This window comes from Triturus cristatus, chromosome 10 (assembly GCF_964204655.1).
Source record: "Triturus cristatus chromosome 10, aTriCri1.1, whole genome shotgun sequence".
NCBI classification, from domain to species: domain Eukaryota; kingdom Metazoa; phylum Chordata; class Amphibia; order Caudata; family Salamandridae; genus Triturus; species Triturus cristatus.
Genome location: NC_140593.1, coordinates 82,546,682 through 83,548,553, shown reverse-complemented (window position 1 = coordinate 83,548,553; position 1,001,872 = coordinate 82,546,682). Strand labels below are relative to the sequence as shown.

General features: G+C 45.8%; 2 protein-coding genes across 4 annotated transcripts; one reads left to right on the top strand and one right to left on the bottom strand.

Annotated features, from left to right (window-relative positions):
• Positions 1–49,146: 49,146 nt before the first annotated feature.
• Positions 49,147–534,213, top strand: ZNF385D (zinc finger protein 385D). 3 transcript variants are annotated; one of them, XM_085630469.1, is made up of 9 exons: positions 49,147–49,838; positions 195,246–195,397; positions 245,393–245,452; positions 298,051–298,161; positions 387,560–387,725; positions 513,923–514,177; positions 518,444–518,622; positions 525,589–525,690; positions 532,972–534,213. In XM_085630469.1, the coding sequence occupies exons 1-9, from the start codon at positions 49,796–49,798 to the stop codon at positions 533,209–533,211; spliced, it is 1,308 nt and encodes a 435-aa protein (XP_085486595.1). In that variant the 5' UTR covers positions 49,147–49,795; the 3' UTR covers positions 533,212–534,213. The 3 variants fall into 3 exon arrangements, with proteins under 3 accessions (XP_085486595.1, XP_085486596.1, XP_085486597.1); XM_085630470.1 differs by lacking the exon at positions 49,147–49,838 and adding an exon at positions 151,068–151,234; XM_085630471.1 differs by lacking the exons at positions 49,147–49,838; positions 195,246–195,397 and adding an exon at positions 232,942–233,194.
• Positions 534,214–977,638: 443,425 nt separating this feature from the next.
• LOC146788874 (uncharacterized) lies at positions 977,639–982,321 on the bottom strand. Its single transcript, XM_085630022.1, is given in 2 exon segments — positions 977,639–977,673; positions 979,918–982,321. Coding segments are annotated over 2 exon segments (2,439 nt in total).
• Positions 982,322–1,001,872: the final 19,551 nt, after the last annotated feature.

The window sequence follows — 1,001,872 nt, the reverse complement described above, 5'->3', positions numbered from 1 at the left end:
GTAGACACCATACCGAGCATGCCTGCAGGTTGGCAGTAACCACCATTCCTAGTGGGCCTGCAGAGTGGCAGTAGACATCATACCTAGTGTGCCTGCAGGTTGGCAATAGACACCAAAGCCACTGTGCCTGCAGGTTGGCAGTAAACACCATACCTAGCGTGCCTGCAAGTTGGCAGTAGACACCATACCTAGTGTGCTTGCAGGTTGGCAGTAGACACCATATCTAGCGTGTCTGCAGGTTGTCAGTAGACACCAAAGCCAATGTGCCTGCAGGTTGGCAGTAGACACCATACCTAGGGTGCCTGCAGGTTGGCAGTAAACACCATAACTAGTGTGCCTGCAGGTTGGCAGTAAACACCATACCTAGTGTGCCTGCAGGTTGGCAGTAGACACCATCCTAGCGTGCCTGCAGGTTGTCAGTAGACACCATACCGAGCATGCCTGCAGGTTGGCAGTAACCACCATTCCTAGTGGGCCTGCAGAGTGGCAGTAGACACCATACCTAGTGTGCCTGCAGGTTGGCAATAGACACCAAAGCCACTGTGCCTGCAGGTTGGCAGTAAACACCATACCTAGCGTGCCTGCAAGTTGGCAGTAGACTCCATACCTAGTGTGCCAGCAGGTTGGCAGTAGACACCATACCTAGTGTGCCTGCAGGTTGGCAGTAGATACCATAACTAGCATGCCAGCAGGTTGGCAGTAGACACCAAACCCAGTGTGCCTGCAGGTTGGCAGTAGACACCATACCTAGCGTGCCTGCAGGTTGGCAATAAACACCATACCTAGCATGCCTGCAGGTTGGCAGTAAACACCATACCAAGTGTGCATGCAGGTTGGCAGTAAACTCTATACCAAGTGTGGCTGCAGGTTGGCAGTAAACACCATACCTAGTGTGCCTGCAGCTTGTCATTAAACGCCATACCCAGTGTGCCTGCAGGTTGGCAGTAGACACCATACCTAGCATGCCTGGAGGTTGGCAGTAGACACCAAAGCTAGTGTGCCTGCAGGTTGGCAGTAGACACCATACCTAGCATGCCTGCAGGTTGGCAGTGGACACCATATCTCGTGTGAAAGCAGGCTGGCAGTAGACACCATACCCAGTGTGCCTGCAGGTTGGCAGTAGACACCAAAGCCAGTGTGCCTGCAGGTTGGCAGTAAACACCATACCTAGTGTGCCTGCCGGTTGGCAGTTAACACCATTCCTAGTGTGCCTGCAGGTTGGCAGTAAACACCATACCTAGTGTGCCTGCAGATTGGCAGTAAACACCAAACCCAGCGTGCCTGCAGGTTGGCAGTAGACACCATACTCAGCATGCCTGCAGGTTGGCAGTAGACACCATACCAGGTGTGCCTGCAGGTTGTCAGTAGACACCGTATCTAGTGTGCCTGCCGATTGGCAGTAGACACCATACCAGGTGTGCCTGCACGTTGGCAGTAAACACCATACCTAGCGTGCCTGCAGGTTGGCAGTAAACACCATACCTAGCGTGCCTGCAGGTTGGCAGTAGACACCAAAGCTAGTGTGCTTACAGGTTGGCAGTAACCACAAAACCCAGCATGCCTGTACGTTGGCAGTAAACACCAAAGCCAGTGTGCCTGCAGGTTGGCAGTAGACACCATACCTAGCATGCCTGCAGGTTGGCAGTAGACACCATACCTAGCGTGCCTGCAGGTTGGCAGTAGACACTATACCTAGCATGCCTGCAGGTTGGCAGTAGACACCATACCTAGCGTGCCTGCAGGTTGGCAATCGACAGTAGACACCATACCTAGCGTGCCTGCAGGTTGGCAGAAGGCACCATACCTAGTGTGCTTACAGGTTGGCAGTAGACACCATACCTAGCGTACCTGCAGGTTGGCAGTAGACACCATACATAGTTTGCCTGCATTTTGAATTGGTGCCAATATCGATCTAATATTTCTTCTTTGCTTGTGTAATTGGGAATAAGAAATATTAGACTCTTCTATCCAGATGAACTAGAAAAAGTGATGTAATTCTCATTCGTACAGAAAATCCCTCGTGTGTGGATACACACGTGTCACTATAGTTCAAACCACAGTCAGGGAGATGTTAGTTGCCAGAATTTATTTTGAGTGGCTGGCAGCAGGCAACCAGAATGGCCCAGCTACAGGAATCACTTTGGATTGGGTGAGCACCCTTTCAAGCAATCAGATAAAAACAAGAAAAAGGACCAGTTTGATTGACTGCTCAGAACCGCCCCTTTACAGATTTTCGGACATCTGTTGTATCACATGCAGGCTGTGATTACTGCCTGCTATCAACTTCCTTTTTAGGTCTCGCCTGGCTATCGCGTAAGCGATCGCACAGCGAGACTTATGTAGGGGCTTCAGAAAATGCTCCCAAAGGCTTCCCAGGCGGATCGGGTGGCGGTTACGCGCACAACCAAGTGCATTCCATTTGCCACCAGCTACTTCCTGCACGTGCGCCGCCTCACGCATTCAGAGAGATTTAGTAAGGGGCACAAGACCTTAGGAATGCGGTTTATGGCCAGTGCATGTGAGGCATTCAAGCGCGAAGCTGGCATCTGGCCTGAAAGCAGCAGACTGCTTTCGCCAGCGCACGCTCGGCCTCACTTCTTGCATCCCCTCTTACAAAAGTTAACTTTCGTTATCACTCACACCCAATATGCTCGTTCCCTCCCACCCTTTTCTTGTTGGTTACAAACCACGCCACACACTGCTGCACGCCACACACTGCTGCACGCCACACACTGCTGCACGCCGCACACTGCTGCACGCCACACACTACCGCACGCCACACACTGCTGCGCACACTGCTGTATTGCACACTGCTGCATTACACACTGCTGCACGCCGCACACTGCTGCACGCCGCACACTGCTGCATGCCGCACACTGCTGCACACCTCACACTGCTACATGAAACACTACTGCACGCCTCACACTGCTGCACGCCTCACACTGCTGCACGCCACACACTGTTGCACGCCACACACTGTTGCACGCCACACACTGCTGCACGCCTCACACTGCTGCACGCCTCACACTGCTGCATGCCGCACACTGCTGCACGCCTCACACTGCTACACGCCACACACTGCTGCATGCCGCACACTGCTACATGCTACACACTGCTGCATGCCACACACTGCTGCACGCCACACACTGCTGCATGCCGCTGCATGCCACACACTGCTGCATGCCACACACTGCTGCACGCCACACACTGCTGCATGCAGCACACTGCTGCACGCCACACACTGCTGCACGCCGCACACTGCTGCACGCCGAACACTGCTACACGAAACACTGCTGCACGCCACACACTGCTGGACACCACACACTGCTGCATGCCACACAATGCTGCACACTGCACAATGCTACACGAAACACTGCTGCACACCACACACTGCTGCACGGCACACACTGCTGTACGCCGCACACTGCTGCCCGCCGCACACTGCTGCACGGCACACACTGCTGCACGCCTCACACTGCTGCACGCCTCACACTGCTGCACGCCGCACACTGCTGCACGCCGCACACTGCTGCACACTGCTGCATTACTCACTGTTGCATGCTGTACGACACTGCTGCACGCAGCACACTGCTGCACGCCGCACACTGCTGCACGCCTCACACTGCTGCACGCCTCACACTGCTGCACGCCTCACACTGCTGCATGCCGCACACTGCTGCATGCCTCACACTGCTGCACGCCGCACACTGCTGCACGCCGCACACTGCTGCACGCCACACACTGCTGCACGCCACACACTGCTGCATGCCACTGCACGCCACACACTGCTGCACGCCACACACTGCTGCACGCAGCACACTGCTGCACACCGCACACTGCTGCATGCCGCACATTGCTGCACGCCGCACACTGCTACACGAAACACTGCTGCACGCCACACTCTGCTGCACGCCACACACTGCTGCACGTCACACACTGCTGCATGCCGCACAATGCTACACAAAACACTACTGCACGCCACACACTGCTGCACAGCACACACTGCTGCACGGCGCACACTGCTGCACGCCACACACTACTGCACACTGCTGCATTACTCACTGCTGCATGCTGCACGACACTGCTGCACGCAGCACACTGCTGCACGCCGCACACTGCTGCACGCCGCACACTACTGCATGCCGCACACTGCTGCACGCTGCTGCATGCCACACAGTGCTGCATGCCTCACACTGCTACACGAAACACTGCTGCACACCACACACTGCTGCACGCCGCACACTGCTGCTTGCCACACACTGCTGCACGCCACACACTGCTGCACGCCACACACTGCTGCACGCCGCACACTGCTGCATGCCTCACACTGCTGCACACCTCACACTGTTGCACACCACACACTGATGCACGCCACACACTGCTGCACGCCGCACACTGCTTCACGCCGCACACTGCTGCACTTCACACACTGCTTTTATGCAAGTTATGCTACTGACATTGTAAATGACAATGCCTTTTATTTGTTTTAAAACCAAAACATAAATAAAAGGCATTGTAATTTTACAATGCCAATAGCTCAAACTCTTATAAATGCGAGACCTATTGCATTGCAAATGCTTGTTTAACTCCGTGAAGGTTGCAGAGGAACACACATTGGTGCATTCCTGCCTGAGTTCATACATACGTTACAACAAACAAATGATGTACGGAATGCTGACAATGCAGACATTCTCCCCCAGTCAAGAGATCTGGGTTAAATCCATCGTTCTTTTGCCCACTACGCCACCCCAGTTTAGACATTGCCATATGCAAATCAGTCTTGACCCTGTGCCTCATGGGAACAGTCCAGCCCGAACTGCTAAGCCATGTCTTCCCTGGACCGGAATCAAGCATCCTAGGACCGGTTTCTGGCTATCAGCCGTCATCAGCCAGGATAGCTAGACTCCAGTGGCGTAGTGAGCACGGGTCCCACGTCTGGGAATACCCATCCCACTTAGGGCGAAAAGCGTTACAACAAACCAATGATGGACGGAATGCTGACAATGCAGACATTCTCCCCCAGTCAAGAGATCTGGGTTAAATCCATCGTTCTTTTGCCCACTACGCCACCCCAGTTTAGACATGGCCATATGCAAATCAGTCTTGACCCTGTGCCTCATGGGAACAGTCCAGCCCAAACTGCTAAGCCATGTCTTCCCTGGACCGGAATCAAGCATCCTAGGACCGGTTTCTGGCTATCAGCCGTCATCAGCCAGGATAGCTAGACTCCAGTGGCGTAGTGAGCACGGGTCCCACGTCTGGGAATACCCATCCCACTTAGGGCGAAAAGCGTTACAACAAACAAATGATGGACGGAATGCTGACAATGCAGACATTCTCCCCCAGTCAAGAGATCTGGGTTAAATCCATCGTTCTTTTGCCCACTACGCCACCCCAGTTTAGACATGGCCATATGCAAATCAGTCTTGACCCTGTGCCTCATGGGAACAGTCCAGCCCGAACTGCTAAGCCATGTCTTCCCTGGACCGGAATCAAGCATCCTAGGACCGGTTTCTGGCTATCAGCCGTCATCAGCCAGGATAGCTAGACTCCAGTGGCGTAGTGAGCACGGGTCCCACGTCTGGGAATACCCATCCCACTTAGGGCGAAAAGCGTTACAACAAACAAATGATGGACGGAATGCTGACAATGCAGACATTCTCCCCCAGTCAAGAGATCTGGGTTAAATCCATTGTTCTTTTGCCCACTACGCCACCCCAGTTTAGACTTGGCCATATGCAAATCAGTCTTGACCCTGTGCCTCATGGGAACAGTCCAGCCCGAACTGCTAAGCCATGTCTTCCCTGGACCGGAATCAAGCATCCTAGGACCGGTTTCTGGCTATCAGCCGTCATCAGCCAGGATAGCTAGACTCCAGTGGCGTAGTGAGCACGGGTCCCACGTCTGGGAATACCCATTCCACTTAGGGCGAAAAGCGTTACAACAAACAAATGATGGACGGAATGCTGACAATGCAGACATTCTCCCCCCAGTCAAGAGATCTGGGTTAAATCCATTGTTCTTTTGCCCACTACGCCACCCCAGTTTAGACATGGCCATATGCAAATCAGTCTTGACCCTGTGCCTCATGGGAACAGTCCAGCCCGAACTGCTAAGCCATGTCTTCCCTGGACCGGAATCAAGCATCCTAGGACCGGTTTCTGGCTATCAGCCGTCATCAGCCAGGATAGCTAGACTCCAGTGGCGTAGTGAGCACGGGTCCCACGTCTGGGAATACCCATCCCACTTAGGGCGAAAAGCGTTACAACAAACAAATGATGGACGGAATGCTGACAATGCAGACATTCTCCCCCAGTCAAGAGATCTGGGTTAAATCCATCGTTCTTTTGCCCACTACGCCACCCCAGTTTAGACATGGCCATATACGTGGCAAAGTGAGCAAGGGACCCACGTCTGGGCATACCCTGCCAACTTAGGGCGAACAAAGCGATACCAAAGGGGATGTTGGACGGAGCGTTTGAGCAAATCAAACACTCACCCCCAGTCAACTGATCTGGGTTTAATCCATCATCATTCTTTAGCTCACTCCACCACCCCAGTTCAGACATGGCCATATGCAAATCAGTCTTGACCCTGTGCCTCATGGGAACAGTCCAGCCCGAACTGCTAAGCCATGTCTTCCCTGGACCGGAATCAAGCATCCTAGGACCGGCTTCCGTCCAACATCCCCTTTGGTATCGCTTTGTTCGCCCTAAGTTGGCAGGGTATGCCCAGACGTGGGTCCCTTGCTCACTTTGCCACTGGATTCAAGATAGCCTGGCTGAGGAGGGTTATGAACCCGAAACCGGTCCCAGGATGCTTGTTTCCGGTCCAGGGAAGACATGGCTTGGCAGTTCGGGCTGGACTGTTCCCATGAGGCACAGGGTCAGACTGATTTGCATATGGCCATGTCTGAACTGGGGTGGTGGAGTGAGCTAAAGAATGATGATGGATTAAACCCAGATCAATTGACTGGGGGTGAGTGTTTGATTTGCTCAAACGCTCCGTCCAACATCCCCTTTGGTATCGCTGAGTTCATACATACAGCGGCTAAAAAATGCAAAAATATGCCCACTCCTGAGAGTGTTGGAGGGAATGGTGAAGGCTTAGCCAGGTACACTCGACATTCCATCACAGCTGGAATCAGCTGTTGACAGACAGACATGCGCCAAGGCGCCCAAATCATCCCTGTGGCAGCTCGGATGAGCGCAAGGTTTCGCGGTTCTAGAGGAGTGCGGTGAGTGCTACACAACTCAAGACAACCCTTTTGGAGAAGGAATATCTGCCCCTGTACATCAACAGATTCCGCCACGGAATGAGTAAAGCCTTTAGATGCCTCTGGCCCATCCAGTGTTGGATTGGGTTACAAATCAGCCCGGGCACGCTAAAAAAATGGCCCACATTTGCATATTGCCTTTCCGCAAAACACTGCTTCTGCAAAGTTTTATAAAAAATAAGTGTGTGGGGGGGAGGGGGAGTCTCTGACAGAGGCATGTTTTCTTAACTTTACTTAGATTAAAAAAATGCACAAATGTATTCACACTGGCCTGGTGAACCACAGATGAAAACAAGTGAGGCCACTGCTGCTCAGGCCCCCTGCCCCCAGTCAGTATGCACACATTAATTGGCCGGCCTAGGGAGAGAAAGGGAGTGACACGTCTGACCTCTGCTAAAAGGGAGGCAATGGGGGTCCATCTGCCTCCAGAAAAGCCACTCAGGCACCCACTGGGCCCCTGGGGACATCCTAACACAGACACCGTCCAAATCGCCCCCCGCCAGTCTGCCAAAAAAAGCAGCCCACAGCTGGAACTCAGGTACCGGCCCCTGGGCCATTGCCCGAGTGGCCGCCTTACCAATCCGACCTGGGCCCATCACATTCATAGGAATCGCTAAGTCTGATGTGCCATAGCAGAGGTTAACAAGGAACCAATGTAAACCCGGTCGAGTACAACATCTAGGCTGGACTACGGCAGCTCACTGTACATAGGCCGACCACAAGATGTCATCAAAAGGCTGCAAGGGATACATGATCCCTTGAGACAGCAATATGCCTGGCGGTGCCAATTTGGCACAGCCAAGAGTATTACAAGTTTCCTCACTGCGACCCTAACCACGGCGTTGAGACCGCATTTGATAGGGTGGCGGTGAAGAAACAAAGGGAGCGCTATAGACCCCCTGGTGCCTCATGGCCCATGGGATGCATGAAGGGGATCACATGGTGTGCCCTTCCTGTGTGCATGCACCCCTTTTCCTGCACAGCATGGACTTCACCGTCCATGACATGCAGGAGCGGGCTTTGTCATTCCCATTGCCGTGCCTTTTTGAAAGTCACCGCTATGGGATCGTCAAAGGACCACCCACCAGACCAGGAGAAAACTCCTAATCTGGCGGGCGGGTGGCAGTCGAGTTTGACGGTGCGGGGAGGTGGCATGCCACCCTCTCCTGCACCGCCAAACTCATAATCAGGCAGGTAATAGATTTTCTCGTGCTGTGAAACAAAAGGCCAAATTGTCCAGTAAATATTTCACCAAAGTGAAATTTCTGTGCTAATTTCTTTCTTAATGTGTGCAATGTTTTCGGAGCACTTTCCTGCCTCTCGACTTTGGAGTTGAGCATAAGGACCCAGTCCATACCTGGTCACTGGAGGTCAGACTTATGCTGCCCAACAGCAATGTCTATAACTGAGTGATCCCTGAACAACCAATAGTGGGCACATAGGTGAGATCTTGCTTCGCCTGTTTGACACTATATGCAGCCGCGCCGCCTCCATTTGGGAGGAGGAGCCTTACCCTACCAAAACGGTGCAAAGACGCTGAAAAATAAGATGGTGATAAAATTAATTTATTACCATTGTATTTTTCACTGCTCCCAGCCCAAGCCAAGCTTCAGGTCGGGGTGGGTCTATTGCAGCTGATTGGCAGTAGGAAAGGAGCTGTGTCCACTCCAGTTTAATGTGCCCATGTCACTTTGGCCGAAGGTCTTGCGGTGGCTAGTCTGAAATATGCACTTTAAACCTCTCCAACCAGAGCTGTCTTAGACAGGTGGATGAAGAGCAGGCAAAGGCCCCACGGCCTCAGGAAGTGTCAAGCTAGCCTGTTCTGACCAATCATGACACTTCTCACATACTGCTTAACATTATCAGCAGCATGAAAGAAGTGTCTGCAGTGGTTAACAGTGTTAGCTCTGAAACCACATGCTCTTGGGCTGAAGAACACCAAGGAGGGTCGGAGGAGGTGAGCCAGTGGATAAGTACATATTTTAATTTTATAACACAGTGACAGACACTCTGAGAAACTCTCAATATCTTTAGCCTCAACTCCAGGTGGAGAGCTTTGGCGTTGACCCTGAAGGCAATCTCAGTCTCACTGTGCCTGTCAGAGGGCCAAAATGATATATTTGCTTACCCCACCACTTATGGTTGTCACAAGTCGCCAATGAATTTATGCCACTATATCTAGAAAACAATATGGACAAATATCACCAAAAAACATCAAAAACATAAATATCACCACCCCATACTTAAAGAGTAAACACACACATCAATTTAAAAAATATTGCTGAAAAATATATAAAATATAACAATATTGCAAACAAAAGTAGATAAATAACAAATATCGAATCACTCTCAGACAAGGGAGCAGAGGAAGAACTCCTACTTCGACCTCCACTGAAAATATCCAACTACACACAAAAAGAAGTAGGAGTAAACTATAACTTGCTCCTAGAGACTTATGGCAAAGTTAATATGTTTGAAAATCTGCCCTTAGCCACAAAATTGTGGCATGCTTTGTGATTGGGCTGCTGAACAACACCAATGCATGGGGTGGAGCAATAAGGAGGGGGAACCAATACAAATATAAAGAAGAGTAGGGATCAAGCTGACATGTTTCTGTCGGTTATTGTTTCTTTTCTGGCCTTCGTCTGGACCGCAAGAACCTTTTATAATACCCTCCTTTCCTACCTTTATTTCAGTAAATCGAGGACTGACCCTGTTGTTTTTTCATACAGGATGTGTATTCACACTTCAAACAAGATCGAGTTTCACTGTTGTTTAAGCTCGAAAAGGCGTGGAAGCGAGGGCGGTGCCATGTACTCACACATTCGTCAGGGTGAGGCCGCCGCTTAGACTCTGTCTCTCCGTACGCCGCGAAGGACGGAGAGACAGACTTACATGCAGAGAGGAAGGTTGAAGGGTTTATAACTAAGCCTATCACCACCATCATCTATTTGAAGATTTAATCCGGGCCAGGGAACCGGGAATAAAATAGGAAAGTGGATAACCCGATCTATTTTTATGGTCTATTCTCTGTACATATTATTTGCTTGATCCCTGCTCTTCTTTATATTTGTATTGTTTCCCCCTCCTTATTGAAAATAACAAATATTGCTGACACATTAAAACTAAGGAACTATAATACCAGTCACTAAAAACAAATGATGAAACAATGAAAAATCAACATATTCCAAAATAAAAATAAACCATATTTTATTAGGTATATATATATAAGTATCAACATATACAATGAGGCAGCCGGGGTGTCGACAACTGCACTACCTTGGCTAGTCACGTAGTATACCTGGCACTTGCATTGCCCACCTCAAATGGCCAGCAGCCACATGACTAAAAAATTGAAACATGAAGAAGGTAGATGAGAGGCAATAGACACGAACAGCAAATTACAGAGTATACAAAGCGATATTCATTCAAAAGTTGTTTGTAGATTTCGTTGTATGTCTTTATTTCACACACGCTCTGTGTAGAGCTTAAGAACCAGCCAACGCATTTCACCCTAGCAAGGGCTTCTTCAGGGCAAAAATGGTAATGAAGCGTGTGAGCCAAATGGATTCGATCTGGTAATGTATAATGAATATACTACGTCCTTCGTATGGACGTGATCTCCAAAGAAGAGGCCTTAGGCCGGTTAGAAATGCCTATGTATCCCTAATCAAGATGTGATGTACGTTGCCTCCAAGGCGGAGGTAAAGAACCAAATGGCGAATGTACGCCTCCAATTTCTTTAGTAAGAGTATTTGGTTGTATCGGTGTGTATCCGATCTGGATTTGTGTCCAGCAGGCGCAGCAGTGTGCATAAAATAAAGACATACAACATATAAGTACTTTACTATTATGATGCAAGTTGGGTAAAAAATGTCTCCATAAAATTCTGCCTAAATGCAAGAAATCTATTCAAGCAATATGTGAGAGAGAAAAAATGTACAAGATGAATTGTATTGTTTTATAGAGAACAAAAAAAGAAACATTAAAAAAGAGTCTGGTTTAGTCTGATGTAATGGTTGACACTGAAAAAGGACTGTGGTCCTGAAATTTTTTCATGGACTAGCCAAACATGTGGATTCTATGGTCCTGTGTAAGTCATACTCCGGAACATGTAGACTGTCCTTTGTGTGCCACTTTTGCTTTATGCTTAACTTCGCCGGAGTGCCTTTTGCTGCGGCTGCCAGCACCGAGGCTGTTGGGACACCCCGTCGACCGATGAGGAAGCGACTTATGCAAACTCGAGGAAGCCGTGTCATTGGACCGACATCTACAGCTGTTTTTCATGACTACATCCAGCTGCTGGTGAGGGGTCGCTTGAATATGCTGCACGCCCCCCTCCATACAGAGGTTTCATGACTATTTTAGTTAAATGTTGAGAGGAACTGTAACAATTTCAAATGACATTTGCCCACGATCCTGTTTCGGAGGACAATATCACGCATTTCTGGGTTGGCCCATTAGGGTGGATAACAGTAAGGTAATTGGAGCCTACACGTCGATTAATTTCAACTGTGAATGGCGTGGCCATGTTGTCATGAGGGAGGATTAAGGAGCAGCTAACATTCAGTGATAAGGTCCTCTCATTGGCCGACATACGACCAATCACGATGGTCGATATGATATTTGAACCTCTCACTTGCAGTTTACCAAGTTGCATGCAGTGGAAGGCTTCTGAGGAAGGTAGATCACCGAAACGCGTTATGCCAAAGTAACTGCAATTAAATAAATTTCATCTGTCACTGCGAGTGCTCCACATTTTGTTTCTTTGCTGTGTAGCACGCGAGTTCCTGTCTTGCGAGTGGGTGCACCCGCCATGAAAAAGTGCGGCAGCTATGTGGGAAAACTGTGCAAGAGAATATATATATATAGATATATGTACACACATTTCAAGTAAGTCAAAATACAATGAATGTGCATTAAATACACAACAAAACCCTAATTAGCGTTTACCTTAATGGTGCAAAACAAAATGAGACTAGTCACCAACCAACCTCTGAAATGAAACTTAAATCGGTTAACAAATAGAAACACTTTTTCCCAATAAAAAACAGTATAATAAGACCACAAAAAGGCAAAAAATACTTCTTAAAGAAAGAATTACAGCAGGACAGCATCACTGCTGGATTTGAAAACTACAAAAGAAGACCTGAACTCTACAATGAACCAATAAATTCTAAAAACAAAGTAAGCATGGCAATACATGAAAGCTAACAAAAGAAACAAAAGACTAAAACCATGATACAATAACAAATAATTAAAACTATGCTACATGTTTATTTTGACAAATTACAGGTGCTCCTCTACAAGAAAGAAAAATGTCAAAAGGGAAAGAAAATAAAGCATATAAAGAAAACGGTGCCAAAACAACATTAAACAGAACTGCAAATCATAAATCTACAACTAAAACAAAGTTAAGAAAATATCTAGAACAGTTTTAAAATGTACACATGCCACGTGGAAAAGTTAAAATAAATACATCACAATTTTTAATTCAAACATAAATATTCATTTTCTATAATCTAAAACCCACAGATACAATAATGGTGCATGAAATTGGGTTATTAGTTGAAAGAGGTGGGAGCCCCCCTCAAGTAATGAACATAATTCTTGTCAAGATGAACCACAAAAGTCACTCACTAAACCTGTGCTTAACCCCTGGCACCTTGGCACATGCAGTCAGGATTAGCTGAGCGGCAATGTGTAAAGTATTTGCAGCACTCAAACAGTAATAAAGTGAAAACACTACACAAGAAAAAATCCACATCAATTTGAAAAAAACGTAACATTTTATAAATAAAATGACACCAAACAATGAAAATACAATCAGTAGAACAATAGATTTGGGGGCAGATTTACAAGTCCCTTGCGTCACTTTTGCGCCGCCGTTGCGTCAATTTTGTGACGCAGCAGAGGCCTAAAAGTTGCGGCCCATTTACAACGTTACACGTCTAGGGAGATGTGTCACGTTGTAAAGCCCTGTGTCACATTATACCTGCGTCAGGTATAATATATGCAGGGTGGGCGTTCCAACACAAAAAAGCCTCGCAGAAGTGATGCAGTGAAATCTACAAGATTTCACTGCACCACTTCTAGGACGCCACTGCGTCAAATTCTTACGCCTGCTTGAAGCAGGCATAAGAAGTGACGCAGCACAATGAGGATAGGCCTGCCCCTGCATTGCTGGAGTTGCGTCGTGCTTGCGACATGGCTCCAGCAATGCGTGACTTTTGCGTCAATAGATGCGTCAGAATTTCTGACGCATCTGTCAATCCTTGCGCCATGGTGCGCCATATTGTAAATACTGCATATCCATAGTGGCGCAAGGGTTTCTAAGGGTGGTGCAGGGAAAGTGACGCATCTTTGCAGATGCGTCACTTTCTAGTAAATCTGGCCCATGATTTTTTAAATTTCTAGGTGAACATAGTGCCAAAAAGCACCAAGTTCCTTTGGTAGGAATCTGGTTGTGCTGGACCAAGTTATAGTTCAGGCTGACCATGATGAAACGCAGTGTGGATACAGGGACCAAGTTTGTCCTGGTGAAGAATTTACCTTCTCAAAGTCCAAGTCCACGTGGGGAGTCTCAGTTTGAGCTTATTGTTGGCAGGGGATGTGAGTAGTCCATTGTCGGAACAAGGAGAAGGTCGCCAATGGAGCGTCGCATTGGTGGTTAAAGCAATCGGTCCCTGTTTGTTGCAAACAGCAGGTCATTGCCAGAGCTTCACGTTGGCAAGAGACGTGGTGGTGATTGCTGACAGATGGTTATAGCTGATGCAGAGAGCAGGTGGTTACTAGAGCTTCGTGTTTTCAGGGATTATGGCCAGTCGTTTCTTGGTGTGTGGAGTCCGCTCATGGTCGTGAGGAGCCCAAAAATATATGTTCCCAAACTGAATTCATTACTTATCAAGTGTAATAAAGTAACCCAGTGTTAGTTTATGTGAGAGACAGCCTTGCTACAGAGAATAACTTAGTGCCTTCCTTCGAGAGACCCAAGCCCTGGATCCTACCCAATATGGCTTTAGGGAGGGCCATAGTACGGAGTCAGCTCTCATCAAGGCTACTCATGAGATTAGGAGAGCTGTGGATCGAGGTGGTAAGGCCGCCGAGATCCTACTGGATCTTTCCACGGCTTTTGATACGGTCCATCATGATCTTCTGATGGACCGTTTAAGGGCATGTGGGGTCCAGGAGAAAGCATGGAAACTCCAACAATCATTCCCAACAGATAGGGTTCAAATTGTATAACTGGATGAGTACCATTCAAAACCGTTTGGGTTGCCCTGTGGTGTCCCGCAGGGGTCATCGTTGAGCCCTACATTGTTGAATGTATATGCTTCATCATTGGCTCCGATCATCAGTGCATTTGGCTTCCGCCTTACCCCCTACGCAGATGACACCCAAATTGTGGTGTCTCTGCTTCCAGGTCAGGAAAGGGGCCTAGATAAACGTTTCCAGGAATGTATGTTATCTGTTGGCAGCTGGATGGTGGAAAATTGCCTAAAGCTTAATTCAAGCAAGACGGAGGTTATACTATTTGGAAATGATGCCAATTTCTCCAACCCACACTGGTGGCTGTCTTCCATAGGCTCTCTCCCTACACCAATGAAAAAAGTGAAAAACCTGGGAGTAATTGTAGATGATAGACTTACCTTTGGCGATCAAGTCACTGCAGTCTCATCTTCAACAGCTTATGTTCTTAAACCAGTGAAAAAAATATTACCGTTTTTACCACCTGACAGTCGGCAAACAGTGGTTACCGCGCTAGTCTTATCAAGGCTGGATTATTGTAATGGTTTATATTTGAATCTTCAGGAACGTTTTATGAACAAACTCCAAAGGCTGCAAAACGCGACTGCCAGGTTACTTATGGCATGCCCAAGTTTGATTCAATTTCCAAAGGAATCAAAACATTACACTGGCTCCCAGTGAGGAATCGGGTGCGCTTTAAATCTTTGTGTACCGTATTTAAGGCACTCCAAGGAACGGGGCCCGACTACCTACGAAAATCATTTAAATGGTACATACCAAAAATAAATCTTCGCTCTCTAGGAGGCAAGCTGGTTCCAGTTATAAAAAAGCAACGTAGGGAGGCCGAAGCTTTGTCTTCGGGGCAGTCAAAGCCTGGAATGACGTCTCGTTTCATCTGAGAAATGCCACAGATCTCGCCTTTTGGAGGGGTTTAAAGACTTGCCTTTTTGATAAGTAACTCTGCATCTGCTGCTTTTGCTGAAAGGATGGGTAACTAGTGCCAGGACACCTCTGGGTAACCGCTGCGCTTAAACAATTCTGTATCATAACATAACAATAACAACTTCATGAGGTTTTTTTCTGTTAGGTCACATAAAACTTAAATACACATGAACAATGCACCCTTCCCTAGCCCTATGAGCCCTTAAGGTCTAAATTAGGGCTGACTAAGTATTTAAAAGGAAGGGTTTTTTGCCAGGTCAGAATAGTAGGGTAAGATTGCTCAGCAGGCTGCCGTGCCAGGCCCGAGAAGACATGTTTTACGGTGCTCCTTTTATGGGTGTCACAAAGAGTGCTGCAGTCCACTTGTAGAATTTAATTTACAGGCCCTGGGTACATACAGTACCATTAAAGAGGGACTCGTAAATTAAAGATGCCACTTAGGTGCATAGCAATTTTACCATGTTTAAGGGAGAGAGCAAGAACTCTTTACCACTGTTTAGCAGGGCTAAAGTGCACAGTCTAATGCCAACAAAAAAAAATGAGTTGATCAAAAATAGGGGGTGAAGGGAAAAGCTCTATGGGAATACCATCCAAGGATGTCAGGTCATACAGTGAGAATTTGCAAGATAGGTCAAATCCTAAAAAAGGAAGCTGTAATTAAATTATAAAGGATATCATTATAGTAAGCAGAAGACTATCAGTGAGAAAACACACTAGAAATGCACCAAATATTATTCAACCACATACTGCGGCAGGGCTACCACTGAAAATGAAATAGTGGAAAGACTTAGGCAACGTAACTAATACACCTAATGGGACTAAATTAGAAGTCAGTATTTTACAGTACAGAGAAGAGGCCTGTATGAGCTGAAAAATAACAACAGGAACAACACTTAAAAATAATATACAAAACTTTCCCCAACAAGCAACATGCCAAGTCCCTGGCATTTCACCCCTTAAGGGATTAATTGTCAGAACATATAGAGTAGCCGGGGAAACACCAGCAGCACCTTAAAAATCTGAAGATATCGACATACCCCAACACTTATTAATCACATATAAAACAACACATTTTTACTATGACAGCGTCAGTAACGATAAAAGAATTACAGGTATGCTAAACTTAACACAATGTAACACAAGGACGATGAATGCCACTTTTATGTCGTGCCATCCACCAGTCAGTCAAGTATACGCAATACACGGTCAATATCAAAACACAAACATCCCATTAGTGAATAAACTGTTGCCTACCAAACAAATTGCAATTTACAATGAAATGCTATTGCATATTAAGCAAAAATAACAAACAACAATAACCCCGAATAATAATAATAGATTTTGAACGGGCAATGATTTCCACCATACTTTAAATCCAGCCACACATTGCACTTAAGGAGTGCTCCTATACCTTCACCCAGAGAATATGGAGGTAACCTCAAAACTCCAACCATAGTATAGAATATTCAACTCACCTAGCATTTGCTCACAAAAGTCAATTGCTTTAGAAGTCACTAAACATTATGATATGCTAATTGAATCTCTCTATTACCAATAAAATGAAACGAAAGTAGCCCCACTATTGGATTATTTTGAGGATGTTTGGGTTAGTCGCCTGCACCAACCAGGCCACAGAAGCCACACAAAGTGTCACATTCTTTGGTGGAATGTCTGTGACCGCACCATGCCCAATGATGAGAACAATAATGCAGTGGAAAGGTGCCAAAATTCCTTCCAAGGAACACTTGAAAGGAGCCATCTGACCAATTCCTAGAAATACTTAAAAAGGAACAAAACTACCAGAAGATTAGGGCCCGATTACGACAGTAGGTCGGAGCCCTCTTGCGTGCATCGAAATCACCGATTCGGATTCCCTTCCGACTGAGCCATCTCAATGGGCTCGGTCGAAGGGAATCTGAATCAGTCTTCCAAATGGCTCACGACGGGCTCGGAGAGACCGTCCGCCATTCGAAAGCCCCACAGTAATCCCCCATCTGGCTCTTTCCGGCTGAGGAATTACAATGGCAGTTTCCCACTGGCTTTTTGTGCCGGCCTTTACGGCACAAAAAGGCATTGGGAAACAGCTTTGGGGGGCCCCCAGTAGGGCCTGCGATGGGGACGCAATTAGATCCTGTCTCACGAAGGTTTTTAACTGGCTGAAGGCAAAACAGCTTAAATGCAGCCCTGAAAAATCAGAGATTGTTTTCTTTGGCCTGCCTTCTGTGAGCAATTGGAGTCATTGGCTGCCGGAGGAATTGTCCCCCCTGCAACGTTAGCCCCAACCTTGGTTAAGAACATGGGCATCTACATTGATATTGCCCACTCTATATGATCCCGAATACAGGCACTGGTGGGTATCTGCTTTGGTATACTCTGCATGCTTAAAAAATTCCTTTTGTTCCTTCCACCTGATTCCAGGAAGACAGTGGTTTAGGCTCTGGTGACGTCTTGACTGGACTATGCCAATGTCCTGCCAGGTTTCCTCCTCCAGCACCTCCAGGTGGTGCAAAACCCAACGGCCAGGCAATCCTTAGGCTGAAGCCCAGGTCTCACATGGCCCCTCATCTCAAGGCTTTACACTGGCTTCCAGTGAAGGAAAGGATAAAGTTTAAGACCAAGGTAACTTTCTTCAAAGCCCTCCATGGGAAGGGGGCGGGATACCTCAGAAGGCGTGCTAGCCACTATGCACCCATCAGATCATCAAGATCATTCTCCTCTGACCTCCCTTGCCATCCCCAAAGTACGCTTGGCAGGCATGGGTGGCAAATCTTTCGGTTTCCTGGGTATTCAAGCATGGAACCAACTACCAGCCTCATTGAGAGCAACAACTGATTTGACATCCTTTAAGAAACATCTGAAAACCTGGCTCTTTAAGAGCTATTTGTGTCTCTCAGTGCAGTCATGTGTGAACCTCTGGCGCTGGGACACTCTTGTTGAGTAGCTGTGCGCTTTATAGCTCTGTTCATTCAAGGCCGCCATATGGTGGCCTAGGGGGCAACTATGGTGCCAACCCCCCCCCCCCCCCCATTGATCCCTGCACCTTGTGGTAGGCACCTTGAGATGCATGTTCTAGAACGATGTTGAACGGACTCTGGTCCGTCCGGCATCGTAATCGGCCCCTAAGATTGGAACAATTCCTAACCAAACTCAAACCAAAAGTCTCCAAACAAATGCAGCAATTGCATGAACTCCAAGCATTTGAAGTAAGACTCTTTACTAAAAACCCATGCCTTACATATTTAGACACAATAGAAAGAACCCTACATAAAATTACTAAACAACACAAACCTTCATATTATAATAATATTTATTTCTAAATTGTAATAAAGCAAATTAAAATGCCAATTTGAATCACAAACATGAATCAAAAGACAAAACTTCAGATTGATAAGTAAATATTACTAAAATTAATAGTTAAAAATAGATAACTATACAATTTAAAATAACCAACTTTTTCATCACCTTATGAAATCATATATAAACAATAAGTAAACAAACATAACATCAAAATGTTAACATTGCCCACCCACTGAATAAAATAAGATAACTTATGATTTTCTAGCTGACATCCTGGCTAGAGAAAAAAGTATCCAAAAATAAAATACCAAAATTAATCAATCCAAAAGGGTCCAAAAAATGCAAAAAATAAACAGAAAAATAGGTCATCCAATCCAGGGAGCTTCCCCAAAACCCAACATATTAGAAACAAAAAAATAACTGAACAATTAAAGAAAACGTAAAAATTATTTTGGTTTCAGAATAACCAAATCTTTTTCTTTGAAAAAAAAAGAATTCATCCAGATTAAAAATAAATTAAAATCTGACATCCAAAAATTAAAACCTATAAAGGAATGAACCATTTAAACCCGCCCAAAAAAACGTACAACCCAGTATTAAACAAAGTACAATAAAACACATTAAACACATAAACCACACTTCTAATTTTTTTATACATTTTATATTTGATAATGATGCTTATCACAATACCATAAACTAACCAAAACATACTACACAAAAAACATTAAACAACATCTGATTACAAATACCGGACTAGCTAACTCTAAACATCTCTCTTACCACAATAGCCATAGAAAATAAGTTAAAACCGGAACTGGAGACTAGCAGCAGAAAACTGTGATTGCAAACTCCACAAACAGCCCAACATGACAGAGAAATAAAACAAAATCAAAGAAACTGAGATAAAAAATGGCACAAAAATTTCAGTAACATAATATTTCCATTCTATAGAAATTAGTGTACACATATGTGTTCTACTTATTCAGCTTATAAAATATAAACACAATATGTTAAATCTTTTTCAAAATCAGTTTAAAAATGCACAAAATATTTTCTGTATAAATATTATTTTTTTAAAGATTGATAAATATATAGCTATTTTTTAGTGAAAGTCTGAATATATTATACTTTAAAAAATGTAAGCAATGTAAAAAATTACACATTTATTAGAGATTACTATATAACAGGTTTATAAAAAAGTGTATAACTACAAATAAAATGTATGTACTCTACAGCTATACCACAGGACATTTGAAATGCTGCTGAAGTTAAAATAAAATTATTGGAAATAAAAAAAAATACAGAAAATGGTACATATTAAAAGAGATGTTAAAATATAAATACGTTTACATAAATTATATTAATCAAATAACAAACAACGAATGCTATAAATTATGATAGCTTTTTAATGTACAGCATTTAAAAAATACAAACAAACGCTAATAGTTTATAGATGTCCCAAATACTACTATTCTCAATACAAACCTAGATACAATGGAGAAAGTTTTAAACTTTAGTGAAAGTCAAAGATCTCTTCGACTGACAGATCGGCACATGACATTTTGGGCCGGTTTGCACTGTGGTAAGCAGGAACTACTGAAAGAGTGGGTAGGGTTGACAAAGTCCCATTTTGCTTTGGGACTTAGAAGACATTTCCACATTTTCCTTCAAAAAGGTGACATATTCCTTTTCTAAAGTGGGACTTAAAATCGTTTTCAACTTTTGACTTTTCAGACTTTAACCTGGACCAATCTACTTGGTATATCTGGCATTGGCTCCATCGCAGCTGGCCAAAATTGTACCTTGGTCCTGGTCTACTGCGACCAGTGACTTACACTGGGCTCTTTGTTTTTCTTGGTGCTTTGTCCACATAAACTTTAAAAGATGCATATCTCTGGTTCCCCTTATTGGACTGTTGTTGTTTTGGTATAATCTTGCTAATTATACATTTTTCTTTATATATAAAATTAATTTGGACTTTTAATGTGTTGTGTCTTTGACATTTTAACTGTTTTGGTACTTTAAAATGCCTTACATGTTATCTTTCAGGTAAGCCTGTCTGCCTTGAAAAACTCAGCTGCTGCGAACAACCGCCACTCAAGTTTCAGTTCTTCGCATTGTCCCCATGCCGCTCTGTATATTTTTACCTCTAACTGTGGCATAATGTTGCAACTGGTGTAATTTCAGGAATTTTGTGTAAGAAGTGCAAAGTGAAATTCTCAAAAGTACATGAATTATGCCAGCCTAATTTAAATTTCACATGGGCCTACTCATGAGGTGCATTTGTACAGTAGTACGCAACATCCCTGCCTTATAGATAACAAGCTTGGCTACTTCTCATGTCACCAACTCCCATTCCTGCCCATTTGGCATTATTTTTCTCCCTGCCTTGCTCATGTGACCATATGAAGCTCTGAGCCTTATCTGATTGTCCCTTGGCCCTTATACACCCATACAGCACCCGTTGCTCCTCTGCCGACATCGGCTGCCTATATGGTAACTGTAATTACACTTTGCGTGCCTATCTCTCACACCTCTTCTTCATCATGCTGCTAGTCAGCACCTCTCTGGTGCACACAGCAAAACACTTCCCACATAGGTTCACAACAAATACAGCGCTCTGCCGACCATGCGCACCCCCACTGTGTAGCCGGCTATCCAGGAGAAAACAGGCTCCAGCACCGAACCTTGTGAAATGAAACCATATGTGAATGTTACAGTACAAGGTTTCCTTGGACTGAAATAGGCCAGTCAACCCACTCTCAGGCTCAGACCTTTGATAAAGTCAGCAACCTTGTGGTGGAGCCTGGTAATGCCACCAAAATACAATAAAAGGCGCCTGAAAGAAATGCCTTTCAGGCTGGGCAGCCCTCAGGATGGCAAAGGGCAGTTTAAAGGCTCTGGCCATCTTTGCATCATTCCTACCCAAACTTTACACCTGCTGTTATACTGCTGCATCTACTTACTTGTAAGAGGACTGTTGAGAATGCCCAGCTCACTGAGAGCATTGGGCTCCTGCAGTGGGAGAAGTCAGAACATTTAAAGTGACTCCAAGAGATCAATCTATCTTAGCGCAAAGGTTATTAAATAAAAAATAGCTATCCAAACACCACCTACCTACTGGTCTTTGGAACCTCCAAACTGGCATCCTTCTGTGAAAAGATCTTGTTGAATTTTAGGAAGACTAGGAACCCATTTGTAAAAATTTAAAAAAAAGAAAGGATTAAATAGGGCTAAGTATAACAAATTTAAAAATGCATCCTGGGTGGAGGACCACCGGAGGCACCCAGTGCACCAAAAGGCCTTACCACTCATACACATTGTAAGTAGCGCATTAAACTTCAATGCATGTCTGCAGGCCTTCTCTGTTTCTGCACATTCTACAAATATTCTTAGCATTTCAGGCATCGAAAAACTGAAAAGTATGATGGTTCTCCAACTGTACAACTGACTCGGAAACAATACACTTCATGGCCGTAAAGTACCTCTCACCACATGTATATCTCTCTCTTTGTCCTTCACTTTCGATTTCCAAGGGCCAGCAATTAAAATGCAATTTTCATCTCGCTGCTTGATACTAAAACATTGGAAAAGCTTATTTTGTCCAGAAGAAGACCACAGTACACATCCCTGCCAAGTGGTTGAAACATATGTCGATTCCGTTTTACGGCTCTGGACACAATGTGCACAGGGTAGCATAGATTGGGTCATTGTATGTGCATTTTGCCCCCTATCCTTACACATTATCCTTAGTAAAGCCAATTGCCAATTTATTTTGACTGCAAGGTAGTGAATTTGAATTTCTAATTGCTATTTTGATTTCAACTTTTTTGGTACTTTCTAAGAAAAAACAACAATTCATTTCCAAACAAAATGTAGGCCTACCCCTTTTTGTTTTATTGAGATTACCTCTGTAAAATCTTTAGAAAACATCAGTTTCTAAAGGCTGGCTGCTAAATATCTAGAACCCTTGCATTGCTTTCCCATTGAAAAAAATACATTACTTTATAGTAGAGTGGATTTCTTTTTAGCCTTTTTCACTTTCTAGCAAACTTTAACATGTCCTTTCTGTTAAGGGGCCTCAGAATGTCTGCCTCCTCTTACCTGGCCTGGCAGGTGACCTTTTAGGTCCCAAACAACATGGCCGTCTCAACAGGGTACTCTATGTAGGTGCACGCCCACTTGGCGGCGGTTCAACACTGCCACTGACCAGAGGACCCTCCTCGCGAGTCCCACCCACGTACAAGGTCACCACAGGTGTGTTAAACGAAGACAGTACTATCTTTCTGAGCTCACTGGCATTGCAAGTCCCTCATCTCACGCTCCCAACCCCAGCCTGCAAGCATCTCCTGGACAGGGTCAACAGACATCAGTAAACTGAGGGGCTGGATCATAAACCTGCTGACATCTTCATAAATAAAACACAGCCAAAAGGTATCATTAATTGCATCGAAAGGAGAGTTGGATCTATATAAAAATCCATGCATAACTTGTGAAATAGAAAAGTCATCAGCAAGGGCTGAGGAAAACTGAAATAAAATCACCAGTACTCAAAACAAATCCCAAATGAGCACATTAGAAAGAACAATGACACTGAACCCCATCTGCCTATGGTTAAGAGGGGGAACAAAACAGACCACAAACAGGTTCTTATCTGACTGAGAAGCAGCAAACACAAGAGTGAAATAATTCGTGTCTGTATACTCTTGCATAGGTTTGCTGTTCTTTGTCTCCTGCTGAAGAGATGTGATTTAAAGGGGTATTAAGCTTGTGTTTCTGGGTTTTTAAAGGAATCGTTTTGCTAGAGGCGTTAGTGAGGGCTGCTCTGGGGATTGTTTGGACTTTGGCCCTGTCAGAACTGTTCCTATCCTTGTTCAGAGCAATGTTGGCATGGAATCTGCGTGCTTTCTGTTCCCCTCCCACTGATCACTGCTAGGAAGAAGTCCAGGCCCCGGCAATTAGAGGAAAGTTCAGAGTGATGGACACTGAATCTGCCTGTGTCCACACCGACTCAGCAGTTGTGAAAGGCGAGCAGAGGGTTCACAGCTGGGAGAGCTCTCATTTAAACCCTCCTAGTACAGGCTGAAGAGGTGGGATTACCTCCCTGTGGAAGAAATGAAAAGGATTCCAGTAACACTGGGCCACAGCTTCGGGTGAGGGCTGACAACTGGCTGTGTGGTCTGTGAAATACAGCAGTGAAGGTCTTGTTTGTGAGACAGTTCAGTGGGTCAATGCACCTTCAGCAGAGAGCAGCTCGTTATAAATCTTAATTCCAGCAAGGTATCTTCTGGGTTAGTGTGACTTCCTTAAAGATCTGCAGGTCCAAGCTAGGTAGGAGATTGGGTTGATAGGCCGCTGCATAAATCTACCAATCACATGTTTGAATCCCAGCAAGATGTTTTGTGGGTAATTGCATCCACTTCAGAAACCTGCAGGACAAATGTTGAAATCCTGCAAGATTATAATTGGGTAAAGAGGCCTGGTCACATGATTGAATGTTGCCACCACCGTGCTCCTGCTACCTAACCCTGTATATGGGCAGTCGACCTTTACCATTACCTGGGTAATGCTTGGTGCACCTCTCCTGGTCTAACACGACCGCAATCCCTGAGGCAGGCCTAAGTCATGGAGCACACGCATGGCCCATGTTCACCTATGATGAAAAAATCGGTGCCAAGGATCCAGATATCGCCGCAGCTAGGGCACTCAGGGCAGGGGTGTGTCCATTCACATGCAGGATGACATGCAGCAGGGGAATTTTCCGTCCCAGCTTTCAGCCATACATTTTATAGCACTTAGGCACTTAGCACTCAGGAACAAACGTGGTTAAGACTTATGTCCATTAAATGTTACGTATAAGGGGATGGCCTGGGCAGGTGTCCGGGCAGTCAACCTTTTAAACCCACTGTGGATATAGGAATTCTGCATTTTCTGAATGGTTACCACAGATTTTTTGCTGGGCCCTGTCTTTTACTTGCTTTAGAACTCTGTACAATTTACCCCTGCTAACCAGTAGTAAAATGCCTGTGCTCCCCCTTTAAACATTATGGAAATGGCACATTCCGTTTTGGCATATTTAACTTGAGAATAAGTCCTTAGTATATGGTACAAGGAGTACCCAAAGTCTAGAATTTAAATCCCACTAATGGACTGAAGCATCTAGTGTGCCATTCCTTACAGTGGCATTGCAAAGATGTCCTGCAACTCTAGCCTCACTATAATAGTGCAAAACATATGCTGTGGCCTGTCAAACTAAATGATTTTTGACAGCAAAAAACTCACTTTTAAATAGTAATATAGTAATAAGTCACCCCATGTAGACTTTGTTACCCAAAAGGCAAAGTGCAAGGTATTTAAAAGTAAAACATGTAGACATGTAATATTAACATGTGCATACTGAGACTAGCACCCACTGTGGCAGGCATAAGCTGAACTATGTAGAAAACCATAGTACAGATTAAAATACTAATACTAAATCTCAGGAATAGGGTGAGCTAGAAAAATAACTGAGCAGCTAATTTTAATAGTTATAAATAAAAATTCAATTTAATGGTGAAATAAAATTCTTAATAAATATTGAGAAAAGGTAACTTTTTGAAAGTTGCCTTTTTCTTGTCTGAAGTTTTCAGAGGTTATATGTGAACCGAGCAGTCTAATAGGCCTTTGGAGTTCACATATAACCCCCCATTGGAGAACACTTGAAAGGGGAGACAACAGGATGCCAAGACAAATCTTTTGGAAGCACTGTGAATGACTCTGATATTGTCCTACCAGACTCACGCTGCTCAGTTTACTGTGGGTACCTTTAGTGGTTTCCTCAAACTAGATTTTAGTGTTAGAAAATAAGAAATGACCTTTAGTTTAAAGACAGGAGAAAGCCATAATACCCAAGCTTCAGGCCATAACAGAGGTAAACATCCCAACACTGAAGGGTACCCAGCCCACAGCCCCAACAGGCCATTACGCCAAGCGGGAGCAATAAGAATCACCTAGACTCTTACCAGGCAGACCCGGTGAAGGACCCTCACTTGGAGAAGAAATGGAGAAAAGGCTGTTAATTGGAGGGAAAGTTGCACCTGGATAGAAATGGGATAAGTTTCTCGTAGTCTCTGGATTGAGGATCTCAAATGCTCAGAATAAGTTTGACCATTGACTGCTGAAATAGTCATGATCAATGCATCACAAATACCCTTTAATGCCCTCTTTCATTAACAGCTCAACCACAGATGTGCTAGTGTCTGAATCCAGCTCATTAAATCTTCCAGACTGGTCTCACGCCTCACAGCCATGAGGGAAGAAATGCACTCCAGACCTTGGCCTTGAAAGAGCTGCATGACACTCCATAGGCTAACACTGAAACCAATGGGATTTCCTTTCATTGAAAATCTAGCTAAAATTCCAAAGCAAACAACAAACAAGAGTTGTGTGTGACTGAGCCAAGTAGAGTGAGAAAGCATAGATTAGCCAGTCAATCAGATAAGGATGAAACATCACAAACATTGAATGTGGAAGGCCAACATATGGAGGCAGCATTTTGGTAAATAACCCAGCGACTTTAATCCAAAGGGCAGGTCTTGAAATTAATACTGGCATGAAGGGACTGCAAAGTGGAGGAAGCAGTGAAGGTGAAAGAGTTCAAAAATCTGAAAGTAGGTATCCTCCAGGTCTACTGAGATGATAAATTGCCCCAGAGAGACCATCAGGAGAATTTCTTGCAAGGATACCACTTCAGAAGATAACTCTGTACTGAAGGACTTCACCCCTTTAATTTGGGTGATTTGCTGAAAAACCCTTCCAGGCTTTGGGACATGGAAAAGGGAGGAGAACACTGGTGATCCAAATTACCCCTTGAGAACAGGATTAGGAGCCCTCTTGAGCTGCAGTCAAAGCTTCTGAGATCAGTAGCTCTGTTACTAATGCTGCAGAAGCTGCCACAGCTAATACCACTACTGCGGCTGCTGTGATCTCTGATGACTGGAGAGCACTCTTCTTGATGGGACAAATGGGCCACGTCATAACTCTTATTCTGAAACGCAGGAGAATTCTTGGTGTATACCTCTTTCAAACCATTGCCACCACCCAAATATCAGTAAGAGTACACTCCCAAAGGATAGATAGACTAATAAACAATCTCCTAAGGGAAAGGAAAGGAGGCACTGGGATTAGTGGACTCCACGCAGGACAATCATCACAGCTTCTTCTCAAGTTTGAGGAGGAATGTGCTTGAAAGACTGTTAGGAACGTCTACGACAACCCCATAATCCAAACAGAAGGGGAACCTACTGCCATACTGACAATACTGCCGTGCTCTAGTGCCGAAGTGCTGCTGCTCCTAGCATGGGCTTGTGGTTTGGAACAAAAGCAGCTAAGCATCTTCTTTTGCTTGATTAACAATTTCCGAGAATGTTTGGCCAATCAACTTGTGGCCAAGAAATTGGATCTTCAATAACAATGGTCCCTGAGAACTGTCCCTCTTCCATTGTTGCATCCAGGGTCGGACTAGGTCAGAAAATAAGCCTGAGCAGCAAAATAAAAGAGTCCCACATTAGCAAATCAGATCGCTAAAAAAGGGGCCCTCATTTGCAAATCAGGACACTTTTGAGCTTGTAAAGATAAACTGTATATCCGTTTTGTAAGGTATGTGAGACTGCACGCATTTATGTTGCTCTCACGCTGACCTGCCAGACCAGCTCTAAGGCCAGACTGACCCTGACGGCATCCAACATTGACTCCTAGCAGACACTGTCAGAGCCACTGCCCTGAGCCTATCTAAGTCACATCTAAGGCCAGTTGAAGCTGCCTCTCCATCACCTCAAGCTGAGCTGGGGGACCACCTCCTTCTAAGTCACTGCGATATCCTAATGTATAATGGGTGTTGTTGTCTTGTTTGGCTTCCATTGAACTAATTAGACTAGCACAGCTGAAATCAATGATTTGTAGGTGAATAGGTCAGGACTGGTGACAATGTCTCTAATGACCCAGTGTAAGGTGGTCACCTAAAGCAGAGGGTCATAATCTTCTCCTCCTTCCATGGCCACCAGCAATGCCTGGAAGTCACAGACCAATGACAGAGCCATGGGAATTAGAGAAATCTTAGGATGAAATTAATGAATAAATCTCTCTTTTATATACGAGCTTCAGGGACACCGCAGCTTTGGATCAGCTGCACCTTCAGAACCCATGTTAGTGCATCTAGAAGGAAAGGAGTCAATCTTGAGAGTCAGGAAATGTTTCTGAGAACGCAAACAGTGGTTGTAACTCCTGCCAATCCATAGGCATCAGAGGTTTCTCAAGTTCTGACCATTTCTGAAAAATCCAAGTTATGATCCTGGCCAGCAGAAGCAGGTTCCAGGATCAGGTGCAGGTTCCAGGATCAGGTGCAGGTTCCAGGATCAGGTGCAGGTTCCAGGGTCAGGTGCAGGTTCCAAGATCAGTCGCAGGTTCTAGGATCAGTCGCAAGTTCCAGGATCAGGTGCAAGTTCCAGGATCAGGCACAGGTTTCAGGATCGGGTGTAGGTTCCAGGATCATGTGCAGGTTCCAGGATCAAGTACTGGTTCCAGGATGAGGTACAGGTTCCAGGATCAGGTGCAGGCTACAGGATCTGGTGCAGGCTACAGGATCAGGTGCGGTTGCAGGTTCAGGTGCAGGTTTCAGGTTCAGGTGCAGGCTTCAGGATCAGGTGGAGGTGCAGGTTCCAGGATCAGGTGCAAGTACCGGTTCCAGGTTAAGGTGCAGGTTCTAGGAGACCCCTGGGTCAAAGGGGGCCTGGGCATTATTTGCTCAGTCGCAATATGTGAACTCGAATGTGATAAGTTGTTCATTCACTGCCAGTCAATTTAAGGGCCGTACAAGTGGATCTGGCCTGTAGCTTGGGCAGCCTCGACTTTTGTGAAATTCAGATTTTCGTAAATATTCAAAGTTGTTTTTCACAACAATTTTAAATTCCCTTTTCAGGATAATAGTACAATGAGAATAACGTGATGTTGGCTGAAGTTTTTTATTGGGTTGTATGTAATCTTTTGGGGGGTGCAGAGCCCATGGATCACTACAGTGGGAGCTCACTCAGTCTGTTACACTGCAACTGCAGCTGCAGCTGCAAACACCAGTGCTACCTGTCCTGCGACCACTGCGGCCACTGCTGCATCTACCACCACTGCTTCCACCACCACTACCACTGCAGAATCTACCACCACTGCTTCCACCACTGCTGCCACTGCAGCATCTACCACCACTGCTTCCACCACTGCTGCCACTGCAGCTTCTACCACCACTGCTTCCACCACTGCTTTCGCTGCAGCATCTACCACCACTGCTTCCACCACTGCAACATCTACCACCACTGCTTCCACCACTGCTGCCACTGCAGCATCTACCACCACTGCTTCCACCACTGCTGCCACTGCAACATCTACCAAAACTGCTTTCACCACAGCTGCCACTGCAGAATCTACCACCACTGCTTCCACCACTGCAGCATCTACCACCACTGCTTCCACCACAGGTGCCACTGCAGCATCTACCACCACTGCTTCCACCACTGCTCCCACTGCAGCGTCTACCACTGCTGCTTCCACCACCGTTTCCACTGCAGCATCTACCTCCACTGCTTCCACCACTGCTACCACTGCAACATCTACCACCACTGCTTCCACCACTGCTGCCACTGCAGTGTCTACCACCACTGCTTCCACCACTGCTGCCACTGCAGCATCTACCACCACTGCTTCCACCAACGCAGCATCTACCACCACTGCTTCCACCACAAGTGCCACTGCAGCATCTACCACCACTGCTTCCACCACTGCTCCCACTGCAGCGTCTACCACTGCTGCTTCCACCACCGTTTCTGCTGCAGCATCTACCACCACTGCTTCCACCACTGCTACCACTGAAACATCTACCACCACTGCTTCCACCACTGCTGTCACTGCAGCATCTACCACCACTGCTTCCACCACTGCTGCCACTGCAGCATCTTCCACCACTGCTTCCACCACCGCTGCCTATGCAGCATCTACCACCACTGCTTCCACCACCGCTGCAGCATCTACCATCACTGCTTCCACCACTGCTGCCACTGCAGCATCTATCACCACTGCTTCCACCACTGCTGCCACTGCAGCATCTACCACCACTGCTTCCACTGCAGCATCTACCTCCACGGCTTCCACCACTGCTACCACTGCAACATCTACCACCACTGCTTCCACCACTGCTGCCACTGCAGTGTCTACCACCACTGCTTCCACCACTGCTTCCACTGCAGCATCTACCACCACTGCTTCCACCAACGCTGCCACTGCAGCATCTACCACCACTACTTCCACCACTGCTACCACTGCAGCATCTACCACCACTGCTGACACTGCAACATCTACCACCACTGCTTCCACCACTGCTACCATTACAGCATCTTCCACCACTGCTTCCAACACTGCTGCCACTGCAGCATCTTCCACTACTGCTTCCACCACCACTGCCACTGCAGCGTCTACCACCACTGCTTCCACCACTGCTGCAGCATTTACCACCACTGATGAAATGAATATTTTTAGCTACCTTATTTGTGATTTGTTCTTCTGCTAAGTTAGCATTCGCTGTCCCATTTTATGTTTAGCTGCCATTTTGAATCATGTCGTCAGCTGCATATTCCCTTCTCGAGAAGCAGGCTGCGTAAAGTTCCATTTACCCGAGGTTAGGCCTTGCTTTGCTAATGAATACACTGTTCTCATTAACGCATTCCGTTCCCATAAATAGAGGCTTTCTCCCACTAGCCTAGCTATAGACATGAACAGAACGACCTTGGCATAAAGACAATGTGTGCCCGGCCTCAGATTCGAAACTCATCTTTCTGTACTTCTTTGTTTTAGCTGCACCTGCTAGTAGATTTCCATTATGGGTGAGACTTTCTTGGTTCAGAAATGTACATAATGTATCTCTATGTTTGCTGAAGTCAGTCCCTCTGTAGCAATCCTAGGAGGCTGGTCAGACTGGACTCGAGTGTACCTGAATAAAATATACTTAGTTTGTATTCTATACTGTATGACCAACTCTTCATTTGTATGGAAGGCCGAGAGGTGGTCACGAGTGACACGGGTGGCCCTAATCGGGTCACTTCCTTCAGTTGGCACCCTAAGAGGGACTCCATCGGGTGACACATCTTCACCCGCGGACGGGTGTGGAGGTCGGGTCCATTGTCGGGTCAGATGGGCAGATCAGGGATCCCTGCACGAGAGAGTCCTGAACTCGCAGCTGCCCCATCTGTCTGACCGGTCGGTGCCTCGCCCAGTGGTCATCCCGACTGGTGTCCTGAACGGCGATACTTTGGATCTGACCGTTTGGTCCGAAGACTCAGCAGTGGAGAATAAATTAATTTGACCTGTGTGCGCCAGGTGAGTTTGTTTTGGTTCTTTGTGGATATGGTACCGTTTTGGTTTGTCTTTGGTACGGTCTGAGGACCGATTTTGGTTTGCATTTGGTACGGTCTGAGGACCAATTTGGATACAAAGTATTTGTGAACACTTTGCCAGGCAACCTAACAAATTTGACTTACTTTTGAAAATGCCTGGGTTTAGTCGCTTTTTGGTTTCTTGTTGTCGTTGTTGTTCTGATGATGCTCGTCTGGGAGAAAGTCAGCCAGCTCCTCCAGAGGGCACTCCGAATTTTGATATGTACGTAAAACATGGACTTGGCCCTATTATGTTTAGTATATTACGGCACAAATATACGAGGAACAATGCCAAATTGCAGTGGCCATTGACGGGCACTTTTGATGAACAAGAAATCGGGTTTTTGCAGCAGAAGTTGTTTGCGAGAAGAGGCATACAGTTTATGTTTGATCCCCTGAGAACATGGCAAAAAGAGGCTAAACAGAGGCGAATTAAAGCAGAGGAAGAGACCCGGAAGGGGAGCATGCAAACATTGACTCAGAATGCTGTAGCGCATGTTAGAGAGAAGCAAGAGATAGGAATTGAACGTGAAGATAGAAGGTTTTGACTGAATATTGATAAATCTTATGCAGCCCGAGAAGAGAATGATGCTTTTGTGGAAGAATTGCTAGATTCTCGACCCCCACCTCCATATGCACCACAGAGGGTATATCCTGCTCTTCCTCCACAGGCCCAACTACCCGGTTCTTCTGTCTCTGCTGTTTCTGCTTCTGTTACTGTTGATCAGACTGCCTTGGCCATGGCACCTCCTGTCCTTTCTTTGTCTTCGTCGTCTGTGGCAACTGTGACTGTTAGCACTCCTGAAACACCTATTGCTTCGGCATCCCTTTCACCAGCTCTTACACCCACGACCCAGCCAGCAGCAATGTTAATGCCCACTACCTCTGTTATCACTGCCACTGTGTTCCTCCATTCCCCGACATTACAGAGTGGTGTGACACCAGTAGGTGGCCCTGAGGATAGAGGCTGGATGAAATTTAAGGAATGCCTGGGGCGAACGTTGGTACGATCTGATATGGGAGAGGCAGAGAAACAGGTAGTGGCTTATCAGGCTGCACAGTGGGCCCAAAACCCCATTTATGGTATGGAGGATGTGTGGAGTGTGATGAAAGATTATGAGCCTTTTGTACAACAGCATGCCCTTAAGCACATGTCGGCTAATTTGATTGCACTTTGGGAGCAGTGTTTCAATGATGCAGCACCGCAGATTATCTATGATATTAAGGATCATGTATGCATTGCTGATATGGCGCCTGGTCAAGTTTTTGATAATGTCATGACGTTGGTTGCTTATCGGGTTAGGCTGCTTGAGAAGAGCCTGACAACAGTATCTCAATTTCCAATGAGGGAGGTCCACCCCATATATCACCCTCGAAATATCCGAGGTGCTGTGTCAGCATACTGTTTTTACTAGACACGGGGTAGCGGCCCATTTCCAAGAACAGTAGGTTTATACTCCATGGAAAAGGCGTGAGGTCTTGTCCAATAAAACTCAGTTACCTGACCCTAGGAAAAATCCTACTGCATATTATAAAGAATTGACTGAGGCAGCTTCTTTGACAGTAATGATGCTCGCGGATATCGAAATGTTCTTGGGTTTGTTGGTTCCTGTTGATATTTGGACACAGATATTATCACTTATGGGCATTCCCTTATTCCACCCCAAAGGTTGATTGGGACAAGCTATCGGCTTGTCGTCGGGAGAAAGATGAGAGTGTGTCTGATTTTTTCACTCGGTTTGAAGGTGTATTTCTAGATTATAGTGGACAAGATTTGTCAATTGAAGGTGGCTTTCAATTTTTTGGCAATAGATTTGTTTCAAACTTGCTCCCCAAGATTGCGACTCGATTACAGGCTTCTGAGAGCACCTGGTCCACATCTTATCCTTCTGTTATCTTGAATATGGCACAGTATTATTAGCATAGGGAAAAGGAGGAAAAGGAGGAGGTGGAAAAGGAGAACAAGGATTTGAAGTCAAAGGTGTTGTTGCAACAGGCTTCTTGAGGTAATGGTACAGGACGTGGTGGTTTAGCCCGACAGATTCCCTGTACTTGCAGGAATACTATGCCCCTAGGGCCAAATCAGTGTGCGTATTGTAAGGAGAAGGGACACTGGTGCAGCGAGTGTCCTGTACTTCTGCAGAAAGTGGTGGTCCCATGAGGATGAGGTTCTTGTGGACGGGATTGTGAAGATGGTGGCCAGGCAGGGCTCAGAACACTGTGGCATCTCAGGGTCGTACTGATCAGAACTACTTTGATGACCCTTTGGGCAAACAGTATTATCATGATGAATACGATATGGATGAGGTGACCTGGATGTCTTGCAGCTAGGACAGCCGGGGACAGGGTTAGAGACCAGTTTTGATACCTGTAGACCAACGAGGTCCATACGCTAGTGCGGATGTAAATGGTTCGACTAAGGAGTTTTTAGGGGATACAGGTGCAACAGACAGCTCTATTTCTCATTCCTTGGTTCCTGGGGCGGCTCTGTCTGGCCATAAAAATGTTTTGGTAGGATTTTCTGGTGTACCGGTTGTAAGCCCCATTTCAAAACCTCTTGTGTTGACTATTGGTCCTTTCACTGTGGATTCACAATTATTGTTGACGTCCAATTGTGGAGAGAATATGATGGGTTTGGACTTGTTGAAGAAATTGCATGCTACAATTTACTGCTCCCTAGGCGGCGTCTATATGACGATGGGTCCTGATGTGGTGTGCGCTAAGCAGTGTCTATCCAAAGATGCGTCCCTCCCTGATGAGTTTAAAGATGTGCCACCCACATTGTGGGCAACGGGCGACACAGACGTGGGTTTGTTGCAGATATCGCCTGTTTCGATACGTGTCAAGGACGGTGCTATTTTACCTCGCATTCCTCAGTATAAGATACCACACGCAGGTGAGCGAGCTTTGATAAAAATTGTGCAGGATTTGATTGAGAAAGGAGTGGTTGAGGAGACGCTGCTAATGTTTGTAATAGCCCTATTCTTCCCATTCTTAAATGGACACCTTCGGGTCCCTCTGAGGATCACGAAGATCTTTATCGCTTTGTGATTGACTTGTGTGAAGTTAACGAAATAATGATCCCCCAGTTTCCGGTGGTCCCTTTCATTATGACACTCTTGACGATGATTCCTTCTTCTGCTAAATTATTTTCTGTCATTGACTTGAAAAATGCACTCTTCAGTATTCCTATTCATGCTGATAGCAGCTATCTGTTTGGGTTCACCCTAACCGGTAGAAGTTTTAGATTCTCTGGTGCACCTCAATGCTATACAAAGTGTCCGAGTATCTATAGTCAGGCATTGAAAGGTCATCTGGATTCCTAGTCACGCCCTACAGGTAATGTATTCCTTCAATATGTCAATTACTTGCTCATCGCCTTGGAAACAGAACGCAATTGCAGAGACAGTACAGTTAAATTGCTGTTAGATTTAGCTCAACATGGTCATTAAGTATCCCTTTACAAATGTTAGTATTGTTGACAGGAGGTCACCTACTTAGGTCACCTACTGTCAAAGGAGGGTAGGAGACTGACCTCTGAGCGCATCAGTACCATTGTTAAAATGTCTGTCCCTCAAACTCAGAAAGATGTGCGTGCTTTCATAGGTGTCACTTCCTTTTACAGGCAGTAGATTCCTGGATATTTGCGTCGTATTAAGCCCCTGCTTGTGCTAACACTACAAGATGTGAATGAACCCTTGCCTTGGACGCCAGAGTTTTAGCAGTCTTTTGAGCAATTAAAAACTGCGCTTTGCTCGGCTCCAGTGCTTGGTACCCCTAACTATGCTAAATGCTTCATATTGTACGTCCAAGAGATGGGTAGTTGTGCGCTTTCTGTTTTAACACAAAAATTTGGAGATAAGCAACAACCTTGTGCTTATTTCTCTGCTGTGCATGACCCTGTCACCCGAGCCCTCCCAAGCTGTCTGAGATCGGTCTCAGCTGTGGCCGTCTCAATAAGACAATCGGTGGGACTCGTACTCGATACTGACCTCACAGTTATGTTACTCCATGCTTTGGATACACTTTTGAATAAGACAAGGACACAGCACCGCACCAGTGCACGTCTGACAGGTTACGAGCTAACGCACTTTTAAAAGCACATTACGATCAAACTCTGTGCCACTCTGAATCCAGCCACGCCATCACCCCTCCCTTCTGAGAATGAGGACATTGACATACATTATTGTATATTCCGGACGGAAAAAGAAACTAAAGGACGGGTAGACCTGACTGATGTTCCCTTATCCGACCCCCAAGGAAAACTATATGTCAATGGCTTTTGTTTTAAATTCATCCTAGATCACTGGGTGGTTTCTTCTCTTATCACATTGTTGCCTTTTATCTTTTCACATGTGAATGTTTTACAATTGACAGTGAGCATTTAGTCTACCAAAACACTATGATGTATATTTCTTTCAGTTCTAAAGTCTACGGTATGTTAAATACAACGTTAGAGCTCATTCCAAGATAGCGGCCATTCACGCATATTACGCAACCTTTGTCCATTTCTATTTCTCTAACATCGGGTCACACGTTTTTATCATTGATTACCACCTTCGCCTTTGCAATAGTACCGGTCAACTGTGCACCTTAGTCGATTTATGGGCATAACTAAGATGCGCCTAACAACGCAAATGCCTTTTTCATATGACGTTTGATTCAGACAACATCTGTTACCGGCTTAACCGTTTTGTAGCAGCACGTGGTCATCAATGCACTTTTGCCACTTCCACATCATCTTTTAACCCCTCAACGCACCCGCTATTCAGAACATCACAAGGTCTGAATACCCAACATAACCGACACTCTGAGTTGATACAGGCACCATGTACGGGTCGTTGACAGTTGGGCACAGTTACATGCAACTTGTGTCAATCCTTCATCATAACGGTTAGAGCATGCCGTTAGCACTGGTTATTTTCTTTTGTGACGATTCCTCCTGCTGAACACACTCACAAGATGAGACTCCACTAAAGTTAATGAGAGTGCATTACCACAACTAACACACAAAGATTGGACACCTGGTGGAGTGGGTTCCCCACATCCTTACCAGTCGTTTCACTTTCGCCTTGATTTATTGTTTTTCAGGAACATACCCCCTGATGAAGGGCAGCGATATACCCAAAATGCATTGGGGATATTTGTAACCTCTGTCTGATGTTCACCTATTGATTCATATACGATTTGTGTTCATACATGGACTACGTGGATTATTACAATATGAAAAATATTTCATTTTAAAGACGATTAAAGAATTTCAAATGAAACTACTACCTGACTTGGGATTAAATTGAATAACATTTTCCATTTGTGACCCCAACAGTGCACCAAAGGGACGCTTCCCAGTGAAAAAGCACAACTGTTGTTACATTGATATACGTCCAGGATCAGAGGACGTTACTCTGCTGCACACCAACCAACCTTTAAATATTTATTACCACAATTTAAATTAACAGAGGATTATCACGGAGTGCATGATCCATGCCTATTTAATATTTTCTTGTTTTAAATTACCAGATGGCACCACAATAGCTGCATATGCGATTACTACGCTGCACACGGTAGTTGAGACATCACGAGTTCCCTATCAGTCGGCCCAAGCTGCAGAGCTAGTTGCCCTAATACGAGCCTGTGAATTGAGTGAGGGACTGGTTGTTAATATTTATACTGACAGCCCATACGACTTCGCAGTCGCCCATAATTTTGGGCGGCTCTGGGCAGGGAGAGTGTTCCTTACTTCACATGTGACGAGAATACAGCTCGACCCTCTCATATATAGGCTTTTGTCTGCTTTAGCACTCCCTAAGAAATTGGCAATAGTAAAGTGCAGCACCCATAAGAAAGTTACTGACGATGTGGGTAAGGGAAACGGTTTGGCAGATCAGACAGCTAAGGAAACAGCCCGAACTAAGATGAAAAGAATGTTTGTAGCAGGTCCCGCTAGGTGGGTGCCTGAGGTCTCCATGTTTGAGGATATACTTGACAACATGAAGGAAATACAGAGTGAGGCCACAGTGGAGGAATTAGCAATTTGGCAAGAAAGTACAGCAAACTTTAATGATGAGGGATGCTGGATTGATAAGTCATGGAAGCAAAGATGGATGTTGCCAGACGCATATGTTCTTCCTGTAGTGACAATGGCCCATGGCCCGGCTCATATCAGTGCTAAGGGTATTTGCAAGTTGTTTGACCCCGTATGGCAAAATAACATCTCGAAGACAGCTACACATTTAGTGAAATGCTGCATGGTGCGCATGATGCACAATCCTGGCGAGGAAACCCCTACACCTCCCACTTTCCCTTTTGAGGTCCTGCAAATGGACTTCATAGAGATGGACAGGGTCAATAATTTGGAGTATGTGTTGGTGATTGTCTGTGCATTCAGTAAATGGGTTGAGGCAGGGCTTTAAGTGGGGGGTGGTCTGTGGGGGTCTGAGCACCCCCAGTTATTTTGGGGGGCCCCGAAACGGGTCTCTAGGGGGCTCTATTTTCGGGCCTCAAAGGTCAAAGGTAGGGTGACCAGACATCCTGGTTTTTGTTGGTGTTTCGGGTGAGCATGCGCGCGCACTGCTTAAGGCGTGACGTCATTGTAGCAGGATGAGAAATCCTTTGAAGAGCGACACTTTCTCTCGGGATTTCCCTTCTCCTTGAACACGTAGCGCCACCTATGTCATCGTGCCAGCCATCGGCACAACAACAGCTGGTTCGAACCGGCACGACCCTGCTTTTACGGCCTGCAGCAAGATTTCTCCAGCAACCAGTGTGACCCTGCTCTGCCTTAAAGCAAGCGAGGGATGAGGGTCTACAACAGAATCCAGCAACAGTGAAAAGGAAACTTACCTTCGTGACACCTCCCCAGCCCTACCAGCACTGTTGGGACCCTGCCTCCGCATCAGAGGTGCCTCAGCCAAGATCCTTCTGAAGCCACACAAGACTTGCCCTCCCAGCCTGCAAGCCCGCAACGTGAGTACTTTAATGACCGTTTTTTTAATCCCCTTCCCCGCAGCTTTCTCATTCCGCCGCAAAGCGCCATTCATCTTTTTCACAACACTATCACTGCCAATGCTGACTTGTCTGTTTATTGATTTATATATGCGGTGGTAAAGCACCCTCATAGAAAGCACTGCGTATGCGTAGAAAAGATTGAATAACGAAGCACAACTTGTTTGGGAAAACCCCACCTCCTACCTACATAACTAAGTATGCCTCCTCCTTACTGCAGACAAGCAGACAGTGCAGTCCAGCACGCCTCTTACTGCGGTATATAGCATTTCACTGCATGAACAGAGCATTCTTGATGCCAACTGCACCAAAATTAACATGTTGCAGAAAACATGTACATATGCAATATTGTTCTTAAATGCCTTCTTTGGGGGGCTGCTACTGTCATTCTGATCTTCAACAGGAAAAGGCACAAAATGCGTCGTTCTTTACTCCACCTGAGCAGATGCCCAGAAACAAAACGTAGGCTGTATTCTCAATATCCACTTTATTATTGGTTAATATAGCACTCCTGTCTGCTGGCTCGGTTTAGATGGTGAGGTTATGGGAAGAGCCCCTGTAATTATGTGATTGTGGGGCCGCAGAGATTTATGGATGATTATAGATTTGACGCATTTGCCACATAATCCATCATCTGCTGCATAAACTGCAGATTTTCGCAAAAACGAAAATTGTGTCTAGCCCAAACAGTTCAAAAGTTATTACAAAGGCAGTGACACTGGTTGCCGGGCAGTGGAAGGTCATTTGCAAAGCTGGACTTGTCACCTCTCTGTTGCTTATTCCTATATTTAAGTATTAAACTGGCACTAATGAAGTGCAATAAATGCCCAGACAGTGTTTTTTAATGTGTTTGGTATTTTATGACTTATACTTAATAAATATACCTTTTTGCCTAATTTATTATCCTTTGCTGGATGCGACTTCATGATTTTCTTAAGCACACAATGCTAGTTATCTTGATTTAGACCACGCCCCTACTCGGATAGGCCACACCCCTTTAAGAAATTTGTCACGCCCCTTTTAGAGCACCCACAGTTTTTTTTCCCTTCTTAAAACCCTGGGTTGAGGCCTACCCCGCTAAAGAAAATACAGCCATTGCAACTGCAAAGATACTCCTGACGGAGTTCTTTCCTCGCTTCGGCTTGCCCCGTTTGATCTGGAGTGATAACGGAAGTAATTTCAATGCCAAAGTTATTCAGTTAGTTTGTGAGGGACTACACATCAGACAGAAGTTTCATGCTGCAAATCACCCCCAGTCAGCAGGTTTGGTTGAGAAGTACAATGGTACTCTCAAACTGAAATTGGCAAAGATTCAGGAGACCACAGGGTTGCAGTGGCCAGATGCTTTACCACTAGTTATTTTGTCCACAAAAACTACAGCACATTCTAGGACAGGATTGTCACCCTACAAGGTCGTGTTTGGACGCCCGGCGAATGTCTGGGGCGTCCCGCGCCCACATAGGTTTTCAGAGATTGAGTACCCTTTGTTTACTGATTTCCTGTGTCAGTTAACTGAAAATTTGCATTCTATTCACCAACAGATTCGAGAATTGCTTCCGTCCATCCCAGAGGGGCCCGGTCATAACATCCAGCCGGGGGACTGTGTGTTGCTCCGACATTTTCAGCGGAAGAAGAGCTTGGAGCCCCGTTGGAAGGGGCCTGAGCAAGTCCTCCTCGCTGCTAGGACCGCTGTGAATTCCGCTGGCCGAAAGAATTGGATTAATTTCAATTTCAGTCATTGCCGCAGAGTACCCTTGCCCTTACCCTATGACCAGTGGGTGAGGGATGGTATTGGGGATGCTGAGGGAGAAAAGATACCTCAGTTCATCCCCTTTAGTGACGTGCAGCTTATATGGACCCAAACGGATGCTGGGAACGACAATGTACTAAATGCAGCAGTCCCTCCGGAAATCCGAGCAATAAAAGAGCCCCTTTTCATTGACCCCTCTGTACCTGGAGTCACCAGGTACAATTTGCATCCTTGGTTGAAGAACAGTGCACCAAAGGAGAAGTCAGATTAGTTAGGGATGGACTGTGCAAGTCAGTGTGTACTTTGTCATAGTACCAACAGTGTTAGTTTAGGGGGAGGCGAGTTTGGTGCATTGTTTTGACATTGGACAGGATAGTTCAAACGTGCTCCCTTGGAGGGGGTACATTATCCTGTGCGACATGAGATTCCTCGAGAGCTAGGACTGAGCAGCTTCACCGCCAGTGCTCTAGAGCGCCAACGTTGATGAACAATAGGAGCCTGTACCACTGAGGCTCAGACAGCCACTGGGAAAAATTGCCTTTGTTATTACTTTTTACAGCATTCCCTTTTTGCTTCATAATGCATCCATTTGGTCGGCCTATTAATGAGAAGGAACAGCCATTTGCACCACCGCGTCCAGCATGGGCTTGGTCTACCAAGAGTAAAATAGTTTTTGTATTAATAGTTGTGATTGCCCTAGTAGCAATACTTGGAATATCTTGGTTTCTAGAGTAGAAGTATCCTGTACATTCCTTGGTTGGTACAACGCCCATTCTCCCAGAACACATTTTGTTACTTTGGCCTCTCACAAAGGAGAGTACCGAAAGACGTACACAGATAATGTCCTTATACAAATGTTGCATCAAGCTCATGATGTGTCAAATACAACAAATTGTTGGGTTTGTGGATTGCTCCCCTCAGTTACTCATAAAAGTGATAATTTGTTGTCCATGCCTTTGTCATATCTAGGAAGCTGCGAGGGTTGGTTTGGATTGTTTGTCATGGTGCGCTACCAATTCCACCACTATGCTCAGGTTATGACACCTGCTGATTCTCGCACTGTGGTTGATTATATACATTTTCATCATGGGTTTACTCCTATAGGTAAGGCAGGACAAAACATCTCTGGTACTTTGTCCCCAAACTCCTGTATGAGCAAATATGACAAGGTAAAGAACAACACATGGCTTCGAATGGAAATGGCTGATTTCCAGAAGTTTAACACTTCTTAGTATTTCCAATCTTTCCAAGATAGTAATGTCACTAAGGACAAACCAATATCGGTGTCTGTGGTCAGCTCAGCAGCTGCCTTCTGTGTCCAGGGGAGGGGGGAAAATAGAGGTGGGAGAAAGTAAATGCAATATCACCTACCCACACAGCACGATTAATAGTCCTTCTTTGATCTTACCCCTAACGTCTATTTCATCTGTGGATCCCAAGCTTGTGTCTGGCTTCCTAGGGGATGGTCATCAGGCAGATGTTACCTCTCTTTTCTTCTTCCCCCGGTGTATGCTGCTCCGCCCAACTACCATAAAGATCATCAGCTGCAGTGTAGGAGTGTATACTTGCCCCGAGTCAGAAGGGTCACTGACACAAAGGATATAGATCAGACGGATACCACCTTACAACAGTTTGAGGATGTCATAAAGGGTATTGTACCCTTTTGGGGGCCCCATGTCTAACAGCCTTAATATTCGTCGGTTAACAAGGGTTGTTGAAGGGGTGATTAATACAACAGCTAGTATACTGACCAACATCCCTGCTAAGCTTCAGGCTTCGAGGTTAGTTACCTTGCAGAACCGGATGGTGTTAGACGTCATACTTGCCAATAGAGGTGGGCCCTGTCGCTTCATTGGCAGTAGCTGTTGTGTGTACATATCTGACCACGCCCCCAATGTTGATGCTGCCATACAGAAATTGCATAGACTCTCATCTGACATACACAAAGAAAATGGTCCTTGGTCTCTATCTGGGTGGTTCTGGAGTATGCTCACGTCCTAGGGTTGGAAGATCCTTATCTTTCTAGCTGTGATTGCTTGTATTTTCTTCACATGTTGCCTTTGCATACACTGTCTCCTGACCTGCTGCACTTATTGTATAAGTGTTCTCACCCCTAAACCGAAGAAGTCAGTTCATGACACTACTGCTGCCATCATGTTGCAAAAGGACATTAACAAAATGATGCAGATTGATAAGGGCATCTTTGGTTCTATGCAAGTTCTATTCCTGATACTGAGTATATGGATCTTTCTAGGTGTTGATGTCCTGTTGCTTCTCGGAATATTGTATCTTTCCACCCACAATCTAAAATAAGTTAGCGAATGCTAAAAGGAGGGTCTGATGAAATGAATATATTTAGCTATCTTACTTGTGCTTTGTTCTCATGTTAAGGTAGCATTTGCAGCACCATTTTATGTTTAGCCGCCATTTTGAATCATGTCGCCAGCTGCATATTCCCTTCTCGAGAAGCTGGCAGTGGAAAGTTCCATTTACCCAAAGTTAGGCCTTCCTTTGCTAATGAATACACTGTTCTTATTAACGCATTCCTTTCCCATAGATAGAGTCATTCTCCCACTAGCCTAGCGATAGACACAAACTGAACGACCTTGGCATAAAGATAATGTGTGCCCGGCCTCAGAGTCAAAACTCATCTTTCTGTACTTCTTTGTTTTAGTTGCACCTGCTAGTAGATTTCCATTATGGGCAGGACTTTCTTGGTTCAGAAATGTACATAATGTATCTCTATGTTTGCTGAAGTCAGTTCCTCTTTAGCAATCCTAGGAGGCTGGTCAGACTGGACTCCGCTCGAGTGTACCTGAAAAAAATATACTTGGTTTGTATTCTCTACTGTCTGACCGACTTCATTTGTATGGAAGGCTGAGAGGTGGTCACAAGTGACCCGGGTGGCCCTAATCGGGTCACTTCCTTCACCACTGCTTCCACCACTGCTGCCACGAAGGCTAATGTGGCCACTGCTGAGTGACCACTACTGACCTAATCACTTTCGAAACCACAGCTACAAGCACTTCTGCTACAACCATTGCTGCTGTTTACTGCAGCGAGTACTGCAGCTGCCACCACTGGTGCCTCTATCACTCCTGCTACCATCACTGCTGCCACAAAAGGTGATGCATTCACTGCTGAGAGACCATTGCTGATGCAATCACTTCTGAAACCACTGCTACAAGCACTTCTGCTGCAACCGAAGTTGCTATGTTTACTGCAGCAATTACTGCAGCTGTCGCCACTGTTGCATCTGTCACTGCTGCTAGCAACACTGCTGCCACAAAGACTGATGCAGTCACTGCTAAATCACTACTGACACAATCACTTCTGAAACTACTGCTACATGCACATCCAATGAAACCACAGCTGCTCTGTTTACTGCAGCTGCCCCCACTGCTGCCTCTATCACTCCTGCTACCACCACTGCTGTCACAAAGGCTGTTGCATTCACTGCTGTGAGACCACGTCTGATGCAAACACTTCTAAAACCACTGCTACAAGCATTTTTGCTATAACCACAGCTGCTATGTTTAATGCAGCGTTTTCTGCAGCTGCCATCACTGCTGCATCTATCACTGCTGCTACCACCACTGCTGCCACAAAGGCTGATGCATTCACTGCTGAGAGATCAATGCGGATGCAAACACTTCTAAAACCACTGCTACAAGCACTTCTGCTAAAAAGAAATAGCTGCTTTGTTTACTGTAGCAAGTACTGCAGCTGCCGCCACTACTGCGTCTATCACTGCTGCTACCACCACTGCTGCCACAAAGGCTGATGCAGCCACTGCTGAATAACCACTACTGAGAAATCACTTCCAAAACCACTGCTACAAGCACTTCTTCTCCAACCATAGCTGCTAAGTGGAATGCAGCGTTTTCTGTGGCAGTTATTGCTGCTGCATCTATCACTCCTGCTAATACCTCTATTGCCACAAAGGCTGATTCTTTCACTGCTCAGAGATCACTGTTGATGCAAACACTTCTGAAACCACTGCTACAAGCACTTCGGCTGCAACCATAGCTGCTATGTTAACTGCAGTGATTACTGCTGCCACAAAGGTTGATGCAACCACTGCTGATATACCATTTTTGATGCAATCACTACTGAAAACATTGCTACTTCCATTTCTGCTGCAACGGTAGCTGTTATGTTTATTGCAATGATTACTACAACTGCCACCACCGCTGCTGCTACTACCACTGCTGGCACAAAAGATGATGCAGACACTGATGAGAGGCTGTTGCTGATCCAATCACTTCCAATATCACTGCTACAAGCACTTCTGCTACAACCATAGCTGCTTTGTTCAATGCGGCATTTTCTGCAACTGCCACCGTTGTTCCATCTACCACTGCTGCTACCACCACTGCTGCCACGAAGGCTGGTGCAACCACTGCTGGGATATCACTGCTGATGCAAACACTTCTGAAACCACTGCTACAAGCAGTTCCACTCAACCATACCTGCTATATCTACTGCAGCAATTACTGCAGCTGTCCCCACTGTTGCTAAGATCACTGCTACTACCTTCACTGCTGCCACAAAAGTTGAAGCAGCCACTGCTGAGAGACCAGTGCCAATGCAATCACTTCTGAAAGCACTGCTACAAACACTACTACAACCGCAGATGTTAGGTTTACCACAGCCACTACTGCTGCTGCCGTCACTGCTGCAGCTACCGCTGCTTACGTGGCTACTGCCTCTGATCCTGTTATGGTTATTGCTGCTACGAATGCTTTTGAGGTCACTTTTTCTGTGATACTTGATGCTGCAACTCCTGCCACTGCCCCACGGCACTGCAGCTGCTTCCTCTGCTGCCTCCTATGCTGCTGCTCACAGTCCTGGCTTGGTTCTGCTGCAATCACTGCTCCTGCAGCAATGACTGCTAGTGCAAGCACTGCTTCTGTAATCAGTTGTATGACGTTATAACGCGTGCTTTTACCCCACGTGCCATTACAATGCAAATGTTTACACCGACTTGCTGTCGGGGTGCGCGGGATGTTGGAATAGTATAATTTACTATTCCATCTCCAGGGTCTGCAACAGTAGAGAAGGTGTTGGAGTTAAATCCAACCCCTTAAACCTCCTGCAACAAGCCATTTGCGTTGTAACGGCATGCGTTGTAACGCATGCGTTGTTGCTGCTGTTTCCCTTCTGTAATCACTCCTTCCCAAACAGTTGATACTGCCACTGCGTTCTGTTATTATTGCTGCTAGGGGTGGGTGGAACTTGCAGATTTTAACTCTGCAGAATTCTGCGGAGTTACATAAACATAAACACTCTGCGAGATTCCGGCGGAGTTTCACTGGGAAAAATGCCGCCATGCGACGAATGGCAGAATTTCCCAGAACTCCATGTTACAAGAAATGGTGCCAATTGCGCAGGCGGAATGAAACATTCCACCCACCCCTACTGCTGCACTCACTGCTATTGCATCCAAGGCTGCTGCTTCTTTTACTACTGCTGCTAGTACTTGCTGATGCTCATCTTATCCTGAGCTTTTTGGATACTGCTTCTGACAGCACTGTTTATTCTACTTCTGCTGCTTCCAACTCTGTTGCTGCTAGCGATGCCTCAACCTATGCTACCAATGCTATTGCCACTATAGCTGCTGCCACCGCTGCTCCTGAGACGGCTGCTGCCATTGCAGATCATACAGTGGTTGAAACCACTGCTGCTGCCACCTTCGCTGCTGTTACTGCTGCTGCCATTGCTGCTGCCACTCCAGCTGCTACTACTACTGCTGCTGCCACTGCTGCTTACACCACTGCTTCTGCTGAGACTGCTGCTGCCACCAGAGATCATACTGTGGCTGAAAAGCACTGCTGCTGTCACCACTGCTGTGACACCTGCTGCTACTACTGATACTTCTATCAGTGCTGCTGCCTGGTGCTGCCACCACAGCTCATGTGGTGATTGTAACCACTGCTGCTAATGGCACTGCCGCTGCCACCACAGCTACTACTACCACTGGTGCTGCCACCACAGCTGCTACTACCACTGCTGCTGCCACCACGGCTTCTGCTACCACTGCTGCTGCCACCACGGCTACTACTACCCCTGCTGCTATCACTGCTGCTACTGCCACCCCAGCTGCTACTACTGCTGCTGCCACCCCAGCTACCACTACCACTGCTGCTGCCACCACAGCTGCTACTACTGATGCTGCCACCCCAGCTACCACTACCACTGCTGCTGCCACCACAGCTGCTACTACCCCTGCTGCTGAGACCACAGCTGCTATTACCACTGCTGCTACTACTGATACTTCTACCATTGCTGCTGCCACCAAAGCTGCTGCGACCACTGCTGCTGCCACCACAGCTGCTAGTACCACTGCTGCTGCCGCCACGGCTACTACTACCACTGCTCCTGCCACCATGGCTGCTACTACCACTGCAGCTGCCACCACTGCTGCTACTACCACTGCTGCTGCCACCACAGCTACTACTACCACTGCTGCTGCCAAAAGTGCTGCTACTACCACTGCTGCTGCCAACACGGCTGCTACTATCACGGCTGCTACTACCACTGCTGCTGCCACCACGGCTGCTATTACCACTGCTGCTGCCACCACAGCTGCCACTACCACTGCTGCTGCCACCACGGCTGCCACTACCACTGCTGCTGCCACCACTGCTACCACTACCATTGCTGCTGCCACCACGGCTGCTACTACCCCTGCTGCTGTCACCACGGGTGCTACTACCACTGCTGCTGCCACCACGGCTGCTACTACCACTGCTGCTGCCACCACGGCTACTATTACCACTGCTGCTGCCACCACAGCTAATACTACCACTGCTGCTGCCACCACGGCAACTACTTCCCCTGCTGCTGATACCAGAGCTGCTGCCTCCACAGCTGCTGCTACCACTGCTGCTGCCACCACGGCTACTACTACCCCTGCTGCTGACACCACAGATACTACTACCACTACTGCTGCTGCCACTGTGGCCACTGCTTCTACTACCGCTGCTGCTACCACTGCTGCTTCCACTGATACTTCTAGCAGCGCTTGCGCCGTCTGCTGCCACCACAGCTCAAGATGAGGGTTTTAACCACTGCTGCTCCCACCACTGCTGCTGCCACTGCTGCTACTGCTGCTGCTGCTACCACTGCTGCTTCCACTGATACTTCTAGCAGCGCTTGCGCCGTCTGCTGCCACCACAGCTCAAGATGAGGGTTTTAACCACTGCTGCTCCCACCACTGCTGCTGCCACTGCTGCTACTGCTGCTGCTGCTACCACTGCTGCCTCTACTACTGATACTTCATCCCCTGCTGCCACCTGCTGCTGTCACCACAGCTCACACTGTGGTTGTAACCACTGCTAATGCGACCAGCGCTGCTGCAGTGCTTGCTTCTTTCACTGCTTCTCCGTTTGCCACCACGGCTGCTACTACCACTGTAGCTGGCACCACAGCTACTACCACTGCTGCTGCCACCACGGCTACTACTACCTTTGCAGCTGCCACCACTGCTGCTCCTACCACTGCTGCTGCCACTGCTGCCACTACTACTGATACTTCATTCCGTGCTGCCACCTGCTGCTGCCACCACGGCTCACACTGTGGTTGTAACAACTGCTAATGCGACCAGCGCTGCTGCAGTGCTTGCTTCTTTCACCGCTTCTCCATCTGCCACTGCTGGTCTTACAAAGGCTGCTTCGACTGCTACTGTTTCTACTACTATTGCTGTTACTGTCGTCGTGTGTGCTACTTCTACCACTGCTCTGAGACGACTACATTTGAAACTACTGCTTAAACTACCCCCACTAATTCTGCAACTATAGACGCTTCCACCAGTGAGCACAACTGCTACGCCTGCTGATACCCCCACTGCTGCTGACTCAACACTGCTGATACCCCCACTACTGCTGACTCAACACTGCTGATACCCCCAATGCTGCTGACTCAACACTGCTGACAACCCCACTGCTGCTGACTCAACACTGCTGATACCCCCACTGCTGCTGACTCAACACTGCTGATACCCCCACTGCTGCTGACTCAGCACTGATGATACCCCCACTGCTGCTGACTCAACACTGCTGATACCCCCACTGCTGCTGACTCAACACTACTGATACCCCCACTACTGCTGACTTAATACTGCAGATACCGCCACTGCTGCTGACTCAACACTGCTGATACACCCACTGCTGCTGACTTAATACTGCAAATACCCCCACTGCTGCTGACTCAACACTGCTGACACCCCCACTGCTGCTGACTTAATACTGCAGATATCCCCACTGCTGCTGACTCAACACTGCTGACAACCCCACTGCTGCTGACTCAACGCTACTCATACCTCTACTGCTGCTGACTCAATACTGCTCATACCCCCACTGCTGCTGACTCAACACTGCTGATACCCCCACTGCTGCTGACTCAACACTGCTGACAACCCCACTGCAGCTGACTCAACACTGCTGATACCCCCACTGCTGCTGACTCAACACTGCTGATAGCCCACTGCTGCTGACTCAACACTGCTGATACCCCCACTGCTGCTGACTCAACACTGCTGATACCCCTTCTGCTGCTGATTCAACACTGCTGATACCCCCACTGCTGCTGACTCAACACTGCTGATACCCCCGCTGCTGCTGACTTAACACCATTCACAACTCCACTGCTGCTGACTCAACACTGCTGATGCCCCCACTGCTGCTGACTCAACACTACTTCCCCCCCCCCCCCCCAACGCTGCTGACCCAACATTTCTACATCTACAGCTCTACCTCTGATGCCTCGGCTGAACCGCGACAGCTGCTGACCCCAACCACACCACCGCTGCTCACACTGCCTCAGCAGGAGCCACAGCTTCTGAGACCACTGTCCCTGCTGCTAGTGCTGCAGTAACTGCTGATACCCCACTGCTCCTGACTCAACACTGCTGCATCCACAGCTCTACCTCGCATAAACCAGAAGTGCGGGCCCCAGCTGCACCACAGCTGCTCACACTGCCACAGCAGGAGCCCGGCTCCTGAGACCACTGCCTCTGCTCCTGCCGCTGCAGTGGCTGCCACTGCGAGGAGCAGCGCTGGTTCAGCCCCGCCGTAACCGCTGCCGCCGGAGGGAGGCTCCTCGCTGCGAGTACTCTCTCCCGGGCCCCCACTGATGTCACAGGCCCAGGCAAGGACATGACAAGGCGGAGTCAGATTACTGTGAGAATGGGCTGTGCGAGCAGGCGGGGGAGAGAGCGCTAACCACGGAGGACCGCGGGAGGCGCAGGCACTGCGCGCTGGAAGAGGCAGGAGGCAGACACTGCGCGCTGGAGCAGGGCGGGAGGCGCAGACACTGCCTGCGCTGGAGTAGGACAGGAGGCAGACACTGCCTGCGCGTGCGGAGTGTAGGAGGGTGCAGACACTGCCTGTGCTGGAGGAGGGCGGGAGGCAGTCACTGCGCGCTGGAGCAGAGCAGGAGGCGCAGACACTGCCTGTGCTGGAGGACGGCGCAAAGGCTGCTGGCATGGGAGTAGAGCGCAGACACTGACAGCACCGGAGGAGGCAGAATACACTGGCTGCACTGGAGTAGTGTAGGTGAGACTTGGACACTACCTACTCAGAAAGAGGGCAGGAGATATTCTGACACTGCCTGCGCTGGAGGAGCGAGCAGACGCTGCCTGCACTGGAGTAGTGTAGGGGGGACCCAGACACTGCCTACGCAGGAGGAGGGCAGGAGGGGCTCAGATACTGCCTGCGCCGGAGGAGGGCAGGGGGCGCAAACACTGGGACCACCACTTCACCCTAGGGATGGGGCCAGTCACTACGGAATGAGACCCCCGCACTCAGCCCTGCGCCGGGGGGGCTGATGCTGGACCGCAGCCCGAGGATGAAAAACATCATGTATTTCGGTAAGTCTCACCCGGCTCCGGCGAGGGGCGGGGGGGGGGGGGGGAGAGGCAGATCCCTGATTCTGAATGAGTACCAAGGATCTCTCCAGGACGGGGACCCTGTGGTGAGGGAGTGTTGGGGGTGCGGTGGAATTCAGTAAACTGATATTTGTGGGGTATGCCAGAACGTGCACCAGTTTCTGGAGCAATATTTCTACTCATTTGCGTTCATTTGGCGCCCTCTACCATAGGTGTGCAGTTTCCAAGCACTATAAATATTAATAGAAAACTTACGATAACTCATGCTATCGACCTCGGAAGAATGAAAGGCTGACTGGGCTCACTGCTTGGAACCTGCAGGCGCTGTACCGATCTCGCAGCCGTGTGAACTCACTGAGCCACCTTGCATGTTTAAATGCCCACATATGTGCCATCTCCCAGTGGTACCTTGTTTCCAAATGTCCGCGTTGCTGCTGCGTTTCCCCTCTCATTCACAACCCAAGATTTCCACCTCAGTGGGGCACATATTTCCACCTCTGTGAGGCACAGCGCCCTCGATGTGCATGGGGCTGCCGTGGTTCTATCTGCTGCATTGGAGGCGATGGTGCTGGTGTGCCCCGGCTAACCCGCAGCTTCTGAGCCCTTTCGGTGCAAAACCCGTCGTGCTAAACTGACCCAGAGCCCTGTCAGAGTGAGAACTGCCCCGGGGCCCTCTCTGTGTGAGCACCGCTCGTGCTGAGCTGCCCCGGAGCCGTGTCGGTGTGAGCACCGCTCGTGCTGAGCTGCCCGGAGCCCTGTCGGTGTGAGCACCGGAGCCCTGTTGGTGTGAGCACCGCTCGTGCTGAGCTGCCCCGGAGCCCTGTGGGTGTGAGTCCCCCCCTCCTCCCCCGCCCGCGCAACTGAACTGCCCCGGAGCCCTGTGAGTGTGAGCCACCGCGCTGCTAAACTGCCCCGGAGCCCTGTGGGTGTGAGCCCCCGCGCTGCTAAACTGCACCGGAGCCCTGTGGGTGTGAGCCCCCGCGCTGCTGAACTGCCCCGGAGCCCTGTGAGTGTGAGCCACCGCGCTGCTAAACTGCCCCGGAGCCCTGTGGGTGTGAGCCCCCGCGCTGCTGTACTGCCCTGGAGCCCTGTGGGTGTGAGCCCCCGCGCTGCTGAACTGCACCGGAGCCCTGTGGATATGAGCCCCCGCGCTGCTGTACTGCACCGGAGCCCTGTGGGTGTGAGCCCCCGCGCTGCTGAACTGCACCGGAGCCCTGTGGATATGAGCCCCCGCGCTGCTGTACTGCCCTGGAGCCCTGTGGGTGTGAGCCCCCGCGCTGCTGAACTGCACCGGAGCCCTGTGGGTGTGAGCCCCCGCGCTGCTAAACTGCACCGGAGCCCTGTGGGTGCGGAAATCCTTCGTGCTCAATTGCCTGGGAGCCCTGTGGGTGTGAGCACACATTGTGCTAAGTGCCCCCTCCCCCAGTACATGCATACCATTATGCTCTTGCACCATGAAGTTCGATGCCTGGATGCTCCTGGTCCGTGTACGTGTCACCACCGTATGGTGCAGTTAGAATTTAACGTCATAACGTGCTACACAGCACCAATAAACACGTGTCCCCCCTGGCACCGGTATGCGCATGTTCTAGGCGTGCAGCACCCGCATGCCACTGCACCCTACTGCATAGCGCCCGCACATGCCTGTACGGGGCAGTTTAGTACGAGATGGAACATTGCCCAGCAGCACCTGCATGCGCCTGAACCCACTGAGCAGTATCAGAATGGCATGGTACCAACATGCGCAGCAGCGCTGTCAGGGACATCTTAAGGATTCTGGGGGCACTGGTCCAAACGTATTTTGGGGGTCCCCGTTCGGAACAGCTTTGAGTTTATGATCCAGACTCATCTTTTTCGTGGCCTCGTTCGCGGGGTCACCGACACCGCGCAGGCACCCCGGTCTAAATTGTAAATGTGGGCACATCGAACAGGAACAGCGAGGTGTGTTGCCAGTAGTGTAACACAGCAGCAGCTCACCAACATTACTGCAAATAACCCGTGCCACCCACCAGCATTTCTCATACGTGAGGTCCTGTTTAGAACTAAATGGAACTCTTCTATGGTTGCTGCATGGTGTTGAAAAACAAACATTTGTCTGCTAAATGTCTGCAACAGACTCTCACACATCATTCGTGTTCAAATAAAAAATGAATGGAAAATGGTATTCAGCACAAGTTATGTTTAAGAATCATTCAAGGTCATCGCGGTACAGGCCTGTGTGTGAAACAGAGCTGGTCTTTCTGGTGACCCTTGAGAGGCTGGGGCCCTGAGCTAGAGTCCTCACTCACTGCCCATGCCTTGAAAGGCCTCTTAGCGGTATATGTCTGTATCCTTCTTAAGCTGCACCGGCGTGTACGTGCACCGTTGTGTCCAGCACCAGCTGAGCTCGTGCTGTGCGGGAAAGCATCCTCCTGGACGCGCGGCATGGCGTGTGCCTCAAAGCTCATGGTGTACAGCACTACAGTGAACGTTTAGTGTCGTGTGTGACGTCACACGAGGATATACTGTGTTATAGCGTCAGCGGGCCCCTGTACTCTGCTGCGCAGCATCGGTGGACGCTTCTACCCTACCGCTCAGCACCAGCATGAGCTTCTCTCATGCTAAGCAGCGCAGTATGTGCCTGCGCTGAGCTTACACCAGGCTACATAGTGCCATTAATTACAACACACTTGGCGTCATCACCATGTACTCACAGCTACTTACACAGCGCCTATTTGCACTTTCACTATGTAGTGTGACGCTAATATGAGCCTGTTTGCCATACAGCACCAGTATGCACATGTACTACACTTCATAGTAAGAGCGTGAGTGTATACGATCCCAGGCAGCATCCGTCCACACTATGCCATGCCGGCAGCACCATTCTGCACTGTACCAGGCCCTGGAGCACCAGTTTTATATAGCGCAAACTAGACACGAGACATCGGGTATCAGAGCGCTTTACAGGAGCACCAGTTTCGTTACAGAAGGAAACATTCATGTTTGGTGGGCACGAGGAGATTAAGTGATTTGCCCAGAATCGTTGCCGAGACTCGAACCCGGTTCCCCAGCTTCGACGTGGACCACTCTAGCTCCCAGCTTCGAGGTCGACCGCTCTAGCTCTAGCCCTAAGGCTACATCCTCGCCCCCCCCCCCCCCCAAACAAAAAACTATACCATGCCCTGTAGCACCAGTCTGCACTATACCATGATGGGCAGCACCAGTCCGCACTATACGATGCCCTGCAGCACCAGTCTGCACTATACCATGATGGAGAGCACCAGTCCGCACTATACGATGCCCTGCAGCACCAGTCTGCACTATACCATCCCAGGCAGCACGAGTCCACACTATGCCATGCCCGCAGCACCAGTCTGCACTATACCATGATGGGCAGCACCAGTCCGCACTATACGATGCCCTGCAGAACCAGTCTGCACTATACCATGATGGGCAGCACCAGTCCGCACTATACCATGGCCTGCAGCACCAGTCCACACTATACCATAATGGGCAGTACCAGCTTGCACTATACCATGCCAGGCAGCACCAGTCTGCCCTACACCATGCCCTGCAGCACCAGTCTACACTATACCATGCCCTGCAGCACCAGTCTACACTATACCATGCCCTGCAGCACCAGTCCACACTACACCATGATGGGCAGCACCAGTCCACACTATACCATGATGGGCAGCACCAGGCCACACTATACCATGATGGGCAGCACCAGGCCGCACTATACCATGCCATGCAGCACCAGGCCACACTATACCATGCCCTGTAGCACCAGGCCGCACTATACCATGCCATGCAGCACCAGGCCACACTATACCATGCCCTGCAGCACCAGGCCGCACTATACCATGCCCTGCAGCACCAGTCCGCACTATACCATGATGGATAGCACCAGTCCGAACTATACCATGGCCTGCAGCACCAGTGCGCACTATACCATAATGGGCAGCTAGTGACACAGAATATATATATATATTCTGTGTCGCTAGCGCTCAACCCACCGAGCTGTCTTTCTTTCTTGGCCTCGGTCTCCTGGCGCGAAATGCAGTGGAAAGGGTGTAATATGAAAATGGCAGCGCAGTCTCCGAATGCCTTCTGCCTTAGCCCAGCTGTGCCCCTCCCCTCAGATGCATAGTAGAACATGGCTTATATAGCGCTTAAGCGTGATGGCGCCCAGGTACTTTTTTGACGATCTGTATTGCTTCTAGAGGCTGTAATGGGGGTTCCATACGGTTCACTGCCTTACACTTACCCATGTATCCTCTCATCAGGTCAGGATATGGTGTGACCTTAGTGTCACCATTCGCTGGAGCGCACAGCTTTCTGTGAGCGCGTCAATGTTCTTACGGGGAAGAGGGTACAGACTTACCACTGGAAAGTTAATGACCCCACATTTCCAACCCAGAGGGTGTTACCCCAGTCTTAGAGAGATCGGTCTAGGCAGGCGGTGGGCAGAGCCATGCGACAGGGCGATGTGCCTAGGAGCACACATGTTGCAAAAGGAGTCCGGCGCGTGCGTGCAGATATGGCTGGGACTCGGAAAGCTTTCCGTGCGCGACGCTCGAAAGGGCATAGACCTGTTGGTCAGACTATTATAATGTGAGAGGGAAATTCTGCACAGGGCAACAAGAGCAAAACATTTGCTCCATTAAATAATCACCTGATAATTATATTTTGCACTAATGGTCGAGTGCAATCGAGGGTGCAAAAGAGTCTGTTCTGAGGTGCAGCGCAATGCACGTAATCGAGTGAAAGCACATTACTCGATACATCTGGGTCGCAGGGACGCCATGTGGCCACGAGTCCCCTTACCTGCACCTCGTTACGAACGAGGCAGCTTGGAGGACAGGCAAGCGTCAGTAACCCTTATTTAAAAAAACCTATGTGGTCGTTGTGGGGTTTGCTCGTATGTGTGGCGCAAGACACTTGGGTATCTTTGCGCACAGCCATTTTCAACAAAAAGAGCCCTGATTGGGTGCTTCCCTGTGACCCATTCATTAACCCCCCCCACACACACACACACACACAGATACCACCACCTTGTCATGCTCACACAAACTTTGTACTGCAAGTTGCGTACGAGGTGGTTTCTGACGCTGAGCACAATAAACGCTTTTGCGCATGAGCCCGTTGCGCTTCTCGTGAGCGCATCTCTGGTTGTGGACACCAGAATCGTTTGCCATTGGGCCGCAGCGCCTCGAGGGAGGGAAAGGATTAGAGGGTAGATTACCCTGGCGTCGGCCATGGACAAGTTCACCGCCAGGTGGCACTAGGGTACAAGTGTCACACAGCCAACTTTGGCTGTTTCTACCCGACACCTCTTTGCCGTCGGTGGCATGCGGTTGTGTTTTAGCACAAAGCAAATGGGTCTCAAAAATTCCCAACCTAAATAATGTGGTTGGCAGGGCCAGATTGGCCTATAGGGCAACCCGGGGGTGCCAGAAGGGCTGGTCTGACAGCGCAGTATGTGTGCCGTTTTTTGCTGTTTGTGGTCCCGTTTTAGGGTCAGATGGGCGGGTTTTGCTGTTACCACACACATTGCCTGCCGCAAGCACACATGCAGACATTCTCTCTTACTTTGCAAAGCACCTAAGTTACCTGTCTTTATAGGTTTAAAACTGCCCCAATTCGAGCACCTGGGCAACTATTGGTCACTTTTTTTAGTTAAGCTATGTGATTCACTAACAGGGAGGCATGTGTATTTTGGTGCCCCTGTCTTTTGTCCCAATCCGACCTTGTTCATGGGTGCGAATCTGGGGCCGGGCAAGGGCGTCGCCCATGACACGAGGCCCCTTTGCCATCTGTGCCGTCTCCGGGTCCAACCAGCGTTGGGTCCTGCTGCCAAGACCGTGGTACCATCTCCCGAGCAGGGCAGCCTTTGCCTCTGGGGATGCGGGGGGGGGGGGGGGGGGAGCTGGTCGAGAATATGCCAATGTCCTTTATGTCGCCTGTACGGAAGTCTTGCAGATTCATAAACCACACGCAGTCTTAAAAGGTCTCACTGTATCGACTTCAGAAGGATGACAGACAAATCTAGTCAAGGGTTATACAAAGCTAATTCCACTGTGCACAGATCTCCTCAGCAGGAGCGCGAACCTGCAGAGCTGTCTAGTCAGCTAGAAGACGTTGCAGCCCCCGTTCCCTTCCATTTCGAATGAGGAAGAGAAGGGGTGTCTGTAAGGATAAGCAACGGTGCCAGGCTAGAGGAGGGTGGTGGGGGAGGGGGGTGGGGGAGAGGGGCAGGCACTGGATGGCATCACAGCGCTCTCCTTGATACTGACTGTGACCTCAGAAGATAACCCTCCCTCTTCCCACCTCCTGCACTAACAGCTCTGCATCAAAGGCTCCGGTGGGGGTCTGTAGGAGGGGGGGGGGGGGGGTGATTGAGAGATGCCTGCCAGCGCCTGTCTTTAAACAAATATAAATGGCATTTTTCAACAGTAATAATATCCCGGGTATCTCAGCGCCCGCGAATCGGAAGTAACAATTACCAACCTCACCTGTTCTCATTTCATTGACCTGAGAAGGATGAAAGGCAGAGTCTGCTTTGCACCATTCAGGTTCTAATAACGCCTGAGGGGCCTGGGAGCTCATAGCGCCTACCAACACTTTGTTTTGTATTTTCAGTGTGCTTTGTTCCACGGGCTTACCTAGAGCATATAAGGATAAGTCTTTCGGTCCAGAATACGGCTAGTTGTGAGCCCCCCTCCGCACACCCACCCACACACGCAAATATACATACATATACAATACCTCCGTAAACATGCAAGTCGGTTCCGATGCCAGGAACATTTTCATTTTTAACAGACAGGCTCAGTTTCAGAGTTAGTTCTGTGAAGCCATTAGTATAGACGCGCGGCCTAGTGCTTTCAAGTTCATGGCGCTATAAATTCTAGTTGTTCTCGATTACTATTTCTCCAAACCAATCACAAATACTATCTCAGAATCGGAAGGCTGCGACTCGGGGTGTGCTGAGAGCCAAACCGATAACTTGCAGGTTGTACAAGATCACAGCAGCAGGGGCGTAGCCCACCACGCTAACTTGAAGGTTGTACAAGATCACAGCAGCAGGAGATTAGCCCACCACGCTATTTTACACAAGCGGAGGTTTATTTACAGTCCACTGCCCCCACTCCCACACTGTTTTTTTTCAGCTGCACTTTTCTCAGGTCCAAGTTCTAAACTACAACCGTGATGATAATTGGGGAGGCGATGTGGTCCGTCGGCTGCGCTGCCGACTTGGGTGCTGGAAACCAGAGTTCGAGCCCGGGGGTCGCGTCCACATCCTGTGATTCTGGGCAAATCACTTAATCTCCCCGTGCCTGAATGTAAATACGGTGTTCATGTAAAGCGCTCCAATACGTTCGGGTCGAGTTTGTGCTATATAAATATGCAAAAAAAAACCCACATCTGTTTCCGATGCAATCCTCTAAGGCCCTCCCCTCTTGCGGGAGGAAACAGGGCGAAATGCCATTTTTCACACCCTGTATTAGACGAAATATAGCCCTAATGATGCGCAATTCTCACTCTCTAGAAGCAATAATCGTAGTCTGTGTATTCCGTCTCAAATGTTGCACATTGTAATGCACAGGTGGGCTTTATAGCAAATTAATGGGTTCACCATCTGCACCCGATTCTTTCTGCATAGTAGTGAGGACCTGGCCCCGAGGCCAGCATTTGCCAACGCGCTACTTGCCCCAGCCTGTGCCCACCTACGGTCAGTTTACATTTTGTTGGCACACAGCACACGGAACTGTACACCCCTGGGGATGCATGGTATCCTGGTGTACCCACGACGAAAGGCAATTTGCACACGTGGGCATAACAGGTGCCATTGCACGTGGACACATGCAGCCGACACGGGAGTTTAGGCCTGGCACACGATGAAAAGCTGAGCGTCCCAAGAGGTATAGTTTGTGCCCTGTTTTGAATGTTAATAGAATACACATATTTTCAGCACAGCCCCTGAAGGATTCTATGCTAAAAACAGCTTTTAAATCAATCAGTGGTCTTCAAACTGGCAGCATTAGGTAGTCTAGAGTGGGCCTGGGCGAAAATTTCGTTCCGTTCGCAGAAATTGCGATAATTTGACATTTTCGCGTTCCGAGGAGAGCGCGAAAATGTCAAAAATTCCGGTTTCCGCAGCTTGGCGATAATTTGTTTCTTGCTCGCGCTGTAAAATAATACATTCTCGCGTGCGCGCGATCGCCTTACCTGAATCCCTGCGTTCGCCGACAAGTTTTCTTGATCCGGTCGCGTTCTCCATAAGATGTTGTATTGTATTTAGCCATTTGCGCTGTCTCGCGACAGTTCGCGCCCTCAGTGACGTCATGCGTCGCGCGATCACGTCTTTCTTCTTGCGATCATGCACCGCGAAACAACTCAAAACAAGATGGCCGCGCCCGCAAGCAACCACTTGGGTAAGTTGGCGACCCGCAACCATGCAGAAAATCTCGCGAACATGCTTGAAAAAAACTTCCGCATCTTCGCGATATTTCCGCTTGTTTGCGATAATTTTAAACATTTTCGCGATAATTTGCAAAAGTTAATTTCGCAAATTCCGCCCACCCCTAGTCTAGAGTCCACGCCGTCCTCTCGTAAACCATCTCGAACCTTCCTCTCCTGTCGGGCATAGCGCTTAGACCTCATCCTTGCAATGTGCAGCGCTCTGTTGCCGCACAAGTTGGGCGCTAGAGATATGAGAACATATTTTTACAAGAGCGTGGGGACGGACAGTCCCGCCAAAGAACACTGAGAGTCAATCAGGGTGAACTTTGACCCCAAATAAAAAGAGGTTTCTGGCACAACTCAGAACATCTGTGTAATATTTTCGTCTCTCAGTGGGGGTCAGGGTGACATATGTCATTCCTTCTTCACGTGTCCACACTACACAGCCTGAACTCAGGGGTGGGAGTGACCGAGAAGCGTTTGTTCTTCGTAACATTGCTCTAATATCTAAGCCAAGGAGACATATCAGTGAGCTGACCAACAAAAGGAAGTGTATGTATGTGTATGCATGTGTGTGTATGTGTGCGTGTGTGTGTATGTATGTGTGCGTGGGTGTGCATGCATGTGTACGTGTGTGAATGTGCGTGTGCATCTTTCTCTGTAGATCAAAGGTTTCAATCTCTGCAGGGCCCCTCTGCCTTTAATCCTTCGTTTGGTGTCATCCTGCCTCTGACACGTCATTGCAGTACCCGCTGCTTGTGTGTGGCTCACGTCCCTACCACCGACCCTAGAGACTGAGGACCCACAGCAGCAGTCAATGTTGTGATGCCAGGAAGTCTGTCTGCCCGCACAGTCCCAGCATGGCACCCTGGGGGCCAGTGACACTCCTTCAGCGACACTGGCTGCAAGTATAGGCAAGAGTCTAATTTAAAGAAGTGACAATTCCACTCTCAGCCTTTTATAAGACCGGCCCAAGTTACCTTCTTAACTGGACGACCCCCCACCTCTCCAAAAGAGCCCTCAGCTCCCAGTCCGCCCATTTACTACCCATTCCATTCACGAATAGAAAGAATAGAGCGGGTCTGCTGCTCGGCGATGGCAGCTAACTCTGGAAGGAGCTTCCCTTCCCCCACAGATGCATTCCGGATCAAACATGATTCCACAAACATTTGAAAAGCGCCTGTTTCAGGGATTAGATGCCTCCTACCCTCTCTTCTGGCTCTGCCTAGTGCCGGGACACACTCGTAGTATCCAGGCACTCTACAAATCCTTCCATTTATTCATTCATTCAATCATTGGGGCGCTACAGAAACGGTTATTACTGAGGTATGTACTCCAGGGTGGGAGGCACTAGCTGCTTTCAGCTCACTGAGGGTGTGGACTGGCCTTATGTTACAGGCCACTGCCCAGCTTCAGATGTCTTAAGGCCCCCTGTCTCCCTGGGTGGGGGGGGGGGGGGGCTGCTAGAGCCCGCTCCCTTCTGCAGAGTCGTGCCCCGATCACCTTGAATGATTCATATAGTTTTAAGTACGAATTTCCTTTAATTTATTTTTCATGTGGATGGTGTATGGGGGTCTATTACAGTCATTTTGCAGAGAAATATTTTTCTTTTCAACGCCATGGCACATCGATTCTTTTCTTTTAGATGAAAACAGGACCTCACATATGAGAAAGGCTGGGGGGGGGGCACAGAAGTTTTGCAATATTAGTGCGCTGATTATATATTATAAAATTGGAAACACATCACTATCCCTGAATATTAGATGTAAACACATTTAAAGAGTTTGGACCAGAGTTCCTTTGCACGGTCAGTGACCTGGTCGAGGGGGGCATAGAAGAGATGAAATTGGATCATAAATTCAAAGCTGTTCCTATCAGGGGCCCCCAAAATAATTTGACCCAGGGTCCCCGAAATCCTCAGGATGTCCCTGTTTGCAAGAAAATAATAACTTTTGCAGAACTTTTACATGTGAGTGGAATTTGATGTACCGCTGCCTCATAAAAGTGGAGTCACTCGTGTAAAAGCTGTGCAAAGGACTTGTGAACAAAATACCCACCAATGACCGGTGGAAAGTGCGTTACAAATTCTTGCAAAGTTTTCGTAACAGTGTAACCTGCCGCTCCTTTCCGTCGTGTTAAGAAGTCACTGGCGAGGAAAAGCGATGCAAGGTGTGAGTTCACATGCCATGCAAAGTGCTTGTGAGCTGTCAGCACAACACACGGTCACAGTATTTGCGAGAAAAAGATATTCAGTTTCACTAGCATTAACCTGAGTGGAAAGTTATTGTCGAGCATAAAAGGACAGGGGACCCAGAAACTCCGCAAACCAGAAACAGGCGAAGAATCCAGAACTGCACAAGCCTTTGCTCGCGCAGTAAAATCTTTGCACACCCCTAGATTGAACATCCCAGTGTTCGCTGCTTTGGGGTCTGTATTGTAACCTTTGCACAAGTAAAGAAGTGACTGGGAGGGGTAGAGAGAGAGAGAGATTGGTGCTGGGGTTGGAATGTGTAAGTCTCAGCTGATCTTTGAAAGCCCAGACCCTAGCTTGCATTATGGCTTAATTAAAACGATTTCAACTTCGTTTTTTCAACTTCCAAAGCTTTCTAAAAACTACACAAAATTCACCAAGTTAAAAATAGTGACTGGGAAAATGAAGGGAAAATCAGGGTTCGGTGAGAAATATACAGACCGAGCTTAGGCAAAGCCACCAGGTTTGACGCTCACATTCGAAGACAGACACAAACAATAGTCTGAAGTGCAAAACAGTTAAAAAAAGATTATTATTTGTGCACAGTGCGTGGATTGCATAAACAATGAATATGTGATGATATAGTTTACTTTTAGGAGGTTAAACAGTCCTTTATTAATTCCACTGTAAACAAAAGGTAGAGGCGTAACAAAAGCCCCCGTAGGCCCTGTGGTGCCCCCCCCCTGCACTATGCACAGGCCCTGACCTGAGAGCTCCTGACTGGGTCTGGAGCATGGGGGTCTCCCTCCATATACGTTTCAGGGCTCTCCTCAAGTTTCGTTATGCCAGTGGCAAAAGAATACAGCCAAACAGCCAATAGATGAAAAGTAGCATAAAAATACTTTTGTGGGTTAACCCAAAAGTGAATGACAGTGTCTCAAGCCAATGACTGAAGGGTCCTAAGCCAAAGAAGCCAATGGCACTGCTTAATTTGAGCTGAGTGGTTTCCGGTGCTCGGCACCCCCACTTTATTGTGAACACCTGCAGTTATGACAGCCTGCCACATGGCGGCGCTGTTTGTGTAACTTTGTCATGAGCACAACCATATTTGTTTCATAATTCAATATACATTCAAACTGACTAATACCTGCCATCAAAAGCTATAAGAATAGCTCGACATCAGGTATCAGTAAAAATGCCCCCTGCACTTTTGTGGCTTTTAGTTTTAAAATGTTAACATTTTTTATCTGGTTTTAATCATTCTTGTTTTTACCTGGTGCAAAGATATTGAACAAAATCAAATGCTCCTTTGGCTATATTTTGTAATTTGCCATCAATGAATTTTCAAGAATTGTCATAACAATGCTATATTTGTATAGGAATTTTTACTTTTTATGGCCTTTTATGACCGAAATAAAGCTTGTTGAAATGGAAAACGGAAATGGTAATTTTTTATGTATATTAAAAGTCTGAATTGTGATGGTTAGTAGTTATGTTGGTACTGTCATTGGCTGTGCGGGCGGAAGCGATGGGTGTCGAAAGCTGCAGGTTCTTCTGACTGAGGTCCCCGGCACTGATTTTATTTTTTACAAATTAAGCACTGGAATGGTGAAGCTGGCACAATCAAAGCCACTTGGTCTAAAATACAATATTTCTGCCATTGCAGGAGCCAGTGCTTTACACCTCAAACCTAAAAACAACTTTGATGTGCAGGAATTTCTTAATATATTTTCAGAAAAAAATGTCCTTGTCGGCTAGAAAACTGCAAGCCTCAAACATAGTTGGTTCATATACATTAAGGGGCTTATTTACAAGCCTCTGGCTCCACTTCTGCGTAACTTTTCCCATGTTAAAAGTGACGCAAAAGTGGCGCAAGGGGCTTGTAAATCTGCCCCTAAATGTGCATCGTCAAAAACTGCACCTGTACTCCCCGCCCTAGAGCAGTGGGATTTGCACCAAGCAGGCCAACTAAGGTAACCCCTCTTCACAGCTTGATGGGTGGAGGAAGGCAGGCTACATACAACCACCTCACCTCCACTCCTGGCCCTGGCTGCAAACACAGGGCTACATACTGAGCCATGTGCAGACACCTGGTTACACAGAGATCACAATTACGATTTGTGTCACTGTCGCTCATTTCTCCTAATAGATTTCACAGGACCAAAGCTGACGAAATTCATATGGGAAGAAAGGCCGAGAGAAAAGTCAAACCTCCTGGAATTTGGTGTGTTAAATGCTGATTCCTTACCTCATGCCTCTTATAAATAAGAAACAGGCAGAATAAGAGGTCAATGCAGCATTGTGATTGGTCTGGCCCAACGTTACGGCACTCAGCCGCTGACTGGGAGCCTGGGCATGTTCTCCATGCAGGCTATAATGCCTGCATGGAGAACATGCAAAGTGTGCAAGACTGGCCGGCCCGAGAGGGAACGTAGAAGGGTGCTACCACTCCTCCTCTTCTCCCTCCCCCTCATGAAAAGCTGCCAGAAGTAGGACAAAATAAAATGATAATAAAGTTAGTTATTACCATTTTATTTCCCTTTATTTCACTGCAAAAAAGCAGCGGGGCGACGCTACTCCGCCTTAGCGGAGCAACCGGCACTGACAGCAGGGTGTCCTTGGCTGGGGCTCGTTTCTGGGAAGAGACGGGGCTCTGCAGAACGCTGCATCAGGCACCACCGTACACCTCTTTACTCCCACCAGGCTGCTTCGCAAGTCAGAATTGGCCTGGACTGTCTAAACATAGGCTACCTCTGACGTCACAGAGAAAGCCACTAGCAGCCCCGTTTATCCACAGCGCTGCTGAGTCAATGCTGAGTCACCCAAGGGAAATGAAGCATCAAACTGATTCTTTAACCAGAGCCACTGGAATTAGGTGGGTTCAGAGACCTAAATTATGCGGTAGTTATTGACTATTGACTAAAGTGGCACTTTACAAATCTGGAATTACTATATTCCATATCCAGGAAAAACAAAGTATATGGCATTCTGCAGGAGCCCATTACGCAGAAGTACTTTCTCAGGATCTTGTTATTTTTATCAGCATTGATAACAAGCATTTGCAATGCAACAGGTCTCGCATTTGCGAGAGTTTGAGCTATTAGCAATGTAAATGGCAATGCCTTTTATTTATGTGTTTTGAAAACCTGCAAGCCGTGGATAAACATGCACTTTGTTCCTATAGATGTTGCTTATGAGAAGCAAGGCTGGCAGTACGGCTTCTGATAAGCAAGGCTAGCCTTGCTTCTCATAAGCAAGGACTATAAGTGAAAAGTGCGTGTTTCTGTAGAGCCAAAAATAAAGACAGGAGTGGAAGATACCGTAGCAGCGACAGGCACAAAACAATGTATTAATGCATTCATTCTATCAAGTTAACCTTCCCTGCATTTCCAGTCGCGGTCAGAACTGCAAGAAACACCATGAAGAGACTTTCCGCTTTTAGAACTTCACAATAGATCGTAAGGTAGCAGTGCATCTAACGGCTGTTTGAAGCATTCCAGCGAGGGTTGCTTAGAGGATAGAGTGGAGTCGGAGCGCACATTCCCTACAATAAGTGCAGTCTCCCAGTGGATTTGGGGTGGCTTCTGGTAAATCAAGCTAGTATCCTGGGAGAGGAGTAACCCCACTCTTGGAAATTCTAGGAAGCTCTTTATGTATAGAGAGCAGGTTAAAGGCAGCGTTAGTCGCATTAAAGTGGTACGGTTTGGGGACAAATATAGATCAAAAATAGTATATATATGCATTGCAGTTTGCTTTTTTCTCAAAACTTACTGTATTAGCTTTTTTTCCCCACAAAGTGTTGCCACACACCCAGACAGCCGGACAATGCAGCACAAACTCACATTTTTCACTCAAGCCACAAAAACAGCGCAGAGCCTCAGTTTGCTTTTTGGGTAGCTAGAGAGATGAGCATCAAATGAGCTGACAGAAACATTGAAACCAGCGGGCGAGCCGCGCATAACAAATGAAATGTGGGCCGCCATTTTTGAACATCGAGGGTTGTGACCTGGGAGACCGCGCTGCTGCCATGGTTCACGGTGTGTTGCCAGTGGGCGCACCGCACATACCAAAAGAAATGCGCGGGTGACATTTTTTAACATAAAACGTGCCGCGCTGTTGAAAAAAGTTCAAAGCGCGGATAAAAAAAATAAATAAAATAAAGCGCAAACTGACAGAAAAATTAAAACCAGTGGGCGAGCTACGCATACCAAAAGAAATGCACGGCTGCCATTTTTGAACATCAATCATGCCGTGCTATTGCACTGTTGAAAAGGGGCTGTGGTCTGGGAGACCGTGTGACTATCATGGTTCACTCTGTATTGCCAATGGGCGAGCCGCGCATCCCAAAAGAATTTCGGGACCGACATTTTGGAGCATAAAGCGTGCCACGATATTGAAAAAACTTGAAAGCGTGGTTAACAAAAAACATAAAATAAAGCGCGGCGTGCAGGGCTGTTTTCCCAAAAGTATATTATAGCCTGTGCATTGTTTATGGAACAGCCACCATTGTTAAGGCAAAAGTGATAGGATAAAATATGGGTGTCCTGGTGCTTAAAAAGCAAAGTTTGCAGGACAGCATGTCGCGCCTGCTATAGGAGAAAGTCATTAAAGAAAGTAGTTTTCACAAACTGTAAATAAAACGTTTCAAGTAACAACACATGTAACAGGGGGTGTCCTCATGGGAGGTTACAAGAAGAGAAAAGGCGGAACTAAGGAGGGACTACTAAGCAAGCCTATTGGCCAATGAAAAGCCACCATTTACAAAGGACAGTGACAGGAGCCAATTAAAAAGATGGGTGGAAAGTAAACGGAGCTTCATGCCCATATCCTAAATACAGCAAACACGAGGGGATGATGGACGGAGTGCTGAAACGTTTCAGATGCTCACCCCCAGTCACAGATTTGGGTTGAGTCGATAACCATTCTTTAGCTCACTTTGCCACCCCAGTTTGGACCGAGCCATATGCAAATCAGCCTTGACCCTGTGCCTCATGGGAACAGTCCAACCCAAACTGCCAGGCCAGGTCCTCCCTGGACCAGAAACAAGCATCCTGGGACCGGTTTCGGGGTAACACCCTTCATCAACCAGGCTAGCTTGAATCCAGTGGCAAAGTGAGCAAGGGACCCACGTCTGGGGATATCCTGCCAACTTAGGACAAACAAAGCAAAAAAAAAGGGGATGATGGACGGAGTGCTGAAGCTTTTCAGACAATCACCCCCAGTCACAGATCTGGATTGAGTCCATCACCATTCTTTAGCTCACTTTGCCACCCCAGTGTGGACCCAGCCACATGCAAATCAGTCTTAGCCCTGTGCCTCATGGGAACAGTCCAGCCCGAATTGCCAGGTCAGGTCCTCCCTGGACCGGAAACAAGCATCCTGGGACTGGTTTCTGGGTAACACCCCTCATCAGCCAGGCTAGCTTGAATCTAGTGGCAAAGTGAGCAAGGGACCTATGTGTGGGCATACCCTGCCAACTTAGGGTGAACAAAGCAAAGACATGGGGATGATAGATAGAGTGCTTAAACTTTTCAGACACTCTCCTCCAGTCACAGATCTGGGTTGAATTAATTATCATTCTTTAGCTCACTTTGCCACCCCATCCATCAATTGTGTGTCTTTTGTATATCCTGAATACAGCATGTCACGAAGAGACAGCGCAAGCACTGGCTAGTCGAGGCCTAAAAGGGATCCCAACGCTTTACAATATACAACAATATTTTAAGAAACAAAGAGTACGCACTCCCCAGATCCCATTAAAACAAATGTCATTCACCAACAATGATTTTGTCTGGTAAAGATGTGCAATATCACCATTTTAGTAAGAACAAACCTTCTGAGTAAAATAGCCGGTGTGAAATATTTAAGGGTGCACTAATCTGGAAACAAACCTATTTGTATACACTTCTGGTAATACAAAGTGCACTTCTTTCATTCCGGGAATCAGAGTTATGTTTTACAACTGGTCTTCAGTGTTGGGTTTTGTCTGTGTCCACACTTTACTCCTACAGTAGCACTTCTTTCAGTAAGTATATAGGGGTGTGCGAAAATCGCTTAAATTGCTTTTGCATAGTCACATGAATTTTCGAAAAATACCACAAGATCACTAGTAATTACATGAAATGCAAATCCAGCATTTACCAATATATTTTAGGGTGAAATGTGTCCTCACATTCATTTTGGATACAAGAACACATTTTGCTCTAAAAACCTAGACCAAAACTGTGCTGTGAACGACTGCCCGTTTGCATTGTTCCTGCACTCCCACACTATAATTTTACAGTCAATGCAGCATACTTATGCAACCTGGCATAATAGTATAATTTTGGGCAATTTTGCATAACAAGCGTAACACGTAATTCCTGACCTTTTGCTGTTATAACACTAATTTCACCTGGGCCTATAAATAAACAGCTCTGTGGAGCTGTTTTGTACAGAACATAAGTATGATGTAAGTGTTATGAGGCACTGAAAGATTCAAGAAACCAGAAATTAAAAGAGAAGTTAAATGTTTTTAAATTTTTCTGTACTTTGCCCTCTTCAAGAAGCTACATTTTTTTAGAACAGCTTCATAAGAAAGAGAACATTGTCATGACAAATGAGGGCATCATAACTAAGGCTCCCTGTTTTCCATTTTTACTGATTTTTACAGATGAATATAGACGCAAAACCATTTATTTTCTTGTCTTGTCTCTATTTATTTTCAAATGTGGGTAAAAACAGAAATTGAGTGCTTTCTGGGTGATTTTAAATACACTTTGCCATGACTGCCAGACCAATACCTGTGTGTATCGATAGGTAAATGGGTTCAAAAAGAAAGGAACTTTAGTAAAGAGGCTTGAACAGCAGTAGATATCCACAAGGCTGATACTGAAATGTGCATATTTTCATAGAAGTGTATTGACTTATCTTCTGCGGGTGTTCATATAATTGAAACCTGGCAGGCATTCAAGCATAACTGCATATTTATTGGTTAAATAAATGTGGAAATATACCAGATTCAGCTTTTTTTTTTCTTTTTTCAGAACCTTTATTCAAAAGAGAAGCAGCACATCACAATACAGTTGTCATTGCGGCAAGTAGGCAATCACAGTTACCTTATCACTTTACACATATAATAGAAATACGAAGGATGTTCGACCTGGAAGGCACAGCGCATGGCTATGGACACCAGGGCGTGGTTTAGGGTAGACTGTTATGGGAGTATGAGGATGGATGTGGCAAAGGGGGCCTGTCGGCAGCGCTGTCGGTGATATCCAATACAGCCCCGACCTGGGAGCTAGGGGCAGGGCTATCTGTGGCAGCTAGGCGCTGCAGGTAAGAGACAAGAGGGCCCCAGATGTCGGGGGTCTGCTGGCAGCCGGCATCAGGTTCCAAAATTCACCCAACAGAGTCTGAAAGTGAGCAGAGTCATCCAGCCAATGTTTGACCTTGGTCGCCGGTCTGTGACCCCAGTGGATAGACACCCTGTGTTTTGCAAGAACCAAGAGCATGAAAGTTAGTTCACAGTTCGGGTCTGACGTGTGTTGACATAGCCTAGAAGGCATATAAGCAGCCGCGGTCGGTAGTAGGAGTAACTGCAGGGCGGTGATGTGGGGAGGGGGATGGGCAGGGTGGGGGTTAGTAAACTATGGATTACGGAGGTTTACAGGTAAGTTAACATATAAATTAATAAAACGAATTTCGTTGCGTGCACTGCAACCCCAAATGCGATGCAGTGCACGCAACAAAATTCGTTTTATTAATGTATATGTTAATTTACCTGTAAACCTCTGTAATCCATAGTTTACTAGTTTCCATGTGTGCTGCAAAATATATAGAAACAGCAAAAACAAGGAGAAATTAATAATTTCTCCTCATTGCGCCTGTTTAAGATCATGTTTTCCTTGGTATTATTTTTGGTGCCGCCCCATATTTACACCCCTTTTGTAAACAGGGGGCAGGGTCAGAAAGCAGTAGGTGTTGCAGTGGAACGCCCTCAGCAACACCCATTGCCCGCCCCTTTGCCGCAGCGGACTGCTGCGGTAAGGAGCATATTTACAAGGTGGTGTTAAGCCACATTAAGTGGCTTACCACCACCTTGTAAACATAGAGCAGGGCATTGCGCCATAGGAACGTCAATAAAAGTGGCGTTTGTGTGCTGCAAAGTCCTTGTAAACATACCCCACTGTTTTTATGGAGGAACGTGGCATTTTTGAGGGTTTAGCTGTGTTCTGGATAAACTACGATAACTCACAGAATGAGGATGGCTTAGGGATGGTGAAGTGGGGTGCCCTGGGATGGAGGTAGACTGGTGAGTCTTGGAAGAAGCTGGGCGAGGGCTTATACTTCCAGTGGATGGACCCACCGAGGCAGGGTGGACTCACACTCAGCTAAAAGACTGCCTACAGAACACACACTGGTTCATAGGCCTTAGGGAACAAAAGGTTGTCCGGTCCTGGCCTCAGTGATTTTGATTTATTAATAGATTGCAAAGGGTGCTATAATGGTGTTTACATTCATGGGGCACAGGATGTAGTGAGGTCATGGCGCGTTCCTGGCCGGATATGACTCGGGATGTACAGATGGGCACAGACTGGTAGTGGGTCATTTCCTGCCTGGAAAGGGGGCTGGCACTGGCAAGGACGGACAAGGGAACAAAGATGAAAGCGCACCATGAAGTGATTGCCCGTCTCCTTTCAAAGGAGTCAATCAGGCCCTCCCTCCTCACAAGCTGCGTTTTAAAGGTCTAGGACTTGCCCATTAGCACTGTTGCTTGCAAGAAACCTGCCCCCACCAACCACACCTAAAAATAGTCATAGGGTGCATGGAAAGCAGTGCTTTAAATGGGCCGGTACTGTCCGGTACTGAGTACCTGGACTTCTTTCATTTAAAAGGAAGAGTACCTGCACTTCTCAGCACTATTGCAGTCTTTGATCGGAGAGTACCGCACTTCTCCAAAGCAAGCAGGTACTGTGGTATTCAATCAATCAATCAGGGAATTGTAAGCACGCTACTCACCCGTGAGGGTCTCAAGGTGCTGAGCGGGAATGGGGGGGGGGGGTCTGCAGATCTGTTTAGCCGAAGACCCAGGTCTTGAGGGTCTTCCTGAAGGTGTTCAGGGAGGGGGCGCGTCTGATGTCTGCCGGTAGCTCGTTCCAGGTCTTGGCTGCAATGTGAGAGTAGGATCTTTCGCCTGCTCTGAGGATGCGTGGGGTTTTGGCCAGTGCGAGGTTGGAAGATCGGAGGTTTCTTTTGGGTACGTGCAAGTTGATTCTGTCATTGAGGTATTTGGGTCCGTTGTTGTGTAGGCATTTGTAGGCGTGAGTGAGGATTTTGAAAGTGACTCTTTTCTCCACTGGGAGCCAGTGGAGACTTCGTAGGTGTTGGCTGATGAGTTCATGTCAGGGGATGCCGAGGACGAGTCTGGCGGCGGTGTTCTGTATTGTCTGGAGTTTGCAGAGTAGGGACTTGTTGATGCCGGCGTGGAGTGCGTTTCCATAGTCCAGTCTGCTGGTGAGGAGTGCTTGGGTGACTGTCTTCCTTCAATCAGGGGGGATCCACTTGAAGGACTTGCGGAGGGTGATGAAGCAGCTGGAGGTGACGGCGTTGACCTGTCGGTTCATGGTGAGTGATGAGTCGAGTACGATGCCGAGGTTCTTGGCGTGGTCTGAGGGGGTAGGTGGCCTTCCGAGGGAGGTCAGCCACCAGGTGCTGTCCCATGCAGAAGGGGTGATACCGAGGACGAGGACTTCTGTCTTCTCAGCGTTGAGCTTCAGGCAGCTGTTGGTCATCCAGACTGTGACGTCTTGCATTCCTTTCTGGAAGTTGATTTTGGCAGTGGTGGGGTCTTTGGTGAGGGAGAGTATGAGCTGGGTGTCGTCGGCATAGGATACGATGTTGCGGCCGTGTTGTCAGACGATGGCTGCAAGGGGGCATGTAAATGTTGAAGAGGGTGGGGCTCCGGGATGAACCCTGTGGGACTCTGCAGGTGATTTTTGTGGGGTCGGAGTGGAAGGGTGGGAGTCTGATCCTTTGGCTTCTTCGGGTGAGGAATGATCGGATCCAGCCCAGGGCTGTTACTTGTATGCCTGCATCGTGTAGTCTGGTGACTAGTGTGCGGTGGGAGACGGTGTTGTAGGCCGCTGATAGGTCGAGTAGGATGAGGGCTGCGGAGTGGCCTTGGTCAAGGAGGGTTCGGATGTCGTCTTTGGCAGCGAGTAGGGCGGTCTCTGTGCTCTGGTTGCTTCGGAATCCGGATTGCGACGGGTCGGGGACAGCATTCTCTTCAATTAATTGTGTCAGTTTCCTGTTGACTGTTTCTCTGCAACTTTGGCTGCAAAGGGAAGGAGCGAGAAAGGCCGATAGTTCTTGAGGTCGGTGGGGTCAGCTGTGGGCTTCTTGAGCAGAGGTTTGACTTCTGCGCACTTCCAGTTGTCTGGGAAGGTGCCTGTTTTGAAGGTGGTTTTGATGGTGCGTTGTAGGTTGGGTGCGATGGCGGCCGCGGCTCTGTGGTAGTTGTGAGGGGGGCAGGGGTCGGTGGGGGCCCCCGAGTGGATGCTTTTCATGGTCGAGGCGGTGTCTTCGGCCGTGATCGGTGTCCAGTTGGAAATGGTGGGCTGGCTGGTGTTTCTGGGAGGCAGGGGCCGTCTGTGGCGCCTGATGAATGATCGAAGAATTTGTTGTAGAGGTTTTTGATCTTGAGGTGGAAATAGGTTCCAAGCTTGTCACAGAGATCTTGGGATGGGTTGATGTCTGTGGCTTTGCTGCATGGGTTGGTGAAATCTTGAATGACACTGAAAAGTTCCTTGGAGTTGGTGGAGTTGGCCAGGATTTTGTTGTGGATGAAGTTCATCTTGGTGGCTCTGATCTGATTGTGATAGTCTGTCATGGCGTCCTTGTAGGTGCTGTGGTGTTCGGATGTCTTGGTGTTTTTCAAGTTCTTTTCCAGGCATCTGCAGGGGCGTCTGGCTTCTTGGAGAGTGGTGGTGAACCAGGCAGCTTTCCTGGGGCGTTGTCTGTCGGGGTTGCCTAGCGGGGTGAGCTCATCTGTGCAGTTGGAGATTCAGGTGTGGCGTTCTCTGGCTGGGTACATCCAGTAATATTGTTTAGGTCTGGGTGGAGAATTTCATTCTGTTTGCAGAATTTTCTGAATTTGGCGACTCCACGTTACTCATGTAACACATAGTTCTGGCAAAATTCCATCAGTTGCCACATGGCAGAATGCTTTCTCGGACAAGGCTCCAGAAATGCGAGCTGGAGAGCGCAAGCGACATTTGGGGTCCCCTAGCAGATTTCTAGTCACTAGGAGAACTTCCGGCAAGATTTTCTAACGCGGGCTGTCACGAGTGGTCATGGTCAGGGGCTGCTTCTTGAGTAGATATTTTACTCGAGTGGCAGCAAAATCAACTCGAATGGCTACATAGTCTTGCACGTGATGACATTTGTGCTGATGTTTCAGCGTGGAATGCCCTACCGGCGCTAAATCACAGCCCGAGCAGTGTGACACGCATATTTCCACCCGTTCGCCGGAATCTCATGGAGTTTTTATACAACTCCTTGGAATTTCACATAGTGAAATTCTGCGAGTCCGCACACCCCTAATTTTTTCCACTTCAAGCATTGCGGTAAAGACAGGTAAAAGTCACATCTGACACAGGATCAAACTCCTCCTGGACTTACAGGAACGGTAATAGAACAGTCAGACTCCCTTAAAGTCCAGTCAGAAGGTAGGCCACAGAGAGGGAGGTTTTCACCTCACTGACCACCTGAATGCCAAAGGGCAGGGCCACAAAAAAGGATAGGAGGGTTTCACCCCAAGGTACACAGTTTACTCGCAGCCCAAAAGACTCAATTAACGAGTTAACCTCTAGTCTGTTGAAGGGCTAAGGTGCCAGATGTATCTTACTTTAAATTTACACTTCATACTGATGGGTTTATACATGTTTAATATATAATGTTTACATTGGTTACTTTGTAATTGTTCAACTTTGCTACTAGATTCAAGCTATCCTGGCTGATATGGGGTGAAACCCCAAAACCGGTCCTAGGATGCTTGTTTCCGGTCCAGAGAGGACCTGGCTTGGCAGTTCTGGCTGGACTGTTCCCATGAGGCACAAGGTCAAGACTGATTTGCATATGGCCAGGTCTAAACTGGGGTGGCATGATGAGCAAATGAATGATGGATTTAACCCGGATCTCTTGACTGGAGGTGAATGTTTTGATTTGTTCTGCATTCCGTCCATCAATTGTGTGTCTTTGGCTTCCTCGTCCTAAGTGCGCCGGATATGCCCAGACGTGGGTACTGGGTTCACTTTACCACTGGATTCAAGCTATCCTGGCAGATGAGGGGTGAAACCCTGAAACCGGTCCTAGGATGCTTGATTCCGGTCCAGGGAAGACATGGCTTGGCAGTTCGGGCAGGACTGTTCCTATGAGGCACAGGGTCAAGACTGATTTTCATATGGCCAGGTCTAAACTGGGGAGGCATGGTGAGCAAAAGAATTATGGATTTAACTGAGATCTCTTGACTGGTAGTTAATGTTTTGATTTGTTCTGCATTCTGTCCATCAATTTGTGTCTTTTGATTCCTCGCCCTAAGTGCACTGGGTGTGCTCAGACATGGATTCCAGGCTCATTTTGCCACTGGATTCAAGCTATCCTGGCTGATGAGGGGCTAAACCCCTAAACTGGTCCTAGGATGCTTGTTTGCGGTCCAGGGAGCACCTGGCTTGGCAGTTCGGGCTGGACTGTTCCCATGAGGCACAGGGTCAAGACTGATTCGCATATGGCCAGGTCTAAAACGGGGTGGCATGGTGAGCAAAAGAATGATGGATTTAACCCAGATCTCTTGACTGCTTTGATTTGTTGTGCATTCCGTCCATCAATTGTGTGTCTTTTGTTTTTGTTACATACATTTATATTTTGATGTGTCGATTGTATGTGGCACTTGGAATACTTTTTTCTTTGTTTTTCTCAGTTAATTTTTACTTATATTTTTTTATGTACAGTTGACACTTTATGTTTCTATGAAGGCATTCAATTCATGATCATTATTTGTTTAATTTTGAAAAAAAATAATGAAAAATTAAGATAAAAAAAGAAGGATTTACCAGAGATGATGAACTGGCACCAAGATGTTCAACCAACTCATCACTGGATGAATAATTTTTACAGAAATAATTGACTTTATGCATGCATTAAATAATTTAATTTGTTGAATAAATTAATGATCGCGACAGAATTAATGAATGCATCTGCGTGCGAACGGATTACTTGGTTCGAATTGGTTAATACAACTGCGTGCTTTTAAATCCCCGCCAGTGGCTTGGTTCAAATTGAGGGATTTGGAGGGGGCGGGGGGGGGGGGGTGAGGGGAGAGGGGGAGGGAGGGAAACCGAGTGCAGCGGTTACGGGGTCGTCCCTTGAGGGCTTTCATTACCTCTTTCAGACACTATAACATTGACATTATTGGCGAGTGTTTTGTATCCCTTTTGTTTATGTCACCTGACAAGCTGTGACATATGGCCGGGGTAGAGGAGAGTGCCGGAAATAGGCTGTCTGTGTCCGCTCCGCGAACATCTATACCGTTTAAAAGCTCTTCGAGGGTTTCGAATTTACCCAGAGACGGTCTAATGGCTTATGAGGTTACCATGCTGCAAGATTTCCTTCTAGGTACTTTTTTAAACAAAGGTTTTTTTTATTTCTCTAGACAAATTAAATTGCTTACATTAAGTGAAGGGATCAGTTTCGACTCTTGAATAACTTCCAAAGACAAAAAAAAATAACACTGCCTGACAGAGGATTAACATGACAGATAGTACGGCGGGTTCACGCGCCTGCTGCAGCGATCTGTGTTTAGCCTGCTTGTGATACGTGTGAATTAAGACAGTGATGTCCTTCTGTCATCCTTCTAGTGATTGTTTCTTAAAATTGGTAACAGTACCATATTTTACTTGCAAGCCTTCTGGCTGGCTATGGTTGGAAGTCATCCGTCCTACCTACCTCCCCCCCCCCCCCCCCTCCGAAAAAAAACCAAGTTATTAATATCATCGTGAAAGGGAAAAAAAAACACAATGTTAATGTTTTAGGGAAAATCGTAGGTGCGATCACTTCAACAGCACACATTCCCACTTCATGCGCAAAAAAGTCTGTTAATCACCATTTTTCGGTAAAATATTATTGTTGCTTAAAGGGGCCTCACTAAGTCCAGCGTCCGCACCAGCTGTAACACATTAAAGGAAGCTCCTAAAAGAAACATGACTTTTAGTCAATGTTTACAATCTGCAACCAACCTTGTCGCAGGAGGGCAGCCAAACCCCTGCCATCTTTTTATTACAGCGACTGATTATCTGAACGGGTTCTTCTCAGATCATCAGTACGTCTGTTTATCTTAAAAGGATCTCTTGAACATCTGTCGCGGATCTATCCCGCGTGGACCCTGGCTGCGCCGAGCAACACATCTTCTCATTGCTGCCACCTGCTTCCCTGCCACGAGCGGGACTGCCAGCCAGCCCCAGCTTTCCAACCAAGAACACCGAGAACACGCTTACAGAGGGAAACGTGATACTGGAAGACTCAGCATGCTATTGGCTGAACAAGCAGTGGCAAAACCACTTGTTCTAGCTGTGCAACATGGCTTCTAAAAAGAGCAAAAATGAACCCTGTGACGCTACCGGATGCATAATTGTGGAATGCGCACACCTGCAAAATCACGTAATCTTTTTTGACCTTTTCTAATTCGAATTGGAACGGTTAACAAAAGCAAGAAAAAAAGTAGTGTGGGGGAAGCAACACACAAGCAAGGGGTCTGGGCCAGTGCTTAATTTGCGCTGGTGGTTCCTGGTGCTCAGAACCTGCTACTTCCTCAATAGCAGCATATTTATGACAGTCTACCACATGGTGGCGCCCTCCATCTACTTTTAAACGAGCTCAGTGTTTAACTCTGGTAGTTTTAGGTCACCTGGTACAGCTCAAATGGTATTCCTCGGAGTTGAGCTGCACTGACCTCATACGAATTATATTGGGCCCCGGCACATGTTTTTTTTAAAAATTAAGCACTGGTTCAGGCACAAGCTAAAAGGTGGGCGTGGGTAGGGCACAGAGGATGCAAATGTCACAGGTGGGGGAAGCAATCAGATGAAAGAGCGTGCAACGTCGAACTTGGATAAATCACCACAGGGGGATACGCGCATGAGGGCATTACGGAGGGGGGCACGTACGACACACATAGGTTGCAAAAGAGCAACAAGAGCGAGTGCACTGGAGGATGACAAGTACATGAGCAGTACACCAGGCAGTGGTCGAAGTGGGCGGGATCGGCAGGGCACGGCGTGCCCCTACTTCTTTAACTTCTTAGAGTCCGTTCCCCTACTTTCCTATTTTAAACATGCCTCCCCAAGGGCAGAAATCGCCACGGCCGATGGTTAAGGCTCAGCCTTTGGGGATGGGCGAAACGGGCAGAGAAGGAAAAGTGTCTTTTCCTTCCTGCCCAAAGAAGACAAGGACAGTGTTCAGTTCTCCTGCCGCTGGCAGCTGCCCCCCTCTTTGTCCTCCTCTTCCCTCTCTGTCTGGCTCCTCCTCATATAGTAAAAACTGAGACTTCAAGAAACAGGTATTACCTTTTCTTCCCACCTTTTGTTTATTTGCTCCCCTGTGAAATGGATCCAAAAAAGAAGAACCCTTGCTGGAAATGTCGACTTTTACTGACATATTTCAATTTCTAAGTGCAGCCTCAGGGTGGAGACAAACAAAACCTTCAAAATATGAAAAATAACTAACTAACTAAAGCAAGACAAAGTGGTTGCAAGGTGGCCAGATTGATTTATTCACACCTAAACACATTAGCGCCACTTTACAGTGTTTGCTAGTGAAGCGCTACTTTTGTTGTCTCCTCCCTCTTTGAACAACGATATTTTCCCTGGGTCGGAAAGTGTGATATTCCTGGAGGTACTGAAATACCTGCTTGTTGGGTGAATTGGAAAACAAAATGCATACTGCGGCTCTGTATTCACAAACGTGGTATTTTTAAACCACACTGCTTTCCTTTTGTAAGGATATAAGCAATGTGCATTGAAGCGGGTTCCTTCTGGGCCCTGCAGTCATGGCCTTAACATTTTAGACAAAAGCACTCACTAAGTTGTGAATAATTAGTGTAAAAAGAAAAAGGTAACCATGTTGTTCCTGCTTACATTTCACATACTTTACTTAAGCTTGCATTCCCTATGAGTGTTTGCTTTTTTCTAAGATGTTGTTAATGTTTTTTAGGCAGCATATTGCTCTTGTCTAGTCCGTAATTTGAATTGTCTCACATCTGGGTGTTTATAGCGGGTCAATGCAGTGCAAGTTTCTCTCAGTGGGGCAGAATGGTGTTCAGTGGGGACAGTATGTGGCACTTTGGTTAGAGCTGCTGAATTTGGAACTGGGGAACCAGGTTCAGCCTTCATGACCAGTCCACCAGACCCCTCTTCCCGAGGGAGCACATTCCCATACTACACCTTAGAAGGCCCCGCAAGATCTTAAAAGCCCTGGTGTCTTAGCACCAGCAGGTGGACCCTAGCAGTGGCAAGTGTGGGTTAATCTTGAAGTCCTGTCTGCTACAATTCATTCTGAAGTTCACCTCCAGTCTTGCAGGCAGGCCTAAGAAGCAGCACACCATAGAGTGACAGTGACTCTGTCACTGAGGCCACAGGGTCCTTGAGCAGGGCGGCTCTAGGGCAGTGCAACTGCACCAGGTGCTGACCAGCCGCAGTCTGGGCAGGTAACAGCGGTGGGCCAGAGGTGCGCAGTAAAGGGGGATTTCGAGGGACGATGCAGAGGGAAAATTACATAAACAATTAATTTTCCTTCTGCATCGTCCCTCGAAATCCCCCCTTACCCGGCCCCATCACCCAGCCACTGTTACCTGCATGGACCGCGGTTGGCGCTGACTTCAGGTGGGGGTGTCGTGTTTGCAAGAATAAAATGGTTTTAAGAGCACTTGCTGCCTCCTCCCTGGCCTCCAACATTTTTCGGCAACAATAAAAATGTCATGATAACTCCAGTGATTAATGTTCTGAGTAGACAGATGGTGTTTTATCTTGGACGTTTTGACTCATGGAAAGAAAGCGCAGAGGGTTAATGTGCCTGCTACTAAGAACATGTACCATGCAGATCACAACGTGCATATGATGTAAATAAGCTAGTGAGTTACTGCTTTTGTCAGAGAAACCCTATTGTTACTTGCATTTAATACGTTAAAATCCTAACATAGAACAGTGAGCTATTAACTGTCATGTAAGAGCTGCATGCAAACTGCAAGGTATAAATTAGAGCGTTATGGTTTTTTCCCCAGTCTTTGATTATCCTAATTTAGTAGAAAAAGGGTTCATTTGGGTAGAAGTCAATTCTGATTATTAAAGGGAACCCCCAACCATGGTATTACGTTTTCAATTCCGAGTTTGTGTTTCTCCAGACCAATCACTATTAAACTATGCTGCCTTCGAGTATGGTTGTCATGTGACTCCTACACCTTGTAGTCCTTTGTCTTATGTAACATTTCCTATACAGTGATATGCACACGTATGATCGATTGTCTCTGTGTAATATGTGTGATGTAAAATGCTCTTACACCCTACACTGGTATTAGCGGTGCTGTAAATTTTCTGATACTTTATTATTTTGTCATTTTTAAACATGCTAACAGTCTCTGCAAAGATTTTTCCTTATTAATACCAGTGGAACATACAACTGCAGCAGTGAGAAAGGTGACCAGTCAACCTTTGCAAAGGGCTCTCCACTTCACAGCAGCACAAGTCAAATTTTTTAGGAACTTTTGATCCGTTTGAGCTATAAACAATTTACTAGTTAAAATTGTCAGATTATGCAGCAGATGATGTATTATGTGGCAAATATGGCAGAGCCATAAATATGTGGAAAACATTTCTAAACCAGGAAATTTTGCCATTCATGTTTGAACTGCTCTTGTGGAAAAAGGGAGAAGTGCTGATGACAACCTTCATGGCTGGGAGACAAATGGCTTGCGATTCCACCTTTAAGGATATTTGGGCCCTTCTGTGATTGGAAACGTATCCCACATTGTGAATGTTTTTTAATGTCAATAACTCATATTAAGCCTTAAATAAACATGTGTATCCATTGGTTAAATTAAATAAGGTAATAAGCTGTAACAGGTTAGTGAAATAGGAAACAAATACTAAAAATTGGGATATTTTGCTCACTCTGCCACACCTCTGACTCCACCCACTGACCCAATACACGGGTTATTCCCGCCCTCTGATTCTCCGCCCACAGTTCCACTACTTTTTTTTCCCCCACTTCGACCACTGACACCAGGAGACTGCTGGTAAACACATGCCTTCTCATCGAGTTCTTAAACCAAAAGAAAAAAGTAGCGCCTGAAAAGATAGCAGTGGAAAGAGATTAGTAATGCGTCCATGCTCCAAAGAAGGGACACGCACCAAAAGTGTAAGGAACATGCACACCTGCTGACAAATACGAAGGAAGGAAATGAGAGTGACAATGAAGACAACCAATGGTAGGCAATGGGCAGGCTCTAAGCCCACTGTACACAAACAGTATGTCTTGCAAACGACAGCGCATGCACTGACTTGGACAAGGTCTAATAATGTAGCTCTGGCTGAAAGGCAGATTCATGTCATTGGATCCTGAGACACCTCTGTTTCGCCATCTCAGGAGCGGGTTTTGTGGCTGGTCTCGGAACAATAACTGACGTATATACACACCCTCCAGATCTCAATGGGGAACGGGGAGGGGACAGTATACCCTACCTGGTGAAATGCAAGAATTGTTGTTCCCTAAAACATGAGCTCAGCCTGGCCTCTAATGAGACTGAACCTATCCCAGCCCTTCCAGCCTTGTAGAGCCAATATCCTGCCATGAAATGTCCCAGTACTTCAGGCCGGCCTGCTCATGAGTTTCATTAGATAGCAGGAATTTTTTAATTTTACAAAGGTCACAGTTATTTTCCCACTCCCTTCATTGGTCTTTCAAAGTCCTGTTTTGTACCAGCAGGCTTCAATGCCGGACACCTGTCTCGGCCAGGACTGGGGAGTCAAAAGTAACCCTGCCAAACATGCTCAAACCAGCCCTGCTACTTGCATCTTATCTCTTACCACCCATTCTCTCTCTCTCGTCCCTCTCTGATCCCTGGCTCTCTACCTCCCCCCTCCCTCCCCTTCTCTAAAGTCTCCACGCTCCTGCTGAAATTAACCTCAGGGCGCTGGGGAAAGTGACAGAGGCTTTCAAACCCGGCCTCCAAGGGCCCCAGCCCTCTGGGGAAATGTGTGGTAGAGTGAAAGGCCAATCCGGTCCTGTCTCTGCCCACATCCAGAGGCGCCCACCCGACGTCACTGCCTCTACTCCCGACCTACAAGCTTGTCCACTCTGCCCCGGGCCTTCCAGCCTCCCGGGCAGAGACGTTTTAATGCAGGGGCAAAGTGGGCTCTGGCCCAGGGCCCCAGCCTTTCAAGGGGCCCCCTGACAAGTCAGCTCCGTTCTCCAGAGTTTTGCCCTAATGACCTTGAATATTTCTTAAACAGATTTTAAATACTGTTTTCCTTTAATTTATTTTTTATGTACCTGATGTGAGTCTAGTGCAGCCATTTTGCAGAGAAATGTTGTGTTTGTTTCATGAAACATAAAAAAAAGTTTATTTTAGATCAAAACAAGGCCTAACATATACGAAATGGGAGGGCGTCACAGAGATTATTTGCAGTAATATTGGTGAGCTGCTGCTGTGTTACAATATTGAAAACACACATAACTATCCCTGAATATTAGATTTAAACTCATTTAGGGCCTTATTTATGAGAAGTGATGCATCGCTGTGTGAAAACAGGGATGCGTCACTTCTTAGTGCGCCCTCCTTGCGACATGATGGATGCGTCATATTTACTGTATGATGCATCATGTCGCAAGGAGTTACAGATACGTCAGTATTTCCGACATATCTGTAGGCGCAAAAGTGATGCATTGCTGTGGTGTGTCTGAAAATAGATGCAACTCCAGCAATGTGTCCTTTCACATGTGGCAAGCCCCATGTGAAAGGGCCTGTTTCAGTCTTACGCCTGCTGTGAGGCAGGTATAAGATATTGACGCAATGGCGTCCTAGAAGTGGTGCACTGAGTTCTCAAAGATTTCAATGTGCCACTTCTATGAGGCTTTTTGCGGGGGAAAACCCACCCTGCATACATTGTACCTGGCGCAGGTATAATGTGGTGCAGGCAGATCTTTTGGCCACCAAGAGCTCCAGTCAGGCGTTTCTGGATTATTTTATGTTATGTTAGTGGGTTTATAAAGCGGGACAGCTGCCCCAGCAAAGAGGCGTCCCGGCACTGACAGCAATGAGGTGACCAAGATCAGGGAGGGCCCAAGGAGGCCTACAAAGTGGGAAAGAGAAAGGTTTTGATGGCTTTCCTAAATTTGAGGTAATTATGGAGCCCCCACATGTGGGCCGGCAGCGTGTTCCAAAGGATGGCCGCTCTGTTCCGAAAAGAACTACCTCCGGTAAGAACCCTACTAACCAGGGGGGGCCACCACCAGGTGTTGTCCCATGGAGCGGAGCTGGCAGGAGGGAACATAAGGTAGAAGCAAGTCAGTCAAAATATTAGGAGAGGCAAATTTCAGAACTTTAAAGGCTATACAGAGAGCCTTGAACTCAATCCGCCTAGCCACAGGCAGCCAGTGGAGACGGCGAATAGCATTTGTCACTGAGCAGGCTCTGTGCAGACCGAGGAGAGATCTTGCGGCCGCATTCTGAACTCTCTGTAGCCTATGTATTTCTGTCTTGTTTGCTCCCAGATACAGTGAGCTAGCGTAATCAAGTCTTGACATAATCAAGGCCTGGATTATAATTTGCCTGGTGGGAGCATCAAAGAAGCCCAGAATGGGTTTGAGCCCTCGCAACAACCCAAAGCAGGTTCCCGCCACCTTTTTCGTTTGAGTCTGGAAGTTAAGGGAAGCATCCATCCAAACCCCTAAGTTCTTCACTGCCTGCTTGGGGGAAGGGCAGTGCCTAGGCTCTTGGGCCACCAGAGTTCATTCCATAGACCATGGTCCTTTCCTATCAACAACACCTCCGACTTGTTGGCATTAAGTTGGAGACAGTTGGCGGTCATCCACTCGGCGACTACCCCAAGATCGCCTTGAAATTTAAAAGCATCCTGCTTAGTCGCTTGAGAGAGCCACCACCAAATATGTGTCGTCGGCATAGGAGACCATGGTCAGCCCTCTGCTCTTGTCTACTGTGGCCAGAGGTTGTACATATAGATTGAAAAGCAGAGGGCTCAGGGAAGAGCCCTGTGGCACCCCTTGCTTGATGGGAAAGATGCCAGAGGTATACGGGGAAGCTATCACCTGAAACATCCTATCAGTAAGGAATGAGGCCAGCCACTTCAGGGCTGAACCAACAATTCCAGCCTTCTCCAGGCATCGCAACAGAATGGCATGGAACACTGAATCTAACACGGCACTGAGATCCAGAAGGATCAGTGCCGATGTCTGTCCAGCATCCAAAGCTGTCCAAAGATGTTCTGTCACCGCCAAGAGCGCCAACTCTGTGCTGTGGCCAGAGCGAAAGCCATTTTGTGAAGGGTCAAGCCTGTTGTTGGAATTCAGGTGGTCCGTGAGGAGGGAGTTAATGTAATATTACCAAAGAAAACAACTTCAGTTTTGTCAGGATTGCACTTCAGCTGATTGATCTTAAGCCAGTTAAAAACCTTTGTGAGGCAAGACCTAATCATTGCCCTATCAATGTCAGTTCCTTTTTCACATGTAAAAATCAGCATAGGAAACAATTTTGGCACCCTCTTCCTCTACCAGAAATGCAAGGGGGATGGATTTATATTAAAAAGGGTAGGACTGAGAACAGAGACACCTACATTCATGGCCGGAACCGGGGCTGGGAAAGGGGGGAGCCAGATGTCCTGAGATCGGTTTGCCAAAAAGGATGACATCCATGTTAAGGCGGTCCTCCCCAGGCCAATGTTAGCAAGTCTCTCTCGGAGCTTCTCACGTGGGACCGTATCGAAGGCTGCCGACAGATCGAGCAGTATCAGAACAGCCTTGCCTCCCTGGTCCAGCTTACCTTTGACAAACTCAGTCACATCCATCAGAGCGGACTCCGTACTGTAGTTTGCCCTAAAACCGGATTGGGACTCAGGAAGGAGCTTCCCATCTTCAATGTGTTTTTGGAGGGCCTTGTTTACATTCTTCTCTAATACTTTGGAGAGGTCCGGAAGAAGGGAGATTGGCCTGTAGTTGGCAGGGTCCGTCGGTTTGGCTGTAGCTTTTTTTATCAGTGGGAGAATCTTAGCATTCTTCCATAAATTTGGCACGTTGTCTGAGGAGAGGGAAGCATTAAAGAGCTGGTTTACCATGGGGTTTATGGTGGGAGCTAATAGGTTCAGGATATTCACTTGACATAGGTCGGTAGGAGAGTCGGAGTTAATGCTTTGGAGAAGGGTTAGTGACTCTTCAAGCTGAAACTCAGGGAAAGCTAGTAAGATGGAGGATCCAAGAGGTAGAAGGTCAGTTCTTCCTCTAAGATGTTAGTGAAGGCTTGTTGGATCATGGAGATCTTTTTGTGGAAGAATTGAGCTATTTGCTTAGACCATACTTCCATGCATGGCCCTTGGTTTGTGCCGGCTTTTGGTGCGGTAAAGGATTTAACTATGCTAAAGATTTCCTTACTCTTATTTTGGGCATTTTCTATCTTGGTTTTAAAGAAGTTTTTCTTGGCTGCCTTCACAAGAATGTAATGAGCTTTTAAGGTGTCTTTATACACCTTCCTGGCTTCAGGTAGATAGGATTTACGCCATTTCTGTTCCATATCTCTACAATTTCTTTTGCTAGATCTTAGGAAATCGTTAAACCATGGAGCTGGTGGGACCAACCTCTTTGAGGAGCAGGAAAATACCGGTACCGCTGCACCAATGTTGGTTCGGAGACATGAATCTATTGAGAGGGCGTCCGAGTCGGGGCGGCTAGACAGCTCTGGTGAGGAACGACCGAGGGAGTCTGCTAACCTCGGGATGGATATTTTATGGAACGTCCTGTAATTAGGGACCCCCTGCCCTGCGTTAGCCCGAGGAGCTGTGGAAGAGTTGGGAATGACACATTTTAATAAGAGGTGGTCAGACCAGGTAATGGGAAGAGGTAGGCTTACTGATATGTCAAAGTTGTGAAAGATTTGGTCTAGGGTATGGCCCTTTCTCATGGGTGGGTGAAGAAATAGATGGAAACATGTTGCACGCCTGCAGCATCTCCAATAAGGAAATTGTTTGAGGGTCATTTCATTTCATTAAACTTTATTCGGTGTGTAGAAACAAACATAAAAGGTATACAGAAAATACAGTACATCGCGAGTAGTTCATAACATAAAATCTCATAAAATGTCTTTAAAAAGATAGTACAATTACATCAAATCATCAAGAATTCAGCGCTCCATGGGAATAATTATGCTTTTACGTATATTAAGTGCATTTATAATAAAAAGCGCCATGTTAAAACAGACCCTAGCATCGCTGAGCTCGGACAAAAATTTTGCTGCAGCAAGATGTGATCCACCACCAAATGCGAGCAAAAGTGGTTTAAGGTAGTAAATTCTGAAACCAGTATAAAATTAGCAAAACAACACAAAGAGCACTGTGCTCGGTTTACTTTGTCCATCGCATGGGCACGGAAACGTGTTTGAGGGACAGGATTTTTATGGGAAAAGCAACCAAATGATGGACAATACCAAATCTTAGTCCAACTAGGACAAAGCGATGCATGGGATTGTGTATATAGGTCAGCTAATCCTGGCAGCCCTGTACTTGGTAAAGCGTTAGATAAAACATAACTGATGGTTTCTTATTCTCACTAACTAGCCGGGTTTCCCTCCTAATATTCATATATAAGTTTCTCTGATGGACAATTTACTAAGTGATAAAACTTGAAGGGGTTATTCTGGATTGACATATTAAACATTTTGCTATACACAGAATTGATATAGCTTAGCCAAGGGATCATAATGGCGTTGTCCAATTTAAGACTGTCTTGGATAATTGCTTTGGTAAAGCTGGTTTTGTCTTTGGACCATAGAGAATGCCAAAGCAATAGGGGGCGTGATGCAACTACATCTGTGAGGTACTGTAGTCCGACTTCTCTGTGAATAATCTCAGATGAAGCCGAGGTAGGCAGACAAAGTAAGCGTTTTAGGAAACCATTTTCCTTAGTCTGCAAAACTTTACTATTAAAATAACCCCATAAACCAGCCCCATATGTTGCAATGGATAAAACCCTTGCCTTATGAATTTCAGTCATCTCCTTAACTGGTCTGGATCCCAACTTGGCAGAAAATCTAAAAATGCCAAGTGTACTTCTGTCCATTTTACTCTTAACATTAATGAGTTCACGAGTCCAGGAGCCATTACCAGAGAAGGTAATGCCCAAGTAACAAAATGAATCAACAGAAGCCACTGGTAATTTATCCAAAAGGAATGATCTACATTTTTTAACCTTGGACCGACATGCCATTGTGTAAGTTTTACTTTTGTTAATGGCGAGTTTCCGTGCACCAATAAAATCCCCAAAAGCATCCCTTAGACGTTGAAACCCCAGAGGAGTCGTGGCCGGCAGGACCGCATCATCTGCGTACTGTAGTACCGGAATGGGGCACCCATCCACTTGTGGGACATCAGCATGGACAGTTTGCAAAGTCTGATCCACCCCATTAATAAATAAAGAAAATGAAATGGGGGCTAAAACACAACCTTGTCGAATGCCACGTTTAACTGCAAAATTATTCGTGCATTCTCCCAGAGAACCGTTGCACTATAGGGGAGCCCCACTAAAGGCTAGGGAGAAGAGGGGAAAGAACCAGAGACCACTAAATATGCTCCCTCATAGCCTATCTATTCCTTACATCAAGGACTTGCTCTCTCTTGCATATAATCACAACAGTGACACTTGACATTTAAATTGTCATTACTTTTATTATTTCATTGCTTTATATATTTTATAACATTTCACTTTTCTTTTTATGTATATCTTTCTTTCATTCAAATAGAAAAAACTGATTATGAAAATTTGTACAAAAAACAAAATCATCAAAATAATTACATAAAATTTCACATGCACAAATCCATTTAATAGAAAAACAACCCCTGGACTAACTTCAATAAATACATCCATATCACAGCCATTCGAACACATGCATACTCTCACAAACTTCATACAACCAGCATCTGAACAAGGTAGAGGTTATGTGTGACGCAGAAAACCTCCACAACCAAATAGATTTTTAAGTTCAGAGAACAAGGCTCAACATAAGGTCGACGCGCGTTTCGGCAGTATATGAAGAGTAGTTAGACCACCTTCATCAGGACCTTTCCAGATACCCACATCAATATCACAGCAACCAGGGGACAGGGTCAAAGGATTTATGGAAAATTGACAAATGGCAGCTATTCATATAGTCTCATTATAAGCGAAAGAATCCTCCCTATATTTCCAAGGCAAGTTCCTTAGCAAATGCGTAGTTTCAATATGTATTAGTCCTGGGGCCCAATGCGCGAGGAAGCCAAGCTTTTTCCAAAAGTTGTTGATGGGCAAGACCATAGAAGACCTTCTACGTTTTCTTTCATCAATTTGTATTCCTCAATCGATTCTTTTCTTCCCCCACTTATATCTGTTAGAGTTTCAGAGTGGTTACACGACTCGTGCGTTCTGCTTCTCAAAGTACGGATGTCTGCACACGATGGCCCACAGTTCTCCAATTGAGAACCATAATTGCTTACCAAATTCTCATACAGTCTGGCCAGGAAGCTCACAATTGGTCTAGAGCAGTGGTCTTCAAACTTTTTTGCTCGGAGCCCCCCAAAGCAAAATGTTTTGGAGTCGGGCCCCCCTGCAAAACTTTATGACAAGGATCGGAAAACAGGAGATGCAGGGCTGAGCGCAGAGGCAGAGCTTTTGAGATCATATCATGGATACGTTTTTTTTGTGGCTCATAATCCACAATAAATGTGAAACATATAATAGGGAAAATCATCAAACAATAACAGAAATTGACTAAAAACTGTTCTCTCCATAATTTGGTTATTGTGAGCCCCTCACACTCCTGGGCTCCAATGCTACTGCACTTACTGCACTAATGATAGCTGAGGCCCTAAGTAGAAGTCTACCCTTCTCTGCCTCTTTCACAACTTACCGACCATGGCCATCACTCCAATCTTGAATCAGGTTATCCATCCCTTTTTTGTTTTTTGGAGGGAGGACCTGGCCCGAGGGCATTGGAAAACTTTACAAAAGCACCATATACATTACACAAACACTATTTCATATTCATTCATCATATTTTTATTTTTATTTTAGGCATTGGACGATTAAGCGATTTGAGTTGTGCTGACATGAGGACCTGAACTAGGTTCCAAAGTAGGCAGCTCTCGCCATTAGGCTACAACTCCTCCCTTTCAGAAAAAAAGAGCTCCTGCGTGTTGCCCCCACCTTTTTGCAGCAAAGGTGCTCTCATCTCTATATGAAAGGTCCTTTTCAAAGCTTGACTAGTATGCTTTTTGCTATATTTGGGTATTAAACCGGTATTAATGAGGTGAAACCTATGCCCAGATAGTTTTTACCAAATGTAAAAATGACAAAACAACAAAATAAATGTATGACAAAATGTGCTGTATAACATCACATAATTTTCCTTTTCTTGCCACATAATTTAGTCAACCCTGCCACATAATTTGGTCCTCCCCTGCCGCATAATTCCGGTGAGCCAGGCTTTAATTGGCCTCATGACGCTGGACCCTATGCAACTGGTTAAGCAACACACACAAAAGCTGCTGAGGAGCTAATATATGCTCTAACTGTTGGAGTCAGAGTGCTTTTTACCACAGGCATGGAAGTTGTAGCTCTATAAATACACTAGTTACTTTTTCCCACTGTAAAAACCAGGATTCAAATCGGCGACTCTCTGGTAAGACAGAAATCTGCAGTTATTGCTTTAGCTAACTGAGGTTTATAACGTAAGACAGTATATTTTCAAAACATTTGTTTCATTTGCTTTGTTTTTTCATTTATTGTGTGTGTCTGAAGACATGTGGTCTAGGGGCACCCATACCAAGCAAGGTAGTCCAAAGAGTGAGGTGATCTACTAGATCAAAAGCGCTGCTCAAGTCAGTGAAACAAAGATATAATCTTCCACCTTTGGCACGAGTATACTTGCCTATAAGCAGGTCAAGATTCACGCATTGCTCGATAGACCCTAGGGCTTTCCGGAAACCAAACTGCGCAGGTGAGAGAATTGAACAGTCCCTGCCCATTCTTCTAATCTTTTCAGTAATATCTTGCTCATCACTTTAACAGACGAGTCTAACAATGAAATTGGTCTGTAATTTTTGGGGTCTGATTTATTGCCCTACTTATGAATATGAGCTATGATAGATGCACCCCAAGTAAGAGCAGGAGTTGATTCTGCAGCCATATTAAAAACTCTAGTTATAATTGGTGCCCATAAACTAACATTTTGCTGAAAAACATCCACTGGTACCCCATCCAGGCCCGGTGCTTCCCCCTTTTGCTTTCATTCAGTGCCCAAACCACTTCCTGTAAGGTATTTATTTATTTGAAAGATTTTATATAGCGCTGGCTAGACCCGGAAGTATCAGAGCGCTTTACATGAGTATCAGACCATAGTTGCAGGTTACATCGTTACAAAGGTTACACAGTTATTCGAGCATAGCTACATAGTTACATGTTCAGTCGAGACAAACAATAAGGGCATATGCGTAAGGGAAAAAGCAGGCAAGGGGAGCGATTCAGTGGGGAGGGGGTAGGAGATGGGGAAGTAGACAGCGAATGAAGGAGGGAAAGAGGAGGGGGAGGGTGAGAGACACAGCATGAAAGAAGAGGGGGGAGGGTGACGGGGGCACAAACCAGTAGACAAGTAAAAGCTGCGTCCAAAGTCCAGTAAGCTGTGATCCCAGGGGAAGTGATATCATTCCCCCAACTCAGATGCAAGAGGCTCCCTTTACACAGTGGACTCTCTCAGAGGGGTCTCTGAGACTCCAAGGCCTACCTACTGGATCCTTCCCCAACAAGGGGAGAGGGAGTGCTTTGGTAAGGGGCGCCACACCATGCCTCAACTGTGAGTGGTTCCCTTGACGCTGTGGACTCTCTCAGAGGGATCACTGAGACTCCAAAGTAAGAATATTAGATCTTTCTCCAACAGGGGAGAAGGAGTGCTTAGTCAAAGGGCAACAAGGGACAGGGGGCTAGGAGGCGGGTCGGAACTGGCAGGTCAACAGAGGGGGAACAAACGGCAAAAGAAAATCGCATTAATTACAGAAAGATAACACCTACAATACCCGGATAAATTAGCGATCCAGAAAAAGACAGGATCCACTAAAGGCAAGGGTTAGGGAGAACAAAGGGAGGGAGTCAGTGAGTTGAAGAGTCTCACTAGGAAGATCCATGTTAAGCTTGGTAGATTTCGCTAGGTCGTGGACCATTTCCAGGTTCCTGAGTATCATGTCCATTATGCTGGTACCTTCACCTTAAATATCCAGAGGTAACGATGGATTTATCAACTGGCCCCTTTTTGCTACAGGGGGAATAAAGATACTAGTGAAGTGCGCCACCCATGCCTCGCAGGTGACATGCCAGGAAGTCAGGAAGGGAATCATCCTTTAAAAAAGACGAGTTAACAGTGTCCCAAAAATAACTTACTATCCCTTATCTCCGCCGCTTGAGTCAGTTTTGACCAGGCTATTTCCTGCAATTATTTTTTCCTTGCTAGAAGTACCTCTCTTTGTTTAAATCTAAGAGATTTAACCAGTAGGCTATCTCTAGGTTGTTTGAGGGTCTTTTCCATTGTCCATATGTATATTGAAATCTCCCAGAATAAGGCAGTTGTTGTATTTTAAGTCCAGGGAGGTGGTGGCTGTATTAAGTGTAGTAATAAAATTTCCAATTGCACCGAGAGGTCTGTAAATCAGAAAACCAGCTATGCTATGAATGGGGGGATAAGGTACAGCGGAAGCCTAAGGACTCTGCACCCTCGATGTTTTCCATTGGGATGGGAGAGCAGTCTAGTTTTTTATTGTAAATTATGGTGACACCGCCCCCCTTCCCACTCAGTCTGTCCCTCCAAAGGATTTTATAACCCGTAGGAATGGCCGAGGTGATAGTAGGGTTGGAGGCTTCAGACAGGCAAGTCTCAGTGAGAAATAAAAGATCAGGCTGTTCGTCTCAAAGTAGGCCATAAATGTGTGGTTCATGCTTTTGCATAGAGCAACAATTTAAAAGGGTAGCCTATAAGTCCTCTGTTTTCTTATTGTTTTTACACTTATTGTTGCGTGGGAGGATCTTGGGTGCGAGTTTCCTGGGCTGGAGGAGAGACCAGTTGCACTTATTGCATCGAAAGTCTACCTCCAAGCTCATATCAGCCGCTGTACACTGACATAATGGTAGCTGCCTAAGGCTAAGCAGTTTTCCCTGTTGTAATATAGTGGAAGAAACTCACCAGAGGGGAACTGGGCAGCATGGCTGGCGCCGGACACCGCCGCGAAGCTGACGGGCGCAGACGGGCTTGTCTATTTGCATCGGGAATATATAGGCTAATGCCTGTGATGCAAACTGGATCACTAACGCAGCTGAGGAAGCAGAAACTGCGTGGGCGGAAGTGAGGAGCCCGGTAGTAGCCCCAGCCCTCCGCACAATCTGTGTATAATCCGTGGCGGACCAGGACTGGAGGAAAAGCGAGATGCGAATTGGAGCAGCTAAGGAGGTGTAGGCAAGCAGAATCAAGTAAAGTGCAAGTGCGCATAGGTAGGAGAAATTGTTAAAAAGCACAGAGTAATTCAGCCCCACATATACAATTTAAAAAGTATTAAAAACCTAGTAGCAGGGCAGGAAACACTAAATCCTGCCACTGTCAGTTGTGTGCGTCCGTTTGCAGCGGGACTATATAGGCTAATGCCTATGATGCAAACTGGATCGCTACCGCAGCTGAGCAAGTGAAAACTGTGTGGGAAACAGGGACTCAAATTGGATCATAAATTCAAAGCTGTTCTGAAAAGGGGCCCCCAAAATATGTTTGGCCCAGGGCCCCCAAAATCCTTAAGATGTCCCTGCTCCCGGGGGCTCCGTCTGCCAGAGACGGCTCTAAGTGCCCTGTGGCCTGGCTGCCTCTGCTGGCCGCCGCCTTCTGGCATCCTGCCCCCCCCCCCCCCCCACCACCACCACATTCACAGTTCCTCAAGGAGGCTCGGATATTTAAAGCTCCCCCATCCCCAGCAGGAGCTGCAGCCGTCCTTGTCACGCGGCTCTGAAGATCCCATGTGACATCAGTAGCAGCTTTGGACGCTGCCATTGCTGCAGGGGGGCTTTGACATTTGCATTGCTTTCTGAACACGCACGAACACGCAGAGACGCTTGGATTCACTGATATCAGGATTTCTGAGAATACTTAGAATAAGCACAAGCTGCTGAAAAGTTCTCTGGGGGTGGGGCTTGTTTCTCCACACATGTGATGACACCGCCTAGTTTTACCATTGCATTGAATATAAGGTGAACCAGAGGCGCAACTAGAGCCAAATTTCGGGGGGGGGGGCTGAGCAAAAATTTCGGGGGGGCTGAACTTTAAGCAATAGGCAGAGTGGAGCTGCAGGGGCTCTTAGAAGGGGTGAAACAACAGCAAGGCCTCATTAACATGCAAATGGTCTAAGACCTGTGAAGTGCTCGGGTGCGGCTGCTTTTTTGCCCGGGAAGGTGTCTCATCCCGGGCTGCCACACACGACGGGGGGGGGGCTGAAGCCCTGTGAGTCCAATGGGTGTTGCGCGCCTGAGGTGAACAATATTTCACAACAGACACCCAGGATGTGGGAGGGGTCAGCGTGGAATGTATGCTGTGCTTGTACGTCATCATATAAGAATGAACAATGTTGCTTAAGCTCCAAAGGTTGCTTAGTGGGTCCATGAATCTGCAGCAGAAATATATATGTAAACGCGCCCGACCGACTCACTCGCTAACCCTTCCGATGTCAATGAAACCCAAATCAGGGTCATTGAGCGTGCAAACATCACCCCGATTGTGCAAAGCGCGAGGGAGCGATGCACACAGCTACCGAAGACTGTTGTAATGTACACGTACATAGGCTACAACTTGATGTGTCGGTTCAATTGAGACTCGCGCTTATTGCATCGGGATGCGTGCACTTTCTGTGCATAAGATGATGGCGCTCACTCCCACGTGAGGCTCTCCCACACACCTAACTCATGCCTTATGCAATATTGGAGTTGCAAAAAGGTAAGTCAACAAAAGGAGGGGGGGACCAAGTGCTCGTTTCGGTCCAGTGCCCGTGCTCCACAAATGACTGCTAAATCACAAGGGACACTGTTCCATGTAGAGAGTGCCAGGTGTCACCCAGTCTAAAGAGAGGAAAGATATAGCGTAGGAAAGATCTAGAAGAAGAGGGTGAAAAAGAGAGAGGCAGCGGTTCATCCCCAGTATCAAGGATCCAATCCCGAAGGGGAGGGCCAAGTCTTGCCTCTTAGTTGCCCTCCCGCACCCTCAAGGATGTCATGTTTCATCATCGGGCTTTTGCTCCTCGTCGGGCCGGCGCTGCAACGCCCGACGGGCCCCCGAAGGGTCACTTTAACGGAGATCTTTAAAGAGAAAAGCCGTTTGGTGAGTGCAGGTGTGTGGGGTGGATCCAGTCAGAAAAGTGGTGAGGTGCGTGCAGGGGTAGATAAAATTACCTAGGGGTTTCCACTGGTGGACTCTTTAATAGTGTGGTTCCCCTGGTAGGTTAAAAAACCAAAAGGTTGGTGAGTTACAATGAGGCCTAATGTGCCCGTGTAACTTAACAAAGGGTCGACATGTTTCACGCCTAAATAGTCAGAATGATCAATGGCGTTTCTTCAGGACCTAACTGATGCGGTGACTGTGCACGACAGAAAAGGAAGGGGTTCCAGGATGGTAACCCACATGGGTGTGAGGTGGCTTGGGGTAGACCGCCGGTTAAGTGTCCCTATAATGTGGTCTGCAATCTCGACTTGTAGATATGCCCAAGCACGAAAGATACCTATATGGGATGAAAAAAAGGGAAAGAGGAATTAAAAAAGGTTCCTGCGTCAGGCGCCTTATGGCAAACGTGTGTATTAAACCTTTGCACATACTGTAAGGATGCGTCAATGACAGCGTGACCGGACCAAAAACAGATGAACACTAAAAAGAATAATGATAATAGGACATAGTTACAGTCAACATCAAGTGGTGTCGGCAGGGAGACCAGGTAGCGCCGTGTCACGTAAAGGAGTCATAGACCGTGAACACGGCACCCCTGGTACATCGCCAGCCCCCCGGCGGTTGTTGCTGTGGGAGCTATCCCTACTGGCAGTAATGGGTCTGGCAAGATAAGTGAGGCATGCCGCCTGGTGCGCACCACGCCCAGAGGGGTTGCAGGAGTTGAACCCCCTCAATAGGCATGCCACTCTGGCCGTGCGGCAACGTCACTGAATCATGCAGTCATCCCAATTTACCAGAAAAGGTGCTGGCGAGACATGGTAAAGAATACATACAGAACATCACTGCAGGATTAAAGGTGAGGGCTGTGCCCTGCTTACCCTCACAAGGCAGGGGAGTAGTGTCCCACGGCTAGTCACCGCTGGATGCCCGCACACTATTTGCTAAATATGGGGAAGAGAATGGAAATGCGGGCAGAGTTGTAATGAAAACCAGCTCCGGCAATGCGGGACAGCTGTCATAAGCCTAGTGCACACTGCATGGTTATCGCATATCCCCCACTCACGGTTGCGTCGGGTGCCGGCTCGTATGCACCTACCATTTCCCAGTGGCTGCCTGTAGTAAGGATTTTAGGAGCCTCCGCCTTGTATTCATAGCTAACGGGGTTGTAGAGAAGGGTGTCTCCTCCTTCCTGTTCGGTGTACGTGTTGTGCCTAGTCACCCATCTGAGCTTACTGCGCATGTGTAAGAGAAAGTGTCTGAAGGCGGAGGTACGCATGCTCTGGGAAGGGGCCACAGCCGTGCATGTGTTAACAGAGCAATGGCCCTGGGTAAGGTGGTCAGATCCTGATCAATGTGGCCAATGAAATATCACGTAATGATAACGTTGACATCGCATGGATGTCCTGTGAGTTAGGCATGTCTAATAAAGTTGCATTGGCTCCCTGGGGGTGGTATGCGTTTTTGTAAAGCACAGAAGTCCAGGGTGACCTAGTCATAGAAAGCCCGATGTGGGGAGTGCACGTACCATGTGAGCGTCATAATATCCCGGGGCCTTTGAAAAGTGCACTTGTGTCTCGGTGATGTCTGAATCTCGTGAGAAATGAAGGCATCGGTAGTCTGCTCACTATGGGGCATATTAACAAGCCAGGCGATAAAATTATCGCCGCTTTAGCGGCAGAAAACTGCCGCTAAAACGGCGATAAAGGGCTTGATAATATGCTCTATGGAATTCCAATCGAAGCTCAGGGTAGATGTCCTTCACATCTAACATGGGCTTCAATTGGAATTCCATAGAGCATATTATCAAGCCCATTATCGCCGTTTTAGCGGCAGTTTTCTGTCGCTAAAGCGGCGATAATTTTATCGCCTGGCTTGTTAATATGCCCCCTAGATCTTTATGTGGAACTGTTAGAGATGTACGTGTGCCATGATGTATCACCCATCCCCCGGTGGGTCAACGCCTAGTTTCAGAAAACAAGTGCAATAGATAAAAGCCAGGGCACGTGCGGTTGGAGGGGGGGGTTTGTTGGGGGGGATTTGGGAGGCTCAGGGTTGACTGAGCTGCAGCTGGCCGTACTGCCAGGGCAGTGGCAGATGTAATATTGTCTGTGCAGGTGTCCAGAGAATGGGGTCCAAGTTTATAGTGCCACCCAGGGTATTTCATCATTCAGTCCATGGATTTGTGTCTGTAAGCGAAAGACCCAACGTTGCTCCTGACGTAGGAGGGCCTGAGTATTCACTGGGGCTGAACCTCTGCCTCTCTCCTTTTCACCCTCTTCCTCTAGGTCTTTCCTGCTCTCTATCTTTCCTCTCTTTAGACTGGGTGACACCTTGCACCCGCTACATGGAACAGTGTCCCTTGTGATTTAGCAGTTGCAAAAAGGTTCCAATTGACAACTCAATTTCACGTTACAATAAATGACTTCTCCCTTACAATCTGTAGCTTCTGACACATTTTTAAACACCACACACCTTACAGTACTTTCACCACAGAGCACCATGGTTGTGGGACCGGTTCACACCAGTTTTGAGTGCAGTCAGCGCGCTCCTCATCCTTCGTGAACACCATTGTGAACGCGCATTGCACGCCCCCGGCCCCTCCGCTGAGGACTGAGCCCATCCAGAAATAAAAGAACGTTAGCACGTGCTGCATTCATTGTGCCCGGTAGAATGCTCCATTGCACTGTCCCGTGCTGTTGATAGTCGTGCAGGGCGCGCGGTGCATGACTGCATTACTGTTGCAGTACACCTTGGGTTTACGTTTGTGGAAATGTTTGTGACACCCCCTGGGAATCTGCCTGGCGGAGGGCTGTAGCCGCAAGTGTTATATTGCACAAAATGCACCCAGAGCCGCCCATTTATTGACAGAATATGTTTTTGCAGTATTTTCAGAGCTGCACAAATGGAGCATGCCATCCCAAGCCACGCCCTAGTGTCTACTAGCCCCACCCCCACCCCAAGCCACGAAGGTTTGCAGGGTTTCCACGCCAGCCTGACAAATATTGTGCAGGATTGGCGATCACATTTAAGCAGTGCTTAATTTGTAATAAAAACAAAAAAAAAAGAATAAATTCCTAGGCCCTCGTCACGGGGCCTCGCAGCGTGCACCACCCATTGCCGGTGCCAGCGCCGCCAATGACAGTACCTGTGTGTAAGTGTGCAAGTTCAGACTATTTCAAGCCCCAAACTATAAGAATTGCTTGGGCTGCAGGTATTCATTGTTTTTATTGTATACTGAATTCATAAATAACTGTTGTTCTGCTCATCTTTAACTAACGCACACAGCGCCACCACATTGCAGCTGTCATCAGTGTTATTATTGACAAATAAGTGCAGGTTCAGTGCACCGAAAACCACCTGCTCAAATTAAGCACTGCCACTTACAGAGGCATGGTCTTTATTTTTGTCTGGATGTGGTTCTTATAATGCCCCATACTTTGGCTGTTTTAAGAATTTTTCCCCAAAAAACAAATTTGTAAAATCCATTAAGCAAAAGCCTGCTTTGTATATTGCTACAATGGGGCTTGAATTCTTTAGTACATTCTATTTTCCTTTGCACGGCATGCTATTTTAAGATACACAGGGGGATATGTGGGATATGTACAAGGAAGTGGAGGAGAGAGGCGTTAGCATTCCTAGCTTAACGCCTCTCTCCTCCACTTCTGAAACGCAAGGCTGCACCATATTTACAAGAATGCGGTGCATCCTTGCGTTTCCCCCTGCGATGGCGCTAAGTTTAGCAACTTAACGCCAATGTAGGTACCCTTGCACCAGAGTGCAAGGGTGTCTGCGAGCAGGGGAGGATTGTTTATGTGTAGGAAGGTGTCCCTTCATGCACATAAACAATCCTAGAAATGGTTTGGACCACAATTTTGGTTGCAAACCACAGTTACAGACTCTTCAAAGAAGATGGTAACCTACTCACAAAAGAGAAGGGGTCCCCTTTGTGAACGTTTGAAAATAAGTATTGGTGGCAGCCAGTGCTTAATTTGAGCCGGTGGTTTCCGGTGCTCGGCACAGGCACTTATTTCTAAATACTGCCTCTAATGACAGTCCACCACATGGTGGCGCTGTCACTCTAATTTTGAGATGAGCTGAAAAACAGTGCCTAATAGTTCAATAGACATTTAAAATTACTAATACTTGCTACCACACTATTCTTATAGCCTTGGGTGGCCTGGAATAGTTTGAATTGTAGGAGAGTGGAGGAGTCGTAGTCGTGTGGTACTCTTATTGGCAGTGCTGGCAGGGGCAACGGGTGGTGAAGGCTACAGTGACTTCCTTAGAAGGGCTCTGACACTTACTTTTTAGTGAATTTGGCACTGGTGGCAGCCCAGGCAGCATAAAAGGCCAGCTTTAGAAGGACATGCTAAGTATGCGGTGTCCAGTAGGAGGGGCAACGTGCACAGCCTGTCCAGCGGACAAATAATTGAGGAAGTTACCAGCCATTCTCATTTTTAAATACTGAATCCTAGTCATAGACTTCAGTCTCTTCCTCCCCTCTGTGTTGCAGAGGCGAAAGAGGTTTTTTTGTAAGCCCAGGCAGTAAACTCTGCTCTGTTCACGGAGTTTGCAGAGTTTTCCTCACTCCACGCTCCGCGGAACACACGGCGTTCCCAAAAACTTGCGGAGCAGAGTTTTTTCCATCGAGCACTACCCAACATCAAGTTGGCAAGCGCAAGCAAGAAAAATCCACCTCCCGGCGAGACTTCTCAACGCGAGCGGTCGCGGGTGGTTGGGACCTCTCGCGTTGAAAAACCTTCTGTTCACATTGAGAAAGTTGCTTCTTGGGTAGAAAATCTACTCAAGTGGCAGAAAAGAGGCAGCACCCTCTTGCGCAGCACATGGTGCCATTCACGTTGATTTCCAAGAGCAAGACATTCACCCGGCGCTGAAAGTCAACGCAAACCGGCATGACCAAGTGCACTCCGCCGCTTGCGCATCTCCGCGTAGCCAGTGCAGTTTTTTGGTCACTCTGCGGTGTTCCGCTACGGAACTCAACGCAATCCACCCAGGCTTCGTTTTTTGCTGAAGTGTGTGCTAAGGCCTGTGGACCTCGTTGGGCCCTGGACTATCACTTTGCTGAGTCGGTTGCACCCCAAGAGGAAGAGGCAACACACTAAACGTGAACTTGACTCCAGAGTGAGGATGCACTTTGTTGGATGGGCCCGGACTAAAGGTGAGATACAACTGCTCCGGATGCAGTGGCCACCAGGAGCTATCCTGCAGTGCGCGGCGAGTGACTCAAGCATGGGGGCTACCAGATAGTTCTTTTTCCTGGATCATTGGGCAGTTACTAGCAGTAGAAGAGCGTGCAGGCGTTACACTGTCACATATGATTCGTCTGACTGAAAGACCCCAGGCCATTGATCAAGGTGGTGTGAGAAAAGCAGGACAGCAAGAATAATGCGATGAAATGAATAATCAAGCAAAAGTACCAAGACTAGGAAGAGACTTGACAAGGAAGTCAGAGGGAAGCCCCTTGGAGGTGAGAAACCTAGGGGGTCGCTATAGCTCACTGTATCATGGATGTGCTTAGCATGTTTAGCTGAAATGGAAAAGCTCTGAATAGATCAATGAAATCCGGTGGAAGTCTTACTCTGCACCTTCAGGGAAGGCTTTCAGGTGACCTATTGTACATAGTAAATATTTCCTGTGAAGTATTGAGGGAGAATGACTTCAGTTTCATGTTCCCACTTTCCTCCCCCTTGCCATGAGAATCATAGCTGAAGTTTCACCCTCCTTCCCCTCCCCAAGCCCCCCTCCTCCCGTTTGTCAGCACAAGGAGGGCCATCAGAATTAGGTGGCGAGGAAGACCTAATTTCATAATAGGGTTGGACTAAATTATGTGGCAAGAAAGACAAGTTATGTGATAGATTTTGTGATAGTATTGCTATATTATTTTGTTATTTGTACTCATTAGTACTAGTTTAACAATCAAATATAGCAAACAATTGAACGATAACCAGTCAACTGTTGTAAAGGGCCAGTAACACGTGTTGCCACATTTTTAGTGACTTTTGATCCATTTGAGCTGGAAAAAACTGTTGGGTTAAAATCTGCAGATTATGCAGGAAGTCATGGATTAAGTGGCAAAAGAGGCAAATACATAATTATGTGGAAAACGCTACAGCTGCAGAATCACATAATTCCAGAGGTCTTGCCCACACAGCTGGATGAGTAAAGAACAAAGTCTAAAGGACTGATACCCCACACACTTACGTCCTGGCACCGCACTGAGTCCGCTGGTGCTGGGAACTTGTAAATATACAAAGCTGTTTACTTTTCCTGGGCATCAATATTTTACACCAAGGCGCGTGGGTCGAAGACGAGGGCTGTGTTAATAATTCAGAGATGGATAAGAGACGGCGTGCAGGGACCACTCATTGCCGATTAGGAAGCGCCGCCATGACGCATCGGAACCTGCAGTGCGAGGGGCGCCATGTCTGCCTCATCCTGCAGGAAGGTTTTAAGACAAAGGGCAGCAGCTCCCATCCATCAAACAGTACAATATTCACGGTTTGCATTGGACATGATAGATGCATGCTGGCTTGCAGCATTGCTCGTAATGAATTACACAGTGAACAGTCCCACCTGGCGTAGAACAAGATGTCATACATTAGTTGGGGTGCAGGTCAGGCTAGCAGCACACTTTGTAGGTCCAATAAGATGTAGGACAAAATGCATCCTCTTGTGCACAAAAAAGTTAGTGCCACCTGGCGCAGTTTAATGATGTCACAGACATCACGCATAGTTTCCGGCACAGCACACACCGCATAGTGAAAGATATTTGACCGGTGCCAAGCGGGACGTTGAACGTGCGCCAACACCAGTGCTTTAAATGGAAATATAGAAGTACTGGTACTCACTACCTTAAATATGTGTTTGCTCCCGAAAAGAGCCAGCCCTCTCCCCTTACATGTAAGGCACAAGGGCTGAGAAGCGCAGCCATCTCAAATGAATGAAGTGCAGGTACTCAGTACCGGACAGCACCTGCTCATGTAAAGCATTGGTCAACCACAGAGATCGACATGGGGTGCGGACGCTCCAAATAGGAGAACATTAAAAGCGATGAGTGGGGGAGATACCTCACCTTCCATCACTTCCACTAGTGTTTTATCCTGGTCCACACCACAAGGCGAACTCTTCGGCTGCCATGACCAGGGCAAAATAACATCTTTTCATTTCACTGTTTTACCAGTTGTGAGAAAAGATGTTCTTTGTAACAAGAATCTTCAGGTTTGACAATTAAAAGTTGTATTGATTTTTTCCAAAAGGAACAACATCCTAGATTTTAAATGAGACAGAAATATCTCCCTTGAACATGTTACGCCATAGATTTCAGGTGGTCCCATGCCAGATGGGACGCGTTCATTCAGCTGCAGATTTTAGCCTGGTAATTCTGAATGTGTTTCCCACATTACAAATTCATGAATGAACGGTGTGAAGTGCATATAACTGGACTAGCGTGTCGCACCTGACGTGTGCCAGTGTGACATGTCTGCGCACACGGTATTGCCACTTAGCTCCATAGTGTCACTACATGGCTTTCATCTGATATCCTCAGGTGTTCTGGGACTTGTAGTCTTACTTTACTTCCATTGAATCAATGCTGCAGACCTACCGTAAAGCAATGGCTGGAAACAAGGTATCCTGATGGCAAGAAGCGAGGGAGCCAGTCTGGTGCCTTGATGGCCGGGAATGTTTTACTGAATGAGCATATTTAAAGCGACTTCTCTCTTATCCCATGTCAGGCAGGAGCAGCTCTGAAAGTCTGTTTTCTCTTTTCATTCTCCCACTCCGAGTCCTCTATTTATTTCTAGTGTGTTTACTGTATCACTGCATGTTATCTCTCAGATACTTCGGAGCACTAGAAGACCTGAGAATCTGTAGTCATGTGAAGAAGAAGAGGCAAGGGAAGGTGGAGTCCACCTGAATGTTGAGATCACGCATCTGATGCTCTTCGATTGAGTCTCTTGATTTGAGGTGCTCCAGTAAGTGCGTAGCGTGGGGTGAATATTTGCAGGTAGTCGGGACCTTTGTCCCATAGGCCTTTTGATGGTGCAAAGAACCTTGAAATGAATCCCATAGTCTACCGGAAGACAACAGAGAGTGATCAAGTGGCCCTGATAGTTCACATTAGCAGAGATGCAGGCCCCGTCAGGATGATGGATACGATGTAGATGATACTGCAGTGGTCCAGGTGGATTACGACAGCGGCTTGGCAGCTCCGGCCTGAGATCAGAACTCTATGGCGTACAGAGAGCGCTGGAGATTGATGCCTTCATCTTTGCATTGACTTGGGGGTCTTCATAAAGTAACCCCAGGTTCATGGCTTTGGGGCAATTGATGGAGGAGCTTCTAGACTTGTTGAAAAGCAGAGGGATGGTCTCAGATCCACCCATTGCAGGCATCTCACCTGCTTCCCCGTTTGTTCACAAGACACTCGTCGCCATACAGTAGAGTACATGGTCCAAGCATGAGGTGATGTTGGTGGGGTTAGCTAAGTGGATGTCTCCTGGATCATAAGTGGTTGTCTATCTGGAAGAGAATTTGCATGTCATTTGCATATATTTGAAATGTGACTTGGTAGTGATAGGCTAGCTGAGCCAGGGGACTAATGTATGTATTTAACAACAGGTAAGAGTGAAGTTCTGCGGCACGGACCCGCCCTTTCTGCTTCACTGTACAGCAGATATCTACTCAAATGTTAGTGAATTTACAGAATGGAAGTCGTCCTCACGATCATATTCAAAGAGGAGGATGCTCGTGTCGGTGGGTGCATCATTCAAAGGCGCTAGAGATGTCACCTGTAGAAAGACAGTGGGTGAGATGAAGCCACCAGGACAAAGGGCGATACCTCATCCCAGGCACGGGAGGAGCTGAGGTGACTCCATCATGCCAAAAGTGAACACGTGGCTCCTGCCTCTGATGCTTTACTCTACTGATCGTACTTCGAAGGAGCTAGAGACGTCACCTGTAGAAGGACAGGGAGTGAGATGAAGCCACCAGGACAAAGGGTGAATCCCTCATCCCAGGCACGGGAGGAGCTGAGGTGACTCCATCATGCCAAAAGTGAACCTGTGACTCCTGCCTCTGACGCTTTACTGTACTGATCGTACTTCGAAGGATCTAGAGACGCCAGCTGTAGACGGATAGTGGGTGATATGAAGTCACCAGGACAAAGTGTCAGACCCTCGTCCCAGGCACGGGAGGAGCTGAGGTGACTCCATCATGCCAAAAGTGAACACGTGGCTCCTGGCGCTGACGCTTTACTGTACTGATCGTACTTCGAAGGATCTAGAGACGCCACCTGTAGAAGGATAGGGGGTGAGATGAAGTCACCAGGACAAAGTGTCAGACCCTCGTCCCAGGCACGGGAGGAGCTGAGGTGACTCCATCATGCCAAAAGTGAACACGTGGCTCCTGGCGCTGACGCTTTACTGTACTGGTCATACTTCGAAGGAGCCAGAGACGTCACCTGTATAAGGACAGTGGGTGAGATGAAGTCTGAGACCCTCGTCCCAGGCACGGGGGGAGCTGAGGTGACTCCATCATGCCAAAAGTGAACACGTGGCTCCTGGCGCTGACGCTTTACTGTACTGGTCATACTTCGAAGGAGCCAGAGACGTCACCTGTATAAGGACAGTGGGTGAGATGAAGTCTGAGACCCTCGTCCCAGGCACGGGGGGAGCTGAGGTGACTCCATCATGCCAAAAGTGAACCCGTGATTCCTACCTCTGACGCTTTACTGTACTGGTCATACTTTAAATGCGCTTGAGACGTCACCTGTATAAGGACAGTGGGTGAGATGAAGTCTGAGACCCTCGTCCCAGGCACGGGGGGAGCTGAGGTGACTCCATCATGCCAAAAGTGAACCCGTGATTCCTACCTCTGACGCTTTACTGTACTGGTCATACTTTAAATGCGCTTGAGACGTCACCTGTATAAGGACAGTGGGTGAGATGAAGTCTGAGACCCTCGTCCCAGGCACGGGGGGAGCTGAGGTGACTCCATCATGCCAAAAGTCAGCCCGCGGCTCCTGCCTCTGACGCCTTACTGTACTGATGACACAGGCAGTGTTGCAGTGTTGACCTGTCCATGGTGATTTGTAGTGCAGTAGTGCCTGGAGGGCAGGGCTGGGGCCTTCATTACTACCGTTGCCTGATGGGCTGAGTAATGTTGGTAGGAGTAATACCTGACCAGCACTGTCTGCTTTGTGCCACTTACCCATCTGGGTTAAATATGCCTCAACCTCCAGGCGGAAGTAACTAGTCCCTGTTGAGGCCAGGCCGGCATGACGCTGCCTGATGGGAAATTTATAGCACAGCGCAGCGCTGATTGTATTTGATTTCGGAATGTTTTATTTCTTTTAATAAAAGAAAGATGAACATAATTAAATAACTAATTAAAATGCGCGGTCCCAGCTTAAATGAAACGCTAATGGGAATAAAAGGAAAGTGTGTATTAAAAAGAGCTCGAATATGAGAGTGCCGCGAAGTCAGCACTCGACGTTCATGGCTTTGTGCTGTTTGATGGCAGAGAGTGCAGAGTGACAGGAACCGTATTGTAAAGAGACAGGCAGGGGTTTACTAACACGGTTCATTGTGGGGTGACTTATGTCTGTTGAGATGTATGGGGGAGCAGAGGCTGACTGGAGTAACCTGTACTACCTGCTGAGGTCGATGTGACACACGCCCCTTCATGGCCGTCGCTAAGGCTCGCGGGTAATCTCTGCATAATGTCAAAGAATGGATTTACCACAGTTTTGTCGGAAATGTTTCACAGTAGAGTTTGTTGAGGGCGTTAAAGGGTTGATCGATGTGATTATTGGTTTAAACGAGCGAAATAGGACTTGGTGATGTGATTTTCGATCGCACTGCCAGAGAGCCGTGTCTCATGACGTGATGCATCGCATGTGCAGGTGTTTCTTGAAGCACGCTGCCCAACGGGTGTGACCAATCACATGGTGCGGAGATTTGCAATTTCTAATTGAAAATTGTGACTTTGCACCAAGTTCTCGCACATATCTTCCTTTCACAATAATACAATGGTTCTACGTGAGATATTTTGCACAGAAATCTTTGTTTCTTGCCAGAACAGTGCCATGGCGCACACAGTAAATCTGGAAACAGTGGTGAACTTGCAGAGAAATGTTTGGGAAACATTTGCTATTTAGCAAAGAAAAGTTATGCGAAAGGTGGCATCGGTGTAAAAATGGCCTGCAGACATGTTTCTGGTCGCGCGGGTGCATTTAGAGTGAACATGATGTGACTATGTCGTGAAAAGTGTCTCGCGATGTGGAATCTGGAGTGAGGGCAAAGGTAAACCGGGAGGATGTACAACATGGGTGAAGAGTGACACTTTGCGCATCCCGATCCCGACTGCGTCTCCCTGCCAAATCTGAGTGAGATTCCTGCATTCTGGAACATTCTGTGTTTAAGTCACAGGCGGGGAATGCTGCATCGTGGACATGTTTCTGCAACATTTATGGCTCTGCTGAGTTGAAATGTTTATTATGGATGCCCGGAGGGGTTCGATGGGCCAAGGTAATCCCACAAGAGACACTCACAGTAAATCATTCTCACTGCTTTGGAGCTCACCTCCTTCAAAGAAGGTGCAAACTTCCTCAACTAGACTTTTTCCACTTTTATTCTTTCACAGAAAGAGAATGTCACACAAGCTACTGCTGTATAGGAGCTCCTGTATAGTGAGACTGAGCTCCTGTGCAGTGAGCGGGAGTTCCTGCATAGTGAGAGTGAGTGCTTGCACTGTGAGAGTGATATACTGCATAGTGAGTGTGAACCCTGTATGGTGAGAATGAGCCTGTGAGAGTGTGCTCCTGCATGGGGAAAGGGAGATCATTCATAGTGTGAGTGAACTCCTGTATCATGAGAGTGAGCCCTGTGCAGTGGGAATGAGGTCCTGTATCATGATAGTCAGCTCCCAGATAGTGAGACTGAGCTCCCATATAGTAAGTGGACTTCTCTTTAGAGAGTGCAGGTTTCTGTATAGTGAGCTTTTGCATAGTGAGAGTGAGCTATTTCAGAGTGAATTTGAGGTCCAGTATAGTTAAGGTGTACAGTGAGTGTGAGCTCCTGCATAGAAAATGCAAGCTCCTGTATTGTAAGAGGGAGCTCCTTCACAATGAGAGCGAGCTAGTGCATAGTGATAGGGATCTCCGATACAGTGAGTGAGCTCATGCATAGTGAGCACCAGCCTCTGCATTGTGAAAGGAAGTTTCTGTATAGTGAGAGTGAGCTCTTATATACTGAGGGTAAGCACATCCACAATGAGTGAGCTCCTGCATAATGAGAGTGAGCTTATTCATATTGACAGTGAGCTCCTGTACTTTCAAAGTGAGCTCCTGCAGAGTGACAGTGAGCTCCCGTATAGCAAAAGGGAGCACCCTCCTTTCAAGCACAAGCTCCTGTATTATAATAGTGAGCTCTTGCATAGTGAGAGTGAGCTACTGTATAGCAGAAGGGAGCACCCTCCCTGCAAGCATGAGCTCCTGTATTATAATAGTGAGCTCTCGCATGGGGAGAGTGTTCTACTGTATTCCAACAGTGAGCACCCTTCTTACAAGCACGAGCTCCTGTATTAAAATAGTGAGCTCCTACATAGTGAGAGTGTGCTCCTGCATAGCATAAGGAAGTGCCCTGCTTGCAAGCACGAGCGCCCGTATTATAATAGTGAGCTCCTGCATGGTGAGAGTGTTCCACTGTATACCAACATGGAGCTCCCTTCTTGCAAGCACGAGCTCCTGCATTATAATAGTGAGCTCTTGCGTAGTGAGAGTGAGCTTCTGTATAGCATAAGGAAGCACCCTCCTTGCAAGCATGAGCTCCTGTATTATAATAGTGAGCTCTTGCATAATGAGAGTGAGCTCCTGTATAGCATATGGGAGCACCCTCCTTGCAAGCACAAACTCCTGTATTATAATAGTGAGCTCCTACATAGCGAGAGTGTGCTCCTGCATAGCATAAGGGTGCATCCCTCCTTGCAAGCACGAGCTCCTGTATTATAATAGTGAGCTCTTGCATAGTGAGAGTGAGCTACTGAATACCAACAGGGAGCACCCTCCCTGCAAGCACGAACTCCTGTATTATAATAGTGAGCTCTTGCATAGTGAGAGTGAGCTCCTGCATAGCATAAGGGAGCATCCCCCCTTGCAAGCACGAGCTCCTGTATTATAATAGTGAGCTCTTGCATAGTGAGAGTGAGCTCCTGCATAGCATAAGGGAGCACCCTCCCTGCAAGCACGAGCTCCAGTATTATAATAGTGCGCTCTTGCATAGTGAGAGTGAGCTGATGTTTTCCTGAGCTGCTATATCGTGAATGAGCTCCTGTACAGTAAGAGTGACAGCCTATATCATGTAAAGAAAAACACACACCTCGAGCGTGAGCTCCTGCTGAGTGAGTGCACACTTGTATAGTGAGAGTGAGATTTTAATAGTGGGAGTGAGCTCCTGCGAAACCGAGCTTCGGAATGGCGAGGGTGAGCCTGTCTATCGCGAGTGAGCTCCTGTATAACGTGAGCTCCTGCTGTAAATCTCATGTCGGACCTTAGCATGACTGCATGGTTTTAAATGTGTACTGTGCACGATCTCCTTCATGCACTCTTTTTCCTCTTCATTCAATACTTGAATTGTGCTTTGCTCAGAGGAAATGTTTATTGTAGCTGTAACATTTTACGAGCTCACTCCCCGATGCTGGAAGAACACACATACAATGTTTAAATAATTTTCATGGTCATGTCTTCACTAGTAGAACTGACTCCTATTCATCTGTTGAAGCAGCTATTGCATTTACATGCAATTTAATTCCCCCTTGTATGCAGAGCAAAGGGACTCAGAGACTATTAATTTTGGGAGTATTTCTAGTGGTGAGTTTGCATTGTTTCTATTTTAGGTGTAAGACCATGGTGCGGGCTTAGATCTCTGCTGCTAATATATTATTAACGCAGTTGTGTTTAGGATATGTGCCAATAGCTCATTCCCTTTAATAGAGACAGATTCCATGTCAGTCTGTCATTTGATTCTGAACTTAGAATATGTTTCAGGACTCTCGCTGCCTTTGAACTGAGCAATTCCTATCTGCTCTTAGATTTATTAGTTACTTTATGTTAGACCAGGTTTGGTTCTGCCTATTGTCTAGATTTGGGCTCAGCTTCCACTGTCGATGTTGATTTATTTTCATTTTGATTATTATGAATGGAATTGACTAAACATTCACTTTTTGTCTTCTTAAATGATTTCTAAATGTAAATAAACCTTCATGGTCCACTCTGTCCTGTGTGTATTTTTCAATGTGGTTCTCTGAGGTAACTGTGATTTATGCTCAGTGCTCCCGCCCTTAGAGACTCACTCATAGCCCCGATCCATCTCATTGGACCATTTAATGATAAAAAGCGAGACGTGTTCTCATGCATCTTTAGAGTGAGCTCCTGTACACTGAGAGTGAGAGTCTGCATAGAGTGAGCTTTTGTATCACGCGTGTGAGCTCCTGCATACTGAGAGTCCTCTTCTGTAGAGTGATAAGAAGCTCCTGTTCCGTGAGCGTGACCTCCTGCATCTCTGTAGAGTGATAAGAAGCTCCTGTTCCGTGAGAGTGAGCTCCTGCATACTGAGAGTCCTCTTCTGTAGAATGATGAGAAGCTCCTGTTCCATGAGAGTGCGCTCCTGCATACTGAGAGTCCTCTTCTGTAGAGTGATAAGAAGCTCCTGTTCTGTGAGAGTGAGCTCCTGCATACTGAGAGTCCTCTTCGGTAGAGTGATAGATAAGAATCTCTTGTTCCGTGAGAGTGAGCTCCTGCATACCGAGAGTCCTCTTCGGTAGAGTGATAAGAAGCTCCTGTTCCGTGAGAGTGAGCTCCTGCATCTCTGTAGAGTGATAAGAAGCTCCTGTTCCGTGAGAGTGAGCTCCTGCATACTGAGAGTCCTCTTCTGTAGAGTGATAAGAAGCTCCTGTTCCGTGAGAGTGAGCTCCTGCATACTGAGAGTCCTCTTCGGTAGAGTGATAGATAAGAAGCTCTTGTTCCGTGAGAGTGAGCTCCTGCATACCGAGAGTCCTCTTCGGTAGAGTGATAAGAAGCTCCTGCTCCGTGAGAGTGAGCTCCTGCATACTGAAAGTCCTCTTCTGTAGAGTGATAAGAAGCTCCTGTTCCGTGAGAGTGAGCTCCTGCATACCGAGAGTCCTCTTCGGTAGAGTGATAAGAAGCTCCTGTTCCGTGAGAGTGAGCTCCTGCATACTGAAAGTCCTCTTCTGTAGAGTGATAAGAAGCTCCTGTTCCGTGAGAGTGAGCTCCTGCATACTGAGAGTCCTCTTCTGTAGAGTGATAAGCAGCTCCTGTTCCGTGAGAGTGAGCTCCTGCATACTGAGAGTCCTCTTCTGTAGAGTGATAAGCAGCTCCTGCTCCATGAGAGTGAGCTCCTGCATACTGAGAGTCCTCTTCTGTAGAGTGATAAGAAGCTCCTGTTCCGTGAGAGTGAACTTCTGCATACTGAGAGTCCTCTTCTGTAGAGTGATAAGCAGCTCCTGTTCCGTGAGAGTGAGCTCCTGCATACTGAGAGTCCTCTTCGGTAGAGTGATAGATAAGAAGCTCTTGTTCCGTGAGAGTGCGCTCATGCATACTGAGAGTCCTCTTCTGTAGAGTGATAAGAAGCTCCTGTTCCGTGAGAGTGAGCTCCTGCATACTGAGAGTCCTCTTCGGTAGAGTGATAGATAAGAAGCTCTTGTTCCGTGAGAGTGCGCTCCTGCATACCGAGAGTCCTCTTCGGTAGAGTGATAAGAAGCTCCTGTTCCGTGAGAGTGAGCTCCTGTTCCGTGAGAGTGAGCTCCTGCATACCGAGAGTCCTCTTAGGTAGAGTGATAAGAAGCTCCTGTTCCGTGAGAGTGAGCTCCTGTTCCGTGAGAGTGAGCTCCTTCATACTGAGAGTCCTCTTCTGTAGAGTGATAAGAAGCTCCTGTTCCGTGAGAGTGAGCTCCTGTTCCGTGAGAGTGAGCTCCTGTTTTCTGAGAGTCCTCTTCTGTAGAGTGATAAGAAGCTCCTGTTCCGTGAGAGTGAGGTCCAGCATAGTGTGTGAGATCCTGCATAATGACGTTGAGCTCCAAAATATGATTTCTTGCATGTTAAGAGTGAACTCCTGTACCCTGAGAGTTAGAGTCAGCATAGTGAGAGTGAGCTTTCGTATCACAAGAGTGAGCATCTGTATTGTGATATTGATTGCTTGCATAGTGTGAGTGAGCTCCTGCATAGCGAGAGTGAGCTCGTATACGTCGAGAGTGAGCTCCTATGCTGTGGGAGTGAGCCATAACTACTTTGTTCAATAAGTGTGATTACTGGATATAAAATATTCAGAGTTCCCTTTCCCGCAAATACTTGTGTTAAGTTTCTGTGTCTGGCACTGAGTGGAAAATGTCTGAGTCACATTATATGGAATGAGCTGTGTCCTCAGTTGTCTCACAATGACAAGCGAGGAAGAAGAGAGAGGGATGACGGATGAGGCCTCCAGTCTCTAGCCTCTTCCGACACCATCACATGAAGGGACTCAATGGAAAGAACATGTGTCAAATCTCACCACTTGCTCACGTCACCTCCAGTGCACTGCTTCAGCCACGCGGCACGCGCGGGCACAGCGTAGAGCCTTCGTGAGCCTGTAGTATCTCTGCAGTGGTGCTAGTATATTATACACCCTTCAGTGGTGTTAGTACACTGGGCCCCCTGCAGTGCTGTTAGTATACTAGACCCCGCCCCCCACAGTGGTGTTAGTACACTGGGCCCCCTGCAGTGCTGTTAGTATACTAGACCCTGCCCCCCACAGTGGTGTTAGTACACTGGGCCCCCTGCAGTGTTGTTAGTATATTGTACACCATGCAGGGGTGTTAGTATATTATACACCCTTCAGTGGTGTTATTTCACTGGACCCCCTGCAGTGCCGTTAGTATACGAGACCACACCCCCCCACAGTGGTGTTTGTGTACTGGGCAACCTGCGGTGGTGCTAGTATATTGACCATCTTAATGTTATGTAGGTATATTGTACACCCTGCAGTGGTGTAAGCATTTTATACACCCTGCAGCACTGTTAGTTTATTTTGTACTCCAAATAGTGGTGTTAGTATATTGTACACCTTGATGGTATGTTGGTATATTGTACATCCTACAGTGGTGAGAGTATATTATACACCCTGCAGCACTGTTAGTTTATTTTGTACTCCCTACAATGGTGTTAGTATATTGTACACCTTGATGTTATGTTGGTATATTGTGCACTCTGCAGTGGTTTACTTTAACTGGACACCTTGCAGTTAGTATATTGTACACCCTGTGAAGGAAGCTGGCTCTGTATATACTATACCACAATGAGGTATAGTGTGCACAAAGTCCAGTGGAACCCCATAGATAGGCAGAGGTAAAAGTAGATAGCACCTTACTCTCTATTTGTGGTAGTGTGGGCGAGCAGTAAGGCTTTATCAGAGGGTAGTGTTAAGCATTTGTTGTACACACTCAGGCAGCAAATGATGTCACACACTCAAAGACTGAACTCATACCAAATTGTTTGTATAAAAATATTATTGAGTTATATTTATTTTCTTAGAACCAAGCAATCCTGGTACAAGTAAGTGTAAATGGTACTTTTCAAGGCAGGTTGAACAATACAAGCAAGCTGAATAAAAAATCTCTTTGTTACAGGTTTGTAAATGTTTTCAATACAGTGGAAATTATGGCTAGGTTACTTTTGATTGCTTCTCAGATTACTTTATGGAATATTCTTTCTACTCAGTGTGATATGCCTAGATATCACACTTGGACATTTCCTAGAGAAAATGTAACTAGCAGTTGTTAGTTATTTTTCAGTTTTTCAAGTTCCCATACAAAACCAACTCCACACTAGGAACAATTTTCAAGGAAAAACAGTCAATGTATTCCTATGGAGAAAATGTGGTTATCGGTTAACAGGTATGTACTTGGTTGTGGGAGTTGGTATTCTGGGGTAAGAACCAGGGTTCCCCCAGGGTCAAGGATGTACTCTCAAAGCATCCTCAGATCCAAGAGGCCGGCCGGGTGCAGGGTGCTGAGGCCCAATGTTATCAAATGGGGCATAAGGGGCCTCCTGTTGGTGGCTGCTCACAAGCAGGCCACAAGATTGGGGAGCAAAGCTCCTGGTGTTAGGTTCAGGGCAAAAGGGGATCCGAGTTAGCACCCAAAGTACACCCGCAGCAACGCAGGGGCAGCTGGATGCAGGGTGCTGTTTTGGCGTCGGGTGCCCAGTTGATTTCAATGGGGATTCTCCGTTTGCAACAAAGTCTGCAAGCTCGGGGACGAAGATCATCTGGAGGTGACCACCAGTTGGGGAGGTAAGTTGGAATGGCTGGGGATGCTAGGACACTTGTCGGTTGGGCCACCCAAGGCCGTTGGACATCGGGTGCAGGGGTGTCTTTAGACGTCAGGCTTTCTTACCAGCTACGGTTGAGTTCGGGGGGGATCCTCCAGAAAGAGGCTGCAGGCTTCGCTTGGAGATTTGAGGCAAGTCAGAGATCACCAGATCTCATGTCAAGATCGACGGGGAGATCTCCTCATGTTGTTGGGCCACTCGAACTCGGGCCGTAGGCGTTGGGTGCAGAGTGGTGCAGACTCACGGTTTTGGATGGGGCCGGAGTCTGTGGGTGATCAAATCTGGTGCTCACTGGAAACAAAGTCTTTGATTCTTGCGGTTGCTGGCTGCAGGACATACTGGTATTTCGCTGGAGCAGGTTCGAAGTGGGGACAGACCGGTAGGGCTGGGGCCAAGTCAGTGAGCGTCTTCCTCTTCTTGGTTCAGCACGGGTTCTTCGGTCCTTCTGCTCTTCTTGTTGATTCTTGTCTGAGAAGGCAAGGTTCAGGGTTGCCCCTAAATACTAGATTTAGGGGTGTTACAGGTAGGGACCAATGGTTCCCTTCCTCGGGGTGGGTACACCCCCTATTATGCCACCCTCCAATGGGAGGAGGGCATGTGCTTCACTATGGTTGGCTGGGTCCCCCCATCAGCAAGATGGCGGGTACTGAGAGTTGTGCTTCACCTTGCCTCCCCCACCTGAGGGGTGGGGTTGGCAAAGGTGGGCACACCTCCCTTCCTCACTTGATGTTCCCACCGATTCTCCTGCTCAAAGTGGGGGTCAAAATCAGTGGGGGGCAGTTACTGGAAGCAGCAAAGGCCTGGGGAATCTAACCAAGGCTGCAAGCCTTTGAAGCTTCCCCTTCGTAAACCCTACCCATCCTGGGGGTGGAAGCTTGGCACCTTGTCCCAGAATGTGCATTGTTTCAGACCCCGAGAGCAGCAGGCTCTCGACCCAGGGGTCCAGGAACATGTCTAGTAGTGGCAGCTGACAAGCAGCCACTCAGCCTGGACACTAGTGTTAGGTCGCTTTTCAGAAAGCATCTCTAAGATGCCCTATAGGTGCATTTTTTATGAAACCCCACACTGGCATCAGTGAGGGTTTAACTCATTAACCGCGGCACAAATTCCGCAGCGGTGCAGGAGTTTTATTGAGGGGGCGGGGCCGCGTCAGCCAATGGACGTGCGCAGCACTACCGAGGTAGTGCTCGCGACGGCCCTTGGCCGACACGCGCACGCAACGGGTTAATGTGCTGAGAAGTTTGGTACCAAACTATCCAGTTTTCAGTAAAGCCATTATGATGCTGTGGAGTTCGTAATGACAAACTCCCAGCACCATATACTCTTAACGGCATTACTGCACTTACAATGTCTAAGAATTGGATAATACACTGTAGGGGTACAGGGCTCATGCACCTGTACCCTCACCACTGGTACAAAGCACCTAGCTAGAGGGGTGGCTGACCTATGCCAAGGCAGTGGGTTGTAGGCATGGCACACAACCCAAAGGCAGTGTGTGTGTGTAAAGGTACAGGGCCTCTAAGAGTGGCACAGTAAGTGCTGCAGCCCTTTGAGGCCTTCCCTGGCCACAGTGCCCTTGGTACCTGTTGTATTATTTACAAAGGACTGACCTGTGGCCAAAGAGTGCCTATTGGGTTTTATTTTTAATGCAGTTTAGGGAAAGAACATCAGCAGTTTAGCAAAAAGTGGGGGCAACCATGCAAAAACGAGGGCACTTTCATACACCCTGCAGTGGTGCTAGAATATTGCACACCTTGATGTTACGTTGGTATATTGTACACCCTGCTGTGGTGTCAGTATACTGGACACCCTGCAGCACTGTTATATTGTACACCTTGCAGTGGTATTGGTCTTTTGTACACCTTGATGTTACATTGGTATACTGTACACCCTGCAGTGGTGTTTGTATATTATACACCCAGCAGCGTTGTTATATTGTACACCTTGATGTTATGTTGGTATATTGTACACCCTGCAGTCGTGTGAGGATATTGTACACCGTACAGTGTACAGCATTTCTGTGAAGAATTTAGTATTTTGTACCCCTGTTATGGTGTTAGTACACTGTAACCTTGCAGCAGTGTTAGTATATTGTAAATACTGCAGCAGTGTTCGTACATTACAGTGATGTTCGTTCATTGGACACCCTGCAATGCTATAAGTGCACTCTGTAGTGGTTTTAGTATATTGTACACCGAGCTGTGGTGTTAGTATATGGTATCCTTCTAGCGCTGCTAGAATATTGTAAATACTGCAGCAGTGTTTGTATGTTATACACCCTGCAGTGGTGTTAGTATATTGTACACTCTGCTGCAGCGTTAGTATTTTGTACACTCTGCTGCGGCGTAAGTATATTGTACACCCTGCAGTGGTGTCAGTATATTGTACAACCTGCAGTGGTGTCAGTATATAGTACACCTTGCAGTGGTGTCAGTATATTGAACACTCTGCTGCGGCGTTAGTATTTTGTACACTCTGCTGTGGCGTTAGTATATTGTACACCCTGCAGTGGTGTCAGTATATTGTACACCCTACAGTGGTGTTAGTATATTGTACACCCTGCAATGCTGTCAGTAAATTGTACACCCTGCAGTGGTGTCAGTATATTGTACACCCTGCAGTGGTGTCAGTATATTGTACACCCTGCAGTGGTGTCAGTATATTGTACATCCTGCAATGGTGTCAGTATATAGTACACCCTGCAGTGGTGTCAGTATATTGTACACCCTGCAGTGGTGTCAGTATATTGTACACCTTGCAGTAGTGTCAGTATATTGTACACTCTGCTGCGGCGTTAGTTTTTTGTAGACTCTGCTGTGGCGTTAGTATATTGTTCACCCTGCAGTGGTGTCAGTATATTGTACACCCTGCAGTGGTGTCAGTATATTGTACACCCTGCAGTGGTGTCAGTATATTGTACACACTGCAGTGGTGTCAGTATATAGTACACCCTGTAGTGGTGTTAGCATAATGTACACCCTGCAGTGGTGTCAGTATATTGTACACCTTGCAGTGGTGTCAGTATAGTGTACACTCTGCTGCAGCGTTAGTATTTTGTACACTCTGCAGTGGCGTTAGTATATTGTACACCTTGCAGTGGTGTCAGTATATTGTACACCCTGCAGTGGTGTCAGTATATTGTACACCCTGCAGTGGTGTCAGTATACTGTGCACCCTACAGTGGTGTCAGTATATTGTACACCCTGCAGTGGTGTTTGTATATTGTGCACCCTGCAGTGACTTTAGTAGATTGTACACTCTGCTGTGGCATTGGTATATTGTACACTCAGCTGTTGTGTTAGTATATTGTACACCCTGCTGTGGCGTTAGTATATTGTACAGTCTGCTATGGCGTTAGTATATTGTACACCCAGCGATGGTGTTAGTATATTGTGCACCCTGCAGTGACTTTAGTATATTGTACACTCTGCTGTGGCATTAGTATATTGTGCACCCTGCAGTGGTGTCAGTATATTGTACACTCTGCTGCGGCGTTAGTATTTTGTACACTCTGCTGTGGCGTTAGTATATTGTACACCCTGCAGTGGTGTCAGTATATTGTACACTCAGCTGTTGTGTTAGTATATTGTACACCCTGCTGTGGCGTTAGTATATTGTACAGTCTGCTGTGGCGTTAGTATATTGTACACCCGGCGATGGTGTTAGTATATTGTGCACCCTGCAGTGACTTTAGTATATTGTACACTCTGCTGTGGCATTAGTATATTGTGCACCCTGCAGTGGTGTCAGCATATTGTACACTTTGCTGCGGCGTTAGTATTTTGTACACCCTGCTGTGGCATTAGTATATTTTACACCCTGCAGTGGTGTCAGCGTATTGTACACCCTGCAGTGGTGTTAGTATATTGTACACTCTGCTGTGGCATTAGTATATTGTACACCCTGCAGTGGTGTCAGTATATTGTGCACCCTGCATTGGTGTCAATATATTGTACACCCTGCAGTGGTGTTAGTATATTGTACACCCTGCAGTGGTGTCAGTATACTGTGCACCCTACAGTGGTGTCAGTATATTGTACACGCTGCAGTGGTGTTAGTATATTGTGCACCCTGCAGTGACTTTAGTAGATTGTACACTCTGCTGTGGCATTAGTATATTGTACACTCAGCTGCTGTGTTAGTATATTGTACACTCTGCTGTGGCGTTAATATTTTGTACAGTCTGCTGTGGCGTTAGTATATTGTACACCCGGCGATGGTGTTAGTATATTGTGCACCCTGCCGTGACTTTAGTATATTGTACACTCTGCTGTGGCATTAGTATATTGTGCACCCTGCAGTGGTGTCAGTATATTGTACACTCTGCTGCGGCGTTAGTATTTTGTACACTCTGCTGTGGCGTTAGTATATTGTACACCCTGCAGTGGTGTCAGTATATTGTACACTCTGCTGCGGCATTAGTATTTTGTACACTCTGCTGTGGCGTTAGTATATTGTACACCCGGCGATGGTGTTAGTATATTGTGCACCCTGCAGTGACTTTAGTATATTGTACACTCTGCTGTGGCATTAGTATATTGTGCACCCTGCAGTGGTGTCAGTATATTGTACATTCTGCTGCGGCGTTAGTATTTTGTACACTCTGCTGTGGCGTTAGTATATTGTACACCCTGCAGTGGTGTCAGTATATTGTACCCCCTGCAGTGGTGTTAGTATATTGTACACCCTGCAGTGGTGTCAGTATATTGTACACTCAGCTGTTGTGTTAGTATATTGTACACCCTGCTGTGGCGTTAGTATATTGTACAGTCTGCTGTGGCGTTAGTATATTGTACACCTGGCGATGGTGTTACTATATTGTGCACCCTGCAGTGACTTTAGTATATTGTACACTCTGCTGTGGCATTAGTATATTGTGCACCCTGCAGTGGTGTCAGTATATTGTACATTCTGCTGCGGCGTTAGTATTTTGTACACTCTGCTGTGGCGTTAGTATATTGTACACCCTGCAGTGGTGTCAGTATATTGTACCCCCTGCAGTGGTGTTAGTATATTGTGCACTCTGCAGTGACTTTAGTAGATTGTACACTCTGCTGTGGCATTAGTACTTTGTACACTCAGCTGTTGTGTTAGTATATTGTACACCCTGCTGTGGCGTTAGTCTATTGTACACCCGGCAATGGTGTTAGTATATTGTGCACCCTGGAGTCACTTTAGTATATTGTACACTCTGCTGTGGCGTTAGTATATTGAACACCCTTCAGTGGTGTTAGTATATTGTACACCCTGCAGTGGTGTTAGTATATTGTACACCCTGCAGTGGTGTCAGTATATTGTACACCCTGCAGTGGTGTCAGTATATTGTACACTCAGCTGTTGTGTTAGTATATTGTACACCCTGCTGTGGCGTTAGTATATTGTACAGTCTGCTGTGGCGTCAGTATATTGTACACCTGGCAAGGGTGTTAGTATATTGTGCACCCTGCAGTGACTTTAGTATATTGTACACTCTGCTGTGGCATTAGTATATTGTGCACCCTGCAGTGGTGTCAGTATATTGTACATTCTGCTGCGGCGTTAGTATATTGTACAGTCTGCTGTGGCGTCAGTATATTGTACACCTGGCGAGGGTGTTAGTATATTGTGCACCCTGCAGTGACTTTAGTATATTGTACACTCTGCTGTGGCATTAGTATATTGTGCACCCTGCAGTGGTGTCAGTATATTGTACATTCTGCTGCGGCGTTAGTATTTTGTACACTCTGCTGTGGCGTTAGTATATTGTACCCCCTGCAGTGGTGTTAGTATATTGTACACCCTGCAGTGGTGTCAGTATATTGTACACTCAGCTGTTGTGTTGGTATATTGTACACCCTGCTGTGGCGTTAGTATATTGTACAGTCTGCTGTGGCATCAGTATATTGTACACCTGGCGAGGGTGTTAGTATATTGTGCACCCTGCAGTGACTTTAGTATATTGTACACTCTGCTGTGGCATTAGTATATTGTACACCCTGCAGTGGTGTCAGTATATTGTGCACCCTGCAGTGGTGTCAGTATATTGTACACCCTGCAGTGGTGTTAGTATATTGTGCACTCTGCAGTGACTTTAGTAGATTGTACACTCTGCTGTGGCATTAGTACTTTGTACACTCAGCTGTTGTGTTAGGATATTGTACACCCTGCTGTGGCGTTAGTATATTGTACACCCGGCGATGGTGTTAGTATATTGTGCACCCTGCAGTGACTTTAGTATATTGTACACTCTGCTGTGGCGTTAGTATATTGTTCACCCTTCAGTGGTGTTAGTATATTGTTCACCCTGCAGCGACTTTAGTATATTGTATACTCTGCTGCAGCGTTAGTATATTGTACACCCTTCAGTGGTGTTAGTATATTGTACACCCTTCAGTGGTGTTAGTATATTGTATACTCTGCTGCGGCGTTAGTATATTGTTCACCCTTTAGTGGTGTTAGTATATTGTACACCCTTCAGTGGTGTTAGTATATTTTACACCCTTCAGTGGTGTTAGTATATTGTATACTCTGCTGCGGCGTTAGTATATTGTACACCCTGCAGTGACGTTCGTCTATTGCACACATATATGCAAACCCTTCTGTCGAGTTCGAATACTGTGAGTTCTGCATCGCACCGGTACATTTTAATGCCTATTGTGGTGTTGGTAAATTGCAAACCCTGCTGTGTGGTTAATCCACCATAAAAGCTGCTGTGGTGTTAGTTTTTAATAAACCTTGTGTTCTTGTTAGTCTCTTGCACACCTTGCTGCACATTCGTCCACTGCATGTCATGCTGTATTGTTCCCAGCTGCGGTGTTTCTTTAATCGCCACGTCCTTCTGTGACGTTATTATTTTAGTGAACTGTGATGCTTTTTATGGGGTCAGCCCATTGTAAACCGGATTTGTCGGTAGCCCTTTGTAACTCTTACTCTTCGGCCAGTCCATGGTGCACCTTGAAGTTGTGTAGGTCTAGTGTCCTTTCTCCTGTTGTGTTATAATACCACAAACCCTACATTGGTGTTGGCCCCTTGTACATCCTTTTATCGCATTAGTCTAAAGCACGTGCTACTGCACTGTCCGTATATTGTTCACACTGATGTGGTGTCATTAAACTGCAAACCCTATTTTTGTGTTTTTTTACAATGCAAACCCTGTTGCTGTGTTACACCATCATATTCTCTGTTGTGGTCTTAGTTCATTGGAAGCCTTGCTTTAATGTTAGTACAAGGTAAACTCTGCTTAGGGTTGGTGTATTGTATATTCTGATATGGTGTTGGGTGAAATGTATATCCTTTGTGCATCACAATATACACTTCATGCTAATAAACTCCCCCAGCCAAACATGGCCGCAAACGATGATTCGCATTACTGCCATGTTTGCATCGTCATTCCGTACTGCAAAAGTTGTTCTCTGCAAGAGCTTTACAATAACAGCTGCTTTGTGCTGAAGAACATTATCTGTTTTCTGCAAAATATGTTTTCTGCAAACCCATTTATTTAGCGTTAAATATGGATATTTAGAATAAAAATTGTTTCAAAAGCACTGTTTAACGTGGATGTCCTGAAAAGAAGAAGGTTGCAAATGAGAAGTTGCATAGTTTTAAACAGACCTTTGTGAAAATGCAATTTAGCACACCCCTACTTCAAAGTGCAAAGTCATAAAGAAACACTTGATGAGACACCAGGCACCAATTGCAAAGCTTGATCAGACGCCGGGCACCAATTGCAAAGCTTGATCAGACGCCGGGCATCAATCTCAAAGCTTGATCAGATGCCAAGCATCAATTGCAAAGCTTGATCAGACGCCGGGCATCAATTGCAAAGCTTGATCAGACGCCGGGCACCAATTGCAAAGCTTGATCAGACGCCGGGCATCAATTGCAAAGCTTGATCAGACGCCGGGCATCAATTGCAAAGCTTGATCAGACGCAGGACATCAATTGCAAAGCTTGATCAGACGCCGGGCATCAATTGCAAAGCTTGATTAGACATCAGGCACAAATTGCAAAGCTTGATCAGACGCCGGGCATCAATTGCAAAGCTTGATCAGACGCCGGGCATCAATTGCAAAGCTTGATCAGATGCCGGGCACCAATTGCAAAGCTTGATCAGACACCGGGCATCAATTGCAAAGCTTCATCAGACGCCGGGCATCAATTGCAAAGCTTGATCAGACGCCGGACATCAATTGCAAAGCTTGATCAGACGCCTGGCATCAATTGCAAAGCTTGATCAGACGCCGGGCATCAATTGCAAAGCTTGATCAGACACCGGGCATCAATTGCAAAGCTTGATCAGACGCCGGGCATCAATTGCAAAGCTTGATCAGACGCCAGGCATCAATTGCAAAGCTTGATCAGACTTCAGGCACAAATTGCAAAGCTTGATCAGACGCCGGGCATCAATTGCAAAGCTTGATCAGACGCCGGGCATCAATCTCAAAGCTTGATCAGATGCCAGGCATCAATTGCAAAGCTTGATCAGACACCAGACACCAATTGCAAAATTGATCAGAAGCCAGGCACCATTTGCAAAATTGATCAGAAGCCAGGCATCAATTGCAATCTCGATCAGCCATTATGGACCAATTGCAAAGCTTGATCAGACATCAGGCGTCAATTGCAAAGTTGAGCAGAAGCCAGGCACCAATTGCAAAGTTAATCAGACAACAGGTACCAATTGCAAAGCTTGATGAGACATCAGGCATCAATTGCAAAGCTCGATAGACATCAGGCATCAATTGCAAAGCTTGATGAGACATCAGGCATCAATTGCAAAGCTCGATAGACATCCGGCATCAATCGCAAAACTTGATCAGCTGCCAGACACCAATCGCTCAGACTATGAGGGACAAGCAATGATTCTGAGCCTAGAATCTAACCGTGTGGTTACCACAGTCAGGAAAATAACCAGAGGACTATCCTACCGGTTGTATACCCATAGCTACTACGTTTCTGATGCATTATGTGTTCAGCTGCTCCAGCCCAGTTGTTATTTCTTTGCATTCTGGGACTTGTAGTTCTGGTTTCACAATGGAATACATGAGACTGTAAAACAGAGAATGTAAAGAGAATCATTTGACTAGAGCAGCTAGTCACACATGGACCAGGGAAACCTGACAGGACTGTATATCTGAAAACCAAATGAACCTGCCTGCAAGATGGCTTAGTAGGTTAAGGCACCTGCTGCAGATATCTGTCTGTATCCAGCAGCTCTCATGATACACTGCTCAGCTGAATAAATCATTCAAAATATTTTATTAGGTTTCAAATATTAAAACCATAAAGTCAGATACAATTAAAAAGACAATACATCACATACAAGATAACTAAAAACAATGCATCATCACTCAGCAATCATAGTATCCTTTAATTTAACTGCACAGTTTAAAAATCCAAGCAACAGACCAGCAAATCCGGGCATCACTGAGTAACATTAAAACAGTAACGCCTGTCTGGGTAAAGTTCATCCCAACCAGGAGTGGCCTTACACAACGAGATCTCAGTCGTTTAAAGAGAATAAAGTGCATAGCCTCTTGTTTTTATATCGAATTACAAAGACAAGGAGAACGAGCCACATTCCGAGGCCATCTCTAAGGGACCGTCAATAAACAATCGACCATATTTAGCCTAAAACGAGTTGCCAGAAACCGTGGGAGACATGTCATATGGCTCTATTGACAGGGTAGTGCCTACAAGTATATATGATCCGACACAATTCACCAACCAGGCAGGGGGCTCCCTCTCGTCAGTTTGCAGTGTAATAAATGTGTTCTTCACCCAGGTAAGACCAGGTTTAACAAGACCCTCAGGGTTACTGAAGAGAGAGCGGCGGCCTAGTGTGGCTCATACAATCCTTTATGAACTTCTTATTCTGATCCAGCTCAGGTTTGAGATAGACAGACAGACAGACATAATGTTAGGGGTCTCAACAGGACAGTGTCATAAAAAAACCATGACCTAAGTCTTCGGGAGTGGGGGGGCCGTGTAGAGGGGTGGGTGTGTGGGTGTCACTTAAATTGCAGTTACAGATATACATTAAAATTGAAAAACACTGAAATTGACAAGTTATAGGTAGGACAACAATCCATAACTTGCCCAGCAGTCATGCAAACTATGGGGCAGATTTATGTTCCCTGGCGCATCCCTGCAAATCAGCATGGATGCGCCAGGGAAGATGCGTCACGCAAGTTTGCCCTTGCGCCGCATTTACAATGCGGTGCATCGTGGTGCAAGGACAAGCACATACGTGACGCATCTGCCGGCGTAAGGTTGGCGCAGTGCTGAACTCCAGCACTGTTCCAACCTACCCTATCCCTAACATGGTGCGTCAAGCCTTACGCCTGCTTCAAGCAGGCGCAGGGTTTTGACGCATCAGCGTTGGGAAAGTGACTCAGTGAAATCTTATAGATTTCACTGAGTCACTTTTCAGGGGCGTTCCTGCGACGGAACGCCCCCCCTGAGTAGAAACGCCCACATGATGCCTGACGCAGGTTTCATGTGGCGCAGGGCTGTACACCGTGACGCATCTCCATAGATGCGTCACAATGTAAATGGGGCGCAACATGGCGCTGGGTTTACGCCGCCGCTGCGTCACAAAAGTGAAGCAACGGCGGCGTAAAAGTGGCGCAAGTCTGATATAAATCTGTCCCTATATAACTGGCCCACCAAATGCAATGCTCATCACCTCCTCCTTGATGTGACAGATGTACTGACAAATGTAAATAATCTTACAGATTAGATTACGTATCACACTACCCTCACCACCTTGAAAGGGATTACTATGAATATAGTATTATTTATTTGCCCGAGTATGTGTTGTTATTTTCTTACATTTTACTTTTGGCTGCTTTTATTTTTATTTATTTGTGTATTGCGAGGACATGGCCTTGCCTTTGGTGTGCATGTTAAGCTTTGCAGGGCTGCTGTGCTTCTGCACACTCCCCTCACCCTTGTAATCCTCTCGCCTCTAATCCTCTTCTCCCCTCTTCTACTTTGTTACATATTGTATTTTTATACTTGCGGGTTATTTTTATGTTTCTTCTGCTTGGAGTTATATTTCAATATTTTTTTTTTATATGTGTAGTTTTGTTTTTATGCTTCAGGTGAAGTGATGGTGTAAATTAGTAAATGCAAACACAGTATGAATCGAGAAAAGACGTTGCAAAGAAGTAAATGTCAGGCAAGGGAAGGGTTCAAAATAAAGATTTGACACCAAGTGAATGGCACACATCAGCAACATTTCAACGCTCTGTTACTGAGAAAAACACTTTTAAAACCCCTTCTTACAACATGTAAAACTGTCAGACATCCTTTGGGGTCTGGTCTGTACTCGAAAATACTATAAAAACCTAAAAATAATAATAATAATAACAATACAATATGTACAATAGTCTTGTTATACTGATTTCATTTGTCAGAAAAAGGTGTCTCAGAACCCTCTTCTGCAGTCACTCTGACAACAGTGCTTAATGTGTAAAAGAGTGACTGAAGGTGCCTGAAGCTCTGCGCAGAAGCCTGCGACCGGTCGTCAGAGCACTGAATACCAAGGCTTGTTATCTTAAATCCACCTCATGCTTTTTTAATCCACTGCCAGGCACTCTCTACCCCTTTATCTGACTCTTGCAGGTCCCTACTTTCTTCCCTTGTGACAGTTTTGCCGACTTTCTCTTCCACCCTCTTTCCCTATCTTGGCCTTGGTAAATATCTGTTGCAGAAAAACAAGTGCCGTCCCTCAAACATAAATGCTGGGGGCCCCACTGTCTCTAATTAAGCACTGATTAACAAATGAACCTATAGTCAGGGCCCCTGGAAATGTGTGGTTGTGCGGCCACGGTTATGTTTGTATAAATATAGATTAGCAGCATTTGCCACGTAATCCATCTTCTGCTGCATAATCTGCAGATTTTAACAAAAAAAAATAGTCACTGGCTTAAGTGGTTCAAAAGTTACTAAAAAGACAGCAACACTTGTTGCTGCCCTTTGAAAAGGTTCCCTGGCTGTAAGAAAGGCCAAGACTGTTAATAAGTGTAAAAAGATGACAAAATTATAAAGTAATACTATCACAAAATGTGCCGCGTTCTGCCACATAATTAACCTTTTCTTGCTGCATAATATACTCAACACTGCCGCATAATTTGAGCCTCCACTGCTGCATAATTCCAGTTGTCCTGCCTGTAGCCCTAATTATAAACTTGCAGGAAATAGTGTGAAATGGACTACCTTCCAGGCGCCAATATCCCCTCTGTTTAAACTCATAATAATTAATTCCTCAAGCCTTTGCACATTTTTTGTGTGCATTGCCATTATTTTTTAACAGATAAAGGACTATTTTTCGATAGATGCTCCATGGTCGTACATTCTACCGGCCCCACACATGCGAGTCCTTCCTGCTCGCCCACGGTAAGTCTAAAAGCGTGTGCACAAAGGGTTCCCTGCGCAGGCAGACCGTAGCCCCGCGCGCAGGCTGCATCACGCATCACGCGTATAAGTGTTCCATTATCGGAGGGACCAGTTAGCGCTTAATAATGTCACCGGTTCCCATTCAGCGCCCAGCGCCGGAGGCGAAGACGACGTTTATTTCTTTACTTCGCCCTTGAGGACACATAATGGCGTTAGTAGTAGCTGTGCGCAGGAAAGGTTATCGGTTTTGTTAGACTCGGCCGGCACTTGTCATCCGGCTCCTTCATGAGGCGCGCAGGCGAGGCCTTGCCGCCCCCGGGGGCTGTGAGGCGGAAGGTGACCTTGGAGAGTCCGATGGGGAGAGTAAGAATGCGCGCGCCGGCACCGCCCTCACACGGCCAGGACCGCCCATTGGAGGGCGCTGTGCGTTACCTCCCCGGAGGCCATCGGAGCGGGCGGCCAGCCTGGGCCCGGCGGCTCCATTCCGAGAGAGCCGCATACTGTCTCACATGAGTTATTGCACATGCCACGTCTCAACTCTCTTAGGGTTTCGCGGGTAATGTACCTTATTTTTTTTATGCATTTTCCATTATTGGGGGCATTTACATAGTGGGAAAGTGAACCCAATCTTTGAGGGCATGAATGCGCGTTCCACTGCCCCAGGGGCGCGTGTCGTTATTCGCAGCTTGGCAGGAACATCACCCCAGGCCCCTTTGTTGTTGTCAGGAGGCCGCTTTATTCAGGAGAAAGCGGCAGACAAATAACAAACCTTCTTCGGTCTGTTTGCCGCAGAAGCTAATATTTCCTAACAACTTTCTAATATGTATGAAATAAAACATCCTGACACCCCAAAACAGCTCTCCCCCTTCTCATAAACTTCTTAAACTTTAAGGGCCATATATATAAACATATGTTCCCATAGACACAGAATGGGTAAAACCCTTTAATACATGTGGCCCTAACTTTCCACTTCCATTTCTGTTATGCTCAGGCCTGCCGGCCATTCCCCCCAGCCCTCCTTGCTTCTCTTCCTCTCCCGCTTACCCACGTCTGGGCCAATCAGTGGGCGGCGCCTCCGTTAAGGCAGAGGAGCATTGACCCACTGCACATGCCGCAGGTCGCGGCGGAGCACTGGTTGGCGGACCCTGTTCCTTTGGAGGGAATGCTATATGCGCAATACCGCCCTCGGGACCCCGAGTCCTCTACACTGGGGGGTACGGTGGGGCCATGGCACTATATCATGAAGACTCTGGGGGCCTCAACCCTATATTCCCCTGCCCTACCTCTGGTGTACCATCCACAGCTTTCCCTGTTGCAGGAAGAAGGGTTTCGGAAATTATGCGTACGAGTACACAGACGAACATGGGGAGACCTGTTTTTTAATGGACATTTCTGTACAGCAGCTCAATTTTTCGGAGACACCCAACATACACCACTAGATTTGTTTTTATACGTGAGACTGAGACAAGGGATACGGGCGATATTTCCGAGCTTCCCAAAGGAGCCGCAGACCCTTAAACCGTTGCACCAGATGCTACAGAGCACGAGCCCGGGGCACATGGTATCCAATCTGTACCGAACGGTGCGAGCAGAGGGAGGGCAAACGCCTGGCGCTGCGCGAGCGCACTGGGCGGCTGAGCTAGACAAAGATATCACAGACGAACAATGGCAATATTGCTGTATGCAGACTGCGGAGGTCTCGGGCAGTGCCAGACTGCGCGTCACCGATTATAAATACCTGCAGCGTATGTATTTTACCCCAGTTCGGCTATGCCGCTTTGGGCTGCGACACGCCGACAGTTGTGATAGATGTGGCAGAGCACAGGCGGGATTCCTGCACTTGGCATGGGAATGCCCGCAGGTGTTGGAATATTGGGAACAGATATTTACAGCCCTCTCTGAAATGACTGCTCTTTCAATCGGGTGCGACCCCTTAGTCGCGCTTTTAGGCTACACTAAGCAAATCCCCAAAGCACAGCGTCGCCTGGTGACACTCTCATTAGTACTCGCAAAGCGGAGGGTTGCCTGCAGATGGGGCAGAGGAAGAGCCCCTACATTTAAGGAGTGGCTGGGGGATATGGTGTATTGCCAGGATCAAATGCTAATATACACGGAGATGCTCCCCTGTTCGTCGAAATCGAAAGACATATGGGACCCCCTTAAACGATACCTGTTAGCTTGTGCAGCACGATCTCCTCAGAGCGGCACTGCGGATGCGAGGGAGGTCTCCCCCCCGGCTGTAGAGATTGCTGGGACAGAGATGGCAAACTGACGGTATGTGCCCCTCGTGGAATTGTACAGAGTGAACTGCATTTCCCCCTCAGATGAAATTGTTCTATACCTAAACATGTGGAAATTGAAGTTTATAAACGCATAATGTGTGAGATACATATCTATTCATTTTACTGTGTACGAACTGCTTTGACTAAATACTGTATGTAAGAATTTGATATCTCTGAAAATACAAATAAAGTTTTTAAAAAACAACAAAAAAAAGCATTGACCCACTGCTGAAACCAGCAGATGTATGCAGAATAAAAGGACAACAAAGCAGTTATAAAACTGCCTTATTGTCAGTTTATTTTACTCCCGCAGCAGCGTCGTGAGGGCGGGGCCCTCAGGAGGAGTGGTGCGCTCAGGGCACACACTGCCAGTCGGTTTGGACGGCCGACTACAGCTGGCGAAACCAGCATGCGCACTTGGATATCTCCAGACTTTTGCTCGGACATATCAGCAGGCTCAGGCGCACAGGCTACCAGTCCCTGCTTATTAGAAATGTGAGCCGCTGGGCGGGGCCATACATTGGAGAATTAACCTCAATGTACAAGCCATGTGCAATGAGAAACTCTCATTTACTAAAAATGTTCTATCTCTGGGATAAGTTGTTCAACAAGGCGTGCTGACAGTCTACGCCATGACTGGACGGGTAGTTTTACAAGTTTCAAGAGTAAATGGGTGCAAACAGCCCAAGAATTGTTTCCAATAACAACTGCTGCTTCCACAGACACCATTTTGGGTCCCCTAACAACAAATTCATGTAATACAGCAGCAGCCAAATAAACAAGCAAGAACCCGGAGAGCACCTGCACGCTTCATGGGCCTACTTCAAACAGAATGGGCGTGATTCACAAAGAAAAGGTGTAACTCCACTCTATGCACATAGACCTACCCGAGGTCGTAGATTCAAGAATTTGGGGAATCCACATAGACTGCAAGAGGTATTTCTGGAAAGCTTCGCTGTTGCAGGTTCCAATGTGTACTACTGGGAATGTCTGATTCGCCATTTACCAAACGCAGAATTGAACAAACAATACAACCCCATATTGGGAAAAAGCGCACCAAACCCGTCTGCCAATGCCAGTGCACATTGTTAGCTACACTCCCAAAAAATGGGGTGTTACACCCCTCTTCTCACCCTGAAAGGGGATTTACTCCACCCCTTTGCTAGGGCAAATCTCTGACAATTTCCACAGTGGGAAAGGGTTGAAGGGAAGTTTTTGAGCCCCCAATTTCTGGGCCTTCATAATCTTTCACGATAAACAGTTCTTGATCTGCTGACTTCATTCCACTTCCTGTATCACTGGAACCAGATGTGACGTAAAATCTTTAACTCCTACTAGGTTTGCATTTGTGAGCGTCTTTGTAAGTTTTGGCTAGTTTCTGCAGCTGTAGTATTTTTGGAATGTTTTATTGCTCGAGCTCAGTGGTCGAAGTGGGCAGGATCTGAGGGGCACGCGTGCCAGCACTTTTCTAATTTACCAAAAACTGCTCCCCTACTTTTGGTGAAAACAATACCCATCCCAGGGCTGTTAATTATGACAGTTGAAACACTACAGCTGAAATGTAAGGCAGAGATTCTCCTGGGTTGTGAAAACGAGGGAGGGGCAGACAGCTAAACAAGCCTTCCTGCCAGGGTGCCTGCTTGCCTCATAGAAATGTAAATGTGCACAACTGGTCAAACTGCAAATCTAACGGGTGCCTGGAAGCCAGTATCGGCTTTAACTGCTGAAATCTTTTAAGCTTCCTGATGACGCAGAGATAGGGCCTGATTAACATCTCGGAGGACGGGTTATTCTGTCACAATGGGGGAGGATATCCCATCCGCCGAAATATAAATTCCGCTGTATTCTATGGGATTTATATTTCGGTGGACAGGATATCCATCGCCGTTGTGACGAGTAACCCGTCCGCAAGATCTGAATCAGGCCCTAATTCTTTGCGATTAGTATTGCAAAGGCGTTATTTGTTGAGCTAATAAGTGTGTGCTTTTAATGGTCAGTTATAAAACAATTGCACTATGTGCAGGCTGGGTAGTACTAAAATGTATATTTTGGAAGCACTTTATCTTAAATCGCTTTGCACATTTTGTAGCAGCCTGTCTTACACTGTGTGTAATGCTAGTTTGAAATAATGACTTACATATTCACAGTGCTTTCTGTCACAGACTGGGACCTCGTAGCACTAAGCGTACACAAGTCCCTATTCTCCACTGCACCAACCAGGATTCAATTCTGTGAGTCTCTGGTTACAGACACAGACTCCTGCAGTGCATTAACTAATAGAGGCTCATAATGTACGATAGTGCATTTTCTGCGGATAAACTTTCTCAATCACCCTGCCCCTTTCTGCACAGCACCACAATTCCCATACTTTTCTAATGCACTTCGCTCACTGCTCTAGCTTTAAGTTTGCCGAGTGTATATGATTTCAGACAAGTGCAGCCGTTCTTCGAGCACTGCCTAACAGCCGCTGTTGGTAGTGGGAGTAGCTGCCGGGCTGTGACGTGGGGAGGGGCAGGGTGGGGGGTAGTAAACTATGGATTACGGAGGTTTTCAGGTAAGTACACATATAAATAAATAAAACAAATTTCGTTGCGCGCACTGCATCCCCAAATGAAACGCTGCCTAGCTGAACAGCAAGATTGGGAGGTCAATCCATTTGCCTACAGGAAGTAAAGGCAAATAACGCCCCCTAGGTTTCTGGTCTGGGGGCGGGTGCAGAATCCTTTATGATTTGTTAAAAACAAAAATATGAAACCTTTTCCCTAGAGATCAATCCTCAATTAAATATCTATCATGTTGATGTCCAGTTCCGGGCATCAGGTGTGCAGACTCTGATGAAGGCCACTGTCCTAGGGCCATGGTGACTTTGCACTGAGCCTCCCCCCCATCCTCCCGCCGAGCTTTCCATGAAAGGACATCTATCATCTCCAACTCTGGAGACAGGGTGGACACCTGGTTACAGAAAGTAGTAAAACTTCTCTCACTTCTCCAAATAAACAGTGTCACACTTAAAATACGAAGAACATGTCAGGGCTGAAACATGTAACTGAGACTTCTCCACGGTAAGGATAATGACTTGTTTCTCTGCAGTGTTTTATCCTGCTCTTCTACAGTTTCAGAGAGCCGTAAACAAAATAAGTCTCTATTTCCCAGTTTATGGTACTCAGTTTATTGACCTCCGAAGGATTGAAGTTTGAGTTATGTTTGTTGAGTTTCAAACTCCAGCACACACAATGACTCTGGTTAAGTCTAAACCCCACAAGATGCATTTTACTTGCTGCAGATGTGTTTAGGGACTGCAAAGCTGCCTTGAAATGGACACGACCCCTTTAAAGGGCGTCATTTGGCCTGCACTTGCATGGCAGCATTAATAAGCGCCAGGCCTCCGTCCTCTCGGGTGATGTGACCCAAAGCACCTCGAGTCTTGTCTTCCCTTCTCACATAAAAAAGATTCTGTTACACAGTGCAGTTTGCTCACTCCTCGGGTGTTCTCAAAAGTGAGACCCATACCAGTGGTCTTCAAGTGGCCTGCCCAGCCCTGGAGGTCTGTAACACCTACTCAAATGGCCTGCAATTGTTTAGAAAAATAAATATTATTAACAGATTAATAAAGCCTGTATACATAAAAAGGCAAAATGTAAAATTGAAAATGCTAAAATGCTCTGTAAACATGAAGTAATCTTACAATTGGGGCCAAAAGTGAAGTTGGCATCCTTGCCTTGATTGGTTGGAGCAGCGCATGTACTGCAAACTGATCACCCTGCAGCCAATTGGTGGCCTCAACTGAAGCAGTGGTTTGCACTGCCAAAATAGAACAAGCATTAAGAGTAAAAGAAGACAATGTAAAATGTTACATTTAGTACATGACTCTGACGTTTCTTAATTATAAAAAGCTCCTACCTTTCAATTAAAATTAAAATTTTGTTTTTTTTGCGTTTGTGATTGTGAATTATATAACATTTTATAATTTGTCTATTCTTTTCATGTACACTTGATTCTTATTTTTGTCTTATTGTTTTGAGGTTTAAATCGTAGAAATTTGTTAGACCAGGGACTTTCAGTATTGATTCACCGGGGATCGATAAAAGTCAAAAGGTTAAGAGCCACTGATTGATTCTATCTCCACTAAATCCCCAGAGACCTGTCCTATCATGTTTTATAAACAACTTAAATTGTAAGCAAAGCCCTAATGTGCTGTTTCTCACTGCCACCTAAAACCCCCCAGACACAAACCACGCCACTTACAATTCAAACTTATCAGGCTCGATACAAATTTGCTCAGTCTATGAGCAAATTTAATGTTAGCGTCTAATTTTTTCGTCTAAATTTATGCTGATATACACTCTGGGGTAATTTCATTCCGGAATAAGTTGCCTACTGGACTGGAGGAATTAATGTGTAAAGTCATAAGACTCATTTTTGGTTGCCTCAATTCTGGTCTTACAGGTTACAGCCCAACTAGGACTAAAGATAGGATCACTGAATATGGGGCACATGATGGACCTGCAGTAGATAAATCAACATTCCCGCCTGCAGGACTCTTCAGAAGGTTCCCTAAAGTTTCTAACTTGGGAAGAACTGAATAAAAAAGTTTCATCTCAGTCGCATTTCTTAGTAAATTAAATAGAATTTTACTTGACCTGGAAATTACCGTAGTCTGGGTGAACCCCCCAACCCTTCCCTCTCCCATCCCCCACGGTTATAATGCGTTTAAAATGCTTCTAAGAGAAAGATGTACATTTCTGACCGATGGAGAAAACAATGACCTATGATTGAAAAGGTGACATGTCTTGGTGTTCTCTTTCTCCAGGCTGGACCCGCAGCCCTACCTGCAAAATCACCCTAAACCCAGCATAGCAGCAACGTCTGTAAGGCTCTCTTTTTAGGCGGAGCCCACAAGATCTGTTGCTCTTTCCCCCTTGTGCTGTTTCTCCCCTTCCCACCATGTTGCTTCTCACCCATCCTCTCCCCGACCTTTTTATACAATTGTAAGTGCTTTCTCTCTGCTCTCGAAAGCAGAGCTTTTGCGCTACTTTTTTCAGTAAAAAGAAAAAAAAAACACAAAACATCCCATGCCATTTTGTAGGTGTATGTGTTAAACACAGGTGCATGTCTGCAAAATGACGTGGCATCCACGTGTAATCACACTTTTTAAAATCCTTGTTGCACAGCGGCCGCAGTGCTGTGCAACATGGCTAAAAATCCAATATGTTAAATAGGCGAGACCTACTGGCTTTGCCAATGCTTGTTCACTTCTCTTAATCACTGATGTTAGGGATAGATGTAAAAAAGAGAACTGTTCTTATAAATGTCGTAGTCTCTGTGGGGCCAAAGTATAAACAACATTAAGGGAACAGTGGTTCTGCCACCTATTCGCTTTCGAAGCGTAGGAACTTATTTATAAATAAATTAGTCCATCTGTCCAGATGGGACTAGTCAAATGAAACAGGAAAGTCCAAACAAAAAAGGAAATCATATACTTCTCAATCAGTATAAGATTTTTAGTGTATTGAAAGTATAAACAACAGCACAACTAATCTGCATTTGTCCTCAATTAACGAACAAACACACATCTCTGCTTGGCCCATGCTCCACTCGCATGGGAGCCAGGACAACCCGCCAAGCACCTTCACAGCCCTCTGGGAGGTTCCTCACCCTTGCAAGAAAAGAGTGAGAAACAAAAGACAGCACCCTGCAGGGTGAAGACGGTGAAATAATGAAATGACCCGTTCCACAGGTCAATGTGCCCACCCACATACAAAAGTAATGCATCTATTGAGGTAGTTTTCATTAACTTTTAATACAATCCGATTGGATTAGCTAAGAGAAACTGATAGTTTTCTAGCAAGTACTTTATGCAATTTGAAACTTGATCTAAATATGTGAAATGTAATGTATAGCAGTGTAAGAAAAATGGCAACACTCCAGTGTTCCATTGATTACGTAGTAATGCTATGTAAGTCATCATAGGAGGGCAGCTGAGATCTCTGAGGTGTGGCGCAGCGGCCAGAGCGGCTGACTCCAGAGCGCGCAGCTCAGCTCAGCATTATGTGACTCTGGACAATAGGTCACCAAGTCGCACCAACGGCCTGAAAGAGACTGGGCCTAGGGGGGAATTTAAATTTTTATGCGCAATTTGGGGAATTAATCCTATTTTTCTTAAGCAAAAATCCCAAAATTACACCCACCATGACACTTTGTCTAATTGTGCTCAATTTTCAGTAAAAATATACCATAACCATGCCAATTGCACTACAAATTTACCACAAATGCGCGGGAACCACAGAATGTGAGGGGCTGTTGTTTCTTTTGTTTGAGATGCGTCCTCGCGTCAAAAATGGATGCGAGGACACATTTTACACTCCAGCCTAGTGATAAATGATGTTTTAATTTTGGGTAATCGTATAATTATGCATAATTTTTCTAAATTTTTACGTAATTACACACAAGCAAATTAAACGATTTCCACACACTATTTGAGGAGACTCTGGAGTAGGCGCGCAAAAACTAGAGGCACTGAGGCGGGGGGGGGGCAAGGAAAGAGTTCTGGAGGGGCTAGTGAGCTGCTCAGATGCCAAGACTCTGGGTAAGAGCGGTCAAGAAATTCTGTGGGCACAATGATCATGCTGTGCCCTTGAAGCATGCCAACACTCCCTAATTTTATATTGCCAAAAATAATTCTCAGAAGCTTTCTTATTCCAATGCATGGTGATGGATAAACAACAGTCCCCCAATGTATTTATGGAAATATCCCTCCTAGCTTTAACCCAGATAGTACCATGAATTTTGTGCCCAAGTTGGCTGAACCCCTCATGAGTATGCCCCAGCCACCTACGGTGAGGGTGCCTGACTCTCGATAGTATGCCCTGACCACCTATGGTGAGGGCACCTGACCCTCTGGAGTATGCCTCGGCCACCTATAGTGAGGACAACTGACCTGTAGGACCTGTAGGAGTATGCTCTGGCGACCTATGGTGAGGGCGACTGACCGGCAGGATTATGCCCCAGACACTTTTGGTGAGGGTGCCTGGCCCTCAGAAGTATTCCCTGGCAACCTCTCATGACAGCGGTGTCTGCTTCTGAGAAGTATGCATCAGCCACCTATGGTGAGGGCACCTATCCATCAGGTTATGCCCCAGCCACCTATGGTGAGGGCATGGTGAGGGCTTCTGCCACAGCGGAATATGTCCTAGACACCTATGGTGAGTGTGCTGACCCCCAGGAGTATGCCTCGGCCACCAATGGTAAGGGCCACCTGGCCACCTGTGGTGAGGGTTTCTGTCTCAGTGGAGTATGTCATGGCCACCTCAAGTGAGGGCACCTGACCCTCAGGAGTATGCCACGGCCACCTATGGTGAGTGTGCCTGACCCTCGGGAGTATGACTCTGCCACCAATGGTTAGGGCACCTGACCCTCAGGATTATGCCTCGGCCACCTACGCGGAGGGTACCTGACCCTCAAAATTATGCCTCGTCCACCAATGGTGAGGGCACCTGACCCTCAGGATTTTGTCTCAGCCACCTATGCTGAGGACACCTGACCCACAGGATTATGCCTCGGCCACCTATGCGGAGGGCACCTGAGCCTCAGGAGTATGCCTCGGCTACCAACGGTGAGGGCACCTGACCCTCAGGAGTATGCCTTGGCCACCAACGGTGAAGGCATCTGGCCCTTGGGAGTGTGCCTTGGCCACCTATGGTGAGGCCACCTGACCCTCAGGATTATGCCTCGGCCACCTACGCTGAGGTCACCTGACCCTCAGGAGTATGCCATGGCCACCTACGGTGAGGGCAGCTGACCATCGGGAGTATGCCTCGACCACCAACAGTGAGGGCACCTGACCCTCAGAGTATGCCTCGGCCGGATACAGTGAGGGCACCTGACCCTCAGGAGTATGCCTCGGCCACCTACCGTGAGGGCAGCTGACCATCGGGAGTATGCCTCGACCACCAACAGTGAGGGCACCTGACCCTCGGAGCATGCCTCGGCCAGCTACGGTGTGGGCACCTGACCCTCAGGAGTATGCCACGGCCACCTATGGTGAGGGCACCTGACCCTCGGAGCATGCCTCGGCCAGCTACGGTGAGGGCACCTGACCCTCAGGAGTATGCCTCGACCACCAACAGTGAGGGCACCTGACCCTCGGAGCATGCCTCGGCCAGCTACGGTGAGGGCACCTGACCCTCGGAGCATGCCTCGGCCAGCTACGGTGAGGGCACCTGACCCTCAGGAGTATGCCTCGGCCACCTACGGTGAGGGCCCCTGGCCTTCGGGAGTATGCCTCGGCCACCTATGGTGTGGGCCCCTGACCCTCAGGAGTATGCCATGACCACCTATGGTGTGGGCCCCTGACCCTCAGGAGTATGCCTCGGCCACCTATGGTGAGGACACCTGAACCTCAGGAGTATGCCGCGGGCACCTATGGTGAGGGCACCTGACCCTCAGGAGTATTCCTCGGCCACCTACGGTGAGGGCACCTGACCCTCAGGAGTATGCCTCGGCCATCTACGGTGAGGGCACCTTAACCTCAGGAGTATGCCGCGGGCACCTATGGTGAGGGCACCTGACCCTCAGGAGTATGCCACGGCCACCTACGGTGAGGGCACCTGACCCTCAGGAGTATGCCATGGCTACCTACGGTGAGGGCCCCTGGCCTTCGGGAGTATGCCTCGGCCACCTATGGTGTGGGCCCCTGACCCTCAGGAGTATGCCTCGGCCACCTATGGTGAGGACACCTGACCCTCAGGAGTATGCCGCAGGCACCTACGGTGAGGGCACATGCGAGGTCGCGAAGAACAAAGATGGAGACAGGTGGGGGCAGTGCAAAGGATGCTGCGGACATTTGTCGCTCGTGGTCAGGGTCACTGCGGGGATGCTCAGGCAGGGGACATTTATCTCTCTTACTGGGGATAATACTCGCTCTTATACTTGATAATCCTCTCTCACACCAGCCACAGTCCCTCTGACTGTTCATTCATTCAGAGAACTTTCCTCTCTCACACTATGTTCTCACTGTGCGTGCTGGAGCCATCGCAGTGCACGTTTTCCATCCACAGTATACATTTCTCTCTCACAGTGTGTACATTTCCTAATAGGTTTTAAACTTCCATACAGTACATGTTGTTCGCCCACAGGGGGAAGAGCCCACCTTATGGTGTGCACCCCCATTCTGGAGCGCGCATGGCTGCTCACAGAGCCTACACCTTCTCGCACAGTTTACAGCTGTACAGTGCCCTTACAGTGTGCACTTCTTTCTTATTGCACCTACATTCCCATATACAATGCACACTTCCCCCTCGCTGTGTGTGCAACCATTCACACTGTGTCCATGACCCCTTACAGAATGCTCATTCCCTTGCAGTGTACACCTCACAGCACGTGCATTCCCTTTGTAGGTTCCCTCTTGTAGTGTACGAATCCACTCCTCGAGCACTGTTCTCCCAGTGTATGAACCTGCCCTCTTACAGTGCACATGGTTCCTTCACGGTATATATACTTCCCCTTACAGTGCACTATCCTCTCTGTGTGTACTTTTCTCTGAGAGTGGGTTTCTGCCCTCTTACAGTGCACATGGTTCCTTCACGGTATATATACTTCCCCTTACAGTGCACTAGCCTCTCTGTGTGTACTTTTCTCTGAGAGTGGGTTTCTGCCCTCTTACAGTGCACATGGTTCCTTCACAGTATATATACTTCCCCTTACAGTGCACTAGCCTCTCTGTGTGTACTTTTCTCTGAGAGTGGGTTTCTGCCCTCTTACAGTGCACATGGTTCCTTCACAGTATATATACTTCCCCTTACAGTGCACTAGCCTCTCTGTGTGTACTTTTCTCTGAGAGTGGGTTTCTGTCCTCTTACAGTGCACATGGTTCCTTCACAGTATATATACTTCCCCTTACAGTGCACTAGCCTCTCTGTGTGTACTTTTCTCTGAGAGTGGGTTTCTGCCCTCTTACAGTGCACATGGTTCCTTCACAGTATATATACTTCCCCTTACAGTGCACTAGCCTCTCTGTGTGTACTTTTCTCTGAGAGTGGGTTTCTGCCCTCTTACAGTGCACATGGTTCCTTCACAGTATATATACTTCCCCTTACAGTGCACTAGCCTCTCTGTGTGCACTTTTCTCTGAGAGTGGGTTTCTGCCCTCTTACAGTGCACATGGTTCCTTCACAGTATATATACTTCCCCTTACAGTGCACTATCCTCTCTGTGTGTACTTTTCTCTGAGAGTGGGTTTCTGTCCTCTTACAGTGCACATGGTTCCTTCACAGTATATATACTTCCCCTTACAGTGCACTAGCCTCTCTGTGTGTACTTTTCTCTGAGAGTGGGTTTCTGCCCTCTTACAGTGCACATGGTTCCTTCACAGTATATATACTTCCCCTTACAGTGCATTAGCCTCTCTGTGTGTACTTTTCTCTGAGAGTGGGTTTCTGCCCTCTTACAGTGCACATGGTTACTTCACAGTGTATATACTTCCCCTTACAGTGCACTAGCCTCTCTGTGTGCACTTTTCTCTGAGAGTGGGTTTCTGCCCTCTTACAGTGCACATGGTTTCTTCACAGTATATATACTTCCCCTTACAGTGCACTATCCTCTCTGTGTGTACTTTTCTCTGAGAGTGGGTTTCTGTCCTCTTACAGTGCACATGGTTCCTTCACAGTATATATACTTCCCCTTACAGTGCACTAGCCTCTCTGTGTGTACTTTTCTCTGAGAGTGGGTGTCTGCCCTCTTACAGTGCACATGGTTCCTTCACAGTATATATACTTCCCCTTACAGTGCACTAGCCTCTCTGTTTTTACTTTTCTCTGAGAGTGGGTTTCTGCCCTCTTACAGTGCACATGGTTCCTTCACAGTATATATACTTCCCCTTACAGTGCACTAGCCTCTCTGTGTGCACTTTTCTCTGAGAGTGGGTTTCTGCCCTCTTACAGTGCACGTGGTTCCTTCACAGTATATATACTTCCCCTTACAGTGCACTATCCTCTCTGTGTGTACTTTTCTCTGAGAGTGGGTGTCTGCCCTCTTACAGTGCACATGGTTCCTTCACAGTATATATACTTCCCCTTACAGTGCACTAGCCTCTCTGTGTGTACTTTTCTCTGAGGGTGGGTTTCTGCCCTCTTACAGTGCACATGGTTCCTTCACAGTATATATACTTCCCCTTACAGTGCACTATCCTCTCTGTGTGTACTTTTCTCTGAGAGTGGGTTTCTGCCCTCTTACAGTGCACATGGTTCCTTCACAGTATATATACTTCCCCTTACAGTGCACTAGCCTCTCTGTGTGTACTTTTCTCTGAGAGTGGGTTTCTGCCCTCTTACAGTGCACATGGTTCCTTCACAGTATATATACTTCCCCTTACAGTGCACTATCCTCTCTGTGTGTACTTTTCTCTGAGAGTGGGTTTCTGCCCTCTTACAGTGCACATGGTTTCTTCACAGTATATATACTTCCCCTTACAGTGCACTATCCTCTCTGTGTGTACTTTTCTCTGAGAGTGGGTTTCTGCCCTCTTACAGTGCACATGGTTCCTTCATGGTATATATACTTCCCCTTACAGTGCACTATCCTCTCTGTGTGTACTTTTCTCTGAGAGTGGGTTTCTGCCCTCTTACAGTGCACATGGTTCCTTCACGGTATATATACTTCCCCTTACAGTGCACTAGCCTCTCTGTGTGTACTTTTCTCTGAGAGTGGGTTTCTGCCCTCTTACAGTGCACATGGTTCCTTCACAGTATATATACTTCCCCTTACAGTGCACTAGCCTCTCTGTGTGTACTTTTCTCTGAGAGTGGGTTTCTGCCCTCTTACAGTGCACATGGTTCCTTCACAGTATATATACTTCCCCTTACAGTGCACTAGCCTCTCTGTGTGTACTTTTCTCTGAGAGTGGGTTTCTGTCCTCTTACAGTGCACATGGTTCCTTCACAGTATATATACTTCCCCTTACAGTGCACTAGCCTCTCTGTGTGTACTTTTCTCTGAGAGTGGGTTTCTGCCCTCTTACAGTGCACATGGTTCCTTCACAGTATATATACTTCCCCTTACAGTGCACTAGCCTCTCTGTGTGTACTTTTCTCTGAGAGTGGGTTTCTGCCCTCTTACAGTGCACATGGTTCCTTCACAGTATATATACTTCCCCTTACAGTGCACTAGCCTCTCTGTGTGCACTTTTCTCTGAGAGTGGGTTTCTGCCCTCTTACAGTGCACATGGTTCCTTCACAGTATATATACTTCCCCTTACAGTGCACTATCCTCTCTGTGTGTACTTTTCTCTGAGAGTGGGTTTCTGTCCTCTTACAGTGCACATGGTTCCTTCACAGTATATATACTTCCCCTTACAGTGCACTAGCCTCTCTGTGTGTACTTTTCTCTGAGAGTGGGTTTCTGCCCTCTTACAGTGCACATGGTTCCTTCACAGTATATATACTTCCCCTTACAGTGCATTAGCCTCTCTGTGTGTACTTTTCTCTGAGAGTGGGTTTCTGCCCTCTTACAGTGCACATGGTTACTTCACAGTGTATATACTTCCCCTTACAGTGCACTAGCCTCTCTGTGTGCACTTTTCTCTGAGAGTGGGTTTCTGCCCTCTTACAGTGCACATGGTTCCTTCACAGTATATATACTTCCCCTTACAGTGCACTATCCTCTCTGTGTGTACTTTTCTCTGAGAGTGGGTTTCTGTCCTCTTACAGTGCACATGGTTCCTTCACAGTATATATACTTCCCCTTACAGTGCACTAGCCTCTCTGTGTGTACTTTTCTCTGAGAGTGGGTTTCTGCCCTCTTACAGTGCACATGGTTCCTTCAGAGTATATATACTTCCCCTTACAGTGCACTAGCCTCTCTGTTTTTACTTTTCTCTGAGAGTGGGTTTCTGCCCTCTTACAGTGCACATGGTTCCTTCACAGTATATATACTTCCCCTTACAGTGCACTAGCCTCTCTGTGTGCACTTTTCTCTGAGAGTGGGTTTCTGCCCTCTTACAGTGCACATGGTTCCTTCACAGTATATATACTTCCCCTTACAGTGCACTATCCTCTCTGTGTGTACTTTTCTCTGAGAGTGGGTGTCTGCCCTCTTACAGTGCACATGGTTCCTTCACAGTATATATACTTCCCCTTACAGTGCACTAGCCTCTCTGTGTGTACTTTTCTCTGAGGGTGGGTTTCTGCCCTCTTACAGTGCACATGGTTCCTTCACAGTATATATACTTCCCCTTACAGTGCACCATCCTCTCTGTGTGTACTTTTCTCTGAGAGTGGGTTTCTGCCCTCTTACAGTGCACATGGTTCCTTCACAGTATATATACTTCCCCTTACAGTGCACTAGCCTCTCTGTGTGTACTTTTCTCTGAGAGTGGGTTTCTGCCCTCTTACAGTGCACATGGTTCCTTCACAGTATATATACTTCCCCTTACAGTGCACTATCCTCTCTGTGTGTACTTTTCTCTGAGAGTGGGTTTCTGCCCTCTTACAGTGCACATGGTTTCTTCACAGTATATATACTTCCCCTTACAGTGCACTAGCCTCTCTGTGTGTACTTTTCTCTGAGAGTGGGTATCTGTCCTCTTACAGTGTACATGTTACTCTCTCAGTGTGTACATGTTCTCTTACAGCTTATGTTCCATTTTGCAGTGTACACCTCCCTCTGTGTGTACTTTTTACTCATAGTGTGCACCAGTCCTCTAGAAGTGTATATTTTTCTCTCACAATGTGTACATTTCCTCTTACAGTTTAAATACACGCCTCCGTTGTGCTTTTCTCTCTCTCTGTGCTTTTCTCACACAGAGCTTGCACATTTCTCCTTTACACTCTTTCATAGTGTGTATGGTCACAGGACAAAAGGGACACCCCAGGAAAGCTAGGAAATGCGGCTGCCCATGGCGCATGCAGTGGGCCCTGTAAGAGGGTGGCCCCCTTAGTGCTGCATCAGGCACATCCCTGCGTCCTGTCACTGGGACCCCCTCCCAGGGGAGTTCCTTCCTGTCTGGCGCCTCCAAGGCGTCATATATGGTGCGCAGTGGGCGGGGGACAAGTACTTATACCTGCCCCCACCCACTGGACATCCTCTTTGTTCCCCGCTGGACTGCTCCGCCCATAAAAAGGCATGAGTATGGACTGGTGGCCCATGGTATGTAAGGGGGATAATCCCCACAGAAACGGTAGCACGGATTGGGTTGGCCAAAGTGCAGTTTGGCTCTTCAGGCGGGCAGGTCAGCTTAGGTGAGTCACCGCTGCCTGCCCTTGGATCGCCCGTAAGTTAACCCACCACATAGGTACACTCCTTGTATGAAATAAACCTGCAGCAAATTGTTTTCCAACAAGGTTTGTGTGGACTGGTTATTTTGCACTACACAACCAATTACTGCTAAGAGGCGTATTGCCAGTATCGGCACTATTACACCCTCCCCCACCCCCCTTCCCACCGACCTCCACAAGGGCAGTTAAAGGTAGCACAAATAAGGGCGCATCTGGCTCCTTTCATCTCCAGGCCCTGATGCCACTGCACCTGCTCCACTAATGGCATCTACGCCCCTGTAATTGTATCCCCTCACCGTGTATACAAGGCCCTGATGCAGTGCTCCACCCGTCACAGAGCTCATAACCGCCCCGCGCATTGCACTCCCCATCTCTCCTCCAGTGACAGCGGTCGCCTCGCGAGAGCGCGTCATTACCATGCGCTGCGCGTGCTGCCCTCTTCAGCCCATAAACCGGAGACTTTGTAGTCCCAGAGCATTCTCATTTGTATGATCACATGAAATAAAACGCTATCAGAAGGAGCAGGCTTTACAATGCAATAAACTCCTCTAAAGTAGGTATTTACTACCTGGAGTAATTATATTAGGCCTTTCTATGAGTCAGTCTCAGACTTCTGGAGGATGGAGTCTCCCAGGCTTTTTATTACCTCACCAGGTGATTTTTTTTTCAGTCAGTTCAGGGAACGAGCTGATATCCTCCAGTGGCTGAAAATATGAGGTTCACATTATGTGAATCTAATACACTGATAATGTGTCTTTCCCCCTCCAAGCAGCCATTGTTTTGTTGAGGATCATTGTCTTGCCCCTGGTAGCCATCCCTTCCAGCGGTACCCACCCAAGAGCCTAGTGCTCACGCGATGTTTGCGGATGGATGGGGAGAGAGGGCCTTATTACAGAGTGACAGACAGCCGACAGCCCGTCGCGTTAGATAAATGGCTTCGATAATACCCCCATTCCAAACTCTTCAAAATCCCATCATTCGCATCGTCAAGGCAACCGGCCTATAACTCCTGCATCTGCCGTCCTCAGCGTGAGTTATCGCTTCTTGCACTGGACGTGCCATGCCTCGCGTTTGTTTCCCGCCATTCTTCCTCCATTGTGATGGCTTCAGTCCCTAACACAGATTTTAAAAGTTTGCTTTCTCAAGCCCGCCCCTTCCCGGGCCTGCCTTCCTTCCTTCCTTCCTTCCTTCCTTCCTTCCTTCCTTCCTTCCTTCCTTCCTTCCTTCCTTCCTTCCTTCCTTCCTTCCTTCCTTCCTTCCTTCCTTCCTTCCTTCCTTCCTTCCTTCCTTCCTTCCTTCCTTCCTTCCTTCCTTCCTTCCTTCCTTCCTTCCTTCCTTCCTTCCTTCCTTCCTTCCTTCCTTCCTTCCTTCCTTCCTTCCTTCCTTCCTTCCTTCCTTCCTTCCTTCCTTCCTTCCTCTGTGCCTGACAACTCTGTCTGCCTGGTTTTACCGCACTGAGGTATTTGTGTTTTAGAATATTTAGGAGAATTATAACGAGGAACCGTCCTCTTGCCGTGCACCCCGTGAACTCATCTGCAATTGATATTTACCCACTTTTTTTGGTAATAATCGATAAAAGAGTTCTACATGTTTGAGCATGTGTATTATTGACAATAGGGGCGTCGCTCGATGGGGGGTGTTTGGAGTGTGACACCCCCACCCCCAAATAAATGCATTCTTAACTTGGTAGTTGGGTTTGGAGGCCCCGAGTCAGGTCTGTGTCGGTTTTTCTTGTCATTCTCATTTCACTGAGAGGTTTTAATTTGTTTATTTTTGGATCGGGATTTTAAATATACATAGTGACTGGTTGGCCAAAAGAGTAGCAAATCCGCACCTATACAAGCGCTCCTTGAATGGGTGCAGATTTACTGCTTTCTGGAATTCACAAACATTGGCAGCAGGATCCTTCAAAAGTTGCACCAATCTCAACATTCAGGCATACAACTGGCAATCAAACACCCAAAAGGTGAGGGAGTGAACACTTGCAAATAGTCCAACCAGTAAAAATCACTCGAGGCAGCATTCCACCCCCTTGTTTTTCGACCACTGTGCCACTCTAGACAGAGGATGACCTAATACAAATCAGTACTGACCCTGTCCCTTGTGCAAACAGTCCAGCTGCACCTCTGTCATCTCACCCCTCCACCCCTCCACCCCTCCACCCCTCCAACCCTCCACCCTCCACCCCTCCACCCCTCCACCCTCCCACCCCTCCACCCCTCCACCCCTCCACCCTCCACCCCTCCACCCCTCCACCCTCCACCCCTCCACCCCTCCACCCTGCAGCCCACTGATTTTTAAGTTTGGAAATTTGAGATTCACACCCCCTGTTTTCTTTTTAATTATGCTCTTTGCACCTTCTGCTTTAACTATATTTATACACCTCAAGATACTGAAGTGTGGAATATTTACAAAACCTCCACCTCCCACCGCTATTTCACCAGTACCACCCGTCTTGCACTGTCCACAATCACCCCACCCCGTGCTCGGAGTGTTTGGACTGGATGCCTCACCCAGGTCTGCCTGGGGGTCCTGGGGCCTCGGGAGACCATGGAGAACCCAGGGTACTGGGCCCTGGGCCCCTGTGCACTGTCAGCTTTGTCTGTGTGACAGGGACAGCCTGGTTCCCAGTGCCCAAGCTGCACCTGTGGAAGCTATGTGTCCACATTAACATGGACATCTTTTAGGGGTCGCAGCTGCTAACCCTGGCTTGCCCCTTGTGACCCCTGCCCTGGCACTGCTTTTGCGACCCCTGCCCTCAGAGATGGCAAGATCAGTGCCAGGAACGCAGTGGAAACTCGTACTTATGGACGTCGGGTGGTGTTCTTCTCTTTTTGTTTTCTCTCATTTTCTTCAGTTCACTAATATTTCATTATTCACTATTAGTGTAATAAAAATGGAGCACAATTAGCTGGAATATGACCTTTCCCTGGCAGCTAAGAAAAGCAAAACATGCTTCTAAATGTATGTTGTGTGCATGCTTGCAGATGAGTGCGTGTTTACGTGAGAGAGTGTGTGTGTAAGTGTGAATGTGTGTGTATGTGTAAGCGTGTGTGTGTTAGTGAAATTGAGGGTCACAGGGAACGTGATGTCACTTCCCCTACCTCTGGCATTTTGGTGAATTGACGTTCATGGTCATTACATCTCCCCAGCCCCAGCTGTGACTAGGTGGCAAGACAACTAGAGCACAAGTTATTGGAAGGGACGGGGCGGGGAGGGGGGCGTTTAGATTGTTTCCATGGTAAACTGAGCCTGCAATATTTTGACCAGTAGCCCCCTCTCATTTTTAGGTCTGTCCTGAAGAGCATCTTGTAATCAAATTCATAAAACCTCCATACAGATGTTCATATAGAAGGGCTTTGACTCCAGCCTTGTCCGTTTGTCTCTTCAGCTGCCATTAAAAGTTTGCTTTTAAGCATCACACCCTCCACAGTGGGGCCTGGGCCAGCCGTGTATCTGAGCTAATGCTTCACCTTCCCAGGGTTTCTTCTCCATTCATCAGCCTCTTTCATTTTGCAGCCATCTTGTGTAAACAAACTATTTTCAAACTATGTCATCATACAATTTTCTTGTATCCAAAAAGGTCATGTTTTCCTGTGATGTGCGTTAAAACTAATTTTCTATACCTGTTCTGAGTTCCCCTGCCTCTTAGTAAGCACCGTCTATTATTATATATGACCCTTAAGTTTTTTTTAAATGCAATTTTGTGTGCAATCAGATAGCTGCCATATTTGGGTTGCTGTATGTTTTCTTTCTTTTTTTGTTTTTGTGGCAGCTGCATGTTGACAAAGTACGAGTTTATGGAATTTGGAAGGATAACCCAAGTTGTGACTAGTGAAAGGAGTTTCTTTTAGAGTGTGGCATATCATGGTTGTCAAATCACAAAAGTCTGCTTTAAAGTATAAATTCTGCGGGTGTCCGCACCCTTCCTCTCTACAGAGAGATAGCTCACACCTACTGTTTGCGCAGTAAAGATGTTCTTAAACATGGGATTTGCCGGGGATCACACAATGTGATCAAATGGAGAAGCAGTAAATGACCAACTGGGCGTCTCCCTCGATTTGATAGATTTTACTGTCTCCACCAGAGCTCTTCGTCTTCATCCCTTCTAGTTGAAGGGGTGTGACTGTCTCATGCCATAGCCTGTATGCCTGCCCTTCGAGTTTGTACTGGGCTGATAGCTTTGTGCAGGGCTTTAAGTTGACCGGGTCTGTCCAAGTCTGAGCACCGGCAGTTATTTTCAGGGGGCCTCAAAACGGGTCTCTATCGGGCTCTATTTTCGGGCGTCGCACAGGTAGTCCGTTTTCTCTTTTTTTTCTTGCCCCAGACGTATTTTTCTCTAGCTGGAATTGCCAGGCTAGATCCTGAGGCCGCTGACCTTTGTGCACGCTGTAGATCCTTTCGTGCAGATTTTTAGGTCTCGGCTGCGAAAGGCTGCGCTTGCGCAGTCTCGCTCCGAGATTTAATGAGTTGGAGTGACTTTGAGAATAGGGGCTTGCACCCGCCCCTCTTCTCTCCTGTTCTCCATTGGCTGGCCTCTTAAATGCTGGCCAGCCACTGGAGAAGAGGTCCAGTCACTCCGTTGAAGCCCCGTCCTTTTCGGATCGGGGGGCGTGTTTTTTGCGAGAAGTCTCAGGGAGGAGACAACAGCAAAACACGCCCCCCCAATCCGAAAAGGACACTCCCTTTCTCCGAGGCATTTTCTGCTGTGCCTCGGAGAAAGGCGGTGGTGTCCCGGCGCATTTGTTAATTTCCAATACTTTGCCTATGGGTTTTGTGGACAGCCTGCTGTGAATAGACTCGCTTGTCTTTATTTTATTCCTACGTAATGTGCCGTGCTGCTTATGGCGGCGCTGGTGATAGTGCTGTAAGCTGTTGGGGTGAGTGAGACTCGTAATTACTGTTTTTGGGCTTCTTTTAATGTTAAAATCGTTACGAAACATCTCCGAAACTCACCTCAGGGAGAGGGCGGGTTTAAAGGCTGGCAGTGGGAGGAATGTGGGTCTTTGTAAATACTTTAGGTGGAGCCGTTCCTCCGATTTTTTCATTGCGGAGATTAGTCCTGCAAGAATCTTCTTCTAGATTTTAAGTGTACATGATCATATTGAGAAAAGTCTAATGGCGCACTATACGCTGAGACTTAGGTTACTAGTTGTACCTAGATGTTCGAGTGTTTAACATTCCACTTTTGTCCCCGTCCTCTACAGATCGCTGGTGCCTTACAGCTTGGCTCGCGGCACCCGCTTAAACTGCGCAGCCAGGCTGTTAGCCACCACCCTATCCCCTTTTTTTGCCATGCCAACCTAACTCTAATGGCCGCTGTTTATTGATGGTGGAGCGAGCTGATTTGATTGACAGACGCGCGGGCTAGATGAGCGGCGAATGCAGTATGCTTCAACCAATGACTGCTTGGCAGGGGTGGGTTCGTTTGCTAGCTTTAAGGGCGAAGACACCTTCACCCGCAGAGCAGAGGACGCTGGGATTAGTAGTCGTTTTTTGGTAACACTTGCCTTTGTTCACCTGTCTGGCTCAGCTGTCACTTGGATTATCGCCTTCAAGTTAAAGATGTACGTCTCATTGTACAACTGTTTTATGTTAAAAGTGTGGGAGGGATGCTAACAAAGAAAGTATGTGACCGTGCAGCTAGTCCTTTGTCTTGACCGGTATTTTTCTTAATGTCACATAAATAATCAGAGATGTGCCGAGAGTGATAGATAACAGGACTGCTCGGATATAGCCAGTTGCTAATACGTAATTTAGCAAAGGCAGTGGAATTCTTTCACTTTATATGCAATTGACGCGAATTATTCACAACAACCTTCATGAACGCTCAACAACTAACGTCTCGAGCATGGTCAATAACTCCTAGATAGCTGCTGGCTATTTCTGTTCGCGCACAGTTGCAGCCCTGCAATTTTTATTAAAGATAATCGTCATAACACTTTTAAAAATAAAAACAGTAGCTAACATGGTTCAGCTTTTAAGGCGAGTAATAATTTTTTTAATGTTTATTTGTTGGTAAAATGTAGTATACTTTGTTTTTTACATAATTTTTTTCTACCCATTACTAAGTGGTTTACTGTCGTTAGTTTACATTCGCACTGCGATCCATTTCGGGGAGAGGGAAATGTTCTACGAACGTTTTTTTTCTTTTCAACCACCTATTCTATCTTCATCCTCGTCCAAGTCAGTAGAAATGAACAGGCAACGATGTAAAACAAATGAACGTGCTTGGTTTACTCACATTCTTGTTTCTACTTCAGCACAGAAACTGGGACTAAGGGAGTGATCTGCAAAATGGTTCCCATGGTCATTACTTGCTGTGTGGATAGAGAGATATTGGTAAAGAGCTTCTGCCTGGGTTACTGAGAAGTAAACATGGGGTTCCATATAGTGGAATTAGCAAGCAACGTCTGCAGAATCAGTCTTAAGTGTAATTAAAGGGTCCTTTCCATGGTGCTGAAGTTATGTTGAGAGAAAGTAAGGGGCCTTATAAAATCTCCTCATCGAGATTGGTCTAACTTGTACCAAAGAAGATATTGAAAAGCAATAGTGTTATCAGGTGTTGGTGTGAAGTAAAATGATTCATTTTAATCTAATCAGAAGAATACTCATACTCAAAGTTTTGCCCATAAGGTATTTCTGGGGACCAAACCAAATGGTACCTTAGTCGGCAGATCTTCCCTTTGGAAAAAATGTATAAGACTGTCAGATGCAGTGGTCATGGATTCACTTGTAGCCAGTCCGGTAGGCTGTACTTATACGGCTGAAGACAGTATTCTGAAAAACTAAACTAATAAAAAGAGAAAAATCTGCTCTTTAAAAAAAGGATCTCCTCTGACTGTGATCATGGGGCATACATGGTACAATCACTTATATCGGTCTTAAGGATTGGTATAACACCATTCCTGATGGTGATGTTTGTTCTCTTTTCTAGAAGCTATAGAAAAACAAATTGAATCCTTGGAAATTTCTTTTGACATGATAGCTGCTATATTGGCTGCAGGAGCAACTATAGTGGCAAGGAGGAACCTATTGTGAGAGTGGCACTTGGTCTCTCAAAAAAAAAAAAAAGCCTGATTTAAGAAAACCGTTTATAGTTATTAAACTATTTGGTGCAGAATTGGAAGAGAGGCTTCATTAGTCATTCAAAGAAATAAACGCTTCATTTTGTAAGTCTGCAGGTGCCTTAACAGCCAATTCCTCTTCTGAATCTTTGTTTCAACATTCACCAAGAAGGTCTGCTCAACAACCACAATCAAACAAGCATATTGATACAGCAAGTAACATGCTACCTACAACAAGTTAGGACTATTGGCTTTGTCAATCGTTGTTAGTTGCATAAGATAAATTAGCAGTAACTGTGGCTTGTATATAATATTGAGAAAGCATCCACTTGAAGCCCTAGTGACACCACGACAATGTTACTGCTCCTGAGTTTCAAAAAGAGACAACAATATAATCATGCAGTGGCTGAACTCGACAGATTAAGAAATATATCCCAAATTATATATAACAGTCGGTAGACGCATGCCTCTACAGTGTTCTATTGTATTTTGAAACCAGAATTGCTCAAGTTCGTATCCTTTCAAAGTTCCCTTTTCAAACAATCATTATCAACGCCAAGTCTGGCCCTGGCACGGTAGTGCGATTTTTGTTTAGTATTAATAAAATTTGACACTTCAGAGAGCAGTTTCAGCAGAGAGGACAAAGAAGGAATGGGCATGGGATCCAAATACTCATCATGCATATTAGTCTGGGCCAAGGGCATTTTGCGATGCTGCAGCGTTTTCCTCATAATTATGGGTTTGCCAAACTTCCCAAATAATGCTCGCATAATAAATCTCGCTTTTGAGAGTGATTAAGCTATTGACATTGTAAATAACAATGCCGTTTCTTTAAATGCAACGGTCTCGGCATTGTTAAAGTTAGAGCTATTGGCTCATTGCTCATGACAATGCCGTTTCTTGAAATGTTTGAAAAACAAACACATAAACAAAAATAATGTCATGAGCAATGCCAATAGCTCTAACTTTACCAAGGCCGAGACCATTGCATTGTAAATGCTTGTTATCATATGATGCTGAACTGTGGGGAAGTATCACAGTTTAGAACAGAAAGTTCGCTCTTTAATTAATGACTTTTCATGGACCTATCTCCGAGTCATTCTGAGTAAAGCTTTGTTTGTTGAGTAAGTTACCTAGAACTAAGGATTAAAAAAAACTTGTAATTTCATACATTTGGCGCCTTATTTTAAGTAAGCGTAAGATTGCGATCCTGCAACCAGCCTCCAAACACACACAGCCGCACCCGAGTATTTCACAAGTCTTTAAAAGACCATTTGCTTGTTTATGAGGATTTGTTGTTTCTCACCCCTTTGTGGAGCCCTTGCAGCTTCACTCTGCCTATTGCTTGAAGAATTATCCCCCCCCGAAATGTTTTCTTAGCCCCCCCTCGAAATTTGGCTCTACTTGCGCCTCTGGGGAGGGTGAATGGCGTTATCCATACATATCTTTATTTAGACCTTGCCCCTACTTGGATAGGCCCCACCGCTTTAAGAGGTTTGCCCCGCCACTTTTTAGAGCACCCCCAGTTTTGTTTTCCCACTTAAAGCCCTGGCTTTGTGCCAAAGAATGTCCCGAGGTTCAAGCGTTCTTGTAGTGGTATGCATGCCTAAATCACATGATGCGTCCGGCACGCCATGCCAGTGCGAGAGCCTTACTTTACGCGGGATACTATGCATGGCAACAGTACTGTACCTCTGCAATCCAGCAGGTGACAGTCGCTTCAAGTAAATCGTTGGTAGCAGAGCTACCGCTCAGATTGCAAAAATACATGTGGTAGACATAAATATCACAAACAGAATCACAGGGATACGGGCTTAACAGGTGCCATCCATGGATCATTGTTTGACCTCATGGCCACAGGTTTGAATCCTGTGGGTCCACTCAGTCTTTCATCCTTCCGAGGTCGATAAAACGAGTGCCATCGAGTTGGGCAACAATAATCATCTGTTATTTCAAGGCCAATATAACCTTCAGGGAGAAAGGGCGCTTACAAACACGCATGTTATGTTATACTGTTTTTAACTTTCTCAGAATTCTCCACAATCATTTGTTTTACACACAATCTGCAGCTACCTGTACCATTAGAAATGCAGGGAAATAAATAACATTTAATATGAATATGAAAAATTCCCCGAGGTACCACGTGTTTGCTCAGGTTCAGGGACGGATTTAGTGGCCTGAAGATTTACCCGGACAGCATTTCATCCAGCCTGGCCCGTCATCTCATGATACACCCGGCTGAAATCTCCCTGGAGGTCCCTCAGCTATTAAAGGCTCATCCGGGCTTCGGAGAGCTCTGATGAGCCAGAGAAGCTTTGCACAGACTTACCAGGCTCGGCCCTTCAAAAGCAGTGTGCACTTTGAGAGACACCTGGTATTACACATCTCTCTGTGTGATGTAAACTCAGCCGTGAGGGCGTCAGTCAAAATAACGAACTGAGCACTCTAATCCGGCAGGCTGAGGCTTGACTGTCACACCACAGCAGATGTCAGAAGCGAGCGTTCAATGCATTCAGCTGCCTTAAAGCCAGTCCTGCATTTAAAGAAATGCTCACTGTTTGAAACAGACTGACGAACGGGCGCTTCGCATTCGTAAGGACATTTGTATAGCGCCTTAGTACAATAGCTTTCTTTAGGCAGCGTCCTCCCCTTGAATATGGGCAGTAGATGATTTAGGTTAGTCGATCAGTGGCTCCAGCAGCACATAGAAACGTGCTCATAATTGGCAGGACTGCAAATAACCCTCAAAGGACCGAAAGGTGTGCCGGTGATGGGAAACCTGTTGATTCAGAGAGCTTTGAGGTGCCTCAGCGAGTGTGGGAAAGGGCAGGCCGGTTGCCCCTGGTGGTCTTGGTGCGTCATCGCTTTGCCTAAGTCTTAGGAGTGTCTCTAAGCATGCCTCTTGCGCGCACACTTTGCCCAAGACGCCCCCTCTTCGTAGTTTTTTTGAGAATCCAGACCTTGCTCCCTGTTTTATGTTACCGTTAAAACTAATCCTGGGCGTAGTTTGCGAAGTGCAAAAAAACTCAGCCGCGCTACCCGAAGCTCCACGAGCAGCTGAGTGCGTTCGATAAATGCCGTTCACTGTGATTTTCAGTGCCAGGTGCTTGTACGCACTGTGCAATCATCATGAATGGCACCATGCACAGCGCAAGAAGGCGCTGCTTCCTTTCAGCCACTTGAGTAGGTTTTTACTCGAGCTGCAGCTTTCTCAACGTGAAGGGACGGTTTCTCAACGTGAGCGGTCCCGAGCATACGCGACACTCGCAATGAGAAATCTGACCGCCTGCATTGAGAAATCTCGCCGGGAGGCTGATTTTCCATGCTTGCGCTTTCCAACTTGATGTTGACAATCGCGAACGATGAAAAATCTCGCAGGGAGATGGGTTTTCCTCGCTCGCGCTCGCCAACTTGACGGTGACGAACGCGAGCGAGGAAAAAAACTCTGCTCCGCACAGCGAAGCAGAGTTTTTCGGAACTCAGCGAGCTCCTCGTAAGGCAGAGTGCGGAAAACTCAGCAAACTCCGAGAGCGGAGTGGAGTTCACCTCCCAGAGTTAGTTAAAACGCTGACAAGATAACTCAGCGGGTCAATTTCACACTTTCCAATCATAAGGCTTTCAGACAAATGAGCCAAGCCCGCAGTCTGCTGAATAAATTCTCCTTTCGCGCAGAGACTCTAAGGCCATGTCCCTTAGCGCCACGAAGCCTCAGAGTACCTGCTCCCATGCTTTCCCATTGAATCACAAAACATTGTGTGCAGCCCACAACATTCAAACTAGGCAGGCCTTTCCTCGTCAAACGGTTGGTAAAATAAGATGGGTACAATTTACACCAAATATTAAATGTAGTGGTGTCTGCTGTAAAAAATGGTCAAATTAATATTATTAAAATGCCTCAGGGGCTGCTGTAACTAGGTGTGATCCAACTAATATGAACGAAGCCATCACATTAAGCTGAAATAATTTGTCCTGGGCCCTTTAAGGGCTGAACGTGGCCCAGGGACAGCGCCATCCATCTTCCTGCCCGGGGTGTCAGTGCGGTGCAGGGAACTGACTGTCCTGGCAGATAGCTCAGTTTAATTTCCTGCACCAGTGATGCTTGTGCTGCCCCAGGCGGTGGTGCTGTGCTGCTGCGCCCCAGGGGACGGGAGCTGAACCCCCATTCTCCGCCCCCCCCCCCCTCATACTGGAAGAGAAGACAGCCAGGGATCTCTTCGGAGCCGCCTCCCCCCGCTCCTGCCTCTGTTTGTTTTCCGCTTCTGCTACAAAACGGCAGCCGGGCCCGCTGGGGCCTTCTCTTTGTAACATTTAATTAACTGCGGCCCGCACTGACCTTTACCGAATAGGACGCTGTTGCTTTAAGGACTCGCAGTAGCTGAAGTGCCTGCAATGGCTGGACTGGCTATTCCGGCATTTTTAGTGTTGCAGTTTCACACACAGGCCGAGATTTTGAACCTGGTTAGAGGAAGAGCTTTTTTAAAAAAAATCAGAGGAATTGATTTTCTATTGATTTACAATGAGGGGGAGAAGATTTTACTTGGGAAACGCCTAAAATAAAGTCGTGTGTGGCTTTAATAACCGGGCGTCTCCCGCCGGATTCGGGGTGGTTGGTAAGTATGGTTTTATATAGCTTGACCTTGGGCCATGGGCATTGGAGTGTTTTAGATAAGCGCCACTCACATTACACCAGGTATTCTGGCATTCACCTGGGCTGCAAGCCAAGGGGCTACTTAGGGACATAGCTGTAGTTTCCCAGGTTCATGCATGATGTGCTTCTCCCGTCCAGGTTTTCTCCTTTGAATTCTGGGATTTGTAGTCCAGGTTTATAATGGAGTAAACAAGCCTACTAGTCCCAGAACTCAAAGAAAAAACCTGGACTGGAGCAGCGCGCGATGCATGGACCTGGGAAACCGGGCAGGGCTGTAGGGGTTCGTCGGCTGTCATGATTCACTGGCCAATGGTATCACGTTAACATTTTTGTCACAAGCTAGTTTGGGTTTCTAGTTTGGCCCTCGACGGAGGCTTTCTTTTCATAACGGAAGGGCCCATCTAGCGACTTCTCTCTCATAAAAGCGGGCAGGATTCCAAGCTTCTTTCAGGAGGCTGCCGCTGCCAATTCATGGTGTTGCCCAGTACCGAATCTGCCTGTGATACCACCTCCCTACACCTCCAGTTTCTTTGTCTCAGTCTTGCTGGTTCTTTTTAAACCCCACTTACTCACACTGAAAATCTTTTCTTACCCTTTTCTTCTTCTTTCTTTCTCCTTTTTCTGCCTTTCTTTCTGGGTCAATGTTTGATGAGCACTACCCCCCCTCCCAAAAAAAAAAGAAATATGTTCCAAGACACACCGCCTGCAAACACTGGCACAAATTAAGCACTTGCCTTATCTTTCAAAGGAAAGGAACAGGAAGGGGGAGACAGTCAGAGAGGAGGTCTGCATAGGTATAGAGATTAAGAGAATGGCAAGAGAGATGGCGGGCTGGAGAAATGCTGCAGGCAGAGGTAGGAAGGCAGGGTAGAGAAAGTTGAGACAGGAGAAGAAAGGGACAGCGAGAAGGTTAACAGACGGAGAGGGAGAGAGATAAAACAAGCATTGGCAACACAATAGGTTTCTCCTCTTCGAGAGCTATTGACTTTGACGACGTGTTTTAGCCATGTTGTGGACCATTGTGGCTGCCGTTCAGCATGGCTGAAAGGTAGTGGCATGGGGTGGGGTAGATTGTCGTAGAGTGGGATGGGGTAGAGTAGAGTGGAGTGAGGTAGATTGGAGTGAGGTAGATTGGAGTGAGGTAGATTGGAGTGAGGTGGATTGGAGTGAGGTGGATTTGAGTGAGGTGGATTTGAGTGAGGTAGATTGGAGGGAGGTAGATTGGAGTGAGGTGGATTGGAGTGAGGTGGATTGGAGTGAGGTGGATTTGAGTGAGGTAGATTGGAGGGAGGTAGATTGGAGTGAGGTGGATTGGAGTGAGGTGATTTGGAGTGAGGTGGATTTGATTGAGGTAGATTGGAGTGAGGTAGATTGGAGTGAGGTGGATTGGAGTGAGGTGGACTGGAGTGAGATGGACTGGAGTGAGGTGGACTGGAGTGAGGTGGATTGGAGTGAGGTGGATTGGAGTGAGGTGGATTGGATTGAGCTGGACTGGAGTGGGGCAGTTTGGAGATGGGTAGATTGGAGTGAGGTGGATTGGAGTGAGGTGGATTGGAGTGAGGTGGATTGGAGTGAGGTGGATTGGAGTGGGGCAGTTTGGAGTTGGGTAGATTGGAGTGGGAGAGTTGGAGAGTAGTGTGGTAGGTAGCTTCAGGACCGGATATGTAACAGGTGTAAACCTACCCTGACCAGGTGAGACTACTGGGCCCAATAGAAGAAGTGACGCTCACATCACAGTCTGCGTACAAGGTCACGCCATCGCACCCATCCTGTGGGCATATTATCAAGCACTGCGTTAAAATTATCGCCGCTTTAGCGGCAGAAACCTGCCGCTAAAGCGGCGATAATGGGCTTGATAATATGCCGCAGAGAATTCCAATAGAAGCCCATGTTGACACCAGAACATGGGCTTCTATGGGAATTCTCTGCATTATCAAGCCCATTATCGCCGCTTTAGCGGCAGGGTTCTGCCGCTAAAGCGGCAATAATTTTAACGTCGGTTGTTGATAATATGCCCCTCGGTTCTTTGTAGGTCCTACGATCAAGACTTCATGCATTTTGGAGATATCACCGGAGCTTGTCTACAACCTGCAGACAAGGGAAGTCACAGAGGCTGACGAGGAGCATGGACTGGGCAACGTAGCATGACTTACTTACTTGTGCTCACCAAGCCTTTGTACTTTTTCCATTAGAATAAGCTCCCCCACATTTGTAGGGTAAGATTGAACTCTAGCACAGCGCACTGGAACATGGGGTCCGAGGCAGAAGGAAAAGGCTAACTGACCAATAGATGTGTGAGCACCTTGCCTGCTGGGCATTTTTGTGGTTCTGTAGGCTGCAGAGTAGCGCACGCTTAGATGTGTGTGAGACGTACATAAGTAGGTGAGGGAATTTATGAGTGATCGAGTGTGAGCAAGCGTGCAAGACATCTTTGCAGGGCCTGGATCAGCAAACTCAAGCAGGGCTCCCATAAAAAACGCATCTCCTGTAGGGAAAGGCAAAACATGGCAGACCCACCATCTTGCACCATGTATAGCTCATACTCATGCTAGATCCCTCGCCATTAATAAATAGGACATGCTGGCTTTAAAACCTATGCATACATGTTATAGCTGGTTCAGAGGACCCAGGAAATAATGACCCTTTCCCCCCCACCCTTCCAACGTGTCTGGGCCGCTGGTGCACAGGAACCGGCGAATAAAGGCCCCCCTCCCTCCACCTTTCCAACATGTCTGGGCCGCTGGTGCACAGGACCCGGTGAATAAAGGCCCCTCTCCCCCACCCTTCCAAAGTGTCTGGGCCGCTGGTGCACAGGAACTGGTGAATAATGGCCCCCCACCCTTCCAACGTGTCTGGGCCGCTGGTGCACAGGAACCGGTGAATAATGGCCCCTCCCCCCCACCCTTCTAACGTGTCTGGGCCGCTGGTGCACAGGAGCCGGTGAATAATGGCCCTCCCCCCCACCCTTCTAACGTGTCCGGGTCACTGGTGCACAGGAACCGGTGAATAATGGCCCCCCACCCTTCCAACGTGTCTGGGCCGCTGGTGCACAGGAACCGGTGAATAATGGCCCCTCCCCCCCCACCCTTCTAACGTGTCTGGGCCGCTGGTGCACAGGAGCCGGTGAATAATGGCCCTCCCCCCCACCCTTCTAATGTGTCCGGGTCACTGGTGCACAGGAACCGGTGAATAATGGCCCCCACCCTTCCAATGTGTCTGGGTCGCTGGTGCACAGGAACCAGTGAATAATGGCCCCTCTTGCCCCCCCCCCCCACCCTTCTAACGTGTCCGGGTCGCTGGTGCACAGGACCCGTTGAATAAAGGCCCCTCTCCCCCACCCTTCTAGTGCGCCTGGGTATAGGTGGAAGTATTGGTATAAAGGGGATGAGATGGGTGGACACGTGGCTATCACTGTCGGTGACGTTGCCATGTCGAGCCTGCCCGCATGCGTATGTGCTTGCACACTCACTGAATCAGCAGGTAAGTAGGACCATGTGTCCAGATCCTTCAGGGGAGGGACAGTCCATCACTTCTCCTTTTATGTGCTCTGTATAATCCATACAGCTAATCGATGACAAGTCACACCAGGAAGATCCAGACCCTACAGCTTTGCCAAAAATGAGATTAAAGTGGATCTGGCCCAAGGCCTCCCTTTAACAGCTTTTGCACTAATGAATCGCTGAGATGAACACACTCTGTGGGGCCTCTTTCTATTTCCACTGCTTCAATTATGGAGTGTGAGTCAAACAGCCAGGTCCCTGAACAGGGGCTGACGCCTCCTACATTTCCAGAATTTCAAGCAGCGTGCCACAGAACGTGTTCCTTGCAGCAGGCGTACAGTAGTTGCCTCTCCGCCTGCTGCACTGCAGCCTGAGGCAGGACTGTGTTGTACTGCACCAGCATGTGCTTAGCTCCTCATATCCCTGATGAGGCCTTGAAGCTCTTTTTAATGGAGGAGTAACACGCTACTCCACTTGGATACTGTATGCAGGCCTGTAGTGTACCTGGTGAGGGATAAGGTACACTCCATGAAATGTCAGGTCAACGCCATCTCCTCAGCATGAGTCCACATGCTCCACAAAATCTTCAAGTGGCTCCCCATCACCACCAGGAAGATGGTGACACAGGCCCCCATCACCAGATGAGTAGAATACGGCAACACACTCTATGCAGGCACCACCACCAAACTCAGGCAAAGACTCCAGATGATCCATCAACCGCTGACTGCCCAAGAGAACCCACATCACCCAGCACTGACGAACCTCCACTAGCTCCCTGTCCAGAAGAGATGCCATTTCAAGCTCCTGACTCACGCCTACAAATTCCTCCACACCCCAGGACCCGCCTACTTGAACCTCCGCCTGCACTCCCCCCAACCCCCCCTGGAAACTCTGCTCCGCACACCTCGCCCTCGCGCAGATCCCTCGTATACACCGCTGCCACACTGGAGGATGCTGCTTCTCCTTTCTCGTCTCCAAAGCCTGGCAAAACCTTTCCCCTCCACACCTCACGGTCTGACTTCAGGAAGGGGCTCAAGACCTGGCGCTTCAAATATGAGACCTTAAGCAAGCGCCTGGACAAGCCGTGCTTTTCAAATAGTGAATGATTGCAAATCATGCAAATGGCATGGTGTGAAATGAGGTGTCCTCAAAATTCAAAAGTGTATTCCTTTGGAAGCATTTCACAGTACACCACATTATTTAAAAATAATTTATTAAAAGTGAGTGTTTTCAACATGAAACGAGAAACATTCCTGCTCCTCCCCTGATGGCAATTGTATCAGAGAACTAAGGGGCAAGTCAGTGTTCTTAAATATTGCCTAGATACTTATAGAAGGAACAACAACATAGGCTACTAGATAGGACACATGAGAGGTTATTATACCGCGCACATCCTGAACTCACAGATTCGAAGGTACTCTCGTATGTCATAGTGAGGAAAAAGAAAGCTCGAATAAATAAACGTTTTGACTAAAATCCCTAAATTTGGTCAATCATGAAAGCTGGGAACAAATTATCCAGCTTCACGTTGTGCAATTGAGCCACTAGGCTGGCATCTCTTTCTGACATCAAAGGTTAATCCTTTGTCCTTAAGTCTTTTATGATGAGAACAGAGCACGGGTAACAGGCAGAACCAACATTTTATTTTGGTGGTCCAGTTTTACAATGACAATTGCATAAAACAATTTTGTAATGCAATAGTTCAAAGGTCATTCAATACCACTTGCTTTGATTTAAATGGGGTAAAGGTTTGGGTGACAATAATTCCACCGCTCAATTGGTGTTAGTGTAAAGAAGCCACTGGTGTGGACCATTCTCCCCTGCACAGGTGTGTCCTTTCATAGCAGCATGGCTGACTTCTGGGTGAACCCTAGAAGGGTTAGATGGAGAGAAGGGTTCTCTGACTACTCAATAATCAATGGAATAGCGGGTCCACTACACCTGTGCCACTTTGTACTTTGGTAGAGAAGTGTCAAAAAATTGTAAGCCATTTGGACCTCTTTTGTTCCTGGCAAGCAGACGAAGGATGTGGCTGGCTGGAGTAGTGTTTAATTTGAGCCAGTGGTTTCCGGTGCTTGGTACCGACAATTAATTGTCAACACTGGTGCTTATGTCAGTCTGCCACATGGTGGCGCTGTCTGCTTAATTTATAGATGATCACAATAACAGTTGCATTTTAATTCAATATTAATTAGAAATGACTAACGCCTGCCACCCAAGCCATTCTTATAGATTTGGGGGCCTGGAATTGTCTGAAATGTCACACTTGTAGGAGTGTGATGACTTGTAGTTGTGTTGGTACTGTAATTGGCAGCGCTGGCAGGGTATTGCAAGTTGCAGTGGGCTCCTGATGAGGGCCCAGGCACTTATCTCTTTTACAAATTAGTCACTGACGTGGTATAGGTCATGTGCTCTGCTCTCAATGCCCCACTCTGAGTTGGCATGTAATGGCAGAGGAGGCAGACAACAGTGAGTTATCTTGGGTAAATTGGCCCAGGAGCAGAGGAGAGTCAAGGTTCAGCTGGGAGTGAGAGCGGAGTGAAAGGAGGAGCCATGAGGGCAGTGGAGTTGAGTGGTTGAGATAGAGGACAGGTGGAAGGGGACAGTTGTGGCAGGGATAAGAAGGGGGGATGGATTTAGAATGGTCAGAAAAGTGGCTTGCCCAAACAAGTCACAGCGAGGGGGAATGAAGCTCAAAGTGCATTCTGGGTACGGGTGGAAGAAGGGGACAGAGAGGAGTAGAAGAGTTTCCCTGAGGTAAAAGTAAAAACAGCCAAACAGATGAACCAAAAAAAGTTTACAGAGCTTCAATATTATACCCAGGAGAACAATAATATTACTCAAGCAGTCTTGAAAAATGTCTGCATTTCGCGTAATGTGATGTTTGCAAATTTTGCAAATATTTCTGTATTTACGCAGATACCTATTTTGTGTAACTTTTGATCGCAGGAGACTGGTTTGGACAGATATAGCTCCTCACACCGTAAAACTGAGACTGAGGGCCCGATTACGATGCGGTTAGGACATCTTCCCGATCTAATCGGTTTGTAAATGGTTTCCGACCAACTCGGATCAGGAGATTCCAACTGACCGAGTATGATGCATCTGGATGCTTCCAGATACAATTTGGTTGGACTCCCATTGACTTCTGTGGGAGCATATGTTCCTAACCACATCGTAATCCGGCCCTCGGTCAGGAAGACACTTCGCCGATCTGATTCGGAAGGAGCAAATGCCATTAGGAGGCCTTCGTAACTGCATCGTAATCGGGCCCTAGGTGGGAATGCTTTCCTAACCACATCGTAATCGGGCGCTGAGAGTTGAACAGTCTCCTGTTATCGTCTTGCCTGCCTTTTACGTGAGAAGTACGCCCATCTATTCAATTTGTCATGCTAGATATCGGGCGAACGTATTACATATCATTTTTCATAACTTTCGTGAAATTGTAGACATAGCAATACGATGGGAATGAGATCGATGTGTAATGCTCACTCTTGATGGGAAGGAGCTTGGAAGACAAAGAAAGGTATTACTCATTGAGAATAAACAAAGAAAAAAGTGAAATACTTGAGCAACTTGCGCCCCACTTATATACGCATAAATTTGTACTGGTAGGAAAACAGTTGAAGTACTTCAGGAAAACAACAAAAACGTGTTTTTATATAGCGCTAAATACCACACTTCTTCTGTTTCTAAGCACTATACTTAACTGATGTTATTATTACCTAATTTATGGTTCTCGATTTAGTGATGTAAGAAGGATGAATGACTGAGTCTGTCTTGCTAAGATATAAAGTCACAGTACCCGAACTGCCTCATTTGTGGGCCACACGTTTAGCTCACTGAGTCGTCCTTCTGGGCTCAGCCATGTATTTGCTGGGATACTCCTGAGCTCCGTGGTGAATATCTACCTGTGCCCACGTGCTCCAATAGTAGGCCTACTCCCAGAGTACCAGCTTTCTCACTTTCTTTCAAATTGTTTTGTGAGCATTGTTATGTTCCCAACCCCACACTCCACTGGGTCCAGTCCGCGCCCTATAAAACTGCAAATAAATAAATACAATGAGCAAATTGAAACAATAGAGACAAAAAGTCACAGTGTGACTCTGTCCTAAGAAACATTTCTAATCTCCTTTAACGATGCATCTGGCAGCGATTTTCACTTTTATAGCTGGACATAAGTTTTGTCATTTCAAATTGCAACAATACCTTTGAAATGGAATTTTAAATACCTTTCCCAAACTTCATTTGCCAGAGCCAGACAACAGAATTCAAAAATGGAAGTGGTAAGGTTGGAATGCAGGCGCACTTGCCTCATGGTGGAAGGGTGTTTCTGTTGCATGTAGGATTGTTTTTGTGCAGGAAGCAGCCCCTTCCTGCACCAAAAGACATCTACGAGGCGTTTTCCTCTTTCTATTTGAAAGAGGAAATTTTTTTGCGTCTCACCTAGGAAGGAGTACGGATTTGACGCTTCCCAGGGTTTTATTGTAATTCTGGGTCAGTATCAAATTCCGTGGGTGGTGCATGGGAAAACCCACCACAACGCCCATGGAATGCCTCCCGGGTGCAGAGTAAGGCGATGCCACGCCTCACTCATGATATATGAGGCCACTTAAAGCCACACGGCTGCCTTTGCATGCCTTCATAAATCTTTATGAGAGCCTTGTAACATGCATGTACCCCATTACATGGTGCACAAGTGAGGCAGGCTCCCCTCTGTCCTTTGTGGGGTACAGTACGGACACACAACTCTGAAAAATAAATGTAAAAGAATTTGCCTACTTGTCAGTGGCGTCTCTAGAAAGTATATTTTGGAGGCACACAGAAGACCACATGTAAAACTGGCAGGGCCACCTATAATGTGCAAGCTAAGGTATTCGTTGTTGCTTGAACAATAGGTATTAATCATAAGAAATTTGCAGTAGTGGTTTTATTGACTCTTGAGGGATGACAGCCTTGGTTGACTCTAAAGTGATTCAGACTGGAGGCTGCACACAGTTCTCTGTAGTGGCTTCTCAATTCATGGAATTACTTTACAAGCTATATTTAGTACCAGCAGCCAATAAGGATCTTTCTTCTAAGATGAAAACAGAATGGCTGCTGTAGGGACTAGGATAACCTCCTTTGGTGTCTGCCATGTCTGTCTTCATGGGGGCCAATAAAACCCTTCTCTTGAGTTAAAGCAGTAATGTTCATAGAAGTAGGCACATAGGACTCAATCGCATGATGGGATGTGTGCAATGCTTCAAATTCCTTATATGTGCCCGGGAGAGGCAATGAGGTTGGGATAATTAAACAAAAAAGGCTTGTGTTTCTTAGGATCAAGAAGTAATCTGGCTAGCCTGTCCTGGTCAATACGAAGGTGGGGAATAAGAAATGTAGAAAGCTCTAGATACTGCATAAGCGTCTGTGCCCCCTTCTGTAATAACATATTTCCCTGGTAGCGCAAACAATTGTCCCACGCACCCCTTGCGGCCCTGCAGCGCTTTCTGCAGTGCGGACCTGGAATTATCCAGAGAAGCTGACTGGCTGGACTTCCTCAAGGATCTTGACTTGGATAGGGAGAAGAGAGACTGGGTGGCAGTTCTTAACTCTAACTTGGCAACCAAGAGGGGTTTAAGGAACAGATTTACGATGGCTTGTTCTGAACACGTCGGAACGCAAGGTGAGTCAAGAGATCTCTTAAGATTGTGACCCAAGAATGGGATCTAGAGTAACAGAGACATTTCTAGCTAATTTGGAAGCAGGTAGTGATTGGAGAACTTGATTTAATGGAGGATAGTGATTTGAAAAGATCAATTTCTATAAGAGAAGAGATCCGATCGAATATCGGCTAGCTCTAGCCGTCAAAGGAGAGTCTGTAAGTTTAACTAGAAGGCAAACAAGTATGAATAGGCTTCATTTTGGGAATTAAAAAATCTGGAAAGCTCCACTTAGAGGCCTTAGAGGATTGGATAACACTCAACCATTTGTCTGTAATAAAGGCTTCAGGCCACAGAGATGGCCTTTTTTGCAAATGGCCCCTTTGCATGGGCACAAGGATTCGGCTTCTGGATGGAGGTTTTTACACCAGAGGCATTCTTTCATTTCCCACGCCATCTTCGTGACACCGGATTCCAAGGTGTAGCATGGTGCAGGCAGACTCATTCTCGTCACAGCAGTGGGTTTCCTTGGAGGAACTTTATTGAGGACTTTGAGGAAGCAAGTGTTTGACTGACGTATGCCTTTATCGGGGCCTTCAGTCACAGTAGGAACCAGAGTGGACAGTTTAGTAATTAGTGAATGATAGGAGGAGAGCTATGAGCATGGGTGAAATGTGAAGCACATACGGTCGAAAGATTACCTATATTAAGAAGAGGAATGAGAAACTGAGAAAAAATGCAAAATATTCCCCCAACAGGGGTGCCTTGCACAGTTGCACTCAAAGCTCCCAATTTTGCACCGCTTGTAATGCTGCTCCACAAGTGACCTCACGCACCACAGCCCCGCCTGAGGAGGGACGGGTCTCGAGTGCCACACGAGCATGTGTTGCCTTAAAATACTAATTATTAATTCTACTCATCGGACTAATGTGACTGATCTTTTGGAATGAATTCTCTGTGACTCCAGTTTGTGTCTTACTTTGTACTATTCAGATTTTATGAACCATATTCGATAAAACCAAAGATGCTCTAAATAAGAATAACTGAGCCTTGACAAAGCAGGAATTTACTTGCGAAACACGTGTCGGCTGTGGTTATGCTCAATGGTCAATGAAATCCTAGCCTGAAAGGGTCCTCTGTCACTTTCATCACACAGAATACATTTTGGATGTATAAATGGACAAGGTAATGTGAAATATATTTTAACTGAGTGGAACACAGGTATTTTTAATGCAAAAAATGTTTTTCCTGTAAAGATATTTAACTTTTCGAGTGTAATACGCTGTTATAATTATTGTTATTATTCAGATGTGTCAATGTGGACGCGTCTGAAAATTTTGAGAATTTGTTAAATTATGACACAACTTGGTACCTGGTGCCCTGAGTTGTGCACCCTTACTCTGGGCGGATCTACCTTCCTATCATGTTTGTGACCTCAAACTGAATATGTGTGCTTGTGTTTCAAGCCTCGTTTTGAAAAGCTGCCACGTCTTACATGAACGGGTTTATGTTTGTGCACACAACAATATCTGTAGGCTTGAGGGACCTGGTTGACCATCATGATTCACAGCATGGGAAGGAACTGAATAGAAGAACTTATTATTTGATTTGTCCATTGAAAAAAAAAATAATAATAATACAGGCAAGGATAAAGGCTGTTTTCAGGCTGTATTGTTGTGTAAAAATCAGTAAAAATGGAAAGCTCTGTGCTTAGCTTATAATGCACTTACATAAGGGGGGTGTTTTCCAACCATCTGTGTATCTATACTACACTCAAGGCTCATACTATAAGCCTAGCTGTGCCAGCCTGTCTCCTTCCTCACTTTAAAAAAAATCTGCTCAGTGACCTTTGGTTCTAGGCTGGCAAATCGCGAGGTCAGGCCATGCACTTGCTGTCCTCTTCAAGATGGCGCCCAAACCCAGGAGCCTCCCTCCTATTCCACTCGAGCTGCATTCAGATCAAAGTTAAATGTTTTATAAAGCGTCCGCTCTTTTAGGAGAGGCGGGGATATGAGGTGTCAGAAAGAGATTCAAAAGCTTTTTGTTGTCGCCTTTAAGTGTTCTGAAATTAAATGATAGCTGTTTCATGTTCTTAAGGGTTTGAAATTCTAACACCACGCTTACTCATTTGATATCACAGTGGCGCGTTGGGGTCGTTTTTAGTTTTTTCCTTCAATGTGTTGCAGACGCTACTCCATTTTTTATATTTTGTTTTTGTGTGTAAGGGTTCAGTAAGACCTCTAGAAATTTTATTTCGGGTTCACCCGAAGATCAATGGGTAAAACTTGTGGGGCCACTTGTAAAGGAGATTGCAGAGAGTGTGGGTGGAGTTACAAGTACATGTATAGATCTATGTATGTGTGCCTGATAAACACACGCGTACTATAGAATCAGCTTTTATTGTACATCACCTAAAGAAAAAATGTATATTATAAAAGAAGGAATCAGTGTCTGCTTCTTCTAAATGTGTAATGCTTTGGTTCACAGCTATTATATTTGTTCTTAAGACACAGGGCTAAAAACGTCCATCATATTAATTTCATGAACAGACATCTGAAAAAGGGCACAATTCCCTGGTGTTTGTGGCTGCCTATAGATTCTCATCTCATTAGTGTATGAGTGTCACAGCATTTGAATCTTTCGATGAACAAGTGTTGCAGGCTGCTAGTGTAATTGTCTTACTCTTTTGGAAGGGTAATAACTGGTGTTTATTTATTTCGGCTCTTGACTTAGACCCTGGGCATATGGTGGCACAGTGGTTTGCTGACAACGGTATAGAAATGACAGAGATGCTTGTAAAAGACTAAGGGCCTTATTTAGAGTTCGCTGGAGCAATATTTCTTCCAAAAGTGGTGGATGTTTCATCGGTTGTAGCTAGTCTTACTACGGTGAACAGGACATGCTCCACTTTTTGCACGTGTCCGACATCGACCGAGCTGTACATCAGGCCGCAGGCTGAGGTCACTGGGTGTGGAGGTGTGGTGTGCTAGCTGTGTTGATGGCAGTGTTGTCGGATGTGAAACCAGAAGATCTGACTTTCCTTTATGGCTGGGCGATCCTCCTGGACTGAGTATAGAATCTCCTTCTTCGTTTTACACGCTACCAATAAAGAGAGAGGTTCAATTGAGGGACGTAAAATGTAGAACGAGGAAGAGTGATCCATGCCACACTTTCAGGATAGCCACTGACAGTGACTATGCAAATTAAGTCCATTTAGAATCACAGTAATTAAGAATCTTGAGCACAAATTCTGAAAATATGGGATGGATCCGCCATCTTGCACCTATTGTGGACACCTCTGGTTTTTTACCACCTGTAATCGTTATCACTGCAGCAGCCTGAGCAGCGTTCCCTCCTTATTGGGTCCCAAGGAAGAGCTGGCTCTTGCCTCCCAGGGCATTGTAGGGCACAGGACCCATAGCTGTCCACATGTCTTTCACTTAGACAGACTCACTGGGACAAAAAACATGATGAGGGCAAATACTTGATCCTAGGGTAAAATATGGCCCTGACTGTCTGTGTTACCCTGCAGAGAAAAGAGAAGCTAGCAGTCTGACCTGCTCTGTTTTTTGTTTTCTTTTGGGGGGGGGGAGGGGGGTGGCACACAGCCGAGTTTCATTTATAAGGTTCATCTTCTTGTGTAATAGTACAAGAAGGCTAAAACCATGGAATGGAATGTTACCCAGAGAAATTCATAGCATTAAAAAGCGTTTTCTCAAGCATTTCAACCATCACTTTTTGGATGGAAGTCTGCCTAAGTGGGAAGGGTCTGCCGAGGTGTGCTCCAGACTGCGCTCAGTGGTATAACCTACAGATATTCATTGGCCTTGGATGGAATAGGGGGCCACCATAAGTAAGGGGGCTTCAGTACGCCCCTAACTGTTCCTGGCAAGTCAAAGCGAGCAGCAGAAATCCGACCTAAGAACACTAAAAGGCGCCGGAGGTGTGAATCTGTGTAACATAGAGCCTGTGCTTGAAAGGCAGTGATCCTTCAAGATACATTCTACACACATTAGTAAGTAGGAGAAAGACATAAGTTCATTAGGGTTGAAGGCCCCATTCATTTTTCTGCTCCAAAAAAACAGTGTCAACCGCCTGCTAATCTTTTCCCCAAGAATGTTGCATAAAAAAGTTCCAAAACAACACTTCATGGAAGATTCTTAGCCCTATATTAACTAGACCGCTAACCCAGATACCACAGTGCCCACTCAACACACCCTTGAAAATGACATTTGAGTGAGTACAAATACAGCCTACACTTCTGCAGCCACCTAGTCCAATGTTTTATAGAACATTTTGCAGGTGCAGTGGGATACAGACACTGCAGTGACGTAGTAACACGGGTGTTCAAAAGAATAACGTAAATGTCAAGTAATAATGTTATGTCAATGCTATGAAAACTACTGTCCATTCATTCAACATTCATCTAAGACAGTATATTCATTAATTCAACCATTCACTATGAGTCATGGACGGAGGCATGGATTAATATTTTCACCGCAACAAACACATGAAGTCTTTGTCTCAAACAGACCCATTCAGCTTTCACCCACTGTAGAGCAGAATCTGCCATAAAATGTGTTAGCGATACAGTCTTTCTTCCATGTCCATCATCTTTCCACCATGTCCATGGTTCGCAGGCAGATTGGCATATTGTAATATTCAGAAGGCCATCAATGGAACACTGGGGGGGGGGGGGGACAAGGGGCTGAGAAGGAAAGTCCAAGGGCCTTGAAATGTCAAAAGCACCATAGATCCATAGATGGCCTCATTGTTGGTCCTGTCTGTGAATGCTCAAGGGGTCACGCTCTTCTTCGCTCTGTGAGTGGATTCAAAAAGTAGGGCCTTTTATTGCTTGTTGTAGACGAATGTGCTGCCCAGAATAGATGTGAGGCTGGTCAGAGGCTGTCACTGAGAGAATTCATTATGCAGCATCAAGCGAAGCCATCCGCTCTCTGACAGGGGCCATTGTTTTGGGTTGGCTCTCTTCCTGGGGTGTTCTGATCTGTCTGGCTACTCTCTCTTTTTTTTATTCTGCTTTGAGTCTTTCTCAGTGTACTTTAACATAACCACCATACACCATGTTATATTCACATGATATTGCAACACATAGAATCATATCCGCGGATGAGGCTGACCATCCACTATTATTGCGTGTGACATTTGAGCATAGGTAAATTCGAAATTAAAATGTCTAGGTTTTTAGATAGGATTCAAACTTGGGGGTCGCAGGTCTAAGGTCCACCCTTGGTAGGCAGTGCTTAATTGATGCAGGTGTTAGCAGGTGGTGGGACCCAGCATTCATTTCCAGGCACCGAGACTTTCATTGACATACTGACCCAGATCTACAGAGAGAAATGCAGAAAAGGGAAAAAGAAGAAAGACAAGAAAGATAAAAGAACAGAGAGTAAGGGAGAAAGTGGGGATTTAAAGAACCTTCAAGAGAGATAGAAAATGTATTCTGATGGAAGAAAGAATTTGTGGCAAATCAAAGCTAGGCGGCCTTTTTATTAGGGAACCCTGGGATTTAGAAACACCAGCAGTGGAAGTGCCTATGTGAACAAGTATTAGCAAAGCCAGTAGGTCTGACGTTGACTGTCAGCCTTTTGGCTTTGTCAGTGTTTGTTTTATTTAGCTTTAGGTTTAGCAAAACTTTATTGTAGCGGAAGCTTCTGGGCCCCATCAGTCTAAAAGCAAAAGACAGTGGCTAAAAGCAACAAAGAATGCATTTCTCTAGAAGCCCCCTTTATCCTATTGGTTCCTGGTACTGAAGTTAAATAAACTACTTTGTGTGTGGTTGTGCGCCTTGGGGAAGGGCAGAAGGCTATCACTCAAAGTTAAGGTAGCCTAGGGCTGAAGAGGGGCCGACCCAAGAAGTTAGCCAATGACTGAAGTAGGCCGACCCATTGTCACATGCTGTGCGCTGTAGTGAGTGGAAGAAAAATGTGGGCAACACAACAACAGACCATTAAGTGAGGAGGGCTGACTGAAAACCCCTGTAAGTATCCCTTTCTTGTAATTTTAGTAAAAACAAATGCCGTGGCTAATGCCAGACTTGAAAATATAATGAGAAACTACAGCCTGATGATCAAAAGGATGGATGAACTGTGGAACGAGGAAACCCGTGAGATACTTTTTATTTCACGACTCACTTGACCAAAGTGAGTGCGCATGCGCAAACGTCTGTCTCCCCTGCATCGTTCTCTTTCCCTAAAACCTGTAGCACTTCCTCCCGGAAGAAGGAGTGGAATGACTGTCCCAGTACCAAGATGGAGAGCCTGGACAGAAAGTCCAAAAACGGGGACAAAGATCCCAATCCTAACACCATGAGAAGACAAATGTCCCAGAATCAGAACTGAGAGAGCCTGGACCGAAAGTCCAAAAAACGGGGACAAAGGTCCCAGTGCTAACACCAAGGATGGACAAATGTCCCAGAACTAGAACTAAGTGGGGGCCCACAACCATGGCAATGGTCCCAGAACTAGACAAAGTCAAAGCTAGTTACAACTAAGACTATGTGTCCATCTTTTGAAGAGAGAAAACTTCAAGCTAAAATTAAATCTCATAACATCACATGCGATACTGCATTCAGAAATCTTGAAGAGTACCTAAGTCTGGATTTCTCGAAGAGTATCTAAGACTGTAGTATCTGTAAAGCACGGAGGCGTATGTTGAGCTGTTCATCTTCAACTTAGAGCGGAAAGTGTTGGTGGACGGAAACAGATTTGAGAGAGTGGACTGTCTTTTCCTGTTTTTGTCAGTCTAAGGGGAGTAGGTAGTGGTGATGCCTATTAGTTGTTTTGAGTGTTGTGTCTCACCTCACTCTTCACTTTTACACTCTTTGCCCCAAGATACTCTTTTGCCTTCAAACTAAAAATAGTTCAAGACGTCGTAGACCTCCTATCTGTCTTAATGATTATTGTTGTTGTCTCCCATACTTTAAGCTTCATTTTTTATGATTTGTTCATTTATTTATTTTTCTGTAAAGGCGGAAGATATGTTGTATATTGATTCTTCATATAATATGGCTGACACTGGTCATTAGCCCTTCCTTAGTGTTCTTACCTCCTTAGCCTCCCAGAATACCTGTGAGTGTTCTAACTTGTACCAGAATGTTCTACTTTTGGTCAGTTGATGGTCTGGTCAGCTGGCGAGGTGTGCGCTCAGCTGTGTCTTGAATAAACCTACATGTAACTTAACTAGAAGTATCCTGTCATTTACTTACAACAGGCTGCATAGCTGTATTTCAAGCACAGACGCCATTGATGCTGTGGGCAGGTGCCTGGCTCTCCATGCCCAGACTGGACTCTGTTTGCTGAGCAGGGATGGGATGACATCCATCTTCCGGAGCCTCTTTGAAGTCTGTAAAGTACATTAAGACACTTTTGCTGATTATCCGAGCCTGAGAGCTTGCCAGTAATCCGGCTTTACCATCACTGAGGCGCGCGCCACCTTTGCTTCCTCAGCACTTCCTTAAGAGAAGGTTTAAGATCATTCTGTGTTTAAATGCACAGATATTTTTTGCACACGTGGTATCTGAGGGCTAAGGTACAAGGTGGTCTGACGTCACAGCCATGAGTTTCAGTGAGGGCTTAATGGAACTAATAGTTTAATGAGAAAAAAAAGAGAGAGTCCTTTGGACAAAGCTACGTAGTCTACGTGCTTGACAGACTGCTACACTTAAGACCGATCCGAAACCTCACTCTAGTCACTCACTCATACTAGAGACGTTTGGACCATATATAATCAACAGATGAGTAAAAAAACAATGAAATAATCTAAAAAACCAAAATATACAAAAATAGATTTATTCACAAAATCTCAACTAAAAAGGACCAGTACAATCATAAACATTATATCTGACAATAATCACATAAACAATTCATAATTACAGAGGATTGGCAAAAGACATAAACAATAAATACTGAAAAAAAGAGAGTATAAAACAGACAAACAATATATGTGTTTTGAAATTTTACATATCCGTGGTATAACAATACATATGGCGTGGAACTTGGTGCTTTTATGATTTTCTACTCATTCCACCGCCCATGTTCACGGATTATGTGGTTAAAAAGGTGTCGACGCGTTTCGATTAGTATAAAATATTTCCATCTTTATCAAGACAAATTGATAAACTCTCTTGAATTGAAAGAAAGACTTTTCAACAAAACCAATAAAAATCTCTGTTTAGTTTCCAGGTCGGGAAAAAATTCCACACATTTCCAATAGGGGGCCTCTGTGTCAATTGTTGATGGCCACGCTTTATTTCTTATGTAATTATTATAAGTAGTAGCCTCTTGTATGATTCATAGGGCCCATATATATATTATGATGGTTCCGTTACAAATTACAACTATTTGTTCTTAAAAGAAGAGAGCCATGACTCAAGTGCAATTTTAAAATTATTACGAAGGCCTTGAAATGATTGCTCAAATAGGGCTATTCCAGTATTCCTAGCCTTAGGGTGCTCCCTTGTGGGTTGAGATCAATTTTGGTAGATGCACGCACCCGCGTGTGTATAATCTGTTGATTATATATGGTTCAATCGTCTCTAGTATGAGTGAGTGAGTGACTAGAGTAAGGTTTCGGATAGGTCTTAAGTGTAGCAGTCTGTCAAGCAAGTAGACTACGTAGCTTTGTCCAAAGGATTCTCTCTTTTTTTTCTCACTGAATAGTGCCCTACTCCTTTGGTCTCGAAGGGGCCCCTCTCCTTTCTTGATAACTAATAGTTTAATGACACATCTGCCTTGGCATGGAGTTTATTCTCCCTTGCACTGTCCTTGCACCTTCAGCTGAAACCACAATCTACACAAGTAGCAATCGATTGATGGGCATTGAAGCTCCGTTTCAAAACATTCCTTTCAGAAAGCATTCAGTGCGCATTTTTTAGTTCTTAAAACGTTTAGGTTGAAAATATACTTTGAAATGCAGTTTATCCTTACAAGGACTTGTTTTGAAGCCGACAAGGGCAGGTGTTACAGTAATACATTTGTTCATTTGTACTGACGGTCAATGTGAAAGTAAAAAAAAATAACCTTGGTTTCCTTTAAAACAGTTTCATTCAAAACTTTTGCTAAATAAGTGCAAAATGTATAGATGCTTAACCATGTCAAACAAAAAGCATCCCAATGTTTTCCCTTTAACTTGATCGAGGGCTCACTTCCTGATACTCCACCCTCTCCCTCTCATTCATACCTGCCAGGTCATCGATCAATTGATCAATCAGTAAATTTGTAGAGCGCTACTTGTCACCTGTGAGGGCATCCAGGCGCTGGCAGGGTCCTCGAGGTCAGTTCCCGGGATCAGTCTGGGAAGACTGGTCCCAGGACAGAGTTACCTGAGAGGAACAGGATTCTGGAGAGGAAATCCAGGGAGCTGTGGTTCTGGTCCAGAGCTGGAGTTCTTGGGATGCTGAGATGTTTACAATTGCTATATGGCTGTGTGTGAACCTAAGAGATTACACAAACAACGGGCTGCACCCATCAGGAGGTCTGCTACTGGGAGAAATGGAAAACGGACTACAGTCTATTGTAGGCCAACGGTGCTGCTGGGTCTGTCAACCCCCCTGATGCTAAAGTTCTGTCCTTTTGTCAGGATGTCCGTAGACAACATTGAGCTGTGTTAAGTTTCATTGGTGATATGCGTGTTCATTGGTCATTCTAAAAACCTCACGCATCTGCTCGTCACCCAGTGGCGGAAGTGCTTTTTTTTTCGGGGGTGCCTCCCCGATTATCAGGGTGACCCCTCTGGCTCTGTCTGGCTATGACTCCGGTGAGATCTGCTCTGATCTCCAAGTGGACTCTTGACCATTGAACATTGCTCACTCCTTCCTCCAACCCCTCGCTTTCCTTCCCTGGACCCCATCAGTGCTGCGAAGCGGCCTTTGGTGTCCTGAACACTATAGGAAAAAAACAACAGAGATCTGGTCAGTTGACACGCCAGGCCCTACTGCATTAGGTAGGGGGCATTAACATTATGCCTTATTGTCTGGTTCACAAGTGTAACAAATCAAAGTTAAATACTTCCATCGTTGGTGCTTGGTTTAAGTCAGTTGTGTAGCCTTCGTGTACCGCTGCCTAGGATGCGCGGGCAAAATTCAGTACTTTTGAGTTCATTCTTTTACATGAAATTCTCGAAATGACAGTACTACAGCATTACGCCACATCACATTATTACCTGCTGTTTGCACTAAAATTAAAAGCAAAACGTGCAGGTCTCTGTAAATATTTACAGCAAACGCATGGGCACAACGCAGATGACCACTTTGTTTGTGAAATGCATCCTTGTGTCCAAAGATGATGGAAGGATTCATGTCGTACTACAATACTGCACCAAATTCCAGTTTTGCATTTCACGTAATTGCACATCATTTCGAGTCATTTTGCCAAATTTCGCAGTAGCACGCATAAGTAAATTATGCAAGTTTGCGCACTGTTATTGCCTAGCCGATCCGCATGAAGAGTGAAACAGCTACAAGCTCAGGTCCCCATCAGCTGTCAAGCCTGGTAGGTTACTGACTCTGCCCCAGCCCAGGCTTCCAGAGGCTGCGTTCAAGCCTTACCACCCTTTAGAATACATTGATGCCTCCATTGCTTGAAAAAAGGTTTCTTTAGGTAGACTTCCATAAAACACAAAAAGCATACAATCTGGGAAACGCACATACTATTCGAATTACGCTTGTGAAATTGCATGCGTGAAAAAAAACATGGTGTGCTCGCGTAAAAACGTAACGCGAGGCACCCGCTCGGTCCATTTTGTGTATAGTTTGTAAAATCACGCTGTGAAATGTTTCTTGAGGAACACACTGGGCCGCAGCACCCCCCATCTTTCACATTTCCTGTGAGACATTTTCTGTTCAAACCAGTTTGCAACGAGTGAAAACTGAAAATGACAGAAAAGGCGTAAAGAGAAGAAAGGATAAAAAGCGATAGAGTGCAAGAAATCCGATGATCGAAATGTACCTGACATTAAGTTTGTGTGGGAAAAAAAGCTTTGCCCTGCCCGTGCCTGGCACTTGCAGTCTAGGCCCGGATCCTGCCTTTCAAACTGTCTTCATTTTTCAGTCAGCGTGTGTTCTGGAATGCAACAAGACAACATCTGGAAACCGAAGTTGTGAGAATCCCTGTGTGTTGGATGTGCGCCCCGAAGCCCCCGAGGGGCCATGGTACTTCGCATCTCGCTCCCAGAGCGGATAAAACAGCCACAGGCCTTGGTTTTAAGACCCGTGAGAAGGGGCTACGTGAGGATCCAGCAAAACTCAAAATATGTATTTGTTAAACTTGTGCTTTCCTTGACAAGTTTGCGAGCAACTGAAGGGTCTTATACTGCTCAGTTTAAAAATTGGAGCTTTACATGGTGCTTTCAGAGTCCAGGTCAGGTGGGACTGGCTCTGCCTTTCATTCATCCTAGGTTAACGGTGCCGCTGGACGGGTCGGATATGCACAATGTAAAGGCGCACTGGAAACGGCCGGGTAGCTCAGTGAGTAACTAGCTCATCGCTAACATCTACCGTGGGCTGCAGGTCACACATTTAAATCCGTGGAACACCACCTCAGCCTTTTACCCATCCTTCCACGGCTCTTACATTGGGTAACAGCCAGACAGGTTTACAGCGCCTCGAAGCGGCAACACAGAAGTCTGGAACACTATTAATAAAACAAAGTAATTAATTTTGTTGAACAAACCATTATCCCGTCCGTTTCTTTTCTTTCTTTTACCTGTGTGGAGGCCTCGTTTTCTCTTGAGCCTCGTTGCTCTGCACCTAGTCGCTTTGTCAGGACACTTGTTTCTGTGCCATCCTGGGGCGAATGTAAATGTAAATGTAAATGTGTATGTGCTTATATAGCGCTGAATCACCCCTGGGGGTATCTCCGCGCTGTACTCATACCGCTGTAGGAACCCTTCCTGGCTATCCGTGTGAAGTGTCCACTCCTGGGCACCCCCATGGTGAAGCCAGGCATCCCAGCGCTGTTGGGGCCATTGTGGAGACTAAGCAAGCTATTGCCCAGAGTTGCAGCGTGGGACCCATGATTAGAATAGGCACTGATGCGAGAATATCAGGTCCGCGGAATTTATAGCCCAAGACCCTGCCGCGTCGGGAATCGAACCCTGGTCCCGGACCAGTGCTCTGCATCGAGGTCTGCCACTCTAACCATTGAGCCACACTTCTCCAGAGGGGGGCACGATGCCCAGAGAGGCACGGTGCCATCAGCGTGCGGACCGTGCCCTGGGGATGGCTCAGAAACAAACGGTTGAGCATTCCCGACTGCTGCGTGTACCTTGGAGAAACAAAGACAAGGCCTCGGATGTCTCTCCCTCTCCTGGGGGTCTCTTTCTCTTCTCTGCTCCCCAGAAGCTGACAAGGGGTCCCCATGTGGACACTCCGGGGGCTGTGGTGGTGTCTGCTGTTGGTGCCTGGCTGGAGCACCGGCACGTATGCACCGGGTATTGCTCCGGCACAGTGTTTAAAAAGCGCCTAAGTACCCTTCTGTGGTATCAAGCCACGAGGCACACTCCACACTTCGCCTTATCCATCTCAGGAAGGGGAACAGATTTGTGTGGATCAGTATCAGGGCAGGAGATTCTACACATTTTAAAAATAATATGTTCGAAGAAAAATACTTTAATATTTTGCATGCATTTCCTAAACCTATGCATTTAAAACTGCAGGGATTTCCATCCCCAGATGAGCTAACGCCTGTAACATTTACATGCAATAAAAAGGCGTAGGAGGAGCTGGCTCATTTTATGAGGACACCCAATGGTGGAGAGTGGGCGTGCCCTGAATAGGATTCATTTATGCAGTGCACTTAGAGTCTGCCCATGCCTTTCTATTGGCTGGCTTCAATTTCACTGATTTCCTTGCTTCTTATTTAATGGCTTACTTTGTCTATCTTGTCCCTACTTGTTTTTGTCTCTCCTTGGTGCATACCCTCTCTATCATCCTCTTAATTTGGCTGACATGTTCTTCCTCTGCTCATTTCAGGAGAAACACTTTTTTTGTTTTGAGTGCTCCATGACAGTGCATGTGTTACTGTTTTCCAGCTCTTTTCATCTACCTCATGTACTTCCCGCCAATGCCCCTGCGTTCAGCGTTTCTGTCTTGTGTACTTGGTCTCTTCGTCTGATGCTCCATGTTGTTTTATGCAGCCGCAGATCCCCTTCAGGATACTGCGGGAGTGGAGATAAAGATAACCTTCAGGATACCGCAGGCGTGGGGACATAGATCAGCTTCAGGATACTGCGGGCGTGGGGACATAGATCAGCTCCACGGTATTGCGGGTGTGGGGACATAGATCGCTTTCTGGATACTGCGGGCCTTGGGACATAGATCACCGTCAGGATACTGCAGGTGTGGGGACATAGATCACCTTCAAGATACTGCGGGTGGGGACATAGATCACCTTCAAGATACTGCGGGTGGGGACATAGATCAGCTTCAGGATACTGCAGGCCTGGGGACATAGATCAGATTCAGGGTACTGTGGGGGTGGGGACATAGATCGCCTTCAGGATACTGCAGGCCTGGGGACATAGATCACCTTCAAGATACTGCGGGTGGGGACATAGATCAGCTTCAGGATACTGCAGGTGTGGGGACATAGATCACCTTCAAGATACTGCGGGTGGGGACATAGATCAACTTCAGGGTACTGCGGGGGTGGGGACATAGATCGCCCTCATGATACTGCTGGCCTGGGGACATAGATCACCTTCAGGATACTGCAGGGCTGGAGACATATATCACGTTCAAGATACTGCAGGCGTGGGGACATAGATCACCTTCAAGATACTATGGGGTGGGGAAATAAATCACCTTCAGGATACTGCGGGCATGGGTACATAGATCAGCTTCAGGATACTGCGGGCCTGGGGACATTTATTTATTTTATTTATTTATTTAGAGTTTTATAGAGCGCAAACGTGACCCGTTAGGGTATCAGAGCGCTTTACAGGGATAACAAGTTGTATACAAAGTTTGGAATAGGCGATATAATAAGCAATTACGTAGGTAGTGATAGATGAGCATGCATACACTTGGGGGAATAACAGGTCATTTACAATATTCGGAAACAGGCGATCATAAAAACACTTAGATCACCTTCAAGATACTGTGGGCTTGGGGACATAGATCACCTTCAGGATACTGCAGGCGTGGGGACATAGATCACCTTCAAGATACTGTGGGCCTGGGGACATAGATCACCTTCAGGATACTGCAGGCGTGGGGACATAGATCACCTTCAGGATACTGCAGGCCTGGGGACATAGATCACCTTCAGGATTCTGCGGGCCTGGGGACATAGATCACCTTCAGGATACTACAGGCGTGGGGACATAGATCACCTTCAAGATACTGCGGGCGTGGGGACATAGATCATCTTCAAGATACTGCAGGGGTGGGGAAATAAATCACCTTCAGGATACTGCGGGCATGGGGATATAGATCACCTTCAGGATACTGCGGGGGTGGGGACATAGATCACCTTCAGGATACTGCGGGTGTGGAGACAAAGATAACCTTCAAGATACTGCAGGTGTGGGGGACATAGATCACCTTCAAGATACAGCGGGGGTGGGTACATAGATCACCCTCAGGATACTGCGGGCGTGGGGACATAGATCACCTTCACTATACTGTGGGCGTGGAGATAAAGATAACCTTCAGGATACTGCGGGTGTGGGGACATAGATCACCTTCAGGATACTGCGGGCGTGGAGACAAAGATAACCTTCAAGATACTGCAGGCGTGGGGACATAGATCAGCTTCAAGATACTACGGGGGTGGGGACATAGATCACCTGCAGGATACTGCGGGTGTGGAGATAAAGATAACCTTCAGGATACTGCGGGTGTGGGGACATAGATCACCTTCAGGATACTGCAGGCGTGTACACAAAGATAACCTTCAAGATACTGCGGGCGTGGGGACATAGATCACCTTCAAGATACTGTGGGGGTGCGGACATAGATCCTCTTCAGGATACTGTGGGCGTGGAGATAAAAATCACCTTCTGGTTCCTGCAGGCGTGGGGACATAGATCACCTTCAGGATACTGCAGGCGTATACACAAAGATAACCTTCAAGATACTGCGGGCGTGGGGACATAGATCACCTTCAAGATACTGTGGGGGTGGGGACATAGATCCTCTTCAGGATACTGTGGGCGTGGAGATAAAGATCACCTTCAGGATACTGCGGGCGTGGGGACATAGATCACCTTCAGGATACTGCGGACCTGGGGCATAGATCACCTTCAGGATACTGCGGGGATGGGAACATAAATTGCCTTCAGGATACTGCTGGGGTGGGGAAATAGATCACCTTCAGGATTCTGCGGGCATGGGGACATAGATCACCTTCACGATACTGCGGGGGTGGGGACATAGATCACCTTCAGGATACTGCGGGTGTGGAGACAAAGATAACCTTCAAGATCCTGCAGGTGTGGGGGACATAGATCACCTTCAAGATACAGCGGGGGTGGGTACATAGATCACCCTCAGGATACTGCGGGCGTGGAGATAAAAATAACCTTCAGGATACTGCTGGAGTGTGGACATAGATCACCTTCACTATACTGTGGGCGTGGAGATAAAGATAACCTTCAGGATACCGCGGGTGTGGGGACATAGATCACCTTCAGGATACTGCGGGCATGGAGACAAAGATAACCTTCAAGATATTGCAGGTGTGGGGACATAGATCAGCTTCAAGATACTGCGGGGTGGGGACATAGATCACCTTCACTATACTGTGGGCGTGGAGATAAAGATAACCTTCAGGATACTGCGGGTGTGGGGACATAGATCACCTTCAGGATACTGCGGGCATGGGGACAAAGATAACCTTCAAGATATTGCAGGTGTGGGGACATAGATCAGCTTCAAGATACTGCGGGGTGGGGACATAGATCACCTGCAGGATACTGCGGGTGTGGAGATAAAGATAACCTTCAGGATACTGCGGGCCTGGGGACATAGATCACCTTCAGGATACTGCAGGCGTGTACACAAAGATAACCTTCAAGATACTGCGGGCGTAGGGACATAGATCACCTTCAAGATACTGCGGGGGTGGGGACATAGATCCCCTTCAGGATACTGTGGGCGTGGAGATAAAGATAACCTTCAGGTTACTGCCGGCGTGGGGACATAGATCACCTTCAGGATACTGCGGGCCTGGGGACATAGATCACCTTCAGGATACTGCGGGGGTGGGAACATAAATTGCCTTCAGGATACTGCTGGGGTGGGGACATAGATCACCTTCAGGATACTGCAGTGGTGGGGACATGGATCAGCTTCAGAATACTGCAGGGGTGGGAACATAAATTGCCTTCAGGATACTGCGGGGGTGGGGACATAGATCACCTTCGGGATACTGCTGGGGTGGGAACATAAATTGTCTTCAGGATACTGCTGGCGGTGGGGACATAAATCACCTTCAGGATACTGCAGGGGTGGGGACATAGGTCACCTTCAGGATACTGCGGGGATGGGGACCTACCCCTTCAGGATACTATGGGCTTGGGGACATAGATCACCTTCAGAATACTGCAGGGTGTCGGGAAGTAGATCAGCTTTAGGATACTCTGGGCGTGGGGACATAGATGACCTTCAAGATACTGTGGGGACATAGATCACCTTCAGGATGTGCCAATAGATGTCATCTTCAGGGTGTTGTTGGGCGAGAAACAGTTTGATTATAATAGTCATCATCAGGCTTAAGTCATCAATTTGATGATATTAATCATTATCAGCACATTGCAGGCTTCAGGTTTGTGGTTTTAAACATATATATTCTCTTTAGTGCATTGCCCGGCTTGTGTAAGTTGTGCCGTGATCATATAGATCGCTTTCAGGTATGATTGGGGAAGCCGTGCATTGAAGACATTGATTCTCTTCAGGGCCTTGTACCCTCCTTCCATGACCTCCTGCTGCTTGGGTCCATCTGCCTGCCTCTCTACCTTGTGGCCTACTGCCCAGACCTCCTGCTGCTTGGGTCCATCTGCCTGCCTCTCTACCTTGTGGCCTACTGCCCAGACCTCCTGCTGCTTGGGTCCATCTGCCTGCCTCTCTACCTTGTGGCCTACTGCCCAGACATCCTGCTTCTTGGGTCCATCTGCCTGCCTCTCTACCTTGTGGCCTACTGCCCAGACCTCCTGCTGCTTGGGTCCATCTGCCTGCCTCTCTACGTTGTGGCCTACTGCCCAGACTAGGTTCATCTGCTGCCTCTCTACCTTGTGGCCTACTGCCCAGACTTCCTGCTGCTTGGGTCCATCTGCCTAGCTCTCTACCTTGTGGCCTACCACCCAGACTAGGTCCATCTGCTGCGTCTCTTCCTTGTGGTCTACTGCCCAGACATCCTGCTGCTTGGGTCCATCTGCTGCATCTCTTCTTTGTGGCCTACTGCCCAGACATCCTGCTGTTTGGGTCCATCTGTCAGCCTCTCTGCCTTTTGGCCAACTGCCCAGACATCCTGCCACATAGGTCCATCTGCCTACCTCTCTACCTTGTGGCCTACTGCTCAGACATCCTGCCACATAGGTCCATCTGCCTACCTCTCTACCTTGTGGCCTACTGCTCAGACATCCTGCCACATAGGTCCATCTACCTACCTCTCTACCTTGTGGCCTACTGCCCAGACATCCTGCTGCTTAGCCTGCCTCTCTACCTTGTGGCCTATTGCCCAGACCTCCTGCTGGTTAGGTCCACCTGCCTGCCTCTCTACCTTGTGGCCTACTGCCCAGACACCCTTATGCTTAGGTCCGTCTGCCTGGCTCTCTCCTACTGGGTGTAAGTGACACAGGGAGAAGGATTGACTGAGGAAGCTGTTGCCTGAGTGGCTCCACTCCGAAGAGGCGGCTTGACCACAGGGTGACCGCAGCATTTCTGTGGCTTGTGCTCTGCTGTTTGACCATAAAGCAGGGTCATCGGACTGTCTAGCTCTCCGAATATCCATCCTAAACCCGGGGACCACAAACTCTTTAAGTGGTAGCTCTGGGGTAAATTCCTGTCTGCTTTATCTCACTCTAGTATTACTTTTATTCTTTGGGGCATTACTGGCCCATGTCAAGTCACGCAAAATATTGTACATACTTAGAAAAAGCTGCAGTTTTCCATACCCTTGCAAAAGTTGAGAAAAACATTTTTTAGACACCACTGGTGCAAATATATTCTATTTTATTTGTTTTTACCCCTGCTTCATTTTTTAAATTTTGCCAACTTCCTGAACTAGGAACACTACTCTGCCCTCTAACTTTAACTTGTCAAAATTGATACCCAGCCGTTTGTCTTAGAATCTTAAAAAGAGTCCAGAGAAGTAGTAATGCCCAGAAGCCATCTAGGGACTCAGGCAATGGCCCTGTTTTAATCCACATTACCAGCCCAATTCAAACACAAGGTCCAGAAATTTACCAAAGACCCGCTCTTTTCCTTACAGAGATTCCACCTGCTCCAAGAAGGCAAAACCTTCAAGAGAAAACTGGGGCAAAAGAGACTTTACATTTCTTAGTGGCTGCTTGGGGTTCAACCCGTAATAGGCCTCTCCCCCTACTTACTGGTACCACCGTTATCAGGACCCCTAGGGAGAGAACTGCCTGCCTGTTTCCCAGATTATTCATAACAATGGCCGTTTACATCTCTGGAGGAGAAAATTCATCCAGTTCCTGTAGTGAGCACACAATCTGGAGGAAAATCCACCAGTGGAATTTCTTCCACCTTAGCTTCGATGTGTTGGAGGAAATTCCACCAGTGAAGCCTCCTCTGAATATTTCACCTCTTCCAGAAATGAGTCAACCAACTCCATCCATGAGATATGTCTTAGACTAATCGCTTGATATGTCTTTGACTAATCACGTGATATCTCTCTGACTAAATGTGTGATGTCTTTGAGTATTCGCTAGATATGTCTTTGACTAATCGCATTATATGTCTTTTACTAATCAAGTGATATGTTTTTGGCTAATCACGTGATACGTCTTTGACTAAATGTGTGATATGTGTTTGACTAATCGCATGATATGTCTTTGACTGATTGCATGATATGTCTTTGACTAAATGTGTTATATGTCTTTGACTTATCGCGTGATATGTTTTTGACTAATCACGTAATATGCCTCTGACTAAATGTGTGATATATCATTGACTAATCACGTGATAGTCTTTGACTAATCACATGATATGTCTTTGACTAATCACGTGATATGTCTTTGACTAATCGCTTTATATGTCTTTGACTAATCACGTGATATGTCTTTGACTAATCGCTTTATATGTCTTTGACTAATCGCGTGATATGTCTTTGTCTGATCACGTGATATGTCTTTGACTAATCACGTAATATGCCTCTGACTAAATGTGTGATATATCTTTGACTGATCACGTGATAGTCTTTGACTAATCGCTTTATATGTCTTTGACTAATCGCGTGATATGTCTTTGACTAATCACGTGATATGTCTTTGACTAATCGCTTGATATGTCACTGATCACGTGATAATCTTTAACTAGTCACGTGATATGTCTTTGACTAATCACGTGATATGTCTTTGACTAATCACGTGATATGTCTTTGACTAATCGCATGATATGTCTTTGACTAATCACGTGATATGTTTTTGGCTAATCTAGCTATGTCTTCAACTAATCATGTGATATCTCTTTGACTAATAGTGTGATATGTCTGACTAATCACGCAATATATCTTTGACTAACGCTCGATGTGTCTTGACTGATTGCCGATATGTCTGACTGAGTGTGCGATATGTCTTTGACTAATCGCGTGATATGTATTTGACTAAATGTGTGATATGCCTTTGACTAGTTACGTGATATGTCTTAGACTAACCGCTTGATATGTTTTTGACTAATTACGTGATATGTCTCTGACTAAATGTGTGATATGTCTTTGACTAATCATGTGATATGTCTTTGACTAAATGTGTGATTTGTCTTTGACTAATCGCATGATATGCAGTAGCGGCTTCTCGAGGGAGTGCAGCGGGCCGGCGGGGCGGGGTAGGGGGAGGCGGGGGGTTAGAAAACTCTGGCATATGGCCTCACGGAGGTAAGTAAAGAAATAAAGAAATAAAACGAATTACATTGCGCATGCTCAGTGCTTTAAATGGGCCGGTACTCACCGGTACTGAGTACCGGCACTTCTTAAATTTATCACTCTGAGTACCGGCACTTCTCTTCTGCTGACGAGAGTACCGGTACTCATGACAGGGTAGGCTCACTGGCTGAGAGTGCTAATGAGCAGGAGTGAAACGTGTCTGGCCGCCAAGGCGCCGCTTCTGTAGCCTCGACCTGAGCCCCAGCTGAGCTATTCAGCAGGGCTCATCTGAATAATGTTCGGTGCTCACCATCACGCTGTGCTTGAGAGAGCAGGGTCGAGATTCATTTTACCTGCTGGTGTGCGCATGTGATTGTCAAAGCGCAGCACTTCAGGTAGTGAAAAGCCTGTGCAGGGCAATAGTTAAACATAGACATTTTATCAGGGGCAAGGGTGGCGGATTCTCACACTTCCCGTACCTTCTCTCGATCGAAGGGTTAATGCCCAGAGTACAATGCGATCGAAGAGGCCACTGGAGCGCTCCTCTAACTTATCTGCACTGAGGCACCTACGTTCATAATGCCAAAAGCCTCAATTACCCGGTCTGTGCACAGAAGGCTTTCTTATCTGCCAAAGAAGCTCAAAACTAGCACCGCCAACCCTGCTTGCTGTTACTGTTCCCCGGGTCATGTAAGGTCCCACGTGGACACACCGTTGCGGAGGAGCCATGTCCCATTCGCCCATGCTGTGGCACGATGTTGCATTTCCTGCCTGCCAGCCGGGCCCCAGGGCACCCAGGAATTCCCCTGCTGCATGGAGTTAAAAGAGGAAGCCATCACCTGCTGACCTCCTCCTGGCCTCCACATGATGTACTGTGGTGTCCTGTGACACGGGGAAACTCTGCCTGACCCGGTGATGCCTCGTGGGCAAAGAAGTACGAGGAGTCAGGGAAATGTATTGTAACTCGGTCCGCCGCCGGCGCCTAACTGGCGTACGTGCGTGCGTCCCATTGCTTTATTATCATTTCTTAATCACGTGATCGGACGCGTACGCCCAAGCGTATCGCGTCACGATTCACGATACAACATCCCTCCCCAACAACACAAAAAACCAAAACATTTTTTATTTCCATCCTACTTTAGCCCCACCGATCTCTGCACTCCCCATTTCCTATTCAGGCTCAGGATACACAATTAAATTAGAACAGTCTTACGTGAAATAGTCTTTCAGGCGGCAGGATGGCTCGGGATTACTTCGGAGATGGTACCTTGGCGCCTCTACATGTGGGGCGCTCTCTGGATTTCTTCTCAGGTCACCACTAGGCTCGCCGTTACTTGGACTGCAGATTTCCGAATGTCCGCCCAGGCTGGGCCTTTCTGATGGCCGGTGAACTTGGGGAACTTCTGTAGCCTCCGGTTGTAGCGGGGCCAGCCCCTGCGCTGCACCGGTGGGGGTATCTCCACCCATGAATGTCTCCACCCCTTCCGGATTGCTACTGGGAGCAGCCCGCTCCCGACAGTCGACAGGGGATGGTGAAATGTACTTTTTGAAATGGGAAACATTCCTGGTGATCCTTTCCCCTCTTCGGGCGGCAGTGATGCAAGTTCCCCGGACGGTCTCCACTGTCCACGGCTCATTTTCGAACCTCAGTCGAAACTTGCTTCCGAGGGTCCGGTTCTTTATGAGCACTCTGTCTCCCGGACGGATGTTCGGGGTTGCAGCTCTTCGCCGGGTGTCAGTACGTGCGAGTGCACTGCGTCTCCGGGCGTCAATGGCGCTGTCTTCTGGGGTGTCAGGGTGCCACTCCGGGTGGTGAGGTATGGTATCCGTAACTACCCTTCCCATTAGCAGATGCGCTGGAGCGACCCCCGTGGTGGTGTGGGGTGTCTGGCGATAGCTCCGAAGGAACGTGAAGATGGCCAGTTCCACGGACTGAGACTTGTCGTGCGCTATGCGTATCACCTTGTTGAGGGTTCTCATGAACCTTTCGGCTTCCCCGTTGGCTTGCGGCCATCGGGGCGTTACTCGCCTGTGACGGATCCCCAGGCCCTGTAGATATGCGGCAAAGTCCTGACTCTGGAACGGTGACCCATTGTCTGTCCGAACCTCCTTCACTAGCCCGTGAGTGGCCATGATTTTCTCAAACTTGGGGATGACCTCGCTGGCACTCAGGGCCGACAGGATTTCCACTTCTGGGTACTTCGAGTGGTCGTCGATTGCCACGAGGGTGTGACGCCCATCAGGCAGGCTGCCAAAATCCACACTAATCTGGGACCACGGAACTCTCGGCCGCGGCTCCATGACGATGGGTGCGGGGCGCGGCGCTTCTCCCGTGACCTGACACGAGTGGCACGCTCGAACCGTGGTCTCCACGAGATCATCCATCAGGGGAAACCAGACTTTTGAGCGAAGTCTGGACTTTGTTTTGACAATGCCTTGATGTCCCACATGGGCTAGATCTACCATTTGCTGGGTGAGTGATGTCGGGATCACTAGCCTATGCCCCCTCAGGAGACATCCGGTGGCATCCTCGGTAAGTTCATCCCGGACATGGTAGAGGCTGTCCATGATTTGCTGCGCCGTCGCTGTCAAGCCTTTCCACTCCTCCCGGGCTCGGTGCCAGTTGTTCTGTTGAACGGCCCTCTTGGCCCGCTGCAGGCACTCATCTTGGCTGGTAGCTTGCTGAATGCTGACCATGGAAAGGGGTATGGGACACGAGCGCGCAGTGACACACCGTACATACTCCTCGGTGTCGGCGGCCTCTTCCATCTCTTGGGGAGTGGCTTTCCGGGGGTGGCGCGATAGATAATCGGCAGGATTCCGGGATCCTGGTTGGTACTCTATCTTGCAGTTGTAGTTTTGCAACTGCAGCATCCACTTTTCAATTCGTGGTGGAGGTTTCGTTGAAGTCCCGGAGAACAGTGATACTAGCGGCTTGTGGTCGGTGGCAACCACGAACGGCTTCCCGTACACGTACAGGTGGAAGTGCCGACAGCCCCAATGAATGGCGATGGCTTCCTTCTCTATTTGTGAGTACCTTTGCTCGGTCTCTGTTAACGATCTACTTGCGAAGGCTACGGGGCTCCACTCATCTTGGGGTGTTTTTCTTTGCAAAAGAACGGCGCCCAGTCCAACTGGGCCAGCATCCACAGCAATGAGGGTTAATTTTGCGGGGTCAAAGAACGCGAGCGTCGTGGCTTCTGACAATGACTTCTTGATCGTTTCGAAAGCTTGAGCCTGCTCGCTTCCCCATGTCCACGGTGTGGAGTCCTTGGTCAGTTCTCTCAAGGGGGCTGTCAGGTTGGCCAAGTCCTGGATGAATCTCCCGCAGTAGTTGACCATCCCTAGAAAGCTTCGAACCTCCGTGACATTGGTGGGAGCGATGGCGTCTTTGATGTCCCTCACCTTCTCGGGATCTGGGTTCACCCCTTCTGCGGAAAACGTGTACCCGAAGAACTGCAGCCTCTCACACAGGAACTCGCACTTCTCTCGATGTAGTGTCAGGCCAGCTTTCTGGATCCGGCGCAATACTTGGAGCAAACGCTCATTGTGTTCTTGGACTGTCTTAGCATGAACCATAATGTCGTCACTGACGTTGATCGCCCCTGGAATCCCGGCTATAAGCTCTTGTATCACGTTCTGGAACACCTCGGCGGCGCTTGATACTCCGAAACTCAGTCGAGTGTACCGCCTGAGCCCCACGTGGGTGGAGAACGTCGTGATGTTTCGGGATGCTTCGTCTAGGACCAGTTGATGGTATCCTGACCGGAGGTCCAGTTTCGAAAACCACCGAGCACCAGCCATCTCCCCGATCAGGTCGTCAATCGTGGGTGTGATGTGTCGCTCCCTCTTGATTGCGACGTTGGGGAGTCGCATGTCGACGCATATCCGGACTGCGCCGGGCTGCTTGGGTTTCCTGGCAACCACGATGGGGGACACCCACGGCGTGGGCCCTGACACCTTCTCGATTATTCCAGCCGCTTCGAGTTTCTTGAGCTCTTCCTCCACCAGCGGCCGTAGGTGGAATGCTATTCGCCGGTGTCGGAGGGCAACCGGTTGGACTGTCGGGTCTATGTGGAGGTGGATTTCCTTCCCTCGAAACTTGCCAATCCCCTGGAACACTTCTTCGAACTCACTCAGCAGAGTTCGCATAGACTCGTAGTGCACCCCAAACGCAAAGGTCACTACTCCCAACTCCTCTGCCGCTCGGCATCCCAGAAGCATGCCCTGGCCGTCCTCAGTCACGTAGATATTGGTGGTGACAGACTGAGTTCCATGTGATATGACTGTCCTGAACCGTCCCCGCACGTTCAGCGGCGTTTCTTGGCCATATGCAAACACTGTTATGGTGGACGGGCGCAGGGCCGGCTTCGGGCTCATCGTGCTGTACAACGCCGCGGCCATGATGTTGATGCTGGCGCCCGTATCCACCACTGCCGTCATGTCTTGCGCTCCTACTCGGACGTTGCACTTTGGCAGCCGCCTTGCCTTGCGCGTGGTGGTGCCTATCATGTGAATTCGGTGCACCACCCTCTCCTCTTCTTCGTCATCATCCATGTCGCTAGCTGCCGACTCTCCCTCTTTGACCGCGTTCACCGCCGGGCGGGGCTTGCGGTACCACTTCTTCGACCGGCACACCTTTTCGAAGTGATTGAAACGCCCACACCCGGAGCATTTCTTCCCTCTCGCCGGACACTCTGTTGCGGCAGTATGTGGCGGTCCCCCGCAGTAGCTGCACGACTTTGGCTGTTCTGTGGCGGTGGATCTTGCCCCTTTCTTGTCCCATTTCTGCTTGGGCCTGGCCGTTACCGCATTAACTGGCTCCACTTTCACTGGTGCTTGAAGCGCCGCCTCCATGTGCGCCGCTCGCGCCTTCGACAGCTCTTTGGTGCGACCCATTGTCAATATTTCAGCCAGCGGCTTGCCTGATTCCTCCAGTATCCGCTCTCTCAGTTTGGCTGACGCGCAGCCCTGGATGATTTGGCCTCTGATTTCTTCGGTTTCGTCTCTGAAACCACACGTGGCTGCTAGATTCTTGAGGCGGGCATGGAACCTATCCAGCGACTCTTCCGGCAGCTGGCGCGCTTGTCGAAATATGAATCGCTCGTAGTCGCGGTTAGCCATGGGTTCGAAGTGTTCATTCAGGGCAGCTATTAGGGTCACGTGCGTTTTAGGCGTGGCTTCCGCTAGCGTCTTGACGATATTGTGAATGTCTTTCCCTCCTAGGTGAATGATCATGGCACATTTCTGGTCTCGGTGGACTTTAGTGGCCTCAAAGAATATTCGTAGCCTGTCTTCCCAGTCTTTCCATCTGGCCGCCACTGCGGACGGTGACCCCTCCACTGTGAATGGTTCAATTGGGGGTATATTTGTCATGGCTAGCGCGTGTTTGCTCCTGCCAGGCGAGACCTGTGAAGAACCAGGGCGTCCTGCCCTTCTGCGCGCGTATTGCTCTTGCCGGGCGAGACCTGCCACTCACTGGGGTCCTTCTTTGTCCACCCCCTTTGTCCACCAGTGTGCTCCACCTGGCACGGCTTCAGGGTGTGTATCCCTCACGTGAGCAGGTGAATTCCCACCTCCTTGGGGCCTCTAGCACCTCCTCCCAGGTACTCACAGTTGGCTGGGCCAGGCTGCTGCTGTATGAATGGCTCCCCACGTGCTCTCTCCGGTGCTCTGCAGGGCCTGCACGAGGCACAGGTGTCCGGTTTCCCCCTGGGGCATCAGAGCTCAATGTTCCATCACCTCCAGTGACCTGGGCTACACGCTTGACTCCACAGCCCCCCAGCAGCGCCTCCCTCCAAGGCTCAAAACTGCTACCAGACACCGATAGAGGTCACGAGCGCTGCAGAGGACAAGCCTCACACAGCCGCCACACCCACGCTGAAGACACGACCTAGGGCAATCCCACCCTCGTCGCCAGCTTTGTGGTGTCCTGTGACACGGGGAAACTCTGCCTGACCCGGTGATGCCTCGTGGGCAAAGAAGTACGAGGAGTCAGGGAAATGTATTGTAACTCGGTCCGCCGCCGGCGCCTAACTGGCGTACGTGCGTGCGTCCCATTGCTTTATTATCATTTCTTAATCACGTGATCGGACGCGTACGCCCAAGCGTATCGCGTCACGATTCACGATACAACAATGTACCATTGCTGTGCCCAGCCGAGCCCAACTTCTGCCCCAGTCTCACCACGCCATCGTGAGTCTCATAGTGGGAGCAGATGGCACAGGCTGAGACACTGCAGCAGGGCTCGCTGTCTGACGCTCTAAAGAAGAGACAAGCTAGAGATCCGCGCGTTGCCAGGCCAGCAACTCCTCTCGGTGGATCGTTCTGACAGCTGTAAAGAGATGGAGGTACATCAGATATTAATTTAATAATCTCCTGCTGCTGACATTTAAAATGTTTGCTACGAAAATTATTGGGGTCCCAGCACGGCATAGGGCCTTGCAAATGGGCACACTAGAGTTGTCTGTCTGTGCTGAAAACACGCTACGTTTTGGCTAAACTAGCAGTTTTGCTGATTTATTAGTAGTGCAAAGTGTTTAACATCCCCGATTGACAGTGACACTACGAAGCAGCACCCTTTACTTTCTCAGCACAGTTAGACTTGCTAAGTCACAGATAAGTCATGTGATGATTGTTCCCGCTGGAGAGAGCTCAGAGTTTTCTCTACTGGCAGTTTTCACTCTCACCATTAAGAAAATGGTTGGCACTTTGTGTATACATGTCTGCTCGGCGACAAAGGTTCATAAATAACGTAGTAGGAAGGGTTGGTGGGTGAGTGAGTGAGTGAGTGAGTGAGTGGATAGATGAGTAAGCAAGGGCGGATGTATAGATGGATGAATGGATGGATGAGTGCATGGGTGGATGAGTGAAAGAGGGTGGATGATTGGATAAAAGAGTGGATGATTTGTGGATAAGTGACAGATTGGATGGATGAATAAAAGGGGGATGGATGAAAAGGTGGATGATGGATGGGTGAAAGAGGGATTGAGTGAAAGGGTGGATGGAATGAAAGGGTGGGTGGTATAAAGGAGTGAAAGGGTTGATGGATGGATGAGAGAAAGGATTGATGGATGAGTGAAAGGGTGGATAAAGAGATGGATGAGTGAAAGGTTGAATGGATAGGTTTAAAGATGGATGGATAGGTTTGGATATGAAGGGTGGACAGACGGAATGGTGAAAAACTGAATGATGGATGAAAAACCGAATAGACAACAGAATGTAAAGCGTAAATGGTGGACATCAGCAGGTAAATGGTAGGATGAAAGGATAGATCGATGGAAGAGACAAGAGATATCTTCTGGGGAGGGTCATGATGATTTGCTTCATTTGCTTGGTGCCATAAGAGCTTTGGTTCGAAGTGGGGGTATTTTCAGTTTCTCTCTACTCACGTGCTCAAAAATATATAGTATTGTGCCAAACAACAGCAATTAACAGTATGGCATTAAGAAGGTGCAACTATTGCAAAAAAAGGAAATGTTAACATACTATCGCATTTCTCTTTCATTTTGTGTAATGAGTTGTTTATATACACACATTTATCGTGTTTTGGTGTGTGCTGCAACTATTATAGAAGTCGTTAAGTATCATCATGTCTTGCCCTTAGCCCCGTCCCTGGCCCCGCCCACTCACTACACCTCTGGCTCATTTTAATGAGTACCTGCACTTATTTTTTCCCATTTAAAGCACTGCGCATGCTGAAATGCCAAATGGCGATGCAGCGTGCGCAATGTCATTTGTTTTATTCATTTATTTCTTTACTCATCTCCGTTCGGCCGTATGCCGGAGTTTACTACCCCCCACTCTGCCCCTACCCTGCCCCGCCCCGCAGCACTCCCTCGAGGAGCCGCTACTAATGATATGTCTTTGTCTAATCTAGCTATATGTCTTTGACTAATCGCGTGATATGTCTTTGACTAGTCGCATGATATATCCTTGACTAAATGTTTGATATGTCTTTGACTATCGCGTGATATGTCTTTGACCAAGGTGGCTTAAATTCTCGTGGCTGCCTTGGGCTGTTATTATGAAGACCATGTATATTGCTGGAATTATGTTTCTTTTTTATTTGTCAAATATTTGCGGAAGTCAGACTGAGCATTTCCGGTGCTTCCAAGGCAGGGCCTCCCTGTCAGAGCGAGAAGTTCTAGGCTCTGTTGCCCAGATAGAGATGGCAGGAAATGCCCCTTCTGACTGCTCAGACTTGAAGCTTTGAATGCAGTGTCCATCACCATCACAGTGTTTGGGGTAAAAGCCAAAAAAAGTCTGAACCTTAAACCCCGGCTCGTTTGTTACGGATACCTCGATTATCTAAGCAGGTTCCTGGCTTCAGGGAACGCCGTGCCCGGAATGGTGACTAATTGTGGGGCTTTCTGAAGTGCCAGACGGGCTCCCACGGAACAGCAAACTTGCTGATAAGGGGGAGAACGGCTCATTCATTTTCAGCCTTGAAATGTGAACTCTATGCGACCTGTACCGTTATCGGCGCTGCTGGCAGGGTTTAGGACGTTCCCCGTATGCAGTTTTTATATTCAACCCATGCATTAAATCAAAGGAGGTGAAAATAATTATTAATGTCCATGCTTGGGAAACTCGAAAATCAAAAGCAATTTAAAGGGACAGTTTGCTTAATTCACTCTTTACGCTGGAATGATCAGTGTTTGTGAACATTCTAGGCTCCACCCTGTCCAGTCGTTGAACTGCCCACAAACTCGCTCTGTCCTTTTTAGGCCAAAACGAGATTATGGCCCTATGAGCCGGAAGCAAATCTGCCAGCCACAGGTCAGCTGAGAGTCCACCCAGAGCTCCATTATGTAAATTGATTTATTTAAAGCCCGTGCAATTTTGCGCCAACATTTTTGGATGACAGATTTCACCGGTGCAAATGGGACTTTACGCTGGCACTTCTCCCTCTTGGCAACGAAGCACTAAGGGGCATATTATCAAGACAGGCGATAAAATTATTGGCGCTTTAGCGGCAGAAAACTGCAGCTAAAACAGCGATAATGGGCTTGATAATATGCTCTATGGAATTCCAATTGAAGCCCATGTTAGATGTGAAGGACATCTTACATGGGCTTCAATTGGAATTCCATAGAGCATATTATCAAGCCCATTATCGCCATTTTAGCGGCAGTTTTCTGCCACTAAAGCGCCAATAATTTTATCGCCTGGCTTGATAATATGCCCCTAAATCCTTCGGGAATTCCCTTTATGCTGGAATAATGTTGCATCATTTATAGCATTTCTCGGCACAATTGTTACGCACAATGTCAGAGAATACGTCATTACACCATGTCACATAAAAACGATCTAATTCAAGTAAATATCCTATCAGAAGCGCGGCAGCAACATTAACAAACTGAACAAACCAGCTCGTCGGGAGCCTTTTCGCACTATTGCTTTGCGGATTTTTACCCGGGCTTAGTTACACCAACTAACCAGTCGAAATGCTGGTAGGATACAGCATCCGCCGAGCACAGCCCATCTTATCCGTCACTACCACCCCGCGAGACTAGGCTCATAGAAAATGTACATCTACTCTCCCTTCCCAAGTCTTTGCCACTGGCCTGGTTAGTTCTGGCTCTTGGGATAGGTTAATGTTGGTCTAAACAAAAGGAAAAAATAATAATGTCTGTAGGGTTTCACCTTGCGCAATGTGGGTCGTCACCCGGAAATAATGTACTGTCCAGGTCGAAAATGTGCCCACGAAATGTTTTTGGTTATATTCAGTCTTGAAGGTACCGGTTTGCTTTTCTACTGACCGCCAACATGCCCAGTGTGTCTGGCCTGGCATTTTGAAGAACAAGTGATCTGTGTGGGGGGCTAGTGAGAGGTTTGTCTGGCACAAAAGGTGAAGTTGCTTAGCATTAGAATCACAAGGCTGTCCCTTCTAGACCTTTCAAGCTCTCCTGTCTCCTGCCAAGCACTTTGAAGATGGCTCACGGCTGCCTTTAGCACTTTACCAGCCACCAACATAACATACCACAAGAGACAAGAGAGACGCTGCGTAACCACTGGATACACCTTTTGTACGCTTTCATCTGAATTAAAATAACAGCACGCAGCCCTTCATTCATATTTTCTGTAAAACTCATATGGACCAATGGAGTGGCACTGATGTTGAAATGATGGGATGTTTGCAGAGTAGTGACCCAACTCAATGGTACTTATTGTATCACCCTCAGAAGGCTATCGGACTAAGCAGACATGCAGTTAATACATTACTTCACAATCTACCTTTTTGTTAGGTTAATATTTTGAGTTAGAAAGGTTACATCATCGGAACAATAAAAATAAAGGGATCACAAAGCAGATAGTGGACTTTTTATTGTGCATAGACCAAAGTCTGCCTCATCCAACAAGGCAAACCATAGAAGTATATTTACAAACCTAAATTTATACCTAAGTAAATCTATATGTGTAAATTTACTCTAAAACTTTGTAGTAAATGTAGTACTTTTGGCTACTCACCATTCTTGGGTGTAAATATTTACCTCAATGTGTAAACTTACATGTCTCTACCCCCCTGAAAAGGAGATTGAGCCACATTTATAAATGTAAAAGTTACTACTAGTGACTTTTCACACATGGGCAGAGGTCTCCAGCACCAGGCCAGAAATCTCACCATGGTAAAACATAAGACATTTAAAAAAAAAAAGTTTTCTTAACTTTACATTTTTTAGTAAAATAGTTTTTTTTAACGGAGAATATTAATGTAATTTAATATTATATATATTTTAAAAATGAAATAAAGTAGAAAAACACGCTAGAGCGCTATTAATTTATTTTGAACTGAGAATTTAATATTTAATTAATCTAAATATATTAATTTAAATTAATTTTTTTTGAAGATTTAAAACAATATCGCCATCAGAAATAAAATATTTATAATTTATTCATAATTACTACAAGTTATGTGCAGAATAATTTATATTAACGTAATTGTTTTTAAATTCATTTAAGTTACATTTATTTTTAAATTAGTGTTATTAAAATATATTATAATAAAACATTGTTTTTATTTCTATATACCTTGTTAACATTAATGTACATTTATATATACTTTTAAAGATGAAACAAATTAATTCATTTTAACATTATTTCCTACGGGATTCTATTTTAGTCTACATTATTTTCTACGGGAGTGTGTTGCAGTACCATTGGTAGCCTGTGTGTGGTACTAGACTTACTCCAGATGTTAGCTCGAGTACATTTATGACTCCATTCTGTTCTTTTTGGTTGTAGTAACTACAGATGTGCAGCTTGTGATTAGCAATGGGCTTACACTTTTGCGGGTGGATGTTTGGCCCTCTCTTATCTCCTTTTTACTCCTCCATAAACCCTACTTTGTAGTAAGCATTCTGTTAAAAGGTGAATGCTTCAAATAGATGACAGACAGTAGGGAAGATTTCTTCTGATAATTTATTTGAGGTTACAGGTACAACAGCTCATCCACCCAACTGCCTCAAGTGTATTTCTCCAATCTCCTCTCTGAATATCAACATTCAGTCAGAGCAGGAGTCATATTCTAGAACCCATGGGTGTCATCAAAGAATCATGTAAACAGGGAAAGGAGCATAAGATAAGTAACATTACAACACATTCCTCATTCTCCAGTCCCCTCTGCCTGTCCAACATTTACTACAAAAATGTAGGCATATATCTGCAGTGACCTCCACAGTTGGGGCGGAGATCCCCGCACAGAAAAGATAACAGAGGGGAAGACTACCGTACATAGGTTTGTGAATAGCATTTCGTATTGCAGACTAGTACTACTGAAAGACTCCTAAATGTACTACAAAATGTGAGTAGGACGCTAAGGGCCTGATGTAGATTTCGGCGGACTGTTTTCTCCATCACAGTGGTGATGGATATCCTGTCCACTGAAATATAAATCTCATAATTTCCTATGGGATTTATATTTCAACTGACAGGACATCCATCTCCATTGTGATGGAGTAACAGATCCGCCGAAATCTAAATCAGGCCTCAACTCTTTTTATTGTATTTATGGAGATGAGGTCCAGTTAGAGCCAATTTAAGTAAAAACAAAAGCAGAACTTTCCTGTGGATGCCTGACCTGAACAATAGGCCACTGCAATAGAAATACCTGCGCTGGTAGGGTCTGCCCTCCCCTGCAGTGCTTCCCTTGGAGCCCCTCCTCTCCACCATTCTCCATGAACTCCAAATGAACTGGGATGATTTGTGGAGAGTGCCCCAAAGTTCTAATCACTCAATCCTGCTGAATTAGTTTGACTGATTTAGCTGGCTAGTAGTATTAATAAAACTGATAAGTATACTTAGCTGCTAGCGATAAAGTAGTACTCGAGAATCTTAAAGAAAGAGGAGAATGTTGGAACGTTAAAATAAATGGGAAAAGGTAAATTCATGTTTTAAATGTTGTTCATATTCTGTAGAACAATTAAACTTCAAATCTTTTTTAAAGCACTGTGTGAAAATCTTGGCCTGGACCTCCGTACGCTTGATTTTCCTTCTTTCTTTTTCCAGAGTGACCCTCTTCTCACTTTCCATCCTTCGCAATCCTTCTATTTATGACTATAGGCTCCTCTCAGTCTCATGCCCGTCTGCCTTAGGCCTTCTTATTGTAATTCTGCAATTGGCCGACACCTCATTCCATAGATCAGAACTTCTCCTTTTTAAATTCCTTTCCCTATAATTTAACATTCCCTAATCTCCACCAGCCTATCCATCTCACCGACCGTTCACCCGAACCACTTAGCACCCACTAATGATCAAACCTAACTTTAATATAATCTCGCACTAAGTAACTGGAGTAAATCCATGCATTTTTTTCTGGAGAGCAAACGACTAATCGCAATTACTACTAGATGAACCGTTAATTTTGGGTTCCAGACTAGCGTGCTACTGGCTGTAAAGTGCTTCAACCCCTCATCAGGGATAGAAAGTGCAATATAAATACAATTATAATGATTGTTAGTGATTTCCTGTTGGAATTTTTTTTTATGTGTAATTTTATAAGATGTATTTCATGCCTATAAATATCTTGAGTAGTCGAGACGTTTAGTGAACTGCTCCCCCCGCGAAGCAGACCTAAGAACTTCTGGGGATTGTATGCTGATTACCTCAGGAGCGGGGGGGGGGGGTAGGTGCGAGGCCCAGTACGGGTGAGGATGATGTGGTGGCCCCGGAGCCGATCGGCGCCGGTGCACGCTGAAGAGTGGTATATGACAGACAGTGGAGCTGTGAGTAAGGTCGCGCAGAGGGGTGCTTGCATTCTAGGGTGTCCAAGGAGGGCGGGAGGGCACAAAGGGTCATTTGCTGTTGTTTGCCTGTCTGGTACAGAAGTCAGGTATGGTAGATTATTGAGAGGAAATGCCATGGTTGGGTACTGAGCACGACGATGCACCTTTGTGGGCAGCTGACAGGACGCCTCAACAGTAATGGGTAGGGGGTGGGGAGGGCGTTGATTTTAAGGTGGGTAAAGTTTCCAGAAGAAAACTCTGTTCCCCCCCGTTATGGGGGAAAGACTATAAGAAATGACATGCAGAGCTGCAACCCTTGATAGTTATGTCAAGTCGCCTCTTTTGATTACAGCGATGCCCGGCCTCCGGGATGTGGGATAAGCTGAGATGCGTAGTGATTATCAGTGCCAAAGCAGCCGGCCTCAGGGTTGTAGGCGTGCAGCTGTGTATGCCACCCTGATTGTACAGTCCAAAAAAAATAAAAAAATAAAATAAAAAAAATATCTTGAGTAGTCCGAATAAAGCAGGGCATCAGCTGCAAAGCATTGCAATAGGTGTAATAATAAAACATCGCAATGCCATTTATTAGAAAAATACAATGATTTTAATCTCAGATATAAAACAATAGCGCCTAGCGGTACCAAAGTCTGAAAAGTTCATGGAAACTGGACCTTTTCAGTTCAAGGCGTCCTCGCCCTGGAACTTCCTTCTCATCACCATTCACAATAAAGAGAAGCACCTCAAAGGCTGGAAGATTTCTTGAACTTGGCTCTAGTCCTTACACGAAAAGTGAACATCCGCCATTTTGTTGCCAGTGGGCCGTCTTTTCAATGTAGCAACAAATCGCCCATCCTGGGAAGCGCCATGAAAACACACGTAACATTACATAACAAGTCCCTTTGGTGTTCATTTAGCGCACGCAGTCTGCAATGGCGGGTTCACTATTACTATTCGATATGTGTGGCTCATTCAGACGATTCATTTACATCTCCCGAATACTGTAAGAAACCCGGTCACCCAATCTATAGCTCTCTATTTTGGAATGGTCGCCTCCGCCGCATAGGGCAGCATAAACATATGCGGCAGTCAGGCTCCCGCATACATTACATGGATGTTAGTTTTACAATCTCTGACAGTTATGGTTAACTGACACAGATAGCATGTAGGGTGTCATGGACCCTTCTCAGGTGTGTGTTTCCAGCATCAAAAACCTGTATAACTTCGTTTGACATATGACTTGCGTGTCATCTATAACATATATGGCATACCTGGTATTTAGAAGCAACCTGAGCTATGTCAGTGCTTCAACATATGACCGCAATGGCCGGTGCCATGCCTGATGAGAGGGATTTTTCTAATGAGCTCTATTTCAGTTAGTTGTATGCAATATTATCCTTTGTGGACATCCTGAAATCAAGCTTGGCTCCAGTCTAATGGAGCCCGATATGATATGCTTGACCTATGCAATATGCATAGCACCTTAAGTCAGTATTTTGCTAATGTATGAAATTACTAAACCCTCCTCCTTCTCTTACGTTGCAGGTGGTACATGTCAGAGCCCGGCTCTTCCTGCCTTGGTACGATCTCCAATCCCTACGTTGCAACCATCATTGGATTTCAAGTCCTTCTTCCCCTTTGCCCTGGATTCAGCGGCAGCGGCTGCGGCAATCAACCTCTTCCCAAACTTCAACGTGGTGAGTCTGGAGGGATGGTCGGGTGATCCGCCATCAGCACTTTCCTATTGTGTTACGATGCCATCATGTTCAAAGTTTTTGAAGCCTTCATTTAAAGTGCTCAGAATCCCTTAAAGATGTCCTGGGCATCATTTGATGCTCTGTCAAGCATCCCTGGTGAGGGCTAACATGTCTCGATTCTACGGTCCAACCATCGCAACATGAAAATTGGATTGTCCGTTTGCAAAACGGTAGCACATCATCTGGGGCGTGTTTTTACCTCAAAATGAGGAATACCTGCACACACCCAGAGTTAGGTATTCTGCACAGTATTCTCTTTTCCAAGGTTTTAATTCTCCCAATTACCACCTGCTGTGAGCATGTGGCTAATGGGGGCAGTGGCTTCCTTGCTGAGAAGGCATGAGGGCTGTTAGGATAGGGGAGGGAAAGGCAAGAAAAGTCCTCTTAGTGGGGCTTACTGCATCCCCTCCCCCTCGTTAGAGGAAAATGAGGGCAGGGACCTAGGGGCGGGGCTTAGCCACTATTGCACCAGAGTCATCATGTGATTTTACCAGGAGCTACAATCAGGTTCACAGGTCCCACATTCAGAACATCCGGGTCCTTTGTGATCAGTGGGTGCAGAATTCCACACGGGAATTCCACTCCACGAACTCATAATTAAGCACCTCCAGAGGGTGACTACTCAGAAAATAGCTTCTTACACATTCATTTTCAACAAAATAATTAAAATATCTTTATTCATTTTTTAACTTATTTTCTAGAGGAAGAATCTTGTAAATTGAATTTTTGTAAGAATTGTCTTGCTGAAATGGGAGAATTTCTCTACAAACAACTGGAAATAATGAGATTTAATGAATTTGCAAAAGGAAGCATTTTATTAAGTTACATGGGCGGATCTATAATTCTCCACACTCATACCCAAAAGTTTACCATCCTGCTCGCGCAATCTGTCAATTTTCAGCAAAATTTACTTGCCAGTTCTGCTTCTCTGCAGCCTTCAGAGAAGAGGTGGTCCTTGTGGCTTCATGTTTAGACGGCGCACCTCGATGACTACTGAAAGCGCAGCTATTAATGACCTGTACATCTAGGGCCTCATGTAGGTAGCATACCAGTTACCACTTCTAAAATACCGAACGATACCGAATCGGTATTTTAGAAGTGGTAACTGGTATGTAGGTAATGAGTCGGTATTTTTTACCGAATCGTTACTAGTCGGTAATTACCGAATCGGTATTTACCGATTCGGTAATGAGGCATACCTTCCCATTGAGGGGAAGGTATGCCTCATTACCGAATCGGTAAATACCGATTCGGTAATGGGGGGAACACATACAAGGGTGGCAGGGTGTCACATTGACACCCTGTTGCACCCCTGATTCGGCCATGTGTGCACATGTGGCACACATACATGCCCTAAGGGCATGTATGTATGTCACATTGCACACTGCTACGCGCGTAAAAATGCATTTACACATACATTCATTATTTACCACCAACTATAAGTTGGTGGTAAATACCGACTCTTAAACACACACACACACTCCCCCTACATCTCGATTTTGCTTGCGGAATTTACCGAATCGGTAAAATTACCGATTCGGTAAAGTTACCGATTCGGTAACATTACCGATTCGGTATTTTTACCGAATCGGTAATTTTACCGATTCGGTAAATTCCGAAAGCAAAATTTGTACCCCTACATACCAATGGCCAAAATACCGGTCGGTAACGGTATAATTACCGAAAATCGGCCGTTACCGACCGGTATTTGGCTACCTACATGAGGCCCCTAGAGAGAGGACGCACACATGGCGCCAAGTAAACATTGAGAAACAAATATAGTCCGAGTAAAAAAAAAAAGAAAATTTCAAATTATTCCTTTCAGGTTTCTAAGGGAAAACATCGAGTAAAAACTGAAAACCTTTTGTACAAGCGGCACAAATGAATAAAAGACGATGCCTTTTTTTGGACACCTGTGTTTCTATTTGACGAACTTCTCTTCTCTTGTTATTTGTGAGGGTCGTCTGCTTTGTCCTCGTCAATAAATAGAGGTTCCACAGAACGAGGGGATCTAACAAGGGATGCTGTGATCGCCTCGTCAGCACCCCTTAGCCTGCAGGGGCCCGGTCTGTAGGGGGCGCTGGTACCTGCATATACTGTGATATGATGGGGGAGGAGTTTGGTACAAGATGGAAACTTGAGATGGCGCTTTGAAAACTATGTGATGAGCAAACGGGGAGACCCGAAATGGAGCTCCTAGACAGACAGACAGGTATCTAGACGTTTGTGTAGATGGATAGGTGGGTGGACAGATGGGTTGACAAATAGATGGATTAGATTAAGCATTGAAACGAGCTCCTGGGTGATATTAACCTTATCTCCATCTGGGGTTTGCTCTGCACTGTAATCAGCTCATCTACTGATGGTGCTGCTCGCAGGAGACTAAAGTCCAGGCTCAGCAGCTCTGGATTGAGCCTGGGACACACCCTGTGAACAAGTGGCCCCTGCATCATCCTTAGCGCCATCTTGTTCATGGGATGGGTGTGCTAGGCAGAGCACATGCCTCTTCAGGGCTTTCTTGAACTTAAGGCCAGAACGGTGATGGAGTGTTAGTAGCCCACAACATGAAGGTATCTACACCAAGACCTGTGTGACCTGTTGGTAATGGCCAACAGGTATTGGGGCCAACTTTATATGTCTTGTTTGCTGTTGAGGATGTTGAGCTCACAACAAAAAAATGCTTTATGGGCCAGGTGACCTCTATATAGCCAATACACGGACTCATTGTCAGAAAGTACGAGGATTTCAGGGACAGAATTATATGTTTTGACCCTTTAGACGAAATTTGAGGCAAGCTGCATTGTTCTGTGTATGCTGCCCAATGCTGTGGGCAGTGGCGGCCAGCACAGATTGGGGGTTGTGAGGCAGGGTGATGAGGGAGAGAGTGTAAAAAAAGAAAAGAACAAACTTACCTCCTCGCTGCTTCTCTCCTCTGTCGTTCCTCCGTCGTCTCTCCCAGCCAGAACGGAACAGGAAGCACCCAGGCTCCCCTAAGCCAATCACAACACTGCAATGCAGCATTGTGATTTGTCTGAGCACCGTGGTTCGGCAATCAGACAGGCTCTGGGAGCCTGGGCATGTTCTCCACCCAGGCTATAATGCAGCCTCAGTGGAGTACATGCAAAGTGCGCATGACAGTTTGGCCGGCCCCAGACGGCTGGCCAAACAGTCATGCGCACTTACAGTGTGCCACCACTCCTCCCCTGCTCCTCTGTCATCAGAGCAGCCCCGCCACACTCGCAAAGCTGACGGAGCTGGAAAAAAGAAAATGACAATAACCTACTTTATTTTTCCTTTATTTCACTGCTGCAAAGCAGTGGGGCGACGTTCCTCCCCCTTAGCAGAAGAGCCGCTACTGGCTGTGGGATCCATTTCTATAGAAGCCATTAGGCTGTGTCGCTGGAAAAATGAATATTGGTGCATTTAGCTTCTTGGTTTAAATCAATGGTTTGTAGATGTCATAAAAATGATTTGTGGGGTTTGTAAATGTATTGCTTGATGATTGTTCCTATGCGGATTGGTCGATGTCAGTTACCTGGTTTGTATGTGTCAGGTAGTTTGTTGACGTCCCCTTTGTCAATGGTGGTGCATATCAATAATGCTGTCCTTTCCTATGGTATGCTAAGGGGCTGAATGCCCAGATAAATGGACAGATGTTTTATAGCATTAGTTTTATTGGTTTTCTTCAATAGATTGTTTGGTGTTGATCAATATGTTCACTAATACACCTACTGCTGATCAATGAGATGTTTGATATTCAGCAATAATCTGATCGGAAGAACTGTTGGCGGGTGCATTCCATCTTTCAATACTGACATATGGGCGGGGCGAGTACTAATGCAAAGGAGAGAACACAAGGACTTCATTCACATTCATCATCACAGCTTGTCACCAGAAGAAGATGCTGACCAGTGCACCAGATCACACATGGATCAAAAGCAAATAACGCGCTGCGCTGATTGAAGTTATCCTTTGGAAAATGCGTTGCGTCTAGGTGCCTGGCTTTTCTCATCTCCAAACTGTGCTCCCCATACAATGTCAGCATAGACAGGATCTGCATTCATTCTGAGGCTGTGTCCTAGTTTGGGAATTAGGGGTCAGAAGTAGGAAGGGATGTTATGGTCGCAATGGCTCCGACTTGCGACTTTCAAACTATCTTTTAGAATGTAAAAAAACAAAATTGTAATTTGGCACCATGTTACTGAATCGCAATTTGTGTTTGCACAAACAGATTTCCCATAGAAGCCCATGTTGACACCAGAACATGGGCTTCTATGGGAATTCTCAAGGGCATATTATCAAGCCCATTATCGCCGCTTTAGCGGCAGTTTCCTGCCGCTAAAGTGGCGATAATTTTAACGCCGTTCTTGGTAATATGCCCCAAAGTCATTTTCTTCTTATTGACTCAGTGTTGCTGCGCTGGCCCCTGGCACAATTTCTACCTTTCCCCTGACGGCATTCATGTGTGAATCTTGAGAAGGCAAAGCCCACATCCAGGAACCTCTAAACAAACACAACAAGGAGGAAATGACTGCAGGAGACCACAAATCTTTTGATATATTAATGTCCCAGTCTCCTTTGGCAGTCTTTTGGTCCCCACGCCTCTGACACATACATTTTGCTAACCTCCACCCCTCACCTGACCAATGAAGCCAATCCTTTGTGTAATTTCCCTCCCCTGACTGCCCCCTCCCCCATTGTTTTTTTTCTATCCCCTCTAATTGCAACTAGATGTGGATGAAATATTCCGTTCTGCCCGCCGAATTTTGTCGGCTCCACGTTACTCTTGTAACACAGAGTTCTGAACAAATTCTGCCAGTCACCGCGTGGTGTAATTTTTTTGTGCGCAAGAGTTCAAAATGGTTAGTTGGCCAGCGCGAGCCAGATTTGGTGTCCTATAGCGCAATTTCCAATCACTACGAGGACATCTGGTGAGATTTTTCTAACTCGGGTGTTCGCGGGTGGTCACGCCCGTTTCAGTCAGAGGGCTGCCACTCGCATAGGTTAGTCTACTCGAGCTGCAGCAAAATCAACTCGAGCAGCTGTGCCATCTCGTGCACCGCGTGGAGCCATTTGCACTGATTTTTCACAACGCGCACAGCCCAACGTGCCTGTTTCAGCCTGCTGGCGGAACTCCACAGAATCTCCCAGAGTTTTAGTGTAACTCCGCGGAATTTCACTGAGTCAAATTCCACGAGTTCCAACCACTCCTGGTTGCAACAGGGTATCTATACCACCAAGATATAAATCAGCCCCTTAGGCTGCTGTAGGCTTCTGGTGTTTGAAGGGATTTATTTCTTGCAAATATGCTTAACTTAACTGTCAGAGGATATAGCACCTGGTAGGAGAGTGTGTGTCAATGCAGGATAATAATATGGAATTGGTACAATCCAATATGGAAGCTTCTGCTTAGACTTGGCACATTTTGCATCGATGTCAATTGCAGCTTTCACCAATTACATTTTCTTTGAGCACTTCTTGTTGGTTGCAGATCGTGGTTCTTCGGTTGTGGGTGGGCTCATGGAGAGACTTCTTTGTGGGCCGGTGACTGACAACTAGTTCCAATGGAAAATGTGTTGCCTGTTTTTTCCATTCCCAAAATGTAATTCCCATAAAGGTTTTGGATAGACAGTTTCTGCATTAATTCTGCAGTTGTGTCCTACTTTAGAATTAGGGTCCAGATGGACGAAGGGATTTTATGGTGGTAAAGGCTCCAATTTGCAAAATCAGAACATTTGCGAATGTGAAATTACTTTTATGGTATGTACAAAACCCAAATTGAGGTTTGGTAACGTGTGCTTAATGTGGTTAGGAGGTGATAGCGTTCCATACAACTGCCCTCCCTTCTCATTGGTGAGTTGTTTTCTGTGGTTGTGTGGAGGCAGAGATTTAAGACCTGCTGGCTAGCCCCATGTGGGAGTGATGTAAGTTATGGAATGTCTCTATGGAGTGCTAATAAAATATATCAATTCAGATAAGTGACGATAAAGATAGGAGCAAGCACATCATTTTGGTGTGGTCTGGCTCAGTCAGCCAAAAAGGCCTGCTTGTTGGAGGAGATTTGCTGCAGAAATAAAAGTGGGCATGGGTTCAGCTGCTGTTTCAAGGACTGTAGACATGAAATAACATGATTGTTTTATGGGGAGGAGTCCATTAATTATTGGCCTAGAGGGTTCTAGTGATTTCGAGCAATCTCTCTGAGTGCAATTCCGCAGTGGTCCATCAGCCGGCTGTCTGTTAAGGGTGTTCTCCAAGATGTGTATTAGATTACACATCCTCACTCTTAAAACATTAGCACTTGACACTGTAGTAGATAGATTTAAGAGCTGGCAAATGTTCCAGTTCTTCTTTGCTGATGCAGCAGTAACTATACTAAGCAGTGCCAACAAAAAAGAAAATCAGTCTGCGTTAACTCTCGCCAAGCCAGAAACGCAGACACCTAGGACCACAGTGCAGGGGGTTTGAAGACCCCAGGACTGTTCCCCAGCACTGTGCATCTCTATGTGTCTTAGGGCCAGTGGTTAATTTGTGCCAGTGGTGTCCGGTGCTCGGCACTAGCACTTAATTGTCAACACCAGCACCTATAACAGCTGCCACATGGTGGCGCTGTTTGTGTAATTTAGAGATGAGTAAAACAACAGCTCTTTATTAACTCAATGTGTATTAAATCCAACTGACTGCTGCCACCCAAGCCATTCTTGTTGCTTTGTGGGCCTCAAATAGTCTGAATTGTCACACCTGTGGAAGTGTGATGGTTCGAAGTTGTGCAGGTACTGTCGGTGGCAGCGCTGACACAGCCAATGGGTAGGGCAAGCTGCAGTGGTCTCCCGACGAGGGCCCCGGGATGTACTTTATTTTACAAACTAGGCACTGCTGCAGGCCCAGCACTTGTATAGAGTGAGGTTAGACAGCAGCCTTAGGCAACCCCCAGCGGTGGTGCGAAATTACAAAAAAAGATGCAAAATGGTCTTTTATCCAAGTATGTTGAACTTTTCCTAGGGATACGGCTATTTAGTCTGGAATACAGAAAATCCACAAACAGGTTCTGTTAGCCTATGCTTGTTTGGAAAACGTGTGTGTAGGACGCAGGGAGAAAATATGCCCTTGCATCTCCAGCTGTTTTTTCCATTCTTTGTCAGGATTTAGGCGTGGCGACAGGCACACGGGGCTGAAGACGCTGGAGAATGGTCCCATGGAACCTTAGGCAAGCGGGAACACTGGACCGCTAGCCTTCAGCGAACTCACATTCACTCACTTATTGGGTTAGGGTTATTTCAGGGTTTAGTAGTGCAGAGCCCTATTTAGACTCCTGAGGGACTTAGTTCTGTACCTTGCATGGTTGCAGTGGCTTTTCTGATGCTAGTTATAGTTCACATCTGTTTTGCGTTCCTCACTGTTTATCTTTTCCCTCCCAGTTCCCATAGTTCTACGTTGTCCCTTCCTTACTTTGTCCTGTTGGTTGTTCTGTCTCTTGTCCCTTTTGTTTTGTAGACTCTTAGCAGTGTGCGTTCAGCAGCTTCCAGGGGTCTTTGCCAGGTTTCTTGGCAGCCCCTTGCTCGTCATAGCACCTTCCACCCGTAAGCCTTGGTTTAGGTGTTTATTGTTCTTCAAGACTCATCTAGTATTTCATACCGGCCGTCTACCTTCTATCTGGTCAGATCTACCGATTTCTAGGGGTGGGCGTAATTTGCAGTGGTGTAATTACACTTATATATTGCATGCTTACATGGAATTATGCGAGGAACGTAACCCAGCGTTTAGCACCTATTTCTTAGCACAAAATGCACTCTTGCATCAAAATGGACCTAAGGATTTATTAGGTGCTAAGAAATGGCACTTAATGCCACTGAACATGGGCAGCAGTGGGCAGCAGTCACTTGTGTTTGCTAAGTACATTGTTACTGTGCTCCCACAGTAGGATTTGTGTGGCAAATTACTCACAATTGCACAAACTTGAGTAATTGCATAATTTATTGTAACTTTCTGTCAAAAGAGTAACACAAAATTACCCAAATTAGTACGATTACATTAGCATGATTAAAATGTCACTCAGGCATACCTAGTTCCATAGCATCAAGACAGAGTGATGGACGGGCGAGGCGACACGCCACTCCTCCCCTTTTAATAAATATATACGACCCTGGGGATAAGGTATCCGGGGCCATTATAGGCTCGGAGTGGTGGGGCCACGTGCCCCCCTCCAATTTAACAATTTGAAAAAGGCCCTGGGGTATTGGTTCCCCAGGGCCTTTTTAAGGTTTGGGGAAGGGGGCAGCGCAGCCCCCTTTCTCTTAATTAACAGATTTGGGTCATGGTATGAGGTTCCAGGGGCAGAAAATGGCTTGGTGAAGGGGGCCAAAAGCTCTCTTCCCCATAAATAATACACCTAGCCCCGCGAAATAGCACCCGCAGACATATTAGAGTTAGGGGGGTAGCCATGTGCCCCTCTCCTATTTAAATTAGATACGGCTCTGGAGGATGGGTTTCCCACGGCCCAATGAGGCTTGAGGAGCGGGAGACATGGTCCTCTCCCCTTTAAAAACAAAATAAAGCCCTGGAAAAATTCAGCCCTGGGGGATGGGGCCCCTGGGCCTAATGAGGATTGTGGAGAGGGGCCACCCGGCCTCCTCCCCTTTTAAAAAAACATAGTCCCAAGAAATGGGATTCTGGGGCACAGGCTAGGCACCCTTGCCAACCCTCTGCTGGGCACAGTGTGGGGTTGGCTGCTTGTGGGGAGTTTACCGCAGGGCCTGCCATGTGCAAAGGGGGTGTTGGCTAAATGTATAGTAATAAAATATTACTTTAAATTAAAAAATCCGTAGTTAGTCACAGAAAAAAAGTTTAAAGTAACATTATAGTTAGGTGAATATGACAGTGACAACATTAATGTTTAGAACTAAAAAAAACACAGAAATCTACCAGTTAGAGATAGCAGAACTAATTATAAATTGCGCCCACCATGCACTGCTTATGACCTCACATATTACGTCACTCATGAAATGTTCTATGATGACATTACGGATGACATCATCCAAGCTTCTTTTGAACACATTATTGTATAAATTAGTATGGCATTGGATGTCTGAACTTAAGTACAAAATAGCTCAGAATAATATGAACCATCATTAATGCCATCAAAGATACAACTCCCTTATGAGTAGCAAGCATGTGTTATGTGCAACATTGACCCTATACACTACACTTCACTGGTAGCCTAGTTTGCATTAACAATCAATCATAGACGTATGGGACACCCTCATTGCGCACTGTGTTCAATATGTATACAACTGTTCAGAAAAAGCCAAGTTACTCAAGATACTCAACTTCTGTTCTAAAATTAATTTCCTCCTATAGATAAATGTTATCTGTATCAAATCCCTCACAGTCACCAAACCTACAGTGAAAAATGAAGTTGCTGTGTGTAGAAAAGTGGGTACTGTAAAGAGTGTTTAGTCTACGGAGGGATTTTACTTTGTACCACACTGTTTGCAGACAGTGAAACTCTCATGAGAAATACACAACAGAGTATTAGAAAGTATCTACCAAGAACAGTGTACACTCAATGCAACACTTATAAAAAAATACTCTATTTGCTTAAAATACCTAAGGTCTGAAGGTGCTAAAGATTATATTGCCTGCAGCCTTCAGAATGTGGTGAAAGCTATACAGATCGCCCATCGACTAAAGCAAAAGAAGCACATGTAGAAATCATCATACTGAGATGATTCTGTCTAATAACTCAAGACTACGTACAACAATTAGCATCTACTATGTAGAATCTAGGATGCACACCCCGCCCCTTAAATATACCTGGCCCCTGGAGATGGGGTCCCCGTGGCCCTAAATGGGCTGGGGAAGGGGGCGGCTACTGATGCCTCGCTCTCTCTCTCTCTCTCGCTCTCTCTCTCGCTCTCTCTCTCTCTCGCTCTCTCTCTCGCTCTCTCGCAAGTCAGATTGAGAAAGGCTGCCTGGACAGCCGAAACGTTTCTCTTCGGTCACGAGAAGCTCGCAAGCTTGCAGCAGCCTCAGTTTAAAAATACAGCATTCTGATTGGCCCAGGGAGATTTTTCTCTAGTAGGTCATATCTCTCCCATGGCACTCAGGCTTCCACAAGAGTGTGTGCATGATTAGCTGGCTATGAGAAACATTTCGCTGGCAGCACTACAGGACTCCTGGACTGGTCCCCTGTCCTGAAGTTTAAAAAGAACAAATGATAAAAGGAAGCAGAGTAGAGATACGCTGCCCAATGGGGGGACCCAGAGAGTTTCCCCCACTGGCCAAAATGTAAATAAATTGGCAAATTGCGCCACTATATATATATCTGTAGTGAACAAGGCAGGTGTGCCGAAACGCGTCAAACGAAAGGACAAAATAAACCTTGAAGCTGGATGGCATAGCTTACTCCTGTGTCGGTGTCCGATTTGTAAATAAGTCGGGAATGGTTGGAATATATATATATACACATATGTATATATATGTGTATACACAAGACAAAAAATTCCCAGATTAAAGCAATTATGCTAAGAAAAAAAGGCTTGTTGGGTCCTTGGAGTAATGAATCTCATTGGGTAAATCTCTTTCACCTGTGGGACCCACTGTCTATGAACATCTATCAATAACACTTATTAGTAATGACACAGTACAATCTAGGATTTTAAGAACATACTATAAGTACAATCACGGTTAAAACATCAGTTTATTATGTGGAACAAATGTATACAGAATTATGTATTCGATAAAATGCTATATGTGGCCTTCCTCCCACTAAAGGTTACAATCTAATAGTAAAAATACAATTTGCCAATTTATTTACATTTTGGCCAGTGGGGGAAACTCTCTGGGTCCCCCCATGGGGCCTAGTTGGGCAGTGTATCTCTATTCTGCTTCCTTTTATCATTTGTTCTTTTTAAACTTCAGGACAGGGGACCAGTCCAGGAGTCCTGTAGTGCTGCCAGCGAAATGTTTCTCATTGCCAGCTAATCATGCACACACTCTTGTGGAAGCCTGAGTGCCATGGGAGAGTTATGACCTACTAGAGAAAAATCTCCCTGGGCCAATCAGAATGCAACTGAGGCAGCTGCAAGCTTGCGAGCTTCTCATGAACCCACTGTCAAGATATACAAATATACAAAGGTTAAAAGTCTTATAGTTAGGTGAATATGCCAGTTAAAACATCAACAGCAAAAACTAGAAATTCACCAGTTATAGTTAGCACCCCACCATGCATTGCTTATAACCTCATATATTACATCACTCTTGACACAACCCCAATGTAAACAGGGCATTAATTTAAATACAATGAGAGAAAAATTGTGAAATCAACTTGAAAACGGTGGTTATATTTACAAAATTGCTGAAATAGCTTTTAGAACCATTATTTTGGAATGAGAGCACCTCTAAAAATATCTACCAAACATTTTTTCACAAAATTCTCTTTAAAAAAATTGCCTGTTTGTAAACATCGATAACATTTTTTTATTTCCTATGTCCATAATCTGCATAAATCTTTTTTCTGCTGAAGGGATTAAAATTGCTGGGAATTAGAAATTTGTACTGTGCACTGAATAACCAAAATAGGAGAATAAGCATATTCCTCTATTTTATAGTCTGATAACCAATTATTGTCAGTTATTCCCCCTTTTAATTGCCAATGCAACCGGGGAGTGGAGAACTAATTCATAGACAAAAAATCCGTCCTGTAATGGACTCCATTTAGGATACAGTAGTTAAGTAATAAAAATCGAGAGAGGTTGGTGACTTGCCCTCAAAAGGCTTTTTTCTAAGTTACTTGGCACAATTGGGTACAAAAGTACACCCGGGGAAGTGCCAGTGCTGCGTTGTATTATTTGTTGTTTATCCCTATTTCTGAGATGCGCCTGGTGAATTGAGGGATACCCCTGCTGAAACGGCCTTAGCAGGGTCGGACTGGCATATAGGGGAATCAGGCAGTGCCCGATGAGCTGGTCTGACGGGTGAGTGTTTGGGCAGGATTTTGTATCAGGTTGTGGATCGCTTTTATGGCCGGGCGGGGTGCTTTTTTTACTTTTGATTTCCCTGTTATTACCACAGACATTGCCTGCAGCATGCACAAATGCATGCAGTCTTCCATTCTTTGATAAAGACCCATACAGAGTTTCTTTAGAAGTTCAAAACTGGTCTGCTTTGCAAATATGGGCCACTTTTTTAGTTCTCTGGTTCGCTAATGGGGGGGCCACTTTTTTTTTGGGTGCTGGAGCCAGTGTCGGTCCAACTCTGGGTCTTAGCTACAAGCTGTATTGCTTGATATTCCTCTCTGTGCACTATTTTGGCCGCACACATTTGTCCGTTTGTCCGTGGTGTGGCCCAAACTCTAGTTATGGTGACCATCTCTCCATCAATTATACAAACTGGCGTAAATCGAGTCCAGCGTCCATTGTCTACTTCTGACCTGACAAAGGACAGCAGGTGCCTGTGCCTTCGGCCAGGGGTTTAAGTGGGCCAGGTCCCTCCGGATCTCAGACCCGGGAGTAATTGAGGACAGTCATTGAAACTGGCCCCTTTATTGCCCTCCATTTGTTCCCTTAAGTCCTCATGCAAAAGCACTGATCGATATCTGAACAATGAGTGTCAAAAACGTTAAGGTAATCCATGACATTCCTGTTTATATTTCACATGCTTTCCTTAATCTTGCATTCTCTGAGTGTTATCAGGGCTTTAAGTGGGCCGGGTCTCACCGGGTCTGAGCACCAGCAGTTTTTTAAAGGGGGCCTCGAAACGTGTCTCTATTGCGCTCCGTTTCTTTCCGGACTGCAGTAACAGCAGGCACATCGATGTGCGCGTGCTCACACTGCTCACTTTCACTAGTGGAGAAGTTACGGGATGACGTCATGCCAGGTGAGCGTTGTAGGGGAAGGGAAATCCTCTAAAGAGAGTCATTTTCTCTCTGAATTTCCCTTCTCTTTTTGAAACTCAGGAGCAGCAACATTGTTGTGGCGTCTTCAGGGCTTTAAGTGCAAGCTTTTTCAACATTATATACAAGCCATAGTTGCTGCTTATTTATATTATGCAACTAACAATCATTGACAAAGCCAATAGTCCTGGCTTGCTGTAGGTATAATGTTACCTGTTGTATCACGTATCTGGATGCAATGACAGAAACAGCAGAATACAAGTCGGGCGGCACACTATGGTTGGCACAGATTTTTAGCGTATGTTTTTAAGCCACGCCCTTGATTACATTGGCCACGCCCCTTGGTGAGACCCCCCCCAGGTTTTTCATCCCACTTAAACCCTGAGTGTTACTTTTTTCCAGGATGTTCTGTTGTTTCTTTTTTTCCGGCAGCATATTACTCTTGTCTAGTGCATAATTTGGATTGAGTCGCATCAGGTGTTTATAACGGGGCACAATTGAGTTGTGTCTGAAGGCAGTGCGATTTTCTCTCGATGCCTGTCAGGGGCAAAAAAGGTGCCCAGAATACAAGGCCACCCAATCTATGGCCTCTCTGCAAAGCACACAGAGCAATGGTCGTGTTTGCCAGTTGCAGTTGTGATTCTACGCAAATGTGCAAGTACGGTGACACTCAATGGGAATTTTAGTGTAATGTTTAGGCCATACCCTTAATTATGTAGGTGCCATCCTTTTCAGTGACTCCTCCTTTTCTGCGTCCATCTTAAACCCTTGCCCTCAGCACTGTTCCATGGTCTACAGTGAGCCAGTCTGAGTCACGTGATGTTGGTGGCCTCATAATTGGGAGGAGTGGAGGGTGGGGGGCGCACATAGTTCTCCACGACAATGCAAGGCCTTCTGCCGGTGTGTTGACAGGTTCTCACTTGTGTAAACCCCCCCAGCCCTATGCAGCAGTCCCGTCTGACTGTGCTTGAAGCGTCTGAGGGACTGTCACTTAGCACTGAAGGTCGCCCTCACCTGGATGGTGAGACAGACTGTGACGGCCTGTGTGTGACTAGAGACCACGCAAAGGGAGACAGTCAGAGTGCACAGAATATGTGTCTCTCTGAAGCCACGGGCTTCTGGCTTCAGCTGAGTGACATCGGGGTCTGGACATTGTTGTAAATTGGGGTTTCCTTTCTAACAGCACAGGAAGGATTTGCTAATAAGCTTATACTTTGCCCTTTCGCAACAGCGCTTCTATGAAGCCAAACAAAGCCATTCGCCTCGGTGTTCTGCTGCCCTCTCTCAGCTGTGGCAGGGCATTTACAAGCACTGCCCCGCCTTCCATACTTTTCAAATGTGCGATCCAGCTCCTGGTAAAATTGAGTAATAATCCCTGTCCTTTGGGTTTAAACAGGATAGAGAGGAGGATATTTCACTGGCACAGGAACCTTGGTGCAAATCCTGGCTACCCTTCTTGACTGAACCGTGTGATGTTCATCAAATCACTTTATTGCCTCATTTAACTGGATAAGCACATCTTTAGGGCACATCAAGTGACTGGTTTCGGGATGTACCCTATAAAAATGTTCTTGCATTCGGATTAATACCCTGAACACTGCTCCATCTGCACCATTATTGGCCATATGTAAGGGGCACGTGACAACTGAATGGCTCGGTTCAGTGACGTCACTCTCATCTGGGCAGTGGGATTTTCTAAGTTCATGAGAAGAATCTTTGACTTTTAATAAATGTCAATGCAGTGATGTGATGTAATGTACTGAACACCTCCAAATGTCAAACAGACACACTGTTTGGAATAGTAAAGTCTTTGCAACATTTTTACGCACCATTTATTGTGTAATTTACTTTCCTTTTGTTTCGATGGCTCGGATTGTTCAAGTGCACTTAGGGCCCAGCCAGACCCCTGCCTTGACTCTGGCTCAACTATCTCTATTCATTTACTGCCTTCCCCACCTTTGTGTCTGCCGAAGGGAAGGCCTCTAGTTAATGTTTACAGCAAAGCCAATCAAGGCTGCTTATTACAACGCATCGGAATTAAATTAAGCCATCAATATAAATGTGTGTCTGTGATGTGGCTCATTGGGCTTCATTCAGAGGAAAAGTTCATCCACTGAATATCAGGCAGGCTCTGCTTATAGCAGATTCAGGCTTCACCCACCAAAAACGCAGCACACGGTGCCAACGACGTCCCCATTCCAGTACTCCACACAATATGTGAGGCCTGGCGTGGGCAAACCCGAGGTTTAATGAGGTCTGGTTGGAGATGTAATCCCCAAGTTTGTAGCTGGCAGTACCCCCTCTTATCATTGTCCAGTCCCATCCCTTAAATTTATATCAGGGAAAGATTTCCATGGCTTTGTTTAGAGGTGCCTGCAAGGTCATGAAGCGGGTGGGGGTGATCTGACTATAAATCAGTCAATTGGCCTTTGGTACAGTCATGGAAAGTGACCTGGGACACCGTCCACCACAACCAAAATTGAGTATTTTGTTTTTTCTCATGTGGAGTAAACGAACGTGAGTGTTATTTCACTCTACAAGGCACTGCATTGCTGTTTCCCAGTTTATCTAACTTTAAAAAAAAGTTGGGACACCTAATGTCCATACATTTCCCAGCACCATTAAATTCAATAAGCCTGACCAGCTAGATCTAATTCCTAAAAGAATAGGTTTCATGAGAACAATAAACATTGTGCAGAGAAGCTAATATTTCCCATTTTAAAGTGGAACTCAATGTATATATCTCTAGGCTCAGGATAAAAAAGATCTTTCAAACAGCCGAACCCTCAGTTCAGCAGACACAGGTTAACAGAGACTCCAGTCTAGAGTGAGTGACTCTGTCCGTCTATCACTCCCCTGATTAAGAGCGCTGCTCCACACTATACATCCACCGCCACTACCACTCTACTGTGACGTAGAATCGAGATCTCTGAGGGAACATGTGTTCTACCAAGCCAAGCACACAAGCACATCAGTGAGACTTCAGTGGGACAGAGGGGGGGGGGGGAGGGTGAGACAAACTCAGCATTCCTTCCTCATCCTCAAACATTGTCAATATCCATTACTTGACTGCAATGGCATTACCTGGCTGGCTTAGGCTTCCTAGGTGACTCAAGTGTGAGAGCTTTGCTACAACAAGGTCATCAAACACTGCGGCTGGACTTCTTCCTCCTTGGAACTCACAGCTTGAGAGATATGTTTCAAGGGAGTTGCAAAAAAGTACCTTCTGGGAGACTCTATTGGTTGAGTTTATACTATTTTCAGTCAGCCCAGTAGTTTTTTTTAAACTTTCAATTGTAGTGAAGCCTTTATAACCTCAATGCTAGTCTCTGAAATTTGGCAGAAAGTCTTTCAAGGTCTTCCATCTCAAAGTCAACACCTTCCCTCTTTGCCGGTAATGCCTGCTGTCGACTTTTTCTTAATTCATGCTTTCAAATTTGTAATCTGCACATAGCGACCATTATTTATAAAGTTTCCTATATATGTTTCCTCAATATTTAAATCTTTTATTATAAAAAGAGAATGTAAGCATCTTTTGACTTCTACCCATGTCTGATATATATAAATATGTATATATGTATATATATATATATATATATTGTCTGGACCTTTTGGCTGCAAATCTAACCCTTTGCCCAGACTTTTACAGTCATTGGCCAGACTTTTACTCCATGCCAAGTGGTCACCCCAAGTACGTAAGTAAATGGTCTAGGATTCTGGATAGATGATAAGATCACGATGAAAACACAGGCCAAAAAGCTTGTGGGATGGTGTTTTGGCATTCTTAGAGCCCTCAGAAAGTTATTACACATATTACCGCAGGAGCATAGTGATGCAGGGTCTCATAAATTCACTTCTAGATTATAGGAACTCCCTTTACTTAGGGGGTCCAAACTATGTGATAAGAAGACTCCAAGTTGCTCAGAACACAGCAGGCTGAGTCCTTCACAAAATACCTAAACATCAATCAGCCAGACCAGCCTTAGCAGCCCTTCACTGGCTTCCAGTTCAAAAGAGAAATATTTTTAAGGCTCTCTGCGTCGCACATCAGGCCTTCCATGGAAAAGGCCTGCTTATCATCTGGAATATACTTACTTCCTACCTTCCAGGAAGCAGTGAAGGACTCATGTTGGTGCCCAAGGTCAAACGAGCAAGAATTGGTGGCCGCTCCTTTGCGTATCTTGTTCCCAAGCTCTGGAACTCCCTCCCTGTGTCCCTCAGAAGTCATCAGTCAGAAGCCTGCTTCAGAAAACTTCTTAAAACCCACCTTTTATGAAGCAGGGGCTCCGACTAGGTGGGTCATGTAGGTGTTCCAGAGAGGTTGCTGATATAAGTGCCGGGAGTCCCAGTCGGGTACCTATGCGCTATATAAAAACGACATGAATTAAAGTACGGCACAGAGTGCAATTAGCACAAAACCCATAATTCAACGTCTGGATGCTGGTGCCGTCTTTAAAAAATGTTTCTCTTTCCTAGCAAAACTGACATTTCCTAGACACATTCCAAACACCAGTAGTAAGTGCCAGGTCATAAAAATCATGGCACAATTCAAGATGGTCTGTTGGTTCTAGAGTTGCTGGTAGAATCTCTGACCCGCTAAGTCTCCCCAACAAGAACAGGCAGATTTTTGTTGGCCAATAGGAACACCAGGACCCAACCGATAGTGTCCCTATCTCCGGGCACAGGTGAAATAGTCCTTCCTGCAACCTCCACTGCCTGTTCTCGGTGAAAGGTATCAGGGAAAATGAAAAATTGCCAGGCTGGGTCAGAGCGGGGTCTGTCAGCATTTTTTTGATGGGAAAATAATTTCCTGTTAACAGAGCTGTCGGTTGGGGGTGGGGATAATCCACAGGATGTCGGCTCAACACGGCGGCGCATTCACGAACGGTGGCGGCGAGGGGTGCCGAAGAGGGAAGAAAATCACATCTGCAAACCTGGCCTCAAGTTGCAATTTATTTTCAATCATGGTAGCCATTTCCTTTGCACAGTTGGAGCATGTTCCAGCCATATAGGGCTCTGCTAATTTTGTCTGTGGTGCGCTTGCCCACAGCGAGTGCCGAAACCCATCTCACGGGAAGCCTGTAATTTTACAAAGAAGCTGATCTGGGTGGATTTATCTTCTAGAAAGCTCTGTCGGAACCACTGTGAGGAGTGGTTTACTATCAACACACTTCTAAATTGCCTGTCACTCACCCTTGCCTATGAACTGCTCCCAGACTTTCAATTACACCTATTATATGTCTTTCCCCCTCGCTTCTTAGAGAGAAATGGCTGATCTCTCCCACACTGATGAGAACCACAACTGCACGTATTCCTATGGTAAAGGCGATAGGTAGTTTGATGAGAAGCTCCAATGAGAAGACATCTCAATCATTAATGTGATGAAATTTATTCAAACTATGGGTAGAACCAATCAAGAATAATCAAGCCTCTTCGAGTCCCGCTGCATCGGTACTGGGCAATGGGTGTTAAAGCCGGATGTCGCTGCCTCTGGACCGCCCTGAGTAGAATCTTTTTTTAACGAATTACTTGTTTAGATAAAATTGCCCTATTTGTCAATGCTGTTCATACGGATTTTGATATTTGTGTTTTAGGTCGTTATTAGAGTAACACTTCCTGTTGTGCGGTTGCTTCAGGGTGCAGTAATCCAGGTTGCAGGTGTTAATCAAGCAGGCTTTGTCCAAGCCAATGGGCCAATTACCATCTCTTACATGGTAGTCTGGAGCATTACAATTCAATGGCATGGCAATGGATATGTATTTGTGTGGAAGCAGAGAACTGTAGAATAATATGGGTGTAGGTTAAAAGGTCAGGTGATAGTTGCATTGTCAAGCCAGACCTAAAACTCCACGTAGGTTAATCACTGCCCTCCTCCCATCTGTGCTGCTGCCAGAGAAAAACAACATAAATTATCTTTTTATCAAAGACAGTTTTGCAGTGTGTGTAATCCTGAAAGTTAAATCTCAGGCAGAAGGATACATACAATGATCACAGGTGTGTGGAAGGCAAGCACTTCTTTGTGAAAGAACACCATTTCTTTCCAATAAAAACATGTACTGCGGGCTCCAAAAATGTGGGTGGAGCCAAAGCCCCTTTCTAGTGATGATCACATCATTGTCTGGTGACAGCTGTCTGTCAAACCAGACCACAAAGATGAATTGTGCTGTGCAGATGTGCTTCATAGAGAGTGTGGAGTTTCTTCATTGTTACAATAGAGTTGGTGATGCAAAGGTTTTGTTGAAGATAATTATTCTGACTTCCTTTCAAAAAGGCCTTTGAATTTGTGGATCCTGCACCCCCTCCCCATACACAGAAACATCCTTGCTTATATATTGCACCTTTTATTTATGCTTTTTACATTTTGTTTTTCTCACCATAGCAGATCAGTTTGGAATTAAAGGTGTGCACCTTTTACCTTCGACATGCTCTTGCTGATTTTAGTTACCTATTTCCCTCCACCCCCACTATAATAATAATAATAATAAAACTAAAGAAGCTTATAAAGCGCATAGATACTCCTATAGGAGTGTCCCAGGGCTAAAGGTCAAAGCTCCTAACCGAAATCCAAGCAGCACAAGAACAACAAATGCATAATTAGAAAAAACCCAGTTTTTTAAACTTTTCCTGAAACAGGAGTTCTGGCTTGGAATACCTTAAATGCAGAGGAAGAGAGTTCCAAAGCTTAGGCGCAAGGAAGGTAAAGGAGCTCCCATCCATACGAACCCTCTTCACCCGCAGGACCAGAGCTAACGCGGCCTCAGAAGGCCTACGATGCCTCAAAGATGTACTGAGAGGGTGCAAATAAGTCGCACTGGTCTTCCTAAAGATCCTGTAGCAGTGACAGAGAGCTTTAAAAGTAACACACCTCTTCACTGGAAGCCATTGAACCTATAGAAGAGCAGGGCCCATAGGAGCCCGTTTGGGAAGATTTAGTAGCAGCAGAGCTGCTGAGTTCTGAACCCGCTGGAGTCTCAGCAGCTGTGACTGGGAGACACACCCAAATACAGGAGATTGCAGTAATCCAGCATCGAGATGACTAATGCTTGGATCACTGACTTTTGAGCAGATAATGATAGGAGACCAATAAAACCTTTCAGAGGCTGGAGAACCCCAAAAGACCTGCCTGCTAAGGCAGTCATTTGGTCATTGAAAGTAAGACTTTGGTCAAACCAAATGCCCAGGTTCTTGACCTTAGGCTTCGGTGATGGAAAAGAACCAAGTGGTGCTGGCCACCAGTCTGGAGTCCATTTGGCAGGCTGATAAGGAACCATGTCTTACCTACGTTTAAATTCAGCCAGTTAAGGTCCATCCACTGGGCAACCTCTGACAGGCCCTCAGGGAGGCAGCCCCACTGGCAGAGTTCTGAGATTAGGTGAGGATCAACTGAGTTTCATCGGCATATGATAAAATATCAAAGCTGTGACGCTCAATGACATCATCCAGGGGGCGCATATAAAGGTCGAGTAAGGTAGGGCTCAAGGAGGTGCCCTGAGGCCCCCCGTGCCAGTGGGACCAACTTTGATTAAAAAGGCTTTTGAAAAACCAGATAGGATTGGCCCTTCAAAAAGGAAGCCAGTCATTTTAGGGCCCTATGGCTGACACCGTAGCTCCACAGCCGCCCCAATAAGCGGCTGTGAGATGCGGTGTCGAAGGCCGCACTCAAATCCAGCAGCAATAATTGTGCATTGTCTCCTCACTCCACAACCTGGTGCATGGACTCTGATGCAAGAAGCAGGGCAGACTCAGTACTGTACCGTGGGCGAAACCCAGAATGAGGTTTGTGCAAAAGATCCCTTTCCTCATTGAACCCTGCAATCTGCTGATTAATATGCCTTTCTGCCACTTTCGACAGAAAAGGAGCAATTACATTGGCCTATAATTCTCCGGTTTGGAGGGATCTAACAAAGGATTTCCAAGCAATAGAACCGCTGAGGCATGCTTCAAACTCGGAGGCACCTGGACCACCATGAAATAATTATTCAAAAGATCTCTGAGAACAGGCGGAAGCTCATCCAATCCATGCTCCATGATACCAGGAGAAGCCGGATCAAGAGGAGAGCCAGACTTGACTGGTACCGTACAGGCCCGTATACTGCATACTTTGTGTGTGGAATCATAATAGTGCCAATATATGAAGCCGTCATAAGCAGCGTTCTCCAAGATGAAGTGGAAAAGTGCTACAGGGCCACGACAGAACCATGCAAATTTAATGTTATTAGTTAATATTTCCGTAATATGGTTATTTGCAACAGATCATAGGTAGTAGCATGTTTGAAACATTGGTGATAGTTATTAGATTAACCTACCCCCCCCCTGAGTGTATGTTTTAAGGGCCAAAGCTGTAGTATGCAGGATATTGAGTGATTTTCACATCCCCTTTTCTAGGGCGGAGCGGCACTCTATGGGGCCAGTGCCGCTGTAGAGGAGGAAGGCACTACAGCAGATACTGATGGTCCTTGCAGAGACCTCTAAGAAGTGACTCACTTTTAACTCTTTGTTGAGTGCTGTTAGATTGAGTTGATTCCTCAGGACGGGCTCAAAGTGTGCTAGAGCTGGACCCCCCCGCATGGAGAACGTGTCCCCTTGGTGAACCTTGCAGTGGGATCTGGCCTCACCGATCAGGTGTACATTGCTGGGCCTTAGGTTATGGGTGGGCGTATAGTTCATAAACACAGACTGGAGATATGTTGAGTCGTGGCCCATCAGGGCTTTGGATGTGAGGCAGAGATGTCTGGAGTAAATTATCCCGGCCACTAGTAGCTAGTGAGAAGATGTACTTAAGCTGAAGCAGGGCCTGGCTGTTTGGTTCTGTAATCTGAGAAGTTTCCAAAAGCATTCTTTTGGCATCGGCTACAGACAGTGATGCAGTAATCCAGATGGGACAACATCAAGACTAAACAAGCTGTCCTGACATGCAACTTATGCACATCACTCTGAGCCACATCCTGGGCCATGCAGTGTTTTCACTGTCTGGGACTCAAGTGTCAATCATGGGTTCTTTGAGAATAAACAGCTAACACAGCCATGAGAATCACAATACGCCTACCCTCTGATGCAACAAGCCATGCAAACTGGAAGCAACAATGCTTTGCTCCTGAATGAGACTGTGCCAATAAATCAAGCCAGTACAACCATATGAGCTCAAACCCCGATGAAGTGATCAATTGGCTAAGCACGCTTTGGTTCAGAGCACTGAGAACTATGGAATGAAAGCCTAATAAATCCTTCATAGAAAAGGTGGTGCCTCCAGAACTCTTCACTTGCAACTAGCAAGCTTCATCTAGGGTGGTGGGAACATGAGCAGCCGGGGATCCTTCTCAGCTGCATCGGATCCTTCTCAGCTGCATGCGGATCCTTCTCAGCTGCATCGGATCCTTCTCAGCTGCATCGGATCCTCCTCAGCTGCATGCGGATCCTTCTCAGCTGCATCGGATCCTCCTCAGCTGCATGCGGATCCTTCTCAGCTGCATCGGATCCTTCTCAGCTGCATGCGGAAGATGTTAGTGTTTTTCACCACATTTGAGATCTGATGGCTAAATGACGAGGCACTGTGAAACTACACCCAGAGGTTTTTTTTTACATTTAGAGAAGATTTTAGGCTGGCTCGCTGTTCTTTCAGTGATGTGAAGGGTAGTCTGTCTGCTGATGTGTCTCAGACTCTGGGTAGTTGAGTCTTTGATCTGTTGAGGCAGAGGTGGTAGTCTTTCACTCAACTCGAATTGTGTTTCTGGCAGGTGGTGTGGAGACAGACAGCCTCCTCTAGCTCCTCGTGTGAATATGCGGGTGGATCTTTCAAAACTCCAGGTAGCACTGGGGTGATGGCGTGAGCCAGTGGTCTCCTGTAGATATTGAATAGCAGGACCGATAGAGGAGGTCACTGAGATCCAGCTGAGGTATGTTTGATAGTCATGGATGACGATCCAAGTATGGCTGGCTGGCTCCAGCTTGATAAGAAAGACTGGCACCACGTCGACAGCTGCTCTAGAGAGCCCAGGCTGCTTTCCTAATCGCTCTGATAATGGTCTCTGATCCACTGCGTCTCGGGCAGCAGGCAGACTGAGGAGGATCGGGGATGAAGGATGTCCTGAATTGAATGAGGCAGTAAGGTCCTCCCTGACGTCGTCTACGGTGGTTGAGATCTTGTGATCAGACGTAGAGTAACCTCTGCCTTCAGACTGGCTGGTTTCACTAGTGGACACCTTCACCACACAGAGCATCTTACCGCCACATTTTCCTGTGGAGGCAAACACACCTGTGGACCGTTAAGTAATCAGTTTGTAGACACACAAGATTGGAACCTCAGAAGCTTCTTCATGGAGATGAATCTCACCGTCAAGGCTGAACATGTGCCTGCACTCTCAAATGGGGCCAAAGTCTGCACGGAGGGATCACAGGGAATACTGTGACCGACGGCTAGACCCTCAGATATTTCATAAAGTCAGATCTCCTCTGGGACATGGACCTCCCTCCTTGCAGCCGAACAGGAAGCTAGTCAAGCCAGGCAGCTGGGCACCAGACTCAGATGGATGCATAGAAGATGCCTTTCTTCATGAATTGTCTCTTTTCCTGGTTTACACCACAATGTCCTTCATGTTGTACCAAAGGCAGCGGTTCTTATTTGCTGCTACAGAGCGCCAATGGGCCTAGTGTTTCCAGTTTGCACTACCCGAGATTGGAATGTGCACTGGATTTTCCTTGTGATTCTTCAATGGGATCCACCTCGGACCTGTGGGACAGAGAGCGCTAATAAATCTACATCCTTATTCCTATATGGGTTTCAAGCAGCCAACCTGCTTTGGACCCCCAAAACTCAGATTTACCAATGCCAGATATGATCCAGTGGCCAAATGGCTCACTGTGGAATCTGGGGATCTAGGGTTCTGAGCCCAGCTTTGGCAGGTGATTGAAAAGATTGTCTGATGCTGCCCAGGTTTGTTTATCTCCATGTGTCTCCTACTGTAGACAGAGGTACTGTGTCTGCACGGTCCAGACTCACATCTGTTCTCAACTGCGACTCTCTAACTGTTCGCTTCTACGTGTAGCTCCTCATCTTTCACGTGCTTTCTCTGCAATCAAAATGTTCTGCGTAAAGCGCTGTATCAGCTACCTGAAATAATATAAATGCTGTTAGGAATCTGCACTAACCTTAAAGACAGAGTTAGTAAAAAATAACACGTGCATTCATCAAACAACAGGTAACAGAATCCATCCTTGATAGACAATGAACATTGACAGGACATAGGGTGGCCAACCCTGAATAAGTTCTAAATCTCACATGGTGAAGTGTATATCCCGGAGGAGATCTCCTTTAAATCACATCTTGTATTACTGAGGCATACATTTCCAGGGACCCGAAAGATACTGCAGAGGGTGGAATAAAGGCCCATTCCCCAGCAGGCCACAAACAGTGGCAGAACCCAAAGGGCACCTCTGACTGACCTCATTGGGGTGTCGTCCAAAAGTCTTCAAATGAAACATTTCAAAAAGGAAACTAGTTGTCACCTCTTGTCTTGTGATCATAAACTAAGGTGGTCTCCTACAGGTGTTCCCATACAGTCTGTGATTGGTTGCTTAGCAACAGTCCAGTGCTCCTCTCTGACTATTAGTTGACCTGATCTGCATACCCGGTCCCTACAACTCCACTTTCTGTTCTAGGTCACTACTACTGTTGACTGCTTGTCAGCCCCCGGCTGCCCACCCCTCCTTGTGCCTGGGGACCATGGACATTGATTTACCAACCAGGTGCATTCTGGGAGTAGTGCTCTGGATTTGGTAGCTTTGAACCAATTTGTCAGACACTCCTAATAACAGTGATGTGTACAAATGTGGCCAGGACTGGCATATGATGGTGGCCTGACGGGACAAAACTGACCCGTGGCCACCCTCTGGAGAGATGGTATTTCTAGCTGGGGTAACTACATGGAAACATTCTATGTATCAACAGATCCATGGGTTCCCTCCATTGGTTTAGGACCAGTAAAGGGACACATTGTTGCAGAAGGACCAGGAGGGGAAAGGAGGTGAGAGCTGAGCTACCACGGGTACTGCGGCGCTCCTTAGCCTGAAGACACGTTTTGTGAGTAAGAATGGAGAGATACGCGGCCCTTCGGCGGAAGGTCGTAGACTGGAGCAGGGCAGGGCAGCCGTCCTGCCCACTCTGGGTGGTCCCTCTATTGGGTGGTGCCAACCCCTGGCAGTCTGATCCTTACCCATCGTACTCAGACAAACCTCTCCTACTCTGCCCAACTTTATTTGTTCTTTTTATCCCTGTTCTACCCCCTCGCCCTCATCTACACTCATGTGGCCTGCTTTACCGAACCATAATCTGCCCTGTTCTACCCACTCGCCCTCACCCACACTTGTGTCCCGCTTTACGGAACCATAATCTGCCCTGTTCTACCCACTCGCCCTCACCCACACTTGTGTCCCGCTTTACGGAACCATAATCTTCCCTGTTCTACCCACTCGCCCTCACCCACACTTGTGTCCCGCTTTACGGAACCATAATCTGCCCTGTTCTACCCACTCGCCCTCATCGACACTCATGTGACCCGCTATACGGAACCATAATCTGCCCTGTTCTACCCACTCGCCCTCACCCACACTTGTGTCCCGCTTTACGGAACCATAATCTGCCCTGTTCTACCCACTCGCCCTCATCTACACTCATGTGGCCCGCTATACCGAACCATAATCTGCCCTGTTCTACCCTCTCGCCCTCGTGTCCCACTTTACGGAACCATAATCTGCCCTGTTCTACCCACTCGCCCTCACCCACACTCGTGTCCCGCTTTACCGAACCATAATCTGCCCCGTCTGATGACTCCTTCTGCTCTGTCCTCTTCTGTCCCTCTCTGCCTCACTATCATTTACCTGTTCTACCCCCGCTCACTTGCTGGTTTGGGCCTTTTCGGCACTCGGAGCTCCAAATCCACTTTCAATTATTGGTGCATTACAGCACAGCAGGAAGAATATATTTGTATCACTCATCTGTCGTCACATGCTTGAGAGAGAGAACACCGGCGATATGCAGCCCCTGTCTCTTCACAGGCTTGAGAGAGAGCACACAGGAGACATGCAGCCCCCTCTCTTCCCATGCTGAGAGAGCACACAGGAGACATGCAGCCCCCTCTCTTCCTATGCTGAGAGAGCGCACAGGAGACATGCAGCCCCCTCTCTTCCCATGCTGAGAGAGCGCACAGGAGACATGCAGCCCCCTCTCTTCCCATGCTGAGAGAGCACACAGGAGACATGCAGCCCCCTCTCTTCCTATGCTGAGAGAGCGCACAGGAGACATGCAGCCCCCTCTCTTCCCATGCTGAGAGAGCGCACAGGAGACATGCAGCCCCCTCTCTTCCCATGCTGAGAGAGCACACAGGAGACATGCAGCCCCCTCTCTTCCTATGCTGAGAGAGCGCACAGGAGACATGCAGCCCCCTCTCTTCCCATGCTGAGAGAGCGCACAGGAGACATGCAGCCCCCTCTCTTCCCATGCTGAGAGAGCGCACAGGAGACATGCAGATCCTCTTCCTTCCTATGCTTGCGAGAGAGCACACAGGAGACATGCAGCCCCCTCTCTTCCCATGCTGAGAGAGCACACAGGAGACATGCAGCCCCCTCTCTTCCCATGCTGAGAGAGCACACAGGAGACATGCAGCCCCCTCTCTTCCCATGCTAAGAGAGCACACAGGAGACATGCAGCCCCCTCTCTTCCCATGCTGAGAGAGCGCACAGGAGACATGCAGCTCCTCTTCCTTTCTATGCTTGCGAGAGAGCACACAGGAGACATGCGGCCCCTCTCCATTCCCATGCGTGCGAGAGAGCACACAGCCGACATGTAGCCCCCGCTCCTCTACCCATGGCTTGTTGCACAGCTGGGCACCCCACCTCTGCCCCGTCAGTAGCACTGCACGTCGTGCTGACGCAGCGCGCGCCCGCCGTGCACGGCTGGATGTTTCCACAACAGGCCGTGTCAGCACCTCAAGGACACGGCCACAGCTGACAGTTTACACGACTGGGCGCAGTCGGAGTCCTATCAGCCTCCAGCTGTGCCTGGGGGAAGTGTCTCTGAGATTACAGATGTGCTCCAACTCCTCGTTAAAGCCAGGGGCTGCATGTGTGTACCCGCGTGAAGAGCAGTTTGGTGCAAATTTGCACTGACCACTCTTGCATTCCCATGTTAGAGAAGGGTGGGCTGCACCTGAGCCGTGAGAGCCCCTTGGCCCTTTCTAGTCACGGCCTCCTGCAGCTTGGGGGGTGGGTGGTGGGGGGGGGGGGGGATAGACATTTTTCACAGGGCTGAGTCTGGTTTCCAATGTTGCCCTGATTTGAGGATGAAAAAAGTAACATTTCTCTTGAGTGACCTTGACTGACTCATGGTGGGGTATTAATTTATTCATATTTGGACTGCTTAAATTGTACAGAGAACACCCCTCCACGCCATGCATTACAGTGGGAGATGGTCTTACGCAGTGCCTAATTTGTAAAAACATAAAATAAGTGCCAGGGCTCTCGTCAGCAGGACAATGCAGCTTTCACCAGCTATGCTGCTAATGGCAGTACCAACACAACTACTAACCGTCACACTCCTACAAGTGTGACAATTTGGACGGATCCATTCTCTCAAAGCTATAAGAATGGCTTGGGCGGCAGTTAATAGTAATTTTTAATGTATATTAAAATTAACCCCTTCGACGCGCATGACGGAACGGTTCCGTCATGCACGTCGGTTGCGCTGTGCGCATGACGGAACCGTTCCGTCATGGCCCCGCCCGCGCACGGAACCTTCAGCGTGGCGCGGAAATCCGCGCCGCGCTGAAGGGGTTAACAATTAACAACTGTTGTGGTCATCTCTAAATTAGCCAGACAGCGCCACCTTGTGGAAGACTGGAACAATTGTTGACAATTAAGTGCCATTGCTGAGCACCGGTAGCCACCGGCTCAAATTAAGCACTGGCTATTACTTATTATTATTATTATTATTTATACGGCTCGATGAATCATCCCCAAAGGGATCTCTCGGCGCCTGGGTAGCAGACAACAAAATTAGGAAGTGCTCATTAAAACAGCATTTCTTAAATTGTGCCAAATTGGAACATGCTTGCAGATCCTCTGGCAAACTGTTCCAGTGGGCGGGGGCTAGACGAGAAAAAACGCACCCGCCCATCTTGGCTTTCCTAATTCTCCGAGTGCAGAGCAGCTTTTGACTGCTCGATCTCAAGTGGCGCACCGGAATGTACCATTCTAGTTTTTTTGTTAGATATGCCGGGCCCAACCCCTGGAGTGATTTAAACACCAGACATAGGAGTTTAAAGACTGATCTTTTCCTGATAGGGAGCCAATGCAGTTGTCGCAACAAGGGTAGTGATGGAGTTCGTGCGGGCTTGTTATGAGCAAGGCTCGCTGCTGTATTTTGGACGACTTGCAGCCTTGATAACAAATCTTCCCTGATCCCCACCAGTAGAGAATTTCCATAATCTAGTCTACTGACTAGAAGCGCCTGTATAAGGACTTTTCTGGTAGAGAGAGGAATCCACGGGACAATTTTTCTCAGCATGCGCATCATACCAAAGCACTTGCCCGAGATGGTTTTTACATGCTCCTCCATAGAAAGTCTGTCATCGATTACGATGCCCAGATTCTTTACCCATTGTTTTGGTATGGGGGCTTCCCCCAGTTCCTCAGGCCACCACTCCGCGGTCCATAACTCCTCAGCGTTCCCAAACAGCAGAATCTCTGTTTTATTGGAGTTCAACTGTAGGAAGTTCTTGCTCATCCATGTGGCTATTTTTAACATGCAGCTCTTACATTTTTCTCTGATTGAAACGGGGTCCTTCTCTATGGGGATTATCACCTGGGTGTCGTCCGCATAAGAGATCGTTTGGAACCCGTAGGATCTAATAATAATAGGAGCCAGGGAAGACACATAGATATTGAACAACATTGAAAACATTCTTCAGTTGCTGACATTTTGGTGTTATACCAATTCTGATAATAAATTCACTTTAGCCTTTGTTTTTTCAGTCAAAAAAATATTTATTCACACATGTGCACACACACACACACACATACATACATACAGATGTGCACAGTATAATATACTATATAAGAGGTGAATCCTCAAGTAAGTCATGATACTTCTCCCGCCCCTCAACAATAGTAATAAATATATATATTTATGTCATGCCAGTGAAAATAAATGTGGCCCAATAACACATGATATCTGGAGTTGAACAACCAGTGTGACATCTTTAAAACAGTTTTACTGCCTCACAGATGGGGGCGGGCGGAGCTCACAGAGTCTCACTCCGCAGAATTGCACAGAGTTGCATGATTCCGCTGAGTTCTACTAATGGGCAGAAATCGACATGCCGCGCTGATTTTTAGCGCCAGAAGCGTGTTCAGCGCTGAAGAATCAGTGTGAAGGGCACTGTGCAGCATTCTAGAGGGCGCTGCCCCTCAAGTTGGATTTGCTGCCACTTGAGTAGATTTTCTACTCGAACAACAGCTTTCTCATCCTGAACATTTGCAACCACCGCATTGGGAACATTTCACAAGGTACCCACCTAACGCCCAAAAATTGAGCTAGAGGGTTGACAATTCTCACTTGTCAACTTAAGGTTGACGAGCCGTGTGTGAGAAAAAACTCTGCCACGCGGTGGTTGGTGGAATTCGACCGGAACTCCGCGTTACATGCATAACGTGGAGGGGCCAATATGTAGCCAACTCCACCGGCAGAGCGGACGTTACCGCCCGCCCCTACTCACAGATTGCATGTATTTACTTTACACAGGAAATCAGTTCTCCTAATAGGTGCAAGGTCTCTTCAAGGCAATTTTACAACACTGCAGAAATGTGACGCCCTGCATCCGAAGTTGGAGTAAATATCTAGTGTTGAAGAAAAACTCACGGGAAATGTCATGGTAAAAACCACATAATCAGATGTGCAGAGTTTAACATACTTCAGAGCAATATAGAATAACCTCTCGTTCTCTCTCTCTCTCTTTCTCTCTCTCTCTCCCTCTCTCTCGCTATATATATATATATATGTAGAAAGGCAGTGCATGATAGACAAATCTGTAAACAATGTCTTGATACATCATGTATGCATACTTTGTCTTTTACATTTTTTTTTCATATAGTGTCTTTATAAACAATAATGAGCACCACAACATGTCCTTATGATGCTTATAAGCTATCTCTTTGGAATGGATGTGACATCATGTGCACTTTGACCTCTGGTGACTTGGATCCCTTGACCCACTCTTGACTCCTCAGCTGCTACATCCTTTTTGTGGCACCACAGCCTTATTGTCAATTACAAATTCACTTTCCTGTTCTTCAGTTCATAGCCCCGCAGCCAGACGGCCAACAGCACTGGAAACCCCCAGAGCCGCAGGAGCCTCTAATCTTCTGGTTTGGTGCATTCCACCGCGTCTTCCAATAAAGGCCAAAACCACCTGCGCTTGAGGCATCCAAAGAGATTTCCATCTTTCAGACACTAAGATTGTCAGACATCCAAATCTACATTCGTTTGAAATTTTCCAAAAATCTTAGCCACATCAATAAGTTCTGTTTTATCCTCTCAGTTATCCTGATCCTGTGGTGGGGCTTTCATGCCCTATGCATGTCAAATGCTAGTTACCGACAAAACACATTAAAACAAGCATTTACAATGCAATGGTCTCGGCATTGTTAAAGTTAGAGCTATTGGCATTGCTCTTGACATTGTTTTTGTTTATGTTTTTGTTTTTAAAACATCTACAGAAACGGCATTGTTATTTACAATGTCAATAGCTTAATCACTCTCAAATGCGAGATCGAGCTGCAGTCACCTGGGGGGTGGGGGTTGTTAGAGTAGACTGCAGCTAAACTAACTAGTAAACTAAAAGCGCAAAAAAAAGAAGAGGCACCAACGAGTGTATTGATAAAATAAGAGTAGAAACTACAGAAAGAACCGAATTGCACCAATTGTGTGCGAAAGGATGAGTGGAATTTTATAAGAAACCATGGATAAAGTAAAAATGACATGGAATAAGGCAGACAGAAAGACATCAACGAAGAGAGCAAGGCATTTACAAAAATATAGGACAGGTTAAACTGCTACTTAGTGAAGGGCGGGGGGGGGTGAGGGAGGAAAATGTGAAATAGAACAGGAGGAAACTTGAAATAAACCCCTTAAAAAAACAATTAAAATAAAAGTAATAAGCATGACGATAACCACATGGTAATGAAAAAGTGTGGCAGCGACAGACAATGGGTATGAAAAGGAAGTGTTCAATATGGAAACAAACTCGCAAAAGTATGATTAAAAGGCACAAAAAAGCGTTCTGTGCATGGAACGAGTCAATAAGCAAGTGGCAAGGGATCTGGGTGGAGAAGAGTAGAATGACAAAGACGGCCGTTAAATGCGGGGGCGGGCACCGAGCAACAAAATACTAAGAGGGATGCAGCTAACCGGGGGAAGAAAACAAGAGGAGCAGAAATGGCTAAGAAAAGAAGCAGCATGGGAAATGGCTACGGTGAATCAAACCTTTGTAAATAAGTGAAGCAAGGAAGAAAACGGGCAAGACCACACGTTATGTAAGTGAGTAGAAAGAAAATTGCCTGCCTGTGAGGTGGGATTTGTGTTTGTGAGAAGATGGACGCTTGCACTGCTGCTGAGGCAGGGTGCGCCCGTGTGTATTGTGGTGTGTTTTTTTGAAACGCACGCTTGCACTGCTGGTGCACCTGTGGTATTCGTACTTCATAGAAGCTCGAGGTAGGCTTTGATGATTGTTTCAGACTAGGAAGGAGGCATAGGATCTGGTTTCAGGACAGTAAGTGTAAGGCGCACCTCGTCTGTCACACTGTACAACACCACTCGGGAAGCCTGTCTCCTCCACACTGCCAAGAGGCCTGCAAATGGATGTGCGTCCGCGTGAACTGGCCTCCTGCAGGCAGACAGTAAGGGCGCCAATGACTCCTATATGGATACTTTTGTCATGTAACGTCGTGCACCAAGAAGACATTCTGTTTCAGAGCGTAGTGCACTCTGGGCGGAAAGATAGCCCAGTAGCGAGAGTGCCTGCTGCAGAGAGCTGTGCGGACCCTTATAGTGTCGCGGTAAAATAACCAGCACGGCAGACCCACCACTTCAAATTCCAGAAGAACAGTTTTGCAACCAGGATTAGTCCCTCCCATAGTCATGAGAATAGAGCCATTTTAGTTTATGGGACAGTGGGACCAAATGATTAAAAATTACAGAAAGCCTCCATGATCCCCAGGTGTTGACTCAGCAATGTGCGAGGTAGAGCAATGTCCACCAGACCCCTGGGTATTTAAACTTCTTGTAGCAGTGGAAGCCGGAAGAAACGCGTGTTTTACAGATAAATAAAAAAAAAAGAGAAATTACAAGATTTTTATTTTAGATTCACGGCACATGAGAACAGTGTTTCCCTTTCTTTGTTGAAAGGTGAGAGGGTGCAGGAACTTCAGTATATAAATAGAGTATTACAGCGTCTTACTTCCGTAACCGACAGCTCACCTGTAGCCCGGGAGGGGAAATAACGTCAAAAGACCTTTGTTGAGAGGTGCCGTAATTAAGGATGCAGTTTAAAACAAGTCATAACAGCAGCTGCAGTGGCAATGGGGATGGAGGCTCGGTCCTGCGGGGCTCCCACGTTCTCACACCGAAGCACGGGCGTGCACAGAGGCACGTGCGCACGTACACGGAGACTAACAAAGTCAAGCTTGTACAGTCAGATACACTCAGAGACAGACACCAGCACAACAACACGGCGCCGAACGGATAGATCGTCACGGGCAGACGACAGTAAAAAAATGGTGGATCGAAGCTTCGAAACTTTTTCGGATTCGGGGGCGTGTTCCTGCTGTTCTAAAAGGGCGTGGCTAAAAAGTGGAAAGAACAGCAAGGAACACGCCCCCGAATCTGGAGGGACGGCTCTCTCCTCCAATGGCTGGCCTCCGTTTAGGAAGCCAGCCAATGGAGGAGAAGCAAAAAGAGAGGCGGGCTAAATAGCCACTCTAGAAAACATTAAATCTTCCGACTTCCGGTTCTGCCTTCGGCAGACCGGTAGTCCTCGACCTAAAAACATGATAACTCTCTCAAGCAGCACACAAGACTTGGAAAAGCCCATGGGCATTGCTTTGTCCACCGAGTTGGCGCGGACGGAGATTAGGATCCAGGCATTCGGAATCGCGGACTGCCCACACTACACTTCTCAGTGTTTTCCTAACGCCTTCTCGCTGACACCGGAGGCCCGGCATACCAGGGCGTAATACTTTTATATTTCAAAGTAACCACTTATTTGGGTGCTGTAACGGTGGTAAGTATTAGTTGCTACCACCACCAATAAGTGTGTGTACTCCTTTGGTCCTAAAGAATTGCGGTCAATTTGACCTAAGCAAGAAACATGTTGACCACTATTCACTAGAGCGTAATTCAGACACCCTCACTGGAAGATTACGCATGTTATTGTTTTTAATTAAGAGTGGGACCTCTCTTATTAAAATTTGCCACTGAGGATCTCGACTACTTATTTTTAACACACTTAGTCTCACACGCACATCACAATAGGGCCCTCACTTGCACTCACCAATCGGCAATGAATGGAATAAAGGTCTCCATTAAAAGGCGCCTCTAAGGTCGCCGATCGGGGATTGCAGCGCCGCCCCGATTCGGAGCAGACCTGATGATGATACCTGACATCTGGGCCACCTGCTGACGATACATGATAGCTAGTTTGCCGGATGTGTGAGGGTCTATTTCCTTAAGGAGGAACCTCCTCCTGACTTATACTTTTCTACAATCTTTCACAGCCTCTATAGGAACAGCATACCTTCGTATCTTTAGATTTTCGCCTGGGCTAAGTATGCTGGACCTGTCTTAAACAGCCCCCTGTTCCTCCTTGTTTCATATATTTGTCCCAAAATAGCCATCCCTAAAATTGATCCCCACAGCTGAAAATCCTCTGGTTGCACCGGCAGCCGACGGAAAGGCCATTTTATGTTAGTCTTCCCCATTTCTGCTCCCTTCTTGCATTTCCTCACCTTCTCAACCGCCCAGCCAATGGGTGAGTAGGACAAATGGACAATTGTATTGGCTGATAAAGCCGCTCACGAAACCACCTTCTGGCCATGAAAGGTGGGAGTTAATCTGAACTCCCCTTTCACTTTCTTGGACACTATTCCCAGTGGAAATATTATCAGATCCAGGTTCGGGAAGTTTGCAAAAGGTCCTGTTAGACTGCGTTCCTATACGTCTTTCATACATTTTTGTTGGACTACATATGACTTGGCGTTAACTGAAAGTAAATTCTCCCCTGTATTTTAGTTGCAACCTTAGGTCCACTTTAGGCATTGAAAAGCCCTTGTCAAAGCTGATCTTAAGCATCCTTGCAGCACATCTTTTAGGGGCACCTCTTCAGCCACTGCACCATTGCCTGTGAATTCATTGGAGCGCTGACTTTTTCATGGACACCCTCTCCCAAGGCCCTTCCTCTGACACCTTGCTTCCAAAACATGTCCGCAAAGGGGTGTCCATCAAAACATTTGAAAACTCATGTCGCAGCTGCAAGGGAACCTATAGCAGGCTCCTATCTTGAGGTTTTAGAAAGTTCCTAGATCCATCTTGGGTGGCACACCCTCCCCGCAAGGGAAAGGACTCGAACAGCAATGGCAAACCGTTACCTGTGTGCCCAACATGTACTGGTCTCATCTGGGTAACAGCTGGATTGGATATCATTGAGGCTTCACTTAGCCCTAAACTGTTCATTGTAACAAAGCCATGCTACCCCTCCAGCACTTATGCTAGGCTTTCGAATCACGTTGAGGTACATACATAAGGCTGTGCCCCTCAAGAAATGTCTCACGGTATATGGTGGCCTATACGGAGAAGGCTGCCGTCCATGGGTCAGTGCTAGTAGACACTTTTAGTCTTTGAGTCAGCTCACCCCCTCTGCCTTCAAGACCCCTGTGCACCTACTCTCATTGTGTAACAATTTAAATATCCACATATTGGTTGTTCCATATCTTCTTTTTTTCAATAAGAGGCCTCCTAAAAGCTCAGCAATGCCCATACAAGTCTATCTTTTCACCTCCTGTGTCCCCATTTCTCCCCTATTTGGTGGTTTGCTCTCCATGATTTTCTCTTCAATTTGCTTCCATTACTCGAAAGCTGCCTCTTCAGTTTCTGCCTCTACTAGTCCTAGCTCTTGCCTTTGTCTGAGTATCCATCGAAGCAGACATGCTATCTTCGGGATCCTTCTTGTTCTATTTTGCCCCCCTTTCACTTGATCCCCCCAATTACAGGAATTTGTCTCATGATTCTCACCAGGCCTTCTGAAAACTTCAGAATCCAGCCCCCTGTATTCTACCCCCTTCTTTCTACATCACAATGTTGCCCTTTGTGCTTCAACCTTGTCCTCTCCATCCTGCCCCATACCTCTCACCAATTACCCTCATACCCTCTTGGCCCGCATTGGGAAGGTCCACCCTCTGCTCGTCTCTCTGAACGGTAGGGACAGCCGGGATCTCACTCCACATCTGTAGGCGACACTCCTACTGTCACCCTACAGATTGTCTCCATTTGATCCTAGGAGTCCCTTTAACTGCCCATGGACCCTTCTAAACTCCATCTTTGGGCAGGCAACCCACAGGCAAGTACTGCCACGTGCAGTGACCCACCCGAGCTTAACATGAGCGCTTGACCCCACACAATCCGATGGCTGAGTGCGGCCTGAGGAAGTTAATAAAAGGAGTGACTGCAAAAACACAACTGCAAAGCACTGAGACCAGTGACATCACCATAACCTCCTACACCCTATCCGGAAGTCCCGAGTCTGGTGTGCTATAACTGGGGTGTGCAGCAAAGCGCCCTGTCCACAGAGGGACAAGAAGCACAGTGGGGCGATCGGCTAACTCTGAAGCCGATGGCTGCAGGATGATAACTGAGGGTGCTCTGGTGCCTGCTGTGATGGCACGTGGTGGTGGGCATGAGGTCTGCAAAGCAGCAATCAGCATCCCTGCGTACAGCAAAACACGATGAACACTGATGGCACCACGCTGCCCCTGCCCAAATGCAGTTCCTGTGCCGAAGGGGCCTGCTCCACACTAAAGGAAGCAGCGTACCCTGCGGCACTGGCCCCCAACACTTCAGGCCGATCAAGCATTATGGTGGACGATGCCAACAACACACCCGTCAGCCCAGACACCCTTGCGCCTGCGGTGCAGCCCGTTGGACGGTTTAGGGAGCTCATCGACCCCGCCACTCCTCCTCCAAGGTGGAAGACCTGTGTTGGACGTCCCAGTAACTACTTTAGGGCCACGAAAGAAATGGATGGCAACATCAAAAGATCAATACTTCTTCACTTTGCAGACGAAGAAAGTTACGAATTCCTTGAACACCTCCTGGGAACGGGTGCTGAAAATGACTATGACGCCTTGACTGTGTGCAGCCTAAGAGAATTCATAAAAGCAGCGTGAACCAATCATGTTCCATTCCAGCTACCAGTAGCATCTGTCTGGAAATGGGGGTGGCGGTCGGGGACAAAATATTAAAAATAAAACCACTTGCCTCCTCACAGCTGCCGGCCGCCATCTCTCCTCTGTCGTTGCTTTGACCTGGAAGGAGGAGGCACACAGACTCCCCTAAGCCAATCACAATGCTGCCATGCAGCCTTGTGATTGGTCTGAGCGCCGTGGGTTGGCGTTCAGATGGGGACTAGGGGCCTGTGCATGTTCTCCACCAGCATGTGCATTACAGCCTGGTATGGAAGATGCAAAGTGCGCATGAATATTTGACCGACTCAAGACAGCTGGCCAAACAGTCATGCACACTTATTGTGCACAAACCACTCCTCTTCCCTGTGACACCAGCCCTGTAGCTACAAAAAAATAAAATGAAAATAGCGATGTTATTATAATTTTATTTTTCCTTTTTCCTGCTCTGAGAGCAGTGGGCCGTCGCTCCTCCATCTTAGCAGACAGCCGACCTTGCCAGCTAGTTTCACCAGTACGCGACGTGCATCATGTTATGCGCAGTGACCACATGCATGCTGCAGGGTCTACATCTCTGCTCCTGTTACACCATTGGTGATTCCATGAGCGCCACAATTCTGGGTCTGAGAGGGGCTACTGGTACATTGGAGGCCCTCCCCTTACTCTTCATGCTTAGGGCGCTGGGAACTGCCCCGACACCCACTAACCACGCACGCAATCTGGGGTTCATCCTGGACTCAACGCTCGCCATGACCCAGCAAGTCAACGCCTTCTCCTCCTCCTGGTTTAACACCCTCCGAATGCTCCGAAAAATCTACAGATGGATCCCCACCGAAACCAGGAGAACGGTCACCCAGGCGCTCTTCAGCAGCAGGCTGGACTATGGCAACGCACTCTACGCAGGAACCTCGGCTACACTCCAGAAGAGACTCCCGCGCATACAGAACGCCTCCGCATGCCTCATCCTCGGACTCCCCTGCCACTGCCAAATCACCACCCACCCACGAGACCTGCATTGGCTCCCGGTCAACAAAAGGATTACTTTCAAACTCCTAACCCACGCACACAAAGCACTCCACAACGCCAGACTAGCATACCTCAACGAACGACTGTCCTTCTACACCCTGAACCACCAACTGCGCTCCGCCGACCTCACTACCGTCCCACGCATCCGCCGAACGACCACCAGCGGCAAATCCTTCTCCCACCTCGCCGCAAAGACATGGAACACCCTCCCCGCCCATCTGCATCAGACCCAGGACCTGCTGACCTTCAGGAGAAGCCTCAAGACATGGCTGTTCGACCAGTAGCTGCCTAGTCCCCCCCTTAGCGCATTGAGACCCTCACGGGTGAGTAGCGTGCTCTACAAATGTTTTTGATTGATTAGGCCCATCATTGCTGGGCCAGGGCACCCTGCAGCTGTACTTTTCCCTTCATGGTCAAAGGAAAATATGTTTTTTCCTCTGCACATGAATGCTGTGTCACCCCCCCACCCCAGCACAGTTGCAAGCCGCGTTGCACACAGACATGTTGATGCCTCATGCAAGCCAACCTCCATAGGCAAAAAAGGAGAGGATGTGCCCTAATGGCTAGGGAGGGTGCCCCTTGGAGCTGGGAAACCAGGTTCAAGTCTCGGCAGGGACGCTCAACATCCTGTGATTCTGGGCAAATCACTTAATCTCCATGTGCCTAACAAGACAAACACATGAATGTGTCCGTCTGCAACTCAACTGGTGCTCATGTAACGTGCTCTGATACCTTTGTGTCTACTCCAGGCTATATAACTCCCCCCCAAAAAGTGGCTGGTCCCTTTCACTCCGTCCAGAACCTGCTTCACCAGCAACCTGTGAGGACACTGGAAGTGGGGTTGGCAAAAAGCAGAAGTGGCACAAGCCCCTCTGCTGTGAGTGGCCCCCTTTTCCAGGGGTGTTCATTGATACACTGTTCCCACTGCCAGCCAGCCATTTATTGCAATAAAGCAATTCCACCCCATGGACCCCATTGTTCTTGCTCAATTTCATGCCCTCCAGTGTGCATGGACAACACACCTCTGTGTTTCTGTGTACTTCACCTTCTATGTGTATTTGTGTGCATCATGCTGTGTGTGCACATTTTCATTTGCACAAATAGGTGTGGGCATTTTATGCACTCCACTGGACATGGTCTCTGTGCATGGCCCTACACTGTGCAATGTTTGCACCCTTTCATGCGTATGTTCTCATGACGCGCCTTGTGTGTGTCTTCATGCTCTCTGTCACACGTGCATTTCTCTGCACACCCCACTCACGACTGTGATCATCCATACCGCCATGCCTGAATGTGCTTATGCAATTCACATCTGCTTCTTCCAGAGTGTACATAATCCTTTGACTCCTGCGCATGCGTTCGCCGCAGTAGGAGTCAAAGGACCGGCTTATCACAGCCGAACATTCGTTTCCCATCATCCTTACAAGGAGCGTTCCTTAGCTGGGTACGCGCACACTAGCTGTAATTTACATGGCAATTATAGCTCATTCTCCGATAAGGAGGCGCGTTCCATGGAGTTTGCATATTGAACACACAGATGAGGTCAGTGGTGTTGACTCCTCGCGGCAGCTGCTGTTCCACTTGGCCGCTGCCTTTATTTTTGCAGAATGCTTGTGGTCTGGACAAGCTGCACGGCCTGGAGCAGGCACCTGAGACCAGTCCTTGGAGGAACGGGTGATTGACAGCGTGTCCAAAGAGAGGAGGGCGGGGTTAACCGTGTGGTACTGCCATGGGATGGATTTCATCTCCCTCCGCAACCAATCAGATGTGGCTCTGGCTGGAGATGTGTAGGGGGCAGGATTTTCCCCAGGACACTGGGTGTCTGACCAACCATTTGCTCATTTATTTACTCTTTGTGATGGATACATACATGGTTGGGGCGTGCACGCAATATTTTCTCAATGTAGATTTTTCCAGACCAGGTTTATTTATTTTTCAAATGTACTATTTACATTTTCAAGTATTCTTCTTGCTTGAATATTTGCTTTTCATTTTCATTGTTAGTTTTGGGTGTTATTCAGTCCATTACATCAGTTGAGGTCCAGAGTTTGTGGATGTTCCCTTCTCGTGTGACTTGAAAAAACATCTGTAATTCCCCCCTCCTAATGATTCTTTGGAAAGCGTTCATAGCTGTCTGAACTATCTGCTTGTCAGTCTTTCCTTCTATATTGACTGTTGCAGTCGGATTAACTATCCCGTGTTTCACCCAATTGAGGACACACTTTTTATCCACTTAGGAGATATCCCAGATGTGAACCATAGCTGACTCGTGTTTCGCCTATAGGAGCTGGAATCTGAAATCGGCTTTCACAAAGATGTTGCACATAATTATTCAGATTAGCAAATAAATATGAAATAAGAATAACTACTTGGAGAGAGGAAGGGAAAATCAGACTGTTTTAGGACATGAACGTTATTGTCTTTTAAACTATTTTGTGAATATTAAGGCCCAGATTTTAAAAACTAGCACGGAACGCAGCGCAGCAGCCAAAAATGCTGCTGTGTTGCATGACCGGGAGGGAGGGGGAGAGCCCCATATCTACAAAGATATGGCCCCATCCACTCTCCCGAACGCCAGCGCAGGCGTGTGCAAGGTACACACCTTTGTGCCATAGTGCAGGGGTGTGTGTATCTAGCATAGGTTTTGTGTGGTCGAAGGGTTCCCTTCCAGTACAAAATACTATACTTAGACAAACTTTAAAACTTTCCCCACACTGCATGCACACTGCATAGTGCAGCAAACATGCAAAATCAGAAAAGAAAGTAGAAATTAAAACATTTCTCCTTTTCTACGCCTCCTTTGAAATGCCGTGGCACGAATCCCTGTCTACTATTGTTTGTAGATAGGGGTTTGCATCAAAAAGCATGTGCGGTTGCATGAGAACACCCATGAAAAACCCCGGTAATGCCCCCTCAGCGCTAAGTAACGCAAACCAGTGCTTCGAGCTGCTTTGCATTACTTCCAAGGTACTTTCCAGTTTTGCACTGGAAAGTAAATTAGGAAAAAAAGCTTTTTGTGCTGGTTAGCGTCACTTTTGTGGCACAAACCCAGTGTAAAATGTTTGCAAATCTACCCCCAAATGTTTTAACTTTGTTTATTCATAGCTGCCAAGGTTTCAGATTCCAAAGTGTGGCATTTTCATAATTTCAGTGTAATTACGAGTGGCATTTCAACGACTATGAGTGACACTTTCAATCGAGCAAAATCAAGCCATGAAATGGAGGGAAACATATAAATAGCAGAAATTACACCCATTTGAGCTACATGACCGTGGCAGCGAAAGAGAATCCTCAAAGCATAGCAAGTCAGTGCAACAGTCGGAGATCGTGACTTACAGGGAGTCCATCCTGGCCACAGAACCATCTGCTTTTAGTGCCACTGGGCCAGAGGCAGCCTTTGTGTAGGGCTCACGTCTCTAGCATGCAGGCCCTCATGTCGTCTGTCTGCTGACTGCCTCCCATCAGTCCAGGGGAATCCAGCCAATGTCTCGGGCTGACGCGGGAGGGGGCGGGGCCTCTCTGCCAACGTGCTCCTTATGAAAATATTTTTCATGGACAGAAAAAGGCAGAGTAGAGAGAACAAGCAGGAAGTGGGGGTCCGCTGCATCAGCTGTGAGTGGGGCCGAAGATATTCCGCAAATTAAGCTGCAATGTTCTCTGTCAGGGAGTCTTTGTATTTTTTATGAAAATGTATTGCTACCCTAAAACTGTGACGAACGAATGATCTGCTCTCCAGCCTTTTGTTCCACTCAGAAGCAGGTGTTGTGAGGAGATCTAAGACACCAGGATGTTCAGACTTCGGCGAATTATTCGTTATAATCGACACAGAGCTATTTAAATAAATGTACAATCTAGCATGGTGTGTTTTAAGATTGTAATGGTGCGTTTCTTTATAAACTCGGTACAGGCGCTATTAAAATTAACCTAAAATAAAATAGTAATAAAAGGATGATACACTCAGCTGCTATTTTTCCTCTAGCTATATATAGTGCCAAATAACATTTTCTGGTGCATAGACAGACACTGACTCAGAAGTAATTAAAGAGACATGCTCAGGATCACACACACTGCCTACACGAGAAGCCGGGAAAATAACCAAATTGTTGCCCAGAATGTACTCATGCTTTTCCTTTGGAAGCATCAAAGAACCTCAGATATATAATTTAAAAAGTTTGAGGTGTATATTTTTATGTAAGTCAGCATCAGACCTGACTTCAAGAACGTAATTTACTGTTTTTTTTAAATGCACCTCTCCGAAAAAAAAGCAGTAATGATTGAAAAGACGTACATTGGAAGTTTCCGGACAGCAGGCTCAGGGCGCGAAGGGTCCTGCCGCCCCTCTGGGCAGCCGCGGCCCATGGAGGGAGTTCCGTGGGGCGGAAAGGCGGGGCGGGGGAGGGGCAGAATTTCGTAGAGCGCGCTGCATCGATGCAGCGCGCTGTATGAAATTCGTTTTATTTATTTAATTGTTTACTTACCTCCAATTATCCATATTCCGGTTTTTAGTACCCCCCCCCACCCTGCCCCTCCCCCGCCCCGCCTTTCCGCCTCACGGAACTCCCTCCGCGGGCCGCGGCTGGCTCTGGGTGCTACCCGAGCCCTCCGTGCTATAAATGTGTGACAATGCATTTCAATGCGGAAATGCGGACCACCACACTGAAGTGCGTTGGTCTAACTTCTGATGTGTGGTACTTGGCAGGGCCGTATAATTATCCTAGTGCCCTGCCTTTGATGTACTGCCACTGTGCTTCACATTAGGTATGCAAAAAACAGTGTGTGTGTGTATGTGTGCGTGCGTGTGTGTGTGTGTGTGCATCTTTGCTTGCTTGCCTGCATGCGTACTCGTGAGCATATATGTGCATGTAAATCATACCATCTACATTCCTTGTCGCCCAGCATGAAAACCCTATTGGCTTTTAGAGTTTCATATTGTTCCGGGGAGTTTACACATATCATTTATTCCCAACTGTTGTACAATTTTTATTACAGGCAAACGCTCGGCTGATCATCAGGGGAGCTTGATCAGATAGCGCTCTCTTTCAATATCTGACCTTGAGGCAGTGGTGTAACAAAGGCCCCTGAAGCCCCTGTGGCACAGGGGAGCTCTCCACACTTCAGATCCAAAACCTTCCGGGGCCTTTTATGCTCAAATCCAATGAATATCTGTGAGATATGGGAGACTCAGGGGCCCCTCATCACATTCTGCAGGGGGCCCCATCATTTGATGTTACAACACTGCATTGTTGCACCATTGATTTTTCAAGATATTTTCTTCCAACCATTGCCACATATAGGCAATAATAGGGATTTTCCTCACATCTTCATGTTATGCTGTAAAACTCTCAGCAGCGGTCTTTGCTGTTTTGCTGACATGTTGAAAGTAGTGCCCGTTCGACTGAATTAATTCCAGTTAGTCCTGTCTATAAAACTCTGTATAACAATGAGCATATTAAGAAAAATGCAACATGCCAGGGCTTAGGGAGGTGTTTTAAAAATGGCGGGTGGTCTGACAGGCCCGCCGGGTCAGTGCAGCCTCCGGCTTCTATTTGCCTCGCGGAGAACCGCCTGCCTGATCTAGACATCCCCACATGGCCGTCACAAGGCTCCAAACCTTCAGGGCAGCAGCCGGTGCAACGGTTGCACTGACAGCAGAGACATTTGCTTCATGTTTGCTTCTCCCGCGTGACCAGGGGGTCATTTCTCAGTAACTAATTCCAAAACCATGAGTTTATTGTTAAAAAACAAAAAATCTCAATGTCCTGTTGTGCAGGGAATTCTCTCCCTGCATGTTGGGGCAATGAATAGACTTTCTTCCCAGAGCCATTGGTCCTGGGCATGGGAATCCAGCAACGGTCAGCCCACACCTAAGGAGGGCGGATCAACCATCAGTGTGACCAGGCGGCCCCGGGGCAGACACGCTTTCAGACCACAGAACGCCACTGTCGGTTCCATCTTATAATTCGCCTTCAGAACCCTACGATTCCCGAACTCTAAGTGTAGGGGGGAGTTTAGCAGACTGGACATAAGCCAGACCCAAAATGATTTCCTAAATATTTAAACTCCTTTTATTCATTTATCTTAATGATTTTACAATTCTTGATGCATGCCATTGCAAATTACATATTCGAGTTGATTATGTCTACCAAGGGATTGTTGATAATGTTTTTGACATAAGCAGCATGTTTTAATATGTCAATTACTCCTGTAATGCTCGTGAGATGTTCTATACCTGATCACAAGCACTTTCCTTCTTTATTCCTTTATCTAATTTAGACAAATACTCTATTTTTCTTTGCTGTGAGCATTGTTTCTTGGCTGGGCACCAACTCCCTAATTACATTTTCCTTTTATCTGAATGAGATTTACAACTTCCCCTGGCGTATTTGTTGCGTGGTTAAATATCTATACCTTCTTCATTATTCAAAATATGAATGTAGGTTTTTTCCTTGCAAATATCAAACAAGATCCCTGCTCCTACAGTCTATAATATTAGACACATTTCTTTTGCATTCTGGGACCTCCTTCATTTTTGTCTATGTTGAGTGCTTCTTCCATGGCTCGCTGCTTTGAGATCCTTTATTCATAGGACAAGTTCCCTATCTCCTCTATTTTATCATCGTCTGATGTGGTCAATCCACAGTAATCAAATTTGCCTAATCAGCGACTAATCTTTCATATAACGTTGGTGCAGACTCTATCAGGTTTCCTTATGTTCTATCGCTCGATAGCGCATTTGCACCTTCATGAAACATAGTGACTCTCATACTTAGCCAGATACACATTGCATGAAATAAAGTACATTAGTAATTCTGCAGATAATAGATTTATTTGCTTGACTGGTCGAAACTGATGTGTAAAGCATTTGCTTTTCAAATATTACATATAGACTTATTGCAGTTAAGGCTTAAGCCAGTATTATGGGGCGGGGGCCAAGCTACTAGTTGGTCTTAGAGCTAAATGGCATCATGTATTCTAAAATTGCTTTTTCTCTTGTGATTATTCACAACGGTGTTACTCCCATGTGTGTGTAACCAATTTATGGTGTATGACAAAAGAAATTGTTAAATACAAAACCAGTGGTTGGAGTGGAAATCGTGCCACTTAACATCGTGACCAAGGACTGGATGCCAACTTGAGTGTTTGCGCAAAGGTTAAGTTGGGGTAGGTTGCCTGACTTTTGCAGGTAATTCAGAACAGTGGATCACTGACCGAATGCCGTTTCCACTCCAATCACTGGTTTTGTATTGAACAATTTATTTTGCCACACACCACAATTTGGATACACACACACATGGTCATAACACCCACAAGGTCCTGAAGAAGACCACCACACCTCTTTCAAGGGTATTAGGCTGAAACATGTCGACCTATGACCAATTTCACGCTGTATGACAGGTTTCATCCCATCCTGTTATGGCTTGTTTTTAATCCTGGTCTGGGGACGCTTGAATAAAACTTATTGCGTACCTCTGAACTAGTTTTAATTCACATTTATGATTTTGTGCTTTGCGGTCCTCACCACACCTACTTCAATTAAGGTAATTAGTGTACCTCTGTCAGACAAACGAAAACCTCTCTGAGCTCCTCCCTCTCAGAGAGGGGTTTGTAGCCCGCACCATGACTAGGTTGATAGTGCGAGGAGGTTACCCTATGAGGAGGAATGCCACCTCCGGGTGGGTGAGGGAATCCGTCCTATAAAGGGGATGCCTCATTAGCATTTACTTGCTCTTTAGGCATAGGTTTTCCTTAGTGTTGTGGTCAATAAACATTGATAACCAAGCAACAGACAATTAACTCTACTAATCATTCACACACACACACACACACACACATGCTTTTTGTGCTTATTTTAGCTCTATACCCCAATGCACCTTTTTGTATTAATTCGGGTTCTCTGAATATATGTGATTATTCATATTTTTGGTTTTACTATGACTCCTTTTTCCTTATCTATGGCTTCCTACATCCCTGTGTGTATTCATATGTATATGCAACTTCCTTTATCCTTCTATCCTATTTTGCTCAATTACTTTACTTAACTGTCATTTTCCAATGTTTTTGCCTCGTTATTTTTCATTTCCAATTTTCTTTCTTCTGATTAATTACTCTGAAATGTTTGGACCGACAAAAGCATGTCACCCAAATGCGGTCTTTCAGCGTGAATCTTTTCTCCACCATGAGCTAACGTAGATCGATAATGCAGACATGATTAGTCTCAGTGTATTATCTTTTGAGCTTTGTTTCATTAGCTTGGGTTTGTTATCTTTACAACGTGTTCAGGTTTTTTACCAGAGGGTCCGAAGAAAGAACCATGCAAGAGTCCTAGAATTGGTTGGGTTCCTTCCACCTATGTTCAGTGCCCCTAGCATTTTGTGGCAGGGGAGCACCAAATTGTGCAGTAGAATAGACTAAATTATGCGGCAATAAAAAGTCAAAATATGAAGCATAATGTGGCACATTTTTTGATGGTATTAGTTCATTATTTTGTCATTTTTACACAAGTTAATACTGTCTAGGCAAAAATTTCACTTCATAATCACTAGTTAAACAACCAAATCCAGAAATAAGAAACTGAACGATTACCAGGGAACCTTTGCGAAGGGCCTTCCACTGAGCATGAACATGCCACCATGTTTTCAGTAACATTTGGTCAGTTTCGGGTAGAACACACATTTTTTTTGTTAAAATCTGCAGATTGTGCAGTAGAGGATGGATTATGTGGCAAATGAGGCAAATCCATAATTATGCAAAAAAAAATCTGCGGCTGCAGAATCCCATAATTCCAGTGGCCCTGCCTATGGTTGTTCAAAATGTTAATATACAAAGGGTATACAAAATGTTAGCATTCAATAGGAGAATGTTATGGCCGCTGAGTAGGTGGGAAAACAGAGAGACAATTCACAAACTAAGTATCACTGTTTTTTATGGCTGCCCTTTACATGTGTTGATTTTTTCCAACACATGCACTATTTTTGAGAATTTCTTTATCCATCAATTACATTTTTGGGCCCACAAATTTCATAAATCATTGCCAGATTTTTAGACAATTTCGTGATGTGTGTTTGTGCCAAGTGCTGCAGTTCCATCTGTCCCTGGTCACTCAACAAGGCTGACACACAGCCCGCTGTGGCATGAGGAGTGTTAAGCGCTCACTGCTGTTGTCTTCTTTAGGTCCTGGGTACCTTCACCCCGCACCCACATTGCTCCAGGATGGCTCCGTTGCCAGCATCAGGAAGGGTCCTGAGTTCTAGGCTGGTGTTCTGGTGGTTTAGGCAGAATCGTCAGGTCTTAAGTGGTCTAAAGTGTCAGAGTTCCTCATTCTGGGAGGAGAGGCGGTTATTTGGGTGGAGTGCCTTTTGAAATCATTATTTTTCCTGCAGTCACTCACCTCACTTCTTGTTTTCTTTGATCCTACCCAGGGGTAGATTTATGACGCCTGGCGCATCCCTGCAAATCAGCAGGAATGCGCCAGGTAAGATGCGTCACGCAAGTTTACCCTTGCGCCACCACAGATGCGCCACATTTACTATGCAGCGCATCGTGGTGCAAGGATAAACAGATGCGTGACGTATCTCCCGTCGGAAGGGTGGCGCATTGCTGGAGTCGTGTCGCAAGCGCGACGCAACTCCAGCAATGCTCGTGGCGTGCCCATACATAACGTGGTGCGTCACGCCTTACGCCTGCTACAAGCAGGCGCAAGGTTTTGACGCAGCGGTGTCGGAAAAGTGACTGAGTGGAATCTTGTAGATTTCACTCAGGCACTTTTCCGAGGCTTTACTGCGCCGGAACACCCCCCCCCCCCCGTGCTGGAACACCCACATAAAAACCTGACGCAGGTTTCATGTGGCGCAGGGCTTTACAACGTGACGCATCTCCCTATATGTGTCACATTGTAAATAGGACGCAACATGGCGCATGGTTTACGCCACTGCTGCGTCACAGAAGTGATGCAACGGCAGCGCAAAAGTGGTGCAAGGGGCTCATAAATCTGCCCCCGAGGGTTTTTGCACCTCACACTTAGCAGTTAGCCCAAATAAGACCCAGGTGAACCGCGTCTTCGGGTTTCAGGGTCTGCGGATCATGGTTTTGAGTAAAGCTGCGCTCCTCCACGCGGGTCCAGGGGCCCCCAGCATGTTTCCTAGAAGCTCCAGCTATCAGTGTGGGTTTCCCTGGTGACTTCTTGCTTCGCTTTGTGTTTGAGTCTCACTCTGCTAAGTGAATGGTCCTTGGTTAGGTTTGCTGATGCTCGCTTTTGGTTGGGCATGTGTCTGTTTTCTCGAGAGAATGCACATTCGTTTTTTGGGCTCTTTGTGCGAGGCACAGTTTTGTGAGTTATTATGATGTGTTATTGCTACTGTTAGTAAGTATTGCTAAAGGCACATAAGCTGCTGCCAACGAAGGGGTCGAACAGCACAAGTATCTCATGATCCCTAAATCTGCAACTAATTTCACGATTTGCACATTCACTTTCACCTTTTCACCACTAGATTTGCACTCTGTTTTGGTGTGATAACACATGATGTGGTGACGTATGTCCAAAAGCACCACAAGGACTCATCATCAGAAGGCCGCCCTATCATCTCAGACTTTTTTTTATTGCTGTTTATGTCAATTATCCTTTTTTATACTCTTAGTGGCTTCAGATGCCTCTACTTTTACTCTTTTTAACATTATTGAAACTTTGAAAATTCAAATGATCATGCTGTCGTATCATATATACGCGATTTTAATTAATTGAAATAAACGCACCTTCATTTGTTACTGTGAGTAGGTGTGATGGGCAGTCGTCCATTCTTACAGCATGTTCAGATGTCTAAGGATGACTTAATATGGTACAGTCAGTCCGGTACTTACCATGGTAGAAGTTTCTTTATAAGGCGAGAACAAATATAGGGGCAAATTTACTAGAAAATGCTGCAGCACTGCGCCGCCAGCCTTTTTGCTGCGCCGAGCTGGGATGCTTCGTATTTAAAGCAATACGACAAATCCCTGTGCTTTCCTCTGAGCTGGCGCACAATTGGCTGCCTAGCACCAACGCAGGCACCCTTGCACCACGGTGGAAGTGTGCCTGAGTTTCAGGGATGAGTTTTTTGCGCAGGAAGGGACACCTTCCTTCACAAAAAAAATTATTAATTGCATTTTCCTTCATCTATGTGTGCTGCAGAATGCAGAACACATAGAAAGAGGAAAAAACAAGGGGGCAGATCTACAAGCAGTGAAAAGCAGGAAAAGCCACCATGTGTGGCTTTTCCTTTCCTTGTAAATATGGCCCCTTTACATGCAGCACTTTGCGTGAAAGGGGCATTCCATGGGTGTTGCTGTCGGTGTTCCCACGCAACACTTATGGAACCAGACACATTTTCAGATTTACGAGGTGGCGTAGCGAGGCGCAACGAAGAGAAATGTTTTCATTTCTCCTCTTTTTTTTCCTCTTTCAAAGCGTGCTGCATTCTACAGCATGCATTGAAAGAGGAAAATGCCTGTAGTGATTGTTTTTGTGCAGGAAGGTGCCCCTTCCTGCACAAAAATAATCTCCCCATGACACAGGCATCCTAGCACCATGGTGCAAGGGTGGCCACACCGGCGCATGGCAGCTGTTTGTGTGCCAGCGCAGGGGAGAGCACAGGAATGCGACATATGTGACATATTATAATAAATATGTTGCATTCCTGTGCTCTGAAAGTGCCGCAGCGTGGCGCAGCCAAAGGGCTTGCGGTGCAACGCTGCAGGACCTTCTTGTAAATCCGCCCCAAGGTATTGCTAGTTCTTTTCCATTGCATAAAGTCACCTTTGATAGAACACATCAGTATCATATTATAGGTTAAAAGCATCCAATCAGTTGCCTATTTTTGATATCAAACACCACCATCGAAGTTGGATTTAGCGTATCCCTGTTCAAATTCTTATCTGAGAGGAAAAAGATAAAATCATCATTGAGTTAGCCCACCTCTTCCACCCTTTCAAGGGCATGACCCTGGGGCATGGCGCCCTCTCATTTGCAAGTGGAGAAGTGTGGCTCAATGGTTAGTGCGGCAGACCCTGATGCAGAGGTCTGGCCCGGGACCAGGGTTCAATTCCTGCCTCGGGGGCTCTTGGATTCAATTTCCCCGGACCTGATAATTCTTGCCTCGGTGCCTATTCTAATCATGGGTCCCTCTGGGCAATAGCTTGCTTAATCTCCACAACGGCCCCCACAGTGCTAGGATGCCTGGCTTCACCTTGGGGGGTGCCCAGGAGTGGACATCTCACAGGAAAACCAGGAAGGGTTCCACAGCGGTATGAATACAGCGCTACAAGACCTCTGGGTAGAAGTGCGCTATAGAAGTAGAAATACATTTACATTGGCTGTGAGGGCTGTCACTCTCGCCTCTTGGAGGGCTGCGTATGACATTCACTCAGATGTTCCAGAGCTGCATTCAATCTGTGTTTCTATCTCAATCATTCAAATCCATGTATTTTCCAACTGGAATAATGTTTTCTTCTAGAAAAAGTCTGACATGTTTCGCTCTCCTTTGTTCTAGAACGGAGCTGACCTAATTTCGTGTTTACGTCATATGAAGCCGATTGAAAATATGAGACAGGTAGGACGCTTGCACTGCACTGTCTAGCACGGAAAATGTTTGTTTCAATTTTAAAATCTGCTAGATGCGTTGATTTTACTAACAATCTCAATAAAATGTTCCTCTGATCTGGGCGAAGTAGGAGACTCTGCAAATGAAAGATTGTGTGTTTTGATTAAAAAGGAAAGTAGTGCCCAGCCATCCTCAGTGGTTAACTTGAAGATGTGGTTCTGTTGTTTAAAACTCATAAATGCTCCAATAATTTTTTTTCAATGTCAATTGACATCCCCTGTTTTTTCTCTTATTCTCTTTGGCCGGCTATAGTGTGTTGGTAAGTTTAGCATAAAATAATCTATATTGGAGAACAACAAAAATATTGAGCCACAGTCAGGGCTCAGACAAAGGGCCTGATTAGATATTGGTGTACGGGTTACTCCATCACAACGGTGACGCATATCCCATCTGCCGAAATATAAATCCCATTATATCGTATGAGATTGTCAACAAGTAATCCTGAATGTCTGGAGTGTGTGTCACTTGTACTATGGATGCGCTCTTTGTCTGCTGGTCGAGGGTCTGGGGGTACACACGATCCAATCCCCTTGCGGTGCTCCGAGCAGACATGAGCACTGGAAGTGTCTCTGATGTTATGGACCTTCATTCTTGACACTTGTGTGATGGTATCCGCCCCTATGAGTTGCTTGGCACGCAATGGTAATCCCTGACCTCCAACAGCTGGACTCTTCCCTGGATACTGAACCTCATATCAGAGTGGCAATAGCCTTGCGACACACCACGATGGTGTTGCCACCTGGTGGGAGAAAGGGCTTCTGTTTTTAGTGAGTACTTGTCTGCCGGGCCCAGCTGCTGTAGAAACAGTTGAGAGATGGTTGAGATGTGAAAGGCCATCAGGTCCAGTCAGGTCGACAGGCTTTTTCCTGTGGTTTTCCAAAGATTGATTTCTGCTTTCAAGGCTGGAGTAAATTATTTACAAGTGAGAAAGAGTGGGAAAGTGAGAAAGGGGTGGGGGGTGATAGATCCGGAGGGTAGTGTTAGAGGAAGTGAGGTGGAGGCGGCGTGACAGTTCGGTTCATGAGCTCTGCTAACATCTGTAGGTTCCTGCGGGCTGGTGAGCCGCACTTGATAAATGGCCAAAGAGTGTCTATCCCCACTTAGCCAGGCAGAGCTGAGCTTGGAGAAGAGGGCGTAGGTAACTTCGGAGAGGGGCACTTACCAGGCACTCAACATAAGATCCTTTCTTGCAAACTATTGTTCTTTTTGGAGTGCTAACTGCATTACAATGAGGAAAAGGAAGCAAATGGCTTAACAAGTATTGTCCCACATTATATTGCTGGTTCCTCAAGACGAGAAAGCTTTTTAATTCTCAGCAGCTTTCTTTCTCTTTCCTGACAAAAGATTATTTCAATTCTCTTAAATGCCCAGGCTCAGAAGGGATGTAGCTAATTAATTGAGGCATGTTTGAATTATGGTTTCTGTTTTCATGCTCTCCTGTCTTCTTGTTTCTGTTCCACCAACAGAGTTAAATCAAGAGGTCCTGCCAGAGAGGTCGGAGGGCGGCGTACCAGGGTTCGGGCTTACTGAGGTCCGGCCTCCAAAATTCAACTCCCCTTGTACTATCACTACAACCCCATATATTATTTACATCAGACCTTCTCCTCAACCCCCTGGCAAGACATTAGGCAATGAACATTACCTAAACATTATCGACAACGAAAAACACCCCATCCTAAGGATGTAACTGAGCCACCTGTGTGTGAACAACAGTCACTTTGGACATTGTCACCAGATTATCCTCTGGGTGGCAGCTGCCTCCATTTACAGTCCCCTGAGGGACGTAGTGAAGTTATTGAAGACGGCCTCAATGTCACCCGGGGAGACTATAATGTATTTGCAACCTGTTGCTCTGAGATCATTCAGACTCTTGGGGAACCCCATGGTCTCCAGTGAGAACAAGTGATGTCAGCAAGATAGAGGTATACAAAGAGAAAGATCATATTGACCTACAAGAGTTAAATGTCAATTACTAAGTGGACACACCCCTCACTGATGAACAAACTAGGATATCATTGGTACAGGAAGTAGACATCGGTGGTGTCTGAAGTAAAACATCACTGATGCATGTTATATTGGTTATTAAAAGACAAAAGCATTTTATCTGCCGCAATAGGATTTTGGTTTTATTATGTAGTAATCATATGCTCATTGTACTTTTTTTATTTGTCATCAGTGACGTCATTTCGTTTGAGGTATCAATGCAATATTAATGTGGTATTAAATATTTTGAGGTCTTTGGGGTTAAAGTTTATGTGAGCCTATGTGCCGTGATTGCTATCGGTACATGTCTAAAAGTGGAACAATAGACTTCACAGGGGAGTTATTCAAATTTTTATGCAGAAGAATGCTCACAAGATGCTTCAAAATATTACTTGCCAAAACTCATTGGGCAGGATATGCATGTAGATAACTAACCAGAACTGGTGGCATACAGTGATCCCCTTCCAAAGCACAACAACAGACTGAGAAATGTCTCAGTAACATGTTATTAAATGGTTAGAGATGTTAACAGCTGTGTTTTGATTAAATTACTTTCCCTCATGGCCTTACCTAGACCTCTGTTATCCAACAGAAAGCAAAACTGCCTTTCCTTGTGCAAAGGCACATTAATATAAGCCTCGTCTTCTCCCCACGGATCACTTCATGCTGTGGTTATATTTATCCATCCCTCCGCCCTCCAATTCTCCTGATGCCTTCTCTTCTAATTGTTTAAGAGCTGAAACACATTGATACCCCATCAGGTACAGCCCAGAAACTTCTAGTCCTCATGTGCTACAAAAATACTTCTCTAAATGGCTAGAATACTATAGAAACTGATGTCCTTATAGGATAGAAGACCCTACATAAATGGATGTAGAAATGGGTTGACACCTAACGGCTACCAGTGTCATTTGACAAAGAATTATATTTTCTGACACACCTAGACAATTAGTTGACAATTTGGTCACAACGGGACAAGAAGGGGGGGGGAATAGCAGTTGTCCACTCAACACGGTTGAACATTCGCGTGGAGAAGCATTTAGACCTCCCTGCAGAAGCAATGTCTTTTACAATTTATGTAGGCAATATATATCAGTTCCAAGGAATTTTAGTTTATCGTCCACCTGGCTCTAAATCTACGTTCCCGGCAATGCTCATGCACCTTTTAGAATCATGGATGGAACACCATCCTTACATGATTCTAGGGGATTTTAATTATCACCTAGAATGCGTGGAGCAGTCAGAGGTGGCGGCACTAATTGAGAACCTAGCTGCACTCGATTTTAATCAAGTAGTTTTGAGCCCCACTCATAGCCTGGGACACACCCTAGACGGTATTTTTATTAATAATATGGACCTGGAGGTGGCCGCTATTATGCCACTTCCATGGTCAGACCACATGGCAGTGAATTTCACTGTCAGGACTGGCATATTGTCCTTCCCCTCAGGGTATAGGGCAGAAAAACATATGATTAGACCATGGTCTCAGGTGACCGCTGATAAGCTCCTCCCTATCCTGAGAGGATCTCGCCCCTCCTACACTGAAGACATCTCGGAGGCGGCAATTCTCTTCAAGGACTGGCTAGCGGCCGCGGTACAGATAGTAGCCCCTCTGAAGCCGTTGGTTTCCAGGAGAACCAAACTGTCTGCGCTGTGGTATAACAATGAACTCCAGATCCTGAAGGGGACATGTCAGAGAGCTGAGCGGCTGTGGAGAAAAGATTATAGCGCGGAGGGCAAACTAGCAATTGTGGCAGTTAAAAGTGTCTATTTTGCCACTAAAATTAGTGAGGCAGGCAACTCTGCTAAGGAGCTTTTCAAGACCATTACAGCTCTGGCTAAAACCCCTCAGGATAATATCTTTCGACCGGACCTGGAAACCTGCCAAAGGTTAGCGGTACATTTCCAGGAGAAGGTCCAAGATATTTACAATCAGTTTAGTTGCGTGTCTCCCTGTTTAGAGTTGAACGGCCAGAGTCAGGAACTTGGCTCCAGGGGCTTTACCGGTCTTAGCGAGTTTGCCCCATCACGGTGGAGGAAACACGCAGGTTGATCATTTCAGTCACCTCAGGATCACCCTTAGATCCCTGCCCGCCATCAGTTTTTCATCTTGCTGCCGAGGTCATTGCGGAGGAGTTATCTCAGCTAATTAATACAGCCATACAATCTGGCTGCTATCCCTTAAGTTGGAAGAGAGCAATAATAAAGCCTCTGCTAAAGAAACCCACACTAGACCCCCTTGCTTTAAAAAACTACCGGCCTATTGCCGCACTACCCATGGTGGCCAAGATTCTGGAGAGGGAGCTAAACCACTCTCTGACAGCATATCTCACGGCTCATGAGTTGCTAGACGTGTCTCAGCACGGATTCCGTGCCCAGCGTTCCACAGAGTCAGCACTCCTACTGGCTGCAGAAAATGTTCGCACCATTGTGGACGAGGGTGGCCGGGCGGTCCTGGTGATGTTGGACCTCTCGGCCGCCTTCGATACCGTGAATCATATGATACTGCTCCAGAGGCTCCAGGAGTTTGGGGTCCAAGGAACTGCATTGGCCTTACTGGCCTCTTTTCTGGAGGGTAGGGAGCAGAGCCTGTCTTGGGGGGGTCTACAGTCTGACCCCTTCCACTTACCACGTGGAGTGCCGCAGGGCTCTGCCTTATCTCCCACGCTTTTCCACATCTATGTAGCCCCCCTGGCCAAGCTGATTAGGGCTCACGGTTTTACGATTATCTCTTACGCCGATGATTCCCAGCTCATTGTGTCTGCTGGGGAACAACTTAATGATACGGCTATTGAGTTTCACAGTTGCCTGTCAGAAATCATGAGCTGGATGCGACAAAATTATCTCAAAATCAACACGGAGAAAACGGAGATAATCGAGTTTGGCCAGGCAACTTCCGTGTGCAGCGGTTCTTGGTGGCCAGAGGAGGCCGGTCAATGCCCCTGTCCTGTGCAGAAGGTCAGAAACCTGGGAGTGGTTTTTGATAACCAGCTTAGTTTCTCTGCACATGTCAGTAATCTAGCCTCATCCTGCTCCTATCTAATAAGGATACTGCAGAAGATTTTCCCTTTTATTAAATATGAGCTCCGCAGGAATGTAGTGGTGGCCTTGGTGCTGTCTAGAGTGGACTACTGCAACGCCCTACTATTAGGAATAAACAAGACGTTGATGAGGAGACTGCAGGTCCTGCAGAATGCGGCAGCCAGACTTTTGCTGGACGTCCCTAGAGATCACTCTGTGGCGGAGGGAATCAGGGCACTTCACTGGCTCCCAATCCAACAACGCATAGAGTTTAAGGCTTTATGCCTTGTTCACAAGGCAGTGTTTGGCGGGGGAGCCAAGGGGGTTCAAAAGCTCTTTATCCCCTACTCTCCGGGCCGGGTCCTTAGGTCTTCCTCCCAATGCCTCCTTAAGCTAAATCGTGTTAGGAAAGCCAGATGGGGCGGCAGAGCCTTTTCTTTCCATGCTGTCACTCTTTGGAATAAGCTTCCTGGTCCGCTAAGACTCATAGATAGTCATCAAGTATTCAGAAAACTTTTAAAAACACAGCTGTTTAAGGTGACCCGGGGTTAATTTGGGGCGGTTTTATCTCTACCTACTAGCGCCAAGACGCCTCGGCATTCATTCGCGCTTTACAAGTGGCTATCCTATCCTATCCTAACATATAAAGTATGCTGAAAAGACACTTTATTGAATGTAATTTGTTGTCAATTTAACATCTGAATTATTCACCGGCTCTTCCACTTAATTTTACTAAAATAACCAATCTCCTCTCATTGTTATCAGTCTAAAGAAGCACATCCGAACACACAGGGATGTATTCTGTGACTATAATTGTATAGGAACAACATAGGAAGTGATTTTAAACAGTAATTATTTTGGTCCAACCCCTTAGTGACATTTAAAGACAATTTACAACCATTTAAATTTAATATAGGCCTCAGTTGAAAACCCAGCAAGCTCCTCCTGGCCTTGCTGACATGATTTCCGATCACTGACGAATGCCTGATGGACCTTGGTGCTTTCAGCCATTTGTAGTGCCATCCCATGATTTCTAGCCAACTTTCAATTCATTGGCATCATCTAACCTGAAACTGTCATTGGAGCCAGTGAGGATGCTATTTAATTCTAAGGAACCATCCTGATTATTTTGTAAATTGAGGTTTAGGAATCCTGATATTTTTTAGGACCTGAGGCCCAGAGAGAGAGTGATTCATCAAAATTAACCCCGCGTCTTACCCTGTGCGCTAGGTAGTGCTGGGACCAGAGCACGTGGGAGCTGTAATAGGCTGGACTACTTTGGATAGACAAGTTTCCCATTTTCAAGCTCTGAGTTGTAGCCAGTTCTGGTTCATCCAAAGTTTATGGCATGTTTGTGAGAGATGTTGGAGTCTGTGGGACTCTTCAGGGCTTCCTTCTATGTAAACATCTAAAAGTTCAGACTCGGTTAAATGCCTTGACCAGACACCTGATTGGAGAACATCATGGAGCCATACATTGTATCCAGACGGCTTTGTGGATGGCCAGTAGCTGTTTCTCAAATAGTAGGTCATGTTTTCCTGATCACAGTAAACTCTGCAATGGGCCGATCGCTTCTGGTGGAGCCTGGGTTCAAGGAAAGGTCCTTAAGAGGGTGGTTCACCGCCATCTTTTCCATGGGCACTGGAACAAAGTCCTTGTCCAGGCAAGTGTTAATATTTGTAATGCACCTGACAACAAGGTAGCGGAGTAGGGGTAAAATATTGCCAGAGCTTTGGTTGTAGTTGTGATTTGTAATTTTAGCCTGAGAAAGGAGAGCCCCAGCTTCCCCTCTGGTAGTGATTGAAAATGCATGAAAAATACAGTTAATACACATACAAAATCAAAAGATATCCTAACCACTGCCTCTTACCAGTATTTAATACTTGTTGGCAACCATGTCTGGGCCAGTGACTACTGGCATGAAGTGTTTCTAGCTTGTTTAGGAATTTTCTTTCGGGAAGTAGAAATAAATCAGCTCTTCAAGCTGCTGATTGTCTCTCTCTGGGTCACCGAATTAAACTGATGTGATACCAAGATCTTCCTTCCTTAAACAAACACAACTTCAGCAGCGCCATTGGTGGGATCAAATGGTACATGAAGCCACTTCCACGAGAAAAGAATTTGATGAAATGATGCTGGTGAACATGTGTTACATTTGCCACAAAGTAAATAGGATGAAAAGCACATAGCATGCACAGTGGGCCTTTTACTGACGAGAGTGTTTGAAATTGAGAGAAAATTAAACCTGGAGAGAGATCAGGAGCAAAGCCTACAAGATGGCTCAGTGAGTTAATGCTCTGACACCCACAATGATTGGAAGACCACATGTTCCAATCATAGCAGGGCAGAACCAGCCTTCCATCATTCCGAGCTCAGTAAATGTGGTACTTTACAGTGACTTCTATTATTTCTAAGGGTGGGCGGAATTTGCGAAATTGACTTTCGCAAATTATCCGAAATTGCGCAAAATCTCCGCAAGCATTCGAAACCTTCGCGAAGATGCGGAAATTGCTTTTCCCGCCCGTTCGTGATGTGTTTTTGCATGCTCGCGGGGAAGTATATCTCCAACTTGCCCATGCGGTCGCTAATGGGCGTGGCCATCTTGCTTATTTCCTGTTCGCGATCGCAATGACGTGATCGCGATCGCAAACTCTTGCGGGATAGCACGACCGGCTACCAACAATCCAACATCTTGTGGCGCGCGCGAACGATAGGAAAACTCGTCGGCGAACGCAGGGACCCGGTAAGTCGCGATCACGCGCGCGAGAATGCATTTTTTAAGCGCGAACAAGAAAAATACTTCTGTTTCGTGGCAGGTTGCAAAAGTTTTGACATTTTCACGCTCTCCGCGGAACGCGAAAATGTCAAAATATCGCAAATTCCGCGAGCGGAATGAAATTTACCGCCCAGGCTCAATTATTTCACAGCGCTTATGAATTGCAGTTGTGGAGTATAAAGCGCTTTACAAAAACAAGTCATTATATTGAACACAAGTTATTAGAGTGTTGTGGAACCCTATGGGGTGAGAAGAACCCTGGTACGGTGGGGTGTTGAAGGATTACATTTCTGGGACAGGGGTACCGGGGTTGTGTAGTATGTTGGCGCTATACACAGTAACTGTAATAACTCTCTACTAGGACACCGCCCTCCCCCGCCCATATAACATAAGCCAAGGTCATTTCTTGTCCAGCTGACAGATGATGCATTGGAACAGGGACTGGTACCCACCCCCCTGACAGTGGCAGTGATGCCTTGATCCGCTATCTTTTACTGCTGGATAAACTCGGAAATGTCAGATTTTTTTCAGAGGGCCGGAGGCTTCTGTCTGCCTATCCTCCTTCGTGCCACGTGCTCCCTGTTCCCTTAAAATATTGTCCATCACTTTTGATGAACTCTTCCCTTGTCATGCTGTATATATTTCTTGCTTCCTTATCTTATTTAGGTCCTCACAGCCCAATTCTTTGCCCCTTCCCCGCCTCTATCAGTATCTTCTCAGCCCCTCTCTTCGGGACCTGTTCTTGAAGGAATTTGTAAACCTGCTGCATCTATAGGTTTACTCCCTTAGGGTGTGGTTTTATGCAGGGCTTTAAGTGGGATGAAAAAACTGGGGGGTCTCTCAAAGGGGCGTGGTCAATATAATTAAGGGCGTGGCTTAAAAACACATAAGCTAAAAATCTCTGTTTAGCACAGTGTGCCGCCCGACTTGTATTTTGCTGTTCCTGTCATGGCATCCAGATATATGATACAAGTAGTCACATCATACCTACAAGTCAGGACTATTGGCTTTGTCAGTGGTTGCTAGTTGCATAAGATAAATAAGCAGCAACTATGGCTTGTATATAATATTGAAAAAACGTCCACTTAAAGCCCTGGTGACACCACGACAATGTTGCTGACCCTGAGTTTCAAAAAGAGAAGAGAAATCCAGAGAGAAAGTGATCTCTTTAAAAGATTTTCCTTCCTCTACAACGCCCATCACGCGCCCATCAATGTGTCTGTCACTGCAGTCTGGGAAAAACAAGCATTAAAAATGCAATAGGTCTCGCCTTTTGTTACGTTTAAGCCATTTGCTTTGCTACACAAAACCATTAGCAAAGCAAATGGCTTTAACTTAATTAAAGGCGAGACCTATTGCCTTTTCAATGGTTGTTTTTCCAAGCATTGGCCGCGCGCGCACACAACTCCTGCTTCTCCCCCTCCCCCACCACATATCGCGTCTCGCGGCCGCATCAATAAGATGTGGCCTAAGGGCTAGAGCGTACGACCTCGAAGCTTGGCAACCAGGTTCGAGTCTCTGCAGCTCAACCTCTTGTGATTCTGGGCAAATCACTTCATCTCCCCACGCCTAACAAAACATGGATGTGCCCGTCTGGAACAGCTGGTGATCGTGTAAAGCGCCTTGATACCTCCGGGTTGAGTTTGAGCTATATAAACCTACAAGACAAAAAACACGGCTCTGCGGAGCTCACACGCCCTCACACGTGCACTCACTGTCACAGGCCTCAGAGATGCTCTTGTGCTCGTGGGGGATGCACTCTCCCCCTCCATATGTAGCCCTCGCTCCCAGATGATTCACGCACTTCCTGCTGGTTGGCAAAGAGTGAGACACAAGCTCTCACGTGACAAAGTCGGGGTATAGCGCCCACCAAGCACATCTCGGGTTTAAACAAGCATCGTCATACAAATAGAACACGGTGACCAGTACAGGGTTGCTTTCTCTCCCCCACGCCCCAGTGACACACTCAGGAGTGACACCCTCAGTAATGACACACCCAGTAATGACACACCCGGTAGTGATACATCCATGAGTGATAACCTCAGGAGAGACACACAGGGATGACAAACTTAAGAGTGACACTCTGGAGTGTAAGTACATGGGCCCCTGTCCCTGCAGGCTGGACTCATTAAGATGTGGCCTAACGGTTAGAGCATACAACCTCGAAGCTGGGTAACCAGGTTCGAGTCTCTGCGGCTCAACCTCTTGTGATTCTGGGCAAATCACTTCATCTCCCCACGCCTAACAAAACATGGATGTGCCCATCTGGAACAGCTGGTGCTCGTCTAAAGCGCCATGATACTTCCGGGTCGAGTTCGAGCTATATAAAACTGCAAGACAAAAAACACGGCTCTGTGGATTTTACACGCCCTCACACATGCACTCACTGTCACATGCCTCAGAGGTACTCTCGTGCGGGATGCACTCTCTCCCCTCCATAAGTGCCTATCTCTCCCAGAAGATTCACGCACTTCCTGCTGGTTGGCGAAGAGTGAGACACAAGCTCTCACGTGACAAGGTTGGGGTATAGCGCCCACCAAGCGCCTCTCGGGTTTAAACAAGCATCGTCATACAAACAGAACACAGTGACCAGTACAGGGTTGTTTGCTCTCCCCCACGCCCCAGTGACACACTCAGGAGTGACACCCTCAGTAATGACACACCCAGTAGTGATACATCCAGGAGTGATAACCTCAGGAGAGACACACAGGACTGACAAACATAAGAGAGACACGCCCAGGAGTGACACACTCTGGAGGGAAAGTACATGGGCCCCTGTCCCTGCAGGCTGGACTCATTAAGATGTGGCCTAACGGTTAGAGCATATGACCTCGAAGCTGGGTTACCAGGTTCGAGTCTCTGCGGCTCAACCTCTTGTGATTCTGGGCAAATCACTTCATCTCCTCGCGCCTAACAAAACATGGATGTGCCCGTCTGCAACAGCTGGTGCTCGTGTATAGCGCCATGATACCTCCGGGTTGAGTTCGAGCTATATAAAATTGCAAGACAAAAAACACGGCTCTGCGGATCTCACACGCCCTCACACGTGCACTCACTGTCACGTGCCTCAGAGGTACTCTCGTGCTCGTGGGGGATACACTCTCTCCCCTCCATAAGTGCCCCTCGCTCCCAGAAGATTCACGCACATCCTGCTGGTTGGCGGAGAGTGAGACACAAGCACTCACGTGACAATGTCGGGGTATAGCGCCCACGGTTGTTAAAGTCACCAGAGAAGCCAGAGACACTTTTCTCTTTTAGAGCCGTCCCAGTTGGACTGGCTCGCCTGACTTCCTTTTGTGCTAAAAGGTTTCTTATCTTTATGGGGCCATGTGTTTGGCCCCATAAAGATAACAAACCTTTTACGCCAGCAGTAAGTCGGGGCAGCCAGTCCAACTGGGACGGCTCTAAAAGAGAAAAGTGTACGTCACTGGTGGCTCTTTTCCAATGGCTGGCCACCGTTTACCATAAACGGTGACGCCAGCCAATAGAAAAGAGGGACGGGGCTTAAACCCCGCTAGTGAAAGCTACCCTAAATCATTAAATCTCGCCAGTGAGACTGCGCATGTCTGCGCAGCCTACGCCAGGCGAGACCTAAAAAACGGACCATTTGTGCAAGGGCACAAAACAGAGCCCGATAGAGGCCCGTTTCGAGGCCCCCTTAAAAAAACTGCCGGAGCTCAGACCCCGTGAGACCCGGCCCACTTAAAGCCCTGGTTTTATGGATTTTTGGGATTCCACAAGTCACAGCTTCAATGCACATCCTTCCTTTAACCTCCCACGGCCCGCCCCCTCCCCGCTATACCGGAAGCACCAGTCCGCCTCTGCCTGGAGTTTACTCTGCTCAGAAGCTGTTAATTGGTACCCAATCGGCGTATTGATTGCTGCGGACAGTCCATTACTCGCGTTTACCTTAATAGCACTTAGATTTTCGCTTGCGGGACAGCTGTATTCCGACCAGATTATAAATGTAATTTTTAGCCTCATTAACTCCCCTGATTAGTCAAAGACAGCGAAAGTGCAATTATCGAAAAACTGGAGCCGGAGGCGGGGAAGCTGGGTTATTTTTAGTCACACATGTATTAGACTAGTGGCGCAGCGGCACGCTTACTGGAAATCCAATTATTCGAGCGCCTTGAAGCGCGAGAATTGTTCCACTTGGACTGTAATGGAAGATTACTTAGCGGAATACTTTTTACTTACCCTTAGATGCTGCCGTGGGCAGCCTAACGTAGCACGTAAAAACACAGGTCGTTTATCTTAGAACTACATGTGCATGTAGGACAGACTTACACATGCAAATGCTCATATGTATTTTGAAAGAAAACTGTTTTTCCACTCATAAATGGATTTACTCTCCCTGAAATTTCCACTTTAGTACACCTACTCCTCGGTCGGTGATTTGCTTATGTCGATGGGAAAGTGGGAAAGAATTTCCCTTTTCATAGTGGGGGAGAGCATGCAGCGTTACGGAGCAAGCTGACATTTTTTATGTATATATGTATATGTATATATATATATATATATATATAAATATATATATATATATATATATATATATTCTCACGCGAAAATACATACAAATGTTTTTTCAGAGTAATGGTTTGAAAGCTATGCTTGGTTCCCCATTGTAAGTGGAAATTATAGTATTTTTGTGAATTCTGGAAATGGGTAAATCTACACCCATATGATCTTCAGAATGCTAATTTCTTTGAGCATGTGGCTCAGAAACTGCCAAGTGTAGACTGCAAAAACATAAACTTAAAACATCCCTGTTCAAAGTATCTGCCATACATTAATGTCTGCATGCAAAGTGCCCACCAAGCAGCTAAACCCACTATCAATCACCAGCTGGGCCCGTTGTTCGAACAATCCTAAAAAAGATGGGATGTGAGTTTGTCTGGACTTAGAACTATGGAAGTAGATTGACATTTTTGCAGACAGATGTTCATGATTTATTGATATTTTAGAAGGATTTGTTTTTTGAGTCTCTGTTTTGCAGGTCTGTCTATTCAGTTTATGGTTCCACATGAGTAGAGATGAACCCTCCTGACCTCTCAGTAGGACACCCTGGCTGAGCCTGTCAACAGAGTGACAGAGCAGGAGGGCTCTGGGGCATATAAAAGAATGAAGTAAAGATGACGCTTCTGTTTCCTAGATTTTGTGCAGGCAGGGGTGGCCGTAACTCGCGTAATAATCACGCAAAATGGCCTTAATTGTGTAAAACGCATCACACTCAAAAGTATTACCCAAACATTCCGAGTAAAACTTTAACCTGTAAATGTCATTTGAAGTTGATTTAGTACAAAACACTGCCAATCGTATGCAGATTTGTAGTTTTGCACTCGATAAGTACCCGAATGATCCACACGGGTAAAAAATCTACCTGGAATGTTTATTGACCACCCACATTAAAGAAGCTGCATCTCGGGTTCAACCAGTCCCATACACGTTCAGATTTGAGGTTTTGCACTCAAAAATTACCTGAGCGGTCTGCTGGGGTAAAAGAGCTACCTGAAATTCCACTTACATAAAGAAATTACCTGAACGGTGCAACTCACGTTAAAATTTCAACCCCAAAATTATGCAATGTGGCATAATGGTGCAATATCGGTAATTGTGCATAAATTCTGTTATGCCAAATTACCAAAATTTCACTAATTACTCCGGCAAATAAAAATGTCCCCAGGCCCATATTTGAATTGGTGAGGGGTATTGGTTGCAGCACTTAAAGATACTTTTCTTGGTGGTAACTTTGTTATCAATAACAGCTGTCAGTGTCATTTAAATGTGTTAGTAGTAACTCGTGCAGGGTTGAGGCTAACATCAAATCATGTATTTTCATTATTTGCCAGTGGCATTTCAATTATTTAAATTAACAGCATTTTGCACAACAAATTAAAATACTGCTCCTGGTTTTAATTCAAATATTCCTGATGCAAATTGGTTTACACAGTTCTGGCACACTGACAACAAATTAATAGATTCCCACAGGGCTTACTGCAAACAAATTCAAACATGGCTGTCACTATAGCACACATATGACAATGCTGCATAGCCCAAACATGCACAGCATCATGTGACAATACTGCGTAGCCTTGACATATACACCATCATATGACAATACTGCACGGCACAAACACGTACACTGTCAAATGACAATACTGTAAGGCTCAAACAGGCACACTGTCATATGACAATACTTCACGGCTCAAACATGCACACTGTCATATGACAATACTGCGTAGCCTTGACATACACACCATCATTTGACAATACAGCACGGCTCAAACAGGCACACTGGTATATGACAATACAGCATGCCTCAAACAAGTACACTGTCAAATGACAATACTGTAAGGCTCAAACAGGCACACTGGTGTATGACAATACTGCACTGCTCAAACACGCACACTGTCATATGACAATACTGCATAGCCTTGACATACACACCATCATACGACAATACAGCACGGCTCAAACAGGCACACTGGTATATGACAATACTTCACGGCTCAAATACGCACACTGTCATATGACAATACTGCATGCCTCAAACAGGTACACTGTCATATGACAATACTGTAAGGCTCAAACAGGCACACTGGTTTATGACAATACTTCACGGCTCAAACACACATACAGTCATATGACAATACTGCATGCCTCAAACACGTACACTGTCATATGACAATACTTCACGGCTCAAACATGCACACTGTCATGTGACAATACTGAGTAGCTAAGACATGCAAACTATCATGTGACAATACTGCATAGCCTTGACATACACACCATCATATGACAATACTGCATGGCTCAAACATGCACACCTTCATGTGCCAAACTGCGTAGCTCAGACACGCACACCATCATGTGACAATGCTGCATAGCTCAAACATGCACACTGTCATATGACAATAATGTGTATCTCAAACACTCACACACATTGTGGTTCATGCTTGCATGTACCCAAGGGATTGCTTCTTTTATTTATTGTTTTGTTTAATATATAGCGCTACTTAACTATGAAGCTTGGAGGCGCTTTACATAGAAGCAAGACATACCATCAGGTGTACACTGGGTCAGAGTCATACGAAGGAATGTCAGCGACGGATCAGAAGATTCATGTGTTTGGGGCTGGGGAGATCTCTGAGGCTCGGTGAGGGTCAGCCTGGCAGCGCTGAGACGGATGCGGAAGAGGTTAGTTTTAATATCAGGAATTGGGGTGCACTCCGGATCCCCGTCAGCGGCGTAGCTATCATTGGTGCAGCAGGTGCAGTGGCACCAGGGCCCAGAGCCTTGAGCGGCCCATTGAACTCTGAAAGTGGCTGTATTTTACCACCTCAGCAGCATATTCCCCTCTTGCACCAGAGCCCATGGCATCTTTGCTACGCTACTAATCTTCACTGGAGATGAGAGAACTGCAGAGAAAGTGTGGACGAGAGAGGGTGAGAAAAATGCCAAGATAAAGTCGAGATTCAGCTGTAGGGTTTTGGACGCGATCCATCTGATTTAACATTTTATCCCACCTCGGCGGGAAGGATCATTTCCCATTCTGGCTATTAATGCTTTATACGGATTCGATATGTAGACTTGGTGCGAGATTCTTGGACAAGTATTACACATTTGCACCATAGAGTTCTGCATGGTTCATATGTCTGCTCCTTGTACACAGTGCACGGGTCATCTACCGAAAAAAGGTGGACTGTGCATGGGTAGGAGGCCGACTGGGTCAGAGCCACCGTGCTCCGCAAGCCCCCGCTCAGGGATTGGTGGGGGCATGCTAGTCACTAACCTTTGCATTTACTTCCTCTATCCCTGTAAATACAGAGAAGGAGGCCTGTTCCTAGCAATGCGCATCTATCCATAGGAAGCAAGTCTGAAACCCAACATGGACCATAAAGGGCCTGTGCTCTGGACCACCCTATAATACAGGTGTATGGCAGCCCTCATGCAGGGTGAGGTCATTGTGTGTCCTTGGGTTATCTGGCAATAACAAAGAGGCCTGATTACAAGAGGGCTGTGAAATTGTGTTTTTCATGTACAAACCCTTGTTTCTTTTATTGGTGAGGGAAATCTATCTAGCAAAAAACTATTTGCAGGAGTTTTTTTGTATGAAAAGTATATGAAAGGATTTAAACGGATGGCTTACGTGTTTTGCAGAAAGGAGACTGATTAAAAAAATTAACTTCTACTGAATGCTTCGCCTACAGTCGTTTTAAAAAAGTTTTTCAAAAAAGTTTCTCCACATTTTATTAAATTTACAGAACTGAAGTCACACAATGTTACCTCCCACCATCTTGTAACTTCTTTAATTTTCAGAGGTCTAAGTATGGCTCCCTTGACTGAATGTGAAAACATGTATTAAACTCCTGTACACAGAAATTGATCATACCTATAAGGAAGTTTATATGAGAAAGAAGGTGGCACCTGGAAGCGGTGTTAAAAAAACCTAACCAAAGTGGTTTATTTATATAAAAAAAGAAAGTATGTTAAATGTTAACTTACCACAGAGAATCGCCAAAAGATGGCTCTATAGTTGGGGGAAGAGGCGGGACCTTGCATAAACATCTCATCCCTTATACCCAAAGTGCTCTTCTGCAAAGACCAGTGGCACCGATAAGATAGTGAAGAGTCACTGTGCACAGTGAAAAGCATTCATTAGCTCCTGTGCTACTAATAGATCTCAGAAACAATTTTTTACTTTTTCGTTTCCCAAACAAAATCACTTCATTTCCTACTGTGATACAATATAATCAGGGAATTCTCCAAGTGCCATATTGTCACTATAGAATGACGTGCAATGTATTCCTTATGAAAACTTCAGAACGATTGTTCAAAACTTTGCAAGTTTAGCAAACTGTAGAGGTTTTGAAGCTTAAACTGCGAGAAAAAAGTCCAGAAAACTCGATTTCGTGGGAAAATGTTTCAGCAAAATCCCAGTTGTGGGAGAATTCTCTTGAAATGTTTTTGTAGGCAGCTGCTTTCCCAAAAACATTTTTGCATCTTTCCCAAAGTCATTGTTAAGTGCCCGCAAGCAACATTTGTCTGGGCTTGAAAATGATACATTTCACTTCAATATACCCTTGACACTGTCATAGAGACTTCGAAATAAGCCAAAATGTCAGGCATCCATCTAATCCTTCCATTTTGGTAACATCATATGTAGATGCTGCTCAAAGAAAATGTGTTTGGGGGTATGCAAAATTCTACTGAAGAATACAGTTTCTTTTTTTTTAGGTTAAATTGTGGGAAACAATGTAGAAAAAATGTAACACTTCGAACACTGTATTGCTTTAAACACGACTTTTGCTGATAAAAACAGATATCTTTCAAAGGTGTCTCTCAATAACAGACCTAGTTTGTGTGCATAGGGATTCCAAGTGTGAAATACTCTACAAACTAAAGGCTTGGTTTTGTGTAGGACAGTCATATGGATGCCACCATCACACAGATGGCTTTACCAGCCGCACCTTTAGAGGTTGGGTCGCTGCCGTTCACCCACCAATCAGTAGAGACAACTTCCCTGCGATGGTTGCATCAACTGCCTATAATGTAGAGCGGCTGCTTGACCACAAACTCTTCAGAGTTGATAAGACTCAGAATGTAATCCAGGGCCATTTGGTGGCACTGTTACATTTCCCACAATTATTGGTGGGTATCCTAACATCAAAGATGAATGTTTGGGGATTTGTTTTCCAAAGTGCTTCCCTCTCAAAGGCCTCTTTTGATAACCAATTTAGCTGTAGAGATGCTGAAACCGCCTCTCTAATACACATGTCTAAATATGGCATGTTTTTCTCCCCCACTGTATCTGCAGATATAATACACTGCAATGGAGAACAGAAAATTGCTGTACAGATACCAGATCAGACCAGAAGAGGATGATAATTGTTAAGGGCAGGGGTGCGCATATCTCACGAAATTTTGCGTAACCGAATTATGTAAAATTATAGCAAATTGATGCAAAATGCACATAATTGCTCAATCTGCACTTTGCACTAAAAAAATTGACCAAGTGGTCCATTCGGATGAAAATGCAATTTGAAAATGTAATTTTGAGTTGATTTGTGGTTGCTTGCTTTCAAAACACTGCCGCTCACATTTGGATTCGTAGTTTTGCCCTCAAAAATTACTTGAATGGTCCGCTTGGTTACAAAATCTGCCTGAAATGTTTTGTTGATCGTCTATGCACCTTGCATTAAAATTTCTTTCTGAAATTACACGATGTAACATAGAGGTATAATCTCAGTAATTTTACGCGCATTTTGTCACTCAAAATTACCTGAATGATGCCAATTAATGCAGTGTAATTACAATTTTACCACGGACTGGTCAAGGGGTGATACATGCAAAACAGTTTTAGCCAGGCAATATTTACAGCATTTTATAAATGATTTCCATCCCAGTCTGAGGTCTCACTTTTGAAGCACATTTCCAACGATGACTTCAAACCTATTATCTTCAATCCCTCCAAGAAACAGCTCAAAATGATATTGTCATCAATTAACAATGTCCCTGATTGTTTCCAACTATAAATTAAAATCATTCCACATGGAAAGCAAATAGTAATACTTCATTAATTAGATCTAGAGAGTAGGAGCTCTTAGAGAAGCATGAACCTTTGCCGCTACATGAGTTCCGCCGATGGATGTTCACTTCAGACTGAAATGAAATGTACTAACAGAAGGAACTAAGCTGTACACGAGGGCGCATCATATTTGGGAATAGGGGGATGTGTATGTTGCTGCCTTCACGCAGTTAGGAACTGCCTCTGAATACTAACTTTGTGATCGAAGATCAACTTGCATGAGAAGCCAGCGGAGGAGGGATTAGATGAAAGCTAGTAATAGCTGCAAATCTGACCATGGAATTAGTGCTAGCTCAACACACAGTATAATCTGCATCATCCAGAAATGTGTGTATAGGAAAACCCAAAGATGGTGCAATTGGTGCAGATCGAAAAATAGGATTTTGAAAAATGATAATTGAAGAATTTATTGCAATTAAGGATTATTTTAGAAGATTGGTGCAAATAGAAGAATAAGAACATATGCTAATAATTAATTATAAGCTTTAATAAACTTAGTGTTCTGCATACTTTACCATAGGAAGAGCTTCACCCCGACTGCAAAGTCTCCAGTTGGAAACGTATAGAGAAAAGTAAATAAGTTAATTGTATTAAAAAAATCTAGTAGAAATATTTTTCAGTTGAATATTAATGTAAATTATTTAAAATAATTTGCAATATTTATTTTAAATGTGGAACACAATTAAAAATGCCAGGGAGCTATTAATGTAGTTTTGAATTGAATCTTTAATTCATTTAAAACTATTACATTAAATGAAAAATATTTTTCTCAGGTTTACATTAAAAAAAATCCTTCTATAGTAAAACCATTGATTTTTATTATGTAGCAATAATTATTGTTTGAATTGTAGAATTAATTAAAAGTCATTTAATTATATGATAATAAAAATGAATGTTCTATTAATACATTCAAATACATTTTTAAAAATAGTTTATAACTAAATAATTCTTTTTTATTTTGTTAGATATTTTAAACATCAAATTATATTTATTTACATTTTTCACTATTTTAAGATAAGGTACATTAATTTAACAATATTTCCTATGAGGTTTTATTTTAAGTGCCTACCTCCACTGTTTTCTGTAGGAGGGTGTTGCAGGCACAGTGCTTGGCCAAAGGGACTTATTGATCTCTCAGTTGGAGTATTGGGCTACCTTTGTGGGTTCCTTTTTAACTGTAATAACATTAGAAGTGAAGGTAGTTCGTGACTGGCAATGAATGGGCTTACTCTTCTGTGGGTGGGTGGGTCCCTCCCTACACCCTTGCTAAACCCCTCCTTACTCTTCCCTAAACCCCTCCCATTTATTAGTAAGGGTTCAATTTTTTCCAGCCACTCCCCCGTCCCTTTGTCCCTCCACATTTACCACGAAGTACAAAACTACATGTGTGATGATCTCCCAATAGAACGACTGGAGAGGTGGAGGTGCAGAGTTATACTCATAGGTTTGTGAATAGCATTTTGTAGTACTTTAGTCATACTAGTTTGTGAACAGGCCCTGTTGTCGTCAAACAGGTTTGCTGTTCTGACAGAAGTAACAGTGACATCTGTTTGGACATAGAGAACAGTGATGGGAGAAACTGTAGGTTACTTTAGCAAACATCACAAGCGTAGGCCAGCTCAGGAAACTGATCACTAGATTGTGCTTTTCACCATCTCACACACGGCTACCACAGGGCTAGTTCTGCTTCTGCGGGAACCAAGTTCTGATCAGTTTATATCACTGGTGTGTATCTAACACGGTGCAAAGAGACTCCCATGACCTTCCCAAGTCACCTCCCTTTGTTAATATTAGGCTCATCAAAATCATCTAGAACCTTCTGAGGAGATGAGGAACCTACTCTGAGCGCATTATGTGCGGACGTGGCTGCCAGAGTCGAGAGTGTTATTCACAGTGGACAGCTCATAGTATGTATTTAAGTTAGGTCAGATTGGAGCCGGATGAATGTTAGTTATTTGTTTCAGAGAATTGCAAATAGCGAGTTGAGTTTAATATCTTTAAAGGCTCTACTGATTCACAACAATGCAGAGGGGGGAGTTTTTTCTTGACTTAGAAATTAAAATTGACAATTGCATTTTGTGACATTTTGATTGCTTATTTAAAAGACAGGTTAATGTTTTTCAGCAATTAATGACTTTCCTTTAATAAACAATTGACTGGTTTTAAAGACTTGAATGGTATATAATGAATCAATTCATTCATGAATCAAATTGATACATGTTCTTAACAAATGTGTTTCTTTTGTTATTCATAATTCATTTTTGCTATTGTCAAGGAGGGATTATTTGGACAAAATTAGAGTTATTTACGGTGTACATTTGGGTTTGGTTTTGTATACTGGCGTCTTTCATTCTAGCATTGGCTAGATTGCTAATGCAGCAGTGATGTCTCTTTAAGTGTCTTTTGTGAGATGTAGCTCTGGGAATGGGGCAGTGCTATTACCATCACATGCACAGGAGCTTGTGAGATTGAAGCTGTCATCTTATGGTTGTCAAGGGTAACTGTGAGATTTACACAGTAATGTGGTTGATGTGGTTCCTGGAACATCAGAGTGAGTTTACGTTTGAACTGATGACATTTAAAAGAAGAGTGAAGCTGTCTGCACCGATGTGTCATTCATTTAGTTTGCAATATCTTTCCTAGGCAATTAAAAACATACTTCACTGAGAATGTTATAGTGAGCTGAATTTCTTTTTCTAGAATTATGACAGAGACTGCTTAGAAAACAGTAGAGAGCTCCCCCAGGGATGGCGGACTGTATCTACATATTATGTCGTTCTCTGTTTTGTTGTAGTTTCCATTACGATGCACCCTCTGGATATTGACTCCGTTTATTCAAATCCCCTGAAGAAGGGTTGCACAACCCGAAATGCATTGGGACTTTGTTTTACAATGAGCATTGACTATGTGTAATTTATATTACTTGTGCATCAACAAGACACCTAAAATTACATGTTGTGTTAAATTTTGATTTCATTTACATCTGTTTTATCAGTGACAGATTGGCATTCACCTTTGTTAATTGGCATTGTTTATCTGTTATCATTTTGTGTTTCGATCATTCAGTCGATCATTAAAACAGATTTGAAACTTTTATAGTTCTTCAGCAGTGCGCTATGTAGGTCTGGGTCACCCCATTCCTCTTCTATTGGACTGTGGAAGATGGCATGGGTTTTCAGGAAGTCCTTGTAAGGGTTGAGGAATGCTATGTGGGTTTTAAGTTTATTTGAGTGCCAGTCAATGGACTCTTCGGATTTCTAGAATTCTAGTTAAGTTTTTGGCAGAAATGTAGTTAAATTTTAACTTTTGACAGTTCATATCTGTCAATCATGCACGAAGAACTTGTCATCTTCTCTCTACTTTAGCAAAGAGTTCCCCCAGTCCATTGAGTGGGCAACAAGGACATTTGTAAAGCCTCAGTTCATTAAACCAATAGTAAGATATTTTCTTCCGACTCAGTCTGCTGCATGGCTAATAGGACATTTTACACATAACCACCACATTAGTGTGGCAATACAGAGTGCTTCATACAGAATCAATGCATTGAATGTAGAATTGTGTGTGCTCCTCGTCAACTGGATGGATGGTGAGGAATTTTTCATACGGCCAGTTGAATTGAATGGGTGGAGGCTAAGGCTTTTTTCCATTTCCATTGAATATAAAATGAAGAATTTCACATAGACATAGTGATTTTTTTGCAGTTTAAGGAATTTTGCTTAAAATATTATGGATCAGCGATCAGGAATTTGGTATACAATCAATGCATTGGATAAGTAAGGGAGATTTTTTAATATAAATTGTCTATTAGATAGACAATAAGTTGTTTTTCATCGCTTTGGGACATTAGTTGAACGAATTTCAGTTTTATTTAGACACAAATAATTGGATGCACCATAATTAATTTTTTACATAGATTTGGCCTATTGTTCGGACAGTAAGGAACTTTGCCCAGAATGATCCTATGATTTAAAGTTAAAAAACTGTGCATTGATAGAGTACGTTGAAGAGAGGTTGAGGATTTATGAATGTACTTATTCACTGGGTACCTTCGGTAATGAGCGCTTCAGGTAATAAGCATTCGGTGTGTGTTCCGCGGTTAATGTGCATGCGCACTCCTTCGACATTCCACTTGTTTGACCACTGCTCTGGAGGATAAATGTCTTTAAGTTCATGTGATTAATGGCAGCATTAAATTAGCATTTGCCAAGCTTTATTGGCATGCATGCGGCATTAAATTAGCATTTTCCAAGCTTTATTGGGATGCATGCCCTTCAGGCCTTTATGCTTTGTCTCTTAAGGGTGCTTGCCATCCATCAATCCACATGCGTGTGTAGAATTGGAAACAAAACAAGATTTAAGTATGCTGCCCAGCTTATTTTCTACTGGACTCGTGCTAGAAGGGAAATGTGTGCCTGGTATGTGCAGAGTACTGGTGGAATGAACAATATGATTACTGGACATGGAAATTATTCCTTAACACTCAATCTCAATCCCTGATTACGACCTTGGCGGACAGACCACCAGGCCGCTAGGCCACAGCATCGGCGATCCGGAGAACGCTGGCGGCAGCAAGCTTCGGGTCACAGGGAGAGCCTGAAGGCAATGCCGCCACACTGCACCATCTGCATGGTTGTGCGTGAACTGTTGCCATGCACCTTGTTGTGCATAGCACACAATGCATGCACGATAATGCAGGCATAGGGGGGCACATGTGCCTCCAGCCACAATGCTCAGTGTTTGGGGCCCCTCTTTTGCCTTTTTTTTGTAAACAGTTTTATATAGCGCGAACTTGACCCGAAGGTATCGGGTATCAGAGCGCATTACACGAGCACCAGTTGCGTTACATGAGGACACATTCATTTTTGTTAGGCACAGGGAGATTAAGTGATTTGCCCAGAATAACAGGATGTTGCGCATCCCTGCCGAGACTCGAACCCAGTTCCCCAGATTGGAGGTCGACCGCCCTAGCCATTAGGCCAACTCCTCTCCCCTTGACTCCTCACTCCTCAACTCCTCTCCTCTCGCCTTTCAACCATCGATTTCATGACGGTGTCCCGTCATGTAACGGTCAGTGGAAATGCAGGTCATAATCAGCACAGCAGTGTCAGCATCGGCACCGCTGCCTTGGAGCACTGCTTGCCCCACCGCCATGGTATCAAAGATCCTGGCGGTTCCTGCAGTGTTGTGGCAGTCCAACCGCCCTCCTCCTAATCGGGCACTCTGACCGACAAGGAGGGAGTGGCGGTCAGACCTACACTGATTGTACTGCGGTCTCAAGTCTGCCATACTCATAATCAGTGCCTCAGTCTTTAGTGTCATCCATAGAAGGCAATCTCTGGATGAGCGCCAGAGTGGGGCTGGTGAGAGGTGGCCACATGGGCACATTAAAGATGAGGTATGTAACTAAATACCCACCCCTAAGTCTCTGATGTCATTCATGAAAGGTTAATTGTGAATGAGCGCTAAGGATGGTGTGCAAAGTAACTGCAAAATTATTCTGACATGGGCAGGCTGACTAACGAGCATGAAAATGAATACTCACCTCTGAGTGCTCATTTGTAGAGAAGTGAGGAAGTTATGACTAATGGAATATAGGATCGGTCAGAGAAGAAAGTAGACAGGGTACCTATAGGAAGCAAGCATAGTTCTTGCAGGGGGTGAGCAGGAAATGACGTATACTCTCCATTGTTGAGACCAGACAGGATGTGGACAAGTGTCGATCCCTGGTCAGAGTGCCTTCATCACTTATGCACATTGTTGGAACTGGCCCTTTTTGCAGGGTTATCCTCAAACGTTTTATCTTCCTCCTGTATTTTTGTCTGACCTGTTTATGTTGGTTTTATGACTCTGGGCACTTTACCACTGCTGATCAGTGCTCAAGTGCATGTGCTCTCTCCTGTAAACTTGATAAGATTGGTCTACACCTGTTTGGCATATTTAATGTACCTGTAGGTCCCTTGTACAGTGGTATCTCATATACCCATGGCCTGTAAATTAAATGCTACTAGTGAGCCTGCAGCGCTGCTTGTGCCACCAACAGAAGTAGCCTTTCAAACCTGTCTCGGGCCTCTGCCGCTGCAGAGCTTGTCTACACAGTTTACTGCTGCAGTGATGTGGCATTTAAAGTGGTTGCCATGTCTGAAACTGCCCTTTTACTACATATAAGTCACCGCTAAGGTAGGCCCTAGCTAGCCAATGGGCAGGTACTGTGTAGGTAAAAGGTAGGACATGTGCCTTAACTGTGTGGCATGTCCTGGTAGTGACAAACAGCCTATTTGGTTAATCACGGCTGCGAGGTTGCCCTCTTATAGGTTTGCAGTGGGAATTCCCTGATATGTGCTTCAGTGGTAATTTCTAATATGAAAGGGTTAGTGTAGACATGTTTGGTATGTTTGGAATAGTAGTAATAAATCCTGCTTATTGGTGAAAGCGGATTTGTTATCACTATTTGAGAAATGCCACATTTAGAAGTAGGCATTTCTGCGTGCTTATGAATCTTTGTGCCCTGCCTGGTTGTTTAGTCAACATTTGGGTCAGACTGACAGGAGAAGGGGATGTGCATTCACTCTAGACAGTCACAATGGGGGTTGAGGTGTGTCCTGCCTTTCCTGGGTGACTCAGCGCTGGGCTGAATAGACTGTGGTTGCATTTAGATTGGTGGTAGGAGTTTCCCTTGCACCTGAATAGGCCCGGTCTACATTTGGATTAGTGGGAGGAGTTGCACCTGAATAGGGCTGTGCCTGCTTTTTACAAAGCTGTCTCCGCCCCCTGTAGTGTGTCTAGAGCCAGGGCTTGGGATTGAATATGGGTGACCTTCTAAGGTTGTTTGAAGTTCCCCCAGAACAAAGACATTAGGGGTATAAGTACAGGGGCTGTGACTCCATGTTTTGTGACACAGCATGAAACTTGTAGCCAGATGCAGCTGGCTCTACAGACTGCACCTGGCCAGAAGGAACTGTTGTGCTGCCAGGGGGAACCGCCATTGGACCCCTTGTTTGTTGCACTGCCCTGTGGCCTGCTGGGCTGCTGGAGGGACTGCTTGTCACTCTGCAAGGACCCTGTGTGCTGGTCTACCTGCTACATTCCTGTATTGGTGCCCCCAGTGTTCTCCAGGCGCTTGTAGGTTTTTCTTCCCATCTCCACTGTTGTGTGGGGGTTTCTGTCTGGAGGAAGCCCTAATATTGCCGCACCAGCTGTGGGACTCATGAGTCCAGCCATTCTAGCGTTGCTCAAGCAGCGCTGATGCTCGATACCCACTCGTTACTGACAGCGTGAGTGGAAGTGCTTTTTGACGAGCCTGAGGGAATCACCAGCTAGTTCCCGTTTTGACTCGTGCAGGTGTGCTGAGCTGCGTTCTGGTTGCCGACATAGGACTGCACCCCTTAGGAGGTGGACACATTGCTTCAGGGAGGCCAGGCTGAGTAATGGAAAGGGCCGCAACTGCTTTGGTTGCCCCTGTGCCCCTTGCAAGGCCGTACCAGAGTCGAGGGACTGGGAAGAGCGAGGTGGGACCCATGTGGTCCAGGATGCTGGCCACTGTTGCCTTGAATCTGGTTTACTTCATGGTTCGCCTGTCATTGCAAGGGCGGGCATCCAGAGGAGACTGGCAACCCATCCCGCTTCCTTTGCTAGTGGTCCTGGGTTGCAGAGGTGGCCGCCCCGGTTAGGTAACATATGCCTGATTCAAGCATCTCCGAGGGGTCATGGAGAACGCCTCCAGCCTTCTGTCACCGCAGAGGGTGGTGTTGGGGGAGGAGGCAGCCTCCAGGAAGGAGCCACAACACGCCTCTTTGTTTTGTCCAGGAGACTGGTTGCCTAGCAGATCCTAGCTAGCCTCAAGGACGGAGGGAGTCTCTCCCTCACGTGACCCAACCTGGGTGTTGCAGACTGACCCTTTGCCAGTGCAGCCCCCGAGGATAGCGAGGTCCTGTGCAGCAGTGCTGGGCTGTCCTTGTTTTTGGCCAGTAATCTCTGGGCTGTGGTCTGAGAGACCCGGGAGGGCATCACACACACCGCGGCATCCGCCGTTGTTGGAAAGCTGCAATTAACAACAGTGGCTCTGCATGTTTGTGGGCAGCCGCACTCCATTGTTTTGCATGCAGGGGACACAATGGGGTCTCCCCACAGGGATAGGTGGTGTATGCTCCCCCCTCAAACCTGACTCATACCTTGGGGCATTTGCTTGGGTGTTGAGACGCTGGTGAAACCTCGATAGAAGCCCCCACTGTGCTGAACACAGGAGACCTTCAGGAACTACCGTAGAACATGTCAAAGAAGTGCATGTGCACTATGGTTTTCGTTTTCAGGGTGGGAATTGGTCATTCCTGTGCCATATTCATTATTGTTTCTGTAACAGCCTCAATATATTGATGTAGGTGTTTCTTCCCTGTGTTTTTAGTCATTACCCAACTGCTTCATATTTATGCCCTGAGGTTGTGATGTATGCTGTGTTTCCTCGCATTTCCAGGACTGGCATAGTACACCCAGCAACCAAGATTTATGTATGACCTAACCAGCATTGTAGCCCCTGAAGTGTTCTAATGTATGTCGTTTTTGCCTGGCATTGTTAGGATAACAAGCATTATATCATGATTCGCCTTATGTGCGCAGGGGTGGTCTTGTTATGACGTGTGCAACCTATAAGTATTAACTTTATGCACTAACTGTGATGTCATGACAATCGCCTAGTTGGCAAAGTGATTTATGTGATTGTGGCCTATTGTGTTTTATGGATAATACAAAGGATATTTTTATATAACCTTGTGTGGAGTCTCTTTTTGTGGTGTGCCTAGTGTGTCACTGGTGTGTGAGTGTGTTGTGCAAATGTGTGTGTGTGTACTTGTAAAGCGCACTATCACTCCTGTCGGAGTATCCTGGCGCTGAAGATGCTTTACGCATTGCCTCTGGGATAAGCCTGACTGCTCTGCCAAGGTACCAAGGGGGTGAGCAGGAGTTATGTTGGGTGTGTAACTCCCTTACCCTGACTAGATTGGTGGGTTCTGTCTGGCTTAGGTGTATAGCCTAGCCAACCAGAAAGCCCACTTCTAACACACACTGCCCCCTAAGTCGTAGGATTATGCTGCCAAATTCAAAAGTAACCAGAATACTTTACTGAAGTACGTCAATCAAGTAGTTCACATTTCGACTACATCAATCAATCAAAATGTATGTATTCCGGTTTAACAAACCATAAAAGCACATGTGAAAAAAACAGAAAAACACATTATCAATTCATTACAAAATCTACATGGAGTTAAGATCATATCTTCTTAAAATTCTTAAAATCCATAAAATGGTTAAGGGTCTAATAGTGACCTCACTTTGATGGCCCCACTTAAAAAAGAAGCAACAGCATAACAGAGCTGGAGAGAGGTTAACATTTGCAAATACAATAGGACTGGTCTTGCTTGCTTAAAATTCCTATCTTTCAGCACTGGGCTTAGATCCTACCACAGCATAATATTTACAGAACAAAGTAAAGTAAAAGGTGCCTTGAACGGAATATGAGTCACACCCACGTGGGTCCCAATTTGTTACTAAATTCCATCTTCCGGGACTTCATTACTTAATCACCTATTTAATCTTTCACATGCTTTTTGCTTGCTGCTCTGCTGTGAGACCTCACTCTGTTCTAGAGGGACAAGACCGGGACACGTCTTTCTCCATAAACACTTGCATGTTTTTTTATGCACGTTTAGCAAGTTGGATTTTTGTAAGATAATTATTTTCTGCTGCACAATGGGCTTGTGGTTTTGTGTGTGATGCACAGGAACTACACGGGTTGTACGCAAGTCATCTGTTGTTGAATAACAATCCGCGTCTTACCACAGTACCATACCCAGGAGGACGATCTGCTTGGCATTACCCCAGCAAATAGCTCTGCTCTCAGATGTCCCAGTGGCTTCCAGCCTCCAGATGTTGAAGTGTTTCATTAAGTACCGCCAGATGCTGCAGTTCCCCTGCGCTCTGGCGGAGAGATGTGCTGCCCTTCGCGGCCATCAGCAGGTTCAAGAATCTTTGGCGGTGCTCCACACCTTCCTTCGCGGACATATTACCTGTTACCTTGTGAGGCCACAGGGGCGTTGCAGTCCAGGGCTGGGTACAATGGACATTTTCCCATGGGCTCACATACTCTTCTAAAATAACTTGGAGACAGACAAGCAGTGACTTTCAAACACAGTGTCTTGGGTCAGGACCACTGAACTGAAACCTTTGCTGTGTTTTCACTGATACTAGAAGAACAGTGGACCCTAGGCATGGAAGAGAGTAACTACGTCATGGTTCATCCCACACTTCCTGTTAAAAAGAGCTCCATGGGTGTAAGGATGGTGCATGGACACAGCTTTTCGCTTCACCATCTTTCCTCTGATCTTTGCAACAATAAAGGCCCAGTGAGGACCATTCCTATCACCTGGTCGTCCCTGGTAACCTCCTACTGTAGGCACCTGTGAGCAGGCCAGACATAGGGGCGTCGTCAGACCAGGCGGCTTGAGAGAGGTGCACGTGTGGAGTGGTGTGGTGATGACCACCCCATGATTGGTTTCTGGGGTTCCAGTGTTAGGCCACCAGTACAAAGCCATCTGGTCTTGGGGTGACACCATTACCTCTGGTGTGGCAGGTCAGGAGCTCCTATCCGCCCCTCCATGACCCCTTGGGCCCACTTATGACCATGCCAGTCTCATCCTGCATGCTGCCTGGATGTGCAAGATAGATTTGCAACAGTGGGCTCTCTCGCAGAGTGCACCAGGTCTGAAAGGTGTGCTGCCGGATGGGCTGGGTCAGGGTCCCATACCCTACTATGCTGTTGTTGCAGAAGGGTAGTAGGGCTCACAGAGTCCACGGTTCCATACTGGACAAATAATCAGCTCCGAGTGCATGTTCCTTTTTTCCCTATTCATGCTGCCTTTGCTGCATGTGCTAAGTGCCCTGTTGAGCCACTCAAGGAACTTGTCTTTCCAAAGAACCTTTTATTCGGCTAACGATAATGCAGTTATCTATAAGGCACAGACGGGCATATTTACAAGGGCATTGTGCCACCGAAGCGACACTTTTCCTGGCGTTTTGGTGGCGCGCTCCTCTGCTCCATATTTACAATGCAGCACTAGGCCACTCTGCGTGTCTTAACTGTAAATATCGTACCCTTTGACCCAGTTATCTGTGTAAAAGGGGCGTGCAATGGGTGTTTCTGTAGGCGTACCCACACAACACCCATTCCTTTTTGACACTGCCCCAAATTTACAAGGATCTGTAAATATGAGGCAGCACCGAAAAACTAACGCTATTCAAAAGAAGGCATTTGAGCGGCGCAATGAGGACAAATACTTTTATTTCTCTTTGTTTTTTTGTTCTTTAGAGGGAGCAAATTGCCATTAATGATGGTTTATGTGCAGGAAGGGGCCCCTTCCTGCACATAAACAATCGTCCCTGCAACGCAGGCACTCTTGCAGTATGGCGCAAGGGTGCCTGCGCTGGCACTTGGCAGCATTTCCAGTGCCGGCGCAGGGGTGAGCATGGGGATGCACCGTATTCTTGTTAATACGGCAAATCCCTGAGTTGTTTTGCATGATGTAGATCGGCGCATCTGATTTGCATGCGGCGCTGCATCATTTCACTGTAAATATGCCCCAAAGAGTCGCATTTCTTTAAAAACAATACATATTCAAATAGAAATGTTAACCCTTCCAGTGCTCTCACTGTGCAGTGCCAAGGAAGTGCCTTGGGTCGGAGGGTGGAAAGGTCGCTGTATTTGTGAAACACATGCACTGATGCTGTGTTTAGGTCTGTTGCTAGAAAAGAACCCAGCTCTCTTCATCCATTGGTTGGTTGGTAAGTCATACACATTGTTCTCAAACCCATCAAGGCATGCAGCACAGCGCAATTCACCCGCCCTCTTTAGCCATTGGCTAATTTCACTCTGAGTGACGGTATTCTGCCCTTTCACAAGGACAACATCTGCACACAAAACAGTTCACTTTAGTGCAAAGGACTTCTATAGCAATGTGTGCTTTTTGACTAAACGAGGGCCTGCCTACTTCCCCAAGCAATAACTTTTTGCAGAAACCTTGAAATAACAAACAAGCAATGGCAAAGTCAACATGCTGACAGCCAAAACCAGACCTATTGACTTTGCTAATGAATATTTTCACTTCTGCCTGCCTCTGCTGTTGTTGTTCATGTTTGCTTGTGTGTGTCTGCTGTCTTTGTGGTGTGTGTGTGGGTATGCACACACATAAGCTCCGTCTGTGTGTGTGAGAGGATGAAGTGTGCCCTGCTGATGCTGTTCTGTATTTGTGCTGCATCTAGAGGTACTTTTGCTTGTGCTGCGCCTGCAGTGTGCAAGAGAAACACTGGAGCTGTTTGAGTTGTGCAAATTCCATGCATAAGCGAAGTTTACTCTGCTGCTGTCTGTGCTGGGCGTATTATCTGTGTGTAAGTGGAATTTTCGCACTTGGTGCTCGTACATAAGCAGAATTTGCACACTTTCTCTCTGTGCACATGGAGAGTTTGTACTGTTGTTCTCTGTGCATAAGTGATGTTTTCTTTCTTGATGTCTGTGCTGTAGATGTTCTGTGCACGAGGGAAGCTTGCACCACTGCTGTTTGTGTGAGACCCCATCCAGATGTCTTACTGAAGCATTAGAAAGATTTGCATCTTTGTGGTTGCGTCAAAGTATCTGTGGACTTGATTTGCACAGCACTCGGGTCTCTTGAATGTTTCTTTAATCACTCAATTTAACCCTTACAGGGGGGACATTGAGTATCTGCATGACTGCCACTGACCCCACATTGATGAAATTTCCATGAGTTAACTTGAGCATCTCATAAAGTGTAAGGCGCTAGAATCTTCAAATTACACCGAGGGCCTTATTTTGAGTCATATACCGCCAACATCACGGTGGCAGTCTCCTGACTGCCCTAGTACGACTAGGGCAATTGGGCCACCCTAGGACCACCGCATCCACTGCAACCGCTGTTCCCTGGCAGTTGCGCATCGGCACTGAGGCCGCAATATCCTTGGTGAGCCCGCTGTGGCCCCGCCAAGCATATATTAAGAGTTCCCTCACTGCCACACTTTTCGTGGCGGTAAGACCCCTGGAGCCTCACGCCATGTGGACGCACACAGGGGACCACAAAATGTGCCCCTCTGTGTGCATGCACACCAGTACCTGCAGGGCATGGACTGGAGAGTCCATGCTGTGCAGGTACTGCCTTTGATGTTCCCTTTGCGGTGCCTGTTTGATAGGCATCGCCCTGAGAACACCAAATAACTGCCGGCCAGACAGGAGAAACCTCCTAAGCTGGCGGGTGATTCCTACACGGTCCCACTCCCGCACCACCAAACTCTTAATAAGGCCCTTAATGTTCATATCATCCTGATTTCTATGGCGTTACGCAAAATGATGGTGCCCTTCTGCAAAATGTGAGGAGGGGCCCCTGATTCTCCCATATTTCATAGGTATTCATTGTCCTTGGGCCGAAACGGGGCCCACACTGAAGGAATCGTGGTCCACTGAAGGGTTGGGACCCACCCCATCATGGCAGGAGGCAGACCCGTGCTACGTCCCTGTTTCTCACCTCTCTGTTTTACCAGTTCAGAAATCTGAGGCACTGCAATTAAGAGATTAGCCCAAGATCACAACATTTGGACAAAAAGGGATGCTGGGATTAGGGATCAAAATAGTTTTCACCCTTTATAGTGCACAAATGGCGCAAGCCATTAGATCACTTTACTGCAGGATCAGACTACATTACACTTTCCTGTACAGGGAAATTAAGTTATTTACACAGAATCACAGGACATTGAGCCAAAGCTGGAATTCAAACCTGTGGACTCATTTACAAAGAATTGGTTTATGGCAGCTCCACAAGTCATTTTGCTGCGCTGCCCTACGTCAATTTGAAAGGGCAGGAATGCACCGTATTTACAAGATACAGTGCATTCCTGCCCTTTCAGCTGGCACATATTCTGCAGCCAAGCGCCTACGGCGTCTGCATTGAAATCAGGTTGTTTTTGTGGAGCAAGTGACACCTTCCTTCACAAAAACAACCCTTACGCCACCCCTGAGGAGGCACATGGTTTTGACGCATTCCCAGATTTACACTTTGTTGTATATCTGTGAAAGTGTCAAAATGCATGGGTGCTGAGTGGGAACACCCACAGCGGTGCCCATGGAACACTGCTGCGGATTGCTCTCCGTTGCTTTACACCATATTTACTAGGCCATGAAAAGTCATGAAGGGTGGCTTTCCGTGGCCTTGTAGATATGGGTAAGCCCAGTGCGCTGAAGGAATGTGATGTTCCAGCAGCACAATGGCTTGTGAATATGCCCTGTGGTTATCAGTGTTCCAAAGTCAGTAGCTATAGCCACTGGGTCACATCTCCTCCCCATCATCGGCTGCAGAAAGGTTGAGTGAACCTCCACAGTTTCTGTGATGACAAGCATAATCTAGAGCAAGCAAAGGGCGGGCGAATGCAATGATATTGTTCCTGCGTCACTGAGCCTTAGAGTTCTATCTAAGGCACACACTTTATTTCTGAGCCCTAATTGTACACCTCCTAGCCACAAACCATATGTCCACCCAACTGGTCCAAGTTTCCCACTCGATCCTAAAAGATGAGTCTGCACTCCTCCCTACTACTGTAGAACTCCGCCCACTTCCATAGATATCTCTCACTAGACTACATCGCCCATGGTGTACCACAGTCCTCTACCACAGACATCACTCTTACCCAGCCTTACTGCCCCATCTGCCCTGCTCCTCCACCCCTGAGGCTGCACTTCCTTGTGCTGGATTGGCCTAGTTCCTTTTTGCTTCTTTTCCTTGTTCTCATAAAAGTGAAAATTGCAATACTTATTTTGCTTACTGTATGACACCAGAATTTTGTGGTCTAAATACCATCTGACAATTATCATGGTTTTGCAGGGCCCCTAGGTCTCTGTGCCCTGGTGGCATTGCACCTGCTGCACCAATGAACACCACATGCCTCGACCAGTCCTCCTTCTCATAGAGGTAAATGTGAAGAATGTACAGTAGATCCAGTTTGAAAAGAGTAGCTTCCTCTGTGACCAAACTATTTCCCTACCAGCTACATAATGGTATTTACTAAACCTGGATTTACTTGCAACATGTTTTTAGACTTAATCATGTCTCCTTCCTGTTGGCAGTCCATGGTTCCCAATAATCCCACATACTTTTCTCCAAGACCAGACATTTTTCACATTCCTGTCACGTGACTGTATGTTTTACGAACTACAAATATTTCCAATTTAGGGCCTAATTTATATTTTGGCAGACTGCCTGTCATTCCACAAAGATTACTGAATAAATTACTCCATCCCCATGGCAGAGGGACCAACCCACCAAATTTATAAATGCCCGCCAAATAGGCGGTCATTTATAATGCATTGGCAGGAAGCGCCGTCACAACGTTTCCTGTCAGTGTATTTCGCTGTTTCGCGCAGCATGAGGTTTGGATATGGCGGTGACGGAGCAGTCACTGCAGTAGCGAAACCTATGATCCACCTGCATCTAAATTGGACAGGTGGACCTTTATGCTGGCGGTATGTATACTCCATCACTGCTGCGTCAGAGTATACATACCGCCAGAGTTGGATTGGGATTAAATATCGGCCCGGGAAAACTAAAAAAAGTGGCCCACATTTGCATATTGCCTTTCTGCAAAACACTGCTTCGGCGAAATTCTTTTTTTTTAAAAAGGGGGAGAGGTTTAAAAAAAATGCACGGATTGGTTTACACTGGTGAAACTTACCTGAAAACAAGTGAGGCCACTTCTGCTCAGGCCCCCTGCCCTCGCTCAATATTTATATATTAATGGGCCGGGCCAGCGAGAGAAAGGGAGGGACACCTCTGCCGTTGATAAAAAGGAGGTAATGGACGCCCATCTGCCTCCCGAAAGGCCACTCAGGCACCCACTGGGCCTCTGGCGGCATCCGAACAACGCAGAAACCACCCAAATCGGCCGCCCCTCCAGGTTGCTCAAAAAAGCAGCCCACAGCTGGAATTCGGGTACCGGCCCCTCGGGCATTGCCCAAGTGCCCGCGTTACCAATCCGACACTGCATACCGCCAACATATAAATGAGGCCCTTACTTCACTGTACGCCTCTTTAAAGGCTTACCCATCTTACAGTCCGGCATTCTCCCAATAAAGTGTTACCCAAACGCTGCACAGGCATTCTGTGCACTCAGGCACTGCTACATCACAAAGAACAGCTTACAAAGGCCTCCAACCCCCCACAAAATATGCTTCTAAAACACTCATTTAAAAACGAACATAATCTCCTTTAAAACACAATCTGCCTATTAGAGCCATTCAAACCCTGCAGAAACATTGATCAGACCTGCTATTTGTGTATGTTGACTCTTCCAGGTAGTCTGTTATTTCAACCTGTTAGGTTATTTATTTTCATTTTTGTTGCTGATTGAATTCTTGCCAGAAAGAGCTTGATTTTGAAACCCTAATGGGTGACCGAAAAAAAGTCTCTTTCTTTAAAAAAAAAAAAAAGCTTGCTTAAACAATAGCTGCTGATTGCATTCAGATTTTCAAGCATACAGAAACTGCAGCTCAGAGAGCTAAAAAAACCCTCCCCACTTCTCAAAGCCAGGATGTCTCGCTATTTTTTAATTTTCAGCCCACCGCCAGGCTCAGAATGAAAATAAAAGGCGTATTTAAAGACAATGTGTCTTGTGGATTATTATGCTTCGGAAGACAATCTGCGAGTTAACATGATAATTGCAGGCGGTGCTCGCAGCTCTGCGCGTGCATCCGGTTACAATGCAAGGTTCTTGTCTCTTCTCAGTGCATGCCGGGAAAAGAGACAGGACCATGTCAGGGCTGAATACATTTCTGAGATGCCTGCAACAATGCCTACCCGGCTCGAGCGAGCTGCAATATGGGAAGGATGCCGATTGGATATAAAAGGTGTATTGTCCATAGGGGATGGCAGCCCTGAAACTGACTCACCGGAAGAGCTGCTTCAAGCAGTGAGAAGAAATGATGGGGTCAGGAGTTCCTTTCTACATTGGAAACTACTGCAAACAAACCCCCCAAAGCGCAGATTACCTCAATGCGGACAATGTGCAAACGTATTGGGCTGTTTCCTTGCAGGGTATTGAATGATGCAGGCATGCCTCCTTGGCATTCAGTAATGTAAGGCCCTGTAGAGAGAGTGCTGGGTTGGCGGGCATACAAGCAGGGATGGAAGCAAAGACAAGGACAAGAGAGCATTGAGGAACCAGTGGAAGTTGAAGAGAGTGAACCCGCCAACCTAATGTTTCGGCACAAAGGTCTGGTGCGGCAGAGTCTTCAACAGCAGCTCCACATGTCTTACAGATTACATTATTATTTATTTGTGTGTTTGATAAAAGTTTTTATATGGCACTGACCTAGCGTTAAGGGCAGGAGAGCGCTTTCCATGCAACAACGGCTTGGCCGTAGCACAAAATATAATGAAGAGATGTTGGATAAACTGAAGACCCTTAACCAGGGAGATCTGGTCGGAAAAGATGTCTTTTAAAATCATTTTGAAAGGTGAAGTTATTAGGATCAAGTTTGGTATATTAAGCTGTGGAGGTCCATATCTCCAGAGCTAGACACGCCACAGCTTGATTAGATGTTTTGGCTTTTCTGGTTACAGGGATTTCTGGATTAATCGGATTTTAGGTTTTGGCTATAGACAGCTTTCCAATACAACACATGTACTTGGAGCGGGCTTTGGGTCAACCCCTTTCTTATGAATGGGTGACTTTCTCCTGCATCTCAGTTGTTTGCGCCTTGTTTCATGGCTTCCCTCTTTATTCCTGTATTTGTCCCACCCAAGAGCATTTCAGTCTCACAGTGATCTGATTGGATGACTTGTATCCTTCCATTTTGTTTTTGAGAGACTCTTTATTTAACACATTTGTGGCATTAGATATGTTAAAAAATTACCAACAACATCCCACATTCTCTTCCCCATACTGATGTTCCTGCCACCTTTGACCGCTTCTGCACACTGCCACTACTGGAAGGTAGCCTGAAAAGGCACCATTAAAGATTTTGATGTTGCCTTTAAATACAAAATTGGTGATACAGAGCCACCCGCTATGCCCCATCGCTGTGCTTTACCCACCTGTCACCTGACATCTCCAGAGAACCAACAACCACCAGTGTGGCACGTAGTAAAGGTTGCTGCTCTCACCTCAATCTGTGTGCCAGAGGAAAGAAGGACTTGGCAGCCATTCCAACACTGCCACCAGACATGTGTCTGGTGTTACAGCACCTGGATGTTGTGCAGGTCTATTTCCTCTAGGCAATTCAACGTGCATGTCTTCCGCTTCGCATAATTACGCACAGTTTGCAGTAAATTCACACATGAACAATAGATTGCTGTTTTTCGCAGTGCTTTGTTCAAAGGTATCCACAAGCAAAAAAATTGATGTGGGGACACATTTCACACTAAAATATAGAGCAAAATGATGAATTTGCTTTTCATGTAATTATGCATAATTGTAAGTCATTTTGCTGAAATTTCAAATAATTGTACACACTCTGCCCTCCCCTATTCATGACAATCTGTACTGTGTGTTTGTATGAATGTGTCTGGTGCTGTACACAAACCCCTTCTGTGTAATGGTCGCAATGATATTCCGTGATAACACACATAGCTTGGTCTGTAGCGATTTCCTACTTAGGGCCTTATTACGATAAGGCTCGCAAAGCCTACGATCGCGGTCGGTGGCTTTCTGCGCCTCATCGCAGTTTCATTTCCGACCACGGCATAACAATGCAGGCAGCCAGAAATTAAACCGGCCGGTCATTCCTGAATGTCAGAGACGTCTGCAGCAGCTCTAAGCAGTTTGGTACCGCACAGGTATAGGGGATGACTCTTAAGTATAGCGCTTACATATTGCCTGAAATAGTTTACCTGAAACTCACTAGTGTACTGTTAACTTTTAGTGCATACTGTGAAGCCATATCTCCACTGCTTGGTCATGAATTCCATTTACGAGCCCCATCACCCACCCTCTTTACGTTGTCTACTATGGAAAATGTTGGGCAGGGAGATTAGGTTAATTGCTCAGGTTCATACAATTTGATGGAGTGTGATAATTAGGTCTAGAATATAGAAACCAAATGTATCATTAGCCCATTTTGCATTTCCCCATACACTTTGCGCCCAGGGGCATCACTACACAGGACAGTACAACTAACAGGCACAGTTAAGCTGAAGCGTCTATTGGCAAGCAACCTTGGACTAAAGAAACAGTTTGAAAATCACTATTTAGGTAGTCAAGTAATTCGTGCATTTTAGTCTTTCTTTCCTCTTTCGTACCTTCTTTTATTTCTTATCTCAATCTTTTCTTCTTGTTTCCTTTTGTAATTTATTCCACTGATTCTTCTTTTCCTACCTTCTTTCTATTTTCTCTTTCTATAACATTTACAGCAGCCTTCTTATAGGTGAACACTTACCATTGCTAGTTAACTGGATTAGTGCTGACCATGAAGACTAGTTTAAGGGTATGACCCACTGTGACTGAGGGAATATTGTTAGCTTTACTGGTTCAGTTTTGAGCATGAAAACTAGTTTAAGCTCATGGCTCAGTGTAACTGGGGAAATATTGTTAGCTCCACTTATTAACTGTTGAGCTTCAAGACTAGTTTTAGGGTATGGCCTGGTTTAACTGGGGAAATAGTGTTAGTTTACTGATTCAATGTGATGTTGAGTGTCAAGACTAGATTAAGGCCCTCATTAAGAGTCTGGTGGTCCATGAACCCCGAGACTCACGGTGGCGGTCTCCCGACTGCCTTATTACGACAAGGGTGGTCAGGCCGCCCTTGGACCACCGAAACCAACGCAAACGCCAGGGAGCTGCCATTCCCTGGTGGTTGTATGACGGTCCTGAGACTGCAATATGCTTGGTGGGACCACTGCTGTCCCGCCAAGCATATTACAAGTTTCCTCACCGCCAAACTTTTCATGACGATGCAACAGCCATGAAAAGTGTGGTGGTGAGGAAACAAAGGGGGGTGCAACACGTGCCCCCTGTGTGCATTCACCCCAGCACCTGCACAGCATGGACTACAGCATTTTGATGTTCCCATTGTAAACATTTATATGAATACAAATTCTTTGCGAAGCGCATCGCCACACGCACGTAACACAACACAATGCAACACAGTGCAAGTCAATGCAACACTACACAAATGACTTAAGTAACATTACATATCAATGCAATGCAACACAAAATATTGCAACCCTTCATAAATGTTTCCAAAAATAAATATAAAAAGCAGCACATCACAAATGTGTTGTAGAATAGAAAAATACTATTTAAACTTAAATATTCTGACCAAGATGGCGGAAAAAGTCAGTGAAGAAGTTTAAATACACGTTTCATTTCACAATAGAAATAATGATAAACTTCAGTTACATTTTACTCCAGAGAAAACATCAGTGGTACACTGCCATTTAACGTGAGTACATGCACCGGGGTATAGGAGAGTGAGACATACTGAGAAAGACTGCTATTTGTCTTTGAAAGTAAGTATAATATCCATAATTTATATATAAATAAATAACCAGGGATATTATATGAGTACAATTTAATAGTTTTATTTACATTTTAAGACATTTCTTCTCTGGATATTGAAAAGAAGAATCCACCTGAGAAGGTTTTCTTATTAGACTACAATGTAAGTTAATAAACAAAAATATTCTGTTTCTTTATGTAAATTATTAAATTTTCACAACATTGAGACTGTTGAAATATATATATTCAGTGTACACTGGAAAGGTACTGGACAGTCACTTGGGGAGCATGATTTACTATTTTTAACTCTGGCAAGAGTTACCTCAGGGAAGGTCCTGCATAGTGACTGGGGGGCAGATTCACTATTCCAACTCCGCTAAGTGTTATTTCAGAGAATGTGCTGGACAGTGACTAGGGGGCAGGTTTACTATTATAACTCTACCAAGTGCCTAGTCAGAGAAGGTGCTGGATAGCGACTGGGAAGCAAATGAAATAACTTATTTCTCTCATTTGTAGACTAAAATAAAGCCAAACAAATTATAGTAACAAGAAAGAACCTTCCAACAACAAAAGGGAGAACTGAAAGCACCACTTGAACCCAAAGCAAAGACACCATAATTACGGTAAAAATATTAAACACTACAATTTAAACTCATGAATTATACACACATAAAATCAGTGATGCAAGACAAAGTCAATAATGGCATATAAATGTATATCTGACCTTATTACATCTCCAAAAGCCCAAAGCCAAAACCACAAAGACCAATAAAACAGGTAAACTAACTCATAATATACAGAAATTCAATTCAATAATCACGATCTTCTTTCAAAGCAGTATAGTAACACAGAATTGTTTCCATAGTTAAACAGCATTAAATTAAAAATAAATTCTCAACAGATTCCAAGAAATAACTTTGAATTGTTTTCTTTCATTAGAAAACAACCCAAAAATGTTTTAAATAAATTTCATTACATCACACTCGTTTTTTTCCTGTTTTTTCTAGATTTTTCAAGAATGAAAAATGCACATGAAGCAAAATATATTCCATCAAAAGGAGGAAACAGACCTTTAAAATATGGCAGCTATATTTATTTTACAGAGAGATTAACTAAGCTAAGGAGTCATTGGAGGTGTTGAATATTTTACATCCCATTGCAAAGGCTAAGTGGTTACTCTTACCAACACAGTTGAAAAAAAACACAGAGCATAACCACTCTGTCTCTGCAATAGAGAGTGAAGTGAGGAAAGATATTCATCAAATAAAGTGCCCTGTAGCCACCTCCAAAGAACCCTGTAGCTCAGTTTTAAGGGAGGCAGCCCAAACAATCCTCAACTTACACTGAATTGTTATCCTAAGAAAATTATGATTGGTTTTGAATTACAAACAATTAATCAATTTACTAAGATGTATCTTAACACAAATTCAATTATGTTTTTTTCACTTTTCCCAGAAATATTGGCGAAAAATTCCAAAAACATCCTTAGCTGAGGATGTTATGTCAAATAGTGCAGTATGAACTAAAAACCTAACTGCATTGTCTTTTGCATCTACCAAATGTGCAGCTGACATACGCTTCAAATATATACTCAGAACATTTTTCACACAACATTGAAAAATTGGCTCCACTTCTAAAATATTTAGTAGACACATGGATTGCCCCTCTAAGCCGACCAGGTCACAGAAGGAAACCAAGACTTCCTATTGAATAGTGGAACTGCTACACAACCTGCTCAAAGGGAGGTGCAAAAACCAATAATGCCATGGGGGCAGCCATAGTTCTTTCAACAACTCAATAGGAAAAAGTCACCTGTATCATTTCCTAAAACTTTTCAAAAAAGAACAATGTTCACAGGAGATAAGAATGGGGCAATCATTGTCAGGTAGTCTAGTAGTCTGAACCCTCTGATATCCCAAAAACGTAAAGGGATATTGGAAAGACTATTGGCAAAGAATCATCAATTTCCATTGATGGGAGCTTCCAACTACCTTGACAATATTGCATACATTCTACACTACTTACGACAATGAATAGATGAATAAATTAATCTCGTATTTTGACTCTAAACGAATTAAACTGACATTTTTTTAACTATTTTTTATATTTTAAACAATTCTTTGACCACCTGTAGTTGTCTTCGTTCGTCAACCCTTTGTGATATTTTAACAAACCTCTCACCAACAGTCTCAGATAGTCCAACAATCCCAAGAGTTCAGCACAAATCGAAACAATCGATCCAAAAATCAACTTTCCACATTGCACTCTTCGACCATCGTCAAAGAAAACAATCCAAAAATCAAGGTAGCCCAAAAAAAAAAATATTTTTTAAAATGTATAAACGTATCATTTCCCAAAACAAAATTATTAGAGAAACAATAAAGGAATCCAATAATCCAGAATTTTTTCTTCAAAAGCATTGTGTTCTTGTTTGAAAATTGAAGAATGTAAAAAAAAAAACACTGCAAAAATTAACATGTTGCATTCATTTTAAATAGTTTTTTAAAGTTGTTAACATGATTTTTTCCTACATTTTTAAATGTTAACAACCATCCTGGCATGCGCATGCAAAAAGAACCTGTATGGGGATGTAAAAATTGTTAAAGCTAAAACAGCATACAGTTTTTTTAAATTAATATAATCTATTTACCTCCCTCCAGCTCTCCTTACAATACATTTTGTCACCAAAATGTCTAAAAAAGTCAATTAAATTGTTCCTACCTGACCGCACTTCCTCCTTGCTTCTGATCTTGACCACAATGTTCTACCGACTGTAGAAACAGACACTGAACCATTTACGTAAGCTGCAAATGTAAAAACTAAAAAAAGGACAATTTCTTCCATTAAAGTGAATGGAAAAGCATGGGAAAATGTTTTAACAATCTAAATAAATATGTTTATTCTTATTTAATATATTTTACATTTGCATAAAATAAATGATATTTTATTATATTTTATAAATATTTTTTTTATCAAAAATGAATAATTATGATAAAACATTGATTACAAATAAACTTGTGTTTTAAAAAAATCATCATTGAAATATGAATTTAATTTGCTTTTTTGTTTTTAGGAAAATAGCTTTCTGGTTACACAATTTTTTAAAATGACTTATCATCTTATATATGTATCTTTAAAAACCTAATTAAAACATATTTGTAAATATTTTATAATATTTATTAAAATTATTACTCTGGTATCACAGTCGAGACCTGAGTATTAATACACTTCCCCATCCATTACCCCTATATCCCTTACATCTCACTCCTAAAACTTTGTTTTGATATTTTAAAATGTATTTGCAATAATTATTTAGACAAATATTTACATTATTTTTAATGGATTTTATTTTTAATACACTTACCCACCCATTACACCGATTTAAAAAAAATATATATAAACATTGAATGTATTTAATACTCTGGCTACCACATTTGGTACCTGAATATTAATAGACGTGCCCACCAATTATCCCGATACTCCTTACATCCCACTCATAAAACTTTATTTTGATAGTTTTAAATTAATTTGCATATTTTGTTTGTGTGTGTTTGACAGTGTTTGGCATTCCAATCATCATATTTTTGTGGTGCTATAGTCACCCCAAGTGGGAAGAGTATGCCCAGACATGGGTCCTCTGCTTAATGTACGACAGGATTCAAGCTAGCCTGGCTGATGAGGGGTGATACCCCAAAGCCAGTCCCAGGATGCTTGTTTCCGGTCAAGAGTGGACCTGGCCTGCCAGTTCGGCCTGGATTGTTCCCTTTGGGAACAGGGTCGAGACTGATTTGCATATGGCTGGATCCAAACTGGGGTCGCGTGGTGAGCAACAGAACGATGGATTTAACCCAGAGCTGTGAATCGGGGTGAATGCTTGATTTGTTCCGCATTCAATCCATCATCTGTTCTTTTTGCATTTGTCGCCCTAGAGCTATGGTGGCACCGTGCGACCAGTCCTAGCAATCCTGATCAAAGTTCGTGCTGACGTTCAGTGCCTGGGCTGGTGGTCCTCTGCTGCTGGGACACTTCTTCATAATTGTATATTTTTTTTATATTTTTGCATTATGCAACTGTTTGCACAAACAATTAATTAATTAATTTAAACCACTGCATGCGTCTCAAGTGTAAACCTTTTAGCTTTGCTAATCCTGGTTCTTTTCCAGGTATGAACTATTTGTGACTCGCCTTAGGTATAGGTTTGCGTCAGTCAGACCTTTCCGCCCATCATTATACAGGTCTGAAACAAGCCACACGTGCCTTGAAACGGTCATACTGCGATTTGGAGCGCTACGCAAAAAGTACAAGAGCATTTTCCTTCCACGTGGCTGAACAACATGATGAGCAGTTTACGCCACATTTCGCAAGCTTTGCCGTGGCGTAAAAAAGAATAAATTCCGCGCTGTACCTTTTCTCTTGTTTTCTGCAGGCCGTAGATTATAGGCACAGATTATGCACCAGTGCAAACGTGGCGGGGACGGACTGCGTAACAATCGCTAAAAATCGATTACTAGCAAATTAAACGGATTTTAAAAGAATGTTTGTGCCTCCGCCTTTAGTTTGCGCCAAAAGGTGGCAACTTCATTCCTCATTAGGCAAGCAGCAAAATGAATGTGGTCTTTTTGCCCTTATATTTATTGTCCAGACTAATGCCTGACGCTGCGAAAGACGCCTGCAGAGTTACATAATTGTGTGCTCCGGAGAAGTAAACGTGGGGGTTTATTGGAGTTTTAAAATATGGCTTACCCGGGATGGCATTGTACTCTATGATTGGTTTGTGCTGAAAGGTCAGACAACTCGACCTTGCCTTGGGCAGCCTGTTTGTCATCTTGCACTGAATATTCCCAGCTCCGAGGCCTGTCAGCAGGGGCGAGCCCGGCTTCATTCTAGTCTAGAAGCATTTATATTCTAAATATTAACCACTCTCGCATGTGGTGCTGCAGTAAATTAGTTCCTTTTTATGGGCATTTGCACCTCTTTAATGCTTGGGTAATTGAGAGCCCTTTGAAAGGCACATGGAGAGAACCCATCACAATAGCCTCGTTTCCCGGCTTAAGAAGTTATTGTGTCACGTGCAATAGGACTGTCAGTATTAAATATTAGCCAATAGGCGGCCATCTGCCTGCTGCCCCGAGCTGGCTCCTCGGAGTCAGAGAGAGTCTCACACACTCAGAAGCTATTTAGAGCCATCTACTAGGACAAGTAAAAATATACATTTAAAAAACCGATGCTTTCAGTGAATAAATCAACAGTGTGATTGTGAAAAGCGGATCTATATATTTCCTGTGCTTCATCATCTGTACAAGTGTCTGCCTTCTGTATTTACACTTTTTTTTATTTCAAACAATAGGAACTCTATGGGAGTAAAAGGTGCATCCTTTTTTTATTTTCTGCACAGGAATGGCATTTGAACACACGTGCTCTGATTTAGAGGAGGGAGGTGACAACAAAGTTGCCAAACAACAGCAAGGTTCAAAGTTTGCACCTCCCTTGTATCAAAAAAGCTATTTCGGGCCTGATTCAGAACAGGCGCCGAGCATGCAATACCGGGGAGTTTTATCGGATGGGATAATTATTGCATATTCTGAGTTTTTGGGGAATATTGTAGTTCTTAAAGCGCCAAAATACACGTCTTGGTAAATGCTGGTCAACCACTAAATTTCAGCAACTTTGAAATAGTAAAATTTAACAAAGGGTTAGTTCAATCGAACAATATTTGTATAGCACAGCACTGCCACCCCCTAAGGGTATCTGGGCGCAGTGGATGCGATGTAAGAATAAAGGTCAGAAACAAGCAGAATGAAGCCAAAAAAAGGTCAGAAACAAGCAGAAAGAGACAAATAAAAGGTCAGAAACGAGCAGTAAGAGGCAGAATAAAGGCTAGAAACGAGCAGAAAGAGGCATAATAAAGGTCAGCAATGAGCAGCAAGAGGCAAAATGAAGGTCAGAAATAAGCAGAAAGATGCAAAATGAAGGTCAGAAACTAGCAGAAAGAGGCAAAATGAAGGTCAGAAATGAGCAGAAAGACCTTAAACAGCAGGCAGAATCAAGCAGAAAGAGGCAAATTAGAGGGCATGAGTGAGCAGAGAAATGGCAGAAAAATTAGAAGAAAACGAGCAGAAGAGGCACAAAACTCAAGCCACCAGAACGTAGCAGACTGGGAAAAGATGGACTGGAGGACCGTCGCAGGGGGAGCTGGCACAGGGACCTGCTCAAGGGGGTCATGCTGTGGCCTCCATTGAGTAGGTCCTGAGGGGAGAGCGGGGCGCTGGGTGGCAGGAAGAGGGAAATGGCTGGAAGAGGGAAATGGCAGGAAGAGGGAAAAACAGGTAGAAAAAGGCTAAAAGAAGAGCAGATACAAGCTGAAAGAGGCAGAATAAAGGTGCAAAATTAAAAGGAAGATGCAAAATAAAGGTCAGAAATTAGCTGATACGGGCAAAATAATGGTCAGAACGAGCAGCGGGTAACACAATAGAGGGCAGGAGCGAGCAGAGAAGAGGCAGAAAAACGAGCAGAGGAGGCACAAAACCACAGGCTGCAGAGGGTAGCAGATTGCGGGCAAGCTGGACAGGAGGACCATCGCAGGGGCAGCTGGCACGAGGACCTGCACACATGCTAATTACCGGGTGTGAGGAACTGCGCACCACTTGTAATTGAGATTCATGTGCAAAAAAGATGTTTGAAGAGGGATGTCCATTTAATGGACCTCTTCTAATCAGGCACTTATAGCTCGTTCGTTGAGTGGGACTCCCTCCAGCGGAGACTCCGCTTGCGCCGCGTAGCTGCCAAGATAACTCCAAAGGTGGTCGCAGATCAGATACCCAATCTGAACTGATCCACCCCCATGTCTGGCAGAGTCACCTCTATGTACGCATAGGTTAGAGTTTTTTCACAAAATGGTCCTTATAATTATCTCATATATAATATTTTTATCCAAAGTGCTTTCCAACAACATTTTTAATGTAAATTGATATTACCCAATAAAAGATTGGCGCTCATTTTACTGAAGGATGAAAGGTAGAGTCGGCCTTGTCTGGATTCAAACCTACAGCTTACGCACAGATCTCAACTGAGATTGATCAACTCGCTGAGCTATATTACTCTGTATAACGCCACCGGCATGCTTGCCGACATCCCCGGAAGAGAGAGTGGATGTCTGCTTGACTTGCTATTGGTCAGGCTGCATAAACAGCTTGTGTTGTCAGCTGGTGGTCTCAGACTTCATTAATTCAGAGGCTGAAATGTCACATTGAATAGAGGCTCTGAACTTACAAATGCCACTTAAAAGTCTTCAGAACATCAGAAATTTGAAAATGTTTTGACAGTTTAATAACTCTCTCCCTTGAGTATTATGTCCCCATTTTGTAATAAGGATCTTTATTTTAACCCTCGGCATCTTCCTTTTTATTTTATAGGCTTCTAATAAAAATGCATTTTGTAGTTTTATATTTTTTATTAGTGCCTGGAGGACCTGATGAACTGAACTTGCCCCTTGATAGCAATAAACTGACTGGATAGACACCATACTTTTGGATGTATTGCAAAGGCACACCACAGACTTTGCCATTGAACAGTCAGCTTGTTATCACAAAAAGAGCGGTCAATAGATATCTTGCAATTTAGTTAAGGGTTTTCCACGAGTCTGCCAATTAAAATGAGGCAACTACCTTGAGTTGTGTTGGGTGTGTTTTTATGTATTGCGTAACCCTAAAAAGCGGTGTCTGATACATGTGCCCCAGTACAATTTTAATTTTCTTTTTATGTGGTACTTCATGCCTGACTTCTGCCATTTCTAAGCACCAACACTATTCAATTTTCCAACCTGAAAAGAATGGGAGTCTGAATCAGCCTTCCCAGGGACGTGTGACCTGTAGTTCATGTGTCAGAGCTAAGCCCTCAAGTCAAGGAACGCTGTTGGGGGGTGGTGGCAGTGATGGTGTTGGGTTTGCTGTTGGAGGTGGTGTTATACCAGCCTGCCACTACATACTTCCCCACCTCCCACAAATACACAGTTCTCTGCACCTTAGCTCTGAATGTAGATGATGTGCTGCTCCCAGATCACTGAGGAAACCTAGGAAACCCAATGGAAAACCAATCAACAGTAGCCTAATTCAGCTCCCAAACCAATGAAAGTGCCTTGCATCGGCATAAGCTCCCAGTTCTATCTAGACTCAAAAACAGCGTAGACTAAATCCGCAGCAGCATCGGCGCAATCAGTTTGTGCCGAAACACATACACCTGCAAGAACCCTCATTTTCCAGTTCCTTCAATGTGTCAGTCAATGCGCCAGCCTGGTCCTGATTACCTGCAACAAACAGCTTTCCAACAAAATACAACACCACACGGTATCCCCCAAATTCAACAGAGATTTTCTTAGTTATGGTGTCTGGTAACAGTCCTAATTCTCTTGTTGTTTTCTTTCCATGTGTAAAATCAGGAACCTTGAAAGGCCACCACCCTAGGGGAAAGCCCCAACAGGTAGTGATTACATGGCATAGTTGTCTTATGGAGCTGGTGCAGCATAGCCCGCAATCTAACTCAGGTAGTGTATGATGTACATTATACAGGAGTGAGTTAGGTCTTCAACAAACTTCTGTGCACACAGGTAGACAGCAAGGAAGTAGCTGGTTCCTGTTTATCTCACATTGGCTTCCGGTGAAGGTTCTGGGTTGTCCATTGACTGCTATGACCTCTACCCTTAAGATTCACATAATGATCAGTCTCAATCGTCCTTCTTCACTCACTCACAGGTTTTTGTGAACATTAATTTGTTTTTTTCTCATCCCACTGGGCTCTTCCAAAGATTGTGTACGTTCCTCATCCTTCACAAGGGTCCCTGTTTCCAGGGACAATTTTCAATTTAAATTTCTTACATCTTCTTGGAAAATAACATCAAATTTAAATCAAAGATGCATGGGGTTCTGACTTGTATATTGGTGCATGTGCGAGCAACGCCATCCTTCACTAAGTTTGTTGAAACCCATTTTAGTATTAATAGGCAGAATGTCTTTAGCAATATCACAGAAAATATGCCCCGAGTGGTAAAATTAGGGACTTCCAGGACTGGGGATTGCAGCAATTCTTTACCCAGTTGTTATATACTAGAAGACCATTGATTGCCTCCATGGGAACTTCTTTAAACTAAAGAAATTAAATGACAATAAAGGGTCTTATTTGGAGCCAAAAAGAATGAATATTTGTAAATCAAATAACTAGATATACTTTGCACCCTTACCTTTTCTAAGAAAAAATCCTATACCATCCATTCGGATGGAACTCCCCACTGACTCCCCTTGCAGGCCCACACCATCCACAAATACCTCCTTCATCATCTACAAAGCAATCAGAACCGGCACCTCCACTTACTTTGCTGAGAAGCTCAACATCTTTGGGGACACCTCCAAATTGCAGGCAAACAAAGCAATAGACTTTTTCTGTCTATGCACCCAGGATCTTTTTTTATTAATCCTCACCTAAGACAAGACCTTCAGGAGACAACTCAAGACCTGGCTTTTCGACCAGTAGCAGCACGATTCCCCCCCCCCGCCCCCAGCGCCTTGAAACCCTTGCGGGTAAGAAGCGCGCTTTATAAATTAACTGATTTATTGATTGATTGATTGATTGACAACAGGTGTTGGGAGTTTTGTGACCTTCTGGTGTGGCCCTTCTAGCTTAGGGCCGCTAACTCCTGAACGTGCCTTCACTCAACATATCTGCGAGTTCCCGGAACTGCCTCAGTCCTCCTCCCTTGTTGGTTTCTGTCTTTAGTCATAGGACTTCTAGATTAGTGCTTACATTTTGCCAGGGATGGCTCCCATATGTTAATCTATTTATCTTTTACAGTCCAATTTTGAAAATCGCTGGGTAGATTAAACCCATTCAAAAATTGTCGGGGAAAGATTGGACACCCATTTCAGACATATTTCTCTATGCCACCAATATTAAAATAAAAAGCAATTGTTACTATGGTTTCCTAAGTTTTACTTTAGTGCCTTCACCTTGTAAGATTCCGAAAATTATCAGTACAAGGCTTACTTTGATCTCTTTTTTCATTAACTCGGCGCGACCTTATTCACTTCCTGACAGAAATATTGGATGGCTGGACACTGCCAAAATAGATGCACATTGTCTGCTTTTTCCAGTTCACACGTAGGACAGCACCTCGCCTTCTGCCCTCCCAGTTTCAACAGCTTCTTCGGAGACCAGTACACTCTATACAATGTAAATACATGGTTTCTCCTCAGAGGTGCAGGTTTTATGATAGTCCAAAGTATAGACATTGATACTTTCATGAGCCTGGAAGCTCCAGCGATGGTAGGTCAGCTCCCCAAATGTCCTGTGGTAGAGTAAGGGGGCAATCCTAGCTTTGGGCTAGCATCCAATACCATTTGGATACTTCCTTCTTCTGGGCGAGGGTATTTTACAGTTTGCCTTCCCGCTGTATACTTTCAGACCTTCCTTGACATTGTTCTTGTGCCCAGCTTGTTTGTTGGTAAAACTTTAAATTAGAGAGCTTATAACTCCTGAGGAAGGAAAGTGTTTCTCATGATCTCAGAGAGCACACATCCATCAATTGACCCCATCTCGTTATCCCGGATTCCCTTAGTGGCCGTTCCAAAGTATCCAGTAGGCGAACCAAGGTTCCTAGTGAGTCCCATATCGGAGCCAGGACACTATCATATGGTATCCCTAAAATCCACCTAACCTGAAACCATACATTACATGCTTCTTGCAAAGTCATCAACCTAATCTTCTTCAAGTATTTTGGGTGACCAAATTTAAACAGAAAGAAATCACCCCCTCCTGGCTGGTTTTTCAATAGTGCTTGGTAGAAGAGGGAAGACGAATTAAATCCTCTTGTCAATAGAATTCTTGTATTCTTCAGTTGAAATGCCCAGCGGTCTAGCTGGAAATCTGGGGAGGCTATTCCATCCTAGAGTTTCCACTTTTGCAGCTTCTTCCAAACAAGTCTCACTCCTCTATGGCTCCAAATAAAGCTAGGTAGCTCTCCCTGTAATTTTTTGAACCATTATGCTATGAGGCTTAAATGAATTGCATTGAAAACAAATGTAAATTTAGTGAGAATCGTCATCTTTACAACATTAGTTCTTCCTAGTATTGAGCTCTGGCGATATGCCCAGTCATGCAATAGTTTTTTTAGTTTCTAGGCAGAACTTGTTAAAATTTACTTGGGTTATTTTATCTAAGTCTTTCACCACCTGGATCCCTAACTTGACATCATTCTTTTCCAGGGCGTTCTCTAATGAATCGTTCAATGCCACCAAATCAGTTTTCTGCTGATTGACTAGGTAACCTTGAAATTCTGTCCATGATATGCTTGTATCTCTATATTCTATGGATTGATATTCCATATGTACAACTGATCATATGATAGTGTGTCTGAATAGCACTTTATATGCAATTGACATCAGCACTTCCCCTCTATAAGAAGAACTTCATTACATACACTAGCACGTGATTACAGAAAGTATAAATCTCTCGGTAGTGGATAAGAAGGTCATGGATTGCTTTAAGCAAGCTTGAGTCACGCCCCTCTCAATAAAGCATGTCTGAGTCCACTGGATACGGTTAGTTACTGTCCTCAGGGATTGACCCTTTTTCTATCCAAGATCTTGGAGTTGGTGTCTCATCAGTAGAAAATAAGATTCAGCTGGAAAATCTGCAATCATCTTTAGAACCAAATGCAATACTTGGAGGGCAGGGGGCTTTTGGTGGTGCTTGGCCGCTGATCCACTTGGGATACTGTGGATCCTGGTTTCTTAAATGACTGCCTTCATAATAGATCTGCTGTGTTTCCCTCTTCACTGATTTAAAGCATTTCTGCCTGCCTGTAAGTTGTTACTGACAGAGTGATGTCAACTGTTGTGGCATCAACATGATCGGTCCCTCAAGGCTCTTGTCTGTTCTCCATGTGATGTGTCCGGGAAGACCTACTTGTCTTGTTAGAAGGTCCGTGGAAGGTTTTCATATCCATGTTGATGATACGCAACTGCTACTCCGGTTGACTAGGGACTTTAAATCTGATTCAGAGGCCCAACCTGGTGGAAAGTATTCATGGATATTACCATGGGTGGTTTATCTGCCCTGTAGAGTGCTTTGACTCTTTTCTGGGCCTTGTTCTACAGAGCAACACAAACAGTAAATAATTACCAAGAGCTTCAAGTGTGTCCTGACTTTGAGTGTGGAGGGCATATTCTTTGCTTAGAGAGTGGGGAGTGTATTTTTCACTTTGAGGGTGGAGGGTGGATTCTTCACGCAGAGTGTGGAGGCCGTATCCTTCGCTTTGAGTGTGGAGGGTGTATCCTTCACTTTGAGTGTGGAGGGTGTATCCTTCACTTTGAGTGTGGAGGGTGTATCCTTCACTTTGAGTGTGGAGGATGTATTTTTCACGCTGAGTGTGGAGGCCGTATCCTTCGCTTTGAGTGTGGAGAGTGTATTCTTCACTTTGAGTGTGGAGAGTGTATTTTTCACTTTGAGGATGGAGGGTGTATTTTTCATGCTGAGTGTGGAGGTCATATCCTTCGCTTTGAGTGTGGAGGGTGTATCCTTCACTTTGAGTGTGGAGAGTGTATCCTTCACTTTGAGTGTGGAGGGTGTATCCTTCACTTTGAGTGTGGAGGGTGTATCCTCTGCTTCAAGTGTGGAGGGTGTATGCTTGGCTTCGATTGTGGAGGGTGTATCCTTCACTTTGAGTGTGGAGGGTCTATCCTTCACTTTGAGTGCATAGTGTGCATCCTTCGCTTTGAGTGTGGAGGGTGTATTTTTCACGCTGAGTGAGGAGTGTGTATCCTTCACTTTGAGTGTGGAGGGTGTATCCTTCACTTTGAGTGTGGAGAGTGTATCTTTTGCTTCGAGTGTGGAGGGTGTATGCTTGGCTTCGATTGTGGAGGGTGTATCCTTTGCTTTGAGTGTGGAGGGTCTATCCTTCACTTTGAGTGCATAGTGTGCATCCTTCGCTTTGAGTGTGGAGGGCATATTCGTCACTTAGATAGTGGAGAGTGTATTCTTCACTTTGAGTGTGGAGGGTGTATCCTTCGCTTTGAGTGTGGAGGGTGTATCCTTCGCTTTGAGTGTGGAGGGTGTATCCTTCGCTTTGAGTGTGGAGGGTGTATTCTTCGCTTTGAGTGTGGAGGGTGTATCCTTTGCTTTGAGTGTGGAGGGTGTATCCTTTGCTTTGAGTGTGGAGGGTGTATCCTTCGCTTTGAGTGTGGATGGTGTACTCCTCGCTGTGAGTGTTTGGGGCTTATGGACTGTGCTGTATACATGACTCTACCTAATGTCGTCCAGGATTGAGGTTCCTAGGGAGGAGGTCAGAGCATCCCCAGGTTATGGCCCGAAAACATGTAAAAAGGGCCAACCATCGCTTTTTCAGTGCTTGGGCATTTCTCAAGTTCGCAAAAATATTTTCTTTTTGTCCTACTCTGTTTTCTGTCCCCAGAGGCCAGCTAGTTTCAAGTATTATATTTGGTTACCAGTGCTACACGTTATCACCTGATAAGGAAAGGTCGAATTCAAAATAAGAAGATGTGCGTTTATGAAACTTTTGATGAGACAATCCGTACTTAAAATCTATTCTCTCTTCAGGACAGAGAAGCTTCATCCCCATCTTTGTATTTTATATTACAGATGGACCCCATTCAGAAGGCTGTGATAAACCATACTTTTGGGGTGCCCCTTGCCCACCGGAGGAAGCAGATAGCCTCGTGCAGCGTGTGCCAGCTGCGGTTCAATTCCGACGTAAGTGTGCACCTATCATTTATAAAATGGAAGGAGTGTGTGAGTGAGTACACGGGTGAGCAAGTGAAGTGGTGCACGAGTGAGCAAGTATTTGAGTGAGAATGTATGTTTGAGGGAATGTGCATGCTTGTAAAATAATGTGTGTGATTCGGCAGGCGTGTCTCTGAAAGAATGAGCGAGTGAGCAAGGATTGAGTGAATGAGCAAAACGAGAAGGAATGAATATTTACGTGAAGAGTGTGAGTGAGAACATTTGAGAGTAAATGAGAGAACCTGTGTACACGGTTCTGCTCTCCACAAGCACCTTGAGGTGTCCTTTCGCCCAATCTTTCAAGTGAAAGCAGGCATGGGGGTGTTCATTAAAGCGGTGGTGTGAATTTAAAATATGTCGGGTGACTTATTAATAGTTTCCTGTCTTTTTCTACACCGGACTAGTCCATCCATTTAGGACAGTTGGCGTGAGGTGTAACAGTAATGCCACAGCCGTCCCAGGAATTACCAGAATTGTCTCTGAGAGCTCTTGCTGCCCCAGAGAATATAGCTGGTTACATCACATGCGTTTACAATGCATGTGATTACAACGCGATCGTTACAACGACTTGCTCTAGGGTGCGTGCTGGACTTAGGAATAGTATAATTTACTATCCAACTCCAGTGTGTGCAACAGTAGGGAAGGTGTTGGAAAAGTAAATTATACTATTCCTTAGTTTAGAGCGTCCCCTAGAGCAAGTTGTTGTAACGACTTGCATTGTAATGGCACTGCGATGTAACAACACAGTCGTTGTAACGACTGCGTTGTAGTCGCATGCGTTGTAACGCAGGCGATGTGAAGGCTGTTTCCCGCCCCAGGAGGCTTTTCACAATACCTCTCACAAAGTCTTCTGCCGAGTGGGCCCCAAAGTCTTTGCACACCTCTTAAACATGTTGGAAAAGTTTCTGGATAGTTATAACCACCCAGAAAATCCCACCATTATTACCGGGATGTTCTAATTGGACACACACACTATTTGAGTTGGTGACATGGTTAGATTTACTAAAGTACATTTATATCACCAGGGACACCATGCCCCTTGTCCTGGGCTTTATGTGTTCTTACTAATACAGGGGCATATTATCAAGGACGGCGTTAAAATTATCGCCGCTTTATCGTTATGAAACTGCCGCTAAAACGGTGATAAAGGGCTTGATAATATGCCGCAGAGAATTCCAATAGAAGCCCATGTTCACAACAGAACATGGGCTTCTATTGTAATTCTCTGCGGCATATTATCAAGCCCATTATTAACGCCGTCCTTGATAATATGCCCCACAGTGAGGGAGTTAGACTGTTAGGTCCTCATTTACGGGGATTTGGCACAGGGCAGCGCAGTCACCTGGCTGCGCTGCCCTATACCAAAGTGAAGGGAAAGGAATGCATAGTACTTATTCAATACAGTGCATTCCTGTCCTTTCTCGCTGCGCTGACACAGTTTCGGCAGCTTAGTGCCAACATAGGTGCCCATGCACCATGTTGCAAGGGTGCCTCCTTTGCATGCAGATTGGTTTTGTGCATGAAGGGAAAAGTTTATTCACAGAAACAATCGCAAGACGTATTTATTTTTCTATATGTGCTGCAAAATGCAGCACATATAGAAAGAGGAAAAAACTAGAAAAAATAAAGATATTTCTCTTCGTTACGCCTCCCCTCGGCAGACATAAGGATTTGGTACCTCCTCAGGTTTACATGACCTTGTGAATTTGGAGCAGCATTAAAATCCATGGGTGTTGCATGGAAACACCCACCACAATGCCAATCTAACACCTCCCTGGCACAGAGTAAGGCAACGCAGCGACTCGCGCTGCGTCGCCTTACTCATGATTCATGAGGCCACTGAAATCCAGGCAGGATGGCTTCATAAATCTGATTCAGAGCCCTGCATCACGCATGTACCACTTTACGTGGTGCAAAAGTGACAAAAGGCTATCATAAATAACCCCTTAGTCCCCGGATTCTTTTGATCCAGTTGGCATGACTACCAGATTACAATGATTTATTACAGTAAAGCTAAGTTCCCAGCATGGACTCATCCGATAACCCTGCAACAAACACCACTCTGCGTGGTCTCTAGTTCTATTCTGGTGTGGGCACCATGGTGTGCTAAACCTCAAATTAGAATTCACTAATTGAACCTACAAGGCAATTCCATGAACAAAGCTGAATTAAGATGTAACAAGCTTCAGTTTTCTGGCAGAAACAGAACTTCAAGAGGCCAAGTCCTTCTCTAGCTGGACTCTCCCAGATTCAGACAAGCTTTCACCCTGAATAGTCAAACTCTTGGAACAAGCCATGGACCCTGAAGCTGCACTGACACATATCTGAAGACCAAGTCAATATTAAAAAAGGGGCAGAAATAACACTTCCTAAAACACCTTTCATAATCTACCCACATATTGCATCGGGTTTCTGCAGACCTGTCCTGCAAAGATTCTCCTATCTTTCCTAATACTGCTTTTAGGTCTTGCTTGGCAGTGCAACTGCTGTCTGAACATATGTGATACACATAAAAGGAGGTTTCAGAAGCTCTTCAGCGAAAGAGGCTTGGCTCCACCTAAATGTTGACATCCTTAATTACAGGTTCTTGATGGGTGGGCAGAAATTGTGCACTTTCACTGAAAAGGATGCTTGTCTGCAATTGTTGGTTATGGTGACACACCACAGATCAATGCTCTTGGTCTCATCTGTTAATTATGAAAAGTTACAACATGGGCACTAGGCCTGATGTATCTTTTGCAAAAAGCAAATGTTAAAACCAATTGTCTATCAAAGGGGGCTTGTCCTCGCACTGTGTTGAAGGTTCTAGACAGGCATTTTGTGACAGGGAACCTCAAAGATTACCATAAGAGGCAAGGGTTTGGTGCCGGATGGTGCCTGGAAAGCCTTCAGAGTAGAGTATTTGCACTTTCAGAATCCTTGTTATGCCATTTTTCCAGTTGTAATTGTAATTTTTTACAGATGTGTAATTTTATGAGTTTATAGTGATGTTGGCTCTTTTTCGGTGAAAACCCAATAATAACAACGGGCCTGATGGCTCCATTGGGAAAGGTTATGTCAGATGCCATCGCTCTCACCTGTTTATTATGGAAATGTTTTCACACGGGCAGTAGCCTTTACATATTTAATGTGAAAAACAAACGCTAAAGCCAAAAGGTCTTTGATGGTGCATTGTTATTCACCTGTACTTAGGTATTTTGTTACATGGAATCTCACAGATTACCATAGTAGGCAACAGCTTGGAGCTGGTTCCCCCCTTTGATAAGCCCTGGAGTAGAAGATCTGCACCTGATAGTTCTTGTTGTGCCCTCTTAAGAGGGGCTGCTTATTTTTATCAACTGCAATGTTATAACAAACTTGTAATTTCATGACTCTATGCCTGATGGCTGCCATGTGCAAAGAAAATGCTGGAGACAGCAGGCCTCAGTGGGTTAGGGTCGCGAGCCAATGATAAAGCGATAGGCCTCAATGATTATTTGGAAAAGATATGGCAGATGTCACAGGCCCAATTTGTTTTTTATAAAACTTTATTAAATAACAGAAGCAGTAGGACTTCCATACCTATTGTGAAATGTGCACGTTGAAGCAGATTGGCATTTAATGGTAGATTGTCATCATAGTGTGTTAAAGCGAGCGTATATGTATTACATTACATGAATTCTCGTAGATTACTATAGGAGGCAAAGGGTCCGGGTGCTGGTTATCTCGCTGCCAAAATCTAGGGGCAGAAGATTTGCACTGTTAGAATCTTTGTTAGACCCTCCTAGGAATGAGTACTTATTGTTCTACCAGCTCTGATGGGCTTATGTTTCTAATTGTATGACTGCATACTGGGTGGCCATCTTGTAGGAAAGCGCATTCTCACGATAGTAGGGCAGAGTTGGCTATGGTGGCAAGTCAATGATAAAGGTTAGAGCTCTGATTGGATCATAAGGAAGCATTACGTCATTTGTTTGAGACCCAATGTGTTTATTAACAAAATATATAACAAAGGCAGTAGGATTGGCTTATTAGTTGTGAAATCATATATGAAAGCTAGAAAAGCTTTCAGAAATGGTTGATATAAACAGAGTCTGAATGCCTGGAGACACATTGCTGTGCGAAGCAAGGATGTTGGTGTTGGCTGTTTCATTTGACAAACCCTGGGAGCAGATTGGTACTGTGATAAACCTGGCTAGACCCTTTAGGGATGCTGCGAAAACTTTTCCATTAAAAAATATTTGAAAAACTCGACATACATATAAATACATTCAGGATATTGGGGTCCACGTTCTAGTTACATAGCATCATACTGCATGGGACAATGGGCAGTCCATTTCTGCCACTGGTCCCATTGACCTTTCAGTAAAGGCCTTTTCCTGATCACATGTGCACATGCGCCTGAAAATGGGCATACACCTGTGTCGGGGGGGGGGGGGGGGGAGGGGAGGGTGGACAGCCCTTTAGTGTCCTTTTACTGACTTTCCTTGCATATCTTTCTTCCGTTTTTTACTGAAGCGTCATTCATCTCCAAGTCCCAAGCAGTCCTACTAGGCCACTCTCTTATTTCATCTGCAGCACGCTGTATCCAGTTAGCCGCCTATTTCTAAAACTGAGTAACCATCTTGGATTGGTATTGTCCATAGAGTATCATTGTTTCACCATTGCAGGATAACTCTCGTGTTTAGTAGCATTATCGTGGCCACCTTGGATCAGTACTACATTGAAGATGGTGATATTTACTGAGCGGCCATCTTGTAATGACATTTGCATAACGCATCACTGTTTTTACTGCCTTAAGATGGCAACAAGTTGCTTCTATACATGGCAGATATGCTCAAATTGTAAAACGTTTTATGAACTTCAAAACAATGACTCACTATGTACAAAATAATTGCAAAATGGATGGTCACTGCTATGTTTCATTTTATTTTGGTTTTATAAGTGTAGGCCGCCAAGTTTAGGTGGAGGCATGTTTTATTTATACTATTATTATTTTAATTTATATTCCAAATGCTTAATGAATTTGTGTTTGTTTTATTGTTGATGGAGGAGGAGGGAATGCAAGAAACAGTCAGTGGTTCTATGGATGAATGAATGAATGAGTTCATGGATGAGTGAGAACTCATCGAGTGCCTAAACTCAAAAAGAGGCATTTCAGCTATAAGCCACACCTACTGTCTTTGTATGTGTTTTTTTATGTCCTCATTTTTGGCTTGCTTCACTGTCGTTTCTGTGCCACTCTGTATAAAGCACCCTGGCACCCTGTCCCACCCTGTGCCCAAGGTCTTGACGCGCTATATCAACTGCACAACAAAATGGACAGCGTATTCTCCTAATTGAGCCATCGCATATATTTACCCTTTACCCACATATAGGTTGAATTACTTCTCTCACTTGGCCGAGGCATGTAGCGCTCTATTAGCATTCATCGTCTAGACTGTTTCTTCTACGCCGTGAGGTCTCTCAAGACAGCTCACTTTCCCGGGCAGCCAATTTTCTCCGCACCGGCAAGCTTGTCATGATAATCAACTTTTTTGTCCCAGCCATCAATCATTCCTGATTGCAGTGGGGTAGAAGTTCTGTTCTGTTGATCAGCTAATCAGAGCTCATCATGCTACACCTGGAGACCAGCAGTGATTACCCCCGGGAAGGGCGGGGGGAGGGCTGGCTAGGCTCTTCTGCTGACAGTGATCGGGTAGTCCTCCCGCTCATTAATGGCAGCCATCGAGAGAGTCGTCAGTAGCCATGTTCAGATGAGGGCGTTAAAACGAAGTGTACGACAGCAGTCATCAGAGCTCAGTGGTGTTCTCTGAGTGGAGGGTACAGATTTACCTCTTGATCAGGAGTATGTAGGTGAGGATCATGGCCCACGTAAAGCAGAAGGGCAGGGCAATGGTTGGAGGAGATAAGTGGACAAGCTGCGTTTTAAGCTGGACTGGCCAAGTTCAAGGGTAAAATAAAACTTGATTTGGTCATCAGTGGACCTGTCTATCTGGCATGGGACTGAATCAATCATGGCACACGCTTCACACTGGAGTTCTAGAAGTTTCTGTAGGATATTTTTCTTTGCTCATCTTCCTAAGGTGTAAAGCCATATCTGTAGGCTATTGATCTCCTGAAAAGAAGATGTCCAGTAGTAACTTTGTATGCCACTACGCTGCTGGTGGATCACTCATAACCACATTGCAAAGGGCATCACGTGAATGATTCACTTCTAGAGGCACCAAATTAGTATTTTCTGTACAACACTATTTCATGAAGGCCTCATTGGCTGGTAGGGGTTACCAGTCCTAAAAGTATGTGCAGTAGCTTGGCGCCGAAGACTGAATCGCTTTTAGCAGCTGATTCCCTGTTCCGGTTCACCAACATTTTGAAAACAAGGGTTGTCTGCTCTCTATAAGTGAGGAAGTATGCTTAATGTAAAGTATTGGTTTATATGGCTGCCGTAAGTGTGTGATAGCATGCATTGAATATATGGTTGTTTGGTGAGAGTAGGGTACTTTAGCCACACATTTTGAGTACTTGAGTACTTTAAAGTACATGAGGAAGGCGGTTTAGTGACATTCTTCAACAAGGGATTGAACAGCATCGTCCCTGAATCCCTACTGTATGTGTAAGGCAGCGTTAATTGACTGACTGGAACCTGCCATGTTCTGTATCCACAAAACAGCATGCGCCGTCTCGTGGTCCTGGCCTCTCTGCATCTCTGTGACATCATATATTAAAAGATTGGTTCAGATGCTGCCTGGTTATAATTTTTCTGTTTAGTAGCATGTCTGGAAGGAAGACAAGATTTGGCGAGTATGACACTGTAGAGAAGATGTTGATGGGTTTAGCGGAGTTACCTGCCTTGCCTCCTGGTATATTAAAGGGATTGGTGGCTACTAGGGTAGTTGGGATTCTCCGTAATCGTGTAATAGCCACCCTAAAGTTGAAGTTCCAAAGACAGTGTACCTCTGTAACTGCAGTAGTAAAGACGGTCAGATTCCTTTGTGAATTGGAGAATGGTAAACCAACACAAAAGTGTAACTTGATCTTGTGAATCAGGCCCAAAGTCTTCTCAATTTGTATGAATTCTATGTGAATATCCACCGAAGGCTCCCATTTCAATCCCACTTTAGATGTTTTGGTTCCAATTCACAAAATCAAGTAAGAGTATTTAAAGGTTGAGTGCAGGAGTATCAATTGGGTACCCCAAGCTACCTTTGTGAATGAGCCCAATAATGTCTACATTTGAGAAACTCTGGAGAGTTTTTCTTGAATTGTCTTCCTGATAGGATTTACGGTTTTAGGTGTTCAGGTATGCACTTTATTGCACGCATGTGGACATTTCACGTAGCAACCTGCATCTAACACTGTTGTGACATCATTATTTAATTGTTTTCACTTTTTGGTAACATGTATTTGGTCATATACACACACACAGACACACAAAAAGCCCCATGCTTTTCAACATCTACATCCGCCCTTTGGCAGGCCTAGTAGAAAGCGGCAGACTCACCCTGTTTCCATACACGGACGACACCCAGATCATCTTTTCTTTGTTGTCCGACAGGAAGTTAACTCAGAAGATCTTAACTCCTGCCTTGGTCTTCTCCCCACTTGGAAGAACACTAACTCCTTGAAATTAAATGGTGACAAGACTGAGGTCATGGTACCGGGTAAGAATCCCCAGTTCTGGGGGCCTCAAGACTGGCCTGCTACGCTGAGAGTGCCTCCCGAACCTACCAGTAAAGTGAAGAACTTTGGGTTCTGGCTGAACTCCACCCTGGCCACGAAGCAAGGCGCCTGTAGGAGCTTCCACACTCTTCGTCACCATGAAATGGCATAAAAAGATCAGGTGGATACTTCCTTTCTCTCCTCCCAGAACAGCTATCCAAGCCATTACACTATCAAGGCTAGATTATGGCATCATCCTGTACTTGGGGGCAGACAAGGCAGTGATAAGAAGCCTCCAGGCGGCTCAGAACTCTGCCGCCAGGCTCCTGTTGCCAATCGCCAGCACCCCCTCACCTACCCCCCCCCCCCTCCCTCTTCAGTGCGGCTGTTGCGAGGCAGCAAAAGTCGGAGGGATCCGCCAGCGCCCACCCCAACCCCCACCCCTTCAATGCAGCTGCCGCGGGGCAATAAACGCAGGGACCGCCCCGGGCGTTTTAAGGTCTAGCTATGCCACTGAGATGCTGTGCCTCCTTCTGAAGACCTAGTTGTTTCAGCTCTCTACTCTAAGCTATCCTTCTTGTCCTCTAAGCACTGGGACACCATGAGCGTAGCTACGGCTACATAAGAACTCAATAATAAGAGACATATTTTTTTATATGTCACTTTATTATGTATCTAGCTAATATTCTTGTTCAAGCATATACCTCCACTTTTAATGAAAGTCCTGGTACTGATTGGCAGATTGTGCTATTATTTTCATGTTCATCTGTACTTTTCATTTCTTCAATAACATTTTATACAAACAAAGATAAAGGTTGACAGTAAACTAAATATTATCTGTGCAACAGCATGTGGGCAAAGTGCAAACAGAAATAAGAAAAACAGTTTAAGATAGGTGGTACTAGCTCTAGCTTTCTGCCTATTCCTCCCTTGCTCTTGCCTGTAGTCCACCCACAGCTCTGCCCTATGCTCCCTTGCTCTTGCCTGTAGTCCACCCACAGCTCTGTCCTATGCTCCCTTGCTCTTTGCTGTAGTCCACCCACAGCTCTGCCCTATGCTCCCTTGCTCTTGCCTGTAGTCCACCCACAGCTCTGTCCTATGCTCCCTTGCTCTTTGCTGTAGTCCACCCACAGCTCTGTCCTATGCTCCCTTGCTCTTTGCTGTAGTCCACCCACAGCTCTGCCCTATGCTCCCTTGCTCTTGCCTGTAGTCCACCCACAGCTCTGCCCTATGCTCCCTTGCTCTTGCCTGTAGTCCACCCACAGCTCTGTCCTATGCTCCCTTGCTCTTTGCTGTAGTCCACCCACAGCTCTGCCCTATGCTCCCTTGCTCTTTCCTGTAGTCCACCCACAGCTCTGTCCTATGCTCCCTTGCTCTTGCCTGTAGTCCACCCACAGCTCTGCCCTATGCTCCCTTGCTCTTGCCTGTAGTCCACCCACAGCTCTGCCCTATGCTCCCTTGCTCTTTCCTGTAGTCCACCCACAGCTCTGCCCTATGCTCCCTTGCTCTTGCCTGTAGTCCACCCACAGCTCTGCCCTATGCTCCCTTGCTCTTGCCTGTAGTCCACCCACAGCTCTGCCCTATGCTCCCTTGCTCTTGCCTGTAGTCCACCCACAGCTCTGCCCTATGCTCCCTTGCTCTTTGCTGTAGTCCACCCACAGCTCTGCCCTATGCTCCCTTGCTCTTTGCTGTAGTCCACCCACAGCTCTGTCCTATGATTACACTTCTGTGTTTGTTGGAGGCTTCTGTGACTATTTGTCTGATGTTCTGCACCATCTCTGATGGGTTGTTATTTCATTTATTGCATTGAAATGATCTGACACTAGCTGAGAGATAAGGTGGCCTTCAAAATGTTCGACTCTTATCTTTGTGCGATAATCGTTCACAATAAGTCATTCACGGGTGACATTCAAGACATCCACGCAAAAAAAACAAAATTAAAAAACGGAATAAACATAACTGTAGAATGTATTAGCTTTGGACAGTTGGGGTTAGTATGCTTCACGCATCTGTGTGAAGTCCTCCAGCCTGGGACCACTCTTGGTTGCCATTGACAACTCTGTTTATCATATAATTTAGGGCAATTTTGCATAATTTTATGTGGAAATAACAGACGCGTGGGGCACGCTGGGGCACAGAATGGCCTCAGTGCCATTTGCAATAATTGCTACCAAAGAATACAAAGCGGGCAGGATCATGAGGACAGGACACAAGGACATGAAAGAACTTTGAGAGACGGTGTTGGAGTAGGAGTATTAGATGCTCGCAATGTAGAAAAGCAAATAGTATGAAGATAAAAAAGAACTAAGGGCCGCCATAGTCATGGCGGCAGTCTGTGGACCATTAGACTGGCGGTCCACCTGCCATATTTTGACTTTGGCAGTCGGACCGCCACACAACCACTGCTACTGGCAGGGATCTCTGATCCCTTGCAGTCTTCCAGTGATATGAGCCTGGTAATATGCTGGCGGTGCCACTGTGGCACCACCAAGCATATTACTAGGTTCCTCATCGCTATAGTTTTCATGGCGGTGCGACCGACATGAACAGTGTGGTGGTCAGGAAACAAAGGGTGGCCCTGTTGCCTCTGCACCAGAGAATGCATGCAGGGGGCACATGGTGTGCCCCCTGTTTGCATGCACCCCCAGTTCCTGCAGAGCATGAACTTGAGAGTCCATGCCCTGCAGGAATGTGCAATGGTGTTCCCATTGCGGTGCCATGCGAAGGCTCAAGCATGAGCTTTAAGCACGGCAGCGTCGTGGGCCAGCCGCCACAGGATCATCTGACCTGGATTCCTGTCAGAATCTGGTGGACGAACGCATAATGGCTTTGGCGGTGTGGCAGCGGGGTGCTGGCATGGTGGCCGGCTTCCACACTGCCGAAGTCATCATGAGGCCGTAGGAAACTGGCAGACACACAAGGTGTATGAAAGAGAAGGTCTTAGGCAGTTTTCCAAGGGGAGCATCCTGGGTACAAGCCCAGCAGCATTGCTCCCGGGATGTTTCCAAAGGGTTGGACCCGACGCCGAGAGCCGTATGGCGCCAGCGCTGCGCAGCCAATGTCGGTTTCCTCTTGAAAAGATCATGGACCGTTGTCTGACTTGGAGTTCGTGATAACTACAAAAGCCAGCCATTTCGAAATCAATTCTAAAGATGGAGCAAAATCCAGTGACTGATTTTCACTCACAATAGTAAATCTGTGGTGGAGGAAACGCAGCTGCTGAATACTGCTCCATATTTAGAGTTTGCTCCAGAAACTGGAGAATTTTCAAGTGTAAATGAACTGTAAAAGTCCGGTGTCTCTTGTTTCCACGTTCAGTCAAATAGACAGGCCTTCAGGGACTTTGGGAACTCTGGAAGAGATGAGGAGGTCTGTAGATGAAAGGGTCATGGAGTCAGTGTTTGTTTGCCTTTATGAGGTCTGTGGGCTTTGTTGTTCAGCAGTGGGGACGCCTTAGTGCTCTGCCATATACTTCAAATCTAAGTATCAGAGAATCTGTAAATCTGCCGGGTTTCCCACAGCACCTTAAACAGCGCAGGTGTTTTTTTCAACTGTATGGTGAGGTGGGGCAAGCGATGACAATGTATAGACCCATGCCTGGAGCATGGCCTTGGTAGGATCCTATTTGCATAGTGCTAAGCAATTCATAAGTTTTTCTGTTGGTGTGTATAGTGGTTTACATATAGGTGTTTTGATTCATATAGAGTTTAGAACATTGTTGAACCTAGCTAGCAGCAGAGTCCAGCTTCGTACAACAATCATTGGCAGTAATCACTGCACCTTCGATCTATTTTCGATTTTAATACATCTGTTTAAGAAAACATTGATTGAAGAGTGTCCGGAAGGCTCTAGAGCAAAGTTTGCTTAAGGCTGTAAATAAACAGATTACTATTAGAATCATAGATACATTTACAAAGTGGTTAATCTGCATTATTTCAATTTTATATACAACACAAACTGTGAATTGTTTCATGTGCGCAGGGTTGTAGTACCTAAAGGTGTGTTCATGCTGGTGAATTTATTTATCTGTTGCAGTTTTTATAGCAAGAACGTGCAATGCATGAGCACCAGATTACACACAGAGTTGCATTATTTTTTAAGGTGCGGGGATAGTAAGCGCTTTTCCAAGAAATCATTGGATGTTGAGCCAATGCCGAGACCCGAACCTAGTTCCCTAATTCCAAAGTCGGAGGTTCCGGCCTTTAGGCCACACCCCCTCCCTATTGACATCATGTGCGAGTCGTACATGCAGCGGTTCTGAAAATAGTGATTTCTTGAATTTAATTGACTAAACTCAAATGCACAGATGCGCCATTTTTTTCTTTCTGTTGTTATTTGGGGAAGCTAAACACTTTGATACAAGCATTGTGAGACACACTGGGCCTGACTCACAAAGGGCCTCCGCACTCGTTGCAGAGATCCCGCAGTCATGGGGGAGTCTCCGCACTCGTGGCAGAGGCCCCGCAGTCGTGGGGGAGTCTCCATACTCTTGGCAGAGACCCCACAGGCATGGGGGAGTCTCCGTACTCGTGTCAGAGACCCCGCAAGCGTGGGGGAGTCACCATACTCTTGGCAGAGACCCCGCAGTCATGGGGGAGTTGCCATACTCTTGGCAGAGACCCTGCAGTCATGGGGGAGTCCCCGCACTCGTGGCAGAGACCCCGCAGTCGTGGGGGAGTCTCCACACTCAGGGCGGAATCGCCGCAATGAGATTTCTCATTGCGGAAATTCCAGAGACTTCCCCATGACTGCGGAGACTCCCCCAGGGGTGCGGAGGCCCTGTGTGAATCAGCCCCACTGTGAATTAACAAGGTCTGCTAGGTATGCAGTACAACACATTATACTGTCAGGGACTCAGGGAAAACCAAAATTAGCCCTGGTAAATATATAAATACCTGACCCACACTGCAAATTGTCATGACTTGAATTGCACAATGGTGACATGGTAACTCTCCCGGCTCAGCAGAACAGCCAGCCTGGCACTGCATACTTCACCCGTGCTTAATTTGTAAATAAGTGCAAGGGTTGAAAGCTTTTCGTAGAAACTCGTCGCTGGGTCCAGAGGTTTCCCACTATCAAGCCTGCCTAGTTCTCATTTGGCAATGCCTCTTTTTTCTACTCCTCTATACTTCCTTTCTATTCATTCTCTTACTCACTCCAGTTTGTCACTGTTTTCTCCATTTGTCGGTGTTTCCCTGTCTTTGCTATCTTTCTGTTCCTCCTTCTTTCTCCCTTTTCTGCCTTTCTCATTCTTGCTTTGGGTCAAAGTCTGATGATGAAAACTAGGTGCCGGCCCCCAAGACAGAGCGCCAATTCAGAGCCACCCCCTGCACAAATTAAGAACAAGGGCGGCATCCCATAAACTGAGCAGTAAAAGTACTACATTAAGACACAGGGGTGTATCAGAGAGGGCTCCATCACATAAAGCGAACGTTGAAAGTGTCACATTTAGACACATGGCCGTATCTCAGAAAGTGAGCAGTGAAGGTGCTACATTAAGTCTTAGGGCCATGTCACATGAAGCGAGCACTGTGAGCACTCAGTTTAGACTCATTCTCTGCCATTTTTTGAGATGTCTGTGGTCTGAGTAGTTGACGAGCAGGAGCAGCGCTATTTACCTCTTTACACAGAGGTAAAGTATTGCCTGCCATAGAAACTTTTAAGTAAAGTGCTTCATTTGGCTGAAAATGGGTAAACAACGTTTACAACGCATCGTTTACAACGCATGCCATTACACGTTGCGTTGTTACATCGCATGCCATTACAACTCAAGCTGTTACAACGACTTGCTGTTGAGGGCAGAAGGTGTTGTTTCAACCCAACACCTTCCCTACTGTTGCACACACTGGAGTTGGAATAGTAAATCATACTATTCCAAACTCCAGCGCCCCCTACAGCAAGTCATTGTAACGACTTGTATTGTAATGGCATGCAATGTAACAATGCGTCGTTGTAACGACTTTTGTTGTATTGGCAAGCGTTGTAAACACATGCGTTGTAACAAGTGCTATTCTTGAAAATCCATTTGTTAACATATCTAAAGTAAAACAGAAAACATAATACATTAACATACACAATGCAATATAACAAAACATTTCAAACATAAAAAGTCACATCACAACAAAACAGAACGCAACACAGCTTACCGCAGTACAATACAACAAAATCACATTGCAATATTACAGCACAAAAACACAGCAGTATAAAAACAGAAAACATTACCACCACAATAAATATTCAAAATTTTTCTTGTCAAACAATACCATCTCCAGAATCCTGTTTTTAGAATCTGGTGGTAAAAAGTTAAAAGGTGTTTGGAGCCGGTACCCCCTTAATTCACCACCAAGGAAATGAAATAGGACAGGTTGTATGGCAGGAGCACGCATGGCTAAACTTGGCGTGCCTCAACCATGTGGACCCAACTCCAAATGCTTCTTAATCACGCATCCTTTACCATGTATGCCTTTACCACACAATATTGTTCTAAAGGTATGATTGGTAAAGAACGCGTGGTTAAGATTCATTCACCCTAAGACTGCCCCAGCCCTGACAACTGTCCACTCCCCTGCCATGAGCCATAAAACTCACCCCCATATCTTAAAAAATACTTCAACCCCAGCCCCCTTGCCCTAATCCCTAAAAGTGCCCCAGCCCTGAAAACTGTCCCTCCCCAGATCCCTAAATCTCAGACCCCACCATGAGCCCTAAAAACTACGCCAACCCCTGCCCCCCACCATGAGCCCTAAAAACGTACCCCACTGCTGAAAACGACTCCATCCCCCTGCCCTAAGCCCTAAAACCTGGCCCCCACCCTAAAAACTACCCAATCCCCTTGAGCCTTAAAACAAACCCCCAGCCTTAAACATTTCCCCCGGACCCCCCAAAACATGGCCCTAGCGTCCCAGAACTTCCTCTGCCGATCCTCCCTCTTCCTGTGCCCACCTATCCGCATATCTAGACCGCTCACTGCCTTAACCACGCATATGCATGTTTACGGCACATGCGTGGTTAAGGCAAGCGTGGTTCCGCTTGCATGGAAGTGGCACGGGTGGCTCAGCTTGCGCTGTAAAGGCCGGTTCCCAATAGAACCAGTCAAGTATGTTTTGTGATCTGGTCCTGGACTTCTGCACCCTTTTATGTACACAACACGCCTCTGATTTGTTGACATCGACACTGTTGTCTTTCCCTATCAAGTTGTGCAACTGTGGTCTCTACGGACTGACTGTTGTATCTGAGAATAATTGCTGTCCCTTTAACACAGAGTCCTAATACCATTCCAGCTTAAAATTGTCAATGACAATTTCTTTAGTTTGTGTGTAATGTGCCAGAAACCTTGACTGCATCAATGGTTATGTGTTTACTATGGAAAGTTGTGGTAAACGTTGGCAGCCTTGGGATTTCCTTCATCTTCAGTAGAAATCAAAAAACATTTTCAGGAAATCTTTCCTCTACTGTATTTTGTAGCGGTCACGCGCCCCTTCTGGTTTATATACTTTTTTACCCCATCCTGCTTGCAGTGCCTTAAGGCGGTGGTTCTTTCAGCAGGCGCGTGTTGTTCCTCTGAGCCAATGGGAATTGAGCAATGTCCCTTTTAGCTCACAAGGATCCTGTTGATTTATTGCAGCCCCTGCTGGAGGGATGCCTCCAAGGTAGGGATGCTGCTAGTAAGGAGGCAGTGGGCCCCCCAAAAGAAACCTTGCAGGAGTTCAGAAGAAGAGCGAGCAGTAAAGAGACCTCCACATTTTGCTTTTATCTTATCACATTTCCTGTGTGTTCAAAAATAGATCACATTTTAGGCAATGTTCTTCTGACAAATTGTTGCTTCTTCTTTTAACATGGGACTTGGTTTTTACTTTTCCTTTCTCTGATTGTAAGCTGAAGAGATTTTGCAAACTGAACAAAGTGACAATCATGCTGGTGTACAGGGACTGTGGAATTGAAAGCTGTAGGATGTCTTGAATTCTTAAATATTTTTATCAGCAGCAAGGAGAGACCAATGGGGGAGCATTGTGTTTTTTTATAACTGTGTGAGGGAGACAAAGATTTCAATAGGGTCAAATAAACCAGGACACGTTGCGCCCATGATAAGTAGAAACCAGCCGCGGTCGGTAGTAGGAGTAACTGCAGGGCGGTGGGGAGGGAGAGGGGCAGGGTGAGGGGTAGTAAACTATGGATTACAGAGGTTTACAGGTAAGTTAACATATACATTAATAAAACGAATTTCGTTGCGTGCACTGCATCGCATTTGGGGATGCAGTGAACGCAACGAAATTCGTTTTATTAATTTATATGTTAACTTACCTGTAAACCTCCGTAATCCATAGTTTACTACCCCCCACCCTGCCCATCCCCCTCCCCACATCACCGCCCTGCAGTTACTCCTACTACCGACCGCGGCTGGTAGAAACCTATTTCTAGACTTCATCGGTTTGGTGTCGTACAGATTTAGTAGTAAAACTGCACGTCTGTTGCAACTTTAGCAGCCATTTCAAGTAGTCATTACAATGGGAAATGTACTCTCTGGAAAGGGCAGAAATCTTAGATACCATGATTCAGTCATAGATTTGGAACAATATGCCCCACAATGCACCGCTGGACTCTCAACATTCCCAGGCCGCGCTCTGCTGAATGTGCATGGCTCGTTTGCTACACTTGTATTTTGTGTAGGTTTTTCACATGGCTGGATATGGCTTCAGTGACGTAACACTGATGACAGAACTCCCACCTTACAAACTGTTACCTATTGACAGTTGTTGCCAAAGTTCACCTTGCTGACCTCCTGCAAACAACCGTAGCACAATCTGAGAAGTGCATTGTGTAAAGAGAAGTGACTACTGGCCAAGTGTCTTTTCAAAAACTAGCTGAAAACACCTTGCACATGGAGAAACCTCACTCCAATACCATAACAACTGACTATAGCCACCATTACAGGCTGCACAGTGCTGGTGAGGTGCAAATTCTGCACACTGAATGAATGTTACCATGCGACAACACCCCATCAGTACCTTGCAATTACAAGTATAGCCCCTTGATAGAGAGTAGCTGTGAACTGTGCAGACCTGGTTTTACCAGGTAGAATTCCATGTGGGTTTCCCTGTTCTGGAAGAGATTAATGCTCAAATTTACCACCTACTGTGAGCAGGTGCTAAATGTGACGGGGTGACAAATTCTGGAAAACTGTCGACGGACGGGGTGGTAGACTAGGGGAAAGGGTAGAAAAGGCGGCAGGAGGCCAGAAGCATGAAATGCTCTGGCTTCGCCTAAAATAAGAGATTGGATAGAGATGGGAACTATTGTAGCCAAAGTCTCATACGATTTTTCCAGCCGGAATTACTGTCTTGTAAAATTGGGACCAATATCCACGCACACGGAAAACCGGGTGCAGGACCGCCGGACCAATCATGATTAGAAAGAGCAGTATCCCGCTTCATTCATATTGGGGAGACATATATATGTTATGTTAAAACAGGCAGTTTTAATGCTGCATTCCATAATAGTAGTTATTAGTGGTGGGCGTAACTGGCATAATTCTCTCTAGCATAATTATTCATAATTACCATATGATTACTCTTAATTATGCACAAATGCGTGAGAAGCGTAATCCAGCATTTAGCTCTATTTTCTTGGTGCAAAATGTCTTCCTGCGTCCAAAACGTGCTCAAGGGTGCATTTACCAATAATTTTGCACCTATTTCCCAGCTATTAGCCTCCTGCTATCCTGAGAGATTCTACCTACTTGGCAAATTGTTACACATAACCCTGCCCACCATCTATCCCTGATATATACTCAGGTTCCTTAGAGTAGATTTTCCATTTCAGGAAAACGTCTCTCTAATTTTTCTAACCATGTTAACCACGATTATGTCAACAAATTATTCCGCACATACCTACATGTGCCTGAGTGCTCTGAAGAAGGACCAGGATAACATATCAGCACTACCGAAACACTGGGAATGAATCAAACGAATAAGAAACATACTCAAATGTCCTTGTCGATTTCAAAAATGAAACCTTGAACCCACCAGGAGTTTACACACACACGCACACACGTGCGCCCACACACGCATACGCGCACTTGTATACTTGCACACACACACAAAATCAGTTTTCCTTCTATATTAAAACAACTTTAGCATTTTTTATAGGCATAAACCAACAGAACTAATGTCTCAGCCCGTATATCTTCAAAAGCTATGATTCATCGCTGTGAGTCCAGATAACTATAATCTACCTCAGAATCGTTTCAAATTGAGTTAATCTGGATTACAATAAATTGCTTCTTTTCCATAATAATGCGCTAATACTACTGAATACCTTTCATTTATCCTTCAAGGATCCCAGTTGTATCTCCCTCCTTGTGGTACACAGTCTAGTACAAGTGTAAGCAGGTCAATAGGCCCTTCACAGTTTGCAAAGAGCTTTCAAACAGGCCAAGCATTGTGTTACCATCACTCCACGGGATTATGGACCCCATATAGACCATAGACCATATAAAACATGCTAGAGGAGCGTCAATTTGCTGCCAGAGCAAAAACATTACTTCGCAGTTAGAGGACATGTGGACATTGTTAGTATTTGGCTCAAAAAGCCACTTGCAGTTATTTTGAGACTCTTAGTTCATATTTGAAAATTTTGCAGATGTGCAATAAATTCTGCCATTGTTTTTAAGTAAAGCATCAGCCAAGACATTTTGATTTTGCTCAAATTGTATGAATACTGTTGTTATTTGTTCTAGTATTAGACAAGACCTTTTGATTTTACAAAAATTATATGTACAGTATACATACATAGAGGGGGATTTAAGCCAGACCTTTTCATCCATTTGTTTATTATATCGCCGCTCAGACCTTTCTTCCTCCCACTGCAACACATAGCAAGGGACAGTGGGTCCGCTGACTTCAGCCCTTGGATAACCTCACAGTGAGTAAGGTGTTCCTCTTCATCACAAGGAGTACATCCACTCACAAAGTAGTTATATTAAGAGTCACAGACTACTGCACTTTTTGAGATCCAAAAAGTAGTTTTTGCTTTCAGCCAATGTTTTTTTTAAGATGGGCGAGGGCCCAGTAACTTCCCCAGTAATAACGTTTTCCAGTGAATTTCAAAGCCAAAAGACTGGCAACCAAGAGCACACATACTGACTTTGCCAATGCATGTTGTATGTTTGTAGTTACCATCCAGATGCAGTGAATGCATGATCATCACTTCTTGAGATTCATCAGAAAGCTCTTGCTTGAGTGCAGTGATCCATTTAATAGCAAATTTTGGCAAATTCTCCACTGATCCATTTTTTAAATTTTCATACACATTTCCTGTTATGTACTAGGGACAGGGAAGCTATACAATTCTAGTGTCTCATTTTCCATACTTACAGATTATTTAAGAGAAGAATCAATGAAAAATTGTACATCTGTATATATTTACAATATGTAGCGCAAAATGTGTCATATGTAGATTTATTCCCCTGCATGATGAGAGGTCACCCTGCTTATCTTAGCTAATCCATAAGGTGAGAGCAAAATTGGACAATTTGAACGTTGACCTAAGATTCCCACATTGTGGGGTATATAATGAGATGGCAAGGATGGTCATACACATTTGAGTGCCATAAAGCACCTAAAGAAAGTGACTTTAATCAAATCGTCCAATAGATACCTTAATTGAGATTGACCTTATGGTCATTTGTGAGAAGCTGCACATTTCATTTGGCGCTCAGCCGTATATGCCAGGAAAAGCACCTGAGGTCAAACACGTCCCAGCCGCCTCTTTTGAATGGCGGTCTCTGGTACCTCTGTGCTTTGGGTGGATGCTTGCATTTTTATATAAGAGATGATTGATGGGAGTAATTTTATGAAGAATGCTGTCAAGACATAAACTGAGATACCTATTAACCAACGGCTCATACTCATATTAATAACATATTTTAATGTGCTTAAACCCCCTTCAGCCCCCCAATACACACACATACATACACATATATTCACAGAAACAAACTATGATTAAAGTAATATTGTAGTTAGGAATTGGAATAAAACATGAGCAAAAAGCCCAAACACCACTGAACTCCACAAGTTATAGTTTATTGCACTAACTATAACTCAAGTTAAAAAACCCACACACCACTGAAATACGCCAGTTACGGTACAGTCAACTAATGATAACTTGTGCCCACTTCATGCACTGCTTATAACCTCGCATGTTACATCACTCATGAAATGTTGAGCCAAATTGGCTATTACTGTTTCAGCAATCCGAATAAGAAAGTTTAAGGGTTTGTGATTCCTTCCATCGAAAGCGAGTAAGGCAGAGGTGAAAGTGTGATTGAGAAAGCAATAATTTTAGCTCCTTTTTTCAGGACACATAAGAGGGATTTGGTCTAATTGTGGTGGGATCAGGTTCCATATCCTTGGAGTACTCTCTGAAAAATGTTGTTAAAGTATTGTTATTTTCCCGAAAGTTGGGGGTATCTAGAAGGTGGTTTCCAGTGCTGGGAAGGGGCTGGGAGCCAATAGACATAACACTTTGCAGGACAGGTAGTTAGGTGTTTTCTAATGTATTTTATGGACTCCTCAGCCCAAATTATAGGATATTTTGAATATACTTGTTTATTCAGCACTCACCATTTTACATTGACACAAGACCACAGTGATATGCTAAAACCTTTAAGTTCCGGTGACCAGTCGTGCATGTAGGGCTGTAAGTTGACGACCCAACTGAATTTTGGGGTTGCAGTTAATACCAAGTTGGATAACAGTTTCCCTCCCTCAAAGAAGTCTTGTTCGACACTGAGTGCCACTAACTAAAGAGTTTATGTGAGGGAAGGTTTAGAAATGCTGTTCCCCTCATTTTCATCCTTCTGGTCTCGCACTTGGCACGTCAGTCCCATTGCACTGTGGAGGGGACACAAGCACATTTTAGAAGTGTATGTGGGCCTCACGTTTCAGACCACAGCAGAGGCCAAATATCTAGATGCCCCAAAGCAAAAGATAAAAAGGGGATTCCATCAGTGAGATGGCATATCTATTAAATGTTATGAGAGATGGGTGGTTTCTGGACTGAAGTCACGAAAAGTGTTCTTTCCTTGCAGGAAGGGTTAGTCAGTGCTTTAGAGTATTCTGACAATTGACACTTACTGCCTCTTGACCCCTGTTTGACCTTGATCATTTATTGGTGAGGAATGCATGTTCAAGGTCCTTTAATGCTCCCTCACTCCACTGTGCTGGAGTCACCTTGCTTCTCCTGGCCATGGCCCATCGATGACACTTGACCCTTCTCTGGCCGTGTAACCCCTGACCGTTGTCGCTCAGTGGCCTTTGTAGGTCTGCTCACCCTGTGTTATTATCTGCTCCCTCAGCTGTCAAGTCTATACACGGTTCCTTCCAAGTGAGTCAAAGTACCCCCTGCCATACATGATAAGGGTATTGCAAGTCACTAAGGAAATCCAAAACCTTATAGGCCAAGGTCCCCTATAAGGTTATGGAACTCAAAGGTGACTTGCAATACCCTTATCATGTATAGCAGGGGGTACTTTATACACTTTAATACATGGTTACACCATCACTTAAACCCTCAGTACATAGCTCCCTAATGTAAAAGAGGAAACATGTTTGCAAACATGAAAAATAAGAATAGAGTCTCTCCTGCAAAATTAAATACATCAAACAAACTGTGAGATATTTGTTGCACAAAGACATTAGAACAAGTTTGAAAAAAAATAGTGAGTAGCTCTTAATGTGTAGAAACATGAAGAAAGATTCTAACTTTTGTATAATTACCAAAAGAGTGAAAGAATAAACATGTAACCGTAAATATCTGCTTGCCTGTTGACACTGTACAGCTACAGAACAGAAAGAAAGAAAAGCATATTGCCTTTGGTTCCATAAACAACTGCTTCAGTTATGCTCTGGGACCGGACCTGCCTTCTCCCTTGGCAGCAGGCATCGGGTCGTCAGATCTTAACTGTAATACATTGTTACATTTGAGTTAGGACATCTTTTCTTTATGACTAGGTGCCTCACAAGTCACCGATTATAAAGAAATTAGAGACAGGTTTTTAAGCAAGGATTGCAGAATGACATGTATTATGGAACAATTAATGCTTGCCCAGCCCCAGGTTGCACCTTCCACTCCTTTCCGTGCTTGGACTATTCACAAGTTTCCTACCTGAAGGTCCTACACTGGCCAGTTGGAGCTGAGGCAGTGATAAGATACGACACTGATGATGCAAAGCACTCACTGGTGCTGTCCTTTCATCATACATCCCAAGGCACTTACCTCAACTGAGTACGAGAGTTTTATTTCTAAAGAAAAAGACGAAGGTCCTGATTCAGATCTTGGCGGACGGGTTACTCTGTCACAAAGGTGATGGATAAATCCCATTTATATTTTGGAGGTGGGATATCCAGGACCGGACTGGGAACCAAAACCGGCTCTGGCCAACTACTCGGCTGGCCCCCCTGGAGGTGAGGAGGGGGGTGCGGCCGAGCTGTTTGCTACGGCCGATTTTGCGCAATTTTTTTTACAGGGGGCTGAACTTGCTGGCCCCCGGTAACAAAAATGGCCCCTTAGGGCCTAAAACCGGACCTACCCTAGCGGCCTACTGGGGAAACGCCCGGTGCCCAGTGCCCGCTCTGGCCAGTCTGGCCATGGGGATATCTCACAGTTGGGACGGAGTAACCTACCCTCCGAAATCTAAATCAGGGCCATAGTTACACCATGAACGTTTGGTGCCCTAGAGTCCTCTGGCTGTGTCCTCGCAGGACCCGCTGTGGACCGCGACAGACAGCGAGCCGAGGCTAGCAAACGTTATCAACGCGTTGCAGTTCTGAATTCAGAGCTAGTGGTCCATTAATCACCCGTTCAATATTGCATTTATGCATATAACAAATACATGATTGCATGAGATACAGGCCTTCACAATTCACAGTGACACCACAGGCAGCTCGTTAGATGCCTGGGTCAAATTGCTGTATTAATCATACAAATTGGATTGTCGTCTCTTTGATTTACATGCCCCGGCTAGGATTTGAAGGAAGGCGCAGTGTAGGACCGCGGTTAATAAGTGAATTATTTCATTCCATCACAGCTACACTTCAAGCCTTCTCTGTGCATGGAATATTTGTTGCAAACAGCAGCTGCCTGCAAATGCCTCTATTGTTAATTGTGAAATTAAATTTGTAAGAGGGCGGGGGAGGGGGAGGTGGGTCAGAAGAAACACGATTAAAACTGTGTGTATGGTCATTGACCTCCCATGTCTGCCAGGACAGGCCTCGAAACCAAAACCAGCCCTGACAAAAATGTTCACAGCAGCCCCTCTGCCCTCCTCCTCTCTCACTCCCGCCTCTCCCTTTCTCCGTCTCCTCTAAAGCACCCAGTGTAGTATCTGCTGTGATTACCTGGGAGGGTGGGGGTTTGAGAAGTCTGCAGAGGCGCCAGCAGTGGTCCTGCCCTCATACACCGGCCTTCAGTGACGTCAGCCCACCAGTAGCCCAGGGCGGATGGCAGCTTTGAGCAGCCATGTGTCTGATTGGACATTTGACTGGCCTGACCCCGGCGAAGGTCTTAAACCCCCTAAGAGAAGAGAGCTGTTCACAAGGGTGATAGTAGAGGGCGGGAAGGGGGGGCGGGGGGGGGATAGGGTTTGGGGCCACAAAGGGGGGTAGGTCAGAAGTTTAAGAGTAAAGTAGTACAGGTGGAAAGAGTATCCGGGCACCAGTGCAACAGTGCAGGACACTGCAGAGTATCCGCATCTTCATTATTGTAGTTTCTGTGATACATAGCGCTAAACCAAGGCGGGTACAGGCATCCAAGCGCTAAAACGTGCAACTACAGAATGTGATAGCGTTAAACTAACAGCTGACTGAACTTTCAGCAGCACACAGGGGACAGTAAGGATGATACTTGTGTCATTTACTGTGAGTATTTAGCAGCACGCGGAGCCCAGTGAGGGTGTTACTTGAGTCATTTACTGTGAGTATTCAACAGCACGCGGAGCCCAGTGAGGGTGTTACTTGTGTCATTTACTGTGAGTATTCAACAGCACGCGGAGCCCAGTGAGGGTGTTACTTGAGTCATTTACTGTGAGTATTCAACAGCACGCGGAGCCCAGTGAGGGTGTTACTTGAGTCATTTACTGTGAGTATTCAACAGCACGCGGAGCCCAGTGAGGGTGTTACTTGAGTCATTTACTGTGAGTATTCAACAGCACGCGGAGCCCAGTGAGGGTGTTACTTGAGTCATTTACTGTGAGTATTCAACAGCACAGGGAGCCCAGTGAGGGTGTTCCTTGAGTCATTTACTGTGAGTATTTAGCAACACGCGGAGCCCAGTGAGGGTGTCGCTTGTGTCATTTACTGTGAGTATTCAACAGCACAGGGAGCCCACTGAGGGTGTTCCTTGAGTCATTTACTGTGAGTATTTAGCAACACGCGGAGCCCAGTGAGGGTGTTACTTGAGTCATTTACTGTGAGTATTCAACAGCACAGGGAGCCCAGTGAGGGTGTTACTTGTGTCATTTACTGTGAGTATTTAGCAGCACGCGGAGCCCAGTGAGGGTGTCACTTGTGTCATTTACTGTGAGTATTCAACAGCACAGGGAGCCCAGTGAGGGTATTACTTGAGTCATTTACTGTGAGTATTCAACAGCACAGGGAGCCCAGTGAGGGTGTTACTTGAGTCATTTACTGTGAGTATTCAACAGCACAGGGAGCCCAGTGAGGGTGTTCCTTGAGTCATTTACTGTGAGTATTTAGCAACACGCGGAGCCCAGTGAGGGTGTCGCTTGTGTCATTTACTGTGAGTATTCAACAGCACAGGGAGCCCACTGAGGGTGTTCCTTGAGTCATTTACTGTGAGTATTTAGCAACACGCGGAGCCCAGTGAGGGTGTTACTTGAGTCATTTACTGTGAGTATTCAACAGCACAGGGAGCCCAGTGAGGGTGTTACTTGTGTCATTTACTGTGAGTATTTAGCAGCACGCGGAGCCCAGTGAGGGTGTCACTTGTGTCATTTACTGTGAGTATTCAACAGCACAGGGAGCCCAGTGAGGGTATTACTTGAGTCATTTACTGTGAGTATTCAACAGCACAGGGAGCCCAGTGAGGGTGTTACTTGAGTCATTTACTGTGAGTATTCAACAGCACAGGGAGCCCAGTGAGGGTGTTCCTTGAGTCATTTACTGTGAGTATTTAGCAACACGCGGAGCCCAGTGAGGGTGTCGCTTGTGTCATTTACTGTGAGTATTCAACAGCACAGGGAGCCCACTGAGGGTGTTCCTTGAGTCATTTACTGTGAGTATTTAGCAACACGCGGAGCCCAGTGAGGGTGTTACTTGAGTCATTTACTGTGAGTATTCAACAGCACAGGGAGCCCAGTGAGGGTGTTACTTGAGTCATTTACTGTGAGTATTCAACAGCACAGGGAGCCCAGTGAGGGTGTTCCTTGAGTCATTTACTGTGAGTATTTAGCAACACGTGGAGCCCAGTGAGGGTGTCACTTGTGTCATTTACTGTGAGTATTCAACAGCACAGGGAGCCCAGTGAGGGTGTTACTTGTGTCATTTACTGTGAGTATTCAACAACACAGGGAGCCCAGTGAGGGTGTTACTTGTGTCATTTACTGTGAGTATGTAGCAGCACGCGGAGCCCAGTGAGGGTGTTACTTGTGTCATTTACTGTGAGTATGTAGAAGCACACGGAGCCCAGTGAGGGTGTCACTTGTGTCATTTACTGTGAGTATTCAACAGCACAGGGAGCCCAGTGAGGGTGTTACTTGTGTCATTTACTGTGAGTATTCAACAGCACAGGAAGCCCAGTGAGGGTGTTACTTGCGTCATTTACTGTGAGTATTTAGCAACACGCGGAGCCCAGTGAGGGTGTCACTTGCTGTCCTTTACTGTGAGTATTCAACAGCACAGGGAGCCCAGTGAGGGTGTTACTTGCGTCATTTACTGTGAGTATTTAGCAACACGCGGAGCCCAGTGAGGGTGTCACTTGCTGTCCTTTACTGTGAGTATTCAACAGCACAGGGAGCCCAGTGAGGGTGTTACTTGCTTCATTTACTGTGAGTATTTAGCAACACGCGGAGCCCAGTGAGGGTGTCACTTGCTGTCCTTTACTGTGAGTATTCAACAGCACAAGGAGCCCAGTGAGGGTGTTACTTGTGTCATTTACTGTGAGTATTCAACAGCACAGGGAGCCCAGTGAGGGTGTTACTTGTGTCATTTACTGTGAGTATTTTGCAGCACTCGGAGCCCAATGGGGGTGTTACTTGTGCCTTTTACTGTGAGTATTTAGCAACACGCGGAGCCCAGTGAGAGTGTTACTTGTGTCATTTACTGTGAGTATTTAGCAGCACGCAGAGCCCAGTGGGGGTGTTACTTGTCTCATTTACTGTGAGTATTTAGAAACATGCGGAGCCCAGTGAGGGTGTCACTTGCTGTCTTTTACTGTGAGTATTCAACAGCACAGGGAGCCCAGTGAGGGTGTTACTTGTATCATTTACTGTGAGTATTTAGCAACACGCGGAGCCCAGTGAGGGTGTCACTTGCTGTCCTTTACTGTGAGTGTTCAACAGTACAGGGAGCCCAGTGAGGGTGTTACTTGTGTCATTTACTGTGAGTATGTAGCAGCACGCGGAGCCCAGTGAGGGTGTTACTTGTGTCATTTACTGTGAGTATTTAGCAGCATGCGGAGCCTAGTGAGGCTGTTACTTGTGTCATTTACTGTGAGTATTCAACAGCACAGGGAGCCCAGTGAGGGTGTTACTTGAGTCATTTACTGTGAGTATTTAGCAGGACTCGAAGCCCAATGGGGTTGTTACTTGTGTCTTTTACTGTGAGTGTTCAACAGCACAGGGAGCCCAGTGAGGGTGTTACTTGTGTCATCTACTGTGAGTATTTAGCAGCGCTCGGAGCCCAGTGAGGGTGTTACTTGTGTCATTTACTGTGAGTATTTAGCAGCACGCGGAGCCCAGTGAGGGTGTCACTTGCTGTCCTTTACTGTGAGTGTTCAACCGCACAGGGAGCCCAGTGAGGTTGTTTTGTGGCATTTACTGTGAGTATGTAGCAGCACGCGGAGCCCAGTGAGGGTGTTACTTGTGTCATTTACTGTGAGTATTTAGCAGCACGCGGAGCATAGTGAGGGTGTTACTTGTGTCATTTACTGTGAGTATTCAACAGCACAGGGAGCCCAGTGAGGGTCTTACTTGTGCCATTTATTGTGAGTATTTAGCAGCACTCGGAGCCCAATGGGGGTGTTACTTGTGTCTTTTACTGTGAGTATTTAGCAGCACGCGGAGCCCAGTGAGGGTGTTACTTGTGTCATTTACTGTGAGTATTAAGCAGCACGCGGAGCCCAGTGAAGGTGTTACTTGCTGTCCTTTACTGTGAGTATTCAACAGCACAGGGAGCCCAGTGAGGGTGTTACTTGTGTCATTTACTGTGAGTATTTAGCAGCACTCGGAGCCCAGCTTGGGTGTTACTTGCTGTCATTTACTGTGAGTATTTAGCAGCACACAGAGCCCAGCAAGGGTGTTACTTGCTGTTATTTAATGTGAGTATAAGCACACGGAGCCCAGTGGGGGTGTTACTTGTGTCATTTACTGTGAGTGTTTAGCAGCACACAGAGCCCAGCGAGGGTGTTACTTGCTGTCATTTAATGTGAGTAATAGCACACGGAGTCCAGTGGGGGTGTTACTTGTGTCATTTACTGTGAGTATTTAGCAGCACTCAGAACCCAGCGGGGGTGTTACTTGCTGTCATTTACTGTGAGTATTTAGCAGCACACGGAGACCAGCGGGGGTGTTACTTGAGTCATTTACTGTGAGTATTTAGCAGCACGCGGAGCCCAGTGAGGGTGTCACTTGCTCTCATTTACTGTGAGTATTTAGCAGCACGTGGAGCCCAGTGAGGGTGTTACTTGCTGTCATTTACTGTGAGTATTTAGCAGCACACGGAGACCAGCGGGGGTGTTACTTGAGTCATTTACTGTGAGTATTTAGCAGCACACGGAGCCCAGTGAGGGTGTCACTTGCTCTCATTTACTGTGAGTATTTAGCAGCACGTGGAGCCCAGTGAGGGTGTCACTTGCTGTCCTTTACTGTGAGTATTTAGCAGCACGCGGAGCCCAGTGAGGGTCTTACTTGAGTCATTTACTGTGAGTATTTAGCAGCTCGCGGAGCCCAGCGATGATGTTACTTGCTGTCATTTACTGGGAGTATTTAACAGCATATGGAGCACAGTGAGGGCTGGGCAAACTGTGAAGAATAAAATCAGAACACATTTTACTTTGCACCTGTGATTGTGTCATTAAATATATACCCGTACTGTATTGCTGGATTGTGATAGATAGAGAACTGTCTCTGCTTTACTCATATGACTTGTGCACAGGCTTGTTTTCAAGAGGCCAGGGAGGGTGTTTCTTGCTGTCATTTACTGTGACTATTTAACAGCACACAGAGCTCGAAGAGGATGTTACTTGACGTCATTTAATGTGAGTATATAGCATCACAAAGAGCCCATCAAGGATGTTACTTGCTGTTATTAATTCTGACTATTTAATAGCACACAGAGCCCAGCGACGATGTTACTTGCTGACATTTACTTTGAATATTTAACAGAACAGAGAGCCCAGTGAGTATCTTCTTTGCTGTCATTTACTGTGGGTATTTAGAAGCACACAGAGCTTGAGGAGGGTGATTGTTACTGTCATTTACTGTGAGTAGCAGTACACAGAGCTCAAGGAGGGTGTTACCTGCTGTCATTTACCTTGAGTAGCAGCACACAGAGCTCAAGGAGGGTGTTACTTGCTGTCATTTACAGTAAGTACTTAGCAGCACACAGACCTGGAGGAGGGTGTTACTTTCTGTCATTTACTGTGAGTAGCAGCACACAGACCTGGAGGAGGGTGCTACTTGCTATCATTTACTGTGAGTAGCAGTACACAGAGCTCAAGGAGGGTGTTACCTGCTGTCATTTACCTTGAGTAGCAGCACACAGAGCTCAAGGAGGGTGTTACTTGCTGTCATTTACAGTAAGTACTTAGCAGCACACAGACCTGGAGGAGGGTGTTACTTTCTGTCATTTACTGTGAGTAGCAGCACACAGAGCTCAGGGAGGGTGCTACTTGCTGTCATTTACTGTGAGTAGCAGCACACAGAGCTCAAGGAGGGTGTTATGTGCCATCATTTAATATGAGTATTTAGCAACACACGGAGTCCAGAGAGGATGTTAGTTGCTGTCGTTTACTGTGAGTATTTAGCAGCACACAGACCTGGAGGAGGGTGTTACTTGCTGTCATTTAATGTGAGCATTTATCAGCACACGGAGACCAGTGAGGATGGTACTTGCTGTCATTTACTGTGAGGATTTAGCAGCTCTCGGAGCCCAGTGGGGGTGTTTCTTGCTGTCATTTATCTTGAGTATTTATCAGCATATGGAGCCCAGCGAGAGTGTTACTTGTATTTAGCAACTAAAAGAGCTCAAGGAGGGTGTTACTTGCTGTCATTTACAGTAAGTATTTAGCAGCACACAGACCTGGAGGAGGGTGTTACTTGCTGTCATTTACAGTAAGTATTTAGCAGCACACAGACCTAGAGGAGGGTGTTACTTGCTGTCATTTACTGTGAGTAGCAGCACACAGAGCTCAAGGAGGGTGTTACTTGCTTTCATTTACAGTAAGTATATAGCAGCACACAGACCTGGAGGAGGGTGTTACTTGCTGTCATTTAATATGAGTATTTAGCAGCACACGGAGTCCAGAGAGGATGGCAGTTGCTGTCATTTACGGTGAGTATTTAGCAGCACACAGAGTCCAGAGAGGATGTTGGTTGCTATCATTTACTATGAGTATTTAGCAGCACACAGAGTTTGAGGAGGGTACTACTAGCTATCATTTATTATGAATATTTAGCAGCAAACAGAGCTCAAGAAGGGTGTTACTTGCTGTCATTTACAGTAAGTATTTAGCAGCACACAGACCTGGAGGAGGGTGTTACTTGGTGTCATGTACTGTGAGTAGCAGCACACAGAGATCAAGGAGGGTGTTACTTGCTTTCATTCACAGTAGGTATTTAGCAGCACACAGACCTGGAGGAGGGTGTTACTTGCTGTCATTTAATATGAGTATTTAGCAGCACACGGAGTCCAGAGAGGATGTTAGTTGCTGTCATTTACTGTGAGTATTTAGCAGCACATGGAACTCAATTATGGTGCTACTTGCTGTCATTTACTGTGAGTAGCAGCACACAGAGCATGAGGAGGGTACTACTAGCTATCATTTATTATGAGTATTTAGCAGCACACTGAACTCAAGGAGGGTGTTACTTGCTGTCATTTACTATGAGTATTTAGCAGAACACAATGCTTGAGGAGGGTACTGCTAGCTTTCATTTACTATGAGTATTTAGCAGCACATGGAACTCAAGGAGGGTGTTACTTGCTGTCATTTACTATGAGTATTTAGCAGCACACTGAACTCAAGGAGGGTGTTACTTGCTGTCATTTGCTTTGAGTATTTAGCAGCACACGGAACTCAAGGAGGGTGTTACTTGCTGTCATTTACTATGAGTATTTAGCAGCACACTGAACTCAGGGAGGGTGTTACTTGCTGTCATTTGCTTTGAGTATTTAGCAGCACACGGAACTCAAGGAGGGTGTTACTTGCTGTCATTTACTATGTGTATTTAGCAGCACACTGAACTTAAGGAGGGTGTTACTTGCTGTCATTCACTGTAAGAGTTTTAGCAGCACACGGAGCTCAACGAGGATGTTACTTGCTGTCATTCACAGTAAATGTTTTAGCCGCACAAAGAGTTCAATGAGGGTGTTACTTGCTGTCATTCACAGTAAGAATTTCAGCAGCACGCAGAGCTCAATGAAGATGTTACTTGCTGTCATTCACTGTAAGAGTTTTAGCAGCACACGGAGCTCAACGAGGATGGTACTTGCTGTCATTCCCAGTAAAGTGTTTAGCCGCATGTTTTAGCCGCACAAAGAGCTCAACGAGGATGTTACTTACTGTCATTCACAGTAAGAGTTTTAGCTGCACAAAGAGCTCAACGAGGATGTTACTTGCTGTCATTTACAGTAAGAGTTTCAGTCGCACAAAGAGCTCAACGAGGATGGTACTTGCTGTCATTCACAGTAAGAGTTTTAGCCGCACGTTTTAGCTGCACAAAGAGCTCAACAAGGATGTTACTTACTGTCATTCACTGTAAGAGTTTTAGCCAAACAAAGAGCTCAATGAGGATGTTACTTGCTGTCATTCCCAGTAAGAGTTTTAGCCGCACAAAGAGCTCAACGAGGATGTTACTTGCTGTCATTCACAGTGAGAGTTTTAGCCGCACAAAGAGCTCAACGAGGATGTTACTTGCTGTCATTCACAGTAAGAGTTTTAGCCGCACTTAGAGCTCAATGAGGATGTTACTTGCTGTCATTCACAGTAAGAGTTTTAGCCACACAAAGAGCTCAACGAGAATGTTACTTGCTGTCATTCACAGTGAAAGTTTTAGTCGCACAAAGAGCTCAACGAGGATGTTACTTGCTTTCATTCACAGTAAGAGTTTCAGCCGCACAAAGAGCTCAGCGAGGATGTTACTTGCTGTCATTCACAGTAAGAGTTTCAGCCGCACAAAGAGCTCAACAAGTATGTTATTTGCTGTTTTTCACAGTAAGAGTTTTAGCCGCACAAAGAGCTCAACGAGGATGATACTTGCTGTTATTCACAGTAGGAGTTTCGGCCGCACAAAGAGCTCAGCGAGGATGTTACTTGCTGTTATTCACATTAAGAATTTCAGCAGCACACAGAGCTCAACGAGGATGTTACTTGCTGTTATTCACATTAAGAGTTTCAGCAACACACAGAGCTCAACGAGGATGATACTTGCTGTTATTCACAGTAGGAGTTTCAGCAGCACACAGAGCTCAACGAGGATGATACTTGCTGTTATTCACAGTAGGAGTTTCAGCAGCACACAGAGCTCAACGAGGATGATACTTGCTGTTATTCACAGTAGGAGTTTCAGCAGCACACAGAGCTCAACGAGGATGTTACTTGCTGTTATTTACAGTAAGAGTTTCAGCAGCCTACAGGGCGGAAGTGCTATGGTATTTGTTAACAATTACTGTAAGAGCTTTAGTAGCACACTCAGCTCAAATAAAATGATACTTTCTGTAATATTACTGTAAGAGCTTTAGTGCCACACATAGCTTGGGTAGGATGTTGCTTGATGTTGTTTACTGTAAGAGCTAGAGTGCCACACATAGCTTGATTAAGGTACTTGCTGTTGTTTATTGTAAGACCTTTAGTGGCACACATAACTCAGATAATAGATTGCTTGCTGTCTGTTATTTCCTATAAGAGCTTTAGTAGCGCATAAAGGTCTAAAAGGATGTCACTTATTGTAATAGATTTAGTGACACGCACAGCTTAGGTATGATGTTACTTGCTATTATTTACTGTGACTGTTTTAGCAGCATAGAGCTGGGTAAGCTGTTAATTGTTTTACTTACTATAAGCTCTTTAGAATCATAAGATGCTAGGGAACTTAGTTACTTGCTGTCATATACAGTAAGAGCTTTAGTGACAGAGTATTAGGGTAGAATGTTTCTTGTTGTTATTTACTCTAAGACTTTAGCGGCATGAATAGCTTGGGTAGGATGTTACATGCTGTTGTTTACTGTAAGAGCTTTAGTAAAAGAGTGTTCTGGTAGAATGTTTCTTGTTTTTGTATACTGTAAGTTCTTTAGTGTCACGCATAGCTTGGGTAGGATGTGACTTGCTGTTGTTTACTGTAAGTTCTTTAGTGTCACGCATAGCTTGGGTAGGATGTTACTTGCTGTCATTTACTGTAAGAGCATTAGTAACAGACTGTTCTTGTAGAATGTTTCTTGTTGTTGTATACTGTAAGTTCTTTAGTGGCACGCATAGCTTGGGTAGGAAGTTACTTGCTGTTGTTTACTGTAAGAGCTTTAGTAACAGCGTTTAGGTAGAATGTTTCTTATTGTGTTCTGTAAGATGTTTAGTGTCACGCATAGCTTGGGTAGGATGTTACTTGCTGTCGTTTACTGTAAGAGCTTTAGTAACAGACTGTTCTGGTAGAATGTTTCTTGTTGTTGTATACTGTAAGTTTTTTAGTGGCACGCATAGCTTGGGCAGGATGTTACTTGCTGTTGTTTACTGTAAGAGCTTTAGTAACAGTGTTTAGGTAGAATGTTTCTTGTTGTTTTCTGTAAGATGTTTAGTGTCACGCATAGCTTGGGTAGGATGTTACTTGCTGTCAGTTACTGTAAGAGCTTTAGTAACAGACTGTTCTTGTAGAATGTTTCTTGTTGTTGTCTACTGTAAGTTTTTAGTGGCACGCATAGCGTGGGTAGGAAGTTACTTGCTGTCGTTTACTGTAAGAGCTTTAGTAACAGTGTTTAGGTAGAATGTTTCTTGTTGTTTTCTGTAAAATGTTTTGTGTCACGCATAGCTTGTGTAGGATGTTACTTGCTGTTGTTTACTGTAAGAGCTTTAGTAACAGACTGTTCTGGTAGAATATTTCTTGTTGTTGTATACTGTAAGTTCTTTAGTGGCACACATAGCTTGGGCAGGATGTTACTTGCTGTTGTTTACTGTAAGAGCGTTAGTGGCAGAGTGTTCATGTAAAATATTACTTGCTGGTGTTTACTGTAAGATCTTTAGTGGCACACTTAGCTTGGGTAGAATGTTTCTTACTGTTGTTTACTGTAAGAGCTTTGGTGGTACGCATAGCTTGGATAGAATGTACTTGCTGTTGTTTACTGTAAGATCTATAGTGGCACGCATAGCTTGAGTAGAATGTTTCTTGCTGTTGTGAGCTAAAAAACGATGGATTTAGGCCCAGATCTCTGTCCTCGGGTGAATGTATGACATTGTTCTGCATTCTATCCATCAACTGTTGTTTTTGCAGTTGTTTACTGTGAGAGCTTCCGTGGCACGCGTAGGTTGGATAGCATGTTTCATCCTGTCATTTACAGTAAGAGCTTTAGTAACACAGTTTTCAGGTAAAATATTTTTTGCTGTTGTTTTCTGTGAGATATTTAGTGGCGCGTATAGCTTGGGTAGGATGTTACCTCCTGTCATTTACGGAATGCAGCTTAAGTAACAGAGTGTTCAAGTACAATGTTTCTTGCTGTTTTTTAGTGTAATAGCTTTAGTGGCACGCATAGCTTGGGTAGGATGTCACTTGCTGTTGTTTACTGTAAGAGCTTTAGTAACAGTGTCTTCAGGTAGAAGGTTTTTTGCTGTTGTTAACGGTAAAACTGGTACGTCTTTGATAGTGGGCTCAGGGGTTCGAAGATGTACTTGTGACATGTTTAGTGACCACTGATGGCAGCACTGATAACATCTCAAATGAGATCATTGATGACAACAGAACATGGTGGGGCGCAAGTTTTAATTATCTAAGTAAACTATAACTGGTGAATGTCAGTGTTTGTTTTAGGTTAAAATGTTATATTTTCACATAACTTTATATATGTTAAGCATTTTACAACATCCCACTGAGTTTTCCCCCAGACTGTGTTTCCTGCCTCTGTGAAATAATCGCTTAATCATACACCTCTGTCATGTTTCATACAGGTGGGTAATGTCTACTCTATATGATCATTCCAGTTAAGCCTGTACATTAGGACATTGGAATGTTGGAAGCTCCATTAAAGACAATGGAGTGCTCTGGGTTTCTAATGGCCGGTAGAAACCGATTTCCAATCCCCTCTGTTCTGTGAGGCCTTAGTTTGACAAATGAGAACATTCTGCACTCTAGGGTTCTAATAGCCTTAGAGCCCTCTGTAGCAGGTTCTATCAGCCATTAAAGGCCTGCTCTCTTGTTAAAGGTCCTCGCCTTTGGCTTGGGCCTTTAACGCTGGAGCTGTCCTTTAATGATCAGTAGAGCCCGCTATGGCGGGCTCTAAAACTATAATATGCACATTCACAAAAACTTAAAAGGCCCCAGAGGTGTTCATTCTGGAGAAAGTAGTTCTTGCAAAGAACCTTTTCTACTTAAAAGAAGTGATTCTTTCAAGTGGTTTCCACTACGTGTATGAATTCAATAGATTTTCACTTCACTGGTGACACATGCCTTGAAAGGGTTCCCAGATTTTAACAAGCCTGTAAAACTTGCTTTACCTAGTAACAGCAACAGTTTTTTCAAGACTTGTTAATTTTATGAAATATTCAAAGTTTATGCCAGGGTGACCTGTACCTACTTCTGAGCTGAGACTCTTTTTGGAGTGAAATCTGTCTCAGGAAAATAAGCAAAAGCGTAGTTAAGTTTCTCTGTTTTGGATATTAGCAGTGAGGTGGTTACAGAAACTCAGAGTCGGTAGAAAAAAGTGTGTGAAGTTTCTGTACAATGAATTTCTGTAACACTGCCTAAGAAGCATTTTGCTATGAGACGCGCGAGCTGATTCTTGAACGGTTTTGAGCGCATTAAATTTTGATGTGCAAAAAAGGGCTTTTTCGAGTTCCTAATCCCAATCCAAATCATAGAATCTCGCTCTTACAAAATGGATTTATTCAATAAGGGATTTCAGCACTATGGGGACATTTCCGTTTTCACAAATCCAGTAGGTGTAAGACTTTGTGTCCCTGGGTGTGTGCAAGTGCAGGAGCAGCGGGGCGTTTAAAACTCACAAGTTTGTGATATTTACCAACATTTCTTCCAAAATACTTATGATGAGGGCAGGATAAGTTGTCTTTCTAGCGTGGGAACGAGCAGTGAGTATTCACGAAACTGGGGGGGGGAGTATAGGAGAAGGAGTTTCTCTAGGAGTCAAATATTTCTTTGTAGATAAAAATATGCATGCACAAACAATGGATAATATATAACTGTGAAAATCTGCCTTTTATGTGTGGTCATCCCAGATTTTTCATCTTTTGCTGGACCTTATTTTTACCGGTTTTAGGACCCTGTGCACTTAACTCCTGCTAACCAGTGGTGAAGTGCCCGAGCTCCCCCTTAAACACTGTTGAACTAGCTTATTCCTAATTGGTATATTTAACTATATGGTGTAGACAATTGCACCCAGGGCTTGGAATGTAAAATGCCTTGCCGCACTTTTTGTGCCACCCACTTCAGTGGTAGGGCAAACATGACTTCACGCCAACTCTGTGTAGTCTGACTACTGTAGTGTAAAACCTGAAATGCAACTTAACAAAATAACACGTTTTACAGAAGAAAAAAACCTTTCCTTTTCCCACAGGGTATGGTGCATGATACTTAAAAGTGGGACATGTAGAAAATGTATATTACCATGTCTCTACAGTGACAGGTCCCATAAAGCTATTTTCACTGTGACAGGCCTAGATTTCTATGTAGAAAATCAGAGTGCAGATTAAAATACTAATTTTGTTTCTCAGGAAAGGGACCATCATAAAAATAGGTAAACACTGTTTTAATAGTAATTAAAACTCCAACCCAAAGGGGAAGTTACATTTTTCATATTTATTAAGGAAAATTAACTCTTAGAAAGTTGCCCTTTATCTGCCTGGACTGTCACAATACATAATAGCATAAGTCTCTGCCTGCTCTCAGCCTTTGCTCAAGCCTTGAATAGAGGTGTGAAATGCTTCCCAAGAGCACATACTAGGCCAGCCTGAATGGGCAGAGATAGGCTCATAGGAGCTCAACAGAATGTGCAGGGTGGGGGCTGTGGGCCTCCTTGTGACAAGCAGTGTCAAACCCTGCTTGGAAAATCTATTGAACCACATCTAATACTTGGGGCGCACTTGAAGGGGAGAGAACAGGATGCCAAGAAAATTCTTGTGACTCCTCTGTCTGGTTGCTAAAGGACCCTACTTTTGTCCTGTCAGACTTCTGTCTCTGAGTTTGTTGTGAGTACAGTGTCTGCTTCAAGCTAATTTTAGTGTTAGATTTGGGAGAATATTAGAATTAGAATAGTACACTCCCCACACACACACCTCTGGCACTCAGAGCCCAAGTTTAGTGTGGCCGAAGTTTTTCACCATCCTGAAAATGCCCAGACACATGGCATTTTGGGCCTGTTTTCAGGAAACCAAACAGGAACTACAGAAAAAGTAGGTAGGTCAGGGTATGGGAACTTTTACCCCATTGGTTAGAGAGGGGCAAGAAGTCACCCTCACCCACTAGATTGTGCTAAGCATAAATGTGGCACCTCCAGGCACCAATTTTAGAACATATTCTGGACTTGTGGAAGATCAGAAATTGACTGCACCTGCTGTCTGTGACCTGAGAGTAACCCTAAAGGACTGGGCGTGCTCCATCTAGTATGCAGGACAAACGTTTGGACTCCAAAGGTCGGTTGGCTGACCTCCTGTGTGGTCACAGGGACACAAAAAGCAACAAGAGGCCTTTTCCTGGACTTACCTAGGGACTGGACCTTGCTGTTGGCGTGTGCCTGACATCCTGTGAGTTCCAAAGTGCAACCCCTGAGGTCATGAGAGGGCTTTAGAAATGTACTCCTGTGGTTGGTTGGAACTTAAAAGAATGTAAAATATTTGACCAGGACAAATCTGGCTAGTGCATCCGACCTGTGCTCTATTATTAGGGGTGGTCAGAATTTGCATAGTCGCGCTACGCAAAGCTCCGCGAAACGGTAAAAAATCTCTGCACACACGCAGAAATTCCGCGAACACGCGGAATTGCTTGTTTGTGATGCTTTTTTCCTGTTCGCGAACGCTGTTTGCGTGCTCGGGCGAAATATCTCGCGAACACGCATTTTGAGAACGTGAACAAGCAAAAAATTCTGCCAAGCCGCGGAACGCAGAATTTTGGGCAATTCCGCGTTCTCCATGGAACACGAAATTACCCAAATTCCGCGAGCGGAACGGAATTTACCGCCCAGGCCTATCTATTATGGTTAGCATCAAATTGTGCTTAGGTCCCGGTTTACCACGACCATTGATTATCATTGATACCTTCTGCTTTATGGCACCATTTCTACTTCAAACGTTAAAAATTCATATCACTGGTTTCCTGATTTGAATTTTTGTCATTTTATTTATTACATTTTACTCCACTACTCTAATTGGGTTTGGGTTCTCTATGGCTTTGTATTTTGGCTTTAGTACTATTCTGGTACAGCATCTGTACCTGACGGCTCTGTGCCATAGCGATCAGGGGGGTTGAGCTCATGTTCATTTAGGGGTTTTTAGTGTCCACCCTGACAAGGGTTGTGATTACTCCTTGAGGTCGTAAGTCGCCAACCACAATAACAGTCCAGTTTCTTGCAAGCACACTCCGCCCATCTGCACATATGGTGATGCCAATGTATATTTCCCTGAGGGCTTATTTACCAGGATGCACAGGGTTCCATTTTTGCAGAATGGTAAAATAAGATTGGAGAGACCATTTGACAATCAGTAGAGCAGTGTCCCTGGGTAACATAAATGTCACATACAATCTTGGAGCCAGTGAAGAGTGTCTTCTGTCTACTTTGTTGTGCTGTGGCGATAAACTCGAGTTTCGCCTTTACCCTATACTAAAAAATGCCTTAAAGCCTGTTTATCAGTACATTTGCTCTGAATTATGAGTATTTTGACACACATTGGTTATGCCATGGCATAAGAAAGTGATCAACCGAAAACGTCACCAAAGATTATTGCAAACATCACTCAATTATGAACATTACTTTCTTCAGGACATTTATTAAAATCTACGAGAGGCCAAAGAAGTGACTGGGAAGGAATCTCGGGAATCTTCTTCCCAATGGGAGCCCTTGCAAAGAAGGGTTGGTGTACATTGGCTAGGGAGAGACCTTGCATGTTCCTGCTTCACCGGGCATGTTGCCTGGGCGAGCACGAAGCTTTCGCTGCTTCTGCAGGCGAGGTACTCTATAGGTGAAGAACAGGACCATATATTATACCTGCCCCCTGCTGTGCCTGAAGATGACACCTCTGAATGTGTCTGGGAGGTTACTGAGGCTTTGTGGACAGAGCTCACTCCCAGTACCTCTAATATACCTTAATCGTTCTGTAGGAGGAGACCTCGGCAGCAGAGCTGTTTGGACTATCCACTCTGAGCTGTACCTCCTATTGTAAAGTGAGGACTGCTGCACAGCCACTCTGAGCTGTACCTCCTATTGTAACGTGAGGACTGCTGCTTATCCACTCTGAGCTGTACCTCCTATTGTAACGTGAGGGACCGTCGCACATCCACTCTGAGCTGTACCTCCTATTGTAACGTGAGGGACCGTCGCACATCCACTCTGAGCTGTACCTCCTATTGTAACGTGAGGGACCGTCGCACATCCCCTCTGAGCTGCACCTCCTATTGTAACGTGAGGACTGCTGCACATCCCCTCTGAGCTGCGCCTCCTATTATAACGTGAGGACTGCTGCACAGCCACGCTGAGCTGTACCTCCTATTGTAACGTGAGGGCTGCTGCTTATCCACTCTGAGCTGTACCTCCTATTGTAACGTGAGGACTGCTGCACATCCACTCTGAGCTGTACCTCCTATTGTAACTGAGGACTGCTGCACATCCCCTCTGAGCTGCACCTCCTATTGTAACGTGAGGACTGCTGCTTATCCACTCTGAGCTGTGCCTCCTATTGTAACGTGAGGACTGCTGCTTATCCACTCTGAGCTGTGCCTCCTATTGTAACGTGAGGACTGCTGCACAGCCACTCTGAGCTGCACCATTTCTGTGCATATGAGGGAACGGTGACCACCCACTCTGCACGCGTCTCCTCCTGTACATCTGAGGGGACTAGAGCCCCAAGCGCCCTCTTTACCACACGCTGTCCCTGTGTAAGTGTGGTGATGAGACAGCACCGCACCCCACTCTCCGGTACCGTACGGTACCACCTCCGTGGTCCGAAGAGAGCACCGCAGGAGATCGGAGGGCCCTGGCGGCCGTGTTCAGCCCTCACGTCGGATACTCCCGGTACCTCCAGACCACCAGCCTCCCGCGAGACCGGCGTCTCCCATTTAAAATGTTTAATAAAAGGGCCAAGAGACGCGCGTGCTTTAACCCGGCGCCCTCACATTAAGCGCTCCTCTCGGTATAGATGTTCAAGCTATTCGGCCCTCTGGGGCCCCGCGCCTTCTTGCAAGGCTGTTTGATCGCTCCTAATGGGATGAATTAATTATTAGTGCAGATTCCGCGGCAGGCCAAGCCGTCTGTTTACAGAGCGCGCCTGAAAAAATACTAACCAGTGAAAAGGGAGAGCGGAACCATTTGTCGCGGCTAAAGATATCTCTTTCGCCTGGGGGCAAAATTGGACGGGAGGCGGGGTGGGGGGGGGGGGGGGGTGATCATGCTTACGAGCTGGCAGCGTAGTGGTAACATTAATATAAATGCCCCAGGCACGACCATCTAAGAATGTGTAACAAGACTGGGTGAAGTGTTCTGGCGGCGGATGAAAGGCGGAGCCGCGAGTCTGGAGAATATTATGGGAGAGCAGACAGCTTCAGTGGCCAGACCGATTGACCCAGGACCCGCGGGGAGTGTTGACGACACCCCGTGGTTTCAGTACATCTTATCTGCAGAGGCAGGGCACCCCTTCAGAGAGATCTGTGAACATCTCAGCATCTGGGCAGGAGCCAAGGTGGAATCTGTGGAAGAAGCGCAGAGCATGTGGTATTTCTGAGTGGAGCGCCAAAATACTTTTAAAACAATTCCTGTGACTGATCTACCTGTATTTATGATAAGGCCGCAGGAATTATAAGGCAGGGGAGGACAACATTATGTGGCAGTGTTTGCTAAATTATGCTTCAAGAAAAGACCAATGTTGCGCCTTAATGCAGCACATTTGGTCACGGTATTACCGCGTCATTTTTCCACATCTTAACTCCGTCTGGCACCACAATAAATCAATAAGCAACAGAGCGACGGCCAGTCAACCTTGAAAAGGGCTTACTGCAGCGCAGATACACGCTTTGCTGCATTACAAACTTTTATTCGTTTGAGCTAAAATCATGTTTGTTATAATCCGCAGATTATGCAGCAGATGCTGGATTATGTGACAAATTTATAATTCTGTGGACAAATCCGAGGCTCCAAAATCGCGTAATTTCAGCGGCCCTCATTTATGTTCAAAATTCCATAATGATTAGAAAGTGTTGCTATTGTAATGTGGAAGAGCCTGTGTGCTCACCGCTTCCACACAAGCCCCCTTTGTAATAGTAACGCTTCCACACAAACAAGTGCAGTCACATGGGCTCATGCACACTCACCCGCATGCCACAATCGTGCACTGGAGGTGGGCGAGCGGTAGCGGGGAGGTGACTGGGTGACTCTCGGTGAGCTGCTGTCATGAGAAGGCTGGATACACTGGTGCCCACTGCCCAGCCGGTAGCTCAGCTGAGAGGCCCTCCCGATGAATGGTTACCACCCACGTGCCAGCAGCGTTGCTGGCCTGTGACCCGCCCTGGCATCCCTCTATCCTTTCTGCTCCCCCAGCCTCTGGGCCTCCATTATCAGGGCCGGACTGGCTGTAGCGGTCACCGGCATTTTCCCGGTGGGCCAGAAGGGCGGGGGCCGGTTTTGGAGCGGTGGGGGTCGTTTTTTTGTTACTGGGGGCTGGTTTTGCATCAGGGCTGCAATATCTGCCCCATGCAACAGAATAACAAAAGCAGCAGCAGCGTTATCCACCAGCGCCCCCCCCCCCCTCCTTTCATGTGATGGTCCGACTTAATTTCCAGGGCTGGTTTGCGATCTCAGTCCGCGATCTCAGTCCGCCCGTGTCCATTATGCCCCTCCTTCTCTGCCTGGAATTCAGGCAAAGCTGCACATTCCTGGCTAATTCCCAATCTTGATGGACAATTGAAAATTCTCTGTAGGATTAGAATATTTAGGGTTTTCAGACAGAAATAACTGTGCTGCAAGTTTGGATTGTGGATTGTCATACTGGACGGAACCAAAAGCAAACCTGGCAAAAAATGTTCAAACCAGCCCCACGTCCAGCCTCTTCTCTCTCTCTCTCTCTTTTTCTCTGTTTCTCTCTCTCCCTCTCTTTTTCTCTCTCTCTCTTTCTCTCCTCTCTCTCTCTTTCGCTCTTTCTCTCTCTCTTCTCTCTCTACACTCTTTCTCTCATTCTCTTTCTCTCTCTCTCTCTTTATTTTCAGAAACCGGCATTAAATTATTGTTTTTTTCCAGACAGAGAGTTTAGGTGAAGCCCACCCAGCTTCTCTTTCTCTAGCCACAGGGAGAAGCGCCCCTAGAGAACCTCTGAATTTTTAGTACATTTGTGTGAAAATTGAGCCATTAAATTCACAATTTGAAACTATTTTCTTTAAAAAAAAAGTCTTTGATGGAGCTGTAGGAAGCTGTCTTTTTATGCAGTGACCCAAACCGTGGTACACTATGTAGTAAATCCATTTGACCCTTATTGGCTAACAGGGCTTAAATGAATAATCCCAAATACTTTCTTTGTGGTAGTGTGGCGAGCAGCTTAGGCTTATCAGAGGGTAGTGTTAAGCATATGTTAAACACACTATCAATAAATGAGACACACTCAAGAACAAACTCGAGACCAATTTAGGAAAACATGTAATTTTATATATTTTTTAACAACAAGAAGTTCGTACTTTGGTAAGATCTTTACGAGTTATTAATTTCTACAGGTAAGTAAAAGTGTCACACAAATACATTTTTACGTGGTAATGCTTCCCTATGGAGAAAGAGACATGTATTGCATATAGATACTTGCAATTGAATTTCGGGGATCCCCTTGAGGACTTAAGGTGGTAAGGGGTCATGGCCACACGATCCACCAGCAGTTCGGGTTTACCTGCCCTGGGGTGTCTGGTTGCAGAGGTACTGGATGGGTTGGTAGGCTTGCGCACCACACCGTAGGCAAAAAGGAGAGCCACCTAGAAACAGGCCACAGAGGGGGATTTAGGGACAAGTCCGGGAGCTCCCAAATGGGGGCTCAGTTCGTGAGGGTTTTGGGAGCAGAGAGGAGCAGTCAGTGTTCTTGGTCCCAGGCCGGGGAGCTTGGGTGCAGAGGGCTTTTGTCGGCTGGCCAGTGCATTAAAGGCACCCACAAATCTCAGTAAGGCCTGCAAAGGGGGTCACAACAGAGCAGCAGGGCCACTCTTGTGCTGGCCTCTGTGATGCTGATGTTCCTCTTCAGCTGGTCAGTCTTAGCGGTGCTGGAGTCCAGATTGGACTTCAAACAAGCTTTGGTTGCTCCAATGGGTCCGGTATTCCGGGTGTGGGTGCAGGGTGACTCCTGGGGGACCTCTCATCACTGGCATAGCTAGCCCTACTGCCACCCGGGGTGGCCCCTAGGTTTGCCGCCTGGTGCACGTAAGAGCGGGGGGATGGCGGCCGAAGGACGACTTGTTCTTGGGGGGCGGGGGGGGGGGGGTGGTTGCTGTCTGACAGATGACTTGTTTGCCGGTGATGGTGGTAGTCGACAGACCCGATATGCTCACCTCCGCCGCCCACAAAAACAGTGCCCCCACCTCCTACTAGCTACGCCACTGCCTGGCATCTCTAAACTTGGTGGGGCGATACATCAGACTTCCAGGAGCAAGGTGACCTCCTCCTGGGTGGCTGCTGCATCGGTGGACCCGGTGGTCAGCAGAACGGTGAACCGTGCATTGCGGTTCTGGTGCCTGCAGGCTGCAGAGAATTAGCTCCTGCACTGCAAGGGAGATGCTGACGGCTTGGTGAAGTGCCGGTGGCCCTCCGAGGCTTTTGGAGGATGCACAGCTGCAGGACTAGTCAGGTTGCCGTGATTGTCGGGACACAAGCTGTAGGGGTGTTTTACATATATTGCATGCAATGTCTGTGATCCTGGCACACAGGGTGTGCGTCGTGTCATGTTTTCACTTTTGTTTGCACCATTTCATGCAGCTTACCATAGCAGTCTGCATGCGTTTGGCGATGGGTTCCTTGGGGTGACACATTTAACGCTGCAGCCCTTAGGGACCCTCTTTAGTAGCCAGGCCCTTTACTAGGGACATACAGAGGTGCTAAAGGTCTTGCCGACTGGAGAACTATTGAACAGTTAACTTTTTTAGGGAAAGACAACTGGCACTGAGGGCCTGGTTAGCGGGAACCCAATGCACTTCAATCAAAACTGCATCAAATACCAGTCAAAAAGTGGGGGTGAGCATGTCAAAAAGGGGCACTTTCCTACAGGAGCACCACAAAAGCTAGCCTCACTTGCTTCACTCGCTTGCATTGTCCTATGAGAGTCAGGCATTTGTGTCACACCACTTTGAATGTCCAGCTTACACAGCTAATTTACTAGCTCTGGAAATAGTAGGCAACAGTAGTGATAGACGTGGGTGGTGCTTGCAGGGGCACGAGAAGCGCTGTCCTAAGAAACATAGTTTTCTTTTACAAATTCAGCACCAGGGAGCATAGTGGCCTCTGCTGCTGCCTCGTGATTGAAGGAGAGTAGGATGGGGCAGGAGAGAGGCTAGGATGGTTACTCCGACTCTCTCCTCGGTGATGGAGAGTAGGATCATTTCAACTGGAGAGAGAGTATGGTTCCTCCTACTCTTCCTTTGGCGAAAGAGAGTAGGATGACAAATACTGCCCTATCCTGGACACAGTGAGTAGGAGGTTGTCTGCCGAAGAGTAGGGTGGAGTCCTCTACTCTGTAATTGGTGATGGAGGGTAGGGTTTCTGCTACTCTCTCTTTGGTGATGGAGAGTGGGATGACGCATACTGCCCTCTCCTGGACACAGGGAGTAGGAGGTTGTCTGCCGAAGAGTAGGGTGGAGTCCTCTACTCTGTAATTGGTGATGGAGGGTAGGGTTTCTGCTACTCTCTCTTTGGTGATGGAGAGTGGGATGACGTATACTGCCCTCTCCTGGATACAGGGAGTAGGAGGTTGTGTGCCGAAGAGTAGGGTGGAGTCCTCTACTCTGTAATTGGTGATGGATAGTAGGGTTTCTGCTACTCTCTCCTTGGTGATGGAGAGTAGGATTACGTAAACTGCCCTCTCCTGGACACAGGGAGTAGGAGGTTGTCTGCCAAAGAGTAGGGTGGTATCCTCTACTCTGTAATTGTTGATGGAGAGTAGGGTTTCTGCTACTCTCTCTTTGGTGATGGAGAGTGGGATGACATATACTGCCCTCTCCTGGACCCAGTGAGTAGGAGGTGTGTCTGCCGAAGAGTAGGGTGGTGTCCTCCACTCTGTAATTGGTGAAGGAGAGTAGGGTTTCTGCTACTCTCTCTTTGGTGATGGAGAGTAGGATTACGTAAACTGCCCTCTCCTGGACACGGTGAGTAGGAGGGTGTCTGCTGAAGAGTAGGGTGGTATCCTCCACTCTGTAATTGGTGAAGGAGAGTAGGGTTTCTGCTACCTCTCCTTGGTGATGGAGAGTAGAATGATGTAAACTGCCCTCTTCTGGACACGGTGAGTAGGAGGGTGTCTGCTGAAGAGTAGGGTGGTGTCCTCTACTCTGTAATTGGTGATGGAGGGTAGGGTTTCTGCTACTCTCTCTTTGGTGATGGAGAGTGGGATGACGCATACTGCCCTCTCCTGGACACAGGGAGTAGGAGGTTGTCTGCCGAAGAGTAGGGTGGAGTCCTCTACTCTGTAATTGGTGATGGAGGGTAGGGTTTCTGCTACTCTCTCTTTGGTGATGGAGAGTGGGATGACGTATACTGCCCTCTCCTGGATACAGGGAGTAGGAGGTTGTGTGCCGAAGAGTAGGGTGGAGTCCTCTACTCTGTAATTGGTGATGGATAGTAGGGTTTCTGCTACTCTCTCCTTGGTGATGGAGAGTAGGATTACGTAAACTGCCCTCTCCTGGACACAGGGAGTAGGAGGTTGTCTGCCAAAGAGTAGGGTGGTATCCTCTACTCTGTAATTGTTGATGGAGAGTAGGGTTTCTGCTACTCTCTCTTTGGTGATGGAGAGTGGGATGACATATACTGCCCTCTCCTGGACCCAGTGAGTAGGAGGTGTGTCTGCCGAAGAGTAGGGTGGTGTCCTCCACTCTGTAATTGGTGAAGGAGAGTAGGGTTTCTGCTACTCTCTCTTTGGTGATGGAGAGTAGGATTACGTAAACTGCCCTCTCCTGGACACGGTGAGTAGGAGGGTGTCTGCTGAAGAGTAGGGTGGTATCCTCCACTCTGTAATTGGTGAAGGAGAGTAGGGTTTCTGCTACCTCTCCTTGGTGATGGAGAGTAGAATGATGTAAACTGCCCTCTTCTGGACACGGTGAGTAGGAGGGTGTCTGCTGAAGAGTAGGGTGGTGTCCTCTACTCTGTAATTGGTGAAGGAGAGTAGGGTTTTTGCTACTCTCTCTTTGGTGATGGAGAGTAGGATGACGTAAACTGCCCTCTCCTGGACAAGCTGAGTAGGAGGTTGTCTGCCGAAGAGTAGGGTGGAGTCCTCTACTCTGTAATTGGTGATGGAGAGTAGGGTTTCTGCTACTCTCTCCTTGGTGATGGAGAGTAGGATTACGTAAACTGCCCTCTCCTGGACACAGGGAGTAGGAGGGTGTCTGCCGAAGAGTAGGGTGGAGTCCTCTACTCTGTAATTGGTGATGGAGAGTAGGGTTTCTGCTACTCTCTCCTTGGTGATGGAGAGTAGGATTACGTAAACTGCCCTCTCCTGGACACAGGGAGTAGGAGGGTGTCTGCCGAAGAGTAGGGTGGAGTCCTCTACTCTGTAATTGGTGATGGAGAGTAGGGTTTCTGCTACTCTCTCCTTGGTGATGGAGAGTAAGATGATGTATACTGCCCTCTCCTGGACACGGTGAGTAGGAGTGTGTCTGCTACAGATTATGTTGGTTTCCTCTACTCTGTAATTGGTGACGGAGAGTAGGGTGGCTTCTCTACTCTCTCTCTTTGGCGACGGAGAGTAGGGTGACTTATGCTGCCCTCTGCTGAACATGGGGAGTAAGAGGGTGTCTGCTACAGAGTATGATGGTTTGCTCTACTTTCCTTGAGTAAGTGAGAGCAGAATGTTTTTCATCACTCTGCAGTGTCTGCACTACAGGAGGGTAGATTGGTTTGCACTACTGTTTGTAGTGCTCTCCCACGAGTAGGGGAGGGCTGTGACTCTTCCGCTGCTCTCTCCTGGGAGGGTGAGATTCATATGACCCTCTCTTTGCAACAGAGGCTTGGGGCAAGACTCAGAGGCAAGTATGAGAAGCTCCCAGTACCCTAGACGACGTTGGCACCTGTGCCCTCAAAACACTGAACACACTCAGCAGCAGGCGATGTAGGGCAGGGAGAGATCTGTGTTTCATTGGTGATCAGGGATATGGTGCCCCAAAAGTATCAAGTGGGACATTGGTACGGACATAAAGCATGCACAGTTAACTAGTCGCCACTAGGCGCTATGAGTTTGTGTAAAAACTGGAACCCAAAATAATGTCATGCTCACACTGCTGGGGTGTGTCTTTCTCACTGTAATCTGCATGCCATGCTGCCATGGGCTCACTGCCCGGTCCCCCGAGAACCCCTTTAATACTTAAACAGTGCTAATCATAGTATCTAGGTGTGTGTCATAGAGAGCAAGATGTTGCACTGCTGTCATTTCCAAGCACCTCAATTAGCAGGTGTTTCTATTACCCGGTTTACGACACTCAATTTACCAATCAGAAAGATGGCTGAATCGTCTGCCTTGCCGGAAGTCATGAAACAATCGTCCTGTTGGATTTGAAATGCAGTAAATAAAAGAAACATTCATATTATTTCAGTCAATTCTTTAAGGGCATAAAAATGCAAATAACGGTGGTCTGAACACAGCAAATATTTTTTTTAAAAATGGTGTATTATAATAGCAAAATGACAAATTATTTATTTTCTGCAAAGTGCTCCATGTGGGAAAAGGGCAAGACGTGGTAATGCAGTGGGTCACACCATGTGACCACAATAATCAGCGATAATCCTGAATTTAAAAACACAGTCTTTGAAGTACATGTCCGCCTAATAAAATGGTACATTATTGTACATGTTCTCCCTTCTGGGGGCTTGGTCTTCTAATGTCCTTCATTTCCCCCAGGAGAAAATACAGTTCAGGCAAAAGTATTGATCCTCAACGTTTTGACCCCTTTCAAACTGCATTGGATTCTCTTTCATCTAAAGGGGTCTTCATCAGGACACAGTGAGGAACACCTACGCACAAAAGTATATAATGATAACCAGGCCTCCTGCAGAAGCAGTGTTACATTCAGAAGTGAACCAATTAGCAGCAATGCGACTGACCTCTGGTCAATCACTCAACACTCAAAAAACTTCTCCAATATGCCACCTGAAACGAGTAACAGGAGGGGGCCGCCACATGTCAATCTCTCCTACACAAAGTTCTACCTGAAGGAAAAACAGAAATCCTCCTGTCCTGGATCACCAAGAGTAAGTACAATTAAGAGCAATGTCTTAATATGCGCGTCAGATCACTTGATCATCCTAATTATATGGAAAAACTGTAAAGATCTTGTTTTAAAATCAGTCCATGGACATAAGACTCACGTAAGAAATACTCAACACACCGCCTACCTTTCAGACATGCAGCCAGCTCCTGCTCACTACAGAGACCAGATGCGGTTGCGGAGTGGTTTTTCAGCTGACCGGTAATAAAGAGGATGCACGCCAACACATGGGTGCACGTCGGCCACGTCCGGGGCAGTAGATCACAAAATGGCCTCTACCAGGTTAGTCCTCTAGGTGGCCCACAAACTAATAACATCAAATACACTGTATCAAGATTTGTGAACTACAGTGGGGTACAGGCTGATTTGGAAACATTGTAGCCCACGGTCTGAAAACAGGGTCATCGACCGCCGCCATCAATGGCTACAATACATCAGTGTAAAGACCTGCATTTTGTTTGTACACAAGGTAGCGCTATAGGTGACCCAAAAACTAATAGCATCAATTACACTGTTTCAAGATTTGCAACCACTGTAGTATGCAGTCTGAAAAAACCATGGTCTGCCGCCATCAATGGCTACAATACATCAGTGTATAGAGCTGAAGAAGGGAGCGCTCTCTCAGGGAAGCTACTGATTAGTTGCAATGTAACCAGATGGACAGACATGTATCTTGCATATGCATGCTAGTTCAGCCGACAATGTTTCCAAATCTTGATCGAGTGTAATTGATGCAATCAGTATTTGGGCCACCTAGATCGTTACCTTGTGCGCATTCATTATGCAGATCTTTACTCTGATGCATTGTAGCCATTGACGGCAGCGGGCCATGATTTTTTAGACCGTGTTCCATATATTATGTAGGACCCAGTTTCTGAGGAATACAGGGTACCCCATTGGTAGTATACATTTGTCGGACGTCCTCACCTCTTGAACACCGTATTTTGACAGCGAGAATCGTTCAGGTCACTGAGCCTTCCAACTGGTTTCTTTCCAGAGTTCTCTATTACTCACCCTTGCATTTCAACCCTGATGAGTATGTCCGTGTGTTTTTTTAGAGTTGAATAATAAACTCCGTCTTACTCACCCACTTTAGTGTGATAATGGTCCCCCTTTCACCCAGTTTGTGGTTTGATTGAAGACTCCTCAGAGCCTGGTTGCTTGGTGGAATTGATTTGTGTTCAGCGGCTCATCCAGGAATGCATTTGGGACAGAGAAGGTTTTTTGTTTTGCCGCACAGTGCTGAAAGTTTGTGTCTTGTTGCTCAGTGACTAAAGTTGTGTTTTGCTACTCAGTGTCAAAAGATTTTTTTGCTGCTCAGAACCAAAAGATTGTGTTTATATGCTCAGTGCCGAAAGTGTGTGATTTGGTGTTCAGTGCAAAAAGTTTGTGGTTTGCGGCTGAGTGCCGAAGGTTTGTGTTTTGCTGCTCACTGCCGAAAGTTTGTGGTTTGGTACTCAGTACCTAAAAATTGTGATTTACTTCTAAATGCTGAAACGTTGTGTTTTGCTAATCAGTGCCAAAAGGTTGTGTTTTGGTTTTCACTGCCGAAAGTTTTCATTTTAATTCCTCAGTGCAAAATGTGTGTGTTTTGTTGCTCAGTGCTGAAAAGTTTGTGTTTTGCTGCCCACTACCGAAAGTTTATGTTTTTTTGCTGAGTGCCGAATGTTTGCATTTTGGTGCTCAGAGCCGAAAGGTTGTGTTTTTGTTGCTCACTGCTGAAAGTTTTTCTTTAGCTGCTCAGTGCGAATAGATTGTGTTTTGCTGTTGTGGGGCATATTTACAAGCCCATATCACCACAGGAACGTCACTTTTAATGAGGTTCCTGTGGCGATAGGGGCTTCGCCTTATTTACAAGGCGGCTTTAAATTAAGACCAGGGAATACCTGGTCTGAACATGGCGAAACGAGGAAACATGTTTAATTCCTCCTCATTTTTACTGTTGCTAACAACGCAGCATACATAGAAACAGAAAACGCCACGTCTCTTCCTGCACATAAACAATCATTAAAAAAATGATGATTTGCAACTCATATGTTTGCTGCACAATGCAGCAAAAATAGAACTTGCAAATTGCAATTTGTGATTGTTTATGTGCAGGACACCTTCCTGCATATAAACAATCATTCCCTCAACACAGGCGCCCTTGCACTACAGTGCAAGGGTGCCTGCATTGGCACTAGACAGCTTAATTTAGCGCCAGCTCTAGGGAAATCGCAGGGGTGTGCCGTATCTTTGTAAATACGGTGCACCCCTGCGTTTTCGGAATGGCGGAGCGTGTCATAAGCATTTTGTGCTTAACGCCACACTCTGCATTCCCTTGTAAACATGCCACTGTGTGTTTTGGTGTTCAGTGCAAAAAGTTTGTGGTTTGCAGCTGAGTGTCAAAAGTTTATGTTTTTCTGCTCAGTGCCCACAGATTGTGTTTTGCTGCTAAGGGCCAGAAGTTTGTGTTTTGCTGCTAAGGGCCAGAAGTTTGTGTTTTGCTGCTAAGGGCCAGAAGTTTGTGTTTTGCTGCTCAGGGCTGAACAGTTTTGGGAAGTTTCATTTAAAAAAGGCTGCTAAGATTTTGCATGTACACGAGTGAAACAAGTCTCCTTCCTGAGTCAGCATATATCGAGGTAGCAGACAGCTGTAATAAATAGCAGACATCAGTTTCTTCTAATCCTAAAAACTGCCAGAGGGGGCTGACTAAGGAGGCCGGTAACAGCCTGCAGGAGCAGAGAGTATCGCCCAGCAGCATGGCTGCTCCCAGGCCTGTGGTTCTGACCTCCTGTGCTGCAGGTTAGTTGCTCACTGACAGAGTTCACGCCTTCACTCGTGAGATTCTATCCTCGGCCTCAGGGCTGACTTTAGTGCTGGTGGCGCCCAGTGCGATAATGATAGGTGGTGTCCCTCAGTGACCACCTCCGCCACGGATTCCCTCACTACCAACAGTGCCCCTCAAGTCCCCATAAATCACTCTCTCTCTCTCAGATGCATTTAGTTGGTTTTATAGCGCCACCCATACCAGTGTAGGGTGTCAGAGCACTTTACATCACACACACATTACACAGAGACAATCAATCATACGTGTGTAAATCAGTGTATAGGAAATATTACATAAGACGGGACTACAAGGTGTAGGAGTCACATCATCTATATTGGAAGACAGTATAGTTTAATAGTGCTTGGTTTAGAGAAGCACAAACTCAAGCGCTTATTTACAAGCTCATTGCGCTACCGGTGCGTCACTTTTTCCATATTAAAAGTGACGCACAGACGTACGGCAGTGTCGTATTGGGATCACAATGCAGTTCAGGCACTACTTAAAAAAGTGGCCCACATTTCCGGATTTCACCCATTTATAAAACAGCATCTGGCTAGTCTCATTGGGCTCATTTTTAGAGAAGTGTTTGATAAATTACATATTTTAAAGCACATTGGCGAATGCTAGAAGCACTACATTTTGGCTGTGCGAGTGATGTGTAATAAAGTAGCCCAAAGGCAACAACTACTGCTGTGGCTATGTTTGTCACCAGGCCATATTTTAACCAGCATTGCTGGTATTTTAATTTCCTAGTTCTAGGAAAATTAAGAAAATCACCTAATCCTCTGATCAATATGGAATTTAAACAATAAACATATGGTGAACAGAGGTTAAAATGATGTCTATAGCTTCTTTAGTGATCCATGACAGATAGTTAAAAACTAAACAAAGGCAGAAAAGCCATGTCAGGAAGGAATAGGGACAATTTTATTATTGTATAACGCATCCTCTTTTATTATTATTCCAGCCTTCGCAGACTCTTAAAACATGAGCAAACAGAAGATTCTTTTTTATTGTAGTTTTAGCGTGAACTCGGCCCAATGGCAGCGAATATATGAGCACCAGTCACATTACAGAAGATGAAATTAATTTTTCTTTTAGGCCTTGGGCAATTAAGTCATTTGCTCAGAATCACAGGATGTTGAGCTGAGGCTGGGACTCAAACCTATTTCCAAATTCAGCAGCTCTGACCCTAACATTACATCTCAGGTTTTCTCTCTGAGAAAGATGCCTCACAGCGAGGACTATGCAAACATACTCCCCCCTCTACCAAGGCCTGAAAGACTCTGGCATTGAGGTGCCAACAAGAGGCCCCCAGCGGGCCCCTTCACTTACTCTTCCCTCTCCTCAGCCAAGTATAGCCTAGGGTGATGGCCGGACCGGGGGGGGGGGGGGGGTGAAGTAAAGCACAGGCTGCTTCTGCTCCGGGGGAGCTGAGGTGATAATGGCCCAACGGCCGCCGCATAACCTGCTCCCAGCCAGGCGCCTGAGTTTAACAGCACAGCAGGGAAGTGAGACGCTGCTTCTGAGCGTCTGCCCCGGCCCCGCAGGGGCCAAGCTAAAGTCTGCAGTGGCCAGAATACAGACTGAGCGACGTTGCTGCGAGCTACCCCCTCTGAGCCTGCCTGCCCAAGACGCTGGCTCAGCATTACAGTGGCCGGGAGGGGAAGAGACAGGAAGGCTCTCTGGGCCGGTTGATAGAGCTAACAAAAACCGGCTCACAGGTGACCCTTAGGCACCGGCCCATCGGCCAATGCCCGACTGCCCGCCTTCCCAATCCGATGCTGGCGCAAGGGGCTTGAAAACAAGCCTCTCAGAATCTGTGGGTTCTCTTTAATAATCAGAATAGATTTCTATCCAAATTAACCCTTTTAAAACCTTAAGATAATGAAGAACAAGGGAAAAAAATCATACTGCTTTAATTTGTACCTTGCAGTTTGCATGAAGCTCTTTGATGACTGAAGTTTGAATGAAGCTCTTGGATGACAGTTGATAGCTCACTGTTCTATTTTAGGATTTTAACTTATAAAGTGCAAGTAACAAAAGAATCTCTGTGACAAAAGCAGTAACCCACTGACCTATTTACATTATATGCACTCTGTGTTCTGCATGATACACATTATTTGCAGCAGTCATATTAACCCTCTGCACTATCTTTCCAAGAGTCGGAACTTCCTCTAGGCTACTATCTCTCTCTAGGAAGAACATTAATTACAGAGTTATCTTGACATTTTTTACTGTTGCCTGAAAAATTGTTGCCTGAAAACTGATGGAGGTCTGGAACACAGTAGCAGGTGCATTTAAAACCATAATATACTTACAAACAGGATGCCCCCACCTGAAGCCAGCGCCCGGAGCTGCCACACCGGTTGCGCCGTCCTAGAGTATATCTCTCAAAAAGTCAGTTTGAAGATGTAATGAGGGTTGGGAGGAGTTCTGAGATCATACCTAACACAGTTGTTGAAAAAAATGTGCAAAATTCATCAACTTCATAAAAGAGGATGAAAATCATTTACTTACATAGGTTTTGTTGAAGAAAATCACATTAAATGAACATTTAGTTGATAAACTTTTTCAATAAAATAATTTGTGTGAGAGATATTTGTGATTTTTTTTCTTTTATTTTGCTTTGATAAAACGTACAAAATGTTTTTGCAAGAAGCCTTGTCTGAGACGTTACTTGAGCAAAATTCATAACTATGCAAAGTTCATGAAAAATAAAATTATGAATTCCCCTCAATTCAGCTCGTGGATTTAAATTTCCTATAGTCTAAGGTATAGCTCAAGTGCTTTGAAGTTTGAAATCAGAATTGATCATACTATCTATGGATATAAGTCCTCTAAGATAAAGGATTATCAGAAAATGACACCTCGTGATTCTAAGCATATTCCTGACCTGGTGTCCTTCGAGTCCTGCATCTAAATTGGAAATTGATTTTGAATCTAATCCTAAATCACACTATTTAAAACCAGGTCATTCTAAGGCAGGCCAAAAACGATTTCTTTAGACGTCTTGTAAGCCTTAAAATCTTACTTCCTATCAACTTTCCACAAACTTTGAACACTTCTAGCTCTGCAGCTCTAGTGACAATGGATTTTATTTTCTTCGGCTGCTGTTGTGGGATCATCAATGTGGTTATCAATTAATTGAGATTACCACAGGAATATCGTCAATTTATGATGATGCTGCGTAGTTAGAAGGACATGACATCACTCCTTAATCTGAGGATGGTGATTGGCATCTTCTCATAGAGTCATGGGGTGGTGAATCTTGTCACAGTTGAGGATTGATGGCCATGTATTCAATGAGCCTCCCTGTTCTTGAAGGTTTTCCACCACAGTAAGAGTTTCTCACCTCCGATCTTGTTTCACGTCCTGTAGCGTGCTTTGGTGTTCCATGCGCTACCTGCTCTGCTGGCAGGCCTGGTATGTTTGTAGTTTCTCACCGTTCTACATACTTATCGTCAGGCGAAGGTATTGAATGCAATCTCTTTATTTAAGGTTTTCACCTGGAGCAATCACAAATTATAAGCGATAGTACTTTCAGCACACTTAACATATCGAAAAATGAAAAGGAAGGAGTACATGAAAGGACATTTGTGGCCTAGATAAAATCTGGCAAACAAATTGCAAGATAACAGCGTTTTTCCTTCACCACGGCCAAAGATTATTTTTTATTGTATTTTAGATTTAATGTAAAATTGCGATTCTGTATATTAATAAATCTATGTATGCACTTGTTTGTCATAATGGTCACAGCAAATGTAAGCTGATGTATATCTGTAAAGTTTCACAGATAACGAAAAATTATTTTGTTGAGAACTCCTTGCTATAAATGAGTGTTTCTCGTTCATTTGTTTCCTTGTCTTCCTGTTCCAATCCCTCCTAGATGTGTCCTTACATGTACTCACACCATTCCTTCTTCAGGTGACACGTGTTCTTGGAGTATCTCGTGTATAGAGAACAACTCTGCCATCTGATTATCTGCATTCTTTTCTAGGCACATTTACAGTCCTGTTTCTAAAGTCCTCAACCTAATCAGTATCTAGGCGCTGCACATATACCATAAGATTCAGAATGTTTTGCACAACCATGTCTTCATGATCTCTTTAAGCAGGTTAGAGTCCTTATAGGCTAAAAGGACACACTCATGTAAGCACTCCTTTGCGATGATGATCGCTTTAAGAATTCAAAAATCCGATTATCATATATCACATTGGTTTATTCCATTTCATAATCCAATATTATGCTTTTTGTTCATTTGGTGAAAGAATCTTAATTCAAGACAATTCAAAGTGTATATGAACACTTGTTTTTCAGATTCACAGGGTTGACAAAGAATAATCGCTGATGCATTTCGGGTCCAGCCCTTCTTCAGGGGGTTCTCCCTGTAAAAATTAAAAGGAACTACTTGATCCTTGGTCAGAATGCGAACACTATAATTAAAATTTTCATAATTGTGAATTATCACCCTTAAGTAGTGATTTCGTGGTTTTCAATTCAAAACATAAAAATAGGAATGTCTTTGTGTTAACAGGAAATGTTTATTGAAAGTGAAAAAAGGAGTAAACTCTGAAGGTTTACCTCACCCCAGTTAGTTGTTTATTTTGTGGAAACGAAATCATGCCATTTAAATCGCAAACGGACGGTGATTTGCGTGCTCCAAGAGTCTAGCAAGGCTCATGTTGAGTGATCGTAAACATACGTAAAAGAAACAGAAACAGTGCCTATAGACGCGTGTTAAAAACAGATGATCATACTACCAACGGAAATTAATGCCGGTACGATCTTGTACAAAGTGTGAATTAATAGCTCATGTTGTAAAAGATAAATGTGGATCAAGCGTGACATGTCAGATCATAATGACGTTAGTTACTGAGAAGGGTATACCCAATTAATGTCCCTGGGACCTGGGTGTGTAGCGGTACATTGAGAAAGGGGTCTCAGTACACGTTCATTAAAAGCAAGAAAACAATAGGTAACAATATTGAGAAAGCATAGACAAAGTCAAACGATCAATTAGGTACACTGTTATTTAATCACAATGAACCTGTAAATTGTGTCTTGCATAAACATTACATCACTTATTCGAGAAGACGTAAGTGCCCCAACAAGTGAGGGGGAAGGGATGGGGGAGAGGGTCGGTGAATTAGCGTGCAAGGATTTACGGATATTTGGGAAGGGAGTACAGTGCAAAAGAAATTACAATTAGCTGTCTTCTACATAGAGCCACAATCAAAACAACAAATGTCAAAAAATTTTACATCGCCATGCTTCAAGAGCCTTCGTGAACGTATTCTGACTGAGGCGTGAGCTGGCAGATTTAGAAGGTTGTCGACGTTTCGACCCCAAAGCGTTCTAGTTTTCAGTGAAAACCTTAATGGGGGTCTTCCTCAGGACAAGGGGGACGAGGGGGGGTGGGTACCTAAGGTATGGACAAAGACAAATTAATTACTGAGGACACATGGAATTGAATTAAAAATGACTGCGCATAAAACAAAGGTTTACCGTGGAGGAGTTATCACGCGAGTTACTCATGGTCAAGTGGGCGCGTGGGCTCCACATTAGAGAGAACGGATGCGGCAAAAGTATTCCCTAAAACAGACAAGGGAAAAGGGAAAGCGGGCTCAGAAACCTCGGAGAAACATAACTTCAAGGGCAATGAAACAAAAGTGGCTGTATCACATACACTTACTGGGGATGGAGTGAATCAACCGTCCCTGCGAAGGAGGTAATCACTAAAGGGCCGCCATGGTCGGTCAGCCCAGCTGCATAGATTCTAGGGATACATAAAACGAGACCCAGCGTTTGAGGATACTAGTACCCTAATGATTTACGAAAAGAAGCATTAGCGAAATCAACCACCGCTCGGTTGGCGTGCTAAAATACCTGAGGGCGGAGAATGCTATTTAGCTGGGTCTCGTTTTATGTATCCCTGGAATCTATGCAGTTGGGCTGACCAACCATGGTGGTCCTTTAGTGATTACTTCTTTCGCAGGGACGGTTGATTCACTCCATCCCCAGTAAGTGTATGTGATACAGCCACTTTTGTTTCATTGCCTTTGAAGTTCTGTTTCTCAATTAAGTCAGCAAAAAGGTTAGTACACAAAATGCAATAAACAGTAGCTTCTAGCGACCTCACATCAGTACATGGAGAAAGAATAATTCAGTATTTTAAATGCATTCAACTACAATGTTATTTGAAGGTCACAGCTGAAATGCATTCTTTACGACTCTATTCGCCTTACATCAATGCATTACTGAGAAGATATTGCAAAATGTAATATTTAAAGATGGCAACTAAATTCCAAACGTTCATTGAGACCCTTAGGACTCAGGGAATTGAGTTTATGAATCTAATACAATTCACATTGTAACAAGAAAGTTTTATTGTCTCTTCCTTCTTTTATGTCTACTTGCTCTAGTATCAGGTATCTCAGTTGACTGATATTGTGGTTATTTTCTGAATAGTGTACGGCAACTGTGCACTTCAGGTTTTTTAATCTTATGTTACTTTTGTGTTCAACCAGCCGTGTTTTCATTTTGCGTTCAGTTTTCCCTACATAGGGTAATCCGCATGGGCATTTTAGTAAATACACTACGTTACTAGTGTCGCAGGTGGCCGACACTTTAAGTTTGATTGGAGTTCCATGCGTAGGATGCAGTAATGTTGTACCCTTTATTATGTTATTGCAGCTGCCACAGTTATGACATGGAGTAGTACCCGTGTAATTAGGATTCATAGGGTTTTTCTTTTGTTGCAGTAGTTGTTGTAAATTCTTAGTGCGCTGATGGGCGAATATTGAAAAGTCCTGAAATATGCTCTTAAAATCCGTTTTTGCCTGTAGTAGCGGCCAGTATTTGCGAATAGTTTGTTTGATCTTATGGCTTTTCGTGGACAATTTTGATACAAATACAGATCTCTCCTTTTTTTTCTGTGTATTACTTTTGGGTTTCAGCAATTCAATCCTATCCTTTTGTTCCACTCTAATCTCTTCTTGTTTTAAGATTGCTTCCGGATATGCTCTCTGTTTGAATTTCATCATTATCATTTCTTTGTTCTCTTGATATAACTGTTCAGTTGATGATATGCGTCTTACTCTAAGTAGTTGAGCGTATGGAAGGTGTTGTTTTAAGCTCATCTGATGAAAACTTTGGAAATGTAGAAGATTATTCCGGTCCGTAGCTTTAGTAAATACTGTTGTTACCAGTTTCTGACTCTGTATCGTGATATCTACATCGAGTAAAATAAATTATTTTCTTGTCCAAGGTATGTGTGAACTGGATACGTTCAACAATGGAGTTAATCCATCTAATGGCTTCAAGTAACTTTGCTTCGGATGCTTTCCAAATTAGAAAGATATCATCTATGTATCTGTAATACGTCACTAGGTTCTCAATCCAGATGATTTTTGATAGAATATGGTCAAGTTCGAACCTGTGCATAAACAAATTTGCGTAGGCAGGAGCTGCACAAATGCCCATAGATGTTCCGGATAGTTGAGTGTAGTACTGGTCCTGCCAGACAAAGTAGCTGTGGTATAGAGTACAGTGCATGAGTTCTAGTAAAAATAAATTCAGATCACCTTTTTTATCACTTTCAAGGAGGAAAGATTCCATAGCTTGTAATCCTAAATCGTGTGGGATCGAAGTGTAAAAGATTGTACATCAATGGTACACAGAATAAATTCTGTATCTTCACTTAGTGAAATGTTTTGAATTTTCACCAAAAAGTCTGTGGTATCTTGCAAGTATGTTGCCATTTTCCGCACGCTAGGCTGGAGGTGTTGATCTATATACTTTCTTATGGCCTTGTGTATTGAATTTCTTGTACTCACAATAGGTCTGAATGGAGGATTGTTCAAACGTTTATGTATTTCCAGGATCATGTATAGATATGGTGTACTTGGATTGCTTTTGATTAAAAATCTTTTATCCCAGTCATTGATGGTACCATGTCTAAAGTTTTATTAACGATGGTAGTCAACACTCTAGTGAATTCGCGGGTTGGGTTGGAATTCAGCTGCATGTAGGTGGTATTGTCAGAAATGTGTGTTTGTACGCTTTCCAGATAGAATTGCATGTCAAGGATTACGAGAGCTCCACCGTTATCTGCTTTACAGCACTTGATGTTCTCATTGTTAGCCAAACTAGCTATGGCTTGCCGTTCTTTGGGGGTTAAGTTTGGTCTTCGAGTTTTTTTGTTCTTGAATATGTTGTGTAACTCCTTCTGTACAACAGTCTCAAATGAGTCAAGTACTTTGTGGCTCATGGGTGCTTGAAAAGTGCTCATTGGTTTCAAATCTAATAGTGTCCCTTGTGTCTCATCAGGTTTTGATGTTATTATGTTTGTGAAAAAATGTTTTAGCCGGAGATTCCTCATGAATTTAAAGAAACAAATCTGAGTTTCTAATTCGTTAGATTCATATGTGGTAACGTAGGATAGACCTTTTTGTAGTGTTTAGGTTTTGAAAGGTGGATAATTCGGTTTTGGAAATGTTGATTACTAGACTCTCTGGCTTCTGGTAGACTTGGCTATTGGTTGGTCTGGTTCTGTTGAATCTTGCCCTCCTGGTTCGGCGAGTACCTCTCGGCCTCTCCCTAAAAAATGGGCCTTGGTTGTCTTTGAGCTTGAAGTGGAAGGTCTATTATCTTGATCCTGTTCAGTATTTCTGGGTGGTGGTCCTCTATGATATGTTCTAGGTTGAGAGTCATCAGATGAAGATGTCTCTTCCGTTGATCGGTTGCCGAATGGTCTTTGTTGTCTTCGAGATGCGTATGCTTCCACCCAACTGTAGACCTCTCCTAATTTATAATCAACGGTGTCCCGTTTACATTTTCGTAATTTTCTTTCATTTATTTCAGCCGTGTATTTGTCTAATTGAGAATTAATGTCTTCGAGAGTTTTTTTCCAGTCTTCAGGTGACTGTTTATCACAAATTTCCTGTTAACTTCTTTTTCAGTTCTTCAAGTGCTCTAGACAGTGCTTCCACAATTAATAAAATTAAATCTAGTGAACATTTGTTCAAAATGCCATACCATCTTTCAGTGAAGCGTGCGTTGTTTTTGCACAAAGTAGACTTAAGGGGTATCCGTAATCCTCTTGGAATTCTTTGCACTTTATGATAGCGTATCAATGTGCTGGCGTGAAGTCGCTGGTTGATTTCTCTTTTCGCTGCGAATAGTAGTTGCCTAATGTTTGACTGTATAGATCCAGTGCTTGACGCAACGCATTCTGGTTCTTGGATCAATGAATACATTCGATTTGTGTCTTCTGATGAGAAACCATCATCTCTTTAAAATACACAAAACCCCTTGTCTTTTGAGCTCATCTGAAGGTACCGCCTGCCTAGTTTTGTGAGCTGGAACGCTGGTCTAAGTAGTTTGATGAAAGATTTTTTTAGTATGCTCTTTAAAGTTTGAGAAATTTGCAGCCACTAAAGTTTGCACAATTTTGTCCCCTGGGAGACAAGGTTGTGGCTCTCAACAGTGCCTGGCCCATTACAAGATACCGCAAAGACATTTTGCTAAATTTCTATGGTGGCAGGAAACCACCGAAAGGCCTTTTCCTGTCAATATTCATAATCTACTAAGGACAGACGCAGCAAATCGGAGTCTCCAATGTCTCAGACTTTTCTTCTGCAGTAATTTGAAAACTGTGTCCAGTGCCAAATATTGTACCCTCTCCGCGGTGCGGCTCCAATGCAGATACTTTAGCGTGGTGATTGTATGTTCACAGTGACCCACATTTGTCATCACTCAAGCCTCAAGACTTTGGATCTGTTGTAACATGACCTATATTTTTTGAAATATATGAAAAGTGATGGGTGGAATGCTTGAATTAATCTCAGCCTCTGGTAATTACTCAGGGCTGCATCTTAGTCCATCATTATTTTGCATTCAATGTCTCCTCAGTTTGCACCCAGCTATATGCAAATCAGACTTGACTTTGTTCCAATTTGAACAGTCCAGCCCAAACTGCCAGGCAAGATCCTTCTTGAACCGGAACACAAGCAACCCAGGACCAAACGGAGGGGGCATGATGGGCAAAATATGATGGACTATGACTCGGCCCAAGAAAAAAACGCCAGTGGCTGAGATTAATTCAAGCATTCCATCCATATTTGTGCTTTTTGATGTTGTAAGTGTGACAGGTATGCCCAGCTGTGGGTCCCATGCTCATTGTGTGATTGGAAGCAAGCCATATATGGCAGATGGGCATAAGAAGGGCAAAACCGGTCATTGGTTTCTTATATTCTGGTACAGGGAGGACCTGGCCTGTTATTTCGGACCGGACTGTGCCCATGGGGAGCAGGATCAAGGCTGATTTGCAAATCGCTAGTTACAAAATGAGGTGGCGTGGAGTGCCAAAAACGATGGATTTGGGTGCGACCCGTCAATTCGTCAGTGGCTGAGTTTAATTCAAGCGTTCCATCCATCACTTTATTTTTTGATACGCTACATTTTTGGAAGACACCTATAGAAATAATATTACAATTTTCCAGGTGACAGGCAATCCAGATGTGCCAATGGACTCACTGCCGCTGTGTGTCACTCAGCATTGTCTCTCTTCACACAAACACCCAGTGAAGAGCCAGTATCACATGGTGAAGCAAGGTGAGCCGGAAACACATGCAGAGAGTGGATTTCTTCTTCATGTGTAGGGCTCTGATCTGCTGATGTCCATTGTAGGGTTTGCAACTATCCCTGTGGGGCTTTTTTTCTCAGAAATTGTGGGATCGACAGGGGGCAGAGCAGTGGTAGCGCAAATATATTTTTACTTCTGGTGGAGATGGAATTTTCCTCTCCCCCTTTGGTGTAGTTTGTGGGTAGGCAGGGTCAGACCCAGCAGCTGTCACCTGCCCCTGGAGCTTTGTACAAGGCTTGGGGTCCAGTGTCCCTGGGCCTGGAAATGTCGTGCCCGGAGTTAGCAGAAGCAAGAACCCCAGGCTTGGAGACACCAGTAAGTTTGTAGGTGCACCCTTTGGGATACCACTCAAGGCAACTCATAATGAGGGCCTAAGCGAGGGAAGCTTGCAACAGACATTGTACCTGAGTTACAGAAGTCTGTGAAAGTCCAATGCCCCTGTACCACGACAAATAATTTCTTGGTTTTTTTATTTCGTTATTTGTAATTTGCAAATAATACGATAAGGATAAAAAAATAGAATAGAACCATCTTGATAATGCCCAGAGTTCGAACATATAAACATTCAAACAGATCTGCAGCATTTTAGTGTCTCATCTCTCAGGGGTCCTCCAATATGGGCCCTCCACTTCCACCCGAGTGGAAGGGGGGGGGTCCATGAGGGCCACATACGCAATTACTGCCATACCCGGGTCAGACCGTCCGATGGGGCACAGGGCGAAGATTGGAGGGGGGTGGAGGGCGCCCAGCTGCACTATGTCATCCAATCATCACTTCTTAAGCCCATCACTCACCCAACTGGACTCTAGAGTCATCTACCACAAATAATTTCTAAAGCTTATATCAATAAAACGCAATTATTTTACAAACTAAACTCTATGGGCGAATCAATAACTTTATTCGATCTAGTTTAAAAGCATAGATCATAACAGTATGCATGTTAAAATAGATCTTCTAACTAAATTCTAGTTGCATCTCCACCTACCCCAGGCATGTGCACAGGATTGTGTGTTAATCCTTAGAAACAATGGGATAAAGCAGCGGCGGTCCGTGCAGGCAACCGCGGTGGGCGGGGGCGGTGGTTGACAGACGACAGAATAGGGAAAAATAAATAAATACTATTCCATCGTCTGTCAACATCCTCCCCTCCCCCGACCACCCCACTGCCCCACCACGCTTACCTGCACGGACCGCTGCTGGGATAAAGTAGGAAAAAAAAAATCACACTCATAAATTTATATGTAGCTGTTCGCCTATGTACAGGCACAAATATCACCATTTACATCTGCCAGGAACTCACAAAAGGAATAAATGACGGGTACATTGATTTACTGATGCAGGTTTCACTACAATGAGCATAGAGGAAACTGCAGTAATATACACAATGCAAGGGCTAGGGAGTGTTGCAGGGGGTGGCCAGTCTGGTACGTTGGCGAATGGCTTCACACTCAGAAGGTTGTGCTCATTCACAAACCGATATCCAACCAATGGCCATCGTGGACATAGTCATGGTCATAGACCTCCGGGCAACTCCCCTACCAGGGCGGTGAGGGGCGCATATTGCCCCACCATCCACCCAGTTTAAAGTCTGTCACATGCAGTTTACACACAGACCGCTTCAGGAGTTGAATTCCCCCCCAGCAGTGCTTAATTTGTAAAATACGAAGTGCAGGTGCTCAAATGTTTGTCGGAGGCCACACCTACTTTTCTCTGGCTCCACCCACTTTGTCCACTGGCTCCACCCACTTCCTCCACTGGCTCCACCCACATCCTCAACTGGCACTGCGAAAAGTCAGATGAATTTCAGCAAGGGAGCCTTCCTCATAGTAAATTTTTGATAGGAGGTTCCCCTGCCCTATGAACATTTTGAAAAAGATTACATCAAAAGTGCATTTAAAGCACAATTTTGGAATAAATTAGCTAAAATCACTAATGCACTGAAAAGGGACAATTCCAGTGCTCTATGTGCCGATTAAATTAGATTAAACGCCACCACGCTCAAACAAAACATGGAATGACCTGCTTAGTATTACTTACAGTTATTTATACTCGTGGTGGGTCGGGCATCTGGGGCACTACCTTATTTATTGCACTATATAGCTAGGTAGGCCTGCAGGTTTGGCCCAGGGCAAAGCAAAGCAACCTACATTTAGAGAAGGCAAACGTGCCTTGGAATGAAAATGAAACCATGGGCTCTGCACCAGGGTGAAACAGAACCATAAGGTTTTACAACTCAGCTGTAATCCATATTTTTCATAAAATTCCCTGCCATGCGACCAGGTAGCATTGAAACAAGCCAGCTATAAGAGGGAGGTAGACACCCCTCTGGTGACTTGTAGCGAGGTTGGAAAGTTCCAATACCTATCTTTTCAGGGTAAACAAGCAGGACATTTCAGCAGCTATACATCCAGACTGACGCTATGCCCAAGATTATACTAGGGGTACTGTAAGGGGGTATGAAGATTAAAAGTGAAATAGTGTCTCGCTGTTCTAGAGGTACAGCGCTGTCAATCGTAATCTTCAAAAAATTACATTTTACTGTTCGGCTAATTTTTCATGTTGCTCACTTGTCAGTCTGTGTGTACCAGAAAATACTGTCAAGAACAGTACGTTTTTTTAAAAACAGTGACTATTTGGAAGATGTGCTCCATATGTGGCAATATATTGAGTGCAAATTGTAATTCAAATACTACACATAATTTTAAAACCATAAGATTTTAAGAGGATAAAGTACCCACTGTGAGTGACTCTTTTTGACACCTCGAATAACTGTTACAGGACAGGTCCTTATGTTCCCTGTCTTTAACTAAGTTCAACACTCTCGGAGGTCGGGTCACATCATCCACAATCTCCTCATATGTTCTCTTTGAGAAAGTACATTTGGCTTTTTCGTGCCATAATTGAAGATCCCTTCACTGGGTACAACATAAAAATCCTTCAAAAAAGTATCCTCATCAACCCATATGTGTACAGTGTACAATCTAGAATTTTCATTCTGACAGCTTTTTCTTGGTCCAACACTCACAGCACATTAGCAACCAACGTGTAATACCCCACAAGAAGCAGCAACATTTACTCCACCCTGTGCCTAGCAGGAATGAAAGACTATACTGTAATCCAATCGGTATCCAGAAACATAATCAAATGTGACATTTCTCTAGTAAGAGTCAGACATTCCTTCGTGTTTGAAGGGAGGTAGAAATGGCTCTTGAAACTTGCATTAAGTGACGTGCAGTTTCGCATCTCTGTTCTCTCAGGATGTTCCCTTGAGTATGACATTGCCGCCATGCTTCAGAGATTAACTGTGAAAAGTAGACTTTCTGGATCTGAATTTTGGGAATTATTTATGGGAAACGAAACCCCAGTACCTGACCTTTTGAAAGAACAAAATCACGTTTGTGTTCCCTGACAGCAGTGTTTAGGATTTTATGGCCTTGATCATGATTACGATCCTTTTTTTGCACTCAGGTGGTGATGGCTGCTCGACTAGTTTATAAGAGCCTGCCTGGTGCTGCTGCTGCCTGCCTGGCCTGTCGTTAGACTGATGATGGCTCGTCACTGGGTGCGGGTGTGCCAGGGCGTGCCAATCGGAAACATCCTGCTTTACATGGCATTATTTAGCCACTATTAAGCCAGTAAAAGCAGAGCCGCTGTTAAGCACAGAGGCAGGGAGGAGGCTACTAAGTTCAAGCAAGGCAGGAGCCGGGCAGGGCCTTTAACTTTAAACCCGGTCGACCGCCGGCCCTATATCGTGATACGTTAAGGGGCCTTCTTTAACAACTTTACCTCGGCCGGACCTGTTTGGATATAAATAAATGTATTAAGTTTAATAGTACGTGCGTACTACCGTGGGCAGGCCGGGGTAGGCCAGGCACAGTGCGTCATCGAATCTCTTGGTGCCCAACACGCCACCATGCGTTGGTTTGGGAATGGGCATGCAATGCATGGCCTGATGTTTGCTTAGAGGCGTGCGTACTTACGGTTACGCTCGTGGTCGGCCAGGGCTGCGGGGCACTACCTTTCCGTCTGGTGCTACTGCTGCGCTGCCTGCCATCAACGTGGTCGGGCTGATGACTCGCGGGTGTGCCGGGGGCGTGGCAATTGGAATAAAATCTCCGCGCAGCGCGCACAACCAAATCTAGTTTAGGCCCAGCCCAATAGTGTATGACTCCCGCCCACCACAGACAACACTGAACACTGACTGAAATTATGCATTAACTTTGCTCAATGCAGTCTCCAGCTGGCTCACCAGTCACAACGAAGCACTCACTGGGACTCGGGGAGAACGAGAAGTTAGAACAGCACTCTGTGCCCAGTCAGTAAGCTAAGATCATGTAAAATGTGACGTGCAGTCGTGCAGAGTTGCAGACGTATATAGATCCGGCCCTGAAAATTAAGTGCTGGTGCTAAGCACCGGCAAGCACCGGCACAAATTAAGCACTGCCCCCCAGGATCCTTTCACCATTACACAGCTGCTGGAAGAGGTCAGCCATATTGACTATTGTTAGTGCATGCCACAAACATCTCTGCATCAAGGTGCTTTTTATAACCTATTACTGACCAGTTCAATGTAGCTCATTTTATCGACTTTAGAAGGTTGAGTGAGTTGTTGACCCTGCCTGGGTTCTAATATGTGAAGGTTTATACTCGACCCTACAGCAAGCTTTTATGGTTACGCGCGTGAGCTGTATTGTTCTGCTACTTGGTGTCCATGTCATCAATAACCTGTAAGATGTCATAGGTGATCTGTTCCCAGTGTTTAATTTGAGCAGGTGGTTTCCGGTGCTCAGCACCGCCACTTAATTGTCAACACCAGCACTTGTAGCAGTCTGCCACAAGGTGGCTCTATCTCACAAATTTACAGATGACCACAACAACAGTTAATTATTTAATTTAATATACCTTAAAAATGGTTATTACCTGCCGCCCAAGCCATTCTTATAGATTTGGGGGCCTGAAATAGTCTGAATTGCACCACTGGTAGGAGTGCGATGGTTAGTAGTTGTGTTGTTACTATCATTGGCAGTGGACGCAGCGGGAATGTGTGGTGCAAGCTGCAGTGGCCTCCTGATGGCACTTTTTCTTTTTTTACAAATTAAGCATTGTCTGTACCCAGGCTCTAAGTGGGCCAGTTGAACTCACAGCTGCTGGACGTAGAGGTGGCATTTTTTTGTACTCCCGCTTCTTCGCGCCCTTAAGCCATCTTGGCTCAGTCGTGTCTCAACTGGTGTTTCTTCAGGTGGAGCTTTAACACAAGCTCATTAACCGGATGATCTTTTTGAGCCACAGGGTTTGCTTGGTAACTGTCACTCTCCTTTCCTCTTGCTAAATCCTCTCTTGAGCCTCTTCACTTAAGGCCCTTTGGTCGACCACATATCTCAGTTCCTTCAGCGTTTGCGCCTTTGAAGATCAGGTTTGACGTTTCTTGTTTACTAGGAACGCCTGCCACAATCCTGAGTTCTCAGGGATGAGGAGCCTTTCGACAGGTTCAGGCAGTCTGTTGGCTTTGTGAAGACACCTTTCACCCAAGCTTCTAGGGATGATTGACTACTCTCCCACAAATCGCTTAGTATGCGGATACACATAGGCAAGGTCTAAGACCGATGGCCATAAGAGAGGTCATGTTGAAAGAAAGTGCTGCTACTCTGGAGCCTGGTTGTGGTCGCATAGCTATTGGCTTTGCGAGCAGTTGTTTTGTTTGCTACAGATTGTTATTAGTTTACTACAAGACAGCAAAACATTGGGCATTGAGAAATTGTAAGTTAATGCTAAAGTATAAAAAAAACATTCTAACATGACCACCTGTGCTTTTGTAAGTGTGCAGTCATGCAGGCAACCATATTGCAATGGATTGTGTTATATTAAAAAAAAAAACATTTTAAGATGTCTGCCCATACACGCACACAAACATGCAGCCATCTTGGAATGGTTTTCATTTGTTATAAGCTATAGCAAAAACCAATGATTGCCACACAAATAACCACATGCATGCACATGCGCACTCACCCTTTTTTTTACTAAACTACAAGAATGATTGAAAGATGGCCACCTGTGCATGTGCATGAATGTACATGCACAGGCAGACATTTTGCAAAGGGTTTTTTTCAATTTATTAAAAACCAATTCAAGATGATCCCTTGTGCGTCCTCAAGCAGATGCAGAGGCAGCCATCTTGGAATGCTTTTAAAGCCCATTTAAAGATGAGCTGCACGAGTAGTGCCCATGCAGGAGGCCTCGGACTGTGGAAGGCATCAATGACCTGTGCCTGTGTGTGAGAGCTACCTTACCCTCACAAAGTAAATGTAAGAAAAATAACTTAAATATGTTTATACAAGTCAAAAAGAGTGTTTTTGTTTAAGAACAAGTTGGCCCAGTGGCCCCTAGCAGTGAAGGGGGACTACTTTTTTGTGCATCAGTAAACTGCTGCCTCTCAAAGTGCAGGGAGCCAATGGCTGAAGTGGGCTGACCCATTTCCCTATGCTGTATGGTATGACGTAAGAAGGAAGCAAAATGGGAACGACACTAGTACAAGCTTATGACCAGCCCACCGGAATTATGTAGCTGGAGAGGGAAGAATTATGTGGTAGGGCTGAGTAAATTATACTGCAAGAAGAGGTCAATTATGCGGCATAAAGCGGCACATTTTGTAATAGTATTACTTCAGTATTTCATCATTTTCTAACTTGGTAACACGTCTGGGTATTAGTTGCACCTCATTAATACCCGTTTAACACCCAGACGTAGCAATAAACAGCAGAAAGGTGACCAGTGCAGCTTTGCTAAAGGGCCTTTCACTACGCTGCAACACGTGTTGCTGCATTTTTAGTAACTTTTGACCCGTTTGAGGTAGAAACAAAAAACATTTTTTGATAAATTTTGCAGATTATGCTGCAGATGATGAATTTTATGGCAAATACGGAAACTATATAATTATGCAAAAAGCGCTGCAGCCGCAAAATCGCATAATTCCAATGGCCCTGTTTATTACTGTAGAAGACTGTCTGTCTTCTATGCATTTTGTTCTTTTAAGATTTGTGGCTGAGCCAATGAGAATGTTATGTTGCGGATGCTTCCAAGTTCTATATAGTCTGAGGCCAGGGTCTGATCCGGTGGTTAAACTCTGCGTACATTGCGTACAAGTCCTGTTTTTCTAATGACACTCGGTGTGATCGTAAGCAGCTCCTTCTTCTCCTCCCCTCTGGTAAAGAGGGAATATTTGCAAGCGTGGTCTCTCAGCTATTGTATCAGTCAGACAAACTGCAAACATCACCACCAGGAGGGATTTCTTCACATTAGAGCATTAAGTCTGGCTGGAGCCTCTCTTGCGACGAGGCGTGAAGAAACTGTAAATACTCTATTATTCCAGTGGAAGTGCTGAGCGTCTATTGTACTCGCCTGGGCTCGGCTATCCACCATTATGTTCTAAGTACGCTACTGCTTAGCAGCAGTCTGATGCATGCGTAGTGTGAACAAGGTGGGAAAGAAGCAACAATATGCGGTAGCCTAGCAAGGATCCCAGGGGCCCTGGTGCAAGCAAGGAAAATGTCATCTTTGACTGCTGTTGGGGTAGTAAACTATAGCGATGAATGAATCAATCAATCAGGGAATTGTAAGCGCTACGCACCCGTGAGGGTCTCAAGGTGCTGGGGGGGACCACTGATTTGTTCAGTCGAAGAGCCAGGTTTTGAGAGCCTTCCTGAAGGAGTTCAGGGAGGGGGCGTGTCTGATGTCGATCTGGAGCTCGTTCCAGGTGTTGGCCGTGATGTAGGATGCGTGGTATTTTGTCAAGGACGAGGTTGCCGGATCGGTGGTTTCTCTTGGGTACGTGGAAGGTGATTCTCTGGTTGAGGTGTTGGGGTCCGGTGTTGTGGAGGCATTTGTAGGCGTGGGTGAGTATCTTGAAAGTGACTCATCATCAGAGCTCTGGGAACTAGTGCCACTGCACCTTCTGCACTAATGCTAGCCACTCTCTGCCAATAAGCAGGCTTGTATGTTCCAGCATTGGGGAAATCCTTCGCCAGTTCATTAATGGTGACATTTCGAGATTCCAGTTCATAACAGTGAGATCATAGATGCTGGTGCTGTGCAGTGAGGAAGTTGATATTGGGAGAGAGAGAAGGAGAGAGGGGCAGTGCTTAATTTGAGCAGGTGGTTTCCGGTGCTCAGCACCTGCACTTACTCATTAAGGACACATTCATTTTTGATAGTCACAGGAAGATTAAGTGATTCGCCAAGAATCACAGGATGTTGAGCTGATGTCAAAACTTGAACCTGGTTTTCCAGCTCTGAAGTCTGCAGCTCTGGCCATTACACCACATCCTGGTTCTTGTTTATGCAGTGCTAACAGGAGAAAAGGGCTGGTGGAAGTTTCCTCCTGATGAGAGACCCGGCACTATTTACGAATGAACCACTGGGGAGGGGTGGATGGAGAGTAGACTGGCAGATACAGTGAAGAAGGGAAGAGGTGGAGGATGCAACAAAGATAAATCTAGAGAGCGAGCGGTGAGCAGAACATGGGAAACACTAAAAAAGATGTAACAGCGAGTCTGGAAGAAAGACACAGACTGAGAGGGGAAAAAGAAAGGGGAAAGTGGTGAAGGACACATGAAAGGAGGGGGAAACATAGAGAGCGAGAGAAAGAAATGGAAAATCGAGCCGAGGGTGAAGGAGAAAGAGGAACTTTTATTTGCGTACAACTGTGCCTTTATCAAAGTAGACAACAAGCACAACTGAGCGAGTGAAGGGAAAGATCAGGAACATGGGAGGAGTAAAGGAAAAGACGAGTAGATAGTTAAAAGACGAGAGAAAGTTACAAAGATAGAAATAGAAACAGAGGAATTAAGAGATAGACAGATAATTGAAGAAAATGGTGGAGACTGTTGAGCAAACTGGGAAATGTGTTTCATGGCTAAGAGTTTTCTCTTTTCCTCGGTTTCCTTAATTTCTTAGGCCCCCATTAACAGTTAGGAGGAATAGGTGAGGTATTTATCACACATGGTACTGATTACTAAGGGGAGACCTACTTATGACGTGCAGTGATGGTTGGCATGGATTGGAGGTGGTGGGGCAGTGGGGGAGGGCGAGGGTGTGAAGAAAAAAACTACAGTTACCTCTTCAAGGCAGCGTCACTCCTCTGTCGTCTCTCCTCCGCTTATCTTCCTGACGAATTCCGGAATGGAAGAAGGAATCACACAGGCTCCCCAAGCCAATCATGACGCTGCTGTCACCAATACAGCCGGTGGAGAACATGCTAAGTGCGCATGACTGTTTGGCCGGCACAAGACAGCATGCCAACCTGTCATGGGCACTTAGAAAGTGGCCCAACCACTCCTCCCCCTTCTCTGTGAGCAGCCCGCAAAACTGCTTCAGCAGGAAAAAAACCAAAATGACAATAAAATTGTGGTATTATCATTTAATTTTACTTTTTTTACACTGCTGAAAAGCAGTGAGGCGACGCTCCTCCGCCTTAAGAGAGGAGCTGCCGCTGGACATGTGGGAAACAACTTGTGTTCTTGTAATGCAGGCCTTAGTCTTTAACCTGTGCCGCAGGCCATGTGTTCAAGGAAGTCTTGGAGGCCGACTCCTACAAATGTTGTTAGAGTTGTGAGGAAGATCAGCATCAAGTGCGCTCTTATGGCATGTGCGTCTACATTTCAGCTAGAACAATCGAGAAGCGGTTGCATTGGTACCTCATCCTTTTCAGGTGCGAGCCTCCACAATAGTTTTGGAATATCTTCATTAGAAAGCAGAAGTTCATTCAACTCTTTTTAAGGCTGCCTTCTCTTTTTAATCTGGTCTCTCCAGTCAGACCCGCAGGGCCAAAAACTAGCTTACCTCTGTGTGTATGGTACGGAAAGTGACCATCAGGTGCATTTCAAAGGTGGTCTCGAGAGGTCCAGGCTTGGATGATGGACAGCCATTTAGCCATACCCTGGATTCTTCCCTAAGGCAGCCACGTCTGGACCTCTGGGCATGAATCCAAGGTCTGCTAGACTTCTGGGCACAAGTCTAGAGTCTGCCAAAACACTGCCAAATAAACCAGGAACCCATGGTTCTTCATAGCCTACATCTACCTTTCTACATCAGGAGCCATAGGAAGAAGGCTGCACCCCACCGATGAGGCCCAACAAGACCAAAATCGATCGGTAATCAATTCCCATCTAAGGAGGATCTGGCCTAGCAGTTCAGACTGGAATGTTCCTAAAGGAGCAGGTTCAAGGCTCATTTGCATGTGTTTTGGTCCGTCTAGCGTGACATATGGCAATAAAAGGCTAGCACGGCATGCGCCTCAGAGTAACCAACAGTGGCTGAGATTCATTGAAGCATTCCGACATAACTTGTTGTTTATTGCAGTTAAAAGCACAGCAGACCCTAGGTGGATGCACTTGAGTCTGTGATACATAGCAGTTCTACCCCCACAAATGTCCAGTTTCAAACTGAACACCAGAGAGCAGGAGCACACGGGGACTAAAATAAAACATGGGGGGAAGGCGATTCCTTGGAGTCCACAATGTAAGAGAAATTGAGGTACAAGTAGGGGTTCCCCATGAATTCTTCTGTCGCAACACTTAGGATCTCCACTCATATGGCGATGCTTTCTGCTCCTGCTGAGGGTCCTCATTCCTGTTATCCCCCTGTAAAGTAAGCGAGGCCTTGTTCGGCACCCCTGCTGTTAAGTTTATCAATAGGATAATCAGGCCTCACATTTGTCTTCTCTTCTGAGAGGATCGCGGATGTTTCAAGATTTGCAGTAGAATTTAGTGCTGATATGACTGACGTCTGAAAAGGGTCTCCGTGCCGGGATACAAACAATAAACCTTTGACGTCTACTGCATTTGGAGACCTGCTCTAGGTTCAAGGTGTGTGAGTCTGGAGGTCAGGGAGTGGCTCCCTCACCTACTTCTCCCATAAAAGATCCTTTCAAGCTTTTGTGAGCATGCTTTCCTTCCCAGTACCACAATGTCTGGCATGTACCTCACCACTTTACCCAGGCTTCCTTCTAACCCATGACATCTTTGGCCTGCATAATCCAGTTTCCTCTGAAATATTCAATTCACCAGCTGGAACTATCTCTGCCATGTAAATACTTATACTTGTTGTCTCCCATTACCTATACACAATATAAGGTAGCCATGGAAGCAGCCTGGTCTATGCCACATAAGTATCCTGATGCATTTTCAGTCAGGGACTAACTGCTGGTTCTGACTGGCTGAGTAGACCTTTTGTTTTCACTAGCGTCATCAATTGCCAGCCGTATCTGGACAGGCGTCGTTCCGATGGGCTGTGTAGCCTCTGAATCCAGTTGCAACTATAGTGAGTAACATTGTCTCCACTTCCCATTCATGAAAAAGTTGGACCTCTCTATTGGAGGTGGCTGTTAATTCCTGAAGACTTAAAGGAGCTTTAAAAAAAGACCCTTAGGTCTTTTGATAGTTGGACACTTTCTTTCTGAGTCTTTATTGATGTTTACTCTCCCAGAGCAGGCTCTAGGGATTCCGGTTGTGCTACGCGTAGAGTCTACATAGCCTGTGGCATTGGAAAAGACCAACAAGGATTATTTTCGTCCACATCTTTGGAGTCAACAAGAAGACAGATGTTCTCTGTATTACCCTGGACCTGCTTAATCTCTTTGTTGTGAAAGAATGTCACAGGCACACAACCCAAATTCTGGCCATATCTGCTCCACCCATAAAAGATTGACTCTGAGCCTTCAACCTGGCAGGTGCCCATTTGTCTATCCCCATCTGGTGACATCAAAAACTCTAGTTGTTGTCAGCCGAGTCAGTTCTCACTACTTCGCGTGCACCTTTGGCCTCAGCTTCACCAGTGGTGACAACGGCCACCAATACGAGATGACAAGAAAGGAGTATTGAGGTGAAAGTGAATGATCTGCTGGTCTAGGCCTCTTCTCCTCCCAGCACACTTTAGGAACTGCACTTTGTTCTGCATCCTATATGATCTTAAACAATTAATACATGCGGAGAAGCACTACCAACCTCTAGGCCAAACACCAGTCTTCATAACAGCTATTCCAGATGGAGGAAAGGTCCAGCTGTTGCAAAACGTTTCCTTGTTTTTTTAAAGAGAGCTCTCGATGCCAGAGCTCTCTGGGATAAATGGTCTCCTACATCCATATTTGTCTGACTAGCAGTCTCAAAAAGCAAGTCACACATTTTAGGTTTGAGACAGACCCTCCCTGCATCCTTTCTCAGAAGGAAAACCACAAATCCAGTGTTTTGGCACCACCAAAAACCTTATGGATATAGTGATGTAATGGATGAATAGAATATAGAATGGTATGTGGCCATAAATGACATATTTACATATAGTATGTTGATATTTAAAATGTGAGTTCAGTTATTGTAAAGGAGCTGAGCTGAGGACACGCAGATTAGACAAGCTCCCAGCCCATCAATATACACCTTTGACAACACTAAGGTTGCCTACGAGTTGTCAGAGATTGGCGACAAAATTGCTTCCTAATTCTGTGTTCTTGAGTCTCCGTCCCCTCTGACTCGCCCGGGTCAGAGGCTATTGGTGGGCACCCTGGACTGCCTCCCTGTTTGGGAACCCCAGTCTCAGGCAGGCAGGATCCACATATAAACATGCCAGAACCAAGAGATAGCAGCACAGAGACATATCTCCCGATATACATGGACCGCACCACTGCATTTACTTTATATCCACATGTGGATAGGGATTCATTTCCACACCTCTGTACACTGCAGAGGACTTTACAATTGGTTCCTCTCTCAAACATCTGGTGTTTGGAGGTTGCAGGACACAGCCTTCCTTATCAGCTGAGCTCTTTAGCTATTTTACGCGTTCCCCATCACCCTCACCTAATCCAAGGTGCAGTGTGTAGTGACTGTAGTTGTAGACCCATGGTGCCCAGACCACCCCATGGCCACAACCACATGTATGCACCCCAGTCCTAACAAATGGCACCCCCTCAGTGTAACCGGGCTCATCCACAAGCCCGCCGCACCGCTCACCGTATCACGTCTGAGCACATCGGCGCCACCTCTGCCTCTTCTGAGGTTGGAGGGTCTGCCTATCACTGCAAGGTGGGACAGCCATTTGCATTAGCAAGCCAAATCCATTGGAAAGGATCGATGCTTCTCTATTCATTCTTTGCATTGAGAGCCCCCTCCTTTTTTTAGGAATGGGGGCTATAAGTGAAATGTGTGGAATGTCTATGATGAACCCACCAGCTGCTTTATATGAGGCTCAGTGTAAAGCTAGTTTGGCGAGTTGCCTTGTGTAAATCCACTTTATAAGAGACTTAGAAGGAAATCTGAGAAAAGAGACTGAGAACAAAGCAACACTTGGAGGCCCCACTTATTACAGACAACCCACGGAAAGGAGCCGAGGGCTCAGACATTTATTCACATACAGGTGATGCAGCGAGCCTCCCCATCAATGGGTTGGCGCACTACTATTCCTGTAGCAGCCACAGTGACTAAACACAGTGAGTGAACACAGTGAGTGAACGCAGTGAGTCACAGTGATTGAATGCAGCGAGTGAACGTAGTGAGTGAACAAAAGGAGTTAACACAGTTAGTGAGCACAGTGCTCAGCCGTGCATTCACACCCATGTGATACAAAGAATGTCTCCACCAGTGAGTAAAATCAGGTGGGAGGTTCGGACACTACGGGATATATTTATGAGGAGGTTTGCATCGCATTTGCACCTCACAAAGTGGTACACGTGCAACGCAAACCTTAAGTAAGATTTATGAAGCCACGCCAAGCCACTGTGAATGGCCCTGAGGGCTCAATACATCTGGAGCATTGCAACACAGTGCAAATTGCTGTGTTGCGTTACCCTGCCCTGGAAAGGTATTTCATGGGCAGTGCATAGGTGTTCCCACGCAACTCCCGTAGTTTTTATGCATTCCCAGATCTACAAGAAGTGGTGAACCTGGGAATGTGTCAAAAAGTTACGCTTTTCCAAGGGCGGTGTAACGAGGAGAAACAGCTCTATTTCTCCTCATTTCTTCCTCTTTCTATGTGTGCTGCATTCTGCATCACACAAAGAGGAATATGCCTCCCAGGATTTGTTTAGTGCAGGAAGGTGCACCATCCTGTTCAAAAACAATGCTGCATGCAACACGGGCACCCCGCACCATAGTGCAAGGGGTCTGCGTTGGCGGTATGCTGCCCAAAAGGCGCCAGCGCAGGGGAAAGGACAGGAATGCGCTGTATTGCCTTAAATACAGTGCATTCCTTCACTGTCCCGCAGTGCAGTCAGCAAAGTGACTTTTTCACATATGAGCCCCTACAATTCTTCACATTATTAGTCACAGATACACTGACAGCCCCCATTATTAGCACACGTTTTCATCAGCCATAAAATTCAGATTTCGAGTAATGGATTCTACAGGACATGGGCTGCTCTGGGTAGAAATTAGGGGTGGGCGGAATTTGCGTAGTCGCGCTATGCAAATCTTCGCGAAATGGTTAAAAATCTCCACGAACACGCAAAAATTCCGCGAACACGCGGAATTGCTTGTTCGCGATGCTTTTTTCCTGTTCGCGACCGCTGTTTGCATGCTCGGGGAAAAATATATCTCGAAAACACGCATTTTGAGATCGCGAAAAAGCAAAAAATTCCGCGAAGCTGTGGAAAGCAGAATTTTGGGAAATTCCGCGCTCTCCGTGGAACGCGAAATTACCCAAATTCCAAAAATTCCGCGAGCAGAACGGAATTTACCGCCCAGGCCTAGTAGAAGTCCTATTTCTTGGCATCCTTCAGTGGATCCACCTCTGGGTCTGAATTCTTATGATACGATAGCATTCACAATAGATTCCCCAAGGTCTTATTTACAGTGAGGACATCAGGGTTTACCAGAACTGACTGTAAGAGAGTAGGATCTGCACTTATGTTGCCCCCACTTTTTTTCTGATGTATACACTGGTTTCTGACTATAGTCTGGCTGGGTCCCTGCTAATCAGGGCCCCAGTCTCACTGATCCCTCTAAAACAACTTGGTGTGCATATTAGATGCACTAGTGATTGGATACTGTGGTACCTTATGAGCCCCTAGTATATGGTACCTTAGGTACCTAGGGCCTTGGTACTTCACAGGTCTACCAGGGGCTGCAGCATGTATTATGCCACCCCTGGGAAGCATTCACAATCTGACACCACAGGCCTGCTACTGCAGCCTGTGTGAGGTAGTGTTAGCACTCCTCACTGAGGTATAGGTTCCTATATCTCACCATACACACATATATGAACCTATCAGCCACCCCTATTGCAGGCCCTATCAATCCTGAGGGCAGGGTGCTTGGTTAACTATGTGAGGGGGTGCTTCTGCATGAGCAGGACCCCTCTGCAGCTGGCAGAGTCTATTCTCTGCTGCTGTTTGTGGATGCGGTTAAACCATATACTCTTAAGTGCATTATAACCTCGCGGTAAATGCTAACTTTGGAATGACTGCATCAAAACATGTTGTGTTTGGTGTCAAACAACTTGGAATCATAACCCCACACCAGTAACTGGTGTGGGAGTATGATCCCACCCTTCTAGAAGGGACGACATGTACCCACTGTACTAAACGGTAGAAATCTCATAGACCCTGGCATCACAAAATGGATGCCACCAGCACAGACACTGGGCTGCCCTCCTGCTGTTGAGCGAAACTCGCAGTGGAGGAAGCCCAACAAAAGGCATCCTGTCACAGGGAGGTGTCACCACCTCCCAGACAGGATTTAGTGTATTGGAGCTGGGTGGGTGCACTCTTAGAGTGCTTTGAAGTCCTGCACTGGGGGAGCAGTAGGCTCCTCTGTGCATATGCCAGCTCAAACCGGTTCAGGGGCTACCTGTCCCTGCTCTGGCGCGAAACTGGACAAAGGGAAGTGGGTGTAACCACCCACTACCCTGACCCTCCTAGAGGAGTGGTCATAGAGCTAGTCCCTCCCATCTTTTCACTATAAGATACCAAACATTGCCAATGCAATTTAGATTACACCTGGACGACGCTCTACAAAGAAGAATCCTGGCCCTTCGACGTTCCACTATCTCTGGAAGACTGAAGAATCTCTCTTGGAGTCAAGGAGTGACTCCCCTGCTTGGCAGGCACCAGTAACTTTGATCAACGGTTACAAACTTCACCGCTCCCGCCAGAGTCCGAAGTCCCTGCATCCCCTGAAGCAGATTTCCTGACCTCTCGATGGCCATTTTGAGTCCCCAGTGAAGCTGTGGCATCTGGACCCCACGAGTGACGAGGAACAGCAATACCAGAGAACCGTGCACTGATTTCGAGTGCCACCCCTAAACAACGTTCTACGAACTTGTGCTGTGAACCATCTGTAGTCCAAGCCCCTAGCAGGTCTGGTACCGAAAATCAGCAGCCTACCCCGTCCCGAGTGACCGTGGGTTCCTGTGGAACGTTTCCTGCAAAGGCGTCTTTGCGGTTACTTGCCCTTTGGCTAGTGACTCACCCTTGCTGGGTAAATCCATCAGACCTTGCTGGTCTGCATCATCTTCAATCTTCAGTCTACACGAGACTTGCAGTTGCCAAGGCTTGTTGGCTCCAATCCAGTTGCCGACACCGTCATCAGCTGCAGACGTTATGGGACACTCCGAATCCAGCTGCTGGTTATCGTCGATCCCTCCTGGACCTCGTGAGTGAAGAGACAAACCACCATCGACAACCTGAAACGACGCAACATCAGTGGTCATCCATCCTGCTGGCCACCGGTCACTGGCAAGTGACTTTGAACTCTGTCCCCTCAATTTTCAGGTCCTCTTCAACTTCAATCCATCTTCGGATTACAGCGGACAGCTCTCCAGTCGTCACAAGCAGCAAGTCTTCAGTGATCTCCATTGAAAACAGCGTCTCGACCCGACACCAAAAGACACCTATGCACCCGGATTCCCTGGGTGAGATAACTCGTGCACTCCGGTGCCCAAGTGTGTGTTGGCCCTCGAAATACTTACCCTGTAAGTGGCTTGCTTGTTGACTTCTCCAAAGTGCCCTAAAACTTTAAAATACAAAACCGCGACTTACGCCATTGAAACCAATAGGAAACCCGCGGCTGTGTTTAGACACTGCACGCGTCTCCCGTGGGCTGATTACTTACCTGCTAACACTGCAGAAGTGAAGCTCCAGCGATTCCCAAGGCCCTAGGCCTTTTCATTTTGCAAGTCGAGTTTGTTAACGCATTTTTTTAGTATATGGTCTGGTACGCCCCTAGGGCTACAGCCATATTTGTGCTTAATTTATTGAGAAGTGTTGACATTTGAATGTGTATCTGGGTTCTAATCTCATAAAGAGATTAGTAGAGTGTATCTAGAAATAAATACATATATATTGGATATATACCTGTGTGGTGTCCTTTTCATTTGGTAATTCAAGAGATTATAAGGTAAAACAAGCTGCTTTACATTCCTCAGAGACTTAGCCTGAAGGCTGCTCTCCACAGCTACCACTAGGATAGCTTTCTTTAAAAGGTTGTCTTAAACCTATCTACCATAAGAGTCGAATTGGACTTGTGCAAGGTGGCCACTATAACTAGTGACCAGCATATGCCAGGCCAACTTCTCACACTGACCGGCAGACAATTACAGGGGGCTATGTTCGTCACACCAGCAGTGCTTAAAAAAAGAAAAGTGCCGGGGCCCTTGTCAGGAGGCTACTGCCGCTTGCACTGCCCATTGCCCCTGCCAGCGCTGCCAGTGACAGTAGCAACCCAACTACTAAGAGATTTATCTACCTCAGTCTTATTATTACCCCAGAGAGGGTATGACAGAGAGGTGTATCTACCCCAGTGTTATAATTACCTCAGAGAGAAGAGAGGGTATGGCAGAGAAATGTATCCACCTCAATGTTATAATTACATCCAAGATAGGAGAAGGGGAGATGTGGTGGGGAGATTTCCTTCCTTTCTGTTGACTTCTTGCCTTAGAATGAGTTTCAGGAAATGACCCGAAAGTCTGAAATGCCCTCTCTTCTCTCAAGCACATCACCTGATACTGACTAAGTCCCCGTATGTCAGTTGACCCCCCCATTCACACTGCTGTTACCCCTCCCAGCTCACACTCACCTCCACCTGAAGCACTCCGAGGCGCCCTTTGAGCCATGCCTGCATTTTACAGATAAGAAACGCAATAACATTAAATAAAATACATGAATATACTGCTGTGGTAAGGAGACAACAACTAAGGGAGAGTCTAGAGAGACATTTAAATTCCTTAGGGTAGAAACAGATCTTTGCCCACAAAAAATGAGAACATTTGGGACGCGCCCCGCCCGGCGGAAGACCCAGAAGATGTCCCTCCCATTTCTTCACAGGACAGCTGGGCACTAGTCCTAATTGCTGACGTCATGCCCGCTTAGACTACAAGAACGCCCTCCATTCAGGTGTATCGGAAGAACACCACACCAAAAATATGTCTGTTTGGCTTGACTTGGGGCTCCATCGGGCTCGCCGATCTCTCCATCCCTGCTTCTGAAACAGATGGCTCACTACAACATTCCCCATTGGATGCTCCGGGAGTCAATCACATGTCCTCACTGGTCCCTCACCATGTGTGAGCCAGAGCCCTAAGGTCTGGCTCCCTCATGCTGCTGAGTGTGCCTCGAAACCCGCGAGAGCGCTTGGGAGGCAGGACCCTCAGAGCTCTGGGACCGTCACTTTGAAAGCACCCACCATTGAGACTTTGCTAAGTTGATTCGAATCTTGAGTTTTACAAACACCTGAAGCTATTTCTTTGCTTAGTCGCCTGCTTTCTCATTTTAATATGTTCCTCTGTCTCCTGGCGCCATGCTGCCCATGGATGTAACATGTGAGAAATACATGTTTTTTAAAAATTCGGCAAGAGAGGGAGAGGGGTGAGATGCGAGGACAGACACAGGCAGCGAGAAGTAATCATATCGCAATAGCATCTTCGGAGACGAGTGCTACATGTGTTTTCTGTGCCAGTCCCGCATCACCCAAGAACAGGGACATTTGTGAGGCCTTTTGCTGCTCTCTGGTGCTGGTAAAGGGGGTGTACCAAAGAGTCTGCCTACACCCACCTTAATGCAGCACCACAGATACTACAGACAGTTGTAGGGCCTGAGGACAGTATGTGTGTGGTATTACAGCAGGCAGTGGAACAGGCGGACCACGCCAAAGGGACCACGTCTGTTTCACTGCCTGTAGATAATTTCCCAACTTGCTGTTGGCCTCGGACGACAGAGCCCTTTATATTTTAAATCCAAAAGGTTTTCCACTAAAGGACAAGTCAAAAGCAAACAGGTGCCACAAAGGGATCAGGAAGGCTGCCCACACAGGGGCATGATAAAGTAAAAAACAAAACATGTGAGCGCTAGGGGGTAATACATGAGGGACAGGGGGTGAGCAGAGGACTTTGAAGGACAGGGAGGGGCTCTGATACCAACTGGAATCTAAAACCAGCCAAGCAAAGTTGTACAAAGCGGCCCAGAGCTGGAGGTGATGGGGCCCAGAGGTGCACGGTTGGGTCATGGCACGCCTTTCATCTCAGAAAGCAGCCCTCCAGCCTGCCGGGGTAGGCCCAGTCTAGCAGAATCCAGCTGGGGCAGTAGAGCCGGGGAGGGGGTGGTAGGAGAGATGCAGGCTTATTAGATTTAAAGTGTTTTCGGAGCAGGTGGGCCTGAATGGAGATGTGAAATCTGGCGCCGTTTGTAGGTGATGTCATTTTATATTTTAGATTAAATCTGTTTACAAAGAGATCCCTGTTTGATCTTAACACAAGCCTTTCTTTGCTTTCCGAATCGATTTGCCCCCAAATGTAAAGCATTTCTGAGGAATAACAGGTGTGCCGGAAGTACTTCCTTTCAAAGGTTGCTCTCCAGATGTCCGAGTGTTTGCATGAACTTTCAAACCTCCCCCAGTTCTCAGAATTATGGGCCAGTTCTACCACGAACACTTCTTTTTTCTACGCTAATCTCATGGCGACCCCCACCTACATCTCGATGAGCCACTCACGCACAAAGAAATTCGTTCTCTGCATTATCAGAATAATACAATGTATTTCTTTTCGCAAATTGAGTCCAGCTGCGATATCCTCTCACTCAAACCGCAATGCGTAGTCTATTATAGTTCTAAATATGTTCTATATTACCTTAGTATCCAAGGATGTGTGCATTTTAGATTTAGCTCACAAACCTTTGCAGTGTTGGCAAACTTCACACTCGCTGACAATTACAGCACTTAAGAACTTCGCAAAATATTAACTGTGACCACACATTTTTGCTAAACAACTTGAGTGATTAGCATTGTATAATTCATGGGATTCTGCAACCCCTGTATAATCTGCTGTCTTTAATTTCTTATAATCGGTGACATGTGACGCAACCAGCCACCGATTATTAAGAAAATATCTCAGAATTGAACTTCAATAAGTTATTACAGTCGACTTCTGACGTTGCAATACTACTTCCAAGGGCAGAAGCCGAGGTGAAAGGCAGGTGACGTCATGGAGCAGCTATTTAAAGCAACAAAAATAGACCTGGGCGGAGTAGCGGATACGCATAACTCGGCGAAACGACATAAAAAGTCAGCGAAGTTCCGCAAGCGGCGGAGTGCGGCGCGAACTGCCACTCGCGCTGATCTTCGTGCCGCTCAGGTAGAAATTTTTACAGAATGGCAGCTCACGATCGTCAACTTACCATTGGTGAGCGCGAGTGGGGGAAAAACTCCACTGCACTACGCGGCGTGGAGTTTTGTGCATTCCACTGGCTACGCGTAGTGCAGAAAACTCCGCAAACTTCGCGAACGGAATGGAGTTTGCCGCCCATGCCCAAACAAAAATGGAATGTTGCTTTTCTTTCTTAACTCTATTTTTCTATCTGACAGTGACCAGCAGAAAAATCATGTTTATTTTGTGCATTCCTTAGATAATTATAGAAAAGTTAGAATCTTCCTGAATGTTTCTACACGTTCCGAACTACTGCAGCTTTTGAAACATTTTTTTAAATTAAAACTGACTTGTATTGAGTTGCTTCTACTATCTTTGTTCAACAAATATCTACCAGGTTTTTGATGTGTTTAGTTTGCATTAAGAGTGCTATTCTTCATTTTTGCAAACATGCCCTCTCTTTCATATGAAAGAGCTATGCACCAAGGTTTTAAGCGGTTTGTGGGAAAGATGTTAATGGATTACCATGTATTATATGGGATAAAGTACCCCCTGCTGTACATGATACGGATACTGTAAGTCACATTGGAGTTCCATAATCTTATAAAGCTCCTCAGTGACTTGTAATATCCTTATAATGTACGCCGGGCATATTTTATCCCTCATATCTTACATTATTGCCAATGTATTAATAGTTTTGCTTTTTGACATCTCATAACTTGGTTTAGGTTTTTCCCACCTGATGTCTGTTAGCTTGATCTGATTGACATGCCTGCTATTGCTGTTTTATTTTAAGTGGTTCTCATGGTGTCCTTGTCTGGTGCTTTTTCAATAAGGGTTCTTCTGGCATCATTCCTGCGTTATTGGATTTGAAAATTGAAAACTATTTTAGGCCAAACTGGATGATGAAGCTTAGTATTTTGAAGCTCTCAACTCCTCGCTAATTTGAGTTCTCATTTTTGTCTTACCGCATGAAGTCTGCAAGAAGCCTTTTGCCAAGAGCTTTCATTGGCTCTGAAATGCCAATTTTCTGCTGAGAAGTTTGCCTGAATCCCAGCCCGGAATGTCTCTAGTGCAGCCCTGTTTTAGCTCCACATGTCCTGAGGCACTAATGAGGTTCTGGGAAAGCTCTTTTTGGCAGAGAAGATGCTAATGTTGGGGAGCCAGAGTGGGGATTTGGTAATCACGTTGTCAAACGTCATCCTTACTGAAAGAATTTGCCCTGTGTATTTCGTATCCCAAGATTCTCAGAAAGAGTTTGTCTTTTACATTGTTTTCAAATGGAGCTTTATGTTCTTTCTTCTAAACATGGCCCTTCCCCAATATTAGTCATGCTTTTTCTTGTTCAGAAGGTTTCTTTGTCTTTTAATATATTGGTATTTCTGTTCTTAAATATCCTTCCTTCTTATCACAAAATAATTAATTCCAGTACTTTGATCTTCTCTCTTCAATTGTTCCCTGCACATCAAGAACTGTACGACTTTTATCCAAAAATATTGCCCTTCTACTATAGGGATGTCCAGTGTTCGTCCGGAAAGATACAGATCCATAAAAGAGTCTCTCTCCCTCTCCCCCCCTCTCTCTCTCTCTCTCTCACTCTCTCTCTCTCTCTATATATATTTATATATATATATATATATACACACACACACACACACACACACGCACACACACGCACACACACAAAAAATCTTAAAAGGGCTGTATATACATATATATATATCAGCATTCTGGGTGAAATCATGACTGTGGCTTTATTTACAATGCCAGAACCGCCGCTGTCAGAGCCCGTCGACTATGCAGAGTTGGGGATAATGGAAATCCAGGATGCCGTTCCTTATGACGGACACCCATGTGATTTCTGCTAGAAACAGCCTGCGGCAGGCGAAGGACAGCATTATGGGGCTTTGATCTCTAAATGGGACTCGCGAACCTGTTCCTTTTCTCATTGCAGGATGATGATTTATGGGGCATTGAGGCCCTTATTAGGGAGCTATCTTTAGAGGAGACATGAACGCTTGGGAAACGCTTAGGGGCCACAGTGAACTGAGTCAAAACTGTCCTGTCTTCCTATTGGTTGGAGTTCCACCAATGGGAGCAACAGCTTGGTAATTTAAACGTATTATGCGCTGTGTTATATGATGGTTTAATCGCACTGATAGATGCACTACGCCGAAACGTATCTGCTCAATTAAAATCATTCAACTGCCCCGCGAGTTATCCTACCTTTCTTTGAAGTTGTTGTGCAACAAACAGGTTTCACCCCCGATCTTAGAGGCACCCGCCGTATGTTTGTCATTCTGGGTGAAATCATGACTGTGTGTGTGTGTGTGTGTGTGTGTGTGTGTGTAGAAATATATATGTGACAAAGGCGGCTTGCCGTCGAAACGCGTCGTGGCCTTCTTTTTGTCAATAAATGTATCTTCTTTTTTTACTTTCACCGAGTTTGCGCCTGTTTGTTTGAAGACTGGCAGGATTGGTTATATATATATATATATATATATATATATATATATATATATATATTATCTACTGGCGGTCGCCAGTAGATAGTTATAGTTAGGACCGTGTTTCCATAGGAAATCTGTAAATTCTATTTTGAATAACTTTGGCGCCGGTTGATGAATCCTCGCGAAATTTTCAAAACTAATGGGGCGCTCCGCTCAGCTCCTACCCTGAAAATCTCGGGGTGATTCGTCAAGCAGGGGCCGAGAAAAAAGGGGGGTCCGAAAACGCGTTTTCCCCATGTTATTTTCCATAGGACCTTTAGTCGAAGGTACAGCCCGAACGGCTGAACAGAATTACTTGAAATTTGGCAGAGAGGTAGTCCTCAGGTCCGGCATGAGCCGTTTGCATATATGGAGTCAATCTGTACAGTAGTTCCTGACAAAATTGCAGTTAAAAGTACATAAATATCTATATGCGCGCACCGTGCCGTGCGCGAGCGTAATTCTGATTGGTGGTTACATGTCAGTCAACATTCGAATCGGTCGAAATCAGGAAGTGTTGTCCGCCATTTTGTTTGTTTTGGGTGCGACACTGAAAAAGAGAGGTGGCGAACGTGAAAAGGGGGCAGGGTAGAGAGTTCCTGACCCCCTAGCCTTTGTCAGGGGGTCCCTGAAGGACCCCGAAGGGTGAAAAAAACATTTATTTATTTTTAATCGCGGGGTGCGCGCACGGTGCGCGCACGGTGAAAAACCTTAAAAAAAATATATATAATAATACATACATAACTTAGCATTTAAAAAACCGTACAAATTCACTTAGAAAACCATAGGTTTCACACACGTTATAGTTAGGAATTAGAATTTAAAAAACCTTGCAAATTCACTTAAAAAACCATAGGTTTCACATATGTTATAGTTAGGTGGACATTTCACTCGTAAAAAACCAATGAAATTCCCCCGTTATAGTTAGTTCAGATAACTATAACTCGCGCGACCGCCACTTTATCACAAGGATGATGTCATCAGTGATGTCATGAGTGATGCCACTGACCATGTCATGAGTGATGTAATATGTGACGTCATGAGCAGTGGATTGGGGCGCACGAGTTATAGTTATCTGAACTAACTATAACGGGGGAATTTCATTGGTTTTTTACGAGTGAAATGTCCACCTAACTATAACATGTGTGAAACCTATGGTTTTTAAAGTGAAAAAAAATATATATATATAAATGTGTGTGTGTATATATATATATGTGTGTGTGTATATATATATATATATATATGTTTTAAAATAAACTTACGTGCAATTAACCTAAAAGAAGCTCATTAAGATAGTCAGTGGTGCATCTGAAGATCTGACTCGGATCCAACCTTATTGTCCTACGGTGTATACCCGTACTCCACTATAAATACTTATATTAATTTTCATAATTAAACTCTTTTGTCCCCGAATGTTATTCTTCTGTTTCAAAGTATTACAAATACTTTCAAAATGATTTACTTCTGCTCCAACATTTTCTTCCATCTGTTTTTGAAAATGCCACCTTCAGTTCCTAATTTTTTTTTCTTCTGTTCCATAAAGTCTTCCTTTAATTTCAAACCTCCCCTCCCCCACCCCCTTCTGCTCTTCAACATTCATGCACAACACCAAACCATCTCCAAGTTAGGTGACTTTGTATTTCAAAGAACTTCCAATGAAGAACTTCCCCATGGTGGGGTATTGAACCCGCCCACTAATGTGCGTCTGTACCTCGTCATAAATATGAAACATTATAAAAATTCGATTACAATTACTACTAAATGCTCTTCCATCTGCTCCAAAATCCCTTCCTTCTGTTGAAAGATGTCTTTCTTTCATTATAAAAATGGCCTATAGTCTGTGCCCAAATGCTGTGCCTTCTGTTTCAAAATAACTTTCCTGTCTGCTCCAGAATCCCTTCCACCTGCGTTAACCAGCTCTTTCTTCTGCCTTCACCCACCATTTATTCGACTCTAAAACATATTTTCTGAACCCCAAAACACTCTTTGTTTTTTTTGTTTTTTTATAAAATATTGCTTTTTCCTCCAACATTCCCTTGTTGTTTCTTTTATCAACCTTCTGCAAAACTCAAAATCTCTAGCAAGCCTGTGTTCTGTAATGCTTGTACTTCTCCTTCAAAAGGCACATTGTTCTTAACTGCAGTCTGTCTTTCGCTCGAAAGTATAATTTTTACTTCTCAATGAATGTGCCTTCTTTCACCAAAGTTCCTTCCTTTCTCTTGAAAGTATATAAGCAACAATTTCACTTCTTTTGGCGCAATAGTATTTCCTCTTCTTCAAAAATTCCATACTCACCTTGCAAAAATGCCCTCCCACCTCCGTTTTCCTGTAAACATCACCTTAAGGCTGTTTTTATTAGCATTAGTTCAGGACAGCAGCTATACCAACAGCATTTCTCCATGGATTAGTGAATGGCTAAGCTGAGCCTTAAGACACTTTGTGCCATGAATTTGCATTCACCGGTCACAACACACAGAGAGTATTGTGTGTATTGACATCATCAATTTTGTTGGTGCAGTTGTATAAGTATGTGGCATTTGTATAGCAGAAATCTAGCCAAAAAGGCAGCAGAACCCTGAACAGGGTCAGAGGCAAGCATACAGTCAGGGAGTGATAGGAAAGATGTATCTATGTGTGTATGTATGTATGTATGTATGTATGTATGTATGTATGTATGTATGTATGTATGTATGTATGTGAGTAAGTATATTGTATCTGGATAGCACAAACCGACTTCTGGTTGTTAGACGAGATCTGAAAGATTTGGCGTTATTACAAGCTTGTTATGTGTTAAATTTGAATAAAGTTTAGGGATTACACTGGTGGAACTGTATGTTTAAAACCCAAAGGGAATGAATGTAGTAGACAAACGCTGCCTCTTGTTCTGCATGGCTTCATTTCAGATGTAGGGAAAAATTAGATTGCTACACAACATTCCATATAGATTCATTTTCCCAAGGTATTGGATTTGACTGTCTCTCTTTTGGGAACAGAATGAATTCTGCTTTACAGTTTTTTGCCTGGCCATTTTGATTACATACTTTTTTTTATTTTTTATTTTTAGTAAAGGTAAGCTTCTTTTATTTTGGTCTTGCTTTCTGTGTTTGAAAATCTTACTAGTTGAACTTTCTTTTCCAAACTCCTTTTGTGTTCTCAACTGAAAATGGAAATGCAGCCATGCTTTTGTTAACACAAAATATTAGTTTTGATCATTTAGTCTGACAGTAAAAAGGGACGTATTAGTCTGGATTGTTCTTTAGTTTGCTGCAGCTTATTTTCACAGAGGACGATTTTATTCCCTCTCAGTGTCCTTTCCCCAGTCCTCAGTAGTGCCCTCTTCTCAAATTGACTCTTGCCCTGTATCATGAGTGTAGGATCATGAAATGCGCATGTAGACTGGGGACGTGTGGATGGAGAGATGAGCTGGTGGAAGTCTCCTGGAACGTCATTGCGGTCCGTGGGTAACCGCGTGGCTGCAGGGTGTTTTAGGCAGAATGAGACATGGACCTCATGATGAATCACACTTTAAAGACTATTTTGATCTTGCAGTTTGCAAGAAGCCTGCTTGTCGGATGACGCAGCACAGGGTGCATCACTGACAGACTATCGGACACACAAATATTGTGTGGACAGAATATTGTGTCAAAAATATCAAAGACCAAATTATCAAGAAGGTGAGTGCAAATAAGTAATTATAGATTTACTATTCTTAACTTCACATCTATATACATTGATGTGCAGTTATATATATATTAAAACTTTACTTACCTCTAGAAACTTACCTTTTCGATATTTTTGTCCTCGATGTTTTTGACATGATATGTTGTCCCACAATATTTTTGTTTCTGATATTCTGTCCAAATACCCCACTCTGTGGTTTGCAAACCTAAAATCTAAGACTAAGGGCTTAATTTAGAGTAAGGCTCCCTGTTTTCCGTTTTTACAGATTTTTACAGATAAATACAGACAGAAAAACATTTATTTTCCTGTCTGTATATATTTTTAAATGTGGATAAAAGCGGAAATTGGCTTGTTTTTGAATGGTTCTAAATGCTGTCAGTCATGACTGCCAGGCAAATAGCGAGCAGATTGATAGGTAAGGGAATTAAAAATATATAGGGATTTTAGTGAAGAGCCTTAAACAGCAGTAGGTTTGCACAACCTTGATACTAAAATGTACATATTTTCTATACAAGTGCATGTTTTACCACCTGAGTGTGTAGTATCATTGAAACCTGTGAGGCGTTCAGGCACGAGTGCACATTAAGTGGTTAAATAAATGCAGAAATATACACATTTCAGCTTCATTTTTTAACAAAAACTAAAGTAAATATAGATAAATACAGGTAAAATCTGCAAAAAATAAATATGGATAAATACAGACGGAAATGACAAAAATATAAATACCATAAAACCGGGAGCCCTAATTTAGAGTTTGCCGGATTGGTTATTCCGTCACAAACAAGACAGATATCCCATTGGCCTTAATGCAAGTGCGTTATATCCTATGGGACGTGTAATAAGACGAACAGCATACCCGCAATCCAGCAAACTCTAGACCAGGCTCTAAATCTAGGTGAAATGTTTTCGCAAATGTGATATGGGTGTCGCTCTCCCACTAATGCAGCTGATATCGGTGTGAGCTGGGGTTCAAGGGTCAGGTGGAGTCCATTCTTTGACCCATTTTCCAATGTATGATGGAAAGATGCTTCCTTCCCATCAAGTGGATTCACGCTGCGGTATACGAGGGGGGACAAACTGCTCCCTGATATTGAATAGGGTATGGACGGGGGGTCCTGCATTATTTGCTTCACTAAAAAGAGTTGTGAAATGAGCCTGATTTACGTGGTTCATTTTGTTCTCCTTTGTAGAGCCAGGCCGCGGCCCACTACAAAGGGACGAAGCATGCCAAGAAGCTCAAAGCGCAGGAAGCTGTGAAGAGCAAGCAGCGGATGTCCACCGCCAACAAGGACACCGCCAAGACCACCCTCTCCTGCATCACCGCCAGCGCCATCAACACCAGCTCAGGCAAAACAGGTCAAGACGCCATCTTTCTTCTTGCTGTGTCTCTTGTTTTCCTTGTGGTTTGTCTCTACCTTTTCTCTCCCCGTCCAGTGCTTGAACTGCAAGTTGGTGAACATCTCCCAGGACACTGAAGTGCATCAAAGTGAAGTGAGATTGTTTTCAAAATTTAAGCAATGAAAACCCTAAGCCCCACTGCAAGAGTGTTGCGTGGTGTTTCAGGGGGCGAGGCCACATTTCAGATCTGTGACCCCAGTTCTCAGCACTTCATTGATGCTCCTTGTTCTGCTGGAGAAAGGTTTGAAGCCCCCCAGGATGATTCTGCCTCTTCTGACATGGGAGCACCTGGTATTGGGGGGCCACATCCAGCAGAGACCAAGGGTGTTCTGTTAAAAAATATGATAAAAAAGACAAATCATGAAAGAATTACACCCTTCAGCCAGTTTACTTGTTAATAGTCAGAGCTCACCTCTCGACCTAGTCTGAGGTTTCCTTTTTACTCATAGATTTGCAGTTTAGAAAAATAAAAACTAAACTATCTAGAGATTTAGGTAAAAAAAAATATATAGTACAAGCTGTAAATCAGGAATACTTCTGTGGTGAAGGGAGAAAGAGGCCAGGAGAACAGAAGGAAAACTCGGGTGGAGAGAAAATAAAAAATGTAGTGATGCTTCGGTAACCCTGCGAAGGACCCTTTTGTAGAAAGGCGTAATGATAAGGCAAATCGTCTGGCTGAACCCCAGCAGAAAACTAGAACTTTCCTGGTAGTACACTGCCTCTCAATGTCTTGCAAGGATGGGCAGCGCCAACTTTGTCAGGCCCTCTAAGTACCCATGTGGACAAGACTGCCTCTGCAGAGGAACGCCAACTTTAGAATTGTGGTTTCTTGGTTGTGCATTTGGCACTTTGCTCTTAGACCCCATCTGCTTGCTTTTAGGGTGACTGCAAACAGTTGATGGTCATCAGTAATTAACTGCATGTCACTGGGGCCTTAAGAGACATCAGGCGAATGATGTCACAATGGATCTCAAAACGAGTGATGTCACAATAGATCTTAAAGTGAGTGATGCCACAATAGATCTCAAAGCGACTGATATCACAATAGATCTCAAAGTGAGTGATGCCACAATAGATCTCAAAGGGAACGATGTCACAATAGATCTCAAAGCAAGTGATGTCACAATAGATCTTAAAGCGAATGATGTAACAATAGATCTCAAAACGAGTTATGTCACAATGGATCTCCAAGCGAGTGATGCCACAATAGATGTCAAAGCGAATGGTGTCACAATAGATGTCAAAGCGAGTGATGCCACAAGAGAGCTCAAAGCGAGTGATGTCACAATAGATGTAAAGGCGAGTGATGTCACAATAGATCTCAAAGCGAGTGATGTCACAATAGATTTCAAAGTGAGTGATGCCACAATAGATCTCAATGAGAATGATGTCACAATCGATCTCAAAGCGATTGATGTCACAATACATCTCAAAGCAAATGATGTCATAATAGATGTCAAAGCGAGTAATGTCACAATAGATTTCAAAGTGAGTGATGCCACAATAGATCTCAATGAGAATGATGTCACAATAGATCTCAAAGCGATTGATGTCACAATACATCTCAAAGCAAATGATGTCATAATAGATCTCAAAGCGAGTGATGTCACAATAGAGCTCAAATCGAATGATGTCACAATAGGTTCTAAAACCCAGGCAGACATCACCAGACAAAGGAACATTCTGGAATGCCTATTGTTGGTGATTGTTACTCCTCAATTTATTGCTGATGGAGCAAGCGAAGGGCAAAGAGTTGAAACTACAGAGAGTAGACAGGGTCTTGCAGCCATTCTTGCTCCTCTCCTGCCTCTGGCTTCATGACCCCTGATGCCAAGGGCAGCATGGGCAGTGCCAGGGAGGCAAGGAGAGAGGAGCTGCTGCCCCTAGTTGGCGATAGTTTCCAGTGGCAAGCAGTATCTCCTGGGCCCCCAGCGCTCACTCCGTCACCAGGAGATAAGGCTGCCCCCAGTTGTGTTTGCCTTGGGATCTCAGAGATGGAGGCATTGGGGTCTGTAACGATTCCTGATACGCTGATTTGGCGAGACGTGGTATCTCCGTGGTACAGGTGCAGCGAGGCGTGAGAGCAGCTGATATGACACAGGGAGACCCGCCAGGCAGAGCAGCTGAACAACACATGAACTCCCCCCCCCCCACGCTTTCAGCGTGAGCTGCCTACTTAATCAGCTGCGCTCTGGGGATGGAGATAAGAGGCCTTAATTCAAATCAACACTCAGCAACAGAGCACGCAGACCAACAAGCAGGCAACTGCACAGTGTGTGCTATTTTCAGCTGTGTCGAATCTGCGTGAGCCTCAAAGCAGGTCAGCTTCCCCTTACCCGAGACAGCACGTGCCGGGAGGGCTGACCAGGGCCCCCAGAGGCAAAGAGCTGGCACTTATGAGAAGTAGTCAGAATTGGGCTGCTATGAGCTCAGCAGTTACCTGCACCCTTTGATCTCTACACAGTACATCAGCAGACAGCAGGATGTGAAAGGGACAAACACAGGCGCCTGCTCCTCGTCTCTAATGGAGGCCTCCCTTTCATCCCAGCATCCTTAGCTGGCTTTATCACCCTGTACAGCCATCCTGTGACTGGACTGCCACTTAAGCTGATCATAGCATGCCCTACAGTACCCTATAATAAAGTACGTTAGGGAGGCGGTCTGTAGTCATATAGAGGAGCAGAGACGAAGGGCAAGTACTGCCTCAAGGGTAAAGAAAACCAGAGCAGCTCATGTGCAAAGACTTTCAAAATTATATTTGCTGTTTGGGTGCTCCCTTGCCCCTAAGAACAAGCCCCTTTTTAGGTCCCGCCTGAGCCAGCGCTTTAGCGCTGCTCTCGCGAGAGCTTTTGTAAAAGGGGGATCTGGAAGTGTAAACTAGTGCTTTTCAGGCCTCCAAATACAGCGCATGTGCGCCGGGCGCGCACACCATTTATAAGCCTGAAAAGCACTGCCTGATCACTTTCACGGCGGCTTTGATGTCCTCAGTGAGCCGCGCGGCCACTGAGGACATCAAAGCCGCCGCAAACGTGCACACGATTTGCCACCCCCTTCCTGGTTGTTGTAACAGCTGCTCATATTTCACAAGGTCCTGTGTAGGGCTGCCTCGTTAAACAACTGACCACTGGAAAGAGCAGACTTCCCCCCCCCCCCCCCCCCACATGTCTCCTTCTCTCTTCCAGTGCTCCCCCTCCCCCAGCCCAAACATGACTTTCTAGAACACTGCGCTAAACGCAAAGTGAGTGTCAGCCTGTGAAATACGAAACAGGCTCGGCATACACACCTCGAGTTGTCATCCATGTTAAATGGAACAATGTTGCCAAATATTGAGAAAAGGCTGAAAGCAACCCCTACCAAGAGCAGCCTCTGTGGATGAAAAGCTGCGTGCACACTTCACTTCAGGGCTGATTATATCTAATTTCTAAGCTAAGATAAGAAATGTGTATGAGCATCTGTCCATTCCTTACTTCCACGTGAGCAATGAAACACACAAAATGCTGTTGTATACTCCACAATTTCCTCTCCTTTAATATATATTTTTGCATTATATCTCGCACCTTCTAACCGGCTGATCACAAAACGCATAAACATTCACCCTTGCATGCAAAGAAGAAGGGCACAATTTTAAGAGCTCAGACATTTTTCTACATACATTATTTTCTCTTTCATTATTACTGCATGAAGATCGCGCCCTGCCTGTTTCTGATGATCATACTGGCCAGCACGGTGGTGTCTTTAAATCACTGGAAAAGTCTTAGCTCGGACTACACAAATGCCCTGCGATGCCATACGAGTGACTGTGCGCTAGATCAGTGCCAAATAATAACTAAGTATTCAGAGAAATGTCTGAGATCTACACATTATATGCAAAGACAAAGGGCACCGTTTTAAGATCTCAGACATTTATCTGAATACTTAGCGCACAAACAGTCACTCCTATGACATCACAGCACCTTTGGGTAGTCTGTGCTATGACCTTTCAAGTGATTCCGTGGCTGCCTGAGCAATGCACCTTTTCTGCCAGCCGGTATCTGTGAAGTGCTTAGGTGCCAACAGCACCAGCAGCCAGCCCGCGCCTTTACATGTGGCATCAGGCTGTTTATTTTTTAAAAGCGCAAACTCGACCAGAAAGTATTGGAGCGCTTTACACGATAACCAGTTCCATTACAGAACACATTTATTGATTTTTAGCCACGGGAGATGAAATGAGTACTTACTGTAACAATTTAAAGTTACTCATTTCAGCCTCTCTTGTTTTACATATGCACACTATGTTAAACAAGCATTTGCAATGCAATAGGTCTCGCAGTTATACGAGTTTGAGCTATTGGCATCATAAATGACAGTGCCTTTTATTTATGTTTAAAAAAAAAAAAACTTAAATAAAGAGCATTGTCATTTACAATGCCAATAGCTCAAACTCCTATAAATGCGAGACCTATCGCATTGCAAATGCTTGTTAGGTGGTGTGTTTCGATCTGTGGCTCCCTCAAAATTCTCCTGTGGTCTCCCCTCGGAGGCGCTTGTGAGATAGCTGCTGACAGCACTGTCTGTGCTCTGCAGTGAGCTCCAATGTCCCCAAGTCCCTTACATGCGTGGGTCATGCCACTGTCTGTGCTCTGCAGTGAGCTCTAATGTCCCCAAGTCCCTTACATGCGTGGGTCATGCCACTGTCTGTGCTCCACAGTGAGCTCCAATGTCCCCAAGTCCCTTATGTGTGGGTCATGCCACTGTCTGTGCTCCACAGTGAGCTCCAATGTCCCCAAGTCCCTTACATGCGTGGGTCATGCCACTGTCTGTGCTCCACAGTGAGCTCCAATGTCCCCAAGTCCCTTATGTGTGGGTCATGCCACTGTCTGTGCTCCACAGTGAGCTCCAATGTCCCCAAGTCCCTTACATGCGTGAGTCATGCCACTGTCTGTGCTCCACAAAGAACTCCACTCACCTCTCTCCTTAATGGAAATGAATAGCATAATATACTCAGCGGATCTGCATGTATGCTTTACGCCATGCTGTTTGTTCCTGTGCAGTTGCTAAAAAAAGGATATTTAACCATATCCTGGATTTAAGTCCATGCAGTGGCCAGGATCACAACAACTCAGCTTTGTGTGTGTGCCCCCAGTGTTTTCTTCTGTCGGCTGATTCCAGAATGGAACCTAAGGGGCAATATGCGATTTATCACCCTTGTGTAGTATGGGAGGGGCCAGGACTCACAAGAGGCGGGATCTCCGGGGGATGCTCACACCCCTCCTTTCTCACCGGAACAGTGATGCATCGCATGTTACATTCCCCATATCTACATGTAGGGATCATTGCCTGCATATTTGTTACATGTAGTGACTGAAACAAAGACACTTCACCAGCTCAAAGACACAATGTATGAAGTGTATTCACTGAGCTTAAATGAAACTCAGTAACTCTTTGTCAGGTTCCTGCAGCGTTTCCCCGGGGCCAGTTATGCTGCGCTGTGCTGGATATATGCTGATAATGTTCTGAGTAACCGTGCCAATAAACGCACATTCACACATGTATCACTACAGCAAAATCAACATGAGAAAAAACACCGTTCACTGCCTCAGACACTGCAGGTTTCAACCACTTTACACAAGCAAACAACTCTCCGAATAGGCAACAGGTCTCTTTCGTATGATTTTGATTTGCTGCACAAATTTAACCCCTTACATCCTATTGTTTTAATAAATATATTTTGTTATAAGGAACGCACATGAAAAAAGACTTGATATAAATCCTACTTGCAGACGCACCGAATGTACCATGCCAATCACTGACATTGAAAGGAATGAACAGTGATAGTAAGTGGCATATGACGCTGTACACATGCTAGATTTATGTAGGAAGGTAGCATGCCCTCTTTCTAGGAGGAGGCCTGGACAGAGTTAAGATGTTGGGGAGTTCAGTGTGAGAGGAGGTTTAAGACAGGCTACTTGTGGGTGGAGCGATGGTCGGTAGGTGGCATGTGGTTGTGTGATTTGTGCTGTTGGTGTGGGATCTGAGTTTGTTGATCTGCTTGCTGCCGCCGTGATTGGTGGCTCTGCTTCTACTGACTGATCGAGGCACAGAAGTCCTGGGATGGACTGAGGAGTGTGGCAGCCTAAAGGAGCGCATTGCAAAGATTGGGCACTGTAATGTTTATCTGATAATCGTTTTGCTGAGTGTAGAGGAAGGTCTCAAACCCCACTTTTGAAGGAGGGTGGCATTATAAAGGCATGGCTGCACAATAGCTGTTTTGAAGATTGCACATCATTGGGTGTTGTCCGTTTACACCAAAGTGTTTTGATAGTTCATTTATCTTTAATGATGAAGAAAATAGATGTTTAGAGGTATATATAATTTAGTTAGGAATGTGTCGCATAAATTATTTGGAATCTAATATTTTGATTTATTGAAGTTTAGCTAGATTGATTGTTTTGAATGTTCTTTCTAAAAAAGAAAGCAGAAACATAGTTTTAGACTTTTGACTCATAATGATATCATGGGATCCATTCCTAATATGAAGTTTCCAACATGCCAGTCTATTTAGATGTACAATTGATAAAAGGGTTGACATTTCACATAGAAGTGCACAGTTATTTTAGTTTTCAAAACATTAATCTTTTATTTTAGAATTGCTCCTGAGCGTGTGCCCTGATACAGCTAATTGAATGCTACCATCCCCTTAAACTGTGTTTTATTGTAAAATAAAAACGAAACAGAATCTAACAGAAAGAAAAGTGGGATGGAATTGAAGATTACGACAATAATTGCTGCAGAAAGGAAATCGTGATCAACAAGACAAATTGTGTGTGACCTCTAAAACATTGTTGAGTTGCAAACTGCTGTGTCCATATTAGTTCATTTCTAAGAGAAAAATAGATTGAATTAAACACAAGTATGTCGAAGTACCATCAAGGTTACCCACCCTTTTAAAAAACAATTTATAACATATAAAAATCATTTATTGGAATGAAATTTAAAGTGACCTATTAGATAAATTGACTGGCAATATTACACATGGCATCAATTTGGCAGAATTGATAACACCATGTATAGCGTCACAAGAGCCTTTGAGGGTCATCACCAAAGGCATCCATTTTGCCATCGTCCCTTCCACCAAGTTCGATGTACATGTCACTTATCTTTATGTCTGTGACATTACAACGCTGCAATGCATATTTGGAATCAAAGGAGCAGAACATTCTAGAGCGGACTTGGCTGCAGACCTGCCAATGTTGATTTAGAGGAGGGCCAGGCAGGCATCATGTTTGCAAGAACGTCTGGAAAACGCTGATCCTTTGTTTTCTGTAAAATTATAGCCTGTCAGAGTGGAGGCTGAAAATGACTGTTTGTCTTTCCCCTCAGTACAAATATGTGTTGCTGTTCAGTAAGTAGGCCACTGTCCTGTCTCATCAGCACAATATTTCCCAAAGTGACAGGAGAGGACGCACAAATGCTGTATGTGGTGTTTTGCGCCCATCTCCACCCAAGCATGTAGGGTAAAAGTCATCCCTTAGCTCTCTATTTTCGGCGTGGAACTTGCCACTGCAAACGTCACTACGCACATTCTGTGATTTGATCCTTTTAATATGGACAAATGTATACCATGGGGATGACGCACAGTGGTGCAAACTCAGTATGGGAGGAAGGGGGTCTTCTTGTCTTGTATGATATTGTAACATTTCTATAGCGCTGCACACTCCGGTCAATGCTCTGAGGCGCTCCAGAGTGGTCAGATGAGAGATTACTGTTGTTGTGCATAGTGGATGGAGTTTTGCCTGTGAGGGAAGCGCCTAGAGTCACGCCTGAGGTTTGGAGGGGTGTTTCAACCCCTTTACCACTGTAATGACGTCTTCCTAAAGATCAGCAAAAGGCCTGTGCCCGGTGAAGCCAACATCTCCCTGCGTAGCCCTAAAGTGAAGGCAGCGGAGCATCCTATGGTAACTAAGCAACATCTGGGATTCAGCCAATCAGGAGAAGAACAGCCTGCAGCTAGGGAGATTGCCAAAGCTTGCGTTTCTTATTTTGTCAAAATTCGCCAATCTTCCCTGTCATCTGGTTGGAGGGGGGCACGTGAGGGCAGTCCCTCTTTGGAGGAGATGTGAGTGACGTGAAACTATTTTCATTGGTGCTTGCTGTTACCCTGTGGTTCGTTCCCTGCTCTCAAATATTATCTTTAAAAAAAGACAATATGCGGGGATATTGCCAAAGCTCTTCCGCCAGCCTTCAATTACTTTAGCTAGCTTTTCCTGCATCTCTTGTCAGAGCGTGATGTGATATGGTGTGATATGACGTGATGTGATAGGAAGTGATTTCATGTCATGTGACACCTAATTCACATCAGTCCTTCTGTTCTGAAAGGTTTTCTCTTCAGGTCTTAAGCATCTAAGGTCCAGATGTAGGAAGCGTTTCTGAGGTCGCAAACGGCCCGATTTGCATGTGCAAAGCCCAAATTGCAATCCAGTAACTTGTTACCAAATCACAATTTGGGTTTTGCGATTGGGTATATGGAAGGGGCGTGTTGAGGGCGTTCCTTCCTAATACCGAATTGAAATGGTATGTATGAATGTTTTGCAACCGTTATGCGGTCGCAAAATGTTCGCAATATGCCACAATTTGAATGATTGGCAAAATATTTTTTAAGAGCAGACAGTGGTCTTAAGGCCCACTGCCTACTCCTAAAAAATGAAACTTCAAAGTTGTATTTATTTTACAAACACATCCCATTTTCCTTTAAGAAAAACGGATTGCATTAAAAAAAATAGATTTATTTATTTAAAAGCAATACAGACATGTTGGTCTGCTGCCCCAGCTGACCACCATCCCCGTGATTGCAGCGAATCGTAATGGGTCACAAATTGTGACCTACCTCAATAATATTCATGAGGTAGGGCTATTTGAGACCCACTATGAAGTGCTAATGAAACTAAAAAGAGATTCATACATTAGGAGTAGCTTTTACCTAATTGCGATTCGCAAAAAACTGCAATTGGGAAATTGCTATCCTGATCTTTGTACGTGCCGCTCTTACGGTCAAAGTGAGACAACAAGAGGTTAAACAGAGCAACCTTCCGATGGACCTCTCACCTGTGGTCGGGATAGTCATGCTCCAGCCAGTGAGGCTTCTTGTCACCTGAAGACCGTAGGTGATAGACTGGGCTTGACTCTTCTCCTGGTGGCCGAAGTGAAGTAGGTCTTATGGAATCCCACTATATTGTGGATGTTCACTCGAACTATGGCCTCGTAAGGGATGGAGTTGGGCCTTGCAGATCTCGGAGGCACTCTGATATGAGAAAGACTTTGGGCCACTGTCCGTCTTTTTACTTCTGGAATCATAGGCTGCTTTTTTTTTATACCTGTGGGGGACCATTTGCTGCTGGAATTGACAGAAATTGTTTCTGGGAGATGGGTCCAGCCAAGCAATGCCTTCAGTTCATTCTCTCCAAGAGAAACCAGCCGAGCTGGCTTGCCTCGACCCTTTCTGAACCTCAGCCAATCATATGCCAGGTCCTGCAGGGTTAAGCCTTGCCCCTCCCACTCTTCAACATCTAAATGCAACCTCTGGCAGAGGTGCTTTTGCGTCATGGGCCAGCTTCCACTTTTGAAGTGATCTTATGGTATGTGTATTTGTAAAGCCCGCTATCACCCGCAAGGGTATCCTGGCGCTGAGCATGTGTACGCGCCTCGTCTTGAGGGTGGGAAGGGTGAGGTTACTCAAAGGCCAAGTCGTCAGCTTCATGCAGAGCTCAAATAGAGAGGAGGAGGGGTGCTGTCTAGCCAGCAAGGAAGACCAGGTCCAGTTTGCTTATTTGCCACTGATAACTGGACGCAGCACAGCTGGGTGCTAATAAATTGTGATAAAACACAGACATTGTTAGTTTCACACTCGATCTCAAAGCGAGTGATGTCACAATAGATCTCAAAGCGAGTGATGTCACACTAGATCTCAAAGCGAGTGATGTCACACTAGATCTCAAAAGCGAGTGATGTCACACTAGATCTCAAAGCGAGTGTTGTCACAATAGATCTCAAAGCGAGTGATGTCACACTACATCTCAAAGCGAGTGATGTCACAATAGATCTCAAAGCGAGTGATGTCACACTAGATCTCAAAGCGAGTGATGTCACAATAGATTTCAAAGCGAGTGATGTCACAATAGATCTCAAAGCGAGTGATGTCACACTAGATCTCAAAGCGAGTGATGCCACAACAGATCTCAAAGCGAGTGATGTCACAATAGATCTCAAAGCGAGTGATGTCACAATAGATCTCAAAGCGAGTGATGCCACAATAGATCTCAATGAGAATTTACAGAAATTGTTAGTTAGTGTGAAACTGTCGGGGACTTGCCTTTTAATTGGTCTGTGTCATTCCCACTCCTCACACCCATTACAGTAGAAACCTTTAGGGCAGCAAAATCTCTGTAGCGGGAATTAGATCAAATTTTGGCATTGGAGAAGCATATTTTAGAGGTAGTCAAAGTCTGAAAATTTGATAACTAGTTCCCTGCGAACATCCTGCCACTTCAGACGTCACTTACAGAACTATCATTCCTTTCAGAGATTTGTGCTATAGGATGGGGATCTGGATTTAGCCCTTGACATTTTGGAAAATTCGAGAAGGAGTTTCCAACTTTATGGGGTTACGGGAGAAATGTTATCTTTCTTTTGGAATAGTTGAAGACTTGAATAGATTAGGGAACGGGCCAAACATGCAACTGTTTGTGAAAAGTTATAAGTTGTGCTGTTGCAGCAACCACCCACTCATGGATTTATCATCAGTGTTTGAGTCCTCAGCATTATGAGGCATCCTTATGCATGTGTGTTTTGCAATGTCCCGCGCATGGTTACTGTAACATAACATTAGACAACACAAAATAGCATAAAAAAACCATAACATAGATAAAGTTATAAAATGGCGATCTTTGCATCAAACGTACTCCCTTCTTTTTGCTGTCCGTTTGGTTGACCAGCGCTCCAACAAGCCGCCTCTGTAGCACATTTCAGAAACGGTACAATTTGATCATGTTTCAATATTATTCCAAAATTGCTTTAAGAAGGAAATAATTCAGTGTGACTCCTAAACCTGATGTGAAGGCACAATGTTCAATTCCCCGCAAAAAAATGTATTTGGACATGGATAGTTCCTGTAGGTAGACGCCTACAACAAGTCTCCGTAGTCTAACAAAACTATTGGAGAAACCAGCGTCGGATTGATAACGTGGGCACTTGGGCAATGCCCGAGGGGACGGTGTCCTAGTTCCAGCTGTGGGCTGCTTTTTTGAGCAGCCTGGGGGCCTATTTGAGCGGGTTCTGCATTGTTCGGATGCCGCCAGCGGCCCAGTGGGTGCCCGAGTGGCCTTTCTGGAGGCAGATGGGCGTCCATTACCTCCCTTTTATCAAGGGGCAGAGGTGTCACTCCCTATCTCTCGCTGGGCCGGCCCATTAATGTATGCATATTAAGCGGGGCAGGGGGCTAGAGCAGAAGTGGCCTCACTTGTTTTCAGGTGTGTTTCACCAGTGTAAACGAATCCTTGCATTTTTTATTACCCCCCTTTTGAAATAAAGTTTTGCTGAAACAGTGTTTTGAGGAAAGGCAATATGGAAATGCGGGCAACTTTTTTTTAGCATGCCCGGGCCGATTTTTAATCCCAATCCAACCCTGGGAGAAACCAATAGTTTCACAACTTTGGTACCACCTACAATCTCCTTGACCCTTTTAGTTCCAGATTTCTATCTCAACATTTGATTGAAACATGTCTACTCTAATCTGGCAAAACGCAGAAGAGGAATTCCCTAGCACCTCTTGGTTTTTGGAATGCCTCAGTAAAACATTAAACAATGTTCACCACTGGACTCGGACCACCTTTCTAATGTGGCACCGGTGTCACAGAGTTGCTTTCACTTTCGCTTTCACTTCTCTACTTCCTTTAAGGTCTTCCTGTAGCAAACCTACACTATATGGCACAATGGGATCTCCACTCTCCCTCATAATCTTCAGTATTCTCTGTCCTTTGATTTTCCTCATTCTCACTTTTGGAATCACTGCTCAGTCGAACGCTGATTGCCCTCAGCTGTTGGGCTGCAGCCTGTTGGCTACTGGGGACGATTAGAGGGCGAGTTGGCAGAAAACTGATGGCATTTGTTTAATGGTTCCCTTTACTTTGTACAGATACTTCAGCTTCTTCACTCCTCCAACCACTTCTTTTTCCTATACCATGAAAACCACTGGTGACAAGGACCTAGTGTTCTTCATCGAGGGCAAATATTTATTGGTGCTGAAGTGAAAAGAGCTTTCAGTGAAGGCGTTTCCAGATTCTCAGGGTAAGAAACATCTTGCAGTTTATACATAAGAACCTCAATGGCATAGGCCTTGGATCAGGTTGAGGCTCCAGTGCCAAGCATAATATATTGGCATAACTTCAACAACTAGACCAGTTGCAAAGAGCACAAAAATCAGAGGTGTGCCCGCTCCCAGGCCTTACGAGAGTGGATCTTATCTCTCAGAGCCTGAAATCCATAGATTGGCTTCAAGTCTTTCAGATTATTTGTTTTAAATCATCCCAAATTGTTCCCAAAGCATTTAATAATCAGCATTATATATATGTTGGGATCACTATCAATGCATGACTCCCCCAAGGCTCAAGGTATTGCTGTGAGCCAGGACTCGGCAGTAAATCCCAGCTGTAGCCATGTGACCATAGTAGAGGGTACGCGTGGGGTATGCGCGGCACACATTGCGGAACAAACTGTGTGTAGCCAACAGATTAGAAGCAACCATGGAAAATGGGGCAAACACTTCAAAACTATTCGATTAGATTTAACAGAGTCTGTTTCCTCATAAAGCTCATGTCATCTGCACATCCTTCTAGGGTCATGATTTTAAGCTCAGCCATTGGTTGCTCGTACATGTCATTCATCACATTCAAAGCCCAGTGGTGTTGGGAGAAAGGTGACCTTTGTTTGACCTTGGATGGCTGCTAGCAGTACTGCAGCTTCAGTAGAGGTGGGGTCGCTGCGCCCTGAGACAGCTGTAGGGCTGAACGAAATGGCAAAACTTCATCAGATGAAAATCATGAAAACTAAGTGAAATGATCTAAAATTTCACAAGATACATTTGCTGGTATCTTACATGAAAAATGAAGTCAGAGGCATACCTCGGCTTAAAAATAAACATGAGATAGTCTCTCATCTAGACAAACATTGTGCAGACTATAACACCAAAGACATTTCACGGCCTTCATGTGACACGAAATTCGAAATGTTGTGTGTATTTGCTGCTGCAAAGAAAATAAATTGCCCGTGCAATGATGTTATCGACTCATCACTTAAACTAGTTGAAGAGGTGTTTCATGAGCCATTAAGGCCTTCTTTCTTGATAGGGCTTCTCATGCTCATGCCACTTGTGGCCCTCTGCAGGTTGCCGCTGCTCTGTTCTGCTAGGGGCTGCTGTGTGACGTGCGGCTGCGTCAATGAGTATTAAATCAATGCTCTTCCACTGTTTCCGGCCAGACAATAAAAGGTCACAACATGCACTTAATTGAAGAAGACAAAACAAAACATTGAATTCAAGGCCCGCTGGTAATTTATCCAGGAGCTTGAGGGCATCCGGAGCTGTAACTCTGGGGCAAAAGTGCAAATAAATTCCCTTCTGCTAAAACATTTGCAGATTATGCAGGAAGCTGACTCTAAGTAAAGTCTTGTCCGTGATGTCATCTAGGACGTCACTTTAGGTGTTACGCATGATGTAATATGTAAGGTTATAAGCAGTGCATGATGGGGGAGCTGTTATAGTTAGTTTACTAAACTATAACTAGCAAATGTCTGTGTTTTCCTTCTTAAATGTAAGCTCTTATCTCACTTTAACACCGAAACGGCACTGTTTTTTCCCCCAGTGAATTTCAAGGTTTTTTCCGTAACATATGTAAGATCTTATTATCAGGCCTACCAATAACCTCACTTTAATCTTTGATTTTTTAGTGAATTTCTGTGGATTTTTTCTGTGGTAAGTAGAGCAAACTCTACTCCTCTGCGTGCAACTAACCCGCACTGTGCGCAGCCTTCAGTTGTGTGCGGCTGCGGTCAGCTCCAGGGTCTGACTTCCCACCAGATGGCACACGCCATCATCTGTGCTTGTATTGCCCTCCATGCTCATGGGCTGCGGTCAGCTCGAGTGGCTGACCTCACGCCAAATGGAACTCGCCATCATCTATGTGTGCATTGCCCTCCATACTCATGCGCTGCGGTCAGCTCAAGGGTCTGACTTCCCGCCAGATGGCACACGCCATCATCAGTGTGTGAATCGCCCTCCATGCTCATGGGCTGCGGTCAGCTCGAGTGGCTGACCTCACGCCAGATGGCACACCCCTTCATCTGTGTGTGCATTGCCCTCCATACTCATGGGCTGCGGTCAGCTCAAGGGTCTGACTTCCCGCCAGATGGCACACGCCATCATCAGTGTGTGAATCGCCCTCCATACTCATCGGCTGCGGTCATGTGCAACAGGAGTTGTTCGCATGGCCAGAGCTCTTGGCCGGCTCTGTGTCCAAACCCTCTACTGGCTCTTAAAAACCATCTGCTCGTCTCCTCAGCCCTGGGCAGCAGGACCTGCCAGATGCTCTTTTCTGACCAGGCCAAGCACCTGAGTGAAACCTAGAAGCCATATGTCCTCTCTGTGCCTGATCCGTGGTCCTAGAAAATACAAGTATAGAACCCTTTAATGCGCTTCCAAATAGAATTGCTTCTTCTTTGGTGATGCGCATGGGGGTACCTCCCTCGTTTCTGCACTTTCTGCATGTGGATTTCTTTGCCTTATGTTTTTAAATTTCTTTAGTGGGTTATGCATTCTTTTGGGTTCCCACAGCATGGGTTTTGGGGACAGGGTATGCTCACTTTGGCCACTTGTATGCCCTTTTTCTTTTTTCTCTTTTAATGTTTATGAACTCTTTTCCTGTCAATAAACATTTTTATTTATTTTTTCCAGTTTCTATCACAATTTATTGGGTTTTTTCGTCAAACTTTTTTTGTAAATGACATTGTTTGTTGGATTTTTTTGCTTAGAGACTTAAACATATTCTGGTGATGATCCTCAAGGCAAGCATCCATTGCCTGTGATACGACACTTTATTTCATTATTCAAAACAAACCACTGCAATACCTTTCCACAGCTTAGCTAGCAGTACCGTATGCGGGCCCTTCACCCACCCCTCCACAGCCCGGCTACCAGTGCCCTAGTCAGGCCCTTCACCTACCTCTCCACAGCCCGGCTACCAGTGCCCTAGTCAGGCCCTTCACCTACCTCTCCACAGCCCGGCTACCAGTACCCTAGTCAGGCCCTTCACCTACCTCTCCACAGCCCGGCTACCAGTACCCTAGTCAGGCCCTTCACCAACCTCTCCACAGCCCGGCTACCAGTACCCTATGCAGGACCTTCAACTACCCCTCCACAGCCCGGCTACCAGTGCCGTAGTCAGGCCCTTCACCTACCTATCCACAGCCTGGCTAACAGTGCCCTATGCGGGACCTTCACCTACCCCTCCAGAGCCCGACTACCAATGCCCTATGCAGGCCCTTCACCTACCCTTCCAGAGCCCGGCTACCAGTGCCCTATGCAGGACGTTCAACTACCTCTCCAGAGCCCGGCTATCAATGCCCTATGCAGGACCTTCACCTACGCCTCCACAGCCTGGCTACCAGTGCCCTTCTGCGGGGCCCTTCACCCACCCCTCCACAGCCCGGCTACCAGTGCCCTAGTCAGGCCCTTCACATACCCCTCCATAGCCCAGCTACCAGTGCCCTTCTGCGGGGCCCTTCACCCACCCCTCCACAGCCTGGCTACCAGTGCCCTATGTGGGCCCTTCACCTACGCTTCCACAGCCCTGCTGCCAGTGCCCTACTGTAGACCCTTCACCTACCCCTCCAAAGCCTGGCTAACAGTGCCCTATGCGGGCCCTTCGCCTACCCCTCCATAGCCTGGCTACCAGTGCCCTTCTGCGGTGCCCTTCACCCACCCCTCCACAGCCTGGCTACCAGTGCCCTATGCGGGTCCTTCGCCTACCCCTCCATAGCCCGGCTACCAGTGCCCTTCTGCGGTGCCCTTCACCCACCCCTCCACAGCCTGGCTACCAGTGCCCTATGCGGGTCCTTCGCCTACGCCTCCACAGCCCGGCTACCAGTGCCCTATGCGGACCTTTCACCTACCACTCCATAGCCTGGCTACCAGTGCCCTTCTGCGAGGCCCTTCACCCACCCCTCCACAGCCTGGCTACCAGTGCCCTATGCGGGCCCTTCACCTACGCCTCCACAGCCCGGCTACCAGTGCCCTATGCGGGCCCTTCACCTGCCCCTCCATAGCCCGGCTACCAGTGCCCTATGCAGGACCTTCACCTACCCCTCCATAGCCCAGCTACCAGTGCCCTATGCAGGCCCTTCACCTACCCCTCCATAGCCCGGCTACCAGTGCCCTTCTGCGGTGCCCTTCACCTACGCCTCCACAGCCCGGCGACCAGTATCATTATGCATGCCCTTCACCCACCCCTCCACAGCCCGGCTACCAGTAGACTTATGCTGGCCCTTCACTTGCCCCTCCACAGCCAGACTACCAGTACCCTATGTGGGACCTTCACCCACCTGCCCCTCCACAGCCAGACTACCAGTACCCCAGTTATGCCCTTCACCAATGCCTCCACAGCCCGGCTGCCAATGCTTTATGCAAGCCCTTCACCTACCCCTTCACAGCCCGGCTACCAGTGCCCTTCTGCCGTGCCCTTCACCTACGCCTCCACAGCCCGGATACCAGTATCATTATGCATGCCCTTCACCCACCCCTCCACAGCCCGGCTACCAGTAGACTTATGCCGGCCCTTCACTTGCCCCTCCACAGCCAGACTACCAGTACCCTATGTGGGACCTTCACCCACCTGCCCCTCCACAGCCAGACTAACAGTACCCCAGTTATGCCCTTCACCTACCCCTCCACAGCCCGGCTACCAGTACCCTAGTCAGGCCCTTCACCCACCCCTGCACAGCCAAGCAGAATTTTTTTGTGGAATGTTTCATGTAGATTCATCAAACGGTGCAATAGTTATTAAGAAAAGAAAAAGTGCCTTTCCATTTCAAAGTCTGACCTAGCTATAACTACACGATTGCAGTCTGTGTAATATATAATTGTCTCCATCCATTTTCGATTAGTGTGTCAGCCACATTTTTTGTTCTGCGCACTACAGCATTGGGAATGGGCACAGAGCATTACCCTTTATCGGGCTTACCCGTTTCTGAGTGGCGGAAATCCTCCCTTGCACAATGTGCATGTACAAAAGGTAGTCTGCTTGTGTAGTTCAAAAACATCATGAACATTGGTGAATCACAAAGTTAGCTGCCTATGCCAAACCCATTGGCTTTGCCAATGCTTGTTTTGTTTTTCTACTAGATACCCCACGGGCCTGATTCACAAAGGTAAACTTACACTTTACTGTAACTTTACGATTGTTTGCTAGTCACAAAGGTGTTTTACTAGTAGCAACCTTGAGACTGCCGGGGCTCCACACACAAAAATATAGACACTTCCATGTTTTGCTGTGCGGAGACGCCGCAGTCGTAAACATGCAACTCGTAAAATACCTTTGTGAATAGCAAATAATTGTAAATGTACACATAAGTGTAAGTTCACCTTTGTGAATCAGGCCCCATAGGTGCACCAGATATAACCCGTCCGGGGTCCTGCTCATCGCTGTGCCGTGGGACTCAAGGTGCCTCTCACTGATGAATCTTACACTTAAATGTGTAAGTGGCTTTGTGACTCAGATCTCCATCTGGCCGGTCTGTCATTCCTCAGTTTGCCAGTGTTATGAGTGCTTGGAAAGAGGAAGCGAAGATCTGTCATGAATGTTCATGCTTGCGTTTTCCGCACTTAGCCAGTTGTCTGATCACTCTAAAAACATTTCTTCAGTCACCATGAACAGAAAAAAAGTACTTGGTTATGGATAACAAGTATTGTGCCACCAGTTTAGTCCTGATTCTGTTTATCAAAACAAAATAAAATGTGTTTTAACACTTCCTTAATCGCACAGGTCTCCACCAGTTTCAAATCACCCATGGGTTTCCCAGGAGAAAACTAAACCTGTATTGAAAATCCATATGGTATTTCTGTACTATTTTCCCTCAAGGGACTGTTCTAAAAGATAGATCACATGTGGACGTCTTTATAGGGACGACCGGTTAAATGACGCCACAATAGGTTTCAAAACCCAACCAGACATGATCAAAGGGACGCTCCAGGATCAGTTTTGGTGGTGGTGGTTGAAGACATAATATTGGATATGGGGCGGCCCCTTTAAAGGTCTGGCATTTCACACTCTGGCGCTGCTTTTCGACCCCTGGGTTTAGGATCTGAAATGTAGTGTCTGAGGTTTCCATCTTTTGCCCTATCCTATGCTGTGAGAAAAACTAGAAGGCTGTTTCGGGGATTAGGATGGTGAGCAAAGGGTCAATTACTTCACATCATCTGAGATCAGATGGTGGTTATTAGGGCTGGGAGAAATTGTAATTACGCCAAAGTAATCGGAGTAATTTCAGCAAAATTACGGAAATTAAGTGATTACGCCAGTCCAAGTAATTCAGAGTAATTTGGGATAAAAATCCTACAGCAGGACCATAGGAACAACGACCTCAGAGAGCGGGCGGCTGCTGGCTACTGCTGTTCGTGTCCTGTGGCGTTTAGTGCTATTAGCACAAAATGCATCGTCTGGCCCATTTTGGGTGCGAGGGTGGTTTTTGCGGTAAATGGTAGATTGCTCTTCTCAAAAATGAAGCATAGTAATGAGTAATTATCGGGTAATTTTGAGTAATTAGGCTAGAGAGAATTACTCCAGTTATGTCCACCCCTATTGGTGATATCACTTCCACTGGCCCTGGTATTTTTGTGAAGCCGCATCCTCAGGGTTTCCTGCTGCTGGTATCATGTCCCAGGTTCCCATTATAGTTCAATCAGTTTATCCTTCTTTCCTATAGGAGCACTTGTAAGAACCCTACAAGACTGTAATGACAAATTCGAAGCAAGGACAATACCTGTTCCTTGCTACCAGGAATTTGAACTCTGAGAAACAGTGTAGTGTTCCCACCTCTCCTCCCCCCTCTAAGCACTTCGTTTCTCAATCAGCATCATATGTAGGGTGTCACTCTCCGACCAGATCATTATACACATTGCTTCAATCTCTAGACTGTTGTGTGATAGCCTAATGCATTTTGGGTGTTGTAGTCATGTCTCATGGATCCTACAAATGCGAAATTATAGGAATTGTGGGTTCTTAACTATGAGTAGAAAATTGTAGGAGAGTTAAAAAAAGAAAACCAATGATAATCCTAGATTTCCGTAGGAATGTCTTATTCTGATTATGGATTGTCTGTAGGACGGTCTGACCTCAGGAGTAAGTATTGTGGAAACGTTCATTTGAAACTTTTGTTTTTTTCTGTACCTTGTCACCTCTGTATGATTGATCTCTTCTCATTCCTGCCTGACCATCGACATAGAAGTAGCAGTATATTACTGTGAGTATTGCAGGCCCGGTGCTGACCTCACCGCAGCCATGCTGGCCATATGTTAAGCATGTACTGAGGCCTGCTTCATACGTCATCCCCTGGCATCAAGCTGCCGTCGGATGCAATAGACATTTCTGGACACCTATAGCCAGTGTAAGATGTTACCCTTACAACTCCTGGTAATAGATGTTAATCTTACAACTCCTGGTAATAGATGTTACTCTCACTACTCCTAGTAATAGATGTTAACATATCAACTCCTGGTAATAGACGTTAACCTTACAACTCCTTGTAATAGATGTTAACCTTACAACTCCTGGTAATAGATGTTACTCTCACTACTCCTAGGAATAGATGTTAACATATCAACTCCTGGTAATAGATGTTTACCTTATAACTCCTTGTAATAGATGTTAACTACACAACTCCTTGTAATAGATGTTAACCACACAACTCCTTGTAATAGATGTTAACGACACAACTCCTTGTAATAGATGTTAACCACACAACTCCTTGTAATAGATGTTAACGACACAACTCCTGGTAACAGATGATAGCCTCAAAACTCCAGGTAATAGATGTTACCCTCACTACTCCTGGTAATAGGTGTTAACAACACAACTCCTTGTAATAGATGTTAACATATCAACTCCTGGTAATAGATGTTAACATATCAACTACTGGTAATAGATGTTTACCTTACAACTCCTGGTATTAGATGTTAACATATCAACTACTGTTAATAGATGTTAACATATCAACTACTGGTAATAGATGTGTACCTTACAACTCCTGGTAATAGATGTTAACATATCAACTCCTGGTAATAGATGTTAACATATCAACTACTGGTAATAGATGTTAACCTCACTACTCCTAGTAATAGATGTTACCCTTACAACTCCTGGTAATAGATGTTACCCTTACAACTCTTGGTAATAGATGTTAACCACAAAACTCCTGGTAATAGATGTTAACCTTACAACTCCTGGTAATAGATGTTAACCTCAGAACCACTGGGAATAGACGTTACCTTCACAACTCCCTGTAATAGATGTTAACCACACAACTCCTTGTAATAGATGTTAGCCACACAACTCCTTGTAATAGATGTTAACCTCAAAACTCCTGGTAATAGATGTTAACCTCAAAACTCCTGGTAATAGATGTTACCCTCACTACTCCTGGTAATAGATGTTAACCACACAACTCCTTGTAATAGATGTTAACGACACAAAGCCTGGTAATAGATGTTAACCTCAAAACTCCTGGTAATAGATGTTATTAATTTGCATGAAAGTCTGAAATGCTTTTGAGAGAATAAAATTGCCCCTAGCCAGAGTATCGGATAATTTTTTACCTCTCAGAGGAGTACCCGAAGTTGCACAATTCCCACTTTAGTTGGTGGTGGTAGCTTATGTTACACAGCATTTGCAAATAACAGCATCTGTCATATGCACAGCAAATTGTTACTCTGCAAAAGGCTCTTTGCACTTTCTGGGTTTAGTCCTGACAATATTACACACAACTGTTGAAGTAGGTCTTTTGAATATACTGTACTAATATATGCAAGTACTCGCTGAAGCCGCAAAAATACCTCAAAAGTATTAAGTCTGCCTCCAATACACCCACAAAGTATTAACCCCACCTGGAAAACCATACGTTTGGGGAAACTCAGGGGTGTCTATGCAAAGACTGGGATGGTGCTAAATGAAGGCCATTGTAAGCAGCCGCCTTACATCTCTAGCATAGCTGGCTAAAGGAGGATGCCGGATCACAAACAATTGTCTCAAAAACATATCTTATTAGGCTAGGGAGAGCGCTCAACCTGGAAAATGAAATTTGGCTCTGAACATTCTTTTTAACAGAGAAATGGCAAGAACCTGGCTAATTCTGTGCGCGTGGACAATCTCCCGCCGCTGCCTGACTGTGAACGTGGATCACTTTCCAGTGCGTAATTTGCGCTGGTGGTATCCGGTGCTTGGCACCGGCACTTAATTGCCAACACCGGCAACAATGAGAGCTGCCACATGATGGCGCTGTTTGTGTAGTTTAGAAGTGAGCAGAACAACAGTTGTTTATTAATTCAATATACATTGAAAACAACTAATATCTCCAGCTTAAGCCAATCTTATAGCTTCGGGGCCAGGAATAGTTTGACTTGTCACCCTTGTAGGAGTGTGATGGTTAGACCTTGTGCTGGTACTCTCATTGGCAGCGCCGGTAGGGGCATTTGGGTAGTGCAAGTTGTGGTGGCCTCCTGGCGAGGGCCCTTATGTGTTTAACAAATTAACACGGTCACTTTCTGTGTTAAATCATTGAAAGTAGCTATTAGAATAGGTCTCTTTAATGCGCTGCAGTATAATATGTAAACACTTTGTGAAGCAAATGAGTGCACTTAATAAACAGCATTCTAATGTGAGGGTTACACATGGCCTGTGGTGGTCAGCCTAGTCAGCAGGTGTGCTAAGTGCTTGCGGAAGGAAATAATTTAGAGCAAATTGCTCAGACATGCATTAGAACTACTGGATGCATTGTGTCATCAAACTAATAATTAAGGCTCTCTGTTTTCCGTTTTTACTGATTTTTGCAGATGAATGCAGACAGAAAACATTGTGTTTTCTGTCTGTATTTATGTTTAAAAGCTGAAAAATGCCGATAACTCGGTTTCTTTTGAGTGACTCTCCATGCTGAGATTGATTGATTTCAGGGCCAGTAGCTGTGCACATTGGCTGCATGGGAGTTACACAGCTGAATGAGATTTGCATAAATTACTGCATAGCTCAACATGTATTTGTGCTACTCTGCTAATTTTTTCATGTGTGTTTATTATTTTTGGCTGTGGAATGTGCTAAAACTGGACAAGCCTCACAGTATGAATGCATGTTTATCAATTAAATAAACGTGGAAATATACGCGTCGCGTTATAACCTCATCTGTTCACTAAACACAAAATAAATATGGATTAATACCAATAAAATGGGCAAACAATAAATATTCATCAATACAAATGGAAATTTTGAAAAAATAAACACCATAAAACCAGGAGCCGCACTTATAATGAATTAATATGCTCATTTGGGCCTCTGGAAGAGCGCAGGTAAGGGAGGAGGGGGTATTAGAGCGCCATAAACAGGTAAGTTACACAAAGGTGCATCTCCCTGTGCACAAAATGTGCCCCACTTGGAAGTTACCTCTGAAACGCAAGTGCCTTCAGCTCTTTGTCAAAAGTCATTATCCTGCCATAGGCATAGGTCTAATCCCTAATGCACATCACAGCTGACCAGACCCATACGTCTAATCAATAATGCACATCACAGTGGACCAGGCGCATGGGTCGAATCCCTAATGCACATCACAACTGACCAGACACATAGGTCTAATCCCTAATGCACATCACAGTGGACCAGACACATAGGTCTAATCCCTAATGAATGAATAAATGAATGAATATAAACTTTGTAAAGTGCAAACTTAGCCCAGGGGTGTCAAGGCTCTGCGGAAAAGGGTCAGGGTACAAAGATGCCCATAGGTAAAAGGTTTACAGATTTGAGATGGTGAAGAGCCAGGTCTTCAAGTCCTTACGGAACAGAAAATGGGTTTCCAGGGCCGTGACTGAAAGAGGAAGGGAGTTCCAAAGTTTAGCCACAGCCAGCGACAAGGCCCTACCCCCCATCTGGCTTTCCTAAACCGGGGGACTAATGCACATCACAACTGACCAGACGCATAGGTCTGATCCTTAATGTGCATCATAGTGGACCAGACACATAGGTCTAATCCCTAATGCACATCATAGTGGACCAGACTCATAGGTCTAATCCCTAATGCACATCACAACTGACCAGACGCATAGGTCTGATCCTTAATGCACATCATAGTGGACCAGACGCATAGGTCTAATGCCTAATGCATATCACAGTGGACCAGAATCATAGGTCTAATCCCTAATGCACATCACAACTGACCAGAGGCATAGATCTGATCCTTAATGCGCATCACAGTGGACCAGACGCATAGGTCTAATCCCTAATGCACATCACAATTGACAGGCGCATAGGTCTAATCCCTAAGGCACATCACAACTGACCAGATGCTTTGGTCTAATCTCAAATGCACATTACAGTGGACCACACATAGTTTTAATCCCTAATGCACATCACAGTGAACCAGAAATCTAGGTTTAATCCCTAATGCATATTACAGTGGATCAGACACATAGGTCTAATCCCTAATGCACATCAAAGTGAACCAGACATATAGGTCTAATCCCTAATGCACATCAAAGTGAACCAGACATATAGGTCTAATCCCTAATGCACATTACAGTGGACCAGACACATAGGTCTAATCCCTAATCACAATTGACCAGACACATAGGTCTAATCCCTAATACACATCACAACTGACCAGACACATAGGTCTAATCCCTAATACACATCACAACTGACCAGACGCATAGGCCTAATCCATAATACACATCACAACTGACCAGACACATAGGTCTAATCCCTAATACACATCACAACTGACCAGACACATAGGTCTAATCCCTAATACACATCACAATTGACCAAACGCATAGGTCTAATCCATAATACATATCACAATTGACCAGACACATAGGTCTAATCCCTAATACACATCACAACTGACCAGACACATAGGTCTAATCCATAATGCACATCACAACTGACCAGAGGCAAGCTGTTTCTAATGACTCCTGATGTGATATGTTCAAGACATTGGACTGTACGGGCCCATTTCACCAACCAGGGTTTACACAACTGGGCATCTACTCTCAAAGATTTAGTCCGAAATTTAGGCCCCAATTATGACTGAGATGCACGGTGTACCCCTTTGTCCTGGATCTAAAAGTGCCCATTCAGTGACACAATTGCATAGTATTTAGCACACTCCAGTATAACCTCCCAGGTGAGGTTTGCACTATACAAATACACATAACATAGCATAATATAACATAACACGGGCATGATAAACATTTCATGCAATAAAAATTGCTTGTGAAATGTATTAATTGCAATTTTTTTAGCATGCATAAAATATAGGTATCAGTAGTCTCCGCGTGCAATTTTTTGGATGTATAAAATATCAACATTATTTTATGCGTTGCCATATTTATCGGATGCGTCAAATACTGCATGCGGATCTCACAAGAGTGAATGTTCTGTGTCTTTTGAGGGTGAGTCGGCTGCCTTTAAGCGATATGTCCATATTCACGTACCCACGGGCTGATTGGCTCACCGGCTTCTACAGGGCGGCCAATCTGGACACACAACCAGCCCACAACCCTAAATGTTCATGCCCTATAAGGGCTCCTTATGGTTGTAAAACTGCGTCACACCTGATTGTGAATTATAATGTAAAATGTACGATTAGATCATGCAGTTTATTGCACCTGAGCACCAGCTGTAAATCGCTAATTGCTAAACCAATGGACAGTTAGCTAGTTAAAGACGCGTGGCCTGCAGGCAGTAATGGCCATTAATAGCCTCCAGGACCAAGATGCAACCAGCAGCACTTGTACTTTATTTTAAGTTGCTCAGCAAAGGTCACAAGACCTTTATGTCTCTCATTCGATCTTTACAAATGCTCTCAGAATGATGAAAGCCTGAGTCAGCCCTGTGGCTAAGCACACTAGATCCCTGCAGAGTGAACACTTTCCTCCTCCGTGGGCAAGAACAGAACTGCCAGCAGGCTTGTTCTCCCGTAATTACATTGGGAATATTAACTCCATTCGATGGGTTTAACTAGTCTTTGAAGCCAGAACTGTGCTACTCCAACCTGCTTTAGGGCTTAATTAAAAATCTTGCCAGTGTGCCAGTTCACACAGCAACAAAAAATGCCCTACATGTACTAAGTTAGCAAGTAAACACGTCTGTTGCTGGTAGTGCAGCATGGAACCACAGAGTATAACACCCAGCAATCACTTCTACTGCCCCAGACACCCCAAACCTTCAGGAGGGCCTGGGGGATCCACAGGTCAAAGATCACCCCTCCTGGGGGCGTTCACGCGCCCCCTCTTTGGAACTGGGGTGCACACCTCCTCTCACCTTCTCAATTCTTCTACATGGGCTCTGCAGGGGCACCCAAGAGCCCCCATGGAAGTGCAGTTGGTTGCTCCATCTCTGTGCTGGGGGTGAAAGGGGCTGGGGCCCTCTGTGCCCCCTCCCATAAGGTACCCTGGGCGGTGCACGGTCTGACACAGAGCCAGATAGCCCGGTGAGTATTACAGCAGCGGGTGTACCAGGGGCCTCGCTGCAGTCAGGGCACCTGGAATTATGCGATTGTGCGGCTGCGGCGATTTTAGATTAATTATAGATTTGCCACATAATCCATCATCTGCTGCATAATCTGTAGGTCTCAGCACAAAAAAATTGTTGCTAGCTCAAACAGTGAAAAAGTTACCAAAGAAACAGTGGCATGCGCTGCCAGGTAGCGGCAGGCCCTTGCAAACGGTGACTTTTCTGTTGCTCATTGCTGTGCTCAGGTGCCACACTGGTGCGAAGGAGATGCACCCAATGCCCAGGCAGTGTTAGTCAGTGTAAAAAGTAGAGCATGATAAAGTAATACTATAAAAAGATGTTCCACATTATGCCGCATAATTCGCCTTTTCTTACCGCATTATTTACTCAAACCTGCTGCATAATTTGCCCCACTTTCGCCGCATAATTTCAGTGGCACTGGCTATAGTGTAGAAGCGCCTGGTCCAGAGGTATGAGCGACATACTCCATGCAAATGATGGCCATGTTTTATCACCTAACCGAGGAGTAAGGGAGCATTGTGCTTGTAACCTCCCTCCCCATGCCGCACAAACATCTGTGGCCCCTTTTGCTAACTCCGAAGCGTTCCCGGAGTGCTAAAAAAAAATGCAAACACCGCCTCTGCTGAGGAGAATCTGGCTAACACGGACCTGTCCGAAACGTCTAATGGTGCCGGATTCGCCTTCATTTTCATATTCAGAACAAAGTCCCAACCGGATCCTTTAGAGACCCTCCATAACGGGTCCGCCACAGTTGCAAACAGGGGCTAAACCTGTGTGTAGATCCAGATCAAGTGTGCTTGATAAAGTCATTACAATCTCATATGTGTCCCTCGTGTTTTTGCTAAGTGCAGGACACGTTTTGTATTGGTGTTTGGTTTTATGTGCAGCGAGATGCCAACCTTCGTAAAACGTGTTTAAGTTCAGGTGTAAGCACCTCCACAGGACCTGATGAATGAATGAATGAAAGTAGCTGCTGACCCTCGCTCTTCCCAGCCTCTCAATGATAGACTGCAGTAATTCCCTTTTAGCAGGCGCTTGACACAATATCTGAGCCTGCCACTTACTAACCTCACACTGTAATGCTTTTTATTAGGTGCATTCATTTGTTTAGTTGATTTACAAACATAGAAACACAGATTGTGGTAGCACTCAAACGAAGAAGCACTTAATGGTTCACGGGTGGGTGTCTTCAGAAAGCTGCCTTCTCCAACGCCCCAAAGCAGTATGGTCGATGTAGTCCTTGCATCTTTCATTTCTTTTTCAACCTAGTTTAAGAGTAGAATGCTGACCAATTTTCAATGAGGGAACCTCATTTCATTTAGATAGTTTAAGTTTCAATGGGAAACGTTCCTGTCATCATGAGGGTGAGCGAGTTATGGTTTGCATAGTCGTTTTGCGTGTTAAGGACTTCGATCATAACCATAACTTGCGAATTTCAGGGATATTTTTTTAGTTTTTTACTTCATAATCAGGACTGCACTTTAATCTACTGTGTTTTTAAAGTGAGTATGTATATAATAATTCCTGTATAAATGCTCATCTTCAATTTCCTTATGAGGGCGACTTGTTACATCTCTAGTCACCTGTTATTATGAAATGGCTTTGCTTCTCAGCTGTAATATATTAATTACAGTCGAGTTGTGATGTCATAATGTCTGCTGCCAGAGCCAAGATCCAAGGTGGAGGCAGTGCATGGAGCACCACTCACCTGAAGGTTAAACAAAAAAAACACCAAAACTGTCTCTTCCTTCTTCGGGTTTCCTTTTTAAACAAGCATTTCCAATGCAATAGGTCTCGCAACTGCGAATTTTGGAGCTATTGGCATTGTAAATGGCAATGCCTTTTAAAAAATTAAAAGCCATTGTTATTTACAATAACAAAAGCAACACTTATTGCATTGCATAGGGCGGTGTCCGTGAAGAAGGCGCAGCACTCATTAAAGTAAAAAAAAAAGAACGAAAAAAAAGAGTGAGGTGCATACATGCAGCTGTGAGCAGAAAAAACACTGGCTAAAAGCAAAACTAGTTTTTGGTCACAACAAGCACACATTGCCATCGTAGTCCCTGGCACTGATTGGGAGCCGCTTTGTCTGTGGATGTGTCAACGTGAAAGAACCGACTGCTTCACCCAGAGTGATGATAGTCAAACTTGGGCTGACCCCTTGCCCCAGAACCTACAGGGCCGGACTGGCCGTAGCGGGCACCGGGCAATCCCCCGGTGCGTCGCACGGGTGGGGGCCGGTTTTGGGCCCCTGGGGGCCGTTTTTGTTACAGGACCGTTTTTGCAGCATAGCTGCAAAATCGGCCCTGTGACAAAATCGGCCGAAAACCAGCCCTGGCAAACAGCTCGGCGGCCCCCCCCCTCCGGGGGGGTAGGGGGCCGGCCGAGCACTTTGCCAGGGCCGGTTGTGGTTCCCAGTCCGGCCCTGAGTACCTACACTTCTCAAAGTGAAACGTCTGCCTCACGTTTATCAGTTTTTAATTGTTACATCAGTGTATGTAAAACTGCTGCCACGGCCAACTCAATTTACTTTCAATGCAGGCCAAGCATTGATCAAGTCTTGACCTATTGGCTTTGCCATTGCTTTTTGTCGATGTTGAGCAATTCCAAAATAGAAGGGAGAATCTGCGATCATTAGGGACCTGGGGTAGGATTAAAGTAAGATGAAAAATTGGTCTCTAATAGACAAAATAATGTCATAGAATTCACAGAATCCTATTTTTAAATTTAATAACCATATGTATTTACATGTCTAAATTGACAATAGAGAATTAATGTTCAGTGAGGTGAATGTTTATGTGCTCAAAAAAGTGACATGCTTGTGTGATATGCAAAAATAATTATTTATCACAAACTTTATAAATGGGCGGCCCGGAAACCACAGCTAAATACAACTAAACGAGTCCACCGAACTAGTCGATGACATTTCGATCCCTGGAAATACCGGGACCACCATCGGGGTCCGTATATACATTAGTTGGGGTCATGAAGGAAGAGAATGAGCACCTTTGCGCAGGAGACGCCAGGATGGACCTTTGATAGTCTGGAATCGTGGAGGAGTGCGGCTCGGTCCTGTCTCTGGTCCCACATGGCAAAAGTCAATGGCCCCGGTATACTGCTGCAAGTGAGCTGCAATCAGGGAACGCGGGAGCCTGTCCTGCAGTCTGGAGGACAGTAGATTGCTGGGGAAAACAAGATTCCTCTATTATGCGATGCAGGAGACACTTCCCCAGATTGCCCCTCATGTGCAGGTGTATAAAGGTCATTGGCTTTAATCACCCAGTGCCTCGTTGCACCTCTGAACAAATAAATGACTTGGAGGGATTTGTACAGCACGCGGCTACTATCTGAGTGTCAGGAGGTCCTGTTCAGTCATTGAACAGATGGGTTTTCAAATGTTTACGGAAGGTTTTAGTGTCTAGGATGCTTCTCAGGGCAACTAGAAGGGCATTCCAGAACTTAGATGCGAGGACTCAGGAAGCAGAGCAGGAGGAGGATGGCCAGCGCGCGCAGGAGCAGTCTTCGGCCATTTCCCTGGACCGGAGAGGAGGGAGCAAGGAGTGCAACAGCGGAGCAGTGATGGGAGGGCAAGAGTACGGGAAGGACGCTATAACCTAGAGCAGGGAGAGGGCACGAACATGGTGGGGGGTGGAGTGAACTGCCGGCAAAAGCAGCGGAAAGTACCTGTTCAGGAGAGAGGGGTTGGCAGCTCCCTGGCAGGGCAGCATGGGTTTGCCTATAGAGAGCCAAAAAGCTGCTGGAGCCTCAACGAGAGTGGAGGCATGGAGGAGGGAGGGATTAAAAATGGCAAGGACAAGGCGCAAGATCGGGGTTGTGAGAACGTGATGTTTTGCCTCCGTGGGAGGGGAAAGCCAGAGCAGGGCAGAGGGGCCATTCAAGGCACACAGGGACGCATATGACATTAGGCAGGGGCAGTGAGAGGCAAGCTCTCGATCATTGTGAGCACCGAGGGCTATTTTGATTTGGTCAAGGAGGGGGCAGATTTGCTGCAAATGGGGGGGGGGGAATCTGTGTGTTCCCGCACCCTGGCACCCGATGGGACATGGACATGGCAGCTAGAGAAAGTGACAGCTACAAGGGGAGACAAGCGCTCGCCATTGCTGGAAGGCAGCCGCTTGTTTATATTTGCATTGCACTTTAAGTGAAAGTACGATGCAAATATAAACAAGTGGCTGAGTGAAACAGATGTGTGTGTGTACACGCCCCCTATAGATAAGAAATTGCTTCACGACAGCCATGAAGCAGACGACCCAGTCCGGATGGGCCGTCCAAAGAGGAGACAGGGCGTAAACAAAAAAGCCTAATTTCAAATAGGTAGCGAGCGTTTAACATAAATGTTGACTCACGTCAATAAGAAAGAGAGGCGGCACTTAAAGTGCCCTTCAGAAATCTCCTTGATCACAAGAGGTCTTGCAGAGTGTTGCAGCGCACATGCGCTGAAACGCTAGGCAAGACCTAAAAACAAACAGTAATGTGCAGAACGGAGATACTAATGGCAATATGTTTAATTTTCCACACTAAACGTCATTATAAGAAATGTAGATTCTCTCAGCATTTTTCTACAAAAGCTTAGCCTCAGCCTTTTGTAATCTTACTTACATTGAACTGTTTCTAATATTTTTGCAACAACTGACTAACTACTGTTTGATGTGTTTATTTCAGACTAGATTCTGCTTTGATTCTACATGTTTACAATCACACTATCTCACCTAGAAAACTCAACATCAAGGATTTAAGCAGTTTACTGAAAGAATGATGGCGTGACCATGTATTATAAGGAATAAAATACCCCTGCCTTCTGTACATCATATGTCACCTTGGAGTTTCATGTCCTTGGTCACTGAACTCACTCCGAGGTGACTTGTAACATCCTGGCAATGTACAGTAGGGGATAATTTATCCCAGATATTATCATCACAATAACATTTTGTAAAATATGTATATGAAAGATGCTTAAAAATTTCATGTTGAGGCAAGGGTAGAGGGAAGGAGAATCAGAATTCTAATACACATATTTACACACGGCGGTGCCCAATTCACATCTATGTGCTTTTAGGAACTCTAGATTATCCCTTGCCCTTCTTTTATTTCATTGAGGTGGAAAAGAGCAGGATGATACAGTTGGACCCAAGTTATGTTCCTAGAAACAAAACCTGGGAATCATCCTTGGTTCCTGAAAACTGCCCCCACCAAACCTGATATGTCCCCTCTTGTGTGCAGGAGGTTCACCCCTCCTTCTAGGTTTTGTTTGCCAAGGAGCCATGCCCTGTTTTAGCTGACTTTTATGATCATGATATTCCCTGCCATGCTGACATTTCATCCCCGCCCCACAGTTGGGTAATTGACCTGCCATGTTGCATGTGTCAATTTCCTTTTATAGCTTTCAGTTCTCTCTTCTGCAAATACTGCTCCTTCCTCATGAGGCACATGCTTGACAAGAGGACAAACTTGCGTTTGAATAAACAAAGTTTTATTTTGAGCTTCAGGCGTGCTCTTGAAGCACAATTACTGCTGAGGTTTTTGATGCATTGATGATGTTTTCTTGGCATAATAGTTTTCTGTACAAATGTGCCTGTCTCAAGCTTTGTGTCTAAGATATGTTCTCATGACATCATGGTTTGTTATATACATTTTAACTAAAGTGTAACCGTTTGTTTTTCAGGCTTTGAATGGCACATTTGTCTATGCTCAAATAATTTACATTATATTTCAATATTGTGGGAACTTTTTCAAGTGCCCCAGAACAGTCAGGAGGCTGATCAACTGAATATCATAAACTAATATATCCCCTGACATAAATGTTCGTTCCTAATCATCAGCACCATTTGGTGTAAATATTTTATTATTAATCTCAATTGGTTGATTTTTAGGACATCATTTTTGTGAAATGATACTTCGATTAAAATATTCTGGTACATCCAATCATGGGCTCACCGAGTTACAATCAGAGGGGCCGATTCACAGAACTAATCTGAGACAAAATCTTAAATTTACTACTTCTGGCATTCACAGAAGGCACTTCCGATTTTTGGTAGTCACAGAAATCACTTACTACTCCTAACATTACGTCCGCAGTCGGGCCGGAATCGCTGTACCAGGACCGTACTCTCCGCACCCAGACCGTACTCTCCGGCTTGAGCCGTAATCTCCGGCTCGAGCTGGATAAAGTGTAATCAATGGGCTGGAATGCAATTTTTTATAAAAAGGAACATTAGGAATGTGTGATAAATGGTAGAGGAGGTCATGATAAATCGTCTTAGCAGGGAAAAGGGTATGGCCGGACACTACATCATAACCCAGAAAAGTTTGCTCCTTTGTATCATGGTACAATTTGCTCTCCCCTCAGTGTGGGCTGTAGTGTCAACACCACAGTCAACACTAAGGGTGCTCCCCTTAGTGTTGACGCCTCAGTCAACACTGAGAGGAGCGCAAATTGTGCACTACATGTACCATGATGGAAAGGAGCAAACTTTTCTTGGTTATGATGTAGTGTCTGGCCATACCCTTTTCCCTGCCAGAACTATTTTTCATGACCTCCTCTTAACATTTATCACACATTCCTAATGTTCCTTTTTGTAAAATTTGCATTCCAGCCCATTGATTACACTTTATTCGGCCCGAGCTGGAGATCACGGCTCGAGCCGGAGATTACGGCTTGAGCTGAAGAGTACGGCCCTAGCCGGAGTGGTCGGTCTGGGTGCGGAGAGTATGGTTCGGGTGCGGAGATTCCAGCGTGACTGCAGACGTAAAGCTAGGAGTTGTAAGTGATTTTTGTGAATACCAAAATCGTAAGTGCCATCTGTGAATGCCAGAAGTAGTAAGTTTAGGATTTTGTCACAAATTAGTTCTGTGAATCGGCCCCAGAGCCATTAACTACTGGTGTTCCAGAACCTAAACTTATTAATGACCCCACAAACTGAGCACCAAGTACACTCCGTTAGTATTTGGCCATCACACAGTAGCCAAATCAAGCAGTCCAAGGCTTACAGAGGAAGGTGGTGTGGGGTTAAAGACTCAAAAAGTAAAAAACAATCCAAAAGAAAAGCATAATTCATTGTCCAATGAGTGACTTTTCTTATATAGCCTTACAGCACACTGTAGTGGGCTATACCGGCCATTAAAGGCCTGCTCCAACGTTAAAGGCCAGAGGTGAAGGTAAGGGCCTTTAACAACGGAGCGGGCCTTTAATGGCCGGTATAGCCCAATATAGAGGGCTATAAGGCGATTAGAACATTCCACCCCTAGGTGGCTGAATGCTGTAATTAGTAATGAGTGGTCCAGCCACAATCCCTGTTTTAAGGTGTCAGCTGGAAGGTGCAGTGGAGTTTGGAATCTACTGTCCATTGAACCCCAAAATAAGGTGCACAAAAGAGGAGAACCTGTCCTGCCTAACTACCTGTTAACCCGTGGGGGTAGCTCTTCCAGTAAAAAAGGGGACAGGACAGTGGGAAGGGGTTCCCTGAGCTTCAAAGGGGCCCTCTGTTTCCATTCTTTCTTTAAAACCTGATGCACTTCACAGGATCTCTGGAATATTTTTAAGGCCCCAGAAACTCACAGTTCTGTCTGGCGATCTCCCGAACCTCCATCTTAGGTGTGGCTTAGTTGATGAAAAACAAAATGGATTCATGAGTGGCCACAGCCATTTGTGTCATACACACACCACTTACAACATTTACACGCATAAATCGCACATATATGTGTCATCCATTTCCTACATAATGGAGTGAAGGACCGGGTTGCAAGGGACTGTCAGACCAATTAAATAATTTTAGGAGAGGCCAGAAAGCGACTCTTCCTGGCACACACAAGAAAAACGCCAGTCTTGCCTCTACAGCCTCATTGCTGCCCCCTGTCAGTCCCCCAATACCTGGTGAGGCGATGGTAGTCATGTTCTGTGAAATATAGATGCGGAAATCCCTTTTAGGAGAGCTCTTAAGACTTGGCTTTTTGGTCTGCCCTAGATACAGTGATCCTCCCTGGTCTCTTCTTCTCTTAGATAGGATGCTAGCGCCGGGAGACTTCCGTTGGAGGTAGCCGTGCGCTCTACAAGCGTTAATAATAATAATAAGGAGGGTGCCCCCGCAAACCACAGAGCCCGGCTCTGGTGCCCAATTTATGTCACAGAAAGCCAGTTTAGTGCACATGCATGATCATTATGCAAGCAGAAGTGGAACATTTGAAAACCTACTGAACTTGCAATGGCTCAAATGAGAGGGAGAGTCATCCAAGGGCCCTACTTTTCCATCCCAATAAATATGTATTTTGTTGTAACAGATTTTGATGTATTTCCACATATTAATCTAGAAATCCAATACCATTACGTTTTTGTGGTTCTAAATTATTAGGAAGTCTGTCAGAGGAAGCCTCCTTTTTAAGGCGTGAGTTAATTCCTCCCTGACTTTCTTAGGTCTGTTTATTTGTAATAGTTTACATTGATAATTCTAGCTGAAAACTTTTACCCTTGGCCATAATGTTCATTTAGAGCAAGGTCTACAAACTTTTTACTAATACTTCTAGAAGTCAAATGAAGGTTGTTTTGTTGTCTGGATTAAGTTGCTTTATAATCAGATTTCTATTTTGATGTTCGGATTTAGAATTTATGAATCTTATTCTATTTTTTTAAAATGTAGATTGAGGTTTGCAGAGACTTGATTTCGGTTTTACATGTTCTTTTTTGAATGTTTTAAGTGAAGAACTATGATCTCGAGATGGGAATAGCAAATAATTCTTGCTGGTTTGTGTGCTGATCGTTGTACCCCAAAATCTTCTAAATTCTTAAGCCAGAATGGTGGGTGGCATTCAGTCTACCAAGAGTCCCATACACAGTTTCATGTTCTGTAGTCTCTTTGCACAATTATATGTTGGATAAATATATAATGTAGCGTGTGTGTGTGAGTGTTTGTGCATGGGTGTGTGTTTGTGTCTTCGCATTAGCATTAGGCCTGGGCTGAATCTCAATTACACCAGTATAATTGGAGTAATTTCGGTACATCCCCATTACGTTTTGACACAGAATTACCGATAATTACGCAAGTACTCCTTCTCACACCATTAAGAGCAATTGTGGCCAAAAATTCCTAACGCAAGAGCACTGTTAGTGAGCACGAGCAGCCGCTCACCGTTCCTGGTCTTTTCCATTTATCAGTGTTTCTTCCAGCATAATTTGCTAAGAAAATAGCGCCAAATGTCAGTAGTAAGTTGGAGGAAAATCCTACCCAGGAGCACATTTAGCAAACGTGAGCGGCCGCTCGTGTACACGCTATTCATGTTCTATTGCATTTAGCATTATTTCTTAGCGCAAAATGTATCCCTGCGTCCATTTTGGACACAGGAGGGCATTTTTGGGCTAAGAAGTAGAGCTAAACACAGAATTACTCTTCTTGTGCAATTCAAGCATAATCCTGTGTCATTTTTAGGTAACTGAGTGTGATTACACCACCCTGAATTACGCGGGTTACGCCCACCCCTAATCTGCAGGCAGCCCTGCTACGCTAACAGCTTCAAGTCGTAGAAGTGCGAGTGCAAAGCTTTTCCAGCTGCTCCTCTGACTTATGTGTGCTCAGCTTAGTGCTGATTCACAGTGTGAGCTCTAAGGGCCTGATTTAGAGTTTGGCAGACAGGGCACCTGACACAAATATGTCGGATCGCCCCTCCGCATTGATGGGAATGCATTATATCCTATGTAACTTGTGAAAAGGCAGGCAGGCTATCTGGCAGGTTTGTGATGGAGCACTCGTCCGCCAAGCCCTAAATCAAGCCCTTAGTTTCAAGGCTGTCTCAGGCAAGTGCCAGAAAACCCCCCTGGAAATGAGCTGGTCACCCACAAGGTCTTCACGAAGTTGTATCAGAAATAGTTGCCGCGCATTAGCCACAATTATCTACACGCCTAAAGGGGTCCAGGTGTGATTACTTGCCTAACTGTGGAAAGCTTCTCAATGCACAAAGTACTAGATGGGCATAGAAAGGTTGTGCAGTTAAAAGAAACCATCTGAAAATAAAAGGAGAGGTCAATTAAAAGAGAATACTAGATTGCTCTGATTTCTAATGATTGTACTTGTGCACAGTATGACATGTTATGTAAGCTTTGGTAGAGATGGGAAAAATGACAAAAAGCAACACTCTTCGTGAATCCTGTGAAAAACTATGAATGAGGCAAACCTACTTTGGAAATGATTTTCAGGTAACCAGACACCCATATAATAACAAATGATAATATCTAATAATAATAACAAATTATTAATGTGAGGAGCACATGACTCTGAATCTGTGCATTTTACGGTCTAGCCTAAACCTGCTTCCACTTCCTGGTTTCCATCTTAACCCTTTAATTCCCAATCTAACGCATCAGGACAACCACAACACATAGTCCAGTGAAGGGAGCTGCAGTGTATGACTACTTTCGAGGGCATGCATGTAAGTAGGAGTATGCCAGGGAAAAGTAAGTTTATGCAGCTGAGCACGAGCTAAGGAGCATGGTCTTTGGAGCCCTGCCAGAGCGGAGGGATCAGGAGATGCCCTCCTGCCCGTAAGCGATGCCCATGGTAGGCAAAGAGTGGGTATAAAGGGGTGCCACTGGCTTTAAATCTTCGAGCACTTTACACTGAAGCGAAAGATGTTCCACCAGTGGCCCGCTTGTTACTATGGCCTATGCTATGTAAACAGGGAAGGACTCGATGAGATAGCTCAGTGGGTTAGGCTCTTGCTATAGTGATTTATTGGTAGCCTCCAAGTCACAGTGTTGGTTCCTCCTGTTTAGGCGGGCAGACAATGGAGCGGCGCTGGTTCCCATCGGAGCACTGGCCAGCTATGTCTCCACTGCCTGTGGTGTCCATGCATATAAAAGGGGTTCATGTGTCCCGCTCCTCTGTAGTGTGTGCACCAGCCTCAAGTTTCCTTGTGTCAAGGAGACATGCTGTTTCTTGCTGCATTCATCAGCCCAGACAAGATTATCAAATGTTTGTGCTTATCCTGGACTGTGCATGTCCCACCGCTGCCTAAACTGTTAAGCACAATTGGCGGCTGAGAAGTGGGAAGGACTTTACCTACATGTGGACACGTGTGTCCAGACCATGTCCCGCCCACCAGCTGGCAGTGATTGGTGGTGGCTCTTGCATGTTGGACATCCCATACTCTTGCAATCCTCACCTGTCACCAAGGGACTTTGTGTGATGGGGCGGGCCTGTGGGGCACAAAGTTCCATCCATACTATAATATGGGTTGGTATAGTGTGTAATATAAATTGGTGCAAACTCCTGTCGGAATCCATCTGTGGTTTTGATCATGTATGTCAACAGATTATGCAAGTATATGAATCACCTGAAAAACAAAAGCCGGCTGTTCTGCTGTTTTCCTAAACTCTGTAAACCGCGCTGTAAAATATTGCAGCAAATTGCACTTCAGAAAATGTTCTCTGGTGCCAGCGCAATCTTTTGGAATATTCTCACCAAATCCTGCAATTTTCTTCTCAGGTTACAGATTTTGCTTAAGTGTGTGACACATTTTTGTTGCTTAGACAAACAAGAACTTGAAGTGCAGCATGCTTGAATTAATCTCTGTCACCAGTAATCACCCAGGCTGCATCTCTGTCCATCCTCTGCCCGGAGGCGGGTCCTGTGCTCGCTGTGTCTTGGGACTCAAGGTGCACCTCACTGATGAGACCCAACAAGGCTGAAACTCTTCCGGAGTCACTTCTGACCCAGAAAACAAGAACATGCCTGGTTAAGGAGCACAACCAAGTCTGATTGGCCCAAGATTGGTGTCTATCTGGAGTGGCACATTCTGCAAACAATTAACTGCCGAGTAATTACAAAGGGCTGATGATTAAGCATTTCATCCATCAATTTATTCCCATAATTTGTGTCTTATGCAACAGGCAGATTTTCACAAAAAACTCCTAAAGGCTCATCATGCATTGGAAAAATAAAGGTTTTAGTTGCCTTTTCTGAAGACTAAAGTATCCAGTGTCAATCAATCAGAATTTATAAAGTGCAACAACTCACCCGTGAGGGTCTCAAGGTGCTGGGAATGTGTCTGTGCGCAAGTTTCATGTATGAATAAATAACAGAATAGAACACATGTGCTGAAGGGGCTGTGGCTCTGAAAGCGTTTTACCCGCATGGCGGGCAGCTTACGTTACCATTGTTCGAGCCCCCGCTCCAGTATTTATCATGGCTAATGCACCGCTGTCCAGCCGATGCCCGCCGCTAATGAATATTAATGCCGGTGAAGCCGTGAGTGAAGTCAATTACACAGGCACGTGGTCACGCCATTGACCCTGCAGGAAAATGGGTGTTGACTGAAAAATAATTTCTTTCTACAATGTTAATTAAAAAAAATGAATCTGGTTGGTAGTTGAGTGCAGGCTGCGGAACAGAGTCATGCACTCCGAGCAGCAACTGGCGCAAGTGCCTCGTTTGAAATTAAAAGCTTCCACAAAATGGCTTCCGCATGGGTGCCTCGAGGTCACGAGATGTGCATATTTTTGCATTGTTAGTGCCTGCGACTTCTGACTCCCCAGTCTTGAAGAGGGTCTGTAGAACATTCTAGCTCCTTGAATGCGCTCAAAAAGGTCAAGAAGATGTCAAAGGGAGATGGAGAACAAGAGTTCATTATGTTATGTGCTGTACGTTTATGCATACATAAATATGGACGATGCAAATTAGCTGTATTTTCCACATATTCCCTTTTTCCTTTATCAGAGGATCTGAATGGAATTTGTGCGGATGTGTACAGGAGAAAATGGATCCAGTAGACATCTAATGCACAACTTTGCAAGTACAAAATCAGAATTGGATTTATAACATATATATATATATATATATATATATATATATATATATATATATATATATATATATATATATATATATATATATATATATATATATATATATATATATATATACATATATATAGACAGACAGACAGACAGACAGACAGACAGACAGACAGACAGACAGACAGATAGATAGATAGATAGATAGATAGATAGACACACAGATAGATAGATAGATAGATAGATAGATAGATAGATAGATAGATAGATAGATAGATAGATAGATAGATAGATAGATAGATAGATAGATAGATAGATAGATAGATAGACACACATGTATATCCTCTTCAACAAAATGATGACAACGCCTTGTGAGGACTCGAAATTTATTTGACGTGCTACATCGAACACGTTTCGGCTGAAACCAGCCTTGTTCGACAATATTGAGGCGCCATATTTTTATTCTTATTTACAATGTAAACCTGTGATGTGTGCAGTAAAAAGTGAAATCAGACTTTGCTTTGCCGCTGAACATAACCAGCAGTTTACATATTCCAACTCTCAATATTATCAATATAACCATATTCGGTCAAATGTAATTGAAGCGTCTTTGTTATGATTGGGGATAAAATCAATTAAGAATATTAAACTGTTCATGTGAAGTCAATAAATATTTGCATAATATGGCAAAAACGTATTCTTGTACATTGTCAAATGTAAAGTGCGTAAAGTGCACACAGTGCCAGAAAGCGGTCTGAAATTAAATACATATTGTTATAAAAACGTATATTATTTAATTTCTAAGGACCGTTCTAGAACATTCAGCACATAAATAAACCAACGTACATTAATGTATATAATTTTGCATGTTGTCTGTTTGTGTTTGCAATAAACATTATCTATATTACAGGATCATCGTTGACCAGCTCCAAAGCATTTTTTCAATGTACTTCATCTTGATTTCAATAAATTCAAAATAGAGCCGGGTAATGCAATCATGCCCAAGTGGGTTTTGTATCTACATCACTAACTGCTAAAGTGCATTGATACCTTCTTTCTGGCGGGATCTATACTGCTAATACCCAACTAAAGTGCTCACTGTAAAGTGCTTATGTTATATTTTAAAATCAATACAAAAGTTTCAGAGTTAGGGGAGTGCTAACTTGTTCCTAATTCTTACTACAGGTGTGTATATAGAACTTCCTCAATGTTAAGACCCCACAGATTTTTTGTGTTTAACTATACGATATATCTAGATTCCATGCGTCTGAGCTGTCTTTCTCTATTTCCACCTTGTATGTTGGGAGAGCCAGCGTCTAAGACAAAATACTGTGCGCCTGTTGTTTCACCAGCATGCTCTAATTCCTAATGACGGGCCACTGGGTAACTCCTGTCTTTGATTTTTTATGGCCCGTAGATGTTGCAAAATTCATTGGTGGACTCATAAGATAGTACTACCTATATAAGAATAGCCACATAAACATTGTAATATATACATTTCAAATTCTGTCTCGCAAGTGTAACATCCTCTGATGCTTTTTATTTGGTCAGTTAATGGCAGGTGGTGTTCACTCATATTTTTGCCATGTTGCCATACTTTACATCTTCTACATTTGCTAACCCCTGATTTCCTAGTGAGCCATTTGGTTTTAGGTTTCTTACGACTTTCTGCAATGTTCCTAACCAATTCCTGTTTCACTCTTTTGAATACTATGCCTGGTCTAGATGGCACCACTTTGCCCACTACAGGACCATCCTTGACTAAATGCCAATACTTATGAAGGATAGAACAAATTGCCCCTTCCTGTGTATTGAATATGTTAATCAATTTAAAATGTTGATATCCACTAGTTTGCTTCTTGGTTTCATTCTTGTTATACAGGATTTGTTCCCTAGATCTATGCTTGGCTTTATTGATTGCTTGATTGACACATTTGGAAGATTAGCCCCTGTTTAAAAATCTTGATTTGAGTTTGTCAATAGCATTTTTCTCTTCTTTTGGTTCACTACAATTGCGTCTCACTCTTAAGGTCTCTTCATAAGGGATACTGTTTATCTGAATTTAAGGATGGAAACTCTTTGCATGCAAAACTGTATTACCCCCTATAGGTTTTCAATACAGCTTAGTTTCAAGTTTGTTATCTTTGAGATATATTATCAAGTCTAAAAAATGTACCTCTGTCTTGCTGATTGTACCTGTAAAATGTAAATTGAGGGCCTTTAGTTCAATTTGATTGAGAAACGTTATAGCGCTCCCTTCGGTACGCCTCCAAACTATAAAGAGGTTGTCTATGAAGCAACACCTGTGAATTACATTTCATTCCCATATATCGTGGTAACGGGTCCGGATCACCTGCTCCTACCACATGCCCATATGCAAATACGCATAGCTGGGGCGAAGGAGGTGTCCATTGCCGTACCATGAATCTGGTGGTAAAATTCATCAATGAAAATAAAGAACTTACTTTTTAGACAACGCTCGACCATAGTTAGCAACATTTGAGTATGTTGCCACATATTCAATGGTCTAGCTCCCGGGAAGTGATTGACTGCCCTTAGGCCATCTTTGTGTCTAATGCTGGTATACAATGTGGTGACATCAATTGTAATTAATATATAATCATCTTCCCATGTGAGGTTATATATCTTATGTAAAAAAAATCACCCGTCTTGTATATAAGATGGAAGACTTCGCACAGAAACTCCCAGAAAATGCTCAATATATTTAGATTAATTTTCAAATACACTGCCAAAAGCAAAGATAATATGGCGGCCTAGTGGGTTTTGTTGATCTTTATGCACTTTAGGAATCAAATACATCACCGGTGTTATTGGATGGTCTGTTTTGAGGTACAAATATTCTTTATGACTAAGACTTTCTCTCTCCAGGCATATAATTCTGATATCAACTTTGTCTGCACTGATATCATCAGATCTTTTGATATTTTACGATAACAAAATGAGGTAATTAGTTGTTTATACGCTTCAGCCAGATATTTTTCTTTGCCCCACATAACAATATTACTGCCTTTGTCAGAATTTCTGACTATACATTCTGTTTGCAATTTATTGACCAATTTCTGATATTGATCATGACACTGATTACACAAGTTCTTCTGAGAGCTCTTGATATGCAAATCCTTTCCTTCATAAATTACTAGATCACTGAATATGTCAATTGCCTTGTTTGTCATCATTGGAATACATTTAAATTTAAGTCTCAAATTAGTAGGAGCTTCGCCAAATATGTCTGATCATTCTTTGGTGGACATTCTTTCTTTGTTTACAGATTCTTGGATTTTTGGATTTTCATTTTCCATTTCACAAAGTTCAAGCATTAAATTCCTTTCATGGGCTGTTAAACCACTCTGTTGGCCATATTGCCATATTATGTGAATATTTATTGACTTCACATGAATAATTTAATATTCTTAATTGATTTTATATCCGATCATTACAATGACGCTTCAATTGCATTTTGCCGAATATGGTTATATTGATAATATTGAGCGTTGGAATATGTAAACTGCTGGTTATGTTCAGCAGGAAAGCAAAGTCCGTTTTCACTTTTTTCTGCATACGTCACAGGTTTATGTTGTAATTAACAAAAAAAATGGCGTCTCCATATCGGTGAACAAGAATGGTTGCAGCTAAAAAGCGTTCGATGTAGCATCTCAAATACATTTTAAGTCCTCACAAGGCGTCGTCATTCTTATGTTGAAGAGGATATCTTTGTATGTTTTACAGACAGTGCTGAGTCCGTTTTGACGACACACCCAGCGATCTGGTGCACGGTGGCATATTAATATATATATATACATATATGTATAGTATATAACCCGATGGTGGTCTCCAGTACGTAGTTATAGCTAAGACCTTGTTTCCATAGAGAAAGCCTTTTTTGTTTTGCTAATAACTTTGGTGCCGGTTGATGAATGTTCACAAAATCTTCAAAACTAGTATGCCAATCACGTCAGCTACTGTCTGGAAAGATTTGGGGAGATTCATCAAGCAGGGGTGGAGAAAAAGAGTGGTCTCAAGACGCATTTTTCCCATACAATTTACCATAGGGATTTTGAACACGACTACAACCCAAACCGCGCAACGGAATTACACCAAATTTGTCAGAAAGCTAGATCTTGGTCCAGAAAGACTGCTTTTTGTGATTAAGTGCAAATCTGTTATGTAGTTTTAGAGTCATTAAAGGAAAATGAAATAAATCTATCTAGGGACGCAAATCCAACCTATCCCATGGTGAGATCTGATTGCCTGCCAACACTTCAACCAGGAAGTGTTGGCTGCCATCTTGGGACTCAGACTCAGCTGAGCCCCAAGAAAAAAGTAAAAAAGAAAACAGAAGGGGGCAGGGGGCAGGTTAGGAATACCCTGACCCACTAGGCCTGGTGGTAGGTCCCAAAATGACCCAGGCGGGGCCAAAAACTGATTTTCTTTTTTAATTGTTTGAATGCAAATTTGCCAAGGTCTCCCATGCTTGTTTTTTAATTCATCTGTCAGGTTGGCCAGGCTGGGAGGGGTGTATTTATTAATCTAATTAGAGTGGGAGGGTGTGTGGCCCTCCTCCTCTGGCCAATGTCGGCCCGTAGACCCAATCCCCTGGGACTCGGCTAAGTTTCAAAAGTAAGTGGGGGGGCCCCTCTCTGGACGATTTAGGCACCAGAGACCCCATCCTCCTGGGCCTGGCAGATATCAAAAATGGGGCGGGAGCCCACGCACCACCCCTCCTGGGCTGATTTTGGCCCCGGTAGCCCCATCCCCGATGGCCTGATGATTATAAAAAATGGGAAGGGAGCTGTGCGCCCCCCCCCCTCCTGTGGCCTCAGGGGACCCCGTTCCCCAGGGCCCAGCTTTGTAATGCAAAGGGCTGGGGCAATACGGCATCCCTCCCGAGCCATTAGTGACCCTCGGGACCCCATCCCCCAGGGCTGAGCTCCTGCTATGTCCTGGAATTCCTACCCCTGAGAAATAGCGAAAACCTCTCTTTGCTCTCGCCAAGTGAGAGCAAACAGTAAATCCACTCCCAGTAGGCGGGAACAGGAAAAATGCTCCTAACTGCTGGAATGGGACTTATCATCTGTTTCCCTGACCACTGTGAAGCAGGCAGAAAAACATATTTCTCCTGCAAGCAGGGAGCAGCATTTTTTGCCTCACCCGGCATGCAGAAGCAAGGTGGCTCGCCCAGGACTGTAGGGGCATTGGGACTCCCTCTATAGCCCCCAACAAAAAGACACTGGCTGCCCTGGTCCATGACACCCACCATTGACTGGCTGGATTCCAAGAGAGGGGGTCCCCTGGGTGAAAATAGGTCCAGGGAGGGTGGCCCCGTCACCCCACTACCCACATTTTTGATTGACAAGGCCCCTGGGAATGGGAGCCAAAATTGGCCAAGAGAGGGGCGCTGCTTGACCCCTCTCCCAAATGAAAAATGTACAGAGCCACAGGGTATTGGGGTCCCCGGGGCCATATTGGACTGGGGGGGGGGGGGCACATGCCCCCATCCCTCTCATTTGTGATGGGCCTGAGGAATTGTGGTCCCTGGGGATGAAATCAGCCCAGGAGGGGGTCAGCGTACCCCTCTCCCCATTTACTATATTGCTGGACCCCAATGGATGGGGTCCCAAGGGCCATAATTGGCCTGGGGAGGGGGGCTGCATGCCCCCCTCTTGGGTCGGCTGCTTTTGGGGGGTTGGCTACAAGGCCTGGCCACAGGCCAGCTATTCGGCTGCCTCCTTGCCGCGCACAGTTGAAGGCCATGAGCGGCAGCAGTTGAATTAACATATGATAATTACTTTACGTTAAAAAACTAGAAATTCACTGAAAAGAAACAAAGGTTGCAGGGACATTATAGTTAGGAAATAGCATTGTAAAACTGTAGAAATTCATTGAAAACAACAAAAACAATTACAGGGACGTTATGGATAGCTTCAGGTTTTACACACACAAAACCATAGAAATTCAGTAATTATAGCTAGAGCTCTCTCAAGTACCTATAACTCGTGCCCTAAGGTAACTATAACCTGCACCCTCACCATGCACTGCTAATTACAACACATATTACATCACTCATGACATCTTCTATGACTTCATTGAAAATATGACTGCGACTTTTGCTGTAAAATTATTGATTAAAAAACTATGCGTTCCGGGGGTGCGAGTTATTAGGGCACCTTAGTTAGTGCCTTCATAATTTGTCCTGAGGGATGGGATACCCAGGGCCTCACAGAGGCTCGAAAGGGGTGGCTGCATGCACACCCCCTTTGTTATACAAGGTGGTCCCTGGCCACCATATTATTTTCTTTATATGCCACGACCCCACGAGATCGCATAATTAAAGCTTTTTTTGATATATTTTGGCCCTGTGGTGGGGTTCTTCTCAGGAACCACCCCAGCACAAGGGCTAATGGGGCCAGGATATCCCTACCCTGCCTCCTTCTATATTTTTTCTGAAATACTCTCAGGACTCAGGACAGAGGACTGCCTACAACATTTTTTCTCATGTTGCAGGCAGCCAATCAGAGCGCCTTCTCCAGCAGGAGCCTAACTCCCACTTGAGTGAGTTGGCCAACGCAAATGAAAGTCACCTTGTCCTATTAAAATGCTCTGCTGTTTCAAATTTTGGTTTGAGGGATTTTGCAAGAGTCTCTCACACTCAACTGTCCAGTTATACAAATATTTTTGATCCCTAATTTATTAAAAACTACTGAACAGATGTACACTTAATCACAAAAAGCACAATTTCTTGACCAAGATCTTGCATCCTGCGACATTTGGTGTAATTCCATTTAGCGTTTGTTGCGGTATTGGTTTCCAAGCAATTATATGGAAAGAGAATGTGGAAATTTGTTTTGGGGCGCCCCCTTTTTTTCTCAGGCCACGCTTGATGGATCTCTTTGAAGGTTTCCAGAAAGGAGCTGAGGTGGATGAATGTTGTTTTTGGAAAGTTAAGTGAAGATTCATCAAGCGCCAGCAAAGTTATTAGCAAACCAAAAGATGCTCTTTCTATGGAAACGGAGACTGGTGCCTAGTTGGTTTTAGCAGGTTTGACCATGAGATGTGAGATTGGTACAAGTGGTGTATGGTGAGTTTGGGATTAGTAAGAGAGCTATTATAGAAGTGGGAGTGGTATCAATTTTGTTTGATGGGTTTCAGATTAGTGTAAGAGATTGATGAGATGTGAGATTAGTACAAGTGGTGTATGGTGAGTTTGGGATGAGTAAGAGAGTTATTATAGAAGTGGGAGTGGTATCAATTTTGTTTGATGGGTTTCAGATTAGTGTAAGAGATTGATGAGATGTGAGATTAGTACAAGTGGTGTATGGTGAGTTTGGGATGAGTAAGAGAGTTATTATAGAAGTGGGAGTGGTATCAATTTTGTTTGATGGGTTTCAGATTAGTGTAAGAGATTGATGAGATGTGAGATTGGTACAAGTGGTGTATGGTGAGTTTGGGATTAGTAAGAGAGCTATTATAGAAGTGGGAGTGGTATCAATTTTGTTTGATGGGTTTCAGATTAGTGTAAGAGATTGATGAGATGTGAGATTAGTACAAGTGTTGTATGGTGAGTTTGGGATTAGTAAGAGAGTTATTATAGAAGTGGGAGGGGTATCAATTTTGTTTGATGGGTTTCAGATTAGTGTAAGAGATTGATGAGATGTGAGATTAGTACAAGTGATGTATGGTGAGTTTGGGATGAGTAAGAGAGTTATTATAGAAGTGGGAGTGGTATCAATTTTGTTTGATGGGTTTCAGATTAGTGTAAGAGATTTGTGACAGACATGCAATTACCATGGGTATCAAACTTGAAAAAACATCTGCAGAAGATTGGTCTGGAAGAAGCCTGGGCGAGCCAGGTTCCCCCTCCCAAATTTACGATAAAAAAAAATCTATTGGGATTGGGTTACGGCCGATACCCTAAGAAATCAGGAGGGTGTGCTTACTGCAAACTTCCTGGATACAAAACCAGCTCCCAGCCTGGAGTCCTTTATGGACCTCATTGAATCACCTAAAGACAGATCCCTATATCTCAAATTGAGATATGGTACGCTCCCACTCTATGATTTTCAAACCCGCTGGAGTAAGGTCATCATGCACTCAAAAGGCTGCCCAGGGTGTGCTTCGCCCACAGAGTCTATTGGCCACTTCATGTTTGCCTGCCAGGCGTACAGGCAACCAAGACTAAGGTGGCTTAAACCTGTTTGCAATAATTTGGGTGTAAGGTCCGCTAGGGTGGCACTGCGCATCTTGACCTACGACACTACTGTCCCTAGTGTAATCTGTGGGACTGCCAAATACCTGGGATGGGCCTGGCGATTAAGACGCAGGTTGCTCAAGGCGCACCACCGACAAGCTAACCACCCACTCCCCTGACCCTGTGACCATTACTGTTCACTTTATCTACTACAGGGTATTTGTGAAATTGATACGTGTATATACATGCTGTTTTTTAGTCTTTTTAACCATGCATGGATTGAAGCCACTTGTTGTAGTATATTTTTAAACTGTTTTTATCACACATTGCACTGCACTTTTATGATATTTTTATATGTCGAATAAAGTACTACAACAAATTACTATAAGTGATTTATGGTGTGTATAAGATTAGTGTAGCTCTGGCATTAGTATAAAATATTCCTTATGGTTGTGTGTTCTGTGTAGAAGACTCATGACGATTTTAGATTTTAAAAAGCTTGAACATTGTATTTGTATTTGTAGTTGAATTTGTAGGGCGCACAGCTACCCACAAGGGGTCTCCCGACATTGTAAGATATAGATGATGGGCATGAGATCAGAGAAAGTAACTGGTGTGAGAATAGTGTAAGAGATTATGGATGCGAGAATAATATAAGAGATGTTTGCTGGAAGTGGAATTAGTGTAAGAGAGTTGTAATGAGTGTAATTTTGGTGCAAACTTTTTATGGCGGGTGTGAGATCAAATTGAGAGACTGGTGGTGAATTTTTGTTTACTGTAAGAGATTCATTTTATGTTAACAATACTTTCTCAGATGCATTATAATTGAGAGCCCTGTTTTAATTAATTTGATGGTTTTGAGATCATTGTCATAGATTCTGGGTGGGTGTCACAACATTAAAGATGGCTGCAAACATTATTCTTTAAGGGGTCATTAGTATGAGGATTTAATGATGATGGTGGAATTAGACTCATTTATTGTGCTCATTCGTGTGAGGCGGCCGTGTTAAGCGTGAGATTAGTGCAGGAGATTTACAATATGTGTGAAAAACAAATGATTAGGACAGTTTATTCAATATTCTATCGATTGGCATTTTTATTGATCACAATTTCTATTCCTTTATTATCTTAGCCAGAGACAAAACAACATCTCCTCTGGTGTATTTCCCACATATTTTGTTAAAAGTCAGCCAGACAGATAGAACAGAAAACAGTGAAATTCACAGAAAGACAAGTAATCAGAAATACAGGTAGAGAATGCACCCCCTCCCCCTTTCTGGCAAGAAAAGTTAACTCTGCAAGGGTCGGTTGTCAGATAAAGAGAAGTACAGACCAGTTAATAAAATAAAAACATGGTGGGTAGATGAGAATTGTGGCTGGTAGGTGGATGTAAAAGTGTGGGAATTATGGTTCTGGGTTCGGATAAATGGGTATTGAAAGGTTCTTGACTTACGAATTATGGTCAAATGGCCACATTGAGATGTAGGGAAACAATGGGAAGGATTCATGGATGAATGTATGAGTGCACAGAACTATGAATGACCAGAGAGACTTACAATAGGGCCGGCTTTAGTGCTGATGGCGCCCAGGTGACAATCCCTGTTGACACTGCCCCCCCCACCTCCTTTATTATTATTATAAACTTATAAGGCGCACAGCTACCCGGAGGTTTCCTGGCGCCGCCTGACAGGAACAAAAGAAAGGGGGGAAAAGAAAGAGCTATTGATTAAACAGCCAAGTTCTTACACCCTTTCGGAAGTTCTCATAAACTGTTTCAATTCGGAGTGACAACGGAAGTGAATTCCACAAAGAGCGGCCGAGGCAAGAAAAGGACCGACCGCCCATTCGCGACAGTCTGATCCTAGGGACCATGCATTTACTCCTGCTTCATGGATTCCCTTCCTGCCACCGCCCAATACTGCCTCCGTCTCCCCTAAGCCTCTGTCTCACATTTTTTACTTTATAGGGCTATTCAAGTGTAATAATCAATGTATAGGAAATGTTACTTCAGACAATGAGGCCTACAAGGTGTGGTAGTCACATGTCATCCATGCTGGTAGGCATTATATATTGAGTGCTTGGTCTGGAGAAAAGAAGGGGCAGATTTACTACACTTTCACGCCTCACACTCTTCAGTGCATCGCGTGAAACGCAGGGAGCACAACGGCTTATCTACCATGAGGTGACGGCGTCGCTGTCTCCGCTAGGGCTGCCTTGTGCCAATGCACACATCATCGCACCACAGTGCAAGGGTGTATGTGTGATATCAAGCCTAGGTTTAATGTTGCATGGGTACCCTTCCATCATAAATTCTATGCCTTGACAACGTTTAACGCTTTACCACTTTTCAGGCGTGCTGCGCTGCGCAGCACACATACAAAGTTGGAAAGGTTTGGAGAAAGTAAATCTTTTCTCCAAGTTTATGCCTGTCTCAAGGAGTCACTTTTTATGCTAATCTCTTTCTACAAAGGTCGGTAGATTGGGATTTGTGACATAATCCGCTGGTGGGCGCGTGGCAGTGTCCATGAACAACCAATAGCATGCCTCCTTGATTCAGAGGAGCACATAGTACTACTTTGTGTTACTTTAGGTGGATTTTCCAACATAATTCAGGATTTGTGCTTTAAAGTAAGCCCCAGGTTTGTGTCACATTTGCGATGCAGAACAGGCACAAAGTGTTAGTAAATCCATCCCCAAAACTCAGGATTGTAAATAGAACACAATCATTGAGTGTGTCACACTAATGCAATTGTATTACTAAGCAAAGGAACCCTTTTTTAAGCAATTTTACAATAATGAAAGATTTAGGAGAAAAGCAATAAACTTCCAAAGCTAAGCCTTGAAATGTGCATACAGTGCTTTCAGGTCAGTGTGCTGCAGTATAAGGCGTGTAACTTATGAACTCCCAATAACAAAAGGATCTCTGTGACAAAGGCAGTAGCTCACTGAGCTATCTCCACAATGTATGTATGTATGGGCTGTGCGTTACATGTTGTGCTTTGGAGCTGGAACATTAACCCTCTCTGCTACCTTATCATGAGTCAAAACTGTGGCTAGACAACTCACAGCCACTCACAGCCCTCTCCATAAAGGGCGTTAACCAGTAGGGCTAGCATCCCTCTTTTATTATCCCATGATCAATGCCGGGCTCCCAGGCTTCTCTTATTCTGCCTAAAACCAGCACTTGTCGTGTGCCTTTCCCAGAGATGAGTACCGGACATTTCTTCATGTTTTAGGATTCTGCAAAGGCCCTGACATGATACTTTAATGGAACGTTATATATACTTGTGTGTAATAATGTTTAACACACTTTTCTCCCCTTGCTTACTTTCATTATCAGTCAGAGATCATTACGGCGCTAGAAGACACTTCAACGCGCTTTTCTTATATTTACTGTTTAAAGTGTGTACAAATATAAGAGCAAAATACTAGTTTTAGATGATTTTCATATGTTTTGCGTCCGTGGAAGCATTAAAATACTGGTCCCCAGCTGCCAAACCTAACCGAACCAAGGCTTGTTGAAATACATTGATGAATTACTGCTAACATGAGCCAGTCTGACCTTTAACGCTATGCCGAGAGCAGGGCTTGGCTCTGGTGCCTCGGCCAATAATGGAGCGAATCACAGGCGAGAGGAGCTTTTCTGTGCCTCCCAGTCGGCTCCAGTAGGCAGGGCGCAGGGCCATCAACAAGACGCTATGATCTGCGAGGGCGTGATCATGTGAACATCATGGAAATAAAAGAGGGACAACGATGCTCACAGTGCAGCTTTTGGGCGATGCAACCAGTGGCAATTTTGGACCGCAGATTACACCCCCGAAATTGGCACCTGGTGCGGGTGCACTGTGGTCGCACCACCGTAAAGCCAGGGCCGCTTACAGGCACCAATTATATTTAAATCTGAGCATTGCTACCTCTGAGAAAAACGGTGCCTCTACTCTGCCCACCCTCGCTACTCCCTACCACAACTACCTCAGATCCAGATTGTTGTTGTATCCTACTGTCTACTGTATACTTCGTTTGTATAATGTTCCTATGTATTTTTATCAACTCTTTATATATCTCATGTAATTGCTGCTATGTTATTCACATATACTACTGTCTATCGTATACTGCTTTTTATACCGCTACTATGTATTTTTGTTTACTCTTTATGTAACTCGTGTAATGGCTGCTGTGCTAACTCTATAAAGTGCTCCGATATCTTTGGGGCAACATTTGCGCTATACAAAACTCGATAAATAAATAAAAATATCTCCTCATGCCCTATAGCCACAGTTTCATCATTCACTTACTCTAAGGTGGCCTTTGGACAGATGTCGCCCCTGGCAAAACCAAATTTGGCTCTCCCTCCATCGTGGGTATGGGGAAAAAACAGGAGGGGTGGGGCATAAGAGAAAGGTGGGTCATGAGAAGAAAAATAGGCAAAACGTGGGGAAGGGTGCCGGCGTTTAATACACGTTTCTTTACAGCCAGGTCAGAGGAAGACTGATGTAGGCAGCGCCTGTGTCCCCCTGAAGGTGGGCACCAGGGCCGGACTGGCTGTAGCGGGCACCGGGCATTTTCCTGGTGGGCCGCCAGGGTGGGAGCCCGTATTGGGCCCCTGGGGGGCCATTTTTTGTTACCTGGGATCGGCTATATCAGGCTCCTGTAACAAAACCGGCTGAAACCGGCCCTAACAAACCGCACCCCCGTCCCCTCCTTCTGGGGGCCGGCCGAGCAGTTTGCCAGGGCCAGTTTTGCTTCCCAGTACGGCCCTGGTTGGCGCCCCGTGTGTGGGCCCAGCTGCCCTCATTAAAGGCCGGCCCTGAATTTACTACCACTTCCTGACACAGTGGCTTAAGATCACTTGTATGAACTTGTGGCCAAGAACACAGGTCATGTAACGTGTTTGCATGGATGCCCATAGACAAGTCCATTCTGTAGGTAGAGGTAAACTACTACTACTGAAAGGAGTAAACAGAGGTTGCCCTGAGTAGGAGGTTGTAGCTTGTGCGTCAGCTGCCACCTTAATTTTAAAATGAGCATACTGTTGTACGTTGTAGGGTACATTCTGGGTGGATTTGGTACGGGATGGCTCCCTGGAGTCTGCGGATGATAGATTCTGTCTCTGAGCCCATACGTCGGTTTGATTGTAATGCTGTTACACTAACATCCATCCATGAAACCTTCACGGACCCTCCTACACTGAACGCACCCCCACACCAGTGTCAGTGACCGCTTATGACCGTCAGAGTCCTCGCCTTTAATGGATCTAATAACTTAACGACAGCAGAATCGAGAGCTGACCAGACAATTAGCAGTGCTTTAGATGGGTTTGCATCCAACAATTCTCTGCAATCTTGAGTCACAATCTGGCACCCAGAGGTACCAAAGCTGACTGTGAAAAATGGGGCGTGGAATAATCTCACCTTCCTGCCCCTTTTGCTGCATACTGCCATGCCCCGTTGTCTAGTGGAGAACTGAGGACACCGCAATCCAGACCAATGTTCATTATAAAAGTCCTGGCACGACCAGAGTGAGAGAAGAACAAGGGCTTTATTTTCAGTCTGAATGACGTCAGTGGTAGTGACTGCTCCTCCCAGCATGCCCTGCTCCCCCTCCTCATGATTGTCTCGTTACATTCTACTGACGTAGAGTGCCAGGAAGAGGATTGGATTGAAGCCCGTCCATTGTTACCCGGGAGGGGGAAATCCCTCATTCAACCAGAAGGAGGTCATGAACCCCTAACGGGTGCCTTCTGATCCTCGGCGGGTGTCATTGAGGGGTGAACGAGCTCTTTCATTAGGTCTTTAACTACATCCCCTTTCCTGTGGCTGCTAATGATCAAACGTGCTATTTGATCAGCCCCATTGGTCAATCTTATATGAAAGATCATTGCATCGGATAACTGCCATGACGCAAGGCAATGCAGAAATCGCTCAATTTTGCAAAATTACATGATTGCAATTCTATGGGCTATTTCCTGAAAGCAAACGCTGAAGGTCAAAGGGGCTGTGGGCCAAGTGTTATTGCCCCCTCTGCTCTTTCTCCACTCCTGAAAGATCCTAAACCCTTCTGTGCCCGACTCTCCTAAAGCTCGACCAAAAACGTGAATTCTCAACCCATGGATTAGGGAAAGAAAAAGGCACAAAACAAACCAGGACGTCACTGCGACCCTGGCTGGCCATTCTCAAAGTTCACTTTTGGCTGTAAAATGTTGCTCCATTTCTGGTACATCATCTTAAAGGAAATGATTAACCATCCATCTTGATGACAAGATCTGGATAAACTGTGCTTACAAACTTTGCTCCATAGACGACATCTAATCAGCACTTTGGTGGAAGCCAACCGAAGGCTTCGACATTGGCCTCCACTGCTATTTGAAGCCACAGAGCATAGGCAATGTGAGCAAATTTGCTGCAAATTCTCTGCCTCTCTTGGTGGCCATTTTGAGTCAGTTTGGGGTGTGCAATGATTATCTGTGATGTGCAGTGCCCAGCAGTGCTGTGTGGGGAGCACACAGTGTCCACTCCCTTCCGCTGAGCACCCCCTCTCAATGGCCTGCTGAACCTCTCCCTTTAAAGGGCCCATGCAGTGGAGGGAAAACATAAGTCTCTTTGCACAGTCGGGAATCTCTAACAATAGGCAACAGTAGGCATTCTAGAATGTTCCTTTGTTTGATGATGTCAGCATGCAATTTGAGATCTATTATGACATCATTCACCGAATGGCATTGTCACAAGGCTAGAGTATAGTGAAAGTGAACTCAATGACAAAGAACTGTTCCACGAAGGCCTTGTTCTTTTTTTCACAGACGGTTGCAGGGCTCGGCAGACCTGAAACCCCCCATGCATACTGTGTGTTCAGCCTGCGCACTAATCGCTGTGAACGCTGTACACGTCACTTCTCAGCAGACGAATCACAGAGTAGTGCACTGCAATCACTGCACTGCAATCTGACTTATTCCTACACATGTCCAATGACCTTCATGAGCCAAGGTTTTTTTTGTGTTTTTTTTAATGCAGATTTATATAGCTCGAACTTGACCCAAAGGTATCGGAGCGCTTTACATGAGCACCGGTTACGTTACACAAGGACACATTCAGGCACGGGGAGATTAAGTGATTTGCCCAGAATCACAGGATGTGGATGCGAGACCGAGGCTCAAACCTTGGTTTCCAGCACCAAAGTCGTCAATCTAGCCGATGGAAGGTTTTGTACACAGATATACCAATATGTACACCAAAACAGCAGTGGCGGCTGTCGCATAGCTAAAGTGGAGAGGCAAGGGGGCGGGGGATTAGGGGAAAAATAAATAATAAAAAAACTTACCTGTCAACGGCAGCTGCCTGGGTCCTCTTCTCCGGCTCTCCTCCTGGCAGTCACTTGGGCAGAGGCTTCCCAACCAATCACGGCGCTGCTCTCTTGCCATACCTAGCATGAGAGCACTGCTAGTATTGACCTGAGTGGCCTGGTTTTCTGCTCAGACCGTGCCTGGGAGCCTGTGCTGTGTCTCCAACCTGGCTGTGCAACACAGATAGGTTGGAGAATTCTAAATGTGCATGTCTGTTTGGCCCACCTAAGATGGACGGCCAAAGAGACATGCGCTCTTTACAGTGCCCATCTCTCCTCCCCCTGCCATAGTCCAGCCCCGCCCCACCCTACACTGACATCGGGTCAGTAAGCCGGTGAAAATGAAATGATAATACTGTTTTATTATAATTTTATTTTTCACTAATTGACTTTAACAAGTGGGGCAATGCTCCTCCGCCATTGCAGAGGAGCCGCCCCTGTAAAGCTGTTCACAACACAAGGCTTGGTGGAGGGGTAATGGGGTTTTCTTGACAGATTGCTCTTACCAGTTATTACCAACCCTGGCCTTAGACGTGCACAGTTAACCTGCATCACTGTAAACTAAACCTCCAAATGGGACTAGAAAGACTAGAGCGCAAACTTGAATTTCTTGTTGTCCTGGACAACTAAGAATATTTCTGAAAAACACTGTCCCGGGACAAAGTCGTACTTTGGACAGCTTCCATTGCACAACACTGAAATGTATATGGCCTTTCTGGATATGGTATGTTACAAACAAGCCCAAAAGTATCTATCCTTTCCTTTCTACTGTTAAGGCCAGGCATCCTTCCGTTGAAGGCCATGTAGGCGAATGGGTGGATCTCAACAAAGATTCGACTGCGTGTCATCTCTGTTGAGGAGGAAAGCAAGATTTGAGACATGTACTCTCCGTTTGCCTGGTAACTGCAGAATCACGGAAACATTTTTTTTTATCTGTTATTTATAAACTTTAATATAACTAATCTAGGTGAATTCATCAATATTACAGTGATTCCACCAAATAAATAGGCATATTTTAACCATTTGTATATGTTGTAAGTGTTTTCTAAAGATGTTTTGGGATTTATGTATAAGTAACTGGATCCGGGGTGATATTGCTGTAATCTTCTAAGATGTTTTAAATTGCTGATCTCAATCGAGGTCTCAACCAATAAACTTGAATCTTGAAACCTCACATAAGAGCAGGACAAATGGGCTTCTCCCACAGGAGATCTTTGAAGACACCGCTGTTCAGGTTGGATAGAGGGTGAAAGGCTGCCTGGACCTGGAAACTCAGACCCGTGGCCATGGAGAAACCCAGTTCCCTGAAGTAGGTGCATTAACCCTCTGAGGCACCGTTCTCAGTCACAGCGGAAGAGGCAAAAGATGGGCCGGCTCATGCTTTGCATCTGTTTGGATTCCATCTCCCCAAAAATCAGCACTCTGCGTTTGGCAGAAATATAAATGTCTGAAATGTATAGTTACTTTTGTTGGAACAGTCTCTGTTGAGTAAGCGAGGCTCCCCTTTGAAACATGGTACATTTCTCGTCCATGGACCTCTGGTGTCAAAGCCGCCGTCGAACGTCTCTCCCTGAGGCGCCTTTAATCCGGGCGGCATTGCTGCATCACAGCTTCTGCACGTCCTTCCCTTGTTGCATGGCCTGGGATATTCAAGTACTGCTCATGGTTGCCTCTTTTTACCTGTCAGTCTTATGCGCCCTCTCTGTCTGTCGCTCTGTTTCTTTATGTCCCCTCTCTCATTCTCACTTATTCATTTTCTGTCTCTGTCTCTCTCTCTCTGTTTCTCCCTCTCACTGTCTCTCTCTCTCTCTCGTGCCCTGTTTCTCTGTCTCTCTCTCTCTAATCACTGAAACATCTCCAATTATTGGGGTGTTATAGTTGAGTTATAATGTTTTGTTTTTTTAACTGAAATTAGCCATCTTGGATAGTGGCGCCCCTCTAGAGCACCCCAAAAAGTAAACTTCTTTGAGCTGAAGCGTGGCAAAACTGTGTTAGCTCCCAGTGATGGATGGATGGATGGATGGATGATGGATGGATGGATGGGTGGGTGGGTGGATGGATGGATGGATGGATGGATGGATGGATGGATGGATGGATGGATGGATGGATGGATGGATGGATGGATGGATGGATGGATGGATGGATGGATGGATGGATGGATGGATGGATGGATGGATGGATGGATGGATGGATGGCTGGCTGGCTGGCTGGCTGGCTGGCTGGCTTGGCTTGGCTGGCTTGGCTTGGCTGGCTGGCTGGCTGTTCCAGACTTTGTTCAGAGTCATCTATGGTGACGGTTCCAGGGCCAGTACATCAGCTGAGACAGTTTCCTGTTGGGCAGCTGTCCTGGGGGAGGGTTGTCTTGCCGCAGGCTATTTTCCTTCCTGCACCCTTCCTGCCCCTCCTGATGTGAAGTGCTGTGTCTGCGGGCAGGGGAAGCCAGGGAACAGTATGGAGGGCACGGTGCTTTCCAGGCTGTTTCTTTATTTGATGATGTCTGCTTGGGTTTTGAGATCTATTGTGACTCGGTTCTATTGGGGGTGTGGCAGTATTCTTCAAAGACGATGGGCTCCAGCAGTCAAGGGAATGTACATGTGTGAGACGAAGGTGACTTGGGAGCCGGGATGTGGCCTAGGGGCGGAGGATGCAGGAGCAGAGAACATTGGACAGCTGTCAAAAGGTGCCAGTCCATCTGCACGCCCTGGGCGGTGCGATCGGTGCCACCGCACCGGGTGCTGACTTGGGCTGGGGGGTGCCATGTTCATCCTTTTAAAAGCACCTGATGCCGCGTACATTGTCACAGCAATTTCCAGCATCAATAAAAATGACAACTCGGGTGATTAATGTCTAGTGAAAGTTTTGACTCATCCTAGCACAGAGGGTTAATATTCCTGCTGCAAAGAACGTGTCCCATTCCCATCACAAAGTGCATATAATATAAATAGGTCACTGGGTTACTGCTTTTGTCAGAGATCCTTTTGTTATTTGCAGTTTATAAGCTAAAATCCTAATAGTGAGCTATTAACTGCCATCAAAGAGCTGCATTCAAACTGCAAGGAAAATATTAGAGCTCTATATTTTTTATATTGCAAAAGGGCTTCATTTGGGCAGAAATTAATTCTTAATATTAAAGAAAACCCCTAATAATGGTGTTACATTTTAAATTTAGAATTTGTGCTTTTCCAGTCAAAGGACTCTTAAACTATAGTGCCCACCAGTATGGATGAAATGTGACTCTTACTCCTTGTAGGCCTCTGTCTTATGTAACATTTCCTATACACTGATTTGCACACCGATAATTGTCTCTGTGCAATGCGTGTGTGATGTAAAGTGTTCTGACATCTTAAACTGGTATGCGTGGCGCTATAAAACTATATGAAACTAAGAGACAGTGGTTATGGAGACTTGAGGGACACTGTCAAATGGTGGTAGTGAGAGAATCCGTGGCGGAGGTGGTCATTGGGGGGGGGGCGCCATCAAACATTGTCACACAGGGCGCCCCTAGTACTAAAGCCGGCCCTGTGCACACCTCACCTTGGCAGCAGCGGGAGCATTATCTGCCTGCCTTGAAGTGCTGCACCGTTATCCTGCTTATCTTTGAATAGTCGTGAATTGGAAGAACGGTAAGGCTGGTGCAGAACTCTATCCAGCCTTCTTCTCCTTCCAGAGGACACATTGGGTCTGAATGTCTCAAGTCAACTCTGGCGGCCATTCATGCTTGGCGTCGAGCAGTAATCTTTCTGTGCAGCCCAGGCTCAAACCAAGTGCTAGGTTCGACTGTCTCCAACCAAACCGTGACTTCTGGGTAGGCATGAATCTGTAGACTTCAGCAGACCAGCAGAAAAGCCCAACCTTGACTTGTGGGTAGGCGTGCATCTGTTGACCTGAGCAGACCAGCAAAGAAGCCCAACCGTGACTTCGGGGCAGGCATGCATCTATTGACCTGAGCATGCCAGCAGAGAAGCCCAACCATGACTTCTGGGAAGGAAGAGGTGTGGCGCCGCGGCCAGGGTGACTGCCTCCGGAATCTGGGGATCATGGTTCGATCCCCGGCGCCGGTGGCAGAGTAGCCCAGCACCATGTGACTCTGGGCAATGGCTTCCTTAATCTTCCCGACGGCCCCCAGCGCCTAGCTACCCTTACGGGTAATTGTTTGCGCTTTACAAAATGTGGATTATTATTTGACCTGAGCAGACCAGTAGAGAAGCCCAACCGTGACTTCTGGGCAGGTGTGCATCTGTTGACCTGAGCAGGCCTGCAGAGAAGCCCAACCGTGACTTCTGGGAAGGCATGCATCTTTTGACCTGAGCAGACCAGCAGAGAAGCCCAACCGTGACTTCGGGGCAGGCATGCATCTTTTGACCTGAGCATGTCAACAGAGAAGCTCAGCCGTGACTTCTGGGCAGGTGTGCATCTTTTGACCTGAGCAGGCCAACAGAGAAGCCCAACCGTGACTTCTGGGCAGGTGTGCATCTGTTGACCTGAGCAGGCCAGCAGAGAAGCCCAACTGTGACTTCTGAGCAGGCATGCATCTTTTGACCTGAGCAGACCTGCAGAGAAGCCCAACCGTGACTTCTGGGAAGGCATGCATCTTTTGACCTGAGCAGACCAGCAGAGAAGCCCAACCGTGACTTCTGGGCAGGTGTGCATCTTTTGACCTGAGCAGGCCAACAGAGAAGCCCAACCGTGACTTCTGGGCAGGTGTGCATCTGTTGACCTGAGCAGGCCAGCAGAGAAGCCCAACTGTGACTTCTGAGCAGGCATGCATCTTTTGACCTGAGCAGACCTGCAGAGAAGCCCAACCGTGACTTCTGGGAAGGCATGCATCTTTTGACCTGAGCAGACCAGCAGAGAAGCCCAACCGTGACTTCTGGGCAGGTGTGCATCTTTTGACCTGAGCAGGCCAACAGAGAAGCCCAACCGTGACTTCTGGGCAGGTGTGCATCTGTTGACCTGAGCAGGCCAGCAGAGAAGCCCAACTGTGACTTCTGAGCAGGCATGCATCTTTTGACCTGAGCAGACCTGCAGAGAAGCCCAACCGTGACTTCTGGGAAGGCATGCATCTTTTGACCTGAGCAGACCAGCAGAGAAGCCCAACCGTGACTTCTGGGCAGGTGTGCATCTTTTGACCTGAGCAGGCCAACAGAGAAGCCCAACCGTGACTTCTGGGCAGGTATGCATCTGTTGACCTGAGCAGACCAGCAGAGAAGCCCAACCGTGACTTCGGGGCAGGCATGCATCTTTTGACCTGAGCATGTCAACAGAGAAGCTCAGCCGTGACTTCTGGGCAGGTGTGCATCTGTTGACCTGAGCAGGCCAGCAGAGAAGCCCAACAGTGACTTCTGGGCAGGCATGCATCTTTTGACCTGAGCAGACCAGCAGAGAAGCCCAACCGTGACTTCTGGGCAGGTGTGCATCTGTTGACCTGACCGGACCAGCAGAGAAGCCCAACCGTGACTTCGGGGCAGGCATGCATCTTTTGACCTGAGCAGGCCAACAGAGAAGCCCAACCGTGACTTCTGGGCAGGTATGCATCTGTTGACCTGAGCAGACCAGCAGAGAAGCCCAACAATTAAACTCTTAGAGCTGCTGCCCAGTTGGGCTCCTTCAGTGAGTTCCTTTCAGGCTCCTAGGAGGGATGTTGCTTAACAGAATTCAGAAAATTAGCTAAACGGAATCCTTCCAGGGCTGCACATGTGCAGCGCTCATGTCTTTCCGCATCTCAATTAATGCAGTAATCAGACTGAAAGCCGCAGATCGATTGCAAGCAGTGATTTCTATGTTAATATCTCGCGATGTGACTTAATAAAATCACTCAAAGGCTTTTATCCTGCTCCTCCGTTAAGTAAATTTGGGGAAAAAAGGAAACAGTGATTCCTCGTTTGAACTCTATAGCTCCAGGGGTAAGAGCATCCCTAACGCGCATAAATTGATTGGTCCCCCGCCTCTGCGCGCGTTTTAATGCTGATCGCCCGCCTGACAGGCCTTGTAAATATTACCAGAAAGGAGTAATTCTGCTAATTGTATCAGGACTGAAGAGTCCGCAGGGACACATAACCGTTCAGCCTTTAGGGTCTTTAAAAAACCCACAAATTTTAATTAAAGTGCTTGATATTTTCAATCTGGAGAAGAAAGGAAAGAAGGAAAAAAAGACCTCTGTGGTCTCGAGGTTTGGGAAGAATGAATCGCGAAATTAAGGATTCCTGGCGAATTGAGTGATTGCAAATAAATCTGTCTCTAATGCAGACATTTACAAATTGAAATTGATTATCCTCTTAAATCTGCCACCTAAATTCTTAGAATAAGGCACTGCGTCTTGCATGGGTTCGAGGACTTTTATTCGAAAAACCCACCAATGGGCTGCTTCTAAAAAAAAATGTCTTTATATTTGTATCTTTTATGTTTGCAAAGAGCAATGACTTTCCCTTTTTTCTGGTTTTATATAGCATAAACTCGACCTGAATCTCTTGCAGCACCGTATACGAGCACCAGTTACATTACACAAGGTCACATTCGTTTCTAGGCGCTGGGATATTGAGTGATTTGTCCAGAATCACAGGATGTTGACGCCGAGACCCGGAACTGGTTCCCCAGTTCTCTATCCAGCAGTTCTGGCCCAAACACCAGATCCTTGGCAATGACATAACCAGTGTGCAGAGAAGAGCAATGTGTCCTCTGCATGTCGAGTGGTGAAAGAGACGTAACACCGTACATGTATGTATGTATTTTAAATGTTTATTTTGGTATTTATATAGTGCAAACCTAGCTAAGAAGCAGTGGCGTGCTGTACATTACATGGGGGTTGGGGGACGGAAGAAAGGATCGTGAACGCCAAGCGGGGATCACGCAAATACATTTTACGCATTTGTAATCATGAAATCGCGCGATGATACTCCTTTTATTGGATGTCAGATCTGATTTACGTCTGGCCCTGGGATAAACCACAGGGAGCTTGAGACTTGTAAACATTATGACTGATAACACAACAATAGCAACATCATCTAGAGCAGGATTATTTGATGCAGTGCGACAAAAATGAATGCCAGAGGGAGGTGGGATTGTGTCCGCTCAATTAGCCTCCGCGCTGTGAGGACCTCGCGTAGAGACAACCTGCGGCTTATGAGCAGGAGTAGAAACTCAGCGGTGGCCTGAGCGAGCCGGCTCGCATGCCTCCCTCCCAGCCCTTGGCTAGCATCTTTTATCGCAAGATGTAGCCTTTTCAGCTCTCTTAATGGCCATTGGCTGCAGTGAGTAATGCAAAATGATGGGGCCCCCCCCTGCAGAATATGAAGAGGAGCCCCGGAGTCTTGGACCGAATGAGGAAGGAGGGGTGAAGGGTAGGCACGAGGCTTCAGGGGGGTGTTTTGGGGGAGCCGGATCGGGAACCCAAAGCAGCCCTGGCAATACTTTCTGACCAGCCCCTGAAGATGAACTGCCTGGCCCCCGGAGACCGGAAATGCTTGCCTGCTGCTTTTGTTACTGGGGGCCGATAATACAGCACCACTGCAAAACCAGCCCTAAATAACAAAACCGGCCCCCACCGCTATAAAACCAGCCCCCACCCTTCCAGCCTCCCGGGGACATGTCCGATGCAGGCTACGGCCAGTCTGGCCCTTTTTTCGGGTGTTACACCCCCTCTAAAAAATGTATTTTGGATTAAATAGTTGGATACAAGGGCTTTCAGTCAGGTATGATGAAGCGTCGGTTGGATTTCACTTGGGATTTTTACATACCCATATTGAGAATAAGATACACACACACACACACACGCATGCACGGGCGCACACACACATACACATCTCTGTTTTAAGGCCTTAAAAAATGTTGATTCCTTTGAGAAATGACCTGTATGAAGTGCCCCTAACATCCCGCCCTGCTCTCTCTTTCCACTGCCCCTTAAGCCCCTCTCATGTCCTGCTTCTCATATAATGTGTTTACATCTCTTTCCACTGCCCCTTAGGCCACTCTCATGTCCTGCTTCTCTTATAATGTGTTTTTACATCTCTTTCCACTGCCCCTTAGGCCACTCTCATGTCCTGCTTCTCATATAATGTGTTTTTACAAAATATCCAAGCTTGATGACTGTTGGGAAATCTGGAGCCCACACCCCCCCAAACTTATTGACCAAGCTGCGTCCCTGGTGAAGGGTTTTAACCCCCCTGCCCTGCGCCGAAGGGGCATCTGGGACCTGAGTTATTTACCTGCCCTTGAAATCCCGAAAATCATTTAGATGCCACTGCATGGAGTACAGTGCTGTACAGCAGACCCTCCCACAGAGACAAGACGTTCTAAGGCGCGGGCAAAGTGGGCTCTGGCCCAGGGCCCCAGCATTTCAGGGGGCCCCATGACAGAGCCAGCTCTGTTTTACAGAGTCTTTCCCAGATGACCTTGAATAGTTCTTAAACAGATTGTTTTAAACTCATTGTCAGGGCTGGACTGGGAACCGAAACAGGCCCTGGCAAACTGCTCAGCCGGCCCCCCTCAGGCAGCCGAGGGGGAGCGCCTAGCTGTTTGCAAGGGCCAGTTTCTGCCGATTTTGTTACTGGGGTTTGATACTGCCGGCCCCCAGTAACAAAACCGGCCCCCAGGGGCCCAAAACAAGCCCCCACGCTAGCAGCCCCCCCGGGGAAACGCCCGGTGTCTGCAACCGCCAGTCTGACCCTGCTCATTGTCCTTATATTTATTTTTAATATCAGTGATGTGTATATTACATACATTTTGCAGAGAAATGTTGTGTTTATGTTTCATGCAACATCCATAAAAGTTTCTTTCAGATCAAAACAGGACCTCACCGATGAGAAACGGGAGGGGGTCACAATAATATTAGTGAGATGCTGCTGCAGTTACACAATATTAGAAACACACCTCACCAGACCTGAATATTAGATGCAAACACATTTAGAATTTGGGCCAGTGCACCCGGCCTGGCCAAGAGGGCATGAAAGCGAAGAAACTGGATCATGAATTCAAAGCTGCTCCGAACTGGGGCCCCCAAAATACAAGAGCCCCTGAATCCTTAAGATGTCCCTGCCCTCCGAGTAAAATTGAGTCAGTGGTAAAGCTCATTCCACTCCTCTGTGCTGCAGGAAATACCAAATGTTGCCAAATCCAAAACAGCAGTGCAGGTTCCCGCCCGGAAGTCCACGAAATGAGTGATGCATTACCCTGGAAACCAGGATCCCGCCCCCCCTTGTTATCATCTGTAAGATGCTAAGACTCACTTGTTCAAGGGGACAGTACTCTGCTCGGTAATACTCAAATCATTTCACCGAGAATAGAGGGCGACTGGGCATTTAGGGAGTGGCAACATTCAAAGACGGTGCAGTGCACCTGCAAGGCCTTCCGGGCTGGGGCCGAGTCTGCGTGTCAGGTAAGTGCTTCATTTGAGAGATCCTGCCAAGGTCACAATGACCTACCATGTGCAGGATCCTGACAAGCAAGCCTGGTATGTAATCGACCCTGCCCCGCTGACCTCTCCAGAACATTAATCTGTCAGGCAACCCTGCTATGTGTACCCCACTGACAGGCTGGCCCCATGTGTAATGAGTCTGCCCCCGTCATTTCCTAAGAGGCATTAGTGCGCTAGTCAGTTTCATGGGTGACTTGCTCTGACCCGGCCCCAATGGCCTCGCAAATGCTTGAGGATGTCTGTAACCCCCCCCCCCCCTTTTCCATTATATGCCAACGCAGCTGATCCGAGCCTCTTGCCCGGTTTGTGGCAGTCATTCGGTCTTATTCCCTGCTGAGAATTCATTCTTGGACGTTATTGCAGATCCTGGAGCCCAAAACAGCGCAGTCAGGGCTTAGACCAAACATGGGAATCTCCGACTATAAATATATTCTGGGAACTTGGAATCACTGCAAAGAAACATCACGTTGATCAGAACAAGAGCCTATTTTTCCGCTTGAGTGTGGGTGGCATAGCTCAGCAGGTTAGCAGCCTGCTGTAGAGATGTGTGTTTAACTCCAGATCACGGGCTGGAATATTGGCAGGGTCAGCGTAGACTTTCATCCTTCTGAGATCTGTACCTTGAGTATTATTGTCCTGGGCAACAATGCCACCTTTTGTTTAGTGCCAAGAGATAGTGCAGATTTGTACCAGGAATGAAGGAAAAATACATGTGTGCATGAGCTCACCCACACCTGAACAGGTGTCAGCACTTTAAGATCTCGGGTCCCGGTGTGAAGATGTTTCTTTTGGACCGCTGAAGTGCAGCCTTCACAGCTTTCCAGGTATACTGACATTTTGCTCTTTGTGTTTACCGTTCCACGACCAAGGAGTTTAGTTTTTGAGGGTATCTTATGCTCTCTGGAGGCCTCTAGTGACCGTTAGTGGGAGTGCTGCACGGCTGCCTCCTGCAGCGGCCTTATTGCAGTACCAGCTCTGCAACCAGGAGATGGCAGTCTTTTATTAGATTTACACCAATCTCACTCTGACTTGCATTGGCGCAAATATAGCAGTGTCAGCACAGGATCTTCGAGATGAATGACTTGTGAAGACCATTTGGGCGCCTCAAAGATGCCCCAGTCGTATCCAGACTTCTTGTGTCAGCGTGGGAGTTACTCTCACAACTGGCTCTGGAGAACCTCCCGCAGCTGGGTGTGCACCCTGATTATTAATCCCAAAATATCGATATCGAGCACAAAATATCGAAAAAAAGATATCGACAGGTGAGTAACTCCAGATTGTCTATACCTAACTGTACATATATGTACCCGTGTGGTACATATATCTTCAAGGCATGTAGATGTGGAGTTAGGAAGAGTAAATCTATACTTCCCTACATGCTCTTACCTCTTGATAATCTTTCTTTCGTATTCTTGTACCATGATATTCGGGGGGTCGATGTTCAGTATTTACAATTGCCCAGGTGGGGTGAGGAAGAGTGTGACTGGAAATGAATTGTAGCCTGATGGTTAGTATGTTCTAGGTTGGACAAATGAGACCACGGGCCTGACTCTGCCCTGGATATGCTGTCTAGTGCTTAATTTGTAAAGAAAGACTGCCGGTGCCCTAAGCTCTGCTCAAAAGCCTGTGGTTGTCGGTGCACCGAATACCAAGGCCGTGTGGTCTTAAATCCACCTCAGGCCTCCTAAATCCACTACCAGACACTCCCTGCCCCTTTATCTCACTCTTGGATGTTTCCGCTTCCTCCCTCCGTGACGGTTTGTCCGTCATTCTCTTCCTTCTTTCCCGTTTGTGTGTTTTCCCTGGGTCAGTGTGTGAAGAAGAAGAGAAATATGCGCCGGCCCCGGGAGGTCAGACTCCTTTGGCGGAGGGATCCCATAATCTGCCAACATGATGATTGATTGATTTTAGTTCATCAGAGCCTTGTGTATGGAGTGATCGACACGAAGTCAGTGGAAGGTTCAAAGTAGGTTCTGCTATTCAGTGGGTCAGTGTAATTCTTTTTGGTGTGTATGCCATATGCTTATTTATTTTACTTGTAATTAACACAGTGCAAATGTAAACTGCTTTTAGGCACATGGGCTTAATAGTTCACGGTTATGTTACAAAGTTCAGATTGCATTGTTATTAAAGTTCTGTGACAGAAGTTGCAGATGTATACATATTAAATAGTACTAGACACCTGCAGCCATGGCTAACTGTTGGTGCTTGCCAAGTCTTCATGAGTAGGCATTTGCAGACCTAAAATACATCAGACAAGTTTGATTAGATAAGTAGATGATATACAATATGTATAGATAATGCATATATGACACAAAGGCGTGTGAGAAGCGAGGCTTCAAGCCATGGGAGAGAAGAGGTGCATCTTCCGCTTCCATCTGACCAGCATCAGCACCTGACAAGGGCAGGGTTGCCTGGGCAGGTTGCTCCAGAGGGGGGCGCTGCTGTCGGTTGCCCATGCTCATGTGTGCATCCTGGACATCATGTTCTGCTGCAGATGGCTCGCATGCGGCAGAGGATGTTTTGATTCTTTCGTGCACCCATTGTGGTGCTTTGTTGTCGATGCGCTTGCGCATGAAGCAGAGAATCTTGAATGTGATTCTGTCTTTTTCTGGGAGCCCGGGTAGGATTTTGGGGGAGCAGCTCCTAGTTCTTGTTTTCCTCCAGCCAATATGGATCCTCCAGCCGCATTTTGCACCTGTTGGAGGTTGTTAGTGTAGTAGGCTTGAGGGACATAGAGTTTCCGTGGTCTAACCTTAAGATGACCAGTGGTCCCATTGCCATAGCTGGCTTGGGGGGATTGGAGAGGTTCAAGGGAGGGTTTTTCTTAGGAGTCCTATTCTGAATTTGACCAGCTACCTTCCCCAGTGATGTATGATCTGTTTATGCAATGTATCCTCGGTCAATGAGGATTCTTTGATCCACGCTCCGACAGGGTCGAACTGCATTAGGTGGAGATAGAGACACACTCAACCACACCGTGGCAGCGGAGTCCAGAGTGGTCCAGGTACAGCCGGAGGTCAGAGATAAATTGTGACACCCTTGAGGGAGGAACTGCGCCCATGGCATGGGAGAGACCTGGACATGAAAGCCATGCTAGCCCTTCAAGGTCTGCCTGGACTGCATGAGGTGGATCACCAGACTGGAGTTTCTTGTTGACACAGGGGACCTCCTTCATAGATCAGCGTCCCTGCTTGGATCCTTCTATCCCAACTATTGGTAATTCCTCAGAGTTACGTAGAAACCTACTATTTAAGCTCCTCTTCCTCCATTGCATTTGTTTCTGGTCTAAGCGAGTCTCACAAAGTAGGAGGATCCGCCCAGAGATAGGCCTCGTGCTTGTAGCTCCAGAGGGGCTGGATCTGTGCCTCCCTAATGCGGCAGAACAAGGCCGAGCACATCTGGAGCGTTGTGATGGACCTTGCATTCTTTCTCTCATGAACCTTCTGTATTTCTGGAGATTATTACCATTACTGTACATAGATAAGAAGCTTTCCTGCGTGTGTGGTTTCACAGTAAAATCTGGACTTATCAATCTCTTGATTGGAGGAAAAAGAAAGATTGCCAGTATCCATCCAGTCTTAGAGTTGCAAAAAAAATGATGTTAGAGAAAATGGCACATTCGTTCTCAGCGCCAACTTGCACTGGCGAGGAAGTATTGTCGGTGTGAGGCATAAACAAAGGAACCTCCACCAACATCGGGTTGGCCAATAATCAGGAACGTTTCCCATCCCTACACTGCAGTTGGCTTTGTTCCTCTTCAGCGCACTGGTGGTCCAGCAGGAGAGGCTGCACTTCTCATGGTGGGGCAGAGGTAAGACTCGAAGGCATCCCGCTGGCCAAACACTGATAACAAGAAATGCTGCTCCTAAGAATTCCCAGTAGCTGAAGTGTGATTTATGTATTTTAATCTATCGCTTTGTAGGTCTTTGTAAACTTCCATGAATTGGACGGGAATGCCAACTGACTGTTAGTCTCACCGTCCAATAGGCATTCAGCGCGGACCGCCACTCTCACCTCAGGCTGGTTGCGCTTCCAGTTGGGGGGAGGTGGGCGTTCCTTCGGGCTGTGGTGCTTCTTTTCAGGTGTGGCCAAGACTGGTTCGCATAATGGAGATGTTGACAAAAACACCTGCATAGTAAAATACTACTTGGATGACTTCAAAGCGTTAGACACTGTTTTTTGCATTGCCATGTCTGTGCTGGTCCTTACTTAAGGTAGGAGGTAAACCTTGGAGTTGCCTCAGCATCCTTTGTTATGTTTGTATCTTTTACCTGGGTGTGGCATGCGAAAAGGAGAACTAGCTCCTTTCTTCAAATGGGGTGTGTGTATGTGTACCTTTGAAGTGTGTATGTGTGTAACTTTACAGTAAAGTGGGTGTACCTTTACAGTGTGTGTACCTTTAAAGTGTGTGTGTGTACCTTTAAAGTGTGTGTGTGTACCTTTAAAGTGTGTACCCAGCTATAGAGCAACAGTGGCCCCATGGTACAGTCCACACTGTATTGTATGCATAGACGCCATCTTGTCGTAGAACAGCAGAGCTCTGTAACAGATTTATCTGGCTACTCAGGACAATGTTTCTGCTTCCTAGACATCTGGTGCTTACACCAAAACCAGATTCCGTCTGCCATAGATTGCACCGTTGTGTGACCACCGGTAGCTCCTTCTTTATATGCCCGCTGACACTTGGAAACTAGGTAGGAGCAAGATGGCCTATACTGGAATTCAGAGAAATCATAAGCGTCTGGGCTTCAGTATATATTGACGTCCGTCCACCATGTGAAAAAAGGACACACCATGACATCACTAGTAACAAGCAACTCAGAGGCAAAGTCTGCCGAAGCAGATGATAACTGCTCGCTACAAATAGGTAGGATTGTCTTTAGTAGGTTATTACTGAAGACCGTTGTTTACAGTTGTTTCACAGCACCACCCGGGTCCGGCGGCAGGGGTAGGTCAATGGGCGCAGTGACGCTGATCCTAAGGATACTATACCTTGAGGTGTCATAGCCCCGCCGGACACTGGTGAGGCGTGTCTTTTAAAATCTTAGGGTACTTCACCTACTAAACGTGGTAGGTAGGTTACTCCAGCAACTACCACGGTGTGTAGATAGTTTGCACATTGCTCCTGATGAATTGCCGTCTGATCACATAGATGTTTAGGCAAGAAACATTTTGACCGTCAAAGAGTAGAGCGCTAAGTTCTTGAACCAAGAGTTTTAGATATAAGTCGCCACTCTAGTTTTATTTTAATCAGGTGGGAGCCTTCTCATTAAAATAGTTTATTGAACTACCCAACCTGTTTTAAACTCTCACTTTCCTTTCACCACATCTACACTAGCCTAGGCCCCTCACCCACACCTCACCTAACGGCAAGGAACAAAAGATCTCCGCCAAAGAGCCCCTCATTGGGTGCCCATCGTGTATTGCAGCACCGACCCGACGAGGAGCAGACCCAATGGTGAAGCATGACACCGAGCTGGCTGGGTGTGTGAGGGTCCTAGTTCCGAAAGGAGACCTTCCCCTCCTTCAGGGACTACGTTGTCCTTGAAGGAGATTAGCACTGCACACTTCTCTGCACTCACCTTCTTGGTGACCCCTGAGGAACTGCATACCCCATTCGCATTTGGTCACAGCATCATCACCAAAAAGGAATTAGACTGAAACCCATGGACTCAAATATGGCCTGTTTGCTAGGAGAAAGACGGAGCACCCAAATGGCAAATTGTCATTTTGCTTGTGGCATTGAAAACCCTTGCATTGGAGCTTGTCTTCAGTATAACTTCCCATGGTTTCTCATCAAGTAATCCGTAGCTCACTGTGGCTTTTTCTGAATTTGTTGCTGCATATGCCACGTTGGCCATTAAATGATAGCCACGACAGGAAAAGGATTCATGACATTGCCATAGTGAAATTACGACATCAGAAAATCTAGCAGTATGTTGATTTTCCACATTCCCAAATTTAAGGTAAGAGGCAGGGAAGAATATATTACCAGAGCGATGGCCTTGCAAAATGAGTTGAAAACCCAGTAACTCGTTGGTTCATGTGTATTCAAAATTAATTTGCATCTAGTTTCCAACTCTAGTAATATGCATTACTTTTTTTTAAGGTTGGACTAAGTGCCTCATTTACAGTTAGTCAGACAGGGTACGGTAGAGTAAAGAGGACTGTTATGTTTCTGCTGGCCGTGCCCCCACCGGCTCCTTATGCCATTGCGCCTGTGGCCCGATGGACTTGTGGCCATAGGGATAAGTCTACGAGATGGGCCACCTTAGTTAGAGCAGACAAGCTGTTGCATGTTCTGTTTTTTTGTTCAAAAGGAAAATGAGCCCTACGCCTTCGGAGAAAACTCTCAGTGTGTCAGGGCCATTAGTATTTTGTTTTACAGAAACAAACATTTGGGAGTAAAACGAAATCGTCTGCTGATTGGCCATCTGAAACATGGCGGCTGCTCAACAAACGTTTAGTGCCTTCAGATGAGCCGGTCCTACAGTAGCGAGTTCTTTGAAGGCACAGAGATCTCAGCCAGGCGGCAGATGGCCGCCCACCATACTGTTAATGAGGCCCACAGTGTTTTTAAGTCTCGCCTAGGCAGCGCTTGTGCTGTCTCTTCAAGACATGCTGTATTCAGGTATGGACTTTAAGCTCCGCCCATTTTCTGCCAATCTTTTCAATTGACTCCTCATACTGTCCTTTGTAAAGGATTGCTTTTGATTCATGAATAGGCTTAGTAGTCCCTCCTTAGTGCCTCCCTGTCTTCTGTTGTTACCTCAATGAGGACAGACCCTCTTACATGTGCCCCTACTCTCTAGGTTTCATTAACAGTCAGTGATCAATAGTTAGTTAATTAATGTCTTGCTGAAGCAGGCACAACATGGTGCATGGGCAGCCGCAACATTTCTTTTCCATTTATTTACTTTTGTAGCAATCGCGACACGCGGCAATTTAGCTTTAACAATCTGAAGTTAAAGTAGCGTGCTACCATCGCTACAAAAGTCAATGAATAGAAAAAAATTATGGGGGGAGCCGCATCTGTTTTCCATGTATTTACTTTTGTAGCAATGCCGGCACTTCGCGCTTTAGTTTTAAACATCCTTAGCTGAAGCACAATATGAAATGATTGGTAAAAAATGAAATAAATAGAAAAAAGTTGCAGTGGCCGCGCGCCTTTTGTTTTCTATTTATTTACTTTAGACCAACTGCAACACGCCACGCTTTAGCTTTAAACATCTGAAGCTAAAGCGCAGCATGCCGCAATTGCTACAAAAGTAAATAAATACAAAAACAACTGCGGGCGGCCACTGCATTTCTTTTCCATTTATTTACTTTTGTAGCAATGGCGGCACGCCTGCACTTTAGCTTGAAACGTCTGATGCTAAAGCGAGGCATGTCTCCATTGCTTCAAAAGACATTAAATAGAAAAATAAGGTGAGCAGGTGCCACATTTGTATTCCATTTATTTACTTTTGTTGCAATGGTGGCACACCACACTTTAGTTTTAAACATCTTAAGCTAAAATGTGGCGTGCTGCGATTGCTACAAAAGTAAATAAATAGAAAAAAATACGGCGGCAGCACTACATTTTTTTCAATTTATTTCTTTAAGTATCAATTGCGGCAAGCCACGCTTTAGTTTTAAACATCTTAAGCTAAAGCTCGGCATTAGGCGAATGGCATTCTGCAGTCTTTTCTTGTGTCTGTGCAGTGTTACATCTTCCTCTGTCCTGTGCACTGGAATTTTAGTGTGGGCATCATGGATTTGAGCACGTTTGAGCAAGACAACAGCCGCCGCAGCAGGCTAAGCTCTACCGTGCTTCCTGTGTGTGCCAGCGAGCCCAGTTGCTTGGGAATACATAAGGCGAGTCTGGACCCGGTCCTGGGGATAAGTGGTATTCTTCGTTATTGCAGGATGAAGTACCATATATGGCTAATAGAGGTCCACAGGGACATCTAGTAACAGGCGAAGGTACTGCACCCTCTTCTTGCTTCATGAGTTTCTTTTATTAGTTATGCAACTGCTCAGATATTTTTTGAGAAAACAAAATTCTAACATTCTCATTTGCAACACCAATAGCTCTAAATTTAACTAATGCGAGACCTATTGCTTTGCAAATTCTTTTTTCTGTGTGGAAGAGGAAAGTGAAGACTGCACAGTGCTGTAGAGAAAGGGAAATCTCCAGAAATAAAAGTAAAAGGTAAATGTACAAATGAACATATGTGTATGATTTAATGATTCAGATTTTGCATCTGGTGCAAACTTAGCAAATATATCTCCTGAAAATGCAGGACTGTTGTAGATTCTTTGTGAATTCCACAGTCATGAATGTTCTCTAAATGTCGGATGAAAGTGACAGAGCTACGCTTCTGACATACCAGAGCAGCTGCATGACTCGCGTCTTCCATGACATTTGCATGTCCTAAAGATAAGGGCAGGGATGATGCCACATCAGTGAGCTATACACCTCTGGTGCCCGGTGAAGTCTGCCCTCACCCCTTCACCTCACCGTGCCTTCATTACAGTGGCACTCTTTGTGGCGCTGGTGCCCTGGCTCTCAGAGCTGTGTGCGTGGCCCACAATCACTGCTGTTGGCATCTTGGAAACGCCTCTTAGCGCTATATAGACAGCAGGTCGTGAATTATCTGCCCTCCTAGTCTGCCCACGTCCTTGGTCGATACAGCCCTTCAGGTCCTGTCTTTTCTCTCCACCTAAAGCTGCCATACGTATATCCGCATGCAAGTTTCGTACTATGGGTAGATATACATCTGCTTGTAAAATTCAGATATAAAGCTTAAAATCTGACACATTTCTTGAAATTTGCAGAATTAAAACTTAGCAACATAGGTGGTTGTGCCATTGTTGGGTATAAAATTGGGTAATTGTTATTGTGAAGAATAAATACCGGTGTGAAATATTTAGCTCCTAAAACAGCAGTGAAAAACCAGTCAAGCACAATCCATTTGGCAAAAATGGTGGCGGTTTGACAAGTGCACAGCAAAATAGTTGGGGATACGCTTTAAGAGAAAGTTGCCAAACTTCAAAACTTCGAGGAATGGGGCATTGGAGACTTCGCTCATACCAGCAGGGTGAATAAAACCCTGCCCGCTTTGGATACCAGTTGAGGTGTCCGAAAGCAGCTATGGTACGTAGAACTAGGAGTTAACACCCCCTGGCTGTGTTCCCAATGTCCCATCACTCCCTGCGGTGGTGGGGCTGTGACCAGAGAGTGTTTACATTAGGCTTCTGTTGGCCCTCATTCCCCAGGCAGCCAGTTTCATGGGAATGTCTAGGTTGAACACTCATGAGTCATATGTTTGGGTTTGAGAGTTTCTCAGGAGCACAGGCCCTTAGAAGATCGACCCTGGGCACTTCACAGATCATTGAAATGTGCAACGCTGACCCAGGACATCAAGGCCTCATCAAGAATCAAGTCAAAGAGGGCGAAGGCCACGTCAACGCGGCCATTGCTGGGAAAGTAACATTGACTCAGTGTTACAAGAAGGTGTGGGCAGAATTGGGGCCACTTTTTTAAACTTCGTCAGCTTCACAAAGGTTGAAAGATGCAAAATTAAGGAAAAAGAAGGGGAAAGAAGGGGAACAAGCATTGGCATAGCCAATAGGTCTCGCCTTTGGGACCTTATAAGTGTTTAGCCATGCAACAGTTGCATAACTAAATACTTATAAGGTCCCAAAAGCGAGACCTATTGGCTATGCCAAGCGGCCATGGGGCCGTGAAAGTGATCGCGATCAAACATCAAAGCGGCCGCGAAAGTGAGAGTACTCGCGTCAAGCACGACGCGCGCGGCCGCGCACATGCACTGTAGGTCTAGGCTGGCCTGGTAGCACTTTTTGGAGCCCTCTCAAAAAGTCTCGCCAGACCAGCGCATGCGCTGGGTCAGGCGAGACCTAAAAAGGTTTCTGAGTGTCAGCTAAAAAATGATGTCACTCAAAGCTGATAAAGGACCTCGCCCAATGTCCAGTCCCGAAAGCCTGACGGCCCGTTCTATGGATGGTTGTCTATTTATGGCTATTGCAGTGTTTAGCTAAAGCCACTCAGAGGAGTAGTGGAGAAAACACTGCTGGTCTGTCAGTTCCTTGCTGTAGAAAGTACCAGAATTAAAGCCCCGCTGATGCTAAACATTGCCTCAGGCTAGGTCTAGAGATATCTGCCTTCGTGAGAGAGCGAATTCTCCTGACCATGGAAGAAGTTTCCACATCAACCATCCTTACGTGGGACATGTCTGTCCTGGCCTACTGAAGTTAACTATTTTCCTTCGTGTATTTTCCCCCAAAGAACAAAAAACACCGGGACCTCTGTGTTAGGCTGTGGATAGGTCTGCACACACAGTCAGGGGCATGCATGGAGCCCAGGCAGGGCACCACAGTCGGCATTATTGTATCGTAGAGTAGCCCTGAGTGGAGCCATAACCTAAGTCATAGCGAACCTAAGCCAAAGCAATCGGGTATCAGAACCAGGTGCGATTCAGAGCGCTTTATATAGCACCAGTTTCCTTACATGAGGACACATTCATTTTTGTTAGGCATAGGGAGATTAAGTGATTTGCCCAGAATCACAGGATGTTCAGCGTTATTGCCGAGACTCGAACCCGGCTCCCCAGATTCGAGGTCGACCGCCCTAGCCGTTAGGGCGACTCCTTTCCCCTAGAGACAGCTTTATCTGTATTCCCACAAGAGAAGGAGCAGACAAAACAAATTATGCAATATATATTGCATAAAAAATTAAAATGAGGCTTAGTCTGTTTATGCAACTTCTACTTGTATTCTTGCATACCCTGTGTGTCATTCATTCAGATTTCAGCTGGACCAGTTCAGCTTTTCATTCTTCTGAGGTTGATTCAGGGCTCGAGTCGGGGTACCACGCGGGTGGACGACGTCCCCCCACTTATTTTACCGGAAGCCTGATAACTGGAGTAAATGGAGCCACACATTCACTCTTTGGCCTCTATGGGGCGAGATCAGAGCTCATTCAGAACGCTGCTCACGCGCTTGCTTCTCTGATGCAATCGCATCTAAGGGGTGAGCGAGGGGAGGCAATGAATCTGATGTAGCAAACAAGCCACCTTTCTTGACATCACTTCCTGTCATGACGTCAGCGTACCCCCACTTCTTTTTTTTGGACTTGTGCCCTTGGTTGATGTTATCTTGGCGTTGCTATTACAGTGCATAGAAGTCTAGGCGTGTGCAGTAAATGATAAGAGACATGAATCCTTAATAAACAGAGTTTGCACTGAGTCAATTGGAAGCAGCAGGTAAGGGTGGCGTCGCTTGTGAAATGACAGTTGGGGCAGTCTCTGACTGACAGCTCAGAGGAGGCAAGTGTGAATGGTGGCTACTGAGTCACTTCAAGTTGACAGATGAGGGCGGTGTCTCAGTTCTGTTTGGTGTGTCAGTAGTTCTACGCAGGGCTTTAAGTGGGATGAAAAAACTGGGGGGGTCTCTCAAAGGGTCGTGGCCAATGCAATTTAGGGCGTGGCTTAAAAACACGTAAACTAAAAATCTGTGTTTAGCATAGTGTGCCACCTGACTTGTATTTTGCTGTTTCTGTCATTGCATCCAGATATATGATACAACAAGTAACATCTTACCTACAAGAAGTCAGAACTATTGCCTTTGTCAATGGTTGTTAGTTGCATAAGATAAATCAGCAGCAACTACGGCTTGCATATAATATTGAAAATGCTTCCACTTAAAGCCCTGGTGACACCACGACAGTATTGCTGTTCCTGAGTTTCAAAAAGAGAAGGGAAATCCAGAGAGAAAATGACTCCCTATAAAGGATTTCCCTTCCCCTACAACACTCATCCGGCATGACATCATACCGTAATTTCTCCACTAGTGAGAAGTAATCAGTGTTAGCACACGCATATGATGTGCCTCGGCATGTAACAGTTTAGGGTGGTGAGTCAGTTCTGTGTTGTGTGTCAGTGCTTCGGCATGAGACAGTGTAGGGTGGTGAGTCAGTTCTGTGTTGTGTCAGTGCTTCGGCATGTAACAGTTTAGGGTGGTGAGTCAGTTCTGTGTTGTGTGTCAGTGCTTCGGCATGTGACAGTGTAGGGTGGTGAGTCAGTTCTGTGTTGTGTGTCAGTGCTTCGGCATGTAACAGTTTAGGGTGGTGAGTCAGTTCTGTGTTGTGTGTCAGTGCTTTAGCATGTGACAGTGTAGGGTGGTGAGTCAGTTCTGAGTTGTGTCAGTGCTTCGGCATGTAACAGTTTAGGGTGGTGAGTCAGTTCTGTGTTGTGTGTCAGTGCTTTGGCATATGACAGTGTTGGGTGGTGAGTCAGTTCTGTGTTGTGTCAGTGCTTCGGCATGTAACAGTTTAGGGTGGTGAGTCAGTTCTGTGTTGTGTGTCAGTGCTTCGGCATGTGACAGTGTAGGGTGGTGAGTCAGTTCTGTGTTGTGTGTCAGTGCTTCGGCATGTAACAGTTTAGGGTGGTGAGTCAGTTCTGTGTTGTGTGTCAGTGCTTTAGCATGTGACAGTGTAGGGTGGTGAGTCAGTTTTGAGTTGTGTCAGTGATTCGGCATGTAACAGTTTAGGGTGGTGAGTCAGTTCTGTGTTGTGTGTCAGTGCTTTGGCATGTGACAGTGTAGGGTGGTGAGTCAGTTCTGTGTTGTGTGTCAGTGCTTTGGCATGTGACAGTGTAGGGTGGTGAGTCAGTTCTGTGTTGTGTCAGTGCTTCGGCATGTAACAGTTTAGGGTGGTGAGTCAGTTCTGTGTTGTGTGTCAGTGCTTTAGCATGTGACAGTGTAGGGTGGTGAGTCAGTTCTGTGTTGTGTCAGTGCTTCGGCATGTAACAGTTTAGGGTGGTGGGTCAGTTCTGTGTTGTGTGTCAGTGCATTGGTATGTGACAGTTTACGGTAGTGAGTCAGTTTTGTTTTGTGTGTCAGTGCATTCATGGCATGTGACAGTTTAGGGTGGTGAGTCAGTTCTGTTTTGTGTGTCAGTGCATTCATTGGTATGTGACAGTTTAGGGTGGTGAGTCAGTTCTGTTTTGTGTGTCAGTGCATTCATGGCATGTGACAGTGTAGGGTGGTGAGTCAGTTCTGTGTTGTGTCAGTGCTTCGGCATGTAACAGTTTAGGGTGGTGGGTCAGTTCTGTGTTGTGTGTCAGTGCATTGGTATGTGACAGTTTAGGGTGGTGAGTCAGTTTTGTTTTGTGTGTCAGTGCATTCATGGCATGTGACAGTTTAGGGTGGTGAGTCAGTTCTGTTTTGTGTGTCAGTGCATTCATTGGTATGTGACAGTTTAGGGTGGTGAGTCAGTTCAGTTTTGTGTGTCAGTGCATTCATGGCATGTGACAGTGTAGGGTGGTGAGTCAGTTCTGTGTTGTGTCAGTGCTTCGGCATGTAACAGTTTAGGGTGGTGGGTCAGTTCTGTGTTGTGTGTCAGTGCATTCATGGCATGTAACAGTTTAGGGTGGTGAGTCAGTTTTGTTTTGTGTGTCAGTGCATTCATGGCATGTGACAGTTTAGGGTGGTGAGTCAGTTCTGTTTTGTGTGTCAGTGCATTCATTGGTATGTGACAGTTTAGGACGGTGAGTCAGTTCTGTGTTGTGTGTCAGTGCTTCGGCATGTGACACTGTAGGGTGGTGACTCAGTTCTGTGTGTCAGTGCTTCGGCATGTGACAGTTTAGGGTGGTGAGTCAGTTCTGTTGTCAGTGGGATGTGGTAGATCATTGCAGCGCTTCAGCGCCACAGGGCATCTCTCTGTGGTGCCTAAGTCTGAAATGGTGGCGAGGTGATCCCTACGTCGGAGCTCTGGGTGGGAGTTGAGAAGGTGCGGCAGTTTGGGTGGTGAAGTAGAGTAGGATTTTATTTTATGGCTTTGCTGAGAACGTTAGCACCAAGACGCCGTGTGGCATTCATGCGCTTTATAAGCTTTTTACTCACTGCCTTACTTAGGATGTGGTGATTGTAGGTGGGGCGCCAGTAGAATGTGGCAGCTGGTGTGGTCTTTAAATGATAGGTGTCTCCTCGAGATCTAGTAGATTCTAGGAGGCGCCCAGGAGTTTCCAGTTTAATCTGACATGTTCTCATGATGATCCCAGGGTTGTGGACAAAAGGAAAGAAGTGTTTAGACAGGGCCTGGTACCCTCCTTGACTCAGTGATCCAAATATTTTGTTCCCCATGGGAGTTCCCACTTGTGGTAAACATTAGGACGTTTGGGATGTTACCTCTTCTGTTTGGCTGACACTGTTAAGCATCTTTGCAGTTCGGACATGCTAGTGGGAAGTAACTCAGAGTGATACAATTTCACCCCCTCACTTTCTCATTTGTGTGTGTTTTTAGGTCTGGTTTAGAGACAGCTTTATCTGTATCATATGACTCATATTTTCCCAAAAACGAGATAAAAAAACATAGGTCTTTTCATCAGCCCTCGGCACCCTTTAGTGTGTTCAAGCATCGTTTCTCTTGTGTTTCTGCCCATACAGCATGGGGCAATGGGTCAGCCCACAGCAGCCATTGGCCGTCCTTACTGTGAGTGGCGATATTTTGGTTTTACATATGTGCACATCCATCTGAAGAGTGGTATTCCAGGGCTGATAATGCAAAAGGACGAAAAAGGATGGAAGAAGATTTACGTGTCAGCCTGTACACACATTTATATGTGTTTTTACCAGTCACAAACATTTCTAACTCCTTCTGACAGCTTCTTAGCCTCTGTGCCTACATCTATAAAATGCCGTGGGCACAGAGCCAAAGGGATTTCCTCATTTGCATGGGGCCACATCCCATGCAAATGAGGGAAGACCCTCTGGTCATAGCGCTGGTGCTGTATGTGTGCCAGCACTATCTGTATTACAGAAAGGGTGCACAAGCGCCTGCGGTCCTTTCTGTAATACCAAAGTGCCCCAGGAGCGTGAAGAGCGAGCGCACATCCCCATTGCGCTCCCATGGCACTTTCCATAATATGGACCCAGGTGTGTTTTGGGAATGTCACTTGACTGCAGGGTTCCACATAGCATAGAATTCCTCACAGTTGGAAGGGAGCCACAGGTGTGAATGCACATATGGGAATGCTGATACATGTATATGGTTCTGAGCATTCCCAAGCGCCCAAGGCAGACCGCACCTTGTAACCCCCACTTCAGGCCACTCGAGTAGGATTTACGGCACATGTATTTGCCCTCAAGGCAATAGTGAACACATTGATATCCACCAGGAATGCCTTTCTCAAGTCCTGGGAGGAGCAGGAAGAGAGTTTTCAGTCATAAACCTATGTTTACAACCACGCTGACCTCTGTTAAGAGATCCCTCAGTATGTACCAGAGTCCGCTGAACCTATGTGCATTACCTACAAGACATTCACAAAGGCCACTATAATGAGTATTATTATCAGAGTACAGCATCAGCATATTCGATCAGCCCCCCCCCCAAAAACAAGCCCACATTTTTAGATCAGTAATAGAGAATATGCCATTGTATATGTTGAAGCTGCACCTTGTCTCTCTAAACATTATAGCTGACAGTGGAAGGAAGGCAGTGCTGAATCTACTCGACCGGTCGGACGCATTTGATACTATTTCACATAGTATCCTCCTGGCAAGACTCAAAGCCATCGGTATTTCTAATACCGCACTGGATTGGCTAAAATCCTTTCTTTCTAACCGCAGACAAGCTGTGTCCCTTGGAACATTCCTCTCGGTCGAACGCACCATTACAAAAGGAGGGCCACAGGGTTCATCGTTAAGCCCGCTGTTGTTTAACATTTACATGACCCCACATATCTCCCTGAATGCATCATTTGGGATCGAAGTTGCATCCTATGCAGATGACACTCAAATGATCCTAGCGTTAGACAACGATTCCACGTACGCTGAGGTTAACTTCAAAAAATGCCTAACCAAGGTCATCCAGTGGATGAAGGACAACCACCTCAGGTGCAAACACCGATAAAACTGAGATCCTACCGACAGGGAAAGAGGTCTCGTTTGTGCTCGGGGAGTGATGGCCTGAAGGTACTACACCTCCGCCTAATACGGTAAAGGTAGCCTGAAACGTAGGTGTACAGTTGGATTCTGAGCTCACCTTCCAGCCACACGCAATGACTGTAGCAGGGACCTGCTTCAGCACCATAAAATCCTTGAAAAAATGATTTGGTCTTATTCCACTCCCTGCAAGGAAAACAGTAGCAGTCGCCTTGATCCTTTCGCGCCTGGACTACTGCAACAGCCTCTTGGCAGGAGCCAATAAACAAACATTAAATAGACTCCAAGTGGTCCAACACGTGGCGGCCCGACTGGTCCTAAAACTACCTCGAAGGGCTTCAGCATCTGCAGCTTTAAAGACCCTTCATTGGCTCCCTCCGCATAAAAGAATACTCTTTAAAATCCTGTTAAACACCTTTAGAGCTTCACTTAAACAAGGACCTAAGTACCTCTCTAAAAGGTTCACCCCCTACATTACAACCAGAACCCACAGGTCCTCATCACCCAGCCTCCTTAAACCCCCCAGATTCAGGTAAAAAGCAAAGGGAGGGAAAACATTGGCTGTCCTGGGTACCAAAGCTTGGAACCTATTGCCAATGCATCTGAGAGAGACAAAAACTGAAACTCAATTTAGGAAAGCCTTGAAAACTTGGATTTTCGGAGCCGCAGATTAATTCTGTCTCTCTCTCATCTAAGTTCACCAGAGCCCCTTCTCCCCTCCAATCCAGCGCCAGGACGCTCCTTTCGGAGTGTCAGTTAGTGCTTTATAAATACCTCATTTCATTGTCTATGAGCACCGTCGTTTTTTCCCATCATTCTCTCCCACTTTCATCAAACGGGGATATTCAAGGGGTCTCTTCTTTTGACAATCCTCTTGTGTCATGGACCGGAGTCGGCAATGATGGATACCCCAGGACCTCTATACAGGGGTTGCATTTCTGCAGCATGGCACCACAAGGGCTTTTTTCACCTCCTAGTTTTATATAGCACTAATTTGACCCGAAGGCACTTTACATGAGCACCGGTTACTTTCACAAGGACACATTCATTTTTGTTAGGCACGGGGAGATTAAGTGATTAACCCAGAATCTCAGGATGTTGAGGGTCCCTGCTGAGACTCAAACCCGGTTCCCCAGATTTGAGATCGACCGCCCTGGCCGTTAGGCTACATCCTCTCCCCATCTGACTCAAGAGGGACATCTTGTGATATGGCAGCTTTGATGTTTCAACCACTTTCATCCGGCCCGCAAGGGTCATCTAGTAGTGTCTTATTGTGCTACTGCAGCTTTCGGAAAGACTTTTCAAGCACTTCGGCTGAGTAGATGGGAGCATCTGACTTCGAGGGTCATTTAGGAACAACTTGTGCTACCGCAGCTTAGCGAAAGACATTTCAAGCACGTGTATCTGACTCGAGAAGAATATCTAGTGACACACGTGTATCTGGCTGGAGAAGGACGTCTAGTAACAACTTGTGCTTCTGCAGCTTGGTGAAAGACTTTTCAAGTATGTGTAACCAACCTGAGACAGATATCTAGTAACACCTCGTGGGACTGCAGTTGTATGAAGGCCAAGACCTGTTGACTATTCCAATTCTTGTCTTTCGTTGCGGGTATTGTGAAACTTCTTTATGCACCTCTCTCCCTGTTATGTCTTTTTCTTTTCTTTATGTCCATCCACCAATCTGTCTATTTCTTTTCCCTTTTCCCTCCTCTGTTTGTCTTGTTTTTTTTTTCTCTCTTGGCTTCTTTTTGTCTTTTTATTTTCCTCTCCCTCAACTCCTCTCTTTCTTTCACTGCTCCCCTTCTCTCTTTCTCTCTAGCATTCTCTATTTCTTTCTGTATCACCCATTTATTCTTTCTCTTTCCCTTTTGCAGTCTCTCTCCCTCTCTTCCTCTCTATATATACATGTCTCTTTCTCCAATCTCTATTGTTACCTCCTTCTCTACCCTATGTGTGTTTCTTTCATTTGTGCCCTTCACCTTGATTACTTTCTCTTTCTTCCTTTCTTGTTCTTTTCAATCTTTCTTTCTCTCTCTATTTCTATATTTCACTAAATCTATCTCTTTACCTCCCCCTCGCATCTTCTACTTCTTTCTTTCACTCTAGATCCTTCTTTCTTTCTTTCACACTCCTTCTTTTTTTCTATCTTTTTCCCTGTATCTCTGTCTCTCTCTGTCCCTTCTCTCTCCGGCTCTCTTTCGCTCGCTTGCACTCACTTTATCTCAGTATCTTCCGTCCTATTTCCCACTATCCATCTCTCTTGTCGTTAGTATTCACTATACGCCCTGGGCTCCATTCCTCCTGTAGTATCACACACTGTGTTAATGGCATTATAATGTTCTACTCTGGAAATGATTTTTATGCCACCAGTCCTGGTTCACACCACCCTTCTATAAATCTGAGGGGCTTAGCAGGCGGAATACAAAGGAGGAGGCCGCCGAGATCTGAGCGGCCTGTGAGCCAGTAAGAAACTCGACCAGCGCTGTGCCCTGCCTGCACCAGACCACCACAAGACCACCACCCGCTCTGCACCATGTTCAATCACCACCCCCCTCAACAGAGGAGGAAAGGACCCAGGGTGTGATTCCACTTGACCTCTGTTACCGTTTTAAAAATGCACTCAAATACATGATTGCTAAACATACTATTCTGGTCGGGCAGGCCTTCCTAACTGTAAAAGTATCTTCAGTGGGATTATTAATAATGGGGTTGGGGGTTTTGAAGAATATTTGGAGATCCTTTCCCTTTTGACACCTTCTCCCAGCCAGGATATAAATGAGAAAAGATGCTAAAGATGGCCCATCACAGAGGGGCTTACTGCCCATAATTTTCTCTGCTGAAAACAAAGCACTGTTATCAGCATAATGCTTTTTTTTGCCAGAGCATGGTACCCTCCCCCATGGGGTCACTTGAGGCCCCCGTAGGGGGGCCCGCCCCCCAGTTTGAAGACCCCTGCTCTAGGGGCCTGTTCTACATCCCACCTGCTCCAGGAAGCAACATCTCACCTCTAATACAAATAGAAGTTATAAGAACATCATGTTGCAACTCACAAGCAGAGGATTGTACTGCTGAATATCGATGCTATGAGTATCATGGTTCAAGAACATTAGGGACAAAAGATCAAATCCCAAAATATCGAAAGGTAAGCGCCTATAGAGGAAGTATAGATTTACTATTCCTAACTCCACATTTACGTAACAGGAAGATATACACATTTTCAAGGTACAGATATGTGGAGGTAGGTATACATAATCTATACTCACCATAATTGAACTTATTTTGTATTCGATAATGAGTCCTCGATATTCGCCTTCCTCGATATTTGCCTTCCTCAATATTTGCCTTCGATGTTCAGGGGTCCCACCCAAGCAGACACCACTTCCACTTGCTAAGTTTCATGTGCCTCAAAGATCTGCATCTCAAATCTGTGGTCCATTTCCAGATCTTCTGCATGAAACTACAGGGGGACTCGTGCCATCCTTACATAGCCCATGTGGTTGCAGAAGGGTTCCAGAGGTCGAGCCTGGTGCATGATATCGTGGGCCGCTGTGAAACATGGTAAAGGGCAGACGGCGTGCACCGCTGGGCTGATCTTCACCTTCCATGCTCGGCTAGTCTCCCTCTAACAATGTTTACGCGCCTGTCGTTCGTGAATCTGGTTGAAAAGATTGTCCTAAGCAGTCATCAATGCATGCATCTCAAACTAAGTTTAGTGGTCCCAGAAGAATCCTCATCTTCACAGCATCAGCAGGAACAGCCATGATAGGCCCCTGGGGACCAGGCTTGCTCCTGGACACGATTGACTTAGAACTTTACAAATTTGACAGATGATTTAATAGAAGTTGCTGCTGCCACAACAAGTACAAGAGTGGTAATTGGCGTGCAGCGGAACTGCTAGACAAAACACCTGGGACGGCAAGTTGAAACGCAGACCAGCCACAAATGCGCCCCACAATCCCACTGGGAGACAACAGACTCCCAATTAAAGAATGGAAGCCGGAGAAGCCAACTTGGGGGAGCAGAGGCGGAGGAGCTACTGGTGTGAAGGAAGGAACAGATAATGAGCATCTTGGAACTTGCGGTACGGGTATCACGGGAGGCGAGTCAAGGCTGCGGCCTCTGCAAAAGCCGCCGCCATGACTGTTTGGTCTCTGAGGACCACTGCGTGAAAATGTATAAAGTCTCTATTAGTAAGGAAGAAGGCTACAAGATGCTGCTAGGTGCCAATGCAGTTAAAGCAACAAGCTGGGCTAATACAAGTTGCCGTAATAGAACTGTGGACATGGAAACGCTCTAAGGAGGCTCCATGTTGGGCTCTTGGAAAGCCCATGCAGTGCAGAGCATCTTGGGTGGGTTTATGTACATTTACACTGCAGAGGTCAGCGAGGGACCTGAGGGTCACAGGGGCCCACAAGAAATCCATTCAAGCTCACATCACTAAGGAGTCAATAAAGTGAGTCCATTGAACTTGGGTTTTGATACGCCTATTAGTGCTATGTAGAGGAGAGTGCATTATATGTGTAGCAATTGTTTTAGTATGTTTTGTTATTTTGAAAAATGAAAGGATAGAAAATCATAAGGTACAAGGCGTATTTGGGTAACAAACAATAATAGTGTAGAGTCTTTTCCTCGACGTGATTTTCTGTTTTTTTAAATCTTCCTTGTGTGTTGAGATTCCCATTGTCTTTGAATTACAAATGTTAATCTTGTCTTAATACACACTTGCCACTGCATAGACAATAGCAAAGGGAATAAACGATTACTAGAATTTTAAAGTATGATTTGTGTTAAAATTCCTAAACACGAAATGTCTACCGATTAATTACTCACACAGTATTGTAAGTTTTCCCATGCTGATGTAACAAAATGTGTTAATTTCACATTCCCACCTCAATGCCAAACACGATTCGAAGAAACTATTATCTAATTTGTGAGAGCCGTTACACAACATCCATTTATGGTTATTTCCTGTGGCTGCCCCAACAGGTTGATATAAAGACATTCTTTGAAGCCTCCATGTCAGGGCTGACCAACGTAAGATCCGGAGTGTCTGCTACATGCTACACTTTCAAGATACTCGCTGACTGCGCAAATGATTTACATGTGGATTCATTGTATGTACGATTATTTTATGTGGTTATCCTGAAAATCTGGCATGGATTCTGGGCAGCGCTGGACTTGCGCTGGGCAGCTGTGCAATATATTAACAGACATAGGCCTATATATATGATTGTTCTGTGCAGCACAATGCAGCAAGCCACCATGCTGTGCTGCGGAAAGGGCAGGAGTGTACCGTACTTAACACTAGGCAGTGCATTCCTGTCCCCTCCTTGCACTGACACACTGTTGGCTGCCATGCACCAATGCAGGCCCCCCTTGCGTCATGGTGCAAGGGGGCCTGCGTTGTTGGTAGGATTGTTTTTGAGCAGGAAGGAATTCCTTCCTGCAGAAAAACAATCCTCAGATGCATTTTACTCTTTCCACATGTTCTGCAGAATGCCTCACACGTAGAAAGAGGAAAAAATGAGGAGAAATAAAGATAGTTTCTCCTCGTACGGCCTTGCCTGGGGAGGCATAGCATTTTGATGCATTCTGAGGTCTACCACTAATGGTAAATCTGGGAATGCACCAAAAGCATGGGTGGATGCGGGGGGGGACACCTACGCTCCTGCCATGGAACACCTCCCTGCCACAGAGTAACACAAGGCAGAGATTTGACCTGCCTTGTGTTACTCTAGAATTATCAAGCCACCCAGGGCCATGCAAGGTGGCCTTGCGTGACTTGATGAATCTGACTCAGTAGTTGCATCGCCCTTGCACCCCCTTGCGTGGTGCAACGGCGGCACCAAACCTTGGTAAATGTGGCTTTGTATTGATGATGAAGGAGTGAGGGAGGCCTGAAAGGGACCATAGAGAGGAGGACGATCCTTATGGGAAGAGTGGGGCTGAGGAGGTTACTGAGAAACATTTAAACCAAGGGTGCTTTTGAATTTGCCTTTGACTCTTAGTTCGTTTTTCTTTTTTTTTTCCCAATGATAATAATAATTTATTACAAATAATTTAATACATTTTAATATGATGTTTATTAATTCTGTTAATGGTATGATACAGTTTTTAAAAATATTTTATTTATATTTTCAAATAAGAAAACAACAACTGACAATTACAACACAGACAAAGAGTTCTGTAAGTGCACCAAATACCTCTGGATTTGTGTAAAATTACTTATTAAAACTTACTTTAAAAATATAAACATACATTTGTATATATTGTTAATCGGAATGCACCAGCATCTAAGCACATCAGATTTTTTCAAGTTTGCAATTTAGGGGACTAGTACCCGGAGGGATAAAGTGGTTACCTTCGGTGGCAACACTTCCAGCGATTCAGTGGGATTCAGAGAGCTGCCTGTAACATCACAGGTTATAGTCCTGGAGGGGCGGGGGGGGGGGGGTGGGGGGGGGCGAAAAAGCCACTCACAATTCTCAGTTTTTTATTAATAGCACCTGCTGGTAAAACATTTCAATAAACACAGTTTTGAAGACAAAATAAAAAATAACAATAAAACATTATTTCACAGTTGTGCAAGTGGTGTAGCCAGGACTACAATTCATGTCTGTGGGTTTCAGCAGTGACAATATGGACCCTTGATTATCCAGTGTTGCCCAGAGAAATCGAACTTGAAGTTCTTTGAAAAGAGAAAGAAAAAAGGGCGGAGTAGAGTCCAAAGTCAAAAGTCAAAATCCCTCATGAAGGTTGGAGAATTCGGAGCAGGCAACATTTCAAGGAGGTTTCTTCTTAAAAAGAATTATGGGAACAAATCCTGCAAAAGAAAGTTTTATGGAAAGAATTCCCTCCGAGGGCCTCATTTACAAGAAACGGACACATTGCTGCATTAAAGCTGCGATGCGTCAGATTTCTTGCGCCTGCGGGAGAAACTCTTCGGGCTTATTTATGAGCCCCTTGCGCTGCCAGTGCATCACTTTTTGTGACGCACCGGCGGCATAAAATATGTACCACCTAAGCATTTGCGTCACTTTGTAAACCCCTGCGCCACATTATACCTGTGTCTGGTATAATGTATGCAGGGTTGGCGTTCCCCGCAAAAAAGGCTCGTACAAGTGACGCAGTAAAATCTATGAGATTTCACCGATATGATACTTTTAGTCGGAGAAATTAATTTCAAAAGAAGCAGGCCTTTTGCTCGATGGCAGGCCATTGTACGTTTTGATCGAAGAATCTTAATTGAAACCTCGAGACTCAAACTATTAATAATGAGGAAGAAACAACTTGTTGTTGAAACGAGCAAAATGCACATCCATTCATATTGTAGAGATCGGTAGAGAAATTGATAAACTTCAGAGGTTGTTGAGTTCCTTTGGAAGTTAAAGATGATCTGTGTGGCCTGCGGTATCAGCCCCCCCCCCCTCTGTGTACCCTGGGTTACTGGGCCCAGAAGTGCCGAAGTACACAGGGATTTGGAATCATGGACTCCCTTTACCAGATTCATCAGCAATAACTAGGGTTAAACAAGTGTTTTTTTTAATGAATTGTCAAATGTTTTGAAAGCTTGTTGGTTCCCATAATAGGGATCTGGAATTGCTCACCAGATTTATTGTCAAGGATAGATTTTTTTCACAAATCGATTTTCTGTAAGTGAGAGAGATTTCAGTGAATCAGTTAATTTGAGTGGAGAAATGATTTTTTGCTTTTCCAATATTCTGTTTTTATACACTCTATCTATAATTAACACATATGGGTGGTGTTTTAGGAGAAACAAGGGGTTATAAAAGTACATTTGGGAACAGAATCTACTTAATTGACTTTTGGATAAATTAAATGTGGCAGGCTCGACTAACAGCAAAAGAGTGGAAAATGGAGAGCTGGAATGGGCATGGCTTGTTTTGGCTCAGCCTAGCAGCAGGAATGGACCTAAGGTCTCTGCTTACTGTGGGCTCTGTACATAGACACAAAGAACACATGTAACCCCAGAAGTGAATACATCAACAGCTAACAGAGAATGTTGACAGGAGGCACGGTGTCGCTGGGATCACACTCCATTTCACAGCCACTAAAATTATGATAGATGTCCAAGCTCAAAGCAGTGCACCCTGATTTGGCTCAGACAGGGTGACCTTCAGGGCAAATATTTGTGTGGGTGGCATGTGATACTGCTGGGTTGGTTCTTGGAAAGGCTCCTAAAGAAGATCTTGTTGCATGAAGGGTACTCGTGCCACAACCCTGTGGAGTCTCTTTTATAAACTGCAGTGCGAGAATGGCAGTGTGATCTGATATGGCACCACCAGGTGATGCTTCTTCAGGCAGTGTGATCTGATTTAATATCGATTTTCTAATGTAAGTAATATCGATGTAAAAAATATCTATCTTGTTAATATCATTTTAAAAAATATAGTTGTAACAAATATTGTTTTTGTAATTATCTTTATGTATTTTAGTATGTATTAATTGTATATGTCATAAATTGTTTGAACGTCTGTTGTTAATGTTTTTAAATATAGTGTGTGCATTTTTTGTTGTTATCAAATATAATTTAATTGTCATTTTTAGTGTCGTAGCGGCTTGTGGGGGTTTGTAGGGGTATAGGGTGGGAAGTAAATTAATTCCAAATAATCAATAATTCTTTTTAATTAAAATTAATTATTTGATTGCTAATTAATTATGTAAATTGTGTAATTAATTTATTTTTTAAGTTTTATTTTAGGTGCAGGTTGTGACACAGCCAGTTCTGTGGGACAGTCTGCTTGCCACAGTGCTGTGCTCTTCACTTGTGTCTCAGTGACACTTGTAACTTTCTCAGACCCACAACACATTTTTGTTTTGCGGCAAAAGGCTTAGCTACGCCACTGCGCTCCTGAAATTATATTGTTTGTTAAATCAGGGGAATCTGATTATATCAACTATGTTATATCCTGCTAATGCTAATGCATTGCCAGTCTACCACCAGTGGAATGTTAATGTGATGATGCTGTCAGAATGTTGGGAATCTGCAGTGAGTAATGACAGTTGACTGGGCTGAGCTGCCTGCTGGCTGCTCCTGGTGGGGTCTTTATCTGGTCTACTTCTAATCTTCCTGTGATCCTGTACCATCACCAATAAAACCTCCTTAAACCATCTCAACTGAGTGGACTTGATCACTACAAACATAAAAACAGGGTCCCCTCTTGACATGACTTAACTTTGTACTTTTTTTTCTGGATAGACTTCTTGTGTCGAGTTTAATACATTCATTCCTTTACCACAGTGTATTGATTTAAATCATCAGAAAAATCCTTTGCAAAGTATTGACCTCCGGTGTAAAACAGGAGAGAGAAAGAGATACCCACCCAGTGGATGAATCGCAGAATCCATAACCAAGAACCCCCGGTCAATCCTAGCTTTCATCTTGCACAAATTGAAAGCTCCTAGACAATTTCTTTACATCACGGAGCCTCTTATTCCTTGACCATCACATTTGCGCGCACCTTTCCATCAGTTCAGGATATGTGCTGTAAAAAATCATATATGATTTAATGGCCTATAATGCTGATCTGTGATAACAATATAGAGCATGTTCAGGGGTCACATGGCAATTGAGTAGCCTGTTGGTTCACTACGTCATCAAGGCAGGGTGGGGGTGCATAGATGATTCTAAGTTTGTGCCTAGAAACTACCCCTTTTATTAAATGCCTCTCACTGCAGTGATATCATCTAACATACTAAAGTGAAACACTTTCATACGTTCCGAAGAGACCTTATCATGTTTTCACATGACCTTTGTTGCACGATAACATGCCACGACAAATATTTTGATAGCCCAGCACTTGCTCTGGCTCTCATGGCTAAGCCAGTCCTTTCACTCGGCTCAGGCCTGGTTCTGCCTATTAGTTTGTCGGCTTGCCTACCTCTATGCAAATACACTTTGATAAGCATTTACACACGAGTAATTTGTAAGTTGTAGCTGTTTATGCTTTTGTGCAACTGTAACATCGCCCCCAGAGTCTCTTTGAATTTTTTAATAATTCCAACATGTGTAAATCTACAACTAAACCTACTACTAAACCCACTGCTGTTAACTTACAAATGTCTTTGTGAGTCCAGTCTATTAAATTAAATATGTCACAGAGTCACATTTAAGCTATGTGGCACCGAGGTGACTCCTGCAGAGATCCAAGGATGCTCTCACAGGTTTGACTCCCGAGTCCCCACCCATCAAACTCAGCCTCCGCTCTTCTGGAGTAGATGAACGTGTGCCATTGAGTTGGATAACAATAGTGGCCTTTTACAAGTGCTTACAGGCAAACCAGTCTACAGTGACACTACATGGTGGCCCTTCACTGATAGGGTCATTTAAACCCTGTCAACAACCCTGTGTAAATTACATCTGCGCCTAGTACTTCCTGAGTTCTTGTACCTTATTTACCAGTGGGGTCCTATTGAGGACTACTGCACGCTAACTGCATATTTGCTGGTTTTGCTATCTGTTTTCATCATTTGTGGGGGCCAATTCTCCCAGGTAGTACTCATTTACATAATCTCCAATGCCTTTGTGAATCAACCTCATTATTTAAAATGACAATAAATTGTGAATTTTCAGGTCCTATTCACGTTCAGTTAATACAAACAGAAAGGTCGAAGCCCTCTGTGCAGTTTTTAGGTCTCGCCTGACCCAGCGCATGCGCTGGTCTGGCGAGACTTATTGAGAGGGCTCCAAAAAGTGCTACCAGGCCAGCCTAGAGCTACAGTGCATGTGCGCGGGCGCGCGCGCCACTTTTACCGCGATTACTTTCACTTTCGTGGCCACACGGCCGCTTTGATGTTTGATCGCGATCACTTTCACTTTTGCGGCCGCATAGCCAATAGGTCTCGCTTTTGGCACCTTATAAGTGTTTAGTTATGCAACTGTTGCATGGCTAAACACTTATAAGGTCCCAAAGGCGAGACCTATTGGCTATGCCAATGCTTGTTCTTGTAGGGAGTTGGAGGCTTGGGGGCCAATTCACAAAGGAATGTCAGAGTATGTAAATGAGTATGTAAAAGAGTACTGCTTTAGTCATATAGTACTCATAAATGCTTTTATGCACTGGCCCCTTTCTGTAGGGACTTACCATCTGCTTCTAGCCGCTGCATTGTGTTGAGTGAGGTGTTTATTAACTTTCTGGGCAAACTGTTGACAGACACATTTCAAGCTGAGTGCAGTCACACATGGGACATGCATTGCAAATGTCAGTGAGTACCAGCAAATGCTAATGCCTCACATGACGTCACCCAATTGAAATGTTGTTCAGGTAACAATCTTATCATTGCATCATGGGCAGGGCAGGACTGGGAGCCAAAACCGGCCCTGGCAAAGTGCTCGTCCGGCCCCCCGGGGCTTGGGGGTGCGGCCGAGCTCTTTGCCAGGGCCGGTTTTCGGCCGATTTTGTTACAGGGCCGATTTTGCAGCTATGCTGCAAAAACGGTCCTGTAACAAAAACGGCCCACAGGGGCCCAAAACCGGCCCCCACCCCTGCGGCGCATTGGGGGATTGCCCGGTGCCCGCTACGGCCAGTCCGGCCCTGATCATGGGAACAAGATGACTGAATAAAATGTGAGTGCCTGTTTGTATTATGCCCAATATTTCTGCTTTTCTTCTAGCACAAACTGCACCCTCGCTGCCAAAATGTATGCAAGGACGCATTTTGCAAACAAAAATTAAGCAAAATGCTGGACCAGCATTTCATGTAAATTTTGGGGCATTTTACGTAATTTCCCCAAAGGAAATTATGCAAATTTTGCCAAGACCTAGTTACAAGTCTTGTAGATGGTGTTTATAAATGCAGAAAAATGCACAAGCGTAGCATATATTCCACATGCGTAAAGGACACGCCTTCATGTGCTTGAAATTCGCATGCCTGCTACGTATGCCGTTTGATATTTTTTTTCATGCATAAATCTGAGTTTCGAACAGAAACACGATGGAGAAAATGCCCTCAGTACATTTACATAAACCTGTAAATTGAAGGCAGACAATTTACTGAATATTATCTCCCAGGACTAAGTACTGCACATTTTATTGTGTTTATGCTAACCGCGGACCATGGCATTCAGACTGCAGATAAGATTTGCTATTTGAGGATTTTAATCCTGACATTTAAATTGTGACATTAATCTGAACTTTTGCCTGAAATCGTTGAAGCTAAAAAAGCTGGCGTTCTTTGGAGAATTATCACAGCTGCTGCCTTCAAGGATGCCTCGATTCTGGGGCGACAAATGCAAAAAGAACAGTTGATGGACGGAATGCTGAACAATGCTAAACATTCACCCCAGTACAGAGATCTGGGGCTAAATCCATCGTTTTTTTGCTCACCAAGCCATTCCAGTTTGAACCCAGCCATATGTAAATCAGTCTTGACCCTGTGCCTGATGGGAACAGTCCAGCCCGAACTGCCAAGCCAGGTCCTCCCTGGACAGGAAACAAGCATCCTAGGACCGGTTTCGGGGTTTCACCCCTCTTCAGCCAGGATAGCTGGATTCCAGTGGCATGGGGGTGACAAATACAAAAAGAACAATTGATGGACAGAATGCAGAACAATGTCATACATTCACCCCAGTACAGAGATCTGGGCCTAAATCCATTGTTTTTTTGCTCACCATGCCATTCCAGTTTGAACCCAGCCATATGCAAATCCGTCTTGACCCTGTGCCTCATGGGAACAGTCCAGCCCGAACGCCCAAGCCAGGTCCTCCCTGGACTGGAACCAAGCATCCTAGGACCGGTTTCGGGGTTTCACCCCTCTTCAGCCAGGATAGCTTGGTTCCAGTGGCATGGAGAGCACGGGACTCACGTCTTGCATACCCGTCCCACTCGGGGTGACAAATGTAAAAACAACAGTTGATGGACAGAATGCAGAACAATGTCATATATTCACCCCAGTACAGAGATCTGGGCCTAAATCCATCGTGTTTTTGCTCACCATGCCATTCCAGTTTGGACCCAGCCATATGCAAATCATCTTTGACCCTGTGTCCAATGGGAACAGTCCAGCCCAAACTGCCAGGCCAGGTCCTCCCTGGACCAGAAACAAGCATCCTGGGACTAATTCTGGGGTGGACACCACTGAAATTAAACGATGCACGTTAATGCTAACAATACTTCAACTTTTTCTCATTGAAATTGGCTTTGCTGAATGTTAAACCTGGTACTCAACCGTCCATATTAGAATGACTTTTAAAAAACTGGACTTTTATAGTTTGGAGTCTTGTTTTTTTTGCTTCAGTTGTAATTGGCTGAAATGACAATTAGCACCGTACAAGCAACATCCGTTCTCATAAAAAAAAAAATCCAAAAGCTCTAGGAATGTGAACAACGTGCATTTTTCTTTCGACTCTCACTGGTCCACAGCTTCCTCGTTTCCTAATTGGTGGTACTGGCTGTTAGAGCGTTTGCACATCCACCACACAGAAAAAAGTCTGGTGCGCAATGCTATAGAAAGTGTAGCTTGCAGTGTCGCGCATCTTGTGCTCAGGAGAATGACATATAACACATCGCATTACTCCCTATCAGCAGTACTTGTTTGCGCATAAGAAGTGTTGGCCCTGTTCCATTAAATGTATTACAACAGTGCTTTTATATAAAAGAAGTGCAGGCACTCAGTACCGGACAGTACCTGCCCATTTAAACCCCCCAGGGGGCATATTTATCAGCCCCTTAAATCACCACAGCGTCACTTTTTGTGACACAATGGCGGCGCAAACAACAAAATCATATCTATGAGGTCATGCAAAGCCACTTTACATGGCTGTGAATGGCCTCATAGCTATGGAGTACGACAAGGCAGTGCAAATGTTTGCATTGCCTTACTCTGCACCAGGGAGGCATTCCATGGGTGTTGCGATGGTTGTTCCCATGAAACACCCCTTGATTTTGATGCGGTCCCAGATTTAGAAGATCTTGTACACCTGGGGAAGTCCGAAACCTTACGCCTCCTCATTAATTTCTCTTTCCATGTCTGCTGCATTCGGCAGCACACATGGGAAGAGGAAAACGCCTCTCAGGATTGGTTTTGTGTAGGAAGGTGCACCTTTCGGCACAGTACAATACTGCTGACAACACAGGCACCCTGGCACCATGGTGCAAAGGTGCCTACATCGGCCGTAGGCTGCCGAAATGGCACCATCAGATAAGGCACGTATCAGATAAACATGGTGCATTGCTGCCCTACATCAAATCTCCATAAATGAGAGCCTGGGTGCCTGATTCGCAAATGTAAACGTACACTTTTGTGTACTTTTCCTATTTTTCTGTATTCACAAACTATGATTTAATAGTAACTTTACACCTGCGGAGACTCCACCGTCAGGGTGATCTTCACACATGAACAGATAGGACAGACCCTGAATGTAGTTAAACACTACTCTGCTTCCTCAACATGTTGTTGATTGTCAACAATCAACAAAAGGTGTGCACATTTTGTTCTGGCAATTCCCTTACACACCAGGCTCGAATTCATCTAGAATCATGGCTGCGTCATTAAGTCAAAACTGTGTGGTTGTGTTCGAATATACGTCATAGTTTATTTGAATCAATGGTGCGCTCTTATATCTGTCTTGTGTACTTGTGCATCATGTTGCCCTCTGTCAAACCCCCACTTCGTTCTTACAGGTTTCCCGATTATTGGAATAAAGGGTGTGTGCCTTTTATTTAAGCATCTCCTTCCCAAAAACACATTCTCCTGCATGAAAATGTGTCCTGCAAGTCAGTGGAGCCCCCTCATCTTTGTTGTAATTATATGGTGATGTTTTTTGTGCAAGAAAGGATGCGCTTCTGATTCCTCAGGGAGAGTTGTCTGTGTTTAACTCTTTAGCTGCTGAGACTTTTCCACCCCCAGTTCTAAGCACATTTTAAAGTCTTGGCCATTTCACTCTTAGGGCTTCAGAACATTTTTCCACATGAGGTATCCAGGCCAAATGTGCGTCCGCTTCTCCCACATCTTGGGAATTATAAAGGTACCCAGAGCTTGTGGAGTCCCCTTGATGGAACAGAGAAAACAGCCAAAATATAGAAAAACTTTAGTGTTTGAAAAATTGGGAAGGAAGTGCTGTGCTGTGCAAAAAGCGGATGTCTTTTTCCCTAAAAATGGCATAAGCAAAAGTTTTACTGTGATGAGATCACAATCTTACCAGCTGTACAAACAAAGTTGCAAAGGAAATCCATTTTTTACCAACATATTTGTATTTTTCCAGGCGGTAGTCCATTTTTCCTATTCTGTGCCGTCGGTTTCAACCTACTTGCAAGTTGTGGTGGAAACAGGTGCGAAACTCATGGGTGAACCCAAAATGTTATACATTTCTGAAAACTAGCTAAAGTTCTGAGTTCAGAAAGGGTTCATTTATAAAGATTGCTCATAGATTTCTAAAAGAAACTAGTCCTTGAAATAAAAAAAATCATGAAAATAAGTTAAAAAAAATAGTAATTGATAGCAATGTTTTTATTTGTAATTGTTTGCCCTGTTGGCCAATTTACAAAAGGAATATACAATTATGCCCACCAGATCCCTGTGGCCAGTGGGATATATATAGTCTTGTTGACTGCCCAAAAACATGCAATACCAGAGCAAATAACTGAGCTGCAGATTACAATGATTCTTCATTCATTCTCGAACCTTGCGTGGCTCTGCGTGGCATAGTGAACCTGGAGTAGTGCAAGTCTCTGCCTAGCGTTACTCTGCGCTGGGAAGGCATTTCATGAGTGTAGCATGGGTGTTTCTATGCATCCACCTATGGTTGTGGGCGCATTCCGAGATTTACTTACACTAGTAAGCCTTGAATTGCATCAAAGTGGTAATCCTTCCCAGTTGAGTCGTAACAAGGAGAAATATAGTTATTTCTCCTTGTTTTTCTTCTTTCTACATATGCTGCAGTTCAAAGTAGAAACTCAGGAGTCTTATGTATCTCTTTGAATCCAACTTTATTCAAACAATGCTTTTTGACAGAAGCAGTCCGTTCAGCCCAGCCAACGCGTTTCGTCCCATAGGGACTTCATCAGGGTTGTTCAATCTTTTGTATCAGGTATAGTATCAGGTATTTGATCCTCTTCTTATTATATTATTCTTTATAAAAAGCAATTAGTGTCACAGGGTGGCGTCCAGTTTCCAATATCATCTTACTCTTTATGCCTGCCGGTCAGTGTCCATCAAGTCAACGCCTACTTAGGGAGTCATTTACAGTTTAGCTGGCTGTCCTCCATACTGCCAGAGCAGCAAAGACAGTACTTTGCCACTATGGCAGACTACAGCGCCCCTTTTTATAGCTCCTCTATCTCCCTAGCAGAGATCTCTGTACCGTCACAGATCTGCCATCACAGCAGGTCCTCTAAATGTTTACTTCATGGTCAGCATGTTTCATTCAGGCGCTGAGCAAACATTTTTGTTTTTCCAGAGTGGGAGTTAGTTTTGGGGAAAAAAATAAGGGCTTTGCCACCCTAAGAGTTTCGGTTAATGGTGTGGTGGTCGCCAGGATTTTCTTGGCAGTCTTAAACAGGAAAACTGCATGTCAGAAGTTCATCGCTCTGAGTAACCTAGATCGATGGCCCAAATTCTGTTTGGTTGTCATCTTAAGGTTTTCTCTTGCAGAGCCATTGGGGACATGGCCAGCAGAAATGTGATGGTCCACCCACCCCAACCAAAATGGACAGACTATTGGTTTGGTAGACATGGTCCTGCTGCCACATTTGTGGCAGGGTACCCTCTTCATCAGACTCTAGATACTCCCCTTGTTCTGAGGCAGAAACATGGGCCGTCCTCAGATGCTGTAATTATATATCTTAACTTTCCCCTCTTTGCATAACAAGGAAGTGTGTCTGAAGTCTGTACATATTGCTCCATCTTTGTATTTTCATGTTATTCCATCCATGCTTCTCTATTTTTGTCATTAACATTTCTATTTCTTTATGCCTCTTTTGTCTCTCTGGCTTTGTCTCTTTGGTCTACTCTTGTCCAATCTCCTTTCATTTCTCCTTCTCTGATCCTTCCATATCTCTGTCTCTCTGCCTTACCCCAAGATAATTAATTATGTCTGTTATGTGCTTAAAAGCAAATTATGTAGCACACTCAGCAGTATTTGAAAGTTGCATCTCGGGAGGACATAGCTGATCTAGAAAAAACCCTTAGGGTCATAAAAGCTTGGATGACACTATTTCAAACTGAACTCCCATAAAATGCCATTCCTACTGCCCTCTACACCGCATGATGGCATTCCAATCCAACTTGGCTAGATGTTGCTGATCTGGTGAACACAAGCCCATCATTGTTGAGAGTCCTAGATACAAATCTAACTCTGCCATCTCTCTTAAACTCTCTAACCAAAGGAGCACACTTTCAACTCAGACTCCCCAGAAGAATCTAGTTTCTGATCCCCAGGGATGACTTTGAGAGGGTGGTTCAGTCATTACTTCTGTTGAGGCTCCATTATGGAACCTTTTACTGTCCACCCTACCTCTAATCCACTTGGCTCCTATAAAAGTAGCCCTTAATGCCGTAATTTGACTGTTATCAGGTGTGCAAAGATTGGATCTCATCTCCCCTACACAGATCCCGCTAAATTGTCTTCCTATAGAAGCCAGAAGCATTTTCAAGCTGGCTTGCATTGTCCACTCTATGTGGGAAGAACTCAAACTACACAAACAAGTGACCTCAGGGGTCTACACTGCCTCTGGAGCACAGACCCCCTCTTACCTGAGAGCCTGTGCTTAAAAAAAAACAAGAACATTTACTTGGGGAGGGCTTCCAAAGTCTGGAACTCGGGCTAATTTCTCATAGTCCATCGCCTATGCCAATCTGGGTCAAATTCAAAGCCAACAATGACTTCACCTATATGTCCGGCTTCCCCAGTCGAATTGTCACTTATTCCTGCAACTTATGGTATGTTTCAATCCATGTGTCTTAACTTAGTCCCTTATATGTTACAACTTCATTCTATGTCTTGACCTGTGCAATCATGTAAAGCATTCTGACATCCTTTGGCACTGTTGATGTCTGCAGATAAATACATAAAAATACATAATCTTGCATGGAAGCATGCAGCAGAAAACAAGCCTACCTTTACCTACTACTTGTAATAAAAGGTGTGCCTCTTTTATTTTGTTTTTTTATTCTGCACCTGCCATGTTGGTTTTAAAACATAGCTTACCGTGTGTTCAGAGGCACTTTGGGAACTCTGTTCATTGAGAGACACCCACCAGAATAGGGCAGCACATTTATAACTATGACCTACATATCTATCAAGCACTTTAGGAATCTCCATTATCTGGAACCCTAGAAAGAGGTGCAGCATGTTTAGAATTCCCCTAACCTGTGAGTGCCCTCCTGAAATAACTCATGCGTTGAGAACGGATCCTGGAACAGCCTCAATTCTGAGAACAGTGTCTGTGACCTAAAGGTGAATTTGCGTGAATAAAGTAACAAAAGAAAATAATGTCACAAAAAATCTATCCGCCCAGTTTCAAATACTTTTCAATATTTAGGTATTTTCTTTCCTCCTGGACACAAACACCCTTTCCGCAGTCATCAATTCAAGGTGTTAACACCATCTGGGAAATGAGTCCTCCCTGCCTGAAAGAGCATCACTTAACTTGTAAAAAGTCTCAGGCGGTGCGTTCTACTCCATGCACCAGTGTTTTAATAACTTTTGATGTGTTTGAGCTACAAATATTTTTTTGTTCAAATTTGTAAATTATGCAGCAGATAGAGGATTACATAGGAAATGCACCAATCTTTTATTTACTCTGTAATAAAAACCATTGCCACTTAATTGCATTATTTTAATGGCCCGGGCTACATGCACATGGGCAAACCCATGTCACTGCCAGTGGCCTCACCGGTTTCATCCGAGGGCCATCGCGTGTGCCCTTAAAAACCAGAGAGATGCTTCTATATTACACCTAAATTGAGCTTCAATGTACAAAAAAGCTTTGTGAACCCGGCCCAGTGTTTGTCCATAGAGCTGAGAATCTTGTCACACCCTGACGTAGTGGAGGGAGGAGAGGCTGGGAAAGCAGGAAGCACCAATAGGTCGATACTGGTGACATGTGGCGCGCTACAAAAGCCTGAAAAACAGAAGAAAGACTTCTTCGTTTTTAGGTCGAGCCTGGGCAGAGCATGTGCTGGTCTGCGAGTCATGCTCTCTTGAGGTAAGGTATATATGCTCCACCCATTTCCCACCCATCTTTTCAGATGCCTTGTCTGCATTTGTAACCTCCCAAAACGTCTGGACTTTTTACTTGTGTTGTTACACTGTCTGTGTTATGTAGTAGGTGAGCACTATTTTCTTTAATAATTTTTATTGCACAGCACGCCACAGTGGCGGCCGCACAAATGGTTTGTTTACTGTGCGGAATGCGCCCGCATTTATTTTGTTTTTTACTATTTATTCACTTTTTGGTTGTTTTTAAGTGCCCCATGCTGCCCTTTCTTTAGACGAGCCGTGTCAAAAGAAAGGTCTACGGCCTCTATTAAAGTGAAACCGTAGCATGGAGTTTTTTTTTACCAAAAATAGCATTTGTTTGCCAACTTGAAAAACAAATGTTTTTTTGGGGGAAAAGCGCCCCATACCGTGCCTTCATTTTAATAGCTGCCACGGACCTTTCTTTAGGCATGGCTAGTCTAGGGAAAGGAAAGCGGCTTCTATTAACATGAAGGGGCGGCATGGGGCGCTTGTAAACAAAAATTATTTGCAATGCAATAGGTCTCGCATTTGTGAGAATTTAAGCTATTGTCATTTACAGTAGCTCAAACTTTTTTAAATGCTAGACCTATTTCATTGCAAATGTTTGTTAAAATCGCAGACAAAGTATTACAGCATCCAGACATACAGTTGCACTGCAGTAGTCTGGCTGAGAAAGGATGTGATTTTATCTCAGAGGTAGAAAGGTGACCCTCTGTGTGCAGTTCTCCGCCACGCCTGATGAGTTGCCGCTTTGACATTACACTCCAACGCAGACGACTCAATTATAATGCCACATGAGCTGCCCCAGCGGGTGTCCTGAGGGATCTGAGCCAGAAATGAAAGCTCTTTCCTTTCCTTTAAGCCACAGTCTGCGCATGGCTGGAGAACAGGCCGCGTACCAACGCACCATAACCGGTTTTCAGTACTAATCCTGTTTTCTGGTTTCATCTGATGGTAAAAAATTGAATGAATTGAATAAAAACACAAACTCCTGCAAAAGAAAATAGTCAATAAAAAAAAATTGATGCCAAAGATTGCTTTTCTCTTGCTTCCGAGTCGCGGCCCCATGGAGTGGGCCCGCTGCGAGGAACGTGTATTTTACGCCACAATGATGTTGTGCTCTCAGGGGGCCTCCCTGTAAGAGCAATTAACTCTGGCTTCCTCTGAGAGAGAACAGATGTTCAGCTTTCCAGTGTCAGCAGCAGAAACACTCTTCCCACAGCACAGGCCTATCAGATGTTCTATTTATGGACTGTTTATTTATAGGTCTCGAAACAGCATACAATGCACAGTATCCCTGTGGGTTTCTGGGCGCTTTAGGAAAAGTGAACCTTACTTAGGGGGAGGTCGAGCCCTCGTCTTCAGCTTTACTTAGGGGGAGGCAGAGCCCTCGTCCCCTGCCTTTCATAGGGGGAGGCAGAAACCCTTTCCACACTACTCAGCCTTACATAGGGGGAGGCAGAGCCCTCGTATTTAGCTTTACTTAGGGGAAGGCAGAGCCCTCGTCCTCTGCCTTTCATAGGGGGAGGCAGAAACCCTTTCCACACTACTCAGCCTCACATAGGGGGGGGCGTTGCCCTAGTCTTCAGCTTTACTTAGGGGGAGGCAGAGCCGTAGTCCTCTGCCTTACATTTGGGGGGGCGTTGCCCTAGTCTTCAGCTTTACTTAGGGGGAGGCAGAGCCCTAGTCCTCTGCCTTACATTTGGGGAGGTGTTGCCGTAGACTTCAGCTTTACTTAGGGGAAGACAGATCCCTAGTACTCTGCCTTACATTAGGGGACGCGTCGCCCTAGTCTTCAGCTTTACTTAGTGGGAGGCAGAGCCCTAGTCCTCTGCCTTACATTTGGGGAGGCGTTACCCTAGTCTTCAGCTTTACTTGGGGGGAGGCAGAGCCCTAGTCCTCTGCCTTAAATTTGGGGAGGCGTTGCCCTAGTCTTCAAAACTACTTAGGGGGAGGCAGAGCACTAGTCCTCTGCCATACATAGGGGAGACGAAGCCCTAGTCCTCTGCCGTACATAGAGGAGGTGGAGCCCTCGTCTTCACCTTATTTAGAGGAAGGTGGAGCCCTAGCCCTCAGCCTTACATAGGGGTAGGTGGAGTCCTAGTCCTCAGCTTTAATTATGGGGAGGTGGAGCCCTTGTTCTCAACCTTACTTATTGCGAGGCAGATCCCTCGTCTTCAGTCTTACATAGGGGGAGGCGGAGCTCTCGTCCTCAGCCTTACTCCGGGGGACATGGAGCACTTGTCCTCAGCCTTACTTAGGGGGAGGTCGAGCCCTGGTCCTCAGTCTTACATAGGGGGAGGCAAAAGCCTCATCCTCCGCCTTACTTAGGGGAGCCCACATCCTCTCCCTTTAACAGGGGGAGGCAAAAGCCTCATCCTCAGCCTTACTTAGGGGGAGGGCGAGCCCTGGTCCTCTGCCTTACATAGGGGGAGGCGAAAGCCTCATCCTCAGCCTTACTTAGGGATAAGCAAAGCCTCCGTCTTCAGCTTTACGTAGAGGGAGATGAAGCCCTGGTCCCCAGCCATGCTTATGTGCAGGGGAGCACTTGCTCTCTGCCTTACTTATGAGAAAAGTAAGGCGGGTTGTCGAAGAATGGACGTAAAGTGGTCATATGTTTTAGAGGTCAGATGTTTATTTTTTTTAAATACGCACTTTTATTCATCGAATTTGAGTTGAATATATTGCATTCGTTGCATTCGTTGTCTCTCTTTTTTTTTTTTTAAATAACTGTTAACTGTTAACTGTTTTAATGTTATTAACATTAAAATCCGCAGCAGTTACAGCAGTCGTGACCATTAGGCAGTACGTAATTATACAGGGTACATATAAGGGCACCATAAGCGATCATCATCACAATAAGGGTAAATTCGCTCAGAGACAAACCCAACCTAAAGCATCGCACAGGCCCCCCACCGACCAGCCCGAGACCCGAGGGCTCCAACCCACACAATGTATGATTAGGGGTTTCCCAGAGCTCCGGACATTCCCCCCGTGCCCAAGTTGTCCATTAAGGCCTGTCTCTCTCGCCGGAGTTCTACCGTGGGAGATATACAGATGTCCCCCCGATACTTGTTCCATCGTCCCCATTTGTGGTCCCATTTTTGGGGGCACCCCCGACCTTTATAGACCGTCTTCTCCGCCACCATCGATAGATCCATATCTTTGGCCCCGGCGCTCAAGGACGGCAAAGCGGCCACCCCCCATTTCTGGGCAATATTTCTTTTAGCTAGGGCCCGGTCAGATGTTTATTAATAACTTCTGCAAAGCACTATGATAAACCTTGCAGCTTTGTGAAAATTGCTAAGATTTTAGATTTGACACATGTATGCGGAAGGCATGATTCTAGCATCAATTCATGCTTCACAAAATCTTATTTAACAATAACACTAAGTGGTTTGTGATAAACCATAATTCAACCAAGCCAGATAGCCAACATTGTGAGTATTGGAGTGAAAACGGTGACAAAACTGCCCAAAGGAAATACTATTACCTCTCAGTATTTGGGTACTTTTTGTGACCAATTTAAAATGTTCCCCATTGGGAATAGTAAATTTGTGTGGTAACACAGTTAGCAACAAGTATAGCTGCACTGCATTACAGATACTGGAATGTTTTGGCCGTGGAGCAGTAGCCAGCCTTTGCCGGGTGGTCAAAATGAGGAGCGTGCCACCAACAGCGTGACCTGAAGGAAGAGCCAGTGAAAGGCGCACCCACTGATGGGAGCTGGGCAAAAGGAACTGTGATCTGTGCAACAGTTTGTCGAATGTGCATGTGAACAGCTGTGTGAACTGGAGCTCTACTGCTGGCATCTTATGCATGAGAGGAGATCTCAGTGATCAACATATTAGGAGTTTTCTGGTTTCGAACAGGTCCTATTGGGCACTGGCAGTCCAGGAAATGGAATTCCAGAATCTTGTGCCATTGTCGCCTTACACTGCAAGTGTCCAACGCCCATCCAACCTCCTGAGATAACAAGATCAGACCAGTTTGTCGATCTTATTATGTATGAAGGCTTGTTTTTGGGTATCATATTACTAGGCCAGATCCTGCTTCTGTTGGGCCAACGCATTACTTTTAGTCTACATCCTTCCACAGATTTATTAGGGACGTGTGGTGTTCTTGCACGATGCACGCCATCGCAAGGTAACACAAGTACCTAAGAGGGATTTACAAAGCCACATGTGGGGTTATTCATGCCACCTTGTGTAACTTTGTAAAGAAATGTAACGCAATGCAGCAGCTTTCTGTGTGTTGCATTACACTCTGGTAGGCGGTCTATGAGTGGAGCATGGGTCCACCCATGGAATCCACCCACGGACTTTGATGCAATCCTAGATTTATGAAAGTACTAAACCTGGGACTGTGCCAAAAAGTGCACCTACCACAGAGAGGAATATGTTTATTTCTCCTCATTACTCCCTCTTTCTATGTGTTATACATTCTACATCACTGGTTGATAGAAAGAGGAGATTGCTTCCTAGGATTGATTTTGTGCAGGAGGCTGTCCACCATTGCTCAAGGTTGTCCGCATTGGTCCTACGCAGCCTCAGTTGTACCAGCATCGGTAGAAGGCAGTAGGTTAGCAGATAGGGCGCTCTTCAACGTTCTCCCATTCATGTAATGCGGTGAAGCAACTTTGCTTGCTGTCCTGCGTTGTGTGCACTTTCAGTACCACCATACTGTGCTCAACATTCAAACAACCCAAAAGAAACTTTTAGTTAAAGAAACATCAATCAAGACAACTTTTAGTTAAAAAAGAGATTGCAATTCAAACTGTGATCCCTACCACAGTTTATTATTGCCAGTGAGCTCCAGCATCCAGCATGACCAGGACAGGTCTTAGAATGGCAAATGTGTCCTTTTGTGGCAAGACCAAGGCAAAATGATGACCAGGACCAAATTTAGGGTCAAATTAAGTTAGTAAATGAAACAGTATTAATATTGTTTTATTTTTAAACGAATTGTTTTCTACTGGTATGCAAAATGCTTAGTTAACAACTATATTTGGAAGTGTGGCACTTTCAAGCTTTCATTTGCATTTCAGGTGAATACAAATCGAACGTTGAACCAAGATTCAGTCTATGCCCCAATGGTCAGGAAACTCAAGAGCAAACACGTGGGAATGTCAAAGGCAGTGGTGCAGCACAAAATGATGCCCCCCACTTTTCCCTGCAGAATGTTGTGAGGGGCCCCTAAGGCTCTCATATCTTGCAGATATTCATAGACCTAGGACTAAATTAGGCCCCCTGAGTGGTGCTGACCCCTGCATCACAGGAGTCTGTGCTACAACCCTGACTTGGATGCAACAAGCCATGAGTCATGAGGTCAACTCAACGTTTGCACAATGGCCATTTTGTGGTCTTTAGAACACTACATCATCTAGATACACCTCAAGATTAAGGGAATTCCCGGCCAAATTTTCTTCCTGACATGTAGTCCAGGGTCCCAACAGGATGTTATTCAGCAGGAGATACTCCATGTGTGAACCATTTGAATAACAGGGAAACAAGAATAAGGGCGCAGAACTCTGACACAAGCACAGGACACTTTGCTCATGTGACGCATGCTCCTCATGCGCCTTAGCAGCGTCTTCGGTGGATTGTAGAGTTCCTCCCCTAATCGCTCAGTGTAATGCCCTCTGTGCCACCCAATAGTGGGCTGACCTCAACAAAGCCCTGCATAGGAGTACAAAAACCCCCGCGTGCTTGTGTAAGCTCTTGCAGCGCCCACTCAAGACCACTGTTCGCATCTGCTACCCCAGTCACGCCAAACGATGACATCTGCAGCAACGTCTCTTGGCTGCCGGCCATTGGTCTGAAAATAGCACAGAGCTGTGACAGTCCGCCAAAAACGGCCCTGCACAACCTGCGCTCTGGCAGCGCGTCAGGCTTCAAGTAGTGTAGATTATTGCAATCTCTCGCATGCGGAGGGCCAAGATATGGCTAATAAATGCTGATTCAGCTTTCCAGCGCTTGTCAGCGACACTGAGTTACAGCCTGTGTTTGAAGCTGTTATTCCTCTGATGCATCAACCTGCCGCTGCGCATGCCCCATTTGCATATAGAAAGGAAAATGTAATCTGTGTTAAAGCTGCAGTACTTGCAAAAAAACAACATATCTCAATTTGCTGCAGTAATTTTCTTGTGGTATTTAATCTGAGTCCCCTTCACAGCTTTGATCAATTCTTATGTTTCTGGCTGGGTTAATATATCCATTTTTAATCAGGTTTTTGCATACACAGGAGGTGGGAATGAGGCAAGTGTGCACAAGCCAGTAATGGTGCCAGGATATATTATGCAGCCCTCCCCCTGCTATGTGGTGTCCTAAAGCTGTTGGCCCACCTCGCCTTATGCATGCACCAGCAACGTTCTCAGGGACGGCCATTGTTTTCTTGTAGGATGAAACTCAACCTCTCTGGCCCCCGGTGCATCATTTGTGTTCACCCTGAAACATTTTGAACTTGGATGCCACAGTCAGCACATGGTCAGAAGGCCACACCAGTGTGAAGTAGTTTGAGCACACAGTAAGAGCCACTAAGTCAGAGATGTTGAAAATGTGATGACATTAATATAGGGTAGCCTGTTATGTTATGTTATGTTAGTTCTGTTATGCTATGCTATGTAATGTTGTGTTGATTTTGTTTTCTACGCTGCTATTTCTTAGGGTCTGCTTCAGGGCATTCTCCAATAGCCAGTTGATACACGATAATTGTTTGAAGATTATCTTCGCAGTTATTCAAATGGAGGGGAGGAGTTAACTTTGATTGATTGGTCAGTTTCCAGAGTCAATTTAAATGGTCTTCCTTCGCTTGCGGTGCCACCCTCACAGCCTACTTCACACACCAGCGTGTATCCTCCTGAGTCAATTCCTTTTAGGTTTGGAAGCTCATCTTGGTGGTTCTTGACATAAGACGTTGAGGTGACCTCTATGCAGGCAATGAACTGTCTGCAAAGGTTGGTTTTATTCCCCGGTTGCCTCCCCGACCCAAACAACACCGTAGATTCAACCCTGCTTTGTATGGATGCTGGAGCAAACTGGCCACTTCCAGAGTATGTTCTTGTCATTTCTTTAGTCCAAAAATGTCTTTGACAGCTGGACTCTGTACATGCTGGCGTCTTAAGATGGCATTAGAGCACTTTAGCCAATTGTGTCTAGAGAGTTTTACGACTCATACCGATGCCAGTCTCTGATTGGAAGCCAGGAACCAAGAGGCCTTCTTCTCAAGGGGCACAGTTCAACCACGTTGTGATTTTGGTGATCCGCCTCCAGATGGATAGCTCCTACTCACCTGTCTCCCAAAATGTTTAACTCCAGTTAACTCCCTGCCGCGCAGTGCTTATGACCCCACATAATACGTCACTCATGGCATGCTAAATGGCATCATTGATCACGTCACAAATGACATCATTGATGTCATCACTGGTTACATCATCCATCGCCAATGCTCCTCAAATGACTCCATAAAAATACAAGATCATTTTGAAAAAACAAAGGAGGTAGTAAAGGGCCAACAATCATATGCAGCATGAATTGTCTGCACATACATGTATGCGTGAATAAAATAAAATACAGTGTAATACAGGAGACAACTGTGAGTCACTATTGTGAAAGTGATAAGGCACACATTGTGTTGAGAAGTAAAGTTGAAAATGGTGTTACTACCTCCTTTGGAGAAGGAAGATATTGAGTGCAACCTGTGTGAGCTGCAGACATATGGTTTACGACATAATGGGGCATGTGTATTAAATACCGTCATTGCGATTCTCAAATAGCGATTTTTAGGGCATCGCTATTTGAGATTCGCAAAACGGGATGTAATAAAAAATTTGCAAATGTCTTGCGATTCCTTGCCATTCCTTAATTGCGATGAGCAAATTGCTCATCGCAATTAAGGAATACCTTCCCATTCATTTCTATGGGCTAGGAGGCCCATAGGAATGAATGGGAAGACATGGGAAGAATCGCAAAATGAGAATGCAATTTCAAGGGTGCCAGGGTGTCAAAAGGACACCCTGTTGCACCCCTGAAATAGGTATGTGTTCACATGTGGTGCACATACATGCCCTAAGGGCATGTATGTGCATCACATGGCACTTTGATAAAAGCAAAAAAGTGCATTTTTCAAAGAGATCGCAAATTACCACAAACTTGAAGTTGGTGGTAATTTGCGATTCCTTATGGCCAAATTGCTCTTTTTCTGTGCTTTATACATTGCATTTAAGGAATCACAATCTGCGATTCCTTAAATGCAATCGCAAAATAGAGAATCGCAAATTTTGCGATTCTCTAATTTGCGATGCCCTTTTGGGATGATACATCCCAAAAGGTCTTTTCCCGTTCGCAAACGGGCCAATTCTGAGAATCGGCCCGTTTGCGAACGGGAAAAGGGCTTGATACATATGCCCCAATGTGACTTACTTCAAATACAGGTCACCCAAATACATGTGAAAAACGAAAGCGTCTCCTTGCAGTGCATTATTCACTTGTGGGTTTGTGTCTGCGTGCTGACTTTAAAGAGCTGTCATGTAGTGCTAAAGACATTTTCTATAGAAACCGCAGATTTATAAAGTGCAGATATGTATTACTAAAAGTTCTGTGAAAATTCTGAGACATTATAAATAGTTGTAGAAGGTGTAATCTATGGGTGACTCCCCTATAGACGGTTCTAGCCGCCAGTATGATTGTAAGTGGTTTAAAAATGGAGCTCAGCATCCGGTTCATGTCAACAATATGTATATGGTACTTTTACATACTACGGAGACTTCTCCATAGCACATGGTAGTGCATGCCTTACATTTATCACGTCATTTTAAAATATATATCAGTAAACATGCCATCAGTATGATGGTTCTAGAATGCCATCCGTTACATATGGCATTAAAATGCATGTAAAACTGCATGTGTAGATTGGAGTTATGCTAACTGCGGAATAAGGTTTTCAAAGAATGTCAGTTTAAAAATGATATTCACTATGTGCCCAAAGCGTTATAGCGCTTTAGAAAAAAACCTCTGCTTACATAAATAAAAAGACATAAATACAGTAGTAGGTTGCAGGTTACGTAATACGTCCATTATGGTTCTATTATGCACGGTTTGGGGGATACATGGTATATTTCAGCAACATAATCCTTGGACATCCCATAAGGCGCAACAATGAGCGATGACACGTCAGGTTACCTCCAGTGTTCCGATACACACACTTATCTTTCCGCAACTCCTTAGTTCTTTAAAGCTGCTCTCGCTCCCATCACACGACACTCGCACTGCGTGATCTGAGGCAACAAACACCCCGGGGTCGCGTCGTCCGTGCTTGGATTAGAGGGCGGTGTGTTTGAAGGACTGTGTGTTTTTCTATCTCTGGCTGCTCGCACGGCTCGCGGGCTCAGGGCAAGTTCAGACTGTTTTGCGCGGATCAGAAGTTCAGGCGGGTGAAGAATGTGAAGATGTTAGTGTTTTGCAGCCTTTCACTGTTGTATTACTCATCCGGGGAATTTTAATTAGGGCCGTTTGGAAGGCGTGTTGAGAGCGGAGATGCCAGGCCGGCCTCGGACTCTTGAAGGCTGAAGATTAGGACGGTGAGAAATGCCTGCTGCCCCGACAGGTGCCGCCCACATCTGTCAGCACTTATGAGCGTGAGGTGCTGTGCAGACGGCTGTGGCTGATTACAGGGACCCAGGCTGGAGCATGGCCAGCGACCAATGGGCTCCTGAACTGCAGTCTTACCAAGAGTACGTGGGCCAGGGCCGGACTGGCCGTAGCGGCACCGGGCAATCCCCGGTGCGCCGCACGGGTGGGGGCCGGTTTTGGGTCCCTGTGGGCCGTTTTTGTTACAGGGTCGTTATGCTGCAAAATCGGCCCTGTAACAAAATCGGCTGAAAACCGGCCTTGGCAAAGAGCTAGGCGGCACCCCCAAGCCCCGGGGGGCCGGCCGAGCACTTTGCCAGGGCCGGTTTTGGGTCCCAGTCCGGCCCTGACGTGGGCACGTCACTTCCTGCCGAAACATTCTGGGGCCCAATCACTAAGGAAAGGAGCGTGGCTTTAAATGCGCCGGGTCCTTCCGGTTCTGTGCACCGGCAGTTCTTAAAAACAGGTGCTGATACGGGTCCCTTTCAGGCTCTCCATTATTACCCTCAGTATGGGGAGAGAAAAAAACTTAGCTTTGCAATAGTACCCCCGTCACTGCTTTTGATGTAACTTCAAAGAAACACGTTTTTCAGTTTTATGCAGCGCAAACTTGGAGCACCAGTTATATTACACAAGCATATATTCGTTTGTGGAATCACAGGATGTTTAGCCAACGTAGAGCTCCAACCTGCTTTCTCATCTCGAAATCCGGCAGCTCTAGCCTCGCGCCACAACCTCATCCACAAGAAGGGAAAGATTTTTAAAAATTAAATACAGTAAAGTTATAGTCGCTGCTTATTTATTTTATGTAATTCACAACCATTGACGAAGCCAATAGTCCTGGCTTGTTGTAAGTGCAATGTTACTTGTTTTTTTTAATATATCTGGATGAATAGACAGAAGCAGCAAAATACCTGTGAGGCAGCACACCATGCTAAGTGCAGATTTTTAGTTTGTGTTTTGAGCCACACCCTTAATTACATCGGCCGCGCCCCCATGAGAGACCCCCCTCCCCCCCCCACAGTTTTTTCATCCCACTTAAAGCCCTGGAATGGAGCAAGTGTGGACTACGACGTGACCATAAATATTTGCATAAGATCACACAGTTTGATTAAGCGGGATTAATCCCGTTTTTTCTGGATTCACTTAATACAAATCAGCAACTAAATGGGTATTTATTTGTCTCTCCATTTTACCTCATATTTTAATGCTTGCTTTCAACTATGCGTATGAGAGCAGAGAAAGAGAATCAGGCAGACGCCACAAGAAAGCTTGGCTCGTTTTGTGCTCACAGTTCAGGGAGGACCGCGAGCAGAGCCTGAGCCAGGTTAGAGCTTCCAGTGACTCGCCCTCCCCTGCTGGAGTAGTAAAATACAGCAATTACCAGGGTTTAATGGCCCTTCGGTGCTCTGGGCTGTGCTGCCACTGCACCTGCCGTACCTATGCAAGCTACACCCCTGGTGTTGAACTTTCATGTGATTGCTTTCCAGTGCAAACATAAGCAGTATAAGGTGCGAGAAGTTTGTGAAGTCATGCACCTCGGATCTTTGAAGTTTGAAAATGGAACTCTGTCAGGGTGAACAGATTTTGAGAAGGGGAAACTGGGACAGGCCAGACATAAAAGTAGGACTAAAGCCTTTAGCCTTTCTTTTATGTCTGGCCTGTCCTGGTTTTATGTAGGCTTGTAAACCTGTGCTCACACACATACATATATAGTTAAACTATATATGTATGTATATGTATATATGTATGTGTATATATACATGTGTATATATATTATATATGTATATATACACCCACACACACACACATCATTAGCTGTGCCACAACCTGTACCCTCCATCCCTACTCTGTCTCCCCATCTGCTGCAGCCGACCTGCTGCGCTGCCTGAAAGAAACAAACAATTTACTTAAGAAGAGCGCAGCTTTCAGTTCTCCTTTCAGGATGACTTGACCTTTGTTCTAAAAACCGTGACATTCGCTTAAAATGAAGGAAAGCGTTGGGCCACCGGGACAGTCCTTTGAAAACTAAGACTGTCCGGGGAAATCCAGGACGTCTGGTCACCCTAAACTCTGTGTGACATATTCAAGGCAGAACAAATCTGCTGATGCGCCCTTGCCATGTATTGGTAATTTCCTACCCTAGAAAGGAGAGGGGCTTTCAGCCGTATGGAAAGAGCAGTGTACGACTGCTGCGAAGCAACTGGTAAAGCTCTACAGCTTTGGACTAACATCAACCCTGATTGGTAATGAATACAGTACCCCAACTGGCAGCCAGTGTCATGTGTGGGACACACAGCTGGCGGGACGCAGCGGCTGAGTCAAATCATACTTGGCACAGAATGAAGTCTGGAAACTTCTTCTGCCTTGTTGAACATTGGAGCTTCTCTACATTGCCCTACGTCACTGTAAAAGCTTATAACTTAGCCATGGCCAGACTGAAAACAAAACCAGCCTTGGCAAACTGGTTTAAATCCATCCTATACTCCAGGAGTCAACAAATACAATGGGGTCTGAGTTGGGCGATTGCAGCTCATTCTGCTCTGAAGGCAGCCCCCTATCCTGCAGCCCACCGTGGAAATACCAGAGTGCTAGAAGGGCGACTGCGGCCCTGCCCTAGCCTAAAATTATAGACGTAATGCACAATTAAAGACCTATCTTACTCAGCTACATTGTTCATTTATGACTGTTTTCGCACACTTTCGTCATTACATACAACACATATTCATAAAGTTATGAAAATTGAGTAGTTGCTCACTTGTTGAACTGGGGCTTTACTGCATCATCACAGTCGTTTTCACTGTGCATGTTCCACTCGTCAACCCCCACTCTGTGAGAACGGAACATGTTGGTTCACTTTCTGCACCATTCTTCAAAAATCATTTTGGTGTGAGATAAGTGTGAGAAATGCCAATAAGGCAATCACAAATGTGAGAGTTTTCACATTATCAGTTTTGGTATCATCAGGATAATTTCTCTAACTCATGCCTCTTGCAACACCCGCTATACATTTTTAATATATTTATATTGAATATAAAATATGTTCCCAAAAAATAAAGTTCAGTCTATCAGTAAGGCATACCATCAAAATTCCCATTGAAAGAGACGGAAAAAGATACACAGACACTTTCACACACATACTCGCAGATACACAAACGTATCCAAACAATGTCCCAGAAGAAAGAAAAGCATGACACTTCTGTTACATAACTTTATATTGCAAATTCATGCCTGTTAGAAACATGGCCATTGAGATGTATTTTGGCAAAAAATCGATATTTTTTCAGAGAAGTAATTTGATCACATGAGCGCCAAACAATATATTCAAGTGACTAAGCTCAGCCCCTTAATAATCAATTTGGACAAGTTACATCGATCAAAATGAGAAAACAGACCTCACAAATCTTGAAAAAGTATGTTGCCTATATTGTGAACATTAAGAGACAGATATCATAAGCTGTATTGTGATGCAGGGGTGACCTCATTATCAATTACACACTAAATCATTTATTGATTTTAATCATCTTCTTCACATTTTAGATCGCCTACATTTCTGGAGCTCATTTACCTTCAACAGTTCAGGTTCTTCTGTGTGTTTTAGATGAAAACCATAACAATATTTGTATTAAAATATGAAAAAAACATTATGGCCAAGTGAACTAATAGTGGACTCACAGCAGGGCAATAAAAATTGTGATGGACTGATTATGTAATATACTTAAGGCAAAGAACATTAACCTCTGTTCCCACACAAGTGGGCTGAGGATAAAATGTTCATAGTTGTCTGTTGCCAGTTTATAAAATCGGAAAAGATTATTGAACTGTAACTCAAGACATTTTGGTTTGTATAAGTCCATGTATGCATGTGGATACATGCTCGTGCACTAGAATGTCCCGTCAAATGATATTGACATAGCTGGGAGCGAAGCAAGTGCCCATTGCAGTTCTTTGCATTGCCTACACAAGGTGCCTTGGAATAAAAAGATATTTTGAGTCAAATAGAATTAATTAATGGGTAATATCATCTGTTCATGAACAAACTGAGTAGTAAGCCGACTCTTAAAAATGGTCACAAGCTTTTATACATTGTACACACATCCAAAGTTAGCATCATATACTTAGGTCCCTGATTAATCCATCACTGTCTGGTCTCAAAATATTTTCTGTTTTTACATAAGATGGGAAAGTCTATGCAAATGGTAATAGATAATGGTCAATATAAATTGATGTAATTTCCTGGAGTCGATCATCAGATGTATGTGTATGCATTCAGATGTATGAAGACAAATTGATACGTAGCAAACACAAAGAGATGATGGAAGAAGCGCTTAAACTTTTCAGACACTCACCCCCAGTGAGCAAGGGACCCACATCTGGGGTCCCTTGCTCAGTTTGCCATAAGATTCAAGCTACAGACTAGGTTGATGAGGGGTGTCACTTCGAAACCATTCCCAGGATGCTTGTTACCGGTCCAGGTAAGCCCTGGCTTGGCAGTTCGGGCTGGACTCTTCCCATGAGGAACAGGGTCAAGACTGATTTGCATATAGCTGGGTCTGAACTGGGGTGCCGAAGTGAGCAAAAGAACGATGATAGATTCAACCCAGATCTGTGACTGGGGGTGAGTGTCTGAAACGTTTCAGCGCTCCGTCCATTATTTCCTGGAGTTTGCTTTATACATTGATACATTCAGAGTACACATCTATGCATAGCCATACTACAACCAGCCCAATTAAAATGCAGAAAAAGACCCCAGATCACCTCAAAACGTTATGTCCTTTGTTCAATATGAAGTTTCTTACAGATCAGAAAAATGTCATACCTCTTGTATCCACAAGTGTGCACTCAGCCCCAATTTATTTTTCCAAATATTCAACACCTGTACGCTATTTAAGACCCATCTAATTAGGAAGTAAGACTTCTCTTAAACTCCCCGACTTACAGAAGTCATCAGTCTATTCAAAATTAAAATGCTCTAATACACCATTTAAGTAACTGTCAAGATCATGCCCCATCCGTGAAAAATATCCTCGTTAAAGTATTTTACCATGTAATTCATCAAAATATTAAAAATACCTGCATACCCTCTACACACCTCCAGCAACCACCATCTTTTCCATTAAATGAACACCTGCGTATTTGCTTGGAGACGAATACAATTTCAACAACAGTGTCTGTTTTACTATAAGGATTCTCAAATACGGTTGGGTATTTCTTTTTCTTTTTGTCAGGACAGTTTTTCGAAGTTCACAGTTTTGCACCCTTGCAAATAGTGTTTAGTTTTCCACTTTACATTAGCCTTTTATTTTGAAAGATAATTTTCCGCTTATAGCAATACAATTTTGGCGCTGAAACCCCTGCCAAGCTGCCAGTTACATGCAGAGTATTTCTCTGCAAGCTTTCAATGTGAAGGAGAACTACAGTGTGCAGAAGGTTAGTACACATGCATATCAGGGTCTGTGGAAAGATTGCCCCTGACGAGCCCTGTCTGTTGTCTATCTGATGCCACCGTCAACACTTCATCCTCCACAGAAATCCATTATGCATTGGACAGTCCTCAACTGGCGCCGACACAGAGCAGCCTTCAAACGTGGTAATGGGCAAAACACACAAATGCCTGCCAACTAACGACATCTGTTTGGCTTCTACACGATAGAAGTTGCCTATTTTTAAAACACCCAGCTGTGTACTCAGGATACAAAGATCCACCGGGATCTATTGATTAACAAACAGAGGGCCTGAATTAGATGTAGGCATTAAAATAAAATCCTGCGGATTTCTTTTGCAACACGTTGGTGGCATGAATAAGGCAATTGCACTGAAAAATGTTCGTTTAGTTTGATCGTTCTCTTCCCAAATCCAAACATTTTGCAGTGGATGTGCAAAGTTTTATTTTGCCAGCAAATTTTGCGTCTCTCTAGTTTCCAAAGTCTTCTGGTCTAACTGCGCCTAAGTGGAAAAATGTTTGTGCATTGTAAGAAAATGGGAGAGTGGTAACCTTAGAAGTGTCGTTTCGGCTAGCAATGAGCTTACCCGTGTCCAAAGCAACTAACCTCTAAAGCGGTTACATTCATTTACCATTTTGCCAAGTGGCAAAATGCCCACTGTACCCTCCACCACAGAACTCTTTCAGCACAGTTGGAAACTGGGGTTTGCAAAATCTGCACATCCTTTATTTGCACCGACCAGAGAGCCCTGGAATAACTCAGTGTTTGCTTTATGTCTTTCCACAGGGCCAGTGCCCAGGGCAGAACAAGGACTCTAAGATTGTAGCTAGCAGGGTCTTGACCAGCTCCTGTTCTGTGATTTCAGTCCCACCCATGACTCTGGAATCTCACAGAAACCCCCTTTTTTGAACAAACCCATCTCAACTCGACATATGCAATCCAGATGTTGACATTCTAGCCCCCCACCCATATCCCAAACCACCAGACTCGTATACCCCTTGTTATAAATGAGAGAAGCCCTTCAAATGCAGAATACGTGAGCGTACCTCCCACTCCTGGCTTTTCTCATCTAGTTCTCTGTACATCTCAGGCCAATCTTGAGTTCCCAAGCACCGTTGATTTGCCAAGTCCCTGTTGAGAACGTAACTTGGGGCTGAACTCATGGTCTTGAATATCATGGAAGAGGGAGCACCTGCCGGAGACGAGTGCGAAGCTGCGGTGTTGCCACAACTGCATCTCTTGGAAGAGTGATCACAAGATGCTCCTCGACTACCTACTCACGTCTCTTAGAACAACAGGAGGAAGTGGAATAACCTTGATTACACCCCTCCTTATCAGTGATTCCTACCAAATGAAGCTAGGAACCATCTCATCTTTATCCTGTATCATTCCATACGGAGGGCTTCATGTACAGGCTCTTTGGCCAATCTTCTTCGATGCTTGTGTGCCATGGCTTGCCTGCATCGTCGAAGGTTGTAACGTTAGTTACTATATGCATGTGACTGATACTCAGACGCACCTCAAATGAGAGGAAGGATGTGAGGTGCACTGCCAAGTGCAAAACTGCCTGTAAAAAGCTTTTCTGTGGATGCAGTCTAACTGAGAGTGTCTCAATAGATCGAAGGTGGAACTTCTGCCTTCGCCTCAGCAGATCCAAAGCCTTTCCTGTTTGCCTGGCCCGGTTCATTTCACATCAAGTCACCCCCAGTGCCGGTACAAAAGATGTGCAGCTTGTGTATCCCATTCCATGACAAATACTCTTTCACAAATATCAACAGGAGAGAGAGGGAAAATAAGGAGCACTCTTGGTCCCCCAGCTCATATAGTCAAAGCAACAAAACAGTGTGCCTTCTCAGGAGAAGAGCAAGAATGAAGAATCAGACTGGATTCCTTAAAAAAGCCCTCACTCACCAACCTAGTTGGTGACATGCTTCATCATCGGGCCCACCCAGGAAAGGCCGAATGCCCCCCTGGTGTGCTTCAACGCCAGCATTACTGCAGAGCGGGTTTGCGTTGTTTGAATGACAAGTGAAAGTGATTGTGTGGTGGTTTAAAAATGCCTAGATTGTGTCCAAAAATAATTTTATCAGTTGGCCAATCAGACCCGAATAAAAACAAAGTAAGGGATGTATGAGCTGGATAGATTAATCAGCTATATCCCACTGTGCGTGGTCAACATGTTTCTGCCTATATAATGCTAATAGCCAGGCATTCTTCAGGACCAAAGTGTTAACCTCGGCCGTATGGGCGCGCTAAGGCCCACCCTAACCTGAGGTCAAGAATGTGAAAAATGTAAATTATGGTACACACTGTTACTTAGGTGTTCCTCATATATGCGGCGTAATGATTAATCACACCATGGGTCTCGGAAGGGGGGTGGTGGCAAGTAGGCACACCGCCGTCAAAGCCAAGCACCTGCTCGGTATCTGTTGCAACCCTTATTAAGTGGACCCTGCACAGTAGGATATAGCTGATTAATATATCCAGCTCATACACTCCTTACTTTGTTTTTATTCGTATCTGATTCGCCAACTACTAAAATTACTTTTGGACACAATCTAGGCATTTTTAAACCACCACACAATCACTTTCACTTGTCACTCAAACAACACAAACCGGCTCCGCAGTAATTCTGGCGTTGAAGCACACCAGGGGGGCATTCGGCCTTTCCTGGTGGGGCCCGATGATGAAGCATGTCACCAACTAGGTTGGTGAGTGAGGGCTTTCTAAAGAATCAAGTTTGATTCTTCATGCTTTCGCCCCACAAGTTAATCTAATGAGTAAAAGCACAATACATCTGTTACCTGGGAGCCTCCTGCTTGTTCACTTCCCTCATAGGGTTTCCTCTGTTCCCTTAAGTGGCAGCAACCTGTTGGGACTATTGCAGTGACATCAGACGCCCAAAATAGTCACTACCCAGGTTCCAAACCCCGCTAGGTGCACATTAATCTGGAATTCCACTGTAAAATATGGCGCCCTGAAATCTCATCAAAAGTCATGAATTAAAAAAAGACCTCAATTTAAGAGCGCCTAGTGCATCAGTGTTGGAAATGAATGGGGCTACTGATTGGGGGGAGAGGGGGGTGAAACACTACTCAAGCAACAACCATAATCTTTGTCAGGGTGAAACACAGCAAACCCCAAGTTAACCTGTGCTTAACGCTCTGGTAGCTTGGCACAAAGCATTCAGGCTTAATTTAGAGACAATGTGTAAAGTATTTATGCAGCACACAAACAGTAATAAAATGAAAAGACAACACAACCAAAATTCCACACCAATTGAGAAATATAGAGTAACATTTAATACATTATTTTACTCCAAAATGGCAAAAATCCAATTAGTAGAACCGGAGATATACAATTTTAAAGATTTAAGTAACCAGCACCTAAAAGATTAGAGCGCCGCCTGTGGTTATCAGGTCATGCATGACCGGAACTAAGTCACAAGCTCAGGCCAATTGCAATTGAGCGAGGGCCAGATACAGTAACCAGGTCAGGCCTGCTGAACAATGTATCTTAAATACTGGCTGGGGAGCATTGCAAGATCCCGCGTCAAAGATGTGTCGTGCAGCGGCAGTACCAAGTAGCTGAGAGTTTGTGATACAGAGTCTTGCATCGCAATCAAGGATGCCATGGATGAGGGGCTTGCAATGAGAAGTCCTGCATTGAGGAAGAGTCACACACTGGTGTTACGTAGAAGCTGTGGGGCTTTGATGTGCTGCGTAGTTGTTGAGGATGCCATTGTCCGTGGGCTTTGCGATGTAAAGGCTTGCGTTGGAGATGCATCACACAGAGGCGGTTCCAATGAGACTGGGAGCTACAATGCGGAGTCTGGCATCAGAGATGAGTCGGGCTGCTGTGGTTCTGATGCGGCTGCAAGGAGATGCATGTTGCTGCATCAGTTCTGCTCACAGGATTTCAGCTGGGCTGACAGACCACCTTCAGGGTCCAGGACTGTGGTGGCAGCACTTAGAGCAGGGGTCTTCAATCTGTGGGGCGCGAGCCCCAGGGGGGGCGTGGACTCACATAAAGGGGGTCGCGCATTCCCGATCGCACTCCTGCCTGGATTCGGAATCCAAAACGTGTGCTCTTTGTTTTGAATTCCGAATAGTGCATTTCAATGTGCTCTCTGATTGGAGGACATCGGAAAACAATACAACGTCATCCACAACTGTCCTCCAATCAGAGAGACTGCAGGATGCACACCCGGAAATGCCGAGAACTGGGGCCTTAAATATGCACCTGTGGAATGAACAAGAGTGCACCAATGGTTTTTTTGTTACTGCCTTGCACCCCTTTGCCTTTCCTGGTCGTTACTGCCGCGTGGCTCAGACATACACACACACACCCCTCACCTTTATTTCAAACCATGCTGTTTCTGAAACCTGGCTACATTACAAAAGTAACGTTTATTTATGTTCACTTCCTCTTTCACACTGACTGCATAAGGCCTTTTACTCTCTTCATCTGCGTGGTCCCTTGATTTCTTTGAAATCGATTTTTAACATCATTCCGCCGCTACCAGGTGACATCAAACAGGAAAGTACTGAAATTATGTATGTGCTATGAATGTGTACGTGGGCTATTTTCCAAAATCATGCATTAGGAATGGGTTATGAGTTCGCAGGTCGCAGTGATCTGGGTCTGGTGGCTCAGTAAACTTTTGTACATGTTCCAGGAGTTTCTCTTTGACCACTTGTTCACAGGTTCGAATTTCGGTGAGTGCACTCTGCCTTCCATCCTTACGAGGTCGATAAAGTAATTATTGTTGAGCTGGGTAAAAATAAACATCAGTTATCTGTCAGTGACACGAAGGGGCCTTCTTGGGGTGAGCTGGACACTCTGCAAATGTGCCTATTGTTCAGATATCAAGTGAATGAGTATCCAGGCAAGGCATCAGAGGTACAACTGAAGAAAGCGGCAGTGTGCCATTGTTTCTACCTTGCAATGACATGTCTTGGCCTGAATAGTATTTATTAGCTTGAATGTATATTGTGGGAAGGTATTTTAAGTTTTTAAATAAAAATCAATGTTTTGTTCAAGTACTGTTAGCCAAAAGGTGGATGGAAGACACACTAATAAAGTTACCATGTTAATGGAGCCTCCTGTGCCTCAGAACATAACTCCACTGAACTCATATTTGGATCTTCATTATTATCATCATAGATTCTGACAGCATTATGAACAGTCTCGTACCAGTTATATACTTTATTAGAGCACACCGCATCTTGCATCAGTGGTTCTTTAGAGGCTTTCCAGAGACAAAAAAATGATTTTCATACTGTGATGTGAAAGGCTCTTAGACTGCGTGATCTCTCTTCCTATGGCACAGAAGCAACGCTCTTCCTTTGAAAGTGGATAGACCGGAGCAAGCAATATAATTTGCTTCATGCAAACATAATCCCACACTCAAATTGGCCCATTATGGGAGATGGAAAAAAAAAATGTGTCCTCTGGTAGTCAAATTATATAAACATGTGCAGTAACAATCCACACATCTTACCAGGCCGTTATTAGTTGGTAAATACCCAGAAAACAGTTTGAAGATTACTGCTTGCTTTATTCCTAGACTTATTCATTTGTCAAGTGAGCAAGGCGCCATAGCTGATGAACACCAATTCTGAATATCAACTAAAGAGTGAAATACAACATGCCAACAGTGAACGTTAGAGTTGCAGTGCAAGAAACGCAACAAGGTATAGACTGCGACAAGCATATTTGTGAAACAGGAGACAATAGCTGCAAATATTTGCAATACTTTTGGAGGAAAAAAAGTGAAAAGAACAGAACACCTGTCCACAAAGGAGGGAGTTCATGGTCAGGCTCCAGAGCCTAACCGACTTTACTATCACAGCTTCATGTGGGCTTATTTGAATTGCAACCCTTTAAGGATCAGTTTGTGGAGTGGTTTCTTTTTTGGGTGGAGTTTTACATAGCGCAAACTAGACCCGAAGGTATCTTTACATGAGCACCAGTTATGATACAGAGGGACACATTAATTTTTGGGCAATTCTTTTTGGAGACTTTGTGTTAGAACCGAGTAGTAAGCCTGTGACTCCAATCCACAGTCACCCACAAACCTTTGATTTGCTAAACACTGTTTAATAATATTTCCCCACCATAAAAATGATTTGCTGTGGGTACTGTTGGGTGTTTATTCTCGTCAATGATGAGGAGTACCAAGTTCTAGAAATGTTTGTCAGGAGGGGGGGTCCTCAAGCCAGAAAATTTTGACAGGGGGGTCTCGACATCAAAAAGTTTGAGGACCTCTGCATTAGAGGGTAAGACTCACAGTAAGTATCCAGGTGCTGGTTGCAGATTGGTTGGAGTCTTTTCTATCCCTGAAGCTCTGACCAGGAGACCAGCTTCTAGCCCTTTGAGTCACTCTGGTGGTCCTGGGTTCAGGTTGCAGGTCGAGTCCTTTCACTCGGGCAGCAGGGCAACAGAGTGGCAGAGTAGCAGTCCTTCTCGCAGAACAGTACAGCAGTCCTTCTGAGTCTTCCACAGGTCCAGACCTATAATGAAGACATCGGTCTGGGGCTTCATTATTTATACCTGGTACCAGCTTTGAAGTAGGAAAATCTTCTGGAGGATTGCACCCCCAGAGGTGTTTGGAATTACCTGCCTCCATGCCCTGGCCCCAGCTTGTCTGGGGTCACAAAAGACTAGTGTTAAACCCTTTGTGAATGTTGCCAGGCAGGGCCTATGTGATGTGCAAATGTTGCAGGTAACAGCTCCCCTCCTCCCCCCCTCACCAACCCAGAGATGGCCCATCCTGCCAAAACCTATTTTCCCTTTGTCTCACTGTCTGGGAGCAATACACAAAGACCAACTGCCAGCTACACCTAGCCATGACCCAGGATGCAGGCTGCAAACACCAAATGGTGGGAACAAAAAAATGCCAACTTTCCAAAAGTGTCCTTTTCTGACTTGTGACTTAAAATCTGACTTTACCATTAAAGTGGGCTTTAGATTACAATTTATTAGCCATCAAACTTGACATTCCTACTTGCTCCCAATTGAAAGTTATCACTAATTAAAACTAATAAGTTAACCCCATGTTATCTTATGAGAGAGGCAGGCTTTGTAGTGGTGAAAAAACAAGTTTAAGAGTTTTTCACCACCAGGACATGCAAAAGTTAAAAGTGCATGTCCAACTTTTTAAATGCACCGCACCCTGACCTGGGAGCTTCTTAGGGCCTACCCTAGGGTATACTTATATGTATTAAAATTGAAGGTTTAAAAGGTTTCTTTTTCAAGGTCAAAATTATTGCATTTTAAACTGCACAAAGAGATGGCAATGGCAGGCATGAGACATGTTTAAGAGGCTACTCAAGTGGGTGGCACAATCTGTGCAGCCAGCCCACTAGTAGCATTTAATTGACATGCCCTGGGTACATGTAGTATCTCTTTACTAGGGACCTACAAGTAAATTAAATGTGCCAATTGAGTGCAAGCCAGTTTCACCATGTTTAAAGGAGAGAGTACAATCACATTAGCACGGTTTGCAGTGGCAACGTGCACAGAGTTCTAAGGCCAACAAAAACAAGATCAGCAAAAACTAAGGAGTAAGGCAAATAGTTTAGGAGAAGACCCACCTCAAGCTGACAGGTCTAACAATAAGGCACTGTAAAGGTCAACCCCGGACCTCATGCGAAAGCCCTTAAGCTCCTCCAGCTAGCTGGATGCCAGAAGTTGGTCCCAGGTACTGCAACAATGTAAATCAGTCCCAATATGTGCTGGGTTCAGTCTCTTCATATTCTCAACGTACCCAATATTCAAGTAGAACATTTTGGCATTTCAGTGACACCGAAGAATCCCTATAGCTTTTCCTTTTATTATTTATTTATTTATTTTTAGTATTTTCAATAGCGCGAACCAGACCCAAGGTAGGGTATCAGACTGCTTTACATAGTGAGCAAGGTATGAATAGCACATTTAGTAAAAACATAGCATACAAAAACATAGTATATAAAGTAACAACGTAGCATGACAATTGAACAGTAAACAGAGGACTATGTTTCCCTGTGACTCGCATGGCCTGTTCTGGCACTGCCGACAATTAACACACCTGCGAGTTAGAAAACTAAGACCAACCCCAACAACTACCCATCACATTATGCATGGCAGGATCCAGTGGACACCCAACATAAAAAAATACCACTGAATAACTACAGCACGAGGTACCCAAGTAAGCACAACATAAACCCTGAATTCTATATTGATGTGAGGGAAATCATTTCTATAAACCCGGCTTCCCCAGGTCCGTTCGTGGGTTATATCACAGGGACGGGTGAGTATGGTCAAGGCCTCCGGGAGACCATAGCAGTGTAATTCTCTTCAGGTAGGGCCACCAGACGTCAGAAAAGTCTAACAATACAGCAATGAAGTAGTTACAAATAGTATATTCTAATATAGAGAATACAAAGTGAAGAGCAATTATAGTGATAATAATAAGCCCCTTAGCACAAGCAAATATTAGAAAACTGAAAGCAGAGCTTACATCTGCCATTTCCTAATGACTGTGCTCTCTGGCAAACTACAGAAATATACTCAAACGCCATCTTAGCTTTCCTCTAGCTGTCTGGGATAAGCAAATCCCTCCTGTCAGACATCCAGGCCCAGGGGCACATCACTCATTTAGAATAATCCACTGTAGCATGCAGCTCAAACTCCTCTTGTATACAGTGATTCCCTGAACAAAAACATGTGAGCAGCCTTTTCTTGTTCCCCAAGGGTGTTATGAGAAATGTATACATGTAAGGAAAAGAGAACATGAGCAGGGAAAAAAGCAGACCTGTCCATATTGCTAGGGCCTCCGGAATTATGGGCCCGATTCACAGAACTAACTTAAGACAAAAGCCTAAACTTACTACCATTTTGGTATTCACAGAAGGCACTTACTCATTTTGGTATTCACAGAAGTTAGGAGTCCTAACTTTAGGACTCCTAAATGCCTTCTGTGAATACTGAAAGTCTTAAAATTAGGATTTTTATCAATTTAGTAGTAGTAAATTTAGGACTCCTAACTTTAGGACTCCTAAACTGAGAAAAATCCTAATTTTCAGACTTTCGGTATTCACAGAAGGCATTTAGAGTCCTAAAGTTGGGACTCCTAACTTCTGTGAATACCGAAGTGAGTAAGTGTCTTCTGTGAATACCAAAATGAGTAAGTGCCTTCTGTGAATACCAAAATGGTAGTAAGTTTAGGATTTTGTCTTAAGTTAGTTCTGTGAATCGGGCCCAAAGTGTCAAAGAAGGGCCAAATGTGCGACATGGTTGAATAAGTTATGCAGCAAGAAAAGACTAATTATGGGGTGTATTGAGACAAATTTTGTGGCAGTACGACTTTTTATCAGGTGCGACCAGTGTAGGTAAGAGCGGTGGGGCGGGGTTGAGGGGACTCAACAGACGACGATGACAAGGGAAAATGTATTATTTTGTTGAGTCCCCCCGTTTGACCAATTTTCATGAAACTTTCCAGAAAAACTTTCATACGCCTCAGCTCCTTCCTGGAAAGAATCAGGGTGATTCTTTAAGTAGGAGCCTAAAACAGGGGGAGTCTCTAAACATGTTTTTCCCATGCAATTTCCCATAGAATGTTTGGGAACCGATACAACAAAAACGGCATAAGAGAGTTACATCAAATTTGGCAGGAAGTTAGATCTTTAATTATAAAGCATGTTTTTTTGTGATTTGATTTACATTTATTTAGCTGTTTTGAGAAATTATTCTTTAAAAAATAGTCATATTTATAAAATAGAGCATTCTGAGTACAGAAAGGGTTTTGTTCCCTTCTGTAACGCCGGACTAGAACCGGTCCCACAGTACAGAGCGACCTGAATGGCTGGCTGCAATATCAAGAGAAATGTTGCGGTCACTATTTTAGGACTCAGGGAACTCAGCCCCCTTGCGCTGACTCTTGTGGGGACCCTAAATGGGGTAAAAAAACAAACAATTGTGCTGTGGGTTCTGCAGTACTACTGCGGGACCTAGCGAGGTCTCCGGTGAGAACTTGAGGGGGACCACAGGACTCAGCGTTATTCCCCATGAGGCCCCGCAGCAGTAGGGCAGGGTACAACAGCACCGTGCAAGCATTAAAAAGTGAAACTTGCAATATCCCATAGTACCTTGGTGTGCTGCTGGTGAGATAGTACCACAAGAGTACCAGGTTATAGTAAATAAAAATTAAAAGAAAGGGGAAAATGTGGGATGGGAGTTTATGGGTGGTTGTGCGACCATGGGGGTTGGCAAGCAACAGGGGAGTGTGGATGCCAATAGGAGGTGGGGTGCTGGGTCTATCATGTAACATGTCTTGAATGATGTAATATGTGAAGTCATAAGAGGTGCATGCGGGGTGTATGGTATATATAGCTCAATAAATTATAATTGGCGCATTTCAGAATTTATTTGTTTTAAAACTATAGTTTTTTTATAATTACAAGGTCGATTTAGAACATCACTTTAACCTTTGTTTTTTCAGAAAAATATATATATTTGTGTGTGTATATCTATATATTCACAAAACAAAGCACAGTCAAAAAATTAGCTATGTTTAAGCATCAAACGTGAAAACCACTAAAAATTACCAATTATGTTTAGGGACTCACACAATACACAACATAACTGTTTCTCTGTTGTTGCTAAATATGTGTTTTTTCCATGACTGTTGTCCATAAGTTATGTCGGTTGTTGTGTATGTTCCAAACATTACTTTTCAATTCCAGAGCATACAGCCTTTGACAGCTAGGCCCTGCACCACAACCCCACAATAGCTGCCCAACCCACGCTGTGCTTGGCTTTTGGCCTTTCACCCAACTATTCATGGCTACGCAATACACCCTGCAACCCTGCAAATGATTGTTGTGTTTGGCTTTGCTAGTGCTTTTTTTTTTTTTTTTACAGTGCTTGAGAATTTCAAGTTTGAAGCCACTTGCTAGTCAGGCACAAGTGTGTCTGTCAAATCCAGCACCTAAGATGCGAGCTCGAGAGTCGGCTCCACCTCGCGGGTTGCGTGGCAAGAACGGCACTTTATTCAGTTGTGCTGTGAGCGTTCCACACATATGGGTACCCATGATCACAGCCCTGGGCTCAGCCACCTTTTTAATTGCACCCCCTCCCCCCACACCAGTCATAATCCAGCCACATTGTCCTAAAATATGAAAGTGAGTTGAAATCAGGAGTTTTAATGGAAACGGTATAGAAAAGTGTTATGGCTCCCTTTAAAAAAATTAATATCTGGAAAACCATTGAATGGATTTACAACAAGGAAAATCCCATGCCACATTATCCAACCAGGGGTCAAGGTCAAAGTTCATAGGCCATAAACTCCAGGTAAAAATAGGAAACCTGTAAGAAATATCTAGCCTGCAGAGATATACACATTGGATCTGATTCTCAAAAAATTGGTATTTCTTTCAATGTAAGTACACGTGTTGTTAGGATTAAATTTCCGACTTTTCAGGTAGGCAGATAGCAACACGACGACCGGTGCAGTTTCCAAGGAGTAGTTCTGCAATTAGTTTGTAAATTCCATGTATGAGTAAGTTTGCTGCTCAAGTGTGATTTGCTATATTTTTCTTCTGGAGACATCCCTTTCCCTGCAACTCAACCAATTTGAGATGTTTCTCCTTACATCTCACCCTAGGTACTGACACTGTCCTTCACAGGAGTAACTCTCTTGTAGGAATGTGAATACCCACAAACAGGGACATGTGTGGGTGTTTCTCAATTTATGGATGCATCCCTTGAATTCCAAGAGCCAGCCCTAAGACAAAATGTCCTCACACCTAACGTGTGAAAAAACTGTTTGTAGGTGTGAATTCACATTTTATGAATGCAAGTGTGGAACTCTGTGCTTATAAGACTGGTTGCAATGCAACTGATTGATCAAGTAATTTCGAAATAAAATATTGCAAATAAGCCAGACGCTTGTTGTCATGTTTTAGGGTTTCCTAAAATCCAGAGCAACAATTATCTTTGTCAAAGACAGAAATTAACATTAATTATAAAAGAGTACACCAAGTTTAATACTATTCTTATTAGGTTCTCACAGCAGATATATAAAATAATTACAATTCTCTTTAACAAGTATTTGCGATTTCTATCTTGTATACAAAATTTGCTGCGTCATCAATTTTTCTAATAGACCTCTATAAACGGGTGTGGCAAAAACAAGATTTAAATTCTGTATGGGAAAAATTGCATAATACACGCTTCCGAGCCTCAAATTAAACATGCTCTGCTACAAACCACCATGTGGCATATTCCTTGCGTTATGCACATTCCAAGCCCTAACTGAACTTGACATAATGCTGAAGGCATCTAGACTTCAGCTAAAATGTTATCATTAAATCTGTCATTCTTGTACTTTGCAGAGAGCCCACCAGGACCACCAGCCATATCCACCACACCAACACCAGCGCCAGCATTGCAGAACAACGGTGGTGTGACCACGGACACGCCCCCCAAGAGAGCCTCTCCCATCACCACCAATACCACCACCACCACCACGGGCGACACCGCGTGCCCTTCCGCGGAGACTGAGGAAGAGAAGGCCAAGAGATTGCTCTACTGTTCGCTGTGCAAAGTGGCCGTCAACTCCGCCTCCCAGCTGGAAGCGCACAACAGCGGTGAGGCACGGCAATTTTTCTTCACTTGCCGCGGCCCTGCAATTATCCTGGGCACAATGCATTAGCTCTCTTTGCAGCAGGAGATGAGGAGGTGGCAGAAAACCAGCAATTACAGTGCCTGGAATTTATTCGCTATCTTGGTATAAAAGAAACGACAAGGAAACAGTATTTTTTATGTAGAGGGAGGGGTAAAAAAAAAAAATCTAAATGTAGTAGAAAAAAGTAGTCATTTTTTTTGCAATTTCAGCCTTTCATGTTTCTTGGAATCATGCAGTTAAGTGACATCGTCTATTCTTCCGCCTTTTGTATTTTGCTGTGTTGCAGGATTACCCACATTCACATTTCACAGCGGCTAATGGCATGTGATAAGTGGAAGAGATTGTGTGAAATAATGGGCATTTCTTCCAGCAAGCTGGAAGAGCAATTCTAGAGAAGTCGCATTAGAAAAAATCCTCTATGATTGCTAATCCCTTAGTTCCTCGAGTCGTCTGATGTTTGGTCTTCAGTTCAGCAAATTGCCGAACACAGGGGCTTATTTACAAGCCCCTTGCGCCGCCAATGCGACACTTTTAGCAGTTTTAAAACTCGTATTTGTATATCATTCTTGGTCACTTTAATGACCTATTTTGTATATGTGTGGTATGTATGTCCTGCTTTTATGATTATATTTTAATCAAAAAAAGTTATCATTTTTTGGGATACTTTTAACCCCTACCCTGCGGGGGTAATTCCCTGCGGTGCGGGGGGTGCGGGGGGTGCGGGGGCTGCTTGTGACGAGCTCAGCTCGTCATGACTCACAGTGGAGCTGTGCTCATGACGAGCTCAGCTCGTCATGACCCCGCCCACTGATTAATTCTCCCGCACAGGCGGGGAATTAATCCCGCGTGGGCGGGCCGCGGCCGTTATGACGAGCTCAGCTCATCATGAGCACAGCTCCACTGTGAGTCATGACAAGCTGAGCTCGTCATGAGCACTCAACGAGTTAATATGGGAAAAAGTGATGTACCAGCTGCGCAATGGGCTTGTAAATAAGCCCTGTAGTCTCTCTGGTACAGACAGGGAAATGTACTGGAACACACTATCACTAGAAAGCCGCAAGTGAAAGGTAGAGCAGTACTGTAGGAAAGGATGAAAAGCGCCGCGCAAATGGTGAAAATGGCCTGGTTTTGGCTTCAGAGTTATCTGGAATCTGCCAGAGATCTCCATTTCCATGCCTCCACATCATGCACTGTGAGAAGCAATGCAATAGGATAAAGGTACAAATCTGAGAATCACAGTCGATGATGGAGAGGGAAAACATACAGATGAGGTTCAGGGCCTTATTTATATGTTGGCAGAGAGGGAACTCGGTTGCTACGTTGACGGAGTTCCCTCCCCACCAACACAGCGGTCTGCCCGCACAATCTAGATGCAGTCAGACCGTAAGTTTGGCTACAACAGTGACTACTCCTTAGTTGCTATACCCAAATTTCTCCGACGTAGTAAGGGCAGTCGGAGAATTGGCTATATGTCCGGCCACCCAATTAGGATGGGCGGATATATAGCCATTTTTATACTGTCTGTCACTGTCAGGCAAACCCTGGCAGTGAGGTCAGGCAAACCCTGGCAGTGAGGAATGTAAAAATGAAATTAATTTTCAAAAAGAAAACCTAATTTTCCCAATTTGTGATTTTTCATTTGAAAATAAAAACTGTAAACAGTTTGCTGCACGGCTCCTTTGTGTTGATGGAGTCTTGCACCAAACTATTAAATGCATTGAAAGGAACCGTTGTGAAGCATTTCCTGGCATTGCTTTATAAATGACCGCAAGCTGGAGGTCATTTATAAATCTAGCAGGCGGTCCCACCACCAGGGCGACGCAGTAATTGACTCTGTCTCCCTGGCAGAATAACAGCCCACCCAAGGCTTCCATAGAGTCATCACTACTGAATTAATTTTTGTTGTGTTATGTTAATAAATATATTGAATATTACAGTGCATTCCGTAACCAATATGTTTTCCTTTTAATGACGCAACAGTTCCACACTCACAGTCCACCTTTTGGGCACTCAATTAGCCCTTTTATGAAGGATTTCTTGCTGTTCGTTAAAAAATGCATGAGTTGACAAAGCCAATAAGTATGGCTTTAATGAGCTAAACGCATGCACATACGGGCATGCACAGATCTGCTGAGACTATTTGTGCCTTTTCACTGTGCACCCTGCTGCATGGCACTGCACTTTTGTGGAATAAGAAACATAGCATTGACACAGGAGGTACAGAAATGCAGAATGCGTGCACCTTAAATCACTGGGTGCCCCTGTTGTATTCAGTGCTTAATTTGAGCCAGTGGTTTCCGGTGCTCAGCACCCGCACATAATTGTCAACACCGGCGCTTGTGAGAGTCTGCCACAAGGTGGCACTGTCTGGGGAATATAGAGAGGACCAGAGCAACAGTTAATAATTAATTCGATACACAGTAAAAACAACTATTACGTGCCGTCCAAGCCATACTTATAGCTGTGGGGGCCAGAAATAGTTCGAATTGGCGCTCTTGGAGGAGTACCATGGTTAGTACTTGTGCTGGTACTGTCAGTGGCAGCATGGCAGGGGCAATGTGTGGTGCCATTTGCAGTGACTACTGACGAGAGCCCTGGCACTTATTTTTTTACAAATTCAGCACTGGTTGTACTATAATTTCTTACTATGATGGACACTCGCAGCTTCTTCTGGTGGGAGGAACCTCAGATCCATGCATCCGATACATCCAAGTACTCACCAGATGCAAAAGCAGCGATGCCGACTCCCAAAGTAAGTCACGTTGTTAGAGGCAAATCCATGTATCTCATTAGAAACAATAAAATATTTATTAGAAGACACTCCCTAGAACTGTCAAGTCTCAAAATGAAGCTTAACATATATTGTAATGATGGAATTGTTTTTACCAGGAATATAATGAAATGCAGCGGGCGTTGTTGTGTAGCGCCTGCTGAAGACATGTTTGGATACCCTTATACTGAATATAATACCTGCCAACCTGAAGAACAGTCTCACAGTGTGAGGAGGGGGCGGGCCTTGAAGGGGCGGGGCCTCATTCTGAGAATTACCTAGGAGGCCCGTTTGAACTCCACCTTGCCCCAAAGCCCCCTCCCACCCCCCCCCCCCCCCAAAAATGTCTGCTGAGGCTGGAGCCGATGTCCTGGGGTGTTTCCGCAGCCCTTAATGGACGTCGGCAGTTCAAAGCCTCTAGAAAACAAGCTGGTAAACCAGCTCCAGTGGTTTTCCGCTCGTTTTCCTGCCACCGTGTGATATCGGCTCCTCATCGGGAGACCGTGTGATGGGACCCGATATCGTGTGTCACACGGTGGCAGCGTGTGAGTTGGCAGGTATGAAGTATGCAATCTATAAGTGATGTGTGGCATTAACCCCTTCCCCGCTCATGACGGTACCACTCCGTCATGAGCCACGGTTGCGCTGTGCTCATGACGGAGTGGTTCCGTCATGCTACGGCCGTTGGCGGCCGCTCCGCCCACGCGGCGCTAATTCCCCGCCTGTGCGGGCGATTAGCGCAGTGGGCGGAGACGTGACGGAACCACTCCGTCATGAGCACAGCTCAACCGTGGCTCGTGACGGAGCGGTTCCGTCACGAGCACCGCGCCACCGCGCTGCCCCCAAACCCCCCCCAGCGCCGCGGCGGAATTCCTGCCGCGGCGAAGGGGTTAAACTACCAGGACAAAAAGTGCAGTCAGGAGGCCTAAGGATGCTGAATAGATCAGTTGATTTCAGTGGCTGGTTCAGTTTTAGCAGGCAGTCTTCACTGAGATGGTAGAAGAACCATCTGAAATCAGCATCTGTAGAAAATCTTTACAAAGTAGAAAAAAAAACGTAAGTAGCTTTTTGTTTTTAAAAATTCATTACGCAAATTTAGTTTCTGCAACGTTCTAACCTTGTCCACAAATTTCGGTTTGAAATCTGAAATTGTGCAGCTGAGATCCTGTATTTCTTGTGGAAATGGTAAATTTTCGAAATGAATGTACAGAAACTTTTCGTCTTGTCAGATTTCTATAAGAATTTGTGAAGTTGGTGAAATTGCTTAAAAGGTGAAAAGAGTGGTGTCTGTTGATGTCCTGTCCCGATGCAATATCCCTTCTAGATGACGCTTCTGTCTTAAACCCAGCAGACGGACAAGTTGAAGTTCACATGCTTGCACCACCGGCAGCGATGCTAGTAAACTGAGGGCTTTGGCATGTCATTGTGTCTAACTGTTCTTGCCTTTCATCCTCCTAGGAACGAAGCACAAGACGATGGTGGACGCGCGGAGCGGCAGCGGGAACATCAAAGCTTTCCCCAGGGCGGGGGTGAAAGGCAAGACCCCGGTGGTGAAGGGGAGCACAGGCCTGCAGAACAAAACCTTCCACTGTGAAATCTGCGACGTGCACGTGAACTCCGAGACGCAGCTCAAGCAGGTGGGCGGGGCCCGGGGATGCGCGTGTGACACAGGGAGTAATAGGTTTCCGCAAGCGAGTAGGCGGTCCTTAACTGGTCACCGCTCTCCCTGACCTTGATAGTGGGTGTTACAGAGCTCCAATCAGGGCCTCGCAAAAAGGGTCACTTGACCCAGAAATCCAGTGAGATAATGATCACCTATTTTTGGAGAACAGGAGTATTTTTATACTTATTGCACCAAAATCTGAAGGCTGTGGTAGTAGTAGTATTAACTTTATTTCGGCTAAAAGCCATAAAAGTATCACAATCACTCCATAAAATCACATTAAAACAGATAAATATAATAATCAGATAAAGATGCGTAGTTTGTGCTACTTCATGCTACGCAAATTGCACATAGCACAGTGCAAAAACGCGTAGTGTAGCGTAGTTGGCATTTTTTGCTGGTGACCGCGAGCGAGCAAAAAGACATCCTGGCGAGACTTTTTCCTCGTTCGCGATCAGTAACATCAAGTTGGTGATCGCGAGCGTGGAAAATTAACCTCCCGGCGAGATTCTCAATGCGGGGAGGTCAGGTTTCTCATTGCGAGTCGTCGCGTATGCTCACGACCGCTCGCGATGAGAAACTACCAGCACGCGTTGAGAAAGATGCCGCTCGAGTAAAAATCTACTTGAGCGGCAAAAAACAACAGCTCGCACTGTGCGAGATGCCGTTTTCAATGATTGCACAGTGCGGACAAGCCTCCGGCACTGTGCAATCATCCCGAACAGCGCACTACGCAGTTCGCGTAGCGCTACGCATTTCTCACGTAGTGCGAAGTGCACTTCAAGTAGCTACGCGTAGCGCTACTATGCCCAGGGTTAGCTTTTAAATTTAGTCAGATTTAATCTACTGAAATTTAACACGATGCACATTTTCTTGCACCCAGTCATTTCCTAATGCAATAACCATCACACAACTTATAATTCTGATCCCTGTGGGAATACTTTTACTCAGGCCCCAAGTAGGGAAGAGCCTATGGAAGGAAAGAGCTGTAAAAAAAGGGGAGTGATCCCAGAGGGAAGGCGTAAGAGGGTACCCGCAGAGATGCAAAGGATCACACACAAAGGGGAGCCCACAGTGAATATGGGGGAAAACTTACAGAAAAGGAACTCAAGATCACAGTGAAAGAGGGAGACGCAGTGAAACAGAGAACCCCCAGGGAAGGCGGGAGACCACAGGGAAAGAGGGAGCTGCATTGAAAAGGGAGAACCTACAGAGAATGGGGACATTGAGACCACAGTGAAAGAGGGAGCCGCAGCGAAGCAGGGAAGAACCTACAGAGAAGGGGGAAATTGAGACCACTGTGAAAGAGGGAGCCGCAGAGAAGAACCAACACAGAAGGAGGACATTGAGACCACAGAGAAAGAGGGAGCCGCAGCGAAGCAGGGAAGAACCTACAGAGAAGGGGGACATTGATACTACAGTGAAAGAGGGAGCCGCAGCGAAGCAGGGAAGAACCTACAGAGAAGGAGGACATTGAGACCACAGTGAAAGAGGGAGCCGCAGCGAAGCAGGGAAGAACCTACAGAGAAGGGGGAAATTGAGACCACAGTGAAAGAGGGAGCCGCAGCGAAGCAGGGAAGAACCTACGGAGAAGGGGGAAATTGAGACCACAGTGTAAGAGGGAGCTGCAACGAAGCAGGGAAGAACATACAGAGAAGGGGGACATTGAGACTACAGTGAAAGAGGGAGCCGCAGCGAAGAAGTGAAGAACCTACAGAGAAGGAGGACATTGAGACCACAGTGAAAGAGGGAGCCGCAGCGAAGCAGGGAAGAACCTACAGAGAAGGGGGACATTGATACTACAGTGAAAGAGGGAGCCGCAGAGAAGAACCAACACAGACGGAGGACATTGAGACCACAGAGAAAGAGGGAGCCGCAGCGAAGCAGGGAAGAACCTACAGAGAAGGGGGACATTGATACTACAGTGAAAGAGGGAGCCGCAGCGAAGCAGGGAAGAACCTACAGAGAAGGAGGACATTGAGACCACAGTGTAAGAGGGAGCTGCAACGAAGCAGGGAAGAACCTACAGAGAAGGGGGACATTGAGACCACAGTGAAAGAGGGAGCCGCAGCGAAGCAGGGAAGAACCTACAGAGAAGGGGGAAATTGAGACCACTGTGAAAGAGGGAGCCGCAGAGAAGCAGGGAAGAACCTACAGAGAAGGGGGACATTGATACTACAGTGAAAGAGGGAGCCGCAGCGAAGCAGGGAAGAACCTACAGAAAAGGAGGACATTGAGACCACAGTGAAAGAGGGAGCCGCAGCGAAGCAGGGAAGAACCTACAGAGAAGGGGGAAATTGAGACCACAGTGAAAGAGGGAGCCGCAGCGAAGCAGGGAAGAACCTACAGAGAAGGAGGACATTGAGACTACAGTGAAAGAGGGAGCCGCAGCGAAGCAGGGAAGAACCTACAGAGAAGGAGGACATTGAGACCACAGTGAAAGAGGGAGCCGCAGCGAAGCAGGGAAGAACCTATAGAGAAGGAGGACATTGAGACCACAGTGAAAGAGGGAGCCTCAGGGAAGAACCTACAGAGAAGGAGGACATTGAGACCACAGTGAAAGAGGGAGCCACAGCGAAGCAGGGAAGAACCTACAGAGAAGGAGGACATTGAGACCACAGTGAAAGAGGGAGCTGCAGCGAAGCAGGGAAGAACCTACAGAGAAGGAGGACATTGAGACCACAGTGAAAGAGGGAGCCGCAGCGAAGCAGGGTAGCGCTCAAGCAGCAGCGGCTCCTCTGCTGTGACGGAGGAGCGTCCCACTTCCCAGCCCCAACAGCAAGCAAAAGAATTAAAAATACCACAAGGATAACAAGCCCTTGTTTATTAGCATTTTATATTTACTGTGGGAGCCGGCGCTTGGTGGCGAGGCCAAGGAGATGACCGGCACTAGGGGGAGTGTTTTGCAGTATTATCAGTGGAGTAGGGGTGAACCAACAGAGAACGAGGGAACCAAGACCACAGTAAAAGAGGGAGCGACAGTGAAACTTGGGCGAGCCCACAGGGAGAGTGGGAGACCACAATGAAAAAGGGAGTCACAGCAAAGCAGGGGGAAACCTACAGAGGAGGGAATCGAAACCACAGTGAAAGAAGGAAGGAAACCACAGTGAAAGAGAAAGTCTGCAGTGAAGGAGGGGAGAGAGTGGACTGTAAAAAAGAGAGACCCCAGAGGAGCTCATATAAAAGATCAATTCCAAGAGGCGAACTCCCTCACTAGACACAGGTGGGAGGTTTCTCCTCACCCCACAGTCAGGGAAAGAGACCACCGTAAAGTACCAAGAGCACAGTGAAGCAGGTGGAGCCAATAGTGAAGGAGGGAGACCACAGCGAAGCATGAGGGAGTGTCTGTAGTGAATGAGGGAGAGCGAACAGTGAAAGGGCAAGACCACAGAAAGGGAGTGAGCTCAAAGTGAGCAAAGGGGAGAGCCCACAGTGAGCGAGTGTGCCAACAGTGAAGAAGATAGAACAGTTTAGAGCAGTGACTAATTTGTAAAAAAAAAAGTCCTAGGGTCCTCTTTGGGAGGCCAATGCAGCTTGCACTACCCATGGCCCTGCCAGCGCTGCCAAAGACAGTACCTGCACAACTTCGAACCATCACACTGTTACATGTGTGACAATTTAGACTGTTTGAGGCCCGCAAAGTGATAAGAATGGCTTGGGTCGCAGAAATTAGTTAGTTTTGATGTATATTGAATCAATAAACAACTGTTGTTCTGCTAATCCCTAAATTACACAAACAGCGCCACCATGTGGTAGCTGTCATAAGTGCCTTTGTTGACAAATAAATGCTGATGCCAAGCACAGGAAACCACTGGCTCAAATTAAGCACTGGTTTACATTGAAGCTAGGGAAGGGCCTACAGGAAATAAGGAAGAGCTCAGTAAAATGGGGAAGAGGCCTCAATGGAGGAGGGAGAAAACAGTGAAGAGAGAACCACAATGAAGGAGGGATTATTTGTGATGCAGGAGGAGCGCCCAGACTACAGCAGGAGAAAACAGTAAAGCACAAGGAGAACCCATGAGGTAGGAGAGTATAGAGTGAAAGAAGGGGAGAGCCAGCACTGAAGTAGAAATGACTGTGAAGACAGACTCCAACAGTGAGGACAAGAGTAACAAGCCTACTATCATGGATTTGTTAAATTCAACAATAAATGTTAGGATAAGGTTTACTCCCTCGACATCCATTTTAACTCAGCAGCTTAGTTTTGCCCTTTAAATATTGCTCATCTCACCGACAAACTTTCAGATACCACAATCTACTGCTCTGGCATTTCCACTGAGACACCTGTCTGCACTACCAAAGTGCACTCAGTGTAGGCGTATGCCATAGGCAGATGGTGTAAGCAGAGTGCCATTGCCATAAGCCCTAGTTCAAGTAAAACAAGAAATGGCAGCTCCAATAGGAATAGTACTGGCATGCTGCTGCAAAGGTTACTTTTTTTTAAACATTTTTATTGCTAACTAAAGCCTTAAAAATGTAAAAAAAAAAAAAAAAGAAATTGCCCACCACCGAAGATTTGGCCACCAATATGCTTGCAATAAAAATTTTACATTTAACAAAACATTCACAGGTGTTGCTGGTTTTTTAAAGCGAGCCTTTCAGTTGTGCTGGGCATTTTACCATTATTTTTGGGGTGAAAGTGACAAGAAATCACCTCCCAACCAAACACAATGTCAGCGGAACCAAAATAACATTAAAAATCACACTTTAAAAATCTTTATCGCTAAAGAGAAGTGAACTATTTTTAAGTGGTGTGAACAATGTGCAGAAGCTTTGTGCAGTCCCTCAAAGGGCCGGAGCCAAAGGGTAAAGGAGGTGGTCCCATAGCTGTATGCTATATGCTGTGATAGGTGGAAGCAACATGGGAATGACCAATTAGCAGACCCATGGAGGAGGCCTGAGGACCAAAAGGGAGATAGAGGCATGGATGGGCAGGAGAGCCTGAAAAGAGGATGGGCACAAGAGAAGGATAGCGATAGGGAGAAGCAGTGCTTAATTTGTGCCAGTGGTTGCAGGTGGGGCCCACCAGCATTCATTTTTGGGACTGGCTCTTATTTTCCCTCAACAAACTTTGGACCAGAGTTAGAGAGTCGAAAACTCACAAGAGAGGCAGAAGGAAAAGAGAGATGGAAACCTATGAGAAAGAGAGAAAGCTGACATTTGCAAGAGTAGGATTGAGGGGCAGAAAGGGCCTAGTGGTGCATGAAAGGGGCATGAAATGGAATCAAGCCTACGCAGCCTTGGTATTTGCCATGTCAACATTTAATAGTGCCGGCCATGTGCCACTGAGCAAAACATTTGGTCCAGACAATTACCGTTTTTCAAATTAAGCACCTGGGAGGACAGAGGAAAATATAGGTGCAATAAGAAACATGCAGGTATATTTATGAAAGGTTTTGCATCACAATTGCCCCACGCACGGGGATGGAGGATGAGGCAAAACCTAGAATAAGATTTACCAAGCCACGCAGTGGCCTTGCGTGGCCCTGCAGTGCTTGGTCAAATCTGTAGTAACGCACGGCAGCGCAAGTTGCTGCCTTGTGTTACTCTGCCCCAGGGAGTTCTTCACTGGGCAGAGCGTGGGTGTTCCCATGGATCCACTCATGGATTCTGGCACATTCCCAGATTTACAGTGAGTGGTAGACCTGGGAATATGTCAAGATGCTAAGCCTTCCCAGGCAAGGCGTAATGAGGAGGAATATGTTTAGGAGGTCTGTTTTTGTGATGGAATATGTCTCTTTTTGCCAGTTTTGGCGCCGGCAGCCCATAGTGTTCCAGTGTGGCTCAGGAAGATCATCTGGATGCTCCCAGATGACACCCAGAAAACAGTGGTCCGTGCCCTCATCACCTCTCGGCTGGACTATGGAAACATCCTATACCTTGGCTCAAACAAAGCAGTGACTCGAAGACTGCAGTTAGCACAGAACACTGCAGCAAGATTACTTTGCAAGGTTCCCAAAGCCACCCCGATATCTGGCTACCTCCGTAACCGACACTGGCTCAGGGTGGAGACCCACATTAAGTTTAACACCCTGAGCTATATGTTCAAGATCAAAATGAGAACGGCACCACAGTATCTTAACTCTCTTGTCCGTCCCTATGCCCCCACTCGCCATCTACGATCTACCACTCTCGGATATTTCACAGTACCTAGGTTCAAACTATCCAGGATGAGGGGAAGATCTTTCACTTACCTAGATCCATCACTGTGGAACACCCTTCCTCTCACCATACGCAAAGAGACTGTTTACACACGCTTCCGCAGATCACTCAAGACCTGGTTATTTAACCAGTAACTCCTTCTATTTCTGCCTTCTATTAGCTACACCTAGTCCGCTTGGCGCCGGGAAACCCTTTTTGGGTAGCTGTTGCGCCCTATAACTTAAAATAATAAATAAATATAAATAGTGTAAAGAGAGGACAGGAATGTGACATATAAAGTTAAATATGGCACATTCCCACTCTCTCCCTGTCACGCAAGGGACCCCATCAAGGCATGGGGAGAGGAGTTGGCCTAACGGCTAGGGCGGTCGACCTCGAATCTGGGGAACTGGGTTCTGGCATCTTGCTGTGCTGCGTAACATTTCGAAAACTCTGCGCCACGGTGACCTTTAGCTACCCATAGTGCTGCAGGTGCAGTGACCCTCAGGTCCACGAGTGTGAGGGGCACATAGCCCCATCAATATTGCTTTTATTACCAACCCGGGTTGCAGGGGTCCAATATTTCCTTACATTAGGCCGCAGGCAACCATTGCCAAGCCACTGGTAGGCCAGACCGAAAAATAGGCTCCAACAGCTAGTTGCATTGTAAAATAAAGCAATAATCCGGGATTGAACGTAATGCTGATGTTCACCTGACCAAAAAGTTTATCTAACATAACAATGTGGATGGCCCACACAAGTGTAACATATTGTTGTGATGTCTTTGTTGTTGTTGCAGCACATCAGCAGTCGAAGGCACAAGGACAGAGCTGCTGGGAAGCCCCCCAAGCCGAAGTACAGCCCTTACAACAAACTCCAGAGAGGAACGACTCCCCTAGGGGTAAGCGGAAGCATACTGTCTTCAGGGGTGCCACACCAGTGCTTACCTTTCACCTGCCCAGGTGGATGTGCGAGTATCTGGCCAGCTGTTTTCTCTTGCATTCTGGGAGATGTGGTTCTATTGCTCCCACAATAAATTGAGGACTACTAGTTCCAGAATGCAAAGCAAAAGCTATAAGCTACTCATGCATAGACCAAGAAACTGAAGAGTTGTACCGATTAAATCTTGCCTGATTTATGCTGAGATATTAGTATTTTTTTTCATTCATGGAGATTTTTCTTACTAGAACTACTTGTATGAGGTCGTTAAACTTGTGGTCTTCATTGAGCAATGTTTTGTGCGTCTTCTGACTTGAAAGTTATTGAATGTTGTTTGGAGTCTGACTTTGAAAAAAAATACATGGTGACCTACTGTAAAGCAGAAGGGGTCCAATGAAGATACAGCGATGTACAGAGGTGATATTGTCTGAATTAAATACCCGACCCTTGTGTGCACTGCATCACCGCCTTCACTGGAGGAGCAGCAGTGTGGAGTGACTTCTCTGCTGCTTCTGCTCTTCCAACGTAATTGGTGGCCAAAATGCTAGAATGGAATGCTGCCAGGAGGACCTTCGAGTGGTTTATGCTGATCCAACCCAACCATCACATTTTTGTAGACTGAAGGATTGGAGGAGTGATGTGTTATGTGTCATCTAAATAAGACACCACCCTCAGCGGTTTAATGTCAGCCTGTTGTTTATGCACTTTCTAAAATATGTAGTGCCATGAGTCTGTCTGTGATCCTACAGAGCAAGGCAAACAGGCCTCCCAAAAGTGTGTGGCACAGGATTAAGTTGAAATCAAAGCAACATTTCTATAGTGCCAAGAACCCTTGTGGAACATTTAGGTGCCAAACCCATGCAAATCGACCAAAATGGGGTGGGGGCATTTAGTTTAAGGTTTTCCCTTGGCTTTCTTCCTCAACCTTCTTGATGGAGTCAAAAGCTGCTTCCAAGCTGACTGCAAAGATCAGTAACTTTTCTATGAGAAATGCGATCCAGGGCCCACGGTGATAGAGGCATGCACACCAGGGCCCACAGAGATAGAGGCATGCACTCCAGGGCTCAAGAGATAGAGGCATGCACTCCCCGGCCCACAGAGATCGAGGCATGCACTCCATGGCCCACAAAGATAGAGGCATGCACTCCCTGGCTTACAGAGATAGAGGCATGCACTCCCTGGCCCACAGAGATAGAGGCATGCACTCCAGGGCCCACGGAGATAGAGGCATGCACTCCAGGGCCCACGGAGATAGAGGCATGCCCTCCAGGGCCCACAGAGATAAGAGTCATGCACTCCCTGGCTTACAGAGATAGAGGCATACACTCCAGGGCCCACGGATATAGAGGCATGCACTCCAGGGCCCACAGAGATAGAGTCATGCACTAAGGCCCACAGAGTTAGAGGCATGCACTCCCTGGCTTACAGAGATAGAGGCATGCACTCCAGGGCCCACAGAGATAGAGGCATGCATTCCCTGGCCCACAGAGATAGAGGCATGCACTCCAGGGCCCACAGAGATAGAGTCATGCACTAAGGCCCACAGAGATAGAGTCATGCACTAAGGCCCACAGAGATAGAGGCATGCACTCCCTGGCTTACAGAGATGGAGGCATGCACTCCCTGGCCCACAGAGATAGAGGCATGCACTCCAGGGCCCACAGAGATAGAGTCATGCACTAAGGCCCACAGAGTTAGAGGCATGCACTCCCTGGCTTACAGAGATAGAGTCATGCACTCCCTGGCCCACAGAGATAGAGGCATGCACTCCAGGGCCCACGGAAATAGAGGCATGCACTCCAGGGCCCACAGAGATTTAGTCATGCACTAAGGCCCACAGAGATTTAGTCATGCACTAAGGCCCACAGAGATAGAGTCATGCACTAAGGCCCACAGAGATAGAGGCATGCACTCCCTGGCTTACAGAGATGGAGGCATGCACTCCCTGGCCCACAGATATAGAGACTTGCACTCCAGGGCCCACGGAGATAGAGGCATGCACTCCCTGGCTTACAGAGATACAGGCATGCACTCCGTGGCCCACAGAGATAGAGGCATGCACTCCAGGGCCCACAGAGATAGAGGCATGCACTGAGGCCCACAGAGATAGGGGCATGCACTCCAGGGCCCACAGAGATAGAGGCATGCACTCCCTGGCTTACAGAGATAGAGGCATGCACTCCAGGGCCCACGGATATAGAGGCATGCACTCCAGGGCCCACAGAGATAGAGGCATGCACTGAGGCCCACAGAGATAGGGGCATGCACTCCAGGGCCCACAGAGATAGAGGCATGCACTCCAGGGCCCACGGAGATAGAGGCATACACTCCAGGGCCCAAAGAGATAGAGGCTTGCACTCCAGGGCCCACAGAGATAGTCATGCACTAAGGCCCACAGAGATAGAGGCCTGCACTGAGGCCCACAGAGATAGAGGCATGCATGCCTGGGCCCACGGAGATAGAGGCATGCACTCCAGGGCCCACGGGGATAGAGGCATGCACTCCAGGGCCTGCACAGATGGAGGCAGGCACTCCAGGGCCTGCACAGATAGAGGCATGCACTCCAGGGCCTGCACAGATGGAGGCATGCACTCCAGGGCCTGCACAGATAGAGGCATGCACTCCAGGGCCTGCACAGATGGAGGCATGCACTTCCGGGCTTGCACCGATAGAGGCATGCACTCCAGGGCCTGCAGAGATGGATACATGTAGTCCAGGGCCTGCACAGATAAAGGCATGCACTTCAGGGCAGGCACAGTTGGAGGCATGCACTTCAGGGCCTGCACAGATAGAAGCATGCACTCCAGGGCCTGCATAGATAGAGTTATGGGCTCCAGGGCTCACACAGATTACTTACTCTGACCACTGAGTCCACTAAAGGGAAAAGTGCTATAACTCAATGAATATAGAAAATCATGACTCATGTTAGGTGAGAATGATAAAGGAGGCAAGTAGGTCTTCAGTACTACTTGTGTAACAATAGTATTGTCTGGACTGAGGTTAGCTTGCACGGAATAATATTGTCTGAACTGAGGTTAGCTTGCACGGTGCCTGGTATAATATTTTCTGGACTGAAGATAGCTTGCACAGTGCCTGGTATAATATTGTCTGAACTTAGGTTAGCTTGCACGGGGCCTGGTAAAATATTGTCTGAACTGAGGTTAGCTTGCACGAAATAATATTGTCTGAACTGAGGTTAGCTTGCACGGTGCCTGGTATAATATTTTCTGGACTGAAGATAGCTTGCACAGTGCCTGGTATAATATTGTCTAAACTGAGGTTAGCTTGCACGGTGCCTGGTATAATATTGTCTAAACTGAGGTTAGCTTGCACGGTGCCTGGTATAATATTGTCTGGACTGAGGTTAGATTCCACGGTGCCTGGTATCATATTGTCTGGACTGAGGTTAGCTTGCATGGTGCCTGGTATAATATTTTCTGGACTGAATAGAGCTTGCACTGTGCCTGGTATAATATTGTCTGGACTGGGGTTAGCTTGCACGTTGCCTGGTATAATATTTTCTGGACTGAATAGAGCTTGCACTGTACCTGGTATAATATTGTCTGGAATGAGGTTAGCTTTCACGTTGCCTGGTATGATATTGTCTGAACTGAGGTTAACTTGCAAGGTGCCTGGTATAATATTGTCTGGACTGAGGCTAGCTTGCACGGTGCCTGGTATAATATTGTCTGGACTGAGGTTAGCTTGCACAGTGCCTGGTATAAAATTGTCTGGACTGAGGTTAGCTTGCATGGTGCCTGGTATAATATTTTCTGGACTGAATAGAGCTTGCACTGTACCTGGTATAATATTGTCTGGACTGGGGCTAGCTTTCACGTTGCCTGGTATAATATTGTCAGAACTGAGGTTAGCTTGCACGGTGCCTGGTATAATATTTTCTGGACTGAAGATAGCTTGCACAGTGCCTGGTATATTATTGTCTGAACTGAGGTTAGCTTGCACGGTGCTTGGTATAATATTGTCTGGACTGAGGTTAGCTTGCAGGGTGCCTGGTATAATAATTTCTGGACAGAAGATAGCTTGCACAGTGCCTGGTGTTAGAAATTGGATTTCTGGTTGGCTAAGGCTTGCGCCAAAGCCAGGCAGAAACCACCACTCTACGTCAGGGCTGGGGAGTTACACGCCAAAGATAACGCCTGCTCACCCCCTTGGTAGCTTGGCACGAGCAGTCAGGCTTATCCCGGAGGCAATGTGTAAAGCGTTTGCGCGCGCACCCAGCAGCAACACCCAAGGCCCACCACAAAAGAAACTCCACACAAGGTTATATATAAAAATAGCCTTTGTATTATACCAAAAACACATTAGATAATATTCACACAATTTACACTGTGCCAACTGGCACTGGGCAGAGTTTACAGGGGTACTATTTACACAGGACAGGGCCACATGGACCACTGTCAGAATTAGCACAAATCACCAATTCCAGATGTAAAACATATACCAACTGTAACACAAATTATAACTGTAGAGCACAACCAGTAACAGGTAAGTACGCCCTACGCAATCCTAAACACCTCAGGCATATATCACGCATAGAACCATGAACTCACTAGCGCAACCTATTCTAGGAAAACCACCTCCTAAGCATAGACACAGTTAGAAATAGAAATAAGCATCAAGGCAATGCACGTTACGCAAAAGTACACATGTAGAAAGGACCATGTACCCTAGGTGAGGGCACAACGCAGAAAAACTGCCCCCAGGCCAACTTGGCCTCTCAGGGGCTCAAACGCCCTTTGTCCAAAATGTCAGGGCTGGGCTGCCCAAGCGGCGTAAGCAACAGTGCACAGGGGCACAACCTAAACGTTGCAGTTGCCCACTAAGTGCTGGGCAGCTGTGAATCAGATAAGGCCTGGCACCACTGCGCCTTTAGAACAAAGATGCAGCGTGGTGGAGCCACACGTGGCTCTGTAAATAATCATGCCCCCACGGAGCGCACTGGCTCCTGAAATACTCATGCGCCAATTAGGAGGGAAAACAAAAGAAAGAACTTGTCCCAAACGTTGGAGCCTCACGGGCTCTGGAAGCAACAATGCCCAACGTGGGAGCCACACGGTGCCTGGTATAATATTGTCTGGACTGAGGTTAGCTTGCACGGTGCCTGGTATAATATTGTCTGGACTGAGGTTAGCTTGCATGGTGCCTGGTATAATATTTTCTGGACTGAATAGAGCTTGCACTGTGCCTGGTATAATATTGTCTGGACTGGGGTTAGCTTGCACGTGCCTGGTATAATATTGTCAGAACTGAGGTTAGCTTGCACGTTGCCTGGTATATTGTCAGAACTGAGGTTAGCTTGCACAGTGCCTGGTATAATATTGTCTGGACTAAGGTTAGCTTGCACGTTGCCTGGTATAATATTGTCTGGACTGAGGTTACCTTGCACGTTGCCTGGTATAATATTGTCTGGACTGAGGTTAGCTTGCACGGTGCCTGGTATAATATTGTCTAGACTGAGGTTAGCTTGCACGGTGCCTGGTATAATATTGTCTGGACTGAGGTTAGCTTGCATGGTGCCTGGTATAATATTTTCTGGACTGAATAGAGCTTGCACTGTGCCTGGTATAATATTGTCTGGACTGGGGTTAGCTTGCACGTTGCCTGGTATAATATTGTCAGAACTGAGGTTAGCTTGCACGTTGCCTGGTATATTGTCAGAACTGAGGTTAGCTTGCACAGTGCCTGGTATAATATTGTCTGGACTAAGGTTAGCTTGCACGGTGCCTGGTATAATATTGTCTGGACTGAGGTTAGCTTGCATGGTGCCTGGTATAATATTTTCTGGACTGAATAGAGCTTGCACTGTGCCTGGTATAATATTGTCTGGACTGAGGTTAGTTTGCAAGGTGCCTGGTATAATATTGTCAGAACTGAGGTTAGCTTGCACGTTGCCTGGTATAATATTGTCAGAACTGAGGTTAGCTTGCACGTTGCCTGGTATATTATTGTCAGAACTGAGGTTAGCTTGCACGTTGCCTGGTATAATATTGTCAGAACTGAGGTTAGCTTGCACGTTGCCTGGTATAATATTGTCAGAACTGAGGTTAGCTTGCACGTTGCCTGGTATAATATTGTCTGGACTGAGGTTACCTTGCACGTTGCCTAGTATAATATTGTCTGGACTGAGGTTAGCTTGCACTGTGCCTGGTATAATATTGTCTGGACTGAGGTTAGCTTGCACGGTGCCTTGTATAATATTGTCTAGACTGAGGTTAGCTTGCACGGTGCCTGGTATAATATTGTCTAGACTGAGGTTAGCTTGCACGGTGCCTGGTATAATATTCTCTGGACTGAGGTTAGCTTGCATGGTGCCTGGTATAATATTTTCTGGACTGAATAGAGCTTGCACTGTGCCTGGTATAATATTGTCTGGACTGGGGTTAGCTTGCACGTTGCCTGGTATAATACTGTCAGAACTGAGGTTAGCTTGCACGTTGCCTGGTATATTGTCAGAACTGAGGTTAGCTTGCACAGTGCCTGGTATAATATTGTCTGGACTAAGGTTAGCTTGCACGGTGCCTGGTATAATATTGTCTGGACTGAGGTTAGCTTGCATGGTGCCTGGTATAATTTTTTCTGGACTGAATAGAGCTTGCACTGTGCCTGGTATAATATTGTCGAGACTGAGGTTAGCTTGCTTGGTTCCCGGTATAAAAGGGAAATTCCAGGGATTCCATGTGAACACCTCGAGGATGCTCAGTACTGGGAGTGTTCCCCCTTTTCACTACTTACGCTTGTGTTGTCGGCCAACACCTCCTGGATCTCCTGGATTTTCTCCCTATCACTCTAAGGAAGATAATTATTGGGACTAGCAATGTGCCTTGGTATTCTTGGCCTCAATGGAATCCCCAGTATTCCTGTGCAGATACCACATATATGAGCAGTTCTGCAAACTAAACCTTGTGGACTCCCCTTGATCTGCGTGCCGCAACGAGGCAATATTCTTATCGGCAATGCTGCCGGCCCACTGGTACTTGCAACATACTGATGTTTACCATGCCCATCATCCTTCAACCATTGCCTGGTCACCCCACAAAGAAGGGTAGATCCATTATTGTTTTTAAATTACAATACTCATTTGTGGCTCAGTTAATAATGGTGAGTAAACATTTTTATGTCAGCCGAACGTCTACCTGGTCGTGAGTATCTTAAATGCAGTGGCATGCTGTCTGAATCATGGGTCATTACATTTGCTTAATTGCCTCTCTTTTCTTTTCCACAGGTAAAATTAGCCTTTTCAAAAGAACACTTAAAGCCATTGGCACCGCGGATTGTAAGCAGCCCCCTAGCTGCTGCGGCCGCCGCAGCCGCGGCCTCGATGGCCGCCAACTCTCCATTCAGCTTCAGAACAGGTCCAGCCCCCACCCTGTTTCAGAGTACCACCCTCCAGCCGGCACTCTTGCGACCCGCCCCTGGGCCTATGAGGACCACCCACACACCGGTTCTTTTCGCCCCCTATTGATGTCCACGTGGGATCCATCATACTGCAATAATTTTTCAGAACATTGAACTATGCAGTGTTTATTTATAGTTTATGAGATGTACAAGAACCGGGACTTTTTTATTGCAAATTTAGCACATTTTAAAAATTGTGTTGCGGGTGGGGGTTGGGAAGGAGTCCACATTTCTGAGAAGTTGGCCAGTTCAAGCATTCCTTGAGATGAATGGTTTTAAAATTGACTTCTAAGTTTTGCCTCCTGGCTTTTGCCTCTCATATGTGATACCTGGGAATATCATGTACCAACCCTGTGTGACTGTGCTGCTGTGCACAAACATTATCTTTCCTGCAAATATCTTCCCTGCTTTATGAAAAAAGTATGCATTTGTCAAGGGCATTACATAGTTCTATTGTACATACAATCCTTTATTCTGTAGATTAAACACAAGGAAAGAAATACTGTGAATAGTACCCTTCTCTGTTCTTTAGTCAGCAATCCTTGAGCAAAGCTGGCACAGTAGTCGTCTTGTAAAGCACTAATGCTGTCTCTTCTATCTGTCTCAGACTCCTTCACTTTTTCATTCTGAATCTATTCTTTTGGTCCTTTGCTTCTCCTTCACCTTTTCAATGTATCATTCACTCTTCTATTCTATGCTCCACCTGTTTCATTCCTTGCCTCTGTCTTCACTTTTCTTTGTTCTTTCTCTTTTCCATACATCTGCCTCTCTCTTGCCTTATATTAATGTCTGTAAATGACTGCTGTTTATCTCTTGTACTTGTCCTTCTTTCTTTACGATTGTCTGTCCTTGTGTCCTTGATCTCTCTGTCCTCTTGACCTTCTTTTTCTATAGCTGTCTTTTTCACTTTAACCCTCTTTCTCGCTTTGTGTGGGTCTTTTTCTTTGTCACCCTGCTGTCTTACTTCCTAGGTCTTGAAAGGTAAAGTGAAATGAACAGCCTGTCTTACATGGGTAAGATGCTAAAAGAATAAAATACATTTTATTGTGGACTCGGTCTTCCTATTCAACGAGTGGTTGTCTTGTGTTTAATGAGTAAAATGTGTGGAGGTACCAGGAATATTTATTTGAAAAAACCTTTCAACTCTGCAGCTCAGCAACCAACCAGGGCAATTTTACAAAGAGGTTTGCACGGTTAAGTGCCACATCTTGATACTGGCAGACCTTTTCTAAGATTTATTTATTGAGATCAAGATAGTAGAAAACCCTACAGAGCTGTAGAGTTTCCTGGCGTGGTTGATTTAAGGTTAATGTTGTGATGCCCATTCCTTAGAGGAGCATACGGCCACTGGACATGTGATTTACACTGACTCAGTTTTAACTTTGAGGATATTCACAAATATTTACAAATAATTTCCACTCTATTCATCCACCTACAACGTTTGTGAAAAAGGCAGGATTTAGTGGGTAAGTGGTGTGAAAAAGTGCCCAAACCCTTCTGCTCTAGAATGGTATAGGAGAAAGGTTTAATAATTTTAGTTAACATACACATCAGGACTAGATACATTCAAGTGGATTTCACAAAACTGTAGAATTCCTTCGTGTAGGTCTAGGCATCTGCACACAAATCACCAATTTTATAGGATTTAAGCTTGTACACTTTGGAGTTTTTGTAAATCCAACAAAAGTTGTAAACAACTTCAGATGGTAGAAACAAGCCTTTCATGAGTAGATTTGCACCTTTTATAGTTATATTTATAAACCCTAATGACTGACAGGTTTTCTGTGGCACAGGCAAGCTTATGCTGCAGAAAACAACCACTGAGTTACCATACCCTTTTATATTTATATTTTCTATGTATGCATATTTATGTCTTAGCATAAGGCTTTTGAAGACTCTGCCTCCAAACACAACCACAATAGCAGCAAACTCGCATCAGGTATTTCTTCAAAACTCAGGCTTGGAAAGTCTGGAAATGCGTCAAACTCCATGGGTGGATGCGTGGGAAAACCCAGACTCCACCCATGAAACGCCTTCCTGGCATGGAGTAACACAAGGAAATGACTAGCACGGCCTTGGTTACTCCAGATTTACCAAGGTGGCCTTGCACTGCATGGTAAATCTGACTTTAGTATCGCGTTGCCGTTGCAACACCATTACTGACACAAGGGCAGCACAATTCTATGATACATCTGGCCTTCAGTCTTTGATAGTCCAGCAGCCGGTGCAGCGGTGCGTCTGGGCTCATAGGAACTTGCAGGATCTGGCTTCAGGGATTTACTTGAGTGTGTGATGGGCTGATTTGTTAACTGCTTCAACATCCATTTCAAAGGAAACTTAAATCTCAAAAATGATCCCTTGGTTTCCACCGTTGTTTAGCTGGAGAAGTGACATGCCCAGTTTGTTGGGCTAGTTGAAGGAATAAGTCACAGAGTTTGCCTGATCATCACAGTCCAGGAGCAGAATCCTGGTTTGTTCACCCTTGAGCATGAACCAGCTGTCCTGCATCAAAGTAGGGACACTCATCGGAGCCTTCTCATTATCTCCATCAAGATCAAAAAGTGTCATGCCGTCATCCGGGTATGTTTAGCACCAGAGACCTCAATTACGGATAACAAGACCTAGTGGGTGTATGTAGGCATTACAATGGGCTGGAAGAAGAGCCGACCAAGTGATACTCCATGCATTAGAGAAGATCAGGTGGAGAAAACTAGTCTAAATTCTTTTTTAATGTATTTCTTTTTCAACAAGTATCACACAATTTATAGTGCACCCACACTTTTTTCCGAATTATTACACATATATTCAGGTAGCCAAATGTACATGTGCTTACTAACAACTTTAAAAACGTAGGAGTCTGGCAAAATACATAGTCTAATCTTCCTATTTTATCAATTTTACTAATATAATATTGGTGTAAGTGATAATGTATAGTATCTCAAAAGTGGGCTGGATGTACTTACCCAACCACAATTCCATTTGAGCCATGTAATAACACTTTCTTTCACTTGTTGCCTGAGTTAGTGTTGTAAGAACAGGGACTTCGTCACAAATGTGATGGATATCCTATTCACCTTAATATATGTGCCATAGCATATAATGTACTTCTTATAAGTCAGATGGGATTTATAACCCCTCATCAGACACTTGGAGAGTGCGCACTATCGTCCAAAGGAGGAGTCACCTATCTCGTGACTTCCAAAGACTTTTCCAAGACAAAAACAAGTGCAAACATCCGGGCCCAACACCAGATGGCGATCTATGCATAGTGTGTGAATCTGCAGCTCTACATGCTAAGAACAGATGCATACTGGTAAGTAGCATTTTCCTTAGCGAGGATCACCATCGTGTTGATAGTTTCTTTGCCCATAGTTGGTGTCACGCCTGCCGATCTCAGCCCCCGGATGACTCCGTTCCCTGTCCAAGATGGCCGCTCCTGAGCGCGCAGGCGCAACATGGTCAGGCGAGTTGAAAAGCCTGACTTCCGGTTTACTCGGAGCTTCGCGTTCCAGTGTGGCTCCTCAGGCTGTTGCGATACTAGTTCTCCAGCGTCCTGAGTTTTCCTGGACTACCTCGGTAGTCGCTTTTGTTCCTGTGTCCTTCGCCCATCCTCTTCTGAGGATTCCTCAGTTGCTCTATTTTTTTAGCAACCCTCGTTGTCAGAGCTCTGACACCCGAGCCCAATTCCTCCGGCTCGGGGGCTCCTTTTTGTCCCGCGCCGTTTGGCGCCTTGTTCCTTGGCTCTGTCGAGCATACTTCAGCAGGCAGTAGTGTACTCCGCCCACCTTACCGGATCTTGTCCCGTGGGCCGGCCGGGTTTAACTGCTCCTGCACCCCTGTCCTTCCTCGCTTCCACTCCCGTTTCGCTCCTTATCTGCCCCATACTCCGGAGACCCGCTTTCCTGCGTTTCCTTACTTGGAGAGCTGGCCATATTCACTACAGTTGGCGTTTGGGACTACATACAAGGCTCCTTTCTTCATAACTCAAGGTACTGTGCTGGGGGAGCATTGCGGGTGGGGGTGTTAGTTCCCCTATTACAAGCATTTCATCCTTATCCTGTTCCTTTTTATGATTTCATAGATCCTACTCAAGGAAGTGTCTCATATAACGTCAGGGGCAGTTCCAGTAAGCTTCTTAGGAATCCCTTTACAGCCTTCACAACCAGTCCACTAGGTAGGCGAGCCTCCTATGGGTAGCCAAGACAGATAGAGGGGGCTTTTAGGGAATTTCACCTCACTTATCTTATATTCTTTATGCCTTTTCAGACGTCCGCTCTCTCTACACCACAGTGACAACCAAGAAGGCAGTTCTCTGGATGCTACCCTCCTTTCCTTGTTTTGTCTCCCCTCTTTCCCTCCTTACCCGTGTGTTCTAGGGTTTGATAGCCACACGGTGTGAGAAGGGACGGTTGGGAATTAGCTTCTACACCTCGCAACAGCAGCGTGGGAACTCGGTGGCGCTCCTGCAGAATCCTATCCGGTAAGAACCTGACAGAACGCGAAGCCCAAGTGGTTTGTTCTGCCCGGGCGCCATGGACTTACCTCAGGTTACAATGACGGACTTAGCTAACATGATAGGGAATTTGCAGTTAGAAACACAGGCCTTGACTGCTCGAGTAAATACCCTACAGAGAGAGAGACCTGGGGAGGGCGGTGCTAGGGGCTCAGCACAGGTTATACAAGTAACTACTCCTCCGTCCATTCCTCTTGCACCACCCGAAAGATTTTCAGGAGACTCTACAAAATGTGCCACTTTTATTAGCCAGTGTCAACTGCAATTCACATGTAAAGCACAATGTTTTCCTACAGACCAGGCAAAGGTGGCTTTTATGATTTCTTATCTAGGTGGTTCAGCAGCAAGATGGGCGATTCCGTTGATAGAACGGGACGACCCTTTATTACAGGACTACAGGGCATTCCAAAGAGAATTCAAAAAACTTTTTGACAAACACACTTATACCCAGTCCGCAGATACAGAGTTACTAGCTCTCAAACAAGGGACGACAGATTTGATTAGCTACATCACCTCATTTCAGAGGTTGGTGGTTGAGGCTGAGTGGCCTGAAGAAAAACGCAGTACTTTATTTTATCGGGGCCTTAGAGACGACATCAAAGATTCTTTATCACAGATTGTAGATCTCCCCAGGGATTGTAAAGAACTTATCGACCTAGCGGTCAAAATAGACCATCGTCTTCAAGAAAGAAGGCGGGAAAAAGGAAAGAGCGAGAGTAGAACAGTGATCCTTCGGGAGAAAAGAACAGAAGCCGCTTCTGCCGCTGACGAAGTGGAACCTATGCAGATAGGGACGTTACGTGGGCCTTTAACCTCTGAAGAAAGACGCAGAAGGCGAGACAATCAGCTGTGTCTTTATTGTGGGAAGGCGGGTCATTTTCTCAGAAATTGTCCTACCAAACCAGTAATAACCAAGAAGTCGGAAAACTAGAAAACCCGGGGCCTAGTGAGACCAGGACTCCGGGTTATTCTGGTTTAAGTGTCTCTTCAGCTAACCCTAGTATTGCTCACCCCAGTCATTTTTTTGTCGCTGCCAAATTAATCTGGAACCAAGGAAAGACAGAGATTCAAATCATGATAGATTCGGGCGCTTCAGGGAATTTTGTAGACAAGAACTGGGCTGAGGATCATGGTGTACAAGCTTATAACAAGGGTTACATAGAAAATGTCACCACGATTGATGGAAGCATCTTAAAATCCGGTCCCATCACACATCAGACGGAGGCCATACAAGTCCTCTTAGAGCCTAATCATACCGAAGTGATGGTATTTGACTTGATCCAATCCCCTCAGTTCCCGGTCTTGTTGGGCCTCCCTTGGTTGAGGTTGCATAACCCGTTGATAGATTGGAAAAAGGCAACAATCCAGTTCAATTCCGAATACTGTTTGGCTCATACGGTAATGTCTAGTCAGATCAGTAAGATACCAAGGGTAGAGGAGGAGAACTCTTTACCACAGGAATATCAAGACTTGAAAGCCATTTTTAATGAGGAAGAGGCCACTAGTCTTCCCCCTCACCGACCGTATGATTGTCGGATTGAGCTACAGAACGGAGCCAAAATACCCTGTAGCAGGGTTTACTCCCTCACGGAGAAAGAAAACCTGTATTTAAGGGAATACCTGGATTCCATGCTAGCCATGGGATTTATACGTCCTTCCCGCTCCCCAGCCTCATCTTCGCTGTTTTTCATACCGAAGCGGGAAGGGGGCTTACGATGTTGCATTGACTATAGGTCTCTGAACAAGATCACGATCAAAAATAGGTATCCTCTTCCGCTCATCTCCTCTCTCCTTGATCAGGTGAGAAGTGCCCAAATATTTACTAAACTAGATTTACGGGGTGCTTATCACTTGGTCAGGGTAGCTGAGGGAGATGAGTGGAAGACGGCCTTTTGTACGAAATATGGCCTCTATGAGTATCTTGTGATGCCCTTTGGGCTGTGTAATGCCCCCTCAGCATTCCAATTCTTTATAAATGAGGTTCTTAAGGAAATGCTGGAGGTCTACGTCATTGCCTATATTGATGACCTGCTTATCTACTCCTCTTCTCCACAAGAACATGTACACCACGTCAGAAATGTGTTGCAGCGACTTAGGGACAACCATCTCTACTGCAAACTTGAGAAATGTATGTTTCATGTCCAGGAGGTCCCCTTTTTGGGTTTCATTATAACTCCAACAGGGTTACGTATGGATCCCCACAAGGTTGAAGCTATCCATCGATGGTCCACTCCTCAAAAGGTGAAAGATATACAACGTTTCCTCGGCTTCGCCAATTTTTATAGGCGCTTTATCTCGGGTTTTTCCAAGACGATAGCGCCTATTACCAAACTACTGAAAAAAGGGGTTCCCTTTGTTTGGACAACAGAAGCCGAGACAGCATTTCAAACGTTAAAGACAGCTTTCACCCAAGCACCGGTACTCCAACATCCGGATCCCAGGTATCCGTTCATAGTGGAGGTGGATGCATCGCAGGCCGCGGTAGGGGGGGTGCTATCCCAGGCAGACCACATTACAGGCGAATTACATCCAGTGGCATTTTTTTCTCATAAATTCACACCCGCGGAACTAAACTATGCAGTGGGAGACAAGGAACTGTTAGCCATTAAGAAGGCCTTTGAGGAGTGGCGTCAGTACCTGTTAGGAGCCAGACATACCGTTATGGTATTCACAGACCACCGCAACTTGCAATTTCTAAAATCAGCCAAGGCCCTATCCATGAGGCAATTAAGGTGGGCCCAATTCTTTAGTGAATATGATTTTACTATTCAATACAGAGCAGGCAGACAGAATGGTAAGGCTGATGCGTTGTCTCGGTTGGGATTTGAGATGCCTGAAGAACCGGTAAATCCACCCCACATCATACCACAACATAGAATAGTGGGAGGACTGTCAGAGGAGGATTTCTGCACCAAAGTAAGGACAGAACAACAGACAGGGAGCGGACAAGAGATGGTAGAATCAGTGGAACACGTTACCAAGAAGGGGTTCCTGTATGTACAGGAAGGCCTGGTTCTTCCTACTTTGGATTTGCAAAGACAGGCTCTAGAATGGTGTCATGCTCATCCTCTGGCCGGACACCCTGGAATAAAGAAAACTCTTGCCTCAGTCAGAAGATGGTTTTGGTGGCCAAATTTGGGAAAGGATGTAGAACTATTTGTGAAAACATGTCACGTGTGTGCCCAAAGTAAAACATCCAGACAGAGGCCCATGGGGTTACTCCAACCTCTCCCTACCCCCCCGATGCCGTGGCATACAGTGTCCATGGACTTCGTAGTAGAGTTACCCCTTACGACCAGTGGCCACACTACCTTATTGGTAGTCGTAGATCTATTCACCAAAATGGCCCATTTTGTTCCATTACCAGGCCTCCCTACGGCGGCTGAACTAGCTACGATATTCCTCCATCAGGTAGTCAAGTTACACGGGTTTCCCTCAGTGGTCATTTCCGACAGAGGCGCTCAGTTTGTTTCTCGGTTCTGGCGGAAAATGTGCTCCCTGCTACAAATAGAGGTCAGATTGTCCTCAAGTCATCATCCCCAAACCGATGGCCAGACTGAGAGAGTAAACCAGTGCTTCGAACAATACATAAGAAGCCAGTCACTACACTCCAGAACAGAATGGGACAAGATGGTATGGACGGCAGAGTATGCATACAACAACAGTCAACATGCATCCACAAAAAACACACCCTTCTACTGTTCTTACGGCTTCCACCCAAAGACCCTTCCTTCAGTGACCATCGCGGACTGTGTTGTCCCAGCGGTCAGTGACTTCATTCATCACATTCAAGATATACACAAAGTCACACGGGACAATTTAGACCAGGCTAAGGCACAGTATAAAAGAGGGGCGGATGCTCACAGACAGACAGAACCTTTGTATCAAACCGGGGACGAGGTATGGCTATCATCAAAATATATACCTCTAAGGGGTCCTTGTAAATTCAAACCTAAGTACCTTGGGCCTTATAAAATCAAAAGAGTAATCAACCCCGTAGCTATGGAACTGCAGTTGCCAGTGTCATTCAAGGTACACCCTGTCTTCCATGTTTCGTTGCTAAAGTCCATGGAACCTGAGACCCGGCTTCCCCCAAAACCTGCTCCAGTGTCCATAGAGGGAGAGGACGAATATGAAGTGGAAGCCATTATCGATTCACGAAGAAACAGAAGGCGATTGCAGTATCTGATACACTGGAAAGGCTATGGTATAGAGGAACGTACATGGGAACCCGCTAGTCAGGTGCACGCCCCTCGATTACTCCGTCTTTTCCATAGACGTCATCCTCACAAGCCTAAACCTGTGGGAGGGGTTCTAGGGGGAGTATACTGTCACGCCTGCCGATCTCAGCCCCCGGATGACTCCGTTCCCTGTCCAAGATGGCCGCTCCTGAGCGCGCAGGCGCAACATGGTCAGGCGAGTTGAAAAGCCTGACTTCCGGTTTACTCGGAGCTTCGCGTTCCAGTGTGGCTCCTCAGGCTGTTGCGATACTAGTTCTCCAGCGTCCTGAGTTTTCCTGGACTACCTCGGTAGTCGCTTTTGTTCCTGTGTCCTTCGCCCATCCTCTTCTGAGGATTCCTCAGTTGCTCTATTTTTTTAGCAACCCTCGTTGTCAGAGCTCTGACACCCGAGCCCAATTCCTCCGGCTCGGGGGCTCCTTTTTGTCCCGCGCCGTTTGGCGCCTTGTTCCTTGGCTCTGTCGAGCATACTTCAGCAGGCAGTAGTGTACTCCGCCCACCTTACCGGATCTTGTCCCGTGGGCCGGCCGGGTTTAACTGCTCCTGCACCCCTGTCCTTCCTCGCTTCCACTCCCGTTTCGCTCCTTATCTGCCCCATACTCCGGAGACCCGCTTTCCTGCGTTTCCTTACTTGGAGAGCTGGCCATATTCACTACAGTTGGCGTTTGGGACTACATACAAGGCTCCTTTCTTCATAACTCAAGGTACTGTGCTGGGGGAGCATTGCGGGTGGGGGTGTTAGTTCCCCTATTACAAGCATTTCATCCTTATCCTGTTCCTTTTTATGATTTCATAGATCCTACTCAAGGAAGTGTCTCATATAACGTCAGGGGCAGTTCCAGTAAGCTTCTTAGGAATCCCTTTACAGCCTTCACAACCAGTCCACTAGGTAGGCGAGCCTCCTATGGGTAGCCAAGACAGATAGAGGGGGCTTTTAGGGAATTTCACCTCACTTATCTTATATTCTTTATGCCTTTTCAGACGTCCGCTCTCTCTACACCACAGTGACAACCAAGAAGGCAGTTCTCTGGATGCTACCCTCCTTTCCTTGTTTTGTCTCCCCTCTTTCCCTCCTTACCCGTGTGTTCTAGGGTTTGATAGCCACACGGTGTGAGAAGGGACGGTTGGGAATTAGCTTCTACACCTCGCAACAGCAGCGTGGGAACTCGGTGGCGCTCCTGCAGAATCCTATCCGGTAAGAACCTGACAGATGGGATGGAGGAGTTTTCCAAAAGGTGGCTGAAAATCTTGCCCTGCGTAATGTGTGTGCCACGTTCCCTTCAATCAGTTTGTAATCTTCTCTGTAAACCTGAATACCCAGACACTTAAAAGTGTCTGAGTTCCAAACAAGCTGTGGGCTAAATGTGTCTTGCCGGTTTCCATGTTATAATATTCTAAGAGGGAAGATGAAAGAGTTACCCCTATTTACTGGCAGTCCAGATGCTCTACCAAACTCCTCCAATAAGTTGAGTGTTTGAATAATGCTTGTTCCCACATTCTTTGAATAAAGAAAATCATCATTTGCATATAAAAATATTCTATGCCATATCCCTCTTTCTATATTCACTCACCTGAGTGTCACAGTAAAAGGTTCCAACTATAACGCAAAGAGCAATGGTGACATCGGGTAACCCTGCGGCATGTCCCGCTGAATGGAAAAGGCATTACTGATAACTTTGCCAGTTTGGATTCTCATGGTACGGGACTTATTTTACAAATTAATTAATGGTATTATCGTAAGCATAGGCTAAGCATTCACAGCATATAACTCCAGTCATGCGCATTAAATGCCTTTTCCGTATCTATCAATACGACTACCACAAACTTAGCTTTTCTAGGGCACACCCCTATTAAATGGAGAAGTTTTGTCAAATTAAATGTGTTTCGCTGCCGGACAATTCTTGCCTGGCTTTGATGCACCAGGCCAGGAACTACTCTAGCGAGTCTCTCTGCTAACAGTTTACTTGGGATCTTGCAGTCAACATTCAGTAGGGACCAGGGTCTATACGATGATGTTTCTTTGGGTTTTAAGCCATGCTTTAGGGCACTTTGAAGGATTAAGTCTTGGGGGCATATTATCAAGAACGGCGTTAAAATTATCACCGCTTTAGCGGCAGGAAACTGAAGAAACATGGGCTTCTATTGGAATTCTCTAGGGCATATTATCAAGCCCATTATTGCTGCTTTAGCAGCAGTTTCCTGCCGCTAAAGCGGCGATAATTCTAACGCCGTTCTTGATAATATGCCCCTTGGTCTCTCTTTCATGGAGCATTTCGACCATCACTGATCTTAGTCAGGTCCCCGGGAGCGGCAGGAGAACAGGAGCCCTAAGTGCCATTTAAATAGCAAAAGCTTTGACAGCCACTGCAGACCCACATCCATGCATATCCAGATACCAGGGAACTTTGTCATATCCATCTCTTCTTTGCGTTCTGGCAACCCACTGATTCAGATATTTCTCTTCCTCTCTCTTGCTTTTGTATCCTCAAGGCAGAACTCCAGAATTCATACCCTTTTTATCATATCCAACATCTCTTTCCTCAGGTCCATCATTTCAGGCGTACGTATTGTCATGTCCTGTTCCATTGAGTCCTATCTGCTCACTTTTCCTTGTCCGCTTAAAGCAGCCCGACTTCCAGAGCTACTGAGTCAATCTTGCCTTTCAGTACTGTCCTGTTTTGCTGTTGGGATACTGTTGACTTAATCAATTGCGTTCGCTGCTAGCAGTTTCCTGCTCACCTGCTCTCCTCTCATTTTGTTGAACGTTTTCATTGAAGTGGGTGGCACTGCAGCCATCGACCTCAGGATCTTTGGATTAACCATGTTTGTGGCATCAGCCTACACCCCTGCCCCTAGAATCTCACTCCACTTCGGTGGGGAGGGAGGACACTGCTCGTCTGCGACATGCTCTTTCCTGCATGTACTGGACATGATGTTTAATGATCAGTGCAGTACTCACAATTGTGTCCTGGTACCCTAAATGCATTCTAATTCCTGCTTGAGTCAGGCAACTCTCGCCTGTCACCTGGTTGGCACTTCACTGTCTCATCTGATATGAGTGGGGAAGGGGGATTTGCAAACCCCACACCATATCCCAAGTCACACTATTTCCCAAGTATTTTGTTGCCCCTGTCAGGCCTACCCACCCCGGCCTGTGCCTCATCCACCTCCAGGTTACCCAGATGCTGGCAGCGATGCAACTTCTTCCAAATTAGGGTCATGAGCTCCTGGCATCAATCAGCATCACAGGCTGGCAGTGCTGCCCAATTCAGCCCTCAGATTGTGCAGGATTTAAGAACAGTTTGTATCTAAATACAAATGTGCCCCAATGGCCATCATGCCAGGACACTCCCCCAACTCCATATTTAACTTTGTAGACTTCCCCCCTCCAAATATAATGAAATGCAATTCAGAACAAGTCCCCAAACACTCATATGCTGTCATGTGGTCTACTGCATCAACAGATTGTTAGTGAATTGAAAGTGTGAGACCTTGCACTCTACCTCTGTTGCCAATTCCTACCTCATGGCTAATTCAACTGGTTCCATCATTCTTAGACCACAGATCACTGACTGACCATCTCCCAGTAATCCATCTCTCTCTCAGAACAGCGAGTGCGAGAGGTGACCTTAATCTCTAAGATTTTACCTATAAAAGTAAGATGCAATATCACCTTGTGTCTTGAAGGATCTGAATCCCGAACTTTGGTCTTCGTTAAGCTACTTGCTGTTTTGGAATTGGGTAAAACTGTGAGAATGAGTTAACTGGTCTTAATACACTGCGAGCTGGAGTGGTGCCGTTAACATGAAACAAATGTACTTGGCATGGGATTAAGCAACATTCATTTTTTTTACTTTGTTATTATTCACATCTGTCAATAGTGAGAAATTCTGGACCGTTTTTGGTGCACTAGATGCCTTGATAACACCCTATGCCACTGGAACAAGCTATAACAAACTGCTGAGCCCTATTGAGGCCTTGCTTGTTTTCCGCTTCAGGGAGGACCTGGCCTGGCAGTGCGGATCAAGACTGGTTTGCATATGGCTGGGGTGGCATGTCGTGCAAATTAACAATGGACTGGGATCCGGTCTGAGTAATAACTAGTGGTTGAGATTAATTCAAGCATTCCATCTCTTCCTGGATTACTTTCCTGTTTTTGCAAGTTTGGATTTGTAGAAGGCAGCTCCTCGCTGTAATGGGAAGGCCTCAGCGGTAGAGTGAGGATTCTCAGAAAGTTCTCATAAATCCTAAGTAATTTTCTGCCTTCATTACAGGAGTTAGAGAAACAAAGGCAGCATTAGTTACTTTTTTATGCATAGCAAGCAGGTGATCAACCTCAAACTGAGATTTTACCCAGTGCGTGTGCCGCCACGTGCATTCATGTTTTGATGACACGAAATCCTGAGGGGATCAATGTGTGGTTTTTGTGTTACTGTTCACGAAAGTTTTTGCGATGAATTGGTGCTGTGTTCACCGGTATGGACCTAATTTTTATGGTGAGGGTCACCTCAGGACATGCTTTGTTATCATTACAAGTTCCTGATATAAATCCCAAAGCAGCTCCTTCGCAATCCTTCTCAGATTTTAGATCACAACTTCGATGCTACCTCTGGGAAACTCAGTAAAGGTTTATCTTCCTTCAGCATCCCTAGCTGAAACATAACATAACATAACATAACATAACACGTGTATTTGTAAAGCGCACGTTCACCACTACGGGTATCTTGGCGCTGAATAACAGATGTTTATTGTTACCCAACTCAATGGTACTCATTTTATCGACCTCAGATGGATGAAAGGCTGAGTGGACCCGCCGGGATTTGAACCTGTGACCATGAGGTCGAACACAGGCCCCTGCAGCAGACGCTTTAGTCCACTGAGCCACCAGACCCGGCTGAGTTGGTCCAGGAGGATACTACACAACTGAAGATGCATATAGACCTGATCTTGTAACCAAGGACCAAATCAGGAAGGCGTCCATAATGAGAGCCATAATTGAGAACAATTGGACCTTCGCCTGGAACTGTTCAAATTCTGCAATAAATCCAATGCTCAGATCTGCCAACTCACACGGTGCCACTGTGTATCGCATGATAGCGGCTCCCTTGATACAGTCACACGGTAGGAGCCGATATCACACAGTGCCAAGCTGGGCCAGGTGGAACCCTCCTCACAAAGTGATTTTCCAGGATGTCTCCAGAGTCATTAGCTGTTGTCCATTAATGAGTGGGAAAGCACCACTCGACATTGACAGCCGCCTCGGTAAGCTTTTTTCTGCGGTGGGATTGGGGGGTTGGTGGGGCAGGAGGCATAAGTAGTTCTCAAGCAGTTCTATTATGAAGGCCTGCCACCTCCAAGGCTCCGCCCCTTCCACTCTCTATGATTTAAAAAAATGCGCATGTCTGTACACTCAGGAGGGCAGCTGATATCAATGAATATAGAAACAGAGTCACAAGGCAGGTTCTATGACTAGCTATAGAGCAAAAGGGTTCAACCAGAGACTGAGTACAACAGATGGCATTGGAGAGAACTCTTCAGCATCCTAAATCACCGTTTATAAATCCCACCGACAGCCCCTTGGTCCTTTGTGGTCCCTCAAGACATCTTCAGCCTACATGTGGCAATGTGGTTGACAAAGGCATGTAGCCCACACAGGAGTGTGCAATGTGTTACATGTAGGTCAATGGGGGTTCCTCCAGGCAGTGTCAAACCACAGCCTTACAACAATCAATTCATAGATCAGTCACTTCTTCCTATTCTCTAGGTCCAGGCATGCTCCTCGCAGAATAAAGAATCACTGCTAGGCCCTAACTGCAAAGTTGCAGGTTTTTATTGTGGGGATACTGGGGGGCCAGAATCCCCAATTCTGCCCAGTATCACTGCACCAAAAAACAGCAACTATCATGTTTTCAATTAGGAATGGAGAATAGCATGAACACAGGGATAGCAGGTCATTTTCTGCTTGGTTTCCTCTGATTCCAGAGAGAAACCCAGTGACATTTGTGTCCTGTTCTGAGCAGCAGAAAGTGTCAGATGTTGTTAGGATTTTGTTGTTGAGTGATGGGACATTGGGTCTATGCAGGCTTAAAACTGTTCTGATGGGGGACTGCTCTGCCTATTCTTCTACCTCCAGCCCCTGTCCTTGAAACTTGCAACTGTTGTATTTTGAGTAGGAAGTCGCATTGTAATTTTCTACCAGCAGGTGTTCCACATTTATGTATGTGGATTCCAGATGTGCCTGTCAGGGGTTACTCGGATACTGCATTTTTCTCTTCAATAAACCACCTTTATTTCATTGAGTGTACATTTTAATACTGGCGACGAGGACATGGTTTGCAATGTGAAAGTCCTGATAGGAAAGATGGAAGTTTATCACCCCCCAAAATGTATGGTGAAAGTAAATGTAAAGGAAACTCGTGGGCTGATTAATTTCTCCATACAGATAGATAGACAAGTCTGCATGGCAAAGTCTAATGAATTATGATTTATTACCTACTGATATCGAGCCAGAAGGGGCTGGTGGTGCCAAGCTGCCGTGTGTTGGGTATTTCAATGCTGTATTGTGCTATGAGAGTAGGAGTGCAACAGGTAAGGTGTATGTGGTGGAGAAAGAAAAGACCCTGTGGGGATAAAGGGATCAGCAACCTTAGGCATAGTATTACATCACAACCATCCTGGCCAACTGTTGCTCACAAGACAAGATTAAGTGCAGTAGTAAACATCCAAGGGTATTTGAGAAAAAACTAGGATTCCTAAAGAAGTTTGAGCGTAGGAATATTCTAAGGGATGGTGTCTCACCAAAAGTACCTACAACTGGAGACTTTCCTCTGGCTTTATGTGGTCAGTTTAAGGAAGAATTTAACCGATTGTCTGAATGTGTTATAAAACCTATTGAGTAATTCAAATGACTGAGTCTCATTGCCTTGGCTAAGAAGGCCAAAGGATAGTTACGCATGTGCATTGATTCTAGGCATCTTAAAGACTGCATATGGATAGATCGCCATCCCCTTTCACACATTAATTAAATGCTGATGAGTGTGAGTGGTGTCAGTTGTTAAACTAGAAGCGCTTATCATGAGGTGGGGCTCCACCCGGAGTTGAGGCATTTACCATCTTTTGTAACACCTGAAAGAGCTTTTCAATTTGTGATAATGCCGTTTGGATGGGCTTCAGCATCAGCCATTTTTCATAGAGTTATGCAAAGTGTATTGATGTATTGGACTAAGGATTTGTTTTTCCAAGACAACAGTCTGATCTGGGATTCTGATAGAAAGCATCATGATTCAGTTCTGGAAAAGGTTTTGAGTAGATTGGAACATTCCAGGCTTACAGTGGGTGTGAAGAAATGTAAATTTGGTGTTGACGAAGTTGAATATTTGAGATACATGTTGTCAAGTGAAGGTGTGAAGCCAAAGTTTAAAATGGTAGATGCCATTGATGAAGCACCCTCTCCTAGAGATGAGGAACAACTGCATTTTTCCCGGGTTTAGCAGAGTATTACTCCAAATTCTTTGAATACCGCTCAAAGTTCATGTTTTATAGTCTTTGATGAAGAAGCGCTGCCACACAATTGGCTGCCATGCGCCAATATAAGCATCCTTATACACCATGGTGCAAGGGTGTCTTTATTGTGGGATTCATTTTTTATGTGCAGGAAGGGACAACTTCCTGCACAAAAATAATCAATTGAGGCAATTTTCTCCTTCTATGCATGCTGCTGAATGCAGCACACATAGAGGAAAAAACGAGGAGAAATAAAGTAATTTCTCCTTGTTGCGCTTTCCCTACACCTCCTCTGCGGAGGCATAGGCTTATAACGCATCCCCTGGTTTACAGAATGTTGTAAATCTGGGAATGTGTCAAATGCCATGGGTGTTACGAGGGAACACCCACTGTAACGCCCATGGCACACCTCCCTATCGCAGTGTGAGGCAACGCAGCAACTTGCGCTGCGTTGCCTCAGACCATATCTACAAGGCTGTGAAAAGCCACGCAGGGTGGCTTTACATGGCCTTTTAGATATGGAACTGCACTGTACACTGCCGGAAAGTCCATAAAAGCGATGTTCCGGCAGCGCACAGGGGCTTGAAAATAAGCCCCTGGATGTTTGGGTGGTTAGAGTCTGTGCCTGCCAAGGGTTACTCAGATATTGCATTTTTCTCTTCATTAAACCACTTTCATTTAATTAAGAAGAGTGCACATTTTAATCATAACACAGTCTGGTGTCTCCGGGTGAAGGGATCATCTGGTCAGGAGATTCTGAATCCCAGTTATTCCGGAAACACCCATAAATGCGGCTGGCAGAATTCCACCGGAGGTATCGATCAGGGTGAAATTAGGCCACTGGTGATCGGGGCCGAAGAAGGATTGCACCACACTCCATGCTTGTTGTTACAAACATTGAGACCCATCACAGGCAACTTTCCTGTCTGAGTTAATTGATCCAAATCCATTTAGGTATAACAACAAAACCCACTGACATCAGAATGGGACATCATTACTGTACTAGTGTCAGTCATTCCCCCAGGATGACCCTCTAGATTATATCTTCTTCCTGTAAAGCCACAGTTCATCAGCTTCATGCAAGCATGAGACCAAGGGCCAGAATTACTACAACTCGTTCATTGCTGAGCTATGAGAAATTATGTGGCACTGTGTGGTATAAATAGCAAATTAGCTGCACAGTGGTGTCTTTACAAAGGGTACATGGGAAAAAAAACTGTTTTTTACACAATGCCAACCATTGCATCACTCTGCAAAGGCAAGCGAGAGGTGCCTGACATTAGATTTGTAATTTAGGGGCACCCTCCAGTACAAACGTCTAGAAGGTAGGCCGCCTCCCATGTGTAAAGCACATAATATGTGTAATGTAGTGTAAATTATATATATTAAGTGCAATAAATTCACACCATTTTCCTTTTAACTATTTTTCACAGCTGCTTTCATTGTGCACAGTGATTTTACACAGAGCCAGGTCATGATGCATTTGTGTCATTGTAGGAAGGTGGATATCTGACTATGGTTACCCCCAAATTTTTGCCTAGTGTCTAGCTGGTTTTTCGACTTAGTAGGCCTGAGATCCTGCCATTCAGGATCTCAGCCTGGCTGTTCTCTCTTTAAAATGGACTCCATGTACCCTAGGTACATACCCAATTGGTTGGATCACCCTGTGAGCCCCTGTACCAGTGTACACTAGGTACCCAGGGCATTGGTGTATCTAAGGCCTGCCAGGGGCTGAAGCATGTATTATGCCACCCCAGGCTTGGCCTAACAAATTTGACACAACTGGCTGATCACTCAGCTGGGGTAAGTTGGTGTAACCACCTCTTACTTAGGTGTAGTATACCTATACCTAACCTTAAATGGGACACCTGGTAACCTATAAGTCACTCCTATGGCAGGCCTTAACAATCCTGAAGGCAGAGTGCTTGGTTCCATGTGAGATGGTGCTCTGGCATGAGCTGAGCCTGTCTGCAGTGATCGGAACAACTTCCTTCTACTGTTTCCAGATATCGTCATACCATATACTCTTAAGTGCATTCTGAACCTCGCGGTTAAATGCTATCTTTGGTTTGGCTTTATCAAAACATGTCGAGTAAGGTGTCATACGAATTGGAATACTAACCCCTCGCCAATTCTGGCGACGGGGTTAGCATTCCACCCTTCTAGAGGGACACGACATGTACGGAACCTGAAACCCGGGTAAAATCAGACATAGCCTCAGCTCCACAAAATGGATGCTGCCACCACAGACACAAGTCTGCCCTCCTGCTGCTGGGAGTCCTTCCAGCTTGGGAGGTGTGGACAAAGGGTTTCCTGCCAGGGGAGGTGCGAGCACCACCCCAGACAGGATTTTGTGTATTGGTCAGGTAGGGCTTGAAAGAAACCAGACATGCCTGAGGCTCACAAGGAGCCTTGGTGCATATGCCAGTTCAATCCGGTCCTGGGGCACACCAGTCCCGGGCCTGGGGCGAGCTGGACAAAGGATTGGGGGTGTAACCACCCCCCCTTCCTGGTCCCACCCTTAGGGAGGGACCTAGCAGGTAGTCCGGCCCCTAGAATCCGCTTAAAGGTAGGAGCTGTGTCCTAAGACTTCAGACATCCTGGAATCAACTTGAAACTAAGAAGAAGACGGGAACTTCGACGCTCTGCCGCACAGAGGACTGAAGCCAATCTCCCCTGTGGTTAGTGAGTGACCACCTTGCTAACGCAAGCACCATCCAGCGAATCAACGTCTGCTTTGCCGCCGCCTCCCGCCGGAGCCCGAGCCCAGAGACTGACAAGACCTGGACCTCCGGACCTCTCACCGCCCGATCCACAGTCCCTGAGAAGAGGAGACCCGTGGAGGCACCGAGACACGTGGAGCCAGCCATCTTGAAAAGACCACGACAAGCTGCAAGCGAAACAACCGAGGCTCCCTCCAAGTTGTGCTTTGGGATCTGAGAAGCCCAACACCCGAGCAGCATCTGCACCAAAGGTGAGCCTTCCAGCATCTCCACGATCTGCGTGGGGCCCTTCTGCATTTTGCCACTCGACGCGCCTAACCGGTTGCTGGCCCGCTGGCTAGTGGCCATCTTGGCAACGAACTTCAAAAACTACACTGCTGGTCTGGTTGCTCCAGACTGGCCCTTGCTCCCCTCCAAAGGAGCAATCCCTCTGACCTTGCTGGTCAGAACCATCAGCTTATTTCGTTTTCCACAACAATTGCTTTTGCCAAGGCCTGTTTGCTTTGATCAAGTCGCCGACACTGCCGACAGCGAGAGCCTGCGTGGGACAGCTCGTGAGCCGACTCCTGGACGTCGTCGACCTTCAGGGACCACGTGGCTGCAGAGACAAGCTACACCTTCCTTCCTGTTTGCACCCGACATCGCCTGGTACCCACCTGGTGCCACGCTGGTCACTGGCTAGTGACTGTGAACACTGTCCCCTCTGCTTACAGGTCTTCAACATCTCCGATCCACTCTTGGATCCACCGCATCTCTTCCGGACCGGCCGCCTGCAGCATCTTTGTCCACAGGCTCCATTGAACAGATAGAAGAAACCCGACGCACTTCGACACCTACGCACTCGCTTCCTGTGGGTGAGGTAAAGCTGGCACTCCGGTGCCTAAGTGTAGAGAATCATCTCTAGTGTCTGTGTTTCTAATCTTAAGTTCCTAGTCCATCCGGAAGATCCTCTTTGCAGTAACTTTGTACTTTTTACGCACCCCTTGAAAACCTATGGGAGCTCGCGTGTGACTATTTGCTCTGCACACGCAACCCGTGGACCTCCTGGTCACTAACTGAAGTTAGCTCCTTGTAGGCCCAGCGATTCTAGAGGCCCTAGGCCTTTTCCCTTTTCTGTTCGTGGTACTTATACCACTATTTTAGTATATGGTTTGAGCGGCCACCAGGGCCTATCCATATAAAGTGCAACTTCTGTGTATTCTACTGTAATCTTGTTTGACGATTTGTGCTCCTGTGCTCATAAAGAGACTAGGGGTTACTTTGAGAAATAAATACATATATATTTTGAATATATATCTGTGTGGTGTCCTTTCATTGGTATAAAAGGGGGTTGCATTTTGTAAAACAGCTTGCTTAACACGCTTCACGAGTTTAGCCTCAAAGACTGCTTAGCCTACGCTACCACTAGGGCAGCTAGTCCGAAAAGGTTGACTTACAACCACACCATAAGGGTTGCTTGGCATGGTACAAGGTGGTCACTTTAACTAGTGAACATCATATACCAGGCCAACTTCTCACATTGGTGAGCAGCGGTTGGATTTGAGCTTGCTGTGTTTTACCATTGTAATCTCTTGGTTACCAATTGAAAGATCACATAGGTACCTGTAGGTACATATAAAACAAGATTAGATATACTTAAGTTCTACTGAACTTAGTTGTTGTAGAGCAAAGGGAGTAGCACACCCTGACTACAACTACTAGATAGGTTTAGTAGGTAAACCCAAGTGTAGGTAGATTGCAACACATCCACCCACACTTAAGAGCAATGGCTGGGGCAGAGGGGTCCAAGGTACCCGTCTCTGTTGAGAGTGACCCCCAGAGGGCACCATCCATCTTTGCTACCCTAAATCAGAATGAGCTCAGGCATTTGGCAACTCTTAGAGGCCTTAAACAGCCCAAGAACCCTACCTCTGCTGAGCTCAGAGAACTCTTACAGAATGATGAAAATCAGAAAGAGCTCGAGAAAGCTTCCCAGTTAGCCCCCTTAGGGACAGGAACAGGAGGCCCCCCTTCTGAAGATGCCACTGAAGTACCCATTTCCAATAGCCATCCCTTAGATGAGCACCATACTACAGAGGAGGAAAGTGGTGGGGATACAGATGTGAGTGAGGATGAAGGGAGAACTAGCCCAGTGCCAAGTGTTATACTTGGCCCAGCTAAACTAAGGCTATTGGGGACTGACAGTGGGATCATCCCATTGGATCTCCCCAGTGGACTTAACCAGAGGTCTGGGAGGCAAAGGAATCACTCAGGTGAATCTAATGCTTCTCATACCTCTAGAGGCTCTCAAGGTCACTCCAGGAGAAGGATGACCACCCCTCAGAGGAGGGAGCATGAGGCCAGAATGCAGGAAGCCCAGCTGAGGATCAGGAAGCAGGAGCTAGAAGTAGCCCTGATGGAAGAGAAACTGAACAAAGCTAGGCAACCTAGAGAGAGTGAGTCTATACCCACTGGTGGCAGCATTGTCCCTAGGGACAAAGATAGGGTCTTTGATAATAGGAACCTGTCTAAGGTTGTGCCCCCCTACAAAAGTGGGGATGACATCCACAAATGGATAACTGCTCTTGAGAGAGCCTGCAAAGTGCAGCAGGTTCCTGAAGACCAGTGGGCAGCAATCCTCTGGCTCTCCTTTGAAGGAAGGGGCAGAGATAGACTCCTCACTGTTAGAGAAGAGGATGTCAGAAATTACAGAGTCTTGAAGAGTGTCCTAGTTGATGGGTTAGGCTTAACCACTGAACAGTACAGGTTAATGTTCAGAGACACCCAGAAGACACAGACTCAGGACTGGTCTGAATATGTGGAATGTGCCACTAAGGCTTTGGAGGGTTGGTTGCTGGGAAATAAGGTGTCTGATTATACAGGATTGTACAATTTGATGATGAGAGAGCAGATTTTAAGTAATTGTCAAAACCAGCTTCTCCATCAACACCTGGTAGACTCAGATTTGACCTCTCCCCAAGAATTGGGAAAGAGGGCAGATAAATGGGTCAGGACCAGGATCAGGCCTAAAAACCAGGGTGGTGACCAAAAGAAAGATACCACCAAGCCTCAAGAGAAGGGTGGGGATAAAGCAAAAGAGAAATCTTCCTCAGGGCCCCAAAACTCCACACAGGGTGGTGGGTCCCAAGCTCCCTCCTCTACCACAGCTAAAAAGCCTTACTGCCATGAATGTAAAATTCCTGGGCATTGGAAAACTGACAGCAGTTGCCCAAAGGCTAAAAACAAAACTGTTCCTCCAATTACTCCTGTCACACCACCTATTACTGTCAGCAGTAATCCCCCAGGTGGTGGGAGTGCCCCCAGAAATTTGGGTGGGTTTACTTGGGGAACACAGGGGGACCCTGGCTTAGCCAACTCCCCTACAGCAACTACTCTTGTCTGTGATGGTGGCATGGGGTTTGCCAACTTCACTGCCTGTCCCAACACTTTGGGTAGGTACAGACAGGAGCCCTACATCAATGGTACAAAAGCTGAGGCCTACAGAGACACTGGAGCTAGCATCACGATGGTGGCCCATTGGCTAGTTCCCTCTGAGCAGCTTTTGCCTGGTTTCTCCTACCAGGTAACTAACATTGATGGCAAACAGAACAGTCATCCCATGGCAGAGGTATGTCTCAGCTGGGGAGGGGTCACTGGCCCTAAAAGGGTGGCAGTGTCCCCAACCTTGCCTGTAGACTGCTTACTGGGGAATGACTTAGAACTCTCAGCTTGGGCTGGAGTTGAACAAGACACCCATTCTAAAATGGTAGGCCTTTCACAAAAGGGTAGTGGGGTTGTGCCATTCACAACCCCTGTCCAAATAGATTTCCTCCCTGGAAAGGTTGGAAGGGCAGTGGTAACCACAGCCCAGGCACAGACAGACTTCCCTGTAGAGACTGGCAGAGCTGTGACAGTCACAGCTCAAACACGAACTGAGTGCCCCCCTGAAAGGGTTGGCAAGGCTGTAATGGTCTCAGCCCATACTCAGACTGACATAGGTGTAGTGAAGCCTGAAACTATGGATCACTCCACACAAACAGAGAGTAGTGGGGAGGAAGAAAAGTCTCCCTCTCCCCAGACATTAGGAAAAGGTCAGCCTCCTCAGGGATCTGACCTCACCCCTTGTGAAGGAACTGCCCCAGAGGTAGCCAGGCCTGGCCTGGCAGAGCCTCTGATGTCAGTGGCCCCTTCCAAGGTGGGACCCAGTCTGGTGCAGGTAGCCTGCCTCTCTCTACCCTGCCTCAGTCAGCCCAGGGCTGCAGAGGTCAGGGAGGCCAGTGGACCCCCAGAGGGCCCCTGTCCACAAGAACCCCCCATCAAAAGAATGAGGATTGCCTGGTTAGTAGCCCTAGCCAGGTGATGGTTAAAAACATTCCTGAGGGATCTCCTTTACAGGTAGTTAGGGACCTCCCCCAGAGGGATTCTGTTGGGCACAGGCAAACATGGAACCTTAGGGCCCCAAACCTGACCCGTCCCTCCAGTAAGCCCACAAAAGGGACCCAGCCTCCAGCTTTAGGTAGCCAGAGGCTGACCCTGAGAGCACAGTGCAACTCAGTTAAGGAAAGAAAGGCATCCATGGTGGAGGATGATTGGAGGAAGCTGAGGCCTCACTTTGAGGACACTCACTTCAGTACTCCCTCTCAACACCAGCCTTTTACTTTGCCAAGACACACCAAAGGTAGAGATTCCCTATGGTGGAGACCCTCGGATACCCTTAGGGTGAGGGATTGCTTAGTGGACCATGAGACAGGGGGTAACCATGCCAGTGCTGGTTCCTCCTTATATGGCCACTTGGGCAATATAGGCTTACCTGGTCAAGGTCAGCCTTATCTCCCTTCGTTTGGGGGGGGGTTGTGTAGGAAGGTGGATATCTGACTATGGTTACCCCCAAATTTTTGCCTAGTGTCTAGCTGGTTTTTCGACTTAGTTGGCCTGAGATCCTGCCATTCAGGATCTCAGCCTGGCTGTTCTCTCTTTAAAATGGACTCCATGTACCCTAGGTACATACCCAATTGGTTGGATCACCCTGTGAGCCCCTGTACCAGTGTACACTAGGTACCCAGGGCATTGGTGTATCTAAGGCCTGCCAGGGGCTGAAGCATGTATTATGCCACCCCAGGCTTGGCCTAACAAATTTGACACAACTGGCTGATCACTCAGCTGGGGTAAGTTGGTGTAACCACCTCTTACTTAGGTGTAGTATACCTATACCTAACCTTAAATGGGACACCTGGTAACCTATAAGTCACTCCTATGGCAGGCCTTAACAATCCTGAAGGCAGAGTGCTTGGTTCCATGTGAGATGGTGCTCTGGCATGAGCTGAGCCTGTCTGCAGTGGTCGGAACAACTTCCTTCTACTGTTTCCAGATATCGTCATACCATATACTCTTTAGTGCATTCTGAACCTCGCGGTTAAATGCTATCTTTGGTTTGGCTTTATCAAAACATGTCGAGTAAGGTGTCATACGAATTGGAATACTAACCCCTCGCCAATTCTGGCGACGGGGTTAGCATTCCACCCTTCTAGAGGGACACGACATGTACAGTACCTGAAACCCGGGTAAAATCAGACATAGCCTCAGCTCCACAAAATGGATGCTGCCACCACAGACACAAGTCTGCCCTCCTGCTGCTGGGAGTCCTTCCAGCTTGGGAGGTGTGGACAAAGGGTTTCCTGCCAGGGGAGGTGCGAGCACCACCCCAGACAGGATTTTGTGTATTGGTCAGGTAGGGCTTGAAAGAAACCAGACATGCCTGAGGCTCACAAGGAGCCTTGGTGCATATGCCAGTTCAATCCGGTCCTGGGGCACACCAGTCCCGGGCCTGGGGCGAGCTGGACAAAGGATTGGGGGTGTAACCACCCCCCTTCCTGGTCCCACCCTTTGGGAGGGACCTAGCAGGTTGTCCGGCCCCTAGAATCCGCTTAAAGGTAGGAGCTGTGTCCTAAGACTTCAGACATCCTGGAATCAACTTGAAACTAAGAAGAAGACGGGAACTTCGATGCTCTGCCGCACAGAGGACTGAAGCCAATCTCCCCTGTGGTCAGTGAGTGACCACCTTGCTAACGCAAGCACCATCCAGCGAATCAACATCTGCTTTGCCGCCGCCTCCCGCCGGAGCCCGAGCCCAGAGACTGACAAGATTTGGACCTCCAGACCTCTCACCGCCCGATCCACAGTCCCTGAGAAGAGGAGACCCGTGGAGGCACCGAGACACGTGGAGCCAGCCATCTTGAAAAGACCACGACAAGCTGCAAGCGCAACAACCGAGGCTACCTCCAAGTTGTGCTTTGGGATCTGAGAAGCCCAACACCCGAGCAGCATCTGCACCAAAGGTGAGCCTTCCAGCATCTCCACGATCTGCGTGGGGCCCTTCTGCATTTTGCCACTCGACGCGCCTAACCGGTTGCTGGCCCGCTGGCTAGTGGCCATCTTGGCGACGAACTTCAAAAACTACACTGCTGGTCTGGTTGCTCCAGACTGGCCCTTGCTCCCCTCCAAAGGAGCAATCCCTCTGACCTTGCTGGTCAGAACCATCAGCTTATTTCGTTTTCCACAACAATTGCTTTTGCCAAGGCCTGTTTGCTTCGATCAAGTCGCCGACACTGCCGACAGCGAGAGCCTGCGTGGGACAGCTCGTGAGCCGACTCCTGGACGTCGTCGACCTTCAGGGACCACGTGGCTGCAGAGACAAGCTACACCTTCCTTCCTGTTTGCACCCGACATCGCCTGGTACCCACCTGGTGCCACGCTGGTCACTGGCTAGTGACTGTGAACACTGTCCCCTCTGCTTACAGGTCTTCAACATCTCCGATCCACTCTTGGATCCACCGCATCTCTTCCGGACCGGCCGCCTGCAGCATCTTTGTCCACAGGCTCCATTGAACAGATAGAAGAAACCCGACGCACTTCGACACCTACGCACCCGCTTCCTGTGGGTGAGGTAAAGCTGGCACTCCGGTGCCCAAGTGTAGAGAATCATCTCTAGTGTCTGTGTTTCCAATCTTAAGTTCCTAGTCCATCCGGAAGATCCTCTTTGCAGTAACTTTGTACTTTTTACGCACCCATTGAAAACCTATGGGAGCTCGCGTGTGACTATTTGCTCTGCACACGCAACCCGTGGACCTCCTGGTCACTAACTGAAGTTAGCTCCTTGTAGGCCCAGCGATTCTAGAGGCCCTAGGCCTTTTCCCTTTTCTGTTCGTGGTACTTATACCACTATTTTAGTATATGGTTTGAGTGGCCACCAGGGCCTATCCATATAAAGTGCAACTTCTGTGTATTCTACTGTAATCTTGTTTGACGATTTGTGCTCCTGTGCTCATAAAGAGACTAGGGGTTACTTTGAGAAATAAATACATATATATTTTGAATATATATCTGTGTGGTGTCCTTTCATTGGTATAAAAGGGGGTTGCATTGGGTAAAACAGCTTGCTTAACACGCTTCACGAGTTTAGCCTCAAAGACTGCTTAGCCTACGCTACCACTAGGGCAGCTAGTCCGAAAAGGTTGACTTACAACCACACCATAAGGGTTGCTTGGCATGGTACAAGGTGGTCACTTTAACTAGTGAACATCATATACCAGGCCAACTTCTCACAGTCATATATATGTGCTTTGCGTGGGATCCTTTGGGTGTTTGCGCTGTTCTTATGCGCCCTGTACATACATTGAAAGGTGTTGGGCGCCAGGGAACACATAGGCGTTTGCAGTGAACTTGCGTTCATTTTTCAGCGCTGAAAAACTTTTGAACAATTAACAATTTATGTGGTCATTTTGCCTCTTTGCACTGTGGCCCCATTGCAAATGTGTTTGTGCAAAGTGCAAACGAATGGTCTTGCATTCACCTTTTTCTCTTCCTAGGGTGTGAATAAAAAATATCCGCACAGGGGCTCTCTGGGTGGATGCTTACTTTCTGTTGACGTTCTTGTTATTTCAACCACATCTTCATCTTTGACCTCTGTTGGTGGAGGCTGTGAACTGGAGCCTCCTGTGTCTTGCCTCTGCTGGGTCTGTTGTGTAGGGCATTGATCTGCAGTGCTGTGAATGGTGTTTGCACAAGGGTTGGGTCCTTGTTTCTTAAGGATTGTTCTTTTAAGTCTTTTTAATGTGTAACTGATCAGACTTCTCTTTTCTTTTTTTTATGGTATCTAATGATTGGCAGATCCTCCATGGATCCACCGATACACATAGTACTCCCGGGCCGTAATACTTTTTAGGGCGAGCCAAGCAGCGCATGCGCTTCTCTGCAAGGCGTGCTCTATCTCCTCTGGGGACATTATTTACACCCCTCACCCCCCATTAGCTCCTTTGTGTGTCTGTCTAAGGGGCATATTAACAACGGCCAGCGATAATTATCACTGGCCGTGCTTAGCGATAATTACATTATTGCAGGCTATCTCTGGTATTTATCGACCTGGTAGCGCGTTATTAACAATGCGTTACTCCAGGGCGATAAAAATTCCAGAGATATCGAAGTTATCGCCCTTTTGCAGGGAACATCGCTGGTTTTCCAGCGATGTTCCCTGCAAAAGGGCGATAACCTTGCTATCAGCATAATCCACCCCCTATGATAGGGATGGCTAAATCAGGAATTTAGCAGACGTTAGGTTGTGGCGAAAACGGCCTTTTTCGCCAAAATCTAATGTGTGCTAAAATCATGTGGGCTGCCTTGTAAATATGGCGATGTAAACATCTTGGGTACGCCCAGTAACGCCCACTTTGCATCTCATTGGAGATGCAAAGTGAGGCGTTGCGAAAAAGGATGCTAACATGCGATTATGCATGTTAGCACCCTCTTGTAAATAGGGCACTGGTTTCATCTCCGCTTTTTTGGCTTTGTAAGCCAAAAAAAGCGGAGATAAAGCCCTTGTAAATATGCCCCTCAATTCCTTACCTTTCAGCGGCAAATTTTTGCATTTGTCCCTCGTTTTGGTGGGTGGTTTTGTCCCTGGCAACTGGCCCTGTTACAAGTGTTATTCCCCCTCTGTCTATTTTGGTAAGTTTTTGCACTTCTTTTTTGTTTCTGACTGCTTTCAGAACAAAAGCCTTGCTCATTATCTCTTAGCCGCACATTTAATTTAACCCACGTTTAATGTTTAATTAAAAAAAATATGCTTTTCCATCATAAGCACGGCACCCACGTAGCGCTTGCATTTTCAAACAAATGGCGCGTGTAACCAAACTTTCTTTTGAGGCACGGCGCCCGCTTCACGGACCCGTACCGCGTTTAATGTTTCTTTTATTTTTATGATTTACCATCATGAGCACGGCGCTTGCTTAGCGCACTTGCATTTTTAAACAAATGGCGTGTGTAATCAATTTGTTTGCGTCCCATGCAACATTTTGTTAGCTTTTCCCATAGCAGCAGAGTATGAGACTCTGAGGAGAGTGTGCAGTGCGGGTGCAGAGGTCGGTCAGGCCAAAGCAATCTATCCTTTTCTGCTCTGTGCTCTCCATTCAGCCACCAGTGCTGTTAAGAATTTAAAAAAAAATCATATTGAAAATTAAATGAAACAGAGGGGCCTCTCTGTGTTCAGCAGGACGTTCTTGTCAGGCATGCTATTTATTCGTTTTCTCTTAGCACGGTCCGATGCTGATCACTGGTATGGCCACCCCCATAACCCTCAAAGTAACATCATGCATTAGGGAGACTGGGCAACATCCAGTGGTTAATTTGTAAAATAAAAAGTTCCGGGGCTCGCCTCAGGAGGCAGCGCTAGCAGGACAAATGTGCTGGGGCAAACTGTCTCCTGACGAGAGCCCCGGCACTCATTTTTCTGGAGAGGACTTGGCCTAATGGCTACAGCTGCTGATTTCCGAGCTGGGGAACCGGGTTCGAGTCTCAGCGTGGATCAACATCCTGTGATTCTGTGGAAGATCACCTGCCTTCCAAAAGAGTGTGTCCTTAACTGGTGCTATAAGCACCGGTGCTGAGGATTAGGTGCCGGTGCTGAGCACCGGGAAGCACCTGCTCAAATTAAGCACTGGCAACATCACCCCACTTTCTCTCCAGAAAGAGCACTTCAGTACCTTACTTTGCTAGCTGGAACTACTTTTGCATGCCCGTAATTTCGAAGGTTACTTGGCTAATTTACCAGACTTTGCAGCCAGTGCTGTCCTACATATCATCAATATGTTGGACTGCTTGAAAAGGTAACAACAACACAAAGCATCCTGGTCTACGAAGGACATGGGACAGAAGCAGAGAATCTAGATGACTATGAATTCAATATAGGAAACCTCTCGAGACAGAATCGTGATTTTATCAAGGTATGACTATTTTTGCAGAATGGGTCAGCCGTTTATAAACAAGCGGCGCACAAACCCTTCTGTAAATTCGTTTTGTGCCAGACAAGGGGCCTTATTTACGAGGCCTTGTGACACTTTTGCCCCGCTGTTGCGTCACTTTTTGCCTACGTCAGGTATAATGTATGCAGGGTGGGCGTTCCCCCGTAAGAAGGGTTGTACAAGTGGCGCAGTGAAATCTATCAGATTTCACTGCGCCACTTCTAGGACGCCACTGCGTCAAAATCTTACGCCTGCCTCACAGCAGGCGTATAACTGATGTAGGCCCTTTCACATGGCTTGCCTCACGTGAAAGGCCACATTGCTGGAGTTACGTCAGTTTTGTGACACACCCCAGCAATGCATCACTACTGTGCCTACAGATACGTCAGAAATACTGACGTATCTGTAACTCCTTGTGACATGATGCGTCACACAGTAAATATGACGCTTCCATCATGTCGCAAGGAGGGCGCAGTGAAAACGGTTGCATCTCTGTTTTCACGCAGCGGTGCAACAGTTTTCATAAATAAGGCCCTAGGAATCCAGATAGATTGCTACCACTGCCCTTCCCACGCTTTGTTTGAAAACCCCTCTACGCCACCATTGCTCACCAGCACTTTCACAAACGTACAGCCCTGTGAGCTTGTTTCTTATTACATAGAGACCAGAAGCTCTGTGCGTTTTGTCATTTAAAGCAATCCTCTGTGTTACAGTTGAACCAGACTCGAACAGTCACAATAAACTGTACATCAATGCAGCGTCCTGCTTTGCAGCCAAATGTCTAGGATCACACCGTTTGTCACGCGTGCCTGAGTTTGAATCGCAAACCCTCAGCCCTCTGCTTTTTGCTTTTCTATTAGCAACTTCAAGCTGCAGAGATTTTTAGCGGTAGCATTAAAGTTTCTCTGTGAGTTATGGGATGCTATTTTGGCACACAGAAAAATGTTGCACTCACTCACTGCAAAATGCATTCTTAAGCTGCCCTATGCAGCGAGTAATGGAACCCACTGTGGGGAATGGGATGGGATTCCACTAACACTCAGAGATGCTCATCATGCAAAGATTGGCAATAAAGAGTAAGGCGCATATCTACAAGGCGGCGCTAAAAAATTATCGCCGCTTTTGCGGCCGTTTTCGGCCGAAAAGCGGCGATAATTTTATCGCTATATCAGCAAGGTCACACTATCACGGGAAACCTTGCCTTAGCACCTGAATTTCGAACGCCCATCTTTGCATCTCTAATGAGATGCAAAGTGGGCGTTCCTCCCCAGGATAACGGGAGAAATGTCTCTAAGCGACATTTCTCCTATTATCAAGCCTCACGCAAAGCAGCATAGCAACAAGAAAAGTAGCGATAACCTCTGTTATCGATACTTTCCTTACACCTGCTTTCAAACTGACTTAGCCATGATATCCTATGGAAGGTGGATATCATGGTTAAGTATGTGAGGCCCTATCAGCAAGCTATCGCCAAACTTCGTGGGATTATCGCTGGGTTTCCTGCCATAATCTCACGTTTGGCAGTTAGCGCAAGGATTTTTATCGCTTTTGAGATAAGCGTTGCTAATAGCACGCTATCTCAGCAATAAAAATCCACGCTAGCCAGCGATAATTATCCTAGCGCTAAGTGCGCTTAGCGATAATTATCTCCGGTTGTTGTTGATATGCCCCTAAATTCCTAGTTAGCAGCACTAAAACATTGTGCTTCCTCTTCCAGCACCCCAAAGTGCCTTGAGAGACTGCCTTGCAGCTCTATACTTGATACCAATAGCCCTGTGGCCTTGTTTGTAGAGACCCGAAGTTCTATGAGTTTTCTCATGGAAAGCAACCCTCGGTGGCACCCTTTGTCAGAATGGAGCAGTCTGGGTACATTGTACTTTTTCATAACAAACAGCCCTGCAACACCGAGCTTCATCATTGCAAAACCTGGTATTTGCAGTGCTTAGAAAGGGCAATAAACTGTTGCATTAGGCGCAGTATAGACACAAGTTATCGTTTCTCTAAACTGCCACAGAGCATCAAGTCTGCACCAACTTTCTGACAGTGAAATTTCAAACCACCAGACTTCATTGTTTCATAGGGGCATATTATCAAGCAGGGCGTTAAAATTATCGCCGCTATAGCGGCAGAAAACTGCCGCTGACGCGGCGATAATGGGCTTGATAATATGCCGCAGAGAAGTCCAATAGAAGCCCATGTTGACACCAGAACATGGGCTTCTATGGGAATTCTCAAGGGCATATTATCAAGCCCATTATCGCCGCTTTAGCGGCAGTTTTCTGCCGCTAAAGCGGCGATAATTTTAACGCCGTTTCTTGATAATATGCCCCATAGTTCTGAAGATTAAACTAGTTTTACAAATAAATAATAGAGGAAAAAAGACCCGTTATAAAGGCTCTATCTTGCCAAGTTTCAACATGACTCCAGAAATGGACATGAGCAGATAACGTCATGATGACTCAATAGCGTGCAGCGACGTCCCTCCTGATTTGAGAAATAGTGTGGTATTCCGAGCAGTGAATTTAATGCACATTTTGTTTCCTTCTTTTAACATGTTCCTCTTCCATCCGTACACTTTTTTCCTCTTTGGTATAAGCCACAGTTTCCTTGACTATCTGTGCCTTTTACATAGTCGACTTTTCTGTCTCATTGCACCTGAACACTGCACCAGGACCACCTGCAGCAGGTTGGTGACTGCATGGCTCATCCCACATGACTTCTCCATGCACACATCCTTTCAGCTGAGTGCATCACATCCACACCACAATATACCACTCACATGCACCCAAGCAACAGGCACTACCCACATGCATCCCACCAACAAACACCATATAACAACACACTACTACATTCAAAACCGTGCCACTGCCCCCACATCACTGCACTAAGCACATCTTAGACACCAAGTTTGCAGTACGGAGTACATCAGCCACACTGCTCTACAACATAGCTTAAAAACAATGCCAATTGCTCCGGCTAAACACTTAAAAGGTCCAAAAGGCGAGAACTATTGGCAATGCCAATGCTTGTTCCTGTTTTGGACTCTCCAGCAGTCGCAGAGGTGGGACTTTTGTTCTCAGTACCGCAAATCAAAAAAACAAGTACCACAAACCCCATGTACTTTTTAATAAGTTTTATTTGGTATACAAATGTATTGAAATATGTTGTTTGAAAGTAGCCGTCTAAATACAACTAAAAAGTCACAGCTCCAGTGTTACCTTTTTCCATTTTTCCACACTTTAAGCTTTGTGGGATTAACAGTACCAGGAACTGGTGTCATGAACCCACGCAGTGCCGTTTCGGCCCATGTATTTTTTAGGGGTTGTGGAGGGTCTGCGAATCCTTACAGACCATTGCAAAGGTCTGATTGAGCCTTGAGAATGCTTTGCTCAACATTCACATTTAAATGATTCTTGATTTTCTGAAATAGTTCAATTCTCTCCATGCCTTGGGACAGCTCTGCTGCAAAGTACAGTTTTTTGCTGTAGTTTCCTTGTTTGTGGAGTTAAAACAGTTTTGTCTTTTCTAATTGCTTCTGATCAAGAAGAGAAGGAGTGTAGAAAGCCAGATAAAAGAGTACAATAAGAGGGGAGAGGATTTAGCCTTATGGCTAGATCGGTCAACATCGAAGCTGGGGAACCGGGTTCGAGTCTCATCAACGATTTCACCTCCTCTGCCCCTTTTCGAATCAGGTCCTCCCTACGCTCCTGGAGAATGAACAGGGATCGGGACCACCTCTAAGGAGAGAAGGTGGGCTTCATCTTGCTGTCCTACGAGACACATTATAAGGTCCGTGACAATAAGGAGGATGAGATATCCGTCAAGTTTGTGATGGAGTAACATGTCCACCAAACTCTAAATCCATTGTAATACTTCCATGCACGTCTTTCCCTGTCTAGTTGGTTCAGCAGACCTTCAGGACTAGAAGAAGTTATACCATAGTGGTCTGCATATCACAGCTATACCTACTAAGTTGCAGTCGATCTAGGCTGTACTTTACAAACGTTGCTTATATATAACAAAGCCACAATAGTGGCCTGAGAACAACCATGGCATACTTTCCTGTCGCTGATCAAATAGGTCATCAGCTTTATCAATTCAATTGGGCATATGAGGCCTTTGTCCATAAAGATGTGCAAGCTTTGCCCACAGCAGAGGATCATTGCTAGGGGTAAAATGTCTAGAGGTGAAAGGCCTGGGGAAAGCCAAATGAAGGCTGACGATAGGTGGCCCTCTCAGACCTATACATCCTTCTCATGCAGAGTTTTGAGCACCAAACAAAGCTCTGAGGTTGGCTGATTTTGACGAATCCCTCTCTGATAATACAGGCCAATGTTTTCTGCTGATATCCGCTCCTAGTCCAAGCACAGTATCTACTTTGTGTATATCTTCCCCATGATATGGGCCCAAAAGACACAAGATTCTTTTTATTCACAGTTTTTACCCAGTCAGTATGGTGCCATTTCCTCAAGAGGAAGGGCCATGGTTTCCTTGAATGATGCCCTTTGTGCGAGTTGGTCATTACTGCCGCCCATCTATATAATGGTTACACAAATTCTTGCTGTAAAGCATCTGCGCTCCCAGATCTTTGAAGTCCAGGTGGTTATGCATTTATTATGCCCTTCATGTGATGGACCAATGTCTACTTCCATTTCAGTTTCAGGCAGCGAATCCCAATGCTCTATTACCGAAGAGTCAGAGAATAACTAACTAAAAAGGTGCAGCCTGGCTTCAGTGACTAATTCCTGGTCATTATAACAATCGCTGTCGAAAGCAACCATTTTCCTATAATTGTTATGGTCATCTGTATCAATGATTTCTTCCCTAAAAAAGCCACGCCATTCGATCGCATAATGCCACAATTTGCTTTTTGCAGCTTTCTTTGTAATTCCCCTTAAGGGTATTTATATACATCCATTCTAAACCGTTTTTTTGGGGTTGCTGTGGGACATACTTTGCCTTTCTTTACTCTGCTTCAACCAATTTGCATACCAGTGGTGCTCCTCTTATCCACCACAACCCAGGGCTTTAGGTGGGCTGAAAAAAGTTGGGGCTCTCTGAAAAGGGTGTGGCCTATGTAACTAAGAGCATGGCTTAGACATGTAAACTACATTTCGGGGTTTCCTATAGTATGTCACCCAACCAACATTTTAATTCCTCTCTGAGGCTTCTGTTATTGCATCCAGATATATAACACAACTGACATACACCTGAAACCAGCCAGAACTATTGGCGTTGTCAATATCTGTATCTGTTTAACATAAATAAATCACAAATATGATTTTGGTATAAGTAAAGAATATTGAAAATGTTTCACTTCTGAAATTGTGAATTAAACATCACCCTCAAACACACAAAGCACCTACTCGCCTGTAAGCCCTCCATTATCTTTTACTTTCACCTTGTCAAAATTTTGACACCTGCGTATGTCCTTCACACACATTTCCACAGAATCACAACCAGCAACTCACCCAACACCTTGAATACCACAACCTCCTGGAGTCCTCCCATTCCGGATTTCGAGCAAACCACAGCAATGGAGCAACCCTCTTCGCAGCCACTGACATAAGGGCCATCCTGGACCATGGAAAAACTGCAGCCCTCATCCTCCTGGACCTGTCAGTCACATTTGACACCATTTCTCATCACACCCTGATCAACAGACTCCACCACATCAGGATCCAGGGAGACGCCCTCAAATGGATCACCACATACCTCACCGGTAGAACCCAGAGGATCCGGCTTCCACCGTTCACCTCAGAGCCCAAGAAGATAATCGGAGTCCCACAAGGATCTACCCTCAGCCTCACCCTCTTCAACGCCTACATGGCCCCCCTGGCTGACACCGTTAGAATGCACGGACTCAAAATCATTTTCTATGCCAATGACACCCAGCTCATCCTCTCACTGTCCGAAGACCCCCTGACCACCAGAGCCAACTTCCACAGATGCATGATGAACGTCTCTGACTGGATAAAGAACAACTGCCTCAAATTCAACACAGACAAAACGGAAGTTCTCATCTTTGGGAATAACACCTCACCATGGAATGACGCATGTTGACCCGCAAAACTCGGCCTACCCTCTGCCCCATTAGACCACGCCCGCAATCCCGGCATCATCCTTCAAGCTATCTATGAAGAAACAGATCAACACAGTGTCATCTGCCTGCTTCCACACTGTATTCATGCTCTGCAAGATCTTCAGGTGACTCCCAACCAACACCAGAACGACCGTCACACAGGTTCTCATCACGAGCAGACTGGACTATGGAAGCACACTCTAAGTAGGAATCACTGCACGACTCCTAATAAGACTCCAGACAATACAAAACTCAGCACAAGACTCATTCGCAACTCCCCAGAAGGACCCACACCAAACCCCACCTCAGGAAATAGCACTGGCTCCCGATCCAGAAATGATGCCAGTTCAAGTAACTGACCCACGCGTACAAGCCCTTGCACAACCAAGGACCAGCATACATCAACAAACTCCTGACCTTCCACCATCCAACCAGACCCCTTGACTCTGCTTTCCTCTCCCTTGCTGATACACCATGGATCTGCCGAACTAACAGCGGAGGACGCTCCTACTTGTATCTGGCAGCCAAAGCATCGAACAACCTTTCCCTGCACCTCAGGACCGCACCGTCGCTTCAGCAGTTCAGCAGATAACTCAAGACCTGGATGTTTTAATGAGAAAACCACTGCACAGACCCTCATGGGTGATGTGCTGTATAAAAGTATGATTGATTGATTGATTGAATTGCAAATGGAAAACATCACCATGCTCCGTGCACTCTGCAAAGAGGCCAGGGATTGAACAACCATGTATTCTGAACACGTTTTTGGCCTTTAGACAGTCACTGCCTGCAGCCTCAACTTTCAATCGTGGCCCACTATAAACACCTTTATACAATCGTAATATGCTACAATGAAAAAAAAAATACAGAAACACAACATCGTGGAAATAGCTAACCCTCTGTGAAAATATAATATTAAGTAAAACATGTGAAATAGAAATGGGAAGCAAATCTCTGACATGGATTACCTCAACCCATCTTTTACATTCATTTTTCAGAAATCGATCAGTGTTTTGTGATTAAAGTTAAGGACATGAAAATATGGCCTGATAGGGACGTGATTCAATGCCAATTTTTAATCACTACCTGGTCTGGGACCCAAAAAGAAGCGGCCCACTTAAAGCCATGTCACCACCACCACTCTCCCCTGCAACCACCTCCCTGTTCACCGGAGATACAGCACCTCATTTACAAAAAATTGCGCACCACGTCGCTGTAAGCCATACTGCTAACCGAGCGGTGTCATTTTAAAAGCACAGGGATGCGTCGTATTAACAACAATATGACGCATCTGTGTACGTTCCACTGTGCTGGTGCACAATTGGCTGCAGTGCACCAGCGCAGGCACTCTTGCGTCATGTTGCTAGGGTGCCTGCGTTGCAGTGATGATTATTTTTACGCACAATAACAATCCTTGATGGGATTTTCCACTTTCTGTACGTGTTGCAGAATGCAGCACGTACAGAAAGAGGAAAATTCGAGGGGAAATAAAAGTATTTCTGCTTGTTGCGCTACTCCTACGCCGGAGGCGTAGGGGTCTGGTGTATTCCCACCTTTATGACACTTTGTAAATCTGTGAATGTGTCAGGTTCCATGGATGCTGTGTGGGAACACCCACAGCCACACCCATGGAACACCCCTTTCACGCAGAGTAATGCATGAAAAGGGTCCATATTTAGAAGGCCATGAAAAGCCACGCAGAGTGACTTCACGTGGCCTTGTAAATATGGCAGGCGCACGGCGCCGCTAGTGCGTCATAAAAAGTGACGCACCTGTGGCGCAATGGGCTTTTAGATGAGGCCCACAGTTTCTACTGGTTTAAGAGTAACTGCTCCAGAATAAATGGATTTCACAGTTTCCTGGAACCAGTTTATAATGTCGCTTGGGTTTGAGGACTTGTGTCTAATATTTTTATGTAATGAAATAACTCTTATCCAAAGCTGTTGAAAGGCCTTTCTGTAAATTGAACTTGACACTTCATGCCGGCTTTTCGCTCTTGAGGTAATTTCACAGGGAGGTCGAACAAAATGGAATCTATTCTAGACTGACAGGGCCCCATAATCAGGTTCAATGGTGTGTGCTGTCCTAAAAGCATCCATTAAACTCCCTCAACTCTTGCCTGGCCCTAAAACGTGCTTGTTTACCATTTATGCCATTCTCGTGTTCCTCTTACCGGGGCCCAGGCCCCCCAAAGCCTCGTCTATCGTTTATTCATTCGCCTCCAACAAATCCATTTACTTGGACGCAAAGACCATCATTTAGAATATGCCGAACCTTTGTGACTACACAGCATCTCCGGTACTTGTGTTACTGTAACAGTAACGGAGCCAATAACAAATATTTGTATTTGAATGGGGATAACATGTGGAAACAGTGTTCCGCAATCTGTTTCTGTGTTTTAAGGTATGAAATTATGTTACAGTTGAATGAAAGATACGTGGTCCAGAATGTAACTCAGGATCACAGCTTTATTCTTAAAATCAGATCCATATTAGGTCTCATGTTAGGCCCCACCGGGAGCAGCCTCCTTGCTGCTCAGCCCATCCATTCCAACTGAACCGCTCTCCAACTCAAGCACTCCAAACATTCCGTCGCAGAATTTCAGCATTAGCGATCGCTATTAACCCATGTGAGATGTAGAGGCAGAAACACCGAATCGCTCAATAAGGAATCACTAAAAACAACGGAAAACAACTAGCGATTCCTCATTTCGCGAAAATGGCACGCCGACTCACTATGTAGAGATTAGCAAAATAAGGAATCGCTAAAATATATCGCAAAGCAATGTACATAAACTCGCTATTACCGAATCCTTAAAAAATCGCTAATTAAGAGTCACAAATTACCACAAACTCAAAGCAGGTGGTAAGCAGGTGCACAGCATAAAAACAGCCCCAGAATGCATCAGCCTGAACACAATGGCGGCCCTCTACGTCATAGCAAGGCGGTTAAGGATACGAACTGCAGCGCAAAGGATCTGGAGATGACAGGAACACATATACAGGTTGCGCATCACCTTATTCCAACTCACAGAGGCTGAAATCCATGAGAGATACAGGTTTCACCCAGACATCATCCTTGACCTGATACAGCACCTGCACCCAATCCTGGAGCACCAGACACCAAGGGTGCACGCAATACCTCCACATGTACAGGTACTCTGTTGCCTGCACCTATTGGCATCCGACAGTTACCAGAGGGTAATAGCTGCGGCAGGTGGAGTCTCACAGAGATGCCTGTCACGTTTCTTCAATACATTCATGGACGCCATGTTGCAAAGGATGCCACACTACATCCAATTCCCCAGCACACAGGCAGAACTGCATAAGACCAAGATGGACTATTATCAGAAGGCCCAGTTCCCACACGTCATAGGTTGCATTGACGGAACACATATACCAATCTGCCCCCCGCTGCGACTGAGTACATCTACCGCAACCGCAAATCCACACATTCTATAAATGTACAGGTTATATGTGATGCTTCTCACATCATCACCGACATAGCTGCAAAATTCCCAGGGAGCACGCATGATTCCTACATATTCAGAAACAGTGGGATCTATACCCATCTTGCTGCGGGTGAATTTGGAGAAGGCTACCTGCTAGGTAAATCCATGTGGCACACCCTGAAGTATACATTTGATGCAACGATTGCTGACTGTGAATAATTTTCCTTTCTTTTACACTTAGGTGACAGCGCATATGCGGTGCGTGCTTTCATCCTGACACCGTACCTCAACCCATCTACCCCAAGTGAAAGGAGATATAATGTGGCACATAAATCTACACGCAATGTGGTGGAGCGTACTTTTGGACTCCTCAAAAGCAGGTTCCGCTGCCTCCACAAAAGTGGAGGTGCACGGCAGTTCCGGCCCCTGATCTGCTGCAAAATGATAGCTGCATGTGCCATGCTGCACAACCTTGCCACATTGATGTGTCTATTGTTTGCCACCATCTGGTGTTGTATTGCCCTCATTGTTTTTCTTTGCAGGTGCTGCAATTTAAGCATCTGCCCCTCCAGACCGGAGAAGACACTGGACTCCTCTGCCTCAGGACTGTGTGCCCTTTGTCGGCGTCTACGTGCACCTGTGTTGCCAACATCCATGGGGGACTGTGTTACAGATGCCTGTCTATCATCCTGTGGGGTCTGTTGGGCTCTCTGGCTCTCATCCTCTGTGCTCTCTATCACCTGGAGGCTACCCACTGTATACCTCCTGGCACGTGGTGGTGGTGATGGTGGTGGTGGTGGTGGTGGTGGTGATGGTGGTGTAGCGTCAGCAGGTGATAGGACATCCTCCTCCAGTGTGATTTGCTCCCTGGAAGCCTCTCCTGTCTCCCCTTCTGCAGCCTTGTGCGATGTTTCACCTGTGGATATAGAATGTACTATTATTCACTTGTCTGGCAGCATTTGCCTTCAAATAAATTTCATGACTGCCAATCTAGCTGCCTGTCCCCCGCTTGCTAATGTATTGATTTGTGTGACATGCCTATGCTTTTTGTGGACTGACTGATGTGCTATTAGTTTATAGGGACTACATCTCCCATGATGCATTGCTGATTTTAGGCAAAACATGGTCTGGAGTGGGATTCTTGTATGGAGATTGGGGTTAGGGAGGGGGCACAGCATGCTGTGCATGCATCTTACCTTGTCTGTTGGACCCTGTGGCTGAGCTGTCCACGTCTCCGATGCCACTGACGCTCTCTGGCTGGAGGGTAGACTCCACCATTTGTTCTAATGCAGTCTGTGCAGGCACTGTTGAGGTCCCCCCACCTGTCTTCCTGTCTTGTTTCATCCGGTTGGCCACCCTCTCCTTGGCACGTTTCCCAAGATCATACCATCGCTTCTTGAGGTCCTTTGTTGAGCGATGGGTGACACCAATTGCATTGATTTTCTGCTGGATAACCAGCCAAATCCTCCTTCTCTGTGCCTCAGAGATGTGCAGTGATTTCTTGCCAAAGAGCTGGTCGTGATCCTTCACCACCTCCTATATAAGTACCTCCAACTCCCTCTCACTGAACTTGTGCTTGCGCTTTCTTTCTCCAGCACCCTTCCCCTTCTCCTGTGAGTCCATGGTTCTGTTGTTGTGTATCAGCTGGGTGGTAGCTGTGCAGCTCCTGTGCTTTTGCTCCTGCTCCCTGCCTCTCCAGCAGCTTCAGGACCAGTGCAGCTGCATGGGTGTGGCCACTTCCTGGTTGTGAGGTCATCAGGAAGCACAGGATTGGCTGGAGCACAAATTTGCGATTTTTTTGAATTACCGGATTCGCTAATTACCGAATCGGTATTATGGAATCGGTAATACCGATTCGGTAATGAGAATTAGGTATTTTTATTAGCGATTTTTTCCGATTCGCTAACTTTTAGCGATTTTTTTATCTACATCGGAAATACCAAGTTCTTAATAGCGATTTGGTCAAAATCGCTATTAAGGACTCGGTATTTCGGTTTTACCTACATCGGACCCATAGTATGCAAGATGAAATAAACACAACAAGATGTCCAACAGTTTTATAAAAATCACATGCTCAACCCCACCTAAAAAAGATAGGGAAAACACAAGAAGAGCATTCCATTTTAGAAATCAGTGATTACACACTCATGTTAACTCACACTAGGGTGATAGACAACCCACAACCACAAAATAGTGGTAAACCAGAGAAGCTTAACAAAAAGGAGTCTTCTCACATGCGGACCTACAACGCACAGTCCAACACCTCACACGAGGTAACAACCATTCAGAGGGTATCACCAAAACAGGTAAATTAGAGAAGCTTCATAAGAAGGAGTCTTCTCACGTACGCACCCACAACACACAGACTAAACACCTCGCACAAGGCAAAACTTACTCAGAATAATGGATGAAACAGAGAAACTTGGATGAAATGGAATAAACATGATGAAATTGGATTAATGTTTGGCATTATAGTTATGCTTAAAGTAATGCTGTGCGTCCGGCATTGGGGTGAAACATCGCCTCATCTTGACTAGTGATTATACGCACGTGGTTCAGGGCAGAGCTACGATTCCGGGCTTGCACGCAATCAGAGTCTAAAGAGGAGTAAATGACTAAAAAAAGAAAAAACAGGTGTGCACTCTGTCAATTCCCCTTCTTTATAAAACTTACTCAGAGGCATACACTAACATGACCAGGGACACTACGCTCTCTCCACCTCTGTTGAAACAGATGCAAGACAAGGACACTACACTCTCTCACCCCCTCTCACCCTCAATTACATACAAATACAGGATCAAAACATAGTATGAAAATAGAGCAATGGAGCAAACGTGTGATACAACCATAAGAGCATGCACAAATATTTTTGATCAACTAACAATTGACGCTGATTAGATTCCTTGAAACGTCGATGTTTGTAGAACCATGGGTAAAGATAAAGTTAATGATGGTATCAGTGTCTTGATGACTGGACACTCACCGCCGTCTGAATGAGTTAATAATTCCAAGTGTCTAAAAGAATGCAGGCACAGGAAACCCAGGTAGAAAACTTCCTCAGTTTTATGTGGGATGATTTGCATGCACACGCTACGTGAAAAAGAAACTAAATCGAGAAGAAGGACAAACTCTTTATAAAGCGGAGCAACAGATGCCCACGACTGACATCAAAACAAGACCTCAATAAGCTCTCCACGTTTCACACTACTTGCGGGGAGTCTGCAGGAGACGGTCCAAGAAACTGCGGGGCAGATTTATGAGGCCAGTTGCGCCATCGGAACGTCACTTTTTGTGACGTTCCGTGGCGCAGAAGCCTGCGTGATATTTATCAGGCAGCACTGAGCCACTTTTTTGGCTTAATGCTGCCTCATAAATATCAGTCCCTTTAACGCAGTGTTCTGCGTTAAAGGGGCGTGCAATGGGTGTTGCTGGGGGCGTTCCCAGCAACACCCATGGCCTTTTGTCACTGCCCCAGATTTACGAGAAATCGTAAATCTGAGGCAGCGCCAAAAGCTTCCGCCTCCCCAGGGGAGGCGTAAGGGAGGCGCAACGGGGAGAAATATCTTTATTTCTCCTCGTTTTTCCTTTTTCTATGTGTGCTGCATTCTGCAGCACCCATACAAAGAGGAAAAACCTCTTGTGATTATTTTTGTACAGAGAGGTTTCCCTTCCTGTACAAAAATATTCATCTCCGCAACGCAGGCACCCTTGCACCATGGTGCAGAGTTTCCTGCGTTAGCCCATTGTGCGCCGGTGCAGGGGAAAAGGACAGGAATGCGCCGCATTTTATAGATACGGCGCATCCCTGCCCTTTTCTTTTGCCGTAGGGAAGCGCAGCAGGAAGGCCTGCTGCGCTTCCCTACGGCAAAACCTCATAAATCTGCCCCTGCATCTGGATATTGGCACGTGGCTGGTAAATATCCGCAAACGTGGTTGGCAGCTGCATGAAAAACATGTAAACTCAAAATGGTGGCACGCAGCACAACGGAGAACCGGGTGACTCTCGGCACGTTCATGCTGAAAAACGTCACTGAGCAGCTACAAAGAACTCCATCGACGTCAGAAAGGCCACGGAACTCTTCCTCGCAGCAATCACAGCAGGTGAGTTTCATGCGCATTGCCAAGCTCGCGCACTGATTTAAAAATTGGATGCAACAGTGAAACTGCCCACAGCAGCGAGGAAATGCAAAAGAAATACCAAAACCAATACAAATTAATCTAAAGTGTCTCACCATATGTGTGCGACGCCGATACAGGGGCAGGAATACATGGGGACTGCACCAAGGTTGTGCAAAAGTAAAAACAGGCGGAGTACACAAGACATGTCCTTAGCACTGCACCACATCAAACAGAGCCACAAATTGCTGCCTCATGACCAGGTACAGAATTCTTTACTGTTCACAGGGGTACATCACATTACACTGCTGCCAATCTGGGCACACATCACTCCTGTCACTCTCTTTGGGGTGTTTGGGATTCACCGCAACTGTAACTGCTTGCTCAAGACAAAACACATGGGTAGTGCACACTTTGGGGCAGATGCGGTCGGCTGGCACGAAATTCACAGAAGTAGCCAGATATCAACATACTTGCAGAACAGTCACAGCTGGCAGCAGGACTAGCACATGTTCAACAAAAACAGGCAGGCTGTAAGACAACGAAGGAAACTGGCACTTACAGGTTGGGGCGACCGATGAAATGGTTACTGGTGGGGCCTTAGGGGTGCCAGGTTTCTCCAAATCCACAGGTTGTAGTTTCATTTACTTGAGATTCCTTTAGTTTTAAAAGTCCATTCTCCATAGAAGTAGCACGCAGGTTCTTTAAAATCGTCGCCAGTGTTACAGTTGAATGAAAGATACGTAGTCCAGAATGTAACTCAGGATCACAGCTTTATTCTTAAGATCAGATCCATATTAGGTCTCATGTTAGGCCCCACCGGGAGCAGCCTCCTTGCTGCTCAGCCCATCCATTCCAACTGAACCGCTCTCCAACTCAAACACTCCAAACATTCCGATGACATCGCCATTGGCTGAGCAGCAAGGCAGAGGACATCAATAAGGAGGATGCATTAAACAAGTAACACATTACAACAAATTAGCTCTACCTTTTACTGGTGTTACCAATACGGAATTATCACGCAGAGAAGAGATAATGCTCTTTTTTTATGCAGTAATAGAACTTTTATCGAAATACAAATATTATATTTTTAGCATGGAAAACAACCTTTTGTGCCATTAGCACCATGTTTTCCACTCCCCAGAATCTTAAAATGACAGTCAGAGACTGGTCAATTGGAGCCTTAACTTTTCACTCTGGACATTGTGGGCCAAACGTACTAAATTTTGATGCAACGTAACAAGGAAAGCTGCTGCGCCTCGATGTGTTAAAGAGAGAGAGCAGAAATTAGCCATTTCTACTAAGACATGGTGTGCCCTTCCAGCTGCAGGCCGAAGATGCAAGGGTGTCTGCCTTGTGGTCAGAATAGTTATTGTGCAGGAAAGCATTCCTTCCCACACCCAAACTATTCTTAGAGTTTCCTACTTTTGGGGCTTGCTTTGATACCACTAAGCCTGCCTCAGCCATGGCTCATACATCTCTTGGGGGCTTGGCCCCTTGATCCAAAGCATTTGCTACACCACTGCAGTGGAGTCGCTGGCCAAACTGAAGACCTGGTGAGGGACACATCCCACTGCAAGATCCTCTGTATTCCTGCGAATACTTCACCTCTACTGCCTGTAAGCACTTGAATCATTACCCCCTTCAGTGACTGCCTATGAGGAATGGTTCTTCCTTTGTTATGAGGGGTCGCATGCATGAGTTGTTTTACTGCTCTACTCAGCACTAGAGTTTGCTTGCTGCATGAGCTATGAGAGTGAGTTGCTGTGGATGGGTCACGCCTTCCCAGTTGGGATCCTCATCGAGTGGATATTCCGATTCACCGAACTTTGCTTCTGCATATCAGCGATCTGGCATTCACCCTAGGTGGTCTAGACCCTGGTGCTGGCGATGCCAGGATACTCTTGGCCTGGTGAGGTAGGGAGCATGTATGGGCTGTTAGGGATGCTCAGAGGGTGCATCAAGCACAAGACATCCGCTTTCTTGGCACCTGAAGGAAGACTGCTTTTGAGAGCCTGGACCTTACGACCATCAATTGTTTGCGTAATAGCGGAAGAGAATACCTTTGCACAGCAACACAATTCTGTGAACATTAGTGGAATGGATTGGAATATTTGATGAGTATTGCTGATGTGGATGGATTGGCTACATAAACTAATGCATACATTATGACTTTATGTATTGTCTATCCAGGGAATTTCCTGTGAAATAACTTTCCATGTGACCCTCCCTGAAAAACACGCGTCACTCATGGTCCCTCACCATAGCTCCTCTCCTCTCCCTCAACATGCATTCCCAGAGAGACATTGTCCTTCCCATAGAGCGCTCTGACCCTGTGCGCCCCCACCAGCTCTTCTTGCACATCTAATCGTCCATGGTTTGTCACTAGCCTCCTATAGTTATAAAAGGTGGTCTGGTCAATTAACGGTAAAAAGCTAGAGGTAGCTTCACACTGCTGCCCACTTCACTGATATCTCAATTTCCTGTCCAAAAGAAAGAAAGAAAGTCCTGAGTCTGCCCTGGTTGATGCTGTGAGTCAAACACTCTTCCTGCATTGATTTACCAGGCGCCACCTTGATCCCCTGCATATAAAGGAACACCGACCACCTGGAGGGTCCATATATCTGAAAACCAGTGGGGACTGTGCTATTACGAAATACAATCTCTGGCACATGTTTGGTAATTTAATATTCTAGGGGGATACTTTGACATCCTCTATTAGTGCTAGATTATCTTTCAAAATAATTATATTTTTGAAGACTTTAAAGTTATGTACTAATCTTGCTGCTTGATTGCCTATCTCTATGTCATGTTTTATTATTTTGTAAACTATGAATAAACATTAAAAAAAACAAATAGTTTAAACAAAAACACAGCTGTGCAGACGGAAACTCCAGGTGGTGGCCACAAAGGGCACAGGAAAGCAGCTTTCTAAACCCTCCTCTTCTGCCCAACAGCGCCAGAGACTCGTTTTCAAGAAAGAACCACAGTCACCCCTATGTGTGGTCTCCCACATTGTCTCTCCCACTTTATAGTTCTGAAGAACCGGGCATTTAATCCCAGCGGCGCAGGGGACACGCCCTCAGTCTTCGGGTTCACCTGTCTTAGAGTACAGAGACACGGGATTCTTCTGGTGACATCAGAGATCATATTTATTAGCTGCAGCCAGTAACAGAGATCCTAGAAGTACAACACGGTGTATGTTCTCAGGAGACTGCTCAACCAAAAGGAGTGGAGCATCGTCTTTTATGCCAAAAACCACGTTCCTGGCTAGCATCAATTACTTACAGGTTTGACCAATCAGAGGATGACATTTACAGAGGCATCAGATAACGACAAACCCACTTTCAGTTAATCAGCCCATCATCAATGACAGGGTAAAAAATCCAGCATTCTTGATCGAACAGGCTGGACGAACCCGTTATAAAAGACCTTAACCCAAATCAATAATTAGCCCATAAGGCCATAAAAGGGAAAGAGCAGAAACAGATGAGAGGCAAGATAGAGGGGTGTGTGCGTGTACCATAGGGTCAATAATGTCCTGTTCTTTGATCACTATCTGACCAGCTGCTTAACAAGGGCCTGGCTTAACAAGTTTTGGCCTCGGGCAACAGGGTCAGTTGACTCAGGTCAAATAGAAGTCAACACGCACTCAAGCTAAGGGGTATGCGTCCCTGGAGGCTTGCTTGGCCAGTCATTTCTTAATCATTTGCCTAGGTGAGGGCAACCACAAAATAGTGGATGTGCACAAAATGAATCCCAAGGGTACCGACTAGATCGTCCAATACACAGTCAAAATCTTGGTGTAGAATGATGAAAATGCTCATGCATACCGCACTTGTCATTCGCGGTTCGCTGATACAAGATCATCAGGATATGACGACCTTAATTGAACGGGTTCAGAATTCACGGAACCACAGACCCTCCTTTTGCCCTTACATAGGCAATACCCTAAACTCACGTCAATCTGAATCCAGGTCTATGTTCATCAGATCATTGAGATGTTGCTGTAACATCATCCTGGTACTTAGTAACTCTCTCTGGACAGGTCTCCTCGAACACGAGGTAGCAAAAAGGCCACATATTACGGGAGCACACTGTACACAAAGACAGAACAGGAAGAGGGTAGCTAATACCATCCCAATGACCATCAGGATCTTCCATCCCCAAGTGGATAACAATCGCCAGAACCATTCCATAAACGACCAATCTCCTTCGTCCACATGTATGGACTCGGAGATCTTATGTAACTTGGAGATGGCTTGGAAAACTGTCGGAGCGTTATCTGGGATGAAAACACAACAGCTCGATTGGGATCAATTTACAGACCCCCCCTCTATCTGCAAGTATGACATCCAACGCAACTCTGTTCTGAAGAGTCATAAGGCGATCCGACTGGAGCTCAGCAGTCAAGTTACTAAGGGCGCCGGCAGTTTCGACTATGGTGGACTCAACCACTCTCGTCAATTGCCGTATGTTCCTGCTGTTAACCATAGGTCCCCAAAACGGCAGAAAACCCTTCACGGAATCTCCCAATTCTTGTCCTGCGGTATCTTCCTTACTGAAGACACCGCTAACGACCCTCGTTTTGTGGTAATCTGCCGCAGCTGTAAATGTAAGAGGCAACAAGAACGAGACAAAACATGTGCCCGAGAAATCAGGGGGCAACCATGTATATGCTCTGTCATGGCAAATGAAGTAGGTACCCTTAGCTGCTAAAAACGATGGGGAAGTCTGGGACGCAAAAACATATGCCTCAGTGCAAACACTCTTCCCTAGCTGAGCTCTAGGATTCTTGCCATTTCCTTGCAGACAGTAATGACCCCGATTGGGTACTATCCAGATCGGGGAGGATCTCTTCGCTCGCTGGTTCCCACTCAGACTAACTCCATATCCAGTGACGTTCCATCCAATATACGCTAGTGTCTCATCTCTCAGGATAGCCTCATAAGAGCTCATTCCTCTAATCATGTCGACTATTCCCTTGACCAGAGCACTATTCTTCGGGCTATCTTTCAGAGAATGTAGGGGGTTAACTTCACGGGCATAAATGAACATTGTTCTGTATGCCCACACAGAACCATTGTAGCTAAATGGCAGGACCAGGTAAGGAATACCTTTCTCGGCAGTATGGGGCATGAGGCCACACACCCAACAATTAGTTGTGTTCACTACTAGCTGGTGTTGGTGCAGAAGCTGAACAAAGGAATTATTAGTGAATTCCATTCTCCTAATGGACTCATGTTCAGGCAGAGGGTGAAAAGAATGAGAAGAAACAGTAGGAGGAGGCATAGGTTGTGTAGTGGGCATGAATGTCGCTTGAAAATAGAATGTCACATATCCAATTAAAAACATTATTAAACTTAACAGTATAAACAGACATAATATTAAAAAACGTTTTCTACTCATTATTATACACATTTTGCTCTTGAAGCTCATTCTTTCAGTAGGTCTCTCCATCTCGAAAAACTCCATCCTCTAATCATGCTGCTCGCGGCGGATGGGTGTTCTGTGCTAAGGAATGCGCCTGTCGGTCCAGGGAACGCCCTGAGACCAACCAGAACCGTCGACCTAATGTCTTCGGCTTGCACTCCAAGGACTTGGCACCGCGACCCTACAGCTGAACCCGGATGGTGGTTCGAAAAACAAAAATCAAAAAAAGTTTCTCGCAGGGGAGCCAACCATAAAAGAATAGCAAAGAAGGGACTCAGTTTGTTATTCGTCCCACGACTCTCGGTCGCAAGTTATAGCGCTCTTTACCAGGCAATGTCTGTTCTCGGAAGAGTAACTCAGGTTCAAAAGTATTCAAATGATTTGATGGAGGTACAACTTCTTGGAGAAGTTCGTCGCTCTCTGGCTCAATGTTTGTTCCAATCAAACGGGCATCGCTAAAAGGCAGAAAACGAGGCACGGTCTCAGTCTCAGAATCAGGAAGTCCTCTTTGGACCCACCGGTCATACGGCAGAGGCAAAGGGACCCTCTTACAATGTACGCCGTGAATCCAGTTCTTTTTACCGTGCACTCGTACCGCAGAACGGGTGGACAATAACACCAGATACGGTCCTATCCAGCGGGGCTGCTCGTTCTGGGTTCGCTGAAAGTTCTTCACGAGCACCCACGCGCCAGGTTCAATGGTGCCCTGGATCTTCAGAAACCTGTGGCAAAGTATCATGAACCTGTTGATGCAGAACACGCAATTTAGCCGTCAATTCGTACAGGTAGTCAAGCAATACAGGGTGTTCTATCTAGGGGTGGGCGGAATTTGCGTAATCGCGTTACGCAAATCTCCGCGAAACGGTAAAAAATCTCCGCGAACACGCAGAAATTCCGCGAACACGCGGAATTGCTTGTTCGCGATACTTTTTTCCTGTTCGCGATCGCTGTTTGCGTGCTCGGGGTGAAATATCTCGCGAACACGCATATTGAGAACGTGAACAAGCAAAAAATTTCGCGAAGTCGCGGAACGCAGATTTTTGGGCAATTTCGCGTTCTCCGCGGAACGCGAAATTACCCAAATTCCGAAAATTCCGCGAGCGGAACGGAATTTACCGCCCAGGCCTAGTTCTATCTCACTAAATTTTGTCGGCCGCGGCACTCCCCAAATATTTGCCGGGCGACCGAACACAACCTCATAAGGACTCAGACCCATTCACGAATGCACAGTCATTCTTGTGGACAGAATGGCTAACGGCAAAGCATCAGGCCATTGTAGACCAGAGCTCGCTTGAATTTTGGCCAATTTCAATTTTAACGTGCCATTGTAGCACTCAACTAGACCAGCTGACTGGGGATGATTGGCAGCGTGGAACTTCTGCCGGATGCCCAACCCATCACACACTCTCTTCATCACTTGACCCACAAATTCACTCCCATTGTCACTCCAGACCACTCTCGGCAAACCGAACCTAGGGAAAAATTCCTTAATAAGGGCTTTAGCTGTGGACAAGGAAGTGTTGTCCTTCAGAGGGTAGGCTTCCACCCATCTAGAAAAAGAGCAAACAACCACTAAGACATACTTCAGGTTGTTGCACCTCTCCATGTGGATGAAATCTAGCTGCAAAGCCTCAAACGGATACGTGGGGTTTAGCAAAATGACCAGCTGGAGTTGGAGTTCCTTTACCAGTATTGTACATCAAACAAACCATACAGTTCTTGACCAGATTCTCTGCACACTTAGGAATGCCAGCATTTTGCCATACTGGGGCCAATGACTTACAAATCCCTTTCACACTAATATGAGCCATCCCATGTGCCATGGTAACCACTGGGAGTACATACGCGTCAGGCAACAACCATCGCTGATGCTCTGACAACTCAACCCATCAACCATTCGAATCCAATTTACCCTTGCTGTCTCTCCATTCATTCAACTCTTTCTCTGTGGCTTCAGCTTGGATGGATTTCACACTCTCAATTGTATCTTCACACATACTCCTGTCTGGAATCCATCTCGCTGGACCCGCAACATACATTCGACTCATCACATCTCTCGCAGTCTCTTTCGCGACTTCATCTGCAAACGCATTACCACGACCAACATCGTCCGTGACTTTCTTATGCGCACTGCATTTCACGATCGCAACTTGCAACGGCAAAGTAAGAGATTCAAGAAGTTCATTCACCAATCGACCATGTTGGATCTTGGTCCCATGCGAAGTCAGAAACCCACGTTCTCTCCACAATCGTCCAAAGCTAAAAGCAACACTGAACGCATACTGGCTGTCAGTGTACACAGTCACTCTTTTCGCTTTCGACAACACACACGCTCTTGTCAATGCAATCAATTCTGCCGCTTGTGTGGGATACGAGCAGCTTCAACAATCGTATGCAAAGTCGTAACCGCATATGCCGCAGTCGTATCACCGTTCGGAAGTTTAAAACACGAACCATCAACCCATAGAGTACCATCACATTCTGCAAGGGGAGTGTCCCTAAGGTCTATCCTCCCTTTCGTTTCTTCCTCAGTCCTGAGGAAACAATCATGCTGTTCTGTATCATTTGTCTCAGTTGAAATCGGCAACAACGTGGCTGGATTCAACATGTTGCATCTTTTTATATGTACATGACTTGCTAACAAGGTCAATTCGTAACCTGACAACCGAGCACTAGTTAAGTGCTGTGTCTTGGAACGGTTCAACAAGGTATCCACTGCATGTGGAACCATCACAGTCAGTGTATTGTTCATCACCAAACCAGCAGACTGTCGGATTGAAACAGCCGCTGCCGCTGTGGCTCTCAAGCAACTCGGCAACGCTCTAGCTACCGGATCTAAAGTCGATGAAAAATAAGCACATGGACGTTGCCTATCGCCAAACTGTTGAGTCAAAACTGACAATGCACATCCCTCTCTCTCGTGGACATACAATGTGAAATGTTTACTGTAATTGGGGGTACCCAACACAGGAGCTGAACACAGGGCGTCACGCAATTCTGAAAAACTCTTCTGACATTCGTCAGTCCAGGGATAGGATTCGGGGTATCCTTAACAGTAAGAGCTATCAAAGGTTTTGCAAGCAATGAAAAATTAGCAATCCACTGTCTACAGTATGATGTAATACCTAGAAATGCACGCACTTCTCTCTGTGTCGTAGGCACACTCATTTTCGCAATCGCTTGGATTCTCTCTGGGGTCAATCTTCTTCCCTCCTTCGATAAGAGGTGACCTAAGTAGGTAACTTCTTGTCGGCAATACTGCAACTTCGACAGAGAAACTTTATGATGGAATTCAGACAAGTGACGTAACAACGACACAGTAGCCTCTCTACAAGTCTCTTCATTTTCAGCGGCGACTAAAAGATCGTCAACATACTGAATAAGGTCAGCGCCATTGGGTAAAACCAACAAATCAAGTTGCGTCTTTAAAGCTTGACTATAGATCGATGGACTCTCACAATAGCCTTGAGGAGCGCGTTTAAACCTGAAGCTTCGGCCTCCTAAAGAGAAGCCAAATATATCTCTACTCTCTGCGGCAATCGGGATGCTGAAGAAAGCATTCTTCAAATCAATCACCGAAAACCACGTGGCTGTAGCCGGAATCAAAGTCAGTAGAGTGGTGATATCAGGCACAACAGGGAATTGTGAAACAACGATCTTATTCACCTCGCGAAGATCGATCACAAACCTATATACAGGAGGCTGAGAAAAATCAGTTCGTTTCAGAACCGGCAAAACCGGGCTATTGCACACATTACCTCTCGTTTCCTCAATCACACCTTTCTCAATCAGATCAGAGATGATCGCCAAAAGTGCTTTTTCACCAAACTTGAGATACGATACTGTGGAATGCGTGGTAATCTAGCATTCGCCTTCAATGTCACAACATATGGTGGAATCTCCAAAAGACCCACATCATTAGGACCAGTAGCCCAAAGAGAATCAGGAAGAGAAGACAATTCAGCTGGAAGTCGGTCTTTAGACCAATACATCGGAGAGATCACTCTCTTTCCCAATGTAAGCTGTACTCCTGAAGGAGAACAATAAAGCGTTGCATACAATCTCTTTAACCCCTTCGATGCTGCGCAGATTCCGCCGCTGTGCTGACGGAATCTTGCGCGGGTGTGCTCATGACGGAATGGTTCCGTCATGAGCACAGCTCAACCGTGGGTCATGACGGAACCATTCCGTCATGAGCACCGAAGGGGTTAACAAGTCCAAGCCCAACAAGTTCTCACCACAACCTGTCGTCAGAATGAGGGGTGCTTCGAAATCACAAGGTCCGACAGAAAAAAACAAAGGACTAGAAATCGGATTGCTAACCGGGGCACCAGAAAAACCTACTGAAACATTCGTTAAGCCAGACAAAGGTGCGCCAGGGAGTTTGGTGTGCATGATAGAACTTTTCGCAGCACCAGTATCCAACAGAAAAGGTTCAGACACCCCTGATGCAATCACTTCAACATAAGGTCCACTCTGATCTACTGGAACTGAAACAATTCCCTTTCTTTGTCTGTGGCTGTCCTAGCAATCATTACCTTCCATACTCTCTCCTTCAACGTAATAATCGTCCGCATAATACTGAGCCGTCTTACCAGACGCACCATTCTGTTGATCAAGACAATTCATCGAATTCTGCGGAGGCAAGGAACGCACAATCTGAGACACACCACGTCCTCGACCTCGCGGAGCTTGTTGAACACCTCGACCTCTCATAACAGAAACACCATTCGTGCGCTGTAATAATCTCGGGCAATTATTCTTGAAGTGACCTTCTTCTTTGCAATACGCACACTGATTGGGGCCTACAGGGAAACGTGGTTGAGAAGACTCGAGCATTTGCGAGCTTCTCTGATAGTGTTGTGGTTGCTGATAATCACACTGGGTATTGCGGGGCGGGTATGCTTGCTGCAGAAGAACCTTAGTCTTCAATTCCTTAGTCTTTCTGTCCGCTTTCTCTATCTCATCTTTATGTCTATTCTCATAGTACTGGGCAGTAGCCAATATCTGCGCTGATGAAGAAACAGCCCAAGCACTTTCAGAATCCTTCAACCTATTGCACAACTCGGGAAGCAAATTATGCACAAACTTGTCAACGAACAACCTTTGACCACCTTCTGTACTCATGTCTTGACCACTGTGGTCTACAAATGTCTCTTCAAATCTAGTGAAAAAGTCGGACACAGTTTCGTCTTTCTTCTGCTTGCACGCAGACAATTTGTCCCAATTCACACGTGTAGCAGGCATCAAAGTCTTCATATAATCAATAATTCTAACAGGGAGATCAGCAATCACATTTTCGGGTTTAGCACCACCTATTTGTCTTTCATCTGTAGTTCTAAGATTATTCCATGTATCACCTAATTCCTGCACATGATCCGTATGACGGATCTTACTCCATATAGGCTGTGGAACAACATTCCCAAATAACATATCTCTATCAGCCAAATTCATAATACAGGAACTCGCAGTTTGAGATAGCTCCTTATAAAACCCCGCAGGATTTTTACGTGGATCAGGCAGAGTCTGCTTTAGAGCTAGTACTTCGGCACGCTTCCATGGAACATGTACCCAAACGTGCTGGAAATGTGCCAGAACAGGTGGATTAGCATTCGCATCACCAGGTCTCCAAACGGGAGGAACCTCACGCATCGGATATTGACGTGCCTTTCTCCTCACTGAAGAATCAGGCTCAAATAATGACTTAGAAGGAAAATCGCTCCTAAATGACAACAATGTCGCGACTGCTCTTTTTACATCGAGACCCACTATAGTTCCTTTCGCGAACTCGGACTGCACACAGAACAACTCAGGCGGAGCCCGCCCTACCTCACTATCTTCCCACTGTTCACGGAGGAAAGAACACATCACATCAAATACATATCTTTGGGTCGGTGCTTCCCATTGATGGAAAACATTCGTAACACTCTCCAGATCATAGTGTGAAGGATAGTTAACCCAGTTACGTGCCAAGTGATCCAGCACTGTCCGTTCATCAGGACCAGGCAATTGACTACGCAATTGCTTACGCTCTACAACAGGAGACATACCTAATGAACCCATTAGAGGAGAGAAAAAAACTAGCAACCGCATCAGTCATTCTCCGTCGGGCAGAAGGAGAAGGTGACAAAAGAACAGAGGACAAAGCTGAATGAGAAGGAACCGACGTCGGAATAGTGACAGAAGGGACAGACAACACAGGTATAGAGGTAGTAGACGAAGGAGGTAGCAAAGACGGCGGCCCTTGAGAAGGCTGCGCCGAAGCAATAGTAGTAGCCAGCAAAGGGAGAGCTGGCTGTTGAGGAACCGCTGGAAGTAAAACAACGGGAGGTTGCACAACTACAAGTTGCGGAGGTGCGGTAGCACTCTGAGCATAAGGGGGTGGCGAACTTAATAGATGCGACATTAAAGGATCTTTCACTAGATCTTCCTTTTCTTCTTGCTGTTGAGGTGGCAAAACTGGATAACATTTGTCTACCGCTAATTTACGTTGCCTAAGCATCTGTTCGCTTTCCTGCTCTTCCTCATTATCCCTAAACTGTATCGCAGCCTGCACCATCGACATACCTTGTGCACGTTTATTTCGTTTCGCTAACTTAATTTCCTTTTGTTTAGATTCCTTTCGCCAAAGGCGGAAGGAGTCGAACATTGCCGGCCGGGCTTTCTTTTTGAAGAGTCTGACTTCTAAATTATCTAAAATTTCCGTGTCGTAGCTACCATATTGGGGCCACTTTAGGACACCATCTTTCCTAGTATACCTAATCCATACCTCATTATACGTGATGGGGCCCACGCCGTGTTTCAAATAGAGCTCATAGTAACCCTGGGCGTAGTTCTCAAAGTAGCACTTCGCGAAGCTACGCAAAGTGCAGTTCGCACTACGCGAGCTACGCGTAGCACTTCGCGAGCTACGCGTAGCACTTCGCGAACTGCGTAGTACCTTGTTCGCACTGTGCCAGATGTCGTTTTCAATGATTGCACAGTGCGGACAAGCAACCGGCACTGTGCAATCATTGGAAATGGCATCTTGCACAGTGCGAGCTGTAGTTTTCTGCTGCTTGAGTAGATTTTTACTCGAGCGGCAGCTTTCTCAACGCGAACTGGTAGTTTCTCATCGCGAGCGGTCGCGAGCATACGCGACCACTCGCAATGAGAAACCTGACCTCCTCGCCGGGAGGTTTATTTTCCATGTTCGCGATCGCCAACTTGATGTTGCTGATCGCGAACAAGGAAAAAGTCTCGCCAGGATGTCATTTTGCTTGCTCGCGGTCGCCAACTTGACGTTGAGGACCGCGAGCAAGCAAAAAATGACCGCAGCACTACGCAACACTACGCTACGCGTGTTCGCACTGTGCTACGTGCAGTTCGCGTAGTGCGAAGTAGCGCGAACTTCGCAAACTACGCGAGCGTAGCGTAGTGCTTTGCCCAGGCTTAGCTCATAGGTCGGAGTTCCGATTGGAGGCACCGGACATGAGTCCTCCAATCAGGAATCCTTTTTACAACCATAACAAAATATCTTTCCAAGTCTGCTAAGACCAGGCATCTTCCCTCACTAGTCTAGCTTCAAACTTCATGGGAGTATCAGAGACGATAGCCTCATGAATACACGAGTCCCTCGGCTTTGGGGCCTGCAGGTACCAAATCAAAGCGATCCCGAAGGATACCAAATCAAAGCGATCCCGAAGGATACCAAATCAAAGCGATCCCGAAGGATACCAAAACAAACTGGAAGACGCTCCACTCATACTTAACTGAAATATCGATGACGTCGCCAGAAGACCCGTCTATCGTCTTGCTTTACAAATCATCAAAGGGCTCCAAGACAGGGCGACAGTCAGGGCAGCAGTCCCTCGTAGCCGTCGGAATGCGGGGAACTTCGCAGCAAAGACTTTCGGACCACAACGACATACAGGGGTCGATGAAGTGGTAGGCCTCCCTCCAGAATTTTCACACGAAGCTCCTCACGATCTTCAGGCTTGGACCAGTACCGCTGAAGTCGTCCCACGTTGGGCGCCAACTGAAGAACCGGGTTTTTAATCCCAGCGGCGCAGGGGACACGCCCTCAGTCTTCCGGTTCACCTGTCTTAGAGTACAGAGACACGGGATTCTTCTGGTGACATCAGAAATCATATTTATTAGCTGCAGCCAGTAACAGAGATCCTAGAAGTACAACACGGTGTATGTTCTCAGGAGACTGCTCAACCAAAAGGAGTGGAGCATCGTCTTTTATGTCAAAAACCACGTTCCTGGCTAGCATCAATTACTTACAGGTTTGACCAATCAGAGGATGACATTTACAGAGGCATCAGATAACGACAAACCCACTTTCAGTTAACCAGCCCATCATCAATGACAGGGTAAAAAATCCAGCATTCTTGATCGAACAGGCTGGACGAACCCGTCATAAAAGACCTTAACCCAAATCAATAATTAGCCCATAAGGTCATAAAAGGGAAAGAGCAGAAACAGATGAGAGGCAAGATAGAGGGGTGTGTGCGTGTACCATAGGGTCAATAATGTCCTGTTCTTTGATCACTATCTGACCAGCTGCTTAACAAAGGCCTGGCTTAACAAGTTTTGGCCTCGGGCAACAGGGTCAGTTGACTCAGGTCAAATAGAAGTCAACACGCACTCAAGCTAAGGGGTATGCGTCCCTGGAGGCTTGCTTGGCCATTCATTTCTTAATCATTTGCCTAGGTGAGGGCAACCACAAAATGGCGGATGTACACAAAATGAATCCCAAGGGTACCGACTAGATCGTCCAATACACAGTCAAAATCTTGGTGTAGAATGATGAAAATGCTCATGCATACCACACTTGTCATTCGCGGTTCGCTGATACCAAGATCATCAGTATATGACGACCTTAATTGAACGGGTTCAGAATTCACGGAACCACAGTTCCAATCTCGGATTGTGCCCCGGGGTACACCAGATATTATTTCAGTATTGGCTTGTATGAAGTCCACATCACAGCTTTGTTGTGATCCAGTAATGGAGCCACCCGCTGTGCATAAGACGTCAGGAGATGGATCCGAGAGGTCAAGAACATGAGGTGGAGTGTTTGGGTTACACAACAATGGAGTGCAAATTTCATCTTGAGTGGGAAGGACATATCTATGTGTGTCTCCAAGGCATGCAGAGCATAGGTTATCCCTTTTTTAACCCCCACCCCTTTTGCTGCTCCTGATGGGGCACTGCGGCATCTGCATATTTCCAAGACTTGTCCAATCTTGTAATCTCAGTAATGATGCGTTACTTTTGTGATGCAAAATTACGGTAATTATGAAAGGTTTAGTAAATAGGAGTAATTTAGGGCAAAAATCCTACCACAGCAGCATAGGAACAATGAACTAAGAGACGTTGAGCGACTGCTGGCTACTGCTGTTCATATCCTGTAGCATTTAGTGCAATTTTCTTAGCTCAAAATGCATTCTAAGGCTCACTATGAACAAGAGGATGCATTTTGCACTACAAATATATGCTGGATTAAGTTCCTCACACAACTGCACAAATTTATGAGTAATTTTTAGGCCTGGGCAGAGTTTGAGGAGTTCTGCTGCGCGGAACTCTGCGAAGTGCCAAAAAAACTTCATCGAGCTATGTGGAGTTCCGCAAGTGGCGGAGTGTGGTAAGTCATGCTGCTCGCACACATTTTTTGCACCGGGAGTTTGCCCAGCGCGAATGGCACTACGCCTCGCGACAGAGGGCACTGCTTCTTTCTGTCACTCAAGTAGACATTCTACTAGACCTCCCGCTTCGTCAATGAGAGCAGGAGATTTCTCAACACGAGTGGTTGCATCCTGCCATGACCGCCCGGCTTGAGAAATCCCACCCGGAAGAGGTCTAACATGCTATTTTTCTCACTCACATTTTGCAACTTAAAGCATGAGAGAAAAACTCTGCTTCACGCCACTTCGCAGAGTTTAGCAGAACTCCGCGCTCCACACGGAGTGAGCAAAACTCCGCAAACTTGGCTGGCAAAGCGGAATTCTTCACCCACCCCTAGTAATTTTGTGGTAATTTCAAGTTATTACTCTAAAGAGAATTACTCCAGTTGCGCCCAACTGGTAAGTGTAGCTGGACCATCATGCACTGCCATCTGCTGCTCTTCTATACATCTCTTATAACATAAGGAACATTAGTTATTCTTACTGTGTGCGGTGTCCGCTTCTAATCAGCCATTCTACAGTTAAACACACAACCTCTCTTTTACAATAAACCTACTACCAAATTTACTCTATGAACTGCCTCCCTCACTCCTCCTCGCAAAGAGACCATGGCCTCTTCTAGCCCTGGACCTACGGAGACAATAACTAGTAAAATTGTCAAGATTTGTACTAGCCCGGCCCCTGTGTTTTTCATTTGCAATTATTGGACTAGTACCTCTGCAACTCACTGAGGACTACTAAACAGACCTCACACCTTTGTTCTGTGATAACAATATGCCTTTGGCTTCCCATCACAGCCCTATCATTGTACACCTGGTCTGGCCCCATGGCATTACAAGGAGAGTTGTCACAATATTAGCAGGCCACTCCTTGTAAAAGAACAGGGCAGCCTGACCTGGTTCCTAGGGATCAGTTGTGGAAACTTGAGCAGGGAAATTCAACCTCCCAGTTTATAAGGACATGGAAGCCAGCAGAGACGCTGCACAGTCCTCTGACAGCTGTGAGGAAGAAACCGTGCCTTATTCAGATGGTGTGGGTGTGGAGTTTAGTAAATGTGATCAGCACTAAAATTACAACATACTCGTGACAGGGCCCTAATTTATTGGATATTGGTTTAGGGCAGCTCATGAAGTCAGCTTGCTGCACTGCCCTCTGCCAAAATGAAATGGGAAGAATTCACTGTACATTCCTGTCCTTTCTCCCTGTGCTGATTGCCATTTCAGCAGCCTAGCAGCAAAGTAGGAGGGTGCCTCCTTGCATGTTTTTGTGCAGGAAGGGGCGCCTTTCTGCACAGAAACAATCCTAGGAGGCGTTTCCTCTTTCTATGGGTGCCGCAGAATGCAGCACACATAGAAAGAGGAAAAACGATCAGAAATGAAGATATTTCTCCTCATTACGCCTCATCTCGGGAGGCGTAAGGATTTGGCTCTTCCCCAGGTTTATATTACTTTGTAAATCTGGAGCATGGTGTTACGTGGAAACACGCACAGCAACGCCCATGGAACGCCTCCCAAGCACGGAGTAAGGTGACGCAGCGAATTGCGCTGCGTTACCTTACTCAAGATTTATGAGGTCACTCAAAGCCACACAGCCAATCTGATTCAGAGCCCTGCACAATGCATGTATCACTTTACATGGTGCAAATGGACGCAAGGCTCTCATTAATAACCCCCCCAAATATGAAGTTACATTTCAGTTACCTAGCTGCCTTCCATCTGATATGAGAAAATGTGGGCCCGAGCCAATGAAACTGAATTAGTATGATATCCACATTATAGAAAAGTGCAAACTCAGTTCACCAGCTCGCAAACATTTCAACAACCCATCTGCTGAATCAGCACTAAAAAATATGACGTACACATTAACCAGGAGATTACATTGTGTCTTGACCTTAGTGGCGTTGCTGGGAGGGAGGAGGGGGCAGGTCAGTCTGGCCCCCCCCTTTCTAACTGTCCTGACCCTCTCCTTGTGCCTCACCACCAGCACAAACAAAGCTGCTTGCTCATCCTGGCTACAGCCATGATGCCCCTGCTCACATATCACGTTGTACTTACTCTAGCATTTCCTACTACTATTTGCCTTGTCCAGCAGGGTGTGCTTCTGTCGTTGTTTTCATGCAACATGTTACTCGTCTATAGCACATACCGTGAAGAGTAGGTTTCTGTGTGAGTTCAGGTTGTGCTGGGTGTTAACAAAGGGCCATGATTGACAGCTGTGAAGTTTAGGCTGAAGGCAGTGCAAATTTCTAACAGTGCCTTTCAGTGGGTCATAATGGGTTTCAGAATAAATGCTCATCCAGTCCCACCTCGCTGCAGAGCGCACAGCAAAGTGGTCAGATGTGCCAATTGCAAATGTGATCCCATGCAAAAGTGTGTCAAGGAGGTACACAGTTGTCAGAATATTGACACAGCAAATATTAAAGAAAATGTAGTGCCGAGAGGTGAGTGGGTTTGTTACCTGTATGTAGCAAGGTGGTGAAGTGAAGTGAAGCAGATGAAGGAAGTATTTGCAGGAGAGTGTGAAAGAGGGTGTTGGGGAGGAAAGAGATGAGGTGTGAGATATGCATACACACACACGCACACACAAAAATATATACATATACTCCGCACATGCACACAATCTTCCTGATTGCCAGATGCAGGCGACCCCACCAGTTTTATCTGTGGCCACTTGTCTGCCGCTCTAAAAACATCTTTTAGGGCCACTGTTTGACTTGCTGTGCCTACAGCAGCTTCCGCACCTCCCCACCACATGCCTCCATGCACTGCTTAGTTTGAAAAAGAATGAGAGGTGATGCCCAAAATTCTGCCCATAGTCCTACACCTGGTGCAATTAAATGTCGGGGTGCCCAATACCAAGGCTTCATAATCTTGAATCCAACTCAAGCCTCTTAATGCTCTACCAGACAGGCTCTGGCCCCTTATCACTCTCTTGCAGATTCCTGCGTTCTCCTTTTGGGACTGTTTTTCTGTCTTTCGCTTCCTTCGTCTTTCCACTTTATTTGTTTATCCATCTCTTGCTCTTCGTAAATGTCTGATGCAGAAAAATAAGTGCTGGTCCCCAAAAATGAATGCTGGTGGCCCAACCAGCAACCACCAGCTCAAATCAATGACTTCCGCCTTAAATGTTCTAATGTGTTTCAGCCAGGAGAACTGGCCAAGTGCTGATCTGACCCACATGAGAAGATAGCATATCAAAGCTTGGCCTTGATGGCATATCAAAGCTTGGCCTTGATGGCATATCAAAGCTTGGCCTTGATGGCATATCAAAGCTTGGCCTTGATGGCATATCAAAGCTTGGCCTTGATGGCATATCAAAGCTTGGCCATGATGGCATATCAAAGCTTAGCCTTGATGGCATATCAAAGCTTGGCCTTGATGGCATATCAAAGCTTGGCCATGATGGCATATCAAAGCTTGGCCATGATGGCATATCAAAGCTTGGCCTTGATGGCATATCAAAGCTTGGCCTTGATGGCATATCAAAGCTTGGCCTTGATGGCATATCAAAGCTTGGCCTTGATGGCATATCAAAGCTTGGCCATGATGGCATATCAAAGCTTAGCCTTGATGGCATATCAAAGCTTAGCCTTGATGGCATATCAAAGCTTGGCCTTGATGGCATATCAAAGCTTGGCCTTGATGGCATATCAAAGCTTAGCCTTGATGGCATATCAAAGCTTGGCCATGATGGCATATCAAAGCTTGGCCTTGATGGCATATCAAAGCTTGGCTTTGATGGTATATCAAAGCTTGGCCTTGATGGCATATCAAAGCTTGGCCTTGATGGCATATCAAAGCTTGGCTTTGATGGTATATCAAAGCTTGGCTTTGATGGTATATCAAAGCTTGGCCATGATGGCATATCAAAGCTTGGCCTTGATGGCATATCAAAGCTTGGCTTTGATGGTATATCAAAGCTTGGCTTTGATGGCATATCAAAGCTTGGCCTTGATGGCATATCAAAGCTTGGCCTTGATGGCATATCAAAACTTGGCCTTGATGGCATATCAAAGCTTGGCCTTGATGGCATATCAAAGCTTGGCCTTGATGGCATATCAAAGCTTTGCCTTGATGGCATATCAAAGCTTAGCCTTGATGGCATATCAAAGCTTGGCCTTGAAGGCATATCAAAGCTTGGCCTTGATGGCACATCAAAGGAGGCTGAATATCCTGCTTGATGATGGATATGGTTTAACACCTGTTTCAGTCACACACTTCCTGATTCCACATCAGCTCAGACAACCAGAAGCTTATCGTGCACTGATTTGAACTCAAAATGCACTCAGACTGGGCTGTAAATCTTGCACTGACCCTAAACACAAAGCCAGGCTAAATGGATCCTCATAAGGTGACTAAACCCTATATGACTTACGGATATAAATTTTTGTATCTTTGTATCTTGGCAATTTTCATACCTTCCCCAATTCCTAACTTTTTAACCTATGGTTCCATTTTGTTTATGATTTACATTGTTTTACTTAAAGCTGACATGGTCTTTTATTTCTTCTACAGTGGCTGTTGTTTTTCTGTGCTATAAATGCACCACATCATATACATTTTCTCTGGGGCCTCTCTCGCATGTCAGGAGCAGCTACCAAAGATGAGCCCAGGTTCCCACAGTGAAACCCAGGGCCGTATGTACAAAGCATTTGTGCAGTTGGAAAGGCCCATTTGATATTGGTAAGGGGCATGTTTAGGGCGTCCCTTTCAAATACAGAATTGCAGTGGTATGTATGAATATTTTCGACCAAATTATGGCCGCAAAACTTTGTAATATTTTACTACACCTGAGAGGAGGTGGTAAACATTTGCAAAAAAGAAGGGTCTTTAAGGGAACCCTTCCTCTTTATTAACGTCGTTGGACCACTGCCTACTCCCAAAAAAATATAACTTAAACGTCTCATTTATTTATTGAACTGCATCCTGTTAGAAATGGGATTTCTGGTTGGATAGGGCAAGTGCCTAAGCCAGGCAGAAACCACCACTCTTGTCAGGGCAAGGGAGTTACATCTGTAGATAAACCCTGCTCACCCCCTTGGTAGCTTGACAGAGCAGTCAGGCTTATCCCAGAGGCAATGTGTAAAGTGTTTGTACAACACACACACACAGCAGTGACACACTAGACACACCACAAAAGAAACTCCACACAGGTTATATCAAAAATATCCTTTGTATTACTCATAAACACAATAGAACGTAATCACATATATGCACTGTACCACCTGGCACTTAGTATGACTTTGCAGGGGATTTATATACACTACAGGGCCAATCGGGCCACTGTCATAACCATCAGAACTCACAATTAGTGAAAACCACCAGTGACTACTGGTGACATTGCACTTAGCATAAACGCCTTTGGCATGAGCATCCTAACATCACCTAGTACAGCATATTAGGTCAAACATAATCAGCAGTAGTGCAGTGCAACACTATCACTGCACACATGGGTACTCGGCATAGCACATTATGCATACACAGCTCCTCAGTGGTGCAACCCAGTAAACGCTAATAACGGGCACACCCTATGAATGCATCAGGCCTTAGGCATAACATCATTTTATACCATCACTGTACACATCCTGCAGGTCCTGTAAAAGGACTCATTACCCTGTCATCACAAGACATAGGCGACCTGTACGATCACATCAGGGCAGAAACTACAGCAGAGCCATATGTCATCGCTCCTGCGCTCTTTTTACAAGTTATACGGTAATGATGGCTCCAATACAGCACTCAGAGGCACATGTGTGCCTATTACAGATAATGCTGTACCTGATGCAGGAACCGGCCTCCATCGAGGATTCCTACCCATCCTGAGAGCCGAAGTTCCAAATGCCCACAAAGGTATGCCACACGTAGGGGGGCTGGTACACTCACCAATCCTACGGGGCGATCGCGCTGGGCCCCCACTGCTTATGGCCAGACTCTCAGCTTATGCCCCCAACGCAAGTCCCCATGACGGACATGCACTCTTCTAAAAAGGGGTGGGGAGACCTCACTGGTTCTCCTGATCGTCAAATGGCTCTGTAGGGGCTGCCCGTGAAAGGGGGGGAAGGGTGATCACACGCTGCCTCCTCCGGCCGGGACACCAAGAACGGCAGGGTCACTCACCCCACCAACCTCAGGCTGTACTGGTGACACGGCATGACACGGCAGTGGCGGGACATGGAGAGAAGTCTCTGTCGGCTTTGTCCCCTCCGCCCAGCCTTCTCCAACTGAGGGCACCATCTCCTTCCTGGAATGCGGTCACGCCTACGGCCACGTTTGGTAATCACGCTGGGCTCTCCTCTTCTCACGGGAGCCCCGCCCACAACCAGACGTCCTTCGCCTGACTTCCTGGACTGCTCTGTGTCTCGCTCGTGGGCCCTGCCCACAATCAGGCCCCAAATGCTGCCTGACTTCCTTCCTGGCCACGGTGCTCGTTGTGAGCCCAATTGGAGCCCCTGTCTCAGGCTTGGGAAATATCAATAAAAAGCGCCGATCACGATCTTCTGGTTTGCGGCAGAGTGCTGAGGGACACAGTAGTGGTAAAGTGCTCCTCACGCTCCAGGGCGGTGCGTCCAGCACAGCCCTCACCGCGCTTCTGGATTTTAGGTCGCACAGGGCAGAGCTGGGCTCAGGTAGGCCAGCTCACAGGGCCCTGTGGCAGAGGGGGAGTCCTTTGTGGCGGGTCCTCCTGGCACTTAACAAGTGCCCAACACTCCCCATTGTCAGTGTAGGCTCTGGCCCCTGACATACTACAGGAGGGTGGAGCCAGCATTGTGAAAGTCAGGCACAGTCCTATTCAGGGTCAGGTGCTACTCCTCCCACTACTCTAAATACAGATCGGCCTATTCAGCCTAGCGCTGACTCACCCAGCCCCTCTGGAGCCACTGCACCTCCCCCAGCCCCTGTCATCCAGAGCCAGACATGCAATACACAACAGGCAGGCACAAAGACACATAGCACACAGAAAGTGGCATTTCTAAAATAGTGATAATAAATCTGCAGACACCATTATGCAGCATTTATTGCCACTATTCCAAACATACCAAACTTAATCATGCTATCCTCTCATATCAGGAATTACCCTTGAAACACATATCAGGGAATCCACAATGCATTCCCATGAGAGGGCAGCCTCACAGTAATGAGAAACCAAATAGGCTGTTCGTCACTACCAGGACATTTCACACAGTTAAGGCACATGTCCTTCCTTTTACCTACACTGCACCCAGCTGATAGGGCTAGATAGGGCCTACCTTAGGGGTGACTGATATTTAGTAAAAGGGGAGTCACATACATGGCACCCACTTTATGTGCCATGTCACAGCGGCAGTAAACTGCGCGTACAGGCCCTGCAATGGCAGAGGCCTGAGACAGGTTTGAAAGGCTACTTTGGTGGGTGGCGCAAGCAGCGCTGCAAGCCCACCAGTAGCATTTAATTTACTGGCCCCGGTACTTAAGATACCACTTTACAAGGGACTGATAGGTAAATTAAATACACCAAACAGGTGTAGACCAATCTTACCAAGTTTACTATTGAGGGCACATGCACTTTAACACTGAACAGCACTGATAAAGTTCTAAAACCACCAACACCAGGTAAGACAAGCATTGGCATAGCCAATAGGTCTTGCCTTTGGGACCTTATAAGTGTTTAGCCATGCAACAGTTGCATAACTAAATACGTATAAGGTCCCAAAAGAGAGACCTATTGGCTATGCCAAGCATCAAAGCGGCCGTGCGGCCGCAAAAGTGAAAGTAATCACGGTAAAAGCGGCGCGTGCGCCCGCGCACATGCACTGTAGCTCTAGGCTGGCCTGGTAGCACTTTTTGGAGCCCTCTCAATAAGTCTCGCCAGACCAGCGCACGCGCTGGATCAGACGAGACCTAAAAAAGTACTAGGAGGAAGGCAAAAAGTTCTGGGATGATCCTGCAAAAAAGGCCAAGTCCTACACATCGCATGCTCCTTTAAGAAAGCATGCCACAGTTAAATAATAAAAATATTGCTTTGTTAAAAGGCAATCGCAGACAAGGTGGTCTGCTGACCCCAGCAGGCCACCTTCCCTGTGATGGCCACATATCCTACTGGGTCTCAAATTGTGACCTACCTCATTAATATTCATGAGGTAGTTCAATTTACGAACCCATTAGGAATCGCCAATTTAGAATAATTATTTTGTACATTAGGAACTGTGATTTCCTAATTGCGATTCGTTAAGAATTGCAATTAGAAAATTGCAATCCCTAAATTCTGCACATATGGCCCATATTTCCTTTTAGGAACTGGTATTTTGGGCAGTTAGAGAGATAAGTGAAAGCTCACCTCAGGATTGTAACCTCTCCATGTCGTTGCCAAGACATTCTCCTACAATAATCCAGGCCTATTTTCAGCTAGACCACAATGAATATGTATGATTAGAATTTTGAATTTAATTAATTACAACAATGGCTCTAATTACGATGTCGGGCGGATCGTCACCGACAGGCTGTTGGTGGCAATCTATCTGACATCGGAAGCAGCAGTCCGACCTCCGCATTACGATGCGGTCGGTCGGACCGCTGCAGGCTGGGGCAAAGACCGATGCCTACGACAGGATCGGAGAGCCCATCGGTTGGACAGATATTTCCTAAATGGTGGCAGTGCCTGCTTGGGCACCGCCGTCGGGATTATGATCTCCGTTTCCGACAGCCTTTGCATGTTGACCTCTCTGACATGTAAAGGCTGTCAGAAAGTGACTTTGGGGGCCCGTAGTTTGGCCCCATCTCCCCGTAGCCTCCTCTATGTAGCCTGGGGGGCACCACATGTGCCTCCCCCAAACATCTATGTCCTGGGTGGCAGTCACTGCACGGTGCCTGCCGCACAGTGCATAGATGTTCTAAAAGTGTATGTTTTCTATTGAGGCTTGTGCTGCAGCCCACAGCACAATACTCAATAGCAAATATACACTTTCCGACATTATAATGATGGAAGCTGGACAGCCGACTCCCTGTCAGGTGGTCCCTTTTCCACTATGATGTCGATCGCATACTCGTCCGACTGACATCGTAATTAGGCCCCAACTTATTTGTCTATTTGTTGGTCATTTTCAGAAATCATCTCTGTTTTGATATCTGATGTTTGTTGAGCCGAGACATTCGATTTTGCATTCTCCTTTCGGAATGAAAGAGGTGAAAGTAATGAAACCAAAGTACCAGTGAGTATCCGGGAGGAAGGAGAATTCTGCTCCAATAGAGGGAAGGAAGAGGGCCCTTCCCACAGCATTCCACTTTTGCAAAATCAGACAACTGGCATAGTTTCTCAAAAGAGTCCTTCTATTGGTCTGCAGGTAAATGGTCACAGGAGTGGTGGTTATTTGTGAAGAATATTGACAAGGCAGAAGACTTCTGAATGTAATATCTAGGGACTGGATTTAACATACTTTCACGCAATGCAACACAGCAGGACAACTTGCTGTGCAGCCCTGTGTAAAATGGAGAGGGCATGAATGCGCCATGTTTAACATTATTTGGCAAATATCTGTCTTCTCCTTTCACTGGCACACTATGTGCTGCCTGGCGCCAATGCAGACACCCTTGCGTTGTGGTGCAAGGTTGCTTGCATTGTAGGCAGGATTGTTTGTGCAAGAAGGGGCACCTTCCTGCACAAAAACAATCTTTAGCGGTAATTTGTTCTTTCTAAGTTTTCTGCAGAATATCACACACTTAGAAAGAGGAGACAATGAGGAGAAATAAAGATAATTCTCCTAGTTGTGCTTCCCGTGGAAAGGCACAGCATTTTAACGTATTTTCAGGTTTATCTGTATTGGTAAATCTGGGAATGTGCCAAAATCGATAGGTAGATGCGAGGGAACACCCACGTTCCATCCATGGAATGACTTCCTTGGGCAGAGTAACGGAAGGCAGCGACCTGTGCTACCTTGTGGAACTCCAGATTTATCCAGCCATGGAGGGCCACATTAGGTGGCCTTGCGTGGCATGGTATACCTTATTCTAGGTTTTATGTTCCCGTGTTTAGGGGCACAATCGCGACATAAAACCTTGATAAATGTATCTCTTGGGGTAAACAAAGCTTTTTTGCAAATGTTGCAAAGTTGTGTGCATTTTCACTTACATCTGCAAACCATGACTCTCGTGGCAACACCTCTTTCTTTTTTGTACAAAAATAAGAGACTTTTCTGTTACCAACCAAATGTAAATCTGGCACTTCATTCAAGAACACCCAGGTAGGATTCAAAGAAGTGTGTACTTGTGCACCATGTGCACTGATTACAAGCCCTCCACATTCGTCCAGCCCCTGTGGACATCACTGTTTGCACAGGGGTTGGAATGTTCATCATGTCGAGGTTCCTGCACCCAAATTACCGGGGAAATTCCTGGAAAATTCCAGAACATGAAGATTTTGGTGCAGGAACCATCAACATCTGCATGTTTGGCCCCATTTTAGGGCAAAACTTGAAATAGCCGCCATGTATCATACCTGATAGATTAGGAACCCCGTGTTATTCTATTGTATCAGGTGCAATAACTATCACAACCCTCTTGTTGTCAAGACGGTGGTGTTTCAGAGACAGAGCTGATGCATGGAACCCGAGCAGACGCGTCGTTAGCGGGCAGCCACGTGTGTGTACCTTGTCTCGGTACACACTGAAGGCTGCCTTGTGTCAGCGCCCGGTGGAGGCCTCTCGAAGACGCCAGACTTCTGTTGAAGATGAAGCATTGACGGCGGCGTCTGATAAACAACAGACAGGGCTCATCAGGGGCAATCTTTCAGCAGACGTTGATGTACGTGTTTACTAACGTTCCCCAGATTGTGTTTCTCTTTGCTGGCGGGCAGAGCGAGCAATCCGTGCCAGTCAGCGCGAGCGCCACGTTCCTCGAATCATTCCTCATCACTCGCCGCTCGGTGCTGGATTCACTCGTATTGCTCCATTTATTAAACACCGTGATGTCCATAATGAGGATGAGAGGGACTCGGTGAGAGAGCATCTCTATTACGTCATGGTTCACGCTGCGTAAAAATGGAGCGTTGCGTTCGACGTTGGAGCGCAGCCTGGCACGGGCACGGGGAGCCCTCTGCCCTGCGGTGTCAAGCTCGGTCCACTTAGCAAAAGACTCCCGCCCCATTGAAGGCACGTGGGCAGACGCAGCAAAGGGGTGGGGCGTATTACAGTTGGCAGAGGACTGACTACAGGCCCGGCTCCAGGAATATTTATTTGGGTGGGCCAAGGGTGCATTTGGGCGTGCCACTGCGGGTTCGATTTGTCGCATATATGTCTAGGCAGGCCTGCTTCAGGGCACTCCTTTATCTCTTCTTTTCCAAATCGCTTTCTAAATATTATCACTCTCAAAAAGTGTTTTTTCCGTGTAATGTTCCTTTGATGGGAAGAGGAGGTTTCTGAGGTGGGAGTATCAGGCAAGTGACACTTCTCGGGCTCCCTCTGTGCGAGCCTTCAGGGAGAATCCCTCTTCATACCTACCTCCACCTGACCCCGGACTCTGCAGCGCACTCCCTTACAGGCTCCCTCTGTGCAAGCCTTCAGGGAGAATCCCTCTTCATTACTACCTCCACCTGACCCCGGACTCTGCAGCGCACTCCCTTACAGGCTCCCTCTGTGCAAGCCTTCAGGGAGAATCCCTCTTCATTACTACCTCCACCTGACCCCGGACTCTGCAGCGCACTCCCTTACAGGCCTGATTATCCACTGCTCCTCTCCAGTGCACCTTATCTCACAGCTGACCTTGGGCCCCAGCCCCATATCAGGCACCACCGGGCTCCACTTTCATTTTTCCCTGTAAAAACATTAGTAAAATCACCTTCAAACTTAAAACATTGAATATAGCAGTAAATATAATTAGCACACACTTTAAAGTATGTTCCACAGTAGCCCTTATGACCTGACTGCTAATTAAATAAACGAAAACAGAAAGACCATGACAGGTCCGGCTTTAGCACTGATGCGAAAGTCTTTTTTGGCACCGCACCAATAACCTCTTTCTACCACTTCCAACAGTGCCCCTCATCCCTCCATGGCCTCCCCTGTTGACCTCTTCCTTGAATTCCATCACTGCCACAAGCCACAAGTGCCCCTCATCTCCCCATAGCCCCTCCCCCTCGTGACCTCCTCATCGGATTCCCTCACTGCCACCCTCCACCAGTGCCCCTCCTCTCTCTGTAGCCCCAGCAATGGGGCGTCCCAGCGCGATCAGAGACACCGGAGAGTGGCAAGTCAAGAAGAATGTTATGCAACAGAGGGGAAAAGCCAGGTCTTACAAATAGTAACAAATTCTCTTACCTACTCCATTAGTCAAACTGTGTCACAGCCTGATGTGATAAGCAGCTGCAAGGGTCAGGAAAGGTGAATAGGAATAAACAAACTTCTTTTCTCCTGCGCTGCATAGGAAAAGAAATATCCACGCAGCAGGACAGTAGGCAAAGGTTACCTTTGTCAAAGAAAGGATTTGTCCCTTTCGCCATGTGGAGATGAAGGGGTGAAAAAATAAACAAAGCCTCATTAACATGTAAATGGTCTTTTAAAGACCTGTGAAGTACTCAGGTGCGACTGGGATAATCGCAAAAACTGTCTGCGTGTGTGTGCGCGTCCAGGAAGCTGTCTCAGCCAGGGCTGACACACACGACTGGAGGTTGAAGCACTCAGAGTCAAATGGTGTTGCGCCCTGCCTTCAAGCCCTCACTGCGAGGGCCAAGGCTCCTGTTTGGGTGGGCCAGGCTCATGTTTGGGGGGGCCTGGCCCACCCGCTAGAACCGGGCCTGACTGACTACCGTGCCACTCAGTGGCATAGCAAGGCTGCAATGGGCCCTAATCCATGCAAGGATAATGAGACCCTATGCCCTGGTGTGGCAATAAAAACTGTAACAATTGGGGTGCAATGGAACTCTCTGACCTCTGTAACCTGGTGCTGGTGCACCTGTTTCACTTTTTGTAGCTACACCCTTGGATTCACTGAAGGTACATTGACAGACGGAGTAAGAGGGAAGAGCGCGTACAAGACTGCTCCTTGTGCAGTCCTTGTAGCCTGGTGCTGGTGCACCTGTTGCACTTTTTGTAGCTACACCCCTGGCTTCACTGAATGTACATTGACAGACGGAGTAAGAGGGAAGAGCGCGTACAAGACTGCTCCTTGTGCAGTCCTTGTAGCCTGGTGCTGGTGCACCTGTTGCACTTTTTGTAGCTACACCCCTGGCTTCACTGAATGTACATTGACAGACGGAGTAAGAGGGAAGAGCGCGTACAAGACTGCTCCTTGTGCGGTCCTTGCCTGTGGATGCTGTCCTTGTTAGTTTGTCCATAGAACTAGTGCTTAGTTTGTAAAAAACATAAGTGCCAGAGCCCTTCTCAGGAGGCCACGGCAGCCTGCACCACCCATTGCCCCTGCCAGCGCTGCCAATGACAGTACCCACTCAACTACTAACCATCACAGTCCTACAAGTTAGGGTGACCAACCGTCCGTAAATTTCACGGATCGTCCGTAAATTGGACCTCCCGTCCATTTTCCGTGATGATCCCTTTCACTGATGCCTTTTGTCCGTAATTTTGTGCCTTGTAGGGAACAGCACTGTTCCTTGAAAGAAGCCTCAGCTCCCTGACGGGGCTGCCTCGCACTCATCCACGAAGCACAAGAGCAGCCCCACCCACACATTGTCATTCTGTCTGTGGCTGATTGTCACATACAGAATGACAATGGGCCAGTTTGGGGTGATACAGCATGTGGTGGCCTCCTCCAGTAATGGTCTAGGACAAGGCATTCTGTTAGGGTTAGATGGACCACATTTGAGCTTAAGACTCCCCTTAGACGGTGGTATGGAGCGTGACACTGAACACTGGTCTAGATAGCCTACAGCGGACCCCTCTTAGGTGGTGGTATGGAACGTGACAGTGAACACTGGTCTAGATAGCCTACAGTGAACTCTTCTTAGGCGGTGGTATGGAGCTTGACACTGAACACTAGTCTAGATAGCCTACAGCGGACTCCTCTTAGGCGGTGGTATGGAGCGTGACACTGAACACTGGTCTAGATAGCCTACAGCGGACTCCTCTTAGGCGGTGGTATAGAGCGTGACACTGAACACTAGACTAGATAGCCTACAGCAGACTCCTCTTAGGCGGTGGTATGGAGCGTGACACTGAACACTAGTCTATATAGCCTACAGCGGACTCCTCTTAGGCGGTGGCATGGAGCGTGCCACTGAACACTAGTCTATATAGCCTACAGCGGACTCCTCTTCGGCGATGGTATAGAGCATGCCACTGAAAACTGGTCTAGATAGCCTACAGCGGACTCCTCTTAGGCGGTGGTATAGAGCGTGCCACTGAACACTGGTCTAGATAGCCTACAGCGGACTCCTCTTAGGCGGTGGTATAGAGCGTGACACTGAACACTGGTCTAGATAGCCTACAGCGGACTCCTCTTAGGCGGTGGTATAGAGCGTGACACTGAACACTGGTCTAGATATCCTACAGCGGACTCCTCTTAGGCGGTGGTATAGAGCGTGACACTAAACACTGGTCTAGATAGCCCTTATAGCGGACTCCTCTTAGGCGGTGGTATAGAGCGTGACACTGAACACTGGTCTAGATAGCCTACAGCGGACTCCTCTTAGGCGGTGGTATAGAGCGTGACACTGAACATTGGTCTAGATAGCCTACAGCGGTACAAGGCTGACTTAAAATTTCATAACTTGGAACCCCATTTTGATTCTCACACAAATCTAGGTGTGAGCTAAGCATTTAGTAAACACCAGTGACACGGGGTACAGCATTTGTCGCGTGAGATGTTGCACTTCATTCAGTTTTGACATTTCAACCCCCAGAATGAGGAATAACTGTTACCTGTGCAAGTTTTTTCCCATTCCAAGGTGCAGAAACACCAGATTTCGCACATTTCCCTGTATGATTTGAGCCAAGATTTGTCTGGCAAAAATCAGCAGGCAAATAAATACCTGTGCGGTGCACAATCAATGCCTTACTCAAATTCTCAAAACTGCTGCAGGTGGGACTTGACGGACGAATTGGGATTAGCTCACGTTTCAAATGGGTCCCTCCCCCACCTCACCCCCTGCTTTAGGAACTACAGCGAGGGTGAAGTTCTTCATGGGCCTCTTCTGTCTGCAATTGGATGGGTGGTTGGGTGGGTGGGTGGTTGGGTGGGTGGGTGGATGGGTAAAAGGTGGATGGAAGGATGGGTGGCTAAGTGAAAGGGGAATGGAGAGAGAAAGGGAGGATGGATGGATGGATGAGTGAAAGCATGGTAGAACTATTGGCAGAATGGATGGGCAAATGGGTGCATGGATGAGTGAAAAGAAGAATGGAAAGATGGATGAGTGAAAGAATGCATACATGAGTGAAAGGGGGGTGGAGAACTGGAAGAAAGGATGGATGGATGAGTGAAAGGGCGAATGGGTGGACGGATGAGTGACTGGATGGATGAGTAAGTGAAAGGATGGGTGAAAGGGTAAATGGTTGGCTGAATGGGTGAATGGATGGATGCATGGAAGAGTGGATGGGTGGGTAAAAGGATGGCTTGGGTGAAAGGGTAAATGGCTGGATGGATGCGGGAATGGATGGATGGGTGGAAGAGTGGATGGATGAGTGAAAGGATGAATTGGGTGAAAGGGTGGATGGATGGATGGATGATGGATGAGTGAAAGAATGGATGAAGGGATGGATGAGTGGAATTATAGATGGAAGGATAGATGATGGAAAGGTTTGCAAATGGTTGAAAAGGTTTGGATATGGATGGGCACACAGATGGGAGGACAGAATGAATGGTGAAAGAGTGAATGATGGATGAAAGAATTAATGGATGACAGAATGTAAATGTGAAATGCTGGATATCAGGGGTTTGATGGAAGTATGAATGGCTAGATCCTTGGACAAAAGAGCTCTTCTGGAGATGGTTTTATGACTTACTTTGCTTTCCTGGTGCCATAAGTGCTTTAGTTCAAAGTGGAAGGTATTTACATTTTCTGGCTACTCCCATGACTATTTGTGACTATTCTGTATTTGCTGTGTGCTTATGTGTGGGATCTAAACATCATGCATATGACGTTTTGAGTGACATCCAACTGCTACTTAAATGTTACACTAGTAATTGTAAATGTTTGCATGTTTTGTTTTAGGTGTAGAGTTTTAGGGAGAGCCTCATAGTGCCATGAGCTGTGCTTGAGATGTATATTGTGTTTTTAGCAATAGGCAAGGCCTCAAAAATAAACTATGTAATAGTGTATCGACAGTGCGTTCTTTAACAAAGCTGCAGGGAAAAGCACCTTTGTGACCCTTCGTGACTTCCGTCAGGTAGTGAAACTCTCTGCTAAGCCCCCATAAGCAAAGTCAGATTCCATATTTTAAGTTCCACTTGCTGAAACACCCATAATGTGTTCCCTGTAGTGGGTTCATCACAGCAATCCTCCCTTTAGTTCACCTATGCGTGCCGCTTTACATCTCACAATGGCACTCAGATATGAGATGCTAGTAACAAAGTCTATCCGAGCAGATCTTTCTGACCACTTCTCTCACCAAACATGCTTGCTCAGGACCATGAGTTGTAAACAAAATATCAGTCTGGACAACCATATGCAGTAACAACATAACTAGATTATTATCATAAGAAATACCAGACCTGCACAGTTGTTCAAAGCTGCACACATACCAAAAAAGCATGAAGTGCACGATTGTCTCAACCTAATATAAACTTATTTTGACTTGTACTTAAGTGGTTGTCTATTTACTTACTTTTATACTATCGCGCACATTTCCCTGATGTGTCTGTAAAACGTACCTTTTTGTCCTGAAGTTTTGTCCTGAATTTTGACCTTTTGTCCTGAATTTTTGTCCTGAATTTTGATTGATCTTGTGTCCTAATTTTTTAAACTTACTTTCCTGAATTTGCACCCATGTCAGTTGGTCACCCTCCTACAAGTGTGACAATTCGGACTGTTCGAGGCCCCCAAAGCTATAAGAATGGCTTGGGGACAGTAGTATATTAAATTAAGAAACAACAGTTTTTCTGCTTATCTCTAAATTACACAACAGCGCCACCATGTGGCAGCTGTCATAAGTGCAGTTGTTGACAATTAAGTGCTGGTGCCGAACACCGGAAACCACTGGCTCAAATTATGCAAGGCATAGAACATGTATGCAATGCATGGATTATGTATGGAAGTCTGTAGAACATACCTCTCTATATCACATGCATTATAACACAGAATAAAAATGCTGCCATTAGCTCTCCCAGGGTCCTGTCCTAAATGTAATATAACCCTACCAGATATCAGATATCAGCACATTAGGTTCTTTAAGGATAAAAGGACATCTGCAGCCGGGCGTGGCACTCAAGTTTTTAAATGCAGTCTTGTGAAGCCAGGTCCCTGGTCAAACATAGTATGGAGTGCGCAAGGCTCATAGAGGAAAATGAAATAAAGATAGCCTTCATTACAGAAGCCTGGACAGACGAGGCCTCCGGTCCAGATTTAGTGAAAGTTACCCCGCCTGGGTTTCTATGTCATGTATTAAATAGGACTGTTAGGAAAGGAGGGGGTTTGGAGTTAATCTACCACAGCTCTATTAAAGCTGTATTTCAGCCCGTTTCAACCACAGCCTGTGAGGCGTTGTCTTTTAACTTCACCTTATCCAATCACCATACCTTTAAAGGTATTTTATTGTACAGGCCACCAGGAGCTAGAAACTCATTTTCTGTTCATATTAGTAAGCTGTTGGACGAGGGTCTGTGTTGTAACATCTACACTATTTTGGGGGACTTTAACTTCTATTTAGAGGTGTCTACTGACCCTGACACCGCACTGCTGATGGATAGTGCCGATTTAAAGCAACATGTTAGGGGACTGACTCATGTAGCTGGACATACCCTGGATGGGATTTTTTCTAACCATCCTGGTATGTCGTTTACAGGCATACTTCCACTTGTGTGGTCTGACCACGTTGCTGTTCAATTTGAACTAACTATTGCGTCTCAGCACGCGAAGAGTGGCTATCCGAAAGGACAGATCGAGATTAGAGCCTGGAATAGAGTTGATGGGACTGCTTTACAGGATCTTCTTACTACCACGGCAGGCCAGTTCCCACAGGGTGTAGAGGAGGCGACTACCACCTACACCAATTGGCTTGCGCAAGCGTGTGATATAATAGCACCACCAAAAACTGTTTTCCCCAAAAGAGCACATCCTTCCGCTCCATGGAGGTGAAAAATTAAAAACGCATCTGTAAACGCCTGGAACGCAGCTGGAGGAAAGGCTACAAGGAAGCAGAGAAGAAATTGTATAAATCTAGCCTTCAGGAGTATAAACAAGTTATTTTCGCTGCAAAACCAACATCCTATTCAACCCAAATCGATTTGGCAAATAACTCTGCCAAAGAGTTGTTTAGAACTGCCTCAAGCCTGGCTTCCCTGAGCCCTGTTAAAGTTCAGTCTAGTCAGGAAGTGTGTGAGGAGATTGCCAAATTCTTCCTTAATAAAGTGCAGAGCATATTTTCTCTCTTCAGAATGCTGGGCGGAAAATGGCAAGGGAGGTATCTAAGCCCCCAAGGATTGCCCCCCTTGCCCTGGATAAATTTGCACCACTGACCATAAACGATACTCTTGAGCTCCTAATGGGAGCCAAATCTGGTTCGTATTTGGATCCATGCCCTGTGAAGGAGGTAAAACTGGCCCCCGATCCGATTGCTCTTTCTCTCACATCCATTTTTAATGGGATGTTTGAAACAGGACAGTTCTCCAAGCTTTGGAAGGTGGCCTCAATATTGCCCCTTGTGAAAAAGCCAAGCCTGGACACTAAGGATCCCAACAACTTCCTCCCGATCTCTCGACTTCCTCTTGCCGCAAAAATGGATGAAAAAATCATGAATCGTCAACTCAGTGCTTTTTTGGGGGAAGTACAAGCACTGGATCCCTCTCAATATGGCTTTAGAGAGGGACACAGCACTGAGTCTGCGCTCATCAAGGCCTCCGAGGAGATCAGGGAAGCCGTGGATCGAGGAGGCAGGGCAGCCTTGATCTTATTGGATCTGTCCGCGGCCTTTGATACGGTCCATCATGATATTCTGATGGACCGTATTAAGGCTTGTGGGGTCCAGCGGAAAGCTTGGGATCTTCTTAAATCTTTTCTATCAGACAGGGGACAGATTGTATCCCTAGGTAAATTTCAGTCCAAGCCCTTTGCACTGCCATGTGGTGTACCGCAGGGATCGTCATTGAGCCCCACACTCTTTAACGTGTATGTCTCATCATTGGCCCCCGTTATCAGTGCATTCGGGTTTGGTCTCACTACCTACGCGGATGACACACAAATTGTGGTGTCTCTATTACCTGGCCAAGAGCTGGGAATAGATAAAAGGTTTCAAGTCTGTATGGAATCGGTGGGGAGATGGATGGCAGGCAATTGCCTAAAACTGAAGTCAGGTATAAACTGAAGTAATGCTGTTTGGCAACGATCTTCATTTTTGGACTCCTAATTGGTGGCCTGCTCCCATGGGTTCACTCCCTATACCTTCAAAAAAGGTGAAAAATGTGAGAATAATACTGGATGAGAAACTCTCCTTTGGGGCCCAAGTAAATGCAGTAACTTCAACACCAGTGCATGTTCTTAGAATTGTCAAGAAGGTATTGCGGCTTTTACCGTCGGGGAGCCGGCAATCAGTAGTCACAGCATTGGTCATGTCGTGGCTGGATAACAGTAACAGCCTATATCTAAACATACAATAGCTAGTGCTCACTCATTAGATCTGGGTGATACACTCAGAGGTAGTCCTAACAGCACCGGAGGTGAAAACACCTCTCTATCTCTATCACTGTTACAACAAAATTTGAAATAAAGTTAAGGAGAGGACTGTTGCGGTTGCAGACTGGCTTAAGAATTGGAAAGGGAGTTGGCGTATGGGAGACGGAAGAGGTGGCCCCACCGTGGGTAGAAGTGCAACACGAATAAGGGTGTTTGTACTTATGAACCGTGACCTGATAGAAGGTTTACAGTGCGAATTTTACAGTGCAATCCAGTATTGTAGATTGGTTTCATTGCCCTTGTCCTGAGGAGGCCAGAAGAAATTGATGTCTGAAACGTGCCCGCGTCGACAGTTTCATATAGAGGAGTCTCTATGAATTTCAAATATTGTTTTAACAGTGATAGCACATAGAGTTGAAAAGATAGAGAGGTGTTTTCACCTCCGGTGGTGTTAGGACTACCTTTGAGTGTATCACCCAGATCTAATGAGTGAACACTAGCTACTAAATTACATGTTGGGGTATTGGTGATAGAGAGTGTGTATATATATATATATATATATATGTATTTTTTACATTTCATTATTTGTATATGTATTGTTGTATGTTTTGGTATTGATGTGTTTTGGAATAATTTACAGTCTGAGATGGCATGTATGTGTTTTAAATTAATTTTGATAAATGATTCATGTAGACTTATATACTTATGTTAGGGTAATTAACTGTGCCATTCATTGAAAATAAATTGGATATTAATCCCTCCGTACGCTTTCTCTATCGTGGTATGATGTCCTATGCCCAGGTATAGGAGGGTAATTTGGGTATACCCCAGGTCTTTTGTCCTATATCTAAACATACAACAAAGACTTCTGTATAAGCTTCAGCTGCTACAAAATGCTTTGGCCAGATTACTTACGGGCACATCCAAGTTCCCCCCAACTTCCTAAGAGATTAAAAAAACTGCACTGGCTCCCGGTGAGGCACCGGGTGCATTTTAAATCTCTCTGCATGGTCTTTAAAGCACTTCAAGGCTTATGACTAGATCATTTAAGGCGCCAGTTTCAATGGTATATATCTCTTAGATCTCTGGGAGTTAAGCTGGTCGCAGTTCCACCAACAAAAAAAGCTCAGTGGGGTGGCAGAAGTTTCACTTCATGCGCAGCAAAAGCCTGGAGTGACTTGCCATTCCATTTGAGAAATGCCACCAATCTTCTAGCTTTCAGGAAGGGGTTAAAGACCTGGCTTTTTGATACCTGATCGTTCATGATGTTCCCGCCTCCGAGGAATCTTCGTTTTTCGCCGGAGTTTTGCGCTCTGAAGGTGTGAATTTCCACGCGGCGCCCGTGCCTTCAGGCCTCCAATTACTCGCTGATATCCACCGCAGCAAGTTGAGCCTGCTCCTGCCTTTTTCTTTCATTGTGGCATATACCCTTGTTCCCCGAGGCATTGGGCTTTTCTAGCGCCATCGGGGAACCTTATCCCACCATTATGTCGCCGTAAATCTATAACTAAAAGGATGCAACTTTGACGGCGAACCCAATACTCCCCCATCAGCAGACCTTGTTCTTGTGAACATTCTTGACCCCCTTTTGCCGCCTGAGATCAGAGATTCTTCTTGCCTGTGTCCTCACTTGGACCTATATGCAACTACTTGATTCCCCACAGGTCCCAGCTAAAACGCCAAAACCATTTCCTTGTTTGCCCTGAGGAAGGTGGCACCTGCATTTCGGTGCGCTCACCGAAACGCGCGTCGGCGCTCCCAAGGGGTCCACTTAAGCCCTAAATCTTGTATTTTGAACATGCTCTCTTTAGCACAGCATTGAATGTTTATATGCTTTTACTTATATATTGATTTACGAGGCAAATTTCTTTTGGACCCCCACTTGAGGATTGGCATTTTTATGAGTAGATGTATGAGTTTTGTTTTTTAAGGTGTGATATGATACCGGTTTAAGTGTGTATGTCTGTATGTGCGTGATAGTGATTGGGACCTTTCTGTCATTATTATTTGTATTGTGGCTCACGATATTGTGTTTGCTATAAACTATTGAGGATTTCACTCACCTCTTGAATCCCTCTGTCTAAATTGATTAAAATAAAAAATAAAAATACAAACAAATCTTTCTTTGACTATGCACTGAAATTTCCTTGCTCTATATAGGTCGTATTTAAGTGTCAGTATATTTATGATATGATACATTGTACATTTAGAAAAAAATAGGTAGAGTACCTTTCTTTCTTTGTTGACTTTTTTGATAAATAAACCTTCTCTTTTCCAGCCCAGCATTAAGGAGTAGTAACTAGCTCCAGGACACCTCCGGGTAATCGCGCGCTCTAAAAGTTCCCTTAACATAACATAACTGCATCTCCTACATCGACCTTACACTGCATTGCAAGATAAGTCTACATCAGTGGACATGGAGGTTAGAATGCTAATCATATACTAACCATGGCAAAGTAGGGGACGAAAATTTACTAGAGAGTGATATTATTGACTGATAGTGTGTCTTAGAACCGTATGTGGATGCTGTATTCATGGAGTATGAACCCAGCTACAAGGCACAAGCGTACAATTCAAACAAGGGAAGTTAAGCCTAAAGGAAGGTGGCAGTGACAACAGAAGGGGTTACACATGAGAAAGGTACTCCATAGGGCTTATGAGTGGAGATGGGTGAATACTGAGACAATATTAGGTTGAGGTAAGATGTGCTGTGACCTTTCAGTTGCAGGTGTCATAGACATGGGTAAAGGCATGGAAAAGTGGGCAACTGCCCAAGGCACCCAGGACCCCCGTTGGGACAGTAAACGTTCTCTCTTTGACCTCTGTCTATTCTATTTCTCTAACCAAACCTCTCTCCCTCTCTGCCTATCTCTACCTTTGACTCTGTCTCTCTGCCACATGTCACCTTTAGGATTTTTGGGGTCCTGGGTAAGATATTTCAACTGTTTTTGTGCTTTACAGGTACCCACAAAATATGTCTTGCCATGGGTCCCCCAAATTCATAACATGACTTTAGCAGGTGTGGCAACTTCATTTACTAGTACACTAATTGTATGGCATCAGAAAAGAATGTTCTTGTTTCTAATTCACCAATGTCCACTTTCCAGTTAATGTAGACCAGTTACCACCCAGTTTTTGGTAAGCTGATTTTTGATCTATGGATATCTTGTTATTCATGACTTGTTATTATAATTAATTGTTCATGTTTTGCTAGGTCTGGCCTAGAGACAGACTTAGCTGTTTCACATCATATATAACAAATTATTAAAAGTATACATAAATAGTAGGGGCTTCACTCTTCTTCATCCGGTGGTCTGTGCAATTGTCATTCTTGTTTTTCATTTGTCCACCCCACCATGCTGCATTGGGCAACGGTCAGCCCACTTCAGCTATTGGCTTTCTCAAACTACAGGTGACGTTATTTTGCCTGATCACATGTGAACATCCTCCTAGGGAGAAGTGCACGTCAATGAAAAGCCTGATGCTGCAATTCAAGCATCAATTCTTGTACATTGTTTTTTATGGCCATTCTCTCTCCTTTTTTTATTTTGTTCTGTCATCCTCGCACATATAAACTATGCATTCAGGTTACAGCAATTCAATACCAATAATATATTTTCTTACACCACTAAGAGCCAAACTTTCCTGTGATGTGCATAAAACTAAAGAGGGGTTTTATACCAGATCTAAGTACACCTGCCTATTAGGAAGCACTGTGTTTTCTATTAAAAAGAATTAAAATTATATGATTTTTTCCTACACTTACAATCTTATTGCAGTATATGGCCACCATGTTATGGTGGCAACATGATTTATTTTCTTTTTGTGGCATATGCTTCCGATAACAAATAAAAGAACCTTTCCAAGTTTGTAAAGGCCAGACGTATTGGCGCTGCAAATGCTTTTTATGTTTACATTTATACTCAGGAGAATTCACAGGCACATGTATCAAAGAAAAAAACGGTCGCAAACGGGCAGATTCTCAGAATCTGCCTTTCTGCGACCGGTATTTTTGCATTTGGGATGCATCATCCCAAATGCAAAAATCGCAATTTAAGGAATCTCTCAATTGCGATTACTTAAATTGCAATTGCATTTATGGAATCCCAAATTGAGATTCCTTAAATGCAATGCATTAAAGTAAAAAAAAATAGCGATTTCGCTAATAGGGGGAGCAAATTACCATGAAGTTGAACTTCATGGTAATTTGCAAAAACTTTGAAAAATGCACTTTTGTGCATTTGTCAAAGTTTCATGTTGCGCACACACATGCCCTTAGGGCATGTGTGTGTGCAACATATGTGCACAGATCTATTTCAGGGGTGCAATAGGGTGTCATTTTGACACCCTTGCCCCCTTGAAATTGCATGAGCTATTTGCGAGTACCTACTGGTACTCGCAAGTTGCTCATGCAATCTTCAATTCATTCCTATGGGCCAGGAGGCCCATAGGAATGAATGGGATGACATTCCTTAATTGCGACTCGCAATTTGTGAGTCGCAATTAAGGAATGTGTAGGAATCGCTATTTTTATAGCGATTCCTACATGCATAGGCTTTTGTAATTCCTTAATTGCGATTCCTTAATTATCGCAATTAAGGAATCGCTAAAGCCTACGTTGATGCATGTGCCAGTATGCTCGTAAATTTAGCCATGCCTGTCACTTTTCTAGCATGTCCCTGTAGGGAGACATAGTAAGCAAGGGGTCAATAATCCCTTTCTTCACAACTGAACGCATGAGCTATGGATCTTAAGTGTAGGATGTACTCCTAGTCGTGACGTTGCGATAGTATCTCTAATAGGATGCAGAGAATTGCTGTAAAGATTCCATGCAGTTATATGTATGCAATAAGGATTCCATTCAAATATATATATATGCAATAATGATTCCATATGTTTATATGTATGCAATAATGATTCCATACATTAATATGTATGCAATAAGGATTCCATATGTTTATATGAATGCAATAATGATTCCATACGTTTAAATGTATGGAATAATGTTTCCATACGTTTATATGTATGCAAAAAGGATTCTATACGTGTATATATATGCAATAGGGATTCCAAACGTTTATATGTATGCAATAAGGATTCCATACTTGTATATGTATACAATAAGGATTCCATACGTTTATATGTATTCAATAATGATTCCATACGTTTATATGTATGCAATAAGGATTCCAAACATTTAAATGTATGGAATAATGATTCCATACGTTTAAATGTATGCAAAAAGGATTCCATACATTGATATGTATGCAATAGGGATTCCAAATTTTTATGTGTATGCAATAAGGATTCCATTCTTGTATATGTATGCAATAAGGATTCCATACGTTTATATGTATGCAATAAGGATTCCATTCTTGTATATGTATGCAATAAGGATTCCATATGTTTATATGTATGCAATAAGGATTCCATACTTGTATATGTATGCAATAAGGATTCCATACGTTTATATGTATGCAATAAGAATTCCATACATATATATATATATATGCAAAAAGGATTTCATACTTGTATATGTATGCAATAAGGATTCCATACGTTTATATGTATGCAATAATGATTCCATATGTTTATATGTATGCTATAAGGATTTCATATGTTTATATGTATACAATAATGTACACAATAATGATTCCATATGTTTATATGTATGCAATAAGGATTCCATACATTTATATGTATGCAATAATGATTCCATACATTTATATGTACGAAATAAGGATTCCATACGTTTGTATGTATGCAATAAGAATGCCATGCGTTTATATGCATGCAATAAGGATTACATACTTTTATATGTATGCAATAAGGATTACATACATTGATATGTATGCAATAAGGATTCCATACTTGTATATGTATGCAATAAGGATTTCATACGTTTATATGTATGCAATAAGGATTCCATAAGTTTCTATGTATACAATAAGGATTCATACGTTTATATGTATGCAATAAGGATTCCATACTTGTATATGTATGCAATAAGGATTCCATACTTGTATATGTATGCAATAATGATTCCATATGTTTATATGTATGCAATAAGGATTCCATACGTTTATATGTATGCAATAAGGATTATATACATTTATATGCATGCAATATGGATTCTATGCTTGTATATGTATGCAATAAGGATTCCATACGTTTATATATATATGCAATAAGGATTCCATACGTTTATTTGCATGCAAGAAGGATTCCATACTCTTATATGTATGCAATAAGGATTCCATACATTTATGTGTAGACAATAAGGATTGCATACGTTTATATGTATGCAATAAGGATTTCATACTTTTATATGTGTGCATGTAAGGGGAGTTTTAGAACCTGAACCTATTTAGAGAGCAACACAGCGCAAAAATGGATGAAAGGCCAGAGAATTGATTCAGGATTGCTTAGTGTGAGGCAGAAGACTTGTGGGAGATGGTCCCTACCCTGAAGATATGAAGGCTTCTCTAAAGTGGCGGGATACCCTGTCCCATATGAGGGTTAGAGCAGTTTTGATCTTGATGGGGATGTTGCCCCAGCTCCAGATGGAGAAGACATGTCTTCTTTTTGTACTCATGCAAATTATTTTGTTTCCATTCCTGCAACGTCCTGGCATCTTGCCTGGCACTGTCTGCCTGAAGTGATTAATTTATGAGTCAGTTATTCCAGGTATGCCATTTCTAGTTGCCTTGTATTTGAGGTATATTTAGTTTATTCAAAATAAATGATATGGCTCCACCCTCCAATTTCTTAAAGGATGATCAAATACCTTTCTTCAATATAGGTTTTAGGCCCAGGGCCACCCAGCCTGGGAAAAGGCAATATTTTCACAGAACAAAAATCTACGGAAAAAAGAAGAGGGTTGGTGTAGCATCCTAATTGCTGAGAAAAGAAAAACTAGCAATCTGTAGTTTTGTGAAGAAAAAAAAACTACTGTCTTCAAAACTTTGTTTCACACAACTCTCACATTCTTTTACTCCCACAGAACTCTTTCAAGAGGCCATCCCTTCTCTTCAGGGATGCAGTATTGTTCTATCACTCGTTCTCTCTCTACTTAAAACTGAGCCACACCAGTGACTGACAGGCCATCCAGGAATTAAACCAGTTTACCTTAGCCAATGAGATTCGCTTTAGCCATTCTGGAGGCGCAGAGGGTCACACAGACCTCCAGGTGATCACTTCAGGCGAAAGGGCATAAGCAATGTCAGATGCAATGCAGCATGTAAAACTGCTTTGGTGAGGTGTTTATGTACTTACAAAAACTGCAGCACTTGGCTCCATTTTGCTACAGACTACCATAATAAATTCTCTAATACCAGCATGAAAATCATTCTACTTCTGCATTTCATAAAATACCCAGCCCCTTAATCCCATGCCCCCAGTGCTCCTCAGCAATCCTTACACTCACACATAGTTCAAAGTGGATGGGGAAGATGGCCACCAAGGAGCACATTGGCAGACAGTTTGTTGTTTGAGCATCACAAGAGGAAGAATCTAAGCAAATGTGTGAAGAATTAAATGAAGCCAAGTCTCAGAGTGGCACAATAGACAACGCATGCCTTGTTGGTGTAACTGGAGAGTGCCCCAAAGGTTCACCAACTGGGGGAAATGGTGAGGGTACTGGTACCAAGGCTGGATCACAAAACATCAGGGTAACTGAGGAAATTCGATTTCCGAACTCGATCGTATAGACCCGCCATTTTGTAAACCGCCGCCATTTTGTGTTGCCCTCACTCAGGCAGCACGACGGACAAAGTCTTTTCTGCTTTTCCTGCAATATTGTGTCAAAATAGCCTTCTGCCTCTGTTTACAAAGCTGGTGTTAGGGACTGGCCGAGTACACTAATCCCTGTCTGGTTTTTCTAATCCCTGTCTCAACTATCTGTTGGTTCACACTATTCTCTTCTGACTTTATCTTATCTCCTGGCCTTCGCTGTCTTCTGCTCGTATTCACTCGTTTCACAACTGTCCTCCAAAACTCACAAACGTATCTCTCCACCTGCAAGTCAGCTACAGACACGTTAATACCTTAACCTGTGGGGAGGGGTGGCAAACACAGTTGAAGGAGAGGCTTCTTCGAGTTTCTCGACACCTTGTTTTCCAACCTTTCCTATTGGCTCTATCTTATCTCGAACTTCCCTTATTGGCTCTCGATGTGTACTAGAGGTGTGTTTTCTGGTTAATGTATATGTCTTCTATACCAATATAAGATTGTACGCCACGGAGTGAAGTGGCAGTCTCCTGAGAACATACCGTTTGTACTTCTAGGACAACTGTACTAGCTGCAGCTAATAAAATCTGATCTTTTACGCCGGCAGAGTGTCCCCGTGTCTCTGTTAGCTGAAGCAGGAGAACCCAGGAGATTAAGGCGTGCCCTGCGCCGCCAGGCCCAAAAGGTTCTGGTTCTTCAACTGGCGCCCAACGTGGGGCGGTTTCAGAGGTAGTGGTTCTGCCTGAAGGTCGTGAGGAACCCCGCAAGAAAATTCTGGAGGAATCGCGAGCCACGTCAAGCGACCCCTGTATGTCGAAAGTGGTCCGAAGGTCTTTTGCAGCGTGGTTACTCCTTCCTGATGGCTACTGACGACTGCTGCCCTGACTACCGCCCTGCCTTGGCCCTCTTTCGATGATGTATGGTAAGGCGAGACGATAGACAGGCCTCTGTTGGTGTTAGAAGACATCTTAGTTAAGTATTGGTGGGTCGCTCCCACATTGGTTCTTTGGTTCTTTGGTCCTTTGGTTCTTTGGTTCTTTGGTTCTTTGGTCCTTTGGTTCTTTGGTTCTTTGGTTCTTAGGTTCTTAGATTCGGGTATTGCAATAACCGAAGCCGAGGGGTAAGTACATTTGTGCTGTGTTAAACTGAATTTTAACCCCCTTGATGTTTGTGAACAGTCCAGTGAAATAACGATGCCTGGTCTGACTAAGTTTGAGAAACTTTGTTGCTTTGGATGTAATAGGGATTCCTGGCTGGAGGACTCTTGTCCGATTCCTTCGGTTGGAACTCCCACTTATGAGCTCTATTCTAAACATGGTGTTGGCCCCATTGCCTTTAATGAGGCATGGATCCGATACACGAACAATGATGGTGTTTTAAAATGGCCAAAAAACGGTAGCTTTGAGCCTGACATACTAGATAATTTGGAAGCTATTTTATTTAAAACAAAAGCCCGGCCGGCAATGTTTGACTCTTTCCGCCTTTGGCGTAAGGAAGCCAAACAGAGAAAAATTAAGCAAGAAAAACAAGATAGGAAAACACAGGGTATGACAATTATACAGGCTGCTCAACAATTTAAAGATGATGAAGTCGATAATGCGATGGAAATTTCAGGGAGACAGCATCATATGTCGATAGATAAATGCTATCCGATGTTGCCAGCTTCCCCTTCCGATAAAAGAAAGGATTCAGAGGAAGATCCCTTGATGTCTCACTTATTGAGATTGCCTCCGCCCTATGTACAAGGTGCTAATGCTCCCCCGTTGTTTCAGCCTGTTCAGCCGCCAGCTGCGCCTCCGTTTGCTCCGGCTCTTCCACATTTGCCCCCTCAAGTATTGCCGCCTCTGCCGGCTTTGCCTTCGACTCCTTTGCCTTCACCTTCTTTGCCTTCTCCTCCCCCCGTAATTACCGATTCCTTTTCAATTAGTTCACTTAATACTTTGTCCCCTATTCTAATGTCCAATTCTCCGTCTATGCGTAAACGACTCACAGATACGGTTTCTGGTCTTTTATCTCCTTTCTTTGAGGCATTAAATGTGTCTCCGGCTTTTTCTCGAAGACAGTCTCGTAGTCAGTTCCCAGCTTCCAAAGAATGAGAAAGGTTAAACTCTCTCGCTCGTAAATGGATTGAAAAGGGTCCTCAGTATAGTGTGCTCGACATTATGCCTACCTTCTCACAGTGGAATGCGCCTACGCAGAGATATGTTTTCAATGTTATGTGTGATACTCTCGTTAAAGGATGGGAGGATATGGATTTGGGTTCGGTTCCTCAGGGTCTATTAGATATTCAGGCTGATTTTGATAAGGGTCTCATTGTGGGTTCCAAGGTTGAGGACGCCGTAAAGCGACTTGTTACCTTTAGAACCTTATTTACCTCACAGGCTTTTCTTGACTCCGATCCCTCAGTTAGGTTGACACTGAAAAATTATCCAATGAGAGAGGTTCCCCCAGTATGGAGAGAAGAGGTTGCGGGAATAGGTAATATTCCAGCTATTCCGGCTCACTTCCAGCGTATATGGGTACATGTTCCCTGGAAAAGATCTGAAGTTTTGGCTCTTAAACAGTCTTTACCGGATCCTCGTAAGAACCCTGCAGGTTATTATAAAGAATTGTCACAAACCGTTGATGCCTGTATTATGAATCTAGCAGACATTGACATGGTGATGGGGAATGTAGTCCCACAAGCGTTATGGGCTAAAATTCGTAAAGAGAATCATGCCCAAGAATTAGGTGGAAATTGGGATGCTATCACTGCCGCAGATAGAGACCAAGTGGGTGGTGCGAAGCCTGACGCTTTGATTTCAGATCTCCCTGGTAGGATTATTACATTAATGAAAACGATGATGCCTGCCTTGAGAGTTAACTGGGATAAACTAACCGTGTGTAAACAAAAGAAAGATGAGAGTGTCTCCGATTTTTTTCACTCGTTTCGAGGAGACATTCATTGATCACAGTGGTCAGGATATGACTACGGAGGGGGGACAGCGATTATTTGTGGATAAGTTCGTATTTAATTTGCTTCCCGAGCTGTCACACAAGTTGAAAGACTCCGAGAGTTCATGGGTTGTTTCTTCTTCAACCCAGATATTGGCTACTGCTCAATATTATGAAAATAGAGATAAAGAAGAAAAAGATAAGCAAGAGAAAAAGACTAAAGAATTGAAAACTAAGGTTCTCTTGCAACAGGCTTATCCACCTCGTTATGCTCAGCCCCAGTTTCAACAGCCTCCGCAGTTTCAGAGGGTGTATCAAAAACCTGAGCCATATATTCCGCGACCTTTGTTAGGTCCTAATCAATGTGCCTATTGTAGAGAGGAAGGTCATTTTAAGAATAGTTGTCCGGTTTCATTGCAGCGCAATGGCACACCATCTGCTCCACGAGGTCGTGCTGGCCTCCCGTCAGCAAACAGAGGTAGAGATCGAGGTATGTTGACTCAAGAACAGCGTTCCCTTCCTCCTCCTAATTCTGTGAACTACTTTGATCAGCAAAACGTTCGGTCTACACAGTACTACAATGAGGATTGTTATGTTGAAGGCGATAATGAAGGTCTTCATGCTAACTAGGACAGCCATGGACAAAGTAAGGGAGTTGTTTCGATTCCAGTAGATCAGAATGGACCTTATGTTAATGTCACTACAATGGGTGTTTCAGAGCCATTTCTTTTAGATACTGGTGCGATGAGAAGTTCTATCATTCATTCAAAACTCCCTGGGGCACCTTTGTCTGGCTTAACGAATGTATCTGTAGGCTTTTCTGGCGCCCCAGTTCGTAATCCAGTTTCTTGCCCTTTGCCTATTTCAATTGGCCCTTATGATTTAGAAGTTCCGCTTCTCTTAACGAATGGTTGCGGCGAGAATCTATTGGGCTTGGATCTATTGAAAAGATTGCATGCAACGATTTATTGTTCTCCTTCTGGTGTATATCTTACTTTAGGACAGAAATTGACTTCTCCAATGTATTTGTCTAAAGATCAGTTTCCTCCTGAATTGCTCTCTCTTCCTACAACGCTTTGGGCTACGGGTCCAAATGATGTTGGTTGTCTTGAGATCCCACCGTATGTTGTTACTCTCAAGCCCAATGCTGAATTACCACGCGTTCCGCAATATAGAATTTCCACTGAAGGTGAAAAAGCGCTTTTGGAAATCATTCATGATTTGATTCAGAAGGGAGTGGTTGAGGAAACGAGAGGAAACATATGTAATAGCCCTATTCTTCCTGTTCTTAAATGCACTGATCCTTCTCAGCTTCCTGTTTATCGTTTTGTGATTGATCTTCGGGAGGTAAACAAAATTGTTGTACCACAGTTTCCAGTTGTCCCAGATATCACTGCGCTGTTGACAATGATACCTTCCACAGCAGTTTGGTTTTCTGTTATCGATCTAAAAAATGCTTTCTTTAGTATTCCCATTGCTGAAGAAAGTAGAGATATGTTTGGCTTCTCTCTTGGAGGCCGAAGCTTCCGGTTTAAGCGCGCACCTCAGGGCTATTGTGAAAGTCCTTCTATTTATAGTCAAGCTTTGAAATGTCATCTTGATGCTTTTTCTTTGCCGTCTGGTGCTGCTCTTATTCAGTACATGGACGACTTGTTGATAGCTGCTGATTCAGAGGACATATGTAAGAATGTGACGGTTGCATTGTTGCGACACTTGTCCGATCTTAATCATAAGGTTTCACCTTCCAAGCTACAATATGTTCGTCGAGAGGTTGTCTACTTGGGTCATATCTTGTCAAAGGAGGGAAGACGATTAATCCCAGAACGTATCCAAGCTATTGCGCAAATGTCTGTGCCATCCACACAAAGAGAGGTACGTGCCTTCCTGGGCATTACTTCCTATTGTAGGCAGTGGATCCCTAACTTCTCTCTGTTGGCCAAACCTTTGTTGGCACTCACTTTGAAAGATATGCCTCAGCCCCTTCCGTGGACTGACGAATGTCAGAGGAGTTTTGCTGACTTACGTACTGCTCTATGTTCTGCTCCTGTATTAGGTACTCCAGATTACAGTGAACCTTTTACGCTATATGTTCATGAAAAAGAAGGTTGTGCATTGTCAGTCTTAACGCAGCGATTTGGAGATAAACAGCGGCCATGTGCCTATTTTTCGGCTACGTTAGATCCAGTAGCCAAAGCATTGCCTAGTTGTCTTAAAGCGACAGCAGCAGCAGCAATTTCTATTCGTCAGTCAAGTGGAGTGGTGCTAGATAATACTCTCATTGTTATGGTGCCAAATGCGGTAGATACTTTGCTAAACAGAACAAAAACGCAGCATCTTACAAGTGCTCGTTTGACTGGATATAAGCTGACGCTTTTGGCTAGTCACGTACACATCAAACGATGTAACACTTTAAATCCAGCTACTTTGTTGCCTCTTCCAGAAGAGAAAGGTGTTCAAGAACAACATGTTTGTTTCCTCCGTACTGAGGAAGAGAAAAAAGGTAGAATTGATTTAACAGATACGCCATTAGTGAATCCGGATGGATTGCTATGGGTAGATGGTTCTTGTTTTAAGCTTCCTAATGGAGAAACAACTTCAGCTTATTCGGTTACTACCTTGCATACAGTCATGGAAAAAGCACGCATCAGACATAACTCAGCTCAGGCAGCTGAACTGATAGCCCTAACCAGAGCGTGTGTGTTATCCAAAGGAAAAAGAGTGAACGTGTACACCGACAGTCAGTATGCTTTTGGTGTGGCATTCAATTTTGGACGTCTGTGAAAGAAAGGGGAATCCTTACTTCCCATGGCACTAAGATACAACATGGTCAGTTGGTGACTAACCTTCTTGAGTCACTTGCTTTACCTACCCAGATAGCAATTGTGAAGTGTAGTGCGCACAAGAAGATTACCGACGATATTGGTCGTGGAAATGCATTTGCGGACGAGGTAGCGAAAAAGACAGCCAGAGATGCTACAAGTCGCATGTATGTTGCGGGCCCTGCAAATTGGGTCAGAGAAAGAGGAATGTATGAAGACACAGTAGAGAGTGTGAAATTAATTCAAGAAGAGGCTACAGAGAAAGAATTGAGCAGGTGGAAAGAAAGTACAGGAATGTTAAATAAGATGGGTTGTTGGGTGGAATTGTCCGAGCACCAACGTTGGCTGTTACCAGACGCTTATGTACGACCTGTAGTTACTATGGCGCATGGTCCAGCCCACCTAAGTGCGAAAGGAATATGCAAGCTTCTGGCTCCAGTATGGCAAAACGAGGGAATACCGAAGTGTGCAGAAAATGTAGTGAAACATTGTATCTTTTGCTTAATGTACAATCCGGGAAAGGGAACCCCAACTCCAGCAGGTCACTTTGCTCCTCCGACCTATCCATTTGAGGTGTTGCAAATCGATTACATTCACATGGAACGATGCAACAATCTCAAATATGTTCTAGTGGTGGTATGTGCCTTTTCCCGATGGATAGAGGCTTACCCCCTGAAAGACAATACTGCTCTATCCACAGCCAAAACACTTCTAAAGGAGTTTTTCCCTAGATTTGGATTGCCGCGCATTGTCTGGAGTGACAATGGGAGTGAATTTGTGGGCCAGATCATGCAAAAAGTTTGTGCAGGTCTTGGCATCAAGCAAAAATTCCATGCGGCAAACCATCCACAGTCAGCGGGTCTAGTAGAGTGCTATAATGGCACTCTAAAGCTTAAACTGGCTAAAATATAAGCCAGCACAGGCCTTAGTTGGCCCGATGCCCTACCTTTGGCTCTCTTATCCACCAGAACGGCTGTGCATTCTCGTTTGGGACTTAGCCCTTATGAGATTGTTTTCGGACGCCCAGCTAATGTATGGGGAGTCCCTCGCCCTAAAAAGTACTCTGATATACCATACCCGATGTTGATCGATTATTTGCATGACCTCACAACTAAAATGCGTATTCTTCATCAACAGGTTCAGAGCGCTTTGCGCGAGGCCTCCACAGACTCAGGTCATTCCATTCAACCAAGTGACTGGGTCTGCGTGAAGAATTTCCAAAGGACGAAGAATTTGGAGCCTCGCTGGAGGAAACCTCATCAGGTGTTGCTAGCAACCCGTACAGCAGTGAAGGTTGAAGGAAAGAAAAACTGGATTCACGGTGTACACTGCAAGAAGGTGCATTTGCCTTTGCCTTTCGATCAGTGGGTCCGTAAGGGTATAAGAGACTCTGAAAGCGAGAAGGTTCCTCGTTTTGTACCCTTTAGTGATGCACACGTGAATGGAACATTGTCAGAGAAAGAAAGCGACGACATTCTCCAGGAAGCTGTACCACCGCACCTTCGTCTGAATACCACAAATCCACAAACATTGTTTCAGGAACAGCCTGTACCTGATAAGGCTCATTATAATTTGAGACCTAGACCGAAGAAGAAAACTTGAAATTCTCTCTTCTATGTAGTTTCTATCCCGGTTGCAGGGTCACGGTAGGAGTCTTGGTTGTGACCTGAGTAGTGGCAATAGGTCTGCAGGACGTGCAGTGTCATAGGACGGCAGATAATCATAACCAAGTGATTGAGGAAGATTGCCGTGAGCATCCACTTAGAAGATGGATACTACATTAGGAGAAAGAGAGAGAAAAGAAAAAATGAAAAATTACTGTAAAATAGTATATAGTCGCTGTGGTATAACCTTATGTATTTTCATATTATTGTGTATTTTAATGGTGTGTATCGGTTGGATTATTTATGCTATGCAGCAAAAAGTTGTCCCTTCTTCTATCACTGTGCCTTCTTATTCCACTATCTCTCCACATCTTTTTCATACACTTCCTCAACATGAACTGATTCGAAGAACCGAATATTACAATAACTCCTTTATTCAATTATTACACCAACACCAATTAGTAATTAATACAACCGACTGTTGGGTGTGTGGATTAATGCCTCATACCACAGAAAAAGGGATGCCATATGTAGTTCTTCCGTTCTCTTATGAAGGTTCTGCTTGGGCTTATTTTGTAATTTTCTCTAACGCCTATCAAAGCCGATTTAGACGACCTGTCAGTTCTTATATTGGTGGACCAGATTTAAGTCATAGTTCATTGATAAAGGGAATGGTAGCTATGGCTAAAATCATGGAAAATAGTAAAATTTCTATCGATGAGAGAAAAGCATATACTAATTGGAACGTCACCCATTATATCACTAGTCTTAGTGATAAGGTCAAACAGGGCAAATCTCCACCGATTTGGACTATACCTCATCAAGGCAATTTCTGTTTGCAAATAAATGTTCAGACTGCTGACACCGAACAGAGAAAAAGCTTTTGCTCCCATACGTACATCCATTCATCTCAGAATTCGCCGCCGTTAGTACCATCTCATGATAGAGCCTATACATGGTTACCGACTGGTTTTTCTGGAACCTGCTATATAGCTTTCCTTCTTCCCCCTACATATACTGCTTCTTCAAATGTTCATAAAAACAGATATGGCAGAGGGATTATTGATTCCAAAGACACAGCAGGACAAGAGGGAGGAGATTTCCTGAAAGGATTTCTTCCTTTTGGGGGTCCTATGGCAAATAGTAGGAATATGAGGCAACTGGTTCGTGTCGTAGAGACTACCATAGACATCACTGTAGGAGCTTTAAGTAATATTACACGGAACTACAGGCGGATCGTCTTATGACATTACAGAATCGAGTTGCCTTAGATATTATTCTTGCAGATCGTGGTGGAGTCTGCAAATTGATCAAATCAAGTTGCTGTATTTATATACCTGATGACGCTCCGACAGTATACCAGGCCATTTCTAAATTACATATAATCTCTGAGTCGATTCATCAGGACGAAGGAGATTGGTCGTTATTGGGATGGTTTTGGGGACTACTGTCCAAATGGGGTTGGAAGGTATTAACATTCCTTGAAATGGTTTTGGCCACCATTTTCTCTTGTTGTCTTTGTATGCACTGTGGTCCCGCCATCTGTGACCTTTGTGCTACTATGTGCATCCCAAACCCCAAGTCACAGCGAACAGAGAATATCAAAATGATGTTGCAACACCAGCTTGATGACCTCATGACCATTGACATCGACTCAGATTAACATGAGTCCATATACTATTGCCTGTGTTCTGGCATAAGGAGGGTCTGAGGAAATTCGATTTTCGAACTTGATCGTATTGACCCGCCATTTTGTATACCGCCGCCATTTTGTGTTGCCCTCACTCAGGCAGCACGACGGACAAAGTCTTTTCTGCTTTTCCTGCAATATTGTGTCAAAATAGCCTTCTGCCTCTGTTTACAAAGCTGGTGTTAGGGACTGGCCGAGTACACTAATCCCTGTCTGGTTTTTCTAATCCCTGTCTCAACTATCTGTTGGTTCACACTATTCTCTTCTGACTTTATCTTATCTCCTGGCCTTCGCTGTCTTCTGCTCGTATTCACTCGTTTCACAACTGTCCTCCAAAACTCACAAACGTATCTCTCCACCTGCAAGTCAGCTACAGACACGTTAATACCTTAACCTGTGGGGAGGGGTGGCAAACACAGTTGAAGGAGAGGCTTCTTCGAGTTTCTCGACACCTTGTTTTCCAACCTTTCCTATTGGCTCTATCTTATCTCGAACTTCCCTTATTGGCTCTCGATGTGTACTAGAGGTGTGTTTTCTGGTTAATGTATATGTCTTCTATACCAATATAAGATTGTACGCCACGGAGTGAAGTGGCAGTCTCCTGAGAACATACCGTTTGTACTTCTAGGACAACTGTACTAGCTGCAGCTAATAAAATCTGATCTTTTACGCCGGCAGAGTGTCCCCGTGTCTCTGTTAGCTGAAGCAGGAGAACCCAGGAGATTAAGGCGTGCCCTGCGCCGCCAGGCCCAAAAGGTTCTGGTTCTTCAACTGGCGCCCAACGTGGGGCGGTTTCAGAGGTAGTGGTTCTGCCTGAAGGTCGTGAGGAACCCCGCAAGAAAATTCTGGAGGAATCGCGAGCCACGTCAAGCGACCCCTGTATGTCGAAAGTGGTCCGAAGGTCTTTTGCAGCGTGGTTACTCCTTCCTGATGGCTACTGACGACTGCTGCCCTGACTACCGCCCTGCCTTGGCCCTCTTTCGATGATGTATGGTAAGGCGAGACGATAGACAGGCCTCTGTTGGTGTTAGAAGACATCTTAGTTAAGTATTGGTGGGTCGCTCCCACATTGGTTCTTTGGTTCTTTGGTCCTTTGGTTCTTTGGTTCTTTGGTTCTTTGGTCCTTTGGTTCTTTGGTTCTTTGGTTCTTAGGTTCTTAGATTCGGGTATTGCAATAACCGAAGCCGAGGGGTAAGTACATTTGTGCTGTGTTAAACTGAATTTTAACCCCCTTGATGTTTGTGAACAGTCCAGTGAAATAACGATGCCTGGTCTGACTAAGTTTGAGAAACTTTGTTGCTTTGGATGTAATAGGGATTCCTGGCTGGAGGACTCTTGTCCGATTCCTTCGGTTGGAACTCCCACTTATGAGCTCTATTCTAAACATGGTGTTGGCCCCATTGCCTTTAATGAGGCATGGATCCGATACACGAACAATGATGGTGTTTTAAAATGGCCAAAAAACGGTAGCTTTGAGCCTGACATACTAGATAATTTGGAAGCTATTTTATTTAAAACAAAAGCCCGGCCGGCAATGTTTGACTCTTTCCGCCTTTGGCGTAAGGAAGCCAAACAGAGAAAAATTAAGCAAGAAAAACAAGATAGGAAAACACAGGGTATGACAATTATACAGGCTGCTCAACAATTTAAAGATGATGAAGTCGATAATGCGATGGAAATTTCAGGGAGACAGCATCATATGTCGATAGATAAATGCTATCCGATGTTGCCAGCTTCCCCTTCCGATAAAAGAAAGGATTCAGAGGAAGATCCCTTGATGTCTCACTTATTGAGATTGCCTCCGCCCTATGTACAAGGTGCTAATGCTCCCCCGTTGTTTCAGCCTGTTCAGCCGCCAGCTGCGCCTCCGTTTGCTCCGGCTCTTCCACATTTGCCCCCTCAAGTATTGCCGCCTCTGCCGGCTTTGCCTTCGACTCCTTTGCCTTCACCTTCTTTGCCTTCTCCTCCCCCCGTAATTACCGATTCCTTTTCAATTAGTTCACTTAATACTTTGTCCCCTATTCTAATGTCCAATTCTCCGTCTATGCGTAAACGACTCACAGATACGGTTTCTGGTCTTTTATCTCCTTTCTTTGAGGCATTAAATGTGTCTCCGGCTTTTTCTCGAAGACAGTCTCGTAGTCAGTTCCCAGCTTCCAAAGAATGAGAAAGGTTAAACTCTCTCGCTCGTAAATGGATTGAAAAGGGTCCTCAGTATAGTGTGCTCGACATTATGCCTACCTTCTCACAGTGGAATGCGCCTACGCAGAGATATGTTTTCAATGTTATGTGTGATACTCTCGTTAAAGGATGGGAGGATATGGATTTGGGTTCGGTTCCTCAGGGTCTATTAGATATTCAGGCTGATTTTGATAAGGGTCTCATTGTGGGTTCCAAGGTTGAGGACGCCGTAAAGCGACTTGTTACCTTTAGAACCTTATTTACCTCACAGGCTTTTCTTGACTCCGATCCCTCAGTTAGGTTGACACTGAAAAATTATCCAATGAGAGAGGTTCCCCCAGTATGGAGAGAAGAGGTTGCGGGAATAGGTAATATTCCAGCTATTCCTGCTCACTTCCAGCGTATATGGGTACATGTTCCCTGGAAAAGATCTGAAGTTTTGGCTCTTAAACAGTCTTTACCGGATCCTCGTAAGAACCCTGCAGGTTATTATAAAGAATTGTCACAAACCGTTGATGCCTGTATTATGAATCTAGCAGACATTGACATGGTGATGGGGAATGTAGTCCCACAAGCGTTATGGGCTAAAATTCGTAAAGAGAATCATGCCCAAGAATTAGGTGGAAATTGGGATGCTATCACTGCCGCAGATAGAGACCAAGTGGGTGGTGCGAAGCCTGACGCTTTGATTTCAGATCTCCCTGGTAGGATTATTACATTAATGAAAACGATGATGCCTGCCTTGAGAGTTAACTGGGATAAACTAACCGTGTGTAAACAAAAGAAAGATGAGAGTGTCTCCGATTTTTTTCACTCGTTTCGAGGAGACATTCATTGATCACAGTGGTCAGGATATGACTACGGAGGGGGGACAGCGATTATTTGTGGATAAGTTCGTATTTAATTTGCTTCCCGAGCTGTCACACAAGTTGAAAGACTCCGAGAGTTCATGGGTTGTTTCTTCTTCAACCCAGATATTGGCTACTGCTCAATATTATGAAAATAGAGATAAAGAAGAAAAAGATAAGCAAGAGAAAAAGACTAAAGAATTGAAAACTAAGGTTCTCTTGCAACAGGCTTATCCACCTCGTTATGCTCAGCCCCAGTTTCAACAGCCTCCGCAGTTTCAGAGGGTGTATCAAAAACCTGAGCCATATATTCCGCGACCTTTGTTAGGTCCTAATCAATGTGCCTATTGTAGAGAGGAAGGTCATTTTAAGAATAGTTGTCCGGTTTCATTGCAGCGCAATGGCACACCATCTGCTCCACGAGGTCGTGCTGGCCTCCCGTCAGCAAACAGAGGTAGAGATCGAGGTATGTTGACTCAAGAACAGCGTTCCCTTCCTCCTCCTAATTCTGTGAACTACTTTGATCAGCAAAACGTTCGGTCTACACAGTACTACAATGAGGATTGTTATGTTGAAGGCGATAATGAAGGTCTTCATGCTAACTAGGACAGCCATGGACAAAGTAAGGGAGTTGTTTCGATTCCAGTAGATCAGAATGGACCTTATGTTAATGTCACTACAATGGGTGTTTCAGAGCCATTTCTTTTAGATACTGGTGCGATGAGAAGTTCTATCATTCATTCAAAACTCCCTGGGGCACCTTTGTCTGGCTTAACGAATGTATCTGTAGGCTTTTCTGGCGCCCCAGTTCGTAATCCAGTTTCTTGCCCTTTGCCTATTTCAATTGGCCCTTATGATTTAGAAGTTCCGCTTCTCTTAACGAATGGTTGCGGCGAGAATCTATTGGGCTTGGATCTATTGAAAAGATTGCATGCAACGATTTATTGTTCTCCTTCTGGTGTATATCTTACTTTAGGACAGAAATTGACTTCTCCAATGTATTTGTCTAAAGATCAGTTTCCTCCTGAATTGCTCTCTCTTCCTACAACGCTTTGGGCCACGGGTCCAAATGATGTTGGTTGTCTTGAGATCCCACCGTATGTTGTTACTCTCAAGCCCAATGCTGAATTACCACGCGTTCCGCAATATAGAATTTCCACTGAAGGTGAAAAAGCGCTTTTGGAAATCATTCATGATTTGATTCAGAAGGGAGTGGTTGAGGAAACGAGAGGAAACATATGTAATAGCCCTATTCTTCCTGTTCTTAAATGCACTGATCCTTCTCAGCTTCCTGTTTATCGTTTTGTGATTGATCTTCGGGAGGTAAACAAAATTGTTGTACCACAGTTTCCAGTTGTCCCAGATATCACTGCGCTGTTGACAATGATACCTTCCACAGCAGTTTGGTTTTCTGTTATCGATCTAAAAAATGCTTTCTTTAGTATTCCCATTGCTGAAGAAAGTAGAGATATGTTTGGCTTCTCTCTTGGAGGCCGAAGCTTCCGGTTTAAGCGCGCACCTCAGGGCTATTGTGAAAGTCCTTCTATTTATAGTCAAGCTTTGAAATGTCATCTTGATGCTTTTTCTTTGCCGTCTGGTGCTGCTCTTATTCAGTACATGGACGACTTGTTGATAGCTGCTGATTCAGAGGACATATGTAAGAATGTGACGGTTGCATTGTTGCGACACTTGTCCGATCTTAATCATAAGGTTTCACCTTCCAAGCTACAATATGTTCGTCGAGAGGTTGTCTACTTGGGTCATATCTTGTCAAAGGAGGGAAGACGATTAATCCCAGAACGTATCCAAGCTATTGCGCAAATGTCTGTGCCATCCACACAAAGAGAGGTACGTGCCTTCCTGGGCATTACTTCCTATTGTAGGCAGTGGATCCCTAACTTCTCTCTGTTGGCCAAACCTTTGTTGGCACTCACTTTGAAAGATATGCCTCAGCCCCTTCCGTGGACTGACGAATGTCAGAGGAGTTTTGCTGACTTACGTACTGCTCTATGTTCTGCTCCTGTATTAGGTACTCCAGATTACAGTGAACCTTTTACGCTATATGTTCATGAAAAAGAAGGTTGTGCATTGTCAGTCTTAACGCAGCGATTTGGAGATAAACAGCGGCCATGTGCCTATTTTTCGGCTACGTTAGATCCAGTAGCCAAAGCATTGCCTAGTTGTCTTAAAGCGACAGCAGCAGCAGCAATTTCTATTCGTCAGTCAGCTGGAGTGGTGCTAGATAATACTCTCATTGTTATGGTGCCAAATGCGGTAGATACTTTGCTAAACAGAACAAAAACGCAGCATCTTACAAGTGCTCGTTTGACTGGATATAAGCTGACGCTTTTGGCTAGTCACGTACACATCAAACGATGTAACACTTTAAATCCAGCTACTTTGTTGCCTCTTCCAGAAGAGAAAGGTGTTCAAGAACAACATGTTTGTTTCCTCCGTACTGAGGAAGAGAAAAAAGGTAGAATTGATTTAACAGATACGCCATTAGTGAATCCGGATGGATTGCTATGGGTAGATGGTTCTTGTTTTAAGCTTCCTAATGGAGAAACAACTTCAGCTTATTCGGTTACTACCTTGCATACAGTCGTGGAAAAAGCACGCATCAGACATAACTCAGCTCAGGCAGCTGAACTGATAGCCCTAACCAGAGTGTGTGTGTTATCCAAAGGAAAAAGAGTGAACGTGTACACCGACAGTCAGTATGCTTTTGGTGTGGCATTCAATTTTGGACGTCTGTGAAAGAAAGGGGAATCCTTACTTCCCATGGCACTAAGATACAACATGGTCAGTTGGTGACTAACCTTCTTGAGTCACTTGCTTTACCTACCCAGATAGCAATTGTGAAGTGTAGTGCGCACAAGAAGATTACCGACGATATTGGTCGTGGAAATGCATTTGCGGACGAGGTAGCGAAAAAGACAGCCAGAGATGCTACAAGTCGCATGTATGTTGCGGGCCCTGCAAATTGGGTCAGAGAAAGAGGAATGTATGAAGACACAGTAGAGAGTGTGAAATTAATTCAAGAAGAGGCTACAGAGAAAGAATTGAGCAGGTGGAAAGAAAGTACAGGAATGTTAAATAAGATGGGTTGTTGGGTGGAATTGTCCGAGCACCAACGTTGGCTGTTACCAGACGCTTATGTACGACCTGTAGTTACTATGGCGCATGGTCCAGCCCACCTAAGTGCGAAAGGAATATGCAAGCTTCTGGCTCCAGTATGGCAAAACGAGGGAATACCGAAGTGTGCAGAAAATGTAGTGAAACATTGTATCTTTTGCTTAATGTACAATCCGGGAAAGGGAACCCCAACTCCAGCAGGTCACTTTGCTCCTCCGACCTATCCATTTGAGGTGTTGCAAATCGATTACATTCACATGGAACGATGCAACAATCTCAAATATGTTCTAGTGGTGGTATGTGCCTTTTCCCGATGGATAGAGGCTTACCCCCTGAAAGACAATACTGCTCTATCCACAGCCAAAACACTTCTAAAGGAGTTTTTCCCTAGATTTGGATTGCCGCGCATTGTCTGGAGTGACAATGGGAGTGAATTTGTGGGCCAGATCATGCAAAAAGTTTGTGCAGGTCTTGGCATCAAGCAAAAATTCCATGCGGCAAACCATCCACAGTCAGCGGGTCTAGTAGAGTGCTATAATGGCACTCTAAAGCTTAAACTGGCTAAAATATAAGCCAGCACAGGCCTTAGTTGGCCCGATGCCCTACCTTTGGCTCTCTTATCCACCAGAACGGCTGTGCATTCTCGTTTGGGACTTAGCCCTTATGAGATTGTTTTCGGACGCCCAGCTAATGTATGGGGAGTCCCTCGCCCTAAAAAGTACTCTGATATACCATACCCGATGTTGATCGATTATTTGCATGACCTCACAACTAAAATGCGTATTCTTCATCAACAGGTTCAGAGCGCTTTGCGCGAGGCCTCCACAGACTCAGGTCATTCCATTCAACCAAGTGACTGGGTCTGCGTGAAGAATTTCCAAAGGACGAAGAATTTGGAGCCTCGCTGGAGGAAACCTCATCAGGTGTTGCTAGCAACCCGTACAGCAGTGAAGGTTGAAGGAAAGAAAAACTGGATTCACGGTGTACACTGCAAGAAGGTGCCTTTGCCTTTGCCTTTCGATCAGTGGGTCCGTAAGGGTATAAGAGACTCTGAAAGCGAGAAGGTTCCTCGTTTTGTACCCTTTAGTGATGCACACGTGAATGGAACATTGTCAGAGAAAGAAAGCGACGACATTCTCCAGGAAGCTGTACCACCGCACCTTCGTCTGAATACCACAAATCCACAAACATTGTTTCAGGAACAGCCTGTACCTGATAAGGCTCATTATAATTTGAGACCTAGACCGAAGAAGAAAACTTGAAATTCTCTCTTCTATGTAGTTTCTATCCCGGTTGCAGGGTCACGGTAGGAGTCTTGGTTGTGACCTGAGTAGTGGCAATAGGTCTGCAGGACGTGCAGTGTCATAGGACGGCAGATAATCATAACCAAGTGATTGAGGAAGATTGCCGTGAGCATCCACTTAGAAGATGGATACTACATTAGGAGAAAGAGAGAGAAAAGAAAAAATGAAAAATTACTGTAAAATAGTATATAGTCGCTGTGGTATAACCTTATGTATTTTCATATTATTGTGTATTTTAATGGTGTGTATCGGTTGGATTATTTATGCTATGCAGCAAAAAGTTGTCCCTTCTTCTATCACTGTGCCTTCTTATTCCACTATCTCTCCACATCTTTTTCATACACTTCCTCAACATGAACTGATTCGAAGAACCGAATATTACAATAACTCCTTTATTCAATTATTACACCAACACCAATTAGTAATTAATACAACCGACTGTTGGGTGTGTGGATTAATGCCTCATACCACAGAAAAAGGGATGCCATATGTAGTTCTTCCGTTCTCTTATGAAGGTTCTGCTTGGGCTTATTTTGTAATTTTCTCTAACGCCTATCAAAGCCGATTTAGACGACCTGTCAGTTCTTATATTGGTGGACCAGATTTAAGTCATAGTTCATTGATAAAGGGAATGGTAGCTATGGCTAAAATCATGGAAAATAGTAAAATTTCTATCGATGAGAGAAAAGCATATACTAATTGGAACGTCACCCATTATATCACTAGTCTTAGTGATAAGGTCAAACAGGGCAAATCTCCACCGATTTGGACTATACCTCATCAAGGCAATTTCTGTTTGCAAATAAATGTTCAGACTGCTGACACCGAACAGAGAAAAAGCTTTTGCTCCCATACGTACATCCATTCATCTCAGAATTCGCCGCCGTTAGTACCATCTCATGATAGAGCCTATACATGGTTACCGACTGGTTTTTCTGGAACCTGCTATATAGCTTTCCTTCTTCCCCCTACATATACTGCTTCTTCAAATGTTCATAAAAACAGATATGGCAGAGGGATTATTGATTCCAAAGACACAGCAGGACAAGAGGGAGGAGATTTCCTGAAAGGATTTCTTCCTTTTGGGGGTCCTATGGCAAATAGTAGGAATATGAGGCAACTGGTTCGTGTCGTAGAGACTACCATAGACATCACTGTAGGAGCTTTAAGTAATATTACACGGAACTACAGGCGGATCGTCTTATGACATTACAGAATCGAGTTGCCTTAGATATTATTCTTGCAGATCGTGGTGGAGTCTGCAAATTGATCAAATCAAGTTGCTGTATTTATATACCTGATGACGCTCCGACAGTATACCAGGCCATTTCTAAATTACATATAATCTCTGAGTCGATTCATCAGGACGAAGGAGATTGGTCGTTATTGGGATGGTTTTGGGGACTACTGTCCAAATGGGGTTGGAAGGTATTAACATTCCTTGAAATGGTTTTGGCCACCATTTTCTCTTGTTGTCTTTGTATGCACTGTGGTCCCGCCATCTGTGACCTTTGTGCTACTATGTGCATCCCAAACCCCAAGTCACAGAGAACAGAGAATATCAAAATGATGTTGCAACACCAGCTTGATGACCTCATGACCATTGACATCGACTCAGATTAACATGAGTCCATATACTATTGCCTGTGTTCTGGCATAAGGAGGGTCTGAGGAAATTCGATTTTCGAACTTGATCGTATTGACCCGCCATTTTGTATACCGCCGCCATTTTGTGTTGCCCTCACTCAGGCAGCACGACTGACGAAGTCTTTTCTGCTTTTCCTGCAATATTGTGTCAAAATAGCCTTCTGCCTCTGTTTACAAAGCTGGTGTTAGGGACTGGCCGAGTACACTAATCCCTGTCTGGTTTTTCTAATCCCTGTCTCAACTATCTGTTGGTTCACACTATTCTCTTCTGATTTTATCTTATCTTCTGGCCTTCGCTGTCTTCTGCTCATATTCTCTCGTTTCACAACTGTCCTCCAAAACTCACAAACGTATCTCGCCACCTGCAAGTCAGCTACAGACACGTTAATACCTTAACCTGTGGGAGGGGTGGCAAACACAGTTGAAGGAGAGGCTTCTTCGAGTTACTCGACACCTTGTTTTCCAACCTTTCCTATTGGCTCTATCTTATCTCGAACTTCCCTTATTGGCTCTTGATGTGTACTAGAGGTGTGTTTTCTGGTTAATGTATATGTCTTCTATACCAATATAAGATTGTACGCCACGGAGTGAAGTGGCAGTCTCCTGAGAACATACCGTGTGTACTTCTAGGACAACTGTACTAGCTGCAGCTAATAAAATCTGATCTTTTACGCCGACAGAGTGTCCCCGTGTCTCTGTTAGCTGAAGCAGGAGAACCGAGGAGATTAAGGCGTACCCTGCGCCGCCAGGCCCAAAAGGTTTTTGTTCTTCATAACGGGGCAGAGAAACTGTGAGATGTAGAACAAATGGTTGTTCGATGATTCCAATTGCCACAGAGCAGTAACAGAAAGTGTCTGTTTGTAAACAAATGCTGACAGCCATGGGCAGCATGAACATAGAGGGGACACAATGCAGGCAGACACTGCTATAGTTGCAGAGTGCCAGGAGAGGAACAAGGGAGATGTCAGTGGCCCAACTTGCTGCAACTCCAGCAGCCAGCCGTGGCACATGCAGGTAAGTGCAGTAGGGCATCATTGTCCGTCGAAATCACCCCACCTCCACCCAGCCCCACCGCTCTGACCTGCACGGGCCACGGCTGACAGCAGCTACAACTTACTTAGGCACCCAAGAAGGAGAAAACGCAGACGGAATCTGCAAGTGCTGATACTGCCACATTTGACCAGGAAGTGAATCCATCTAGACAGCTTGCAGACTCTCCAGGCAAAGTCATCACAAGCGAACCAGTCCCTCTTCTAAGAAAACGTAGAAATACTAGATACCTAAAGTCTTGGACCAATGGACAAGAAATCGTTAAAGATAAAAGTACTCTCAAAGAGCCAACCAAAGCTGCCTCAATTGAAGAAGACTTAAATCTTATTTGGGAATGGTGGGGAGTCTAAATTCTTTCAACATAGCAAAAGGAAGAGAGTATGAAGGGGAGAAGGTGGCATAACCCAACAAGGGTTTTGTTAAGAGTAGTAGGTCCCCAGTAAGGGTAAGGTCTGCAGAAGGATAGGAAAACAACTACTACTTGCTTTAGGATGGACAATAGACCCATAGCGGACAGTGAATAAGCATCAGCTCCCGTTTGTAGAAACTTCACCACGTAATTCAAGCCCCCACAAACTGGTGTCGTCCGACCCCACTTGCTGCATAATTACTTGGGAGCAGGCAGAGCGTACCATCTGTTTTCAAAATCAAAGGGTCTCCCTTCTACCTCAAATGAAACTAGACCACATTAATTTCCTCAACCTGCACTGGAGACTCTGTACAGAATGCAACTTTATCTTAGGATGACGCTTTTATTAAGGTGAAAGAGAAGTCAAGTAGTTTTTCTGGGTTGATGAAGCAGCATCACATGGTGCAAGGTGGAGATGGAAGGGCCCAGATCATTAGCTATTAAAGAATCTAACTTTGGGAATGGGGAAGTCAAAAAGATTCACTCGAAGTAAAGGGTGCAGTTATCCCTTCTACAAAACCTAGTCCAGGCCAAAAATCAGAGCCGGAGGACAAGAGAGCTGAGTTTGAGGAAGCAGAAGTAAGGATAATGGGTGCAATGAATCTGGCACTGGAGCACCTGGAGAGCTAAAAGTAGAGGAATGTGGGCTAAACGTAAAGGGCTCTAGGCAGAGGCCACCAAAGGAAAATGAGCTGAACAGGATCCAGTACCTCAAACATCTGGAACTTGAACTTTCACTTATGAAAGGGGACCATCATGCCACAACCCTGCCAGGTTATAAGAGGCTTGGCAGCTTACCCCAGATCCTGTTTAAACAGTCCCTACTATGGTCATCAGTGGTAGGCTCAGGTATTGTTCTAAGCAGTGCATGAGACGGATTTGAAGAGAAGGTCACAGAACAGATTAGCAAAATAAAAATAATTTTGGATAGTAGCAGACAAAATTCAAGACAATGGTCTTTCCAATAAATATTTGATATTAGCAGTGAATGAGCGAAAAGCAAAAAGCTGTGAGGAGAGACCGAACTGGTCCTCCATGGCTTTCTCTCCTGGACTTTGATTATCTGAATCATGAACTTTATCAGACACCAAAGAGTCAAAGGATTAAATGGGCATGAAAACAGCAGGAAATGGGAAACCAAAATGAAGTCGTAGGCAAACAGTCTCCTCTTTGATAAATTAGCGACAGAAAATCTACACTGAAGAGTGAATGAATAAAGAGGCTCAGGAGTTTTCTAAAAGAGAACACAAGGAGATAAGAGGCAACAATATGGACATGGCCTGAATTTAATAGAAATCGTACCTTGGATAATTCAAGTTGAAGTCAGACTAGAAAATGAGGAATCCTACTGCAGCTCCAGGAATAAAAAGGCACTGACCTGGCACTAATGAAGTGTCAGACAAAAGTTGAAGATCTTGAGATTTGCAATTTGTTTAGATCCCAGAGGGAATTGAAGATAGTCCTTCAATGGAGATGTTCCTTTCTGATCTACAGAAGGAGATATAACCTGTGGGCTGTATTCAACAAAAATAATAGATTTATCCTTCGCCAAAGCCTACCAGCTTCCCATTCAAAAAGCCAGGTAGGGTGGCCTTGTTTGTATCACTGTCGCATTTTTTTTTCATTTTTCAGGACTTAAGAATTAAGGAACAGATTCTGGACAATTAAAGGACATAAGACATATTTAGATTCCAGGGTCTCCTTGTTTAGAGTCTTAAAAGATTTCTCATTTGAAACAGCAGAAAGAGGAAAAGATGTGAAATCCGTTTACTTATTTTAAGGCTGTGAGGCCAAGTGACCCAGCAAACCAGGCTGCAAATCAAGTCAAAAAGAAAACACAAGATTTTCAAGGAGGATACGGAAGCTAGAGAGTTCCTAAAGGAGGACTCTGCAGGATAAAAGATTTGCAGCGGTGAGAGGATAGTGGAATAATAAAAGTTAGTTGAAAGAGGAGTGGGTAGTGGTGCAGGGATGTAAATATGATAGTGAGAATTTCATTCAGTAAGGTTCTTTGTGGCTTCAAACACTGGACATAAGTAAGGTATCACTCAAGCATCTATCTCATGTGCCCAGAATGCAGATGAGTGCCTTCTAGGGAGGGAAGACTGTGAATGCTCTTGGGCTTTCATGAATCCAGGACTCGTCTACAAGGTGGAGTGTTGAGAGAGAAAGGGTGGTAATGATGTGAAGAAATAGGAAAAAGGAGCAAGAAGAGGCTTTGATATATGAGGATGGACTGACTGAAGTAAGCATGATATCAGAAAACACAAGTACCTTGGTTGCTGAAGGTAAATTAAATATATTTATGGACATGCTGAAGGAAACCAAGGCAGAGAAAATACTGCTGCAAGAAACCCGACTTGTGAGGCTAACCATGACAAGCAGTTTAAATACTCCTGTGTGTGGGAAACAAGATACACAAGCTGAAGCAGTTCATGAAGTAGTAGTTATTAGGAAAAATAGTTCTTGAACAATCGAGAAGGAAAAAGTGGACTATCAGATAGTTTATATTTCAGCTTTGTCAAGCTGAAACAAAATACAGTTTGTAGTTACTCTTGCCCTGTAATAGACTATTTGGAACAATTACTAATGGAACAAGCATTTTTTTCCATACCAGTCAGTGAGCCTAGGTGGTGATTTTAATCAGTACTAGAGGAATTGGATGGCAAGTCCTGCAGGAAGATTGGGAACCACAAGAGAAATGTGAAACCGAGGGTGACCACAATATTGCTGGTGAGATACTGCAGGTTGATGGATATATGGAGGGAACTACATCCAAGAGACGTAAGCCACACATATTTTAGTGAAACATATAAAAGTCAGACCTGCACCAACTACTTTTTGATACTTTTGAACATTAAGGCCCTGATTACGACCTTGGCGGTTGGACTGCCAGGCCACAGTGTCGGCCGTCAGGAGAACGCTGCCAAGCTGGCGGCATCCCGACTGCCACATTTAGAGTTTACCACCGGGATGGCGTAACGGTCGCCACCGCCTCAGCTGCGAGCCGCAGCCCAGAGGACTAGGAGGTGGGCCGAAGCCCCACGCCCTTCAGTCATTCACTTTGGTTTGCAAACTACTGAAAGGTAAGATTTTAGTTGCCAAGCTGATATGTCTTTAGGACATTCTAAGAATTACTCCTGTGGAGAGCCCTTTGAAGAGAAAACAGGTATTTATTTTATGAAGTCTTTTTATTTTCTGTTCAAGCAGCTTATAGATTTCTCAGTTTTCAAAGAAAAGTCAAAGGGGCATAATTACAAGCAGGCGATAAAAAAATTATCCCCGCTTTTGTGGCCGTTTTCGACCGAAAAGCGGCGATAATTTTTTCGCCTAATTAGCAAGGCCACGCTAACGCGTGAAACCTTGCTTTAGCGTGGGGATTCCTAACGCCCAGCTTTGCATCTCTAATGAGATGCAAAGTGGGCGTTTCTGACCTAACATGACAGGAGAAATGTCGCTAAGCGACATTTCTCCTATCATCAAGCCCCACGCTATGAAGCATAGCGTCAGGAAAAGTAGCGATAACCCCTGTTATCGCTACTTTCCTGACGCCTGCTTCAGGACTGACTTAGCCATGATATCCTATGGAAGGTGGATATCACAGCTAAGTTTGTGAGTTCCTATCATCAAGCTAACGCCACATTGCGTGAGATTATCGCTGGGTTTCCAGCGATAATCTCACGTTAGGCAGTTAGCGTGAGGATCTTTATCACTGAGGAGATAAGCGTTGCTAATAGCACGCTATCTCAGCGATAAAAATCCACATTACTCGGCGATAATTATCCTCACGCTAAGAGCGCTGAGCGATAATAATCGCCGGGTGTTGCTGATATGCCCCATAGTGAGTTGTTGAATACACACGAGAATTGCTTCATGGCCCTGCTATTATGCCACGGATGTGATCTGGGACAGAGACTTTATAGAATGCTACAATATTGGAAATTGGAAATGTGACTTCTTTGTAAGTGTGATTCTAACCCTGAAGAAGTTCCCTTAGGAATGTGAACAAAATGCGTTTACTGTTTATATGTATCCAAGAATAAAGAATGAATAAGCTATTTATAACCTATGGATTTTTTGATTAAGTAATTTTAAACAAGTAAATACAAATGGTGTCTTCTGGCACAACTCATGTTACCAATTGAATTGTGCAATAATTCATCTGTCTATAAGTATAGACTTCTTCTTTGGACTCAGCAGTTCTCGTTGCAGCTGAGGGTCTCTTGGGTTTGCACCAGGGCTTTGCAGACAGGACTGATTAGTGATTGAGGTTGTTTCTTGCCCTCAGCTGCTTTTGCGTAAATTGATCAGCATTGGTATCTTTCCCTCCCTGTACATGTTGCTGCACTGAAAAGAACTGTCAGCAGCTTTGATGCTTGGGTGCCATGAAGTAGTTCTTAATAGGTCAGGTATAAACACCAAAGGCATGTGGCATGTACACTACACACAATTCTAACCCCATATAAAATGTTTAGTAGAGTAAATTAAAATATCCTAACAAACAATTATAGTGACAAAAAAGAAAAGGAAAACACAAAAAAGTTAATGCCTTTTTAAGAATAACATTCCCTGGACAGGAAGAGGGAAGTGCAGCGCCCCATGTAATGTAGCCATGGGAAGTGAAGTAACGAAGAGGTAAGTATTTCTGTGAAGGGGACTCGTGAGGCGGCCTGGCGAAGGAAGCACAAGCGATGCTCTGGCGTCAGTGGTGGGAAACCGAGGAGCCCTGGTAGAAGTGGCACACCAAATGTACCAACAAGTAAAGCGGTGGAGTTACAGAAGATGTGCCCTCAGCTGAGACCGGCTGAACTGAAGCGGCCCTGGTCATTGAGTTCTCCACTCATCCTTTCAGGAGCACTCAAAGCTATCCCTGATCAGATGAACATTTCAGAACCAGTTCAGAATAGAACTCACCCAAAACTGTGTGAAACAACGCTGTCCCACTCTTGTGGGCCACTGGGGAGTCCTTGCTGGAGGACCATAGATCAGGTCATTGTGCCTCTCCATCCCATGTTCCTGTTTGTGTTTCAGAGACCTTCCTTCAAGTTTCATGAAGCACCTGGTCCTTTCTCTTGAGATTCCTAAAATTGCATTATGTTCAGGTGGGTCTTTTCCAGAGAAAAGAATGGCACCCTGGAGCATGACAGCTGGGCTGATTCCTGTAAATGCATCAACATTGAAGTGCCAGGATGCAGAGTATGCAAGGGTGTCTCATGAGGCACGCAGCAAAGCTGATGTGCGCCCTCCATCATTACTAATGCCGTGAGTTCTTATAAACTAGATTCACGCTTTTCCTGGTGGATTGTTGCTCTAATTTAGGAAACAAATGATCTTGCTCCTTCAGCGTGGCAATTAAACATATGTACCTTTGATTAGATGGCATAACTCTATGTAGAAACATATGGGCATATTTACAAGGAGCTAGCGCCACTGCTGCACCTTGTTTTCTTACATAGCCACAGCGCTTTCTTTGCTTCATATTTACAAGGTGACGCATCTAGGCAGATGTGTCACTTTTCGTCGACCTGCATTGGTTTTTTCTTTCATCGGAATCTCCTGCGTCACATTAGTTTTAATATATGCAAGGTAGGCGTTCCCAGCTGAAATCCCCGTAAAACTGACGCTATGGTATTTATGACTTTTTCCCAAAATGATGCATCTTTTGAAGGCGGGTCGCTGAGCTTGAGGGGGGTCAAATTCCTACACCTCCAAAACCCAGACATAGAAATGAGGCCTTGGCTGTTTCAGAGGAATTTGACCAGCTGAAGTGACTTGAAGCAGTGTAATCTGCAATCAACAGGTGAGTTCACACCTAAGGTGGGTAACACAGTAAATCACACAGTACACACCATTATGACATGTTACATATGCATAGGCATCACGGTACACACACATTTACTATGCCCACTTGGGTGCGAGACATCCAGGACCAATGCAAGGTGACTTTTTCACCTTTTGAATCTCTATTACAGTGGTCCCCATACAGTAGGCTACTTGCACCAGTCAAAACGGATGCATTGCTGTAGTTGAGTCCAGTTTAAGACCAACTACAGCAATGTGCCACTTTTGGGCAGGATTCCTTGAGGCATTGTTCCCACAGATACATCAGAATTTCTGACGCATACTTTGGACCTTGTGGCATGGAGCCCCGTATTGTAAATATGGCACAAGAATTTTTGATGCATCACTGCCTCGGTGCAGCAATGAGTCATTTCTTGTAAATATGTCCCATAGTTTTCTTGTCTTTGTCATCCTATATAAATCAGAGAAAGCACAGGGATTGAATGACTATGAGCTTTATAAAAAAAACACTTTACACTCCTTCATTTTTTTAGAAAGTTAATTCCCAAGTCTGTTCGCCACTGGTGAAGCATCACATTTTACCATTATGTCGTTTTTAAAACCTTTACATTTTCCCAGCAGCTTACTCACAAGTTCCCAAACACTCCCATCAATACCCTGGCTTAAGTATCATGATAAACTCTTGCCAGTGCGTCCAGCCCAGAATCGCCATTCTCTTCCTGGTTACATGGACTTATCTCTAACAGTTTATTTAAAGTTAATACAGATGAAATAAACAAGAGAAGTGCAATCTTAAAGCCTTACTAAGCTACAGGTGAAGCATAAGTGAGTAGCAATGATTCCTCATAAATCTTATTTTGGTAAAATATAGTGTCAGGGTCCCTGAATCTACCAATAGAACCCAATGTCAAATACATTAACTGCCTGACCCCAATACAGAGTGAAATCCGTGTCTGTCCCTCCACACGTCATGCCCAGTGGCGGCTAGCAATAATAATGTATGGTGAGTGCAATGGCGCAAAACTCACCATACATGCGGCTCCCCCGATGCTGCTCTCCCGGTGCGGTCCTTCTTCCCTGGCGTCCACGAGCAGGAATACAAGGACTTCCTTCATGCCCAGCAGAACACCAATCCAACCAATCCCGGAGCTGCTCTCATCAGCATGAGAGCAGCTCCAGGATTGGTGGGAGCAGGCTAATCCACTGCTTATTTTGAGCTGTATTTCCAGTTGTATCACAGCCATGGGATTGCTAGATCTACAGGGCACATGTCGGGCTGGCCATAGCAAGACAGCTGGCCAACCCGAAATGTGCACTGCACGGGCTGGTGTAATCCTGGAATCACAGGATTCAGCCCCGCCCACTGCCCTGACTCATGTGAGCCAACGCAAATTAAAATGGCATGGCAATGCCAAGTTATTGCCATTCCATTTTATTTATTTATGTGTTCCTGCTGCACTCGCAGCAGGCGGGGCAACGCTCCTCTGCCTTGAGGAGGAGCCACCTCTATTTATGCCATGATCTCCATCCCTCCTTCTACTTCTCTGATCTCAGCACACACATTATTCACATGGGTGTATTTTTCTCATTTACATACCAGACAAATTCCAAGATTTTTCACATCACATATGCTGTTTGTTAATAGTGGAAGAATTCAACTGCTTAACAAAATGCCTTTGGGACCCTCATCTGCAACTTGTCAAGTTACCTTGTTAAGAACTTTCCAGAGCACTGGCATTCTTCGCCACATGCTTCTCAAATGCACACTTATTATCACTACTTTCTGTCATACTAGGCATTTCTGTACAAGTCATACAAGATTATGCGGCTGCATTCCCAACTCTTACATTGTCTCAGGCTGTTGAGTACTGCCTGTACCTTTAATGGTCTCATGAAGCTTTATTTTAATAGCCTCTTGAGTACTTCTTTACATCTAACAATGATTTGTCCCATGAGTGCTGATGGGTATCATACAACCCACAACGCCTCATGAAAGAACTAATGTTTCTTTCATCCTTTGAGTTAAAACTTTATGGCATCCATCGCTACCACTTCCATTGTATGGCTGGGGTTGGGTCAGAAGCGAAAACAAGGGTATGCTGTTCCTAGAGGAACTAGGAGGGGAGATAAGGGAGAACATTGTACTAGGTGTCGCCAAAGGGATAAGATGGAAATGGAGTAGTGCCTTTTAGGATCAAGAGCCCTCACACACCCCGGGAGGTGTTATGGTTCATCATTGGGCAGCTCCTAGTTGGGCTGGGGCTGCAATACCCAATGGGCCCCACGAGGGGGCTCTCTGCCGGAGGTCTTCTCTTTTTGTCGATGTGAAGTCTAAGGGTTGGAGGGGCATATGTGTCAAGATTAGAAATGGGAAAGGGTAAGTGTGGGTTAAAAATAGGTATAGGGATCCCACAGGATTCCTTTATTGACTGGGTTCCTATGCTATAATAAAAACAAAAGACTGTAGAGTCATTGCTAGTGAGGGGGAATTACAGCTTCTCGAGCTCTAATTTGTGTGTGTACAGTGAGGGGATCAACATGTTTCATGCTTCTTATCATCCAGGGGATCTTGGCATTTCATCAGTGTGAGAAGTTGGCCTGGTATTTGCTGTCCAAACGACCCTTATGATGTATGAGGTCAAAGATAACCTTTTAGAAAGCTAACCTAGTGGTAGCTGTGGAGAGCAGCCTTCAGGCTTAATCTTGAAGGAATGTAAAGCAGCTTGTTTTACCAGAATATCACCTCCTGAATTAATTAAATGAAAGGAGAACCACACACTCGTTATATAAAAATATGTATTTATTATTATAACACTCTTTAGTATCCTCTGCCTGAGGATAGAACACAATACGATATCAATAGAACAATTGTAAGTAGCACAATACACAGTGGGCTCCAGGAGGAGACCAAACCATATACTAAAATAGTGGTATAACAACCACAACTCGAGTTAGACAAGATCTGGAGCACGTAGAATCATTGGGACCACCGAAGGTGAGTAGATAGGGACCCTCCGGAGGACGGGTGCAGTTTTCTAACACGACAGGGGTCTCCGTACAATTCTGTGGGGAAGTCGCAGTTGCAAATTTACAGTTTAAGGACCCTTCTAGGAGGACTTCGAGGAAACCCTTCAGAACATAAGAGGTTGGAGAGCCACCCGACCCGTGGATACCGAAGTACCAGAGTTACCTATCCGAGAGGAGCTGGGTGCATAGGGCTGAAGTGGCGTCGGAAACCGCCGTCCTTCTCTATGGAAGGCTTCAAAGAAGTGCTGCTGCTGTGAAGGTGAGAAGGGTCTGGTGGTATCCAAGCCTGGAAGGAAGGAACAAGAAAGCAGAGGGGACAGAGTCTGGGTCACTTTAGAGTGACCAGGGGCTCGGGAGACGAATGCCCACCGATGTCGGGAGCTTCAGGTGCGAAGATGGGATGATTGACTCTGCAGCCACGAGTACCAGAAGATGTCAATGACAACCAGGAGCCAGATGCGAGCTGTCTCACGAAGGAGGTCGGGTGCTAAGGGGTCGGGCCCGGCTGGAGCACCCACAGGCCTTGGCAAAAGCAACCCAAACAGGAAGGTCGAGGAGGTTAGGGTGTGGACCAGCAAAGTCCAGGGGACTCAACAAGCAATGGGGAGTCAGGGCACATCTGGAGCAACCAGGAAAGCCCAGCAGAAATCAAGATGACCCTCAGGAGGGCCCACAGGCCGAATGACCAGGAGTCACGAGGGGTCCTCGAGGGGTCCTCGAGCAAGATTACAAAGTACCAGCCCACGAAGCACTCTGTGTGTGGAGGCCAAAGTTCTTTGGAGCAAATACTGCTCAGGGTCAGGACTACATGGAGTCCAATGCACAAGCTTGGTAATTGCCAACAAGGTTTTGCAATTACAAATAGACACAGTGCACAGGGATTCAGGTTATGGAGTCCCCATGAGGGATACTGGCCTCAAACTTGCTGAAAGGGCAGATCAACCTCAGGGACCTTCGGAACCCACCTCCTGTGTTGCTAGAATCTTCAGAGTCTGCAGGAGCTTGGGAGCAGCAGACCAGTCAGTTGCGTTGAGGTGCCTGCGAATGCAGGGGAGTGACTCCTTCACCACAAGGGAGATTCTTCAGTTGTCCTTAGTGCACCACAGGTCCTGCACGGAGCCTGTATACAGCAAGGGCACAGACAAAGCTTTGGACAGAGAGGGGGATGAAGTCGGGTCCAGTCGAAGTCCAGAGTGTCCAGACGGTCGAAGGTCAGTGGTTTCTTCTTATAAAATCTTGTCCACGTATAATCTAAAGAGCTACAGTCAGGTAAGCCCTTTTGTTCCCACAGGAGAGGGTTGGACAGATTTAGGGGACCCACCTAAGGGAGGGGCAGGACAGAGGGGAGGTTACTCCCATGTCCTTTGTCCAGTTTTGCGCCAGAGCAGGAGCCAATGGCTCCCAGAACTGGTTTGAGCTGGACTATGCACAGGGACACCAAATGTGCCCCAGGTGCAGACTTTCAGGCACTAGTGAGGGTTGCTTTAGAGGGTGCATGGAGTTGGGGGAAGCTCGAGCTGTGCAATGCATGACAGGTTCAAGGGCACAGGGTTCAGAGGCTGAAAAGCGAAGAAGCCTTGCTGGGGGGGTGAGCCTGCAACATTGCCAGTTTAGGAGGACGATGCTGAGAGTTACGAGGGAGGAGCCACCAGTCAGTGTCAGGATCTTGCTGCTCCCTGGCAGCCCCCTGCATCAGGAGAAATGTTTCCCACTGCAGAAAAGTGTTAACTCACAAGCTCACAAAACATTAAAAAACATAAAGGAAGCTGTGAGCTGGAAGGTTGTAGAACTTCACTCACCACTAACTCAGGGTTTTAAACCAAAGCTGCTCGTTGGAGCACCCTGTGCAGTTACTGACGTCCTTGTCAGTCTGTAATAAATACTTTATAAAGCATTACCCACACAAACATACTTTTGAGCATTATCCCATTAGTCTGATTCATATAATAAATACATGAGTATGAGCTGAGCTAATTAAATTATGACTGGGGGGCATGAATCAAAAGGGAGAAGGGGCCGAAACATATCTTCATGCATGTCTAAAGAGCTACATAGCAAGTACATGCCTACAATGCAACAAGTGCTGTATGAAGGAGGCGATAGGCGAGAAGAGTACAGATTGGAAGTGTAGAAGATGTAGTCAGGATAAGGGGGTGCATGAATCAAAAGTGAGAAGGGGCTGAAACATACCTGCATGCATGTCTAGAAAGCTACATAGCAAGAAGGCAGCTAGAATGCAAAAAGTGCTGTATGAAGGAGGTGACAGCCGAGAAGAGTACAGAGGGGAAGTGTAGGAGATGTGGTCAGGATAAGGGGGTGCATGGATCGAAAGTGAGAAGGGGCCGAAACATATCTTCATGCATGTCTAGAGAGCTACATAGCAAGTACATACCTACAATGCAACAAGTGCTGTATGAAGGAGGCGATAGCCAAGAAGTGTACAGAGGGGAAGTGTAGAAGATGTAGTCAGGACAAGGGGGGATTGAATCAAGAGGGAGACAGAGCTGTACATATCTTCATGCATGTTTAGAGAGATACATAGCAAGAACATGCCTACAATGCAACAAGTGGTATATGAAGGAGGCGATAGACGAGAAGAGTACCGAGGGTAAGTGTAGGAGATATAGTAAGGACAAGGGGGGGCTTTAATCAAAAGCGGGAAGAGGCTGAACATATCTGTATGCTTGTGTAGAGAGCTACATAGCATGAATATACCTACAATGCAACAAGTGCTGAATGAAGGAGGCGATAGCCAAGAAGAGTGCAGAGGGGAAGTTTAGGAGATGCAGTCAGGATAAGTGGGGCATGAATCAAAAGCAAGAAAGGCGGAAACATATCTTCATGCATGTCTAGAGAGCTATATTTCAAGAACACAGCTACAGTGCAACATGTGCTGTATGGAGGGGGCGATAGCCAAGAGGAGTGCAGAAGGGAGTAGCGTAGGAGATGTAGTCAGGATAAGGGTGCCTTGAATCAAAAGCGAGAAGAGGCCGAAACATATTTGCATTCATGTTTAGAGAGCTACATCGCAAAAACAGAGCTACAATGCAACAAGTTCTGTATGAAGGAGGCGATAGCCGAAAAGAGTGCAGAGGGGAGTGGGCTGGGAGGTGTAGTTAGGATAAGGGGGTTACCAGTTGAGGTCCATCATCCAGAGATTTTACACATGGATGAAGTATCACCTGAAGAAGAGGAACGTCTTCAGTTCCCTCTTGACAATGATACATAAGGAAGCATGCCAGATTTGATTGGGAGTAAGTCTCAGATCCCATTGCATGGAATGGCTTGGTATGTTGTCGCCTTATACTTTCATTCTTCTTGTCTCAAACTGGATGTGGTTGTTTCTATAATTGTTGCATAGTCACTATAAACAATAAATACATACTTTCTACACACCTTATACCCCACACCTACACCCTGCACATAGTATCGGTTCTCAAAGTATCCTCTCTTGCAATAAACACAAGATGCTGAAAGTGCCGACAAACCAATAAGGACTAGTAAGGCCAGCAGTTTTTGTTGTGGCAGGCTGGTGTGTCCGTAAACATTGTTTTATTTATTTTTAGCGTAGCATATTAATCAAAAATAAGAAGAAAAAAAGAAAGCATACGTCCTCCAAAACCTAGGGACTAGATGATGGCAATTAACATTTTAAATAAAAAAATAACCATGATATATAAATTTAATAGAAGTATAAGGGCAGGGCTTTATGTGGGATGAAAAAATTGGAGGGTCTCTCAAAGGGGCGTGGCCAATGTAATTAATGGCGTGGCTTAAAAACATGTAAGCTAAAAATCTGTGTTTAGCATAGTGTGCTGCCCGACTTGTATTTTGCTGTTGCTGTCATTGCATCTAGAAATATGATACAACAAGTATCATCATACCTGCAACAAGTCAGGACTATTGGCTTTGTCAATGGTTGTTAGTTGCATATTATAAATAAGCAGCAACTATGGCTTGCATTTGATGGAGCAGGATTTTGCGTGAATCAAGCTTGCTCGAATTGAGCCCTCAGTAATATACATAAACAGTGTGCTGTGAAGATTTTTATTAATAAATGCTAAAATAAGGGGAAATGCTTTTGCGCATTTGTAAAATTAATGCTGTACTAATGCATGGAAACTGGACCGCAATTGTTTTTTTGGCTTTGAGAAAAGTAAAAATGACTAATGCTGCTTTTGTGCACGTTAATAATATTTTGCTAGGAATAACATGGGTTGTGCATGGGATAGTGCAAAGCTGGGATGGTGTGCAATGAAATTACATTTCATGAAAATAATAAATGTTTGTGTTTGTTTTCTGTAGAAAAAGCAAGCATGGCCTTTCCTGCATGTCAGTTTGGGATTAATATTTACTGAAAGAAATTAAATTAATTAAAATGGGCTTTGAATGAAAAGAGAGAAGGCAAAGGCATGAAAACGACTTTCGTGGTGTGCTGTGTCTGCAAAGGCTACGGAAAAGAAATACTGATAAACGAGTGGAAGTGTGCAACTTCCTTCACAAGATGGCAGAAGCAAACAATTGAAACGTAGAGATTTGCAACATGAAGAGAACTGAAAGAAATATGTACTATGATTGTATTCAGAAATGTTTCCTGAGAAGGATCTGTCGTAATGCTGAAAGTCTAAGACAATAAAACAGTGAATAAAGTGATCAAGATGAGAGTGGTGTGACAGAACACACCTATTATTAGCCAATGAGATACAGAGTTTAGTACCATATTGAAACAAATGTGGGTTGGACATTTGGTTTTAGGATATAATTGAGGTGCCCTTGGGGGTGGAGATTAGAGTAGGTGTTGGTCAGCTAGCGGGAGATCGTGGCTGTCGTCGGTTGTCTGTTTCCAGATAGAGGCCTACTTGTTTCCTGACTCCTGACTTAATCTTTACGCTCGACTCTTCTCGAGTGGCTTCCTGCCCTTAGGGCAAAGGGTAGAGTTCCCTGATTCTTACTTGGGTTAATACAGAAAATGCCCTGAATTAACACAATCATTTGCAAATGTATTTTGTCTCTGAAACTTTTCTCTCTTCGCATCTCCACTCCTTCAATGCACTGTTTATTTGTTATGCGTTTGTCTCTATACATTGCTAATGTTTTTCTCTCCATGGTAATCTATGATTTGCATTTGTATGACTGTCCTTAATGAGCTTTATATTTCACAGTATTTGCGATAAACATTCATAACTTACATACTGAGTCTGTTATTTTATAGTAGTTATTGATAGGCACATAATTATTGTCCTCAACTTCTCAACTAATAGAATTAATCGCCAGAGTTATATACATAGGGAAAGGAGAAATATAGGTTCTTTAATGTACTTTGGTAAGTTGGGTATAAACTTACATCACACTGACCCCCAGCGTGAAGGGATTAGTTGGGTAGTGTAAATGGGCCTATGTTTATGAAAATGTATCGACCCCTGATCGCTGGATCACATATAATATTGAAAAAGCTTCCACTTAAAGCCCTGGTGACACCACGATAATGTTGCTGCTCCAGAGTTTCAAAAAGAAGGGAAATCCAGAGAGAAAATGACTCTTTAAAGGATTCCCTTCCCCCTACAACGCTCACCTGGCATCAGGTCATGCCGTAACTTCACTATTGAGAAGTGAGCAGTAAATGCACATTAGTGAAAAGTGAGCAGTGTGAGCACAAGCACACTAGTGAGAAGTGAGCAGCGCACATGCTGTGCCTGCTGTCACTGCAGTCTGAAAAAAACGGGCCGCCTGTGCCAGGGCACAAAACAGAGACCCATTTCGAGGCCCCCCTTTAAAAAACTGCCGGTGCTCAGACCCGGTGAGACCTAGCCCACTTAAAGCCCAGCCTAAGAGGGTGCTTCCTAGTAGGCAGGTGCACTTAGAATAGGTATTAAAAAAAACCTTGAAGAACATCACAGGAAAATATGATTCTTATTGGTGCAAATAAAAGGTACATATAGATGGCCTAAAAAAGTAAAAACTGTAAGGAATTGAAAGAAAAAAGCATTGCCAAAGTTAGGTTTTGATCCACCAGGCCTGGCATTCGAGGACACTTCTTTGTCGGCAGATGCACATATGCGGAAAAAGAAATGTATTAATTTACAGTGCAAGAGACTGAGCTGGCCCCGTTTCCCATTCCGCAAGCTGTGGTGGGAGTAGGCAAAATATGCATGACAGTTGAAATGACCAATGAATAGGCTAACTATGGAGGCATATGTATGTGTTTTTATTTAGCAAGATTTTGGTTACAGGAGGCTTCCAAAAAGCTGATCCTGACCTTATGGAAGACCTAAAAACGTATCCCAACGGAGATGTTGGGCTTGGTTGCCAGTCATGGTACAAGTGTTTGTGTTTAGCGGATTGTAGGTGATGACGCACACTGTGAAGGTGACGTCAGCTGGTGAATGGAGCCTGGGGAGCTCTTTGAGGGTGGACGAGGTTCTGTCCTGAGGATGTTCATTCATCTCAGCACTCTCACACCATCCTCGCGCTGCCAGCTGAGCTGCCCTGCCACAACCGGTGCCCTCGCGCATCACTCGACATTCCGACCAATCATCTCACGTTCTACCCTCTCTGCAGTCAGCACTCGTATCCAATCACCGCGCAGACTAAAGCCTTACTACCATCGCGTGCACCTGTCTACGTGAATCAACATACTTGTTAATCACAATCGCCCTGAACAAACAAACACCATTAGATAACTTTCATTTCATTGCACCATGTAATGTACTGACACCACGCCTCGGTGCACAGCTAATCGTGCAAACGTCTGACGTGTCTCGTGCTCTTGTCTGCTGGGTCGGTGTCTGTGCACTTGCAGGAGGTGGTTTCTACGCATGCGCACTGAACAAGTTCTATAGTCCTTTAATAATATGGAGGGTGTTAAATGAAGGGGCTGCAGAGGGGCGGGGCAGTGGAGTTGCAATTCTGCCATGGACCAGGGCTTAAAGTGGGATCAAAAATCTGGTGGGGGGGGGCCTCAAAGGGGCGTGACCAATGTAATTAAGGGCGTGGCTTAAAACCACGTATGCTAAGCTAAAACTCTGGTTTTTTATTTTGAAAAACAAGCGGTCCTTCAAAAACGATGCATCATGCGATAAATATAGACCAGAATCGGCTCTATATCACTTATACAATGCCCAGCCGGACATTGAAGTTTTAATGATCAAATAGAATTAATTTCTGACATACAATTAGAATGTAGAGTGGGACACAGTCCTGTGTCCTTACAAACTAAACAGAAAGTGCAGACAATCAAACACAAAAAACAAAAAACATACATCAGGCTGAAGAATGAAGCTTATAGCCAGTACGAAATACAAGGGCAAGCTTTCTTAAAGGTACAATAACATGCACAATTTTTAACAAATGCGTTTAAAATGCATGTTTGTACATGGGGTCGACGACGTTTCGATCTATTCAACCAATACATAGATCATCATCAGGACTAGAAAGAGTAAAAGCCTGAATTTACAATTCCTGTACGAATAGAAAGGGAAAAAATAAGAGAGAAGGGAGAGGTATATTAAAACCTAACAATACTGTGAGAAAAATATTGTCAGTAACCATGCACGGCATGCCATACGTGAGAAACACACCTGGCGGCTGGTTGTTGATGCGAAGGTATTGGTATGACCGGTGAAGTGAACCGAATGAACGAGGCTAGCACACACGCTCAGAAGCTGAGTTGACAAAGTGCAAGGGACTAAGATGGTACGTAGTGGAGTGTGTGGTGAAACGCCAGATAGTGTTCGGTGAAGTAGTACATGATCACGCTAGCGAAAAGTCAAGAGGACGTGAGGACTAACGGTGAGCCGGTAGCGTCGTGACTGGGAACGTAATTGAGGCGGCAAACTAACCCAATTCAGAACCCAATCACTCCTAGAGTAGTTTGCACAAGGGTCCAAGTAAGGAGTTGCTTGCGTGGATCAGCCAGGATATTACCAGGGGTTCAGCTGAAAACTAAGGACGGAAACCAATTACAACCAGAAAAACCAGGGAAGGGAAGGGCGGAATGAAGGAATATGGGCTCACCATAGTTCGCTGCAACAAGTTGCGGGAATTTGAGGGAACGACCAACTTCCCAGCAAGGCGGCCTGAGAATCCAAAGTCCGCCTGTGGAGAACCATAGCGCGGGAGTTAGGGGTGAGGGGAGCAGGGTCGTGGAGAGAGAACACACTAGCGCGCCGATGGGGCATGCAAAATGTGGCAACTGCAATTTATGTGATCTGACGTTAGAAGGTAAATCCTTTTCGTTTGGTGACATTGTCATTAATTCTAATGGTTTTTCAAATTGCAACACATGTAATGTGATTTATTTGATCCAGTGCCCATGCAAGAAAAACTATATTGGGCAGACTACCCAGAAGATTAAAACAAGGATTGGTCAACACCGCAGCAGGATTCGTTGTAATGTCCCCAACGCACCATTGGTCGAACATTTTAAACAGGCTAATCACCAGGACAAGGAGATCAAATGGACTGTTCTGCGAATCATCAAGCTACCACCAAGAGGTGGTGATCTGGCACTAATCCTGAACAAAGAAGAGCTGAAACTTATCATTCAACTTGACACAATTCGCAATGGTCTAAACAGAAATGAAGATTGGCTTTCTCTTATTTAGACCCTTCTGCAATTTTTGGAAATTTTGTAACTTTTTTCCCTGCCTGTGACAATTGCAGAAATTACGATACTGTTTTAACTAATCCTCGTATTGTTTTACTCAACCTCGTTCTGGTTCCCAATTCACCTTTTCACCTAAACACTGACCCAACATGGCCGCCATCCATTCACTCACGTAATCACGTCCCAGCACAGCCGGTACTTCCTGTCACATGACCCTGGTCCGTTATCACGTGACTCCGGAGGTCTTCTTTTACCTTCCAGCTTAGCCAGTCACTACCAACTGGCGATCGTGCAGTTCCCCTTGATGCTGGTAAGTGCTATATCGGCGCGCTAGTGTGTTCTCTCTCCACGACCCTGCTCCCCTCACCCCTAACTCCCGCGCTATGGTTCTCCACAGGCGGACTTTGGATTCTCAGGCCGCCTTGCTGGGAAGTTGGTCGTTCCCTCAAATTCCCGCAACTTGTTGCAGCGAACTATGGTGAGCCCATATTCCTTCATTCCGCCCTTCCCTTCCCTGGTTTTTCTGGTTGTAATTGGTTTCCGTCCTTAGTTTTCAGCTGAACCCCTGGTAATATCCTGGCTGATCCACGCAAGCAACTCCTTACTTGGACCCTTGTGCAAACTACTCTAGGAGTGATTGGGTTCTGAATTGGGTTAGTTTGCCGCCTCAATTACGTTCCCAGTCACGACGCTACCGGCTCACCGTTAGTCCTCACGTCCTCTTGACTTTTCGCTAGCGTGATCATGTACTACTTCACCGAACACTATCTGGCGTTTCACCACACACTCCACTACGTACCATCTTAGTCCCTTGCACTTTGTCAACTCAGCTTCTGAGCGTGTGTGCTAGCCTCGTTCATTCGGTTCACTTCACCGGTCATACCAATACCTTCGCATCAACAACCAGCCGCCAGGTGTGTTTCTCACGTATGGCATGCCGTGCATGGTTACTGACAATATTTTTCTCACAGTATTGTTAGGTTTTAATATACCTCTCCCTTCTCTCTTATTTTTTCCCTTTCTATTCGTACAGGAATTGTAAATTCAGGCTTTTACTCTTTCTAGTCCTGATGATGATCTATGTATTGGTTGAATAGATCGAAACGTCGTCGACCCCATGTACAAACATGCATTTTAAACGCATTTGTTAAAAATTGTGCATGTTATTGTACCTTTAAGAAAGCTTGCCCTTGTATTTCGTACTGGCTATAAGCTTCATTCTTCAGCCTGATGTATGTTTTTTGTTTTTTGTGTTTGATTGTCTGCACTTTCTGTTTAGTTTGTAAGGACACAGGACTGTGTCCCACTCTACATTCTAATTGTATGTCAGAAATTAATTCTATTTGATCATTAAAACTTCAATGTCCGGCTGGGCATTGTATAAGTGATATAGAGCCGATTCTGGTCTATATTTATCGCATGATGCATCGTTTTTGAAGGACCGCTTGTTTTTCAAAATAGTAAGCACCCTGGGTCCTTCCTACCTTACGGGTTTCCCCTTGTCAAGCTTTAATATTATAAGCTAAAACTCTGGGGCTCATTTATGAGCCCCTGCGTCACTTTTGCGCCGCCGGTGCGTCACTTTTTGTGACGCACCAGTGGCAGAAAACATGCGCCATGTTGCGCCATATTTACAAAGTGACGCATCTAGGTAGATGCGTCACTTTGTAAACCCGTGCGCCACATTATACCTGCGCCAGGTATAATGTATGCAAGGGGGGCGTTTTGACGCAACAAAGGGTCGTAGAAGTGACGCAGTGAAATCTACGAGATTTCACTGCGCCACTTCTAGTGTGCAAATGCGTCAATTTCTTGCGCCTGCCTCACAGCAGGCGTAAGACTGACGCAGGCCCTTTCACATGGGGCTTGCCCCATGTGAAAGGACACATTGCTGGAGTTGCGTCACTTTTGTGACACACTCCAGCGATGCGTCACTTTTGCGCCTACAGATACGTCAGAAATACTGACATATCTGTGACTCCTTGCGACATGATGCGTCATACTGTAAATATGACGCATCACTGGAGTCGCAGGGAGGGCGCAGTGAAAAGTGGCGCATCACTGTTTTCACGCAGTGATGCGTCACTTTTCATAAATGAGGCCCTCTGTGCTTAACATAGTGTGCCGCCTGACTTGTATTTTGTTGTTTGTCATTGTATCCATATATAGATACAAGAAGTAACATCATACCTACTACAAGTCAGGCCTATTGGCTTTGTCAATGGTTGTTAGTTGCATAAAATAATTAAGCAGCAACTATAGCTTGTATATCTTATTAAAAAAACTTCCACTTCAAGCCCTGGTGACACCACAATAATGTCGCTGCTCCTGAGTTTCAAAAAGAGAAGTGAAATCCCGAGAGAAAATTACTCTTTAAAGGATTTCCCTTCCCCCTACAAGGCTCACCTGACGTCATGCCGTAACTTCTCCACTAGTGAGAAGGGAGCAGTGTGAGCGCACGCACATGATGTGTGTGCTGTCACTGCAGTGCGGAAAAAACAGACCGACTGTGCCAGTGCACAAAACAGAGCCCGATAGAGACCCGTTTTAAGGCCCCCTTTAAAAAACTGCCGGTGCTCAGTGAGACCCGGCCCACTTAAAGCCCTGCCTTCAGCCTCTTTACATGGGGGCAGCCAAACGTTATGCCCCACCCCCTTACGAGGTCAATTTTCAAGACTTATTTTGTATTATGATTCGGGCACTGTCAGGATGAGGGCAAATGCGTCCTCGTCAACTTTGTCTAAGTGTTTGTTAGTGGCCCCAAGCTGTATCTTCTCTCAAAGACGGGGCCAAAACTGCCCCTTCCACGGGGGAAACATAGCCCCTTCTACCTAGCAGAGTCATTTCTGTCAGGCAGTGCTTTAAATGGGCCGGTACTCACCGGTACTGAGTACCTGCACTTTTATATTTTCTCCCCTTGAGTACCGGGACCTTTCCTCGGAAAAGGAGAGTACCGGTACTCATGACGGACGGTTTTGATGCGGTTGATGCTGCGCTCCTGAGCTCTATCCTTGGCAGCTCTTTCTGCAGGGCCTGCAATGGGTTAAAGCGCCTTTGAAACGGAGCTGAAGCCTGGGCTGCGCTGGTTCAAAAGCGCCAGCACAGCAGCTCGTCTTCAGTAGAACACAGAGCTGCGTGTTCCTCTCCGGAGTGAAAGAAGGGTGGAGTATCGCTGCAGGGTGTCTTTGAGGGGGTCGGAAGGTATCCATAAAACCTAACAGGTGCGAGTGTGGGCCACCATGTTCAAGGCCTGCAGCTTGTTAGCATGCCCACTGTTTTAAACGCCCGCAAATCTTCGCCCATCAACAATTTAAATGAAAGGGTTTTGCATGAAACAAAATCCCTGCCCTCTAGATTAAATCAATGCGTTCATGCTTTTTTTTTAAAAACTGCAGCACTAGTACTGATTCGTCAGTGTGCCATTTATTGATGAATATTTGTTTTATAAACATAGACTATAAGGTAAGTACTATGTAAATGGTTAGACATTTTTACAATGCATGCATATTTTTTGCATACAAAGCTTCGAAAGGTAAAACACATAGTCCCGCCCCTTGCCACGCCTCAAACTCCACCCCCAATCCACTGCTTATTTTTGGTGAGTACCTCCACTTATTTGTTTCCATTTAAAGCACTGTTGTCAGGTATTCCCGCGCAGTGCCCGGTGAAACGTCCAGGCCCGTGGAAAAATATTTTTGTGCCCTTTATCCTCTCCATGTGGAGAATAATAACTTTATGTGCTTCACTGCTTGGCAATGTTTCTGGTACTTGCCGCACATCATTAACCAACAGTGAGCCTGACGTATCCAAGGTCTGTTCTTTGGCGAAGACTGCACTGAGCAAAGTAATAGTCTTTACAACGGTTGTTTTTTTAGCGTAATGCAACGCAGCAGTCAAAGTATCTGCACTCAGATGCACCACGAGGAGAGACCAGCAGAGAGCCATACTTTGGGGCATATGTGTGAGTCCCTTGTACCACCATAGCGTCACCTTTTGTGACACTTTGGTGGTGCAAACCTTGAAATCATGAAAAGCAAAAGCTAATACAGCACATCCACAAATCCTGTAAAAAGGTCCAACTGAATAAGTAAAAGGGACCTCTCGTCATACAATAATCAAATGAGCATTATCATACAACAAAGAGTTCATGTATGACAGTCCAAGGTTAAATAAAATATGATGAAGGGCCCACTTGATGTCAGTAGAAGATGTTCTTTTATGTCTTAGAAAATTCAATATCCACGATAAAGCACAGCCCACACGTGTTTCGTCAGTACTAGTCAGTACTCTAGACTTTCTCAAGGCTATCAAATGAAGGTGTAAAGAAATTGGAATCCGAAGTCAATTGTAAAAAGACAAGTAGAAATGTAGTTGGAAGTCCACACAATGTAGATCGCTAGAGTCAGAGAAATCTTAGAAGTCAAAAACAGTACGTAACCAAAGGTAAGGTCAACCAGTATGCAAATGCAATAATAGTACATCCATGTCAATAGTAGTTATAAAGCGTCTTCCCAGTAGCCGTGCATGATAACGCTCTAGACACAGGCTTTTCCCATTTGGGAACACTACTACCCCCTTCTTATATAACCTTGAAATCATATCTATGAGGTCATGCAAAGCCACTATGTGTGATCTCATCGATATGGAGTAAGGTAAGGCAGCTCAAATCGCTGTGTCGCCTTACTATGCGCTCAGGAGGTGTTCCAAGGGCGTTGCGGGTGGGTGTTCCCACGCAACACCCATGGATTTTGACACTCCACCTGATTTGCAAGCCCATGTAAGCCTGTGCGATGTGCCCAAACCTTAAACCTCCCAGGTGAGGTGTAATGAGAGGAAATAAATGTATTTCTCCTCGTCTATACCTCTTTCTAAGTGTGCTGCATTCTGTAGCACACAGAGAAAGAGGAGCACGGCGCAATGGATTCTTCCGTGCAGGAACTTCCTGCACAAAAAGAATCCTGCCAACTGCACAGGCACCCTTGCACCACACCCTTGCACTATGGTGCAAGGGTGCCCACGTTGACATTAGGCTGGCGAAACAGCACAGGTGCAATGAGAAAGGACAGGAATGCACCATATTGGATAAATACGGTGAATTCTTGCCCTTTCACTTTGACGTAGGGCAGTGCAGCAAGATGCCTGGCAGCGCATACCTTGCTGCGCTGCCCTACGCCAGTTCCCCATAAATGAGGCCTCAAGTTAGACATGGTTCAGCTGCCTTCTTCCCCAGACCTGCGGCAGGAACAGGCTACCGAGCGTCACACTCACTCTTTTGTGCCATAGTGCAACGAATAGGGTACATCATAGTGAAGTAGTGTGTGTGTGATGTCGAGCCTGCGTCTTCTACTGGAAGGGTACTCTTCCAGTGCAAAACAGGTGCTCTACCAACATAGATGTAAAGTAGAGCAAAGTGTTCTTCGCATTACTTTTAGGGCAGCATTTCTGCGCGAACATGTTTTGCCCTGGGAAGCACGCATTTATCAATACTTTGTGCTGTCTGCATCCCTTTGGGTGACATTGATCCCACACAAAGTTTGATAAAACCGCCCCATGCCATGAAAACTCGTTACAAATCGCAATCGTGTAATTTCTACTCACAACACATATTTCAACTCATTGTGAATCCAGGGCTCGAGTCGGGGTACCACGTGGGTGGACGGCGTCCCCCCACTTATTTTACCAGGTTTTTCCGGGTGGACGCCGTCCCCCCTGCCCAAAAGCTGGACAGCATTGTGTGAGCAGAGAGCCCGGGTGGGAGGGAAGTTTCCCGTAAATTGCCAAAGATATGCTAATGTTTGTAATTGGAGACTTTAAGAGGCACCGGTGGTGTGTGCAGGCTGGAGTGATTGGGAGGCGGAGCGAGCAGGCGATGGCGGTTAACGCTTGGAATGTGTGTCCTTCTGTATCTTGTGCACTTTTGAGCACTTCGTTGTGCAACTGGGGCACCCCCTCGGGGGAGTGGGGGGGAGGGGGGGTTGCAAAGGACATCGAGGAACAGACCAGGGGTAGCAGTGCTGTGAAATGCCCCGTCATCTAAAGGCATATGAATACTCATGAGATTCCTGTTGTGACGTCACTTCCGGTGACAGCGTCCCCCCACTTCTTTTCATGAGATTCCTGTTGTGACGTCACTTCCGGTGACAGCGTCCCCCCACTTCTTTTTTTAGGACTTGTGCCCTGTGTGAATCACAGGAAAGAGAGTGCGATATCTCCCTTTCATTGCACGTCACAAGGCTTGGCTGCACCTTCCGCTTCTGCCTGCCTTTGTGAGTCGCAGCCCTTTACAAACTGGCAGCTGCACGTGAGGGGCGTCCACAGACCACCCCAGGCTCCCTTCATGCCCCCTTCGGGATGTTCCAAACATTATTTTTCCAGAGGACAGGGAACAGGTGCCTTAATGCTAGCGCGTTGCGAGAAAGAATCTGGAAGTCTGATATCCCTTGCAGGCTCCCAAAGATTTGCATAAGGAACCCCGCCCCCTGAATATTGATAATGTATAATTTCCGGAAATCCTAGCTTCTTCCACCTTTGCTTGTTTTTTTCTTCTTTTTTTTTTGGTGGTGCAGTTCTTACATAGCGGGAACTCGACCCGAAGGTATTGGAGCGCTTAACGTGTTGTTTTGCACATATTGTGCAAGACATTGACAGGATGTCACATCAGTGCAAAGCAGCTTGTCCATCAACACTTCCGGCCATAGAGGTCCAGACCCGGAAGGAATGCTCCACGCACACAATAGGACTTTTAAACATTCCACAGCTGGAGCGGAGCCCTTCACTTCATTGGCCCAGTAGGGCAGGCGTGGAAGCAGAACCATTTGACTAATGTATTCAAATTAGCATTCTCGCCGCTTCCAGTGCCTTCTCTGCCAGGAGATAAGCTGTTTGATTAACAGCTAGATTAATTAAAGCAGATCATTTTGTATGCGGCTTGCAACAGTTTCTCAATGCGAAAACACAGGCAAACATGCCTTGGCAGCACCAGGAAGGGGGCACAATTGACATTCGCAGAACAGTGCATGGGCAGAATTCAGAGGGTTTGACTTAGCTTGTCGCTAACGTGGCTATTAGGTTTTCATGTTCGGATTAATTTGCCTGTCACTTCAGCCTCCGCGGCTGCTGACACATCAAGCGGCGGTGACATATTTGTAGACATTTCGTCTATTTAAAGGATGCAAGCGATTAGGAGTTACCAGGGAAACTAACAGAATTCCGCCTGCGCGATAACAATGACCCCTGATTGCGGCGCGCTCGATCATGGCATTTCAGGGGTTCGTGGCACATGTGGGTGGAGGTATGCGACTTGTGTTAGCACAGCTGCATTCAAACAAGCTGCAGAGTTAAGTAGAGTTCTGAAAGTCTTCAAGGAGAAAGATTTCAGTCAGGGGCAGGTATCCACAAACATGGACCAGCCCTTGTTAACCTTAAAACCCTGTGGGCTCTGGATTACTGCGCTGCCAGGTGCAGCGTGCGAGAAGCGTCTAGCGCATCACTGACAGAATGTCGTAAACAGAAATATTGTGTGGACAAAATATTGTGTCAAAAATATTCAGGAGCAAAATATCGAGAAGGTAAGGGCAAATAGGTAAGTATAGATTTACTATATAAAATAAAAAATAATCCATATTTGTAGAGCACAAACAGATCACCCCTTAAGGTTTCAAGGCGCTGGGGCTGTCAGGGAGACTAAGGGGCATATCATCAAGGCCATGCGATAATTATCGCTCAGGCTCTTAGCGCGAGGATAATTATCGCCGGCCAACTCTGAATTTTATCGCGGAGATAGCGTGCTATCAGCAACGCTCATCTCCAAAGCGATATAATTCAGAGCGCAAGCTGCCAATTGTGCGATTATCGCTGGAAATACAAATATAATCGCACAAGGTTTGGCAAAAGCTTGCTGATAGGGCAAGGCATACTTAGCCATGATATGCACCTTACATAGGATAGATATCATGGCTAAGTCAGACTTGAAGCTGGCGTGAGGAAAGTAGCGATAACAGAGGTTATCGCTACTTTGCTTGTCGCTCTGCAGGTTAGCGTGCCCATTGATAATTGGAGAAATGTCACTTAGCGACATTTCTCCAGTCATGTCAGGGCAGGAACGCCCACTTTGCATCTCATTAGACATGCAAAGATGGGTGTTGAGGGAAAGGGCGATAATGCAAGGATTCACGCGATAGCGTGACCTTGCTGATTAGGCAATAAAATTATCGCTGCTTTCCGTCCAAAAACGGATGCTAAAGCGGCGATAATTTTATCTCCGGGGCTTGATGATATGCCCCTAAGTGAGCTATTGCCCAGAGTCACATGATGCTGAGCTGAGCTGCGGCCGGCACCAGCGATGGAACCGTGAGCCCCATGCTCCAGAGTCAGCTGCTCTGGCCGCTGCGCCACACCTCTCCCCATTCTTAACTGCGCATCTACGTACCTTGAAAATATATATATATCTTCAAGATATATTTTTTATATATATATATATACATATATTTTTTAATCACCAAAGTGCCCGAAGCATTCGAAGGGTCACTCGACGTCGTCCGCACCTTACGGCCTAATGTTGCTGCTCTCCTCGTCTTCCAACCATTATTCATGAATTCCCCCGACGCGTTTCGAGGCTGTCACGCCTCTTAATCATGGGGCTGCTTGAAGAAAAATGGCATCGCGAACTCACATTATTTAAATTCTTGGCATCTTTTATTTCTACACAGCCCCTCCCACTGGTTTTGCTTAGTGCAGTTCCTCAGGATGCATTATGGGATGTGTAGTTGCTAATGTGAGTATAGTCATTATTCCCTTTAGTAGGTGCGATGTCCATTCGTACAATTAAAGCTTTGGATTAACCTTAGTAGGATGTGGAGAACAACAGGAGGGCACTTTACTGCAATTGGAACGACGTGCTGAAATGGAGCAAAGGAGTTTCACCCCACAGCCTCTCAATTGGATTCGAGATGGTGCCCCTTCCAGGACTGGACCGCCCTGTCGAAATTTTAATCACCAAAGTGCCCGAAGCATTCGAAGGGTCACTCGACGTCGTCCGCACCTTACGGCCTAATGTTGCTGCTCTCCTCGTCTTCCAACCATTATTCAAGAATTCCCCCGACGCATTTCGAGGCTGTCACGCCTCTTAATCATGGGGCTGCTTGAAGAAAAATGGCATCGCGAACTCACATTATTTAAATTCTTGGCATCTTTTATTTCTACACAGCCCCTCCCACTGGTTTTGCTTAGTGCAGTTCCTCAGGATGCATTATGGGATGTGTAGTTGCTAATGTGAGTATAGTCATTATTCCCTTTAGTAGGTGCGATGTCCATTCGTACAATTAAAGCTTTGAATAATGGTTGGAAGACGAGGAGAGCAGCAACATTAGGCCGTAAGGTGCGGACGACGTCGAGTGACCCTTCGAATGCTTCGGGCACTTTGGTGATTAAAAAAAAAAAAAAAAAAATATATATATATATATATATATATATATATATATATCACCAAAACTGCCCAGCAGATGAGGCCGCAGCACACAGCAAGTGAAGGAACAACCTTTATTTTCCACAACAGACAGCTTACGATTCCGTTTTTTATTCCTCCTGGCCTGACACGTTTCAAAGGGTGTCTCCCTTCTCCTCAGAGGCCCCTTGTGCAAATGGATTTCGTGCTGCCACAAGTTCCCTGCATGTTTTAACGTTTCTTTCAATTGGCACCAGGTGTGCCTTCTTCGCTCCTTTCAACCAATGCATGCTGGTCCTTGTGGCAAAATAATGCAAATTTAACCCTCCAGTGGGTCCCAAGAGTCACAAGTCTTTTAAGGAGTCTAATTCAAGCCCCGATTGGGACCCCGAATCGTACGTTGACTGTTGAAATTAATGCTTGCTGTGCCTTTTACCAAGGGGGAAGCTTCCCCCCCTGTAACCATCCCAGTGTCGGATGGCGCGATCCCTCCACGGCCTGAACCCGCCGTGTCAAATATATCACCAAAACTGCCCAGCAGATGAGGCCGCAGCACACAGCAAGTGAAGGAACAACCTTTATTTTCCACAACAGACAGCTTACGATTCCGTTTTTTATTCCTCCTGGCCTGACGCGTTTCAAAGGGTGTCTCCCTTCTCCTCAGAGGCCCCTTGTGCAAATGGATTTCGTGCTGCCACAAGTTCCCTGCATGTTTTAACGTTTCTTTCAATTGGCACCAGGTGTGCCTTCTTCGCTCCTTTCAACCAATGCATGCTGGTCCTTGTGGTAAAATAATGTATATCAATGAGAATGTGGGCCAGCAGCGGCAAACAGGATTGAGGACGAGTCCACTTGCAGGGTCCATACAGGACAAGATTTGTGTGCTATCCGGACCATATTTCCCACAATGCACAGTCTCATTCGAGCTTCCCATTGGTGGGAGTGCAATATGAAAATGGCGAAGTAGGTTCAGCGCTTGCACACACCGTCTCCGTTAAAGCCTCTGAAGAGAAGCATATGGAGCTTCGAAACGCGTCAGGCAATTCCACTACGGAGCGGCTTCTACAAGCGGATCCTCGTCCATGCCTATCATAAACAAAGCTGCTGATCGAGTGCTGCTCACCTGGTGGACAACCTTTGGAGCAGAATATATATATATATATATATATATATATATATATATATATATATATTCACTGAAAAAACCATAGGTTTCACACATGTTATAGTTAGCGGAAATTTTACTGATAAAAAACCAGTGAAATTCCCCCGTTATAGTTAGTGCTGGCAACTATAACTCACGCGACCGCAATCCTCTGCTGATGCTAATAGTTTATTTAGACACTTATTTGCCCATGTCTTCTTCCATACATTTTTAGCTATACATATATTACAAATATTTTTTTTTCATAAAGACACATATGTCATCAGCAGAAGATTGCGGTCGCGTGAGTTATAGTTGCCAGCACTAACTATAACGGGGCAATTTCACTGGTTTTTTATCAGTAAAATTTCCGCTAACTATAACATGTGTGAAACCTATGGTTTTTTCAGTGAATTTGCAAGGTTTTTTAAATGCTAATTCCTAACTATAACGTGTGTGAAACCTATGGTTTTTTCAGTGAATTTGCAAGGTTTTTTAAATGCTAATTCCTAACTATAATATGTTTGATACCTATGGTTTTTCCAGTGTCTTTGCAAGATTTTTAAAATGGTAATTTCTAACTATAATGTGTCTGATTCCCAAATTCATTTAATTTGTATGGTTTTTTAAATGCAAATTTTTTTTATGTCATTTTTTGTAAGCCTTTTTATATAATAATTTATGTACTATATCCTGCATTATGGAAAGGTTTTTTTTTTTTATGCATTTTTTTCCGTGCGCGTACGGTAAGCTGACGCTACGCGCTTGTAGGATACGCGTACGGTAAGCTGACGCTACGCGCTCTGGACGTCATTAGTGCAGCGCGCCTACGTGATACGTGCGTGCCGTACGCGTATACCCGGAAGCAACGTCGCGGTTACTCAGGGGCGTGTAATGCGCATGCGCGAAAGTGACGTAAGCGCTGCGTAAGCGCACCGTAAGCGTCACGTGCGCGCACGGCAGGTCATGTGACTTACAAAGATCACTTTTTATTGGTTGAAATTACTTTCACTTCCAGAAACTTCCCACACCACACCCATTCCCCTCATTACTGCTTGAAAGAACACTTTTCATTGGTTGAAACTACTTTCAGTTCCAGATTCTTCCCACACCACACCCATTCCCCTCATTTCTGCTTGTGATTCTCTAGGAGCAGGAGCTGGATTGACATTGGGATACAATGGCAGAACAGCACACCTCTTCTGAGAGTGAGGCCAGCAGCACCACCATGATCCAGAGAAGGAGGAAACAAAAGACTTCTTTTGTATGGGAGTATTTCACTTTTCCAGAGGGGGAGAAAAAGGTGAATGCTCAATCGGTCACTTGCATACTTTGTGATCGTGTTTTATCAAGAGGAAATCCAAGGAAGAAATATTCCTTTGGAAATCACTCTATGAAGAGACACCTCCAGGACAGACACCCAAGGACCTTTGCTCGACATACTGGAGAAAACTCTTCAGTAAGTCACCAGAGCCCAGCCTCAGATGCTCAGCAGAGTACATCATCGGCAGCTCAGCTGAGCCCTTCCTCTGTTGTTGGAGCATCACCTTCTTCTTTTCCTTTGGACATCAACCCTCGATTTGGGAGTGTTGAAATGAGGTGTACAAAATGTGGTGGTCTTATTGTTTTTGGGGAGGTCAGTCTTCCCCTTATTAACAATAAGATAGACCAGCATGTTTGTAGACGCTCATAATATTCCCATTCTTTCTTTCCTCTATCCCTGTATGAACCCAACGGCTCTTATAAGAGCCAACCTTACCTCACAATTTTAAAAAAAATTTTTTAAGCTTTCCTTTTTGCAAATTTTTTTTTGCCGTGCGCGCACGGTACGCGTAATTCCGCGAATTTCGCGGAATTTCGCAGATTACACCGTGCGCGTACGCTACGCGCATACGGCGATTTTTCGAAAAAAAAAAAATTTCATTTTTGCCCTTGAGGGTCCTTCTGGGACCCCCTGACCAAGGCTAGGGGGTCAGGAACTGTCGAGCCTGCCCCCTTTTCACATTATCCACCTTTTTTATTCACCCCCCTGACAGTGCGAGTGAGAAAATGGCGGCCGCCGCTTCCTGGTTTCGACCGATTCGAATGTTTACTATGATCTAACAGCCAATCAGAATCGCGCTCGCGCACGGCACCGTACGCGTACGGTAAGCTTACCGTAAGCGCACCGTAAGCGCACGGTAAGCTGCCACAGATATATATATTGATTTAAATGCTATTTTCTTAGAATCTACTGAACAGATTTACACCAAACCTACAAAAGGCACTTCCTTGACCTGAGGACTACCTCTCTGCCAAATTTCAAGTAATTCTGTTCAGCCGTTCGGGCTGTAGCTGTGTCTAAAGGTCCTATGGAAAAATGCATGGGAAAAACGCGTTTTGGGACCCCCCTTTTATCTCAGCCCCCGCTTGACGAATCCCCCCGAGACTTTCAAGGTAGGAGCGGAGCGTAGCGCCCCACCTATTTTGAAAAATTCGCGAGGATTCGTCGACCGGCGCCAAAGTTATTCAAAATAGAATGTTGAGGTTTTCCTATGGAAAAGGGGTCCTAACTATAACTACCTACTGGCGACCGCCAGTAGGTAATATATATATTCTTTCATTCCCTCGCCTCCTACGTTCCTCTGGCGAAAGTCACGGCACCACAGCAGGGTAAGTTTCAATTTCCTTTATTTAAAACACCATTGTGCAAAGTGCAGGGGTTAGGACGGTCTTTAACGTGTTTCGGCTACCATTAGCCTTCTACTGGACCATAGAGTCCCCAGGTTCTAGACAGTATTTAAAGTGCTATGTGCTATTGCCCTTGTTTGTGTTTATTAAAAACACTAGACTGTTCACCTCAAAAAAATAAAATGGCACATATCTGTCGCCATTTTTCCTCTTTTTTTCACTGTAAAGTACATTTGAAAGAAAAAGTGCAAGTGCTGTATATTCATCTAACAGTTTTTACCTCTAAAATGTTTTTTCAAATTTTTGAAATTTTTAGTCATCATTACTACAATCATACATTTGTATATCCAAACAGTAATTTGTCACAACACCAATATGGGAAGGATAGAAAATTAGAAATTTAGAAAAATAAAGATAAACAATTATTACAAAAGTTGTGATCTCTTCAGACCTTTTCTAATCCTACCATTTCTAAATTCCTTATTCTTTTTGTATCTCTGTTTATGGGCTCTTCTTTAATGGTTATCATGGTATAAACCACACATTTTCATCTACCCATATCATACTGAAGTACTATTAAAAAGAGATAATACATTTTGACTACCCTCTCCTATCAGTTTGTGAATGGATAACAATTTACTAATCCCAAAAATGACAAATCAACTCAAAATGTCTAAATTGTAGTTCCAACAAGTGCCTCAATTAGACGTTCTTACTCTGCATCAAATTTCCTCCCAATACTCAAATTAATGACCATCATTTTGATCCTACCATTTGTCTGGTAATTATAGTGAATAACAGTGATGATAATTCATTCTTTTTCTTTGTAAAGTACATAACTAGATCTATATGTAAAAACTTATAAATTCATTGTTTGATGCATGTATACTAGTTATTTCACCATTTCATATGTAAGTACCGGGAGTATATATACAACCACTTAAAATGTGGGGATCCAATTCATACCCCATCTTCCTCTCAGGGTATTTTGGGCATGATTTTGATAATCTTCATGTTCACTTGTCAAGTCCAATGTCCAGGTTAGACAACCAATTTCATTAATACATATTTACAAGACAATCCGACTCATGAGAAAAAAAAAAATATATATATGTATATATATTTATATATGTATATATATTTCAACACGAACGCTGTACTCCGTCAACTCCTTTGACAAACAGCAGCCACGGACACCAATAAGCTTCAATACAATCCTTTATTTGTGCAATGTAGCAACGACAACTCAACGCGTTTCGGGATGACCCTTGCTCACGAGTGAAATGCCAGCCGTCCAGGAAGTGTTTTTAAACATACCATGTGACCGCAATAACAATGAACATAGAAGATATACTTAGCGGTTTTCGTTCACTCACGATACCGCTTTTTTTTCTTTTGAATAACTTTAACCAAACTGTCAACATTGCTGTAAATACATATATGAGTCACAGACCTCGTATTCAAATGGTTTAAGAAACGTTACTGAAAGCAATTTTCAATTATTATCATTTTCGGTATAGCACAGGTACATTGACGACCTTTTCATAGTTTGGAGAGGGTCTGCCAACAGTGCCAAAGACTATATAGCCCATCTAAATAACAACAATCTAAATCTACACTTCACAGGCGAGATTAGTTCGGTGGCAGTGAACTACCTCGACCTGGAAGTGAGGATTCAAGAGAACAGGATTACTACGGCCCTATATCGAAAGCCGACTGCAGGCAATAGTACTTTACACGCAACTAGTGGCCATCCAGAAAAATTGAAGAGAAGCATCCCATATGGGGAACTATTGCGTTTGAAACGCAACTGCTCAAGGAACTGCGACTTCTTAAATGCAGCCAAAGAGAGCATTGATAGATTCGCTGCCAGAGGCTATGACTTGAAGTTACTAGACAACACCCTAGAAAAGGTCAATAAGATACCGAGAGGAAAACTGTTGGAGGTTAACACAAAGGAAGGAAAGAAAGATGAGGGCAAATTCCGTATAATTACGACCTTTTCTGAAGATGCAGATTCCTTAAGACGCATTTTCAGAAAAAATTGGCACATTTTGAAAACTGACCAGATCATTGGGAAAGATATTCCACCTGTCCCATTAATGACTTTTAGAAAGGCGAGATCACTAAAAGACAAATTAGTCCATAGCCATCTAGAAAATCCCACAGTTAAACAAGGGGCATTTGGTGAACTAAGGGGATTTTTTCCGTGTGGGAAATGCAAAGCCTGTGCATTCAGTAAAAGAACCCTTAATTATGAAATCAAGGGTATGAAAGAAAGACAAACCATCAAAAAATTTATCACGTGTCAAACTACACATGTAGTCTATTGTCTGACGTGTCCCTGCAAGCTAAAATACATTCGGAGCACGATACACAGTGTTAAAATCAGGATTCTAGAGCACATGCGTGCTATTACAAACAGGGACATGAGCTACCCAGTGGCTAGACACTTTGCCATCAAACACCAAAGCAACAGGAACCTACTTCAATTTTTTGGGCTAGATCATGTGCCTCTCCATACTAGAGGAGGTGACAGGGTACTCAAATTGAGGAGATTAGAGTCGAGATTTATCATTGATCTACAAACAAAAAGCCCGAAAGGTTTAAATAGTAATGAAGAGTTAACGGTGCACCTGGGGGTCTAGGTGATAAACTAAAAGAGAGATAAATCTGTATACACCTCTTAATAAAAAGTACACACATTATGCGGGTTTTAGCCGATACACGGCGAGATAAATGAAAGTGAGGAGGAACAGGGTGGTTCTATGGAGCCACTAATGCCGATCCACGGCGAGATTTTAACTTCGTTAAGATTCAACTTACGATGAAGCGCACTTGACAAAGAATGAATTTTGTCGACAACATTGTTGTAAACATTGTAAATATTGTATATAACTTTATTAACAAACAAGTGTGAACACGATATATGTATATTGAAAGATGGCGCCCACATTAACTTTGTGGCAATAGTCCTTCCTTGCTCTCTACTGCCCGTAATGGACAATGTGATGTATATTTTTTGTATATAAAATGGCGCCGCGCTGTATCTGTCATACAACACACTGACGAAGGGAAGACCCGAAACGCGTTTGTGAAGCGCTAAATAAAAACTGGTAACCAACCTAACCCGTGAGTGCAGCTATCTTCTTCCCGGACGGGAGAGAGGAAAACCTTGGAGCGAGATGTATATATATATATATAAAATTTGCGAAGATTCGTCAATCGGCGCCAACGTTATTCCAAATAGAATGTTGCGGATTTCCTATGGAAAATAGGTCCTAACTATATCTACCTACTGGCGACCGCCAGTAGGTAATATATATATATATATATATATATATATATATATATATATATATATATATATATATATATATATCCAAAAAATGAGTTGCCCTGATGCAAGAATGCCACCAACTGCAAAGTGCTTGTGAAAGTCTTTAATGTCAAACCGGCAGTTTCAGCTCCAATAAAATATTTTCCTTACGCGTTTCAGAGCTCAGGGGCTCCTTCGTCAGAGGATGGCAGCTGATGAACTGAATGACTCGTAAGCACCATTGATTGCATGCACTCTTTTAAGGCCCCTCCTGGGTCTCTCACGTGAGTTCCGGTGTCAGCATGCTGGTACATGTAGTTTGTACATCGAGTTAGTATTTCCCCAGTGGGCTCAGTTCGTTTCAGTGTCCTTAAAAAGTAAAATAACATCAGCCCCAGTGGGCTTTGGTGCAGAAACTTCGGTCTTGTAATTTGACCTTTGCTGTGCCTGAGGCTCCGAAGCCTTCGAAACCTGTGGGGCCCCCTTCTTAGATCCAGGGGTGTGGCATCCTTCACGGCCAGGCTGCCGTGCTTAAATCCAAAAAACGAGTTGCCCTGATGCAAGAATGCCACCAACTGCAAAGTGCTTGTGAAAGCCTTTAATGTCAAACCGGCAGTTTCAGCTCCAATAAAATATTTTCCTTACGCGTTTCAGAGCTCAGGGGCTCCTTCGTCAGAGGATGGCAGCTGATGAACTGAATGACTCGTAAGCACCATTGATTGCATGCACTCTTTTAAGGCCCCTCCTGGGTCTCTCACGTGAGTTCCGGTGTCAGCATGCTGGTACATGTAGTTTGTACATCGAGTTAGTATTTCCCCAGTGGGCTCAGTTCGTTTCAGTGTCCTTTAAAAGTAAAATAACATCAGCCCCAGTGGGCTTTGGTGCAGAAACTTCGGTCTTGTAATTTGACCTTTGCTGTGCCTGAGGCTCCGAAGCCTTCGAAACCTGTGGGGCCCCCTTCTTAGATCCAGGGGTGTGGCATCCTTCACGGCCAGGCTGCCGTGCTTAAATCCAAAAAACGAGTTGCCCTGATGCAAGAATGCCACCAACTGCAAAGTGCTTGTGAAAGCCTTTAATGTCAAACCGGCAGTTTCAGCTCCAATAAAATATTTTCCTTACGCGTTTCAGAGCTCAGGGGCTCCTTCGTCAGAGGATGGCAGCTGATGAACTGAATGACTCGTAAGCACCATTGATTGCATGCACTCTTTTAAGGCCCCTCCTGGGTCTCTCACGTGAGTTCCGGTGTCAGCATGCTGGTACATGTAGTTTGTACATCGAGTTAGTATTTCCCCAGTGGGCTCAGTTCGTTTCAGTGTCCTTTAAAAGTAAAATAACATCAGCCCCAGTGGGCTTTGGTGCAGAAACTTCGGTCTTGTAATTTGACCTTTGCTGTGCCTGAGGCTCCGAAGCCTTCGAAACCTGTGGGGCCCCCTTCTTAGATCCAGGGGTGTGGCATCCTTCACGGCCAGGCTGCCGTGCTTAAATCCAAAAAACGAGTTGCCCTGATGCAAGAATGCCACCAACTGCAAAGTGCTTGTGAAAGCCTTTAATGTCAAACCGGCATGCTGACACCGGAACTCACGTGAGAGACCCAGGAGGGGCCTTAAAAGAGTGCATGCAATCAATGGTGCTTACGAGTCATTCAGTTCATCAGCTGCCATCCTCTGACGAAGGAGCCCCTGAGCTCTGAAACGCGTAAGGAAAATATTTTATTGGAGCTGAAACTGCCGGTTTGACATTAAAGGCTTTCACAAGCACTTTGCAGTTGGTGGCATTCTTGCATCAGGGCAACTCGTTTTTTGGATTTAAGCACGGCAGCCTGGCCGTGAAGGATGCCACACCCCTGGATCTAAGAAGGGGGCCCCACAGGTTTCGAAGGCTTCGGAGCCTCAGGCACAGCAAAGGTCAAATTACAAGACCGAAGTTTCTGCACCAAAGCCCACTGGGGCTGATGTTATTTTACTTTTAAAGGACACTGAAACGAACTGAGCCCACTGGGGAAATACTAACTCGATGTACAAACTACATGTACCAGCATGCTGACACCGGAACTCACGTGAGAGACCCAGGAGGGGCCTTAAAAGAGTGCATGCAATCAATGGTGCTTACGAGTCATTCAGTTCATCAGCTGCCATCCTCTGACGAAGGAGCCCCTGAGCTCTGAAACGCGTAAGGAAAATATTTTATTGGAGCTGAAACTGCCGGTTTGACATTAAAGGCTTTCACAAGCACTTTGCAGTTGGTGGCATTCTTGCATCAGGGCAACTCGTTTTTTGGATTTAAGCACGGCAGCCTGGCCGTGAAGGATGCCACACCCCTGGATCTAAGAAGGGGGCCCCACAGGTTTCGAAGGCTTCGGAGCCTCAGGCACAGCAAAAGTCAAATTACAAGACCGAAGTTTATGCACCAAAGCCCACTGGGGCTGATGTTATTTTACTTTTTAAGGACACTGAAACGAACTGAGCCCACTGGGGAAATACTAACTCGATGTACAAACTACATGTACCAGCATGCTGACACCGGAACTCACGTGAGAGACCCAGGAGGGGCCTTAAAAGAGTGCATGCAATCAATGGTGCTTACGAGTCATTCAGTTCATCAGCTGCCATCCTCTGACGAAGGAGCCCCTGAGCTCTGAAACGCGTAAGGAAAATATTTTATTGGAGCTGAAACTGCCGGTTTGACATTAAAGGCTTTCACAAGCACTTTGCAGTTGGTGGCATTCTTGCATCAGGGCAACTCGTTTTTTGGATTTAAGCACGGCAGCCTGGCCGTGAAGGATGCCACACCCCTGGATCTAAGAAGGGGGCCCCACAGGTTTCGAAGGCTTCGGAGCCTCAGGCACAGCAAAGGTCAAATTACAAGACCAAAGTTTCTGCCCCAAAGCCCACTGGGGCTGATGTTATTTTACTTTTAAAGGACACTGAAACGAACTGAGCCCACTGGGGAAATACTAACTCGATGTACAAACTACATGTACCAGCATGCTGACACCGGAACTCACGTGAGAGACCCAGGAGGGGCCTTAAAAGAGTGCATGCAATCAATGGTGCTTACGAGTCATTCAGTTCATCAGCTGCCATCCTATGACGAAGGAGCCCCTGAGCTCTGAAACGCGTAAGGAAAATATTTTATTGGAGCTGAAACTGCCGGTTTGACATTAAAGGCTTTCACAAGCACTTTGCAGTTGGTGGCATTCTTGCATCAGGGCAACTCGTTTTTTGGATTTAAGCACGGCAGCCTGGCCGTGAAGGATGCCACACCCCTGGATCTAAGAAGGGGGCCCCACAGGTTTCGAAGGCTTCGGAGCCTCAGGCACAGCAAAGGTCAAATTACAAGACCGAAGTTTCTGCACCAAAGCCCACTGGGGCTGATGTTATTTTACTTTTAAAGGACACTGAAACGAACTGAGCCCACTGGGGAAATACTAACTCGATGTACAAACTACATGTACCAGCATGCTGACACCGGAACTCACGTGAGAGACCCAGGAGGGGCCTTAAAAGAGTGCATGCAATCAATGGTGCTTACGAGTCATTCAGTTCATCAGCTGCCATCCTCTGACGAAGGAGCCCCTGAGCTCTGAAACGCGTAAGGAAAATATTTTATTGGAGCTGAAACTGCCGGTTTGACATTAAAGGCTTTCACAAGCACTTTGCAGTTGGTGGCATTCTTGCATCAGGGCATCTCGTTTTTTGGATTTAAGCACGGCAGCCTGGCCGTGAAGGATGCCACACCCCTGGATCTAAGAAGGGGGCCCCACAGGTTTCGAAGGCTTCGGAGCCTCAGGCACAGCAAAGGTCAAATTACAAGACCGAAGTTTCTGCACCAAAGCCCACTGGGGCTGATGTTATTTTACTTTTAAAGGACACTGAAACGAACTGAGCCCACTGGGGAAATACTAACTCGATGTACAAACTACATGTACCAGCATGCTGACACCGGAACTCACGTGAGAGACCCAGGAGGGGCCTTAAAAGAGTGCATGCAATCAATGGTGCTTACGAGTCATTCAGTTCATCAGCTGCCATCCTCTGACGAAGGAGCCCCTGAGCTCTGAAACGCGTAAGGAAAATATTTTATTGGAGCTGAAACTGCCGGTTTGACATTAAAGGCTTTCACAAGCACTTTGCAGTTGGTGGCATTCTTGCATCAGGGCAACTCGTTTTTTGGATTTAAGCACGGCAGCCTGGCCGTGAAGGATGCCACACCCCTGGATCTAAGAAGGGGGCCCCACAGGTTTCGAAGGCTTCGGAGCCTCAGGCACAGCAAAGGTCAAATTACAAGACCGAAGTTTATGCACCAAAGCCCACTGGGGCTGATGTTATTTTACTTTTTAAGGACACTGAAACGAACTGAGCCCACTGGGGAAATACTAACTCGATGTACAAACTACATGTACCAGCATGCTGACACCGGAACTCACGTGAGAGACCCAGGAGGGGCCTTAAAAGAGTGCATGCAATCAATGGTGCTTACGAGTCATTCAGTTCATCAGCTGCCATCCTCTGACGAAGGAGCCCCTGAGCTCTGAAACGCGTAAGGAAAATATTTTATTGGAGCTGAAACTGCCGGTTTGACATTAAAGGCTTTCACAAGCACTTTGCAGTTGGTGGCATTCTTGCATCAGGGCAACTCGTTTTTTGGATTTAAGCACGGCAGCCTGGCCGTGAAGGATGCCACACCCCTGGATCTAAGAAGGGGGCCCCACAGGTTTCGAAGGCTTCGGAGCCTCAGGCACAGCAAAGGTCAAATTACAAGACCAAAGTTTCTGCCCCAAAGCCCACTGGGGCTGATGTTATTTTACTTTTAAAGGACACTGAAACGAACTGAGCCCACTGGGGAAATACTAACTCGATGTACAAACTACATGTACCAGCATGCTGACACCGGAACTCACGTGAGAGACCCAGGAGGGGCCTTAAAAGAGTGCATGCAATCAATGGTGCTTACGAGTCATTCAGTTCATCAGCTGCCATCCTATGACGAAGGAGCCCCTGAGCTCTGAAACGCGTAAGGAAAATATTTTATTGGAGCTGAAACTGCCGGTTTGACATTAAAGGCTTTCACAAGCACTTTGCAGTTGGTGGCATTCTTGCATCAGGGCAACTCGTTTTTTGGATTTAAGCACGGCAGCCTGGCCGTGAAGGATGCCACACCCCTGGATCTAAGAAGGGGGCCCCACAGGTTTCGAAGGCTTCGGAGCCTCAGGCACAGCAAAGGTCAAATTACAAGACCGAAGTTTCTGCACCAAAGCCCACTGGGGCTGATGTTATTTTACTTTTAAAGGACACTGAAACGAACTGAGCCCACTGGGGAAATACTAACTCGATGTACAAACTACATGTACCAGCATGCTGACACCGGAACTCACGTGAGAGACCCAGGAGGGGCCTTAAAAGAGTGCATGCAATCAATGGTGCTTACGAGTCATTCAGTTCATCAGCTGCCATCCTCTGACGAAGGAGCCCCTGAGCTCTGAAACGCGTAAGGAAAATATTTTATTGGAGCTGAAACTGCCGGTTTGACATTAAAGGCTTTCACAAGCACTTTGCAGTTGGTGGCATTCTTGCATCAGGGCAACTCGTTTTTTGGATTTAAGCACGGCAGCCTGGCCGTGAAGGATGCCACACCCCTGGATCTCAGAAGGGGGCCCCACAGGTTTCGAAGGCTTCGGAGCCTCAGGCACAGCAAAGGTCAAATTACAAGACCGAAGTTTCTGCACCAAAGCCCACTGGGGCTGATGTTATTTTACTTTTAAAGGACACTGAAACGAACTGAGCCCACTGGGGAAATACTAACTCGATGTACAAACTACATGTACCAGCATGCTGACACCGGAACTCACGTGAGAGACCCAGGAGGGGCCTTAAAAGAGTGCATGCAATCAATGGTGCTTACGAGTCATTCAGTTCATCAGCTGCCATCCTCTGACGAAGGAGCCCCTGAGCTCTGAAACGCGTAAGGAAAATATTTTATTGGAGCTGAAACTGCCGGTTTGACATTAAAGGCTTTCACAAGCACTTTGCAGTTGGTGGCATTCTTGCATCAGGGCAACTCGTTTTTTGTATATATATATATATATATATATATTACCTACTGGCGGTCGCCAGTAGGTAGTTATAGTTAGGACCCCTTTTCCATAGGAAATCCGCAACATTCTATTTTGAATAACTTTGGCGCCGGTCGACGAATCCTCGCGAATTTTTCAAAATAGGTGGGGCGCTACGCTCCGCTCCTACCCTGAACGTCTCGGGGGGATTCGTCAAGCGGGGGCTGAGATAAAAGGGGGGTCCCAAAATGCGTTTTTCCCATGCATTTTTCCATAGGACCTTTAGACAGGGCTACAGCCCGAACGGCTGAACAGAATTACTTGAAATTTGGCAGAGAGGTAGTCCCTAGGTCAAGGAAGTGCCTTTTGTAGGTTTGGTGTAAATCTGTTCAGTAGAATCTGAGAAAATAGCCTTTTAATCAATATATATATCTGTGGCAGCTTACCGTGCGCTTACGGTGCGCTTACCGTACGCGTACGGTGGCGTGCGCGAGCGCGATTCTGATTGGCCCTTAGATCTTAGTAAACATTTGAATCGGTCGAAACCAGGAAGCGGCGGCCGCCATTTCGTGTTTTTCACTCAGAAAAAAAAGAGTGATACATTTGTAAGGGGGTCAAAGAAGGACAGAAAAGTTCAAAGAAAACATTTATTATTTTTTTTTAAAAAATCGCGGGGTACGCGTACGGTAAGCTTACGGTAAGCTTACCGTACGCGTACGGTAGAAAAAAAAAATAAAAAGAGAAATAAAATTCAGATTTAAGTGTTTAGATATTAGGGGGCTCTAAAAAGAGCCGTTGTGTTTATGAAGTGATTTTTTAGTGGTACCTACAAGTAAGTACCGATGCAGAGTCTAAGGTTCAAGAGGAAGACTCTGTTCCCTTCATCATTGAAGTGTACACCATCTCCTCTATAAATGTCTTGCATGTCGTAACGCAAGTTGTTGTGGTAAATGGAACCCATACCATAGTCACGGAGGAAAGCAGAAACAGATTTGTTGGCGTGCTTTCTTGCTTTGTCAATCTGCAGACAGAAATGATTGGACCAGTTCCATTTTTGCCTTTGGCATATGTTAGAAAACACAAAGGCAGTTTTAGGGAAAAGTGAAAACAGTTGTGCAAAGGTGTCCTTCATAAGCATTTCCAGACCTACCCCAGTCAAAGTGCCTAGGTCATTGCCACCACAGTGCACTATTATGAGGTCAGGGTGTTGGATTTGCATGAAGGATTTCACCAATGGCATCAATTGGTGCCACTTTAACCCTCTCTGACCAATCCATTTAATGTCTACATTTGGCAAAGCAAGGTCTCTCACCATACCTGTTTTCTCTGCATACTTTTCACTCCAGAAGACATAGCTGTGCCCAACAATCCACACTGTGAACATCTTTCAAGGAGATCTGGATGCACTCAGGAGGTGTAATTCAGTAGAATGGGAACATGAAATGAAAGACAGTTTGGAAATGGAGGCATACATATTTTTTTCATAAAAAAAAGAACTGATTGGCTGTTTCATACCATTCTAGAATAAAAACTAGGCTGCATGTGTAAATTAATAGAAGCATGTTTTGTATTGGTACAGAAAAATGTGTTACCAAAGAACAGTACTTTGGATTTGCTGTTAGGTTTGAAAAGTCAAGCACTCTTGCTCTGTGGAATTGAAACATTGTTTGGCGCACTTCTGACCTAACTCCACACAGCAGTGTTCCATGAGCTGTTGCTATGGTAGCAGGCAGAAGTCAAGTTGGGGGAAGGGTACTAGGCAGAAGTCAAGTTGGGGGAAGGGTACTTTTGGAAAAGGGTTGGTTTTCAACCAATAGAAAGAGAATAGGAGAGAGGTGTAAAGAAAAGAGATCCTGGCTCTGATAATCTGCTGTTTGAGTGCCACATTTCTTTCACAGCTAACTAATTTTAAAGGTGAGTTTAGAGTTTGAGAGGGGATGTATATGGTAAATTAAGAAATTAATAATAGAAATGGAATTCCTTTTGTTGAAGTTGTGTTTATCATTTTCTGTTTTGGGAGAAATTTAAATGTGAGGAACATGTAAAATAATATGGACTATGTTTTCACGATAAATTAAGGTGTACTGGTATAAAAAAAGAATAGTTTAAGGGTTTGAGGTTGGACTCAGTAATGCAAATACATTCAGCATCACTAAGGCTGGTTGCCCTTGCTGGAATGTAGGCAGTCACCCAGGTTACACATGGTGGTGGTCTGAAAAAGCAGTTTGGACATGTGCAATTAAAAAAATCTGAAAAGTGGATTCATAATGTGTCAGTCTGTAAAAGTGATTATCACTTGTCAAAAAAAAGAGCAGTAAGTGTGCTTTCAAATTGGCAAAGAAATTTCGTTTTGTGACTAATGTGAAAATATGACTCTGTGTGCATATAGGAATTACAGGCAGAGATTTATTGTGTACTGCTCTGGTGATTTCATTGTTGCATTAGTAGTAAAAAGGGGGAGTCATTTTTTGGTGCAGAAGCAGACTCTTAGCACACACCCAGCTGCTTACCATGTGGAATCATGCACAGTATTTACAAGCAAGTGGGGTTTGAGGTTTCAGCCAGTAATGCAAATACATTCAGCATCACTAAGGCTGGTTGCCCTTGCTGGGATGTAGGCAGCCACCCAGGTTACACATGGTGGTGGTCTGAAAAAGCAGTTTGGACATGTGCTGTTTTCAGAATCTGAAAAGTGGATTCATAATGTATTTTTCTTTTCCAGAGGGGGAGAAAAAGGTGAATGCTCAATTGGTCACTTGCATACTTTGTGGTCTGGTCCACTTTATCTCTAAAAGATTTTTAAAAATTAGTTATTAATTTCTCAAGGATCTTGAGATGTAGTAATTGATTTTTAGGGTTTTAAAAAAAAAAAAAAAAAAGAAATACGCTTACCGTACGCGTACGGTAAAAAAAAATAAAAAACAAGTTTCAAAGAAAAAATAAAAAAAAAGTTGAGAGGTAAGGTTGGCTCTTATAAGAGCCGTTGGGTTCATACAGGGATGGAGGAAAGAAAGAATGGGAGTATTATGAGCGTCTACAAACATGCTGGTCTATCTTATTGTTAATAAGGGGAAGACTGATCTCCCCAAAAACAATAAGACCACCACATCTTGTACACCTCATTTCAACCCTCCCAAATCGAGGGTTGATGTCCACAGGAAAAAAAGAAGGTGATGCTCCCACATCAGAGGAAAGGCTCAGCTGAGCTGCCGATGATGTACTCGGCTGAGCATCTGAGGCTGGGCTCTGGTGACTTACTGAAGGGTTTTCTTCAGCATGTCGAGCAAAGGTCCTTGGGTGTCTGTCCTGGAGGTGTCTCTTCATAGAGTGATTTCCAAAGGAGTATTTCCTCCTTGGATTTCCTCTTGATAAAACACGACCACAAAGTTTGCAAGTGACCAATGGAGCATTCACCTTTTTCTCCCCCTCTGGAAAAGTGAAATACTCCCATACAAAAGAAGTCTTTTGTTTCCTCCTTCTCTGGATCATGGTGGTGCTGCTGGCCTCACTCTCAGAAGAGGTCTGCTGTTCTGCCATTGTATCCCAATGTCAATCCAGCTCCTGCTCCTAGAGAATCACAAGCAGAAATGAGGGGAATGGGTGTGGTGTGGGAAGAATCTGGAACTGAAAGTAGTTTCAACCAATGAAAAGTGTTCTTTCAAGCAGTAATGAGGGGAATGGGTGTGGTGTGGGAAGTTTCTGGAAGTGAAAGTAATTTCAACCAATAAAAAGTGTTCTTTGTAAGTCACATGACCTGCCGTGCGCGCACGTGACGCTTACGGTGCGCTTACGCAGCGCGTATGTCACAATCGCGCATGCGCATTACACGCCCCTGCGTACCCGCGACGTTGCTTCCGGGTGTACGCGTACGTCACTCACGTACGCGCACCGTACTTATGACGTACGAAGCGCGTACCGTCAGCTTACCGTACGCGCACGGAAAAAAATGCATAAATAAAAAAAAAAAAACTTTCCATAATGCAGGATATAGTACATATATTATTTTATACAAAGGGTTACAAAAAATGAAAAAAAAAAAATGTGCATTTAAAAAACCGTACAAATTCACTGAAAAAAACATGGGTATCACACACGTTATAGTTAGAAATCAGCATTTTAAAAACCTTGCAAATTCACTGAAAAAACCATGGGTTTCACACATGTTATAGTTAGGGATTAGCATTTAAAAAACCTTGCAAATTCACTGAAAAAACCATAGGTTTCACACACGTTATAGTTAGGAATTAGCATTTAAAAAACCTTAGAAATTCAATGAAAAAACCAAAGGTTTCACACATGTTATAGTTAGCTGGACATTTCACTCGTAAAAAACCAATGAAATTTCCCCGTTATAGTTAGTTCAGCTAACTATAACTCGCGCGCCCGCAATGCACTACTGATGACGTCACATATTACATCACTCATGACATGGTCACTGACATCACTCATGACATCACTGATGACATCTCAAATGACATCACTGATGACATCACTGATGACATCATCCTTGTGAAATAGTAGCAGACCTCTTCTTCCCCTAATATAACCTTTAATACACACATTTAAAAAAATGAAACTAAAATGTTCGAAATAATGAACATATCAATATCAGTTACAACAACCTATTCAGTAATTCTAAGAACCACATACACATCCACTCATTCACCAACAGTCCTATACAGTCACTCATACATGTAGTCACTCATCATATGTATTCATACACCTGTACATCCTGTTACACAACGCCACTCATCCATAGAGTTACTCACACACAAAGTCACTCATGCTAATAAAGAATCAAACATCCATTTACTTGCATATACAGTTATACACACACCACCACACCTACTTCTACAGAAACTTACACATACTTAGTCTTTTAAACAATCACTTATAGAAACACATACTTATTCATACAGGAACTCTTTCAATCTCTTACTCTCACATATACTCAGTTATATACACCAAAAGACACATATAACAGTTAAAAACATATGTAGTTACTCATGGAGACCCTATTGAGACAGTCTTTCACTCACTAACACACCTTTACACATACTCATCCACCCATATAGTCATGCACACATGCTGTCTTCAACACATACAGTGAGTCACTCATTCATGCACCTATGCACTACGTAATACCCCCCACCGAACCATGCAGACACTCACACTGATACTCAAAAAACCAACTAATAACCTATATTGACTCCCATGTAGCTACTCACCAACCCATGCAGCCACTTATACACAAAGTGAGAGACTGATACAGATATTTACATATTTAAACATTACTCACTAAGCCATGTATTCACTATGATACATTTTAACAATCAGTTACACAATACATTTTTCAAAAAAAATCATCCATTTAGACACTTATATACCCATTTAATCTTCCATCGAGCTTGAGATATACTTATATAAAACCTATTTAATTTTCAGAAAAACACACATTCACTGGATGATGTCATCAGTGATGTCATCAGTGATGTCATTTGAGATGTCATCAGTGATGTCATGAGTGATGTCAGTGACCATGTCATGAGTGATGTAATATGTGACGTCATCAGTAGTGCATTGCGGGCGCGCGAGTTATAGTTAGCTGAACTAACTATAACGGGGAAATTTCATTGGTTTTTTACGAGTGAAATGTCCAGCTAACTATAACATGTGTGAAACCTTTGGTTTTTTCATTGAATATATATATATATATATATATATATATATATTTTTTTTTTATATTGTAGGGATTAGCACATACGGTAGACTTTTTCGACAACCAACTCAAAAACATGAGACATTGGGTAAATTGAGCATTTATGCCGATATTATTTTACAAGATGTGATTTCAATTTGTGTGACAACTCAAAATTATTGTTTTGCAACACAATATCTGGTATGTTGATTGCTAATAATTATAACTACTGTGGATCGAATAATATTTTATCAATAAACAACAACAACCAACCCCTTTCAATTGTATTCACTCTAGAACTGTACCACAGAAGAGATAACACTTTATCTATAGCCCTGCTCCCATGGGCAAGCAAGATCCTGGAGAAATATATAAATCAACAACTAATAAACTTCCTGGAAGATCACCACCTACTGGACCCCACCCAGACGGGCTTTAGACCAAAACATGGATACCGAGGAAGCCAGAAAAATCCTGGATCAAGGAGGATCAGTGGCAGTGATCATCCTTGATCTCAGCGCGGCCTTTGACACGGTCAGCCATGACACTCTGCTGTACCGCATGTCCCAGGCCGGGATTAAGGATAAAGCCTGGTCTTGGTTCCAGTCCTTCTTAGAGGACAGATCCTTCCGTGTGTTCGAAGGCGAGTCTGTGTCCACCAGCAGACCTTTGAATTGCGGAGTCCCCCAGGGCTCTTCTCTAAGCCCTGCACTTTTTAACCTGTACATCAGGCCGCTGGCTGATGTCGTCCGCCCATTTGGGATTAAGATCATCTCCTATGCGGACGACACGCAGCTGGTGGTCTCCCTGACGCAGGAAGCCAATCCACCTGCTCGGGGCGGGCTTAGAGAGTGCCTGGAGGAGGTGAAGACCTGGATGTCCCTATCGTCCTTAAAATTGAATGGGGACAAAACTGAGCCTCCCCGCTTCCCTGTGGCTGCCTAGTTTGGGTTCCCCCCCAACTCCCAAAAACAGTATCAAGAGTCTCGGAGCCTGGCTGGACAGATCTCTGTCCTTTAATGTACAAGCCACAAAACTCTCAGCCACATGCTTTGGCATCATGAGGATGCTAAAGAAAATTCTCCCTCTCCTCTCCCTGGAAGCCAAACAAGCAGCCGTACAAGGTCTAATTCAGTCACGCCTTGATTTTAATAAAGCACTCTATCTTGGTGCTCCTGAATCCACTCTGAGAAGGCTTCAGACAGTCCAGAACTGCGCAGCACGCATTTTACTCGACCTCCCCCGCAGACAGTCAGTGAGGGCCGGACTGGTAACCCTTCACTGGCTACCGGTGCGCCAGAGAGTTATGTTTAAAGCTATGTGCATAGCACACCAGGCCTTCTGGAACACTGGCCCCAGGATTACGCGGGACCTAATTACCCACTACACGCCCAACAGAAGCCTATGCTCTAGTCAGACTTTCCTTGCAATGGCTACCAGAATTAAAAGATCCAGATCCGGAGGTAGGACATTTTCTTATAATGCTGCCAAGGCCTGGAACGCCCTCCCGTTGCATCTCAGAGCCAACCCCAATCTCACGGCCTTCCGCAAACAGCTGAAAACCTTTTTATTTCATCCAGTCTAATTAACCCCCATTCTCTCCCCTCCTGGGCCACTGTGCGGATCCATGGTATTCCCAGCGCTTGGACGCCTCCGGGCAGCAATTCACGCTCTACAAATGCACATCCAATCCAATCCAATCCAATCCAATTATTTTATTTTATTTTCAAAATTATTTTTCTTTTTCAATAGGTTAATATCCATGATTTATAAAAAATACATATATCCATTTATCCAAAAAGGAAGAATCTCAAAAACGACGAAGCTATACACTTAGGTAAAAGTACATGATTCAACAATATATAATAAATAACAACACAGAAAAAGAAAAGGTGTCAATTGGTCAAAGAAGAAAAAAATACAGTTGCTCAAGAAAACAAACACAATATTAACAAAGACAATACATAACAATAATATACATTACAAACAGTATATGCAACACAAATGCACCGACGCGCGTTTCGGAATTCCATGTACCATCCTTCCTCAGGGCGCTGATGGTGAATTCAAAGCAATCAAAATTAGCTCATACAAAAGTTGAATTCGGTACACTGATACTTCCAAATATTAGTCAAAGCTCCGTCAATAGTATCTGTGGGAACAGTTACAACATATTTTTATTATCTGAATTAATCATACTGTAAACATAAAATGTCTCTAATGAGCTTAGTCTGAAAGTCAACAAGTCATTATATCCCGATAGGGTGAATAAAAAGAGCCAATCCCGATCCATAGAACCTACGGAATCCGTAACTATAAGAGTCAAGAAGAATAATAGAAAGAACCATAGAAAAGTTACCCAGTGAAAAAGAGTTGTCTAGTGAGTATAGAAAGACCAAATACACCCAAACTAAAAATAAAAATAAAAAACTCAGATTCTACATACTTGTTGTGTTACAAGTAGAATAGGCCAGAAGCAGTCTATCGACAAGCAATGGCTGAGTCTTTAAGGCTTTCTTCATACAAATCAATGTATATTTATGTCTTCAAATGAAGATATGGGAGAAGGACTCAGGTTATTAGATCAGAAAATGTCAGACAACGAAGTTTATGGATATTCGCCAAGGTTGAAGGCTAAGGTTATAAAAGGCATCCACTACAAAAGAAGAGAATAGATATTCAAATTTCGATCTGAAAAGTCATACAAGGAAGTTCTATGAGAACCAAAATAACACCCACCCACCTATTTCGAGTGCAGTACTTATATATCCAAAGCGGATAACATAATGGATTAAGCAATACAATTTGAAATGGACACATCCATATCCGGAGATTACTATGACCAAAAGAAATTATAGGATAAGTGAGCATTTAAGCAAAAGTTGTTACAATTCTGTTTGGTAATACTCTGGTAGAGAAACACATACTTGTGTCAATGTGGCTTACTCGATATTTAGGGTAGCTTGAAAAATAGATGTATTTTCCCATCCGGTCCGTGCTTTTTGTGACAAAAGCTAACAAAGTCTTGTAATAATTCCAAAATAAAGCAAATCTAAAAACAAAAATAGAGATAGCGATGGAGTTAGAAATACATACCCGCCTTGACGATAGTATATTCAAAAGTACTTGCGACTAGTGTAGATAGCCAAAATAAGGCTAATACAACATCTTGGGTGTAATATCAGATATAGAGACCATTTACAGTCCATCGTGACAAGTATTCCACAGAGATTACACACTATAGCTGAAAAATTTCTAGTGCAAAAAGTAAAATTGCAAAAGCCCAAGTGGAATCGCACTTACTCGGTAATGGAGTTCCTCTAGGATCGGGGGTCCACCATGCGACTTCGGCTTGTACGTAACCAGTAATGCTAGGTCTCCATCTAGAGGCCTCTATATATAGGTCTAATGTCTCAATTAAAGCATCAAATAGACATCACCGGAGTGTTCAGCGGTCGTGTAGTCCGCGGGGATCCTGGAAACCCGACGCAGAGCCGTCGCCATATTGGATTCACGTTAACTCGTAACGTCAAAGGAATACATCTAAAGCTAGAGAAACGCCTAGTCCGAGTGTCGTATTCATAATATGCCTCGAAACGCCGCCATATTGAAGTTTCATGGGCATATACAAGACAATTCGGTAAAATAGAAAATCCAAAACAATAAGTAAGTATCTATAAAAGAAATACCCAAATGCACCTGAGTTGATAAAAAAAACATACATTCTAGTCAATTACTAAAATGTAGAGAATCGCATCTAAATATGAAGGGCATCGTATGAGCCGCCCATAGCAGTTAAATAGATGTATGTGATAAACCGTACTGCAGTCAAAGCAACAGACTATACAGTTTTAAACACGTGATACGTATATCAATTTCTCCAGAGAAAATAATTTTTTATAGAAAAACTGACGTTATAGATGAAAAAATGACGCATATACAACCTATAGTTAAGGAGAAAAGCCGGACATAGTAGCAGCCATCTTGAATAGAGGAAACAGAGAAACTCAATCCCATATTACTGGATGCGGGAGGGAAATACCGATATAGAATATAGAACTGCGATCAGAACTAGATGAAAAAATGACGCATATACAACCTATAGATAAGGAGAAAAGCCGGACATAGTAGCAGCCATCTTGAATAGAGGAAACAGAGAAACTCAATCCCATATTACTGGATGCGGGAGGGAAATACCGATATAGAATATAGAACTGCGATCAGAACTAGATGAAAAAATGACGCATATACAACCTATAGATAAGGAGAAAAGCCGGACATAGTAGCAGCCATCTTGAATAGAGGAAACAGAGAAATTCAATCCCATATAACTGAATGTGGAAGGGAAATACTGATAGAGAACATAGAACTGCGATCAGAACTTGGCTACAATATACACTCAGCCTCGCAAATAATTCTTTGCAAAAGAGAAGATAAATCCAGATATAACAAGGGTAAATGCACAACTTAGATTTACATATTGGCATTTTCCCAGGGAAGATATTCGTTAAGTCCTGTTTCAAAGGTCTGGAGGGTATATATCCAGAAGACTTCCCTTTTATGTCTGAGGGCATCAATATTGCCATCTTTAGGAGTATGTATTCGTTCTAATATCAGCCAATTAAGATCTTTAATAGAATGTTGGTTCTCTAGCCAGTGTTTCACCAGTGCGTTTGTTATTCATGGCAGATTTGTGTTCGCTGAATCTGACCCGCATTTCTCTACTGGTTTTGCCTACATAACCTTTGCCACAGGGGTAAAGGATAAGATAGATCAGGTTCGAGGTCTTACAGTTGGTAATTTCTTTAAACTGAAAAATCCGGTTGCCTTATTGAAGGCTGGAAATAGTTCTAACAAAAGCACAAGCGTGGCATCCGCCACATTTATGTGGGCCTAAAATAGGATTAGTTCCCACAATGGAACACTGAATCATTTCATTCTTCTCGGGCAACTTAGATTTAACCAATACATTTCTTAAACTCCTGTTTCTGCGAAAAGCAAAAATGGGTTTGCGTATAATCTTCATCTGGTTCCCTGAGTTGAGAAGATGCCAAGAAGAATTAATTGCTTGACACAATTTGTTGTTAAAGTTAGAATGCTTAGTCACACAGACTAAACTTTCTTGGGTTGTTTTTGATTTGTGTTGTAGAAGGATGTCACGATTATAATACTTAGCCCTTTTATAAGACTCTCTGATAAGTCTAAGTGGATATCCTCTGTTTCGGAGTTTGATTTTCAAATTTTCAGCATGTATGTCAAAGGATTTAATGCAAGTACAGTTCCTGCGAAGACGCAGGAACTGACTAAACGGAATACTATCCTTTTGACTGCGCGGATGGTAACTTTGGTATTGCAAAAGAGTGTTTCGTGCTGTAGGTTTAGTATACAACGAAACCTCAATGTGTTCATCAATTGCCTCAATCCATATATCTAAGAACTCAATTTTCTCCTTGCTGATTTTAGGAGTAAACTTAAGATGTAGATCACATAGATTGATCCACAAGATAAATTCTGAAAGTTGTTCCTCAGGTCCACTCCAGATAAAAAAGATGTCATCAATAAAACGGAAATAGTGGGTGATATTCTCGAAAAATGGAGCAACCTCATTGTAGATGAACTTATTCTCGAAAGCACCCATGTACAGATTCGCCACATTAGGAGCACATGCCACTCCCATACTAATGCCCAGAGTCTGTTTATAGATGGTATTATCAAATTCGAAATAATTTTCTTGTAAAACAATCGCAAGACACTCCACAACAAAGAGATTGTCCATATTATTTGTACTTTGTTCTAAAGCACTTTTCACCGCTTCCAGGGCCCCAACTTGGGGTATATTTGAATACAGTGCCTCAATGTCCATTGAGACAAGAAAATCTGTGGTAGTATTGAATTCTAAACCTTCGATTTTGCTTATCAGGTGACCTGTGTCCCTCAAATAAGCTGGAAGATTGCTGTCCATAGGTGCCAGAAACACATCCACAAAATTGGATAGTGGTTCAGTAAGGGAACCAATGGTGGAGACTATGGGTCTGAAAGGAGGATTCTCCATGTCTTTGTGTACCTTGGGTAGACCATATAGAACAGGGATCTGAAAATGATCTTTATTCAAATATTCAAATTCCTGTACACAGATACTCCCAATGCCTAAGGCTCTTTAAATGATATCCAGAATATTGTTCTTAATTCTTCGCTCAGGATAGCTCATGACTTTAATGTATATATGTATTTTTTATAAATCACGGTGTATTATGTGGCAGAGCCAGGCGTGACGCCCCACCTCTCTTCACTTCTTCGGAGGATACAGTCTTAGCAGTGCTTGTTTTGAGCGGCGGGAAGCGAGTTTGCCTCTCTTGGTGAGAGAGGCACTTCGAAAGAGCCTTAAATCATTGGCGCGGACTTTGGCGATTTGCTTTTTTTCACTCTCCCTGCACCGAGGAGCCTTTGGGTCATTTTATCGAGGGTGATTACATTTGGAGGCTGTCTGTTTGCTGGGACTGCGAGGTCCAGGGTGCGTAGCTGCCAGATCTATTCAGCGCACCTGGTCACTCTTCCCGGCCCCTCCTTCAGCTCCTCCGCCTACAAAACGCCTCGCGGCCCCCGATTCGCGGGTGCCGCTCGCAGGCGCGGACTTTGGCGATTTGCTTTCTTTCACTCTCCCTGCACCGAGGAGCCTTTGGGTCATTTTATCGAGGGTGATTACATTTGGAGGCTGTCTGTTTGCTGGGACTGCGAGGTCCAGGGTGCGTAGCTGCCAGATCTATTCAGCGCACCTGGTCACTCTTCCCGGCCCCTCCTTCAGCTCCTCCTCCTCTTACTATATAATCCCTTGATCACTTACGCGCTAGCGGGACGCGTGCGGGGCGCAGCCCGGGCCGTTTGAGGCCGTTAGAGGACGGGAGAGGTTGGGCCTGGGCCACCCCCCTTGGTCCATCCCGGGAATTCATTTGGATTTTGAGGGTTACTGTTGGTGTTTGCCAGTAGAGATGACGACAAGGGAAACAAGGAGTAAAAGTGCATCGGCTGCTGCAGCTGTAACAAAGGGAACATTGGATAATTACTTCGTGAAAGCTGGGTCCCTATTAATAGAGGACATTACGCTCCTTGAGAGGCGAATATCTCAGGAATTGGATTGGGTGAGGAGATCGTCTATGGGTCCCTTGGCTCAGGCAAAGTCTCCTGAGGTAAGCCCAGAACTTATTGTGTTGGACATGGGGGTAGCCGGCACAAGTGATCCCTCCAGGACTTTGGATATATCAAATTGTACCTCCCAGTTAAGCATGAAGGACCCTAGCGATTCTGTAGACCTTAGTATGCTAACTCTCCCGCCTGCTCAACCTCACCCCATACTTACTACTAACCTCATCCCAGACCCCGATAATGTTAACCCCGCAGGCCCAAAAGCGAACAAGCGAAAGGGGATTAGAGAAGGAGCAATCCCGAAAAAGAGAGGAGGGCCCAAGAATAAGGGTGCTCGAAAGCTGAATACCTCAAAACTCTCCCCGTATCCGCTATTAAACAGTTCTTGTTTAAACATTAGGGAAAAAACGCAAATTGATAGAGCTGAGGCCATGCACTTCAATTTACCGGGGGAGACAAGCACTCACGCTAATTTGAATTTACTAGAGCCCACTGAGGAGGACGTTACCCTCGCGGATATAGGTGCCCTCATAAGAAACCTCTTAAGCCCCCTGGAAGAAAGGCTAATAAAAATGGAAGCTAGGTTAGTGGCCATAGAAAAGTCGACAGTCCAACTAGCTGACAGTTTCAAAGTAGTTAACAATGGTGGGACCAAGGTTCCCGAAAGAGAGACAAAAAAGGGACCATCTCAGGCTACAAATCAGGTTAAAAGCGCCACACATATAGCGCAGCAGGCAAAACTCACTCCGTCTATAAGTAACAACACACACCCGAAGGCAAATGCTCCAAAAAATCATGTAGAACAGTATAATCATCCATCTTCCCCTCCAACTAGTGCAAAGCAAGTTAGGGAAAGTGATCCTGCTCCTATCAACATATCGAACACTGGAGAACTAACGACCGAGGGTGTGAGCAAGAGGAAAAAGCCTAGACCAGTACACCTTCCCCCAGAGGCAGCCCCATATACTGTTGTTCTAGTAGGGGTACCAGAATTGAACGCTACCTCCAAAGAATCCACCGCCTCCCTTAAGAATAAGGTGATAAATTGGCTATGCACATACAGACCGCTCCCGGAAGGCATATTGAGCGCAGTCCTTATGGTACGAAGGGTCCCTTGGTTGGGTAGTTCAATTAAATCCATAAATGGTGACTGTGTTATAGTCAGTTTTAAAGACCATAGGACCGTCCTGCATATATGCGGATGGATCCCAGAGGATGAGGGGACTACCATTCAATCCTTACCCCTCTCCTTTTTTTACCCTCCTCTGGTATATGATAGAGAGGATGAGACCTAGGGGGCTCGGATACAAAGACCGGACGGGTGGGGAGATATCAAAAGAAGGGGAGTTTTTCATCACCCCAGAAGCCAATACCAAGGGCACCCTGAAATTAATGCACAAGGCACCCATCCAGAGAGATTGGGTGGGGGGTTGGCAAGAGGATGGAGAGAATTCCCCAACTCTAGAAGACAGGAGCAAGCCCACTGCACCACAAACATGGACGACGAGGGATGGGAAATTTGCCATAGGAGGGGCGGCAACTGGGGCGTTAGGGAGCAAGACTACCATCCCCGGAGATCCCTTCAACAATTTCACCTTCCAACGCTGAACAGGTACAGTCAGCTAGACATGGTAGATTGACTGCCCACATACACAAGCAGGAAGTGTAATTCTGTATTATGGGAGGCTGTGGACGGAATTAGTCTAGAGATAGAGTTGCCCAATGCCCTAGAACACCATGGGGATCTGAGTAATTCCATTGGCGAGCCACGTCACAATGTGGGGGAAGAAACAAGCTTCCCCCCAATATATCCAGAGATCATGGCCAGCGATAAAGGGAATGTTTCCACCCACACCATTATTTCGAACAATAGGCCCCTGCCACTAAAAATATTGTCATGGAATGTGGCAGGTCTGGGAAGTAAGTCCGATTGTCAGGAATGGATTGAAGATACCGATTCCAAAGATTTATGCATGTTCCAGGAAACTTGGGAGAGAGAGGAACATACGAGGCAGGGTTTTGCAGTATTCTCCATTCCCGCGAAATGGGGGGGAAGGGGGCGTCCATCGGGAGGCCTTGAAACCTGGGTCGCAGTTCACCTGGGATGCCAGGCCACGCGTTTTCCAGTGGCATCAGAAGAGATACTTGTGGTTCTACTGGAATGGTCCCATAGCTGCAGATTAGCAGTGGTAAATGTATACTCAAGGCCGGTTACCATCTCTCAGGAGTCCTCCACCATTGACGAACTGTTGGATCTTCTCGCTGAACTCCCCAAGGGGATCCCTTTTGTAGTGGGTGGGGATCTGACCTCACATTTTGAGCCCTTAGCTGGTCTCTTAGATGGGGCTTTCTTAGAGGAAGATGCAAGATGGCGAGTACCACTGACAGTATCTATATCGCCCAAAGCTTGGACCCCACTAGCACTCCAGATTACTGCCCTAACTTTGAGACATGGGGTGAGGGCCTGTAACGGGCGTGTTAAATCTGATATCCCGAGTAAACCCACATTCAATCGGAAAGGTAGGGAATCAAGATTAGACTATATCTTAGTGCAACTATCCTCGTGGTCGTGTGTCATTGATTTTAGGGTTATAGATAGAGAAGACAGCGACCACAATGCTCTGGAATTGGACTTTCTTCTTCCTGGACGGGATCATGGGGAAGTAGAATCGCTTAAGACAAACCCTGATCTAGTCCTCGAAAGTAATAGGAGGAGAATTAAGTGGGAAAAAATAGTTGCAAGCACAGTCAAGCTCCCCCGGTTTTATAATAATCTCATTCCCATATTGGAAAAAATGGCCACTTTAAGTGATGAACCTAGTTCAGGGGAAAAAAATAAACAAATTTGGCTGAACCATGAATAAGTCGTTAAGGCTGACTGCAGACCTATTCAATAATGGACCAAGGAGGGGGGGTGGAAGGAACCAGTGCACATGGTATAATGCGGTGTGCCGTAGAGCAAGGAGGGACCTTTTGTCGAGCATTAAGAATCGCAAAAGTAGGCCTGAGATCCAAGCCAGGAGACGCGAATACAAGAAGCTGATTGCTAATGCCAAGATTGAGTGGGACCAGAATAAATGGGAAGAACTTGCCAGCTCCCTAGCCTCCATGGACTCACGGAAGTTTTGGCGAATTGTCAACACAGGCTCCGAGGAACTTGTTTCGGCAATAGAGCCAAATATTTCTTCCAAGATCTGGCAGGAGCATTCCCAGTCTCTGTACACAGTGGAAGCAGGGCATGGAGGCTGTATTATTCCATCTATACATAATTGTCTGGAAGGGGACCCATTCACCGAAAAAGAGGTCCGGGTTGCCATATCAGGCTTGTCAACTGGCAAGGCACCTGACCTGGATGGTCTCCCGGGTGACCTTTTTAAACAGGAGCCAGACATATGGGCCCCTTATTTCCTGGTACTATTCAATGCGATTCTGAAGGGTATGGAGGTGCCCTGTACTTGGCTGGGCGCAGAGGTGGTTCCGATTTTTAAGAAAGGCTCGCCCCTGCTCCCATCCAACTACAGGCCCATCAGCCTGATAGATGTGTCGCAAAAACTTTTTGGAAGGCTCATTTTAGATCGTTTACAGAACTGGATAGAGGAAACCGCCACCATGAGCCCTTACCAGGCCGGGTTCAGAAAGGGGGTATCCACCATGGACCAAATTTTTCGCCTTAATCTTATTTACTGGAGGACGGCACTTGTCGAGGGGGGCAGCTTGTACACGGTGTTCGTGGACTTGCGTGCCGCCTTCGACTTGGTGCCAAGATCCAAACTCTGGAGTGTCCTGGATGACCTAGGAGTCCCGCCAGATATCCTGGCTATTTTGATTAAATTACACCAGGACAACTTTGCGCGGGTCAGGTGTGGCAGGATGGGGGACTTAACAGAAAGATTCCCCGTTGACAGAGGGGTGAGGCAGGGATGTGTGCTCGCACCCACCCTGTTTTGTCTCTTTGTCAACGGGGTAATCGCCCACCTGTCCAGGATAGAAGACATCAACACTCCTAAATTGAATGGCAGCAGGGTGCCCGCCATAATGTTCGCAGATGACACCCTGCTGCTGTCTAAATCCCCCATGGGAATCCAACGGATAGTGGACGGGTTCTTGAAATTTTGTACTGAGAGGGGCCTCGAAATTAACGCCTCCAAGACAAAATTTATGATTCTGAACCCTACCCCCTCAACACGTCCTAACCCTTTGCTAGGCACAGTGCGATTGGAGAGGGTTTCCACATTCGAATATTTGGGGGTAACCCTGAATGAGAAAATGACATGGGGGACACATACGATTAAGGCAAACATGAAATTATCACAGAAAGTGGGGGGTATTACTAGAATGGCGGGTAAATCTATATATTGCCCTCTGGGCCCCATGATACAGATCTATAAATCCCAAGCTCGGGGCTCAGTTATATATGGGGCGGAACTTTGGGGCCATACTCCTGCTAAAAACCTAACAATCACAGAGAATAAATTTCTCAGGCAGCTGGTGGCCCTCCCCTCGAGTACCCCATTGTTTCCCCTGAGATTGGACCTAGGTCTCAGGCCAATCGCTGAGGAACTTGGTTTAAAACCCCTAACCTTTTGGCAACGACTATGGAGCAGCCAGGAACTTAGTGACTATAGAAGCTAGCTGCAGGAGTTCCTGGCTTTACCGAACATCAGTAACATCCCCTGGTTAAGATACATAAAGAGATTATGTGAAAGTTTAGGCCTACCGGAATTATGGACCGACCCTGTTAACTTAAGCAGGAGGACCCCTCGAAAGGCACTCTCACGACTTTATTATCAGTCAAAGCTGACTACCGCTCTAGACAGTACACGGGTGGGCTCATTGACTAATACATTTATAAAATTGAAGGACTCTTACCTAATGGAAAGTGTATTGGATGGCATGGCTCCTGTGATGGCAACAAAGCTCTACCTACAGTGGAGATATGGTTCTCTACCCCTGAGGGCCTTTACCAGCTCTTGGTCCCAGCCTCCAACAATAGAGCAATGCCCAGCCTGTGCATATCCCCAGGAAAGTGACTTACATGTGGTCCTTTTTTGTAAAACCTACCAAAGAGCGAGGAAGTACTGGCTTCTACCCATTCTTAAAAATATGGGATTTAGGAAATATCTGCCTGCGTTCAGAATCCTAAAAACTGATCTGTCACCTCCGATTGTTTTTGCTGTGGCAAAGTATCTAATGGCCATGTGGTATGTTCGCTCTCGTCTTGTGGAAATTTAGCTTGTAACTGAACATTATCTGCGCCATCTTGCCTCTCCCCAGCGCCACGCACAGCGAATGCACGGCCGCCATTTTAGGCACCCCACTCTCTCCCCGCTCATTCTCGATCGCCAGCGCTTTCCCCTGGCGCTGCGAGCATCCCCCGCGCGCCGGCCACCCCCGCTCTCTCATACACGGGCCATAAACCCTCTCATTCTGCGCGACCCTGCCATGGAACCACATCCCACACCCCACACCTGACCGACATCCCATACATGGTCATGCCTCTCTTTGATAAACCCCCTTCCTCTGCGCCCCATTGTCCGAACCGATCCCAGGCCATCACCTAGCCCTGCGGATGCAGTTTATTGCCCCTACTGTAAGGGAAACACCCCACATCAAAGGGATTACAGTGGATCAAAGCCCCTACCCCCCTGAGACCCGGCCGGTTGCACACACCCCCGGGAATTGGCGGAATATCCAGCTGCGTGATAGCCATCTCCTACTGTGGGTGGGGTGGGGACTTCTACTGTAGATATGTGTGGGAACGAGCTTGAAGTGGGGGTTCCAAGGATGTCTTTCCGTACATCAAAGTCTCAAAAAGAATGTACCATGTGTAATAAAGCAATAAACCTGTGTATAAGAGACCAGGTCTCAGAGATGCAGTTAGAGCACCTCGTGACGATACCTTGCTGTCTGATCTGATGTGTTCTGCTCCGACGGAATAAAACTTTGTTTCCTGCCTTCCAGTCTCCGGCGCCTGCCTCTTGCATTGATAAATTATCGAATGGTATGAGAGGCGATTAACGCCGGGCAATACTTGAAAGGTTATCGACTGAAACTGCTGCTACCATTTAACAATTGGCGTCCCAAGCGTGGGGCCCATCAGAGACACGTGGATCCAGTGGGAGAGGTCCTGACGACAGAGTGAACGACTGCAACGATCGGGAGAGCTCCTGCCCAATAGACCCTCGTCTGGCAGCCGATCATCCGAACTTCACTGGTTCCGAGCAGACCTCTCTCGAGTGATCTACGGTCCTGACTGGGAACCATCAGGAGTGCCGCAGCAATAACGGAGAGTAGAGGACGATCGGGCGCTGGAGGCGGAAGACGAGAAACTGTCCACGCGGTCCGGGTAAGGTCGTGATACACGACAAATTGCGAAATAATTGATTGATTGTTTGAAGTTTTGAAAATACTAGTATTGCTCATTGATTGTTCTCTTTGAGATATTCGCTGTCTACAAACGGGGAGGAGTAGAAATACTCTCTCTCTCTCTCTCTTTGCAGATAGTGAAGGGTAGGTAACGCAGACTTTTGTCCCCGTTGAAACCCGTCGTGCCTATCTTTATCTCCCCATTGATTGATTGATTGATTGTCCGAACACTAGTTGTTCGATATTGGTTCTTTGGAGGTATTCTCTGCTTACAAATAACGAGGAATAGAGATATTCTGTCTAGTCTTTGCAAGCAGTGAAAAGATAGGTAGTGCTGACTTTTGTCCCCGTTGAAACCCGTCATGCCTATCTTCTCCCCACTGATTGGTAGTTGGTTCTGCCCGGACCGCTTATTAGAGGTGGACCATCCGGCTCCACTGGAAGGCACCCCTAATAAGGACATGTTCACTAAATATGGACTAGTCGCCGTAGCTTATAGCAAGCTATGGCATAAATATACCAGGAAGGACCCCGAGAGTCAGTGGCCACTGATGGGATCCTTCGACGACCATAAGATAGAAGTGCTAGAAATGGCTCTGCGTAGCAATAAGACGACGCCTACTATGCTTGACAGTATCGGCATGTGGCGCAAAGAAGCAACGCAACGGAAAAAGAGGGAAGAAGTAAAAGCAGAAAAGGAATTACGAAAGGCAGCTCACCTTGCCGCTAGAAAGTTAGAAGAAGAAATAAAGGAGAGAAGGGAAACTAAACTAAGACAGGAGCCCGAAACCTCAGGCCAGTACGCTGTTAGGACCCCCTCTATGCTCTACCCTGAGTTGTCCTCTAAGCAACGAACGAATGACGAATTACTATTAGGTCCCCCAATCATTTACATGCCCCCTCCATACGCACCCTCCCAATCGGTAGTGCAACACCCACAACCCCCAAACACGAGCGAAAGCAGTACAGGGGCCTCGGTCCTCACGGCCTCCGCGCCGGCCGAGCCTCTTGTACTGAACACAACGTCGGCAACGACGTTGGATGACCCTGAGATAAGAAAGAAAGATTCCACCAGAATGAATCGACTAACAAAGGATGACCGAGCAGGAATCGACAAGATAGTAGGGACACTGGTGGAGCGAAAGGAAAGTGAGGAGTATATAACAGAAGTGTATAACTCGTATGCCGACAGCCGTAGATGACACTTTGTCATACGACTTTGTTACCACGCCCTGAATGCATATGAGGATAGGTACCGCGATAAAGGTCCCGAAGGCTTAGCGGCCCTATATAGGAAGGTAGACATTGGGGAAGAAGGAGAGGGCGATGTGACGAACCTCTTCACTCGTATACTCGAGGTCTATCGACACCTTAAAGAACACAGGCAGACAACCAAAACAGAAACCCCCATAGCGGCTAAGCCCCAGGAAGGAAGGACTGATACCATGATGCCCATCAAAGAGGCCGCCCCCTACTGGGTCCCCCCACGAGGTCAGGGAACACATGACGACATCAACCACCAAGATGCGAAGGGGAGGGTTGTATATAATTGGGTCTACCAGCCATGGGACCGACAAGATATTTTGACCTTTAGAAAAACTCTACCCGACTTAAGAAAGAACCCGACTGCCTTCTACACCGAACTAGGTACAGCCTTAGGCTCAACAATAATGACTTTAGCAGATATCGACTTGTTCTTCGGATTATGTCTGCCGGCTGATGTGTGGAAACAAATCCGGAAAGTTGACCACGCTGAGCCATTCGGATATACCTGGGTACAACTCGATACCATAGATAAACAGCGAGAACCGGGACAGAAACCCCCGAAAGCCATAATAGAGCTCCCAGACAAGATTGTACTTAAGTTGAAGACTCTAATCCCAGAAAGAAAGGTAGATTGGTCAATAGTGACGGCTTGTCGCCAGAAACCCCAGGAGGATGTGTCTGAATACTTCTCTCGGTTCGAGACTGTGTTTTCCGATTATAGTGGCCAGGACATGACCACTGCAACCGGACATCACCTCTTTGTCCAGAATTATGTGAAGGGTCTATCACAAGAAGTTTCTCAGAAGCTGCAGACCAGCGAGAGTAGTTGGGCAGCCTCCAAACCCGCAGCTATCCTCCAGATGGCCCAATACTACGAAAACCAAAAGAATGAGAACGATAGGGCGTCAGAAAGGAAGAAAAAGGAACTAAAGGAGAGGGTAATGATAGCACAGTTGCAAGGGGTGACCATAGGAAGAGAACCCCCGAAAGGGAATTACCAACCAACCGCCCCTAGAAAGCTACCCCCTAGAGACCATACCCCTGCACCCTACAACGGACGGAGAGACTTAGATGGGAATCAATGTGCGTTCTGTAGAGGGTTCGGACACTGGAAATCCCAGTGCCCGGTCCTTCTGGAAATGAACAAAAATAGGGACCCCAGAGACACAGCATATGACCCCAGAAATAGAGGACAGGGATGAGGGTACATGAACGACGCCATCAACGACAGGCCAGGCAGACCAAACACCTTTGATCGCCCCCGCCAAACCAGTGTCAACAGTCCGACTATGAAAGCACCCATGACTTCGCATAGGACCGCCAGGGGCAAGGGAGGGATCCAGTCGAACTCCGTGTTGACCAGCAAGGTCCTTACGTCACTGCTAAGGTCTTGGGCACAAAATCCCCATTCCTGGTAGACACTGGGGCGACACGTAGTGCGTTATCCAAACGACTGATTCCTAGGGCACCCTTGTCTGGCTCACATGTAACCTCAATAGGCTTCGATGGAACGCCCTCCACTAACCCCTTATCAGCACCAATCTCCTTTGACTTAGAAGATAACACCACTGACACGACCTTTCTGCTCTCCTCCAACACCCCCGATGCTATTATGGGACTTGATTTGCTAAAACATTTTCGAGCTACCATCAGATGCTCCCCAGACGGAGTTCGAGTCATCCTACACGATAACCCAGATCTGTCCAGACCCAGTCACACACGGCGTATGCTCTCTATAACCGATGCTGACATGTCCCTACTCGACACATTACCTTCACATCTATGGGCTAAAACCGACTCAGATGTAGGGCGCATGGTGATCGACCCGGTACACATAACCGTCCGACCGGACGCAGTGCTCCCAAAGCTTCCACAGTATCGGATATCACCCGAAGGCGAGAAGGCATTGGTGGAAATCATCGAGTCCCTAGTCGAGGCAGGAGTGGTAGAAGAAGTAGTCAGTAATGTTTGCAACAGCCCTATCCTACCCATTGTAAAGAAGCAAGGCGAGGGAGATGAGAAAGCCTACCGTTTCATTGTTGATTTGCGAGAGGTTAACAAAGTAGTCATACCCCAGTACCCCGTGGTCTCAGACATCACCACCATCCTCACCCTGATTCCATCCACTGCCACCACCTTTACTGTTATTGATCTCAAGAACGCATTCTTTTCCATCCCCATCCACCCAGACAGCCGCTACCTGTTCGGCTTCACTTTAAAAGCCCGTTCGTACAGATTCTGCAGGGCACCCCAAGGCTACACTGAGAGTCCCAGTATTTATAGCCAAGCCCTCAAGAGGCAACTAGATGCAGTCCAACTACCCGATGGAGTGGTGTTGATACAGTACGTCGATGACATTCTTTTGGCGGCCGACACCACTCCACTTGCCGTCACAGCCACCATTCACCTCCACCGCTTCCTCGCGGAGAACGGTCACAAGGTCTCCAGGAAGAAATTGCAATTCTGCCAACCACAAGTAACATATCTAGGCCACCTACTATCCAAAGACGGGAGAAAACTTCCCCTGACCGAATTCAGACCATCCTAGAAACCCCTGTTCCCAAGACTCAGAAGCAAGTACGGTCCCTAGTAGGCCTCACCTCCTTTTGTCGACAATGGTTGCCAAATTTCAGTCTTATCATAAAACCTCTGCTTTCCCTGCTGGCTAAAGATGTCCCCTTCCCCCTCCCCTGGACACCCGAATGTCAATCCTCCTTCAAAGAATTACGAGACGCCCTCTGCTCGGCCCCAGTCCTAGGAACCCCAGACTACACTAAACCTTTCTCCCTCTACACCCACGAAAGGGAGGGATGTGCGTTGTCTGTCCTAACCCAGTCCATAGGCCCTAAGCAACGCCCTTGTGCCTACTTCTCTGCCACTCTTGACCCTGTAGCCAGAGCTTTGCCTGCCTGCCTTCGAGCAGTAGCCGCCGCGGCTATCTCTATCCGGCAAAGCGAGGGGATCGTGCTCTCAAACCCCCTCACAGTATTGGTACCCCATGCGGTTGACACCCTCCTGAACCAAACCAAGACTCAACACCTGACTAGCGCACAACTGACTGGTTATGAACTGACTCTGCTTGCACCCCACATCACATTGAAACGATGCACCACTCTGAATCCAGCTACTCTACTGCCTCTCCCTGACGCTGACCCCAATGCTTCCCCTATACATGATTGCGTGACCCTCACCGACGAACAAACCAAGAGTAGGGTTGACCTCCGGGATACTGCCTTCCCGGACCCTGACGGAGAACTGTGGGTGGATGGCTCATGCATCAAGCTCCCCGATGGCACCACCTCAGCTGCCTATGCAGTCACCACAGCCCGAACAGTTGTTGAGACAGCCCGCATCACACAGCGATCCGCACAGGCGGCGGAACTAATTGCTCTCACACGAGCCTGCATCCTGGCAGCAGGGACAACCGCAAACATTTACACAGACAGTCAGTACGCCTTCGGGGTAGTTCACCACTTTGGGCTCTTATGGAAAGAGAGGGGATTCTTGACTTCTCATGGCACACCCATCCTGCATGGAGATCTAGTCTCTGCCCTGACCGAAGCAGTCCTCCTCCCCACACGGCTGGCTGTGATCAAATGCCAGGCACACAAGAAGGTGACAGACATTGTAGGGCAGGGAAATGCACTAGCTGACATTACTGCCCGAACCACAGCCGAGAATAGGTCCACGACCCGTATGTACGTGACCAGGTCACAAACTGAGAAATGGAAGGATGCTAGGGAAACAATTAGGGATATCCAACTAGCCAGCACACCACACAAATTAACTGAATGGGCCCGGGTGGGATTGAAGGACGATGACGGTTGCTGGCGAACTAAAGACTTGAACAAATGGTTGCTACCAGATTCATACTTGATCCCCATGCTGACCATGGCACACTCCCCCGCACACATAGGGTCTGCCCCCATGATCGAGCTCATCTCCAAAGTCTGGCACAACGACAAAATCCCAGACTCAGCCAAACGTCTGGTCCAACAATGCCTAGTATGCCTCCAACACAACCCTGGGAAAGGAACTGCTGTACCCCGGGGAGGGTTTGGGGTCCCCAATCACCCCTTTGAAGTCCTACAAATGGACTATGTCCAGTTAGAAAGGTGCCAAGGTTTGAAGTACGTACTTGTCGTTGTGTGTGCCTTCAGCAAGTGGGTGGAAGCCTACCCAACCCATGACAACACCGCTATGACTACCGCAAAAGTACTACTGAAGGAATTCTTCCCCCGATACGGCCTTTGTCGAATTTTGTGGAGCGACAACGGCCCCCACTTCGTAGCCGAAGTTATCTAACTCATCTTAAAAGGGTTGGGTGTAAAACAGAAATTCCATGCGGTCTTCCATCCCCAATCTGCAGGCTTGGTTGAGCGACACAACGCCACATTGAAGCTTAAGATAGCAAAAATAGTCGCCACCACAGGACTGAGATGGCCAGACGCTCTCCCGCTAGCATTGCTATCAATGCGTTCCACCCCCACTAAACACCACTTAACCCCCTACGAGGTCGTTTTCGGGCGGCCCATGAACCTTTGGGCTGCTCCAAAGCCAACATCCATCCACGACGTCCCGGACGTCCTCATGTCTGACTATTTGTATAACCTAACTAAAACGTTGTCTGTCATCCATCAGCAGGTGCTGCACGCCATTCCCGATGTTTCCAGGGGCCCCGGACACGACATCCAACCCGGTGACTTCGTCTTAGTGCGTAACTTCCAGCGCACCAAGAGTCTGGAGCCCCGGTGGACGGGCCCCCTGCAAGTCCTGATCACCACCCGAACAGCTCTTCGAGTGGAGGGGAAACGCAATTGGCTGCATGCACACCACTGCAAGAAGGTATCATCGACCCTGACAAACACGGACAACATCACCGCCCAAGAAGAACTTCTGGACAAAGACCGACCATCCCTGAGCCGCTGCCCAGATACAGAGACACTTGAGTTAGTAAGATATCCTGATCCCACCGTGCCATCCAAGGAAGGGTATAACTTGCGACGAAAGGAGAGAACTTCGGCTAAGCAGACCACAGGCTAAGTGGAAATCTCAGAGCGGTAGCCTAGTCACCTCAAAGGCCACCAGGAGAGAAACTAAACAAAGTCTGTGGTTCTGCCCGCTACCGAGTCTCTTGAAGGTGATGGAAGCGCCCGACATGAAGATGATGGAAGCAACCGGACGTCCGAAGATCCACTACAAAAACCCAAAGACTGACCGAATGCACAGCTTAAAGACTATTGCACTTTTCATTACCCTTCTCTTTTGCCTTCTCCTCGTGGTCACCTTCTGGATCATGGAGGAGAGCACACCCGCTCATAAGACATTGCTGACCACCGTTCAACCTACCACCACGAAAGAACACCATCTGATCTCACTTTCACCCCAACTCCGAGAAAGGCGTAAGGAGTTCTGGAATAACTCTTTTGTGCAGTTGCTCCACCAACACAATCTTGCCGCCAACGCCACTAATTGCTGGATCTGTGGGTTGCTACCACATGCTACTGGACACTCTATCCCTTTCATCCCTTCACCTTTTTCTGTCCATGGTTCCTGCCTCGCCTGGCTAATCCTCCTGCAAGAAAGCTACAAGGACAATGCCACTTCCGGCAGAACCATGTCACACTTCTACCATGGGTTCTGGCTGAACAAAACTGGAAGAACTTCTGCCCTCTTCTGCCCTCTGAGATCGAACACTTCCTTTCACATGGACATCCCTGCCAAAGAACGAGTTGAAATGCAAGTGTTCAACAACCCAGCCAGACCCACCTTCTCTTACCTCCGGAAACGGACGGCCGCCACCCTAAAAGTGGCCCTGTCTGTCATCAACATCACTGGATTTGTGTGCCTCGAAGGCCTGGGGGCGCAGCTGGTGGGCCACAGCTCCTGCCTCATCACCTGAACATTGGACTCAGTTGACCCACCCTCCTTTGTTGCCTCCCCGAATATGTACTTCGTCTGTGGTACCAAGGCCTACACCTGGCTTCCGAAAGGTTGGGGAGGCACCTGCTACATCGCCTTTGTCCTTCCTCCGACATATGTGGCTCCAGCAAACCATCACCGACAGAAACGGGCCAAAGACATTGTGCAAGCCGACTCCGCCGGAGCACAGTTCATGGACGCAGTAAAAGGCCTTGTTCCACTCTGGGGTCCAATGGCAAACAGCCGTGCCATCCGCCACTTAACCCAGGCAGTCGAAACGGCGATGAACATTACGGCTGGCGCCCTCGCCAACAACACCGCCGAGCTTCAGGCCGTCCGCTTAGTGGCCCTTCAGAACCGCCTCGTTCTAGATGTGGTTCTGGCTGATCGTGGAGGAGCATGCCGCATCATTGGGTCCAGCTGTTGTACCTATGTACCGGATAACTCACCCTCAGTCTACAAAGCAATTGAACACCTCCACAGACTATCCGCAGAGGTCCATCAAGAGCAAGAAGAATGGTCACTGGGGAGTTGGTTTTGGGACACTATTAAAAGTTGGGGATGGAGGCTGTTTTCATTTATCCTAATACCGATTGTGATACTATGTGGATGTTGCTTGGGGATTCAGTGTCTGCCACCTTTATGTTCGCTTTTTATGAACTGCATCTGCCCTAAGACTTTGGACTTTGAAACAGAGCGAATGAAAGCTCTGTATGAGGTGGAAATTCGTAGTATTATGGGGATAGATCCGAACTAGACAAGCTGGCGAGATATGTTAAAAGGGAGGACTGTGGAAATTTAGCTTGTAACTGAACATTATCTGCGCCATCTTGCCTCTCCCCAGCGCCACGCACAGAGAATGCACGGCCGCCATTTTAGGCACCCCACTCTCTCCCCGCTCATTCTCGATCGCCAGCGCTTTCCCCTGGCGCTGCGAGCATCCCCCGCGCGCCGGCCACCCCCGCTCTCTCATACACGGGCCATAAACCCTCTCATTCTGCGCGACCCTGCCATGGAACCACATCCCACACCTGACCGACATCCCATACATTGTCATGCCTCTCTTTGATAAACCCCCTTCCTCTGCGCCCCATTGTCCGAACCGATCCCAGGCCATCACCTAGCCCTGCGGATGCAGTTTATTGCCCCTACTGTAAGGGAAACACCCCACATCAAAGGGATTACAGTGGATCAAAGCCCCTACCCCCCTGAGACCCGGCCGGTTGCACACACCCCCGGGAATTGGCGGAATATCCAGCTGCGTGATAGCCATCTCCTACTGTGGGTGGGGTGGGGACTTCTACTGTAGATATGTGTGGGAACGAGCTTGAAGTGGGGGTTCCAAGGATGTCTTTCCGTACATCAAAGTCTCAAAAAGAATGTACCATGTGTAATAAAGCAATAAACCTGTGTATAAGAGACCAGGTCTCAGAGATGCAGTTAGAGCACCTCGTGACGATACCTTGCTGTCTGATCTGATGTGTTCTGCTCCGACGGAATAAAACTTTGTTTCCTGCCTTCCAGTCTCCGGCGCCTGCCTCTTGCATTGATAAATTATCGAATGGTATGAGAGGCGATTACGCCGGGCAATACTTGAAAGGTTATCGACTGAAACTGCCGCTACCATTTAACAGTCTTTTAAAAGAGGGGGGGGTTGTATAATGTCATAAGATTTTGGATTATCTTCTTTAATGTTTTTTAACGCTTGCATTATGAAATTTTCGAAAGTCATTGTTTACATGTAATTGTTTAAAATATCGAAAATTTCAAAATTTAAAAAAATTGCTATGTATTTATATCTTTGATGATCTAAATGATCGAAAATAAAGATTATTTGATTGATTGATATTAAGCTATTGAAAAAGAAAAATAATTTTGAAAATAAAATAAAATAATGCTATAGATAAAGTGTTATCTCTTCTGTGGGACAGTTCTAGAGTGACTACAATTGAAAGGGGTTGGTTGTTGTTGTTTATTGATTGTGTTTCCCTGCTCCTCTTCCCTTGATTCTGATGTTACAGGGATCCTCTTCTGTGTTATTAATCGAATAATATTTTAACCTGCATTATGCATAGATTTTCCATCGTAGTCTGTTGTCCATGTTGGTTGACAAATGATATGGACTAGCACTTTAAACATGGGTGAAAGTATTCGAGCTGTGTCATGTGATCAAGGCCGTCAACCGGCCGAAACGCGTCACGGCGGACTAGCTGGGTGGCAATAAATGACACTTTGCACCAATTTTGGGTCCTCGCTCGTTTTTCAAGTTGGAAAGCCGAAGTTATTAACGAGTGATCGGATATATCATCAAGGTACATATATGTGGAGTTATATATAGTAAAACTTTACTTACCTCTAGAAACTAACCTTCATGATATTTTGTCCACGATATTCTTGACACAATATTCTGTCCCACAATATTTCTGTTTCCGATATTCTATCTAAACAATGTTTCTAGTGCTGCACGAGGTCACAAAATATTCCATAAGAACAACCTCTGGTCATCATACACTAAACCAAAACACTTACCCAGAAGACCACACTAAAACCCACCCTCAACCAGTCATTCACAGTGACGTCATATTTTAACCAGAGGTGGCCGAATCTTTCACTTGCCACGTAGGCCACACTCTACCAACGAAGCACAACCAACTGAGCAGTGTGCTAAGCGCCTAGTGAAAGCGTTAATGGCCTCACAAAAGTTATGAGACGCTACACCATAGCAACTACAATACAAGAAATGTATTAATATATGTATGTTTGTATGTGTTTATGTAATTATTCAACAGGGCAGCATTCTCCGAAATGTTATCTAGGCACTAGGACAGCCAGGAAAGAGTAGAACAAAGAGATTGATTGCTACAGGCAGACTCTTAAGACAGTGTATACATTTTGAGAGCTCACTTAAAGCTTGGAAAGTCAGAGATCAGATGCAGCTGTACAGAGAAATTGTTCCATAACTTGAGGCTAAGGGCCCGAAAGGAGACTCTGCCACCCATGGAACTTACAGAAGGACATAAGTTACAGACGTCAGGTTTCTGCCTGGCTCACAGGCTGTCACCAGATCTAACAATAGAGGGGGCACCGAGTGACAGAAAGCTGACTGAATAAAACTGGGCACCTTGTTTTACTGGAACTCAACATAGAAAGTAGAAAGCAAAGCACGTCAGACGATTTCAAGTTTCCAGGGCCCACAAGCTTCATGTAACACTATATTTAGAAGTTTTTTTGTCACAACAGATTTTATTGGGTTTTCTGCCATGAAATGGCCCAGAGGGCCCAATGCAGATACAGACAGGGTATCACATGATGACATGGCATTATTATCAACGTCTGCGGGCAACAGGAAAGAAATACAAGTCTACAAAATAACAGAGTACGCTATATCCCACTGGGCTCCCCACATCCAGCCCCCCATGTCTCAGACTCCACCACATACATGAACTGTAAGGCAGTTCATAAGACTAGTTCAGCTTATCTAGGTTCATTGCCCATTTGTTTGTCAACTGAGGTTAGAGGCTCCAAAATCAAGCCTTGATAATCGGCCAAGCGTTGCCAGAATTTAGGGTGTTTCTGATTCCATCCCCGTGCCTTGAATATCAGTATCTATAAGCCCATGCAAAAGTCTATACCCCACTTCCATATGCCCAGTGGGAAGGGGGGAAGAATCAGCCCTCCAGAGCCCAGCTATGTCTCGCTAAACCAGGGTAAGACCAAGGAACAGTACGCGATGTTTGTACCTATTACCCCCAATCTCGTGAGTGGTGTGTAAAAGGACTAATTTTGGGGACATTGGAAGATCCCAGGCCAAGACCTCGGTCAAGCATGCCATAACCCCTCTCCAGAACCTGCCAAGATCACTGCAAGCCCATTCAGTGTGGAGAAAGGCACCTTTGCCATTACCACTTTGAAGGCAGATGGAAGTGCCCATAAGTCCCATTTTCCAGAGCCTGTGTCGAGTATAGTATGCGCGATGAAGGTATTTAAATTGGATAAGACATAGGCATGAGGAGATTGCAGCGCCATGTGGGGACTCTAATGCTTTGGTCCAAACGTTGTCATCAATCTGGCCTAGAGCGTTTTGCCAAACAGCTCGAAGGGCATCTAAGGTGATAGTGCTATTGGTGATTAGGGATTTATTTATCTTAGTTATTTTGTGATCTCCGAGATCTCCCATGAGTAATTTACCTTCTAGCGGGTTAAACTCCGGAAGAGCAGCAAGGTTTTTTAGATATGGGGTCAGGACATGGTGGGGTTACAGGTATTTGTAGAATTGACTACGGGGCATGGATAATTCATCCTGGAGGTCTTGGAAAGATTTAAGGGTCAGGCCATGCATGACTACTGCTAATGAGGAAATGTTGATATTATCCCATCCCCGAAACCCAGAGAGATTAGCCACCTGGGGAAGGAGTCCATTCTGCCACAATGGAGTCTCTGGTGTAAGGCGGCCCCACCACCCCATTCGGCGCAGCGATTGCCTCCACACCTGAATCACCACCCTTGCCGGGGGCAGCAAGGCTCGAAACTCTGATCGGCTATAAAGATCGGAGTGAACGGAGGTGTAACCCATCATCCATCACTCCACCGCATAGCCAGGGTGAGGCCGCTTGGTACGACTGAATGTCTGTGGCCGCTATGCCTCCACAATAGAAGGATTGGAAACAGGTGCGCAGGGCCACCCGAGTAGCACCACCTCCCCATCGGAACAGACCCAAAAGCTCATTTATCTGCAGGAACCATGCCACGGTATGGTGATTCTGTAGTTGATAGAGAAGGTGGAGAAGGGAAACCATTTTGAAAATGGCAGATTGGCCATAGAGCGACAGGGGCAGATGCAGCCATGTTCTTAACTCCAGGTGGCTAACAAGAGTCGGGAACTCTTCACTATTGTGAAAGGTTTTTCTTCCCCTTCTTCTGTCAGTCGCCCGTTCACTCCCACTAGTGACTGGACTAAGCGGGTGGCTAGTTTCTGCCACGACAAAATTCTGGGTATTCAGAATTCTTTTAAGGCTAAACCCTGTGAGGAGGTGGTAGCTGACCACAGCCGGGACGCATGTCTCCTGCAATTTCCTAATATTAGTCCAAGTCATTCTCTCTCTCTCATGAAAAATCTCAAGCCTGGCTCACCTTCAGATCCTTGTCCGGCAAAAGTTCTGTCGTCCATAGCAGAAGGGATTAATCCTATTGTAAACACTATTTTAAATTCTCTTCTGCCGGAGGGCCTTATGCCTAAAGTTTGGAAAAGCGCTAAAATCCTACCTTTCTTAAAAAAAAACGCGGCTGATCCTGACGATGTAAGTAATTATAGGCCGATCTCCCTTCTGCCCTTTTTTTCCAAAGTTTTGGAGAAATTTGTGAATGAAGTTATCACAAATTTTGTTGAGGCCAATAACCTTCTTCACCCCAGTCAGTCAGGTTTCAGAGCCAACTTCAGCACTGAAACTGCCCTGCTGGAGGTGGCCGAGACGGTTAAAGCCACGCTGGATAGGGGTGGGAGCGCAGTTCTGGTGCTTCTTGATCTCTCCGCAGCCTTCGATACCGTCCTTCAAAAGCGTCTATTGCAAAGACTGGAGGAGGGCCGGCTTGGAGGCTCGGTACTGAAATGGATGAGATCTTTTCTCAGTAACCGTTCTCAAACAGTCTGGACACCTCCTTTTTCAGCTGAAATCCCTTCCTTGAATGTGGAGGTCCCGCAGGTATCTATTCTTAGTCCCACGCTGTTTAATCTGTACATAGCCCCTCTTGCCCTTCTCGCCGAGAAGCATGGCGCTAAAATAGTGTCATACGTGAATGACACTCAACTGTTGTTCACGTGCGAGAAGGGCTCGGAGTTTGATGGGGACTGCATAAAAAACTGCCTCATGGAGATTTTTACATGGTTTAATGACAACCAATTAAAGTGCAACTCTGATAAATCGGAGATCATCTTTTTTAAGAGCCAACCTTACCTCACAATTTTTTTTTTTTTTTAATCTCTCCTTTTTAAAAAAAAAAATTTACCGTGCGCGCACGGTACGCGTAGTCTCGGAATCGTTACGCGAAGTTCGCGAAATTTTTCCGTTTACGCCGTGCGCGTACGCTACGCGCATTCGTCAATTTTTCGAAAAAAAATTACAATTAATTTTTGCCCTTGGAGGTCCTTCTGGGACCCCCTGACAAAGGCTAGGGGGTCAGGAACTGTCCACCCTGCCCCCTTTTCACGTTATCCACCTTTGTTTTTCACCCCCTCAGAGTGCGAGAGACAAAATGGCGGCCGACACTTCCTGGTTTTGACCGATTCGAATGTTTACTAAGATCTAACAACCAATCAGAATCGCGCTCGCGCACGGCGGCGTGCGCGTACGGTAAGCTTACGGTATGCGCTCGGAGCGCGCCTATAGATATATATATTGATTTAAATGCTATTTTCTCAGGAAATACTGAACAGATTTACACAAGACCTTCAAAAGGCACATCCCTGACCTGAGGGCTACCTCTCTGCCAAATTTCAAGTAATTCCGTTCAGCCGTTCAGGCTGTAGCTCGGACTAAAGGTCCTATGGAAAAATGCATGGGGAAAACGCGTTTTGGGACCCCCCCTTTTTCTCAGCCCCCGCTTGACGAATCCCCCCGAGACTTTCAGGGAAGGAGCGGAGCGGAGCGCCCCACCTATTTTGAGAATTTCGCGAGGATTCGTCAATCGGCGCCAAAGTTATTCCAAATAGAATGTTGCACATTTCCTATGGAAACACGGTCCTAACCATCTTCGAAAGTATCTATAAATAGAGACGCACCACTAACTCACTTTTTGTCACAGAAACCTCGCATGAATTTTCCAACAGTCACGATCGTGCATGATCTTAAGGTCACTTCGAAAATTCGCTCACCAGACCTTTTTTTACGTAATGCAATAAAAGCACAGTTTTATTTCGTCGCCCGGCGTCCTTTCCTTTAACCTGCCATTACCTATGATAATACAGCAGTTACTTTTTTCGTTAGTATTATGAAAGTGACATTGCAAATGTTTGCTGGATACTTTGTATATACATTTATTTCACTGTTTTACTGAAATCTTGTTTAATCCTTTCAGAATGTAAGTCCCCTGATGAAGGGTCCGCCCGAAATGCATTGGGCTGAATTATGATGATTGAAAAAAACAGTTCTTGAATACTATGAGGAAAATAGTATGAACACTACATGAAAACATTTAAATAAAAGAAATTAAAGAAAGTGTTTGAAACACACAACGTACGGTTGTCGCACAATCATTTGAAAGGACACAAATATAGGAGTGCTGAGTAAGAGACGTTACTCCCGTGGGAGATAACGCTTTCAACTTTTCCTGACGTATCGGTGTCACGTCCTAGCCAACAGCTCCAATCTTGGCATCCAACATGTTCCTGGTCTGGTGCTGCGCCTGCCAGCACCCATGTCCGCGGCTGGGGCTCACACTCCTGTATTGCGTTCTATTGTGCTCTGTTTGGATGTGGAACCCGAAGGTTTGTCGCGTGTCATTGTGGGGGCCTTGCAGCTGGGGACCTCTAGTCTATCGGTAATTCAGTGGAGCCGTGTCACTTTGAGCACCTCAGGTGGGGAAGTTAGGCATATTTGGGTGCCACAGGCGGTGTGTAGGCCTCCCCGCCGGGAATGACCCAGCTCCCTTGTGGATGTGAGTGGGGAGAGAGAGCCACCACCCCGGTCATGTAAGATGTAGGCTGGGGGGGAGTAGGTGGCTGTGATGATTGAGTTGTTCAGGATCGGGGTGAAGGCTGTGCTAATGGGGTCCCATCATTTGACAAAAACGTGGTTGGGGCAGGGTCCAGAGTGCTCCAGAGTGCATGGATTGCATGGTCGGTGCTGTTTCCTGAGTGAGCCTGGAGGTCCAGGGTGGTCCTCTGGTTGTTGTTTGAGATGGGCAACAGGGCTGTGAGAGGGGAAGGGTCTGGTTGGGACTCAAAGTTGTTGGACATACTGGTGATCTTATTCCTGAAGGATGAGGACAGCTTGGTGCAGGGCTCCTGAGCTGCGGTTCTGCCAGTCGAGCTTGCTACCGGGAATGTGAAGTCTTTCACTATGGCGAAGATGTCCTTCACACTGTTGGTGCTGCTTTTGATGTGGTAGGTGAGCGCAAAACATTTGCCGGTTCTTATTTGCTGATAGTGTTGGAGGGTGGATTTGTAGTTGCTCCTGTCGATGTTGTCCTGACTTTTTCTTCACCTGAATTCACGTTGCTTTCAATGGCATTTGGTGAGCCTGAGCTCTTTCATGTATCAGCTTGCCTGCAATCTGCTTCTCATGGCTTTGTCGGTTTTGAGAGGAGCCATGCTGTCTGCATAAGCAGCGATCCATTGAGCGTCATCTCAATGCACACTCACATTTCAGCTCATGGACCGGTTCAGTGTTTCATGGTTGCTTGTATTCTCATTTTACTCCAATGACATCAGGTTAGTCTTCTCACGATCCTTGGCAAGATACCAAAAAACCCTACAAAAGTTTGAAGTCATTAAAGTTTTTATCAATCCTCGGATCTCCTCCATCAGTTATCCTTCTTTCTCCCTTCCCCATTTCCCCTCTTGCTTTTCGAGGACTGTCTGGAGTTCACCATATTTATTAGGGACTCAGGGCCATATTATCAAGAACGGCGTTAAAATTATCGCCACTTTAGCGGCATGAAACTGCCGCTAAAGCAGCGATAATGGGCTTGATAATATGCCCTTGAGAATTCCAATAGAAGCCCAGGTTCACACCAGTTTGCTGCCGCTAAAGCGACGATAATTTTAACGCCGTTCTTGATAATATGCTCCTCTCTTTGGTGAAGGTCTCCCATCGCCTATTACTACTATTTTTTAGTTTGCTGCATTATGAGGAGATTCAGATTTCAACCACTGTTATATGAAACCCGCTGCGACGGGACACAGTAACACTTCATAACAATTCAAGTAAATAAAACCTAAGCTATGATTGTCCTGTTGCATCGCTTGCTCCTGTTTCAAAATGCCCACTCGTATGTCTCTTGTATGTACAACCTGGATTAATAAAAACCTAAGTTACAATAAACGTATCCACTGACTTATCCTTATAAGGTTAGCCTGGTGAAAATTATTATCTCGGGACAGCTAGTAAGTGCCTCGACTTACTGTCTATCCAGTATTGCCCCAGTGCACAAGAGGACGTATGTACAAAACTTCTTTGAGGTCACAAAAGGGCCAAATCACAGAATCGGCCCATTTCCAACCGCAAAAAATGTACAAATGGCAAATTGCGATCTGCAACTTGCTACCGAACCTCAATTTGCTTTAGTCATTTGATGTTTGGAAGGGGAGTGTTTAGGGGGTCCCTTCCAATTACCGAATCACAGTGGTATGTATTCATGTTTTGCAAGAAAATTGTGGTTGTAAAACATACATTTTTTGCCAACTACTAAAAGGTTTAATTTTCTATTTTTTTTTTTTTTTTTTTTTTTTTTTTTAAAACCTTTATTTTCAAAAGTCTGGACACAGCTATTCAGCCGACAACCCGGAGGCTCGGCAGCTTCGGTAAAGAGGAACAGAGATGCGTCCACAGTACAATGAAGGAGGAGTGCAAAGGTTCCATTTTTTAAATAAACACAAAACACACAACAACCCCCAGCAAGGCAAGAACACTGAATGCCCATGGTGATAGCCCCCCAGGGGAGGCAGGACCCCAATCATCTACCATTTACAGTACCGTGAGAAGAGGAAGAAGGGAGACAGCAGAGGCCAAAGAAGTCCATTAACCCTACTGAGCTGGAAAGAAGGTTAGGAGGAAAGCTGTTCCTCGGGGGGATCCAGATCAGGGGCAAGACAAATCCCCCCCCTGTATTGGTTCCACCGCCCCCAGATGGCGTGCCACTTCCGAGGGCGGCCTCTAGCGCAGTATACCGTCTTCTCCCTTAGCATACTCCAGTCCATATTTTCTTTCCACGCGGTCAATGTGGGGGGGCCCACGGATCCCCACAATCGCGCTATATCTCTCTTAGCGACCATGTTGCCCAGAGTCACCCATTGGGTCTGCGCCGCATTGTGATCAGTGGGCCCCCAGACATTCAGGAGACAACACCGCGCTTCCGGCTGCATAGCAATGCCCGTCACCTCCCCCATCACTGCATGGACTCTCCGCCAGAATTCCGTGATGACACCACATTCCCAAATGATATGCAGGAATGTACCCACCATACCACATCCCCTCCTGCATAGGCCGTCCTCCGAGAATCCCATGTGAACCAGCCTTGGCCCCGTCACGTACACTCGATGCAGTATTTTAAGCTGCACCAGCCTCAGACGCGACGGGATCGCAACCTCCTTAGGAGAGGAAACAGCAGACTGCCAATCCTCGTCATCCAACTCGAGGCCATCCCTAGACCACTGGTCCCTCAACCCCAGAAGCATATCCGCCCGGACGTTTATCAGTTTCTTATAGATGAGCGAGATCGTGCTCTCGGGCATATGACCATCAAGGACCCGGTCCTCCAAAGGAGAGGACTCAGGCACCTTCTCACCCTCTATGAGGACTGATCGGAGGGCGTGACGCACCTGAATATAGCGGAAAAACTCAGATGGTCCCAGCTCATACTCCTTCTGCAACTCTTCAAAGGACTTCACCCTCCCCTTAATCAGGACATCTCCGACCCTGGAGATGCCGATCAAGTCCCATTTGTCAAAGCCTATTGTGTGCCAAAGCCTACCCAATCTCTCAGATTCAAACAGCGGGGTAGCGAGGGTGAGCCTATCCTTCCAGCCCAGCGAGTCAGTTGCCATCTTCCACACACGCACCGCCACACCAGTAGGCCCCGTGAGGGACGAGTCCAGGGACCGCGAATACAACGCCCTGTAATAGTTACCACCACGCAGCAACCACCTGTCCATGGCATACCCAGGGCTGAGGGCCGGGCCATAAAACCCATGATTAATCGCACTCAGCTGGGTGGCCCAATAGTACCGTTGGATGTCTGGAAGCGCGATACCCCCGTCGTACCATGGGAGCGTCAACTTTGCAATAGCTATTCGCGGCCGCCCGTCCCACAGCAACGCTCGTTGGAGGCCTTCGACCTCCCGAAAGTAGTTGGCCGGTACCCAATCCAAAGTATTCTGCAGCGCGTAGAGGAACCGGGGAAGAGACATCATTTTGAACAGGGCCGCACGCCCAACGAGGGAGAGCGGCAGCCTCCGCCAGCCCTCCACATCCCGCCTCAGGCACGCTAGGGGGGGAAGCAGGTTCCTCTCATATCGCACGGCAGAATCCATGGAGATAAAGATCCCCAGATACACGAAGCCCTGCTGAGCAACCTGGATCGAACAAGTTCGAGGGATCGGTGGAACCTCGCCATTAAGAACATATAAATACGATTTACTCCAGTTGATAACGAGACCCGAGTTCCTACCGAAAGATGTGAGTACGTCACAGACCACTATAAGTGATTTCTTGGGTGAGGCAAGATACAACAGGATGTCATCAGCATAGAGCGATATACGGTCCTCGTGCTCAGGCGACCATCTAAGTCCCCGTATATACGGGTGCCAGCGTATCCACGCAGCCAGCGGCTCAAGGGCGAGGGCGAACAGCAATGGCGACAGGGGACAACCTTGCCGAGTACCCCTCCCAAGCTGAAACGGAGTCGACGCCCGACCATTTACCACCACACTCGCAAGAGGGCCCTCATACAGCAACCTCACCCAGCTCACAAAACCGTGGCCAAAGCCGAACTTGGTCAACACGGCCCACAAATATGCCCATTCCACCGTGTCAAAGGCCATCGTGGCATCGAGAGACGCCACAATAGCTGATTCACGCAGCGTGCCCGCCCTGGCGATTACACCATGAAGTCGCCGAAGATTTAACGCTGTGTTACGGTGCGGGATGAATCCGGATTGATCCGGATGGACCAAGTCACCGATTACCCTGATCAACCGGGCCGCCAGGATTTTAGCCAGAATTTTCGGCTCTGCGTTAAGGAGTGAGATAGGCCTATATGAAGCGCACTTATCTCGGGGTTTGCCCTCTTTGTGTATAACCACAATCGTCGCCAGTCGCTGATCCAACGGGAGGGCCCCACTCCCCCGCGCCTCCACGAACATGGCGCGCAGGTGAGGGGCAACCCTATCCGGAAATAGCTTGTACAGGTCGACCGGCAAGCCGTTCGGACCCGAGGCCTTGCCCGAGTTCAACGCGCAGATAGCCCCCGCCACCTCATCGACCGTTATGTCACCATCTAGATCGTCCCTATCTATATCAGAGAGACAGGGCAATGCAATATCACGCAGGAGGTCATGCGAGTCCTCGGGCGGCCTGTCCGACACTGAGGCATAAACCATACGGAAATAGTCCGAGAAACACTGCACAATCCTCTCAGGTTCCACAATCACCTCTCCCCCCTCTCCCGTCAACTCCGGCACTACTCTATTGACCCGTTCTTTTTTGTCCAGCCAAGCCAGGAGTTTCCCGGCCTTGTCACCAACGTCATACAGACGGCCCTGCTGTTCCCTACCGAGGGTCTTAGCGGCATTCGTCACCAGGTCCTTATACTCGGATTGCTTCAAGCACAGCTCATGCAGTGAGGCCTCTGTAACCTCCTCCTCCAGCGCTCCCTCCAAAGCCGCGATCTCCTCCTCAACCTGCAAAACCTCGCCATCTCTCCGCCGCTTGGCAGCCACTACAAGGGAGAGGGCTTCCCCTCGCAGCACGGTCTTAAATGCTTCCCACAGCGACACTGCCGAGTCCACGGATCCCTGATTGTCCTTGAAAAAATTATCTACTGTCTTTACCAGCGCGCTGTGCGTCTTGGGGTCTCGGAAATACCAAGGGTTGATAGGGGCCACCCTTCCCCCTCCCTCTCGACCCATATCCAGCCTGACCCACACCGGCGAATGGTCAGATATGCCACGCGCCATGTGCCTGGCCTCAGACACCAATGAGGCATGCGCAGCCAGAGTGAGTAAGTAGTCAATCCTAGAAAGGCTACCATGCGCCCCGGAGTGGAAAGTGTATTGGCTCTGTGTGGGGTGCCGGAGCCTCCAGCAGTCTATCAGGCCAAGCGTATCTAGAAAGTCTGGAAGCCACTTCTGAGCCCCCCCCCCGTGTCTCTGGGCGGGTATCTATCCAGCAGGCTGGAGCCAACAGCGTTGAAATCCCCTCCCACTACAAGCATACCCCCCGGGAGATCCAGCAGGGCCCTACCCAGATCTGTGAAAGTGGAGGCCTGCAGGGCCGGCGGGACATAAACCGAAACTAAAACCAAAGTTCTTCCTTCCCACCGCCCCGCCACCGCCACAAACCTCCCCCTATCATCAACAATGGTGGAGTCCACCTCAAATGGTAGCGAGGCTCTGACTAGGATGCCCACACCCCTGGACCCAGAGGAGAATCCCGAATGAGCTATGAATTTATAACCCTTCCTATTCAGGGCATAGCACGTATTACCTATAAGATGCGTCTCCTGCAGCAGGGCGACATCCGGCAATGACCGTTTCAAGAATTGCAAAACAATCCCACGCTTAATGCGAGCCCCCAAACCATTCACATTCCAGCTTATAACACCTAAACCCCTACCCCCCATCCCCAAACGTAAAGAGGCCCACCCCACACCCGAAGAGCCCCCATGGAACAGTCCTGGAAATAATCACTATGCCTTGCTGAAACAAACCCCCCAACAACAACCCCAAAATCCCGAAACCCCCCCCCACCCTGCACCCCTGCTGCAGCTTACAAAGCCCCCCCAACTTGCAGTGTGCCTGTCGCCCTACCAAACCCAAAATCTACAAAAAGTACCCTAAGGGAGGAAAGAGCTCCCCTCGTCCTCCCACAACCTCCGAGTTTACTGCAAGTCATTATCTAAAGTCAGTCCGAGTCAGTCCGGTTCCGAATACATCAACCTTGTTCATCCCGGCCACTGTCCCCGTCTACGGCAGTGTCCTCTTCCGTGCGTCGTCGAGGCAGAGCGTCCAGCCATTCATCCGCCATGGCAGGTGACTCAAAGAAGAATGTTCGGTCTTCAAACACCACCCGTAGTCTGGCAGGGAAGAGCATGGCGTATTTCAGGTCCCTCTCCCGAAGCCTCCTCTTCACCCCCAGGAAGCCCTGCCGCTGCCTCTGTACCTGCTGGGTGAAGTCAGGATAGAAATTCACCGACGCGTTCTGGAAGGGGACCGGGCCCGTTACCCTCGAGGCCTGCAGGATGGCGTCCCGGTCTCGAAAATGAAAGAGCCGGGCGACGATCGGCCTCGGTGTGGCTCCCACCTTGGGCCGCCCACCAGGCACTCTATGGGCCCGCTCAACTGCGAAGAACTTCCCTAGACCCTTAGGCTGCAGATGATTGAGCACCAAGTCCTTCACAAGCAGGTCCACTGAGATCTCGTCCGAGGACTCCGGGACCCCGATAATGCGCACGTTGTTGCGCCTGGCCCGGCTCTCGAAATCCTCCAGCCGACGGGCTGCGAGATCATGCTCGGTCCGCAACTTACGGACCTCGGTCTGCAGGTCCGAGACATCATCGGCGAGGCCCGTGGTCTTGATGTCCAGGGATTTGACCCGTTCATTTGTTTTGCCCAAGTCCGCGCGGATCAGATTAACATCCACCAAGATGGTATCCACTTTGTGCGCCAGGGCATCAAACTGTCTCCCAATCGAGGTCTGCAGCCCGTCAAGTGCACCCATGACATCCTGCAGTGAGAGCTCCGGGGCCAAGGGTGAAGCAGTCTTCTGTGCATCCGGGGACTGGCTCGGTGCACCCGGTGACCCCTTCTGCTGGGCATAGCGGTCCATGTTATTGGCTTGAGTGTAGGCTCCCCGCCTGGTGGCCTTGGGCTTCGGGCGATCCACCTCTGCTTTGCCCGACATGGTGGGCTCGAGCAGGTCGGGTCAAACAGGACTGCCCTCTCTCAGCGAGAGAAAGCAAGAGTGCTCCGTCTTACGATGGGTCGCCAGTGTGGCATGCAGTGCGTCCAAATGATAATAAAGCATACGCGAGCACTCCCTGGGCTGGGCAGACAAAGGGCGAGAAAGTGAAAGTGAAAGGATAGGGACCTCCGTCCGGCAGTTCACACCTCGCCTGGCCGCTGTTGTTCAATTAGAGGTCGGGCATCCTGCCAACTCGAGCCCCTGGCATCCCTCGGAGATGGGCCTCAATCTTCCGCCATGCATAACTCCGGTTCCCGGTGGGCGATTCGACCTCGGGTGGCATCGATCGCCTCCCTGACAAGTCATCTACACGATGCCATGCATACAAACAGGATTATATACAGGATAGACGACGGAGGGCACGAGGGTCTCGGGAGCTCAAAGCTCACGCGGCCATCTTGGTCAAGCGCTAGGCTCCTCCCCCCTCATTTTCTATTTTTAAATGCATCACGGTTTCCTTTAAGAAAAATGGACTGCATTAAAAAAAAAAGATTGCTTTATTAAAAGCAATCACAGACATGGTGGTCTGCTGACCCTAACAGGCCACTGTCCCTGTGATGGCTATCATTCTAATAGGTTACAAACTGCGACCTAACTCATTATTATTCAGGAAGTAGATGTATTTAGTAGATGTGAGGTTTTTACATTAGGGCTTGCGATTTCCTAATTACGGTTTGGTAAGAATCGCATTTTAGAAATGATAATTCTTCATTATTGTACATATCTCCCAAGATTTTTTAGACTGGAAGAGGGAGAGTAAATAACCAGGTTAGGGACATTGCGGATGACGTAAGGGTCGAGACCGTGACATGACACTGAGGTGGTGCCATGTAAGTCGCACACAATGACTGGATTTCTAGCCATTACTCGCCAATTCCATTCATTCAGTGGGTACATTCTTTATTCAGCTTGTTCAAACCATAAAAGATGCACAACAAATATAATTACAATCGTTACAGAAATAAAACACATTATCAAAGAGCTCTTAATTCAAAACCCATAATCCCCACTAATCAAAACTGACCAACGAAGGACTAGTGTAAACCCTTCCATTATCTAATTGCACTCAGAACAAAATTAATTACAGCAAAACAAATAGCTTCAGAAGGCAGCCATTGTTAAAAAAAGAATCGCAGGTCTGCACTGACTGGAAGTGCTAAGCAATGTGACCCAGGACCACTTCCTAGGTGCTAAATAAAATTTATAAAAACAGATAAAATGTAGAATACACTGAAAAGAATGACCATCACTGAAGCTCCACGAACGATGATCTACACTTAGGAAAAGAACTAAAGTAAGTGCACTATTAAGCTGAAAATGAGCTGTAGGAGTTATTTTCTGATTATAAATATATCTACTTGTGAATATGAGTCATTTGCAATTTTAACAAAAGTCTGCGATTTTTACAACATTGTGCGGCATATTATCAAGAAACTGCGTTAAAATTATCGCAGTATGCATCATTTAATGTTTCTTATCTGTGGGTATACTTCTGTGCTGCACCCTCCACTAATTGTTTTGTATTTAGCGTTTGAATAGCGCTTCATACCACTGATGTCTTGGAGGCATATTATCAAGGACGACGTTAAAAATTATCGCCGGTTTAGTGGCAGAAAACTGCCAAAGTGGCGATAATGGGCTTGATAATATGCACTTGAGAATTCCAATAGAAGCCCATGTTCTGGTGTCAACATGGGCTTCTATTAGAATTCTCTGCGGCATATTATCAAGCCCATTATCACCGCTTTAGCGGCAGTTTTGTGCCGCCAAAGCGGCGATAATTTTAACGCTGTGCTTGATAATATGCCCCTGTGTTCCTTGTTTAGGCTAACTAAGCCTCTATTAGGGCTCAACTCCATTTTTAATGTAATGGCTGCAGCTTCATATTATTCTTTGTGTGTTTATAATTCTCATTGACACCTCATGCAGCAAAATGTCCATTGTTTATTGTGTAGGACATGTTGAGCTTGAGGAACTGCAGCTGAAGCCTTTGGTCACTTCAAAGGCCCCTGCTGCTTGGACACGCGGCAATGCATTTATTCATGAGTCTCTTCATTGTTCATGTAACTAGTTTGTTCTCTCACTCCCTATGACATTAGGCCACAAGGGGAAAATTATTATTCATGTATTGGAATAGAGTGTGGATAGTGGGATTCTATGATTTTTTATAATGATGAAATGTGATTGGTTCAAATATGGACACCTTTGCTAACACCATGCAGACATTGATTGTTTTATCATTTCCTACGGTGAAATTCTTCATAAAAGACCCTCAGACTGGGGGTGAGCCATACCTTTTTGAATCTATACTAGGGATGATGCCCATTTCTATGCAGATTTGCTGCATACTAAGAATTTGGATTATTTTTTAGGTTTTGCTTCTTGTTGCATCTTTTAAACTTGCCTTCATGGCAGCTCGTTTTTATGTCTTACGAATGATCTATTGAGATAGCTATCTTTTACCTTACTCTATGGCACTGTAATATTTCAATAAACCTTCATGGTTTTTCTAACTTACTGATCTCAAACTCACTTTTTGGATCTATTCTTACTTATTCATTCTATTTTGAAATTCTGTTTGAATCTTTTTTTAGGGACATATTACCTCAACTATTCTTGAGGACAACACAATCCCAGACTGCACAATGGATGCTGTGACTATCACACCGTTTAAGAAACCCATATTTTTGTGGCCCTAATGGGCAAGAGTAAAGATAAGATAAATCTACCCCGAGATAAAAAAATGTCCCCAGTCTGAAATCTATCTTCATACTCTAAGTTTCATGACTAGACTTAGATTGAACTTTTTGTATTGTATTGTATTGTAATTGATTTATATAGTGCTTACTACCCCTGACGAGGCATCAAAGCACTTTTTTGGCGAGTAGCACGCTACTCCGGAGCCCATAAAGGAGTGGTGTTGAATTAGAATAGTGAAATACGAAAGTAATTTGATTGGTGGATAGGTTAGCCAGTTTTTTGGATTGAGAAGAATAGCGAAGGGATAGAAGAGGGAAAAAGTTTTGCCTCTATATAGCGCTTGTTACCCCTGATAGGGTGTTGAAGTGCTTTTTTGGCGAGTAGCACGCTACTCCGGAACCCATAAAGGATTAGCGTTGAATTTGTATAGTGAAATATGAAAGTAATTTGAGTGGTGGATAGGTTAGTCAGTCATTTGGATTCAGAAGGATAGTGGAGGGGTAGATGAGGGGGAAAGCTTTGCATTTATTTAGCGCTTGTTACCCCTGATAGGGTGTTGAAACGCTTAGTTTGGCGAGTCAATGTTCCAGCGCTGTTCCTGAGCGAAAGAGCAGGAGTAGTAGGGTGGAACGCATTGCGTGTGACTTTGCCACTTTGCTAGTGTGCTGTGGTATCTGCAGTTTGAGAGTGCAGATGTGTGTGTGTCATGAATTACACTGGGTGTGAGATTCTTGATGGTACACTTTTGATTTGCGGTTCATTAGGTGGCTTAATTACGGTGATTTTCATGATTTTTGTCATATTTTTAAGTTAGAAGATTAGTGGTTGTCACTGAGTTTGTTTGAGTGAAAAGGGGCTGGTTTTAGGTTTCGCTTGCTTGTGAAATCTATTGTTTTTAATATAAACTAACACCGGGCCACAACTCCGCTCTGCCAGCAGAGTGTGCAGAGATTTGCCTACTCTGCGTTCCGCGTAGAACACGGAGTATAGGGCAAATTCCTACTCCGCAGCGCAGCAGAGTTGGCCAGCCCCCGCCTCCACCCCGCCTATTAAAAAATTAATAATACTTTATTAAAAACCAAAAAATAAACACTTACCTGTACTGTCGGCATCCCTGGGCTGCCCACCTCCTCTTCCTCGCCTACTTCGGTTGAGCAGCTTGCAAAAACTGCGCATGCGCACGCGCGCATGCGCAGTTTATGCAAGATGATTTACCCAAGTAGGAGACGACGAGGAAGAGGAGGAGGGCAGCCTCGGGGTGCCGGCAGTACAGGTAAGTGTTTAATTTTTGTTTTTTTTATTAATAAACTACTATTTATTTTTATAAGGGGGGGTGGAGGCGGGTGGTGGAGCAGAGCAGAGAGGAGTTCCACGGAGATGGCTCCCAACTCCTGAAACTGAAACTGAACTCAGACAAAACGGAAGTCCTCATCCTGGGACCATCCCCCACTGCCTGGGACGACTCCTGGTGGCCACCCGCCCTAGGCACCGCCCCCAAACCCACAGACCACGCACGCAACCTGGGCTTCATCCTGGACTCCTCCCTCACGATGACCAAGCAAGTCAACGCCGTCTCAGCATCCTGCTTCAACACCCTGCGCATGCTCCGAAAAATCTTCAGATGGATCCCCACCGCAACCAGGAAGACGGTCACCCAGGCCCTTGTCACCAGCCGCCTGGATTACGGAAACACCCTCTACACCGGAACCACAGCCAAGCTCCAGAAAAGACTACAGCGCATACAGAACACCTCGGCAAGACTCATCCTGGACATCCCCCGCCACAGCCACATCTCTGCCCATCTGAAAGATCTGCACTGGCTCCCCATCAGCAAAAGAATCACATTCCGACTCCTCACCCACGCACACAAGGCTCTCCACAACGCGGGCCCCAGGTACCTCAACAACCGACTTGCATTCTACACACCAACCCGCCAGTTCCGCTCTGCCAGCCTTGCCCTCGCCACCATCCCACGAATTTGCTAAGCCACTGCCGGAGGAAAATCCTTCTCCTATCTGGCAGCCAAGACATGGAACTCCCTCCCCACCCACCTCCGGCTGACCCAGGACCATTTTGCCTTCAGGAAACAACTCAAGACCTGGCTGTTCGAGCAGTAGCGACCCCCCCTCCCCCAGCGCCTTGAGACCCTTATGTGTGAGTAGCGCGCTCTACAAATTCCTTGATTGATTGATTGAACTCCGTGGACCTCCGCATAGTCCCGCTACACCAGCTCCCCCCGGGGTTAATATAAACTTAAAAGGGGTTTACATCCCACTCCCTCTCTTTCCTTGATTTTCATTGGTTCCCAAACTTGTCACTTTTTTTTACTCTATATCTGTTGGCTGTTGCATATATTCCTGCATTTACCAGTGCTTGTTTCTCGTCTGCTTCTCTTTTCAGTTTACCATAGCCGAAATATTGTTAACATCTGCTTTGGTGGAACAATTTTTTCATAAAGTTTTGTCTCTTTCTGCTTTTTCATCTTGCAGCAGATTTATATAGCGCAACCTATCATCAGGAGAAATTAAGTGATTTGCTGAGGATCACAGGATGGCGCGCAGCCCAGATTGAGATCCTCAGTCCGTGAGTCAGCAGGTCTAGCTGCTGCATCACATCCTGTCCACTCCTCTGATACTTGTTTCCATATGCATAATTCTCTGCTTAAATCTTTCCCCTCACACTGCATGCTTGGTGACAGTCACAACACGGAGTCACAGTTTAAAAATTGCAGCTTTGCTAGGTCTGCTGTTTCAGCGTGCAGACGGAGTGCAAGAAGAGCGCTGCTCAGGGAGCCCGATTTATTAATCGACGGCTGTAGGTTTATCATCCTGGTGATGGCAGGGCCAGACTGGCCATAGCGGGCACTGGGCATTTCCCCAGTGGGCCGCTAGGGTGGGGGCAGGTTTTGGCCTCCTGGGAGCTGTTTTTGTTAATATTGGCCCCCTGTAACAAAATCGGCTGAAAACTGCCGTAGCAAACCGCTCATCTGCACCCCCCCTCCTCCCTCCTGGGGGCCGACCGAGCAGTTTGCCAGGGCCGGTTTCGGTTCCCAGTACCGCCCTGGGTGATGGGCTCACTTGGAAAACGTACCTCTCCTCACATCCAGCCCCCACTCACCTCCATACTAGCGGGGATGATACACTGGCTAATGAGGACAGCTGCTCGGTGCAGATAGAGCCGGTCCGCTGGAGGAAGGCGTCAATGGATGCCGCGGCCGTGAGCTCGGTGGCAGCACCGTTAACAGACGTTGGGACGACACCACCACTTTCATAGAGGCCTGCAAAGTATGAGTGGAGTATGAGGAGAGAGCGGCGCCCGAGAGAGAAGAACCGGCCCCCCGGGAAGCAGCGCCATGCCGCAGTACACAGGTATCTTTTGCAACTACCCTCTTCTCCCAGTACTGCACCGGCACTACAGCTACAACACCCCATCCAGTGCACAGTCACTGTTCTGTGTTTGCAGCCCAGCTACTGCACAGTCACTGCGCTACTCACTGCTTCCAACCGCTATATCAGAGAAACAGCGCAGTAATTTGACCTAAACGACTGCACAGTCATCGCTGTCCGCTACTGCTCCACAGTCACTTCTTGAGCTACTCACGGCCATAGCTGAGACGGTCCCCTATGTCCGCCAGTCAACTCAGCTCCTCCCCGGTGACTACTGCAGTCGCTGTATCTCAACCAAGCCCGTGCATTCACTGACCCCCCCATGTCTGAACAGTCACCCCCATTCCCTCCACAGGCTGCACACTGGCCCTCTTGGCTGTGCATTCACATGTCCCGACTACATTAAGGTATGTTATGCCCAAGGTTGCAATGTAACTTCTTCCACATACTGCACAACGACGACTTAGCTGTTTATCATCTCCACTGTGAGCACCACAGGCCCTCCTCCCCCAGTAACAGAGCAGCCTGTGGTATTCTATGTGCCCCAATCCCTGAATGTCGGAGCTAATGTCTGGAATGTAGAGAGTGAAAAGCTTAATAGAATGTTGGTGCGTGGTCTGAATTGGGTGAAGGGTTGATAGGATCATTTTATTGTTTCAGTTAATAAAAACCATAAAATATTGCACCAATAAAGGGTTGGTTTCTGGTATGGGGAGCTGGGCTTATGCAGAGGGCTCCCGTCTTCAGCAGGGCACATAGCACGGTCTACATGAGGATCATGAAAACAGCTGCTTCCCTGTCACTTGGCTCCAATGAAATAGTTCAAGATGCTTTCAAACACTATTTAACCAGCAGCTGGCGCTGTTTCAAATAAGCCCCATGCCTTGCCCTCCTTTCTCCCTTACCACCAGCTGTCACACATCCTCCCCAAACAACTTGGCACCAGCATAATGGAACTCAGCAGTGAGTGAGTTGGTTGAGTTGGGGAGACATGTTTTAAGAGGCCAGTCACTGCTCTGATGTCATCAGTGAGGGACTGGCCAGAGAACACAAATAGGGACCCAAATTGCCTCATTTTTATTTATTTACCAGCAGCTAAGATGCCAATTTTGTTTCTGCCCAGGGCACTCTCTGAGCAAGGTCTGGCACTGAGTGGGAGCTAAGAGAGTGTTACAGTTGATGGGAGAATGGAGCCCTGTTAGAATCTACCTGGTGTTGCTTGAAACTAAGGTCCTTACATGAAATAAAGAATTTGCTTCTACCTGAATGACTGCAGACTCTTGTATAAAAACCTTCTGCTTTGACTTCAACACTGCCTCTGCTGGGACCGAGCAGCCTGTTGACCCACACTCTGCGACTGAGCAGCCGATTGACCCACCCCTGCGATTGAGCAGCAGCTTGACCCACCCCTGTGATTAAGCAGCTGTTTGACCCATACCGCTGCAACTGAGCAGCCGCTTGACCCATCCTCTGCGACTGAGCAGCCGCTTGACCCATCCTCTGCGACTGAGCAGCCGCTTGACCCACCCTCTGTGACTGAGCAGACGCTTGACCCACCCCTGCGATTAAGCAGCTGTTTGACCCATACCTCTGCAACTGAGCAGCCGCTTGACCCATCCTCTGCGACTGAGCAGCCGCTTGACCCATCCTCTGCGACTGAGCAGCCGCTTGACCTGTACCTCTGCGACTGAGCAGCCACTTGCCACTTCCATTTCTGGCTCCAACATTTGTATGGGCACTGTCTCAAACCATTACAGTCATTGCTCCAAACCCTCTGCACACCCTCAGATACTAATTCAAATGCTGCAAGTAGTCTGTGCAAATTCATAGCCCATTGTGGTTGGTATGTGCAGTCTCCCTTTTTCTGCCCCCTCTGCTACACTGTTGCTGTCTCTCTTGTAATTTTGGTGTTGCACCCTTCCCCCCACTTACACGATACACATCACCCTCTTATCCCCCAATGCAAATTCTTGCAAATGGTGCAACCCCGGTTTTTCATATTCATGCAGCACATTGAAAAAACTTATATTATGGTATGCATCATTTAATGTTTCTTATATGTGGGTATACTTCTGTGCTGCACCCTACTCTAATTGTTTTGTGTTTAGCGTTTGAATAGCCACTGATGTCTTGGTAGTATGGTTAGAGTTTTCGGCGTGTTACTCATGAATAGTAGAGGATATGTTTTTAGTGTGAGCTCTGTGGGAAATGTTAGGTGTTGAGCCTGTGTTCGCTCCATTAGAGTTTCTGTGGATTTGGCACTGTGCTTTCACGCATCTAACAGACTCACATGTCTACCGCTCAAATTAATTTCATATTTCCCTATACTAATTCATCATTAATCCTGTTTGGGTTCCGGATTAGAGTGCTAGTCGCCGAAAAGCACTTTGATGACTCATCAGGGGTACTAAGTGCTATATAAATGAAAACCCCTCCCTCTTCCATCCCTCCACTATCCTTTTCAAGCCAAATAACAGACTCACATGTCCACCGCTCAAATTAATTTCATATTTCATACTAATTCCCCACAAATCCTTTTTGGTTTCCGGAGTAGCATGCTACTCGCCAAAAAGCGCTTCGATGCCTCTTCAGGGGTAGTTAGCGCTATAAAAATGGAATTAAAATTACAATTATACTAGCTTCCCTGCACCCATGTTTTCATCCATTGACTTAATAAAAGGATACTTATTTAGCATAGATTGCATTTTTTTATTTTTTAAATGCTTTCTGTTGTATGCGCAGGAAAGTCAATGTCTATACATTTCTAGGTTTTGCCTGCACAGCGCTTGCACTGTGCTTGTGAAATCTATTGTTTTTAATATAAACTTAAAAGGGGTTTACATCCTGCTCTCTCTCTTTCCTGGCTTTTCATTGGTTCCTATACCTGCCACTTTTTTTTAACTCTATTTCTGTTGGCAGGCACATATTTTCCTGCATTTGACAATGCTTGTTCCTCGTCTGCTTTACTTACCAGTTTCCCATAGCCGAAATACTGTTAACATCTGCTTTGGTGGAACCATTTTTTTCATAATGTTTTGCCTCTTTCTGCTTTTTTATCTTGCAGCAGATTTATATCGTGCAACTTATCACTGTGCCGCTGAGACTCCAACTGGGATCCCCATCGCTCAAGTTGGAAGCTATGGCCACAGTGCCACATCCTCTCCACTCCTGTGATACTTGTCAGGGAGCTCGTTCCTTTGTCACAGGGGAAAACAACGCATTACCAATGCTTGCTTTATTTGGGTTAAGGAAAATATAGTTTTTTATGGTTTTGTTGGTTAAGGTAATCAGATTCAGCGTAATTTAAGATTTCAAGATATTTTATTGAACCGTTTGTGAAATTGATGGTTCTCTTACTTCCTCTTATTTAGGTTGAGCAGATGTTTTATTTTGTTTGCGTGAATGTGATGGAAGGCATTGTGTTGATTTCTGTTCACAGAGAAGTCCTGCTGCAATTGGTTAACCATCACCAGAGATGTGCGCAAAGCTTGGTGAGGTGACAATGAGTCGTGCTGTCATTGGTTTGTTGCTGTTGTAGGTCACTGTGTGATTGGCTGACCTGTGCCATAGCTATCCTGGAATTGGTTAGTTGTTCATCTGTTTATTTTTGCGTTTTTGAGTGTATTTCAATCCAGAAGAATGGCTGCTGGAATTAAAAAGCCTACAGATTCTGAAGTTCTTATTATGAAAGGTGAAAAGATTCCTCCTAAGGCTTCCTCTGCATTCGAAATGATGGAGGGTGTGGGTTTTCATACGTGTATATGGATAAAAGACTGGCATGAGATTATATCTAGTGATGAGAATGCCCAATTTGCCTTAAAGGGTACCTTCAAGATCAGAAAACTAGATTACCTGAGGCATGTGATGTGTGAAAGAATGCTGCAAGTTAGACCTCCTCAATTTGAAGCATTTAATAAATGGGATTGGGTGGCCATTGAGAAGCAAAGAAAAACAAGCATTTGCAATGCAATAGTTCTCGCATTTGTTGCAGTTGGAGCTACTGGCATTGTAAATGGCAGTGTTTTGTATCAATGTTTCTGTTTGCAGTGGAGTGATTATTTAAAAATTACACACTATACCATATTATAAGCTATTCTAGCAACTGTACAGTAAAGCTATGGCTATTTTAACGTAAAGGAGTGTGAATGGATGAATAAAAATACAAAAAACAGGATCTAAAAATATACGATGGAATGTATAGCAGGGGATAGGGACTACCGATCACAACAAATGTACTTGAAGTGATTGGGGCATCATATGCAATAAAAAAATCGGTAGTACGGGGTGTCAGCGACGCTTGTGCAAATGTTGTTCAGCTGGTGAAGTGGTCAGCTCTGTTTGCAGATGCAAAGTGGTGAAAGGTGAAGTATTCAGCTTTGTTTGCAGGCACAAAGGGATGAATGGTGAAGTGGTCACTCTCTTCAGCGGTGAACATGCTCTTTACTGTTGCTCATGCGCATCATGAGACTCTGCCAGGTCTAAGGCATTCCAGAGACCTTATATGATGGCTGGGGTTTGTAAATGAACCTACATTAAACACCACTAAGAGATGAAGCGATTTCTGCAACATCGCATGATTTTTCTCCAAAATGTGTTTTTTCAGTTTTACTTTTTGGATTCCTGGGATGCTCTGGCATAAGATTCCCGGTTCCACCATGATTCATTTGGTACAGTAAATAAACTCAATAACCAAAAATACTCTCAAACTGCAGTTTAACGGAGACGTGGTTTTCTGTGTAACATACAAACGTCTGACCATGGTCCCAGCAGGGGCACGTGCCACCTAATCTAGAGACACTTCTCTCACAGGAGTTGTGCCAACTCACCTGCAGCCAAAGCTATGGGTCACAGGAAAATGGGATGGAGAGTAAGGGGGGTACATGGAGAGAGAGAAAGGGGGCACAGGGAGAGAGAAATGGGGGCATGGAGAGAAATGGCGGACCGAGAGAGAACGGGGGAAGAGAGGCTGGAAGGGTGAAAACGAAAGGGAGAGAGGGCACTAGTGAGGGGGGTACCGGAAGGGGAAGGAGGTGGACAGGTGATATACATTTTAAAAAGCAGGTCTTTGGCAGTAGGTGATGACTGCTGGCAAGGACCAACATCCGGAAAGGAGGTTTGACATCCGAGCCCCCACTATTATAATGTGAAACTATCATGCAACTACAATATCAGAAAAAGGTGCTAGTTTTCCAAAGACACATGACCCACCTGATGTACACACTACAAGATTCTTATAAGTCCCAAGAACATAAAGACAAATTCATCTGGCAAATTGGAAAAAAATTATACTTTTCAAATAGCCCTCCGTATTAAATTTGCTCAATTTCTACGCTCGGTTAACAGATATAACTCCTACCAAATCAATGGTATTCAATTGATCCACCTCGGAAGAATGAAGGCTGAGGCAGACTTGCCGGGAGTGTAACCTCTGCCCCTTACAAGTGTACGTCTCACTGAGCCCTTCTGCCGGTATTGTGTTGGTCAGCTGGTTACAATTCGATCAGTTGAGCCCCTTATGTGTAGCCTTTAAACAGAAACACAACAAAGCCCGCTTTTGTATTCGCCAGATAACTAGGAAAACCAGCTATACACGAGGCGCGAGCAGCAACCGGAGTCACAGAGGTAGAGAGACCAGCCTTGGCTCCGCCGGTTATGAATAACTTAATATCCACGTACTTACCAAACATTAATGTATCCTTCTATAATGGAAGTGGTATACATGTAAAGTGCTCCAATACCTACGGATTGAGTTTGTGCTAAATAAAAAATTTTTAAAAATAAATACAAACACCTAACAGATCTGTTCCAGGTCAGGCAGCGGAGTCATAGTTCTCCCGACCCTTGTGAAGACAGAGCAGCCGTCCCTGAAAATCAGCAGGGCAAGGGCGAGGATGTGGTCCGTCAGCTAAACTGCCGACTTTGGTGCTGGAAACCAGAGTTTGAGCCCCGAGGTCGCATCAACATCCTGTGATTCTGGGCAAATCACTTAATCTCCCAGTGCCTGAATGTGTAATGTAAATACGGTGCTCGTGTAAAGCGCTCCAATAAACTTCGGGTCGAGTTCGTGCTATATATATATGCAAAAAAAAACAAGTGCAAAGGCAAGTAACAGTACAAGGACATGTCGCCAGCTAGTCACATGCACTCATAACCACACCTACAGGCGACGCAACAGCACAGTGAACCCATCCGCCCAACACCGGACATTTTGCAACTTGCTTTTATATGGTGTATGCATAATTATACATTTGCCACAATTGCCTCATACCATCATCTCCTGCATATTTTTCCTTTTCTCTCATAATTTAGCCAACCCTGCCAGTTATACTATAATAAAGTAAACAAACTAAACAGTTCACAGAACTTACCCCAGTAAAACAAGCGTCTTCAAATAGGTCGTGTCTCCAATGAATGTCGCTGATTCGCCTTCTTTGAAAATGTTCAGTGCTGCACATTTAAATAGAGCATTGGATGCACGAAAGATATCACTAATAGCACTAAGTAAACAAAGTAATTGCTAAAAATGTCCTAAAACATGCCGCCCTAATTATCGCTTGCCATGCAGCTTTTATGACTAATGAAGGCGTGGCGGTGGCACCAGTAATACGCCTGCTCCCGATCACAACACAGAAAGTGAGAATTATCACAGCATGAGACCCCACAGTAATCATTAGCACAGCATGTCGACAGGCGCCCCAGGCTGCTGGAGCACTCAACTATAATTAATGCGCAGCACGTCTTCTGGAGACGAGCACTCAACTGGAATTAACGCGCACAAACTGTTCCACTGTGAAGCGCGTTCACAGACCAGAATCGGCTCGTGCCCAGACAAGAATCGGCGCAGCACGTCTTCCGGAGATGAGCACTCAACTGGAATTAACGCGCACAAGCTGTTCCACTGTGAAGCGCGTTCACAGACCAGAATCGGCTCGTGCCCAGACCGGAATCGGCTCGTGCCCAGACCGGAATCGGCTCGTGCCCAGGTCTGTCTCCCTTGGGAGTAAACACGGCAACAATAGTCTCGTTGGCGGCAGCGCTTCGCGCTGCAACGCCAGCGAGACCTAATAATGTGAATACAGTTTAGAAATTCAGTGAGTCAATGTTAGAAACAAAATGGGGCATTGTTAGAAATGGGTGTCTCTATTTGGCAGAGGTAGGTACCTTTGACCAAGTAGGGGCCCTTTCTTCTAGTCAGGGTAAGGATATAAGTAATCTTTATCTAGGCTTAACACAAGACAAAACAACAAAAATCCACAGTATAGTAATACAAAGATGACTTTCAGATGGTAGAAATAGCTTAGTTCAATGTAGATGGAAAAAGCGACACTTTACTCTCAAAGTACCTTGGATGTGTGATGCAATACAAACAAAAGGGTCGCAGGGAAGGTGATGCGTCGGTTCTTTGCTTCAGGGGAGGTGATGCGTCGGTTCCTTACTGCAGCGCAGGGGTGGTGATGCGTCGGTTCCTTACCGGAGAGGAGGTGACGCGTTGGTTTCTTACTGCGTTGCAGTTACGATACGACAAGATGGCGCATTGATGCTATGCGATGATGCGGTGCGATGCGACAAAATGGCGTCTTTGATCCAATGCAACGACGTGGATGTGATGCATGCACGCCCGACAGCTTTGCGGGGAAATCGATTAACTTTGGAGCCGCGACAGGCCGTGCGACACGCTTCTCCGGTGATGCGACGGCAACCTCTGCACGCTTCTCCGGTGATGCGACACGATTCCTCGGTGATGCGACGGCGAACAGCTGCGGCTGTGACACTCTTCCTCGGCAATGCGACGGCAACTGCTGCAGCGGCGACACGCTTCTTCCTCATTGCATCGCGCTTCCAGCTCCCAGCGACACACAGTCTCCAGAGGGCCAAAAATAACAGCAGGCACCTCTCTGCAGGTAGAATTCCCAGCAAGGGAATTCAGGGGGAGCTGGTGGTGAAATCTTGGGACAGTAGCAGTTTCCTTCAGCCTCCTTGGTTTCTCTCCTTGGCAACGGTTCGTCTTGATTCCCAGAAGTGATCTAAAGTTCTGGGGTCTGGGCCCCAATATTTATACTGCAAAATCCTTTATTCCCTGAAGGCAGAGAGTGTCTGTGCTCAGTCAAAACCGGTTCTGTCCTCCCTGGTGCAGCTTCCTGGCAGGAGGTGGAGACAGCATTGTTGAAAGCAGACCTGGCTCAGGTAGCTGAAAGGAAATCTCCTACCCCTACTCTCTATTCTATGAAGGCTCTGGCAAGTGAAAGGAAATCTCCTCCCCCTACTCTCTATTCAATGCAGGTCATATTCAGTCAAGCCCTGACCCATCAGACTGCTGGGGCCAAGGCCCTCTCCAGCCCCCTGTCACTCACAAACCAGACATGGAATACACAAACTTAGCAGAGGCATGGTGGATAGTTAGGCAAGAAAATACCTACTTTCTAAAAGTGGTATTTGCAAACACAGAATGTAAAAATCACCCACACTAAAAGATGTATTTTAACATTCTGAGTTCAGGCATACTAAACTTTATTTTCCTATCTTGTTCCTATGGTCAGTTAGGATTATAAGATGTTATAATCAAACTGCCCATCCTGGCCTATGGGAACAGATAGTCTTGCAATAGTGAAAAATGAAATTGGCTGTAATTCACTATCAGGACATGCCACACACACCAGGGCATGTCCTACCTTTCACATACAATGCACCCTGCCCTTGGGCCTACCATAGGGGTGACTAACAGGGCAGGTTTAGGGACTGGCAAGTGGGTGCACTTGCCAAGTCGACATGGCAGTCCCAGACTGCACACAGGCTCTGCAATGGCAGGCCTGAGTCACATTTTACAGACTGTGTCGGTGGGTGGCACAATCGGTGCTGCAAGCCCACCAGCAGCATTTGATTTACAGGCCATGGGCACTCATGGTGCACTGTACTAGGGTCTGACAAGTATATCAAGTAAGCTAATCATAGAGTCACTATTCCATTACAACAATTTACAATAGGGAGCACTTGCACTTTGGCACTGAATAGCAATGGCAAAGTGCCCAAGGCATCTAGACCAGTAAAAACATATCAAAAACACAGGAGGCAACAGCAAAAAAATGGAAGGGAGACCCACGCCAATGGTACCAGGTCTAACACGTGTACCCTCCAGCTGAAATGTAGGGAGAACTACCCACCCTCTTGGGAGTTCTCTTCACTAAGGCAGAAAAATCTGGACAGACCATCAGCATTGGCGTGTTCTGTGCCAGGGCGGTGTTCCACCGTGAAGTCCATCCCCTGTAGGGAAATGGACCACCTCAACAGCTTTGGATTCTCACCCCTCATTAGCATCAACCATCTGAGGGGCCTGTGGTCTGTCTGAACCCGGAAGTGAATCCCAAACAAGTATGGTCTTCTTCAGTGCCCAGACCGCAGCAAATGCCTCACGCTCAATTGCACTCCACCTCTGTTCCCCTGGAAGTAACCTCCTACTAATGAAGGCTACAGGTTGGTCTATGCCCTCCTCATCCACCTGTGAAAGTACAGCCCCTACACCATGCTCTGAAGCATCTGTATACACTATGAATTTATAAGTTGGGCGCCTGAAGCACGGGCGCCGTGAAGATGGCAGTCTTCAGGGCATCAAAAGCTTTCTGACAAGTGTCAGTCCAGTTCACTTTCTTGGGCTGCTTCCTGGAAGTCAGCTATGTCAAGGGTGCAACAATGCTGCCATACCCCTTGACAAACCTCCTGTAGTACCCAGTGAGTCCTAAAAAGGCTCTCACCTCCGTCTGGGTCTTGGGGGATTCACAAGCCAGGATTGTATCAATCTTGGGCTGTAGGGGTGCCACCCGGCCACTCCCAACCTGGTATCCCAAGTACACCACAGACCCCTGCCTGATCTGGCACTTACTCGCCTTGATTGTGAGGCCTACCATCCGCAGTGCCATCAACAATTCCCAGAGGTGGCGCAGATGTTCTTCCCAACTGGCACTGAACACTGCAATGTCATCCAGGTAGGCGGCACTGAAATTTTCCAGTCCACCCAACCCCTGGTTGTCCATCCTCTGAAAGGTGGCAGGGGCATTCTTCATCCCAAAGGGCATAACCCGGAATTGGTAGTGCTCAACTGGTGTGGAGAATGCTGACCTCTCACTTGCCCCATCAGTTAAGGCGATCTGCCAGTACCCAGACGTTAAATCAAACGTACTGAGGTACCGGGCAGTCCCTAACCGAACAATGAGCTCATCAGCTCTGGGGTTTGGGTGCGCGTCAGTCCTGGTGACTGGATTGACCCTTGGAAGTCCACACAGAACCAGAGTTCTGGCGTGACACCTGGTGCGGCAGCCTTTGGGACCAAGACCACTGGGCTGGCCCACGGACTGTTAGAGGACTCAATCACCCCTAACGCAAGCATCTTGGAGACGACCACCTTGATGCAAGCTCTCACCCTGTCAGTCACTCTGTAAGTTTTGTGCTTTACAGGAGGACTGTCCCCAGTGTCCACATCATGGACACACCAATCAGTGACACTGGGAGTCAGGGAGAACAGATCAGGGAACTGTCCCAACAGTTGGAGACAGTCATACTGCTGCTCAGGGGTCAGGGTGGAAGAGAGGTTTAAACTGTCCACTGGCCCATCTTGCTCTTTTGCAGACAGGAGTTCAGGGAGAGGCTCAGCCTCCTCTTCCATTCCATCATCTGTTGCTAGGAGCATGCCCACTTCGGACCTCTCCAAGTGGGGCTTCAAGTGGTTTACATGCAGGACCCATAAAGGGTTCCTAGGAGACAGCAAGTCCACCAAGTAGGTGATATCACTCTTGCACTCCACCACCTCAAATGGTCCAGTCCACTTATCCTGGAGCGCACGAGGCTCCAGAGGGGCCATGACCCACACTTTCAGACCAGGCTGAAACTCGATCTGAGTGGCATTCTGATCATACCACCGTTTCATCTCTTCCTGGCTGGCTTCCAGATTCGCCTGATCGAGTTGTCTGAAACACTGTGTTTGGTTTCTGAAGGCCAGCATGTAGCTATATACATCCTGGGGAGTTTACTGGGAGCTTTCTCCCAGCCTTCTTTTACCAAACTCAGAGGTCCTCTTACAGGATGACCATACAGCAGTTCAAAGGGGCTGAACCCTAAGGACTAATGTGGCACCTCTCTGTAAGCAAACAGAAGGCATGGCAAGAGGATGTCCCACTTACGCCTCATAGGTTCCTCAAGGCTCATAATCATGCCTTTTAGGGTCCACTTGAATCTCTCAACCAGCCCATTACCTTGGGGGTGGTAAGGAGTGGTAAACTTGTAGGTTACACCACACTCCTGCCACAGAGACTTCATATACTTGGATATGAAGTTGGTGTCATGGTCTGACACCACCTCTCTGGGGAACCCCACACGGGAGAAAATCCCCATCAACGCACGACCCACCACGGGGGCCGTCACCGACCAGAGAGGGATGGCTTTCAGGTTCAGGGTGGCATGGTCCATCAAGACCAGAATGAACCTGTTGCCCATGGCTGTCTTGGGATCCAGAGGCCCCAAAATGTCAATGCCCACACTTTCAAGGGGGTGCTGACCACAGGGAACGGTTGGAGAGGAGCCTTTTGCTTCCTCTCACTAATTCCACTTGCCTGGCAAGTCTGACAGGTCCTGCAATGAGTATCTGAACTCTTGCACATTTCAGGCCAATAAAAGTGGGTGACAAGCCTTTCAAAGGTCTTGTCTTGCCCCAAATGTCCTGCTAAAGGCACATCGTGAGCCAGACCCAGTAGGAAGGCTCTAAAGCGTTGGGGTACCACCAGCACATGGGCTGATCCAGGCTCAGCAACCTTAGGCTCGCTATACAGGAGACCATTCTCCCAATATATCCAATGTGATCCAGACTGATCACCTGCTGCCTGGTTTGTGGCCTGTTGCCCCAAACCCACAAGAGAAGGGCACTCCCTCTGCTCCTCGCAGAACTCTTCCCTGGAGGGTCCTCATTCCTGCTGCCAATGGGTCAGCTCAGGCAGGTCCCCCAGTTCAGCTACTTGCTCCCCTGTAGGTTCCAGGGCAACCCCCTCAAGGTCTGCCTCTTCCTGGACCGTGGGAGCTTTGGGGGCTGGTTTCCCAGGCCCATGCCTCTACTCTTTAAGGCAGGCACCTGGGCCACTCTTTCAGGCTCCAGGTCCTCTTGAACACCCTTACTGGCTGCCATGGACCGAGTGGTCACACATGCCCACTCAGGCAGACCCAACATCTCCAAATGAGCACTTCGCTCCACCTTAGCCCAAGGGGAGCTCTCCAAATCATTGCCCAACAGACAGTCAACAGGCATGGCTGGCCTCACAGCTACTTGAAGGGTACCTGAGACCCCCCCCCCCCACACTCAAAGGGAACTTGGGCCACCTTGCAGTGGCTCTCTGTGTTGTCAGCAGCAACAACAGGGTAAAATGCATGGGGGATCACCTGTTCCTCAGACACCAGCTGACAACTGACAGCTGTCACACTGGCTCCGATGTCTCTCAGAGCCTCCACCCTATGGCCTTTGATGGTCACCCACTGCCTGTATTTCTTAGTGTTATCAGGCAGCTGGGTCCTGGGGACCATCTCACTGTCTCCTAAAGAGACCAGGGACATCTCTGTGGGACCCCACCCACCTTGGGCACCCATCTCCTCTCCCAGGGCTACACTAGCCATCTACCGGGGTGGTGCACCATTGGGTACTGTTTTACCTTTGTTGGGACACTGAGGATCCCAGAAGTAGTCCACCTGACCACAACCAAAACATCTCTTGGGACCCCTCTGAACAGGCTTATCTGTTGGGGTCCCTGACTTCTTCTCAGGGGGATCTTGGGAACCCATCCCATGGTTCCCTTGGGGATTACTTTGTGTCCCTTTCTGGAACTCCCTCTGTTTACCCTTGTCCCCCCCACTCTTATGCTGGGGACCCTGCCCACCTTTGGCGAAGTCTCCCACATGACCCTTGTGGACCCGGGTACTAACCCAGCGGTCCGCCTCCTCAGCAAGCTTCCTAGGGTTAGTCAGCTCAATAAGGTGCTGGCGTAGCTCTGGAAAACAATTACTAGACAAGTGCTCCCATGTAATCAAATCATAGAGCGCTTCAAAATCATTCACTTTGCTACTCTTCACCCAACGATCCAATGCTCTGCAAAAAAAAGCCACATATTCCACCCAAGTACTTGACTCCAGTTTCTTACAATTTCTAAACCTTTGTCTATACAGCTCTGGAGTCAACCCATACCTAGTCACTAAGAATTCTGGTCCTCAGAGGGCAAGTCTAACAAGGTGTCCCACACATCACTGAGAAACCGCCCCCCACAACCCCGCTCCCCAATCCTTCTCAGGGACCCGGTGGGAGGTCATGGCTACTTCATAGGCCTTAAACCATTGCCCAATATCTTCATGCTTCTGGAACTCCTTAATTACATCTTTGGAGATGAATACTCTTGTTTCTACAGGCACGGATGGTGTGCTGCCACCAGAGGAAGTAATTTCTAAACTCTTGGCTTTCAACTCCAACTCCCTCAACATCCTCTCATGTTCCAAATGCATTCTCTTTTCTTCCAAGGCTAACTTCTTGCTTTCTAATTCCATCTGACCATCCAGTTTGAGCTTGACCATCTCCATCCTGTGCATTCTATCCCTCTCCCTGTCCTCCAGCTCCTCTGGGGACCGGCCCTTTGAAGAAACACTGCTGCATGCCCTGGAAGGTACTTTCTCCCCGGTCAGGTCCAATGACCGAGCTAGCTGCCCATCTGTATTCTCTGCCTCCTCCCTAGGCTCTTCAGGATGCTCAGTAGCATTTCTAGATTCCACCCAGGCCCTCAGCGCCTTTTGGAACTCTTCCTTCTTGGTGATGTCTTTCACAGGGATTTTAAATCTTTTACAGAAGGTTTTAAGCTGTGGCACAGTGTAGGTATCAACCCTCTCTTCTTCAAATTGTAGATCCATAGATGCGTTGGATGCTGCTTTGCTCACGGTAACAAGGATTGGCAGTTCTTAGCAAAAATAGAAGTTCCAAGGAAAAAAATTCTACCAAAATGTATGTGGTTGCGTTATGGTCTGCACTCACTAATAGTGTACACCAATCACTGTATATGAGTCACAAATGCAAGTCCACAGTCCTCACCGTTGACCACCAATGTTTGAAATGGGGGTCTCTAGTTGGCAGAGGTAGGTAACTTTGACCAAGTAGGGGCCCTTGCTTTTAGTCAGGGTAAGGGGGCTACACTTCTAAAATAACCCCTGCTCACCCCATTGGTAGCTTGGCATGAGCAGGCAAGCTTATCTCAGAGGCAGTGTGTAAAGTATTTGTGAACACATACAGTAACACAGTGAAAACACTACAAATGGACACCACACCAGTTCAGAAAAATAAGTAATCTTTATCTAGACTTAACACAAGACCAAACGACAAAAATCCATAACACAGTAATAAAAATATGACTTTCAGATGGTAGAAATAGCTTAGTTCAATGTAGATGGTAAAAGCGACACTTTACTCTCAAAGTACCTTGGATGCATTACGCAATACAAACAAAAGGGTCGCAGGGAAGGTGAAGCATCAGTTCCTTGCTTTGGGGGAGGTGATGCGTCGGTTCCTTACTGCAGTGCAGGGAAGGTGATGCATCAGTTCCTTACCGGAGAGGAGGTGGTGCATTGGTTTCTTACTGTGTTCCAGTTAAGATGCGACAAAAAGGCGCCGCGATGCGATGATCCGGTGCGATGTGACAAAATGGCGTCTTTGATGCGATGCGTGCAAGCCCGACGGCAGTGCAACAAAATTGATTAACTTTGGAGCCGTGACAGGCCTTGCGACACGCTTCTCCGGTCATGCGATGGCAACCTATGCGGCGGCGGCACGCTTCTCCGGTGATGCGAAACTCTTCCTCGGCGATGCGACGGCAACTGCTGCGGAGGCGACACACTTCTTCCTCATGGCGTCGCGCATCCAGCTCCAAGCGACACGCAGTCTCCAGAGGGTCCAAAACAACAGCAGGCACCTCTCTGCAGGTAGAATTCCCAGCAATGGAATTCAGGGGGAGCTGGTGGTGAAGTCTTTGTGTCTTTGAGACTTCAGAACAGGAGGCAAGCTTAACTTCAAGCCCTTGGAGATCTTCCTCAAGATAGTAAAAGTATGCAAAAAGTTCCTTTTCTCCTTTCCTTGGCAATGAGTAACCACTGCAGGCCAACCCCAAACAGAAAAGAGCACAGGGGCAGTCTCCTCCTTCAGCCTCATTTGTTTCTCTCCTTGGCACAAGTTCGTCTTGATGCTCAGAAGTGATCTAAGGTTCTGGGGTCTGGGCCCCAATATTTATACTGCAAAATCCTTTGTTCTCTGAAGGCAGATAGTGTCTGTGCCCAGCCAAAATCAGTTCTGTCCTCCCTAGTGCAGCTTCCTGGCAGGAGGTGGAGACAGCATTGTTGAAAGCAGACCTGGCCCAGGTAGCTGAAAGGAAATCTCCTCCACCTACTCTCTATTCTATGAAGGCTTTGGCAAGTGAAAGGAAATCTCCTCCCCCTAGTCTCTGTTCAATGCAGGTCCTATTCAGCCCAGCCCTGACCCATCAGACTGCTGGAGCCAAGGCCCTCTCCAGCCCCCTGTCACTCACAAACCAAACACTGAATACACAAACCTAGCAGAGGCATGCTAGATGGTTAGGCAAGAAAATACCTACTTTCTAAAACACAGAATGTAAAAATCACCCACACTAAAAGATGTATTTTAACATTCTGAGTTCAGGCATACTAAACTTTATTTTCCTATCTTGTTCCTAGGGTCAGTTAGGATTATAAAATGTTATAATCAAATTGCCCATCCTGTCCTATGGGAACAGATAGTCTTGCAATAGTGAAAAATGAAATTGCCTGTAATTCACTATCAGGACATGCCACACATATCAGGGCATGTCCTAACTTTCACATACAATGCACCCTGCCGTTGGGCCTACCTTAGGGGTGACTAACATGTAGAAAAGGGAAGGTTTAGGGACTGGCAAATGGGTGCACTTGCCAAGTTGACATGGCAGTCCCAGACTGCACACAGGCTCTGCAATGGCAGGCCTGAGTCACATTTTACAGGCTGCATCTGTGGATGGCACAATCAGTGCTGCAAGGCCACCAGCAGCATTTGATTTACAGGCCCTGGGCACTCATGGTGCACTGTACTAGGGTCTGACAAGTAAATCAAATAAGCCAATCATGGAGTCACTAATCCATTACAACAATTTACAATAGGGAGCACTTGCACTTTGGCACTGAATAGCAGTGGCAAAGTGCCCAAAGTATCTAGACCAGTAAAAACATAGCAAAAACACAGGAGGCAACAGCAAAAAACATGGAATGGAGACCCACGCCAATGGTGCCAGGTCTAACAGGCATCCAGATAAAGTTATGGAGAGAAGACATGATGCTGGGAATAGCCATGTTTCCTGAACTAGTTAGCGAAGCTGACAAAAAGAAAACTGAGAATAAATCTGAGAATGTCCAAAATTAGAAATTAAAGAGAAACAAGGAAAATGATTTTGAAGAGGAGGAGAATTCCTTAAATGATGTTTTAGAATCTGGACCTCCTCTTTACCCTGATGATACACAACCACCCGGACCGTCACCACATGATATGGTTGCACGAGAGACAGATACGGGTATGCATTAAATATAAATTAAAATAAAGCACTTGGAACTGCAAGTGCTTCACCGGAAGTTGCTTTACCTGCTCCCAGTGGAATTATAGCTACTATTGATATGGTGGTCCCAGTGGTTGAGGCTTTTGATACTACACCATATGGAACAATTAAGGAGAGAAATTAAAATTGCCAAATCTGAAAATTGAGTTTGGAGAAGTTTTGGGGGTTTCAATCGATGTTGAGATATTTGATTAGAGAAGCAGCTAGGTGTGCATATAAATCATTTGACTTTTTTTTAAACTTAGCTGAAGAATATGACACTGATTTGTACAAAAACAGGAACTTACTTAAAAACTTTAGAATTTAATTGAGAGAAGCTGAAATACAAAACTTGGGTCTACTGGCTCTGTGAGCTCATATCAAGGAGATGATTAATTCTATAAAAGTCTGGAGAGATTTGAGAAAGTACTGGGACAAGCGGACGAAAAAGGAAAAAGATTGATACTGAAACAAAAGCGAATGTGGTCATGACTGAGCCTGAAATGGAAATGCGTCAGAAATTTCTTTTCGAGAAGGTCATGCAGGAGCATATAGTCATGTCCCTTGGACTGGGTCTGATCTCTATGCATTTACAGCAAATGTTTCAAAACTGAGAGAGGGACCAGATAAATGGTACACAGAAGTTGAAAGATGTTAAAAGTGCTTTGTTTGAAATTATTGTTCCTAAAGATTTGTGGACTGAGTACAAAACTTCTGTATGTTGGCCAACAGATGAGCATGCTAGAGCAAAACCTAATAATGGTCCGCCTGCTCTTGTGACAGAGAAATACCAAGTAGCGATAGAGCATTTGAAGCAAAAAGTGCCAGAGAAAGAGTTGGATTGGGCAAAGATTATAAGTGCTGAAACAGGAACCATAAGAGTTAGTGAATATGTATTATGAGAGACTTATTGTGATCTATGAATGTACAGTGGAATCAAAGATCCAGCAAGAGTAGACGTTAGCAGAGCGGCTTTTGCTTTGGGTTTGCAGCTGGAGCTTAGTTCTCAGTTTCAGCAGCATATGATATGTTGGCAAAGTAAAAGTATTGATGAGATACTCAAGTATGACGAATATTGCAGTGATTATTCTGATGCCAGGCAGAACAAGAATAAGGAAAAGCTGAGGGTTGCACAGATGAAACAGCTTCAGACAAGAAATAAAAATCAGATGGCGAATTCAGGTTGTGATTCTAGTTTTGTTGATGGTGCAAATTTCAGTGCAAAATTCGAATTTTGGGATGCAAGGAATGCAAGGAGTTGGTGTGCAAGGAAATAATATGTTGTCCACACAAGTAGGGAATGTGGCTCTTCAAGGCAGAAGGCTTGTGAATAGTTCTGAAATAAATGTGAACATCAACATGCTTGAAACAAGTACTGATTGCTATTTCTGCTCGAAAATGTGTAATTGGAAGCATGAGTGCTGACAGAACCTAGATCGAATCCAAAATGATACTCTCCTCAGATGCAGCAAAATGCATGCCAGGCACATGAATGAATGAATGAATGAATTTAGACTTGGAAAAGCGCGAACTTAGCCCAAGGGCGTCAAGGCGCTGGATGCAAAACATCAGGAGACGGTAAGAAAAAGAGCCTGCTCAATACTGAAGAATCACGAAAAAGCCAGGTCTTTAAGGCCTTGCGCAATAGTGGTAACACGACCTCACTAGAGATTTCTACTGGAAGGGAATTCCACAGTTTGGGCGCCGCAGTGGAAAAGGCTCTTCCACCCCATTTAAACTTCTTAAACCTGGGAACGTAGAACGTTTACTGCCTCGACCCAACAGAATGCACAATTTGCAAAATCATGGGTAATTCCATACAAATGTCTGTAGCTCCAGTATTGCAACAAAACATGAGAAAGAAGATACCCTAATACCAGAGTTCAGGATTTCAGCGCAATCATTTGATACTAAAAAGTGAATTTCCCCAGTTTAGACAGGACATGATCAATCCTAAATAACAGTGAAGAGGTAGAAGAAGGACTGCATGCTTGAGCAGTCCTAGAGGTAGACCAGAGTGGGTATGTAGACAGTAGGGTGAATGGCTGATATTACCCACTCCCTGGTTCATTCCATGGAGGTCTCAAACCTACCACTCTTGGGAAGAGAAGTCCAAGTTGCATGCATTAAGAATAAACAGATTAGTAATTAGTTTTCAGCAAGTGTCCCTGTAAAAAGAGGTTCAGTTAAAAATGATCACCAATTCATATTTTGTGATTCAAGTCATGTTAACTTACTTGTAAGAGATTTATTATGCAAGATGAATTGTGTGATTTACTATACATCGGATGCAATTCAGACTCAAGATGAGGATTTTGAATTCAAAATAAAATCACGAGAATCAAGAGTTCAGTTGTTTCCAGTTCTTACAAAAGAAGACTTGCCTCTTGATGTAAGGCAAACAATGAAGGAGGAGTGTAAGACCTGGGGTCACCGGGCCCTAAAGGCGTAGCGTGACTCGAGCGGTTGGGCACCCGAAGGCTTACGTGTGAAGCAACCATACAGCACACACATCCCCTGAAGCAGAAAGCGCTCACAATAATCGACACCACACAGGAGGTTCACTTAAAAATCAATCAAGTTTATCTAGTCCAAATGCAATTCATTAGATTCTCACTGGCAGTAACATTATACATTCAAAGCAGTTCAGTTTAAAAGCAATTCATTAGGCTTTAACTTGACCCCACCTGGCTACAATAAAACATCAGGTTCTAGGGATATAGTGCTGCGCACAACAATTAATAGCGCTTAAAAACAGGCTGCATAAACAGGGCACTGCAACTTAGCACTTTGAAAGCACGGTGAACCAGGCTCTAAGAATATAGTGCCGCACACAGCAGGTCAATAGCGCTTAGCAATCAGGTTGTCTGAACAGGGCACCTGGCGCTACACAGGGCAATTCCTTCGCACTAGGAACCAGGCACCTAACATTGCGCAGCATGTAGCAGTCTCTGGTAGTGCTGCCCAGGGCCTAGTATGGCGTAGGGACACACAGCGCTACTGGTAAGTACCTCGGGCAGCAAGCGGGGCGCTCCGTCTAGGGCGGGGGCCTTGGGCCCCAAAGTATCTTCTCCTAAAGCCCTTCAGAGGGCGAGGGGCGTCGGTGAGGGAAATCCCGGATCCGGGGAGGGCCGTGGTTCCCTGGGCCTAATTGCGGACTCTCCCCAGGGGGAGGGGCGAACTCTGGGCCTCCTCGAGGCCTTCCGCCCGCCTCCCCCAGTGGTTACCTTGAGCTTCGGCCTGCACGCAGCCCTGGCGACGGGTTCTCTGGTGGGAGGGGACCTCCTCCTCCTCTGGGCCTCGCGCTGCAGCGCTCTCCCCGGCGAGGGACCTCCAGCTGACGTCGAGGCCGCCCGGCGATCTCCGGGCCGAGGGCCTTGTTCGCGGGCTTCTCCCGCCTAGTGGAGCGGTGCGGGGAGCGGGGGACACAGCGCGGGGCTCCCGGTCTGGTCAGACGTGACCGGGGAGCTCCGCTGGCGTCACGGGCACTTCGTGTTTCGCTTCTGTGGTCGTGCCCGCAGCCGCCAATGGCAGTGCGGTCTGCGGGGGCGCGGCCCAATCGGCCAATGGGGTTCGGCGGGGGCGGCGTTTAGCAGTCCGCCCCCGTCAGGTGATGCGAGTGCGGGGCTTCAGGCCTACGCGGCCTTCGCTGTTTCTCGGCTGCCTTCTCCACAATCAGATCGCGATACCTCGGCTGCGGCGGCAGCGGCGGGGCCCCGGGCTTCTCCGCGGGCCCCGGTGACGACAGGGGGGCAGTTTCCCGGCCCCGGGCCGCAGCGGTGAGTGCGCCTCGAATCCCCACAGCAGGGGGGGGCTGAAATTAAGGGGCGACTTCGGCGACCAGCGCCTGGCACAGGACTGACTAGGGGGATCCCAGGCAAGGTCGGGGAGCGCAGGGGTCACAGCGCTTTTTCCTGGTTGATCCCCCAGCAGGCCAGCAGTAGTTCTCAGCTTGGAAGTTTCAGCGTTCAGTTTCAGTAATTTACTTCAGTCTTATGTTTCGCAGTCTTGGTGGCGCAGTTGGTTCTCGCGCCCTTAAAAGTTCTGTTCCTTGGGGGGATGAGTTGGTGACTAGTTCCCTCCTAGTCAGGCTTGGCAGGTCATTCCGGGGTCTCCCTCTCGCTGGGCCAGATCAGTGGGTAGTACAGGATCCCTCACTCACTTAAAGGGCAGTGCCTAAACCCTGTCACCTTCAGAGGCATAAGTCCCTGTCTAGGCCCTACCGCCTAAAACTCCTGCGTGGGTTCCCCAGGTCTGCTTTACCCCAACTAACAACTAACTACAAAAAGTTCCCTCCCTCTGTTAAGTAGCCCTAGGTCAGGTGACCACCTCCCAAGGCGGCAAAAGTAAAACCCCACCCTTCTTCCAGAAGGTTCCAGCACATTCCAGGAGCTTCCCCACTCTAGGTATAGGACAAAAAAGGCGGGCTGGTGTCGCAACATTGTTGTGGGGTTCCAGCCAGCTCCTGGCAGCTAGGGTGCTACTATGACAGGCCACTCTGCAGTAGCAGGGGCCTGTGTCAGCCATCTTGGGTGAAGGGAGCACCTGCCCCTTAACACTACAAAAACGAAAAAAAATGAGGGAAAAAGGGCCAAGTCCAACATACGTCCCCCCCAGCCGAAAGCCAGGGTAGACCGATCAATGCCTTGATGGTCTTCCCTGCTTGGGGCGAGAGAAGGTGGACGCAGGCCCGCAACGGTAGGAGCACCCGCCGGTTCTCCTCCGCTCTGGAACCCGATGGTTCCCTCTCAATCCTTCCTGGACCAACGAAACCACCCCACTGGGGCTCCCTAGCTAGTTGTGGCCAGGACCGGCCCCTGGGCCATGCAGATGTCTCTGGCCCTCGTGGTCTCGCAGAGTGGGGGGCAGTAGCCCCAGGCCTGTAGTGCCCGATGACCACTCTCCTACTCTTCCTTGCAGTCCTAAACTGCCTCTGGTCCTTCCACCTAGGGTCCACACCCTTAGGCTGACCAGCCTTCAGGGGCGAGGCTCTCCTCCCCCTAACTCTCCTTCTGGGGTTCCTCACCCTACCCTGCGAGGCACCCTCAGACCACCACTGTATCCTCAGTACAGGGCCTTGACCCTTCAACTGCTTTCTCAACCTAGGGTCTAAACCCTTAGGCTGAGCCGGTGCCCGAGGCGAGACCTTCCTCCCTCTGCACCCCCTTCCAGATCTCAGCACCCTCCTGATGGGAAAAGTACCCCTGGAAGTCAATTTCGGGGGGACCCTGTTAACAGAGGCCCCACCCGCCAGGTCAGGCAACCCCTGAGCCTGGCACCCCAGCCCAGGATCTAAATCCTGCAACTGGGCCAACCCCAGAACCTCAGGCTCGCTGGTTACAGTCGCCCTGGGTCCTCCTGACACTAGGGGCTCCCTTTCCTCGGGCGGCACATCGGGACAGCCTAGGCTCCCAACCTGGGGCTCCCTTGCGGAACTCTCCAGGCCCTGAGACTGCGGTTGGGGCACCTCGGGACACCTCCCCGTCTCACGCCTTCCTATGGATAGGTCATGAGGCCCTACAACCCTCTCTCCCTGGGACCTAACTGGGCTATCTGCCACTTCTCCCACCTCGCTGGGTTGGGAGATCCCTGCACCACCCCCTTCGGGGTCACCCACCAATGCCTCCTTAGACACCCTGGTGATGTCATCCTGGGGTAAATAAAATTCTAGCTCCTGTGGAGCTTCCGGTATGCTGCCACCAGTGTCCTCACTGGACACATTCATCTGGAGGGCACGCAGCTTCAACTCCTTCAGCCGGAGCTCTTGCGCCATCCTCTTTTCCTCCATTGCCCATCTCTTGTTTTCTCTTTCCTGCTCTAACTTGGCTAGCTCCCACTTCAACCGCCTCTCCTCCCTCCTGTCCTCATATTCCTCTGGAGACGCGCTTCTCCTGGACCCTGCCCTACTGCTGGCCCCAGAACGCCTCCCTGGTGGCCCCTTTTCGGACACATCCCCATTGATCAGGTCTAGTACCTCCTGCGCGCTCTCCTCCTGAGGGGCATCCTGCGCCTCCTGTCCCTCATCCCCTCTTCCCTCTGGGTGGGCTTCTACCCATGCCCTTAAGGCGGTGCGGAGTTCCGGTCCTTTGACCTTCCGCACCCCAGGCACCCCCATCTCCTGCCCGAATTCCCTCAGTTGCCTCACAGTGTACCCCTCGAGGTCAGCTAACCGGAACTCCATCGTGACAGGCGGGGACCTAGATACTAAGGAAGAAGAGGAAAAAAAAATCCTAGGATGTGGGGGACAGTTTCCGGCTACTGGGATTCTACACCCTCAGTCTGGACAGTGGAATTCACTCCATGCAGTAATCAACAGTTGAAGAGCTTAACCACAAAGGCGTCTAATTGCGGCGCCCTCCGCTTCACTGGAGGGTGCTGTATGGTCACAGGTCCTTATCCCACCGCTGCCACCAATGTAAGACCTGGGGTCACCGGGCCCTAAAGGCGTAGCGTGACTCGAGCGGTTGGGCACCCGAAGGCTTACGTGTGAAGCAACCATACAGCACACACATCCCCTGAAGCAGAAAGCGCTCACAATAATCGACACCACACAGGAGGTTCACTTAAAAATCAATCAAGTTTATCTAGTCCAAATGCAATTCATTAGATTCTCACTGGCAGTAACATTATACATTCAAAGCAGTTCAGTTTAAAAGCAATTCATTAGGCTTTAACTTGACCCCACCTGGCTACAATAAAACATCAGGTTCTAGGGATATAGTGCTGCGCACAACAATTAATAGCGCTTAAAAACAGGCTGCATAAACAGGGCACTGCAACTTAGCACTTTGAAAGCACGGTGAACCAGGCTCTAAGAATATAGTGCCGCACACAGCAGGTCAATAGCGCTTAGCAATCAGGTTGTCTGAACAGGGCACCTGGCGCTACACAGGGCAATTCCTTCGCACTAGGAACCAGGCACCTAACATTGCGCAGCATGTAGCAGTCTCTGGTAGTGCTGCCCAGGGCCTAGTATGGCGTAGGGACACACAGCGCTACTGGTAAGTACCTCGGGCAGCAAGCGGGGCGCTCCGTCTAGGGCGGGGGCCTTGGGCCCCAAAGTATCTTCTCCTAAAGCCCTTCAGAGGGCGAGGGGCGTCGGTGAGGGAAATCCCGGATCCGGGGAGGGCCGTGGTTCCCTGGGCCTAATTGCGGACTCTCCCCAGGGGGAGGGGCGAACTCTGGGCCTCCTCGGGGCCTTCCGCCCGCCTCCCCCAGGGGTTACCTTGAGCTTCGGCCTGCACGCGGCCCTGGTGACGGGTTCTCTGGTGGGAGGGGACCTCCTCCTCCTCTGGGCCTCGCGCTGCAGCGCTCTCCCCGGCGAGGGACCTCCAGCTGACGTCGAGGCCGCCCGGCGATCTCCGGGCCGAGGGCCTTGTTCGCGGGCTTCTCCCGCCTAGTGGAGCGGTGCGGGGAGCGGGGGACACAGCGCGGGGCTCCCGGTCTGGTCAGACGTGACCGGGGAGCTCCGCTGGCGTCACGGGCACTTCGTGTTTCGCTTCTGTGGTCGCGCCCGCAGCCGCCAATGGCAGTGCGGTCTGCGGGGGCGCGGCCCAATTGGCCAATGGGGTTCGACGGGGGCGGCGTTTAGCAGTCCGCCCCCGTCAGGTGATGCGAGTGCGGGGCTTCAGGCCTACGCGGCCTTCGCTGTTTCTCGGCTGCCTTCTCCACAATCAGATCGCGATACCTCGGCTGCGGCGGCAGCGGCGGGGCCCCGGGCTTCTCCGCGGGCCCCGGTGACGACAGGGGGTAGTTTCCCGGCCCCGGGCCGCAGCGGTGAGTGCGCCTCGAATCCCCACAGCAGGGGGGGGGCTGAAATTAAGGGGCGACTTCGGCGACCAGCGCCTGGCACAGGACTGACTAGGGGGATCCCAGGCAAGGTCGGGGAGCGCAGGGGTCACAGCGCTTTTTCCTGGTTGATCCCCCAGCAGGCCAGCAGTAGTTCTCAGCTTGGAAGTTTCAGCGTTCAGTTTCAGTAATTTACTTCAGTCTTATGTTTCGCAGTCTTGGTGGCGCAGTTGGTTCTCGCGCCCTTAAAAGTTCTGTTCCTTGGGGGGATGAGTTGGTGACTAGTTCCCTCCTAGTCAGGCTTGGCAGGTCATTCCGGGGTCTCCCTCTCGCTGGGCCAGATCAGTGGGTAGTACAGGATCCCTCACTCACTTAAAGGGCAGTGCCTAAACCCTGTCACCTTCAGAGGCATAAGTCCCTGTCTAGGCCCTACCGCCTAAAACTCCTGCGTGGGTTCCCCAGGTCTGCTTTACCCCAACTAACAACTAACTACAAAAAGTTCCCTCCCTCTGTTAAGTAGCCCTAGGTCAGGTGACCACCTCCCAAGGCGGCAAAAGTAAAACCCCACCCTTCTTCCAGAAGGTTCCAGCACATTCCAGGAGCTTCCCCACTCTAGGTATAGGACAAAAAAGGCGGGCTGGTGTCGCAACATTGTTGTGGGGTTCCAGCCAGCTCCTGGCAGCTAGGGTGCTACTATGACAGGCCACTCTGCAGTAGCAGGGGCCTGTGGCAGCCATCTTGGGTGAAGGGAGCACCTGCCCCTTAACACTACAAAAACGAAAAAAAATGAGGGAAAAAGGGCCAAGTCCAACAAGGAGGTTAGGGACTTTACAGGTAAAGAGCAGGACTGGTTAAAGGACAGAGCCAGTGAAAATTATAGAAAAAACAGATGCAGTTTGCCCTCAAACTGTCATGAGAAGAAGAAGGGAAGAAGCCCATCATAGAAATAATAATAGGACAGGACATTTTACGAGAGGTGCTTTGAAGCCTTTGCAACTCTCATATGATGGACATTAAACTACTGAGTGTCAAATGAAGGATGGTCCAAGACCTTCATAAATTAAATTAAATTGTAGTTCCATGTTGTACAGTGGTACTTGCATTCTGCTTTGAATTTGTTTCAAATTGCTGTAGATACAGATTGGTGCACTCAGACAACCTCAGTGAGGTTATAGAGCTTCAGGTGGAAGTACAAGAGGTTGAAAAGGAAAGGTAGGAAACAACTGGTTGTAAGTACGATTACGCAGATATTTGGGTAACCCTAACATACTAGTATGAACTTCCTGTTTCAGTGTTACAGAGTATGGCTAAATTGATACACAGACAGACACATATAGGGAGAGAGGAAATGGTGAGGATTTTTAAGATGTGTTGACAAAATAGTCACTCAAGGGCTGTAGCAGAAGACCTATGCCAAAGATGCATTACTTGTCTGTGAATGAATCAAGGAAAGAGAGCACTGGTGACAATGAGTCACATAGGCAAATATGATGGTCCTTTCACTAGAGTTCCATCAGGTTATATTGAAATGCTTGTTTGTAATAGGCTTAGATATGTTTTAGTGGTTATTCGCTTATTTATTTGCGTATTTTCCAAATGGGTGGAACCATATCCAGTTAAAGGCAGTGACAGCGTAACTGTGCATAAACTATTGTGGTATTTAATACTACGATTTGGCATGCCTACTTCTATTGATACAGACAGAGGTAGCCATTTTAAAAATGAAATCTTACAGCTAATATGCACAATTGACCAAAAGGTCCACTATAGTTACAAACCAGAAGCTTCACGGGTAGTGGAAATGATGAATGGAGCAAAAAAATGCAACCTAGCCAAGGTATGCCTTGACGGCTCTGAAATGGCCAGACGCACTTCCATTTGTGCTGATGAGCATTAGAAGCACTCCAAACAAAAAGATTGATGTCTCTCTATATTAGGCTTTGAAGGGGAGGGCAATGAGAATCCCAGGTAGTCCTTCTGCAGCACTTGTATCAGTAACTGAAGAGATCGTATTGGTGTGTGGCGAAGGCCTGGCTGATGTGGTGAAATCTGTCTCCCATCAGATGCATGTGGCAAAACCATCAACAAAAGAAGCCCCATGACATGCACTGCAACCTGTCGACTGGGTACTGGTAAAGAAACATTTATAAGAATTGCTTGGAATCACGTTGGCGGCGCCACATCAAGTGATTCTCATGACTAACGCTGCTGTGAAGAGTGCTGGAATTCCACTGTGGACCCATGCAGCTTACACAAAGAGAGTGAAGACTGCAGATGAAGAAGTGGTGACAAAAACACTGATCCGCAGGGTCAAGCTTGGATTTACTGGGTAGATCCAGAGAGAGGAGAAAGAGAAGCTCCCGAGGCGGGTGAAGAAAACAAAACCAAAAATCAAGAAACAGAATTGCAAAGATTGCAAAGTCACAAACAGCAAAAAGATATTGAGACTGAAACTCCATTTCATGAGAAAGGAGAAAGTAAATATGAAAATTTGGGTTTCGAAAACTCCCAAGGGAAAGCAGTTCATAGTGAGTCAACCTCCTGATGCAGATTAAAGTGCAAATCCAGTTGCAAGTAAAGAAGATTCAACAATAGTCACCAGAGAATTTGAAGATGAGAGGTACATGCTCCTGCTTGAAGCTGGATTTATTAGAAAGAGCAACAGATTGCATCGGATGACATAAAAGCCAGAGTCAGACAGAAAAGAACCAGAGACCTTTGAAATAAACTCTGACATTAGTGAGAGCAAATCACTTTCAGACAAAAGACTGCCAAGAGAGAGAATGCTGAATACAAAATACATATCACCAGAATGGACTTTTTTAGCATCAGTCTCTGCAGATGAAGAATGAGATGTGGAAGTCTACGATTTAACAAATTGCAGTTCATTTTTGAGAAAGAGTCTGAAGAACGACCCTGAAGTAAATTAAGAAAAAGAGATTATTTGGGCTGAATTTATGGAACTGGTCTAAGAAGAAAATGTATAATTGCTTTTGTTTTGTTTTTGTACCTTATGTGTCCAGACGAAGATAGTAGATTTTTTTTCAACAAACTGAATATTTGAAGAAATTGAAGATCAAGTCCTGATTTAGTGCCAGTTTTGTAAATTTGGTGTTCCCTATTTTATTTTTATTTTCACTTCGTAGAAGGATGACTACCTGCAGAGAAAGGTGCTGCAAAATATCTAGTGTGTTTTAATTGATAATGACAACAAGTGAGAAAATGCCCTCTTTCTTGCATGGTATGCCACCACTTTTTGTTTTGCTAAATTGCTGAATGTACTTTTACTGAGTGTACCCTGGACTCCTGCCAATCAGGTGCCCAGGGCCTATGTTCCTTCCTTGAAACACACAAACTCCCAATTGGCAAACCCTGGCCACATGTCAGCCCCTAGTAAATGGTACCCTAGGTACCCAGGGCCTTGTGACCAGGGAAGACCCCTAAGGGCTGCAGCACTGATTGTGCCACCCTTAGGGGCCCTGTACCCTTACACACACACACTGCCTTTGCAGGCTGAGTGTCTGGGTGCAGGACAAAATGAAGAGTCGACATGGCACACATCTCTGTGTGCCATGCCCAACACCCACACTGCCAAGACTTATGTCAGTCACCCCTCTGGCTGGGTGCCTTATGCCCATGGTGTGGGCACAGGAGCAGGAGCCCTGTGCCCCTACAGTACCCAGGTCCATTTCCGGGCACTGTAAGTGCAGTGCTGCCATTTCAGAGTACATGGTGCTGAGAGCTCGTCAAACACGAGCTCCACAGCACCATAATGGCAACACTAAAGACTGGGAAGTTTGGTATCAAACTTCTCAGCACATTAAACCCACACTGATGCCAGTGTGAGATTTAATGTACCAAGCACCCCAGAGGGCATCTTAGAGATGCCCTCCTACAGCTAACCTACAATCCACGTCTGCTCTGAGGCTGCCCAGGCTGCCACACAGCAGACACGTTGCTGGACCCCTGGGTGGGAGAGCCCCTGCTCTCCCGGGCCTGCAACAATGCACATCCTGGGTGAGGTGATAGATCTCCTCCCCAGGATGAGCAAAGGGAAGCTTCAAAGGCCTGCCGCCTCTAGGAGTTTCCCCAGGCCACTGCAACCCCCCACTCTGGCGGGAAGCTTGGCTGGAAACCCCATACAAGGACAGGGGATGTGCCAGCCTGCCCACCCCACCCCTCAGGTGGGGGAGACGAGGTGAAGCACATCTCCGGGCTCTCGCCATCTTGAAGATGGGAGGCCCTGCCCTATCAGGATTAGGCTACTACCCCCCTCCAACAGGACAGGAGCAGGATAGGGGGTGTACCCACCCCAGGACAAGGACCCATTGGTCCCTGGCCTTCACCTACCTGTAACGCCCCTAAATCTAGTATTTAGGGGCACCCTGAACCTTCCTTCCCGAGTTTCCAGATTCCGAAACTACAAGAAGAGCGAGAAGAAAAGAAGACCTGCCCTGCAGCTGCAAAGGAGAGGGAGACACCAACTGCTTTGGCCCCAGCCCTACCGGCCTGTCGACCTCGGACTTGCTCCTGCTCCAAACCCGGCATCTCTTGTGGCCAGCAACCTCAGAAACCCCGGAGGACCTGGCTACCTTTGAACTCTGATCCCCTGGGACTCCCACGAGTAGAGGCTCTACTCAGAACCTACCTTTCACCCCTGGCAGCAGCCCGGAACCGCGATCCCAGCCCACTCTGCACTCGCCAAGCCTGGCCAGTGCCGGAGTGAACTAAACCCACGAGGACGACCCCACGGCGACTGTGACCCCGAGTCCGGCACCCAAGGACCCCCCTCGACTATCCTGAAGAAGCTTGCAGCCTCAGAACAGAGTGCCACCCCAACCGCGATCAACAAGAGGGTAAGATTTCCGACATCAAAAGGCACCCCTGCACCCGGCGCCCCACGGCCCTCTGTGCCCAATCCCGGGGTACCTACCTATCCTCCAACTACCCAACTTACCCCTCGAAGTGGTGGTGGCACCCGAAGAGTCCTCGTCCCCGAGCCTGCAGTCTTTTTCCAATCCGGAGATTTCCCATAGGAATCAATTGAGCGCCCGACGGCTCAAAAGCACCCTGCAGCCAGCCGCCCGAGTGGCCCTGGCAGTGAAAACTCTACTCTAACCTACTTCCCCACTTGCCCTGAGTAAGTGACCAGGAGCTCAGCTCCCACAGCCGCGTGGCTTGCCCGACAGCAGCCACCAACCCAGGCCCCCATCCCTCATAGGATAACATTGGGCCTAACTCTCTCTGCACCCGGCCGTCCTGAAACCGCTGAGGGTGAACCAACTGTACTTACCTGACACTGGGGGACCCCTGAGTCTATGCCCAGAACTTCAACTCTGCCAGTCGAGTACTTACCCTTAAACCGCTAACTTCATTTTCCTCATAGGGTAACATTGACTGATTTCTTCTTGAAAATTCTTCTAAGTGTGAACTTTTCAAAACTCAAAATATTCACCAAAAATCAGCCGAGTACCAAAAACGAATTTACTCACCTGCTCTTAGCTGAGCTCCCAGTGCTGGATCTTGGTGCCCAGCACTGACTCTGAAAAGTACCCACAACTATACTTACCTATAACTCATTTTTCTTCCATAGGGAACCATTGACTGTTTTTCTGTGAAATTTCTTTTAAGTGTTGATTTCTGCAATTTCTAAATATTCCTCAAAAATAGTATAACATCTGAAAACGTAATTACTTACCTGTTTTGGATAAATGGCCCAGTATTGAGCCCAGACACCCAGTACTGGATTACAAAAGTAACGATAACCTACTGTACCTGTAACCTAGATTTCCTTCCATAGGGCATCATTGATTGTTTGCTCTGAAATATTTTCTAAGTGCTCACTTTTGAAATAGCTAAATATTAGTTAAAAATCAGTACAGTACCAAAGTCGACTTTCAACAGCTGATTCTGAGAACTGACCCAGGACTGGATCTAGGATCCAAGCCTGGAATTACAAAAGTAATCTGAAAGTAATCTGTTGCATATAATTTGAATTTATCATTGAGCTCAATGTATTGTGTTTAGGAATAGAGTTGCCTACTGCAACTTTTTGTAACTGTTTACTAAAAAGTCTATTGCATATACAAAAGTATTTTTATGAAACATCTCTTGTCGAGAAAGTATATTTTAATTCCAAGTGTTGGTTCTAAAATAAAACAAGCATATATTTTTTTTATACAAACCATTGACCTAGAGTTCAGTTATTGAGTGTGTGGAACTATTTGCTGACTGAGTGTGTACAACAAATGGTTTACACGTCCTCTGATACTGCCTTACTGCTCGACCAGGCTACCACTTTGGAGAGTAAGGTTATATCTAACTTTAACCTCTGTTAAACCCTTGGGGTCTGTGGACTCTGTACACCCTGTACCTATTAAGGAACAGTATATACAGAGCCACTTTCTCACACAACAAACTTTTTTTTGCATATAGTCACACCTAACCTAACTCAGCCCGTTCAACCTACCATATTGCCCCTTAAAAAATTGGGCAAAACATTTCTCAACCCTTTATAGGGAGAAAAAGTTACGCAATGGCTGGTTATAGACTTTGTCACTTCTCACTAGCCTCAGGAGGTCAACTCGCTGTTGACCTCCTGAGGCTTGAGCAGGGAGTAGATCGACGGTAAGGAATCACCACCAGAAACGCGAGAATTATTTTTAAATATACAATACTTTTTAGTTGCTTTTAGTCTTTTTAAAATACATGCCTATTTGCACAGCACTTACTCGAGGATAACTCCGGGGGCCCACACTTGAACGCGGTACCACCATATTGGAAGGAGTGGGTTAGCGGGCTAGGGTTGACGGCCAGGGGGAGTTAAAAGGAGGAGTGGCACAAGTGTACTTCCTGTTGACCTCCTGAGGCTTGAGCCGGGAGTAGATGGACGGTAAGGAATCACCACCAGAAACGCGAGAATTATTTTTAAATATACAATACTTTTTAGTTGCTTTTAGTCTTTTTAAAATACATGCCTATTTGCACAGCACTTACTCGAGGATAACTCCAGGGGCCCACACTTGAATGCGGTACCACCATATTGGAAGGAGTGGGTTAGCGGGCTAGTGTTGACGGCCAGGGGGAGTTAAAAGGAGGAGTGGCACAAGTGTACTTCCTGTTGACCTCCTGAGGCTTGAGCCGGGAGTAGATCGACGGTAAGGAATCACCACCAGAAACGCGAGAATTTATTTTTAAATATACAATACTTTTTAGTTGCTTTTAGTCTTTTTAAAATACATGCCTATTTGCACAGCACTTACTCGAGGATAACTCCGGGGGCCCACACTTGAACGCGGTACCACCATATTGGAAGGAGTGGGTTAGCGGGCTAGTGTTGACGGCCAGGGGGAGTTAAAAGGAGGAGTGGCACAAGTGTACTTCCTGTTGACCTCCTGAGGCTTGAGCCGGGAGTAGATCGACGGTAAGGAATCACCACCAGAAACGCGAGAATTATTTTTAAATATACAATACTTTTTAGTTGCTTTTAGTCTTTTTAAATTACATGCCCATTTGCACAGCACTTACTCGAGGATAACTCCGGGGGCCCACACTTGAACGCGGTACCACCATATTGGAAGGAGTGGGTTAGCGGGCTAGTGTTGACGGCCAGGGGGAGTTAAAAGGAGGAATGGCGCGTACGCGCCGAAGGCACGCCGAGGCAGCGCCTAAGGCAAGCCTGTCTGCGCCCGTCCGCGTCTGGCCCGCGTCCAGCGCCATGACCCCTGCTCCAATTACCAAAAATCACAAGGTAATAACTTATTCCAGGGAGGATCTCCTAAAGCTGAAGGCGAACATCAAGAGGGGATGTGGCACACCATTAGACCTTAGGTATGAACCAAGGAAATGCCTACATTGCGAGTTAAACTTCAGCTATATCAAGATAAAAAATATCACTAGCCAAGAAACAAAAAGTAACCGTTCAAAATCGAGGGAGTGGAGAGCAGTATTAATTAATGCACGATCAATGATTCGTCACAATACCGAATTGGCAGATCTGATAGAAAGCCAGAAACTTGATCTGGCCTTCATCACAGAAACGTGGGCGGATACCACATCAAATATGGAACTAAATGCAGCACTTCCTCCAGGTTACTCCATGATTAGAGCAGATAGAGAACATAAGCGAGGCGGAGGACTCGCTATTATTTTTAGGGAAGAAATTAGAGTGTCGGGCTGTGCGAGAGGCAGCTCACCAGAGTGTGAAACCCTACCTTTCCAGATAAGCCTCTACGACAACTACACTCTAAATGGCCTCCTCATTTACCGTCCGCCAAAAGCTCATAATACCTTGATGGAAAAGATAAGTCCCTTTTTAGAATCCAGTATAAAGCACTCTGACTTTACTGTTTTAGGAGATTTTAACTTCCATCTTGAAAAAGAAGATGATAAAAACACGGCAGCACTTACTGATTCAATGGCAAGTTTCTCTTTAAAGCAAATAGTCAGTCAAGAAACCCATTACGCAGGACACACTTTAGACGGCATTTTCACATCCAATCCCACATTAAAAATTGTGGAAATCATACCAGTTATATGGTCAGACCATAAAGCCATAGTATTTACTATAGAGGGCAAAGGGCAATCAAGAACACCTTTTGTCAATAGGGATAAAATGGTCTACCAAGACTGGACAAATACTGACATCTCCAGGCTACAAGATGTACTAAGAACATCAAAGCCAAAATTAGAAACTGACGCAAACAGCATGGCCAATAGACTACACGTGTGGACCAATTCAGCGATAGAGAAAGTAGATCCTAGGAAAACCTTCCTGTCTAACAGGAAAAATCCCTCCCAACCTTGGTTCTCGGATACACTAAGAGAACACAAAAAAGCATGCAGAAGGGCAGAAAGAAGGTGGAGAGAAAATTATGAGGAGGTGAGAAGAAAAGAGTATGCACAGACGTTACACGATTATAAAAAAACAATTAAAGAGGAAAAGTCCAAATATTTTACCAACAAGATCCTAGAATCAAAAAATTCCTGCAGTAAACTGTTTGATACAGTGAAAAAACTTACTAGTCCTCCAAATAGTTATCAGAAGAAGGCTGACTTAGAGTTCTGCAATACTCTGGGAACATTTTTCATTGATAAAGTGGAGACACTATATAAATCACTAAATGACTGCTCACAGCTAGACTCGGAGGACAGTATGGCAGAAAACTGCTTCACAGTACCAAGTACGAGGTTTTTCTTCCGTCCACCATCAGAGGAGCAGATCAGACAAACAGTAATGTCAACTAAGTCTGGAGCCCCCTCGGACCCTTGCCCCCCTAAAATCTTTCACATGCTTACAGATATAATCAGTGAACAGCTTACAACAGTATTCTCGGAAATAATCAGGTCTGGAATTTTCCCTGAATCTTGGAAAATAGCATCTGTCCGGCCGTTATTGAAAAAGAGTGATCTGGATCCTAATGAGCCAAGTAGCTACCGACCAATCTCAAGAATTCCCTTTTTCTCTAAGGTGCTGGAGAAATTAATTAACACGCAAATTTCAACCTTTATCATGGAACAAGAGCTTCTAGATCCCTCACAATATGGCTTCAGAGAAGGACATGGAACCGAGACAGCGTTGGTAATGGCAATAGAAGAACTTAGAACCACACTGGATGAGGGAAAGAAGGCCGACTTAATCTTATTGGATTTGTCGGCGGCCTTCGACACAGTCAATCATGGGATCCTAATTGAAAGACTAACAAAGTTAGGGCTCCATGACACTGCCACCAAATTGCTGTCATCTTATTTAACAAACAGATCGTTCGCTGTAGAAATGGATGGGCTGGTCTCCAAATCTTTCAGTCTATCATGCGGAGTGCCTCAGGGTTCTTCCCTCAGCCCCACTCTCTTTAATATATATGTAGCCCCCCTGGCGGCTATAATAAGGAAAGCTGGCTTCTCGGTAGTCTCATACGCCGATGATACACAGATAGTGGTCTCATTGTCGGACAACGTTGAGGAGACTGCCGACCGATTTAATATCTGCATGGTTCAAATTAATACCTGGATGCAAAGAAATTACCTCTAATTGAACGGAGGAAAAACAGAGGTTTTGCTGTTTGGAGCTAAAACACCCTGTTGGTCTCCAAGATGGTGGCCGGCCGAATTAGAGGAATGTCCCGCCCCAGTCACAAAAGTGAGGAACCTAGGAGTAATAATAGACGAAATGTTAACATTTGAATGGCAAATTAAGAAATTGGCCTCTACTTTTTGGGGCATATTGAAAATGATTAATAAAATCCATCATTTTATTCCACTGGACTCCCTTAAAACTGTGGTTGTGGCTCTAGCCTTATCACGACTGGACTATGCCAATGCCCTTTATATGGGTCTTCAAACACAGTTTTTAACTAGACTTCAAAGGCTGCAAAATGCAGCGGCCAGAATGATCCTGGACATTCCAAAGTATGAGTCTGTCTCCCTCAAACTGAAAGAACTTCACTGGCTACCTGTGGCCAAAAGAATCATCTTTAAGTCACAGTGCCTTGCATTCAAAGCACTGCAAGGGAATGGATCACACTATTTCAAAACACACATAAAAAAATACATCCCATCCAGGAATCTGAGGTCCTCACAAGCACTCCTTCTATCAGTACCTAGATACAAGCAGGTGCGATGGGGGGGCAGAAGTTTCTTCCTGGGAACAGCAAAAATTTGGAATAGCCTACCTATGTCATTAAAGAATAGCAACTCATTAATGACTTTTAGAGGTTTGCTTAAAACATGGCTGTTTAAGAACTAACTATCAAAGTATCTGGTGGTCCAAGTAAAACTGCACAGAATCCTTATATGTCGTTCATAGCGCCAAGACGCCTCCGGGCATTCGTGCGCTCTACAAATCGATAAATCAAATCAAATCAAATCAAATCACTATAGAATCCCCTAGGGAGAGATGAAGCCATTTAATTTAATGGAAACTACTGATGCAATCCAGGCCCGTAAACTCTCTGTCAAACGCACTGATAGCAGGATCTTCGATTCAAAGTTCCTGTGAAGGTGCAGAAATTTCCCCATTCATTAGAAGGGAGCTAAATCTTCACTGGGAAATTATAGACCCATAAGTCTGATTGATAATATTCACACAGTTTATAGCATACAAATCCTAGTTAGAATATGGGACTAGATCTCCCAGGACACAGTGTTATCTCACTTACAGGCGGGATTAAGATCCGACACTAGCACAATCAACCGGATTGTGTGGTTCTTTTCTATTAAGTGGAAGACAGTAGATATAGAAAGAGAGCTCTTGTTTGTGGCATTCATGGACCTTCGAGCTGCATTCGATCTCGTCCTAAGGTCAAAACTATGGGAGGTTCTGCATAGGATTGGTGTTCCATGGGGATTAATGTCCCTAATTCAGGCATTTTACTCTGAAAAATTCACAAGAGTTAGGTGGGGCCCTGCAGGGGAACTGATGGAAGAATTTCAAATCAAGAGAGGAGTAGGACAGGGGGGGCGTTTTGGCTCCTATGCTATTTTTTCTCTATATAAATGGCTGTATCCCCCTATTTTTAGGTCAAGCGTTCAAGACCTCTTGTATATTCTTTAGTATATACTTATTACATACTTATATGTGTATGTACTTTGTGGGCTCTGGAGATCAGCCCTAGGACTTGTCTGCTCCCTGCTTCCACTTCGAGACTTTTCTTACTGCCTCTATTTAACTGTCTTGATATAAAACGGCCAGCAGAGGTCAGTAAAATACCAGAATTGCTTTCTGCTGAGGGACTTTTTTATTTTTTATTTTCTGGCACTTCCTCTATTTAAATTTCTTGATCGATAACGACCAGCAGAGGTCAGTAAAATATCTGAATCACTTTATCATTCTCTAGATTCCAGTCCATAGAAGTTTTCTTCCACCAGCACCCGTAGACAATAATATATTTTTCAATTCTTGTATTTTCGGTGATATAACCTCTGAAGACCCTGCTTTTATAATAAAAACAGAGCTTTGGACTATACAATTTCCAGCTGAAAGGCAATATTTCTCTCCATGTGTTCCCATACCTGGCGTGTCACGCAGTTTGGGGCTTACTTTCTCTCCATGTTAAAGAACAGTAGATGTTTCAGCACCCAGGCTAATGTGGTGCATAGCTAAATACATATAAGGTCCCAAAGGCAAGACTGATTGCATTGCAAATGTTTGTTTTTCTTGCAAGAATGAATCCTGTAAGATGAAGGATTACAGAATACTGTGTCTTTTCTTTGTAGATGATACTTTGCTATTTTTTAAAACACCTCAGGATCTATTCATTCTTTTGGACAAATTCAACACAATCTGTACAGAGTATGGCCTGGCAAAAAACAACAACAAAACAAGGTAAATCGTTTTTGGTGCCCTGAAAAAAAAACTAATATTCTTAGGGGGTGAGGCATTGGATAGGGTTTACGAGTTCAAGCATTTGGGCATGAGAATTGAAGACTCCCATAGATGGGCAGCCCAGATAGAGAAAGGTGTTTTGACTTTAAAACAAAGAGTAGGGTCTATTGTAAGATTTGCTAATGGATCATCCACTTTTGCCATTTCCCCCCACCCTGGAGATATAAAAGATTCCAGCCTGTGGGGGAGCCCTGTGTGGGGTGGATATGTGGAGGCATTGTAATTTTAGCACACTTAAAAAAGCTGAAAATGCTTTTATAAAGATCCTCTTGAGACTTCCTTCTTGTGCTCCGCAGCTTCTAATTAGATTTGATCTAAACCTTAGATCTATTCTGACGTTGCTATGTTGAGACCTATTCAATATTGAATGAGGCGCTGGGTTAACGAAGATTTAGGTCCCTACAGGGATTGTTTTAAAGCCATATTAGATGACCACTCTGTTAGGAAGATCACCTAGCATGTACATGTAGGAACTTAGTTATTCAAGTTGGACTTGAAGGGTTTTGGTCTGCATCCTTCTGCATTACCCAAAGATGCTCGGGACAAGCTAAAAACATCCTTCTGGAACTTTTAGGAGCCAAACTTTCTGAAGCACCCCAGGTACCCTGCTAGACTCCTTTCTGTTGCTTAAGTGTGTACCAGATTACGAGCCTTACTTGAATTTGGTCTAGGCCTGGGCTAAATTTCCGTTCCGCTCGCGGAAATTGCGATAATTTGAAATTTTCGCATTCCACGGAGAGCGCGAAAATGTCAAAATTTCCGCATTCCGCAGCTTAGCGATAATTTGTTTCTTGCTCGCGCTGTAAAATAATACATTCTCGCGCGCGCGCGATCGCCTTACCTGAATCCCCGCGTTCGCCGACAAGTTTTCCCGATCCGGTCGCGTTCTCCACGAGATGTTGGATTGTTGGAAGCCATTTGCGCTGTCTCGCGACAGTTCGCGCCCGCAGTAATGTCATTGGTCGCGCGAACACGTCTTTCTTCTCGCAATCCTGCACCGCGAGAAAAGTGAAAACAAGATGGCCGCGCCCGTGAGCAACCGCATGGGTAAGTTGGCGAGCCGCGACTACACAGAAAATACCGCGAACGGGCGGGAAAAAAACTTCTGCATCTTCGTGATATTTCCGCGTGTTTGCGGAGATTTTTAACATTTTCGCAATAATTTGCGAAAGTCACTTTCGCAAATTCCGCCCACCCCTAATTTGGTAATTAACGCTGCGGCACGTGCACTTTATGTAAAATTTAGATTAGGTATTTTACTGCTGGCATCATTTACTTCCTCCTGGTCGAAAAAGGGAGACACATCAAACTTGTGCCCGACGGAGGTAAGTACACATTTAAATAAATAAAACGAATTTTGTTGCGCACGCTGCAAATGCGATGCAGTGCGCGCAACGAAATTTGTTTTATTTATTTAAATGTGTACTTACCTCCGTTCATCCATATTCCGGTGTTTACATTTCCCCACCCTGCCCCTCCCCCGCTCCGCCACACCACCCCACGGAACTCCCTCCACGGACCGCTACTGAGTTCAGAGTACCGACGGACAGGTTAGTGATCAAAATTATTCCTGACTATTTATTGAGAAAAAATGTGTAATACGAGTCAGGTGCTTTAGACTTTTTACAATAGCTAGACCGATACGCTGTTTAACCTGACCGAGACGTTTTGTAATAAAATAGAGAGCGTTTGCTGTTCATGGCTGTTGATGTTACTCTGTGCTAAAATGCTGAGCTGCACATTTAGGCATTGAACAGTTTCAGTCTAGTTGAGGAATTAACATAGACGTTGCATGATTATTTAATAGGTTGTGAAATATCCTACATCAACACGATTAGTGGGATATCGCGTACTTTACCATTGTAGGGTTTAAGTTGCTCAGATTCAGCCACGGTGCCACTAGCCTGTCTCTGATGCTAAGTGAAGACAATAACCGCACATTGGGGCATATTATCAAGACAGGCCATAAAATTATCGCCGCTTTAGCGGCAGAACACTGCAGCTAAAACGGCGATAATAGGCTTGATAATATGCTCTATGGAATTCCAATTGAAGCTCAGGTTAGATGTCCTTCACAATAAAGCGGCGATAATTTTATCGCCTGTCTTGATAATATGCCCCATTGAGATCTGTCATACGAGAGGAAGATGTTGTGCGCGTAGTAGGTGTATACCTATATTTATAAGCACGTAACTGACTTTTTTCATTGTTTTTCACTGTTCCTCCCTATTCTTGGTTTAACAATATCCATGTGTAACTACCTAGTAACAGTAGAATAACTTGGATATGCACTAACTGCACATTCAAGTGTTCTTTACATGTGTTTAACTATGAGCAGTAGTATTACTCTGAAATGCTCATTTTTAATTCCTTACCATACGTGTCAGTCAGTACCTATCCAGTTCCTTTTTCTTTGGGATTGTATTGTGAATAAATTGATGTAAATTACTTTCATGTCGCAAGATAACCAGACTGCAGCTTATTTCTTTAGTCTTATCTATGCCAACATTTCCTTTTAGAGCGGTACCTGCCGTCCTGAGCTATTGCCAGGTCAGGTGAGGCGTCTTTCTCGTAACTAACGGGTAAGCTTACTGTACATTTCCATTCAGAATGTATACTGTTAGGTACATTAAACGATGAGTATATATGACATGTGATTGCAAGTCCAATAAGCACAAGCATTTGATCTCTCTGTTTTTTTTCTTTCACAGGTATCACCAGTATATCATAATCCACTAAAAGTGAGACTACTGGTTTTGTAGGTTGTATACGTTCCGATAACACCTTTAAGTGTTTTTATGATTTTTCACTTTTTCACATTATCACGCAGTAGCATTAAACATCTAGGTCCTGAGGAAGGCCACGATACCACTGAGTTCAGACTGGCCGAAACATGTAGACCTGTTTTACTGGACAGATGATGTTAATATTTTCAAAACTGCACATGCACTGTTTTTAATCCTGACACCAAGAGTTAACCAATAAAGCTCTTTTTTCTCTTAGTAGCCAGTTTTACAACACAAATCACCCCTTTTTGCACGGCGATCATCACTCAAACACTATAGCGCTTTACATCTGTTGGATTTTAGTAGATCCTGTATAACAACAGTATTTGAAAACATCCCTGAGCTCCTCCCTCACAGTCAGGGGGTTGTAGCCCTTGGCTTCACTAGGTGTTTCAGCTAAGAGGAGAAATCCCAGATGATGAAGCATGCCACTCCGATGGGTGATGGGATTCCATCCTTATTAAAGGATTCCTTCCATGTATGAATGAGAGGATCTGCTGGTGCTTTATGCTTCTAGTGCTTTTTTAAGCCTGTGAGACCCGCGGATAATTGGGTGTTCTTTGCAATTGTTCTGTAGGGGAATTTATCCGCGTTGGTCTTAACAACTTCCCTTGGACCCCCCACCCTCGGTTTTGTATTCTTTGTAAGTTTCAAATGTGCCACAACATGACTCAGGAACCTGGAATTCAGCTACACCAGGGAGCAATTCTGATAATTTTAAATTGCTGGCATTCGGAGAACCCGCTGTAAGATCAAGAGCAGCCCGTCAATCCGACCATGTTTATCCACAGCTCCCTTCTTAATGTACACCTTATGTTATAGTTCTAGTGGACGTGCAGCCGCTAGATCCTTCCCAGAGGGACGATCACCTTGTAAAACAGGTTTCTGGCTGAAAAAGAATGCTGGATGGGTGCACATCTATTTACTGAAATACTTTCTGTTAGAAGAACTTTATGGGTTGGAAATGTGGCAAATGATTTTCAAGGTGATTGTGTGATCATTAATTTTAGAAAACCTTTTGTCGCAGGTTCCCTTATTCAATGGATGCAGCCACAATCCCTGCTATCTGGTCCCATCAAAGCCCTGCCACTGGCATACTTTTATAGACCACTCTGTCAGATTCTTGTGTCCTCCTTTGGTGAAAGACGATGATCAGGGTGAATTTGAACAGTGTGCTCAGGGAATTGAGACAAGGAACAGATTTGAAGTAGTTTCGTCAATGAAGCTTTCGATTGACTGCTTGCTAAGGCTTCGCTGAAGAGTTCTCAACAATCAAAGTCCAAGCAGGTTTTGTTCTCAGCCTCCACAGTATGTGCCCTGACAAATAGTTTATTGCCCTCTTCCCCTTATAAGACTGGTCCTAAAGAGAGTCCTAGGCAGCTTACCTGTAATATGGCAGGTATCCGGAAGAAGCTGAATAACCCATACTAGATTTTCTTGGCACAGAATTATGACATAATCTGTCTTCAGGAAACATGAGTTGTTGATTGTTTTTATATAAATGGATATCACTCCTGGTATTCTTCACAATCCCTCTAGGTTGAAGAGAACACAAGAAGGTTTGACTCTCTTGATATCTGTTAATTTTATCAAGGTGGCAGCCTCGCCAATTCATTCTACTCCTCACTACCAAATGCAATCACTTATTGTTCCTTAATTGTCGATTTGTTCTTGGTCAACCACTATCATTATATTGTTGATGTTAGTTTTACCCATGTGATAGAAGTCCTAGATGTCCAGGTTGCATGAACTTGAGCTTTTATTCCTCTGAGTAGGGGATTTCAATATTTGTTTATGTAACCCTGATATCTACACTGTGTGTGGGCTCTCGGACCTTGAGCGCTGACAGATTTTAAGCATGTGCCCAATGGAGAAGCCCTAAAGAACATCATAATCACTAGGATTTTGGTTTTTGGTGGTGATTTTGAATCTCCTGGTATGTCATTCCTTCCAAACTTTAAGGGTAATGGAAGTTGTAGCACAATTGATTCTGTGATCTTGTCTTCTGATTTGGGCCCTCTTCTATTAGAGTACAACATAATTGCCAGCTCCTGTAGTGATCACAATCCGCTCACAGCTGTTCTTGGTTTAAATCTAATTGAAGCGAGTATCCAGGAGATTGAGAACATGCAAAAGAAAGGAGTTGAAATTAAGCGGGAGAAAGTGAATAAAGAAGAATATTTAAAAAATCTTATCACGGAGAACCAGAACCATTTTACTATTACCACCAGCTATGAGGAAGAACTGGGCCTCCTTTTAGATGCTTTTAACTTGCTGTGTTTCTCCATTCCCTCTGCATTAACAGCGCAAATTCGGGCTCAGATCCCCCCACTTCAAGGTAGTTCACTCATGCCTGTACACCTGCCCATAAAGGGGCATATTTACAAGGCAATGGGCCATTATCTAAGTGAAAGAATGCGCCGTATTTACAAGAATACGAAGCATCCTTGTACTTTACCGTGTGCTGGCGAACAAATGGCTGCCTAGTGCCAACTCAGACACCCTCTCACCATGGTGCAAGGGTGCCTGCATTGCAGGGATGATTGTGTTTGTGTAAGAAGGAAAACCTTCCTGCACAAACACAATCATTAATGGCGTTTTGCTATTTGCATGGGTGCTGCAGAATTCAGCACACATAGAAAGAACAAAAAAGGAGGAGATATAAAAGTATTTCTCCTTTTTGCGCCACCCTTATACCTCCCCTGGGGAGGCGTAGGTTTTGACGTTCACTCAGATTTATAATTTCATGTAAATCTGGGGCAGTGTCAAAAAGCCTTTAGTGTTGCTGGGAACGCCCACAGAAATACACATTGCACACCCCTTTAACGCAGAAAACTACGTCAAAGGGAACAATATTGACCAGTCCACATTAAGCCACACAAAGTGGCTTAGCACCGCCTCGTAAATATGGAGGAAGACACAGCGCCACCAGAGCATCACAAAAAGTGACGCTTTGTGGCGCAGGGGCCACGTAAATGAGGCCCAAAGCTTTTAAAGTGACAGTAAGAAAACGTTTGCAAGTTAGGGCCTGGATTCTTAGAGCTAAAAAAGCGTATAAGGGCGCGCTGGAGACCAGGAAATCAGAGATAAGAACTGAAGCATGTGCAGACCTTGAGATGGCAGGGTCCCCTAAAGATGGTTCTGCTTAGTAGAAGGTTGTTAACCACCCTTTTTCCCAGGGTACAAATATGTGTTAAGCATTTTACAAACATTCTTGACCCTGCCTGTCCCAAACCTTGCTCCATGAGTGCTGACAAGGTTATCCTTGACAAGGGAGCTGATGTTTTTTTAAGTCAAACTATTAGCGTCAAGGTTTGCTTTTAACTGAATAAAACTGACTTGACTGGCTGACTCTATCACCTCTCCATAGCCCAAAGATCAATATTATTTTTAAAAAAACATCAATATGAGACTTGCCATCTGGACTCTTGTTAATACCTGTAACAACACATATGTCATCACAAGATATACAAATGTGGGCAGTCACTAGAGACTCTGCCCCCCACTTCAACCACAGGGGCATCAAAAGGTGGCGAAGCCCACCGAGAAAGAGAGTGGACACTACTTCAGTGATCCACCCACCTGGATGCTGGAATCAAGGCCTCCAGGGCAAAGGTAGGCCTTACATATAAGAGTGGTTTATGAAAAGCATAATTATTATTAGTGCCATCTGCTGCTATTAACCATGCCCAGGCTGCCTCCCTTATAGACGCCTATCTGTCCTGCAGGATCTTTTAATAGCCCATTTTACAAGGATGAACTTCAGCATGCATTCTGTGGTCTTTTTTTAGGGCATATATGAGAATAAGGTGTTCTCAAGAGCAGGCAGGATCAAACCATCGTTTGTGCTTACCCCTAGAGGGACACGTAAAGGCAGTCAACTGAGACTTGATCGAACAACAGCAAATCAGAATTACTCATTTTTCTGTCGGGTTTGGCATCCATATCTAAGCAGGCAAGCACTCTGTTTATAGAGAATAAATCGAACATCAGGCGAGTGAGACTTACCACTGATCATTTCAGCATCACCACTTTGTAATTCAATTCAAATCTATTCAATTCAATGTTTAATAAAGATTTGGAACTCCAATGAGGTCCACAGTACAATACATACAAATTATTACATAAATAGAATAAAAATATAGGGAAAAGTCATTTCTCGGGCCAGCATAAATTTCCATAAACGTACTTAGCAGGTCTAGAGTTTTCCTTACAACACATTAGTAGATGTTAACGTTTACCCTGATAGGCGAAATAACTAAGGTTTTCAGCAGTAATACCATTTAGCTCATAGGGAAGAACAGAGGCCCGAGAGACCTCAACCAAAGCAAGAGACGTATGTTTAAGACTATACTAAAAACACAACAGCTTCATATAAATTTAGAATAATATGCATCTCGTCAGGGCAAGTTAAGATTTTTCAAGCATTTAGGAGGCAACACATAACCACTTTGGCAGAAGATATGATTTGAGAGTAACAACAGAAGAATTGAGGTAACCAAGCATCTCCCAGAGTGTGCAAAAAGCAATAAGTAACATCCAGTTCATGTGCAAAATATAATCCATAATCCAGCTTCGGCAGAGAGTTCAGTCTAGGGTTAGCAGCAAGATAAAAGGAGCAACAGGGCATAACCTAATCTGTGCAAAAAACAATTCAGTAGCAGCCAGTTCGTGTGCAAAGTACAGTCCAATGTCCCGCTTCAATTGAAATTTTGAGATTGGCAACAAGAGAAAAAAATGGGAGACAAGCACTACATAACCTAACTGTGCAAAGAGCAATACATAGCAGCCAGTAAATATGCAAAGTACAATCTAAAAAAGGAGAAAATATTAATACTTCATAAAAGGGTTACAGGCACGTGGGTTAACAGCCCATTTAAATATATATATAAACTTCTTAAAATAATTGAATAGTTTTACACAGACTGCTTCGTTCTTTCGGCAAAAGAGAAAATCACAGGCCGAAGCCAGCGACGACGACTCGGAACCAATGCTGGACAGACAAACAAAATATGATCCAAGGTCTGAATGTTCATCGTGCAAAAATTACAAATGTTTCCATTTTTCAAATTCTGGAACCAGTTTGCTGTCAGGTCATTTAAAGGTAAGAAATTCATACGACAGAGAGTGAGCAGTCATTGAGTTCCATTTTCTAAATTCCAAAATAAATATTTCTGTGAGATTCTCGGTGAATTTGTCCTGGCTATTACCTTTAGTCTCTCTTTAGATTTACAAAATGTGATACCTCTATTATAGCTAATCTTGCCACTTAAGGTTTTTAATAAAGATCTAAGTTCTAATGGCAGAAGAGTGATCACTGATTCTTCTTGTACACAGAAAAGTTTTAGTGCCAAAGAGAAATCACGATAAAAAGAGTAGTTCCCTGCCATCTCGCCAAAGATCTCTTGACACATGAAACCTCCTAATGAAACAGGCCCGCTGTTTTTTAACTGATAAACCCAACGTAAAACCCTGGATAAACCTTGGATATAGGAGCTTAACAGGCCAAATTCCAGTCTAATAGCAGCTGATGGAACTAATGTGTTAAAATTGCATAGTTTACGGAAAATCTGATCTTCAATCCTGTCTAAAAAGCTCCAGTCCTTAACAGGGATTGATTCAATGGCATAGAGCAAGGTTGGGGGGATTTTTCCTTTAAAAACCATCAGAAGATGTAAAAAACTGCCTTCTTCCCATCGCTCTGTAGAAGATACGCAAACCATTAGCGTGGGAAGCAGCATTACAAGAGCTATAGTCAATGTGAGGTTTGTTCTTCATACTACCCGCTATTAGTTTCCCTAACTAGAGGTATGAATCCACCACCCCCAGCTTTTCAGGACCAATTTGCCATTTAAAATTACTTAATTTTCTACTTTTGTTACATTTCATGATCAAGATTTTACTTTTAGAAACGTTTATCTTCAAGAAATGGGCCAACGTGTAATTCAGATTTCTGTTCAGCCCGATATGGATTAGATCCATCACTACTATATCATCTGCATATAGGAGGCATGCAAAAGGCCGGCTACTTATCTTTGGGAATTTCATCAGGGTCCATTGCTCGTAAAGATCTCATTTTCTTAAAAGATCCAGCCACGTCACTAATTGAGTGTGCGTAGTTGAATGCAGGGGCTTTAAATGGATCGAATGACGTGGTGCCGAAACTGGAAGAGTTAAAGGTCTCAGAGTAAAGTTCTGCTAGGTGAAGTTTCCAATCCTCTTCTTTAATGGGTATGGGGAGAGATTTCACTCTTGTACCACAGCAGTCGGCAATTATTTCCCAATACCTTTTGGAGTAATATTTGGAGGCCACCTCTTTTAACTGCACCCAAACACCATCTTCCTTTCTTTGTTTTAGGCAGGGTTTTTTCCTCAGTCTTTTCCTCTTTAAAAGGTTTATTAAATTACTTCATTCCAATGAAAAATTCAGGAACTGGGCCCTCACTAATTTATTTATTTTCCTATTTGTAGTAAACATTTGATTAAAATGAAAGCTCCATTTAACTGGAGCATGTGATAATTTACATGATTTATCCAAAGAGCCTAGATTATGGGAAAAGGCTTCAAGTAATTCAGATTAGGTAGAATCACTCTCGGCCGAACCTAAATGTTGCTGATCTCTTATTAGAGCTGTTAAGTTCGCTTTTAATTTAACGGTCGCTTGAGTATTTCAGTGAATTCTACCGTTTGCTGTATTAAACCCTACTATACTACCTTTAAAATTCCATGGGCCTGCCTTAGCACAAGGGAATTCAAATTTAGAGCGAATCAACAAATGGTCGCTAAAAACATATCCCAGAACTTCCATGTGTTTAGGTTTACAAAAGAAATCTGCAAAGACAATTAAATAATCTATAATGGATCTCCCGGTTGGCGCCTTATGAGTATAATTTGCTGTAATATCCTTTTCTAGTCTCCCATTAACAATGATGAGGTCTAAGCTTCTTAGACCTTCAAGTAATGAGACTCCTCTTTATCAGTCCAGCTTTTATTCGAAAATTGGGCATTGGGGATGTGTAGGGCTTTATTTTTTTTCGATGTTAGAGAATACCCTTATACTATGAGAAGGGACCTTTGAGTTCAAATCTTCTACTAACATTATGAACCTGCAGTCTTCACTTTCCATGGTAGAGGAGATAAAAACAAATAAATCCTTTAATAGAAAAAAGTTAGATGCATCAGGAGGTAAATAGGCATTTACGATCAACAGGGAATCCTGAGCATCCTAGTGATCTAATTTAACTACCTGAATTAAATTGGAAGGATGTAAAATTTCTTTATATGACCAATTAAGACTTGTCATAATGGCGATACCTCCTTTAGCATGACCTCTTGTCACAGGGAGTGCAGGCCCGGCTCAGCACTATATGATCTTCAATGGACCACTCCTTTATTATCCAAGTCTCTTGTAGACATATTATATCAGCACTCTGCTCTTTCAAGAATAAGAGTTTATTTTTATTAATGCTTAAGCCGGCTGCGTTCCAAGATATTACGTTAATATACTTGCTAGGAAGAGTTCCTGTATTTTAAACCTAAGGATCACTTTAAATTGAGAGTTCCTGCTACCCAACTCCATTTCGTGTCTTCCTCCTCTGCACAAAGTATATACTGGGTATTTTCCTCTGTAAGAAGCGAGACCCTCCTGCCTTCTTTACCAAAGAAGACCTGTAATAAACTCTCTCTCTCCAAGAAGGGTTTGCCCTAGATCGATGTTAGACTGCTTATTTTCGGCTACTATCTTTTAGGCTAGCTCCTCTTCAGGTATTAAAACATCTATTCCACAGCAGCGTAATTTATCACTGTGTGACATTATCAGGTTGGAGATAGCTTTGGATGTAAATGTTACTCTCGTGCCCCTAAAATTATTGTATTTTTGAACCTCAACCAGGGCGATGTCATTGCTTTCAATCATTTGAAGGCCTGGGATTTCAGCAAAGCAACCCAACAGAAAGGTCCTATTCATAAATGGTTTGTGATAAAAAAAATAAACGAAAAATCCAGGGCAAAAGTGGCAAATTGTGAGGGATTGGCTAGCCGGGATACCTCAGAAATATTTTCAGTAGGATTATAAATAACATTATTACCTAAGGAGGAAGCACATAGCGAAGCATTAGGGTTCAGAATACTCTGAGCAGTAGGGGGAACACTTATATCTAATAAAGATTCAGCTTGGATGGATTTAATTGGTACGCTTGAGTTCAAGAGCGAAGAACAAGGTCCCAATAAATTGAGCTCTGCTTGACCATCTTCGTTCATCGAAACATTTGATTCTGGAGTTGATGTTATATTATAAATTAGTTTATGGTCAAGGTGTAGCCGTTTTATCCTTCTTTTATTTATCCTTCGACGTTTTTTTCTTTTTTCCTTCTTCTTTTTCTTACAGGCGCTATTACTTTTATTCTTAATGTTCTTTTCCTTAGTGAGTGAGCAACCAGCTTTTAGTCCTTCCTCAATAGGATGCTCACAAGGCTTTACACCTGTTTTTAGAAAAATAGGAAAAACCTTTCGAATTGTACATGAATTTGTATTTTCTTTCTTAGCTTGCAAGCAGGACAAAGGTTCAGCCACTGAAGCAAAAGTCTCAGGATTGAAAAGCTGCTGTAAAGTAGAGGAGTGTAGTTTATCAAGTATATCAAAATTTTCATTCAATTTTTTATTTTTCCTACTAGACAAAGGCTTACCCACCTGAATGCCAACGTCCCGTCCTTTAGCATGGAGAAGAGGGTCTGTTTGAGTAGGATAATGCAAATTGAGGTTTTCCTCCAAAAGTAGAGATGGAGAGGTCCCTTTCCCAGGAGTAGAGTTACTGCAGGGAGATAAGCAGACTTTTCTAGGCGATAATTTTTTCTCAGAGGCTATAAACTTTGTCAGTGTCAAAAGAGAGTCCAGAATAAAGTCAGAGTTACTTACTGATTTCTCCAATAATGCTAAGATGGAAGCCATCACTCTTTCCAAGCAAAGTAAGGATTCCGACATCAACATTTTTGGTTCTGGATTATTAATTAAAGGAAGAAAATTCGGGGATAGATCAGGAGTAGAAGAGCCCCGTGTATCTGATAGGCTTGTTCCACTGGGTGTACTACTAAACAGTTGCACTTTAACTGGGCAGTCCTTGGAGGAAGGTAAAGTAGCAGGAATATGTATCCTGGACGACTCTAGATTAGGTGCATGAGACATTTTAGGAAACTGATTTAGATTAATATCGGGGAGCGTAAAATCTTCCATTACGGGTTCTCCCGCTTTTGGCACTAGTTGAGATACCCCTTCAAGTTCGGAGACTCCATTTACAAGAGAGTGGATGGTTAAGTTTGCCAGCAAAGGATAAGCCACCCTAGAATCCGAGTGTTGGGGAGTTCTAGACTTAGTTCCCCCTGTTTTGAGAGATAAATTAGAGGGTACTGCTGGCAATGATTTCCCAGTGACTACTTTAGCCTCTTAATGATCTTTTTGCTTAGACTCCAGCATCCCTACTAAATTTAGGTTTATTACTTTTTTGGGGAAGAAGGAAGGGATGGTATTGAAACTCTTCAGGATGTTTATTTGCAGTGAGTTATTCCTTATAGGATTAGCTCTAGTTTTTTTGCATGCTCTTGTATACACCAATATTCCAGAGTGCAATTTCTTTGCGGTCATAACTTAGTTCTTGTATTGAGGAACCCTTATCCAGACCAGCCAGCACAGCCAGCACAGCCAGAGGGGTATAGCTTCAATGTGCCAGTGCTCCGATGCGCCACTCATGCAACAGACGAGCACCGTGCGCCGAGTTTCCACACTCCAACGTACGGCTGCGCTTGCAGACTCACGAGCTCGGGCAGCTATAGAGAAATAGTGCTGGCAATTATAGAATGGGGCAATAAATCAGCAGAGTAAAAACTAGAGCAAGACTGTGGCAGTAGCAATAAAAGAACAGTAAAAGAACAGCAAAAGAATAGCTAAGAAAAAAGAGGAAAATATATTTTTAGGGCAAAAAATGGTGAGGCGCTGTAGCAGGAGTGACAATGAATGCGAGCGAACGGGGCTTCCAAAGCTCACGAAGATGTAATACAGACCGAATCAGCAAGGTGCTTGAGGCTCTAGAGGCTCTGGAAGGTGGCTGTGCTTGACCCCAAGTGAACTCTACAGGCACTGCAGGCACCATGGCACCTTCTGTCTCAGGCACCTCAGGCACCTTCTATCTCCAATAAACTTCCAACAGAACCAACAGGGCCAACAGGTCTTTTCTCTAAGGACGATTTGCAATGATGATTTTAGTTTTACCAGAGTTTTTTGCAGAATCCAGAATCTTAGCGAAATTGTGGTGGGGGCGGTGGTTAGACGGGGGACATACAGGATCCCCAATCCCAGGTCCCAGATCCAGACAGGATCCAATCTTGGGAGGATCTAATCTTGGCAGGATGTTAATGGATATGGTTTTGGTAGTTTGGTGGTTTGGTAGTTTGGGAGTAGCTTAGTGGCTTGATGACTTAAAGCAGGGGAGAGCGGGGCGGAGCCGAGCTGCAGGGAGGGAAGGAGCTCCACAAGACCTTCTCAATTGCTGCTATGCTCATTTACCCTGTGCCTGCCCGAGCCCGTCTCCCCCCACCTCCACCTCACCACTCAGCTTCTGTCTAGCCAGCCGTTTTTTTTTTACTTCGTTGTTCACACCGCTCCACACAGCAAAGTCCTTGTCTTGTCCTCATCAGGCTCTCTGCTCGTTGGGACCGTAGTTTTCTGTGGCTCTGTAGCTGTATCGTCATGCTGCACAGGTAATTAGGGCCTTACTTTGCCTTACTTCGCTTCACTGGCCGCCCACTGCACACCACACACGCCGCTCACCGTCCTCCGCCCTCCACCGCCCTCAAGATCCGGCTGTCACAGCGCTGCCTCAGCTGGAAGTCCGCACTTTCGCAGACCGTCAAGCAGCAAACGGCAACCGGCAAAACTGCCTCAGTCACAGCGGGCAATTTCAGGAATTTGTTTGGGCGGCGTGGCGGACTGCGGCTCTCAGCGGCTCTCTGCGGCTCTCAGCAGCTCAATGGACAGTCGCCGCTTAGGACATTTCAGTTAATGTCTGAATTCTAGGCGAAGTTCACACATTTAATGCCTTCTAGATTATTTTTGTAATTATTAATACTGTGGGCCTGTTTAAGAGTTTGGCCAACGTGTACACCCTCATAATGTGATTATTACAAGTACAATGTATCCTAACGCATTAGGATATAACTCATTTTAATAAATTGTATGGCTTATTGATCACATTTGTGATGCAGTACCCGTCTAACATATTCTAAATCAGACCCCATGTCTTTTTAACAATGTAAACTTCCACACATTGACAAAGTTAAATTTTTATCCACCGTGCTTTCATCCTCCTTTACATTTTTTGTAACATATCCACATCATTGTGTGGCCCTCCCTATTCTCCTGGATTTGGTTGCTTCATGGTTCGGGGTAATGTACACACACCCGCGTCCTGGTTTGGGTCCCCTCCCCAGCTGGTTCTGGCCCTTGCACTCCAAGCTCACATTCCCCTATGTTAGCAAATGTCTATTCCTGGAGTGGTCTGTACATGGCACATTCTCCGCTGCAGCTCGTCCTATGCAGTTACCATGTAAACGCCAAGTGGTATCCCACACGCTCTTCTGCGCATCTCTTGTTCACATGTCCAGTTGTCAGCCATCCCACTCGCCCGCGCAAGGCTTCCCGGTCTGCATTGTCCTCCATGATAACCAGAAAGCAGGGGTTTTGGCGCCCTGCACCTGCTAGGTTTGGCACAGTGGCACAGTGCCTCATTTGCAAATAAGCAGCCCAGACCCACCTCCACCCGGCGTCGATTAGTTCTATTTCAACCTTTCTCTGTGACTTATAGAGTGCTCTGCAGTGACTACAATGCTTTGAAAAGGGTGCTCAAAGAGCCCTTTCCATGTTTGGATGACAATACTGGACCTCTCGTTGATTCGGCCCATTGGCAGTACTCCGGGGACCTCCTCTCTCATACAGTGCAGCTGAAAACCCCGAGCTAGCCAGTTGCCCAGAATGCATAAGAGACGCCCCGGCGGGCATTGTCAGAAGACTGGCTTAGGAGTCCGGTGACACTAAAAGTTGCCAGTCACACTGCTTCTGACCACTCAACACCTCAAGGTAACAAATGACCAACCATGAACAGATTCAGAAAGGCACTGACAGGCTGTACTAATACCGGGGGCACCAGCCAGTGAGATGCCAGCAGGGCAGGTCCAAGGCAGCGTCACCCCAGCCAAAGCAGCACGGCTAACAGCGACACACTGGTGCTGTGGCATAGGTGGTTACTCAGAGGTGGGAAACATGGCCTGCTTCCCCCACCCAACCCCACCCCACCTTACCTCGTCTAAAAGCCAGCAGCCAAAAATAACCATCACGCGGTCCTGAGCTCTGCTGCTGGAAACATGGCCTTCTTGTCCCATCCCAACCACCGTGCAAAATGGCCAACAGCCAATATGACCAGAACTCAATCATGCAACTGCAAATGTTTCTACAACCCTGCGTGGGACTTGTGTCATCACTTGTGTGACAGGATGACATCATCAGCTATGTCTGGTCATGCGTGGCACTCTGTAGGAAAAATCTATTGTAATATTTGCACCGCTCCTGCACATATCTAGAAAGACATGTGCGTTTGTGTGTGTGTCTGTGTGTATGAGTGTATGTGTGTGCTCATGTGCACATGTGTTCATGTGAACATCAAACTGCAGTCCCATTTCCCCATGATTTGTAAAGAGAAGGCCTCTTTTTAGGCCTCACCTGAGACAGCACACATGCTGTCAGCTGTGAAGGTCTTTAGCTACTTAAAAAAAAAATTTGATTTGGGTCTGCCTACTACTTTTCATTGGTTGGCTTCATTGTCACTCCTATTTCCTTTCTTTTCGTTGGTGAGTATTTGTGAGAACTTGTTGGCTTTCAGTTTGTCTCCATGTGATTGTTTCTTTTCTAGAGCTTGGACCAAGTTTCTTGATTATTGTTCTTCTGCAATGCTGGCTCTCGGATTGTGTTTTTTCCCCTTTGTTTTCCTGTCAAGACAGCTTGATTATTTTGTTTGTTTTGGTTGCAAGATAACTTGATTACAGATTGGTGATCACTTTGTAATGTCACCTTCCCCTTCCTTTACCTTTACCCACCGAACCCTAAAATCACCCTTACATTTACACCCCCCCGAACACTACCCTCTCCTGAAACCTAAAATCACCTTTATCTCCCTTTGCCTCTACTCAGCCTTGAACTCTAAAATCACCCTTACTTCCCTTGTCGTCTACCTACCCTTGAACTCTAAAATCAGCCTTACCTCCATTGACCTCTGCCCGCCCGTGAACCCTAAACCACCCTTACCTCTTTTTATCTCTAACCGTCCCTGAACCATAAAATTACCCTTACCTCCATCTACCGCTACCCACACATGAAGCATAAAAATCACCCTGACCTCTTTACCTCTATCCAACTCTGAACCATAAAATCACCATTACCAGCCTTTACCTCTACCCAGCCCTAAACCCTAAATTCCCCCTTAAATTCCCTTATCCCTACCCTTAGCTTCCATTACCTCTACCTATTGCTAAACCCTAAATTCATTAAAAAAAAATGACTTGTGTAGTAAAGATACAAATACTTAACTGATTGATAAAGACTAAGGGCCATATGTAGGAAGCCAAATACCGGTCGGTAACGGCCGATTTTCAGTAAAAATCCCGTTACCGACCGGTATTTTGGCTTTTGCTATGAAGGGGGCATATTTCAGGATTCGGTAATTTACCGAATCGGTAATTTTACCGATTCGGTAAATACCGAATCCTGAAATGATATGTAGGTAACACTCAAATGAGTGATGTCTAGGAAAAAGAATTCGGTATTTAGCACCAAATATAGGTTGGTGCTAAATACCGAATACATTGCACAAAGCAATATTTTGCTGAAATAACAGTGCCATGTGGCAGACATACATGCCCTTAGGGCACGTATGTCCGCCACATGTGCACACATGCAGGAATCAGGGGTGCAACAGGGTGTCAATGTGACACCCTGCCACCCTTGAATGTGCTCCCCCCATTACCGAATCGGTATTTACCGATTCGGTAATGGTAACTGGCTTCCCATTGATTCCTATGGGCCTCCTGGCCCATAGGAATCAATGGGAAGGCATGCATCATTACCGAATCGGTAAATACCGATTCTAAATTACCGACCCTTTCCGAATCGGTAAATATTACCGATTGATTACCTACATCACATTTACCGATTCATAAATACCGAATCGGTAAAATTCGGTATTTATGAGTCGGTAAATGTGTCCCTACCTACATATGGCCCTAAGTGGTAAAAGTTGTTTCCAGTCAGGAAGGGCATATACCTGTAGCCCTGCCAAGTACCATGCATCAGGGGTTAGACTAACGCATTTTATTGCTAGTGTCTGCATTAAAAGCATTAAAATGCGTTTGTCAAGCATATATAATCCCTGACATGCTGTGGGGTTCATGAGCCGCTTCAAACAAACAACCTATGTGTAGCATTTAATCTCTGCACTGTTTCTCTGTCTGCAAAGCAATTCACCCTGCCGGCGGGCCTGAAAGACTTGTTGTTATGGTGACACGGCACGGGAATACGTTGTATCATTCCTGTGCACAAAAAACAATTGTCCTCCCTCTCTCAGCCCTGCCCGGCCTCTCTGAGACATGTGTGGCTACTGGATCTTCTGTCACAGGCTAATTGTGAGTCAGTGAGTAAAAGGGGTGCGTTTCCTGTAGCGTCTGGCTGGCGAGGGCGACCGCTGAGTGCGCCAAAAGTAATGCGATGTGTATTATTCACATGAAGTATTCAAATATTTAGTGCCTGTGCCAGCTGCCAGCTGCCAGCCAAAGATACACTGCTTTAATCCAAGCTATGGTTCTATTTATCTGTTATGCTGGCTCCAGAGAGAAGGAAGAGTCCTTCATGAATTCAGCAGCAATTTTAATAATTAAGAATGAGGATTACATTTAAGTAACTTTTTTCTGTATTTTAGGCAGTACTTCATCTGTGGTAGTGGTTGCTGGTTGGTGACACCAAAAGACAGTCCCGATCAGCTGGCAGCAGCCCATCCTTATAGACCACATGTTAAAACTTCTCAGAGGGCGGCATGCCTTCCTTTTGCCTTTGCCATGTGCAATGCTGCAGGTCCAAACAACTGCCTCTGAAGAACTTAATTACTCCACTAGCAGCAGCTGTTTCTCTGCCCCAGGGAGGCGTTCCTTGGGTGGAGCGGGTGTGTTCCCATGCATCCACCCATTGATTTTGGCGCATTCCCAGATCTACTATGACTGGTTGACATGGGAACGTGTCAAAATGCTACGCCTCCCCAGGTGAAGCGTAACTAGGAGAAATATCTTTAGTTCTTCTCGTTACTTCTTCCATGTGTGCTGCATTCTGCCTCACAAGATTATTTTTGGGCACGGACGGTATCCCTTTCTGCACAAACAACAATCCTCCTTACAACGCAGGCACCCTTGCATCATGCTGCAAGTGTTCCTGCATTGGCGCCAGGAAGCCCATTGTGCGCCAGCGCAGGTAAAAGACAGGAATGCGCCGTATAATGTAAAATACGGTGCATTCCTGCCCTTTCCATATCATGCAAATATGTCCCACAGTGTCCTATTTACTGCATGCATGCAGTAGGCTGCCTCTGTGCACGAGCCCTTAGTCCTTGCCCACGTGGCTGGACTGCCCCACTCCGAGTCCACACTGGATGGCTGTAAGCAACTACAGATGCTGCAATGACTGTTGGTGGCATGCTCAAATGTACAGAGCAGGTATTTGCAACACAGCAGGGGACATATCAATGTGGTGCCAGATAGGACAAACCCAAAACTCCTGCTCAAGCCAGGTAGCTGCTTTTAAATGCACACAAATATTTTTCAGAAATTTGCTCTATGTACACCAGTTAAATGTAAAATTCTATGCTGTTAATTTTCACGATGTTCGCACTTTGGTGTACTTCCACTAGCTCTGTTTTATGTTGGTTGTACAGCCGCATCATTTGTACATTAATAAATACTGGGCCTAAGGGTCTGATTTAGATCTCTGTGGACATTTTACTGGCTCACAACGGTGACGGATATCCCGTCCACTGAAACCTAAGTCAGGCTGTAAGTGGTCTTCTGGCATGGAAGGGTGCACACATGTTGGAAGCTTTGTAGGTTTCTGCCACACCACCGGTGCTTTAAGTGCTAGGGAGGAAGTGGGTCACAGTCACAGGGATGGTATGTTACACCGTGTGCTTGACCAGGATGACTGGCATAAGGACAGGCTTTACATGGGAGTCAACTTGGGCTTCGAGCTTAGGGAGGGTTCTTTACATGGGGAGTTTTTATAATGGGGGTGGTGCTTTACGCTCGTGTCTCTGGCTGAGGCAGTGCATTACCGCCAAGAGCCAGCCAAGTTAAAATATTTATAAGCGCCATACGTACGACTTTATCTCTGATGTGAAGCGCAGGATATTTCAGGAGCTGGAAGAGAGGTGCAACTTCAAACCTGCACTGACATTTGCCGACTTGGATTAGATGATCTGAGGAATGCATCATTTAAAGCTGCTACTACTACTGTTTGTTATTAATTTTATGGTGTTAGTATACTATGTGGATATGTATTTGCCAACACTTCTTACCTTAAAAAATTTAGCACTTTAAACTGATACAAGATATTTATTGCACGCCTAAAAAGCGTAATCAATGGGGTGGTTGGTTAGCTTTTGCTTTGGTAAAAAAGAAGATGACATTATCCAGTTGTTCACCGCCTGCTGCAAAATACAGGATTGGATTCTTATTTTTAAGGAATTGCAGTTTCAAAAAGATCTCCGTTGATGCTGCCTGCCAGATTTCCAGCCCTGCCAAATATCACGCATCAATCAATCAAACACTTTTTATGTAGTGCAGCTTATCACCCCTGGGGGTATCCAGGCAGTGGGATCCTGTGTGCCTTTTTAGTGAAAGAGCCAGATCTTGAGTCCCTTCCTGAAGTCGGCGAGTGATGCTGAGGTTCAAAGGTGGAGGTCATTCCAGGACTTGGCGGTGAGGTAGGAAAAAAGAGCAAGCTCACCTGTGGCTCCATCGGCAGGGGACATGTGTGAGGATGAAGGAGGCAGAGCAGAGCTGTCTGGCGGGTTGGTGGAAAGTCAGTTGGTGGTTGATGTAGGTAGGCCTGATGTTGTGGAGAGCTTTGCAGGCATGGGTTAGCAGCTTGAACTGGCATCTCTTATGGACTGGGAGCCAGTGGAGGCTTATGAGGGGAGTAGTGATGCTGGTCCGCATGCGGAAGTTGAGGATGAGCCTGGCTGCAGTATACTGTATAGGCTGGATCTGCCTGAGGAGTTGGGTGGTGGTTCCGGTGTAGAGTGCATTTCTGTAGTCAAGTCGGTTGATGAAGAGGGCTTGGGTGACTGTTTTCCTAGTAATGATGGGGATCCATCTGAAAATCTTTCGAAGCATGCAGAGGATGTGAAAGCAGGAGGAGGATAGTGCGTTGACCTGGCGCTTCATGGTGAGTTCCCTTTCCAGGATGATGCTGACGTTGATTCAGATAGGGGTTGCCAGATATGGGTTGATTTAGTGGATTTTTTGGGTCGTACCATTTCTAAGCAGGGGATCAAACCCAACATTGATTTAGTTAGAGCTGTGAGAGAGACTCCTTCTCCAGGAAATAAAGATGAGTTAAGGTCCTTTTTAGGATTGGTAGAGTATATGAACAAGTTTGTAACGAATTTTTCCGATGTAACGGCCACTTTAAGGAGCCTACTGAAGAAGTTCACGTGGGAGGTGGTGTGTCAAGAATCTTTTGTTGCAATTAAAGAAGCAATAATAAATGGTTCCTCGTTGGGCAATTTTGACACCAGCGGTATTGGCATTTGGTGCAACTTTGACGCAGATGGTGGATGGGGAGGAAAGGGTTGTGGCATTTGTGTCCAGGGCTTTGAAAGAAGCTGAACGTAATTACTCTACAGAGGAAAGGGAGGATTTGGCCTGTGCTTGGGTCATAGGTCATTTACGTTTTTTCTATGGGGTCTACTTATTACGATGCGCACTGATCGCAAGCATTTAGTGTTTATGTTTCAAACAAAGGAAGAGGTACTACAACCCTGTGAATTGCAAAATGGCTACTTGGTCTAAAAGGATTTAATTTCACAACTGAATATGTGCCAGATACTAGGAAATGGATGGCAGATTGCCTCTCAAGACTACCATGCAAGGTCGAAAGGGAAGCTTGTTGTGGTTAGGGAGAGATCATTTCATTAGTGGAAGTGCAGAGAATATCTAAGGAAGAATGGGAGTTGGGGATGGAGGAAGATGAAATCCTTTAACAAGTTAAAGAAAGGATTAGTTGGGGTTGACCCATTAAACCTGATAATCGAATTGAAGGCCTCAAAGACTATTGGGTGGTGCATCATGAATTAAAGTATCGTTGACAACAGGGTCAGGCTGGTTCCTCCAGAAAAGTTGTGGGGAAGAATTGTAGCGCTTGCTCATGAATTGCACCTGGGAAGAAGCATCACCAAGACGAAGATCAGGGCTACTTATTGCTTCCTCAGAATGGACACTGTAGTTGAGGCAAAAGCAAAAGATTGCTTGATATGCGCCCTGCGTGTTAAAACCAGATCCGCCAGGAATGCACCTTTGTCGGTTACTTTCTATTCTAATCCATGGGATAAGCTGGGATTGGACATTGTTGGTCCCCTAAAGGCATTGATGTGGGAAGGGAAGGTCATGTTTGTTTTGGTGGATTATCACTCCCATTCGATAAGGACTAAAGTGGTGGGATGTGGCAACACAAAGTCTCTCTTATGGTTCTTTAAAGAGGTGTTCATGATGGAAGGGGTACCCAGCACTCTTATTGCAAACAATGGGGTGCAATTTACCTCGAGGAGATGTGTGAGCTTCTAAAGAATTGGTCCGTATATCATTTTAAAATGGCTTTATACTGCCCTTGGGCAACTGGATTGGTGGAGAGAGTTAATCGAATGATTAAAGAGTGTTTGCAACTGGCACATATGTCAGGAAGTCCAACAGATAGTGCCCTTCAATGTATGCTACTCTAATTACCAATGCCTCATTGTTCCTAGCATTAAAAGAGAGATTCCCATGAACAAAGATGTTACCTAATTGGTTGGGTGGCGAAGACCCCAAATGGGTGTGCCGTGATGAAATGAACAGCCTCAGGGAACTTCACCAGACAAGTTTTATAAAATGAGATATGACATCAGAAATGGTACCAAAGAGGGCAAGTGGAAGGTGGGGGCTGTTCTTTTAGTTAAACTTCCTGTTCCTCGCCAAAGCGGGGGAAGCAAGTTTTCGACGCCTATGAAAGTGGTGGAAGTGGGAAAAAAACGTGGTTATTCTTGATGATGGCAGCATATGGACTATGGATAGGTTGTCTTAGTGTCATCCCTCCCAGATTAATGGAAAACACAGAGTTTTCTGATGAGAGTTCCTGTGCAGGGGTAGGTCCTAGGATTGCGAGACTTGACAAGGCTCTAGGATGGCACAAAGATTATATCCCACATTGAAGTGTACGTATACCAGCAGCCAGTGCTTAATTTGTAAAATATTAGGTGCAGGTGCTCAATTTTTTAGGGGAGGCCCCGCCCATTTCCCTGGCCCCACCCACTTAATCTACTATCCCCCACCCACTTCCTCCATTAGTTGTCACCACATCCACAACTAACACTGCTGAAAGCCAGATGTAATACCCGATCTAAATTTCAGCGAAGACTGACTACAAGAAGAAACATTTTTCCTCCCACCTGTGACTCTCATCTCCTGATGGAGAACTATTGGAGAAAGCTGGGCAGAGATCTGTGTGCTGCAGAATTTTTCAGGATGGGATCCTGATCTATTGAAACAAAGGCCCACTTCCACCACTACCCGTCCCGAAGGTTACCACCAAACCACCTTTGACAGCTCTCTATTGAGGGAGAAGACCTACCTTCTCACTAGGAGTAGAAAAGAGATTGAGGGACCTACCGATCCTGAAATGCATTTTCAGAAACAAAAGCTATACAAATCTATTCAAAGGCCTAGGGAAACACATGCCAGTCATCATAGAAAAAAGACAATTCCTGAGATCTACTACATGGCAAAAGAAGAAATCACCTGTAACAACCACTAAGCCACTATGGTGTATAATTCATTACTGCCAAGTGGACTACATCATGTTTGATCCTCAAACAGTTCTGTGTTTAGCTAACTACTTTAATTTTTTTTTTAAACAGTTACAAACACCTGGAATGAAAATTATCATTTGAAGCTTCAGAGACACCCCACAACAGTCTGTCTAAACATCAAAACACCCGCACTGTGCGCAAACACCATCCGCAGTCCCTTAGACCGACCTTATTGCATTCATCTTCTAAAGTATGTGTGAGTGACGGGAAACAACTGTTCAATTTATATTTATTTATCATTTTTGAATGTGCTTTCTAACCAGTACATTAAGGCATTAATGTACTGGTATCCCTGGCATTAAGCACAAGTTAATTTAATGACTTTTTGTGGTTCACCATAGCAAAGATAGTGGCTGTTTCTTGAGTAGGGTTTCACACTCCTCAGTCAACAACCCAATTCCTCACATATGCTATGCTGTAGCCCAGGGACACATCTCTGTAATTAAGAACCAAAAGAACCAAACTAGCATTTATGCTGCATTATATTAAAATTGAGCCACTGCTCTGCTACGGTTTAAAGATTGAGCGATCCAAACCAGTTGAAATCTTAATCCTGAGTACTGTTCCTGCTTGTATAGCTCTGAACTGAAAAATAAAACCAATGAGTTTTGCCGTTTGCCACAAATAGGGTTTTTGTTAAGTTTTTCTTTATTCCAGGGTCTGATAGCTAATTCAAACTACCATGATTTTCGCAATGCTTTTAATTTTGCTCCCCTACATTCCTTCCAACCTAACATCTGTGGAAACAACAAACCTCTTACAAACCAATAGGCACACACTCAGTAGATTGAAAGGTGTCGATCTGCATGGCCAACATTCCTACTGGCATAATGCAGTTTGTAGGTGGTAGAAAAGAAATGCCACCTCTTTTTAAAAAAAATTAAATAGGAAGAAACTGAAAAAGGATACATTTTGGCAAACACTTCTGAACAGTCAATCAGGAGCACAAGAGCTACCACTTGTGAAGCGAACGTTGTTGTAATACCCTTGCTCAAGCTCTTCACCTTATTTCCTGGCAACATTGGATTTCTTTAAAGCGACAGAATGTATGCGTAGGAAAAAAAGAAAAACCTTAGATACAAAATAGCTGAGTACTGTGGCAATGTTCATAAAACATGAAAAAGCAATATATATATATATATATATATATATATATATATATATATATATATATATATATAAGAGTATCATGTCTAACGGGCCTCAGCAGCATGTCCTGATCTTTCCCAGCCTGCCACACTCCCACCGCACACATCTGCCCGCCCTCAGCCACGATTATCTAAACGGTTTGAGTATGACAACGATGCTCTTTGGTGAAAGGAAGGCATGCACTGCTGACATCACAAAAGTGGTGCATTCATCATGCCTGGACCTGGGTAGGCCGTCCTCTGGACACATACCAGGCAGGTATTCGAACCAAAGGAGAACAGGACAAGTACGTATTGAATAGGCATGACAATGAGGATGGTCAAAATGCCCATCACAGAACACAAGAGCAATCAGGGCTGGACTGACTACCGGGCGTTTTGGAATTCTTCCGAGCAGGGGGCTGATTTCACTGCGGTGGGGGCTGATTTCAGAACGAAATCAGCCCCCAGCTCAGCAGCATTCCAAAACGCACGGTAGTCAGTCCGGCCCTGAGAGCAATATTCGTTGCCAAAGGGTAACCACAAAGATGTATACACATTTCAAGGAGTTCAACCCCTCCCCAGACACCCTCCTTTGGCTGGTACTTGAATCTCACCCTCAAACAACCCAGAGAGCTTTGTTTAGGATAGAACAAAGATGGGCGCATCGACTCTCTACTGACCGGCAGGGATTGAATGATGACATTCCCTGGGGGTCCCTAACAAACATATGATCAGACTACAGTACCTTTACCACCCCCTATTAGGTGAGGTCCCTCCCCACTAACTAATTGGCAGCTAGATCAGATGTACCGATACATACATCACCGAGGCACGACTATTGTCCTATGTTCCTCCTACCCTAAGGGTACCACAAATTTGGGCTTACTTCATCTGGTCTTTTCTACCCTGCACGAATCTACACACTCTGGATAGCCAGGTTTACATATTACTCATGTGCTACTATACTACATAGCCTACATCCCCCTTTTCATTGAGAATTCAGCACTACGCATAGGGTCATCACACCATTCTACTTGATTCAACACGCCTTATCTGGGCCATTCCTTTGTTAGTAGGGACGCTACAATACTGGTATTTGCACAAAACCCCCTTGACCATAGAACGATCTTACATTTCTGGACTCCATTGTACCCGAGTTACCACCGTGCTCGATGGTGTTCACATACCTCTGTTGTTTAATGGACCTTTATGGACCCACCCTTGTCGACTATAGTGACTGCACTAGATAGATAGTTCACTACCTGAATGGTTTATTACACACTATAAGATGGCCGCCATTTGCTTCTAGTCAACCACTTCCGGCCCTGACGCGCAAGCTACCTGCCACAGCTGATGCAAATCAGATACCTGGCACTCCCCTAACCAGGACCCGGTAAGTATATCTGCGCCACTGCGAGACAGCAGTTTAACACCTGGTTCCGACAGCGAGGGGTAGGTCACCCATTCTGCATCCTAGGATTCAAGGTGAGTGTGTCTGGATTTATGACCAGCCTCGATCCGACCTTGAGCGACATAGGAGGCTATTAACTCGGGTAGCGAAACTATTGACTCTCCGACACACGATTTTTAAGCATGGAGTTGGTCACCCGCGTAGCCTGTATTGAGTACGAGAACATGGCCGAGCCCCGGTCTTCAGGCCAGTGCCTCTCATAACCGTGGGTAGCAGCCTGACAAGCGGTGGGGGTGCCTTTGTTCTTTAGTAGCTCGGGCCTTCGGGGGGCATTTTATACTCTGTGGCATAAGACGTGCGCCGGAGCAGACACGCCACTTTCCCTATCTCTTACCTGCAACATGCTATTGTTTCTGGGATGGCAAGAGACTTCGTGTGTTCAGCAACCTTCACCTGATACTCTTGCCATTATATTTCCCCAGACACAATACTTTATGTGTTTCAATACACGTAGGATTCTGTTGAGGCGAGACTCTTAGAGCATTTAGGTGAGTCCATATGCCCTTCACCGGCCGCCATCGTAGCTACCGCCAGATTTTATCAAAATAGAGACCTCCACATTGCGAGTGTTTTTTAACCACGTGCTTGCTGGTATCACCTTTTACCACTAATTGTGTGACATTATTAGCTACTCTTGCACATATTAAGGGTCACTAATATTAATTGTTATTTAGAGAGAGATACGTTGTCACGATGAAAATGCTGCCATTGACATTGCTGTGTTTTTTATTATTTGTTTTCTTATAGGTTGTCCTTTTCTCTGGGTACCTTACTCGCAGAGTTTACACGTGGTAGGTAGGTTGTCCACCTTTCCACGGTGTGTAGATAGTTTTTCCACTAGGTCCTGATGAATTGCCGCTGGTCCTCCAGACTATTAGGCAAGAAACATGTCTACCCCTTAAGAGTAGAGCGCAGTTATCCTGAACCATTAATTCAGATAGTCACCACTCTTCCTTTTAACCAGGTGGGGAGCCAACCTGAATAAAAGTCATTCTTTGGACTACCCAACACTTCTAAGGTCCCTTACCTCCACTGCACCAAACGGCAAGGAACAAAAGATCTCTGCCAAAGAGTCCCTCTTTGGGTGCACGTTGGGTATTGTAACGCTGACCCGACGAGGAGCAGGCCCAAATGATGAAGCATGGCACCTAGCTGGCTGGGTGTGTGAGGGCCCTAGTTCCAAAAGGCAGAATTCCCCTCCCGCCGATTATTTTAGGACTGCCATTTCTCTTTGTGACAATACACATTGTTGATCTCTCTTTACCTCTCTTGACCCATCTAAGGAACTGCATACCCACTTCTCTAGTCCTTATAGGAGAACAGCAGTCCTTCCTCCTGGCAGAGTACTTCAGAGGTGCAGAAGTGTCGGGTTTGGAGGGGTCAGAGTACTTATACCCAGTTGTGCCTTTGAAGTGGGGGTGACTTCAAAGAATGGTCTTTGAAGTGCACACAGATCCTTACGTCCCAGCCCTGGCTCTAGACTATCAGTAGGGAGTAATCAGCCCCTTGTGTGGGGACAGGAAACTGCCCATTCAGATGTGTCAGCTCCCCCCTCACATCCTGCCCTGGATGAGCCATCGGAATGCAGATGGACACTCAGACACACCTCCCCTTCCTGCCCTTCCTGTTTTTGGCAGTCTAGAGAGAATGTTCAAAGTGAAGCTGTCACCCACCACAGACGTGTATTGGAGACAGGCTGCAGGCACACAGAGCTTTAAGAGCAGCACAATGCCAATTTTCTAGAAGTGGCATTTCTAAAACAGTAGTGTTAAATACAACTTTACTAGTAATGAGGATTTATCATTCCCATTCCAAAGATATAAAACATGAACTAGCTACTCCTTCTCAATCAGGAATTACAGCTTTAAAATGTTATAAGGAATTTCCAATGATACCATATGAGAGGAGTAGCCCTCACAGTAGTGAAAAATGAATTTGGGTGTTTGTCACTTCCAGGACATGCAAACCTTAAACGTTTATGCCCTACCTTTTAGTCACACAGCACCCTGCCCTCTGGGCTATCTACGACCTGCCTTAGAAGTAGCTTATGTTTAATAAAAGAGGATTTAGGGCTTGGCAAGAGGTTTTCAATGCCAAGGCAAAGTGACAGTAAACTGCACACACAGGCTCTACAGTGGCAGGCCTGAGAAAGTTTGAAAGGGTACTTGTGTGGGTGGCCCTATCAGTGCTGCAGTCCCACTAGTACCATTTAATTTACAGGCCCTGAGTACATGGTGTACAACTTCACAAGGGACTTATAAGTAAAGTAAATATATCAATTGTGGATAAAACAATGTTACCATTTTTAGAGGAGAGAGCACATGTACTTTAGTATTAGTTAGCAGTGGTAAAGGGCTCAGAGTCCTAAAGCCAGCAAACATGAGGTCAGAAAGAGAGGAGGAAGGAAGGCAAAATGTTTGGGGTGACCCTGTAGAGAGGGCTATTTTACAACAGCCCACCACCTCATCAGACTACTGCGCATGTGATATGAAGACATATTTGCTGTTACAGTCCATATGTTTCCCAGAAACAGTCTGACAAATGTGAGATTTGGAAAGGGTCTAAGGCAGTCTTCTCGGTGCTAATTATGAACAGATCTGACAGACGTGGATCTTCGGGTTCCAGCAGCCTCAGTTCGCCGGCCAGATGTTCCTGTGTCTGGCTTCCTCCAGCCTCCTCGATTGATGGGCTCTGCGTGCACTCAACAGAGGGTCTATGAGCCAGGACCTCCTTCCCTACCATGGTGGGTGCCTCATTTTGAGAGAAAGCCTTATTGTTCTGCTTATAATCAAATTAAATTTGTGTCTCTGAATCAAGGAATTTCACATCCCTCATCACTCATGTTAATTTGCACAGTCATTTATTTTTTCTACTCCTTTTTGCACATCAAAGATTGTGCTTGGTGTTAATGTCTAACTCTGTGTGTCACGTAGGACATCTGCCTGTGCTCAGAATAATGTATTCTGCCATCAAGTGTTTAATGATGAACAGTTTTTTCATGTGGCCTTCCTCCTGAACCTAATTCTCTTCAAAGCATCCCACTAATTCAATCCTGGCTTCCTTGCATCTTGCTCTATCATTATCCAGTTGAAGTTAATCAACAGGGACAAGATCTAGCTAAGTGTCAGCAACAAGAGTCAGGACTTCAGATCAGAAGTTACCATCTTCAAGAGCAGCTCTCTAGTCAATATTGGACGCCTCTCTTTCGTCTGCAAAAACTATCCTTTATTGTGGTCAGTAGGTCTCTCTATTGTCTGCTAAAGCAGTCCTCTAGTGAGTAGATGATATCTGTCTTTCATCTGCAATGCCATCCTCTAGTTAATATAAGAGGCCTCCCTTTCATCCTCAAGAGCAGTCCTCTCGAGAGTAGATCCAACCTCCCTTTTATTGTCAAGAGCGGTTCTCTAGTGAGGTGAGCATCCATCCCTTTACTCTGCAAGAGCGGTTCTCCAGTGAGGTGGGCACCCACCCCTTTAGTCTGCAAGAGCGGTTCTCAAGTGAGGTGAGCACCCATCGCTTTAGTCTGCAAGAGCGATTCTCCGATGAAGTGAGCACCCATCCCTTTAGTCTGCAAGAGTCGTTCTCCAGTGAGGTGAGCACCCATCCCTTTAGTCTGCAAGAGCAGTTTTTCAATGAGGTGAGCACCCACCCCTTTAGTCTGCAAGAGTGGTTATCCAGTGAAGTGAGCACCCATCCCTTTAGTCTAGAAGAGAAGTTCTCCAGTAAGATGACCACCCATCCCTTTAGTCTGCAAGAGCGATTCTCCAGTGAAGTGAGCACCCATTCCATTGGTTTGCAAGAGTGGTTCTCCAGTGAGGTGAGCACCCATCCCTTTAGTCTGCAACAGTGGTTCTCCGGTGAAGTGAGCACCCATCCCTTCAGTCCGGAAGAGCAGTTCTCCAATGAGATGAGCACCCATCCCATTAATCTGCAAGAGTGGTTCTCCAATGAAATGAGCACCCATCCCTTCAGTCTGCAAGAGCGGAACTCCGGTGAAGTGAGCACCCATCCCTTTAGTCTGGAAGAGCAGTTCTCCTTTGAGGTGGGCACCCATCCCTTTAGTCTGCAAGAGCGGTTCTCTAGTGAGGTGAGCACCCATCCCTTTAGTCTGAAAGAGTCGTTCTCCAGTGAGGTGAGCACCCATCCCTTTAGTCTGCAAGAGCGGTTCTCATGTGAAGTGAGCACCCATCCCTTTAGTCTGCAAGAGCGGTTCTCCTGTGAAGTGAGCACCCATCCCTTTAGTCTGCAAGAGCGGTTCTCTAGTGAGGTGAGCACCCATCCCTTTAGTCTGCAAGAGTCGTTCTCCAGTGAGGTGAGCACCCATCCCTTTAGTCTGCAAGAGCAGTTCTCCAGTGAGATGAGCACCCATCCCTTTAATCTGCAAGAGCGGTTCTCCAGTGAGATGATCACCCATACCTTTAAGTCTGCAAGAGCGGTTCTCCAGTGAGGTGAGCACCCATCCCTTTAGTCTGCAAAAGCGGTTCTCCAGTGAGGTGAGCAACATTGGGTGATCAGAGAATGGGCCTTTCACAAGTTATAAATGGGATGTAAATGGGGCAGTGGCAGGCGCTGCCCCAAGAGGGGCAGTTAGGTAGGCTATCGTCAAGATAAAGGAAGGACAAGAAAGTGTGTCGCTGGCCTGTTTACCACTATACCCTTGTGTGAGTTTTTAAAATAGTGAAGCTACACTGCACCATAGTCTACATCACAGCACAGAGCGGAGATCCACAACTACTGAAGATACAGGGTGAGGCTGCAAGACTTTTTGGTTTTTTATAATATTAGATCATATTAGTCCAGCATTTAAGGGCCTCCAGTGCCTCCTGATGGAGCAGAACATTCAGCATAAACATTTGAGCATAACCTATAAGGCCCTAAGGGGGTATCAGAGCAAAGCACCCTGTAAACGGATCCTCTATTACCCCCCAAATGAAATTGAACAGATCACAAGGAGTACCCTCTGGAATGCCCTGGACCCATGAGTCCAGGATCTGCATAGCCACTCTTCATTCCAAAAGGCCCTGAAAGTTCATTTTAATTCAAGACATCCTTCTCTCTGGACACTCTGCTGGTACCAGGACCTCTCCATTCCCATCCGTCAGCGAGGCTAGGCCTGTTGGTGCAGAGACTGATGCCGAGACCACCCTGAATCACCATCCCTAACAACAAACAAAGCCTATTGAATGCATGTCGACTACTGGGGCCAAGACCACCGTACATCACCATCTCCTAACAGAGAGACTATGACCCTATTGCATGAACGCAGACCGCTGATGCCAAAACCACCCTGCTTCTCCCTCTCGCTTAAAGAAAAGAACAGGTCCCTATTCCATGCCTGCTGCTTGTTGGTGCCAAGACCACTCTTCATCACCCCCTCATAACAGAGGGACTAGGCTTATTGCCTGGGTATAGACGTTTGGCACCAAGACCACCTTGCATCACCTCCCTTAACATAAAGTCCAGGCCTAATGTCCGCATGTGGACCACTTGTGACAAGACCACTCTGCTTCACACTCTCCTAACAGAGGGAGTAGACCCATTGCATGGGCATAGATGTTTGGTGCCAAGACCACCTTGCATCACCACCCTTAACATAAAGTGCAGGCCTATGTCTGCATGCGGCCCACTGGTGCCACGACCACCCTGCATCACCCTCTCATAACAGGAAGACCTGGCACTTGTTGCATGCATACAGTCTGCTGGTGCCGAGACACCCTGCATCACCCGCTCATTCTATGCTCTCAGCCTGCTGGTGCTTACACCACTCTACTTCACCCTCTCCAAATGGAGAGGCTAGGCCTATTGTCTGCTTGTAGACCACTGGTGACAAGACCACCATGCATCACCATCTCCTATCAGGAAGACCTTGCACTTGTTGCATGCATGCTGTCTGCTGGGGCAGAGACCACCCTGCTTCACCCTCTCATTGTATGCCCTCAGCGAGCTGGCGCTGACACCACTCTGCTTCACCCTCTCCAAACAGAGAGACTAGGTCTATTGTCTGCATGTAGACCACTTGTGACAAGACCACCCTGCATCACCATCTCCTAACAGGAAGACCTGACACTTGTTGCATGTATGCAGTCTGCTGTGGCGGAGACCACCCTTCATCACCCGCTCTTCTATGCCCTCAGCCTGCTGGTGCTGACACCACTCTGCTTCACTCTCCCCAAACAGAGAGACTAAGCCTATTGTCTGCATGCAGACCACTTGTGACAAGACCACCCTGCATCACCACCCTTAACATAAAGTGCAGGCCTATGTCTGCATACGGCCCACTTGTGGCATGACCACCCTGCATCGACTTCTTCTAACAGGAAGACCTTGCACTTGTTGCATGCATGCAGTCTGCTGGGGCAGAGACCACCCTGTTTGACCCTCTCATTCTATGCCCTCAGCGAGCTGGCGCTGACACCACTCTGCTTCACTCTCCCCAAACAGAGAGACTAGGTCTATTGTCTGCATGTAAACCACTTGTGACAAGAACACCCTGCATCACCACCCTTAACATAAAGTGCAGGCCTATGTCTGCATGCGGCCCACTGGTGGCATGACCACCCTGCATCAACTTCTTCTAACAGGAAGACCTTGCACTTGTTGCATGCATGCAGTCTGCTGGTGGCGAGACACCCTGCATCACCCTCTTATAACCGAGAGGCACACCTCTATTCTGTGCCTGCAGTCTGCTGGGGCGGAGACCACCCTGCATCACCCGCTCATTCTATGCCTACAGCCTGCTGGTGCTGACGCCACTCTGCTTCACCCTCCCCAAACAGAGAGACTAGGCCTATTGTCTGCATGTAGACCACTTGTGACAAGACCACCCTGCATCACCATCTCCTAACAGAGAGACCTGGCCCCTGTTGCATGTAGGCAGGCTGAATATATGATGTTACAACGCATGCTTTTACAACGCAGTCTTTACATCGCAACTACCATTACATTGCATGATTTTACAATGCATGCCATTACAACGCATTTTTTTAAACTACCATTACAACGCATTCTATTACAACGCAGACCATTACAACGCAGACCATTGCAATCCATGATACTTTTAGGGCAACAGTAGGGTAAGTGTTGGCTAATGTAGGGGTAAAAATTACTACTCCCACTCCAGTGAGTGCAACAGTAGGGAAAGTGTTGGATAGTGTGGGGGTCAAAATTACTATTCCCATGTACCCCAAAACCCATACCCACCCTAATACTAAATAAATCTCCATTAACTACCTTATCATGCATTATAATGGTATGCGTTGTAATGGTATGCGTTGTGATGGCATGCGTTGTAGTGACATGCGTTGTAATGGCATGCATTGTAATGGCATGCTATGTAAAGGCAGTTGCGTTGTAACAGTTGCGTTGTAAAGGTAGCTCATTGTAATGATTGCGTTGTAATGGATGTTTCCTGGCAGGCTGCTCGTGCTGAGACCACCCTGAATCGTTATCTCCTAACAGATATAACAACTCCCTACTGCGTGCATGCAGCTCCATGCTCTTTCTGAAAGTGGCTGTGCCTGCAGGCCGTGAGATAGCAAAAACAATCTACATACATGTCAATACATACATCCATGACAAGGTTGTATGTTGCACTGTACTGCATACATCCACTGTGGTAAATGTTTTAAAGTCAGTCTAAGCATAGGATTTCGCACTGCATAACACCTATTCTACACATAACAAACACATCCTTGCACATTGCACAACGGTGCAATGGTGTGTGTATGTGTGTGTGTGTGTGTGTGTGTGTGTGTGTGTGTGTGTGTGGTGCAAGGCAGGCTCAAAGAGCACCAGGACACGAGGAAAGAGAAACAGCGCCATGATTTGCAGATATGGCACTGGCCTGCTTTCTCCCTCTCACACAATGCAGTGCAGCACCTTTGCGTGCTGTTCTGCAATGCATGACATATGTGTAAATCTACCACTAATTCTGTGCAAAGTTGCAGCAGTTTTTCTCAAACCTTCTTCAAGATCAAAGGAAAGCTTTGCAACTGTGTCAATGTTGAAAAGCTTTTCGCTTTGCCACTTACATATGAATATAGTGAATTTTGTGACAAGCAATATCTCACAAATTGTTATTTAACACTTCTAAAATGTGTGGTATACCTTGAACAAAACAGTTGGACATATTTTTTAAACGTTTAATTAACGCAGGGCATTAAGAAAAGTTGCTGCATGCATTGCATGAACGGGAGAGGGCTGAACAGTGCCATATCTACTAACATAAGGTACTCTTCAGCTCTCTACCTGCGCCGGCACACTTGAGGCTGCCTAGCGCCAACTCAGGCACACTTTCCTGCACAAAAACAAACCTAAGAGGCAATAAATATCCTCTTTCTATATGTGCTGCAGAAGGCATCACATATAGAAAGAGGAAGTAACGAATATAAATGAACATATAATGCCTCTCTGTGGTAGGTGTATGTCAGTAAATCTGGTATTGTGTCAAATTCCATGGGTGGATGCCTGGGACCACCTGTGCTCCAACCATAGACCGCCCACTAAACCGAGATGTAACACAACGTGGCACAATCCCATTCAAGCACTTGCATTGCCTTGCGACGACGAACATCACATAAAGACAACGCAAGTCCTTAATATATCTAGGCCAGAGTTCTTTCATTGTGCAATGTCATTGTACATAGAAATGGGCATCACAAGCAATGGCAAGGTGAAGGGCACGTAAATATGGGGTAAAGCAAACAGCTCTGCAATGTCTAGAAGGTCATCAATGTAGGACTGGGCCAACACCTTCAACCGTTCATAGGAAGCGGTAATTGCAAATACCACTAAAATCTACTGATTGGGGCATTTTATTCTGTAGTTGCTGCTAACACTAAAAGCGGGCATGGATTCGCCCAGCTTTTCCTGTGTTTTGTTCAAATATATAAACAATAGTAAACCCCAACAAAAGAGGAATAGTCTATATTGGTGAAAACACATAAACACCGATAAATACAGATTTCCCTGCACTTCACAAATAATAAGGGATGAATCGTAAAAAAACAGATCTGCGTAAAAAGACTATTAAGAGAGAGGCGGAGTTGATCGTTTCATGTTCTCACTGAGTCGCTCAGCCCAATGTGGCTCAGTTAAAGTAGGCAACGACATGAAAGAATTATCTAAACTTGCTCAATTTGTTTGTTCTGTTTAGGAATATCACTAAAATCAATTAGTTTCTCTTCCTTTTGTTTCTCACATCTTTCTTTGTTTCATGCACAGACTCTGAGTTTACAGTTATGTTTTCACATATGATCTAGTTAGTTTTTCTATTAGACCCGCTGGATGCTCGCTGAATTAAATAAGCCTTTGCTGCTGAAAGCAGGGGTGATCTTCAGGTCATGATGAGTCAGAATGCGGCAAAGATGACTCAAACTTTCACCCAATCCCATGCCAGGAAACTGAGCACCAGAAATTCAGTCAAAGTAAGATCTGTTATTTCCAGTGCTCCGAAATGTCAGACGTGCAGTATGAGGTGCCAAATAGCAAACTTTGGGGCATTTTAACAAGGGCTTTATCTCCGCTTTTTGGGCTTTAAAAGCCAAAGTAGCGGAGATAAAAATATCGCCCTATCAACAACAGGGTGCTAACATGCAAAATCGCAAGTTAGCACCCTTTTTCACTACGCTTCCCTTTGGGCGTTCCAGAGCAAAATAATAGGAGAAATCTCGCTAAGCGACATTTCTCCTATTATCAAGCTTCACGCTAACCATGTTAGAGACAAAAAAGCAGTTCTAACCACGGTTAACGCTGCTTTTTTACGTCTGCTAATTTTCAGACTTAGCCATGTAATCCAATGGGAGGTGGATTACATGGCTAAATCCACCATGGGCTATCCACAAGGATATCCCTATCCTTGTAGTTTTATCGCTGCATTACCAGCGATAACATCCCAAAATGCCGCTATCGCTGGATTTTTTATCGCCCATAGGCGGTTAGCGTTGTTAATAACGCGATAACCAGGCGATATTATCCAGCGATAGCAGGCGTTAAAAAAATTAACGCTAAGCGCCCTTAGCGGTAATTTTCCCCCTTCATTGTTAATATGCCCCTATATGTTACATATTGTACAGAATATGAGTTGGCCAAAATACGGTGAGAAAAAGAGAACTGAGCATTAAAATAGGCCCTAAAGTGTCTCTTTGTCACATTGAAAACGTACATTTTTTAGTAGACACAGGACCAAACATATTCACATACAGGCTTTGCTGCAAGTGATTCCTGAATTAATTCCTAGAGGTTGGTTTGTTCATCTGGTGGTGGTGGATCAGGGAGAGGATTCACCCACAGGCAGGTCTTGGCTCTGCACCCTTCTGTGCCATCAACAGGGGAAGAGGTGGGCAGTGAGGAGCGGCCTGCATAAAACTCTTGATGGCCCAAAAACATTTCAGTTCTTTATATGGTGGTTATGCCTAAGTCAACATTCCAGCTTTCTTTCACAGGAGAGTTGGTTCAAGAAGAAATATCTCACGGGAACTGTGAAGCTGTAAATGTGCCTGGTGCGCTGTACTACCAACACTCATTGCATGACAATAGAGAGTCATGAGAGAAAGGCATAAGAGAACACTTAGACTCATGGACATGTCAACGAAAAGGGTTGCAAGAGTCCTGATGGTCACACGGACGGCCACCATCACGCAACATGTGTAAATCCTGTGGTTCTTACAGGAATCTGTCATCCTACATGTGAAAAATCCTGCTGCTGTAGTGACCTTTAATTACCTACGTCTGTGAGTGCATCTACACAGTGAGGGTACTGCACGACCACTTGACATCTGCATCTGCAGCCTGTCATCTGTATAATATTTGTAAAATGTCTCTCATAGACTGCAGGGTTTTTGGTCTATGCATTAAATTCTTACATTTATATTTTTATTCCTATCATACATGCTGTCAGCAGCGATGTCACAGAGGAAGCCATTTTTAATGGACCACCTGATATCAGTTGTGTGACTAGTTGTGACCAGTGTATTAGAGAGGAGAATATTTCTTGCTCAGCCCTCCACACCTGTCGAAGTCTCTTCAAATGATCTATTGTGGGTGACTCATCTTACCACTCAGTCTAATTCATGTGGGCGGCTGTGTGTGCATGCATTTAAATGAATGCTTAAGTAAGAAAAAATCATTACTATTAGATCTAGCATTCCTCAAAACCCGAATAAAATGGTGTGTGGCATTTGCTTACAAGTCATTATAGTCTCACTTCTCTACATGGGAAAGAAAATATGAAAAACGCACATTTTGATGAATTCCATTGTGATGTCGCTTGCCTCACACGGGCACAGGTGCTGAAAAGCTAAACAACTTGTTTTTGGTCGCTGTACCATGACTTTCTATTATGAAAACAGTTTAGGAAGAAAGATGCGTCTCCATTTCCAGCGAAGTAATGTTCAGTGCCAACGACCATTGTCTTGAAAGTGATGGCGGTCCTCCTCGCTTCATTACTTCCCGGGGATGGTTTCTGCTCGGCCGGCCTGCCTCCGACACTCACGGTGGCTGCGATTCTGCCCGCAATGATGTTCGCGACACGGTCCTCACTCAATCCCAACCACACAGGGTACATGGATTCTGAAATGAAGGTTGAGACGAAGACAAGTTCTTGTGTCTCGATTCATTGACTGAGCAAGTGACTATTGCAAGTGAGAAGAAGAGCAGTACATAAAGAGGGGGCAAGAGTACAGAGAGGGCAGAGAGGACGTGTTCAACTTTGTCCACAGGGTGGAAATCCAAGAAAGAATTTCATGATAATGATAATCATTCAGTATGTACTTAGTACTCATGAGATTAATTGATAATGATATGCTTTATTCGATACAAAAGATATATCATAAAAGCAATCCTTATACAATTCATAAAAACTAGCAATAGAAGTTCATTACAAATTTGCTATTTACAGAAGTAAAATTCAGTTTGTAAAAGATAAAAGATATGGAGAGACCCATAAAATTTTATTATCATAAAAAACAGTGCAGAGCGATATAATACAGAGCAATTCATACAAGCCTAACCCATATTTTTTGTTGCCAAAAACTTCGAGCGAATTACCCATGCACATCCCAGGTATTTAGCTACCCCACAGATCACAGTAAGGGAGGTAGTATCTGTTCTAAGGAGGCGTAAAACAGACAAATAATTTCTTGAGCCCAACAATATGCAAACAGGTTTTAGCCCCTTACTTCTTATGTGTCTGTATACTGGGCAGGCAAACATAAAATGGGCAATGGACTATGTGCGAGCTCCACATCCTGGACATGGAGCTACTACTGTTACTACAGCAGTTCGGTCGCTTCCCCCCCAGCTCGCTATTAGCTCATTAATGGGGAGAGTTCCAATTCTCAGTTTCATATACAGAGACCTATCTCTTGGAATTTGGATAAAATCAAGATATGCTTCCAATTTCCGAACAGGCTTGTGTTCCAGGAACCGCTCAGTGAGGGTTCCCCTGTCCGCACTGGTCGCTTGTACCACCTCCACCCAATTCCAGTAAGCCTTCTTTATATCCTGTTTAGGAGGCGGGGTCTGGTTAACCCATGCCTCCCCCAGACCTATATCAAATAGGAGACGCCTAAGGTTTAAAATCCATTTGACCCTCTGGCCTGTATCCGCTTTGATGACATCACTAAAAGCTGCGGCATAGTTGGACAGTTCTGGGGTCGATCTAATACGGGCCCAAAAGAGTAAAGGGCGGAGGCGTACAATATCCTTGATGGAATGTCTGCCCAGATCTAAATACAGGGGCTTCAATGGAGTAGAGATTGGAAGGGAAACCAGACCACTAAGAAATGTATTCTCCGATCTAACTAAGTCAGTAGTGTTCTCAAAGCCCCATAATTCAGCCCCGTACAGGGCTGAGGGGAGTGCTTTACCTTCATAAACCGCAAGGGCCGGGGATATTGGTTTGCTTACAGAGAGTTGTTGTTCTCTTAAGATCGCCCCAGATTCCCGCTTGTGGTTTAAGAGCATTTTTGCCAATTGGGAACTTCACTTCATTTCACTGGTGACCCGGATGCCCAAATAATCAAAAGACTCAACTAAGTCTAGTGATATTCCATGGAGGGTGATGTTATTTCTAAACCGCTTCAAGGGGGATATAGTCATTAATTTTGTTTTTACGGTGTTAATGACTAGTCCTCGAATGAAACAAAACAGGCTAAATCTATCCAACAGCTTTTGGAGACCACTTGGGCTTTTCGATAGCAAAAGGGTATCGTCGGCGTATAGGAGGGTCGGAGTTTTTTCACCCGCCAGGGTTGGTGCGTCGGCCAGAAACTCCCTCAGATGGTCTACCACCCCATTCACAAAGAGGGAGAACAAGGTCGGCGCCAATACACAGCCCTGGCGTACCCCCCCATTCACCTCGATCCTCTCCGTTAGCTGTCCCTGAGTCCCACCTAATTCTGGCATAGTTACCCTCATGGAGGTGTCTGATAAAATCCAGGACCATTGGGGGGGGGGGGGGTACCCAACTTGTGCAACACCTGCCAGAGCCTGGGGCGCGGGACCAGGTCGAAAGTGGTCTTCAGGTCAATGAAGGCCAAGTACAAACTGCCTTTCCCTATGACCACGGTTTTCCATTGGATCATAAAGAATCTAAAGACCTGATCCATCGTACCCACTCGCCCCCTAAAGCCTGCCTGGAAGTGCGACAGGATATCACCTTCCTCCATCCACAACCTCAACCTCATATGAGATTCATCAGCCGTAAAATAAACTGCGACCAAGACTTTGAATCGTACAAAAGGAGATCACCAGGTATACCATCTTGACCTGCCGCTTTGCTGGGGGCTATGTTTCCTATTGCCCGGGCTACCTCCTGTAGGTTAAAAAGTTCTGCCGATAATGGATCTCCCAATATATAGGGGTAATGCTCGTCTCCTATGTGTGAAACATCTGCCTTACCACAATACAGGTCATAAAAATGGTCGTGCCACTGTTGCCCCGTAATATGGTTAGGTATCGGCTCAGATCCTTTACGGGTCCCCTTATTAATTCACTCCCAAAATAGCGTAGGGTCTTTCTGTTGTGAGGCTAGCTTGAGCTCTTCCCATTCACGCTTTGCTGCCACTTGTGATCTGGCATAATCCTTCCTAGCCATTCTAATTAGTCCCACGTCTTTCCCCCTAAGGGCAATGGATAGCGCCTGCCTCTTTTCCCTACATGCGACCCAATACCAAAGGTTCTTGGGTATTATTCGGTTTCCTTTCCCTGTTTTGCTGTCCTTGATGGTGAAAAACTGTCCCAACCTTGTAATTAGATTTTGGTAAAAATCAGGAAAAAAGGAGTCATGAATTATCTCTAAATTGTCACCTATCGAGTCAAGCTCCTCAATCTTTTGATTCATCAATTCGGTTATACTGAACAGTTTATCGTCCTGATTTGAAACCTTATGCCATTTGAGCCGTCGGTTGCAATTGGAGGGCACAAACTCTTTTGTTGACAATCTAAGGGGCTCCTCCACTTTAGGGTCAATGGGTCCCCATTTATTTTTAATTTGCATACAAAGGGGATTATGATCGCTATCCATAGTATCTTTTACTACCATATCTATAAGATCGCCCCATAAGTGGACGTCTATCAGGATGTAATCAATACGTGATGGTGAACTAATTCTGTTGAAAGTGTTGGCCCCATGCTGATCAGAGGGTGTTCGACCATTTACTGCTCTTAGATCATATTCAAGCGTTAAAGCATTAATTTGGATAGCCCTTTGGGACCACTTCTTAATAGGAGCTATGTTAAGAATTGGAATATCCCATTTGGTGTCTTCCTCATTCGTGCCCAACAAATCCTCACTGCTCAATGGTTCGTAAGTGCAGTTGAAATCCCCTGCTACGATGATGTTAGCAAGAGGGTGGAGGTATGATAACTCTTGCTCTAAAGCAGCAAGGGTTGAGGATACTTGAGCCCCGGGAGACCCTCGAGCATAGATATTAAAAAGCTCCATGTTTGTATTAATGGTTGAACCTTTGATCGTTAAATGTAATATGTCTGCTAGATCATGATTATACTTGACAATTGACCAATTCATAGAGATGTTAATCCATATAAGAAGGCCCCCTGATGGACGACCTTTCCCTGACCAGGAGGCTGGAACAAAATATGTAGTGCACCCTGATTTATATAGAGGAACCATGCTCCAGGTCTCCTGGAACATGCAGACATCATACTTCTCAATGAGCTCATTCCACTCAGGCAGAGCCAGTTTTGTCTGGAGGCCTGCTATGTTCCAAGAGAGAACATGGATCACCCTTGGAATGTGCCTGTTGACCCCCCTCTCTTTGTCTTCAACTACCCCACCCATCGACTCAACAGTACGAATAGCCATCTCCGTTCTATTCTCATTTGACCTTTTTAGATGGTAACCCAAATCACTGCAACTGTCATCTGACCCAATACTAGACTTTATTTGCTGAATACCCTTTTCTAGTCAGTCTACGACATTTAGTCCGGACTCGGTTCCCACCTTTCCCTGTGCTATCGACTCCGCCGAGCTTACCAATGACCAAAGAGGGGAGGATCTGATCTGGATTGCAGAGTGCCCTGGGGCAGATGTACGAAGCTCCAAAGCCAGTAGATTCTCAGCTAATTCAACAGTTGTTAATTTCAACTCAATGCAATCAGTCTGGGAATTAGCCATTGTGATCCTCCTTACCGCCAACAGATCTTCCCGTATGATTGACCTGCACCCCCTCACATATCTTAGCCAATGGATAGTTTTATTGCAAAGGGATTCACTACTTTCTTAGGCATAGTTATGTTTTGGTTTGGGAATTTTGGTCATATAAATTGTTGGTAAATTAGTCCCTTCACGGATAGCACTTCTTTGCAGATTTGATCTAATAAGATCTTTATTATGGAAAAGTGGCCTCTGGGAAATTGCTATGTTTCGGTTTAAGTCCAAGCGTCTATGTACTTTAAGAGACTCAGCATATGATCTAGTAATTCTGGGTACAGTAGCCGTGACGACAACAGGGGGCTCCCTGGGATTGAGGCTCTAAAACTGAGCTCAAACTAACCCCCTCCCCATGAATGGGTCTGGATGGTGCTCTTGGTGCTAAAATAGTGGGAGTAATTGGGAGGAAAGGGACGGGAATGGATCGTGACTGCACAATTCTACGTGTTAGGTCTTCCACTAATGCTTTTAGAGATGTTACCTCAATATGGAGGGAATCAACCTTCTGTAACAAACCTTCGATTGAATACCACACTTACAACCCACTTTTGGCTTTATAACGGTAGCTACAAAAGGAGGATCATTACCTGGGGTTGGCAATATACTATCATCAATATGATCTAAAATTGCAAATCTATTAGAACATACAAGCTGTTTATCACCTTCACAGTGATGCAGTGCCTTTTGAATAGTAGGGCTGGAGCTTATATTTGAAATAGCAACATGATGATTTAATGTAGTGTTCTCAGCTATGGGAGACAAAGATATACCAGTGGGAGGTCTTTGGGTTTGTTTGCTGAACATTGTTGGAATCACTCTTTTTTTTTCCCTGCGAACCAGAGCCTCCTCTAAAGGAATTACGTGGGCATCTGGGTTGTTGATGTTATTAAAACCCAGGACCTCTTCACATTCTTCAACTATTGCTTCTATTCTTGTGAGCACGCGGTTACTAGCGGCGGGCCTACTTTCTTTGCTTTTTTTTCTTTCTTGTTGGGGAGCAATGATGAACCCCCTCCCTCCAATGATTTTCTTTTCCCCATTACTCACAGTTATTAGAACAATGAAAACAATCAATATAAAATAGGTGGACCACTCATTTACACAGTCACCATTGGGATACAAATTCGCCCCGTGGCTCCCCTGTCCCTGCTGGTTTCCAATTACAGTACCTTTAATCCCCGGCGGTCCATTGCCCAAAACAAGAGAGGGATGGCCCTACCCTGCCTCTTCCTGGCGATGACGGGCAAGGACGGGCCTGCCCGTGGCCCGGCTTCGCCCGGGCGCCGCCCGTGCGCGTCCCGCGATGCGCGGGCGCCGGTGCTGCTTTGAGGGTGCCTCCTGGCGCGTCAATAGCCCACGTCAGCGTCGGGCTCGCTTAGCCGCCTGGGAGTTGCGGTCCTTCCTGCCGTTTACCTTACGGCAGTGATGAAGGAATGCAAGGAGCTTGGGGAGGGCAAAAGAAAGAAGTCCGCCGTGCTCCCACTGTGGCAGCGCAGACCTCCAAAAGCTGAAATGGTTTGCCGTTCCCCTCATGGCTCAGTGATTAAAAGAAGCGCGTGAGATTACTTAAATATAAATTCATCACACATTGATGGCTTCAAAATGTATCACGGATTGCACCCTCTCCCTATTCTAGAACAATGCTTGATGCGGGAAGATTAACGTTTTGTAATCCTTCTTTTCCATCATGATCTGCACTCAGTTCAAGAACATTGAATCCTGAGTAACTCTACAGTTACCTCTATCTTTGCATGAGATCACTTTCACAAGACAATCATCTATTTATATCATTTAATGCATGTTTATTATCAGACTAATGGGTATTTCAATTGTGAAATACATCTTCGAGGAAGCGTGATGGAATCCTCCAGAATTAGACGATCAATAGTCAGTTCATCGAGAAGCTCCAGTAAAGGTTGATAATTTCACATTCATTTCCATCCATCTTGGTTTGCTCTCATTGATCCCTGGGGAGGTGGGTGGGTTGTTCATAAATTGGGGGAAGATTCCTATTATGGAAAACTAGTATTACAAGTAAACCAGGTTTCCTTCTCCATCTTGGGATCTTTATTGATATTCCTGAAGAGCGAATAGTGTTGTAAGCCTGACCCATACTAGCAGCAGTCACGAAACCATCATAGCGAATTAGGAAGGGCCATGGTATATGAAATGTTTTATCTAAATCAGGTACCCTTGGATCACTTCGACGTCCATCCTGGAACTAGAATCTCTACTTTAATTTTGTACCGACTTATGCACTGATTTCCAATGTAATGCTTTACAATTCTTTGTAATTGTTATTTTTCTATCCTTTTAGTACAGTGACTTATTGGCCTTCCTGTAATATACTTTTTTCTTTGGAAAACAGAGTTTTATACAATATCCAACTGTGCACACATTGATTTGAAGACACTATCCTAGTATGGATGGATCACTATTTTAACTGTCTAATATCCTTGGCTTATTCTGGATACTGTCTTCACGATTTGTTCATGTCTAACATATGGAGGCATTTTCCAGACAGAGAAGCAAGATTAGGTATATTATAGGCAGAGTTGGCCAGTAAGTTTTGGAAGGAGGGGGCGGACGGGACACACACACGCACACATACACATAACACTCACAGCCATGCAATTACATGCATGCACACAAACACATCCATTCACAACACTCTTTACCAAACATTCATACATTCACACAGGCATCCACCGAACATCAATTTAAAAGAAATAAACTCTTACTTGCAGCCAGCTCTGTCTCTGAGGTGCCAAGAGGCTTGGGACTGCTGCCTTCCCTCACCCCTAAGGTCAGCCAATGAGGGAAGGCAGCAGTCCCAACGTCATCACAGAGTGGGATGGGGTCAGGGAGACTGCTGACCCCACCCCACTCTGTGATGAAGTGTCACTGATTGACACTGGACCCTGGGCACTTCAGGGCTTAAAACTGAAGTGCCAAGGTGCGAGGAAATCAGTGACGCTACCCCTCGTCACTGAAGGGAGGGACATAGGGACCCTTGCTAAGCTGAGTACATCACTCCCACTGGAGCTGTGACTTTCTCATCCCAGCAAAGTTCAGCTCAGGCAGCAAGGAGCCTGCACATTTAGCGCATGTCTGGCTACTGGCTGCCTGATCTGAAAGTGAACAGTGTCTGTTAGGCTGACCTTTCTGCAGCCTGACAGACACTATTCATGAGGGGCAAAAGATGGAGGGGCGTGGCCCTCAGCCCCAATGGACTGGCCACGGCTGAATATAGGTAGGATAATGGTATGGTTGAAGAGAAAATATGGTATGACTTCTGGAAGAATGTAGGAGGGATTCTTAGAACCGAATTACTCTTGTAAAAGATGGTGCATGATTCATTCAAGCCTAATGCTTATGTGTAACACACTCCTTACATTGGAAGTGTTGCAGGAAAACATCTCCAATGAAAGACATTGAAGTGTGCCTTTGTGGGTTGTTTGAAAATAATACCTACTAAATTGGTTAGAAATAAGTTTCACTGCCATGGACGAACTGATCATCAAACGGAAGGGAATATTTTTAAGTCCTTCCAAAAAGTTCTAAAGAACGGAAATTGAGAACAAAAAGAGGTCTGGGAAAGGCCGTTCCTGTAACTTGTGATTGTGGCTAAGTTTAATTTCAAAGAGGAAACCTGCAAACGACACTTAGCCAAACTCAACAGATGAGGTTGCGCCCTTATTGCTTGATGCTTGAGTTGATCAATGGGTCATCCATGCACCATAGTCAGACTCTCTTTCCCTAGCAGACATACAATGGAAGGTCTTCTGATTCACTATCCATGCAGACTGCGGGAAGGTTTTCATAACTATATCAAAGGAACTCAGGAGCCAACCCAACAAGTTCAGAATTTTCCAGCTGTGATGGACTATGTTGCCATGTTCCCTGGATATCAGACACGGTCTGCATGGCGGTCTCTGGTGTAGTTGCTTTGGCAGGTGGTGCAGCTCTGCAAACCACCTCTGGCATCTTATTTTATTTATTTTTATTTTGAAAGTGTTCTATAGCGTGAACATGACCACCGCGGGTATCAGAGCGTTTTACAGTTTATACATCAAGAGGGATACAAACAATCAACAACAGAACCACCAAAGCGAAAAATACAAAATCATGTAAAGCCAAGGCATTCTCGTGACCCTGGCAGCTGGGCCACAGATCTGCGACTGTGACCTCAATATCCAATGGAATAGCCAGCCAGAGGCAGAGATTTCTTCATCAAGAGCAATTTGACGTCCTTTTTGAAGAGGACAATGGAAGGATTCACCCTGACTTCAGGGGGAGGGAGTTCCAAATCCTCGGTGCCATACCTGAGAAGGCTCGATTGTAGTTTTTTTTTTCTTGAATTTTTGTGGTTTGAGCAATAAGGTGCTGGCACTTCCGGAGGCTCCCGAACCACACGAGAGCTCCAGTTTCTGAGCAAGGTACAGTGGGGTATGACTTTGTGTGCCATGCATGCAATTTTTAACTGTATCCGAGCTTCATAAGGAAGCCAGTTCTGGGACAACAGGTCTGAAGTGATATGGTTGTATTTTTTGGTGCCTGTTATGAGTTGAGGGCAGCTCTAAGAGCAGCAGTCTTAACTCTCGGTAGGCCGCAAAGCGTTGCGCTACCGTAGTCCAGCTTTGAGATCACTAAAGCTTGCACTGCCACCTTGAGGTCATGAGCAGGGAGATAAAGTTTGAGTTTCATTAGAATGCTGAGTTGGAAGTTTGCTCCTTTGGTGAGGGAGCTAATGTGCTTCTGCAGGTTCAGACTTTTGTCTAGCATAATTCCCAGAGAGATTGCAGAATCTACAAGGTGCAGCCTGCAGTTAAGAGCAGTGAGATGAATCAACCATTGTTCGATGACCGGGATGGCTTGTGTGGTGCTATTAGGAGGAATTCTGTTTTGAGAGAATTTAACTTCAAGTGGTTGCAGGTCAGCCAGCTTTGAGATTCCAATAGGACTGAGTTGAGGGACCAGATGTCCTCAAGGGAGGCGATCTTCAGGTATAGTTGGGTATCATCCGCATACATGTGATAGTGAATGTTGGATGAGTTCAGAATTTCTGTCAAACGCTCCATGAACAGGTTGAAAAGCATGGGTGAGAGCGCTGAACCCTAGGGGGACACCCAGCGTGACCGGCAAAGGATGCGAGAGGGATTGGTTCACCTTGAAGCATTGGGATCTGTTATGAAGGAATGAGGAAAACTAGTTTAGTACAGGCCCAGACAACCCCATCCTGTGTTCCAAGAGGTCAATTAGGTTATCATGTTTCGGAAGAAGGTGGCCTTTGAGCATCTGATGCGTTTGTTGTAGATGCTTCTTAGGGATCTCAGATGGTAGAGATGTTCAAGAGAGGAATAGGATCGCCACAATCTTTCCGCAAGTCTTAAATTCCTTCTTTTGGAATTAAGACTATAATTGAACCAAGGTTTGGAGAGTTTGGAGGACAGTCTTTTAAGCTGTAGTGGTGCAACCGAGTCTAAAACTTTGGCCATTGAGTGGTTATAATGGGCTGTAAGGTCATGGACATCCAACATGATCATAGGAGGGGGCAAGATGTTATCGCAGAGCGCATTCAGATCGTGTGAGTTGATGTTCCGTAGACATCTTTTCAGTTGTTTAGGGTTCTTTGGCTGGGCTCTACTAGATCTTACCGACTCCTGGATGAGGAAGGTGATGCAGTAGTGGTCTGTCCAATCACATGGGAGGATCGAATCCAGAAGGATGGAATTGGGCTTACCAATGACAAGATCAAAGGTAGCTCCTCATTCTACATCTAGCAGGATCACTGTGGCTCTGGGTTGCTTTCATTGGATGATTATCTGCAGAGTGGGAGTGAGCAGAGGAAACACGTAGATACAAGATTTCAACTAATAAGTCAAAATGGCATTGCCTCTGTAATCTGGTTGTGATGACGGAGTGCAAAACCTTGGCATTTTGTGTTTTCTGCTGTTGCAAACAGGTCTATTTCTTTGCTGACCTTGGAGTCCAAAAATGCAATTGGTGTGAAAACCATTAATGATCTCATATGGAGCTGCTTAAAGCACCTGATGCTTGTTTTTACCTGCTGGTAAGCATATCGCTGTTACTTTGAGATCCATGGCTTTGAACTAACACCATATTGTGTGATGTTCCTTCAACAGAGATCTCATTGGTTCAAGTATCACACAGTTGTTATGTATTATGTTATTGATGTCTTACACACAGAACTAAAACCTGAACGGTTTCTTGGCACTAAAATCTCACTCAAAAAGAGTAATAAATAAGAATCTAAATATTTAAAATGCTAGCAAAATAGAAAAAATCTTCAGATAACTTCATGAATGCAAATTAGAGAAGATGTTTCTAAGATCAGAGGGCAGATCATTGATGGAGCCAGGACCCGCAAAGCGACGAGCTCGTAGGTGAGCCTTGAGAATCTGGGAACACAGAATCATCTGAGAGAAGAACTGAAGAGACCTGTTTTTTAACAGTGGATGGTTAGAACAAGTCATGTGTCTTGTTAGAATCTGTCCTGTTACCACCACATTTGCAGTAACCATCTTCTGTAAATAGCAAATGTAGTGGCCATCATGTAATGAAATACTTCCTTCGGGAGCTGGTTTAATTCTCTGGTTGTTTGGTTGTTTCCAAGGATCTGCTTCTAAGATGTTATGGGCTCCCTTTCCACATTAGCATTTAAGCAAAGAAAATTCCCATCCAAATCCGCGTCTTTGCCTGATAGACCAGCTGACCCCGTGTTAGACTTGGCATCTTTGGCGTGTTTTCCCCTGACTTTTTCCAGTTTTTGTGACCCATGGCTTATGACTGAAATATTCTTCCAGATACCCCCTCGGGGGTTGGCGGGGCTCTGCTCCTGAATCCCCTATGAGTCTGAAGCTTCTACTTCCCCGTTGGGGACATTAAGTCCCACAGGGGGAGTTCATCACTCAAAGCAGATTTGTTTGTAAGAATTGTACGGCAGGAACACCGGAGTGCTGTGACCGGCACTCTGGAATGCCGCGGGCCACAGACTGAGACACCGGCCTCGCAGACCCTTGATCGCACGCGCCTGGCTTTGGTACAGCGTTGGGACCCTCCCCGGACCCACCCTAAGAAGGTTCTCACTGCATCCCTTAGGTCTTACATCACACATCTCTTTGCCTACTTGCATGGCTACCTTCTTTCACCAGTGGCCACAGTTAATCAGCCCTCCCAGACTTACCGGCAGCCTTAAGCGGCCAGGAGGAGGCGTGTCACAAACTGATCGATGACATTAAACTATTCTGTTCGATAATTGTTTAAAGTCAATTGAGTAAGAAACGTTATTAATGCTGGTGGTGTGAAAGTTTTTATTGCTCAAGCAGAGCCTACTCGCATCACAGTTATTGAGCTGTCAGTCTTGCACACTGCTCCCTTCTGTTTCTCCCTTAAAAACAAGTCACCACCCTTACGTATTGGAGCAGTTATTCCGAAAATTAGCAAAATGTTCTCATAAGTGCTGGTGCTGAAAACTGGTGTTTTCTTCCTCTTAAGTTAACTTTAAATCAGTATGCATTGGGATTTTTGAGCGGGATAGATGTTGGTTATCTTTCTTTTTTCTTCCAACTTAAGGTCTTCATTTTCACTTGAAAATCCACATGGGCTGAAATTGACAACCTGCGGCTGGTAATCATAGTGTTCTGGAGAATTATGGCAAGTTTATGAGACAACAACTTTGCACTTTTCACACCATTAAAATGTGACCCAAATCGGTGCTGCTGACGTCATAAGCTTGGGAGGGGAAAACACTGAGACAAGCATCAGCTCACTGAGCTATCGCACCCCTTTACTAGGTTATTACCGGTAGTCACTTTTGTATAGCGCACATTACTCCAGGGGCCTCTTGGCGCACAGAGCGCGTGCATCGTATCGTACGGTACTGGAGTACTGCTGCTGTGTTTCTGCAAATATTGCTTGCTCCACTTTCTTTTTGTGTTGCTGATAAAGCATGTTTTTCAGCTGTCATTTTCCCTTGGCATTGTGTAGTAATTGCATTTAAATAGCGCTTCATACACCCTTGTGGAATGCCGAAGCACATTGCTGGTTAACAGCTCGTTACATATTTTCCTAAAGATAATGGGTAAACTGAGTCACTGTGCCATTCATTTCCACCGCATCAAACTTTTTATTTTAATACTTGCAATGCCTCTAAGTCTGTATTATTTTCTTTTTTTTTTTTTAGTTAATCAAAATGCGACCCTCTGTTTATTTAATCCATACATTCCTACCAGTAAGGTACAGTCCTCGGTGTATCTCCTGTGTTAGACAATTTCTCTCTCTAAAAACAAGAAAGGACAGCAGTGTACTTTAATCAAATATTTTTTACAATCATACACAGTTTAATTCCTGAGAGAATGTTGTTTCTTTGTGTTATCAACTGTTTGCTAGTCTGTCTAATGGATTTTTTACGGGCTGGCTTATGTTTTGCGTTATTACTGAATTAATTTCAATTTAATTTCATATGATGGTAAACGAGAAATGACACTAATAGCATTTTTGTGGAAAAGTAATTTGGTTTACTGAAAAGCATTTAATTCTGCAAGTAATTGGCTCGGGAGGGAGGGGGGAAATGAGTCATTTGTCTCACGGGTTAAAGATCAAACATTGTGGTTACCATCTGACCAGACAAATAATGTTTTTCTTTTAAAAACGTTGTTTATTTTTTGTAGCGCTACCACAAACAAGCGGGGTCCAGCCGCGTGCACTCTGAAGTGATAGGATTACAACAAGCAGTGGGTACCCTCAGGTGGTACAGCATCCTGGTTTGTACCTGTGAGGTGAGGGCGGCCAGCACATCCTCTGGTTTGTTTCGGGTCATAGCCAGGGGTGTGTGGAATTTCAGAATCTCTTTGCGAAATTTCGTAAAATTCCTAGGCCTGGGCCAAAATCCGTTCCACTCGCGGAAATTGCAATAATTTGGCATTTTTGCGTTCCGCGGAAAGCGCGAAAATGTCAAAATTTTCGAAATCCGCATCTTACCGGTAATTTTTTTCTTGCTCGCGCTGTAAAAAAATACATTCTCACGTGTGCGCGATCGCCTTACCTGAATCCCCGCGTTCGCCGACAAGTTTTCTCGACCCGGTCGCGTTCTCCACTAGATGTTGGATGTTGGTAGCCATTTTGCGCTGTCTCGCGACAGTTCGCGCCGCATTAACGTCATTTGTCGCGCGAACACGTCATTTGTCGCGTGATCACCTCTTCCTTCTCGCGATCATGCACCGCGAGAGTATGAGAAGATTGAGATCTCAAACACGTCATTCTCCACCGCGAGCGAGAGCGTGAGGACGCGGGCATGTCATATCGAACGCAAAAAGGAGAAAGAGACCCCGAACACGTCATATCCAACGCAACAGGGAGCGAGAGAACGCGATCAAGTCATTTTGGACACGCCATCGACATCCGGCGGAAGTAATGTGAAGCTCGAGAACTCAATCATGTAAAATTTTCGATTTGGAGAAGAATATCAGCTCTAGCAGCATGAAACCTCCTGCAAATGATGATTTGTATGAAAACAACTCCTCAGATTGACATTTGGCTGTCCTTTTTGTGCAAGGAGTCCTTTTTTAAAAAGGTGGGGAGAGGGAGGAAGTGCCACAGAATCTCCAACTTCCTGTTCCTGTCCAGCAGGCTCCTCCCAGTGCTTTGTCCATCTCCTGCTCATTCTGCTGGAAAGATCACTCTTTTTGTCTGCTGCATCATTGTAATTGGATTTGAGGATTTTTTAATTGGATATTTTACAAGTAAGTGGTTGTTGTGTCTGTTTGGGGGCATTGCAGTTGTTGTAACTACAATTTATTTTTGGTAACTATCATCATTCCTTTTTTTTTTTAAATGTTGTGGGTAGTAGTAGTCAGTAGTAGGCCCAAGCTAGTCATGGCCTCATGGGTGTGTGCATGATGAAGCAACTGTTCCTTTGGTGTTTTTTGAATGTATTTCATTTTCAAGCCTAGATGGCATTGGATTTAGTTGGGAAATGTGTTTTTTGGGGTGGGCTTTCTGTTGTTGGGCCTGGCCTTGTGACTGGTGGCCATTTAGAAGCCTAGGCCTTCAAGCTTGTCTGGCCTTGTCTGCCAACAGGCCTGCTTTCATCCAGTAGGATCAGAGCAGGTAGCCACAGCTGTATTAATCAAGTGTTTCTGTGTGGTCTGTTGAATTTAGACATCATTTAGGGCATGGATGGCATTGGATTGAGTTCGCAAGTGTGTTTTTTTGGGGTGGGCTTTCTGATGTTGGGCCTGGCCATGTGGCTGGTGGCCATTTTGAAGCCTAGGCCTGCAGGCTTGTCTGGCCTTGTCTGCCAACAACAGGCCTGCTTTCATCCAGTAGGCTCAGAGGCTGAGCAGGTAGCCACAGCTGTATTAATCAAGTGTTTCTGTGTGGTCTGTTGAATTTAGACATCATTTAGGGCATGGATGGCATTGGATTGAGTTGGGGAAGTGTGTTTTTTTGTGGTGGGCTTTCTGATGTTGTTGGGCCTAGCCATGTGGCTGGTGGCCATTTTGAAGCCTAGGCCTGCAAGCTTGTCTGGCCTTGTCTGCCAACAACAGGCCTGCTTTCATCCAGTAGGATCAGAGCAGGTAGCCACAGCTGTATTACTCAAGTGTTTCTGTGTGGTCTGTTGAATGTAGACATCATTTAGGGCACGGATGGCATTGGATTGAGTTGGCAAGTGTGTTTTTTGGGTGGGCTTTCTGATGTTGGTTGTCTTGAAGACATGCTTTTGTTGTGTGTGTCTGGTGTGTGTTGGTGTGCAATGCATGCACCCTGCAGACCTTTTTGGGGCCTGTGAATGTTCGTATTTGCATTTTGTTGCATTAAAAAGGCAGAGCAGTGTGCTTTAGCATGCATCCTTTACCTGGCTTTTATAGGCCTTTTGTCAGCTCCTGGTCTTTCCCAGGCCCCCTGCTTGTTTGTGATTTGTGAGTGTCCATGTGGCTGGTGGCCTTTTTTGTGTTGGGAGTTATTAGTGTCCTGCTTTTGCCATATAGGCCTGCATGGTTTTCCTATTGGCTTACTACTTCCACCCATCCACCCCCTTTGCCAGCAGCAGCTCCATGGATGCTGAGATGCTCAAATAATTTAATGGCAAATAGGGTCCACCCCACTTCCATTACATTTTTATTTTGGTGGTTCTTATTAACTTTCCTATCCTTCCTGAGAGTGTAGTGTGTGACTGTACATAGTAACATAACATAGCCCTTGTTGAAAAAAGTCATAAATGGCTAGACTATATCTTTTGTTTGCACTAGTACAGTAGTAAGTAAGTAACTGAACCACAACAACAAATGCAACATTTCACTGATGTTCTTCTCCTGGCTTATTTGCTTTTAGGTGCACAAAAAGCCAGAGGAGGAGGTGTCATCAGCATCACCCGGCTACCCGTTGTACTGCCAGCCAGACAGAAGTCCTGCTGCGCATCACGTCCACGTGTGACTAGAACTTGTTGTGCATCTGCATCCTGCCTGACATCTGAAGAAGATGGCCCCAATGAAAGGTACCAGGTCCAGTGCCATGAAAGTTGCTGGTGAGAAGAAGGAACAAAAAAAGGAAGTGCCATTAACCACGACTGGTGGTGTGCCGGCCAATGTTTTTTTTGGCACTAAAAAAGTTACGCCTGCAGCAGCGTTGTCCGGGAACCAAGCTGGGAGCAGCACAGCAGCACCAGCGGTCCAACCCCACCAACCTAGGCCCAAGGGCTTTAGTGTCACAGAGGTAGCCAGTCTACTAACGAGCAGCGATGTTGAAATGTCATTATTGCAAAGTAGTACACAATCAACGCAGGCGTAAACTCAGCAGATAAGTGTGCAGCCGCAACAAGAACAGCAGCAGCTGCAACAAGAACAGCAGCAGCCGCAACAAGAACAGCAGCAGCCGCAACAAGAACAGCAGCAGCCGCAACAAGAACAGCAGCGGCCGCCGCAGCCCACCATAGTAGTTGTTGCTCCTGACGTTGGGGCATTTCAGGAAATCGAGCTTCCTGCAGACAAAGTGGAGCAAACCACTGTTTCAGAAGATCTATTGTCTTCCAGACCACCAGCAAGGAAAAGGAGGCTTAGTCCATCATCTTCTTCTTCAAGCCCCACTTCTGATGATCGTGATGCCACTTGGCATCTGCCAGCTCAGTCTGAGAGTGATTCACGCCACAAGGCAATGCTTCTGAAAAGGAAGGTCCCAGAAAAACTTAGAGTTATGGAGGTAGATGTAGAAGAGGAGGGTGATGTTGATGAAGACGAGCCAGTCATCATGCACATCACTCCCGCCCCAAAGGGATTGGAGACCAACATTCTCACCCTATCCAGAAAGGCTGCTACTGAGCGGGATGTAGCACGGATATCACCAACACAGGTTACACCACCACTACCTCCAGCTGCCATATTTTCCAAGGCCCGGCAGGGCCCTACATCCAGCTCAACCATCTCAGTAGGTAGTGGTAGTAAAAGTCACAGTGTAGCTGCACAGGGTCACATTTCAAGCACACCCTCCAGTTCATCTGGTATTGAAAGTGGCACATACAGCTGTGCCAGAAAGTTCTCCTCCCCAGTTTGGGACTTCTTTTCTGTTAGCGCCAAGGAGGAGAACGTTGCTATATGCTCAATTTGTCAAAAAGGTGTTCGGCGGGGTAAGCTTTGTACTAACTATGGTACCGGAGGCCAAGCAAGTCATCTCAGAATACACCACATTTCAAAGTAGAAATACTCAACCCATTGAAGTTGGTCAGGAAGACTCAGGGAGCGATATTATTGCGGTGGAAGGTGAAGAAGAGGGAGGCATTTCTAGCCCTGTCCCCAGTAGTGTAGTGGTACCGCCCACATCCTCCTCAGTAACATTTGGGTGGCACCACAGTAAGAGCCATACTCAGAGTCAGGCTGAGACACCAAGGCGACCGAGTACCGTAATGAGACAAACTGTGTCGTTGAGCCTAAGTGGGTTAAGGAAAACAACAGCACCACAAAGGAAAGTAATCCAGCCTACCATTGACAGCATGCTTAGGTTGGAGGGGCAGTTCCAACGAAACCACCCAACGGCACGGTTGTACAATGCGAAGCTGGCTAAAATGTTAGCGCTGGACCTTCTACCTTTTTAATTTGTGGAAGGGGTGGGTTTCCTTGAATTTGTATCAGCCATCTGCCCTAAATGGAAGGTTCCCAGCCGGTCCTATTTCGCAAGAATTGCTGTTCCGGCACTACATCATGATGTGCTGGAATTGGTTGGACAAGCTTTGCAGCAGAGTGCTGTTCACAATATCCACCTGACAACAAACATGTGGACCAGTTGCCAAACCACAGATTACATGTGCATCACTGCATACTGGGTCTCTTTTGTGGGGGTTAGAGATAAGCTATCTGCACGAGGGGCTGTTGACACAGCTGCGATTTTTAAAGGTACTTGGAAACATGCAACTGTAGCCATGTTCGCCATGGAGAAATCTCATATGGCTGTTAACATTTTGCAAGAGTTTCAAAGCAAGGTTTTTGAATGGCTGCGCCCAAGAGGGATTAGTATTGGTTTTGTTGCCACAGACAATGGCAGTAATATACTTAAGGCCATGGATCTTGGTTCCTATTTCAGGGTTCCGTGTTTGGCGCACTGCATAAACATTATAGTTCAAGACTTTCTGAAAAAAGAACCCATAGTCAGCAACTTACTGGCCATCTGCCGAAGAATATGTACTCATTTCAGCCATTCTTTTAAAGGTCGGAAGCAGCTGAGGATCATTCAACATGAATATAGGATGCCAGTCAAAGCACTCATCCAGGAGGTAGCAACACGTTGGAACTCAACGTATTACATGCTTGATCGTCTGTTTGAGCAGTACAGGCCACTCAATGAATATGTCTGGAAAAGAGGGGATGCTACTCTGAGATGCTTCGTCCTTTTGAGGTCTTCACACGTGAAGTCAGCAAGGAGGACTGTACAATGGGCCAAGCTATCCCATTATTGCAAATGCTAGAGCATCAGCTGAAGAAGGTGTCTGAATCATACAAAGGTGTAGAGGACAAAAGGGAAGCCTATGACTTGGTGGAGAGCTTAGCCCGACGCTTAGCTGAAAATACAAGGATAGAAAATAATATTTTGTCACAAGAACATTACATTTGTGCCACAATTCTGGATCCACATGCAAAATTTGGACTGAAGACATTCTTTGCTTTTTCAGAGATTGATGTTGCCCGCTACAAAACTTGTATAGCTGAGGCAGCCAGTAAGTTGGAAAATGAACGGCTGCTAATTAAAAGCCCGCAAGATCAACCCACAAGAAGTACTGCAGCAGGGCATGCAGGATCAAGTGCAACTTCGTCGGCTGAGGGCAGTGCGTTTAGATCACAACACTCGCCATCACTATCGACAACAGCAACAATAACTGGATCATTAGGCCCAGTAGAATCGTTACACGACTGGTATGTACAGTTAGGCATTAATAAGCACAGTGCTGATGCACAGAGAAAAGAGCCCGAAAGCTTACCAGCAGCACCCCTGAACATTGAGCGGATGGTCCAGGCCTATCTGGACGACCCAACAGAGGTGTACATTGATCAAAACCCATTGCAGTATTGGTATAGGGAAAGGTCTGAATGGCCACTGCTCAGCAGGCTGGCGATAAGCTATCTGGCTTGCCCTGTCGCAAGCGTCTCTTCCGAACGTATTTTCAGTGCTGCTGGTTCCATTGTAACATTGAGAAGGACCAGTCTCTCGCCCAAAAACGTGGAGATGTTAACAATGATCAAAATGAATCAGCACTTCATACCACCGAATTACACAATACATGAAGCAATGGAGGAAGATGAGGACAGCGGCTCAGGTGACGGAAGTAGTGTGTCACATGATTACCTAATACTGGCTGAACCCCCAGAGTTTGAGGACGAGCTATACTTCCCTGACAATTAGGCTTGCACTTACTGTCTTCCTCCCTTCCTCCCTTTTATTTCCCCTTTATTTGTGTGTCTGTCGTTCCTGTTACAAACTTGTGAATCATAACAAATCCATTACCACCGTCTTCTACTTTTCTTATTTAATATACAAGTTTCAGGTGTCTGCAATTTGACAGTACAGTCCTCCGAATCCAGCTCCTCCGCTCCATCATACTGAATCTCCCGCCTAAATCCATTGCCCTCATGAATGATTGGATGATGGAAAATGGAAGAAAAAATTAAAACTTTCCTAGTCCCGCCAAATAAGTGGAGCATGAATCAGATGACTACTATAGCTATCCTCCTTTCCGAGACGAGAGAGACTGCCCATTAACTGAAAATGAGATGGAACAGGTAATGATTGATGCCATGCATTGGACGCAGAGTCGCAGACTGAGTGATTTTGTTGTGTTTGTTGTGCATGAAGTTATGTCATTGTGCACTAATCATCTTTCTACAGTACACACTAAACGTAACTCAAGGTGAATTTTCCCCTTCTTGCTAATAAGAAATTTGTACTTCTCCTGCAGCTTGATACATTGCTTTTAATTCAATACAGGAAGGGGACTCAATCTGCGCACTGAGTATGATTGACAACAGCACCGTCCATAATGATGATGGCGAAAAAGACGGCCCGTTAACTTAAGATGAGAAGGATTAGGTAATGACAATTAATGGCATGCATTGGACACCTGACTCTGAGCGATTGGTGTTTGTGTTTTCGTTGTTTGTTTGTTGTGCATGAAGTGAAGTCAAAGTGTACTAGTAGTCTTACTGTACACACTAAAGAGTGACTCAAGTCAATAATAGTTCTACTCTTGTTGTGTAATAACAAAATTTAACTTCTACTGCAGGCCGATCTTCACAGTCAGTCAGTACACGTATCGGAGATGATTGATGGAATAATAACAAGTCAGGAGGACGTTTCATGAGTGGCATAAAAGCCTAAAGGTAAATACGTCAACAACAACCACAGCAGACCCAAATGTCTGTGTAGAAGTGGAGTCGAGTGTAGCGGTGGGATGACTGCGGTGCATTGATTTACTAACTTAAACTGTAAAATGCTATGTTTGGAATGGAATCATGGATAATGTGCTTTGCCTTTGTCCAACTCTTTAAAAAAAAACTACTCTAAATGTAGGATGTGCTACTGCTAAGCAACGTGCCGTCAGGCCTGTCACTGTGGGCCTGCTCTCTCCTGTTGTTGTTGAATTTCAATGCTGGAAACAGACTAGAGTAGAGACTACACCATAACTTGTGCATTTGTTTCAACTTTGTTTCTCAATATCCCCTTTGTTTTTCCATCTACAATTACAGGCCGGGCCTTGCCCTATACTTGGGAAAACATTACAATGCACACTTACCTTACCAATAAATCGACATTTTTTTCCAGCCGAGCAGTGGTGAGTGGCGACACCCAAGATTGATGGACGAGAGGACCAAGAGGAATGCCGAGATGCAAATCCAGTCCACATTTTTGACCAGGATAACACAGTAACAGTATCATCTTCTTTTAAATAATTTGATTCATTTTTTTGTCTACAATCTTTACAACAGTGTGTTCTTGTTGTTATTATCACCATTAGGTTTGCTCTTTGTTTACGATTCTTCCCGACCAATATTTAAAATTTCTATTTGCGATCTGTAAAAGTATTAAGGCTGGAACAACAGAACAAGAAGTGTATGTAATCCGGGTCTCTCATCATCATGCATGCATTTCCTTTCTCTCCCTTAACATATGGATATGGTAGTCTTCAAAGATTGTCGTTTGTTTGTTCCATGCATACTGTTTTTCACTGTCATACCTTTCCCCAAACCCCCTTCCCATCCATTCAACAAACCCTAAACCTCTTCCCCGGGCTGTGTGACTTATTGTCGAGGTGTGACTAAATTAAATGATCACCAATACTTAATCACACGCTTGCTGGGGCGGATGTGGCGAAAGCAACAGTACTTCAATTTCATGGCAGAGCGATGATCTTATTCTGCTTGCCCACCCATGAGCAGTATATTTTAGAGGTGATTTTATTTAACAAAGGAACATATACCTCAGCATTAATTGCCAGCATTGATTGGATTTGTTGTCATTCCTCATACACAGCACTAACTGTTACGCTGTAGGCCTAGTCAAGTGACTCGACACAACTATAGTTTGTAACTCTGTCTAGTAGGCTATCCCAACCACCATTATGTTTTGTTGTAAAATATTTTAGCATATTATTGTTGCTCTGTAAGTTCTGTAATGTACTTCATTCTACTACTCCTCGAACAGTCTCTCAAAGGCGATTGACTGTCTCATTTTCTTTTTTTGCAAATGATGCTGCCCTGCCAGTGTCTACTACTACTACTATACTACCACCACCACCCCAATCATGGCATATTAGAAAAAGGAAACCATCTTCACCATGCAGCCATTGCTGTGCCTAAGTTAAACATCAAGCAAAGGTAAGAGAAGTTTGGGGGAGGCAGAATTAATAATGGACATGTTTTCAATGAATTCAATTTCACACACCCCTTTGAGTCCAGATAAAGAATGCGTAGACTAGAGGAGAGACTGAAAGTACTAGTAGGACAAGTCAATCAGTGAGGGGTGTCGCATCTATCTGTTTGTGTCTTATACAGTCAGCCAGTTATTTAAATCAAACACTGGCTATGGGAGGGCCTGCACCAGCAAGGAAACAGTGTGATGTAAAACAGTAACCCCACCTACAAAACATTAACAACATTGCATGTAACGTAGAAAAATATATTTAATAGACCCTAACAAAAATAAACAAAAAACACACAAAAACTGACCCACCCCACTCCCTAACCCCAACCAATGTCCTTAAGAAAGTCCAGAAAATACTAGTCCAAAAAGCAAAAACCCAACGCCCAAACCAGTTCCCACCCACCCAAACAAGAATTAAAAAAGGGGCAGAAGACAGGGACTAAAGTGTGGGGCGGGATTGCAGGAGGACACGCATCTGCTCCTCTAGACGGGCGACGCAACGTCTGAGGGCGCGGCAGTTGCAGCCACAGTGGGGGGGGGTGGGCCCAGAGATGGCATTGCGGTGGTGGCGGGCAGCCACCAGATGGTGGCGCCGTACCGCTGGAGGGCGGTGGCTGGGGCCTGGGGCACTGGAGGAGGTTTCAAGTGCTGCTGCAGTCTCCTCCTCCCTAACTCGGCGATGAGGAAAACGAAAAGCGACGCTAGCTAGGAGATTGCACCCCTGAACACAACGAGTTAAATTGCGCAAGCCAACAGGATTGACATGCAGCGTATCTGTTTAAGGACTTATGCACCTAAATAACTTGGATGAAATTGAAACAATTATCAGACACAGTGGGACCAATCGCTTTCGTTGTGTTTTTGAATAAACAGCATGTAAGAATGAGCAATGGCCTTACATGCCAAGATATACACATAAAACTCATAAAGGACCTCTAGAATACCATCGTACCCACTATATCAGTGGGAGCACGGAACAGGTGTTTGGATATCAGAGGCCAAGCCAACAAATACACAGAGAACCCCTACTTTTTCGCCGTTCAGATGTTAAAAGATATCTGTAACAACACACTGGTCCTGAAGAAGGAGACGTGGTACTTATAGTCAGTCTCCGAAACGTACGTCGACCAGAAGCACCAACCACACTCTGGGAGATCCTCAGAAGAATTCGACTTAAAACGTCATGACTTCAGAATTCTAGGACATAATAAGAACTGTCATAAATCTATGGATACACACTAATTTTGTTTGCATTCGAATTGAAGTAGGATCTCTTTCTAGAGATGGTTTGTTGGTTTTTAATGAAAATTTATCTATGGAGAATGTTTGTTAGTATGCAGGAGTGAATGATAGGTGAGAATGTTGATGTGACGGTTTCCTTGATTTTCTTTTTGGGGTCTCTAAACAAAAGTCTTTTTATATAGTTTTGTTTCATGTTCACAAGCACTTATGAAAATTAAATTTATGAGGAAATACAGTGCATGCTCTATATATGAATTAGATGCCAACCCAACAATCATGAATACTCTGTTATGTATATCTTTTTCTCTTTTAAAAAAAGTAAATAATAAATATCTTATATAAAAAAATGAAAATGTTTTCTGAGTAACTTTGCACCTTGGGGGTTTTTGTAGTATACAAGAGATTAATTCTACAAGAATAAGACAGGTCAGATAAGAGGTTCCCTTTCTTCAGCAGTCTCCTCCTCCTCCTCTGCCAAGACCACCAGCCGCCGATATTCCTGCTGGATTGCCTCCAGCTTCCGGCGCCGTGCCTTGGTGGCCAACTCCTTCCGATTGACTTTGGAAGGAGTAGTTGTGTATCAAAAAGAAAAAAACAAGACAATTGCAAAATATACTCTTAGAAAAACAGTAAGACAAGTTAATTATACACATAGTGGCATGGTAGAGTAGCACTATAAAGCACAGTACATAACATTTTAAATCTCGCCCGTCCTTCTTCCTTCCACCCGTCTTTCACTTTTTAGTTGAACAGTGCACCAGGTGCTCTTCTCTATAAAACTTTCAAAGCAGAGTTGAAATCAGATAGATGAGGCCATTGGTTACTCAATACTCCCACCCCTATGCCAAGGGTGTCTAGTCTAGTTCACTCTTCAAACGTTCACAACAACTCATACTTACTTAGGACATCGGATGGCGGGCGGACTTTGTCTGCCCGCCATCCTCACGGTAAAAAGGGTGGGGGTCCCGTGGGGACAATTAGGAGGATGCGCCCGGCACAGTGGCGGGCGCATCCTGTTTTATTTACATTCTGGTGGGCGGTGCCGAAAGCAATGCTAAAAATACATGTTGTGCTTTTCCAAGCACAACATGACAGGACCCGCGCGGAGCCTGTCACGTTTTGCTTTGAAAGGCAGGGGGATACCATAGCATGGGTACCCTCCATGGGGGCCCCCAAGCATACTCTGCATGCTTTCTGTGGCGGCCGGCAACGCCGCCATGCAAAGGCATTCCAAAATGCAGATTATATGGCTGGCGGTGTGTTCAGAGAGACACCACCACCATATTGAGCCCTTTTCTGCCTGGTCGACATGTGGGGGGTCTGACTCTTTTATACAGGGATGGCGAGAGGTTTGCCCCTGCGGGGTCGGCGGTGAATACCGCCGGCCCGGCAGGGGCAACCCGCCCGCCATCCAAATGGGGCCCTAAGTCTCAACAGTACAGTATACATACAGTACACCCTTGCAGTGAGTGTACTGTCAACAATAGTTAGGGATTATGTATCTAACTTACCACTGCCCGCCACTGGTGATGGCACTCCCCCTACCGCTCCATCGTCGGTATTGGCAGCAACTGCCGCATCCTCTCCCTCCGCGTCGCCTTCGCTGGCCCCGGCAATGGTGGTCGGTAGTGCGCCTAGAAAACATTCCACATTTATTAGGCGTCATATACACCTCCCCCTATTGGTCAGTAGCAAGATTGAAAAATGAGTTAATAGTATATAACATATATCACTAGTACAAATCAGGTAGTAGTAGAGTAGACACTAATAGTTATATATGGTCCCCGCTAGGGTCATTCTAGCCTTTGCATAGTTAGCCCGAGCCATGCAACCATTTTACCTTTGTGTCTTTTATTTTTGCACATGTGACATTACCTTTCAGTTTTTTGTATAAGACACCTTTGAGCCCACATGACCTGCCTCACACTGCTACTGTCTACGCGCTGCGTACAAGCGGTCAACAAAAACATTAACAAGCCACTTTTTTATGAAGTATTGGTGTACTGTTAGTCCATATTGCTTATCCATAAATGCTACACTTTTTGGCACGGCTGAGAAATGCTTGCAAGTTGCAATATACTAACGCGCACCATTTCATTTTTCGCATTACAGACGGAAGATTCCCTTCTACGAACCAGAGCTTTGCAGAGCTTATGAATGATGCAACAACTACCAGTACTAGGTTCTTCTAAGGTGAGGGGTCCCTTCACTCAGAGATCTTCATTTATAAATTTATATAAACTAAATTCCTAGGGGATGGTGGTGATGCCTTCCACTACTGTTCAGTTATCATGATTTAATTCCCAACTGTAAGTAAGTGTAACAATGTTTATTCTTTTAATGTTATTGATTTTCCAGGTTGGTGCTGCATTATATAATAGAACAATGTACAGAGCTTCTCAATTCAAAATAAACATTTTGAACTTACATAGACTTGGTGGTTTTTGGTGTGGACTTACACGAGTGAGCAAATTAAAGGAAGAGTGTGCATGTGCATTGCTTCCACGACTGAGAGGTTGGGTGTGTTATGTTCTGGGTTGTCTACTTGTTGGGTATCTTGGGGGGAGGGTTCGGAGACCTTATAGTTATGACAAGACAGTACTATAGTCGGGCAGTGGAATTGTGGTGGGTTCTGAATTTCTGATTGAGGTGTGTGAGGAAGGTCCAACCTACCATCACCAACATCCTATTTTCTTGTGCAAAGGTCTGTATGTGCAAGATCCCTACAACAGTAGTAGTATGTCCTATAGGCTATCATATCAAAATAGTAATAAATCCGGTTGGGCATTTGTTGCTGTGAATTGTCAAAGCCTCAAGATTAACAAAGACTCAAGATCAATAAGACTAGAAGTAGTACAAGAGGACGACCCAAAGGACTGGACTCAATGGCTAGAGCTACTGGTGAATCTGAGTTTTATTTACAACCTTTCAAATAAAGAGTGGCATTGGCCAAATTGGCAAGCTTAGCTACTACAGTACAGACAGACTGATAGTAGTAGTAGTACAGAGAGTCATCATAGCAGAGGCAGGGTTAACAAGATTTTGGAAACCGTACAGATCGAAGGATAATTGTTGGTAAAAATTAGCATTGGGAAACTGAAACAATAGTTCGTGAAAAATATGGTGCAGTAAAAGTTATGGAATAAGAAATCTTATTAAAAACAAGAAGACTTACTGGGGCCCGCAGAGGAGCCCTTGTTGGTGTCCTCCTGGTGGTGGTGTTCTCCCGCCGACTGCCCACTCCCTGTCTGCCTGCCCCTGGGTGCTGATGAACAGGAAAGATATAAGAAAGAGACAAACATTGATGGATGTTGTCAAACAAATACAATATTTTTAAAGAACGGTCAAAAAACACTTATGTAAACAACAATTGCGATAACTAAATTGACCGATCTCATCTGGTCACCAAGTAGTATCGGGGGATTCGCGGATCGACTACTTAAGTTACTATTTATCAACAGTAATCCAGTCTTCCCTTCTGATTCCAGAATACTAAGTTACAACTAAGCCTAAGTACGACGTACCACCCGACCTAGCCCACCTATTCCAGGCATGCCAATTGTACATTAAGTATGCATTTTCACTTCTTTTAGTCCTCAACAATGCATATGGTCAAATGGAGGACACATGACTACATTTTTTGTAAACACCAAATTTTGGGTTGATTGATTGATGCTGATGTTCTGCTAGCGCTAAGCCAATTCCACCACTCATTGAACAAACTAGAAAAGGTTCTAATAAAGACTGGTGTACTAGCAGCACATGACGTAACTGAGGGGGCATCATGCATACCACTAAAAAATTACAAACTCATACAAAGTACCTAAACCTAAGTATCAATCCGCCCCTATCTATTAGTGACAGGACAAAGTAAGGACTAGAGTCACTGTAGCATTATGTAACTTAATTTCTCTAAAATAAACTCTTACAGAATCAGTCTAAGCGAGCGCAAACGCAAAGTTGCAAACAAGTAAGATTAGTAGTAGCGCAGAGGCGCACCTGTGTCATAACAATCACAGAAGACTTTTAAACGTAATTAACCTGGAATGTAAGCAGCAACATTCTAGCTGGTTGGAAGAAAAAAAAGATATTCGCAATATAACACAGAGCAGAAGAACAGACACAAAGTAGTAATAATTAAATAGTTACTCACCAAGACCCGGGACCTCCACTCCTAGCAGGTCTAGCAGGTTCTGCTCACGGTCCAGGATGTCGGACCACCGGTGCGTCAACTGCGCCTGGGTTTGCCGGACCCCAGAGCAGCGCAACACTGCCCGGCGCACCTTCCCCCACCGCTATCGACCCTCCCAGAGGCTGTACCCGGACCCACGCCTGCCACCCGCTGCCAGGGTTGAGGGGAGGTGGTGCTGCACAAAGAAAATGAGTGCAGCCAACTTCACCTCCCCAAATAAGGCCCGTGCCTGCACCCCTTGTGGGCGCCAAGGCGGTCGCGGCTATGGCTGCGACGAGCCCTACCCTTTGACATGGTTCTGGGACGGGGCGGGAAAGAAAAGGTAATACAATTTAAAAAGTAAGTAAAGGAAATAAATAGCAGGCAATAGAAAGAGTGAAAAAGTAGCTAAAAAACAAAAAAAAGTAGACAAAAAACAAAAATATAGAAGCAGGAAAATAGTTAGAGAAATAATAAATAAAAAAGATTTTAAAAAAGTGGCTTCAAACAAAGGATTGAAAAGATGCAGGGAGGATTCAAAATCAGGCCCCAGAACCATGCAATAGAGTGAAAAACAAGATGGCCGCGCCCATTGTGACCACGTGCGCAAGTTTGCGCAATATTTTCTCCCCGAGCAAGCAAAAAGCAACGCGAACAAGTAAAAGCGTTCGCGAACAGGAAATATCTACCGCGAACAGGCGCGAGCATGCATTGCACGACCTGGAACAGGAAGTAAGCATCGCGGGAGGGCGGGACAAGTGAAAACAAGATGGCTGCGCCCGTGAGCAACCACATGGATAAGTTGGCGAGCAACGATCACGCAAAAAATACAGCGAACAGGCGGGAAAAAAACGTCCGCGTCTTCGCGATACTTCCGGCGTGTTTGCGAAGATTTTCAACATTTTCGCGATAGTTTGCGAAAGCGAATTTTGCAAATTCCGCCCACCCCTAAAAATTCCATTGAAATTTTCGAAAATTTCAGGAAATTGCACTTTCAGGTAGTAATGTTGATTTGCCAATCTCCCCATTTTCGTGAATTTCACTGGTTCGGTCAGACAATGTATTTCGATAAAACATTTTATTTGCAAGCCAGGCTCACGTTGGTATATAGTGAGACATTTTTAGGGGACGTGTGCCTTCTCTTCAATAAAATAATATGAAATTGAGTAATCCAGAATTTCACGAAATCTCCCCATTTTGCGATTCTCCCCTTTTGCTGTGGGCTATTTGCAGCCACGGATGGAGTCTCAGCTTCATAGCGTCACAGGCATGTTTTGGCCTCAGACAGTACCTCCTGTATATCATGAAATTTGGGAGAGTTGTCGCCACAGAGTGTCATGCATCACAAGGGTGCTGTGGTATAGGTTCAGATAGAGCCTCTTGTGCACACTGGCTGTTGTGCTGTAGCCTCCAGTGAGGTCTCCTGTACATCATGATGATAGATGAGGTATAAGCTGGGTGTAATTTGTTTAACACAAACATAATGCTTTGTAAAGACTGCGTATTCAGCCATGCTTACCATGTATAACTTATATTTTCTTTACTCTCACTCAATTTTCTTTTTCTGTTGAACGAAACTTAGCTTGAACAGAAAATGTCCTGTGGAAACAGCAACACTGGTGTGTGTCGCGCACCGCATGAACTTACAAGGTTCACCACGTCACAATAGAAACTGTGCGGACAATGTCTTGTAACTCGTGTCTCGAGCCCTTTGCAAATGAGGGGGTACCTTGTGTGCAATTTACACGAAGATGACCACCCATGCATGTAACGGGTACAAATCCTTCAGTGTCACAGGAATTTTACGTGTTATGTAATTTTGTCGACCGCTAATGTTCTAGCCTCAGATGGGATCTCATGCACCTCCTCGGGGTGGGGCATTGCATCCTCAGAGGTGCACTCACATGCATCCAAATGGTTGGTTGTTGCAGTCTTTGGTTGGTTCTCATGAAGGTCACACAATGGTCGTGTGTTGTATTCTGCAAGAGTCTCCTGTGGGTCACGCGGGGCTGTCCAAGCTCGAGATGGAATCTTAAAGGCATCATAAGGACTGGATGGGCATGAAGGTGAGGCCTCAGGTGGAGTCTATGTACCTCAAGAGGGCTTGGTGTTGTTGCTTTGGGTAAAGCCCCACTTGCAGAATGTGGACTTGACGTTCAAGCCTCTGGTGGAGTCTCTTGTTCATCAAGAGAGTTGAGTGTTTGGATGGGATCTCTTTGCTTCGGGTGAATGAGTTTGAAATGTTTCCGCTCCACGTTTAGTCTCATCTACACTAAATGGGACTCGTGCTGGAGTCTCATGTACACGTTGGTTGTTGAAGCCATCGATGGAGTGCCATGGACATCACAAGACTAAGGTATAGCAGTCTAAGAAAAAGGCCGAATTAACACACCTCTTGTTTCATGCTACCTCAAGCCCGCACCAAATTCTTCTGGTGCAAAACACATCAGGGCAGTTGTGTGGATTATAGAAGTGTCCCTTCTCAGAAACAAGTTAAAAAGAGGAACCGGTCTGAAACTGGGACAACAAGAAGTGCTCAAGAAATACGCATATCGAGTGCGAGCATGCAGCTCTTTGAGGTTCCCCAGCACCAGACTATTCTGTCTAGAGTTGGACTCTAAGGAACCTCCTTCCCATGCCCAGTCAATCACCCACTTCCATCATGTAGACTGCCCTTACCGTTCGATGTATCAGCGCACGCTCCTGCTGCTTCTCCTTGTTGGCCATGTATGACTCGGCCAGCTAATGGGCCAGGAGGAGCATTCCCTCGCGGAGCACTTATCTTCCTGGTAATGGTGCACACATACCTGCCAACTCATTTGTTGAGTGACACCTCTGTTTAGTGATATTTACCTTCCCAAACAGCAGCATGCCTTATTAGATTTATATAAGATCACACATTCTGTGCAAACCTACATCACCCCCAAAAAGGATTTGATGCCATCCACTCTAATGGGAACACCCTTTTAAATACCTGACACTACCTCATTTAAGAGCCAATAGGTTGACAGGTATAGTACACCTCTAAAACGCATATAATCCTAATGTTTGGGATCGATGGAATGAGAGGTAATAAGGGCGGTCCTTGTCTCTGTCCCCCCAAAACACTCCCTAAAGCACAAAAAGCAAACAAGACTTGTACATTGAGATTTCCACAGAAGAAACGTTAACCTAATTTGTGGAAACAAAATGTCCTGAGTATCTTCCTATTCAAAAGGACCAAAGGTGCTTATAAACCAAGGCCTCACACAACCCCATGTGTGCCATGCTTAATTGTCGGCCCGCCACGCTTGCCAGAGAAAACTCAGGTGGCGAGGGGCCCCCCGTATTGACAGGAAGTACCTATGATGTCTAGTGGAGATGTGGGATACAAGATATCAGACACAAATCTGAAATCCGTCCCAAGGTATCCTCTTTAATCTTAGGAGAGTCTAGAAATATCCAACAGCAAACATATGGTGACACTTCACGGTGTCAATTTCTCCTTCCTTCATCTGCTTGGTCAACATGTTTCAGCCTTTCATAGTTCCCTGGCTGTGGCCCCTGGCTTTCTTCAGGGCCAGGATCCCTAGTACCCTTTCTCACTGGTTAAAATGTAAATCCAGTATTTGTAAAGTGCAAACAATTACCCAAGGGCGTCAAGGCGCTGGGGGCCATCAGGAAGATTAAGCGAGATATTGCCCAGAGTCACATGGTCCTGGGCTGACCTGCTGCCGGCGAATGAACCGTGAGCCCTCGTGTTCCGGAGTCAGCTGCCCTGGCCGCTGCGCCACACCTCTTCCTGGTTACTTGCATTCATTCATTCATTCATTCATTCACAGCTTGTGTCCATACAGTAACCAATATGGGAAGTCAGCTGTACAAATGTGTGACTGTTCTGTGAACTATAATGGAGGCTCCCTGCACTAAACCAAGGCTGGCTCAGGTTATTCAGAGAGATCCTGAATGGCTGTAGGTCCCACGGCAGTGAGAGTGTAAAAAGAAGGCTGCGTAAAGCGCCAACGTGTATTTAACTTTGTATGATTAATTGTCTATATGTACACACATTATTATATAAAAAAGTTTTAAAAAGTTTTTTATCTATTAAAAAAAAAAAGCCATTTAATGCATTTGAGTAAAAAGAAAAAAAGAAGTTAATGTAAATAATAAATATGACTTCATAAAATCAAATATGTTGTTGTAATGTTATGAATATTTGATGTATGGCACATATTGGTACCCATACCAGATTTAATCTCTTGTTAAAGAAATATAGGTCATTGGGGAGTGTTTTTTTGTTCATTTTGGCCGGTTCAGATCCCCTCTTACTCCAGACCTCATTCGTCTCTTAAATGGGGTCCCTTGCTCTCCTATTGGAGAGCGCCAACGTGCTCACACCAGCAGGGCAGTCGGAAGGATTCAGACCCAACCTAAGCCCAACAGCTGGTGAGCCTGCCAGTGCCACAGATGTGGTCTCACATGTGGCCAGAAGGACCCCGGCCTCCAAGAGCGCCCTGGCGCCGTCCACCTCCCGTAGGGTCATTATTCATTTAGCTGTTCATGCCCCGAAAAAAAACAGGTGACAGACTTCACCAGACCTTTAAAGATCTGTGCAGCCAAGGCATCTAAGAATGTTAAATGATCTTCAGCAAATTGAGGAAAAGAAATCAGCTGCCTCGTGCCACGTCTTTTTCAAAGGCTGCAACTTTATTGATGACTTTTTCTACAACAGAAAACATCTGGAGGCGTTTTCGGCCATTCCGTTCCCATTGCCGAGCCCAGAGGGTTTTTCTTTGAACTGTCTTTTTCATCCTAAGGATGGTGTTGTTTATTGTCGCATTTCCCAAACAGCAGGAGGCCAGAGATTAGCCCGTGCATTATAGAGGGGGCGGGGCTTATTTTCGAATCTTCCCCAAAGCAAGAGCCTCGGAACGAATAAAAAGACCCAATTGTCTTGCAGTCTATCCAGACGAATCCTCTGAGACTCGGGAACAGGGTTCCAAGTGGTTCACGCCAGACCAGCGCTTTTTACTTGTCCCACACGAGCCGAAATTCTTCGGGAACGTCCAGAGAATGTCTTACAGCTTCTTTGTACTGTATTTGCAGGCCTGGGCAGCGGCCTAAAAATCGTCTCGATAAGGTTTTTAAGCGGAGCCAGGATGCCCAAACCTGAAGTTTGTCGGCGTTCTCCCGCCAAACTGGATCAAGTATTTAATTTTACAGCACACGTCTCCTAATATATTTGCTAAAAAACAGTTGGCTTCTCGCATCATTTTTTTTTATACCCTTCCACAACCTGCACTGAGGAAACCCTTAGGGGCATATTCTCAAGGATCTATCGCCGAGTTATAAGCACTTTTGCACAGCCAAAATATCAATAAATTTACCTCCCCATTCACAAGCTGGTGCAAACAGCTGATAGCACCAGTTTTAAAGCGATAGCATCCTCAAAAAACATCGCCACGGACGACCACGGCAAATAGCGCTAATGAGATGCAGAGTAGGCGTTCTCGAGCAAAAAGCCGCGACAACACCACACCTCAACATTCTCAACGACCAGCCAGATCAGCGATAAGATCCCAAAACATGCAATAAGGTGCGTTAGCAGAAGGAAATTAACACCTGCTCTGACCTGGTGCAAAGTCGGACGACAACCGGCACCAGAAAAGGGAGCACAACCCACAGCCACACCTGAAGAACAACAGATGCCATGGAGCTACTCATCATGCAGCTCGAAGCCCTAACAGGGCCAAAACACCCACCGCCACCACACCCAGGACCGCCACCTCCCCCAGGACCCCCGCTGCCCCCCCCGGACCACCATAGAGGCAGCGCAGACAAAGACAGCGGACCTTCAGAAAACGCACCAGCCTCACTGACCTAAAACCAGAGCATGTCATTGCCCACTACAGACTCAAAAGGACAACTATCCTCTGCATCCTGACCATCATTGCCCACAGGCTGACGATACCAACACAGCTGACAACCAACATCCCTCTGCCTCAAAGCTGCTGGATGTGCTGCACCTGTTGGCCTCTGAGATTTTCCAACCAACAACAGCCAGAGACGGAGGAGTCTCACAGCCAACCCTATCCAAGTTCCTCAAACCTGTCCTGGATGGCATCATCAGCTTGGTACCCCAGTACCTATACTTCCCCCACACTGCGCAGGAACAGCTGGAGACCAAGCAAGGCTTCTACGCCATAGCTGCATTCCCGCACGTGTTGGGGGCAATTGACTGCACACATGTCCTACTTGTGCCCCCTGCCGACACTGCACACAATTACCGCAACAGAAAGCACACGCATTCCATCAATGTGCAGGCAATAGTGGACCACCGGGGACTCTTCACCAATGTCGTCGTCAACTACCCAGGCAGTGTGCATGACTCATACATCTTCCGACGGTCCATCATCAACCGGCGCTTCCAGGATGGCACCTACGGAAATGCCGTTCTCGTTGGTATGAGTACCAAATGAACACACCACACACCTCCAATCCACAATCATGAAACTCACAACTCTGGCAATACACACATCACAAACCCACATACAACATGCCAAACAACATGCCCACCCTCCAGACAAAACAGCACAACTTACTGTGGCAACCTGGGCAAGCCATGTAAATGAGCCATCAACGGCATGGCACCTCAGCCACACAATAGCAGAATGTGGGGAGCGGTGGGAACCAGGCATGTGCGAAGGAGGCAACTGACCCATGAATGAGAATGTACACAATGCCAAGTGTGCCGTGGATGTGCTGGACAGACTGCAGTATGCAGACCATAGACATATCCATGTAAACATATAATGCTGGTGTTGGTAGTGTTGTGGACAGTGAACGCAACCATTTCACCCCAGCCAGTGGGGAAGATCACAAAAATGTAGCTTGTTACGTCCCCCCTGTAAGTGTGTGTGGAGTGGGCTCGCCCGGCGTACACCAGGCTAGCGTAGGGGTGTGAATAAAAAGCATGTAGCCCTGGGCGTGGCTCTCTTCCGGAATGCCCAACGTGTCTGCCAGGGCGGCGTATCTCACCCCGCCACGAGGCCGACGCCGTGTGCAGCCATGGCTGCGATCCTGGGCACCTAGGGCAGCCCGGGCCGATGCTCTCAGAACCAGTCTTGTACTCCCCATCGCATTCCAGGCCTCAGTGCTCACCTGCAGACACCAAAATGTCTCCAAGAGTGCCCACCAAGTGCCTGTGCCAGCTACAAGCCAGCATACGGCAGTACGGCGTAGGGGTGTGGTCATTTGACGCGTGGCTCTGGGCGTGGTTGAGTTTGGGCCTTGACAAGGAGGTAACTGATGCGTGTGTCTCTGGTGTAGTGTCTGCGCCAGCCTAAACGTAATGTGCAATGTTGCCATATAGCATGCCCACAGAATGCAGCCTTGGCCGAGGGATACATGAGGGTGAGCAAACCCGCCCGGGGACCGGGATCATACATGGCAACTTCTGTGTGTGTCGCTATTACCGCAGCATAAGCCAAAGGTCTACCCTCAACCGCATGGCGAGTTCAGCCAGGCATGACCTCTACATCTGTGTCCGCCATGTCCTTACCATAGGCCTACACACGTGGCCGCCCACCTTCAGCGCACAACATCACTGTGTCGTTGTCAGGCTTGTGGACATGCGCAGAAGGGCATGACAATGGTGTGCCATAGGGGTGCAAGTGATGCAACCGCGCTGCCCACCGTAGTGAATAGGCTCGGGGGGAGGGAGGAGCAGCAGTGAGGCTACATAATACACATTGATGCCGCTGATTTGCAACAAGCAGTACATGTCATACAGGAATCACAAAGTCACACATATCACACACCAATGAACCAGTGAGCCTGCCAACACATCATGCAGAATCAACTATTGATTCGTGTTCATGTCTCTCTGCACTGTCACAGGTGACCAAGGATATGCACTCTGCACTTGGATGACGACGCCCCTCCGAGCCCTGAACACACAGGCCCAGAGGCAGTACAATGCGGCTCACAAACACACCAGGGGCATCGTGGAACGCACATTTGGCGTGTTGAAGTCACGTTTCAGGTGCCTGGACGTCACAGGTGGAAGGCTCCTGTACAGCCCTGACATCGTGTGCAAGACGATCGTTGCATGTTGTGTGTTGCACAACATATGTGTACGCAACAAGGCACCATCGATCCCAGTTCCAGAGGCACCGGACGATGATGATGAAGATGAGGCAGGTGGACCACACCCCACTGCAGCCGCAGCAGGAATAGCCCGCAGGGACACCATCATTGCAAATTTCTTCTGAAGAGTACATCACATTGTGACAGTCCTTGGCAATCATGGGACAGTACAGAATAACCATAGGCACAGCATGTGCAAATAAATGCATTCCAAAATAACATTCCCTAAGTGCATGTCACTCATCTGTTCGGGCACGCCACTCAGACAAGTGTGAGTGCGACATGTGTTGATGACGATTTATGATGTGTTCTTGGATGGTGGGTGTGTCACTTCTGTGCAGAGGGGCTGTTTGGGGTGTCACATATTCGAAATGCCAGTTCTGTGTGTCAGTTAGTAGGGTATCCCACTCTTCGGCGTTTCACATGTGTCCAAGATCATTCCATTTTGGCTGCCATTTGTGACCTACAGGTGACAACAGGGCTCCTTTTGGGGTCAGTTATGTACCACCATGATGCAGGGATGCCCCCTGTGACTCAAGTCCCACAACATGGGCAACATGTATGTATGATGGAGTCATTGCCCCTACATTCGTCCACGCTGTCATTTTTGATTGGTTATGGCAATGACACGTCTGTGCCCAGGGGGGGGTTGCTTGTCCCTCTGCAATGTGAAGGGGATATGCGGTTTCACTGTGTGTTCCATGCATGTGTCTGCATTGGCGCAGTTTACTTGCAGACTGCATGTCAATGTACATTGTGACTATGAGGAGATGCCTATGTGATGGGGGACAATGGTCATTTGTTCTACGTCACGGATGTGGGGTTGTGCTCGTACATTGTCATCTCACCGTTTTTGTTCTCTGCTTTTATGTTGCCTTTGCCAGCATGACGCGTGGGAATTGTAGGCCTACCCCTGGTTATCGCTGATTTTTGTATCGCAATTGGCCTCATCGCAGCTTTTTTTGTGTTCGAGTTTCGCATTTTTGCGGCTTCGCTTTTGTTTTAACGCTGTCAGTTGACGCATTGTGGGGGGTCTATTGCATGGTGCCGCCGTGTTGAGAATACCACGTTAACACTGTGTTATTTTCCCGCGATAGACTGCAATGTGAAGAGTTGCGTTAGGCTACTTTTGCTGTAGTTATCGCACGTTCTTGAAAATATCCCCCTCAGTCTTTCTGATTATGAAAAACTGTTTTAAAATGACATTTTGAGTCCTAAATGTCTTTGCAATTCACAAAGTGAACAAAACAGTTGCAAGGAAAAGGGGGCCTCATTAAGGCCTTTCCTTGCAATTTGTTAGGAAGTCCATCAATGATTTGCGACCACTCTGTGAGGAGCAAAGCATTAAATGCGACTGACAGTCGATAACCATCTGCACAGTCAAAGCTGCCCATGAGTGACAAGCGCCACTGAGGACATGATAACTGTGGACGTCAGAGGAAGCAGGCATGAACCTCTGAAGCCCCCACATAATGTCTAATTCACCAAGTCCCAGTAACAAGAGACGCTAATCAGCTTATCTTAGACGTGACCCGCTGATTCCTCCACATAACATCTATTTCACAAGTCTCAGTGACAAGAGACGTTGACCTATTTATCTTTGATGTGAACCTCTGAATCCTCCACCCAGCATCTCTTTCACAAAGTCTCAGTGACAAGAGATGCTGACCAGTTTATCTTAGACGTGACCCGCTGAATTCTCCACCCAACATCTAAATCACAAAGTCTTACCGACAAGAGGTACTGAGCAGTTTCTCTGCTGATTCCTCCACCTAACATCTCTTTCACAAAGTCTCAGTGACAAATGTAAATGTAAATGTGCTTATATAGCGCCGAATCACCCCTAGGGGTATCTCAGCGCTGTACTCATACCGCTGAAGGAACCCTTCCTGGCTTTCTGTGTGAAGTGTCCACTCCTGGGCACCCCCATGGTGAAGCCAGGCCTCCCAGCGCTGTTGGGGCCGTTGTGGAGATTAAGCAAGCTATTGCCCAGAGTTGCAGCGTGGGACCCATGATTAGAATAGGCACTGAGGCGAGAATATCCGGTCCGAAGAATTTATAGCCCGAGACCCTGCCGCGGTGGGAATCGAACCCTGGTCCCGGACCAGTGCTCTGCATCAAGATCTGTCGCTCTAACCATTGAGCCACACTTCTCCACAAGAGACGCTGAACTATTTATCTTTGACGTGAACCTCTGAATTCTCCACCCAGCATCTCTTTCACAAAGTCTCAAGACGCTGACATGTTTATCTTAGATGTGACCCGCTGAATTCTCCACCCAACATCTCCATCACAAAGTCTCCTGGACAAGAGGTACTGAGCAGTTTCTCTTAGACATGAACCGCTGATTCCTCCACCCAGCATCTCTCTCACAAAGTCTCAGTGACAAGAGACGCTGACCAGTTTCTCTTAGACATGAACCACTGATTCCTCCACCCAGCATCTATTTCACAAAGCCTCAGTAACAAGAGACGCTGACCAGCTTATCTTAGACGTGCCCACTGATTCCTCCACCCAACATCTATTTCACAAAGGCTCAGTGACAAGAGACGCTGACCTATTTATCTTAGATGTGAACCTCTGAATCCTCCACCCAGCATCTCTTTCACAAAGTCTCAGTGACAAGAGACGCTGACCTATTTATCTTTGACGTGAACCTCTGAATCCTCCACTCAGCATCTCTTTCACAAAGTCTCAGTGAAAAGAGACGCTGACCAGTTTATCTTAGACGTGAACCTCTGAATCTTCCACCCAGCATCTCTTTCACAAAGTCTCAGTGACAAGAGACGCTGAACTATTCATCTTTGACGTGAACCTCTGAATTCTCCACCCAGCATCTTTTTCACAAAGTCTCAGTGGCAAGAGACGCTGACATGTTTATCTTAGATGTGACCCGCTGAATTCTCCATCACAAAGTCTCCCGGACAAGAGGTACTGACCAGTTTCTCTTAGACATGAACCGCTGATTCCTCCACCCAGCATCTCTTTCACAAAGTCTCAGTGACAAGAGACGCTGACCAGTTTATGTTAGACGTGGACCACTGATTTCTCCACCCAACATCTATTTCACACAGGCTCAGTGACAAGAGACGCTGACCAGTTCATGTTAGACGTGGACCACTGATTCCTGCGCCCAACATCTACATCACAAAGTTCCAGTGAGAAGAGGCGCTGACCAGTTTCTCTTTTGCAGCAAGTAACCATCTTTTCATTTTAAGTTTGGTTCCTGCAAAAGGACATCTGAATCTGGACAAAACTGTTTTCCACTGAAAGAGGATGTGTATAAAAATGTTCTTGTGTTTGACCGCTACAGGAAGAGTTTTCCACTAAAGCCGGAAGTGCAGACATTTTTCTTCAGTCTTTATCTTGTGGAAACAGTATGGGGCGGAATTCAGACATGAGTCTAGCTTTCTTGCAAGTGTATCATAACAGAAACACATTTTTTAAATCTGGGCGCACATAACATTTTGCTGGAGACTTTTTATTGCAACTTTATATTTTTTATGAACGTTATACTTCTATAGAATTTTTCCCAGCACCAACATTCAACAAAAAAACTACATTTTTTATCATTATTATTACTGTGAAGTGGCCAGTGGCCTTTTCAATATTTCACAAGGAGTTCAAAAAGATCATATAGAGTTGAGAAAGCTCTGTATTAACTGTACAATCTGCATATTTCCTCTTCCTGTTCCTACCTCATATCTGTTCATTTTTGATTATGAAGGTCTTTTGACTGAAAGCAAAATTACATTGGTTCGGAGAAGTCAGGAAATTCTGCTCCACCTTTTAAGTTTTTGGGGCAAACAGGCAAGTTCTTGTTTTTCATTTTCAAGATATTTAATCAGCTCGGCCGAGAGAGGAGGACACTGGTCCCTTTTCTCTTCGATTGGTGGTTCAATTCTTAGTGTCTGATTCCGATGCGGTTAGGAAAGCATTCGCACCTCGGGCCCGATTACGATGCGGTTAGGAAGGCCTCCTAATGGCATTTGCTCCTTCCGAATCGGATCGGGAACGTGTCTTCCCGACCGAGGGCCCAATTAAGATGCGGTTAGGAACATTGGCTTCTATAGAAGTCAAGGAGAGTCCAACCAAATCGCACCTGGAAGCATCCGGATGCATCATACTCGGTCGGTCGGACACTCCCGATCCGAGTTGGTCGGAAACCATTTCCAACCCGATTTGATCGGGAAGATTTCCTTACCGCATCAGAATCGGGCCCTTAGTTGTAGGTGCAAGAGCAGAGACTGGATGCATAGCACATAGATGCCAAGGCCTGTTTGCATTTCTGCAATGGTGGCTCTGGGATTACCTATTTTGATCAGTACAATTAAAGGAAGAACCAAATGTTTATGATACAGTGTCCACCGATTTTTCTTTTCCAATATGTGTGTTATTTTTCACTGTTAGTACTATGAGAAAGAAGCACTGTGAAGCGGGATCTATGTCCTTGAATTTTGGTGTTTTTTCATTTTAACAAAATAACTATAACAGAAGTTTGAAGGATTTGGAATTTACAAGATTTATCCCTCAACTTTCAATCCATCGGTCATTTCGTCCATTAACAATCATTGACTTTGAGAAATTCCCATAAAAAATGTGTAGACCAAAGGTAAGAGGAAGTGGGAGAGGTTGTAGCCTAACAGCTAGAGCGGTCAACCTCGAAGCTAGGGAACTTGGTAAATTCTGGGCAAATCACTTAATCTCCCCATGCCTAACAAAAACTAAAAAAATGAATGCCTCCGTCTGTAACGAAACTGGTGCTCATGTTAAGCGCTCTGATACCTTATTTCTTCAGGTCGAGTTTGCTCTGTATAAAACAAAAAAAAATATACATTAAAACAGTAAATGCTCATTGACTAATTTCAGCAAAACAAAATATATAAAATAGGTGTCCACTAATTGTTTGAGCTCCTTGATTTTACTTACTGGAGGTAACACGCAGCCAGGAGAAGCCCTCGTGTATGCACAGACCCAGATCTATGTTGGAACCTGGTAGCCATTTTGTTCAATGCGTGCATGATGAGGCAGCTAATTTGTGTATCTTCAGTGCTGTCATGGTGTTAGTGGTCTTGGGGGCTGCGGAAGGGTGAGGTTCCATATACATGTATCCTCAGTTACTCATTTGTTGCTGTGGTTTGCACTAGTCTGGCAGACTTTATCCTTACATATCATAAATGTATATATTGGTAATTGATACTTGCTTTAGTATGCAAATGGAAAGTGTGAGAAAACGTGACAATGACTGTAATCTCATAAAGAATTGATTGAGAACAGTGGTCAGAGCTATCAACGTCAGACCACACCTGACTACAGTGTCACTCTCTCGTCTAATCCCCTTTTCTCACAACCGGACCCGTTTCAAATACCTGGGTCTTGAATATACCTCGGGGATGGTGGATTTCTCATGTGGTTGGTCGGGGAGCAGCTTACTAAAAATGGCCATGAATTGAAACATTTGTATGTGAGATCATTGTGTAGCGTCCTCGCCAGCCCAGTAGCATGCAAATGACTTACTCCACACACGGAGCTCAGTATTAAATGTCTTTATTCTCTAGAGTGTAACTGTTTGCTGACTTGTACTGCATCATGAATTTTATTAACCACACCCAAACACTTATGTCACTATACTACAAAGTCCGCTAGGAAACATAAGGGTCCCGCGCTCTATAATACACAAGACACTACATCTCACCATTTGTTAAACAGAAAGATACAAACAAAATGCATATAAATCATTGTTCCTCAATGAGTCATCGATGCGCTCAAACTAATCATCCAGAAAGCGTGGTGCGCGGCTGATTAGACACAGGAGAAACAACCGCCACAGGCCGTTGTGAGCTAGCCACTGAGGAAGTCCTGAGGCTCTCCTGGCTCTCTGATGCTTGGTGATCAGTGGCAAGCATAACACATTTGTTCGCAGGCCCACACAATATCTAGGCTTTCTTTCTCAGGTTGCGATCAAGCTCATTCAGTCTGTGACAAACGTACCGTTTCGTTAACTCTGTCAATGGGGCACTCACATTGGCAATGTCATGGATGTACCTGTAGCAGTAGCTGGCCATACCAACAAAATAATGCAGCATGGTTACATCTTGGGGAGGGGAGGTAGATGACACAGCCTGAACCTTGACTGGATCTAGAGTCATTCCTCCTTCTGAGAAAAAGTGCCCAAAGAATTTAAGTCTTGTTTTGTAGAATTCGCACTTTTCAGCATTCAATGTAAGACCTGCATCAGCAAGTAGATGGCACACTTCTGTAAGGGCTCTATCGTATTCCTTTTGCCTGCCCACAAATATTAGTATATCATCACTACAATTAAAAGAACGCGTGACAGGCTATATAATGCAATGAATGACATCTTGAAGAAGTTAGGCAGCTGAAGACACTTTAAAACTCGATCTTTTGTATCTGAAAAAACCAACATGAGTTGAAAAGAAACTAATGTACCTTTCATGTTAGAAATGATGATATCCTTTGTTCAGATTAAGGCGCGAAAATAATTTGGAATAATTCAACTGGGTAATCATATCGGCGAAGTGCTGGCCTGATGTCGTTCTCTTTCGATTGCCTTGTTTGCATAACGCATGTCAACACAGTTTCACACATACCCTCACCTGTCCTTTTTAGGTACCACCACTATCAGCGACACCCATGACACTGGACCAGTAGAGAACTCAATGATATCATGATTTTAAAAAGTCTCAATTTCATTTTCAACAGCCTCTTGTAGATGAAATACAATTCAATGATGCAGTTGAGCAACAGGACGAATGTCCTCATTAATGTGGAGCTGTACTTTCATGGTCTTAAGCTTTCCTAATACATGAAACAAGGATGGAAACTGATTCACTATGTTGCGATTAGCATTGACATTGTAATTCACAGAAATCAGTCCCAAGTCAGCAGCAGTGCTGAAACTGAGCTCGACGACGTGCTGTGAAGGACACGGATTGGGGCTTGTACCTTCATCTTTTTATGTTTCATAGTCACCATAAATGAGCCTTGACTTTGCAGTGGTGTTGAGGCTGCCCACGTGTATACTCTGGATTTCAATGGTGTGAGACGGAGCACCGGAGACAGTTCATGGTACTTTTTGGCTGGTATGATATTTATCGATGCACCGCTGTCTATGATAAATGGTATATAAATGCCATTAACCTTCAATTTTATTTTGGGACAATATCTAAATGAATGTTGTGATTTCACTTTTTATTCTTTTCCGACTTGCATTCTTTCTTGCAAGAAATCAGACTAGCATGCGCACATCTTTCAGTAGTCAGCATCGACATCGTACACCCATCTTCTTCACTGTCACTCAACAGTGACGTCGAAGAACCTTTCGATGAGGAATTAGATGACAATAGGCCTCTTTCAGTTTCTACTTGTCTCAACTGATGTTGCCATTTAATTCAGTGGGCGTGACTGGAATGCTTTTGAAAATTTCTGGCAACCATTTTGTCTTCACAATGTGATGCACTGGCAGTCATTTTGTCTTTACAACATGATGCACTCACCTTTTCTCTTACTTTGCAAACTGTTACAAAATGGTTATCTTCCCCGCCACCTTTACATATCTGCCTAATGGCAGTACATTTACCTTCATGTGCAAAGGAAAATCCACATCAAAAACACAGCCTCGTCTTCTTCAGAGACATCATTTTGCGGCCTTCTACCTTGTATTTCTTTGGGCTTTTCATACTCAACGCTGATTCACTCTGGCTCTTCCGGCCTCCATGTCAGCAGCTTGTTTGTCAGCACATTCTTCAGCTCTGATTGCCATGAGCACATGCTCAAAACTGAGGGACATATTATCAACGGCCAGCGATAATTATCGCTGGCCGTGCTTAGCGATAATAATATTATCACAGGCTATCTCTGGAATTTATCGCCCTGGTAGCGTGTTATTAACAACGCGTTTCGCCAGTGCGGTAAAAATTCCAGAGATAGCGAGGATATCGCCCTTTTGCAGGGAACATCGCTGGTTTTCACACGTTGTTATTTTGTTGAAAAAACGCAAATAGGCTTTTTTCTTAGAGAATTGTCATACAAAAGTGAGAGCATTTCACGACAGTCATGAGTGGGAACAAATCATTATGTATTCAATTTTCATGAAAACATTATGATCGACTCGAATAATAATTGTTCGCTGCCATAGCCGGCTAAATGCTGCGCCTGCCGGATCAACAGAGGGTAACGGCAGCAAAAGCTACGCCCACTCTTATTGTGTTGATGTTGACAAGTCTGACAAAGCTGTTTCCAAAGAAACATGTAAAGGTGAAGTGTACTGCGGTGTCCTAACGAAAGGTAGAAACACTCCAGGGCATATCAGCAACGTGGCAATAAAAAATTATCGCCACTTTTGCGTCCGTTTTCGGGCGAAAAGCGTAGATAATTTTATCACCTAATCAGCAAGGTCACGCTATCACGTGAAACCTTACATTAGTGCCTGAATTCTGAACACCCAGCTTTGCATCTCTAATGAGATGCAAAGTGGGCGTTCCTGCCCTGAAATGACTGGAGAAATGTCGCTAAGCGACATTTCTCCTATCGTCAAGCCCCACGCTATGAAGCATAGCGGCAAGAAAAGTAGCCATAACCCCTGTTATCGCTACTTTCCTTATGCCTGCTTCAGGACTGACTCAGCCATGATATCCTATGGAAGGTGGATATCATGGCTAAGTTTGCCTTGCCCTATCATCAAGCTAACGCCAAACTTTGTGAGATTATCGCTGGGTTTCCAGCGATAATCTCACGTTTGGCAGTTAGCGCTAGGATTTTTATCGCTTTTGAGATAAGCGTTACTAATAGCACGCTATCTCAGCGATAAAAATCCACGTTAGCCGGCGATAATTATCCTAGCACTAAGTGCGCTGAGCGATAATTATCGCCGGTCCTTGATGATAGCCTCTCCGTCACTTCCGCTATTAGAGCTAGTCCAACTAAAGTGAACAATTTATGGAGTGAGTGAATGCGGGCAGTAATAGGAAACAAATAGAAGAGAAAGTGCTTTCCAAAAAGAGCAAAAAACGAAACGTGCCACCTTCTGTCCACTGCAAAAAGAACAAAAATCTGCCACTGCTGCAGAATGCAAGCCTGCACCTTTGTCTCACCTTAAAGCCTCTTCCAACATATGACCCCTTTCTGGGCTTGAGCACAATGAGTAACAAGCATTGGCAAAGCTAATAGGTATGAATGACGATAGAGCCAGCAAATGGGAATCCCATGGGCTGGCCGAAACCCACATAGTTGATACAACAAGGGTTTTTTGACACAGCGCTATCTAGAACAGAGACCTAAAAATGGCCAAAAATAGGTTTAGGGCCTGGTTTTAGGTCTGGTGTTAACCTAGACTTTTTGATTTTACCACTAATATATACAAAGCAATTCCATCTCCCAATGCGCGCACAGCCGGTGCAGACAGCAACGGGTAGAATTACGCCCATAACAATTCTTGTAGAAACAAAAGGATGCTGCACTCCAGGATATCGTTGTAGACAAAATGTATTCACACCGCTAACACCAACGCGTTTCGACACTGAGTCTTGATCACGGGTGGGTAAGTTCATCATTCATTACAATTTATACTGATCGCCCATGTTGCCCGTGATGAGGCATTATGGGAGTTGTAGTTCCTATTTACAATATGTGCATGCAGTGTTCCACGCATTAATACCAGGTTATGCTCTCATAATTTAACATGAAGTATACTGCTCGCATATTTTTAAAGAAGTGGCATGTCACTAATGAATTGGCATATTGTGTTTACAGTTAAAGTATCTACTTTGTGCTTTGTTCCCTGGACAAATACAGGCTGAGTGCCGATATGCCTACATTAAGTTGTACTGTGATTTACGGGTTCTTGGTTATATTACGATGATGTATGCCAACGCTCAATTCCTACATCAAAGACACAGGAGACTTTCTGGGACATCTCGCAGACATCGAATGGCAGAATGGCCTACTAGTCGTACCTATAGACGTTGTGTCACTGTACACATCCATAAACCATGATGTGGGTTTGAAAGCTATGAAATATTTCCTCATACAAAGGAATGTCCAGTATCTGAAACACTCTGAAGTCTTGTTGGAAATGATAGAGTTATGCTTACGGAACAACATCTTCCTATTTGACAAACAACTCTATCTACAGATATGTGGAACCGCCATTGGGGTTTCCTTTTCTCCAAGCTATGCGAATCTCACAATGGGAGGGTGGGAGAAAACAGTGGCTTGGGGATAACGAAATGAACAATACATCGATAAACTACATCTCTGGCTCTAATACATAGATAATTTGTTCATCATTTGGAGTGGCACTGAAAGTGATTTTTATGCAGTATTTCAACAAACTCAACCAGAATGACATTGGTTTATCCTTCACCTGCAACACGAGTACCACTGCGGTACAGTTCCTCGACCTTATGGTATACATCGAGGACAATCAAATTTAAACCACAGTATACCAGAAACCAACAGCAACCAATAGTATACTGCATGGAACACGTTTTCATCCCCAATCATTGAAGAAGAGTATCATATACGGAGAGTTCCCACGTATGAGATGGAACTGCATGGAGGAGAAGGAATTTGACAAGAAATCTTCAGAGACAGAAAACAAATTTAAATCACGAGGCTACAGATTAGCCGACATTGATGAAGGAAAAACAAGAGCTAAAAATAAACACAGACTATGACTCAAATCGATAAAAAAAAAAATCATGAAAAGCAAGACAATAAAACAAGATTGATACTTACTTACAGCAAGGAGCATAAAGCCATAGTCAAAATCATGAATAAACTTTGGGACCTTATTAAAAAAGATCCGGACATTGGTGGAGCTCTGAGCAAACATATAGCTGTTTCCTTTCGCAAAGCACCATCATTAAGAGAGAAATTGGTTAGAAGTCATTTCTCAAGATCAACGAGCTCTACATGGATGACAGAACATCAAAAGGGATTTCACAAATGTGACAAGTGTAAGGCTTGTAAAATCGGCAAGAACATGAAACAACTCACAGACTTTAATGGTAAACAGTTTATGATCATAGACAAAATTTCATGTGACACACCTTACGTAGTACACATGATAACGTGTAACTGTGGCCTATGAAACATTGGGAGTATGATCTGACCGCTCAAAAAGAGGATTCTGGAACACATCAGAGCGGTTCAGAACAATGACACTAACTATGCAATGTCGAAACATCTGGCAAAACATGTACTATCGCGGAATTGCACACATCCCAATGCATGAAAGGTCCGGAAATAGGATGCTCAGATTCAGAAGCCTGGAATCACGGAGGATCATACGATTCAAAATGAAACAACCAACTGGATTGAATGCAGATGAGAAACTCTTCGTTCTTGATGAATCTGACAATTATAAAATCTAAGCCTCTTTATCTATTAACTGGTTCGCCGAATCATAAGACATTAGGCATTTATCCCATGATCTGTTGGCATATGTCATCGTAACATAATCAAGATTGGATATATCACACTACAACTTGATGTAGACATATTTGCACTCAGCCTGTATTTATCCAGGGAACAAAGCACAAAGTAGATACTTTAATTGTAAACACAATATGCCAATTTATTAGTGACATGCAACACTTTCAAAATATGTGACCAGTATACTTCATGTTAAATTGTGAGAGCATAACTTGGTATTAATGCGTGGAACACTGCATGTACGTATTTTAAATAGGAACTACAACTCCCATAATGCCTCATCAAGGGCAACATGGGAGATCAGTATAAATTGTAATGAATGATGGATTAACCCAACCGTGATCAAGACTCCGTGTCGAAACGCTTTAGTGTTAGTGGTGTGAATACATTGTGCTACAACGATATTCTGGAGTGCAGTTTCCTTTTGTTTCTACAAAAAAAAATATATATATATATATACACACAGACACGCGCATGCATGCACACACACACACACACACACACACACACACACACACACACACACACACTACTTACTTGTAGAGGGTTTCAGCCATTCTTTGGTCTGTTCTTGTGTCATTCACATTTTGCTTACACCCACTACAGTGTACAGCATTGGACAATGGGTGAACCCATATCAGCGATTGTCTTGCTTCACTGTGAGTGATGGCATTTTGCTTATGCACTTGGGCTGATGGCCAATTTCTGCTTTAAATTCATATTTCTCTGCACTTCCTATGTTTGTTTGGATTTTTTGGGTGCAAGTGCCCTGCAGCTCTCCACATGCTGCTAGTGGGCTGCTCGCTTACATTTTTCTCTTTTAAATTTTCCAATGCCAGTTGTATAATTTTTTGCGGCAGCCCGGAAGCACCCCAAATTGCTATACCTAGCTGCTAGCTTTCTCTTTTATTTCCTTTGTTTCTGTCCCCTTTCTGCAACACTATGTATACCTCTCCAGACCACTGTTAGTGGCCCACTCACTTTCAGTGTATCACTTCCGCTCCTTTCTCCCTATAGCAGGTGAGCACACCTGCCCCTTTCCGTGTAGCTTTGGTCTCCTCCGTATATCACATTGGTTAGTGCCCCAACCCCTTTCTATGTGGCTTCACTCCCCTCCCCATGCTGATAATTTAGAGTTCCAGCCACTTTATGCTCAACTCTCCCTACTACAGGTCAGTGCCTCGCTCCATTCCTGGGTGGCTTTTAAAGATGGCCGCATTGTTTCTACAATGAATCGAGTAGTGCACTGCTACAATCCATCCTCTTTTTCTTTACTTCATACCTGGTTCATGTTGGATGATTTAAACTTCAGAGCGCACATTTGAAGATGACTTTTCAACTGATTTATCCTTGCTTTCAACCTTACTTTGCTCTGTCTTTTATAATACTGCACTTAAATTTAACATATTGTGCCTAGCCCAATATTTCTCAAACTGTGGGTTGCGACCCACTGGTGCCTGCCGAGCCTATTTTTGGTGGGTTGTGAAAGTTCAAGCAATGAATAAAGATGCCTTTAAATTCTGTATATATCTTGTCACTTTTGCTGTGCTTCAAAGACAGAGGGCAAATGTCAGGCAATGTCTTCTGACAAATTGATGCTTAGCTTTTTTTTAACATGGGGATTGGTGTTTACAAACTCCTCTCACTTTGCTGACATGAGAAAGAAAAATAAAGTGAATTATGTGGCATTCTTACTCGGTTACAGAGAGTGTGAAAGGAAAGGCAGTCAAATCTCATTTTTTGTAACATGAGAAAATGAAAATACCTGTACATGAACTGTACACATTCAGCAGTTAGGAGAGTTTGAAGCAATAAATGGCTTTATTTTAGCTGTCTCCCACCTAAAATTACACCTGCTTTATTACAAGCCAATGGGGAAAATATATTCCCCGATTTTTTTCAGAATCTCCCACATCCCTGTTTGAAAATGTTGCCATGTACGTTAATACTCTAAATAAAGTCACATTCTTAACGCATTTCTGCACATTTTTCCATTATGAACCACAAAGGTAAAAAAAAATGGGTACAGTTATTGACGTACTCAAACAGGATTTACATCAGGGTTGTGCCATTATTACTGCCCAACTTGGAACCGGAGAGTTAAAATAAAATGAAGGGAATGGAAAATATTTAGTTTGAGCTAGTGGTAGTAGGTGGGGCCCACCCGCACTCATTTTTAGGGACCAACACTTAATTTTCTTCATCAGACTTTTACCTAGAAGAAAGAAGAGAAAAGCAGATAGATGGAGTGACGGAGGAAGAGAAAGATGGAAAAACAACGACAAAGAAAGAAAGCAGGCTGAAAGAAACTGAAAGAGTGTCATAACGGGGCTGGCAGTGTCTAGTGGTAAATGAATGTGACATGAGTTAGAGTCAAGACCATGCAGCCTTAGTATTAAGCACCCCGACAATTGATAGCACCGGCTGTGGTTTCTGTGCCAAACTCTGAGCCCTGGCACTTTTACAAACTAAGCACTGGAAATGGGAAAAACTGGGAAGTGATTTCATGACTTAGATTTGCAAGGCACACATGCGGCATGGAGATGAACCAACCAAAAGGCTCACTGAAACTAAGTATGCGCACTTCTCAGCGATAAATAGTCTAGAGCTGGCAGGGTCGGAGTAGGACAGAAAATGGGCCCCGGGAACAAAATAAACAAGCATTTGCAATACAATAGGTCTCGCATTTTTAAAGTTTGAGCTATTGGCATTTCTAAAAATAATGCAACACCAATAGCTCAAACATTCAGTAATGCCAGACCTATTGCATTGCAAATGCTTGTAATAAACTAGTCATTAGCAAGTTGTGCATAGTGAGTAGACCAAACCCTCCTTTTAAAAATGTGATACCAGCAAGCAGTAGCCAAACTTGCTTATCAATAAACATGTGCAAATGGCCATGCTAGTCTGTTTCTTTAAACTAGGATAAAGGTTCCTCGTTCACATTAATTTTTATTTTAGAGCAGGTACCTTGCAAGGAAGGAATCTCTGATATCATTTGCAAATACGTTTAAAAACCGCCCTCATTACTGTATTAAGAAGCACTGGCAAAGCCAGCAGGTTACGCCTTTACCAAATCTATTGACTCTGTCAATTGTTTTACATATTACCCAGCACTAGAACTGCTGCGCAACATAGCTTATGGTAAAAAAAAAAGCACTATGACGCAGTCAATGGTGCGCGCATCATAGCACTTTTTTTTATATTAAGCCATGTTTCACAGAAGCTCAATTGCTATGCAATATGTAAAAAAAAAAAAAAATTGCCAAACCCAATAGATTTCATATAGGCGAAACCTATTGCCTTTTGCCAATGTAGGTTGTTCAAGTTGGCAGGTATGATGGCCTGAGTTAACTTGTTCTCCCTGTTCAGCAGGAAGTCACTATACTGGAGGAAGGGCTTTAAGTGGAATGAAAAAACTTGTGGGGGCTCCCAGAGGGGCATGGTCGATGTAATGAAGGGCGTGGCTTAAAAACCTAAACTGAAAATCCATGCCCAGCATAGTGTGTCACCCCGCTGGTATTTTGCTGCTTCGTCATTCCATCCATATACAACAAGTAACATTACATCTACTACAATTAGACTATTGTCTTTGTCAATGGTTGTTCATTGCATAAGATAAATATGCATCAGCGATGGCTTCGAAGCTTGAGAGGGGTGCTGCTAAGAGTGAGAGGGCGCTGCGAGGGGTGAGAACTGTAGCTGGTGTGAGAGCGGCACTGCGTGGGTATGATGGGCGCTGCGAGGGTTTGATAGGCACTGCAAGGGTGTGAGGGGTGCTGCGGAGGTGTGAGGGGTGCTGCGGGGGTGTAAGGGGTGCTGTGGGGGTGTGAGGGGATCTGTGGGGGGTGAGGGGTCACTGCACGCTGCGGGGGGTGAGAGGACGCTGTGAGGGGAGCTGCAGGGGCTGAGATTGGCGCTACTAAGGGTGACAGAGGCTCTGCTAGAGGTGAGAAAGAGCTCCAGGTGGTTTGAAAGCTGCACTGCTCGTGCGAGAGAGGGCCTGGTGGAGGTAACAGATGTGCTGAAGAGGGAGCGAAAGGGCACTGTAGTAGACAAGCGGTACTTCGAGGTGAGAAGGGTACCTAGGGGTTCGGGGATGGAGGCTGCAGGGGGCAAGAGATGCCCTGCAAGGGGGGAGAGGGGACATTGCTGGTGTGAGAAGGGCACTGACGTGTGCCTGAGAGCTGTGCACGAGAGGGGATCGCTGCAGACTTCATCGAGGGCATTGAAGAGGGTGAGGCTGGGGGCACTACCAGAGTGAGGAGTGCCATGGCAGTGGCTAACAACAAAAAGATGGAGCTGATAGTGTGATAAGTGTGTAAACAGGCGCTCCTCGGGTGTGAGATTGGATGCCCCACGGAGAGAGGCCAGGCAGCGCGCGACTGGTTGAAGGTGTAACTCGGGGAGTGATCAAAGGTGCACTTCTGGTAGTGAGCCATCACAGTGAGATCTTGAAAGGAGTGAGTGTGTATGGGGGGAAATCACGGTCTACCAGGACTGTGTGTGCACGCGTGTGGCTGAGTTGTTAATAGGGCACACACTGCAAGAAGTCACTGTGGGGACAGTGGATGTGTGCACGGGTGATAGTGAGTATATGGAATCACCTTGTGAAGGTTGCATCCGTGCAGGTGGTGGGGAAGCAAGGAGAGGGTGAACCAGTGTTGAAATGACTGTGTGCTGGCGGGCTGTGTGCAGCGATGGGGGGCTGCTCGGTGAAGGTGTGTGCAGCGTGATTGTGAGGAGACAGTGAGTGCAGGTAGTGTTTGAGAACAACTGTCTGCCAGCAGTGCGTCATACGTTACTGGTGCCCTGAAAACGCTCTGGTGCAGTAGCATAAGGAGCTATTGCACGTCACTGATACGCATGCGAAATACGACTGGGGAAAAAACAAAAGTTGCAAGCGCACCTTTGATGCTATCTACCTTACAATAAAGTAAGGGCTGATCAAGTTCACGCATAACAACTGAGAAAGGAAAGCATGGTATCATTCTGAGGGAACAATTCAAGCTCATCGCAGTGAATATGCAACATTTGCAAAATACAGTCAGTATATACAAGAGCGCACGCGAGCACCGAATTACTCCGGATTCACGATCCGTAAAAACATTGTGTCAGTTTGACAAAGTGCTGCAATAAATGTGCTCATCGAACACAAAATCAGTCTGGTCATTTATTCAGCTCAAAGTTCAACCAGTGACACGATGACTGTCCCTGTCCCATAACTACAACATGTAATAAATACAACCAGCACACAGGCTCGCGTGCACTTGCACACCCCATACAAACACAGAAGATACAAACATACAACACCAGTACAACACCCACACACGTTATAACGTACATCTCTTGTTTAAGTAAATGAAGAGGTCTGGGCATTTCATATGCTCCTGCGCGTGTTTGAAAACGTCATTGAATGCTCTGCACGTTTCTCGCCATTGGACGTCACAAGACCGGGGTAACTTCCTTTCTTGCCACTGATACGAACATCAAGATGCATTCGATGAGCGCAAGACAGAAGAAGCGGTTAAACTGGCCGCAGACATCCTCTGGCTCCGAGCAGCACGGCGGATTGATAATCTGCCTAATTGACTGCTTTTTGCTCCTAGGGACAGCTTTTAGTTTAGTTGCATTAGTTTAGTTGATATTTAAATAAACCAGTGGTGCGCGCCCACCACAGAGGAGCAGGGCCGGGAATGGAAACTAGTGGTGCGCGTGCACCACAGAGGACCGGGGGGAGGGAGCGGGCAGCGGCAGCGAGGCGAACGCGCGCTGCTGCGCATGTTAGACACGGACAGGAATGGGCGATGCAAAAGGTGGGACATTCGCCCGTCTTTGCCCAATTGCGTGCCTTTTTTAAAAAAAAAAAAACATGCGAAAGCCAATGCCCGCCGGAGAAAGCCTGATCACACGCACAAGCGTGTGGTCAGCTTTCAAAACCCCCTTACAAGAGGTCTCGCGCTGTGCGAGCAATTCTACTCACTGCAACGCTAGGCGTGAGACCTAAAAATGGCACCATCAGCGAATCAGATAGCTAAAAAAGCGTCCCACATTTGCAACTCAAGGCAGTTTTGAGTTTGTAAAAACAAGCTGTAGAAGTGTTTTGCAAGGTAAGGAAGACTGCATGCAGTTGTGCCTCCTGCATGCAATGTTTATGGTAACATTAGGGAAATCAAAAGTAAAAACAAAAAGCCCACCAGGCCCCAAAACAAGTCCAGAAGCAGCCTATAAAGTGATCTGTGGGGTCAGCCTATTAGGGCACTGCAGATTGCCCTATGCGCCCTGAGTGTTGGGGGGACAGTGAAACAGGGGAGGTATCTATATGATACAGAACTTCTGCAAACATGTGCAATGTCCTTAAGCATGAAAAGAATCAGATACCACAAAGTGCCCATGCCTAGAGTAAGCAGGTGGTATGTAATGTATGTGCCAGCCCGCAGTAAGCTGTCAAGTGACTCCATGTCATCTGTGTACTAACTTTTCAGTAACAATTTGCAACATTTAAACGTTGCCAGTAAAGTTATTAATGTGTTTTATTTCATTGTAATTGCACTTATATAGCACTTACTACTTGTCATAAGGCGCTGTAACACTTTCTTAGCGAGAAGCACACTGCTCCAGGAAACCCAGATTGTCAACTGTTCCTGTTAAAACGTTGTCAACTTTGTAAAACATTTGCCTATGGATTAACATTTCTACAAAAATATTTTGCAGAAACCCATTTCTCCTATAATAACCCATATTTGTAAGTGCAAACATAATACCCCTTTAGGTTTCAAGGCGCTGAGAGCCGTAGGGGAGATTAAGTGAGCTATTGTCCAGAGTCACATGATGCTGAGCTGAGCTGCGATCGACCCGTGAGCCCCGCTCTCCGGAATCAGCCGCTCTGGCCGCTGCAGCACACCTCTCACACCTCCTAATGTTATCTTCAGAGGAGGGAGGTTTCAGTGATTTCCTGCAAAACTGACTTTTGTCCTTCCACATCTTCAGGAAGATTGCAAGGGTTTTGAACAAAATCTTTTCAAAGTTTTTAAGGAAAACCTTCATAACTTGACTTTTAGCACTTTTTGCATTCTGTGGGTTGCAGTCTTTGGGACTGGCTTCACAGCACAGCTGTGTTACCGGGCATATGTGATGAACATTAAAAAAGCTCTAAGGCGATTTCCTGGAGGGAGTCTTTGGTCCTGCTTACACGTTGATTCCCTTAAATGCAGCATTTATTTGAGCAGAGGTTGTGTGTTTCCAGGAGGGTGTTGGAAAGCCTATTCTCATTACTGCAGAACTAAATTGGTTATGGTGATTACCAAATAATGCCATTTGTCAGATGTTATGAAAAGGTATTACAAAGGCAGTAAACCTGCGTATTATGAAAAGCATTTGCTAAAGTTATTAAGCATGTAAGGCGGGATTGTTATTACATTGTGGTAAAGTCTGTACGGTAGCATTTTGCTACATGGAAACTCAGAGATGACCATAGTAGGCAAGACTTTGGGTGCTGGTTATTCTCTGACAAACTGTTGGGTTAAAAGGTTTGTACTTTGAGACTCCCTGTTGGGCCTACATAGGAAGGGGTCTTTGTCATTTTGCCATTTGGGAATTTTGTATATATTTGTAATTTTGTGACTGCAGGACAATGATTGCCTTAAATGAAAGCTTTCAGTCACTACACTAAGCCTGAGTTAGTTATGGTGACAAGCCATTGATAACGTCTACGGGTCAATTTGGTTCATTGGGAAAAGTTAAATTGGATGCTGTATGCCTGATCTGTTTGTCATGAAACCTAACAACTCATGCAATAATGCTGGTTTCTTACAGCGAAAACACGTTAAAGCCAAAAGACCTTCAAGAATTGGATTGGTGTTATGGGATCACTGACGAAATATCGAGAAGAAGAATATCGAATTGCCAAAATATTGAAGGAAAAATATAGAATGCCAAAATATCGAAGCCCTATCTCCAAACAGGTAAGTACAAAAATATAGAATCCTAAATATCGTTGTAAAAAATATAGTTAGTCACAATATCGAATTTTTTAAAATGTCTTAAAATTAATGTAAAATTAATGAAATAAAACATATAATTAACTGAAACATACTTAAAAATACTTGAATTACTTTAAAATTAATAAATAATTAATGTAAGTAAAAAAAAAAAATAATATATATATATTAACGTAATATTTATTTAAAAATGCAATATTTTTTGCGTAGGATAGCGGGCGGGTAAAATTTACTATTACCACTCCAGTAAGTCAATAGTAGGGAAAACGTTGGATAGCGGGAGGGTAAAAATTACTATTCCCACTCCAGAGAGTGCAACAGTAGGGAAAGCATTGGATAGCGGAAGGTTAAAATTAGTATTCCCACTCCAGACAGTGTATTAATAGGGAAACCATTGGATAGCGTAGGGGTAAACATTAATATTCACACTCCAGAGAGTGCAACAGTAGGGAATGCATTGGATAGCGGGAGGGTAAAATTTACTATTCCCACTCCAGTGAGTTCAACAGTAGGGAAAGCATTGGATAGCGTAGGGGTAAAAATGACTATTCCCACTCCAAAGAGTGCAACAGTAGGGAAAGCGTTGGATAGAGTAGGGCTAAAAATTACTATTCCCACTCCAGAGAGTGCAACAGTAGGGAAAGCGTTGGATAGCGTAGGGGTAAAAATTACTATTCCCACTTCAGAGAGTGCAACAGTAGGGAAAGCGTTGGATAGCGGGAGGGCAAAATGTACTATTCCCACTCCAGTGAGTGCACCAGTATGGAAAACGTCAGATGGTGTAGGGGTAAAAATTACTATTCCCACTCCAAAGAGTGCAACAGTAGGGAAAGCGTTGGATAGCGTAGGGGTAAAAATTACTATTCCCACTCCAGTGAATGCAACTGTAGGGTAAGCGTTGGATAGCGTAGGGGTAAAAATTACTATTCCCACTCCAGAGAGTGCAACAGTAGGGAAAGCGTTGGATAGCGGGAGGGTAAAAATTACTATTCCCACTCCAAAGAGTGCAACAGTAGGGAAAGCGTTGGATAGCGTAGGGGTAAAAATTACTATTCCCACTCCAGTGAGTGCAACTGTAGGGTAAGCGTTGGATAGCGTAGGGGTAAAAATTACTATTCCCACTCCAGAGAGTGCAACAGTAGGGAAAGCGTTGGATAGCGGGAGGGTAAAAATTACTATTCCCCCTCCAAAGAGTGCAACAGTAGGGAAAGCGTTGGATAGCGGGAGGGTAAAATTTACTATTCCCACTTCAGGGAGTGCAACTCTAGGGTAAGCGTTGGATACCGTAGGGGTAAAAATTATTATTCCCACTCCAGTGAGTGCAATAGTAGGGAAAACGTTGGATAGCGTGGGGGTAAAAATTACTATTCCCACTCCAGGGAGTGCAATAGTAGGGAAAATAATAATTTAATATTTTATTAAAAATAAATAAATTATTAATACCAAATAAAAATATTAAGATTAATTACCAAGCACACAATATTTAATAATTAATTCATTATAAATACCAATGGTTTTTATAAATAACCTATTATTATTTAATTAACAACCAATTAATTTTCAATACCAAAAATTAATAAATAAAATTAATACCAATTAATAATTAATTAAGAATAAATTAATTAGCAATATACAAAAATTATTTCAATAATTAATAATTTACAATTAAAATAATTCCAACCATATTCCCCTATAAACCCAAAACCCGCTACAAATAATAAATTAATACAATTAACATAATTATCAATTAAACAATTAATACTAATTAATTGCCAATTAATACTAATTATTTACCAATTAATAATTAATCAACAACCAATTAATTTTCAATACCAATTAATAATTACCTAATAACAATTAAATTACTTCCCGCCCTATTCCCCTATAAACCCACAACCCGCTACAGAAGTAAAACGCAAAATTGAATTAAAAATAATTAATAATTCCTAAAAATTATTATTTAATGTACTATAATTAAATTACTACCCACCCTAATCCCCTATAAACCCACAACCCGCTACGGAATTAAATTACACAAAAATTAAATAACATACAATTCATTACTTTAAAAATATTCAAACATACATTCCAAAATTTATACATACTTTTAACACATATACTAACACTTAAAACACTAGAAACAAATTCGATATTTTTAACAACTATATTATGACTGTCGATATTACTTACTTCTATATTATTTAAATCGATATTTTATTTCTTACCTGATTTTCGATATTCTTCACCACTATATTTTGGCAATTCGATATTCTGTCCATTCTATATTAAAAACTCGATATTCTGTCCTCTCTATATTTTTTTAAATTCAATATTATGGTGCCAATTCCGATCCGGTAAAAAAATTCCCCGTCCGACTCGTATCCGGATTTTTTTCCGTCCGAATCGTCAAAGTAGCGTACAAACTGCCAAGTACGATTCGAACGGAAAAAAGTCCATACGAATCGCATTGGGAAGATTTCCCCACACGTCCTCGGGTCGGGAAAAGTCACCGACACGTCCCCGGGCGAGAAACCCACCGTGCGGAAAAATAAAGTCCGACTGCGCAAGTACGATCCCTCCCGTCCTCCCCATTTCACAACCGTACGCAAAAAACACCGTCCGAACCGAACTCCCATAGCAACCATGGAGACATGTGCCCGCATACGCGCCGAACACCCCACCACCCCCCGCCCGCGTATGTACGCCCCGAACCCCCACCCGTGTATGTACGCACCGAACCACCAGCCGTGTATGTACGCACCAAACCCCCCCCCAGCCCTGTATGTACGCACCGAACCACCAGCCGTGTATGTACGCCCCCGAACCCCCCCCAGCCGTGTATGTACGGACCGAACCACCAGCCGTGTATGTACGCACCAAACACCCACCCGTGTATGTACGCCCCCGAACCCCCCCCAGCCGTGTATGTACGCACCGAACCACCAGCCGTGTATGTACGCACCAAACACCCACCCGTGTATGTACGCCCCCGAACCCCCCCCCAGCCGTGTATGTACGCACCGAACCACCAGCCGTGTATGTACGCCCCCGAACCCCCCCCCAGCCGTGTATGTACGCACCGAACCACCAGCCGTGTATGTACGCACCAAACCCCCACCCCAGCCGTGTATGTACGCACCGAACCACCAGCCGTGTATGTACGCACCAAACACCCACCCATGTATGTACGCCCCCGAACCCCCCCCCCAGCCGTGTATGTACGCACCGAACCACCAGCCGTGTATGTACGCCCCCGAACCCCCCCCCAGCCGTGTATGTACGCACCGAACCACCAGCCGTGTATGTACGCACCAAACACCCACCCGTGTATGTACGCCCCCGAACCCCCCCCCAGCCGTGTATGTACGCACCGAACCACCAGCCGTGTATGTACGCCCCCGAACCCCCCCCAGCCGTGTATGTACGCACCGAACCCCCCCCCAGCCGTGTATGTACGCACCGAACCACCAGCCGTGTATGTACGCACCGAACCACCAGCCGTGTATGTACGCCCCCGAACCCCCCCCAGCCGTGTATGTACGCACCGAACCACCAGCCGTGTATGTACGCACCAAACCCCCACCCCAGCCGTGTATGTACGCACCGAACCACCAGCCGTGTATGTACGCACCAAACACCCACCCATGTATGTACGCCCCCGAACCCCCCCCCCAGCCGTGTATGTACGCACCGAACCACCAGCCGTGTATGTACGCCCCCGAACCCCCCCCCAGCCGTGTATGTACGCACCGAACCACCAGCCGTGTATGTACGCACCAAACACCCACCCGTGTATGTACGCCCCCGAACCCCCCCCCAGCCGTGTATGTACGCACCGAACCACCAGCCGTGTATGTACGCCCCCGAACCCCCCCCAGCCGTGTATGTACGCACCGAACCACCAGCCGTGTATGTACGCACCAAACCCCCACCCCAGCCGTGTATGTACGCACCGAACCACCAGCCGTGTATGTACGCACCAAACACCCACCCGTGTATGTACGCCCCCGAACCCCCCCCAGCCGTGTATGTACGCACCGAACCACCAGCCGTGTATGTACGCCCCCGAACCCCCCCCCAGCCGTGTATGTACGCACCAAACACCCACCCATGTATGTACGCCCCCGAACCCCCCCCCCAGCCGTGTATGTACGCACCGAACCACCAGCCGTGTATGTACGCCCCCGAACCCCCCCCCAGCCGTGTATGTACGCACCGAACCACCAGCCGTGTATGTACGCCCCCGAACCCCCCCCCAGCCGTGTATGTACGCACCGAACCACCAGCCGTGTATGTACGCACCAAACCCCCACCCCAGCCGTGTATGTACGCACCGAACCACCAGCCGTGTATGTACGCACCAAACACCCACCCATGTATGTACGCCCCCGAACCCCCCCCCCAGCCGTGTATGTACGCACCGAACCACCAGCCGTGTATGTACGCCCCCGAACCCCCCCCCAGCCGTGTATGTACGCACCGAACCACCAGCCGTGTATGTACGCACCAAACACCCACCCGTGTATGTACGCCCCCGAACCCCCCCCCAGCCGTGTATGTACGCACCGAACCACCAGCCGTGTATGTACGCACCAAACACCCACCCGTGTATGTACGCCCCCGAACCCCCCCCCAGCCGTGTATGTACGCACCGAACCACCAGCCGTGTATGTACGCACCGAACCACCAGCCGTGTATGTACGCCCCCGAACCCCCCCCAGCCGTGTATGTACGCACCGAACCACCAGCCGTGTATGTACGCACCAAACCCCCACCCCAGCCGTGTATGTACGCACCGAACCACCAGCCGTGTATGTACGCACCAAACACCCACCCATGTATGTACGCCCCCGAACCCCCCCCCCAGCCGTGTATGTACGCACCGAACCACCAGCCGTGTATGTACGCCCCCGAACCCCCCCCCAGCCGTGTATGTACGCACCGAACCACCAGCCGTGTATGTACGCACCAAACACCCACCCGTGTATGTACGCCCCCGAACCCCCCCCCAGCCGTGTATGTACGCACCGAACCACCAGCCGTGTATGTACGCCCCCGAACCCCCCCCAGCCGTGTATGTACGCACCGAACCACCAGCCGTGTATGTACGCACCAAACCCCCACCCCAGCCGTGTATGTACGCACCGAACCACCAGCCGTGTATGTACGCACCAAACACCCACCCGTGTATGTACGCCCCCGAACCCCCCCCAGCCGTGTATGTACGCACCGAACCACCAGCCGTGTATGTACGCCCCCGAACCCCCCCCCAGCCGTGTATGTACGCACCAAACACCCACCCATGTATGTACGCCCCCGAACCCCCCCCCCAGCCGTGTATGTACGCACCGAACCACCAGCCGTGTATGTACGCCCCCGAACCCCCCCCCAGCCGTGTATGTACGCACCGAACCACCAGCCGTGTATGTACGCACCAAACACCCACCCGTGTATGTACGCCCCCGAACCCCCCCCCAGCCGTGTATGTACGCACCGAACCACCAGCCGTGTATGTACGCACCAAACACCCACCCGTGTATGTACGCCCCCGAACCCCCCCCCAGCCGTGTATGTACGCACCGAACCACCAGCCGTGTATGTACGCACCGAACCACCAGCCGTGTATGTACGCCCCCGAACCCCCCCCAGCCGTGTATGTACGCACCGAACCACCAGCCGTGTATGTACGCCCCCGAACCCCCCCCAGCCGTGTATGTACGCACCGAACCACCAGCCGTGTATGTACGCACCAAACCCCCACCCCAGCCGTGTATGTACGCACCGAACCACCACCCCACCAGGGAATGTACGGACCGCACCCCCACCAGTGCATGTACGGACCGTACTGACGCCAAAAAAACACGTACTGAACCCGGACAAACCATATTTACACAAGGAGAGTCAAGTAGAGTTTCCCCACACCACCAAACAGGCCCAACAACCCCACAAACATCACATACACTCACCTGCAACTGCCAAACTGCCAAACAGAGGCCCAAAACTCAATCACTCCTCATAACACACCCACACAAATTTCAAACACAGCCACACCCACAAATGGACCAATAAAAATGGACCACACACACAAACCATGAGCCTTTGCAACAGACCCACTGCTGCCAGAGCCCACAGACGACCCACACCACCATACTTGAACCTCACACTTGCATACCTTCACACAACCACCTACACAAACACCCCCTCATCACATTCACACACACACCTCCACTACCACACCCACACACCCACAGCCATCCACACCCACACCCCCACAACCACACCCCACGCCATGTCCACCACCAAGAATCCAAAGTTCACAAAGGAGGAGCTGGAGATCCTTGTCGACGAAATCCTCAGAGTCGAGCCACAGCTCTTTGGGACATTGGTCAGACAGACCAGCATATCCGAAAAAACCGCCATGTGGCAGAGGATCGTCGATTCTGTGAATGCTGTTGGGACAACCAGAAGGACCAGGCACGAGTGCCAATCCAGGTGGTACGATCTGCGGAGGACGGTCAAGAGGAAGATGACTGACAATCACAACCAGGGGAACATCACTGGAGGAGGGCCGCCCCCCAGACCGGTACAATACCATCCCTGGGAGGAGAAGGTGATGTCCACGCTGGCGGTGGAGGGACTACACGGACTGCCAGGACTCCCAGACCCTGGTGAGTACACAAACAACTCACCTCACATGGGGGGGATGCCATACACAATCAATCATGCATGCCACCCCCCCCAAGCCACCACCGGACACAACAACACTCCACAAACACACACATGCCACTGGCACCTCCATGCCCCATGCATCAATCAGGGCCATGCCAAGTCACAGGCCACACAATACACCAACACAACACAGGATGTGGTCGATGCTGGGAGTGGGGGCAGCAAAACTAACATTGAGCAACTCACAAGCACACAACAATGCCCTCAGCCCATATGGCCCAGGGCACAGCCATACAAACTGTGTGTACCCACACAGTACTGTCTTGCCTGCAAATGATGGCTGCCATGCAGGATGCCATGGGTCTGAAGGCACAATTTGCACATAACAGCAGACAATGAAGATGCATCGCTCTGATAGAGTCTCAGCACACACCGCCACAGCAGCAGCCTACACTCAGACACACTGCCCAATGGGTGCCCGGAGAACAGGGACTAACTCACATGAACAAGCCAATGGCCATTCAAAGACCGGCTAACTGTGTGTGCCCAGGAAGCTGGCCTGAGGTGACAGAGAGTGACAAAGAGAGGGAGGGAGAGGGGGAATGAGAGGGAAGGAGACAGAGGGGGGACACAGGGAGACAGACAGAGGGAGGGAGTAGGGTGACAGAGGGAGACCGACAGAGGGAGGGAGGAGGGTGACAGAGGGAGGGAGGAAGGGAGACACAGGGAGACTAAATCACCCTTGGGTGGTGTGGCCATGTCCACTCGTCAGCCGGTGGACTGTGTGCATGCAGACCAGGTCTGGCAGTGCCTCAACCCCCCCTTCCGTAGATGAAGACCGGTCCATGTGTCAATCTGTGCACGAGTCCATCCGTGCTGCAGGCACAGACCTAACCACACACCCAGTATACCCACCCACCGTGTCGGTAAGAACCCTGTCACAAATGCTTCAGTCCCCTACCTGCAACATCAAATTGCCTTGCCAAAACACCATTTGGCCACGTACAGTGCAACACGTAAGGCGCCTCTGCATGGCTCGCTACGCCCGCACACCACACTGCTGACTGTGTACCCAAATAGATGCATCAACTAAGATTGTGTCTCACACATGCGTAAAGCCCTGACAGCTGTGGCCAAGGGACATAGCCATGCACAAGTGCACTGTGAGAGGAATGCAGGACAGATCCAACTACCCAGAGGAAGAGTGCCAAATCAGAAATGCATGCAACATGGATGCCACATGTGACACTGTCAACATTGTCTCTCTCACACACAGGTCAACGTCGACGAACACCCCCCAACACTGGGGGGGAAGTCACACAGGACCAGGCTCCGCGGGATGATGACCCCACCGCCAGCGATGACTCTCACCACTCCGTGGATGACCCAGACCAACCTGGCCCCTCTGGTGTCCAACCACCTGCAGCACCTGCGTCAGGTACAACTGTGCCAACCACCACCCCCATTCCTGCCACATCCCAGGAGACGTCCAGGAGCCCTGCCCGCACACGACCACCCAGCCAGTCTGCCCAGGAGGGACACGGTCCTCCGGGCACCCAGGAGGAGGCAGGCGGCAACGCAGATGCCATCCCTCAGGGGTCCCGGAGACCCGATGCACCCACAACGGCAGGCCAGGTGCACGTGGGCAGGGGTGGCGGGAGTGGAGGACGGCGGAGGCGCGAACCTGACCAGGCAGCTCAGGACCCGGTAGTGTCCCAGGTCAGCAACATCCTGGATACATACCGGCGTGACACCAGGGGCATGGACCAGATTGCGTCCACCCTCAATGACATCAAGGGGACCCTCCAGGAGATGAAGACCCTGCAGTCCCAGCAACATGCCTGTCAACTGCAACACCAAGGAAGGATGGAGGATAGACAGGCTGAGCTCGTGGCGGTGCAAACCCAAATGACCGGTGTACTCCGTCGGATTGCCGACAACATGGGCAACCCTCCCTGTGGCACCAGGCGAAGGCCATTACCAGACACAGGGAGGGATCAGGAGGAGGAGGATTCATCCGACGGAGCGTCACAGACATCGTCACGGACTGCTTCCGAGGGTCCCCGCAGGAAGGTGGGTCGTCCACGAAAAAGACTGTGAGAGTCAGCAGAACATCACCATCTCCCAGGTCACCTGGCCTGGCACCTGGCCCTCTGGCCCAATAGCAGCACATGACATTGTCTGCCACATGGACTTGCTGGTCACTGTCTGACCTATGTTGACGAAGACTGTGGCATGGACTCTGACATTTTGCTACGACAAGGATACCAACTCCCCCAGTGAACTTTGGATTCTACACTCCCGCTGTGCACCTCTTGTCATCCCCACAAACCCGTACCCCACCACAAATAAATTAATCACACTTACAAGATGATGCCGTGATTCTACATTATTACAATACATGTGTGTGTCGTACAGTCAAAGCATGCCTGATCTCAGAATTAACTCCAACCATCCAAACCGTGGGGTCGCAGTCTTGCCCAGGACACACATGGGTCCCAATGTCTCATCTGATACAGACATGGAGTACCAAACTCACCTGTGCTGGGCCCAACCAGCTGAGTGGTTCCCGCACAACTGTGGCTACAGACACATTCAGGGGAGCAACAGTCATGCGCAGAGGTCAGGGATCATGTGGAGTGACCTGGCTTGCCGCTCCCAGGTATGTCTAGACATGTGTCCCTACAATGTGCAGCATGCTTGCGTCAGGCGGATGTTGAGAATGGTGGCTAGGCCAAGGTTGGATGCATGGAGATGCCAGAATGCAGTTTAGGATCACTGTGCCACATGGTTGTGTTGGGGTTGTGGGCTGCATCATGAGTGTGGGCGTGGATCTAGAAGGTCATCCTGCAGCTGGCTGTGAAACATTCCCCCCATCCCGTTAGGACGTTGATGTGGCCTGGTTGCCCGACGCAGTAGCAGAGCTGTGCAGATGCACTCCGGATATGGACAAGTACCATGGGAGTCGTGAGGCACATGTCCGTAGACTGCAGGGTAGGATTCTACACAGATGTTGTAGTTTCCCTGGGGGATGGTCTCTCTTGCCTTGAGGTGGATGGAACTGTGCATCTTGTGCATAATACAGTTCCCACTCCCTGACAAACCCCTAGCATCTTGTCACTCTACACATAGACACATATGCACCACCTATGAAAACTATGCCAGACCTGCGGCACGCACAGTGGCAACAGGGCACCATTGACAGGGAAGAGGCACCTTGGAGACAGAGGGACAAATTTATTAGTCATGTGTGTTGGAATGACAATGATACTCTGTCAACACATACACAGGTCATGTGGATGTACATGTGGGAGCAACACTGGCACCCCCCATTGCAACACAGATGCTGGCATCCCATTGACCTGGCACACAAGTGACGGATAACAGCTAAACACCCCCTGCTGCCACGGAGAGGCCGCTATACACCATTGAGGCCCTGATGGGGCAATCACACACCATGTCAACCCGGTGCAACCTGTATGTTTCCGAGGCCAGTGTTACACACAATGATGGCCTCATCACAATCCCCAATCCCCTGCCACATGACAGTCACCAAGTCTGAGCATGGCTCCAGGTGAAGCCTGCCCCATGTCATGTTCCCCATGTAGGATCACCATGTATGCAAATGGAACACACATGAACCGGAGAAGTGCACACAGACTACAAACAATTCACACACCCAAAACGACGTGAGGCATCCCTTACCCTGAGGAGATTTCAACACTTGCCCGTGCATGTGACGCTGAATCAGCACATGTCGCTGTGTTCATGAGGAGTAGCAGGAGCACAACAATGCCACCAGCAGACAGCATGCACATGGACCTGTGGAAGAGAGACACACAAGGATTCAGCACAAAGGAGCACATCCGCAAGCATGTACTTAACACGTATCATGTTGTTAACATGACAGGTGACAATGATGACCCTCAGACAACATCCTTCCATTGCGCCATCACTTGAGTGACACTTCAATACACACCACTGACTCACTTGGCAGACATGCAGATGGACACACACATTGCAACACATGCCACACACGGCCCAATGCGTGCACACTCAGACACTGGAACTCACCACTAAGCAAAGAAGTTGCGTATGAGCCGACTCCGCATGTCCTCCACAGCCTCCTCCTCCTCCACATCACTTGCCCCGTCACCAAGCCCTTCATCCTCCACGGGTGGATGGTCCTGGTCATCTTGATCCAGTATGAGTGGAACAGCTTCCTCCACTGCCATGTTGTGCAGCATGCAGCAGACGATGATGATCTTGCACACCTTCACCGGGGCATATGGGAGTGCTCCGCCGGTCTTGTGGAGGCACCGGAATCGGCTCTTCAGAAGTCCAAACGTCCTCTCAATGACTCTCCTGGTCCGCCCATGTGCGTTGTTGTAGAGGTGCTCGGCAGCCGTGCTGGGGTTGCGGACAGGCGTCATCAGCCATGGCATGTTGGGATAGCCAGCGTCCCCTACAAGGAAACATCATGGACAGAAGTGTGTCAGCACAGGCAGTGAGATTGGAAGATGACGCCAAACACAGAACTGCCAGAGTCTACCCACCAACAATACATGCTCGCTCGTTCCGCAGCTGCAGCATCATTTCTGGCACCCTGCTACGCCTCATGATGAAGGCATCGTGTGCTGATCCTGGAAAGCGAACACAGACATGTGAAATCACCATGTTGGACAGACACACCACAAGGGCATTAATGGAGTGATAATGTTTGCGATTCCTATACACCACCTCCTGTGCCTGTGGTGGTACCAACGCAACATGTGTCCCATCTATGGACCCAATGACATGGGGCATCCCTCCCAGGGCATAGAACTCACGCTTGACATCTGTCAACTGCTCACGATTTGGGAATTTAATGTACTCATCCAGGTGAACCAACATGGCCTCTAAGAAATCATGCAGAACACGGCTGAACATCGTCTGGGACATGCCCCCGACATCAGCAATGGTATGTTGGAACGTACCCGTGGCAAGGAAATGTAGGGCTGCCATCACCTTCAACTTGGGTGTCAGTGCACTTGGATACCTGTGGCGCGGGAGGAGTTGTGCTTCCAGCCGGCCAGTCAACTCATCAATCAACCGTTGGCTGAATCTGTAGCGGCGTATACAGTCCCGTTCATGCAGGGCAGCAATGTCTGGCATACGTCGAGGGAGAGGCGGAGCCCTGCAGTGAAATGGAAGGAACACCTAAGAGTGAGCACTGTACAACAACATCGTCAATGCACTGAGCACATGTTACACAGCCAATACACATATGCCACGTTGTGAGTCAGGTCTGTGCCACAGTTCCTGGACACGAACGCCAGTCAGGTTACACTCCTACCAAGGGACAGCCACTAACGGAGGGGGGCAAGATCACGATGACATGGCATGAGACTAGCTGTGGGCCAGTGTAAGTGAACATGCACACGCATCACAGGATTCACAGACATCCACACATGTGCAGAGGTAGTATGCGTATGGTACAGACAGGTAGTTGGATGCGATATGCACTGGTCACATGTCATAGGAATAGGACAGGCCACACACATTGCCTTTGAGGAGTACATGTCGAGACAGAACATACATAGGGAGCATGTGGATATGTACTTGTGTTGATACTCCGTGTAGTTGGATACATACACACCTCATGGCAAATCACATATGTGGGCTGGTGTGCGGAACAGTGTGCCATGCCCATCGACACACAGACACATGTTGGCAGCAGCAACTGCTGACACATTGAATCACACACCTACAGCAAAATCATGGAAAGACATGCCACACACATGACATGGTTGCAGCATGCAACGCAGCCATACACGTGTCATATGTAATATTCTGTGTACCTGGCATCAGGGGACAGGTGCGGGTGTCCGTGACTGGGACATGCAAGTGACTCATGGCTCCACTAGTGTGTACGACATGCACACATGTCAAAGGAGTGCAGGGGATGTGTGGTACAATGCGCACCATCACACACGACATGTGTACACAGCTCATCGTACATGTGCTTTGCCCACACCTCAGGGGTAAAGTGCCACATCACATCCTGACACACCTGTGTCACACACAGGTGGTATTGCACAGACAATGCATTGGTGTCCACCCTTGGCAATACCTGTCCGCTCCATTCCTGTCTGTGTGCCGCCTGTCACCACTGACAGTTGTTATACGCACCGTACATACGCTCGGAGCGCGTGTATAGGGTCCCTGGGCCAATATTGCCGCTGGCGTATGCGTACGCCACAGTAGTACGGACTGTACACGCGCTTGTACGGTCCGGATCACAATATGTGCGCTGGCGTATGCGTACGCCACAGTAGTACGGACTGTACACGCGCTTGTACGGTCCGGATCACAATATGGGCGCTGGCGTATGCGTACGCCACAGTAGTACGGACTGTACACGCGCTTGTACGGTCCGTACTACTGTGGCGTACGCATACGCCAGCGCCCATATTGTGATCCGGACCGTACAAGCGCGTGTACAGTCCGTACTACTGTGGCGTACGCATACGCCAGCGCCCATATTGTGATCCGGACCGTACAAGCGCGTGTACAGTCCGTACTACTGTGGCGTACGCATACGCCAGCGCCCATATTGTGATCCGGACCGTACAAGCGCGTGTACAGTCCGTACTACTGTGGCGTACGCATACGCCAGCGCCCATATTGTGATCCGGACCGTACAAGCGCGTGTACAGTCCGTACTACTGTGGCGTACGCATACGCCAGCGCCCATATTGTGATCCGGACCGTACAAGCGCGTGTACAGTCCGTACTACTGTGGCGTACGCATACGCCAGCGCCCATATTGTGATCCGGACCGTACAAGCGCGTGTACAGTCCGTACTACTGTGGCGTACGCATACGCCAGCGCCCATATTGTGATCCGGACCGTACAAGCGCGTGTACAGTCCGTACTACTGTGGCGTACGCATACGCCAGCGCCCATATTGTGATCCGGACCGTACAAGCGCGTGTACAGTCCGTACTACTGTGGCGTACGCATACGCCAGCGCCCATATTGTGATCCGGACCGTACAAGCGCATGTACGGTCGGTATCACTGCTTGTGGGGTGCCCTAGGGCGTGGAACGCACCGTACCTGTGTGTAAATGTATGAAAACACATAGGGGACACATGAGGGACAAGTATAAGGGCCTAAATGCCTGATGGTTGCCATGGAGACTGAGTTAAATTTTTGAATTTGAGCACCAGGTGCACAGCAGAAGTCAGTTTGAAAGAATCTACATTGTTGCAATGTGGATGTTGACTTGACATCATTATCAAAACTGAAACCATGCAAAGCCACACACTGGGGTAGGTTTGAAGGGATTGGATGAAACGTAGGATGCTAATGTGACTGACCAATCAATCTGTACTCCTATACATGAACAGGCCAGCCAGGCATATATAAGGCAGCCAGGTCCCATGAGAGAGCACTTGCCTGCACATCCATTCATCCCTGACCACTGCTGCTGATAGTGATTCCTCTGGCACCATGTCCAGGACTGTGGAGAGGTCACAGCCATTCACCCAGGAGGAGAACCTTGCCCTGATAGATGTGATCCTCCCACAGTTCCAGAGCCTGTATGGTCGACCAGGGGTTCAGGTGAGTGCAGACTCCACTAGCTTAGACTGTGCCCCTTTTGTGTGACAGTGACTTCTGGCATTGTGTCCATGTGTGACAGACATGCACTGTTGTTTGGAGTGGGTCCCAGGGTGTGGAAGGCCTCATGTCACCCATGCAGAGCATGCTGTGTTTCCTGTGTGCACTCCTCACTTGCATAGTGCCTACTGTGACAATGAATGCAAGGTGCATGCCACATTCTGCCTGCATACTCCTCCTGGGGATGTTGTTTCCACAGTCCTGATGTGATCCTGTGTTCCCCCCAGTGTGACAGGTGTCAGTACCCATGGATGTGTGTTTGTTCAGTGTACCTGTGCTGTGAGTGTCCAAAGGCCGTGTTCGTCCCCTGCACATTGGTGTGTGTGTTAGTCCCCTGTCATGTGGGTGAGTGCATATGGGGAGTGTTGCACACAAGCAGCATGAGGGATGGATATGGCCTGGCCATCGGATGTGAGCAGGGAGCAGTGCTGTGTGCATGCCGTGCTGAGCCAGCCCCACACCTGTGACACCCCCGTCTACTGGCACATGGGCAGAGTGAGGTGTGTACCCGCAGTTGGCAATGCCATGTGATTGTCCTGTACCTGTGTGTGTCTGTGTACTCTGCTGAGGTAGCATCAGTGTGCTGGGGCAGGTGACTGCTGTGAGGTGCTGTACATAATCCTGGTGTAGCCTGTGAGGCACAGTGTGATCCCTGGTCAGTGAGTGTGTGGTACCCCTCATGCCACCCGTGTGCTTCCACTGGCACGTAGTGCATTTGGCCTTCCACAGTGGATAATGTCCCTATGACAAAGGTGCAATTAGTTGCATGCATACCATGGCCTGTTCATAATGAGGATTGTTCTATATGTGTGTCTCTGTGTCTTTGCTCATGTGGATTAATGTATTCTCTCTTTTGCATCCTCACAGGTAGGCGCCATTGCCAAGGGGGAGATCTGGAGGGAAGCCGTCAGTGCCGTGAGGGGTACAGAGGGTCGGAGGCGGAGCCTGTCTCAGGTGAGGAAACGCTGGCAGGACATCCGGTGCTGGACGAGGAGGATTGCACGGCTCCTGCTGGGGGACTCACCTGAGAGCCGTAAGAACCGTGGCCGCCGTCGTCTGACCCACATCCAGAAGCGTGTGCTGGCGGTGGTCTTCCCCGATATGGACAGGCGCCTACAGGAGAGGCAGCAGCAGGAAGGGGGTAGGTACATGTGTGTCAGTTGTGTGTCCCCAGCCAATGTAAGTGTGCAGTTGCATGGATACACTGCCAGGGTTTGATTGTGCAGTGCGTCAACTTCTCCACAAAGTAGCACAGTGCTGTTCTCACTCCCTCCCTTCCCCTCCTTGCAATGTGTTCCCTGGTCTGTCGCCACTCTTGCACAAGGTTATTTATGCAGGCAGTTCATGCAGGTGCCCTATGCTATCAGCATCATGTGTGGGGGTGATGTGCCACAGGTATGGGGACCTTGCGTGTGCCATGGCCAATTTCAGTCATTGTGGTGTCCATGTCACTTGGCACTGATTGTGAATCACGACATAGGGGTGTGTCTCCAAAATGTACAGCCTTCCAGCATGCATGTCCAATTGTGTGCCCTCTGACATGATGTGCCTGAGTGGGAGGCCTGCTAAGTGCAGGGACGGTTGCTTAATTTGCAGTCATGTCCATCCTGGACCATGGAGGAGTGTGGGCACTACTGTGCCCTGGGGCACCTCTTCCTAGGTATCATGTGCGTCATCCAACAATATGGCCATTCACTGTGTCTTTGCCATGGGTTGCGTAGGGTGGCATTGTACCCTGGGCTCAACTGTTAGGACCTACAGGTTGCTACATGTGTCCACTGTACAGGGGGACCCATTTTGCTTGTGCATACTCACAGTGGGCATTACCTGTGTGTGTTGTTGAGACAATCTGATGATGTTTGCCTGTCAATGATGTGTGGACATGGCCACCAGGGGCTGTGTGTTTACAGTCATGAATTAGTGGAGGCCATGTGTTTCCATCCCAGAGTAAGAGGTGTACATACTTTCTCCGTCTCAATGAGATTGTCTCAGGTGTGGGTGGTTTGTGCGTACAAGGCCTACATGTCAGAAGCTTCATCCTCCTTGCTGGGTTTAGCCTGTGTGTGATGTTTGACTGGACATACGCTCAAGGTGCAGTGACCCTGTCATGTGTGGCCTGGTTTCATGTATTGCCTTTGCAGCATGCGGCAAGAGTAAATGGATATGATTCATGCTCATCCCTTTTTGACGACGCAGTGTGGTGCAGGTGCTGTGCACATTTGTCCCCAGAGGCTGACTCCTCTCTAAAATTTCAGGTGCAGTGATTTGCTGTTGTGTCATGATCTCCATTGTGTCTCAGTGGCATGGTGGGTAGAAAAACTGTGTGTTCCATGGCCTACATGTGTACATTGTTTTGTAGGTGTTACTCCTGTTGCTTTTCAGGCTATGCAATGTGACCTATGTATATTTGACTCATGTGACATAAGTGTACAGGTGTCTGATTTTCTCCTGTCTCTTCACCTTGCCCACAGCATCGCCGGGGGACACGGAAGGAGACACTAGCACGGACCGGGAGGAGAGATTGAGCACCAGTACCAGCAGTGCTGTCCTGTCTGGCACATGGAGTGGCACGGAGGCCGAAGGGAGTGAGGCGGAGGACCTGTTGACTGCCAACACAGACTATGACGCAGACGGGTCCGAGGCTGAGCTCCCAGAGGTGGCGGAGTCTGCCCCCCCAGCTGATGGCAGCCCTCCACATCCCCCCGCCACCTCAGGTTCCATCACCGGCCTCCCACATGCTCGTGGCCCTTCCCTCCGTGCTCGGTCCCCACATGTCTCCTTCCTGCCAGGCACCGCACCCCCTGCCCCTGTCACCACTGCTGCGGTGAGTGCGGAGTCTGTGGACATCCTGAGGCAGTTGCAGGTTGGTCAGACTGCGATGCTAAATGTCCTCCATGCCCACACCCAGGTGCTGACCCAGATGGAGGCATACATGGAGGGCATGTCGGCTGCGCAGTCTGACCAACGGCAGTTGCTGAGGTCCATAGACTCCACACTGACTGCAGCACTGGATCTCCTGCAGCGCTGCGTAACACCCCCTACCCCTGCCCCATCCACAATTCCCACTCCCGTGCCTGTCCCACGCACATCCAGACGTCAGCGTGCACGCACCCCAACAGACACAGGCACCACACCACCAGGGAAGTCGAAGCGCACACCTCCTGTCACGCACACACAGGGTGAGGAAGGCACACCCACTGGGTCGGGGGGGAAACGTAGAACACGCAGCCACAGTGGGAGTCCGCATTCCACACAACCCACTCCCTCCAAATCCACTCCCCTTAGCTCTCCTGGCCAACAGTCAGTGACAGCATCATCCACTGCGAGTGTGCCCCCCAGCCCCAGGATGACACCACCCCGCAAGCGGTGGAGGCGGGACCCGGCCAGGGGAGTTGAGTCCCCCACCCTGTCCACACCCTCCCCCAGTGGCGCTGCGACCCATCCCTTTGCCCCCCCCCCCTCCTTGGGGCCTGTGGTTGGATTGGGTACGGGGGAGTCGCTGGGGGAACTTGCCGACGTGTGCAGCGCCATTCTGTCCTCCACCTTTGGCGCTGGCACCCCCCCTGTGGCAGATTCATCCCTCCCTGCACCCACAACACCTACCCTTTCCCCTCCTGTCCCTGCGGTGCCTGTTTCCACCCTCCCCCCTGATGCCCCCTCTTCTGTGGATGAAATGGACTTGTGAACTGTGCAGGCAAGCTAGGGGACACACGTCCCGATGTGTACCCCCCCCCCGGACATTGCTGCTGGGCTGGCCCATGGCCCTTGTACATAGTGGACATTTTCTCTGATATATTTTCCTGCTGAATAAAGCCTTTTCTTTTTGTTTTGCACACTGATGCTTTCCTGGACTTGCTGTTGGTGCTGGTGCTCCCTGCGTTGGGGTGGTGATAATGTGTTAGGGGTCTGTGAAATGTTGGAGTGTGCTGCTCATGGGGTGTACCCTGCCATCTGCGTGCCATCACAAAGGTCTCTGCAAATGGTATTTGGTCATGTTTGCTCTCACTGTATGGTGACATTGTCCCAAGGTGTGTTCCGTCCTCTGTGGCCCAGGCCATTTTTCCTGCAGGGTGTCTCCCAAATGCTGTGCTGTGCTGTGTCTACATTTCCTGGATGTGTGAGGGTTGCCTTTCAATATAGCCATGCTGGCTCAGCGATGGCTCCGCCTGCATCTGGGGTATCACCCTTGTAGGTCACTGAACTTGTTGATGGGGTATATTGTCCGATGTCTGGGCACTGCTGGGAGTGATAGGTACACACCCCTCCTGTGTCTGGGCACTGCTGGGAGTGATAGGCACACACCCCTCCTGTGTCTGGGCACTGCTGGGAGGACCCTGCACCCACCCCTCCTGTGTCTGGGCACTGCTGGGAGGACCCTGCACCCACCCCTCCTGTGTCTGGGCACTGCTGGGAGTGATAGGTACACACCCCTCCTGTGTCTGGGCACTGCTGGGAGGACCCTGCACCCACCCCTCCTGTGTCTGGGCACTGCTGGGAGGACCCTGCACCCACCCCTCCTGTGTCTGGGCACTGCTGGGGGTGTTTTGCACACCCCATTCTTATAGCAGGTTCGGTGCGTACATGCACGGGTGGGGGTTTGGTGCGTACATACACGGGTGGGGGTTCGGTCCGTACATACACGGGTGGGGGTTCGGGGCGTACATACTCTGCTGGGGTGGGGGTTCGGTGCGTACATACACGGGTGGTGGTTCGGTGCGTACATACACGGCTGGGGTGGGGGTTTGGTGCGTACATACACGGCTGGTGTGGTGGTTTGGTGCGTACATACACGGGTGGGCGTTTGGTGCGTACATACACGGGTGGTGGTTTGGTGCGTACATACACGGCTGGGGTGGTGGTTTGGTGCGTACATACACGGGTGGTGGTTTGGTGCGTACATACACGGCTGGGGTGGGGGTTCGGTCCGTACATACACGGGTGGGGGTTCGGGGCGTACATACTCTGCTGGGGTGGGGGTTCGGTCCGTACATACACGGGTGGTGGTTCGGTGCGTACATACACGGCTGGGGGGGGGTTCGGTGCGTACATACACGGGTGGTGGTTCGGTGCGTACATACACGGCTGGGGTGGGGGTTTGGTGCGTACATACACGGCTGGTGTGGTGGTTTGGTGCGTACATACACGGGTGGGCGTTTGGTGCGTACATACACGGGTGGTGGTTTGGTGCGTACATACACGGCTGGGGTGGTGGTTTGGTGCGTACATACACGGGTGGTGGTTTGGTGCGTACATACACGGCTGGGGTGGGGTTTCGGTCCGTACATACACGGGTGGGGGTTTGGTGCGTACATACACGGCTGGTGGTTCGGTGCGTACATACACGGCTGGGGGGGGTTAGGGGGCGTACATACACGGGTGGTGGTTTGGTGCGTACATACACGGCTGGGGTGGGGGTTCGGTCCGTACATACACGGGTGGGGGTTCGGGGCGTACATACTCTGCTGGGGTGGGGGTTCGGGGGCGTACATACACGGGTGGTGGTTCGGTGCGTACATACACGGGTGGTGGTTCGGTGCGTACATACACGGCTGGGGTGGGGGTTTGGTGCGTACATACACGGCTGGTGTGGTGGTTTGGTGCGTACATACACGGGTGGGGGTTTGGTGCGTACATACACGGCTGGGGGTTCGGGGCGTACATACCAGGGTGGGGTGGGGGTTCGGGGCGTACATGCACGGGTGGCGCTTGGGTGCGTACATACACGGGTGGGGGTTCGGGGCGTACATACCAGGGTGGGGTGGGGGTTCGGGGCGTACATACACGGGTGGCGCTTGGGTGCGTACATACACGGGTGGCGGTTCGGGGCGTACATACACGGGTGGGGGTTCGGGGCGTACATACACGAGTGGGGGTTCGGGGCGTACATGCACGGGTGGGGGTACGGGCCGTACTTCCACGGGTGGGGGTACGGTCCGTACATACCCCTGCCCACGCTCTGCGTGCCTGGGTACGGGCCGTACCCATGCCTTTGGTGTGTGGGTACGGTGCGTCCCACCATTGTTGCGGGCCGTGGGGTCCGCACCGTACACAGGCCTTGGGGGCGTGGCTACGGGTCGTACCACGCGTACCCCTACATGACCCCAGCAATGCTGGTACGAGCTGTACCAAGGCCTTTCTGACGTGGGTACGGGCCGTACCGCTATTGTTGGAGTGACGTAGGGGGACGCGTGGTACGTTCCGTACCCACGCTCTTGCGGCCTGGGTAGGGTACGTACCGGTTCGCGTGACCATCCACTTCCGTTGTGGCGGACGCTTGCGTTGCTGGCCTTGCCCCCACCCCCTGGAAGTGACCAGGCCCTGATGGTCAGGTATGTCCAGGCCATGTGTGATTTGGTACCATGTGTTGGTGTTGTGTGTCCTGCCCCTGCCCCCCCCTTTGCCCCTGGTTGTTGTGCTGACCTTCTGCGGCGTCTGCGTCGGTTCCTGTACGCCAGGTGGACTGCTAGGAGGGCAGGGATGGCACGTAGGTTCGGGTCCATGTCTGTTCGTCGCGTCCAGCTGCTCCTTGCGTGTGTCGTCCTGATTTCCCGGCAGTTTTTGGCAGCCGGTAAATATTTTCCGTGCGGGATGACGTCGGTTCGAATCGTACTTCCTGGTTCGTGAAACGTAGGCTGGATGCGTACCGACGTCACGTCGGCTCCTTTCAGGATCGGAATTGTGTTTAGTTTCTGTTCGGTCGGTGTTTTGTTCGAATCGTACGGAAATGGTGTTTCCGTATGAATCGTACTTGCATTTTCGGATGGATTTCGCACCGGGTACGAGTCGGACGGAGAAAAGGCTCCGTCCGACGGTTCGTACCCGGTTTTTACCGGATCGGAATTGGCACCTATGTCTGTTTACCGTGTTATGCTGTGTTAGCCTGCACAGGGGTATTTAGTTAAATGGCCTCTCAGACCTTACCCAAGTAGTCAAGGGTTTTGATGTTTGTTTCCTGCTCTGACAAACTGCAAAAGTGGAAGATTTGAGTATGTTTATTACTGCTGGAATTGCCCCGGTTACTTAGCAGTAATCTTCATTACTCTGAGTATAGTCTTCCTCGCCACATGACTAACAAATTGAGCTTCAGCTCCACACCAGAACCCTACAAAGCAAAAAGTCAGTCTCCCATGCCTCTCATCCCTACCCAATATGGCCGACCCATTACACCCTTGACCTCTATAAGAGGCGGGCCGGCCCAACCCATCCGCCTGAAACTACCAAGCACAAACATGAAGCCGATAGCCAGACAGGGAGGGAGGGATGGGAACTCATGTGGCGAGGAAGACTTTACTCGGAGTAATGAAGATTACCGGTAAGTAACCAGGGCATTACCTCCTCGTTAGTCTTCCTCGCCACATGACTAACAAAGTGAGCACATACCAAAGCCAAGCGGCTTCATGGAAACTCACAACGAACCAACAGACCAGAATGGGATGCCCACGAAAGAGGGCAAACCCAACAGACCAGAACGAGTGAAAGGACCACCCAAGAGAGAGGCAACCACGAGTAGGAAGAACCAGCCCGGGACAGAAAGACACCGGGAAGTCCGAAAAACACAGACCCCAGAGACACGAAGTGCCGCCAGAAAATCTGCCCCAAGCAAAGGCCGAAGGAGGACAGAGAAGCCACGGAACCAGACTGCATGGAGCCAAAAGCAACAGCAAACAGGGCCCAGAACAGAAAGCAGCAAGCCGGACCAAACACACCAAGACTGTCCAACGGACAGTCAAAAGTGAGAGTGGAGCAAAAGCCCAGAGAGAGGAACTGAATGAACAGAGGGCATCCCCACCACAGCGACCCAACAAAAAAACCCCAGCAGAAAGCGAGACGCAGTCCGAAAAACACAGCAACACCGCAAGGTTGATCACCACCCACGAGAGAGCTGAAACCACCAGAGGAACGGCGCAGCGGAACCAGACGCAATCAAACAGACTGGCAAGAGCTGCAAGAACGGAAAGGGGTGCAAAGGAAACCATCACGCCGACCGAACAACCTAAAACACGAGGGTCACCACAACCACACCCGTAAGAAGAGAAACAGGTGGGACACAAACCCCAGTCACACAAGTGACACCCCGGAAGGGATCGCAACACCAAGGAGAGAACCCAGGCAGGCACAAGGCAAAACAGACCCAGGAAAGGTGCCAGAAACGACGCTGAAGAGACCCGGCCAACAAGGGAACCCAACCGGTCAACAGCGAAAAGCGGAAAGCCCATAGGGCCGCCCATGTATGGAAGGAAGGGAAATGCAGTGCGGCGACCCAAGACTGCACAGGGACCAAGCAACCCGTCCCAGGAATGTTCCATAAGAAGAAAGCGAGCCACCGAAGCGAGCACCCAGGCGGCCATACAGCCAGCCAGCCAACAACCAGGCCCAGCACGGCCCAACAATTAAGAACCGACAGGGACAGGAGCGCACAGGGAGAAAAAGCCACAGGCAGAAACACACCAAAGGCGAGAAGGACAGAAGGGCAGGGCGAAACGAGCCCGAGCCATGTCAAGACCCCTAGAGATCCACCTGAGCCAACAGGCCCCGGGACCCCAAGACCAGGGACAAAAGACGAGGATACAAATCCACACCGGAAGCGCAGGGCCCCCCAACAGCACCGTAGGAAACAAAAAACCAGCAAGGGAAAGCCAGAAAGCAGGGGCTGGACACAAAACCCGCACCCCTATAAGCATAACACGGACCATGGAGCAACAGGTCCCAAGTCAACCACCGCAGCAGCAGACGCCAATGGAGACGCACCCAGGCGAGCACCACCAACAGGACAAAAGCCCTGGCCAGGCCAAACAAGCCCAGAACCCCTGGAAGAAAAAGGACCCCAGGAACGCGCAAAGCCGAAAGCCCGGATGAGAAGGCCGAAGAGCCAACACCGGGGACCCAAAGGAAGCAGACAGCAACAGACGCTCCCAAGAGAACTCCCATCCAGGCACTAAAGAGGCCCAACCCACAAATCACCTCATGAGAGTTTATAACATAACATGTGTATTTGTAAAGCGCATGTGCACCACTACGGGTATCTTGGCGCCAAATAACAGATGGTTGTTGTTAACCAACTCAATGGTACACATGTTATCGACCTCAGATGGATGAAAGGCTGAGTGGATCCGACGGGAATCTAACCTGTGACCATGAGGCCGGACACAGGCCCTAGCAGTAGACGCATTAGTCCACTGAGCCACCAGACCCATTCCGATGAGAACATGAACATTCAGGGCGGCACGGCCGGAGACAAAGCGACCCAGGCAAGGACAGCACCATAGTGTCAAAAAATCAACAGGGGCGAACCCCGCAAACACCCCGGAGCACGAGGCAGGTGACAAACCATCCAGAATAGCAACAAAGAAGCCCCAGCAAAGCTGGGGAAAACCCCAGAGAAGCCAAGGAACGGCAAACAGCAGCCAGAAGGGAAACCCGCTATCAGGGGAACTCACTGACTCAGAACAGAACTGGAACCTAAGCCCACCCCCAAGGACGGCAAATGCTGCCAACACTCGGGAAGATCTCTTGACTGGGGGTGAATGTTTTGATTTGTTCTGCATTCCGTCCATCAATTGTGTGTCTTTTGCTTTCTCGCCCTAAGTGCGCCAGGTATGCTCAGACATGAGTCCTGGGCTCACTGTGCCACTGGAATCAAGCTATCCTGGCTGAAGAGGGGTGAAACCCCGAAACCGGTCCTAGGATGCTTGTTTCCGGTCCAGGGAGGACCTGGCTTAGCAGTTTGGGCTGGACTGTTCCCGTGAGGCACAGGGTCAAGATTGATTTGCATATAGCCAGGTTTAAACTGGGGTGGCATGGTGAGCAAAAGAATGATGGATTTAACCCAGATCTCTTGATTGGGGGTGTATGTTTTGATTTGTTCTGCATTCCGTCCATCAATTGTGTGTCTTTTGCACACTCGGGAAGGAGGTACCAGAACCGAAAGACCACCGGCCGCACCAGGAGACAGGGCGGAAAGGAGTCGCCGGGGCAATAGAAAGGAACCAAGGAAGGGCCAGAGGCCCCAAGACCAAGAAGAAGGAGAGGATCCTCAAAGGACCGACAGGGGAAACACCGCCAGTCAACAAGACCTAAAACACGTCCCGAGGAAGGCCCCTACCAAGGCAGACAACCCCAACTGGAACAGCCGGGGGCCAAACAAAACCCGATGAACAGGACCCGCCCTAGAAGGACCAGCGAGACCACCAAAGAGCGATCCTGCAATAAAAGTCCAGAACGCACACCCCAGTAGAGGCGGGCGCTGAACCACCGGCCCGATCAAGCAGGCACTACCCAAAGGCAGGAGAGCAACCAAAGAGCAACAGCTCCATGGACAGGAGCAGGGGAGCCCAATAACCGACAAGCGGAGCGGCCTGGGAGAGGGCAGGACCCAAGGAAAAGTGCCATCCAGGGCGAGAGGAGAGGCAACCGAAAGGACCACAACAAAGCACCGACCCCCAGCAGGTGAGGAGAAGCATGGTGACAGCAGGAATCCAGTAGGAAGGGAGTGACAGAGGAGGAGGGAGCGGCAAAGCCGCGGACCTGGACAAAACAGGGAGAGCCCGCCAGGAGCACCGAGTGACAGAAGGACAGGTGCCAACCGCAGCCCGCCCCCAGCAGACACGCCGCAGCCCACAGCCCCCGGAAACCCCCGGAGGACGTCCAACAAGGTATCGACTAGGACAGAACCCGCACAACAACGGAGAGCAGGCGGGAACAGGAGACCATAGGACGGAAGGACCGCAGGCCCAAAGCCCAAAGAGCGAGCCCGAGCCACCAGAGGCACAAGACCAACCAGTGAGCAAAAGCTCCCATGTCAGACCAGTACCCCAAGGGAACCCCCCCACGGAAACCCAGGAAGGGCCAAAGCTGAGACAAGTAGGGCACCAGCAAAACACACAGAAGAATGCCCCAAAGTAGCAAGATCCCAATGCGCACCCACGTCAACACACAGCGCATAGCAGCAGGATCGTCAACCCCAGGACATCCCGGGGGAAATCAAAACCACACCGCACACCGAGCGGATGTCGGAACCAGCAGAGCAGGCAGCAAGGCAAACACACATAAAACCCATGCAGAGTCCGATGAACCCAACACACAGCCCCGAAAAGGTAGAAACAAAAACGTGACAGTAGAGTGAGAGCACAAACAAAACAGGCTCCACAGACACCCACAGTCCAAAACCAGGATCACAGTCACCCAGCATGAGGAAATCATGGAGCGCATATGTGCGGGACATAGAAACAATGACCCTGTTCCACGAACTCCCCCAAAGCCACAAGGAGGACAGCGTGAGCAACGCATTTACACACAGTTGCAAGCATACAGGACACGGTTAAGCCGACAAATGGCCCGGAGCCGCGAACAAACACCATGATGAGTCTGATTAAGAAATGAAGAAGAAAAACATAAAATCTTGTTTATAAGCCAACTCCCACATTAAGTTCATTAATGCAATGAGGGGAGTTTTGAATAAATGTTTAAGGTGGCAACCCTAGGCTATGAAACTCTACAGAACCCAACATTCTAAATCATATCTTTAGGAGTACTAGATCACTCAGATCTCTTAGATCAGCTGATCTTAGCCATCGAACTTAAACTCACCTTCAGCTAAGTTTAGGGGAAGGAAGCCAGGAGTGCATGAAGATGGCTTTGGGATTAACTACCGCCAGAGTTACGAAACGAAGCCAACTTGCTCATACCTCACAAGCTTCTGAGTCTCTAATGAAAGTGAAAATGATTGGTTTGAGGGTGATCTTTGAAACCAAAGGAGATGAAGCATTTTTTTTGGAGCCAGAGAAAGATTTGTAGGGTTGGCAACCCCATAGAAGTCGCTTGTTTAGAGGACAAAGACGGCTTCAAGGTGCGTGACGTCCTCCAGATGAGGGTGAGCACAGAGATATGCTGGGTAGTGTTTCAGAAAGAAATGAAAAAACATGTTTCAGAAATAATTAAAGCGGGACTGGGGGAGGTGGGTGTAAGGGTGGGAGGAAGAAACAATCATTGGCATAGCCAATAGGTCTCGCCTTTGGGACCTTATAAGTGTTTAGCCATGCAACAGTTGCATAACTAAATACTTATAAGGTCCCAAAAGCGAGACCTATTGGCTATACCAAGCGGCCATGCGGCCGCGAAAGTGATCGCGATCAAACATCAAAGCGGCCGTGCGGCTGCGAAAGTGAAAGTAATCGCGGTAAAGCATGGCGCGAGCGCCCGCGCACGTGCATTATAGCTCTAGGCTGGCCTGGTAGCACTTTTTGGAGCCCTCTCAATAAGTCTCGCCAGACCAGCGCATGCGCTGGGTCAGGCGAGACCTAAAAAGGAACAAAAGAAGGCAAGAAAGAAAGAAAGAAGGAAGGAAGGCAAGAAAGAAAGAAAGAAAGAAAGAAAGAAAGAAAGAAAGAAAGAAAGAAAGAAAGAAAGAAAGAAAGAAAGAAAGTGCTGCAGTCCCTCGTTATCCTTAGTGCAACAGGTGCAGCGGCTCTGACGCCCGGGCTGTGAAGGGCCCACCGCACCCCATTTCTGGAAGTCTTTTACTACCGAACTAGTAATGTGTGATATTTTTCCTGTTTTCGATGAGGCTAGGCCATATCAAAAACTGCCTCAATGTTTTTGTTCGGAGCACCGCAGCTGTTCTCTCTGAGCTTACCATGAGTGTCTGAATGAACCAATGTTGAACTGAAAACAAACCCGGAGCACCTCGGGTGAGACCACCCTCCGCGCGCGCAGTATCTGCTTGAAATAAGCAGCCCGGTGCCACCCTTTGGTTCTTTGCCAGTAAGGTGCCCTCCCTCCCGGTCAGAGATGATTCCCTTGCGTCACATGGACATTCCACAACAGAGCTGCGCGTGGGAGCCCCGGGCATGAACCATTCACATCTGAGATAAAGAAAAGAGGGGGGCGGGAAGTGTAATTGTGTAATGTTTGTCAGATGCTGAGCATGGCAACCGGAGGACGTGGCTCGGTAATAGACACGTTGGCAACAGATACGTGTCCAGGTCAGACGTGAATGCAGACTCTTTTAATTGAACAAATACATCTGTTCCAGAGCCGGAGGAACGCCCCCCGCCTGGGCAGGGGAACCACCGGTCCCACCCGGACCCTCTGGCGCCTATGCTTGGCGCCGGCATCTGCTCCGCTCGTCCTCGTTTCGGGGCTTTGCCCCCAGAGGCTCAGCGAGATATATTGCTAGACACATCTTGTGACACTTTGAGTTATGGCTTCCTTTCCAGCTGGAGGCATTTGACAAATGACACTTTGTACACAGATGCCACACAATACAACACACCTAATGATGCCTGCACTACACACTGCAGGATACTCTCAAAAGCAGGTTTCTGCAGCTGGGTCCCTCCTGCGGAGTTGTGAAAATACTCTGTGGGGAAGATTGTCACACGCCACAGGAGTGAATCTAAGCATCTACAAACAAAACATCAACCCAGGAGCACACAAACTGAGCTGAAGACGAATGGTGGCATTGAGCGCTTTAGACGCAGTCAGGTAGCCCATGGGTGTCTGCCTTGGATTCATAGATGGCCAGGTTCTTCTTGTACCAACACGGCTGATTCTCAGTGACGCCATTATGTGCTTGCACGAAAAAAACATGCACAAGATACCTGGGGGCTACAGCAGCCCTGTGCTCCCGTCTCAAACACCAACCGACTTGTGGTACCTATCCGCTTACTACTCATGCCTCGCTAGCGAGAGTGGCCCTATACATCTATCACTATATCCTCTACATCCACTCTCTCATTTATCCCAAACCCCATACCACTACTATGACCCCCAAAATAACCCTTTCTAGACTCTCTCCTACTTTACCCCTCCTTGCATCATCTGACACCTCTTTAACTATACCGATCCCCCTAAACAAACCTTTCTAAACTCTTCCTTCTGACTCTTCCCATCTACAACCACTTTTTACTCATCCAAAAGCCTCATCCTACTGCTATGACCTCCCCCCAAAAAATCTAAATCCTTCACTCTTCTACCCCTCCACTATCCTTTTCAATCAAAATAACAGATTGGCATGTTCACTTCTCAAATTTCATATTTCACTATACTAATTCACCACTAATCCTTTATGGGTTCCAGAGTAGCGTGCTACTCGCCAGTAAAGCGCTTCAACACCCCATCAGGGTTACAAGCGCTATATAAATGCAAACCTTTTTCCCTTTTCTACCCCTCCCCAACCCTTCTCTAGCCAAATAATTGACTAACATATCCACCACTCAAATTACTTTCATATTTCACTATACAAACTCACCACTAATCCTTTATGGGTTCCAGAGTAGCGTGCTACTCGCCAAAAAAAGCGCTTCAAAACCCCATCAGGGGTAGCAAGCGCCTTATAAATACAAACCTCGTTCCCTCTTTTATCCCGCCACCTACCCTTATCTATCCAAACAACTGAATAACATATCCACCACTCAAATTACTTCATATTTCACTATATACTAATGTTCAACACTTATCCTTTATGGGTTCCGGAGTAGCCTGCTACTTGCAAGAAAAGCACTTCAACACCCCATCAGGGGTAACAGGTGCTACATAAATGCAAACCTTTCTTCCCCTTCTATACCTCCGCTATCCTTCTCACTCCAAATAACTGACTAATATCCACCACTCGAATTACTTTCATATTTTACCATAATAATTCAACACTAATCCTTTATGAGTTTCCGGAGTAGCAAGCTACTCGCCAAAAAAAACGCTTCAACACCCCATCAGGGATAACAAGCGCTATATAAATACAAACCTTTTTTTCCTCTTCTATACTTCTGCCATCCTTCCGAATCCAAATAACTGACTAACCTATCCACCACTTAAATTACTTTAATATTTCACTATACTAATTCAACACTAATCCTTTATAGGTCCCGGAGTAGCTTGATACTCACCGAAAAAGCACTTTGGTGCCTCGTCAGGCGTAGTAAGCGCTATATAAATGCAATTACAATTACAATAGTGAGGTCTGGGACCATTCCTGGATGATTAGTGAGCATAGGTAACCTGATTTCACTTTTTACATGGTATGACACTCTATGAAAACAGTTAGTGACCACCTCTAAGCAAAGTTTAACCGCAGAGAGATCTGAACGGACACCATCTTCAGCTTGTACGTGGGATCCAACCGGCGCTGCATCCCTACCTTTTGGTCCTTTGAATAAACATGCCTCACCAACAGGATGTTTGGTTGGTACCCAGTGTGTGTGTTGTTGGACTAACCCGCATGAAGAATCGACTATACCTTTCAGAGTTTCGAAGATGCAAGCCTGTGCTTTCAGTGAGGCTGTTGCCAGTGATGGCTGGCATCTAAATGGGGGGTGACAGGGAGGGTGCGTGCGCGCACATATTAAAAAATAAAACTTACCTGAACCGATGTCCTCCGCTCCAGACCTCTTCCGATGAACTGCATGCTGCTGTGTGTGCCCCAATCACAGGCTGTGAGCGCAGTGCCCTGATTGGAGGGAGCGGCCTCACTCGATGCTCCCTAGCACCCTGGAGGCCTGCACTTACTCTAACCCAGCTGTCTTAACCCCTTCAGTGCCCATGACGAGCTGGACTCGTCATGGGCCGCGGTGGCGCTGTGCCCATGACGAGTCCAGCTCGTCATAGACCCCGCCCGCTAATGCAACGGCCGGCACTGGGCGGGGAAAGGGGCGGGCACTGAAGGGGTTAAGACAGTTGGGTTAGAGGTTTCAAACTGCACATATCTGGCTGCCCGTTGCATGACGACCGGCCGAAGGGACATGCGCACTTTGAAAAGTGCAGGAACAGCCCACCCTCCTCTCTCCTGCTATCATTCAGCGGCGGCACCCCTTCTCCCGTCTTGATGCTCAGTTCAGGGTGGGAGAATGAAAAGTAGAATGGTAATGTACTAATCTTTCACTTTTCATCTTTGAGGGTAATTTAAGTGGGACGACGCTCCTCTGCTCCGACCGACGAGCTACCCCTGGCTGCCTTTTTAGCAATGAGTTATCCTGCTCTGCAGTGTCTCCAAGCAAATGGCTTGTATGATTTGTCCAAATATTTCCCGATTTCAGAATGAATCTCCCTGAAGTCCCTCCTGGCTCCCTTCCATGGCTTCATTTCAGAACCTTCGCCAATTGCCTGGTGTTTTCATTTGGTGTTTCAAAGTGTTATTCTAGGGATTGCCATAGATTCTTACAGTAATAAGAGACACATTGCCTCCTGCACTTCAGAGCTAAAATATTCATTTTTTGCTTCAAGGAATGACCAGATCAGAGCAGATTCTAATCACACCCAATTAAAATCTCTTATCTTGGATGATCCCTCAGGGAGAGCTTGCGACTCTCTTTTGTCTGGCGACAGGCAGAGCAGACAAAGAGCCCCTGAAGAAGTCCAGTGTACCCCAGTACCAGGGAAGAGTTAGTCTGAGATCGGCTTGGTTCATAGCAGTGCCAGCAGCGGGAAGACTGTTTCTTACTTAGTAATGAGGTGCATCCCATCTGATAGATACCCCTGGAACAAATTCAGGTATGGTATATTATGCACATTTGTAGAGGGCGCTATCACCCAGGAGGGTGTCCTGGCCCTGAGCAGGTGTGAGCTGAGCCGAACCTATGCTCTAGTGGGGCTCCCCGAAAAGCCATTTTTCAGCTTGTTGCAGAATTCAGGAAGTGAGGAGGAGGCTCTTATGTGTAACAACCGTTTGCTCCGCGCTTTAGGAGCAATGTAGGAAAATGCTGGATCCCCAGATCTGATTTTCTGTGTGCACGGGATGTGTGCAAGGAGAAGCCTGGATGAGTTGAGGTGTCTGTAAGATTTGTGAAAGCAGGTGCAATTATTGAGGTATGCTGGGCCTGTGCTATGTAGCGCCTTGAAAGTGTGAGTGAGGAGTTTGAATTGTGTTTGTTTATGTATGGGGAGCCAGTGGAACACCATCAGGAGAGGTAGCGTTTTTCTAGCTTTATATTTTCATGCAAATAATAATAATAATGTATAATGATTTTTATGTTGGATTCAAATATGTAAATGCTGAATTAACACCATTACTGTTGAAGCGAGTTCAATATGATACACATAGAAGTGTGTTTATTAATATAATTTAGTTGTGCCACATTTATATGAAAATACAATTTTTGATAATATGTGGTGTTCTCATGAAGCTCTGCCCTTCACTCCTGCTCACCCCCCTCCCATCTCATCCCCCTCCCATCTCATCCCCCTGCGCATCTTCTCTCTCAACAAGCTCTGCTGAGGCAAAGTAAGACTGATGTAATGGATTTTTACTGTGTGCCTGTACTTTGAATGAACTTCCAAGTGTTCCTAACTGTTTCATTTTTCAAGGCCCTTCTGCTGTAGCTCCATTTCTGGGCCTAGACTTATTCCTTTGCGTGAAGCGTCATTGATTAAATGCTTCATTTTATTTTGGGCCTCTCTAAATTGTAATAACATGGAGAATGTTAAATGTTCACTTAAAATGAGATAGTTCATATAATTATGTACCTAGATAGTGACGTATAATTTTCTGATTTTCCAAGAGAATTGTCACCTGTGATCATGCCACGGTGATTCTGATTTTTCTCTAATTAGTTATGCAAGAATTGTGTCTAAGAACTTCTTGGCTTTGGGTGAGCCAGAAGATTTTCCTGTTCTACTGGAGACTATGCATGAGTTCTTTATGATATTTCTGCCACGCTGGGACTTAGAATTATTTCAGATTTTGACTATTCTGTTTAGTTCTGCATGTGAGCCTTCATGGCATTTATTCTTCATGGCATTTTTATAATAAAACTATTTTACCTTTCATTGATCTACAACTCAATTATTGAGTGGTCCCACTTACTTATGATTATTACTCTGCTAAATTGATTTTGTGCAAGATCACCCCAAGGGAGAACCGTCCGAGGCAAACTTTAGAGTGAGCTGAATTTTGGCATGTTGTAAATGTTGGGTTACAGTTCTGCTCCCACAGGTGTGTTGTGAGTGTGGCATGGGAGGTTGAGAGTAATTCTGGCCACTGAGTTCTAAATGTTCTGCAGCCTTCTGATGAGTTTTTTGTTGATCTCGGCATAAAGGGTGTTCCCATACTCCAGCTTGCTTGTAACAAGTGCATGCATGATGGTTTTCCGAGTGCTGATTGGGAGCCATTTGAAAATCTTCTTCAGCATCTTGAGCGTTTAAAGGCAATAAGCAGTGACAGCGTTGACTTTGGCAGCCATGTTGAATTTGCTATCGATGACTGTTGAGAGGTTCTTGGCATGGGTGATGAGGGCAGGTCTCAGACCCTCACTCTGTTGGCCATCAGGTGGGCTCCCACAGTGAAGTGCTTTCCCCAAAGCTAACGATTTCGGTCTTGTTGATGTTCAGCATCAGTCAGTTGGCTTTCATCCTTTGGGCAATCTCAGTCATGCAGGCATTGAACTTGATCTGGGTGCTGGGCACCTCTGACCTTACATTGAAACTTGACCTCAGCAAAGGCAGGGTGAAGGAGAGAGTGAGCGAATCCTAGTCATGCCGAGAAGCAGGGTAATATGAAATTCAGTGGACGAGATGGAACTCTACTAGATAAAGGACCACATTGGTCTTAATACTTGATTCAATTCAATTCAAAAATCTTTTTTCGGATACAAGAATATATCCATAAAAGTACAGACAGACAACAACATATTACAATAAAAAGAATCCAATAGCAGAGGAGACACAAAAAGTTTCCAATTAAAACAGGTCCTCCAAAAGTACAGCACATATAAAAGAGATACCGATACAAAGGAAAAATTCATCAAAGAGTTTGTTTACCAAGGTTAAAATGTGATTAAAGACCAAGATAAAAATGAGCATACTTCAGGGAGTGCACATTGAGTTACGGGTGCGCACTGCAACTTTCAAAAAGGATCCAACCCGAAAGATTAGCTCTTCATCTTCCAAAGCAATAACCTTCCCATATGCTGCCTTATAGTCATTCACAGATATAGCCTTAAAATATGGTATCAAAAACCTTTTGGTATATTTTAATACTTGAGTAAATTGGGAAACACCCAGTGGGTGACCGGAACAATAGCCAAAAGAAGGCTAAAGGCAAGGAAAGCTGAGTTGGAGGTGTAACACGCAAGGGTTGCCTAAATGGCACCTATAAATCAAGGTCTTCATGGGAAGTGCTTGTTGTGGCCTCAAAGTTGGGATTGCCTAACGCATCCCAGGGCAGACGCCCCAAGGGTGGAAAGATGTCAGCAAGGACAAGGTTAAAAAATAGTGACATTAAAGAGGACAAAGATGTCCAAGGCTACATTTCAACCAGAATGCCAATGGAGCCAAGAAGAAGCCCAAAGTTATTTAAATTGCAGCCCTGTGGCCTGAGGTTCCATGAAAAGCTTGAAAGAACTTAGCAAAGATGCAAAACACCTTTGAAAAGCATGTTCGAGTGGAAGGCCTGAAACTGTATGCTAACTGGAATAGTGTGCATTGTTGTGGGAGAATATTTTATAAGAAATGATGGAGAACACCTTTGTCCTTTTCCGGAGATACTTTATGCAGGCTGAAGGCATTAAAATCCAACCTGAGAATAACATAAGAGGGCTGCCAGAGTGATCTAAAAGGAGAAAAGCCTCCTTGAAAACAAAAAAGCTGGTAATCCTGTACCCCAGGACATAGCAACTCTTTGGCATTAAAGGAGTCTTTGATCTCCATCTTTGTGGGAAAGTGTTTCCAAGATACAGCACTATTAGAATGAGAATGCTTCTTGCATGGTGAACAGGCATGTATCCCCGCCCTTGGTGCCCAACTGTATGTAAAACTGGTATCCTGACTCCCCTCTAACCAGTAATCTAGTATGTGTGCAGAGGAGTAACCCTGTAAATGGTAATGCAATATCCACAACTTGTTCTTTGAACTAGCAGAGTGCATCAAATGTCCCCACAAAGTTACCATAGGACTGCTGTTCATGTCCTGGGGTAGTCACATAATATGTGAGCCACAGACCTTTGTGCTGACATTCTGTGTGCATGTCAAGTGCATGTGGTTTGATTTGATTTTTAATTTTTAAAGTGCGCCACATGTCCATAGAGGTCTTGGTGCTGCTTGCAGAAATAGAGGGTCATTTACTGGCCTTTACAGCGGGTGCGTAAAGGGCCAGGTTTTAAGAAGCTTTCCGAAAGCTTGGATTTTAAGGGAGTTCCTCAGAGAAACTGGCAGTGAACTGGTCAAGGGCCAGCATTGATCAATCCACAGGTTAAATAGTTTTTTAATGCTTTTTGTATCGAACTGTATGGCACGGACAGTAGCAAAGTGACTGTGTACAAAATTTGATATACCCTCACTGTCTACTTGGACACTAACATCGAAACGAAATCCCTAGAGCAAGAATTACTGTGCCTGCATGTATAAATGAAGTGCAATTGAGGTATTAACACTATCTCAAAAAATCATTCCTCTTTATAGAAGAGACTGACCTTTTCCCAATTTCTCTACCAGCCTATGTCTAGGAAAATCTCTCATGGAGTGACCCCCGCCTTCAACAGAGAAGAACAGATTGAATCAACAGTGTTGGCTCCTCTCATCAGCTTCAAAAGTCGACCTTCTTCCACCTACGTACGTTGGTCATGGGTATTTCTGGCATGTGCGAAAAAGGAAGTTATGCCCCAGCAATAGAAGGTAGAGTTCCCAAGAGTCCAGGTCCTTACTAAGCCTGGGCAAAGCACTACGCTACGCTCGCGTAGTTTGCGAAGTTTGCGCTACTTCGCACTACGCGAATTGCACATAGCACAGTGTAAACACGCGTAGCGTAGTTTTGCGTAGTGCAGCGGTCATTTTTTGCTTGCTCGCGGTCCTCAACTTCAAGTTGGCGACCGCGAGCGAGCAAAATGACATCCCGGCGAGACTTTTTCCTCGTTCGCGATCAGCAACATCAAGTTGGCGATCGCGAGCGTGGAAAATAAACCTCCAGGCGAGATTCTCAACGCGAGGAGGTCAGGTTTCTCATTGCGAGTGGTCGCGTATGCTCGCGACCGCTCACGATGAGAAACTACCAGTCCGAGTTGAGAAAGCTCTCGCTCAAGTTAAAATCTACTTGAGCGGCAGAAAACTACAGCTCGCACTGTGCAAGATGCCGTTTTCAATAATTGCACAGTGCTGGTTGCTTGTCCGCACTGTGCAATCATTGAAAACGACATCTTGCACAGTGCGAACAGGGTACTACGCAGTTCGCGAAGTGCTACACGTAGCTCGCGTAGTGCGAAGTGCACTTTGCGTAGCTTTGCGTAGTGCAACTTCGCGAACTACGCCCAGGGTTACTCCTTACTCCCAACATGGGAGCCCCGGATGGTGGCTTACCTGATCGCAAAGAAATGTAAACAAGCATCAGAAAAGCCAATAACTCTGGCCTTTATCAAAGCTGCAGTATTTAAATTCATTACTATATGTCCCTCTTGAGAAGGGGTTACAGCTCAAAGACTTTAATTAGGGTACATTCCTTCAAGACTTTTCAAGTGCCCGGCTCACGCCAGAAGCACTGGCTTAACAAGTCTTATCACAAAGCTGCAGTACCTCAAGTCCTTACTAGATGTCCCTTTCAAGTCAGATCCAACTGCATGAAGTCTTCATAAAGCTGCAGTGTCTCAAATCCTTACTAGATATCCCTCTTGAATTAGATGCAGGTGCTTCAAATGCCCTTCACGCAGCTGACTTCAACATGAAATTGATACAAGATATAAATTACCCCTGTCATGCATTATAAGGATATTGCAAGTCACCGAGGAGTTCCTTTACAAGGTTATGGACCTCCACGGTGACTTGCAATATTCCTATAATGTACTTTAGGGAGTACTTTATAAATAAATTATTAATAAAACCTCTAGTGCAAAATTAAAGCCATCAAAAACCATGTTGTCATCCGTGATTATTTTCAGTGAAAAAAAGACAGACAGACAGACAGACAGACAGACAGACAGACAGATAGATAGATAGATAGATAGATAGATAGATAGATAGATAGATAGATAGATAGATAGATAGATAGATAGATAGATAGATAGATAGGTGTTTTCTTCTTGAGGCTAGGGAGACATTCACACACCTGCAGTACCTTTAGTCCTTACTTTCGGTCCAATTAGAATCTGATGCAAAAGGCAGGAAATTCTTTCACAAAGCCCAAGAACCTTATGTGCTTACTGGGTGTCCTCATCGAGTTGGATATACATGTTTCCAATAACCTTCTTAAATCTGAAGGGGTGTGGCCCCAACATATACATTTGCATATACACTTTGTTATTTTAACGATTTGTGCCTGTTTGCCATATAGGATAAATATGCCAAAGTAGTTTATGATTAGTACATTTCTAAATTTTTATTGAAGTAGATGATGACACCCATAGGTACTATCTGTTGGGGGTAGGAGGTTTAGGATGATGTATACTTGTGTAAAAGCAATATCTAACTGCTCAAAGTGGCATCATCCAATAGCTAAAGTGGGCTGTTAGTGGGAACATCATTTGAGTGATGTTTGGGCAGGTCAATGACTAGAGCAGGTTGACAAAAAGCCCCATAAGCACATGCATTTTTAGTATGAACTTTTTGGAAAGCAGGTAAGACTTAAAAACATTTTCTTTCCTGACTTTTCTGCTAATAAGATTCTGTCCAAAGGCTATGAAATGCCTGAGCCATATCCGTATGGGCCATTTTGTTCCACCCAGGGCAAAAAGGATATAATCTGTGCAGTATAACTAAAATAAGGCCCTCTTTATGCTGAACCCTTTAGTAATAAGTGCCAAATTCCTTCATGAGCTCACCCTAGAGGATTTTAAATGATCCAAGAACCAAAAATTGAAAGAGTTAGGGGTGGGAGTAACTTATGTCATTTGCTGTAGCATAATTATGCGTGACTACAGCAAAATTATGCAAGATTATGCAGCATTGCACAAGGACCATAAACCCACATTTAGCTGTTTTTTCTGTGAGTTTAATGCACTCTCACATCCCAAATGGAGCCTGCAGCTGCTCATGCTTGCTCAGTTAATTGTTCCTGTGCTCCTGCAGTAAGATGTTTGTGCAAATTTCTCATCATTATGAGAATAAGCATATTCATGTAACGTTTGGTAAATTCACATCAAAGAAGTAACACGTAATTTCTCCGATTGCTCCTTTGTAATTATACTTTGCCCAGACCTACAAAAAAACAAAAAACAGGAAGCTCACAACAAAGTGTTAACCAGATTCATGGACCTGAGTTATTAGCTACACTAAGTGATGTTGCAAGGTCAAGGGACTATTTTCATACAAATCCTTGTATACTGTACACAGGAAGTGAGGAGAAAACAGGCCCTCTGAAACCGAATGTCCTTACATGTGCTGTGTTGGGTTAAAATGCAAAAGCCACACAATTGGTGGACGGAATGCAGAACAAATCAAAACATTCACCCCCAGTCAAGAGATCTGGGTTAAATCCATAATTCTTTTGCTCACCATGCCACCCCAGTTTAGACCTGGCCATATGCAAATCAGTCTTGACCCTGTACCTCATGGGAACAGTCCAGGCCCAGATCTCTGTACTAGGGTGAATGTATGACATTGTTCTGCATTCTGTCCGTCAATAGTTATTTTTGTATTTGTCACCCCGAGTGGGACGGGTATGCTCAGACGCGAGTCCCGTGCTCTCCATGCCACTGGAATCAAGCTATCCTGGCTGAAGAGGGGTGAAACCCCGAAACCGGTCCTAGGATGCTTGTTTCCAGTCCAGGGAGGACCTGGCCTGGCAGTTCGGGCTGGACTGTTCCCATTGGGCACAGAGTCAAGACTGATTTGCATATGGCTGGGTCCAAACTGGAATGGCATGGTGAGCAAAAAAACGATGGATTTAGGCCCAGATCTCTGTACTGGGGTAAATGTATGACATTGTTCTGCATTCTGTCCATCAATAGTTATTTTTCCATTTTTCACCCCGAGTGGGACGGGTATGCTCAGACGTGAGTCCCGTGCCTTCCATGCCACTGGAATCAAGCTATCCTGGCTGATGAGGGGTGAAACCCCGAAACCGGTCCTAGGATGCTTTTTTCCAGTCCAGGGAGGGCCTGGCAGTTCGGGCTGGACTGTTCCCATTGGGCACAGAGTCAAGACTGATTTGCATATGGCTGGGTCCAAACTGGAATGGCATGGTGAGCAAAAAAACAATGGATTTAGGCCCAGATATCTGTACTGGGGTGAATGTATGACATTGTACTGTATTCTGTCCATCAATAGTTCTTTTTGCATTTGTCACCCCGAGTGGGACGGGTATGCTCAGACGTGAGTCCCGTGCTCTCCATGCCACTGGAATCAAGCTTTCCTGGCTGAAGAGGAGTGAAACCCCGAAACCGGTCCTAGGATGCTTGTTTCCAGTCCAGGGAGGACCTGGCCTGACAGTTCGGGCTGGACTGTTCCCATTGGGCACAGAGTCAAGACTGATTTGCATATGGCTGGGTCGAAACTAGAATGGCATGGTGAGCAAAGAAACAATGGATTTAGGCCCAGATCTCTGTACTGGGGTGAATGTATGACATTGTTCTGCATTCTGTCCATCAATAGTTCTTTTTTTGTTGGGTTAGAATAGCTGTTTGTTTCTCAAAAATTACAAGATGTGCACCCCTAAATCTTGGAATAGGGCAGGATATGCTCCAACTTGGAAATTACCTTATAAATGATTTCTTCCTGGATGCTATTTTGTGCTGAGATGAGTATTTGTTCCTGTTGGACTTTGCTCTTTCTATAGGGTCATCCACAAACTTTTTGCCTGACCCTCCTGTTTTCTGAACCCATATTTGTTGTATTTTGGGACTCTGCACACTTTGCCACAGGTAACGAAACTAAAGTGGTTGTGCTCTCTTCCTAAAACATGGTGGAATTGGATAATACCAAATTGGCATTTTTAATTTACTAGTAAGTCCCTAGTAAAGTGGCACTACCCGAGTGCAGGGCCTGTAAATGAAAAGCTACTAGTGGGCCTGCAACACTGATAGTGCCATCCACTTAGGCAGCACTTTAAACTCTCAGGCTTGCCAATACAGCCTGTGTGAGTGCTGCTTTAAACAGACATTTGGACCTAGCAAAAAAAAACTTTTGCCAGACCCAAAACTTCCTTTTTAATACATATAAGTCACCCCTAGTGTAGGCCCTGGACAGGCCAGAAGACAGGGTTCAATGTATTTAAAAAATAGGACATGTACTTTTATGTTTCACTTATCCTAGTAGTGAAAAACCCTTAAATTCATTTTTCACTAATGCAAGGCCCACCTCTACCAAAGGATAACACTGGAGTTACCTTATTACAATTAATAGGCTGTTATTTCCAAATGGTAACAGGTAACAGGTTCATGTTGGTGTCTTTGGAATTTTATTGAAAAATCCTAACTTATAGCAAAGTCCGATTTTAAATTAAAATTTTGAAAATGGTACTTTTAGAAAGTTGCCTTAGGCATTTGGCGACTCCAGCCTCCGTCTTGGCCACATGGCTGGCTGTAGTTGATAGTTGGGCTTTGTATATTCCTCCTAGACATCCACACACAATAGGGTGCTTAAGTGTGCCTAGATGGGCCATCACTGGCAGGAAGGGTGGGGGAGCTGGGCAAAGCCCCACTTACATTTGAAAAGGCTGTGTTCTGTCTCCACATAAAGGGTTGCATACCTCCTGTAGTTAGTCTGAAGCCAGGGCCAGGAAGGAATGGCATCTGTGCACTTAAAAGGCCGGCCACTAGAAGCTTCTCTCCACTTCGAATGGCACAGCTGGGTATAAATACTGGACATCAGACACCACCATTTCAGTTCACTTCTCAACCTGTGGATACTCTGCCAGGAAGATAGGTTGCTCTGCTGCTGAAAAGACTGCCACTCTGCTGGACTGCTGCTCTGAAGGACTTCTGCTCTACTGTGCTGACCTGCTGTCTGCTGCCTGCTGCCTTCTGGCCAGTGTGAGAAGGAGTGGACCTGCATCTCCTGCACCCAGAGTGGCTCCAAGGGCTGTGGAAAGTCTCAAATGAATCACACAAAGTATCAGGAGACATATGAGAAGTCACACCAGACCTTCAAAACCTGGGGTTATACATAATTTATGCATAACAATTAATAAAACTGCAAATTCAGCATAATGTGATTACAGTTTGGTCACACTGGCAATACAAAAGCAACCATGTAATTATTAAATCTTCTTAACACTTACCTATTCCTTAAAGTGAGAGAAATTTTCTGCATGCTTCCTCAGCAACTGTGCTCCAGAGATGTACAACATAATATGAAACCTTTCTCAAACAATATCTCAGCTGAAATCCTTCAAAATGATACATCAGGTACACGATGGGAAGTTTCATTCACAAAACACGCTTTCTAATGCAGTACACCTCCTGCGTTGTAAAACATTGGAATGTTGCTCTGCGGGCCCTTACCGGCCCGTAGAAGCAGGGAGCACTCCATTGTCTTCAATGGAGCTCCCAACATTCCAATGTTTTAATACATTATTAATCACACTTCTAAACAAAATAATTTAGTTGTTCAAGTGCAACAGAATTAGTTCAATAGTTACAACTATGTGCATAATTGCAATGGTTAATTTCCACTAATATTTGGTAACCCAAAATTGCCCATCAGAAAAAACTTGTGCAACCTCAGTAACAAGAGTTCATGTGAGCAGGCACATTAAGGCTCATCTGAGATCAGACAGAGGTGTTGGTATTTGGAGACCCTCCCACTGAGTGATGGTGGCCTCAATATTGTGGTCCAGCAAATCAGCCCCTTACCCATCCTGTGGACATAGCTCATAACTGCCTACTCTTTCACTCCCTAGATTAAAAGTATTGTAACCATTCATGTTTACATCATAAGGACACAACATTTTTCTGTTTCTTGATTCCAAAGTGCATCAGCTTGTTATTCAAGCAGTTATCTCTTTGATGGTAGACCGAAGTACCATCCTACATCCAAAAAGGATTCTCAGTTGACTGAAAGTTGTTCAGATGTTGCTGCTCTTCATTTTCTAAGACTTCCGCATCCTACGTGATGAGCCAGCACACTGGATTCTATGTACATCTAGGGCTCCATGCCTACACGTTTGGTTGGCGCGGAACAGGTGGTGGGTCTCCCACACCCACTGCATGGAAAACCATCAGTGCCAGAATTGACAGATGCCAGCTACCCCAGCCCCTTCAGCATCACCAATGTCTACCTCAGAATGAGGAGGCTGGATGCAGGCCACAAGAGTCTTGGGTGCCTCAACCCTCTAGAATGTCATGAGTAGACCTAGTTCCATCGGGTAGCACCTCCATCCTCCCTGTGTTCCTACTCTTGTCCAGAGAGGGCTGAAGATATACACAAAGGACAACCCTGGTGCCCTATCGACTAGAGCCCACTGGAATAGATACAGTAGAGAGTGGTGTAGGGAGATGGCACTGTCAAGGTACATATAATCCAAAAATCTATTTGTGTTGCCAAAATTATGGCCCTTAGGCTTCTAAGACAGCTCTGTTGAAACTCACTCCCTAATGTCCTATGGGTAATTCCAGCCCCACCTCCCCCCATCCCCTCATTGTTCAAGATATTCCTGAAAACTCTCCTCACCCATTAAGAGCCCATTGGCTGCAGATCAACCAAGAATGATTTTTCTCAATTCTCTATTCAGCCTCACCCGTTTCTAGCTCATCCCAACTCAAGATTACATTGGGTGTGCGGTTTTTAAAAGGTGTATTATTTATGAATTGCCTGTTTAGAATTTTGAGGCATATTTATTAATGAGTTGCGTTGCCCTTACGCCACACAACAGGCCGCAAGAGCGACGCAACTCTTAAGTTAGATTTATCAAGCCACGCAAGGCCACCTTGTGTGGCCCTCCGTGGCTTGATAAATCTAGAGTAACGCAACACAGCACAAAGCGCGGCATTGCATTATTATGCCCCAGGGCGGCGTTTCATGGGTGGAGCGTGGGTGTTCCCATGCATCCACCCATAGATTTTGGTGCATTCCCAGATACACCACTACTAGTAAACCTGGGAATGCATCAAAATGCTACGCCTCCCTAGGTGAGTCGTAGCAAGGAGAAATATGACTTCTCCTTGTTACTTCCTAGCACACCTAGAAAGAGGAAAATGCCTCAGAGGAATGTCTTTGTTCAGGAAGGTGCGTCTTCCTGCACAAAAATAATCCTGGTTTCAATGCAGGCACCCTTTCACCATGGTGCAAGCAAATAAAAAGGAGGAGGATGGTGCCAGGTGGAACCCAGATGATTTTCAATTTTGAGAAAAAATCAGATGACAGGGCAACCAATGGAATATGGAGAACTCCCATCCTGGCTCTGAGAGTGTAAGGAGATCATGGAAACAGGGAAGGAGAGGAAACTGGATGTGCGATAGATTAACAATGCTTCTTGGTGACAATTCTGCTTGACGTAAACATATTACACTCTTCGGAAGTCTTTGACTTTCTGGTTCTTAGTTATGGTTTTGATGGCTTTTTTCAGACTCAGATTTAAAAAGGCATACCTGAGGTACTGCCTTTGGGCACCAGAAAAAGGGGGGTTTGGAAGAAAATAAAGTTTGGGACTACTAATTAAACTTTCCCCCCAATTCAGCTGGTGTTTGATCTTCTAAGAAGGCCATCAGTTAGTGTCTAAGGTGTCCCTGCATAGGATGTTGAAGGGACAAGAGTGGCATTCACCTAGCCTATGGTGACCAGGACTGGGCTTTTAGAGTTCAAGACTTCACCCTAATTTTGTGAGATGGGTGCGGAGGTCCAGGTCTCTTGCTGTTGGCTGACAGCTTGTTCCTGACAAGGGTTAATGAAGACCAAAGGATCCAGGGGTCTGCTGCATCCTACTTATGACAGACTTTTATTACCCAACTGGTGAACCAGTATATCCATTGTTACCTCAGTTGGTGATCTGGCACCCTTGCTGTGCTGTTGGTTGATTTTGCATAGAATCCATCTAGTTTTTCATAAAGCTGCCAGGGGCCGCAGCAAGGAAACAGATTTGTATGCGCTCTGCTTTATTAACAGAGAACATCAGCCTAGTTTTACAACATAGATTATTAGTTTCAAGGGCTTTCACAAATGCAGATATGCAGAATCTTCTGCAAGAGCTGAGCCAGGCCTTCGCTTCCTCTTACATGGACTTCTACTTACCTGATTCCTGGGAATCTCCTTTCATGAACTTGGTCCATGGGCATTCTCACGGACCCGCCTTCAGTGGCCTGTATGTTGAGCCATTTGACACCTTAAAAAAGAGCAGATGAGAAGGACCAGCAAACAGTAGGACAGCATCGAGGTGGGCATGGGCCAATTTGTCAAAGCACATTGGCAATCACTTGTAACCAGCACTCTGAATCTACAAGACTGTGGCAATGAGGGTCCTTATTTGGCCTAGGGTGGCTGCCTCAGCCAACCAGGGATCCCGGGTCTAACAAGAATCTATCATCACTTACAAGTCTTGAGTATGGATTGACTCTGACGATCTTTGGATTATGAGCAGTTTTACTATGAACAATTGGTGTCTCAACCACAACCTTCATCAACGTCTTCATGCACTCTGGGAGTATTAATACTATTTCTCATGGCCAGAACAGTGACACCTCGACTCACGTTTTGAAGATCTTTTGTCTTTTTTTTTCATTTTGGACAGTTGATAATACCTTTTAAGGGGTATTTAATCCAGCATGACTTTTTTTGTATTGTTTTGATTCTCAACCTATTTTTTATTAATATGCCATTTAAATTGCTGTGTAATGGGATATCCGCAAAACATCTGCCACAGTCTTGAATCCCCTGCATCATTCAGAAGCAGGTGCACTGGCCCCACTGTCAAGTATGACCCAGGGTCAGCCCATCGACTACAGGGCTGCTGGCACAACAGCGCCTCTATTTAGTGGGTGTCTTCCAATGCTGTTTTTGTCCATTTGTTTTGTAAAGCTTGGCAGTCACAAACAGGTAAAAAATGCCTCACTCGGGAGGGTGGAGTGGGGGGAAAGGAGATGGAAATCCAAATTCATCAGGAACACTGTTTTTTGCTTTTTTCCTCTTTTTTGGAGGCTTTTTGTGTAATAAAATAAATTGGTGTTGGTAGGGGTACTTAATCAGCCAATGTGGGCCAGTGTGTTTAGGATTTGGTGGCCAGACCGGTGCGAGTCTGCCAAATGTGAGGCAAAAGCAGCGTTAGTGGTTTGGAGTTCCACCCACCTAACATTAAATGACCCCATAAGATATTTTTCATACATATTTTTTTATTAATTAACCATTTGGTTTTAATTGTTAAGTAATGCCCCTTCAATCATTCATTGGTATTTAGTTTACATGGGGTTATTTCTCTTATATGTACCTCTGTGTAAACCCTATGTTCTTTATCTCTAAACCATATTGGATGGAGCTTTTTAATTTACAAGCAGTCTGCCAAGGTTATGCCTTGAGGTCACCCACCTACCTAATGAGAGAGTATGAGAATAAAGTGCATCTCAAGGATGGATTGTCTCTCCTCTCTTTGTGATCACATTCAGGCTGTTTTGAAGCTCGGCTAGAGTGTGTTGTTTCAATCTTCAACCTGCAGTCAGTGACTTCCCAGAAGCAATAACGTGCCATGAGCAGCGGGGTACAGAGTCACTGCCAGAGAAGGCGGACTCTCCAGGTTCGTGCCCTACCAAATGGGCTCTGTCCCTTATCTTATCACCGCTGTACATTTCTCCCACCAGGTTAGAAGAGGGTGTCTATTACTCCCCTGACCAGAGCAATGTGCACTAATCCCTTGAGTAGAGGGATCAGAAAAACAAAAGAAAAAAGTGATGTGTGGAACATTAGAATTAATCTCAGCCTCTGATGATTACTCGGGTTGCATCCCGGTCCATTATTTTTTGTGTTTTTGCCCACTATACCTCCTAAGAGCTTGGACGTGCAACCTAAAAAAGTATACCAGTTATTCTTCTCCAATCCAATGAATTTACTCATCCATTTTCACTCTACTAGGAGGTAAAAATATGGTGTATGCCATGTCAGATTTGGATACACACAGGGCAGGAGCCATTTGCCTTACCTCCTCATGTTGCAGCGGTCTTGGAAACATCTCATGACAGAGTGCCTAAACTCTTCAAGTTACAGATTAGAGAGCAGTGCTTGAGTCAGAGCATCTTGTGTAGCTTATCCTGATTTTGTTCCTTCAAGGATTTAGAGACATATCTCAAAATGTAATGTGCAACAAAGAAGTTAAAAACATCTTGTCTTTTCCACAAACGGCAGTAAAATTCCGCTGCCATAGGCAAGGGCCCCACGTCTCTGCTGCCATTATCTTCATGTCACTCTTCATCATTGTCCATGTAATGTTTATGTTTCTTGCCTACCTTACATAAATAAATGTAATCAGGTAGTTCATTATGCAGAAAGAATGCAATGCGTAATACACTCCAGCACCAATCACGGTGCCTTAGACAGTCTCTCTGCCTCTCCTGCTGACTCGCAGTCAGTCTCTGTCAACAGTTGCAACCACACGGGTATGGTGTAGCAAAAACTGCAGCTCTGCACTCCGGCCCCAGTACTGCCACTCCTTAGGCAAGTATGGGCCATGATACGAGCCGAAGCAGAGGCTCACACTGCAGGAATGGGAAAGGCCGAGAGCGTCTCCCTCCGAGCTCGCCCCCCACCCCAGGAGTCGACACACGTTACCTGGGGTGTGCAACCTCGCTCTCCTCTCCTCTTCCAACGACTTGGGCCTCCGACGCAATCTTTGTGAATTCAGGGCAGTGGGACTCAGGCCCTCCCTTGACAAGGTTGGTTCGAGGTCCCGCTCTGGCAGCGGCGGGCTCGGGCTGGCGGCTCAGCTCCTCCGGGTCTGCCGGGCTGGGCCATTGATGCTACGAAGATCTCAGGCTGCAACAGGGCACACGCACACAGCGTCGCTGAGACTCACTGGAGCTTCGGGTGCACGATCACAGAGCACTCCTCACAAAGGCCTCAGGCTGCACGAAGCACACTCACACAGCGACTCCGGGTGCACGATAACAAGGAAATCCTCACGAAGGTCTCAGGCTGCAAAAAGCAAACGCCCACAGCGTCGCTGAGACTCACTTGGACTCCGGATGTGCACGATAACAAGGCAATCCTCACGAAGGTCTCAGGCTGCACAAAGCACAAGCCCACAATGTCGCTGAGCCTCGCTTGGACTCCGGGTGCACACGATCACAGGGCACTTCTTACGAGGGTCTCAGGCTGCAACAAGCACACGCACACAGCGTTGCTGAGACTCTCCTGGAAACGTTTGTGTTTCTGAGTTTCCGCAACAGGGAGCCAGCTCACCTCGGGCCCTTGGGGATAAGTTACTTCCGGACACAGCACACAGCAAAGTCCTTTCAAGCAGGGGGACAAAGCACACAGCAAAGTCCCTTTAGCCTCTCCTTGGTTAAAACAGCAAACTGCAGGCCAGCCCCAGAACACACAGCAAGGGTCAGTCCTTTCCTTCAGTCTCTTCAGTTGTTTCTTCCTTAGCAAAGGTTCTTCTTGACCACGAAGTAGCTTCAGTCTTGTTTAAACTTGATCACTCCATTCTCCAAAGTTCAGGGGCTTCAGCTCTCATAGTTATACCCCTAAATGTCTTTAAAGTCTTTGTGTTCAGGGGGCACTGACCACTGTTCAAACCAATTCTGGGTGCCTCCCTGCCAGTGACATCTTCTTCCTTTGATGAGTGGGGGTCTGGATTCTCAGTCACTCAGCAGGAGATGGGACCATTGTTTAATGGCAGCAACCCAGGCCTCTTCACCTCTAGGGGCTACTCCTCCCCCTACACTCCAGATGCAGGTCAGCCTGTTGCTGTCTCACCTCCTCCCCTGGGTCAAGGCATTCCCCAGATCCTATCACTTTCAAAACCAGACAATCAATCCACACCCAAGTCCCTTCAGCCTCTCCTTGGTTAAAACAGATAACTGCAGGCCAGTCCCAGAATACACAGCAAGGGTCAGTCCTTTCTTTCAGTCTCTTCAGTTGTTTCTTTCTTGGCAAAGGTTCCTCTTGACCACGAAGTAGCTTCAGTCTTGTTCAAACTTGACCAATCCATTCTCCAAAGTTCAAGCGCTTCTGCTCTCATCGTTAAACCCCTAAATGTCTTTGAAGTCTTTGTGTTCAGGGGGCACTGACCACTGTTCAAACCAATTCTGGGTGCCTCCCTGCCAGTGACATCTTCTTCCTTTGATGAGTGGGGGGTCTGGATTCTCAGTCACTCAGCAGGAGATGGGACCATTGTTTAATGGCAGCAACCCAGGCCTCTTCACCTCTAGGGGCTACTCCTCCCCTACAGTCCAGATGCAGGTCAGCCTGTTGCTGTCTCACCTCCTCCCCTGGGTCAAGACGTTCCCCAGATCCTATCACTTTCAAAACCAGACAGTCAATCCACAAGCAAGGCAGGGACACACAGAAATGTTAGAGCACAAAAACCCAGCCACTTCAAAAAGAGTGGCTTCTAAACACACAAAGCAGAAACCGCCTTCATAAAAAGATATGTTATTACATTGTGAGTTCAGGCACACTAAATCTCACCTCTCCATCTTAAGTCTTTAGGAAGTTAGGCTGGAAAAAATATTACACAGCCTCCCCATTCTATCCTATGGACAAGCTGGCCTTTCAACAGTGAAAAACGAAATGGAGATTATTTCACTGTCAGGACATGGTACACACCTTAGTACATGTCCTACCTTTCACATGCACTGCACCCTGCCCAGGGGGGTACCTTGGACCTACCATAGGGGTGTCTGATGTGCATAGAAAGGGAAGGATAAGGTCTGTCAAGCGGGTGCACTTGTCAGAACAACATGGCAGTTAAACAAACTGCGAGCAGGCCCTTCAATGGCAGGCCTGAGTTCCCTCTTTAGGGCTACTTGTGTGGGTGGCACAATTAGTGCTGCAGGCCCACTAGTAGCATTTGCATTACTAACCCTTGAACACATAGTGCACTTTACTCGGGACTTTACTAGTAAGGCTAACATACCAATCATGGACAACCACTTACCATTACACTTTACACAGGGCGCGCTTGCACTTTGACACTGATTAAATGTGGCAAAGTACCCAAAGCATCAAAGTTGGCAACACCATGTCAGAAAAAAGGTCTAGGGGGAAAGCAAAGAGTTCAGGGAACTTTAGCCAAAAGAAGGCCAAGTCCTACAATTCTTTTAAGACTTTATCTCCTGACTTGTCCTTGGGTTTGGCAACTTTCGCAGGGACTAGTGTACAGAGTTGGATACACAGTGCTAGAAGAAGCGTGTGAAAACCTAAATTGTGAAGATGAACACAAAGAACCAAGTGGGAACCCAACAAGATAGAGAACGCTTGACTGCTGATTGTTGAGAGGATTCTATAGGGCAGTATTCTGAAATCACAATCAAGACTAGAGGCTGGATGCTGCACATAAGCGGGAAAGACACGCTCATCAGGTTTTTTTTTCTGATTTCTTATCTTGTCCTTATGAAAAGTAACAGGCTGAGAAAGGTTAAGACCTTGAAATGTGATACATTAACTGCTGAGCTAATGCCTGTGGTCTAACAAGACAGCTGACCTCTATGTTATATCTGACTTTTGCCTTTCACTTCCCTGGCTGAGACTTCCCTGTTGCTCATCTAGTGTGTGTGGTAGAATGCCTGATGACATCATGGAATGCTTGGTTCCTGGCTGGTGTGCGGACTGGCAGCTGATGGCAGGCAGGCTGAGCGACAGGAGAACTGCTCCTGGTGGGGTTACAATTCCATCTACTTATCGCTTTATAATGAATTTATCCTGGAACTAAGCTTCAATAAATCAAACCTATTTTATACAACTGAATTCAATGACATTTCATTGTTACACTCTCTTAAGTGCAATTGGTGCTGAGACTGCTGTGTGTTATAAATCCAAAAGTAACTTTGTGGAGTCATCTCAGAATACCAGAGGCAAGGCATATTCCAGTGGTTTTACAGATGCTGTCTTTTGTGTGTTACAGCTAATAGTTCCCCTTCTAAACCTGGTGACCTAGAATGCAATATGAGACTACCGAAAAGCCACACTGCCTAATGATCGGAGCCAGAGGGAGAAGAAAAGGAGAAACTAGTGCCAGATATGCGAGTGTCTGGCCCTGGCTTAGTTGTCTTAGAGGAGGAGTGATTGCTATCTTTAAAGGTTTTGTACACTGTCTCAACTTTGTTTATGAAAAACATGCGGCATGTTTGTCTTGATTTGTGTTTTGTTTTTCAGAACATTCTTGCTTTCAGACCATGCTGAAGGCCCACTAAAACTGTAAGTTTCACAGTATTCATTTGTCCTAGGTGCGGGTGCGCATTAGCGTGTGCATTCCCCATGACAATTCTGGTCCTGAAGAAAGCCTCGCTACTTGCAAACGGAGGCTGAAAGATGTAGACCGGCTATTACACTTTCACATTTTGATGTGACTGGCCAATCTAACCAGTTTTTACATCCACTATCATCAATTTTTAACTCTTGCCTTACTTCTCCACCAATAAATTCTTTTTGGAATAGGTAAAGGCAATTTTAACTCTTCACTTCCACTTTCATGAACTGCACTGTTTAAAAAGAAAAACGCTCCACTGTAATCAGGCATCGTAGCACACCCGAGAGGCATTCGGCCCCTCGGGTGGGAACCCAATGATGAAGCATGTCACCAACTAGGTTGGTGAGTGAGGGTTATTTTAATAAACAGGTGTGACTCTTCATGTAAGCCCATTTCTGGAATCACTCTTCTGTTGTTTGTGTTTACTTTACAAGGGGACCAAGAGTGGCTCCATTATCATTCCCTTTCTCTCTTGTTCTACATATTTCAGAACACCATCAGATCTGTGGGAGCCACATTTAATATGGGGTCTTCATTGCGGCTATCTGGACTTTGGAGATGTGTTCTAGAAGTACAATCCCAGTACAAATCTGGACTACTAAAGAAAGGTATCTTGGCATTCACTCAGTCTCTGTAGAAAAAAGATTCTTTTGAGAGATCTCTCAAGCCTGCTTACATCATTGGCCGGAACTTCTAAAGAAAACTTTCTCCAAGCTTATGATTTGTGGTGATGAAAAACACATGTCCTTCAGATGTTTCTGGGATTCGTTTGAGTCTTTTGATTCTACTTCCTTGTGATATCAGCCACATCCTCTTCTGTCTGAGCCTAAAGTGTTTTATCTGATCCATCAATCTGAACAATAGAACATACTGCCAAGAGCCATGCACCACAATGGAGTGGAAAGGTTCCAGAAAGGGATGATGCCAATTTGGTATTATTCTTCATTTCAGAATCTTAATCAAATGGTTTCGGGATTCAATGAGAGTAGCATCCAGTCTCCCAGAGAGGCCTTATTCTTTGCAATAGGACCCTCAGTTCCAGTGCTAAAAGTGATGCTACCAGCAGGCAGACAGTCTTTCTCAGATACCTGTACTTTTCTGTCTCACACTGTGTTGGCTTAAGAAACCAGGGGATTGGGTTTGGACAGCATAGCTTAATTTAGGTAAATCCTAACTCTGGCCCGGTATAAAGCCTGCAACTATCCCGCGGGAATATTCCCTCACTGTGCCATCCTCCCAGTTTTGCATCAATGTGGTCATTAGAACGTCAGATAAGATTTTTCTGGGGGATCCCCGTTGGATCATGTCATGCATCCTGTTGTTCCACTCAGCATCCATGTATTCATTGAAGGAGGTGCTCTCTCTTCCTCTGTTCCCTTCACTTGAGCTTCTGCAGAGGGTCACGGGACAGTATGGTATCAATGTTGAGCCCATCCCTGAATTCTTCACCATATGTGATCAATTTACCTTAATCTTAAAGGCTTTCTCTATCTTACCTGTCTTCCTTTCATGACCCCCAGTGCGGGTTGTGCAGAGTGAAATTCTCTGTGAAATTGCACTCCACACAATTATAAGTGGGCATTTGTTCCCACACCTGGATTTCCTATGTGCAGAAACACCAGATCCGATTTTATCTGCCAGAAATGTCACCTGGTAAAATCAATTTGGGAATCGACTGCATTGCAATCTAGACCAGTTTCCCTGTCCCTGCCTGAGCCCCACCAGGGATGGGTGTAAGGGGGACATCTTACCCTTACACCCACTGTCCTAACAATCTCCCCCTCCACTACCCACCTTGACTCATACAATGGCCCTTGCAGGTATTTATAATGTGCTGAGAGCTGGTGGTGAATACCAGAACTGAACCTCATGGAATCAGGAATTCAGGGCAGAACACCATCCAGAAAAGTGGTTGCACACAGTTATTACCCATACTGTGGTATTTAAATCATAATTGCAGGAATTCATGAGGAGAGTCTGCCTGGTATTTGGAAATGTTGGCCAAATGGATTCTCTGCATGGAAATATAAATAGCAGTTATCACAGGTACTATTCCATTAATAAAATCATTTATTTTCAAGCATTAATGACCAAAAGACCATTTTTCAGGCTGGAAACATTGAAATTGTTTTGCAAAATGTGATGTTGCTATGCTGTGGAGCCAAAGCTTCACTTTGCAAGTCCCACCCACACCCGATGATGCAGCGTGGACACAGTTCAAGGGACAAACAGGATTTCCTTAGTCATGGCAGCAAAGGGTGCCAAAAGTACTTGGAATTGTCCTGGAAAACTCTCTTGCCATCCTTGTAACTCTTCTTCTCATGAGTTTTTCTGCTTTCACATGAGCCCTCTCCCAGGGACCCAAATGAATGAAAATACGGGGTACTTTAAGCACCATCCGTCCACAACGCCACCCGGAATAACTGATGCACAAGCATTGTGATGAATACAGTCATAGTGTTTCACATGGAACTCATTTGCAAAGCCATAAATTCCTTTGATGTTCTGGCAGGTCAAAGGGATTGTGCAAAATGGCCCCCGTGTGAGAATTGCTCGGATAATTTGGGGATATGGAGCAGTCTGAAGACCGTACAAGGGTGGGAGAAGCTTGTTCTCATTATGTCTAATCAAAAGGTCTAAGAAGGACAGACAATCATGGTCAGTGGTGTGAGTGTATTTAAGAATGTTCTGGGAATTATTCAAATACTCAACAAATTATCTTAGTCTCTGCTCACAAAACTGTTCAAAGTAGTCTACATATACATTTTCCAAGTTTTGGGGCACTCGCTGGCACCGCTTTTGCAGATGGAGACTACTGGGCATTAGAAGAGTGACCTCAATATGCTTCTAATTGGGATTTCTTAGAATGGCCTGTGATTCCATAAAGCAAGATGAAGCAGCCGCCTTAGAGCACAGCCGCCCACTACAAAACAGCTGTAAAAACTGTCCTTTTCACTTCGGAAGAAGCACCAGAGGGAAACATTGGATTTTACCTGGAATCTGGAATGCTGAAAACCCTCACTCTGTTGCTGTGGAAGATGTTTTTTATTCTATGTAATGCCTTTTCTTGTTAATTCAAAATGCTCAAGGGTTTGTGTTGTCACTTCCTGTGATGTTCTGGCCATTGAAATGGATTGTGATATCTGCCATTCTTTAGGATTTTAATGCAATGGCGCCAGTGTTGTATTCTTTTGTTAACCTCTGCACCTTATGGCTTTGTCAAATTCGGCTGTCTGGTGCTAATGAACATGTCCCCGTGGATGTAGGTTCTGGATCTGCAAAACGTTCAGAGTGCTTGGGTTTTGAGCAGTCAGCAAATTTGATCTTTTGCTTAAAAATTTTGCAAAGTTTCATATCTTTGACGTCTTCAAGATAGCAAATATTGCTGGTTTTACTTTGCTTTTAACATGCAACTTTTCCAACACATTGCAAGATATGTTCCACGCTAATAGAGCTGGTACAATTGCCTATTTGGAGCATAATTCAGTCCTAAAAATGTGTTCAGAATTTTTCTCTTTATTTTGTGAAGCTTTTCTATGCACAGTGGCGAAGAACAGTAACAGTTTTTTGTCGAGTATATCTCTACAGAACCATCTGAAGAGTTCAATAAGGGTACTTATAACACAAATTATTGCATATTTCGCAATTTGCATAGAAATGTCCCAAAATTAAAAACATAGAAGATTTCCATAGGAAACACGCAAGGACATTGAAGCCCCCCTCCCCTGTTTTGTTCCACAAAACATAGGAGAATTTGCACTTACACTGTACTTCGGATCTTCTCTGTAAATCCAGGGTGGTTGTAGACCCACTTCTTCCATCATGCAAGGATCCCTGTGCAAACCAGAGTTTGCACCGTGATCAGAATTATGAGCTGTGGGATCATTATTTCATTGATAGACTCTAAGGGGCATATCAGCAACAACCGGCGATAATTATCGCTAAGCGCACTTAGCGCTAGGATAATTATCACCGGCTAGCGTGGATTTTTATCGTTGAGATAGCGTGCTATTAGCAACGCTTATCTCAAAAGCAATAAAAATCCTAGCGCTAACTGCCTAACGTGAGATTATCGCTGGAAACTCAGCGATAATCTCACGCAATGTGACGTTAGCTTGATGATAGGGACTGACAAACTTAGCCATGATATCCACCTTCCATAGGATATCATGGCTAAGTCAGTCCTGAAGCAGGCGTAAAGGAAAGTAGCGATAACAGGGTTTATCGCTACTTTTCTTGCCGCTATGCTTCATAGCGTGGGTTTTGATGATAGGAGAAATGTCGCTTAGCGACATTTCTCCTGTCAGGTCAGGAACGCCCACTTTGCATCTCATTAGAGATGCAAAGCTGGGCGTTAAGAATAGGTGCGCAAATGCAAGGTTTCACGCGTTAGCATGAGCTTGCTAATTAGGCGATAAAATGATCGCTGCTTTTTGGCCGAAAACGGATGCAAAAGCGGCGATAATTTTCTATCGCCGAGTTGTAAATATGCCCCTATGAGCTTAAACCTGCCAGAATGTGTCAGGGAAAAGATCCAGAAAAGACATAAAATGTGAAATTCGTTGTGGTAGAAACTTATTCTGCATATTATGGGGCATTACAAGCCTCTAACGCCAACTGAGCGTTACTTTTTCTGACGCTCCGGTGGCATTGCTCTCAAACCCATATTTACAAAGTGGCGTTAAGCCTCTTAACGTGGCTTAACTCCACTTAACGTGGCTTAACGCCACCCTGTAAATATGCCCCTTACCGCCGCAGTCGGCTGCGGTTACGGGGCGGGCAATGGGTGTTGCGGTGGACGTTGCACCCCAACACCCATTGCTTTTTGACGTGGCCCCATATTTACAAGGATGGGCAGTGCCAAAAACGAAGACCAGGGAATACCTGGTCTTAAAATGGCATTACGAGGGAAAATGATTAATTTCTCCTCATATTTTGCTCTTTCTGTGTGCTGCATTCTGCAGCACATATTGAAAGAGCAAATTGCCTTTAAAGATTATTTATGTGCAGGAAGGTGTCTCTACACGGCATAAATGGCGCTAGGCAGCTTTTTTAGCGCCAGCACTAAAGGAAATGCAGGTGTTGCCGTATTTCTGTAAATAATGTGCATCCCTGTGTTTCAAAAATGTCGGAGAGCGGTGTTAGCAATTTTGGAGTAACACAGCACTCCGAAATGTTATTGTAAATATCCCCCTATGCCTCATTTTTTGGTGAAAATTCTTAATAGAGTCTTGTGGGTCAGTCGCCTAATGTATGCACTTGTGGAATCTGTGATGGAAGTCTTGGTCATAAGTTCAGATCCCAGCAGTTGGTAGTTTTTCATTCTTTTGAGCCAATGAAATGAGTTCTGTGGGTATCAATAAAATCTGTTACGTAGGACCCAGATGACTCAAGGGGTGAAAGTGCGCTTTGTTATATATAATGTCATTTACCACACCTGTTAAACACCTCACCCTGGGGTATTTACTGATGGTAAAATTGTAAATACCCCACCCTATCGTGCCCAACTTGTAAGGGGGCTCTATCTGCAGCCCCCCTGCTTCTTACTCGGCGCAGCAGCGTCAGCATCTGTTTTCCATCCCAGGGCCTGGGCTGACATTCTGGAGCAGGGCGGCCGCGAGAGCGGGAGACGGGGCCATTAATACACGTGTCGCTTCTCCCCGAGCTCTAATCACGATTAATGCCTTCTCGGGTTGGACTTTGCGCCTCCTTCCATCTTGTGAGTTTTTCTTTCCTCTCTCTGATGAAGAATAATCCCTCCTGAGTAGTGTAGGTAGATCGCGTTGCCTTTATGCTGGTAATTTAATTTTGATCGCATCTGGAAACAATGCTTTAGCCCCTCTCCTGAGGCCGCGACTGCAGGCGATGGAAGACGGGTATAAGTCTGAGAGGCAGCCAGCATGTGCATGGAAGAGGCAGAGGTCCTCATGGGAGGAGAGGCAGCCAGCATGTGCATGGAAGAGGCAGAGGTCCTCATGGGAGGAGAGGCAGCCAGCATGTGCATGGAGGAGGGAGAGGTCCTCATGGGAGGAGAGGCAGCCAGCATGTGCATGGGGGAGGGAGAGGTCCTCATGGGAGGAGAGGCAGCCAGCATGTGCATGGAGGAGGGAGAGGTCCTCTTGGGAGGAGAGGCAGCCAGCATGTGCATAGAGGAGGCAGAGGCCCTCCTGGGAGGAGAGGCAGCCAGCATGTGCATAGAGGAGGCAGAGGCCCTCCTGGCAGGAGAGGCAGCCAGCATGTGCATAGAGGAGGCAGAGGCCCTCCTGGCAGGAGAGGCAGCCAGCATGTGCATGGAGGAGGCAGAGGTCCTCATGGGAGGAGAGGCAGCCAGCATGTGCATGGAGGAGGGAGAGGTCCTCATGGGAGGAGAGGCAGCCAGCATGTGCATGGGGGAGGGAGAGGTCCTCATGGGAGGAGAGGCAGCCAGCATGTGCATGGAGGAGGGAGAGGTCCTCTTGGGAGGAGAGGCAGCCAGCATGTGCATGGAGGAGGCAGAGGTCCTCTTGGGAGGAGAGGCAGCCAGCATGTGCATGGAGGAGGCAGCGGTCCTCCTGGGAGGAGAGAGGCTTTGATTTTAAAATGACGCTGATGAAGTTAAAGGTGTCCTAATGAAAACTTCAGGGGCATATCAGCAAGGGCCGGCGATAATTATCGCTAAGCGCACTTAGCGCTAGGATAATTATCGCCGGCTATTGTTGAATTTTATCGCTGAGATAGCGTGCTATCAGCAACGCTTATCTCAAAAGCGATAAAATTCCTTGCGCTAACAGCCAAAAGTGAGATTATCGCTGGAAATCCAGCGATAATCTCACACATTTTGGCGTTAGCTTGCTGATAAGGCAGGGCATACTTAGCCATTGTATTCTCCTTACATTGGATATAATGGCTAAGTCGGGGTGAAAGCAGGCGTAAGGAAAGTAGCGTTAACTGTGGTTAGCGCTACTTTTTTTATCGCTATGCCTGTCAGCGATTCTCTTGATATTTGGAGAAATGTCGGTTAGCGACATTTCTCCAGTTATTTTGGGACAGAACGCCCACTTTGCATCTGGTGGGCGTTATGGCAAAGGGAGCTAAAGCAAAGAATCCCGCGTTAGCGTGACCTTGCTGATTAAGCGATAAAATTATCGCCGCTTTTCGTACGAAAACGGACGCTAAAGCGGCGATAAATTTTTATCGCTAGCGTGGTGATATGCCCCGTAATTCCTTGTTCTTGAATTATTCCCTAAGGGGCATATTATCAAGAAACGGCGTTAACATTATCGCCGCTTTAGCGGCAGAAAACGGATGCTAAAGCAGCGATAATGGGCTTGATAATATGCCCGTGAGAATTCCAATAGAAGCCCATGTTCTGGTGTCAACATGGGCTTCTATTGGAATTCTCCAGGGCATATTATCAAGCCCATTATCGCCACTTTAGCAACAGTTTTCTGCCGCTAAAGCGGCGATAAGTTTAACGCCGTGCTTGTTAATATGCCCCTAAGTTCCTATTATGTACCTATTTATTAATAACTTGTTTATAGGTTACCTCACAGACACTTCAAAGCACTTAAGATGATAAAAAGGATTCAATGAGAAGATGGGACAAGATATAAAAAGTTTTTTTGCATTTTCAAAAGGTCAGTTCGACAGAAAACCTAAATTGCGATTCAATAACACATGTTTAGATCATCCCTTGCAAATACCAATTCGCAATGGGATGCACTAATATTTTGCAAACAGAATCCAGTTGCAAAACATTTGTATTTTACTGACTACACAAATGTAGCAGCAATGGATCTGCAAACACCAGGGGTCCCCAAGGGCACCCTGCCCTTTGTCAAAGTTGACAAAACATTTTTTTAAATGCTTTTTTGTAAGTTGCTTTATTTAAAAGCAATCACAGACATGGTGGTCCGTTGACCTAATTAGGCCACTACCCTCTGATACCTGCGATTCATAGCGGGACTACCTATGTTTTATTGTTTTACTGCTGCTATTTATTGCAATGGTTTTAAGTAACTATGCAAATAAAAATAAACTTGAAACTTATAGTGGGTCACAATTTGTGACCTACCTCATTAATATTCATACAGTAGGTCAAAATGTGACTGACGATAAATCAGATTAGTACGTAGGTTTGTTTTAAAAAACACAGAATTATTCAGTAAAAGTCGGCGTGCGACTTTCAACCACTTTTAGCAAATCCGTTCTTAGTACATCTGGCCCATGGTTTCTATAGTGGTATGTTTTGGTTACACAGAGTATCACCTTGATCTACGTTTCGCATCATTCACCCTAGTTCACTGGTGTAGTTCTGAGATGCCTTCTGGAAGGGGTGCTCCCGGGGTGTGTACAATGGGGTTGCCAGAGCAGGCATTGTTGGCAGCACAGTATGTTTTGCACAAGTGTTCATGTGACTCAACATGACTCAAATGATAGTGTTCACTTAGCATTTTAATGACCTGTCTGCGGTGCAACTTTAGTAAATATGAACCAATGTTTACTGTCTTCAGCGCTCCTTCTACAAAGCGCGACTCTGAGTATAAGAGCGCAATCAAACATGGATATCATGTAAGCCACCACTTCTATAAATTCCAGTTTGTGTGCAAGCAAGAGTTTGCATTCAAATCAGTATTGTGAATTGTAGTGTAATTATCACATGTGGTAGGGACAGCACAGGGTAATTACCCAACAGGGTAATTATTGCACAGGGTAATAACTTCACACACACACTTTTCCCTAGACACATTTTATCCAAACAAATCGGTCAAAATTGTTTGGGTGAAAATGCTACAAAAAACGTGAAGAGAGCTAATTTGTGAGAAGAAATTTACTACCAGATGTCATGCATCATCCCAACTTGTAGTACTCCGAATACATGGCATTTTTCAAACCAAATAAATGCAATGCTTTGGGGTAATGGTATTTCCTGTGTGTGGTAGTTACCAACCATTTACAAGGCAGTGAGGAATGGGGCCCTTGATGTGGAAAAGGCTGCTCAGATGAGAGGCCTAAGCTTAGATAAGGTTAGCTGTACCTGGCATCAACAACTTGCAGACTAAACTACCTACCAAGCCACTGCAAATCAACTCCTCCTCCTACCTACTCCACTAAATGACCCACACACTTCAGAATCCAATCCCCTTCCTTGACCAGCGAATCTGCCTCCCATTCAATTATCATGGAAACTAGCTGATCCCACTCTTAGCGAAATATCAGTAGGTTACATATATAAAACCCAAGTACATAGACATAAATCAGATTAAACACACAAAAATAGAAAATGGGAACTCACCCAGCACCATGAGACCCTTACGGGTGAGTAGTCACGCTTTACAAGACACCTGGTTGACTGACTGTGACAACACAGCTTTACATAACACCACCCTTGCCCACATGATGAGTTCAAGAGACTTTAGTCCAGGGATATCAGAGAGTCAGAATTCAGGATTCTAGATGGTATTCTTGCACCAGAATCACCTGATTACAAGTCTTGTTGAATGGGAACTAACCTCACAGACCTGGAGATGCTGGGCTCTTTTCCATGTGGTTTTCCCTGGTTCCCGGGAGAAAAGTACAGGCATTTAGGAGTGATTAACAGTATCCTCTATGGGGCAATGATACGAGTGAAGTACATATGTAACACCAGTGAGGCCTTTAAAATTGAAAAAGGTAATATGGCCAGCAGGTTCAAAAGTATATGATACAATTCAATTCGCAATTCAAATAAGGTTTATTCGAAATACAGGGCTATTGGTCTTGTGAACACTTTGTTCTCTAAGAATTGTAATATTAAAAACGCAGGACGACATTGTCTAAGACCTATATACCTTAAGATAGGTAAAATCCACCTCTTTCTCGGTATAAATAAAATGTACAGAATAAAAAAGCATGCATTGTTGATTGCAAAGACTTGTCGTCACATGGGCACAAACTCATGATTCTAGACCAATCATTCATGACTGGGAAACTAATTAACCTGTGAAAGTTTCCCAATCGGAAACGGGTGAACAACATCCTATCATAGGCCCCGGTAACAGTTTTAAGATACGGTTATATGCTATATAGTTAACAGCTTCTGATTCTCCTGAACAGTTGGCTTTAAAATTTCAGTAGAAAATCTAAATTGTCTCCAGGAGCATCAAGCAGTTGGTTTTCAATGTTTTTCTCGGAATGGTGGTTATACTGCCTTGGTCATCAAAATATTCAAGATGCCCAAGATCTTTCATAGCATTTTTAACATATTTCAACCAAGAGATGCTAGCCGTCCACTGTAGTTTTTAGCTATCATTTAAATGTCCTGGTTAAAACTGGTATCTATTGTAGACCAGACCTTGTGCCACAGTAAGATACATTGAATTTTTATAAGGTCTGATATGTTCGGCATACCTAATTCAGAATGACATACATAAGTGGCTGTCGTATTTGGAACTGCCAGCAGATATCTAAAAAAGGCATTCCCAACTACCTGCAAGGGCTGGGTGTCAATGTAGCCCCAGATGCCTTCACCGTACATGGCAGTTGATCCACATTTTGCTCTATAAATCTGTAATAATTCGGCTACCGGTCGTCTACCCAGCTTCCTGGCAAAATTGGCTGTAGTGGCAGTGGCTTTCAGAAATAATAATTTTCTTGCTTGAACAGCCTGTGGCTGAGTCCCCATATGATCAAAAAGAATTCCTAAATAAGAGAAACTTTTAGTAAATTGAACCTTATTAGTATCAATAAATATATCTCTGCATTTTACACGATCCTTTCCACATTTTATGATGAATGTTTTGGAAGTGTTCACTCGAAGACCCAGGTTAATGCTGAATGTTGAAAAACTTGACACTGCTCTTTGAAGCCCAAGTTGCGTTTGTGACATTAAGACAGCAACATCTGCATACAATATGGCGGGTATTGGGCGCTTATCAATCTGGCAAATCCTGGCACTGGTTCGCTAGGGCTTGGCCTAAGCCATTGATATACAGCATAAATAGAAAAGGGGCCAGAACACATCCTTGTCTTACCCCTTTCCATTTGCAAACGTGGCGGTGCACTCTCCCTTAATACCATAGCGCACCCTAGCTTTAGCGTCGCTATATAGCTGACTCATGAAATTAATAAGCGGAATTTCCACTCGCAGATCTTCTAAGATTGTCCATAATGTATCATGTATCACGTATAACACAATCAAATCCAGCAGTAAGGTCCACAAAGGCCATGTATAGTTTGCCCTGCTTAGCCCGCGTATATTTGCCCAGGATGATGTTTAAGTTTAGAACCTGCTTAATCGTACCTAAGCCCTGTCGGAAGCCATATTGTATTACTGTTATAATACCAGTGTCTTCGGCCCAGACCTGTAGTCAGTTCAGTACAAAACGACCCGCAACCTTTACTAGGGAATCTAGGAGTGATATTAGTCAATAGCATGTGGGATTATGGCGGTCTCCCTTCTTGAAAATTGGGGCCATGACGGAATAAATCCAGAAGAGCAACACGCTGCTTGTACTTGCATCAGTAGCAGGCCCCAAAGAAGCAGATTTGTCTTGTAAAGATCTACAGGCACTCCATCAGGGCCAGGTGCTTTACCACCCAAGCGTGCCTAAATGGCACAATTTACTTCTTCCAAAGTAAAATGTACATCCATTGGGTGGTTACTGGAATGTATTGACTCCGATGGTTGTTGGGAACAGCCTTGATATCTCATGTGTATTATCATTATACATTGACGAGAAATGGTACACCCACTGATCCTCAGCAATGGTTATCTCAATAGATGGTGCATCCCATGGGGCTAAAAATGGGGCATTTACTGCAATTCAGAATTATGTATTGTCTCTAGAGGCAGTGGCTTCCAGCAGTGCCAACCATAATTCATCTCTTATCGAGCGCTTGCATTCTTTGAGGGCACATTTATATGTCCCTCTGGCCATTTTAATTTTGGCTGGATTTCTAATGGAGTTATGTAACACATTTTTCAGATCAGTATTAGCTTTGGTACTAGTGTCAAACCAACCCTGCTTCTTGTCATGAGGGGCCAGATGTACGACCCTAAATTGCATGCGCAACCGGGTTTGCAACCCGTTTGCGCATGCAAAATGGCCCAGGGCCATGTACAATTCCTAAACAGCAAGTCGCAATGTATTTACGACTCGCTATTTAGGAATCGCAAGTCGTTATTAGGAAGGGGTGTTCCCTTCCTAATAGCATCCGCAAAGCAATGTATGAATGTTGTGTGACCGCAATTGAGGTCGCAAAACACTTGCAAATTACCACCCTCCTCAAGAGGGTGGTAATGCAGTCGCAATTTAGAAGGGCTTCCCAGGGCATTCCTTCCACTTTGTGACTGTCTCTGAAAATATTTGTTAAGGGCAGGTAGTGGTCCCAGGGACCACTACCTGCCCATAAAAAAAGGAAACGAAAACGTAATTTGTTTTTTTTTTTAAAGGCATCCCGTTTTCCTTTAAGGAAAACAGGCTGCATTTAAAAAAAAAAAAACTGCTTTATTTGAAAGCAGTCCCAGACATGGTGGTCTGCTGAGCCCAGCAGGCCACCATCCCTGGGAGGGCCTGTCATTCCCAATACGCTCACAAATTGCGAGAGGCTCATTAATATTCATGAGCCCGCAATTTGCGACCCTATTTGGAATAGCAAACAGTGTTAAACACACTGTTGTACATGCCAAATAGCGCCTTGCAAATTGCAAGTCGCAAATGAGTTGCAATTTGTGAGGCGCTATTTTTCAGGTCGTACATCTGGCCTGACATTTTTTACTCTCCACGAGTAGGGCTCTTTTGACCTCTGAAGTGATCTGTGCGAATGATTTTAGGTTTTCAGCATGAGGGGTGGACTCATCAAGACAAGCTGAGAAGGCTGATTTACAATTACTTAAAAGCGACCTTATGAATACGGTCAGATCCACCATGGGCCAGCTTAATGAATAGCCGTTAATTTTGTTCAAAGCAATGTTCTGTATGGAGTGGTCTGCTATACCCTTTTTACTTATCACTTTGCATGGAAATTCAAAGGCAAAGCTTATAGGGAAGTGATTGCTTATTGCATTTTTATGAGTCACAAAATATTTTAGCCTACTAGAGTATCTGTTTGAAAACAGGATGTAATCAATGGTCAAACATTTCCCTCTACCATTAGGTGTCTTCAATACCCTTTGTGAGGTGATACTCACAAAGGGTATTGATGACACCAAACACAGGGAAGCACCACATCAAGGTACCAACGTTAAGAAAGAGGATCAGGATGAACCTACACGTGGGGTTTATCACTACTCTAACAGGGATTCTTCTACTATTTGATCCATTATTACATCCAAACATATTGGTACTAAGCCATCCATTACCTCTAGAAGGCATTGTCCTTAAATGACATACTAGTTCACAGTCATTTCACTAAATATAAGACATGCTTAATACAGACAAAAGATTTTGATTGGTAATTTCAAAGCTTATCCAAATACTGTGAATTGTACCGAATATGTTTTGCCCACTGGAAAGAGAGGAACTATGTAATGTAGTTCTTGTATTACTGCCTTTATATTTTAGAATGTACCCGATGACTTAAATATGGGGGCTGTACCATCTTCTCTACGAGATAACACATTTTAGAGTCATTTAACGGCCAGAAGTTATGCACGCCTTTCGGATCCTATTGCTAGACATTTGACAAACATCATAACAGACTCTAATAAATTAAAAATTTTTGGCATTTGACAGGTTCCCTAAACCAAAGAGAGGAACTGATCATGACAAGATACTACGGGGATATTCTCAAGAACGTGTGATAACTATCGCCAAAGTAATTTAACGCATTGTACAACATCGCAGTCTACCGCGGGAAAATTATGCCGTGTTAACTAAGTATTCACAACACGGAGGCACCAATGCGTTAGACCCCCGACAACGCGTCAAATGTCAGTGAAAAAGCCAACACAAAGCTATAAAAAATGTGAAACCCGAACACCCAAAAAGTTGCGATGAGGCCAAACGCGAAAAGCAGCTGCAGGCCCGCAAATCCCACGTGCCTGGTGGGAAAATGCACTATAAAAGCAACCAAAAAAAAAAACCAAAAACTATTCAAAGTGTGTAGCAACATGGATGAACCCTGACCGAGTGCAGAGGTGAACGCGATCCCCACAAGGCCCACAGACCACCAGCAAGGAACAACGAGGTCGGGGAAGGCCAAGGAGAAGAGGGAGAGGAAGACGGGGTGCAGGACGCAGGCAAACCAGATCAGCGTCACGGAGGTGACAGAACACTACCATCAACTGACCCACAATTGGACTACCACGAATGTAGTCGAAGTGTTGAGGAGGTCAATGGAGTAGGCCAAGAGGCGCTGGCATGATGTGAATACCGAACCAAGGACAAACCCGCTGCTAACAAGAAGGCAGCAACGGCGACAGGAGGTGGGAGTCCTGCGCCACAGGAGGAGCTGGAGGAAGTTGAGGCCACGGTCATCAGTGTGGAGACGGAGCAAGGAGTTGGGAGTACGGACACAGCTCGATAGGTCCCGACACAACATCAATAGGGCGAGTAACGACCAGGCACTGGGGGCCCGGGGGGAGATGGGCACAATGGCACACATGCACCACGTTGTGTAGCACACTGCACACCCACAATGACCCTGGATCAGGACCCTGATCCCCGTGGCACACAGCAGCACACACACATAGCAAGAACAGCACATCCACATTGACGACAATGTGGTACGATGTGCAACGCCGACACTGCAGAACAGAGGACACAACTGGCTCCGTACATGCGCAGACACAGGCCAACTACATCCAACAGAGCAGGAAACTGTGAGATGGGAATGTACATGTACAACCTCACAACCGCCATGTAATCCAAATGTCCACTGTCCACCATCAAAATCCAGCACCACCCAAACAGTCACAATGTACATTGCCATGCAGTTTGCATGTAAACAAGATCAATGCGCCAACATACATGTCAGCACAATGTCTACATGCCTCTCCCCTTCACATTGCAGAGGGACAAACAACACCTCCAGCAGAGCAGACCAGACAACTCATCCGTGATACCGGAGCGGACCACCACACTTTCGACATCGATGCCCTACAACAGCTCATGGACATACCAGGCAACCCACCACCAGGGCAGCCAAGCTACATAGAGGAGAACCCAGCCCCTGCACAGTGGGCACAAGTAGGACATGTGTGCAGTCAATTGGCCCATGACACGTGCTGGTTGCCAGCTGTGGCGTAGATGCTTTGCTTGGTCTCCGGATGTTCCTTCGCAGTGTGGGGGAAGTATAGATTGTGTGATACCAAGCTGATGGCATCATCCATGACCGTTGTGAGGGACTTGGATTGGGCTGGCTGTGAGACTCCTCTGACTCAGGCGGTTGTTGGTTGGAGGGTACCAGGGGCCAACAGGTGCAGCACAGCCAGCAGCTTTGTCTGAGGTGGGATGTTGGTTGTCCGCTTTGTTGGTATCGTCAGCCTGTGGGCAATGGTGGTCAGGATGTGGAGAATGGTTGTCCCTTTGAGCCTGTGGTGGGCAATGACATTCTCTGGTGTTGGGTCTGTGAGATTGATGAGTTTTCTGAGGGTCGCTGTCTTTGTCTGCGTTGCCTTGGTGTTGGTCCGGGGGGAGGGTCTGGGGGGTGGCGGTGGGTGTTGTGGCCCTATTGGGCCTCCCATCTGCATGGCCAGCGGCTCCATGGCATCTGTTGCCCTTCATGTGTGGCCCTGGCCTTGACTCCCTTTTCTGTTGCAGGCTGTCATCCGACTTTACACCAGGTGTTAATTTCCTGCTGCTAACGCGTCTTATCGCCTGTTTTGGGTTCTCATCGCCGATGTGGCTGGTCGTTGAGAAGGTTGCGGAGTGGTGTTGTCGCGGCTTTTGGCACTGGAACGCCTACTCTGCATCTCATTAGTGATGGTTCTGGGGTTCATCTGTGGCGATGTTTTTTGTGGCTGCTATCGCAGGTTAACTGGTGATATGGGCTGTTTGCACTAGCTTGTGAATAGGGACGTGTATTTATCGCCACTTTCGCTGCGATAAAGTGCTGTTAACTCGGCGATAACTCCTTGAGAATATGCCCCTACATCTTCTGGAATTGAGGTATATCATTGATCTTAAGAACCCCCTAAGCACACTAATGGGCTTAATATGGATGAAGAACTGACAATCTGGAATTGAGGTATATCATTGATTTTAAGACACCCTAAGCACATTAATGGGCTTAATATGGATGAAGAACTGACAATTAATACGGAATACTGGCCAAATTAATGGAACTGGATCCCATATATTATGTCTATATGTTTTTAATAAATCCACTGGAAATTGACTAAGCCTTTAAACTAGGGCTTTGTTAGTGGGGATCCTTTGCTGCCCAAAGAATTTGTGGTATGTTTATTTATTTCGAAAGGTGGGTGGCACTACTTTACTTACACAAAATATAAAACTTGGTATTGTGAAAGCATAACCCAGCAAGGTTTCCTGACAAAAATCCTGGCATTCCTGCTACACTTCCTGATTCTGAAGTAACCCCATATGCCTGCTGGAATCAGAATTATGACAGATAATGAGGGTGCTAATGTGGACAAGACGGATTTGCTGAGATATGTCTATAGTTAATAAAAAATAGTTTCACCTGGCTACACCATCTTGCATACAAATCTAACCAACTTACCTGTATGTATCAAAGAGAGTAAGATAGCTTAATTGATACCAGTATCTGGCTGCATCTTGCAGATTACTCCTGGCCCCTAACTTGCAATTATAGTCTATGAGTACTGTAGATAGAAGCAAGCAGAGGGCGCCTGACAGGCCCTTCCATTGTCATTAACATGGACAGTGTCAGTATGAAGACTTGCAGTCAGACCTGCAAAGACTCAGCAAGGTACTTGTAGAGGGAGGCCACTTAATCAGCAACCTGAAGTGCACATTCATGGTACTACAATTCTTTATTACGGTTGTATGTCAAAATATTGTCTACAACAGACATCACCAACATTTTCTGTAATAGAAGCTACTTATGTTCAATGAAAATCATCCCAAGCGACTAATATTAGTGATGTAATAGTGATGATCACACCCATGATTGTCAGCAGTGATCACATCAGTGCATACAGCAGGGTTGCCAGCCTTAACGAAAAAAAAGAATGATCAATTCGGAATGCCTCTACATGGGTAATACATACCACCCAGCTTTAGTGCCATTAGCACCCCAAGTAATAACACGAGTAAGAAGACTCTCCAACACCACGTGACTTATCACTCAAATACAGCTTTAAATACATTTTGGAAATTCAACCACTTTTTTCCAAACATCAGATTATGAGTTCTGAAAATACACACATTCGTGTCTCAGTTACTCACTTTTTAATTATACTGTACATATATTATTCAATTTAGCAAAAGCTTGTATATTAGTAGGCTGGGCTGAACACATGAGAGCTACTTACTGGTAGCAAGAGAGCTGGCGGTAGCTCACGAGCTACTTGGAGATGCCTGGTCTACAAAAATATTGTGACACAGAAATGTCATGTCAAAAATAAAACAGCAAAATATCACGTTAACATACTTTGAATGTAGGCTAAAAAAAAAATATCGTGCAGTGATGTCATCAATGATGGCATAGAAATTGTCATGAATTATGTAATTTGAGAAGTAATTAGCAGTGCTGGTGAGGGCGTGAATTATAGTTACTTTAGGGCATGAGTTATTGTTACTTAACATAACTATAACTTGTGAATCTCAGTGCTTTTGTTAATTTAAAATGGAATATCGTAACTGACATTTTTACCTAACTATAAAGTTCCTTTTACCTTTGTTTTTTTCTGTGAATTTCTGATTTATTGATATTCAATAAAGAGTAAGATATTACAATTCCTAAATATAAGTCACTTTAACGTTTGTTTTTTATTTAGTGAATGTAACTTTTTTTTACTCGAAGGGGTGTATTCTCAAGAACGTGTGATAATCATCGCAAAAGTTATTAAACGCAACCTCCAAAATCGCAGTCTATCGAGGGAAACTTACGCCGTGTTAACCAAGTATTCACAAAACACGGCGGTTCCATGAGATAGTCACCAGATAGCGCGTCAAATGGCCGTGTTAAAATCAACGACATGCCGCAAAAATGCGAAACACGAATGCCAAAAAAGCTGGAATGAGGCCAAGAGCAATACAAAAAGCAGCGAAACCAGCAGCAGGCCTGCAAATCCCACGCGTCTGGTGGGAAAATGCACTATAAAAGCAGAACTACAAAAACACACCTGAGACAATCCAAAGTGCTCAGCAACATGGATGCACCCTGACCGAGCGCAGAGGCCAATGCGAACCCCACAAACCCCACAGACCACCAGCAAGCTACAACGGGGTAGGGGAAGACCAGGGAGAAGAGGGAGAGGAAGAAGGGGTGCAGTCTGCAGGAAAACAAGACCAGCGTCACGGAGATGACAGAACACAAGCAGCAACTGACCCACAATCAGACTACCTTGAATGCAGCAGGAGTGTCGAGGAGGCCAATGGAGGAGGCCAAGAGGCGCTGGCATGACGTAAAAGCCTAAACCAGGCACCATGACGCCGCCAACAGGAAGGCAGCAACTGCGACAGGAGGTGGGAGTCCTGCACCACAGGAGGAGTTGAAGGAAATGGAGGCCACAGTCATCAGTGTGGAGACGGTGCAAGGAGGTGGCAGTACGGACACAGCTCGAGAGGACCTGACACAACAACAACAGGGTGAGTAACGACCAGGGACTGGGGGACGGGGGGAGATGGGCACAATGGTACACATGCACAAGTAAGTAGAGCACACTGCACACCCACAATGACCTAGGATCATGTCCCTCATCCCCGTGACACTACAGCACACGCACATAGCAATCACAGCACATCCCATGACAATGTGTCACCAAGTGCAACACCAGCACTGCAAAACAGGGGACACAACTGGGTCCTCACATGCGCAGAAACAGGCCACTCACATTTACCAGAGCAGGAAACTGTGAGATGCATATGTACATGTACAACCTCACATCTGTCACGTAGTCCAAATGTCCACTGTCCCCATCAAATTGCCAGCACCGCCCAAACGGTCACAATGTACATTGCCACGCAGTCTGCATGTCAACAAGAACAATGCTCCAACATACATGTCAACACAATGTCAACATGAATATCCCCTTCACATTGCAGAGTGACAAAAAACACCTCCAGCAGGTCAGACCAGACAACCCATCAGTGATGCCGGAGACGACCACCACACCTTCGACACCGACGCCCTACAACAGCTCATGGATATCTCAGGCAAACCACCACCAGGAGCAGGGCAGCCAAGCTACATAGAAGAGACCACAGCCCCGGCACAGACTACACAGCAGGAAGCACCCACCACCACAGCTGGCTCCCAACACTTCACCAAGGCACACATCACGTTCCAATGCAAGGTGTCAGAATGACAAAAGGAGGTGGCCGAACAGGTGCGGGCGGGCTCAGAGCTCATGGAAGCCGAACTGGACCACATACATGGATGTCTAAGTCCCATCAGGGACCACCTACACCCCACAAAGGAGACCCACACTGCGACAGACACATGCAGATGGACATTCCCAGTACAGAGCCATGCCCAGCGGCACACACATATCAGTCACACACCCACGTTGGGTCTGTGTACGACGGCCCAGTCCACTTCCTTTACAAATTGAGTGGGTGATGACAAAGCTACATGGCTAAGCTCCGACCTGCTGCCTGTGGTGACATGTCTGTGTCCGCTGTACACAGCACAATGTAATGTCGTAGGGCCCAGGGTCTTCATGCATACAACAAGACCACATGGACACATGCATATATCATGAAGAACTGGCTACGGGCATGTGCGCCCGGCCCCTTTATTGGCAGGGCCACATGTCCAGTGACGCCTGTGCTGGATTTGTGTGGGGTGAGTATAAGCCAGCCCGCACAGAGTGCTTGGTTCTGGCAACAACTTGAACAGTGGACACCAGTGCAATGGAAACAGAAAACACCTGCATAACAGAGTTAACTGCTGAGCAACGTGGAGGGAGCTGGAGAAAGTACAGAGGTCACCCAACATACAAACAGAAGTGTCTGTGAGTTGCAATGCACTGAGGTTGGGGTACTAGAGATGAGCGCGCTCATGTGAGGAAAATGTCTAGGATTGTGTCCCTTCGGGTTATTCATGATGCAGCTGCAGTGGGGGGATGTCACACCTGCATCATCTTCTTCATCATCGTCCCTGGTCTCCCACACTGCTTGAGGTGACATTGCTGCGTGAGCTCTCCACAGCACATAACCAAAACAGTAATGGACAATGATTCGTGGTGCACTGAGTTAGTGGCACCTGGAGTACTGAGCAGGGGATCAGGCAGAAGATGGCATCTATGACAGGTGTGAGCAACTCCGTTAATCTGCCAGTACGACCATTTTGGCACTGGCAGTTGGCGGTTGGAGTTGGTCCTGGCGGTGGGGGCGTGTGCCTCCTGCGGTGAAGCGACGTCCGGGCCAGTCAGGACTCGATTTGATGTGTGAGCCCTGGTGTGCCACAGTTGAGGCCAGAGGCAGCGGACAGCGCAGGGCCACAGACACATGCCGAGGATGACCCTAAGGCCATCGCCTCAGAGGCCATCCAATATCTCAGAAGAAGGAGTCCCGGACCTGCCCAGCACAGAGTTCGTGGCCCCGGATGTAACGCGGCAGGCACAGGCACCCCGCCATGGGACGGTGACATGCGGTGCACTGAGGTAGGGCCTCATCGATGTCCGAGGTGAATGTGGTGGAGGGTTGTGGGGGACAGTGTAAGGTGTCCTCCAGGGCATGATGCAGAGGTTTGATGTTATCCGGAAGCAGCAAATGGAGGAGTGGAAAGCGACAGCCTCATTGCCAACATCAATTCAGTATCAGTCACATGAGGATGAAAACTACCCCCTAGTCCATAGACTTAGACGCCACCAATGTAGGACCAGAGAGTGTCCATGAATGTCGGGGCTGGGAGGGGATGCAGTCTGCGATGATGCCGGTACACTGATATGAACTCCGCCATTGCTAAATCAAGACTCTGTGACCTACTGGACCGCAGTGTAGGCCGGAGGCAGCGGTCAGCAGTGGCCCACAGCCACGTGCCATTGGCTCGTGATGCACAGAGTTAGTGACATCAGGGCAGTTGTCGGTAGTGTTCGATGTAACGATGTAACGATGATCTTTTTTTCCGCCCTAATGCAACGCATCATCCTCTTACGCCACTCCTTGCGTGCAATGATATGTACTCTGCCTTTGAACAACCGAGGTTCAGTTTCTAATTCTGTGACCTACTCGAGCGCAGCATAGGCCGAGAGGAGTTTTCTGCATGGGCCCACAGAATCTTGCGGCTGTGATCTAACACTAAGACCTGTTGGCACCACATCGAAAGGTGTATAGTGACATACACTCAGCCAAGATTCATGTGCTCTGCCATAGTGTAATCAAGACTCAGTTCCAAAAGTGCGACCTAGTTGGCCGCAGTGTTGGCCAGAGTCAGCGGTCAGTGCGGGCCAACCGCTGTCCAGCCATCTCCTACTGGATCTCTCACACACGATATTGGAATGGCATTTGTATTAGATTTGTGGCTGACAGGTAGTGGCACCAGAGCTGGGCGGGTGTGCAGCCGGCGAAGAGGCCGTGTCCTGCCTGTGACGGACTGCATTGGATTGGTGTGAGGCCTGCAGGACCACAGTGCAGGCCGAAGGCCGGAGTCAGCAAGGGTCCACAGACAAGTTTGGTGGGAGTCCTATGCACAGACTTGGTTGCACCATATCGGAGGGAGTATGGTGACATGAACTAAGCCATGGTGTAATCACGACTCGGTTACAAATGTGTGTCCTAATTGTCCACTGTGTATGCCGGTTGAGTACGTCAATGGGAAAGGAGTTCCGCGGGCCTGTGTCACAGAGGCCGTGATGGTCCGAGGAGTCTGCCAAGGTTGGGTGCCTTGGTCTTGGAGCTTGCACTGGCACGTGGTGGGCCGTCTTCGACACATGCCGGTGTCGGCATGTGGGCATTGAGGCCTGGGTGCGCAGGGGCAGGCAGGACTTGTTCAGGGACCAGAGTCCTGGGGTGCAGCAGGCACACCAGATAGCTGGCAACTCCACTCACGGCATCGGCTTCATGGTGGGATGAGAGGCGCCGCCCTCACAGCGATGTTGGGCATTCCAGAAGTTGACCACGCCCAAAGTTGCGTGCCATTTATTCAACCCCTATGCTGGCCTGGCGTACGCTGGGCTAGTCCACTCCGCTCACGCTTATGGGGGGGATGTGACAAGCTACGTATCTGCAGTCTTCCCCACTGGCTGGGGTGACATGGTTGCGTTCACTGTCCACTACACTCCAAACACCAGCGGTGTGTGTCAACATGGATATGTGTGTGGTCTGCATACTGCAGTCTGACCATCGCCTCCACGCCACACTTGGCATTGTGTGCAGTCTCATTCATGGCTCGGTTGCCTCCTTCGCACATGCCTGGTCCCCACCTCTTCCGACATTCTGCTATTGTGTGGCGGAGGTGCCATGCCGTTGATGGCTAATGTACATGGCTGGCCCAGGTTCCCACAGTGAATTCTGCTGACGTGTCTGGTGGGTGTGCATGTTGTATGTGAGCTTGTGAAGTGTGCATTTCCTGTGTTGTGTTGCATGATTGTGGAGTTGAGGTGGGTGGTGTGTGCATTTGGTACTGGCCAACGAGCAGTGTATTTCTGTGGGTGCCATCCTGGTGGTGCAGGTTGATGATGGACTGTCGGAAGGTGTGGTAATCATGCACACTGCCTGGGTGGTTTGCAGCGGCGTTGGCGGAGATTCCCAGGTGGTCCTCTATTGCCTGGACATTGGTGGGATACATGCGCTTTCTGTTGCGCTTATTGTGTGCAGTGTTGCCAGGGGGCACAATTAGGAAATGTGTGCAGTCAATTGCCCCCTGACACGTGCGGGAAGCCAGCTGTGGCGTACACGCCATGCATGGTCTCCGGCTGTTCCTGCGCAGTGTGTGGGAAGTATAGATAGTGGGATACCAAGCTGATGGTGTCATCCATGACCATTGTGGGGGACTTGGATTGCCCTGGCTGTGTGACTCCTCCGTCTTAGGCGGATGTTGGTTGGAGGGTACCATAGGCCAGCACCTGCAGCACGGCCAGCAGCTTTGTCTGAGGTGGGATGTTGGCTGTCAGCTGTGTTGGTATCATCAGCCTGTGGGCAGTAATGGTCAGGATGCGGAGGAGGGTTGTCCTTTTGGGCATGTAGTGGGCAATGACATTCTCTGGTGTTGGATCTGTGAGTTTGGTGCATTTTCAGAGGGTCGCTGTCTTTGTGTGCGCTGCCTCAGTGTTATTCCGGGGGTGAGAGGGGGCGGTGGGTGTCCGAGGGGGTGGTCCTAGCGGGGGTGGCGGTGGGTGTTGTGGCCCTCTTGGTTGTCCAGCCAGCATGATCAGTGGCTCCATGGCATCTGTTGTTCTTCAGGTGTGGCTCTGGGCTGGGCTCCCTTTTGTGGTGCAGGCTGCCGTCCGACTTTGCACCAGGTCAGAGCAGGTGTTAGTTTCCTGCTGCTAACGCGCCTTATCACCTGTTTTGTGGTCTTATCGCCGATCTGGCTGATCGTTGAGAATGTTGCGGAGTGGTGTTGTCACGGCTTTTTGATCGGGAACGCCTACTCTGCATATCATTAATGATAGTTGTGGGGGTCATCTGCGGCGATGTTTTTTGCAGCTGCTAGCACAGGTAAACTGGTGCTATGGGATGTTAGCATCGGCTTGTAAATGGGGTGATAAATTTATCGTGACTTTGGCTGCGATGAAGTGCCATTAACTAGGCGATAGCTCCTTGATAATATGCCCCAAAGTAAGATATCCATAAGAATGCACAGCATGGGGTTGGGCATCGTCGATGGTCTACCAGTACACCATGATGACGGCAGGGACCTTCAAGGCGGTCACGTGCTTATATTCTAGAATGCTTCTTGAAAACCTGCCGCCCCTGGCTGTATTGAAGGGCAAATGGGAATCTGATCTAGGTAAAGATATCCCGGAGACGGCTTGGGCGTAGATAGTACGACGTGCCTGGAAGAGCACGAGGAACGCAAGGTTTCAGCTAGTGCTCTTCTATATCCTCCACAGAGCATGTTTGACACCTGGGAGAATCCAGAAATATTTTGAGGTCAAAGAGGCAGCGTGTCCCAGATGTACGAGAGCAGGGGTGGAATTGGAACATATGATGTGGTCTTGCCCGGCGCTGGGTCTTTACTGGAAGGAGGTGGGGGATACCCTGAATGAGGTGACAGAGAGGCGACTGGAGTTTGATATGGCCGTCAGTATACTACACTGGTTCCCCCACACGCCCAAGAATAAGATTACGAGTAAGTTCATAGATATGGGACTTCTATTAGCAAAACGAGAAATTACGAAACGTTGGAAAGCAACAGTGGGTCCCACCAGTAAAAGATGGAAGGGTGAATTTCTCAAATGGGCCACCAGTGAAAGCGCGCTGCGGTATCAATTGGCGCGCAGACGGAACGATGATAAGGCGCTAGAGGCGGCAGCTGCATGGGAGGCGCTAGTACAAACATTACGAGACTCTGAGTCAAACGATGACGGAGAAGGGCAGGTCATGGACGGGGGGATATCCCCGGAACAAGAGGGGTACATCGCATAACTCAACACATAGCTATTCCTAGGACTGCATGATACGAGAGGACGGAGACGGCTACCTGCGTTGGTTGGTGAGGACTGAGGGAGGGGGAGGGTGGGAATGTAAAGTTTTCATAGTGTTTCAGTGTAGGGACTTAGTTACGAGGTTTCTTGGTTGATTTGACGCACAGCCCTGGAAGGACTCACATATCCTCGTACTATGCACTATATAGTTGGTGGGGGGCTTTGGATTAATCCTCAGGGAGTATGCTGAGGAATAATGAGTATGGAGTTGTATGTAATTGTACAAAAAACCAATAAACTACGTGTTAAAAAATAAAAATAAATGGGGTTGGGCATGCTACCCACAGCTCCACACAGCCTTGGGTCCGTGCGATGTCTGGGGTTGGATGCAGGGCTTGTGTCCAGAGCCTGCACCCAACCCCTCACAGGCCAGCATGGCTGACTTTGTGATGCAAAAATATAAAGTATGTCATTTTAAGTAATGCAGACCTACTTACTTTGTCATGATCAGAACACCAAAATATAAAAGGCGAGCCTATTGGCTTTATGAGGTGGTCTTGACATCTTGTATTTGTCACAATGTCACCAATAAACGTAATCAGATGTATATTTTATATATTCACACATAGCAATGTTTTTAAAAAAGTGATTGTCACAAAATATTTGCAATAAAGGATAAAAAATTTTTTTTTACATCTTTTAATCTGTGTTTAGAATTAGTCAGGTCACAAAATGCAGCCATAGAACAAACTACAAGAGGTCCCTGCACTCCATCTCAGAGTGCTTCAAAAATATGATAACTACTCCTGAGATCCTTAATTCAATGACCCAGGAGACTTACTGTATTTTTACTTATGTTGCTGGGGGATGCTGCACTCCCTGCAAACCTCCACAATATTGAAAAAAATGATTGTTGGTGCCCCTGCCCCTTCTAGATCCACCACCAGGATCTAAAATATATTTTAAAAGCTCTTGCAGGGCAGTATGTAGTGCTCCCTGGTTAGTGAACAGAAAAACTGTCCGGACCCAGTGCTTTATCCTTGCGTAGTGCATTAAGAGCCAATTTTAGTTCAGAAATTGAAATAGTCTCTTCTAGAAAAGAAAGATCCTGTATCTGTTGCTATCTTGGTGGGAGAGAGTGAAAATAGGAATCTACTAGTACCTCGTCTGTGGGGAAGTGGTCTGGTGTGTAAAGATTTGTATAAAAATCAGTAAAACACTTCAAAATGTCATTGTTTTTAACATGAGGATACCCACTTTCATCTATAATCTTTACTATTTTAGATTTTTGAGATTTAACTTTCAGGTAGTTGGCAAGTAATTTGCCTGCCTTATTTCATCCACCATAAAACATGGAATTAATTTGTATCAGTGTTCCAGAAGTTTCCTCTTTTGACCTTTTATTGAATTCAAATGTTGTATTCATTAAACTTTGTAGCACAATATCATTCTCGATAGTGAAAAAATTGTGTTCTAATTACTTGATGGAATGAAGCAGTAATGAGGATTCTTTATTAGCTTTTTTCTTTTTAGCCAGAGCAAAGTTGTTTATATGTCCTTGGGCAGAGGCTTTGAAAGCATCCCAAATAGCGTGAAATGGAATATCAGATGTGATATTATGCAAAACAAATTCTTGTAAAAAACATAAAAAATTTGGAACAAAGTCTTTATCATTCAATAAGCTATTATTGAAACGCCATCTAATAGGTTTAGAGGTCTCAGGTAATAAATCCAAATCTATTATAACCAGTGCATGATCTGAAATTAATATTGACCCAATTTCAGCATGTGTAAGTGCAGCAACTAGCGGGGTGAAAGAAATAGGTAGTCAATTCTGGATTGGGATTTATTAGTTGGTGAGTAAAACGTGTATTCCAATGTGTCCGGAGAGAGACCCTCCAGGCATCAACTAATGCTCTAAAGTGAATAAAATGTGTAAATGATCTCTGCATCTTGTTAGGAACATATTTAACTTGAGACTTTCTTTCTAGAAAAGAGTCAACAATCTGATTAAGATCATCAGCAACTATTAAATTTTCATTTGAACAAGAGCGTAAAACAACTGACATTTGTTCCCAAAATTGTACATCTCTACTCGTGGGACCATAAATATTCAGTATAGAAATAGGCGTGTGATGAATGGTGGCATGTATTTGGACACATCGACCCTCTGCATCTCTTTCCTCTTTCTCTATTAACAAGGGATGTAAAATGAGTGGCAACTCTGTTCATTTCACTTTCACAGTTGTATTTATCAAATTGTTTATTTGGGGAAGGGGCGTGCCGCCCTCTCTCCTCACCATTTCATGGCCCCGGGGACCCCTTGGGCCATTGTTCATTCATGTCTCCTCCCCCAAGTTACTGAGACACTTAAGGGCCGGACTGACTTTTGTTTTTTGGGGCATGTGCCTCCCCTCCAGAGCCCCCAAAGGGCCCCAGTAATGTCATCCCTCAGGACAATACTTTTTCCGGGGCAGGAGCATTGGACCCCTCTCCCTGAGCCAATCAGTGACTCTGGGGACCCCATCCCTCAGGGCCTGATGGCAGCAGTGTCTCAGCGTCTCCGTCCCCTGGTACACTGTGATTACCTACCTGGAAGAACACAGATAGGGAGAACTTAAATTCCCTAACTGCGCTCTTGCAGGTATGTAACCCAGGTTTGCTTCCACCCAGCGGAAGCAGAGAAAAGCTGCTTCCGCTAGGCGGGAGCAAACCACTGTAGCTGGCTCCCACGGCACAGCAATGGGTGCAGGTTGGGGAGCTGTCAGGAGATGCGGAAGCCCTGGGCCCTCCCTGCTGCGCCATGGGCACCCACACAATTTTAAAGTGTTGAGGCCCGGGGGAGGGGTCCCCTGGGCCTGATATTGACTCAGAGAGCTGGCCCCATGCCTCTCTTCCCTAAATATGTATTTCAGCCTCGGGGATTGTGGTCCCTAGGACCTCTACAAAAGGTCATGGAGGGGGGAGCATTGCCCCTCTCCATAAAAAAACCACAGTGGCTCTGTGGAATGGGGTTCCCTGATGCCCTAAAAAGGCTCGGGCGGTGCCCCATCCCATCCTAAAAAAAAATCATTGTGCCAACCCTCCGGGTCCTGGCCTACCCTGGGGGCCTTACATTAATAAGGGTGGGAGCCTATCTCCACAGATCAGCGCTATTGATGAAAAAAATACGCTTTTTTGCCACTGGCCTCCCCCACCAGGCCTAAGGAGGTGGGCTTTCCCTACCCTGCCCCCTATATGTAACGTATTATTTTCAGGACAGGGGACCATGTCCAGATCCCCAAAATAGCTGCAGCCGCATCTTTGTTGATGTGGTGACAGCCTTTCAGATCTTATCTCTATATCTCTTAGCTCCACGCATCCTCTGTGGCATGTTTATACATAAATTTGAACCTTAATTTCTAAAAACCTAGTGAATGCAATGACACCAAATCACATAAAGCACACTTTCTGAACTAAGATCAAACTTTGTGGCAAATTTGGTGTAATTCCGTTCATCCGTTTTCACTGTATCACTGTTCAACTTTCCCATGGAAAATTACATAGGAAAATGTGTTTTGGGACCCCCTTTTTCTCGGCCCACACTTAACGATCACCCCAAAACATTCCAGGAAAGAGTTGAGGTGGATGAGACTGTTTTTTGTGGAAGTTTTGTGAGAATTCGTCAAACGGTGCCAAATCAAGATTCTATTTCCTATGAAAACGTGGTCCTAACTAGAACTATATAATTATAACTGCCTCTGGGTAATATATATTATTTATTTGTGTATTCCTTTGTATATAATTTTCTTGGGGCTAACATAAGATCATTATGCTTGGTATATTAGAGAACTTCGTGATGGAGACAGAATTTTGTCTATGTTCATTTGTACACTAATCACTTCAAGAGTACTTGAAAAATGCTGCCTCACAGTGTGACAAAGGCTGGTTCCAAGTCAAAGCGTGACTGTGTCTGATGTTGCCAAAATAAAAAATTACAAGCTCTACATCTCCGAGTGCCAGATCGCTCTTATTTTGAGCGTGGAATTCTGTTGTTTGTTAGGTGCAAGAGAAAGCGCCATTTCCGGCACCACCAGCGATCTGGAGCAGGCCGGCAACAGCAATGCTTTGGACAATATATACACAGAAAGAGGAGAAAACAAGGAGAAATAAAGATATTTCTCCTCGTTATGCCTCACCTGGGGAGGCATAGCAATTTTAAAGCATTCCCTGGTCTATCAGTAATGGTTAAATTTGGGAATGTGCCGAAGTCCATGGGTGGATGTGTGGGAACACCCACGCCCTACCCCTGGAATGCCTTTCTGGGGCAGGGTAATGCAACAAAACAATTTGCACTTCATTGCATTACACTTGATGTATCAAGCCACTCATGGCCACCCAAGGTGGCCTTGCGTGGCTTAATAAATCTGACTTTGCAACTGCGTCACCTGTGTGACCCCTACCATGGCACAAGGGTGACACAACAACAATGATAAATATGCCCCATAGTATACTACAGTGTATTTTATATATATTTTTTTTAATTTAATAAAAGCTTTGCTAAAGTGAAATAAAAATGCACAGAATAATCTGTTGCTTAGAGTGGAAAACTAGGTTATTAAATAGACTACAGAACAGAAAAGGCAAAAATAAATAATACCTAAAATACAAAGGAGAAAATTGTACAATAAACATATTAAGATAATATCATAACTCTGCACTTATGATATCGCAATTTTTTGTATTTTGAGTAACAAGGAAGAAGAAGGAAGAAAACAGAAGAAGCTAGAGGAGAGAAGAAAGAAAGTAAAAAGAAAGAGAAAGGAAGGAATAATAAAACAATATATTTTGCATATCTGTACATGTATCACATAATAAACCTTATATCATTTAATCGCTTATTCCGTATAATAACTTCATGTCATATAACAATGTATCTCATACAATAACAATGGCAAAATAACTATGTTGGATATTAAACAAGAAGGGAAAGACAATCATGGGGGCTGGAAAACCATAATAGAATCCTTGGAAGGTTTAAGCTTTTTGTTTAAGTAACCAATAAGCGGAGACCAAAAGAGGTCTTTATTTATCATCTGTAATGTAGATGTAGCTGATGCTGTATCAAGCCTATGATGAGAACAAAGAAGATTCCACCAACTAGTAACATAGATATTCTTGGCATTCTTCCAGTTTGATGTAATTACTTGAAAAGCAATAGCAAGTGACAGATCCAGTTATTTACCTAATCTAGAGCGTACCGGCCAAGAACGTGAGGAGCTTCCCAGAAAAATATGGTTGATATCAAAGGGGAAATTAATAGAACAGATAGTGGAAATAGTTGTACAGACCTGCAACCAAAAAGTAGTGGTTGGCGGACAGTGAAAAAACATATGTAGATATGTGCCAGGGAGGGTTTTACAAGACCAACACATATTTGAAAGATTTGGGTTATATTTTTGCAAAGTAAGTGGAGTAATATATAGCCTATTATAAAAATAATTAAGGGTTTGTGTAGTGCTGGCATTAGGTAAAGTATGGTGTATTTTGCTTCAAATTGAAATCAAACCCTTAAAGATAAGGAATGCTGAAGACCAGATTCCCACAATGCTTCAATTTTACACTTGGAAGGGGTAATGTAATGCAAATATTTATATATATATTAATATGATGCTTTAAGTGATGACGAAAGTACAATTGGATTATGGGGTGAGGAACTTCTATGAGGTTGCAATTGAATGATTGAACTCATATTTAATGGCATAAGTAGAAAGAAGAGCAAATCTGGTTTGAATTACAGAAAAAGGAAGAGGAGTCATATCACACAGTAATTGTTTTATTAGAAATATACCTTTCAGAACCCATTGTTTCTCAAAAATAGTTTGATTCAAATGTTTGAGAGATTTATTATGCCATATAGAGGATTCCAAAAATTATTATTCAGGGGCCAAGGGTCTTGTGAAAACATGAGAAGATACCATACTAGAATATTTAATAGGTGGAGCATAAAAGGCTCAAGGAGGTTTTAAAAAATATGGTAAAGACTAAAAAGGAAAAGGTGACACAAGTGAATCCTCCAGTTTGCACCAAATATTATCAGGTGTAAAATACATGTCCCCCGTACATGGTAGAACCTGTTTTAAAACAAAGGCATTATGGTATTGCTGAAAACTTGGAAAACTTGTGCCCCCTGACACTTTGGCTTTACACAGAGATGCACTTTTTTTTACCATTCTGTAAAAATGTAGCAATCGATTTATTCAATAGCTGAAAAAATGTTAAAGGTAATTTAATAGGCAACATGGACAGGTAAAAATTAATGTCAGGTAAAAACAGCATCCTTATGGTAGCCAACCTACCCCACCAAGACAAATATAGTGGGGACCATTTATCCATCATTTGAAGGATCTTATGATGAACATCCTCTAAGTTTATCTGAATTGTCTTCACCATGGAAGTAGAATATTTAATTCCCAAACACTTGACAAACTGTGGAGACCATTTAAGCCCAGTGCCATCAAACGTAGCCTTCAGACATTACTTATTAAGAGGGAGTACCTCCAATTTTGAAAAGTTCAATTTATACCCAGGTAACCTAGAATACAATGTTAAAAGATAAGTAAAAGCCGGGATTGACGTTTCTGGTTCAGAGACATGAAGGATCACGTAATCGGCATATGCTGAGAACTTAATTTCTGTATCTTTGTGTCGAAAGCCATGAAATGATGAGGAATTTCGTAATGTGTGCAAAAAGTGTACAAGGGATAAAAATAAAAAGCAAAGGAGATAAAGGACATCCCTGTCTGGTACCTCGTAAAAGGGGAAAATATGAAGACTGGGAACCATTTAAAAAAACAGACATCACAAGGGAGGAATATAATATAGCTACATATTTGAGAAAAGTTGGACTACAACCATGCCATTTTAGAGCCTGCATCATAAACTTCCAGTTGACACAGTCAAAAGCATTTTTGGCATCCAAAGTTACGGCAGCCACAGGTGTATTGTCAAAATAAGCCATATACAGAATATCCAGAAACAACCTAGAATTGTAAGTCGTGTGTCTTCCTTTAACAAATCCAGTTTGCTCAAATCCAACCACATCAGGAATTAGAGGAGAAATCCTAATTGATAAAATCTTGCAAAAAGTTTGCAATCTAGATTAATAAGGAAGATGGGTCTGTAATTGGCACCTAAAGAAGGGTTTTTATCCTTCTTAGGGATCAAACAGATCATAGTCTCCAAAAAAGTCCCCTTAGCTTCGTCTTGTGAGAGAAAACACTGATTTAAAGTATGTAAGTGCTGGAGTAAAAGATGTGAAAAACAGGAGTAAAATTCAACAGAAAAACTGTCCGGACCCGGTGCTTTATCCTTGAGTAGTGCATTAAGAGTGGATTTTAGTACAGAAATTAAAATAGTCTCTCCTAGAAAAGAAAGATCCTGTATCTGTTGCTGTCTTGGTGGGAGAGAGTGAAAATAGAAATCTAGTGCCTCGTCTGTGGGGAAGTGGTCTGGTGTGTAAAGATTTGTATAAAAATCAGAAAAACACTTCAACATTTCATTGTTTTTAACATGAGGATTCCCGCTTTCATCCATATTCTTTACTATTTTAGATTTTTTAGATGTAACTTTCAGGTAGTTGGCAAGTAATTTGCCTGCCTTATTTCTTCCACCTTTAAAACTTGGAATTAATTTTTAACAGTGTTCCAGAAGCTTCCTCTGTTGACCTTTTATTGAATTCAAATTTAGTATTCATTAAACGTTGTAGCACAATATCATTCTTGGTACTGAAAAATGTGTGTTCTAATTGCTTGATGGACTGAAGCAGTAATGAGGATTCTTTATTAGCTTTTTTCTTTTTAGCTAGGACGATGTTAGTTATATGTCCTCGGGCAGAATCTTTGGAAGTATCCCAAACAGTCTGAAAAGGAATATCAGATGTAATATTATGTTAAAATGAATTCTAGTGTAAAACATTCAAAATTCTGTACAAAGTCTGTATCCTTCAATAAGCTATTATTGAAGCGCCATCTATTAGGTTTAGAGGTCTCAGGTAGTAAATCCAAATCTATAATAACCAGAGGATGATCTGAAATTAATATTGACCCAATTTCAGCATGTGTAAGTGTAGCAACTAGGGGGGGATGAAAGAAATAAGTAGTGAATTCTGGATTGGGATTTATGAGTTGGTGAGTAAAATGTGTATTCCAATGTGTCCGGAGAGTAGAGCCTTCAGGCATCTACTAATCCTCTGGAATGAATAAAATATGTAAATGATTTCTGCATCTTGTTAGGAACATATTTAACTTGAGACTTTCTATCTAGGAAAGTGTCACCAATCTGAATAAGGTCACCACCAACTATTACATTTGCATTTGAACAAGAGCATAGAGCAACTACATTTGTTCTCAAATCAAATCAAATCAAATCAAATATAAGCTTTATTCGATTTATCAATAAATCATAAAAGCATACAAATACAATTTATGCGGATAATTTAAGAACAGTTTTCATATGAACAAAATTACAAAAATGGATAAAACATTTCTCCAAAAGTTAAAATCTACAGCAGTCATTTGGATGCGGGGCCTCGTTTTACACTAATCAGTCAATATTAACGAGTATTAGTTAACTCATTGAGTTTCTAAATTTCATCACTGACATTAAAAAGCGAGAAACAGCAAATATGACATCCACATCTTCTAAAAGCAAAAGTTTTAAATATGCAGGTTTACATGTTCTTATTCCCCAGCGTTTAAGTAAGGGTAGAAGAAATAATTTCCTCGGGCTGGTATACAGATTACAAAAGAACATGATGTGAATGTTACTTTGTGTTGAATGGTCGTCGCATGGACATATTAATTTCAGTGAGGCCCAGTCATTCTGTTTCGGCAAAGTGACCAAGCGGAAGAAAAACCCTAGGCGCAGCCTAGTTAAAAGCATGCGAGCATAGGGTGCTTTTTCAAGCCCAAGGTAAGATTGTAGGCCTTCAGTAGGGGTGATTTGCTGATAACTCAGGGTTGTGCCTTTAAGTTTCTCAGTGTCCCATCTAGCACTCTCTAAGTGTATAGATAATAGTTTTTTGAGGGCCGGTCTAGTCAAGGTTTGAAGGGTCTCTGGTTCGTGGTAAAATTCAGAGTGTCCAATGTTAGAGAACATCGTTTGTACATATCGCAGCCACTTGACTTTTGCTACACCGTCCAAAGCCATGCAGTCTTTCATGAGGTTTCTATTCAATTTGCACTCCTCTGTGGTCCAAATCTTATGCCAAAGCAAACAAGGTGATATTTTTATGATGTCGCTAAGGTATTTGACGCCGGTCTCAATATGAGTCATAAAAGTCGACGTGGTTTTGGACACACCTAGTAAGTAACAGATGAAAATATTCTCGCAAGTTTGTAATGAGGACACATTCTCGAAACCCCAGAGACCTGCGCCATATGTGGCCGTAGCTATACACTTTGCCCGGTAAATCTGTAACATTTCATGAATGGGTTTACCCCCAATTTTGGCTGCAAAGTTTCTTAAAGCGCCTATGGCACGGCTAAAGGCGAGTTTCCTAGCTGACACTGCGTGTTTCCACCTTCCCCTCCTGTCGAACACAATGCCCAAATAGCAAAAAGTGTCTGTAATGGCAATCTTTTGCTGATCTAAATATATTGAGCATGATGGTCTGTTGTTCTTTTGGGAGCAGGGCAAGGAGAAAGTTTTGGAAATGTTCACCTTTAAATTTCTTTTACCCATGTAGGATGAAAATTCATTTACAGCTCTCTGCAAACCTACTTTTGTCCTAGACATAATTGCCGCGTCATCGGCATATAAAAGAATGGGTACAGGCCTACCATTAACAGCCGGATAATCGCTCGGCAGAGTTATTAAGCTTTCAGCGATAGAGTTTATGTAAAAAGTGAAAAGCAAGGGCGCAAGTATGCAGCCTTGCCTCACCCCTCTGTTTATGGCGAATTTTTGTGAGCATTGCCCCTGGGTCCCAAATCTTACTCTGGCCCCCGCTTCTCTATATAGTTCTTTGATAAATGTGAGGATCGCTGAGTCCACCCCGATGTCTTCCAGTGTCGACCAGAGCATCGCATGGTCCACGCAATCGAATGCGGAGCTGAGGTCGACAAAGGTAACAAATAGGTCCCCTTTTTTGGCCTGCGTATATTTAGAGACTAATAGGGACAAATTTAGGGATTGCTCCAATGTCCCTAGTCCCTTTCGGAACCCATATTGGAACTCCATGATAACCTTCTTCTCTTCTTCCCAGTGTTGTATCCTCTTAAGGACAATCCTGCCAGCAACTTTCATGAGTCCGTCCAATAGCGATATTGGACGGTAACAAGCCGGGTCGTCCCTATTCCCTTTTTTAAATATGGGGACTACGATTGCGTCCGACCAGGTGGAAATAAAACCGCATTTATTTCCCATATTTAGTACATTAGTTAACAAGGGAACCCAAAAGTCCGGTTCTGATTTATAGAGATCCACTGGGGTGTGGTCAGGGCCGGGAGCTTTACCTAAAGGACTTTCTCTAAGGGCATCTTCCACTTCTAGTGTGGTGAATACCAGTTCAATGGGGTAAGGAGGTGCTGGGGAGACAGTTGGGTGGTTATCCTGAATTATGCTATCTGGGGGTGAATTCACCTTGCATGGGTTCAGGACATTACCCTGTGTTTTGTTGGAATAAAGATTACCATAATGTTCTACCCAGAGCTCAGCCGTTATAGCCACTTCTACAGAATTATCTCTGTCTTTTAAGTTATAAACAGATCTTATGACTTTCCAGAAGGCATTACTGTCCTTATTCCTGGCGGCTTCCCCCAAAGCTTCCCAGGCCTCCTGCTTCAGTTTCGCCCTCCGCTGTTTAATTGCCAGCTCATAATCGTGTCTCGCTTGACGAATTTGAACTCTATCTTTTGGGTCGGCAGACAAAACTTTCTTTAAGATTTTCAGTGTAGATGTACATCTAGAGTCAAACCACCCACGAGTATGCCTCCCCTTGTCTTTGCAGTTCCTAGTCAGTGCATTTTTTATGTGGTGCTGAATGTTAGAAAAAGCAACCATGATACTCTTTGGGTCAGTATCTTCCTCTAAGCAGGCAAGTATGTCCGTGGAGCAAGAGGATAGGAAGTTTTGAAAGAAGGATGTTGGGTTCACTTTCTCCCATTTAATTACATACCCATTGGTCTTAGATAGGGTAACCTCAAATGGATATAGAACCCTACTAGGTTCCTTTACTTTGCCCTCCATGAGATTTACCCCGAAGGTAATGGGGTAATGATCGCTCATGGGGTCATCCCCCGTTTCCCAGAAGGTTATAAAGTCAGAATGGGTGGGTGATATCAAGGCGAAATCGATTGTGGATTTACAACCTCTTCCATTGTACGTTGGGGCAAAGGGAACCGGGGGGGAGCATGCCTGGTTAATGAAGGTGAGGTCAAAGGTAAATATGACATTGTTAAGAAGAGACCCCATATTGGTGTGGGAGAAGTGCAGAGGACCGTCCTCCCCGAGATCTGACAGGCCGCACAAACCTAGCTCAGAAGACGGACAGACAGAACAATTGAAGTCACCCACCCACAACACTATGTGATCCCCCGAACCTTGATCTCTCAGTTTGTGAATATGATGGATCATAATATTCAAATTTGATTCCACCTCACTAATTGGCAAATTATTATAAAAATTCACGAGAATCACCTTATGCGAAGTGCCCCATTTAAGTAGTATGATTTGGAAGTACTGATTGGATTGGAAATCGCAAGCTTTTACGTCCGCTACGTTAGATATATATGTGCACAAGCCCCCCTTGTTGCGACCCTGGGCTGATGGCACAGCTGGGGAATGGAAGGTTCGGTAGCCCAACATGTGCACTTCCTCTATAAGCCAGGTTTCTTGTAGGCATAGGATGCCATGCTTCTGCACAATCTCTAGCCAAGGTTTGTGGGTGATCTTACTACCGAGGCCTGCAACATTCCAAGAAAGGAGAGAGTGCATTGGGTTTCTAATTTCCTGTGGATGATGCCCTGCATTCCCCGTTGTGCCTATCCGAACTTGCAGGTGTGCAGGGTCTGCCTGTAGTTTGACCTGTGCAGTAAAAGGGTGCTGTTCAAGGGGGTTTAGGCCTATCCCAATGTGGCTTGGAACTTGGGGTATGGGCATTAATTTTTCACTCGGGACAGTTTCCATTAGGGGATTTTGGGCGTTGGTAAGGATTGGGGCGACAGTAATTCCCAGTCAATCCACCTGATCCAGACATTCAAACCTGTTCATAGTGGGTGCTCCTTCCCACCCGTTGTTAAAGGGTTGCCAACCATCCCCATGTCCTTTCCATCTACGATTGTGGGCTATTGACCAAGCCCCAGATGGCTCAAAAGTCTGTTTTGGAGGATAGAAAAAGGTAAGGGGTCTGGTGACAATAGATTGGTCAGTATCCTGTGAATCCCATATAGTGATGTGCTGGGCTGTATGAGGGTCTGCAAATGAGACCACTATGCAGTCTCCAGGGATGGATTTATGGGTACGACCCACCCATGGTACTCTCCTAACCATTAGAACTCTAGTCCTAACAGTATTGGGGAGCTGTCTATTGATGTTGAGCCAGTGAATCACCTTATTCTTTAGGGACCACTGGGTCTCCATAGAAAGCGGGTCAAGTGGTGGTACACCAGCCAGTATGACGACATAGGGCCCGGCGTCAGGAGGAAGATCAATGTAGCCCCCACGAAAGTTCTGGCGGCCATGGTACTGGTTGGTTATGCGCGCAGTAGGGGGGATATTAGTCTTATTGGGCTTATAGGCGGCCTTATGGATAGGGTTGGGTAAGGTCTGGTTCTCGGGGCCTTTTACCACTGATATTGGGGTTTTTGGTATTAGGGGAAGGGGAACGATTGGCTTAGAGTGGGGTTTGGGTATTGGGGTTGGCTTTGATAAGGGTAGGGGCAAGACCGGAGGTAGCATTTCAGGGGCAAGGGAACTGACGTTAATTTCTGGAGCCGGGTAAATACCATCGTCATTCTCCTGAGGAGAACTCTCAGCAATATGAGGATAAGTTGCTTCCAGTTGTTTTAGGCTAAGAGTGGCCAGGGAGACTAAGGTCTTATCCATCTCGAGGAGATTATTCTCGATACGAGAGAGTCTGAGTTCCAGAGGTGACAGTAATTGTTTTAATGTACCCCAGACTATCTTAAGAAAATCTTCGTCATCACCCCCCTTGTCTCTATCCCTCCCTGACTCACTTTGCCCTCCCTCTTTGGGTTGCTCATCATATGTGGGGAGAGGCCCTTGAATAGGGTCAAGGGCTACGTTAAGATTGCTGTGTTCCCTGTCCCCCCCTATTAGATGGTTATCCAAATTTGGCGCTTGTATGGTCTCCCCAGAAGTGGGTAGTGTTCGCCTATTATTAAAGAACTGCAACCTTGCAATTTTTTCTTTTTTGCGGGCATAAGCAGATCTTGCATTGTTTTTCTTTTTTAGGGTTGGGCCATCTTTGTTTTTATTTTTTGCTACTGGGGGAGAAAGGTCGGGGGGGTCAGGGCTATCCGACAAGACAATGGCCGTTCCAAGTCCAGTGGGTGCGATTCCCTCGAAAGTTTTGGGGGGCACAGTAGTGAAGGTGGGTATAGACTCTAATGGAAGGGAAAGAGGTGGGGAAACATGGTGAACATCGGCATGGATTATCAGTGAGGGAGGGCAAGGAGCATGTTGAGGAGAGGCAGCAGACGCAATTTTCCCTAGGGAAGATTTTTTAGAATTAGCAAAAGTCTGGGAAAGCCTACGTGCCGCATCAAGCTCAACTGACACCCTCTTCTGCATTTTAGTGATTTCAGCATCAATTGCTAGGTTAGTCTTGACAAGGAAATCATCCAATGTCCCGCTGGGCTTACTCGGCCCCATTGCAGTTTTACTGCGACTACCCCGTGTACTCATGATATATTTGAATTGCAGTACCCACAATGTACTTGCTGGTGGAAAAGGGACGAGTCAGATAACAAGAACCAAGGGGGGTGGGCCAGGCCAGTCCTCTATGTCCTCGAACGGCCTCAAACGGCCCGCTCTTTGCCCGGTCTTCGCCCCGGCCCTTGCCCCGCGCGCGTCCCGCGTGCGCGTGGCTTTGGCAGATTATCAAGGGGAGTGACAGGTGGAGGGGGCGGGAAGAGGACCAGCTGTGGCCGATCAGCGCCGCTCAGCAGGCTGGTCCTCGCAGTCCCGCCTCTGAGTTTGTGTGTTGCAAGGTGGTTGCAGTAGACGCGTTGGTGCTCCTATGCACAACAGGGGACCAAAAAGACCAGGACCCTGACACGGTCTTGAGCCTGCGAGCGGCTCCCGCGGAGCGGGGGCCGCGAGGCGGTGAGTTAGTTGCTGGAAAAGAACAGGCAACCGAGACAGCACTCCCAACACAGCCAAAGGACGAACCCAAGCAGCACAGTCTCCGTGGAGTTTTAAACAGGTGGAGGGGGCGGGAAGAGGACCAGCTGCGGCCGATCAGCGCCGCTCAGCAGGCTGGTCCTCGCAGTCCCGCCTCTGAGTTTGTGTGTTGCAAGGTGGTTGCAGTAGACGCGTTGGTGCTCCTATGCACAACAGGGGACCAAAAAGACCAGGACCCTGACACGGTCTTGAGCCTGCGAGCGGCTCCCGCGGAGCGGGGGCCGCGAGGCAGTGAGTTAGTTGCTGGAAAAGAACAGGCAACCGAGACAGCACTCCCAACACAGCCAAAGGACGAACCCAAGCAGCACAGTCTCCGTGGAGTTTTAAACAGGTGGAGGGGGCGGGAAGAGGACCAGCTGCGGCCGATCAGCGCCGCTCAGCAGGCTGGTCCTCGCAGTCCCGCCTCTGAGTTTGTGTGTTGCAAGGTGGTTGCAGTAGACGCGTTGGTGCTCCTATGCACAACAGGGGACCAAAAAGACCAGGACCCTGACACGGTCTTGAGCCTGCGAGCGGCTCCCGCGGAGCGGGGGCCGCGAGGCGGTGAGTTAGTTGCTGGAAAAGAACAGGCAACCGAGACAGCACTCCCAACACAGCCAAAGGACGAACCCAAGCAGCACAGTCTCCGTGGAGTTTTAAACAGGTGGAGGGGGCGGGAAGAGGACCAGCTGCGGCCGATCAGCGCCGCTCAGCAGGCTGGTCCTCGCAGTCCCGCCTCTGAGTTTGTGTGTTGCAAGGTGGTTGCAGTAGACGCGTTGGTGCTCCTATGCACAACAGGGGACCAAAAAGACCAGGACCCTGACACGGTCTTGAGCCTGCGAGCGGCTCCCGCGGAGCGGGGGCCGCGAAGCGGTGAGTTAGTTGCTGGAAAAGAACAGGCAACCGAGACAGCACTCCCAACACAGCCAAAGGACGAACCCAAGCAGCACAGTCTCCGTGGAGTTTTAAACAGGTGGAGGGGGCGGGAAGAGGACCAGCTGCGGCCGATCAGCGCCGCTCAGCAGGCTGGTCCTCGCAGTCCCGCCTCTGAGTTTGTGTGTTGCAAGGTGGTTGCAGTAGACGCGTTGGTGCTCCTATGCACAACAGGGGACCAAAAAGACCAGGACCCTGACACGGTCTTGAGCCTGCGAGCGGCTCCCGCGGAGCGGGGGCCGCGAGGCGGTGAGTTAGTTGCTGGAAAAGAACAGGCAACCGAGACAGCACTCCCAACACAGCCAAAGGACATTTGTTCTCAAAATTGTACATCTCTACTAGTGGGACCGTAAATATTCAGTATAGAAATAGGCATGTGATGAATGGTGGCATGTATTAGGACCCATCGACCCTCCACATCTCTTTCCTCTTTCTCTATTACCAAGGGAAGGGATTTGTGAACCAGAATAATAACCCCATTTCTATGGTCAAGGGCTGGAGAACAAAAAATGTAACCGACCCAACTTTTACGAAATGAGTTTAAATCTTTGTCAAGTGCGTTTCCTGTAATAGAGCAATATTACATTTAGCCAAACAAAATGGGTCAGAACTCAATGTTTTTTATTAGGATTACGCAAGCCCTTGACATTCCAATAAATAACTTTAAGGGAGTTTACCTTTGTAATGCTTTCACATATATACTGAACCAATGTAGCCATAAAAGGAAACCAGAACAACAAACCATCTGAATACATGTAACTCATGAAATGATCTAACCATCATATTCGATGATGAACTATAATGCATAATGAGACCAAATAAACGGATAAAAAAAAGAAACGAGAAAGTAAAGAAAAAGAGGGAGAGGAGATGAAAATAAGGAAAGGAACAGTAACTCTGATAGAGACAATAGAGATGACAAAAAGCCAAGAACCTTTAGTCATGAAGAAAGTAAGACACATCCAGTGTGAGAAGAATATGATGGAGGGGTAGAAAAGTGCAAAACCAAAGACGGACAACAGGCAAAAATCCATTTAGATTGAATAACAATAGCGACAGAGACAATCATTATAATAGAGAAAAATCAGAGAATATGAGGAGAGAAAAAAAGAGATAAAAGCACTGCAGCAATTTATGTGACTAGGACCAGTAAGACAACAATACAAATAAGTCAACTTTTGGAGTGAATAGTACATAAATGATCAATGAATACAACTTACCAAACACGAGGCTAGTATGGAAACAGTAGGTCTAGGAAGGGAGGTACTTGGGGGACAACACATCAAAGGAGGAAGTCCAGATTAGACTGCAGACAACTGCAATGAGGAAAAAATAAATAGGAAGGTTAAATAAATAGACCAATTAGGTAAAGACTACAACCATAAACAAACACCATAACAATTGAACATGCTACCATTAATGACGGCATAATTAATCATTTGAAATTCAGAGACAAGTGTCAGAGGCAAAAGCCTATGACAGGTGAAGCAACATTAAATAAAAAGTTCAAACTTTTCCAAGATCCATTGCTTCACCCTTGTGTTGGAGAATAACGTTCTTCAGGTCTTCTGGATAGTCGAATGAAAAAGTTTGGTCCTTATATGTGACTTTAAAGAAGCATGGGTGCACAAGTCCATATCGCATTCATAGATCGTAGAGTTGGCCGGAAGGATAAAAACTCCTTCCGACGAGTGGCAGTTGCACGTGCCACATCTTGGGAAATAAAGACCCTCTGACCAGACCATAGCATTTGTTTCCTTTGTTTAGCCGCCAATAACACCATAAGCAGCTCAGTATACTTTAGAAAGAGAACAAATATTCCTCTAGGGCGGCTGGAACTTGAAGCACTTACAGATTTAGGGCCAATACTATGAGCACGTTGTAAGTTGAGATGATTTCATTTCTTAAGGCCCACCAGCTTGGGAATATATACCCCAAGAAAGGCAAGCATGTCTGACCCCTCCATTCCTTCCAGAATGCCATAAATTCGGAGATTATTACGCCTATTACGGTTTTCTAAATCTTCTATCTGTTGCTTCAAGAGTGTTATCTCCTTAGTCATACTATCAATTTTGGCGGCCGCATCGCGCACTTCACCAATCCGTTGTTCAACACCTGGCACCTGGACTCCAGCGTAGACAACTTTTCCTCAATACGTTGAAGTGTAACGTTAGTTTTCATGACAAAGGGTTTCAAATGTTTGACCTCCTCCATAAGGTCCTCCAAAGTCAAAGGTAGAAAAGACTTTGTAGGGGAACCAGGATATTTTTTCTGCCTCTTAGCAGGAGCGTTTGAGTCTTTGCGAGTGGTCGGCATGACGGTAGATGAAGTAATAGCCTTCAGACTAGAGGGGGGAGAGGAACCCATAGGCATGCAAATAATAGTGCAATAAAGGCCATGCAGAAGACCTAATGCCACACACAGGGAAATATCTGAAGTATGAGCGTTATTCAAAAGTATCAAGTATGGCACCAAATAGTTGATGACCGAGCAGAATAAATGATTGTGGAAGGAGTGGGTATCAAAAATAATCCAAACTGTCAGCCCACCTCTCAAACAAGAAAAGAAAAAAAATATCTGTTAGACTGCTGACAAAGCTGTATCCCCAGAAATACTTATAGCTGACAAAATGTGGACACATAAGTGTTTTAAATAACTGGCATGTCAGCTTACTCTTAAATGGCACTGTTAAAACAGGCAAATAAGCATTCAAAAGCAGTTTCCGAAGGCTTGTAGTCAAAAGTTTTATCTCCAGAAACATTTTAGCTGACAGGAGTTGAACACAATGCCATGAGTGTATTATACACCTTGAATGTCAGCTTATAATTAACGGTCACAGTTAAAGCGGCAAATATGCATTTAAATTCCATTTCCAAGGCTTCATCACTTCTATTTAACATTGGGAGCCATATGTAACCTAGCGCGGCCTGGCACACAAAGCTGGCTCCAAATCGCTCTCCAGCTGACAAAATGGCACCCGCAACCGCTGATTTTGAGGTGCGCAAAGCGGGGGAGCAACAACACGGCAAATGGCTTAAATATAGCCAAAAAAGGAAAAATACCTTGTCTCCCCCCGTTCGAGCACCAGTTCCGTTAAAGCAGACACATCCTCAGCGAACACAGCTGCCCGTAGCGAAGAAGTGCCTCCCATGCCGAGCGGAGCCTCAAAGTCCTGCGGCCATCTTGCGGACGGTTCAGCCACGCCCCTTATTTGATATTTTTAACATATTTAAATCTTCATACAAATTCAATGGAGTAATGCGGTAATACACACAAATTACTGTGCTACTTAAATTTTTTTAAAGAAATGTGCAATTCTCCCTACACTGCTGTAAAATATATAGAACATTATAATACATTTCTGTGCATATTATCACTTTAATAAAATAGTAATAGGTGGGGACCAACAATAAAACCTACTACATACTTATATCTAAGACCCTAGCCCGGAATGCTGTGAAACAGAAGGCAGAACGCAGACAAATTCCACTGTATGCCACTCCACTCTATGCCACTCCACTTTATGCCACTCCACTCTATTGTATTCCCCTCTAAATCAGTCTACTCTACCACACTCAACTCTATCCACTACACAGTACACTACTCCACTTTATGCTATTCCACTGTATGCCGCTCCACCGTACAATACTCCAGTCTAAGCCACTCCACTGTACACCGCTACACTGTATGCCAATTGTTAGAAATGGGGTTTCTGGTTGGCTACCCTCATCAAAGATAACCCCTGCTCACCCCTTTGTTAGCTTAGCACGAGCTATCAGTTTTATCCCAGAGGCAGTGTGTAACACGTTTGTGCAACACACACACCAGTATTGCACACACAGACACTGCAGTGGCAGTTCTGAGACACTTTTGAAAGGCTACATATGTGGGTGGCACAATCAGTGCTGTAGGCACACTAGTAGCATTTGATTTAAAGACCCTGGGCACACACAGTATAATTTACTAGGAGTTTACCAGTAAATCAAATATGCCAATCATGGATAACCAATAATAATCATAATTTACACAGAGAGCATATTCACTTTAGCACTGATCAGCAGGGGTAATGTGCCCAGAGTCCTAAAGCCAACAAAAAGAGGTCAGAAAAAATAGGAGGAAGGAAGCAAAACGTTTGGGGATAACCCTGCAAAAAGGGCCAAGTCCACCACCAATGCAGTACGCTATTCCAGTGTACGCAACTCCACTGTATGACACTCCACTCTATGCTCTTCTACACCATGCCACTCCACTCTACACCACTCTACTGTACGCTATTCCTTTGTACTCAACGTCACTCTACATATATCTCCACTCTATGCCACTCTACTCCAATCCACTGTACGCCATTCCACCTTATGTCCCTCCACTCTACAGTACTCCACTCTATGCCACTCCAGTGCATGCTACTCCCCTCTACTCTGCTCCACTCTATGTTATTCCACTCTATGCAACTTCACTCTCGCCAATCCACTCTATGCTACTCCACTCTATGCCACTCCATTATACACTATTCCACTCGATGCCACTCTACTCCACTCCACTCGCCTCTATGCTATTCTACTGTATGCCACTACACTGTAGCTCGCTCCACTAAATACCGCTTCACTCTACACCAATGCACTCTATTCTACTCTATGCTATGCAGTTTACCATCCTCCTCTCTATGACACTCCACTCTTCACCGCACCACTATTCTACTGTATGCCACTCTACTCTACAACACTCCACTGTATGCTATTCCACTGTACACCACTCCACCGTATTCCACTCCAGTGTGCGCTACTCCACTGTCCCCCATTCCACTCTACACTACTCCAATATACGCTATTCTACTGTATGCAACTTCACTCTACACCACTCAACTCTACGCTACTCAACTCTATGCCACTCCACTCTACTCCACTCCTCTGCACGCCGCTCAACTCCACACCACTCCACTGTACTCTATTCAATCTACGCCACTCTAGTCTACACCACTCCACTGTACACCACTCCAGTCTACACCATTCCACTGAACCCCACTGTGTTCTACACAACTCTATTATACACTATTCCACTGTACGCAATTACATTCTATGCTCAACTATATGCTATTCGACTCTAAGCCACTCCACTCTACTCTACTCCACTCCACTGTACCCAAACCACTCTACACCACTCCACTGTACACACCACTACACTGTATGCCACTCCACTCTATGCCATTCCAATCTATGTGACTCCAGTCCATGCCACTCCAGTGTACACTACTTCATTGTATGCTACTCCACTATATGCTACTCCACTCTACGCTACTCCACTCTACGCTATTTTAGTGTATGCTAGTCTACTGTACACTATTTCACTGTATGCCACTCCACTGTACGCCACTCCACTCTCTGCCATGCAATAATATACCCCTGTCTACTGTACAGCACTCTACTTTATTTAATAGTACTTTATGAAACTCTATGCAACTCCCTCTATGTCGCTTCACCCCAGTTAATTTACGCTACTCTATGAGACTCTACTCCACTGTGCTCAGCTACTGCACTTTATGCAACTCCACTGTCAAAACTAAATTATTGTAAATACTAACATTTTAAACGGCATAAGTGATATAATATAAAATAGTACGATCAGTGCATAGAGAATGCAAAAACAACAGTTGATTGATAGAATGCAGAACAATGTCATACATTCACCCCAGTCCATAGATCTGGGCATAAATCCATAGTTTTTTTGCTCACCATGCCATTCCACTTTGAACCCAGCCATATGCAAATCAGTCTTGACCCTGTGCCTCATGGGAACAGTCCAGCCTGAACTGCCAAGCCAGGTCCTCCCTGGACTGTAAACAAGCATCCTAGGACCAGTTTCGGGGTCTTACCCCTCTTCAGCCAGGATAGCTTAATTCCAGTGGCATGGAGAGCACAGGACCCACGTCTGGGCATACCCGTCCCACTCGGGGTGACATATGCAAAACAACAGTTGATGGATAGAATGCAGAAAAATTTCATATATTCACCCCTGTACAGAGATCTGGGCCTAAATCCATTGTTTTTTTGCTCACCATGCCATTCCAGTTTGAACCCAGCCATATGCAAATCAGTCTTGACCCTGTGCCTCATGGGAACAGTCCAGCCCGAACTACCAAGCCAGGTCCTCCCTGGCCTGGAAACAAGAATCCTAGGACCGGTTTCGGGGTTTCACCCCTCTTCAGCCAGGATAGCTTGATTCCAGTGGCATGGAGAGCACAGGACCCACGTCTGGGCATACCCGTCCCACTCGGGGTGACGAAATACAAAAACAACAGTTGATGGATAGAATGCAGAACAATGTCATACATTCACCCCAGTACAGAGATCTGGGCCTAAATACATCGGTTTTTTGCTCACCATGCCATTCCAGTTTGAACCCGGCCATATGCAAATCAGTCTCTTGACCCTGTGCCTCATGGGGACAGTCAAGCCCGAACTGCCAAGCCAGGTCCTCCCTGGACTGGAAACAAGCATCCTAGGACCGGTTTCGGGGTTTTACCCCTCTTCAGCCAGGGTGATTCCGTCCATCAATTGTATGTCCAGTGCTTAGAGAAGACATACTTTATAGTTAATATAGTGTGGCTATGGAGTAGAATACACTATGTAAGAACGTGCACAAATTATAAATATTCGAAGATGTTGCATTAATTATAAATTAAAGGTATAAGTATAGGCGAACATTTTTTATTTTTTTGTACTCTAAGTTTGGTTTGTAGTTAAAGAATAAATAAAGTTGTATTAATTTAAAGGTGGCACATAATGAATAAATGTAAGGTGTAACTATAACTTTAGAATTTGTAATCTTTGTGTGTTTTAAGTTACAGCTTTCCTATCTATAACAATGGTTTAACTTTGGTTGCTTCTTTGAATTTCAATGTTTTCTTTATTTTTAATAAAAATGTGCATGAAATTGTAACATTTACTGTCATTAAGTGGAGTGTCATTAAGTGGAGTAAAGTGGAGTCAAGTGTCATTCAGTGTACTTTTGTAGTGTGTACTGTCAGAGTGAAGTAAAGTCGAGTGTAGTAGATTGGAGTGTGGTACAGTGGAGTGGCGTACAGTGGAATAATGCACACTAGAGTGGTGTAAAGTTGAGTGGCATAGAGTAGAGTGTTGTACAGTGGAGTGGGGTACAGTGGAGTGGTGAAAGTGGAGCTGAGTTGAGAGTAATAAGTATGTTTTCCTAACTGTAAAAATGGTTTGACCTTTGTTTTTTATATATCAAAAATCACTTTGAGTACAGAATAAGCCCAACAAATCAAGGGCCTCATTTATGAGAAGTGACGCATCGCTGTGTGAAAGCAGCGATGCGTCACTTCTCAGTGCGCCCTCCTTGCGACATGATGGATGCGTCATATTTACCTGTATGACGCATCATGTTGCAAGGAGTTACAGATACGTCAGTATTCCTGACATATCTGCAGGCGCAAAAGTGATACATTGCAGGAGTGTGTCACAAAAGTGATGCAACTACAGCAATGTGCCCTTTCACATGGGGCAAGCCCCATGTGAAAGGGCCTGCGTCAGTCTTACGCCTGCTGTGAGGCAGACGTAAGATACTGACGCATTTGCACCCTAGAAGTGGCGCAGTCAAATCTCGTAGATTTCACTGCGTCACTTCTACGAGGCTTACTTACGTGGGTACACCCACCCTGCATGCATTATACCTAACGTAGGTATAATGTAGCGCAGGGGTTTACAAAGTGACGCATCTGCTTAGATGCGTCACTTTGTAAATAGGGCGCAACAGGAGGCATGTTTTGCGCTGCCAATGCGTCACAAAAAGTGACGCATCGGAAGTGCAAAACTGTCGCAAGGCCTCATAAATAAGGCCCCAAATCTTTTGGAGCACACAGTGAATGGTAGAGTTTTGTATGCATAGAATGAATAAGTAAAGTTTTTCTAATCATAAAAATGGTTTAACCTTTGGTTTTTATATATCATGAATCACTTTGGGTACAGGATAAGCCTGGTGCTCAATTTCCAGAAAACCAGTTACCCTACTGGTGTTTTGTTCATACAGAGACACTATCTTGATGATCTGGGATGAAAAATCAATCTCCTACGTAATCTGTCCATTGATCATCAATATATGAAGTTTACTCTAACAGGTGTCAGCTGTTTTTGTTGTCTTTTTATTCTCATTTGAAACTTTCATTGTTTATTCGTCTTGATGCCCCCTTCCTTTAAAAAAAAGAAGGGCCTGGGGTATAGGATCCCTAGAGTCTAATAAGGCTCAGGGAGGGGGCCACGATGCCCCCATCCCCTTTAAAATAAATAAACGGCCTAGGGGATAGGGTCCCCAGGGCCGTAATAGACTCAGGGATGGGAGCTGCATGGCCCAGTCCCCTTTAAAATAAAAAACACAGCCCAGGAGAATGAGATCCCCATGGCCCAAAAAGCCTTTGGTATATTCAAAATTAAATACAGTTACATATGTTTAATAAGCCAATTTTTTAGGTTCGCCAGAAATACATCATTTCCAGAGCTGGCAAAATGCACATCATCTACTAAAGACATTCCCTGATCTTTAAGGAATGCTGACACAATCTTGTTAACAAGTCTACAAGTTTTTTCAAACTTTCCAGCATTTAAAGTAGAGTTTTTCCAATTTTGTCTCTGACAAATGTTGGAGAACACAAAATGTGTCTTTGGAAACATACACATTAACTGGCAAAATGTGTCTTTCATCTCAATTTTAAGTGTAACTCCAGTTAGGTGGCCTATATTATTCCCTCCACTGTGAGTTATCATAAAGTGTGGATGCTCGCATGCACTAAAAGAGGAAATTAGAGGGAGTAAGTGATTTCATTTCATACCTCTTTCACAAATCCATGTAATGTCTACTTCTTTCTAACCCACATCAGCTTGAGTGTTAGCTTTCTCAGCATGCTATTTTAACCCCAAAAATAAAACTGTGACCAACAAGCCAAACACAAACCATTTTGCTTTTGCATTCACAAATAAAAACGAGGAACTCTCAGCCACAGAAAAAACATATATACAGGGTTTGATGATTGGCCAATAGAAAATATCTCCAAATGGGCTAATTTTTAAACAACTACAAGATTGGCTTCCATTCATTTTGGCCTACAAAAGTAGCACAATAATACCAAAAGCAGCAAGCATGCAAAAAATAAACTAGACTGCACGTATAAAGTTTCAGAAGTTGTACATAGCTATGTGAAACACTCATTTATGGTCACATGATAATGGAAACCAATATAAACAAATACATTAGAAGTACACAAAAAAGCATTATGTGATTGGTTGTTAGGTGAAAGTAAAATACAAACACAGCCCAATACTACTAAACAAATATTACTTGTGACATGACAGTGAAAACAAATAGAAAAAATAGATAACTAACACAATGAAAGTAATATTTTATCCCATTGGTTTATAACACTAACTGGGCTATAAACACCGCCCAACAGTGCTAAATAACTGATACAAGCATAGCCGCTCAGGTTACTGTTGGCATGTAATACAGCTCTATTTGTTCATCTAAATAATTCCAGAACTATTATACATGGGACATTTTCATCTATAGATTTCCAGATAAAACAGGCAAATACAGCTATTTAAGACTGCTAGAAAACCTAAGTCCAGCTTTATAATATTAAAAAAGGGTAATCTTAAATTTAGATCGTTAACAGTGAAAATATTGTCCTTATAAATTTACTACAAACACTTACTTTCACAAAGAAAAAGACAAACTCGCACAGAAACATTATGTATACTATATTGTTGACAAAGTACTTACTGTCAAAAGAAAACTGTTTATTTTCATAATGAAATGTAAATAGGAAACATACGAGTACTGAACCAAACTTTCATGAATAGACTTACCATCAATATAACATTCTGTACTCTCTGTCACCCATGCAGGACCTTGTAATGAAGTGTTACATGGAAGCGTAGTAGGAATAGAAAAAACATGATCAAAGAACATACTATATCTACTGACGATTTACAGGAGCAAAAATACCAAAACCTGTATAGGAATGGATTTGGACTTCTATTTGCAATATTCGAGATACATCCATTATATAGCTAAGTACATTTCTGATGACATTTAAAAAATCTTCTATCCATAAAACAATTTGCCTATTTAGGACCATTACTAACCTACAAGGATATTTTTAGAATGCCTTAAAAATATCACGTGTGACTGTACTTTCCAGTACATCAAGATGCCCTGCACATATCATTCAAGTATAAGAAAACTTGTGCACACATTATACTGTGTCAAAATGCCAGCCCTGCAATTAGAACATCTCAATTATGCTCTACTCCACTCTAATCCAACAGCGTAGCAGAGTACATACAATCCAAATACTTTTATGCACTATTTGAGAGCAATAACTGTCCAGGCCTTCTGTTCACTCAGAATCATGTTGAAGATCCAGTAAGGAATTTGGAGATTCATTTAATGGATATTCTGGAATTTACAGAAACAATTTCAGAAATACCAAATAAAATTAGCATTTGTTGCCTCAGAACACATTATAAAAAGCAAGCTGAATTGATTGATCTTCTTAACAAAACAGAAAATGAAGACAGAATAGCTGGGAGATATTTAACTCTTATTTAACATTGTCGAAGAACGATACAATGTTTCTGAATATCAATTAGTCTGCAATTACTGCTTTGGAAAACTGGACCATAAGTTCATTCCTTCACGTGGCATTCATAAAAATTTGGAAATGTGTCCAATATCATCAGAACTAAGGAAACTGAATTTATCTAAAAGTATTTTAATTCAAAAAGTACATTGTTTTCAAACCATTGTTATAATGCAACCAAAGTATGGAAAATTTCACTCACATGAATTAGTATTCACACTGAAAGGAAATGTTGTTTTCCTGCCATTAGATTTCAACAAAACAATAACCACTCTAGGCATACAGCGAAAAGTAGAGGAACTTTACTGGTTTTGGTAAATGGAGTACCTACCAAAGACGACAAAGTTTGGCAAGAATTAAAAAGTATCGACATAGTCCAAAAGGCTATATCTTACCTTCAGAAAAACAACATATACCATAAAGATTTGGACATTGATAACTAGCATTTGGAAATGAAAAAGTTACTGGACAATTTCTGAAGATCATTTACGAACAAGCTGAAGAAGTATATGAATAGTACTGCAGAGTAGACAAACACTACCCTCAACAGATATGCTGGGTGATGCTTTAGAACTTTATCAGATGAGGGCAGCTAGAGGAGATCAAATTGGTGTGTGGAAACAAAAACTCTGGAAGCAAGATGATATCCATATTATTAACTGACCCACAACAAAACATCCCTGAACTGAAGAACACTTCTCAGTATAAGCCTGTACTGCTAATTATCGACAGATGGCTCAACTTAACCACACATGTGTAACTTACCTTAGACTTACCTGTCTTCACTATATACTGTGGAATTATATTTTATATCATGACACCACCTTCCCCTTAAAGGTATTCAGTGGAAATGCAGAGTTAGGGGTGTAAAACTCCTCTTTACTATGATTGCTACTCTTTGAAAATCGATGAAATTCGATTTTACATTTGTTTAGTACTGCAGTAGTACCGCAATAGTACCTAGGAAGTACCTGGTACTGGGGAACTTTAAAAAAAAAACTTTCTAGTACAGAATATAACACACACATATTATTATACCAAGACCTACAAAATATATTTCTTTATGCTATTTAAAATACATATTTTATGTCACATTTTAAAGTAAAACCATGTTTTCTATTGGGCTACTAACATAGCACACAAATATTCTGGAATAAACTAATATAGGCAGCAACCAAAGAGACAAGATTCTTTTCGAAGGTCTACATAAATGGGCTATCAACAGAGCACAAGCCTACTAGATTGCAGTACAAAAGCAAACACATTCTGACGACTGGAGGAAAATATTAAAATATGATGTGTTTTTAAAGAAAATACATTAATAACTGTGATTACGGTGTAGGTTACCAACCTTATTTACACTGTTTTTAAGTACACCTTATTGATTTATGTCTTCACATAAAAAAATGAAATTCAATTCAATTAAAAAAACAATGTTTAAAGTTTAGTTATAGTTAGGAGAATATTTTTTCATTTTTTCTATACACCCTAAAAATAAACTGCATAAACCTTTAAAATGTGGCAGTTATAGCACAGACCTAAAATGTATCTACATTCTTCCCATTATTGAAAGTAATGCACCCCTATACACCATCTTTTCTACTCAATAACCACACAACTATCAATCAATCAATCAGTGAATTTGTAAAGCGCGCTACTTACCCGTGAGGGTCTCAAGGCGCTGAGGGGGGGGGGGGGGGTGCTGCTACTGCTCGAAGAGCCAGGTCTTGAGGAGCCTTCTGAAGGTGAGCAGGTCCTGTGTCTGCCGTAGATGGGTGGGGAGGGTGTTCCAGGTTTTTGCAGCGAGGAAGGAGAAGGATCTGCAGACGGATGTTGTTCGTTGGATGTGCGGGACAGCGGCAAGGGCGAGGCTGGCGGAGCGGAGCTGGCGGGCGTGGGTGTAGAAGTTGAGTCTGTCCTTCAGGTATGCTGGCCCGGTGTTGTGGAGTGCTTTGTGTGCATGGGTGAGGAGTTTGAAGGTGATCCTCTTGTTGATGGGGAGCTAGTGGAGGTCTCTGAGGTGGGGGGAGATGTGGCTGCGGCTGGGGACGTTGAGGATCAGTCGGGCTGAGGCGTTCTGAATGCGTTGTAGTCATCGCAGGTGTTTGGCCGGGATTCCTGCGTAGAGTGCGTTGCCGTAGTTTAGCCTGCTGCTGACGTTGGCTTGGGTCACTGTTCTTCTTGTTTCGGTCGGGATCCACTTGTAGATCCTGCGAAGCATGCAGAGGGTGTTGTAGCAGGAGGAGGAGATGGCGTTGACCTGCTTCGACATGGAGAGGGAGGAGTTGAGGATGAATCCTAGGTTGCGTTTGTGGTTCGTGGGTGATGGAGTGGCTCCCAGTGCGGTCGGCCACCAGGAGTCGTCCCAAGCAGAGGGGGTGGAACCTAGGATGAGGACTGTTCCTCATCCACTCGGCGACGGCCTTCATTCCCTCATGGAGGTTGGTCTTGGCGGTGTGCGGGTCCTTGGTGAGGGAGAGGATGAGCTGGGTGTCGTCGGCATAGGAGATGATGTTCAGGTTGTGCTGGCGGGCCACTTGTGCGAGGGGGGCCTTGTGGACATTGAACAGGGTCGGGCTGAGGCATGAGCCCTTAGGTACGCCACAGATGATGTCGGTGGCTTCGGATCGGAAGGGCGGGAGGCAGACTCTCTGGGTTCTGCCAGAGAGGAAGGACGTGGTCCAGTCCAGGGCCTTCTTCTGGATTCCGGCTTCTTGGAGGTGTGTTCTTAGTGTGCGGTGGCAGACCGTGTCAAAAGCGGCAGACAGGTCCAGGAGGATGAGGGCTGAGATTTTGACGTTGTCTAGCTGGTGCCTGATGTCGTCAGTGGCAGCGATAAGGGCAGTCCCGGTGCTGTGGTTGCGTCTGAATCCGGACTGGGATGGGTCTAGGATGCTGTTGTCCTCGAGGTGGCGGGTCAGCTGCATGTTGGCGATTTTCTCGATGACCTTCGCCGGGAAGGGGAGCAGGGAGATGGGCCGAAAGTACTTCAGGTCTTTGGGGTCCACCTTGGGTTTCTTGAGGAGGGCGTTGATTTCGGCGTGCTTCCAGCTTTCTGGGAAGGTCGCTGTGTCGAAGGAGATGTTGATGATCTTTCGCAGATGGGGTGCGATGGTTGCGTCAGATTTGTTGAAAATGTGGTGTGGACAGGGGTCTGATGGAGATCCTGAGTGGATGGAGTTCATGACCGTGCGTGTCTCTTCGTCGTTGACGTGGGACCATGAGGTCAGCTGGTTGGTGCAGGTGGCGTTCGGGGTGTGGTCTGTTGCAGTCGGGGCGGATGAGGAGTTGAAGTTGTCGTGGATGTCGGCGATCTTGCGATGGAAGAAGGTGGCCAGTGAGTCGCACAGATCCTGTGATGGCGGGATGTCGTTGGTGTTGGCGCTGGGGTTGGAGAGTTCCTTCACTATGTTGAAAAGTTCTTTGCTGTTGTGTGCGTTGTTATCCAGTAGGGCTTTGAAGGACGATCTCTTGGCTGTTCTGATGAGGTGGTGATGTCTGCGGGTGGCGTCCTTGTGGGCTGCGTGGCTGTCTGGTGCGCGGTCGTGGAGCCATTTCTTCTCCAGCTTCCGGCATGTTCGTTTGAGTTCTTCGGTAAACCAGGCGGCTTTCTTGCTGGGGTGGTTGATGGAGGGTTTCTTGATCGGGGCGAGGGTGTTGGCGCAGTCGTTGATCTCCCCACTCTACTATACACTTTGTTGTCACAAAGCATTTGATTTCAGATATTATAACTGTTGTTATAAAAGGTATGTTTTCATATGATGTAAGTGAATTAACGTAACAGGGTATAATTAGTGTATAGTGGGTTTGGAGAAGTGACTACATCTTCCTCTGTTGATTGTGCTGTGGTTGTGGGCAGGGTTGACCTGTGTATTTTTTCCCTCCATTGCTGGTGTGGGGGATTGTCCTGTCCGGACCTGCCGGCAGATGACATACTCGTAATATAACTGCTGGAGTGCATAACCAAAGCAAGTTCACACATAGCATAATAGGACATTGTTTAAAATGCAGATATTGTAACAAATCTAGCTGCAAAAAATGCTCCTACAATATGAACCCTGAAAAGGAGCAACAATTTACACACATGTGTACATGTCTACCATGACGTGTCAGCGCATGGCTGCTGTATGGTACTGACCCTGCAAACCCTCATTCCAAAAAATAAGAATGCACCCATGGCATGGCTGGCATGCCTAACACTCTTTAAAAGTAAAGTGGAAAATGTGTACTATCTAACTTGTTGTGTTCCCAAATGCGAAACCAGCCCTCCCACGCATGCTTAGTATGTCTAAAAATGAAAGCTCAAATCCTGTTATTGACGCAGGTTGAGATCTGCATAGGGGAAATGTCTCCCTTACAAAGTTCAGCTTGCTTTGTTTTGCCGTTCTACGTATATCTACTACGTAATGTTGAAAAGCCACAGTGCAAGACAGCTTTGTCTATGTTTGTTAAAAAGTGCACACTCCTAAAATTATTGAAGGTGCTTGCAGTTTTTTTGTATTTTATAGAATCATTGGAAGAATGTGTTAGTCATTTTAGGGAACTCCATTGAAATTATTCCCCTGTTTAGAAGGATATATGTGGAAGCAACAAAAGTTTCATTATCCACTAAATGTGTCCACTTATTTGTCTGTAAACGTCTGCCACCATGAACAATCAGGACAATGAGACAACATGTATGTGATGTCACTGGAATGAACATGTCAGCAAGTGAAGCAAATCCTAAACTTGTTGTTTAGTCTACTTTTCAGTTAAGAAAATGAGGCCTTAGGCACAGGCTTGTAGTATCTGATCCCTGAACTTCCCAGGGCTTGTTACCTCATGAACTCTGAAGACAATTTGCAACAATGCAAAATGAAAAATCAGACAATAAGTAGAAGTTATTCAACTAAAACTAGTAGCCAATTGTGTCGTCCTGGTTGTAGGATTAAGAATGCAATCCAGAACACTTTAGTGTCAGAGTAGTGTGATATAACCAGCATTCCACATATACACAATTTAGCTGTGAGAGATGGGTTGATAGTAACTGTATTTGTAGTTGTAATTGTATTTACATAGCGCTTAGTACCCCTGACAAGGTGTTCAAGTGCTTTATGGAAAGTAGCCCGCCACTCCGCAACCCAAGGTTAGTGGTTAATCCATTGGTTACTGTGATTAGTCATGTGCTCTCAACAAATTTACATGCATTTATTCCAGTTACTTTGTGAAATATGAAATTAATACCAGTTAGGTGTGATCATTAGTGGGTGATATGTGGCTTCAGGTGAATGGTTGATGTGATGGATAGGCTGGCAGAGATTAGCTACTGTTAGGTTACAAGGACAGGGTTTTAAAAAGGACAGCTTGTGAACTATGGAATGAGATATCAGCCAATTGCAGAATTACAATAAGGATTAAGGCAGACAGGCATGGGACTGAGAGGAGGCTATACTGAAGTACTGGGTTTTTCAGAACCCAGCGGTGCCAGGGAACACACCCTAAGACTTCGAGTTCTTCCTGTTTCAGACTACAGAAACACAGAGTCTTCTTGGTGAAGTCAAAGATCGTATTTATTGGCTGCAACCAGTAACAGGTATCCTAGAAGTACAACACAGTGTATATTCTCAGGATACTGTTCAACCTTACAAAGCCAGCCTTCTCTTTTATACAAAATATTGTGCTTTAGGCAAACATTCCTTATTTTACAGTTGACCATTCACATATTTTCACTACAAAGAAAAAGCAGAGTCATGATGACAAGCCCATATTTCAGTTTGTCCAGTCCTCAATCAATTACCCGGCGAGGCTTAGTACTTTCATCAGATATCGTCGAACCCCCAATAAAAACGGGCACCTCCTCCTCGTAAAGCAAGTCATAAAGCAAGAAACAGGGACAGGTGTGTGTAAGATTAGGCATGGTTTGTGTGTGATGAAAAGGTTTTATGATATGCCTTCCTTGATACTAATCTCGTTCGGCCACTGGGAAAGGAACTGGCCGAACAGGTTTGGCTTCAGGCGGTGGAGTCAACTTGCCCAGGTCACAGAGGAGTCAGCAAGGGTGTATGTGTCTTTCAGACTCGATTATGGCCTAGTCATTGGCCTATGTGAGGGCAACCACAAAATGGCTGCCGTTCAAAGGATCAGAGCGGAAACTATGATTTCAGGGTGATTTCTTCACCCGAATATTGCGTAAATGCTCATGCATAGTATCCTAATCATTTGCGGTCTGCTGATACCAAAATCGTCATGATACGACGATGTTTATAACACAGGTCCAGAATTTTCAGTACCACAGACCCTCCTTTTGCCCTTACATAGGCAATAACCTATCCTCACGTTAATCTGAGTCTAGGTCTGAGTCCAGGTCTATATTCACAAAGTCGTTGAGATGTTGCTGTAGCATCATCCTATTACTTAGCTCGTCTCTTGATACAGGTTTCCTTACACAAGATGTAGCACAGAGGCCACATATTGCAGGAGCACACTGTATACACAGACAGAACAGGAAAAGAAGGGCTAAGATCATCCCAATGACTATCAAAATCTTACATCCCCAGGCGGATATCAGTTCCAAGAACCACCCCATCAATGACCAATCTCCTTCATCCACATGGATAGATTCGGAGATTTTATGTAATTTGGAAATGGCCTGGTAAACTGTTGGAGCGTTATCTGGAATGAAAACACAGCAACTTGATTGGATCACTGTACATACCCCACCTCGGTCTGCAAGTATGACATCTAATGCGACCCTGTTCTGAAGAGTCATAAGACGATCCGACTGGAGCTCAGCAGTCAAATTACTAAGGGCACTGGCGGTTTCATCTACTGTGGATTCAACCACCCTTGTCAATTGCCTTATGTTCCTGCTGTTAACCATAGGCCCCCAAAACGGCAGACAACCCTTTACGAAATCTCCAAGTTCTTGTCCTGCAGTGTCTTCTTTACTGATGACACCTCTAACTATCCTTGTCTTATGGTAATCTGCCGCTTCCGTGTAGGTGGGAGGCAACAGGAACAAAACAAAACATGTGCCTGAGAAGTCAGGAGGCAACCATGTATAGGCTCTATTGTGGCAGATGAAATAGGTACCCTTAGCTGCTAAGAACGAAGGGGAAGTCTGAGACGCAAAAACATATGTTTCAGTGCAGATACTTCTCCCTAACTGAGCTCTGGGATTCTTGCCATTACCTTGCAGACATAGGTGACCCTGATGGGGTACAATTCAAATCGGGGAGGATCTCTTTACTCGCTGGTTCTCACTCAGAGTAACTCCATATCCTGTTATGTTCCATCCAATGTATGCTAGTGTCTCATCTCTCGGGATAGTCTCATAGGAAATATCTTCCCTAATCATATCTACTATACCCTAAACTAGAGCACTATTCTTAGGATTATCTTTCACAGAACGTAGGGGGTTGCCTTCATGAGCGTATATGAATATCGTTCTATATGCCCACACAGAACCATTATGGCTGAAAGGCAGGATCAGACAAGAGATACCTTTATCAGTAGTATGAGGCATAAGACCACACACCCAACAGTTAGTTGTGTTAACTACTAATTGGTGTTGGTGTAGAAGCTGAATTAATGAATTATTGACAAATTCTAATCTTCTAGCAGATTTGTGTTCAGGCAGGGGGTGAAAAGAATGTGAGGAAACAGTAGAAGGAGGTATGGGCTGTGTAGTGGGTGCAAATGTCACTTGAAAAGAGAATAAAACATATCCTATTAAAAACGTCATTACACTAAGCAACATGAAAATACATAATATCAAAAATCGTTTCTTTGTCATCATTATACACATTCTGGCTTTAAAGTTCATCTGCTCGGCAGGTCTCTCATTCTCGAAAAACTCCATCCTCTCTAATTGCTGCTCGTGGTGGTAGGGTGTTCTATGCTAAGGAATGCTTCTATCAGTCCGGGGCAACTCCCTTAGACCGACCAGAACTGTTGACCTAACGTCTTCAGCCGCACTCCAAAGACTTGGGCAACCACGACCCTACAGCTGAACCCGGATGGCGGTTTGAAAAAAAAAAATAAGAAAGTTTTCCAGATGAGAGAGCTGCACTTTCAAAAATAGCAAAGAAAAGGAGTTTTTATTTGTCCATAGTTCTCGGCCTCAGACTGTAGCGAGTTTTTCCAGGTATTGTCTGGTCCTGGAACAAGAGTTCAGGCTCTGTAGTGTTCAATCGAATTGACGGTGGCACAGCTTCTTGCAAAATACTTTCACTTTCTTGCTCAGAAAGTGTTCCTTTTACACGTGCGTCACTAAAAGGCAGAAAACGAGGCACGGTCTCAGTCTCAGAGTCAGCGATCCCCTCCTGGACCCACCGGTCATACGGTAGAGGCAAAGGGACCCTCTTGCAGTGTACGCCGTGGATCCAGTTCTTTTTCCTTTCCACTCGAACAGCTGATCTTGTTGAGAGAAGGACGAGGTGGGGGCCGGTCCAGCGGGGCTGGTCATTGCTTGTCCGCTGAAAATTTTTGACTAGCACCCATGATCCAGGATCGATAAGATGTCCTGGAGCTTCAGAGACCTGAGGCAGAGTATCGTGAACCTGTTGGTGTAAAACACGCAATTTAGCTGTCAATTCATATAGATAATCAAGCAGTACAGGGTGTTCGATCTCACTGAATTTTGTCGGCCTTGGCACTCCCCATATGTTGGCCGGTCGGCCGAATACAATTTCATAGGGACTAAGTCCCACTCGCGAATGCACAGTCATTCTTGTTGATAGGAGTGCTAAGGGCAGAGCGTAAGGCCATTTAAGGCCAGAGCTCGCTTGTATCTTTGCCAACTTCAATTTGATCGTGCCATTATAGCACTCTACTAGTCCAGCTGATTGGGGGTGATTTGCAGCGTGAAATTTTTGCTGAATACCTAGCCCCTCGCATACTTTCTTCATCACTCGGCCCACAAACTCACTCCCATTATCACTCCAGACCATTCTCGGCATTCCAAACCTAGGGAAGAATTCTTTGGCAAGGGCTTTAGCTGTGGATAAGGCAGTGTTGTCTTTTAAGGGATATGCTTCTACCCATCTTGAAAAGGCACAAACAACAACGAGTACGTATTTCAAATTGTTGCACCTTTCCATGTGGATGAAATCTAGCTGCAAAACCTCAAGCGGATACGTTGGAGGTGCAAAATGACCAGCTGGAGTTGGGGTTCCCCTACCAGGATTGTATTTCAGACACACCATGCAATTCTTCACCACATTCTCTGCACATTTAGGAATTCCAGCATTTTGCCATACTGGAGCCAACAACTTACAAATCCCTTTCACACTGATATGGGCTATTCCATGAGCCATTGTCACCACTGCAAGCACATACGCATCGGGTAACAACCATCGCTGATGTTCTGACAAGTCAACCCAACAACCTTTTTCATCCAATTTACCCGTACTTTCTCTCCACACACTCAACTCTTTCTCTGAAGCTTCAGCTTGAAGAGACTTCACACTCTCTATCGTATCTTCACACATTCCAACATCACCAACCCATCTTGCAGGGCCTGCAACATACATTCGATTCATCACATCTTTTGCTGTTTCTTTTGCAGTTTCGTCAGCAAATGCATTACCACGACCAACATCATCAATAACCTTCTTGTGTGCACTGCATTTTACAATCGCAACTTGTAACGGCAAGGTCAGTGACTCAAGAAGCTCATTCACCAACTGACCATGCTGAATCTTAGCTCCATGCGAAGTCAGGAACCCACGTTCTTTCCACAATCGTCCAAAACTATGGGCCACACCAAACGCATACTGGCTGTCGGTATATATGGTCACCTTCATTCCTTTCGATAACACACACGCTCTCGTAAGTGCAATCAACTCTGCTGCTTGAGCTGAATTATGTGGTGTAAGTGCAGCTTCAACAATCGTATGCAAAGTCGTGATAGCATATGCTGCAGTCATATCACCAATGCCATTCGGAAGCTTGAAGCATGAACCACCCACCCATAAGGTACCATCACACTTTACAAGAGGAGTATCTTTAAGATCTACTCTCCCTTTAGTTTCTTCTTCTGTCCTGAGAAAACAATTATGCTGTTCAACATCATCTGTCTCTACTGAAACTGGCAATAACGTGGCTGGATTCAACGTATTGCACCTCTTTATGTGCACATGGCTCGCTAACAGTGTCAACTCGTAACCTGACAATCGAGCACTAGTTAAGTGCTGTGTCTTGGTCCTGTTTAACAACGTGTCCACTGCATGTGGAACCATCACAATCAACATATTATTCATCACTAACCAAGCAGACTGTCGAATAGAAACAGCTGCTGCTGCTGTGGCTCTCAAGCAACTCGGCAATGCTTTAGCTACCGGATCCAAAGTCGACGAAAAATACGCGCATGGACGCTGCTTGTCTCCAAAAGACTGTGTCAGCACTGACAATGCACAACCCTCTTTCTCATGGACATACAGTGTAAAGGGCTTACTGTAGTCGGGGGTACCCAAAACAGGAGCCGAACACAGTGCATTACGCAATTCGGAAAAACTTTTCTAACAATCTTCAGACCATGGAACGGGATTCGGTGTATCTTTACAGGACAAAGCTACCAAAGGTTTGGCCAGCAAAGAAAAATTCGGTATCCACTGCCTGTGAGAAAGTGGCTCTGTATATACTGTTCCCTAATAGGTACAGGGTGTACAGAGTCCACAGTCCCCCAGAGGCTGATAGAGGTCAAAGTTAGGTATGACCTTACTCTCAAAAGTGGTAGCTTGGTCGAGCAGTAAGGCAGTACCAGAGGACAGTGTAAAGCATTTATTGTACACACTCAGTCAGCAAATGGTTTCACACACTCAATAACTGAACTCTAGGCCAATGGTTTATATATATAAAATATATGCTTGTTTTATTTTTAGAACCACAAAGGGGATAAAAATGTACTTTCTCAGAATGAGAGGTTGAATATAAATACTTCTGTCTTAAGCAATAAATTTTTGTAAACAGTCACAGTTGGTTGCAATAAACAATCCTATTTCCTAAACATAACAATGCATTGAGCTCAATGGTAAATTCAGGTTATTTGTAATAAATTGCATTTCAGATTACTTTTGGAATTCCAGGTCTGGCTCCTAGATCCAGCCCTGGGTCAGTATTCAGAATCAAGTGATGAAAGTCGACTTAATAACTGTAATGATTTTTAAATAATATTTAGCTATTTCAAAAGTTAGCACTTAGAAAATATTTCAAAGAAAACATTCAATGGATCTCTATGGCAAGAAATTCAAATTGCAGGTAGAGTACTTTGTCGTTACTTTAGTAATCCAGGACTGGGTACCTAGACCCAGGACTGGAGTCCTTATCAAAAACAGGTAAGTAATTTCGTTTGCAGAAATGGTACGATTTTAAAAGAATATTTAAAATTTGCAAAAATAGACACAGAAGAAATTTCACAGAAAAGCAGACAATGGTTTCCTATGGGAGAAAAATGAGTTAGAGGTAAGTATAGTTGTGGACACTTTTCAGAGTCAGGGCTGGGCACCAAGATCCAGCACTGGGAGCTCACCTAGGAGCAGGTGAGTAAATTCGTTTTTGTCACTTGGCTGATTTTTGGTGAATTTTTGCAGTTTTGAAAAGTTCACACTTAGAAGATTTTTGAAGAAAAAGCCAGTCAATGTTACCCTATGAGGAAAATGAAGTTAGCGGTTTAAGGGTAAGTACTCGACTGGCAGAGTTGAAATTCCGGGCATAGACTCAGGGGTCCCCCAGTGTCAGGTAGGTACAGTTGGTTCACCCTCAGCGGTTTCAGGACGGCCGGGTGCAGAGAGAGTTAGGCCCAATGTTATCCTATGAGGGATAGGGGGGCCTTGGTTGGTGGCTGCTGTCTGGCAAGCCACGCGGCTGTGGGAGCTGGGCTCCTGGTCACTTACTCAGGGCAAGTGGGGAAGTAAGTTAGTGTAGAGAGTGCACTGCCAGGGCCACTCGGGCGGCTGGGTGCAGGGTGCTTTTGAGCCTTCGGGCGCTCAATGGAAATCAATGGGAATGTTCCGGTTTGGAAAAAGGCTGCAAGCTCGGGGACGAGGATGCTTCAGGTGCCACCACCACTTCGAGAGGTAAGTTGGGTAGTTGTAGGTTAGGTGGGTACCCCGGGATTGGGCACAGGGGGCCGCAGGGTGCAGGGGTGCCTTTTGATGTCGGAAATCTTACCCTCTTGTTGATCGCGGTTGGGGTGGCACTCTGTTCTGAGGTTGCAGGCTTCTTCCGGAATGTCGAGGGGGGTCCTTGGGTGCCGGACTCGGGGCCACAGTCGCCGTGGGGTCGTCCTCAGGGTCTTTGTCCACTCCGGCACTGGCCAGGCTTGGCTGGTGCAGAGTGTGTTGGGTCCACGGTTCCGGGCTGCTGCCAGGGGTTAAAAATAGGTTTCTTGAGTAGAGCCTCTACTCATGGGAGTCCCAGGGGCTTAGAGCCAAAAGGTAGCCAGGTCCTCCGGGGTTGGTGAGGTTGCTGGCCACGAGAGATGCCGCGCTGGTGCAGGTTCGAGAGTCGGCAGGCCGGTAGGGCTGGGGCCAAAGCAGTTGGTGTCTTCTTCTCTTTTTAGCAGCTGCAGGGCAGGTCCTTGTTCTTCTTGCTCTTCTTGTAGTTTTCTATATGGAATCTGAGGAAGGAAGGTTCAGGGTGCCCCTAAATACTAGATTTAGGGGCGTTACAGGTAGGTGAAGGCCAGGGACCAATGGGTCCTTGTCCTGGGGTGGGTACACCCCCTATCCTGCCTCTCTCCTGTGGGAGGGGGGCAGTAGCCTAATCCTGATAGGGTAGGGCCTCTCATCTTCAAGATGGCGAGAGCCCGGAGATGTGCTTCACCTCGCCTCCCCCACCTGAGGGGTGCTGTGGGCAGGCTGGCACATCCCCTGTCCTTGTATGGGGTTTCCGGCCAAGCTTCCCGCCAGAGTGGGGGGTTGCAGTGGCCTGGGGAAACTCCAAATGGCGGTATGCCTTTGAAGCTTCCCTTTGCTCGTCCTGGGGGAGGAGATTTCTCAACTCACCCAGGATGTGCATTGTTGCAGGCCCGGGAGAGCAGGAGCTCTCCCACCCAGGGGTCCAGCAACGTGTCTGCTGTGTGGCAGCCTGGGCAGCCTCAGAGCAGACGTGGATTGTAAGTTAGCTGTAAGGGGGCATCTCTAAGATGCCCTCTGGGGTGCTTAGTACATTAAATTCCACACTGGCATCAGTGTGGGTTCAATGTGCTGAGAAGTTTGATACCAAACTTCCCAGTCTTCAGTGTTGCCTTTATGGTGCTGTGGGGCTCGTGTTTGACGAGCTCTCAGCACCATGTACTCTTAAATGACAGCACTGCACTTACAGTGCCCAGGAATGGACCCGGGTACTGTAGGGGCACAGGGCTCCTGCTCCTGTGCCCACACCATAGTCGTAATGCACCCAGCTAGAGGGGTGGCTGACATATGCCTTGGCAGTGTAGGTGATGGGCATGGTACACAGTGATGTGTGCCATGTCGACTCTTTGTTTTGTCCTGCACCCAGACACTCAGCCTGCAAGGGCAGTGTGTGTGTGTAAGGGTACAGGGCCTCTGAGGGTGGCACAATGAGTGCTGCAGCCCTTAGAGGGCTTCCCTGGCCACAAGGCCCTGGGTACCTAGGGTACCATTTACTAGGGGCTGACATGTGGCTAGGGTTTGCCAATTTGGAGTTTGTGTGGTTTAAGGAAGGAACATAGGCCCTGGGCACCTGATTGGCAGGAACCCAGGGTACACTCAATCAAAGTACATTCAGCAATTTAGCAAAAAGTGGGGGCATACCATGCAAGAAAGATGGCACTTTCTCACACAACCCCCCCCCAAACGAAAGGTGATGAGACTAACCTTGTCCTATGGAGTCTTCATTGTCTAAGTGGAAGAACCTGGAAAGTCCATCTGCATTGGCATCGGCAGTCCCTGGTCTGTGTTCCACTTCAAAGTCCATTCCCTGTAGGGAGATGGACCACCTTAGTAGTTTTGGATTTTCCCCTTTCATCTGCAGAGGTCTGTGGTCAGTTTGAACTAGGAAGTGAGTGCCAAACAAGTATGGCCTCAGCTTCTTCGGGGACCAAACCACAGCAAAGGCCTCCCTCTCAATGGCACTCCAACGCTGCTCTCTAGGGAGTAGCCTTCTGCTTATAAAAGCAACAGGTTGGTCTTGGCCTTCATCATTGGTCTGGGATAGGACCACTCCTATCCCTAGCTCAGAGGCATCAGTCTGCACTATGAACTGCTTGGCATAATCTGGAGCTTTTAGAATTGGTGCTGAGCACATTGCTTCTGTTAGGGTGTCAAAAGCCTTTTGACAACTAACTGTCCAGTTAACTTTCTTGGGCATTTTCTTGGAGGTGAGTTCTGTGAGGGGGGTCACAATGGACCCATACCCCTTCACAAACCTCCTGTAGTACCCAGTCAAGCCAAGGAATGCCCTGACTTGGGTCTGGGTTGTTGGAGCTATCCAGTCCATGATGGCCTGGATTTTGGGTTGTAAGGGCTGTACCTGGCCTCCACCTACAAGGTGGCCCAAGTACACCACAGTGCCCTGCCCTATCTGGCATTTGGATGCCTTGATAGTGAGACCTGCACTTTGCAGAGCCTCTAAAACCTTCCCAAGGTGGATCAGGTGATCCTGCCAGGTGGAGCTAAAGACAGCAATATCATCAAGATAAGCTGCACTAAATGACTCCAACCCAGCCAGGACATGGTTCACCAACCTCTGGAAGGTGGCAGGGGCATTCTTTAACCCAAAGGGCATCACAGTAAACTGATAATGCCCATCAGGGGTGGAGAATGCTGTCTTTTCTTTTGCTCCTCGGGCCATGCCAATCTGCCAGTACCCTGCAGTTAAGTCAAAGGTACTGAGAAATTTGGCAGCCCCCAATTTGTCTATCAGTTCGTCTGCTCTTGGGATAGGGTGAGCATCTGTCTTGGTGACAGAGTTGAGCCCTCTATAGTCCACACAGAACCTCATCTCTCTCTTTTCACCCTGTTGATGAGGTTTGGGGACCAGAACCACTGGGCTAGCCCAGGGGCTCTCTGAAGGCTCAATGACCCCTAACTCCAGCATCTTGCTGACCTCAGCTTTGATGCTTTCCTTGACTTGATCTGACTGTCGATAGATTTTGTTCTTGACAGGTGCACTGTCACCAGTGTCCACATCATGGGTACACCAGCTTGTCAGACCAGGGGTCAGGAAAAAGAGGCTAGCATATTGTTGCAAGACTTGCTTGCAGTCAATCTGCTGTTGGGCAGAGAGGGTGTCTGAGAAAATCACACCATCTACTGACCCATCTTTTGGGCTGTAGGATAGGAGGTCAGGGAGTGGTTCACTCTCTGCTTCCTGTTCTTCATCAGTTACCATCAGCATGGTGATGTCAGCCCTATCATTGTAGAGTTTAAGGCGGTTCACATGGATGACCCTTTTGGGTGTCCTGCTAGTGCCCAGGTCAACTAGATAGGTGACTTCACTCTTTCTCTCTAGGATAGGGTAAGGGCCACTCCATTTGTCTTGGAGAGCCCTTGGTGCCACTGGCTCCAAAACCCACACCTGTTGCCCTGGTTGAAATTCAACCAGTGCAGCTTTTTGGTCATACCAGTGCTTCTGGAGCTCCTGGCTGGCCTCAAGGTTCTTTGATGCCTTTTCCATATACTCAGCCATTCTGGACCTTAGGCCAAGCACATAGTCCACTATGTCCTGTTTGGGTTCTTGAAGAGGCCTCTCCCAGCCCTCCTTTACAAGACACATTGGTCCCCTTACAGGATGACCAAACAGAAGTTCAAAGGGTGAGAAACCTACTCCCTTCTGTGGCACTTCCCTGTAAGCGAAAAGCAAGCATGGTAACAGGACATCCCACCTCCTTTTGAGTTTCTCAGGGAGTCCCATGATCATACCTTTCAATGTCTTGTTGAACCTCTCAACAAGGCCATTGGTTTGTGGGTGGTAGGGTGTAGTAAACTTGTACTGCACTCCACACTCTTTCCACATGTGTGTTAGGTAAGCAGACATGAAGTTGGAACCTCTGTCTGAAACCACCTCCTTAGGAAAACCCACCCTGGTGAAGACACCCAGGAGGGCCTTGGCTACTGCAGGAGCTGTAGTAGTCCTAAGTGGAATTGCTTCAGGGTACCTAGTAGCATGATCCACTACTACTAGAATAAATTTGTTCCCTGAGGCTGTGGGAGGTTCAAGTGGACCCACAATGTCCACACCTACCCTTTCAAAGGGGACCCCCACCACTGGTAGTGGGATGAGGGGGGCCTTTGGGTGGCCACCTGTCTTGCCACTGGCCTGACAGGTAACACAGGAGCTGACAAACTCCTTCACCTTTTGGTGCATCTGGGGCCAGTAAAAGTGACTCACTAACCTTTCCCAAGTTTTGGATTGCCCCAGATGTCCAGCTAGGGGGATGTCATGAGCCAAAGTTAGGAGGAACTCCCTGTACTTCTGTGGCACTACCACCCTCCTGGTGGCTCCAGGAGTGGGGTCTCTTGCCTCAGCATACAGTAATCCCTCTTCCCAATAAGCTCTGTGGGTACCACTGACATCTCCCCTGGCTTCTGAAGCAGCTTGTTGTCTCCGCTTTCAAGAGTGGGACAGTCTCGCTGACCCTGGCACAGCTCTTCCCTAGAGGGTCCCCCTGGGCCCAAGAGTTCAACCTGGTAAGGGTCAAGCTCCATGGACTCAGTTCCCTCAGGGGTATCCACATCCTCTCCAGGGGGAGAGGGGTTCTGAGTGTTTGGCTGTACAGAAGCTGGTCCCCCAGTCTTCTTGCCTTTTCTCTTGGTTGGTTGGGCCATTATTCCAGGCTCCAAACCTACTTTTTCACCCTTCCTCTTGCTCTGTGCTCTGGTTTGCACACACACCAATTCAGGGATGCCCAGCATGGCTGCATGGGCCTTTAACTCAACCTCAGCCCAGGCTGAGGTTTCCAGATCATTTCCAAGCAGACATGCAGCTGGCAACTTTGGAGAGACCACTACCTGTTTCAGGCCAGTAACCCCCCCCCCCAGCCTAATGTTACCATGGCCATGGGATGACTAGTGGTGACACTGTCAGCGTTGGTGACTGGGTAAGACTTCCCAATCAAGTATTGCTCAGGGGAAACCAGTGTGTCTTTCACCATAGTGACACTGGCACCTGTATCCCTCAGAGCTTCTACCCTAGTTCCATTCACCCAGGGGTACTGTAAGTATTTCTTTAAGTTGGGGGGCCACACAGCTACAGTGGCAAACTCCACTTCTCCCAAGGAGACTAAACTTGCTTCAGTGTGTTCCCAGATTTGCTCAGGGTACACCTCTGATCCCATTTGTATGCTTGCTGCCCCAGGAGTAGCTGTACTGGGTGCCTTAGGGGCTTTGTTTTGGGGGCAAGTTACAGTTAGGTGTCCCTGCTTTTTACAGGTATTACACCAGGCCTTTAAGGGATCAAAGTTCTTCCCCCATATGGTTGGGGCACATAGGGAGTAGTTTGGGTCCCACCCACCTGAACAGGTTTTTGGGGCCCTTTGGAAGACTCAGACTTTTTATCTTGGGGATTCTCACCACCTTTCCCCTGGGGAGGTTTTGTGACCACTTTCTTTTGGTCACCCCCAGTGGTTGTCTTGGTCACCCTAGTCTTGACCCAGTGGTCTGCCTTCTTTCCCAATTCTTGGGGAGAAATTAGACCTAGGTCTACCAAATGCTGATGCAACTTTTCATTTGTGCAGTTACTCAAAATATGTTCCTTCATGAATAAATTGTACAATCCAGTAAAATCCTGCACACCATGTCCAGCTAACCAACCATCCAGTGTCTTCACTGAGAAATCTACAAAATCAATCCAGGACTGGGTCTGGGTTTTGTGAGCCCCCCTGAATCTAATTCTATACTCCTCAGTGGTGAATCCAAATCCCTCAATCAGAGCTTTCTTCATGAGGTCATAGGATCCTGCTTCTGGCCCAGAGAGAGTCAGAAGCCTGTCCCTGCAGTTACCAGAGAACAGTTCCCACAGGAGTGCCCCCCAGAGAGGTTTCTTTACTTTCCTCATATCACAAGCCCTCTCAAAGGCTGTGAACCATTTGGTGATATCATCACCTTCCTCATATTTAGGGACAATCCCTTTGGGGATTTTAGGGTCAGAAGTTTCCTCCCTATCCTTGTTTTTATTATTGCTGCCACCATTGATGGGTGCTAAACCCATCTCTCTCCTTTCCTTTTCTAGAGCCAGGAGCCTGGACTCTAGATCTAATCTTTTGGCCAACCTCACAAGGCTGTCCTCTTCACTGGGGGGTCCCCCAGTGTTGTCTCTGGGACCAGAGCCACCTGTGTGGTCTCTAGGTGCCCAGATGCTAATTCTTGTGTTGGAGGGTATGGGTGCCATCTCCTCCCTAGGGAATAGTATGGGGAGGTTGTTGTCCACCTCCCCTGTTTCCCTTTCCTCATTTGACTGGCCATCACCATGTTCAGATGGGTGGTCTTTAGCATACTCAGCCAGGAGCTCCTGGAGCCCTTGTTTGGTTGGATGCAGACCCATTTGTAAATTTTTGAGTTTACATAAGGACCTCAATTCCTTGAAAGACAAGTGTAAGTAAGGTGTGAGGTCGAGCTCCTCCACCAGATCCATGTTATTACTATCACTAATAGCTGGGTTTGTTTGAGACATTCTAACCTGACAGTTCTAACCCTCTACCCTGACTATAGTGACTTTTATTTTTCTAAAATTCTAATGGGACTTAAGCAAGGCCCTAGCAAGACTTTTAGTAATTTGGGAAAAACCAATCAGAATTCTAAAGGCAATCTTTAAGAGTTCTGTCGTGTGATCAGATGGTAACCAAGTAGTCCAACAAATGCAAGTTTGTATCCCACCGCTGATCCACCAATGTGAGAAAGTGGCTCTGTATATACTGTTCCCTAATAGGTACAGGGTGTACAGAGTCCACAGTCCCCCAGAGGCTGATAGAGGTCAAAGTTAGGTATGACCTTACTCTCAAAAGTGGTAGCTTGGTCGAGCAGTAAGGCAGTACCAGAGGACAGTGTAAAGCATTTATTGTACACACTCAGTCAGCAAATGGTTTCACACACTCAATAACTGAACTCTAGGCCAATGGTTTATATATATAAAATATATGCTTGTTTTATTTTTAGAACCACAAAGGGGATAAAAATATACTTTCTCAGAATGAGAGGTTGAATATAAATACTTCTGTCTTAAGCAATACATTTTTGTAAACAGTCACAGTTGGTTGCAATAAACAATCCTATTTCCTAAACATAACAATGCATTGAGCTCAATGGTAAATTCAGGTTATTTGTAATAAATTGCATTTCAGATTACTTTTGGAATTCCAGGTCTGGCTCCTAGATCCAGCCCTGGGTCAGTATTCAGAATCAAGTGATGAAAGTCGACTTAATAACTGTAATGATTTTTAAATAATATTTAGCTATTTCAAAAGTTAGCACTTAGAAAATATTTCAAAGAAAACATTCAATGGATCTCTATGGCAAGAAATTCAAATTGCAGGTAGAGTACTTTGTCGTTACTTTAGTAATCCAGGACTGGGTACCTAGACCCAGGACTGGAGTCCTTATCAAAAACAGGTAAGTAATTTCGTTTGCAGAAATGGTGCGATTTTAAAAGAATATTTAAAATTTGCAAAAATAGACACTTAGAAGAAATTTCACAGAAAAGCAGAAAATGGTTTCCTATGGGAGAAAAATGAGTTAGAGGTAAGTATAGTTGTGGACACTTTTCAGAGTCAGGGCTGGGCACCAAGATCCAGCACTGGGAGCTCACCTAGGAGCAGGTGAGTAAATTCGTTTTTGTCACTTGGCTGATTTTTGGTGAATTTTTGCAGTTTTGAAAAGTTCACACTTAGAAGATTTTTGAAGAAAAAGCCAGTCAATGTTACCCTATGAGGAAAATGAAGTTAGCGGTTTAAGGGTAAGTACTCGACTGGCAGAGTTGAAATTCCGGGCATAGACTCAGGGGTCCCCCAGTGTCAGGTAGGTACAGTTGGTTCACCCTCAGCGGTTTCAGGACGGCCGGGTGCAGAGAGAGTTAGGCCCAATGTTATCCTATGAGGGATAGGGGGGCCTTGGTTGGTGGCTGCTGTCTGGCAAGCCACGCGGCTGTGGGAGCTGGGCTCCTGGTCACTTACTCAGGGCAAGTGGGGAAGTAAGTTAGTGTAGAGAGTGCACTGCCAGGGCCACTCGGGCGGCTGGGTGCAGGGTGCTTTTGAGCCTTCGGGCGCTCAATGGAAATCAATGGGAATGTTCCGGTTTGGAAAAAGGCTGCAAGCTCGGGGACGAGGATGCTTCAGGTGCCACCACCACTTCGAGAGGTAAGTTGGGTAGTTGTAGGTTAGGTGGGTACCCCGGGATTGGGCACAGGGGGCCGCAGGGCGCCGGGTGCAGGGGTGCCTTTTGATGTCGGAAATCTTACCCTCTTGTTGATCGCGGTTGGGGTGGCACTCTGTTCTGAGGCTGCAGGCTTCTTCCAGAATGTCGAGGGGGGTCCTTGGGTGCCAGACTCGGGGCCACAGTCGCCGTGGGGTCGTCCTCAGGGTCTTTGTCCACTCCGGCACTGGCCAGGCTTGGCTGGTGCAGAGTGTGTTGGGTCCGCGGTTCCGGGCTGCTGCCAGGGGTTAAAAATAGGTTTCTTGAGTAGAGCCTCTACTCATGGGAGTCCCAGGGGCTTAGAGCCAAAAGGTAGCCAGGTCCTCCGGGGTTGGTGAGGTTGCTGGCCACGAGAGATGCCGCGCTGGTGCAGGTTCGAGAGTCGACAGGCCGGTAGGGCTGGGGCCAAAGCAGTTGGTGTCTTCTTCTCTTTTTAGCAGCTGCAGGGCAGGTCCTTGTTCTTCTTGCTCTTCTTGTAGTTTTCTATATGGAATCTGAAGAAGGAAGGTTCAGGGTGCCCCTAAATACTAGATTTAGGGGCGTTACAGGTAGGTGAAGGCCAGGGACCAATGGGTCCTTGTCCTGGGGTGGGTACACCCCCTATCCTGCCTCTCTCCTGTGGGAGGGGGGCAGTAGCCTAATCCTGATAGGGTAGGGCCTCTCATCTTCAAGATGGCGAGAGCCCGGAGATGTGCTTCATCTCGCCTCCCCCACCTGAGGGGTGGGGTGGGCAGGCTGGCACATCCCCTGTCCTTGTATGGGGTTTCCGGCCAAGCTTCCCACCAGAGTGGGGGGTTGCAGTGGCCTGGGGAAACTCCAAATGGCGGCATGCCTTTGAAGCTTCCCTTTGCTCGTCCTGGGGGAGGAGATTTCTCACCTCACCCAGGATGTGCATTGTTGCAGGCCCGGGAGAGCAGGAGCTCTCCCACCCAGGGGTCCAGCAACGTGTCTGCTGTGTGGCAGCCTGGGCAGCCTCAGAGCAGACGTAGATTGTAAGTTAGCTGTAAGGGGGCATCTCTAAGATGCCCTCTGGGGTGCTTAGTACATTAAATCCCACACTGGCATCAGTGTGGGTTCAATGTGCTGAGAAGTTTGATACCAAACTTCCCAGTCTTCAGTGTTGCCTTTATGGTGCTGTGGGGCTCGTGTTTGACGAGCTCTCAGCACCATGTACTCTTAAATGACAGCACTGCACTTACAGTGCCCAGGAATGGACCCGGGTACTGTAGGGGCACAGGGCTCCTGCTCCTGTGCCCACACCATAGTCATAATGCACCCAGCTAGAGGGGTGGCTGACATATGCCTTGGCAGTGTAGGTGATGGGCATGGTACACAGTGATGTGTGCCATGTCGACTCTTTGTTTTGTCCTGCACCCAGACACTCAGCCTGCAAGGGCAGTGTGTGTGTGTAAGGGTACAGGGCCTCTGAGGGTGGCACAATGAGTGCTGCAGCCCTTAGAGGCCTTCCCTGGCCACAAGGCCCTGGGTACCTAGGGTACCATTTACTAGGGGCTGACATGTGGCTAGGGTTTGCCAATTTGGAGTTTGTGTGGTTTAAGGAAGGAACATAGGCCCTGGGCACCTGATTGGCAGGAACCCAGGGTACACTCAATCAAAGTACATTCAGCAATTTAGCAAAAAGTGGGGGCATACCATGCAAGAAAGATGGCACTTTCTCACACTGCCTACAGTATGATGTAATGCCCAAGAAAGCACGTACTTCTCTCTGTGTCCTTGGCACACTCAATTTTGCAATTGCCTGAATTCTTTCTGGGGTCAGTTTCCTTCCCTCCTTCGATAAGAGATGACCTAAGTAGGTCACTTCTTGTCGACAAAATTGCAGTTTTGAAAGTGACACTTTGTGATTTAAATCGGACAAATGACGCAACAACGACAAGGTTGCTTCTTTACAAATCTTTTCAGTATCTGCAGCGATTAGCAAATCGTCGACGTACTGAATAAGGGTAGCGCCATCAGGTAAAACAATTGCATCAAGCTGTGCTTTTAAGGCCTGACTATATATTGATGGACTTTCACAGTAGCCTTGAGGAGCGCGTTTGAAGCGAAAGCTTCGGCCTCCTAAACTGAAGCCAAAAATATCCCTGCTCTCCTCGGCAATTGGGATGCTGAAGAAAGCATTCTTTAAGTCAATCACCGAAAACCAAGTGGCGGAAGCTGGAATCATAGTCAATAGGGCAGTGATATCAGGAACAACTGGAAACTGTGGCACAACTATTTTATTGACCTCTCTAAGATCAATCACGAACCTGTAAACAGGTGGCTGAGAAGGGTCAGTACGTTTCAAGACAGGCAGAACAGGACTATTACAAACGTTGCCTCTTGTTTCTTCAATTACATCTTTTTCAATCAAATCATAAATGATCGCTAGCAACGCCTTTTCACATTCACTAGAGATCTTGTATTGGGGAATGCGTGGCAATTTAACATTGGCTTTCAACGTCACAACATATGGCGGTATTTCCAAAAGGCCCACATCATTAGGACCAGTAGCCCAAAGAATATCAGGAAGAAACGACAATTCAGTCGGAAGTTTATCCTTCGACAAATACATTGGAGAGATCACTTCCCTACCCAGTGTAAATTGTACTCCCGAAGGAGAACAATATAATGTTGCATACAATCTTTTCAACAGATCCAATCCTAACAAGTTTTCACCACAACCTGTCGTCAGAATAAGGGGTGCTTCCAATTCACAAGGTCCAACAGAAAGGGACATAGGACTAGAAATCGGATTCCTAACCGGGGCGCCAGAAAAACCTACTGAAACATTCATCTCGCCAGACAAAGGTGCGCCAGGGAGTTTTGAGTGCATAATAGAACTCTTTGTAGCACCAGTATCCAACAGAAAAGGCTCTGACACACCTGATGTAATCACCTTAACATAAGGTCCACTCTGATCTACTGGAACTGAAACAACTCCCTCTCTTTGTCTATGGCTGTCCTAGCAATCATTACCTTCGATATTCTCATCTTCTGCATAGTAGTCAATTCAATTTCAAGTCTTTATTTCGATTTATCATCATAAAAGACACATAGTACTAAACAATTATAAAATAAATAGAGGGGTACAGAAGGCAAAAGGGGGGACGATAGATTCAACGTAGACTGCAAATAGGTCATTCATGGCAGCTGGAATTATAAATAAATAAATATCTCATACATTTAAAATACATAAAAAGTTTAAAAATATATCAATTAATCAGACGAGGCGTAATTTATAAGCACGAATAATCCAGAACCAATGGAGAAATTTTGAAACAGCAATAATCACAGTTTGAGATGTGTTTGACTTAAAACACCGCAAAGCCTCAACCCCTGTCGGAAAACCAAATAAAAGACAGATTGGTTTAATCCAAACCTGTCTTGGTGTTTTGTACTCTGGACAGATGAATAGAATATGTGCGATATTTTCTCGATGAGCTGGGCAAAAGGGACAATCAGGTTTTATATCATTACGCCATTTTGCAACAAATGTATTAATTGGAAGAGTGCCCACCCTGAATTGGTGAGATCGCTTTCTGTCCTCAACGACAGTGATACAGTCCCAATAATTTTCGAACAGGGGTTTATCCTTAAGTGCCAGAAAGTCCGAAGTTAGAGATGGACCAATACTTGAACCAAATCTTCTTTCTGAGACCAACCGCCAGTACATGTCTTTTAGGGTTTTCCTGGGGGGAAAAGTGTGTACAAAAGGCTCCTCCCATAAGCTTGCTAGGCCCATTGCAGAATACAGTAACCTGACCTCCCTCATCCATAGAATCTTGTTCCCCTTGTCAGACCCCCTGACATCCAGGAAAGCCCGGGCGTATTCGGAGAGTTCAGGGGTAACCCAAAGCCTCCTTCAATAAGCCACAGGTCTATATCTTGCAATATCCTCAAGGCGTTGGATCCCCAGGTCATAATACAGGGGGATTAGGGAAGTTGAGGTCGGGAGGCCAGTAATCAATCGCAAAAACTTGTTTTCGGCCCTAGTCAATTGGGTGAGATTACTAAATCCCCAGAGTTCTGCCCCATAAAGACTTGCTGAACCTATCTTTGCTTCGTATATTTTAAGCGCTGGAATCAAGGGTTTGGTATGGGACAAATGTAGTTCTTTTATTAGTGCACCAGTTAACTGTGCGTGCTTTATTGTCACCTGATCTACATGCGGTTTCCATTCTAACTTTGATGCAAGGGTTATGCCCAAGTATGAAAAGACCCTAGTCTGTTCTAATTTTGTTCCATTCCTCAGCGCGGTCCCTCTGACATGTTTGGTCTTATGCAGGACCATGAACTTCGTCTTGGTGACGTTTACGATTAGTCCATGGTCTTTGCAGAAGATTTCAAACACATCTATCGCTTTTTGGAGGCCCTGCTGTGTCTTGGAAATTAATAAGGTGTCGTCGGCAAACATCAACAGAGGGATCAGCTTGCCATCCAGTTTTGGGGCATCAGTTGGTGTTTCTTTGAAATAGTTGATTACTCTGTAGATGTATAAGAAAAAAAGGGTCGGGGATAAAACGCACCCTTGGCGAACTCCCCTGGCAATTGAAAATGTATCTGTGACACTGCCTGATTGGTTCCATCTTACTTGAGCAAAATCTTCCTCGTGCAATTTAATTTAAAAAAGTAAAATGTCAATAGGCATTCCTTGATCTTAAAAACAGACCACATTTTTGCTCGAGGAACTAAATCAAAAGCTGATTTAAGATCAACAAAGGCTGCAAATATCATGCCATTCCCCAACTGAACCACCCGCCAGTAGATCAATAAAAACCTAAATACCTGATCAATGGTACTTGTGTGGCTGCGAAACCCTGCCTGTAATGGTGATAGAATTTCCTCCTCCTCTATCCACCCCTGTATCCTTAATAGGACAAGCCTTGCTACCACCTTCTGTATACAGTCGATCAGGCTTATAGGCCTGTAGTTACCCGGATTGGAGCGATCTCCCTTTTTGAAAATCGGGATAATCTGGGCGCCCCTCCAAGTATTAGGTATGGGTGAACCATCCGATATGCAGTTAGCTAAGGAAAGAATGTAAGGTGCCCCAAGATCTTTGTCGTGCATGAACAGGTCAGCTGGAACCATATCTAACCCTGGTGCTCTTCCTCTAGGGATAGATTTCAAGACCTTATGAACCTCATATAAATCAAAGGCCAAAGGAGTTGTAGCCATATTGGAAAAAATAATTGGTATACGACTCTCTTCGTAAGCATCCGAGGGAGCAAACTGGGATGCAATAGTAGTCATCAGCATAGTACTGAGCTGTCCTACCAGACGCGTGATTTTGCTGGTCAAAACTATTCATTGAATTCTGAGACGGAAGGGGACGCGCGTTCTGGGGGACACTTCCACGTCCTCTACCTCTAGGAGTTTGTTGAACACCTCGACCTCTTGCGCCAGAAGCACCATTCGCACGCTGTAACAAAATAGGACAACTATACTTGAAATGACCCTCTACTTTACAATATGAACACTGATTGGGACCCACAGGAGCACGTGGTTGAGAATACTCGAACCTTTGCGAGTTTCTCTGAAACTGTTGAGGCTGCTGATAGTTATTCTGACCACCACGTGGCGGATACGCCTGTTGTAAAAGAATCTACGTCTTCAATTCTTTAGTTTTCTATTCTGCTCTATCCTTCTCATCTTTATCCCTATTTTCGTAATACTGTGCAGTAGCCAATATTTGTGCTGAAGAGGAAACGGCCCAAGAACTCTCTGAATCTTTCAATTTCTTACACAGCTCGGGAAGCAAATTGTGCACAAACTTGTCAACGAACAACCGTTGACCACCTTCTGTACTCATATCTTGACCACTGTGGTCGATAAACGTTTCTTCAAACCTAGTGAAGAAATCAGACACTGTTTCATCTTTCTTCTGCTTACACGCAGACAATTTATCCCAATTCACACGCATCGCAGGCATTAAAGTCTTCATGTAAGTAATGATCCTAGCAGGAAGTTCTGCTACCAAAGGCTCAGGCTTAGCACCACCAACTTGTCTATCATTTGCAGTACTAATATTAGCCCATGAGTCACCTAACTCTTGCGCATGATCTGTATGGCGAATCAATCCCCACAAAGGCTGTGGAACAACATTCCCAAACAACATGTCTATGTCAGCTAAATTCATAATGCATGAGTCTGCAGTCTGTGATAATTCCTTATAATATCCTGCAGGGTTTTTACGGGGATCAGGCAAAGTCTGCTTAAGTGCTAAAACTTCAGCTCGCTTCCAAGGAACATGTACCCAAACACGCTGAAAATGAGCTGGAGCAGCAGCGATGTGATTAACGACATCAGCCGCAACGGCTTCCTTCCATACCGGAGGGACTTCTCTCATTGGGTACTGTCGCACATTTTTCCTAACAGAGGCGTCAGGCTCAAACAGTGACTGGGAAAGATCTTTATTCCTAAAGGACAACAACGTTGTGAGTGCTTTCTCAACATCGGAACCCACAATCGTGCCCTTTGAAAACTCAAACCGTACACGGCACAACTCAGGCGGATTTTTCTCTAACTCATTATCCTCTAATTCCTCACAAAGTAAAGCACACATTTTGTCAAAAACGTATCTTTGTTTCGGTGCTTCCCCTTGACGGAAGACATCCATAACAGACTCTACATCATACTTAAAAGGGAAGGTAACCCATTTACGCGCCATATGGTCAAATGCTTCTCTCTCTCGAGAATCAGGAAGTTGACTACGCGACTGCTTACGTTCCGAATTAGGGGTCACACCAGCTGACCCGAAGAGAGGAAATATAATGCTAGCAACAGTATCAGTCATTCTCTGTCGGATAGAAGGAGAAGTTGACAAGAGAACAGGAGGAAAAACAGAGGGAGGCAAGGCAGACGCAGATGCAGACGCAGAGGCAGTATCAGGAAGAACACCAGAAGAGGCAGTCGGTGTAGTAGGCAAAGTCGTAGGGAGTACAGGTGGAGCAGGTAGCGAAGTCGGCGGCCCTTGAGGGGGTTGCGACATAGGAGTAGGAGCCAACTGAAGAGGAGCTGGCGGCTGTGGAAGAACCTGAGGCACAATATTTGGGGGTTGCACAACTAAAGGTTGCGGTGGTGCTGTAGCACTTTGTGCATAAGGGGGTGGCGAACTCAACAAGTGTGACATTAAAGGATCTTTCTCAATTTCTTTCGCTGCATCTTGCTGAAGAAATGGCAAAACTGGATAACATTTATCGATCACCATTTTACGTTGCCTGCGCAACTGCTCACTCATCTGCTCTTCTTCATTATCTTTAAACTGCATAGCAGCTTGCATTATCGACATACCCTTTTGTCTCTTATTTCTCTTTGCTAATTTAATTTCCTTCTGTTTGGCTTCCTTACGCCATAGGCGGAAAGAGTCAAATATCGCCGGCCGGTCTTTCTTCTTAAAAAGTTTAACCTCCAGATTATCCAGAATCTCTGTGTCAAAACTACCATATTGGGGCCATTTTAACGCACCATCTTTCCTCGTGTATCGGATCCATACTTCATTATATGTGATAGGGCCTACGCCATGTTTCACATATAGTTCATAGGTTGGAGTTCCAATCGGAGGAACCGGACACGAGTCCTCTAATCGGGAATCCCTATTACAACCAAGACAAAACAAATTCCCAAGTCTGCTAAAACCAGGCATCTTCGCTCTCTAGTCTAGGTTCAAACTTCAAAGGATTATCGAATACGATAGTCTCGTGAATACACGAGTCCCTCGGCTTTGGTACTTGCAAGTTCCAAATCAAAGATCCCAAGGGGATACCAAACTAAGAACCAAACTAAGGACTGGGAGACGCTCCACTTATACTTAACTGAGATATCGATGACGTCACCAGAAGACTCGTCTATCATTTCGCTCTACCAATCATCAAGGGTCGAAAACAGGGCGATAGTCAGGGCAGCAGTCCTTCGTAGCCGTCGGGAAGCGGGGAACCTCGCAGCAAAGACTTTCGGACCACGTCGACATACAGGGGTCGATGAAGTGGCGGCCTTCCTCCAGAATTTTCACACGAAGCTCCTCACGAACCTCTGGCTTGGACCGGTACCGCTGAAATCGCCCGACATTGGGTGCCAACTGAAGTACTGGGTTTTTCAGAACCCAGCGGTGCCAGGAAACACACCCTAAGACTTCGAGTTCTTCCTGTTTCAGACTACAGAAACACAGAGTCTTCTTGGTGAAGTCAAAGATCGTATTTATTGGCTGCAACCAGTAACAGGTATCCTAGAAGTACAACACGGTGTATATTCTCAGGAGACTGTTCAACCGTACAAAGCCAGCCTTCTCTTTTATACAAAATATTGTGCTTTAGGCAAACATTCCTTATTTTACAGTTGACCATTCACATATTTTCACTACAAAGAAAAAGCAGAGTCATGATGACAAGCCCATATTTCAGTTTGTCCAGTCCTCAATCAATTACCCGGCGAGGCTTAGTACTTTCATCAGATATCGTCGAACCCCCAATAAAAACGGGCACCTCCTCCTCGTAAAGCAAGTCATAAAGCAAGAAACAGGGACAGGTGTGTGTCAGATTAGGCATGGTTTGTGTGTGATGAAAAGGTTTTATGATATGCCTTCCTTGATACTAATCTCGTTCGGCCACTGGGAAAGGAACTGGCCGAACAGGTTTGGCTTCAGGCGGTGGAGTCAACTTGCCCAGGTCACAGAGGAGTCAGCAAGGGTGTATGTGTCTTTCAGACTCGATTATGGCCTAGTCATTGGCCTATGTGAGGGCAACCACAAAATGGCTGCCGTTCAAAGGATCAGAGCGGAAACTATGATTTCAGGGTTATTTCTTCACCCGAATATTGCGTAAATGCTCATGCATAGTATCCTAATCATTTGCGGTCTGCTGATACCAAAATCGTCATGATACGACGATGTTTATAACACGGGTCCAGAATTTTCAGTACCACAATACTCAGAAATAAAAGACATGCACAGCATGCAAGGTAAAAAAAGAGGGTCACTCTGAAAACCGGAAGGAGAGGAATCAAGCAGAAATAAGTCAACGTCAATTTTTCATGCAGGGTTTTAGGAGTATATTGGGTTTGGACAGTGGAAGTGTAGAGATGCAGGCGGGAGGAGGAGGAGACCTAAACAGTGAAGTGAGGACAAGGCTCCTATCGAAATTAAATGTAGTCCTTTTGCTGAGAGGGGCTCATGACCAGTCTCTCTGTATCACTGCCACTTGGTGGATGGTGGGGTGAAGGTAAACCCACCCTGTCATCTCTTTCCTGATCACTGCATTTGAGGCTTCTCAGAGCCAGAGGCAGATAGTTCACACAGCCATGTGCCTCTGTTAAGGGTGAGCTCCAGTCTGGAGACTACTCTGCTGTGAGGAGCATCACCCTGCACAAGGGCTGTGTCTGCAGAACAGGGTAGAGAGGCAACTGAAAATGGAAACTGTCCCAAATCAGTTCCCCTGCCTTCAGATTTCTGAGAAAATTAGCACTTCCCTGCTTTTAGAGAAGGATGTAAGTCCATCAGTGCCCCGCCTGCAAATGCTCACCCCATGCTGATGAAGAGCAGCCGCGGCCGCTGCAGTTAAGAGCGGTGGGGCCGGCTGGGGGGGATTTCGAGAGACGACCACGAGAGAAAATGATTTATTTATTTAATTTTCCCTTGTGGTTGTCTCTTGAAATGCATACCCCCGCCGGCCCCACCGCCCCACTGCTTTTACCTGCAGCAGCTGATGAAGAGAGAGGCCGGGCTCTACATTGAGAGTGAAAGTGACCAAGGAGCGTCCTCTACTGAAAGAGATTCGTGACTATATTAATGTATTGATTTAAAGTTTCTGCTGTAGAGAAGAGGTAGTAACCCACAGGTCACATGTTTGCATCCACGTGTGATAGATCACTGGGCTAATGCAACTAGTGCGGCGATTTATGTGTGAACTGCGAGTCAGGGGTCAAATCTTAGTGAGGTAGCTCAGCGAACTAATGTTCCTACGGCTGAGATCTGCCTTCATAAAGCAGGTCACATACATTTGAGTCCTGGAGCACCCAGACTAGCTTTTTTCACAGCAAGGTCCATTAACAAGCGCATTAAGGTGCGCTAATAATGCATTAATCACAACGTTCATATAATGGAATCATAACTAAAAAACAGAAGGGCGTTACTAAAAAGCAAAAGAAAGAAAAGATTCAGTAGGGGAGGAAGGCCAAATGATAAATATTGTTGATGATCAAATGAAAATGCTTGCAAATGCTTTGCAAAGATTGTATCTTTTCCCAAAAAGGGTCAGAAATTTGTAACCTGTACTGAAACATTTGCCCACATCTGCCCCCCAACCCAGTGGCGTAGCTAGCCCTTTGGCCACCTGTGGCAGTCCATGTGTTTGCCGCCTGCAGATGCGTTGAAGAGCAGGGGAGGGTGCTTGCTGATGAGATTACGCAGACAGCCACCCCACGATGGCCGCATTGTAAAGCTGGGGGCGCTGGAGATTGCCGCCCCAAGACGGCAGGTAAGAGCGGGAGGACGCCGCTGCCCCTAAAACTCATGCCGCCCAGAGTGGAGCGCCCACCTCCCCCTTGCTACACCACTGCCTCAACCCCCTGACAGAAAAGGAACCAGAAAATCTGTACCGTGCCATGGCAGGCCAGACAAACAATGTCCAGGTTGCATGGAATACACACACAAAGACCGAACTATATTAGATTCCATGTACTGGCTTTCCAATTTGCAGGTTGTTTCCGTGCCTGCGCACTGTTAGAAGTGGGAGGTTGTGAAAGGCACTCACAATTCCAGAGAGGTGCTTGCCTCAATCAATCAATCAATCAATCAATCAATCAATCAATCAATCAAGGCATTTATAGAGCGCACTACTCACCCGTAGGGTCTCAAGGCGCTTGGGGGGGGGGGGTGCCGTCACTGCTCGAACAGCCAGGTCTTCAGCTTCTTCCTGAAGGAGAGGTGGTCTTGGGTCAGGCGCAGGTCGGTCGGGAGGGAGTTCCAGGTCTTGGGCGGCCAGGTAGGAGAAGGACCTTCCTCCTGTTGTCGCTCTTTGGATGTGGGGGACGGCGGCGAGGGCGTGGCTGGCTGATCGGAGGTGGCGTTTGGGAGCGTAGAAGTTGATTCGGTTGTTGAGGTAGCTCGGGCCTTGGTCGTGAAGGGCTTTGTGTGCGTGGGTGAGGAGACGGAAGGTGATTCTTTTGTTGACGGGGAGCCAATGCAGGTCTCTCAGGTGTCCGGAGATGTGGCTGTTTCGTGGGATGTCGAGGATGAGTCTGGCTGAGGCGTTCTGGATCCGCTGGAGTCTCTTCTGGAGCTTGGCGGTGGTACCGGCGTAGAGGGCATTGCCGTAGTCCAGTCGGCTGGTGACGAGGGCCTGGGTGACGGTCTTCCTGGTCTCGGTGGGGATCCACCAGAAGATCTTCCGTAGCATGCGTAGGATGTTGAAGCACGCCGAGGAGACGGCGTTGACTTGCCTGGTCATGGAGAGGGAGGAGTCCAGGATGAAGCCCAGGTTGCGTGCGTGGTCTGTCGGTTTGGGTGCGGTGCCCAGGGCGGGGGGCCACCAGGAGTCGTCCCAGGCGGAGGGCGAGGGGCCCAGGATGAGTTCAGTTTCAGGCGGCTGGTCGTCATCCACTCGGCTACATCTTTCATCCCTTCGTGCAGATTGGCTCTGGCGGCGGCGGGGTCGTTGGTCAGGGAGAGGATCAGCTGGGTGTCGTCGGCGTAGGAGATTATGTTGAGGTTGTGTTGGCGTGCGATGGCCGCGAGGGGGTTCATGTAGACGTTGAAGAGGGTGGGGCTCAGCGAGGATCCTTGAGGGACGCCGCAGATGACTTTGGTGGCCTCTGACTTGTACGGTGGTAGGCGGACTCTCTGTGTCCTTCCGTCGAGGAAGGAGATGATCCATTCCAGTGCCTTCTCCTGGATTCCGACGTTGCTGAGGCGCTGTACTAGGGTGCGGTGGCAGACCGTGTCGAATGCCGCGGAGAGGTCTAGGAGGATGAGGGCCGCTGTGTCTCCGTTGTCCATCAGGGCTCTGATATCGTCGGTGGCAGCGATGAGGGCGGTCTCGGTGCTGTGGTTGGCTCGGAAGCCAGACTGTGAGGGGTCGAGGGATCCATTTGTCTCGAGGAAGGCGGCCAGCTGCTTGTTGACGGTCTTCTCGATGACTTTGGCTGGAAACGGGAGGAGCGAGATGGGGCGGTAATTCTTGAGTTCGGTGGGATCTGCTGTGGGTTTCTTGAGTAGAGCGCTGAGTTCGGCGTGCTTCCAGGTCTCAGGGAAGGTGGCGGTGTCGAAGGAGGTGTTGATAATGTCCCGCAGGTGGGGTGCGATGACAGCGTCTGCCTTGTTGAAGACGTGGTGAGGGCAGGGGTCGGTCGGAGATCCGGAGTGGACGGAATTCATCATGCGGACGGTGTCTTCGGTGCTGATCGGAGTATAGGCGCGGAGGGTGGTGGTGGGCGGCGTTGCTGTGGTCGTGGCGTGCGTCGGATGAATGCTGAAGCTGTTGTGTATGTCTGCGATCTTGTTGTGGAAGTAGGAGGCGAGGGAGTTGCAGAGGTCTTGCGATGGGGTGATGTCGTTGTTTCCTGCGCTGGGGTTGGAGAGCTCTTTCACGACGTTGAAGAGTTCTTTGCAGTTGTGTGCGTTGTTGTCCAGCCGGTCCTTGAATGCAGTTTTCTTGGTGGCGCGGATCAGTTGGTGGTGCTTCCGGGTGGCGAGCTTGAGGGTGGTCATGTTGTCCGGTGTTGGTTCCCTTCTCCAGTCTTTCTCGAGGGCTCGGCAGTTCTTCTTGGAGCTCTTGAGTTCGTCGGTGAACCATGGGGCCTTCTTGCTGCCGGGTCTGCTGGGTGGGGTCCTCAGAGGGGCGAGTTCGTCTGCGCAGTTGCTGATCCACTTTGTGAGGTTTTCGGCGGCCTGGCTGGGGTTCGCTGAGCTGGCAGGAGGGTGCTGGCTCAGGGAGGCGGCGAGCTGGTTGGCTGTGATCTTGTTCCAGCTTCTACGGGCAACCTGTTGCTGGTGGTGGTGGATCGTCGTTCTTTTGAAGGTGAAGTGGACACAGCTGTGGTCCGTCCAGTGAAGTTCTGTGGCGTGGCTGAAGGCGATGTCTGTGCTGGATGAGAAGACGGAGTCGAGTGTGTGTCCGGCGAGGTGGGTGGGGGTGGACACCAGCTGCTTGAGTCCAAGGTTGGCGAGGTTGTCGAGCAGGGTGCTGGTGTTGCGGTCGTTGTTGTTCTCCAGGTGGAAGTTGAGGTCCCCCAGGAGGATGTAGTCAGCGGAGGGGAGGGCATGCGGGCTGACGAAGTCGGCGATGTCCTCGCTGAATTGGGTGCGTGGTCCCGGGGGTCGGTAGATCAGGGTGCCTCTGAGGGTGGTCTTCGGGTCGGTGTGGATCTGGAAGTGCAGGTGTTCGGCGGTGGTTAGGGAGTTGTCGGTGCTGGTCGTGATACGGATGGTGTTCCTGTGGATGATGGCGATGCCTCCTCCCATCTGGTTGGCGGTGCGGTCCCTCCGGGTGATCTTGTAGCCCTCAGGGATGGCGATGGCGATGTCGGGCGCTGAAGAGGCGTTCATCCAGGTCTCCGTGAGGAAGGCAACGTCCGGGGCTGTGGTGTCTAGGAGGTTCCAGAGTTCGATGGCGTGTCTGTAGACGGAGCGGGTGTTGAGGAGGATGCACTTGAGGTGGTTGCTGCTGGTGTTCGGCTTGCCAGGTGCTGGTGGCGGGCAGGTCCGGATGCAGGTGAACTTGCAGGCGTGACAGCTGAAGGGTCCGTGGGAGCGACGTGGGGTGGCTCGGTAGCATCCTGGGAATCGGCCGGTGTTGAGTGCGATGAGGGTGGCGGCGGTGTACATCAGGCGGGTCGGCCGGGGTCCTCGTGGGCCAGGGGTCCTGGCGCTGGGCGCGGTCCGGTCGCGGACGGGCGCAGACGGGCTTACCTTTGGCGCGCCTTCGGCGCACAATCGGCGCGCCCGCTGCGCGTGACCGCTGCGCGTTCGCACGGTCGCCATATATGGCGAAGTGCGCGGGGGGGCGGAGCAGCTGGGAGGCGGGAGCGGGGAGGGTACAGAAGGAAAAAAAGGGGCGGGGTTAGCGGCGGTGGCGGGAAGCGGGGAGCGGGGAGGGAAGACGGAGGGCAGCTACACGGACAGCAAACAGCAAACAGCAAAACAGGCAATACAGGCAATACAGAAGTCAAAAATAAACAATTTACAACAATTCTAACAACGATGACACCAGGGTGAGAAGCGGCGAGCACGGACCACGCCGCTCGAAGGAGGGGGCGTGGTCACGCGGCTGCAGCCGGGCAGCGAGGCAGTTAGGCAGGGAGGCACACGCAGCAGCTGGTGGCCGTGCGGCGCGGGGGTGTCCTAGAACTAGGTCACACTCACCTGCGTCGCACGGTCGCCATATATGGCCAAGTGCGCGGGGGGGCGGAGCAGCTGGGAGGCGGGAGCGGGGAGGGTACAGAAGGAAAAAAGGGGCGGGGTTAGCGGCGGTGGCGGGAAGCGGGGAGCGGGGAGGGAAGACGGAGGGCAGCTACACGGACAGCAAACAGCAAAACAGGCAATACAGGCAATACAGAAGTCAAAAATAAACAATTTACAACAATTCTAACAACGATGACACCAGGGTGAGAAGCGGCGAGCACGGACCACGCCGCTCGAAGGAGGGGGCGTGGTCACGTGGCGGCAGCCGGGCAGCGAGGCAGTTAGGCAGGGAGGCACATGCAGCAGCTGGTGGCCGTGCGGCGCGGGGGTGTCCTAGAACTAGGTCACACTCACCTGCGTCGCACGGTCGCCATATATGGCCAAGTGCGCGGGGGGGCGGAGCAGCTGGGAGGCGGGAGCGGGGAGGGTACAGAAGGAAAAAAGGGGCGGGGTTAGCGGCGGTGGCGGGAAGCGGGGAGCGGGGAGGGAAGACGGAGGGCAGCTACACGGACAGCAAACAGCAAACAGCAAAACAGGCAATACAGAAGTCAAAAATAAACAATTTACAACAATTCTAACAGCGATGACACCAGGGTGAGAAGCGGCGAGCACGGACCACGCCGCTCGAAGGAGGGGGCGTGGTCACGCGGCGGCAGCCGGGCAGCGAGGCCTCAGGTGCAGGTGACTACGAATATGGCTCATTACATAGCGATGTATTACATCACGTGCTTTTACAACAACGACCGCGTTGTTAGTACGCGATGCATTTACATTGCAAGTCATTACAACGACTTGCACTAGGGGGCGTGCTGGACTTAGGAATAGTATTAATTCCTATTCCTATTCCAGTTTGCGCAACAATGGGGAAGGTGTTGGAATTAATTTCAATACCTCAGCGCCCCCTAGTGCAAGTTGTTGTAATTACTTGCGATGTAAATGCATCGCGTACTAACAACGAGGTTGTTGTAACGACCGCGTTGTAACAGCAGCGCGATATAATGACAGCATTGTAAATGATGTTTCCCAGTGACTACTAGCGAGAGAGGCCGTGAAAGAAGAGTGCTTGGTGGTGGGGGAGGGTGTATCATTAGAACCCCCTACATTCACAGAAGGACGGTTAGTGCAAGGATCAGCTTTCCAGGGGAAGGGGTGAAGGCATGAGCAGTAAATGAGTACAGAGGGACAGGAGAATAGCAGAACAGGCCACTGGTGTTTTCACACCCTCCAAAGATACAGCTCTCTGAAACACGGTTGGGTGAAGTTGGCGCACTATAAAATAATAAATAAATAAATCGACTGTGTTGCTGTACTAACGGAAACCAGATGTGCCCCTCTGTTCTCGCTACTTAAGAATGTACCTGCAGTGAGGCTGGGCAGCTGTATCACCTTTTCTACCCAAGAAGCAAAGAGCGAGCCTGGGTAAAGTTGGGGACTGTCTGGTACTTCTGCATGGATCTCTGATGTAGCGCCAATCATGATACTATCAGCAGATCATGCAGATAGCTCTCAGTAAGGCAGACCACGCCTAAAGGCTTTCTCTGGATATGGACCACTGGGGCCACCCTCCCTTTGCACCGCAGTCAAGCTCTTTCCTTTAGGGAATTCAAAGTTCAACTCTCCCAAATCTTCCCATCATCTTAGACTGTATTGTTTCCCACCTCGCTTCAACCCGCTATGAGCTTGCGTTTCTGATTTCTTCTGTAGTGAAGAGCCATTCACAGGGGCCGCTCTCTATATTGCCTTTCACTGGAATGTCTTAGCAGAGCGCCATTGTTGACAACTGTCCACTGTAGAGTCTGACAGGAGGGTACCTACCCACAGACTGAGCTCCTTCTGCAAATCTATATGCTGTCTGTGGGTTTGGGGGTTGAATTAGCACTTTATCCTTCAATAGTAGATAAAGGTCATATCAATGGGATGGGTAATAAATTCCACCTGTTAATAAGTGGTAGTTCTGTTTCTGTTATATTGTGTTATATTATTCTATTCATGATGTACATTTAGCTTTTTGAAACACCCTTAGCGCCTAATTTGAGCTGGAGCTTTCCAGTGCTCAGCACAGGCACATAATTCTCAGCACCGGCACTAATATCAGTCCACCAAATGGTGGCGCTGTCAGTCTAATTTTGAGATGAGCACAGCCACAGTATTTGATAATTAAATAAACATTAAAAAAAACAAATTTCAGACTATTCTGCACCCTTCTTATAGTTTTGGGTGGCCTGGAATAGTCTGAATTGTCAGACTTCTAGGAATGGGATGGTTAGGAATTGTTTAGTAGGTGTTACTGGCAGCACTGTCAGGGGCAATGGGTGGTGCAGGCTGCCATAGCATCCTGAGAGGCGCCTTGGCACCTAATTGTTTACAAACTAAGCACTGAGCAGAGGGAATCTGTCAGTGCCTGCTTGGGGTGCACGTTGGCAAGGTGTCTGTCAGCGTTAAAGGGCCATATGCATGAACACATTTTCCCATAGACACAGAATGGGCAAAACCCTTTGATGCATTTGGTCCAAAATCTGCTGTCTGTCAGTTCCAAAGGTCCAGAGGTCCTCACTGCAAGAAAGAAGGGGTTGATTCCAAGGTCGTCCCACCAGTCCCGAAAACTGGGGTTCTTGTTCTTGTTGGACACTTGTACTTTTCTACTTTGTGAGTGTGTTTCTACAACAGGAAAGAATAGTGGTCTCCAATGGGATGAATTGTGTGAAAGATCCAGACCTGGAGAAGAAACGAGCTACTTACCTGTAACTTCAGTTCTCCAGTGTTGGCATCTTTCATAGATTCACATGAGATCGACTCTTGTTCATTGATAATCTGAGCTTCAGTTGCCTATTGGAGAAATGTGTGAAGAGCTTTCACCTCACTGGCTGAAGTTAAGGTATTTTTAAATGAGGTGAATATGATATCAAACATTGTTCCTGGACCTATGCCACCTTAACAAGGTTTACACTTTTAAACAGGGGTTTCCCAGTGGTGTTGACTCAAGCATGTGAATCTATGAGCGAGCCAATGCTGGAACAACTTGACAAATTCATTCAATATGCACAAGATGGGATTGCTATAAACTTCAAGTTTAAACGACTGCGCAGCAAAACTAAACAATGTGTTGCTAACACAGCAGACTGCTGGAGACAACCAGTTCTCGCAGCTATTAGTTGACTTTAGGGGTAATACACATTTCTAGGTGGAAGTGCTTAGCAAAAAAAGACAATAAGTGCTAGTGCTGTCACTAATGAAGTGATCACAGCAACGCCAAGAAGCCCAAGGCGCATCCAATATTGACTGCGCGGAGCCAAAAACTAAGGGACATTTTAAATATCGAATAACTTTTCATGCCCTATGAGGCTGATTGCTCTAAATCTATTTTCATGAATTCATATTTGAATGAACGAGGATTAATAATGTGATCCTAGTATAAAAATGTTAGTTAATTCATCATTTCACTCCAACCAGGGAAGCAGTGGGGGGAGCGAGACTGCATTAGGCCTGTTAGCAGGTGGTAATAAAAGGCTCTTCATTTCTGCTGGACATTTTTTTCTGCATTACACATGGCCACTCCTTTGTGCTGTGTACATGCTTGAGTAAAAACAAAAAGTATCTGAAAATAATGTAAGTTTAAACCAGTATCCTTAAGTCTTGTTTTAAAAACGAGAAGCCCCGTATTTAGAAAGTCTTCGCTGTTGCATACCCTTCTCATTTGGAAGGAGAAACCTTTGCAGCGACAAACAACTCATTTCTCACTCCAGATCAATGTAAAATTCACATTTTCTGTCATTTTTACTGCACTTTCTTTTACATGTTTGAAATGTGAACTTTTGAGGAACTGGACATCTCCATGTCCTTCTGTGCGCAATGCTGGCTTCAAGCTCACCTCTGAGGCACCATGTGATGCTAATCTGCCCACGGGGAGCCTTCTAGCATTGAAATTGGATAATGTGTTTGTAGTACATACCGTAACTAAGAGTCAGGCACCACTACGTTTCCCGTATTTAAGAAAAAAAAAACTACTAGCAGATGTCCACAAAAAGAAAAAGTTCCTGGAAAGGATATATCTAGTTCTCAGATGAACAGATTAACACCAGACCTGCAAAAGGCACATCCCTGACCTGAGGACTACCTCTCTGCCAAATTTCAAGTAATTCTGTTCAGCCGTTTGGGCTGTACCTTGGACTAAAGGTCCCTATGGAAAATTGCATGGGAAAAACGCGTTTTGGGACCCCCCTTTTTTCTGAGCCCCCGTTTGACGAATCCCCCCGAGACTTTCAGGGTAGGAGCAGAGCGGAGCGCCCCACCTATTTTGAAAATTTCGTGAGGATTCATCAATCGGCGCAAAAGTTGTTCCAAATAGAATGTTGCGGATTTCCTATGGAAACAGGGTCCTAACTATAACTATCTACTGGCGACCGCCAGTAGATAATATATATGTGCATATGTGTGCGTGTAGAGAGAGGTACAGAGAGGAAGAGAGGTAGAGGTGTAGAGGTAGAGGTGTAGAGGTAGAGAGGTAGAGGTAGAGAGGTAGAGGTGTAGAGAGATAGAGGTGTAGAGAGGTAGAGAGTAGTGGAGAGAGAGGTAGAGAGTAGAGAGTGAGTAGTAGAGAGTAGTAGAGAGAGTAGCAGAGAGTGAGTAGTAGAGAGTAGTAGAGTGAGTAGTAGAGAGTGAGTAGTAGAGAGTGAGTAGTAGAGAGTAGTAGAGAGTGAGCAGTAGAGTGATTAATAGAGAGTGAGTAGCAGAGAGTGATTAGTAGAGAGTAGCAGAGAGTGAGTAGTAGAGAGTGAGTAGTAGAGAGTGAGTAGCAGAGAGAGTAGTAGAGAGTAGTAAAGAGTGAGTAGTAGAGAGAGAGTAGTAGAGAGCAGTAGAGAGTGAGTAGTAGAGAGTGAGTAGTAGAGTATTAGAGAGTGAGTAGTAGATAGTAGTAGAGAGAGAGTAGTAGAGAGTGAGTAGTAGAGAGTAGTAGAGTGAGTAGTAGAGTTGTAGAGAGTGAGAAGTAGAGAGAGTAGTTGAGAGTGAGTAGTAGAGAGTAGTAGAGTGAGTAGTAGATAGTGAGTAGTAGAGAGTGATTAGTAGAGAGTAGTAGAGTAGTAGAGAGTGAGTAGTACAGAGTGAGTAGAAGAGAGTAGTGGAGTAGTAGAGAGTGAGTAGAAGAGAGTAGTAGAGAGTGAGTAGTAGAGTGAGTAGTAGAGAGTAGTAGAGAGTGAGTAGTAGAGTGAGTAGTAGAGACTAGTAGAGAGCGAGTAGTAGAGAGCAAGTAGAAGAGAGTGTGTAGTAGAGAGTGAGTAGTAGAGAGTAGTAGAGATTGAGTATTAGAGAAAGTAGTAGAGAGTGAGAAGTAGAGAGAGTAGTAGAGAGTAGTAGAGAGCGAGTAGTAGAGAGTGAGTAGTAGAGAGCGAGTAGTAGAGAGTGAGTAGTAGAGAGTAATAGAGTGAGCAGTAGAGAGTGAGTAGTAGAGAGAGAGTAGTAGAGAGTGAGTAGTAGAGTAGTAGAGAGTGAGTGGTAGAGAGAAGTAGAGAGTAGTAGAGTGAGTAGTAGAGAGTAGTAGAGATTGAGTAGTAGAGAGACTAGTAGAGAATAGTAGAGTAGTAGAGAGTGAGTAGTAGAAAAAGTAGTAGAGATTAGTAGAGTAGTAGACCATGAGTAGTAGCGAGTGAGTAGTAAAGAGTAGAAGAGAGCGAGTAGTAGAGAGTGAGTAGTAGAGAGTGAGTAGTAGAGAGTAGTAGAGAGTGAGTAGTAGAGAGTAGTAGAGAGCGAGTAGTAGAGAGTGAGTACTAGAGAGTGAATAGTAGAGTGAATAGTAGAGAGTGAGTAGTAGAGAGAGAGTAGTAGAGAGTGAGTAGTAGAGAGTAGTAGAGTGAGTAGTAGAGAGTAGGAGAGAGAGAGTAGGAGAGAGTGAGTAGTAGAGAGAGTAGTAGAGAGTGAGTAGTAGAGAGAGAGTAGTAGAGAGTGAGTAGTAGAGTAGTAGAGAGTGAGTGGTAGAGAGAAGTAGAGAGTAATAAAGTGAGTAGTAGAGAGTAGTAGAGAGTGAGTAGTAGAGAGAGTAGTAGAGAGTAGTAGAGTAGTAGAGAGTGAGTAGTAGAAAGTGAGTAGTAGAGAGAGCAGTAGAGAGTAAAAGAGTAGTAGAGAGTGAGTAGTAGTGAGTGAGTAGTAGAGAGAGAGTAGTAGAGAGAGATTAGTAGAGAGTGAGTAGTAGAGAGTAGAAGAGTGAGTAGTAGAGAGAGAGTAGTAGAGAGTGAGTAGTAGAGTAGTAGAGAGTGAGTGGTAGAGAGAGTAGTAGAGAGTAGTAGAGCGTGAGTAGTAGAGAGTGAGTAGTAGAGAGCAGAAGAGAGCGTGTAGTAGAGAGTGAGTAGTGGAGAGTGAGTAGTAGAGAGTAGTAGAGAGTGATTAGTAGAGCACGAGTAGTAGAGAGTGAGTAGTAGAGAGTGAGTAGTAGAGAGTGAATCGTATAGAGTGAGTAGTAGAGAGAGAGTAGTAGAGAGTGGTAGAGGGTGAGTGGGGACCTAACGAACCGTACAGAAGCTTACCCCTGCCGTGTACCTGCTGAGCAGGGTGCTCCAGATCTCCTTGGGTGTCCCTCCCGCCGCCGCATCGACAATCCTTCGCGGCCGCAGTGCGGAGGGACTCCATTGCCCAGACTGCCCAGCGCTCAGGGGGCTGCACCAAGAAACGACGCCTACGCGCCTGGCGGCGCTATTTAAAACTGTCATCCTCCGGTGGAGTGGGGGGACCTAACGAACCGCACAGAAGCTTACCCGTGCCGTGTACCTGCTGAGCAGGGTGCTCCAGATCTCCTTGGGTGTCCCTCCCGCCGCCGCATCGACAATCCCTCGCGGCCGCAGTGCGGAGGGACTCCATTGCCCAGACTGGCCAGCGCTCAGGGGGCTGCACCAAGAAACGACGCCTACGCGCCTGGCGGCGCTATTTAAAACTGTCTTCCTCCGGTGGAGTGGGGGGACCTAACGAACCGCACAGAAGCTTACCCGTGCCGTGTACCTGCTGAGCAGGGTGCTCCAGATCTCCTTGGCTGACCCTCCCGCCGCCGCATCGACAATCCCTCGCGGCCGCAGTGCGGAGGGACTCCATTGCCCAGACTGCCCAGCGCTCAGGGGGCTGCACCAAGAAACGACGCCTACGCGCCTTGCGGCGCTATTTAAAACTGTCTTCCTCCCGCGTCGCGGGACAGCGCGCGGGCTAAGCCCGGGCAAAGGGCGGGCCGTTGTGTGGCCGTTAGGGGGCCGGAAGGGGTCGGGTTGGGCCACCCCCCTAAGCCTCGAGGAAACGTTCTATGCGGCAAGTAGTTACTGTGAGACATTGTGTGACTTATTGTGGGCTCAAATCAATCGAGATTGGACCATCTTGTTTAGCCCACTGCTTTTAGATTGTTGTGGTGTATATATGTTGTGAGACGGACTATAGTTAGTTTTACCTTTTAATTTACTGTTACCTATATTTGTCTAGTATGCCGCTGTTAGATCTGGGGGTCTCTAGTTGGCAGAGGTAAGCACCTTAGACCAAATAGGGACCCTTGCTTCTAGTCAGGGTACAGGGACACACACGGTCGATAACCCCTGCTCACCCTCTAGGTAGCTTGGCTCGAGCAGACAGGCTTATCCCCAAGGCAATGTGTAAGGTATTCGCACTTAACAACTACAATGACCCCCCTAGTACACCACAAACGTAGACCACACAGGTAAGTATATCAAAAATATAGCTTTATCTAGTTTCAGCAGTAAAGATCTATTATCATAGCATTGCACATTAATCTTCTGTTTCTCTTTTAGCTTTCTTGGATCGCTAGGTACGCAAAATAATTAGTCTCTAGTCTATAGTGGGCGTTAGGTGTCGAAAAGAATATGGCTTTAGACTCTCAGGACGGATACCACTGTTTTAGCTATGCCCCTGCGCTTATAATTGAAGCGCTCCTCTCCGGTTGCTCCTCCAGGCAAATGCACCCCGGGCGTTGGTCTCCGGACCCCACAAGCTATGCGGGACGTTCGGGGGTTAAGCGTGCTGTCACACCAGTTACTGACGCTCTCTCTCCCTGCACGGACTCACCAGGCTGCGGGTCGGGGCGCAAGAACTCAGCGCGTCGGAGCCCTTCCTCGGGACAGAGTTCCCGTAGCTCACGGACGGCGGCCAATCAGGTCGCGGCTCCCTCGACGAGCCCCCAGGGATGACGTCAGACGTCACCAGGCCTCCGCCAATCGTAGCGCAGTTCCTCCGGCCAGGCCTCCGCCGTCAACCAATCAGGTCCCGACCTCCTCGCTTCGTTCTTCGTAGTCTGGGGAACGGAGAGGCACAGCTCCTGGACGATCTCGGGCCCCCGGGCCGTGGCGGTGAATTACGGGCAGGATATTTCAAAGCGCCGTAGTACAGGTGCTGATAAGCACGTCGATCTTCTCAGTGAAGCAGCCGGTTTCAGGCACTAAACAGCGCCGCTCTCTCAAGCAAAGCAGAGAGCAGACAGCGCACTTCACGGGACACAGCAGAGTCTTGAAGTCTCGGCAACCTTTATATCCCTGGGTTGCCAAACAGGAGGCCAGCTCTTCTCAGGCCCTTGGAGATTCAGAGTTGAAGACACAGCACACAGCAAAGTCTTGTCAGGTCAAGCAGGCAGGGTCACAGCACACAGCAAGGCCCCTTCTCCTCCTCAGCTTTAGTTGCACAGCAGAACAGGTCAGCCCTTAAAGCACACAGCAAGGCAATCTTCCTTTAGTCCTTCAGCAGTCCGTCTTTCAGCAGAGGTTCCTCTTGATTGTAGAATCTAAAAATCTGTTGTCAGGGGTCTTGTACTTATACCCCTAAAAGTCTTTGTGCAAGTGGGTCCTGAGCCCGGTCTGATCCAGTTCTGGGTGTTGCTGGAGCACTTTGTTTTCCTGGCTTCTGCTTTCTTTTCAGAGTGAGGGGCAGAGTCGTCAGCCGCCCAGCAGGAGGTGGCGCCAGTAGTGTGGCAGGCAGGCACAGCCCTATTCACTCCCAGGTGCTATCTCCTCCCTCCACTCTACTTGCAAATGTCGCCATTCAGCAGAGGGCTGACTCAGCCAACCTCCTGGGGGATCCCCAGCCCCTGTCACTCTCAAGCCAGACAGTCAATCCACAAGCATGCCCAGGCACACAGAAGGGTCAGACAAGAGAGCAGCTACTCTCTAAAAAGTACTATTCTCCAGCTCAGGATTTAAAAACAACCTCTCCTAAAAGATGTGTTATTAAATGCTGAGCTCAGGGATATCAAACACTCATGTCTTTTCTTGTTCCTATGAGAAGATAGGCGGATAGCCATTGGCACCAGCCTCCCCCATGTTAGCCTATGGAGCAAGATAACCTTGCAGCAGTGAACACACAAAATGGCCGTTGTTCACTACCAGAACATGTTACCTGCACTAGTACATGCTCTACCTTTTACATACACTGCACCCTGCCCAGGGGGGTACCTTGGGCCTTCCATAGGGATGACTGACGTGTATTAAAAGGGAAGGGTTAGGCCCGGTCAGTGTGGACACTGGCCAGGAGGACATGGCAGTCCGGGGACTGCAGGCAGGCCTGCGGTGTCAGGCCTGAGACACCATTTTAGGGCTACACAGGTGGGTGGCGCAATCAGCGCTGCAGACCCACTAGTAGCATCTGTCATCACCAGCCCTGGCACACACAGTGCACTTTACTAGGGACTTCAGGGTGATACAGATATGCCAATCAGGTATATCCAATCAATATGATATTTTACACAGGGAGCACTTACACTCTGGCACTGGTTAGCAGTGGCAGAGTGTCCAAAGCATCTAAACCAGCAAAAACGAAATCCATCACAGCATCAAAAATCCAGGTAGCAGAGGCAAAAGATAGGGGAAAAACCCACGCCAAGGATGTCAGGTCTAACACGTGTCCCCTCCAGCTGAAAGTGGGGAGAACTACCCACCCTCTTGGGAGTTCTCATCACTAAGGCGGAAAAACCTGGACAGACCATCAGCATTGGCGTGCTCTGTACCGGGACGGTGTTCCACCGTAAAGTCCATTGCCTGTAGGGAGATGGACCACCTCAACAGTTTTGGATTCTCACCCCTCATCTGCATTAACCATCTGAGGGGCCTGTGGTCGGTCTGAACACGGAAGTGAGTCCCAAACAGGTAGGGCCTCAGCTTCTTCAGTGCCCAGACCACAGCAAATGCTTCCCTTTCAATAGCGCTCCACCTCTGTTCCCTGGGAAGTAGCCTCCTACTAATGAAAGCTACGGGTTGGTCCGCGCCCTCGTCGTCCATCTGTGAGAGTACTGCTCCCACACCTTGCTCTGAAGTGTCTGTTTGCACAACGAACTCACTCGAAAAGTCAGGTGCCTTCAGTACTGGCGCTGTGCACATTGCAGTTTTTAGGGCATCAAAAGCAGTTTGACAGGCCTCGGTCCAATTCACTTTCCTGGGCTGATTCCTAGAGGTTAGTTCTGTCAAGGGGGCAACAATGGTGCCGTATCCCTTGATGAACCGTCGGTAATACCCGGTGAGTCCTAGAAAGGCTCTCACCTCGGTCTGCGTCTTGGGGGGCTCCCAAGCCAGAATGGTATCAATCTTCGCCTGTAGGGGCGCCACCGGGCCGCTCCCCACCTGGTGTCCCAAATACACCACTGATCCCTGCCCTATCTGGCACTTACTGGCCTTGATAGTGAGGCCTGCCTTTTGCAGCGCCCTCAACACTTCACAGAGGTGTTGCAAGTGTTCTTCCCAAGTGGAGCTGAACACAGCAATGTCATCCAGGTACGCGGCGCTGAATTGCTCCAGCCCGGTCAGTACCCGGTTGACCAGTCTCTGGAAGGTGGCAGGGGCATTTTTCAATCCAAAGGGCATGACACGAAACTGGAAGTGCCCCTCTGGTGTGGAAAATGCCGACCTCTCCTTTGCCCCTTCAGTTAAGGCAATCTGCCAGTACCCCGAAGTCAAATCGAAGGTACTGAGGTACCTGGCAGCTCCCAACCGATCCACGAGCTCATCAGCTCTGGGGATGGGGTGTGCGTCAGTCTTGGTGACCGCATTGGGCCCACGGTAGTCCACGCAAAACCGAAGTTCCGATGGGCCACCGGGTGTAGCAGATTTCTTGGGAACGAGGACCACTGGACTAGCCCAGGGACTGCTAGAGGGCTCAATTACCCCTAACGCCAACATCTTGGAAACTTCTTCCTTGATGCTGGCCCTGACCTTGTCAGCTACTCTGTAAAACTTCTGTTTCACAGGTAGACTATCTCCAGTGTCCACATCATGGACCCACCAATTGGTGACACCTGGGGTCAGGGAGAACAGGGAGGCGAACTGACCCAACACCTGGCGACAGTCTCTCTGCTGTTCTGGGGTCAGGGTGGGCGAGAGGACCACACCATCCACTGACCCGTCTTGCTCCTTGGTTGCCAGGAGGTCAGGGAGAGGATCACTATCCTCTTCCCCACTATCATCTGTAGCCATGAGCATTGTCACTTCGGACCTCTCAAAGTGGGGCTTGAGGCGGTTCACATGCAAGACTCTCAGGGGCTGCCTAGGAGTCTTCATGTTGATCAGGTAGGTCACCTCACTCTTGCGCTCTACCACCTCATATGGCCCGGTCCACTTGTCACGGAGCGCACAAGGCTCCACCGGCGCCATCACCCACACCTTCTGCCCAGGATGAAACTCTACCAGAGTGGTATTCTGGTCGTACCATTTTTTCATCTCCTCCTGGCTGGCTTCCAGGTTCTCTTGAGCGAGCTTCCTGAAGCACTGCGTCTGGTTGCGGATGGCCAGCACATAGCTGAACACATCCTGGGGGGTTTTCCCACGGGATTTCTCCCACCCCTCCTTCACCAGTGTGAGCGGTCCTCTAATAGGGTAGCCATACAGCAGTTCAAAGGGGCTGAACCCTAAGGACTTCTGAGGCACCTCCCTGTAGGCAAACAACAGGCATGGTAACAAGACGTCCCACTTCCGTCTCATGGGCTCCGTTAGGCCCATAATCATACCTTTCAGGGTGCGGTTGAACCTTTCAACCAACCCATTTCCTTGAGGGTGGTAAGGAGTGGTGAACTTATAAGTTACCCCACACTCCTCCCACAGAGACTTCATATACCTAGAGATGAAGTTGGTACCCCGGTCGGAGACCACCTCTCTGGGGAACCCCACACGGGAAAAGATCCCCATCAATGCACGGCCCACCACGGGTGCTGTAATTGTCCTGAGAGGGACTGCTTCCGGGTACCGAGTGGCGTGATCCACCAAGACCAGGATAAACCTGTTGCCTAAGGCGGTCTTGGGATCCAGGGGCCCTACGATATCAATGCCCACCCGCTCGAAAGGGGTGCTCACTACAGGAAACGGCTGGAGGGGCGCCACGCACTTCCCTCCGCTCTTACCACTGGCTTGACAGGTTTGGCAAGACTTACAAAAGGTACCGACGTGCTTCTTCATCTGGGGCCAGTAGAAGTGGGTGACAAGCCTGTGATAGGTCTTGTCTTGCCCCAGATGTCCTGCGAGAGGCACGTCATGAGCCAGACCCAGTAAGAAGTTCCTGAAGCGCTCGGGTACCACCAGCACACGGGCTGCACCGGGCTCAGCAAACTTAGGCTCACTATAAAGTAAGTCATCCTCCCAGTAAATCAAATGTTCCTTGGACCCTAGGCCCGCTGCCTGGTCTGCAGCCTGCTGCCGCACACCAATGAGAGAAGGGCACTCCTTCTGAGCCTGGCAGAATTCCTCCCTGGAGGGACCACCCTCTTGCTGCCAATGGGTCAGCTCAGGCAATTCCCCCAGTTCGGCCACCTGCTCCCCTGTAGGTTCCAGGGCATCCCCCTCAGGTTCTGCTTCC

What these genes read in the sequence shown, in the direction of transcription:
- ZNF385D (XM_085630469.1), top strand. Translation starts at nt 49,796, where the DNA reads ATGCTGGACCGCAGCCCGAGGATGAAAAACATCATGTATTTCG. An exon ending in AGCTGCGGTTCAATTCCGAC is followed by an intron (nt 298,162 to 387,559) that starts GTAAGTGTGCAC and finishes TCTCCTTTGTAG; the next exon opens with AGCCAGGCCGCGGCCCACTA. An exon ending in GCTGGAAGCGCACAACAGCG is followed by an intron (nt 514,178 to 518,443) that starts GTGAGGCACGGC and finishes TCATCCTCCTAG; the next exon opens with GAACGAAGCACAAGACGATG.